Source organism: Ambystoma mexicanum, chromosome 3q (genome assembly GCF_040938575.1).
Source record: "Ambystoma mexicanum isolate Mex_15411 chromosome 3q, UKY_AmexF1_1, whole genome shotgun sequence".
NCBI lineage: Eukaryota > Metazoa > Chordata > Amphibia > Caudata > Ambystomatidae > Ambystoma > Ambystoma mexicanum.
The window spans coordinates 920,529,753-921,683,185 of NC_090926.1; the positions used below are offsets into that span (position 1 = coordinate 920,529,753).

At 46.4% G+C, this 1,153,433-nt stretch overlaps 2 protein-coding genes, 1 long non-coding RNA gene and 1 pseudogene across 3 annotated transcripts in view; all 4 read right to left on the reverse strand.

Moving 5' to 3' along the window:
• Positions 1-78,707: 78,707 nt before the first annotated feature.
• Positions 78,708-78,916, reverse strand: LOC138448024 (cytochrome c oxidase subunit 7A-related protein, mitochondrial pseudogene; annotated as a pseudogene).
• A 131,000-nt stretch (positions 78,917-209,916) lies between these two features.
• Positions 209,917-274,791, reverse strand: LOC138581933 (uncharacterized). The gene is made up of 3 exons (XR_011304885.1): positions 274,649-274,791; positions 211,349-211,482; positions 209,917-210,050 (listed from the first exon to the last, which is right to left on the reverse strand). It is a non-coding gene; the product is annotated as an uncharacterized lncRNA (long non-coding RNA).
• Positions 274,792-306,587: 31,796 nt separating this feature from the next.
• Positions 306,588-927,635, reverse strand: LOC138448026 (cilia- and flagella-associated protein 337-like). Its single transcript, XM_069604562.1, has 17 exons — positions 927,508-927,635; positions 868,793-869,057; positions 859,373-859,519; positions 857,133-857,255; positions 856,185-856,356; positions 832,210-832,256; positions 831,108-831,245; positions 779,763-779,951; positions 773,621-773,812; positions 765,336-765,596; positions 672,905-673,069; positions 638,943-639,092; positions 623,468-623,652; positions 393,720-393,859; positions 377,650-377,795; positions 344,808-345,025; positions 306,588-306,591 (listed from the first exon to the last, which is right to left on the reverse strand). Exons 1-17 carry the CDS (start codon positions 927,576-927,578, stop codon positions 306,588-306,590), a joined length of 2,613 nt encoding a protein of 870 aa, XP_069460663.1. The 5' UTR covers positions 927,579-927,635.
• Positions 927,636-1,093,303: 165,668 nt separating this feature from the next.
• LOC138583117 (ATP-binding cassette sub-family A member 9-like) overlaps positions 1,093,304-1,153,433 on the reverse strand; it is a 2,332,105-nt gene continuing 2,271,975 nt past the window's right edge. Inside the window, exons 38-39 of the mRNA XM_069655077.1 lie at positions 1,125,175-1,125,230; positions 1,093,304-1,101,162 (exon numbers count right to left, since the gene is read on the reverse strand). Of these exons, the coding sequence (XP_069511178.1) occupies positions 1,101,064-1,101,162; positions 1,125,175-1,125,230 (155 nt within the window). The 3' untranslated portion in view covers positions 1,093,304-1,101,063. The remainder of the gene's footprint in view (positions 1,101,163-1,125,174; positions 1,125,231-1,153,433) is intronic.

Sequence of the window (1,153,433 nt, forward strand, 5' to 3'; positions counted from 1 at the left end):
AAGGTTGGGATGAGGAATTTTGGTTTCAATGCTAATATCTGTTTTCTCTCACAAATTGTCTTCTGTCACTCTGAGAAGCTCGTAGACTGGTCTGTAATAGTAATGCAACATAACTAAATTTCTGCATAAAGTCTTGGCAAATGGTAAAGTTTACATATGAAAGATATGCAAATAATAATAATAATAATAATAATAATAATAATAATAATAATAATAATAATAAAATGGTAGAGACCCATTTTATACAGATGTTTAATAAAAAGAACTCAATCCCCTTCTCTTGGTTTCAGCTCTGGTGTTAGCAGGGGGAACAATGGGGGAACAATGGAAATAAGGCATGTTACCTTCTGCAGCTGATGCGCCTCCAATCCCTTGGGCTGGAAGCCCATTAAAATATGGCAAAATCACAAGTGAAATTTATAAACTCTGCTTGAGCATAAACACCTCAGTGGAGTAAAGACAGTTGGAATCTTTATCTGTGCATTCTCACAGTGGTATAATGGATAAGGGCAACTCTGAAGATTCATGTGTGGGAAGAAACAGCCTTTTTCGTTGCTGAACAATGCAGGCACCTTTTATAGCAAATTAAGTGGTACATGCTGTTTACATCATTGCAGTTTGTGCCATTGTTCAAAATACCCAACACTCCAAGAGTACAATTGATCAATGTATTGGGTGTTCTAGCACAAAATTAACTTTGTGTGCATTGGTTAGGTCATGGGACATGGCAGCTTGCGTTTAAGGTAATTTAAAATGTTTGTTAACTCTGTAGAGTTTTTTGGTTTGTACAATACATAGGAAAAGTTTAAGATTTGTGGGCCTAGATATAGATGTCCTGCTGTCGTTTGAAGTACTGTTTCACAGTAAAAGTCTTTCCTTGTATTTAAAATATAATTCATGCAATGATTACTTATAAACATCACAGTTATGCTTAGTGTGACACACTTTGCTGTTGGTTCTCCTCGTAGTACTGAGCATGCAGCAAAATGTCATCAAAGACACATGATAAACCCAGGAGGGATGCCATTTGCCTGCTTAACACTGAGCAGCTTCAGATGGCTGAGTGGAAGTATCTTTACGGGGCATCTTCCTTACAGCTGTGAAACAGTGTGTATCTTTCGCGTACATTTTTTGGCTTTGGGTATGCTTTCACAGGTTTCTTGATGCACTTGCGCATTTAGATTTACTCTTCGGCATTTTAGCTTCTCTATGATCTATTTCATGCTTGCACCTTTTGGGTGGCCAGAGACCGAAATGTGGTGATGGGGAGGGAAATGGTGCTTGCTTCTAAACATCAATTTAGTGCCATCTGTGCTTGGTGTAAGCATAGGTATGCATTTAATATTGTAAAATGATGCATACGTTTTAACCTTTACTTTTCTGAAGGGAAAACCCTCATTGTTGCAGCTGTTTAAAAAAATGCATGAATATGAAAGTGCTTGCAGTGCTTTGCTTAACACAGTTTATGTGTATATGGATTAGAAAGAACTCCAAAGATAATGTGAAGTAGCACCAATTAAACCAATGAAGTTTTGCATATTAAAGAGCATTGTGGGAAGATGCGAATGACCAAAGAGCTTTACATCTGTCACATGACTGAATTACTAAATACCTAAAGGTGTGGTATCCATTTCCTTTTTTTTAATTTTTTTAATACAATTGTTTCCCTAGCAATACAGTATTTGTAAATATCAAGCATATATATGTTTGGCCAGGAAAGACTTCAGCTGTCAGAGTGGAATGACTGCTAACAGTTCAAAATTACTGGGGCAGTGTTGTGGACCAACCAGACTCGGAAAAACAAAATGGGCTTTATATTTATAAAATGAAAACCAGTAAACTGAAAACTACAATAAAATTCTGCTCCCCTGGTAATCTGCCGCTCTAGGCCTGAGCCTAGTCGGTCTTATTTTAATTGCATCTTTGGGTGTTAGTCTAAGTGGGAAAACGCACAGTTGTCGCTCAAGATGGGACAATCCTCCTCACATCAACCACTCTGCAGCCACTCTGCCACCCCGAGTTAACTCAAATTGCACAAGTTCGACTCACACTGCACCTATGCACCTAGCCACAAACCCCAAAACGCAGGGTAACCCATGTAGGACCCGTGGCAGATCTGTGCCAGTCATAAAACCTTAGACCAACTGGCTGATAGCAGCTCAGCACCGGTCTCGAGGTTTGCAGTTACGTGTTACTTGCTACTCTTTGCCCATACATCAGGGTTAACAGCTGCCTGGAAGATGATACAGAAATGTGACTTCAGCGTTGACTTCAAAATCGGCAGGACGGCTAGTCACACGATTACCACAACCCGGGAGGATAGCACAGCGGCAACGTGCGCGCCTTGGAAGCAAGATGACACGAAGCAACACAGGTTAGATCCCCAGGTCCGTGCTTAGAAACCTCTGGGTGTTTAAGCGCGTTATAAATAATGCAACGAAGACAAAAGAAACAATTACGCAATTAAAAAAACTATAAAGTCCTGTACCAGCGCCTCCATGCCTGTGGGCTGTATGAGCGCTTTAAAAATGCAAAAAAAACCCCCAAAAAACATAAACAAAACCTCAGAACGATTCCCTGGTCTGGACAAGCCAAACCGTACCAGCAGGAAGCCTGGCCTGTGAGACGCCTTCTCTCACCAGCAGTCGTATCATTCGGCTCGCTCACGCTGACCTCTGTTTCTTCACCAAGACTGGAGGAATGAACCTGGGAGCGCTCAATTCCTTGTGTCAAGTCGCACTGACCCTCTGGCAAATACTCTCAGCCGATTCCGACACAAACTTGATGAATTTTGGAAGAATTATGGGGGACGGATGCCACCATCTGGTAAGTGATAAGGGAGACAATGGCGGTGAGGGAAGACGCACCTGGCTCACCCCACCTCACCCCACTCCCACAGCAGGAGCATACATTGTTGTCTGTCTCTTAAAGGCACCATGATACCATAGAATCTCCTGTGCACACTGTAACCCTCCTAAGGGACCCTTAAACACATCTCAGACATGGTACCATATTGGTAAAACTACCTTCTGTCACTGTTAGCTGGGAAATACCATTAGTGTTAAAGCATGGGTGGTACATGAGTCTGAAATGCTTTGCAAACCTACAACAGAGAGCCAACTTGAAAGCATGTGTTTGAGCTGGAGAAATGTCTATATTTCATGCTTAGCACCACTAACTGGAGAATTAAAGCAGGTCCACAAAACACATAGCTCCAGTGCTTCAGACATGCACAAGAAACAAATCCAAAATGGTGGGGATGTCATTTATCAGCTCAGTTCACAAAGGCATTTAACAGGGGCGGGATATGGATAAAACGGTAATGTTGTAGAACAGGAACAGTAAACCAAAAGCATTGCAGAAGAGAAATGAGCAACACCTAACTCCTGTTAGTCAAGGGAGGTCCTTGAAGGCAGGGTCAGGCTCTATGTACGGAATAGGGTCTGCTTGAAAGATGTGGTCAGTTGTGGAAGCTCAGTGAAGGAGACTGGAGAAAGGAGCTGGACGGGCGAGGGGTAGACTGGAGGGAGAAAGACAGAGTGGGGGAGTGAACAGGTATATCATTTCACCAAAATGTCAGTGGTAGAGGAAGTGACATCACTCAGCCAAAGACATCACAGGAAGGGACATCACATGTGCTTTTTCCTCAGTCGCATCAATGGAAATACAGTCACATGACCTTTGACCTCAATGACATCATAGGAGACGGTGTCATTGATGTCCAACAACTACAATAAGCATTTATTAGCAAAATAAATTGTTTCTGAAGTAGAGAAAAGGTTTTTATTTTTTATTTTGATGGCCATATATTAACCATGGTACTGTCATGATATGCCATGGGTTCAGTCATGGTATGCCAGCGAAACACCCAGCAGAACCATCAAAGGTGAAGGGCACTTACATGCATGGCACTTCTATGTCTGTGTCAATTACAGCCTCGCATTTTATTCGAGTTGTAGCCACACATGCCAGTTATACGGTCATCATATGAAAGGTACAGACTTGCCATCCTGTGCTAAGGAGTCTTCCTTTCAGCCTCTCTGACCTGACAAGGCAGAGCCTCAATATCAAGGGGTTGAGGAGGCTTCTGCATTTAGGCTTTCTCAGCCAATCCTGGTGCCACAAAGCTAACATGGGACTCAGCCATTATTTCTTACTAAAATGAATACTATATTAGCTGCTTAATGAGTTACTGCCACTTCTACGTGCAGTAACAATAGGGGTCGTTGGTAACCAATTTATGATGAATTTAAGGATGATGAAGGACTGAGGTGCCATCATAGGATAGATGGGCTGTGCCCACATCTTTGAGGCGAGTGCTTAACACAATGAACTCTGTCACTTTCTTTAGTGGGAAACTGAATCGTGTTGTTTCATCCCTTGAAGATTTTTGATATAATTTTCTTTCAACAAAATGACATTGAAAAAACTCATCGAAATATACAGGGGATAAGGGATTAAAATGGGTTGGGAGGGGGGTTGGGCTAGGGTTATTAATGTAGGGAAGGGGGGTTTAGGAGGACCACCCCAAATATTTAAAAAGTAAAAAAAAAACAAGCGATGCGTTTTTTCAAAATAATTTTGTTGAAAATAATTCTTTTGAAAACACTTGTCAGTAAAACGACGTTGTGGGTGGTTGGTGTACGCGTGCCCCTATGGTGAATGAAATGTGAGTGGATGTGAGATTAGGTTTATGCCTGAGTGAATGGTGGGTGAATCGATATTAGTGTGATAGTGTGTGTTTGAATTTTCTGGGTTGGTGGGCATATTCCTGTGTGAAGAAAGCAGTGTGAGTGGATGTGAGAGGAGGTTTATGGGTGAGTGAGAGGTATGTGAATGAGTACGAATGTGATAGTGTGTGTTTGAATGTTCTGCGTGGGTGGGTGCATGCCTGTGAGGAGAATGCAGTCTGAGCAGGTGCGAGAGAAGGTATATGGGTCAGTGCGTGGTTGGTGAAGGAGTACGAATGTGATTGCGTGTGTTTGAATGTTCTAGGTAGGTGGATGATTTCCTGTGTGCAGAATGAAGTATGAGTGGATGCCAGAGATGGTTTATGGGTGAGTGAGTGGTTGGTGAAGGAGTACGAATGTGATTGCGTGTGTTTGAATGTTCTAGGTAGGTGGATGATTTCCTGTGTGCAGAATGAAGTATGAGTGGATGCCAGAGATGGTTTATGGGTGAGTGAGTGGTGGGTGATAGTGTGTTTTAGAATGTTCTGGGTGGGTGGGTGCCCACCTGTGTGAAGAATGCAGTGTGAGTGGTTGTGAGATTAGGATTAATTAGGTTTATTTGTGAGTGAATGAGTAGGAATGTGACAGTGTGTGTGTTTGAATGTTCTGGGTGGGTACGTGCCTGTGTGGCGAATGCAACATCAGTGGGCATGAGAGAAGGTTTATGGGTCAGTTAGTGGTGGGTGAATGAACAGGAATGTGATAGTGTGTGTTTGAATGTTCTGGGTGGGTGGGTGCCTACCTGTGTGGGTAATGCAGTGTGAATGGATGTGAGAGAAGGGTTATATGTGAGTGAATGGTGGGTGAATGAGAAGGAATGTGACAAAGTGTGTTTGAATGTACTTAGTGGGTACGTGTTGTGTAGAATGTGAGTGGATGTGAGAGAAGGTGTATATGAGTGACTGGTGGGTGAATGAGTATAAATGTGATAGTGTATGTTTGAATGTTCCGGGTGGGTGTGTGCTTCCCTGTGTGAAGAATGCAATGTGAGTGAATGTGAGAGAATGTGTATGAGTGAATGAATGCTGTGTGAATGGGTATGAATGTGAGAGTATGGACCTCATTATAAGTCAGGCGGTAAAAGGGGTTAACAGTGCTGTCAACCCCGTACCGCCTGATTACGAGGTCCTCACGCGGGACCCGCTCTGTACGTCCCCCGCGAGGGGAAGAGGGAGCAAACAACAGGACACTCGTAATCGGCCTATTGTTTGCTCCCTTTCCCATTCCCATTCAGCCCTATGGGGGCTGAAATGGGAATGGGGAAGGTCCTGGCCCGGGTTCCTGAAGGGAGTAATTACCGGGCCCTCTGAACTCGGAATGGCCCGGTAATTCCCCATTTCGGGAACCCAGACCTGATTTTGGCGGCAGCCATGCTGCCAATAGCGGCATGGCTACCGCCAAAGTCGTAACGAGGGCCTATGTGTTTGAATGTTCTGCGTTGGTACATGCCTGTGTGGAGAAGGTAGTGTTAGTGGAAGCGAGAGAACGTGTATGAGTCATTTAGCAGTGAGTGAATGAGTATGAATGTGATAGTGTGTGTTAGAATGTTCTGGGTTTGGTGCGTGCCTGTGTGGAGAATGCAGTGTGAGTGGACGTGAGAGAAGGTTTATGGGTGAGTGACTGGTGGTTGAAAGAGTAGGAATGTGATAGTGCATGTTTGAATGTACTGGGTGGGTGGTTGCTTTCCTGTGTGAAGAATGCAGTGTAAGTGAGATAAGGTGTATGAGTGAGTGATTGGTGGGTGGATGGCTATGAATATGAAAGTGTACGTTTGAATGTTCTGGGTGGGTACGTGCTTGTGTGCTCAATGTAACGTGAGTGGACAATAGAAAAGGTGGATGGGTCAGTTAGTGGTGGGTGAATTAGTAGGAATTTGATGGCATATGTTTGGGTGTTCTAGGTGGGTGCGTGCGTGCCTGTGTGGATAATGCAGTGTGAATGGATGTGAGATTAGGTTTATGTATGGGGGAATGGTGGGTGAATGAGTAGGAGTGTGACAATGTGTGTTCGAATGTTGTTGGCGGGCACGTGGTGTTTGGAGAATGAAGTTGAGTGGATGTGAGAGAAGGTGTATGAGTGAGTGTGACTGGTGGGTGAATGGGCATGAGTGTGATGGGTACGTGCTTGTGTGCTCAATGTAACGTGAGTGGACAATAGAAAAGGTGGATGGGTCAGTTAGTGGTGGGTGAATTAGTAGGAATTTGATGGCAGGCGTTTGGGTGTTCTAGGTGGGTGTGTGTGTGCCTGGGTGAGTGACTGGTGGTTGAAAGAGTAGGAATGTGATAGTGCATGTTTGAATGTACTGGGTGGGTGGTTGCTTTCCTGTGTGAAGAATGCAGTGTAAGTGAGATAAGGTGTATGAGTGAGTGATTGGTGGGTGGATGGCTATGAATATGAAAGTGTACGTTTGAATGTTCTGGGTGGGTACGTGCTTGTGTGCTCAATGTAACGTGAGTGGACAATAGAAAAGGTGGATGGGTCAGTTAGTGGTGGGTGAATTAGTAGGAATTTGATGGCATATGTTTGGGTGTTCTAGGTGGGTGTGTGTGTGCCTGTGTGGATAATGCAGTGTGAATGGATGTGAGATTAGGTTTATGTGTGGGGGAATGGTGGGTGAATGAGTAGGAATGTGATAGTGTGTGTTTGAATGTCCTGAGTGGGTATGTCCCTGTGTGGAGAATGCAGTGTGAGTGGATGTGAGAAAAGGTGTATGGGTCAATTAGTGGTGGGTGGATGTGTATGATTGTGATAGTGTGTGGTTGAATGTTCTGGGTGTGTGCGTGCGTCCCTGTGTGGAGAATGCAGCGTGAGTGGACATGAGAGAAGGTTTATGGGTGATTGACTGGTGGGTAAATGAGTAGGAATGTGATAGTGTGTGTTTAAATGTTCTGGGTGGTTGGGTGCGTTCCTGTGTGGAGAATGCACATTTAGCAGATGTGAGAGAGGTGTGTGAATGAGTGACAGGTGGGTGAATGGCTATGAATGTGATAGTGTGTGTTTAAATTCCTGAGTGGGTATGTCCCTGTGTGGAGAATGCAGTGTGAGTGGATGTGAGAAAAGGTGTATGGGTCAATTAGTGGTGGGTGGATGTGTATGATTGTGATAGTGTGTGTTTGAATGTTCTGGGTATGTGCGTGCATCCCTGTGTGGAGAATGCAGTGTGAGTGGATGTGAGAAAAGGTGTATGGGTCAATTAGTGGTGGGTGGATGTGTATGATTGTGATAGTGTGTGTTTGAATGTTCTGGGTATGTGCGTGCATCCCTGTGTGGAGAATGCAGTGTGAGTGGACATGAGAGAAGGTTTATGGGTGATGACCGGTGGGTGAATGAGTAGGAATGTGATAGTCTGTGTTTAAATGTTCTGGGTGGTTGGGTGCGTTCCTGTGCAGTTTGAGCAGATGTGAGAGAGGTGTGTGAGTGAGTGACAGGTGGGTGAATGGCAATGAATGTGATAGTGTGTGTTTGAATGTTCTGGGTGGGTATGTGCCTGTGTGGAGAATGCAATATGAGTGGATATTAGAGAAGGTGTATGGGTCAGTTAGTGGTGGGTGAATGAGGATGAATGTGATTGTGTGTGTTTGAATGTTCTGGGTTGGTGGGTGCTTCCCAGTTTGGAGAACGCTGTGGTGTCAGTGGACGTTAGAGAAGGTTTATGGGGGAGTAAATGGTGGGTGAATGAATAGGAATGTGACAGTGTGTGTTTGAATGTTGAGGGTGCGTGTGTGCCTGTGTGAAGAATGCAGTATGAGAGGACGTGAGATGAGATTTATGGGTGAGTGACTGGTGGGTGAATGAGCAGGAATGTGATAGTGTGTTTTTGGATGTTCTGGGTGGGTATGTGCCTGTGTGGAAAATTCAGTGTGAGTGGTTGTGAGATTAGGTTTATGTGTGAGTGAGTGGTGGGTGAATGAACAGGAAGGTGATAGTGTGTGTTTGAATGTTCTGGGTGGGTGGGTGCCTACCTGTGTGGTTACTGCAGTGTGAGTGGATATGGGAGAAGGGTTATATGTGAGTGAATGGTGGGTGAATGAGAAGGAATGCGACAAAGTGTGTTTGAATGTACTTAGCGAGTACGTGATGTGTAGAATGTGAGAGAATGTGTATACACGAGTGAATGTGGTGGTTGGGTAAATGAGTATAAATGTGATAGTGTGTGTTTGAATGTTCTGAGTGGGTTAGATCTTCCCTGTGTGAAGAATGCAATGTGAGTGGATGTGAGAGAATGTGTATGAGTGAATTACTGTTCTGGGTGGGTGGGTGCCTCCCTGTGTGGAGAATGCAGTGTGAGCAGTTGAGAGGTTATGTTTCTGTGTGAGTGAATTGTGTGTGATTGAGTATGAATGTGACAGTGTGTGTTTGAATGTTCTGGGTGGGTGTGTGTCTGTGTGGAGAATGCAGTTTGAGTGGATGTGTGGGAAGGTTTATGGGTGAGTGAGTGGTGAGTGAATGAGTACAAATGTGATAGTGTGTGCATGAATGTTCTGGGTGGGTGTGTGCCTACCTGTGTGGTTAATACAGTATGAGTGTATGTGAGAGAATGGTTACGTGTGAGTGAATGGTGGGTGAATGAATAGGAATGTGACGTGTGTTAGACTTTTCTGAGCTGCTATGTGCTGCTTAGAATGTGAGTGGATGTGAGAGAAGGTGAATAAGTGAGCGACGGGTGAGTGAATGGGTATGAATGTGATAGTGTGTGTTTGAATTTTATGGGTAGGTGGGTGTGTTCCTGTGTGGAGAATGCAGCGTGAGTGGATGTGAGAGAAGGTGTATGTGTGAGTGAGTGGTGGGTGAGTGAGCAGGAATGTTATGGTGTGTGTTTGAATGTTCTGGGTTGGTGCCTACCTGTGTGGAGAATGCAGTGTGAGTGGATGCAAGAGAAGGTGCATGGGCCAGTGAATGGTGGGTGAATGAATATGAATGTGATAGTGTGTGTTTGAATTTTCTGGGTAGGTGTTATACGAGGCGTCACGAGAGCTTGAGTTACCTTTCTTTCCTGGAGAGCGCTGAGTTGAGGCTGCCAGTATGTCGATGAATCACAGCCGAGGAAAGAGCAACGCTAGGAACCGACCCAACCCCCTCCTGGCGATAAACGACAGGATGGAACTGAACCAGCTCCCAACGCCACGAGGAGCTCTTCTCTGTATTAACGTGACGTTGGGACAGTGTAACCACTGACAGAGAAGGCCAAGCTGAGTCCAGTATGGTGTTCCAGAAACGGGTCTTCAGTGTTCCCACGGAGATTATTGGCACAGGTACCGGCAGGGCACAACACAAGCAGGAGGAGGCAGGACAGGTTCACAAGAAAAGAGAGTAGGAGGGATGAGTAACCCACCCAGGGAAGGTTCACTCCAAGTAGTACGAGCAGGGCAAGATAGTAGCCCAGGCTGGCCAGCAAAACCCAGCAACTGGATCAGGGGGCAGGCAAGGGCTAAGGAGCAGGGCAGAGGGCAGGAAGGACTGGGACCCAAGGGAGGAAGCAAGAAGGCAGGGCGAGGTCTGGCAAGCAGAAACAGGAAGGGGACTGGAGGCAGAGACAAGCAGGGCTCCAGCAGCGCATACACGGGAAACCACGTTGAGACGCCCTGTTCCCGTGTATGCAGAGCCTCTTTATAGTCCGGGGCCAAAGCGAGGCCCGAAACGCATGCTCCCGCTACTGCGCATGCGCAGAACGTCGGATACTGACGATCCGCGCATGCGCAGAACATTCAAGATGGCCGTGCCAATGGAGCCGGCCCGAACCGCGGGACGTCGCGAGGAAAGACGCCAGCGCGGATACAGTCTCCATGAGGGAGACCTCCGCGGCCGAGGAACCGGGACCCCAGAACAGGTAAGTGGTGCGCGTGCGCGCAGCGTGACACCAAGTGGGTGCGTTCATGTGTGTAAAATGCAGTGTGAGTGGATTTGAGAGAAGCGTTATGTGTGAGTGAATAGTGGGTGAATGAATAGGAATGTGACAAAGTGTGTTTGAATGTTCTTAGCAGGTACGTGCTGTGTAGAATGTGAGTGGATGTGAGAGAAGGTGTATAAGTGAGTGACTGGTAGGTGAATGGGTATGAATGTGACAGTGTGTGTTTGAATGTTCTGGGTGTCTGTCCCTGTGTGGAGAATGCAGTGTGAGTGGGTGTGAGAGAAGGTTTATGATTGAAGTTGACTGGTGTGTCAATGAGTAGCAATGTGATAGTGTGTGTTTGAATGTTCTGGGTGGGTACACGCCTGTGTGGAGAATGCAGTGTGAGTGGATGCAAGAGAAGGTGTATGGGTCATTTAGTGGTAGGTAAATTAATATGAATGTGATAGTGTGTGTCTGAATGTTCTAGGTGGGTGGGTGCGTTACTGAGCAGACAGTGCAGTGTGGTAGTGGACATGAGAGAAGATCTATGGATAGGTGACTGGTGGGTGAATGAGTAGGAATGTGATGGTGTGTGTTAGGATGTTCTGGGTGTGTGGGTGCACTCCTGTGTGAAACATGCAGTGTGGGTGGATGGGAGACATGGTGTATGGGTCAGTGAGTGGTGGGGGAATGAGTGTGAATATGATAGTGTGTGTTTGAATGTTCTCGGTGGGTGAGTGCATTCCTGTGCGGAGAGTGCAGTTTGAGTGGACATGAGGGTCGATCTATGGAGGAGTGACTGGTGGGTGAATGAGTAGGATTGTATAGTGTGTCTTTGGATGTTCTGAGGGAGTGGGTGCATGTCTGTGCCGTGTGGAGAACACAGTATGGGTGGATGTAATATTACTTTTATGTGTGAGTGAATGGTGGGTGAATGAGTAGGAATGTGACCATGTGTGTTTGAATGTTCTGGGTGGGTACTTGCCTCTGTGGAGAATGCAGTGTGACTGGATGTGATAGAGGGTGTATGAGTGAGTGTGACTGGTGGGTGAATGGGTATGAGTGTGAAAGTATTTTTTTGAATGTTCTGGGTTGGTTGGTGCCTACCTGTGTGGAGAATGCAGTGTGAGTGGATGCAAGAGAAGGTGTATGGGTCAGTGAATGGTGGGTGAATGAGAATGAATGTGATAGTGTGTGTTTGAATTTTCTGGGTAGGTGGGTGCGTTCATGTGTGGAGAATGCAGTGTGAGTGGATGTGAGAGAAGGTGTATGTGTGAGTGAGTTGTGGGTGAATGAGGAGGAATGTGATAGAGTGTGTTTGAATGTTCTAGGTGGGTGGGTACCTACCTGGGTGGTAATGCAGTGTGAGTGGATGTGAGAGAAGGGTTATGTGTGAGTGAATAGTGGGTTTATGAATAGGAATGTGACAAAGTGTGTTTGAATGTTCTTAGCAGGTACGTGCTGTGTAGAACGTGAGTGGATGTGAGAGAAGGTGTATAAGTGAGTGACTGGTAGATGAATGGGTATGAATGTGATAGTGTGTGTTTGAATGTTCTGGGTGTCTGTCCCTGTGTGGAGAATGCAGTGTGAGTGGATGTGAGAGAAGGTTTATGGTAAAAGTTGACTGGTGTGTCAATGAGTAGCAATGTGATAGTGTGTGTTTGAATGTTCTGGGTGGGTACACGCCTATGTGGAGAATGCAGTGTGAGTGGATGCGAGAGAAGGATTATGGGTCATTTAGTAGTGGGTAAATTAATATGAATGAAATAGTGTGTGTCTGAATGTTATAGGTGGGTGGGTGCGTTCCTGAGCAGACAGTGCAGTGGTAGTGGACATGAGATAAGATCTATGGAGGAGTGACTGGTGGGTGAATGAGTAGGATTGTATAGTGGGCGTTTGGATGTTCTGAGGGAGTGGGTGCATGCCTGTGTGGAGAACACAGTATAGGTGGATGTGAGATTAGTTTTATGTGTGAGTGAATGGTGGGTGAATGAGTAGGAATGTGACCATGTGTGTTTGAATGTTCTGGGTGGGTACTTGCCTCTGTGGAGAATGCAGTGTGAGTGGATGTGAGAGAGGGTGTATACGTGAGTGTGACTGGTGGGTGAATGGGTATGAGTGTGAAAGTACGTGTTTGAATGTTCTGGGTTGGTTGATGCATTCTTGTGTGGAGAATGCAGTACGAGTGGATGTGAGAGAAGGTGTATGGGTGAGTGTGATGGGTGGGTGAATGAGTAGGAATGTAATAGTGTATGTTTGAATGCTCATGATGGGTGCATGTCTGTGTGTAGAATGCAGTACGAGTAGTGAGAGAAGGTTTATGTGTGAATGAGTGGTGAATGAATGAGTAGGAATGTGATAGTGTGTGTTTGCATATTCTGGGTCGGTGGGTGCATTCCTGGTGGTGTATGCTGTATGAGTGGATGTGAGAAAAGGTGTATGGATGAGTTAGTTATGGATGAATGAGTAGGAATGTGATAGTGTGTGTTTGAATGTTCTGGATGGGAGCCTATCTGTGTGGAGAATGCAGTGTGAGTGGATGTGAGAGAAGGGTGTATGAGTTAGTGACTGTTGGCTGAATGGGTATGAATGTGATAGTGTGGGTTTGAATGTTCTGGGTGGGTGTGTGACTGTGTGGAGAATGCAGTGTGAGTGGACGTGAGAAACAGTGTATGGATCAGTTAATGGTGGGTGAATGAATATGAATGTGATAGTGTGTGTTTTAATGTTCTGGGTGGGTGGGTGAGTCCCTGTTTGGAGAATGTAGTGTGAGTGGATGTGAGAAAAGGGTGTATGAGTTGGTGACTGGTGGATGAATGGGTAGGAATGTGATAGTGTGTGTTTCAATGTTCTGGGTGGGTAAGTGCCTTTGTGGAGAATGCAGTGTGAGTGGACGCGAGAGAAGGTGTATGGATCGGTTAGCGTTGAATGAATGAGTATGAATGCGATAATGTGTGTTTGAATGTTTTGGGTGGGTGGGTGTGTCCCTGTGTAGAGAATGGAGTGTGAGTGGATGTGAGAGAAGGTTTATGGGTGAGTGTGACTGGTGGGTGAATGAGTAGGAATATGATAGTGTGTGTTTGAATGTTCTGGGTAGGTAGGCATGTTCCTGTGTGCAGAATTCACAATCCTTGGTCTACAGGCTTGGTGTCTCCCTTGGCCTCTCTCTTATTCTGGCCACCCTCTGCAGGCCAACCTGGCCAGTTTTCCCACTTCCTCTCTGAATTAGCTGACCTCACCTCGTCTCTCATGGCTTCTGCATCCGAGATTCTTTTCCTTGGAGACTTCCATATTCACCTTGACTCCCATGATTCGACCTCTGGGTCTTTCCGCAACCTCTGTGACCCTCTTTCCCTCTCCATCCTTCCCTCTAATCTGATTCACTCTGCTGGACATACTTTGCATGCTCTCATCTCCTCAGAACTCCCTATCTCCAACCCTCTCACTACTCCTCTCTCCTGGTCTGAACATTACCTCCTTTCCTCTTACCTGGACCTCCTTCATCTTCCAGCTAAGCATTCACCCGCACTGACAGCCCCCTTCTCCTTCATTTGACCGAAGACGTGAGTATGTTGCTGCTTTTGCCACCACCTTCCTCATCCTCCTACTCCCTCCACTGACTGTCACTCTGATACAGCCCTCTATAACCTTCATCTCTTCATCTCCAACACCCTGGCTATCCTTACCCCTGCCATTAGGATCCACCTGAAGCCTGACTACATGTGCATCTCCTGGAATGACTCTGATCTGTCCGCTCTGAAGCGGAAGTGCAGAGTTGCTGAGCGGAATTGGCAGGTTTCGAGCACATCCTGTAACAAACTGGCCTGTTACCTGCTCTAAAAGCAATACAGACTTGCCATCTGCTCTAAGTAGAGGGACTATATCCAAGACCGCATCTCTACATCCACAAACAACATGGGCAAACTTTTCAAAATCTGCAAGGAACTCACCAACCCTTCTGCAGTCTCCACTTCTCTGCCCTCCGTAGCACTCTGCACTTCTATGGCCTCTCACTTCACGTTCAAAACTCAGGTAATCCTCTCCTCGCTCACCTCTACTCCACATCCTTCTCCCTCCCCTTCTTCCTGGCCTCCCTTGGCCCCCCCAAACACTCCTCTTCTATTCCCCCCTTTTTCTCCCATAACATCTGATGAGGTTTCTAGATAAGTCCGCTCTATGAAAGTCTCGTCCAAACAGGTGCTCCCCTGCTCCTCCAGAACTATCAAGGACAACATTGGACCTCATTACAAGTGTGGCAGTCTGGAAATAAGTATGCCAATCACACCGTACCGGCACCCTTTCTGGACCGCCAGGCAGAGTTGTCACAGAAGCACTGGCACCATTATCGTTTTATATGTCCCCATTCCCACGGAGTCCTATCATGCCCTCCTATGGGACTCCATGGGAATGAGGACTTACACTTTCCACCACCTGATATGCCGGCCGCTGAGACTTGTAATGTCCCGGTGCAACCAGGATCTCAGGTGGTGGAAACAGTGTTACAAGTCCAGCAGCAACCTGCCGCTAGCACCGGCGAGTTACTGCTGGACTCGTATTGAGGCTTATTGTCTCCCTTGCTCCAGCCATGGCTGATTTCTGCAATCACTACACTGGATCTTTCCCCTCACTCCTCAAGCACTCCCTTGTGCACCCTCTTCTCAAAAAACCATCCGCTGGTATGTCCTGTCTGACAAACTACTGTCCTATCTCACTACCCCCTTCTTGGGCAAACTCTTGGAGAAGCTTGGCATCTACCAGCTTTTTCACCACACCAAATCTGTTGGTTGCCTCCATGACCACCAGTCTGGCTTTAGAGCTGCCAGAGGCATGGAAACTGCTCTCCTGAACACCCGTAAAGACTTGCTCACTACCCTCGATTCCAGCTCGCCTTCTGTTCCCATCCTTCTTGACCTCTCCTTTGCCTTTGCTATGGTCAAACATGTCACTCCCTTGGATTCACGGACCTGGCTTTGGACTTGATGATCTCCTTCCTCTTTGGCCAACCCTCCCAGGTTCAATTGGGCCTGTTCCTCTCCACCATCTCACTCTCCACCTGTGGTGCCCCTCAGGGCTCTATCCTCTCTCCCTGACTCTTCAATATCTACCTGGCCCCCTAGCCCATCTGATCTCCACCTTCTCTCCTAATTTTCAATGTTATGCTGATGACATGCAGCTTTATTTCAAGCTATCCTCCTCTACCTCCTCTACCTCCTCTTCTGCCTTTCTCATTCCTGACTGCCTGTCTGCAATTCAGGCATGGTGCACTACAATTGATCTCTGCCTTAATGCCAGTAGGATAGACATCCTTCTCATTGGGACCCCTGCTCCCGCCTTCCCTGTCACACTCTGGCCACCCTCCTTGGGCCCCTCCCCTCACCCTCTTGTGAAGCAAAAAACCTTGGCATCATCTTTGACTCTTCGCTCTCCGTCTCCCCTTACATCATGGAACTGGCCAAGAAGGCCCACTTTCAGCTACACCTCTTTGGAGGCATGCTCCCCTTCCTCAGAAACTCAATGTCGCCATAGCTCTGGTCCTATCCAGGCTGGAATACTGCAACAGCCTTTTCCTCAATCTTCCTAACTCTTCCCTTGGCCCCCTTCAACTAATCCAAAATAGGATTGCGATACATATACTTGGCCTCAAGCCCAGGGACCGTATCTCTCCAAATTCAAGACCCTCAGCATTTTCCACAAGGCTTTTTGGAGCCTGGGACCACGCTATATCCAACTCTCTCTCCCTAAATACCTCCCTACTAGAGACCTTTGCTCATCTAGCTCCAACTCTCTGCAAATCAGACATTTTTCAAAGCATAAAGTGGGGGTATATCTCACTCTTCTGCAGGTGCCTCCTTCTGGAATAGCCTCCCTGACTCTCTCAGACTTGAGCCGGATCTCTTTAAATTCAGAGAAGCTCCTCAATACCATCCTTTTCTCTTCTTCCTTCCCTCTCCTTCTACCCTGCAAATGTCCCTTCCTCCTCCGCTGCTAATGCCCCCTCTTTTGAGACTGGTGGCCTGGTTCCAGGCCCTCCACTGCCCAGTCTTCCTCTGCACTTATTTCCCCATCCCCACCCCTTCCAACCCTCATCCACTACTTGCCAACATGGGCCCCCCGCCTACACTTAGCTGGTTGGCTTGCACCCCTTGTAGGCTTACAGTCCCTTCACTTGCACTTAGTTGTGGACCCCCCTTCATTCTCTGATTCCCTTTGGCCCTGTCCACCTGACCTCTCTGGTACTCTCCTTCTCATGGGCCTTTTGACCCAGTTCCTGTACTTCCCCACCTCCCTTCCCCGTGCACTACTCGCTATCTCACTTGCACAATCTGAATGTCGTAAGGCCTATTAGGATCTCTACTTTCCTCCTTTCTGTTTCCCCCAAATCCCCTCCTTCTTTGCTGCACCTTTAAACACTTGTGTATAGGTGCATTCCAAATGAACAATAAAATAAAATAAGGATATTTGCCAAAAATAGATTGTTGTGAACCCAAAGTGACCCCACTAAACCGCCTAAGAAGGCCTCCTGGAACACTAGGGTTTTCAAACATCTGACAGCACAAAGCGACGTAAACCTGGTGAATTACGACTTGTTATCTTTCCAGGAAACCTGGTTGAGTGAAAAACCCACTCTCGACGGATACAAAGTAGTTCTGCAGCAAAGGGGCAGAAAGGAAGACCCACATCGGGCCTACTAACAGCATTAAGGACTGGCAGCGCAGCGGCCTAAACCTTATGAAAATAATATTTTATAACCTATTTGCTCAAGACCTCCTGGTGAGTTGTATTTGCCCAGTGAACTCAGCAAACCAGGACAAGTCTTCCACCATGGTAATCATAAACATGTACTGCAGTCCACAACCCATGGCAAACGAGACTTTCCTGGACATGACTGCCGGCCTGATTGATGATGCATACATCAACCACCATACCCCTTACATCATCCTATGTGGAGACCTTAACGCTAGGTGCATATAGGGTGACTGTGGAAGGAGGGGGAGCCAAGGAGGATCTGATTCTGCGATCAGAGTAACCTTGTGTATGTCACTTATGGCCTCACGTGACCTGCACATGTTAAATGACCAAATTATAAGGGACATATCGCCAAGGGTGACTTGGGGAAGAGCGGATCACCTAGCAGTGATCGATTACATCTTCGTATCCAGGAATCTCTCTGCCCCTTGTCGCTTCGTTTGAAGTGATGAAGATGGTTAACAGTGATCACAACTTGCTGGACAAAAGCTAGTCTGCCTCGATGGAACCCGAAAGATTAATAATGACGTTGTCAGTGACGGTATGTAACAGAGGCCCTTGATTGAAAATGTCAAAAACAGCAATTGATAAGTTAACATAGAAATGTATAGAGAATTCAAGATCCAATGGTCTAAAAACAGAGGAATCAAAAGTGGGATACAGCCCCCTGCTGGAATGCTACTGCGTAAATAAATGAGGACCACAGACTGAGACAATTAAAAGAATTCATGTATATGATGTTCTTTTAGTATGAAAAAGAAGAATGCTGAGAAAACTAAGACGAACCGCGGCCAAGACAAATCATCCTGACAATATAAAAAAAAGCAAACATGGCAAGAAAGCTATACAAATTAGCTCCTCGTGTATAGAGCACAAATGTACCAAAATGACTCTGAAAATATGTTAAAAGTGATATGTGGAAGGAAGGCGAAAGACTTCGGGTGATTGGTCATGTCTACTGCTGGCAACACTATCGGCCAGCAACAGAACAATGTCAAAGAACAGGATTGGGTGACCCACTTTTCTAATCATTTTTAAGAAAAGAAAGATATTGACACCCAACCTCCACTGAGTAAGACAGACCCATGGAACATTCCTCATGGTATAGACCACATACTGTGGAAACTAAGGAAACTAAATGTTTCACAGGCCCCCGCCATGTTGAAAAAACATCCCGAGCCATGGGCGATTTTCATCCACAAACTGATCTAGCAAATCGTTCAAACCCACTCGATCCCTATCTCGTGGAGGAAGTAATTTTTCATGCCAATTTTCAAGAAAGGACACAGAGAAAACTACTGTCCCAAAGCCCGCTTTGATGTAATCGGAAAGGTTTTGCCGCTCTTATTCTAGAACGCCTACAAGACTGCTCCAGGGCGGTGGGATGTAAGGACTCATTTCAAACTGGTTTCGTTAAGGATATTGGTCCGGCTGCAAATATCTTCCTTCTCAGCACCTTAAAGGGGATGGTGTGGTAGGGCAGACCAATGATTTTCGTGACGTTTGTCGACTTGGTCCAAGCTTTCAACCAAGTTACACGGCAGCGCTTGTGGGGAAAATTGGCTGCACAGAACTGTCCCAATTCTTTCCTGGAACCCCTGATCGCACTCCACTCAAAAACCACCCTGAGAGAGTGACTGAATCTATCTGGAATACTATCAAGCATACTTCCCACCATCACAGGCGTAAAGCAAGGCAGCTCACTCGCCCCGGCATTGTTCAACTTCTTTTTGGCTGACCTGCAGCAATTCGAGCCCTTGATGAGATCCTTTCCACCAACAATAGGGGGCATCCGCCTTAATCGACTTCTGTACACTGGCGATCTGGTCTTCATAGACCAAACTCAGGTGGGCCTCCATCATCAGTTGGATAGCCTTCAAAAATACATCGACAAGAACGATTTGGAGATCAACATAGGAAAAACTAAAATGATGTGTTTCGAAAGAACAATAAAACACAACGAGAAATTGAAATGGTTCTTGGGCCGTACTGCATTTGCAAAAGTAAAGTATTTTAAATTCTTAGGAGTTTGGCTAAACAACAGTACAGATAAAACATTGATGGGGAACCACCTCTGAGAGAAAGCAAAGACTCTGGCCAGTCAAGCAGTGGCAGTGAATACAAAATATGGCAGTTTTTCTATACTGTCAGTGCTAAACTACTACAAATCAAAAGTAGTCCCTTCGCTGACCGATGGTTCAGAGGCCATTGTAACATTCCGGACAAAGTGTGGCCCTGGCTTGAGGGACTGTTCTGGAAGAGAGTTCTGGGCATTCCTACTGCAACACCAATTCACATCATACGTAGATTACGTAGAGAGCTGGGTATCCTATCTTCAAGAGCAGTGGTGGAATGGAATAGTCAGGTACTGCTCCGAAAAATCATCTTACCTGCCTGGCCTCCAATCTTCGAGATCATTAATAAAGAATTAATAGGACAGTCTAATGCAACCCTGAAAAAGTGGACAATCAAAAACGAAACCAAATTGGGGGTTATTGATTGTACTGAAATCGACTTGAAATCAAACCATGTGAGAGTAAAAAAAAAGTTAGGAGAGAATGACTGGATAATTACTCTCGCCAGTGCCTCAGGCTACCAGGCAATTGCACATTTACCTCTGGAAACAAGAAAATTAAACTCACTTCCGGGATTCCTGGCAAAATGTCTTAACAGGTTTTATTGCAACCAATTTCCACAAACATGGTTGAGCATCTTACCCACAAACGAGATAATTGCAATACGAGCTAAAGCTGATCTAAACACACATGTCGATTCTGTAAATACCACGATAGTATCGAAACCTTGAAGCACTTCTTGCTTTGCTGCCCAGGCTTGACCAAGGAGAGAACTACATTATTTGGACAGATTCTGTTGCAATTTCCATCTTTCGACGCAGAGGACTGGTGGGCAGTTTTAATGTGTGGAGAAAAGCCCTCACTTGTGATAGCGGTGGTCTCGCTTATGGTCAAAATTCTCCCAAACAAAGGAGAATAGGTGTTCGACCGTGAGATAAGACTTATTGTGAACCTTTTATCTGATTCCTTTTATCTGCTGTCCCTTATAGATAATTAAGAAGATGTCTTAGTTTTTGTAAAAATTGTATATCAATTAAAAATAAATACATAAATAAATTAATAGAATAAATGCAGTGTGAGGGGATGTGAGAGGAGGTGTATGTGTGAGTACCTGGTGTCTGAATGGGTATGAATGGGATATTGTGTGTTTGAATGTTCTTTGCCTGTGTTCGAATGTTTGGGGTGGGTGGGTGCTTTCCTGTGTGGAGAATGCAGTGTGAGTGGACATGAGAGAAGGTGTGTGGGTCAGTTAGTGGTGGGTGAATGAGTGTGAATGCGATAGTGTGAGTTTGAATGTTCTTGTTGTGTGGGTGAGTGTATCCCTGTGTGGAGAATGCAGTGTGAGTGTATGTGAGAGATGGTTCATGGGTGAGTGAATGGTGGGTGAAAATGTGATAGTGTGTGTTTGAATGCTGTGGGTGGGTGGGTGTGTGCCTGTGTGGAGAATGCAGTGTAAGTGGATGTGAGAGAAGGTTTATGCATGAGTGAAAGGTGGGTGAATGACTTGGAATGCCATAGTGTGTTTATTTGAATGGTCTGGGTTGGTGGTTCATGCATGTGTGGAAAATGCAGTGTGAGTGGATGTGAGAGTAGGTTTATGGGTGCATGCCTGGACCATTCACTCACCCGCAATGACCCAGAGAGATTGTTTAGTTTAGTTTAGTTTAGTTTAGTTTATTCATTTGTATTGCGCAGAAGACCCGAGGGTATGAGATTGGAAAGGACCAAGTCTTTAGTTGGCCTACACCGGGAATGGCGGAACTAATGATCAGGTTGCTGTGCTGAAGAGGCAATTGTTGAAAGGCAGCATAACAGAGGAGAGGGTCAGTCCTCTGTGGGACACCTTCCACCAATGTTTGTGATTGCCATCACCTCTCCCATAGGGGAGGCTCACAAGTTTGGGATAGTTGTTTTTTGGGGGCATTGGGATTTCTCTTGGGTGGCCCATTGCTGGACTCAGTTTCTTCTGATGTTAACGTGCTAACACTCTATTCTTTCTTCTTTTCATGACTTCAGTACCACTCTATTTTTTGTTGTTATGAAACTTGAATAAAAAGACATACTCACAAAAGGAAACAATAATGGGCATGAAAGACCAAACTCATTTTACGAGTGAAACATGCAAAGATGGATGTAAGCTACAACACCAAGGGTCTCCAATTCCACTCCCATGGATGAATCAATGCCACAATTCTAAAATGAGCAAAATAATGGGGCCCTAATTTCCTATGAAGCCCAGGCATGTGCAAGACCGGACTGAGCCACACCCAATCCCCCCTTTGGATCTATGTGGGTATATTCATTAAACATTAATGCCCAGAGAACCGCAGGCAATGCTGCATCTCATGAGTGTAAGACCAACTTATAGGCACGAGCAACGCCTTCTCTTTTTTACTTCTGTTTTGCTTCATTTCTTTAGCGTTAAATCCAAAGGGGAAATTGACTGTATTGTTTGATGCAAGTAACTGCTCTCTTCACCCTCTCCAAACCAGTCTCCGGTACATTTATATAGTGCCAAAACAAACCGTCTTCGCTTTAAGCTCGGCATGAATGAGAGACGTGTTGGCCAAAGGCCCAAGTTCATAGCTTGATTGGTCAACCCAGACATCTGATTGGATAATGGATGGCAATAACAAGCATCAAGAATAATTGGTGCTTATGTAGCGTCTTCTGAGCTGAGAATCCCAAAGACCTTAAGAAACAGACCTAAAATTACGGCTACATTTGCAGACTCGACAATGCCCTCTAACAACCCCCTTGACATGGCTTAGCCTTGCTGCCCATCCAAGTTGCTTCTGAAGCTCTTTGGCGGGCATGTTTAGAGGCGACCATTGATGTCTGATTGATGGTGGGGAGAAGGAGAGCTGTGGAATAACATGCTGCTGGATGCCACTTAATTCTTGGATGTTAATGATATGTTGGTGGCCCTGTTTTCTGTGTGATTACTACTGTCAAGTCTAGTCTGTGTTGACTTCTCCTCTCAGGCAATGCCAGAGGCTGTGCATTTCGTTCATTCCAAAAACTGTTCTATCCTGGATGACTAAAATATGGGCATGTTTGTTGTTGGGTGAATACATATGGATAAAAGAGAACCACTCGTTTAAATTATAATTATATTCCGAGTAACAGAGCACGGGCAATATAATATTGTTATTCGATTTTTAGTGTGGGCTATTAGGTGGCGCTTGCGCCACATATAAGCTGGAATATTTGCATTACAGTACCGATAGGGCAAAATGGCATATGAGGAGGGACACCGTGTATAGCTGTGTTTTGGTTATTTGCCCACTGACTGCCCATGGCCATGCTAATCCCTTTGGCCATTCCCACCCAGTTCCTGTCCCTCCCCACCTAAAAACACATCCCAGAACTCTTTGAACTTGCTCTAAGCAAGCCTTATGCTCAAAGTTTGCACTCAAAGTGGCTGCCAGTGTTTTTTCCAAGCAGTCTTCTGAGAGTTAATGACTTAATTTCAGCTGTGAACCTGAGACTGGTGTAATAAAATTGTCTTAATCAGGCCTGCCATCAACCACTCGATGTATAAGCTCTATGCATGCCCTTCACTGAAGTCCTGTTAAAAACGAGCATTGGAACAGTTTTGGCGTGTGTATGAGTATTGGGCATTTGCAAGACACTGCTATTTGATGCCCAGGCACTTGCACAATTTTGCACCTGCTTTCATCAATGGCCAGTTAATACCACTATGGCAGTACCTGGTAAGTGCCTTCCCCATGCCTACATAAAAGCCTAAACTGTTGGCATTGCCAATGCTTGTTTATTATTGATTTACAATAGCACAAAGTGCAATCAAAAACTGCTTCATGGCGCCCAAAGAATTCGTAATCTCTGAGGTGACTTGCAATACCCTTTAAAGCTATGGTAGGTTAATAGGTTATTCCATATAGTACAAGGTCGCCATTACCCCACTCCATTTTGCTCCCTATTGGGCATGATTTGTGCACAATATCTTCACTCTGTGTCTTGGCATGCTCACCAACTAACCATGCCAGGTAGAGGGTGTCATGGGTTCAACGTTCAAATGTTTCATGCCCTTCCTCTGCGACCAAGAATAACCAATACAACCAGGTCCACCCTTCTCCACCACGAGCCCTGTGAGCTGCAGAGTGCCCTTTTATGTCCTCTTGAACGTACACATGTATCGCTTCAAACTCCCTAAAGGTCACTCGACCATAAGCAAGAACTGATATTTTCAAAAAAGCAGCCAGAATGTGGAACCTGTTGAAACCTGATGCTTGAAATAGATGCAAAGAAAAACGTGTCTGGTTTCCTTTGCAATAGAAAGACACTGCAGCTTTTCTGTAATCTGCTGCTTTAGGCTCTGTGGGCCTGTGGGGCCCTGAAGATAGTGAAAGAAGAAAAGAAAATAGAAAAGTGGTAGGTGGGTTAAAAGGGGCACGTCGGTTGAATGAGGAGGGTGCACTGGACAGTCACATGCCTATCAGTGGTGTAGCACAACATTTGCAGCCCCCCCCGTGTGAGCCATGCTAAGGGGGCCACAACCTAAGCTCTTTAACAAAGCACTGGGCATGCCACACTCAAGCCCGGACCACAAAATGTGCGCAATATCCCTGATTGTTATGCCATTGCAGGTGCACCCACTACTCCAGGTGAAAGATGAAGATATGTTTTTTAATCAAAGCTTAAAGGGTTCCACTAACGTAGAAAGAAGAGGGTGCGGCCTGGTCCCCAAATATACCAGCCACCACTGGTGGCTGGTGAGTTGTTTTATTGGTGAGTTTAGATATTCACAAGTATGCGATTGCGGCTGAGCGTAGTGAGGGAGCCCGAAACAACGAAAAATTTGTATTTGTGGATGTGGTGATTGGTCCCCCTCCCCTGAGAGAATGTTTTGAATAAGGGGTTGAAATGGTGCATTATACAGCACACTTCCTGTGAAAAATTGGGTAAAAGGCCAGACAGTTTGCAATCGGTTTCGTAGGGTAACGCATGACAAATACAATAGATGCAAGTCACCAAAAGTTCACAGGCGCGTTTCCCAATGCATTTTTAAGCCTTTCCCTGCAATAAATGTAAGTATAAAAACATTTCCATGCCAACTCCACCGCCACATGCCAGTATTTCTGTATAAAATCATACTCATGTTCCCTTTGACATGTTTTTTTATAGTATCACTAACAGGTGTACCCATGCTTTGCACGATAATTCCTACTTCAGTCCTTGTTTGAAGATTATTTAATGAACTAAACCAATGTTTCTCTGTAGGCAATATTGCTAGTCTTTCCTGTAGGAGCTAGTGTGAACACATTGGGCCTCATTACGGGTCTGGAGGTAACCGTGCCGGTAAAACAGGCATTAAGCCGCCAGATCCATAATGAATTACCGGCCCCTGACTACCCGGTGCGACTGGGCTATTCCAAGTCCAGTGGCTGGGAAGTCAGGCACCAGTCATTTTGTTAGTCCCCATTCCCACGGAGTCCAATAGGACTCAGTGGGCATGGGGAAACAAAAGCACCGGCACCATTAGCAATGGTGCCAGTGTTCCCGTGAGTACTCTGCGAGCGGGTGCCATCCCGCTCGGCAGGTCTGACCCTGCCGAGCGGAACGGCACTCGCCCGCAGGGTTGTACTGTGCTGGTCCGGTATCAATGGTGCCGGTAGGCTTACTGGCACTGTTGTTTCCGGACTGGCACAGTTGTAATGAGGCCCATTGTCTTTGTTTCCAACTTTGGGGCAAGCCACATAAAGCTGACCATAAGAAAAGCATGAATCAGGTAAATCGGTTTCAGTTACTTTGAGTTGGAGTGTGGAGATTGCACAGCAACAGTATTGGAGTCCTGATCTGCAGTCGAGGCAGCAGTGACCTCAAGTGCCATACGTGTAGGGCTCAAGTGTGAAAGCTTGAAGTGCCATACCCGTACGTGTACTGTTGAAGCATGTAAGCTTCGTAGTGTTGAGATGGCATGCATTCATCAACTTACATGGGAAATTAAGTTTCTATAATTATCATGAGTGATTTGCCACAATGTGATGGACAGCGTCATTGCGGAAGAGACATGCACTGCTTCCTGTCACCCACAGTACTACAAAAGCACCGTATTGTATCACCTGCATGTCTTCAAAAGTGAGTGCCGTGAATGTCAGCTAGAATGCTGATAGTGTGGAAAGTTTAGGGGCAATGAACGTAGAACTACAGCAGAACTATGGTGCAAAGAGCCTATGGCAGGGTTAAGAATTGCAGACCGCTTAAAAAAAAAATAATTGAAAAATTTATATTTTATACTTTTTATGTTGTCTACACCATGGAACCTAACCACATTCCAAATATCAGGGGTGTAGCATGTTGGTAAGTATGCTGAACATTTCGAAAAGACATACACACATATCCAAGCATTGTAGACTGCTTAAAAAATACTAAATTAGAAACATTTATATTTTGTACTTTTTACATTGTATTTACCATGGAACCTACCCACATTCCAAATTTCAGGTGTGTTGTATGCTGAACATTTCAAACAGACACACAAACATATGCACACATTTCCCTTTTATATAGAGAGAAATTACTGGCATTATGCACATAGCCGGCTTTGCCAATATATGCCAGTACTCCTATGCAAGAACATATTCTTGTTGGTTTGGCCATTAAAAGTGACATGTCACAATACAAAAACATATCCAATTGGTTCCAATATAGACCAGTCTAGACTAATAAGAACACTCATACCACTTGCTTCATCATTGATGTTCAGTTATTAAATGGGCATGGCACAGTAAGAAATAGCTAGGCAGCTAAACCAAAATGTCAGTCTACCAATGTAATACTACTTATCATGCTTTTTTAATCAAAAATGCCCAGTACTATATTTCATGCCACAGTAAGCAATGGCTAGACTTGCTGCACCAAAATGCCAGTCTAGCTACGTAATAACACACATGAAATTGGCATTGGCTGAAAATATCAGTAAACGTGCCAAGTCAATTAAGGATATGTAAAAAATGCTCTAGCGATCCTCAGCCTCTCAGGGGCTTACCCACACACACACACGCACAGAGTCACATTCTTTCTCATTTACCCACATCCACTCACACTGCAATCTCCACAGCACAGATACACCCAGAATTTTCAAACACACATTGTCACATTCCTCCTCATTCACCCACCATTCACTCACACATAAACCTTCTCTCACATCCACTCACACTGCATTCTCCATACAGAACAAACCCACCCACCCAGAACATTCAAACACACACTATCACATTCCTAGTCATTCACCCACCATTCACTCACCCAAACGTTTGTCACTCCTAGAGGCCTCCATTTTATTGCTGGATTTCGGGGAGCTCAAGCAAGGCCAAATATGGGGATTTGGCAGAGGATGTCCCCACAAACGCACCTATAATTCAGAAGGCTTTTCCCCCCAAGTTTCTCACCAGAGAACAGGACCATAACATGTGTATAAATGTGCCTTTTGAGGAGCACCCTCTCCAAGAATCAGAAGGCAGTGTTCCCTTCATTCTGTGCAGTTTGGCGTCATACGAATAAACTCTGTGCTGCGTCTTGTATGACCGGACACAAATGGTTTCGTTTTAGGGGCCCAAGGATTACTGAGGGCACCAATCCAATTTCTTGCTTACCTTTTATAACAGTTCAATGGTAGGGTGAGCTTACACAATTAGTTCGCCCCATACATCGTATCATATCAGTGATGCACAGAACCGAGGATTCTCAACAGAAGAGAGAAGTCTTGAGGAATATTTGGAATTGCTTTATTTGCAAATTACTGTAGCCTTTAGTGGATGTCACATGTGTTTTGGCAAAAATTGACTTGCCTTTCTCAAATCCAGGCCTTGCTCACTTGCGTGAATAGAAGCATAATGCAGGTTAGTGGTAAGTCATGGGCTCAATCCCGCCTCATGCGGATGTGTCCTCAGCTTGCTGAGTAGTACTTTTTATAACAGGCTTGTAAAGTAAATCTCTGTAATGTTATGATAAAGGTTCCTATCCCACACACTGTCACCACTTGCGTGGTTAATTGACGCTCTGGCGGCTCTGTAAAGCAAGAGGGTGGGGGGAAGTTAGCAGGACTCAGCAGGAAAAAGAAGCAAGAGAGCTGTGATGTGCTGTTGGCAGCTCCAGTTCGGTTGACACTGTTCGCTGAGCATAAGAGTGTTTTTCGGTTGATAACCGTCATGTGCTGTTGCGCAAGGCTATGTGTGGTTTGCTTCGTTGTTGTGGTGTAGTTTGAAAAATGTATATTTTATACTTTTTACGTTGTCTACACCATGGAACCTACCCACATGCCACATATCAGGTTTCTAGCATGTTGGTAAGTATGCTAAACATTTCGAAAAGACACACACACATATCCAAGCATTGCAGACGGCTTAACAAATAGAAAACTACAAACATTTATATTTTATACATTTTACATTGTCTACACCATGCAACCTACCCACATGCCAAATTTCAGGTTTGTAGCATGTTGGAAAAAAGGTAGCAGGCACCCCTCTCTCAAAAGGACATGGCATGATAACCTGTTATGTGGTTTTACCCACTGTGAAAGTTTGCAACCATCGCTTTTAGCTCACTGTTCTTTTCACAAAGGCAGAATATCCATTGGATGAGGTGGAGCTGTGCTTTTTAAATATTTTTATCATGCCATGTTCTTTCCAGAGAGGGGTTCCTGCTACCTTTTTTGGATTTTTGTAAGGAACTTGGGATTGGTCACCCTAAGTTACCTGGGGGAACCCAGATGTGGACCCCTTGCTCACTGTGCTCAGAGAGGCACAGCTCCAACTCACTGATGAGGCCCAGCAATTAACATATCAGTAAAACATGCCAAGTCAATTAAGGATGTGTCAAACTTGCTCTAGTGATCCCCACACACACACAGAGAGTCACATTCGTACTCATTCACACACCATTCACTCACCGATAAACCTTCTGCCTTTCCCCAGTGGACCTTACACTCTAAAATAGTATTTAATTCTGAAAAGTAAAGGATGTGTGGGAGGTCAATTTCAGGGTGGACCTGTGTAAACAAGTCACTTTCAGGCGTTTAATCACTGAGTTCCACTGATGAATGTGTCAGCCCTAATGCAACATACCAGTGGTTTTCGGGGCAACAGCAAACATCCCTGCTTGGTCCCATGACCAAAGGACAAAGTGTCTGAGACTGCACTCTCTGTTGATGTAGCAGCTAACAGAAAGTTGCACAGGGCTCTTACCCAGTCTGTCAAGACCACATCAAGGCCCAATTCCTTCAGCGACTGAAACAGAAAAGGACATTTGACCCAATCAAAGTCCTTATTCACATCAATAGATACAAGATTGGGCTTCCCCACAGAGGTACTTGAAGTACTGATTATGTGTGCCACAGTTCATAGGTGGTGGTCAGTGGAAGTCCTCTGGGCCATAAATCTAATATTGTTCTGCATCAACAGTGCCCCTGATATGTTTCTGTACATGGGCCACCGGCATGTTAGTCACACAGATCAAATCTGTGTTAAGTAGGGAGGTGGGGCAGTAGCTCCATCATTCCAGTGGCTCTTTCACAGGCTTTGCAATGAGCACAATGGTTGCTTCTTCATAGATGTTGGGAGCTTATGATGGATAGCATGGAAAGGTCAAGTAGTAAGTGGTAACTCTGTATATTTGTACAATTCTGGTACAAAACCGTCAGGGCCTGGAACGTTCCCATTCCGTAGAGAGGAAATAGTTGCCGTCAGCTTCTACGAGATATGACACACCACTTTTGGACAGATGCTTGTGATAGTTTCACGATGGCAGTAACCTTAAAGAAGCAAGCATATCTTCGCTGAAAAGAATGCAGGTAGGAGTAGAAGGACCTGAAAGACTCACAGACTTCCTTTGTGTCCGTTGCCAGGTTACTATCACTCCTCATTACCATTAGAATCTGTTTTTAGTGCTGCTCATTCTTAATGAGATGACCAAGTAATTTACTACCTTTGCTATATGCTCATAAAAGAGGTACCCTGAATTATTGTGAAGAAACTGAGCCCTACCAGAATCTCATTCAGTTTGTATTTTATGTTGCTGAGATTGGATGAGGCCAATCTGCCTGGTTTCTGCCTGTATTCGTGCTCCTGTGTATTTATGGCTGCTTTGAAGGCTGCCAATTTCACTGTTTTCCTGTTTTTTGATCCAGGAACCCTTATCAATTAGCACTCCTCTGATTGTGGCTTTTGCAGCATCACGGGGTGTTTGTTGGCTAGTTTGACCATCATCACTTCAGACCATGAACTTTAAAATGGAGTCTTTGGGCCTCATTACGGCTTTGGCGGTAGCCATGCCGCTATTGGCGCCATGGCTGCCACGAACACCGGGTCCGGGTTCCCTGAATGGGGAATTACCGGGCCATTCCGAGTTTGTAGGGCCCGGTAATTCCCCCTACAGGGAACCTGGGCCCGGACCTTCCCCATTCTCATTTGAGCCCCCATAGGGCTCAATGGGAATGGGTGCAGGGAGCTAACAACGAGCCGATTACGACTGGCCCGTTGTTAGCTCCCTGGTCCCCTCGCGGGACCCGGTAAGGACGCCTGGTTTTACCAGGCATCCTTACCGGGTACCGCAAGGGGACCTTGTAATCAGGCGGAATGGGTTTAACGGGTCCGCATCCATTTGTGGCACCCATTAACGCATTCCGCCAGGGTCGTAATGAGGCCCTTTGACTTTTGAGACATCATGCTTGGATTTCCACCCTGGTACGTGGTTGAGCCAAGCCAGTAGCCTTGAGCAGGATCGTAATAGGTGTATGTCCAGAAACCTCCCCACCAGAATTGTTGACTGCAAGCTCGAAATGAAGGGCACCGCTATTTGTGAAGGTGGTGCAGTGACTGAAAGGTGTAGTACCTCATGAAAGGCCAAACAAGCCTTGATGAAACTGACAGTGAAGAATTTGACCATCCTCCAAAAAACCCTCATGTTAGGGGATGGAAGCCTCCCCGGAGTCCTGGATCTGTTTAGAAGGTCACCGCTCAGAGCCTCCAGAGTGCAGCACTTCAGAGAAGGGTCGCCGGATGGATAGCTCAGGGGCAATTCGTGTGTCTTGGAAGCAAGACAACGCATAGCAACACAGGTTCAAATAGCGGTCAGATGTGCCATTTCATAGAAAACACCCAAATCCTTGAGCATAACGTCCAGGAAATTCTTGATACAGGGATTATTCGAAGCCATTGAATGCAAAGGGAACAACAAATATTTTGGTACCAATGGAGAACGTTTAATCTGTAATATCTCGTTGATATCTGATCTCTTCTGTCCAGTGAACAGAGTTTAGGGGGAGCCGCTGTGGGCTGTCAGATCTACTAAGTACAAAGAATGCAAAACTTAAGGACTCACCTATCGGTTTGAAAGAGACGGTTGGAGGTTTTGGTGACAGAGAGCCATACAATTTCACCTACATGTCCCCATAGAAAGTACCATGTACTTGTTTCTCGATGAACCGGTATGTTGAACATCATTTTGTTTCTCATATAGTGAATCTGCCTGCAATTCTGGAGAGAGTGGCCTCATCACTGATGTGAAGCGATATCAAAGAGCAGTATTTGAAGCTGTAATTATGGACATGAGACAAAGCGCCAACTACACACATTTAAGAAACTGTCCCTTCTGGCACAACCATGACAATCTATACAGAGCAGTGTAGTCCCTATCCCAAATTGAGGGCTACATGTTTGTCCCATTAGGGAAATTAAGAAGAAAAGGCACAGACTCAAGGGTGGGATAGTTGCTCATTTACTGTGTATGTTATGTGTTGTGTTTACTTACCAGGTGTGTTATTTTTTTGGGAATTATGCATCCTGCCCTCCCGGGTGGATGGAATGTATAAAAAAAGACAGTGGACAGAATCACTCCTGTCTCAGGAGTGGACTGGGCAGGGGAAGGAATGTTAAGGAAAAAAACGTTGGGACTAATGTTTGGAGGAAGGAGAAGGAGTAGGAGGCAGCAATTATGTGCTCCTTGGGGACCATAGCCTTGAGCGGTCCTAGCGATAAATTTACTTCATCAACCAGAGCGCGTATGCTAGGTGTGGGCCAGCATAAACCGTGAGGGTGGAACTGTGTGGGCAGTGCATCCCAGGCACCCACAAGGCCTGCCTCCAGGTTGGCACGCCCGGGCTGACCCAGAGGAAAAGTCACCATGTGCAGGATGTCCAGGACCAGGTGGTGCTACCCTGGAGTCCGACAGGTTGGGCCCTGAAGAACAGCCACTCAGACCGCATAGCCATGTGGCACAGGAGAGTGACCGAGTGAGAGCACCATACATGTCCACCCCACCTGGTGTCCGCGAGCGGGGGGTTACAGAAGAAGGTATGTCCTGGGCCACCGTGTCCTTGCGGCCTGGATGAAGATAGCTCTGATGGTCTTGTTTGAGCACAGTAGAGTCTTTGTGGTCCTGTCCCTCTGCACTGCACAGGCATGGAGTAGGTACGGGGCGGGGTGACCCAGGGAACGGGATGCTGACTGAGGATGATCCAGCACCACAGGAGCACAGCAGTGAGATCAGAGGACCCTCAGGGCACAGTGCCACTGCAAAGTGAGAGAAACGCTCTGCCGGAACAGGGGCAGTTAATGCCACACTCCATGGGGCACGGGCCCCACCAGGAAGAAAAGCAATGTGTGGGATTGGGATGTGCAAGGTGGTTACGGCAGCCACCACCCACCCCCCAGGTATGGGTCTTCTGTTGGACTTTCATAAAGCAAGAGCAGTGGTGCAGCGGTGCCAGGGGTGCCCCATGTGGTGGACAGGTTACCATGGAAATGAAGGGACCCTTTACATTGGGCCCTGTGACGAGGCAGTGCCCGACCTGTTGGAAGGGCACAACAAAGCAAAGGAACAGTGATTTAGTGGCCCTGTGAAAAAAATCAACATGTAAAGACTGGCCCGCCCCATAATATCCGATCAAGAGGAAGGTGCTGTGAAAGGAGTGTGACTGACTGGATCAGCCACGCCCATGTGTATATTCTATATAGTTCAAATGTATATAATTGAAATGTTTATAATTATGTGGTTATTGATGTATAGTTATGTAGATATTTGTTTAAGTATGTATGTACATTGAGCTATTTATATAGAAGGAAGGTCATAGTTGAGAGGATAAGAGTGTTAAAAAATTGTGAATTGTTACCATCTTGATAGTCAGCGAGGGGAGGTGGCAGCCTGCCAAAGGCCACCTATGTGAAGGGAGCTCCCACTTGGGCCATATCTGGCCCCCTTCTCTAAAGTGGGCGGTGCGAGCAGAAAAGAAGGGTGTCTGTTCTGTCACTGCCGCCTTAAGGGTCTTGTCAAGACCCATTTCAGGGAGGATGGGCAGGCAGAACAGATACCTAGGGCAAAAGTCACGCAAGTGAATGTAAGGGAAAGGAATAGTGACATTATGTTGCTTAAAGTTTATAAAGTTTCAATTAATATTGTGTTATGTTTAAAATATATAAGGCGTACAGGTTGGATCCCTTAAATAAACCACCTTGTTGTCAGTGGTCCAATGGAGAGATGTCAGCTGTATGATATAAACTTCTGCTGCCTGTTGCAGGAGAAATGTACAATCTTTTTTATATTTGCATGTTGCCTAGCACCCCTCTACTTTCAGTCGGTCTGTGGGGGCGGGAAGTGAATTGTTCCCTCTCTGCAAAACAGATGATGGTTTAGATTTTATCTTAAACGTCTGCCATTGTTTTGGGGGAACCCTCCAGAACATTTTTCTTCACTTGCCATGCCATTACAAAAAAAGACATACCATATGCAAATCAGGCTTGGTACAACCCCAAGAGGGGCAGTCCAGCCCAAACTGAGTGGTCAAATCCCTTCTGCACGAGACCACAAGCATCTCCAGATGTATTTCAGCCTTGTTGGGCCTCAGCAGTGAGGAATAGCTTGGGTATAACCGTAGCACTCAGGTTGACCATAGCGAAACAAAAGATGTGATGGCTGGAAGGTTTAGAATTAATCTTAAACCTCTGGCATTGCTCCAGACAATCCTCCAGACCATCGTTCTTCACCTGCTGAGCCATTTCAAAAGGGGAACAACCATATGCAAATCAGTCTCTGAGACACTGATCTAATGTAGTCGTCAAATGTCCGGTAGTATATAAAGTTTTTGACATCGACCTTCCTTTTGAAATGTGGGAACTCCAGAATAGCTGTGTTCCTTGTTTCTTCCTGGCAGTGCTACCCTGTGTTCGGAACTGTGACGAGAGGTTGTTATGGAAGAAAACTTGCTTAATTGAGGAATGAAAGTACCTTTTCCTTAAATCAAGGGAAGGCTCACAGATATAAGAGTCTTCTCTACCTTAGACTCTGCAGACCCTATCCAGACAACATGTGGAGTCCCACAGGGCTCTTGTGTCTCGCCAACGATGTATAATATCTTTACTAAACCTCTATTCGACAAATTGGACAGACAGGGTGTCACCTACACAAATTATGCAGACGACACCGAGATCCTCATCCCCCTTTCGGGTAATTTCACTACGGATACAGCTTTAGTAAACAAAATGTACACCCTCATTCAGGCATGGATGGCAACCCATGGCCTCTGCCTGAATGACGAAAAAACAGAGATCCTCATTCTAGGCTCACCCAACAACCTAAAAAAACTCGATTCCATCTACAGCCCCTTCAATATCGATGGCAATATAATCCCCGTCGCCAAAGAGGTGAAAACCCTCGGTTTCTATTTGGACTCCACGTTGTCCCTAAGGAAACAAGTGAACTCTATGGCCTCATCCACAGCCTATACCGGTAAATTTATTAAAGCATGCAGACCCTTCCTCTCACCAGCTAGCTGCATTATCTTAACCAATGCACTAGTCCTCTCAAAACTTGATTACTGCAATGCACTTTATGCAGGCACAAATAAATACATCATCAATAAACTTCGAACCCTACAAAACAACGCGCTCAGAACGGCCCTGAACCTCCCAGCTAGAAAGCATATCTCGAATGTGCGGAGAAAATACAACTGACTAAAAATCAGCGATAGGATCACCTTCAAAATTGTCACACTAACATTCAAATGTCTGAACAATGCAGCCCCCCGATACCTTAGGGATAGAATAATAAGAAAAACCACTGCAGGACCAACCAAAACAGCCAACTCTTTCTGCCTCCAAACCCCTAGATTCCGACTAAAAACATACAGGAGGTAATAGCTTCCCTGTGCAAGCAGCCCAGTACTGGAACGCCCTACCAGTTGAACTAAGAAGGGACCAGCCCTACAACAGCTTCAGGCACCATACCCGCACCTGGCTTCGACGCAACAACCTCTGAAACTGGTGACCCTGAGCATTGTGATCTGATGACACACGTACCCTTCCACTCTTACATGTAAAATGTGCATAATGTATTTACTGTATATAATGTGTTACCTTTCCACCCTTACATGTAAAGAATGAACATAATGTAATTACTGTATACAATTTATGTTACCAACAACCTGTAATATGCAACCTGTGACCAAGTCCTATGCATTCTTGTTATTCTGTGCGCCCAGCTACCCAAAAGTTTTCTGGTGCCCTATAAATAAACAAACAAACCAACATAATATGCTGACCACCTCCAGCAATACTTGGCTGAATTCCACACAGGTAACAGGATTGTAGGTTCCTTCCTGACACTGTTAAGGACATTCTTTGGGCAATGTTTTTAATCATTGTTTCTAATTCACAATTGTGTGTTTTTATCTTGGAAGGGCCCTTTGGAGGATTTGGACCAGAACACCTTACAGACAGCCTCCTTTGACATGTATACACTATCAGGTAGAAGTCTTTGATAATACTGTTGGATACATCTTCTGCTTTTGTTTGGGCGCTCCCTGATATCCACATCAATCAAGAGATCTTCCCTTCGACTTCTTTCAGAATGAAAGCTTCTTGGGATGCAGGTGATCCACCATATCTGTAATCTGCTAAGAGCCCACAGTGTTACTTGAAGTTCGTAAATTCTTGTTACTCTTCAACTAGGCTCTTTATGACTTTTTTTAGCCTAAACGGAAAGGAAAAGACTTTTAAGACATGAGTTGCAGCCTGATGTAGAATCTGGAGATATGAAATGAAAGGGGAGGCCAGTAGAATCAGTATAGATGGTATAGCTTGTGAACAGGGCAGACCAACTCTTTCATGTGAGCGTCCGAGTGACGACCTATGATTTTAAACTGACTTGCTGGTCTGATTTCAGCAATGAAAGCACTGTTCATCCTTGATCGAATCCTCATGTGTGAGGGAACATGACTGACCTATGCCAATACTGTCATAATGAACAGCAATCAGAGGCAGGCAGCCTAACACATCTGCAGCTTTGTTCAGACACTTCTGAGTTGCCTTAACCCTAAGGCGATAGACACACCAAGCTACTAAGGAAGTTGCAGAGCTCAATTCCCTTTTAATTAATAATGTATTTATTTATTTATTTATTTGCATTTGTAAAGCGCACAAATGCCACCTGACACCGTGGTGCTGTTAAGAATACTTGCTTGGTTACATAAGTGCATGCGGTCCTAATCGGTGGCAAAAACATGAGAGCTATCCCCATCTTGAAGGATGGCAACAACAGGTAAGGCAAGTGGCAAAATCGGTAGCATAAAACATGAGAGCAACCCCACCTTGAAGGGTGGCAACAACAGGTAATGCAAGAGACAGAATCAGTAGCATAAAACATGGGAGCCAACCCCATCTTGAAGGGTGGCCACAACAGGTAATGCAAGGGACAGAGTAGGTAGTAAACTATGCATATCGGCCCCCATTACAGGTGTCAGTAGTATATAATACATTTTAGTCAGAATAGGTGGTATAGACTTGAGGGCTGCCGACCCCACAAACGACGAAGAGGGATTGGGGGGGCGGCATACATTACACAGACGACCAAGGGGGACAGGAGGCGAGGCATACATTACACAGATGACCAAAAGGCTGGGGGGAGGCATACATTACACAGGCAACCAAGGGGGGCTGGGGAGGATGGATACTATCCAAAGGCGACCAAGGGGGCTGGGGGGAGGCATACATTACACAAGCGACCAAGGGGGGGATGCATACATTACATAGGCGACCAAGGTGGGCTGGGGGAGGCATACATTACACAGGTGACCAAGGGGGGCTGGTGGGGAGGCATACATTACAGAGGCGACCAAGGGAGGTCATATATTACAGAGGCGACCAAGGGGGGTTGGGGGCATACATTACACAGGCGACCAAGGGCAGCTGGGGGGAGGCATATATTACACAGACGACCAGGGGGTCTGGGGGAGGCATACACATTACACAGGCGACCAAGGAGGGCCAGAGGGGGCATACATTGGGCACACATTTCCACTGTCAATACAGTGAGTTTATGCCTTTAATTGTTCAAACTAGAAAGTTGTGTTCCACAAGAAACATCTGTAGGTTACTCATACCTCTGCCGGCATATTGACTTTGGGATTGGGGCTTTGTATGTAGATTACTGTGAGAAATGCTTAAATTCTGCACATAACAGATGCTTTTAGCTATTTAAGCAATAATAATTGAGGTGGAGGACTTTACTGGCTGGCATCTTCTCAAGTCCAAGATACAAATGCATCGGCAGCACCATTAGCAGCTGGTGTAGGCAGCTTCTGAGGGTGTTATTGCTATTAGCAACCGGGGGTTAACCCCCAAGGTGATAATGGTGTACATATGAAAAAAAATAGGAAAGTGTGCACATGGAAGTGGAGGGTCAGGCTCCGAGCCCATCTTACATTTTCATGGCAAGTGCACGTCGGAGCCAGGGACAGGAAGCGGAAGAGAGCCACATGTCCCGCAGGTGGAGGGCTGTCTATGATGTAAGGAGCCAGGAAAGAGACGCGGCCACAGAGGACCTATTTTGATTACACACTTTTATTAAATCAAAAGGGGGAGGAAAATGCCTCCCTATCCCTAATCTAGGAGGTGTTTCCCTACTTCAACCAAACCGAATGGGTCTGTCCTTTGTCAAGATGTTCCACAGTAAGAATATGTCCTGTGTCCAAAATCCTATTCTGGCCCTCACACTCTAAAACTAACTCCACGGTGTCTCTTGTTTTCAAAAGTGTGCAAATGTTCCAATCCAACACAAAAGGTATAAATGCAAACCAAAAAGTTCCAAATGGCAGGGGATGTTTCCCTTCCCTTCCTTTCATCATTAGCAAAAAAGTTCAAACCAAGAATAATCAAGGTTCTTAAAGTTCAAAAGGATGACCTTCTCATTTGGATACTGCAATCCACTGGCTCACTTCCCCAGGTTTCTTTTCACAATCAAAAGAAGGTTACTATAATAAGGGAATGTGTGTCCTCCTTAGAATTCTCCTTTCACTGATTCACAAATTGGGTGTGGGTCCCAGACTGTCACTTGGTACACTCCCCAGCCAGATTCTTTCCAGATTTACAATAGCTCAAAGTCTCCTGTGTATGATTCTTTCTACAGCAGTTTATCACATATAATGCATTATGCCTGGTGTACTCTCCTGCCAGGCCCTGGATATAGACTCGTTCACTGCTTTTCATATCGTTAGCTTTGTCAGGTGTACTCTCCTGTCAGGATGTGTGGGCATCTCATTTCAAACAGTTGACTCTGGCTGGTATACTCTCATGCCAGGGCTTGTATACATCTGTTTTCAAACTGCATATCAGCACTTCTCATTTGCTCATATTATCATTAATGTCCGTTCGGTACTTTTCATCGGTTCATTCAGCTTGTTTTACAAATGTTCGGGAGCCATTTTCATGATGGTTCAACATATAATGTCTCTCTCTGGTTTGCCTCCTTGGTCTTTCCCAAAGTTATATCAAGGGTCCCAGAACCCAGTCCCTCTGTCTAGGGCCTTTGTCACACTGCCTGACTGTGCTTCGGCATCCCAATCCTTTATCTGGACTCACCAGCTTTCTGTGTATTGCTCCTCTGCGTTCCTAACGCCAAGTGAGGTGTTTCTCTGGTTCTCATGGCACCCCCTGCTGCTGTCGGTGTGTTTGGTAAGCGTCTGCACACCGGACTGTGTCCCAGCCTCTGCAGCCCTCAAGAAGCATGACTTGCTTCCTCACGCTCTGCTTCGCACCCTGAAAGCTTCTCCAAAGCGTGTTGTTCGCCGGACTGCCTTCTCGCACCTTGTAGCTGTCTGGACTCTTGCCTCGCCACCCGTACCTTGATCTGCCATGAGCTGGAGAACTCCATTCTCCTCTACTCGGCATGGTTTTTAACCATATTGGGCCAATGGTCTTTTCCCAATGTCTAGACCGCTGCTTATGGATCTCGTAGGGAGTGATCATCATCAATCCTTGCCTCCTTCTTGTCTCAGTTGTTGTATTGATTCTGATGCAATGTTGAGAAGGGTGAAATTGAACTTCATTGGGAGCAATCATGACTGCTCCATGCTTCTTCCTCGTCTCTGTTGTTAATTACCTAGTCTTTAGGGGATATTGTGGAGGGAACATCCCTAAAAGGGAATGGGGGTATGTGACTGGTATTTATGATGCCATTTTATCCCCCTGTGGGTCGCCTCCCCCAAGTGGTTCTCCCCCAGATAGCTGACCCCAGGATCAGGATCATGTATGGCTGCCATTCCCTGAACGCATGAGAAGAGGCTACCTTGGGAAAAAGAGTGATGATATCATCAGATTCATCACATTGACCAGGTCCTTGCAGGCAAATTTTACAATAACCTAGGCCATGGGATTTTGAAAGAATGGAAGGTATGTCTACTGGGGATGCATTGATAATGAAGTATACAATCATGTACTATCAGGTGTTTTTTCCTGAATTTGTGGCAGAGGTCCTGTGTGACATCATTAATCCAAGATGTCTGCCGTTACGAATATTCATTTAGTTTTTGAGCTGTAACTGCTTTTACAGTCGTTTAGGTTTTTTGTTAAACATGATGAGAGGAATAGAAAAGTTCATATAAGGATTTTCTTTATATCCTTTACCGTTTCCGAGATACAGCCTTGTAAATGATTTCTCTTCACTGCAAACCTTCGACTGTATGCTCACTAAGTTAGAAAGTTTTAAATAATTAGCAATTTTATCATTGAAATATACAATTTAAAAAAAAACTAAAATAGATATTTACATTTGAACAGAGATATTATGGTTTTACAGGTCATCTTCTGAGCCCCACAGTTCATTTTCATCATCTACAAAATCGTTGTTATCACAGAGCTCTTCGTTGCCACACTTACACAGTTCTGTGCAGCTTAGTGACTGAGCTCCGCATTTGCAATACACAGCACACCGTCCTTTGTCGCATGCATGCAGATATTGATTATCTGATGTTTCCACCTGAATTGTGATGGCTCTGGGAGATTTGGGTGTTGTTGATCAGAACATCACTACTCCCTCACCTGGTAATGAGTCCTTAAGATGTTTGGTATTAGAGAGGATCTTATTGGCTGCAGATTGTGCTTTGCATCTTTTTTTGTGAACATCTACCCACACAGTTTACGAGTGTCTGGATTCTTTGTTCCTGGTGAGTAGACTTGACAAATGAATTACTCTATACATCGTTCCATCTTCTTTCTTATATTCTTCTAGACATCTTAGTCTTCCCAAAGCTTCAAGGATTTCTTTTGCTGAAGTCTTGAAAACTTTCCATAAAGATTCCTTTCTTTGTAAAGCACCCGGTTACATCACACCCTAAGAGAGCATGAAGGCCTAGTAATGCATACACTTTTGTAGGCCCTAAGTCAGAGCAGACATTTGAGATCTATATACCTTCTATTAGTTCTAAAACCGGTGACAACCATGCTGTAAGATGGGGAAAACAGTGACCCCACAGTGAAAGGACAAAAACATTGGTATCCGGTGAAATAATGTGGAGGGTAGTAGCATGACAACATTATACATAAAGGGAGTGAAGAATTATTTTTGTGTGTGCCTCCTCATGTGTTCTCGCAATGCCTCCAACATCATTTCCATCTGATGACTTGGCTTAATTTCTCCAACTGGCTACAAGGCTTCTTTTTATCCTCTGTGCATGAAGAATTGCATTATTTGAGAGGCAAGCTGTGCACTCATCTTTAGTTTTAGAATGCAATAGGAGAGCTCTCATGGAAAGTTTTTCAATATTTGTAGACTCCTTGATTTTGTACTCAACAGGTGCTGCTTTGTCTGCTCTTTTCCTTTGCATGGCGTTCTTGAGTGAATTTTCTAGGTAAGTATTAAATACTAAATGAGTTTCACCATACTTGAGCAGAAAGGTTTCTATTTTCTTTTTGAATTCAGTTGCAAGGTCATGGCATATCTTCACATATGATGGTTCCAGTGCTTGCAATTCTGTCATTCCATCAAGGACAGCTGCTGAATATGTTTGCTCTGGTTCATCTAATCTGTCCTCAGTTACAAATGAAGAGACCTCTGTCATGTTGTTAGAAACCTCTGTATGTTGTTCCTCTTCCAGTATCTTTATAAGCTTGCTTTTGTTTGAAGCTAAAATCATTGTACGGTCTAATTTGAACGCTGAAAGAAGGTATTGCAGAGAATATGTAATCATTCAAGCATTCCTGTAGATCAATGTAAATTTGACTTTGTGAAGCAATCAGCACATGTGAACAAAGAACAATCTGCCTTCAACTGCAATATGGTGTCTGATACTTTTGTCTTAGCAACTTTGCGTGAACCTTTAGACAGCTGAATGTTCTCTTTCTTCATGTGTGCCCACATGCTACAACTGTCTGATTCAATCCAGTCTTCTTTAAAGCTGTTGTACCTTTGGCAACCTGTTTCTGTCATTCTTGATGTGTCCCTCTGAATTCTTTCATCAAAAATTGCCTTTCTTGAGATGTTGATGAGTTTTTTTCCATCATAATTCACAGGATTACTCCATGTATTGAGAAAGTTGTAGATATATTGAACATCTTCCTTGTGGCGTGTTGCTTTAGATGCTGTTAGGTAGTGATGTTTTGACCATTCGTATTCTGTGATTCCTACAATTTGTTTTTCTTCTGCAGACAGCCTTGACAGCTCAGGAGTGGCTAATAAGAATCATGCTAGAGCCTGTTTCTTTTGAGTAATATTTACCACACCACCAAGTACTTTCATTGCCCTGTTTTGATGTCTCAGAGCTTCAGCTGAACCTAAAGCACAAAAGGTGACTTTTGTCCTGCTTACTACCCAATTGCCTTTCTGAAACTCACTCCACAAGTCTGGGTGTTTGCTTTCAAGCTGTTTGATCTGTGCTAAGTACCATGCTACCATACTTGCGCAGTTTATCAAATCGAGGGCGTAAAAGTACTTAAACTCCTCAAATGATGCAAGGTTTAAATCCCAGTTTGCAGTTTGGGCGATCTGATCAATAAATACTTGTGTCCACCATATGAATGTACTGAAGAGCAACTCTCAGTGTTGGTTTTCTTGTGATTCTCTAGGCTCAAATGCTTCCAGTGTGACCATCACATTCTAATTTGTTAGAACTGTCACAACATAATTATGGACTGATTTTGTTTCTTGGGAATCATCCACATTTTTAAGTAACTTAAGTTCAAGTTTCATCCTTTCCTTGATATCAACATGCTATTTGTAGAAATCATCAATGATGCATTTGAAAGATGTAAGCCTTAGTGACGTGCGTGCTTCAACTGTGCTCCTTACCTTCTCTGATAGAATCTTCGACACAACATTTGCATCATCAATTACAGTGGAGGTTGCCTCAATGCCTTTACTTTAAAAAAAAGAACCAATAGCTTGAAGCATTGCAATTATTATATGTAGCTCACCTGTTCTCAGCACCCAGTACTTTGACAAGTCTTTTTTAGCCATAGCTCATTTAAAGGTAGGATTGTAAATCCAATGTTACAACTGTTTATGATTCTGGGGTGACAACGATGTAATGTTTCCAACTTTTTCATGAATGTTTGCTGTGCTGGTTGGACGTGCATATATGAATCTACTCAGACTCTAGTTTTTTAGTTGGGGGACCACTTATAATGGAATTGTAAACTGACCAAGTGGGAACTGTAGGTAGTTGTTCTGACTCTGTTTCACATTCAACAGTCTCAGTTTCTTCTGTGAGATTTTAATGTGTAATCCTGCAACTTTTCATCAAAACATTCTTGAAAGATCACTCAATGACAAGACTTCTGCCATCATCAAAAGTAGGTTCTCAAGCTTGTTGGAATCTAAAATAACCTTATTCCTCAATGTATAGTCAGCAATATGACTGCTTACAAGATTCAGTGGTCTACACCCTTTGGGAATGTTGCAAGACATGACCTCAGACAGGGACTGAGGAGTCTTCTGCAGTGATCAAAGGGATGATGGTCCGGATATTTCAATTTGGCTTAGGACATCTGACCCCTTCTTCTCCTGATAAACCACCATAATTTTACCGTGCACACATCCTTTACAATACGGAGTACCCTGGAGGAAGTCAATGTTGTTAGCAGCACAATAGACAAATCTGCCTCTGACCAACTCGGAGGGAACGTAAGATCCTCCACACTCATCCATGAGTTTTATTACTTCTGTGGCTATCTGTGTCTCAAACAGAAAATCTCTGGCATAATTTATAGACTCTCCAATGCTATGCTGAAATTAATGATGAATTTGCTGCGGGTAGCTGTGCGCATTGTGAGCCTAACTGCCACTTTCAACAGCGTTTCACGGGTATGCCGTATGATAGAAATGCTCTTGCAGTAAGCTTGTCGTGGTGATAGCATTTCTAATGTAAAGATCTGTGACAATTTATGAGCCTTGTTCATTACAGTAGTATCCCACTTTTCTGAATTACTTTTCATATACATCGGTCCTTGAGATCATCACTTATAAAAAAGAAAACTTTTTGGGGAACATCTGCCAAATTCACCTCTTCAATACTTCCAGTGAATTTCCTTTTTTCACAAGTTAGTACAGCTCTCCGTAAAATCTTAGCTACTGCAAGAAGTTCTCATATTTTTCTAAATATCCTCAAATTCTTCTTCAGCATGCTGTTACTTTCAGTGAGACTCAATGTGGTTCATTTAACCTTTTGGGGTTACTAAAACTAATGCCAACATTCAAGCTCTTCTTCTATGAAACTTTTGATTTATTTCTTGAGTTCATCTGATCTTCTTCTAAACCATTGTCATCTGTAATTTTCCTGTGAAGCTTTTCAATTTCCCCTATTGTTATTACATTGCCTTCAAGGAGAAATCACTGATTGAAGATGAAAATTCAAAATGTGTTGCTTTATAAAACAGTGAATTTGGCTGAATCTGTCCACTTAGTGAAAGGACGTGTCGTAAGACATTGACTACATGTGTGTTCCAACATAGCTTGTGATATGCTATTTCACTTGTTTGAGGGTCTCCAGAATCTGTACAATTGCTAAGATGAATCTTCCATGTGTCATTGTTAGACAATTCTAAAGCTCTAGTGAAACTGATGCCTTCTGAATCAATTGCTATCAAATACAATTGATTTCATCTTTTTCCTATTTCAAAAGAAGCATATATTTCTGTTGTATGTAGGTATTTTTTGATTTTGTAGTGTAGCTTCATTCTACTTCTTCTACTTCTTCTCTTCTTCGTGACTGGAGATACATGGCTTTGACTCACATAACTACTCTCCATAAAATCTTTGCTTTGATCCATGTTTGCCTTATGAGTACATTGCTTATACCATTCCGAATGCCATGATGCTGTTTCATTTTTCAGTTCTTCGGGTGTTAAGTTACATAATCCTAGACTTATATTCAAGTATTCATTTTTTTACCACTTTACTCTCTTCTTAATATGCTCTAAAAGCTTTTCATAACCTTTTGGATAACGAGGGGAGATGTCTTTCTTTGTTGACATAAGATAGACAAGGAAAAGTCAGTTATCCATTTTCTACTTTTAAATGACTTTCGACATGTGTGGGTATCGACATTTTGAAAATATTGAATTTACTGGAAGATAGAATCAAATGTTACACTTCATCTGCTCTTAAATAATTTTCACATTTTCTTACCAATTACTAGAACCTGTAACAAAATAGAAGGAAGAAAATGTTATAAATCATGAAAAACAAACTGTGAACAGAAACTTCTAAACAATAAGAGATATCACACTTTAAGGACCTTCTATATTTAGTTTTCATGGTGAACAAAAAAGGTCCTTAGGACATATGTCATAGGATCACTCTGAAAGGAATTGTAGATCAAAATCTGATTCATAAATTGTAATGGTGGCCATCTTGGATTAATGACATCACACAGGCCCTCTGCCACAAATTCATGATTTTATGCTCCATTCGCAATACACCCCCGGTATTTATAACTTCCCTTCTTTCTGCCACTCAACTATAATTGTAACATTGCCTGCTAGGGCTTATGAGATTTGTAGTCCACACTATCTGTAGATTCAAAAATTACAGACTCCTGTCCCAGGGATTCAATTTGTTTCCATAGACTAGGTCAGTCGATAGTCATATTTATTTTATTGAGACATATTTTTTAATTACTTTAAAGTTCATTAATTATCCACTATGTCCCCTCTTTACCAAGTAAAATGTGTTTTTGTTGTCTATCTATTTGTTCAACTTGATTAGTAACACTGTGGCAAACATTCTGGTCCTGGGGAAGAATCATTTGACAATTCTGTGTTCGTTTTTTTACTTTCCTATATACGTCATGATGACTCGGGTACACTATCTTGCCAAGAGGAAGGTATAACCTTCATGCAAAGAGGGAAATTAAAAATCGGAGCCCATATTTAAGGGTCTTTTTACAGTATCCTTTGGATATCACCTGGCCCTGCCGCTCATATGGTTCACAATGCTATCTTATGTCGAGGTACATTTCTAGACATCAGTCACCACCATTCTTCACACCGGTCTTCTCCTATTTAGCTTGACCCCATATTAGATATAATTGCTGTGTATGGCATTACCAACTATTTTATTTTCTGAATGCTTTATTAACCTGCTGTGAAATCATGGCAGAGGAGCATGGAATTCATAATCCACTGCTATGACACCACAACAGGGGGATATGGCTTTTTCTCTGCCAGGTATTTTTTCATTTTTGGGGTGCTCTTAGGTGAGGGGCATTTCATATTGTATATAGTGCTCTCCTGAATCCCCATGCATCCACTACAATTCAGGACGACAGCGAAAGTATGCAAGGGGTTTGGGGGCTGCAGAGGGGCCATAGAAACATACAATTATAGATGGGTAGCTTTCAACTGCGGGGTGTATGCCACACTTGAATTCCCAGTAGCATCGTAGCCAACTGAGGTCACTCAGAACCTCTCGGTGCAATATATCTCTGTAGTTTATAACTGCCCATCTACAACTCTATTTTCTATAGGTAATTATCCCACTGTGTATCTGATATCTGTGAAACGTAGCATTATATTGTGTTCCAAGCCTCTGGCTATATATTGCCGAAAAGATCTTACATCATATGTTGTAACAATAGCTATCAATGGATCTCCATTCTTCTTAATATGATGTCTTGTTCACATTTTTATCTCCTACACACTACACTTGACTTATCAGTATTTTTCTTATATAGTGAGCAGAGATTTTATTACTTTTCCTTAACAAGAACCTTATTTCAGAGCAATCAGTCATAGGATGATGGCTAGCTAAACAATCTTCTTACATTGTGTTTCTTTGATTGGGATTTTTAAAAGAGAATGTCCTTATAACTGAGGCTGCTAGTTATTAGCTGACGTTGAGGGTCACTGCACCTCATTTTATCGACTTACAAAGCTCAAAAATAAAGCATAAAGAGATGGGTGTTACGCTCCACCTCATAATACACACGGCAGTGTTACCCGCTACACGTCATGTCTCACAAGTAAAGCGTTAGCACAAGGCTTTATGCCTCGGTTTTATGCCTCTGTTTTACACCATTGTAACCACATCATTCAATCATTTGAAAACCCTGACACTTCATTTATCACTCAAAAGCAGTTGTTATTTGTTTGTGCAAATGCGGGCTTTGAGACGGGTGGATCAAATCGGTTCAATAAGCACTCCAGCAACGCACAACAGGTTACAAATAAATACAACCAGCAATTAGAGGGTCAGAAAAGCACATAAAAAGCAGACACGCCACTGCCTTACTTTTCCACCACCATTCAGAGAGTAGGGCCACCAGGATCCTGTTACGGGCACAGATGGCACAGCAGCAACAACAGCCAACCCATTAGCCTGCACCACAAGCCCCCCTGTAGTCGGGCCTTCAACCTACATCCAAGCCCCACCAACTCCTGCAGTCAGTCCATCAGCCTACACCCCACCCCACCCTACCCCAACCGTTAGACCATCGGTCTGCACAACAGCCCACCCTACCCAGCAGGTACCCTATCACAGTCTTCGGCAGTGTCCAGATATGAGAAGGGGTACTGGACCTCAAAGTCCATACATATTGAGGGTATACATATGTGGGGTGTCCCACCATGACCTCCCATACAAGCAGGTCTTTACCCCCTGCTGCCTGTTTGTGCCCACATTCTAAAGCCTCCTGGCGGAAATTGAGTGCTCTTTTGAGCCCAATAGGCAGACTATCGCTGAAGCTCCTTACAGTGATTCACACTGTGGCACTGGTGTATAGCATCATCCAGCCATGCTTTTCTCCCATCCTCTCACAGGTGTTGTCCACCATGATAAGATGGATATATCGTCACATATCCTTCCTAAGGACCCAGTGGTCCTAAACCACATGAAAGCCCAATTCTATGCACTAGTGGGCTTTCCCAATGTGGATGGGTCCGTGGACATGTGGCCCTTGTACCCTCCAGGACAAGAAAGCAGGTTTTCAGAAACAGACACATACAACACCCCATCAATGTGCAGAGGGTCTGTAATTCTGACCCTCTTGAGCATATGTGCTCAAGATTTCTAGGCTCCACCCATGATTCTATGACCGTGTTCAAAGCAACCTGCCACACATCCTGATGGATTGCAGCAACACCAGGCATGTCTGATGGGTATATATTATTTACCCTATACCATACAAATTGTATGCCATCCCACCTCTAATTTGCGTCTGATCCAACCGCATTCCCACTGTGCGCAGTGCACACAGCACACATATGCATCTCTATGAGTTTCTGCACATGTGCATCAGTGGAATGGAGTCTAATGAGTAACAAAATGATGGAAGCCATTCCTTCTAGAGACAGGTTAGCTGGGGTGGGAGCAATGCATGGATTGGCAAATAGACGATACTAAATTTCACTGGTAGGTGCAACAGATCTTGGAGAGGCCTGAGTTATCACTTTGGGCCATTGGGGGCCTCCTTATAAAGGGTGTGTGGGATGAGGGCCACATCAGAGAAGGATACTAGATGGACTAGCCACAAAATTTCACGAAAAGGGAGGGAGGTTTGTGGGGAGATGTAGGGTTCAATAGATGTCAAAGGTTAAAGTCTGGCAGAACAAATCTATGGGAAAAGAGGGATGGCCTTTGTTGATCACAAAGCAAGCACCACGTCCACACCCAGTTGAGTGTGAGAAGGGAGGGTAGGCATCAGAGAACATGCGTAAGCCAGCACTCATAGCGAGGAGTTCAAGAGCGGGGCTCATAGTTCCAGCAACAACTTTGGCCTTTAGAGGGGTCATGTGGATTCAGGCTAAAAAGTAAGGCGGAATGGTTAGGTATCCAGAGTAGATATCCAGAGTACATAGGCCTGAAGGCTTTATTCAGCTGAGGGAAAGAGCAGAGTTACTATAGGAAGAGGCGAGAGGCACAGGCCTGGGGCGAATTACCATGAAATGATCGGAAATAAAATACATAATTAGGAATGGCCGCATTTTTTGGGGTCAAATTATTTTTTCATAATATGGGGGGGAGACCCCCTGCCCTCGCCACTTACCCGTACCGTCACATATTCCCTTACCCAAGCCCCATCTGTATATTAATACAAATGTACAAAAATCCCTAGCAAATTCGATCAAAGAAATTCAGTATTTTCTCATTAATGTTGCATTCAATTATATCTGCAGAGACGGCCTGGGGCACCAGTCTATAAGGAGTGAGTGAATGCCAAGGAGAAGCCAAATAATATCAGTAGGGTCATTGAAAGATGCATTGGAGGAAAATACAAAATGTTGCAGTGGGAAGTTGTGAGGGTGCACAGAGGACACTCACAAGTAGCAAGGAGAGAGTGTATGGGAATGGAGTGGATATCAAAGGATGCACAGAAGTGAAGGGCCATAGGAAAAGAAAAGGATGCCATATAATTGGAGGACAACGACGTGGGAAGAAGAGGGGGGCATGTATGCAGGTCATTGAGACACAGCGCAAGCATTGCATGTACAATTGTATAATGCAGTATAGGACTGATGACTGGTATAGAGGAGGGTATGGCCATAAAGGGAGGGCTGTGAACCCCCCAGAGCCTCACAGGGACAGAGTCATATTGGCCCAGCCTCATCTCCCCTTCCCTGTGATGCCGGATCCCAGGACGCCAATGGACAGAGTAAACATACCATGTGACCTAGCTAGCTGATCAAGATGTCAGATATCCCACGATGGCTCCCAGTTACAACAATAACAGACTGGCAATGTAGTCTGAAACCCCAAAGGCAGTGGACAGCTTGGTGAACTCCTGATCAGATGATAGGGAAAGCTAGGTCCTGAAGAGGCCGGTCATGTGATGTCATGTCCCTCTTGTGCTACACTTGCTGTGATGCACAGAACATGCAATCCAGGCACCATTGCCATCCCTCAGCGACCTGTGCTACACCTCTTCCATCACAAAGGCAGTATGACAGGTCACAGATTGCAAAGCAAACAGACCACCCTGACATGACTATGAAGGGATAAGCATGAATCCTGTCACAAGAGGTTCGCCCCTCTCTGCCACCTTAGCAAATGTATCTGTGGCCTACACAATGGCAAACAACATGCACACAAAGGCATGACTCTTCCACTACTACAGACCATGGGCACAGATGTGTCACACATTCACAACCATTGAAAAGCTTGTTTCAAACACATTTCCACATAAGGATATTACTGCCATTATGCACTGTCAATAAATGATGACCTTCCTTGCCATACTTTCTGCCACAAAGGTGACAGCATATTTTTCTTGCATCTGTTTCCGATGACACCTCTGTGGAATCGTGTGAACCCCAGACAGCACCACTGCAAACCTGCTTCCACACGCACCCACATTGAGTGGGGCTTTAAGGTTCTCAAAACACGATTTCAAAGTCTGCACTGAGCAGATGGGGCATTCAATTAATGGCCTCATGAGGTCTGACTCATTGCGGCCACGTGTTGCATGCTGCACAACATTGCCATCAGGTGCAATGTGCCCATGCCCGATGAAGATGCTGACCTAGATTACAATGCTGGTGGCCATGGCCATGAATGGAAGGAACCAGGGCCTAAGCAGCACCAGGACATGTTGTATGTCCTAGCCCTGTGGGAGGAAGTGATACATCACTTCTTCTGATAGAGGCGAGTACATCAATGCAAACCCTCCCTCCTATGTATAAATGGCACAACCAAATAGTAACAAGTAAACAACAAAGGATTTTATTGCACTGGGGAGGGTGGTGAAGGATTCTGCTGGTCCCCCATCAGGGTTGGGGGCAAGGTAAAATACAAAAACAACAATGTCCAGTTAATGTTTGTTTAATAGGGCCACATAATCAGTGTTTCCAAACAAGAAAAAGCCTCCAGTTGGTGGAAAACACATCCAGTTGGTGCTTGTAGGTCAGCAACCCAGTCAATGCTATCTGGGACTGCCCACGGATAATTAAATAAGCTATAGGCAGCATGTAAAGTGGCATGGCTCTGCTTGGAGATCTGCTTTTGGCCAAGCAATCATTCTTCCAAGCCTGAGCACAGGACGCTGCACCAGCAACTACCTGCTCGTGGGCCTGTCAGACATACTCCCAAGCTGCACACAGGCCTATGCTGCTGTAGCTGCATCAGCAGTGACCTTCTCCCAGGTAAGTTGGGCATACTCCCTTGCCTGGACACATGCCTTTGCTGACACAGCTGCAGCCTGTTCCCAATCAAGCTAGGCATTCCCACTGGCCTCTCGCCTAGCTACCTGCACTTCCACTAGCCTTTCCACCCTGAGCTTGGTGGTTGCTTCCAACTCTTGAAGCATCATCCCCAGAGGCAGTCTACCGCCTGTCATGATTGGATACAATTAGGAACAAGTATCAACTACTTACATTGCATTCTCTTCATTCTGTGCCTGCGCAGCCACCTTGGCTGACACCCTATCTGTATCTGTAATGTCTGATAAGAAAGTGTCATACAAAGGGACCGGAGTGTAGAGCAGGTCCCAGATAAAGCCTGCCCTCCAGTCACCCATTTGGAAGTACCAGGAACGTTCACACCAAAATATGTGACGTATGATGAGCAAATAAACCAGCAGAGAGCCGCAGTAGGGCTCTGCCCAGTACCTATCAGAAGAACAACGCCTATTGAAGTACCGTCCCGGAAGAAACCAAAAAGGTCTTAATGGAAGACAAATGGTGACGTCACGAGGACTCGGACGGACTCACAGATAGAACAAATGACAACCAAAAAATGACACACAGAGACGAAATGCCATGAATAAAGATATGGTGAACCCAAAGGAGGAGAATGATGTTGAAATACAAAAGAATCTTAAGCTGTAAGCAGGATGGAGATATTCAACCTGCTAACACCTGTAGATATGCTTGGAACCACAAGAAAGCTAAGAAAACAGTGCAGATTGATATGCTAAGTAGAAGAATAGCGAGGCAAGCACCATTGTACATAATCTACCTCAAAATGAAGCACAGTATTATAAGTGCGATTCCACTTTCCACGAAAAGCAGAATCAACTCAGGTTACTAGAGGCCAAATAAGACAAGATTCATATTCTAGCAAAACAAGAACAGAGGGCTGAATCGAAACTCAGCAGATGCAACTCGTGCAAGCAGGGCCAAGGTCATACCAATAGAAGAAACGAGCAGTAGCTACACATAATTGAAATTCAAGAACAGAATATCCTGTCCTTCAAAGGTCGAGATAAGGAGGCATAGGCAGGTGGCTGAGCTAAATAAGAATCAAATACACAAATTCACGGTGTGGGTACCACCTGACCAGCCGAGCGAGAAGAAGCACGGGTTCACACCTACGCTTAGCGTCCGCCCAGGCAGAGATATCAGAACTTTTCCAGACAGAAGATGCAGTTTCGAGGCCAACCACAGTAAAATAATTGACACATAGTTGCTGAAGCCATGATTGAGTGTAACTTTAATTGGAGAAAGGCTGGGTAACTAGTGGGTACCTTGCACCTGGCTGACCATTCTGCGTGCTGCTAAGCAAAGCGGAAATGTATGCATGGGGTTGGTGCAAAACCAATCACAATGGACTAAATAATCTAGGGTCCTATGGTTAGTAGAACCAATGGGACATTGTACTTTTAATGATGTCTACAGTAGTCATTTTTGAAGGAAGGGCTTAGACACCCACCTGACAGTGGTTACCCAATCCCCTCTCTCCGTTACCATATACAGATATAGTACCTATATTAAAGTTACCTTTACCTAACCAATAGAATTGCATGTTAACTTTTGAGTGTTACATGTCAATAATTATGAGTTTTGAGTATAAATGTTACTACTTGTATGAAGTTCGTTGGAGTTGAAGCGAGAAGGACGATCGCATCACTACTGATTTCTATGACTCCCCGTTTCTTGTACTTGCCATTAAACGGACTCCCTTTGCCAAACCATTGAGTTGTCATTATTGATTGGTGTTGGAGTAATACATCTGCACCCCAATCCATCTCAAGGGTGCAGCTATCTCGTCTTAAAGTACTTTGGAGAAAACCTCGGTTCTATGTGCCGGCCCGGGGTCTCTGAAGTATACGAGGAATGGGTGTATAGGTATGGTGGGTGACAGTCAATGCCTACTCCTTTTGAGGGGCCAATCCATGTGTCACTGCAAAAGGCAGTGCTGGAAGCTCCCTATCTGCCTGGGAAAGAGAGCATGCCCTCCACCACCACTAAGAGGTACCCCGCCCTTAGCTGGAGTGTCTTAGGTTCAGCCACGCTGACAATATCTGCAGAGGCATCCCGATTACGCTTGCTATACAGATACACTCTGCTGCTGGCTGAGGACTGGATGTAGTGGCCACTGAGGTTTGGTGGGATTGTGTCTGTGCAGCATCATTATCTTCACCCAAGTGTGGGTCCGAACAGCTTCCCCCCATGGTTACACCACCATTGGTGGTGTCTCCATCGCCATCATCTTCCTCTGAGGAACACTTTCCCTATGTCATACATAAATGGCACATCACTCGGATGGCCATAACATTGCAATGTCTGTCTCCTACGTCATGTACTATTGCTTGCTCGAGTGACAATTAGCCACAGGGTTGTTAATGTCATTATGTGGGGAGTGGGATTGATTGCCTGCACAGTTAGCAGATATGGCAACACACAAGAGGTCAATTAAGCCTGCCCTCTGGAATTGCACTGGTAACCCTCCAGACCATTGTTTTTCAGCCTGCAAAGCCATTACAGAAGGTGAAAGAGCATATGCAAATCATGCTTGGTTCCACCCCAAAGGGGGCAGTCCAGCCTGTACTGCTAGGTCATATCCATTCTGCACGAGATCACAAACATCCCCAGACTTGTTTCAGACTTGTTGGGCCTCATCGGCGAGGTGTAGCCTGGGTGTCAAGGCCCAGCCGGCATGGGACCCTCGTCTGAGCATGCCTGTCCCACTCAGGGTGACTGTAGCAAAACACAAGAGGGGATTGCTGGAAGGTTTAAAGTTAATCTTAACTTCTGGCAGTTAACAGACCTAGGACACAGCTCGCTTGTTGGCATGAAGGTAATGAGTAGATTGCATATATGGAAGTGCAGAGGGATGCCAATGTGATAACTTCAGGATGTACATTAAAAATGTAGGGAAATACTTTTCCCTACTCTGAATTTCAACAAGATAACTTTAGGGTGTACAATAAGAAATGTAGGGAAATACTTTTCCCTATTCTGAGTTTCAACAAGGTAGCTCCACATTTCATCATCCACATTTTAGCAAAGGTCTGAATTTTAACTATGGCCAAGGATGTGAGAATCATATGTGTGACTCAAGGGTATGAGACTCAGGCTGAATATAAATAGATGCCAATATTGGCAATGCACAGAAAATATGCTAGAAAATAATCACTTTGCTCCATGATACCACAGTTGTGGGCTGAGTTGCACTAAAAATTAAACTAGCATGAAACTAACATACTAATTTACCTTACCCATTTAACATGTAACAGATTCCCATGCTAACATTAAGGGCAAACCAGTCCATGATATAAACCTGGTGCAGATTGATGGAAATGCATGGTGGTCTGGAAATGAAATAAACTAAATGTGCAGGCTTAAGGTTGCGTCTTAAAGTGTGCAATGTGAGGTCCATTCTGCTAAAGATATTGCATTGTTTAAACAGATTTCAGAGCCGGAAACAGCGCCAGATGAATGTAACATTTTTATTCAGCGCTGCAGTTTGAATCTCGGTCAAAGGCACAAAGGAAATCACATGCTATTTAATGGTCTGGAAGCGGTAAAATAATGACTGCCCGTGGCCTTGCATCATAAAGCATAACCATACTCTGCACTCATTCCCTGAATAAGAGCTGTGAGGTAGTGCAGTATTGTGTGCTTACTTGACTCTTGTTATAGTGTCTTTGGCAATAATACAGCCATGTCCCAGATTCAGGTTGAAATTTCGGAATTGTCAGATTACCGCAAGGTGAAGCTGTATGCTTGTGAAAACTGGTCCTCGGAAAATTGTGACAACACGGAAAAGAAGGATTAGCACAGAAGTAGGAAAAGAGGCCTTTGAAGGTATTTTTGATGAAGGAAGTATTGTGCAGGGGTGTCTCCTTAGACTGTTCCGAGTGCCAGAATGCACAGAGGAGAAGAATTGCATCATCAGACTGTGCACAGAACCTTGGTTTCTGCTACACAGATCCATACAGATCCAAGGGAAAGGCAGTGAGGTCATTGGCAAATTACAGCGCAGTTTGTACAATGAATGTGATCAGGTTCAGCAATTGAAAGCAGAACTAAAGCAGAGAGAACTAGACACAGAACTGCACGCCAAATGTAGCGACCTTGCTACTCAATTGGCTCAGAGAGAGAAGCAACTTCATGAGAGTGAGCAAGAATGAACCCATTTAAAAACAATATTGGATGATATAAGGCAAGATAAAGATGTTGCAGTTTCTGAAATACAAACCCTTTGAGAAGATTACAGTGAGAATGATAATGCATTCCATGCTATGGAACAGGAGATATCTAAATTACTTGATACAAATAAAAAAAAGCAAAGCACTTGATCACACATCAATGAATTGCAAGCAATAATCAATAAGGTCAGGGATGAGCATTCTCCTCTCTGTCATGAAGCAGAACTACCTCATGGTCAGTGCAAGAACCTGGAACAGCAAATATTTAATCTCAAGTATCAGGAAAAGCGACAGGGTTCTATATTCATTGGAACTGAACTCAATCACAGTCCTAGCCAAGGAAATGTACCAGCAGCTGTCCCCATGGCCACACCAGGTATCAACCCAATGTTGGGGTCTGAATCGCCTGCAAATATTCACACACATTCTTGCCCACAGGCGAACAGGAATCAGCGACAACATGACACATACCAGAATGCACCATGTAGTCCTTTAAAAAAGTAGGTGGCTCAGCCCGCGTGCTTGTTGTGGGAGGCCAGGTTTGGTTGTGCTTTGGATGATCATACATGGTCCTTAATATTCTCCAGAATAAGACATGTTTCAGTGTCAGCCAATATATCGCAACACTTCCTCTTTTTCATCCAAAGAGCATTTATTACACCTGTGAAGCTATAAAAACAAAAACAAATGTTAATGATGATCATTGCTGGACATTTGGTCACTCTCCTGCCTCTTATGAACATTTGTTCTTTAATTGTCCTTTTGTTTTCTCATTTTGGCAGGATGTGTGGAAATACCTTAAATGTATATTCATGGTTGATGTTCCACTATCCTTTATGAACTTTGTTTGAGGAAGTCTGGCTGTGACTTCTTATGACATGCAAGCTTCTGCGAAACTTTATGATTTATTCGTTATCATTGCTTTAAATCTTATTACTGCCAATTGGAAGGACTCACGCTCCCTTTCTTTTACAGGATGGTGCGACAATATTTGTCATATCCAAAAATTAGAATGTTGTATTGCTAAATATCAAGACTCTATACATAAATACAATGCAAAATGTTCCTTTTATATTCTCTATCTTAACTGTTTTAATGCCTCTGCATATGGTTTGTGAGCTCATCCTATAAAACTTCATATGTATGTTTTATTTATTGCTACTTTTATTTACTTATTTATCTTTTCATTACGTCAATATGATAGTTATAGAATATAATGTTTTACATATTTCCTCTCCCCTCCCTCTCAACCCTTCTGTTTTCACCTTTGTTCCTTGTTCCTGCTCCCCAGTTCGTCTTAGCATAATACCATTGATATCTATTTTGCAGATTTTATAGATGATGCACCTCTTTCTATATGTATTCATGAACATATGTTATGAATACATTATTATTACTCTTGTTCAAGCATAGGTGTTCCCCGTTTTTCCCAATGTGCCTTACTGCAACGACTGGTTTATTCTTCAACTTCTTTTTTATATCACTATGTCCACACAAATATCTGCATTGTTACTATATGTACCTTTGTTATAACTCTAATAATAATAAAAATGTTATTCCACATTTTTTTAAAGTATGAAATCTATCAAGACTTTGATTAAACTATTTAAAAGGGGAGGAGATTGTTGCATGGAAAACCATTTAGAGGACATTCACGATATATTCAAAGCCCTTCCGATCCCTAGGGAACAATATAGACGGTACTTTCACCTCACCCTAGATGCAGCATTTTCTAGTGTCATTTGTGGTCTCAATGAACAGGAACATTTGTCATGGGCAGACTTTGAGAAGGAGATTGGACACCAATTCTCACCTTATCAGTCTATACAGCAAGCAAAGAAAGCCGCTTATGCTATGAGGGCACAGCAACATGCGTCTCCTCTCCAGTTCGGTGAACACTTAAAAAGAACAATTTTACCTTTTGATGTGACCTTTAACCCTAACTCTGTAGAATTTAAAACTGCATACTTTTATGATCTCCAAAAAGAAATTGTCTCTCAATTAATTTATGAATTTGACATGGAAACACCACTAGAATGGATAATAGAACAGGGAACCAAACTGTATTAAGTGATATTTGGTCAGCAAGAGGAGGGGCCTAAGAATAAAGAGGCAAATCCAAAGTATAAGGAATCCACACCAGCGATATTGGAGGTAAAGTCTGTAAAGATGCGGCTAGAATCAGACCAAACTCAGGCAAAGAACGGCATGACACCTAATCAAAGGGGTGTGCCTCCACAGAGGATGTCACCCCAAACTCTTATGTTCCAATCCATTGATCCCAGTGATAGAGGTTCTTAAATTAGTCCTCGATATCTTGGTAGTTCTCCCAGAGTGGGGTTTCGCCATGATATGCCAGGTCTAAATAATAATCAAAATCAAATGTAAAATGGCCTATACCAGACACTAGGGGCCCAGAGTAGATTTGACCCTAACACAATGGTGTATGGCAACCAAGAAAGACCAAGAAATGTGGATAGATTAATTGTAAATGAAAGGCAGCATAGCGAACAGTTCCCACTAAATGAAAGACAAAATATGAATGATGTACCTGCCAGTATTATCAATCCCCACCACTGGTCGACCATGGTCAAAGGATGGTCACTCCACGTTCTCCACCTCCTGGGTCACGTGAATTCATAGGTAACACAAATAGAAATCAATCTCCTTAAAGATATCAGAACAGGCCTAATCAGGGTGAGTTTAATCATTACCGACCCAGACCACAAAAAGAGGAATTCAGAAACATGGACAGGTTTCAATGCTTAGAGGCCCAAGTCAAAATATTGTCTGAACAGATAGGAAAATTATGTGCAGATAAGTATTACACACCAAAAACTGACATGCTGTTATGTGACACTTGTGAAAATATCCAGCCAATAGGGTGCAATGTGGAAGTAAGGAGAGAGGACCAGACAGTGGAAAATGCACAATGAGAAATTGCGGTGTGAAAACTAGTGGTCCCAAGTCAAAGGGACAGTCAGTGGCTACATTGCAAATGGTATCTGAGCCCAGGAGAATAGACCAAGAAATTCAAAACGAAGTGGGCAAAACGGAGGGTAAAATGTCATTTCATATACCCATTTGCCTAGCAAAAAGTAAAAAAGAGCTAAGAAAGGTAAGTCCTGAAATCAGTAAGAATTCACATTTTGTATGCATACTAGAAGAGGTTGAGGAGAGGTACTATGCTCCTATCACTATTGAAGAAAAGTGTAATGCATCTGCAATGATTGACACAGGTGCCCAAGGAACAATAATGTCAAAATAACTGATGAAAAGTATCAAAAAAGGGAGACCCTCACAAAATCATGTAAAGGTGAAACAAAATGAAAGCCTTGTGCATAATTTCAATGAGGAAGAAATACCTATCGAAGGTGTCACAGAGGTTGACATAAAACAGGGAAGCATCGGGTGAGACAGGAGGTGTTGGTAACACCCATTAATGAAATACCCTTCCTCATAGGGACAAATGGCCTGAGGAGATTATCGCCCCTCATTGATGGGGAAAAAGGGGTATTGTGGTCCTTAGCTAAAAAGCCATTGAAACCTAAGAAAATATTGACCCAAAAAGCAATGTAAAAGAATGCCACACCATTGCTAAACCAGAAAGTGCAGTGGAAGTATGGCTGTGCTCCTAGCATCACTGTCATTCTCATGTGTCAGGATGAAATGCAAGAAGAGAAGCAGTCTTTGGAGATTTATTTGGACCACAAGAAAAACTGGCAAACAGAAATAGATGAAAACACGTTGCGTTTTTATCTAAATGAAGAAAAATGCAAACCAAATATTACTCCAGAGTTAAATCAGGAAAAACACATTTCAACATTCTTAGAAATACATATGGGAGAAGGGCAGCCATGGATCCCTATGCATGTGAATTGGCATCCCGAAATGATTGAGGCCACTTTGGCACTTGAGCATGCAAGGAGTTTCATTAGTGAAAAGGTACTGTGGAAAGTACTTGAGAGGAGATCCTCAAGTTTAAAACAAAGAACCAACATATCTTTGGCCTAGATGACCCAGAGTTGGGACAAATAATTGTAGGAAGATGCATGTTAAGGATTACAATTGGCTCTAGGAGCATTCATCACTACATGTGATCGTGAGTGGGGCAGAAAGCACATTTTATGTGGGAAATGACATCATGCACAGAATGTGTATGGCATTAGACTTTCTAAAGCAAAAGGTATGGTCCAGGTTGGGTGGAACTGCAACTGAATTTGAAGACAAAAGACAAGATTACCATTGTGCCAAAATGGCACCATATGCAATTGAGCTTCAGGTAAAAAAGGATGTTACTATTCCCAACATTGGCATCTATTTAGATTCAGCATGAGTCTCATACTCTTGAGTCACACATATGAGTCTCACACCCTTGGCTCTAGTTAAAATTCAGACCTTTGCTAAAATGTGGATGATGAAATGTGGAGCTACCTTGTTGTAATTCAGAATAGGGAAAAGTATTTCCCTACAGAAATGAGTTTGGGAACTAAAACCTGTGGCAAACATTGCTCCTGCAGTTACACATACACCTTTTGAATCAGGGCACTATCAGTGTTTGCCCAGTACGTGGAACCACCCCCGGACAGGTGTCATCATTGCATTGTGTGGCTACTAACACTTTGCATTCCAGACACCTGGGTGGTGTGTGATCAGGTCATGTGTAGGCTGCCCTGGCAACAGATGCAAATTCCTGAAAGCTGTTTCTCTGACATCTAGTCTGTCTTGGAGTTTCATTCCAAATGAACTGATTTCTACACATGTCACATTTGTGCTTTGATGCTGGCGAGGTGTGGCATGAAGCACCACATGAGGACTTGTGTTAGTACTTGATAGGTTTCAATAGTCAGCCCGTGCCCATGTGATGGGTATACATTGTTTGAGTGCATGCCACCAAGTGTTTGTGCATGCAATGACCTTGAGCACGTTACATGTACGTAGCGGATCCATGCTTGACCTGTAATCTTGGCTTCTGTGCATATTGCTTCATGCAATTGCTGAGCAAGCCCACGGTGGCTGTTCATGTCATGGACATGATCTTACTATTCTCCTATGTGTTTCTGCAGGCATCGATGCAGAAGGCTGGTGGGCCACGTTCACATTTCCCAACCCCCCCTCATTCCTCAGAGGGGCCAAGAGGGGGCAGTAACAGTGATGGGGGACTCTATGGCGGCAAGAACAGTCATTGGGGGCCAAATGCAGTAAACATGTGGGCTGTGGGGAGCAACTTTTACTGGGTGCCACGCACTTTCAAGGGGAGTGTAGGGTGCAGGATCAGCCAATGGGGCCAAATGTAGTTAAGATAGGTCTACGGGGCAGGAAAAGTCAGAGGGAGTGCAAACGCAGTCAAGGGGGATTGTGGGGCAGGAACATTTGTACTGATGGGGAGGGTACTTTGTCTAGGTCATGGGTGCACAACATACGGCCCGTGGGCCAGTTGCGGCCCGCCATGCTCTTTTGTCCAGCCCGCGAGGCACAAAGACTTTCCCAATGGAGGGCGGCCCGCAAGCAGCATCGGCCGCCCTCCATTAGGAAAGTCTTTGTTGTCTTCCGGGCTGGACAAAACACTGGCCCTCATTGGCTCAGCACACATGGACCACGTCGCTCCTACGAGCCACGTAGTGCGTGTGTGCTGCTCCAATGGAGGGCCAGCACTACGGCTGGCGTGGTCCATAAGGCTTGATGCCGGAAGGCATTTCAGCCTTGGACCACGCCAGCCGTAGTACGATTCCAGCGACTTCCAGCTAACCTGCCTTCCAGCACGTCTCCGGTAAGTGGTCTGTTTGTGTTTGTGTGTCGGGTCTGTTTTGCTGTATGTTTGTGTGTGTATGTTGAGATGCGGGGGTGAGGGGGTGTCGGATGTGTATGAATGTTTGGATTTTAATGTTTTTTGTTTGTATGTTGAGATGCGGGGGTGTCGGATGTGTATGAATGTTTGGATTTGAATGTTTTTATGTGTATGTTGAGATGCAGGGGTGGGGGTGTGTGGAGGGTGTCGGATGAGTATGAATGTTTGGATTTGAATGTTTTTTGTGTGTATGTTGAGATGTGGGGGTGGGGGGTGTCGGGTGTGCATGAATGTTTGTTTTGGAGTGTAAGTGCGGTGTATGTTGAGATGCAGGGTCTGTATGTGTGCATGCTTGCTAGTTTGTATGCTGATTTGGGGGGTGGGGGGTTCTGGTCTGTTTGGGTGCATGTTTGAGAGTGTGTGCTGAGTTGGGGGGTGGGTGGTTTGGGTCTGTATGGGTGCTTGTTTGAGAGTGTGCTGATTTGGGGGGTGGATGGTTTGGGTCTGTATGGGTGCTTGTTTGAGAGTGTGCTGATTTGGGGGGTTGGGGGTTCGGGTCTGTATGGGTGCATGTTTGAGAGTGTGCTGATTTGGGGGGTGGGGGGTTCAGGTCTGTATGGGTGCATGTGTGTGTGCTGAGTTGGGGGGTTCGGGTCTGTATGGGTGCATGTTTGTGTGTGTGCTGAGTTGGGGGGTGGGGGTTTTGGAGTTGGGGGTGTGGGGTGCGGGTCTGTATGGGTGCTGGTTTGTGTGTGTGCTGATTTGGGGGGTGGGGGTTCGGAGTTGGGGGGTGGGGGGTTCGGGTGTGTATGGATGCTTGTTTGAGAGTGTGCAAATTTGGGGGGTTGGGGGTTCGGAGTTGGTGGGTGGGGGGTTTGGGTCTGTATGGGTGCATGTGTGTGTGCTGAGTTGGGGGGTGGGGGGTTTGGGTCTGTATGGGTGCATGTTTGTGTGTGTGCTGAGTTGGGGGTGGGGGGTTTGGGTCTGTATGGGTGTTTGTTTGAGAGTGTGCTGAATTGGAGGGTGGGGGGTTCCTCTTGAGCAACCCAAACAGCAAACTATAGCAGTCCAAAATAACGGAATGTCCAATCTAGGGTCAATAAAATATATATAAGTTAATTAAACAGACGAGATACAATAACTAAATAGAAATAAATTATAACAATGGAAAATGTGTAGTACAAAATGTTTGGAATGCAAATAAAAATCGTTACCCCTCAAAAACATATTCTTTTTCCATGTGTTTAATACACATTGGGGGTTTAAAAAGCCTCCTGCCACATCCCGCCTACCGCCCCGCCCACATTTACTTTTCGGCCCACTATAGCCCTCATGTAAGGTACTTTCGGCCCTCTGTCAAAATCAGTTGTGCACCCCTGGTCTAGGTGTTGTGGTTGATGGGTGCGATGCTTGGGATGTGGGGGGCATGTGCTGTCCTTGGGCTCTAGTGGTGCTCCGGGTTTCAGCAGCATCCCTCTGCACCGGGCTCTGCTTTGTTTTGAAGCAGACTTGACGCAGATGTGGCGTGTGACACTTGTGTACACGTTCCACATTGCAATACCCTGTGAGGTCTAAAACAATGCAAATCAGGCCTATTCTCCCCAGCCCGGGTGAAGATGAGTGTGGGCCCATTTCAGCATGTTGGTTGGGGGCCCCTTCTTGCTAAGAGTGGAAAACAGTCCACAGCCGTGGGGTGCATTCATTATAATGGAGACAAATACAGGACAGCAGGGGGTTCATAGCCGCAGATTATCACGAGACGGCCAGCCAGCAGACAGCTGAAACACTAAATGCCCACTGACTATCTATAAATCTTTCTTTGTCAGCAAGTGGTTGATGTGGCAGAATTTCTTTTTTCAACAAAGGTAGCCGGCGCCCCTCTTCAGAAAAAACATGGTATGATAACCTGTTCTGTGGTTTTTTGCCACTTTGAGAGTTCGCAGCCATTGCTTTTTGCTCACTGTACACAGTACACTGATGTGGCTGAAGCAGTATCAAAAGGCAAGTATTAAATAGCAAGGAGGTGAGAGCACTTCTCTAGACCCCCAGGGAAGTGACAGCCGGAAGGGCGCCAGCAAACGCAACTTGTAAGGCAAGCAATGCAAAACACACACAAAGAACATATTGCCAGTGTTATAAGACTGCTGATTAGCAACACGGGGCAGTTGCTGGGAGCCCACCTGGCTGCTCGAGGCCCCTTTGAACTGAAAAAGGTTGATAGGCCCTGACGACGTCCCTTTATACACCATGTCCTCTATGCAGCGGAAATGAAGGCATTTTACAGAGCGCAGTTAATGTGCTCTGTAAAATTATTCTGATTCTGTTCAAAGCGCGGCTGAGCCACATCACACTGACAGTCCAAAACTCGGCAAAAAGCATCTGCGTGAGTGCACCATTGCTTAGCTGTGTGTGTGTCTTCTCATTTAAAGGGGCACAGCTTTTAGAATATGACATTATTATGAGGGTGTTGTTGACAGAGGACATTTGCATAACCACAACGTCTGTCTGCACCGTCACTCCGGGATGACATCGTTTAATAAGGCACAGCAATTTTCTCGACTGCACATTTCAGTTGGTTCGAAATCTTTTCAATAACTCTGAAATGTTGTGGGTGAGGATGTTGGATGTGCACGCCATCATGCAATCATCTGGAACATGTGGACATGATGGCAGGAGCAGCTGTGCACAGCTCGCGTTCACACTTAATGAAAGAAAGATCCCTGATGGATGATGCGGAGAGAGGGCGCGTGCTTCCAGGATATGACATTTCATATCAGTGGCACTGACACAGGAAAATGAAAATATTATACCTGCTTCCAAGCCAGCCTTCAGTTTTATTTTTTCCGTTCTCTTTGTACATATGTTAAAAAAAAATGATACTGTCATTTGGGCCTCATAGATTAATTGAGGTCTAATTACTATAGCGCACCCCAACCAAGGGGATATTTGTGTCATTGTATACTTACTATTTGTCTGGATTAGCAGCATTCTGAGCACATTAACCCTTCCTTCCTTCCTTCCTTCCTTCCTTCCTTCCTTCCTTCCTTCCTTCCTTCCTTCCTTCCTTCCTTCCTTCCTTCCTTCCTTCCTTCCTTCCTTCCTTCCTTCCTTCCTTCCTTCCTTCCTTCCTTCCTTCCTTCCTTCCTTCCTTCCTTCCTTCCTTCCTTCCTTCCTTCCTTCCTTCCTTCCTTCCTTCCTTCCTTCCTTCCTTCCTTCCTTCCTTCCTTCCTTCCTTCCTTCCTTCCTTCCTTCCTTCCTTCCTTCCTCCCTCCCTTCCTTCCTTCCCGAGATAATGGTATGCCCCTGTCCGCCCCTGGTAATAACACTGCACAGGCAGGAGGATAACCATGCAGTACCATCTGCTGACCTTGGCACCCCTCCTGGCGGTGCCTCCCGAGTCCCGCTGACCGTGAGCCATGGATCTCCGAGGGGTTGCACGGTGTGGCAGGTGCAGGGAAGCTAGGGTCGTGAAGGACACACCAACACAAAGCGTTGCACATCAATTCCGGCTACACATCAAGGAAAAGACAAAGGCCATAGGGTGATTACAAAAAAAGTGTGAACGAATGAAGATGCCAATACATACTCGAAACGGCGGAGTGTGTGCTGTGCAGATTTGTAGTCTACCTTTTTGGGGTCTGTTTTTCACCAGCTTGGTAAGAGTAAAAGCAATACTGTGAAAGTCCACCAAACCTTTTTATCTCTTGTCTACAAAAAAGTTACTAATGGGCTCATTCCGTTATGGAATTGCCTCACTTTTCCCCGTACCACCAAATTACAAGTTTTGCGGAATTACCACCCGCGGAATTACTGATTTGTGGAGGGAAAGTTTGCAGCTTTGATAGAGCACCATGAGAGAGTGGACTAGCGGTGAAGTCCAAAACCTCTTAATACTGAGATAAGAAAAACCTGCAGAAGGAAAAAGGATTACCTCTTTCATCTTCCACCTTGGAAACAAGTGACCTTGACCTCATCCTTAAATTTAGCTTCATTCCCTAGTCCACAAAATTAAAATTTCTACCATTGCTAAAAATAAAAGCTGGGCAGCTAGGGGACCTGGCACACACTTACCTCCATCTAAGCTAGATGCACAGAAAGGGGATGGAGAAAAGACCACACATGCCCCTGTAGAGGGCCTTGACATCTCTGTGCACAGATATAATTGTACAGTAGTAGATGCTAACAAATACCCAGATTGACAATGTTCACAACTCCTCTGGAGCCCTCTTTAACATTTTAAAGCAGCTATCCTTGCCAGCCACGAACATGAATAGTTCTACGCCCTCTCATATCTCTGGTGGTGAACTCAAGCCTTCTTCCTGGATAAGATTGCTTTGATTCGTAGCTCTATGATTATGATTGGTTATTTATAACGCGCTTAATACCCAGAGGATTTAAAGTGTGGACCGACCCTGTAATGCTCCGCGTCGTCTTGCTTCCAAGGCGAGCACGTTGCCCTAAGAGCTATCCTCCTGAGACTATTTGCTTCTCAGACCTCATTACCATTAGATCAAAGCCAACTAGGGAACACCCCGGCCAATCACCTGTGCTTGCCGGTTCAGGGTTTCCCTGTCCAGCCTGTCTCGCCCCCTAATGATATTTGTCAGATCATGAACAGGCTCAGTCTGAAACATTGGGCCTCATTACACGGACGGAGGTAAGGGTTAACGGTCACCGTTAATGGCAACGGTGACCGTTAACCCTTACCGCCGTACTACGAGGTCCCTTTGCGGGTTGGAGGATTTAACGCCTGCTTCTTGCAGGTGTTAAAATCCAACCCGCTAACGGACCTCGGAGCTAATTACGGCACCGCAAAATTGCGGTGGCGTAATTAGCGCCTTCCCCATTTCCATAGAGCCCTATGGGGCAGAAATGGGAATGGGGAAGGGCAATGGCGGAAAGGGGATTTACCGCCCCTCCAACCTTGGAATGGGGCGGTAAATCCCCTTTCCGCCAAGGCGGTGCCGGTATTTTACCGGCATGAGCCATGGCGCTAATAGCGCCATGGCTCACCGCCTACCCTGTAATGAGGCCCATTGTCCTGGAGAGCCCCGCCCCTCCTCTGTCATCAGAGGCTGCTCACAAGTTCTAGCACTTATGCTGACGAACGTAAGCTTGTCCACCAAGGGCGTTTTTTTTACCTGATAGTCTACAAAAGACCTTGGTTACGCCCCTCATATCGGTATGGTCTATATATAGGCCAAGTCTCTTTTTCTATTAAATATCCCAGATAAAGTGTCCTCTCTTCCACTGCAATCCTATGACAATTGGCTGAAGCTGAACGGGGACAAGACTGAGGTAGTGGTTGGCCCCCTTTGGCTGCATCTTTCTGGACTTCAGCTTTTTGCCCCAATAAACATCATCTCTAATTCCAGAGATTGGTTGAATGTATTTCTTCCGCGTAGATTCTCTTTTGTTAAACTTGGCCACCATGAGTCTTTCCCTGCTGCATGGAGCTGCGGGTTCCGCCAGGACTCCGGCCTGTGCCAAACTCTTTTTAACTTCTAAATAAAGTCCCTCCATGTCATTTCGTAAAATGACGCACAAATCGGGTTGCAACTCGCAGGTATCCATGGGGAATATCGGAATTGGTAGTATAGAGGCCTTAATGAGAGACAGATGGCTCAGTCTTAACCAATTGAAGACCACATTTGTCCTACCCTCCCCCGACCACCTGCTAGCGGAAAACAAAGCCCTCTACCCACATACACTCATTTCTTAATCCATAATTATTACTCAGGGCACAATAAACTAATTAAGAGTTAAACTTTCTATGTCATCTCAGATCAATGTTATTATTAACTATTTCCTTTTTTTACTTACTGCTTTTGCAACTAATTCGTCCATTGCTATAAGAAGCTAACTGTGGCATGATAGCTTGAATTGTAATCAGGGCCACATTGCAATACTGTAATGTCCTCATTTTAGGGCTAGTTAAGGGCCTTCGTCATTGACATCAAGTCTCACAGAAAACAGCATCCAGAATGATCTCAAAAGCCCATTGCTGGCTGCCCCCATATGTTGCCCATAGTAAGGAGGTCGCACTAGCTGCTGGTTGGGGCTGGCATTGCCTGTAATGCCCAATATATCCTGTTTCAAAAAGCCTGGTATGGGCCCCCACCCATGTATCTCCAAGACAAGGTTAAATGGTATAGCGCCAACGGGTGAACAGACTCCCATATCCACGCAGACATCAACGGTGCTCGCAGAGGGGCAACTTTCAGGAATATCAGATCGAACTGGCCTTACTGAGGTAAGGCAACAAATGCTCGCCCTTTAGATCGGGCTGGATCCATTATTAGAGTAGGAAGGAGCCGTGTAGGGCTCATATGAGCATTTTCTTCACTTGAATTTCAGCTCCAACACTTGCTATGCCAGCTCCCCGCAGCGCGTCTGATGCCATTAAGTGATCAGTTATCACAATCACGCTGTTTAAGGTAGGAGACTTAACAGCACAGATTAGCATATTACGTATAATGTATGTACAGAGCCTCATGTTGTAGTCTTGCATAAAGACATCCTATATACATATCATTTCGTTTCCGGCATTCCACTGAACTCAGACAGATGAGCTCTGTTTCACAACCTCTTCCCACTTGCAAGGTAAGAGCCTGTCATGTCAATCAATAGCAATATAGGAAAATACATATATGTAGACATGGGTCCTCATTACGACCCTGCCAGTCCAGAAAGAACTGTGGTGGTAAAACCGCTGCCACCGTTCTTTCCGGACCTGCTGATTAAGAGTCCTGCAGGTGGGAGATGTCACTTCCGCGACTGCAGGCGGACATGGAAACACCGGCTCTGTCATAGATGGAACAAGTGTTTCCGTTGTCCCCATCCGCATGGAGTCCTATGGGGCTCCATGGGAATGGGGACATACACAATTCCGCCTCTGGAATTCCCGGGTCACCGGGGTTGTAATGCCTTGGAATCACGGAGGCGGAATGGTAATACGGTCCGGTGGTAACCTGCCGGTTTTTCTGGCTCAGTTACTGTCAGACTCGTTTTGAGGCCAATGGTATTTAACTCTGATGGCTCATGCATTCGGCATGGTGATATACAACATTATGATTTAGGGTTGCGGAAGAAACCAAATTCCAGAGCATCAGTACCTTCGAAACCTGACATATAGAGGCCGGAATGTAAGCCTCGTCACTACTTCTCTAAAGCAGAGACAGATAGGACTTGAAGATGAGAACATGGAGTTTTTTGAGAATAAGAAAATGTGATAAAGAAATTAGTTCAAAGGTGATATATCCATAACAGTATGTTAATGCTGTATATTCGTAGAACCTGTCTGAATATGGACACTCTGTCACAAATAATGAACAATAAAGAGAAGATTACCAGCTGAAGGATTATGAGAATTGTGCATTTTTCATTTAAATTTAATGTTAACCAACTGAATATGTGTACTAAGATCCAGTAGTATTTACTACATCTCAGGTGTCTTCAGGTGTAGAGCCTGTTTCGCTAGACATTATCGAGTTCATAACGTCAAGAGGAGCCTTCACTCTGTTTGTTTCCTGTTGCCTGCTTTAAGCAGAATAAAGCCTTGGGCTGCTCCTTTTAGTGCCAAATAACAAAACTCTGGAACACACACCCGTAAGAGGTCCATATAATGTATCATGTTTTAACATTCCGTGAGGATGTGAAAGCAATTGTTTTCAAGTTACTTTATAGCAGTACATACATGGGCAAAAAAAGATAAAATGGCGCAGGAATTCTTCAGTCATATTGTCAGACACGGAAGGAGGTCCAATGTCATAGCCTCACGTTTGCAAACCACACTAAAAAGAAGGAGGGTTCTGGGAGTCTCTCTACCGGCACAAACATGGCCATTGACCTGTTCTTGGGTGGAAAGCCCCGGGAGAGTCTCAACCAAGTCTTTATCTCACTGTCCCTTTCACAAAGGAGAAATATCCCTGCATGTCAGTCTTTGTCCTGCCCAGGGGCAGTCCAGTAACGAACTGCTAGGCAATTCTCCTCTGAACAAGAGTACCAACAGCAACTCCAGACACGTGTTTCTGCGTAGTCGGGCCTCATCAGTGAGGTGGAGCTGTGCCTCTCTAAGAACAGTGAGCAAGGGGTCCACGTCTGGATTCCCCTGGTAACTTAGGGTGAGACCCAAAGTTACTTAATATGCAAAACAAGGAGGGTTCTGGAAGTCTCTCTACCGGTACGAATACGGCCCATTGACCTGTTCTTGGATGGATGGCCCCTGGGAGAGTCTCAACCAAGTCTTTAGCTAACTGTCCCTTTCACAAAGGAGAAATATCCCTGCATATCAGTCTTTGTCCTGCCCAGGGACAGTCCAGCACCAAAATGCAAGGCAATTCTATTCTGAACAAGAGTACCAACATTAACACCAGACACGTGTTTCGGCATAGACTGGCCTCATCAGTGAGGTGGAGCTGTGCCTCTCTAAGAACAGTGAGCAAGGGGTCCACATCTGGATACAAAGGATTCCCGCTAAAGACAAAACCTCAACCAAGATCTTTCCCACCTAGGACGACAGAAGATCTCAGAAAATACAGGCAAATGAGAAACAGTGAACAGAGAAGAATCCCACTATTCTAGCAGAATTGTGACCCTCTTGTGCATGACCGCGGCTGATTTGACAGCCAGCTAGTAATAATGACTACAAGTCATACAAGTTATTTCACTGCCATCAGCCATTCAAGTAAACTTGTAATTGTAGCAAAAATGTAAGGTAAATAAACAGAAGATACATTGTATCACCCCAGCACTACACATAAGGTTGGGTTTGCTGGCTCACTAAAATAAAGAAAAAGGGGAGGAGAATCCCACCTTACTTTTTGGGAACAGTAGTTCACCCAAGAAATAATAAGGGAAATTAAAAAGCGAAGCCTAACGGGGCAACCCAGTCCAAGCCCTAAAGTTATTGGGAACTATAAATCCAACCACACACTATGGAGAGACATAAAAAGGTCACCCATAAAAAGAGTAAAAGCCTAGAGGAAACAGATTCCTACTCGCCTAGGGACGAGGAAAAATGATGATCAAGTCCAAGCAAAAAGGTCTGGGGTTGACACAGGTCAGGAAAATGTATTATTAACATGAAAATCTTACCAAACAAATACTTTCCTGAGTGTCAGTTTGTAGAAGTATGAATTTTAGATCTTAACCCCTTGCCCGGTTATTGTTATGCTTGAGGTATTTCCATACAAATGGGAGTGCTTTAGATCCAGGCTGTTATCTTTTAACATACCCTAGCCAAACACTGCTGCCTGCAAAATCCAAAGTGAGGGGATAGTAAATTATGGAGTGGGTGAACCTAAAGAGGGGATTCCTCCATACTCTGGTGAAAGTCAGGGACAGAGCTAGCTTGGCCGTGTCTGAGATGTAACAGCAGTTGGTGTTAAGTGTATTGCGCTTCCCAAGGCACTCTGGGGTAATCTAAAAGTAGCCCATAAAAAAGGTTTTCTTTCAATTAAAATGGGCCTGGACCAAAAAAGACCCCCACCCAGATCCATATAGTTCTATGGGAATAGTTGTGCTTTATAAATATGTAAAAAGGGGTCCATGGAGAAATACCTAACTGCCTATATCTTTGTATTGCACTGTTTACCTGTCCTACTTGTCAGCAACTGGTCTTACCTTGGTCAGTGGTTCAGAGGGTGGTAAAGAAAGATCAGCTCTGTCCCTTCGAGCCGACACTATGCCACCAGGTGAGGAGACAGTCCGCAGACTCGTGAAGGTCCAGAGTCTTCCAAGGGGTCCGAAGGAAAGGAACAACCACCACATCCTTCAGAAGCAACATAAGAGGACCTTACAAGGGACAAACAAAAACTGATAAAGTAAAAAAGAAGGTAAATGCTGGCTGCAGTCTTTACTTTACACACATCATTTGCTTTAGGTGTAACTTCTGCCACAAAAGACTAGAAACCCGCATCTTCTGACAGTAATCACCTCGCCAATGCAATAAGGTGAGCTCTGTAAACAAATATATTTGCTAGCTTAGCTTTTTGCTCACAGGTAAAATATGTACTCAAGGGAAACCACTGTAAGTGGTGGGTGCTCACCTTGTGATATAGTAACAGATGGCTGTAATGGGTGACAGTGATCAGGCTGGTATTTCCCACAGGCACTCCAATTTAAGCAGCAGCGGGCTGTAATGGGTGACAGTGATCAGGCTGGTATTTCCCACAGGCACACCACATCATGCAGCAGATGGCTGGAATGGGTGACAGCGATCAGGCTGGTATTTCCCACAGGCGCTCCACATTACGCAGCAGCGGGCTGGAATGGGTGACAGTGATCAGGCTGGTATTTCCCACAGGCGCTCCACATTACGCAGCAGTGGGCTGGAATGGGTGACAGTGATCAGGCTGGTATTTCCCACAGGCACACTACATCATGCAGCAGCGGGCTGGAATGGGTGACAGTGATCAGGCTGGTATTTCCCACAGGCACTCCACATTATGCAGCAGCGGGATGAAATGGGTGACAGTGATCAGGCTGGTATTTCCCACAGGCACACCACATCATGCAACAGATGGCTGGAATGGGTGACAGTGATCAGGCTGGTATTTCCCACAGGCACTCCACATTATACGGCAGCGGGCTGGAATGGGTGACAGTGATCAGGCTGGTATTTCCCACAGGCACACCACATCATGCAGCAGATGGCTGGAATGGGTGACAGTGATCAGGCTGGTATTTCCCACAGGCACTCCCCATTATGCGGCAGCGGGCTGGAATGTTTGACAGTGATCAGGCTGGTATTTCCCACAGGCACTCCACATTATGCAGCAGCGGGATGGAATGGGTGACAGTGATCAGGCTGGTATTTCCCACAGGCACATCACATCATGCAACAGATGGCTGGAATGGGTGACAGTGATCAGGCTGGTATTTCCCACAGGCACACCACATCATGCAGCAGATGGCTGGAATGGGTGACAGCGATCAGGCTGGTATTTCCCACAGGCGCTCCACATTACGCAGCAGTGGGCTGGAATGGGTGACAGTGATCAGGCTGGTATTTCCCACAGGCACACTACATCATGCAGCAGCGGGCTGGAATGGGTGACAGCGATCAGGCTGGTATTTCCCACAGGCACTCCACATTACGCAGCAGCGGGATGGAATGGGTGACAGTGATCAGGCTGGTATTTCCCACAGGCACACCACATCATGCAGCAGATGGCTGGAATGGGTGACAGTGATCAGGCTGGTATTTCCCACAGGCACTCCACATTATGAAGCAGCGGGCTGGAATGGGTGACAGTGATCAGGCTGGTATTTCCCACAGGCACTCCACATTATGCGGCAGCGGGCGGGAATGTGTGACAGTGATCAGGCTGGTATTTCCCACTGGCACACCACATTATGCAGCAGCGGGCTGGAATGGGTGACAGTGATCAGGCTGGTATTTCCCACAGGCACACCACATTATGCAGCAGATGGCTGGAATGGGTGACAGTGATCAGGCTGGTATTTCCCACAGGCACTCCACATTATGCAGCAGCGGGCTGGAATGGGTGACAGTGATCAGGCTGGTATTTCCCACAGGCACTCCACATTACGCAGCAGCGGGCTGGAATGGGTGACAGTGATCAGGCTGGTATTTCCCACAGGCACTCCACATTATGAAGCAGCGGGCTGGAATGGGTGACAGTGATCAGGCTGGTATTTCCCACAGGCACTCCACATTATACGGCAGCGGGCTGGAATGGGTGACAGTGATCAGGCTGGTATTTCCCACAGGCACACCACATCATGCAGCAGATGGCTGGAATGGGTGACAGTGATCAGGCTGGTATTTCCCACAGGCACTCCCCATTATGCGGCAGCGTGCTGGAATGTTTGACAGTGATCAGGCTGGTATTTCCCACAGGCACTCCACATTATGCAGCAGCGGGATGGAATGGGTGACAGTGATCAGGCTGGTATTTCCCACAGGCACACCACAACATGCAACAGATGGCTGGAATGGGTGACAGTGATCAGGCTGGTATTTCCCACAGGCACACCACATCATGCAGCAGATGGCTGGAATGGGTGACAGCGATCAGGCTGGTATTTCCCACAGGCGCTCCACATTACGCAGCAGTGGGCTGGAATGGGTGACAGTGATCAGGCTGGTATTTCCCACAGGCACACTACATCATGCAGCAGCGGGCTGGAATGGGTGACAGCGATCAGGCTGGTATTTCCCACAGGCACTCCACATTACGCAGCAGCGGGATGGAATGGGTGACAGTGATCAGGCTGGTATTTCCCACAGGCACACCACATCATGCAGCAGATGGCTGGAATGGGTGACAGTGATCAGGCTGGTATTTCCCACAGGCACTCCACATTATGCAGCAGCGGGCTGGAATGGGTGACAGTGATCAGGCTGGTATTTCCCACAGGCACTCCACATTATGAAGCAGCGGGCTGGAATGGGTGACAGTGATCAGGCTGGTATTTCCCACAGGCACTCCACATTATGCGGCAGCGGGCGGGAATGTGTGACAGTGATCAGGCTGGTATTTCCCACTGGCACACCACATTATGCAGCAGCGGGCTGGAATGGGTGACAGTGATCAGGCTGGTATTTCCCACAGGCACACCACATTATGCAGCAGATGGCTGGAATGGGTGACAGTGATCAGGCTGGTATTTCCCACAGGCACTCCACATTATGCAGCAGCGGGCTGGAATGGGTGACAGTGATCAGGCTGGTATTTCCCACAGGCACTCCACATTATGCAGCAGCGGGCTGGAATGGGTGACAGTGATCAGGCTGGTATTTCCCACAGGCACACCACATTATGCAGCAGCGGGCTGGAATGGGTGACAGTGATCAGGCTGGTATTTCCCACAGGCACTCCACATTATGCAGCAGCGGGCTGGAATGGGTGACAGTGATCAGGCTGGTATTTCCCACAGGCACACCACATTATGCAGCAGCGGGCTGGAATGGGTGACAGTGATCAGGCTGGTATTTCCCACAGGCACTCCACATTATGCAGCAGCGGGCTGGAATGGGTGACAGTGATCAGGCTGGTATTTCCCACAGGCACACCACATTATGCAGCAGATGGCTGGAATGGGTGACAGTGATCAGGCTGGTATTCCCCACAGGCACCCCACATCATGTAGCATTGACTGGATGATGTAGACACCACTTTGGGTAGCAGATAAGACCTTCTTGCAATTGTTTCAAGCCTTACATCTATAATATTGTAGAATTTGATGACAGTTCACAGGGCTGTGTTTTGTCGAGTGACAACACAGTCTTTAAGGGCACACTGGTTGATGCTTGAGCCCCCTCGTGTCACACAGACGTGAGTACCGAACTTCATATGAAGCCCTTAGCCATTATTGCCCAACTTCATGTACGGTAACTCAAGATTATAGTGCTTAGCAAAACAGCAGGTTTTGTATGAACTTGAACAATTTAGGGCCTGATTCACAGAGTATTTTTCAATGGGATTGTGCCATTATAAAATGTTTCTGTGAATCAGGTCCTAAGTCTCCATGGATTGTAAAATATGTCACATCTGTGTCACAGGCTGATGGTGCAAAAACATTGTTTACTCACTCACTCAAAAGTGGTTATGTGTTTTCTGATAGAACTTGTTTCTGTTTCACATATTCTGTAAATGCTAAGACATTCATCAGGGTATTATCCAATAGTGATAAGAATTTTCTCAGGTGCACGGTATCAAGACACACTCTTCCAAAGTGACTGGCCTTGATTTCATAAATGAATTCTCTTTATGGCAGACCTAGCTGGATGGTTGGAGGAAATAGGTTTAATCTCACCCTTATTGGGAAGAATAAAAATCAACTGGTTGGCTTACGCAGACAACGTTGCAGTCCTAGATTATTCTCAAGTAGGGCTGCAGCGTCTTCTGTGTGCCTTGAAAAATTATGCACGCAAGAATAACCTAACTATTAATCCAACGAAGTCCAAGATATTAATATTCAAACATCCTAGAAAGGCAGTTAAAAACTATGCCTGGAATCTGGACCAGCTGCCTGTAGAGACTGTCTCGGAACTGACTTATCTGGGTGCAACACTCAGTTCTTTCCCAACGAAAGGTAGTTTGTTGCAATCAATTGACCGAAAATTGGTAAAGTTGGGAGCTCAAATGAAGAAAGTCAAATCCCAATTTTGTAAATTCTCTATATTTCCACTCGTAAGACTCTATATTGGCAAGGTAGTCCTGATAGTTCTGTTTGGCTTGGACTACAATTCCTTAGCCATGGATATTGAGTGGGACAGAATTGAAGCCAAGTTGTAGAAGCAAACCCAAGGTCTACCAGATTGTGTCCCAATAACCGCCCTGCGATATGAGCTAGGCCTGTCATCACTTAGATCATGGTTGGAATGGAAGTAGATGACACTTTATAGATTAGTACTAGTTTCACCTAAGAATTCACTCTTTGAGGTAGTTTCACGAGAGATGCTTCTTGGCAAAAATGTGTTCTTAATTAAATTTAAGCAAAGATGTTCCGAAATCCTGGCCAGATACGAGTGTGATGTTGACCTTCTCCTCCGGAATCCAGTAAGGGTGAAGGAAAAGATGAAGCAGTTTGACTGGATAGACACTGTAGGCCGTATGAGGAAGGCAAAAAGATCTGCCTCCTTAACATCGATTGATAAGCGTCTGTGTGTAGTGCCTACCTATCTATCAAAGTCACCAGATCAATCCTTTAGAACATCTTTTTTGAGATTTCGATTAAATCTGCCTCCCACCTGGGAGATATTGGCAACCAGAGATGGGAAGGGCAATACCGTATCGACCTGTGATAAGGGTGATGGTAAAGAGGTCCAGACGACCAAACATTTATTATCTAAATGCCTGGGTACTTGGAGTCTGAGGGTGAGAAGATTTGGCGGGTTTGTTTATCATGAATCCTGGTTGAACACTGAGGAATTCTGGGGGAGACTATCAGCAGGTCATGAGTCTGGTCTCTCGCTAGAGGTCATTAGAACCTTAAGGGACCTCAGATTGATCAGTGATGGAGATCGATAGGGGAGAAAGGGAAACTTTCAGATCCCTGGTGTGGTCTATGTTCAGTTTGATTTCTCCTATTTTTTCTTTTAACATGTATTTGCCGTATTTTCATTGGGCGTTCTTGTTTTTATCTTTGATTGGTGCGCTTTTTCTTTTTAGGGTCCTTCTGCAGCAACAATCTCCTCTCTCTCTCTTTTTATTTTCTTCCCTTTTCATTTTTTCTTAATGGTTATGTCTTAACCTTATTTGAATAAGGCAAAATGTTTTTGCTGTAATTGTTTTAACTGATTCAATTTTATCGTTCTGTTTTTTATTACTTGGTATGTGTTTAAAGTCAAATTTTGGCTATTGCACAATAAATAAAAAAATAAAGTTTTCATAAATCGGTCTAGGGTTTTGGGGATGGGCAGTTAGGGCAAGCCGGAAGCGTGGTAGTGAGAGATGTATCGTGGTGCTATAGACCACTGTTGCAGGGTTAGTGCTTACATATTGTGTGTGCGCTGAGTAATGGCGACTATAGACCTGAGAAGAATGGCAGCAGCTGATCAGGAATGGGGTGTTCAATGTGTTGGTTGGCGGTTTGGGTGTCTGTGGCAAATGTATTGCACAATCCTCGCCTCTTTTTTCTCCTCCTTTCCAACACTTTCCCTTCTACTTTCCCACCACAGACAATGGCCGGTTCAATCTACGGATAAGTTTTTGACGCTTAAAGACCACTACAGTAGTGATTATGCAGCATAAAAGTCTAATATAATTACATAGAATAACCTTTGGTGTGAGCCAGTTGAGAGGCAGCTGGTGATTTGGGAAACTGCCATCGGAGGTTTGCAGCACACTGGGAAGTTAAGATGTTATTAGCTGTTGAAAGCGGCATATTGTCTACTATCATACCTATTTCCACAATAAGTCAGGCTCCCCATTATATGTGTGATTGTGTTGATGTTGTACCCTCTTCTGCGTTTAGCTTTTTGCATCATATTTTTTTCTCATATGATGGAGTTTTCCATTATCGTTAATGGGTGCTTTTTAGAATATACTTAACTTATTTGATCTGTGATGTCCATCACACTTTTGCCTTGGTTGATAGAGGTAACTTTACTGTCTTCATGTGTCTTTCGTCATACATTGGACTCATATGATGGTGGAGACAGCCCATCATAACTTTGCCTGATTTGATGGTTGATGGTCTCCATAGGTTGCCTTTCTTGATGTATGCTGTGTGTAATGTTTTAGCGCAGTTGATAGGTGCCATCAGTCATATAGCTGGTAAAATAGCTCAGTGGGTTTTGTGCTCACTTCTGTGATCTGTGTGTGAGCTGCAGGTAGCAGGTTTGAATCCCGCCAATGCCAACTCAGCCTTTCATCCTTCGGAGGTTGATAAATGAGCACCAACTCAGGCTGAGTGATATTGTTTGTATATATGTTCTATGTAAAGCACTGAGTCGCAAGCACTATGTAAATACCACATCATTGTCATGTCTTCATTTGACGTGATGCTGCCAATCGGGTACATAGCTCAGTTGACCTGTATTGGTCTTCATACTTTTCACTCAGTTGATGGGCTTGTGCCATCACCTTTTGGCTGCACATAATATACAACTACTCAATCACATAAAGCAAGGCCAACTGTTCCAAACATATTGGGCAACTAAGGCAATGAGCACACACACCTGGAGCACTAGCATGTAATCATTCGGAAACATGTGTTTCAGAGTAAGGCAGGTGTGAAAGTATATAAACACAGTGTTTCCTAAGAGTGAAGTCTTGGTAAATCATGATGATTAAGCAGTCGGGGGATGGTGTGCGAGATGAGCACAGGTATCTGATGCATCAAAGGACAGCCCTGCAAATGATAGTACTGTTAATTATATGGAGCAGATTTGCCTGATATGACTCAGTGCTTACAATGCCAGACTTGTGGACCAGAGGCAACCTACCCAGTGAGGAAGACATGAGATGTTCCAATAGAGTGGTCTTGTGGGGCATGCATGCTTTGTTTGTTTGTTTGTTTATTTTGCTTATATAGCGCACCATAACCCAGGGGTATCTGGGCGCTTACAGTACAGAAAGTAGTTGCATAAGGTTACAGGTGGGCAACAAATACATATTATAACTGGTACATAATACAGTGGTGAACATAATACAGATGCGTTAGGTCATAAGGCATGTGCAAGAGAACAGTATACAAGTGATCAGTACTGGATGTGACAAATGATCTGCAGGCGATAGACAGACATTAGACAGTTTTCGGTTCATTTTTGTTCAATAACCAAGAGATAACATAGCTTCTGAATGCTTTAGGAGGTTGGGTGGATTTGATATTCTGAGGAAGTGTGTTCCATAGTTGGGCGGCAAGGACCGGGAAACTGGTTCCGCCCATCTTTTTCAGGTTGTATCTGGACACCACAAGGCAGGAGGTGTTGGAAGAACTAGTGGTTCTGGCTGACGTTTTGTAAGTAAATGTATCTGTAATATACGGTGGGGCTCGATGGTTCAGAGCTTTGTGGGTAAGGCAGAGTGTGCTTACGTCGATTTTTTCTTGGATGGATGCCAAGCCAGAACATGAGTTCGAACCTCAAGTGCAAATCACCTCTTCTCTTCTTTTGAGTTTTAAATACTTGTTTAAGAACCATAAAGACTAGCAGAAAGAAAGTAATTAAACTGTTGTTTTCAAACCTTCTTGCTATGCTACATTATCAGACCGGATTTAGAGTTTAAACATGTACTTGCACCGAGGGAAGAGTGCTCAGGCAATCAGGTGGCTGGAACAGCAGGTGAGAATAAACCGTGTACCCCCTGTAGTTCCCAGCCATCCGAGGCCCTTCACTGGGTGGTGCCATCTTTTTTTTTCAATGTAGGGAGCCAACAGGGAGGCTTTCCCTGTTACCTTGCAAACTCCCCACCCCCGTAAAACAAATCAAACCCTCTCTCGACCTCCCCACTTTTTTTTTTCTTTCACAGGAGTTTGACATTGCATAATAAGCACGGCTACTATCCCGAAAAGAAAACAACGATTTCCACCCCAGGCAAACCCTGTCATGCGAATAGCAATCAGCAGAGGGGCGTACAGGCCGGTAACGGTCCGCAGCACTCGCAGGGCCACTCGTTGCACACGGGCCTGCCTATGCGGGCAGTTACCGGCCATATGCGCCCCCCCTATTGGGGAGTGATTGCTACACTAGCAAATGAATAACGATGTTAGTTCTGGAAAAAACAGGTTCTCTGAAAGCAAAATTTCTATGTTATAATAGCCTGGAAATACAGTAGCTACCTGGACTGAAAATGTAGCAGTAAAAATGAAAAGGTCAAAATAATAAATGTTACTTTAAAATGAAAGCACAAAAATAAAGAATACATAAATGAAGAAAGTAAAAGTAACTAATTTCGTTATTTTACACTTGTTCTGCTTTTTAAAATTCTTTTCAAATGTAGGCGTTGTTTTAAAAGGGTATTTTTTTTCTTTACCTCTGAAACAACTTCTGCAGGTCTGGGATTTTGTTTTTACCAAGTAATTCAGGAGATGTGCCGATTTCAGAGAGATGACTGGGGTGCCAAAAATCATGGGTGGTGCATCAGAGATAACATTAGGTCTTAAACCCTGTGGGGTGTATGCGCCGGGTGCTGAATCCCCGAGGAGACTCTGCGTGAAGCCGCTGAACTTGTAATACATTGTTCCCGTACAGCGGGTGCAATGTAACCACTTGTGTGGTTTTAAAAGGGTATAGTTGTATATCTTCTTGATTTGGTACCATCCATAGCACCCCCAGCTAAACCCATCACCCCTTTATTTGCACTTGCATATTACAAGCCTTAAACGTATATTTTAAAAAAAATGGGGGGACCCCCATGACGTCCAAGCACCATTCCAAGCCTTTTCTGCCTTCCTCTCCTGCTCCATCCCAAACTGAGCCCAGCCAGGAGTGAGTGGTTTATGATCTATTATTAAATAATTAAGTTGGGATATGTTTGCTTTGTTCCTTTTTTACTTTGGTAATTTTCAGTAAAAAATAGCTTGACCTCTGTTTGTAGTATTGTTATTTTTACTGTTTACCATAAATAACGGTAAATCTGAAAAACCTGTGTAAGAACAACATACCGTACAAAGAAACAAGCAAATGATTAGTTCCAGGCTGTATTACATGACATACAGGAATTTCAGAACTAGTGAGCAGTTGGAAGATGTGTCGAAATAACTCAATTCAAAAGATAAAAATCATATCCATAACAAGGAGTGACTAGTTGGGAAAGAATATATTTTTGTTTTATTGTGGCCTAGCTCGAGAGCAGCGGAGTGCTGTACATGGTGCGTGTAGCCAGAGTAGGGCAGAACTGTGAGTTAAGGTCTTTGCATCTATTGGAATTAGTCCTGGGTCTCGTGGTGATGGAAATCCACGTTTTGAAAGATTTGCGAAACCGGAGACTTGTGGGAGCAATGCGAGCTGACATTTCTCAGACTTTTAATTTAAGAGAGTTCATGAAATTATACTATTCAAAGAGGACTATATACGTGAATGAATGATATGGGTCTCTGAAAGGTCCCAGAAGATTAATCTGGGTACATTTCTCTGAAAGACCCCATCAGATTATATGGGCGCATTTCTCTGAAAGGTCCCAGTAGATTAATTGGGTGCATTTCTCTGAAAGGTCCCAGTAGATTAATCTGGGTACATTTCTCTGAAAGATCCCATCAGATTATCTGGGTGCATTTCTCTGAAAGGTCTGAGTAGTTTAATCTGGGTGCATTTTTCTGAAAGGTCCCAGAAGATTAATCTGGGTACATTTCTCTGAAAGAGCCCATCAGATTATCTGGGCGCATTTCTCTGAAAGGTCCCAGTAGATTAATCTGGGTGCATTTCTCTGAAAGATCCCATCAAATTAATCTGGGTGTATTTCTCTGAAAAGTCCCATCAGATTAATCTGGATCCATTTCTCTGAAAGATCCCAGCAGATTGATCTGGGTGTATTTATATGCTATCAGGATTACTACACATGTCACACCAAAAGACAGCAGAGCCAACATCCACCTTGTAGCTGTAGATCCGCATCATACACCAGGCTTTATGTAGAGAACATTGGCTTCTGGTGAAGAAATATTGAAAAATACAATTATTTTTTAAACCAGAATTTGAAGATAAATATTATCATGGGTGGTAGGATCCTTTTGTTTAAATAAGAACACCTGCTCAAAACAAGCACAGGCAAAGCCAGTAGTTTAGGTGGTTTTTTCGTTGTTCTTTGCATTTTCCATTTATACTCATGCCTTTGGCCATTGCTTGACTATTACTAGGTGAGCTGTCAGCCTCCACTGGCTGATCAAACATTTCTAACATGTTAAATCAAAATCAACAGCTGAGCCTTGACGCCTCAATCGTGCACAGCCTGCTAGGAATGGCAATACCATGCTTGTGATCTCAGTACCTGCTATAATGGCATCATCAATGCTTCAACACACCTTCGATTTCGAAGGTTTTTTATTGAAATACATATATACACATGGCAGTTAATAATCATAACAAATACAAAAAGTATACGGTAAGCATTTAAGATGGAGATAATACAATTATATTCGTACATAAGTGCTTTGTATAAGAAAGGTGCCATGCATATCTCAGTAACTAGATAATAAACTTTAAATATATTTTATGTGAAAAAAGGGGGTGGGAAGGTTGACGAACAGAGATACACTGAAGGACAGGACATCACAGACATGAGAGGGTAGAATAAAAGGAAGTATGAGAATGCAAAATCATTAAATTAAGTCCTGCATAACTGGTGATACTATTAACATTAGTGAGGCACAGCATTGGATAGGTAATCGAAAAAGGGTTGCCATTTTCTGGTGTTTACACAACAATTCAGGAGAAGATGCAATACAATGTTCCAATCCGTGGATATTACAAATACTCTTCCATCATATTTTATGATGAATACGAGTTAAGTTTTTCCAATTGCTGGTAATAGTTTGGATAGCAACTATTAAACATAAGTCAAGCAGAAAGCTAATATATTTGTTAGTACAAATGGTGTCTAGGAATGTACTGCCATAAAGAAGGAATTCAAAGCAGAACCCTTGATGAAGATGAAACATGGATTTGATCTCATTCCACACTTGGAGCCAAAAGATTCAAACATACTGACATTCTACAAACATATGTTTAAACGATCCTAACTTGTGAGCAACTCCAACAGAGATCATTAGGGATACGTTTATATTTGAAAAGAGACAGAGGAGTAACAAAAGCTCTATGTTGAAAAAAGAAAAGGGTTTGAGTCAAACCTGCTGAGGAAGTGATTTTAGAAGAGCAATTCCATTGCAAGGGCCAGCGTAGTTGATGATCTAGTAATAGGCAGTCATTCCTCCAGTCAACATGGAGAAGATTAGGAGCCACAGTGGCAGATAACAATGTTAACATTTTATAATAAGATGAGGCTGTGACATCAGGATTTAGTATAATCAATAGTCTTAGAGGATTAGGCATATTGGAGTCATGCATAAAATGTTCGTAATTGTCAAAAGGAGCTGTGACAATCATCACAAACTGCTTCAAAAATGATATAGGTAAATTATATATAAGTTCATAGGAACATCTTGCACAAAGAATTGATTGTAAAACTTAATACCTTTAGAGTGCCATGATCCCCACAATATTGATTTGCCTTTAATTTTAATAAGAGGATTTAGCCAAATGGAAGGGGAAATGAAGATGGATGATTTAGTTAAGAGTGGGAACAAGGTATAGCATGGATTGGCGAACATATGAGTAGGTAGTCAATTTATTTTTGCCTTTTATAAAGTAGACATCCGCAAGGGAGATTAGGGAAACCATGACTCTCTCCAGGCCAACCCAATTTGGGTAAATATAACAGTTCTTCTTGGCGGAAATACATTTGTGTTTTTTTAATGACAAAGGCCATGTGATATTTTCTAAAGTCAGGAAAACCAACCGCTCCCCAGGAGCGGGGTTTTTTAAGTTTATTCAATGAAATTCTATGCTTTTTCTTCCCCCATAAGAACGTAGTTAAGCAGGAGTCAATAGATTTGAAAAAGGATAGGGGAAGGGAAATAGGCAGCAAATATAGGAGATAGAGAATAATGGGTGATATCATTATCTTTATTGCCTCTAGGCGACCCCGCCAGTATAGGAATAATGGTGACCACGAAGTCTTTAGATCTTTTTTTCTAGTAAGTATAGTATCCGAGTTTTGCTTACAAATGCTTTTGATGGAGGCAGAAATGTGAACCCCGAGATATTTGAGGCCTTTAGGGCACCACTTCATTCTAAGAGGGAGTGTATGGTCAGGTGTGCAATGAACATTAAGGGGAAGAATCTCAGACTTTTCAGTGTTGAGTTTATAACCAGAAGCTTTGGTGATATCAGAAATAGTATTTACTAAGTGTTGTGCACTGTGTTCGGGATTTTTAAGAAACAGTAGAACATCATTTGCATATGCTGCTGTTTTGACATAGATTTGTTTGTATTGTATTCTGATGAGGTTTTCATTTTGTCTAATAGATTCAAGGAAAGGCTGAAGAGGTAGTATGAAAAGGATTGGGAAAAGGGGGTAGCCTTAGCGTGTCCCTCTTGATAAGGGAAAGAAGGAGTGACGATTGTCAGTTGACAAAGATAGCCATTTTAGGTGAAGATTAAAGGACCTTTTGTCATAGAGAGAAAAGGCAGATTAAAGCCATGCCATTTAAGAGTATCTCTATCGAATGCTTTCTCCGCATCTAAAGCTATTGTGACATGGGGCTCTGTAGTGTTACGAATAAGATTTATAATATCCAATCTAATATTGGAGGCTGACACTCTCTTCTTGATATATCCAACTTGATCCTGTTTTATAAGATTAGGTAAGAAGGGAAGGAGTCTATTGGCTAAGATTTTTGTATAAATCTAACAATCCGTGTTGTTGGGTGTCCTGACCCACGTTTGGACTATTAAGCTGCAACATTTGGTGCTGTGGGCTTAGAAAATCCAAGATGGCGGAAAAGCCCACAGTTGTGCCAGAATCTGGGAAAACCGCGCAGTTTGTGCGCACACCAAAATGGTTGCCTAACCTGCCACCCACTAGTGCAAGCATGATGGGCCAGGAGTGCCATGAATGAAATGTGTGCCAAAGGAAAAACAGCAGTGCCGGTTGGCTAAAACAAAGCGCTTTAAAATCAACTTTGTTTCCCTGAATGCAAGCTCAAAATTCCTATTTTAAACATCACAAGATATTCAAAAATCTCAATGAACACCAGCAGACATTTGGCAGAATGTATTCTTGTGTGCATACTAAATCTGGAAAGATGAAGAGTCCAAAACAATGTTCATAACAAAACTGGCTGAGCTGTGGATGTCAGCAGCTTAAGTTAAATGGACAGAAAGCCACTAAAATCGAAATGTCTAAATTAAATGAGTGACCTACTTTTGAGTGTCACATAGTTTGCAACTGTTAAATGTCATAGTTTTGAACTTAGAATCGGCATTCTAGCTGCATGTGTGAAAATTGTGAGTTTAATTTGAATGAAGAAAAACTGGGAACAAAAGTGACATTTAGCTGAAGCCTGGCTTAATGAAACTGGATTCTCCCTGACAACTACCCCCGACAGGAGTTAAACCTGCTAAGCCACTCTTCCCAGGCCTGGCTGCATTCTGCTGCCCCTGCCAAAAGGAGATGACACCTCTCTGATTGAATTAGGGGAGTGGCACCTGGGGACTACAGGAAACTAAACAAAGCACTGTCCCTGGCTCAGGCAAATGTTATATTGGGGGGTCGTAAAATGGCTCCCTCTTGGTAGAAACTGGGAGGGGCAGTGCCTGTGAGAGCAAGCTGAGCTTGGGGGAAGTGGATAAACCAGAAATTCCACCATGTGCTTTGGAAAACCACACCCCTTTGGGGCCAGAGCATGATTTTAAAAAGTTGGATAATTCATAGTGCGGACTTGTAAAAATTATATAAATAACATCATCATTCTTGTGATTTTTCTGTGCACATTTTAAGAGGTGTTAGGACCCTGTGGTATGTCTTTGGGTATAGTAGCGGAAAAAAGATTGTTACTCCAAATGTATGCATGTTAAAAATCTGACACTTTGTCATCTGAAACCCATATCCCTGGTGCACATTTGTGTAAAATCTGGAAAGGTTTAGAGGTCGTTATCTGGATGAAAAGGGGAGAATTCTGTCATAAGTGGACACAACATCGTACAAAGACAGGGATCGGATGGTTTGGTGCTACAGAAAATATGTTAACTGGACCTATAATATTAGAAAAATGGTACATAGATAAATATGTATTTGGATCAGAAATAGATTTGTGTGCAATTTGACAAGGGGAGGATCCTCTGACCATAAACCTACCTCATCACTCTGACTCACAACCCATTTCCCCCAATCAAGGAAGAGAGGAGGAACTGGTCAATGATAAGTTGAGAGGGTTGGGCATGCAGAATGAGCCGACCCAGCCACTTTCAAAACACATAAAAGGAACATTGAAACCCAGGTAGAGAGATTCACTTTCCACTTTCTTGCGGGACGCTTTGCCGGGAGACTCCAGATTTCAAATCCATCAATCTCCAGAGACCAGAGATCCAGAGAGACCAGAGATCCAGAGAGACCAGAACTGTGTGCAGTGCTGAGAGCAGAACCAGAGACCAGACCGCTGTGAAGAACCGCCCGGAGTCCAGTCCAACCGGTTGACCCGATCCGTGACGAAGTCGCATTCCTGTCCAAAATCTAGTGTTAGTACCCAGCTATAGCACTGTGCCAAAACCGATCTCTTAGTTTAAAATAATCTAATCCAAACTATTTTAGCCCATTAGAACTGCCTCCTAGAATCATGTCATTCTGTCATCTTTAAAACTGAAAACTGTCATCTGGCATTCTGAAACTGTGATTTAATCTCTGAAAAACTACCTTCACAAAATCGGCCGTATCTCTGGAACCGTTTATGCTAGGAACGAGATTTAACTTTCATCTTAAAGCTAAGATTCTAGGCTTTCCTACTCCTTATAGTGCCTCCGTAATTGGGCTCAACGCACGCGACTAAATTGCCGCGATTTGACATTTTGCTTAATTTCAGCCACGTGTAAAAATATTTGTCTTTGCTTTCCATCCCTGAAATCCGTTTTCAACCTAATAACCATCCCTGAATCATTGATAGGGCTGGCCTGAACTAATAAAAAGTAGCCATCACCTACCCTGAACCTCCTAGAGGGAATTAAAAGCAATTTTAGCACATTTTTCAATTCATTGTTATTACATTCTAAGCATTTTGGGCCTTTGTTTAAAACTCCCACCTGTTTCCTCTAAGCTTGCTAGCGGGGAACTGAATTATATTGTTTGCATTCCTGAGAACTGTATGCTCTCCTTTTCATCTCCTTACATTGCATAGGGGGGAGTGAATACTTCAAGAAAAAGTGATCATATTATCTTTTGGTTGAAATCATATCAAGGTTATTTCTGTGCTGCATTCTCTCTCACCTTGCCTTTCCTTGAACCATATAAAGCATTCTCTGCCACCTTATTCTTCTGTTCCTATTTATAAGTAACCAAGAACTGTGCTACTGCAGGATTACCTATTGCCGATTACTGCTCATATTCACAAGTGTGCTATCAATTATCAATTTATTTATAAAAGTGTGATATATAGATATATTGTTTAATTTTCAAATAAACCTTTTAATTTGCAAAACAAACCTACTTCTTGGCTCAGTGGGGTCAGGGGGATTCCAAGAGAGGGGTGTTATATAAGGGTTGTCATCCAGAGTAAACGAACTGGACATAAAAATATGTCAATAATGGTTTCCCTCAGCATCCCAGACTAGGCATTGACTTAGCTGTAGTGTTGAATTGAATCCGCTTACAGTGTTAATGAGGGAAATGGGGTGATAGTTTTGATGGAGTTCAGGGTCTTTATTGGGCTTAGGGAATACTATAGGTGGGGCTTCTAGAAATGATCCATGAGCTTCTCCTTGTGATATAAGGTGAGAGTAAAGTTTGCCAAGTTTAGGGAGTAAAAGATTGGACAATTAGGCATAAAAATCAGTGGGGAAGCCACCAGGGCCAGGGGCCTTGCCTTTCTTAAGATGTTTAATAGCCATAAGTATTTCAGCAGCGGTGATTGGAGCATTGAGGGAATGAAGAGCTAATGAGGGATATGAGGTTCTGGGTACGTTATGAAGGAATTCATCAATGAAGGGGTTATCAAGAGGAGCTTCGGAGGTATATAGTTTAGAGTAGAATTTAGAGAATATATTGATAATCTCTTTATCTGAGAATTTCCTGTTTCCCAGAGGATCTTTAAGGACAACTACCCTGGATCTCTCTTTTTTTAATTTGAGGTAAAACGCTAGAGATTTACTAGCTTTGGTAGATAGCTGATATATTTTAGATTTATATTTAAGCAATTTATATTTAAGCATATTAACACAAGAATATTGTGTGATGATTTTATCATGTTGGAATCGTAGGGCAAGAATCTCTTTAAAATTAGAGGGAGAGTTATTATTTGCAAATTGGATTTCTAAGGGTTTCAGCTGTTTAAGGATAGACTTTGATTTTGGTTTGAGTATATTCTTTTTGTTAGTGACAAAAGAGATTATATGGCCTCTAAGAACTGCCTTATAGCAATCCCAGTTGTTTGTGACAGATGTGTCAAGACTTATATTTTCAGAAAAATAGTTATTATGATGTTCAGTTATGAAAGATGAGAAGGAGTCATCATTCAATAGACTAGTATTACATTTCCACCTATTGGAATATTTAGGGTTAGTTGGAGATGTGAGTCGGATAAATATAGAGGCATGATCAGGGATGATAATAGATTCTATTTGAGGTGTGAGGAGAAGGCCAACCATGGATTGGGTATAAAAATATAATCAAGTTGAGAGAAAGAGTTGTCGGGGTGGTATAAAAAGTAAATTCAGAGTCAGTGGGATGAGCTATACGCCATGTGTCAGGAAGACCAAGATGGGATGAGTTATTACTAAATCGCACCTTAGATCTTCTGTCAAGAAATGGGTCTATGATTTGAATGCAGTCTCCACAGACGATTACATTTTAAGGGTTACATTGAAGCATACGATTTCTAAGTAGCTGCCAAAAGTTAGGATCTGGAGATGTTGGGCCGTAAATATTTAGTATAGAGTATTCTTTGGAGTTAATAGATGGTTTGAGTAGAACCCATCTTCCTAGATCATCAGATTCATTAGATGTAATATTACATTTAAGAGCTTTGTTGATTAGTGTGATAACACCATTTTTCTTCTCATGAGCGGCACTGGAGAAAACCTGACCAACCCAATGTCTTTTGAGTTTTGTAGCTTCTTCATTAGAAAGATGTGATTCTTGAACACAGCAATCGAGGGTTTCAATCTATTGAGATGAGACGGTACTTTTTGTCTCTTGATTGGGTTATGTAAACCTTTAATGTTCCATGAGACTATGTTAAGTGGCATAGGTGTAGAAGAAAAAGTAACTGTTCAGGTGTTGAGATTTTTATAAATGATAACATATAGAAATAGGCTAGCAAATACCTTAATATGGGAGACAACCATTAAATTGATATATCTGAACACGAAAGGGAGAGGGGAGGACCAACATGACCAGCATAGAGAATGTGAAGATGGAATTTGAAAAGTCTTGATGATAGAAGTGGTTAACAGGAAACAACCACTCTATCTATGCTGTCTATTGAAAAAATGAGTTGGGGAGGAGGAGCCTCAAAGGAAGACAGCCAGACCAGCATCCCGCCCAGTGAGTGGGAACATCAGAGGACAATCGGCAATGAAGAAAGAGAAAAAAAAAAGAAAAGACGGTAGACTAGGTGTATCAGATAGGGGCTCTTGATGTTTCCATGTTTTCTTTCCTTTGGTTTTGTATAAAGTGTTTAAGGGCAACAGGATCTTGAAAAGACAAGGTGCAGCCATTAAGAGTAACTTTGAGGATAGCTGGATGCACAATGCCGTATCTTGCATTAAGTTGCTTGAGTGCAGGCCTAAGGGCTAGGAGTTCTTTCCTTCTATTAGCTGTGGCGTTGGAAACATCCTGGGTGATGAACGTTTTTCTCCCGTTACATGTAAGGTGTTTGTAACCTTGGCATTCTCTAGAATCATAGTAACATAGGTGTAATCAAGTACAGCACATATCATCGTTCTTGAAGAGTTGGTAGTATTAGGGCTTGATGATTGCATTGGAATATAGGCACCAATGTGATGAGCCCTTTGAATGTTTAGTTGAATTGAGGATTGAAGCTCTAAAATTGTAGTCAGGAGGGTATTTGTGAATAGAATAGGGTTGTTTGACTCAACTTCTTCTTGTAAACCAATAATTTGCAGATTGTTCTGTCTATTGTGATTTTCTAGGTTTTCAGCATGTTTTTGAAGCGTTTTAACAGTATTTTCAAGTATTTGCCCTCTTCCTCTCACATCTTCGCTGTTGCTAACCCTTTGCTCCACTTCAGTTGTTCTTGTCTCGAAGTTGGTCCATCTGTCATCCATCCGCTGTAACTTAATGTTAATTGCTTCCATGAAAGGTTTTAATGTTTTCACTTCCATAAGTATGGTTCCATGGTGTCATTAGACGCATCTTCATTATGTGGTGGTGACTCGCTTTTAGACCTTTTATTAGAGGTGGAGACATGTGTACCTTTCACTTGAATTTTCTTAGATGCCATTTTGAGGATATATTGCTTACCTTTGTGACTTAATGTAGAATTGATGAATAGAAGAAGCCTATCCAACTTTTTGACAATGAAGGTGATAAGGAGTTAATAATTGGCATGGAGGCAGAATATTATTATCAAAGTTCTCTACAAAATAAAGTCCAATATGTTCAACAAGCGTTTCCTAGTTACTCAGCCCCAAGACTTGCTTCATTGTGCGAGAAGAGTTCATTACGGCATAATATGTGCAATAACTATTAGGCTTTTCTCTAAAAAGAGTGGATGTGGTATAAATAATGGCCAGAGTTTACCACAAGAGGAAGGTATGATAAAGAAAAATATAGTTTGTTCCACAAAACTTCATATAGCCTTAAGAAATAGAGTTTGTTGACTTTTAGTATTAGGCTAAGAAAGGAGTTATAATTTACTCTGCAAATGTATAAAAGCGAAATAAAAAATATGCTCTGTACCTTTAAACACTTTAAATATACAGCGTATCAGTGCTTTAAGTGGGGTAAGAAATTGAGGGTGGGCCCTCGTTTGGGGGCATGGCTTCCATTGTGGGCGTGGCCTAAAACGTGCACAAATCATTGTAAGGTGCGCAAACAAATATATAAATGTATGTGAGCATTTATATATTTGTATGCGAACTACTATGGTTTGTGTACCTTTCAAGCCTTATAAACATACCAATGTTACGTATTTCTAGGTTTATAAAAAGGTGGCTTGAAAAGTGCACAAACCATAGTAATTTACGCACACTTGTGTGCTTACCTTATTATGGTTTGTGCACTTTTCAAGCCACCTTTTATAAGCATAGAGATTTATAACATATTTCTATGTTTATAAAAGACGGCTTGAAACGTAAACAATTCAAGGCATCTTTTATAAAGCGTTGAGGACGGACAAAACCTGAGGTGGCTTTGTCCATCGACAAAGCTTTATAAAAGATGCCTTGAATTGTGCACGTTTCAAGCGGTCTTTTATAAACATAGAAATATTTCTACGTTTATAAAAGATGGCTTGAAACGTATACAATTCAAGGCATCTTTTATAAAGCTTTGCCGATGGAGAAAGGCGCCTCGGGCTCAGTGATCTATCTGCTCAGAGCAGATAGATCACAGAGCCCGAGGCGTCTTTCACCCTCTGCGAACCCGCGGGCTCCGTGATCTAATCTGCATATTAGATCACGGAGCACGCAGGTTCGCTGAGGGTCAGTGACCTGGCGAGGGCAAACAAAGAAACTGTAACTTCCCTGATGGCCCCTCAGAAGAGGGGTCATCAGGGAAGTTACAGTGACTGACAGAAGTGCCAGCCAGCCTCAGCGACGCTGTGCCTGGCTGGCACTTCTGTCAGCTTGCCTGAAATTAAACTGGCGGGCGCATCTCCCGTCGCGGCTGCGGCCGCAGCGGGATAATGCATCCCGCCAATGTTGTGTGGGATGGGGGGCCCCAGCAGGGCCCCGGCTCAGTCCCACTTTTTGGAGACTGCCGGGGCCCGGCTCCGGCAGGCCCCGCCCCACTTTAAGCACTGCAGCGTATGGTGTTAAGAAAGTTATTGGGTCTGTGTTATGCTGGAAATAGCAACCCGCTTGAATTGCGGGCCTTCCATTCAGCGTGCAGCCGAGCAGCTGACAGGAACGTCAGCCCACGAGTCACGGGAACTCCCGGCTCGCAGTCCTCGCTCCTCCTTATCCGAGTTCTTCGTGTTATGGAGCAGCTGCGGTGTTCCAAAGCCCTACGGGTCACCAGGGAGATTCTGAACGTATTAGCGGCCCTTCGCTGGTATTAAAAAATAATCATTGCGGAATTTATAAATAAAAACGTGCTCACAGAGCGGGAGCTAGCGCGCTATGCCTCCATTATGATAGGCACCTGGCCACGCCCCCAATGCTACAACACACCTTAAATTCCCCTTTACCTACGCTATCAACAATTTACAACAGAACTGATTAACGCCTGACATTCTGTTTACTAAAAAGCAAAAAAGTAGGACTGCACCACTGCGAAATAGCCTACGTACATACATGATATTTGAGACCACGTGTAGAAAGGCATGTGCTGCTTGATAAAACTGTTGTTTGTATCAAGAGGAGACCATTGCGCTGTATCAAAGCCCAACACCAGTTTACTAGTCACTCCCTTGCAAGGAGTGCATCAACATTCATGCAAGGATGGTAGCTATAACCGAGGGGAGGCAGATCTGATAGTGTGAGAAACCATATGCCCATTTCTGGCAGAGAAATATTTTATTAGAATTCATGCCTTACCATTTACATCTGAGACAACTGCAGCAGCTAATCTACCCAGTCCTTGCCTATTCGTTTCAAACTTAATAACAGTGCTCATGTTCCATGCATAGCTCAAACCCTGAGATTGTTTTGGCATAAGAGAGTCAAACCTGCATGTATTACATCACATTTTATGTTTGCATGTTAGCCAGCCCCTTGCAAACTCTCTATTAATCCATTACTTCTTTCGTAGCCTTCTCTTGCACTGTTTCCACCCCGACCGGTACCACAGCCCCAGTGAGATGTAGGGACAGTAAGAGAAAGAGACGCGTAGATTTGAAAGTGGCTTTCGACTCATGACTAAAATTTGTTGTGGAGGTTACTGAGGAGGGAAGGCCCGAGGGAATAATATATAAAGATACTAAGGGCTCTTCACTGTGTTCACGTGGCAAGGGTCGGATACAGCCTGTATGGAGAACTGAAGGGGCAATGTTATGTAGCGATAGGTGTCAGACAGGTGTGTGTGCTAGGACCCTCCCTATTTACAGCCTCCTCACGAGTTGGGATACTGCACAACTTTATTTGCGTTAGCACGCACCGTCTGGCGGTATTACCGCCGGATCATGGTTTGGTGCTAAACGTTACTCCCCATTCTACATTGGGTCCACTGGACCCAATGGGGAATATTCGGCGCACTTACTGTGCGGTTATACCACCAGCGGTAATTGCACTGGAAATGGGCATTTTTCTGGCGTGTTTACCCCCAGCTCTGAGCTAGGAGTAAACATGCCAGACTCGAGATTGGGTGGAGCGGTAAATGCAGCCGTAACACCATTACTGCCGCATTTGAGGGGTACCACCCAACTCGGGATGAGGCCCTAGTCTGGGCAGAATGATTTAAAGGCGTTTCTGTTTGTCCAGCGACTGGTTGTACGTAGGGTGAGAAGTCTGGAATTCTATTCATGTAATTTGTGGACAACATCCTACAACTCACTTACATGGAAATTGCAGGGAATTATGTTTGCAATTATTGCATTTCCAAGAAGCTGGTCAATAATGATAGCAAAGCAAAGGAATGGTGATGGGCCCAGCCCCATAAGTTGTCTTTGTGTAAATGGTAGATGTTTAACAGATGTCATCTCACTTTGACTCTCTGAGCATTTGCTTTGATGAAAAAACAACGTGCAGACCACAGGTAGGAAGCATAGGAATGAATTGGACAAAATTGCAGGCGGTCTTCAATATATATCAAAGAAAGTCTATCTCTGCAGCTACATGTGTTGGGCTTTGCACCATGTATCACAGTGACTGCAGCTGAAAGTTCCTTCCCAAGAAGCCTCTTTTCATTGACGAAGATAATTCTGGCCAAACACCTGCATCTAGAGACATGGGTACTTCCTATCGCTGATTGGATGGCCCTCTCACCAACCGCATATTGGATCAGGCTATGAGGTAACCCATATGCTAGAGCAGGGGTCTGAAACATTTGGCTCTCCAGATGTTTTAGACTACAATTCCCATGATATCTGGCTATTAACTGTGCTGGTTAGGGATGATGGGAGTTGTTGTCCAAAGCATTTGGAGAGGCAAAGGTTGCAGATCTCTGCGCTTGAGTTGACTAAGCTACAGTAAATTATAGTTTAGGCTTGGCTGCTTGTATGATTAGGCTGGGGGAAGAAAACCTTATATCTGTTGGGCTTTAAAGCCCTTTATGATTCTCCAATTACGATTACTAGGCTTCCGTTTAGGGAAGTGTCGTAAAGATTTGAGATGTGAGAAGGGAGATGATGGTGGTTACCCCGGACAAATTCCCTCATGTTGTCTGAGTATTTGAAACGTAATGGTACATATTGGGAGGAGCCTTATGTGGCCTCAAGAATACAAAGGGAGGCCAGAAATCTATTTGTGTCGGTTAGATTGGGTTGCCTCCCTCTGGGCTATCTAACTGCTAAGTGGGGCAAGGCACCTGCGGCTGGACACTGTCAATGTCGTGATAAGACCGCTATGCACTTCCCGGCTTACCGTTGATGGTGACAGAAGGGGCACCTATTACTCCTTAGTCCAAACAATATTAAAACGTGCAATGAGCCTGCGGGGTACTGCACCTCCACTAAGGATAAGAGAACGACGGAAGATGTGTCCGCTTTAGCGCTGCAGCCGGATACAGAAAGCAAAAGGCCTTTGCTCACTAGATTTGGTGGCCTGTTAAGATGGAGTTAGGGAAAACTGTGGGAACAGGATCTGGGGTTGTTCTATGGCATTTGTCATTTATATTGTTTGTGTCTTAATATGGTTAGGTCTTATTTTATGGTTTTGAACAACCAATTATATTTTTATTCTATGGTTCTGCAGGAAGGACAAAGACTGAGGAAGGACATGGATGGACTGTGATTTCAGACTAGGATGGACATTGATGAAGGACAAGAACAGACTGTAATGAAGGACTGTGACAAAGGACTGTACCAACGTAGGATTATGACAGAGACGATATGTGTTGGAGAAAGCTGTAAGGGAGGAGGGCTGTGATGAAGGAGAAGGAAGGTCTGTGATGGAATAGGACTGTGACAGAGTAGCACTGAGGAATAACTGTAATGAAAGAGAAGGACCCTGAGGAAGGAGAAGAACTATGACAAAGGACTCCCAAAGGAGAAGGACTGCTCCTCAACACTGTTTCGCTTCTCTGTTTGCTATGTAGGATTGTTATGGCCACAAGGTGTGACTTATATTTGTCAAAAACAACACATAGCCAAATGGGATTCATAGCCTAGGCTTAAATGCACAGACTCCAACAATGAAACACAGATCTGAAATACAAGGTATCCTTACACCGATCCAAAAGTCTATATTCCAAGGAATACTTCTGCAAGGTTGGCTCCACCAGGTTTCAGCCAAAACTAAAAATGCAAACATCCTGGTAAAGCATCACTCCACCCCCACCTGGGATAGTGAAACAAAGGCCATCAAGATACCAAGGTACAGCGGCAATGCTTCATAGTTCCTAATTGCAGAATGTGTTCCAGCAACCTGCACACTACCCTCAAAATCTATAGCATGGAGCAAAGCTTTCTGAATCCCACAAGCATTAGTGAACATAGAATCTTTTTACAGGAAATGTGTATTTCTTCATTTATAGGCCTTCGCAGAAAGCCATACAGCTAATTAAACATTTAAGAAACCATTCTAAACATTCTTTCGAATTGTCAGCCCCCTACCTGCAGCATATAGTAGCTTCCATAATTTATAAAAAATCATATTAGTCTTGGCGTTTTACTGAGATTATACTTATTGACCTCACTCAGGTGGGATAAATCAGCTAATACGTAACTAGGTGCTACACCCATAGCCAGGCTTTTCTCCACGTACTTCCCTATTGAGAATCACAGATTTCTGCGCAGGAAAATTCTAGCACACCTTTCCCCTCACTTTCGGAACTCTCAATGCTTTAGAGATTTGCCTCATGGTTTTACGGGTTAAACTCAGAACCAAACCTGCCCCACCATTGAATTTTCTCAGAAGGTGTCTGATGTGTCCTGGGCAGGGCTCTTTGGAATTAATTTACAGCCTCTGACTTGACAGTCCCTTTGTCAAATGTACCGTAAAAGCACACAACTTTATTTACAACTTTTAAATTCTAAAATGCATATCTTTACAAAGCTTGAATGCAGTTTTTTTTAAATTCTTGATTTGTCTTTGTAAAACTTAACATCTATAACGCTTATATGTACAATATTTATCACAGGTCTGATTTCATGTGAAAATATAAGTCAGTTTGGTGTACACAAAATACAACACCCAGTATGACTGTATGCTAAAACAATAGTCAAACTGTTTGGTTTATAAAAATAATCAGTAGCCGATACATGTTTCGCACATTCTTGCACTTTTTCAAGGCTTCACTTTTGTGCCCTAGGGTGTTTCATTCAGACTTGTCTAATTTTCAATATCGATATATGTACAGTTTCTTGGAAATGACTAATGTATTAGAAATGTATTTGGTATATTAGTAGGATGAGTTGCTCTTTTATTTTTTCCATGGGAAGTCCTTTATTCTGTATTTAGTAAAGGCTTAATTTTTGGTTTCTCTTTCTGACATTGGTCCTTTTTCTTTTCTTTAGGGTAATAATCTCTATGCTTCTGTTGGCCGTATCGTTCCCATATTTTATTTGACTGGCTAGATAACATAGGGGAGAGTGAGGCTTCCATAATGTGTCCTGGATGAATTCTCCATGAAGTAGGTCTCCAGGAAGACTCACTCTTTAACACTTGGGCTAACACACGTCGGCTGCTGTATTTTGCATATAACAAACTGATTTTCTTTTAACACACACTCAACTGTTGTATTTTGTGTATGCCAAACTGTTTGACTAACTTTTGTGCATACTATAAAATACCTGTAAAAAAATATTGTACATATAGCAGTTATAGGTGTCATAGGGTGGACTGGGAACCAAAAGAGCCCTGGAAAAGTGGCCCCATATTATACATTTGCAGCAAGCCCAACCCTTTTCCTATGGGAACATTTTGAAATAGCACACAAAAGAGACGCAGGGTGCAGAGGCCCACCGGGAAATCTCCAGAGTTCTCTATAGGCCAGTCTACCCTTGCACAGGTGTTGAGTTTTACAACAAAGACACGTCAAGAAATAAAGCATTTTGTATTTAACAACTGTAAAATAATCCATTTTATAATGTACATTGTGCAAATATTTATTAGTAGCACTGGCATACATTAATCCGGAAAAAGTTCTTGTTTCATGTTCAATAATCATGGAGGGGAAGACAGATTCCACCAACCAAGAGACACGTGTTTAACTGCCATTCTTTAATTCATTTAGCCACTAATAAACTGGGCCACACCCTAACATTGATATCGACAAAGCACCAGCAATCGAGTCCCAGGCCCTCTTTCAACATCTGCTCCTCCTACATTCAGAAACAGCCTTGCTCCGCTGTGTGCGACCGCTTCCTAGCACAGGAAAATCATTCTATGTCTTCTAAAAATGCGCAAAACCCACCTAGTCCTACACATGGATGGGGTCTTAGAGTTTGCAGTGACCCAGCCAAATGTAAGGAGTTCATGTAGATGTGCAGTGTGCCCTCTCATCCCTGTGCTTAGTGTCCTGACTTCTGTGTCCCTCAGATGGGAGAGGTTGCGCCTAGGTCATGTTTTCATACAGAACCTATTATCTGACCTAACCAGAAATGTGTCTCCTGCAGCCTAACCACAATCTTATGCTTTTCTGCTGCATGTGCCTTACCTTCTTGATGTGTTTCGGAAACATGCAAGGATGGCATATTTTCCGCATACACTAAGGTCTTGTCCACAGTTGTGTAGCTTCCCTTTACAGCAAGTTACAAGTCTTTTGCCTGTACGCAATTTTTTATGGAGGCTGGATTCTATTGTAAAGGTGCACTTAATGTTTACTAGGTTTCACAGGGGTGTACATGTGACACTATTGACTGAATGTCGATGGGGATTCTGGGATTCGTTGTTACCATCTTGCTTTCAGATGTTATAAAAAATGACTGAGCGAGTAGGGGTTAAGCTGGAGACGGTGTAGGGCCAGTGAGGTGCGACTGCGTAGAGCTGGTACAGTCCTTCAGTGGCGTCAGATACTACGTGTTGAGTCGAGTTGATCTGCTTCCATCCAGCGAGCAGCAGTGTCTTTAGAATGTCCCTGGACTGTGATCACTTCCCTGGAGATTCTGCTTAGTTTACCCTTTTATTTGCTGTGCTGAAGGTTCCCGAAAACTACCACTTCAATGCATTACTCCGAGACTCTACACCGAGGGTGCCCATCCCTAAGCTGCCCCTGGCTACCACACGCTCTCCACTGTCTCACTTCCTGCTGCCACACAATGGGGGGAGTAGGGCCATCTTAGGCACTTTTGGGGCCCAGTTTGTGCACACTGTTGGGGCTGCACTCCACCAAACCAAAAGAATTAAGGGATGCCCCCTCGCAGTAATCAAATAAATCATGCTTACTCCTTTCAGTCCCCTTACCCTTTTCATTCTTGCTGTAATCAGAATGATAAACAAGTACCATTTTAAGGCCAACATTAACAGTCCACCGGGGTACTTGTGTTCTAGCATGGGTACCAGACACTGTTTATCAATAGCATCCACAAGGAAGGTATACAGTCTGTAGTATGATATGATCTGATAGTTTATTTATATAGCGCCTATACACAATGTGTTTCAAAGCGCTTCAAAGCAAGGGAGGGAACAAGGGAAAATACAATGACCTTCTTACAGGCCATGAAGAGTAAGGATGTGAAATTAACTATCGTACTCGGCCGGAAAACATTTCAGATGCAAGAGCTAAGACATAGGGCCTCATTACGACTTTGGAGGTAGTCATGGTGCTACAAGCACCATGGCTTCCTCCAAAATCGTGTCCGGGTCCGGGTTCCCTGAATGGGGAAATAACGGGCCATTCCGACTTTGGAGAGCCCGGTATTTCCTCCTTCAGGGAACCCGGGCCCGGTCCTTCCCCATTCCCATTCGGGCCGCCATAGGGCTTAATGGGAATGGGGAGGAAGCTAACAATGGGCCCGTTAATTACGGGCCTGTTGTTAGCTCCCTAGTCCCCTCGCAGGACCCGCTATGGACGTCTGGAAAAACCAGACGTCCAGAGCGGGTCCCGCGAGGGGACCTCGTAATAGTGCGGAGTGGGTTTAACGGCGCCGGCACCATTACCGGCGCTGTTAAACCCATTCCGCACTAGTCGTAATGAGGCTCATAGATAAGGAAGGGAGGGGGAGATTGGGAAGGAAATGGAGACAGACAGGCGACTACCGTACTAGGCCTAACAACATTTCTGGTAGAGCCGGAGAAAACAAAAGGTGAGGGAGAGGGGTGCAGAAAGGGAGGGGATGATCAAAACAAGCGACTATCGTACTAGGTCTGATGACATTTTAGATAGTGCTGGAGGGGGGGTGGGAGACAAGTGTTAATGCAGGACTGTAAAAAAAAGGTACACTTAACCCAGAATAAACAGGTGACGCAAAATAGCGACCCCACATAATGCAAAAGTGATCAGGCATGGATATAGGAGGCAAATTGGAAGCAAGGAGAAAGCTACACTTACCATAGCATAAATAGGGATGACGATTAGACGCTATCAGGAAGGTGTCCATATCCAGACGGACTGGCATTAGAAGAGGGACATGGTTTTCAAATATTGTTACCACTAGAGAGCAAAGAGAAAAGTGGTTGTGGTGTGAAATATATTGATGCTTACTATTATTATAGCGGAAGCAACACTTAAGACAGGGAAACCCACAGTGAGGCTGTGAGGAATTCGACCATCCGAATGGTGGACATGTGCTCGTCTGGGCTATTTGAAATGTTTTTTAAATGGAATGATGGTAGACCAACCTCAATAAAATGTGTGGGGCTAATCCACACACATTCTACAATGCTCACACCATGACAAAAGCATAGACCCATGTACTCCGGGCTGGACAATGCTTACAGACACCGTCTGCCCCTGTCATATTTATTTGGAATGTGACAGCCAAGGAGTGCACAATGTCATCCTAAAGAAGGGGGATGACCAACCTTCCCCCTGCCATGGTCAATCTGATTAACTTACAACAGCTCCATGGATCCACCCTTCTTGTTTGGTAGGTTCTGCAGCTGGTGGCAGACATTATTATACCAACACGGGGCCTGGCTGCAGAGGATAACAAATGAGGTAGGAAACCCAACAACCTTTCATATGCATCTGTGTCAACCGAAGGCAGCTCCCGCATCTCAGTACTGATGGCAGTGAACTGTCATGCTTGGGTCTGTTGTTTACAGTAGGCTACCCCACTAGGAGGACCTCCATTCATAAGGTACCACATTGGGATGACCATTAACCAGAGAGACTCTTTGAACACAACAGACAGGAAGATGAGTGGGAGGATGGGTGGTACTTAGTAGCACAAAGAAGTGAGCCCAGAGCTCTTTCTGTTTAGAGACAGATTCCGCCATTTTAGTTCTGGGGCACACCTTGTTCCTGTTTTCACCCCTTTACCTTTCCTGTTGCAAAGCACTCTATTTATGACCTTGCACATACAGGAGATTGCTACTAGGGACCCCAGGTTTGGTTCACTAAAGTAGGCTTAGCCTACACCAATCACTGTGGCCCACTTGACTTTAAAACAGGGCTGAGCCCGTATTTTGGCAGATCATCTGAAGACTTCACAAGAAGCAGGAAAAATAACTCATCCTTGAATCCTGGCTGAAGGATCAGTCCACCAGGGAGAGAAGGACAGGATATCTAAAGAGGGATGCAAGATACCTCCCCTTAATATCTCCCAGGGAAGAGCGGGAGATACAGATTTCAGAGGATCATCCAACCACTCCAGAACCAGTACCCAGCCAGTGCACAGCATGCCCTGCAAGGCTCTCTGTTCAAGCTTCCTGGATAGGAAGCACCAGAAAGCCTCTGAAGCTGCAACCAAGGACAAGGCAGCTGACTGCAGCACAATCCACAGCTCTGTGTCGTCCACCTTAAAGTACAACAAAAGCCCATTGAAGAAGCTGGGAGAAGTGAATCGACAAGCATCTACCGACGTCCGCCTTAAAGGACATTTTCAAGCCAGTTGAGTTCCTCGATCCGCAATGACAACGCTGACAGCTGTCAAGCCGCTGACACTTAAAGACATCTGAGATGTCTCGACCAGTGCTTCCGAGCTGCCGATCAGCACTGAGACAACAATTCCTGACTCCGAGCCGCCATGTTTGCCTGCCTGCAGCCGTTCATCCATCCAGCTTCGCTCGCTGAACCGTCCTGCCGCCTGATACCCGCAGCTGAGTCCCATCCCGAACTCTGTTACAGAAACCTGCAAATCACCCTAAAGCCAACTCAACCCTGTTGAGCACCAAGAACACCTACAGCACAAGGTACATTGTGGTTCTGGTACCCTGGTCCTTCCCATAAGGCCCCTAGAGGCATATTAAGACCCATTGATCCCTTTGTGCTGAAGCCAAGAAACCTTAAACTGCTGTGGTTATTAACCATACCGACTACCCTCCTGTCGGTATCCAAAGTGCATCCCTTTTCCTTCTTTGAAATTGTCTGTCCTCTGCATTCCTTTACAGGGTGGGTTGTATTTTGGAGTGTTGTTAGACTGTTGTGATTAATAAAGTAGATATTTTTAATCCAACCTTTACCGGACACTCCTTTTATCATTGGGTAATAATTATATTTTCGCTGTGTTTCAGCTGACCAGCGATCCACAACCTTGTGGAGATAAGTCCGCCTTTCTGTGTACGTTACCAAAATTGGACAAGGAGGTTTATAATTTACTTGTTATTCCAATCTGTTCAGATCCCTTCTAGTGTATTAAAGGTATGGGGCTGATTGATGGTTTAGAAACCAATATTCAGCCCTTACCTACTGGTACCGTAGTTGATTCGCCACAGAGTCCTTTTTGAAGACCCTGAGAATGAAATCAGTATGAAGGGCAACATTTGTTAAAGATTTTGGGACTAGGCTTTTTGACAGGGTAGGCATGACGGGATTAAATGAGATGGCCAGGATCACACATTGGTTTAGAGGTGGAGCTGAGATTTGTGTCCACGCCACAATTCCGGGACATTAACACTTTATTTCCCAGTTCTTACCTTGAAATAAAATAATCTAATTTTGTAGAACTGATTTGGAAGGTACACAAATTACATAACCAAACGTGACAATTTTTCAAAACTAAATATTGCAAACACATATTATACAGACTGTGGGGGTGTCTAGCTTCATTGACTCCATTATCAAGGTAAGTATGTAAATAACAGCATATTTACTAATGTGATTTAAAATATTTCATCTGGTTACTCATTTGTATTTAAAAACTTAAATACATCCAAAACACAAGCTTGTGCAATCGGTGCTTATGAACCTGCAGAAAAACCTTTACATTTTACAAAAAAAACAGACCTTAAAATATTCTTTCCAGGGGACTGCAATATCTGGTCTTCTCTCTTCTGTCTGCCCTTCCTCTCAAATGACCTACAGAAAAAGTAAGATCAGTTGATGGGCTAAACAATGACACCAGCATGTGAAAAGGCAAAATCTTTCACAGAAGACAGCACAGTGCGGTCAGTGATTGATGATTTGTCCAGGATCACCATGTTGTGTGCTGGGAAAGCCAGGATACGTGAATGAATGCTTTGTTTCCACAGTCTTGAATTTGGTTACCTAATCACTTTGCCAGACTAACAATTTAAGCTCATCATTGGGGGTGGCTGCCTAGGTTTTACAACTCCCCATCTAACAAACCAGTTTCTACACCTTCACCATACTGATGCTAAGTTCCTCTACATAGCAATCACTATCTGGGGCAGGCACATTACCTCTGGTGCTTCAGAAGAAAGTACATATCGATGAAGGTTTATTAACTTCAGACATAGGAAAGGCTGAGTCAGCCTTGCTGGAATTTGCTATTGCAATCTTGCATATGAACTTAAATCTCTGCAGTGAGTGCGGAACACACTTAGCTAACTTCTGAACCATCCATCGCAGCACTCACATTTATCAGTATGCATTTCAACTTTGGCTATTTCAAATGATCAATATTATTCCCACAGAAAGGTGAGAATGCTACAGGAGTTGTGCTATAGTGAACACACAAACAATGTACACCACAGTGACCCAGAAATCATTTCAGGACGAATTGTTTTCGGGCAGCATGTACATGTCAACATCAGACAGGCAATAGATCTGAATCCTCAGCAGCATGCCATAAAATATCCTGATGTGTGCTATTTAAGTCTAGTGAACAGTGGGAACTGACTTCTTTAGATCAGGAAGCCTTTTGGGGCCCCCTCCAAGGTGGGGTACTGGGGCAAGTGCCCTTGTTGCCCTCCTATAAAGAAGTCTCTGGAGGGAGGGCACACCGCCTCAGTGGAAAAAAACATTCAACACAGAAACCCATCTAGAAATGTAACAGACGGAAACCGCAAATGGCTCGGTTGGGTTGAGATTGTCAGATGACAAAAAAGAAATGATTCCTAAGAAGTGGACAGGTAATGCAGAGCAACTAGCTAAGCAAAGGTTTGACAACATTTCTGGTCGTCAGTGGGAGCCTCGTTCGCAAGATGAGCGGCCGCTTGAGTTTTCCCACATCTCATTGAGTCCGGCGAAATGTTAAGTAACTGAGATTCATACCGTGCACCGCTGCCATTTGCATGGTCTCCAGATCTGATGTGACACTTTCGTTAATATCTCTGCTGGTGAGATGTGGGGCATTTCAATTGGTGAGATGTGGGCATCCCTTGAGTTCTCCCCTATTGAGATGTTGGGCTTTGAGAGCACACCCCGGTCAAATGTATGGCCTCCATTGAGACTTTTGCATGTAAGATAAAATAATAATAATATTAATAATTTAAAAAATATATATGTCACTTCCAACAGGCTCCTCCCACTTCTAAGCACTGTAATATTACTTGGTATTGTTGCCCAATTTATTGTTACACAGTTTATCAACCTGGGAAAATGAATCGCTGAGAACATATAAAGTGCTGTCTGGCCTCCTGTCTCTAGAAAGAGTTACTTTCTAAGCCCTTGGTTCTTACTTGCAGTTGAGATGTCTACTGGGGCCATGTGGGCCTTGCTTAACCTCTACTGTATTCCTTGAGCCCTCTACTGGAGAGATATGGAGATGGCATGTGGAACATTCTGGAACATCTTGGCAGGTGAAGTTTGGGTCAGTTCTAATACTCGGTGCAGGAAGGAGCATTTTTAAGAGCGCAGTGGGTCCGATGTGGGCTTCCCTTGAGGATTTTTCAGGATTATTATTTTCATTGGGCCAATATTTAATTAGTTGCACTCTTTGAGTAGTCAAGGAAGGACATTTTTGTTAAATCAACTGCTTCTGGCGGTTGACTCTGTAATTTTAGATTGACCCATGTCAATTACTTTTACGCCCAACTGGGTTCCCTACCTCGACCCTTCTGCCTGTCACCCCACCCTGTCTCTCCCGAATTTGAATTCCCTCATGGTCCCACTACTCGCCAAGGATCCCTATTCACAGAAAGCTCTTGTATAGTCTATTTACAGTGCCGCGGTTGGTGAAAACCCTTCCCCCCATTACAAGCCAAAATCTAGAAATACTGCCCCGATACGTATTTGAAAGCATTGCTGAAATCCACCCTCTATAGCAGATGAAACAAAAAAACCTGATGTGGCCTTAATTGCACATGGGGGTGGGGTCTGGTTTCATTTACCCCACTCTTCTCAAAGGAGACTGCACTCAGAATTAAGACTAAGCATCCTCTCCCCAGAGAATTCCTCATCAGAATTCGCTGTGTCATGTGAACAAAGTCTTTCACCATTTTAAAGTTTGCTTTGATGGCATGAACGTGTCACGCAAAGCCACTGACCATGACACAGATAGGCATCTCTGGAAACAGTAGCACACTGACCACGAGGCAAGAGGGGGCATATTCGGGACAATTTGGAGCAGTCCGGGACTTTTGGCCATGTGCCGCGGACTTGGCCACCAAGGGAGCTTAAGGGCACAGAGAAATAATCAGGGGGGCCAGGGCACAGGAACAGTCCATCAGGCAAGGGAGCGTTAGGTAGTCCTTGCAGGAAAGAGCAAGGGAGAGGCAGTTTGGCACCGCTTCTCCTGACTCACCCCTCTATCAAACACTTACCACACTGCAGGGAGGGTGGTGCAACAATGGGGGACCCATCAGCGGCAAGGTATAGGGCAGGAAGGGAGGTCCAAGGTCACACCTAGATGTGAATGGCCGCTGGCACTAGCCAGCCATAGGGGCAGGAAGCCCCTGGAACCATGCATGCCTGCAGGCATTGCAAAAACGAATATAAGCAGAGACCGGCTGCTACAATACCAGTTCTCTTTGGTACTCCGCACGGAGCACCAGTAGTCCTTCTTTCTTTTCCCAAAACCCACCCACCCCAATGGAGAGGAGAAGAGAGGAAAAACAGGGCAATGAACGGGGCCCACAATGTCGTGGGAAGAAGTTTGCGGCACAGGCCAGGTGGATGCCGTTGGTCCGGTGCCCAAAAGATAACAGTTGTTTATCATTATGTGTTTGTTTTGGATAAACACATTTACCCAATTGTTTTATGATAATACTGTTTGCAATAAAAAACCACTGCCTTTTTATTCGTCAACCATAACAGCACGCCTCCGGTCGTTTTTTCACCACAACACCAAGGGTAACAGGCCAGCCCGCTCTGGGCTCCACAGATTATTTCCTATCTGCTGCCTGAGCAAGAGCCTTCAGGAGAGCCATATAGCTGATAGAAACTGTCCCGGCCGGTCTGTCCACTGGCAAACCCTTCACACCTGTCTGTCCTTCCAGCAATGCCCTGGTAATGGGCAGTAGATTAATCAATGGTTACAGCCTCCTCTTCCCCCGAATTCTGGGCCATTGCTGAAGAGCCTGCTCACCTTCAGAGCAGGGTCGGGATGGGCATACAATTGTCTCAGGCACCAATGAAAAAGTGGCCCACAGTTGCAAAAGGCAACTAATTTCTTTTGTGACGGACTGAATAGTACCCAAGGGGGAGTTTTGAAATTGTGTGATTTAAAGTATATTGATTCAGCAACAGTGGACAGAACTACTAGCCGCATATTGAAGTAACTCATCAAACTGGCCTACTTTGACCCAAAGAACTGCCTCACACTAGTTTTGCCCTATTGTGCATTGCCCTGTTGCCCTTTGGGCCAGTCTGAGCCTGCCTCCGAGCTGTCATGAGCAGGACAACATGCAGATGATAAACAGCATACCAACATCTAAATAGGCTGCCAGGAGAGAATGAAGCCTTGAGGTCATATTGTGGGAGCTGATCTGGGTCTGGGGTATTCAGAGAGTAATGGTCGACTAGGTCAAAGCGACTGAAAGGTCAGGAAGGGTGAGGATGGAGTAGAGAGGTGGGCAGTTGGGGGAAAGTTAGTGATGGGAGGCAGTGCTGCTTCAGTGCAGTGTCCGCTGTGGGAACCAGATTGCAGTGGTCTAACAGAGGTTACTGGCCTCCACGTAGCTTGCAGCATGATGAAAGGCCGCTGGTTTAACGACTTTGGAGTAATGGGTGAGAGCAAAGGATGATGGTTGGTTGAGATATTAGAGTCAGCAGGAGCCTTTTGAGGTTGTGTAGGTCTAAGGCAATTTTGAAGCAGGCAGATATATCTCTTTTGAGAGGCAGGTCAAAGAGGAAGGAGCAGGTGAGGTGTGCCTGGGTTTTGACAGTTTGGGCAGTTGAGAGGGGTGCAGGATAAACTGGCTTTCAGGACAAACGGGAGTAGTTTACAAGTAAGGTAGTGGAGAAGGCGCCAAAATAGAAGAGAATATGGGTCGAGGGGAGACGAGAAAGGGATGGGAGAGAGGAGGATTTCCAATGAGAAAGTTATGAGCAGAGAGTTGGAAATAGAGCAAGGATAGGGTGCCAGCATAGCGTGATAGGTAGGGGTCCGTTTGCAGCTGTGGGAACAGGGCAAGGAGATAGGTTTGGGGAAATAAGTATATTTACCTACATCCAATAGAGGGGATAGGGCAGAGTGGGCTAGAAATGTGTGTTTGGGGGGGTGGGGGCGGTGGATTTGTGCCATTATTGCGATGTTGTTGTTGGGGTGGCAAATCTCCAGAGAGATCCAAAGCTGGGGTGATGGCTCATAGGGGTAAAGGTAGGCATAGAACAGTGGTGTGCAAAGGAAGAGGAGCGGCCTGAGTTGAAGTCGAGGAAGGCTACGATGGGGGGGTCTGTCTTTGGCTAGGTAGGGAACTATGGTGCCAGGTTAGGATATATGCTATTTCCCCCTCCTGCCCCCTCCAATTGGCCACATCCGACTTACCTCATTTTACACATTTCACCGCATTTTACAGCAGTAGATTTGCGGCGGGTAGAGGGCTGGTAAAATAGAGATTGTGGGAGGGTAAGTGGGGAGAGGAGTCAGTACGTAGTTTTAGGGGCTGCCCCCACTAGAATAACAAAGTAAAATACATTTAAATGGCCCAGACAGCCAGATGGGGTCATCTAAACGTACATTTGGATAATTAGAAGGAGGGAGAGGGAGAGAGAGAGAAAGAGAGAGAGAGAGAGAGAGAAAGGGAGAGAGAGAGAGAGAGAGAGAGAGAGAGAGAGAGAGAGAGAGAGAGAGAGAGAGAGAGAGGCGATGTTGACATTAAATCAAATAAGGGAGTGGTGAAATGGAGAGAGATTGATGAAGAGGATGCATAAAATTAGGGAAAATGATAGGAGGTTGAAGTCATGGGAGTTGCCTAGAGTATGGGTGGGTTGGTCAAGCAGGGAGGTCATGTTATGGCTCAGGGGTAAGTATGCAAGCTCAAGTTGATTGGTATTGGTGACTTTTGGGAGGTTAAATTCTATTAGAATAGTGATTTGAGCCTCAGTAAGAAGTGAGTCGAGGAGCACGACCTTATCAGGGAATGAGTTGAGTGGACGTGGATCCTTATAGATAATGCGGATACTGAGGAGAGGGCACAAAGAGATAAAAAGCAATGTATTTAAAAGAGGTGGAAGTCGAAGGAAGGAAGGGGGGCGGAAGTGTTGGCCTTGTTGGGAATGTGACCAACCACTTTTCAATGTCTAACAGATTGTGTGAGAAGGAGAGACGTAGCAACGTCCAGGGGAGCCGACTTATGGATTTCCCGGGGGTGCCCAAATATAGGAAGTGACATCACCAGTATATGACCGCATTTGCACGTAGTCGCCAACTTGGTGCGCGGGGGGTGGGTGAGCGCAAAACAGTGGCAACATTGGCTAGCATGTACTGCATATACTAATGTCAAGTAAGAAGGAGGTTTAAGCCTTCCAGTTGCATTCCAGTAGGCCAACACTGCCCCTACTCCACCCCTCTATAATCATCCAGGTTGTAGTAGCCCTCAAAAGCAGAGCAACACAACTGGGATGGGAGAAGGAAATGCCATCCCATCCTGTGAGTGTGTCAAACCTCAGAGCAAAGACTGTGCGTGTGCCTCCTACCTTGGAGCACAATCTCACTAATTCGGTGCAAATCTCGCAAGTAGGTGCATGGGAATCCCATGCGTGTGTGTGGGCTGCAGGCCCAGGATCACATGCTCATTTCCTCAGTGTGAAACTCTGGCCAAGGCTCTTTGGGCAAGCATTCAGGATGGGTGTCACACCTTTAAACAGTGTGATATATTGAGTGGGCACCTCCCTCCTTGGAGCATAGTATATCCGTTGATGGTAATCTCACAACTGAACGTAAAGTTTCACTCTTGGTCATCTCAGTGACCCCATGTATATTAATGGAGTCAGTCTCCCATCTGGGAAGACAATTATATTTCTGTTAAAGCACTCTGAATTCTCACTCCAGTTTTCTCGATCTACAGATCCATACCATATTCATTCATTGTGTGTGCAGGGGTGATAACTTGTGTCTGAGAGGGCTCATTCTTAGATTCGGGAGAGATAAAGGTGTAACAACCCCCTGTATGTGGGATCAGGCTCATTTTGCCCCATGGCCCCTCACTCCAGAATGAGTGAGCAGGTTTTAAGACCCTGTTGATTCTGCTATCCTACAGGCTCGAGCCTTCTATCTCTTGCCCCATCACAGTTTCCAACATCCTGAGCGGCAGCTTATGTACAGCAGGCAGCTCGGGACATGCCTGTTGCCAATTGAATGTAGCCAGATCTACTATTTAGACACTAGGAGAGTGCCATGAACCCACATTGGTGCTGAAGAAGCACTCAACATACAGAACACAATGGTATAGTGTTGCAGTCCTGCTGAGAAATGACAATTCGGTCCGTTTAAATGTAAAGCAGAGTGGCTGAGAAGTACACGCACTGTGCCATTAAAAATAAAGCAGCTGTGGTGGGTGGAAGTGCTGCTTCAGTGGCATCAAGAGTGTGCAATTCCCTGCGGGGTAGTGTTGGTCATTTCCTATTGAGGTATAGCAGTCCTATTGAGAAGTGCCATTAAAACTGAAGCTGTCCAGTAGGCTGGATCAGTGCTGCCCCATAAAAGGTGTAGAAGCCTCTGTGAGAAGTGGCAGTACTGTCCCAACGGCGAGGAATGTAGTATTTTCACATTAACTATGCTTAAACACTTTGGGTTATTGAATAGTGCTGTTACATTCTGAGTAATTCCATCCCTTTAAAAATATTAGCTCTTGTATAACCACGACAGTGTTGAGTTATTCTGATGATGATGAAGATGATGTCAGACTTACTCAATAGTTCTGGTTCTGTATCATTAAATGTACTTCAGATCTTCAGAGTCTCGGGAGGAAAGCTCAGGGGCAACTTGCTCGCCTTGGAAGCAAGACGACATGGAGCAACACAGGTTCGATCCCTCGGTCCGCTCAACATAGGTTCAATGCCTCAGTCCGTGCTTAGAAACCTCTCGGTATTATTACGCGCATTATAAATAACCAATTAAAATAAAAAATAAATAAATCTGTGCTGGGGCCTTGTCAATAAGAGTGTAGCAGCTCAACTGGGAAGTGCTGATGTTGTCCCTTCAAAAGCAGCCCCACTAAGATGAACTAGCATTGCCTCAACAAAAGCATGGTATTGCATTATAGAAGCCCTGTTTAGAGAGTTAACTGAGGAGAACCAGCATTGCCCCATTTGAAATATGGCAGCTCTAGTAGAAAATAGATTACACAGCCCTGCTGCGAAGTGCTGTTACTGTCTCTTTAAACATATAGAGGTCCATTAGCTCTGCACCATTAGGCCCTGCAAGTACTGTCCCATTGAATGCTATTACATTGAACAAGGTCAACAGTATGGCAAGGTCCATACTGGGTTCTGTATGATTATTCTGCATTTTGAAGAACAAATACAAAAAAGACTGATTTATTTCTGCCGATTTGTGTGGTCTTCAAAAGGCCGAATTAACACATTCTACTGCCCTCCCACCATGATAAACCCCTCCCAAGAAGGTGATCCCACCTCACCCCACACTCACATACTCTCCCACGTTGTTACCTTCCTTAAAATTCAGGGGAGTTACCTCCCTCAACACCTCCGTATCCCGCCCATAGCATAGCATTCACCCTCACCACGTACACACTCAGACACATGCAAACAGTCTCATTTGCCCTCTCCCTGCCACCTCTCTTCGCAGATGCAATGCAAGAGGTATGCACAGATGTACAAATACACCCAACCCAGAACGATTTTTCGAAATTGAGGGACAGACTTGCTTTGCATCTGTGCCTCCATTTCTAAAAATCGTTTTGGGTTGCGTGTACTTCTACATCTGTGCACCGCTCTTGGCAAGATGGGTGCACAGATGTATAAATACATCCAACCCAAAAAGATGTTTAGATATTGAGGGACAGACTTTCTTTGCATTGAAGAAGCTGGGAGAAGTGAAACGACGAGCATCTACCGACATCCGCCTTAAAGGACATTTTCAAGCCAGTCGAGTTCCTCGATCCCGATCTGTGCCTTCATTTCTAAAAATCATTTTGGGTTGGGTGTACCTCTACATCTGTGCACTGTCTTCCCAAGAGGGGTGCACAAATGTACAAATACACACAGCCCAAAACGATTTTTAGAAATTGAGGGACAGACTTGCTTTGCATCTGTGCCTCCATTTCTAAAAAACGTTTTGGGTTGGGTGTACCTCTCCATCCGTGCACCCGGGTGCACAGATGCAGAAGTATACCCAACCCAAAACGATTTTTAGATTTGCAAACAAGAGCCTCTTGCATTGCATCTGTACCTCAATTTCTAAACATCGGCTTTTATCCGGGCCGCCAGAGATAGACACAGTATGGATGGAACAAAAGGCCATCCATACTGCGTCTCTTCTTTCTCTGGCTGGGGGCGGGGGCTCAGTCCTGACTTCATTCTGCCGGGGGGTGCCCGGGCCCTGGACCACCCGCATACTCGGCGCCCCTGGCAACGTCAGTATCATGGGGAGTGATGCCCATCTCCGTTATGACCATGATCACACGTCATGGGCTACGACAGCGGAAGTGCTCCGTGAGAAAGAAAGTCTTGTTGCATAGGGAGTGGGTATCCCAGAGCCCAGGTGTGAGAGTGGTAGACTCTGCGGATGCAGGGGTGGTAAGAGAGGGGATCAGACAGGGAGGCAAATGAGGTTAATATCAAGCTTTCACTCGGAAACTCAGAAATGTTTATTTAAAAAACAATCTCGATGAGGAGACTGCAAACACTAATTGAACAGGGAGGGCCACTGAGGACTATGGGGGGGGGAGGCTGCCTGACCTTGACCTTGAAGAATACCAAGATAACTTCCCCTGTTGCAAGCACAATTCTTCTCTGAGATAGCAGAACATTGGAAGCCACACTTGGTCTTCACAGAATCTGATTGCATTCCTGGAAATCATATTTGTAAATACCTGGACAGTTTTCGAAACATGAGAGCCTTACCACAGGATATCTGGTCCTAGAATAGGGAGAATTTCTTTCAGTATATCTTTGTCCCTATTTGAAGATTAGGGGAAACATGTTAAAGTGGTTGAATTGGATTCTGGCAGGGAATACAAATGAATTACTTCCTTGGATATTTCCTAACCGCATATTTTTAATGTCTTGCTTACTATGGACAAGACACTTCAAAAACAATACTGTCACTGCCCACCCTGATTGATTTATTGTTGGCAGGACAACATCTAACCCTGGCAGCATCAAGAATTCACAAACTGCTGAATGGAATTGCTATACATTTATTCATAGAGTGGGCAGAGGAATTGAATCCAAGGTCTGACTCATCAGAATGAACAAATACTCTGAGAGATACTCCAAAGTTTAATGGGAATGTGTCAAACTAGGACATTAGACAATCTGCTTTAGGTTACTTTTAGGACACCTCAAAGTATGCTAAGAGGATAGCTTTAAATTAAACCCTCCATGACCTGCTTGCATGTGGCAAAGGGTTTAGCTGTAATTGTGAGTGCTGCTTGCCATGCAAGCATGTCATGCAGCGCTCACAATGAAAAGCAACTGACTAACTGGTATGCGAGCATGCCGGGCAGCGCATACTCACTTTGCACGGCGGAGTGCAAAGGTGCAGGTCAAAAGGCTATGTACAAACATGTACACCGCCTTTTGCCCTGCACATTTGCACCCCGCCGTGCAAATGGCATAACTTTGGCGGCGGAAAGCCGTTTACATTACAGTGCCGTCAAATTAGACTTTTATGGAACATGAGCACCATGGTGTTTAGAACAAAAATTGATTGGGCTTAAAAAATATCCTATTCAACAATTTGAGTAGAGTTTGAGACGACAACCTGTGCCAGGGTTTATACATTAAGAAAGCATTGGCACGAGGAAAACATTTGATACACACATAAATGCGGGAACTAGCTAGAATGGAGTAAAAGGTCGTAAGTTTAGTTGTGGTACAAATGGTGGCACGTTAGCACACTCTTAATGTTACAACAATGCTACAGAAAAGGGAGAGACACGAAAGGGTTGTCTAGCAGAACATTTGGTTGGTCTGGCAAATGGCAATCCTTGTGACATTGGCTGCTTCATGAACTCCTATATTTATTGTTGTTGAAAATCATCTCCTTTTGGGTTGTTTTATTAAGTGGGTACCACTCAGGAGCTTGGCTGCAGGAATGTGTTCTGTTCCTACCGCTTACAACGCCTTCCTCTGCCAGTATGTCTCAGCACTGGTATCAGTCCCAGTTTTTAATCCTAGTCCATTTTTACTAATCATAGTCCCTCATCGTAGATTTAATCTCTTGTCCTAGTCCATTATTCTAGTCTTTTTTCGTAGACCTAGTCTCTTGTTGTAGCTACCTTGTCAGAGCCCCTCATCCACCTCTCTCATCCCAGTCTCTTGTCATAGTCTAATTCTAGCCTCTCAACCTAGTCTCCCATCCTCGTCCCTCATCCAAGTCCTAGTTCCTCACGCCAGTCATTGTGCCATGTTCTAGTCCTGTATTTTTGCTCTGCATCATAGTCCTGCATCCAAATTCCTTGTTCTAGTCCCTAGCCCTTGTCTCTTAGCTGGGCTCCGTGTCCTAGTGTCTTGTCATAGTCATAAACGTAATCCCTCATCCTAGTCCTTTACCCTAGTCTTTTGTCATAATCTGTCTTCCTAGCCCTAATGCTAGAATGTCATCCTAGCGTCTCCTTGTTACCCTAGTCTCTCAAATGAGTACCTTGTCCTAGTGTCTCAGGCCATGTGCTTATCCTAATTCCTCTTCCGAGGGCTTCATCCCAATCCTAGCTTCTTGTTTTAGTCCCTTGTCATAATCCTGGTTCATTGTCTTAATCCTAATATTAGTTCCTACTTGTAATCCCTCATCCTATTCCATCAGCCTAGTCCCTCCTTTTAGTCCTGATCATAGTCCCTCATCCTAGTCCCTCGTCCCTGTTCTAATGCTAATATGATATTGAAGTCCCTCCTGCTAATCCTAGTCATTCATCCTAGGCCTCATCATAGTCTCTTGTGCTAGCCCTAGCCCCTTGTTATAGTCCCTCACCCTAAACCATCCCATCATCCAAGTCTCTGATCCGAATCCTAATCTCTTGCTCGAATCATAGCCTCTTGTCCTTATCCCCAATGCTTGTCTCCCATCCTAGTCTCGCACCCTAGTCCCTCATACTAGTACTAGCACATTGCCCCTAATCCCTCATTCTCATTCCTCTCCCAGGTCCTCACGTAAATTAATCTGCCATCGCTCCGTCATAGTCTGTCAGTAGGTCACAGTCTTTTTTCTCCTTCTTCATATGTCCTACGTTGTCTCTCTGCCTCTCCTTCTCTCTTGCTGGCTCTCTCGTTCTCTCCATTTTCCTCCATCTCACTGCGGAGTCTGGTTCTGGTAGGGATGGAAAAGACATGAGAGAAGAAGAAAGACAGACCGCATAGACAGTTTTTACGCTTGATGCTGCAATCATAAAATGTGATGTGATCTAGGATGATTTCAGTCATAGAACCACAACCCCACGAGCTTGGAAATGGATCTCTGTGTGGTATATCTACATTTCCCATTCAAGGCGCTCGCTTGGCTGGAGGGTTTGACAGACGCATGGTACCTAATCTCTAAAACCTGCAAAGAAGCACTGAGCAGAGCAGCTGCTTCAGATGTACCAGAGGTAAATGGCAAGGCCTAAATGCTGCTCAAATGTTTCCCTGCCATATGGCCCTCACGCTATCAGACTTTCCTTACATCACTTATAACAAGCATGTACACATGTATGGTGATGCCCTCTTTGCATTGACATTGCTGGTACACTGATGCTGGGTCTCGGGAAAGCACAATATTCTCAGCTTTTTGCAATTGAAAGTTATGAAGCTGTGCATGCCCTTCTGCACAGGGTCTTGAATATTATGCATGTTTACATTCTATTTTGGAGTGGTGCAGCTCTACTTTTTGGCCCTTTCTTAAATGGATTGTTTGGTGCTTAAGCATTCTTTCTGACATGTTTATGGTCTTGGGTCATTGGGGATTAAAGGTGGATTTTAACATTATTGATGTCATACCGGATGGACAAGAGATCAAATCCATTTCATGGGCCTCAGGCTGTGGAAGCTACAGGCATCGGGCCTCAGCTGACCATCTGAAACGTTAGAACTATTTAATCAGCCAGCAGAAGCTAAGGGTTCACGTAATATAAGGCACGTGATGGTGGGCCCTTCAGCTTGGATTTTGTTTGAGCTGGGCCAGTTCTTTATGGGAGTGAAACAAATTCCTGCCTATGAATGTAACATGTAATAAACACCTGCAAAGGCTACAACTATTTGCTTTTCTACTGCTTGTATCAGAATGTTTGGGGAGCTTGCCTCGATTGTTACAATTCTTAAAACTGTCTGTGATGTATATCATGTCTGGTGAGAAATTAGGTTTCTCAGTGTCTACTGTGTTCATTATGTTGTCATTGTTGACCTGGATAATGCGTATATGTCTGTGTTACTAATAATACCCTGTTATTTCTGTAATGCTTTTATCCAAAGTGCTTTACATAGAACATATTTACAAACATTTGTATGATACAATTGAAGTTTGTTCCTCTTTTCCAAGATTGAAAGCCAAATGAACCATGCCAGGATTTGAACCTGAGACCTGCAGATCAAACATAGATCACAGCAAATAGCGCTTAACCCGCGGAACTATCTTGCAACTCTTCAATCTAGGGCAAGGTTTCAAACACATGCGCGCGGGCAGTATCAGGCCCCTGAAGCTCCTTCATCTAGCCCCGCAGAAGGACAATGCCTATTGCAGGGCAATGGGCTTTGCCTCAAGAGAGAACGATCAGGCTTCTCTGCTGCAGCGGCCTCAGCGTCCCGTGGAGACCGCCCCTGGGTGGAGCGGTGCGCGGCATAAATCAGCATAACATAACATATTGTGAAAGAAAGATGTTGTCACGAGCAGCTGATTCCCTGCAGATCATCAGGAAGCCCCGCCAGATTCAAAGCAAAGTAGTCTAAAAAGCTGTGATATATGAACTAGGAAGTGATGAGCAGCACACTACCTTCATCGAAATAAACAGTTGCCTTATCATTACAAAGCTACTTTCTTAAAGGAAAACCTGAATGGTATTTGTTTCTGGAGGCACCCTGTGAGAGTTTGGCACCATTTTTAAGAGTAATTTTGAGATGCGGGACAGTCTTCAAAACCCTTTAATACTTTAAGATCATATGATTTGTAGTGGAATTCTCCCCACTGTGGGGAAGTGGCAACTGTGTATAATTTTCTGAGGGGCACATTCCTGATTTGCTGTAGTCAATCTTCCTGTGTGTGGTTCATAAACTGGCATCTGAAGTATTGCAATATGACATGTGCGCCCTATAGAAATGCTTTTAAATCCAAAGGCTTTGCATCCAATTTATGCAAACAAATTCCCATGCATGTTATTGCGCATATACCATAGAACATATAATATCACAATGTTCCATTGATTTGTCCTATTAGTAGCCGGCGAGAGACAATCAGATTGTTAGACACAATCTGATTGGCTCTAGCCCGGTCCATATCCCATGCAGAATCCCTCGAATCTTCATCCTCGGAGGGGGGTGTGGCAGCCCCTCAGCCAATGAGGAGGCTCAAAACTGGGCAATCCCCGCTCCGAGCCTCCACACGCCGGGGATGAAGATTCGAGGGATTCAGGTAAGTGTTTTCTTTCTTCCTCCCCTCTCCCCTGCAAACAATCCCCTTCCTACCCTCCCAACCCCACTTACCTTCTTTTTTCTCCTTTTTCTGGAGCAAACGCGCTGGGAACACCTCTGTCCCCAGCGTGTCCGCTCCCGATGGCGGCCATGGAAAGGGAAAACGGACTCCGTTTTCCCTTTCCCGGGAGCCATTTTTTAAACATTTCTTTTTTCCGAAAAAGGATTATCTTACAGCTTTGCATTCATTTGCTCCACCAATCTATTAGGTATGCAAAAACTTCACCATTTCATATTGTTTTTCTTCTTTATTTACTAAGCGCAGCATACTATCAAACAAGAAAAAAGTCAGAGTTTCTACATTGATTGACCCTATCAGTCAAAATTCCACATAATGGCCTGATTTACAAAGACAAAGGGTTTTTTTTCAATGGGATTGCACCATTGTAAAACTCTTTTGTAAATTAGGCCCAATATGTCCTATCAATCTTTTTGTCCTACCTATTTGTCCAATCATCTATATGCCAATTTTCCCATTGATTTGCCCTATAAACTTCACTATGTCCTATTCAGAAATGCCCTATTAATCCATTGCACGTGCTGACACGTCTCAAGCTCTGGTCTATTTCACAGCATACACACATGGATATAAACAGTGCATTTTATCTTACATTGTATCGAGTATCTATAATGAAATCAAATTATAATTTGTGAACATTTTCACTATTTCCACAGTTATAGATTGGTATATCTTAAATGTTCTAAGTTTTGTGTGTTGTCTAATAAAAGAAAATTAACAGCTTGGTGAGAATGGATACAAATGAGAAAATACCGTGTTATGGTTGTGATTGGCAAGTTAAATATTTGTTTTGACTGTAAACGTCATAGAATCTTAAGATGTTATCTTACCAGAAAGATATTTAAGTTGGCCTTATTGTAGAAAGTTCTCTTGGTGCCAATATCATAAGGTTCTTTACCTCAATTTTCGAAGATAGTTCTAAATCATCTATAAGGGGACATGACAAACTAATTAATGTGGGATTTATCAAATATATCAAACTAGATGTTTATCACTAATTGAAAGTACCCTATCATTATTTTACCATCTCAAGTCTGCAATTATATTTCTTCATCTTCATGAAGCTTACATGTTTATTCATAATGTATGTAAATAAGAGTTAAAGATGCGAGCTTTTATTGGATATGTGATCTACCAATAAGGAGGGATTGTATTGCGAGGTACAACGTTATTTGCTGTAATATATTCTACTCACATTCCGTTTGTGAAGATTGTGGAAACATATATTATTTCAGTGCTGTCCTTTATTCAATTTACACTGACAATTGGAGTTTAAAATGCATCATTTTGACCTACTTTTTTGCTATTATTTTTTAAAAATCGATTTTTAAAAAACTCCCAAGATGGAAATGTCCACTGGCCCCTCATTAGTGGTTTCAGACTGGCTCCCTTTACTTGCTCATTTAGATACATTGTTTGCACTAACTGCTTTAAGAATCCACGCCTCCATTGTGTATTAGGCTTTTAATTTGGATCATTGATGGGGTGAACAACAGGTGCTTTGGAATCCAAACCAGGCCTCTGTTCACTTGAGTTTGGCACCCATAATATAGAGATGATTGACTTAGATTTTCTAATTCATGTTTCTTTCTGTTTGTTTGCTTTTTCATGATGCATGATTGGGATGGCTAATGTTGTGGTCCACTTGACGACACATTATAGCAATAGACTCGAGCTGGCAGGCTGGATCAGGCGGTAACGACCCAGGTTATCAATTTAAGTTAACGGTGGACCCCAGTACCGTTAGCACCCCATCCAGTCACTGGTGAGGCTATCATTGCTATTAGCAGCCCAGGTTTAATTTGGGGGTGCTGATAGAAATCTATTTGTTTGATTGAACTGGTCGTTCACTCACAGTGCCCCAGTCATTCAAACACATACTCCCCTAAAATGGCCATCATGGAAATGGAAGGTGGGACTCCATGTTGAGCCCCTCTTCTATTTCCACAGTGGCCCAGGATGCGGGAGCACCGATGATGGTGGAATTGCCACCAAAGGAATCAGCTAAATGAGGTAGTGGAAGGAAGGGGCAGGGATAGAGGGAAGGAAGATAGCGGGGGAGCTTGCTTAGAACGTGCGTTTTTATGGTGGGATACAGCCCGTGATTCAAGCAAGCTTATTGGCTGCAGTGCCTGTTTGGGGGTCCAATTCTCATTTATTTCATGTTGAAAGTTGATGTTATATTTCTTGTCTGGTTTGGGTTCTCAGTGAGCCCTTCTGGCTCAGTTTATCAGTGCGCCCTCCTGGCTCCAATTCTGAACAAGGAAATCATATTTTCCTTGATTGGCGTTTCAGTCCCACCAGAACCGGGAATATGACTGCTAACTAGCTTCTATCTTCCTCCCTCTACTTGTCGCCATCAGGCTCTTTCGGGTTCATGAGGCTTTTAGGCCCTGCCAACATCTAGGCACATGTCAACAAGGCTCTTCCCTTTTTATTGCTTGTACCTGGCCAATCTGTTCTTGCTGCATCAGAGCACCCTTTTGACCCGCTGTCACTCCTGTTTAGGTCAATGTTGATTGCCTGCTTTCAACCACTCTAGCCATTTCATTCTACTTTCTGACCGTCCATACACCCCCATCTCCAACTTCTCACTGGCTCCAATAACCTCCTCTTTTATTACTCCTCTTCTCACTCCTCTGCAGTTCTCCAAACTTCTCCTGTTTCAACTCTCTGCCTTTAACATCCTCCGCCTCCCCCCAACACTGCCCTCTGCCTTGTACTGTTCCCTTCCTCCTACTTGCTGATCTTGCCCTCTTCCAACTCTTTCCTTCCTCCTCTCTGATTCGCATCACGCACCTGCTTGTCATCAACCTTTGGCCAAAATCCCTCACTCTGGACTTCCTCCTACCCTCTTATATATCTTGTCTCATGCTGAAATTGGCATAATGAGGGCCACATTGGGGGCCCATAGTAAACAGGATCAGATTATTGTAATTGGCCCCACTCACTTCCCATGTGTGCAGCCCTGTGGCTCCATAGGCACAGACTTGAAATGGGGGACACCGTCTTGGAAACAGGCAGCCCTGTCATGGTGACCACCTGATTTCCCCCTGGCTTCCTTGGGTCCATGTGAGTATTGACCAACTTCTCAAAACCACTGCCTCCGAGCCCCATATCTACTCACGGCTTCTCTTTGATGCTATGCCTCAGAGAACATTTGCTGAGCTCACCACCACATGCCTCTGTGCTTTGACCTGAGACTGAGCTCGCTTGCCAACCCCCCCTCCAGTGTCCTGTTCTGCACTCCTGACCCAGACTCACAGGTGTGATTCCTCTTCATGTTATTCAGAATCTAGGTTTCCTGTTGCAATAGGGTCTGGATGCTTGAAGAGAAACCGGGTGTTGAGGTGGGGAACTGGTGGGAGGCTCAATATACCCCTCCAAATACCACCTCCAGGGTCAGCATCATGGAGTGGCTGGTGTTCCCCAGCCCCAGGTTGCCTCTAACAGCAATTCCAGTGCTCCCACCTCTGACTGTTTCACAAGTGTTAATACCAGCACAAAAGCAACCAACCAAAATCAAAAATACGGGTTCGAAAGAGTGAGAGTCTTCTGACCAACGGTTGAACGAATGACAATTAGTGGAAGAATAAATTAGAGGATATTGTAGCAAGAGCCAATGAGCAGAATTGTCCCAGTGTTTGTATCTACCTATGCCAATACAAAAAGTGCACACATTCACTTTACAATCAACTTTATTCCCCCTTCCAACCCGACATGCTTTACCCTAATCCTTTTTCCCCCCCTGAGCTAATGACCCTTGGCAGATCATGTTCCACTGAGCCGTGATGTGAATGTAAGGCGTAAAAGGCTTGAGTAAGGCTTTAACATCCTCCAATTACACCACGGCTAATTTTCAAGCATTTGTATGGCGGAGAGAAGGGGCTGAATTCAACTTGCGTTTACGCCGCCTTCCTTCCTCTGCGCTATACAAATACTCCAGCATTTGCGCCAGCATTAATTGTCATACTGGCGCGAATGCTTGAGATCCCTATGGGGTCTGCCAGCTTTATGCACCAGCATGAAGCAGGCGGACCCCTTAGAGTTCCATTGTACACACTGCCTGCCCGTGTACAATGACAATTTATTCTGAACACTGCTTACCATGCGTGCATGGTAAGCAGTGTTCGCAATTGAAATTAAACCCTCCCCGACATGCTCGCATGTCGGGGAGGGTTTAATTGTACTTGTGAGCGTGCCAAAGCATGCCAGGCTTACACACTTTGCACGGCGGAGTGCAAATGATGAACATTTGGTGGTGGGGAGCTGGTTTCATTGCAGTGCAATGTAAGAACTCCTGGCATAAATTGACACATGTTTATGACATGAGCTCCTTGGAGTTCCTATAAGTCATCAACGTCAGGACTGAGTGAAAGCCAGGATGCAAGCCACTACGTGGAGACACGTGTGTGACACAACCATCCGCATCATTTGATATCACAAGAAGAAATATGTTGGGGTGCAACACGCAGATGCGGCTGCGTCTCCTGGCGCTGTGGGAAGCAGCCTCGCACTAGATTACCGATGCCAGGTGTAAGGTGTTGCTCTTATTAGGCCCTGATTCCACTCGGCACGTTCTTTGAACTCTAGAAGACAACAATTGCTAACCTTGCACAACTCAAGCATCTGAAGCAGACATCAGCAATGATTCCCTCCGAGAGCACCTGTAATGATGTAGGTGGTTGCACGAGACTTACTTCCCAGAGGCGAATTCAGAATCCAATTGACTGGAAATTGACTGTAACATTGTACACTTGACATCTCCCGGAATACCAACGGGTCAGTCAGTGGCTTTGAAATCCGTTCATCTCTGCAATGACTTCACAACATCAGAGGCAGCAAATGTGGCACGAGGGCAAGACCATGAACAAAGAGGTCAGAAAAGCAGCAATTTTAGGCTCCCAAAACCAGCCGTGGTGCAGAGTATCGCAGCGACCCTGCAGCAGCGCCAGTAACGCCCCCAAGAACGCCCTCGCGCAAGGAAAAGCCATCAAAATCGCTAAATCATCGCAAAGGGCTGCGCTAACCCTGGACCAGTTTACAGGGCTGCCAAACAAGAAACGCAAAGCGGGTAACGTTCATATCAGGAGTACGTGGGAAGTTTTACAAGCGATTAGCCAGGGTAAGTGTATTACAGGGGTACGCGGGAAGTTTTACACGCGATTAGCCAGGGTACGTGTATTACAGGGGTACGTGGGAATTATCACACGCGATTTGGCTGGGTACATGTATTACAGGGGTGCGCGGGAAGTTACACACGCGATTTGGCTAGGTACGTGTATTACAGGGGTGCACGGGAGGTTACACACGCGATTAGGCTGGGTGGGTCCTCACAGGTGTTCCCTGTACACCCTCCACAGCCCCTGCAGGCAGCCCACAAAACAGGGGACTACCCTGCACACCTGCTCATGTCTCCTACCCCCCACGCCCCCAGCCACCAGGGGCACCCTCCACCAGGCCCCCACTCATGTCTCCCACCACCCCCACCCCCCAGCAGTGCAGGGGCAGCCTCCACCAAGCCCCCACTCATGTCTCCCACCACCCCCACCCCCTAGCAGTGCAGGGGCAGCACCACCAGGCCCCCACTCATGTCCCCTATCACCCCCACCCCCCAGCAGTGCAGGGGCAGCCTCCACCAGGCCCCCACTCATGTCCCCTATCACCCCCACCCCCTAGCAGTGCAGGGGCAGCACCACCAGCCCCCCACTCATGTCCCCTATCACCCCCACCCCCTAGCAGTGCAGGGGCAGCACCACCAGGCCCCCACTCATGTGCCCTATCACCCCCACCCCCCAGCAGTGCAGGGGCAGCCTCCACCAGGCCCCCACTCATGTCTCCCACCACCCCCCCAGCCACCAGGGGCACCCTCCACCAGCCCCCCACTCATGTCTCCCACCACCCCCACCCCCCAGCAGTGCAGGGGCAGCCTCCACCAGGCCCCCACTCATGTCTCCCACCACCCCCACCCCCTAGCAGTGCAGGGGCAGCACCACCAGGCCCCCACTCATGTCCCCTATCACCCCCACCCCCTAGCAGTGCAGGGGCAGCCTCCACCAGGCCCCCACTCATGTCTCCCACCCACCCCACCCCCCAGGACTGTGGGGCAGCCTCCACCAGGCCCCCACTCATGTCTCCCACCATCCCCATCCCCTAGCAGTGCAGGGGCAGCCTCCACCAGGCCCCCACTCATGTCTCCCACCACCCCCACCCCCTAGCAGTGCAGGGGCAGCCTCCACCAGGCCCCCACTCATGTCTCCCACCACCCCCACCCCCCAGCCACCAGGGGCAGTCTCCACCAGGCCCCCACTCATGTCTCCCACCACCCCCACCCCCAGCCACCAGGGGCAGCCTCCACCAGGCCCCCACTCATGTCTCCCACCCACCCCACCCCCCAGGACTGTGGGGCAGCCTCCACCAGGCCCCCACTCATGTCTCCCACCACCCCACCCCCTAGCAGTGCAGGGGCAGCCTCCACCAGGCCCCCACTCATGTCTCCCACCACCCCCACCCCCTAGCAGTGCAGGGGCAGCCTCCACCAGCCCCCCACTCATGTCTCCCACCCCCCCACCCCCCAGCTCTGTGGGGCACCCTCCACCAGGCCCCCACTCATGTCTCCCACCACCCCCACCCCCCAGCAGTGCAGGGGCAGCCTCCACCAGGCCCCCACTCATGTCTCCCATCACCCCCACCCCCCAGCATTGCAGGGCACCCTCCACCAGGCCCCCACTCATGTCCAACTCATGTCTCCCCCCACCCCCACCCCCCAGCAGTGCAGGGGCACCCTCCACCAGGCCCCCACTCATGTCCCCCTGCACCCCCACCCCCCAGTCACCAGGGGCAGCCTCCACCAGGCCCCCACTCATGTCTCCCACCACCCCCACCCCCTAGCAGTGCAGGGGCAGCCTCCACCAGGCCCCCACTCATGTCCCCTATCACCCCCACCCCCTAGCAGTGCAGGGGCAGCACCACCAGGCCCCCACTCATGTCCCCTATCACCCCCACCCCCTAGCAGTGCAGGGGCAGCACCACCAGGCCCCCACTCATGCCCCCTATCACCCCCACCCCCCAGCAGTGCAGGGGCAGCCTCCACCAGGCCCCCACTCATGTCTCCCACCACCCCCACCCCCTAGCAGTGCAGGGGCAGCCTCCACCAGGCCCCCACTCATGTTCCCTATCACCCCCACCCCCCAGCAGTGCAGGGGCAGCCTCCACCAGGCCCCCACTCATGTCTCCCACCCACCCCACCCCCCAGGACTGTGGGGCAGCCTCCACCAGGCCTCCACTCATGTCTCCCACCACCCCCACCCCCTAGCAGTGCAGGGGCAGCCTCCACCAGGCCCCCACTCATGTCTCCCACCACCCCCACCCCCCAGCCACCAGGGGCAGCCTCCACCAGGCCCCCACACATGTCCTCCTGCCCACAGGCCCTGACAATCCTCAAGCATGGGCCTCATGACCAGCCACCACAGCCCAAAGACACAACCAAGTATTACATGCGCCCATGATACTACTCTAATGGAAACAATGTAAATGAACACATGTGTCTCACACACACACAATGGTTGCAAGTGAACCTGAAAACCCATATCATGACATGCATGAAAACAATGAGATGAAACCACACATTGAAGAATGAAAAAATCAAAATAATGTATTAAAAACAACAGTAATAGCAATCAAAATCAAACAATATACACAAGTATAAAATAAAGAAAATTAAGCTGGCTGTCCCTTTTCAAAATAAGATCAATAAATGATAATCCAAAAAAATGTCTTCCAAAGTTCAAGTCCATAAAAAGGAAATGAAGGGAAAAAAGAAATAGAAAACCATTGCTCCATGCAAAAAATGGAAGTATATACAAAAGGTGGAGCAGTGTCCGTCGACTCCAAATAAAAATAAACAATAAAGGAAACCTATCACTAAATAACTATATACAATGGCGGCGGGCCAGTCCAGCGGCTCACTCAGTGGTGTTCCGGGCCAGGGCATCATCGAACTCCTCGTCTATGTCCCGGAGGCGGTCCTGTTCCATGGCCCGAGGGTCCGCAGGGACGCCGACATGTTCACCTCCAACTCCCTGCAGATTGCCTCGAGGCACTCGGCCCGCCTCAGGGCCCTCCGCATGGAGTTCTCCGCCCTGACCATTGTGAGCCGCGCCTCTTCCGCCCACCGCCGCTCCGCATCTATGGCGTGGCCCAACCGCTGCCACACGGAAGACACTGCCCGTCCAGGGTCCTCCTGCCCTCCGGCCGATGCCTGCCCCTCCGATGTTGAAGGCCCCGAGCTATCGTGGCTCCCACCTACAGCCTCCTGCTGCTGCAGCTGCTGCTCTCCATGTACCCTGTCCGATGGTGCCTGCACATCCTCCTCCAGCTGGGGTGCAGTCGTTGATGTGGCCACCCCTGCTGGACGTCTGACTCCCGACTGTGACAGGGATCTGTTGTCCACCAGCCTGGCCGCACGGTCGGAGGCAGCTCCACAGGGCACCCAGGTGACACATGGGTGGGAAGATGGCATGGAGGACGACTGGGGCATAGGGGGTTCTGTGGAGAAGGGGGTCGGAACAAGGTCCAGGAAACGGAGGAATCCAGCCCTGGTGAGCTGTCCCAGTGGGTCAACGCGGTCAACGAGCCATGCGAGAAGACGTGCAGACTCATCATGAAAAGACTGCAGGTCAGCTCGCATGGCCCGTTGACGCATCGCCACCCCACCCTGGACAGGCTCAACCTGGTGCAGGATAGCTACATCCGCAGGGAGAGGAAGGCCAGGTGTTGTAAGCCAATCCCCTCCCTGAGAACGGGTCTGGAGGTAGGAATCCCCGCTGGTGCAAGATGATGCAGTGACAGGAGCAGGGACAGGATTGCACACAGGCACCTCCGGGGCGGCCTGTGCTGCCTCCAGTCCCTGATCCTGCACTGCACCACTAGCACCAGTGGAATCCCCACCTCCAGACCCCGCCTCTGTCGCTTGCACGGCCTCCTCCTCCACCAAACCCCCCACCAACCTGGATGACTCCGTGCCATCTTCCTCCGTTGGGCCCTGTGGTGTCCCAGCTGCCCCTTCTGCTGCCGAGGAGTCCAACTCCAACCTCCGCCTCTTGGACCTCCCCTCGGCAGCTGCGGCCTTAGGACACGGCACCAGACTCCTCACTCCCCGACGAGATCAGAACCTGGGAGGGGATCCGGGCCTTGCGTCTCCGGCTGGTGGTGCGACCCCTGCCGCTGTGCTCCACAGCACCTTCTCCGCCCTCTTCATCAGTTGACGCTGCAGACAGGGAGAAAGAAAACAGAGGCATCAGGGCACTGTAAAATGGACTCATACACACATGACAGTTATACATGAGTGGCATTGGTAAACCTCAGACATGGCATCACAATCCCCAACACACATGTCATTTCAACTTGCACACATGAGCCATACCACAGCCATATTGCAACAGCCAGCACCATCCATTCACATACAACAGCATGAGCAGCCAAAGGTCATCCACACATCACATGCAACATAGGGAGTACACTACACATGCACACACACCACCAAACTTGCATGCATGTGTACACCTCCGCCAACTGTCGCAGTGTTCCGATCGACATCCGTGTCACACCTGACAATCATTCCTCCACATCCTGTGCCATGCAAGCCCACACACACAAGCACCATCCATGTGTCACACATGAGACCCCTCGCATGTATCACCCTCACGGCCCTGTACACCCCCCTACTTGCCCACATAAAAATACATTTTCAACCTGCACACTCCTGGCACACCACCACACGCACAGCTTACAATCAGTATGCATGTACACTTACCGCTCGACTCCAGATGGGTCTGCCTCTCAAGGACCTGGATGTGGAGCGCTGGGGATATGCGTTCCATGACCCTCATCTGATCTTCCGACAAGTGGCCCCGGCGCCCCTTAGCATCCGCTGCCTTCAGGAGGCGCCGGGCCTTGTTGAGGGTCCTGGACCTGAAGTCCTCCCAGCGCTTCCTGACACGTTCGTAGTCGCGGACTGCCACCTCCTCCGCGTTGATGGCAGTCACGATGTCCATCCAGATCCGAGTCCGTCCTTCCTTGTCGGCGCGCAATCTTCCAGAGAGGGCATCATACTGCCCCAGGACATGCTCCACCAGGACACCAACTTCGGTGGCAGTGAAGCTGGTGCCCCTCTGCCTCCTTGGCCGGGGGTTGCCACTGGTGCCAGATGTTGCAGTGCCCGACATGGCAACCCCAGAGGCAGGAGTGGGTGGGCAACTGGGTCCTGGGGCTGGGCTGTGGGGCGATGGAAAAGCAGTCGGGAGTCTTTGGTTCCAGCAGGGGTGGTCACAGCAACAGCACCCCTGGCTGATGTGCAGGCAGCAAATGGCAGGGCACCTGGGCAGCAGGCAGTCAGGCAGCAGCAGATGGCAGGTGGGAGCGTGCTCAGGGCTCTGGGGGGCAGTAATTCGGCCTTCTGGGCAGGAGCGTGGTCTTCCGTGTGTTTTCGCATGGCCAGCTTGATACGGAGTGATTTTGCACGTGAAAATCCAGCACGTCTGCGTATAATTCGAGGAAAGGCCCTTAGCACGTAAGCGCATCAGCACACGTCTGTACATTCATTGGCCCAAAGGCCACCAGCGTATGCGCGTCTATGAAGTCACGTGCACGTTGAATATGGCACACGTTTGAAATGTTGCGTGTTAAAAAAATGAAAGACACGTCCGAGTGTCAAAGCGTGTAATTGGTGGAAATGGCCTTGGCGCGTACACGCGGAAGTGACAAAGCGTGTAATTGGTGGAAATGGCCCTACACGCGGAAGTGACAAAGCGTGTAATTGGTGGAAATGGCCCTAGCGCGTACACGCGGAAGTGACGCTGGTCGTGTGGGCCTGCATAAAAGGTACGTGTAGAACACCATTTCCTTGTACGTGCTTTTCGTGGAGAGCGAAATCTGTACTTCTTGTCGTTTCACACGCAATTTACTTCACGGCGTTTCAAGTTCGTAATCCCTGTTACCTCTGACAGCTTTTTCTCTTTTTTCTCTTTTTCTGGTTTTCCTGGGCCTGTTCCCTCAAACAGCGTTCCCTTCTACTGTTGTCCTGTCTCCTCAGACAGCGTACAATTCTTCTTTTGGCGGGGTGTTGCCAATGCGCACAGAGGCGTCTTTTTCACGCTCTTTTTCCTGGCAGACGGTGAGTCACGCACGTATCTAACATCTGTGCTTGCCCCGTGTGTAGCCTACCCCTTCAGAGGTCATTCTAGGCTGCGTGTGACACGCATACGTTCATTCTTGTGTTACTGGGTGCCACAGCGTAGTGCAGGTTTTTTTTTCCGCACACGTGGTCTAGGAGGGGTTGCGTGCACGTCATCTCCCTTTTTTGGTCTTCCTGTGCGTTGCGTGACCCGTCATCTTTCCCCAGGGGTCACATTCAGCCTTGCTAGAGCACTAGGGTACAATTACCATCTGGTACCCAACCCCTTTGACCCCCAATTGCCCAGGACAATAGTTTACAGCCACTCCCATACGCACATTAACATCAGTGCCATGGTTGGGAGGCGAGGAATCCGTAAGGGTGGCAAAGGTGGACGAGCCACAAGTGGTGGCCGTGGTGGATCCGGTAGGGGACGTGGTCGTTACTTGCAGGGTGACCCTGTCCCCCCATGTGTGGAGGACCAGTCATGGGCACCCATAATCCCCCCCGACCCCCCCTGGTTGAGGCTGATGTGGCTGACACCATCCATGCTCAGCCCTTGTTGGACCAGCCCATTGTGGCACCAGACCTGGCTGACTCCATGGCTGACTTCCAGGTCAGCAGGCCTATGACACGTGCGCTGGTGCACGTTGATGTCATCAGGCCACGTGGATCAGGGGCAGCAAGGTCATCTGCTGCCCCAAGTAGGCAGGGTGGAGAGGCTGCAGGGGCAGCTGCGGCTCCATCCACCCCAGCTCTCACACACCCAGCCAGGACAGTGTCGGTCCTAGTCCATCCTGCTGACATTCCCCCTGACACCATTACACTTGAGCCAATGCCTGCACCAACTCCCATGCTGAGGGTGCAATCCCACACTCCTGATACAGAGTCCACCAGGGCTCCTGCCCCTAGTGTCCAAAGCGGCGTAGGACACTCAGGATCACCACCACCTTCCAAGCGGAAGAGGAAGAGTGCTCGTCCGGCACAGGCTGATGCCCCAGACACGGCTACACAGTCCGGCCCGTCGAGGAAGCCCAGCTTCACGGATGCCGAACTGAATGCACTTGTCGAGTATGTGCCCGCACATGATAATGAAATGGTCATTGTTGCAGGATCCAAGACCACATCTGCACAACGCCAGGCACACTGGCAGACCGTTGCGGACATTGTAAGTGCCCTTGGAATCGTGAGGCGCACAGCCAATGATTGCTATAAGCGCTGGAATGACCTAAAGCGCAGGGCAAAGAATAAGCTGGCCTCAAGTCATGCCGCAACTCTAGCGACTGGAGGTAGGTCTCCAGTAGAAGACATGGAACTCACTCCACATGAGTCAGTCGCTGGGACCTACGCCACGGAGGAACAGATCCAAGGCGTGGGAGATCTGCCTGATTATGAGGCATTGTCCGGTGAGTGCACATGCATGTGTGTGTCATCCATGTGCATGGTGTGTGTGTGAGGGCTTCTGTTTGTGTGCCAGGTGAGGGTGTGTGCACCTGAGTCGTTTGGGTCACCCATATGCTTCATGCAATACATTCTGCGCAGCAGCATTTGGCCATAGCAGTATCCCTTCTGCCAACAGTAGACATCTAGCCCAACAGCACGCCAGTTGCCCTTGAAGTGTCACCTTGCCACAACATTGTTGCTTATTTTTCTCTGTTCATTCAGGCATATTGTTTGCATTCCACCACTTTTACTAGGCATTTCTCAGTCCTCTAGTCACATGTCTGACATGGCTATGGTAAAGTGGAGTGACTTTGTTACCTGGATATCATTTGTTTAGACATGTCCCTGTGCAATCGGACCATTTTGGACTGGCAGCTCCAGGTGAAAAATCAGACCTGTTTGAATTAGAAAAGCTATTACATGAGGGAACTGGACTGAATGAATAGGTGCTGCCCTCCTCTCCATCTTCACTCAATAGCAATGGTACATGCCATCTCTGTGATGGCATGTGTATTTCACCTGGCAATCACAGGCCAATGTGTGATTCCACTGCCAGGCAGCATGCAGAAAATGTGTTCATCTTCCATCTTGGTGTCATCAGTGTTTGCCATTTGCCTACCCTTCATAGGCAGTGAGGGTGCATGCATGGGAGGGTTTTAGTCATGTGGGACATGTGTCAATCAAGTACTGGTTCTGTTGCTTCTCAGCCCTCAATGTGTGCCATGGTGCTAATGCCTGTTTCCATTTGTTTGCTTTTATGTCTTTGCAGGGGAAGACGCACCTGATACTGCTGGGGTTGTGGAGATGGTGCAGACCCAGGAGGGGTCTGAGGGCCGACCGACCACCAGTGAGTGACGTGGTGTGGTGGTGGGTGAGAACCCACAACTGCTGCAGGTCGTGCTCTCAAGGGGTGTCTCTGGCTGCACCTCCCCCGAGCTGTACTCAGGTGTTGATTCGGATGATGAGACCTACGTGCCGTCGCAGGTGAGTGTTCCTGGGAAGGATTCTGTTCTGTCCGACCCACCTGCACCAGGGTCAGAACCCTCAATGGGGATGTCAGTGTTGGCAGCTACGCCTTTGGTGGTTATGGATGCAGGGTCACACTCCGCGACATCTGATCCTGTTCCTGGGCCAGCAGATCAGAGGGGGAATGCAGTCCTGCAGCCTCAGGCAGTGCCGGCACAGCAAGGCGCAGTTTGCCTTGCCCCAGACAGGTGTGGTGCCTGCCGACGTGGTGGCCGTACGCCACCTGGCAATACCGCATGGTAGCAATCCATTCACGGTATGGCAACCCAACAAACAGCATCATCAGAGATGATGGCTCAGGCCATGAATAGGGTGGCCACTTCCATTTTCCCCCCCGAAAGGCTGATGGAGCGACTACAGCAGGCAACCGACTCCATCTGCCAGTCACACAGGGAGGACATGTTGGCGTCCATCAGGGACAGGCGGGCGGCACTGGCGACTCTGCAGGAAGCCATCTCCATAGAGTCCCAGGGCCACAGGGAAGCCCTGTGGCTGGAACTCCTTCACCTCAGGACGACTCTTGTTGAGATTGAGGCTTCAACAAACCGAAGGACAGATCAGCAGCTGGAGCGTCTCACCCGTACGCTCTCAGCTGAGATGCAGGCAACTAGGGCGGAGGTCCAGGCATCCCGTGAGTTGTTGCATGGGGACCTCCGCACACTCATCCTCCAGAACGAGACCTACCACACCTGCATGCTTGCAGCCATGGAGGAACAGACTAGGGCCTTGCGTGGGCTGCCTCCCATAGTGCCACCACCTCCGGATGCAGCTGCACAGGGTGATAATAGCGACAGCAGTGATACTCCCACAATAGGGTAGCCGTGTGGGCCATGAGCCCATGGAGGTGTTTTTTTTTCTCGCAAGATCCACACAGGTGGGTTTTGGTGTGCACCCTGTCCACGGACCTCCTGGGTGGCCTCCCCAACCCCCCCAGGCCCATTAATGGCCATCTTTGATTTTTTTTTGGGGCAGTGTGTTGCCTTGTGTGGCTCCCGTGGGCATACGCTGCATTGTGGCTGGGCACATGCAGGCTTGTCATGTATTTGGTTCAGATGCTTGGGTTTTTGTCACACACACCCCTCCTGCTTCCCGTTTCCATGGGCTTGAAAAGGGTGTGCCCAAGTGACATTGACGTACATGGTGACATTGGACTCCCACTACATGTGTGGGTAGCCTAGTCAATACTGTGTATACATTCCTAGTGCATATTGCTGTTGTGTTGTACACTGCATGTTGCATTGATGTGTAACTCATCATCCATGTCTACCTCCTAATTAGCAGGTCCTTTCCTCATGTCTACACAAGGCCCTCTACTTTGGAGATGGGGTCCATGTTGGCAGCAGTGCACCTACAACTCTACATGGCGGCAACACTGTACAGTTGGAAGTGGTGGGAGTGCAGGAATTTCCAGGTGGTGAGACTACTAATTCCTTACATTCGTAATGTCATGTTAATGGTAGTTTTGAGGGTCAGTAGCTGATAAGTGTTATTGCTAAATACCTCCTCAAGTGTGTTGTTGGTCCTGCATTACTGTGAGCATTTCAGGTGTCGTGAGTTTCAATTAGGGACACTGTACTTTGTGACACTTGTGTCATGTTGTGGGGATTACTTTGTTTACCTGCACATAGCATGACATGGCATGGTGTGTCGTGTGGCGGTGCTGGGGATGGGTTGGGTGACATGGCACTGTCCTCATGTTGCATTTTGCAAGTGGGTATTCATTTTAGCTGCATGAATGTGTTTTTTCACAAAACTGCATTGGTGGTGTCTGTGTAGGTAGGGATGCACACATTGTAACACTTCCAGGTGAACAATCTCAGGCTGATATAGTTTTGACGGTTGATCCTACAGACATTCAGGATCAGTGTCAGGTTGAGTCATCATTGATTGTCAGATGGTATGTGCCAGGGCAGTGTGCACTCCACAGGGGTGTGATTTCTATGTGAAGTAATTAGCCACTAGCTGTGTACGGGCTGCCTCCCCCGTGCCCTTTCCCCTCCCATGCGCAGCGGGCGTGCATGTGGTTGGGGATGTGGGGGCACCACCATGTCCACGGCCAGGCCCCGGCGTGTTGCAACGTTGTGCAGGACACATGCTGCCACTATGATCCTGCACACTACTGGGGGAGCGTATAACAGCTGCCCGCCAGAACGGTCAAGGGAGCGAAAGCGTGACTTAAGCACTCCGAATGTGCGCTCCACTATGCCCCGGGTTGCAATGTGGGCTGTGTTATATCTTACCTCGGGTGGCGTGGTGGGGTTCCGAATTGGCATCATCATGTGGGGGCTGAGAGGGTAGGCACTGTCCCCTGTGGAGGTGGTGATGGGTATCATTGGTGGGGTTGTGACCTTGCTCAGTATCTGACATGCATGCATGTGCAGTGGCATTCATACTCACCAAGCAGCCATGTATCGCCATGCCGCCCAGCTTCTAGGTCCCGGCTTAGGGTGGACATTCGGTAAATGAAGCTGTCGTGGGTGGACCCGGGATAGTTGGCATATACTGAGGTGATGATTCCCTTGGCATTACATACTACCTGCACGTTGATGGAATGCCAGTGCTTGCGGTTCCTATAGATGTGCTCAGATGCCCTGGGGGGACGTAGAGCCACATGGGTGCAGTCGATGGCACCTAGCACTTTGGGGAATTGTGCCACACCGTAAAAATCCAGGGCGGCAGCATGCCTTTCTGCAGGTGTTCTGGGCAGGTATATGTGCCTGCGGACTGATGGGCGTGCATTGATGATGTTCAAGACCTGGTGTAGGTAGCGTGACTGCTTGGCCTGTGACATCCCACCCACTATGGCACTTGTCCGCTGAAATGATCCAGTGGCTAAGAAGTGCAGTACATTGAGGACCTTCTCCAGGGGGCTGAGTGCTTGGGAGCACAGGGTGGGTGATGTGAGGTCATCCTCCCACTCACTCACCAGGTCCAGTATTATGTGTGGTGGAAACCTGTACCTCCCATACACCTGGTCATCAGGCATCCCGAAAAGGCTGGTTCTGGGTGTGAAAATTCTGGCCCTGACTATCCTCCTCGTCCTCCTTTGGTAGCCCACGGCCACTGTTGCTAGGAACAGTATATTCATCCTGGCGTCTGAGCTTGTTAGTTTTTTGCGCGCAAATTTATGCGTCGCTGGTCGACGTATGCCTGCTTCCTACTGGCGTACGTGTTTCTTTGCGCGTGTTGTAGGCGAGCGTGTGAAACTTCCCGCGCACCCCTGAAATCCAGTACCCAGGCCAATAGCGTGTGGAAATTCCCGCGCACCCCGGAATACATGTGCGCTGATGTACTCGCGTGTGTAAGTGCCTGCGCACCCCTGAAATACACGTACAAAGGCCAATCGCGTGTACGCGCACTTTTGTCCAATTACACGCGATGACACTCTGACGTGCAGTCTTTCCACGTGTGCTCCGTCATCACGTGCTATGAGGGAAACACCCGTGCAGGTCACGTCACAGACGCGCTTACGTGCTGAGGACCTTTGGTCCAATAGAATCGCGTATGCGTGCTGACGCGCTTACGCGCTAAGGGCCTTTCCTCGAATTTCGTGCAGGATTTTCACGTGCCAAATCACTCCGTATCAAGCTGGCCACGCGAAAACACACGGAAGACCACGCTCCTGCCCAGAAGGCCGAATTACTGCCCCCCAGTGCCCCGAGCATCCTCCCACGTGCCATCTGCTGCTGCCTGCCTGCCTGCCTGCTGCCACTGTGCCCTGCCATTTGGTGCCTGCACATCATCCATCTGCAGGGGTTCAGTTGCTGTGTCCACCCCTGCTGGAACAGAAGACTCCCGACTGGGATAACATCGCTCCACAGCCCAGCCCCAGAACCCAGTTGCCCACCCACTCCTGCCTCTGGGGTTGCCATGTCGGGCACTTCGACATCTGGCACCAGTGGCAACCCCAGGCCAGAGGGGCAGAGGGGCACCAGCTTCACTGCCACCGAAGTTGGTGTCCTGGTGGAGCATGTCCTGGGGCAGTATGATTCCCTCTTTGGATCGTCCCGCGCCAGCAAGGAAGGACGGGAGAGGATCTGGGCCGACTGTGTGGTTGCCATCAACGCGGAGGGGGTGGCAACCCGCGACGTCCAGAAGATCAAGAAGCGCTGGGAGGACTTGAGGTCCAGGACCCTCGTGAAGGCCCGGCGCCTCGTGGAGGGGGGCCGGGGCCGCATGAGTTCCATCCAGATGAGGGTCCTGGAACGCGTACGCCCAGCGCTCCACGCCCAGATCCTTGAGAGGGAGACCCGTCTGGAGTTGAGCGGTAAGTGGCCAAGCATTGCTGTGTGAGACAGGGCATGTTGCGGTGTGCTGGTTGTCTGATACTTGCCTGTATGTGTGACATAGGCCATGTACGCATGTATGTGTGCAGGGACATCATGGTATGATGTGTGAACCACATGGTCGTTGCATGTGTTTAAATGCGACATGGGGAGCCCTATGCAGATTTTACACATGAGAGCATGCCAGTCTCTGTTCCTGGACATGGGTGGGGGTGAGGGATGGGTGCTGATGCCAGGTACATATATGGTAGCCATGTCTGTGTGCCTGACTTGCGTGTCTGTGACTTGTGAATGCCATGGATGCATGACACATGTCTGTGACAATGCACAGATTCACTGATGCAGCCTAGTTATCCTTGTATCCGCTGTGTTTGGGGTGTATGAGGCCAGATGGATGTGACTGAGGTGAAGTGTGTGCATGTGATAGGCATGACCCATGATGCATGTGAGTTCCATATCATTGTATGTTTCAAGAGTCCATTGGACATGTATGGAAATGTCCATGGCATGCACCATGCCTGTTACTGTGTGTGTTTTGCCTGGACTGACCCATGTGTTGTGGAGGGACATGATGGAAGTGTACTTTGACAGTGGTACTCATCTGCTATTGCTTCCTGTCTAGGGGACCATTGTACAGTACCCTGATGCTTGTGTTCTATGTTTCCCTCTACGCAGCGGCTAGTGAAGAAGAGGGCGGAGATGGCACTGTGGAGCAAGGTGGCGGGGATGCCCCCACGGCTGCAGCGGAAGGGGTGGGTGAGCCCCCACAGGGGCCTGCTACGGTGGAAGATGGTGAGGAGCCATCCAGGTTGGTGGTTTCCACAGAGGAGGAGGAGGCCGCCACTGAGGCACACATGGGGCCTGGTGGGGGCATCCCTGCTGGTGCAAGTGGTGCAGTCCAGGGGCAGGGGCAGGAGGCAGCACAGGTCACCGTGGAGGGGCCTGTGCATGTCGCTGTCCCTGACCCTGTGAGTGCACCACCATGCACCAGCAGGGATGCCCCGTCCCAGGCCCGTCCGCAGGTAGAGGGGATGTCCATGTCACCTCACTCCCCTCCACCTGTGGACGAGGGGACCCGTGGCCGTATGGAGAAGGTCCTGATTGGGGTCGCGATGCGCGCGGGTGCAATTCGTGATGACGTGCGTGCTTCCCGGGAGGAGCACGCACGTCATCACGAAGAGCACCGTGCCGACGTGGCCCAATTGGGATCTTCCATGTTCGGGGGTTTCCTGCATGTGTCGGCCAATCTGGCGGCCCTCTCCTCCTCTGTGGAGGCTATACGCCGGTCGTTCTCCTTGTCGTCTTCCGGCCCAGATGCCACCAGGGCCCCCTGTGGACCTGCCCTGACCAATGCAGCCAGCTCGGTGGGGATCCCATCCCTGCCACAGTCGGGAGTCGGAGGTCCAACAGGGGTGGACACCACAGCAACTGTACCCCAGCAGATGGAGGATGTGCCGGCATCATCAGGCAGGGCACGTGCACGACGGCGTCGGTGGATTCCATCAGCCTGGATGCCGTCGTGCTGGCAGAGGCAGTTGCGTCGGAGGCAGCAGCAGAGTCAACGTGGGAGGCATCATGGCTCGGGGCCATCAACATCGGAGGGGCAGGCATCGGCCGGAGGGCAGGAGGACCCAGGACGGGAAGTGTCTTCCGTGTGGCTGCGGTTGGGCCAGCAGATAGGTGCGGAGCGGCGGCGGGCGGAAGAGGCGCGGCTCACGATGGTCAGGGCGGAGAACTCCATGCGGAGGGCCCTGAGGCGGGCCGAGTGCCTCGAGGCAATCCGCAGGGGGTTGGAGGAGCAGATGGCGTCGTCCCTGCGGACCCTCGGGGCCATGGAACAGGACCGCCTCCGGGACATCGAAGAGGAGTTTGATGATGCCCTGGCCGGGAACACCACGGAGTGAGCCGCTGGACTTGCCCGCCGCCTTTGTATATAGTTCTTTAGTTTTAGGTTTCCTTTGTTTCTTATGATTTGGAGTCGACGGACACTGCTCCACTTTTTGTATATAGTTGCATTTTAGTTAGGGTTTTTTGTAGGTTTCCTTTGTTCAGTTGGGCTCATGGACCCTTGGATGTTTTGTACATAGTTCTTCATTGGATTGTTTGATTTTTTTTTTTTTATTTATTCACCATGGAGCAATGGTCTTTGCATTTCTTTTTCTCTCTCGGATTGATTTTATTTTTAATGTGACTTTGGACAACATTTTTTTGATTTTGGATTTGTAGTTTTAATTTTTTTTGACGGACATGCAGCTTATCTTTTTTTCATTGCCATTGTAGTTTGTTTCATTTCATTTGCATTCAATTTTTTTTAATACAATTTTGTTTTCATACTTCACTGTGTGGTATCATCTCATTGGTTTCATGCATGTCATGTTGGGTGTTTTCCCATTCAATTGCAACCATTGTGTGTGACGGATATGGGTTCATTTGCTTTATGAACATTGGGGGTGTAACATGTAATTTCCATTTCCATGTGGGTGAATGGGTTACTTGGTAGGGCCTTTTGGCTGTGGAGGCTGACCATAACGCACATGATTGGGGATTGTGAGGACCTGGGTGCAGGGGGACATGAGTGGGGGCCTGGTGGAGGGTGCCCCTGCACTGCTGGGGGGTGGGGGTGGTGGGAGACATGAGTTGGACATGAGTGGGGGCCTGGTGGAGGGTGCCCCTGCACTGCTGGGGGTGGGGGTGATGGGAGACATGAGTGGGGGCCTGGTGGAGGGTGCCCTGCAATGCTGGGGGGTGGGGGTGGGGGTGATGGGAGACATGAGTGGGGGCCTGGTGGAGGGTGCCCTGCACTGCTGGGGGGTGGGGGTGGAGGGAGACATGAGTGGGGGCCTGGTGGAGGGTGCCCCTGGATGCTGGGGGGTGGGGGTGCAGGGGGACATGAGTGGGGGCCTGATGGAGGGTGCCCTGCACTGCTGGGGGGTGGGGGAGATGGGAGACATGAGTGGGGGCCTGGTGGAGGGTGCCCTGCAATGCTGGGGGGTGGGGGTGATGGGAGACATGAGTTGGGGCCTGGTGGAGGGTGCCCCTGGATGCTGGGGGGTGGGGGTGCAGGGGGCCATGAGTGGGGGCCTGGTGGAGGGTGCCCCTGGATGCTGGGGGGTGGGGGTGCAGGGGGCCATGAGTGGGGGCCTGGTGGAGGGTGCCCATGCACTGCTGGGGGGTGGGGGTGATGGGAGACATGAGTGGGGGCCTGGTGGAGGGTGCCCTGCAATGCTGGGGGGTGGGGGTGATGGGAGACATGAGTGGGGGCCTGGTGGAGGGTGCCCTGCACTCCTGGGGGGTGGGGGTGGTGGGAGACATGAGTGGGGGCCTGGTGGAGGGTGCCCCTGGATGCTGGGGGGTGGGGTGCAGGGGGACATGAGTGGGGGCCTGGTGGAGGGTACCCCTGCACTGCTGGGGGGTGGCGGTGGTGGGAGACATGAGTTGGATATGAGTGGGGGCCTGGTGGAGGGTGCCCTGCAATGCTGGGGGGTGGGGGTGATCGGAGACATGAGTGGGGGCCTGGTGGAGGGTGCCCTGCAATGCTGGGGGGTGGCGGTGATGGGAGACATGAGTGGGGGCCTGGTGGAGGGTGCCCTGCAATGCTGGGGGGGGTGGGTGTGGTGGGAGACATCTGTGGGGGCCTGGTGGTGCTGCCCCTGCACTGCTAGGGGGTGGGGGTGGTGGGAGACATGAGTGGGGGCCTGGTGGAGGGTGCCCCTGGATGCTGGGGGGTGTGGGTGCAGGGGGACATGAGTTGGACATGAGTGGGGGCCTGGTGGAGGGTGCCCTGCACTGCTGGGGGGTGGGGGTGATGGGAGACATGAGTGGGGGCCTGGTGGAGGGTGCCCTGCAATGCTGGGGGGTGGGGGTGATGGGAGACATGAGTGGGGGCCTGGTGGAGGGTGCCCCTGGATGCTGGGGGGTGGGGGTGCAGGGGGACATGAGTGGGGGCCTGGTGGAGGGTGCCCCTGCACTGCTGGGGGGTGGGGTGATGGGAGACATGAGTGGGGGCCTGGTGGAGGGTGCCCTGCAATGCTGGGGGGTGGGGGTGATGGGAGACATGAGTGGAGGCCTGGTGGAGGGTGCCCCTGGATGCTGGGGGGTGGGGGTGCAGGGGGACATGAGTTGGACATGAGTGGGGGCCTGGTGGAGGGTGCCCTGCACTGCTGGGGGGTGGGGGTGATGGGAGACATGATTGGGGGCCTGGTGGAGGGTGCCCTGCAATGCTGGGGGGTGGGGGTGATGGGAGACATGAGTGGGGGCCTGGTGGAGGGTGCCCCTGGATGCTGGGGGGTGGGGGTGCAGGGGGACATGAGTGGGGGCCTGGTGGAGGGTGCCCCTGCACTGCTGGGGGGTGGGGGTGATGGGAGACATGAGTGGGGGCCTGGTGGAGGGTGCCCTGCAATGCTGGGGGGTGGGGGTGATGGGAGACATGAGTGGGGGCCTGGTGGAGGGTGCCCTGCACTGCTGGGGGGTGGGGGTGGTGGGAGACATGAGTGGGGGCCTGGTGGAGGGTGCCCCTGGATGCTGGGGGGTGGGGGTGCAGGGGGACATGAGTGGGGGCCTGGTGGAGGGTGCCCCTGCACTGCTGGGGGGTGGGGGTGGTGGGAGACATGAGTTGGACATGAGTGGGGGCCTGGTGGAGGGTGCCCTGCAATGCTGGGGGATGGGGGTGATGGGAGACATGAGTGGGGGCCTGGTGGAGGGTGCCCTGCAATGCTGGGGGGTGGGGTGATGGGAGACATGAGTGGGGGCCTGGTGGAGGGTGCCCTGCAATGCTGGGTGGTGGGGGTGGTGGGAGACATGAGTGGGGGCCTGGTGGTGCTGCCCCTGCACTGCTAGGGGGTGGGGGTGGTGGAAGACATGAGTGGGGGCCTGGTGGAGGGTGCCCCTGGATGCTGGGAGGTGGGGGTGCAGGGGGACATGAGTTGGACAAGAGTGGGGGCCTGGTGGAGGGTGCCCTGAACTGCTGGCGGGTGGGGGTGATGGGAGACATGAGTGGGGGCCTGGTGGAGGGTGCCCTGCAATGCTGGGGGGTGGGGGTGATGGGAGACATGAGTGGGGGCCTGGTGGAGGGTGCCCCTGGATGCTGGGGGTGGGGGTGCAGGGGGCCATGAGTGGGGGCCTGGTGGAGGGTGCCCCTGGATGCTGGGGGGTGGGGGTGGAGGGGGCCATGAGTGGGGGCCTGGTGGAGGGTGCCCCTGCACTGCTGGGGGGTGGGGGTGATGGGAGACATGAGTGGGGGCCTGGTGGAGGGAGCCCTGCAATGCTGGGGGGTGGGGGTGATGGGAGACATGAGTGGGGGCCTGGTGGAGGGTGCCCTGCACTGCTGGGGGGTGGGGGTGGTGGGAGACATGAGTGGGGGCCTGGTGGAGGGTGCCCCTGGATGCTGGGGGGTGGGGGTGCAGGGGGACATGAGTGGGGGCCTGGTGGAGGGTGCACCTGCACTGCTGGGGGGTGGTGGTGGTGGGAAACATGAGTTGGACATGAGTGGGGGCCTGGTGGAGGGTGCCCTGCAACGCTGGGGGGTGGGGTGATGGGAGACATGAGTGGGGGCCTGGTGGAGGGTGCCCTGCAATGCTGGGGGGTGGGGTGATGGGAGACATGAGTGGGGGCCTGGTGGAGGGTGCCCTGCACTGCTGGGGGGTGGGGGTGGGGGTGATGGGAGACATGAGTGGGGGCCTGGTGGAGGGTGCCCTGCACTGCTGGGGGGTGGGGGTGGTGGGAGACATGAGTGGGGGCCTGGTGGAGGGTGCCCCTGGATGCTGGGGGGTGGGGGAGATGGGAGACATGAGTGGGGGCCTGGTGGAGGGTGCCCTGCAATGCTGGGGGGTGGGGGTGATGGGAGACATGAGTTGGGGCCTGGTGGAGGGTGCCCCTGGATGCTGGGGGGTGGGGGTGCAGGGGGCCATGAGTGGGGGCCTGGTGGAGGGTGCCCCTGGATGCTGGGGGGTGGGGGTGCAGGGGGCCATGAGTGGGGGCCTGGTGGAGGGTGCCCATGCACTGCTGGGGGGTGGGGGTGATGGGAGACATGAGTGGGGGCCTGGTGGAGGGTGCCCTGCAATGCTGGGGGGTGGGGGTGATGGGAGACATGAGTGGGGGCCTGGTGGAGGGTGCCCTGCACTGCTGGGGGGTGGGGGTGGTGGGAGACATGAGTGGGGGCCTGGTGGAGGGTGCCCCTGGATGCTGGGGGGTGGGGTGCAGGGGGACATGAGTGGGGGCCTGGTGGAGGGTACCCCTGCACTGCTGGGGGGTGGCGGTGGCGGGAGACATGAGTTGGATATGAGTGGGGGCCTGGTGGAGGGTTCCCTGCAATGCTGGGGGGTGGGGGTGATCGGAGACATGAGTGGGGGCCTGGTGGAGGGTGCCCTGCAATGCTGGGGGGTGGCGGTGATGGGAGACATAAGTGGGGGCCTGGTGGAGGGTGCCCTGCAATGCTGGGGGGTGGGGGAGGTGGGAGACATGAGTGGGGGCCTGGTGGTGCTGCCCCTGCACTGCTAGGGGGTGGGGGTGGTGGGAGACATGAGTGGGGGCCTGGTGGAGGGTGCCCCTGGATGCTGGGGGGTGTGGGTGCAGGGGGACATGAGTTGGACATGAGTGGGGGCCTGGTGGAGGGTGCCCTGCACTGCTGGGGTGTGGGGGTTATGGGAGACATGAGTGGGGGCCTGGTGGAGGGTGCCCTGCAATGCTGGGGGGTGGGGGTGATGGGAGACATGAGTGGGGGCCTGGTGGAGGGTGCCCCTGGATGCTGGGGGGTGGGGGTGCAGGGGGACATGAGTGGGGGCCTGGTTGAGGGTGCCCCTGCACTGCTGGGGGGTGGGGGTGATGGGAGACATGAGTGGGGGCCTGGTGGAGGGTGCCCTGCAATGCTGGGGGATGGGGGTGATGGGAGACATAAGTGGAGGCCTGGTGGAGGGTGCCCCTGGATGCTGGGGGGTGGGGGTGCAGGGGGACATGAGTTGGACATGAGTGGGGGCCTGGTGGAGGGTGCCCTGCACTGCTGGGGGGTGGGGGTGATGGGAGACATGAGTGGGGGCCTGGTGGAGGGTGCCCTGCAATGCTGGGGGGTGGGGGTGATGGGAGACATGAGTGGGGGCCTGGTGGAGGGTGCCCCTGGATGCTGGGGGGTGGTGGTGCAGGGGGACATGAGTGGGGGCCTGGTGGAGGGTGCCCCTGCACTGCTGGGGGGTGGGGGTGATGGGAGACATGAGTGGGGGCCTGGTGGAGGGTGCCCTGCAATGCTGGGGGGTGGGGGTGATGGGAGACATGAGTGGGGGCCTGGTGGAGGGTGCCCTGCACTGCTGGGGGGTGGGGGTGGTGGGAGACATGAGTGGGGGCCTGGTGGAGGGTGCCCCTGGATGCTGGGGGGTGGGGGTGCAGAGGGACATGAGTGGGGGCCTGGTGGAGGGTGCCCCTGCACTGCTGGGGGGTGGGGGTGGTGGGAGACATGAGTTGGACATGAGTGGGGGCCTGGTGGAGGGTGCCCTGCAATGCTGGGGGATGGGGGTGATGGGAGACATGAGTGGGGGCCTGGTGGAGGGTGCCCTGCAATGCTGGGGGTGGGGGTGATGGGAGACATGAGTGGGGGCCTGGTGGAGGGTGCCCTGCAATGCTGGGTGGTGGGGGTGGTGGGAGACATGAGTGGGGGCCTGGTGGTGCTGCCCCTGCACTGCTAGGGGGTGGGGGTGGTGGGAGACATGAGTGGGGGCCTGGTGAAGGGTGCCCCTGGATGCTGGGAGGTGGGGGTGCAGGGGGACATGAGTTGGACAAGAGTGGGGGCCTGGTGGAGGGTGCCCTGAACTGCTGGGGGGTGGGGGTGATGGGAGACATGAGTGGGGGCCTGGTGGAGGGTGCCCTGCAATGCTGGGGGGTGGGGGTGATGGGAGACATGAGTGGGGGCCTGGTGGAGGGTGCCCCTGGATGCTGGGGGGTGGGGGTGCAGGGGGCCATGAGTGGGGGCCTGGTGGAGGGTGCCCCTGGATGCTGGGGGGTGGGGGTGGAGGGGGCCATGAGTGGGGGCCTGGTGGAGGGTGCCCCTGCACTGCTGGGGGGTGGGGGTGATGGGAGACATGAGTGGGGGCCTGGTGGAGGGAGCCCTGCAATGCTGGGGGGTGGGGGTGATGGGAGACATGAGTGGGGGCCTGGTGGAGGGTGCCCTGCACTGCTAGGGGGTGGGGGTGGTGGGAGACATGAGTGGGGGCCTGGTGGAGGGTGCCCCTGGATGCTGGGGGGTGGGGGTGCAGGGGGACATGAGTGGGGGCCTGGTGGAGGGTGCACCTGCACTGCTGGGGGGTGGGGGTGGTGGGAAACATGAGTTGGACATGAGTGGGGGCCTGGTGGAGGGTGCCCTGCAACGCTGGGGGGTGGGGTGATGGGAGACATGAGTGGGGGCCTGGTGGAGGGTGCCCTGCAATGCTGGGGGGTGGGGTGATGGGAGACATGAGTGGGGGCCTGGTGGAGGGTGCCCTGCAATGCTGGGGGGTGGGGTGATGGGAGACATGAGTGGGGGCCTGGTGGAGGGTGCCCTGCACTGCTGGGGGGTGGGGGTGGGGGTGATGGGAGACATGAGTGGGGGCCTGGTGGAGGGTGCCCTGCACTGCTGGGGGGTGGGGGTGGTGGGAGACATGAGTGGGGGCCTGGTGGAGGGTGCCCCTGGATGCTGGGGGGTGGGGGAGATGGGAGACATGAGTGGGGGCCTGGTGGAGGGTGCCCTGCAATGCTGGGGGTGGGGGTGATGGGAGACATGAGTTGGGGCCTGGTGGAGGTTGCCCCTGGATGCTGGGGGGTGGGGGTGCAGGGGGCCATGAGTGGGGGCCTGGTGGAGGGTGCCCCTGGATGCTGGGGGGTGGGGGTGCAGGGGGCCATGAGTGGGGGCCTGGTGGAGGGTGCCCATGCACTGCTGGGGGGTGGGGGTGATGGGAGACATGAGTGGGGGCCTGGTGGAGGGTGCCCTGCAATGCTGGGGGGTGGGGGTGATGGGAGACATGAGTGGGGGCCTGGTGGAGGGTGCCCTGCACTGCTGGGGGGTGGGGGTGGTGGGAGACATGAGTGGGGGCCTGGTGGAGGGTGCCCCTGGATGCTGGGGGGTGGGGTGCAGGGGGACATGAGTGGGGGCCTGGTGGAGGGTACCCCTGCACTGCTGGGGGGTGGCGGTGGCGGGAGACATGAGTTGGATATGAGTGGGGGCCTGGTGGAGGGTTCCCTGCAATGCTGGGGGGTGGGGGTGATCGGAGACATGAGTGGGGGCCTGGTGGAGGGTGCCCTGCAATGCTGGGGGGTGGCGGTGATGGGAGACATAAGTGGGGGCCTGGTGGAGGGTGCCCTGCAATGCTGGGGGGTGGGGGAGGTGGGAGACATGAGTGGGGGCCTGGTGGTGCTGCCCCTGCACTGCTAGGGGGTGGGGGTGGTGGGAGACATGAGTGGGGGCCTGGTGGAGGGTGCCCCTGGATGCTGGGGGGTGTGGGTGCAGGGGGACATGAGTTGGACATGAGTGGGGGCCTGGTGGAGGGTGCCCTGCACTGCTGGGGTGTGGGGGTTATGGGAGACATGAGTGGGGGCCTGGTGGAGGGTGCCCTGCAATGCTGGGGGGTGGGGGTGATGGGAGACATGAGTGGGGGCCTGGTGGAGGGTGCCCCTGGATGCTGGGGGGTGGGGGTGCAGGGGGACATGAGTGGGGGCCTGGTTGAGGGTGCCCCTGCACTGCTGGGGGGTGGGGGTGATGGGAGACATGAGTGGGGGCCTGGTGGAGGGTGCCCTGCAATGCTGGGGGATGGGGGTGATGGGAGACATAAGTGGAGGCCTGGTGGAGGGTGCCCCTGGATGCTGGGGGGTGGGGGTGCAGGGGGACATGAGTTGGACATGAGTGGGGGCCTGGTGGAGGGTGCCCTGCACTGCTGGGGGGTGGGGGTGATGGGAGACATGAGTGGGGGCCTGGTGGAGGGTGCCCTGCAATGCTGGGGGGTGGGGGTGATGGGAGACATGAGTGGGGGCCTGGTGGAGGGTGCCCCTGGATGCTGGGGGGTGGTGGTGCAGGGGGACATGAGTGGGGGCCTGGTGGAGGGTGCCCCTGCACTGCTGGGGGGTGGGGGTGATGGGAGACATGAGTGGGGGCCTGGTGGAGGGTGCCCTGCAATGCTGGGGGGTGGGGGTGATGGGAGACATGAGTGGGGGCCTGGTGGAGGGTGCCCTGCACTGCTGGGGGGTGGGGGTGGTGGGAGACATGAGTGGGGGCCTGGTGGAGGGTGCCCCTGGATGCTGGGGGGTGGGGGTGCAGAGGGACATGAGTGGGGGCCTGGTGGAGGGTGCCCCTGCACTGCTGGGGGGTGGGGGTGGTGGGAGACATGAGTTGGACATGAGTGGGGGCCTGGTGGAGGGTGCCCTGCAATGCTGGGGGATGGGGGTGATGGGAGACATGAGTGGGGGCCTGGTGGAGGGTGCCCTGCAATGCTGGGGGTGGGGGTGATGGGAGACATGAGTGGGGGCCTGGTGGAGGGTGCCCTGCAATGCTGGGTGGTGGGGGTGGTGGGAGACATGAGTGGGGGCCTGGTGGTGCTGCCCCTGCACTGCTAGGGGGTGGGGGTGGTGGGAGACATGAGTGGGGGCCTGGTGAAGGGTGCCCCTGGATGCTGGGAGGTGGGGGTGCAGGGGGACATGAGTTGGACAAGAGTGGGGGCCTGGTGGAGGGTGCCCTGAACTGCTGGGGGGTGGGGGTGATGGGAGACATGAGTGGGGGCCTGGTGGAGGGTGCCCTGCAATGCTGGGGGGTGGGGGTGATGGGAGACATGAGTGGGGGCCTGGTGGAGGGTGCCCCTGGATGCTGGGGGGTGGGGGTGCAGGGGGCCATGAGTGGGGGCCTGGTGGAGGGTGCCCCTGGATGCTGGGGGGTGGGGGTGGAGGGGGCCATGAGTGGGGGCCTGGTGGAGGGTGCCCCTGCACTGCTGGGGGGTGGGGGTGATGGGAGACATGAGTGGGGGCCTGGTGGAGGGAGCCCTGCAATGCTGGGGGGTGGGGGTGATGGGAGACATGAGTGGGGGCCTGGTGGAGGGTGCCCTGCACTGCTGGGGGGTGGGGGTGGTGGGAGACATGAGTGGGGGCCTGGTGGAGGGTGCCCCTGGATGCTGGGGGGTGGGGGTGCAGGGGGACATGAGTGGGGGCCTGGTGGAGGGTGCACCTGCACTGCTGGGGGGTGGGGGTGGTGGGAAACATGAGTTGGACATGAGTGGGGGCCTGGTGGAGGGTGCCCTGCAACGCTGGGGGGTGGGGTGATGGGAGACATGAGTGGGGGCCTGGTGGAGGGTGCCCTGCAATGCTGGGGGGTGGGGTGATGGGAGACATGAGTGGGGGCCTGGTGGAGGGTGCCCTGCACTGCTGGGGGGTGAGGGTGGGGGTGATGGGAGACATGAGTGGGGGCCTGGTGGAGGGTGCCCTGCACTGCTGGGGGGTGGGGGTGGTGGGAGACATGAGTGGGGGCCTGGTGGAGGGTGCCCCTGGATGCTGGGGGGTGGGGGTGATGGGAGACATGAGTGGGGGCCTGGTGGAGGGTGCCCTGCAATGCTGGGGGGTGGGGGTGATGGGAGACATGAGTGGGGGCCTGGTGGAGGGTGCCCTGCACTGCTGGGGGGTGGGGGTGGTGGGAGACATGAGTGGGGGCCTGGTGGAGGGTGCCCCTGGATGCTGGGGGGTGGGGTGCAGGGGGACATGAGTGGGGGCCTGGTGGAGGGTACCCCTGCACTGCTGGGGGGTGGCGGTGGTGGGAGACATGAGTTGGATATGAGTGGGGGCCTGGTGGAGGGTTCCCTGCAATGCTGGGGGGTGGGGGTGATCGGAGACATGAGTGGGGGCCTGGTGGAGGGTGCCCTGCAATGCTGGGGGGTGGCGGTGATGGGAGACATAAGTGGGGGCCTGGTGGAGGGTGCCCTGCAATGCTGGGGGGTGGGGGAGGTGGGAGACATGAGTGGGGGCCTGGTGGTGCTGCCCCTGCACTGCTAGGGGGTGGGGGTGGTGGAAGACATGAGTGGGGGCCTGGTGGAGGGTGCCCCTGGATGCTGGGGGGTGTGGGTGCAGGGGGACATGAGTTGGACATGAGTGGGGGCCTGGTGGAGGGTGCCCTGCACTGCTGGGGGGTGGGGGTGATGGGAGACATGAGTGGGGGCCTGGTGGAGGGTGCCCTGCAATGCTGGGGGGTGGGGGTGATGGGAGACATGAGTGGGGGCCTGGTGGAGGGTGCCCCTGGATGCTGGGGGGTGGGGGTGCAGGGGGACATGAGTGGGGGCCTGGTTGAGGGTGCCCCTGCACTGCTGGGGGGTGGGGGTGATGGGAGACATGAGTGGGGGCCTGGTGGAGGGTGCCCTGCAATGCTGGGGGATGGGGGCGATGGGAGACATAAGTGGAGGCCTGGTGGAGGGTGCCCCTGGATGCTGGGGGGTGGGGGTGCAGGGGGACATGAGTTGGACATGAGTGGGGGCCTGGTGGAGGGTGCCCTGCACTGCTGGGGGGTGGGGGTGATGGGAGACATGAGTGGGGGCCTGGTGGAGGGTGCCCTGCAATGCTGGGGGGTGGGGGTGATGGGAGACATGAGTGGGGGCCTGGTGGAGGGTGCCCCTGGATGCTGGGGGGTGGTGGTGCAGGGGGACATGAGTGGGAGCCTGGTGGAGGGTGCCCCTGCACTGCTGGGGGGTGGGGGTGATGGGAGACATGAGTGGGGGCCTGGTGGAGGGTGCCCTGCAATGCTGGGGGGTGGGGGTGATGGGAGACATGAGTGGGGGCCTGGTGGAGGGTGCCCTGCACTGCTGGGGGGTGGGGGTGGTGGGAGACATGAGTGGGGGCCTGGTGGAGGGTGCCCCTGGATGCTGGGGGGTGGGGGTGCAGAGGGACATGAGTGGGGGCCTGGTGGAGGGTGCCCCTGCACTGCTGGGGGGTGGGGGTGGTGGGAGACATGAGTTGGACATGAGTGGGGGCCTGGTGGAGGGTGCCCTGCAATGCTGGGGGATGGGGGTGATGGGAGACATGAGTGGGGGCCTGGTGGAGGGTGCCCTGCAATGCTGGGGGTGGGGGTGATGGGAGACATGAGTGGGGGCCTGGTGGAGGGTGCCCTGCAATGCTGGGTGGTGGGGGTGGTGGGAGACATGAGTGGGGGCCTGGTGGTGCTGCCCCTGCACTGCTAGGGGGTGGGGGTGGTGGGAGACATGAGTGGGGGCCTGGTGAAGGGTGCCCCTGGATGCTGGGAGGTGGGGGTGCAGGGGGACATGAGTTGGACAAGAGTGGGGGCCTGGTGGAGGGTGCCCTGAACTGCTGGGGGGTGGGGGTGATGGGAGACATGAGTGGGGGCCTGGTGGAGGGTGCCCTGCAATGCTGGGGGGTGGGGGTGATGGGAGACATGAGTGGGGGCCTGGTGGAGGGTGCCCCTGGATGCTGGGGGGTGGGGGTGCAGGGGGCCATGAGTGGGGGCCTGGTGGAGGGTGCCCCTGGATGCTGGGGGGTGGGGGTGGAGGGGGCCATGAGTGGGGGCCTGGTGGAGGGTGCCCCTGCACTGCTGGGGTGTGGGGGTGATGGGAGACATGAGTGGGGGCCTGGTGGAGGGAGCCCTGCAATGCTGGGGGGTGGGGGTGATGGGAGACATGAGTGGGGGCCTGGTGGAGGGTGCCCTGCACTGCTAGGGGGTGGGGGTGGTGGGAGACATGAGTGGGGGCCTGGTGGAGGGTGCCCCTGGATGCTGGGGGGTGGGGGTGCAGGGGGACATGAGTGGGGGCCTGGTGGAGGGTGCACCTGCACTGCTGGGGGGTGGGGGTGGTGGGAAACATGAGTTGGACATGAGTGGGGGCCTGGTGGAGGGTGCCCTGCAACGCTGGGGGGTGGGGTGATGGGAGACATGAGTGGGGGCCTGGTGGAGGGTGCCCTGCAATGCTGGGGGGTGGGGTGATGGGAGACATGAGTGGGGGCCTGGTGGAGGGTGCCCTGCACTGCTGGGGGGTGGGGTGGTGGGAGACATGAGTGGGGGCCTGGTGGAGGCTGCCCCTGGATGCTGGGGGGTGGGGGTGCAGGGGGACATGAGTGGGGGCCTGGTGGAGGGTGCCCCTGCACTGCTGGGGGGTGGGGGTGGTGGGAGACATGAGTTGGACATGAGTGGGGGCCTGGTGGAGGGTGCCCCTGCACTGCTGGGGGGTGGGGGTGGTGGGAGACATGAGTTGGACATGAGTGGGGGCCTGGTGGAGGGTGCCCCTGCACTGCTGGGGGGTGGGGGTGATGGGAGACATGAGTGGGGGCCTGGTGGAGGTTGCCCTGCAATGCTGGGGGGTGGGGTGATGGGAGACATGAGTGGGGGCCTGGTGGAGGGTGCCCCTGGATGCTGGGGGGTGGGGGTGCAGGGGGCCATGAGTGGGAGCCTGGTGGAGGGTGCCCCTGGATGCTGGGGGGTGGTGGTGCAGGGGGCCATGAGTGGGGGCCTGGTGGAGGGTGCCCCTGGATGCTGGGGGGTGGGGGTGATAGGGGACATGAGTGGGGGCCTGGTGGAGGGTGCCCCACAGTGCTAGGGGGTGGGGGTACTGGGTGACATGAGCAGGTGTGCAGGGTAGTCCCCTGTGGTGTCGGCTGCCTGCAGGGGCCGTGGAGGGTGTACAGGGAATACCTGGGAGCACACAGCCAAATCGCGTGTAGAATTTCCCGCGTACCCCTGAAATACACGTACCCAGCCAAATCGCGTGTGGAAATTCTCGCACACGTACCCGGCCAAATCGCGTGTGGAACTTCCCGCGCACCCCTGAAATCCACGTACCCTGCCAAATCGCGTGTGAGACTTCCCGCGCACCCCTGAGATCCACGTACCCAGCCAAATCGCGTGTGGAAATTCCTGCGCACGTACCCAGCCAAATCGCGTGTGGAACTTCCCGCGCACCCCTGAAATCCATGTACCCTGCCAAATCGCGTGTGAGACTTCCCGCGCAACCCTGAGATCCACGTACCCAGCCATGTCGCGTGTGGAAATTCCCGCGCACGTACCCAGCCAAATCGCGTGTGGTACTTCCCGCACACCCCTGAAATCCACGTACCCTGCCAAATCGCGTGTGAGACTTCCCGCGCACCCCTGAGATCCACGTACCCAGCCAAATTGCGTGTGGAAATTCCCGCGCACGTAATCGGCCAAATCGCGTGTGGAACTTCCCGCGCACCCCTGAAATCCACGTACCCTGCCAAATCGCGTGTGAGACTTCCCGCGCACCCCTGAGATCCACGTACCCAGCCAAGTCGCGTGTGGAAATTCCCGCGCACGTACCCGGCCAAATCGTGTGTCGAACTTCCCGCGCACCCCTGAAATCCACGTACCCTGCCAAATCGCGTGTGAAACTTCCCGCGCACCCCAGAATACATGCACACGTTATTTTTCAGTCAGCGGGTGTCCGTGTTTGTGGGTACTCCTTTGCACGTCATTTGTCCTGGAGGGCCACAGTATAGGACATTCATCATAGCTGTATATAGGTGCTATTTGTTGGCGCACCTTTTGGCGGCCATTTATTAAAGGCGCAGAGATGCTACCGCCTGCTTTCTTGTGGCGGTCGTGTTTGTGCCTGTGCGCTGGTTTGACCGTACGCTTTTTTGCCCTATTCGATTCCATGAATACGTGTTGTAGGCGAGCGTGTGGGCGTTCCGCGCACTTGCACCCTGTACTTCCCCCGTGACGCCCACATTTTGGCAAGTTGTTCCCCATTCCGAGTGTTACGCCCCGTGTTCCGCCTACTTTTGTTGTGTGCACCGCGCTATGTGCGATTTTCGCTGTGGCCTGTGCGATTTTCGCTGTGACCTGACGCACGCCGTTAGATGGCCTGTGGGCCAACGTGCGCCGCGCACTTTTTTAGCGCACATCCGATGGTTTTCTCGCACACGGCCTTCCATGAATCGATGTGCGCTGCTTTTCGTGCGATTTTCGCACTTGCACTGCGATTTTCGCTATTCCACTGCGAATCGCACGTTTTTGGCCACTTGCACCGCGCTAATTATTCCATGAATCGGCCTGTATATCTGTTGCAGAACAAATAGGAAGAAAAGCAGCAAGATACTATCCCTGTTGCAGAACAAATAGTTAGGAAGTCAGGTCTTCCCAGTTAACACTCTGCAGCCTGGAAGCGTTTCAGAAGGAATCAGTCTGCTCAGCACCAAGCACGGCTCAAACCTGCAGATTCAGCAAGTAGGTTCCTCGGCACAACCTATCTTCTGTACACATTGTTCGTTCCAGGGATCCCAAACAGCGGCTAGCTGGGCCTGCAATCTCTTCAGGTACTAAAAGAAATATCCAAATTCAGCTCGCCCACCCTGCCAAACATCCATTAACTTACAGTCTGCACAACTGACCCTCCAGCAACCCTCATGCCCATGCTTGCATCTCTCAGTTGCCACACACATGTGAGAATGGAGCAGGGCAGCCTTACTAACAGAAGGCATTGAACAGCACTCTCTCAATGGACATCCCAGTGCAAAACCATTGAGTGCCTCATTCAGACATGATTGATCACAAGCGAAGCGCATCTGTCCAAATGAACGCAGGAGACGAAACTCTGCCATTTCCACCCAGGGATTCTTGCATTAGTGCAAAGATTACAAGGCGTTTCTCCTGAGCAAACACAACCATCAGGGACGCCCATTGGCTGGAGCGACCATCATCTCCAGCCCAGACACCGGAGCCGGAAAGCATGAGGCTACTGCCTGTCTTGGCCTGTCCTGGCCGACCCTGGTCGCTGGCGCCCGGGCCCCTGCTCCCCACAACTCACCACATACAACAACACACAGCAACCCGATTGCCCCCTAGACTCTGCCCCAGACTCTAAGGTATCAAATGCTGGCGCTTCCTCTCCTAACCTTTCTCAACCTACTCGGACCTCTCTCTTCTTCAAAACCTTTAGCATGTCTATATTCACTCTGTTTCCATGTATCTCTATCCTTGACTGTTGTGCTCTGCAAGTTCCTCATTACTGGTCCCGACGATTCACTGAAGTCATGCATTATCCATCGGATGTTCTACGGTGCATTCCCCCCAACCTCCCCATGGTCGCCCATTATGTTTTGTACTCCCTCACCCTCCCATTGTCGCCCTGTTGATGGTGCATTCCCCCCAACCTCCCCATGATCGCCCATTATGTTTTGTACTCCCTCACCCTCCCATTGTCGCCCTGTTGATGGTGCATTCCCCCCAACCTCCCCATGGTCGCCCATTATGTTTTGTACTCCCTCACCCTCCCATTGTCGCCCTGTTGATGTGCACACTTCCCCGCCTCCTGTCTCACCCCATGCACACCCTTCCCTAACTAAGTCTGCCTACCTGACCTCCACACACTTATGCCACCTCATGTAACACGTGCTAGGCATCATGTTTGTATGCTGCCTCCTGTAACATGTACTAAGCATCATGTTTTTGTGACACCGATTTTGACACCCCACTAAACAATAAGGGTGTCACATCGTGCTGGTAAAGTGAACCCTCCGCCCCCCCTCCCCACCTTATGCCCTAGCTGCGTCCGTCGGCCTAGCCTTGCACTGCTTTCTGGCCCCATTACCTTTGGTTCCACGACCGTCCCTTTATCAGCTGCGATTCAGCCTGGTGCAGACAAACCTTCACCACCCTGTATGACCTGCAGGATGAAAGAAATTGTGGTGAGCTCTGGGAAAACGGCAACGCCTTTGCCTTGCCCCTTTTCGGTGGCCCCGCAATGTCGGTGCGCTGACCTTTTTGTTCCGGCACACCCGCAGCTCTGGCCCTAGCTGCCCAAAACTGGGCGGCCCCCGCCCCTCCACACTATTGATAAGCCCCCCCCCAGGGCATAATTTGTTTTGCTTACTTTTTTTTTTTTACTTTTTTTTTTTTTGCCTTTGACCCACACCCCCCTTCCTTTTAACCCCCTGTCAGGGTGCGCGTCATCTGCCCTTGTTACAACCCCCCCTCCCTTCGCCCCTCCTACCCACGGCCCCCGCCGGAGCACCCCTCTTCTGCAAGCGAGAGAGGGGGATCAGGCTTGCTCACCCTACCTTCGCCATGGTTTACCCGCGCTCTAGGCCATTGCGCTACTGAAGTGTGGTCGTTTACCAAGTGGTACGTGCTAGAACCCAGCAGTTTCTATTAGGGCCCCCGGATTTTTCCTGTGTTGCTCAGTGTCGTTTTCCTTCCACGGGGGGCCTGTGGCCCCTGGACTCAAAAAACCTGGGTGCTCTGTGCTTGGATGCATAGCCGCAGGAACCTAACTGGGCCGTTGTACACTTTCCCCAGCTTGGGATGACAACTGGCTTGCAAGACGTGCCTCACCGCCGCAGGGACCTAAATGGGCCGTTGGACACCTTCCCCAACTAGGGGTGATACTAGATTAAAATTAACGTATATGAATCGTGCCTCCTGTAGCAGCGAGGGAAGGTAAGGGTGGGAGCGCTTAGGAGGTAGAGCAAGGAATGTTAGGTAATGCACCTTACCATTAACCGATGGTGGTCCCTCATTTAGCGATTAACAGCGCACCTACTTAAATTACTTCGTGGCAAACTATTGCCTGTGATATGCAGCTGCACTCCGATCACCATTGGTCCCTCAGCTGGGTTCGTTACCCCTAAAGCTGCCAAGTTTCGTTAGCGGGGGCCCCCCACACATTCCTCTATAAACAGTGCATCCATAAATCGTCATTGTAATAAACGTTCCAAACAAAGCATCCCCAATCGATGCAAAATCTTCAGATATGACCTGCAGCTACGTTATGCGCAGACCAGCCGGGATCACATGTGTTGCGTCGCCTCGATTGGTGTGCTGCTTCATATATGCCTCCCCTTGGCGATGGTGGGCTTTGTTACCGTGGACCCAACGGCATTGGTTAATACAGAACCCACAATGCCTCAGTCAGTCAGCCTGGCCATCCTTCTACACTCAATACATTGCAACCCCCCCCCACTCGGCAAGAACCAATTATCCTTCCACACTGGTGCCCCGTGATCCTTCTGAAGCCCCTCTGTCGGGATTACCCCGTTTACCTTCCGAGCCCCCCGCCATCCCCATCCTGCCTTCCAACGTGACACAGCATGTAGAGCCTGGTATGGCAACCCTTCTTGCCCCTTTTAAGCATGCCAATACTCGAGTCGCACTGCCCCAACCCTCAGCCTCGCCAACGGAGCACACACAACCGCACACCCCCCGCCAACAAGTTAAACATGAGAGGATGCATATTACTAGCTCGACACTACCACCGAAGGAAAACGTCCTTAGCAGTATCGACATGTGGCGACTCATAACCGCTCGCAACATCGCCGCTTGAGCGAACAAGCAAGGCCAGGCTCGGCAAACCAGTAGCTTTACCCCACCCGCGATACCACCAACCCACCAAGCCATTTGCAAGTGCCCCCTTCCGACCCCACCATGGGCAACATTACATACATTACATAACAACCACCTCGCCCCCAACCCCAAGCCCAAACCAATGGTGTTACAGCACTTGGAAACGAGCCCAGCCCCCTCTCTGACTCCCTTGCCGTTACTGGTAGCAAAATGAATTAAACGCCACCCAGGATCCTGCGGGAACACACTGATTTCCCATGCTATTCCCCTTTTATGACTGCAAACTAGCGCACGGTTTCGCACCACCCATCGCCAGTATTCACTGTGCGCCCAGGCGCAATATCCTAACTCTGACCCACCTTCCAACAACGAAAACACCGTCCGCCAAGTTCAGACATGTGGCTGCCAATGCACCGCACGCCCCGTAGCCACTTGTGCTCCGACCCCGTCGGACATGCCTGGGAAACCAATCCACTAACCCACAGAGCGATGCTCACAGCCCCCACAGCCTTTCGTGGACCCCATGTTCCAAAATCCCGCCCCTCCCTCATCATGCACCATGCACCCACATTTGGTGTTTTAATTACATAATAAAATTAACGGCGCCCTGCCAGCGCACGGAGCAGTAATGCAATTACCTCCCTGTAAACATTGAACATGCGAACGTTAGTTAAACCCTGTACTGCAACCCCTTTGAACCAGCGCGATCCCAACTGTTCAAACCCCCCTCCCTTTCACAAACAAACAATTGAAATAAACTCTTCCTGACACCACCTGCGCCCTGCAACCGCTCTCCATTCCCCATACCTTGCTTGGGCCCTCTGATAGGTTTTTTGATATCCGCGAACGCTCCCCGTTTCGCTACCCAAGCCCTACTAAAAGCACCATAATAACCCCCCCCCCAATTGCACTGGGCGAACCCCAGTTCCCTTAATATGCCTTCACCCACCCACAAACCAAGCGAGTTTAACTCTATAATGCCTTTCCCACCAAAGGCGCCCATGCATTAAAGGCCCATGAAACAGGTTGCCTTTAGACTATGTTGTGCCCAAATAATGCATGTCCCTTGCGTTTGCATCAAGCGCGATGTAAAATTCTGTGTAGCTCCACTGCATTCTGGGGGTTGTAGTCTCAAAACCCATCCCTGCCAGCTGTTTTCATCACTCATGCGCCATGACTTCATTTAGGGGGTGTAAACGGTATATACAATATTTGCTCTGTAAAACGGATTGGATCAGAAACCAGGAAGCAAACCCCGCACCTTCGACGTGCCCCCGTGCCCCCGCCCCCCGCATGTACCCGGCCCCACCTTCGCTTAGCCTTCCTTAACTCCACATTTACATTCAAATAGCAGCCAAGTTGTCTGTTTCCCCGTAATGCTCCCCCGACCTACTTACACTCCAACCCCTTGTATGCCAAGTATACTGCACCGAACCTCGCGGTGACTCCGTGCCTTCCCCCATTTGAATTAGCAACCCTTAGCCACGAGGCAGCCGGCAACCTACCCTCCGGCCACCCTTACACTTTTCCAGGCCACCCTATGCTCTCCGAACGCTGGATGAAAAACACAGGGCACTAGTGACCCATGGTAATGCAATGCCCACTGCCAATAAGCCTTGTTTTGCACCGCCCATTGCCCGAGCGGTTCCTCACGCTATTCATGGTCCACCATGCCAAGCATACGACGTTAACCCAAGCTGTACACCATCACGCGCTGCCTATGGATAATTACATGGTTCAAAAACCTTATATGGACGCATAACCCCCTGCTCGCTTTTTTGATCGAGGGCACGCAAGATGAGCTTAGTGAAAATCTCAGAGCGCGGACCTGCCATGTCATTGCTGTCGATATGCGGTAGACATGGGCCAAGCCATGTGCGTCATGCGTGGATATTCGGTCGAACCCCCATGTCTACGCTAGCCGCGGTTGTGCCCTCCCTGCCCTTAGCTACCAGCCCAGCATGCCCTGCCTCCCCCCACCACCTAAACTGAGTAACAGTGCCCTCATGCGTCTCCCATCCAATATGTGGTGTTGGGGGTCTGTCCTTGGCCCCCCCAGGCGTGCCCGTGAGCCCCCAACCCAACAGAGCTCAGACTCACACGTCCGTTAGGTTCGGGCTCCCCGGTCGCTCTGCGGTTCCGGGAACGCCCCGTTTATTTAAGCCGCACGCGGCGACGTGCAACGTCACGCCGCCGCGTGCGCAGCCCTTACGGGGCAACGCCACACTCCTCCTTTTTCAGGAGGACACACAATTACTTTATTAGTTAAACACAAACATATCACACAGCAAACAACTTGCCCCTCCTGGACCCAGGCCTCTTTAATGTCAGCCCCCTCACCCCGGATGACTCTCCAACTGTCCCAACACATAACCACTGAGGTAAGCGGGTTTCCCTCGCCCAGTCCTCTGGGGGTACCTCCCGCTCACCTCCGGCACCGGCAGTCCGTCAACAGTAGCCTCCCGACACGGAGAGACCGGGGCACCGAGAGGGGGGCCATCTTCCTCAGGGGTCTCGGCGACACCAGGGTCCAGAGGGGGTTCAGTTCTCGAGTCCCCCAGCTTCTTGAAGAAGCTGACGTTGCGGGTGACAGCCGTCCGCCCATCGGAGGCCGTCACCATTGACCCCTTCACAGCGACCACATCCAGGGGCGCCGGTTCATAAGGCAGTGACAACTTCCCGTGAGGATGGCGGTTCCGGATGAGCACCTCATCCCCGGGTTCCAGCCGCTGGGGCCGCAGGCCCCGTCGCACGTTCTCTTGGCTGATCCTGGCCAGTCGGTCGGCCTCCACCTGCTGGTCGTTGATAACCCCAGGCTCTCTCTCCTGTACCTCCGGCAGTAGACCCCGGGGGCATCGCCGGAACAGCACTTCCGCCGGGGCGACACCAGTGGATGCATGCGGGGTGGTGCGATACACTCGCAGGAATTGATACAAGGCCCGTTGGAGGGGCTGGCCTTGTCCTTGCGCAATTCGAAATGTCTTGTTTAGTGTTCGCATCATCCTTTCTGCATCGCCGTTGGCCCTCGGCCACAGCGGGGATATCTTTCGATGTTGAACTCCACAGCTGGCCAGGAACTCTGAGAAGCGTTCGCTTTGAAATGGCGACCCATTGTCCGAGCACAGCGTCAGGGGAAACCCATGGGTTGCAAAGATCTTTTCCACGCCGACCACCACATGCTCGAATGACACCGATTCCACGAACTCCACTTCGGGGTACCGGAAGTACTCATCGACTATGGCCAAAAAATGGGTGCCCACGGACGTGGACCCAAAATCGGCATGTACGACCTCCCAGGGCCTGGTCCCCCGAGGCATTGCTTCGATAGCCAGTTCCCTCTGCACCGGGGAGGCTGCCTGGCACCATACACAGGCCGCCACAAAGTCATCGACCCTTTTCTCTAGCTCCAGGAACCAGACCTTCATCCGCAGCCTCGCCTTCGTCTTGGCAGCACCCTGATGTCCGTGATGGGCCAAAGCGAACACCTCGCCCACTTTGGAGTGGGGGACCACTATGCGATCCCCCCGGAGCAGGAGCCCCGACTCAGAGAAGGACAGCTCATCTTTCACCTTCCATAGCTGTTCAAGGGCGGTCTTCGCCTCAAGGGTCCGCCCTGCGAGGGCTTCCAAGACGAGCTTCCAAGACCCGCTCTGCATCGACTGCTTCAGTATCTGGAAGCACCCATCCTCGGCCGCCGCGGCCTCCAGCTCCGACAGGGGCAGTGCGTTTGGTGTTGCTCCCTCCACCACCATCCGGACATGGTCGTCCGCTTCTTCTGCACAGGTGTCTCCTGCCACTCCCCCATGCACTCCGGGATGCCGGGAAAGGAAGTCCGCTGCATTGTTGGCCCCTGGCCGGTATACCAGCGTGACCCCGTATTCAAGCAATGCGAGCATCCATCTTTCAATTCTGGCCGGGGGCTTAGATGACGAGCCCGCCAGAATCGGGAGCAGGGGTTTATGATCAGTCACCACAGTCACCGGACGTCCCAGCACATATAGGCGAAAATGTCGGCATCCCCACAAGACCGCCAGGGCCTCCCTCTCGATCTGGGAGTACCGCTGCTCCGTTTCCGAGAGCGCCTTACTGGCGTATGCAACGGGCCGGAGGTTACCTTTACGGTCCACCTGGGTCAGGACCGCCCCCAGGCCAAATGGGCTGGCGTCGACCACGATCTCCGAGGGTAGCGCCGGGTCGAAGAACGCCATGGTGTCCTCCGTTGTTAGGGCGCCTTTGATGTCCTCGAACGCCAACTGTTCCAGTGGACCCCAGTGCCAGGCAGTATCTTTCTTGGTAAGAGCTCTGAGCGGCTCAGACCTCGAGGCCAGGTTTTGGATAAACCGACCACAGTAGGTCACCATGCCCAGAAAACTCCTCACTTCCGACACGGATTCCGGGGCTTGTGCACTCTTAATGTCCTGAACCTTCCGTGGGTCGGGTGACACCCCACCCTCCTTGAACACGAACCCAAAGAATTCTATTGATGGGCGCAGGAATTCGCATTTGTCCCTATGGAGGGTGAGGCCCAATGACTGCAGTCTCTCGAAGGTTTTGGCCAGGCGCTTCAGATGGATCACCTCCGTGTTGGCAAACACCAAAATGTCATCACTGATGTTGAGCACCCCTTCAAGATCAGCAAGTGCACCCCGGATAATGTTCTGAAACACTTCAGCAGCCGACGAAACCCCAAAACTCAACCTCTTGTACCTGTAGAGTCCCCGGTGGGTGGTGAATGTCGTTATGTACCGGGACTCAGGATGGAGGACAACTTGATGGTACCCTGCTCTGAGGTCGAGTTTGGAGAAAAATCTGGCCCCCTGTACCTCAGCAATTATGTCATCGATGGTCGGGGTCAGGTGTCGCTCCCTTTTTATGGCCTTGTTGGGCAGCCTCATGTCTACGCAGATGCGAACGGAGTCCGGCTGTTTTGGTTTCCTGGCCACGACAATGGGGGACACCCATGGTGTTGGGCCTTCCACCTTCTCGATGATGTCCAAGGCCACCAGGTTGTCCAGTTCCTTATCGACTTGCTCTCTCAGATGAAAAGGAACTCTCCGGTGTTTCAGGGCGATAGGTTGTACTGAGTCGTCAATGTGTAGCCGGACTGGATCACCGGTCATTCTCCCAATGCCATTGAAAAGGGCTGCGTACTTGTCCAGTAGGTCGTTGATGTCTTCCAGGTATACTGAGTACGCAAAACTCACTATCCCGAGTGCCTCCGCAGCCGCGCAGCTTAGCAGGGTGTTGTTGCTTATGGGGGTGACGTAGAATCGTGCTCTGATCTTCGATCCTTCATGCTCCACCTTCGCCACGAACGCTCCATCCAGCGGTATGGGCTCGAGTCCACCGAAGGCGAAGATGCGAGCTCTTGGCGCAGCCAGGTTCGGCAATGGGTCAAGAGCGTCATAATGTCCCCTGGCCATGACATTGACCGATGCCCCTGTGTCCACCAGCACGGGGACAGGCGAGCGGTTCACCTCCACTACACATCTTGGCTGCCTCCTGCTTTTGCCTTTCAGGACCCCCATGCTTGAGACGAAGAAGATGTTTTCCTCCTCCTCTGCTTCAGCCTCCTCTGCCTGAGCCTCCTCTTCCGCTTGATCCACCTGGGCCACGTTGGATGGCCGGGTTTGACGCGGAGTCCAGACCCGGGCAGGACCTCTGGGTACCATGACAGGTAGCGCCGACTTGCACACTCTCGCGAAGTGATCGGGCAGGCCACATCGGCCACATGTTCTTCCTGCGGCTGGGCACTGTGTGGAGTGGGGGAGGTCATAGCCACATTTCTGGCATGACTCCCCCGACCTTCCTGCCCTGTCTCGGGGGGCTCCGCCAGGCCTTCTCGTTCCTCTGCCGCCCCGCCACACAGCGCACACCTCTTCGGCCTTGATCGAGCGTGATCCTGCTTCCATCTTGCTCGCCCGTGCCTCAGCCACTTCGTGACATCGACCCAGCTCTAGTATACGGTGCAGAGTGATTCCCGGCTCCCTGAGGACCTGTCTCCTCAGTTTGAAGGAGGAGCATGCTTGGATCAGCATTGTCCGTATCATGTCCTCCGCGTCCCCCCACGCGCACCCTTGGGAGAGGCGGCGTAGGCGGCCGTAAAACGTGTCCAAAGTCTCATCATCCTTCTGCTTGGCCGACAGCATCACGAATCTCTCGAAATCCACGTTGGCAAGTGGAAGGAAGTGCGCAAGGAGAGCCGCTTTCGCCGCACCATAGGACTGGTCCACTGGAGTCAGCGACTCGAAGATCTCCTGAACCGCGGCTCCCTCCGAATACAGCATGGTGGCTACCATGCTGTCATCATCATCCACTCGAGCAGCCCTGAAGTACATGTCCAGGCGGGCCACCCACCTCCTCCATCGGGGCCCCAAACTGGATGGAGGGCCCGTAGGATCGAATTCTGGTATCGGTTGCAGGGCCGCCTGGGCTCTAGCTTGAGCCATGATGGGGCCGACCGGCTGTGCCCCTCGTGGTGCCTGTGGTGCAGGCCCCTGATGTCCCGGTGGCAGCGGTTGCAGAGCTGCCGGCTGGGCCGCCTGACCTTCGTCCTGAGACTCCTCCCCAGGATCCGCGGTGTCACCGTCCTGGTCACTGTCGGACATGGGACTGAGCGCACAGGCACCCCACTGAGGCCGCAACTCAGATTCCCACCACCATCATGCGAAAGGAAGAAGATGGTGACAGATGCAGAAGACCTCTGTAAACTGCCACCACCTTGTGATGATGAAGAGGATCAAAAAGAGTGTCCTGATGATGAAGGGGGCGAGGAAATGCCTTGTTGCCACCTTGCAGCAAAGCACTGGTGTGTAGAGGTCCCAAAAATTGAGCCACGTGGATGGACTAGGCTAAGCAGGCCCTGCCATCTTAACCCTTGTCCTGGCTAACACTCGACGTAACAATCCCAAATTTTAATGAAAATTCACAAAATGGGCATGGGCGTGTGGATCATGTCCTCAGCACCCACAAGATCCAAAAATTAGACCCGGATCACCTTCTCGGTCCGAACCGTAGCTCCGAGAAGTTCCGCGGCCTCGTCTGCAAAATGGCCGCCAGCCGCGTGTGCGGTCCGCAGCCACGGCATGAAACGAAACGTCCGTGAACGTTCCGATCGTTTCAGAAAAATTCCGGACGCCTTTCACCGCCGGGCCCGGGCATCCGACATCACTCGTCGCCACTGTTGGGGGTCTGTCCTTGGCCCCCCCAGGCGTGCCCGTGAGCCCCCAACCCAACAGAGCTCAGACTCACACGTCCGTTAGGTTCGGGCTCCCCGGTCGCTCTGCGGTTCCGGGAACGCTCCGTTTATTTAAGCCGCACGCGGCGACGTGCAACGTCACGCCGCCGCGTGCGCATCCCTTACGGGGCAACGCCACATGTGGCCCCTCTGCTGACGGTCTGCCATGCTGTGGATATAAGCGAGCCGCGACGAGATTGCTGCCTCAGTTGGCCTCTCCGACGTCCACTATCCTCCCAGTAGGCTGGAGAGATATACCTCAACACTCTTGCCTGGCAGACGATCCCCCCCGCCACCATGCACCCCAGGATATGCGAGCCCGCCTGCAATTCCTGCTCATCGAACCGTGCGTCCCGAGGCTACCGCCCTGGGCGAAAGAACCGGTGCAATCAACCTTCACTACTAACCCGCGCGCGCGAGCACCGCCTGGGAACCTTGGGCCCCCACAAGCTTAGGCCCGACCGTGCGCCCCAACCCCCCGCCCTCACAATACAAATTCATGAGTCTCCCTCGGCCCCTACCTACTGTCTCTCCCTTCTGCCGCCGACCGTCCTTCGAACTGGAAATGCAAAACCCCCGACACAGGAACCACCAGACTGGACACCACTGGACTGGACAGCGCAATCCTGAACGTCGCTGGAAACCTCCTCGCCTCACACCGCAGCAACGCAATTCCAGCTGTTGGTAGGCACGGAAGAGGCCGAACTGGGTTTCCCGGGCTTTTTATAGCGCCCAGACTGCGGCGCGCGGGCCCGCACGCTCGAGTGGCGTCACTGCCCCGCCCCCCTCGGGGTGGGGGATGCAGACTCCACACCTCCCCCAGCCCCCCACTCAACTCCCCTTCTCGCCGGGCCTCCTGAGGGAATCGTCACTAAGGGGGGCCCCCGCCGAGGGGCCCTCTGTTGTAGGGCGCGGGAGCCCGTCGTTTGTGACACCGATTTTGACTTTGCATCTTTATGCTGCCTCCCTGCAAGACGGGGCAAGGCAACATGCTTGTGCCAGCTTCTTCGACTACATCCTTATGCTCTTATGCAATTAAGTAAGTTGCCTTGACACCAGGATTAGGCAACAAGGCTGTTCTCTTGTCTTTCATGCACTTATGTAACTAAGCTAAACATTCTTAACAGCTCCACAATGGCAGAGGGCAGTTGTCCACTATATAAATTCAAATAAATAAAAATAAATAAACTTGGACAGAACCGCATGCTACTTCTATGCTCTGAGCAAGGAGGAATTATGCGTTCAGCCTGGCAGCATTATTTTGGATAGCTGGATCCACTTTGACCGCACTGATGAACGTATATATTTTCAGGCACAGTTGTTTCATGTGCATCTCGAAGACGCACCAACACCTAGCTTCCAAAGTACAGTGTGGCTACGGTGACCCTCTCATGCAAGCAACAGGTGACACACGTCATAAACCTTACAGGACTGTTTTACCTGCACCACTCTTCTGTTTGGACACAATGGGCCTCATTACGACCCTGGCGGAACTGGTTAACGGGTGCCGCAAAAGCATGCGGACCCGTTAAACCTGTTCCGCCACATTACGAGGTCCCCTCGTGGGACCCAGTAAGCACGCCTGGTCCAGGCGTGCTTACTGGGTCCCGCGAGGGGAAGAGGGAGCAAACAACGGGCCAACTCGTAATCGCCCCGTTGTTTGCTCCCTCTCCCATTCCCATTCAGCCCTATGGGGGCTGAAATGGGAATGGGGAAGGTCCGGGTCCTTGGAGGGAGGAATTACCGGGCCTTCCGAACTCGGAATGGCCCGGTAATTCCTCATTCTGTGAACCCGGACGCGATTTCGGCGGCAGCCATGCCGCCAATAGCGGCATGGCTACCGCCGAGTTCGTAATTAGGGCCAATGTGCTTTTAGGATAAAGTGAATCTTGAAAAGGGGGATATGGGTAACCAGAAAAGCTATTTTCCGGAAAGTTTTTTGCAAGAAGATTACTCCTTATTCTCGGGCTAACACAGAGGATCCAACACGTTTGCGAATAACAGAAGTAATAAGAATATACTGATTTAAGGAGAATTCATAGTAAAATTCAACTGGAAGCAGAAGTTATTTGGAAATTTTAGAAAATGGTAATCCCCTCAATACACTATTTAGAAATTCTAAATGCATAAATACCTGAAATTAGGTACTTGATTCTGGCAAATGCGTTTTCCAGTGTCGATGGAGAATACGGATTGGAGTTATTTTAGTAAATGAGGCATACTAGCCCCTTAAATGGCTCTAATGAAATCCTCTGTTCAGTGGAAGTTGCCTGATCTAGATTCATGATGAATCTTCTATAAGTCATGACTGGATCCCCAATGATCATTGAGGCACTTTTAAGATCTAGATCACGTAAAGCGATTGGACAATGACATGCAGAGTTTAACAGATGCTTTCCATGTTTAGGGGGCACTTGCCCAATGCATTGAATCTGGGACTCCACAGAAAGAGGGCTGCGTTGAACCCTCAGGTGAGAACGGGTACCAGAACACCTGCATACCATGCATACAATTCAGCTGGAAACTGCAAAAGTCGTCAGCACTCAGAGTTTTTTTTTTTCATTTGCTTACTAACGTTGCTAACCTCGCAGTTTAAATTGACAATTTAGGCATTGACAAAATCTAAAGTGTCGGCCGATTTGCTGGAGATTTTCAAGAAAGCATCACATATGTGAAATGACCGATCTTGACATCATACTGTGAAATGAACATTGGGAGGAATGACTCTGTATCCCCATGATGCATCTTAATTGTGACCTTCGTCCTGCACCAAGTCCTATGCTTCGTCAAGAAGACTTACTGGTTACATATTGTACTATGCCCCCTGTTTGTTGTTTTTACCGAAACATGCCGATAAATACGGAAATACAGAGACACACACGTTGCTTTACATTCTTTATTTATTGCTAAATACTGAAAAAACGGAAAATGTACATGCAAATACAGATACTAGCATTACTGTTAATATGGGGCAGAGGTGACCTGTCATGTCTTTCCCAGCATTTGGGTGGGATCTAGTACAGAAGGGATGCGACGTAGCATATTTTAGGCTCGACTGGCCCTATTGGGGTGGCAGCAAGGCCGATTTACATATGGTCTTCACCCTTGTGCCATGGCAAGCTGAAAACAATGGTCTGGTGAGGTACCAGAAGCAATGCCAGTGGTTATGACCAAAACCTTCAAGCTTTCACTTGTCAGTTCTGGAAAACGTTCCCGGAGAGGGACAGCTATGCCCTGGCACTGCTCGTGAGCCTGCTGCACCTATATGCCCAGGCTGCACCTCACTGATGACAGCCAGTGAGGCCTAAACATGTGTATGGTTTATTGTGCTCTTGTGCTGAAGGGTTGTGACTTAGTAATTCAGGATGAACTGCTCCTTTGGGGGCTGGCTGGGAACAAGACTGCTATACATACGGGGCCTCATTACAACCCAGGCGGTAAGGGGTTAATGGCACCGTAAAAGGTGGTGGCACCGTTAACCCCTTACCGCCTAATTACAAGGTCCCTACCTTAACGGCTGGTTTTACCAGCCGTTAAGGATTGGACCCGCAAAGGGACCTCAGAGGTAATTACGGTACCGCAATTTGCGGTACCGTAACTACCGCCTTCCCCATTTCCATTGAGCCCTATGGGGGCAAAAATGGGAATGGAGAAGGGCCAATGGTAAATGGGGAATTACGGCCCCGCCAACCTTGGAATGGGGCGGTAATTCCGCCATTCACCATGGCGGAATCAGTAAATTACCAGCGTCAACCATGGCGCTAATAGCGCCATGGTTAACGCCTGGGTCGTAATGAGGCCCATGGTCTTAACCCTCCTGTGATGGAACAGCAGGTCAAACATTGATGGCCTGGAAGTTTGCCAAACGCAGTGTCATTCGTTAAGCTTCCCCCCAGTCCTCCAGACTTCAAGCTACTGAAGATGTTTCATATGGAGTTTGTTTAGTCACTACATAGTCTCTCAAGAAATACAAATAAAGAGCGATGAATGCAAGTTTTGATTCAAGATATCCTACAAAATAAACAAAGACGAAAATACAGAAAAGAAATGTACAAATATAATTCAGAAAAACAGGCGCAATGTCTGAAAAATAAATACTGTTAAATTAGGAGACGTAATTACATATATCATTTGGATAAGTGAAATGGCTCAGATCCGAGTTTTCTAGATCTGAAAGAGGGCTTATACTTCCATATCTCTCATGTCACTTTAGAGACCTTGAAAGAATGTTTTAGGCATCCCAATGGCAACATGGGAGGAGTCTTTACTGGGCCTCATTACGACCCTGGCGGAAGACCATGGTGCTATTACCACCATGGTCCATGCCGGTAAATTACCGACTCTGCCATGGAGAAAGGGGGAATTACCACCCCATTACAAGGTTGGCGGGGCGGTAATTCCCACTTCCTCCATGGCCCTTCCCCATTCCCATTTTTGCCACATAGGGCTCAATGGGAATGGGGAAGGCGCTAAGTATGGTGCCACAAATTGCGGCACCGTAATTAGCACCAGCCGTTAAGGTCGGGTCCCGCAAAGGGACCTCGTAATTATGCGTTAATAGGTTAACGGCGCCGCAGCCTTTAACGGCGCCGTTAAACCATTAGCGCCTGGGTCGTAATGAGGCCCACTGTCTGTTATTTGACAACCCTGTATGTTTCCTTTCATTCTGTCCCATCCCAAATCACCCCTTAGATACTCAAGTGATGCCATCAATTTTAAACAGGTTAAATATGCACTCTCTTACAGTACCAGCAGCAACCCCAGAGAAGTGGTTCTGCTTCACCAGGAGTCATGAGTGAGGTGCAGTTGCCTTGGAAGATGCAGAGGGAAAATGGGTCCCCGTCTGAATTCCCCTGGTCTGTCTTGGGTGAGACCCCAAGTGATTCAAAATTATGAAAAAACATTTTTCCGACGAAATCCTCTACTGTGAACAAACAAAGACTAGATTTTTCTGTGGGATGAAACTCCCTCTTCATCAGATCTCGCTGCATCATGCCACAGGGGATAAGGCTATGATCTGATCTGAGGTTATTATTATTATTATTATTATTATTGTTATTAGGGCATTTACTGAGCGTGAATCTAGCTACGGGAAGCAACGGAGCAATTTACAATCATAGGGGGAAGAGCCCAGTGAAGGAAGCAGAGAAACAGGGAGTGGGGAGCTAACAAACAACAAGGGAGCGGGAGGGCAGGCAATTTGGCAGCAAGGGATCTACTATCTACTAAAAACCCACAGAGGAAACGGTGCAGAGCAGATCACTCCATCTCAAATAGTCTGATGTTGATGGGGAGGAGGTTCCAGAGTCTTGGGTCATAGACAGAGAAGTCTCTCAATCCGCAATCCCTCTGTGCTTTTAACATCTCTGATATCAGCCTTGAGTGATCCACAGCCAAAAGGCTCATTACAGTTTTCCCCAATCATTTTCCTGGTACAAAAATCTAGAATGTGAAAAATGTAGTTGGGGGAAAAGGTGTTGATCACTTGATTTGGCCCATTGAGTGCTTCTTGAAATATGCTTCACAGTGGCCCCCCACCTTCCCAAAGAGTCAGCAAGTAGCATTTATGTGTGAAATAGGCACTCTACTATAGCTAAGAATGCAGCTGTCTCATTTTTGCCACAAATTATCTGTTAAGTGTCCAACTGACCAATCTTTGACACAGATTGATCGAGAAGGTAGCAGTTCTTGAAGCAATGCAATGCCATTTTTCTTCTTTCTAATACGTACCAAATCTTGGATCTTACATTGGAGGTTATTGAATCTGTGTTCCTTTCCAGGAATAATACAATAAAGTGTTATCGTGTCACTGTACCCTCCCATGCTTGTCTAGTGGAAGACGTTCATTGCTGCGCTACAGCATTCTGACACGGCCTCCCTGTAGCACAAAGGTCTCAATACATGAATTTAAAAGAATGACAAGTGCAAGCACAATGGCCAAAAGCACAGAAATAAAAGATAATGCAATCTCTGATTGCCAGATTCCTCATTCTGGGAAAGCAGTCTCTCCTAATCTCTTCCATATTGTATCGGTTGTGAGCACTAGAATCATAAAAAAGTGAACAAATGTTATGTTATGTTACTTTGCATTTATATAGCGCCTTATTATCATTGGTATGATCTCAAGGCACTGGTAGGTTGAACTCCCTCGGGAACCATAGTTCAAGTAAGTAGAGAGAGAGAGAGAGTCATAAGGTGCGTGGGTGCACCGGATATGTGTGCAGCTGGTGTGGCACTTGCATGATAGCTGCTTCTTAGCGGTAGGTGTGGTGGTTGAGAGGTCAGGAATATGTGTTAATTCTGGTGGGTTGGAATCCAGACTGATTTTTGGCTGTGTTAGGCCTGAGGAGACGCATAGGCTAGCGGGTGTGCTGAGCCAGCAGTGTTTAATTAGGATGATGAGGAGTATGTGGCGGGTGTTAGTATGAGAACAGCTATACCGAATGTGTCATAGTATCGCTGTGTTCTAGTTGAGTGGTGGTGTATAGGAGAGAGTAAGCGTGGTGATGTGATATGGTGGTTTCCGGTAAGGCTCTTGAGATGGAGCGCACATCTGAACCATTAATTCTATCCGTATTATTCACTCAGTCTGTTCAATAAGTTTCGTCTGTTCATACATTTCATCTGTTTCATCATTTAGTTTACTAGTCTTTCCATTCATTCCATCATTCAATCGTTCATCTACATAAACTGCTCACTCCAGTCTGGTGGTCCGTTTCATCCATTTAGTTTACTAGTCTTTCCATTCATTCCATCATTCAATCGTTCATCTACATAAACTGTTCGCTCCAATCTGTTGATCCGTTTCATCTTTCGCATCTGTTTAGTGTGTTCCGTCTGTTCTATCCTTTTTATTCACTCCATTTGTTCCATCCAGTCCATCCATTCCGCCCAGTCCATCCGTTCCGCCATCTCCGTCCGTTCTGCCATCTCCATCCGTTCCGCCATCTCCATCCGTTCCTCCATCTCCATCCGTTCCTTCTACCCCATCCGTGCCTTCTATTCCATCCGTTCCAACTACTCCATCCGTTCCAACTACTCCATCCGTTCCATCTACTCCATCCGTTCCATCTAATCCATCTGTCACATGCACTCCATCCGTTTAATGTACTCCATCTGTTCCATGCACTTTATCCGTTCCATGCACTCCATCTGTTCCATGTACTCCCACCGTTTTATGCACTCCATTCGTTCTATCCATTACATCTACTCCCTCCGTTTTATGCACTCCATTTGTTCTATCCGTTACATCTACTCCCTCCGTTTTATGCACTCCATTCGTTCTATCTGTTACATCTACTCCATCCACTCCATTCGTTCCTATCGTTCCATGCACTCTGTCCGTTCCATGAACTCTCTGTCCGTGCCATATGACCAAGATACCGAGGCTCTTCACCTAATCTACACCACCATTCAAGCCTGGATGGCAGCAAATGCCCTATGCGTCAATGGGGACAAGACTGAGATCCTTATACTCGGTCAAAAGACCACTCTAGCTAAGCTAGACCCCCTTATATCTATCTTCCTAATAGACAACACAAACATCCCTGTATCTTCTTTAGTAAAAACACTAGGGGTGCACATTGACTCCACCCTATTTATGAACAAGCACGTAAATGCCATCGCCTCATCCTCAGCCCTTAGCACAAAACTCATCAACGCTATAAAACCCTACCTAACTAAATCATGCTGCCCCGCAATTGCTAGAGCTACGATAGGGGCTAAGTTAGACTACTGCAATGCGCTTCTAGCAGGCACCTCAAAAAAGAACCTAAGCAGACTCCAGGTCACTCAAAATAATGCACTAAGAGCTGCATTAAGCATCCCAAAAAGAGACCATATCACCCAAGCCAGACAGGCAGCCCACTGGCTCCCAGTCAAAGACTGCATCACCTTTAAAATTCTTACCATCACCCACATATCTGACTGCACCGTCATATCTTTCTCAAACCATAACCAGGACCACATCCTCACAGCCCATCAGAACACGTTACACCAATCTTATCAACATCCCACACATAAACAGGGCCAAAGCAGGAGGGATAGGCTGCCCGTTCCTAGCCCCCAAGCTATGGAATGCACTCCCTACCGACCTAAGAGCTCAAACCTTCCGTAAGCCTTCCGTAAACACCTCAAAACCTCACTTTTCAACTAACTCCCTCCCTATGCCTGCCATTCCAACACTTTACATCCTACACACAATCACACATCTTCTCACTATGCACTATGACATCATGGATAATGTATGTGTTAAGAATGTAATATGTGTTAAAAGGCTTCCTTCTGCAACTAAGTTCTGTAACTAAGCTTCTATCAATCTCTGTAACAAGCGCCACGATGCCCAAGGGCTGATGTGCGCTTTACAAATGAAGAGTAACTACTAAGACATTTTTTTTTGTATAGCAGATTATTAAGTAAAAACATAGTTTATAAAAGGTCAAATAAATACAGTTAAAAACAAAGAGGCCTTACATTATCACACTCTGTTGGTTCACTGTGATTTTCCTGAAAACATTTTTCTCGATAGATTTTTTACCGAAAGAAATCCATCTAATAAAATCACCATTTTTATTATTTCGGATGTCACCGCCCCAAGCCGCCCATTTCCATTTGTTTTGATCCCCATCCCACCCCAAACCCCCGGCCACCTGTTTTAAACCCTGACCCCATATATACATTTTTAAAATAAATCAGAGTTTTTCGATGGATTTGATTCGGTTAAAAAAATGTTTTCGGTAAAATCACGGGATACCGCAAAAACTCCCTTGAAAAGGTGGTCTTTCATTGATACTGGAAACATATCATACTGTGAGCTACAGCTTGCAAACTGTGTGCAGTCCCTTCCCTTCCCTTTGCATGTGGGAGCAGTTATGTAAATGGAGCTGTGTGATTGGCCCAATGTCGCCCTAGGGCACCCCGGCAAGGGGTAGATTGCTGTCTTGTTCATGACTTCATTTAAATCTGGATGTCTATGTCTCTGTCAATGGGAGAAATGAGGTTGATGGGAGAACTGCTCTCCCTTGAAGAAGCAGCTCCAGCGCCCATGTCAGCTCCTCTTGATGTCCTCCTCCATGTCAATGGCGGTGAGAGGAAGAGTCTGCAGGTCTGATGCTGTAGCGCAGGCCATGCCCTTGCTCAGCATGCGGGCACTCATAGGCAAGCCTCCAGGCAAAGTAACCTTTTCCACTTCCTGAAACGAGAAATTATGATGAAGAAGGGGAGAGTCCAGCGCAGCGTAGACATGCAAAATCCTACAGTCACCTGGTACTTGCAATATTCAATATGAATTAATATGCTTTTTTAATGCATTTTTAGATATTTTACCTACAATTTTTTATACTCATTTTTACATACATATTATTGGGGTGCAAACATGATTTACGACTAGTTTTTAAATGCATTCAGTAAAGTTTTGGGAGGGAAAAGTTCAAGAATGGCTATTTTATAGAGGCTCCGGGAGCCCCTAACTACGCCCATGAGACCATTATCGTGACCGTAATCCCTGCAGCAGGCAGAGGCAGTCGCAGGCAGACTCAGCAGAGGTATTCACTTGCAACGCCAATCAAATGTAACTCCCAAGTTAATGACCGGGTGCATGCACATAATGATGGGCTTCTGGTTGTAAATAACCATCAGCTTCGAGGAGAATGAACTGCGAGCTTGATTGCTAGCTTGGGCCTTGCATGGAGTATAATCAAGGCATGCGTGTGATGAGACAGGAGACATGTGCACTTGCTTCTACAGGCTTCTACAGGCTTGCAACTCTGCCTTCCAGCATGTCTGGGGAAACTAGATTCTGTACCAGTGTGAAGCGAGTTCCCCCCTTCTTTCAGCTGAGAAGTACGTGTCCTTGGGGACATCAATGAAAGACAAGGCTCACTGTGATGATCCAATCAAGGCCTTCATTAGAAAATGTATATTTCCAAGGATCAGACTATTTGCTCTAGCTCCGTTCAGTCGTTCCTGCCATGCAGGCACATTTAAAGCTCCATAGGTTTAACTTATTCAGAGAAAGTTTCTGTATTTATTTTTATTTATATACAGGGTAATTCATAGAAATTCACACAAAAATGGCGCACGCGGCTGGCGCACAGTGTCCCCGTGCGATACACTGCGCCAGCCGCGTGCGAAAAAATCCTTTTCATCGCACAGCGTATTCATGGATTTTAGCCTCCGAAACCAGCCGTGGCGCAGAGTGGCGCAGCGACACTCCAGCAGCGCCAGTTACGCCCCCAAGAATGCCCTCGTGCAAGGAAAAGCCTTCCAAAATCCCCAAATCATCGCAAAGGGCTGCGCTAACCCTGGACCAGTTCACAGGGCTGGCAAACAGCAAACGCCAAGCGGAGAACGTGTATTTCAGTGGTTCGCGGGAAGTTCCACACGCGATTGTCCTGGGTAGGTGTACATCAGGGGTGCGTGGGAAGTAACACACGCAATTCCATCAGGGTACGTGTATTCCAGGGGTGCGCGGGAAGTATCACACGCAAAAACAGCAGGGTATGTGTATTCCAGGGGTGCGCGGGAAGTATCACATGCAAAAGCAGCAGGGTACGTGTATTTCAGGGGTGCGCGGGAAGTATCACACGCAAAAGCAGCAGGGTACGTGTATTTCAGGGGTGCGCGGGAAGTATCACACGCAATTCCATCAGGGTACGTGTATTCCAGGGGTGCGCGGGAAGTACCACACGCAATAGCAGCAGGGTACGTGTATTTCAGGGCTGCGCAGGAAGTATCACACGCGATTCCATCAGGGTATGTGTATTCCAGGGGTGCGCGGGGAGAACCACACGTGAATTGCACATGTGGGTCCTCCCAGGTGTTCCCTCTACACCCTCCACGGCCTCTGCAGGTGGCCCACACCAGAGGGGCCTACCCTGCACATGTCCCGCAGGCACCCCATCCACCATGGCCATGCCCCCCAGCCAACCCACATGTCACCTTGCACTACTGCCCACCAACGCATGTCCCCCTGCACCCCAGCCACCAGGGGCACCCTCCACCAGGCCCCCACTCATGTCTCCCACCACCCCCACCCCCCAGCATCCAGGGGCACCCTCCACCAGGCCCCCACTCATGTCTACCATCACCCCCACCCCCCAGCAGTGCACGGGCAGCCTCCACCAGGCCCCCACTCATGTCTACCATCACCCCCACCCCCCAGCAGTGAAGGGGCACCCTCCACCAGGACCCCATTCATGTCTACCATCACCCCCACCCCCCAGCAGTGCAGGGGCAGCCTCCACCAGGCCCCCACTCATGTCTGCCATCTCCCCCACCCCCCAGCATTGCAGGGGCAGCCTCCACCAGGCCCCCACTCATGTCTACCATCACCCCCACCCCCCAGCAGTGCAGGGGCACCCTCCACCAGGCCCCCTCTCATGTCTACCATCACCCCCACCCCCCAGCAGTGCAGGGGCAGCCTCCACCAGGCCCCCACTCATGTCTCCCACCACCCCCACCCCCCAGCCACCAGGGACACCCTCCACCAGGCCCCCACTCATGTCCAACTCATGTCTCCCTGCACCCCCACGCCCCAGCCACCAGGGGCACCCTCCACCAGGCCCCCACTCATGTCTACCATCACCCCCACCCCCCAGCAGTGCAGGGGCAGCCTCCACCAGGCCCCCACTCATGTCTCCCACCACCCCTACCCCCCGGCAGTGCAGGGGCAGCCTCCACCAGGCCCCCACTCATGTCTCCCATCACCCCCACCCCCCAGCAGTGCAGGGGCAGCCTCCACTAGGCCCCCACTCATGTCTACCATCACCCCCACACCTTAGCAGTGCAGGGGCAGCCTCCACCAGGCCCCCACTCATGTCTGCCACCACCCCCACCCCCCAGCCACCAGGGGCACCCTCCACCAGGCCCCCACTCATGTCTACCACCACCCCCACCCCCCAGCCACCAGGGGCACCCTCCACCAGGCCCCCACTCATGTCCAACTCATGTCTCCCTGCAGCCCCACCCCCAGCCCCCAGGGGCACCCTCCACGAGGCCCCCACTCATGTCTACCATCACCCCCACCCCCCAGCAGTGCAGGGGCAGCCTCCACCAGGCCCCCACTCATGTCTCCCACCACCCCCACCCCCCAGCCACCAGGGGCACCCTCCACCAGGCCCCCACTCATGTCCAACTCATGTCTCCCTGCACCCCAACCCCCAGCCACCAGGGGCACCCTCCACCAGGCCCCCACTCATGCCTACCATCACCCCCACCCCCCAGCAGTGCAGGGGCAGCCTCCACCAGGCCCCCACTCATGTCTCCCACCACCCCCACCCCCCAGCCACGAGGGGCACCCTCCACCAGGCCCCCACTCATGTCTACCACCACCCCCACACCCCAGCCACCAGGGGCACCCTCCACCAGGCCCCCACTCATGTCTCCCACCACCCCCACCCCCCAGCAGTGCAGGGGCACCCTCCACCAGAACCCCACTCATGTCTACCATCACCCCCACCCCCCAGCAGTGCAGGGGCAGCCTCTACCAGGCCCCCACTCATGTCTCCCGCCACCCACACCCCCCAGCCGCCAGGGGCACCCTCCACCAGGCCCCCACTCATGTCCAACTCATGTCTCCCTGCACCCCCACCCTCCAGCCACCAGGGGCACCCTCCACCAGCCCCCCACTCATGTCTACCATCACTCCCACCCCCCAGCAGTGCAGGGGCAGCCTCCACCAGGCCCCCACTCATGTCTCCCACAACCCCCACCCCCAGCAGTGCAGGGGCAGCCTCCACCAGGCCCCCACTCATGTCTCCCACCACCCCTACCCCCCAGCAGTGCAGGGGCAGCCTCCACCAGGCCCCCACTCATGTCTCCCATCACCCCCACCCCCCAGCAGTGCAGGGGCACCCGCCACCAGGCCCCCACTCATGTCTGCCACCACCCCCACCCCCCAGCCACCAGGGGCACCCTCCACCAGGCCCCCACTCATGTCTACCACCACCCCCACCCCCCAGCCACCAGGGGCACCCTCCACCAGGCCCCCACTCATGTCCAACTTATGTCTCCCTGCAGCCCCACCCACCAGCCCCCAGGGGCACCCTCCACCAGGCCCCCACTCATGTCTACCATCACCCCCACCCCCCAGCAGTGCAGGGGCAGCCTCCACCAGGCCCCCACGCATGTCTCCCACCACCCCCACCCCCCAGCCACCAGGGGCACCCTCCACCAGGCCCCCACTCATGTCCAACTCATGTCTCCCTGCACCCCCACCGCCCAGGGGCACCCTCCACCAGGCCCCCACTCATGTCTACCATCACCCCACCCCCCAGCAGTGCAGGGGCAGCCTCCACCAGGCCCCCACTCATGTCTCCCACCACCCCCATCCCCCAGGGGCACCCTCCACCAGGCCCCCACTCATGTCTACCACCACCCCCACCCCCCAGCCACCAGGGGCACCCTCCACCAGGCCCCCACTCATGTCTCCCACCACCCCCACCCCCCAGCAGTGCAGGGGCACCCTCCACCAGGACCCCACTCATGTCTACCATCACCCCCACCCCCCAGCAGTGCAGGGGCAGCCTCCACCAGGCCCCCACTCATGCCCCCACACATGTCTCCCACCACCCCCACCCCCCAGCCACCAGGGGCACCCTCCACCAGGCCCCCACTCATGTCCAACTCATGTCTCCCTGCACCCCCACCCCAGCCACCAGGGGCACCCTCCACCAGGCCCCCACTCATGTCTACCATCACCCCCACCCCCCAGCAGTGCAGGGGCAGCCTCCACCAGGCCCCCACTCATGTCTCCCACCACCCCCACCCCCCAGCCACCAGGGGCACCCTCCACCAGGCCCCCACTCATGTCTACCACCACCCCCACCCCCCAGCCACCAGGGGCACCCTCCACCAGGCCCCCACTCATGTCTACCATCACCCCCACCCCCAGCACCCTCCACCAGGACCCCACTCATGTCTACCATCACCCCCACCCCCCAGCAGTGCAGGGGCAGCCTCCACCAGGCCCCCACTCATGTCTCCCGCCACCCACACCCCCCAGCCACCAGGGGCACCCTCCACCAGGCCCCCACTCATGTCCAACTCATGTCTCCCTGCACCCCCACCCCCCAGCCACCAGGGGCACCCTCCACCAGGCCCCCACTCATGTCTTCCATCACCCCCACCCCCCAGCAGTGCAGGGGCAGCCTCCACCAGGCCCCCACTCATGTCTCCCACAACCCCCACCCCCCAGCCACCAGGGGCACCCTCCACCAGGCCCCCACTCATGTCTACCACCACCCCCACCCCCCAGCCACCAGGGGCACCCTCCACCAGGCCCCCACTCATGTCTCCCACCACCCCCACCCCCCAGCAGTGCAGGGGCACCCTCCACCAGGACCCCACTAATGTCTACCATCACCCCCACCCCCCAGCCACCAGGGGCACCCTCCACCAGGCCCCCACTCATGTCTCCCACCACCCCGACCCCCCAGCCACCAGGGACACCCTCCACCAGGCCCCCACTCATGTCCCCTATCACCCCCACCCCCCAGCAGTGCAGGGGCAGCCTCCACCAGGCCCTCACTCATGTCCCCCAGCCAACATGTCACCACAATCTAGATCCCTGGCCCTTATGGTCAGCCTCCAAATGCCAAACACCCACCTGAGTATTGCATCCACCCACTTAGAAATGGCAAAAACATGATAGAACCCCAATTGCAAGTTTGGAAATGAACACATGTCCCTCACATACACCCAATGGGTGTCAGTGAATGTCAAAACCCATATCATGATATGCATGAAACCAATGAGATGATACTACACATTGAAGTTTGAAGAAAAAATATGTATTAAACGCAACATAAATTGAATCAAAAATAAACAAACAATAATGGAATTTTTTTTTTAAAAAACCAGCAGGTACGTGAAATAATGCAAAACCACAAATCATAATGCAAACGAAAGGTGTCCAAAGTCACAGTCCACAAAAGTAAATCCAATGGAAAATTAAAATCAAAAACCATTGCTCCATGGGGAAATCATAAAAAAAAATGAAAATCCAAAAGTCAACTATATACAGATAAACAATCCAGGGTCCATGATCCCAACTGAAGAAATGAAACCTATCTAATAACACTACCTAAAAAAAAAACTATATACAAAAATGTGGCCCATTGTCCAAAAGGTCCAAAAAAAATGCTAAATCAAAGGAAACCAACACTAACTACAGAACTATTTACAAGGGCGGCGGGCTAGTCCGACGGCTCACTTCGGGATGTTCCGGGCCAGGGCATCATCGAACTCCTGCTCAATGTCCCGGAGGCGCTCCTCCTCCATGGCCCCGAGGGTCCGCAGGGCCGTCCACATGTTCCCCCCAAACTCCCTGCGGATTGCCTCGAGGCACTCGGCCCGCCTCAGGGCCCTCCGCATGGAGTTCTCTGCCCTGACCATCGTGAGCCGTGCCTCTTCTGCCCGCTGCCGCTCCGCATCTATGGCGTGGCCCAACCGCTGCCACACAGAAGACACTTCCCGTCCTGGGTCCTCCTGCCCTCCGGCCGATGCCTGCCCCTCCGATGTCGAAGGCCCCAAGCCATCATGGCTCCCACCACGTTGCTGCTGCGCCTCTGCCCGTGCACTGCCTCCTGCTGCCTGCACATCCTCCGCTGGCTGGGGTGCAGTCGTTGATGTGGCCACCCCTGCTGGACGTCCGACTCCCGACTGTGGCAGGGATGCCTCCTCCACCAGCCTAGCCGCACCGTCAGAGGCAGCTCCACAGGGCACCCAGGTGACTGATGAGTGGGAAGATGGCACGGAGGACGACTGGCGCATAGGGGGTTCAGTTGAGGAGGGGGTCTGAGCAAGCCCCATCAAACGGAGGAATCCGGCCTGGGTGACCTGTCCCAGTAGGCCGACGCGGTCAATGAGCCATTCGAGATGACGTACAGTCTCCTCATGAAAAGACTGCAGGTCACCTCGCATGGCCCGTTGACGCAACGCCACACCAGTCAGGACAGGCTCAACCTGGACCCGGATAGCCACGTCCGCAGGCAGAGGAAGGCCAGTTGTCGTGAGCTCATCCCCTGCCTGAAAACGGGTCTGGACGTAGGCATCCTTGCTGGTACAAGATGATGCAGTGACAGGATCAGGGACAGGATTGCACACAGGCACCTCCGCGGCGACCTGTGCTGCCTCCTGTCCCTGGTCCTGCACTGCACCACTAGCACCAGTAGAATCCCCACCTCCAGACCCCGTCTCTATTGCTTGCAAGGCCTCCTCCTCCACCAAACCCCCCACCAACCTGGATGACTCCGTGCCATCTTCCCCCGTTGGGCCCTGTGGGGTCCCAGCTGCCCCTTCTGCTGCCGAGGAGTCCAACTCCGACCTCCGCCTCTCGGAACTCCCCCCGGCAGCTGCGGCTTGGGACGCGGCACCGGACTCCTCACTCCCCGACGAGATCACAACCTGGGAGGGGAGCCGGGCCTTGCGTCTCCGGCTGGCGGTGCGATCCCCGCCGCTGTGCTCCACAGCACCTTCTCCGCCCTCTTCATCAGTTGACGCTGCAGACAGGGAGAAATAAAACACAGGCATCAGGGCACTGTACAATGGACACATACACACATGACAGTTGCACATGAGTGGCATTGGCAAACCTCAGACATGGCATCACAATTGGCAACACGCATGTCATTTCTACATGCACACATGAGCCATACCACAGCCACATTGCAACTGCCAGCACCATCCATACACATACAACAGCATGAGCAGGTAAAGGTGAGACAGACAGCACATGCAACACAGGGAGTGCACTACACATGCATGCACACCACCACACTTGCATGCATGTGTACACCTCAGCCAACTGTCGCAGTGTTCCGATGGGCATCCATGTCACATCTGCCAATCAGGCTTCCAGATCCCGCTGTCACATGCATCCATGTTGCATCACTGTTGCACCCTTGTCAAATACACACACATGCACATGCAGTGCTGATACATGCAGCTGAAAACAACATACATGCGTGACATCATGAACATGCCTACTTACATACACATTCATCCAAACATGTGTGCCCACACAACTGCATTTGGCATGCAAGCCTACACACAAGCACCATCCATGTCTCACACATGACAGCGCTCGCATGTGTTAGCCTCATGGTCCTGTACACCCCACCCATACTCGGCCCCATACAAACAGATGTGCAACCGGCACACTACTGGCACATCACCACATGCACAGCTTACAATCATGATGCATGTACACTTACCGCTCGACTCCAGACGGGTCTGCCTCTCAAGGACCTGGACGTGGAGCGCTGGGGATATGTGTTCCAGGACCCTCATCTGATCTTCCGACAAGTGGCCCCGGCGCCCCTTAGCATCCGCTGCCTTCAAGAGGCGCCAGGCCTTGTTGAGGGTCCTGGACCTGAAGTCCTCCCAGCGCTTCTTGACATGTTGGAAGTCGCGGACTACCACCCCCTCCGCGTTTATGGCAGTCACGATGTCCGTCCAGATGTGAGTCCGTCCTTCCTTGTCGGCGCTCACCCTTCCGTAGAGGGCATCATACTGCCCCAGGACTTGCTCCACCAGGACACCAACTTCCCTGGCACTGAAGCTGGTGCCCCTCTGCCTCTCTGGCCGGGGGTTGTCAGTGGTGCCAGATGTTGCAGTGCCCGACATGACAACCCCAGAGGCATGAGTGGGTGGGCAACTGGGTCCTGGGGCTGGGCTGTGGAGTGATGGAATCCCAGTCGGAAGTCTTCGGTTCCAGCAGGGGTGGTCACAGCAACAGCACCCCTGGCTGATGTGCAGGCAGCAAATGGCAGGGCACGTGGGCAGCAGGCAGTCAGGCAGCAGCAGATGGCAGGTGGGAGCATGCTTGGGGCTCTGGGGGGCAGTAAATCGGCTTTCTGGTCAGGAACGTGGTCTTCCGTGTGCTTACGCGTGGCCAGCTTGATACGGAGTGATTTGGCACGTGAAAAGTCCTGCACGTCTGCGTGTAATTCGAGGAAAGGCCCTTAGCGCGTAAGCGCGTCTGCGCACATACGCGATTTCATTGGCCCAAAGGCCCCCATGCGCAGCTATGACGTCACGCGCATGGCCGTAGAGAATGGCGTGTGTAAAAAAAAAGATACACGTCCGAGTGTCAAAGCGTGTAATTGGTGGAAATGGCCTCATCGTGTATGCGCGTCTGTGACGTGTGTATAAAAGGTACGTGTAGAACGCCATTTCCTTGTATGTGCTTTTCATGGAGAGCGAGTGGGTGAAATCTGTACTTCTTGTCGGTTCACACGCGATTTACTTCACGGCGTTTCAAGTTCGTACTCATTGTTACCTCTGACAGCTTTTTCTCTTTTCCTCTTTTTCCTGGGCCTGTTTCCTCAAACAGCGTTCCCTTCTACTGTTGTCCTGTCTCCTCAGACAGCGTACAATTCTTCTTTTGGCGGGGGTGTTGCCAACGCGCACACGCGCATATTTTTCACACTTTTGTTCCTGGCAGACGGTGAGTCGCGCACGTATTTAACATCTGTGCTTGCCCCGTGTGTCGCGTACCCCTTCAGAGGTCATTCTAGGCTGCGTGTGACACGCATATGTTCCTTCTTGAGTTTCTGGGTGCCACAGCATAGTGCAGGTTTTTTGGGGTGCCTGTGCGTTGCGTGACCCGTCATCTTTCCCCAGGGGTGACATACAGCCTTGCTAGAGCACTAGGGTACGATTACCATCTGGTACCCAACCCCTTTGACCTCCAATTGCTCAGGACAATAGTTCACATCGACTCCCATACGCACAATAACATCAGTGCCATGGCTGGGAGGCGAACAAGCCGTAAGGGTGGCAAAGGTGGCCGAGTCCCAAGTGGTGGCCGTGGTGGATCCGGTAGGGGACGTGGCCGTGACTTGCAGGGTGCCCCTAGCCCCCCATGTGTGGAGGAGCAGTCAGGGACACCCATGCCCCCCCCCCGGTTGAGGTTAACGTGGGTGACACCATCCATGCTCAGCCCTAGTTGGACCAGCCCACTGTGGAACCAGACCTGGCACAGGGTGACTCCATGGCTGACTTCCAGGTCAGCAGGTCTAGGCCACGTGCGTCGGTGCACGTTGGTGTCATCAGGCCACGTGGATCAGGGGCAGCTAGGTCATCTGCTGCCCCGCGTAGGCAGGCTGAAGAGGCTGCAGGGGCAGCTGCGGCTCCATCCATCCACCTCTCACACACCCAGCCAGGACAGTTTGGATCCAAGTCCATCATGCTGACATTCCCCCTGACACCATCACACTTGAGCTAATGCCTGCACCAACTCCCATGCTGAGTGTGCAATCCCACACTCCTAGTACAGAGTCCACCGGGGCTCCTGCCCCTAGTGTCCAGAGCGGCGTAGGACACTCAGGATCCCCACCACCTTCCAAGCGGAAGAGGAAGAGTGCTCGTCCAGTAGAGGCTGATGCCCCAGACACGGCTACACAGTCCGGCCCGTCAAGGAAGCCCAGCTTCAATGAGGCCGAACTGAATGCACTTGTAGAGTATGTGTCCGCACATGACCGCGAAATGGTGATTGTTGCAGGATCCAAGACCACACCTGGCACACTGGCAGACCATTGCGGACATCATAAGTGCCCTTGGAATTGTGAGGCGCACAGCTACTGAATGCTACAAGCGCTGGAATGACCTGAAGCGCAGGGCAAAGAATAAGCTGGCCTCAAGTCATGCCGCAACTCTAGTGACTGGAGGCGGGTCTCCAGCAGAGGACATAGAACTCACTCCACATGAGCAGGTTGCTGGTACCTACGTCACGGAGGAACAGATCCAAGGCGTGGGAGAACTGGCAGATTACAAGGCATTGTCCGGTGAGTGCACATGCATGTGTGGGTCATCCATGTGCATGGTGTGTGTGGGAGGGCTTCTGTTTGGGTGCCAGGTGAGGGTGTGTGTGCCTGAGTGGTTTGGGTCACCCATGTGCCTCATCCTATACATTCTGCGCACCAGCAAATGGGTATAGCAGCATCCCTTCTGCCAACATTAGACATCCAGCCCAACACCACGCCAGTTGCCCTTGAAGTGTCATCTTGCCACAACATTGCTGCTTATTTACCTCTGTTTATTCAGGCAGATTGTTTGCATACCACCACTTTTACTCGGGATTTCTCAGTCCTATTGTCACATGTCTGACATGGCTATGGTACAGTGAACTGGCTTTGTTTCCTGGACATGATTTGTTTAGACATGTCCCTGTGCTATAGGACCATTTTGGACTGGCAGCTCCAGGTTAAACATTTGAACCATTTCAATAAAAAAATCAATTACATGAGCAAACTGGACTGAATGAACAATTGGTGCCCTCTTCTCCCTCTTCACTTTATGGCTAGGGTACATGCCATCTGTGTGATGGCATGTGTATTTGACCTGCCAATCACTGGCCAATGTGTGATGCCACTGCTAGGCAGCATGCAGCAAATGTGTTCATCTTCCATCTTGGTGTCATCAATGTGTGCCATCTGCCTACCCTTCACACGCAGTGACGGTGCATGCATGGGAGGGTTTCAGTCATGTGGGACATGTGTCAATCAAGTACTGTTTCTGTAGCCTCTCAGCCCTAATTGTGTGCCATAGTGCTAATGCCTGTTTCCATTTGTTTTCTTTTATGTCTTTGCAGGGGATGACGCACTTGATACTGCTGGGGTTGTGGAGATGGTGCAGACCCAGGAGGGGTCTCAGGCCCGACCGGCCACCACTGAGGGACGTGGTGGTGGTGGTGGGTGAGAACCCACAACTGCTGCAGGTCGTGCTCTCAAGGGGTGTCTCTGGCTGCACCTCCCCCGAGCTGTATTCAGGTGTCGATTCCGATGATGAGACCTATGTGCCGTTGCAGGTGAGTGTTCCTGGGAGGGATTCTGTTCTGTCCGACCCACCTGCACCAGGGTTAGAACCCTCAATGGGGATGTCAGTGTTGGCAGGTACGCCTTTGGTGGTTACGGATGCAGGGTCACACTCCGCGACGTCTGATCCTGTTCCTGGGCCAGCAGATCAGAGGGGGAATGCAGTCCTGCAGCCTCAGGCAGTGCCGGCACAGCAAGGCGCAGTTCGCCTTGCCCCAGACAGGTGTGGTGCCCGCCGACGTGGTGGCCGTCCGCCACCTGGCAATACCGCATGGGAGCAATCCATATACGGTATGGCAACCCAACAGGCAGCATCATCAGAGATGATGGCTCAGGCCATGGATAGGGTGGCCACTTCCATTGTCCCCCCCGAAAGGCTGATGGAGCGACTACAGCAGGCAACAGACTCCATCTGCCAGTCACACAGGGAGGACATGTTGGCGTCCGACAGGGACAGGCGGGCGGCACTGGCGACTCTGCAGGAAGCCATTTCCATAGAGTCCCAGGGCCACAGGGAAGCCCTGAGGGTGGAACTCCTTCACCTCAGGACGACTCTTGTTGAGCTTGAGGCTTCAACAAACAGAAGGACAGAATAGCAGCTGGAGCGTCTCACACGTACACTCTCAGCTGAGATGCAGGCAACTAGGGCGGAGGTCCGGGCATCCCGTGAGTTGTTGCATGAGGACCTCCGCACAATTATCCTCCAGAACGAGACCTACCACACCCGCATGCTTGCTGCCATGGAGGAACAGACTAGGGCTTTGCGTGGGCTGCCTCCCATAGTGCCACCACCTCCTGATGCAGCTGCAGAGGGTGAGGAGAGCGACAGCAGTGATTCTCCCGCAATAGGGTAGCCGTGTAGGCCATGAGCCCATGGAGGTGTTTTTTTTCCGCAAGATCCACACAGGTGGGTTTTGGTGTGCACCCTGTCCTCGGACCTCCTGGGTGGCCTCCCACTCTCCCCTCAGGCACCAGGGGCAGCCTCCACCAGGCCCCCACTCATGTCTCCCACCACCCCGACCCCCCAGCCACCAGGGACACCCTCCACCAGGCCCCCACTCATGTCCCCTATCACCCCCACCCCCCAGCAGTGCAGGGGCAGCCTCCACCAGGCCCTCACTCATGTCCCCCAGCCAACATGTCACCACAATCTAGATCCCTGGCCCTTATGGTCAGCCTCCAAATGCCAAACACCCACCTGAGTATTGCATCCACCCACTTAGAAATGGCAAAAACATGATAGAACCCCAATTGCAAGTTTGGAAATGAACACATGTCCCTCACATACACCCAATGGGTGTCAGTGAATGTCAAAACCCATATCATGATATGCATGAAACCAATGAGATGATACTACACATTGAAGTTTGAAGAAAAAATATGTATTAAACGCAACATAAATTGAATCAAAAATAAACAAACAATAATGGAATTTTTTTTTTAAAAAACCAGCAGGTACGTGAAATAATGCAAAACCACAAATCATAATGCAAACGAAAGGTGTCCAAAGTCACAGTCCACAAAAGTAAATCCAATGGAAAATTAAAATCAAAAACCATTGCTCCATGGGGAAATCATAAAAAAAAATGAAAATCCAAAAGTCAACTATATACAGATAAACAATCCAGGGTCCATGATCCCAACTGAAGAAATGAAACCTATCTAATAACACTACCTAAAAAAAAAACTATATACAAAAATGTGGCCCATTGTCCAAAAGGTCCAAAAAAAATGCTAAATCAAAGGAAACCAACACTAACTACAGAACTATTTACAAGGGCGGCGGGCTAGTCCGACGGCTCACTTCGGGATGTTCCGGGCCAGGGCATCATCGAACTCCTGCTCAATGTCCCGGAGGCGCTCCTCCTCCATGGCCCCGAGGGTCCGCAGGGCCGTCCACATGTTCCCCCCAAACTCCCTGCGGATTGCCTCGAAGCACTCGGCCCGCCTCAGGGCCCTCCGCATGGAGTTCTCTGCCCTGACCATCGTGAGCCGTGCCTCTTCTGCCCGCTGCCGCTCCGCATCTATGGCGTGGCCCAACCGCTGCCACACAGAAGACACTTCCCGTCCTGGGTCCTCCTGCCCTCCGGCCGATGCCTGCCCCTCCGATGTCGAAGGCCCCAAGCCATCATGGCTCCCACCACGTTGCTGCTGCGCCTCTGCCCGTGCACTGCCTCCTGCTGCCTGCACATCCTCCGCTGGCTGGGGTGCAGTCGTTGATGTGGCCACCCCTGCTGGACGTCCGACTCCCGACTGTGGCAGGGATGCCTCCTCCACCAGCCTAGCCGCACCGTCAGAGGCAGCTCCACAGGGCACCCAGGTGACTGATGAGTGGGAAGATGGCACGGAGGACGACTGGCGCATAGGGGGTTCAGTTGAGGAGGGGGTCTGAGCAAGCCCCATCAAACGGAGGAATCCGGCCTGGGTGACCTGTCCCAGTAGGCCGACGCGGTCAATGAGCCATTCGAGATGACGTACAGTCTCCTCATGAAAAGACTGCAGGTCACCTCGCATGGCCCGTTGACGCAACGCCACACCAGTCAGGACAGGCTCAACCTGGACCCGGATAGCCACGTCCGCAGGCAGAGGAAGGCCAGTTGTCGTGAGCTCATCCCCTGCCTGAAAACGGGTCTGGACGTAGGCATCCCTGCTGGTACAAGATGATGCAGTGACAGGATCAGGGACAGGATTGCACACAGGCACCTCCGCGGCGACCTGTGCTGCCTCCTGTCCCTGGTCCTGCACTGCACCACTAGCACCAGTAGAATCCCCACCTCCAGACCCCGTCTCTATTGCTTGCAAGGCCTCCTCCTCCACCAAACCCCCCACCAACCTGGATGACTCCGTGCCATCTTCCCCCGTTGGGCCCTGTGGGGTCCCAGCTGCCCCTTCTGCTGCCGAGGAGTCCAACTCCGACCTCCGCCTCTCGGAACTCCCCCCGGCAGCTGCGGCTTGGGACGCGGCACCGGACTCCTCACTCCCCGACGAGATCACAACCTGGGAGGGGAGCCGGGCCTTGCGTCTCCGGCTGGCGGTGCGATCCCCGCCGCTGTGCTCCACAGCACCTTCTCCGCCCTCTTCATCAGTTGACGCTGCAGACAGGGAGAAATAAAACACAGGCATCAGGGCACTGTACAATGGACACATACACACATGACAGTTGCACATGAGTGGCATTGGCAAACCTCAGACATGGCATCACAATTGGCAACACACATGTCATTTCTACATGCACACATGAGCCATACCACAGCCACATTGCAACTGCCAGCACCATCCATACACATACAACAGCATGAGCAGGTAAAGGTGAGACAGACAGCACATGCAACACAGGGAGTGCACTACACATGCATGCACACCACCACACTTGCATGCATGTGTACACCTCAGCCAACTGTCGCAGTGTTCCGATGGGCATCCATGTCACATCTGCCAATCAGGCTTCCAGATCCCGCTGTCACATGCATCCATGTTGCATCACTGTTGCACCCTTGTCAAATACACACACATGCACATGCAGTGCTGATACATGCAGCTGAAAACAACATACATGCGTGACATCATGAACATGCCTACTTACATACACATTCATCCAAACATGTGTGCCCACACAACTGCATTTGGCATGCAAGCCTACACACAAGCACCATCCATGTCTCACACATGACAGCGCTCGCATGTGTTAGCCTCATGGTCCTGTACACCCCACCCATACTCGGCCCCATACAAACAGATGTGCAACCGGCACACTACTGGCACATCACCACATGCACAGCTTACAATCATGATGCATGTACACTTACCGCTCGACTCCAGACGGGTCTGCCTCTCAAGGACCTGGACGTGGAGCGCTGGGGATATGTGTTCCAGGACCCTCATCTGATCTTCCGACAAGTGGCCCCGGCGCCCCTTAGCATCCGCTGCCTTCAAGAGGCGCCGGGCCTTGTTGAGGGTCCTGGACCTGAAGTCCTCCCAGCGCTTCTTGACATGTTGGAAGTCGCGGACTACCACCCCCTCCGCGTTTATGGCAGTCACGATGTCCGTCCAGATGTGAGTCCGTCCTTCCTTGTCGGCGCTCACCCTTCCGTAGAGGGCATCATACTGCCCCAGGACTTGCTCCACCAGGACACCAACTTCCCTGGCACTGAAGCTGGTGCCCCTCTGCCTCTCTGGCCGGGGGTTGTCAGTGGTGCCAGATGTTGCAGTGCCCGACATGACAACCCCAGAGGCATGAGTGGGTGGGCAACTGGGTCCTGGGGCTGGGCTGTGGAGTGATGGAATCCCAGTCGGAAGTCTTCGGTTCCAGCAGGGGTGGTCACAGCAACAGCACCCCTGGCTGATGTGCAGGCAGCAAATGGCAGGGCACGTGGGCAGCAGGCAGTCAGGCAGCAGCAGATGGCAGGTGGGAGCATGCTTGGGGCTCTGGGGGGCAGTAAATCGGCTTTCTGGTCAGGAACGTGGTCTTCCGTGTGCTTACGCGTGGCCAGCTTGATACGGAGTGATTTGGCACGTGAAAAGTCCTGCACGTCTGCGTGTAATTCGAGGAAAGGCCCTTAGCGCGTAAGCGCGTCTGCGCACATACGCGATTTCATTGGCCCAAAGGCCCCCATGCGCAGCTATGACGTCACGCGCATGGCCGTAGAGAATGGCGTGTGTAAAAAAAAAGATACACGTCCGAGTGTCAAAGCGTGTAATTGGTGGAAATGGCCTCATCGTGTATGCGCGTCTGTGACGTGTGTATAAAAGGTACGTGTAGAACGCCATTTCCTTGTATGTGCTTTTCATGGAGAGCGAGTGGGTGAAATCTGTACTTCTTGTCGGTTCACACGCGATTTACTTCACGGCGTTTCAAGTTCGTACTCATTGTTACCTCTGACAGCTTTTTCTCTTTTCCTCTTTTTCCTGGGCCTGTTTCCTCAAACAGCGTTCCCTTCTACTGTTGTCCTGTCTCCTCAGACAGCGTACAATTCTTCTTTTGGCGGGGGTGTTGCCAACGCGCACACGCGCATATTTTTCACACTTTTGTTCCTGGCAGACGGTGAGTCGCGCACGTATTTAACATCTGTGCTTGCCCCGTGTGTCGCGTACCCCTTCAGAGGTCATTCTAGGCTGCGTGTGACACGCATATGTTCCTTCTTGAGTTTCTGGGTGCCACAGCATAGTGCAGGTTTTTTGGGGTGCCTGTGCGTTGCGTGACCCGTCATCTTTCCCCAGGGGTGACATACAGCCTTGCTAGAGCACTAGGGTACGATTACCATCTGGTACCCAACCCCTTTGACCTCCAATTGCTCAGGACAATAGTTCACCTCGACTCCCATACGCACAATAACATCAGTGCCATGGCTGGGAGGCGAACAAGCCGTAAGGGTGGCAAAGGTGGCCGAGTCCCAAGTGGTGGCCGTGGTGGATCCGGTAGGGGACGTGGCCGTGACTTGCAGGGTGCCCCTAGCCCCCCATGTGTGGAGGAGCAGTCAGGGACACCCATGCCCCCCCCCCCTGGTTGAGGTTAACGTGGGTGACACCATCCATGCTCAGCCCTAGTTGGACCAGCCCACTGTGGAACCAGACCTGGCACAGGGTGACTCCATGGCTGACTTCCAGGTCAGCAGGTCTAGGCCACGTGCGTCGGTGCACGTTGGTGTCATCAGGCCACGTGGATCAGGGGCAGCTAGGTCATCTGCTGCCCCGCGTAGGCAGGCTGAAGAGGCTGCAGGGGCAGCTGCGGCTCCATCCATCCACCTCTCACACACCCAGCCAGGACAGTTTGGATCCAAGTCCATCATGCTGACATTCCCCCTGACACCATCACACTTGAGCTAATGCCTGCACCAACTCCCATGCTGAGTGTGCAATCCCACACTCCTAGTACAGAGTCCACCGGGGCTCCTGCCCCTAGTGTCCAGAGCGGCGTAGGACACTCAGGATCCCCACCACCTTCCAAGCGGAAGAGGAAGAGTGCTCGTTCAGTAGAGGCTGATGCCCCAGACACGGCTACACAGTCCGGCCCGTCAAGGAAGCCCAGCTTCAATGAGGCCGAACTGAATGCACTTGTAGAGTATGTGTCCGCACATGACCGCGAAATGGTGATTGTTGCAGGATCCAAGACCACACCTGGCACACTGGCAGACCATTGCGGACATCATAAGTGCCCTTGGAATTGTGAGGCGCACAGCTACTGAATGCTACAAGCGCTGGAATGACCTGAAGCGCAGGGCAAAGAATAAGCTGGCCTCAAGTCATGCCGCAACTCTAGTGACTGGAGGCGGGTCTCCAGCAGAGGACATAGAACTCACTCCACATGAGCAGGTTGCTGGTACCTACGTCACGGAGGAACAGATCCAAGGCGTGGGAGAACTGGCAGATTACAAGGCATTGTCCGGTGAGTGCACATGCATGTGTGGGTCATCCATGTGCATGGTGTGTGTGGGAGGGCTTCTGTTTGGGTGCCAGGTGAGGGTGTGTGTGCCTGAGTGGTTTGGGTCACCCATGTGCCTCATCCTATACATTCTGCGCACCAGCAAATGGGTATAGCAGCATCCCTTCTGCCAACATTAGACATCCAGCCCAACACCACGCCAGTTGCCCTTGAAGTGTCATCTTGCCACAACATTGCTGCTTATTTACCTCTGTTTATTCAGGCAGATTGTTTGCATACCACCACTTTTACTCGGGATTTCTCAGTCCTATTGTCACATGTCTGACATGGCTATGGTACAGTGAACTGGCTTTGTTTCCTGGACATGATTTGTTTAGACATGTCCCTGTGCTATAGGACCATTTTGGACTGGCAGCTCCAGGTTAAACATTTGAACCATTTCAATAAAAAAATCAATTACATGAGCAAACTGGACTGAATGAACAATTGGTGCCCTCTTCTCCCTCTTCACTTTATGGCTAGGGTACATGCCATCTGTGTGATGGCATGTGTATTTGACCTGCCAATCACTGGCCAATGTGTGATGCCACTGCTAGGCAGCATGCAGCAAATGTGTTCATCTTCCATCTTGGTGTCATCAATGTGTGCCATCTGCCTACCCTTCACACGCAGTGACGGTGCATGCATGGGAGGGTTTCAGTCATGTGGGACATGTGTCAATCAAGTACTGTTTCTGTAGCCTCTCAGCCCTAATTGTGTGCCATAGTGCTAATGCCTGTTTCCATTTGTTTTCTTTTATGTCTTTGCAGGGGATGACGCACTTGATACTGCTGGGGTTGTGGAGATGGTGCAGACCCAGGAGGGGTCTCAGGCCCGACCGACCACCACTGAGGGACGTGGTGGTGGTGGTGGGTGAGAACCCACAACTGCTGCAGGTCGTGCTCTCAAGGGGTGTCTCTGGCTGCACCTCCCCCGAGCTGTATTCAGGTGTCGATTCCGATGATGAGACCTATGTGCCGTTGCAGGTGAGTGTTCCTGGGAGGGATTCTGTTCTGTCCGACCCACCTGCACCAGGGTTAGAACCCTCAATGGGGATGTCAGTGTTGGCAGGTACGCCTTTGGTGGTTACGGATGCAGGGTCACACTCCGCGACGTCTGATCCTGTTCCTGGGCCAGCAGATCAGAGGGGGAATGCAGTCCTGCAGCCTCAGGCAGTGCCGGCACAGCAAGGCGCAGTTCGCCTTGCCCCAGACAGGTGTGGTGCCCGCCGACGTGGTGGCCGTCCGCCACCTGGCAATACCGCATGGGAGCAATCCATATACGGTATGGCAACCCAACAGGCAGCATCATCAGAGATGATGGCTCAGGCCATGGATAGGGTGGCCACTTCCATTGTCCCCCCCGAAAGGCTGATGGAGCGACTACAGCAGGCAACAGACTCCATCTGCCAGTCACACAGGGAGGACATGTTGGCGTCCGACAGGGACAGGCGGGCGGCACTGGCGACTCTGCAGGAAGCCATTTCCATAGAGTCCCAGGGCCACAGGGAAGCCCTGAGGGTGGAACTCCTTCACCTCAAGACGACTCTTGTTGAGCTTGAGGCTTCAACAAACAGAAGGACAGAATAGCAGCTGGAGCGTCTCACACGTACACTCTCAGCTGAGATGCAGGCAACTAGGGCGGAGGTCCGGGCATCCCGTGAGTTGTTGCATGAGGACCTCCGCACAATTATCCTCCAGAACGAGACCTACCACACCCGCATGCTTGCTGCCATGGAGGAACAGACTAGGGCTTTGCGTGGGCTGCCTCCCATAGTGCCACCACCTCCTGATGCAGCTGCAGAGGGTGAGGAGAGCGACAGCAGTGATTCTCCCGCAATAGGGTAGCCGTGTAGGCCATGAGCCCATGGAGGTGTTTTTTTTCCGCAAGATCCACACAGGTGGGTTTTGGTGTGCACCCTGTCCTCGGACCTCCTGGGTGGCCTCCCACTCTCCCCTCAGGCCCATTAATGGGCATTTTTTTTTTTTTGGGACAGTGTGTTGCCTTCTGTGGCTCCCGTGGGCATACGCTGCATTGTGGCTGGGCACATGCAGGCTTGTCATGAATTTGGTTCAGATGCTTGGGTTTTTGTGACACACAACCCTCCTGCTTCCCGTTTCCATGGGCTTGCAAAGGGTGTGCCCAAGTGACATTGACGTACATGGTGACATTGGACTCCCATTCGATGTGTGGGCAGTCTGTAGTCAATACTGTGTATACATTCATAGTGCATATTGTTGTTGTATTGTACACTGCATGGTGTATTGATATGTGCCTCTGCATCCATCTCATCCTCCTAATTTGCAGGTCCATTTCTCATGTCTTCACAAGGTGGTCCACCTTGGAACTGGAGTCCATGTTGTAAGCAGTGCCCCTACACTCTTGCGTGGCGCTAACACTGTATACTTGGAAGTGTTCGAAGTGCTGGCATCATCAGGTAGTGAGGCTAGCACATTTCTAAGTCTGTAATGTCATGTTTAAGGTAGGTTGGAGGTTGTGTAGGTGATTGGTATTCTTGGTAAGTATTTGGTAATGTGTGTTGTAGGTCCTGCATTGCTGTGAGCAGTTCATGTGTGGCCATGTTTCCATTAGGGACACTGTAGCTGGTGACACTTGGGGCATGTTGTGGGGATTAATTTGTTTGCTCTCACATTGCATGACATGCCATGGTGTGTTGTGTGGCCGTGCCGGGGAGGGGTTGGGTGACATGGCACTGTTTTCATGTAGTATTTTGCAAGTGGGTATTCATTTCTGCAGCATGGAAGTGTGTCTTTTGATGACACTGCATTGGTGGTGTTAGTGTAGGTAGGGATGCACACATTGTGACACTTCCACATGAACAATCTCAGGCTGCTATGGTTCTGACAGTTGACTGTCCCTTTGTTCGTCATAATTGTCAGGTCGAGTCATCATTGCTTATCAGATGGTATGTGCCAGGGCTGTGTGCACTCCACAGGGGTGTGATTTCTATGTGAAGTAATTAGCCACCAGCTGCGTACGGGCTGCCTCACCCCGTGCCCTCTCCCCTCCCATGCGCAGCGGGCGTGCATGTGGTTGGGGATGTGGGAGCACCACCATGTCCACAGCCAGGCCCCGGCGTGTTGCAACATTGTGCAGGACACATGCTGCCACTATGATCCTGCACACTACTGGGAGCGCATATAACAGCTGCCCGCCAGAACGGTCAAGGGAGCGAAAGCGTGACTTGAGCACTCCGAATGTGCACTCCACTATGCCCCGGGTTGCAATATGGGCTGTGTTGTATCTTACCTCGGGAGGCGTGATGGGGTTCCGAATTGGCGTCATCACGTGGGTGCTCAGAGGGTAGGCACTGTCCCCTGGTGAGGATGTGATGGGTATCATTAGTGGGATAGTGACATAACTCTGCATCTGACATGCATGCATGTGCAGTGGCATTCATACTCACCAAGCAGCCATGTATCGCCATGCCGCCCAGCTTCTAGGTCCCGGCTTAGGGTAGACATTCGGTAAATGAAGCTGTCGTGGGTGGACCCTGAATAGTTGGCATATACTGAGGTGATGATTCCCTTGGCATTACATACTACCTGCACATTGATGGAATGCCAGTGCTTGCGGTTCCTATAGATGTGCTCAGATGCCCTGGGGGGACGAAGTGCCACATGGGTGCAGTCAATGGCACCTAGCACTTTGGGGAATTGTGCCACACCGTAGAAATCGAGGGCGGCAGCCTGCCTTTCTGCAGGTGTCCTGGGCAGGTATATGTGCCTACGGACTGATGGGCGTGCAGTGATGATGTTCAAGACCTGGTGTAGGCAGCGTGACTGCGTGGCCTGTGACACCCCACCCACTATGGCACTTGTCCGCTGAAATGATCATGTGGCCAAGAAGTGCAGTGCATTGAGGGCCTTCTCCAGGGGGCTGAGTGCTTGAGAGCACAGGGTGGGTGATGTGAGGTCATCCTCCCACTCACTGACCAGGTCCATTATTGTGTGTGGTGGAAACCTGTACCTCCCATACAACTGGTCATCAGGCATCCCAAAAAGGCTGGTTCTGGGAATGAAAATTCGGGCCCTCACTATCCTCCTCCTCCTCCTTTGGTAACCCGCGGCCACTGCTGCTAGGAACGGTATATTCATCCTGGCGTCTGAGCTTGTTTGTTGTTTGCGTGTACTTTTATGCTGCGCGGGTCGACGTACGCCTGCTTCATGCTGGCGTACGTGTTTCAGGATTGGACCATTTATTTTTCGGCGCGTCGTAGGCGAACGTGTGAATCTTCCGGCCCACCCCAGGAATACACGTAACACGCTCTCCCAGGCGAAGTCGCATGTGGAAGTTCACGCGCACCCCGAAATACACGTACCCAGGGCAATCGCGTGTGGAACTTCCCGCGAACCCCGCAAAACACGTAGCCTGCTGGTATCGCGTGTGGAAGTTCACGCGGACCCATAATACACGTACTCTGATGGTATCGCATGGGAGACTACCCGCGCACCCCAGGAATACACGTACCCAGGCAAATCGCACGGCTGGGGGGTCAGGGTGCAGGGGGACATGAGTGGGGGCCTGGTGGAGGCTGCCCCTGCACTGCTGGGGGGTGGGGGCGGTGGGAGACATGAGTGGGGGCCTGGTGGAGGGTGCCCCTGCACTGCTGGGGGTGGGGGTGCAGGGGGACATGAGTGGGGGCCTGGTGGAGGCTGCCCCTGCACTGCTGGAGGTGGGGGTGGTGGTAGACATGAGTGGGGGCCTGGTGGAGGCTGCCCCTGCACTGCTGGGGGGTGGAGGTGGTGGTAGACATGAGTGGGGGCCTGGTGGAGGGTGCCCCTGGTGGCTGGGGGGTGGGGGTGGTGGGAGACATGAGTGGGGGCCTGGTGGAGGGTGCCCCTGGATGCTGGGGGGTGGGGGTGGTGGGAGACATGAGTGGGGGCCTGGTGGAGGGTGCCCCTGCACTGCTGGGGGGTGGGGGTGATGGTAGACATGAGTGGGGGCCTGGTGGAGGGTGCCCCTGGTGGATGGGGGGTGGGGGTGCAGGGGGACATGAGTGGGGGCCTGGTGGAGGGTGCCCCTGGATGCTGGGGGGTGGGGGTGGTGGTAGACATGAGTGGTGGCCTGGTGGAGGGTGCCCCTGGATGCTGGGGGGTGGGGGCGGTGGTAGACATGAGTGGGGGCCTGGTGGAGGGTGCCCCTGCACTGCTGGGGGGTGGGGGTGCAGGGGGACATGAGTGGGGGCCTGGTGGAGGGTGCCCCTGGATGCTGGGGGGTGGGGGTGGTGGTAGACATGAGTGGGGGCCTGGTGGAGGGTGCCCCTGGATGCTGGGGGGTGGGGGTGCAGGGGGACATAAGTGGGGGCCTGGTGGAGGGTGCCCCTGCACTGCTGAGGGGTGGGGGTGCAGGGGGACATGAGTGGGGGCCTGGTGGAGGGTGCCCCTGCACTGCTGTGGGGTGGGGGTGCAGGGGGACATGAGTGGGGGCCTGGTGGAGGCTGCCCCTGCACTGCTGGGGGGTGGGGGTGGTGGTAGACATGAGTGGGGGCCTGGTGGAGGGTGCCCCTGCACTGCTGGGGGGTGGGGGTGCAGGGGGACATGAGTGGGGGGCCTGGTGGAGGCTGCCCATGCATTGCTGGGGGTGGGGGTGGTGGTAGACATGAGTGGGGGCCTGGTGGAGGGTGCCCCTGCACTGCTGGGGCGTGGGGGTGATGGTAGACATGAGTGGGGGCCTGGTGGAGGGTGCCCCTGGATGCTGGGAGGTGGGGGTGGTGGGAGACATGAGTGGGGGCCTGGTGGAGGGTGCCCCTGCACTGCTGGGGGGTGGGGGTGATGGTAGACATGAGTGGGGGCCTGGTGGAGGGTGCCCCTGGATGTTGGGGGGTGGGGGCGGTGGTAGACATGAGTGGGGGCCTGGTGGAGGGAGCCCCTGGATGCTGGGGGTGGGGGTGCAGGGGGACATGAGTGGGGGCCTGGTGGAGGGTGCCCCTGCACTGCTGGGGGGTGGGAGTGCAGGGGGACATGAGTGGGGGCCTGGTGGAGGCTGCCCCTGCACTGATGGGGGGTGGGGGTGGTGGTAGACATGAGTGGGGGCCTGGTGGAGGGTGCCCCTGCACTGCTGGGGGGTGGGGGTGATGGTAGACATGAGTGGGGGCCTGGTGGAGGGTGCCCCTGGATGCTGGGGGGTAGGGGTGCAGGGGGACATGAGTGGGGGCCTGGTGGAGGGTGCCCCTGCACTGCTGGGGGGTGGGGGTGCAGGGGGACATGAGTGGGGGCCTGGTGGAGGGTGCCCCTGCACTGCTGGGGGGTGGAGGTGCAGGGGGACATGAGTGGGGGCCTGGTGGAGGGTGCCCCTGCACTGCTGGGGGGTGGGGGTGCAGGGGGACATGAGTGGGGACCTGGTGGAGGGTGCCCCTGCACTGCTGGGGGGTGGGGGTGGTGGGAGACATGAGTGGGGGCCTGGTGGAGGCTGCCCCTGCACTGCTGGGGGGTGGGGGTGATGGTAGACATGAGTGGGGGCCTGGTGGAGGGTGCCCCTGGTGGCTGGGGGGTGGGGGTGCAGGGAGACATGAGTTGGACATGAGTGGGGGCCTGGTGGAGGGTGCCCCTGGTGGCTGGGTGGTGGGGGTGCAGGGAGACATGAGTTGGACATGAGTGGGGGCCTGGTGGAGGGTGCCCCTGGGTGCTGGGGGGTGGGGGTGCAGGGGGACATGAGTGGGGGCCTGGTGGAGGGTGCCCCTGGATGCTGGGGGGTGGGGGTGCTGGGAGACATGTGTTGGTGATCAGTAGTGCAAGGTGACATGTGGGTTGGCTGGTGGGCATGGCCATGGTGGATGGGTTGCCTGTGGGACATGAGCAGGGGTGCAGGGTAGTCCCCTGTGGTGTGGGCTGCCTGCAGGGGCCGTGGAGGTTGTAGAGGGAACACCTGGGAGGACCCACATGGCCAAATCACGTGTAGCATTCCCCGGCACCACCGAAATACACGTACCCTGCTGAAATCGCGTGTGAATCTTCCCGCGCACCTCGGAATACACGTACCCAGGCCAATCGCGTGTGGAACTTCCCGCGCACCCGGAGTACACATACCCAGGACAATCGTATGTGGAACTTCACGCGCATCCCGAAGTACACGCACCCAGGCCAATCGCATGTGGAACTTCCCGCGCACCCCGAAGTACACGTACCCAGGCCAATCGCGTGTGGAACTTCCCGCGCACCCCGCAGTACACGTACCCAGGCCAATCGTGTGTGGAATTTCCCGCGCACCCCGAAGTACACGTTCCCAGGCCAATCGCATGTGGAACTTCCGGCGCACCCCGAAACACATGTACCCAGGCTAATCACGTGTGGAACTTCCCGCGCACCCAGGAACACACGCACACGCTATTTTTCACACAGCGGGTGTCCGTGTTTGTCGGTACCCCTTTGCACCTCATTTGTCCTAGAGGGCCACTGTATGGACCATTCATCATGGCTGTATATGGGTGCTTTTTTTTAGCGCACATTTTGGCGCACATTTCTTTCAGGCGCAGGGGCGCTACCGCTTGCTTTCTTGTGGCGTACTTGTTTGGCCCTGTGCGCGTCTTTGACCGTGCGCTGGTTTGCCCTATTCGATTCCATGAATACGGGTTGTAGGCGAGCGTGTGGGCGTTCCGCGCACTTGCCTCCTGTACTTCCCCCGTGACGCCCATATTTTCACATGTTGTTCCCCATTCCGAGTGTTACGCCCCGTGTTCCGCCTACTTTTGTGATGTGCGCCGCGCTATGTGCGATTTCGCAGTGGCCGTGGCGCACGCTGTTGGATGACCTGTGCGCTGGCGTGCGCGGCGCATATTTTTAGCGCACATCCAATGTTTTTCTCGCGCACGGACTTCCATGAATCGATGTGCGCTGGTTTCCCTGCGATTTTCGCACTTGCACTGCGATTTTCGCACTTTTACTGCGAATCGCACGTTTTGGCACCTCTGCGCGGGAATTTTCAGCGCACATTAATTCCATGAATCGACCCCTTAATGTATTTATAATGTGCTGGGACATGGTCCTTAGGCATGGAAGCACAGGCAAGACAGACAAACAAGACACAAGGATTCCAAATGACGGGAGTATAGTACCTAGAAGAGGTTATCATTCGAATAAGAAGGTCTTCAGTAAACATTTGAAGGATGCCAAGGAGGAGCAAGATCTTACATCTGGTGGCAATGCATTCCACAGGTAAGGAGGTGCGATAGAGAAGCAGCACTCCAGGACCATAGACAATTTAGCTTTCAGGGTCAGCAGCAGCCCCAAATTGTTGGCTCTCAGGGCGCATCTTACAAGCAGCCAACCCAATAAAGCTGACAGGTAAATTGGGCTTTTTCTAAAAAGGCAGGCATGAGTGAGCAATGCAAAGCATGCAGAAATCAATGTGTTTTCTAATGGGCAACCAATGCAGAGATTTTCTTGCCACTGAGACATGGTCAGATTTATGAAGACTGCAGAACACTCTGACAGCATTATTTTGAACCACCTGGAGGCGATTCAGTTCTCCCTGATCTACACCCTGCCGTAGGCTTGAACAATAGTCTAACCAAGGCCCTACAATGGCTTGCGCCAGGGTGGAACAGAAGCTTGAGTCTAGGAAGGGGTGGGTCTGCACCAGAAGCTGGATATAGTATGAGGATCAGGACACAATATGGCTAACATGAGCTTTCATGCTCAGTTCTTCATAAAATATTACTCACAGAGTCTTAACCTTCGGTAGGGTTTTAAGAGAACATTCAGCCACTTTAACAACTTGAAATACTGGATCCAGGTGACAAAGCTTATAGGAAGTGCCAACAATCATGATTTCCGTCTCTGAATTGTTGAGAGCCAAGCCATTGAACAACATCCACCTATGTATAACTAAGGGTGTCAGCTGCATGGTTACCTGTAAGGGGGATGAGACACTGAGTGCCATCAGCATAGTTTACGAACATTACACGCTTGGATTCCAGCAAGTCAAGGAGGGGCAGGGTGACGATATTAAATAGCATGGAGAACATACAGGAACCCTGAGGAACCCACATGGCTGTACAAAGCCCTCTGCAATGGCATTGTCGCAATATACCCTAGCCGTTCGCTCTGACAGAAAGGAAAGGACCCAGCTGGCTGCTTAAGGAGAGAAGGTGGCTGATTCTTTGAGTCGGGTGACCAGCATGTTATGGTCCACAAGGTCAAAAGCCGCCGTCAGGTCCAGAAGCATCAAAAGGGCTGCTTGTTCCTTATCTAGATGTTGCAAAATGTTAGTTTTCAGATACAACATAGTGGACTCCGTACTATGATGTTTTATGGCATTTTGTGCTTGGTTCCATAACTCTATGCCCCCAAGCAGGCCCTTCCAACATGGCCGATTGCCTTTTGTCTTCAGTGCCTGTTTTCCTTGCCCCTCGCCTGGACATTGCGATTGGTCCAATCAAGACTCTTCTGGACCAATCAAGCGAGCCGGCAGGTGAATGCCGGCCCGCCTGCAAGACCCCAGGTGCCTGCCTTACCACTTCACTTCTCCCTTCTCTTGTCTGTGGATGGGCTCCACTGTGGGGCCTGGCGGCCTTGGACATCTCCATCATTGCCTCCAGATGAAAGGTAAGCCCTAAGGGCTAATTAAGGGCCAGCATTCGATGTGCACATGGTACTCCACATTATCTGCATTTCTCCCGCAAGCATGTCCCGAAATGATGATATTTGATTTTCATCTGCTCCTACGTTCTACAGCGAGGTTTGCATCATGTTTTGTGGTATTTTGTGCTTGGTTCTATAGCTATATTCTCCCCCAAGCAGGCCCTTCTGATATGGCCGCTTGCTCTTTGTCCTCAGTGCATGTCTGACCTGCCCCTGACCTGCACATTGTGATTGGTCCAATCAAGACTCCTCTGGACCAATCAGGCGAGCCGGCAGGTGAAAGCCGGGCCACCTACAAGGCCTGTATGTAAGGCCCCTGTATGCTCCATGTTCGCTGCTGTAATACTCCCGCCTCTCTGTGCCCCCACTCCCCTCTAGTCCCCCGTGATGTCTCTCTGTGCCCCCCACCTCCCACTGGTACCCTGTGATGTATCTATGTGCCCCTCACCCCCCACTGGTCCCCTAAGATGTCTCTCTGTGCCTCCCCTCTGTGGCCCCCCGTGATGTCTCTCTGTGTCCTCCTCCCCCCTCTTGTCCCCCGTGATGTCTCTATGTAAAACCCACCCTTACTGGTCCCATGTGATGTCTCTCTGTGCCCCCCCACCTCCCACATGGGTACCCTGTGATGTCTCTATGTGCTCCCCACCCCCCACTGGTCCCCCGTAATGTCTCTCTGTGCCCCCCTCTGGGCCCCCGTGATGTCTCTCTGTGCCCTCCACCCCACTATGGTCCCCCGTGATGTCTTTCTGTGCCCCCACCCACCTCTGGTCCCCGTGATGTCTTTCTGTAACCCCCACACCCCTCTGGTCCCCCTTGATGTCTCTCTGTGCCCCCCACCTCCCTCTGGTCCCCTGTGGTCTCACTGTGCCCTCACCCTCCTCTTATCCCCTGTGATGTCTCTCTGTACGCCCACCCCCTCTGGTCCCCCATGATGTCTCTCTGTGCTCCCACCCCCCTCTGGTCCACTGTGATGTCCCTCTGTGCCCCCGACCCCTCTCTGGTCCCCTGTGATGTCAGTCTGTGCCCCCCTATACATTGTGTATAGGCGCTATATAAACTATCATATCATATCATATCATGATGGCGTCTGAAACCTGATTGTTTTGGTTTTAGGATGTTGTGATGAACAAGAAATTCTTTTATTTGCTGGTAGGCAAACTTGTCCAGCATTTGGAGAAGAAAGGGAATATTTGTATTGTATTTGTATTTATTTATTTATAATGCGCACCAAACCCAGGGGTAACCAGGCGCAAAGGCAGCAAGAGGGTTGCAAAAACTTAGTTACATACAATAGGGTGAGGTCCCATTGCGGTTACAGTGCAGGACGTTTCACGCCGAATATGAGGGGAGGAACATATACACTTTAAGCAATACTATATACATATTTACATACACTGAGGTAAGAAGCCAGGTGGTAGTGGCGCATCCAGGCATCAGAAGGTCGTTATGAGTCGAGTGTTTTAAGCCAGTTGATAGTTCTGGCTCTGAACTGGTGGTAGGGTAGGTCCTCCCTGGAGGTAGGAGGAAGGGAGTTCCAAAATTGCGCTGCTTTAACTGGAAAGCTGTTGCCTCCAGACATAGTTCGTTTGAACCTGGGCACCAGAAGAAGGTTGGTATTGGCCGTTCTCACGGGGCGAGAGAAGGTGGGTCTAGTAAATCTGGAGATGAGGTATTGAGGGGCTGCTTGGTGGAGGCATTTATGAATCAGAGATACCGATTTAAGGAGTATCTTGTCCTTGGTGGATAGCCAGTTGACGGATCTTCTGGAGTCAGAGATGTGGGCTTTCTTTGGGATACTGAGGACCGCTCTAAGGGCATTATTTTGGAGGATTTGGATTTTGTTTGAGATATATTTGTTACATCCTACATATAGAGCGTTGCAATAGTCCAACTTGGACAGGATCAGTGCCCTGGCCAAGGTGGTACAGTTGGTGGGGGAGAGGAAGGGTTTGGCTGCCCTAATGAGTTTGCAAGTGTACGCGGTGGCGGAGGCCATCGCGTTCACTTGTTTGTTGAAGGTGAGGGAGGAATCTAGATAGAAGCCGAGGGTTTTAACCTCCTTAGCTACCTTGATCTTGTTATCGTCAATTATGAATGATGAGTATTTGTGGCCCAGCTTGTTGAGGTAGTGTGTTGAGCCAAGAATAAGGAGTTCTGTCTTGTCATCATTCAGGCATAGACTGTGTGTGGCCATCCATGCCTGGATGATGAGGTACAATTTATTAACGAAGTCCAAATCCTTGTCATAGTCCCCCGACAACGGGATGAGGATCTGGGTATCATCGGCGTAATTAGTGTAGGTGATACCCAGATCGTCTAGACCATCAAAGAGAGGCTTCGTGAAGATGTTATAAAGTGTAGGGGAGACGCAAGATCCTTGAGGCACGCCGCAAGTGATGGGTGTAGGGTCGGCTGCTGCTGACAATGAGAAGACTCTCATCGTACGGTTGTTAAGGAAGGATTGGATCCAATTGGTTGCTTCTTGAGAGAAGTGGGCAGCTTTTTGTAGGTGGTTGCACAAGATCTCATGGTCAACCAGATCGAAGGCCGCAGAGAGATCAAGGAGTAGCAATAGTGCTGTCTTACCCTGGTCTCTCAGCTCGTCTATTTGTGCTTTGAGATCTATAAGTGCAGTTTCGGTTCCATGCTTTGGCCTGAAACCGGATTGTCGGGCGCCTAGGAGGTGGAAGTGCTCAAGGTAATGTTGGATCTGTTGGTAAGCTATTTTGTCGAGGATTTTAAGAAGGAACGGTACTGTGGTGATGGGGCGGTAGTTAGTTGTAGTGGATGGGTCTAAATTCGGTTTTTTAAGCAGAGGGAGGACCCAGGACTGTTTTAAGTTATTAGGTACGGAGCCTGATGTGAAAGACGCATTTATTAGTTTGGTAATAAATGGTGCGAGATCACGGGCTGCATCCTTTATCAGTTGAGCGGGGCATGGGTCTCTGTGGCAATTTGAAGGTCTGAGGGTAAGAATGGTGTTTTCTACCTCTTTGGTAGATACTTTATGGAAATTAAAGTGGGGGTTGTGCGCTTGGGGAGCTGATTGGGTCAGGTGAACCTTATTGTGGATGCCGGTACTCGGCTTAGTAGAGGCGAGCAGAGATTCTGTTTTAATGCTTATCTTAGTCTTAAGGGAAGAGATTTTGTACGCTAGGGCATTTTGTATGCCCGTGCACCAGTTTTTATCTTTGATACATGAGTCAGGCACTTGAATTGGGGATTCAACCTCTTTAAGTATTGTGAAAAGCTCTCTAGTGCTAGATTTAGCTTGAGCGATGCGTGTACTGTAGGACGTTTGTTTGGCCAGTTTCTTTCTTATATTGGGAAGCTAGACTGCTCAAGTTTTTTTTGTTGTTTTCTGAAGGGTAAGCTCGCCAGATTTTTTCATGGCGTCGCTTTTCCTGTCTGAGGGCTTTGAGGTGAAGTGAAAACCAGGAGTTGATGTGTTTCCGGGGCTTACTCTTTTTTAGCTTCAAAGGGGCTATGGCATCAAGGGATGAAAGCATGATTTTGTTATATATGTCCACCATTGTGAATGGATCTGTACAATCCGGGATGGCATTCAAGGTTGGTGTGATAAGCGGGATCAGGTTTTCGGGGGTGATGTTTTTTTTATTTCGGGATTGGACAGCTGGAGCTATGCTGTTGGCTTGTGCTGGGGTTGCCTCTAAGGTGAACGAGATCAAGTGATGATCTGTCCAGGGCTGTGGGAGTATGGCGGAGACTAGGACTGGGCAGTTGTGCACCGCTAGCCAGTCCAAAGTTCTCCCTTTGATATGGGTGGGCTCGGTGATCTTCTGGGTGAAGCCCAGTTCCTCTAGGGTGTTATTAATAGTACTTGCATTTGTGTCTGCGGGGTCGCTAAATCCGAGGTTAAAGTCTCCTAGTAAGAGGCGTTGTGAGGAATTTTTAAGATTATTTGATAAGATGTCTGTGAGGTCTTCTTCAAATGACCCTAGAGGGCCCGGTGGTCGGTAGATAAGGTGGATGGAGATAGATTGAGTATTAGATAAAGTTACCTTGGCGGTTAGAGATTCACAAGAGCTCACATTAGTGGATGATTCAATTGTGATATGGAATTTGGTTTTGGCTATGATGGCAAGACCTCTGCCTCTAGAGGTGGTACTATCAAGTCTTAGTAGCGTATAGTCATCTGGTACCGCTAGCATAATTGCAGGGCCTGCCGTGGGGTGAAGCCAAGATTCGGTGACCGCTAAGAAGTCCAGGTCTTCATTGTGTAACAGGTCGGCAATGTCTGATGCATGGGCTACCATAGAGCGGACGTTTATTAGAGCATCCTTGGTCCTAAGATCTACTAGGTTTGAGGGTGGTGGCACGGATTCATGTGTATTTTTCTGGTCATGGATGGGCTCACGGTGGAGTCTACTGTTCAATTGAAGAGGGTGTAGGGAAGGATTCCTAGTCACCTTGTTGTAGGCTGGTTTAGGTAGAGGGTCATAGAGCCTTGGGAGCCTGGCCTGTAATCTAAGGTTCCTCATGAGAACAGGGCAAGGTATGGAGGTCATTTCAGTTAGTGTATATGGGTTATAAACGGGCTCAAGTGCTGGTAGATTAGGTAGCATGGTTGGGCATTGGCTGTTCAAAAAGTACAATATTGATCTCAGTAACACTGCATAAAACGCATGGAGATACATTGTGATGTAGGGCAAGAAGGGCTAGTACAGTGAAGTTGTAGTCACTAGCAGGGTGCATAGGCAGTGGGTTACGATTTTAGCAATCAAGGCACAATAGCATAGGTCACTGGCAGAGTGCATAGGCATAGGGTCACCTAAATTCGATTTAGCAATCAAGGCACAATAGCATAGGTCACTGGCAGAGTGCATAGGCATAGGGTCACCTAAATTCGATTTAGCAATCAAGGCACAAAAGCATAGGTCACTGGCAGAGTGCATAGGCATAGGGTCACCTAAATTCGATTTAGCAATCAAGGCACAAAAGCATAGGTCACTGGCAGAGTGCATAGGCATAGGGTCACCTAAATTTGATTTAGCAATCAAGGCACAATAGCATAGGTCACTGGCAGAGTGCAAAGGCATAGGGTCACCTAAATTCGATTTAGTAATCAAGGCACAAAAGCATAGGTCACTGGCAGAGTGCATAGGCATAGGGTCACCTAAATTTGATTTAGCAATCAAGGCACAATAGCATAGGTCACTGGCAGAGTGCATAGGCATAGGGTCACCTAAATTCGATTTAGCAATCAAGGCACAAAAGCATAGGTCTTTTAGCATATTGGTCATGGGGCGATAACTGGCTGCCAGGGATGGGTCCAGGGAAGGTTTTTTTCAATAAAGGGGTAATCCATGCCTGTTTAATAGAGGTTGGAACATGGGTTTTCCAGAACGGATAAACTAACAAATTTAGCAATCCAAGGGGCAAGGAGGTGGGCACAAGATTTTACAATAGCTGCCGGGCAAATGTCCTCTTTACAATTGGTCGGCTTCAGTTTTTCTAGCATATCCAGAATAACCTCATCAGTCACTTTAGAGAAGACAAAGCGAGGTAAATGGTCCAATGCTTTTCCTGCATTAGATACAGGTTTTTCCTCTATTAAAGCCTTTCTATTAGCTGTAGTGTCGCTTTTGATGCTCTCAATCTTGATTTGCACCGAGTTTGGATATCTGAACACCATTTCACATCCTTGGTGACCAGGGGACAGGAGTCCTCTAGTTCTTTTAAAACCCTAAACAATTCCCTTGAGTTGGAGGAGGCCCCCTTTATTCTCTTCTCATAAAACAGTTTCATTTGCATCACTGATGGCCTGTTTAGGAGTCTTGGCTGCCTAGGTATAGTCTTCCTTGTCCTCAAGAGAGAGGGACTCCTGCCAGCTCTTGAAGGCTTTGTCCTTCAAGGATGTTAATTTCCGAATGTCTGATGAGTACCATTTTTTTGACGGTTGTGCCTTTACCATTTGTTGTTTTAATGGTGCAAGATTGTTCACTGACAAATCCATCATTTTATCATGCTCTGATGCAATTTTATCATGCTCTGATGCAATTTTAGCTCTGGTGCCAACACGATCAAGATTGTCTTATTGTATACTTACAATTGTGAGAATGTTGAACCTATTACAGCTTGAAGGGAATACAGCACAGATATTACAGAAGGCGAAAGACCATATGCAGGTCAGGCTTGGTCCTGCCGCAAAGGGATGTGACCAAGCAGTTCGTGCTTGACTGCCACTTTGGGGATGGAGCCAAGGTGATTTGCATATGGTCTTTCCCCTTTTGTGATGGCTTGGAAGGTGAAGAACGATGGTCTAGAGGGTTGCCCATGCAATACCAGAGGTTAAGATGTATTGTAAACCTTCCAGCCACCACCTCTTTTTTTTGGACATTGTCCCCCCGAGTGAGATGTGTATGCCCAGATGTGGGTCCAGTGCCTGCTGGGCCTAGAGTCCCAAACTATTCTTCAGTGATGATTCCCAAAGAGGCCAAAACATATCTGGGGATGGTTGTGTCTTGTGCAGAAGGGATGTGACCAAATAGGTCGGGCTGAACAAGCCCCTTTGGGGGTGGGACCAAGCCTAATTTGCATATGGTGCTTCCCCTTTTGTAATGGCTTGGCAGGTGAAGAACGATGGTCTGGAGGGTTGCTTCGAACAATGCCAGAGGTTGTCTTGATATTGTCACCCCGAGTGGGACAGGTATGCCCAGACATGTGTCTCCTCCCTGCAGGGCCTAGAGACCAAAGAGGCCGAAACATGTCTGGGGATGTTTGTGGTCTTGGGCAGAATGGATGTGATCAATCACTTCTGGCTGAACTGCCCCTTTAGGGTGGGGCCAAGCCTGATTTGCATATGGTCTTTCCCCTTTTGTAATGGCTTGGCAGACAAAGTAAGATAGTCTGGAGGGTTGCCCAGAGCAATGCCAGAGGTTAAGATTTATTTTAAACCTTCCAGCCATCACCTCTTTTGTTTTGCTCTTGTCACACTGAGTGGGACGACTACGCCCAGAAGTGGGTCTGTGCCTGCTGGGCCTAGAGACCCAAACTAGTCCTCACTGGTGACACCCAATGAGGCTGGGGATACTTGTGGTCTCCTGCAGAATGGATGTGACCAAGCAGTTCGGGCTGGACTGCCCCTTTAGGGATGGGACCAAGCCTGACTTGCATATGGTCTTCCCCCTTTTGTAATGGCTTGGCAGGCAAAGCACAATGGTCTGGAGAGTTGCCGAGAGCAATGCCATAGGTTAGGATGTATTCTAAACCTTTCAGCCATCACCTCTTTTGTTTTGCTATTGCCAATATGGGTAGTGCAGGAGAAGTCACAGCCAGCATGTCAGGAATCAGCCACCTAGGCCACTCATCCCTATGGCTTTATTGAGAGCTCCAGGGGTCTGCCTTGATTTTCTTGCGAATCACTGGGTATCTGACAGCTAAATGCTTGTGTCCTTGTGTGCCAGGAAGGTCACTGTCTCAGCAGTATAGATGATTGGCTGTCCCTTAGCTTTCTTAAAGTTCTCCTGGCTAAAACAGCGATTTTGCTGCTTACACCTTCCTCTTGCACAAATCAGATGAATTCTGGATTTCTTCACTTGGATCTTTGGGTACCCATATTGTTTTGCTTCTCTCTCACTGTACTTGTTCAGGATTCCTCTGAGAATTGCTGAGGCAACATCACTCAGGTATTACTGGTGTGTAATATCAATTATCGCTGTTAAGAACAATCAAACCTCTTCTTTCTTCACCGCACGATGAAGCTACGGTTTATGGTCTGGTGGGACATCAAGAATTATTATTTTCACAACTTACAGGAGTGCCATATTCCACTTCAGCCCCCTTAAAATCAATTTCCTATAGTGCTCTTTGCTTTGTGATAGCTGTTTAGAAGCTGGACAGTCATTTGTTCCGCCACAGAAAGGGATGAATTGGACTTAAGATGGCGGCGTCATACAGTTAATAGATTTATAGATGCTTAACCATATAGCGTTGCCCATTATATGCTCGCATGTGCTCTGGGGAGGTGGGCGATTGCACTCACGGAATGTGCTGGTTTATAGCTCTATCTCATTTGATCTCAGTGTGCACCTTTATCCAGGAGCAGTGGCTTCATATGTAGTGAAAGCATAAGCAGGTCAGTCGTCAGATCTGATTTCTTTGTTGTACTCGAGCTCAAACCTTCCCATGTGAGAGCAAGCGAATCATAATAACTTACTCTCTTGCATGGAAAGACATCGCCTTCCTGCCATTGGATGATGTCATTTAAATGAGGAATGGTCTACATTACAGTACCAGGGGGGCAGAAAGCCCTTCCTTTCTGAGGGTGGCGCAATAATGGCGTTCTCCCAGGGAACGCGCCTCAGAGTATCATATTCAAATTTCAATTGTAAACAATGGGAAAGCCAAAGATGATATTGCTAAAGAACAAAAAGTTCAAAGGTTGGCGTGGGAAATAGTGAGTCAAAATTCAATAAAGAGGTAGATTGTGGCTCTGTTTCTGTTAGCTATCCAGTAACTGCCTGTTAAAAGGCTTCTATATCATCATGGAAAGAGCAGACCTGCTATGAATGCGAACAGAGGAAAAACACAGATTCAAACTTAACATAAGAAACAATACTGCGCTATAACTTTGCTATGTACTGTGCCAGTTGTTTCAATATCATTTTAAAAATGGCATAGGCACATCAATGTGAGCTGCTCCTAAAAACCCAGAACCAGCTGCCTCAATGTGTATTACGCGTTGGCTGATCCTGAACCCTTAGGTAATCACAGAGACGTGATTTGCGCCCTGCCAAGTCCTATGCCAGGTCCTGAAAATGTGTGTCTGTGTATTCTTCACCCCTGGAAGTACATTTAACCGCCCCTCCCCCCACCCATTCGATCAGAAGTATTGTCAGCTGATAATAAATCCATACTAATGACAGCAGCACATAACCGCAACGCTATTGACACTTTTTCCAGGCAGAGTGGTAAACTGAACAGTACTTCTTGAGTCTTCTCATCAGACTTGCTATCCTTCTATCAGTCCTCCCCCATCCTTCTGTGCATCTAGGATTTTGCAGGATTGTTAAACTATCAGTTAATGCCTCTTGTCTGCGTTCTCCCGTAAACGGCTACAGGTGTCCCTTGGCTACATCCGAAGGAAAATTTCAATGGATTTCCTAGTTTCCAAAACTCTACCTTCAAATCCATACCCAATAACTGGCCCGAGGGTTAATGGCAAAATGTATAGGCTCCACGCAGCAAACAAGTATCCCTTCAGTAGCTCGGCGTATATATCTCCAGGGTGCAGAGAGCCTTGGTATCAGTGATACAAGTGTACCGAAAAAAGTAGTGGAGCCGTGGTCCCGGCTAGGGATAGGGTAGGTGGAAGCATAGAGCAACATGTGACATGGTGTGGCGGTCGGGGCATTGCACTAGTCTAAGTGACAAGTAACTAAGGCTCCTATTACAACTTTGCACTTGCAGAAGGACATGAATGGTCAAATCCTCTATATAGAATGGTAAATATGGCCGTAAAAAGTAGAGGAATGTTAAACAGAAAGAAAAGAAAAAGTAGTGGAACACGGCTCCCGACCGTTCCTGCTCACTTCGATCTCTGCTTGGTATGCTTCATAGACAACAATATCAGTCATGGGAAGGGTCAGAGTCATAGTAACACAATCTATCAGAGAACCAAGAAAAAACAGGATGCATCGCTGCTATTAAGGAACACAGAGCAAACCAATTAAAAACAATGGAAAGAAAAGTCATGACATCTCTTTTTTGGTGGGCATGGGGGTGCCAACCCAAAGGTGCATGGCAGCTCAGAGTCGGTACTGATCATTTCCTACCACGGCCATTCAAAATCTGGTGCATTCTCAAATAGAAGAGGCACACATGAGTCATAACCAAAGAGTAATCAAAGACCCTGTTGCCCACATTAAGATAAATTGACCAACCAACAGTAGTCCATACAGGCCACTGTGGAATGGGCTTCATTTTTATACATTTGCTCCAACTCACAATTTTGTTTTGCACAAGTAGCATAGATCAAAACATAATGTGACCCACACGCATGCGTTTGCAACCAAGTAGCATCTGGTACACCAGGAAGTGATGGCAGAGGAGGGCCTTTTATGGAATGGAAGAAGTCCATGAGTGCAAACAGCTCGTGATGTCCCAATCATCAATGCATGATAAAGACCTTTCATTACACAGATCTTTTCTTCGCATAAATCAGATGACATTAGTCCTGTTATGACTTCACTGTATTCTGACTTATTGTTCGGCATTTATAAAGGCAAAAGCAGAACATCCAGAAGACAAAAAAATACACATTCCTTTCTCCTTCCAACTACTCAGATATCACATGGTGAAGATTTCTGTAGCTGTCTGATGTAAACAAGTTCACCTTCTCACACAATGCCAGGAACCAGAAGGTAAGTTTACATGTATGTGTATTCTCTTGTTAAGATGTAGAGAAGAAACAATGGGACACCCACCCAGCCCAGCTACTAATGTCCAACTGCCATCCGTGGAACCTGGCTCACAGCACATACATCAACATTCCACCCTGAGTGACAACACTCCACACACCAAATGACATCACCAGCCAACCCAGCAGTCCTCAAAAGGAAGAAACCTAACACCAAATCCACTTACAACACCTTAAAATCCACTTACAACACACCTCCCTCCCTTCAATACCTTAACCACAGCAACCTCAAAAGAAGGAAACCTTAACAACTCAAAATGGCAACCCTAAACACCCCAACGATATACCTGCAACACACCAGATCGATAGAAAATGAGAACACGAACCAGTGCACCACAGATGTACCCATGAAAAGCAGCACTATGCATCACCAAACCAAGACCAGCCATTAAATACTCATACAAACCAAAACTAACTAGCACCAAACTATAACTAATCAACTGGCATAAACAAGAGCGTCCTACTGCTAACACCAGAACACCAAACACCTACGGCCTCCTAAACCCCAGCGGACACCCCACCTTGCAGACAGGACAGCACTTCAACCCAAACTAAACCAGCCCAAGCAACCAACACCAACTAACACGAAGCAGCAGCACCCTACTGCTACCAACTGGCAACAGACCCTCTAAACACTGCCAGAATCTAAAGACCAAAACCAGAGCCCACCGGGCCACCCTGAAACGTACTATCTATATGTACACGCGGCATAACCTGACACAACCAAACTAGACAGCACTTAACTGCCATAACCTCTTTACAGACAGTAACACCAGCCCCAACCTCTTTATTGGACAACAACACCAAAACTGCCATAACCTCATTACCGGACAGCCATACCAAAACTGCCATAACTTCTTTACTAGAAAGCAACACCAAAACTGCCCTAACCTCCTTAGCTAACCATAAATCGAAACACAAACCCAGAGCACACCCAGCCACCCCGGACCAAAAACGTAGCAAAACCTGCAGCAACCGGACAGTAACACCTAACTGCCCTAACCTGTTCATCACACCATAAATCCACAACACCTTGAACCCAGGGCCCACCCGGCCACCTGGGGCCCCGCCGTCCACCCTGGTAAAAATATATATATAACTATGCGGAACCTCCCTGCCATAACCAAGCGCCGTATTGGTTGCACTGATCACACAAAACCACAGGCCACTCCAGAAATAACCAGGGGAAAATCCTCTATGAACACACACATAAGGACACATAAACAAACAATTGATAGTAAAACAATTTATAGAAAGTGAACCTGGCACCCCAAGAACCAGAAAGCATCCATGTACACCCCAACCCAAAAAAGTGCAAAAATTCAGCGCCCAAACCCCACACCCTCATGTCCATGGCCAAAGTAAATATAAAACAACAATGCAATAATAACGTAGCCCCAGTCGACATGGCCACCCTCCTCTGCAAAGAGAAAAGAAAAACATATCTAACAGTAAAAGCACCCTAATACAAATGAATCCACACCCCAAGTCCACGACCAACCACAATCAGGATCAGTGCCCTAAACGTAAATAGGCCACCAAATGAACACAACAACCTGCAATGCACCCTAAAACAGGCCTTAACAGCTAACATCAACCCAGAGGCACAACTCCTTGACACACACTATCCCCGAGGCCACTACACTAAGACAACAAACCTAAATGGCCTCCCCAACACCTACCATCTTAGTTCTCAGTCCAGCAGGGAGCCATCATCCGTATGTAAGCAACCCACAAATCAGGATCCAGCTGCCACAATCTCCTCACCACATCGCAACACCTGTTGCAAAACTTATCCTGGACAGTCCTGTGATGCTCCGGGTCCACAGCTGCACACCCCTCTGGCCCGAAATGTTCCTTCTTGCGTGACACCCAGTCATATACGAAAACAGCTGTTCCATGCTGATTCACTTCGGTACCTCTGCCCCTCCATGACAAGTCCTCTTCAAGATTTACAACAGCCGCATTTTTCCGGCAGCCCTCATGCCGCGTTCCAACTGAACTTTGCGTTCCAGCAAGGCCCTCCTTCCTGCGACGTCATCATTCTGCTCGCCGACACCGAGCAGACAACACGCCCATCAGGCAAAACACCAACTGCCTCGGCCATGCCCCCAGTGCCACTACACTGAGCCACTGGGCTCCCAACAGCACAACGATCCCAGTACGTGAGCACGAGTACCTCAGCGGGGTGTGCCGACCCGCTCCTGATTCAGCGGCACTAAACCCGCTACAAACTTCACTGCAGGAACCCTTCAATTCAAAACAGCACCAACCGGACACTGAACCCAAAACTGCACCTCACAGCTACTATGCCCCGACAGGACACACCCGGGTCACCTCAGCCCCCAGTAGATCTTGCGCCCGCATTACACCACAGACACGAGTCTGAGCTCCCCGCTGCTCCTCCGCAAGTGGGCAAAGAACAATGTGACTTTTCCACTCGCCCAGGACCCCTCTTCCTCAGCCCTGAAAATGGACCTCTTCCACTCCTGCACTGCCCGATCTGCAGGATCACCACAGCCACAACCTCTGGCCGTTTGTGAACTGGATTAGCTGGATGGACGTCACCTCAGGAAGGCAGTGCTCCTCTAAGCTGCTCCTTCCAAGCAGAATCCCATCTTCATCGCCAGTGACGTAAACAAGGTCACCTTCTCACACAATGCCAGGAACCAGAAGGTAAGTTTACATGTGCATTTATTCTCTTGTTAAGGTGTAAAGAAGAAACAATGGGACATCCACCCAGCCCAGCTACTCATGTCCAACTGCCATCCGTGGAACCTGGCTCACAGCACATACATCAACATTCCACCCGCAGTGACAATACTCCACACTCCAAATGACATCACCAGCCAACCCAGCAGATCCAATTACAACACTGTCATATTTATGTGCTTTGTATTTTAAAGGTCAGCATTGTGGCTACTTACTGGAGTTGCCAAAGCTTGGTAAGGGGAACAGAACTTCCCAAATCTGCAGAATTTGGTGATGTTGACGTCGCCGAAGATGCCCCGTCGTTCCTTCCACCCCAGCCTTCTTTTTACCAGGTCCTCTTCTATGCGTTGCCCTAAAATGTTCTGAATTAGAAAGATTTTTTGTTTTATATGTTAACTTTCAAGCAAACCCAGGATTTGTACTGAACATAATGACAGTGCTCTATTCCTAAAGGAGGTAATCGAAAGAATCTTAGATTAATGGAGACAACCATGCAGGGAGTCCTTGGAATTAAAATCGTGCAGTTCTACTGGACTGATGGAAAATCAGCTGCATAAGAAAGCAGCTAGAAATTACCATGATGGCCCTCGCCATATAAGGGCCTTTGGAAATGGCAACTTCATTAGAGTGCAGCTGTTTCCCACTTTCCCATCCTCTTTGCTTCCTTTCAATTATGTTCTGTCTTCCAGCGCACTAAGCTCTGTATACCCCTTGCGGGGGCACACTATGCCACACCACGGACTTGATGCAGTATGAAAGCATATTAACATAATATACTACCTCACAGAACACTTTGCGCTCGTGATGAATCTTAAGAGTCAGGACCAAGACAAGACCCTGAAGGGAGACTTGTAAGCCTTTCTCCTGGGTAGCATTCCTTGAACTTGGCCCCGCGCTCTAGCCAACTCCCTAACTTCTGGTCATTTACCGTGGGACAGGGAAAAGTGACATCTTAATCCAGTAAAATGTTGCTCCTTTTTAGGGAGGTGTCTGACTAATCAGGTAATTTTGCAGGATTTGGGGAACCTTCCTGTGGTTCCCCAAAGCTGCAGATACATGACATGTTCTAAGCACCTTTACATACTTCCTAAAGAGATCTGAAGGGGCCTTCTACAAACTATCAAAAGTTCAAATTAGGACTTCAGTGGTTAAACAAGGGTCTGGAGCATCCCTGAACCCCGCCAGTTGCCCATGGTAACTGCACGCTTCAACCCTTTCTAAGCATCTGAATACATCCCTGCAGTGATCAATCTTCCTGAGTCAAGTTGGGCATTTTTGGTTATAGGTACTTAATATATTGTTTTCAAAAGTGTTAATTTTATAACTGTGTCGGCATTGCCAGTTTACCCTCTTGCTTCATTGCACCCCAACCCATGGAGCGTGAATGCAATGCTCCTGGACCAACGGCTCAAATGTGAGGCGGGAATGAACCTGATGCAGCAGCATCTTCAGCGTGTCGGGACGCTTTTCAGGTATAAGTCTACCCGTCACATGCTTCCTATATGCTGCTAACGGGTCCTCTTCCTCACCAACATTGTCCAATTAGATTTGAACATAAGAATCAACAAGTATTTGAACAGTTGTGGGATTACACACATTTGGGGGGCCACCCTTTTGAAAGATACAAGCTTGCCATGCAAATGAAATGGCCATGACTCACGTCTTGCTTCATTTGTACTGAGTTGCTCTTCGATGAGGGTAGGACTGTCTCAGTGCCAGAAGCTTCCAGGGTCGGAGGGTCCGCGCTCTTCACTGACTCGACATCAGGCTTTGGTTGGCCATTGGAAGAGTGTTCTAAATGGAGAAAACAGATTGTGGGTGTGTGCTGTTATTACCCAACTTGACCGCACTCCAAAACCATCTTGAGCCCGACTGCCATTCCATTACTCTTGTTTGTCACTACTAGAAATCCATTCTCTGTAGGATACGCTCTATGAAGAGGACACAACGCACTGAAAATTATGATGCATTCTAAATGGTGCGGGGGCGTTTTACATACCCTATCTTGCATGAGCTAAAGCATGATATCTTGATCGATCCTGTGAGTTTATTTTGTGGGTTATGTCTTCTGTCATAAGTGTCCTTCACTTTTCTGGGGTTTTACAACCTATTAGACATCCATTATTAATGATTTGACCCATCGCTATACATTAAATTCAATGTACAAAGAAATGTCCGCAATATCAAGCAATTCACAGAAGCAAGAGTTATAACATGTGCATCCAGTCCACACCAGCTGATCATCTGGGGCCAAAAGACTAAAATGAACAGGTCTTTTTTAAGTAAGGCTCACGATCCTAGGACTTGAGACATAAGTATAATATTTGCTGTTTCTTAAGGACATGTTGGTTTGTATTACACAAAAAGCCTTCCCTGTCCAAATGGGAGGGCTCGAACACTTTGAGACTTGTAGAGGAGAACGGTCAATTGACTAACCCTTGAAGGACCTACAAAGCCCCTTCTGTGATCAGGAATGCACACGTGATGCAGAAAGGCCTGGGCCTTCCTCAGCCCTGTTCTCTCATTTGCACAGGGGTGTTCCTGGTCAAAATGGGGGAAGCCCTTTTGTTCCTGAAAAGCATGTTCCCAGGTGGGGAGCGGCATGCAGTCCACCCAGGAGGAGGTGCATCATTTAGAAACCATTAGCCATGGTAGAGGGAGGGAAAATGGACAACAGAGCTATGGGGAATCTGCTCACCCTGGGGGCCCAGGGCATCCTGGTCTAAGGCCTGGGCATCTTGGCAGAGCAGAGACTTCTACCCTGGGTCTGAGCCAATCCCTTGAGAGGGCCCTTCGGGGCACTTATGGCAAGGACCATCACTGACATTCGCCACCATCCTCCCACCCCACTCACACACAAATGCTGCCCCAGCCATCCATGGAGCTCTCTGAGTATGCACCGCCTCAAATGCTGCTCAGCTCTACACAATAATAGCGTGTTCCTGCGCAGCAAATGAACAGTGTGAATACGGTGTCCTGCTCTAGCATGTGCTGAGTACAGTGGTTACACTTGCATCTTTTTGCACTCATCATAAAAACGTGGGAACGTCATACAGTTATCATGTAGCCACTGAAGCCTGACTTAACATGGTCTAATACCGCATGCACATGGCTCATAAACCTGAGATGCCACCTTCAATGGGCTCACGCGTCCACATGGCAGGGATCTATGCGAAAATACTGAATCCTTTACTGCGAGTCCCAAAAAACACGACCTTTTTTCTCGTTTTTTTGCATTTTTTCACACAAATAAATGTGGAGGGAGATAGCCCACAGCCAATTCACATCCCCTATCCACAAATGAATACCCTTACCATCTATATTTGTGCAACCATTCGACAAAAAACCCTACAATTTCGGGTTTGCTATAAAGGGGTTCGATACTTTCGTCCTATCCCCATGGAAGAATAATCTAAAGGCTCATGGATGGTAAAGCACAACCAAAACTGCAAAACTGATTTAAACAGGATAAGAATGTATTTAACATTTTTCAGAATAGAAGATGGACTATAGGCAAATTTAAACTGAGCTTGCTACGGGGCCTTTGTCAGAATTGGAGGGCATTATATGGCATTCACAAGGGGCTGCAGGTAAAGCATGAACAAAAAAGATGGAACTCTCATTTTATTGACTCTGTGTGCTCTTCCTTCTGCTAAAAGATGCCAGCTCATGGGTTTATTGCTCGCTGACCATTGGCCCCTTTGCTATAAACAATGTGATTGATGTTTGCTTAAAGGAAACCTCTTCATCAGACCCATGCTGATGCTTTGCAGGAAATCCAAATACTCTTGGCACAGCTGTCAGGAATGCAACAAATACTACTGGGAGGGAAGAGCTCTCAATGACTTTGCCAAATGATCATTACAGGGTCATTACAGACATTCCAAAGCCTTAGCACACACAGATTATGCTAGTTTAAACTATAATCATATGAACTCTGCGTACACCACGTATCATACAGTGATCCCCCTCCCACCCCATATCCTTGCCCGCTTCGCTCTCCCTCTCATGCGCGCTCTCTCTCTCTCTCTCTCTCCATGTCTCTCTCATTCCCTGTCTCTATCAGCTCTCTCTGTCTCTTTCTCTCTCTCACACACACTCCATCTCTCTCACTCGCTATCTCTATCAGTGCTCTATCTTTGTCTCTCTCTCTCTCTCTCACACACACAGATTCCATCTCCCTGACTATCTTTCTTTTCCCTCTATCCCTCTATCCCTTTCTGTCTCTCTTTCTGTCTCTCTCTCCCCCACACACACACTCCATCTCAATGACTATCTCTATCTGTGTTCTCTCTCTCTCTTTCTCTCTCTCTCTCTCTCTCTCTCTCTCTCTCTCACACACACATACACACACTCTCAGAGGCATCCCTAGGGTGGCATGGGCGGCTATAACCCCGGGTCTTTTGGTTGTTTTGAGGTATTCGACCATCCGCACGGGGAGTGTGCGCTTGCCTGGGCTTTTTTTGGAGGATTTTTTAGGAAATGGAATGAAGTGGGGATCAACCTCCAAAAATGTGTGGGGCTAATCTGCACACATTTTCTAATGCTCGCCGCACAACAAACACATAGTCCAGTGTACTCTGGGGGGGACACCCTACAGGCGCAGTCCTCCCTGTCACATTTATTTGCCAGGTGACAGCGAGGGGTGCACAATAACATCCAGAGGAGAAGGGCAACACCGTCCTCCTCCCATGGCCAGCCTAATTAAATATCAAAGGCTCCCTGGATCTGCCATGTGCTATTGTCTAATTTCTGTGTGGTAGCAGCTCATACTGATGAGAGTTAATTGAAGCAGTCATGTGAATATGCCTGGTCACAGAATTTAAAAATGGGCAGAAAAACTAACACCTGTTTGAGATGCAATGTGTCAACTCGAAGCTAGTTCCCACAACCTCTGTATGAAGGACAGTGAATAGCATGTCTGGGTCCAAATATTTACGGTTTATAGTGATAATTTCGAAAAAAGAATGTTGACTTACAAAAATGTCGAAAGAAAAATGTCGAAAACAATAATGTCGAAAACCTATACTTATAATGACAAGAGTCAATTTTTAGAAAAAAAAATGGCGAAATAAAATGGCATTTAGTACTATCAATAAATACATAAACAAGAAGAGTCCCCCCCAACCCCCCTCACCCAACATCCCCCTGCCATGCACCACCACCCCACCACCCTCTCACCCCTCATACTCAACACATTTTAATTATATATTTATTTATTTATTTATTTATTTATTCAATAAATAAATAAACAAGAAGAGTATCATTTACTAGGGGTGGGGGGTTCCCCCTCCCCCAACCCCCCTCACCTAACACCCCCCTGCCACGCCCCCACCACCCTCTCACCCCTCATACTCAACACATTTTAATTATATATTTATTTATTTATTCAATAAATAAACAAGGAAAATATCATTTACTAGAGGGGGGTTCCCCCCAAACCCCCTCACCCAACACCCCCCTGCCACCCCCCCGCCCCCTCCACCACCCTCTCACCCCTCATACTCAACACATTTTAATTATATATTTATTTATTTATTCAATAAATAAATAAATAAACAAGGAAAATATCATTTACTAGGGGGGTTCCCCCCAAACTCCCTCACCAAACACCCCCCTGCCAATCTCACCCCTCATATTCAACACATTTTAATTATATATATTTATTTATTTTTTTCTAAAAATTCGAAAAAATGTAGAAAAAAATTCGACATTATTGCATTCGACATTATCACTGACCACCATTATTTACCATAGGCAACCCCTGCAGAGCGGATGCCTTTCAGAGGGAGAAGTATGTGATTTGAGGAAGACGGGCAATATGCTCTTGTCAAAAACTACAAGGGAGACTTGCACTTTGATCGAGAGCCACATAGGGCTCAGTTAACCAGAGAGAAACTTTGATCTACAACAGACACGAAAATGGGTGGAACCTAAGAGTACACGTTGTCACCGCTTACCTTCTCTGTTTCAAAGTACTCTGGTCCTGACCTCACGCATAACAGAAGATTGTTGGTGGGGGCCCTGGATTGGTTCCTTTAGGTAGGCTTAGACTGCACCAATCACTGGGGCACATTTGGCTTTAAAAGAGGGCTGCACCCCTCACTTAGCAGATCATCTGAAGGCTTCACCAGAATCAGGAAAGAAGAACTCAACATTGGAACCTGGCTGAAGGTGCAGTTTACCTTACAGATTCAGCCATAGAAGGAAGGCCAGGATTTCCAAGAGGGAAGCACGATCCTTCCCCTAAGCATCTCCCAGGGAACAGAGGGAGATGCCAGACTCAGAGCCCCCATCCCACAGCTCCAGAACTGGTACCCAGATAGCACACAGCGTGCCCTGCTAGGTTCTACCAGCAAGCTTCCTAGGCGGGAAGTGCCAGAGAGTCTCTGAACAAAGGACAAGGCTGTTGCCTGCAAACACTCTCCTCAGCTTTTGGCCTGTCTGCCTTAAAGGATGGCACAAGCCCTGCAAAGAATCCAGGAGGAGTGCCACAAAAGCATCGACCAGTGTCCATCTTTTAAGGACATTTTTGAGGCAGTCAAGCAATCGAACCGCGACCGGCTGCACCGCTGTGGTCACTAAATCCGTCTGAGATGCCTCAACCAGCATTCCAGATCCGTCAACCAGCACAAAGACAATTCTTGACCCTGAGCCACCTTGTTGACCAGCCTGCACCCGTCCATCCAGCCTCGCTTGCAAAATTGCATGCCGCCTGATACCAGCAGCCGCCCCCTTCTTGAACTCTGTCACAGGAGCGGTAAAGAGTCCTGGAAATGACTTGACGCTGTTGTGCATCAAGATCATCTCAAGCACAGGGTACATTGTGGTTCTGTCCCCCTTGTCCTTCTCTGAAGGCCCTGAGTGAAATTTACGACCCCATGCTCGTTTGGTGCTGAAACAAAATAACCTTGAACAGTTAAGACTGGTTGCTTTACCGAGTACCCTCCTGTGAGTACCAAGAGGGCATACCTTTCCTCCGTGAAACTATCTGTCTTCTGTGTTCCTTTACAGGGTGGGTTGTATTTTGTAGTGTGCTAGAACTGTCTGTTGTAATAATAAGTAGATATGTTTATACAACCTTGACTGGACATTCCCTTTTATTATTGGGTAATCGTATTTTTGCTGTTCTGCAACTAACCAATGATCCACGACCTTGCGCACATAAGTCTGCCATTCCGTCAACTTTACCAAAACTGGACAAGGAGGTTTATAATTGACTTGTGTTTCCAATCTGTTCGGATCGCTTCTGGTGTGCTAGAGTTGTGTGCTGATTGATGGTTTAGAAACCGATATTCATCCCTGGACCACTGGTGCCCCGGAAGTTGATTTGTTACAATTGTAGCCTCGGATAGAAGCTCAGGGACTACAACCAAAAGGCTGGCTAGCCGCGAGTGCTGAGAGTCCCGACATTAGCATAGTACAGATCTTTTCCAGGCCTGGCAACACCATTCCACACTCCATCTCTCACTCTCTATCGCTATCTGCACTCTCTTTCTCTCTCTCTGGCTCTCCCTCTGTCTCTGGGTAATAAGTGTGTTGTTAGGGCACGGTTGCTCACCAGTCATTCCTCACAGCAGCTGGACCAGTAAGGGGGTGTGGGGTGGTGCTGTGTGTTTTATGGTTTAACGTTGGATGAAAGCAGAATCGACATGTTATCGGTAGTAATAATGAAGTTGTTTATCCTTCAAAAATAGAAGCCCCATTTAAAAACAATGATAGTCAAGTAAGCAAAAGACCACACGGTTAATATCCTGCCTTTCATATGAAAAGCCAACACTGAACATGCCATGAATTAATCTGTGCACTGGGTCCCTTGTTGGCTTTAGGGGGATGAATGTAGCAGTAACATTTGAACATCTAGATCGCTGACAAGCCTCTTTTTCTTTCGGATTACAGATCATCTTTTTTTGGAAACACATCTTTAAAGAAAATTATATACCAAACTCATTGTTTGAAAATCATCACGTGTGGAATTGTAATCACTAGAATGCCATCAACAGTCATCCCGATCCAAATGATGAAACCCTTATAGACAGTCTCGTAGCATGCGGTTTGTCTGGGCTCTGGGCAACGCATTCTAGTCAGAAAGTTCCCTTGAAATGTTGAGATGGAAGATCTTCGTTGGCCAATCCTCTACTGACACATTGAACAAACCCTTCCTTTGAGCATTAGCTTGTACAGCAGAAGCAGCATGGCAGTTTGGGCAGCTGCTTTTGGGCTCAAGGTCTCTTCAGACTGTTTTGCCAAATGGAGGAGGTGGAGTTGACTAGTATTTTTAAAAAAATACTTGTGGCATGTCAACACCTGCGGCAGAAGTGCTGCAGCTATTTGCCGGGGAGGCAGAAGGCAGGAGGAGGAACCCACCCACTGTCCATAGCTTATTGCCAATTGCCCACTGCTGTCTTATGGGTTGGAGTTCCAGCGGTGCTTCTCTGTGGTTCTGTTGTGCCTCTTCTTTCTAATTCCAGCTAACAATTGGACTCACATAGTGTCATGGGTACCAGGCAGGTAGTTGGGGCAAGTTGGGTGGAGGCTTGGCAGGCCTGGCATAGGCACACAAGAAGCCCATAGCAAATACCTTCTTTTCATTCCTTCCTGGTGTTTGTAGTAACTTCCTGGTTACCACTTCCTATTGCCAAACAGGAAGTGCATGACAATTCATGAGCTCTCTAGTGTTTGTGTGTGGCTGGCTATATAAGCCACACCCAAGATCCTTCCATTGCTTCGTGTTGCTTACTGTGAGCTGCATCAGCAACACACTCGCCGTGCTTCAGATCAACCTGCTTCTGCTTACCTGCTTACCTGCTCCGGATCATTCTGCTTCTGTTTACCTGCTCTGCTTCTGTTTACCTGCTCCGGATCAACTTGCTTCTGCTTACCTACTCCGGTTCTACCCTCATGCTTTCTCCACGCCGCAGCCTTCTTCCGGAGAATCCTACACCAGCACCTGTAAGCGCAAAGAAGAACTTTGTTAGCGCGCGCACTGCCATAACGCTGCGCATACTCACCGAATCTTCTCGCTACGCTGGAATCCAGGTCAGTGGTCCGAGCGCGAAAAGCACTGTAAAAGAAAAAAAGAGACATTATTCATTGCGCTCGCTCCAATAACGCAGAGACATTATTCACTGCGCACTCTCTAATAACGCTGTGCATACTCACCTTAGTTTCAATTTACCAGCCCACCAAGTCTCCAGAAGCGCTGAACCCTGTCTCGAGGCGCTAGCACTCCATAAACCATGCCTGCAAGGGAAAGGAGAGACATAACCAGGTGCGCTCGAACCAGTGACGATGCGCATCCCTACCAGCGGCTGACTTCTACACGCAGCGCTACTCGCCCCAAACATACCTTGGCAAATAAGGACAATACGGACAATTCCGGACACTCAACATCCACCGTGCAACGTTCACTTTGTGAAAGGACTATTTAGCTAGTGAAGAAACTGGCACATTCGACACTCTGCCTCACTATGAAGGCACATAACAGCGTGTGGCATCAGAAGTCAGCCAACAGATATTGGCACCACCTCTACGAGTGAATCACACCCCTGCGAGTGCAGGATGGAGTGCACACCTTACTAAAACTCAATGTAAGCCCTTAAGGGACATCACAGCACAAAGAGAGAGAAGGGAAGGGCACAGGGGAAAACACGTGAATTCTGGTCTGAGTGTACATCTTGTATTTGACAGGTGTTCCTCCGGGCGAAACAGGGGAAGTGAAATCTCGGGTCAAAGGAGGCTTATCCATCGCTCCTGCAAAGACACAGGTGAGTGTGACACAGAGTTAAGTCTTTACCGAAGGTATTGAGTGTGTTTTCTTTTCCCAGAGATCACATTTCAGCACGGCTGAAGGCTCCTGCTATATCCTTTGAGCCGGAACTACATTGTTTTACCCACATAACTCCTTATACATGAGCCCTCCATCACATAAATAGTATTTGCATACTATTGCTATAACAATGTCAACTAATAAGAACTCAGGCTCACTTTGCCTGTCCCAGGCTTCCTTAAGAGGCCTTGAGCACCAAAGTTGCAAACTATATGAACTGTACTAATACTGAGCTAGGTGGCTCAAGAGGACCCTTGTTACGTGAAACAGCTAAAGGTGGGGTACAGCAAGTTTGTTTTATACTTATGCTGTTGCCAGAGAGACACCACAGTAAAGGTTACATGATAATTTACATAAGAAATAGTATCAGTTCCCTTTTGTAACTTTTGATCTAGTCCATATAATTTCACCAAATTTGTCCAACCTAATTTAATAAAGCTTTATAGGCCTAGCTCGAGGACCGTACTGAGATTGATGGGACCCGAAGACCACTGGCATAGAGTGGGTGTCCCGCAGCCCTCACGGTGTGGAGGGTCCTGCTGCCACATGTCCTGGTTGGAGCCCCCATCAGACTTCAAAAAGAAATAGTTTCTTTTGGAAGTCACTCTGCCTTCATAAAGAAATTATTTCAGTTCGAAAATAATTTCTTTATTACGGCAGAGCGACTTCAAAAAGAAACTATTTCTATTTTCCTTTTGAAGTCCGATGGCTCCTCCTCACCCCATGACATAGAAGCCTCCAGGCTGGAGGTCTCCATGTCATGTAGTGGGGGGGGCTATGACTTCCAAAAGACAGAGTGTCTTTTTGAAGTCCCTCTGCCTTCATAAAGAAATTATTTCCATTATAATTTCTTTATGAAGACAGAAGGATTTCAAAAATAACATATTTCTTTTGGAAGTCATAAGGCTCCCCCCAACACATGATATAGAGGCCTCCAGATCCTCTGCAAATGACAGGAACAAGCATTCCTGGCAGTTGCAGGGAGCCGAAGGCTTAGTTACCTGGACCAATGGATTGAAAAAGGTAAGAACATGTATTTTGTTTAAATGTGTGTGCGTGCCTGTACGTGTGTGTCTATATAATGTAATGTAATGTACGTGAATGCATGATGTATGGGTGGTCACCTGGGTGTGTGCGTGTGAGTGTATGGTGAAATGGTGCACATGTGAATCTCAGCCCTCTAGGATTCAAAACGATAACTGTAGTTTTCACAAACATATCAGAGGCCAGTGGAATATACATGAACATTTGGTGACCTTTCATGGATGATTTCATACTTTAAAAACACCAATTTATCCTTTTTGGTAGAATGGGGTATTGTATCGAAAATCAAGATTTTTTGCATGCACATAGATCTAAAAATGTATCATATCATAACAACATGTCAGATCAGTGAAATTAAGAGATAGTGGGCCTCATTACGACCCAGGCGGTAAGGGGTTTACGGCAGCGTAAACAGCGCCGACCCTTACCGCCTGATTCCGAGGCCCCTTAGCGCCATGGAGGATTTAACACCTGCTTTTAGCAGGTGTTAAAATCCATGGCGCTAAGGGACCTTGTTGTTAATTACGCCACCCTATGGGGCAAAAATGGGAATGGGGAAGGGTAAATGGGGATTGGGGACTTACCGCCCCGCCAACCTCGGAATGGGGCGGTAAGTCCGCCAACCACCATGGCGTAAACGTAGTTTACGCCATGGTGGTAAAGGTACGACCCAGGCGGTAACTCACCGCCTGGGTCGTAATGAGGCCCAATTACATTTGTGTGAAAATATGTCTTTATTTTGGCATATGCAGAACACACGCACACATACACACACACAGAAAACAGATGGTCCCATCAACTACAGACCTATATGAAACCTACCCTACCCAGCAAAGATCTTGGAGACCCACGTGTACAAAGAAATGCTCAACCATGTGGAATCCAATGGACTACTTGACCAAACCCAGGTTGGCTTCAGACCCCGAGAGGAACTGTAACAGCACTCCTCTCCATATGGCATGACCTAAAGATAAACACCAACAGCAACACCCAATCTGCCCTCATACTACTGGGCATATTGGTGGCCTTAAATCAAATCAAACTGACAACATCAACCAAAAGACTGGAAAAATCAGGCATTCACATTGTGGCACTACAATGTCTGAAATATTTCCTCACTGACAAAAGCGAAAGAATTGTTCACATCAAACTTAAAAAAGTGATCACCTGCGGTGTTCCACAAGGATCAAGCCTCTCGCCAATTCTCTTCAATATCTAAATGACCCCCTAAATAAAGATCATACAAACTCCTAGACTGACACCCTACAACTACGCAGAGGACACTCAACTCATTTTCAAGATGTCTACTAACAACAACCCTGCCAATATGCTCAATAAATGACTCACCAATATAAATACCTATATGGCAAACAACAACCTCAAACTAAGCCCATTAAAAAATGGAAATAATAATAACCTCACAAGACAATAACTCAGATATCCCTCACCTGACCCCTGACTATGGGACCCCAATCGGAATCATCAATATTGATAACAAACCTGAGAATACTCATGGACATTGGTCTCACTCTGCAACTACAGGTCAATGCAATAGTGAAAAAAATGCCTCTACCATCTTCGACTAATAAAAGGGAGTCTCCCTTATGATATGATATTGCATTTATAATGCGCCTATACACAAATGTTTCAGGTGCGACGAGGCAAGGGAGGGGAAACAGAGGGAGGACAAAAGACAACGATCTTACTAGGCCTAGTGACATTCAGATTGCGCAAGTGCAGGGTAGGGGGAAGGGGGAAAGTGCAGAGGGAGAGGTAGGATGGGAGAGTGCAGTACAAAGGATAAAAACAACAAGTAGTGCAGCCACGCAGGTGGCAAGTGCGAGGTTAAGTGCAGACAGCAGGTGTAAAATAAGTGCAGGTAAGGGGATTATAGGGTTACAGAATGAGACCCAAAGTGCAGGTGTTTCGAGGAGGCAGTGCAGATGTTCAACTGGGCGGGCAGGGACCTGGGCCCAAATTCAGAGGGTAGCCAGTTGACCAGTGCAGAATCAGACAGGAGATCAGCAGGGGAAAGGAAGAGAGAAGGCAGAAGCAAAGAAGAAGGTCTTGAGGTGCTTCTGGAACGGTATGATGGTTCTCTTTAGGTTTCAGAGAGGCAGGGAGGCTGTTCCAGAGGGAGGCTGTTCCAGAGGGAGGCGCCAGCTGAAGAAAGATATCTACCCCCAACTAGTTGCTTTGAGAAGCGACTGACACTTAAGGAGTTGGAGGTGGAGGAGCGGAGAGCTCGAGTAGGAAGATATTTCCGCAGAGAGAGTTGGAGGTACTGCGGTCCCATGCCCAAGAAGGCCTTGTGGAAAATGCAGAGGGTCTTGAACTTGATCCTTGCAGCCACTGGGAGCTAATGGAGAAATTTCAGAGCTGGAGAGATACGATCCCTGAGTTTGAGGCGAAGGACAAGATTCGCAGTCCTGTTCTGGATGAGTTGAAGAGGGCATAAAGTAGAGGCATGCAGATTTAAAAGGAGGCTGTTGCAATAGTCCAGCCTACAGAGAACCAGAACTCTGGAGACAGTGAGCTCCTGGGGGAAGGTGAGGAAAGGAACAATATCTCTGAGGAGGTGCAGCTGGTAGTTAGACTTCTTAGAGACATCAGATATATGAGGAGAGAAGGAGAGTGTGGAGACGAAGATGACCCCGAGGTCTTAGCCTCACAGGTGGGAGCAGGAAGAGGGCCAAGGGGGGCCAGCCAGAGAGTGACAGGAAAGGAAGGTGCAGGTGAGCCAATGAGGAGGATCTCCGTCTTGCTAGCATTCAGGCAGAGATCCTTGGCGGCACACAACTCTTGGATTGCAGACAGTCAATCCAAGATGAGACAGGGAGAAAAGGTGGCAGAGGGGAGCCTGAAAATGAGCTGAGTGTCATCTACAAAGCACTGAAAGTTGAAGCGGGGAGAGCAGCAATGCAGTCGGCGACAGGTGCCAATTATTGATTGAAAAGCCCGGGAGAAAGGTTAGACCCCTGGGTAACACCACATGTAGAGAGAGAGAGAGAGAGATAGTAAAAATATTACCTGTTAGTTGCTGGACTTCTACTAGAAAGACAGATTTTTGTATTCTGATTGTATAGAATTGTGCTGTTTTGTAGTGTGCTGCTGTTTAAGAATTATATAGGCAGTTAGAATTGTGTTTTTAACTTTCTAAATTGTGTTTTCCTATGTGGTGACATCCTTTAAGAGCCTCGTTGGAAATATAATGTGTGCTCTGTGCATTCTTTTTTAGGCAATCCTTACTTTCATTTCCTGACTTACTTTGCGTGCAGATTGAGTTAGAACTACAGTTCCTATGTGAACTGTAGTCCTATGCATCTACTTCTAGACACATCGGCTCATCAGTGCCGGCGCGCCTGAGACGGTTGGTAAACCCTATTTAAACCGTGTGAATGACGCATTTCCAAAATATTACCTGTATTAGTTGTTGGACTTCAACTAGAAAGACAGATTTTTAGATTGTGATTTTATAGAATTGTGCTGTTTTGTAATGCGCTGCTTTTTAAGAATTATATAGGCAGTTAGAATTGTGTTTTTAACTTTCTAAATTGTGTTTTCATATGTGGTGACATCCATTAAGAGCCTCGTGGGAAATATAACGTGTGCTCTATGCATTCTTTTTTAGGGAATCCTTACTTTCATTTCATCACTTACTTCGCATGCAGATTGAGTTATAACTACATTTCCCAAGTGAACTGGAGTCCTACGCACGTACTTCTTCTATACACGTCAGGCATGTCAGCACTGACAAGTCTGAGATGGTTGGTGATGGTTACTGTAAGGTTGTGCGAGGTGTGCGCTGCGCTGCTGCTTCTGCTCAGGTACTTACTTTCCTTCCTTCTTCAGCTTGTATAATGTCTACCCAATGCAACCCTTTTGTAGCTATACAAAAGAATCGCAAGGCTCGCCTCAAAGCCAACCAGGATGACAGTATGTGGGAACTCTCAACTGATAGTAATCTGCTCTCATCCCGGGATAGTAACATATTGCTCAATTCATGTAGCTCTCTTTCACCAGGAACAAACAACGCTGCTACCTGCCAAGCATCTTCTGTTCTGGATGTACAGGACAATGCTATAAGATCATTCAACCTTATTGCACCTCTGGCTGTGGAGGACATGTTAAATGGGGCACTGAAATGTTGCCTAATCAATACGCGTCCGCTATTAAAACACGCAGTGGAAATTTCGGATTATCTCTTGCAAACCAACATTGACATTCTCTTTTTTTCTGAAACTTGGCTGCACGACACAGCCTATCCTTTTATACAGTTGGCTACCCCGATGGACTACCTGTGTGTCTATAACAATCGAATTGGCATCAGAGGTGAGGGGGTGGCTATAATCTACAAACAAAAGTTAAACTTATACGTTTCTACCCACCCTTCCTTAGATGCTTGTGAAGCGTTATTTGTTAAGATTTACACTATCTCTACTAGATCTCTCAGCATTTTACTGTTGTATCGACCACCTAAACGAACATTGCTGTTTGAAAAGCAGCTCTTATCTATTATTGGTGGCACCTCCAAAGATACTACACCCTGTGTCGTTCTTGGGGATTTTAACCTGTGTGCGGACAACCTTGCTGAACAGGAGGCTCTTTCACTCTTATCATCACTCAAACCATTGTTTTTTCTCAGTTTGTCCACACCCCAACACACTCGGGAGTAAAATAGCTTAGACTGGATTCTCTCAAAAAATCAAATGCTGAAAGTACAATCAGTGGAACAATGTATCTGGTCTGACCATTGTTTCCTCTGCTTTGACATTTCTACTATGTTACCTCTTGCTAAACCCCCAAAAATAATGAAACCTAATATATTGAGGAGTAATTGACCCTTTTTAAATTTAATTTAATATTTATTGTGATTTAGTTTACATTGAAACTTTACAGATTAATATAACTTATGTATATAGAGAAAATTAAAAAACGTACCAAAAATAAAAATGATCATAAGACAAAAACCATATGACAATTTTAGCTACAAATATATAACTAAAAAACGAAAAAACACATCAAATTCCCTAAGCAAACAAACCAACATGTCGATATCGTAAGGCTATGCAACAACAATAATAATCTCGTTTTAGCACAGAATCAAGAACCATACAGCACCTAGTGATAGTGACATCTCAGCAGTACACATTTCCAGCGTATGATTAGCATCTCAACAATGGTTTACAGTTGTAGCAATTCCTAATTAACTGTGAACCCATGACAGATTACAAAATCACTTCGGGTTCTACAGTAACTCTTCAGTCGTTCATCTATATGTCTTCCTATATAGTTATATTGAGGCTTCTTTCCACCTTCAGCCAAATATTGTACAATGCTGTCAGAAGCCTCATGCTGTTAAAATTAATGTAATGATGCCAAAAAAGTTCCTCTTTGATGTATCCGTGGTTATGTGCAAAATTGCCCAAACCAAGATTTATGGCACTATGGGCCTCATTACGACCCAGGCGGTAAGGGGTTTACGGCAGCGTAAACAGCGCCGACCCTTACCGCCTGAGTACGAGGTCCCTTAGCGCCATGGAGCTTTTAACACCTGCTTTTAGCAGGTGTTAAAATCCATGGCGCTAAGGGACCATGGAGTTAATTACGCCACCGTAATTTACGGTGGCGTAATTAACGCCTTCCCCACTCCCATTATGCCCTATGGGGCAAAAATGGGAATGGGGAAGGGTAAATGGGGATTGGGGACTTACCGCCCTGCCAAGGTCGGAATGGGGCGGTAAGTCCGCCAACCACCATGGCGTAAACGTAGTTTACGCCATGGTGGTAAAGTCACGGCCCAGGCGGTAACTTACCGCCTGGGTCGTAATGAGGCCCTATGTATCTTGTGGCATTCAGTCAGCACATGTCTGGCCGTCTCTAGCTGTTTCTCTTCCTTACATAATCGGCAAAGTCGTAGTTCAGGAGCGATCATGTCTCTTCTCCCGGCGACCATTAATGTAGGTAGTTGTTCAAGCCTTAGAAGTAAGATGAAACGTCTGAGTCTCACATCAGGGCACCGGTTGAGATAGCTCTGTTTTTTTTAAAGTTAAACAGTCTGTACTGGACAAATTGGTAGCTAATCAGCTTCCGAAGATGGTCATAATTCTCAAGCCAGTCCCAGAGATCAATACGTTTACCTAGGGCCCTCTGTACTTCTTCTGTAACATTACCCATCCGAGTTTGCCACCCAATGGCCGTTAACAATTTGGACATTTGCTCCTTCAAAGGACACGGGGGATAGACCTTGGAGATCTCTAGGTGGACAGCCTTTAATAACCCGTTGTTGGTTTCAATACTCATTTTCAGGTAAAGTAGGGCTCTCTTTTTTAGAACTAGAGCCTTCAACGAGATCAGCCCAAATTCTAGTCTTATTATTGCCATAGGAATTCCTGGTGGTAGACCCAGGATAGAGCACCACAATTTCCCTTCTATCACCTGTAGCCATTTCAGCTCAGTATTACAGAGAGCTTCCAGGCCATAGGTGATCATGGGGGACAATACTTGAATGTAGAGTTGACGTGTGCCCCAGATAGTGAAACCTCCCTGATTTACTGTGAATCTATGGAACAGAGCGGTAAGTTGTGCTGCTCTTAAAGTATGTGACTGTTTGCATATTCCATAGTCACCAGCTGTCTCAAATTCGATTCCCAAATGCGGATAAAAAGGAGTATAAGTGATGTTATCTAGGCCCACTCTAAGCTGCACACAGGAGGAATTCTCTTTAGTGAATCTCATAACATTAGTTTTTTCCAGGTTGATTTTAAGGCCATTTCTCTCAGCATTTTGCCACAAAGCACAGGCTGACCTATGTAGCCCACTAATAGTGCGATCAAGTATTACTAAGTCGTCTGTGTAGGCAAGAACAGGACAGATGGAATCTCCTATTTTCGGAGGGCAGTTTGTCGCTGCCCTAATGGCCGCTGGGATATCATGTACATATAGATTATATATTAAAGGAGCCGTGACACAGCCTTGTTTAACCCCCCTGTTTTGGAGCACGCTTCTGGTGGTATGACCTTCCTGGTCCAATTTTACTTTTACGGAGGTATTCTGATGGAGCAGTCTGAGATAATAGATCAGGCCCTCGGGGCAGTCCATTGATTTTAACTTCTGCCAAAGACAATCTCTGGGAATAGAATCAAATGCCGCAGAGAAGTCTATATAAAGGGCATATAATGGGGGCTGCCCCCCTGATCTTGTTTGTGCCCTTAGGAGGTCCATAACCATGATGTAACGTGCCGTGGAATAACCCTGCCTAAATCCGCTCTGGAATTTGCAAAGTATATCCGCTCGCTCTACCCAGAGCTGAAGCTCCTTTAGTATGAGTGAAGCAAAATTTTCCCCGTGGCATCTAACATTGAGAGGAGCCTATAGTTACTGGGGTCGGCTCGATTACTCTTTTTAAAGACCGGTACGAGGACCGCCGTTTGCTAGGTTCTAGGTTTTTCCCCTCATTTAGGATCTTTTTAAACATGATAACTAGTAAAGATGCCCAAAATTCAGGGTGAGACTTCATCACAATATTTGCTAGTCCATTTGGGCCTGGGGCACGTGAAGATTTTAAATCTGTGATTATATTTATCACTGTTTCATAAAATGGATTAATAGGCGGAATTAATGGGATATTAGTCATTGGACAGGCTTCTTCTATAACTTCTTTAGCATTACCATTTTCAAGAAATGCTATCCAAGTTTCGGCCTTAATGGGGTTGACTAAGGGGCCTTGTACCTTGTCCCGCGCTTCACCCAGTATAGCCCATATATTACGGGTTTTACCTATGCAAATCGTATTTACTAACCTTTGCCAGGCCAAGATCTTGTCGGATTTCCTCTTAGTCCTAATAATAGCTCTGTATCTATTTTTGATGCTTCTTACCTTGATATAATAAAGGTGAGGAGCATATATTTGTCTCTTGGCCAGCTGCAATTCTGCTCTACACTCTCTCTTGGCATCACGGATTAGTCTATCAAAAAGTGGCTTATTTTCCCCCCAGTTGGTCATGGCCCCTATGCGACAAACTGCATGGATCTCAGCAAAGGAGTAGATCCAATTTTTGATGGAATTAATCGTCATTGCTCCAAAATTCGGGAGAAGTGGCACATTATCACTAGTCAAAGCAGCAACGGCATGGGCCACATTTTTATCTGACCAACTAATCCGTGAACCTGCATTATTTAGCTTAATATTACCCATGTTAGTAATAGGGGGTCAATTATCCTAGGTTTCAATTTGCATATAAGTGTGGCATGGTCACTCCACTCATTCGGGATCACTTGCATGTCCTCCACCATCATATAGAATCTAGGGCAGACAAAGATGTAATCCAGAGTACTGCAGGAGATTCCATTGGGCCAAGTATTTCGCCCAGGGTAGTCACTAATGGTTTTGCCGTTGACCATTTCGAAGTCCCATATATCAAACAAATGTTCCCACCCTCGTCCTTCGGGATCATAATTTTTGGTATGTTGCATACGATTTTTAGATTTTAATTTAGGATTATGGGACTTTCCTTTAGGCCCGGTCATGTGGCAATTAAAGTCGCCAACAACTATTACCCCAGTATTTGCAAGTTTTAACAGCCAAGTAGCCAATAGGTTGTGTAAAGCCTCCTTCAGTTGTTCTCTTAATAATGCACCAGGGGGATTGTATAAGCTGACTAATAGGAAGTGATCCTTCCCTGCCTGGTTGTCATAGTTGACTTCAACCGCCATCATGTTACTGTCCAGTTGGGTTTCTACTAGTTTTGAATAAAGAGTATTAACTACTCCCGTAATGAGGCCACCATAGGGTCTACCCTTTGTACCTTTTTTGCTGCCATTTGATAGGTGACAAAACCGTCCAAAATCAATGGATCCAGTGCCCAAGTTTCTTGGAGGCAAAAACAGCTGTGTTCATCCAGGATCTTAGTGGAACCCTCTGTTGACAGTAAATGAGCAAAACCTCTGCAGTTCCAAAACAAAATTGTGATATCTCATTGTTTTGAAAGCACTCCAGGTAGTGAATCAGCCAACCATTTTAAGACTTGTTGGATGTCCGAAATTTCTACATTCTTCCTTTGGGGAGATTAGAGCAGACACTAGTTTCAACTGACAAACCTGACTTTCTGGGCAGGTAGCTTAAGTCAACGTCATTCAAATCAACATCAACCTCTACATCTACTGCTTTCAATTCCACCTTATAATTCCTTAGCAATTGGGCGGTTGTTAGGAACTTACGATGCAACGCTGTCACCTGGTGATTAGGGCCTTTTAGCGGTTCCACGAATTGGAAGTCGTCTGACTTAAGGACCCTCAGTTGCGGTACATAGCTCAGTCTACTTAGCAATTCTGAGCGTGAGAGCCATTTTGGAACTTCGCTTAAGTATAGGTTCTTTATCAGGCATATCCTGTTTCCTTCCGTGGCATCTTTAGTGACAATCGGAGGGGTGGTATTAATTGTTGGAGCTAGTGTATCAGATGTAATTTCGAGGCTCACCACATCCGTAACCACATCCTCTTCACTCACGTTATCCCCCTCCAATTTATCATCCTCCTCATCAAGCTCAGTCGTCTTTTCTCGTTCAGGTATTAGCCAACTAGTCAGGCAGCCCTCTCGACTACTCCTCCTTTTCCTTGCTCTGGCCGCTCTTTTTTAGGCTTTCTTTGAGGGATGACCAATGAGTTCCTTATTAGACCTGGAGGGAGCCATGGCTTTGGCTCTTTTATTCTCTGCCGCCCCCCTCGCCATTCTACGTTGTTTACGCGAGAAGAATGGTTCATTAATTTCATTTGCAGCCTCTGACCCTGGGATTTGTAGTTCCTCAGTTTGCTGTTCTTCAATTTCTTCAACCAGTTGTATAACTTCCGAGAGATTGGATTCGGCTGAACAGTCAACGTCAGCAATTCCCTCGGACTTCTCCCTTTGGTTCATGTCAAGCATTAGAGCATTTGAGTTATCCAATATTCGCCCAGACATTTTCAGTAGGATTTTAAGGGCGAATTGCAGGGATGCCACTGATGACTGGATCTCAACAATCTCAGCCGCCCCGGGATAGGTATTAGCCAGACATTCGCTTTCAAATTCAGGGCTATCTTCCATAGAGGCCATCGCCAGGTTCGGAGATTCTGATAATCTGCCCATTGGTTCCACTGGGACAGGAGTGTCATATGGGGTATTTCCTTGCTTGTTTACTTGGGTGCAATCCATATTGATAGGTATTGATCCTGGTGCCGGGGTCATGTTTCTTTGGATGCTTAGGCATAATTCCAATAACGAATTATTATCTATATCATCATATTTCGAGGCACATAGAGAGCTTGCATTATATGGCGCTGGGACCGTAGCCTTCTCGATAGTAGTTAAATTAATTTCAGGGAGAGGATTTTGAGGAAAAAACTTCTTAGCTTTCTTTCTAAGTTTAGTCCGTAATATATCATTACTTGGAGGGCTCTTTGCTTTCTCGATCCCCTTAGTTCTACTGAGGTTATATTTGAGTTGCGTAGATCTCTTCATTGAAGGCATTCTGGCTATCACCAGCTCTAATCCTCCGCACATTGGTTGTGTCTCCGATCAATGTCAGTGGGTCTAGGTCCCGTACTCACCTGGGAATGATATAATGTGGGGGCAAAAAGAACAAATCCCCACCGTCTTCTCGATGTATCAGTGGTCTGGATCAAAGGGAACAAGTCCCGACAGTCTCCTGACCACAACTACTCACAGCGTGTCAACTCTTTGTTAATAAAAGCAATAAAGGTAATCACTGCTCCAAGTAATTCTCTGCCCAATTTTATACGGCCAATTGCTTCCTGCAATAATGCTCAGAGAGTATGTAAACAAAGTTGTACACTAACTCCCAACCAGGTGCATAAAGGGGAGTGGGCAGCAGCATGGAAGTTAATGGGCGCCAAATACACAGCTTAACATCCAGTAACCCCATCCAAGGCGATGTATAACATCTCCCAGTGATAACCCACAACAAAGGAATCAGGATCATGCACACCGCTGGGGCCCTGCAGGCTGCTGTCCAGTAGTTATAAATGTCGGTGGTCCGGCAATCTTACTCAACAAATGCCGCTCAGTACAACTCAGGCGCCACTCTCTGCCCGCTGCACCCGGCACAGTCTTCCCCACTCTGCGCCCCACTCACCGTCAGTAATCACGTACTGCGGCAGTGCACAACAGTGGGCTTACTAGCTCCGTGTCCCGCCTCCCGTGTCCCATCTCGCCACTCCACTCTGGCGCTCTGGGACACTACTGGTGGCCAAGCAGTCGGGTGCGGCTGTCGGGATTCAGACGAGGCTCCCAGGCTCGACAAAAATGAGGGGAAAAGCCCAACGTTTAGAAACCGCTGACCTTTTGGCAAGCCGCAAGAAACGGCAACTCGTCAGGACGTCGGCTTCCGATGGCAAAACGCAGGGAACAGAGCTGTGGGCGTGTCAAGCCGCACCCTCACCCTCCGTAACAGCCACAACGTAACAGCATAAGGGGAGGCCGCTTCCGACAACAAGCTGAGCTCGTTTCCCTTTTAATTTGGTTACCAGAGTTAATTTGGTTTAAACCACAGTACTACCCCTCCTACCATTAATGGATAGGAGTCTATCGTTGGATGACCTTTCTCTTACCTTTAGAGCAGCCACTAACGAGGTATGTGACCTACTAGCCCCTGTGAGATACACAAATAAGAATAAAACCACTGATGCTAATCAATGGTTTACTCCAGATGTATTACACTTAAGGGGCCTGAAATGTAAGGCAGAACGCTACTGGCGTAAGTATCCATCGGACAAATTCATGACTAAATGTAAAAGCACAGTTAGGAATTTTAAAGAGGTCATTTTTTGAGCTAAACAGAGGAATTTGAACAAAATAATAGACAAAGCCAAATCAAAACCAAAGGAACTCTTTTCTGTTCTACAAGAACTTAAAGGGTCCACAGTGCACTCTTCTATCACTATAGATGACAACTGGTGTCAAGGCATTCTAGAAAGTTTTACTGAGAAAAAAAAACACCAAAACCATATTTTAGATCAAACTAAACAGTTGCAGTCAATTCCAGCTGACTCTACACTGCAATGCAATATTTTCCCTCTTAACACTACTCTTTTTTCTTTTAAACAACTATCTGAACACAAGGTCCTGGAAGTTATTCAAACACTTAAACCCACCTGTAAGGGAGATTTCTCCAGCTACATTATTCACACATTTTGCCAGCACTCTGGCCCCTTGTGTCACTGATTTCGTTAATCGATCTTTTGAAGAGGCTTTTATTCCAGCTAACATTAAGGAGGCCTGGATAACCCCTTTATTAAAAAAGGAGAATCTAGATCCCACGCTTGCTGATAACTATAGACTGATAACAATTGTACCTTTCTTGTTAAAGATAATTGATAAAATACCTTATGCACAGTACAAGCACTTTGTGGAACATAACTCTGTTCTAGCCAATGAACAATACAGATTACGTCCAAACTTTGGAACTGAGACCGCTCTGTTGGATTTAAAATCAAACCTTACAGAAATCATTGATGAGGGCAAAACTGCTCTACTTCTCTTATTGGATCTTTCCTCAGCTTTCGACTTGGTCGATCATGTGACTCTGGAGGAAAGACTGATTAAAATTGGCAAATGTACTACACAGGCCGCCAGTTGGGTCAGGTCTTTTCTTGGACCGAGGGCAGCCCATGTAGTGAAAGGCAATGCTCAATCCCTCAGAACCTTGCTGACCTGTAGTCTCAATGTAAAATAACATATAGACTATTGTGAAATTCCAAATTGAAGTATTTTTCTAACGTCCTTATTCTATCTACTTTTAGATAAGCAGCCCACCAGCGCTGCCCAGGGATATTAGTTTAGAGAGGCAGAGCCAGATAGAACCGTCTCTGTCCCCCCCTTTTTTCCTCTCTCTCAACAATAAGCTGAGTTACATATCCTCCCCAGACACTGACAGGCAGTAACCAGTTGCTTCTGCGCTTCTTACGCCAGAGACAATTTCATAACACCAAATCACTGAGGAGTATTATACATGCCTCTCTCTTTAGCTACATGGGTGATATGTCCCCTGCTCTTTTTGTGTTAATCTACCTAGGAATGTCCAACACCTCACCAAAAAACTAGAGGGCTTCCAAAACACAGCGGCAGGACTACTCATGAGACTAAACAGAAGAGATCACATCACCCCAGCCCTGAGAAGTCTCACTGTCTACCAGTAAAGAAACGTATCAATTTCAAAGCCCTCTGCATTACACATAAATCACTACACAGACAAGGAGCTGATTTCCTCCAAGCAGAAATCACCCAATACCAACCCATAAGAACCCAGAAGAACCTTAAGATCTAGCACCGATCTGTGAGAAAATTAAATTGAGAGGAACATACCACTCTATTATCATAGCCAGACTCTTGAATTCGATCCTGACGGAAATCAGGATGACAGGAGACCACCTAACTTTCAGGAAACAGCTAAAAACCTGGAGAAATCAAAATGGGTTGACAACAACCACACAACGACCATCCTCACGAGCAGGCCCATTCAACCCCATGCAATGCCCAACCACATCCACTAAGGCATTGAACTGCAATGTGAAGGCACTAAAAAAATCAACAATCAAATAACTGCACAGTTTCCAGAGAATGTGAAAACAAGGAAATAATATGAGGCAGGGTAACCAAAAAGGAAACACACCAAACACAGGTTACAATGGAACATACAAAGTACTTTATTTTATACTGAATCCAGTTTCAAAAGAACAGAACAAAATTCAGATAGCTATCGACCCTCAGTACAACACAGCGAACTCCGGCATGGTTCGGTGTGCTCAGTGAGTGCAAATATTCATTGAAACAGTCAGGATTTTATACATTTCTCCAGCCTGTTGTCCAGCCTTTCTTCAGGTTAACCATTCCATAAATAAGTTACTGCTCTAGGGTCCATTGCCAGGTCAAATCTAGTTCATCTTAGGTTTATACATTAACAAGAAGAAATGCTAACAATGTATGCTCTAGGCCTAACATTACAATGCAGGACTTAATTTATACAATATAGTTGAGCAGGTGTTCTCATTCAATTATAGATCAGTTTTGGTGATACAGGTAATCCATTGCACACAGGTCAGCAGAAGGGCAAGGTCTCAGCTCATGACCCTAACAAGTGGCCTGCAGGCAAGTTACACATTAGCTGTGCAGAGGTCATGACAATCGAATTCTGTTCTGAATAACATAGGCTAACATTTTAGCTCACATGGTGACTTTATAGAGCAAGAAAACCTAAAATGGCGGCTCGACCCAAAATGACAGTTTACATGGTTTCTAAGGTCAGGACCTTGCAATGCGAGTTTATTCACATGTAGTTTATAAGCAGCTTGTTAGCAGCTTGGCGTAGGCCAATATACATATATTCATAGCAATAGGTGGCACGATATAATTTCTAGTTTGACAAACCCTCCTTTTGGCCTATGCGAAGTGCTAAACTACTTCTGATTTCCCTGAAAATAACTCCATGTGTCATCGTCCATACACCCTGAATAGCTGTCAGAAATATCTATCGCCATTAGATCTTTTACTAAGATCTCTTTCAGTACATACTCCTTAGAGGTTTTTTCCGGGGCATACACTTTATGTCCTATTGTACCTATCGCCTGAGCGCAACATCCCCCTAGCATTGAACATATACTTGGTAGACATTGGATACAACAACAAAGAAATAGCAGAATTCCCAAAATAATCAGCAAGACTGAAAGCACTTTCCAACCCCAAGACCGCAAGAAGTCCCAGAACCAAGCGCTAAGATCCCAATTTCCCTCGGGAACATGCACTTCTGAACTAAGAATGTGCAGATTCTGTATTGCCTTAAAAATAGTTGGGGAGGAATCCGGCACGAAAACACAGCAAGCGGACCCCACAAGTTTACATACTCCACCACTTTCAGCCAGAATGACATCTAATGCCATCCGGTTCTAAAGCGCTACCAATCTGATCGCTTTCTGCTCTAAAGTCATATTATAGAGTATATCTGTGGTCTGGTTGATGGTTCTCTCCAGTACTCTCGCTAGTTTCCTGATATCCTCGGAATTCGCTGTCTGCCCAAAGAATGGAAGGAATGATTTCGCTACATCTCCTAAAACCTGTGCTGGAGTGTCGCCATTCTCGTCCCGCCATGGACGAGCCTTCGAAACCTCTACAGTACTTGCTATAAACAGCCCAGGTAACAGGATTCCTAGATAACAAGTTCCCTGCCAATCCCTGGGCAACCATGGAAATGCTACATTACCGCAAACAAAATAGATAGGTTCGCCTACATACAAAGGTCTGTCTTCCCCAGTCAAATTTGCAACGTTGGCGCAACCTTTAAAATCTCCCATTGACCGGGTGCCATTCCTCTGTATGCAGAAAGAAACTGAATCGGGGCCATGGTTAACAGTATAAGAAGGAGGCATGGCATCCTTATTGCCTATCGGAGCCATTTTAAACGAAATCAAAGATTGGAAAGGACGAGACAGTCTATCAGAAGGCCTAATAGAAGCAATATTGAGCTTTCTCCTATTTGCGAAAAGCGTGCATCCCAGGGGAGTCAGAACACGCTTCTCAAAACTATTCAAATTAGTGCCATCAAAGTTCCCCGAGATGCTATCGTTCCAACGGCCAAAGAACAGTGCTCTAAGTGAAGCATAACAAGCAGTTGTCAAAGGTAAAGGGTGAATATACCAACCTAGCCCCTTATCCCCATGTTGCGGTAAATGCGAGCAGATCCAACAATTGGTTCTGTTAAAGAATGCATGGGTAGCATTCATAATTAGAAGTAGAGTGTTATTTTGATAATTCCGTCTATGCAAAAGATCTCTAGGTGACAAGGTATGTAGTTGCACAGAAGGAGTGGGAACAACAGTTATATTTTCAACAGGTAGGAAATCATTCAAAGGGTACATTCTCTCCAAATACCAAAACCCACAACCAACAGTTACTAAAAGTCCCGTGATTATCACCAGTAGACAACAAAACGTTTTCGGGGCCCACATACATATCTGCTCATTGTCTCTTTTAGTCACATTTTTGTCCAAAAGTTCAGTACGAACGGTAGCGGATGCGGGCATTGTCATCTTCAATCGAGAAACACCAATTGTCGTTTGCTGGTGACTCCGGTCGCGTGTCTTCTTAATGTCTTTTCCCACAACCCTTAGCCAGCAGAACCCTTTATGCAATTGGGCCAAAAAAAAGGCAAGCCCCCAAATTCTTTCAAATGTACAGCAAGAGCCGTATTGCAAACCTATCTCCTTGGGCGGAGATTATACTTCACAGTTTCCGGTGCAAAAGAATCAGCAGACAGGATGTCGTCACTTCCCACAGGAGGTGGCGAGTGAACGGAAGTTGGATCAGAAGATGGATGATCCACAAACGATGCAGTGGGAGAGCAAGGAGGTAAGATGGCCGTTTTGTCGGGCCTTACAACTTCTGGAACGGCCTCCGATACTCTCTCTCCACCGTCTGCCGTTTCGGGTATGTTGGTTTCAATGTCGGAAAGGGGTTCTGCGTCTTCTGTATCGTATGGCACTGGGTGTGGGATCCGTTTGGTGTGGCTGCCGTGGATCCAGTGGCAACGTCCTCCTACCCGCACCGCAGTCTCAGCGACCAGGAGCACCTGGTAGGGGCCCCTCCAACGTGGTGCGAGGCAAGACGCTCTATCGAAGGATTTAGCGAGGATCCAATCCCCTGGTCGTAGACTGTGACCGGGGCCCTCGTACCTCACCGGCAATGCCCCTCGCACCTGGTGATAAATTGAAAACAGGTTTTTAGTCAATTGGTTACAATAGTCGGAGAGAAGTACATTTTCGACATCGCGCAATGCGCAGCTTTTAGGCAAACCCCAAATATTAGCAGGTCTCCCCATTACCGCCTCAAAGGGAGAGAGCCCAGTCTTAGTTTGAGGGGTTGTCCGCATTGAAAGTAACACGATCGGTAAGGCGTCCGGCCATTTTAGTTTGGTGCCGGCATACGTCTTAGCGAGCTTGTTTTTTATGATACCATTGTGTCTTTCCACTAATCCGGCGCTCTGAGCATGTCTGGCCGAATGGAATCGTTTGTCAATTTGCAATGCCGTACATATCTGTAGAATTACAGCAGCGATAAAATGCGGACCATTATCCGACCAGAAAACTCTCGGCAAACCGAACCGTGGGAAGAATTCCTTTAGCATGGTCTTTGCAGTGGTCATAGCTGTAGCGTCTTTAAAAGGGAAAGCCTCGACCCACTTACTAAAGGCGCAAATGACCACAAGGACATATTTTAGATTGTTACATCGCTCCATTTCAATAAAGTCAAAGTGAATCACTTCAAACGGGACAGAAGGAGGCCCAAAGCTACCTCTTGAAGTTGCTGTCCCCTTTCCCACATTGTGTTGTAGGCAAATCATGCAATTTTGGACATAATGTTGGGCAATTTTTTAAATCTTATCATTTACCCAGACTTTCTCTAACATTCTCGTGATCTGTTGAGCGCACACATGTGTGGGACCGTGTGCCATGGTAACCATCATTACTATATAGGCATTAGGAAGCAACCATTTCCCTTCAACCATGTCCACCCAACACCCATCATCATCGGGTTTCCCCAAGCCCTCAGCCAACCTCTTGGATTCTTCTAATGTGGCATCGGCTTGGATATTCCGTACAGACCCAACACCCTCGTCCATTGAATAGGCATCTACAGTCTCCCTTGAAACATACATCTCTGTGAAGAGATCAGAGGCAGTTTGTCTAGCTATCTGATCAGCGAAAGCATTCCCTTTCCCTACATCATCTATAATCTTGCAATGTGCTGCGCACTTAATGATTGCTAACTGACTAGGGAGCGCAAGCGCTGAAAGAAAATGTACTATCAGGGAGCCATGTTGGATCTTGGTGCCATGCGAAGTTAAAAACCCTCTCTCTGACCAAAGTCTCCCAAAGTTGTGAGCCACCCCAAAGGCATACTGGCTATCAGTATATATGTTTACTGTTAGCCCTTCGGAAAGCTCACAAGCTCTAGTCAATGCTATAATCTCTGCGGCCTGCGCAGAGTTATGCGTAATTCTCTTGGTCTCCACAACCGTACTCAATGTAGTGACTGCATAAGCAGCTGTGGATGTACCATCCAGTAGTTTGAAGCAGGAGCCATCACAAAACAGCTCCCCTTGTGGGTTATCCAAATGAGTGTCCCTCAAATCAACTCTGCCTTTTGTATCTTGTTCAGTAGTATACAGGCAGTCATGTGACTCTTCGTCACCGCAAACAGTATTTTGCGGGGAAAGGTAGGAGTTCAGCCGGATTAAGAACGCAGCAACTCCTAATTTGAATGTGGGGAGCAAACAAGATTAATTCATATCTTGTCAGTCGTGCGAAAGTGAGGTGTTGCGTTTGGGTTTTGTTCAATAGAATATCTACAGAGTGAGGCACCATCAGGGTTAAATCATGGCCTAGGACCATTCCCTCACTCTGTTTTACAGACGCAACAGCAGCAGCAACAGCGCGCAAACATCTTGGCAAAGCGCATGCAACAGGATCAAGGGCGGAAGAGTAGTAACGCATGGCCTATTCTTCCCTCCATGTTCCTGCGTTAATACAGCCAAAGCACATCCATCACATTCATGCACAAACAACACAAAGGCCTTCTCATAGTTCGGTGTGCCCAAAACTGGCGCCGAACATAATGCAGTCTTGAGCAACTCGAATGAATGTTGATGCTCCGTATTCCATGGCAATGGCAAAGAAATACCCTTCTTCGTCAAGGCCAACATCGGTTTTATCACTAGTGAGAAGTTTGGGATCCATAACCTACCGTAAGAAGCCATACCTATCAAGGCTCTAACTTCCTTTTGTGTATTTGGGACAGACATGCCAGAAATGTGTTTTATTCTTTCAGGTGTCAATCTTCTTCCCTCCTTTGACAGGAGATAGCCTAAATAGGCGACCTCCTGGCAACAATATTGAAACTTTTTAAGCGAAGCTTTGTGACCATGCTTAGCTAGATGGATGAGCAACAACACAGTGCCCTCTTTACAAGAGCTCTCAGAGTCAGCGGCTAAAAGCAAATCATCTACATACTGAAGCAACGTACAAGTAGGGGGCAATCCAAGGGTATCAAGCTGCTCTTTCAAAGCCCTACTATAAATACTAGGACTCTCAGTATAACCTTGAGGTGCACGAGTAAATGTGAATGAGCGTCCCCCTAAGGTGAACGCAAACAAGTATCTACTATCCTCATGTATAGGAATACTGAAGAAAGCATTCTTTAGGTCCACAACACTGAAGTGAGTAGCCGTAGCTGGAATCATGGTTAATATTGTCGTCACATCAGACACAATTGAAAATTGTGGAGCGACGACTTTATTAATGGCACGTAAATCAATTATAAAACGAAATGGAATTGCATTATCACCTTTTTCGTACACGGGTAAAATTGGACTATTGCACAAACTTCCTGCAATCTCCTCAATCACCCCACGATGCACAAAATCGGAAACAATGCTCTTCAAAGCTCGCTCGCCTTCAACTGAATCTTATACTGTGGAATACGGGGCAGCTTAATTCCATGTTTCAAAACTATTTTAACAGGCTCAATCTGCAAAACACTGACATCATTGTCATCAACTGCCCACAAACACTCTGGTACATTACTGAATTCTGGCGGCAAAGGTCGAGTCAAGAATTGCGAAACAGAACATTGCTGTGGTGAAATCGTCAAACGCACTCCATCAGAAGAACAATGAATTACCGAATTTAATTCCTTCAACAGATTCAACCCCAGCAAATTCTCTCCATAATTCGAAGTCAAGAGAAATGGACAGTGGTCCGTAAAGGGACCCAAAGAAATAGGTACCGGTGAAGAAACCGGACAAACAACTGGTGTGCCAGAAAACCCTACAGAAACATTGGTTTGCCCTGACAGTGGAATGTTTGGAACCCGAGAATGATCAATGTAGCACTTCTCTGCTCCAGTGTCTATCAAAAATTGATGTTTCCTATTTCCCACTACCATTTCAACGTAGGGACCTTTCTGATTAACGGGAATAGGTGTAGGTTCCAAACCCTGCTTCGGGCAATCCTAACGAAACAAAATATCATCAAAAGGAAGCTCTTCAGATAGATATGCAGCAGAAGGATGATCAAATATGTTTCTAGTATCCACACTCGAAGTCTGATTATCCTGTGAAAAAGGTTGTTGGGGATCCTGCGAAAACTGGCCTCTACCAGGGCCCCCTACACCCAGGCGACCTCTGGATTGTCTACCCATATTTCCGAATGTGTTATTCGACCTCTGTCGAAGGACGGGGCATTGTGCACGCCAATGACCCTCCTGGCGACAATAGGCACACTGGTTAATATTCACAGGACCCAAGGGCACATTCCCTTGTGGAACATACTGACCTCTAATCTGCGAGCTACCCCCTCTGGGGCCTCTAACAATTTGCTGTAACAATACTTTAGTCTTCAAATCACCTTTTCTCTTCTCGACTCTATCTTTTTCATTATTGACACGGTTCTCGTAGTACTGAGCCATGTGCAGTACTTCCGATTGGGATTTCGCCTGCCAAGCGCTCTCAGAAGACATAATTTGTGACTGGATGTCAGGCAGCAATCCACGTACAAATTTGTCCACAAATAATCTTTTCCCAGACTCTGTGCCTAAGTCTTGTCCACTGAAATCCGAGAATACCTGTTCGAACCGATTAAAGAACTCGGTAGCACCCTCAGATTTTCCTTGGACACAGGCCGCAAGCTTGTCCCAAATAATTCTCTTTTCGGGGATTATAGTTTTCAGTTTTGCAATGATTCTGTCAAGCAAAGTTAGTATCACCTGAGGTGGTCTCTCACCAGCTGGCCTTTCCCCATCAAGCCTAACTATGTTAACCCATGTATCTCCCAACCCTGGTACATCGTCTATAGTTCTAACTTGTTTCCACAAATCTACAGGCAGGAGTACAGGGAATAGCAAATCAATGTCTCCTAGGGTAAACACTGAGGACTGCAAAACGGACTCTATCTCTTAATAGAACCCTGTCGGATTTTTCCTAGTGTCAGGAATAGATTGTCTAATAGTATTCACTTCCTGTCGTGAACACGGGACGTGAACAAACTGCGATACATAATGTGCAGGAATGTCCACAGCAGGTGTACCTGCTGCAGCATTAGCAGGAATCTCAACCTTTGGGATAAATGTCGGAGGAACCTCTCTCATAGGCAACTGAGATGTAGGCAACTCCGAACGCTTACTAAGCAACAGAGCTAAGTCGAGCGCTAAAGCAGTTGAAGAAGTGTCAAGTGAAAAAGCTCTCTTATAAATGCTCAATAACTCTGTGGGACAACTAACCTTTCTCTTTAAACATTCATCCTGCAGGTACTCTACCATTACCTGTATCACTTTCCTCTGCATTTCTAGCGTATATTGACTGTATGTGTCATATACCTCAACTGGAGTTATCGATATGTCTGAAATCCAGCTAATCGCTTCTTTTGTACAAATTCGCGCCTCCTCAGATATCGATTTACGACACGGAAGAAATCGTTTCTGTACATACATACTTTCTTCTTCGTCATCCTCATTCCGTAACCTTTCCAACTCCTTTCTATACTCAAATATCCTTTCAACATGCTCATGTACCTTCTCCACAGTGTCTTGTGAAAACGCTAAAGTATTCAGGTCCCTCAACCCGTGTGGGAGGTCTGCATTATTTAATTTACCCCACATTACACATAAATGAATCCCTAAATCTTCAATGAAAACATTTCTCTCAGGAAAATTATCCATATTAGAAAGTGTGGCAAGAACATTAGCTCGATCATCTCTCTCCATACAATGCTTTGCCCATGCAAACAAATCCTGTTTCTTTTCTGTAGGAACAGTATTACGAGTAACAATCCTCGACCCCGCACCCTGATCAACTACAAGCGGTACAGAACTACTTGGGAGTGAGGGTGCAGGCAAATTCAATGGAGGTACTATTACTGGTGCAATGGGAAGAGGCAGAGGAGCAGGTGGAGGAACAACAACCGGAGGAATAGGAACAACAGGTTGAGCAGGAAGAGCAGGAATAACAGCAGGAAAAGGTACAGCAGGAGGAAGAGGAACATACGGAGGTGGTGCAGAGGCACCAGGCCTTCGTTCATTTAACAATTTGTCGATAAACTCATCAGAAACATGAAGATCTTTAGAAGGATAGATTTTCTGAATACCGAGTGAGAAAGCCCTGTCCATATTCCTAACCGACTCAGACTGTTTGTCCTGATCATATAACAATGCCTTTTCAGCATTTGTTTTATGACGGCGCACATGTTTTTTCCTACTTTTAAGCTGCTGCAACGCTTCTCTTTTCCAATTTTGCAAAACATCAAATGCTGCAGGTCTGGCCTTCTTTTTTAACAAGACTGACTCTAAATATTCAATACGAGGGATCTCAAAACTACCATTGACTGGCCACTGAAGTTCGGAGGCATGTCTGGTTTGTCTGTGCCAAATTTTATTAAATACTACACTTCCAATGCCATGCTTACAGTACATAGTACATGCCGGTGACCCCTCCTGTGGTGCCGGACGGCTAAATTCCAAAGATTGTCTATCGCTGCGGAATAATTCCCTAAAGCAGCTAGACAATTTCCCAGGCATTTCTCAAATACTCGGTGTTACCTGGTCAATAATTGTGTCTGCAGATACAATGCGCCAAATTCAAATTGTCAGGGTTAAATTAAGAGTCGGGTAACGACTCACCTGACCAAACCTAAGGAGGACCGATCGGTTTACAAAGGACTTACCTAACGAATTTTACCTTGTGTATGGTAATTTCGGCAAATCTGCCCGCCTCAAAAAATTGACCCTCGTCAAGATGCCGTCTCAGACCACACGGCTATCGTCCAGGGAACGGATTGTGCAGCGCTGTTGAGGTGTCGCGTCTCGTTCAGTCGGGCCTGTTATGTCACACCGTCCGATCCCGGTCGGATAGCGTGCGTCAACAACCTTCAATAATCCGGCATCAATCTTGAGGGTCCCTATTCGGGCGCCAACTGTGAAAACAAGGAAATAATATGAGGCAGGGTAACCAAAAAGGAAACACACCAAACACAGGTTACAAAGGAACATACAAAGTACTTTATTTTATACTGAATCCAGTTACAAAAGAACAGAACAAAATTCAGATAGCTATCGACCCTCAGTACAACACAGCGAACTCCGGCGTGGTTCGGTGTGCTCACTGAGTGCAAATATTAATTGAAACAGTCAGGCTTTTATACATTTCTCCAGCCTGTTGTCCAGCCTTTCTTCATGTTAACCATTCCATAAATAAGTTACTGCTCTAGGGTCCCTTGCCAGGTCAAATCTAGTTCATCTTAGGTTTATACATTAACAAGAAGAAATGGTAATAATGTATGCTCTAGGCCTAACATTACAATGCAGGACTTAATTTATACAATATAGTTAAGCAGGTGTTCTCATTCAATTATAGATCAGTTTCGGTGATACAGGTAATCCATTGCACACAGGTCAGCAGAAGGACAAGGTCTCAGCTCATGACCCTAACAAGTGGCCTGCAGGCAAGTTATACATTAGCTGTACAGAGGTCATGACAATAGAGTTCTGTTCTGAATAACATAGGCTACCATTTTAGCTCACATGGTGACTTTATAGAGCAAGAAAACCTAAAATGGCGGCTTGACCCAAAATGACAGTTTACATGGTTTCTAAGGTCAGGACCTTGCAATGCGAGTTTATTCACATGTAGTTTATAAGCAGCTTGTTAGCAGCTTGGCGTAGGCCAATATACATATATTCATAGCAATAGGAGGCACGATATAATTTCTAGTTTGACAAGAACACCCAAAAACCTACTAACCAATTAATTTCCTTTTCCCTACACCACACACTTACCACACACACCCAGATTGGCTAGCGAATCACCCTGCTAAATACCCAAGCCACATTTCACTCTCAAACTAACTCACAAACCCCAATAGACCCCTAGACCCAACAACACAAACACTGGACAACACCAATCCAGAAACAATAATCATCCAGTGTACAAAATTCAAACCACACCTGAAAGCAAACACACCCAGCCACCAGTTACTAGTGCTTCTGCCCTCATCAACAGCAAAGCACAACATCTGTCTTATTCCTCTCTTCCTCCCTTACCCAACCACCCCACTTTAACTTACAGAGCCACAAGACAGCCCGAAGAACCTGGAAATGGCAGTGGTGCAGGGAATAAATCAACCTAGGAGAACATAACACACACACAAACACATTTGCAGTTGCCTTGCAAGCTCTGAAACACATTAAACTGAAATGTTACTCTGATTGATCTGTGGAAAAAGAAAAGTTAATTTGGTTTCTCTTGTCTTCACATCCATCTCAAACAAAGACACATTTTTCAGGCTATGCAAAATATCAAACAGCCATCCATAGCACAACATCAGCTCACACATAGCACACAAAACTACAGAAGGTAACATTTTACAGAACCGAAAAGGGGTTGCTCATTATGAGTGGAAATGCAGATGATGATTGACACCCTTAGAGTGCCATTCAGAAGACTTTCATATTCCCATAATTAATTAATCATTCCCATGTCAAGGAACATCTTACAAAATATTCTTATTATAAGCCAAACTCTTTGCACAACCAATCCGCACACCAGAACACTCATGCAATCCTAACAATGGACAGCACCGTTTTTTTGTAGCACATATAGATGACAGAAACATTCAGAAATGCTGCAAAATACGAATCTGAGTTTTTGTTTATGATACTTCTGTTGTCAATGAAAATGTTTCAATAAATACAAAGTGGGAAAAAAAGATGGAAACCTATGCCCTGCTCATTTCCCAACCCACATACACTCACAAAACCAAACAGAATCGCACTATATACTTGAGAGAACCTCACACAGAATCTTACAGTTGTCAAGACCTGTTCGATTAGTGAGGAGTCAAAGTTAAAAACACGCACTGACAAACACAATTGTTGTGGCTTTTCAATAAGCACTTTATAAGAATGTGTCAGGCATTGCCATTCTATGTTCAGCTACTCTCAGCTTTTGGCAATTATTGTCCACAAATGCCCAAGCACGTCATTGCTAAGGATTCACTTAAAATGTTGTGGTACACAAACTATTGGCATGAATTTCCATGAAAAGTCCAGGTGCTCACAACATTGGTGTGTGTGTGCACGCCTGGCTGGGCAGTATGTGTGTGGGAAGTGTTAGAGTGTGTGAGAGAGTGTGTGAGAGGGTATGCGTGCTACATGTGAGCAGTGTGTGAGTGGTCAGTGAGTGTGAGTTTGGGGCTACTGTTAGTGTTCAGACTATGTGTGTAGGGGGTGTTGGGGACAGTGGTGTGCGCAGACAGTGTGGGTGGAAGCATTGTGTGTGTGGCTGAAGTGTGTATGTGTGGGATGGGTCTTTAGGGGCACAGTGCCTGGTGTGCAGAAAGTGTGTATCTGGAGGAGGAGTTTGTGTGTGTGTGTGTATGTGTGTGTGCGTGTGGGCAGTTTGTGTGGAAATCAGTGGTCGGTAGGTGGTGAGCAGATTGTGAGTAAGGGGCAGTGTGTGTGGGAGTTGTAGTGTGTTGTATATGTATGTGTGGACGGTGTGTGTGGGCAGTGTGTGTGGGGGCAATGTGTGGGGGGAAGTTTATGGGGTCAATGTGTTTGAGAGTACAGTGTGTTTGGAGGGCAGTGTGTGTGAATAAGTGCGTGACGTGTATGTGTGTGGGGACAGTGTGCATGTGAGGGGCACTGTGTGTGTGGAGGAGGCACGTTTCATGTTCGGGGTACTGTAAGGATCATGCAGTGTGTGCAAATTAGTAGGTGAAGTAGGTTTGGGGCTACTGTTAGTGTTCAGGCTATGTGTGTTTTTGTGTGTGGCTGTATGAGACAGACAGAGAGAGAGAGAGAGAGAGAGAGAGAGAGAGAGAGAGAGAGTGAACGGGCAGAGTTAGTGTGTGTGAGGATGCAGGGTGTTTGAACAGTTTGTGTGTGGGGACAGTGATAGTGTGTGAAGGCAATGCATACATGTGTGATCCTAGGCAATGTATGTGGAGGCAATGTGTGTGGTGGGACAGTGTGGGGGCTATATGTGTGGGAAAACTGTGGGTGCAGATGTAGTGTTCGTGGCCAGTGGATCTGCATGGGGAATGTTTGAGGGCACTCTGCGTGCAAAGTGTGGGGAATGAGTATGTGTGTGTGTATTTGTGTAGATACAGTGTGCATGGGTAGGATAGAGTGTGAGGAGGAGCGTCATCGTCTGTGGATAGTAGTATTGTGTGTGTGGGGGTGGCATTGTGTGTGGGCAAATGTCAGTGTGTTAGGGGGAAATGTCAGTGTGTGGGTATCAGATAATGTGTGTGTGGACAGGTAGCATGCATTTGTAGGTGAGCTGTGTGTGGGGGCAGTGTGTGTGTGTTTGGCAGTGTGCTTGGGGCAGTGTTAGTGTGTGTGTGTTTGCGTATGTGGCCAGTGCTTTTGTGGAAAGTGTGTGTGAGCAATCGGTGTAGGAATTTTGTGAAAGTTAGTCTGTGTGTGGGGGCAGTGCATGGGCGGACATGTGTGCATGGGGGACTGCCAGTATTTGTGGTGAGGAAGTGCACGTGTGGGGGCTGTGCGCATTGGGGTTTGGCCGTTTGTGTGGTAGGTAGTGTGTATGTGGGCATTGTATGTGGTGGCATTGTTTGTGTGTGTGAGGCAGAGTGTGCATTGTGTGTGGGGAGTAGTCAGTGTGGGTGAGGTTAGTGTGCAAGGGGGTAGTGTGTGGGGACAGTGGGTGTGGTGGGGCAATGAAGGTCTTTGTGTATGGAGGTCTGCATGGGGGCAGGTGTAGTGTGTGAGCAGTCGGGTATGCAAAGTGTGTGGGGCAGTGCGTAGGACTTTGTGTGTGATATGAGAGCGTGATGTGTGGGGGCAGTGTTTTGGGGCTGTGGCAGTGTGTGTGTGGGGAAGTGGCAGCTTGTGTGGGGCAGATTGTGTGTGTGTGGGGGGGCAGGCAGAGTGTGTTTGTGGGGGTAAGTGTGTGTGGTGGCGCAAGTGTCTGTAGGCAGTGTGTGAACAGGGTATGTGGGGGCAGTGTGTGTGTGTGTGTGTGTATGTGTGTGTGTGTGGAGGTAGCATGTGGGGACAGTGTGTGTGTGGGAGGGCAGTATGTACATGGTGCAGTTTAAAGTATGTGTGGGCAATGTAAGTAGGTCAGTGTGGGGCAGTCAGTGTGTGTGGGCATCAGTGTGAGTTGAGTATGGGGTAATTGTGTGTGGGAGGCAGTATGGGTTGGGAGTGTAAGGGGCCATTACATCTGTGGGATGAGATTGGAGGGGGCAGTGAGTGGGGGCGTGGGACCGTATTTGGGAGCAATGCGTGTGTGTGCGTGTGTGTGTGTGTGAGAGAGAGAGAGAGAAAGAGAGAGATAGAGAAAGGGGTGAGCCTTTGGGGGTAGTGTGTGTTTGCGAAGGAGAAGGATGCATGTGGGGGCAGTGTTTGAATGGGCAGTGTGATTGGGAGGCAGTGTTGGTGCGCGTGGGCAGTGGGTGTGTGTATGCCCAGTGAATGTGTGGAAAACATGTGCAGGCCGGGTGTGTATTTGTGTAGGGGCAGTGTATGTGTGTGGGGGCAGTGTGTGTGGGGGAGGGTCAGTGTGTATATGAGAGAGTGTAGTGGGTCAGTGCATGTGAGGGGGCTACATGGTTGGGGGAGTGGATGTATGTGTGTGGGGGCAGCTAGTGGGAGTGTGTGGGGAGGAATGTGTATGCTTATTGTTGTGGTGGCATTGTGTGCTAGTGTGTGTGGGAGGCAGTGTGTATGTGTGTGTGTGTGTGTGTAGAGAGGTATTTAGTGTGGGTGAGGTCAGTGTGTGGGGCAGTGGATGTGTTGAGGGGCAGCATGCTGTGTGAGTATGGGATTGAAATTCAGTTCAAGGCACCATAGAACTCTTTATTCTACACAGCCCCCAGCAGGATAGCGAAACAAAAAACTACAGACGTTTTTTTTAAACACCCCTAAAATGACGCAGATAGGCTAAAAGGCTAAAGAAAAAACAGAGGGTACTTTCCCTGTCACTGCAGCTTCCAGCGATGGGTGGTGAGGTGCAGGCACATCACAGAGGGGAGTTAATGACTAACCCCAGTGAGGTCATATTTCATGTTTCTACTTCCTCTAGTGTCAATCAGCAGCACACCTCAGGCTTGTTGATAAGCCTGGGAGAGCTGCTGATTGACAACATTGCGAAAGAGTCCGCAATGTGTATGGTTTGGGCAGAGAGGGGCAGAGATGGAGAGGGTAGTGACATAGGCCTGAGCATGGCCATGGGTGTTGACCGGGAGGACAAAGACCCAACATCTGTAGGCTGCGTGCCCCTCCTCAAATGCCATCTACCCTATATCTACCAATCCCATGTGAATAGTTTAGGCTTTATAGGGGGCTAGCACCACCTAATAGCCAAAACGTAACAAGGACCCGTTCATTTCTTAAATATACTTCTGAGGGCCTAGCTTATGCAGAGCCTACGAGAGAGGGCCCAGGTAGGTCCTTGCAAAGATAGGGAAATACATTTCGTATGTTTACCCATGTGGCAGTCAGTCCAATTTACTATTCACTACTTCGCTATGTGGGTTCTATGGCAGTACCCTAACTCGTTTTTCACCTATAGGATAAACCCGAAATATAGTGACCATGCAATGATTTCACTCTGCTTGTGTAAGGTCTAGTTCTCATAGATATGGCGTTACCAGTAGAGACACGCGTGAAAAATCAAACATTCTATGACATTTCAGACATCTCATAATTCGGTCATGCTCACAACCAAACATGTCAAATAATTACACACATGCAGAAACAGAATAAATAAATACGTGAAAAAAATGAACAATGACACGGGATATGCCACTACAGACGTAACCCAAATTGGCCATGCTTGCAACATACATGCCTGATGACGGTATGAAAACAGAACACGCATACACATACACACCCAGCAATTTCTCTTAGCAGATGGATAAAACATACAATTATTGCGGAAAATACAAAAGCACAAATGCAAACAGAACAAGGATGTGAATACTGACAATTAAAACACAATTCAGAAAACAAAAAATACCAAGACAACACAGAAGCATACGGACAACGTCTCAAATCCAAAATTAAGGTTACTACAAACACTGTGTGAATTAAAGATGTCCAAAATGTGAACCAAGTCCTTTACACTACAAATCAGTCCTCAATTCCCACCACACCACTACTTTCCAACCCTCATATTTGATATTATGTAGCTCACTTCCATACGATAGAGCTCATTTTCCATTGTGGCGTAACGTTAATGGAAGGTGTAAAAGCCAGGAGTAAGGCTTTAACGCCTTGCATTAACATCATGCCCCTTTTTTAAAAAAAATGTTTTTATTTATTGTTTAAAGTGTGGACCTAGCTTGAGCGCAGCAGAGCGCAGTACAGAATGTGGATAGCCGGCATTTGTACTGTCATCTTTTACCAGTAGCGCAGTACTGTGAGGTCTGGGCGTCGGCAAGTGCGTCCATTGGAATTAGTCCTTGGTCAGGAGTTGTTGAAAGATACTTCACGTCATTTGGATGGCGCAGAGGAGGGGGGAGAGCAACTTGCGTTTCTGCCAGATTCCTTCCTTCGTCTCTGCCATCCCAATGCTACAAGGATTCTGATGCCAGAGCAAATGCTGGAGATCCCTATGGGGTCCACCAGCTTTCTGCGCATAAGGCAGGCGGACCCCATAGGGATCTGTTATAAACGCGACATGTCAGGAAGCATTTAATTATAATTGTAAACACTGCACGCATGGCAAGCAGCATTTACTCACTTTGCACTCCAGTATGCAAATGATGTTTCAGTCAGCGTGATAGTTCCAAGTTGTGCCTTTTTAAAGCAGTGGTCGGCATTGGGGCCTATATCCTCTTTGAACCTTTCTGTAGCCATTACGGGTTCCTACGGAGCATGTGACAGCAGCTGTACTTATACTCCAGGCCTCGATGACTGGAGCAGGACATCAGTAGTTAAGACACAAAGAACCATCCTACCACTACTTACAGTCCCTGCATATACTCAATGACGTCACTGATCAACGTCATGACCTGGGGATGAGGGGGGTCTATAGACCTTCTGGTTCTTTCTTCATCAGATATGTTCCCTTCACTGAAAACATCTCTTCTTACTACTAAAACCAAACTTTAATTTATTTTTCGACTTGCAAAAGTCCGTCCTTGGCTGGAAAGCTTTTCATTAAAGCAACTGGAAACACATGTTGGACTAACAGAGACATCATCATTGCTTAAGTATTTGTTGTTGTTCCCAAAACAATGTCTGGTGTACTGCATCGGGCGCCCCGCGCTCTGGAAGCAGTTAAGATATGAGTCTTGCATGCTTTGGCTAATTGCCCTTTATCCTGCTCCCCCATGTCTTGCACCCCACGCGTTTAGGAAGGAGAAGAATGCCAATTATACGAACTTATTTGCTCAATGATCAAAAATGTGGCTAAACTTCATCTCTCATACTGCACTGCTCAGCCGCAGATCAGACTAAAGGCAAACTAGTGGAACGCACTTATTTTCACCAGACCTCACTAGGCCTTACTTTTTTTCTGAGCCAGTGTAAACTGCCTGGGCTCTCCCAGTAATTTATGAATAATATAGGTCTGAATGCCCTGAGAAGGCTGCTCCCTCTGGCTCCCACGCTCTCTGCATATTCAAGTACAATTGTGACAATGATCAAAAGCATCGGCACAGTAATTTGACATCAGCTGCCATTTCACCTCCAATCACTCACAGGAAGTGGTACTCTGTATGTGAGAGGTTTTCTCTTCAGCGATTGGAACTTTTGTTCCGCCCCGGAAGTGAAACGTCTCTGACCTCGATGTTCTGCCTGGGCACTCATTTGTTTCACAAAACTCCTTGTTGCCACAAAAGAGAAACCAAACGAAAGATCAGAAATACATGGGCCACCAGTCAAAGTCTGTTTGTCTGCAGGAGACATCAGCGGGCTCAGTTGTGAGGTGATGTACCATCAGGTCAACCTGAAGGATAATAACTTGCTTATTGAGTGGCATGTGTGACCCTAAATCAAGATATTATGCATCGTCCTTTGTTGCACAATGCTACTCAATGCCACCAATTATCATGGACTCACCGCCACGATGGGCTCCTAGGTCGTACGTTCTGTTCCCGTGCCCTTGGTGCTTATGGGTGACTCGTGGGTCTGTCAGTTGCACTCTCCTCTCGTCTACTTCCAGTAAGCGGGGAGAGTCACAGGGTGTGCTCTTTTAACATAGGCCTGACCACTCCAAGCTCTCACAATCTGCCGGCCTGGAAGGTCTTGCATTGTCAATGTGCTGTGCTGGAAAGGGAGAGGTGAAGGTGATGGAGGTCATTTTGTATGGCACGATGCCATATATGCTGTTTCCTTACGTGGAGGGCGATACCGCAGAACAAACCAGGTACATGTATTCCTTTTTGGGGGGAGGTAGGTAGAATAGACCACGTGATGGAGGTGGGGGGTGGTCGAAAGTTGCTAGTTATATCTTTATCTATTGGGTGCTGGAGAGCAGAAAATCATGCTGGGGGAAGGTGATCGTACATCGGGGCGGACATGGCTTTTTTTAATGTTTTATATAGTTCCCTCATGCCTCCCCTTGGCACTCCCTGCAAGGATGGTCCTATGGGGACAGGGCAGAAGATGGAGGAAAAGGGATGCAGGAAGACTGCTTGAAGCTTGCATTCAAAGGCAGTGATAGAAGTGTACCAACAAAGTAGTGGTACTGTGACTCTGGCGGGGGGCAGAGTAGGAAGGAAGGGGGCAACGTGCAACACAACTTTCAAGGGTTGCAGTCAGGCTGGTTGGTAGCCAATTGAGATGAAACGGATTTCAGTTTAGCTGTAACTCATATCTGGTGGTAAAGTGGAGAAGTGTGCTTTAATTTCACAAAGAACAGTGCCGGAATGGTGAAAATGGTTGCAAAACGTAGTGGTGCTGTTAACAGTAAAAAATAAAAGTAGTGGAACACCGCTCCTGACCATTCACGCTCACTTCGACTTCTGTTCAAGGGTAGGTGGCTTTCAACTACGTGTGAACCACAGCTCGGGATTACGAGTGACATCATTGCCAACTTCCCTCTCCTTGCCTATACAAATGTATCTTCGAACCCCTCTCTGCGATATAATCATGTGATTGATAGATGCCCATCAATAGTTACATATACCCAGTGCTTTAAGTGGGGTAAGAAATTGAGGTGGGGGTATGTTTGGGGGTGTGGCTTGCCGGATGGACGTGGCCTAAAACTTGAAGGCGTGGCCTAAAGAAGAGCATGTAAAAATGAAAAGTGGTGGTCTCGTCTACATAACTAAGCGCATACTAACGTGTGGTCCTGGGCAAATCATTTAATTTCGCTGCTGAGGGTGAGGCTTTTTAAAAAGAGAGAAAGCAATGCGGCCAGGGCATGGTTGCAGAGCCCAGGGCCTGCACGTGGGTGTGCTGCCGACAGGGTAAGGTCATAGATGGAAGATGTTGGCTATGAAAGCGCACTACTGGGGACCTTCATATCCCCCACCCCAACAAGCAAACAGAAAGGTTTACAAATGGTTCTGTTTTTAAATGCACTGGGGTCTCCTCTGGAGTGAAGGGTGCGATGCCTTATCGCAGGGGGCGTTGTGTAAGAAATAAGAGAGGGTTATGACTCTGTGAGGAAGAGAGGGTGGGAGCAGGGCAGGAGCGGGACAGAGGTGGTGTGTGTGTTTGGGTTCCACTGATAGGCCAAAGTTGTTTAACACCTCTGCGTCCGTTCTCAGCTCTATTCTGTTTATGCAAATGCTATAACGGCCCCTAAAATAATTTCCCTGGCCAACACCCACCACCACTAGCACCCCCCCTTTATTCTAATGTCTGCCTTCTCTCTCTTCCCTTTCTTCCTTTCTTTCTTCCTTTCCTTTTCTTTCTTTGACTGCCCTGCACTTCTGCCAGTCACAGCTGCCTGACTTGATGACGGTGGTCTCATCTACCGTCGCGGCAGTGGCCGTGGCGGGAGAATGACCCGCCGTCAAGTGGTGGGGCTGGAGGGCCGCCGCAGGGCCCCGGCTCAGCCTCACTTTTTGGAGACTGCCGGGGTGCAGCCCTGACAGGCCCCGGCCCACTTAAAGCACTGCATATACCTTCTGCCCGCACAAGCGGGTTCATGCAAGAGTCAGAGGCACCCACAATCCATCCTAGACTCACACAGACACCTGCTGCCTCCCCTCTTTAAAGTGCTTTGGGGTCTCTTACAGGGACAAGCAGCACTTTTCAAATTCAAATGTGTCAAGTAGCAGCTCCCTTGTGGAGACTGCTACTGCTGTGCAGCGCCTGCTGCATGAAAGAATGGAGTCCCACACATGTGCTGTTGCCTCAACTCCGTCTTTATTCTTACTGCCCCACAACTCCACAACATAATGATGTGGAGGTTCCCAATAGCACAACATGACAACCTTCTCCCTTTTTAACTCAATAGACAAACTGTGTTAACCCATTTCCTCGATGAGTCTTACAGGCTTAGTCTTGGTTCGTATGGGCCAGCCTTCTTGTGCCGGTCCAGGACCGTCGCGTGGATGCTGGTTTGGGGTTTCTCACTCTTCACCTTCCGATGCTTCCCCATCTCCCATATACGAGTCCTCTGACTCCTCCCTGCGCCAAGCATCCTCTGGTTCCTCTGTGGCCCAGGGAATTAGTTCACCTCGACACTCTTTGAGGTGTGACACATTTCTCCTGATTTCACGTCCTTCGTTGCCAGTCGCACTGATCATGGTGCCCTTTACTCGTCTGACTGTGAGGGACTCAGGCGCAACCTTGGATCTTCTTTTCTCATTTGTGTCTGGCGTACCACCACCTGATCTTCTTCCTCAAAGATTGTCACTCACATGCCCCTTCGTTCGTCGGCCACTCTATTCATTTGCTGTTTCCCCTCTGTGTCTTTGGCTCTAATCACCCAATCCTCTGGTGTGCACAGCCCACCCTCCAGGGGCCTTTGTGGCAGACATGTCCCTAGTTTCCGTCCGAAGAGATTGTCATAGCATTCACCTGTGGTACTGTGAGGCGTGTGCCGGTAGTCGCTTGGGAGTTGATGCAAAGTCTGTTCAAAAGGTTTGTGGGACATGTGGGCAATTTGTAATGTTCTCTCAATGTTTCCCATAAAGTGCTCAGCCACAACATGACAACATGAATGCAATAAATACATGAAATAAAGCCATCTGTGCTTCTGAAACAATATCTACGTAGTATGGATAAATAAAACGAATGCGCATGGCGCGTTTCCCTTTGTGACATTCTTCTGCACTCCGTTACTTATGCAGCAAGTTTGCGCTTAATTAAAATGCTTAATAATATAAATATGAATATCGGAACTTGCCGAATACGTGTTAAAAGCCGAACTTGGGCACAGCACTGTTTATGCATTTTACTATTTCTGTGAAATATGACGATGTCACCCTGCAGGAGGCCAGACATTGCACTTAACATACATGTAAACACTCTCCACGGTGGGTTCATTTCCGGCGTCGATCTCGCGCGGGCTTCTGGTGGAAACGTAACTCGCCAGGTCATGTCCTGGGCCTGCTCCGGGATTCCCAGCAATCACGTGCAGTCTAGACGCGGGAAACCTGAGCCAGCCTGAGGTGACCCAAGGACGCAGCGCCGTCCAGCCCAGACAGGGACAATTCCAGCAACACCACAATCCTATCCAGTGACAGTGTCCACCTTCCAACTTCCATGCACGCCCCCCAGACGCTGCTCTCTGCCAATGTGGAGAGGGGAGGAAGGCACTTAAGAGCTTTCCGGGAAAGGCTTTTTTCTGTTTGCTGAAGGATTTCAGAGTTGCACTTCTTCAATGATTGATTGGTGCAGAGACCAGGCCAACTTTTTAAGAGGCACGGCATCAGCCAGGGGCTGCATCAAACGTGTTTGCATGCAGACCAAGTAATGGATATTTTGTTGTTCTTGATTCTGTAAGTCTGGGTCTTGGGGTACAGAGGACGTGCGGATGATGAAGGGGTGGGCAAATACCCTCCCACCACCCCAGGATCACTGCCCCATCCACTGATCTCTGTACCCTGAAATGAGCTGCCTCTAGGGTTGGCAGACCCACCCATGTAACTCTCTGGCCTGACGGCGGCTCTCAAGGGGGTCAGACTTCTCTAACCTCTTACCCTTTGGTCTAAAACTGCTTCTAGGGATGCAAGACCCACCAGTTTAACTCTGCGGCATGCATGGTATTGTCTCTAGGGATGGCAAACTCTTCTATTGAAATGTGAAGTCTGGAAGGTGCTGTAGTTAAGGATGCAAGACTCCAATATGAGTTTGTGGTATGGAAGGTGCTGTCTTTAGGGGTGCAAGACTCCTCTGTGGTCTGGAAGCTACTGCCTAAAGGATGCAAGACTCCTTTGTGTAACTCTGTGGTGTGGAGGTTGGTATCTCTAGGGATGCAAGACTCCTATATTATAACTCAGAGATCTGAATAGTGCTGTCGCTAGGGATGGCAGACCCCTCTAACTCTGTGGTCTAAAGGTTGCTGTCTCTAGGGATATTTAAATATTTGGTATGGAGGGTGCTTTTATTATGGGCAATGCTGCATGGGCATCCCACAAGCGAGGCAGAGTAACTGCTGCTACCATCGGCAGCTGGGAGAGGGGCACCCCAACCCCCCGTGCCTGCTCCTCTCCTCCCCCCCAGCTACAGAGACACGCAGTCTCGGCAGCATACATGCCACGGAAGGGCAAGGTGCGAACAGTCAGTGCACCCTTCCTCCAAACAGCAAGGTGCTAAGCGCCATAAGGAAACAACCATCAGGCAGGGCCCAGGTTCAAAGATCTGCCCCCACCAGGGGGTCAGACAGTCGGCTATCCGGCCGGGGGCTGCGACAACAGCGGCCCCCACCACATACACCACAAAGACCCAGGGCCTACCTGGGTCCTATAAATGAGAGCAGCATGCTCAGAGTAAACACAATCTGTTTGTGGACCCTGAACGGGGATCCAAGCAAGCAGGAGGTTCACTGTTTACTCAGTGCCTTCCAAATCTTCTTGATTCTTTATCACAGAACCCACCCACCCTACAAAAGGGGTGAAGAATAAAAAGAAGTACAAGGCACTGTACGGTGCCCACAACAAGTCGTGGGACACAAGAAGGCGGCATGGGTCCGAGGGGGTAACCTCAGGACCCGGTGCCCAAAAGTATGATACCATCATGATATGTGATATTGTTACTGTCATAACCCATATCTGTACAATAAAATCCTACGGCCTTTTTATTGCCAACACTTGAAACAAGTTGTGAGCTTATCATTATGGGTGAGGGTTTGGGGTTCGGCCATTACTAATGCATGCATATGGGTTCAGCAGTTATGGATGAGAAACACCACTATTTGACTCTGGTCTGAAGGTGTTGTCTGAAGAGCTGGCAGGTCCCTCTGTAATGTTTGGCCTAGAATGTGCTGTCTCTACAGCTGGAAGATCCCTCTGATTAACTCTGGGATCCAAAGGGTGCTGTCTCTAGGGATATTTAACTCTGTGGTCTGCAGGATGCTGTCTTTTGGGATGCGCGACTCCCAAAGGCAACTCTTTTGTCTTGAGAGTGCTGTCTCTAGAGATGGCAGACTCATCTATTTAACTCTGTGGTCTAAAGCTTTTGTCTCTAGGGATATTTAAGTGTGTGGTATGGAGGGCGCTGTTATGCATTGGTGGCAGCACTATTTGCCTCTGTGGTCTGAAGATGTTTTCTCTTGAGGTTGCAGGTCCCTCTCTAATTTGTGGTCTAGAACGTGCAGTCTCTAGAGCTGGCTGATCCCACTATAATTTGCAGTGTAGAACATGCTGTCTCTAGAACTGGCAGATCCGGCTATAATTTGTGGGTTAGGCGGTGCTGTCTCTAGAGTTGGCAGGCCCCTTTGTTTAACGCTGAGGTCTGAGTGATGCTGTAATAATGGATGAAAAGCTCTTCAGTGAACTCAGTAGAATGGAGGGCACTGTAGGTAGGGATGCAGACCACCCCAATACGCTCTACTGGATCAAGGGTGCTGTCATCAATGATGGCAGACCTCTCTATTTAACTCCGTTGTCTGGAAGGTGTTGTATCTATGGGTGGCACACCCCATATTGGACTCCAATGCCTGGAGAGTTCTTTCTCTTGTGATGGCAAACTCTGCCATTGAGTTTCATTGGCCGTAGGATGTGGTCTGAGACTGAGCAGCTCTTGTCTTTGCCGTATATGGGGCTGGAGGGTGTGATCTCTCACAGGATGGCAGAAGCCTCCCTGAATTTCCCTCTCTATGAGCTGTACGGTGCCACCATCAATTTCTATTGGGCTGGAAGTGGCAATCTTTGCATAGGTCAGACAAACCCAATTTTTCTCTGAGGGTAGAACGTGTTGTTTCAGAGGGTAGCTGCACCTTTATTGATCTGCATGGACTGTAGGTTTTTGTCTATGAGTATGGGGAAATTCTATTAGGGATATATACGGCAGGGGCTGGATGGGTTCTGTCCCAGGATGGGAGCACCTCTATGGAATGGAATGGAAGATGCTTTCTCTAGGGTCGATAGAGCATCCATCGAGCACCACTGACATCATATCTATAGTACTGGAGGGGGGCATGTCTGAGTATGTCAGGCACCCTCAGTCGATCTCTTCGGACAAAAAGATGCTGTTTCAGAGGATGCATTGATCTCTTTAGGGCTGGAAGATGCTGTTTCAGAAGATGACCGGCCTCATTGTTCATCTCTTTAGGGTTAGAAGATGCTGTTTCAGAGGAAGGCAGCCCTCTTGTGGATCTCTGGGCTGGAGATGCTGTTTCAGAGGGGGTCATGTCTCTGTTGATCTCTTTGGGGCTGGAAGGTATTGTTTTAGAGGAGGGCAGCCCTCTTTTTTGCTCTCTTTAGGGCTGGAAGATGCTGTATCAGAGGGGGTCAGGTCTCATTGTTGATCTCTTTAGGGCTAGGAGAGGCTGTTTCAGAGGGGGGCAGCCTCATTGTTGATCTCTTCAGGGCTAGGAGATGCTGTTTCCGAGGAAGGCAGCTGTTGGGTCTGTTCATTTCACCTAATGTTCTTTATGTGACAGGTTAAATACTCTGCATAGAATGTTAGACATGTTCTTTATCTTCAGTTCCATTTGTACGTTCTTCTTTAGTTAGGTTCTGGTTACATTGGGCCTCATTACGACCCTGGCGGTAAGGGGTTTACGCCAGCGTTAGCTGCGCCGACCCCTTACCGCCAATTACGAGGTCCCTTAGCGCCATGGCGCTTTTAACACCTGCTTTTAGCAGGTGTTAAAATCCATGGCGCTAAGGGACCATGGAGTTAATTACGCCACCGTAATTTACGGTGGCGTAATTAACGCCTTCCCCACTCCCATTATGCCCTATGGGGCAAAAATGGGAATGGGGAAGGGTAAATGGGGATTGGGGACTTACCGCCCCGCCAAGGTCGGAATGGGGCGGTAAGTCCGCCAACCACCATGGCGTAAACGTAGTTTACGCCATGGTGGTAAAGTCACGGCCCAGGCGGTAACTTACCGCCTGGGTCGTAATGAGGCCCATTATAACTTCAGGTCGTTCTACATGGAGTGTTTATCTTAATGTTAAATTCTATAAGCAGTCAGTTGGAGCCTGCCTATTGGGGCAAGGCCTGCTGTCGCTGAAGCTCTGACCAAATAAACACTGGAGCTGCACCTGAACGTCTGGGAGTGTTTATTTCCACATTGGCGACGAGGATACACCGTTACGAGCCCTCTTCAAGACTGCCGGAGTCTTCAAAGGACTCAACCGCTCCGCGGCGCCTCCCTCCCTGCGTGTGCGACAGCGGGCGAGGAAGCAGGAGGGAGGAGGAGTTCTGCGGCCCGTTCGGGACACTATTCAGGTCAGGAGACACGCGTTGTGGGGTGCGGGAGCTGCATAGGCCTCCTGCGTGACAGGCCAAATCGCATTCTGCTCGAGCCAGCTCATGAGCAGTTCCTCGCGAGTTTGTGCGCCCCGCCCCCACGCGTTAGCGCCTGTCAGTGTTCTGCAGCGTAAGAAGTACGTCTGTTCTATTGGATTTTCCACAAGCCCCGCTCTCCCACTGTGACATCATTCGCCTGGCTCTCCCATTGTGACATCATCCGCCTGGCAACCTTGTTTCCACTTCCAGGAACTGGCAATTTCATTGTGACACTTTGTTTCCACGTCCTAAGACTGCCTGCGCCTTTATGATGTCAGTTTCTCTTCTCTTCAGTGAAGAACGAAATGTGAGGCACGGAATCCTATGACATTTATCATTGTGTCTGTTCTTTCTTTTCAAGGGCCATTGATATAAATATCCACACATTATTTCTGGTCTGTTCTTTCACCGCATCCCTACAAAAGGGACACCAAGGGTGTGTGTTACAGACACTGTGGTTTACCACACACATTTATTGACTTGTTTCTTGCATCAGAAAGTTTTTTTTTCTTTTCCATTCTTTTCTGGCTCTGATTCTCAGTATATTCTGCAACCACTTCCTTAGTGTGTAAAGGGACCTGTCCGCTTACGTCCCACCCTGGCTGCAACTATACCTCCTCCTGTCTCTTTCCTGAATGAACCAGGCCGTCCCTCCATCAGGTGGGACAGGTGGAGAGATATATTTGATGAAGTTGGAAGAGGCTGTTGAGTTAGCAAGAAGTATAGAACAAACGTCTCAATACGTCAAGGAGCTCAGGATTGACAAGCACGGCTCCTCAACTGTCTCTGTATGTGCCATTGATCAGAAAAAGAGGCGGAATTTTCCCACTAGTAGGAGGGGGAATTGGAATGCGAGGAATTCATGCACCAGGTGTGGTAATCCTATACATGGGGCCAACTATCCGTCTTGTCTGGCCAAATTTGCAGAGTGCTTCAAGTGCAAAAGTAGAGGCCATTTTGCTAGTGTTTGTAAAACCACATCCATAAATATGATTGAACCCAGACTGGAAGGCAGAGCTAGTAGTGAGGAAAGTGTTCGAAGGAATTACAACATACAAGAGGTGTCGAGCACGCAGGAGTCTGCTCCCAAGCATGTCTTTGAGATTTCGGCTATCTCTGGGGAGACGAGTGGTCCTGTAGATGTATTTCATGTTGATGGATGTGAACTCGTCATGAAATTTGACACTTGCTCTCCGTGGACCATAATATCACAAGACACTTTGGTGAATACATTGAAGAAGAGTGAGGCAGTAATTTGTCCCACTGACATTAGAGCTTGTGGTTATGGTGCATCTGTGATAGTGATCTTGGGAGAATGTCCTGCGAGAGTACTCTACAAGGAAAGACACTGTTTAGCTAATATTTTAGTAGCCAAAAAGGGTGCTTCCCTGTTAGGTTGGAGGAGCAAAGAAGCTTGGGAGTTAGGGTGCAAGCGAGTGCTCGCAACCCAATAACTATTGCAGAAATTGAGGATTTTGAGCATCACATAAGACTCAGGAATGATGCACGACCTGTAGTCCATAAAGTGAGGCAAGTGCCACTGAACATGAGGAGTCAACTTCGAGATGAATTGGATGACCTTGTTGGTAAAGGTGTCATCGAACCGGTAGTGGCCACAGAATGGTTGTCGCCCATTGTACTTGTGGCCAAGTCCAATGGGAACTTGAGGTTATGCGTGGACCTGCGCAGTTTGAATCAGAACATTAATGTTGAGAGACATCGCTCCCAAACATTTCGGAAACTCTTTCTACTCTGGGTGAACCAAAAATATTTTCAGTCATTGACCTTTCAGCGGCTTATCATCAAGTTCCGTTATCTAAAGAATCTCAACACTTAACTGCTTTCATCACTCCTGAGGGTATTTTTAAATACAGTCGTATGCCGTTTGGACTAGCTTCGACTGCGTCTGTATTTCAGAGAGTGATGGAGGAAGTCCTTAAGGGTCTGAGAAAGGTCACAGTTTTCCAAGATGACATTTTAGTGTTTGCCAATGATGAAAGTGAACATGATGAAATTCTGAGAGCTGTCCTGGGCAGACTCAGGGAAGCTGGGTTAACCGTTCAGAGAAACAAATGTAGAATTGCTGTAAAGGAAGTAGAGTATTTAGGCCATAAAATCTCCAGTGATGGTATCTCTCCAAAGAAATCACTTGTTGAAAGTATCAGTAGTGCTCCCCAGCCCCAGGACAAGGAACAGTTGCACTCGTTCATGGGACTGGCGGAGTACTACCATAAGTTTGTAAATGGTTTTGCCACAATCTCATCTCCATTGAGGGATTTGCTAAAGAAAGGAGTAAGGTACGAGTGGTCGAATGAGTGTCAAGGGGCCTTTTTAAAGATCAAAGAGTCTATAATACGTGCACCTTCATTGGGTGGTTTTGTTGCAGGCAGGAAAACTGTGTTGGCTGTAGACGCAAGCACCCTGGGTATTGGAGCAGCTTTATCTCAATATGATAGTGGTAAAGTGGAGCACACTATTGCATTCGCCTCCAGACCGTTAAGGGGTGCGGAGGAAAACTACTCTGTTATAGAGAGAGAGAGGCATTGGCGGTTGTGTGGGCTGTTAGGCATTTTAAGTTTTACCTTTGGGGTCAGACATTTATAGTGAGAACCGATCATAAACCGTTGGTCCAGCTTTTGGGCAGTGTAGAGAGGGCCAAGGGATCTCCCAGGATTTCGAGGTGGATGATAGAATTGTTAGCCTACAATTTCAAAGTGGTGTATATACCTGGGAGAGAAAATGTTGTAGCGGATTACCCGTCTAGGCTACCAGTGAAGAGTAAGGATTCTGGTGAAATGGCTATAGAGCAAGGTATAAGTATTTCGGAAATTGAATATGAGGCTATTGGAAAGGAAGAATGGGAAGGTGCTGATGTAGTAGATGGGGTGTTGAGACAAGTAAAAACGTGGACTAAAACTGGATGGCCTCACAGAAACCTTGTTGAAAAGATATTTGACAGGTACTATGCCATAAAAGATGAACTTAATCTTTCTGAGGATGGCTCCAAACTTAGGAAGGGCAGCAGATTTATTCCCCCTGATAACATTAGGTCCCAGTTAGTGGGCATAGCCCATCAAGGACATTTAGGCATGAGCGGTACTAAGAGACATCTACGACAATCATTCTGGTGGCCAGGTGTTGATAGTGATGTTGAGATGTGTGTAAAGAACTGTAGGGAGTGCGAGAGAAGTGATAAGAGCAAGGTAGTCAGAGAAGCATCCATAAATCCTGTTAGTGTGCCTAATGAACCTTGGAAGAAAGTTGCTGTAGATTTGGTGGGACCTTTGCAAAATTTGGGTGATGATTTCAAATATTTGGTTGTACTTGTTGATTACCATTCAAAGTGGATTGAATGGAAGGCGATTCGTGAAGCCACCACTTTGGAAATTATTCTATTTTTTGAAGAGGTATTTCACAGGGAAGGTTTTCCTACAGAATTTATCTCAGATAATGGCGTTCAGTTCTGTTCGGATAAAATGTTGGCTTTCTTTAAGAAATATTGTATAAGGCAATCTAGAACAGCTCTATACCACCCTAGGGCGAACAGCCTGGTGGAAAGGGCAAACAGGTTTGTGAAAGGTGGTCTACAACTGGCCATGGCTTCGGGTCTAAACTGGCAGAAAGTATTAAGAGAAATGATTTGGAATCATTGCACGACCCCACATACTGTTACCAAAATATCTCCGTTCATGTCGCTCAAAGGTAGACAACCAGGTACGAAGCTATGCCCAGGTTGGATAAATTTGGCAAGGAGTGTCAATGTAGACAGAGAAAAGATCATGACTCTCATTAGAGAAGCGCAAAATGAATATAAGGAGAGGTTTGATATAGATAAGAAAATCAGAAAGGTAAACTGGAAAGAGGGAGATTTGGTATTAGTTAAGAATCCCAGATTAACTCCCAAATGTTTAGAGAGTACGTTCATTGGTCCGAAGAAAATTGCTGTGGTGAGAGGTAATGTTGTCATCGTGGAGGGTGGAGAGTGCTGGTCTATGAGTAAATTAGTAAAATGTAATCAGAATGGTGAGGCAGAGGACCCTGAGACATGTGATGATAGCACTGATGATGAGTGTTTGAGTGAAGCAAGATTGAGCAGTAATGTGACAAAGAATAATATCGTGGATGCAAATTCAGAGAGAACAAGGAACACACATCTCTGGTTGAAAGATTATTATTTGGAGTGAACTCATTAATAATTGTAAGGGAGGAGATGTGTTGGGGCTGTTCATTTCACCTAATGTACTTTATGTGACAGGTTAAATACTCTGCATAGAATGTTAGACATGTTCTTTATCTTCAGTTCCATTTGTACGTTCTTCTTTAGTTAGGTTCTGGTTACATTATGACTTCAGGTCGTTCTACATGGAGTGTTTATCTTTATATTAAATTCTATAAGCAGTCAGTTGGAGCCTGCCTATTGGGGCAAGGCCTGCTGTCACTGAAGCTCTGACCAAATAAACACTGCAGCTGCACCTGAACGTCTGCACGTGTTTATTTCCACAGCAGCCCTTTTTGGTGATCTCTTTGGGGCTGGAAGGAGTTGTTTTAGGGGATGGTAAGACCCTGCATTGATCTCTAAGTGAAAAACAGTGCTATCTCAGGATGGAAGACCACTCCCAAATATCTTTGTGCAGTTAATGCTCCCACTACTGAGAGATGACCCCTCTATTGATCTGTATGGGGCAGTGCGGTGCCATCTCTGATGATGAGCCAGTTCCTCAATTGATCGCTATAGGGCCTGGCGGTCTGATGGTCAGGAGTATAGTGTTCGGGATGGGCCAGCATAGTTGCTTGATGTTGAAATTAAGTAAGATGAGCAAGCAGTAGGAGGAGTCAACATGACACTCCATCAGTCATCATGCAAAAGTGGACCCCTGGCCTTCTAGACCTGCTCGTTCTCTCTGCAGCATTAGATACAGTTGTTCACACAACCCCTCTCACAATTCTCAATACACAGATGGGAGTCACTGCCTCCTCCGTCCTCCTACTTGTTGGACGGGCTACACCTAGGCCAGATGGGAAGTATCAGATCAGTGTGCCATCCACTCATGTGAGGGGTCTCCAAAGGTCCCCCTCCCTATCAACAGTAAGTTTCAATCGCTACATGGGGCCGCTACGAAATCTCCTCAATGACCCTGACATCTCCATACACCAATACCAGATGAAACGTATCTATAACTAAAGGGCAGCCACACTGAATACACACCTCATGGCCAAAAAGCTACCTTATGTCCGTGCATTCAGTCCTGGATGACAAATTAATGTCTAAACTTAATCCCACGAAAATCAAGCACCTGCTCCTTGGACATCCGTCCAGTCAAGCACCCATGCAATAACCCATTGCCCATTAATTTGCCCCTTGTAACTCATAGCCCCTGGTATTGCCTCACGTCTGTCCGGCTGCCTCCTTATTTGCTCCCATGACACTCATTGTCTCTAGTTTTGCCCCTTTCAACTCTTGTTCCCCCTGAACTTCCCCATGCCGGCAGATGTTGCCCATCGCACTCTCATTGCCCATAGAACTGCCCATTTTGCGGGCACGCATGAATCAGCGGGAGAGGTCAAGCAGTGCTGTGTGTGACTTCCCTCTGGGCAGGGCTGGAAGTCAGAGACCTGGCGATGACATCAGTCTGGGAAAGGCACAGAGTGAAAGGGACAAAGGCGCCCCTATTCTTTCTAATGGGACCTGTATTAGGCACCCACGGGAGGTCATATTGCAGCTGATATCTCCACTGACCTCACCACATCGCTGCGCTATGCATGGTATTTGTGTGGTGGAGCAACCCTTCATCACATCCTTGGTCCTGATTCTCGAAGCTAGCAATGTTTCCATTTGAAACGAACATACATATTTGTGTTCATGTATTTTCTTTTTTTCTTTTGCAAGCACACTGCAATTCAAGGTTCATCACACTATCAGAAAGATGCTTGCATTGTGCAATGCAACTGAGTTCCAGTCTTTTCGTTATCAGGAGGGGCCATATTTACACTGATGTCAGAACTCTGCTGCTCCAATGCAGCAGCCCCACTGCATTAGTCATGCCACATACAACAAGATGGTGATGTGGTATAAAAGGCAGAAAACGTATTACCACCATTTTTTAACAGTATCGGATTTGCAGCAATGTTCGCTGCATCACCAAATTCTGAGATTCCTCTGGGAAAATACAAAGAAAACAGAAAGAACATTGTGAAGGGTTGAATGTTGTTTTTTGTTTTATGTAGAAGAAAGTTCAAACCATAACAATTTAAACGGCAATCATTTGATTTAAGTTTGAAAGCTGGAACCGCTGGTCAAGGTTCAAGGAACAAAAAGCAATGTGTACAATGCGTAATCAATCACTATACAAGAAGCCATGTTACTGTTTGTCTGAGTGATAGACAAGAGGCAATCATGAGTCAGGTTGGTCACAGGAAAGAAGCCATTCGAACTTTTAACATCAAGTACTGCACAATCACAGAACCTTGCAGGACTCACTGGTATGAACTCTAATGCTTTCTTTTGTGGTCCCTTCCTAGAAGAACCAGAGCTTGGTCCTGGGGTCAAATCCATCTAAATAAACCATCAGCAGTAACCGGTAGTCCAAGAGTCTCTAGCATCAGACTGCACTTTTGAGTCCTTCTACAAAAATGTGCTTCTCATATATCCACCACCTCTACTCTACTAATCACTCAAACAGATTCTCCTCCGAATCCCCCTGGTTATAGCTGTAAAACCCCACTCATTTCGTGGGAGTTTATTTATATAGAAAGAAGGGGGATTCATAAGTGAGAGTTCAGTCCTGTTTTTATGTCTGCAGGCCTTAGCTCTTCCATGGCCTGAGGGAGGTCTTGGTCTAAGACGGCCGCAAGGGGATTGGGAGTTTACATGAGGGGGTTCTTGTAAAAATCCTGTCACCATCTCCCCGCACTGGGGCACAGGTGGACAGGACCCTTTTGGTATATAGTGCAGCCCAGCGTGGGCTGGGGGAGAGAGAGATGTCCTGACAAGCACGCCGGGCATCCTGGACCTCCGTGCTTACAAGGTCCACGGAGGGCAGCACCGTGCCGGGCCGCGCTCTCCCCTCCTTCAGGGTCGAGGCAGCGAGCACCGGAGTGCAGTGCACAGACCACCTTCGAGCAGTCATTGGGTCAGGCGTAGTGTTCCCGTACCCTCGCATGTGACAGGAGGTAGTAGAGGAAAAGTATACTGGGCTGGCTGCTTAGAGCCGCCTGCTGGAGCTATAAAAGCATTGTGTGTTTTCTGGAACTTGCTGGGCGTTTTGGTAGATTATGTCAATTTCTTGGTTACTTCCCAACTGAAGAGAAACGTCAGAGAGTGAAGTGTCCGGCGGAGAAACAGGAAGAGACTAAGGAGTAAGTTAACGTGAATTTATTTATAATTATAAGTAGCTATAAACATTAGGGAGGAGGGAGATTGTGCATCCTTCAGCCCGGGCTGGCAGCAGTTGATCTTCAACCCGTGTACAACATTCCATTTCCCTACGTCATGTCTCTGGCTCGCTCCCGGCTTCTCATGCTGGCTTCTCGTGCTCTTCTTCCTAGTAACATGGATATTACACATCTCCCTTCCTTTATATACAATAATATGAAACACCAAAGTTGTTGACACTAGCCTATATACAAATTCACACAAAGTCCTCCATCCTTCTGGGCTTGCGATATATTCTCCCACTTCTGGACCGGCGGGACATCTCGCTGATGCGACTGGGCAAGGAAATTACTTCAGACTTGTTGGATCTCATCTGTTGCTCATTCTTCATCTCACATACAACATTCTGAACTTTCTTATTCTCCACTTCTCTTTGATCTTCCTGCCTTCCCTCCTATTTCATCATCATTATACTACTTCTGCCACCATCAAAATGTTTGTTGTCACCACATATCCATACTCTTTCCACATTCCAGATTCTACCACCTTCAGTTCTGACAGAGTGTTTGCATGCTTCCAACACTCTGATTGGCTTGGACCATTTACAAGGACCCTCTCTGAGCACAGGGGGTAAATTAATTCTTACCATTTTTCCTACCACAGTACTTTCATCATACTTGCCCATGGGTCTTTTTTCATCATAAACATTTTTGTTTCTCATTTGCGTATTTCTTATATTTTCACACACCAATCCAAAGTCTTTGTTGACTCTATTGTTCTCATTGTCTAACCACATAGGCGCTAATTTGGTGTGCGCCTTTCTACCCCTACTTAACTCAAATGGGGAAAGACCCATAGTCGAATGGGGTGTGAATCGATGTGCCACAATTCTCTCCTTAACTGCTCTTTCCCAATCCATGCCGTTAGACCATGCCAACCTAATGGTCTGTTTCAACACTTTGTTAAAGCGCTCCACAGTACCATTAGTTTGAGGAGGGTAAATGGCACTCCTTTTATGTAATATGGAATATTTTTTGCAAAATTCTTTCATATCTTTGGACCTAAATTGAGTACCATTATCTGTCATGATGCTACTCGGGTAACCTTCCCTCTCACATATTTCAGATAGGAATTTAATCACTGTATTACTTGTGATTTTGGGTGCAATAAGTACTTCAACCCACCTGGTGAGAAGGTCAATTACTACTAGACAGTATTTTTGTACACCAGCACTGCACACTGGGCCTAACACATCCATTCCCACATCCTTCCATGCCTTATCCGGTATTTCAGTTACAACCATCGTTTGTTTTACTCCCACACAACTTTTATCATTATTGTTGCGAAGGATACAATCTCTAATATGTCGCTCAATTTGCAGGTCACAACCTGGCCACCAGTAGTCATTTCTTATGCGTTGTTTGGTTTTCACCATCCCTTGGTGGCCCTCATGACCTAATTCCATGACTCTTCGTCTCAGGCTGGTAGGTGGGATTATCTTGTCTCCTCTCATAACTATGTCTCTATGTATATGTAATTCATCAGCAATAGGCCAATATTCTGAGAGATTGGCTTTCTCAAACAGCGCTTTGTTCCACGGAGCTTGACTGCATATCAATCCTTTAAGATTGTCCATATCACTGTCACTTTTTATGGCATCACTCCATTCCGTCCTTGAAATAGAAGTGGACTCAATATTAAGAACATTTTCAGTATCGTCATCCTCATCTGTAGTTTCTGATATATTAGTCAAACGTGACAAACAATCGGCTGTAATATTTTTCGTACCTGGTACATATCTTACATTGCAATTATATTCCTGAAGGAGTATCACCCATCTTCTGATCCGGTTGGATACTTTGTCCAATCCTTTGTACATAATAACATGAACCAACGGTTTGTGGTCAGTCCGGAACTCCACTTCACGACCCCAAATAAAGCTTCTGAACTTTTCTGCCGACCACTTAATTGCCAAGGCTTCCTTTTCTATCGCTGCATACGATTTTTCAGCACCCTTAAGAATTCTTGAAGGGAATGCGATAACCATCTCTCGCCCTTCATGTTCCTGAGTGACGACAGCTCCTAATCCAACGTTGCTGGCATCTGTGGTAATTATGACTTTCTTATCACTAATGACATTTTTTAATGCTGGAGCTTTATCAATTGCATTTTTGATAAATTCAGATTCTTCCTCACATTCGTTGTTCCAATTAAAATTCTTCTTCTTATTGGATTCACGTAAAGGAACAGTATGTACAGCAAAATCACGGACAAACTTAGAGTAGTATTCTGCCATACCTAAAAATGTACATACTTCTTCTTTATTACTTGGTCTGGGCATATTCTTTATTGCATTGACCAATTGTTCTTTTGGAGATATTCCTTCGGCTGATATCTTATGCCCTAAATACTCAATTTCAGCACGGTCAATTTTGCATTTCTCTTTGCTCAATGTCATTCCTGCTCCACAAAGTTTTCCATACACATATTTCAATATTTCATCATGAAGTTTTTTACTATTTGCGTAAATCAAAATATCATCTTGGAAACATATCACTCCTGGCGCTCTTTCAAATAGCTTATGCATAATCTTCTGAAAGACAGATGCTGATGACACGAGACCGAACGCCATCCTCCTAAATTGGTATAATCCATCCGGTGTAATAAATGCCATAAGATGTTTCGATTTCTCGTGTAACTTGACTTGATGGTAAACTGACGTAAGATCAAGAGTGGAGAAATTATTTGAAGGCCCAATGGTAGATATAAGCTCTTGAATATTGAGCAGAGGATGCCTATCTGGTATGATACATTTATTAAGTTCTCTCAAATCAATGCAAATTCGTAGCTTTCCTGATTTCTTCCTGAGAACTACCAATGGTGACACCCATTCACTGGCGTTTATGCTTTCAATTATGCCTTATCTTTCCATGAGTTTAATCTCTCTCCTGACTTCATCTCTCATGGATATAGGAATGTTCCTTAATTTCTGTACTACAGGCGTATGATTGGATTTAAGTCTTATCTCATGCACATATCCCTGAAGACATCCGATCCCTTCACGAAACACTTCTGTCATGACATCTTGAGAAGTGTAATTCTTCACTTCGGGAATATTTTTCCGTTTATTCATTTCATCCTGAACAACAAACACATATTCTTCAGCAATGGAATCAATTTTCACTTTTAATTTGCTTTGATGTGTCCAGCTTAATAGGGGAGTTTGACCTGAGTCAGTGATGTATATCTTTCCATTGGCTCTTCTTCCTTTAAATTTCAAATTTCCCCAAAACCATCCTATGGTATCTATTTTCACACCACCATATGCCCTGGGTTTAATATCTGTCTCATGTAGATATTCATGCCTTTTTTTATCCCATAGCTGTTGTGGCACTAATGTATACTTTGCTCCTGTATCAATCATCATGCCAATTTCAAGACCATCAAGATGAACTTTAGCCTTGGGACTGTCTAATAATTTTTCATCTTCATCATCCATGACCACAAAGACACATTCTTCACCTTCGTCTTGATCACTGCGGTCACTATTTGAATTACCACCAATCCAGTTGGTAGACATGCTGCGAAATTTGCAACACTTGGAATAATGTCCCTTTCCTTTGCAACTACTACATATGATCTTCAATGCTGGGCATTCGGGATCGTCTGCCCAATGATTAGCACTGTCGCATCTGTAAAATCTGCCATGACGTTTCTTCCTTGAGTTGATATTGGAATTTTCCTTCCTGCAGTAGTTGCTTGGAATGTTTTTCTGATTAAGTTTGTGCTCCCTCTGTCCAGTGATGATTGATGTGATTTATTGTACTCTTTCTTCTTTATTCTGGAGTTGGTCACCATAGCTATAGATTTTTTTTCATCAGCATTTTCACATGTTAATTTAGCAAGTTTCAGACTGCTTGCCTCTAATTTGACAGATTTCATCTTGTTCTCCAGTTCTTTCACACATTCCTCAGTGTGCTCCACTTCTTTTGCTACCCTAATCACAATATCTAATGAAGGATTATTTTCCGACCATCGCTTCTCTCTTACTTTAGCACTTCTGCATTCCAACATGAATTGGTCTCTTATCCTTTCATCTAATTGTTCATTGAAGTTACAAGTTTTGGCAAGTTTGCGTAAAGCAGTCACATATTTTTCAACACTTTCTCCCTCCTCCTGTGTTCTTTTGCCAAACTTGTACCTCTCCAGAATAATACTCACTTTTTTTCATAGTGTTTGTTTATTTTCTTTACTGTGCGTTCATACTCATTAATATCTACATCTTCATCAGCAGTAAGTTCTGGTAAGGATTCATATTTTTCCTGACCAGCAGGTCCTAAACAGTGCAATAATAATGATTTTCTCTTGTCAGCACTGCAATTAGGTCCACACACCACACCTGCATAATGTTCAAAGGACCGTATCCATCTTTTCCAAGGAATGATGAGTTCATCTGTATCAGGCATAAACAATGCTGGAGGAGGCACACTACTAAATGCCATCACTGCACACTGTATATGATATATAATCCACCAATAATTAAAGTGGTTTAATATAATGCCCACCGGAGTGCTGAAGCTCTTCTAAATTAATGCAGGATGAATCTTCTCAGTGAATGTAAAATAGTACATGAAACCCGGAATGAACTGGTTGTTTAACTAATAGTGTCCTTAAATGTTCATTTAACATCAACTCAGTATACTAATATTGTTTGTAAATGCTTTGACATCAGAATTACTTGGGAAAACAGCGTTGTTTCCTTTTCAATACAACATTTCCTGAATAACATGAGCGCCACAATAGTGACAAGCCTCAAACGCTTGCAGCACCTTCCTTTCTCACGTTGTTTGGTTTATGCAGACAAAATGGTATGTATGTCCCTTTAAGAGTGAGGCATTCAACACGCATGCGTGTGGAAATAGAGGAAGAGAAAGGACGTAATTGAAAAAAATTTCAGGGAGCTCAGGTGGAGTCACGGCAAACCAACACGACATTAAGCTACTCCGTATGTGCACAATATTCACAATGTTACCGTTGGACAATTCGGGCCGCTGCAACGCTTGGGCCTGAGCGGAACGGCCTATTATCTGAGCTGGATGGTGTAAATTGAAATCCTCGTCGCCATTTGAAGTGTCCGGCCGAGAAACAGGAAGAGACTAAGGAGCTATAAAAGCATTGTGTGTTTTCTGGAACTTGCTGCCGTTTTGGTAGATTATGTCAATTTCTTGTTTACTTCCCAACTGAAGAGAAACGTCAGAGAGTGAAGTGTCCGGCGGAGAAACAGGAAGAGACTAAGGAGTAAGTTAACGTGAATTTATTTATAATTATAAGTAGCTATAAACATTAGGGAGGAGGGAGATTGTGCATCCTTCAGCCCGGGCTGGCAGCAGTTGATCTTCAACCCGTGTACAACATTCCATTTCCCTACGTCATGTCTCTGACTCGCTCCCGGCTTCTCATGCTGGCTTCTCGTGCTCTTCTTCCTAGTAACATGGATATTACAGAGAGTGAAACAGGTGTATGGGATAGCACAGAATTGTGGAGACTCCAGTCCACCACAGAGTTCCGGTTAGGTAGAGTTAAATAGTGGGGGTTAAATTAGAGGAGACTGGCGAGTCAGGGGCGCATGTAGAGGCCCTCTCGGTCTTACTGCGGTTCAGTGGAAGAGAGACTAGACTGGCAGCTCTGGTCAGCTAAGAGCTCGCCCCAGGCATCCACCCTGACTTGGCGCCCCAGATCAGGTCCCTGAACTCCCCATCCATGGGGTTCCTTCCTCCCAGGGTTTCAAGGGATATCCGGGAGAAAGTAAGGCCCATATCGACCTGGGCCCAATAGGGGCTCTAATGAGGGATGATCGCACGTAAGGAGGGGGCCTAGATGTTTGGCGGCATATTAGGGGAAGCTTCCCGAAGTAAAAAGTGTTTATTTAACAAATGCGACCAAATCACGCTCACATATGACATTCATGAAGTAAAAAGTGTTTATTTAACAAATGTGACCAAGGTACGCTCACATATGCCGCTGATGAAGTAAAAAGTGTTTATTTAACAAATGCGACCAAATCACGCTCACATATGACGTTCATGAAGTAAAAAGTGTTTATTTAACAAATGTGACCAAGGTACACTCACATATGCCTCTCATGAAGAAAAAAGTGTTTATTTAACAAATGCGACCAAATCACGCTCACATATGACTTTCCTGAAGAAAAATTGTTTATTTAAGATAAGTGACCAAGGTATACTTGCATATTCCGTTCATGAAGTAAAAAGTGCTTATTTAACAAATGTGACTAAGGTACGCTAACAGGTGTTGCTCATGACTTACAAAGTGTTATTTAGCTAACATGACCAAATCATGCTTGCATGTGCCACTTATGAAATAGCAATTGTTTACTTAACAAATGTGAACACGGTACGCTCACCTATGCCGCTCATGAAGTAACAAAAGTGTTATTTAACAAATGTGACCAAACCACACTCGCATATGCAGTTCAGGAAGAACAAAAGTGTTTATTTAGTCAATGTTGGCCATATTACGCATGCCAGGCAAGGTATATCATGATGTAAATTTACTTATCTCATGTGTGGGCCCATGTGTGCCAAAGCACCCCCATGAAGTGAAAGGGATACATGGTGGATATGTAATACCACGCTTACCCATGTTCCCATAGAAGTAAAGAAGAGTTATTTATTTAAGAGGCAAGTTCCTTACAGCAAGTACCCCACAAGTAGTAAAAAAAAGGGGGTTGGCCATGTACCATATTAGAGTGATCCCTCTTATCATTGCAACACAGATGTGAAAGAGTGTTGGGGTTATTATGAGTGACATATAATGTGCTCTCCAAACAGACTCCCAGTGAATCTAAAGGGTTAGGGTCTGGACACGTGTATGTGTAAGGGCTAGCACAAGTTATGTAATAGGTGGCCAAGCAGTTGGTTACTCACCAGATGTACTACAGAAGGTGCTGGGGTTCTCCCATCTAAAGGGAGCCTATTATGAGTTTGGTACAAATGAAGCTGTAGTTAAGTCATTAGTGATTCTACTTTAAGCAGCCTTGTAGTGGGATCCTATTGTGAAGGGGTTTGCAATCCTCCAGTGTCATACTGGGGTACACGTGAAGTACACCCATAGGAGACAAACATAAGAATGTAAAAAATATAAGACTGTTCCTCCATTTTAGTACTGTGTAAAGTATCTACTATATAACTTGAGAACCCTAATTGTGTTTATTGTTCTTTGAGATGGTTATATAAAGAAGAAGTTGTACTCCATCCAAACCTTATCGGTCTGTGACTGTTTATTTTGACCAGGTACAAAACATAGGGCAGCTGCCCAGTGGGGCTCGACAGCCCATAAGGCAAATATTAGACAACCCCTCCTCCCCCGAGTTTGCATTTGCACATATGTGCGGTAAGGTGTAGTATCCCCAGCTCAGGACTCCTACAGGTAGCCACTCTTGCCATTCCCTTTGTCCCCTTGGGAGAACCACCTTACGTGACCATGCCATTTCTGACTGTAAGTGGTGTTATGTTTATGACTGGATCTCATGGTGAGCTGTGTAGAGCCCAGGACCACGCAAGCTCATTTGCTGATTCCCTGCTATTCTGGCTTCACATGGGACAAATGGCTCGTCATTTTATAAAAGTTGATTACCCCATATTGCTTTTTGCATAACCCATTGTGCCCAAGAAGACGCAGAGGATGTGTGCCTCCTTGCATCAATTGTAGATGTTATGGAGAACGACGTACTTAAGTACCTTAATGCATAGACAAAACATTATTCTACCTTTTGGTTGCTTTGCAGTCCGCCAATTCGTCAGATCCTGGTGCTCTCTTGATTCTGTGACCTTCATGTGCTTTGCCAGTTCGTCTGGATAGGTGATCCCACTCGCCGTGAATGTCTGCTGTTTCACTGGGATCTCATCTTTCTTGGAACCATAGGGATCTCTGGAACAAAGCACATGACCAACCAAGTAATTTAATGACTGGGGCACTACCACATGATACACACACTTTTTCGGTTGTGCGGTCTTAACTATCCTTGCAGTCATACAAAAGGATACATTAACAAACACGAGTCAGTGCTTTTTAACTTTCCTTTTTACACATAGATCCCTGAAATGATCCAAGTAACCAGGGATGAGAGTTAAAGTAACGTTCATATTGTTATGGAATGTCAAGCAAACCATGCTGTACCGAATGGTTATGGCCTCGAAAGTCTTGTTAGGATTAGACTAAATGCTTGTTGTTGAGTGTTTAGGTTTAGCTTTGGAAGTGTAATGCCTCTTCACCTAAAGATTTTTTTGGGAGGATTTGTTCCTTTATTAAATGTAGGTTACACTTTAATCATATTAGAGAACCATGTCTTCCCTTTTTAAAATTATATATGGGGTTTTGTAATTAGATACAATAACCACATATGTTAAATGTTAAAGGTATTTCTACCACGCAACGTCACCAATCGGAATTGGTCCCAAGGCGCTCCGGCGGATCTGCAAACGAGAAGGAGGGGTGGGTTAGTAGGGTGAAGAGGGAGTAGGATAGTGAGAGACGTGGTGTCCTGTTGGCAGCAGTTTCAGTTCGGTTTTCACTGTGCGCAGAGCTTTGGTGTGAGTATTGGGTCGATGTCAGTCCTAATGTGCTGTTGGTTCGGCTTATGTGTTGTTTGTTGTTGCGGTGTGGTGAAGTATGTGCGGTTTGCTGTGCAAGAGGTGGTTGTGGGTTTTTGTGTGAGTTAAGTATGCAGAAATTAAAGCTTTTTTGGTTAGTGGGATATATGTAGCGCAACTAACATTCGCAATTCGGCTCAATGCCTACATTTGAAAGTCCTGTACATTGGGAGAGAGGCCTAGGTTTCAAAATGCGATAGGTTTCAAACACAGTAGGTTAGGGCGGAGGCTATACCTAGATTTGAGAGTCCTGTATAGTCACATATATAACAAACAAAGATGGAAGTTACACCTAGATTTGAGAATACTGAATAGTGGGAGAGAGGCCTACGTTTCACAACGCAGAAGGTTTCAAATATAATATACAAAAATTTAGGCTACACCTAGATTTGAGAGTCCTGTTAGTGGGAGAGAGGACTAGTTTTCACAGTGCATTATGTTTCAAACACAGTAGGTTAGGACGGAAGCTACACCTAGATTTCAGAGTCCTGTATAGTGGGAGAGAGGCCTAGTTTTCACAATGCAGTAAGTTCAAAACACAGACGGCTAGGACGGAGGCTACACCTAGATTTGAAAGTCCAGCTACACCTCGAGTGAGAGTCCTGTATAGTGGGAGAAAGGCCTAGGTTTCATAGTGCAGCAGGTTTCAGAATATAATACAGTAGGTTTAGTATCATAACAGACACATATGGTTTGTTATACCTATTTTTGAGAGTACATTTATAGTGGGAGAATGCTAGTGTTGAGTGATCCTTAAGAGAGTGATGCAGGTAACAATCGCTGTTCTATCCTAATAATCACAGTTCCTTCCCAATGAGGCACCCTTCAGATGTGGCTCGAAGCTAAACTAAAGGTTCCCAAAGGTGTGATGCAGACTAGTGTTCACAGTACCGTCCTAGTGTCGCTCAGTTGCTAATTCAGCAGTCCCCACTCTTTGTAGAGCTGGTTACTAATAGAAGCCTGGCAAACTATGTTCTGAGGTGAGGCAGTCTTTCTGATTGCTCTACTCCCCACCAATGCCACACTTACCTTGGTAGTTGCTGCCGGTTGATGACTGGCCCCTGGCTTCCCCTGTTGACACCTGCAGACACAGATTGGAGCCGCCTCTGTGGGAGCCGCCCTTTGCCGAGGGGCCCTTAGCCGGAGATGCTCAGGTACTGTCATGTCATGACAGTACCGAGCACTGAGCCCCACAGTTTCCTAGCCTCCTGGGGTGGTATAATGCAGGGCTCTTTGCTGTAGTACCCACTGAGAAAACCGTGGTCATGCCCAAATTCAGATCCCCTACTTACACTTCCAACAAGGCATGGCCTATGTTCAATCTCATGCCCAATGCTCCTGTCTGCAGTGCTCAAAGAACACTGCCTGTGATAACGTTCCCATGGGCACTGCACCAGGGATACAACCTGTGTCCATGCTCTGGGTAGAGTGCCCCTAACAGCACTGCCCACAAGGCATGACTTGGTCACTGTTCAACGTACACCTTGGAAATGCAACTCTATGACTACCTAGGGCATTTTACAGTCCCAACCCAAGCACCCCTATAGAAGACTTAATAGGAAATATAACTTTTGGGAAGCATTTTAAAATTCTACTCCACATTGCTTGTACCCTTTTTTAAGCACACACAGGGTTGGACTGGGACAAGAAATAGGTCCGGACACACACAAAAAAGTGGCCCACCCCTCGACTCAAAGAAATGGCCCACCCCTTGCCTCACGACCCTTGGCCTCTGTTGACATCAAAAGAAGTGATGTCATTTGACCCCACCCCAAAGTGACATCCCGGGAAGCGATGAAACACGACCTTTCACCCCTTGACAAAACAGGAAGTGGCATCAAATAGCATTGTTCTTAAATACACTACGAAAAATATGGAAAAATATGGTTTTGCAAAAAAAATAGCATTTATTTTTTTCAAAACCGGCCCAGGCATGGGCAGAAACCAGCCCCCACTGCCCAGGGACGATTGTGGCCCGGACACGGCCCGAAAGGCCAAGGGGCCAATCCATCTCTGAGCACACATCCTTCAGACACACACACAAATGACAAGCGCACACAAACAAACAATGGGCCTAATTCTGAGTGTGGTAGTCTTGAAATAAAGGTGCTGGTCGCACTGTCCCGGCACCCATTCCGGGACCACCACACTCCAACTCTGCCTTCCTGGGCCATTGCACCCGGCAGGTCAGACCTGCCAGGTGCAATTGCCCCAGTAGCCGGGGTTGTTACGGAAGCACCGGCACCGTTAGCAATGGGACTCCATGGGAATGGGGACTTACACTTCCTGCTGCCTGATATCCCGGCCCGCCAGGTTTTGTAATGTCCCAGTTGCAACGGGATTGCAGGCACCGGAACAGTGTTACGAGTTTGGCGGCAACATAATGAGGTCCATCGGACATACTCTTGGAACTAACATCGAAGATAGGAACATTGGAACTCGACATAAAGCAAGACACAGACATACACTCACAAAAAAACACACACATGCAAACACACATGCCCACAGATACCTATACTCTTTGGCACATACAACCTCATCATCAGACATTTAAACTGCACACTATGAACACAATAAATTACATAACTTGCAAAACGGTTTTCAATTAAGTTAAGTTTGCAAAAGTGACAAAAAATGCAAAAAGCTGTCGGATACCAACAATATTTTATGCGCGACATGCCGCATTTGAACTTACACTGTTGTCTCCACTACACAAGAAATAATAATCACATTTCTGAAGACCGGAGTCACTCTAGAAAATGTAATACATATGCATATGTTGTCTGGTCACAAAATATTTGCTCGCATCATTTAATTTAAATGTGAGTACTGTCCAGAGACTCCTACATGAGAGGTAAGGATTATTCAGCTAGTACTATGTGAATGAGTATAAGCCCACTCTGCATAGTGACACAACTGACTTTGCGCCCCGTCACAATCTCTTTCTAACAGTACACACCTCTATGCATAACAGGCTCATCACAAGTTGGGCGGAGCTGGAAAATGCAGCGGTAAAGCTATTACTGCCGCATTTACTGCTCCGCCCAATCTCGACTTGGGCGGAAAGTGGGAGCTTTACCGCTGCTTTTTGCTGGAGGGAAAAATCCCCCCTTTCCACCTGTATTCGGCGCTGTTAGCGCGATTCTATTATCGCAGCACTAATTGAGCCAGCGCTAATAGTGCCATAAAACCACTATTTGGTCCAATGGACCCAATGGGAGTGGGGATTTACATCCCCACTGCAACTCAGGATCTGGCACAAATTGCCCAGGACCGAGTTGCGGTAACGCTAATAGCGCTGGACAGTATACCAGCGCAATTAGCATCAGGATACCGCCAAACTCATGGCTTAGACCACTAATATGATTTGCCCATTGAGTATGTAGTTTACAAAAGAGTGATCCAATTCCCCATTGAATCAGATGTATATCGTGGCAAACCTAGGATTTTGTGGTTGGGTGGTAGTTCTTCATCTGGCTGCAGTGACTATACTACACACAGGTCCTATTAGCATGCCATTAGGAAGTGGAAATTGACACATGTGTAACTTACAACTCACGAAATTATTCCTTGAAAGAATTTACTTCCTGGGTGTTTAGATATATTTGGGCATAAGTTCATCACTGGTGCATAACTTACACAAGTATTACTTGCTACCAGATCTGCAAAAGTGGACATTCGAAGGGGCAAAAGGAGGACATAATGATGCATAATCATTCCTTCGCTTGATGTTTCTTCTTCCCTATTTTGCATGGACGGTCTGTCACACTGAAACACCAACATACAATATTATGAAATGTCAGCCGTTTGGATTGCTGTCACAATGAAAATGCAGAGTTTGCTTGACAGCCTGTGGTGCTGACAAGTGGCGCGGCCTGAAAACTAGTGAGTTTGGGTAGGATATGAATGGAACAGTGAACTGATGGAAAGGTACACGGTGCCAACAACTAGAAGAAGAAGGCAGGTTGCCTCCAAGGTGACTGATGGGTCTGGGCCTTTGGAGGAGGTTTAGCCAGGTGCTCAGAAATGCGAAGATGACCTAACTAATGCGGAAGACCATGGGCCTCATTATGAGTAGGGCGATAAGTGATACTGGGCACCGGTAAAGAGACTGGTGCCGGTAATCCCTTAGCGCCCTACTACGAGGTCCCTTAGCGGGTCCTTGTTAAGGACGGGACACGTTAAGGGACCTGGGTGCAAATAACGGGCTTGGCATACGCCGGTCCGTTATTTGCGCCCTCCCCATTCCCATTGAGCCCTCTCGGGGCTCAAATGGGAATGGGGAATGGTTTGGTAAATGGGGACTTACCGGTCCCTCCAAGGTCGGAATGGACCAGTAAATCCCCATTGTACCAAACCGGAGTCGGTACCAGTATGGGAGCCAGTCATGGTGCAAATAGCGCCATGACTACCACCATACTCGGAATGAGGCCCCATGTCTTCACAGGACTATTTGCCCCTCCAGCGACAGGTGATCTCAATATGATAAGAAGTTCATTCAGTGGCTCAAAAGACGATAAGAATGTGTGATTTGGGGGAAGAGATTAGCTTACTGTGTAAAGTGTAGAAGGTGATATGCTGCTAGATTTTGTATTGCATTGAAATGTAATTAACAGTCTGTTCCTTACTACTTTCCTGAATTCAACCACATGTCTCCACTTTTTTCCACAATCTGATGCCGCAACCCAGCCTTGTTGCTATCCTATGACGACATTGACAACTTGTGGACCATTTCACTAGGAGCCCAGTGGCTTCTCACCTGTCAGGTAGGAGCCCGGTATACAGTTCCAAAAGGAGGAACACCGTAAGTGGTGTTCCTCTTTTGGGTCTACACACGGAACCATGTTATGTTTATATGAAGTAGCAGGGACAGACGCAGATTGGGTGAGGAAAAAGGGGGTTGTGCTGGGAGTTGGACTTTTGTATTATGTGTGGCTCGTCATAAGTGTGTCTTCGGTCAGCTCTGTAACCTGCAAGGGTCGTGTCTGGACCAGAAAAATGCACATGTGTTGAAGTTCCGAAATACACAACACAACACTGTTAACAACAATCAGTCAGTCAGTTGGGGTAAATATAATCAGTCAAGATGTTCTGAAATGCACTGAATGCATACTTGCCAACCCTACAGATTTAGACAGTAGGATACTGTTTTTTAAGCAGTCCTACTGCCCACAGATTGGGGTGACAGATCCTACTGCTTTTTACAGTTGCAGGTAATTTATGTGACTCTAAGGAAGGCTGCAGGACAAACACATTAATTAGTCTGTCTGTACAGTGGGCTGGTTGGTGATTACTTTGATTGGGCTCAGACCAAACCACAGACCTGACAGCTACGTGACTCTGTCCTGCACTCTTGCCAGTACAATCCTTAGGTGAACCACCAATGAAGGCAAGTGGCAGAGCGTGCCACCATCACACAGGATCTGCTTATCAGACTGAGGGGGTTATCAGTCTCCAAGTCATTCAGTGTTCAACTTGCAATGCAGGAATACATATGTATTGCCTGGGCTGCTACTACAGAACAGTGGCAAACGTTGCCTGCCATCCCTGTGTGATTACCTTCTTTGAAGTTAGGTAATTGAATTTGGTGTTAACTTAACATTCAGAATTATACATTTTTATCATTTGAACATCTGTCCATCCATGTTGTGCTGTTTGATGGGTTGTGTATTTTCGAATGCTTCAATGTTGCCAACAATGTATGTTTTGTATTTTCCGGTGATGTCATTGTTTTACGAATTATAATTTTTGAAACTTGAAAAATCCTACACATTTTTGGTCACAGAATGTTGGCAAGTATTGGAATGAGCCATGTGAATGGGTGTGCATGAGGTTGTCCTGGTCTGGGACTACCTTGGCTCCCAGCCCCTCTGAGCACCTACCCTGGCAATAGGTATCGAAGAAAGGGGCATCCGAGTAAGCACCATATTAGACAGCTGCATTTCTGTCTCTTCAGCACGTGCAGATCTTTCACGAGTGAATCATTTCTTCTCCTAGCTCTGGGACACTGCAGAGTTTTAACCTTTCTTAAACATCCCTAATCTTCCACAACCAGGGCCACACAAATGTGGAGTGTCGACAGATTAGTTGTAGAATTATCCCTTTTGAGACAATCTTAGTTTGTTGGCGTATTACTCCAAGGTTTGCAGGACTAGTCGGAAATTTTGGGTCAGTCGAGAGACATGCTCATACCCTCTTTGGGCACTCCAGCATACTACATGTGTACAGAATACAATAGCAGGGCATGTATGTACTTAATGCAATGGCATGATTTAATGCAGAAAAATATCAAAACCAGTTGCTGCTCAAGGATTCTTTCAACGTCGATAAATATTATATTGAAAGAGATCCATGAAATCTGAAAAGGGTAAAATCTGTCCAAAACAATGGGGCACTGTAGTATCGTGCCTGCAGAATGCAGTGACACGATAGAACTGTGAAGGGGATGACAGAGAGTGGAAAGAGAGGGAGACCGTTGGAGACAGGACGGAGGCAACAGGGCTCGCCTCTATATCCCCATATCACATATATATATATATATATATATATATATATATATATATATATATATATATATATATATATATATATATATATCCTTTTTAATAAATAGCTTTCCCAATTACCACGAAGTGTTTGTGTGCTTATATGCTGCACAACACTACAGAAGTGGGAACAAGTGGGTTTACCGGTGACCAGTGATCACAAAGGTAGTGTTGCGAGCCCTGCACCTTGGTGAGCAGCTGTTGTGGGTCTGCAGCCCATATGCAAGGGCCATCCACCCCATAAGGTGGGAGCTGCGCAGTTGCTGCGTGAAAGACTGCACAGCTGTTTTTCAGTGTTTTCGATGACCGATGCCGAAATGAAGTTGGATTGACTAGAGAAAAGAACCCATCAACAGGTGACAGGCGGCCATTTTATATGGTCAGGCACCCGAATCAGACCTGCATTATGCATAGGGCCTTCCCCTCGTCCCAGTACATATTCTTATATTAAAAAAATGCTCTCATTTTATTGTTCTTCCTCATCCTTGGATATTTTAGTGATCAAAATGATTAGTGATACTGATCAGTTGGACATTTATAAGAACAGTGCAAGCATTTTATTTGGGGTGTGCTCATCACGGCTACCCAAAGGAGTGCAGGAGAAATGGCCATACATAGTGTGCCCCCACCGGCAATGTTCCTACCAGAAGTTGGCGAACATGTTTTACCATGGAAAAGAATCCTCAAAGCATTTAAACATTATGCCAGTGTAGTGGCACAAAATAAAGTGCAGAGAGAAAGAAGTCTTGTCTGGGACCAGCAGGCCAGGAAACATTTGATAACCTGATTGATTTGACGACTGATGAAAGTGGGGATATGAATGAATATGAGAAGTCTGTAAAGAAGGTGAGTAACCCCTGTGAGAGAAAACCAAGAGAAAACTGAGCACTATTCTAGAGTGATACACATTTGGGTAACGGATACAGGAAGAGGGAGAAAGCGTAGAACAGTATATTATGGCTCTGCGGAAGCTGACCAGGAAGTGCAAATTCAATCAACAGCTAGAGCTTGAGAGATCAATTTGTTAGAATGCAGCAGCAGTAAAGTGCAAGAAAAACTATGGGCCAAGGATGAGCCACCCCTAGAGACTGTCCCACGTATGGTTAAGGAGAGCGAACACACTGAGTAATGTGTGAATACTTTAAAGGGCAGAGTGAAAGAGATTACAGTTAAATCTGCCCCTGTTAGTACGCCGCAACCCAGTGGGGAATCAATTACAGCCATAGGTAATCATAGTGTGAGAAGGAGATTCAACAAGTATAGACAAGAGAAGGGGTTCTGCCATGGAGTTTCAACGACGATGAGACAGACAAAGGTTAAGGGGGCAAACTACATCCAGAATATGCTACAGGTGTAATAGTTCCTCCCATTGGGCCAATAGTGCAATCTGCCCTGCGCTTAAAATAATTTGCAGAATTTGTAATGAAAGGGGACATCTGGCTAGGTGCTGTAGAAACAAGAATACCTTCATGAACTGGATTGGAGATGAAGACATTTACGATGGTGAGGAGTGTGTTTCAGTGGTTGGGATTGAAGCACGATATGTAGATAGTCCAAAAACTGTCATTCATTTTAATAGTGTACCCATTGTGATGATGGTTGATTCAGGAGCTAATTATATGCTCATTCTGGAGGTGGAATGCAGAAAATTCGGACCAAGTATTTACATGAAGTGGACATCAATCCAATAGTTTATGGTGGAGTGAAAATGGACCTGATTGGTTGGTTTGAAACAACCTTGGGCTTCAAAGGAAGACAGGCCAAAGGGCGTATATATGTTTCAAAGAAAGGGACATCTCCGCTCCTGAGCTGGACACACCAGAGATTGCTGAAGGTGTGACTGGATCTGAATGCAGTGAAGTCTGTTTTTATGCTTGAGAGCCCAGAAAAAAATACCCAAAAGATACAAAATGAAGTATTTAAAGACGCTATTTTGTTTGAAAGGATTCACGCAGCGTATGATACTTAAACATGGTTGCAAACCAGTAGCTCAGAAACTACGCAGTGTTCCACTATCAATGAGCGATGAAGTGAAGCTGGAATTGAAGTAGCTGGAAGAACAGGGAATCACAGAGAGCATTGATGCATCTCAATGGGTGTCACCTTTAGTTGTAGTAAGGAAGAGCTCAGAAAAAGTCAGAATCTGTGTTGACCTAAGAGAACGCAGCAAATGTGTGATTCCAGAAAGGCATCCTCTACCTAATATTCAAGAATTGATTTCAACAATGGGCTGGTGAAGGTATTTTCGGCGCTCCACCTTACATCGGCTTAAATATTTAGGGCAAGTGATCTCAAAGGATCTCAAAGGAAGAGATTTCACCAAAGAGAGATTTGATTGATGCAATATGACACATGGTCACACCAAATTTCATGGAACCAGTCAGAACATTCTTAGGTATGGCAGAATACTATTCCAAGTTCATTAGAGGATTTGATGATCACACTGTTGCCTTGAGAGGAATGATGAAAATAAACAAGAAATTTGCATGGGATGACAGCTGTCAAAATGCATTTCAATACATAAAGAGAGCATTAACACCAGTGGCAGCATACAAAATTACAAGAGGGGAGACGTACAGTGATTCCGATGGATACACGTTATGTTGGGTTGAGAGCAGTTCTAATGTAAATCGGAGGAGGAAAAGAGCATATGATGGCATGGGGGAGGAAGGATAGCTCAAGGGAAACTCATTTGTCTTGGAAGCAAGATAATGCAGCACAACTCAGGTTTGAATCCCGATCCCACTCTTAGAAATCACATGCTGATATTAAGTGCATTATAAAAGAAAAATTATAACAATTATTATAATTTTAGCATTTGCATCATGATTGTTGAAAGATCCAGAGAAGGCATATGCGAACATAGCAAAAGACGTTCTGGCTATCAGATGGGCTGCAGACAAATTTAGAAAAGATGTCTGGGGGACCATATTTCAGTTTCACACTGATCACAAGCCACTGGTTGAAGTGTTTTCTACGGAGGGACTGGACAAAGTATCAGGTACAATAAGAAGATCGGTGTCCAGATTACAGGAATTTGGTTTTACAGTGACATACATTCCTGTAGTAAGAAACTATGCTGCAGATTGTCCATCTCGGATGACGATGAATGTAGAGACCAAGTGTGATGATGAAGATCAAGTTCTAATTTGGGAAGTATCAGAACCAGCAATTTAAAAGCAGGAATGGTGTGAAGAAATAGTGAAAGACACCAAAATGAGTATCATCATCAAGGATTTAATTGATGGTGGATTAAATAAAGTGCCTGTACAAAGATCAGGAATGGAAGGTTTCTGGACTGTGTGTTCAAGATGGTATTCTTATGAGAGGAGATAAGCTTTTTCCACAAGAAGGAATAAGGGAGAAAGTGATACATGTTGGGCATGAAGGTCAAAAGGAATAGTGAAGACTAAGTGCAAAATAAGGAACAGCTATTGTTAACCCACATGTGACACCCAACTTGAAAAAATCCTTAGGAATTGCATCATTTGCACCAACTGTAAAACAGTGTGTGTGAGTGAGAAATGTCCAATGGCTCTCACAGATATACAAGGGAGGCCATTGGAAAAACTGGCTATTGATGTGATGGGACATATATGGAGTTGTGGATGTCAAAGGTATTGTATTGTAGTTGTTGATGTGCTGACTAGATGGGCCGAGTTGATGATGAGTCTGCATGTTACGACTAGAAGAGTGATAGAGTTTTTGAAGGAGTTGTGTGGCTGTGAAGGTTATCCGGAAGTAATCATTACTGACAATGGTTTTCAATTCAAGTCGAGGGAAATGGTAGAATACCTTAAGGAGAGGGCCATTGTCCCAGGACCAGTGCCATATATCATCACCAAACAAATGGGGTTGTGGAGCCATATAACAGAGTAATCAAAGAGGCCATCAAATGGGCATGCTCTAATGGGAGAGATTGGAAGGGAGCTGTGCAGAGGATGGTTGTTGCTCATAGATTCTAATGCGCACAAAGAGGCATTAAGCAGACTCAATAACTCCAAATTAACAGAATTGAAGAACTTAAAGCAAAAACCAAAAAGGCGGGTTTCAAACCTCAGATCAAAGAGTGAACTAATTGAAGATGTAGATTTGGGTATATGCAAGATGAGGAGCCTATGGAGGATAGGATGTATTTCTTTAGCAATGTTTGACCTAATCTGAAACCGATCGCCCTGCATGCTACTGCATCTACCCAAAGCACAGCCATTCCCAGCAAACTGTTCAGATATCATCATAATCTCCTCGGAAGCTCTACCCATTGCCCATCAACCCATGCCCAGTATCTTCCCCCCACTCTGTACCCATTCTTAACCCAACCCTACACTGTGGGTTAGCTACCAGTAGCAAATCCACCAGTCTATGTTCAGAATGAGGTTCCAGGGGTGGGGGAGTGGCCGCTCCCAGCTTCACCCAGATTCCCATCAACTTTTTGACAATCGCTCACAACTCTCCAACAATCGCTCACAACTCTCCAACAATCGGTCACCTGCAAAGGCACCAATGATAGGGGAGAGACATCCATAATTCAAGCCCCACCTGAAACAGCGATCTGGGAACTATAATGTAGGAAACAGCTTATGTTCAGAATGAGGTTCCAGGGGTTGGGGGCAGCTCCCAGCTTCACCCAGATTCCTATCAACTTTTCAACAATCGGTCACAACTCTCCTACAATTGCTCACAACTCTCCAACAATCGGTCACCTGAGAAGGCACCAATGATAGGGGAGAGACATCCATAATTCAAGCCCCACCTGAAACAGCTATCTGGGAACTCTAATGTAGGAAACAGCTTAGTTTCTCATGCACCTCCTGTGGATACCAGAGAGAACCACAGAAACCTAGTTAAGGACTTTCCAAAATATTAGGGAAGAGCCATAGCAATTTGCTGAGGATCTTGGGGCTGTGATACTGTGTTACAATCCTTCATGGGCTGACATGAACCAGTCTATATGTGTAACAATGCCTGCCAAAGAGAGACAGCAACTAACAGAGCAAAGCACATGGCCAGTGAAGTATTGGCTGCACCCTGATAACCTTTTGCCAAAAGAAAATGGCCACCTTATTTCACCAAGGTACTGCTGTCCTAAATGTAAAGTAGGACAGGTTGTCCACCATGTGTGTGGCCCTTGCAAATTATATATCCACTGAAGATGATCAGAAAGCACTTTCTGCCATGCCACTAGTATTGAGCAACAAATCCCCTCACATGATACCACCGCAGGTGTAATTACTCTCACTACCCAAATGGATCAGGACCAAACATACATAATTCTGTGACTGAGGACATCTCATGTTCGCAACCTTGCTTGGTATTGTACTAATACTTGGTATTTTTCAGAGCATGGAAATATCACAACTGATTGATCAAGTGGTACATAGATGATAAGGTACATGTAAAACTTGCTGGAATTACAGCTAATGATGCTCATGGTCAGGCTACACACCCCTACTGCACCCTACCCCAATCAGAGAACATGTGGACCAATGCCAGTGGTTGTATGAACAATTACAAAAGAATTCCTACTGTTTTTTAGTGACACATGTACCTACCGAAAATGATACTATCACTAAGAGGGTTTGATCTGACAGGCCAAACTTATATCACATGCAAAAATATTTAGAAAAGGATATATCTTGTTCATTGACCCAATACTGCACCTCCCATATCATGAATGCAACTGGATTTCACTGTCTTGTCACTGTAGCAAGTGAGGAGCTGTGGTATGAAATAGCAGCAGTCCCAAATATATCAGGAAACAGGTTGCCGATCTTGAACGGTAATCTAGGCACTATCAGTTATTCATTCGTTTTGTCTTCCTTCAAGATGGCTTCTCAGTCCCAGACATGTTAATTATGATGTGTCTATTTGTCTGGCACAACATAGATCCATGTTCAAACTGAGATTAACACAGGAAGAAGAGGACCACGGGTGGACTAGAGTACATTCTGAGGTTAAAGCCTGGAGCGTGTGCAGAGACCAATCACTTGATGGCCATTTGAACCAATTAGAGAAGGCATTCAGACTTTTAACTGGAGCACAACTGACACATGTTGATGCCAAAGCCAGCAAGTTGTGAATTATTTCTGCTGTGAGCACAGTCAATAAGGTCCTACTGATGATCCTGATCTGGAATGTCACTGTGCCTGATGACGCAATTATTCTTCAATGAGCAATGACTAAGAATTTGTGAGCATGTACAACATCAAGTCTGACCCACAGAACTCACAAAATCATTTGGCAATGGCAACTTTGAAATACAGTTGTTGGAACTATTAAAGGTCTCAGTGTTCCTTTTAAGGTTTCTAAGGTACATGTTGAATGCTGCCTGGTTGTTGGATAGGATTTCTGTTGGACTGGATCAGCCACAAAGACGTGTGGAGGAAAAGGACAATATTGGGCCTCATTACGAGTTGTGTGGCATTCCAGTAGTAAATCCACCGGACTAGCGCCCAAGTGAATTACTGTTACTGCCAGTTGGTCTGGCGGAATTACCGCCGGATTACAACGGCCACTGGTGGAGTTAATCATTTTTAGGATCCATTGGACTCTATGGTGCATTTCTGGTGGAATTACAGCAGTGGTTTAGCATTTAGCCAATTTTATGCAGCAAGTGGGAGAATTTACCTCCAACATGGTGGCGGAGGTAAATCCCTCCCTATAGGCCATGCTGGTGATATGGCGGTGCGGTAAAATTAATTCCATTACCGCTAATATTTTCCTACACAATGAGCCAATAAGGTTGTGCTCAGCACCTCAGAAATAACACCCAATGCCTGATTAGGCACTGGAACAGACTGACAGTTGGGGCCTCTATTGCAGTGTGTCAGAGGATGAAACTAGGCCAGAAAGTAACCGAAGGCGATAGGATATCCCGGGAGAGGTTGGGCTATGGATTTCATTTAGAGGGAGCATAATTATTTAATACCAAAAATAGTTGGGTTGGGGTTAGCGGTGCTTCCTCTCAAGACACTTTACACTGTCAACATGCACTGAGACTCACACTGTATTTTGACCATTATAAATAGCAAGGTTGTCAAGTCTTACATATGAAAAAATTACTAAACTGGTCCACTCTTTTGTCGCATCACTTTCAGAATCTACTCGATAGCAATAAATTCCTGTGATAAGCAAACAGACCCACATCATAGTGAACTGGGGTATCTGACCCAGCCCTTTAAGACGAGGTAGCAATACTTAGAGACATATGGAGATGCAGAATATTACTCAAACATCAATAATCAAAACTGACTCAGGAAGTTGGCAAAATGCAACTGTTTTAATATCAATTGCCTAAAACAGGGAGTTACAATGAACATCAATGTGTTCGCTCGATCTTCACACTCAATTCAATACATGAAAAAGCAGGTTATATACAACAAAGTCATCATCATTGACGTCTACCTACATCGAAAACTACAAAATCCTATTTGAATTGGTGATAGGCTTACAAGGAACATCTAGGTATACGTTCCATACTGGTCAGGGAAGGTGATTGGGTCTCTAACATCAAGTGAGGCAACTAAGCCCTCCTCTAATGCAGGTCACTATGAACGTCATCAAATAAACAATGCCCCTAAAAATGCATTGTGGAACATCTGTAGTCTATTTATTTCCTATACATATACATTTGCGCATCGCCGCAATCTATTTACTACATAGCCAGCCTGAAAACAATACTTTGTCTACTTGCGTTGCTGCGCCTGTACAATTGTGAAACAACTTAATATCTTCTTTATTTATTCTGTAGCATGAGCAGCTTTAGCTCGAGCCCGAAATGTTGCCCTTCTTTAACAGCTCCTCCTTTGCTTCTATAGAATGCTTATGTTTTCCCGTCTCTGCATCTCTTCTGGGTGCATCAATTCTGCTCTTCATGTTGTCACCAGTCTTCCCTTTGGCTCAGTTTTCACACTGCTTCCAGGTTTTCATTCAAATGGCCATCATATTGTTGTGTATAGGTATTGTTACTGGCACTGCACGTGTTTCACATTCTGGCTCCCAAAATATAGGAATCATGGGGGAGGAACTTTGGATGGGGCTACTTGACTCCACCTTTACAATCCCCCCTCTGGGGATTTCATCGACCACTCTCTCATCAGTCTTCACATCAAGACATCCTTGTCTAAAGAAAGGCTTCTTTGGGACTCATATCTTTATGACTCCCTTCAGGCATTCTGCTGACTTCACATGCTCATCCTTACTCCAGGACATAAGCATGCATTGTCCTCTGGGACTGAACTAAATCCATTTCCCCACATACTTCTTATGATTCTTTGGGTACAGGAACTTTGGCCCCTCAGGTGCATGGATGCTGGCCTTCATGTTGTCTCTGATTTCTTCATCTGTCAGCTCTTTATTCTTCCATCCTGGTTCGACATCAATCATGATCTTCATTCCCACAGCTTTTTTGGCAGTCTTCTTGCATTGTGAGATTACTATCCTTATCACACAAAATCCAAGCATTAACATCACTATCAGGGCTCCAAGGATCTTGAATATATCCACCATCCATTGCGGAACCTACGAAAAGAGTGATCCAAACCAACTGTCATCATCAATGTCTTCCACTTCGTCTATCATTTGAACGTGTACCTTAGTCAGCATTTCTATGGCCTCTGTCAAAGTGCCATTCTCGTCATCATGAGCAGGTATAAATGTTCAACATGATTCTCCAATTTTGGCACAAACACCTCCATCCATGGCTGTAATCATGTCCAAGACATACCTATTCTGAAGAGTCATCAATCGTATGGCTCTCAGCTCCTCTTTGATTACATTGAATCCCTTGATAGTCGTGTTGATCCTCTGCAACAATTCGCATCTGGTTATTGTAACCACTTAGTATTTGCATCTGTCTGGATCATGGGTATGAAGATTATCATGAAGCTCTGGATCCACAAGCCCAGAAGTGATCCATTATCACTGGTGTTCCAATATTGATTCCTGGCACATCGAAGTCTCAACCACAATTCTGATTTTCTCCAAGTTTTCCTGTGCCATTATTTCTGAAGCACAAGTTTGCACTTTACAAAGTCACTATCTGCAAGGGCCATCCTTTATATTTGACCCATGTTAGTAGCTTAGCAAATCTTGGCCATAGAGATTTGAATGCATTTTGTACAATGTCAATGGTTGGTTTATAAATGGTTGGTTTATAATCAACAATTATTACTCATGCTCTGCAGAAAACCACGCCTTCCTCCCATCCATCTGGAGAAAGCAATGATCCTCAAATCTGCATCTGGCCTGTATTCTTCCATCTTCGAATTTCTTCTGCTGATTTTCCTGGACTCTCAAGTCTTCTGTTTACTTCCCATCTGATTCCAGCCCCTTTCACTCCAGGCTGTTCATATCTTATCACATGATACGTTGTGTGGGCTCTTGCTCTTGTCTTTGTGTCTTGCACATAATCATCTTCATCTGGATCTGACCATTCAGTTTTCCATTTTAAATAAGCTGTTCGGCCTATGAATTGACCTCTTGTTATGCAGAGTGCAATGTGAGATAGGCAGTGTGCTGTCTGAACATCTATTTCAATAGCTATGAATATCTTAGACTTCCCCATACTATAAGGCAGGAGTGCACATACATAGCATCCCTCCTTTGAGTTTTTTTTGCCTACCTCTTTCATGTGCTGATACCACATGTTGCTTCCCAGATGAGCTGTGCTGTCCAGATAATCATTCAAGTCATGATCATCTTCTCTTGTACTTCTCTTAGGTCTCCTTCTCACCTCATGAGCTCTTATAATCATATCATGAAGTATGTCTGCATAATCCCTCCTTACTGGGGGAATCATAGAGACATTTGTCAGTGCAATCGGTGTCATTACATGTGCTACTGATGTAGGGTCAGTCACAAAATGTGTCTTTCTTTTGGCATAATATGAGGGTAACCAAATATCCTGGAAAACTTGCAAAGCTGACCTCCCTACATAGGGAAGCGTAGACTTATCGGTTACAGGACTAGGCTCTTTCAAATGCGTCCCTGGAGTAAGAAAAATCACATAAGGTCTCAGTGGTCTTACACTTGCCACTTCTGTACCCTCCTGCTGCATAGGAAAATACACAGGAGCTACTGCCTTATTTAGATTTACATAATAGACAATACGTACTGTGAGGGAAAGTAGAATGATAATGAACATAATGCAAGTGTAGATGATGTACCAATAAGTCCAAAGGATACAACTATAGCCTCTTGCAGATCATGGCGGTCTCTCCTTGTTTGCCAAAATATTGTTACTATCAATGTTACCAATTTTCTACTTTTTCTTTTAAGGAAGGAAAAACCAAACTTTAATCGGGCAATCTCATAAAATATTCTGGTAATAGCTGGATCAGCTACACAAGCTCCACAAGCAACTGGCTGATGGCAGGACGGCTGCTAGGGTTCCTGATAGATACAAAAGAGTTGTCTTTTTGCCAAACCAAATGAGAATGTGCTTCCAGCAGATAAAATAAGACCAAAGCTAAGAGATTATGAATGTCCTTACTGGATAAGCCCATCAGGATGCTTGCTGTGTTGTCTCAGACAATAGACAGATTTGCTCAATTATATCACATAGCAATTAATTAATTGCCATCTAATTCCTCAGAAATGTAAGAGTGTTGGTTTGTCGTCCAACAAGGTGCGGGCGTTCTTCAATCAAGAAATAAAAGACCATTCCAACTAGTCTATGTGCATCTTCATCAGATAGAGGCATTCATGTTTTCCTTACAGTACTCATGCAGTTGGAGGATTTGCTCTATTATGGCTGTGAACAATCTCCTCATGACTGGACCATTTTTAGGATCTTGCAAAAACAAGTATACATCATTAGTTCTCCCAACCAATGATGGATACGAACGAAGAATGAAGAGGAAAACACTAAGAACGATCCGATGAATGTTGCCATTAGGCACTACCATGGGCACCTCCAAAGAGAAACTCAGTGAGAAAGGAATCATGGAACTGCTCCCTTTTCCAGTTGTCAAAGATGAACTCTAGATCAGGCATTTCTTTTCAAGACTTCAATATGTCTCAGTCCAATGTCAGCAAACTCCTGTGGCTCAAGAACAATAGCTTTTTCTTTCACTGCATATTTTAGCAGCTACAAAGAGTGTCTCAAACCACGTGCTGAACGACTTCTCCTTGACTTGCTTCTGACTGGGGTGGGTGTGTGGTGGTCTCACCGATGTAGATCTTCACGTCTCCCAGGATTATCCAAGCATGTCTTCCTTGCACCTTGACTGCTGATGGAGTAACGTCCTTGACAATGAAGGGACCGTTAAACCTGGGTTGATGCAATTTGTGGATAAAGTTAGAGATCAGAGCCTGCTTGTTCTCTGGGAAACTCTCTTTGCAGTAAAAGTTCTTTTGATCCGGTTGCTGTATGGTCTTCATCTGTGTTCTGAGACCGACACCCCATCCACTTGACTTGTTGTGAAATGACAGAGATACTTGTAGTCATACATGTTAAGTAGGCACGTAGATCCTCTCCTAACAATTCTGCTGTTGTCTCTGCATCACTTCTAGTCCTCGATGGAGGAGTGAGAGGCGTTCTCATTTACCTCCCAGTTACTAGTTTGTGTGGCGTAAGATGATGGTCATAGCCTGGCTGATTCCCCAGTGCATATAATGCAGGTGATGCAACCATCCTTTTTTCAATGTTAACTTAAGTTTAGCTATCCTTTCTGTAAGCAAGCCCTTGAGTCTTTCACATACTCCATTGGCTTGCGGGTGATAAGCCGAAGAAAACATATGCTTTATACTGAGCAATAAGCTGACCTGCTCGAATACTTCATTCACTAAATGGGGGCCATTATCTTATCTTAATACTTCACATATTCCTGGGAAACACTTCTCGAATTAGGAACTTCGCAGCGCATGTGCCATCTGGATGTGTGCATGGGCCAGCTTCGACCCATCCTGAGAAGGGGCACACTACCACTATCATATGTCTGTAACCATTACAGACCTGCAGCATATCAACATAGTCAAGATGTAAATGCTGAAAATGATTATTTGGTTGAGGAATAACACCTCTGACTGTTTGCAGCGTGTACCCAGCATTAAACCTTTGACATACGATGAAATTTACTACATAAAATGCAGCGTGTCCTAACAAATTTGGTATGATGGTATGAACCATTCCTCCGCAATAGTTGCTGCAAGGCTTTCCCTAATGACATGCGCAGGGTAGTGTAGCTGTTCCAACGCCACTCTTAACAAGGCTACAGGCATCACCGTTTTACCAGTGCTTTCCTGTCACCACAATGCCTCGGAAGGGAATAAAGAACACCCCCCCGTGTCCACAGATCATTATCATCCTGTGGTGCTTCACCTTGAAACTTCCATTAGTTGCGTCTATGACAAGTTATTGAAACTTTCATTTATAATCATCATCACCACCATTATTCCATTCACATCAGGTGTATGAAAGCTCATAATATCCTCTGAATAAGCAACTCGTTTTGCTTCTTCGTCTGCGGCTTGATTTCCGTGTGAAATAAAGTCTGCTCTCTTAGTGTGCGCTGCACACTTAACAATTGCTATGGCTACTGGGAGCTGTAGTGCTTTAATAAGTCTGTCCAATAAGGCTGCATGCTGCACTGGAATGCCGTCCGGTCGGAGGTAGCCCCTCCTTTTCCAATGTGCTAGCCCTGTGTGTACTGTCGACGTCACATAGGTGGAGTCACTGCACACGGTTACTTCCCGGTCTGTGTTTTTTCTCAAGCGCGACAATCAGCGCCACTAATTGTGCAGCCTGTGCTGAAAAGTGAGATGGTAGTCATGCACTTATCAATACTTCAAATTCTGAGTTAGCCATGTGTTTTACCACAGCGGCACCTGAATATCTTTGTCCATTAGTTTGATTGATTTTCGAAGAACCATCTCCCCAGCTGCTAGAGCATTTTCCTTCACCCTTGGAATCTCGTCATAGAACTCCTCATAGTTGGAGTAATCCTGTGCCTGCTCATTCTTTGCCAGTGGTTCGGCTACAAATGTGGCAGGATTCACTGTTTTACATCTGACTATTTTAATCGCCGGATTCGATATGAGCCCCTCATAATCAGAAGTTCTTTGAGACGCTGAAGTACCCTTAGGTTTTTCCAAAACATCAAATAATGCATGCTCAACAAACATCGTCATGGAACACCCCATTACTATGTTGGCAGGCTTCTCAATAGCCAACGCAGCGGCTGACAAAGATTGTTCGCAGGGGACGTGACCCCTCATTACTGGGTCCAAAATCCCACTGTAATATGCTAAAGGCTTGTACCCCAACGTAATTCTCTGCGTAAGTACCGCCGTCATAACTGTTCCATTCGTGTGCAAAAACAAAAATAATTCCTCACAATAATTAGGAATCCTTAGAACTGAAGCTGTGGAAATTGCCTTTTTCAACTCATCAAACCCTTCCTCCATTTCCTCAGTCCATACAATCTTTTCCTGACTTGCTTGAACCTTTTTCAGGGCCTGCAACAATGACCTTGTGTATGAAATATAATAAAATACCCATGCCCTCACATAATTGCACAGTCCCAAAAATTGCTGCATGTGCTTTATCATGTGTGGTTTTGCTGTTTTCAAAATGGCCTCAGCCCTTTCAGGTGTAACTTTCTTTCCTTCATGCGAAATTAACTGTACTAAGTATAACACCTCTTTTTGACAATACTGCAATTTTTCTTTGTCCACCTTATATCCCTTCTCGGCTAAAATAATCATTAGCTGAACTTAATCATGTCTGCACTCTTTTTTTGATGTGCTGCAGACCAAAATATTATCAATGTATTGCAACACAACACTTGGCAAATCAATATTGCTTAAATCCATCTGCAGGATTCTGTTGAAAATCGATGGAGACTCACAGTACCACTGGGGTAATCTTGTGCTTTTTAACTTAGTCTGTCTGAACGTGAATGACGTCAGATCTTGAGAATCTTTATGCAATGGGATTGAGAAGAACACATTTTTCAAGTCAATCACAGTAAAATATCGCGCCTCAACAGGCATACTACATAAGATCATCGCTGGATTAGTAACTAGAGGAAATTTGGCCTCTACAATCTGGTTAATCGGGTACATGTCCTGAATTAAATGCAACTACCCCCCCTTGATTTTTTCACAGGGTACACAGCCGTATTGCATGGTGACTCTGATGTCACTAAAATACCTTGATCCATCATGGCAAATATTGTCTTAAAATACCCTTGTCTGCCTCTCGAGACATGGGATACTATTGTGCTCGAGGTAAAATTGCTCCTGGCTTCAGGGTAATCTTAACTTCTCCAACCCCCTTTAATAGGCCTACATTATAGGGGCCCGTAATCCATAAAGAAACTGGCACTTTCGCCAATGTCTTCGTCAAAGAATGCAGGACGCTGTCTCAATATCATCATTCTCTGCGGAACCTCACTTTGTTCTGATCTAACCCAATATGTAATGCTCATGTCGAACACTACTTCGTCATCAGATGGGTCATCTTTAAACATGTCCTCATCAGTGACGTCAGTTAATCTGTAACCTTCTCCGATAGCAATTACTGTGCTCCATGATCTGCCATTGTCATCAAATCCTATGAGCATAGCCAAAACCCCTCGTATGACAGCTGCTTGAAGCTCTAAGGGAAACACCTATCCCCCCTCTTCGTCCATGGAAATCTCTGGGCTAAAGAAAAACTCATCAGGTATTCTCAAATTTTTACCTACTAAACCAGGCAGCCATGTTAACAAAATTTGCACCCCATAATGAAACAGCTCTGGTTCTAACAGTACTCCTTGTATGGATATTTGCCCAGTAAATGCCAAAATGAATTCACTGACATTTAAATAAGGTATCCCTGGTGTTGAACACACTATGCGCTCATCAGAAAAGGAAATAGTCATATTCAACTTCGTCATTAAATCCCTGTTGTCTGTTTTGAATACAACAATGGCACAGTCATATCACATTCTCCTATAGAGACTGGTAATTCTTCAGTAAAAGGAACTATACTTGTAGCTCCTGTGAAACCTTGAGCATTCAAGGCATTACCCAAGAGTATTTTTTTTTATATATACAAAAAGAAAGTCCAGTATTTCAACCGGTGTTGCTTAACACTCTTCCCCCATCAACGATGGAGTCAATTATCCAAAATACTTTATTTAAATCTCATCTATTTCATAAAAAACAATCATAAAAATGATCATAGTACATAAAACATATATCATATGTTAAAACCACACAAGTAAGAACACCATAAGTGAAAAATGTTATAATCATTTCTTTAGGATCATACACTCTGATTCCTATGCCACACAATTGATGGCCTATTTCCTATTGGTGTAATGTAAACAACCCGACTTGTACAAGTTTCTGTCCTTCAGATACAATAATGTAGGACATTCTTCAGGGGATTTTTGACTTGTGCCGGAATTAATAATTCTTCTTTAGGGGAGAAACCTGTTAATCAAAAGCAAAAGGCACCCTATTAGTATCTAGTAATCCAGTATTAATCTTATTTTACTTAAATGGAAACCCTCATCCCTAAGAGGGTGAACAGTAGGTATGAATCCGACTACATACCTTTCATCCCATTGATAAATCCTGGGCCTGTTCTGTAAATCACCGCAGATTCCCAATTTCTTGAGGAATTCTTGCGTTTCCTTAATCTCTCCTTTCTAGGTAAAAATTGTCATGGGCAAAATTTAGAATTACGAGCAAAAATAGACTCAAGGGACTTAACACATACCTATTTCTATTCACTGTCAATCATCATTCTTATAGTCAAACTTACCTATCTCACTGCTGGTCTGTAATATAGTGAGGTAAGCGCTCTCAGTCCTGTGTCTTATTATTCCACACCCGTGGTAATTGGACCCATTCCACCACTCTTTGAGGTTTAGTATTCTGTGAGGAGACAGAGTCCCTATTTAGTGACCTCTCTTCTCCCCATATATCATTACATACAATAACCTCCAACATCCAAGTGATAGAGGCCCTTCCCCTTACTTACTTCCAAAAGTTCCTTATTCCTGCCTCACTATTACTGTGTCTGCGTCCTCATCCGGAGATTCACCCATGGAAACGCGGGTCAAAAACAACCTCCTTAAATACCAGCTGACGATGTCAAAAGAGCGCGAATTCGCGGGTCACAACGTGACGCGATGACGTCATCGCGCACGAGCGTGACGTCGTGACGTCATCACGCACTTTTTTTTTTTTTTTCCCACACTACAAATACAGTGCAACACATCAATAAAGACAAGTGTTTGAACAATAATGAATGAACAAAATCTTAACAAATGTCACACTGCTCACATGGGCATTACATAATATTGCACACACTTTTGTATTTCAGAACACATAGGGAACGCATGACTGACCCACACCATATCGAGTCTACGGGACATCCTAGTCCTTCTCTACCCAGGTCAAATATTGCACACGTACGGGCGGGAGGCACTCAACAGAGAGAGACACCCAAATGCATGTGTAATTAATCACCACACACCTCCTAGGCATTATGCCACTCCACACCTTCGTTCAATCCCTTAATATGGCTTTTGCATAGAAAAATGAGTTTTTGTTCTAAATGCAATAATTTTTTGTTAATAATCACTTGTGACCGACCTTTGATGTGTTTCAAAATACACCATTCAAAGTCATTATGTGAATGTTCCATTTCTATAAAGTGCTTGACCATAGGGGCCTGTACCACCTTGTTCCTGATGCAGCTTTTATGCTCAATCATTCTAGTTCTGCATTTTCTGTTAGTTTTGCCAATGTACATTCGTTTGCATGGACATATAATCAAATAGATCACATTATTTGTATTGCAATTGGTGTGTTCATTAATATTCCACATTTTATCCAGACCCAAATCTACATGCACTGTTTTCTTTGTTTGGGTGCACATACAACAGGTTCCACAAGGGAAATGACCCACAACAGGGGGGAGACCCCATAACATTGTTTGTTGCACAGGTTTCTTTTTAGTGCTCACATCATTTCTCATAATCAAATTTCTTACAGTGGTGCTTTTTTTGAAAGCTACAATAGGCCTCCCGACTTCCTTGGTCATGATCTTATTCCAATTTCTTGTTACAATGCCCTTAATTTTATATGACAGATTGCTGAATGTGTTAACAAAAACAAGAGGCGTCTCCTTTGTCTTTCTTTCTCTCTGAATTTGCTGATCAAGGAGAGATTCTCGATTATTGTTAAACGCTCTTTTGGCTGCTTTTTTAACCAAAGGGGTGGGATAGCCTCGATGTAACAATTTAGTAATCAAATTATTCGCTCCAACCTCATATGATTCATTGGTGCTACTATTCTTTTTCAGTCGTAAAAATTGCCCAAAAGGAAGATTGTTCTTAACATGTTGGGCGTGATGACTCCTGAAGTGCAGCAATGCATTTTTGTCAGTGGCTTTGGTATACGGTCGGACCAAAAGATATCCGTTCTGGTGATATATGCAGATATCTAAATAGTTGACTTCCTTATTGCTTATATTACTGGTAAATTTTAGGTATCTATTTTGTTGATTAAGCCACTGTAAAAAATGGTTCGCCTCCTCTTCATTCCCTTTCCAGATAATGAAAATATCGTCTATATAACGCAACCAACATACGATATTATTCTGAAAGGGATTGCGTTCATTATAGACAACCGTTTCCTCAAACATGTTAACATACAAATTGGCAACATTCGGGGCCATGGCAGAACCCATGGCTGTCCCTTCAATCTGCTTGTAAAACTGTCCCATAAATTGGAAGAAATTTTGTGTAAGGGCCATCTCTGTGCACCACTTAATAAAAGAGGAGGATACTGGATTCTCATCCTCTCTTTTCAATAAAGTCTCCTCTACTACCTCCAAAGTCGCCAACTGTGGTATGTTAGTGTATAATGCTTGAATATCTAAGCAAATAAGTAAATTAGCCCCGGGGTCAAAAATATTGCCCTCTATTCTGTTAATGGCATCCGTAGTATCCTTGATATAACTTTTCATAGTAGGAATAAAAGGTCTTAGATAGAAATCTGCATATTTGGAAAGTGGTTCCAAGAGAGAACTAACCCCCGAAACAATTGGTCTACCTGGCGGGTTTTCCAGGTTTTTATGTATTTTCGGTAATGTATAGAAAATGGGTACGCAGCCGTTTTCTCTAATCAGAAAATCACCCTCTTGTTTGCTAATCATGTGTTCATCCATAGCCTTGTGTACTTTATCTCGGATGATATTCAACAGATCATTACTCGGATCTTTGTCTATTTTTTGGTAGTGGTGTTCATCTGATAATAATCTTTCACATTCACTAATGTAATCACTCCTGTTCAGGATTACAATAGCGCCTCCTTTATCGGCTTGACGGATAATTATCTTATCATTGGCGCCCAAACTTTTCAAAATCTTTTGTTCTGTTATACTCAAATTAGAATGGTGAGGGATACCCTTAGTTTCTAATTTGGTTACCTCCTCCAAAACCTTTTTTTCAAAAACCTTGGATTCTACTGTATGTGCGTTGGTTGGTGCACAAAAAACTGATGGATTTCTCAAACCACTACAATTGTCTCCCTTATCAAAGGTATTATCCATAAAAAACTCTTTAAGGTGAACTTTCCGCATAAACTGATTAAATTCAATCCTGAAGTCAAAAGGATTGTGGAACTTGGTGAGTACAAAATTTAACCCATTGTTTAGTACTTCTTCTTCTTCCTTAGTAATCTGAAAATTTGAAAGGTTGACTACCAACCCCTGTAGCTCCTTGTTTGCATTCGTTCTGGTTCCCATTGTCTCTGATCTCCTCCTCTGCCTAAAAAAGCCTGTCTTTGGTTATTGCCTCTCTGACTGTTGTTTCTTGTGCCTCTACCTCTAGATGGACGGCCTCCCCCCCTGTTGTTGGGAATCTCAGAGTCGCCGGATTCAACATAGTCCGAGGAGCCTCCTCCACTTGAACTATATGATGTATTCCGGAAACGTACTCTCCGATTCTGTTTTATATTAGGTTTGGGCTCTCCAAATTTGTAGTCTTTGTTGGTAAAACGAAATGCTTTCTCATGTGAGAAATTCTGAATATCCTTTTTCATTCTTTTAATTCTTTCGGATATTGTTTCATTCTTAAACTCTTGCATTTCTTTTAGATGTTTATCTAAGCCTTTTTTGAATGCTTCCACATCAAATTTACTCTTCATTTTCTCTTCTAGATCTTTCAGATCTATCTCGATTTTTTTGGCTGTTTCCTGGGCTGTTTCAATAATTAGAATAAGCCAATCCCGACCACATTTATTGGAGATATAGCTCCATTTTAATTTGAAATCCGGATTATCTAAAAACAATCTGGGTTCGTTTCTCACAATAAGACCCTGAGGTAGAGCCTGATTTTTAACATACTCTAACATGATAATGGCATGTAGTTCTGTGCGGATGAGTCTTTTCCTCATTTGGACTAACTCATCCCATTGATCGTCTTTGTCCAATGTTTCTAAATCTTTATTGAGCCCCACTATCGGTAAAGATTCTATCAATTTCCGGACGTACTCATCATCATAGGCTAAGCATCTCTCAGAGTCCATAATGATATTATTAAAAAATGCCCCAACACACACAACACAACAAAAGGAAAGAATTTAAGGACAAATTTGTGTCACTATACACATTAACCACCGAGACCCTATTAGTCTCCAACAACTTCTATTATCAGAATGGTTCAGAGTCACAGCTAGGGATAGACTTCTTGCTCTGTGAGCATACACTTTTTTTTATATATACAAAAAGAAAGTCCAGTATTTCAACCGGTGTTGCTTAACACTCTTCCCCCATCAACGATGGAGTCAATTATCCAAAATACTTTATTTAAATCTCATCTATTTCATAAAAAACAATCATAAAAATGATCATAGTACATAAAACATATATCATATGTTAAAACCACACAAGTAAGAACACCATAAGTGAAAAATGTTATAATCATTTCTTTAGGATCATACACTCTGATTCCTATGCCACACAATTGATGGCCTATTTCCTATTGGTGTAATGTAAACAACCCGACTTGTACAAGTTTCTGTCCTTCAGATACAATAATGTAGGACATTCTTCAGGGGATTTTTGACTTGTGCCGGAATTAATAATTCTTCTTTAGGGGAGAAACCTGTTAATCAAAAGCAAAAGGCACCCTATTAGTATCTAGTAATCCAGTATTAATCTTATTTTACTTAAATGGAAACCCTCATCCCTAAGAGGGTGAACAGTAGGTATGAATCCGACTACATACCTTTCATCCCATTGATAAATCCTGGGCCTGTTCTGTAAATCACCGCAGATTCCCAATTTCTTGAGGAATTCTTGCGTTTCCTTAATCTCTCCTTTCTAGGTAAAAATTGTCATGGGCAAAATTTAGAATTACGAGCAAAAATAGACTCAAGGGACTTAACACATACCTATTTTTATTCACTGTCAATCATCATTCTTATAGTCAAACTTACCTATCTCACTGCTGGTCTGTAATATAGTGAGGTAAGCGCTCTCAGTCCTGTGTCTTATTATTCCACACCCGTGGTAATTGGACCCATTCCACCACTCTTTGAGGTTTAGTATTCTGTGAGGAGACAGAGTCCCTATTTAGTGACCTCTCTTCTCCCCATATATCATTACATACAATAACCTCCAACATCCAAGTGATAGAGGCCCTTCCCCTTACTTACTTCCAAAAGTTCCTTATTCCTGCCTCACTATTACTGTGTCTGCGTCCTCATCCGGAGATTCACCCATGGAAACGCGGGTCAAAAACAACCTCCTTAAATACCAGCTGACGATGTCAAAAGAGCGCGAATTCGCGGGTCACAACGTGACGCGATGACGTCATCGCGCACGAGCGTGACGTCGTGACGTCATCACGCACTTTTTTTTTTTTTTTTTTCCCACACTACAAATACAGTGCAACACATCAATAAAGACAAGTGTTTGAACAATAATGAATGAACAAAATCTTAACAAATGTCACACTGCTCACATGGGCATTACATAATATTGCACACACTTTTGTATTTCAGAACACATAGGGAACGCATGACTGACCCACACCATATCGAGTCTACGGGACATCCTAGTCCTTCTCTACCCAGGTCAAATATTGCACACGTACGGGCGGGAGGCACTCAACAGAGAGAGACACCCAAATGCATGTGTAATTAATCACCACACACCTCCTAGGCATTATGCCACTCCACACCTTCGTTCAATCCCTTAATATGGCTTTTGGATAGAAAAATGAGTTTTTGTTCTAAATGCAATAATTTTTTGTTAATAATCACTTGTGACCGACCTTTGATGTGTTTCAAAATACACCATTCAAAGTCATTATGTGAATGTTCCATTTCTATAAAGTGCTTGACCATAGGGGCCTGTACCACCTTGTTCCTGATGCAGCTTTTATGCTAAATCATTCTAGTTCTGCATTTTCTGTTAGTTTTGCCAATGTACATTTGTTTGCATGGACATATAATCAAATAGATCACATTATTTGTATTGCAATTGGTGTGTTCATTAATATTCCACATTTTATCCAGACCCAAATCTACATGCACTGTTTTCTTTGTTTGGGTGCACATACAACAGGTTCCACAAGGGAAATGACCCACAACAGGGGGGAGACCCCATAACATTGTTTGTTGCACAGGTTTCTTTTTAGTGCTCACATCATTTCTCATAATCAAATTTCTTACAGTGGTGCTTTTTTTGAAAGCTACAATAGGCCTCCCGACTTCCTTGGTCATGATCTTATTCCAATTTCTTGTTACAATGCCCTTAATTTTATATGACAGATTGCTGAATGTGTTAACAAAAACAAGAGGCGTCTCCTTTGTCTTTCTTTCTCTCTGAATTTGTTGATCAAGGAGAGATTCTCGATTATTGTTAAACGCTCTTTTGGCTGCTTTTTTAACCAAAGGGGTGGGATAGCCTCGATGTAACAATTTAGTAATCAAATTATTCGCTCCAACCTCATATGATTCATTGGTGCTACTATTCTTTTTCAGTCGTAAAAATTGCCCAAAAGGAAGATTGTTCTTAACATGTTGGGCGTGATGACTCCTGAAGTGCAGCAATGCATTTTTGTCAGTGGCTTTGGTATACGGTCGGACCAATAGAAATCCGTTCTGGTGATATATGCAGATATCTAAATAGTTGACTTCCTTATTGCTTATATTACTGGTAAATTTTAGGTATCTATTTTGTTGATTAAGCCACTGTAAAAAATGGTTCGCCTCCTCTTCATTCCCTTTCCAGATAATGAAAATATCGTCTATATAACGCAACCAACATACGATATTATTCTGAAAGGGATTGCGTTCATTATAGACAACCGTTTCCTCAAACATGTTAACATACAAATTGGCAACATTCGGGGCCATGGCAGAACCCATGGCTGTCCCTTCAATCTGCTTGTAAAACTGTCCCATAAATTGGAAGAAATTTTGTGTAAGGGCCATCTCTGTGCACCACTTAATAAAAGAGGAGGATACTGGATTCTCATCCTCTCTTTTCAATAAAGTCTCCTCTACTACCTCCAAAGTCGCCAACTGTGGTATGTTAGTGTATAATGCTTGAATATCTAAGCAAATAAGTAAATTAGCCCCGGGGTCAATAATATTGCCCTCTATTCTGTTAATGGCATCCGTAGTATCCTTGATATAACTTTTCATAGTAGGAATAAAAGGTCTTAGATAGAAATCTGCATATTTGGAAAGTGGTTCCAAGAGAGAACTAACCCCCGAAACAATTGGTCTACCTGGCGGGTTTTCCAGGTTTTTATGTATTTTCGGTAATGTATAGAAAATGGGTACGCGGCCGTTTTCTCTAATCAGAAAATCACCCTCTTGTTTGCTAATCATGTGTTCATCCATAGCCTTGTGTACTTTATCTCGGATGATATTCAACAGATCATTACTCGGATCTTTGTCTATTTTTTGGTAGTGGTGTTCATCTGATAATAATCTTTCACATTCACTAATGTAATCACTCCTGTTCAGGATTACAATAGCGCCTCCTTTATCGGCTTGACGGATAATTATCTTATCATTGGCGCCCAAACTTTTCAAAATCTTTTGTTCTGTTATACTCAAATTAGAATGGTGAGGGATACCCTTAGTTTCTAATTTGGTTACCTCCTCCAAAACCTTTTTTTCAAAAACCTTGGATTCTACTGTATGTGCGTTGGTTGGTGCACAAAAAACTGATGGATTTCTCAAACCACTACAATTGTCTCCCTTATCAAAGGTATTATCCATAAAAAACTCTTTAAGGTGAACTTTCCGCATAAACTGATTAAATTCAATCCTGAAGTCAAAAGGATTGTGGAACTTGGTGAGTACAAAATTTAACCCATTGTTTAGTACTTCTTCTTCTTCCTTAGTAATCTGAAAATTTGAAAGGTTGACTACCAACCCCTGTAGCTCCTTGTTTGCATTCGTTCTGGTTCCCATTGTCTCTGATCTCCTCCTCTGCCTAAAAAAGCCTGTCTTTGGTTATTGCCTCTCTGACTGTTGTTTCTTGTGCCTCTACCTCTAGATGGACGGCCTCCCCCCCTGTTGTTGGGAATCTCAGAGTCGCCGGATTCAACATAGTCCGAGGAGCCTCCTCCACTTGAACTATATGATGTATTCCGGAAACGTACTCTCCGATTCTGTTTTATATTAGGTTTGGGCTCTCCAAATTTGTAGTCTTTGTTGGTAAAACGAAATGCTTTCTCATGTGAGAAATTCTGAATATCCTTTTTCATTCTTTTAATTCTTTCGGATATTGTTTCATTCTTAAACTCTTGCATTTCTTTTAGATGTTTATCTAAGCCTTTTTTGAATGCTTCCACATCAAATTTACTCTTCATTTTCTCTTCTAGATCTTTCAGATCTATCTCGATTTTTTTGGCTGTTTTCTGGGCTGTTTCAATAATTAGAATAAGCCAATCCCGACCACATTTATTGGAGATATAGCTCCATTTTAATTTGAAATCCGGATTATCTAAAAACAATCTGGGTTCGTTTCTCACAATAAGACCCTGAGGTAGAGCCTGATTTTTAACATACTCTAACATGATAATGGCATGTAGTTCTGTGCGGATGAGTCTTTTCCTCATTTGGACTAACTCATCCCATTGATCGTCTTTGTCCAATGTTTCTAAATCTTTATTGAGCCCCACTATCGGTAAAGATTCTATCAATTTCCGGACGTACTCATCATCATAGGCTAAGCATCTCTCAGAGTCCATAATGATATTATTAAAAAATGCCCCAACACACACAACACAACAAAAGGAAAGAATTTAAGGACAAATTCGTGTCACTATACACATTAACCACCGAGACCCTATTAGTCTCCAACAACTTCTATTATCAGAATGGTTCAGAGTCACAGCTAGGGATAGACTTCTTGCTCTGTGAGCATACACTTTTTTTTATATATACAAAAAGAAAGTCCAGTATTTCAACCGGTGTTGCTTAACACTCTTCCCCCATCAACGATGGAGTCAATTATCCAAAATACTTTATTTAAATCTCATCTATTTCATAAAAAACAATCATAAAAATGATCATAGTACATAAAACATATATCATATGTTAAAACCACACAAGTAAGAACACCATAAGTGAAAAATGTTATAATCATTTCTTTAGGATCATACACTCTGATTCCTATGCCACACAATTGATGGCCTATTTCCTATTGGTGTAATGTAAACAACCCGACTTGTACAAGTTTCTGTCCTTCAGATACAATAATGTAGGACATTCTTCAGGGGATTTTTGACTTGTGCCGGAATTAATAATTCTTCTTTAGGGGAGAAACCTGTTAATCAAAAGCAAAAGGCACCCTATTAGTATCTAGTAATCCAGTATTAATCTTATTTTACTTAAATGGAAACCCTCATCCCTAAGAGGGTGAACAGTAGGTATGAATCCGACTACATACCTTTCATCCCATTGATAAATCCTGGGCCTGTTCTGTAAATCACTGCAGATTCCCAATTTCTTGAGGAATTCTTGCGTTTCCTTAATCTCTCCTTTCTAGGTAAAAATTGTCATGGGCAAAATTTAGAATTACGAGCAAAAATAGACTCAAGGGACTTAACACATACCTATTTTTATTCACTGTCAATCATCATTCTTATAGTCAAACTTACCTATCTCACTGCTGGTCTGTAATATAGTGAGGTAAGCGCTCTCAGTCCTGTGTCTTATTATTCCACACCCGTGGTAATTGGACCCATTCCACCACTCTTTGAGGTTTAGTATTCTGTGAGGAGACAGAGTCCCTATTTAGTGACCTCTCTTCTCCCCATATATCATTACATACAATAACCTCCAACATCCAAGTGATAGAGGCCCTTCCCCTTACTTACTTCCAAAAGTTCCTTATTCCTGCCTCACTATTACTGTGTCTGCGTCCTCATCCGGAGATTCACCCATGGAAACGCGGGTCAAAAACAACCTCCTTAAATACCAGCTGACGATGTCAAAAGAGCGCGAATTCGCGGGTCACAACGTGACGCGATGACGTCATCGCGCACGAGCGTGACGTCGTGACGTCATCACGCACTTTTTTTTTTTTTTTTTCCCACACTACAAATACAGTGCAACACATCAATAAAGACAAGTGTTTGAACAATAATGAATGAACAAAATCTTAACAAATGTCACACTGCTCACATGGGCATTACATAATATTGCACACACTTTTGTATTTCAGAACACATAGGGAACGCATGACTGACCCACACCATATCGAGTCTACGGGACATCCTAGTCCTTCTCTACCCAGGTCAAATATTGCACACGTACGGGCGGGAGGCACTCAACAGAGAGAGACACCCAAATGCATGTGTAATTAATCACCACACACCTCCTAGGCATTATGCCACTCCACACCTTCGTTCAATCCCTTAATATGGCTTTTGGATAGAAAAATGAGTTTTTGTTCTAAATGCAATAATTTTTTGTTAATAATCACTTGTGACCGACCTTTGATGTGTTTCAAAATACACCATTCAAAGTCATTATGTGAATGTTCCATTTCTATAAAGTGCTTGACCATAGGGGCCTGTACCACCTTGTTCCTGATGCAGCTTTTATGCTCAATCATTCTAGTTCTGCATTTTCTGTTAGTTTTGCCAATGTACATTCGTTTGCATGGACATATAATCAAATAGATCACATTATTTGTATTGCAATTGGTGTGTTCATTAATATTCCACATTTTATCCAGACCCAAATCTACATGCACTGTTTTCTTTGTTTGGGTGCACATACAACAGGTTCCACAAGGGAAATGACCCACAACAGGGGGGAGACCCCATAACATTGTTTGTTGCACAGGTTTCTTTTTAGTGCTCACATCATTTCTCATAATCAAATTTCTTACAGTGGTGCTTTTTTTGAAAGCTACAATAGGCCTCCCGACTTCCTTGGTCATGATCTTATTCCAATTTCTTGTTACAATGCCCTTAATTTTATATGACAGATTGCTGAATGTGTTAACAAAAACAAGAGGCGTCTCCTTTGTCTTTCTTTCTCTCTGAATTTGTTGATCAAGGAGAGATTCTCGATTATTGTTAAACGCTCTTTTGGCTGCTTTTTTAACCAAAGGGGTGGGATAGCCTCGATGTAACAATTTAGTAATCAAATTATTCGCTCCAACCTCATATGATTCATTGGTGCTACTATTCTTTTTCAGTCGTAAAAATTGCCCAAAAGGAAGATTGTTCTTAACATGTTGGGCGTGATGACTCCTGAAGTGCAGCAATGCATTTTTGTCAGTGGCTTTGGTATACGGTCGGACCAATAGAAATCCGTTCTGGTGATATATGCAGATATCTAAATAGTTGACTTCCTTATTGCTTATATTACTGGTAAATTTTAGGTATCTATTTTGTTGATTAAGCCACTGTAAAAAATGGTTCGCCTCCTCTTCATTCCCTTTCCAGATAATGAAAATATCGTCTATATAACGCAACCAACATACAATATTATTCTGAAAGGGATTGCGTTCATTATAGACAACCGTTTCCTCAAACATGTTAACATACAAATTGGCAACATTCGGGGCCATGGCAGAACCCATGGCTGTCCCTTCAATCTGCTTGTAAAACTGTCCCATAAATTGGAAGAAATTTTGTGTAAGGGCCATCTCTGTGCACCACTTAATAAAAGAGGAGGATACTGGATTCTCATCCTCTCTTTTCAATAAAGTCTCCTCTACTACCTCCAAAGTCGCCAACTGTGGTATGTTAGTGTATAATGCTTGAATATCTAAGCAAATAAGTAAATTAGCCCCGGGGTCAAAAATATTGCCCTCTATTCTGTTAATGGCATCCGTAGTATCCTTGATATAACTTTTCATAGTAGGAATAAAAGGTCTTAGATAGAAATCTGCATATTTGGAAAGTGGTTCCAAGAGAGAACTAACCCCCGAAACAATTGGTCTACCTGGCGGGTTTTCCAGGTTTTTATGTATTTTCGGTAATGTATAGAAAATGGGTACGCGGCCGTTTTCTCTAATCAGAAAATCACCCTCTTGTTTGCTAATCATGTGTTCATCCATAGCCTTGTGTACTTTATCTCGGATGATATTCAACAGATCATTACTCGGATCTTTGTCTATTTTTTGGTAGTGGTGTTCATCTGATAATAATCTTTCACATTCACTAATGTAATCACTCATTACCCAAGAGTAAACATTTTCCCTATCGTATACATGAGCGAGTTGCACCCGTGTCTACTCAACCCTTGGTACCTCTTGAGGATTTGGTGGTACGGATAGTACTGAACAAATCAAGTTAACCCTGTGAGCTGTCCTGTTGTGGGTACATGTTTATCCCTATGCCCGTGAAAGGATTCCCTCCCTCGACAGTGACACCTCCCATCCTAGGAGTCATTACTGTCCTGTGTTTGTGCTCTGCTGTATCTGCACTGGTGCGTGCTGTGACTAGCCCTGTTGCGGACTCAATGGTGCTTGCTGTAGTTGCAAAGCCTGTTGTATTCTCAGCGCTTGTGTTTGATACACTGTTTGATCTTGGGTAATCCCATCCCTATTTTGTGTGCTGTATGCAGGCGGAAAAGCGGTCCCCCTCTTGAGAACTTCCCATTCTGTACATACCCTTGGCTCCCATATGTTTGTGCTATATGCCCTGTCATTCCACATGTCTAGCATACAGGACGAAGTCTTCTAATTTGTCCTCCATGTATGCCTTTATTATCATTCTGTATGGGCTGAAACCCACCTTGGTTACTCTGGAAGTTCCCTTGATTGTTCTGAAAACCTCCCCTTCCGTGGAAGTTTCCCCTACCTCGGGGAGCAAATCCAGTCCGTCCTTGATCGAACTGCTGTTGATAATTCACCTGTGGCATGCCAATTGTTGACTGTTTTCCCTGCCCTTCTCCACTAGTAAACATTGCCCCTTCTATAGCATACTTTGATAGCTTTTCTGTACCAATATAGCCTCTTCAAGCTTCCTGCCTTCTTCTTTCTTTTGGCAAATGGCAATGATGTGCTATTGTCAACTGTATTTCTGACCATGGTTTTGCCTCCATACCCACCAGTTTCTTGAACTGTCTCTTCACCTTGTTGGGCAGTCCTTGACATAACATATGATAGAATACAGGTATAGGTTTCCCCCACGACTCACACGTTTCTAAGCTCATTGCTCTTGGAAATTCTGAATGCAAATCAACGGATGCTCTCCTTCCTGCATTTTTCGTGCCATTACAGCGCCCATATCCGATGTATCCAGATACTGTATTCAAAGCGCTTTCCAGACTGCTGCTCTACAATTGTTGAACGGTGCTCCATCCTGAGCAGTATTCTGAGCAGTGACACCTGCGTTTCCTGCTCTTGACCAAATGTCATCAGCTCTCTCCCCAAGTATAGATGCTAAAAGACCCTTAATGTCCCCTATGGCTAATGCGTTTCCTCCTGTCATTTTCTCTAATTCATAGATCCATTTTTCGGCACCCAATGTAAATCTTTGGAGTTTACACCTTAAATTGTCCTTATCCATTTGGGGCCATGGTATATATTGTGGTCTGACCCCTCCTTTCTCTAACAATGGGAATTGCGAGATCCCAAATTCGCATTCATCCCCATTGTTTTACAGTCCATAGCAGGGACAATGGTTCTGCACTGTCTTCTTCCTGGTAATGACCTTAATCTACTCACGTAAGGTGGCAAGTCCCCCCTCACACTATGGGATCGCCCTTTAGGTCGATCTAGCCGCGCCAGAGGTTCTGACGTCCGAGATTTAGGTAGGTCTAGCTCTAACCATCCTACTTCCCTGTCTGTTGGGGAACACCCTTCAGGACCACATGCACTAGCGACTTCCTCACCACAGAAGGTTTCTGTCTTGGTCTGACATACCATGTCCCCAACTCGTGTGACTTCCCTCTTTCTCGTCTCTATTCAGAGTCAGCCTGTCTAAAGACAAACCTCTATGCTCGAGACTAAAGAAACTTCCCTCTTTGCCTTGCGACCGCGTACTTTCAAATCAATCATTTTTTCCCTAACCTTTTGATTCTTTCTTGGGCCTCATGTCATGATAAACCTTATCAAGTTTATCCCCAATGCTTCTTATATCAAAATCATCTTCTAGATTTGCTCTAGACGATCTGACATTGGTTCATCTGTCGAGAAGAATTCTTCTATGTCATCCCATGCTGCGACTGGATTAGATTCCATTAACTATTTCTCTATGCGATCAATGTCACATGCCCTTTGCCTTCTCTTTCATTCCATTTCTTCATCGACTTCTTAGATTCTTCTATAACCCTTTCCTCTTCCTGCCTTTCCACCTCTCTTCTCTCGTTTGCTCTATTTTCGTCTTTGTATCCTAATATCCTTTAACTTTTGTTTTTCTTCTTCCTCCTTTTTCTTTTCTAGCTTATCTCGTTCTTCGATTGCTCTTTGTCTATTATCATACTTTCTTTGCTGTTCTGCTCTTTCTTGTTTTTTCAACTGTTCATCTTGATACAGCTGTTCCCTTCTTTGTGTGCCCTTTCTTTTAGCCTTGTCCTCTTTCAATTGTTTCTCTCATTCACTGTCTCTTTTATCCTGTTCATCCTGATCTTCCTCTTGCTTTACTTCCTCAATGCTCTTTCCATCAAGTTTGAGCAATATCTGACCTCCTATCCATTTGTTCTGTATGAGCGCTACCTCATCAGCTTTGTCCTTCTCTCCTTTCCATCTTTTTTTATCTCTCTCTCTCTCTCTGTCTAGAGACATTCCTGGTCGATCACTTCTTTCCTTGTACCTTTTTTCCTTGTCCCACAGGACTTTAGGAATCACATCTCTTTCTGGAGTCTTTTTGGGACTCTCGTAGCTGCTACATGCAAGCGACATATACGTTGGATTGCTTTACCTTGTCGTTGCCTTAAGCTCTCTTAAAGGATATATTCCTTCATCTGTCGTACTATCGCCATTTCCTTCAGGCGCGGTAGAGGGAACAGAAGGCTCTTCGCCCCCCTTTTTACACTGGCAAAGCATCCATTCGTGAGGAGGCAGGTCTTCCCGTTCCTCCTGGTACATTTTCCAGAGCTCTAAACTCGCTAAACTTTTTTCCAACTTCTTCCCAATGCATGCTGCATGCAAGTATGTCATCATATGTTGCAAGACCGCTTTGGACAGCGAACCCCTTGTGGTCATGGCATTAACATTTTATCTGCCGTACCCTTAACGCAGTCTGCACTATATTGCTTAAGCTTGGGTGCATGTTTTTGCAGCTGTCTGCACAAGTGTGTAAGTGGAGTAATAGTCTCCATCATGACTTAGTCACAATTGACTGTCACTACTTGCCGTTATCTTTTACACAAGTAAATGCTTTTCAGAAAAATAATACAATATGGGCGTGCACCAATCATCACAGCTCCAAGCCTCTATATCACTTTTACTTTAATCTACCTATTCAAAACCACCATCGGTCAACTATAAATAAATAATAAAATTTAAAATCTCATTGTTTCCACCACGGTCTATTTCTTCCTTGTTTTCACTATTTAATTTCCTTGTCGCATACATCATTTACAATATACAGACAAACAGACAATACCGACAGACTGGCCGGCCCACATATATCTCTGTCAACTCTCCTCGTGACTATTTCCGCCCCTAAAATTACTCCAATGAAGTATGAGCTGTATTCTTTAACAACACCTTGGTCATTCATAGCCTATGTATGTCCACTTGGACGTTAGGACGAGCACCTCCTAAAAGTCCTTGACGTAGGTCTCCGTGCTTACTATATACATTGCTCCTCGTCTATAGACCTTAAACTGTGATGCTCATCGTCTCACACTTATGACGCTCATTGTCTTAAATAAATAATAAAATACCCCAACCCTCCGTTACTATGTCCCCACTCTTTCCCACTTGATACTCATTCAGTTTGCCACCTCACAAAGCCTACTCACCATTCGCGTTTTCGACTGCCCACCCTCGGGATCATCTCCTCCTCAAACCAACCGCTTCAGCCTTCAGTCTGCTCAGCTTCCTGTAGATGTCGGGAAGGGATTTCACTTGGAAATGAGGGACCTATCCCACCTGTACTTGTAAGATTTTTAAACTAACGGCCGCTATCTACAGGGAGCCTCACGTTCTTCCAGTTAAATGGTGGAGAGCATTCGATATTTCCGGGCCCCAATTCTTACTAGATCAATGGATTTTTAACCATCCTCTGCTACCAGGTGAACTGGGGTATACGACCCAGTCCTTCAAGACGAGGTATCAGTACTTAGAGACAGAGGGAGATGCAGAATATTACTCAAACATCAATTATCTAAAACAGGGAGTTACAACGAAAATCAACACATTTGCTCGACCTTCACACTCAATTCAATACAAAAGCAGGTTATGTACTACAAACTCATCATTGACGTCTACCTACGTTGCAAACTACAAAAACCTATTTGGAATGGTGATAGGCTTACAAGGAACATCTAGGTATACGTTCCATGCTTGTCAGGAAAGGTGATTGGGTCTCTAGCATCAGGTGAGGCAACTAAGCCCTCCTCTAGTGCAGGTCACTACGAACATCATCAAATACACAACGTCCCATTGGTTATACAAATTATAGGGCTCTCTATTACGTGTCCTCTATAATTGGTTGGCACCCTTGCAACCCTCTGTAATATTCCACCTACGCAAGCAGCACGCAAAGGTGCTGGTGGGCTGGTCAAAACCATAGCTTCCTATCAATTAGCCCAGGCATCCACCATCACACTTACAGCTTACTAATCAATTAAGGCTTTGAACTCGGCCTTGGAAATGTTCTCTATGCTGGAAAATATAAGGAAGTATAGCATACTCTGGCTTCTTGGTTTTGATACAGTTCATCATAGTGTCTATTTTCATCTGACCTCCTGACTGTAGACCATGTTTTTGAGTCTTACTACATTTAAAATACTATTATTTGATGAACCTCTGACGTCTTCAATGTTCTCGCACCTCACTTAAAACAGAAGGTTTCTTCTTTTCACACATTCTGTAATTGTTTGTACGCACATCCAGGCTCAAGGTGGCCTTGACTTCTTGGGGTTGATCCAACCAAGCCTTTCTTTGATTCACCTCCATGGTTAAGTTTTTTATTTCTCACTGCGACACACTGAAAAAGTCTTTCTGCTCAAAAAGTGCATTGTGGAATATCTGTAGTCCATGTATGTCCTATCGATGTACATTGGCACATCGCCGAAATCTATTTACTACATAGCCAGCCTGAAAAGACTACTTTGTCTACTTATGTTGCTGTGACTGTACAATTGTGAAACGACTTAACATCGTCTTTATTTATTCTGTAGCATGAGCAGCTTCATCTCGAGCCCGACATGTTGCTCATCTTTACCATCTCCTCCTTTGCTTTCATAGAATGCTTATGTTTTCTCGTCTCTGCATCTCTTCTTGGTGCATCAATTCTGCTCTTCATGACATCACCAGTCTTCCATTTTTCTCAGTTTTCACACTGCTTCCGGGATTTCATTCAAATGGCCATGATATTGTCCTGTTTGCATGTATGGCTTTCTCAATGTGAATCTTACTTCCAGGATACTTCCAGGATTCCTTTTGGTATAGGTTTTCTTACTGGCACTGCACATGTTTCACATTCTAGCTCCCAACATATAGGCAACATGGGGGAGGAGCTTTGGATGGGTTACTTGGCTCCACCTCTACAATAGAAACAATTGACAGCACTGAGAGAAATACCTTGGAAATAGCATACTGGTCTGACAGCTTGTGAAAGGTATTAAAAACAAACAATGTCATTGCTTAGGAGCTGCCATGATCACAGTACTATAATACTGCTTACTATGGGTTATTGCTCCTACAGACATTTTGCCAATAAAGGTTCAGTGAATGTGTACACTGCTGCTAGGCACCCTGTAAACCCAGAAAATTAGTTTCTCTAGTTTCACGATAAGAATTCCCAAACCGATAGCAAACTCACAAGGGAGATTGACAGCCATATAGAAATATATTTCTAGTCATTGTATCAGGTATTAATATAGGTCAGCTTCAAATGACCTGGTTCCCAAAAAGTCAGTATCATGTAGTGGGGCATGTGATGTCTGAAATTATTTTTTACAATAAAGATGGTTGCTTATAAAGAGCAAAAGGCGGGGAGAATATGAAACCTCAAGATCATTACTTTGCTTTATGTTTCTTCTTTCCTGTTTAACACGATGAAACTGCTGACTTTGATTGATAGCCTGTGGTGCTGACAGGCAGCACAGACCGAAAAAAATAGTTGGTTGGTGTGAGATACTGATGGAGATGTACAAGTTGTTTAGAATTAGAGAAAGGCGGCAGGTAGCCCTCAAGGTTACGTTAAGGTTACTTACCGAGTCTGGGCATTTTGAGAACATTCAAATGATGTGACTGAATGCAGCAGGTGCAATGAAAAGTGAATAAGGACTAACTAGAGTTGACTCTCCGAGGCAGGAGACCCTTCAAGGGCAAGTGAATTTATAGGTATGCGTTCATTTGTCAGCTCTAAATACTCTATGAAAATGTGTGATTTGGGAAGTGAAGGTTAGCTTTATATGAGAAGTTTGGAAAGGGCCATACTGTTGATTTTGTTCCAGTGCATTGTAATAAACTGTATCCATTCCTTTCTTTGCTACTTTTGTACATTTTACCCTGTGAAATCTGTTTTTTCTTCCACAATTGGTAGTCCTCAACAAAGTAAATGCAATTACCATGCATACCTGAACATATGTGTCAGTGACTCAGTGAAATAATGCATTCCCTCCAGAGATATATGTTTGACCTCATAGTCACTGGTAGGGGTGGACGAAATTACCACCAGCGGCAGAGTGATGGAAATGGCAAATTTCACCAACAATTCCGTTCCACCTGCTAGGTAGTTTTCTATCTTTTCAGACATATCTTTTGGTGAATTTTCTAGTGCAGAAATTGTGTTTTTTCCAAATTCTATTTTTGGCCGCAAACACAGCCAAATACCGACATTTCGGGAAAAAACGATATTTAAGTGGGCAAAAAACCCAAAAGCAGGTGAAATGAGCAGATCACGGGAAATGAACAGATCACGTGAACTGAACAGAGCAGGTGAATTTTGCTAGCAATATGCCAATTTTCAAGCAGAATGAAATGGAGCCATTTTGCCCACCCCTGGTCACTGTTCGCATTCTAGGGGGGGCCTGCAACTTGTAATCTTTGAGAAGAAGAACCAATTTAGAGAGTCCTATTGAGTTATGTAAAAATATCTGTTTCTGTTAATAGTGCCAAGATATTCCCCTGGGGAGGATTTAAGCCCTACAAATACACGTTATGTTACGTAGCTTGCACCTAATGTTTGTGTAAATAGTGCAATAAGCATAAGAAGGAGCACCAACTGCTATCAAATTGTGAGTTTGTGTAGTGAGTCTCAATAGACATGGGAAAGTATTTTGCAGCCATGAGAAAAAAGGAACTGAATAGTTATAACATTTAAATCCCCTTTTTTATTACATTAACACAATGGCCCTCATTACGACCCTGGCGGAAATCGGAAAACGATGGCGGAAATGCAATACCGCCATCGAATAGCGCTCGGTGCGACTATGACCCGTCACCGCAAAGTACGAAGCCATTAGCGACACCGTAGTGAACGCCAACGCTAACTGCACCAAGCACGCGCGCGCGCACCATGCCAAACCGTAAATACCACCATGGCGCAAGGGTACGCTAATTCCGACCCTAGCGGACATGTACCTAACGCCATCAAGCATGGCGGAATGTACCATTCCCCCATGGTGAGAAGTACGGCATCGGAATCACCCGTAAACGGCCCCACTGAGTGCCTGTACACCGCTCCCTGCCCACAAAGTACAACTCCCCGTAGGTGCAATGAAGTCACAACAACCAGTGAAATGTACAAGTCACCCATGCATGCCAACGAACAAAAGAAACACAAGAGGGGCCAATGGGAGCAGCAGGGCACAGATGGCACGAATACAGAAGCCAATCCAATGGACATGACCACAGTCCCCCCCCCCGAAACGCACGCAAACACAGGCACCTGTGACCAGCAATATTCCGAAAATCACATCATTCCACCAGTCCACCTGGCTGACCGGCATCTGTTACACAAAACCCAATCCCCCGCCCCTGAGCATGACAACATTCAAACAGTCATATTGGCAGCCCCCATCCCTGACCTCACTGGGCTTCGTAGGCAAACGCGCCCAGTACAGTACCACGCAACTAAACTCCGAAGCTGGAACCCAATGCAGATCTCCTCCCAATTCATCGCTCCCCAAATAGGAATATGCCACATCACTTGCAAAGAAGAACGCTACACGGGCCAAATCAGAATAGAAATTTAATGGACAACAAAATCACCAAGCCCATACAGCCATTAGGCCATGAACTCCAAAACACATTTCACCATTGTGGGCTGCATCCGCAAGAAATGACCAGCCACTACTTGTGTGACGCCCTGTTCCATCATGGTACACAGAGCCACATCCACGTACGAAAAGGCAACATGGAAGCGCACAGAACCGCTGGGCCGTCCCAATGGGGAGGCACTAGTCCAGCTGAAAGGCCGAAATGTTGCTCCGAGCCACCAGTACTGCGTAAGGGCATGTGGCCCATTGGCGATCGTCCCATAAGATCGTAATGCTGCTCCACTGATTAACACGAAGCAGCAGGTGTCGGGAGTAAAAGCCATCTGCAGGAGTGGCATACAGATGGCAGTGGCAAAAGGGGAGGAGATACCTGTCAACCAAAAGAAAAGAAAAAGAACAGAATGGCAATCAGAACTACATCCGAACAACTCACTTCAATGATCACACTAAATCCACAGCCATATGCATGCTAGCCCACTCCAAAGGATCATCACCACCCCAAAACCACTTGCGACTCATAACCATCTATATCGAGGTGTAAACACCATCACAAACGAGTGTACCTGTGCATGCGTCTGTCAAAACAGAATCCATCAGATGGGAATGTTAACGTGCATGGACACAAGTGGCTGAAGGCGCGTCGAGACAGGGAGGGCTCAACAAGGCCAGATAGACGATGGTCCCACTATGGCAGCCCTGCATCACATAGCGCAGGGGAGGCGGATACATTCCAAGAAGCCCTGTACATGGCAAACTCTGTATCAAATCACCTGCCCATGCATCCATTCATCATTCCCTCATCCCGTAATGAAAACGCCTGTTTCCATACTCACATAACATGTGAAATTTCCATTGAGTCTGTGCGTTATGCAGCCTGCAAAATCCACTGTGCCCCAGCCCGTAATTCCAGTGTCGTGAAGTAACATGTATTTGGGAACGTCCGGCCTCATCGCCCACGTCGCTATTGCGCATCCCAAACTATTCATATCAATCATTGCACCCTCGCCATGGCCCCTGTCTCAAGGACATTGAACAATAGAACGTTATATTTGCAGTCAGACCTGTGGGCATCTCCTCGCCGCTAGCTGAAAACCGAAAGCGCCGCCCTTCGAATTCCTCATTTGCAACATCACGTCGAAGAGGCATCTGTGGCCGTTTGAAATCACTAATTAATCCATCTAGTGCGGCTGTGTGTGAAAATGGCAACTGCCTTCACCCACAAATGGGACGCCCCGCCCGTCGTTGCAACTCGGTACAGTGATGCATGAGGGCCCACCGTTACTCGAGTACTACGTTCCACTGACCCTTCACAAGTCTGTTCGCGACTGCACAGATAGTATGTGAAACAATGGGACCACAGCAGAATGAACATATCAACCAATGTTACACGGCCATCGGGTACAAATACATGATTGCAATAGCAAGATGCCATTCCTCGAATTGCAGCGTTGTGTGCGGGACGTGCTCGGCCAAAGGGGAGAGCAGTTTGCACAGGTGGAATGAATCACCACAGGTGGAGGCCATACAGCCTGAAAACACATAAATTGCACACCCAGTCTCCTCCCACAACCACACCCACTCCGAAATGCTACCGGCAGGACTCGCGATGTTGGCCCTGGGGGACCTGATAGCACTGCAAGTACTCCAACTCCAAGAAGAAGACGAACACCAACTACAACCGGCCGCACGGAGGAGACGCAGGAGGAGGAGGAGGCCAAGGCAGGGCCAGCAAGGGCCGCCAGCACAGCCACGACCACCACGCAGGCAGCCCGCAATCCCACGCCTCCGAGCACATCCGTTCAACCTCACTGATGAGCAGATCCACACCCTCTACCGTTTGGACCGGGACACCATAGCCGCCATTGTGGACATGACACAGGCTGACCTTGTCAGCATGATAGATAGCCCAACCGCCATCCCACCCCTACTGAAGGTGGTGTCTGTACTCCACTTCCTAGCCACAGGCACCTACCAGCACACAGTCGGACAGTTGCATGGCATTTCTCAGCCACTGTTCTCACGGACACTATTGCAAGTGCTCGATGCCCTCCTGAAGCACGCAGACGACTACATCTCTCTACCACGCTCGGAGCAGGAAATTACCAACACAAAAGTGGGATTCCATGCACTTGCCGGCATACCGGGTTGCATTGGTGCCATCGACTGCACCCATGTGGAATTGGTCGTCCCACATGCCATGGAGGCCCAGTACCGCAACCGAAAACAATTTCATTCCCTGAATGTACAAATGGTGTGTGACTCCAACAGGATCATTACACATTGTTGTGCCAGATTCCCTGGATCAACCCATGATTCCATGGTCTTGAGGAACTTTACTATACCACGCTACATGGAGCGACACGCAGGGAACAGATCCTGGCTACTCGGTGAGTCTCATTTCATGCATGATGATGTGGGGTATGTGATGCGGCAATGACCTGGCAGGAAGGGGGGGGTGTGCGTACGTAGCAATGGCATTCCACATCATACGTTTCTCGTCCACATACAGGTGATGCTGGGTATCCACTGAAGAGATGGCTCCTCACACCAGTCCGGAACCCACGGGACCAGCATGAGGAGGACTACAACCATGCCCACTCACGTACCCGTGTAGTCATTGAACAGGCATTCGGCCTACTGAAGACTCGTTTCCGCTGCCTCAGCAGGTCTGGCGGGGCACTCCTGTACCGCCATGAGAAGGTTGCAAAGATGGTCATGGCATGTGTCATGCTCCACAACATGTGCGTACGTAGAAATGTGCCCATGCCCCCTGACGCAGAACTGCAAGCACCTGATGATGGTCATGATGAGGGTGGGGATGTGGCAGCACCTCAAGGAGTCTGCGAGGCACCGGAGGCCCGTGACATTCGTCAGCATCTCATTGATGCATGCTTCTAGCACTCACGCCTGGTGGCTGATACATGGACACGGGACTCGTGGCACTGTGTGTGTCTGGGACATGCACAATATGGACTGTACGCCTATGATGGCCTAGTACACAAAGATCAATGTCCACACATCTCATTGGTTGATCGTGCACTGTTTATGGCATATGTGATATCATGTTGAACACCCTATCGACCCGCCACCCAAGTGAGCCCAACACACCCCCTCCACCCTCCTACCTCCCCCCCGAACACCAGTGTCCAAAGATGCTCATTGTCAGTGGGCTGTCGCTATTGCAAGCCCCCTCTGCGGGTATCAGGGGCACCCCTGCCTTTGGAGCGCAGGTTCCTCCCAGATCTACGTTGGGGGCTGCCCTGGACGGAACTTGCAACGGATGATGTCTCTGCCTGCTCACGTCCATGCATGTCCCTAAGGGTTTGCGAGAGCTCAGTGAGCACACGGCGCACTGCGGCAAGTTCGGCACATACGTCTTTGGACGTCGCATGCAGTTCCCCCCTCAGGCTCTCGGTGCTTCTCTCCATTTGGACTCTCAGGCTCTCGGTGCTACTCTCCATTTGGACTCTCAGGCTCTCGGTGCTACTCTCCATATGGACTCTCAGGCTCTCGGTGCTACTCTCCATTTGTGCCCTTAGTGTCTCTGTACCTCTCTCCATTTCTGCCCTAAGTGTCTCAGTTGATGTTTCTATGTCTGCCTTAGTGCCCCCACATTCATCGGCATGGTCCTTGAGGAGCGTGGCCAGTCGCTGCTGTTGCACGATTAACTGGTCGAGGGACTGTTGCCTCTGCTGGGCCATGGCCATTTGCGGGGGTGTCACAGAGGGGCTGTTGACCTCATGTTGCCTTGCCACAGGGCTTGTGGGGGATGGCCAGTCGTCATCTTGTGGGTGCCCCTGCGTGGTATCCTCATGTTGTACGGGATGGGACAGACAGGGGGATTGGGACAGGTCATGGATGGATCTGACTTCGACATCCCCGTTTTCTGTGTCCGAGCATGCTGCCATCAATGGGGTGTCACCTATGGTGCTGTTGCCACCAGAGGCAGTGCCTTCTGTGGCATCCATTGGGGGGACCTGTGGTGGTGGTGGTGTGGGCATGCTGGTTGCTGGGGTGCCTGTTGATGTTCCCTCCTCTGTGCTGCCACCTGATTTGTGCTGCTGCCGTGTCTTGATGCGTGCAGCTGAGGTGGAGGGTCTTTGGCCGTTGGTCTTGGCCCTCTTTGCAGGTGTGCTGGTAGGGGTGTCCTGATGATCGTCGTTTGGATCGGACCCTGTGGTGGAGTAAAGGAGGGCGAGGGTTATTAATGGGTCTGTGGAAATTGGAATGGCATTGTATCACATGCATTGGGGTGGTACCTGAGGGTGATTTGGGTCGGGGCCTTGGAGGTGCTTTCATTTGTGTGTGGAGTGAGGGTGCAGTTGTTTGGCAGCCTGCAGTTAGGGTGTGCCTGCTGCACGTGTAGTGCGTGTTTTAGGGGTTTTTAATTAATTATGTATTTATTGTGGGTTTTAAAGTGCGCTATCAGGCCGATGTGTGTGGACGTTCTCCTGGACATGTGTTTCTGTTGCACTATGTGGACACATGGTACTTCGCATGATTGGACATTGTGGATTTAGCATTGTTTTATCTGGCCCACCTACCTGAATCTTCGGATGTCTGCACTCCTTTCTCCATCCCTCCGACTCCCTCTATGCTCTCCATTCCGATGGTGGAGGCACAGATTTCTTCCCAGGGGGTCAACTTGATGGGTGATTCAGGACCTCCCCCGGTGGCTGTGGCAATGTTGCGGTTGGCAGAGAGTATGCTGCGGACGCGTATCCGCAGGTCGTCCCATCGCTTTCTGCATTGCTGTGGGTTGCGGGGTGCGGTCCCCACCGCACTTACCCGCTGTGCCACCAGAGCCCATATGGCCTTCTTGTTCGCAAGTGACGTCCTGGTCATTTGCGTGGAGAAGACGACGGCTGCATTCTCCTGGAGGGTCTCTGTTAGCACGGTGAGTTCCTCACGGGAGAAGTGGACCTGCCGCTTGCGGTCGCACGCTTTCTTCGCTACTTTTCCCATTTTTCTTGGTTTCGCTAGGGTGGATGACGGGTTGGGGTGTGTCTCAGGGTAGTGTTTTTGGTGTTTGTGTGGTTTTAGTGATTTTATAGGTGTACGGCGGGATGTTTCCCGTTCCGGGCCCATGTTTTTACTTCCGTTTCCGTATATTTCCGGTCACCGTACTTTCCGGTAGGCGCACACTGCGGTGACCGCTAAGAGGGGTGGCGGTATTGCACCTAGGGCGCCGTACGGCGGCGGTGTGGGCCGTTTTGGGGTCATTTCCGCCATCGCGGACTTTGCACTTCCGCCATGGCGTGGTGCTCGTGCCCGATGGGTCGGAATGGGCCGCACTTTGCTCCTTCGTGCAATGGCGGAAACGCTATTTCCGCTGTGGCGGTCCGGTCAGTCACTTTCCGCCAGGGTCGTAATGAGGGCCAATATGTAAACTATTCACAGATGCACACGTGCCCACGTTTTCAGGTGTAGGTGTGTTTGGACAGCCTTAATTTAAAATTAATTGGACAATGTTCTTTGCGAATAATATGTCTAGTAGTAAGTTACTACACCTGTAGCCTTTATGTATGTAATTGGATCTATGTGAATCCGTCGCCGTGTGGGGGTCACTTGACACGGACAGAGGTATACTTATCAGCACCCCATTAGATATGTATAGAGATCAATTGCAGCAAAAAATAGTCTTCTTGTAGATATAAGTGTTGCTGTCGGATTCGATGTTGAAATGACGTATTGTTTGGTTCGCGCTTAGCATAGGTGTGCTGTTTTGTATTGGTCAACTTCTGGAAAAATGGCAGATTGTGGAAATTGAAGGAAAGTTGAACTCATGGGCCTCGCGTCTGCTTCCCACCAGGCTAACTATGCCACAGCTGCCGTCCTGTTCTGCTTCAGAAAATCTCATCTGCGATCAGCCTGGACACCGGCCCAAACCTCAAGGGTTTCAGGAAGTGTGTGGCTATCATTTTGTACTCTGTGGTTTCTGCAGCAGCTGGAAGAATACAAAGGCAGCTATTTGTGAAGGTCGCTTAGTGCACACGAGAGGGGAAATAAGCTAAAAATTGGCTGCAGTAAAAAAGAAGCTGTGTACTTTTTTAACCAAATGCCCACATATTTTTCTTTTTTCTTTAAGCATGTGTTTGTTTCTGCCTTCTGTGGACCATTACCACGACCTCTCCTTTCCTTAATTATCATTAATCATACCCACACACCAGAGCTACTTGCCTGCAAAGACAAAGAGGCCGATTGAACGAGTTTTGCGTTGGTGCCATTCCTCCGGAGGCATGCTCTGCCAACATAGCTCTTAAAGTTGAAAGTCTGGTGCAAAGATCTGCATTTTACTGACAGGTCACAGGTTCGATTCCTATAAGGGCTGATTCAGACCTTTCCCCTTCGAGGCTTATACAATGGATGGAATAGAATACTACCCATCTTAATTCCTACCGGTTACGAAGCTTTAAGCATTTCCAGTGATTACAATTCACCATCAAAATCTGTACAATTAACTAAACTTGATTTTAAAAAACTTCTTTTTGAGCAGTTTGTGTATAGTATTCATGCAGATGTACGTTAAAAGAACGTAGACGAAAAGCTCGAATTGTAAAATACAGAGTCCCACTCTGCCGCATTTCATTTTTTTATTTTTTGTCCTCTGCATTGTTTCTTGTATGCGGGGGACAACCTTCCAGCCCCCGCACCCGAAAATTCCAAAGTAGGAGTGCGGGGGGCAGCCTTGCAACCCCATCTCACCTACCACAGTATTTTCGGATTCAGTAAATTATACCTATGCCGAATGCGGCAAAACCGTATCTACGACCCTCTAGATACGATCGTTTGGGTCGATACTTATTCAAGCCACTTCGGAGCTGCTTTCAGCGAAGGGTTGCAGGCAGTTGCTGTGTTCCTCTTCCTTTAGGTGCTGGCCAGCATAAACCCTAGGAAGTAGTGAACAGATGTGTTTGAAGTCCACAGCGAGATCTCAGGAGGTCTTCATTGAGCTTGAGCTTAAGGGCGATGGTGTTCCATGAGATAAGGCATTGCATGCTGAGGGATATCCAGCTGAATCTCTTGGATTTAGTTGATAGAACAGAGGTCAGTCCAATGAAAGGCGACTCTAGATGTGTGGCAGACTAAAAGGGAAAGAAGGCCTTCCACACAATGGTGTGCGGACTAAGCACAGAGTCTTAAAGTTAGTTATTTTCCTTGATCGACAACCAACAGAAGGCTGTCAAGAGCAGGTGGAATAGTGAGTGTGGCCCGGTCCAAAGGTAATATATTCAGTACTGTCTTGGATCATTTGAAGTTTGCTAATGGTCATGGCGGGCATCCTGGGCAGATGGCATTGTAGTAGTTAAGGCTTAATGGTGTGACGTGGAGGAACAGGGCAGTATGTGGTGTGTGCAGTATCTATGTTCTTGGGAGTACATGGAAGTTGCTGGACGACAGAGCAGATTATTGCCCAAGTTAAGTGTACCGTGGATTAGCCGCGACACCTCCTTCTTAAAAGAGCCTTCTTAGAAGATGTGTGCTCTGGACCCTAAACCTGTGGTGCAGGAGAAGGAATGACACTGGAAAGGGACTGGAGCAAAGACTGAAAGATTGTCGTTATTCAGGTTCTTACTTCTTAACTTCAGAGAGCCATGCATCAAGATATTTCTTCAGACATAACCTAACATTGTTTGAACATCATGCATCAATTTATCCTGTGCAGATTTGTCTCCAGCGCATGGAGGTAAAAGAGACACCGATACCCTCTATAGGGCATTCTAGGTCCTTTTTGAGAGAAAAAGAATTGGGGATGTTCTGTCAATATATTTGAGGGCCTTTAGTTTTCATATTTGCCAAGGGTTTCTATTTTCCTGTTTATCCTTTTTCATAAATGCCTATTGGTAGTTAGTTAATACACTTTCATGAATATGTAGGTGCCAATAACGAAGCTGCTGTCATCTTGTAGGATTTTAAGTGCTAATTTTGGCTTGAGTGTGTGGAAAGCCTTGCATCTGTGTGATGGGTCCCAAGACTTATTACACTGCCTTCCATTATATCTGTTGTGTAAAAGGGATATGTGTTTAGTGTGAGCTCCACGAGCATTTTTTCCTGCAGGGGCTTTATTTTATTCCCTCCCTTTCATGGCTCTGTCAACAGACGCAGTGTGTCCCTGGTCACGTTACCTGCTCTGCCTCCCCACTTTTCCCGCCAAACTGTGACTACGAAAGGTCTTGTTTTTTTCCCTACCTCCACTTTCCCATTGAACCTTATGGGGCTCAAATGGGAATGGGAAGTAATGAATACCGGCACCCGGCAATGGAGACAGACTGGGTCGGCCAAGGTCAGAATGCTCCCGTTCATTCCCATTGCTGGGTGCCAGTAATATTACGAGTTTGGTGGCAGCAGTGCCGATTTTACCAGCATGGCTTCCGCCAAACTCGTAATGAGGCCCATTGACTACTTAACTACTTAAGGGCTTGTTTTTTCCCTCCCTTGCTGAGCTCTTTCACCAGGCTGAGAGGAGAGTTCCTTGCCGCATCATTATCTCTGCCTTCTGCAGCATTTTGGGCCAAATAATGACCAGTAAAGATCTTGGTTTTTATCCTCCATTGCAGTGCTCTTGTACCAGGCTAAGAGGAGTTTCCCAGGTCACGTGACCAGCTCCAACTCCCCAACCCACCAGCCAATCAAGAGGCACGTGATCTTCCTTATAGACAGCCTTCCCTAGGCGTTCTCATCACCAGTGTGTTCTGCTAAGGACAAAGACAAGCACATCCACTGATCATGCCTGTTAGGGCCTTGACAGCACCAAGGGCCAGAATCCCTGCCTTTTGTTCAACATCTGGGAGACTCTACAATGTGTATACTACAGTCACATACCATTCCAATGCTTTCAAGTGCCCAGGCCTATCAACACTCACAGAACACCTGCTCAATGAATCCTCAGCATTTCCTCAACATCCATCTCTTTGCCACCCCTTTGATCCCACTTATCTCATTATTCCTGATGCTAATCAACCCTCAGCTGTCCTCCACACTGCCAACATCTCTGACCTAATTTCTGCACAGAAGCTCAATGCCATCTTTATCACTGAAACGTGGCACTCCCTCATCTTCTCCCATGCCTTTGACATCCTCATCCCACCCAGGTACATCATTCAACATGACAACTGCAAGGTGGGGCAGAGGTGTGGCAATCATCCACTAATCCAAATGGACATGTACTGTACTCAACCTATGAACTCCACTCGCAACTTCCTATTATCACACAGGCTGAGGCAGCTCAGTCATTGTCCACCTCACACATGTTAGTCATTCCTTGTTGATACCTCTGATCTTATCATATCAGCATCAATTTCATACTCAAAAAACATTTGCCATGGTGAGCTCAATTTACTAGGAAGCCAAGCCACTGAAAGCACCAGGTAGCCAATGTGTTGCACTTAGAAGACTTTTGAGGGTAGCCAATGCACTAACCACCTGTGCTCCTGCTCCCCTCCAGCATACCTCCCAATACCATACATCCATAAGGATGAGCCAAACTACAGACGAAACACACACAACACACATCAAAAATGACAAACATTCACATACAACAAACAATGCCAGACACTGGGTATTACCCCTCTGAATACAAAAAGTCAGTGCATACAATCAAAAGTCCCTTAGAAAACCGAAACACACAGACACCAGTTTCTACTGGTTCTGCAAGCATAAACAGAAGGGAAAACAGAAAGGAGTCAACAGCTACCCCTTTTCAACCCTTACAAAAACAGGCAGGCCTAAGGAGCAGTTAGCTAGTTTGTACAAAAAATAGCTGTTGTTGGTCACAAAAAGGACTGGAAAATTGTTTGAGAAAAAAATATATCGTTCAATTTATTCAAAGATTTAGACACACATCTAAAAACTGTAGCTTCACAAATACACAATTGAACCTTAAAAAACACATGTGAGCCCTAGCGGGCAAACAAAGAAATACAAAATGTTTTCACTCCACAGTTAAGTGAGGGTTAGTAGCATACATTTTTAGTGCAAGTTTATATAGTATGTTATTGTTGTCGACACATAGGCCCTCATTAGGACTCCGGCGGAAAACCATGGTGCTATTAGCACCATGGTCGATGCCGGAGTCCGCCATGGCGGAATGGGGAATTACCACCCCATTCCAAGGTTGGCGGGGCGGTAATTCCCCATGCCACCAGGGCCCTTCCCCATTCCCATTTTTGCCCCATAGGGCATAATGGGAATGGGGAAGGCGGTTAGTACGGTACCGCAAATTGCGGTACCATACTTACCTCGAGAGTCCCTTCGCGGGCCCCTACTTTAACGGCTGGTTTAGACCAGCCGTTAAGGTCGGGTCCCGCAAAGGGACCTCGTAATCAGGCGTTAAGGGTTTAACGGAGTCAACACCTTTTACGGCGCCATTAACCCCTTAACGCCAGGGTCCTAATGAGGGCCTAAGTCTTGTTTGTGTTTCTGGTTCGGGATGGAGTCAGCCTTCATTGAGATCTAAATGTTAGCAGATGAAGTGTCGGAACTGTCATCAGGACGTGGTTAATTGTTGACCAAAATAGTGTGAACGCCTAAAGGGATAGCTGACAAAAATAAGAAGAGTGTGTATCAGGGACGGGTGACCACACAGTTGTTGGCTGTGAAGGGGAGTTGCGTACAAAGGGCCTACCTTTGTAGTATGAACAGTGAACTTGAGGTTCACACTATTTTGGTCAACAATTAACCACGTCCTGATGACTGTTCGGACCCTTCACCTGCTAACATTTAGATCTCAGTGAAGGCTGACTCCATCCCGAACCAGGAACACAAACATGACTATGTGTCGACAACAATAAAATACTACTATTCTAAAAGTAATATATGAACTCGCACTAAAAATGTATGCTACTAACCCTCACTTAAATGTGGAGTGAATACATTTTGTATCTCTTTGTTTGCCCGCTAGGGCTTACATGTGTCTTTTAATGTTCAATTGTGTATTTGTGAACCTACAGTTTTTAGATGTGTGTCTAAATCTATGGGCCTCATTACGACCCTGGCGGTAAGTGGTTAACGGACCGTAAAAGGCTGCGGTGCCGTTAACCACTTAGCGCCTTACTACGAGGTCCCTTTGCGGGACCTGACCTGAACGGCTGGTCTGGACCAGCCGTTAAAGTAGGGACCCGCAAAGGGACCTCGCAGGCAATTACGGTACCGCAATTTGCGGTACTGTAATTGCCACCTTCCCCATTCCCATTGAGCCCTATGGGGCAAAAATGGGAATGGGGAAGGGCCATGGTGAAATGGGGAAATACAGCCCCGCCAACCTTGGAATGGGGCGGTATTTCGCCATTTCACCATGGCGGACTCGTTACAACACCGGCACCAACCATGGTGCTAATAGCGCCATGGTTTAGTGCCAGTGTTGTAATGAGGGCCTATGAATAAATTGAACTATATATTTTTTCCTCAAACAATTTTCCAGTCCTTTTTGCGACCAACAACAGCTAGTTTTTGTACAAACTAGCTAACTGCTCCTTAGGCCTACCTGTTTTTGCACGGTTGAAAAGGGGTAGCAGTTGACTCCTTTCTGTTTTCCTTTATGTTAATTGCCTTTTCGAGTCAAGCCCCCTATAACAAAAAAGAAGGGCCCTTTTTGCCCTATCTTGACCTTATTAGCATAAACAGAACAGCACAACCACTATCCTATCCCTCTTCCCTCACTAACCCACCCTGCCTCTTTCTTACAGAGCCACATGAGCACCTGGAGACCAAGCTAATGATAACGGTGTGCGGTACAAGTATACTCAACATAACATAACATAATACCAGAGATGCTCTTGATCATTTCACAGAAATCCTGAACATGCCCGCTACCCTGCTCATAATCCCACCTTGTACAACACAACTCACGACAACTTCAACACCCCTCACCCACAAGGACCTTGCTGATACTCTGGCATCACTAAAACCTACCTCATACAAAGAAGGCATACAAAGAACCTATCATATCATACCATGTCATATCATCTTTCCCTCGGCCACCTTGAAACAAATCTCAGAATACACCCTTACCCCCTGCTCAATCAGGGCATCTTTCCAAGCCCCTTAAAAAAACAGGATTAACCTGCTCACTCCTCAAAAACCTTTGCAGACCAAGACAACTTTGCCAGCTACCGCCCATTGATTGGTAGGCATTTCTCAATCCTACTCCACAAATGGATTAACCAACATGGCCTACTCCATGACTATCAATGAAGATTTAGACCCAGATGCATCATGGAAAATGCCACCATCCAGATCAAAAATGATGATCTTCAAATCATCTCGGTCCTCCTGTTCCTGTCTGCCACTTTTGACATGGTTGACCAGTTTACACTTACAAGCCTATTCACAGAAAGTCCTCAAATGTATTAACTCCTATCTCTTGGACAGATGCCAAACAGTCCAGATATTTAGCTCCAATCTGACCGTTGCCTGGGGACCTGCAGACTTCCACAGGGAACAATACTCTCTCAAGTGATTGATCGTCAATCTTTATAGGGACCACATAGGTCACTTCTCAACAACCCTGATATCACACTTCAAAGTGACACTAACAATACTCAGTAATGCCTCAAAGTAAATTGCAATCAATACATTTCATGCCTGAAGAAATGCCTCACCTTCATCAAAGCTTAATGACAAGCACTTACCTGAAATGCAATCCCACCAAAAATGAAATTCTGAATTGCATGGACCAGGCACCTCTATAGATTTACACCTCAAATGACCCCATGTGACAACAATGGTTCCTTCTGGCAACATATCCAAATAAAATGACCTAACTGCTTGATATCAAACAGTCTACTATTCATAAAGTCAAAGAAGTAAAGATTGACCATTTCAAGGTCTTTCTGTGAAATTAAAGATTGATGCTATCACATCTGTGAGTATCTTCATTCTATATAGATCTCCAATTAGAACTGTAGTTTTTGAGGAACAATTACCATCTGTCCTAAATTAATCATTAAAATCATCCTCCCAAGTGCTTCTACATGGGGATTTTAACTTATGGGCAAATAATAGTAGGGATTTGGAGGCCCTCTCTCTCACAAATGCACTTGAAGCCATTGACTTTATTCAATATGTTAGGGTTCTGACCCATACTCAGGGTAATACCCTAGAATGGGTCTTGTCTAGGAATCTTAATATTTCTTCTCTGATCTCGACAGAATGCCTCTGGTCTAATCATCACCTGCTCTCTTTAAGTATTTCAATTCCCATCTCCTCTCAATGTCTGAATATACCTGCTAGGAATTCTATATGGGTGAGGAATACCAGGAAGGCTACTTCGGAAGCCTTGGCAGCACTTGTCTTGCCTCAGCTAGAAAAACTATGTTCAGATATCGATTGTAAAAATCTTACTGAAAAAGTTCAATTGTTTAAAAAAAATGCCTTCGAGCATTTGGCACTGCTACGCCGAATAATGCCTAAAGATAAAACTAAAATCAATTCTTGGTTTAATGAAGATATTTCACCCAGAAAACAGAAACGGGCTTGTGAGCGTTTATCGAGGAAAGGCCTTTGTACTGTAACAAAAACATCCTACAGGGGTGCCATTAAGGATTATAAAAAGGTTATTCTTGAGGCTAAGCCAGGAAAACATTCTGAGCGAATTTAGGATGTAAAATTCATCTGAAATGAAATATTTGCCACCCTACATGAGTTAGAGGGCAAAACTCCCTGATCAAGATTAGTGTCAATCTGTGCAGGATGAATTTGCTCAGAAAACCTCTCATCATCAAAATACAATTAGAGCACAGCAATTGCTGCTGGAAAAGTCTTTGTTAGTGGGGGCTGTGCCTGAGCCTAGTCAAGATGAGCTTGACTTAAGTTCACTGTCTTTTTCGTTTCGGCAAGTGACTCTGTTCGAAGTAGCTGATATAATAAAAAATATGAAACCTACTTTTTGTCAGGGTGATGCTTGCCCGGCTAAATTCCTAAAATGTTCCATGAACCAGCTACTATCATGGATCACTAAAATCATTAATTCTTCCTTTTTGGAATTGAAAGTACCTGATCTTCTTAAAGAATCATGGATTGTGCCGGCCGTTAAAAAAGAAAACCTGGATCCTGCTGTACCAGCTAATTTTAGGCCTATAATGAGGGTGCCCTTCCTACTGAAAATATTGAATAGGTCCACATATCTTCAATTATATGAATTCATTGAAGACCATAATTTACTGGGTGACAGACAATCAGGTTTTCAAAGAAAACACAGCACGGAATCGGCACTATTGAATTTAAAGTCCAACATTAGAAATATCATTGATAAGGGTTATGTTGCCTTATTAATGCTCTCTGATCTGTCTGATGCCTTTGATCTTGTTGATCATGGTTTTTTGGTGGACAGGTTGAAAAATCTAGCCAGATGCTCAGACCAAGCTGTTGCATGGATCAAATCTGGTAATTCCCCATTTACCATTTGCCCTTCCCCATTCCCATTTTTGCCCCATAGAGCTCAATGGGAATAGGGAAGGCAGTAATTACGGTACCACAAAATGTGGTACCGTAATAACCTTCAAGGTCCCTTTGCGGGTAAGATCGAGACCCGCAAAGGGACCTCGTAATCAGGTGTTAAGGGATTACCGGTACCGGTAGTCTTACCGGTACCGATAATCCCTTAACGCTAGGGTCGTAATGAGGGCCCTAGTCTTTGTTCAGTGTGCTCTTACAGGACTAGACTTCTTTGGCAAATTCGCCCATATGTATCTGGGAAAGACATGGCACTTAAAGCATCAACAACCATCAATGAAAAATTGGATTATTGTAATAGCCTGCTGATTGGCACCTCTCAAGCTAATATCATGAAACTTCAGGTTACCCAGAATGGGGCAGTCCGAGCAGTATGTGGCTTAAGAAAGCAGGATCAAGTTACTGAAGCCCGTTGCAAACTTCATTGTTTACCGGTCCAGCAAAGAATAAAGCACAAGGCATTATCTATTGCATTTGCGCCCGTATGTCTCTGGGCCTGGTTGCGCTTTATAAATAAACCAAATACAAATACAAATTAAGTGTCATTCCGGGGATGCCCCTTTGTATCTCTCAAATTGTATCAAATATGCCCAGCAGAGATGTACTTTAAGGTCTATTAATTGTTGTAATATGAACTAGCTGTGATGTCCAGACACAGACCAGCTGTGGAGCCACTTGGTATAAAGCCAGGTAGTCTTTATTATATACATGTACATGTTACGGTTCCAGTTACTCGTGGTTATATTACAGGATAAGGAACACGAAACACACCCACCGTCCACCCTCACACACCCTAGCTTAGACCCAACTGACATTGTTGGAGCACTCACCAGCAACACTCACCAACCTTCTCATGAGATGCCAATCACCTCAGTCACCAACATCGTATTGTATTGTATGGTAAGACATCTATGTGCTATTCTACACAGCATACATAGGTGGCCACATCAGGACAGGACAAGACTAGAGTACTACATCACAACAATAATGAACTACTTCTTGATCAACCACGATTTACTTTAAATAAATATGGTGGCTCTTGCTTTGAAGTTTGGGCACCTTCTCTGTGGAACAGTATTCTAATCCAATTGAAGAAAAGTACAAGTCTGGGACACTTCAAAAAGGAACTAAATACCTATTTGTTTAATAAAGACACTGGGCCTCATTACGACCCTGGCGGAGTGGGTTTACGCCAGCGTTATTCGCGGCGGACCCGTCCGCCCTACTACGAGTTCCCGTAGCGCCACGGAACGTTTTCCGCCTGGTTTTTCCGGGCGGAGAAATCCATGGCGCTACGGGACCTTGTTGTTAATTACGCCACCGTACTTTACGGTGGCGTAATTAACGCCTTCCCCACTCCCATTATACCCTATGGGGCAAAAATGGGAATGGGGAAGGGTAAAATGGGGATTGGGGATTTACCGCCCCGCCAAGGTCGGAATGGGGCGGAAAATCCGCCAACCCCCATGGCGCTATCGGCAGCTTTCCGCCGTGCTCCGCGGTGCATTTAGCACCGCGATTTCCGCCAGGGTCGTAATGAGGGCCACTGACTGAAGCCACTATTTTTTTATTAAATTCTTACCCTGCAATCAATATTTTGGTGTTGTCAGTCTCTTTCATTTGTTATATGTGAGCTTTGAGGCCTATGGGCATATATCGCGTTTTTAATTATAAACTAAACAAAACTAAAATACGCCCCCCCCCGGTGCCATCCATGCAACAAGTTAAAAAGACAATTACACTAACTCCCTATTTCAGTCAAGATAGACTTCAAAATTGCCTAGATCAATTATAAGGCAATTCCTTCCTGAATGCCTGCTTACCTAGCTACAGACCTCACAGGCGAAGGTAGGATGCATTCCTCTAAGAACTGGACAATTGCGCATCTCGAGACTAAACTAGGACGCAAAGAGAACATTCAGTAAAATGCCTTCTCTTGCTATGCCTCAGCCTACTCAAATACCATTCTGGTCGTAATCAGGAGTGCTTCATTGCTTCTGCATTTCAGGAAGGAACTCAGTAGCCTGCTTGCCAGAGAATACCTTGGTGTCACTCAGGAACTGGTACTCCTTGGTTTATACCACCCCTGTATTATGGGATATCCAAGCTGCTATAACCTGTAACCTGTGGAATGGCAACTGTAAAGGAGACACAAATAGCCACATCAACTTGATATCCCTCCAGGGTCAGATATGCATTGGTGTCTAGGCTTACTGTTTCCACTACTGCTTTGTGGAACAATACCCAGAATGCTTTCCCTTTGACTATCCAGCAGGAACGGACATGCCTTCCTTCAGGTGGTCTCCTGGGAACAGTGGTTCAGAGGCAAAACTAAGATACCAAAGCCAGCCTCACAGGGGTGAATGGAGCGGGTTAGATTAGCCAGATAGGGAGGTAAGCCTGGGGGAGGCTCCCACCCTATTGATTTCTCATAGAGGTCTCTTCTTTTTTCTGTCTCCCTCCATTTCCTGCAAGCAAAGTACTCTGGGTGTGGTGTCATGAAGCAAAGGGCACTTGTTACAACAACAGGGATTGGAGCCCTTACAGCAGGCTTGCGTTAGACCCATCCCCTCTGGCATTTTGCTTTACAAGGACATGAGCACACCCTTGCATATTCATGGAATTGTCTGCGCAAAGTAACCATATATGCAAGTCACGCTCATTATGCCCCCAACAAGCCCCCATGCAAAGCAAAAACAGCCAGAACAGCTACCAGTGTGTGCACCCCCAGGTGTGAATACATGCACCCTGTAAACAGTGCACAGGGTCCCCCGTAACTGTAACTGGAACACCCAAGGACATGTGTACAGTTGCACGGAAAGCATTTATATATCAGTCAAACTGCCTGCGAACCCCAGTAAAAGTTCCTGCACCATGTGTTGTCATGGATCTGCATGTTTTTACTGTTGTTACTATGCATGTCATTGCATTTAGGGGATGCGTCTCCCAATGGGTTGCATCATATGCAAGGCAGGTGGGTACCCTGTGCAGGTAAGTGAAGGGCATTTGCAGATACTTGTGTGGTGTTTGGCTGGTTGTCTTGCACTGCGTGCTATCACTTTGGATTGACTAGTCTTGTGGGGCACCAGTACTACTTCATGGGTGCATGTTTCACAGGGTGTGGTTCTGGTTATAGGTCTGGGCATGGTGTGTTGTCTCTATGGATTGGTAGGGCCAAAGGTTTCATAGTCTAAATTATGAGAGTTCCAACTGTGTGGGTCTTTCTTGGGTGCTTGGGAGTGGGTGGCATGTCGATCTGTGTGTGGCCTGTGACAGGTGTTAATGGTTGTGCTGGTGTGTGTCTCATTGCACTTTAACCATGTGTACTGAGTGACACTGCACATCCCTTGCAATGTTTGTGGGGTAATGGTTCATCAGCACATTTGGCATCTCTTCCTTAGGGTTCCCCAATTCTGGTGTGCAGCCCCAGTTACGAGCCACAACCACGGAACCATGATGCACGTTTTTTGGATGCTATGTTGTGTACCAGCACATCATGTTTTGCAGTGTTGGTGTTTTCACATGCTTGTCCCAGGCATGCTGCACCATGGTGTTTGCAGCTTCAAGTTGACCACAGCTGGGTGCATGGTACTGCTGCATTGAATTGAATGCACAATTGTACCAATTGTATGCTGTCAAAATGAAGTCTGCATTGACCTTGCACTTTTACTTTGCATCCTACGTTTAGCATGTATTTGTCCTTGCTTGCAGTATCACATTGCTTTGTCTTGTCTGCTTATGTCTTCCCTGGCAGTTGCCTCGGTGTCCCACTTTCCAGTCTAGGTGCGAGATCACATGTGACGTCCTTTGATGTCTTACTCCACACTCACAACATACAATGGGCCTCATTACACAGTAAACGCTTACCGCCTTACTACGAGGTCCCTTTGCCGGACTCGACCTCAACGGCTGGTTTTACCAGCCGTTAAAGAATGGGTCCGCAAAGGGACATTGGTGCTAATTACGGTACCGCAATTTGCGGTACCATAATTACCTCCTTCCCCATTCCCATTGAGCCGTATGGGGGCAAAAATGGGAATGGGGAAGTGCCTTGGTGAATGGGGAATTACCAGCCCCGCTCACCTTGGAGTAGGCCGGTAATTCCGCCATCCACCAAGGCGGACACGGTAAAATACCGGCGGCAACCATGGCGCTAATAGCGCCATGGTTACTGCATACCATGTAATGAGGCCCAATGACTCTTAGTAGTAGGTCAACAAAGTCATTGACCCTAAATTGTTTATTTAACAAGTCAATTTCTTATTTACATTCTGACACAAAAGGCAGACATATTATAAAATTAGAACATTTGTAGTACCATTATGTACCATCCAATTTAATCTGAAGGACGGAATACAAATGGATGTACAGGATCCTGTCCCAAAACTTGAGTCACTGCTCATGTCTTGTTGTGGAAGCGTTTCCCTGCCTAATGCGTCTCCAGTAGGCAGGAAAACGCTTCTGCGGTCCGAGGATCCGACATAGCAGCCAGGCACTCTGTCGGCAGCAGCAGCATACAATAATCTGAGATACACCCAAGAATATAACGCTGGGCTTATGCAGAACTTTACCACACCCTCCAGCGGGTTACACAACAAGACATGAGCAGTGACTCAAGTTTTGGGACAGGATCCTGTACATGCATTTGCATTTCACCTATAGAGCTTTACTAAGGAAATACCTCCCACTAGTTGAAAGAGGGACATTTTGCAAATACTTACCTCAGGAGTAATACATTGATGATAGATACCACACAGACATGGATAACACTTCATCCCACACGTCCTGAAGAAGGCCATCTCCACTAGAAGTTTCAAGAAATACTTTTATATGGCGAAACATTATAGTGTCGACATCCTTTATGTTTTAATGTACAGTGTTCAATGTCACACAGTTGTTTATTTTTTGTACTCCAGAAAGACATCACTCTCTGGATAACACATGTTTCTATGCTAATGGTCTGTCACAAATTATAAGAAATGTGCATTATATGAGTTAAGTCCTTCAGATTAAATTGGATGGTACATAAGGGTACTACCATTTTTCTAATTTTACAATATGTCCGCCTTTTGGATCAATGATAGTTCTGCATCCACGTATCATGGGCTTGTTCCACCAGACTTTCAAATTCAAACAATTAATCTTATGTCAAAGAGAGGAGGAGGCACTGCAACTACTCATGGATCCAGTCTGAGGGTTTCCACTTGGATTCTTTAAGCTTTAAACTGTGATGACAGTTCTCGGGTTGGTCATGTAATTGTATGGCTCTCGCCACCATCTTCCTTTAAATTCATTTTACCCTGTAGACCTCCTGGCCCTGAAAGGACGTTTCTCACTAATCTTGACCTATATCTCTCAAATATTGGAATGCGATATCAGCAGATGGCGTTCGTAGGAGACCTTAATATATGGTTGGACGATCCCTCTTCACCAGACTCAGCTGGCCTCTGGGACATTTTGAACAGCCATGACTAGAGTCCTTTGGAGGTGTCCCCTACCCATACTCATGGCTACTGCCCAGACTCCATCCTTATCCGGGGCTCTGGAATCACTCTGTCCAATATCCTTCCCGTTTCACGGATGAACCACTTTGTGAATTTGTTCTCGCTAGCATTTAGCAAACCTCTTAACCCCAGTCATAGGAAAATAATACATACTTTCCAGAGCAGAAAAGATTGAGGCTATTCCTAATACCCTACTGGTAAATGTCTTAGCCTCTATCAATACCTTTCATGATTGTGAGGAATATGTTAGACAAGCGTATAGGCTTTTCAACTCCATTTGTTTGCAATTGGTTCCTTCATTTCAGAAGAAAACCAAAAAACTATTCAACCTGCGGTATTCTCATATATCAATAAAACTGATAAAATTCAGGATAAGAATGAACACATCTTGAATAGTCTGAAGTCATTCCGAACACTGCAACCTCTCCCCTCCTCACTGCACTCCTTGTCGCCTCCACAATTTTATTTCCTGCCTGTCTCCCAGGACACAATCGCTATACTTTTAAATGAATTGAAATCTACCAATGATCCACTTTTTGTCTTTCCAGCCTGTTCAACAAAGTACTTTGCGGCTGAATTACTTCCTTGTATGACAAAGTTCATAAACCTTTAATTTATAGAAGGAGTAGTTCCTGCAGAACTTAAACTTTCCATAGTATCTCCTCTGCTAAAAAAAATCTAATCTTGATCCAAGTGACTTTCAAAATGATCGCCAGGTTGCGGGTCTTGCTTGGCCAGGAAAGATAATGGAGAAAATCGTGACACAGCAGCTCGAGGATCATTCGGAGACATATTCTCTCCTTGACACTTTTCAATCCGGCTTTTGGCTGAAGCATGGTACAGAAATGGCACTGCTGGCATTATGGGACGAGCTTCTTGATTGGTCAGACAAGGGGGAACTTTCCCTCCCTGTGATGTTAGACCTCTTGGAAATGTTTGACACGGTAGATCACAGCATTCTACTCACTCGCCTAAGAACAATAGGGGGAGTTTCGGAGCAGGCTCTACAATTGTTCAACTTCTTTTTGTCAAATCATTCTCAACAAGTGAAATGTGACTCATACCTTTTAGATAGCCTCCCTTTGAGTTGTAATGTCCCTGAGGCCTCCTCACTTTCACCTCCCCTATTTAATCTGTATATGAAACCTATATTGAAAAGTTTTAGGAAATACAATTTGTTTCCACTCATATGCAGATGATACCCAGACATTTCTGAAAGTTGGCAACAGTGAGGACTCATTCCAGAGAGTTGACCATTGTTTGAAGCAAGTTAATCTTTGGATGCATCATAACTGGTTACAGCTCAATGTAAATAAAAGAGAAGTGTTCTGTTTGGACCCAAACATCCACTCACAGGGGCCTTGAAACTACTGCCTCCTCTTAATTTTCTGGGTTTGAATTTCACCTATACACCCAAAATAAAAAATGTGTGGTGCAATTGGCCAGCAAACCTCAGGGTTGAAAATCAGGTTGGCACCAAGGTGCAGTTTGTCTTTTATTCATTGCGTCTTTTGCGTCCGGCACTCCTCTATACACCACAAAAAATCCTGTTATGATTCTGGGTGTCCTGATAAACTCCAGCTTGGATTATGGCAATAGTCTGCTTGCGGGTAGTCCAGAGAATAAACTAACCAGACTCCATAGAGCACAAAATGCTGCCATTACTGCCCTCTGCAACTCCTTACATTGGCTCCCGGTGAAGAAAAGAATAATCTTTAAGATTGTATGCCTAGTTTTCAAATTCCTTAACAATCTTGCACCCTATTATTTGGCCGACAAACTGACTCGATATCTTCCATCTCAATCCCTTTGGTCGTCAGACAAGTTGCTTGTGGTGGTTTCTCCAGCTCGTTGTTCTTCCAAGGGAGATCAGTCTTTGGCACTGGACTCTCGAACTCCCTCCCATGGTATTTATCTCACATAACAGACCTTATAATGTTCGGAACAGCCCTTAAAACGTGCCTATTCGAATAATATCTCTCTGTCTGTGTTGTAGGGCAAAGTCAAAGCTCCGCTGGTGAATTTAATCTGGAATGGAAAGAGTGTTTATGTTGTCATCTGAGCTTGGATGCAGTTTATTCTGCCAGGTTATTTCAGTGCCTCATAAATCCTTCAAAATTCAATTCAAAATTCAAACCCTCCTTTTTTTGCCTTTTTCTTAACAGACATTGGGCCTCATTATAAGTATAGCGGTAAGGTAACAATGGTGCCAGTAGCGTTAGCGGCACCGTTGCTACCGTACCACAATAATACGAGCTGTGCTCGGGGGTGCCTGGCGGGCAGAGCGGCACCCGCGAGCACAACAAGTCTGATGCATCGACACCGTTGTAAACGGTGGTGGTGCATCCAACGTCCCCATTCCCATTGAGCCCTCGGGGCTCAATTAGGAATGGGGATGTACTAGTTCCGGCACCCGCGAAAGGGCATTACCGTGTCCGTTGGGCCGGAATACCCCGATAATTGCTCATTCGCGGGTGCCGGACCCGGTTGCGAGTTCGGAGGTAGCAAGGCTATCTCCAACCTCGTAATGAGGCCCATTTTCCTGGTCACTGCCATTATACAAGTTGAGTTACTGAACACCCTTGCTAAACTACCCAGGATGCTATTCTACAACAGCTTGCATTTTCTGTGTGTTTTTACAGGAGTGGATTTTTGATTGGGTGTTTAGTTAGTTGTTAGCATTTTGATTTTTTAGTTAGAAGTCTATTTTTGTATAGAACCTCGATCGGACATTCTTTTATTTTGTAGTTGGCCATTGCTATTTGGGTTGCTACTATTATCACCTCACACCACTCCTAAAGATATAGCCTGCCCTTATACTGCTCTCCCTCACAAAACAAATGAGGTATACCTTTGGCCTGTGTCTGTTACACCTTTATGACTGGGATCACAGCTGGTTCGGAAGTCGTGTGGGGCTTAGTAGGAGATTTAACCACCACTCACCCCCTATACTCCTGTAGAGCAGTAGTCTTTTTTATCACACTAGGTTTGGGTGATATACACCCAAAAACAAATACAGGGTTTCACCAACGATAGCTTGCTCTCCATGGTATTAGGGACTGTTTTTGGATTTCATGGTGCATTATACTGGAGCTTTGTAAAAAAAAAGCTTACTGGAAATGTCACACTGGAAGGTTAATGGGAATGTCACACTGGAAGCTTCCTGCGAATTTCAAACTGTAAGATTACGAAGAATATCAAGCTTGTTGGGATTGTCAAACTGAGAGTTTACTGACTGTCATACTAGGAACTGCCGGCAAATATCAGGTTTACTGGATATGTACAATGGGCACGTAGCTTGAGATGTCAAACTGGGAGCTTACTGGGAATAGCAACCATATAATGTTGATTATTATTATTTGCATAATTATTATTATAATTAGTATTAATATGACTACTCTTATTATATATGTTTACCTTACTGAAAATGTCAAACTGTGACCTTACTGGGAATGTCCAACTGGTAGATCACTGACAATAACATGTTCAGTCATGTAATACCATGCCATTCAATATCATGACATGGCAACATCATGGCATCATATCAAGATATTTCATGACATTACATATCATGTCATGACATTGGGAACATACCATGGCATATATCATCACCTGTCATGACATAGGATGACCTATAGCACAACATATTTTGGCATTTCATGGCATGATATATTTTATGGTATGTCAGGCCCAGTGTATGCTGGGACTGTGTAAATTGGAGATATACATGAATTATCAGACATTTGGATTTGGCACTACTTTTATTGGCAAACCTGAATTCCTGCTAGTGCAGCAACCATATTTACACTAGTCTTAGAACTGGTACAATAAAACAATTTGCGTGAGTGTTAGGGCTGTCATTCCTATGCTGTTATGATTTGTAGGTCCGTTGTTCTTGTTCTTTGTTGTGCCCCCTCCCTTTTGTGTCCCCCCTGTGCCTCCCTCCTGTCTGCCCCCCGTGCAACTTCCCCCCCCCTGCCTGGCCTCCCCTCTCCCTGCCTTACCACCTCTTTCCTCCCGCGCCCCCTATGGTGCTCTCTGTCTCACCTATCTTTTCTAACTGCTTTTCTATTGACTATCCTATTCCTCTCACTAAGTCTGGCAGGAAGAAGCTCAAAAGGGACATCCTGGTCTCCAACCCAGGCCTTCTTATCATTGACACCGATCCCAGTGCTTCCTCCAGACAGACCCTTACTGACATACTCTTTGTCATTCCCTCTCCGGGCCTATGAACCCCCCATATGGTCTCTGTTCTCTCTCCTTTTTCTTCTTTTCCCATTAATTGTGGCACCCGGTGGGAGGCCCTTCTGGGCCCCTTCCACTCCTCAAAGACCATCATTAATGTCTACTTAAATGGCACCATCTTGGTCCAGGGTCCTCAGGCCAATCTCCTCCTCTTTGATAGACGCTTCTCACGGCTTATCAACTTCCTTTCCTCTCCTGCTAGCCATTCTTACACCTCTCTGGCTACTCTGCCACCTCCTTCCTCTGCCACCTCTTCCGCACCCCCTGCTGCTTCTCTGGCCACCCTGTTACCGCCCTCCTCTACCACCCATCTGGCACTCTCTTCTCCCTCTCTGAATACCCCGCCTTCTCTTCCTTCCTCCTCTGCCCATCCTTGGTCACCTCCAACACTTCCGCAGGGTGCACCTCTTGCCTGTACCTCTCTCTGGAAGACCTTCAAATGCTGCAACCTGCTCCACATCGCTACTCTCAACTCTCGTTCTACTGTCAAACACTCCTCTGACATCTGTCGTCTCCTGGAAGAGTTTGATTTGGATGTACTCGGTCTTACAGAGACTTAGTTCACGGCCAGCTCTGTCACCAGTTTTGACACTCTCCTTCCTGATGGCTACAAGATCCTCTCCGAACTCAGAACCAAACATACTGCTGGGGATGTAGCCATGATTTTCCCAGAGTGGATCCCTGCTTCTATCATTCCAGTGCAGCACTACTCCTCCTTTGAATGCCGGGTCTGCAGGCTCTCTATATCTCCTGGCCTCTCACGCACTGTGGCCACTATCTACAGGCCGCCTTGAGTCTTTCTGAATGAGAAATCGTGGAGCTATTATTGGCTCAGAAGATGGATTCTGATAAATCCCTGTTAATCGCGGCACCTAAGAGGCGAAATGTCAGCGCCAAGTGTTACAGAATTCAGCTGGGAGGGCTGTGGCTAATGCCCACAGAAGAGTCCAGGTACTCTCAGTGTGGGGTTGACTTCACTGGCTGCCTGTTGCAGGCAGGGCCACTACAAAAGGGTAAGTGTTAATGTTCCAGTATATTTTAAAATGAGATTGCCAGTTTGTGCTGTGGCCCTTAAGACGAGCACTTACAGAAAACTCTTGTGAGTAAATCCTATGAAAAAAGTGTGGAAGCACAGCAGAGACCATCTCCTTCATATGCAAAGTGTCTTGCTGCTCATAGAGGCATTGGCTCTCATCACCTAGCATTCAAGAATCTTATACTGGGCCTCATTACGACCCTGGCGTTAAGGGTTTAACGGCGCTGTAAAAGGTGTCAGCGCCGTTAAACCCTTAACGCCTGATTACGAGGTCCCTTTGCGGGACCCGACCTTAACGGCTGGTTTTTCCAGCCGTTAAAGTAGGGACCCGCAAAGGGACTTTGGTGCTAATAACGGTACCACAATTTGCGGTACCATTATTAGCGCCTTCCCCATTCCCATTGAGCCCAATGGGGCAAAAATGGTAATGGGGAAGGGCCATGGCGGCATGGGGAATTACCGCCCCACCAACCTCGGAATGGTGCTAATAGCACCATGGTCCTCCGCCTGGGTCGTAATGAGGACTCTCCTCTTTAAACTTTCTAGTATTCCGTTGTTTCCAAAAGCGCTCGGATATTCAATTAAGGTTTTAGCGCTATATGAATATTTACATGATGGTGATAATGAGCGTGGCCTTTACCCCACCCTAAATACATTTACTATAACGGTTTTTAAGATAAAAGATTTGATATATGGGCATTCAATATAAAGGATTTGATATAAACACTGTGTCCCTCATTACACGGAAGGCGAAGGACCAAGGTGCTTTTAGCACCTTGGTCCATGCCGGTAAAATACCGGCACCGCCTTGGTGGAAAGGGGAATTACCGCCCCATTCCAAGGTTGGCGGGGCTGTAATTCCCCCTTCCACCACTGACCTTCCCCATTCCCATTTTTGCCCCATAGGGCATAATGGGAATGGGGAAGTTGCTAATTACGGCACCGCAATTTTGCGGTGCCGTAATTAGCACCAAGGTCCCTTAGCGGGTTGGTTTTTAACGCCTGCAAAAAGCAGGCGTTAAAGCACCAACCCGCTAAGCGACCTCATAATAAGGCGGTAATGGTTAACGGTCACCGTTACCATTAACGGTGACCGTTAACCATTACCGCCTTCCGTGTAATGAGGCCCTGTATCCTGAGCGTGAGGTGCCTAGGGCACGTTGATAGTGTGAGCAACGTTGGGTACATCCTACAAATAAATGTATGGTGGGTCTGATGGACTGACTGTGTGAGTAAGCTCAGTCTACCATGGAAAACTTGGAACTCACTCAGGTGGAGTGGGCTTCCTTTCTCCATCACTAAACCCCAACACCTCGTGACGAGTCAATTTACAGTGTGAGCTACAGGCAAAGTATGCTTTCTACACCTATGCTCTGTGGCGTGGCTACACCATTAGCACCATACACAAGAAAATACACAATGAGCACATTATAGCATAACAAAATGATTTGTACGATTGGTTCAGAATGTAATATTATAAGTCTTAAGGGAGCGGTGAACACTCTTCTTCTGCTTATGGGTGATATATATAGAATGAAACTAGCGAGACAGCAACAGAGTGAACAAGAGGGAGATTGCACACAGAGAAGATGAGGAGAGATCACAGTAAATAAATCCTAGCGGCCCGGTCTTCACTGAGGAGCATCAGACTCACGTGTGGTCCAGGAAGGTGGCAGGGCTCTTTAGGTTCCAGTTCTTCTCCTGGCCAAAGGTTCCCACACATTTCCCTTCAGCAGTCCACAGCCGGGCGGTTCTGTCCGAAGAGCCACTGAGGATGAAGGGGTCAGAGCCAAAATGGAACAGTTGGGTGGTAACCACTGTGCTCTCATGAGCCTTCCAACCACAGAGCAGCGGGGGCCGACTTTCAGCTCCCTGATGGAGGACAAAGGCAAAATGGGCAAAACTCAGGCTTTGACGAGTATCAACATCATTTCCTTAGAAACAATCATGCCCTTACATCAGGAACAGTATGATCAATGCATCAAATAATGAAGCATGTTCCAAACACAAATGAAACCCTCTAAAAGAGGAAGACACCATGATCTCCTCTCCATCACAGCAATCATCGCAGATTCTATTGGCGTGTGGTACCTGTATACAATATCCCCAAACCCTACACATCACACACCTAGTTTTTGGTGATTACAGTGTTTTCTATTTGTGGTGGTTGCATGTCCTCTTTCCCTTTCCCTTCATGGGAATGGAAAGGGTTGCCCTAACTGCAACACTGTCCACGGGTAGCACAGGGGCCTGAGAAAGTGCAGGCCAAGCTGGGAACTGTGTTACAAGGCAGACAGAGGTCTACTTAGACTCCTGCCTGCAGTGCAGTGCCCTTCAGGGAAGAGCTCATGCACGCCCGCCATGAGTGCTTCTTTTAAAGTGATGAAGCCACGCTTTCTGGGTTGGGCTTAAGTGGTAAAGCACACAGTGGTAAAGCTCACAGCCATTATCACCCAAGCCCATTCCAGAAAGCAGTGCTTAATGTGAATAGCAACCGGCATGTTGGGTGTGATGCTAAAAGCATCCATTGTATAAAAAAAGCAAATGTACCCTTTGATGAATGGGCATGCGCAGTGTGGCACCCATTCATCAAATGGAAGGAAAGACCAACGATGGCCACCAGGGCCAAGTGAGAGGAGCTTGTGAGCGAGTCCCTTCCTGCTTTCTATGTTGGTCAACACAGAAGATGGAGGACAAGGTGGCCACGAGGATTGGACCAGGGCAGGCTGTAAGTAGAGGGAGTAGGGACTGGAGAGGGGAGAGGAAGGAGCAGCCTGGCAGGCTAGCAGAAGTAGGTGGCGGGGGGTGATAACACACTAGAGCCTTGCATGCAGGGGAGTAGCATTCAGCTGTCCTAGAATGCATGCTTATACTGGCAGTTCCAGGCAGGCATTCCAGACACTGATTGGCTGATTCCCCACTCAGGGTGCTAATCTGCCTAATATGTCCACCCTATGTGGATGCAGGATGAAAATGCTGATCCTAGTAATCAGTTTAGCCTGAGTGGGTTGATTCATAGATGTTTACCTTCTTTTGGACACAATTGAATAGAATTAACAAATATTACATAATTGTGCAATGACATACTTTTACATGGACCTATCAAAGACATGATTCATTTCGAACTAGTACTGAATTGAGCAGGCACACTCCTAGATGGATGTAAGGCTAGAATAAGCCCTATCTGTGTTCCCCTAGCTTTCTCCATATTTCCCATTTAGTACTGATGTAATGCTGGCCAGGCTGCTCAGTGAATGGATTCAATTATGTGATTCTGCTTGATGTGAAATGTGTACAGATCCCTGTTGGTACTGCAGTCCAGAGATATGCAAAGATCTCTCGTCCTGCGAATGCAAGAACCCTCATGGTCAACGCCCTTCAGTGGCCCAGGTAGGGATTATTAAACTAAGAGCTCATATACGATGTTTGACAGTATTTACGTATGGAATAATGTCACAGAATTCGGCTGCAATGACAAAGTTACTTAGGCACCACCGGAAGCAGTTTGGGCTTTCTTTTCCCTTCCGGTTGAGGACTGGGGGAAATCCCTCTGTGCATGTAGGTAGCACCTTTCTGAATTGAATGGATAAAACAGGGCATTTCCCAGTGAGAAAATGAAGATGCTAAATGATGGTGGTCACTGTAGTGGTAAGAGCCCATATGGGAATTTCACCATCTACAGCGCGCAGGGATTTCACATAACTTTCACTCATGACTCACTCACAAAAACTGAATGAGAGTATGGGACGTTTTTCCCTGTGTTAAGTGGCATATTGCATCATAATTGAGGATGAGTCCTGATTGTTAATGGTCGAATCAATGTAGAGGAGCTTGGAGTTGTGCAACCTGATTAGCTAGGAGTGCGGTGAGCCATCCTCTGGTGTTGTACTCTTAGATGCTATATATTGGATCATCATGACAATGCATGGAGTTGTGGATAGCCTGGTGTTGGTCTGCACATGGTTTGTGGTGGCTATTGCTGAGGCCAGGGGTTGATATCCACGGCCTCCATCGCAGAGCGGGGTGCAGTGTGGGGTGCTTGCCAAATGAATGGACAGCTCTTTAATTGTCAATGGGCCTCATTACGACCCTGGCGGATGGACCATGGTGCTAATAGCACCATGGTCCATGCCGGTAACTCTCCGACTCCGCCATGGCGGGATGGGGAATTACCACCCCATTCCGAGGTTGGCGGAGTGGTAATTCCCCCTTCCGCCATGGCCCTTCCCCATTCCCATTTTTGCCCCATAGGGCATAACGGGAATGGGGAAGGCGCTAAGTACGGTGCCGCAAATTGCGGCACCGTACTTAGCACCAAGGTCCCTTTGCGGCATGGTTTTTAACGCCTGCAAAAAGCAGGCGTTAAAATCACCATCCCGCAAAGGGACCTTGTAATCAGGCGTTAAGGGTCGGTGCCGTTTACGGTGCCGTAAAACCCTTAACGCCTGACTCGTAATGAGGCCCAATGTACCTATATTAAATTGACCAGTCTCTGGCTAGGATGTTAAGTCGAAAATGTGAGTCCATTCTAACCTGTCTACCAGTATTTCGGACATTGTTTTGCTTGCAGGTGCTTGCATTGGGAATTTCCTAACCTACAGTGGCATTTGATTTCCGGAAATGGTGTACACCTGTTAGCCACACTACATACCTTCTGGATCACTAGACCACACCTGTGGTGCATTGACTTCCAGGATGCGTTATGCATATGGTCTTGTCAAGAAGTACCAAAAGGCTCCTGTAGAAGGTCCTTACTTGTGCGTAGAGTTGGGTGTCTCTTTACAGTGCCCTGAGAGAGAGATTTTCCTGAACTGACTGTTCCCAGAGGTATGGTCTTTTTATAGTGGACACCTGCTGCCTGGACAATACCCTACCTTAACTCAAACTTCTCATGTCGTAATGAGACCCTTTGCACATTACTTTATATACTCTGTACACAAATCTTTCTATTGAGATCTGATCTGATTCTGAGGATCAACATGATTTAGTGTAAACATTATGACAAGTAGGAGAAATGGTTCCCCTTTAAGATGACCGTTTGTTTCTTTGACACGGGCTAAGCACTTTTTGGAGGTCCGGCTCCGGTCACGTGATATTGTTATGTTATAATACGAAACACAAGACACACACCGGCTGTTGCCAGCTGGTAGCCCTATGCTGCACTCCTAACGGGGCCTAGTCCCCAAAGCTGTTTCAACCTCATAGGTCCAATCAAACTCCCAGCAGGAAGTGTTTAACCTACAAAGGTTGGTTCTGTAAATTTGTTTCAAAGTAATTCGTTTCTCATTACTTGACTGGTATTCAATTAGTAAACAATGTATATAAAGCTCTGTCAGTCTGCCTGTCTACAGTCAGGAACCACAAGGCTGAGAGAAGACAGGTGTGAGACAGATCACACATTTTTTATATTGACAAAAATCAATTTACACCACACTGTTATATTACAGTGTGGGATACCGATTCAACAAAATTATATATTCATACAATTCCAAAACAAAGACAGTAATACAATTGAGCTGAAACAGCGCTCAAAAAAATGTAAAGTATAGAGAAGCATATACATAACACAACTCATAAATGTAAGCATGGTAAAAGGGATTCATGTGTAGCTAAAAAACCACATTTGTGTGCTTATACTTCTGGGCAGTATCATTCACTCTGCTCAGAACTTCCTAAAGACAACGCGTTTCGGATTACTCAAAATCCATCTTCAGGGCAAGGCGTGGTTTAGTTTCAACAGTGTTCAATTTTGATTCCTTGATTTCTGGGTAAGTAGAGAATACTGGCTAATACCCGGTAGGAAAACCAGCTAATCTCCGCGGTAATGTAATGGTATCGGGCTGTGATTCCCAGTGTAGGCGGCTGAAAAGACCACGTCCGACAGAGGAATCGAGCAGCCCGTCGCCAGATAGTACACCTCGCAGGAATACATCCCGGATGTTGCTGAGTTACGCGCAGCTACATTTCAACTATTATTCATCGACCGTAAGAAGTGCAGGTGAGAAAGGGGGTCTAATATGGGTTCTGTATTCCATACAGGAGGGTTTCCCTAGCATAAAGGAGGTATTTACTACTCACAGGTATCCCATGCTTTATATTTGAAGATCACGGAACGTTTTCTTCACATAATTGTTGTAAGAATAGGCACAGTGGTCTACCAAACGGATGAATAAGAATACATCTAAGGGAGGCGTGGATTCTCCAGTCTGCAGTACCTTCTACATTTGAGGTAACCCTAGCATACGTTCATATTCATCTTTTATTTCAGTACGCTTGACAGAAAGATGTTGCACCTCGCGATATTTGTGACAATTGAGCCACGGAAGTGCCTGTAACGATTGCTTTCCATTACAAAAAGATTGGTTGTAGGTATGTTAAACACAGTCCCCTTGTCTATCATTTAAGAAGCTCTGGTGGGGCTCTTGATGTATTTTTTTTAAGACTGGAACCTGGGTGTTTGTATACAAATCTCTGGTCACTAGAATGCCGAGGTCCCATTTGGTGACTGTGGAATAAATCATCGATGTTAATGGTAGCACGGCTCTATACCTTTGCTTTGAATTCTTCAACAGCACAGCAAGGGTCGTGACCCCATGGATGAGTCACATAGTGGTACATTAGTCTGTGAACTCTTGGCCATGTTCATTTGCTTACTCAGAACGGGTGTGGTGGTGACGGTTATATTGAATCTATTATGAATTTGACATTATATATGAAATTGATTTTTTCTTTCAATAGATTATCCCCGAAACGCGTTGAGCATCGACGGTATTTGTGTATTACACATTCATTTGGAATATTGGAAGATTAAAGACCAAGTTCTTGGTTTACATTTAACCACATGATGTTTTCTGTGTATTTACATTTTGAAGTGTTTTCAGACAGTAATCTGGCATTAAGGTGTGCAGAGGATGGGAGCGCTCATAGATTGTGCTGTTTCCTTATATGTTCATATTGTCCACTTAGTGTCAGGGCGCTATTCCTCCTCTGCACCCAAGTGGTTTAGAATATTTTCTATTCAGTTACTAAGAATATTTTGGTACATATTGAGTGCACTCTGGCCTCCCATTGAGTTAATAGATCAGGTTCTAACAGCACAACAATAAAAGCGAATTCACTATTCATGTACGGAAGCTAGGAGAATGCTTTTGCTGATGCTGACAAATTAATCTGATCTTTTTTATTCTTTGCATATTTAAATTTTCAATTATGTATTTATAATGTACCAGACAGTAAATAAAGAAGCAAAGGCAGGATACATTATTCACAAATGACATGTTATAAGCTAAGATGTCTGGCAATTCTCCTGTTGAATATTAATTTAGAAAACGTGTATGCTCCACTAAAGAAACATATTTTCAGGGAGATACAATAATTAATATTTAATAACAGTTCTTAAACTTATAGAACCAAGGTACATTTAAAACAGTATGTTGTGGAAACAATCCAGTTTCCCACTCCAGTAGGTGAGATAGTTCACTGAGTTCATCACTCGCCTCAGAGATATGTGTGCAGCTGACAGTCATATGATGGAACCTCAGACCTTCATCATTCTAAGGTCGATAAAATGAAAATCACTAAATTGGGTACCACGCCACCTGCTCTCACAGTGATCAGAGGAGGCAGTACTCCATTAGGCAGCATTACATTATATTTAGTTAGAATAGAGGTTCTGTGCCATATGTTAGCTTTGTGGCACAATGATTGATTGCCTGAGAGCCTACATGCACAAGCCACCTCAGCCCCCTGACATTTAGGCAAAAACCCCTTCAGGCAACAGGGGCACAAGATACAAGTCAGGATGTATGCTTGCAAAGGGCATATGATGCCAGTTCAGTGCAGGGGAATCTGTACCTTTTATACAATGATTACACAACTGGCATTAGAGGCTAGAACTGGCATTAGATGTGAGGGCATAACTGGCACAAGATGGTAGTATTTATCCTTATAAGACTTACTGGCATACATAAGCAGTGAGTGCCCCTCACCTTTGATGATTCTCCTGGGCATTTCGTTGGCATAAAATGACGGCACCCATGAAATATCACAACAGCACCCTGGTTAATGTATGGCTGAATAAAAGTTGTCTACAACAGAAACTATTTCTTATTTTAATAATCAATGCTTATTTTAGGTATTCTATAGCAAGACTGGAGGCGAGCATTATGCTTCATCTTCATTTATTTTACTCTTCAGCAGTTTCAACAAACACAATACAATAACATGTGAAAAAAGGCTCATTTAGCACTTTTCTTCTCTTAAACTACAAGTCCCAATGTCACAGTAGTTCTATGCTGCCCAGTCCCTCTATGACATACTTCCTCTTCCTGGGCTCCTCCTCTACTTTTACTGCTCTTCAGCAGATAAGTACCTTTCTTTATATCTCCGTATTTGGGGCATGTTAGAAGGGAGATAATTGATATATCATGTGTTTAGAAGTTATTAGATAAGATGTATGGAAGGGCGTAGCTCTCTTGAGCTAGGTGCAGGCATTATATGTATATATATTTGCATATGAAATATCGTAAGTAGCAGAGAGCTTACTAGGTCAGGTGGACTTAAGTATCCACGCAGCGCGTTCCACATGGAATTCGAGCGTTGACAAGCAGAGGAGCAGCATCAAAGCAAGCGAACCCTGTGCCATATTACCGGCACGTCCGGGGGCTTGCCGCACCTAAGGCCGCAGGGCCGCAGTGGAGCGGCCCTTCCCTCGCGAGGGAGGAGCTCAGTGCACACAGAGCGCTCCAGCCCCCTCCTTTGGAAGGGAGGAGCCCGAGCATGACGCAGTACAACATTTCCCGTGCCGAGCCACAGAAGACAGCCGGCAACCAGAATAACACACTGATAGCGTGCAAAAAGCATAAAAGAATGAATGAACCTGCACAGCGCGAAGCGAAATAAGCCCATTCGACATGCAGCATTGATACAGATCAGATGATCTGCCGGCCACAATTACGGAATTTGGCTGGGAGACAGAGGAAGATTTCTCTACTCGAATAGGGCCACAAACAGCCTGGCGAGGAGCTAGTAAGCCCAAACAAGAGGAGAAAAACTGGTGCTAGCCACTGTAAAAGCAGAAAAAAAGAGTGATGTAATAATAATAAACAATTATCCTCATAAGTACATTGCCTGAGAGGACAGACAGATATCTCCAGCAAGACAATTTACAAGGCATCCAGCGCAACGCAGCAATGGGCTTGCAAAGACACCTGATTCAGGTACCAGGCACATAATACCCAGACATGTCTGAATTTGAGTGGCGCGAGGAGGAGCAGCAGCTAGACCTCGCTGCCAGTTTTAAGCAAGTGCTGGGGAGCTCGTTGACGGATGCACTGGCTCAGGGGGTGAGGCCCCTACAAGAAAGGCTAGAGACTCTTGAAAGCATATTAAGTCAGCCCTGAGGAAGCACCAGAGAGGAGGATAGCATGCCCACAGGGCCCGCTAAGACAGGGCCGAAGGGGAGTAACAAGACCCAGAAGAGGAAATCCTCTTCTGACCCCCCGGGTCGAGATTACGGGGTGGAAGAGAAGATCTCAGAGGCAGTCGACACCTTCGCAAAGCTGAAGGAAGCCTTCATGCAGAGGTCGACTGTGCCAAGCCTCACGACCCCCTCCCCAGGGGAAGATAATATGGGCGGTGATGACCCAGGCTCAGAAGAGGAGCCAGTAGAAGGGGAGATGTCTTCCCACGAGGAAATAGAGAGGACAGAAGAAGAGGAGGTGAGACCAAACGGGGCCAAGAGAGCCCACAAGGAGAAGCATTTGGTCGAGGAGCCTGAAGAGATGGCAGACATGTTCGACCCTGACAGCATCAGGAACCCTAGATCATCAGACTGGCAACCCTCCGCCAGTGTGACGCAGTACATGGGCATCAGACTGATGAAGGCTTTAGACAAAGAAGTAAGGCGGCATTTCTTCGTAGAGAAGGAGAGGTTGCCCCTGAAGATAGACCTCAGTGACCTAGCATCCTACGAAGCCGGCGAAGCGGCCCAAGGTTTGCTTTTCAGGGAAACATTCGGCAAGGAGATGGGCCGATTTGTCGGCACTTACGCTTTGCTAGAGAAAGCGCAAACATCAATCAAGAAGATTTTCCCGAATAGAGTTTTTGCCGGGACCGGCCGCTATCGGGCTCGGGCAGCCGGTCGCTTCCAAGGAGGAAGAAGACCCCAGAATCCTAGAGCGCAATACTGGGAGAATAATAAGCAGCAGGACTCCTTCTTTCCCACCAGAGGAAGATTTCCGAGAGAGCGCAGAGGAAGAGGAGCCGGCAGAGGACAGAACTTTACACCAGGTGAGAGCAGCGCAATACCCACCAGTGGGGGGCAGAATAAAGCTTTTCTGGGACAATTAGCGTGCTACAAGCCATCAGAGGTCTGCATAGAGTTTATTCAGCAGCCCATGTAGACTGGCTGGCCCTCCGACAGCTGGAAGTGAAAAGAGCCATAGAGATACGCTGTGTGACCCGCAGATTTGTAAGCAACATGTTTTTGGTCCACAGAAAAGAGAAAGTGTGACCAGTAATAAACTTGAAGGAATTAAACAGCAGGATAGTGTACTGCCATTTCAAGATGGAGGGGATCCACCAGCTCAGAGACTGCCTGAGAGAAGGGGACTGGCTAACAAGGTTAGACCTGAAGGACGCGTACTTGTCAGTACCAGTCCAGCAAGAGTTCAGAACATTTTTAGCGTTTCGATGGGGCAAGAAACTATGATAATTCAGAACCATGCCATTCTGTCTAGCATCAGCGCCCTGGGCCTTCACCAAGTTAATGAGACCCGTAGCAGCGATTCGGAAAAAGGGCTAAGGATAATTATATACCTAGGCGATCTCCTCTTTTTAGCAGAGGAGCAAGAGACGTTGTCGTATCAAACAAAGTGGGTACAAGACCTGCTGACATCGATGGGCTTCCTAGTGAACATAGAGAAGTCAGATACAAAGCCAGCACAAAGGATAGACTTCCTAGGTTTCGTGCTAGACACCAAGAAGGCAACGCTAGAAATGCCAATGAGAAAGATAAGAGATATCAAGAAGGAGATCAGGGACTGCTTGAGCAGGCAGACAGTATCAATCAGAACGCTAGCGAGGATAGTGGGGATGTTGGCAGCATTGATCCAAGCCATTTCCCCAAGGCCCCTACATTATTGAGCGCTTCAGAGACTGAAGATCAAGCATCTTCAGCAAGGTTTGAAGTATCATCAGCAGATACCGTTAGATCAAGATTCCATCACAGAACTGGAGTGGTGGTTGAAGAATATGGACGCCTGGAATGGATGTGCCATTTTTGTAGATCGACCAGATCTGGTAATAGAGTCAGATGCCAGTCACAAAGGCTGGGAAGCAAGATGCGGGGCCCTAGAGACCGGAAGGAAGTGGAGAGAAGAAGAGCTTTGTTTACAGATAAACTGCTTGGAACTCCTAGCAGGTTCATTCGACATCAAGGCCTTCACCAGAGAAAGAGTAAGGATGTGTGTCCTGCTGAAAATGGACAACATATCAGCAGTCAAGTATATAAAACACCTATGGGGGACGACGTCCTGTCTACTAGCGGAATTAACAAAAGAATTCTGGCACAATTGCCTGCAGACAGGGAAGTCAGTGATGGCAGAATACCTGCCGGGGTCACAGAATGTAGTGGCCTACTGGTATTTGCGATATCCGACAGACTCCAGCGACTGGAGGCTAGACACAGAGATCTTTCAGTCTCTGAATCGTCTGTGGGGTCCAGTGCACACAGACCTGTTTGCATCATGTCTCAATGCCCAGACACCCAGTTACTTCAGCTGGCGGTTTTACCCGAGCGCAAGAGGAACAGACGCATTCCTGCAACAATGCTCAGGGGACCTGCACTATGCTTTCCCTCCTTTCTTGATGCTGAACAGGCTCTTAGCGAAATGTCGGAGGGAGAAGGCAGAGTCGGTCTTGATAGCACCATTATGGAAGGAGCATGTATGGTTTCCAACACTGATGGAGCTGTCAGTGGACATACCTTGGCTTCTCCCAGACAGAAAGAGACTCCTGATGGACCCAGCTGGGTCATCTCATCCTCTGAGAGTGAGAGGGATACTGCCAGTAGCGTGCAGGATATCAGGAGACATTGGTCGCTATCGGGCATTTCGACACAAGCTGCTGAGCTCATCGCAGAGTCATGGGCCCCATCCACTATGAAGAGCTATGACGCGGCTTGGGCAAGGTGGTCGACCTGGTGTAGAGGGAGACATTTTCATCCCATTTCAGCACCTGTAGTAGCAATATTGAATTTCCTAGCTTCCATCTTGCAGGACGGGAAAGCATTTCGGACCATTGGAGTATACAGATCAGCCATTTCAGCTGGGCATTTGCTGATTGAAGGAATCCCAGCAGGAGAACACCCAGCAGTAGCGAGACTCATAAAAGGAGCAAAATATAAGGCACCGCCGGAGGCGAAATATAGTAAAGTCTGGGACGTGACAGTAGTATTACGTCTACTAGAGAGCTGGTCAATAGACAGATACCTCTCTCTGAAGCAACTGTCCTGCAAATTAGCAATGCTATTGTGCCTAGTATCCTGTAAGAGAGTGGCAGACGTGAAAGCACTGGAAATGAACAGGAAATCCTTCAGGCCAGAGGGAGTAACATTCTCAATAGTGAGAAGAACTAAGACAGGCACTACATCAGTGCATTATCCGTATTTCCCAACTAATCCTAAGTGGTGTGTAGCGAAGTGTATTAGAGAATACGAGAATAGGACAGCAGAGCACAGAGCACCTGGGACTACGCAGTTACTAATTGCGCACAGAAAGCCCTTTCAGGCAGTAGCGACAGCCACCATAGCAAGGTGGGTAAGGGAAGTGATGCAGGCAGCAGGGATCGACCTGAGTTCATATGGAGCACACTCAGTGAGAGGGGCCATGGCATCCAGAGCATTTACAGCGGGGGTATCTCTGCGGGAGATTATGCTAGCTGCTGATTGGGCAAGTGATAGTACTTTTAAAGAGTGGTATTAAAAGACAATTAAAAGTGTGGTGACAACTGTATTGGGGAAACTTTGAACAAGCATAATGCTCGCCTCCAGTCTTGCTATAGAATAAAGATTACCCCTGCTAATAGCACAAAGACTATTCATCCTATTAAAGACTAGGAGGCGAACATTAAATTCCCAACCTGTCATGTAACGTCGAAAATGTATTTGATTATTATATGGATACGTCAGTACACGAACGCCACCCTGATATTGTTGTTTATATATTCCTTAGGAGAAGATCTGAAGAACAATTGAATGAGCCACAAGAACAAAGTGGGACCATGATAGTCGTCTCGATTACAAAGCAGCTCCCTTGAGCTCGCACCGAGTTGGAACTGTTCGCCCAGTTGGCGGGTCGTTATAAAGGAGTTCAAGAGGAAGTTCAGAGCCCTAAAAAAGAGGAGGAGCCCAGAAAGAGGAAGTGTGTCATGGAGGGACTGGGCAGCATAGAACTACAGTGACATTGGGACTTGTAGTTTAAGAGAAGAAAAGTGCTAAAGGAGCCTTTTTTCATATGTTATTGTGTTGTGTTTGTTGGAACTGCTGAAGAGTAAAATAAATGAAGATGAAGCATAATGCTCGCCTTAGTCTTTAATAGAATGAATAGTCCCTGCGCTATTAGCAGGGGTAATCTTTTTTGTACATCAATGACACCACTTCTTATGATGTTATCAAAGTCAAAGATCATGTGGCAGGCGCAAATGAGATCAAAGGTCATGAGATTTCACTTCCTGTGATGTATTCGAGTGTGCGGTGTCAATTCCGCTATCCCTAACAATTTGGTGAAATTACATTCCTGTGTGGCGTGTTTTTTCTTTGAGTGATTTCTTGTTTTTTTTGGTTTTTGTCTTCATATGTTGTGAAAGTATATTCTTTTGCAATAATCTGATGTGAAGAGATTGAGCATTTGGTTCTGAATTTCATTTAATCATTACATTAAGTTATTTATTTTTCTAATAACTGTAGTCTGTTTCAAATTCTTTCATGAAATAATATTGTGATCCATGGTTGAAATGTTTAACTTGTAGTTCATAGCAATTTCCAAGGGAACTCTCCTTCTACATATATCATATGGTGCCCAGAATTCATCTGGGTGCAATATAATAGGTTATCTCTGTCTTTTGTTAGAGTGATGATGTTTTTTGCCAGTCTAGTGTGTGCAGCAAACTTCTCCAAGACGCTTCAGCGTATTGTTTATTGCACCTTCAAGCACTGATGTGGTACCTTCAAGTCACTTCTCCTGAAAATGACACGGTATGCATTTATGTTGCAATTCTTTGATTGATATTTTACACACCACACACCAAATCTAAAGAAAAGGTTTCAGGTTGCTGGACATAAAGAAAGTTGAGAGTGGTGGAAGGGTAGGCCAACTTTTATAGACCAAGAGAAGGGCTTGACATAGGAGGTCTTGAGGACAAGATCTGAGAAGAAATAGAATTAAGGAACCATCCCATGAGAATATTGGTTCTTCAGAGAGCTTAGCAGTAGCACACATGCAGTCGGAGTCCGCCAAGGGAGATGTACAGAGACACCTTTTACCGGTATTGGAACACATGAGAGAGTCCTGCTTGTATCTACATCGTGTGTACAGGCAGACTCCTTACCTTCAAGTGGAGAGATGAATTCTCTAGGAAGAATCATGCTAGAATGTACAGAGACATAAGGATGCCAGAGGAAAGATAGGTCAAGTTGGAGCAGAAAGGGGGCCTATTTCAGGACGGGGAGGAAGAACGGCCACGAGAAGTTGATGGTTGAAATGGGGAACACGTCTTTCTCAGGGGAAGGGGACTCCGATTTATGATTTCTTTTGCAGTCATTCCCCACCTCTTTTTCCTACATCCCCCTATCCTGTACATCCCCGACCTTAATGCATACATTCATACACTGGTGGTAGGGATAGTTTCAAGGAAGGGTTATGTAAGACCTCTACTACAAGGATAACCAGTGAGGAACATGGCAAAGCGGCAGGACTCTGGACGTAGGGCGTTCCAACTCAACTCAATATCTTCATAGGGACCACTATCATAAATCTTGATGGGTTGATCATATGTGATACATGTTTAGGCAAACATTGTCTTCCAATTTCGTGTCAATTTAAACATGCATTGCCAAAGGCAACAGTATTGGCTTTTTTGTAGGCATATGGTAGTCATTTACCAGGATGGTAGTACCTAGCCATCATTTGCAACAGTTGGCAAATGGTGTTAGTACGTGGGCAAATGTTGGCAGTTCTTGCCAAATGCATATTTAATGCCAATTAATGCCACTCCAAGAGCAAAACATTTTGGTTTTTGGTTTTGTCAATGCATATTTTTACCAAGAATTAATTTCAAAGAATAGATGAAAGGACATCCATAGTGCTCTAAATCAAGTAGCTAAGACATGGTTAAGACATTTTCATTACAGCAGGTGCTGGTTTATGTCTGCAAATAAAAACAGCTCTCAGGAGACTGCCCAGGAAGCACAAGGCTAGCTTAAAGAGTTTCAAGAGGGATGAGGCGGGGTTGGTGCGGAGAGGGACTGGTGGGAATGGCCATCGGGAATTTATTGGACATTGGCAGTCGTGTGTGTAAAAAGCCAAAAACCACCCACAGGCACAATCCCTCCTGACATCCCATTTATCGCATATATTCACTTGCCATGACAATGGTTTTCGTTTTCGGCTTATAGGCAGCACTCCCAGTGCCATCTAATAGCCAAAACTAAAAATAGATGGTTCATCTACTCAACTCATGGGCACTTCTTTCCTTGCACTTGAAGATAATGAAGGGACCTTTCATCTAAGCTGCAATCATTCAGCACACGTGAGCTGACTGTTGCACACTGATGCCTGCAGCGGATGCATCAAACTGGTGAAGCACTATATGATCTTAGTGTCTTCCCTGACTCTAAAAAACTATGAAAATATTTGAAATCACTTGGAAATATGAGTAACAAAATAGATATCAGATATAGTGGCGGAAAATATCGACATAGTGTGAATGGGTATCCAAAAACTGTCTCTCTGGAAATTTATGAAGTGTACAGTCTAACAATGATTCAAAAGACCTTGGCCAAAGATAGTCAAGAAATGGAGTCAATGCTTATAAAGGGAGAGGCACTGAAAAGCGGGAGGTTACTTGGAACTCAAGGTGACAAACCATCGAATACAAAAAGACGTTTTCTAGTTATTATGGAGTGGTGTACACATCTTAAGTGTTTGCATTGAAAAAATTAAACATCTGGTTTAAATTGTCCTTCTTTAAAAGACAGTTTAATGCTGTCAAAGTAGCCAAGGAACTGAAAGTGAGCCGCTCTAGTTGCTCAGTGTTTCCGGCTCACCATTCCGAATAAGATAGTGCCTGCCCTATGCCTGTGGTAGACTCTAGGCCTCGCCCAGTGTTTCCCAGAGCAACATTCCGAATAAGATGGTGTGTGCCCTATGCCTGTGGTAGACTCTAGGCCTCGCCCAGTGTTTCCCAGATCAACATTCCGAATAAAATTATGTGTGCCCTATGCCCGTGGTAGACTCTAGGTGTTGCCCAGTGTTTCCCATATCAACATTCCGAATAAAATGGTGCCTGCCCTATGCCTGTGGTAGACTCTAGGCCTCGCCCAGTGTTTCCCAGATCAACATTCCGAATAAAATTATGTGTGCCCTATGCCCGTGGTAGACTCTAGGCCTCGCCCAGTGTTTCCCAGATCAACATTCCAAATAAAATTATGTGTGCCCTATGCCCGTGGTAGACTCTAGGTGTTGCCCAGGGTTTCCCATATCAACATTCCGAATAAGATGGTGTGTGCCCTATGCCTGTGGTAGACTCTAGGCCTCGCCCAGTGTTTCCCAGATCAACATTCCGAATAAAATTATGTGTGCCCTATGCCCGTGGTAGACTCTAGGTGTTGCCCAGTGTTTCCCATATCAACATTCCGAATAAAATGGTGCCTGCCCTATGCCTGTGGTAGACTCTAGGCCTCGCCCAGTGTTTCCCAGATCAACATTCCAAATAAGATGGTGTGTGCCCTATGCCTGTGGTAGACTCTAGGCCTCGCCCAGTGTTTCCCAGATCAACATTCCGAATAAGATAGTGCCTGCCCTATGCCTGTGGTAGACTCCAGGCATCGCCCAGTGTTTCCCAGAGCAACATTCCGAATAAGATAGTGCCTGCCCTATGCCTGTGGTAGACTCCAGGCCTCGCCCAGTGTTTCCCAGATCAACATTCCGAATAAGATGGTGCGTGCCCTATGCCTGTGGTAGACTCTAGGCCTCGCCCAGTGTTTCCCAGATCAACATTCCGAATAAGATAGTGCCTGCCCTATGCCTGTGGTAGACTCCAGGCCTCGCCCAGTGTTTCCCAGATCAACATTCCGAATAAGATAGTGCCTGCCCTATGCCTGTGGTAGACTCCAGGCCTCGCCCAGTGTTTCCCAGAGCAACATTCCGAATAAGATGGGGCCTGCCCTATGCCTGTGGTAGAATCTAGGCCTCGCCCAGTGTTTCATACCTCACCATTCTGAATAAAATGGTGCCTGCCCTATGCCCGTGGAAGACTCTAGGCGTTGCCCAGTGTTTCCCAGCTCACCACTCCCAATAAGATGGGGCCTGCCCTATGCCCGTGGTAGACTCTAGGCCTCGCCCAGTGTTTCTCATATCAACAATTCGAATAAAATGGTGCCTGCCCTATGCCCGTGGTAGACTCTAGGCCTCGCCCAGTGTTTCCCATATCAACATTCCGAATAAAATGATGCCGGCCCTATGCCTGTGGTAGACTCTAGGCCTCGCCCAGTGTTTCCCATATCAACATTCCGAATAAGATGGTGTGTGCCCTATGCCTGTGGTAGACTCTAGTCCTCGCCCAGTCTTTCCCATATCAACATTCCGAATAAGATGGTGCCTGCCCTATGCCTGTGGTAGACTCTAGGCCTCGCCCAGTCTTTCCCAGATCAACATTCTGAATAAAATGGTGTGTGCCCTATGCCTGTGGTAGACTCTAGGCCTCGCCCAGTGTTTCCCATATCAACATTCCGAATAAGATGGTGTGTGCCCTATGCCCGTGGAAGACTCTAAGCATTGCCCAGTGTTTCCCATATCAACATTCCGAATAAAATGGTGCCTGCCCTATGCCCGTGGTAGAATCTAGGCCTCGCCCAGTGTTTCCCAGATCAACATTCCGAATAAAATGATTTGTGCCCTATGCCCGTGGTAGACTCTAGGTGTTGCCCAGTGTTTCCCATATCAACATTCCGAATAAAATGGTGCCTGCCCTATACCCGTGGTAGAATCTAGGCCTCGCCCAGTGTTTCCCAGATCAACATTCTGAATAAAATGGTGCCTGCCCTATGCCCGTGGAAGACTCTAAGCATTGCCCAGAATTTCCCATCTCTCCATTCCAAATAAGATGGTGCCTTCCCTATGCCCATGGTAGACTCTAGGCGTTGCCCAGTGTTTCCCAGCTCACCACTCCAAATAAGATGGGGCCTGCCCTATGCCCGTGGTAGACTCTAGGCCTCGCCCAGTGTTTCTCATATCAACATTTTGAATAAAATGGTGCCTGCCCTATGCCTGTGGTAGACTCTAGGCCTCGCCCAGTGTTTCCCATATCAACATTCCGAATAAGATGGTGTGTGCCCTATGCCTGTGGTAGACTCTAGTCCTCGCCCAGTGTTTCCCATATCAACATTCCGAATAAGATGGTGTGTGCCCTATGCCTGTGGTAGACTCTAGGCCTCGCCCAGTCTTTCCCAGATCAACATTCCGAATAAAATGGTGCCTGACCTATGCCTGTGGTAGACTCTAGGCCTCGCCCAGTCTTTCCCAGATCAACATTCCGAATAAAATGGTGTGTGCCCTATGCCTGTGGTTGACTCTAGGCCTCGCCCGGTGTTTCCCATATTAACATTCCGAATAAGATGGTGTGTGCCCTATGCCTGTGGTAGACTCTAGGCCTCGCCCAGTGTTTCCCATATCAACATTCCGAATAAAATGGTGCCTGCCCTATGCCTGTGGTAGACTCTAGGCCTCGCCCAGTGTTTCCCACATCAACATTCCGAATAAGATGGTGTGTGCCCTAAGCCTCTCGTAGACTCTAGGCCTCGCCCAGTGTTTCCCATATCAACATTCCGAATAAAATGGTCCCTGCCCTATGCCTGTGGTAGACTCTAGGCCTCACCCAGTCTTTCCCAGATCAACATTCCGAATAAAATGGTGTGTGCCCTATGCCTGTGGTTGACTCTAGGCCTCGCCAAGTGTTTCCCATATCAACATTCCAAATAAGATGGTGTGTGCCCTATGCCTGTGGTAGACTCTAGTCCTCGCCCAGTGTTTCCCAGATCAACATTCCGAATAAGATAGTGCCTGCCCTATGCCTGTGGTAGACTCCAGGCCTCGCCCAGTGTTTCCCAGAGCAACATTCCGAATAAGATAGTGCCTGCCCTATGCCTGTGGTAGACTCTAGGCCTCGCCCAGTGTTTCCCAGATCAACATTCCGAATAAGATGGTGCGTGCCCTATGCCTGTGGTAGACTCTAGGCCTCGCCCAGTGTTTCCCAGATCAACATTCCGCATAAGATAGTGCCTGCCCTATGCCTGTGGTAGACTCCAGGCCTCGCCCAGTGTTTCCCAGAGCAACATTCCGAATAAGATGGGGCCTGCCCTATGCCCGTGGTAGAATCTAGGCCTTGCCCAGTGTTTCATAGCTCACCATTCAGAATAAAATGGTGCCTGCCCTATGCCCGTGGAAGACTCTAAGCATTGCCCAGAATTTCCCATCTCTCCATTCCAAATAAGATGGTGCCTTCCGTATGCCCATGGTAGACTCTAGGCGTTGCCCAGTGTTTCCCAGCTCACCACTCCAAATAAGATGGGGCCTGCCCTATGCCTGTGGTAGACTCTAGGCCTCGCCCAGTGTTTCTCATATCAACATTTCGAATAAAATGGTGCCTGCCCTATGCCCGTGGTAGACTCTAGGCCTCGCCCAGTGTTTCCCATATCAACATTCTGAATAAAATGATGCCTGCCCTATGCCTGTGGTAGACTCTAGGCCTCGCCCAGTGTTTCCCATATCAACATTCCGAATAAGATGGTGTGTGCCCTATGCCTGTGGTAGACTCTAGTCCTCGCCCAGTGTTTCCCATATCAACATTCCGAATAAGATGGTGCCTGCCCTATGCCTGTGGTAGACTCTAGGCCTCGCCCAGTCTTTCCCAGATCAACATTCCAAATAAAATGGTGTGTGCCCTATGCCTGTGGTAGACTCTAGGCCTCGCCCAGTGTTTCCCATATCAACATTCCGAATAAATGGTGTGTGCCCTATGCCCGTGGAAGACTCTAAGCATTGCCCAGTGTTTCCCATATCAACATTCCGAATAAAATGGTGCCTGCCCTATGCCCGTGGTAGAATCTAGGCCTCGCCCAGTGTTTCCCATATCAACATTCCGAATAAAATGATTTCTGCCCTATGCCCGTGGTAGACTCTAGGTGTTGCCCAGTGTTTCATAGCTCACCATTCTGAATAAAATGGTGCCTGCCCTATGCCCGTGGAAGACTCTAAGCATTGCCCAGAATTTCCCATCTCTCCATTCCAAATAAAATGGTGCCTTCCCTATGCCCATGGTAGACTCTAGGCGTTGCCCAGTGTTTCCCAGCTCACCACTCCAAATAAGATGGGGCCTGCCCTATGCCCGTGGTAGACTCTAGGCCTCGCCCAGTGTTTCTCATATCAACATTTCGAATAAAATGGTGCCTGCCCTATGCCTGTGGTAGACTCTAGGCCTCGCCCAGTGTTTCCCATATCAACATTCCGAATAAGATGGTGTGTGCCCTATGCCTGTGGTAGACTCTAGTCCTCGCCCAGTGTTTCCCATATCAACATTCCGAATAAGATGGTGTGTGCCCTATGCCTGTGGTAGACTCTAGGCCTTGCCCAGTCTTTCCCAGATCAACATTCCGAATAAAATGGTGCCTGCCCTATGCCTGTGGTAGACTTTAGGCCTCGCCCAGTCTTTCCCAGATCAACATTCCGAATAAAATGGTGTGTGCCCTATGCCTGTGGTTGACTCTAGGCCTCACCCAGTGTTTCCCATATCAACATTCCGAATAAGATGGTGTGTGCCCTATGCCTGTGGTAGACTCTAGGCCTCGCCCAGTGTTTCCCAGATCAACATTCCGAATAAAATCATGTGTGCCCTATGCCCCTGGTAGACTCTAGGTGTTGCCCAGTGTTTCACAGCTCACCGTTCTGAATAAAATGGTGCCTGCCCTATGCCCGTGGTAGACTCTAAGCATTGCCCAGAGTTTCCCATCTCTCCATGCCAAATAAGATGGTGCCTTCCCTATGCCCGTGGTAGACTCTAGGCGTTGCCCAGTGTTTCCCAGCTCACCACTCCAAATAAGATGGGGCCTGCCCAATGCCTGTGGTAGACTCTAGGCCTCGCCCAGTGTTTCTCATATCAACATTCCGAATAGAATGGTGCCTTCCCTATGCCCGTGGTAGACTCTAGGCCTCGCCCAGTGTTTCCCATATCAACATTCCGAATAAGATGGTGCCTGCCCTATGCCCGTGGTAGACTCTAGGCCTCGCCCAGTGTTTCCCATATCAACATTCCGAATAAAATGGTGCCTGCCCTATGCCTGTGGTAGACTCTAGGCCTCGCCCAGTCTTTCCCAGATCAACATTCCGAATAAGATGGTGTGTGCCCTATGCCTGAGGTAGACTCTAGGCCTCTCCCAGTGTTTCCCATATCAACATTCCGAATAAAATGGTGCCTGCCCTATGCCTGTGGTAGACTCCAGGCCTCGCCCAGTGTTTCCCAGATCAACATTCTGAATAAAATCATGTGTGCCCTATGCCCGTGGTAGACTCTAGGTGTTGCCCAGTGTATCACAGCTCACCATTCCGAATAAGATGGTGCCTGCCCTATGCCCGTGGTAGACTCTAAGCATTGCCCAGAGTTTCCCATCTCTCCATTCCAAATAAGATGGTGGCTTCCCTATGCCCGTGGTAGACTCTAGGCGTTGCCCAGTGTTTCCCAGCTCACCACTCCAAATAAGATGGGGCCTGCCCAATGCCCATGGTAGACTCTAGGCCTCGCCCAGTGTTTCCCATATCAACATTCCGAATAAAATGGTGCCTGCCCTATGCCTGTGGTAGACTCTAGGCCTCGCCCAGTGTTTCCCATATCAACATTCCGAATAAGATGGTGTATGCCCTATGCCTGTGGTAGACTCTAGGCCTCGCCCAGTGTTTCCCATATCAACATTCCGAATAAAATGGTGCCTGCCCTATGCCTGTGGTAGACTCTAGGCCTCACCCAGTCTTTCCCAGATCAACATTCCGAATAAAATGGTGTGTGCCCTATGCCTGTGGTAGACGCTAGGCCTCGCCCAGTGTTTCCCAGATCAACATTTCGAATAAAATCATGTGTGCCCTATGCCCGTGGTAGACTATAGGTGTTGCCCAGTGTTTCACAGCTCACCGTTCTAAATAAAATGGTGCCTGCCCTATGCCCGTGGTAGACTCTAAGCATTGCCCAGAGTTTCCCATCTCTCCATTCCAAATAAGATGGTGCCTTCCCTATGCCCGTGGTAGACTCTAGGCGTTGCCCAGTGTTTCCCAGCTCACCACTCCAAATAAGATGGGGCCTGCCCAATGCCCGTGGTAGACTCTAGGCCTCGCCCAGTGTTTCTCATATCAACATTCCGAATAGAATGGTGCCTTCCCTATGCCCGTGGTAGACTCTAGGCCTCGCCCAGTGTTTACCATATCAACATTCCGAATAAGATGGTGCCTGCCCTATGCCCGTGGTAGACTCTAGGCCTCGCCCAGTGTTTCCCATATCAACATTCCGAATAAAATGGTGCCTGCCCTATGCCTGTGGTGGACTCTAGGCCTCGCCCAGTCTTTCCCAGATCAACATTCCGAATAAGATGGTGTGTGCCCTATGCCTGTGGTAGACTCTAGGCCTCTCCCAGTGTTTCCCATATCAACATTCCGAATAAAATGGTGCCTGCCCTATGCCTGTGGTAGACTCCAGGCCTCGCCCAGTGTTTCCCAGATCAACATTCTGAATAAAATCATGTGTGCCCTATGCCCGTGGTAGACTCTAGGTGTTGCCCAGTGTATCACAGCTCACCATTCCGAATAAGATGGTGCCTGCCCTATGCCCGTGGTAGACTCTAAGCATTGCCCAGAGTTTCCCATCTCTCCATTCCAAATAAGATGGTGGCTTCCCTATGCCCGTGGTAGACTCTAGGCGTTGCCCAGTGTTTTCCAGCTCACCACTCCAAATAAGATGGGGCCTGCCCTATGCCCGTGGTAGATTCTAGGGGCCTCATTACGACTGAGGCGGAACGGGTTATCGGGCTCCGCAAAAGGAGGCAGACCCGTTAAACCCATTCCGCCTCATTACAAGCTCTCCTCGCGGGCCCCGGTGAGTAACGCCTGGTCAAACGAGGCGTCCTTACCGGGTCCCGCGAGGGTAAGAGGAAGCAAACAACGGGCCACTCGTAATTGGCCCGTTGTTTGCACCCTCTCCCATTCCCATTGAGCTCTATCGGGGTTCAGATGGGAATGGGGAAGGTCCGGGCCCGGTTCCCTGGAGGGAGGAATTACCGGGCCCTCCGAACTCAGAATGGCCCGGTAATTCCCCATTCTGGGAACCCGGACCCGATTTCGGCGGCAGCCATGCCGCCAATAGTGGCATGGCTACCGCCGAAGTTGTAATGAGGCCCACGGTGTTGCCCAGTGTTTCACAGCTCACCATTCTGAATAAGATGGTGCCTGCCCTATGCCCGTGGTAGACTCTAGGCCTTGCCCAGTGTTTCCCAGATCAACATTCCGAATAAATTAGTGTGTGCCCTATGTCCATGGTAGACTTTTGGCGTTGCCCAGTGTTTCCCAGCTCACTATGCCGAATAAGATGGCACCTGCCGTATGCCTGTTGTAGACTCTAGGCGTTGCCTAGTGTTTCCCAGCTCACCAATCCGAATAAGATGGTGCCTACCCTATGCCTGTGGTAGACCCTAGGCGTTACCCAGTGTTTCCCAGATCAACACTCCGAATAAAATGGTGTGTGCCCTATTCCCATGGTAGACTTTTGGCGTTGCCCAGTGTTTCCCAGCTCACTATGCCAAATAAGATGGTGCCTTCCCTATGCCCATGGTAGACTCTAGGCGTTGCCCAGTGTTTCCCAGCTCACCACTCCAAATAAGATGGGGCCTGCCCTATGCCCGTGGTAGACTCTAGGCCTCGCCCAGTGTTTCTCATATCAACATTTTGAATAAAATGGTGCCTGCCCTATGCCTGTGGTAGACTCTAGGCCTTGCCCAGTGTTTCCCATATCAACATTCCGAATAAGATGGTGTGTGCCCTATGCCTGTGGTAGACTCTAGTCCTCGCCCAGTGTTTCCCATATCAACATTCCGAATAAGATGGTGTGTGCCCTATGCCTGTGGTAGACTCTAGGCCTCGCCCAGTCTTTCCCAGATCAACATTCCGAATAAAATGGTGCCTGACCTATGCCTGTGGTAGACTCTAGGCCTCGCCCAGTCTTTCCCAGATCAACATTCCGAATAAGATGGTGTGTGCCCTAAGCCTCTCGTAGACTCTAGGCCTCGCCCAGTGTTTCCCATATCAACATTCCGAATAAAATGGTCCCTGCCCTATGCCTGTGGTAGACTCTAGGCCTCACCCAGTCTTTCCCAGATCAACATTCCGAATAAAATGGTGTGTGCCCTATGCCTGTGGTTGACTCTAGGCCTCGCCAAGTGTTTCCCATATCAACATTCCAAATAAGATGGTGTGTGCCCTATGCCTGTGGTAGACTCTAGTCCTCGCCCAGTGTTTCCCAGATCAACATTCCGAATAAGATAGTGCCTGCCCTATGCCTGTGGTAGACTCCAGGCCTCGCCCAGTGTTTCCCAGAGCAACATTCCGAATAAGATAGTGCCTGACCTATGCCTGTGGTAGACTCTAGGCCTCGCCCAGTGTTTCCCAGATCAACATTCCGAATAAGATGGTGCGTGCCCTATGCCTGTGGTAGACTCTAGGCCTCGCCCAGTGTTTCCCAGATCAACATTCCGCATAAGATAGTGCCTGCCCTATGCCTGTGGTAGACTCCAGGCCTCGCCCAGTGTTTCCCAGAGCAACATTCCGAATAAGATGGGGCCTGCCCTATGCCCGTGGTAGAATCTAGGCCTTGCCCAGTGTTTCATAGCTCACCATTCTGAATAAAATGGTGCCTGCCCTATGCCCGTGGAAGACTCTAAGCATTGCCCAGAATTTCCCATCTCTCCATTCCAAATAAGATGGTGCCTTCCGTATGCCCATGGTAGACTCTAGGCGTTGCCCAGTGTTTCCCAGCTCACCACTCCAAATAAGATGGGGCCTGCCCTATGCCCGTGGTAGACTCTAGGCCTCGCCCAGTGTTTCTCATATCAACATTTCGAATAAAATGGTGCCTGCCCTATGCCCGTGGTAGACTCTAGGCCTCGCCCAGTGTTTCCCATATCAACATTCTGAATAAAATGATGCCTGCCCTATGCCTGTGGTAGACTCTAGGCCTCGCCCAGTGTTTCCCATATCAACATTCCGAATAAGATGGTGTGTGCCCTATGCCTGTGGTAGACTCTAGTCCTCGCCCAGTGTTTCCCATATCAACATTCCGAATAAGATGGTGCCTGCCCTATGCCTGTGGTAGACTCTAGGCCTCGCCCAGTCTTTCCCAGATCAACATTCCAAATAAAATGGTGTGTGCCCTATGCCTGTGGTAGACTCTAGGCCTCGCCCAGTGTTTCCCATATCAACATTCCGAATAAATGGTGTGTGCCCTATGCCCGTGGAAGACTCTAAGCATTGCCCAGTGTTTCCCATATCAACATTCCGAATAAAATGGTGCCTGCCCTATGCCCGTGGTAGAATCTAGGCCTCGCCCAGTGTTTCCCATATCAACATTCCGAATAAAATGATTTCTGCCCTATGCCCGTGGTAGACTCTAGGTGTTGCCCAGTGTTTCATAGCTCACCATTCTGAATAAAATGGTGCCTGCCCTATGCCCGTGGAAGACTCTAAGCATTGCCCAGAATTTCCCATCTCTCCATTCCAAATAAAATGGTGCCTTCCCTATGCCCATGGTAGACTCTAGGCGTTGCCCAGTGTTTCCCAGCTCACCACTCCAAATAAGATGGGGCCTGCCCTATGCCCGTGGTAGACTCTAGGCCTCGCCCAGTGTTTCTCATATCAACATTTCGAATAAAATGGTGCCTGCCCTATGCCTGTGGTAGACTCTAGGCCTCGCCCAGTGTTTCCCATATCAACATTCCGAATAAGATGGTGTGTGCCCTATGCCTGTGGTAGACTCTAGTCCTCGCCCAGTGTTTCCCATATCAACATTCCGAATAAGATGGTGTGTGCCCTATGCCTGTGGTAGACTCTAGGCCTTGCCCAGTCTTTCCCAGATCAACATTCCGAATAAAATGGTGCCTGCCCTATGCCTGTGGTAGACTTTAGGCCTCGCCCAGTCTTTCCCAGATCAACATTCCGAATAAAATGGTGTGTGCCCTATGCCTGTGGTTGACTCTAGGCCTCACCCAGTGTTTCCCATATCAACATTCCGAATAAGATGGTGTGTGCCCTATGCCTGTGGTAGACTCTAGGCCTCGCCCAGTGTTTCCCAGATCAACATTCCGAATAAAATCATGTGTGCCCTATGCCCGTGGTAGACTCTAGGTGTTGCCCAGTGTTTCACAGCTCACCGTTCTGAATAAAATGGTGCCTGCCCTATGCCTGTGGTAGACTCTAAGCATTGCCCAGAGTTTCCCATCTCTCCATGCCAAATAAGATGGTGCCTTCCCTATGCCCGTGGTAGACTCTAGGCGTTGCCCAGTGTTTCCCAGCTCACAACTCCAAATAAGATGGGGCCTGCCCAATGCCTGTGGTAGACTCTAGGCCTCGCCCAGTGTTTCTCATATCAACATTCCGAATAGAATGGTGCCTTCCCTATGCCCGTGGTAGACTCTAGGCCTCGCCCAGTGTTTCCCATATCAACATTCCGAATAAGATGGTGCCTGCCCTATGCCCGTGGTAGACTCTAGGCCTCGCCCAGTGTTTCCCATATCAACATTCCGAATAAAATGGTGCCTGCCCTATGCCTGTGGTAGACTCTAGGCCTCGCCCAGTCTTTCCCAGATCAACATTCCGAATAAGATGGTGTGTGCCCTATGCCTGAGGTAGACTCTAGGCCTCTCCCAGTGTTTCCCATATCAACATTCCGAATAAAATGGTGCCTGCCCTATGCCTGTGGTAGACTCCAGGCCTCGCCCAGTGTTTCCCAGATCAACATTCTGAATAAAATCATGTGTGCCCTATGCCCGTGGTAGACTCTAGGTGTTGCCCAGTGTATCACAGCTCACCATTCCGAATAAGATGGTGCCTGCCCTATGCCCGTGGTAGACTCTAAGCATTGCCCAGAGTTTCCCATCTCTCCATTCCAAATAAGATGGTGGCTTCCCTATGCCCGTGGTAGACTCTAGGCGTTGCCCAGTGTTTCCCAGCTCACCACTCCAAATAAGATGGGGCCTGCCCAATGCCCATGGTAGACTCTAGGCCTCGCCCAGTGTTTCCCATATCAACATTCCGAATAAAATGGTGCCTGCCCTATGCCTGTGGTAGACTCTAGGCCTCGCCCAGTGTTTCCCATATCAACATTCCGAATAAGATGGTGTATGCCCTATGCCTGTGGTAGACTCTAGGCCTCGCCCAGTGTTTCCCATATCAACATTCCGAATAAAATGGTGCCTGCCCTATGCCTGTGGTAGACTCTAGGCCTCACCCAGTCTTTCCCAGATCAACATTCCGAATAAAATGGTGTGTGCCCTATGCCTGTGGTAGACTCTAGGCCTCGCCCAGTGTTTCCCAGATCAACATTTCGAATAAAATCATGTGTGCCCTATGCCCGTGGTAGACTCTAGGTGTTGCCCAGTGTTTCACAGCTCACCGTTCTGAATAAAATGGTGCCTGTCCTATGCCCGTGGTAGACTCTAAGCATTGCCCAGAGTTTCCCATCTCTCCATTCCAAATAAGATGGTGCCTTCCCTATGCCCGTGGTAGACTCTAGGCGTTGCCCAGTGTTTCCCAGCTCACCACTCCAAATAAGATGGGGCCTGCCCAATGCCCGTGGTAGACTCTAGGCCTCGCCCAGTGTTTCTCATATCAACATTCCGAATAGAATGGTGCCTTCCCTATGCCCGTGGTAGACTCTAGGCCTCGCCCAGTGTTTCCCATATCAACATTCCGAATAAGATGGTGCCTGCCCTATGCCCGTGGTAGACTCTAGGCCTCGCCCAGTGTTTCCCATATCAACATTCCGAATAAAATGGTGCCTGCCCTATGCCTGTGGTGGACTCTAGGCCTCGCCCAGTCTTTCCCAGATCAACATTCCGAATAAGATGGTGTGTGCCCTATGCCTGTGGTAGACTCTAGGCCTCTCCCAGTGTTTCCCATATCAACATTCCGAATAAAATGGTGCCTGCCCTATGCCTGTGGTAGACTCCAGGCCTCGCCCAGTGTTTCCCAGATCAACATTCTGAATAAAATCATGTGTGCCCTATGCCCGTGGTAGACTCTAGGTGTTGCCCAGTGTATCACAGCTCACCATTCCGAATAAGATGGTGCCTGCCCTATGCCCGTGGTAGACTCTAAGCATTGCCCAGAGTTTCCCATCTCTCCATTCCAAATAAGATGTGGCTTCCCTATGCCCGTGGTAGACTCTAGGCGTTGCCCAGTGTTTTCCAGCTCACCACTCCAAATAAGATGGGGCCTGCCCTATGCCCGTGGTAGATTCTAGGGGCCTCATTACGACTGAGGCGGAACGGGTTATCGGGCTCCGCAAAAGGAGGCAGACCCGTTAAACCCATTCCGCCTCATTACAAGCTCTCCTCGCGGGCCCCGGTGAGTAACGCCTGGTCAAACCAGGCGTCCTTACCGGGTCCCGCGAGGGGAAGAGGAAGCAAACAACGGGCCACTCTTAATTGGCCCGTTGTTTGCACCCTCTCCCATTCCCATTGAGCTCTATCGGGGTTCAGATGGGAATGGGGAAGGTCCGGGCCCGGTTCCCTGGAGGGAGGAATTACCGGGCCCTCCGAACTCAGAATGGCCCGGTAATTCCCCATTCTGGGAACCCGGACCCGATTTCGGCGGCAGCCATGCCGCCAATAGTGGCATGGCTACCGCCGAAGTTGTAATGAGGCCCACGGTGTTGCCCAGTGTTTCACAGCTCACCATTCTGAATAAGATGGTGCCTGCCCTATGCCCGTGGTAGACTCTAGGCCTTGCCCAGTGTTTCCCAGATCAACATTCCGAATAAATTAGTGTGTGCCCTATGTCCATGGTAGACTTTTGGCGTTGCCCAGTGTTTCCCAGCTCACTATGCCGAATAAGATGGCACCTGCCGTATGCCTGTTGTAGACTCTAGGCGTTGCCTAGTGTTTCCCAGCTCACCAATCCGAATAAGATGGTGCCTACCCTATGCCTGTGGTAGACCCTAGGCGTTACCCAGTGTTTCCCAGATCAACACTCCGAATAAAATGGTGTGTGCCCTATTCCCATGGTAGACTTTTGGCGTTGCCCAGTGTTTCCCAGCTCACTATGCCAAATAAGATGGCAGCTGCCCTATGCCTGTTGTAGACTCTAGGCGTTGCCCAGTGTTTCCCAGCTCACCAATCCAAATAAGATGGTGCCTGCCCTATGCCTGTGGTAGACTCTAGGCGTTGCCCAGTGTTTCCCAGCTCACCACTCCGAATAAGATGGCACCTGCCCTATGCCCGTGGTAGACTCTAGGCCTTGCCCAGTGTTTCCCAGATCAACATTCCGAATAAATTGGTGTGTGCCTATGTCCATGGTAGACGTTTGGCGTTGCCCAGTGTTTCCCAGCTCTCCACTCTGAATACGATGGCGCCTGCCCTATGTCCGTGGTAGACTCTAAGCATTGCTCAGAGTTTCCCAGCTCTCCATTCCGAATAAGATGGTGCCTGCCCTATGCCCGTGGTAGACTCTAGGCGTTGCCCAGTGTTTCCCAGCTCACCACTCCGAATAAAATGGTGCCTGCCCTATGCCCGTGGTAGACTCTAGGCGTTGCCCAGTGTTTCCCAGCTCACCACTCCGAATAAGATGGCACCTGCCCTATGCCTGTGGTAGACTCTAGGTGTTGCCCACTGTTTCACAGCTATCCATTCCGAATAAGATGGTGCCTGCCCTATGCCCGTGGTAGACTCTAGGCCTCTCCCAGTGTTTCCCATATCAACATTCCGAATAAAATGGTGCCTGCCCTATGCCTGTGGTAGACTCCAGGCCTCGCCCAGTGTTTCCCAGATCAACATTCTGAATAAAATCATGTGTGCCCTATGCCCGTGGTAGACTCTAGGTGTTGCCCAGTGTTTCACAGCTCACCATTCCGAATAAGATGGTGCCTGCCCTATGCCCGTGGTAGACTCTAAGCATTGCCCAGAGTTTCCCATCTCTCCATTCCAAATAAGATGGTGGCTTCCCTATGCCCGTGGTAGACTCTAGGCGTTGCCCAGTGTTTCCCAGCTCACCACTCCAAATAAGATGGGGCCATCCCTATGCCCGTGGTAGATTCTAGGGGCCTCATTACGACTGAGGCGGAACGGGTTATCGGGCTCCGCAAAAGGAGGCAGACCCGTTAAACCCATTCCGCCTCATTACAAGCTCTCCTCGCGGGCCCCGGTGAGTAACGCCTGGTCAAACCAGGCGTCCTTACCGGGTCCCGCGAGGGGAAGAGGAAGCAAACAAAGGGCCACTCGTAATTGGCCCGTTGTTTGCACCCTCTCCCATTCCCATTGAGCTCTATCGGGGTTCAGATGGGAATGGGGAAGGTCCGGGCCCGGTTCCCTGGAGGGAGGAATTACCGGGCCCTCCGAACTCAGAATGGCCCGGTAATTCCCCATTCTGGGAACCCGGACCCGATTTCGGCGGCAGCCATGCCGCCAATAGTGGCATGGCTACCGCCGAAGTTGTAATGAGGCCCAAGGTGTTGCCCAGTGTTTCACAGCTCACCATTCCGAATAAGATGGTGCCTGCCCTATGCCCGTGGTAGACTCTAGGCCTTGCCCAGTGTTTCCCAGATCAACATTCCGAATAAATTGGTGTGTGCCCTATGTCCATGGTAGACTTTTGGCGTTGCCCATGTTTCCCAGCTCACTATGCCGAATAAGATGGCACCTGCCGTATGCCTGTTGTAGACTCTAGGCGTTGCCCAGTTTTTCCCAGCTCACCAATCCGAATAAGATGGTGCCTGCCCTATGCCTGTGGTAGACCCTAGGCGTTACCCAGTGTTTCCCAGATCAACACTCCGAATAAAATGGTGTGTGCCCTATTCCCATAGTAGACTTTTGGCGTTGCCCAGTGTTTCCCAGCTCACTATGCCAAATAAGATGGCACCTGCCCTATGCCTGTTGTAGACTCTAGGCGTTGCCCAGTGTTTCCCAGCTCACCAATCTGAATAAGATGGTGCCTGCCCTATGCCTGTGGTAGACTCTAGGCGTTGCCCAGTGTTTCCCAGCTCACCACTCCGAATAAGATGGCACCTGCCCTATGCCCGTGGTGGACTCTAGGCCTTGCCCAGTGTTTCCCAGATCAACATTCCGAATAAATTGGTGTGTGCCCTATGTCCATGGTAGACGTTTGGCGTTGCCCAGTGTTTCCAAGCTCTCCACTCTGAATAAGATGGTGCCTGCCCTATGTCCGTGGTAGACTCTAAGCATTGCTCAGAGTTTCCCAGCTCTCCATTCCGAATAAGATGGTGCCTGCCCTATGCCCGTGGTAGACTCTAGGCGTTGCCCAGTGTTTCTCAGCTCACCACTCCGAATAAAATAGTGCCTGCCCTATGCCCGTGGTAGACTCTAGGCGTTGCCCAGTGTTTCCCAGCTCAACACTCCGAATAAGATGGCACCTGCCCTATGCCTGTGGTAGACTCTAGGTGTTGCCCTCTGTTTCACAGCTAACCATTCCGAATAAGATGGTGCCTGCCCTATGCCCGTGGTAGACTCTAGGCCTCTCCCAGTGTTTCCCATATCAACATTCCGAATAAAATGGTGCCTGTGGTAGACTCCAGGCCTCGCCCAGTGTTTCCCAGATCAACATTCTGAATAAAATCATGTGTGCCCTATGCCCGTGGTAGACTCTAGGTGTTGCCCAGTGTTTCACAGCTCACCACTCCGAATAAGATGGTGCCTGCCCTATGCCCGTGGTAGACTCTAAGCATTGCCCAGAGTTTCCCATCTCTCCATTCCAAATAAGATGGTGGCTTCCCTATGCCCGTGGTAGACTCTAGGCGTTGCCCAGTGTTTCCCAGCTCACCACTCCAAATAAGATGGGGCCTGCCCTATGCCCGTGGTAGATTCTAGGGGCCTCATTACGACTGCGGCAGAACAGGTTATCGGGCTCCGCAAAAGGAGGCAGACCCGTTAAACCCATTCCGCCTCATTACAAGCTCTCCTCGCGGGCCCTGGTAAGTAACGCCTGGTCAAACCAGGCGTCCTTACCGGGTCCCGCGAGGGGAAGAGGGAGCAAACAACGGGCCACTCGTAATTGGCCCGTTGTTTGCACCCTCTCCCATTCCCATTGAGCTCTATCAGGGTTCAGATGGGAATGGGGAAGGTCCGGGCCCGGTTCCCTGGAGGGAGGAATTACCGGGCCCTCCGAACTCAGAATGGCCTGGTAATTCCCCATTCTGGGAACCCGGACCCGATTTCGGCGGCAGCCATGCCGCCAATAGTGGCATGGCTACCGCCGAAGTTGTAATGAGGCCCAAGGTGTTGCCCAGTGTTTCACAGCTCACCATTCCGAATAAGATGGTGCCTGCCCTATGCCCGTGGTAGACTCTAGGCCTTGCCCAGTGTTTCCCAGATCAACATTCCGAATAAATTGGTGTGTGCCCTATGTCCATGGTAGACTTTTGGCGTTGCCCAGTGTTTCCCAGCTCACTATGCCGAATAAGATGGCACCTGCCGTATGCCTGTTGTAGAATCTAGGCGTTGCCCAGTGTTTCCCAGCTCACCAATCCGAATAAGATGGTGCCTGCCCTATGCCTGTGGTAGACCCTAGGCGTTACCCAGTATTTCCCAGATCAACACTCCGAATAAAATGGTGTGTGCCCTATTCCCATGGTAGACTTTTGGTGTTGCCCAGTGTTTCCCAGCTCACCAATCCGAATAAGATGGTGCCTGCCCTATGCCTGTGGTAGACTCTAGGCGTTGCCCAGTGTTTCCCAGCTCACCACTCCGAATAAGATGGCACCTGCCCTATGCCCGTGGTAGACTCTAGGCCTTGCCCAGTGTTTCCCAGATCAACATTCCGAATAAATTGGTGTGTGCCCTATGTCCATGGTAGATGTTTGGCGTTGCCCAGTGTTTCCCAGCTCTCCACTCTGAATAAGATGGTGCCTGCCCTATGTGCGTGGTAGACTCTAAGCATTGCTCAGAGTTTCCCAGCTCTCCATTCCGAATAAGATGGTGCCTGCCCTATGCCCGTGGTAGACTCTAGGTGTTGCCCAGTGTTTCCCAGCTCACCACTCCGAATAAAATGGTGCCTGCCCTATGCCCGTGGTAGACTCTAGGCATTGCCCAGTGTTTCCCAGCTCACCACTCCGAATAAGATGGCACCTGCCCTATGCCTGTGGTAGACTCTAGGTGTTGCCCACTGTTTCACAGCAAACCATTCCGAATAAGATGGTGCCTGCCCTATGCCCGTGGTAGACTCTAGGCCTTGCCCAGTGTTTCCCAGATCAACATTCCGAAGAAATTGGTGTGTGCCCTATGTCCATGGTAGACGTTTGGCGTTGCCCAGTGTTTCCCAGCTCTCCACTCTGAATAAGATGGTGCCTGCTCTATGCCCGTGGTAGACTCTAAGCATTGCTCAGAGTTTCCCAGCTCTCCATTCCGAATAAGATGGTGCCTGCCCTATGCCCGTGGTAGACTCTAGGCGTTGCCCAGTGTTTCCCAGCTCACCACTCCGAATAAAATGGTGCCTGCCCTATGCCCGTGGCAGACTCTAGGCGTTGCCCAATGTTTCCCAGTTCACCATTCCGAATAAGATGGTGCCTGCCCTATGCCCGTGGTAGACTCTAGGCGTTGCCCAATGTTTCCCAGTTCACCATTCCGAATAAAATGGTGCCTGCCCTATGCCCGTGGTAGACTCTAGGCGTTGCCCAATGTTTCCCAGTTCACCATTCCGAATAAAATTGTGCCTGCCCTATGCCCGTGATAGACTCTAGGCGTTGCCCAATGTTTCCCAGTTCATCACTCTGAATAAGATGGTGCCTGCCCTATGCCTGTGGAAGAAGACTCTAAGCGTTGCCCAGAGTTTCCCAGCTCATCATTCCGGATAAGATGGTGCCTGCCCTATGCTTGAGTGCCAGAGCAGATGTTATCATGAAGATAGGAGAGTGCTGGCAGGGGTATAGCTGGATACAGTGATTACTTCTTCAGTACTGCTGTGCGCTACCTGTTCTGCAGGATGTAATCCAAAGCTTGAAATGTCCCAAATCCGGATCCATCCTCCAGTATCTCCCGAAACCAGGATGGTGTTGTCTGAATTGGCTGAAAGCCCAAAAATTGATTCATCGTCCTCTTGTGGAGCGTAGAAGTGCCCTGAAAGAAAAGGGAATACCAGATAGTTAATAATGGAACAGTGAGGTCCTTTGAATGTCTGGGAGACATTGTCCAGGCATCTTCAGAATCACCATCATCACATTATTAGTATAGGGCCATCACCAATCTAAAGGACTTTTTTAAAGTATTGGTTGCCGAGGATCAACCTTCACTCTTTTCTGAGGATGATAAGCTGCACGTGTTTTGCCTGCATTGGCTGCCTGCATCTTACTTGGTTCTTTCATCAGCTCTTTCCTCTTTTCTACTAACATCGATAGTTCAGAGGTACAAATAGTTGACTTTTTTTTAACCTACACATGGCCATAAGAGCCACTATTACTTTTAGGATACAGTTCTAAAATTCAGGAAAAAAGTTCAAGTCATCATTTTGGTTGCTTAATCAAGATTAGCAACTGCGAGAATAGCGCCAGCTAATCAGGAGGCTAAGAATGTGGGCTTGAACTGCTGATATATCCCCACGTTGCATGCCTTGCTCCTGCACTACTCCTCTGAGCTGCCATTTTCTTTTATGCTGCTGACACCACAGGCCTCTGCTTCCCACTCACCACATAACATCCCACCCCCTGGAGATCCTCTCTCACTGCGCCCCAGAATCCCTTCCTCACCCATCCTGCCGTCCCAACACAACCCAGTTCCCCCATTTACCAGTTTGTGCCCTGCAACGGCTTTGTGTGTCTCCCTCCCATAATGGAATTAGTTAAGGGATAATGTCCCTTTAATATTTCCCAGCTGCCATTTTTTTTAATATATAAAATCATCCCCCATTGATTGCGCGGAAGAAAAAGTGATCTAATAATGGTGGCTAGGACCCAATGCTAACACTTAAGTTTTGTGGATGCTGGTAGACGTCTTTCATTGTCATCATCTTCATCATCATCATGCATAGCTTATTTGGAAATTGATCCATAAAACAGCACGTAAAATATTACTTTTCATCTAAAATATAATACAAATATAATCTACAAATGAATTCCTTAACACTATAAAAATGCATAGAAAAATACTCTAAAACCGGTTCTGCCTACGCATGTGCAATTTACATAGCATATAGTGCTAGTCCAATAGAAATGCAATGTTAAAAATGATCGCAAGGCGCACACTCTCGTTCCCAGTCAAGTTTTCCTGCTGTAGCAACAAATTGTCTTCTCCTCCAAAAGTTTTCTTGACTCCATCAATCATCAGGGAGGCTGTTCCAGGAGTCCCGGGCTCAAGAGACTGCAGCACCAGGGCCATCATTCCTTACTATGGAGAGCCATAAACATGGTTCTCCCCACCTATCAAGGGTAAGATTTGTGCTTTGGAGGGAGTTGTTTCCCAGTCACCTGCAATTGAAAGAAGTGTGAGAATACAACTACCATAATCCTTATAGACATCAATGTGAATTAACCTGAAACACCTGAAAAGAAAATGTAACTAGACATGCCTGAAAAGGAAAAGAAACACAGCCTCCCTGATGATTGATGGAGTCAGGAAAACATTTGGGGGAGAAGACACTTTGCTGTTACAGCAGGAAAACTTGACTGGGAACCAGAGTGCGTGCCTTGCCATCATTCTTAACACTATGTTCCAGGAGTCCCGGGCTCAAGAGGCTGCAGAACCAGGCCCATCATTCCTTACTATGGAGAGCCATAAACATGGTTTTCCCCCTCCCCCTATCAAGGGTAAATGTGTGCTTCGGAGGGAGTTGTTTCCCAGTCACCTGCTGAAAAAAGTGCGAGAATACAACTACCAGAATCCTTATAGACATCAATGTGAATTAACCTGAAACACCTGAAAAGAAAATGTAACTAGACACGCCTGAAAAGGATAAGAAACACAGCCTCCCTGATGATTGATGGAGTCAAGAAAACATTTGGGGGAGAAGACACTTTGCTGTTACAGCAGGAAAACTTGACTGGGAACCAGAGTGCGTGCCTTGCCATCATTCTTAACACTATGTTCCAGGAGTCCCGGGCTCAAGAGGCTGCAGAACCAGGCCCATCATTCCTTACTATGGAGAGCCATAAACATGGTTTTCCCCCTCCCCCTATCAAGGGTAAATGTGTGCTTCGGAGGGAGTTGTTTCCCAGTCACCTGCTGAAAAAAGTGCGAGAATACAACTACCAGAATCCTTATAGACATCAATGTGAATTAACCTGAAACACCTGAAAAGAAAATGTAACTAGACACGCCTGAAAAGGATAAGAAACACAGCCTCCCTGATGATTGATGGAGTCAAGAAAAGGTTTGGAGGAGAAGACAATTTGTTGTTACAGCAGGAAAACTTGACTGGGAACCAGAGTGCGTGCCTTGCCATCATTCTTAACACTATGTTCCAGGAGTCCCGGGCTCAAGAGGCTGCAGCATCAGGGCCATCATTCCTTACTATGGAGAGCCATAAACATGGTTTTCCCCCTCCCCCTATCAAGGGTAAGATTTGTGCTTTGGAGGGAGTTGTTTCCCAGTCACCTGCAATTGAAAAAAGTGCGAGAATACAACTACCGGAATCCTTATAGACATCAATGTGAATTAACCTGAAACACCTGAAAAGAAAATGTAACTAGACACGCCTGAAAAGGAAAAAAAACACAGCCTCCCTGATGATTGATGGAGTCAAGAAAACGTTTGGAGGAGAAGACAATTTGTTGTTACAGCAGGACAACTTGACTGGGAACCAGAGTGCGCGCCTTGCCATCATTCTTAACACAAAAGAAATGTAAACCTATTTAATCATTGTAGATTCTGCCCTTGCCATTTTCATTTATGTGCGTTGTCTTTGTCAGGCATTACCTATATAACTGGCTACTGCATACATGGTACATTGTCAGTTAGTTTACAATGAATTAGAGCAGTCTCAACTTATGCTATCCCATCATTTGCAACCAGTGGTTTTAACCAATCATTTCTACGTGCAATACAGAGAGGACAGAAGAACAACAAATGTTTTTCATTTTTGGCCATCTTGTCAATGGAAGTGGTCTTGTATAGCGGGTTCCTGCCACTTTTGGGTGACTTTCGGCATGTGGCTCTGTAAGAAAACGGGGGTAGGGTTGTCATCAGTGGGACAGTGGAAGAAGCAGATGCGGAACCTGTGGTGTCGATGGGTTCAAGCTTGAAGTACCCGGTTTCTATGCACCGATCTGTTTTCTATGAGTTTGGCAGAGACACTTGGGAGTATGGTATCCATTGGGAAGAGGCAACACACGGATAAATTGTACTTTGGGTCCAGTTGGGTGGTGATATGGGTGCGACAATGCTAAGGAGAGAGCTTTGTCATGACTCAATTAGTGTTGATGTGATAACCGCTAGGCCTGAAGCGGCTGTCTGTGAGATATTTTAGAGGGGATAGAGTTAGTCAGGGGATAAAAGGAGTACGCCTCACAAAGCAAAATATCCTGGAAACCTGCACTCCTACCACTGCCCCCCCATTCTGAGGTTAATTGGAGGCAAGAACTTTTGGTTCAGGACAGGTCTGTTTGAAATTTGTGGGCCACAGGTTCCTGTTCTACCCTCCTTAGTGTATTGGGAGAGGGGCTGTGTGACGCCTCAAACCTCACTCTAACATACATCTATCCGACTTTCCTCTCCCCAAATTTCCTATTATAAGAATCTTAAATACAACCACATAACATAAAAAAACAGTTCAGTCATGGTTCAGGGACAAAGGGATTAAATTAGGGACTTATAAGAACTGTCCTAAAATACCTTTCCCAACACACGTTGACTAGACTTCCTGTACACTGTGCAAACTTACGGTGATGCAGCTGAAGGAGCCCCATTCAACTCTATCAACCGTTTCTTGATGTTTTAAGCTGGGCCAGCCTGAGCTGCCTGCACTGTAGATCAAATCTGACAAGCTCCTCTATAAACGCTCAAGTGATATCATGACCAGAGGTTTATCAGGATAACACTGGCTCGAAACGTGCAAGGTGTCCACCACTATTAAAACACCTTTCTTCTTTACAGGAGTCATTGGTGCTAGTTAGATGCAACCGCTGCCTTGAAACATGGTTTTCCTGGTTTTACAAGATCAATCTTTTGGCACCCCCGAATCTCTGCCCCATATCAAACTTGCACCCTACAGGCTTCGATTGACGGGTTGATGCCCCTGCCTCCATAGCCTTTGGCAAAAGAAGTTGCCCTTACTCTTTAGTTAACTACTGCTTCCATCTTGCGTATATGATCTTCCCAAGAGCCAAAGCAGCATATCTTAATGTTCAAATAAAAACCTAGTTGGAATCATTTCGCTATCTTCTGGGTCTAACTTGAAAGATTTTCTTTTTTGAATGACAAACCATTTTGTGTTTAGCATTATTGTATTGCATCTAATAAATTACTCTGAACGTCTTCAGTGATTTGAGTGGCCCATGAAAGGTTTTTGTTTACGCTGAAGGCAGATCAAAAATCCACCAACAGCAAGCATAATGTACCTTTTCATTATGCAACATAATTCTCCATAAATAAATATAAACTACATACTTGATACACAGTGTCAACTTTCTTCTTAAAACAAGCTTGTAAATAAGTTTTTCCACCCAGGATTCCCAGGGTTGAGCCAGGATGTGTCAATATGCTTAACCCATTACAGCTATTAGATGATCATTTCCTCAGTCATCCCTCAAACCTTTTTTGGAAATGGGCACAATCTCTGCCCATCTACACTACAACAGTATTCACCTAGGTGGGTCCCCCCGCTTACAAGCAACTTCAATGCATCCTGTTAAAAACAGTTATATTTAGAATGTTTAACCACCTTAAAACAGAATCTACACCAAACCTGGAACAAATTATGGACTGATGTTCCCTGTTTGGTTTAGTGTAGATTCTGCTTTAAGAAGCTTACATATACTAATTAAAACAGAGGAGGCATTGGAGTTGTTAGTCAGAACGTAAGTGTTAGCTGTTGGGTGTGCCCACCTCAGTGAATACCTTTGTAGTATATATACTGTGGAAGTCCAGTATATTCCCTGGTACCCTCCCTAGGTCAGAGTAGGGGCTGGGCCTTCCCCCTTTTCAGTAGTGGATACACAATCTCCTCCCTTCCAGGGTTTTGGTCTTATACTTTGGCTATTAATAGCATTATACGCATTTGTTAAAAGGGAACCCCAGATTTCTGTGAATCCAATTTAAACAGATCAATAGGGAGTTGATCCAACTTTGTTGCTTTGTTTAGCTTCTGAGCATCCAAAGCACATTTACCTCCAGACAGTCTTCATTCATGCCATCTCTCTCCCGCGGCATTTACTCAATCAGCATTTTGCAATCAGTCCTTTTTAAATCTGTTTAAAGGGCTGAATCGCATTAACCATGTGTCTACAGAGATGCATGTCTTCATCTCTAAGAGAAAGAATGCTAGACCTCCCTTAACTATTTTCCAGAAAAGCTTCTGTTCCTTGGTGTGATGGGCCATCAATATTAAATTCCAATGATCATTCTCGGCTTGTTATTTTTTGTCAGCAAGAAAGCTTTATATCTTGCCATAGTTCCCTTACATTCGGTACTGATAGTTTTTCTCATGATTTTAGTGCTCTCAGTACAGATTTTATGCTGCTCTACGCTACAATCTTTGTCATGCCATGAACTTCTATTTACAATATTATATCTAATATTTTAACAAGATTTCATAACAAATCACATCTGTCAAACTCTTGTCGCAAAATACTGTATTAATATTAAACACACACTGTTCCATCAACACGTTTGTTAAGATGGGCTATAGTGTACGCTATACTGTTAGGCCACAAACTTCAATATCGACCTTGAACCAAACTGTCTCCCTCTAATTAGTTATAATTTGGGCCCAGGGGAAAGGTCAGGGGCAACATGTTTGTCCTGGAAACAAAACAATACATAGCAACACAAGTTCATATCCCAGGATCGCAATTAGAAACTGGTCTCTGGTATTAAGCACATTATAAAAGCACAATTATTATTATAAAATTAATTACAGAGTTTTGGCCTGACACCCTAACAATATATTTTAGTTTCTCATTAGATTTAATTTTTAATTCCAGCTTTACTGGAAATTGGTGACTCAGTTCTGCGTTCCACCTCAAAATCACATACTGGTAGATCCGCTGTAATCCTGTAATCCAAATAGCTCTCGTCACCATTTCATGAGAAGGTGGATTTTGCTGGACTGTTATTATAACAAAGGCCAATACAGGTTAACACCTGCAAACATATAGGCCAACTGCAACGTGTTCTGACTAGGGCGTCTAGAAGCCACTGCGTATAAATCAGGGAAACCCAAAATCCTATCTTCTCTGTCCATTATCCCTTTAATAGTAGAGAGTGGCTCAAATTGAGAATTAAAGCCCCCTAATACAAGTTTGAGATGGGATCCTCCACATTTGTAGCTAACCTTATTCTGTGTGATAGGTTCCTCTAACCAATCAATGATTAAGCCTCCTTCTTCTCCCGCTGTGTGCCTGATATACAATTTATAAAGCATTAAATGTGGATTCTGAGAGATTATCATTTCAAGGGATTGTATATGCATTGACCTCATTGGTAATGTGGTAACATCTGCATTCAAACCAGAGCTGATCCAAATAAGAAAACCACCACTTAGAGGCCCTTGATCCAGATAAGCAAACCACCACTCAGAGGCCCTTGATCCCGATAAGCAAACCACCACTTAGAGGCCCATGATCCAGATAAGCAAACCACCACTCAGGGGCCCCTGATCCAGATAAGCAAACTACCACTCAGAGACCCTTGATCCAGATAAGTAAACCACCACTCAGAGGCCCTTGATCCAGATAAGCAAACCACCACTCAGAGGCCCTTGATCCAGATAAGCAAACCACCACTCAGAGGCCCTTGATCCAGATAAGCAAACCACCAGTCAGAGGCCCTTGATCCAGATAAGCAAACCACCACTCAGAGACCCTTGATCCAGATAAGCAAACCACCACTCAGGGGCCCTTGATCCAGATAAGCAAACCACCACTCAGAGGCCCTTGCTCATCTTTCCTAGCAGGAATATTCCAATTCATATAGCATGGTTTAAATATGGGGAGCACTTCCTGTGTCTCCTGGAAACAAATAATGTGTTGTCAGTCAGGGTCTTGGAATTTACTTTTGAGACTGGTTATATTTCAGGAAACTATTTGTATTACCTTCGATACAAGGTGGCGAGTCATGACTAATATGCTGCTCAGATTTTAATATCTGCTGCCAGTGATAGGTCCGGGAGGGTGTAAGAAGTCAATAGCTTCAAGATCAGTTATTTGAGGAACAGGGATCCTATTGAAGGTATTTAATGTGGTGGTTTGTGTGTTGCTAATTGCCCCCAAGATTCCAACCTTTAATTTTATGCCAGCCCTATCTGGGTCTAAAGACCTATCCTATATTGCTAATAGACTCTGGGCCTCATTACGACCCAGGCGGTAAGTTACCGCCTGGGCCGTGACTTTACCACCATGGCGTAAACTACGTTTACGCCATGGTGGTAGGCGGACTTACCGCCCCATTCCGACCTAGGCGGGGCGGTAAGTCCCCAATACCCATTTACCCTTCTCCATTCCCATTTTTGCCCCATAGGGCATAATGGGAGTGGGGAAGGCGTTAATTACGCCACCGTAAATTACGGTGGCGTAATTAACTCCATGGTCCCTTAGCGCCATGGATTTTAACACCTGCTAAAAGCAGGTGTTAAAAGCGCCATGGCGCTAAGGGACCTCGTAATTGGCGGTAAGGGGTCGGCGCAGCTAACGCTGGCGTAAACCCCTTACCGCCAGGGTCGTAATGAGGCCCTCTGTGTCAGAAACTTATTCAAAAGATAAAATCTGAGAACATTTCTCTGATATTTCTCAGGTTCAGGAAATATTATGACAGCCACAAAATCCTACGGATCATCGATAAACAGCTCTCAGAATGTCTTATCCAATGGGTCACATAATTTAATAATGAGGTTGTGTTTTCCCTGCCTCCTTCCCGCAGTTTAGGAACGCCCTGCATATATACAATATTGCTCTGGATTTGGTGCAGCATATGCGTGGCGTACTGACCACAAAACTAGTCGAATAATGGGCATAGACAACATGACATTGTTTTTGCTCAGGATTACAGTAATATGCACAACTTTACTGGAATAATAGGCAAAGACAAGGTGGCAGTGTCTTTGCTCAGTATTGTTGTGATATTAATATTACTGGGATAAAGGGGAAAAACAAGGTGACTGCTCTGATGATGGAGGAGGATTTTTTTTTACATTGGTTCACTGTGCAGCCAGTCTGGACATTTTTTCTTCCTATGAATGCCATAATGAGAAAATAGGTCCGGACTGACTTTGGCATGGCATTTCTTATTGGGCATCAAGGATATTGCAAACATGATGTGTTATTATGTGTCTAGACTGGCCTACAATAGTGAAACCAGTCTGGATGCCTTTTGCTATTGTGGCATGCAGGGGCAGCTGTGGCATGCAGGGATGGAGCCAGGGGGATCATGGGATTGGTCACCCATCCTGATTCCCCCTTAGTCCTCCCCGTCCATGCCACCTGCAAGGCTAGCGCTCAGCTAGAACTGGCACTGACTGAGTACCAGCCCTGATGAAAATAAAACTGAGAGTGGCGCGCCGGCGTGTGCAGTGCAGCATGCCATTCACAGGGGTGTTTATTTCTTAATATCAGTCACTGACTGAGTGCCAGCACCGATATTTAAAAAAACACCTGTGGCACCATGTTGCTACATGTGCGGTGCCAGCACATCCTGGGGGTTCAGGTGCTTCCATAGCCTGTAAGCACTGCATGACTGTATGTGCCTGGCCGTGCCCCTGCCCGCCTGAACTCGAAGAGAAGAGCTATGGTAAGTGTATGTATGTGTGTCTGTGCATTTGAATGTAATGCAGTGTGTGTGTGTGTGTGTGTGTGTGTGTGTGTGTGTGTTGTGTGTGTGTGTGTGTGTGTGTGTGCGCGCGCGCATGATCAGCGAGTCTGTAGCTATGCGTGTGTGTATGCAGGTGTATGTTTTGATCACAGTGTATCTGCGCGTATGCTCATGTGGTTGTAGCAACTCTGCAATGGATTTACAGTGAGATTGGTCACTGTAGATCCCTTGCAGGGCTTGTTGGCATAGATAGGTCATATTTCAGCAGCTTCATGCATGTGATTTACAATGAGCACTACTGGCAGAGATAGGATGTGACGCACAACCTATCTATGCCAGTATTGGTCACTTTAAATCATATGCATGAAACACTTCATCCTTCATGCATGGGATTTAAAGTGACCGTTACTGTCATAGATAGGTTGTGGGTCACATCCTATAAGTAGGCTGGGACCCACAACCTGTCTGTGACAGTAATAGTCCCTTTAAAGCATATGCACATGCATGAAGCGCTTCAGCCTTCATTAGTTAAACTTATTCTGGTGTTTTAACTGAGGCCTTCCTAATTTCGCCCTTAAGAAATGGTCATTTCAACTGCATCATGCTACCAGGTTTCCGACTTTGAACCAACCATAGTTGGACTTGATTCCCTTCATGGTAGTTTTACATTATCTGGGTCTGAGAATGGCTTTGTGTAAATGTTTCGGTAGTCTCAGACAAACTCAGGGTGTCCCCATTGCACCCAGGTCTCCGGCTGTGCACCTTCAAAACATACCAGGAGAGAATCTCTTATCATTGCATTTTCCTGGATAATAGGAGCCATTGCTGAATGGCAGGCAGCGATTGTGCTTCTAGTGGATATACTGACTTGCTTGCTCTCCTTTTCCCAATATCTTTCTGAAGTATTCAAGTCAGAGGCGTGGGTAGGTAAGGAGCTTTATATTAAGTCGTGGCAAAGAACTCTGCATACATCCTTCCAAATAGCTGTCCAGCACCAACTGCATGTCCTCGAACTATTGGGACTTCAGGTTTTTTAGATTTCTGGGAGGTTCCAGGCAAGCAGCAGATACTAGACAAACTCTCCTCATAGAATTTACCAACACTCATGTAATATGTGTTCCTACAATACCAAGCTACAGTAAACATTAAGGAACGGAAAGGAGCCTAATCCAAACATGGACAATGACAGAAGCATACTACCTATTCATGTAACCAATAGCTGCCTTTTTGTTCCTAAAACTCCTTAAGAGCATGCCCATCTGTACAATTCAAAATCTGGGAACTTCTTGAAAAGAGAACATATTATCCTACATCTCCTACTTGCCTCACACATTTGTGTACATTCACACCTATGCAGCGACGGGTAACACTTGTTTGACGGCCAATTGTCTGTCAGATAACCACCTCAGGGAACTCCCCCCTGAGAGAAGGTTCCACTACTTTGCTCTCACAACATACACCCCAGGCTCCCTGAAAACTTGTTGTTACGTCAGAATGCAGACTGTAAGAGCGGAGTGTACGTTCTGACGTAACAACAGGTTTTCAGGGAGCCTGGGATGTATGTTGTGAGAACATAGTAGAGGAACCCTCTCTCATGGTGGAGTTCCTTGTCGTGGTGATGTGAGAGGCAAAGCAACACTTCCTAAACGACACACCACGCGGACTTCCACTGTCACATGCATTCTTCAGGACCTTAAAACTTTGATGGGATTGGAGTATTTAGGCATACCCTTTTCTACCAGGCAGCCCCAGTTTACTCTGGTGATATCTCCCACTCGAATTACCTTTTTGGTGCCTTGAATTAAAATCTTACAATCATGTTATCATTTATATTTGTCTTGTGACAAGTGGAGATGACTTGCTATGGACCTGTTGTCTATTCTCTTTGTCCCCACTCTTTCGGTTAACCAGGATGGTGACAGCTTTGAATTTGGCTCACTGTCCCTCATCAATCTGAGGTTGACACGCTAATTTTAGGTGCAACCCTCATACTCCATATCATCTCACTAAGTGTTCTCTTCCAGTCCAGCTCATTGGCAATCGTCTCTTACAAACAGCCCCACTCATAACACGGTTCACTCTTTCCACCGTGCAATCAGCCTCTGGGTGATAGAGTGATATAAACTTCCACTGAAATCCCATATGAACATAAAATGGTTTTAGTTCCCTTGCTGCACCAAACTGTGGCCCATTATCACTCAGGACTGTTTCTTAACAACCTTGCCTCATGAAGGTCTTATCCAGTACATCATTGGTTAATCTGTCTATCCAGAAATCTCAGGGTATTTTGAGAAGTGATGTATCTATCAGTTACCCCTACTAAGACAATGATATGGTCCTAGTATGTCGATGCCTAAATCCACCCAGGGTCCTTGAGGTGCAGGAAGAGGGCATAGGGGTTGTTCCTTCTCTTGGAGCCTCTTGTCACCAATAGCACATGGGCAATAATCTCTCATGATCTTGAGGATCTATCCCTGGCCACCACAGTTTCTACCTAACCTTCCTCTTTGTAACGGTGATTCCAGGCTGCCCCTTGTGAGCCAGAAGCATGATTTGGAGCCTCCCATCTGAGGGTTAACAGGGGGAATTTCTTTGAAACACTCCGGCAGCCAGCCATTTTTCACGGTTAACTCCTCTCTAACCTCATAAAACCCAGTGTAGCTATGCTCCAACGCTATCTTCTAAGGCCAGTCTGTACTGACCCAACTTGCTCCCGTTTTGAGAGTAACATCTGCCTCTATGTGCCCTTCCCAATCGGACATGATCAAGGCCCTTAGGGAACAAATGCAATCCTCTCGAAATGCCCCAATCACACACTCCTCCTCCCCTATGAATACATTAGTCTCTGGCACTGGCATCCCTGACAGGAAATCTGCTGCACAATTCTTTTTACATGGTACTTATACCCCCTCACAGTTGTACCCTAACAACCTCAACCAAAGCCATGCTAGGGGTGGCCTAGGACATACCTTGAACCTTAGGAGTTCTACCAAGGATTTGTGATCTTGCCAACATGCCAAGAGCTCCCTCTAGATAACTGACTAATGTGCCTCTGTGTCAGTGAGAGCAGGCGAGGCAAACACAATTAACTTCTCCTAGGCATCCTCTATTTGGAATAGTACCACCCCTAGTCCCTTGCAGCTAGCAACCAACGTGATGACTGATTTTCTCCCTGGGATGAATCCTCCCAGGGGCGGGGCACCACATATTCCTTCAGTCCCTCTCTTCATGGCCTCCTTGCATACTTTCATACCATGCAATCCTTTTTCATAAATCTCCTCAAAGGGTACGACACATCAGAAAAAAACAAAGATTAATGTAGTGTAAAATCCCAGTAAACCTAAAAGTAAGTGCAATTGTTTCTTGTCAGACAGTGTGGGTAGAAAAAATGGTAATTCATCAAATGGTTTAGAGATTTTCACAAAAGGTTTTTTATTCCAAGAAAAGGGGTTAAGAAAAAGGCCTGTTGCAAATTGTGTCCAATGCATTTCGGTTATTTATGACCATCTCCAGGGACTTCACTTGGTTCTAGCCAAAGTCTGAATCTCTTTCAGTCTTGTGCCCTCAATGTTTCTTAATGTTTGTTAGTTGGTATGATCCAGGAGTCCTTAGTCAGGTACCTCATTTTCCATAGCGTTTACCGGCAGGACACCAGGTTCGCAACATTGAGGGCACCAGACTGAAAGAGATTCAGATTTTGGCTAGAACCAAGTGCAGATAAAAGAAGCTTGAAACAGTCCCTGAAGATGGTCATAAATGACTGCAATGCATTGGAGGTAATTTGCAACAGGCCTTTTTCTTAACCCTTTTTTTGGAATAAAACACTTGTTTGTTAAAATCTCGAAACCCTTTGCTGATTTATCATGTTTTCTATACTTGCAAGGACTACCACAACATACATTAGAGAACAAACTAAGTGGATAGCCATGCAGGTCCTTCCAGCTGTCTGCGACATCACACCCAGACAAATAATCTGCACATTTTAACGTATCACTCGATTGTGCAAATGGGGTGTAATCTAGCGACAGGACCAAATAACTAATGCCAACAAAAGAACTACTCGAAAAAGCCTTGACAATATAGGCTGTGCCCACTCAACCCCACCTGGTAAACCAATATGGCTTTCTTTCCCTTGCCATCACTATCATCTTGGCCTTTAACTCCAAGCTCTCGCTCTGTACTTGCTCATATCTTATCTTCCCAGGACCCTTGCACCCCTTACACACCTCACCACAATGCTTCGGCACCACACAAGTTGAACACCTCTGGACTGTGGCTGTGCATAGCCTTGAACTGGATTCCACTGAAGCTCCAGGCAAACAGCCGATATTACACTTTTCTTATAAGCGCTCTACTTTCAGCGTATCAAGTTACTAGGTGTTTCTGTTCACCTAACAGGATCCTCCTGTTAAAAATATTCTCTTATTTTATAGTTTAAAGTGTGGATCTAGCTCGAGAGCAGAGGAACAGAGCCCAGCATTTGGGCTGACACCATGTAATAGTAGCGCAGTATTGTGAGTTGCAGTCTTTTCGTCAATCTGTGTGTCCATTAGACTAGTTATTTTTCAGGTAATGTTTTCGAAAGCCACATGCTGAGAGCAAAGCCGAATTGGAGAATTGTGGGAGCATTCCGAGCCAATACAGGGACTGAGCTCCAGAGGTTGGGTGCAAGGCAAGAGAGGATTGGTTGTTGGTCCTCTCTTTGTGGGTGAGTTGTGATAAAAGCCATATAATCGATTTGCTGCGCACAAGCAAGTTCCACCAGACATGCGTGTGGGCTAAGTGTGACTGCTGTATGAATGATATATGCAGTTTTGAGCAGTATGCTGGTGAAGGCGAGGGTATTTTGGTCCCATTTCCGTGCACCTGTAATGAGGCTTGCTGGACTGCTTTTAGGGGAGCCAGGAGCACTTCCCCGACTGATGTGCAAAAACACATGGGCTGCATTTCCTGCCGTGGGATGAAGGGTTTGATTTTACATATGGTGGAGATTTGGAGCCAGGCCGTTTGGGACTTCTTGGCTATGTGTTTCTGGAAGGACAGGCTGGTGTCTATGGTGAAGCCTAAGGATTTGACTGCATCTGAGAGTTGCGGATCAAATCCTTCTAGGCGCATTTCATTGTACAATTGTTGATTGGAATGACACTTGCTCCAAACTCAGGTTTAGCAATCTCAGCATGCTCATCGGGCTCTGCATGAATTACAGAACTGCACTTCAGGCACTTTGATGTGCTTAATGCAACCAGCTGCTTTGCAAAGATTGAAGGTGCTGACTCTAATGCCATTGCAGGGGGCTTGGCAGGCAAGCACACATGGTCGTGCGATCCTCCAGCTCCTCTGGGTCCCAAGTGCTGTCTTCCCAGCCAAACTGCACTTTAGGCACTTACAATAAATAAGCATTACACTAGAATCGGGCAATCAAGAGGTGCTTCAAATCTCCTACTCCAGGGTCTTTAATGCAGATGCTAATACCCATCAGGCCAGCTCTCATTTGCATTATCCTCAGAAAGGCACAGGGTCAGACTTCACCTAGCATTCTAGGCCTTTGAATTCTCACTCACGCTGCCCACCCTTGTGTCTCTTCCTTGCTTTTTTTTTTTTTTTGAATTGCTGTTATGGTCTCCAGCATTTATCTTGTCCCCATGGACGCTGTGTGTACATGGGCTAATTGCCTACTTTGTTATTTAGAAATAGGGGTATGAACCTCTCGTTATCTTCGTAGAGATGTTTACCGTTTTCAGTGTGACTGTACATTCTAAAACACAATTGTCCTTGCTGCTGGACATGAAAGCCTATTTATTGGCTTTTAAGTCATATGCATGAACTGTAATTTAGGTAATGGGGTGATTTTGAGCAGTTTCGGGTAACCGCATCTGACTTCTAAAGCAGAAAGCTTCAAAGGTAGCTCAGCATATTGAGTAACTGTTGCTGAGATGTTATATATGATAAGGGCTGGCTGTAAATCCTCTGACTTTTTTTTAATTCCTCCAGCAACATGTGCTCTAAAATACACCGTTTCAACCTGGGAAGGGGTTGGTCTCATCCAGGGCAGGGGTGGGCGAATTTCAAATGAAAGGTTCACATACGCGTGCCCCTTCCTTGGGTTTGTTTACAGTTCCGAAACTGCCCCCGTTTGGAGATGCAGCTCAGATGTCACGTGCCAGTGGTGTCATGTGTAAGAAGGCCAATGGCGATAATTGCTCGCATCCTGGATGGCCAGTGCCCAGCCCTCGGAATTTCTGGGCACTGCTGGGGTGGGTGTTATTTCCCCTCCGAACGACTGTGGCTGGGTTGCAGTCTTGTGCAATCTGCGGCCACTTACCGCAGCACCTACAGCAGGAAACGCTTCCTACGGCGCTGGATGTGCACTGCGCACCGAGACTGTCAGCTCAGCTTGCAGGGATGTTTGGAACTAGGTGACTGACCCTGTCCACCTTTCTTCTTTGAAAACTTGACGTTAAGACGACATACGAAATTATACAACTTCCAGAAACTGAAGAAAAAATAAAATGTCATACTTAACACATGCTCCTGAACATTTTGGATCATCAAAAAGGTCCTTTCACTAGGATGTGTCACGAAATAAAAAAAAGACAATCTTGACATTTTCTTTAAAACATTATGAAACCTAAACTTATAAATAACTCATGTAACTTATAAATGAACAATCTACTAATTTTAAAACTCTTCAGTGACTCTTATGTTTGTGCAACAGCTGGCCTTGATTGTAAATGACCCCATTAACACACTTTACAAATAAGACACCAATACTTTTTTAAAGCTTCTCTTTTAAAAATAATAACCTGCTGATTACACCTTCGCTATATATTTTGCTACAAACTTCATTTAGTAGGACAGATACCATAAGAGCAAGAAGCAATGTTTTTAAAAATGCTACCTTTAAATACTCATCATCACTCCACGCAAGCTCACAAACTCACAAGCGCCTAGAGAATGTCCACATTGCCGTGTGCGCTATGCAGGAACGCTCATCGTCATAAGCAGCGGGTTGGTAGGTTTGCAAGCGATTCGCTGCATTCCCAAGGAGGCCATCTTGAAACACGCAACAGGCTACAATGAATGGGTTACCAAACGTGTGTTGATCTGCCAAGATGCTCCACCAGAAGAGGGTTCCCGCCTCAGCGCTGACGAGGATGGCTGCCTCCTTCAGGGCGCCCTCAGAGGATCGATGCTGGAGGAAGAGCAGTCTGTCCACCGGGCGTTGTGTCCTAGAACACAGGCAATGAATTCATGATCAGAACACGGAGAGAGGAGACCTGATGCACTGTCTGCCTGGACGAATTTTGTAGCAGGAATACTAAAGGGGGTCATTATGAGATGGGCAGACTTATCTGCAGGTATAATACCAGTGGTACATGCCCCTTCCATTAGTGGTAATTCGACAAGTGTGACCTATTCAAAGTTTACCACTGGCGGAGGTAGTGTTTCTGGAATACCTCTGGTGGCACTCCAGAAACACCATGTCCGCCAGTGGCAATCTCTGAAGTAAATGCAAATGTTATCATATGTACTTTTCCACCCCTAATGTGATGGTGGAAATGGACACTGGACAATAGTGGTTTGTTCAACTATAGTATATTTTAAATGTAGAAAGGGGCCAATGCTGACACTTTTATGCCCTGGATGGGTGCGGTGGTGGGTTATAGGGGTAATCAGAGATACCCACCGTTTCAACCCTTTGCCACGATCTATTGTAAACATGTTTTACTGTATAGAAGGGAAGCACCTGCACTTCCCTTCTGCAAAATAAAAAAACTCTAAAATATGTTTGGGGCCATTTGATATGTTTACCTCTATCTATGAGGTTGAGGTAAAGATAGGTAGCCTGTGGTAGAGGACTTTACCTCCAACAGTACTTCCCTGGAAAACAACCAGAAGTAATACCACCACACCCTCAATCTGACCGGCAGTAATGTCAATGCCATTTTGCAATTACTGACAGAATTACCATTGCCGCCTAACCCGTAATGGCCCCCACACTTAATCACAATCTTTGCTCATTTGAGAAATCCCCACATTTGCATGTGCCTGGGCTTGCTCCCTAGCTTCATGCCATCTAAATAAAGTCTGTCCTATAACACACAAAGGATACGTCTCTCATCGTAGTGATTACTGTGCTCCTAGTCCATAGTTCTCATTCCCCATATTTGTGAGACATCATCACCAATGGGTACAGAATTAAAGATTACTTACACAATAAAATGTTTAATTGAAAAGTGCAAAGTTATGGTTTGTGTGACGGACCATCCATGACCATCTCTATCCTACTAGACTTTGACCTTTGGTTTCGGAAGCCATTCATTTTCCATCCAACTGGCCCGGGAACCACCACAAAGCTAAATTGTTCCAGTAATCGAGGGTGGGTCACATGTAGGAAATTGACTCTGGACTAGAAGTAGCCTCGATGGTGGGTAACTTATTTAACCTTATAGATTTCCTCCTCTGTCATCCATCTTTGCATTAAAACGTCACATGAGTTATCGAGTAAGGGTGATTGGTGCTGATGCCTAATCTATCAGAAGATCTTTTGGAGACAAGCGTCGCTATTATGGCCCTCATTACAACTCAGACGTTAAGGGTTAACGCCACCGTTAACCCTTAACGTCTGATTCTGATTTTAACGCCTGCTTTTAGCAGGTGTTAAAATCCATGGCGCTAACCCGCCATGGTGCTAATTACGCCGCCGTAATTTACGGCGGCGTAATTAGCGCCTTCCCCACTCCCATTATGCCCTATGGGGCAAAAATGGGAATGGGGAAGGGAAAATGGGAAATGGGGATTTACCGCCCCACTCACCTTGGAATGGGGCGGTAAATCCGCCATCCACCATGGTGTAAACAGAGTTTACACCATGGTGGTAAAGTTGGTGCACTTAGCACCAAGGTTGTAATGACCCTCTATGAGTATCTACCGTGAAACTGATGACCACAGAAGAATGCTTACAGATAGGCAATGCAGAGGCCATGTTGGCGCTTTATACATATAAAATAAATGGGGCTTGTGTCCTTTATTGAATTAGGCTAATGTGTCTAATTCATTTAGGCCACTCTGGCTCTAACTGAACAAGCACGGGTACCATTGGGGGCCAGAATGCCTTCAAATAAATAATATTCGAAACTGCATGATACAAGGCACAACCTTATCAATAATGTTAAACCCTGCCTGCCTAAATCTGACTCTTCAGTGATGAACAGGGTGTCATAGTTCTGTCTAGCTACAGTTTGATTTCTGGCCATGTCGAGAAATTATATTGCACCCTTTCTCCATGATAGGATAGGTTTGGAAAGGAAGCAGAGAGAAACATTTCCTCTTTAGCATGGAACTCCAAAAGGCCTTTTGGTTTTGTTGTGTGCAGATCAGAAGACTGAAGGTAAGTTGAATCATCCACTAGCCAACTCCTATTCTAGAATCCCTATGGAGCCTAGTGGGTACTATGTCCAGCTCCATGTACTAGTTTGGTGGCTGTAGAGCTAGGTAGTGGGCGAAGGTGGCATGTAAGCTAAGTATGTAATTTAAAGATATAGGAGTCACCTGCAATGAATCCCTGGTCCTTCAGGTAAACGTACAAGAGATATAACGGACAGTGGACCAGTGGATTGAGGATGACACAATTCCCAAATTCTCTTATCAATTCTAGCAATTTTATTTTATGAATATAAAAAAATATAAAAAATATATGATACTCAACACAATAATTTTACAATACATTTCAGTGCATTTTTTCTAACAATTCTGCTCATAATCATTTATCCCATCACACATTCATACTCACACTCTCAAACAAAACATATCTCGACTTTTTCTGAAGGTGCAACCTCTTATAACACCCTCTTCAAGACAATCAGTTAACACAATTTTCCAACCCTTTATTCAAGACAGGTGTAGATGTCTGTCTATTAATGTTACGAACAATATTCTGGTCGACACGTGTTTCGGTCATCTGAAATGGGCATTAACAATCTTGCCCCTCTGTTGCTTTGACCTTCATCAGGACGCAAAGCAAAGGACTCGTTGTTTCGTGCTTCATCTAGACTGGCGTGAGCCACACCATCTCCGTATCAGATTATCGGAGGACATGCAGATGTTGTGGAGTAAATCCCTCACAGGCTCTTTTTGTTTAGATATATACTTGTGTATCTCATCTGTCACCTTTAGGACAGATAGCCAGATGTCAAATCCTGTTGTATTTACTTCTATAGGCCAATAAACCTATATTGGTAAGGCGTATGTAATTCTTCAAAACACATTCCCCTCATAGAGGGTGAGTATTTCTCAATAGTCTGGATTTTCTTTCGTTGTTTGCAGGTATCTGCCTTCCTCAAAGTCCTCTTGCACTCCGATTTTATTTGAGTGCACCATCAATGCCTTATAGCTTGAATTACTTATTCCTTCTTTTTTAGTCACAGCGTTTACTACTGGCTCCTGGGCACTCTATATAAGTGTGTAAGCCTGCGGTATGTGACAGGGTATAACAGTAACATAAGCATGTCACTGTGAAAAGGTATGTATGGTCCAGCGAACAAAAAGGCTCTATAAACCAAAGGAATATTTATGAAAAAGCCCGCCTTCCAAGGACCAAAGCAAATGTCGAGGTCCACAGGAGGGCTTCCTGCAAGAGTGCCTAGGACAAGGGAAGCTACACAAGAAGAAGTGAGATCAGAAAAGGATTTGGGATCTTGTCCCGTTAACTTTCTCCCCTGACAGAAACACTTGTGTATAGACGCGTTATAATTGCCATATCATATCATAACACTGGGAGTAAAATATTGAAATTGCAAGGAAGAAGGAAGAAAGGAGCCCTTAGTGGAGCCCTTTGTGGAGGCCAAATGCAAGAGACCTTTACATTGTCTTTTTGCAAAGTGATGGTTTTGTTTTATTTTATGTAAATGATTGTTGAGTGCTGGCCCTACCCACAGGGTCTTGTAGCGCCTTGCAAGGTTCAAATGTTCAAAGGTGGGCGGGGGGTGAATTAGAAGTTACAAAATGTTTTTAGGATGAGATAGACAAGTGGTAACCGGTGAGATGGCAGATAGGGTTATGTGTGGCGAGACCGGTATGTCTTGAGGCTCTTTTAGAAAGTGGTGATGGAGGGTGCAATGCAGATGTGTAGTGATAGTGCCGCTAGTTTGCAAAGTGGAATGTGTGGGAGAGGCTGGCTGGCTTGTCTGTTGTTTGTGAGGGTGACAGGTTTCAGTTTGTCATGAAGGTAAGATGGATTTTGAGGCAGATGGCTTTGAATACAATACAGTCATTTGAAGGCAATTCTCTGGGGGCCATTGGAGCTGGGCGAGAGCTAATGTGATGTATGCATGATTGGGTAGGTGGCAGATTAGTCTAGCTGCTGTGTTTTGTATGGCTTGCCTGGGGGCAAAGATGCTTTTGGGGAGTTCAGTGAGGATAGTATTACGGTAGTCCAGCTTGGACAGAATCAGTGACCCAACTTCTGTGCGAATGTCGCCAAAGGAAAGGTTGTGTCTGATCTTGCGTAGGAGGTGTAGTTGTAGATTGCATGTTTTGGTGACAGCAACTATGGGGTTTGTGAAAAAAGGTAGGGGTCGATGATGAAGCCCAGAACATTTACAGGTGTGTAGAGGGGTTGTCCATTGTGAGTTCTTTGATCCATGTTGTGAGTTTGGATTTGGGTTTGGAGGGGTAGGTGAGGAAGATTCTGTTTTGGAAGGGTTGGGTGGCCATCCAAATGGTGATGGTGGAGAGACAGCTTTTGAGGGTGTGGAGTTGTGAGCGTGATGAGATTACAAAGTTTATTTCTGTGTTGACTGCGTATTGGTGTAAATAGACTTTGTATTTGCTAAGCGTCTTTTCAAGAGATTCTACGGGTAGGTTGAAGAGGAGTAGAGACAGGGAGGAATCTTGCTGGGCCCCATACCTGACTGGGATGGAGTTGGAACGATAAGGGGCCATGGAGACTAAGTGTGTTTTGTCATTGAGGAAGTAGGTGAACCAGTCAAGGACAGTGCCTGAGAGTTTCATCCTGTGGGACAGAATGTTGAGTAAAATAGTGTGGTTGATGGTGTCGAAGGGTTCAGAGAGGTTGAGGGGTATGAGTAGGGGTGTGTGTCCTCTCTCTGTGATGCTGTGAAGGTCATTGAAGATGTGAAGTGTAGCTGTCTCAGTGCTGTGTCCAGCTCAAAAGCCAGATTGGAAAACTTTGAAGAGGTTGTTTGTAGTGATGTGAGGTTGCGATTGGGTTGTGACAAGCATTCCATGATTCTGACAAAGTATGGCAAGATAATAATAGGGCGGCAATTTTGGGGAGGGTGTAGTAGAGGGATGTTTTTTAAGAAGGGGAGATTTTCCGAGGTTTGAGCGCAAAGAGGATAGTACCAAGTGTAAGATAGGTGCTCATGATGTTGGGCTACTTAAGAGCGATGGTGGTGATGCAATTGGCTGCAGGTTGAGGTGGGCATGCGTCATCCAGGAAGTGTGAAGGCTTTGTTTTGGCTGGAAAGGCGATGAGGGTGTCTGTGTCAATGGGGTAGAAGTTATCAAGTGTGCTGGAATGATTTGAGGCGGGTGTGGGAGTGGGACAGCAGAGGGGAGGTCTTGTATGATGTTCTGCATTTTAGAGTTGAATTAGTCCGTCAGTGAGTTGCATACTTCAGTATGAATGGGTGTATGGAAGGTGTGGATGGTGGCTTGGAGAGGGACTTGACTATGTTGAAAGTTTTATGTGTTTGATTGGTGGTGGATTCGAGGTAGTGGGTGACCTTAGCATTGTGTATGACTGTCTAGGGGGTCATACACCATGACACTCTGGTAGGAAGTCCCCTTGTAGTCTTTTATAAGCCATCTTAAGCATCCTGTGCCCATGCAAATGGAAGTGATAATGAGGAGTACTCAAGCTCGGAAAGGACATCACAGCATCTGTCCCTGATGAATGAAGCACCAGTATAAGCCCCTAGGACAGGGCTGGAATGGGAACCAAAAGTGGCCCGGGATTTAGTGGCCCCATATTTCGCCTAATGAGTGAGCATAGCACGTGAGCCCAAACCTTCTATGAGGGTTTTGGGAGTATCCCCCAAGAAAATGCTGAATATAATTATTCAAAGGTTACTTTAAAACAGAAAAAATGCTATATTTCTTATACAGCGCTTAACACTGTCACGAAGGCATTTCAAAGCGCTATGGGGGGGAAGGGGAATGATAGGTGAGGAGAAGTGGGATGCACGGAGAAGCATTTGTGCGGTAATATTGCGGTAGCACTGCAGCACACACAGTGGCCTTCTGTGATATAGGCATCAGAGGTCCCGATCCCTTTGCAATGTCCCACTTTCCACAAACCATCTGCTCCAGGTGGAGGGGTGTGTCTGCATTCAACCGTACACACAGCACAGCACAGCACAGCCCTCCCCACCCACACCACAAAGAGCCCCAGAATGACTCGTGCAGCACAAGCATCAGCATCACCCATTCCACACACTAACAGGGCACGCCACACAGAAACAAATCACAGCTCACAGAAACACAGCGATACTCATAGAAACAATGCACACCTTACAGAAATGCATCACATTTCATACAACGAGAGCATAACTCACAGAAACGCATCAGTACTCATTACAGAAACACTGCACACCTTACAGGCACCCAGCACACCCCACAAAAATAAGTGGCAACTCACAGAAACAAATCATAGCTCACAGAAACATACTGACACTCATAGAAACACTGCACACCTTACAGAAATGCAACACATTTCAAAGAATGACAGCTTAACTCACAGAAGCACAGCGGTACTCATAGATACAGCACAGATTAAAGAAACCATGAGGCATCACATCTCAGAGAAAGACAGCACAACTCACAGAAACACATCACACCGCACAGAAATAAGTGGTAACTCATAGATAAAAATCACAGCTCACAGAAACACAGCCATTTAGAAACAATGCATACCTTAGAGAACTGCATCACATTTAATAGATAGAGAAAACAACCCACAGAGCCAGCCTCGCCAGGCTGTGTCTTATCCGGCGCAAGCGGAGACAATAGCTAGCACTGCAGCTTCGTCTGCTTCATTCTACTAGTACTGGGACGCATGCCCCACTGTATGCAGGCTGCCCGGGGCTACCACACCTGCCCATACCCACATGCGTTCATGGGGGGACACTACTCACAGCTTCTTCAATATCAAGGCCCTGCCCCCCACCCCACTATTGACGTAGAACAATGGCTCGGTCACAGTACACTGGCGGTGAACAAAACTGTCTGCATACACAACAGCCTGTCCCTGCTGCACAGCACTGTATAGGTCCTGGTAGCCCTGGCTCCGTACAACACTGCCCTGGTGCAGTGTAGACTCACCCCTGAACAGCACTGACTGGGAGAACTGTACACTCTCCCAATAGCTTCACACTGAATACTATTACTCAGGTGCACAGTATCCTTTCCATGCACAGCACTGGGTGCACACGCACCCGTTCTGCACTGAATATTAACCCACCCAGGAACATCCCCCCTCACAGCAGGGATCAGAATAAAGGCCTGATGGCCTGAGAGCAAGGTCAGGTGTGTGCTAGTGCACAGTAGCCCAAACCTGGTCTCCACCTGAGATATAAACTATAACTCTGCATCCTTTATATATGACCTGTGCAGGAGGGACCCCAGCCGGCCCATAAGACTAGGGATTTCCCAGATTCATACTCAAGCATCAAATCTATAATGACAACTCAATGGTTTGGCAAAGGGAGTCCGTTTAATGACAAGTACAAAAAAAGGGGAGTTATGAATATCAGCGGTTGCTCGATCTTCCTTCTCGCTTCAACTCTGATGAACTTCACGAAAATCACATCCTTTATACTAAAACCTTGTCATCGCTGACATGAAACACTAAAATGTTGCATGTAATTCTATTGGTTATAGGAAGGTAACTTTACTATAGGTACTATATCTGTATAAGGTAACGGGGAAAGGGGATTGGATAGACAATGTCAAGTGGGGCAACAAAGCCCTTCTTTCAGAATGACTATTGTGGACGTCACTAAAAGTACGACGTCTCATTGGTTCTACTAACTATAGGATCCTAGATTACTTGGTACATTGTGATTGGGTTGATACTACGTCACCTTGTACTTTTCGACTTTGCTTAGCAGCATGCAGAATGGTCGGCCAGGAACAGGGTGCCCGTCAGTTCCCCTAACCTCCCACCAACCAGTACCACCATTCATCACTGACCCACTGCCCATGTGTCAATTAGTTTCTGATTTGTAGGCCTCCATGCTGCCTCTCTGTCTGGGAGAACTCGAAGATCTGTGCATGGCTCAAGGCTGCACGTAGGTGTGAAGGCCCCAACTCTTCTTGCTTGGCAGGTCACGTGTTTTAGGCACCATGAAATCGTCTCCGTCTCCATGTAATTTGTGTATTTGATTTTAGCTTCCTGTCCACCAAATGCCTTCTGCTGCTTACCTCAATTCCTTTGAACAGGATACTCCACTCTTGGCGTCATAAATTGTATTAGCCTGTGTCAGCTAAAATGACCTTGGTTTCTTTGCATGGGTCTCATGCATCTGAGTTTCGTTTCTGTCTTTGGCTTTCGATTCCCGTGTTTGGGGGCCTTCTCGCCTGGGGCCTCTGTTAACTTGCGGTTGATTATGCCCTTTTGCAAAGTGGACATATGCGTCATATAAAGTGCTCCTTTTGAGATAGATATGTGTATGTGGCGCATGCCGCAAACTAATTTTCTACTAAGCATAGCAAGCCGCACTATTTCCTCTGATTTTTTGCATTTCCAAGCATATGTACATGTGTAAACTGGTTGCATATCGTCATCACTCTTATGGCATAAGCTTCTTATACTTGACACTGTCCTTTTAATTTCAACTCGGGATGTTGCTTATCCATGGTGTTTCATCTCTTTTCGTCATTCACAGGTCATCGTTTTCTTTATCCGAGTGTCAGTCTGAGTTCTTGTGACTTCACCATTCGTCTTCTTTTAGAACTTTCTTTGCCTCTTCAGGGACTGTACTCAGACGATCTTCATTCCGTTTTATTTGTTGATATGTTTTCCTCAATGGGTACTTTACTGTCCATGTTTTCCTCGATGTCGGTACTTCAATACATGCTGTCTTTCTGATAGGTACTGGACAGAGCCCCACTGCGGCTCTCTGCTGGTTTATTTGCTCCTCATACGTCACATATTTTGGCGTGAACGTTCCTGGCACTTCAAAAAATGGGCGCTTAGAGTGCGGGTGGTGCTTGGGACCTCCTCTACACTCCCCCCTCTTATTTCTTCATCAGTCAGGTCTTTGGGTTTCCATTCTGACTCGACATCAATGATGATCTTCATCCCTATGAACTTTTTTGCAGTTTTCTGGCATTGAGAGATTATTATCTTGATAACACAAAATCCGAGCAATATCATCACTAGCAGGGCTCCTAGGAATTTGAATGCGTCTGCCATCCATTGTGGAACCCATGAAAACAGTGATCCAAACCAACTGTCATCGTCTACTTCGTCGGTTTCGTCAATCATTTGATTCTGTAGTTTCGTCAGCATACCTATGGCTTCTGTTAAAGTTCCATTTTCATCATCGCGAGATGTTATAAATGTGCAACACACTTCTCTAATTTTTGCACAAACTCCTCTATTCATGGCTGTAATCATCTCAAGGACATATCGGTTTTGGAAGGTCATCAATCTTACAGCTATCAACTCTTCTCTGATTGCATTGAATCCCTTTATGGTGGTATTAATCATCTGTAGCAGTTCCCATCTGGTTATCTGTAACCATTTAGTATTTACTCCAACTTGGATTCTCGGCATGAAGATTCTCATGAACACTGATGAGTTCTGACTGAACAGCCTATGTTCAGACGGAATCGCATCAAAAGCTTCTATTGATTTGGCAGAGAAATAATTTTCTCTTTTCATTCTGCTTCTTACTTCTACAGATCTTTCTTCCTCAGGTGAGCATCTGCTTTCGAGAAACTGTCAATATTCAAATCACTTTTTGAAATCACCAGCGCTGGAACATGGACATTTACTAATGTGTATTTACCTCCCCAGTTTTTCAGCAGTCTGATATGTGCTTTGCATCCACATGCCCCATAATGATCCATGGTCACTGCATTACCGTGTACCATTCATGGAGCATCAAAGATTTGTCCACAGTTCTGATTTTCTCCTATTTTTCTTGTAGCACAGTTTCAGATTCTCCAATGGCACTATCTATGGGAGTCCTCCTCTGTCTTCGACCCATGTCAATAGTTTTGCAAGTTTTGGCCATAATGGCTGCATACCTTCTGCGCATTTTCAATTGCTTCTTTGCAGGCTCTGGTGACCATCCATACTCTGCCGATCACTACTCCTTTCTCCCATACATCTGGTGAAAGCACTGTTCCCTATATTTGCATTTGGCCTCTGTTCTTCCATTTTCTGGCCTCTTCTGGAGATTTTCCTTTGACATCAAGCTTTTTATTCACTTCCCATCTAATGCCGGCTCCTTTCACTCCTGGCTTCTCATATCTGATCACATGATTTCTAGTATGGGCTCTGTTTCTTGTCTATATATCCTGTATGTATTCATCTTCATCTGGATCAGTTGCTTCAGTTGCCCATTTCAGTGAGGCATCATTTCCCATGAACTGGCCTCTTGTCTTGCACATTGCTACGTGTGATAGACAGTGTGCTGTCTGGACGTCAATGTCTACGACTACAAAGATCTTTGATTTCCCCATGCTGTAGGGTAGGAGTGCGCAAACAAAGCATCCCCCCTCTGAGCTCCGTCTTCCAACTTCTTTCATGTGTTGGTACCATATGTTATTTACCAAATGTGCTGTGCTATCCACTTAGTTCACTGTCATCTCCTTGTATGCGTCTCTTGATTCTCAAGGTTTACATGTAGTTTGCTATCATCACATCTTTAATAGAATCCATGAAGCTTCTTCTCACTGGGGGATTTGCAGGCACTTCCATCCATGGTTCAGGCCTCTTCATCTGTACCAATGAGTTAGGTCTTGCCATTCTTTCCCTGACCTCCTGTCTTTCCCTGGCTCTGGTTATGAATGGCCAAATTGATTCTGCCGCTATCCCTGCATGTGAGCGTTTTGCAGAGCTTGTGCTTGTTCTCTTGCTTGGATCAGGTGTGCTTGTCAATGCTGTCTCTGTGGGTTCGTTCTTCAGCTCTTTTTGTTTTTTTCAAAGTTCAGCTTTTTCCTTTTGTCCTTTCTCTTCACTTGTGGGGTAGCTTCTCACAGTTGGTTGCCCTAACGTCTCCCCTTCTTTGGCCTGTGGTTCTGTAGCTATTGAAATTAGATCGGGTGTATGTGCACTCGTCGTTTGCATGTGTGTGGTTGTCAGTAACCTGTTATCATTCACATTTTGCCGACCCTGTCTCAGGCTTGTTAATGTGCTTGTTACTGCAACTATGTGTGTGTCATTGCTACTCACATCCATCTCAAGTTGACTCACTCCATTGTCAGACCTTCTAGGGACTGGAATGACTACATAGGTTCTGGGTGCCTTTGTGGGCTTCATGTGTGCATCGTTAAGTGGGTGCACTGGACTCTGAACACTTTGTTTACCAATACAAAAATGCAGTTCTAATCGTCAGTGACAATAAAACAATGATGAATATAATGCATAAGCACATGATACCCTTATAGGTTAGCCTGCAACATTTCCTTCTGGAAAAATAAGGGCATCTCTCCTCCTGGGGGTAAGTACGACTGCTATTTTGATTTCCCATCTTGAACGTTTTAAGGAAAAAAGGCTAACGCTTAGACAAGATTATTTCTGGATTCTGCTGGTTCCTCTTGCCCGGACACTGGATTGTCTGCTATCTCTGGATACAGTTCTCTTTTTTGGGTAATGCGGTCAGCACGTCTCTTTACTGTGCATGTTCAAAGTACACGAGTTCCCAGTTGATGCCTCTTATTTGCTTCATTCCAGACAACATGCCGCATCCTTGTCGGTGTAACAAGAGTGAAGTCTCTGGCAACGCTTTCTCGATCTGTCCCTCAGCGGGAAGCTTCAAGGTCTCTTCCGGAAACTCTGGTGGAGATTGGAGAGTTTAATTTGTACTACAATACCATGCAGGTGCATGCTTAGCTGAGTAGATTTTGCTGGGTCTCTGATGAACGTGAGGACGTCAACACCGGCAAGTCTCCCTACAAGTTCTGGAAATTCCTCAATTAGGCGAAAGAAGACATTGTTCACCAATCTGCTATCTTCTGGTGACAGGGACATTCGTCTAGTCCTTGCTGAATTCTGGATCAGTTTGGTACTCACTGTGAGTGGCTTCTACGATCTAGGTTGATGTGGAGAGAGACCTGGATGATGATACCGTTCAAAATTATGCTCAAGCGTTCTGTGTTTGCCGGATCTCGAAGAAATGTTAATACATCACTGTGTCTTCCGACAAAGTTTGGGTGCTCTTCAATTAGATGAAAATATATCACATTGATGTGTGTATTTCCTTCTTCTTCCACTTGGGACATTTGTTTTTTCCTCTCTGTATTCTGGAAGTTGGACGAACTGCTCTGCAATCACGGTGAGCAGCCTTCTTATTGCCTTGTTGTTTTCTTGTTGTTTTCAGGATCTTGCAGAAATTCGGGGATGCTAATGAGCCTTCCCACCAGTGATGGGGGTAACCTCAATGCCAGGTGAAAGTAGTTCAAAACGTCTATAGTGATGTCGCGACTGTGGGACACCATTTGTGAGTCCAAACAATGTTCCTGTTTTGAACGAGTCGGGATACTGTATTTTCTTCCAACTCGTGTGTCTGCGATTGGGATTTGACATATTCTTTTCTTATCAGGGCTTCAGTGTGCCTCAGTCTAAAGTTGAAAGTTAATAACCTACATTGTGGCTTACAGATGCGCTTCTCTCCTTCACCCTGCAACTAGGATGCACAGAGTGTCCGTGTTTTATGTCCGTATCCCCTTTTTTGCTCAGAGGAAATGTCAATTTCTAATCCACAAATTTGCACAAAAGCTCTTTGTCTTTGCTTTGCTGCTGGTCATGCGTCCTTCTTCCTCGTCATGATCTCGTCTGCACTTGCTGTGGTTCTTCCCTGTTGTCTGTAGTCTCTTCGCGGTGGGGTGCAGGCAGGGGGATTTCTCTGATGTATGGCTTGATATCACCCATGAAGATCCAAGCTCTTCTTCCTTGTAGCTTGACTGCAGATGGGGTGACGTCTTCATCTGTGAATGGTCAGTTGAACCTCGGCCCGTCCCACTTTTTTCTTGTGTGATTCCTCACCACGACGGTGTCTCCAGGGAAGATCGGAGGAATACATAGACCCTGAGTTGTGTCTGTAGTAGCATCTCCTTCTGTGCTCTGTGCTGCCCTGCACCCTTTTCGTCCTCTCTGCAGCTGGCCTGCAATTACAGTAAGACAAGATGTCATGCAGTTCAAGTAATTTTGCATTTCAGACCCTAAGATTTTGCTTGTCGGCTAAGCATCACACCTAGCTCTGCCTTGGGGTGTCAGGAGAGTGTGCATCCTTCTTCCTGTCGCTATTTTGTGCGGTGTGAGGTGATGGTCAGAACCTGGTTGGTTTCTGAGTGCATACAGTGCCAGTGGAAGGTAGTGCATCCTTCCTTTCTTAAGAGTAAGCTTCAACTTGGCTATCCTTTCCTTTAACAAGCCGTTGAACTTCTCACAGATCCCATTACCTTGCAGATGATACGCCGACGAGAACTTGTGCTTTATACCAAGCAACAAGCTAATCTGTTCAAAAACTTTGTTGACAAAGTGAGTCCCATTATCTGATCTCATGACTTCATATACTCCCCACCTGGGAAATACCTCTCTCACCAGAAATGTGGCCACACAGGTAGAGTCTGGGTATGTACATGGAGCTGCTTCTATCCATCTAGAGAATGGACACACCACAACAATTAAATACTTGTACCCGTTACATACTTGAATCAATTTGACGTAATCGACATGCAAGTGCTGAATAGGTCCATTGGTCCTTGGGATGACTCCTCCAATTACATTTAGTGTGTGCCCAGCCATAAACTGCTGGCAGATCCTACAGTTCATCATAAAAAATGCAACATACTCTGCTAATTTCGGTATAAACCGGTCTTCAGCGAGCGTTACCGCAAGATTCTCTTTTGTCATGTGAGCTGGATAGTGTAACTGCGCCAGTGCTAATTTTAACAGGGTTGTAGGCATTACTGGTTTACCAGTGCTGTCTTGTCGCCACAAGCTTTCGGAGGGGTTTAAAGAACACCCTTGCGGCTTCCAGAGATTCTTCTCTTCCTGTGGTGCCTCCCCTGGGATTTCCATTAACTGGGTTTGCCCCATGTTATTATAGCTCTCAGGCTCACTTCGTGCAACAATAATTTTTTCGTTTACATCAGTTATTTCTACGTGCATTATGGATTCACCCTTGGACGCCATACTCTTGGCCTCTGTGTCTGCTGATTTCCTCGTGAGCAAAAATATGTTCCCTTCGTGTGGGCGGCGCATTTCACGACCGCTATGCCCACTGGGAGTTGTAGTGCCTTAATGAGCCTGTTCAATAAGGTTGCGTGCTGCACTGGCATGCCATCCACTCGGAGGTAGCCCCTCCTTTTCCAGCACACTAAGCCTGCATGCACTGTTGATGTCACATAGGCGGAGTCACTATACACCGTCACTTCCTGGTCCGCATGATTCTCAATTGCAAGTATCAATGCCAATAATTCTGCAGCCTGTGCTGAATAGTGTGATGTAATCGTGCACTAAGGAGCACTCAAAATTCCCCATTTGCTATGTGCTTCATCAGAGCAGCGCCTGTATATCTTTGCCCATCGTTTTGATTGATTCTCGAGGAACCGTCAATGAAGACAATTTCTCCTCCTGCCAATGCATTTTCTTTCACTCTGGGAATCTCATCATAAAATTCTTCATAGTTCGCGCAGTCATGTATTGGCTCTCCTTCAGTGACTGGCTCTGCTATAAACATAGCTGGGTTCACTATTTTGCATCGAACTATCTTAATAAACGGATTCGATATGATCACTTCAGAAGCAGAAGCTCTCTGAGATGTCTACGTGCCTTTAGGTTTTTCTAGAATGGCAAAAAGCGCGTGCTTGACGTACACGTCATTGAGCATCCCATCACAATGGTTGTCGCTTTGTCTATGGCGAACGCTGCGGCAGCTAAACTTTGTTCACAAGGGAAGTGACCTCTCATAACTGGGTCCAAATTCCCACTATAATATGCCAGGGGCTTGTACCCCAATGTGGTTCTCTGTGTGAGTACTGCCGTCATAACGCTGTCATTAGTGTGTGAGAACAGGTAGAGGTCATCTGAATAGTTTGGAATCCCTAAAACTGGTGCTGTGCAAATGGCTTTCTTGAGCTCAATAAACCGTTCCTCCATGGTCTCGGACCACACAATTTTTTCTTTCGTCACCTGTGCTTTCTTTAGGGCCTGTAACAAGGGCTTGGTATATGAGCTGTAGTCAAAGACCCAAGCTCTGACATAATTGCAAGACCTAGAAAGCTCTGCATCTGTTTAATCATGTGTGGCTTGGCTGTGTTCAGTATGGCGTCAGCCCTTTCCGGGGTAACTTTTTTCCTCTCGTGTGAGATCAGCTGGCCTATATACAACACTTCTTGCTGACAATATTGTAACTTTTCTTTGTCAATTTTATATCCTTTCTCAGTCAGTATAGTCAATAGCTGAATAGAATTGTGTCTGCACTTTTCCTCTGTGGTGCTGCTAATTAAGACGTCATCTACATATTGCAAGACACCCCTCTCTAATGCGATATTGCTTATTTCCATCTGTAGGACTCTATTGAAAATTGAGGGAGACTCACAGTACCCCTGGGGTAACCTTGTGCTTTTCAGACGCATCTGTCTGAAGGTAAATGACGTCAGATCTTGTGAGTCTTGGTGCAATGGGATCGAGAAAAACATATTTTTCAAGTCAATCACTGTGAAATATTTTGCCTCAACAGGAATATTACAAGGGATTGTGGCCGGGTTCGGGACTAAAGGGAATTTGGCCTCTACAATATCATTTATCAGGCGTAAATCTTGCATTAGTCTCCAGACCCTCCCTTTGATTTCTTGACAGGATAAACTGTGGTATTGCATGACGACGCTGACGTCACTAAGATGCCCTGTTCCATCATAGCCGAAATTGTCTTGAAAATTCCCTCATCTGCCTCCCTAGATATGGGATACTGTCATGCCTTTGGTAAAATAGCTCCTGGCTTCAGTTTCATTTTGACTTCTCCTACTCCTTTCAATAAACCTACGTCATAGGGGCCTGTGGTCCATACTGAGACAGGCACCTGGGTAATATCGACTTCAAAATATTCAGGACGGTTCTGTGCCAACATCATTCAAATGTTATTTCCTTAGAGTCTGTTTGTCGAACAGATCGTCAGCTGTGACGTCAGTCAGCCTGTACCCTTCTTCAATGGTGATCACTGTGCACCACTGTCGGCCTTCATCATCACACCCATCGATCAAAGCCATTTTCCATCATGTTATGGCTGTGTGCATCATCAAGGGAAATACTTGTCCCATCTCCTCGTGCATAGGTATTCTTGGCCTAAATAGAAGCTCATCTGGGGTCCTCATGGTTTTGTCTGCAAGGCCATCAGCATCCATACTCCGTACGCAAATATTTCTGGCTCCAGTGGGAAATCTCTCATGGCTGTGTGTCCTGCGTATGCTCTAATCATCTCACATATGTTCAAATAGTGCATTCCTGGAGCCGAGCATACTATGCCATTCTCCGTGAACGAGATTGTCATGTTTAACTTTGTCATTAAGTCTCGTCCCAATATATTTACTGGGGTTTGCCCTGAATATAAGAGTGGCACATTCATATTACATTCTCCTATAGAGACTGGAAGTGTGTCTGTAAAAGGAACACGAATTGGTGCTCCTGTGAAGCCCTGAGTGTTTATAGCATTGCCGGACAAGAAAAACTTGCCTTCACGTATGCACAAGCATGTCGCACCCGTGTCAACTAAGAAGGAATAATTCTTTATCCCCTATCCTTACACCCACCCATGGTTCCTGGTGAGGGTCAGGTGTCACTGATAGGATAGAACACATCAGGTTTCCCAGTGAGCTGTCCTGGTTCATATAAAATCTTGTCCAATTTTGCGTGAATGGTCTTCTCCATCACCAGTGTTACCTCTTTTCCCGTCATTCACAGCCTGACCTATACTTGTTGTTTGTGACATTTGCATCGGCGACTGTTGGAACTGTCCCTGTGGACAATTTATCAAATTCTGAGGTTGCAAGCTTTGCTGTGCTCCTGGCATTTGCGGTTGTACCGTGTGAGTTTGTGCAACTCCGTTTCCTCCGTGTTGCAATAACACAGGTGGATTCACCATACCTGCTGTGTTTCCTTGGTCGTTTTGCACCATGCCTTGACTTCTGCATGTGCGTGCTAGGTGCCCTGCCATCCCACACACCCAACATATTTGCGGTGGTCTGATCATTTGCCCATTTGCCATATCCTGACTTCCATTTTGCATGTTTTGGAAACCTCCCTGATTACTCTGCTATCCTCTTCCTCGAAAGCCTCTCCCTCTGGGGTAAACCCATTATTGCCCTGATTACCCTGCTGTTGGTTATTGGCCTGCTGCATGTTTGATCTGTCTGTGTTAGTTATCATTGCCCCTTCAATGGCATATTTTGGCAATTTTTTCTTTAGCCTCCTCACCTTTTCCTGTAGCCTCTTTTTTGCAATTCTTTTCTTGCAGCAGCCTGCAATAGTGAGCTATAGTCAACTGTATTTCAGACCATGGTTTGGCCTCGATTCCTACAAATTTCTTGAGCAGCTTCTGTACCTGATCTGGCAGCCCTTGGCATAATATATGGTAGAACACGGGTATAGATTTCCCCCAAGATTCCCGCGTTTCAAGTACCCATGTGTCTTGGAAATTCTGAATGTAAAGCAAAGGGTCTTCTGAGTCCTTCATTTTCCGTGACATTATAGCTCCCATGTCGGAAGTATCCGGATATAGCGATCGTAATGGTTTCCATATTGCGGCTCTGCAATTGTTAAACGGTGCTCCGGTATGCGCGGTATTAACTGTAGTCAAACCATGGTAACCTGTGCGTGTCCACACACCATCAGCTCTATCACCAAGTATGGCGATTAAAAGACTCTTGATATCCCCTATAGCTAACGTGTTCCCTCCCGTCATTTTTTCTAACTCATTTATGAATTTTCCGGCTCCCAAAATCAGCATTGGAAGCTTGTTTTTCAGGTTTTCCTGGTCTATGTGTGGCCATGGAATATACTGTGGTCTCGCTCCTCCTTTCTCGAGCAATGGAAATCGGGATGCATAGTCTTCTCTCTCCTCTCTCATTGTTTTCCTATCTACTGCAGAAGTGATATCCTTGCATCGCCACCTACCTGGTTATGTCCTCAGTTGGCTCACATAGGGTGGTGGAGACACCTCCCTCTGACCATACAATATTTCTTCGCGTCGGCCTGACTGTGTGGCTGATTCCGATACCCTCGATGCAGACACAGTAGAATCCGAGCATCTTATTTACTTTCCCCTTGAGAAGCGTCTTTCGCATCTTCTCTCATCTTTCCTCGGGGTACTTGTGCTAGCCCCATCTCATTGCATATTCTATCGATTGTCTCTCTGGTGTCGAAGTCATCCTTGATATTTGCGCTAGACATGCCTGGTACTGAATCGTACTCAGGAAAGAATTCTTCGATGTCTTTCCACTCTACTACTGGATCAGGTTTTGAACCTCTCTTTCCAGATATTGAAGATCGTGTGCCCTCTGTCTCCGCTTATGTTCTATCTCATCATTGAATTCTCTGCACCTCCTCGCTTCCTTTCTGACCCTATCTTCTTCCTCTTTCTTTGCATTTCTACTTTCATTTGCCCTTCATATTTCCTCATCCCTTTGTCTCTTTATTATTATCTCCTGTATCTTTTGCTCATCTTCTATTCGCCTTCGTTCCTGTCTGTCTTGATCGTTAGATGCTCTCTGTTTATGATCTTGTTGTCTTTCTTGCTCTTTGCGATATAACTGCTCTCGTCTCTGCCTATCTTGTTTCCCAATGTTTTCATCTCTTAATCCTTTTTCCTGTTCCTTCTCCTTTCTCTGTACATCATCTAACTTCTCTTTTCGATTTGTGTCATCAATGCTTTTACCATCGAGTTTCAATAGAATCTGACCTCCCATCCATTCATTCTGTGCTAATGCTATCTCATCAGTTCTATCCACATTTCCTTTCCATCTCTTGCCTTCTCTCTCTGTATCGGGAGATTTACTTGCTTGTGCCTGGTCTTTCCTCTTGTTTTTGCATCTCTCCTTGTCCCTTGGGACCTTGGAGGTGATATCTCTACCTCTGTCTTTGTCTGGGCTTTCGTCACTAGTTTGCATGGTGACTCATATGCTGGGTTGCTGTACCCCGTGGCTGCTTTGAGCTCTCTTAGCGGGTATATCCCTTAGTCCTTACTGACTTCGATTTTTGTTTCAGACGGGGCGGGTGGCGCGGAAGGCGTCTCACCCCCCTCTGTACATACGTTAAGTATCCAATCTAACGGTGGCTCCTCCTCCTTATCCTCTTGGTACGTTTTTCAAAGCTCTAAACTAGATAGGCATTTATCTAACTTTATACCTTTGTATGTGGTGTGCAAATATCTCGTCATGTGCTGTAGGACCGCTTTAGACAGCGATCCACCCTGGGGCCATGGCATAAACATTTTGTTTGCGGTTCCTTTAACCCATTCTGCACTGTAATTTTTCAGCTTGGGTGCATGGTTTGGCAGCTGTTTGCACAGGTTAACTAATGGAGTCATATCCTCTATGCTTAAATCTGTTCCTCTTTCCTTCATATAACACTTGTTATGCCCTTCTGTTTCTTTAAACAACTCCAACAATATGAGCGAACACCAATCGTCGCAAGCGCCAATCCTGTTTTATTTCCACAAAAATTATACTTTCGTTTTCAATCAACAAACATCAATTCGTATTCTACAATATCTCAGTTACTCAATCGCGTCATTTTTTATGCTTGTTCCTTAAAGAAATAATTCCATCCTATGACGTCACAACACAAAACACATACGACAAACGTTAACAGACTAGACAAACTCCATCTGGCTACACAGATTTCTACCCCTAATGTTAGCCTGACATGGGGTGCAAACCCATCCCTTTCAAAGGCGTCTTTAATTGCTGTGGTTTCAGATTTATTCCCGTTTTATTCAGGACTATGGATGCAGGCTTCTTCTAACCGCTATATTAAGCATAGGAATTTGGGCATATCCTTTCTCTTCTCGGGTGTCCTCCCCGGTATTCCCCTCTTTTCTCAGGTATCCTCCTGGTATCCCCCTCTTCTCGGGTGTCCTCTCCGGTATTCTTATCCACTACTTGGTCACCCCTTGAGTCTTTATTTCCTTCCCCATATATATATATATATATATATATATATATATATATATATATATATATATATATATATATATATATATATATATATATATATATATATATATATCTACATTCTACTCTACTCCTAACTATATTTTTGTTTTCTTTTCTTCCTCCTCACTCCGTTACCTTCCCTTACTTGTTCTAAGGCATGCACTTTTGCCAAAGTATTCAGTCTTTTTCACTCACCATTTGCATGTTTCCCCTCTGGATGCTTGGGATCACCGCCTTCGCCACCGCCTCTCCTGCCGTTCGCCCGCTCAGCTGCTCATAGAAGTGGGAAGGGGTTTGTAGGGGAATGTACAAGTTCCTTCAGGCCTACACCTGCAGGTTTTGTTCTTTACTCTAACCACTATCTACGGGGAGCTTCACGGTCTACTTGGCCGGATGGCAAAGGACTTGTGATATTGCTGAGGACCTAGAGTTACTTTATGTCGATGGTCAATGGGTGTCTTATCTAATCGATAATCAACAACCATCCTCTGCTACCAAGTGTGCAGAAGGGACCCCAGCTGTCCCATAGGAATGGGGATTTCCCAAACAGCACTTTAAGATGGAATAGCACCACCCGTGAGTTGGTTGGGGATGTAAATTTGTACTTAAGCATCAAATCAATAATGACAACTTAATGGTTTGGCAAAGGGAGTCCGTTTAATGACAAGTACAAAAAACGGGGAGTTATGAATATCAGCGGTTGCTCGATCTTCCTTCTCGCTTCAACTCCGATGAACTTCCCAAAAATCACATCCTTTATACTAAAAACTCATCATCACTGACGTGAAACACTAAAATGTTGCATGCAATTCTATTGGTTATAGGAAGGTAACTTTACTATAGGTACTATATCTGTATATGGTAATGGGGAGAGAGGATTGAATAGACAATGTCAGGTGGGGCAACTAAGCCCTTCCTTCAGAATGACTATTGTGGACTTCACTAAAAGTTATGACGTCTCATTGGTTCTACTAACTACAGGGTCCTAGATTACTTGGTACATTGTGATAGGGTTGATCCCACGTCACCTTGTACTTTTCCACTGTGCTTAGCAGCATGCAGAATGGTCGGCCAGGTGCAGGGTGCCCGTCAGTTCCCCTAGCCTCCCAACAACCAGTACCACCATCCATCACTGACCCACTGGCCATGTGTCAATTAGTTTCTAATTTGTAGGCCTTGATGCTGCCGCTCTGTCTGGGAGAACTCGGATATCTGTGCATGGCTCAAGGCTGCGCGTAGGTGTGAAGGCCCCAACTCTTCTTGCTTGGCAAGTCACGTGTTTTAGGCACTGTGAAATCGTCTCCATCTCCATGTAATTCGTGTATTTGATTTTAGCTTCCTGTCCAACAAATGCCTTCTGCTGCTTATCTCAATTCCTTTGAACAGGATACTCCACTCTTGGCGTCATAAATTGTATTAGCCTGTGTCAGCTAAAATGACCTTGGTTTCTTTGCACGGGTCTCATGCATCCGAGTTTCGTTTCTGTCTTTGGCTTTTGATTCCCGTGTTTGGGGGTCTTCTCGCCTGGGGCCTCTGGTAACTTGCGGTTGATTCTGCCCTTTTGCAAAGTGGACATATGCATCATATAAAGTGTTTCTTTTGAGGTAGATATGTGTATGTGACGCTTGCCGCAAACGAATTTTCTACTAAAGCATAGAAAGCCGCACGACTTACTCAGCTTTCTTGCGTTTCCAAGCATATGTACACGTGTAAACTGGTTGCATATCTTCATCGCTTTTATGGTATAAGTTTCTTATACTTGACATCATCCTTTTAATTTCAACTCGGGATGTCGCTTATCCATGGTGTTTCTTCTCTTTTCGTCATTCACAGGTTGTCGTTTTCTATATCCGAGTGTCAGTCCGAGTTCTTGTGACGTCACTATTCGTCTTCTTTTAGAACTTTCTTGGCCTCTTCAGGGACTGTACTCAGACGATCTTCATTCCGTTTTATTTGTTGATATGGTTTCCTCAATGGGTACTTTACTGTCCATGTTTTCCTTGGTGTCAGTACTTCAATAGGTGCCGTCTTTGTGATAGGTACTGGACAGAGCCCCACTGCGGCTCTCTGCTGGTTTATTTGCTTCTCATACATCACGTATTTTGGCGTGAACGTTCCTGGTACTTCAAAATGGGCGCTTTGAGTGCAGGTCGTGCTTGGGTCCTCCTCTACAGACCTGTTATGCTTTGGATGTTTTCTAGATGAGCTTGTTTAATGCTCCTTTATTCGCGTTAGATAACAGTGTGAATGCCACATGGATGTGACAGTTTGGCACCAGTTGCCCTATGGTGTCAAAGTAGCGCCTGGCAGCTTTTAATGTGAGGCTAACCAGGATCTACTGTGCTCCAGACAGAGCTAAATAACGCCCACTCCTGTCCCCCCCAGCAATGCCGATTCCTGCTGTCTTGCAGCACCCTTTCCCTGCGATGAATGGCACCGAGGTGCAAGATGCATTCCTGAAAGTGTTGCATTCTTTCCAGTTGCATGGAAGGTTCCCTGGTTGTCTCCTCCTGCTGCTTCAGAGGAACGATGGACGGATGTCAGTGTGAAAATACAGAGGTCTTATCGCTGTATGGTCTGGGCCCTGGGTTACTATTAGGGGCGTTTTTTCTCGGCTGACCTGGTTTCCTGGCGGAGGTTGAGTGGTTTTGCAGAAAGCCTGTGCATCATTTCTATCTTCACTCCCACTGGGATCATTCTGTGCACCAGGGAGTGCTGGGCACCAAGAAAGTGGCGAAGACCCAGGCAGTGCTATTTGCAGATTGTGTACCCATTCAGTGTTGTACAGCAGGAAAATGCAGCGCACCAGTCAATGCTGTTTGTAGGTAGTGTGCCCATGCAGTGATGTACACCAATAAAGTGCCATGAACTAAGGCAATGCTGTATGTGGGTAGTGTACTCATGCAGTGCTGTACACCCAGAAATGACTGAAAACCCAGGCAGTGCTTTGTGCAGGTAGTGTACCCATGCAGTGCTGTACCCCAAGATAGTGCTGAGGACCCATTCATGGAGTAGGGGGTAGGGGAGGGGAAGAGGAGATATGAAGATATGATAGACTTGTGTCCAGTCATATTAGGTTCTGTAAGCAATGCGGTAGGCTAAGGAATATGTTACTTACCTGTAACTCCTGTTGTCCCGCATTGCATGCCAAAGGCAGGGAGGAAACCAGACAATGGAAGAAGAAGTATACATTGTGCACTGTGGAATCAGGAGGGGTGATTCCTAATCTTGGCTTCCACATTTACTAACATAGGCGGCCCTTTGACAAATAATTGAATACTCGAGTACCTGTTCCTACTCCTTATCAGGAAGATATATGATAAACTGGTCCAAAAGAGCGTGAGGCTGCTGTCTAATCATGCTGACGAAATCTTTGGTGAGAAACTGTCATTTCCTTGTGTGTTTTCCTTATCTCACAGGACCGGGGGCACACGGAAAAAGCCAAAACCCAGAATTAAGCGCTCTATAAAAAAACTGGAAGAACCGGTCTTCACATAGTAGTTGAAGTGGAGGGGGTTACTAAACCATGGGCTGCACTGATTTAGAAATGTGTAGGTTTAATTTCGGTGAATTAGGTGACCTTCCTGCTTGCCCTGTTGTTTTGAGTTTCAGTTTTAAAATAGTTACCTAAAGACCGGTTTCCCGCAGTGACGAGGCACCTCAACGCCTCTGCACTGTTCCCTGAAGGCATTCTGCATTGGTTTGTGCTTTCCTAAGTTATCCACGGAAGAAACTTAGTCAAACAAAAATCGACAACGAGGCAACTAGCGGTAGATTCGGAAGGGACCATTCAATGCATCTATCTCCCATCTACCCTTCCCTATAGAAACCGTGGCAGAGTCGTGCCAGGCCTGAAGATTGACACAGACATAAGGATGTCAGGAAGAACATGTTGCAGCAGACCAGTGCTTCTGAGAGACCAGCAGGACTGGGTGTAGCATCTACTCCCCCACCCCGTACCCTTCTTCTTGAACCCCTCCAGCGTTACCCAAGCCTTCTCTATACATAGCAGAGTCGTGTCAAGCCTGAAGATTGACACAGACATAAGGATGTCAGGAAGAACATGTTGCAGCAGATCAGTGCTTCTGAGAGACCAGCAGGACTGGGTGTAGCATCTACTCCCCCACCCCGTACCCTTCTTCTTGAACCCCTCCAGCGTTACCCAAGCCTTCTCTATACATAGCAGAGACGTGTCAAGCCTGAAGATTGACACAGACATAAGGATGTCAGGAAGAACATGTTGCAGCAGACCAGTGCTTCTGAGAGACCAGCAGGACTGGGTGTAGAATCTACTCTCCCACCCCGTACCCTTCTTCTTGAACCCCTCCAGCGTTACCCAAGCCTTCTCTATACATAGCAGAGTTGTGTCAAGCCTGAAGATTGACACAGACATAAGGATGTCAGGAAGAACATGTTGCAGCAGACCAGTGCTTCTGAGAGACCAGCAGGACTGGGTGTAGCATCTACTCCCCCACCCCGTACCCTTCTTCTTGAACCCCTCCAGCGTTACCCAAGCCTTCTCTATACATAGCAGAGTCGTGTCAAGCCTGAAGATTGACACAGACATAAGGATGTCAGGAAGAACATGTTGCAGCAGACCAGTGCTTCTGAGAGACCAGCAGGACAGCAACTACTCCTCCACCCCGTACCCTTCTTCTTGAACCCCTCCAGCGTTACCCAAGACTTCTCTATACATAGCAGAGTCGTGTCAAGCCTGAAGATTGACACAGACATAAGGATGTCAGGAAGAACATGTTGCAGCAGACCAGTGCTTCTGAGAGACCAGCAGGACTGGGTGTAGAATCTACTCCCCCTGTACCCTTCTCCTCAAACTCCTCCAGCGTTACCCAAGCCTTCTCCATACATAGCAGAGTTGTGCCAAGCCTGGGGATTGACGCAGACATAAGGATGTCAGGCAGAACATGTCCCAGCAGACCAGTGCTTCTGAGAGACCAGCAGGACTGGGTGTAGCATTTCATTTCCCACCCTGTGCCCTGTGTCCCCCTCTTCAAACTCCTCCAGTGTTACCCTAGGCTTCTATATACATAGCAGAGTTGCGCCAAGCCTGGGGATTGACACAGACATAACGATGTCAGGCAGAACATGTTTCAGCAGACCAGTGCTTCTGAGAGACCAGCAGGACTGGGTGTAGAATCTACTCCCCCTGTACCCTTCTTCTTGAGAACTCCCCCAGTGTTACCTTAGCCTTCTCTATACATAGCAGAGTTGTGCCAAGCCTGGGGATTGACACAGACATAACGATGTCAGGCAGAACATGTACCAGCAGACCAGTGCTTCTGAGAGACCAGTAGGACTGGGTGTAGAATCTACTCCCCCTGTACCCTTCTTCTTGAACTCCCCCATTGTTACCTTAGCCTTCTCTATACATAGCAGAGTTGTGCCAAGCCTGGGGATTGACACAGACATAACGATGTCAGGCAGAACATGTACCAGCAGACCAGTGCTTCTGAGAGACCAGCAGGACTGAGGTGTAGCGTCTACTTTCTCACCCTGCATCCCCCTCCTCAAACTGCTGCCCCACGAGTGAAAGCCAAAGACACAAAAATAGAGAAGGTCTATGTACGTACAGGGTCACACTAGGCAGCAGCAGAAAACAAGGAACATGCAAAAGGATATTCCCGAGGGAAATCTTTTACAAAAGCAATCAGAAAGACACATGGATTAATTATTTGAGGTGAACAATTGTAGATATAATTCTGTACTAAATGAAAGTATCAGAAAGAGTTGTATTTAATTATTCAACCATTCATTTACTATTTTTCAACCTGCATTTTTTTAAATTATACATCTATAAACTTGTATCACATTAATATTCAGTATTTTTACTTAATTTGAAATAGACTCAAAGACAATAGAACAACCTCCGATTAACATAAGGCATATATACAAAAGATGAAATAATCAATGTGCAAATCTCCACAAAAGAACACTATTTAATCTAATGTTGCGAAAGAACCGTCGCAGCTCCATTTCAGCCTGAAACCATTCGGTGGAATTCGTAGGTACACATGATGGGCCCTTTGTGAGGACTGATGTTCTGCCTGTGAAAGTCCACATCCAGAAAGAATATGGTCAATGGTTGATTTGTCCACGGAAGGACCGCCTGCGAGGCCTGCAATACTCTGGCCTGCGCGGTTCTGAAAGTCAGGATAGTCTGGACCCCCTGGTCTACACCACGGTTCTCATCTTCCTAAAAAGGGCTGTGCTCCTCTGCTGGATTGATATTCTCTGTTGCATCCTTCAGCATCCGAAAACAAAGCAAGGGAAGGGGTCGTGCACTCAGCATAAGTTACCAGTGGGCCCCAGGGTTCCAAATGTCTACAAAACAAGTAGCAATAGTTACCTCTAAGCCCAACACCTGGTATCATGAGGAGTTCTGTTATATCATAAATCTGCGAGCAGCCGGGATCCAAGTGTTGGACTCATTGTTCTACACTCCAGTGCCCACCATAGCTGTTTGCCCCTTGCGACCTCATATTGCCTGCAGCTTTTTTTGCCCATGCCATCGCATGCAAGGCCTGTGGTTTCCTGTTCCATTTCTGAAGATGCCAGGCTCGCCTTTGAAGCCTTTCCTTTATTATCTACTTTGAAGCCAGTGAGTAAGGGCATGGACTTCCCTGCACGCAACCACATGGTGCTTTTACGAAAACCACTATAGGGAAGGAAGGACAGTGCCTTTCCCACCTCCTAAGCTCGCTGGTGGCACTGATTTTGAGGATATTTTTGAAGAGGCCTGTACTCATACCACACATTGTTTTGGGGGAGGAAATGTTTTAGAGGGGCACATGAGCTAGACAGATGGTAAGCAAACTGTCACCATACCAATGTTTTGGCCTACAACTGCCAACTACGCCAGACAGCATAGTTAGTAATGAGTAACCATGGGAGTGGCAGGACACAACATCTGGAGGGTGACAGACAGCTTGCTACCCCTGATAAACACTCACCTGCAATCTCCCACGGAACCAGTCACTTTGTAACAACTCTACACATTAGCTACCAAGAACATGTGCATATAATGAACTCATCTGTGACAGTTCCACTGTGCACGAAGTGCTGTGCCAGCGATATTTCAAACAATCGATCCAATGCAAGCAAGAGGTGAACAACCTGATTGCAAGGAAGACATTGGGCCGCAGCCACGGACCATGATAGTGGCGATAGACGAGGTCACAGGCCCTGGCCCTGGCCAGAGAGAACAGTAGAGCAGGCTGGTACATTCGGGCGAGGGAGCGGGTGCTTGGATGCTTCACATATGACAGCCACCACCGAGTGGCCGCCAAGAAAGAATATCCAGCACAAAACAAAGTATGCATAGAGTGAGGCAAGAACAGCTAAGAAGAGCCATAGAAATAACCAGCGATGAGGAACCTGGGAGATAAAATGACGCACGTGGCACTGTGTGTGTGAGGCGGAAATAAGCAACAGGAAATCATACTGCAAGCTACACATCAACAATCTGATCCCGGCTCTTCACTATACAATCAGTCATCGTAACGGACATCTCCTTAGTAAACGTCCCAGGATATGAGCCCAAGTCCACAACATCAAGCAGGATCCAGGAGCTTATGAGGGCCACATGGTTTGCCTAATTTACTACAGGTGCTGTGACCTCAAATTTAAAGGCCGGTCTGAGCCAAGCAAACTAAATATTCACAGGGAAAGGCCAGTCATTTTTGGGTGCATGGGCGTAATTTTAGGGGGGGCTAGAGTATTTGTCCCCCAACTTTCGTGGCATGGCATTTTGCCCCCTCTTTTGGCAGGGGCCCCTTTCGTTTGGATGATATGTGCTCCTCCATCAGTTTCAACAAAGTTACTCCACTGCGTGGGTGAACGAATAGTGCTACTATTAGCCTGGCTCTGTGCACCACTGAACAGGTCCTCTCGCACTGCTGCTGTTTGCTGGCCTCCTTCAAACATGCATTAGTCTGATGGGTGTCTCTTCCAATCAAACAGTCCCGCTGACAGCGAGACAAGAACTGAGAGATCCACCTCACAAACCTACGTCAGAAGGCATCATCAAGACCAAAGTGGCCACTGAGTGGCTGAGTCCTATGGTGATACCAAGGAAAGCTGAAGGCAAAGGACTATGGCTATGTGTACAGCTCAGGAGTCCTAGCAACATCATCATTACTCCTGACCACTATTAATTATTACAGAATGTGTACTCCTGCTAAACAATGGAGAGTATTTACCAAGCACGATCTCAACATCGCATATCATCAATTCAAATTCATCCAGCGTCTAAACGACTCATGGCATTTGCTACTCCTCAATAGCTGCTCCAGTACATCATATGCCCAGGCAAAGTGTACAAAAAAGTCAGTAGAACTATGATCGCCTCTAACTGCTCCGTACCTCCGCCCACCCCCGATATCCACTGTCTTCATTGCCATCCTCTCTCTCCCACCTCTAATACAAACCCCATACTTGTGTCCCAGATTTCCTTGCAAAACAAAGCCCTCCGGATACTAGCAGGAGCCCCAGACTTCACAAGAACAGCAAACCTACACAGGGAGGTGGGCACTGAGATGTTGAATGAACATCTTGCGAAGCTGAACAGGACATTTGCCAAGGACTTGATCAGAATTCAAATCCACTGATTAGAAAACTTGCTGCCATTTCTGCAAACCCTTTAGACTGGGACACCTACTCTACTGTGAGAAACCATCACAGATCAAGAAATAAACCAACAAAAGTGATTACACATTGAACCTGAGAAATTGGAGTTGCGAGGTTCAGTCTTGGTATCCAAAAACACCCCTGCCAGATTAAAATTGGCAGCAAGATAAAGACAGAGGGCCTCATTACATCCCTGGCGGAACGGGTTAAACGGCGCCGTAAAAGGCTGCGGCGCCGTTCAACCCGTTCCGCCACATTACGAGGTCCCCTCGCGGGACACGTTAAGCACGCCTGGAAAAACCAGGCGTGCATACCGGGTCCCGCGAGGGGAAGAGGGAGCAAACAACGGGCCATCTCGTAATGGGCCGTTGTTTACTCCCTCTCCATTCCCATTTCAGCCCTATGGGGGCTGAAATGGGAATGGGGATGAACCGTGTCCGTGTCCTTGAGTGAGGAATTACCGGGCCATCCGAACTCGGAATGGTCCGGTAAGTCCTCATTCCGAGGACACGGACACGGATGCGGTTTTGCCGGCAGCCATGCCGCCAATAGCGGCATGGCTACCAGCATACCTCGTAATGAGGCCCAGAGTGTCCCTTTCCTCCACTCCACAACACTGTGTTTTACAACTATCGACACTGAAACAACCAATATTCATATAAAATTTCCACCACTGTGTTTAGTCATTGACCCCCCTGCATGCAACCCTATGCACCCTCCATTTTCTAATAAACACCCATTGACACCACTTAAGGAACATATCAAGGACTATAGAAACACCACCCACTGCACCTTGCCCACCAATTACTTGTAGACACATCTGTGCCTGGAGCAATTTCCCATTCCTCCTGCTTATGCAGAAGATAGTCACTGATGTCTGCAGTGCAGAAGGGCTGTTTGCGCCACGGGAGCGGGTGTTTTGTCCCCAGCAGGCTATTGAAATAAACAAATGTAAACCAGCAACTGCAAGATAGCTCACCCAGATGTGACACTCGAGCATTCCATGTTGGAATTCCCAGGCCTCTTTTGCTGCCAGTTAGGAAAGGGAAAGATAGAGCATTTTCCCCAAAAGGTAGATGAATGTTGTTCCCTTTCGTTCCCACCCATTTCGACCTCTGCATATGCCCTTTGGTCTGTCATCGGCAGATTATGTATCTATTCAAACGCATTGTAACAATTATGTTTTCAAGATGGCATATTGAAACATGCACCTTCTGAAGATGTTGCCAACTCCCTTTTTTCAAGCAATCCAGGAAAGTGGGATGACTGCACTGAGGCAAATTCCAATGTATACAATCGCAAATTGAACATTTGGGATCTGCAATATCTGGTGTTGGAGAATATCCCAAAAACTCACTAAAGGTAGCCATCTGTCAAGTCCCTTTACCCAGAAGCAAAGATCAACTTTGCTTGTTATGGGATCCACTGAATACTGTGCAATGCTTGCAGAAATCGATTAATCAAAGATGGAACACCGACACTATAGCTTTATAAACCAAAAGATGGTTCATTATCGTGGCATAATGAACACACTACACTGTCGCCTTGTCTTTTCAATATCTACCTCACCTCTCTTGCCCACCTTATCTCCTCCTTCTCTTCTCACTTCCAGTGGTATGCTGATGAAACTCAACTTTCCCTCAAACTTCCCTCTACTACCTCCTCCTCCTCCCCCTCCCTCATTCCTGATTGTCTGTCTGCTATTCAGGCATGGTGTGCTGCCAATGACCTCTGTCTCAATGCCAGTAAGACTGAGACCATCCTTATTGGGAGACATGCACCCTGTTTCCCTCCTGCCCTCTGGCCGCCCTCCGGGGGCCCTCTACCCTCACAATCAAGTGAGGCCAAAAATCTCTGATTCATCTTCAACTCCTCTCTCTCTTTCACACCTTATATCTTGGACCTTGCCAAGAAGTCCCAATTTCAGCTTAATCTCCATAGAGGCATTCTTCCTTTCCTCACCTTTCCCCAAAAGCTCAATGTCTCCAGAGCTCTGGTCCTCTCCGAGCTGGACTACTGCAACAGCCTCTTCTTCAATCTGCCTCCTTCCTCCCTCAGCCCCCTTCGACTAATCAAGAATAGGGCTGCAAGACTTATCCTTGGCTTTAAGGCCAGGGGCCACATCTCTCCAGCACTAAAATCTTTCCTCTGCCTCCTGGTGGCCATGAGGATGACATTCAAAGCCCATTGCATAATCCACAAGGATTCCTGGAGCCTGGGAACCTGCTATATCCATCTATCTCTCTCCAAATAGCCTCCCCATTCAAGCCCTCCACTCTTCTAGCTCAAACCCTCTGCTAATCAAATGCTTCTACAAGCAGAAAGTCGAGGGCAGGTCTCCCTCCTCGTCTGTTGCCTCTCTCTGGAACAGCCTTCCTGCCCCCCTTAGACTTGAGCATGACCTCCTTAAATTCCGGAAACTGGTCAAAACTCTTATTTTCTCTACCTCCTTACCTCACACCCTCCCCTGCTAATCACTCCACTGTTGCTGAGAGTGGCAGCCCGGTCCTCATGAGTCTCACAGGTTAACAGACCCTTTACCCGTCGACACCAGCACCCTCAGGACTTCCCTCTGGACCCCTCCCAGACAGAGATGCATCCTCTTGGGACATCGCCGCCCCTACACTTAGCCAGTGGGCGCCTACCCCAGCACCCCTTGGTCCTTCCCCTTCAGGGCCCACTGTAGCACTTGCCCTACCTCCCCCCTCCCTTCACTCTCCCCTGCACTTACTCGTCCAAATGCCATAAGGCTTAGTAGGACCATTGTTGTTTGATGATTACTCCCCTGTTCCCTCCCCGCTTTTGCCTTGTTGTGCCTGGAAACGCCATTGGGTTGTATAGGCGCCTAACAAATGCACAATAAATAAAAAATAAATAAATGTGTTCACCTCGGGCCATACATTAGGGAAGGGTCATTGTCCCAAGTGATAAAGACCCCTTGCAAGGTCTACAAGACCTTTAGCACATGGAGGATGAACCATCACGCTAGATCTATCTGTAACAGTGTCCTGTTGCCTACACACATGCCAACATCACACGTTCGATAAGAAAGCAGTTGATTTATGAATTCAAGGAAGACTTGAATGTGAAACCATCAATCCTTAGGTTTCTGAAGGAGTAAAGCCCCTAGGCTACACGCATTCGCATCTACCATCAACATGGTGCGCTTCTTCAGGTCGAAGGGTTGAGGACACAGGCACTTGGCAACGTCACTTTTTACTTTGTTGAAGGCGTAAATGCCCTGATCTTTACACATAAACCCTGTACCTTTCTTTAGAAGGGCTCTGATGGATTTCACCTTTTCAGAGATGGTTTGCCCAAATTTGGAGTAATACTCCACAATGACCAGGAACAAGCAGAGTTAGTCAACTTTCTAGGGCTGTGAGGCCTCTTAACTGGCTTTCACTGGGCTCATTTTGGAAGTGACCCCTTCCTATAATATTGTGCATCCAAGGTACTTACTATACCATTTGAGACAGACACACATGTCTCCGTAAAAATAAAAAGTCCTTTACTGAATCGATTGAGTACTTTGCCCAAAGTAAAGTCGTGTTCCTCTTGAAAGAACCCATACACTAGAATGTTATCTTGAAACTATCTCATGATGAGCATTTTGTAGATCAAGCTTACCAACAAATTTGGCTTTACCAAGTTGTACTAAGAAATCAACAATGTTGGATCAGATGAAAATGGTCAGTGATTGTGTTGGTGTTCAAGCTGCGTAAATCTACACACAGATGTAGGCCTTTGTCATCAGGTTTCTTCATGAGTGCAATAGGCCTAACCCATTCAACTGTTTCAATGACGATGTCTCTCCCCTTGGTCTGAAGTAGTGAGCGTTGTTTTACTCTGACATTGGAAGGGACAGGCCAACCATTGTGTTGCAATTGGATGACTCCTTCACTCAGTTGGATTTTGTGGAGGCATCCCATAATTTTGCCTCACTTCATTGTGTAATACAGCGGCTTGCTTGTTTAGTAGTTTGTCACATAAGAGCTACTGAACTTTCAGTACTCAATCATGTCCAAATGGGTCCAGACATATATGATGCGAGCCCTGGTCTTGTCAGCCTATTATAGATGGACCCATTGTAGACATGTAAAGATTTCCGGTGGCGTAACTGCCTTTAAAATTCAAATGAACACATATGATAGACAAGCATGTGTATTTTGAGACTTTCATACAAAAATAAAAGTGTCTTCTCCCCAAAGATAATGTACATGGGATTAAGTCTACCTTGTTTAGATGAATCTCCAGCCAAAAATTACGAGGACTTTAAGTTTGTTTCAGACCTCTATTTAATCTGCTCCAAAACTTCAGGATTTGCTAACAAGTATAATGAATGATAAATGAGGCCCAGGGGATGCGGCACAACTCAAGCATGTAGGGGCAGCAGGTAGCAGAATGTGAAAAAGCTGACGGACACGTATTGCTGCCCTTAGTCATGCGCCACATCTACCCTCAGGCGCAACACATAATCCCCTGCTTGCTGCAAACGGGAGCTAGGGAAGATCCAACTATGCACATGCAGCAGGTGAAGTGCATTCCTGAAAATGAAAGGAGCTTACAGTTAGCAAAAATGCCCCAATTACTTAGCAGTAACCATCATCACTCCCTGTCCTACTCTTCCTCGTCACCGTACTTACCTGTGCGAGGCCCCACCTCCACTCCAAGAACCCCTTTTTTCTCTTGGAAATATAATTCCTCATACTTACCCACAATCCCTTAGTTACCAATTTCCCAAGCCAGATAATGTGGCCTTCCACCATCAGAGCGAGAGGAGGGCCATCCATACTGTGACGAGGAAGAATAAGACTAAGAGTAACAAAGATTACCAGTACGTTATCAGTGCATGACCTCCACGCCCCTCTTTATTGCCCCAGTTTTTACTTTTGAGGTGCACCAAAGCAGAAGTATGTGAACAAGTCCAAATAAGACAAACTATGACAACAATGCTTCTGAATCCCCTTACCACTTCATTAGCGCACAAGGACATCCAAAGTGTGCCAACAGAAAGCACTCCAACCCCAAAGGACCCATCCCATGGATTATCCATGTTTAGTCGATAAAGCTGAATAAACATGTCTTCATCAGCCCATGTGGCGGCCCTACATATTTCCAGTAGAGAAGCCCTTTTTAGCATTAGCCCAGGACGCTGCCATTCCTCTAGTAGAACAACCCTGCACATGTTCTGAAATGAGAATTCCTGCCGCCACATAGGCCATTGGAATGACTGTCTTGATCCACTACTGAAGCACTCCTGCCTGCCCCCACCAGGACAAAAGTCACCAAAAGGGAGGCCGACATAACAAACCCCCAATTTCTTCCAACATCTGGGCTGAAGTGATAGCTATTATAAATGCTGTTTTGAGGTGAGTTGTTTTATATCAATCATACAAATGGTCTCAAAGGGACGGCCCTGGAGAAATGTTAAAGGAATAGTGTGCTCAAAAATGTTATGGATTTAAAAGATGGGCTATAATACAAAAAAAGAATAAACATCTTTTTAATTAAAGTTCCTACGTAAAATGTTTCACAAATAATGTTTAAACCCCTTTAAAATCAAGCACTAGGAGGCGTCCATTTTGTGAAATGGATGAGCCTCCTGTGCTTGAGTTAATCTCTGCCCTTGCAGCACTAATGAAACAAAAGCCACCTGCTGGTAGCTTTTATTACAGTGGCAGATTTTCTTCATTAGTGAGACACTGAGAGCAGAGAAGTGCTTTTATAAATACAACGTTGTTGTATTTACGATTGCCATGGTTCGAAAACCATGGAAATCATAAATACAACAACGTTGTATTTATACGTTTGTTTTGAGTCTCGGGGGAGCCCCGGAGACTCAAAACGAAAGTAACCGCATGTATAAATACAACGCAATTGTATTTATACATGTGAAATGGACCAACCTCCTGTGCTTGAGGTAATCGCTGCCCTCGCAGCACTAATGAAGCAAAAGCCACCTGCTGGTAGCTGTTATTACAGCGGAGGCTTTTGCTTCATTATTGAGACACTGAGAGCAGAGAAGTGCTTTTATAAATACAACGTTGTTGTATTTATGATTGCCGTGGTTAGAAAACCAAGGAAATCATTCGTTTTGAGTCTCCCGGGCTCACCCGGGCAGTGGGGGCCCGGGAGACTCACAACGAAAGTAACCGTATGTATAAATACAACGCAATTGTATTTATACATGCAGCGGCTTTCATTTTGAGTCTTCTGGGCTCCCCCGGGTTGGGGGGGCCCTGGAGACTCAAAACAAAAGTAACCACATGCAAAAATACAACGTGATTATATTCATACATGCAGCATCTTTCGTTTTGAGTCTCCCGGGAGACACAAAACGAAAGTAACTGCATGTATAAATACAACGCAATTGTATTTATACATGCAGTGGCTTTCCCCGGGGGAGCCCGGGAGACTCAAAACTAAAGTAACCCCATGTATAAATACAACGCAATTGTATTTATATGTGCAGCGGCTTTCGTTTTGTGTCTCCCGGGGTGGCCCGGTAAACTCAGAAAGAAAACCGCCACAATTATAAATACAATCGGGTTGTATTTAAGATTGCGGTGGTTGAAATATTAAAAGTAAAAGCACTTACCAGGCAGCAGCCTTCTAGCCTGCATTCTCAGCTCTGCACGTCTCACTAATGAAGCAAAAGCCAAAGCTGTAATAAAAGCAACCAGCAGGTGGCTTTTGTTTCATTAGTGCAGCAAGGGCAGAGATTAACTCAAGCACAGGAGGCTCGTCCATTTCACAAAATGGACACCTCGTAGTGCTTGATTTTAAAGGGGCTTAAACATTATTTTTGAAACATTTTACATAGGAACTTTAATTAAAAAGATGTTTATTATTTCTTTTGTATTATTGGCCATCTTTTGAGCCCATAACATTTTTGAACGCACTATTACTTTAACACCAAAGGCAGTGCCCAAGGTGGTAAACCCATATAGGGTAGGGGTTGAGAGGAAGTTAGACTGTTAAAGAAGTTTCCCAACAGTGATTCACATTCCATTTTGCCCTCTGTACTCCCAGACTGCCAACTGGGGGCTTAGGGCGGACACTGCCAGCTGTTTATCAAACTGCTGATGAAGGAACTGAAGAACAGCCAGCAAATCACAAAGAAGAGGAGAAGTGTTTGATCTCTCATACCGCTTTTAAAGTGGACAGGGATTTAGTATGAAAGATAGTAGCCACCACCTGATCTGAAAAACAATTGTTTTCAATTTCCATAATGCCATTGTATCCTAAAATAGCACTGACAGGATACCATGGTATTATGGAAATTGAAAATAATTGTTATTCAGAGTTCTAGCATGACCTCTGAACCGCTTCTATAGGGCAAGGCCACCTCAGAATCTTCCAGGCCTCCTTAGACTGAAGATCCAGAAGAGAATGACTGTTGGCCTGCTTCACCTGAATATTTGCACAAACCTGGGGATCAGTGGTATGGGAGGAAATGGGTAGAGTAGACCCTGAGGCTAATCCATATTCAGCACATTCATCCTCCGGGCACCCATTGCCTAGAACCTGGTGCAGAAACAGTGGACCTTTGCCGAGGAAGGGGAGGCAAATAGATCCAATAGTGGGGACCCGGGCCTGCAACAGATCATAGAGAAGGTCCTGTTCGACAGGACCAGCTCCTGAAAGGAGGCTAATTTGCTGCTGAGTAGATCCAACTTGATGTTCCCTACACTTGTCATAAGGACTGCTTCCAGAGACAGCAGATGACTTTCTACCCATCACGCTATATTCCAAGCCAAAGCATTCAGGGACCTCAACCCCAAACCCCTGTAATGGTTTGCGTATACTAAGGATCTCAAACAGGGTCTCCTGTCACATGGGATGGATGGAAATAGAAAATGGACAAGTTGCATCAAGACTTGAAGATAAGAACATGCTCGCACTCCCTTCTACTCTCAGGAGCAGTGATACTTTGCAAGGCCAAGTTCAAAGACAATTCGAAAGGTAAACGGCATGAGTGATGATGGAGGATGGGCTAACTGGGTGGGAAGGCATGGCCAAGTCCACCCAGAAGCACCTGCGTTACCAGCTTGCGTGCTGCTAGCAAGTTGAATATTCCAGAAGGGTACAAGCATGCCAAACAATTATAGAGGGCCATGTATTGAAGAGCCCTATAGTTTGAGAGCCAACGGTGTGTCATGTATCTAACAAATATTGAGGATGACTTGCATAAGGGGTGGGCATAAGTTGTCCACCTGACTATAGAGTCCAATCACAATCCAATCCCCTACAGAAAGTATCCCTAGATTTTCCCTGTAGACCTATCACAATCCCAAGTAGGTTTTCTTAGTTTGCCACGTAGTATGATGTCACAAATTACAAGTTTTTACTTTAAAAGTACTGTTTTTCATGAAACGTATTGAGATTATGCCGTGAGACGTCCGTTGATGTCCGTTGTACTCCCAGTTTTAGACAACTGATAATAAAACAGATTTTGTTTGCCAACTCGTGAGTTGGTCTTGTTATTGTTAAGAGTTATTCTGCACCCCTATCCATGTAATGACATGCTTCCTCATTTAGAAGGATTCAAATAAAGGGTTCTAATCTTTTTTGTAAAGGGGGCTGTGATGGTCGAGGAAGTTAATATATGAACAAAGAGAACACTTCCACCGCTAGCAACCCAGTCTCCTCCTACACCACTTTTATGTAAGTAGCTTTACACATAAATCACAAACGGTTCTGTATATTCTATTTGTGTAAATCACTGACCAAAACCAATATAAAACACATATTTTAATTAATGTCACAACAGTGTTCAAAAACCTGTCGATACAGGAACAGTATACATCTTGAACAGGGTTAATTCTCTGTTGCGTATAAAGAAGATAAAAAGACAAAAAACACTGCACTATTTGCATATTTGTAAATGGAGGTCTATTTACGCAGACATTTTCCTGAGACCATTTGTCCTGGAAATGAGATCATACATACAGGACACCACCGCTACGATCAACATGTGAGACAAATCCACTACAGTACTCAAGAGATTCTAGTCACACTTGACGTTGAATCATTATACACGAACACACCACAAAATACATGCATTGAAATTATGCACCAATACTTGGAAAAAAGGATAGACGTCACTATTCCGTCTAATTTCATTACTGAGTGCATCAGGTTGGCCTTAACAAAAAAATGTTTCCTTTGTGAAAATGTTTATTACCAACAACTGCAGGGGACTATGCTAACCTAGCTAACCTCTTCATGGCAAACTTTGAGGAAAAGTTTATATTTACGGACACAAACCACTTCCAGGCACAAATCACCATATGGCGTCGCTATATAGACAACGTTTTTATGCTCTGGAAGGGGACAGAAGAAACACTTGCAATCTTTCTAATTTGGCTTAATGGACAGGCTCCCACCATTACATTTACAATGGCATTCGATATCAACAAGATACCATTCCTAGATTTGGAAATCTTTAAATCAATTAACAATATGTTGTCAACAACTTTATATAAAAAGCCCACTGACAAAAACACCCTGCTTCATTTTAGCAGCTTTCACCCACAGAGTCTTCGGGAAAATTTACTATTTGGCCAATTTCTGTGGATAAGACGAAACTGCAGCAGTGTCGAGTACTATAAAATCAAGAGCCCAGAACTTATCCAAAAATTTAAAAATCGCGAGTATCCATCCAAGATCATTAGACACTCCATGAAGAGAGCCCATAATATCAGACGAGAAACATGCCTGACTAAAGTAAGAAAAATCAAAGATGACAAAATAACATGCATTACCTCCTTTTCCCCCATAAGCAATGACCTAAGAAGGGTCATTTTGAAACATTGGAAAATCACACAATCTGAAGACTTTAAACACATGACCCCCCGATGTGCATTCAAACGAATGCCTAATCTGAGGGACAGATTAGTTCATATGTACCAGCTGGGTAAGGAATCACCTACTGACCAAGGTACTTTATGGAACCTCCCTCCCCTTAAAGGCCACTTTAAGTGTGGACATTGCTCTGTGTGTCACCTTAAGAGCAACATAAAACAGATCACATTGAATGGTTGCATCTGGCACCTCAACACCTCCACCAATTGCCAAATGAAGTGGGTTGTCCATGGTGTTAAGTGCCCCTGCAAACTCATAAACATGGCCAAGACCACAAGACCGGTCAAACTTCGCATATGTGAACACTGATCTTCAGTGAAAAATGAGATTATTGACAAACCATTGGTAGCCCACTTCAAACAGATGAAACATACACATCATGGCATGTACTGGTTTGTGCTTCAAACCACAAGACCCCACACTCGGGGGGGGGTCAGGGAGGGCGATAGAGACCTAGCCATGAAAACATTAGAACAACGATGGATCTATAATTTGGACACAGTAAGAACTGGCCTTAATGAGTCGGTGGAATGGAACCATTTCATCCATTAACGTGTCACCAACACCCCTAAAGACATTTCTCAATCACCAGCTATTATAAGGCCCATATGTTAAACAGGGCCTGTATAGAACACTATGACTGCTGCATTCTCTTAGGCCTCTAGAACCAATTCTGTACAATGATTTCACCCATACATGTCTATTGGTTGAAATTTATGTTTAGATACTCCATTGGGGGTCTTTTGGCATTAACCGATGTGCACCAATATATGTTGACTCTTGGACAAATTTTAACCAGTACAGATCACTCGAAGCTGGGTTGTACCTTTTAGGTATTTTTGTAAATAACTTTGACAGTGAGAAACACAGTCTATTTTCTGGTAGGCAGTTTCCATTTAATATCATACCTCTGCTTTAGACTTTCAAAGATGGCGCCCAGCACGGAGCGTTTCTGCGTCACAGCGATGCTGAATAAACATAGATGAAGTCACATGATAACCATCACATGACGTTCAGAGCCGGAAAGCTTTTTCCTGCCGTTTGAACGCGTATAGCTGAACGCTGTCACTACAGCACTCCATCGCGGAACGGTACGGAGAGACCAGGACTGTCTCTATACTAGACTGATTGTAAAGGTACGTTTGTACACTGCGCCGGTCTCGGCACGCATTGAATTGATCTAAGAAAAGCGATTGCAAGCATGACCACAATCTCAGGAACTTCTCTAATGGGTTCTCACACTTTTATTCTGCTAGGTCAGTATACCCAAAGAGGAATACCAAATACCATCGAATTTGGGCCAACTATGCTGGCATTATGATCCTCCATGACTCCACCAACGTAATGAATGCAAGATATATAATATTTTTTGCCGATGTGGATTTGCATGAAACAATTATCATAATCCATATTTTGGATGCGCTTAAATCCCTTAGAATAGCAATGAAAATGGAAACGCTGTGACTGAGGCCTCATACTTGAAGCACTCAACAAACTCATAAATCACTTTGGTCCCCCACGCCAAGTACCACCAACCGGAAGGTTAGTGGACTATTTCTCTCTACACGATACAAATAGCCTTTTAGTCTGACCAGACCATTAAAACATAAATTCCTTTGTTTTATTTTATCTGCCGGTTTTAGTTTTGTTGCACAGGGCTCTGTGCATGGCACAGTTTATATACCATACCTCTATAGATATAGCGTCCTGAAGACGGGCTTCGGCAACCCACTAAACACATGAGAAATCCATCTCCAGCGTCGTTGCAGTCTCCCAGAAACACATTAGAGTGTTGACGCCTCATGTGAAAACATTGTGTTACATCTGATTCAGTTTGTGTATATGAAAGTTTCATATAATTCCTGACTCTAGCGAGTTGGTATCCCACACTAAGAACATCGCTCTACTTGTGGTTGAGACAAAAACAGTCACCTATGCTACTAACCTTTCACTGGTGCTTCAATGAAATGTACCTCCATTTACAAATATGCAAATAGTGGAGTGTTTTTTGTCTTTTTTGTCTTCTTTATACACAACAGAGAATTAACCCTGTTTAAGCTGTATACTGTTCCTGTATTGACCGGTTTTTTAACACTGTTGTGATATTAATTAAAATATGTGTTTTATATTGGTTTTGGTCAGTGATTTACACAAATAGAATATACAGAACCGTTTGTGATTTACGTGTAGAGCTACTTACATAAAAGTGGTATAGGAGGAGACTGGGTAGCTAGTGGTGGAAGTGTTCGCTTTGTTCCTCATTCAAAAGGGCCTAACGGTTCACGTGGTAGCATGTCGCATGGTTACAGACCCATTAATTAAGTAGAACTGTTTCGGACGATTGAGCACCCTTCGCCATCAAGCCGTAAGACCACGGGGGGTTTCCTGTAGAAATCGGGTGATATAAAATTCTTACAAGAAAAAGTGATACAGATGGGACACGTCCCTTTTTGACGAAATCCCTCCTGGTTTACGGAAGGCAAAAGTGGTCGATTGGAGAGGGGAGCCAATACCAAAGGCCTCGAGCTGAACAAGCAAATGGTGAGTAGACTGAGGGGAATGGCAAACTGTGGGGATGGAATTGTGGTAGTTTAGAAAGGCAACATGGTAGTTCGAAAAGTAATGGGGATGATTATAAAATTAATGATTTAAAGTGCAAACGGAGAGCGTTTTAAGAGATAAAGACCTGGGATTCCTAACTCAAGGTGTTTTAGAAGAACTCGTCTCACACCCCAGTCGGGTAAACTAGGCAATGCATAAACAGATTTATGTTAGGAGACAAGTTAAACACTAGTCAAAGTATTTTAGGGGCAAGATGAGGAAAAGGAGTACCATGGTTTAAATGTGAAAGAGTCGATTAGTCTGTCTGTATGGGAAGGGAGATCGATCCCTGGTCTTCCAATCACGAAGCAAAGAAAGAGACCCATTCAGTCTCAATCACAGAGCTTTGTACTTAGACATGCTGACTTTAGATAAGGGTGAAGGGGATGAGTGCCATACTAGCTGGGGGTTATATATGTCAGACGAAGAGAGAGAACCCCTCCATGGGGAGGAGGGAGGAAGTGCATGCAGCCTTGATGATTGTCTGCAGACAGACAAGGAAGTAAGATTGTTTGATTTAGAGCAACCTAAGGATTTGACGCCAGATCCTGTAGCATATCCAGAGCATCCTAGAGGACGATCGTATGGCGAGAAGGGAGAGTCTCCGCCATATTGGAGCAGTTTGAGGTCATCACCAAGTGAAGGCGATCAGGAGCCATTGTTCCCACTATGGAAAGGCAGACGATGGGAGCTGATTGTGGATTGGGATTCATGCAGTTCCCCTCATTGGAGAAAGGGGGGGACCTGACCACAGTATATTGCATGGCCGCAAATGGATAAGGATAATTTAAGATGCAAACATCCTAGTTTAATGGTGGGTGCGGGAAGATGGATTTATGAATTAGAGAAAATGACATGGGGGGAACTCTGGCAATTGGGGACATTAAGGGTTTCCTGGCAGCCGTTCTTGGGGAAAGAGCTGATTACATTTGGACAAGAGCAGGCTCCTCAAGTGTCACGGCACAGAACACAGCACACGAGGGAGCACCATTTAATAATTGTAGAGCAGATGTCTGGAGAGCTCTCAGGGTGCAGTATCTTGACACATCAGACAATGGTGCAATTATGTCACGTAACATGAAAGAGGGCGAGGACCCACTTGCTTACATTCAGGACATTCAGGAACGCTGGACTCTTGAAACTCAAGAGCCATAGGGAAAAACATCTTTACCACATTTTATGTCAGGGGTTGCTCGATCAAATACAGAGGCAACTGAAGGAACTAGTGGGAATGGAAGCGAAGCCATGGGCGGAGATACAGTTGACTACAGTGCATCATTGACGGCTGTTATAGGAGAAAAAACGGAAGAAGGAAGATGCCAGAAAACTTGAGGAAGCCAAGTTAGTTCAGAAAATGTTTTAAAAATATGCCATAAAAGGGACAGTATTGACAGGTGGAGAAGGACTGGGTATACAGCAAACAGTGGGCACATCACAGGTGAATAATCAGCGCCAGATGGGCCAAGGAGGGAATGGATTGGTGCCACGAGGCAGGGGAATGGGCTACAGAGGAAGGGGTGGTTTTCAGAATAATCAAAGCGGTTTTCAGAATAATCAAAGCGGTTTTCAGAATATGCGGAGTTATAATCAGAATGTGCAAGGAGGATTTGACCAGGAGGAACTAATCTGAAGGGCTCCTCCTGTATGTTGGACCTGTGGGATGACAGGGCACATTGCGCGTGTATGTGGGAACCAAGGGTACTTACAGAATGGGCAATTCTCAAGAGGGGGACAGTTTATCCTCCAGCATATAGTTCACAAGCTAGGGATGGGTTTGCCCAAGATCAGACACTGTATCAGGTACAAGAGCCGCAAATGCAACAAGCATTGCAGCCAAAGCAAGCACCATTGAACCCACAGCAAGGGCAGTCACAGCATGCACCCATGCAGATACAGCAGAATGCAAACACGGGACAATTACTGACACGTAGAATAGGGGGTATCACTGTGGTGGGAGGAAGTGCTTTCACAGGAACAGGGGTATGCATGTATCCACAATAGGACAGCTCACAGGGCGACTTGATGTGCTCAGTACTATCAGTGACACCAGACCCCCAATAGGAACCAAGGGTTGATGTGACGATAGGAGGCAAATCTTTTTCTTATCTAATAGACAATGGGGCTACTCGCTCATGTATATGAGAGAGAAAATACCCAATGTCGGGAAGTGCCATGAATGCTCAGGGATTCTCTGGAGCTATGAGTCGAGTTCCTTCTACTGATGAAATACCAGTCTCCATCGGAGAGTGTGACATTTCTGTTCCATTATTGTATTCAAGGCAGACACCAGTTAATATTCTAGGACGAGATTTAATGACAAAGCTTAGCATGCCAATTTATTTCATAGATGAAGCCATAGTGTTCTCTACTCCAGGGATTCAATATATGAAGGTGGGCGAATTTGTATTGGCATTTACAGGGCAATTGGCTCTGCAAGGAATGCCACTAGAGCCAGAAGTTTTTCTCTATGGGGTACGGATTCTGTTGACATGGCTACCCGGTTTAGTGGGAAAGATTATGAGAATACCTGATGAGTTCTTGTTCAGGCCACAAATACCTATGGACAAAGAGGGAGGACAGTCTATTCCCCTAGAGTTAAATGCAGCCTTAGTATGAGTGGAAATGGCAATGCTGGAAGGAACAGATGATGGGGGCAGGCCTTGGAGAACAGTGACTGCTGTTGGGGAAGGGTGTAGACTGACTGCTGTCACAGATGATGATATGTTTAGAGATGGACCAACATATGATGAAGTAATATTCAATATGAGTATTACATATTGGATTAGGATAGAGAAAAGAGAGATCCCACACCGAATGGCGATAGTGGGGCACCGTCCAGTATTTTTTGAATTTATGGACTACAGGCCCCCATGATGTAGGCCTATTGAAGGAGAGGTTAAGATAAAGTTGAAGCTAGTAGCAATTGTACCTCGAGCAAGACAGTACCCCATGTCTCGAGAGGCAGATGAGGGATGTTTAAGACTATTTCAGCACTGATGGAACAAGGTATTTTGGTACTGTTAGAACCATCGTGCAATACCTCTGTGTAACCTATCAAGAAATCAAAGTGAGGGTAGTGGAGATTCATACAAGACATGAAACCGATTAACTAGATTGTAGAGGCAGAGTTTCCTTTAGTTCCTAATCCAGCGACTATACTATGTAGTATCCCAGTAGAAGCCCAATATTTTACAGTGATTGACTTGACAAATGCGTTTTTCTCAATCCTGTTGCACAAGGACTCACAAGACTTGACTTCCTTTTCGTTCTGCCAGACTGGTCTGAAACACACTTGGTTGCCTCAAGGGTACTGTGAGTCCCCGTCTATCTGTAATAGGGTCCTCCAGATGGACCAAGGCAATATTGGTTTGAAGAGTGTTATGATACAGTAAGTAGATGACATTCTGATTTGTAGCACTACAGAAGATGAGTGCCGTTAAGACTCAATCCAGTTAATCACTATCCTAGCACACAAGGGATACAAGGTAGACAAAGAAAAGTTACAGTATTGTCAAAAAGAGGTGTGTACATAGGCCAGTTGATCTCAAATGAGGGAAAGAAGGTCACACCTGAGAGAGCTGAGGCGATCATGAAAACAGTCAAACCACACATGGTAAAGCAAATGCAGCAGTTTTTGGAACTATGCAATTATGTTAGAGCATGGGTATTTGATTATAGTTCGCACACAAGACCTCTTTTGTAAGCTCTAAAGGAAGCACAGGTAAGCAATGAGAAAATAGAATGGTCTGAGTAAATGGAGGAAAGGTTTGAAGAATTGACTAAAACAATTTGTACAGCTGCCGTTTTAGGAATTCCCAGTTATGCTGAGGAGTTCTTTTTATTTTCACACACGAATGGCACAGTTATGACATCAGTACTTACACAGAGGACTACACAACTATATTAACCTCTGACATATTACACTGGGGTTCTGGATCCAGTTATGAAGGAGCACTTTCCTTAGTAACAGTCGCTGGCGGCAGCCGCATTCACAATTGAGAAGTCTACCAGTATTGTAATGAGGTGTCCTATGACACCCTTTGTGGAGCATTCTTTGTTTGCCATTTTGGAGAAACCTACAGGTACATTGACATCTCAGAGAGCTTCTGCATATGAGGTGATCATATTGAATCCAGCGATTAAAATAGTCAGATGTAAAATAGTTAACCCTTTCACGTTTGTAGCTGAGCCTGTGGCAGAGGGTGAGCATGTGATGATTGTGCGAACTACGACGACATCTCACGCGTAAAGGAAAATGCACTAGCAGGGGGAGATTTTCTTTATTGATGGTTCTTCAAAAATGTTTCAAACTAGTGCGGAAAGGCATTCTGGCACAGCTGTGGTGAGACATAGAGCAAACAGCGAATATGAGGTTGTAGCAAGTGCAAGACTACTATCTCACTATTGTCACGCTCAGAAATCATGCAGAACAGGAAGTGACGGTGTAAAGTGACTCTGCCTATGTGATGTCAACCGTGCACGCAGGATTAGCACGTTGGAAAAGGAGGGGCAAACTTCAAGCGGATGGCATTGCAGTGCAGCACGCTGCATTATTGGACAGGTTTATTAAGGCACTACAACACTCAGTAGCCATAGAGATAGTTAAATTTGCAGCACATACTAAGCAAACTGACTTTATTTCTCACTGTAAAGACACCCCGGATGTAGAGGCCAAAAGGGTTGCATATTCGCCAGATATTTCAAGTTTTGATACTCCAGATATAAAGGAGAAAGTAGTCATGATTATGGTAGTAAATTAAGGGTTTAATCATTTACCAAGAACACAGTTGATGGTAATTCAGGGCAGTGCATCGCAGGAAGAGTAAGAATTATGGAAAGGAAGGGGGTGTTCTTTATCCCCCTCAGAAGCATTATGGTGACAAAACAGCACTCGAAAGCCGGTGATGCCAGTAGCATTGTTAAAGGTAGTGTTTGAACAGCTGCACTACCCTGCGCATGTAAATAGGGAAAGCCTTGCAGCAACATATGCATAGGACTGGTTTGTACTGAACCTGTTAAAACACGTTGCATTTTATGTAGTAAATTGCATTATATGTCAAAAGTTTACCTCTGGGCATACACTGCAAACGATTAGAGGAGTAATTCCGCGACCAAATGGTCCTTTTCAGCATTTAAATATTGACAATGTTGATATGCTGCAAGTATGCTGTGGATACAGGTATATGATAGTGGTGGTGTGTCCCTTCTCCAGGAGGATTGAAGCAGGTCCTTGTACACACCCCAATGCCACCTGCACAGCAAAGTTTTAAGTACGAGAAGTCTTTCCAAGAAGGGGGTGTGTGAGGTGCTGAGATCCGATAATGGGCCCAATTTTGTTAAGGAAGTATTTGAACAGATTAGTCTATTATTGGATATTAAGCACAAGTTTTCTTCTGCTTATCACCCGAAAGCGAACGGGGGTATGTGAGACACTCAATGATCTCCTTAAAGAGAGGATCGCAAAGCTTAAATTGACACTGAAGAAGGGATGGCTATATTGCCTACTGCTAGACTTATATGCATTAAGGAATCAGCCTGGGTCAGACCACCACCTCTCACTGCACGAGTTACTGACAGGGAGGCGAATAACAACGCCTCTGTCTCCTCCATTCAGGGGCATCCAGATGCCCAGAAGACTGCAGAAATGTTAGGAAATTAGTTATGTGCATATTTGACATGTATGACTTCTAGTATCTCTGTCATTTCAGATCAACTTAAGTGCCAGGGAGGTCAGTCTCAGAACACAGATGAGGACCATTCAGCAACCGGAATTCCTGAACTACTACCTGTACCTAGAATTTTTGTTGGAGACACAATATTAATTTGGAACTTTACCAGAAAGTGGCATGAACCGTGATTTAGTGGACCTTTCATAGTGGAGTACGTTACTCCCTCAGCACTGACAGTCCAAGGAAGACGTGCTTGGATCCATTTGAATGACTGTACACTGGTGAGACCATCGCACCCCTAACGATCGATTCAGAAGCAAGACAAGGAGAAGAAGTTGAGTGCGTGCAGACACGATCAATGTGACACAGTGTAAGAAGACAGCAAAGAAAGCAGTAGGAATGAAGGTCATGATCGATGTTGAGTCTGGGTTTGGACCCAAGGAGCTGACAGATGAAGAGATCCAAAAATATATAGAAGCAAGCATTCTAGCACCTGAGGGAATGAAGTTCCTGTAGCCGAGAAGCCACAAGAAGTATGTGGGATGATGAATTTACTGCAGCCCGAATGGACATTGTAGTCACATGACCTAGAGTGTTGATGACCATGTAAAATCAGCAGGATCTTTGAAAGGAGTAATGAAGATATGCACTCCAAATGAGCACTTTTTCAAAAGAGGATGTCGAGATGTGAAGTCTGATGGGAGATCGGTCGATGAATCAACCAGAGGTGGGAGTTTAGAGGAGGAGCAAAATGTCTCTAACAGAAGTCCTGCCCCTATTCTGCCTTCATGTTGGAAGCTGCAAATTGCGATATATGCACAATGCCGATAATAATACTCATACCGCGAAAGATCTTCAAAACAAGGTATCCATTGAGAAAGCCCTATAAGATGTACCCGCAGAGAGATGACAGTCTTTTAGGGGAGATCCCTGAAGAAGTGTGAAGCAGTTAATAAAAGAGGTTGGTGATGTCACAACAAATGAGAGTGATGCACTGAGAAGGATGATCAGAGAAGAGAATGCATAGACCTTATGAAATCTGATGATGAAATAAGGAATGGAGTAACCTTTCATGTGTGAAATGAAGATTGCACGTGCCAAAGACCACTGAAGAAAATATAAGTTGTTTTATAACTGTACATATGCTGCAACTCAAGAAGACTAAGTAACCATGAAGGCTGGCTATACGTAATGACTAGACTGCAGGCGGTGCCACCAATATATATATATACTGCTCAGTGACATTCCTTAATACCTTAACAAAATATGCTAAAATTGATCGACAGAAAATATTGCCAAAAATACAAGAGACTGAAGAAGAGTTACAGGCCATCAGTCAAAGTGAAGAAGGGAAAGCCATCCGTATGAACATGGATAAGGGGTACAAAATATTTGAGGAAGAAATTGCTGAGAAAGCAGCGGAAATCTCTGCGGGACAAGGACAACTATGAGAAGGGGAGAGTACTCACTTTTGCCAAAAGATTTGACACCCTAAAACAGCTACATCGAATGCTGACAATGACATACCCAGCGAACCATCATCCTCAGATATAGAAACCACAGAAAGTGAAAATGAACAGCCCCAGAGAAAATTGAATTTTTTAGAAGAAATGAGACTCTTAGGAATGGATGGCAGAAGCAACAACAACAGCAAAAAAACAAGAGGAAGAGGATGAGTTAAATCGACCAGGTGGCGAGGATCAAGAAAACAAGGAGGAGCAACTGCCACAGATATAGCAGTAACGGACAAGACAGACAGACAGACAAACACGCTCTGGGACAAAAAATTAATGCAAATACAAAACAATATAGCAGACATGTCTATTATCAATCTTACATCACAAGACTTCACCTGCGAAGAACAATCAGTACTCAAACTTGGCTTAAACTTCTGTCCCTCTTCTCACTACAACTATGCAGAAACAAGAATAGACTTTGACAGATACATGCGTAAAATACTCTTGAAGAAATTCTTTTCCATCAACCGTCTCAAGCCAAAGATAGATGAACCTCTGAGTGACTCCACTCTTCTGATGATAGAGGACACACACATATTACGTGATCTTATCCATCTTGAATCGGAATGGCAAGATGACGAAGACATAAGCGACCCACAATGGGATCTTATGAACATACAAACTGATTGTCCTAGTAAAAGTAAACTCAAACTTCAGTCATGTTTCAATCCCATTTTTAATCCAGGAGGGAACATTGAGGCCTTCTAAGATCTGGTTATTAGTGATCTGAAGAAATTTAGAAGAACGAAAAATGGCATTAAAGACAATCTTACTCGCCGTGATCAGGAGATCCTGTCCAATATATGTACATTGGATGACTATGTTATTAAATCATCGGACAAGGGTACCAACATAGTCATAATGAATTGGCAAGATTATATCAACGAAGCCTATAGACAACTTAAGGACATAGAATGCTACAAGTTATTAGATACAGATACCAGAGCGGAGATGAATGTCAAACTATTCAAGCTATTAACCAAATGGAAAGAGAGAGGCCTGCTTGATGAGGATATGTGTAAATACCTGCATCCTAAATTCCCGATAATGCCTGACATTTAAATCCTGCCCAAGGTACATAAAAACAAAACTAGACCACCAGGGAGGCCCATAGTTACATTGTGTGGAGCACTCCTTGAAAATGTGTCTAAACTAGTGGATGAAACATTAGTCAAATCTGTCACGACTTTACCGTCATATTTAAGAGATACTAAGGACTTCCTTAACAAAATTGATGGAATACCTTGGGAAAAGACTTACTTGTTAGCAACACTGGATGTGGTCTTCCTCTACACATCTATTAAACATAAGGATGGCTTGAAATCATGTGAGTAATTTTTTATAAACCAGATCACTCAACTACTTAGAACATGGGAAGATGATCCTGGAGATGACAAATCTTTGTTTGACAAATAAAAGCTTTCCGTTCAATAAGAATTTCTTTACTCAGTTGCAAGGAACATCTATGGGAACAGCCTTTGCTCCCGCATACACCAATCTAACCATGGGCTGGTGGGAGAAGTTTACAGTTTGGACCCCCACTAACACTCACAACACAGACAAAGTTGTACTTTGGTTACGCTATATAGATGACCTGTTTGTCGTCTGTGATGGACCGATTACCGAATGGTTGGAATTTGTCAAGTCACGTAATGTAAACAAATTTGATCTACATTTCACTGAGTTCCACAGCAAGACTGCTATCGTCTATTTAGATATTCTTGTAACTGGGGCCAAGGAGAATTAGTGACTGAACTCTATCAAAAACCCACAAGTTCCAACATACCCTTACATGCAAAGAGTAATCACCCCACAGCCCTTAAGTGGAGCATACCTTGTGGCGAATTCATTCGTATAAGACGTAACTGTTCCCAACTTGAAACTTTTGATAAAGAATGTAGAAGTATGGTTTTAAAGTTCCAACAAAGAGGCTACCTCTGTGTTGGAAAGAGCGTACAGTAAAGCACGAGAAAAATATCGTTCTATTTTATTAATGTCTAAAGTTCCAATTGAGAAAAACCCAGAAACAACAGACACTAGACTGATTCTAACGTACAGTAAAGCTTCCGATAATATACGCCATATAATGCGTAAACATTGGCACATACTTAAACAAGATGAACATCTAGGAAGCATTTTGGGAAATAACATTAATATTGCTTTTAGACGCTCCACCTCACTCAGGGATAACCTTGTATCCAGCTACATGAGCCCTAAGATTACTCCAGCAGGTCAAGGTTGCCTGAGTGGCACATCAGAAGGTTTTCAGAAGTGCATGAAATGCAAAGCATACAAATTTGCTAAAAAATACCAAAAATTACCTCCATCCTGTATTACACAAGAACATAGCCATAAAACCCAGGATCACATGTGAAACCGAGTATGTTGTGTATGTACTCACCTGTCTGTGTGACAAATGGTATGTGGGCAGTACTATTGGAAAACTGAAACTCACGATACAATTCATTGACAGCATATAGGGGTTTAAATAACGTTGAGAAAGGAAAGTTGTCACATTAGCTTCTAGGACAGAGAAACTATCAATTCAATATTTTACTGACAAAAGAGAAATTGAATGAATTTTAGACTCTCTCCATTTTCGCTATCTAATTTTAAACTTCTTTCTTTTTTAAGGGTGAGCAATGTTTTTGCTTTGTCATTCAGGAACACAAGTTAACTGCCAGCTCTATAACTCAATGTGCACTATCCAATTTGTCTTTTCTCAACTGTGCATATGGCCAGCAAATATGTTGGTATCTTATAATGTATTAAGGTTTTATTATGGTGCTTTTATCTTTTTAAGTCATGTATTGCAACTGTATCATTACTTATTGGGCAATGTGAGATATTTCTATTTAAAGTTCAGGTACTGTATGCACTAAGCACTTTATGTACCCATACAAAGGGTATATTATCTTAGCTGCTAAATTGCACATTGCACTTTACCAACAATTGGTTGGCTACTGCATATTTGCACAGACAGCATAAATAGGCATTTGCCCTTTATGTACCCCTACATAGGGAACACTAATATAGCTGCGAAATTGCACATTGCACTTTACCAGCAACTGGTTGGCCACTGCATATTTGCACAGACAGCATTAATAGGCATTTGCACGTTAAGTAGACAATACCTAGGAACATAAAATCTCTAACATGTCATTGCCGTAAGTACTATGCACTTTAGCAATAATCCCTTTCTATCTTGTGAGAAATATATTGCATGTGAGACACACGTTCTATTAAGTGAGCTAATAGGCCAGTTAAAACAGAAATATGCAGCATGCACTTGTGCCAGGTATTACAGTAGACATGGACCTTGTTTTAAAAATGGTAACTTCCTAGATTTGCAGGGTAAGATATAAGGGTCACTAGGACCATGCACTAGTCTGATCCACATGTCTATAGCATCAATCTGTGTACATCAACATAAGGTTAAATTGCTGTATGCCTTTCCAGATTCTTAATGTAAACGGCAATCAGACAGTACACATGAAGATTAGGCAAATAAGATGCATTTTTTGCACGCTGTAAATGCTATCGCATAATCATCTACATTTTGAATTTAACATCATTGCTGCGCAGTTTCAAACATTGTTGAGAAAAGAGAAACATTATCAGCCTATTGCTGATGTCTTTTTGAATGCATTCACGTGTATGTATAATGACCTACAAGGGTATGCAAAATGTTCAAAAATGGCCGATTTTGTAATCAAGCTTTTTGTTAGTGTACGCTGCTCTATACACTTGTACCATAGAGATCATGCCAGTTTACAAGTCCTTTTTCTGTGTTCACACACGTAACGTGATCAAGCGGTTTGTTTGCCGTGAAACGTATCGTTTTCGTGCTCATCTTTCTTTTGTCCATGGCATCAATTTAATTAAAGAATAATTTCTGATGCTTGGAAACCATTGGTTTTTTGACTCTGTGTCCAGCGTGTATCAGTCTCTCTGGACTGATTTTTGGCGTGCACTCCATCCACTTTGTACTGCGGTATAAAGCAACTTTTCATATATATATATATATATATATATATATATATATATGTACATGTATAGAAACTGAATATTTGATGTGGCAACTTTAGTAAGCCACGACCCGTGAAAGAGAAGAGCTGAAAGTGTGGCACAGTAGAGAATAACAGCTGTAAATCAAGGAAGGGCCGAGAAGGATGTCTTGCCCAGTGTCAAGGGTTAGGGCAGCCAAGAACTGGTCACCTATTCAAGGAGATACAAAGAACGTGAGAAGCGAGTCGCACTCTTGTTAAGGTTCGACGGAAACACTATGTGTGCCAAGTTTTATTCATTTATTATCATTAAATATGAAGAACGAGCTCAAAAACGATCTCCTGTCACATGGGATGGATGGAAATAGAAAATGGGCAAGCTGCATCAAAACTTGAAGATAAGAACGTGCTCGCACCCCCTTCTATTCTCAGGAGCAGTGATACTTTGCAAGGCCAAGTTCAAAGACAATTCGAATGGCAGATGGCATGAGTGATGATGGATGATGGGCTAATTGGGTGGGGCGGAATGGACAAGTCCACCCACAAGCACCTGGGGTACCAGCTTGGGTGCTGCTAGCGAGTCGAATATTCCAGAAGGGTACAAGCATGGTAACAAATTATAGAGGGGCATTTATTGAAGAGCCCTATAGTTTGAGAGCCAATGGTGTGTTGTGTATCTAACAAATATTGAGGATGACTTGCACTAGGGGTGGGCATAAATTGTACACCTGACTATAGAGTCCAATCACAATCCAATCCCCTACAGAAAGTATAACTATATGTTCCCCATAGACCTATCATAATCCCAAGTAGGTTTTCTTAGTTTGTCACATAGTATGGCGTCACAAATTACGAGTTTTTACTATAAAAGTACTGTATTTTATTAAACGTAAACGTGTTGAGATTATGCTGTGAGACGTCTGTTTATGTCCGTTGTACTCACAGTTTTAGACAATTGATAATAAAACAGATTTTGTTTGCCAACTTCCTGAGTCTGTCTTGTTATTGGTCTAAGAGTTATTCTGCACCCCCATCCACATAATGACACACTTCCTCATTTAAAAGTGCCTAATGGTTCACCGTCTTCCGACAAAAGGGAAGCAGGAATTCAAAAAGACTGTCCTCACAGTAAATCTAAGATATTTGCAATGAGAGGGTGGAGGGCCACATGGTATTAGGCATACTGGAGATACAAGGACACCAACCTGTCCCCCTTCATTGTAAGTGGAATTTATTTCTGAAGTGTTCCCATCTTTATTCACCCTTTACAAATATGTTCAGGGCTTTCAGATTGTATTTACCTGAGGATTTTGGGACCTGACAATCCTGAGAGTAGAACCTCTGATCCCGTTGAGTCAGAGGAACCCTCACAAATTCCCCTTGATGTTGATGAGAGTCTTCCTCTTAATCCAGTTCTTTGGAAAAGAGTTATGGTCATGGGTGACTGAACAGGAGGGGAGAAGAAATTCGATGAGATCCCCCCTTTGGACCATCTGGATAGCCTGAGCATCTGAGGACCGCCTGTTCCATACTGTAAAAAAGTGGTGAAGGCTTCCACCAACTGGCCTTCTGCAATTGTCCTGCAGGTTTCACAGCTCTTGGTCGAGATTGCAGTCCCTCTGATCTCCTACAGGACTTGGATCTGCTCCCAGAAAGAGTGGCTAGAGTTTGGAACTGGAAGATTTTTTGCCTGAGTACGAGAGGGAGGTCTTATTTCTAAGCATGTTGGTGTGCTTGTTCACACAAAAAGCATTGTGCCTTGTTTCTTCCAATGAATATCCAAAACGTTTGCTCCTTTCTGACAGAATGTTCAAGACAATAGCCTTTTGGACCCTTCTATCTTCAAGACACTTATTTGAATGTGGCACCTGGCTGAGGCACCAGCACCTATAGTCATGGCTGTTCCCCTCATCTGACTAGGATAAGTCAGGTGGGAGCTCTACTTGCTTCTGCATTTCTGCCAGAATTCCTAGATTCTTGAAACCTGCTAGAACAGTCTCAGGAGGGTATGCGCCATAGATATGTGCTCTAAGGGACAGATGAGCCCCTGAATAGGTTTTCTTGAGAGTTGAGTTTGCCTTCCGGTCCACAGGATCTGGGACTGTTGCCTCTTCAGCCAACATTGTTGACCACCCCACCAGGCTGGTTGGAATGTTATCAATGTCTACAGTATATAGGAGAAAGGTATCCTTGTCTTTAAGAAGGTATGATTTGACCAGAAAGCGTTGCATGGAAATATGTTCCGGATCCTTCCACTTTTTCAGGATCTGATATTTTATGTCTCAGATGAGTAGACGCCTCATTGTATTACTGTGTCATTGCCTGATCTTGGGATCAGTTGGACAGAAGATTCTGAAAAACCCATGCTGTACCAGACCTTGGTAAGTACTGTCTGCACTTCCTCTCTACTCACTTCGGCCTCATCCAGGAGGTAGGATCCAACGTGGACGATGAAGGAAATGATGAAGAGCTAGACAGAGAACTTTTCGTCCTCTTCCTTCCCTCATGCAGCTGGATAGACTGATTCATAATGTTCTTTAACTCTCTTTCTGAGAGAAGGAACAATTTTCTTGGTCGCTTTTTCTTTCTCCTGGACGTGTTATCTGTGCTAGAAGAATCTTCAGTATCTTCCAGGTGTTTCTACTTTTCCTTCTGCTTCCGCTCACCTGCGAGCCAAGGGCCCGATAGCCCAGGCTAATCCTGATGGCGAGCCCTCTATCGGGGCCCCTTACCCTGCACTCAAGGGCCCACACACTAAACTCAACCTAATCACCTACCGCAAAGACAATGCCCCTCTTGGACCGATTCCGCCGCGCTGATGGAGGGGACAACCTAGGGGGCCAGCAGCGTTGCTCTCTCAGAACCCTGTACCCAAAAGAAGTCGAAGGACAGGACATTTTTAACTAAGGGATTATGGGTAAGTATACCTTTTACAGAAAAAGATGAAAGCGCTCCTGGAATGGAGGCAGGGAATCTCAAAGGCAAGTACTGGGACTAGGAAGAGGGGCATGGAGGTAATGCTACGTTATGCCTTTGTCGCTCATGTAGGTTAAAGGTCATCAGCGTGTCATTGTTATAATAATAAATAATGCTGCAGATATGGTGCTCAATATAGTGATATAAGAATCAACAACAGTACTTTCAACCTTTAACCCAACCAAAGAAAGAATGCAATAATCATTTTATCGACTCTGGTGTGTGGGGCCATTTTCATTAGCCAATCAGAGCTGGATGGGGGTTTGCCTTCGCTGATGGTCCTGCCCCATTCACACATGCAATAACCCACATACCAGTAAGGTTTTAGTTCACTGGAGTGCATGGACATTTTTCCTAGTAGATGTTTGCTATATGCGTCAACATCACTGTGTTTCAAGGAGCGAGTGAATGAGATGTTTTCTGCAGGGGTATATGCTGTGCAGTTTAATGGACTGGGGCCCGAGTGTGTCGCACATTGGGCACGTGTGTGGAAATGGGGATGTGGTCACAAGAAATGCATTGGTTGGTGGCTGGAGGCAGTGCTGGAATCGGGCTATATTTTCTCCACAGATCTCCAATCCAAGAAAACAAACAGCCCAGGCTTTTATATTTAACAACATTTTTGATCTTAACAAAAACAAATATCAGACAACCAATACAACAATGTAGTGATCATCTGTTCTAAGCAGTCAGAGACATTTCGGTTTTTGTTTGTTTTGATTTCAGCTGTAAAAGCGCAGGAAAGGTTAAATGGTTGCAAACATTTATCTGAACTGGTCCAAATAGTGGGCGATTTAAAATGGGAGGGAGCCATACAGATCATGCTGTGAGACATCATGGCTTAAAACAATTGCCTTTACTTGCACTGTGTTTCTTTCTAGATGTATAGACAGTTTCTTTAGGCATACATTAATCTACATGTTGCGTGATGTGATGTGATATTTGTATAGTGCCTACTGCCATTGTTGTGGCTTTGAAGTGCTGCTGAGGTGGAAAGCCCTTTTGGAAGACTGTAGTATGTGGAAAACTGAAAATAAAAGGATCATTACATTGCATGCAGATAGTAATTACAATTAGGTGACTAATTACTAGCAGAGATGACTAGTGTAAAAATGCACATAAATCATGCACAGCATTGGGTTCAGACGAAGAGATGACTACTATGACACTGACTATGTGATTGATTGATTGATCAAGCTATGACAGCTGGGCCAAATTGTTCAGGGGACTCAGCTGTTGTCAATGGGTTGCAGCACAAGAGGGGGAACAGGTATTATAAACAGTCTATCAGCCACTAGGGCAACTGTCTACAGTTGAGGGCCCTGCTATACTATACGTGCAGAACAAACGTGCACTGAATAACATGTCACAAGCAAATTACATTCACAATAGTCAGATGTGTCAAAGATACATTCAACACATGTCCTCTTGTCGATACCGTCAGGTTATTGCAGGACAGATGTTTTAAATTGGATACAAACGTGATAGCGGTATGTAGAGAGAAATACTGCCTCTATGAAATCACCAACTTTCAAGACTCCCGGTGCTCTAGAGAAGAACCACTCAACCCTCCCCTGAGTCTCTGAATATCCATTTCCCTGCCCGTAGGAACCCTGTGTGTCTGACCTTGGGCTAATGGGAATTCCAGTGAAGTAGTATGCTCCTGTTGGGACCCTGCAATGCCCTTGGACCACTACAAGGCTAACACTAAACCACAAGCGCAATGAAAACACAAAATCAACAAATCAACATGCAAACTAGGCAGTCACATCCGCAACACCCTGCAACACACGTCTACCCATCAGGTGGACGCTCGGATATGCTCAGTAGACAAATCACAATGTTTATGAGGATATGTATAAATGTCAATATATCAACGTGAATGAAAAGTTAACAGTATACTGAAATATCCTTCTGAAACATATCGTATGACGACCATCTCTTACTGACAAATCAGACACTAAATGGGGATATATGGGTGAAGAGCTCATCAATGTTAAGCATTGCGTATCATGCAGTAACATCAAAGCTTGTGTGATACATGGCCTTCCAGTGCTCCAGTTTTATGCCCTTATGTCCAGTTAAAAATAACTACTAACAAAGGCTATACTTTAGGCTTTTGTATAGGTAATAGATAGGCATTTCAGAGACACTGGCATCATATGATTTGGTACTTGCACCATTTTCCAGATGTTGCCATGTCATGACCAAGTTCGTTTTGGCAGTGCTTGGGAAATGCCTATCCCTTGGCTTCTAGCCACTTCTATCATATAGACACTTAAGCATTTGTTCTATAGTGCTTGCCAGTGTTATTTTTAAGCAATCCTCTGAGATACAATGCCTCAATTGTGCATGTAAATAAGTTCCTGTTGTAAATAAAATGCGAAAACTGTGTGCCCTTGCGCCTGTTCCTTGAACGTAAGTCCTCTTAAAAACCAACTACTAAAAAAGGTTTTGGCTATTGTATAGCTATTATGTCATTTAAAGTAAGTGGTCTTGTATGGTACCCGTCTGTGATTATTCGGGGCCTTCCTGCGCTTGGCTATATAAGGAAAAAGGGGGTGGGGTTTGTTAGTGGGATGGTGGGAAAGACAGATGTGAAACCTGTGGTGTTGATGGGTGCAGGGAAGAAGAGTTCGGTTACTGAGTGCCAATCTTCTTTCTATGGGTTTGGTGGAGAAACCTGGGAGTATGGTATCGATATGGAACAGCCCTAATCTAACAGTAGGTAGACTACAGATCTTTGGATCTGGTTAGTTGCTGATGTGGAATAGTGCGACAGAGCTAAATAGGAGTGCTTTTTCGTGGCCCAGTTAATGTTGATGTGCTTATGGCGAAGCCTGTGTTGGCCATCGGTGGGGGGTTTGTGTGTGCTAGTGAAAGTAGGCTTTTCATTATCAGTGAAAGATCAGTAGGGTACAACATTTCAAATAGCACTTGCTAAGCACTATTGATAAAATTATTCACTGCGACGGAAGGAAAACTTTAAATTGAAATTGTCTATGACTGAACGACTGTCATGTGTACAAAAAGATTGGCACATTCTAGCTGGAAATAGTGCTGGATAGCGAGTTTCTTTCTATTTTGTACACTTGTTCACATTGGGTTGTGAAGAGGCACTATGGAGTGTCTTTCGACATGCCATCACCACTAGCGGAAGCTACATGCGTGAAGATGTCTGAAGCAAAACTCATGGGAAGCGCTGCCTTTTATAGCAAAGTATATGGTATAGAAGAGGACGCATGTGCAGAAAATAAGGCTCACAAGCTAGCGAAGCGAGGCACAGGTGAACACAGGAACCTTCACTGACCCTCGATTAGGGTAACCAGACATCCCGGTTTTCCCGGGACAGTCCCAGGAAATCGCCCTCCGTCCTGTGGTCCTGGGAGTTTTTTTATTTTATAAACCCCGTCCCGGGTTTGGAAGGGTGGGTGGCTACGGTTCTGGTATTTGCCGTTACCTGATTTTGAGATCCTGAAATCGGGCCCGGTGCGACTCTTCCTGCGCATGAATGGGGGTGTGGATGCTTTTCACGGATCGCTGCTAGTGGTTCACTTTTCGGAAAATAACCGTAGCTGTGACGATGTGCAGTGGTGGGCTCTAGAACGCATGTGGGGTACTGATTCCCATGGTACATCGACCAGACAGGCTCAGTGCGGACTGTGGTGGATGTACCACACACAAAGTTACCATATAGGCCTTAACCAACAGGAAGAATGACTACACGGCTTTCAGTGAGATTGTACCCTATAAACACAATTTGCCAAGCTTTATATTTGATGCTTCTATGAGGCACTTTTTGACATAATTATATTGCCTTTATATTGCTGGTTCATTTACCTTTATATTATCTAAATATAGCTTTGCTATCGTACTTAGTTGTCCATGCGTCCCTAGATCTTTTGTCTGTCTAGCACCTTTGCCTGTACTTACAGTACCGCTCTCTGTTGCCCTCATGGGATTAATATCCTGTTATAGGGGACATACCCTCTAAAGATCTATATTCGTGGCTTTTGCACATCTGGATCGCACACTTCCAGCCGTCTCTTTGCACATAGAGACAGTGATGTGTGCAATATCATATTTGTTGCTTATCCTGAAACAGCGACATATATTTGACCATTTTGCTTTGTATACAGAGTTTTTGAGTTTTTTTACATACAGAACACCCTATTCGTTCCCTTTTTTGGAACAGTCATATGAAAATCAGTATATTTACTGGCTGTATCCTGATCACCTCCCAGGCAGTTACTTTTACGTAAATAGTGCGTCACAGATAAGCCCTGCTTCGGCTGATCCATTGTCCTTTTTATATTATTGTTATTATTTTTTTAATTGTATGTATTTGGTCAAATTTTGACCTTTTACATGTACAATTAAATGAACAAAAAACAACTTAATTTACAAACACTATTCTTTTTCTCTTCACATAAAAGATCAAATCGGGTAAAACTAGACAAGAACACTAAATCACAAATCACTACTCTCAATAATCCCCTCAGCCAGCCATCCCAGTTGGTGCTTCTACTCATCCGGCTGGCATAGAGGAGAGAATAGGTGTCAAACATGGAAAACCCCTTGGGAGCAACTGAGTATAACAATCCTTCAATCACAGCATTCCCACTCAGGAGTGTGGGACCTATATTTAAAAACGTCTTAGATTTACAGAAGGAAGGAATCCTCTAAAACACCAGGTTAAAACCCTCCAATACGTTTACCACTGCAATTGAAAGAGCTTGATTCTGTCCGGATATTAGCCGGTCCCAAAACATACATGGCAGAAATCTGCGAATGTATACCAAATCTGTCAAATAAGTGAGATCTTAAGTCCCAGGTTCACCCACACTCCATAAGAAGATGCTTTAGTGTCTGGTTCTCCAGTATATTGCACTTAGAACAGCAGAACCTAGTTGAATCCCTCATTCCTCTTCTTGAAAGCACATCTCCAGATTGTGCGATATTCACATGCTGGAGTTGATTGACAAAGGCAAATCCGGGATACTCATGCTGCTCGACCTCAGCGCAGCTTTCGACCTTGTAGACCACCAGCTACTCAAATCAGCGCTTGATAAAATAGCAGGATGCTCTACAGCAGCGCTGGCATGGCGGCTACGATGTCCTTTCATCGCCTGCCTGTTCATCCCCAGGCTTTTTAACGTGCACATTCCATTGAATGTGCTCATCAAATTTTTTATGGGGGTGTCGGAAAGGGCAGATAAGGGTTTGGGCGGGTGGGCAATAGCAAAAAATAAGTGTGGGAGGGGGGCTTGCCGGGGTACCCCCCAAAAAAAACAAGAAAAAAAAAACGATGAGCATTTTCAATGGAATGTGCACGTTAAAAAGCCTGGTGATGAAATGACATAGAACCGGCATGGCTAGCCTCCTTTCTAAAGGATAGGAAAGCAAGAATACACTGGGGCGACAAATTCTCAGAGACAGCCCCAATCATGTTCGGAGTCCCCCAGGGAGCCAGCTTATCCCCATTATTATTCAATCTATACATAAGGAGTCTCTGTGACTTGTTAGAAAACAGTGGCGTATTTTTCACAAACTATGCCGATGACATACAGCTTATTTTCGAACTGAAAGGAGACCACAACATCGATAACGGCAAAATAGCGGAGACCTACAATGTTATTGACCTCTGGATGCAAAAACATTGGATGTGCCGGAACAATACCAAGACGGAACTAATGATCTTTGGGTCCCGTCAGGCAAGATCCAAACTCGGAGCAGAGTAGAAAGCTTTCTCCATTAAAGAAGCCATCATACCGGTAATGCCCCAGGTAAAAACACTGGGATGATGGTCGAAGCGTCAGTCGGCTCTGAAACACAGGTCAACTACCTGCACAAAAATAACGTGTATTATCTGGGTCTATTAAGAGCTATAAGACCTTTCATTAACGAAGAAAACACTGCTACTAATGCAAGAGCAATTATATTGTCACGCTTAGACAACGGAAACCCCTTGTTGTTGGGAGCCACGAAGAGAGAGCTACAACAGTGTCAAGTAATGCAAAACGATGCAGTCCGCATAGTTAAGAGAATTAAAAACAGAGATCATATATCTGCAGGAAGAAAGGATCTTCACTGGCTCAGAATAGAAGACAGAGATAAGTTTAAGACCATGACGATAGTACATAGATGCCTCTTTGAAGAGGCACTAAGCTATTTTAAAAAACAATTTTCATTGTATGTTCTCCGCAGATGCTTAAGTTCAGCAGATGCGAGTCTCCTGAATATACCCGGCGTTAAGTTGGCATCAGGGTGAGGCAGATCCTATCCGTTGAAGGCCGCAAATGATTGGAATAAGCTACCTGCTGCCCTGAGACAAGATGGGAATTATCTCAGTTTCAGGAAAGCACTGAAACTTTCCTATTCCAATAAATTCTCAATGACCCAAGGTAAACCTCAGGACCTAGCTAGGTCATCGAGACCTTGGAGTGGTTTTCAATCTGTGAATTTTGCATCACCAGTCTCTCCCATGCCCTGATGCATGCACGCTTACGGCGCGTTACAAGCATATACATACATACATTCAGTCTTAATCTGAGGAATTGTTTCCTTATTTTACAGTCAGGGAATCTCACCAAGTATCTTGTAATTTTGCACAGTTTTTTTCTCCTTTCCGGAATGAGTTTGAATCCACCTTAGAACGCATGTTTTCAATTGTGAGAATCCAGTCCATTGTTTCCAAAGCTTTATTTGCCTTCAATGGATTCTCAATTAGAGTCTGGAGGTCTGAATCTGCTAATCTATTACGCAACACTCTAAGTTGCCAGTGCATGCATTTGTCTACATCAGTTCCCTTTCTACAACCGCCTTATAGGCGTTTCTTATAGATAAGTACAAGTGCATACCATCGAGTTGGCAATGCAGATGTTTTTTCACTCGCACTTTATTTAAACCGTGGTGTCGTGACAGCAGTTATTCTGCGAGAAAGCTATGCCAACAACACACGCGATTTGCTATGTACATCTAAGCATATCCTTTAACTGTTAAATCTGCAGAACGTGGTGTCTTTAGAAGTGATTAAGTTCACACCACTCAGCAAAAAAAGACTTCCTATCTAGCTATAAATTGTGAGCACATAGGGATTATGGATCCCTTCATTTTATTTTTGGTTTTGGGGAGGGGACCCAAAGGTAGCTGTGACCCGGGCCCCAAAGTTCCTTAAAATGGCCCTGACCAGTTCATAGAGGTATCTTAAAAGATTAAAGTTTATGTAAGTAATGCCTATTGTGCTACAGAACAATGTACTGTGAGACACCAAACGGTGTCACACCTACTAGTCCCCGGGGATCTTTCTCTCATGTAGCCCAGGCACAGGCATCGCCTTTGGATCCAGAACTTGGGGGTGGACCAGTGCGTGAGGATCACCTGGGTGAAGGGTATTTGGGGTTTGGGGGTGAGGCGACCGATGGTGAGATGCGGAATTCCCCTCTTTCCATACACCTGAGCCATCCAATGTCCCAACTCCCTCCTCCCCCTTTGTACACAAACACTGGGCTGAGGAAGAGGGCGACTGAGAGTAAAGAGGCTAACGTTTACATATCTCATTGGACATATCCCACTAATTGGGTCAGGCAAAGTCAGGAGCGAAGGCGAACCTACTGGAGCAGAGCAATGGACCGAGGGACGAGAGCAAAGGGTATAGAACCCCAGGAGTTCCCTGCATGAGGGTGTTGCATCCAAAAGGCTGTGAAAGACACGTGGAGAAGGTCACATCCCAAACAGAAAGACTGCATTGTGTTTCAAGGACGCCAGCGACACTCCCGAATGAACAGCAGAGTTGGGGAGGTGTGGCCAAGCCTGTAGAATGAAACTTGACTCGTTAATTGAAAACTGCAAAGACAAGAAAGAAATGCACAGAGCTGGTGAGTTGGCAAGCGACATGAAAGACTGGTGTGTGTTAAGGAAAGATTGAAGTTGCAACAGTATATCGCACAATTGAAGGATGCACGCGTGTGAGTGAGACGCGAGAGAAGGAGGACCTGTGATGAACTTTGAATTACTGATAACTGTGAAACCAGTGATACTAAGTAGCAGAGTGGTCTGGGGAAAGGAAGTAACCCACTCAAAAGTCTCTGTGAAAGGTGAAATGTATTTGTGATGAAGCGATAAAGCGAATGAACCATAAAAAGCAAAGTGATCAAAATTAACACCAGTAAAAAGGGGGGAGTAAAAGGTGAACGTTGAACTTTTGTGCTTATGACATCGAACTACCCAAACCAAGAGGCACGGCAGCAAATAATGCAAGAATGTTAGCTGAAGGGAAAGTCAAAGTGGTCCTGCAGAGGTCTATAGTAAAAGCCATGCAAATTCAAAAGTCTTAGACATCAAGAAAAGGTTATGAGCCCGACTGAGGGAGACCGGAAGTATTTGTCTTATATTTGTCTTTTATTAAATGCCTTAAACCAAAGCACTGAAAATAAATATTATCATGGTACAATCAAAGTGAATAAGCAGTTTAGTTCCAGGAAACGATCTCTCAGGCATATTGAAGTAAATGCGATTTTAAAGGACCAGGGAAGAGAGAGTAGACAGTGATAGAATTAAGAGAAAGTGGCAGAGCATTCCAGTGAAGGGGGCAAGAAGTTCGAAAGATCGAAAACGAGGCTGAGCACAGAGGGAACAAAGAGCAAAAAGTCTGAACTAAGAGGAAGAACAAAGAGAGCAAGAGGGAATGTACATGGATATTAGTGCAGCAAGGTAGCTAGGGGCAAGACCATGGAGAGATTTGAAGACAAGACAGAAAAAATTACATTAAATTTGAGAATGAAAGCGCAGCCAGCCAAGGGCTGCAAGAGAGGAAAAAATAGAATATAAGTGAGAAGAAAAAATAGACAAATAGAACAATTAAAGACTGATCTAAGAGGATCACAATGAGATTTGGGAAGCCCAGAGTGGTAGAACAGTAGAAAAGTCGAGAAAGATTAAAGAGGAGATTAAGAGTTTAGATGCTTGAAATGTGAAAAACGGTTGGGCCTTACAGATGTTGTGAAGATGGAAACGACAAGAATGAGAAGTTAGAGAAATGTGATGAGAGAAAGAAAGATTTGAGTTAAAGTAAAGACCAAGAATACAAGCCGTAGTTGAGATTGGGAGCTTAGAAAGAGAAAAAGATATGACAGAAGGTGGGAGATGGGGAGAAAGAGTGTTAGCAAGGAAGAACAGTACTTCAGACTTCCCAGCATTAACAGTAAGAAAGTGGGAAGACATCCAGGATTTAATAGCAACTAAGCAAGCTGAAAGAGTGTGATGAATTTCCAGAGAGAAGGAAGAAATGGATAGGAACAGTTTAGTGTCATTGGCATAGAAGTGATGAGATAAACCAAAGGAGGAAATGATAGCTGTGAGATGTGATGTATACAAAGAAATTAAAAAGGGGCCTAAGACCAACCCATGGGCAAGCGAGAGAGACGTAGAGGTCTTGCTCCCCCAGAAGACAGAAAACGTTTGATTAGACAAGTAAGAGTCAAACCAAGACAGAACAGAACCTGTGAGACCAAAGAAGAAAGTGACACCAAAAGTAAATATTGATCTACAGTGTCAATAGTAGCTGACAGATATAGAACAATAAGAAAAGAAGAGTGCTTAGAATAGCAAGCCAAGAGAATACAATTTTGTACAGAGACAAGATCAGTTTCTGTAGCATGAAAGGGACGAAAGCCAGATTGAAATCAGGGAAGAAGAGAAGAGGCACAAACAAATTAATTAATCTGGGAGTAAATAAGACGTTCTAACAGTTTAGAACGGTATGATAGGAGAGAAATAGGACGAAAGTTGGAAACAGTCAAAAGATCTGCAGTGGGAATCTTTAGGATAGGCATAACAGATGCATGTTTAAAAGATGTAGAAAAAATAGAAGTAGGAAGACAGATGTTAAAGAAGGAGACAAGGTAAGGTACAAGAAGAGAATAGACCAGAAGGAATCGGGTCTGTTGGAGAAGCAGTAGGGTGGGCTTCAGCTAGTAAAAGAAGAACATCAGTATAAGAGACTGGAACAAATGAGCAATGAAAGCATGAGGAATGGAAATGGGAGGGGGTGATTCGTCGGGTGGGAGAGAGGCCTCAATGTCACGCTGAAGAGAGAGAACTTTAGAAAAGAAGAAATTAGCAAAATTAGAAGCAAATAGAGTACAATTGACAGAATGATCAAGGGTAGGAGGAGAAAGAAGCCATGCAAGGATTTGGAATCGATGCCTAGTGTGTGTAGATTTAGTATGCAAGAGGTTAGAAAAATAAAGATGCTTTGTGGAAAATAATAAACATTTATCATAAAAGGCATGATAAGACAAGTACGATAAGGTGTAGATTTAGACTTAAGCCAGTGCCTTTCCTGACAGCGGGGAAAATGACGCATAGAACGAAGATGAGGGGATAGCCAGGGTTGGGATGGTTTCCCGGTGGGGTGAAAAGAGGACAGAGGATAGAGTTGGTCTAACGAGAAGGAGAGAGATGAAGAAATGACAGAGGCAGCCTTATCGGCATTAAGAGCAGAGAAGGAAAGAGAAGAAGAGAGAGGAAGGATAGAAGTTGTGTTAAAAATCACGGGGTTGAAATACCTCGTTCTCATTGGCATGTTTTTCAATTGTAATTTTTGGAATAATTATTAAATAAAGTTGGGAAAAAAAGAAATTACGGAGATCATGTCAAAAAAATGTTGATAGGGGTGAGAGAACAGGAGAACTTGGAGAGGTTGGTGGAAGTAGTGATACTGAAAGCAGGTAGTGATCTAAAAAATAGACAGGTAGGGCTAGCACAGAAGAGGCAGTGATAGTTGAGATGAACATTAGATCAAGAGAAGAGCCAGGCGTGTGAGATGGAGGTGTCACAAGAGTCAGAAGAAAGTAAGAGTCAAGAACTGAGAGAAAAAGAGTGGTAAAATGTATTGAAGATAGATGGAGATTAAAGTCGACTAATAGTAGGACAGGAGTAGGAGTAGGCAAGATGATCAATGTCTTCACAAAAGGTGCCGATAGAGCCACAATGATACATTAGTTGGGAAAAGGCTTAGTGAAGATTTTATAGATAAATTCAAATGAAGAATAAGACGGAAGAGCAATAGGAGGAGAGATAGCAGAGAGGGAAGAACAGTAGAGTATGCCCGTGCCCCCTCCACGACTAGTTGCACGGGGACATGGTGGAACGAAGTCAAAGATGTGGTGAGGGGTAGGGAACCACTAAAGGATGTGAATTAAGGTTGGGGAAGGGAATCCCTGCAAGCGTTATGTTGGAAAGGTCTGAGCCCGACTGAGGGAGACCTAGGTGAACGTTTTGCTTTGAAAGGCCCGAGTGAACTTTTTTGTTCAACTGTGTTTTGAAAACTGGAAAGAGAAACTTTAATGTGGAAGGCCAGACGGGCTTTGAACTGCATTGGTTTTAAGAACCTGAGCCAGAGTGTGTCATCCTGTCTACGGGGACCGCCTTACTCTGTGCTAACTAACGTGGGGAGGAGAGCTGACTCAGCCACATTTATTCTTTAGATTCTAACACAGATTTTCCTTTGCATACATATTCTCCTTTACACACCTTTTGTACTCGAGATAGGGCAGGCATTAGGTTTTCTTAGTGTAGGCCATTTTGATTTGACGGACTCAACTAGGACTGTTTTATTTATTGTTTGATGGTAGAGACTACTCTCATTTTAGCCTTAGCTATAGGGCAAAGTAGGAGTTTTTCCAAACCCCAAAAATTGAATAACGGTTTTACAAACTGTGCCTTTTGTGTCAGTATCATACTTGTGATACCATGCCTCCCTTGCAGTACCTACACCAGAGAGTGCCAGATACAAAACTTACATAGCATCCTATCTCACTGGCACTAACTAACCAAAGTGGAAGATCCTGGTTATATTTCCTTATTGGCGCCCTAATGGTGATTTAGGGTTCTGGGTGCACTCTTTAAAATAAAACCCCTTAAACTATTTTAAATGTCTATAGTGGGCAAGGGTGTTCACTACAGCACGACATGAGTAGCATTTCACCTATATTGAACACGTGACGGAACTAGAGTTGGAGCATACATGGTTGAGTGCCACAATGGTACAGAAGGTAGCGATGGGTTAAGAAGTGCCAGTCCTACATAGTTCAATATTGTAAGCCTAAGCAAGGTTTAGTTCTTAAGGATCTCTTTTCAAAGCCTCTCACATTGTTAAAAGTGCAGTGTTGACAGCCTTACCTTGCTGGTACTTTTACAGAATACACTGTAATATGGAATGTCTTTAGATGGGATTCTGGGTGGAGCTTTCGACATCTGGGGGGTATAGCACTATGCGTGAACAATTTCCTCAGATATTTTGTTGGCTCGTATTTCCAAGATTAGGGTTATGTGAACTGGTTCTTTCTGGGCCACTTGGCAATAGGTTTCCAAAAGATCCCTGCAGCCTTAATGTTGCTGTGTGACATGAATATGGTTCGCTACAGCCCAAAAATTATCGTATATCAATGTCTGACAGCTACATTGATTATTAGCGCAAAGGAGGAAGTAGCCTCTAGGTTTATTATAAATGGCAGCGGACGTGCTCTCCCAAGCAGGGTGCAAACTGCCCCGGGCCTCGGACTTCGTAGCACCCTCCACTCGCCCGAGTGGAGGACAGCACAGTCCACCTGTGTTCTGCAAAAAGCAGCACGATAATAAGCTCTGCGGCCTCTCATTATTGCACTGACAGTGTAGACACGCTGAATGACAGGCGAGGATCGCGCAGAACCGCACCATGAACATGCTGACTGACCGGAGAGGCCTCCTCTCCTGTCAGGCAGTGCGTCTACGCGACAGAGAGGAGGGAGGGCCGAGAGAGGGGCATACAGTCCTCCCATGGCTTCACCGGTGTGTATGAAGGGTGAATGGAGGAAAGTTAAGTGTTTTGTTTTTAAATAAAATGTGTATAAATATATACATAACTGTTTGTATATGTGTATGTATGTACGTGTGTATTTTGGTGTTTATGCTGGTGTCAATGGTGTGTTTGTTTTTGTGTGAACGTGAATGCAAGGAGTTGTGTGAATGGTGGATGAATGCATGGTTGAAAAGTGTTGTATGTGAGTCTGTGTGCCAGCCCCCAAATATAGGGGTTGGGGCTGCTGGGCTGCTTTACCCTTGAAACAGAGAACCATGTGTAACCGTGCCCCAAATGGGGGATTATGAATAAATATATAAAAGAAAAGACAAGACACAAGGGGGTTTAAAGAGTTTCTTTATTAAATGTAAAATGTATATGTGGTTAACATTGGGCTAACCTGAAAGTACCAAGTTTCCCACCATGGGGGACATGCTGACCAGGTCTCCCCTGCTCACTATAATGGACTTTCATGGACTGAGTTCTGAAAAAGGAAGAGAAGGACCGTTGGAGAGTGACAGTTAAATAGATATGGAGACAAGTAGAGAGAAAACCAGGTGGGCGGGACCTGTGCAAAGTCCAACCAGGACTATTTCTGTCGTGTGCTCCGCCGCAGAGGAAAGTGGAGGGCTTCCGCAGCCCCATTGCACGGAGGAAATCAATAATGGGCCCCTTAGGCCCAGAAGAATACAATCACTGGCGAAGCACCTCCACAGAGGAAATTAGGGCTTGGAGAGCCCATGATTACTGTCTAACACTGCAATGGAGGAAAGTGAATTGTTCTAGCTCATATGGTCATTCTACTCACTGCCACCGAGGGAAGGGGGCTGCTTTAGCCTAGTATTAGTCCAAGTCCCTCTGTAAAGGGGAGTTATCCCACGGCAGCTACCGGTGCCAATACAGAAAATGCAAAGAGACAAGGACAGACATGAAAACAGGACTATAAGGTACAGTGTTTCAGGGACATTTAAACCTAACAAGTGGGGCATATACTACTAAGGGCAGACTGCTGCTGCCAAGGTTGTTTAAAGCTAAGCCATATAAATGTGTTTGTGGTAAGTGGGCGGTTGGGACTGAGAGTATGGCGCCCAGAGAGGGGATGAATAGGAGCTTAAAGTTCACACAGAGAGGAGTTTGTGCAGGGGTATCTCCTACTCTTATTAATGCATTATCAAACACAGAAAAGGGAACCTGAATTGGGGCATGTATTGACCTGACGAAAGGGGATATCTTTACCGGTTTAATAAGTTTACACATATTTATATAAAAGCCTGTAAGGTTAACAAAACTCCCTCTTCGGTGTACTGTGCCTTATTTAGTGTCAGGAACCCAGGATTGTGGCCTATCTCCTGTACTAACAATTTTAATTGCAGGTTGCTCAGTGCCTCACCGGAACAGCTGGTCTAGGATGGTGGTGTGGTTCCAGTGTGGTCCATTACAGGCCTGGGTAATTTATTCTGCACCCTCAGCCAGGGCCATAAAACCAGGGGCTACACATGCATCAAGGGTAAAGCAAACATAAGTTTTATTACACGGCTAAACTGGACCACATTGAATGAAGAGCAGTCTAGCCACATAATAGTACTTATGTTTATTTTTACCCTTGAATCACTGTAACTGCATTAACGGTAAAGCCATTGGCAGCATCAGGGCCTTTCATATATTTCACTTGGAAGGGGCCTCGAGCCGCAGGAGGAGGCCAGCAACTCCCCCCATGTTGCCAGGCTGAAGTCTTTTACAAAATGGCAATATATTCCTTTCTATATTACTTTTGTTCTGGGGCTTGAAATGTGCACTTTGAAGCACTTGCCTTACAAGCTGCATTTGTTCAAGCCCTTCCGGCACTCACTTCCCTTTGGTATACAGAATGTAATCACCTCGTTGCCTTTTAAGACCAGCTCCTCCACATAAGCCACTTGCTGACAAAGAGGGATTTCAAGATTTTCAATGGGCATTTCATGTTTGAGCTCCCTGCTGGCTGTCCGTCACGTAATTACCAGCGGCTATTAACCCCTGAATGTATTTCTTTGTCTCCATAATAATGTATGCTCCCCATGGGTGCCTCAGACTGTTTTCCGCTCTAAGCAATTGGAGGCCTCCAACCATCATGCTGAAATGGGCCCTCACACATCTTCAGCTAGGCCTGGGTAAAGCAAATGTATGTGTTATCATGTGGCTAGACTGTGAATGGAGGCCAGTCTAGCAAGTGATAACACTTATGGTGCACAGCCTGTCTGGATATACTTTCTGTGGCATGGCATTTTTTACTGGCTGGGAGTCCTTATACGGTAATACTGATATATATTGGTGAAGCCAGAATGGACTTGTATGGGAACATCCAGCATACAAATGGAAAATGCTCCTGTGCTCATTTGGTGACTTTCATCTTATTGGGTTTGTCTATGTGCTAGCATACAAAACCAATTGCAAAACTATGGCTTTTTACCACATTTTTCAAAGAAAGTACTATAAAATGCACCAATTTAACCCATTGTATCAAAAATATTCGGAGGGGCAAGAAACCATCTCAAACACCCCTTGATTGGTTTGGGCTCCCTCACTGTGCTCTATCAATCCCACATAATTAGCACACACATTTAAGCCTCTCCAGTTCAAAAATGCACCAGCCGCACACTTAACATCATCCACCTGTCACTGTGTATGATGTGAGTTTTAATGTGCACACGGGCAGGGCACGCCGTAATGCTGGTATCGCGGACCACACGCTGTTATGCCATTCAATATATGCTTATACGTTTCATACAAGAGTTAGTCTGGAATACACCTTTCTTCAGTAGAAAAACAGGACTTTTCTGCAGTTGATTTGCAGTCGTAATAATAAACCATATTTCGGTTTCTCCACACATAAACCGATGGGGAGATTTGTCACGTCTCCTGTCTGATGGCTCTGTACAAAAAAAACATGTATTTATTTATTTATTCGAATTTGTTTAGAGTGCACAATCAGCCCGGGGGCATTGTGGCGCTGTTACAAAGAAACATTTGGCTGGTTACAGAAAGGAAGGTTGAACAGAACACAAGGCATTTTGGTTACAGTCTAAGCATACAAGGTATTATGTTTTGCAAGGCATTATGTTTTACAGTAGCGTTCTTATGTTACATTACAGACATCAGATCGTTACCGGTACAGAACAGATAGCGGGACTCGCCACATTTTTTACCCGGGCCTCACCACCCCTTCCGATAGCCATGGCAGCGGATGCAGGGATATGGCAGCGGGACTAACTTTGCTTCATTAGGTGCGCTGATGCTAATTGTGGCAGCATTTGGGGGGCAATGACTGTGGGCGATTTAGCGGTTCAGCCAGATCCCTTTAATCATGGAAGACGGCTGCCCAGGTGCAGGCGACGTAAAAGGGTAGAGAGTCGCTGTGCAGTAAGGACATATATGCAGAAGACAGACAAGATGGGAGTTGCAGGTACTGCATTGGAACTTCACTTGAGTGTTAAATGAGGGGTCTGGAGCAAACATATACATCATTACACAAGTTCTAGGAGCCTGGGGGACAAACAAGGGAAGCATATGCCACTACTAAGAAGTAGGGGGACAGCGCACACAAGGGTGGTGGAAGTATTTCATATGCTCTTATAATATTATAACCTTCCAGTGGTATTCATATTATTGTAGCCTATCACAGCTTCCTATTGAACAGACCTCCAGTGCTTAACAGCCGGGGATGTTAAAAGCACAGTGGGCGAGAGACTATTGTGGGAGGTGGTTGGGAAAGTAAATTAGAATACCTGGGATTGTAGTGGGTAGTTGGGTTGGAGGTAGTGGGCGCAGCTGGGAGGGAGAGGAAGTGTTTGTTTTTTAGTGATACTGAAGGGGTCTGGTTGGGCATACTTGAATATTATCACTGACGATAACGTGAATTAGACAATGTCGGTATTGTGACAGTATTGGGGAAGTAACGTTGCAGTCAGCTGAGCGAAGGGATCGAGAATTAAGGTATTTTGGAAGAAAGCGTTGGATGTGTTGCGGTCCCTGGCCCCAGAAAGCCTTGTGGACAATGCAAATAGTATTGAACTTGATCCTTGCAGCCACCAGGATCCAGTGGAGAGATTTCAGGGCTGGAGATATACGGTCCTTGGTCTTGAGGTCAAGGATAAGTCTTTCAGTCCTGTTCTGAATTAGTTGCAGAGGGCAGAGAGTAGAGGAAGGCAGATTGAGAAAAGGCTGTTGCAGTAATCCAGCCTAGAGAGAACCCGGGCTCTGGAGACAGTGATCTTCTGGGAGAAAGTGAGAAAGGGAAGAGTCCCTTTGAGGAGGTGCAGCTGGTAGTGGGACTTCAATGCAACGTCCGAGATGTGAACAGATATGATATGATTTGATATGGTAGTTTATTTGTATAGCGTCTATACACAATGAGTTTCAAAGTGCTTCAAGGCAAGGGAGGGATCAAGGGAAAATACAATGACATTCTAATAAGGCCTTGAGAAAATAAGAATGTGAAATTAACTATCGTAATAGGCCTGGTGACTTTTCAGATAGTGCAAGAACTATGGCAAAGATAAGGAGGGAAGGAGGGGGGTAGGAGATGAGAACAGACAAGCGACTGTCGTAGTAGGCCTGATGACATTTCTGGTAGAGCTGGAGATTGACAAGAGGTGCGGGCGGGGGGAGGAGTGAGGAGGAGATAGTGGAGTTGAAGATGATACTAAGGGTTTTTGACTCGCAGGAAGGCGAAGGAGGAGGGCCCAAGGCCAGTGGCCAGAGTGAGAGAGGGAAAGTAGGGGCAGGGGTCCCAATGAGAAGGATCTCCGTCTTACTGGCATTAAGGCAGATATTGTTGGAGTATCACCAATCCTGAATCATGGATATACAGTCAGGAATGAGAGAGAGTGGAGAGGAGGCTGAGGGGAGCCTGAAGAAAAGCCGAGTTTCATCCTCATAACACTGAAAATTAGAGGAGAAGGCAGAGATCAGGTCGGCTAAAGGGGCCCAATAGAGGTTGTAAAACCATGGTGAGAGGATAGAGCCCTGGGAAATGCCACAGGTAGAGAGAGAGGTGGTGGAGAGAAAGGGACCAAGTTGGACTGGGAGGGGTGGTCCAAGAGGAAGGAGGTCAGCCACTCCAGGGCCTGTTCCGTGATGCCCAGGTTCTCACGGAGTCGATTGATCATGATGGCGTGGTTGACTGTGTCGAAAGTAGACGAAAGATCAAGGAGGATTAGGACAGAAGGAATGCTGGAATCAAGGTTAGAGAGCAGATCTTCACAGGTGCTCAGGAGAGAAGCTTCTGTGCCTCTGGCATCTCTGAAACCAGACTGATGGTCATGGAGACAACCAACAGATTCAGTGTGGAGAGTAAGCTAGGAGATGGCCAGCTTTTCTAAGAGTTTGCCCAGGAAAGGGGTGATGGAGATTGGGCGATAGTTTGCTGGGCAGGCAGAATCAGCAGACGAATTCTTGAGGAGTGGGTGCACAAGGGAGTGCTTAAGGGGAGAGGGGAAAGTTCCAGTGGCGAAAGAGTGATTACATAAATCAGCCAAGGCTGGAGCAAATGTGACAATATGGTCCTTGATGGCAACGTTAGCTAATTCTTGGTTTGCTAAGGTATGCTTGCGTTGCGCACAAGTGAAGAGCTTGCTCCTTGCATTAGAGAAGGCAGCACTAAGTATGTTTGTATTGGGGAGAACAGTATAGAAAACAGTGGGGACACAGAAGCAGTACGTTTGGTGTTGCGGCGGCAGGTACATTTATGGTAGCTATGGATTTTGAGGTATGGTTTGACTCTATAAGAAGCTAGGCATGTGACATGCTAAGAGACTGTATAGCGAAGTGAAGACATGAGGATTGTTTTCCCAGCCCTCATGTCCAGGTTAGGTTACAGTATATAGTAAGTCATAACTTGTGAACTGTCAGTATATGGGCCAGTAGTGATTAACTGTTGGGGGCTACATATGTATGGAGAATCACCCACTTTTAAATGCAATTATGCGGTTAGTAGTTTATTGCCCACCAAGTGGTTTTATTAAGAGTGTACAAAATGGAGGTTACATTCCAAAGTCGTGGTGCTGAGCCGAGGGTAACCAATTTAGAGTGACGACTGCAGGTACCGGAGTAGAGAATAGCATAGGCCAAGGCATGCTCTGGGGCTCCAGAGCATTCAGGATTTAGAGTCCTGAAAAGAAGGTTTGTGGTGACCTGCTGTTTAAGAAATGTGGTAGGGTGGGTGATCAGCAGTCCTTCAGCGACTCATAGCCAAAGGAGATAGGCGTGGTTACTGGTTTACGAGTTGGTGGCCAGAGGGGTGATATCAGTGAGCACAGCTGGTCTCGGGCCTGTTGCTTGGATCAATATCCCCTCAATGGTGCCCATGGAAGGGAGGCAAGTGCTCTGGCCAAGGCTTGGTAATGGTGCAATGCGGGATTTCATGTTAAGGGAAAAGAGAACACGATGGGGGTATGGACGACACAGCTAGGGCATGGATATTTCGCAATTAAGTTCCAAATGTGGATGATGGATTGGGGCACTAGAGTGGGGTCAAGGAAGGTGAGGAGAGAATGTCAGTGACGCAGTGATGCTGAAGAGGTTCAGGTGGCCATATCTGAGGGCTGTTCGAGTGAGGAGCTGTAAGTGGACAGTGTGGGGAAATCAGGCAGTGTAACAGGTAGACTCAATTTTCAAACATTATTCGAAGCAGCGCTGACACGTCCCCCCACCCCCCTGAGGTCGACAATGAGTGTGGCATTGAATGGGGTGATAGTAACTTTCGCCCATCACTCAGAAGGGAGGCTAATAAGACACAGCCACACATTTCAATGTTACAAACATTAGAATGGCTTGCTCAGATAAAAGTGCACTTAAGGTTTGGGGAGAGGGCGGGCCTCTTTCACAGGGTTATGGGCCTGGCGCAAAAAGAGTTCAACAGAGGTAGAAGCACACCACTACTCAGATAAGGAAGTTTGTTGGGGGAAGAATGGGATTATGGAGCCAGAAATGCCACTAGACAAATGTAAGCAGGCTAGGGGAAGAAAAGCAGGGTACTGGGGGGCAGAAATATATCGCTGCATCATGTAGTTGGCTGTGGGAGAATTGGGTGTGGGCAGAAACACGCTACGACGGTAAGTAGTTGGCTGATGGAGGAATAGAGACATGGGTGATGGAGATAAACCTGTGCGGTAAATTGTTCACTGGGGTAAAGAGGAGAGGGTGGGGATTGGATAAGAAAGATTCCCAAGGTAGTGTTAACTGTGGTCCACATGGAGTAGTAGAAACAAAAGACTGCTTCTAACGGTAGCTAGCTGGCTGAGATGGAGGCAGTAAAGTATTGTGGTATCACGTTATCACTGTAAAGTAGATGTTTAGAGGGGGACGGATAGGAAACAGTAAACAGCAGATGGAGGAGGCCCCCATGAAGAATAGTGTCTATTCCTTACAATTAGGGCGCAAGCTCAGCGTAGATTCCTGAAGCAGTGATGTTTGTACACATCACTTGTAAGTTAACGCCTGCCATAATAAAGCAGCTGTGGCCTTCTTCTTCCCATTCGCAGGTTTGGTTGGTGTCTGTTATTCAGCAAAGGGAAGGGTAGGGTGCGCGCAAGGGGAGAGTGGCTCGCAGGTAAGTGGTGCGAGTCGGTGACTAAAGTAGCTAAGAGAGGGGATGCTGGAAGGATCAAGTGTGAGCCGTCTGGGCTATGCCTATCCAAGAACAGGATATAGCCCATAACAACGGAAAGAAGAGAAACCCCGGGGAAGGAAAACCACCATTCAAGTGCAAGCACTTTGAACTTCATTAGCTGCTGTTGGTGCAGAAACCCAGTTCCCCACCCTGAACCTTCCTTTCCTCCTTGATCCGCCCCTCCTCTGCGGCAACCATTCCCACCCCTATGCATCTGCAGGCCCAACACGCAACAGCAGAGAAGGTCTACTGCCGGGCCAGGATGGAGAGCAGAGAAAGGGTTGGCGATGGGTGTGAGCGGGTACGCCACAGAATACTCCATGTCTTAATAAGAAATAATCTTTACCAGGGCTCATTAGGGCTTCCTTCATATCATAAATCACCCTACGGGGCAGACTCATGTGATTCACGCTGTCCCACACAGACCACCAGCCTTTAAGAGGCCCCAACGCCCCAGAAAATCGCCTTATTTTCCTCTAGACATGACCATCAGTGCCATTTTGTATCCTGCTGGAAATCCTAGCTAAGTGGAGAAATGTTCCCATTGGGGGAAATCAAAGGGCCTGCAAACTGTGGGCTATGGCACTTATGTGATCGGTGTGTGTGAGTTTTTACGAGGATGGCGACCCATTTGGTGATGAACTTTTACATCACATATTTACGTTAAAGAAGGAAACCTCAGTAGGATCTCATCGGTATCCAGAGGTGGTGGGAAAATGTCACATTCGGTTGTAGAGTTGTGTTCAATACTGTCCTGACAGCCTACAATTGTGCTTGAAATGCCTGAGGCCCCGTGTTCCAATCACTAGGGTTTGAGGAATTCCACCATCCGCACGGTGGATATGCACTCGCCTGGGTATTTTTTAACTTTTTAATTAAGTGGAATGATGGCAGACCAACCTCATGAAAATGTGTGGGGCTAATCTTCACACATTTTCCTATGCTCACAGCGCGACAAATGTATAGACCCATGTACTCTGGGTATACACAGCCTACAGGCACAGTCCGCCCTATCATATTTACTTGGATGTGACAGAGGGCATACACAATGCATCTCCACAAGGGGAGGACCAAACCTTCCCCATGATATGGCCAGCCTGATTAACTAACAAAGGCTTCATAGATCTGCCCTACTCTTTTTTTTGGCCATGCAGCTGGTGGCAGTGATTAGTGTACCAATTAGAGAGTTCTTCAAACAGGACAACATGGGACCTGGCTGCAGAGGTTACCAAAGTAGACAGGAAACCTAAACAACCTTTCATATTCAACGGTGTCAACCAGAAGCCAGCTCCCGCCCCCTCAATATCGATGGCATGTCTGGGACTGCATGTTTACAGTAGTCCAGTCCGCAGGGGGGCCCCATTCATAAGGTACAAAAATGTGGTTAGCAGGAGCCAGAGAGTCTGGTCCCACCGCAGCTTAAAGGGAGACCTGCCGCTTTTATCAGGAACTACAGATCCATTAACCAGAGAGACTCTTTGATCCACAACAGACAGTAAAATGGATGGGACTTAGTATCACATCCTTATTTTCACCCCTTTACCTTTCCTGTTGCAAAGCACTCTGGTTATGATCTCACACACACTGTAACTGTAATTGGTTATTTATAACACGCTTAATATCCAGAGATTTCTAAGCGCAGACCCGGCGATCGAACCTGTGTTGCTCTGCATCATCCTGCTTCCAAGGCCAGCGTGTTGCCCCTGAGCTATCTTCCTGAGACAACATGCTTCTGTATGATCTCACACATACGGGAGGTTGTTGATACAGACCTCAAAATTGGTTTGTTAAGGTAGGCTTAGACTACACCAATCACTATGGCCCATTTGGGTTTAAAAGAGGTCTGAGCCTCTCTTTTGGCAGATCATCTAAAGACTTTACAAGGAGTAGCAAGAAGAACTCATCATTGCACCCTAGCTGAAGGTACAGTCCGCCTTACATCTTCCGCCAGTGAAGGAAGGCCAGGACCTCCAAGGAGGGAAGCAAGATCCCTCCCCTAAACATCTCCCAGGGAACAGAGGGAGATAATGAATCCAGAGGACCCTCCAGCCGCTCCAGAACCGACACCCAGCCAGCACACAGCATGCCATGTTAGGCTCAGCAGCAAGCTTCCTAGGTAGGAAGTGCCAGAAGGTCTCTGTATCCAAAACCAAGATCAAGGCAGCTGCCTGCAATACACTCCTCAGCTTTGTGCAGTCTGCTTTAAAGAATGACACAAGGCCAGTGAAGAAGCTGGGAGAGGTGCCTCGACAAGCATCTACCGACGTCTGCCTTAAAGAACATTTTCAAGCCAGTCGAATTCCTCAAGCTTCAACGCTGACCGGTTGTTACGCTGCACTCGCTTAAAGACATCCGAGATGTCTCAACCAGTGCTTCAGAGCCACCAACCAACACTGAGACAACGATTCCAGATCCCAAGCCGCTGTGCAGGCCAGCCTGCAGCTCTTTGTCCAGCTTCACTCACCGAACTGTCTTGTCATTTGATACCTGCAGCTGACTCCAGTCTTGAACTCTGACACAGAAGCATGCAAAGTGCACTAAAGCTGACTCGACCCTGTCGAGCACCAAAAACACCACAAGGTACATTGTGGTTCTGTCCCACTGGTCCTTCCCAGAAGCCCCCTAGAGACATTTTAAGACCCCTTGCTCCCTTGGTGCTTAGGCCAAGTAACCTTGAACTATTGCGATTATTTAAAATAATGACTACTCCCCTGCCAGTATCCAGAGTGCATACCTTTCCTTCTTTAAAACTGTCTTTCCTCTGAATTCCTTTACAGGGTGGGTTGTATTTCGTAGTGTTGCTAGAACTGTCTGTTGTGATAATAATAAAGTAAATATTGGTATATGGTTTCGTCCAAAATGACTGAATTGAAAAGACCTACCCAACCAAAATTCCGAAATTAGATACTATCAAATGTTCTACTTTTGAGACTTTAAAAAGTTGAACGTAGTACCTAATTCCGTAATTTTTGTTGGGTTGGTCTTAAAAAGAAAGAAAAGGGCTGCAGAGGTTCCAGGGGTGACCCCAGCAGCTGTCCTGCAGTCCCAAAAAAATAAAAGGTCTGCGGGTGTGTCTCCCACAGTCCCGAAAATAAAATAAAGGGAAAAAAAGGAAAGGACCCTGCGGCGCGGGTTCACGATCACGGAACTGATAGGGAACAGGCTTCGCAGGGACCAGCAATTTGAAGGCAAATTAAGTAGGGGGTGGTGGTGTGTTGGGGTGTGGGTGGGGGTGTGGGCAGGGGTTTGGCCAAGTCAGAAATGTTCAGGAGAGAAAAGACTGAAGGTTATTTTGAAAAAATAATCTTCTGTCTTTTCTCCCTCAAATATTTTTAACTCGGTCTTTCAACCCCAAACCTTGGTATGCAACCTTGACTGGACAGTCCCTTTTTATCATTGGGTAATAATTGTCTCATGGAGCCTTTGAAGGTACAACCGTACCCATTAACAGCTATTTGCAGTACAGAAGTGAGGCTGCCTTTTTCAAATAAGTGGGGTGTTGACTCAATTGTGGTCTTAGTTGGTATGATTTTTGAGAAAAATGTTGGAGAAGGCAACTCAGGTACCCACACTCACCCATAAACAGGGCAGCGGCTGTGTGTACCCTCTGTTGCCATGAACCCAATGCCACACTGCCCTGCGTCCGCCTTATGCTAAACCAGCTGAGAAATGAAAACAGTGGATGTGTAATATAAAGAAGAAACTTGCAACACCCTGAAAATTGAGTAAACCGGCGTCTGTGTGTGAGGAAAATGGGCTGGTTGGAAGCAAGGCAGGTCTGTCCGCAGGTTGAGAAAGTCAGAAGACTACATTTCCCATGAGGACATGGGGTTTTGGAGGATGTGCACATGCCCTCGCTGGCTATTTAAACCCCTCCCCGGTCCGTGCTGCTTGTTGGTGATTTTTTGTGTTGCAGGCACGGGCCCGGAGGAGAGCAGATTGCGGAGCTGATTAACCCAGGCCCCCGGTGGTGAGGAAAGGTGCAGGACACGGTTGAGGGAGTTGGGGAGCCTTGGCTTCCCCTCTGTCCCTCTCAGAGGCACAAGACAGCCTGATGGTGATGGCGGTGTGACCGCTCAACGTGGAAGTTAGATTGCCCAGGGAGGCGCCGTTGGGCCCCCCCAGGCCTCAGTTGAATGCAGGTGGGTGATCTGGGAAGGGGTGAAAGAGCTCTAGGGAAGACTGTAAATCAATCCAATGTTATGAGTGTCTCAACGCTACTCCTCTCACAAACGCTAATTAGTGCACGCCGCGGAGTGCGGAGGCACTAGGTGTTTGTTTGCTCTCACGTGCCCTCTACTGTAGCACTACCTCGTGAACTCTAATGTGTGCATGCCACGGAAAGCGGAGATTTATGTTCTGAACGTTCTTTGTATGCGTACTGAAGTGTGAGGGACGCAATGTATTGTTCGTGGCTGCTGTCACCTCCTAAGGGAGAAAGCATGTTCAAGTCACATTGCAAGTTATAAGTGCATCCTATGGCAATCACCTCTGCCAGATGGCAAGACAAGGGGTGTCCTGAGGATGTTTGGGGTGCAATTTCATGTATGTAAATGTATACAGTGTTTTCTTGCTGTATGTCCCTATTCATGTTGTGTTCTCTAGCTGTTGTCAAGAGGTTATTCTGATGACACATCATGTGCTTATGTTAGTTGCTGGATTAGGAATGAAAGGTGCGTGATTGTAGGGACAGTATCCTAATTAAGAAGGGTGTTCTTCTGCTGCAAGGTGTAGGTGCAGGAGGTTTTTCTAGTTACAGGACTGTGTTCTATGATGGGCGTGCTTTTTCCCTTTATCTCTCCATACCTATCCAATCCAAGAACCCTAATCCTTTTCCCGGTTACCCTAAACACCCCTGACCTACCCACAACTTCTCCCTAACCCTTTTCCCCCCATTGGCTGCCTCAAGGTTACCTGTGTATACTAGAATCAGGAGCCCGTGCCAACCAAGGTGGGAGGGGTCAACTGCGTTTGGCTTCTATGGTCAGGACGGAGTTGCAAGATACTCCAGGGGTGCGACACTGTGTGGGTGCAATCCGCAATTTAGTAAACGCCTGAGCTACCATGTAATCTGGGTCTAGGTTCGCGGAATGCTGCCTGTAAGAGCTCATTTAGTCTTCCTGGCCTGTAAAATATCTGAGGAAAATCTCAGCAAAGGAAGCACAGGTACCCCACACTGGCCCCTAAACTGTGCACTGCTGTGAGTGCCCTCTGCAACCACAACACCAATGCCACATTGACCTGCCTCTGTCTAATTCTGACCAGCCGAGAAATGTAAACAGTGGGTGTGCAATAGAAAGAAGAAACGTGTAACACCCTTGTACCTTGTAACAGCCATTTTATCTCCAGCAAGACCAATGTGTGGTATGTTCATGCTTGGTTGATAACAATGGTGTATGCACCTGCTTTTGAATGCCCGTTTAAAACTCGAACTGTCAATCAAAATATGTGCTTTCTTTCAAGACAAACTGTCACACACATATTTGTGTGTGTGCTTATTTTGCACAGACCACAAGATATTTTTTTGGAGAATTTTACCTTTCCTTCTCCTATAATAACAACCATCATGGCTGAGTGAACTTTATTATAAGCAGTTGGCCATATCACACAATATCTTTTGGTGTGTGTCTAAGTCTCAAAAGTTCATTTCAAAACCCAGAGGAATTGTTTCAGGCCACCTTACTTTGCATTACGGTATTTGTAGTCTTCAAAATCAAGCTGGAGAGGCGAAAGCTGCAATCATTCACCTTTCTTAACATAGTACTGTCAGGACGTACATATTTGTTAAGTTGGTTTACTATGATTCTTTTACTTTTCTAGCAATATACATAAAACAGAGGATTCTTGTAAAGCAAACATTATCATATTTCTATGAAGTCGACCCGAGCAGTATATGTTCAGTTTCTAAGTTACATAGGGGTCTCAAATCCCTGCTTCTCCACTTAACTAAAGTGTATACTCCTGAGCAAAACTCACTATACCATATCTGCAGTTCTAATGCAAAGCACTTAAGCCCTATTTTTTTATGAAATAGAGAATAGTCTAATGTTTAAACAAAACAATTGTCCGTGTTTGTTTTCAAATATTAACAAAACAGCAATATGTATGTCTGCCCAAATGGAAATAAATGAAATATGCTGATACTAAGTTGTGTGTGTTCTTAACACGTACGGATATTTAAGTGGGAATGGGATAACACTAGATATCTGGGAATTGAAGTCTCTGGTGACCTGCATATACTCCCCAGGGAAAATTACAGTAGAGCTGTAAACGCCCTCACGCCCTCAAAGAAGAAGTAGAGAGATGGCGTGGTGCTTCAGTGCCACTAATGGGCCATGTTTCAGTTATAAAAATGGTCGTATTATCAAGATTCCTGTACTTATTTCTGAATATTCGTATCTACCTTCCGGCAATCTTTTTCATACAGCTCCGGGGTGTTGTCTTGGAATTTCCCTGGGTGTGTCAAGATCATGTGCAAATGGTGGCCTGGCACTTCCAGACTTCGAGAGGTACTATTGGGCGACCCCAGCCCATTTCTTTTCTTTCTGGTGTGCAACGCAACCATCTCGGCCACAGAGGAGTAGCCATAATTATCTAACAAGTGGGGCCTGAAGCTAATGTAGGTGCTCCCATCGCAGCGACATTACAATCTGTCAGTGCTGCTGAGTGGGCATTTAAGATTTTGGTTGGGACTTGCCTGCTCTGGCTCTACTCTGTCTATGCCTCTGCTTGGCCACAAGTGCAAATAGAACGGGAGTTGGCTGCTCCTGCCTTACTTCGAGCAGTGATACTTGAGCGGATAAAGCATAAACAGGTGGTGGTGATTGTTGTTTCTAACACGGGTTCAGCTTGGCACAAGACAGCCGATAGATTGGGAGTGGGAACCCTGTACTCTCCATTGCGACCAGCCGGATATGTTGGGATTACACATGAAGAGGCGTACATACATCTAGTAACCAAGGTTGGCATAGTTACATTGGGAGATTACTATAATGACGGGACATTTCTGTCACTTGAGAACTTTAAGGAAAAAGGCAGTACCACCCCATCAGATATATTTATGAACTTTTGGATCAGGAATGAGTTCAGGGTGAGTTTTCACTCCTCTCCAGATCAGCCTCCCATCTTCCTTCCATTACATGATGACGTTGCTGCCCAGGATGAGGGTCGCTTGTTTTCTCAGATACACAGTAGATTCATGTCCGAGATTCCACTGGAGGGTGATGTTTCCAGACAAGGGTGGGATCAGAGTTTGAGAATGGAGATCGGGAAGAGGATTGGCCTACATAATGGGCAAGACCAAGAGGATTTCCTTGAGTGACAGATACAACATGATGCATTTCAGTGTTATGCGCCAGGCATACCACACTCCAGCGAAGCTCCGTAGATATGATCCGTACACATCAGAAGGATGCATGAGCTGCAAGTTTGTGTCCGCGGACTTTGTACACCTGGCGCGGGCATGTCCACCTATAGCTATGTTTGGGGGAGGTTATCGAGAGGACCTCTTGGATTTTGAAAGAACAAGCTGTAATGGAACCCATAGCTGCATTGCTGGGATTGACGGGAGCTCTTCCGCAGCATGTGCGCAGTCTCGCGGCGCATCTCTTGGTGTTGGCTCGCAGGATGGTGGCCCTCGCCGGGTGGAAGGGACCATTGCCAAAATGAGCAGCAAGGCTAGAAGATGTTGCTTATTGTTATCATTTAGATGTGGCGTTAATTCGCACAATGCCCCTGTGCGCTCGTCCCCCGGATATATGGGTCCTTACATAGTCTCAGGAGGATAGCTCAGGGGCAACGTGCTCGCCTTGGAAACAAGACAACGTGGAGTAACACAGATTCGATCCCTGTGTCCAGGCTTAGAATCCTCTATGTTTTAAGCGCGTTATAAATAACCAATCACAATATGCAATGTTTGTTGTCCATGCCGAGTGCAGTTTCTGATTTTGCCCACTGACAGGAAGATATGTGTGTGTTATAGATGATTGAAAACTATTTGCTTATGCGATCCTTTTATTACTGCCGCTGTACCTTTGGGCACTCTGGTGTTGTTTATGTATTACATGCTTATGTAAAATATATAAATAAATGTAAAAAAAATAAAAATGAACACTTATGGGTGGCGATAGGTGTGCACCACGGACAGCATCTATGGGTTTTTACTTTTCAAATGTAGGCAGGCATAGAGAAGGGTTGTTTGACAATTGGTGCAACGTAGCCCTCCCATGTTCAAGCATCCATGATATGATATGGCATGGCATTTATATCGCGCCTGTACACAGGTGCTTCTAGGCGCCATCCATGGCAAGAGTGACATCTAGTCTTCCATTCGGGATAGGTCAAATCAAGCCATAGTCAAACATTTTTACTTACCATGTTTCTATGAGACTTTCTGTATTTTCAGGATGTTTATAACGTAATGTGTGTTCAACTCTATTAAACAATATTAGTTTAGGTTTTTAAAGCCAACCGTTCCCTGACATGTGCCCCAACTAGAAGGTATCCAGTGATGATGCGGGTGGAATAAGTATTGTTTTTGAAAGTATACTTCTTTCTTGCCGCTCCCTGACTACCACCCAGCACTTTGCACAAATATAAAAATATAAAAATATAAAATAACCCAAGCACTGAATATGAGGGAAGGGGCGTGCATGTATGTTAATGATATTATTACAAAGAATACAAATAGGGCTTAGAAGATATCTGGTCAGGTATATAAAGTGCAGCTTTGGCTCAAATCCCAGTTCACTGCTTAGGTGCAGTGTGTGATCCTGGGCAAATAAGGTTATCTGACTGTGCTGCATTTTCCAACATTTGGATGTGTGAAACCTTTGTTGTGGCAGGTGGGAAAGCAAGACACCAGGTATGGCCTTGCTGGGAGTGGGGAGGCAAGACACTAGGTATGGCCTTGCTGCGAGTGGGGAGGCAAGACACCAGGTATGGCCTTGCTGGGAGTGGGGAGGCAAGACACTAGGTATGGCCTTGCTGCGAGTGGGGAGGCAAGACGCCAGGTATGGCCTTGCTGGGAGTTCGAGGCAAGACGCCAGGTATGGTCTTGCTGGGAGTGGGGAGGCAAGACGCCAGGTATGGCCTTGCTGGGAGTGGGGAGGCAAGACGCCAGGTATGGCCTTGCTGGGAGTGGGGAGGCAAGACGCCAGGTATGGCCTTGCTGGGAGTGGGGAGGCAAGACACTAGCTATGGCCTTGCTGGGAGAGGGGAGGCAAGACGCCAGGTATGGCCTTGCTGGGAGTGGGGAGGCAAGACGCCAGGTATGGCCTTGCTGGGAGTGGGGAGGCAAGACGCTAGGTATGGCCTTGCTGGGAGAGGGGAGGCAAGACGCCAGGTATGGCCTTGCTGGGAGTGGGGAGGCAAGACGCCAGGTATGGCCTTGCTGGGAGTTCGAGGCAAGACGCCAGGTATGGCCTTGCTGGGAGTGGGGAGGCAAGACGCCAGGTATGGCCTTGCTGGAAGTGGGGAGGCTAGACGCCAGGTATGACCTTGCTGGGAGTGGGGAGGCAAGACGCCAGGTATGGCCTTGCTGGGAGTGGGGAGGCAAGACGCCAGGTATGTGTCTTTTATTGTGGAAGGTGGAGTGGCAGGTTTCCAGAAATGGGTGTTTTTCTAGCTTGCCTCGTTTTTGGCACCGAAAGCAAGCCAGACCCATTACCTAGGCTCTGGTTCGCCTGTACCCATGAAGTCTCTGACTGCCCACCTCTAGGTGTGATGGGGTAAATGCCGGAGAACGCTTGTTGAACATTCAGATGGCATTTTCGTGGGCATTGGTCAGTTAAACACTACATTTACCCCGTCTCTCTGCTGCATCGGCTTCCGCAACGGCTCTGGCTGCATGGTCGTTGTGCTGTGCTGTGGCGGCTTGTAATTCGCTGGTTCGGGGCGCTATACGAAATAAAATGAACTAATATCATGTCGATGGGGTGGCCGGATGCTGAAGTCACGTACAGTCCACATAAAGCCCTCTGCAATGTTCATATACATTAAGAATGGATAAGAAAGTATTAACGGCCACCGATGCACCCCCTAATCCCCTATCACGCACCAGAGTGCCCCAAAACAGTAAGATGAATACACAGTCCCCAGTGGCGCCCTGAGGGCTGAGGCACCGTCTATGTGCCCTAGTTCACAATTAAAAATGCCACACAATGATTGACCAAGATCACACAATGTGAAAAGTGCAGTATGGCCTCACAGTGCAAGTGCGTTCATCATCCGGGAATGCGTTTGTTGCAATAGTGATCATTATTTGCTTGTTGGCGAGTTTATTATTCCCCCAACAGAATCCCTGCGCTCGCCATTGCTGATATGAATGGCTTTATTCTGGGGTGCATACCCCGATGGCGTATAGGGGCTGGTGTGGATGCGATGAGCGGGGTGATCCCGTTCCTAGTGCACAACTCGAGGGATGTTCTTTTTTCTCATCCCGTTCCTTTCTCGACACACCGTGAACGTGCTGCTTGCCACACTTTGTGGAAGATGGGGCGGAATTGTGGACTTAAGACGTGGCACCAGGAGTACTGATGATTGTAACATTATTATCTAATTTGGAATTGGCTCAAATGTATGATTTGTGTGATGCTACACCAACGGCAAGACTTGAATCTGTTTTGCAGCCCACACATCACACGTTTGATATTTATTTATATCGCGCCCACACACAAGTGTTTCAGGGCGCGACGAGGCAAGGGAGGGCTACAAGGGACGACAAAACAACGATCTTACTAGGCCCAGTGGCATTGAGAACACACAAGTGCAGGGGAGCGGGAAGGGGTAAAGTGCAAGGAGAGGAGGAGTGGAAAGTGCTGAACACGAGATGCAATAACAACAGGTAGTGCTGCCAGCAGGTGGCAAGTGCAATAATTGAGTGCAGACAGCGAGTGTCTGATAAGTGCAGGTAAGGGGACTGTATGGTTGCAGATACAGACCCAGTGCAAGGGATGGTGGGAGGCACCGCAGGTGCGCAGGCTATTTATTATCTGGGCCTGAGTACAGCCACGAGCCCCGTGCAGAAACAGAGATCAGCAGGGGAGAGGAAGAGAGAAGGAGGAAGCAAAGAGGAAGGTCTTGAGGGGCTTTCGGAACCGAAGATGGTTCTCCTCAAGCTTCAGAGAGGCAGGGAGGCTGTTCCAGAGGGAGGCCCCAGCCGAGGCCAGAGATCTACCGCCAACTCGTGCCAATGCAATCGTTATAATATAGTGTCTAATGCGTAGATTTGTCTGATTGTGGTGGTGAGTTCACCAGCGCCGGGGCACATGAACTGTTGGAAGCATTGCCTGGGATGACTGGAGACATGCACAGTGGCGTCAGTACGTGCAGACACTTGCATGCAGTACAGCATGCCACTGGGCACATGTGGAGTTTCCCGGTCCCTGATCCTTGTGGCCCTCCACACATTCCTCACCAGCGGCACTGTAGCTACTAATGTGCTCCGATGCCCGGTGTATCTGTGCCACTGCTAGGCAAATGGAATGCTTAAGGACTGTAGATGAGTTACACAGCTGGAGTCAGGCTTAAGGTGAGTGGGTGGTGACCCTATTTGCACACTTCTGGGTCCGTTAAGCATCACTACACCCCTGCACTGCTTTCCATTGGCCTAAGCTATGTTCACCAGGCCCACAACCCATCATCCCTCCCCATCTGTGCACTACACTCAGACACCCCATCCATGCACTTCACTGCTCCCAGCACCCTGACCCTGAAGTTCACTTGCTAGCTCTACAAGCGTGTATCCCACCCAATGCCAGCTGCACCATATACACATGTGTCACCGTGCACTCTCCCTCAGCATCTCTGGTGGTCAGCACCCCTAACAGGAGTCAGCAGGGGAGCAACCACCAATGAAATATGGGGGGGGGGGTTTAATATTGCTAGATATACATTTTGGATTGCGGCATTGGAGCGGTTTAGCACCATTACCGTGCAAAAAATAACTACTGTGTAGTCACTTTCTTAAGGTAAGTGAACTGCACAGTGATAACATGTTTTCAACCTGAAAGACGAGGTGAAGGACCTGCCACTAGTAGGAGGCATGGATCCGGTGAGGACTGTGTTTCACCTATGAAGGATGAGCCTTTGAGGTAAGATTTGGGGAGAAACATGAGTCCCATGGACTGTCAACCAAAAGATGATTGATTCTAGACGTGTGTCTATCAAAAGAGAATTGTCACTTTTGGGGTGTGGGGTCTTGAGATTTGCTCATGGACAAACTAACGTTCACCTGTGGGGGCTGATGGATTGTGGCCTCTGTCACCAGGCCAACACACTACATTTTCCCTCCATGAAGTAAAGATCCTTCCTATTGGCCCAAGGACAACCAACTGCATTTTTCACCAGTTAGATTCTGGGCACTGGGGTGTGCAACAAGTGAAACTGGTGAAATAATCGGTTATGGGGACTTTTCATGTCCCAGTAACAGAGCCTGACGCACGACCTGAAGGATGGATAGTTCTGCGGATTCCTAGAGGGAGAGAGAATCTGTCCCCTGTAGGAATGGTGCATTCTGGGAATTTCTTCATTGACAAAAACAACTTTTTCCTTGCAGAAAATCAGGGTTCTGGGGTTTCACTCTGGGACAAAGAGCCTGTCAAGTGCAGGTAGGACAGGTTTATGGGTTTCACAGATGGCCAATGAACCTTCTTAGTGTAGAAAGAATGGACTCTGAGGATCATCAAAAAGACAGAGAGCCTGCCATTAAGATATAACACTCTGCCAGTAAGAGAAATAAAAGCTCTAGTTATTGTGACAGTGGAAGAGTCAGTTCTGGTGATTAGCAAAGAAGTGGTGGGCCTGTTGCCTATAGAAATCATTGCTTCTGGTGAGTGGTCCTGGGATAATCAGCTAGTTATGTGTGAGAAGGGATGGCTTTTAGGGATTCATCAGCGAGAGAGAAATTGGCTAATTGCAAGGGGGTGGCTTTTGGGGATTTAGACAATGTGAGAACCCATGAGTAACAACCTGGGAGAGTAGTGATACGATCAGTTCTGTACAGATGAGTTAGGAGTGACTTTGAAGGTAAGACCTTTACTTAGGTTGTGAGGTGCAGGTTCAGGATAAGAGGCACAGGTAATTTACATAGAGGGAGAAACACTACCAGCCCCCTTACTCTTGGCCCGGATCTCTTCAGCTGACTTACACAGATTCTCCAGAGGCATTCATACCACAACATTCCACAGGCATACATTCCACCAGGCATTCTATCAAGCAGGCATTCATGGAGGACCAAAGCCGGTAAACACAGGACATGACACATCTTCCTCCTCAACAGAAACCAAGGAACAAGGTACAGAAAGAAGCATAAGGCAAAACCACTTGGTGATGCGACCAAAGCATGACCAACAACACTAAGCACTTTGGCCACAACCAACCTCCAACTCCAAACTCCAAATTCCAAACCAATTTCAACCCTACACCGGCAAGCTCATTAGGGCCAGCAGACCCTTCCTATCACCCAATAGCTGCCTCACCCTCACCAGAGTCCTCATACAATCCAAACTAGACTACTGCAACAGCCTGTACCTAGGTGCTAACCAATCTGTACTTAACAAACTACAGGTACTTCAAAATAACGCTCTGCGCACAGCCCTCAACATTCCCAGGCGAGAGCATATCTCCACTGCTAGGAAAGCCTGCAAATGGCTCTCCATACGCCAGAAAATTGACTTAAAAACCATCTGCCTCACGTACAAGTCCATCAATCACCAAGCACCACCATATCTAACTAACAAATTCACCCTGAAACCCACTACCAGAACCACCAGATCCTCCAACACTCTATGCCTGTCAGTGCCCAGATTCCACCTAAAAAGAGTTGGCGGGACTAGCTTCACAGTACTTGCCTCCCAACTCTGGAACACCCTACCTCTCAACATGAAATCTATCGAATCCTTTCAGATCTTCAGGAGGCAAGTCATCAGCTGGCTCCTGAACAAAGAGTAGCTAACACCTGACCACTAACTGGCTCATATACTGTATATGACTGTATATTATAAATGTATATTGCTACCTGTATATTATTCTAACACTTAAATTGCAAATTGTATTCCTTATATTACATATGCATGTACTATAAGTATGTATGTACGAAGTATGCAACACAAAGATACTTCTCAACTATGTAACCGTCTTCTTAAGTGCCCTTCTACCCCTGGGTTTGGAGCGCTATACAAATAAAATGAACAAACAAACAAACTCACTCCATTCCAAAGAACGCAGAACTCCATTCCTGCCTACCTAGTCCCTTCAACGACCTTCAATGAAGCCAAACAACCCTACAATACACTCAAAGTCTGTCACAGGCCTACAACAGACACTCAAACAAGGAACTAGCCCTAACCAACAATACTGCAACAAAAAACCCTCAAATTCTCAAACCAGGACCTACAAGCATCTAACCACCAACCACTAAGGTGCACTGATGCACAGCTCACCCTTCAACTAACACCACCAAACAAAAGAACAAAACAGGCGAGGAGGACCACCCCCTCAGGGTACCAGTGTCCAACTCCCCAAAGCACTTGTAGGAAAACTCTCCAAGTGCGGGTGTTCAACACCGCGGACAGATCGTGGACGAGTCACGCTCTCCAACAGATGCCGCGCCACCAAGACATAAACACACTACTGGGCCATCACAATCCTAAACCAATGGGTTGCTAATCCAGCAGGCTGCGTTACAATACAGACATACCACAATCAAGGCCTCAACACACAAGTAATTGCAAACATACATTAAAGGTATAGTAAACGAAAAAAGAAAAAAAAAAACAGTTTGAAAGAGTCCATTGCGGTGAGCTAAACCAGTCCTTAAACACTGATGGTCCTATCGAGCCAAAATTTCATTAGACAAACATATACTACACTTAACAATTCACTTTCAACAGTCAATTAATTCTATTCAGAATTATGCAATGTTTATAGACAGAAGCCAAATCATGTATATGATATGATATGACATGGCATTTGTAACGTGCCTTTATACAGGAAGGGGGAACAGTGGGAGGACAGAGACAGCGATCTTATTAGGCCAAGTGACATTGAGATCGCGCAAGTGCCAAGGAGGGAGGACGGGAAAAGTGCCAGGGGAAAGAGGAGGGGGCACTGCTGTACATGAGATCAAAACAATAACAAGAAGTGCGGCCAGCAGGTGGCAGGTGCATGGGTAAGTGCAGACAGCAGGTGTCCAAAAGTGCAGGTAGGGGGACTGTAGGGTTACAGATACAGCCCCAAGTGCAAGGGTTGCAGGGAGGCAGTGCGGATGTGCATCTGGGCGGGCAAGGACCTGGGCCCGAAAACAGAGGGTAGCCAGGTGACCAGTGCAGTATCAGACAGGAAATCAACAAGGAAGAGGAGGGTCCACAAAACCAAAAACTCAAACTTAGCCAACTGTCACAGCCCCATGGACATTGTAGCACAAATCACACAGACCACACACCCACGACAGGCCCCACATGACATCTAGTTGACATTACACAATATCTAAATTCATCAAAGAGTACCATTTCCAATTCACTGGTCATTACACTGTCCAAGTCAGATGGAAGCAATAGCCTTTCTGAAAATGCTGCAAAGTGTCTCTGGAAATGCTGGCAACATCCAGAATTCCAAAAAACTTGTGTTGCCAAAAGGAAACTGATGCACTGAACAGCTGAGCAGCTGTAAAAACCATTTTTCCTGTGCAATACCTGGCCAAACCCTTCTCTAGAGACTAAACATTCTGTATTCTTGCACTTTAAGTCCTTATTCTCTCTCTGGAGAAATGTAATTCAAAGGGTAGGTGCACACTCTATGGGCCTCATTACGAGGTGGGCGCAAAGAGATACTGGGCACCGCTAAGGACATCCCTTTGCACCCTATTCCGAGGTCCCTTAGCGGTCCCTTCCTTAATGCCTGGTTTTAGCAGGCATTATGGACGGGCCCGTTAAAGGACTTCAGAGCTAATAACGGTACCGCAAATTGGTGTAAGTCACCATTGAACGGGACCGGACACAGTGCCGTTATTGGTGGTAGTCATGGCGCTAATGGCACCATGACTACCACCATCCTTGGAATGAGGGCCTATATCCACATAGATCCCCTTGTATCAAACCAAGCTTCGTCAGTTTTACACCTGCTTCAGCTACTCCAACATTCGGCCCACACCTTCCCATTCCATGTTTCATCAGCACCACTCTCCATGCACTATCCCAGTACCAACTAGTTCAGCGATTAGGGGCTAATTACGACTGCATTTTACTATCCTAACAGACTTGGGGCCTCATTGCGAGTTTGGAGGCAGCCATGGGGCCATTAGCTCCATGGCTGCCTCCAAACCGAGCTCCTTTTCCGGGTTCCTGCAATGGGGACTTACCGGGTCATTCTGACATAGGAGGACCCGGTAAGTCCTCCTTGCAGGAACCATTCCCCATTCCCATTTGAGCCCCCATAGGGATAAATGGGAATGGGGGTGGAGGTAACAACGGGCACATTATAAGTGTCCCGTTGTTACCTCCCTCTTCCCCTCGCGGGACTCGGAAAGGACGCCTGGTTTGACCAGGCGTTCGATCCGGTTCCCGTGATGGGAAGCTCGTAATCAGCCCTGACGGAATGAAGGGGGCCGGTCCCGTACCGGCCCCCTTCATTCCATCAGCGCCTGCCTCGTAATGAGGCCCTTGGTCTGTTAGTTGACCCCTCAGAAATGAAAGGAGCGCACAAAAGAAGCATTTTATGGGCTATGGTTTTAAACAGACCCCGGGAGAAACATTTGAAATGAAAATAAAGAAAACCATAAAGCAGAGAATGATGTGGTCTTGTGAGAACCCCCAAAACATTTGTTTTTTTCTCAGTGTTCCCTAACTCCCAGATTCTAAGTGGGAGGTCTGCTCAATGCAGGCAGTGCTTTTTAGGGTTCAGAATTCAGGGAGATTTTCTTTATACTCTAGGGTGCGTTGATGTTGGCAGGGTTGTGACTGAGGATGCCTTAGCTCATTTCTGCCTCAATCTAGTGTCTGACTGTCAATGACTCTCTCTCTCTGGCTTTGTGGCTAGCACTCTGGTAGGCAAGAAGCGTGTACTTTTGGGCCAGCAGACAGAGCTGGATGAGACTGCCCAGCTCGCAAACATGTGTAGCAATGTTAACAAGCCCCTCTACTGAGATAATAGTTCAAATAATTTGTCGTATGGAATTTCTTCTACTCAGACAGTCTCACATCCATGTTTTACCTCATGCACTCTTTACAGTGGAGAAACATAATTTGTATATAAGTCTGGCCGCAGACACAAAGGCAATCTAGCGCTGAAATGCTAGGCATATCTCCTCTGAAGAAAAGTACCATCACCAAACCCAGACATGTGCTTCTGCCTTCTTCGTAGCAATTTAACCTGGGGCAGACTGGCAGAACGGCAGGCCCACATGCAGCATTCTATGCATTGTCTGCAATGTAACAGTCAGCTGCAGAAGTCAAGGCCAAAATAATACACACATCATAGGTCCATGATAATCAGAAGCATGTTGAAAGGAACATGTGCAGATCTTGACGTTTTATCGTGAAAGTGTGTTCGCGGGGTTAGCACAGAACTCCAATTAAGATTGAAGTCTGTGCCAGAAGCGTAACACAAAATGAGAGGGACTGTAAACCCTGCTAAGGAGTCCCGCAAAACTCCTTGGAAAAGCACATTCTGCACCCCAGACTCCCAAAACGCCTGGCCCATCATGCATGCACAATACAAATACTGGTTTCGTCAATGCGTAGAGTTTAACCTGAACCTGTTGAGCTTATTGAAAATGAAAACCTTTCGAGAAGATTATAAAATCTACATGGAATGCATCGACCTCGAATGTGCATTTGACAGCATTGAGAGGAGTGACTCTGGTCAAAGTCGAAAATGCAATCGAAGCCCTATACACGTGCACATCATTGCACATTAGACTTAATCATGAAGGCTTATTGACAAATCCAACACAACTATGAAAGGCCTAAAGCAAGGATGTCCTCTCACTGCTTTCCTGTTCAACCTCTTGATTGCACAGATATGACATATCATGGACCCTACGCCTTCATGCTCACCGAAATTAAACAACCCAAATGATTGGGTGGATGTTTTAAGCAGATGACTTGATGATTTTGGACAGAACTCCTCATGGGCCACAACAAATACTAGAAATTATTCAGAAATCTGTCAATCTAATTAATCCCAAACAATCTGAAATAATAATTATGGAAAAAGGAGCTAGCAGAAATCACAAAACCTTGTTTGGTTTTTAAATAATCATCGTCTGCACCCAGTCCCCACCATTAAGTTTCTCGGCACCATGATTAGTGCAAACTCAAATGAGGCTCCAATGAAAGAATATTTAGACAGGAAAGTAACCCAACTATCTGCACAGGCGAAGCTAATAGGACATAAATATTAAGTGTTCTCACTCTTCCCTATTGTAAGTTTCTACAATCAAAAAGTCGTTCCGACCTTAGCATATGGAGTAGAAGCTTGTCTTAGCCTCCCTTGGGCCACATGGGATCGACTGGAGGGGAAGTTCTGGCGGGCGGGTCTGCACCTGCTGAATGCAGTTCCTGTAGCTATTATTTGCCATGAAGTTGGGTTACTTTCTTTATATGCAAGAGTAAGATGGAAGACCTTACAACTCTTTAATAAAATCAAACTACCTTCCCCTCCACAATTTGCACTTTTGGTGTCTGAACCAGGAAGCTACTCCGATTGTACTCTAGACTCATGGCCAAAAAGATTCCTCGACATCTTAACTGACTTGGGAACTTCAAAAGAGACCCTGACTAATAATCATTTGCATGTGAAGAGAGCCAGAAACAACAAGATCAAGGTCGAAGACTCATACGCTCACGAAGACTCTGACGGGCTCTTATGACCAAACTGCGCCCTACCTGACAAAGTTCCCAAGCGTTAAACATCAAAACCTGTGCATGAGATTACGGTTAAATATTCTCCATAATAATACTACACTCCACAGATATGGCTTAGCTGCTCATTCTAAATGTAGACCTTGTAATGCACAGGCGGAGTCTCTAAGTCACCTCTCGGCACAATTTGGTCTAGTTGCTGAAGCTAAGTGGGAGGCTCATTATGTAGGCGAGATGCCTAGATGGACTTATGCATTAACTAAATTCTTAGAATTGGTTTTGGAGATATTGTTAATTGCTTAAATGAAGATGGAAGGTGTTTTTGTGGATCTATGTGATCGCGCGACACACATAATTGCGACGGCCGAAAATGGCGATTTCTTTTTTTTTTATTAAACCTTCTTTACACCACATAGATATTCAGGGGGAGACCCCCTGCAGCCCCCCATATTACTATAATATCCCATACCCCCGACATATATATGTGGTGTAAAGGGGGCACGTCACAATTGTAAGGGCGACATTTTCGGTCATTTCCTGTTTTTGTTGTTCTTGAGATAAATGGTAAAAGTTTGTAATAAACTGTAAACCTTAATAAACATTTTTTTTTAAAAATACAAATAATGGTATCATGCTGCCATATGGAAATGCTGTGGGCTGCACTAGGGGAAATAGGTACGTTGATTTTTTAATCCAATGTTACATCTGTCAACTAATGTAAAAACAAGGGGGATAGTGCCTCAGTGTCCAAACAAACCAGCCACCACAGTGCATAGCCAGTAACATTATTATGCAGTATGCCAATGGCAGAGGCAGCTTTAGTTGCCAGGAGGGGTTGCAGGCAGCACCTGAGGAGGCGCTGGCATTATAAACGACTCAAGGTCAGTGCTGACAGGAGAATATATTTTCAGAGAGGCTAACATCTCCCACCACCAAGGGCAAGTGATCAAGTGTAGTGAGGGAACCCTAAGCAATGTAAGTCAATTCCCACCCCATCCCCCCAGTGAACGTGTTTAAAGTGTATTGAAATTGCACAGCTTGCAGCATATTTTTTAGAAAAGGGGGTAAAAAGACATGGGGCCTCATTACGAGTTTGGAGGTAGCTATTAGCTCCATGGCTGCCTCCACCCGGGCTCCTTTTCCTGGTTTCTACAATGGGGCCTTACCGGGTCATTCCGACATAGGAGGACCCGGTAAATCGTCCTTGCAGGAACCATTCCCCATTCCCATTTGAGCCCCCATAGGGCTCAATGGGGAAGGAGGTAACAACGGGCACATTATAAGTGTCCTGTTGTTACCTCCCTCTTCCCCTCGCCGGATCCGGAAAGGACGCCTGGTTTTGCCAGGCGTCTGATCCGGGTCTCGCGATGGGAAGCTTGTAATCAGCCCTGACGGAATGAAGGGGGCGGTACGGGACCGGCCCCCTTCATTCCATCAGCGCAAGCCTCGTAATGAGGCCCATACAATTTACAAATGGTTCTCTGTGGAAACACATGAAGTTGAGGCGGGCTCTCACAAAGGGTGTCACTAAAGATTGATGGATGTTTCCTAAAAGGGAAGTCGCATGGCCCAAAAATAATTCTTGAGGCCCTGTACATAAGTATCGTGGCCTACTCAGCAGGGCCTCCGTTAGTCTGCTTTGCATCCATTCTGCATATTGTGAATACACCTCTCTGGCCCCGTTAGTAATTAAATCGATGCCTGTAAATAAAACAATCTCACACTCACTATAGAAACAATTTCAGCAGTCAGGCTAATTGTGCTAAAATGCAATAAATGCATGCAGGGGACCACCAACCTTCGCACTTATTCGCTGTTTGGTCCCATGCTTGCAATTTTCAATTTTTTACAAAAGTGTGCAAAAACAAACAGTTAATACAGGTGACAGCATCTTTACTCTTTTATTTTCCTTTCGGTTTTGTACAAAAATGTAAAAGCTGCCTGCAAACGACACTTAGCAGATTACATTTACAATGAATTTCCATGCGGTCCACCTGTTCATAGTAGATGTTAAACACGTGCAGATTCCACTGCCATTGCTTATTTTTAGGCCCGCATGAAAATCGCACGCAGGCGTAAAACCAGGTTGTTTTGCAGGCGGAGTGGGCATGAGAAGGAGGAAAGCTATGCCTCTCCTGTCTCTCACGCTGCCTGCCAAAGGCTTTCAAAAATGCTTCAGAGTGCAAAACAAGTGTAAATACTGGAGTAAGCCTATACACTAACTTAACCACACCAGGCCTTTCAAAATGAGCCTCATTAACGGAATCCCCTTCATCTGTAAATAAATCAGCTAATGAAAAGGGGAGAGGGACATATAGCACTAGTCTGCGTTGCATAAAATCAAAGAGCATTTTGGGAACGTCCGAATGACCATAGTCTTTTATGTTTGACATGTATGTTTATGATAGTGATTTAAGCTGAAATACTTCTGAGCATGTTATGTACACTGGGTCTGGCGCACGTTTAATTTGTCACAACACCCACCCTAACAGTAAAATGACTGCAAACCTTGGGGCTTACATACATGTTTTGGACAGCATTCTTTTTCAGCTATGAGAGTTTGGCTGGGCTTCCTAAATTAAAGACATACCTAGATGTGGGTTCGTTCTCTTCCATTGGCACATAAAGAGGAAGGGTGAGGGTGGATCTTTTGGGCTGACCAATGGTAATGGCCTAGATTTTGAGGGGGACAAGACACCCTTAACCCCCAATGGTAGTTGCGCCCATGGGAGTCAGGGCCCAGCCAGACTAGAGCAGCAAAAATGCCAAAAAGGAAAGAACCAGGAAACTAGAATTCTCTGTCTATGCACCCAGACTGTGGAAGCTCATACCCATTGGTATCAGACCCTTTCCCACCTTCATGCGGTTCAGAAAAAGAACCAGGTGTGACTTTTGCAAAGAGCCCCAGATTCTTCACACCCTGTAGGATTGTCCTCTCTGCTGCTGCAGTGATGATCACCCTGAGGGAAGGGGCGCGCCTGCGGGTGGGGGGGGTCACCATCGCTCTCTTAATTAACATGCGGAAGAGAAGTGCACCTATGTACTTTGGTTAAGCCTTGTGAACCAAAGTTGCTGTTCATTTGTTGGGTGGGGGGGAGTTGAAATTTATGAATTATAAAAAGAGATTTCGAAGATACTTGGTGAACTGATCGTTAGCTTTGCAAATGGCTTTGTTGTACAGTATCTCAATAAAAATTATATGAAAAAAAAAGATTGTCCTCTCTGAATCCACCCAACCCAGCATCTCCCCTGATAACACACTCTACAGCCCACCCCATTACACTCTCTATCCTCCTTTCAGCGCTATTACATGAGTCCCACTAATAGCTATACATGTTAACTATTCCCTTCTACCTTTAATGGGATGCCAGTAATGCATGATGTGTTGTCTAGACTGCCCCCCACCCCAACAACCCTCTAGTGTATCCCTGCTATGCTGCTCAGTATCTTCCTGCAGCTAGGTTTGTTCTCAATAAAGGTCCTAGTGACATAAATAAAATGTTGTGAGTCCTGTTTACAGGATGTCACAGTAGTCCAGCCCAACTACCCCAGGGATCCAGTGAGGGCTACGCGGTGGCCACTGTGCTGTCTCTTAAACTGTCTGCTTAAGTGGACAGAGCCCACAATGATTCCTCATGGGAATTCAGGACAAACGAAGAGCTTAAGCTGCATCTGCACAACTCCTTGGGAACAGACTGTAACTTTGGAAAGTTTGTACACTCAGGGCCAGCTTTAGGAACGGGCGACCCAGGGGGTCACCTGGGGCAGCACTCTATCCCCCTATCAGCCCACTTGCCACGCAAGCTCGGGGGAATCTTTTAAGGACTCCCCCGTGCTGGAGAGGTGGGTGAGGGTACCCCTTTGAAATGAAATGCACCCTGTTCTCGTGTTGGTGCTGGGCGCTCCGTCAGGAGAGTGAGGTGCTTTTCATTTCAATAGGGCGCTGCTGCTAAACCAGCATGGGGGCAAGGCTGCTCCATGCTGGTTTGGCAGCGGTGTTCTAGTTAAATGATTAACTCCCCACATCAGCACGGGAGGGGTTGTTAATCACTTGAAATCACTTGCATAGAGCGCCGAGCGCCGCTGCTACACCAGCATGGGGCTGAACCATGCTGGTTTGGGATAGGTGGTCTATGTTGCAGAACACCCCCAAATCCCACTCCCCTGACTTGACGCGGGGGAGGGTCGCGCCACACTTTTTCCTCGCCCCATGTACTACCATAACTAAAGCCGGCGCTGAGTAGACTATATGCAGTCAAAGCATGCAGTGCCATTTAGGATGACGAGCAGAGCAGCAGTCCCCTGCAGGCTGCTGCTCAGCCATCACATATACACAGATGCATGCCCGTCTCTGGCCTCGGCAGCCACTACATCACTGTGTCCCAACGCAGCCTGTATGTACTGACCCGCCCACGCTCTCCAGGGTCTCCACACCACACCTCTTCACTTGTTCAAGATCACTCAGGCGATCTGCAGTCATTTCAGAAGCGAAGCACGACATGTAAAGGAACAGATGTTTATGGTGTGCTGCATGCCTTCACTTAAGTGTCCCCAGTGTGGTAGAAATAGGAAATTAAGCAGGGAGATGAACTGATGTGCCCAGGGCCACACATTGTTGTTAAGAGAGAAGCCAGGACGTGAGCCTATGACTCTTGGATCCAAAGTCGGCATGGGCTTTCGTGTAATGTAAAGCGGCCTTGTACAGTGCCCCCCTGCCATTGTTGGTGGCCTCTCTGTGATGAGGATTACATGTAGGAAACCAGCCTGGGGCACACTCGTATAGACAGGAACGAGTCTTTCCTTGCAGGCCCTGAATTCAGAAGGGCGGAAACAGGAAGTGCTCAGACAAGATGCCAGGAAAGCTGTAACAACCCAACACCTCATGAGAGAAATGACTCACGATTCATTGAAAATAGATTTTAAGCACTTTTGACCTCTGTGGTTGTGTGTGTGCGTTTGAAGGCTGAGCTTCTCTCGCCTGCCAGGAGGACAGATGGGTCTGTAATGTTGCTGGGCTTTTCCCTAGGCTCATCGTTGACCATCAACACTATAAGCCCAGTCTGAAGAAATCTGCGTTCCCATGGAAACCAAATGTTTCCACTGTAAACAAGGCAGTACCAATTACAGCAAATTTCCCTTGCACATTAAAACGGCATGAGATCAGGGGTAGCGTCCAAGGTGGGCGCGATTTTGTAAACTTGCAAAGCAGGAAAACACCTCAATCCTGAGTCAGTTCATCCTAGGACATTTTGCAGGAAAGTAGTATCAGAACATAAGGGGCGGTATTACGTTAAACTGCGCAAGCACACTCCCAGTTTCCAGTACCATAGACAGGCTGTGGCATGAGGGGCAAGACATTTACCGGAGGCCGAACTTGCCTTTCTCGCACAGGTCTAATATACATATAGTTTTTCCCAGGGACGTCATTTCACGAAAATGCCAAGGGTAGTGGAAGTGACATCACATGACCCTTGACCTCTGATGACATCACAGAAAGTGATGTCATTTGACCCCACCCCAAAGTGACATCACCGGAAGTGATGGAACACGACCTTTTAACCCCTTGACAAAACAGGAAGTGGCATCACATAGCATTGTTCGTAAGTACACTATGAAAAATATGGTTACAATATTCCTATAACGTGATATACATGTCATACAAGGATGGAGCACCATATGTATCGGAAGAAAAAAACATGCTATAACTGCAACTTGTGAAAAAGCTAAATACACAGTCCGAAATGGATGCTTATTTTACTCTAAATGCTTTTTGGAGGATTTTGTCTGCATTGTAAATTTGAGGTGTTTAAGACCAGACTGAATCAGTGACTCACCCCCTGTAGTGTGCCTGAAATAAACCTTTAATGAGTCTAGCAATTATTGTATCGAATTCCAGAAACCAATTATTTGTTATTTCTATTCTTTCTTATTTAGGGTCACTGCTCAAAGTGTTACACTTGTGGAACCCCCTGTTTTTTTTTTAAAGAATCCTGAAAATGAAAGCCAGCTACTCTAGAAACAAAGGGCCACATGGCACTGTCCACAGCCCAGAAGCTTAAATTTGTTTTAAAAACACATTTTGTACGTTCTTTTTTGTAGGGGTAGCGAGGGAGACCTCAGGCATCGCAAGGGCGACCCCTGGTGACCCCTAAATGACACCCCTGGTTGTTCCTGACATCTAGATGTGCATATTTGCTTACTTAATGCACAAAAAAGGGTTTAAGATTGTTTTTGAACTGTAAATGTTATTCATTTTCTGTGTACAGGTGCCAAAGAAAGTGACTGCAACTCCTATTGTGGTGTGTGTATCAAAGGGGGTCATTAGGAGTATGCCGGTCTGGAGATAAGGTGCCGCTAACAATGTTTAACTGCGCCTTTTCCAGACTGGCATACTCCCGTTGGGGAAAGAGAACTACCAGCAGGCCTGACCTGCTGGTAATTCAGGCCCCTGCCGGGAAATATGTTTCACTGAAGCACCGGCACCGTTACCAACTTACCGTTCCTCCGCCCCCTGTAATATCCCGGTAATACTGGCAACCCGAAATGACCCCAATCAAAGTAGTGTCGCACATAAGCAAGATCTCAAGTTGCCGCATGGCATGTGTGAAGAAATACTCAGTCTTGGCTTTCAGGCAGGCATCATATTGCACTAAGGAGCTTTTAGTTGTACATGTATGCATTGTTCAGGCATGTCAAGGGAAATGTGCTAACAAAGACAGGACTACGGCCACGTGTCTTGAGAGCTCCACGTTGGCCTCTTTGGATGAAAGAACAGACTGAATGAAGTAGCTGGGTGAGAAAAGGAGGCTGGTTTATTTATGTAATCGCATTTTTGTTTAGCGTTGGTCCTACCCAGAGGATCTCGGAGCGCCTTACATGGTTCAAATACTGAAAAGGTGGGAGTTGAAAAAAAGAAGTTACAAAATGTTTTCAGGTGATAGCAATGGAGGAGGGCAGAGTTATGTGTGGGGAAACCGATTTATCTGCATTGCCCGCTTTTGAACGTTCACACTCGGCAGTTGCTTTCAATGCAGCTTACTGTTTTGTTACAAAAGTGAAAAAAATACCTTTGTATTTTTATATACATGTGTCTATGCATGGGGTTTATATATAGTGAATGTAGCTGTCAAGCAAAAAATTAACTGTTGCACGAAAAGGGAGAGAACACAGACATAAACACAAGGAAAGTTGAGGGGAGTCCAATTCAGAGGGTACATCCTATGGGGCTAGGTTCACATATGTGTAGACCCCCAGAGATTTCGTGTAACATGCAACGATATGTTCACATTCTAAAATTAAGCTTTTCATGCTTACACATTGGACAAAAATGAGCACTATTTTGTTAGTCGACAGTAACATCTGCTATTTACCATGAGTATGGTCTATACGAGCTGTGACTCTGGCCTGGTGAACAGGAGCAAAGTAAATGAACCTGTGCACCTGTATTATGAAATGAACCTGTCTCCTGTGTTTTATATGGACCCCAGCTAAGACTTGTGTTCACGGTTCAGGCTCAGGCTGTAGTGAAATGCTGGCTACACCACTGTGAGTATGCGCACACACAAGCAGTCTTGAACAAACGCAAATACATCTGCAAAGCATCCAATATATTGCGCCCCGATTACTGCACTCCATCTACTGTGCTGCGACTCCCATACACAGTTGTATCTATAATTTCATTTGCACCCCACATACTTTTCTCCAATGGTTGCGCCCACATAGCATAAGCACAGTGTAGAGGAAGAGCCAAAAGCCTCTACCGGAAGTCCCGCCCCTATCTTGCCTATATGTTGGGAACCGGAAAAAGTGACAAGCACAACACCTGTAATGATGCCCATAACACACAAGCCTTTAAGGCAAGCTATCCATTGAGAAAGCCATTCTGCATGTATCCACGAAGAGCTGACTGCCTCTTGGGAAAGATCCCTGAAGAACGTATAAAGACTGATGTAAGAGGGGACTAGTGATGTCACATGAAGCAAGGTGACATGCCAAGAAGAGATGCTAAGAGAGGAGGTGAATAAACCATATAGAATCTGATGACAAAGTAAAGACTAGAGTGACCCTTTACGTGTGGAATGAAGATTCCACGTGTAAAGAGCATAGAAGAAAATGTAAACTGTTTTATAATTGTACAGATGCAGTAACGCAAGTAGTCTAAGTATTCATGAAGGCTGACTAGACGTAGTGAGTAGACTGCAGGCGGTGCCGCCAATATATATATATAAGTGTATATAATCTGGATGTTTCACATTGTATTTAAGCAAACTGGGATCCTATGAGCAGAAGGGCTGAAAGTGTGGTGCAGTAGAATAAGAACAGCTGATGATGGTGGAAGAATCGAGAAGGCTTGTCTGTCCCAGTTTCAAGGGTTGAGGCCGGCCAAGAATTTAGTTATCTATCATGGAAAGATACAACGAACGTGAGAGCAGAGGTGAGCTCCTGCTAAGGTGCAACGAAAAGACAAGAAGTGCCAAGTTTTATTGAGTTTAATAGAATTAAATACGAAGAAGAAGCTCAAAACACTGTCTCCTGTCACATGGTCTAGATGGAAATAGACGTGGGCATACTAGGCAGAGACTTGAAGATAAGGGTATGCTCACACTCCCTTCGATTCCCAGGATCAGTGATACTTACAAGGCTGAGTTCAAAGACTATTCTCATGGCAGACAGCTTGAGTGATGATGGATGATCGGCTAATTGGGTGAGGAGGCATGGTCAAGTCCAACCCTCCAGCAGCTAGGGTACCAGCTTGCAGCTTTTAGCGAGTGGAATATTCCAGAAGGGTAAAAGCGTGCCAACCAATTGTAGAGGGCCACGTAATAAAGAGCCCCATAGTTTGAGACCCAATGGAACATTGTGTAATTTATGACACTGATGATGACTTGCACTCATGGTCGTAATTATAGGGGGTTCGGGGGGACAAGTCCCCCCCAAAATGTGTTGCATGCCTTTTTGTCCCCCCATCTTTTGGTGGAAGGGTGAGGGGCCGCATTGTGGCTGCCGCATTGATTGATCATAAAATTGGACAGCGTGAGCCTGGCTGAGGTGCCCAGCCAGGCTTGTACTGTCTCATTACATAATGAAGACATGTGCTTAGCTGCGTGTATGTTTGCTGGAGGGCAGGGCTGCGGGCTGACCCTAGTGAGGGGTCACATTATGTCAATTACTTCTGGGGTCAGGGGTGTATTTAGCATTGCACGAGTGGGGGTCAGGTGAGCCACTTAATGCAGTGCGTGTAATATTCTCATTCACACCCCCAAACGGCCCACCACTGCCCCAATGTTCTTTTTTGGTAACATTAGTGGCAGAGGGCATTTTTACACATAAAACTGCAGGATCATTGTAAATGCAGGAAACCCATCTATTAAAGTGCTGTACAGGCGCTCTTGGGCAATATATATGGAAACCTCCAGATTTGCATATGGATTGCACAAACAGAAATGATTTCACAGAAAAGGACATTGCAAGGAGCATCATCAGTCTTTGATATGTGGAGGCACCATGGTAGTGACTTTAGAATAAGTTGCCATAAGTAAGCCAAGTGGCAAAAAAGTTTGTGGTGCAAAATACCTAAAATGCACTATTGTAACTCTATAGTCATCAGGAGTTTTTATTATGATAGCATTATATTTTTATTTTTTATTTTATATAGTTTATTACAAACCTTTAAAATGTGATTACATCATCATAATCCAATCAACATAACATACAATTTCCATTCAGCAGATTGTTACATTTTTGCTCAACAGATTATAGTCCCTTTAGACAATTTCCTTTTCAAGGTTATTTAGTTTCACTTCTAAAGTGTCTATAAAAAAGGTAAGGGCAAAAATTAGTTTTCTTTCTGTCTCATCATACATAATTTGCCACCAATCATCAGCATTTAAAAAAGGTCTTTTTGTAATCAAGTCTCCAAGACATCTTGTTCTTTCCTTTCTGAGGCCTGTGCATAGCAGGGTAAGATGTTTTAAGGTCTCCTCACATAGTCCACAGAAACTACAGATCTTTGTCATGTTTTTATTTTTCTGCCATAAGCTTTTTCGCTCTTGTGTCTTAAGTAGATTCAATTTAAATTTAAAATACAAATCTCGTCGCCGAGCCTCTGGAAATAATTTTAAGTAATTTGGAATTTCGTTGAAAGCTCGTTTTTCATGGGGTACATTTTCCATCAGTTTGTGAGTTCTTCTTTTATCTTCTGTTACGATCCAGTCACTTCTTCATAGGCGTTTTTTCACCAAATTTGGGTTAGTATGTAGGGTTTCGATGTCAATGTCAAGATTCTTCAAGATCATCTTGCAACTCTCTACCCAGGATGTTAGCACATTTTGTTACTTGGAGTTTTCAATGTTTTGTAAAATCTCAAATTGGATAGGGGTGTTTGTAGTAGTCATTTTTGAGTAGAGATTTAGCGTGTTCCAACAGATTCTGGCGTGAATTGATATTAGACCAAGTTCATATCTGATGCACGCCGTCGGGGTTCCTTGGGGTAGGTGTAGGACCTTAGTCCAAAAGATATTTTCAAGAGAATTCCACAGCTGATACAGGGCACCAAATGCACATTCAGCTCCATATATGAGTGCTGGAACTGCTTTTTGTTTGTAAACGCCAAGGCTGGGAGGAGTGAATATTGTCCATATTTTTTATGGATGATACATGCTTGATTTGTCAGTTGTTGACATTTAGATTTAACACTAGCAACCCAGGGTGCGTCGTTAACGCTTGAATTGATGATCATTCCTAAGTATCTTGTTGATGATGTACTTTGAAGGAACGTCTTTTCTAGTGACCAGCGGAATTTACTTACTCTGCCTTTAATTTTGACTGTAAGGTTTTCTAGCACGAGGATTTCAGATTTTGTCGTGTTGATGGTAAGTCTGTTGGTTTGAACGTATCTCTCTAGGGCATTTAGCTTTCTTTGGAGGCCTATAGGCGTAAGATCTAGTAGAATTAAATCATCCGCATAGAGAAGACGGCTTGTTTGATGACCATTTATTTTTGGTGGAAATGACTGAGTCTGATCAAGAGTGACATCTATGTCAGAGAGAAATAGATAAAAAATGATGGATGCCAGTGGGCACCCCTGCTTGACTCCACAATGGGTAGGTATAGCATCCGATAATTTACCAGCTCTGTCAAGTCTAATCTGTATATTAGTTTCAGTGTGCAATTCTCGTATTGCTAAGAGACTTATAGGGCAATTCCAAGCGTATAGCTTAGCCCATACCTTTTCTCGAGGAATGCTATCAAAAGCATGAGCAAAGTCTATGACAGCGATGTATATTTTATTGCCCGTTCTTATCATTTCCATTTTTAGAATGTTTACAATTAGCAAATTCAAGGCACATCCAACTCCTTTCATGAAACCTGCCTGTCTTGGTCCATTTGGTTTACAGTGTGGATCCATTGATTTAATTTACGTGTTAGCATTGTTGCATAGACATGTCCCAAGATGTCTAAAAGTGCTATTGGACGGTAGTGCTTCGGATTACTTCTATCTCCCTTTTTCAAGATAGGGACTACAATAGCACTTTTTCAGGACTTCGGAGTACAGCATGAAGTCGCAATTTTATTGAAAAGTACATGACAGAAACTGGCCCATTCATCGGGGTTCTGTTTTCAGATGTAATTGCTCAGCCCGTCTGGGCCCGGAGCTCTTGAGAGATTTAGATTTTTGATGGTTGTGAAAATCTCATCATGATCAAAGGTTAAATTCCATGATGTTACAATTGGAAATTTTGGCTCTTTTACATTTTCTTTTTTACTGTATACAGTGGTATAATGCGTTATACAGTCTTTTTCTTTTACTGCATTTGTCATGATGGCTTGCTGCAACGTTCCATGTTGGTTGATGACACTCCAGAAGTCTTGGGTGTTTGTTTTAACGAGCTTTGATAGCATCATTTCAGCATCACGTTGCTTCACAATCGACTTATGGGACTTTAACCAATTTTTGTACGTTTGCATAATATTTTTTTTTTACTTTGTGCTTCAGGAGTATTCCTTGTTTGTATAGCTTGTATTTGAGTTCTCATTTTATGTTTTTGTTTTAGAATTTCTAAATCAAATGTATGTTTTGGTACATAGCCTGGTCTTTTAAGGCCATAGTTTTTTTCCTTAAATTGAGTGAAAATATGATCATATTCCAGCACAGCCTTTTCGTGCTTATACATCGCTGTAATATTTTTGACATCGGAATCCTCAAGTCTCAAGCGTAGTCTTGTAGAATCAGTAGCGACATCATGCTTCCAGTAAGCTTGGGGTTCTGAGGTTATGCTAATCAGACTTATTTCCAACAAATTGGGATCACTTTCTTGCTTTTCATGGATTTGCAAGGTCTTTATTCGCCAGTGCAGAGTCTCAGATACAAAAAAGTAATCTTAAATGGATTTCTGATTGTCTCTTCTCCAGATCATGTTAGCTGGTATATCACCTGGCGTGTTTCCATTTAACATGTGCATCTTTCGTGCTTCCATCTCTATACACCATTGCTTAGCTATGGTAGATTCGCTCATATACGCTGATGTATTGTTTTCTATGCACCTGATGTTTAGCTCACCACAGAGTACAATGTCAGACGAATCAACTTGCTCATTGATTTTATCGAGCAATTGTGTTATCATGTCAATGAAACACGTTGGTTTCATTATTTTGTGTTGCCAATAGATATTGATAAGATATATTGAATCTAGTGTCCTTTGATGCTCATCTTGTTTGGACATATGGATCACTTGTATATACGCATTTACATTTGTAGATTCAATTATCTTGTATCCTAGACCTTTCTTGACCAACGTGATTAAACCAGCCATCGGTCTTCCTTTCTCATTTTTAATGGCTGGGTTGAAGCAGATGTCATATACGTCAGAAATGGGTGGATCGATCATCCAAGTTTCCTGGAGACATATAATGTCTAGTCCTTTCATCCACTCCTGTTGGAAAAGATGTTTATATCCTCGGGTGTTCCAGGATCCACAGCTGATTGTTTATTTAGCTGGGGCGGCCTGGCGTTAATTTTTTCTATTGTGTTTTGTCAGTGCAACAGGGATCCAGTTCCAGTTTTTTAGATCATCATCGCTCTCATGCAGTAGGGATCTTGCATCAGTATCCTTTCTTTGGTTATTACTATTACATGAAAATGTAATTTGGATTTGTTCTTTCTCTGATTGCATTTCTATTTCTTCGTTGTAAACTGTTTCCATCTTCTCATTATCTTTATCTTGCAGCATGATATATTAACATAAGCTTTGAAGTGAATCAGAATTGCGTACAGAGCTTCAGATAAGACACTGTGGGATTAAATTAATTGCCCAGGATCACACACTTTTGTTAAATGGTGAAACTGGGATGTGGACAATTTAAGCAACTCTGCACATCTTCCCAGGCTTAGTTGATATAGATATTTATTAAGGTATTGCTTTGCATTTCATGTGCTTAAATAATTATTTATAGCAGTGCCTTGGAAGCAAAGCACATTATATAATAAACTAGACTTTTCATAGTAGACTAATTGTACACTATTTACATTGTCAGAGAAATATGTTGAGGAATGAGAGCATGGCTTTAGTTTTATTCTCCCTATCCTGCACGCAAAGTCACAACAGTATCATACTTATTAACGTGAGCCTAACAAATCCCCCTTGGGTTTTAAAGCCATAGTCATTATTTCATAAAAGATGCAACATTATGCACCCTTCTCACTTCTGATCACTCTCTCCCATTCACATATCAAAAGCGACAAAAGTCCCTGCTAATAGTCACCCCCTCCCTCCCATCGCTGCCTCATGGCTCACATTGAAATACTCTGTTGACACAGAGAAACGTGAGGACCCTATGCTTCCTGGACCTCCTTGGGACATTGTCCTTTCACCGGGACACCTGTACCATTAGGACAGGTGGTCCACCTGGCACTGTCTTAGAGGTGCCGAACGGGATTGCCGTCCTACTGATGTGTGTGTGTGTGTGTCCTTAGCGGGGACCGCGAGAGGAAGAGGGAGCTAATAACGGGCCGTTATTAACGGCGCTGTTATTAGCTCCCTCCCCATTCCATTGAGCCCTATGGGGGCTCAAATGGGAATGGCGATGGGTTGCTGCAAGGAAGAATTACCAGGTCCTCCAATGTCGGAATGACCCGGTAATTCCTCATTGCAGGAACCCGGTATTGGAGCCCGGTATGGAGGCAGCCATGGCGCCAATAGCACCATGGCTACCTCCATACTCGTAATGAGGCCCATAGTGTTTAGCTTCCAAAGACTGTTTTGTATCCATAGACCGTTGTTGCATTCATAGATGCTGTTGCTTCCATATACTGTTCTTTTCTATACGCAAGTGTTTGATTCTATCAGAGTCTGGTTGTGCTTCCTTTATTGTTTCCATGGTCTCTTCTGTTTCCCTGGACTGTCATTGCACGTAGACACTGCTGCTTTGCTTCCATACTGCACTCACAGATTGCTTTGCTATTGCACTTATAGATGTTGTCTCCATACGCTGTTTAGCTTTTGTAGTATTGACACTATAGACGGTTTAGTGTCCGTAAACTGTTTTCATCCAAAAATGGTTATTGCTTCTGCTACTGGGCTCTAAGATTGTTTTGTGCTGTAGGGGTGGCCACCAGTATCAACAGACAACACTGACTGAAACCTAAACTGTACACGTGTGTGTTAAGGGTTTGTCTACAGGTAGTAGCCAAAATAACACACGGGATGAAAAAAGGTAAATTAAATGTCTGTCGCGCGCTCTTGCACTGACGCCCTCTTTTAGTCAGTGTCCACTTCCAAAAATGTCCTGGTGCGGATGTGCTGTGGGAGGCCCCTATGGAGTCCTACCCTGCGACATACCCAAATAAAGGGAGATTCACCCAGTCCAGGGTAGACCCTGGGCATCAAGTGCCCATTGGAGGAGTGCTTGATTAGGATTGCCACCTTGCAGGGTCTGCCTACCTGGACAGAGTGAGGTCCCCAGGCTAGCTGAGTCTGAGTGGTTGGATGACGGGGCCAGCCCTATGGTTCCCTACATCTATTAGTTACTCTAGAGCCCCAGCTGGTCCTGCCCTCCTCATCACCAGGCCAGGAGCTTGCACCTCCTCCCAACTTGGGCTCCTCCCCAACAGATCGGAGAGTCACCACTATCCCAATCCCTCTCCTTTTGGGTTTCCCCAGTTTGGTGCTTTCCACCTCCCCTCGCCCCTTGATGCCTCCTGGAGAAATGTTTAAAAGAATCGGGTGTAGTGGTGTCATTTAATGCACATCTGACCAATTGTATAGGTGCAATAGGGTATGGTAAGGAATTGTCATTTACAGAGAGCTTTAGTGTTGAGAAATCATCAAAACAAGCACTGGACACCCAATAGATATTAGTGGATGAAGGTGCGCCTGGCATTGGATTCCATTGCAGCTCATTCGTTTCTTTTAAATGCAGATCTGATGGCGATCTCTCAAATCCATCTAGTATTTTCCAATGATCCTAAATGCGGAATTTCCAGCGTTAACCTGAATGCTTTGTGGCTGCCACCCTCCTTTTGATTACAGTCACATACCAAAAAGAAAAGCACACAAGTCTGCGGCACTAGGCAGTATTTTGCGGAAGACTCTGTAGAACTGGGATAGTGTTCCCCCTAAATTAGGCAATAAAGGGGGAGTGGTTGTGAAATGTGCTGTCTGGGCACCATATCAGCTTTCAACCTGCTCAGAGGCCTAAGAAGGGAATTAGGACTCCATAACCATTCGGAGGATAACACAGTGGCAACGAACTGCTCTTGGAAGCAAGACTATGCAGAGCAACAGAGGTTCTAATCCCGGGTCCTGTATAGAAACTGAACTCAGGTACGATGTTAGGCGCGCTGTAAAGAATAAATAAATAAAAAATGCACTTCTTGGTATCTCTGCTAAGAATGGACACAATACTAAATGATTAAAGGCAAATTAACTGTCATGAGATTCAAGTACTATAGCTCTGCAAAGAATGATAAAGCAGCCATGTTGAAAACTGCCCCAATAGAGTTATTGTTCCATTAAATGACTAAAAGCCCTGTGATAAATGCAGACCAGCTGCATCTTACTCACCTGCCATTGCTGCTCTGTTTTATGCTTTATATTTAGAATATTTAAAGTAGTAATAAACTCTGTCCTGAAACACTTGTATAGGCGCGTTATAAATGCCATATAATATCATACCAGGGCGTTGTACAAGACAAATACAATGTGTGCAATTATATAAAAATAACAACAAAATAAAATTTGAATAAAATAACATTTTAAATAAGTAAAACAAAAATAGGGGCAAGCTAATGTAAAAAAATGGGTGTTCAAGGCCTTTCTAAACTGAAGTAAAGTAGTTAGCAACTGAATAGAGGAAGGTAAAGCATTCCAAGTGAAAGGGGTGGCAACTGGCTGTGCCTGGGCAGAAAGGCTACAATGCTATTCAGATGTGAAACCATCAGATATGTGCAACTTATCAGCGCTACAGGCCAGTTAGCCCAGAATCACTGCTTTATGAGATCCAGCAGATCGTGAAAAGAGATCTAGAGTGAATGGGGATCTACTGAGGAGAAATCAAAGGGTGTGTTATGAGCTTCAACATTCGCATGGCAGAAATGAAACAGGTGGCAGAATGCCACACCGGACTAAGGCATACAATTGACTTGGGCACCAATGAAAAAGTAGCCTACAGTCAGAAATGGTAATTCATCACTTCTGGGACATACTACTTGACTAGTACCCAAGAGGGGGAGGAGGAGGCTGGTAATAGTGTGCATTTGAAATAATATTTGTACAGCAACATTGGGCCCTGTGAAGTAACTCATCAAAGTGGCTCATTTTGGCAAAAAAGAAAGCTGGCCCACACTAGCGTGATGAGCCTGCATTTCGGGTTTTAAAACATCTACTGACGCAATGTTGTGCTATCGTGGAATTGTGTAAGGCAGAATTTCAAAGATTTATGATTGGTCTATGCCATGTGTCTAAAGAGGCCTTCTGGAGGGGGCTTACGTGGCTACCCTTACGATCACACTCCTTAAGGTTCTAATTAGGATCCATGAGTTGTTAGAAGAGAAAGTTTACATTCAGTTTGTTAAAAGTGTGTTATTTGTTAGACTAGCACAATAATTCATATATTTCTGAGAAATGTGTACGAAATCATGATACTACAAGTAGGTATATGAAATTGTAGGAAAAATATTTTATATTCATGGACTGATGATTTTCTAAACAAAATTGAAAGATATGGCTGTTTGAATGTATTGTATGAAGGTATTTTGTTATAAATGTATAAAGGTTTATACGTAAATTGTATACACACAATACATACAAATTAAAAATAAAACAAATCGGCATTGCCCTATTGCCCTATAGGCCAGACCAAGCCTACTCAGAGGGTCCAAGATGGAGGAGGAAAGGTCCATGAAGACAGCATTTCCTCCGTCCAGGCTAGATGAACTAAGGCCTGGACAGCCATAGTAAAGTCTGAAGGAGGGCAGAAAGTTTTAATATAACGAAGTAAGGACACCTGAATAAAACAGGACTGTGAAAGACGAGAAATATGTGTTTTAAAGTTTAGATTAGAATAAAGAGTACAACCGAGATATTTAACAGAGAACACAAAAGAAGACGAGCTGCCAAGAGAGAGAAGCTCATGCCACTCCTGGAATAGTAAAGGAGGTGAGGAAGCAGCGTATACTAAGAGAAATTCAATTTTAAAAGGATTCAATTTGAGAGACAGTAAAGAAAACCAGTTCTCTATGGCATCAAAACAGGCTCTAAGATGAAGGATGTTGGCTGGAGGAAGACACCCTGAGAGAAACCTGATTGTATTTAGTGTACTGATATTAAAGGTATGGCACTACTGTTAAAGGCCCCAAAGACCAGTAGTAGTGGGAGCCAGGGGCGTCTTTTGGGGATACCAGGAGCAGCACCTGCGACCCCTGAGGTCTCCCTTGCTACCACTAAAAAGAAAAGCTTTTTTCAAATGTATTCATCTATTTTTAAATTGAAGATCATGGGCTGTGGTTAGTGCCATGTGACTTTTTGTGTCTGGAGTGGCTGGTTTTCTTGTTTAGACCTTTTAAAATAAACAGAGGATTCCAAAAGTGTAACACTTTGAGCAGTGACGCTAAATAAGAAAGAATTGGAATAACAAATCATTTGTCTTTCTGAAATTCTATACAATAACTGCTAGACTCATTAAAGGTTTATTACAGGCACACTTCAGGGGGTGAGTCACTGATTTAATATGTTCTTAAACACCTCAAATTCACAATTCTGACAAAAACGTCCAAAAAGCATTTAGAGTACAAAAAGCATTTGTTTCCGACTATGGCCCTCATTACGACCCTGGCGGAAAGTGACTGACTGGACCGCCACAGCGTAAATAGCGTTTCCGCCATTGCAAGAAGGAGCAAAGTGCGGCCCATTCCGACCCATCGGGCACGAGCACCACGGCATGGCGGAAGTGCAAAGTCCGCGATGGCGGAAATGAACACAAAACGGCCCACACCGCCGCCGTACGGCGCCCTAGGTGCAATACCGCCACCCATCACAGCGGACACCGCAGTGTGCGCCTACCGTAAAGTACGGTGACCGGAAATATACGGAAACGGAAGTTAAAACACGGGCCCGGAACGGGAAACAACCCGCCGTACACCTATAAAACCACTAAAACCACACAACCACTAAAATCACTACCCTGAGACACAACCCAACCCGTCATCCACCCTAGCGAAACCAAGAAAAATGGGAAAAGTAGCGAAGAAAGCGTGCGACCGCAAGCGGCAGGTCCACTTCTCCCGTGAGGAACTCACCGTGCTAACAGAGACCCTCCAGGAGAATGCTGCCGTCGTCTTCTCCACGCAAATGACCAGGACGGCACTCGCAAACAAGAAGGCCATATGGGCTCTGGTGGCACAGCGGGTAAGTGCGGTGGGGACCGCACCCCGCACCCCACAGCAATGCCGTAAGCGATGGGACGACCTGCGGATACGCGTCCGCAGCATACTCTCTGCCAACCGCAACATTGCCACAGCCACCGGGGGAGGGTCGGAATCACCCATCAAGCTGACCCCCTGGGAAGAAATCTGTGCCTCCACCATCGGAATGGAGAGCATAGAGGGAGTCGGAGGGATGGAGAAAGGAGTGCAGACATCCGAAGAATCAGGTAGGTGGGCCTAATGAAACAATGCCAAAACCACAAAGTCCATCCATGTGAAGCACCATGTGTCCCCATAGTGCAACAGAAACACATGTCCAGGAGAACGTCCACACACATCGTCCTGATAGCGCACGTTAAAACCCACAATAAATACATAAATAATTAAAAACCCCTAAAACACGCACTACACGTGCAGCAGGCACACCCTAACTGCAGGCTGCCAAACAACTGCACCCTCACTCCACACACAAATGGAAGCACCTCCAAGGCCCCGACCCAAATCACCCTCAGGTACCACCCCAATGCATGTGATACAATGCCATTCCAATTCCCACAGACCCACCAATAACCCTCGCCCTCCTTTACTCCACCACAGGGTCCGATCCAAACGACGAGCTGCAGGACACCCCTACCAGCACACCTGCAAAGAGGGCCAAGACCAACGGCCAAAGACCCTCCACCTCAGCTGCACGCATCAAGACACGGCAGCAGCACAAATCAGGTGGCAGCACAGAGGAGGGAACATCAACAGGCACCCCAGCAGCCAGCATGCCCACAACACCACCACCACAGGTCCCCCCAACGGATGCCACAGAAGGCACTGCCTCCGGTGGCAGCAGCACCATAGGTGACACCCCATTGATGGCAGCATGCTCCGACACAGAAGACGGGGATGTCGAAGTCAGATCCATCCATGACCTGTCCCAATCCCCCTGTCTGTCCCATCCCGTACTACATGAGGATACCACGCAGGGGCACCCACAAGACGACGACTGGCCATCCCCCACAAGCCCTGTGGCAGGGCAACATGAGGACAACAGCCCCTCTGTGACACCCCCGCAAATGGCCATGGCCCAGCAGAGGCAACAGTCCCTCGACCAGTTAATAGTGCAACAGCAGCAACTGGCCACGCTCCTCAAGGACCATGCCGATGAATGTGGGGGCACTAAGGCAGACATAGAAACATCAACTGAGACACTTAGGGCAGAAATGGAGAGAGGTACAGAGACACTAAGGGCACAAATGGAGAGTAGCACCGAGAGCCTGAGAGTCCAAATGGAGAGAAGCACCGAGAGCCTGAGGGGGGAACTGCATGCGACGTCCAAAGACGTATGTGGTGAACTTGCCGCAGTGCGCCGTGTGCTCACTGAGCTCTCGCAAACCCTTAGGGACATGCATGGACGTGAGCAGGCAGAGACATCATCCGTTGCAAGTTCCGTCCAGGGCAGCCCCCAACGTAGATCTGGGAGGAACCTGCGCTCCACAGGCAGGGGTGCCCCTGATACCCGCAGAGGGGGCTTGCAATAGCGACTGCCCACTGACGATGAGCATCTTTGGACACTGGTGTTCGGGGGGGAGGTGGTCGGGTGGAGGGGGTGTGTTGGGCTCACTTGGGTGGCGGGTCGATAGGGTGTACAACATGATATCACATATGCCATAAAAAGTGCACGATCAACCAATGAGATGTGTGGACATTGATCTTTGTGTACTAGGCCATCATAGGCGTACAGTCCATATTGTGCATGTCCCAGACACACACAGTGCCACGAGTCCCGTGTCCATGTATCAGCCACCAGGCGTGAGTGCTAGAAGCATACATCAATGAGATGCTGACGAATGTCACGGGCCTCCGGTGCCTCGCAGACTCCTTGAGGTGCTGCCACATCCCCACCCTCATCATGACCATCTTCAGGTGCTTGCAGTTCTGCGTCAGGGGGCATGGGCACATTTCTACGTACGCACATGTTGTGGAGCATGACACATGCCATCACCATCTTTGCAACCTTCACATGGCGGTACAGGAGTGCCCCGCCAGACCTGCTGAGGCAGCGGAAACGACCCTTCAGTAGGCCGAATGCCTGTTCAATGACTACACGGGTACGTGAGTGGGCATGGTTGTAGTCCTCCTCATGCTGGTCCCGTGGGTTCCGGACTGGTGTGAGGAGCCATCTCTTCAGTGGATATTCAGCATCACCTGTATGTGGACGATAAACGTATGATGTGGAATGCCATTGCTACGTACGCACCCCCCCCCCTCGCCCCCTTCCTGCCAGGTCATTGCCGAATCACATACCCCACATCATCATGCATGAAATGAGACTCACCGAGTAGCCAGGATCTGTTCCCTGCGTGTCGCTCCATGTAGCGTGGTATTGTAGAGTTCCTCAAGACCATAGAATCATGGGTTGATCCAGGGAATCGGGCACAACAATGTGTAATGATCCTGTTGGAGTCACACACCATTTGTACATTCAGAGAATGAAATTGTTTTCGGTTGTGGTACTGGGCCTCCATGGCATGTGGGACGACCAATTCCACATGGGTGCAGTCGATGGCACCAATGCAACCCGGTATGCCGGCAAGTGCATGGAATCCCACTTTTGTGTTGGTAATTTCCAGCTCCGAGCGTGGTAGGGAGATGTAGTCGTCTGCGTGCTTCAGGAGGGCATCGAGCACTTGCAATAGTGTCCGTGAGAACAGTGGCTGAGAAATGCCATGCAACTGTCCGACTGTGTGCTGGTAGGTGCCTGTGGCCAGGAAGTGGAGTACAGACACCACCTTCAGTAGGGGTGGGATGGCGGTTGGGCTATCTATCATGCTGACAAGGTCAGCCTGTGTCATGTCCACAATGGCGGTTATGGTGTCCCGGTCCAGACGGTAGAGGGTGTGGATCTGCTCATCAGTGAGGTTGAACGGATGTGCTCGGAGGCGTGGGATTGCGGGCTGCCTGCGTGGTGGTAGTGGCTGTGCTGGCGGCCCTTGCTGGCCCTGCCTTGGCCTCCTCCTCCTCCTGCGTCTCCTCCGTGCGGCCGGTTGTAGTTGGTGTTCGTCTTCTTCTTGGAGTTGGAGTACTTGCAGTGCTATCAGGTCCCCCAGGGCCAACATCGCGAGTCCTGCCGGTAGCATTTCGGTGTGGTTGTGGGAGGAGACTGGCTGTGCAATTTATGTGTTTCCAGGCTGAATGGCCTCCACCTGTGGTGATTCATTCCACTTGTGCAAACTGCTCTCCCCTTTGGCCGAGCACGTCCCGCGCACAACGCTGCAATTCGTGGAATGGCATCTTGCTATTGCAATCTTGTATTTGTACCCGATGGCCGTGTAACATTGGTTGATATGTTCATTCTGCTGTGGTCCCATTGTTTCACATACTATCTGTGCAGTCGCGAACAGAGTTGTGAAGGGTCAGTGGAACGTAGTACTCGAGTAACGGTGGGCCCTCATTCATCACTGTACCGAGTTGCAACGACGGGCGGGGCGTCCCATTCGTGGGTGAAGGCAGTTGCCATTTTCACACACAGCCGCACTCGATGGATTAATTAGTGTTTTCAAACGGCCACAGATGCCTCTTCGACGTGATGTTGCAAATGAGGAATTCGAAGGGCGGCGCTTTCGGTTTTCAGCTAGCGGCGAGGAGATGCCCACAGGTCTGACTGCAAATATAACGTTCTATTGTTCAATGTCCTTGGGACAGGGGCCATGGCGAGAATGCTATGATTGATATGAATAGTATGGGATGCGCAATTGCGTAGTGGACGATAAGGCAGGATGTTCCCAAATACATGTTACTTCACTAGACTGGAATTACGTGCTGGGGCACTGTGGATTTTGCAGGCTGCATAACGCACAGACTCAATGGATATTTCTAATGTTATGTGAGTAAATATTCAGGCGTTTTCATTACGGGATGAGGGAATGATGAATGGATGCATGGGCAGGTGATTTGATACAGAGTTTGCCATGTACAGGGCTTCTTGGGATCTGTCCGCCCCCCCTGCGCTATGTGATGCAGGGCTGCCATAGTGGGACCATCGTCTATCTGGCCTTGTTGAGCCCTCCCTGTCTCGACGCGCCTTCAGACACTTGTGTCCATGCACGTTACCAATCCCATCTGAAGGATTCTGTTTTCACAGACGCATGCACAGGTACACTCGTTTGTGATGGTGTTTTCACCTCGATATAGATAGTTATGATTCGCAAGTGGTTTTGGGGTGGTGATGATCCTTTGGAGTGGGCTTGCATGCATATGGCTGTGGATCTAGTGTGATCATTGAAGTGAGTTGTTCGAATGTAGTTCTGATGGCCATTCTATTCTGTTTCTTTTCTTTTGGTTGACAGGTATCTCCTCCCCTTTTGCCACTGCCATCTGTATGCGACTCCTGCAGATGGGTTTTACTCCCGACACCTGCTGCTTCGTGTTAATCAGTGGAGCAGCATTACGATCTTATGGGACGATCGCCAATGGGCCACATGCCCTTACGCAGTACTGGTGGCTCGGAGCAACATTTCGGCCTTTCAGCTGGACTAGTGCCTCCCCATTGGGACGGCCCTGCGGTTCTGTGCGCTTCCATGTTGCCTTTTCGTACGTGAATGTGGCTCTGTGTACCATGAGGGAACAGGGCGTCACACAAGTAGTGGCTGGTCATTTCTTGCGGATGCAGCCCACAATGGTGAAATGTGTTTTGGAGTTCATGGCCTGATGGCTGTATGGGCTTGGTGATATTGATGTGCATTAAAATTCTATTCTGATATGGGCCGTGTAGCGTTCTTCTTTGCAAGTGATGTGGCATATTCCTATTTGGGGAGCGATGTATTGTGAGGGGATCTGCATTGGGTTCCAGCTTCGGAGTTTTGTTGCGTGGTCCTGTACTGGGCGCGTTTGCCTACGAAGCCCGTGAGGTCAGGGATGGGGGCTGCCAATATGACAGTTTGAATGTTGTCATGCTCAGGGGCGGGGGATTGGGTTTTGTGTGACAGATGCCGGTCAGCCAGGTGGACTGGTGGAATGTTGTGATTTTCTGAATATTGCTGGTCACAGGTGCCTGTGTTTGCGTGCGTTTCTTGGTGGGGGACTGTGGTCATGTCCATTGGGATGGCTTCTGTATTCGTGCCATCTGTGCCCTGCAGCTCCCATTGGCCCCTCTTGAGGTTCATTTGTTCGTTGGCATGCATGGGTGACTTGTGCATTTCACTGGTTGCATTGTGGCTTCGTTGCACCTACGGGGAGTTGTACTTTGTGGGCAGGGAGCGGTGTACGGGCAGTCAGTGGGGCCGTTTACGGTTGATTCGCGATGCCGTACTTCTCACCATGGCGGAATGGTGCATTCCGCCATGCTTGATGGCGTTAGGTACATGTCCGCTGGGGTCGGAATTGGCGTACCGTTGCGCCATGGTGGTGTTTACGGTTTGGCATGGCGCGCGCGCGCGTGCTTGGTGCAGTTAGCGTTGGCGTTCACTACGGTGTCGCTAATGGCATCGTACTTTGCGGTGACGGGTCATAGTCGCACCGAGCGCTATTCGATGGCGGTATTGCATTTCCGCCATCGTTTTCCGAATTACGCCAGGGTCGTAATGAGGGCCTATGTATTTTGCTTTTCGGAAGTTGCAGTTATATAGCATGTTTTTTTCAGCCGTTGTCTCTGTTATGATCATCACAAGACATTCCATTGCAGTGTCCTCCGTCACTTGCCAAAATTAGTGTGCTGAAAAGCTTGTGTACAGTGTTAAAATGTTTGACCATAGCACATAATATGGCCCTTGATTTATTTGTGTCACAATTAATGTGTTGTTGTAATGTGTCTATCTTTCTTATCTCCATGGCCTGCTGTTCTGGACGTTTGTTTGCATGTAAGAAGGACATATTGGGCTCCAACCCAAACCTTCCTATTGCAGACACCTATGTCACGGCTTCCTGCCAGAGAGACTCTCACATACATCCACTTTGTCGTTACCTCACCCGAGCTATGGACCTGGTACATGGTCACCTTTCTCTCTCCTATCGCCTCTTCTCCCATTAACAGTGGCACCCGCTGGGAGGTTCTCCTCTACCTCTTTGCCATTTCCAGGGTCGTCATTAATGTGTATTTGAATGGCACCACCAGGGTTCAGGGCTCGTACCTCACCTCTCAAACCTTACCTCTCTCCCTGAACAGGCTCCCTTGCCTGCTGTGCCATCCTCCTCCTCTACACAGGCCTCCTTGCCTGCGGTGCCTTCCTCCTCCTCTGCACAGGCACCATTGCCCTGCCTCACTGTCCCGGCTCCCTTGTCGGCCTTAGCCCCTCTGCCATCCTCCACTATCCAACTGGCTCTCTTGCCACCCTCAGGGGGACCACCATCCCCTGCACCACCCCCACGTAAGACCTTCAAAGATAGCAAGCTGCTCCATATTGCCACGCATAACTATCGATCTACTGTAAAACACTTGTCTGACATCTGAAACCTCCTTGAATGCATGGATCTTGATGTGCTCGCCATCATGGAGTCATGGTTTAAGGACAGCTCTGTCACAAGCTTTGACACACTCCTCCCTGAAAGATACAAGATCCTCTTGGTGCCCAGGCCCAAGGGTTCAGGAGGAGGAGTGGTGTTGATCTTCCCAGAATGGATACCTGTGTCTATCATCCCCACTCAGGCCTACTTCTCCTTTGAATGCCTACTATGCAGGCTCTCACTCTCTCCTAAATCTTCTCTCCTTATGGCCACCTTCTATCAGCCACCAGGACAGTTCACTCTGTTCCTCTCATAATGGGCTAACCTAGCCTCCTCTCTACTCTCTGCCTCCTCTCCACTCCTCTTCCTGGGTGACCTCGCCATCCATCTGGACTCTCCTGACTCCTCAGGACCCTTCCACAACCTATGCAATTCTCTCTCCCTCTCTATCTTACTTTCTGGCTCCACACACACAGCGGGCCACACTTTGGATGCTCTCATCTCTACCGACATCGTTCTCACTATCCCTCTCACTGCCTCTCTCTCTTAGACTGACCACTCTCTTCTCTCTTCACACTTGAAGCTCTCCTCTCCCCTTGCATCAGCACACCCGGCGCGGCCATTAGGTTTCAAAGTCACCAGACCCATAAAAAGAGTGACACCGGCTGCCTTTGCCTCAACCTACTCTTTGCCTCCTACTCCTACAGCTTACTCCCACCCTGACATAGCCCTTGCTAACTTCAATCTCCCTTTCTCTAACAGCCCTGATACACTTGTCCCTGTTATGAGGGTCTGACTGAAGCCTTCCAAAAAATGCAACTCTTGGTACAACTGTGATCTGGCTGCCCTTAAACGCAAGTGTAGGGCAGCTGAGCGGAAATGGAATGCGTCAGGCGGACCTTCTGACAAACTGGCCTGCTGTCTCCTTCAAAGGCAATATCGACTCTGCATCCACACCAAGAAAAGAGTCTTTATTCAAGCCCGCATCTCCACAGCACCAAATAACACAGCTGAACTTTTCAAAGTCTGTAAGGAACTGGCCAGTCCTGCAGCATCCTCGTCTTCTGTCACACCCACCCAGGACCTTTGCTCGGCCCTGGCTGCACACTTCACCCCAGAAACCCAAGACATCCTTTCCTCTCTCATTTCCACACCACATCCTACACCAACACCTCTGGAGCCTCCCGTGCGCCCCTCCAACACTTCTCCGCTCTTCTCTCACTAACATCACACCTGATGAGGTCGCCAGACAAGTCCGGTCTATGAAGGTCTCATCCAGATAGGTAGACCCCTCCCTTCCAAAACCATTAAGGACAACATTGACTCTCCCGCTCCAGCCTTGGCTGATCTCTGCAATCTCTCTTTTGCCGCTGGAGTTTTTCCAACTTCTCTTAAGCACTCCCTTGTGAACCCTCTGATTAAGAAACCCTCTGCCGACCCCTCCATTCTGGCAAACTACCGCCCCATCTCTATCACCCCTTTCCTGGGCAAACTCCTGGAGACGGCTATCTCTCAGCTCACCCTCCACTTTGAATCTGATGGTTGCCTCAACGACCATCAGTCTGGCTTTAGAGCATCCAGAGGCACGGAAACTGCTCCTCTGAACTCCTGTGAAGACCTTCTCTCAAATCCGGACACTAACATTTCCTCTGTCCTCATTCTTCTTGTCCTGTCCTCTGCCTTTGACACGGTAAACCACATTATCCAGATTGCACGTCTCCGTGACACCCTGGGTATCACAGGTCAGGCTCTGGTGTGGTTAACCTCCTTCCTTTCCAACCGCCCATCCCAGGTGGAACTTGGGTCCTTTCTCTCTACTATCACTCTTTCAACCTGCAGCATTCGCCAGGATTCTAACCTATATCCCTGGTTCTTCAATGTCTACATGACTGCCTTGGCACGTGTGATTGCCACTTTCATCTCTAACTTCCAGTGTTATGTGGATGATACACAACTCTTCTTCAGGCTATCCTCAGCCACCTCCTCGACCTTGCATATATCTGACTATCTGTCTGCTATTCAGTCATGGTTTGCCGCAAATAACCTCTGCCTCAATGCCAGCAAGACTGAGATAATTTGCATTGGGACTCCTGCTTCCGCTTTCCCACTCTCAATCTGGCCGGCCTCACTTGGCACTGTGCCAGCACCCACCTGCAAGGCAAAAACCTTGGGGTCATCTTCAACTCCACTCTCTCCTTCTCCACTCACATTTCCGACATTTCTAAAAAGTCCAACTACCAACTGCACCTCCTCAGAGGTACTCTTTATTTTTTTCTCACCTACCCCCAGAGGCTCACTGTCTCCAGAGCCCTGGTTCTCTCTAGCTGGACTACTGCAACAGCCTATTTCTCAACCTCCCTGCATCTGCTCTGCGCCCTCTGCATCTCACCCAGAACAGAGCCGCAAGACTTATCCTCTGCCTCAAGTCCATGGACCGCATCTCTCTAGCACTGAAATCCCTCCACTGGCTCCCGGTGGCTGCAAGGACCAAGTTCAAGACCTTCTACATTGTCTGCAAGGCTTTCTGGGGCATGCAACCTACCTATCTGCAATGATGCCTACCTAAATACTGTCCCTCCCAAGCCCTATGCTCATCTACCTCCAACCTTCTGCGAGGGAGCCGGTTCTCCAAGCAGAGATTGGGAGGGAGATCTTTATCCTCAGCAGGGGACTCCCTCTGGAATAGCCTCCCTGATACCCTCTGTATTAAGCCTGATCTCCTTAAGTTCCAAAACTCCTTAAAACCTTCCTCTTCTCCTCTTCCTTCTCTCTCTCTCTACCCTGCTAACCTCTCTCTGCTCTATCCCTCTCTCCCTCCTTTTCCACACAGCTTGCTGACTGGTCACGGGGTGTACCTCAGTCTCACAGGTCCCTGGCACCCTTGCCCGTCCTCTCACACTTGCCTCAGGTCCTGCACTTGCCTCATCGCTACTTCACTTGACTAATGACCCATGAGAATGGCATCTCTCAGCACTTACCCAGTTTCTGACTAACTGGGCGCACTTAGATTCCCCCCTTGCAGTTGTCCCCCCTTCCCCTCTCCTGTACGGTCTGTGCACTTGCCCGATCTGAACGTACCATGCCTTCAAGATCATCTATCTTCCCTGTTTCCGCCTCCTTGCATGGTGGCGCTTCAATGCACTTGCAAAAACCGCAGAATCGTTGTCAGACCTATTTGCTGTTATCTACACTGTTAATTGTATTATAGGCACTTACTGTGCCTGTGCAGGGTTGTATCGTTCAGAAATTCAAGGGCTTTGAATGACTGTGGTTTTTCCCCTGTTCTCTCCCTGCTTGAGTGCTTTGAAACACTTGCCTTGTGTATAGGTGCTTTACAAATAAACATTACCATCCCATACCATATATGAGGTAACAAGTGCCCAGAGTACGGGATGGCATGTGAGTGCGCTGCTTTCCCTGCGCTACTCTAAATTCTTTCATGTACAGTAATGAACCATCCAAATGATATCTAATTTGCTAACCTCTGAAGCCTGAAATGTAGATCCACACAGGCTTGACATGTGGCCAACTTTGCATCAGACCTGCAGATGAAATGGCCTGCTGTTAAATGTCAGTTACCAGTTTTATCGTATCCACTACAGAGTGCTATTTGCTTTCTGACTTTGAGAACATTCAGACATGTAATTGCCCATTTTACTATAGCCGTAAGATAGCTAAAACTGGTAAGATAGCTCAGATGGTAAATCGCTTGCTGCTGCAATGTGTGTGCGATCTGCAGGTTCGAATCCCGGCAAGTCCAACTCAGCCTTTCATACTTCTGAGGTTGATAAATGAGTACCAACACAGGTTGGGTGATATTGTATGTATATTTGTTCTATTTAAAGCGCTTAATGGAAGTGGTATATAATAATACATCATTATCATTTGGCCTTGGACGTCTGCTTGCATTCACATGAATTTGGTAATATGGCCCTGTACACACTGATATTAACGATACATATGGAGATCTATTTTTGTATGAAATGTATATCAATTTACAGCCACTTCCTGTTTTGTCAAGGGGTTAAAGGTCTTGTGACATCGTTTCCCAAGATGGCAATTCGGGGCAGGGTCAAATGACATCACTTCCTGTGATGTCATCAGGGCTCAAGTGTGATGTCACTTCTGCTACCCCTAGCATTTTGGTGAAATGACGTCCCTGGTGGGAGCCACATCTTTATTCAGCTCTGAGGAGTGGAAGAGCTAATGGCGAGAAGTTTGCCTCTACGTGGTATATGCCTAACCGAATGGCACTGAATACACAAAACAGCCAAGCTACATCAGCCAATCTGACTGGTGAAAGGTTCCCAGAAATGGCAGTCATGGGTTACTTCGATTGACTAGATCAGAAAGGTAGTAACACATTATATATTCTGGTAGATAGAGCAGAACACACTGGAGATTCCGCTAGGCCTCATCTTCGTTTTTTATAGAGGGAGTGATAATATTACAAACCTAAAAAATGGATGATCATGTAATTGAATTCCCCAGTCTTCATATTTCCAAGTCTCGAAACAAAATGAAAGATAATGTCAACGTTGGATTGTAAAAGTCCCGATTTGGCCATACTGAATGCAGATAGGATCTCAAGTGAACATGCAGGAAAAGGAAAATCCCTCTGCATATGTACGATTACTTCACACCACGAATGGAAATCATATTGCATGCACACTGCAATCTGTCATGCTGCCTACCTGGCGCCATTGAGTGCGAGCATGGGTGCCCTCCTGGGGGCTGTATTCATGCTGGAAGCAGCTGCTCTCGCCTACTTGACTTCCGCTGTCTCCTGCGGCTTTGCCTCTCCAGTGTCTAACTGCTTCCATGCCGACCACCATTCTACACTGTGCCTCCCAGAACTGCCTTCTGGGCCTCTGGATCTCGAGTGGCATCCCCTGTCTGTGCACTGCACCTTCCTTGCGCCACGGTAATCAGAGAAGCGCCGTCCCGTGGCGTGGAGAGCTGATTCAGTCTTCCCCTGTGCACTAGGGTAGCGTTTATGTTGGTTTCCCACTTCACACTGCCTTCTGGTGGCTTCCTTACGGCAGGCTGGCTTCCTCACCCTAACAACATCAGAGGAAAGCAGGTACACAGCACCAGCGAGACGCTTTGCCTGGCACAGTCTATGGAAGACTTTGACTTTCTGCTTTTTATTTTTTGGAAGTGTTTTGTTGCTTTCTGAACCCATAAGTGTCCGAAAAGTGCTAGAAAACGAAGCAACGGATTACTCCCAAACTATTGGCAGAATATGCCCATGCCCCTAGCTACCTAACATATGGTACTCATGCGGAGAATAACCCCGATAGCTTCTAATGCCACCTGCTACTTCTCTTCCATTTGTACTGTAGTCGGCCAGTTGATAAACTGAAAGCTAGCCACTGACTTGCTGTAACTGTTCATGGAAAATATTGTCAACCCATCATGCTGTAACCACAGTGTATTGGTTTTTTCCTAATCGCTTGATGTTTTGCCCTGTAACCAGAAAGCTTTTATTACTATACTGTAGCCTACGCCGTGATACCTCCGGGTTTGTGCGTATAATCAAATGCAATAAATAAATAAATAACCAGCTCGTGAGATTACGACCCATAACCTGTAGCAGGCGCACTAACGTACCGGGCAATAGCCCCAGGATTGGAACATGGGGGTTGCATGGTTCTCATAGATCACTGCAGACTCTGAATGGCTTGGAGAAGTGAGAGGTGCCGGATGGTAATATTGCCTCCGGCCACACACAGTAATGCAAGCTGAGCAAACCGCCCGCCAGGGCACATCACACCTGCTCAGAAATGGGGACAGAAGAGTGTGACCATTGTTCTCTGTTGACAATGTAACTTCTTAGTGTTGGCAATTAAAATGATCTCTTCTGAGAACCACAGCTACGGTCCCAGTTATAAAGTATGCTTTTCCTGCTGATAAATGCCGGGTCTGCAGCTCACTAACACCCCCCCCACACCCCCCTGTAGGCATGCTGATGCCCATCCCATGTAAAGTGCAGCCGTGAAATGACTGTACCGGTCCATTAAATGGGTAGACTTCGGCGTAGAAATGTAGGCACTGTCCACTTAAAATCGTAGAAGACAGAATGAGAAGTGCGGTTATTTTCCCATTAAAAACGGAGCAGCTGCTTCCGTTAAGAAGAGGTATGCCCACCTGTGTGCATGATACCTGCAGAAGGGGGGAATTCAGAGGGCATGTATGGGAGTGAGGGGCCCCCAGGCCCCCTCGCGCCGTACACTCCTCAGTACGGGACTTGGACCACGTGCCTCCAGTAGTGGGGTTGCCCCTTGCCCTTTTGTAAAGTTAACCACGGTTGACCGCTACATAGATGGGACTACTGAGCAGGACACGGGGCATCCACCTTTTGTGCCCCCTTTCGACTCCATCTTGGTAAACAGGCCTCACTGCGATAGTACAGCATGGCTCAGCTCCCCTTCCACTGCAACAGCCAAGGACAGAGACACACACAAGGCGCGCAGGCAGCTGGCTGGCCCCCACCCTTGTACTCCCCCTGCGAAGGAAAGCTCTGCACTCCCATTCTCACGCTGAAGCTGGAGAAGGTTGCAACAACCAATATGATACAGTTTTCTTCCTCTGAGATCACTGTTAGCATGAGAACCAGCATGTGAACCAGGATGAGCTAAGCACTTTCTGCTTGTTCGTCCCAATAAACGTGTAAGCCACCCACCCCCATTTAGAGTAATTTATTGCCATCCTGAACCTGCGCTCCCTGTAAGGTATTTCTTTCAAGTGCCAGACCCTCGCCTGCGCTGCGAAACCCACCCAACACACCCACTACTAACCTTAAGCACTTTGCCACAATATATGTTTTTACTTATATTAATGGGTCTAAAGCTTAGGAGATATGTGAAACACAGCTTGACTATTTTTACATGCACAATAAAGGTCAAGGCCTCCAATTAAAGCCACGAATTACCCAATTGTACTGACAATAAATACTATGTGTGATTTGTGTAGAAATATGAAAAGAAGTATAAAATGTTTAGATAATTTGTTATTTAGTGTTTTACGAATGCAACATATTAGCTTAGGTAGTGACCACAGTGACCGGACCCTGACCTGCGTGAAGCACAAGATATTTGACGTCCATCATCTCGTCAGCCACTCAGCCAATCAGAAGGAACAGATGCCACCCACACCTACAGCACCACACTGCCTGGCCAATCGGGTCCATTTAGTATTTTTTGTTAGAGTTACTTTAATTGATATATATATGAGTGATGATGTTATGTTATGTTATGTTATGTTATTTTGCACTTATATAGCGCCTTATATACCATTGGTATGGTCTGAAGGCGCTGGTAGGTTGAACGCCCTTGGGAACCGCAGTTCAGATCAGTAGAGAGAGTAGGGAGAGTCAAAAAGGTGCGTGTGAGCACCGGATATGTGTGCAGCTCGTGCGGTACTTGTGTAATAGCTGCTTCTTATCGGTAGGTGTGGTGGTTGAGAGATCAGGAGAATGTGTTCGTTCTGGCAGGATTTATCCGGAACGGATGTGGCTGCGTTAGGCCTGAGGAAAACGCCTGGCTGGGGGTGTGAGACCAGCAGTGTTTACATAGAATGATGTGGAGTAAGCGGCGGATGTTCGTATGAGAACAGTTATACCGAATGGTGTCATAGTATCTCTGTGTTCTAGTTGAGTGGTGATGTAAAGGAGAGAGTAAGCGTGGTGGTGTGATATGATGGGTTATATGCTTTTTCAATGTGCAAACTTCTAAATGCAACTTTCCCAGAGAGGCTACTGGGCGAAACTTCTAAGTACAATTTTCCACACAGAGGCTATTGGGTACACTTCTAAATTCAATTTATCGGAGAGGCTATTTGGCACACTTCTAAATGTAACTCTCACAGAGGCTATTGGGTACACTTCTAAATGCAATTTTCACAGAGCATCTACTGGGCACACTTCTAAATTCAAGTTTCCAGAGAGGCTATTGGGCAAACTTCTAAATGCAACTTTCCAGAGTGTCTATTGGATACACTTCTATAATCAACTTTCACAGATGCTATTGGTAGTACTTCTAAATACAACTTTCAAAGCGTGGCTATTGGGCATACTTCTAAATGCAGCTTTCACAGAGGATATTGGGCCCGTATCTAAATTCAATTTTCCACAGAGAGGCTATTGGGCGCACTATTAAAATCAATTTTCCAGCGAGGCTATTGGGAACATTTCTAAATTCAATTTACCAGAGGGGCTATTGGGCACACTTCTAAATGTAACTCTCACAGAGGTTATTGGGTAATTGGGTACACTTCTAAATTTCACAGAGGGGGTATTGGGCACCCTTCTAAGTGCAACTTTCACAGAGTGGTTATTGGGGACACTACTAAATTCACAGCGAGCTTATTGGGCATACTTCAAAATGCAACTTTCCAGAGTGTCTATTGGGCACATTTCTAAATGCAACTTTCCAGAGTGTCTATTGGGCACACTTCTTAATGCAATTTCACAGAGTGGGTATTGGGCACACTTCTAAATGCAACTTTCACAGAGTGGCTATTGGGCACACTTCTAAATGCAACTTTCACAGAGGATCTTGGGCACACTTCTAAATTCCATTTACCAGAGAGGCTATTGGGCACATTTCTAAAATTCAAGGAGAGGCTATAGGGCACACTTTCTAAATGCAACTTTCACGTGCTAACATTCACAATTCCATCTAGATGCGGCACAGGCCAATATTCACAATTCCATCTAGGAGTGGACATGCTAACTTTCACAATTCCATCTAGGTGCGGACATGCTAACATTCACAATTCCGTCTAAGAGTGGACATGCTAACATTTCTCAATTCCATCTAGGTGCGGACATGCTAACTTTCACAATTCCATCTAAGAGTGGACATGCTAACTTTCACAATTCCATCTAAGAGTGGACATGCTAACATTTCTCAATTCCATCTAAGAGTGGACATGCTAACTTTCACAATTCCATCTAAGAGTGGACATGCTAACTTTCACAATTCCATCTAAGAGTGGACATGCTAATATTTCACATTTCTATCTAGGTGAGGACATGCTAACATTCACAATTCCATCTAAGAGTGGGCATGCTAATATTATGGCAGTCTATGTTATTTGTGGGTAAGATAGAGTGGCATGGGCTTTCTGGAGTGGAGTGATTGCTCTACTCCCTACCCATCCCACACTCACGGTTTTGGTGGTGTCTGTTAGCTGCTGGCTTCCTTGGCGTCCCCTGCGGACACCTGCAGACACATCTTGGAGCCGCCAATAATGGAGCCGCCCTTGGCCTTGGGGCCCTTCGCCGCTGGGGGCTGCCGGGCAGAGGGCTGCCCTGGGAGGAGCAGTGATGAAGGGCGGGATGGGCGGGTTGGGAGGCAGGAGGGGGCGGGACCAGGAAGGGGTGGGAGGCGGGTGGGCGGGTGAGGGAGAACCAGGAAGGGGAGGCCGGGAGACACGGGGCAACTGCTTAGATTCACATGCTGTGCATATGGTCCCACATCAAGTGGTAACCGCAGAGTATTGCATATCGTCCTTTGGGGACCGAAAGGGGACGTCCGCATAGGCGTGTCTGTAACACTATCCCTATCTTGACTTTTAGAGTACCCAAAATCCCTCACGCGCCGAGGTCCCTCCGATTGTATTTTTTTCTGCCCTGAGGGAGCCCAAGGCTATTGTTAGTGAGTACATGAAGAAGAGAGAAGTAGTAAGACGTCTATGTTGCTTCCACCCCGAGCGGGGAGGTAGGGAGGGCGCATGTGAATCTAAGCAGATACAATCATCAGAAAAGCTATTACGGTAAGTAATGCATGTCTTCTGATGCTTGTTAATCTGCTTAGAATCACATGCTGTGCATAGACTAGTGAGCAGTACCCGGAGTTGGAGGTGGGTTGTGAGAGGGAACAGTAGAGAAAAGATGTCTTAGTACTGATTGTCCCACCTGAGAATCAGACCTAGAGTGTGTGTCTAGGCAATAGTGTTTTGTAAAGTTGTGTACAGAACTCCAGGTTGCCGCTTTGCAAATGGACTCTAGGTGAACATTTGCAATGAATGCTATGGATGCCCCAGTGCCCAGAGTAGAATGTGCTCTAGGATTGAAGGGCAGTTCTCTCTTAGCAAGAGTGTAGCATAGTGTGATGCATTTGACAATCCACCTTGAGATAACCGATTTAGAGCCCGGATCCCCTTCGCTACCAGCTGCCACTGAAATGAAAAATGGGTTTGTATTCCTCAGTGATTTAGTTCTTTCCAGGTAGAACATGATTCCCCTGCACACATCTAGTTAGTGTGTGTGTGTAGGCTTCTTTCAGCCATGCTAGTGGGATTCTGGAAAAAAGGTAGTTAGTTCAATTGATTGGTTCACATGGAACTTTCGAGATGAATTTAAGCGCAAATCTGGGGTGAGTGCGCAGAACTACCTTATCCCTGTGGACTGTAACAAAAGGGTCTAGAACAGAAAGTGCCTGTAACGCTCACCTTGTTGGTCCACGGGGGCGCCTCTCGAATAGCTGGAATACTCTCGGGAACCCTTCGCCTGTCCTGGGACCTGGATAATCGAGGGACGACTCTGGAAGACAGGAGGGGGAGATAAGCTTCGGTCCTTTCCTTGCAACCCACATCCCGGGATCCCCTCGCAATTCCCCAGGGAATTTCTCTCACTTGGTTCTCTATAAAGGTGCGCTCTCCGTCCTGCCGCACTGGGCAGGGGGGTGTCAAAAGGTTGCACCGTTCCGCCTAGTTTCTTCACTGGCGAGGGCCGGAGTTTAGACCGGCTGCAACTCCTTTCAGGTAAGTCTTTCTGGCGAAAGCAATCTCTTTTAGATGTAAGCAAGTCCTTAATTGAATTTGCAATATTGTCTTTTTGGTGTCTTGTTGCAGGTGGCAAGCGCTGCGGTGGAAGTCGAAGTCCGGTTAGGACAGGTAAGAAGAACGCCAAGCGGTGCTGAAGCATCCTAGCAAGTGGCTAACCTGCGATTTTGGTTGTGTTCTGTAGGCCGCGAGGACCTGGAGGAGGATGTTCCCAAGAGTCCAACGAGATGAAGATTTCTTGAAGATGTTGGCCTTCCAGGCGACCAGTGGAGCTGGTAAGGATGGCGATGAATCTTGCCTCGGATGATATTGAACCCGATGAGTACTGCTAAGCAGGTAAGGATGGCGATGGCTCTGCCTTGGAAGAGTTTGAAACCGATGGATGCTGCAGAGCAGGTAAGGATGGTGATGGTTCTTGGCTTGGATAAGTTCTGAGCCGATGGAAGCTGCAGAGCAGGTAAGGGCAGGATCCGATGAACGTCACGCTGCTAGGCAGAATAATGCGAAGCGCCTGCCCTTGATCGGGCGTGGTTTAAATAGCAAGGCAGTATCCCAGGTGTCTTTGGGGCGGGCCCCACCCTGAAGGCTAGACCGCAGAATGCAGTTCTCCAGTATCCCGCATGGGGGCGGCCATGTTTGTCCTTGGTTCATAGAAAATCCGTCCCAGCAAGCTTCTCCTATGCCAACAGCGCCAGGACTGGCTCCAAGGCATCCGAGGGGATCCGAATAAGGTCCTTAGGGCCCCGTGAGCCCTTGGTGGGGAGAAGGTTGTGACAGTGCCTGTAGCTCGCTAACCCTTTTAACAGAAGTGATAGCCACTAGGAAGGCTTTTTAGGGGTTTTTTGTGGGTTATTTCCTAGCTGGAGAAATAAACCGTCCTTTGAACTCTTGCAGCCGGTTCTCAGTGCCTCCTTCCCCGACAGGGGTTGTGTTGGTTATTTTATTTTCTCTTACACGTAGTAAGACGGGGAAAGGCACCTACAGGCATTACCATTCACTCTCTGCCTGCTCTGCTCTAACAAATGCCCGCATTCTGTCTAAAACTAAATACACAAGCCATCTTAAGAATTCACGGCAAAGGCTTTTCACTTTCCTTAAAACGCCATCTACCCTGCCTCTGATGTAAACACAAAGCATAGAATGGCGACATACCAATAGGTATGAACAGATAAACAACTTTAACAAAACTGAAAAACACTGGCACAAAATGGCACTACAAATGAGCTGCCGCGGTTACAGGCAAAACGCAGGTGGAAAGTGATGCAAAAAAGCAACCCTAGACTAAGACACATTTAAACAAAATAACAATAAAGTTTGACACGTCAGGCTAGATTAGACCATAGATGTTTTAATTATCCCCAGAAGTGTTGAAAACTAAGGTAAAACAATATATTTCAAGAGATATTGTCCTGGAGTTAGAATGAAAGCCAGTTAATGAAAAAAATGTTCTTTATCAACAAAAAAGAGTTGTTTGAAATGATCTTCCTCTCAGTGAGAAAGAGGGTTAACAAACACTGAACCTGGCCCTTACAGAGACATCCAATCATAGAGCCCAGCTGCTGCCTCCATTGTTGAAACAAAATGAGGTAAACAAGTGCTCAGCTCAGCCTGTCAAATGTGATCTGCACCCAGAATTTATGAGGGTGCTGCAGCCCCTCCAACACCCCTACTTCTAGTGACACTGCCCTGAGGGTGGGCTCAGTGATATAGACTATAAGAGGTAGGGCGTCCATTTTGGTTTTCAGTAGGCTGCCCTGCCTCTTCATTTCTGCGTGCAGCTCTCACTCCCTCTCTGGTTCTGGGAGGTTCTCTCTTGCTCATGCCTCCTTTGGTGTACCTACTAGAAGGCTGCTACAGTAACAAAGTTTGGTATTAATGGTGGCAGAGGCAACCAACACCCTAATCTTCTCTGCAAGACAGAGACAGATTTGCCATAGCAATCTAATCAAATATGAGCAATACGAACTAAGGTATGCCCCTTGTTTATTGGAAGTTAGTTGCGAATCCAAGTAGACACCCAGCGTCTTAACATGTTGGACAACAGGGATAGTTTCACCTGCAATCATGAATTCATTATATTGGGGGTCCAATCTTCTCAACCTAGCCCCTGTTCCAATAATGATCAATTCAGTTTTCTTGTCGTTTAAAGCCAGGGAATTGAACACCATCCAGGACTGCATGGCCTGGTACACTTGCCTCACCTCGCCGGCATCCTGAGAATAATCCCCTGAGAGCTCAGGGAGAATCTGCGTGTCATCCGTATAATTAGCACATTGCACACGCAGGCCATCCAAAAGGTCACACATGGACCTGAAATAAATATTAAATGACAAAGGAGAAAGACAGCATCCCTGCGGGACACCACAGGAAAGCAGTGCAGTGGAAGAACAGCAGTCATTCTTAACAACTATAGCTTTCAGTGGACCCAAAAAAGACTTCAACCACTGTGCGGCCTCCTTGGAGCACTTACCTACCCTGCTAAGTCTGTCGATCATTAAAGAGTGGTCGACCAAGTCAAACGCAGCCATCAAGTCAAGCAACAGAAGTAAAGTAGAATGGCCTTTATCAACAATCTTGACAATGTCGGATTTAAGATCCAGCAAGGCCGTTTCTGTACCATGCTTCTTGCGAAAGCTAGACTGGCCTGCACTCAGGATTGAATGCTATTCAATAAAATCATTTTTTTGACAATAAGCAATTTTGTCTAAAATCTTTAAGAGAAACAGGACATTGGTTATCGACCTGAAATTTGCATGGATAGTAGTGCCTAAATCATCGTTTTTGTGCCGATATCCATGCCTCCTTAAGGCAGTCAGGCACTTCCACAAAAGAGGTATTAACTATTTTTGTAACCCAAGGTAAAAATGGGGCAATACAATCTTTAAAAATGGAAGCAGGATGAGCATCTCCTTGGCACAAAGTAGTTTTTATGGTTAAATAATATTTTGGACTTCCTTCTCAGACAGCTCTTTAAAAACAAAGAGAGCTCATACAATCGAAGAAACTCCTGGAGTAGGAAAAGAACAGCGGGTGTTTCAAGCAACACAACACACTCAGCAATAGCTTTTTGATGAAGCACAATTTTGCACGCAGACTCCTGAATATTTTGACACCAGTTCTTGTCGACCTCGATAGTAGCTTTAGCCCTCTAATTCGTGAAGAATCGAGAACAGCTCCAATGAGCTAGATTTAGCTGCAAGAATTCTATCAGTATAACGTTTTGCAGCCTTCTTATACGCCAGCCAAGAAGTCTCACACAGATTTCTCCTCCAGCTTCTCTCGTGAACACGTTCATTATTCCTCGAATGTATCACTTCAGTATTAAACCTGTGATTTAGCTTAGAGGCTTTTTTCACTGAAATCGGGTGAAGCCGTGCCAAGATGGTAAAATCAGTATTAGCGATGCTTTTAAACTGCAGTGTAAGGTCCTTGAGAGAGGCGTCAGGTGCCAAATCAGTTAGCTGAGGCAACACCACCGAGGCAAAGGAATCGTGAGTTACTTTCCGAATATTTCTAACCATTTGATAGTTCTTTGCCTCTTGACACGAGGGAAAGAGGGAACCTGGTAAGCAAAACGTAAGTGAAATTGAAAGGTGGTCAGACCATGGACAGATGTCAACACTAAAGGGTAAAATACTCATATTCCTGGTCAATATCCTGTCAAGAGTATTACCTCCGCTATGGGTGGCTGTTTTAACCTGTTGGGGGGAACCACCGGCTTCTAAGGAATCACATAGAGAAGAAGCATCTTTGTCCGACAGGTTAGCTGCCCACAAAGGTCAAATCCCCCAATATAAGAACACGAGAGGAAGATTTCAGTGAAGCACCCAAGGCTGCAAGGAGTTCCTCCTCAAAGTCAGCGGTATTATACATGGGGCCTCATTACACGGACGGCGGTAAGGGTTAACGGTCACCGTTAATGGCAACGGTGACCGTTAACCCTTACCGCCGTACTACGAGGTCCCTTAGCGGGTTGGAGTTTTAACGCCTGCTTTTTGCAGGCGTTAAATACCAACCCGCTAAGGGACCTCGGAGCTAATTACGGCACCGCAAAATTGCGGTGCCGTAATTAGCGCCTTCCCCAGTCCCATAGAGCCCTATGGGGCAGAAATGGGAATGGGGAAGGGCAATGGCGGAAAGGGGATTTACCGCCCCTCCAACCTTGGAATGGGGCGGTAAATCCCCTTTCCGCCAAGGCGGTGCCGGTATTTTACCGGCATGGTCCAGGGTGCTAATAGCACCCTGGACCACCGCCTTCCGTGTAATGAGGCCCATGGTCTATATAATAAAAAGATATGTTGATAAGACTGTTTCTTTCTATTCCCCATATAGATTCATTTTGCCTCTGTAGCAGTGGTCGAAGTGTATGAAAAGAAGTAGTGGAACTATGTTCCCTGCTGACCTGTCCTTGCTCCCCACAAACCCCATCGCCACGCCCCCTCCCAAGCACAATACAAACCCTCAAACAAATGTGCTTGCTGTTTAAGGGAGTACCCAGTGCTGTGCACTGAAGTGCAATTTTCAACCGCTTCCTACACTGTTATTTCAAAACGAAACCATTCTGGAACGGTTTCTTTTTAAAATAAAAGTATAGGAACAGTAAAAGTACAGGAACAGTATCCTTGGCCTTAAGCCCAGTGACCGTATCTCTCCAGCCCTCAAATCTCTCCACTGGCACCCGGTTGCTGCAAGGATTAAATTCAAATCTCTCTGCATCATCCATAAGGCTGTCTGGTGCCACAGACAAATCTATCTGGTCAAGTGGCACAGCGAGTAGAGCGCTGCTTTGACATCTGTGCAGAGCCTGCTGACGCAGGTTCAAATCCCTGCAGGGCCAAACTCAACCTTTCATCCTTCCAAGGTTGATAAATGAGCACCACACACCTTGTGTAATAAGCAGCGCTCAGATAACTGAAGGTTTATAGCGCTATATAAATGCTAAATTATTATTATTATCAACAACTCAGTCTCACCAAATTATTTCCTTCCAGATCATTATGCTCCTCCGACTCCCACTCTTGGAGTGCAAAGAGTCACATGCTTTTCTAAGCAGTGAGCAGATAGAAGATCTCTCTCATCAGCTGGCTTCCTCCTCAGGACCAGAGTCCCCCTTCCACTTCATCTGGAGCCAGATCTCCTCAAAATCCAGAAGCTCCTCAAGACTCTCCTCTTCACCTCCTCCTTGCCCCTCTCACTCCTATGCTAATACCCCACATTCGCTGAGATTGGTGGCCTGGAACCTTATGTGCCCTTCTGGGTCCTGGCCTTCCTCTCAATCACCCTCAGCCTTCCGCCCCCATGCCAGCACTTGCCTTCGGGCACCCACTGGCTTGTGTTCTCATAGACCTGCACTTATTATTGGCAGGTGATCACTGTACCAATTGATCTCTCGCAGGCACTTACTTTGCACACAACTGACTCCTTGGCACTTCCCTCTGTGGAACTCCCAGCCCTTAACCCCGTCCCATCTCTCTCTCTCCCTGCACTTGCACATTCTGAATGCTCACAAGGCCTAGTAGTGAGCCCTTTTCCTGTTTCACCAGTTTATTCTATTTGCCTTTCTTGCCATCTTCCCTTCCCTTTACCCTGTGGGAGCTTTGAAACACAATTTATTGATGTATAAGCGCCTTACAAATGCAAAATAAATAAATAAAAAGGTAGAGCAGCACTGCTCCCAACCACCCACCTACTTTGACCACTGCTCCACAGTTACTGCACCTCCTAGATTGAGTTTGCTATTGCAATCCGGGCCTGTATTACTTCCTTAGGCCATGATGCAGCCTGTTATTGCCCCCACAATCAATTGCCAATAAATTCATACATTATTTGCTCAATGGACTGTTACTGCACTGATAGTCTGTTATGCTTTCATAGACAGTAACTGCATTCAGAGATTGTTTTGCTTCCACCGATTTCTATTGCACTCACACAATGACTGCTCTCATAGAATGTTTTTTGCTTGCCTCTGAGTTCTGAGATTATATTGCTTCCATTAACTGCTTCTGCAGCCATGCATGCATTCCCAGATTGATATTACTTCCATATACTGCTGGTATGCCAAAAGCAGAGTAGCTAAATAGGTTGATTAGTTTTGAATATTAGGTGGCAATAAATCACCACCTATAAACTGAAACTATTTCATTAGATTACAGTTGGGAGAAATGATACGTGAGGAGGGACACAAAGATTGTAGGTGTTGTTTGGTTATTTAGCCACCTGTTAACTGCCCATGGCCATGCTAATCACTATGGCCATTCCGACCACTTTCCTGCTCCTACCTGCCAAAAACACATCCTTCTCCCATCTCTTTGAGCTAGCTTTATAAAACCTTACCATAAAACATTGTGCTTGAAGTACCTGCAAGTGTTTTTTCAAGGCAGTCCTCTGAGAGTTAATGACTTCATTGTAACTTTAATCATGCTACTGGTGTAATACGTATGTCTTAACCAGGTCTGCCTTCAGACACTCGATTTATAACCACTATGCGTGTCTTTCATTGAAATCTTGTTCAAAACAAGTATTGGCAAATTCAACAGTTTTGGCTTGTGTGTAGTCATTTGCCAGGCACTGCTATGATATGCCCAGGTATTTGCACCAGCTACTATCAACGGCCAGATAATACCACTAAGACAGTACCTGGCAAATGCCTTTGCCATGTCTACGCAAACCCCCAAAACTATTGGCATTGCCAATGCTTGTCTTTCTTCTGCTTCCATAAATTGATAGGAGTGCTACTAACCAACATTGTAGCCACTGCTCTTGATCCGTAGTATCCCGTACCCAGGGACGTCATTTGGGGGTCACCAGGGGTTGCACCTGCGACCCTTAGGGGCCAGAGCTGCAACCCCTGAGACTCCATTGCGACTCCAAGTGCCATACACGTGCTTGTCTACTTGTCTCTTAATCTGTGGACCATGGAACACCATCAAACAATTCTTTGTTTACAGAAAAGTTTGCAGAGTACAATTGACCACCAACAACTCACCATTCTTGAGATTTCAATTTACGGCTGGAAGAAAAAGAAAACACTGCTACCAAGTCCTGTCAATCAACTCAGAGGCCCTTCACCTCAGGCTTACACATTCTGGATGAAAGCTTCTGCGGAGAGAGCGATTCCATCAGCAGATGCAGCCCCCTTCTTCTATCCTGGGGGAGAACCTTGCAATTCCATTTACCATACTCAACCCGCTTCCTTTCTGCCAAAAAACAGAAAGAGACCATTGGAGGACAATAAACCAATGAGCTCATCACAGCACTTGAAACCTTAAAACCACACTCCATCTCGCCAAACTACCCAGGAGCCCTACAGTAAGGACTCCTCCATCATCAACTGTTATCGCAAACCCTTGATATGCTAGGTCCAAAAAACACTCTTTACACACTCCTAAAAAAAAAGCGTGCCACTAAATGGTATGCAGCCAAACTCAAGATCCTCACGAAAAAGAAGAGAAGAGTGGAGAAAATCTTTCGGAAAAAAAGGTCATGGGAAGGCCAAAAACAGTGCAATCCCTACAACCCTGGACCTATATAGCGGAGACAGAAAATGCCACAACACGATCAGAAGAAAACTTGCAAAATCATCAAGGAACTGAAGAACCCATTCGTCTGTAATACCTCACCAATCCCATTACAATTCTGTGACTCGATATCCACCCACTTCAACAACAAATTCCTACAGATTCAAGGCCACCTGAAAAAAAGACACATCACCAACACAGAACTATGAAATAGAACCAGCCCCTAACAAAGCACATTTTGGATGCTGGGAGCAAGCCTTCTACCCGTTCTCAACACAATCATTTTGCAAGCCTAGTGAACACTGACAACCCAGCAGAGTCATCCAAGATCCTTGCCTGTCCAACATATACAAAGTCAAAACGCAGCAACCTTGGCTCGAATCATCCCCCAATAACCCCTCTTCGTGAATTGAAAAAGATTCCATTCTGCAGAAATTCTAGGGAAATACATCCATCAACAACTTCAGAGTCACGTGGAGGTGTGGAGACCAGCAACTTAATGCATGAGCCCAAACATGGAATCAGATCAATGAGATGCATCGAATCAACTTTCTCGCGCATCTGGGAAAAACTGAAGAATGAATATCACTGATGCTGACACAAGAAGGGCACTTTCCTATCTGGCTCGCTTAGTGGCTTCCAGGTCCATCAGTGGCGGAATCCTTCTAAATAGACTTGGAGAGACTGGACTAAAGAAACACGTGCCATGGATGGTGTTGGTACTCCTCTCTGGAGCTTGACGGAGACCACCTACATATCTCCCTTCAAGTCACCCCTTCCAAGGATACATCCTCTGGGGTACAGCCTCTCTCCACTACTCTTCAATAGCTATGTGACAGCACTCTTGGAAATCATCAGCAACTCAGGTCTCAACTGCTATAATTGTCAAGACAGTATGCAAATTGTCTAAAGGTTTACACAATTCTCAACTTTAAATCAACCAGCCTGAGGCTGTTTCCTCTCAAGAATAAATGCATGAATGATGGTCAATCTCATAAAAGTAAGCCCACCTACAACAGAACCTGTGATCTGTGTCACCAAAACAAAGTATCCTAAGAACATTCCTTGGCCTTAAGAAATGGGACCCTGCCTCTGGCTGACATCATCATTAAAAAAACTGACATTTCCCATGGACAACTCTCTCGCCCTCAAACCTCAAGTCAAACCTATTTTGAACATGATGCAAAATTAGCACGCAGCACTAGCCATTGGCTACTGATATTTGACTCTTGGTGAGTAAGAAGTGGTATTCTATACATTGAATTGAAGTGGCAAGTGACTTTTTTATGGCTGGCAAGTAGCTGGCAACTTGAATGTTTACCCGCTTCTGAAAAGATGGTTCTTTTATCCAAGATCTGTCCTCTAACATTATGCCATGACTGATGTTCCTGGATAGAACCATGGCAGCCACTGCCCTAGTTCTCGCAGAACACAATGGTGCCGACATCCTTTACCTAGGCCTGCCAGCATGCATGCCAAACCATCTACAACAAGCTAAACTGTTAGCAGCAAGACTTTGCATAAGACTGGAAAGATGGAAACCCATCCCCTCAACTCTCTCTCTCCCCCTCTCTATGGACACTCAAATTGTTTCCAGTCAAACACAGACTAAAGTTCAAAACCCCTGTTTCATGGCATGGGCCCAGAATCTGCCATACAGAAGCTGATTGTTGCAGCATTGCCACTAAGGTGAGGGGGTTGTACTCCTTGCTCACATGGGGTTCATGCACCATGGAGTCATCATTTCCGGTGGCAAGTTCTCTGAATCTTCCTTTTTATAATCGAGTAGTTTATTTCCTTAATGTCTGGTTTTGACACAACAAACGTTTGCTTTTTGAGGACTTTTTGAGGACTTCGTTTATAACAATCTGACTATGAGCATGTGACATTATCACATTGTTTCTTTCATTGTGTGTTTCCTAGTCTTTACAATGCAGTAGTAAACCCCAAAAGAGATTGTTTAGGGACACGAATTTGCCTTTTGGTGCCTGTAGTGTTCCATTTATGATATGGTTTATATAGCTCCAAACCTGCTCCTTTTTTATTTAAAATATTTCTATTATCTATCCGTAAGTGCCACCAACGCCTTTGTCAGCTTTTGTGATCAGCTATTCCTCATGTCCAAGCATGTATTGGGAAGCCTGTTCTCAGTGTAATGAGTCTCTTTCCTGATCACATTGCCTGCCATGGATATGCAGTGAGTTAAGTAACCTTAATTTAGTCATTATATATTTGGTCAACTCATTTTGAGAGAGTCGACCAAATTCTTATATATAGCTGTACTACCAAGTGCCCGCCGCTCACAGCCACAATTCATCAGCCTGCATTTAGATGTCATATATATTACACTGCCTGCGGTATCGGCCATGTAGTTATGGTTAAGTTGCTAAACCCATAGGAAGAGCACTTTTTAAGCGGCTTATAACTTCGCTCCCCCTGTACGAATCCTCACCAAACTGTGCAAAATAAATATATGGCCCACTATGAATGTTTCTGGCAAGTTTGGTGAGGATTCGTCAAGGGGGGGGCAAAGTTATAGGGGTGTCCCAAAAATAAAAATAAATTAATAGACTGAATGGAAAAAAAAATTGCTCACGCCTACAGCCCAAACCGTTGGACGGATTTTCACCATATTTATGGCAGAAGCGGCAGCTTGGTCCCGAAAGCGTGCTTTTGTAAATTTGGTGAAAGTCTGACCAGTCTCAAAAAATGCGTGATATCTGGCTGAGCTCTGCGGACCCATTTCCCTGTTCGGTCCGCGGACAGGCATACAATTGGCCTAGAGGGTGACATGATGTCTGCAGACATTGAATGCGCCCCCTGATTGGATGGTGAAAAGCGTGAAGTGGGTCAAATTTTTTAAAACGCCCGCCATGTTGGATTCGCGGACATCCGCCGGTGTCCGCAGACATCGCAGTAAAAACATATAAAAAAACACAACATTGCACTTGTCAAACTTATCAAACAATCTATGGGGAGTTGAGGGATGATGAGGATGGGATGGGATATGGCCATTGTTAAGACGGATTTCTGAACTCTGTCCTGGTGGCGCAGAAGTTCAGAAGGCCAACCTAATTACTTGGAACAGGGTAACCTCTGGACGAGCCAGACCAATCAAGGTAGCGATCGCGGCGGTCAAGACTAGGTCTCAAGAGGGGTGAGGGTGACTGAAAGCCCGCAATGAGCACACAAAGCAAGATCACTTACAAACTACTCCAAACAGTTGTTATATTAAAAATATATACACATTTATTTCAAGGCCTTTAAAACAATGACCGTAGCGAGAAAATCACAATATAACGATAGTAAACCAACACATACCATATCAACACAATATATATACAAATACAACCAGTCTCAAGCGTTATATGCACGAAATGTGTAGTCCACCTAAAAGGGAGGGAAAACAGTGCGAAATAATGCTTAGACCCAGTTCACCTTCAGAGGCACCTAACTAGATAGAAGTCCGAGCCCTGCGAAGAGTGGAGCCTTGTGCTCAAAAGTACCTGCACGCGCTGGTGCCAACGGGCAAAAGGAGAAGGTCTTCGAGGGAAATCAGGCAGTTCAGTTTAGTGCACAAAAGAAGAAGAACAAGTTCCGCGACTCAAGCGCAGCCTCCACAGTGGGCAGAAGCAGAGCGTGAGTATGCAAAAGGGTGCTGTTTGACACAGCGGGGAAAAGCAATGGGCTCCTGCAGGAGGGCGACCAGATCCTAGCTATGCTACTCACCGGTCCCCGATGCAAGCAGACCCAGGCTTCTCCGCGTCCGTTTCAGTAGCTGGCAGGTTCAGAAGAGCAGGGAACACCTCGTCGTCGTGTTGAGTAAAAAGACGTCCCAATCGAAGAAACCCGCACAGTTTGTTACCACAGCAGGGCAACAGAGCGGCCGTGTGTATCTGAGCCAAATGTACACTACTCACTTCAGACCTGGGAACGCCAAGTGTACGAAGCGTGTGAGAGTGACAAGGACTCGAAATACTACACAACCTGGCGGCGGTTACAGAGCAAGTCTCCCGTGTAAGCTGGTCAGTCAGCTGGATGGCCCAGAGACGCTTCCGAAGGCTTACTGGCAGGAGATGGTGAAGATGCCGAGAATAGCTGTTCCCGCTATTCCAAGGGACGAAGTACCAGTACAGGCCTTCTGGTTCGATCAAAGGTGAAAAGGGTTTCACAAGGCGACAGCAGTGCAGAGGAGAAGTCCTTCAGCGGGTCACCAGCGTTTCCTCGGTCCAGCCTCTTGGTTGCAGGATACTTGGCTCCTGTATTCCTTCGTTCGTGAGAACTCAGGAGATCGACATGGTAGTGGTGTTTCCAGCCCCCTCTTATCCACGGTTCCCTTCGCGCCAAAACGGAGGGGACCCAATGGGAGATCCGCTCATCAACACTCACACCATTCGTGGACCAATCACGGACCACGGTGGTCCCAGGCATTCACACCACCCTAGACTCTCTGGCACCCAGGATGTGTATTGGGACCAGACATCCCAGCCCACATCCTGGAGGCACACACAAGACGTGTAGAAGCCCGCAAAAGCATCCGTGTTTCGCGGGAAAGTACAAGCCCAAATAAGGAAGGCCCCGGGTCGGCTCGACCTGGGGAAGGTGAAGGGAGCAAGACGGTCAGCGGACAGGACAAAGGAGCCTCGTGGTCTGGCCATTTTGGGAGCCAGGCCACCATTTTGGGTTAAGCGCGAGAAACGCGCTTAGAACGCCAAAAGGAGCTCAAAACACAAGAAACGATTGCTGCCACCATTCCCGTCCCTGAATCACTTGCACCGATCAGATACAATCCTAAACGAGTATCTAGGGCCTGTAGAAGGCTAGAGACCCAAGAGAGCTGTAACTTAGCTTACAGTGCTCTCTTGTGTCATGTTGCACGAAAGCCGCAACATGATAAAAGAAACTACGGGAAACAGCGTTCCCCGGTACTGACTGTCTTAAGGGCATGTCAGTTTCCCCGTAAGAAAGCAGCGAAAGCCCAGAGGAGTGCGGCAGAAGGCTGCACTTCTCTGGCAAAGTCAAGAACAAGGTGAAAAACAACAGCAAAAAGTTTAGGGGTTGCCACATGGAAGGAAAATTACCTACAATTACGAAATCTTTCCTAACAGCCATAAGGAGCCAGAAAACAGTTATTTTTCACCCCCGAAGTCCATGAACACTCTGGATGTTCGGGGGTCAGTCCTGTGGTGTTCGCGAACACTTCAGATGTTCGGGGACATGTCTATTTCTACATTACATGGTTGGTGAAATACAGTTCTTGGACGGCTTATACCTTTGGCACAACTCAATGAAACTGCATGAAATTTTGGAATGTTATTTTAGATTTGGTTTTGGGAAGTGTGGAGCTGTTTTGTCAAGAGGGAACAAAGTTAGAGGGGGGTTCCCTAAATATTGTAAAGTCTTATGAATATGGTGCCATTTGACGAATCTACACAAAGGTTTGCAAAAAGATTTCAGATCTAGATATAAATGTTTTTGTAGAGTTTGGTGGGATTTTGTCAGGAGGAAGCTACATTAGAGGGGGGTCTCAACATTTTAAGATGGCTTATAACTTTGTAGCAGTTTGACGAATGTGGACAAATGGTTTTCAGAAAGATTATAGACCTAACCTTCAATGTTTGTGTAAAGTCTGAAGGGATTTTGTCAAGTGGGGGCTAAGTTATATGACCTTTGTATGTACATACATTTTGACACTTTTAAACAAATAAAACATGGGCTGCTTTCACACAAACTCGTGTAAGGAGCATTGGCAAGGACCTTAAAGCATGGTTTTGCAAATGTGCTCATGTTTTATTATTTGACAAGTGTCATAATGTAGGTACAAAAAATAGTGATATACCTTTGGTGACTGAGGTATAGCCAGTGGGCATGGGCAGTGGCCAGGTTGTCCGGGTCATGATATAAGGCCATGACCTGAACAATCTGGCTACTGGCCATGACCGCAAGGGATGAAAAATAGGGTTAAAGTGGCCATGTCCACCTTGGATCGGCTATGTGGTAAAGTGCCCCGTCTTCCCTTTCCATGGTGGCCATCTTGCAAAAGTATTTTCCTTCCTACAGTGGGATACCGCAGGCGTCCAGCTGTAGGAGGAAAAATCTATTTTTTAGCACCCCAGGTTCCCGCTTTGAGAACCAGAGGTGCTAATGGCCTTTATCCCCTATTGCAGGGGCTGCAATGTAGGATAATGGTCTGGAGCACTCATTATTTATTTATTTATTTATGATGGCCCCAAGCCTGCAGGCATAAGGGCGCTCACAGACACACTTCGATTGGGCCGATGACTTGGGCTACCGGCCCGTTATCCCCTATTCCAGTCCCTGAAACAGGGGATAAACACCAAATTATTCCCATTAATATAATACAAAATGCTAATGGAAATGTTGGAAGAACTTATTGAGTCTATGTCCTTTACTGAGTATTGTAAATTAGATGTAGTCTATAAGATATATTCTTAGTTCTATTTTTTAACTGTGAAAGGTGGTTCCTAACGGAACATTTCTTTTGTTGATTTAGAAAAATATATGTTTGCAGGAGAGGTTAGAACGTAAGGTGAGGTTGGAAATGAGGGAAGAGGCACTAAGCACTAATATGGAGGGGAAGGTGGACAGGGGAAGATGTTGCGAGTGTGTTACATCTAAGGTAGGGGCAGTGTTTCTCATGCTCCTTGATTACAGCTTCGAAGGCACTTTGAAATTGCTTCCCCCTGCAGAGTGGTGTGTTGCAGTAGATACAGACAACTGTTGTCTTCCAAAGATATGGATCAACAGCCCCTTTTATTGCTTGCAAGGTAGCTCGTGGGATTTTATGTCCCACAGAAGTAGGCTGTGTGGGTACAGTTTAGGTTGAGGAAGATGATGTGGAGGAAGACAGCCTACTACTTGCTAGGAAAGGAACAATCTTTCTGAGAGCATTGCGGTAGTTGGATTTGGTGTGGCGGTGCATTGAGGTGGTCCTGTAAGAGTAATGTCCAGGTAGTCTGCGACTGAGCACTCAGTACATTTCACTTTTGTAGCTTTAGCCTTTGGTACATTCCCAACAGTGGTAAAGAACTGCCACACCCATGATTTTCTCTGGGCGCTAGAGGTAGGCGTTTCCTCTACCTCATCTTCTTTACCCTCTTCATTGTCTTTGGAAATACTGCACTTTTTCTGTGTGGATCCTCCTGTTGATGGTGGTGGTGGCTCTTGGGGAGGAGGAGTGGCAATAGCTGATGCCATTTTTAAGATACATAGCAGTTTTTCTACTATTCTTACAAATATGTGTATTTGTTACTAGATTGTGAATTGATAATTAGTAAGAATAGGTGTAGGAGCTGTGCAAGGGTACATTTTGAGCTTGAAAGTTCCCAGATCAGTAGAAAATGCAGTTCCGAACTGTCCTCGAAGCAAGGACCCGAACGGGAAGTGCATGCCGCGCACGAGCCATGGGCACGTGGCTCTGTCCGGAAGGTCTGCAATGACGTCAGATATTCACAGACATCGGCGTAAGCAAAAACAGTGGAAAAAGTATAGAAGTGTTAAAAATGATGCTAGAAGGTGGGAAATGGCAGAGTTTTAAGGTGAAACTTTGTAAATTGGACAAAAGTTTTGCTATATTGGGGTAATTATGATATTAGTAAGTTGTAGGAAAATAGCATGCACTGGTAAAAACCCATGAAATTCTCTGAAAAAAAACGTTGTTAAAAAGATGTTATGGTTAAGTTGCACCAATAAAAAACCTATACAATTCACTGAAAAAACTTTGTTAAAGGGACGTTATGGTCAAGTTGCACTAATAAAAACCTATGAAATTCAATGAAGAAACTCTGCTAAAGGGATGTTATGGTTAAATTGCACTAATAAAAACCTATGAAATTCCATAAAAAAACTTTGTTGAATGGACGTATGCCATAACTCGCTCCAACACCGTGCACTGCTAAGACTAACACCCAGGACATCAACGATGACATCACAAATGTCATTGATGACATCACATGTGAAATTAATTTTGATTGAAAGTCCCTACAAGGGGTTGCTTTTATAATGTTGGTAACAAGATGTCAGGGGTGATTGTGTAATGTTAAACATGTAATAACTAGCTAACAATTCAAGACTTACCACACACTTGTGCTAGTACAAACAATCCATATGACGACCCACAATGTATACAAATCAGAGGCACATATAGGGAAACTAAAGTAAAGAAGAAAGAAACAGCATCATCAGAAAATGTTTATAGCAGTAAAGTTTATCTTCATGTATATAAATGAACTGTGTGTTTGATGCCTGCCGATTGCCCCATGTACGTGCACCATGAGCTGAGGCCAAACCCCAAGGAAAGTACTTTAAGAACATAGGACACAGTTCGCGTCTAGATATACAGCACCTTTTGAATTTTAATATTCTGACTGTCAGTGAATAAAACCACCTGGCCTAGATATGTCAGTGAACAAAAACAGGTGGGCCAGATATGTGATGTCATCAGTGATGTCATCAATGGCATTTGTGATGTCATCTTTGATGTCCTGGGTGTTAGTCTTAGCAGTGCACGGTGGTGGCGCGAGTTATGGTTGCTTAGCTTACCATAACTGGCACTTTTCTGAGGTTTTTCGGTTTTACTTGTAACCATAACAGAATTTCATAGGTTTTTATTAGTGCAATTTAAGCATAAAGTCCCTTTAACAAAGTTTTTTCATTTACTTGCATAGGTTTTTATTAGTGCAACTTAACCATAACGTTCCTTCAACAAAGTTTGTTCATTGAATGTATATATCTGTTGGGTTTATGGGTTTATAGAGTTTGGGGATAGCAGTGCAGGGAGAGGGTGTGGGTCTTAGAGAGGCGTGAGGAACACATCCATATAGAAAAAAAATAAAGGTAGCTCAAAATGAGATGACCACATCTACGACGACCTAGAAGGTCATTTTAATCGCATCGATCCCCCATCATTATGTTCTACAAGTTTAGGCATATGTTTTGTGTCTTTTCAGTTTGAGATGCACAAGTTCATGGGGAATATGAAACTGGGAGTTTATTAGCAATTTCAAGTGCACTAGAACTGTCCAAGTATATGCCCCTGCAGGGAACGCCAAACTGGAAGCGTACTGGGATTGCCACGCTTATTGGAAATGTCAAACCAGGAGCATATTTGGAATTTCGAGCACACTAGAACTTTCAATCTATGACCTTACTGGGATTGTCAAGCTTACTGGGAATTTCAAACTAGCAGCTTGCTGAGAATGTCAAACCAGAAACTTACTAGGAATTTCAAGTGCACTAGAACTTTCAAACTATGGTCTTGCAGGGAATGAAAAACTGGGAGCTTACTGGGATTGGCAACAGTGTTGGATTTGGCCATAACATTGTCTCAGGCACCAATGAAAAAGTGGCCCAAAATTGCAAATGGCTATTCATTCCTTTTGTGACACTGTTTTAATAGTAACCAAGGAGGAGTGAAGGGGATAAAGTGTGATGCAAATTGGGCATTTTAAGCGAATTAAGTCATCAAAATGGATCACAGTGGCCTATAAACTGGCAGTTGACCCCAAAAATGAGCCTGCACCAGCATTTTGTGTTTTTGATTCGCCCACGGGCCTGATGCCCTATAGGCCAATCCGAGCTTGACTGTCAAGCTTACCGGGAATGGCAAACTAGGAGCTTACTGAAAACGTCAAGCTTACCATTAATACAATGCAATGCTATGACTTGACATACCATGACATATATAACATGACATATCCTGAAATATCCTGGCATGAAATATCATGACATAACATGACGAGTGTGAGAGTGGTTCAAGTCCGAACACCTTCAGAATGTGTGTCAGAGAGAGAGTGGGTGTACCTACCTTGTAACAAATTTGCAGATACCTTTCTGACAGTCTGTTCAGGGTCTGCTGGTATAGCGACCATCCAACAGCCCACATTGACAGCAGCAGTGCTTTAAGTGGGCCGGGGCCAGCCGGGGCTGGGCCCCGGCAGTCTCCAAAAAGTGTGGCTGTGGCGGGGCCCTACCAGGCCCCCCCACTCCAACACGACATTGGCGAGACACATTATCCCACCGCGGCCACAGCCGCGACGGGAGATGCAGCCGCAATTTTTCAGTGAGGCAAACGGACAGAAGTGACAGCCAGCCACATTTGTATCTGGCTGTCACTTCTGTCAGTCACTGTAACTTCCTCCTGTGTGCCCTTGCACGAGGAGTCACAGGAGGAATCTAATGTCCTTTTGTATCCCCGCCCCCTCACCAGGTCACTGAGGTGGCTTTGACCCTCAGCGAGCCTGGGGACTCTGTGCTCATTTCTATGTTTATAAACGATGGATGAATTGTGTACTTTTCAAGCCATCTTTTATAAACGTAAAATTGTTTTAAAAAGATGCCTTGGAAGGTACGCAAACCATAAGGTATATACACAAATATGTACATTTTATATATTTGTGTTCGTACCTTACTATGGTTTGTGTACTTTTCAAGCCATCTTGAAGTACACAAACCATAATAAGGCATGCAAACACATATATAAATGTAAGCATTTATAGATTTATGGGTGTGCCTTACTTCAAGCCATCTTTTATAAAAGATGGCTTGCATAGTACACAAACCATAGTATGGTATGCATACAAATATATAAATGTTTACATGCATTTATGTATGTGTTTTCATTTATATATTTGCATACTGTACTATGGTTTGTGTACTTTTTTAGGCCACACCCATCCCGCAAGCCACGCCCCCAAATGAGTGCTCCCCCTGTATTTCTTACCCCACTTAAATCCTATAGGATGGGGAAGCGCCTGCTTGGGTCCGCCCACGCCTCCGATAATTAAGAAGAAGGCCTGGGCAGCATTGAGCGCCTCATCTTTCCACTGTTGTGCAAGCACTCCAGATCTGTGACCCGGGCTCTTTCCAGAGGGGTCACAACACAAAGTAAGCCCAGCTGGATGACACTGTGCCTGACCTTGTGTTCCACAAACAGTGCGGGCTGCCGTGAAAGACCGCGGACAGATGTAAACGTTGGAAGTGGCTTTGCGGCTGTTCGGAATGCCGCGCCTGTCCATACTGCCAGTGACGCAGCCTGGCTCCTTTCTAACAAGGCCGCTTTCTAGGACTGGGCGGTAAATGTGGAAATATGGAAACAGCAGATGTGAGGCTCGAACATATGCGAAACACTTAACCTCGCGTGTTAGCTGTTGGTTGGCGCGTCGCGGTAGAAATGCCAATGCATTCACAGTCACGATTCGTGGAGCTAGTGTGGCGAGGGGACCGTCACAAAAATGGGCTAATTCATTTTCAGACACGTTTTCATAGATCGTCTCCGTTGAAAGAAGCAACCTCTTGGCTGCCGATGGTTTTTTTGTTCTTGAATAATTGCCCTCCATGCATAAATCAGTGGCTCCAGTGAAAATGGAATCAAAAGTTAAAGAACATAAAGAATAGAAATACTAACAACAACAGTTGTTAATGGTACTATTATTATTATTGTTAGTATACCTCCTCAATCTCCAAGATACCAGCAGCATCAGAATTCACGTGGTGAGCCTTTTTTAGGTTTGTTTTCGTTAGTGATGTGCGGAATTGTAATTAGGGCCGTTGAATCCCGCTTATCTCCCGATTTCCCGCTGAGAAAAGAACATTTTGTTCAATTAAACAGCAATGGCATTTGTTCCACATAACCGATGTTGCGTTGTCAATCTGACTTCTACCAAATAAAATTTGGATGCACAAACCAGTTTCACGAGATTATTTTTAAGCACCAAGGAAATGCGAAAAACGATGTTCATGTGGTGAGATAAATGAACATTGTTCCAATTTGACAAATTTTGACGGTGTGGGTTTACGGCTTCTTGCATTGCGCGCGCTTTAGCTTTGAAAAGGAAACGAGGATTGAATTTAGGGCCCGATTCATGGAATTATCTGCGCAAAAAATCGGGACTTTGCGTGCCAAACTGCGTGCAAAATCCTGTTTGTTGATTCATGGAATCAACTGTGCGGCACTTTTTCGTACTGCACGACACAGCCAGATGCGAAGTGCCTTGCGCTGGACACCCAAAGCCAGACGACAGACACTTGCGCATAGCATTTATGTGCAGGAGTAGGAGCGGGTGTCTGATTTAGGGGTGCATGTACGCATCCGTGGTTCCAATCTGACTTAGGGGTGTGCATACGCAGTGTAGTGGGGTGCAGAAACGGTTTACAGGGGTACACATATGGATTTTCTGAATTTTACCCGAGTTACGATAAATCAAACGCATGTTGTCGTGGTGCCGGTAACAGCTATGGGGGACCCTGCGTAGGGACATAGGGATACAGACCTGCCTGCGGGGTACCCAATGCATTTTTTGAAGGCTGTGTGTATTCGCGCCCTAGGAGCACGAAAAAGTAGATGTTCTGGCTGTTTTTTTCTTTGCATGGGGGCGTGTCAGGGATGTTCCGGCCGCGACGTGCGTATATTGTTACTTTGCGCAGACAATTCCATTAATACGCTGACCACGCATTTATTATTCTGCATGCAGGGTCGCATAGTGCCGTTCGCGGTGCGCAACCTTTTGCATGATTAATGCGCAAAATTCCATGAATCAGGCTCTAAATGCGAATAAATGTACTGTAGTTTCAAGATTTATTTCTGCACTAATTCACAAAACTAGAAGGCGTGCAAGCTGTCCAGTGAGGAACCTGGTTGATTCTTCTCCTGCTGGTCAGCGGTGTTAGAGGTGTTTCTGCACTAGTCACGGTAACGGTTCTGGGTTAATTAGACATTTGAGAATGAGGTGCGGCAAGTGGTCAGCAGAGGTGATGGCCTACCTTATTAGGTAAATTCACATGCCACTCCATGCTCCTGGACCTGTGCAGGGAATGGAGGCTGTATGCCCCTCAAAAACAGAAGATCATTGTGGGCAAAAGTTGGCCTGGATGCAGCAGCAAACGTGCTGTCCAGGCAAAGGTTTTAGGATTTGCGATGCCTTGTGCAACAAAAGACATGAGTTCGCCCCTAAATGTCACATGTATTAACATCCAAGAAGTAACATCTCAGAAAATGACATCATAGGAATTTGCACCAGTCTTTGATACTGTCAGGCATAATTGTGTACTGAGAGACCCCCGACCGGCCCATAGAGTCGGGGTTCGCTCTTCAGTACTTTAAGACGGGATAGCTGCACCTTGAGATGGATGGGGGTGCAGGTTCTCTTACTCCAGCACCAGTAAATAAGGACAACTCAATGGTTTGGCAAAGGGGAGTCTGTTTAATGAGAAGTACAAAAAATGGGGGAAACATGGGAATCGACAGCGGTGCGACAGCCCATCTTGCTTCAACTCCATCGAACTTCATACAAAACATAACTTTTATACCAAAAACGCATCATAATCTGACGTGTAACACTCAAAAGTTAACATGCAATTCTGAGGGTAATTCATAGAATTCAGCGCACAAGTGGTGCACGCGGCTGGCGTACAGTGCGCGCGTGCGAATTTCTGCGCCAGCCGCGTGCGCTAAAATCCATTTCCGCGCACAGCGTATTCATGGATTTTAGTTTCCAAAACCAGCCGTGGCGCAGAGTGGCGCAGCAACCCTGCAGCAGCGCCAGTTATGCCCCCAACCCCTCCCCGTGCGCCATGCACTGATAGTGCATCACCTATACAAATCCTGTACATGGTGCACAGGCCCCCAACCACGAAATCGCCTGTAAAACTCCCCGCGCACCCCTCCGAATACACGTACCCCACTGCACGGGGAGTGTCACACGCGATTCGAGTGGGTACGTGTATAACAGGGGTTCGCGGGAAGTTTCACACGCGATTGGAGCGGGGTACATGTATTTCGGGGGTGCATGGGAAGTTTCACATGCGAAATGCCCTGTGCGAGTGGGGTACGTGTATTCCTGGGGTGCGCGGGAAGTATCACATGCGAAATGCCCTGTGCGAGTGGGGTACCTGTATTCCTGGGATGCGCGGGAAGTTTCACATGCGATTGGAGCGGGGTACGTGTATTTTGGGGGTGCGCGGGAAGTTCCAGACGCAAAATGCCCTGTGCGAGTGGGGTACGTGTATTCCTGGGGTGCGCGGGAAGTATCACATGCGAAATGCCCTGTGCGAGTGGGGTACGTGTATTCGTGGGGTGCACGGGAAGTATCACACGCTGTGCGAGTGGGTTACATGTGTTCCTAGGGTGCGTGTGAAGTTTCACACGTGATAGGCCCTGTGCGAGTGGGGTACGTATATTCCTGGGGTGCGCGGGAAGTATCACACGCGAAATGCCCTGTGCGAGTGGGGTACGTGTATTCCTGGGGTGCGCGGGAAGTTTCACACGCGATTGGAGCGGGGTATGTGTATTTCGGAGGTGCGCTGGAAGTTTCACTTGCGAAATGCCATGTGCGAGTGGGGTACGTGTATTCCTGGGGTGCGCGGGAAGTATCACACGCTGTGCGAGTGGGCTACGTGTATTCCTGGGGTGCGCGGGAAGTTTCACACGCGTTAGGCCCAGTGCGAGTGGGGCACATGTATTCCTGGGGTGCACAGGATGTATCACATGTGAAATGCCCTGTGCGAGTGGGGTACGTGTATTCCGGGGTGTGCGGGAAGTATCACATGCAAAATGACCTGTACGAGTGGGGTACGTGTATTCCTGGGGTGTGCGGAAAGTATCACACGCGAAATGCCCTGTGCGAGTGGGGTACATGTATTCCTGGGCTGCGCGGGAAGTTTCACACACAATTGGAGTGGGGTATGTGTATTTCGGGGGTGCGCAGGAAGTTTCACTTGTGAAATGCCCTGTGCGAGTGGGATACGTGTATTCCTGGGGTGCGCGGGAAGTATCACACGCGATAGGCCCTGTGCGAGTGGGGTATGTGTATTCCTGGGGTGCGCGGGAAGTATCACACGCAAAATGCCCTGTGCGAGTGGGGTACGTGTATTCCTGGGGTGCCGGCGAAGTTTCACACGCGATTGGAGAGGGGAACGTGTATTTCGGGGGTGCGCGGGAAGTTTCACATGCAGTTTTGCTATCAGAGCGGGGTATGTGATTTTCAGGGGTGCGCGGGGAGTCCTATACGTGAATTGGCAGTGTGGGTCCTCCCAGGTGTTCTCTCTACACCCTCCACAGCCCCTGCAGGCAGCCCACACCACAGGGGACTACCCTGCACCCCTGGTCATGTCCCGCAGGCAGCCCATCCAACATGGGCATGCCCCCCAGCCAAGCCACATGTCAACTTGTACTACTGATCATGAACTCATGTCCCCCAGCCCCCAGCAGTCAGGGGCACCTGCCAGCAGGCCCCCACTCATGTCCCACACATATCCCTCAGCACCCCCACCCCCAAGCAGTCAGGGGCACCTGCCAGCAGGCCCCCACTCATGTCCCCCAGCACCACCACCCCCCAGCAGTCAGGGGCACCTGTCAGCAGGCCCCCACTCATGTCCCACACATGTCCCCCAGCACCCCCACCCCCCAGCAGTCAGGGGCACCTGCCAGCAGGCCCCCACTCATGTCCTACACATGTCCCCCAGCACCTCCGCCCCCCAGCAGTCAGGGGCACCTGCCAGCAAGCCCCCACTCATGTCCCACACATGTCCCCCAGCACCCCACCCCCCAGCAGTCAGGGGCACCTGCCAGCAGGTCCCCACTCATGTCCCACACATGTCCCCCAGCACCCCCACCCCCCAGCAGTCTGGGACACCTGCCAGCAGGCCCCCACTCATGTCCCACACTTGTCCCCCAGCACCCCCACCCCCCAGCAGTCAGGGGCACCTGCCAGCAGGCCTCCACCATGTCCCCCAGCACCCCCACCCCCCAGCAGTCAGGGGCACCTGCCATCAGGCCCCCACTCATTTCCCACACATGTCCCCCAGCACCCACGCCCCCCCAGCAGTCAGGGGCACTTGCCAGCAGGCCCCCACTCATGTCCCACACATGTCCCCCAACACCCCCACACCCCAGCAGTCAGGGGCACCTGCCAGCAGGCCCCCACTCATGTCCCCTAGCTCCCCCACCCCCAGCCGTCAGAGGCACCTGCCAGCAGGCCCCCACTCATGTCCCACACATGTCCCCCAGCACCCCCACCCCCAGCAGTCAGGGGCACCTGCCATCAGGCCCCCACTCATGTCCCACTCGTGTCCCCCAGCACCCCCACCCCCCAGCAGTCAGGGGCACCTGCCAGCAGGCCCCCTCTCATGTCCACCTGCCCCCACGTCATGACGATCCTCAATCATGGGCCTAATGGCCAGCCACATCACACCCCAGCCCAAAGACCCAACCAAGTATTGCATCCTCCCACATAGAAATGCCCATTACATGATACAGCCCGAATAATAATAATAATAATAATAATTAGGCTTTTATATAGCGCTACAAACCCTCAGGTATCCGAGCGCTGCTTATTATTACCCACGGTGTGTGGTGCTCATTTATCGACCTCGGAAGGATGAAAGGCTGAGTTTGGCCCCGCCGGGATTCGAACCTGCGTTAACAGGCTCTGCACGGGTGTCAAAGCGAGCGCTCTACTCGCTGTGCCACTTGACCAGCTTATGGCAAGTATGTAAATGCACACATATCCGTCACACACACACAATGGGTGCAAGTGAATGGGAAAACCCACATCATGACATGCATGAAATCAATGAGAGAATACCACACATCGAAGTATGAAACAAAAATGTATTGAACCAAAATGAATGTAATGAAAAGAAAACAGACAATAATGTGAAGAAGAAATAAAACGCAGCATGTTCAGAAAATAATCAAAAATATGAAATCCAAATGAAAATGTGTCCAAAGTCTCAGTCCAACAAAGCAAATCCAAGGGAAAAAAATAAGTGAAATCCATTGCTCCATGGTGAAATGAAAAAAATATAATTAATCCACTGTTCAACTATATACAAATCACCAATCCAGGGTCCATGAGCCCAACAAATGAAATGAAACCTACAAAAAAGACTACCTAATAAAGAACTATATACAAAAATGTGGTGCATTGTCCAATCGCCCCAAAATAAACAAAAACAGAAAGGAAACCTAACACTATCTAACTGTATACAATGGCGGCGGGCAAGTCCTGCGGCTCACTCTGTGCTGTCCCGGGCCAGGGCATCATCGAACTCCATGTCGATGTCCATGTCGATGTCCCGGAGGCGGGCCTCTGCCCTGGCCTCGAGGTCTCGCAGGCAGGCACTCATGGCCTGTTCCAACTCCCTGCGAGTTGCCTCGAGGCACTCTGCCCGCCTCAATGCCCGACGCATGGAGAACTCCGCCCTGACCATGGTGAGCTGCGCCTCTTCTGCCCGCCGCCGCTCCGCATCTATCCGCTGGCCCAACCGCTGCCACACGGAAGACACTCCCAATCCAGGGTCCTCCTGCCCTCCGGCCGATGCCTGCCCCTGTGATGTTGATGGCCCCGAGCCATCATCGCTCTCACCTTGAGCCTGCTGCTGCCGTGCATGTGCCCTGCCTGTCGATGCCTGAACCTCCTCCTCTTGCTGGGGTCCAGTCCATTCCTGGATCCTCCTGCCCTCTGGCTGATGCCTGCCCCTCCGATGTCGATGGCCCCAAGCCATCACTGCTCCCACCTACAGCCTGCTCCTGCTGTTGCTGATGTCCATGTGCCCTGTCCGATGGTGCCTGCACATCCTCCATCAGCCGGTCTCCAGTTGTGGTGTCCACCCCTGCTGGCCCGCCGACTCCAGACTGTGGCAGGGATGTGAGCTCCACCAAGCTGCCTGTGTTGGTCGGGCCAGGTCCACAGGGGGCCCTGGTGGAATCTGGGCCGGAAGACGGCAGGGAGAACGACTGGCGCATAGTCTCCACAGAGGAGGCAAGGTCCATCAGAGTGCGCGACACATGTAGGAACCCACCGACCAGGGCCCCTCCCAACAGTGCCACGTCGCGACGCTGCTGTTCGTGATGGCATGCGTTCTCCGCCCAGGACGAATGCACGTCATCACAAATGTCGCGCGTGCGCTACGCAACACCAATCAGGACGGAGCCCATACAGTCATGGGACCCCTCGTCCGCAGGTAGTGGAGAGGCAGATGACGTGGCACTCTCCCCTACCTGCATACGGGCCTGGGACGGGGCATCTCTGTTAGTGCATGGTGGTGCAGTCACAGGGTCAAGGACCGGGACATGCACAGGCTCCTCCGCGGTAACCTGTGCTGCCTCCTGACCCTGGCCCTGGACTGCACCACTTGCACCAGTGGTACTAGCCCCACCAGGCCGCATGTGCGGCTCAGTAGCGGGCTCCTCCTCCTCTGTGGAGACCACCAACCTGGATGTCTCCGTACCGACTTCCACCATTGCAAGCCCCTGTGGAGGCTCACCCGGCCATTCCGCCAAAGCCGTAGTGGCAGACGCGGCACCAGCCCCCTTGCTCCCGGATGATGGCAAGTCCTGGGTGGGTGGCTGGGCCTTGCATCGCCGCCCGGTGGAGGCATCCCCGCAACTTGGCTCCACAGCACCGTCTCCGCCATCTTCTTCACTTGATGCTGCGTACAGGGAAACATAGAACACAAGCATCAGGGTACAGTACAACATTCCCCTAGACAGGAATCAACAACACACTTCCATCCTGTCCCTCCACAACACATGGGTCAATGCACGCAACACACATGCATGAACAGGCACAGCGCCTGCAATCAACACCAGCATCCATGTACAAGGGCCTCTATTAACCACAATCTTGCCTTCAAACTCACATGCATCATGGCTCACACTGATCCCATGCACACACATCACCGGAGGGTCATGCATCATGCCTTGCACACCACAGACACAGTGGATAGACACAGTGCCAACGGTGACCACACTGCATGAGTGAATGTACACATCATCACAGACATGTGTCATGAATACAGGGCATACCTAAGTCACACACACACTTCTCAGACACACACACATGTGCACCATACATGTACATGACAGCAGCACCCATCCCTCACACCCCCACCATGTGCAAGAACAGACACTGGCATGCTTTAATGTGTGCATTTGCCATACAGCTACCCATGTTGCATTGTAACTCATGCACCAACCATGTGGTTCACACATTACTGGTCTCATATGCATGACCATGATGTCCCTGCACACACACATCCATACATGGCCTATGCCACACATACAGGCAAGTATCAGACTCCCAGCACACTGCAACATGCCCTGTCTCACACACCAATGCTTGGCCACTTACCGCTCAACTCCAGACGGGTCTTCCTCTGCAGGATCTGGGCATGGAGTGCTGGGCCTAGGCATTCCAGGACCCTCATCTGGATGTCACTCATGCTGACCCGCCCCCCCCGCGAGGCGCTGGGCCTTGTAGAGGGACCTGGACCTCAAGTCCTCCCAGCACTTCTTGACGTGCTTGATGTCACGGGTTGCCACCCTCTCCGTGTTGATGGCAACCACTATGTCGTCCCAGCTCCTTTTCCGTCCTTCCTTGTTGGCGCGTGATGTTCCGAAGAGGGCATCAAAATGCCCCACCAGGGCACCAACTTCCTTCACACTGAAGCTGGTGGGTGGCCCTCTGCCTCTCTGGCTGAGGGTCGCCAGTGGTCTCAGATGGTGTTTGCCCCGACATGGTGACCCCCGAGGCAGGCGTGGGTGGGCAACTGGGTCCTGGGGCTGGGCTGTGGAGCGATGGTATCCCAGTCGGGAGTCTTCTGTTCCAGCAGGGGTGGACACAGCAACTGGAACCCTGGCTGACATGCAGGCACCAAATAGCAGGGCACATGGGCAGCAGGCAGGCAGCAGCAGATGGCAGGTGGGAGCGTGCTCGGGGCTCTGGGGTGCAGTAATTCGGCCTTCTGGGCAGGAGCGTGGTCTTCCAAGTGTTGTTGCGTGGCCAGCTTGATACAGAGTGATTTGGCACGTGAAAATCTTACACGTTAGCGTGTAATTCGAGGAAAGGCCCTTTGTGCGTAAACGCAACAGCACACGTACGCAGTTTCATTGGACCAAAGGCCCCTAGCGCATAAGCGCTTCTGTGACGTGACTCGCACGGGCGTTTCCCTCGTGACGTGGGCATAGTGGTTCAGCGCGCGTGAAAAAACTGCACGTCCGTGTGTGGATGCATGTAATCCGATGAAAGGGCCTAGGCGCATAAGTGACGTCACGCGCATGGGCGTTTCCATCAACACGGGTGCATGTTCATCGTACACGTCCGAAAACTGCACGTCCGAGTGTCAGCTCATGTAATTGGAGGAAAGGGCCTTAGCGCGTACACGCGTAAGTGACGCTGTACGTGTGGGCCGCTTTAAAAGGTACGTGCAGAACCCCATTCCCTTGTACATGCTTTTTGTGGAGAGCGAGTGGGTGAATTCTGTACTTCCTGTCGGTTCACACGCGATTACTTCACAGCGTTTCAAGTTCGTACTCCCTGTTACCTCTGACAGCGTTCTTTATTTTTTTTGGGCCTGTTTCCTCAAACAGCGTTCACTTTTTCTTTTGTCCTGTCTCCTCAGACAGCGTACAGTTCTTCTTTTGGCGGGGGTGTTGCCTACACGCACACGCATGTTTTTGTCATGTTCTTTTTCCAGGCAGCCAGTGAGTCGTGCACGCATTTACCAACTGTGCTTGCCCCGTGTGTCGCGTACCCCTTCAGAGGTAATTGTAGGCTGCGTGTAACACGCATACGCTTGTTTTTGTGTTTCTGGGTGCTACAGCATAGTGCGGGTTCATTTTTCCACGCACGTGGTCTACGAGGGGTTGCGTGCACGTTACTTTTTGTTTTTGGGGTGCCTGTGCGTTGCGTGACCCGTCATATTCCCCCAGGGGGCACAGACAGCCTTGCTAGAGCACTAGGGTACGAATTCCATCTAGTACCCTACCTCTTTCACCCCCAATTGCCCAGGACAATTGTTTACTGCAACTCCCATACGCACAACAACATCAGTTCCATGGTTGGGAGGCGACCTAGCGGTCAGGGAGGCAAAGGTGGCCAACCTTCAAAAGGTGGATGTGGTGGGCGCGGTAGGGGACGTGGCCAGGATTTTCAGGGTGCCCCTCGACCCCCATGTGTGGAGGACCAATCAGGGACACCCATGCCCCCCCGGTTGAGGTAAATATGGCTGACACCATCCCAGCCCAGCCCTTGTTGGACCAGCCCATTGTCGCACCTGAGCCGGCACAGGATGACTCCCAGGCTGACTTCCAGGTCAGCAAGTCTAAGCCACGTGTGTCGGTGCAAGTTGGTGTCACCAGGCCACGTGGATCTGGGGCAGCGATGTCATCTGCCGCCCCAAGTAGGCAGGGTGGGGAGGCTCCAGGGGCAGCTGCAGCTCTATCCACCCCAGCTCTGAGTCTCCCAGCCGGGACAGTGTCGGTCCTGGTCCATCAAACTGACGTTGCTCCTGCCAACATCACACCTCAGCCAATGCCTGCACCAAGATCTATGGTCATTGTGCCTTCGCACACTCCCAGTACCCAGTCCACCTGCGCTTCTGCCCCTACTGACCAGAGCGACGCAAGCCACTCAGGCTCAGCTCCACCTTTGAAGAAGAGGAAGAAGGGTGCTCTGGCACTACAGGCTGAGACCCCAGACACGGCTACACAGTCCGGCACGTCATGGAAGCCTAGCTTTAATGACCCCGAACTTGATGCACTTGTGAGCTATGTGTCGGCACATAGCCACGAAATGTTGGTGACTGCAGGGTGCAAGACCACACCTGGTCAACGTAGGGCACACTGGCAGACCATCACGGACCGCATAAGTGCCCTTGGATTTGTGAGGCGCACAGCTGATGATTGCTACAAGCGGTGGAATGACCTGAAACACAGAGCAAAGAACAAGCTGGCCTCAAATCATGCCGCTACTCTGGTGACTGGCGGTGGGTCTCCACAAGAGGACAACAAACTCACTGAACATGAGTCTGTTGCTGGGACCTTCGTCACAGAGGAACAGATCCAAGGTGTGGGAGAACTACCTGATTACGACGCATTGTCCAGTGAGTGCCCATGCGTGTGTGTGTAATCCATGTGTATGTTGTTTGGGTGACGGGTTCTGATTGAGTGCCAGGTGAGGGTTTGTACTCCTGAGTGTTATGGGTCACCCATTTGCTTCCTCCCATACATTCAGGTGCCTTGGATTTGGGTATCCCTTCTGCCCACAGTTGCCGATTACGCAGACATTAGTGCACTTTACCTTGAACTGTCATCTTGCAACTACATTGTTCAGATTTTGTAAGTGTTCATTCAGGCTGATTGTTTCCACTCTCCCATTTTTACTACGCATTATTCTGCCCTATTGCAACATATGTGATATGCTTCGGTCATTGTTTACAGCCCACACTGGGCCACTTCTTTTACCTGGTTATGTTAATGATTACACCATTCAGGCCGATGGAGTATTGGGCTGCAGAAATATTTTATTAGGGCCTGTTTGCATGTGGAAGATGAAAGATGTTTCCTGTAATGTTAAAGTGACCAACCATTAATCAGCCCACAATGACTGTGTTATTGGACACTGGATGTGTTTCAGTGTGTGGCACATGCATATTTTGCAACACTATTCAGCATCAATCTTCGCATCATGTCGATGTGACATGGATGTGTGACAGTACTCATTCACTGACATATTGCTGTAGTTTTGTAATTTACCGTAGCTATGCTACATGACATCTATGTGGTGGCATGTGTCATGCATGTGTATTGGACATGCCACTCACAGCCTGATGTGTGATGCCAGTGTTACCCAACATGCTGCAAATGTGTTGCAAATCCATCTTGCTCTCCCAAGTGTCTGCATTTTTGACTCCACTTCCAACTCTTTGACAGTGCATGCATGGCAGGGTTATAGTCATGTGGGACATGTGTAATTCATGTACTGGATCTCTGGCTTGTCACGGCCTATGTGTGCGCTATGGTGCTCATGCCTGTTTCCATTTGTTGTCTTTCATGTTTTTGCAGGTGATGACGCACTTGGTGCTGTTGAGGTTGAGGAGATGGTACAGACCCAGGAGGAATCTCAGGCACGACCGGGCACCAGTGGCGGACGTGGTGTGGTGGTGGGTGAAAACCCAATGTTACTGCAGACCATACTGTCCAGGGGTGCCTCTGGGTGCACCTCCCCAGACCTCTATTCAGGTGCTGAGTCGGATGATGAGACTTATGTGCAGTCGCAGGTAAGTGTTTCTGGCAGGGATTCTGTTCTGTCCAACCCACCTGGACCAGGGGTAAAACCCTCTATGGGGATGTCAGTGTTGGTAGGTCTGCCTTTGGCGTTTACGGATGCAGGGTCACACTCCACAGCATCTGATCCTGTTCCTGGGCCAGCAGATCAGAGGGGGAATGCAGTCCTGCAGCCTCAGGCAGTGCCAGGACAGCAAGGTGCAGATCGCCTTGTCCCAAACAGGTGTGGTGCCCGTTGACGTGGTGGCCGTGCCCCACCAGGCAATACTGTATTGGAAAACTCACAGTATGGCAACCCAACAGGCACCATCAGTAGAAATGATGGCTCAGGAAATGGAGAGGGTGGCCACTTCCATTATCCCCCCTGAAAGGAAGATGGAGCAACAACAGCAGGCAACAGGCTCCATTTGCCAATCACACAGGGAAGACATGTTGGCGTCCAACAGGGACAGACGGGCGGCACTGGAGACTCTGTGCGAATCCATATCCATAGAGTCCCAGGGCCACAGGGAAGCCCTGAGGGTAGAACTACATAACCTCAGGCAGACTCTGGTTGCACTTGAGGCTTCCAGTAATTTAAGGGCAGAACAGCAGCAGGAGCAGCTCACACGTTCATTCTCAGCTGAGCTGCATGCAACACGTGAGGAGATACGGGAATCACGCAAGGCCATGCGTGCAGAAATGCAGGCAACCCGTGATGTGTTGCATGGGGATCTCCGCACTTTAATCCTCCAGAATCAGACCTTGCAGACCCGCATGCTTGCTGCCATGGAGGAGCATACCAGGGATTTGCATGGGCTGCCTCCCATAGTGCCACCGCCTCCTCATGCAGCAGCAGAGGATGAGCAGAGGGACAGCAGTTCTCCCACAATGGCATAGCCATGCAGGCCATGAGCCCAAGGAGGTATTTTTCTTTTCTCAACCTCCACACAGGTGGGTGTTGGTGTGCACCCTGTCCTTGAACCTCCTGGGTAGCCTCCCCAAACCCCCTGGTCCCCACATGACCATTTTTGATTTTTTTCTTTTTATTTTACAGTGTGTTGGCTTTTGTGGCTCCCGTGGGCATCCACTGTATTCCGGCTGGGCACATGCAGGCTTGTCCTGAGTTTGGGTTAGATGCTTGGGTTCGTGAGACACACACCCCTCCTGCTTCCCGTTTCCATGGGCTTGCAAAGGGTGGGACCAAGTGACAGTGAATTACACAGTGACGTTGGGCTCTCATGAGCTGTGTGGACAGTCTGCAGTCAATACTGTGTAGACATCCCTAGTGGATATTGTTGTTGTATTGTACACTGCATGGTGTATTGATATGTGCTTGTGCATCCATGTCTTCCTCCTAATCTGCAGGTTCCTTCCTCATGTCTTCACAAGGCCGTCTACTTTGCAGATGCAGTTGATGTTGTATGCAGTACACCGAGACATTTGCGTGGCAGCAACACTCTACAGTTGTAAGGGGTCGATGTGCTGGCGTATTCAGGTTGTAAGACTACCACTACTTGAACTATTTGGTAATGTGTGCTGTTAGTTATACATTACTGGGAGCATATTGTGTGTGGGCAGTTTCCATTAGGGACAGTGTACTTTGTGACACTTGTGTCAGGTCTTGTGCATTGCTTTTTTTGCTTTCACATTGCATGACATGCCATGGTGTGTTTGGTGGTGGAGCTGGGGAGGGGTTGGGTGACATGGCACTGTTCTCGTGTTGTATTTAGCAAGGGGGGTAATGAATTTAGCAGCATAGATGTATGTCTTTTGATGACACTGCATTGGTGGTGTTTGGGTAGGTAGGGATGCACACAATGTAACACTTCCAGGTGACCAATCTCAGGATGGTATGGTTGTGACAGTTGAGTGTCCCTTATGTCATCATCATTGATTGTCAGCTGGTATGTGCCAGGGCTGTGTGCACTCCACAGGGGTGTGATGTTATGTGAAGTAATTAGCCACCAGCTGCGTACGGGCTGCCTCACCACATGCCCTTTCCCTTCCCATGTGCAGCGGGCGTGTATGTGGTTGGGGATGTGGGGGCACCACCATGTCCACCGGCAGGCCCCGGCGTGTTGCAACGCTGTGCAGGACACATGCTGCCACTATGATCCTGCACAATACTGGGGGAGCATATAACAGCTGCCCACCAGAGCAGACATGGAGCGAAAGCTTGACTTGAGCACTCCGAATGGGCGCTCCACCATGCCCCGGGTTGCAATAAGGACTTTGTTGCATCATACTCGGGTGGCGCGGTGGGGTTCCGAATTGGCGTCATCATGTGGGTGCTCAGACGGTAGGCACTGTCCCCTGGGGAGGTGGTGATGGGTATCGGGAGGTGGTGATGGGTATCATTAGTGGGGTTGTGACATTACTCAGTATCTGACATGCATGCATGTGCAGGGGCATTTATACTCACCAAGCAGCCATGTATCGCCATGCCGCCCAGCTTCTAGGTCCTGGTTTAGGGTTGACATTCTGTAAATGAAACTGTCGTGGGTGGACCCTGGATAGTTGGCATATACTGAGGTGATGATTCCCTTGGCATCACATACTACCTGCACGTTGATGGAATGCCAGTGCTTGCAGTTTCTATAGATGTGCTCAGATGCCCTGGGGGACGTAGAGCCACATGGGTGCAATAATTGACACCTAGCACTTTGGGGAATTGTGCTACCCCATAGAAATCCTGGACGGCAGCCTGCCTTTCTGCAGGTGTTCTGGGCAGGTATATGTGCCTGCGGACTGAGGGGCGTGCAGTCATGATGGCCAACACCTTGTGTAGGCAGCGTGACTGCGTGGCCTGTGACACCCCCCCCCACTATAGCACTTGTCCGCTGAAATGATCCAGTGGACAAGAAGTGCAGTACATTGAGGACCTTCTCCAGGAGGCTGAGTGCTTGGGAGCACAGGGTGGGTGATGTGAGGTCATCCTCCCACTCACTCACCAGCTCGAGTATTATGTGAGGTGGAAACATTTACCTCCCATACACCTGGTCATCAGGCATCCCAAAAAGGCTGGTTTTGGGTGTAGAAATTCTGGGCCTGACTATCCTCCTCCTCCTCCTGCGGTATCCCACAACCACTGCTGCTAGGAATGGTATATTCATCTTGGCGTCTGAGCTTGTTTGTAGTTTGTGCGCACTTTTATGCTGCGCGGGCCCACGACGCCTGCTTCCTGCTGGCTTACGTGTTTCCGTATTAGCACGTCTTTTTTGGCGCATGCATTAGCCCTGTTCGATTCCATGAATGCGTGTTGTAGATGCGCGTGTGGGCGTTCCGCGCATTTGCCTCCTGTACTTCCCCCGTGACGCCCACATTTTCACGTGTTGTTCCCCATTCCACGTGTTACACCCCCTGTTCCGCCTACTTTTGTTGTATGCACTGCGCTATGGGCGCTTAGCGCACGCTGTTTGGAGACGTGTGCGCCAGCATGCTCCACGTAGAATTTTAGCGTACATCCAGGGATTTACACGTGCACGGACTTCCATGAATCGCTGTTCGTGGGTTTCGCTGCGATTTTCGCACTTGCACTTCGATTCGCACGCTTTCTGACGCTTGCGCCGAAAATTTCAGCGCACATTAATTCCATGAATCGGCCTCAATATTGGTTGGAAAAAGGTAACTTTAATATAGGTGCTATATCTGTATATGGTAACGGAGCGAGGGGATTGAGTAAATATTGTCAGGTGGGCATCTAAGCCCTCCTTTCAAAAATGACTACTGGCGACGTCACTAAATGTACGACGTCTCATTGGTTGTACTAACTATAGGACCCTAGATTATTTGGTCCATTGTGATTGGGTTGGCATCAACCCCATGCATAAATCTCCACTTTGCTTAGCAGCATGCAGAACAGTCAAGCAGGTGCAGGGTGTCCCCGAATTCACCCTGCCTTTTTACAATCAATCATCACTTTATGAGCTATGTGTCAATTAGTTCACTATGGTTGGCCTCGAAACTGCATCTTCATGTCTCTAAAAAGTTCTGATATCTCTGTCTGGGTGGGTGCCAAGCGTGGGTGTATAACGGTGCCTCTTCTCGCTCGGCTGGTCACCTGCTAGCACACCATGGATTTACCTCGTTTCTTTCAATTTGTGCATTTGATTTTCGTTTCACCATGCCTCCTGCCTACGCCTTCTTATCTCATTCCTTCAGTGGCAGGATATTCTGTTCTTAGCTTCAATTAGACATAGCTACTGATCATAGCTTCTATTGATATGACCTTGGCTTCCCCGTCACAAGATGCCTCTGCCGAGTTTCGATTCAGCCTTTTCCTCGTGTTACTAGAATATGAAACTTCTTGCGTTTAGCCTATAATAACCTGAGTTGGTTCTGCTTTTCATGCAAAGTGGACTCGCATTTGTATAATATGCTTCATTTTGAGGTAGATTGTGTATGATGGCGCTTGCCTCTATATTCCTCTACTTAGCATAGCAAGCCGCAAAGTTTTATCAGCTTTCTTGCAGTTACAAGCATATGTACGGGTGTTAGCTGGTTGAATATCTTCATCCTTCCTTTAGTTTAAGCTCCCTTGTATTTCTACAATGTTCTCTTCTTTTAGTTTCACAATGTCTTTATTCATGGTGTTTCGTCTATTTGTGACATCCTTGTGTTGTCATATCTTCTATGGGTGCGTTAGTTCAGACCCTCGTGACGTCACCATTCGTCTTCCATTAAGGACTTTTTGTGTTCTTCCTGCACAGTTCTTAAACAATCTTCATTTCGTTTCATTTGCTGGTAGGGTTTTCTTAATGGGTACCTTACTGCCCATAGTTGTCTGGTTATTGGTACTTCAATAGGTGTCATTCTTCTGATAGGTACTGGGCAGAGCCCCACTGCGGCTCTCTGCTGGTTTATCTGCTCATCGTACGTCACATATTTCGGTGTGAATGTTCTTGGTACTCCAAAATGGGCGACTGAAGTGCAGGCTATATTTGGGACCTCCTCTACAATTGGATGTTACATTAGAAGAGACAAAATACCATTTTAGCAGTATATGAATGATATAATATGAGGAGAAACACGTTAGTATATTAAACCATGAATGAGGCTCTTTTAAAATATCTCACACTGTGAACTGAATCGCTTTTAGGGTTTCCCAATTTTGACAGGTAAGGCATAGTGAAATAAACTGATTTGCTCAGGTTCACATACTTTAGTGAAGTGATGGAGCTGGGATTTTACTTCAGTCTGCCTTTTAGGCACTGGGCAGCATGTCATCTCTGCTTTACTTGGGTTAATCCCTAGCTATCTAGAGTGTTGTAATGCTATTTACTTCATCTTTCCTTCTATCAGATTGCATCTCCTCCACCTGGTTCAAAATCCAGCTGCCACGATTTTGATTAGGCTGGGTCATGGAGCGTGTGTCTCTCTGGAGCCAGGGTGCCATTCGAGGAACCCTGTTTAGCCCATAGGGCCTGTTATCATCAGGACCCTAAATTCTTGCAGGGGAGAGCAACCCCTTATGTTCCAGCCCAAACTCTTAGCTCCTCCATGGTGGATCAATTTGTGTCCCAGCAAATTAAGCTTTAGATCCTTTTCATACCAGGCAGCTACCTGTAGAAATGTCATTCTAAGGCATATTTGATTCCGTCTTCCTGACATGGCAGATTAGATTACCTCTAGATCACAGGTAATTTAGGCAACCTCTCAGGACCTATCCTTTCTCTAAAAAGTATTTTGGATGCTATTGCTATCATCGGTTTAAGGTTTGTACCATGCACTGGGGGACCCATTAAGGTGCAAGTGCTCTTAACAAGTCCAGTATTCCATCCCACATCTTGAAACTGACCTAAAGTTTTAATGTGAGCCTTAAAAATCTCCGCTGTATTCTGCAAATGTATTTTCAAGATTTCACGACACAACAGCAATAAGCAACCATGAGTCAAGACCAGCTGCATGTAGCCATTGTTGACACAGACATGCAGCTTGTTATTTTTCAGAAGAACATTTGAAGTGCCATAAAAAATAATGTGTATGCATCATTTGAGCAGACATCAAAATAAAAAATAAAGGGGGGTTTATTTTGTGCCACAGTTTTTCTTGGTATTAGGCATACTTTCACTAGGTAATTATTTTGGTTCTTGATCTCAGGTCGTTAATATAGGGCCTTTTTTCACTTCTCATTCAAGTCAATTTTTTTGTGATGTTCCTCAGGGCATGTTCCTTTTTCCACTCTTATTGAAAAAGTGGATTTTTTTTATTGTACTATGCAAATGCAACCCACATCCTGGTTAAGTTGTCACGCAATCAGGTTACATCAGCATGTAAAGTTAGAGAATGTCTCACAACAATTAAAGGCTGGATGAACAGAAACATATTGAAAGTCAATCCAAGTAGAACAGAGGTGCTGGCTATCCATGCTGGTGGGACCCGTTTGATTCCACATTCTGGCAGGAGCATCTGGAGAGTCACCTCACCTCTTCCAACTTGGCGGAATCTCAGTTGGATTATAGACTCTGTATTGTCAATGTGCCCACAGGTTTCCTCATTGCTAAAGTCATGTTTTTCCATTTGAGATAATGTAAACATTTGCTTCAAAGACTGTGAAATAATTAATATATCTGTGGCTTGACTTTGTAAACCAGCATTTATCTGCGAGTCCCAAAGGAAATGGAGCATTTGTCTAAATAAATAAAAATAGATGTACATTTGACTACAGGATTAGCTTTGCTCCACCAGCTGCCATAAAAGAAGAGGGTCCTGTTCAAGCAATGTGTCTAGTTCACAAGGCCATCTGTGGCATGGGAAATACCATTCTTATGGACAGATTACATTATGTCAACCAGACAGAGCCTTTTGAAGTGAGAGTGGCACCAGAAAAACAGAATATTTTATTCATGATTTCTGCCTCTGACTCGCTACCACAATAAGGTTGCACCTGCAGGATTCAGGTAGTCTTCTGCACACCTGAGACACAGCATGTGGTAAATGATTCACCACAAGCCACAAACCTTTATGGAGCTCCACATGCGAAAATGCAAGGATGCCAAAGAACCAGTGCCTATGGTATGTTATATGGAAAACACTGCCAAGTTTATAAAGAGAGACATATTTGTAACACTGAAATATCTAGTTTAAGGTCTACACCAGCCAATGGCTTCACCTGCAATTTTTTAAACTAACGTGTTAATTGCTTTCAAATGGAGCACAGCTAATTGATAAATGGGTTGTATCCTGCAGTGTATCTTATTTAAATCATCTGAAATAATGTTAAATGGACAAAAAAACATACAATTATAAATGAAACAATGAAAGAAGCATTCGTTCTATTAGTCTGGACATCATTGTATTCAATTCAGCCGACCTTATGTTGACTTTAAGTTTACCTGCATTTCAATTTGGAGAATAATCCCTCTCACCTCTGGAAATCCTCCAGGCGATACTTTTATAAAAAATAAAAAATAAACTGCCATACAAGAAACATAGAATCTATGGTCTATTGAGAGATTGAGTGCTTGGAATACCAAATGTGTGGAGTCTATGCTATTTTATGATCGGCCTAAAAGGGAAATTCAAGCATTAGTTTCCATTCTATTGACCCTGATCTCATACAAATCAGCTACTTGGATGGGACCTATGCAAGCACAACATGGAGGCATATCAAAAGTCCTCCATCAATCAGGGATTAATGGATTGACAGAGAGACACTGAAAAGCTATTGCATTTGTCATTGTGCTGAACACGAGATCAAACATGGAACATCAGGTCATACTTAGGCCTGTATATTTCCCTTGGTTTTGAAACAACACAGCACAGATTCTTCTTCAATTTGTCATCAAATTCGACTTGAATACGATGGTTAATAATTAATACAACAAGAAAAAATCCTAATGTTATGAAGTAATATGCCAAACAATTTTGTCACATATCTACATGTGTATCTGCAAACACAGAGTCCAATCATCACATTGGTTTAATTCAGTTTGCATAATACTGTCATAAATTATGTAAGAAAATTGAAATCTTTGTCAAAAGTATTAGGATTGGTCTTGGTCCAACACCATTTTTTATCACAAGTATACAGAGGGTTATCATCTAGTGAAGACTGGTGGTGTATATTCAATAGGAGTGTCTTACTATGAGGCAGTCCAACGTGTCCAATCACATAATGATGACATAAGATAGTAATTATTACGTTTTGTAAAGATTGTGTGAGTACAGAGGAGGGAGATGCTGACACTGGAAAAAGCTGCAGGATAGAATAGAGAGAGAGCAACATAAGGGATGCTTTGGTGAATTTTCCTGTTCCAGGTTATGAATCCTGTCCACAAGGAGATCTGCAATAGGGAACCTGATGATGGCTGATGCTCCCCGGCGAACACATGAAGGTTCTCCTGGCTTCTTACCTCTAGAGACTAATGAAAAGTGAGTATGATATTTCCTCAAAAGAAGTGATATATGCTCTCTAACTATTTTTCTTCTTAGTCCGAAAAGGAGGTGATTGGAAAAGGTGTTATCAAAATACTTTGATAAATGGGAAATAAATATTGCATTCTCACTGCTTGTAAAATTAAGTGAGATGTCAATTCACTCCAATTAAAATACCTTTCAGAGTTGTGCATGCAATGGTATAGATAGCACATATGTGCATTTGGGTACACCACTTTTAAAAATCATAATCTCATTAAATTATACTGATAGTGTTTTCTCAGAAATGTTTCATTGGGCTGTGACATGATAACGTCCATAGCAGAGTCTAATGAAGATATGTTTTTAATGTGTATTCTGTGAAGGCCAAAGCTATTTAACAAAGAAGAGGAAATGAGAGCGAGTTTAAAAGGGCCCCTTCTACTCCTAATAAATATGTATGCAAATCCCATGCATCTGCTTGTTCTGAAATTACACTGACAGATTCATGTGTGATTTGAAAGGGCAGGGGTATTTATATTTGTTCAATACAATCTGAAAACCACTTTCTCAGGTTGAGTGGGTGAGTGAGTCAAACAAGCCTGTACATTCTAAATTGAAAACATTACTTCTTTAACCCAAAACCTGTAGAATTCAATTGTAAACAGTGGTAAATCTATTTTAAACTGCACACACGTTAGTAGCCGACAGCAGTGGATATACATCAGAAATGTGAAACATGCCACAGTTCTCTGATTCTATAAATGGCTGGTGTTACTGGGGAAAATAAGGTTCTTTGATTAATTTGTAAATGGGACTTTGTGTGTAATTTGGAGATGTTTTTTGTGAAGTCAAGGGCTTTGAGATATTGACTCACAAGTGGTAGATGTGTAATTAAAATCTCTATTTAGAACTTAATCTATATGCATATTACAGAGCTTGCGGTAGCGGCCCTGTAGTTATGGTTAAGTTGCTCAACCCAGAGGAAGAGCACTTTTAGGCCGGCTTATAATTTTGCCCTCCCCGGATGAATCCTCGCCAAACTTTCCAAAAAAAAGTATATGGCCCCATCAGAATGATTCTGTGAAGTTTGGTATCATGCCTACAGCCCAAACCGCTAGATGGATTTTCACCAAATGTATGCCAGGAGCCACGGTTTGGTCCCAAAAGCGTGCTTTTGTAAATTTGGTGTAAATCCATCCAGTCATTTTTTCTAAAAACAGCCAAATACTAGGTCCAAAAAATGTCTGATATCTGGGTCCGGTCCGCACACTCACTTCCCTATTTGGTCTGCGGGCACCCCACTGGACCAATCAGGGTCCGGCGGGATGTCCGCGAACATCAGACGTGCCTACTGATTTGTTAACAAAAAGTCTGAGGTGGGTCATATTTTTGGAAATGTTCGGCATGTTGGATCCGCGGACAGCGGCCGGTGTCTGCGGATAGCGTGGTAAAAATATATTAAAAAAACACAATGTTGCACATGTCAAACAAAAGTAACTATCTCTGAGGAGGTGAGGGGTGATGAGGATGGGATTGGATATGGCCATAAAGAGCCAAAAATCTGTTGTTTTTTTCTTCTCTGATGTCTGCGAACATCATGCATATTCGGGGACCTTCCTGTGATGTTCACAAACATTGCAGATTTTCGGGGGCTTCCATGCATATTTTTGCATAATATGGTCAGTGAAAAGGAGTTTTTGGATGTCTGACAACTTTAATTCCACTCAATGAAACTGCATGCACATTTTCAATATCATCTTAGACTCGACCCCAAATGATTCTTCAATGTTTGGTGATGTTTAACCAAGAGGGGTAAAATTAGAGGAGGGGTTCTGAAAATATTTAATCGGCTTACAAATTTAGTGCTGTTTAATAAATCTGCACAACAGTTGGCAAAAAGAAAAAGGGTAGACTGGTTGTCCTGTGCGATGGTGTGCACAACCATCCTGGAGTTTTAATGATGCATGGCCTGGAAAGAGGACTGCAGAGACCGCGGATAGTCATGTATGTCCATGTATTATGGTCCTTATTATATGCTAGAAAAAAGTGAATGGTACAGAACATTGTTTCGGTCCATTTATCTTTTTCTCTAGTGTACAATTGTCCATTATTGCCATTAGCATAATACAAAATGGGAATGGAAATGATGGAGAATTTTATTGAGTCTAACTACTTTACTGAGAAATGTAAAGTAGATGGAGTCTATTAGATTATTTTTTTAGTTCTATTTTTTTTACTGTGAAAGATGTTTACTTAAGGAACCTTTTTTTGGTGTTTTTTGATTTTGTATAATTTGTTTAATTTTTATTTGCAGGAGAGGCCAGGAAGTAAGGTGGAGGCGAGAAATTAGGGCAGGCGCACCAACCACAGATAAGAGGAGCAGATGCATAGGAAAAGATGTTGGGCGTGCGTTAAATGTAAGGGAGAGGGCAGTGTTTCTCATGCTTTTTGATTACAGCCTTGATAGCACTTTGGAACTGCTCCCCCGTGCAGAGTTGTGTGTTGCAGTATGCACAGAGTACAGAGTCTTGGAAAGATATGGATCAACAGCCTCTATTATGGCTTGCAAGGAAGCTGGTGGAATCTTCTATCCCATAGGAGTGGCCTGTGTGGGTGCAGTAGTGGTTGAGAAAGATGAGGTAGAGGAAGACAGCATACTATTTCCTGAGAAAGGTACAACCTTTCTGAGAGCATCCCAGTGGTTGGCTTTGGTGTGGCATGACATGGGGGTGGTCCCATAGGAGTACTGCCAGGTTGTCCGTGACTGAGTACAACATTGCACTCAGTGCATTTGACCGTGGTAGCCTTAGCCTTCGGTACACTACCAACGGTGGTAAAGAATCGCCATACCCATGATTCTCTCTGGGTGCTGGAGGTAGGCATTTCCTCTATTGCATCTTCCTGGTCCTCTTGATTCTTTTTCTGCATCATTGCACTTTTTCCGTAGTCCAGGCCTGTAGGGTATTTTGTGGAGATTTGGGGCCTGACGGTATTTTATTACCGCCGAGAAATAACTTAGCAATAATCACTCTTTGTATTCAGATTTGGCCATGTGCAACAATAATACAATGGACATGCATTATTTCAGCACCCAGACCTGCATATTTGGTATACGTGGTTGGTGGTATTTTGGTGAGCATAATTCCCTTGTTTTATTTGTGGCCCCAATGTCCAGAATCCCTTATCTTCGCTTAGATTTTTCGTGTGATCACTAGAGAGACCTCAGACCTGCATTCTAGGGAAACCACAATTTCCAGGGATAGTGTTGGTGCGCCACCATGGGCAAACTCACTGACTTATTTACGACAGAGAGCTATATGTGGTAGTCTTGTGGTAATTTCCACTACCTTATATACGGTAGGGAGCTATGTTCAGAGAGTCTCTCTTCCCGTTGGCTCATGTACCTCCAACAAGTTATACTATAGTCACTCACAATTATTCATACTGATTCTGACATACACACATCTGTCTTAAAATGACCATTGCACTGTTTAAAAATCTCTCCACATCATTGGCATTGTAATGGTAAATAGAAAATAAACCACCCGTCTGTTTTCAAATATTTTCTGTATTATAAAATTTGCATTTAGACATGATCTCATTTTTTACAGCAATAAAAGGGAACAATCAAAGCATTTTCAATGACACACTGCAATTATAGTGGCGGAGAACAGAACTTAAATTGCAACATTAGCACTTGATTAAGACACGCACGGGACTTTCATTTTTCTACACTGACTGCATACTTTCGTGCACACACACAGCTCCCCCAGTTAGGTAATTACCTTATCTGTTTAGAGGATTCTCTCTGTGAATGTGGCTCTCTTGGCTTAACTCCAACGAAAAGGGACGCTTGCCTTCTCAAGCCGGGGTCATTGCCTGGAATTCTCAGCTTTTTCAGATAGGACAGCCTCTGCCAGTGGAAATGTAATTCTTTCAGCTTTCCCCAGTCTCGACTGCAGCAGGACACCCCCACAGCCAGGTCTTCTCCCCAGTAGTGCAGAAAGATGTCTGCCTCTCTTTTTCCCTGCTACTGCCCACTAAAACTTTCCTCTCAGCCCTCTTTATGACGTGTTCCAATGAAATCCATCATCTCTCATCCTCCTACTTTTAAACAATAGCTTCGCTTATACATTTGCAATTGTTGCAAATCTGACTTCCTTCCTCCTGCAGTTACTGTGCACAACAACACGGATAATCATGCAGAGAAGAGAGGAAAAATCTGCACACTCATTTAACTGGTTTTCAAAATATGCCTAATTCTGCAGTAGAGAACACATTTTATTAGTGAGTTATAATAAAATAAGGTTTTATTAGTCAGGTTAATGGTTAATATGTTAGCTGTTAATTTTCAAATGTGTCTCTAGCAATATAGGCATTTCAGGTGAAAAATAGTGTGCATTTTTAAATGAACACGTGTGCTTTTAACTGTAAAAATAGCTTTGCATCTTATATGTTAAAATCGTTTTTTGACTGAATAGCCTGTCTTTCCTTGTTAATCTGCTAACCCATATAGCAATGCACCGCACCCTTGTGGTGGTGCTGCAAAAAAAAAAAATGCTACTTGTGCAGTAGTGCTGTAATGCTACTTGTGCAGTAGTGCTGAAAAAAAATGCTACTTGTGCAGTAGTGCTGTAATGCTACTTGTGCAGTAGTGCTGTAATGCTACTTGTGCTGTAGTGCTGTACTCTGTGCTGTAACGTGCCAAATATCCTTACATATACCCTCCTTTTGTTTTTAGAACTTGGCTATAATCCAAGCCAATTCCTAAAAACAACTTATTCTATTTTTTTTTTTTACAATATAGCAATCCAACAAAATGAATATTCATGTGCATCAATGAAAATTTGCAATTAACATTTCATCTGAGTCCATCAGTTCATAAAATGTTCCACATTTGCCTTCTCAGTGGAAGTGGCATTACTTTAAGTTTAAATTTTCCAAGTCAATTAAAAACAATGAAATAAAACAATTAACTAAAACAAATAAGTAATATAACAAGTTAAAATAAATAATTAAAATAATAAATACGTGGAACTTCATATGCCGGAACTTTTGTTTTGTCTCTTTTGGTATGTCCCGACCAGCGATGTTATTCGGTTCATTCGAGTACTCTTTCATCTTGGCAATCTTGAATCCACAGTAGTCATCTCTTTTGGCATTCCGGTTATTTTGTCTTCACCTCCACCTGGAGGCAGGCATCTTTTGGTCTTCATCCAGGGGACTCCAGGACTCCATCGTCTCCCGTGGCCTCTGATCCCGGAACCTCCGATCAAATAATGTTAATCGTCTAAATCAAAATAGAAAATAAACAGATTAAGTACATAGCACAATACTAACTTCATCCTTTTGCCAAAAATAAAACATGCTTGGTAAAAATACTTCGTTTTTTTTTTTTCTTTTTTCTGAAATTAAACACAAGTTAAAAGAAAACAAACACATATAAAACAGCATTCAATATTTAATACACTTTCTCTCTGCACACCAACCACGAGCTTCCGTTATATGTGCATTTATTTATTTATTTATTTATTTATTTATTTATTTATATTATATATTTTCACATAAATTACAGTGTTTATGTGCCATCATAACAATCAACTTTTTTTTAACTTCTTTGTCACTGCCTCCTGATCACACCCATTTATTTTCTCAAGGGACCCTATCCGTTTCCACATGCTCAAGCTGCCTGATCTCATGTCTGGGATGGCATGGTTTGATTTGATTTACATGGACAAACTGCTCTATTGCTGTTTCACCTTCATTTTTCAAAATTTTATACACTACAGGAGAGACTTTATCTATAATTCGAAATGGCCCCTGCCAGGCTGCCAGAAATTTAGAATTTTTCTGTTTACTTTTTCCAAAATGAAACTTGTACACCTGATCCCCTACATTGTATTCCTTTACTGATGTCTTTTTGTCATAATATGACTTAGCACTGTCAGCAGCTCTTTCCAGATTTCTCTGCACAAAAGCAAATGCATGTTGCAAATGCCTCCTCAGTTCATCAATATATTCATGAACTGTGGATGCACTCACTAGAGTTTGCTCATGTGTTCTGTATAGTAGGTGTTGTGGTAACACCATTTTCCTACCTGTTAAGACCTCATGGGGGCTAACACCTGTTGCTTTGGCAGGAGTCGACCTGATTGCCATCAAAACCAATGGTAAACGCAAATCCCAGCTGGAACCTGCTTCTGCCACAAATTTCTTTAAAATGTCCACAACAGACCTATTGCTTCTTTCAACTGTACCTGAAGACGCCGCCCGATATGCGATATGTAGTTTCCTTTTCACACCTAGTATTTGCCATACCTTACTCATTAGAGTACTTGTGAAATGACTTCCTCTGTCTGACTCAATTCTTTGTGGCAACCCAAACCTTGAGAACACATGGTTCACCAGCAATGTGGCTGCTGTTTGCGCACTACAATCTGGTGCGGGAATGCACTCAATCCATTTTGACATCAAACATACCACACTCAAAATATAGCGGTGTCCCCTGCTCGACCTTTTTAAAGGACCTACATAGTCTATTTGCAAATCTGACCATGGGAGAGTTAGGCCTCTTTTCATCAATGGTGCTCTATGCATTGGTGAAGCAGGTTTAAATTGGGCGCATACTAGACATCCTCTAGTATATAATTCCACATCTTGGGACATATGTGGCCAGTAAGCATAATCTTTTAGTATTTCTAATGTCTTTTGTGAACCTCTATGGCCTGCAGTTATGGCATCATGTGCATGGTGTAGCATTAGTCCTCTGAATGAAAGGGGTACTACCCACTGTATTTGCCCTGTTATGGACTCTCTAATCATGAGTCCATCCTGTAATCTAATTCGTGTTTTGTTCTTTAATAACACCCTCAACTCTTCTTTTCCCATACAATCATTTTCTGTTAAAGGATTTTGTTCAGGATCCATCAAATGATTATAATAGATTCCCAAAATTTGATCATTCTTTTGTGCCTCAATCAAATCTTGGTCTGGCGTGTCATGACTCCACTGCACCACCGGTTGATCTACCTCCTTTGGTGCTTTAGACCGTGTGACTGCATCAATTTGTATTTCACCCATTAAATAATCAATAGGTAGCAATTCTCCCATCACAGCCCCAATCTTAGCCAGATGGTCTGCCTTATCATTTCCCTCCTTATCCTCTCCTGGTGTTTTTAAATGCCCACGAATTTTTCTCCAGTATATTGTTAAATTATTTTCTGACACCAATTTGTCTATGGCTTGTATCATTTTTCCATGTTTAAGTGGCTTTTTGTTGTATGTAACCATGCCTCTTGCTTTCCAACCAGGCAAATACTCCACAAAGCTATTCCGTGCATAGTCAGAATCAGTCACCAGGACAATTTCACTGAACTTTTTATCAACTGCAGTAGCAATTGCTTTATAGATGGCTGCCAATTCCGCCACCTGACTGCTCCTATCTCCAATCCTCATCCCTATACTAGGAACGCCTTCACATTTCAACCAGACATTTCCTATTCCTGCCACTAATTGTTTATTACTGTCATTTTCAATGTGAAAAGCACAACCATCCACGTATACAGTTGGCAAATCCTTGCATGTTTTTTCATCAAAAGCTTTGTGTGGTGATTGTTCAAATTCCTGTAAACTAGCTTCCACATCCATTTCATTTGTTATTTGTTCAGCTGCACAGTCATGTAAGTCAGCTAACCCTTGAGCAATTGGGCTCTTTTTATTTTGTCCATATCTTACTTCTACGGGAAAACCTTGTAATGCCAGCGTCCATGAAGTGATTCTGGATTGCGCTAGATTGCCTGATCTAATTCTTTTACTTTCTAAAAATTGCAAAGGTTGATGATTTGTTTCAATAATCACCTTTTCTCCCTGAACAATGGGGCGAAAATGTTGTAGCGCCCACACAGTGGTTAATAGGGCCTTCTCACATTCATTAAATTTCATTTCAACTTGGGAAAATGCCTTACTTGCATATGCAATGGTTTTGTGATTCAAATCGTGTTTTTGTGATAACACTGCTGACATACAATGTTCAGAAAAGCCTATTTCTATAAAGAAATCCCTATCCTTTATGGGGTATGCTAAACATGGTGCCTTTACAAGACATTCCTTCAATCTAGCCACTGCATCAGATTGCTCTCTTTCCCATCTCCAGGGAGTATTTAGTTTAAGCAGTTTAGTCAATGGTTGAGTGATTTCTGCATAATTCTCAATGAACTTTCTGTTATAGCCTGTCATCCCTAATAAACTTTTTACTCCTTTCACATTTTTAGGATCTTTTAATCTTTGTATGGCCTCTATTTTCTTCCTTTGTGGATTTAGCCCATGTTCAGTCACTTCATGCCCTAGAAAGTTCACTTTTTTCTTGCACCATTGTGCTTTTTGCAAAGATACTTTGGCGCCTGCTTTCTGCAATTGGCCAAGCACATGTCTTATTTCATCAAAATGGCTTTTAAGGTTTTCATTTTTTATCAAGACATCATCCACATAAACTATTGTCCCTCTTTCCGCTGCATCCGGCATGGCCTTTCTCAAAAATATGCCAAATTCACTCCCACTATTGATGTACCCGAACGGAGCTCTAAGCCAGGCATATTGAGTCCTGTCAAATGTAAAGGAAAATAGGTGTTGTATCTCCTCTGCCAATGGCACACACCAATATCCAGATGTGAGATCTAACGTGGTAAATACATTTGAACCATGTATCTGAGCTAGGCCCTGATCAATGAATGGTAGTGGCCATCTAGATACTGGTACTCTTTTATTTAACTCTCTTAAGTCTGCACACAGCCGCCATTGACCATTTGGCTTTAACACACCTAAAATAGGCGTATTGGATGTGCTATGAATGGGCCTAATTATTCCCCGTGATTCCAAATTTTTAATAATCTCTGCCAATGATTCTAAACATGCCAGCGGTAGTCTATACTGGCGTACAAACACTGGATTTCTGCTACAACCTTCTGGTAGTGTGGCCACATGTAAATCAGTTAAACCACAATCATAAGCATCTTTTGCAAATACATCCTTGAACTCCATAAATATTTCCCTCAGAGTGCGTCGATCCTCATCGCTGTTACATGCATCCGCTAAGGAGATCTGCTCTTCTACCATTCTGGAAAATTCTGGAAACTCTTCTGGTAAAGGAATCTCAGCGCTTTCCTCTAACTGTGTGGCTGTGTCTTTTTGTAGAGCTGCCACTTTCAAATATTTTGGCATATCAGCTTCCACTTCAATGGGCTGATTTCCTGTTTCATTTTCATTTAAATTAAATATTATGCAATCCTCTTGATGGCAGCACACTGTCTCATTTGAATCATAAGGATACACAGAATGAATTTTAAACATTCCTTTGGGCTGAGAGTCCAGGTGTTCTGGCAACTCGCCCTTGGCATCTACATATTTTTCAGGAATATTCCCAATCACCATGTTATTTAAATCTGCCGTATAATGTGATTTTTGTATGGCCATTCCTAATGGGGAGTTTTCCTCTAAATGAATATCCTGACAACCTTTATTATTCACCATGATTTTTACAGATCCCTCACCAATGTCTACCAATGGAATGTATTCATAATCCAGGCCTTGCTGTTTTATGGATTCATTCAGGCATACAAATGCATCAGAGCCTTTCATCTGCTGTCCATTTTTGCATTTCAGTGTTATTGCAAACTGTTTTGTAAATGCAGGAATAATAGTATTTTTCCTCATCTGTAATTCGACTGCATAAGGAACTAGTTGTGCACAATGATAAGCCCTTCTTTTGTCTTCAAATTCAGGCGCCGGCCCACCTAGGCGCGACCATATTTTTTGATTAAGGAAATCTAACACCATACACATTCTGTGCATGATGTCATTGCCCATGTAAAATTCATTTTGTGCTCCACTCACTATCCATACATTATGGTAAATTGCTTTCTGCCCAATGCTAATTTTAAGCATGCATCTGCCTGTAATTCGGTTTTCAAAGTTTGGACTGTCCAACCCAGAAACATATTGGTTTTTAATCCTAAATTTCGGGATTTCTTCCCTCTCCATAATTTTTTGCAACAATTTCTCATTAATGAAACTCCTTTCATGTTCAAGCGCTAAAGTGGCTTTTATTGTTTTAAGATAATCATTTATACCAGCGTGAACCCATGGTTGCTCATCTTCCATGTGTATCTCTGCCAGAGTGGTAATGTGTTTTTCTGAATCTGTTTTAGGAACAATATTCTGTTTGCATGTATTCTCTTTTAAATAGAAACGTAATGTGTGTTCGTCTATGGCAGTCTGCCAATCTTTCCTTGGGTCCAAGTATATTTGTACAGGTAGTTTTTCATTGTCGCTCTGATCTTTGTCTTGACACCTTAATATAACAGTGACACTAGGTATGCAGCTATTCTGTAGATATACCTCCACAGCATCCTTTGTTTTGGCAACGGTGTGACATTCTTTTATATTGCTGTTTTGTGATTTTAGTTTCTTAGGCCTCAATGGTTTTTTGGTTAAGGACCACAGCACTCCATTCACCCCATCTATGAGAGGAGACAATCTTTTCAGGCAATCTGTCCCCATCAGAAATGGAATTTCACAAATAGATGTGATCAATACCTCTTGTTTCATTCTGTGCTTTCCTATTTTTATGTCAACCTCAGTTACACCTATGATGGGCACCTCCTCCCCATTAAAGTTATGCACTGGGCCTTGATTTGCCTTCACTGTGATCTGACTCTGTGGAGGCCTCCCTTCATTAATACTCTTTACCAGCTCCTTGGACATAATTGTGGCCTGTGCGCCAGTGTCAATCATAGCAAAGGTGTGGCATTTTTCTTCTACAGTGATGGGTGCATAATATCTGTCCTCAACTTCCTCTAATACACATAAGAAATGTGAATTCTTACTGATTTCAGGGCTCACCTTTCTCAGGCCTTTTTCACTTTTGGCTAAGCACATTGGTAAATGAAAAGACATTTTTCCCTCCTTTTTACCCATTTCTGTGCGAGATATTTTATTCATTTCTCCATGTTCAGAGGTTTTTTGGAGTGTGGCCACCGTTCGCCCATCCATCTGGGTAACATCAGAGACCACATTACAACCTTCCAACTGAACATGTGTCACAACATCATTCAGCAATTTGTCATTTTTTAATTCTGTGCATTTGTGATCATTTAGTGTAATACCAGCCCTTTCAGCCTCTTCAAAAATATGTGGCTCAAAGAATTTTTCAGGTGATTGACTTGTACCCTCCTTGTGAGTATTTCCTTTTTCTGTCTGTGTTTGGTAATTGTTTTGCTTGCCCAGGGAAGGAGCTATGGCATCCCCATTTACTCCCTGTTCACTGGTATTCCCCATGCATGAGTCATTTTTCTTAAATCTGTCCCTTTGTTCTTTTGGAATTCCTAATGTTTCTTTTTCATTTGTGCAAATCTTTACTGTTTTATTTAGCTCTAAGTTAAACCGTACCTCTTTTTTAGAAGTATTTGCACTTTCTGTCACAATTTCATTTACTGGTACTTTCATTTTTAATCCATTAGTCATCTCAGAGTCGTTATGCAAAGTTATATCAGAGCAATCTGTCATTTTGGCACTGCAGTTATCATGAGTACTTAGTCACTTTTCGGAAGCCCCCCGGTCATTGCTATGGCCATCAGCCCCCTCTTTGGAAGGTTGTTTTTGCGCTGTATAGAGCTTTCCTATTTGCTCAGCTAACATTTTCACTTGGGCCTCAAGGCATTGGAACCTTTCCACCTCTCTAGGATCCTCTTTCTGTGGCCTAGGTCGATATTGGTTGTTTTCCCCCTGATTGGATCTATTCTGATACCTCTCAGGTGATTGATACCGGTTGGGATGGTTTCTGAATTCTTGATTCATTTGTGGAGGGGAGCGGTTTGCACCCATCCTTTGATTATAGTCCCCTGGTGGGGAATCATTGTACTGGCGTGGACTGTAGTTCACGTTTTGCCTCATGTCCTGTCTCTCAGATTGTGGGTACTGGCCCCTATATTGATTTCCATTATCAGTAAATCGATCCACATATCGGGGCCTATCCTGATTACCATATATCATGGTGCTGGGATCAAATCTGCTCTGTGTCCCCAATGACTGGTAGGGACCATCATTTCTTTGATCTTGATTTTGTCTCTGGTTATTGTTCATACCTGCCATATCAGACCGGTATCTTACCCGGGGTCTATCTCCTAAATATCTAGGGCTGATGTAGCTCTCTCTATTACTAGGATCATGTGATTGGAACATTGGTACAGGCAATGGCGATCTTTGTTGATTACCCCTTTGTTCAGGTGTCACATTATTTTTACCTTGGCTTTGAGCAGACTCAAGGGACATTTTGGCTGACCTGATTTCCATTACTGTGGCTGAGGGTTCTTTAGATTTAGGCCTAGTATCTTTCATTTTATCACTTTCTCTACCCTGACAATAGAGTACCTCATATAGCTTGGTGCTTTGATGTACAATCCATTCAAGGGACTTGTCACGGTCAAATTCACGGACCAATTGGGATATGATGTCTTTCTGTAGCCCATAGAAGTATGCGGTTTTAAACTCATTGGAATTTGAGTCAAAAGATACATCAAAGCGAGAGAATGCTCTTTTTAAGTCTTGTAAAAATTGGCGAGGTGATGTATTAGGTCCAGCAGTAATAGTGTACGCAACTTTCTTTGCCTCTTGCAATGACTGAAAAGGAGAAAAATGACGCCTAATTTCTTTTTCAAACTCCAGCCATGTCATATTCTGCTGTTCATTTAATCCCCTTATGATGCTGGCCGTCGGGGCATCTAAAGTTAAATGAAAATATTGTCTGTACTGTTCCTTAGGTATCTGGAGCGCTTTAAAAATGTCATGCACCGCTTCTAAGTGATCCTCAATGCAGCATTCACCTCCCTTTTTAAATGGTTTGATCAGGGCTTTAATGGATTTCATTATTTTTATGGGGCTACTTGTTGCAATGCATGGAATTGCACTATTTTGTGATTCAATCCTGTTTTCAGGTGTATGAGATTGGTGGCTGCCCCCAATGGGAGTATCAAATCCCCCAAGGGCGCTGCAACCAAGTTCAGTCACCGGCCCAGTCACTGGGGCACTAGCTCTTTGGGCAGAGCTAGAATTCACCTCCACTCCATTGAATGTGGTACCCTGCCGCCTCTCCTGTGACCTGGGAATGCACATTTGCTGTTCTAAGTCCTTACACTTTTTAAGGAGTCTGTTGGCTTCATCATGCAAATAATTATTTTCATCACTCATTTTATTAATTGCCTCCTGCATGTCACACATTTGAATTTGGCATTCATTGAACTCTTTATTTCTTTTGTCTCTTTCTTGAATCATTTTAATCATTTCTTGTTCTACACTCTGGAGATCACCTTCTTTTTCACAATGTTCTTTTTGTAAAATCTGCATTTCTGAAACAACCTCATCTTTATCCTGCCTAATGTGATCCACTAAGGCTTTTACGTGTGTCAATTCTTGCTCACTATCTTCAAATTGTTTCTTGCTTTTGGATAACTGAGTATCAAAGTCTCTGCATTTTAATTGCATGTCTTTTTGGCATACATCCAATTCTGCTCTCAACATTTCCTGATTTTTACTTGCCCCATCTATTTCAGTCTTTAACCTGTTAATTAGCTGAGTATCATTCTCTTGCATTCGCAGTGACTTGTTTAAAATAAACCATATTTTGCCGCATAGACGTATTAAACAGTCTTTCTCTGCACTTTTATCGGCTGCATTCAATAATCTCGTAAGGCAGACCTGAATTATGCTGCCTTCTGCAAAAATATTGTCTAGTTTTTCTTTCTGCACCTCACCCTGAATGCGGTTACTCCATTCTAAGGTACTGTTCGAAGACCAATTCCCATGTGCAAATAACTTTGCCTCTAAATATTGCACTAGATCTGAGAATGTGGTTTCCCTTTGTGACATTCTGAAATTCGTTTTTAGTGGCACACTGCTATTATAAAATGGGTTCCCTTTAATGTGCAAATGGCAGTGTGAGACACGCTTGCCACGCCCAGTAGGTACTCTATGATCACTTTCCCGGCCTGCAACGCACCATAAATATGTAGGGTATTTTGTGGAGATTTGGGGCCTGACGGTATTTTATTACCGCCGAGAAATAACTTAGCAATAATCACTCTTTGTATTCAGATTTGGCCATGTGCAACAATAATACAATGGACATGCATTATTTCAGCACCCAGACCTGCATATTTGGTATACGTGGTTGGTGGTATTTTGGTGAGCATAATTCCCTTGTTTTATTTGTGGCCCCAATGTCCAGAATCCCTTATCTTCGCTTAGATTTTTCGTGTGATCACTAGAGAGACCTCAGACCTGCATTCTAGGGAAACCACAATTTCCAGGGATAGTGTTGGTGCGCCACCATGGGCAAACTCACTGACTTATTTACGACAGAGAGCTATATGTGGTAGTCTTGTGGTAATTTCCACTACCTTATATACGGTAGGGAGCTATGTTCAGAGAGTCTCTCTTCCCGTTGGCTCATGTACCTCCAACAAGTTATACTATAGTCACTCACAATTATTCATACTGATTCTGACATACACACATCTGTCTTAAAATGACCATTGCACTGTTTAAAAATCTCTCCACATCATTGGCATTGTAATGGTAAATAGAAAATAAACCACCCGTCTGTTTTCAAATATTTTCTGTATTATAAAATTTGCATTTAGACATGATCTCATTTTTTACAGCAATAAAAGGGAACAATCAAAGCATTTTCAATGACACACTGCAATTATAGTGGCGGAGAACAGAACTTAAATTGCAACATTAGCACTTGATTAAGACACGCACGGGACTTTCATTTTTCTACACTGACTGCATACTTTCGTGCACACACACAGCTCCCCCAGTTAGGTAATTACCTTATCTGTTTAGAGGATTCTCTCTGTGAATGTGGCTCTCTTGGCTTAACTCCAACGAAAAGGGACGCTTGCCTTCTCAAGCCGGGGTCATTGCCTGGAATTCTCAGCTTTTTCAGATAGGACAGCCTCTGCCAGTGGAAATGTAATTCTTTCAGCTTTCCCCAGTCTCGACTGCAGCAGGACACCCCCACAGCCAGGTCTTCTCCCCAGTAGTGCAGAAAGATGTCTGCCTCTCTTTTTCCCTGCTACTGCCCACTAAAACTTTCCTCTCAGCCCTCTTTATGACGTGTTCCAATGAAATCCATCATCTCTCATCCTCCTACTTTTAAACAATAGCTTCGCTTATACATTTGCAATTGTTGCAAATCTGACTTCCTTCCTCCTGCAGTTACTGTGCACAACAACACGGATAATCATGCAGAGAAGAGAGGAAAAATCTGCACACTCATTTAACTGGTTTTCAAAATATGCCTAATTCTGCAGTAGAGAACACATTTTATTAGTGAGTTATAATAAAATAAGGTTTTATTAGTCAGGTTAATGGTTAATATGTTAGCTGTTAATTTTCAAATGTGTCTCTAGCAATATAGGCATTTCAGGTGAAAAATAGTGTGCATTTTTAAATGAACACGTGTGCTTTTAACTGTAAAAATAGCTTTGCATCTTATATGTTAAAATCGTTTTTTGACTGAATAGCCTGTCTTTCCTTGTTAATCTGCTAACCCATATAGCAATGCACCGCACCCTTGTGGTGGTGCTGCAAAAAAAAAAAATGCTACTTGTGCAGTAGTGCTGTAATGCTACTTGTGCAGTAGTGCTGAAAAAAAATGCTACTTGTGCAGTAGTGCTGTAATGCTACTTGTGCAGTAGTGCTGTAATGCTACTTGTGCTGTAGTGCTGTACTCTGTGCTGTAACGTGCCAAATATCCTTACAGGCCCTCCAGCTGGTGGTGGCGCCTCCTGGGAAGGAGGGATGGCCATGGCTGATGCCATTTCTGAAGTTAAATAGCAGTTGTGCTAATATTCTTCCAAGCATGTTCTCTCTCCTGAATTGTAGATGGAAAATCAGGAAGAATAGGTGTACAAGCTGTACAAGGGTAGATTTTAGCTTCAAACTTCGTAGATCAGCTGAAAATGCAGTTCCGAACGGTTCGTGAATCGCTGACCCATTCGCGAACACGTCATCATGGGTCACTGTCCCAAATGTCCGCGAAGATGTCAGACGTTTGCGAACGTCAGTGAAAAAAAAAGCAGTGGAAAAAGTTGCAGAAAGTTTGTTGAAGCATTAAAAATGGTGCTAGGAGGTGGGGATTGACACAGTTTTTACTTGAAAGTTTGTAGATTGGCTGAAAATGCTGATATATTGGGAGTAACTATGAAATTAGGAGGTTGTAGCACATTAGATGGACTGGTAAAAACCAACGAAATTCAGTGAAAAGGCTTTGTTAAAGAGAAGTTATGGTTAAGTTGCACTAATAAAAACCTATGAAATTCAGTCAAAGTAAAACCGAAACCCCTAGAAATGTGCCAGTTATAGAAAGCTAGGCAGCTTTAACTCGCGCCACCACCGTTCACTGCTAAGACTAACACTGAGGACATCAAAGATGACATCACAAATGCCATTGATGACACCACTGATATCCCATATGAAATTAATTTTGATGAAAAGTCCCTACAAGGGGTTGTGTTTCTGATGTTGGTAACAAGATGTCAGTGGTGATCGGGAGATCTATCATGAACCACTTAATGTATTAAGAAATGTACTTATCTAAACAAAACATTATATTGAATGTTGTTAATACAGGAACGTAATCATACATACAAATAGGCAGTGGCTACACCATAGAAGTACAGCATGTTTAATGTGGTCATATTGGCCAGTAAAAGAATAACTTCACCTCTCAGAATTTTGACTAGTGTTAATTATGGAATAAATAGCTAACAATTGAAGACTTACTACATACTTGTGTTAGACAAACAATACATATGACGAGCCACAATGTATAGAAATGTAAGCCACATACAGGGAAATTCCAGTAAGGAGGAAAGAATCAACATCACCAGAATATGTCAATAACATTAAAGTAAATCTTCATGTATACAAATTAATTGCATTGCCCTGTGTATGTGGACCATGAGCTGAGGCCAAACCCTAAGGAAAGTACTTTAAGAACATACAAAAAGTGCAACGTCTATAAATAAATAGCATTTTATGGATGTTCATATTCTGACTGTCATTGAACAAAAACACCTGGCCTATCTATGCCAGTCTACAAAAACAAGTGGGCCAGATATGAGATGTCATCAGTAATGTCATCAATGACTTTTGTGATGTCATCTTTGATGTCCTGGGTGTTAGTCTTAGCAGTGTACGGCTGTAGCGCGAGTTATGGTTGCTTAGCTTACCATCACTGGTGAATTTCTGTGGTTTTTCGGTTTTACTTGTAACCATAAAGTCCCTTTAACAATGTCTTTTCACTGAATTTCATAGGTTTTTATTAGTGTAATTTAGCCATAACGTTCCTTTAAAAAGGTTTTGTCATTGAATATATATATATTATAGGGCGGCGGCATTCGTCCCTATAGTTAAGGTGAGTCGGAGACACATAGGAACCGCTCAAATTCTATTGTTAATAACTTTTGATTCGAGTAACGTATTGGACCGAAATTTTGAAAGTGATTAAAAGTCTGCACCCCCACTCCAACCCCAGTCCCCCAGACTGCAAAGTTTTGTAAAGAAATAAGAAAGTTAATTAAGCATAACAAAAAAATGCTTTGCCAAAATTGCGGCCTAATTCCCATTCATTTTCCCCAGAGACAAAAAAGGTAAATTTTTGCCAAAGTGCACAGCCCAAACCGCTGGACGGATTTGGACCTGGTCTGAAACAACTTGGACACAAAGCATTCAAAAGAGTGCATTGCTTGGTTTGGGGGGGCTATTCTTGGGCAACACAGTATGAGCGAGGGATGTAGCCCTGGTGAACAGTGAACAGTGAACTTGGACGAGCCCCAGCGGTGAGTGTGGGGAGCCCAAGGCAAGGAGGGAGACCCCAAGAGGACCCTCATGTGGGCATGTGGAAAGAGGGTGAAATCCCATTGGCCAAGAAGGGCCTCAAGGAGGAGCCTACCCCCCACAGCACCCCGAGCACAGTGAGGGCCCTGAAGGTCAAAGGCGGAAAATCCAGAAGGGGCTCGAGGAGTGGCTGCATGCGGGGAAGGACAGTGGAGGAGCAGTGGAACGTAAGAAGAGGGACGGAAGAAGAGGTTCACTGTGCCTGGAGACCGGGAACACGAGAAGCAACAGCGGGGCCATACCCAGACCATGCTGCGCTTCAGGAACCAGGAAGAGCAAGGCGGGTAGGAGATGGTCTGCACTGAGGAGCATCTTCCTGCAGCCCTGGTGGCCAAGTTTAAAGGAGAACTAACTCAGACGGTTAAGGCAGAGGGAATCAGGGTGGAGCTCTCGCAGGTGATAACAGCGAATCGCAGGGACATTGATGCACTAGGTGAACAAATGATGGAAGTGGGAGGTCAAGTCACAGAGGTGGCCGGGAAAGAACCTGAGCTGGCATGACAGACGCAGGATGCAGATGAACAGATCCGGAACCCTGGAGGAGAAATGCGAAGATCTGAAAAACAGGTAGCAGAGGGAAAATATCCAGATCAAGGACCTGAAAGGTGGGGCGGAAGGCTTGGACTTGGAAGGCTGCATCCGGGAGATGCTGGTGGACCTGGCTGGGGTGAACAGGATCATGGCATGGAGATCGAAAGAGTGCACAGAGTGGGCAGCCGTAGGGCAGAACTAGGTGCCAGCACACGGGACATTTTGGTGAACATGCACAGCTTTAAGGACAAATCGAGGGTGATAATTGCAGCCAGAGGTAAAGGGAAAATTCAATTGCAGGCATGTGACATTCAATTGTATGATGACCTGTCACAAGTGACATTGGTGAGAATGTTATTCAAGCCACTCACGGAGGAGCTCAATAGGAGGAAGATGAGATACCTGTGGCTCTTCCCAACAAAGCTTCAATTCTGCATGGGGAAAGAGGAAATAATTGTGTCTGAGGTCGAGGATGGCCTGCTGATCCTGAGTGTCAGCCCCAGAGATTCCCAGGAGATGGGAGCGGAGGGTGGGGGGGGGTCAGCGGGAGGGTGCCTCAAAGACAAAGCTCCAATGGTGAATCTCTAAAACAAGGAAGAAGTCATGAAGTGAGAAAAGGACCTGGGTGGGGTCCGTATGAAGCATTAATGTCAACCCTATTACTTGGGATTGAGGAGATTGGAGCAGGGGATGGGGAGCGATAACACCATGGTGTTCAAGCATGGGGGTCATGTTGCAGACCTGGACGGTGTTTCCAGGGATTATTGTAAATGGGGTACATGATGCTAGTCTGGGGCGGTAACAGGAGCAGCATGGGGAAGAGGCTTGGCTTGGGTGGGTAGGGGATATCTGGGAACATGGGAGCGCATGCATTTGGTAAGCGATGTATAGTCTAGAATCATGGAATGTAAGAGGCCTAAACAGCCCGAGCAAAAGATTAACAGTGTTGCAGGACATTAAGAAGAGGGGAGCAAAGATAGTCTGTCTTCAGGAAACACACTTGGTAAAAGGGGATTCAGGGTGGTTCAACAATAGGGATTACCAATGCAGTATAATGCGGTGGCAGGGTGCAAAAGAGCAGGGTTGGCCATTCTTTTCCATAAATCAGTGACAATAGAAGGGACCAAGGTGAGGCGTGACCCGGAGGGGCAGTATGTGACGGTGAAGGGGACGTTGGGAGGTCAAATGTACACATGTGCATCGGTTTATGCGCCCAATCAGGGGCAGGAAAAATTCCTTGGGAGGTGCCTAGTGGAATTGGAACTGTTTGGGTAGGGAGAGCTGATACTTGCAGGGGACTATAATTTAGCCATGGACCCGGACATGGACAGATCGGGAGGGTTGCAGGGGCATGCAATGGGAACAAACTACTTAGAGAGAGGATTGAGGAAGTGGGCATCAAAGATGCATGACAAATGCATCATCCAGAGGACAGAGATTATTTGTTTTATTTGCACATCCATAAAACATACTCCCGGATCGACTACATTTTGGCAAAGCAGTGGATAGTGCAGGCCATTGCGGAATAAGGGGGGAACAAAGAAAGTATAGTGGAGCAGTGAGATGCTCTTAAAATCAGGATCAGATCCCAACTAATAGAAGCATCAAGAAATCTAAGGGAAGATAGGAGAGTGGCAGAATAGGACCTGGAAAAGGAAATACACAGACTGCAAAAAGCCTGCAAGGTGAGGGGATCCAACAAGGTCGCTAGGGAACTAGACAATGCGCATGGACAACTTAAACAACTTGTTGGCAGGGTGGTGGAGAGCACCCAACTGAGAAGTAGGCAGACCTTCTATGAGCATGGGAACAAGGTCGGGACAGTGCTGGCAAGGCAGCTGAGGGTGAAGGAACGCAAAGGGTTTATAGCAAATTTGAAAGATAAAAGGAGGACAGTGGGGATGGAGGGAGGTAAACGAAAGGGGATCCAGGAATTCTTCGCCAACTTGTATAGGGAGGAACCGTGTATTATAGAGAAGCAGCGAACGTACCTAAGGGAATTTTCGGGACCGCAACTGACAGCCGAACAAACAGGATGGCTAGAGGAACCAATAGCCTGGGAAGAGGTGCAATGGGCGAAAGCGGAGTTGAAACCACGCAAGAGCCCGGGTGAAGATGGCCTTACGGCAGCATTTTACACAACGTCCAGCTAGCTGCTTTCCAAGGGTTTGACTGAGGTGTTTAACAATTTCCAAGAGGGGGTAAAATATCACCATCAATGGAGATGGCGCATATCACCCTTATCCCAAAACTGGGGAAAAACCTGCATCTGAGCTCGATAGCGCTCATTAATATAGACACCAACATAAGAAGGGCCCTGCATTTAATTCAAAAGACTTTGAGGAGGGGAGGGGCTACGCCTGCCTGCTTGCTAATGCTCGATGATGAAAAGACATTCAATCGTGTTAGCTGGAGCTTCATGAACCAAACTCTGAGCAAGGTGGGAATGGTGCCAAATTTCTTGAGGATGATACAGGCATACTACCAGACCCCCCTGGCCTGGGTCAAGGTCAATGGGGGGCTGACGGGGCCATTACCAATTGGGCAAGGAACCAAGTTAGTGCTAGTGATGGAGCCATTCGCGCAGCGGGCAAGGCAAGTGCAGGGGGTACTGGGCAAACTCACAACACAAAATTGGGCTAATCTCCATCGATGTGGTGCTTATGGTCACCAAGCTAGAAACATCACTCCCGGCAATAATGGGAAATATACAGTCCTTCTCAGGGGAATCTGGTTTTAAGGTGAACTGCTTAAAGTCTGAGATACTGAACGTATCAGTGGGGAGAGAAGAGAGGGAGTGGTTGGAGGCTAGCACACCATTCCATTGGGTGTGTGGTCTGGTTAGATATCTTGCAATGAACTTGACGGTAACCATACGCAAGATAGTCGGGGCAAACTTCTCGCCACTGATACGGCAAATAAAAACGGACCTAGCACGATGGAGGGGATTATTTGTATCATGGCTGGGAAAAATAGCCATTGTATAGATGAATATCCCTCCCCGGCTCCTATACCTTTTTCAGGGGTTCCCCTACCTCCGGTGAAGGGGATCCAGGAGGATATAATGGGCTTCACATGGAATTGGAAGAAAGCCCGGGATTAGGAGGAAAACCTTATTCAAAGGCAAGGGGAATGGGGGTGGTGGGTGGGCTTCCTGAATGTGGCAAAGTATTCCCAGGCAGCTCAGCTGAGGGCCTTGGCAGAGTGAGGGAGGGAAGGAAACAAGAAACATTGGGTGGTCATGGAGCAAACAGTGGCGGGAGAATATCTCTGGAAAATACCCTGGTTGAGCAAAGAGGACAAGCCGGGCGGGCTAATGGAGAATCCAATCACGAGAAACACACTAGAGAAATGGGATCAGCTGAACAAGAGATTACAACTGGGGGTGTGGCCATCCCCTCAAACTTTCATATTTAGGAATCCTCTGTTCCCGCTGGGGATGGACTGTACTAGGTTTAAAAAGTGGATAGTGGGAGAACTGAGGGAGATCGGGGATCTCTATGTGGCGGCCCATCTCAAATCCTTTGAAGAATGTTGCAGGGGCTATGGCCTCGGAAGGAGGAAGCCTATGCCAATCAACAGATGAAACTTTGGGTGAAAACACCAATGATGATGCGAGGGGCCACGAGGGACAAGAGGGAGTGGGAAAAGTTATTATGATGAAGTAAAAGTAACAGGGGCTTAATTTTGGCCATCTATAGGATCCTATCAGATAAGGTCAAACCTATCTGGAAGGAGGTCCTTCTCATTTCAGGCTCTGGTCAGTTGGAACACTACCATTACAACTACAAACTTCTGAAAGCAACCATTTAACGGACGGAAGGATAGCTCTATGGCAACGCGCAAAGACCATGATGAGCAAACACAGGTTGGAATCCCGGACCCGCGCTTGAGCGCACGCAAGTTATAAATAACAAGACCTTCCACAATGAAACTAGTGCCTAGATACCTGCAGGTTATGTGCACTGTAAATAAATGCAAAAATAAATATAAAATAAATAAATAACATTAAAAATTGGATATTTAGGAAATATTTCTGCTCTTTGTTTCTGTCTATCTGACTCCAAAGCATCCTATAGCGATTTCATGTGCTTTAAAAAACCTGATCACAAATCATGTAGATAAGCCCCTAACAGTTCTTATCATCTGAAACCAAAACCTACAAGGAAGTGTGGATATGAAAGACAATCTGATCACTGTGTGTCTCCTCCTGTCCACCTAAAGGGATTCCCATTGAAATGTACTGTACTGTTGACAGAAAAGAGACATCTTTAAAAAGTATTTGAAAGACCAAAGCTCTTCTCAAGATGCTAGGTGAGCAGTGATATTATTATTGATATCGAGACACTGTATTAATGTCAATCTTTATTATTATTATTATTATTATTATTATTATTATTATTATTATTATTGTATTTATTTAGTGCAGACCTAGCTTAGAGAACAATAGAGTGACCTATAGAGGTGTACACCAATACAGGTATATAAGGGAGCACCTTACAGAGGTGTACAACATTATAGATGCAAAACAGAGCGCTTTTCAGTGGTAACAACAGAAAAGATATACAGCCAGGGGTAGGAAACAGGGGGAGACAGAGGGTAAAGCTGTACTGGGTGATGGGGATGGGGAGTAGAGGGTTGGGCGACATCTAGTGAGTAAGGTGGTGCGAGGAGCGATGTGATGGCCTAGGTGTTGAGGAGGAGAGACTCTTTGAAGAGGTGGGTCTTGAGTTCTTTTCTGAATTGTAGGAGTCTGGGGGTGAGTCGCGTCTGAAGCCGATGGAGAGGTGGTTCTATAATCTTGGGCATAGACAGAGGTGGCTTGTTTTCTGGTCCTTTCCTTTTTGCAGCAGCAAATTTCAAGTCTGCAGGTGTCCTGGCTTCTGGTGGTGCGCTGTATGCCAGAGATGCAGAATTTCTCTGCATGGTAGCTAAGTGACTTGAGGGCGACTGCCTTATAAAAGGTGATGTTGCTAGTAGTGGGAGCCAGTGAAGGTCTATTAGGGCCTGGGGGGATTTGGTCGTATCTGCATAGACCCTTGATTAGGCATGCAGCTGCGTGTAGGACACTTCTCAGAGGTGCAAGGGAGGATGATGGGAGGCCTTCGAGGAGTGTTTGGCCCCCATTCAGGTGGGATAGGACCCGTGCTTGAACATTTAACTAAAGCGGTCTGGAGGGAGGAAGGGCTTGACTTTTCACAGGATGGAGAGCTGATACCAAGCCGTCAGAATATTCTTTGCTATTTGTGTCTTGAAGGAGAGGTGTTTGTCGATGTAGAACCCGAGGGACTTGGCACAGGAGGTGAGCTCGGGTGTGAACCCCTAAGAGTTCATGATTGATAGCCAGGTCTGTATGTCTGGGTGTTCGGTGTTGTTAGTGATGAGTAGGAATTCGTTCTTTGCGGGGTTGAGCTTCAAGTATACACTGGACATCCGAGACTGGATCCATGAGAGGCAGGTTTTGAGCCTATAGATGTCCTTGATGGAGTCGATCTTGAGTTATAGCTGTGTGTCGTCAGCGTATTGGTGGATGTTGTGTGTGGCTAGAAGGGCTCCCAGCGATACCATGTATTGATTGAAGATCACTGGGGAGAGGATGGACTCCACAGGTGATGGGTAGCATTGGCGATCTAGCGGAGTCCATCTGAACAAACTGCTTGCGGTTGGCGAGGTAGGACTTGAACCAGTGTAAGTAAGGTGTGACTGTAGATGAAAACGTGGGTGGCCAGAGGGAGGCAAGCCTGAATGGATGTCTGCCAGTTCTAGGACGCTAATGGACAATTCAGAAAAGATCCCCCACCAAAAATAATGCACATCTGGGCATGTGCAGAACATATGTAAACAGTCTGTACAAATTCTGTTGAAAGGTATTAGACCAACATTCAAATTTGTTATGTCATCTAGTCGATTTGACCAGAAATAGTCTATAAACCTTGGAATGACCTAATTGAACACATCTTCCATAATGATATTAAATATGTATATAACCACAGACATTCTGATATTAAATAATTGCTTTGGCGATATAGTGAATTCATATGATATCTGTGAAAATGCAGTAAGTTTCATTCTTAGGTTAGTGGTGCCAGAATCTGTAATGGTCAAAGTTTCTATGAGAAAATGTGAGGGCCCTGTAATTTGGTTGGGTGATTCAGATTACCTCAGAGACGCATAAGCCTTTTTATAGCTAGAATATTGCCTGCATATATTTGTGTTAGTGAATATTTTCGAGACATTTTTTATTGATAACGTGATACAGCCAAATATAACCAATAATCCAGTTCTGCGCATATTGTTCAAGATCATCTGTATGTCAAAGGAGTAAGACAGGAAGCATTGACACATGGTCTGATGTTCTGCTGTGGCTGCCGGGTAACATGGCTAGACACATTATTAAAATGCAAAAAAGCTCAAATAAATTAGAGTAACTAATTGAGAATAAAATATCATAGTATAAAGGCTCAAAGTGGCTGTTTATGCATACAAAGACTGCATATGGCCCTGCTAATCCCTATGACCATTCCCATCCAACTCCTGCCCCTACCCACCCAAAACACCACCTCATGGGAACTCTTTGAGCTCGCTTTAATAAATAAAGCCTTACCATCAAACTTTGCACTGAATGTGCCCTCCAGCGTTTTTTCAAATCATTCGTCTGAGAGTTAATGATTTAGGGAGTAATTCATAGAATTCGGCGCACAAGTGGCGCACGCGGCTGGTGCACAGAGGGCGCGTGCGGCAGTCTGCCCAGCCACGTGCGGCAAAACCCATTTAGGCACACAGCGTATTCATGGATTTATACATCCATAAGCAGCCGTGGCGCAGAGTGGCGCAGCGACCCAGCAGCAGCGCCAGTTACGCCCCTAATCCCGCCCTGTGTGCCAAAAACATTGCACAAATCCAGTACATGGCGCAAAGACCAGTGGACCAGCATACATCCCCCCAACCACGAAAATGTGTGTAAAACTCCCTGGGCACCCCTCGGAACACACGTACCCCACTGGCGCCAGTGAAAACACGTGCAAAACTCCCCGCGCACCCCTCGGAATACAGGTACCCCACTCGGCCAGGCCAATCGCAAGTAAAACTTCACATGCACCCCTCAGAATACACGTACCCCGCTCGCGCCAGCGAAAACACATGGAAAAAATCCCCCCTGTGGAGTGGGCTGCCTGTGGAGCATGCCCAGGGTGGATGGGCTGCCTGCGGGTGATGGGGAGGGTTGAGGGGCCGCCTGCGTGTATTCCGGGGGTGCATATGGAATTTCACACGCGATAGACCTGGCGCAAGCAGGGTACGTGTATTCCATGCCCCGCTGGCAGCCAACACCACAGGGGACCAGCCCACACCCCTGGGCATGCCCCACAGGCAGTTCATCAACTTTGGGCATGCCCCGCAGGCAGCCCATCAATGCTGGGCATGCCCCACAGGCAGGCCACATGGCACCATGCACTTGGGAGCCCCGACACATGTCCCCCACCCAGAGTGATGGACACCTGACAGCAAGCCCCGACTCATGTCCCACAAAACTCCCATTGACGGGCACCTGCCAGCAGGCCTCGACTCATGTCCCCCCACTCCCCATTGACGGGCACCTGCCAGCAGGCCCCGACTCATGGCCCACCAAACAAAATGTCATAACAAAACAGACTCATGGCCCTAATGTCAAGCCAAATCCCCCCTGCCCTCCAGTACAAGCATGCAACCATTCACTTCACCCACTCCCAAATTAGCCATGCCATGTGAGTCTCAAAAGAACTAGCATGGCCATGCACGAGTGTACAACAGAGCCACACAGTGGCAACCCATGACTGAGGCAATGCTCATAGAGACATGCACACAACCAATGACAGTACACCACACCAATAATGAAGGAATATGAAATGTATTGAAAAAGGTAATGAAATAACAAAATGAAAAATCAAATGTGCAAATAACGAAAAATGAAAGGAAAAAAATGAAAAGAAAGAATTCCAATGTAAAACAAAAATCCACAACAGGAAACTAGAAAAGTGGTCCATTGCCATTGTCCATATAAAGTACATTAAAAAAATAAAAACCATTGATCCATGGGAAGTTCAAATAATGAAAGTATGTACAAGTCTTGAACTATTTACAATGCAATTCCAAAGGGTCCATGATCCCAAAAGAAAAGGAAACCTACCAAAAAACCTATCAAAATAAAACTATATACATAAAGTGGAGCAATGTCCATGAACTCGAAAAACAAATACTAAACAAAGGAAACCTAACCCTAAAGAAATATGTACAAAGGCGGCGGGCAAGTCCTACAGCTCACTCTTCGATGTTCCAGGCCAGGGCATCATCGAACTCCTCTTTGACGTCCTGGAGGCGGGCCTCTCCCCTGGCCTCGAGGTCTCACAGGGATGCAACCATGGCCTCCTCCAACTCCCTGCGAGTTGCCTCGAGGCACTCAGCCCGCCTCAATGCCCTGCGCATGGAGTTCTCCGCCCTGACCATAGTGAGCCGTTCCTCCGCCACACGCCGCCGCTCCGCCGCTCTGCATCTATCTGCTGGCCCAATCGCTGCCACATGGAAGACACTCCCAATCCAGGGTCCTCATGCCCTCCGGCCGATGCCTGCCCCTGTGATGTTGATGGCCCCGAGCCATGATCGCTCCCACCTTGAGCCTGCTGCTGCTGTGCATGTGCCCTGCCTGTCGATGCCTGCACGTCCTCCTCTTGCTAGGGTCCAGTTAGTGGGGTGGCCACCCCTGCTGGACCTCCGACTCCCGACTGTGGCAGGGATATGTCCTCCACCAGCCTGACCGCTGGCTTAGGGGCAGCTCCACAGGGTGCCCAGGTGATACTTGGGCAGGAAGATGGCACGGAGGACGACTGGCGCATAGGGGGTACAGTTGAGGAGGCGGTCGCTAGAAGATCCAGCACATGGAAGAACCCAGTCTTGGTGACCTGTCCTAGTAGGGCGACGCGGTCAATGGGGTATTCGAAATGACGTGCATTGTCCTCACGAGAACCCTGCATGTCACCCCGAATACCAATTTGACGCAATGCCACCCCAGCTAGGACAGGCTCAACCCAGTCACGGATTGCCACGTCCGCAGGCAGAGGAAGGCTAGTGGTTGTTTGCGCATCCCCTCCCTGAAAACGGGTCTGGATGAAGGCATCCCTGCTGGTGCGGGATGATGCAGTCACAGGATCGGGGACAGGATTAGGCACAGGCACCTCTGCAGTGGCCTGTGCTGCCTCCTGTCCCTGCCCTGGACTGCACCACTAGCACCAGTGGAATCCCCCCTCCAGGGCCCATGCGTGGGCCTTCCACAGCCTCCTCAACCGAACCCCCCACCAACCTGGATGACTCCGTGCCATCTTCCTCCATAGGCCCCTGTGGGGGCTCAGCTGCCCCTACTGCTGCCGAGGAGTCCACCTCCAACCTCCGTCTCCTGGACCTCCCCTCGGCAGCTGCGGCCCTGGACACGGCACCAGACTCCTCACTCCCGGAAGAGATGACCACGTGGGATGAGAGCTGGGCCTTGCGTCTCCGGCTGGCGGTGGGATCCCTGCTGCTGTGCTCCACAGCACCGTCTCCGCCCTCTTCATCAGTTGACACTGCAGACAGGGAGAGACAGAACACAGGCATCAGGGCACTGTACAATGGTCGGATACACACATGACAGTTGCACATGAGTGTCAGTGTCAAACTTCACAGATGGCATCACACTCCCCAACACTCATATCATTTGAACCCACACACATGCACAAATTAACAGGAATCATGCAGCAAGCAGCATCATCCATACACACACAACAGCATGAACATCTGAAGGTTGGCATGACGTTACAAGCAACATGGGGAGTGCCTAACACATGCACACACGCCAACAGACAGACATGCATCTGTACATATCCACCACCTGTCACAGTGCAATCATCGGCAACTATGTCACATCTGCCAATTGGGTTCCTACATGTCTGTGTCACATGCATCCATGGCGTTTCATAGTCAAACACATGTCAAACACACACACGCACATGTATGCCATGCAAGTACATGAAGGTGGAACCAGCATCCATGTGTCACACCCACACCATGCCATAGTACATAAACAGAAATGCCAACATGTGTGCATCTCCACATGCAGTTGTACATCATGCTTTCAAACACATACACCATTGATGTGCATCACACATGACAGGACTCGCATGCAGCACGGTCATGTCCATGCACATACACATCCATACATGGACCTTTTCAGACATATGTCCAAGCTGCACACTCCTGGCACACCTCAACATGCACTGCATCCAATAAGTACGCATGGACACTTACCGCTTGACTCCGGACTGCTCTGCCTCTCGAGGATCTTGCGGTGAAGTGCTGGGTTAATGCGTTTCAGGACCCTCGTGTTGTCGGTGGTAAGGTGGACCCGGCACCTCACTGCACCCGCTGCTGCCAAGAGGCGCCGGGCCTTCCTGAGGGTCCTGGACCTGAAGTCCTCCCAGTGCTTCCGGACATGTTGTATGTTGTGGACTTCAACCCCCTTCAAGTTGATGGCAGCCACAATGTCCTTCCAGATCCCCTCACGTCCATCCTTGTTGGCACGTCTTCTTCCATAGAGGGCATCATAATGCACCAGGACTTGCTCCACCAGGATTCCAACTTCTGCGGCACTGAAGCTGGTAGCCCTCTGCCTCTCTGGCTGGGGGTCGCCAGTGGTCTCTGTTGGTGTTTGCCCCGACATGGCAACCCCCGAGGCAGGTGTGGGTGGGAAACTGGGTCCTGGTGTTGGGCTGTGGAGTGATGGAACTTCAGTCAGGAGTATTCTGTTCCAGTTGGGGTGGTCAGAGCAACTGGACCCCTGCAGATGGTTGACATGCAGGCACCAAATAGCAGGGCACCCGGCCAGCAGGCAGGCAGAAGCAGATGGCTGGTGGGAGTCGGCTCGAGGCTCTGGGGGGCAGAAAAATGGCCTTCTGGGCAGGAGCCTGGTCTTTTGTGTGTTGTCACGTGGCCAGCTTGATACAGTGTGATTTGGCACGTGAAAAACAGCACATCAGCGTGTAATTCGAGGAAAGGCCCTTAGCGCGTAAGCACGTCTGTGACGTAACATACGCGCACGCATTTCCCTGGCACAGGTTGAAGGTCCCACGTGGGTTTCCATCGCTCTGTATGTGCTTTTCGTGGAAAGCGGTGTATGTGTTTTCAGACGTTGGGGTTCACACGTGATTACTTCACAGTGGCTACAGTGCGTACTTCTTCTTTTGGCGTGGGTGTTGGCTACGCGTTCTTCTTCTACACGCAAGTCAGACGGTGAGTCGCACACGCTATTTTTCCTACTGCGGGTGTCCCTGTTAGTCACGTACCCTTTTTTTCGGGCATACTAGCCTGCGTGTTGATCACATATGCATTTTTTGTGTTCCTGGCTGCCACAGCGTACTGCGTGTGTTTTTTTACACACACGTGGGCTACAGGGGTCGCGTATCTCTTTTTCTTGCATTTTTCGGATGCCTGAGCGTTGCGTGACACATCATTTCTCCTAGGGGGCCACAGAATGAGACATTCATCGTAGCAGTATATTCATGTTTGTTGTTTGCGCGCACTTTTGTAATGCGCAGGGACGCTACCGCCTGCCTTCGTGTGGCGGACGTGATTAGGGATGTGCATGTCTTTGGCCATGCGAGGGTTTCCCCTACTCGATTCCATGAATATGTGTAGTTTGCATGTGAGTGGGTGTTCCGTGTACTTCCCAGCAGTACTTCCCCAGTTACAACTTATTTTCACGCGTTGTTCCCCATTCCACACATTCTGCCCCGTGTTTCGCCCCCTTTTTGGTGTGTGCGCTAACAATGTGCGCTTTCGCTGTGCGCATTGCGCATGGCGTTCTGGATGTTGCAATGACATGTATGCCCGTGTGCACCACGCACGGATTTGGCGCACATCCCGGGGAAAACACGTGCAGGGCCTTCCATTAATCTTTTTCACGTTTGCGCCACGATTTTTGGTGCACATTTGTTCCATGAATCGGCCCCTTCATTGGAGCGGTAAACACGCTACTGGTGTAATAAAAATGTCTTAACCAAATCTGCCTTCAACCACTATATTTATAAGCACTATGCATGTCCTTCAATGAAACAAGCTTTGGGCAGCCAACAGTTTTGGCTTGTGTATAATCATTTTGCAGGCACTGCTATTATATGCCTAGGTATTCGTACCATTTTGCACTTTCAAACATCAATGGCCAGTTAATACCACTATGGCAGAGTGTGGCAAGTGACTTTTCCATGCCCACACACAAGCCCAAACTGTTTGTATTTCCAATGCCTGTTTAATAGAGCAATTCAAATAATAGCACATTTTTCATCAGAAACTACTAATGATAATGATGTGTCATTTATATAGTGCTTACATCTAAGCACTCTACATACAACATATATACATACACTATCACCCAACTGGAGTGGGTACATGTTTATCCACATTGGAGAATGAAAGTCTGAGTTGGCCTTGCTAGGATTCGAACCTGCGACTTGAAGATCACACACAGATCGCAGCAGCAAGCTCTCAATCCGCTGAGCTATCTTACTGCTAATACTTATACTTTTGAACCGTTGTCGCCTGGAGAGAGTGTTGCAACATGCAATTGTCCTTTTAGCAATGGTAATCTTTTAGACAAAAAATGTGCTGAACTCCCCTTGAATTCCTGCTCAAGAGACTCAAGATAGGGAAGAGACAATGGTGCACTTGTAGTCATTGCTACATCGTTTTTCCAAAGAAACTTCACGTCACGTACATGCATAGTAAAAGGGAGCCCTGAGATCATTGGCCACTGCAGCTATGAGCAAACACATTTCCAAATTCAGCAATGCAATTCATTCCAATTTCTTCCATAACCTCGGTCACTTTTTACCACTTCAGGGTTGATGACACGTTTTCCTTTTAGTTACCCTATTTTATCAGGCATGTTGTCTTACAATTTGGGCAAACGGTGGGTTCCACTTGCCTCATGACTAAAGACGTACGGGATTACATCTGTTTGTCAGGTTGATTTGTTGACTAATAGGAAAGCCCTGAGTTAACTCCCCCTGGTATACCCTCCCACCCACTATTCTGGGACAAGAAACAGGCTTTTTTTTATAGTTGAAACTGAAATGTACTCATACAAGAGAAAAACAAAGATGGGCCTCTTTCTTTATGAAGGGAAAGTCACCTAATCAGATACCTCATTGTTGAGAACTTATATAAACAATAAGCATTGACCTGCCTGTGGCAGTCTCCCAAAAGGTCGTACACACGTTCAGTCATTCTATATCATTTATTCTTTCGTAATGTTACTCTTACATTTTACAAAATATAATCTACACCACAAAAAATACTTCAGTGATGGCATTGAGGCTTATTGGAAAGTGAATTAATGCTTCCTCTTTAATTCAAACATTTCCTTCCATTTGATATTTTATGACAACATATTCAAGCACTTTATTTGCTCCAATATCAAAAACAAATATTAGAGGAAGGTTGCACACAAATCTGAATTTGATGTAACCATGTCTAAGTGAATGTGCCCCCAGGGTGAAAGTGGAGCTGTGGATTTCGAGATGTGCAAGAAATTTGAATGAAGGAAATAATGAGTTTCATCTAATTCTGCATGTTTGGGTTAGGAAACCAATGTTATTAACTTAGAATGCACAGGATAGTGGTTCACCCAACGAATATAAGAACATGTTTTATGGTTTTCTAATACAAGGATAAGTACCTCTCCAAATTCACAAATCAGATCCCACTGGTGCAAAGCCCTTTCCCTACTGTGCAATGTCAAGAGAGCGAAGAGGATGTATTTATAGTGATATAACTTTCCATGCGAAGGGAATTTGGATGGGTAAAAAGTCTTTCACCTCCCAATTCACTTTTTAAATACCAATGGCTTTCACAGTTTGCAAATTATCCAGCAATTTGCTATTTAGGTTATGAAGTGGGGCCAACAATTAACAGCCCAATATGTTCTAATATACCTGTGAATAACTCAGGATGCAGTTTATTTAAGCAATCATTTAACAAATGCTGCACTGCCGGCGATATGACTTGCTCCTTATTTTACATAGCACACACAGCACGGAAACATTATATTTCTTCATATTTAAATTTAATCTCAATCAGCTTTATTACAACGAAAGCAGGGTATAACTCAAACTCGCAAACTATATAATCCTATTCTCATTCTGTTAAGAATGATTTATCAGCCAGTGTGCTCTGTGCACAGAAAAATGCTATGTATTCTAAAAGTAGTCAAATCTCACTTAGCTGGAAATAGTGTGAGAATGCGTTGTTTAAATTCACAGAAAAAATATCAATATATTGTATATGGAATGAACTTACACTGATAAGGGTGAGTGGATGGAGCGGATATTAAAGACCCCCCTTATTCCTATGCTTCCCGGGTGGGCCCAGCCATGGCTGCTTCAGGTCCAGGGCCCCGGCACCTGGAGCACTCATGTGGGAACACCTCCGCAAACCATAACCCCTTTCGTACAAGAATAGCTCTGGGTGTTGCAATATCCCGGCGCACACCCTTGTATATCAAAACTGGGGATATGAAAGACCCCATTTTGAAACTCACAGACTCCATTTTTAAATAGCAAAAGGCTATTAGGGTTTCACTCCAGCCTGCAGCCATCCCCGTCAAGCGCGTACAGCCAGCGCGACTCTCCTCCCACCTCCTCCCCCCTGCCGTCCACATAACTACTTGGTTCCCATTAGAAGGCTGGCAGCAGGAATGCAACAAAATCACACTGTATCACTTGCCGTCCGACTCCCTCCATTGATTCAGATGCGGCCCAGAATGAAGGCCAGAACAAGGGCTATCTGTCTCTGTAAACCTGCCCTGCACCCTGCAGACCCTGGCCATAAAAACATAATCCCTGTGCACCCCAGAGCAAAGTCAACAATCGAAAGGACCCTTAAACCAGTGAACCTACCTTCCCTTTGATTTATTTGAAAGTAAACATGCCTTCTCATCTTGTGCGAAATTATACAAACCTATTGATAACCTAAGAAGGCTTATGAGTAAGCAATGTAAATACATATGCGTGTGTAACTGGAAATTCCTATGCTAACCTGCTGTATTGAGAGCTGAATATATGTTGACTTATAATGCTGAAACATTTACACTACTAACCATAATATTACAATAGGTAATGGACTATAGACCTGTGCATGCTTACACAATGGTACCTCACTGTTGACAACACTGAATATAATTACATGTACAATGTCAGAAAAGTACAATATAGAAGTTAGTCGCCCTTGGCTGTCATTATTATGTGATTATTCGTCGGTAATCTCTCTTTCTCTCTCTCTCTCTCTCTCTTTCTCTCTCTCTCTCTCTCTCTCTCTCTCTCTCTCTGTTTGTTGTTATAACACTGCCCAGTTGTATAGTGATAAAAGTATGTCTCAAGCTTATTTGACTCAAATGTAAACCAGCTAGCCTCATGTTAAAAAGTAATCTGTTATGTGTAATAACAAAGGCCTCCAGCCATTATGTAGTGTGGGACTAAAACCGTAAAAGAGGGCCCCAGTTCATCTGGCGTCAACAAAGAGTTATGTTGTCTGGACATTACGACCCTGGCGGTAAGTGAAAAACGATGGCGGTAAATGGTTACCGCCATCGTTTTCCGCCAGGTCCGATCATGACTACTGACCGTAAACTACGATGCCAATAGCGGCATCGTAGTTAACGCTGCCGCTAACTGCGCTAAGGGTGCGCGCACGCGACCGCCCACACCGTACTTAGCGCCATGGCGGAAAGGTACGCAAATGCCGACCCAAGCGGACATGCACCTAACGCCATCACCGAGGCCGCTAAGTACCTTACCGCCATGGTGCAAATAACGCCATCGCGAACCAACCGTAAAGGGCCAATTCAAGTGAATGCAGCTGCCACAGGTGCACAGAAACAGCACAGGTGAAGGCAATACAGACTCAGGGGAGTACAAAAAGAGCACACCCCACCCCTACCCACACCCAGTCACACTCCACAATGATGGCAATACGACTAGCAATGTTGGGGCTGGAGGACCTGATAGCAATGCATGTGCTACTACAACAGCAACAACAACAACAACAGGCAGCACAGAGGAGACGCAGGAGGAGAAGGAGGGCAAGGCAGGCCCAGCAAGCCCCACCAGCACAGCCAGTGCCACCACGCAGGCAGCCCCCAATCCCACGCATCAGAGCCAATCCAAACAACCTCACTGCTGAGCAGATCCACACCCTGTACCGTTTGGACCGGGACACCATCACCGCCATCGTAGACATGACACACGACGACATCGTCAGCATGATAGAAAGTCCAACCGCCATCCCCCCCCTACTGAAGGTAGTGGCTGTACTCCACTTCCTGGCCACAGGCACCTACCAGCACACAGTGGGGCACCTGCATGGCATTTCACAACCATTATTCTCACGAACACTCATCCAAGTGCTCGATGCCCTCCTCAAGCACACAGACGACCACATCTCATTACCACGGACTGCCCAGGAGATTGCAAACACCAAAGTGGGTTTCCATGCACTAGCCAGCATCCCCGGTTGCATTGGTGCCATCGACTGCACCCATGTGGAATTGGTGGTTCCACGTGCCATGGAGGTACCGTACCGCAACCGGAAACAGTTCCACTCTATCAACGTGCAAATGGTCTGTGACTCCAACAAGATCATCACACATTGTTGTGCCCGATTCCCCGGATCAACCCATGATTCAATGGTCCTGAGGAACTCCACAATACCACGCTACATGGAGCGACATGCAGGCCCAAGATCCTGGCTACTCGGTGAGTGCAATGTCATGGAAGTGGGCATGGGAATGACGTACCAGTGCATACTCCACCTGGCAGAAAGGGGGGGGGGAAGATGCATACTCCACCTGGCAGAAAGGGGGGGGGGAAGATGCATACTCCACCTGGCAGAAAGGGGGGGGGGAGATGCATACTCCACCTGGCAGAAAGGGGGGGGGGGGAGATGCATACTCCACCTGGCAGAAAGGGGGGGGGGAAGATGCATACTCCACCTGGCAGAAAGGGGGGGGGAAGATGCATACTCCACCTGGCAGAAAGGGGGGGGGGAAGATGCATACTCCACCTGGCAGAAAGGGGGGGGGGGAAGATGCATACTCCACCTGGCTGTGAGTAACACAGAGAACGGATACAGAGGAAGGGCACTCACAATGCACAAAACCCCTCTGCATACATAGGGTGATGGCATGCAAAACAGGCCATGGCAGCAATGAGCATATACTGGTTGCATAGTGTGAATCAATTAGTGCATGTAGAAGTGAGCCAAGGTAACAGTTCCATGCCAGCCATGGTGGAACATCATGTTCCTGATCAGACAACATGACTGACACATACATTCTCGCCTACATACAGGTGATGCAGCCTATCCCCTGAAGAGGTGGCTCCTCACGCCAGTCCGGAACCCGCAGAACCAGCACGAGGAGGACTTCAACCGTGCACATACACGTACTCGTGTGGTCATAGAGCAGACATTCGGCCTCCTGAAGGCACGGTTCCGAAGCCTCAGCAGGTCTGGTGGGGCACTCCTGTATGGCCATGAGAAGGTGGCAAAGATCGTCATGGCATGTGTCATGCTGCACAATATGTGCGTCAGACGGAATGTGCCCCTGCCCCCTGACGCAGAACTGCAACCACCTGACGATGAGGATGAGGAGGGTGCAGATGGGGCGCCACCACATGGAGGAGGCGATGCACAGGAGGGGCGTGCCATGCGCCAAAGTATCATCGACCACTGCTTCTAGCACACACGGCTGGTGTTTATCGCATGGAGACTGCACTTGGGGCACTGTGTGTCTCTGGGACATGCACACTGTGGACTGTACACCAATAAAGCACACATACGCAATGAAAATGTCCACACATTTCTTTTTTTGAAAGAAAAAAGTGTATTGGAACTATGAACTGTCGTATCACACCCCCTCCCACCTCCCCCCTGCACACCCCAACACACCCCCTCCCACCTCCCACCTCCCCCCTGCACACCCCAACACACCCCCTCCCACCTCCCACCTCCCCCCTGCACACCCCAACACACCCCCTCCCACCTCCCACCTCCCCCCTGCACACCCCAACACACCCCCTCCCACCTCCCACCTCCCCCCTGCACACCCCAACACACTCCCTCCCACCTCCCCCCTCCCCCCTGCACACCCCAACACACCCCCTCCCACCTCCCACCTCCCCCCTGCACACCCCAACACACCCCCTCCCACCTCCCACCTCCCCCCTGCACACCCCAACACACCCCATGTAGCTGTCAACAGATGCCTGTGACCGTGTCCACAGGCCGTCACAAGCCCCCTCTCCCGGCCCCCGGGGCACCCCTGGCTGTGGAGCGCAGGTTGCGTCCGGAACGGCGCACGGGGCTGCTCTGCGCAGAACTGGCAGTGGAGGATGTCCCTGGCTGCCCCTGTGCATGCAGCTCCTGTACTGTGTGGGTGAGGTCAGTGACCGCACGACGCAAGCCCGCAAGTTCGGCACAGATGTCCCTGGACATGGCCTGCATGGCATCCCTCAGGGTGGCAGTGCTCTGCGCCACTTCCGCCCTTAGTGTCTCCGTGGCCTGTTCAATGCTGAACCTAGCCCCCACACATTCCGCGGCATGCTCATCCAGCATTGCGGACAGTTGATGCTGCCGCTGAGTGATGTCCTCGAGGGACGGCTGGCCGTGCTGGCCCATGGCCAGTGCAGGTGGAGTGATGGAGGGGCTGGTCCCCTCCTGTGGAGTGTGGACAGGGCATGGGGTGGAAGGCCACTCCTCTGCCTCAGTGTGCCCCTGTGTGTCGCCCTCATGGGGGCTGGCGTCTGAGAAACAGGGGGAATGTAGTTGGTCAGTGGGGCTTCTGACCTCCTGCTCCATGTCCGAGTCAGAACATGCAGCTGTTGCAGCTGTCTCCCCGATGTTGCTGCTGGCCGCTGACCCCCTGCCTTCTGTGGCAGGCAATGTCGGTGGAGGTGGAGCAGCTGCTGCTGGCCTGCTGCCAACAGGGGTGCTTGCCGGTGGGACCTCCGGTATGCCTGCAGTGGGACCTGCTTGTCGTGGGGTCTGCCTCACTGCAGCTGAGGTTGAGGGTGCAGGGAGGTTGTTGTTGGACTTCGCTCTCTTCGGCGCAGGGGTGTCCTGGTCCTCTGGGTGTGATTCTGTGCCTGTGGTGGAGCAAAGGTGGGAGGGCGTTATTGATGGGTCTACGGACTTCTGAATGACAATGGTTGACATTATTTTGGCCAGTGGATGAGGCAGATTTCAGGCAGTGCCATGCAGGTTGTCTCCTTTTGGTGTGGTATGTGGATGCAGGTATGCGGGTGCCAGCAGTGTATGCAGGGTGGTGCTCGCATGTGGCTATGGGCAGTATTGATTTGTGTTGCATTTACACTCTAGGGCAACCTTGTGCTACACATGATTGGACTGCTGTGACTATGGCATGTCTTGTATGAGGCACCTACCTTCATCGCCTGATGTCGGGGCTCCCCTTTCCATCCCTCCAACGCCTTCGATGGATTCCATGCCGATGGTGGTAGCACAGATCTCCTCCCACGGTTGGAGTTTCAGGGGGGATTCCGACCCTCCACCGGTTCCCTGGGCAAGGTTGCGGTTTGCCGAGATGACGGCTCTGACCCGTATGCGCAGGTCATCCCAGCGCTTCCGGCACTGCTGTGGGGTGCGGGGTACGGTCCCCACCGCGCTGACGCGCTCAGCCACCAGGGCCCAGATGGCCTTCTTCTTCCCGATTGCTGTCCTGGTCATTTCAGGGGAGAAAACAACACCTGCGTTGTCCTGCAGGGTCTCCGCTAGCATGCAGAGTTCCTCCCGGCTGAATCGCTCCTGGCGCTGGCGGTCACATGCCTTTTTCACGGATTTTGGCATTTTCGGGAACTTGGATGGGTGGGTGTTTGGTTGGGACAGGTGTCAGGGTTGGGTCTGGTGTTGTTTGGTAGGATGGCGATGGATTGTGTTTTTAAAGATGGCCGACGGGCTGCTTCCCGTTCCGGCGCGATGACACTATTTCCGGTTTGGCCTTTTACGGCCGCCGCTAATTACGGTGGCCGTAAATTACGGTGGCCGTAAATTACGGTGGCCGCTACTTACGCTGGCGGAAGGGCACCTTGCTCGCTTAGCGATGCCGGTAGGGGCCTTTTCCGCCATGGCGTTAATTGCATAACCGCCATGGCGTAATGCTCGTGCGCGATGGGTCGTGATGTGGCGCTCTTTACGCCATCGTCCCACGGCGTAAACGCTCATTACGCCATGGCGGTAATGACGGGCGATTACCGCCAGGGTCGTAATGAGGCCCAATGTATCTTTTTGTAACCCAGTCATCAGAGCCATATACTCCAACCTTGCCCTTGTCAACATTGAAAGAACACCCCTGACCATACATTGACCCCATAACCCTCACCATGACCTAGTATTTGACTATGTTTGAACAAGGGAGTGATACCTTTGATAGAAACATATAATTCATGTTCAGTAATGAATAAGCATGCTTCAGAGCCTTGTTTTCACACGTGCAAACTGCGGGCCTTGCTGCCGAACGAACAGGTCAAAAGCATGAATGGATGAGTTTGTGTGGCCACAAGGGCAAATGTTGCCAAGATAGGATGTCAGAGAGTCAACAACGGATGCCGGACCAATGAGCCCAGCTGAACGTTTGACCCCACGTACCACATCATCTCGTCACGTGCCCATGGAACAATCAGCCATCAACGACCATATAGCACTCATAGGTGCCTACTCTTAGTGTCCAATCCCAACTGACTCTGTGCCCCCTAGGCCTTCCCCATGTTCGATGATGATAAAGCTGTATAAAAGTAATTTGGAACATGTTTTCTGCATAGCGCTCTCGGCGTGAGCAGAGTAGATTCTGTTTGCCCAAACTTTAGATAAAAGCCTTTAATCGTACTCTCACTTGGTCTTGGTCTTATTCCCCCCTGGGATGTACCTTTATTGACTCTGTTGGGTGATTTACCAGCAGGCTGGGGGCCTCTCACTCTCAAGGGCTGTGAGTATAGTTCAGGGGCAACACGTCTGTCTTGGAAGTAAGAGAACGCATAGCAACAAAGGTTTGAATCCCGGGTTCATGATTAGAAACTGGTCCCCGGAAGTAAGCGCGTTATAAAAGAATAATTATAATAGAAACCACTTACTGGTTCCCTCTCTCTGCAGGGACTTAGCAGGGGAATGATTCTAGGGATTTATCCACTTACATTACAGACTCCCTCATAAACAAGGCCTTGACATCCCCAGATATCATCCCAGATCACCACTCACCCAATTGGACCAGGTGTTCTCCTTCCCTGCAGATTTCATACCCTCTGTGTTGCTATTCCTTTATTTCTTTATTATTATTGGTTTAAAATAAAAACCTTACACAATTAGTACAAAATTGATCAGTAAACCACATCTCATATTATACACTATTACATCATTAAAAGATGATCAATAATACAAAAGATAATTCATACAATTTTATTTCATTTATTAAGCATACAAAAATTAATAAGAATAAAAGTAACAATTATTAATTCAAATTAACGTTAGGTAACATGACATACAAACTCGTTAAAAATCTAATCAGTAGGAGCATTAGGGGAACATTATCCCCTTACATACATCTGATCCATAAGCATTCTTCAGCATATACAAATAAAACATTGGAGAACCTTTGCAAGCAAGTTCTTCTCAGTTTAGTTGTGCTGTTACAAAGAAGATGGGGTGTTTAATTTGGGTGATCTGGTGCGTCATACGAAATAAAGTAAAGTAATTGTTTCCAAAGTTTCAGACCTGCACAGTCTCCAAGATCTATCTTTTTTCTCCAGACCTAATCTGGGACCCAGACGTTCCAAGCTCGATACCAGGTTGAACCTGAATCTCAAATAGATCCATCTAGCCTTTTCACAGGGAATAAGAGAAATATGGTTAGGACGTGAGCCCTGTTTTTTTTATTTTTATATTTTCATAAAAAAGAAAAAAGGAGTTCAACATCTCCAGTAATCTAGGACACAGACATTCCAAGCTGGGTACCTGGTGGAACCTGAATCTCATATAGATCTGTCTAGACTTGTCACAGGGAATAAGAGAAATATATTTAGGAATTGAGCTCAGTTTTCTAAAACATTTAGTATATTCATAAAAAAGAGAAAATTAGTTCCACTACTCTACTGTGACTCTCCAATCTCTCTCAAAAAGTTACCTTTTCACCCTAGTAGGGTGGGAAATATGTTTCCTCTCATTAGAGTTGATTTCAAGTAGATGGCTTAGAGTTCGAGCAAAATCGACAATAGAGGAAACAGGTTTATCTTTAATAGCTTGTTTTAAATCACAAAACAGAGAACCTACTGGAGGATCAATAATTTTTGCATATAGGGTTAGTGTTTTCCATTAAATTTTACAATCTAATGATTTCAAACCTAGTTAATGACGAATCATTGAGTTCAGGATGGAATATGAAGACCTAAGGATTATTTCCAAACCATGCCTTCAAGAGAATTAAGGACAACACCAACATCCAGCGTATAATGTCTAAGCCATAGGTAATTGGCGGAACAATTTGCATAAGGCAATATTGAATCAGGGGCAATAAAGAAAATGTACAGAGGGTCTTATAAACGTGCTTAAACTGGGCTGACAGAGGGTTAATCCTGTCTCTTAGTCTTTGGTCAATAGACCCTTGAGGTATTGAAAATACTAAAACCTAACTAATTCAGAGAACTAACTCTCAAGTTTAATATTACAAAGGGACCACTTCAACATTTATGGGGCCCTTTTCTTCGTGAAAATCCTTTGCTCCAGCTTTCCGACTCTCCAGTTTACTAAGTGTTCAGCAACTCCATTTTGAGCATAGTCTGAATCCGTTATGATGTCCAAGTGTTGGACTTGATGGTTTATGCTGGTATGGACAGATTTATAAATGGCCATCAGTTCCACCACTGGACCACTCAGGGACTCATTTTACAGCTGGTTGGGGCTCAGGGATGAAATTCACACAATCATTCCTTACACCAGCTACTAATTCCTTCTCATCATTTTCTTTAATATGATAGGAACACCCATCCACATAAACTATGAGAATTCCTTGACAGGTATTTTCGTCATGCATCTTATGATGAGAAGCTAGACATGTCTGCATATTATTGGTTGTTTTGAGATCTTTTTTATCTAGACAATTGTCTTGGGCACAATTATGTAGATGGGATACTCCTTGTGCTATCGTACCCTATTCATTTGGAGCTTATCTCATTTCTACATATTGCCCCTCCACTGAAAGAATCCAGGAAGTAATCCTTGAGTTAGAGACATTACTAGTTCATAATTGGTCACTCTGAAAATATTGCAGAGGCTGGTGTAGGCCTCGAATATTATATGTTCCCCAAGGATTAATGGATTGTAGTTTTTCAATGCACATACCATTGCCAGGAGTGATTTCTTGTTTTCAATACATTTGATGTCAACGTGCAATAAAGTTTAGAAAAAGCATTTGTTGTTAAGAGGATCAGCTAAGAACAGGGCATGGGGAAGCCTTCTTTTCAGTTCTTTCACAGCCTCTGTTGTTGAGGGACATCCCCCTACTTCACCCCTGCATTTAAGGGACCAATGGCTGAGTGATCTCAATGTAAACCTCTGAGAATGTATGACTGTAATTAGTTGATCCTAAGAGACTTCATTATTCACAGGGATGTGTGGGTTCTTCAATTTCAGTAGAGCAACAGCCTTCTTTTTCTGGGGATTTAGACTGGCTGAGATGTTATAGCCTAAAGAGTTCTCATCAGTGCTGCAGCACTTCAGAAGAGATAACTTCACATCTGCATTTCTTAGCTTGATCAAAATATTGCTGATCTCCACCCAGTGTTCTTCTATGGTTTTACATTAGATTGACGGTTATCTACAGAAGCCAAGTTCCTTCTTTCTTCAAGGTCAGCAATGGCTTTATATAGGAATATATTGAACTAATTTCCTTTGGTAATATACCCAAATGGAGTTCTGGTCAATGTGTATTGCTGCCCCCAAATGTAAATGAAAGTTTATAATGGTATTCCCAGAGTACTGCGTCCAATATCCATTAGTCAAATAGAGGGCAGTATATATTTTTGAACCCTAGGTCTGTGCTAACATGAAATGTGTACCCTCTTAATTCCCTTAGGTCGGCATAGAGTTTAAATGTTCTGTTGATCGGTCGAATTACCCCACTGGATTTCAAGTTGTTTGATAATCTTGGAGTAAATCAATGGACACAAGGGTAACCGGTATTGTCTATCAAATACTGCCATCATATAATGGTCCACCGGTATTGTGGTATAATGAAGGCACATGTGTCCACAATCATATTATCAATATAGAAAATGTACTAAAAGTCTAAAAATATCTGCCTGAATGTTTGTTTTTACTCTTCTGTCTAACAGGCATCAGCCATGCTGATCTGTTCTTCAGTGATCTGATGGAAGCCTGGGTAATTGATTTCTTGAAATACAGGGCGATTAATTTGGGTTACTTCACTCGAATGTAAAAAACTATTCTTGTATTTGATCACACTTATATTTTTCATTAATTTGCTGCAGAAGATGACGATGTGCCCTGACACTTCACCTGTCAGTGCCTTCTAAAATGTACATAAAAAACAAACAAAACAGCACATTGTAAATGTCAGTTCTCAGTGCAATTTATTTTGGTACTTTGACTTTTTTTCAAATCAACCACTGTACATTAGCATCCCAGGCAGGGGAGCTAGCCAATCAGGTGGCTAGGAACACAGGCTTGAACCGCTGTTACAAGCCTGCATTCCAAGCCGCTTGCCGGCTGGCTCTCCCCACTATCATCTTTCCCCCACTGTCCGTCCACCCTTTTTTCTTTATTAACTCCCTGGACACCCCAATTACCTTAATTTGGCTGTGGCAGCCCTTGCCGCCACAGCCGCACCTTCCTCTCAGCTCAGCCTCCATGGAAAAGGAAGAGGGGCTCCATACAGAGCCCTGCCTTCCCTTTGCATGGTGTCCATGTTGGTAAAGGATGTTCCTTCCTACAACGGGAGGCGCACGTCGTTTTTAATAGCCATTGATATTGAGAATGAAAGACAGACTGAATATTTTAATTTTGTTTTGACTAATTAGTTATATCATTCTATTCAATTGGAATGTACATTTCATATTAAACAGTAGCTTTCTCTAGTTACTAAGAATTACTTAGAGGACTATCTGATGGCATCCCCAGTGATATGGTTTCAAAATAGGCAAAAGATTCAATACTTCAAATTGTCTCAATTATTTACTACCTTGGCTCTATTCATGTTCTGTTGTACTCAAACCCCATCATGAAAGTGATTTGTACAACTCATCGGTCCTACAAACAAATACCATATTAGGTTTAATTCTAATGTATTTTCCCTGCATGGTTCTACTGTTCTAATAGATGTGTGCAGCACACTGATCTTTTTTATTCAATGTGTATCCTTCTTGAAGATCAATTTCAAAACTGACTTCCGTCTCACCATTATTATTATTATATTGTCGCTCTGACGCTTATTAATTATCTTCATTAAATGTCTCGAAGTAAACCATTTCGTTTTTTGTTCAGAAACACTTATAGATCTATATTTGCTGTCCAGATATCAGTAATATATGATTGATAATAATGATATCTCAATTATGTATTATTTTTTTCATGCTATAACATTGAGAAGTATTCTTATAATCTCTATTTACTATAGTTGCTGTTTGTAATCGGTGGACCTGGTTCTCTTCTTTTGTTTCTACTATTTCATTGTCTGCTTTTCCGATATATGTCAATACATAGATATTCTGTTATATATCACTGACAATATCGAATTCTTGCATACAGTAGCATGCTGTTGGTCTGATTTCCTTGTGAAATAGCCAAGTCTAATGACTTTTTAGTTTAATTGTCACATTGTAATTTTGTGTTGTTCTATTTTTGAAGTAATATTTATGATAAAAAAATAATGCAGTTTATGCTCTTTGTTCAATACATATATGGATGCACAAAAATAAAAAAATATTCTTGTTTCTTGTTAGAATACATTTTCATTCTAACCTTTTGTGGATGAGATTGTTCTTTGCCAATTCCGCAGACTCTAATGTCTTTCATTTTGTATTTTCTACATTCTTGTTTCCAATGTGCAGCCAAAGTTTGTTTTTCATCATGTATTTTAATTGCTCTCAAATGTTCATAGATTCTTCTTCTCAGAGATCTGATGTACTTACAATTTATATTTTTTCATGTGTTTTCAAACACGGATACCACATGTTTACAGTTGCAATTAGGTAAACAATCAATATCAACGATTTTGTCTGATACGTCCTTCAAACAATATACATGTGCTTCAATTTCAACATTTAAAAAAGCAGATGTTTTAGATCTATTGTCTTGAATTTTTCCCAAATGCATATCTCAAATGACTCAGTACAGTAATAATATGTTAGGCAATGTTATTGCCTTTTTATAAACCACTCTCAGTTTGTCCTCTATGAATTTTATCAAGACTTGATCAGATAATAAAATGTTCTAGTGTTTCTGAATTAAATGATATACTTTATGGCTAAGCAAGTTATATTTGGTAATACAAATACATTTGCTTCTCTACACATTGATTTTCCGATTGGGCATCAACAAGTCATTTCTGTTTCTGTTATCTGCTGATATTTTAGCTTTTGATATCGTTTTTTGCTATAGTCTCTCTCCTTAAAACTATTGATTTGTAGTTCACACTTATGTGCTGGAGTGTTTCTACATTTCCACTTTGCTCATATGAATTTCCCTACTGGAATATTTCTACTTGTACTTGCTTTATGGAAACTCAAAAGAAGGAGAAGTATGGTATTCACTTCTGTAGATTTTTTTTAAATGTACTTGTCTCAAAATGTTCTTCATAGATGAAATTTTTGAATCCAAAAATGTGATTTTTAATCATATAATAAAGTGCATTTGATTAAATATAAATTGGTATTTTGATAGTCTAAAAATGATAATAAATCTTGTTCACTTCCCCATACCAAAATGTCTTTAATCAATCTCAGCCACTTTATGGTGTCAACCATTTGATATCTGTAAATGCATGTCTTCCATAAATCCCATGAAGAGCCACTGATGGTGAACATTTTGAATCCATTGCAAGCCCCTTATGTTTCTGAATGGTTTGTTGTTAAATGTGAACATTGTTTTTAAGATGTGGTATACTATGTACAATAACATTCCCTTTTCCAACAAAAATGACACTTATTTCTTGTTATAGAAAAAATAGACCATTTTAAATGCAGATGAATGTTTGATACATTTGTATAATGCAGTTACATCTAAAGTGGCAAGCCAGTAATGAGATATTCGTGGTATTCCCTTTATTTTTTTTAAATGTCTATCATGTCTCTTACAAACGATGATAGCTCCATCACCATGGTATTTATAAACGTGTCAATGAATGATATTGGTTCAAGTGTTGTACCTTTCCTATTTGCAACTGGACTTACCGGTGGAGATTTCTCATACATTTTATGTATTTTGGGTAGAAAGTAAGGCATGCTTGGATTTTTAAACAATCATTTTTTTTGGTATCCTTTTTTTTATACCTATAAGGCCCTTGTTGGCCAAATACTTAATTTTGTCATTGGTCTGTTGTATCAGACGTTTGAAAGGATTGCACATCCTATTTGATGTAATCTTTCCTATCCAAAATGACAATGTTGCACCCTTTGTCGGCACTTTTTATGATTAATTTTGGATCAGCTCGTTATATTGTGGTAATTATATAGGCAAAATAGTGTTGTAGATCTGAAATGTCATTTGGAATATTAATTGTTCTTTTGTGCTTCCAAATTGTGGATGGGAAGACATGAACAGGGCTTACTACAGTTAATGATAATCCAGAATCCACTGGCAGGGCTTGCTTTATTGAGTTTCCATTAGTGTGATCATCTGACCAGCACAGCTGTATCGCCTTAACTGATATCAAAGTTGAACCTTAAGTGTATATCAGCCTTTGAAATCAGGCCTGGAGTTACACAAGTTAGATAGTCATTTCAACAGTTATGATTCTTATCAGGTCAGCACACTGGAATTTAGCCTTTGTGGAATGTATTCCAATGTAAGTATTAGAAATACTCCCCTAAAAATAGCACACAAGGATGGAACCATCTCATCAACTCAGATGCCTATTCCAGTGGGCCTTTTGTTCTGTAAACCTAATGAGTTTTCATGATTAAAATCAATACATCTTTCCACTCTGAAGGACCAACGGACGTCACATGAGACTCCTAAATCCACACCCATAGTCAGGGTGATTTGAACAAAGGGTTATCTTTTGGTCAGGTTAGCAGGAAAACAGCAAAACAACCATTTGCTAGGCCTTCTCAAAAACCAATATGATTTGATATGTTTTAAAGGCTTTTTCACTTCTATTGTATTGACAGAGTGTAGGCCTTTCTTATCAAACTAGCTGTTCCCGGCGTAAAATACGCCATTCTAGCATATTTTACAGATCTATATTGGTTGGTAATTTATAGGATCACTTCTGTCCCCCTTGAAAAATATCAAATTACAACGGATCGCTTCCATGAAGGTGGCATAGGTCCCTTTGACTTATTAAAGGTCACCACTGATCACTTCTAGGAAGGGGCGTAGGTCCCTGTGACATATTAATGGTCATTCAAAGGCTAAACGTATCGGTAAATGTTTTCTTTTGAATTTGAATGACATATTTGTATCAGATGGAATGAGAGGTATGTGCGGTATAAGAACAGTATCTAAGTTCCACTGATTACACAGGGCTCTATGATGTGTCTTTGTAGATGTGTAATTGTCAACCTTGTTCCACTACAGAATCTCGGTGATGGCATAGGATTGCGTAGTAGCATAAGTACAGCAACTACTTTCAGTTTTAGCTTATGAGGAGGCATTCGTCCTACAGCATTTTTCTCTTTAGAGAGTTAAACGGTGAGCCAGTAATTAACTGTTCATTGACATTGGAACCGCTGTGCACTGTGTGAAGAGAAGTGGGGTGGAAAAAAGTAACTTGAAATTAGTTCAAATGTACAGAATGTTTGCAATAGTGGAAGGTGAATGTGACCATGTAGAACTGGGATCATTCTGTTGGTTAAAATGGTAGTTTTTGGTGAATTGGATGGGTACACATAGGTGGACTTTGCCATTTGGACAACAGAGGGCAACCTAACACTGACAAATTGCATCAGCTGAGTACGGATAGATACTTCAGCGTTTTATATATAGAGATATTTTACAATTTGTTCACTCCTTTTTTTCAACGTATTCTACCCAATAGTCACACTGTAATTTAAATGAAAAGCCATCTTTTCATTTCTTCATGATTACCTACTCATGTGTTCCATTTAGACCACTTTACATATGAGATTATCAAAATTAAGTATGGTTTGCTTTCCTGGTTAAACTACAGTGAATATTATTTTCAACAATGCAATCAAATTTCTTTTCTGTGCGTGTCAGCATATCTCAGTTGTTTATTTTCAAGATTAAGTATTATGGTTCTGATCAGAATTTCAACAAAAGCAATTTTGTAGGTTTGGGGTGCATTCCTGTATTACAGTTCAGTAATGTTCTGTACATGTGGCAAACTCTGCACCATTTGTCTTTTACTGTCTCTCTTTGAAGCAAGTAACCACCTGCATCCGGCAGGTGTACCCTTTCAATGTTATTGGTATGAAACATTAATGAACATTAATGAATGGAGCAATGCATTTTTCTGGCACCTCTTCACTTTAAATTGAGCCAACCACCAAGTCTTATGTTAGATGCTGTCCATTACATGAGGTGACACCTACCAGCTTGCTTTACTGGCGCAATATTTCTCCACACAATTAAATAGTATGCACAACATTTGACTGAAGCAGTACAGCTTTTCATGCCTTAGTTGATTGCTTTTCAATGCCGTTTATCTTCACACGAGTCGGCCAAATAGTTAGCCAAGTATTACAAACAAAATACATATTAAAGTCATGAAAGGTAAATGTGCACTAGTTTGGTCCAGTGTTTCTTTTAAACCTTTTTTGTTTTAATGTGCATAGTTTATGTAAATAATCCTTTACAAATAGTTATCAATAAGTAAAATTGTGTGTTCAATTTTAAATATCCCAATTTCTGAATTAAAAGAACTTATTTATCTGTTTCCACATTTGACAAATGTCAGCTTTAATTATCCAGATGCCTAATCGTAAGAGTCTTTTGCTGAGGTGGGTAGCCCTCTGCTAAAAATATACCGCTAAAATTCAATAAACTTCCAACTTCCACACCGGCCTGCATTATGCCACATCGCGAAACAATACGTAATTTCTATCACCTATCCAGCCTCCACCCACAGAACATGACTGGTGTAACTATGGAAAGAAGGTAAATGTCAATGTACTGCTCAAATTGTGTTTACTCTAATTTAATTAAAATATGGGTGGGACAGCAGTGATGCCGCCTTCTTTGGCATACACAGGTAAAACTCGATCTATTGAACTGTATGCCATTGGACTATGGGGACTTCAACCAAATCACATACTCTCTCTGAAATAATTATGCAGTATCTCGTAGTAGCAAGCCTAAGTACCCTGTTGACATTGCAGACTGGGATGATATAAAGATGAGCTCATTGATGTTTTGGATTAAATTGGGTAGGGTAGGCATGCCACCCTTGACAAATCACCTGACGGAACACATTATGATGTCTATTTACATGGAGCAAATACTGTGGTGTTCTTATGTCAAAAAGAACTTGTCTGTTCTTGGAAAAAGCTCCTGTTATTATAACGGTACGATTATACTCGTAAAGGAATTAGCCTGGAAAATAAATGTTCAAGAAAAGCTGATTAAGGCTGGCGAATGACCATTTGTAGTGTCCTGTTTGACAATTGTCACTACAATTATCACTACAGACCCTTGTCAGTCATTTAGCAGTACTGTTAATGACCAAGATGATCAACTCCAGTACTTCAGAGTGACATTACTTTTTTATCAGCCAAATCATTTACATTGTCCACAGGTCTCTAAGCTGGTTTGGCCCCAATGCAAGTCTGGCCATACCAAGCTTTTCGAGATGCTGTGTATCGTATACACACTTGGCTACTTCTTGTTCATCAATGGGGTGGAAGAAGCCACATGTTTCTGTACTTTTCCTGGTCACATGTGTTCTGTGACGGGGAGGGCAGTGTGGCCTAGGTGCATTTTCAAGCACATATGCATTGAGATGTCTGTTGCTGCATATAGCATCAGTGGATTTTGAGTTTAAATCCTACCTGGTGCACCAGGAAGGAATAGAGTAGGGACCAGGATTTGGGCCTGGTGTCAGTCTCATCAACTGGATAAACACATCAACTGGGTGACTCCAAAATCAACTGGGTTCCGGGATTCAATCTACCCCATCATTGTTACTCTAAATGCATTCAGTAAAATAAACACTTGTGGTATTTATTCAGCATGTATTATTTTGCTTTTGGTTTATCCCCTGAATTTTAGCATGTAATTCTATCTACCTTAATTTGTCGACTCTGACAAATAAGCACCAAAAATAAGTGCTGTGTTACTAGTACATTATTTATTCTTTTGATTTTATTTACCCCTTCTGCTTCTACGTTGCTTATGAAATGCATGACTATGCCGTATTGGCATGTACTATACACAGTTCCACACAAACAGAAACAATCTACAGTATGCTTCTTGATGAGCCCCTTCTTCAAAAGCATTGTTCAGCTCACGCTCAATCTGCCTTATACTCACACACCACGGCTCTCCAAGTCATTCCCACTTGGCAGCAACAGAGTTCCATAGGAAAAGGGGCAGTGTGTGCACACCTTTCAAAGGGCCAGACAAAATATCAAGCAATCTGCAGGAAGTTAACATCCACCCCCTCATCTACGAAAACCCCAAATTCATAAGGTGCTGGACTTTGATAAAGGTTATAAATTCAAAAAGGCACTCCCCAACTTTGGTGTCTTCCACACCCTAATCATTAGTAGTCTGTTATTATTTTCATTGTTTTTTGCATTTTACTTGTTTGAAGATATCAAAAGCACCTAAATAATTCAAAGTAATAATGAAACGGCACCATACCCCTGGACACCAGGCCCATTCCTGCTCTGAACCAAGTATATCTGTTACTGGTTCTGTTTATACTCTTACAAAACCAACAAAACAACTCATCTTGAGTAAATCCATGTGCATAGTGTGATACTCCTGTGGGTTCATCACAGAATCCCAGCCTAGAGTCGCCTCCCATATGGCCTGGGGAAGGCAGTTGCTACCTGATCCTAACCCTGAGAGTGGTGTTAGGAGGAAGCATCACATGAGGGAGGAAGACTATCAAGGGAATGTGGTGACTCTAGCAGGAGAGACATGGTATTCCTCCACTTCTGAGGATTGGGTTCCTGTGGTGCCTCAATGTTTAATGGCATGTTATCATAGTCAGGCATCTCCTCCCGAACGTTCCCATGGTATAAAGAATAAGAACCCTCTTTGTAAATATGGGATTAATGTATATGAGAGACAGGGAGTCAATATTACTACTTTTAGTTGCAATGATACTTCATGGGTTTCAGGTTACAGACCTGAGGGAAAGTCTATTATGCATTTAAAATCTTCTCATAAACATGTGGCTTGTAAATACTCTAATCAATGTGCATTAAAGGAAGTTAAAACACCCAGAAACATTAGGTGCTGCATGTCCCATAATGCTCCTATTACTGAGATGAGGAAGAGGGATCAAGTGTTTCCAAAGTGTGAAGTGCAGTCTAGTTGTCCGAATGACCCACACCTGAGTGGGACCTTTAAATATGTAAAGGCCTGTCAGGTGCAGGCAAATAGGAAGCAGCAGGGTAAACAGCAGGGGAAGCAGCAGAAGCCGCAGAATGAAGCAGGGACTAAGGCTGCCACTGTGGCGACAGCAGAACGCCACAGGGAGAGTCTGGAGGAGGTTGGGCTCCTTAATGTGTGCAGAGAATGCGCAGCAGGAAGTGGTATTGGTGCCCGGTGACCCCAAGGGAGATAGAAGCTCCCTGCGTTCTACAACCCGCTCTGGCATATGGTGTTAGCGTCAAACGTTCAGGGTTGTGCAGGCTCCAAGCACAAACAGTGTGAGTCATGGTATGTTGGTGGGAGACGTCAGACTCTGCAGAAGTCCCGGTGAATGTGGAAGTGGTGTCAGTGTGTCAGACGGAGACACCAGGAAAGACCAGTGAGTTTGCCTATTGCAGGTGACCCAAGGGCACTCCGAGGGAGACTGGCGAATACTTTTCAATACCAAACAGTCGAATGTAAGGAAATTGGGCACATCTCCCTCATTATGATATGTCAGATTGGAGATTATTGTAACCCACATTGCCAAAGTCAAACTGAGGGATATCCAGTAAAAGAATATTTTAACCTGCATTGCCCAAGCAAAAGAGAGACAATAATACATCAAATGAGATACAACTTCCCTGAAGAGGGATATCTAAAAAAGGTACATTGTAACATACATTGCCAAAGCCAACCTAAGCTGAAAGTGACATCAAGGCAAGTGACATTTGATAATCCCATAAAAAGATACCTTGTAGGGAGGGAGTTGTAAACCACACTACCAACTGCCAAGAGGTTGTGTTAAAGAAAAACAGACAGAGCAGGAGAAAAGCACTCTTTGGGACAAGGGATAAAGGGGAGTGAACTGTAAATTGCATTGCCCATGGAAAAGAGATCCATGTAAAAGCTGATGTCTTTTTGTGCAGCATGTCGGAGAAAGAAACTGTATGCCAGTTGTGTTAACAAGACTTACCACAGAATACAAGTTGTAGAAGTAGGAGTTTTGTTGATCCTGGCAGGAGAGTAAACCTGAAGAGGGAACATTAGTGATAGTCCTGGCAGGTGAGTGGACCAGTAAGAAGATAACTTGAAGTCTAATGAATGTGGTATACGGTTGTAACAGAGAGGAAGTGGCAATTCTATAATTCTATCAATGTGTTAGATGAACTATTACAGAGAAGGAGTGGTGATACCATTATTGTGTTTGATGAACTGTGGCACAGCTATCCTGTCTAAGAAGCTGTTTCTAAGGAGGAAACCTTGTTTGACCTTCAGAGAACAATTGTTTTGGCTTTGAACTGGAAAATTGAATAGAAAGTTGCTTTGCCAAGTACCGAATATATTGAATGCAAAGGAACATGTATGTTTACATAGAGTGAGAGTTGGTTTATCAAAGGAACTTTACTGAAAATGAACTTTAATTGTACTTATCCTGAATTATTCCAGGGGAAGGGGATCCAACGCTGGTCACAATAATTCTTGGTTATAACCTTTTGTGTTTTGAATTTCAATGTTATTTTTGTGAAGTTAAATCGCCAACTGATTCCTGCATGATTTGTTGTGTGTATCAGTGTGAGGGACAGATATTTTGGACATTAGGTCAATCTACTTTAGCTACAGTTTGTTAGGTAGGGAACGTTCTTCTAGGCTAGGTAGTGCATTAATTTGTCTCACCCCTTTTATTTCATAAAATGGCGACGTGTGACAAACTTACACCCAAGTGTTCATCTCCCATATCTGACTCCTCACAATAGGTGGCATGGTTTCCAACTACATGCACTGACTGGCACTAACAACAAATTATACATTAGTTGCTGAGACAAAAGGCCTTGTATCAGATGACATTTCAAATAATAAATGGGTAATTCAGTAACGGCACTGTGTTTCCTGAACTCCATGTTATGTTACAGTATGGTGCACACTACTCATGTCCAACTACTAGCAACACATTCAGCACTCTTCTTGTACATTTTTAATTCACTACAACATGGCTTAGGAGGTGGCACACACCGTTTGTCTCTCGAGTCTTGTTTTACCATCCTATCCCACCCCCTCTTCCACCCATGCATCACCACACATTAATTCTCTCATCTTTCCACATCTGACTTACAGCAGAACAACACATTCACATCTGAATTTAAGCTGCCCCCCCTTGTATCAAATTTAGTAATGGCCTTTTAAAATGACGCTAATGAGAGGACAATTGTGGGCCAGGCACCATAAGCTTTGCCCCTCTGGTGCTGGCCACTGCCAGACCACTTCCAGACCAGCATCTTCATTTTGGTGTCCCACAAGAGTGATTATTAATATTGCTACCATTGCTTTCCCCCTACCCCATAGACATTGAAGTTTTGTGATTGCCAATCAATTCTTTAATGCCCTTTGGTGGCTACTCCCAGCATTCTTGTGTGGTCAAGGATGTAGTTGGGGTATTGCCAATACATTTATATGTAAATACAACATAAAGAATTGATCAATTAAAGACTCCTCTGGTTTTCGGAACAAGTGATTATTCCTGTGTACTGCACATAAAATGCAACATTAAAAGTTGAAAAGCACATGTTCAGTGATTATAGAGAGTTGTGCACAGGGGTAGTTGCATCAAAGAACAAGAAAAGCACATATGGCTGCTGTTAGTAGAATAAACGGATGTTTGTGATTTCAAGCCACAACATTCTTAGATTGGAACAGACTATGGTGTGTGTTTATTGTACAGTATGTAGATCTGGTACAGTTACTGGTGCTGGTCACTGGGGAGTCATTTTGGGATTCCTGTGCTGCGATCAATACAATTGAAAGTTCTGCAAAATAGAAATGCAACATTCCCAGAATGGAACAGCATACCTGAAATACTCAAAAACACAGCCCAGCATTTTGCAGGTAAATGCTTGTCACTCTGCTAGTCAGGGATGTCATTTAGGGGTGGCCAGGGATCACGATTGCGACCCCTGAGGTCTCCCCTGCTACCCCTGTGGTCTCCCTTGCTACCCCTAAAAGAAAATACAAAATAAAATCCTTTTTTTTCTTTTTTTACAAATTGAAGCTGCTGGGCTGTGGCCAATGCCATGTGCCTCTTTGTTTCTAGATGGCTTGTTTTCTTGTTCAGGCTTCTTAAAAAAACAGGGGGTTCCACAAGTGTAACACTTTTGAGTAGTGACCCTAAATAAGAAAGAATGGGAATGACAATTTGTCTTCTGGAATTCTAAACAATAATTGCTAGGCTCATTAAGTCACTGAGTTAGTTTGTTGTTAAACACCTCAAATTCACAATGCAGACAAAAACTTCCCCAAAACATTTAGCATCCATTTCGGACTATGTATCTTGCTTTTTTTGTAAGTTGCAGTTATAGCAAGGTTTTTTTCTGCCGATACATATGATGAGCCATTCTTGTACGAAATGTATAACACGTTACAGTGATAGTGTAACCATATTTTTCATAATGTACTTAAAAACAATGCCATGTGATGCCACTACCTGTTTTGTCAAGGGGTAAACAGTCGTGTTCCATCAATTCCTGTGATGTCACTTCCGGGTGAGGTCAAATGACATCACTTTCTATGATGTCATCAGAGGTCAAGGGTCATATGATGTCACTTCCGCTACCCCTGGCATTTTTTTGAAATGACGTCCCTGCTGCTAGTCCGAGACTAAAGGTGGGGATCATAGTTGTTTTAGACCAAAATGTCCAGAGAGTCTGAAGTTGCAGACCACAACTTGTAAGACCATGGCGTGTGCTTACTGAACAGTCTGTAGATCTAGTACAGAGTTTGCATCACTGGTCCTGATCACAGGGGAGCCATTTTAGGATGCATGTGCTGCGATCAGCAAAATAAAAAGTTATGTCCAATGTACTCCTATACTTATCATGGGAAAGGCTTTATCAGCATACCCTGTTTCACACATGTCTAACTGTGATGTAAACATAGTTGCAACAATGTCCTATGACCTGCCTGCATGCAGAAATTGCAAACAGGTTACTCCAAGTTAAATGGACTGTTGTGTATAATCTTAAAAAAATGCCAGTCGTCAGTATTTATTAATTAAGATTGCTTAAGTTTGAGGGGCCATGAGTGATTGCAGGCTTGTATTATCACAGATACATTAGGATGACCAGAGGCATGCCTGTACTTCATGAGACGAGAATACCACAATGTAATGCCTCCCTCCAACGCAGTAGACATGAACAGAACAGGTAGTGTAAAAAGAATCGGTCCAACAATCCCTGAGTGTGAGGTAAGTACTCCACATACAATAGTGATCTACTGTATAATGCAGTACTGTTGATTCAGGAAACAGGGATTAGCAGAATACATTTACAGCACAGGCAAGACACACTTTGCCACAACCATCCCTCTCCCAACTGCTCACACCTGACTTTCAGATTTGCTGATCTGTTGTGGACACCACCATTAGGATATGAATGTCTCTGCAGCTTGGACAGTGGTCCATGTGTGCTTGAAAGCCCAGGTAGTAATCCAAAGTACTACTGTTACGCTAGGTATTGGACTAGAATACTCGCTGAACATCAAAGCAAATAATGTCCACAGAACTCCTGCTCTGTCATGAAAACTCTGCTTTGATCAGCCAAAGCTTGGATGATCAGTCCTGCCCCCAAAATGCAAACAGGCCCCAACTCCTAAGTCCCACGAGAAGCCACATGTGTAGCCCATGTAATAATGAATGGACTTCGAGCCTGGAAACTCTCTTCCTTTCTGTTGTGTTCTGTGTACATTCATTATGTTATTTTACTAGTTGTTATAAAGCACATTGCTGACAAAGTCAATTGCAAGGACTCTCTCTCTCATTCTCCCTCTCTCAGTACAGTGTGGTCTTTGTTATCTGCCACTATCTTAGTAACTTACTGGAATGTGTTTTGCTATGTGGTGATGTGCCCAAACATTATAATATAATATTATAATTTAATTTAAGCATCACCAAGTGTTGGTGGTTGTCCACATGCAGAATCAGGACATCACCTGCACTGGCCTGCTAAGAGGGCGTGCACATGGTGCACTCTGCATTCATTATGTTTGTATGTATCTGGGATTTATATTGTGCACCTCATGATTTGTACCACAGTGCACTCTTACTCATCCCTCTCGCATTCTCCATCTCTCTCTCTCTCTCTCTCTCTCTCTCTCTCTCTCTCTCTCTCTCTCTCTCTCTCTCTCTGTCATCCCTTTTGCTCTTTCTGTCTCTCTCATTTTATCTCTCTCTCTCTCTACTGTATCTCTGTGTGGGCCTCCCTCTCTCTCTCTCCCTCTCTCTCTCTCTCTCTCTCTCTCTCTCTCTCTCTTACTTGTATCTTTAACCTAAAGCAACATGTTCTGCAATGGGATGATGTACAAACATATTAATTTCTCTAAGAGGAGCCCTCCAAGAGGCCTGGCGGTTGGAGGAGGTGTACAGGACTGCACCATACCGTGGGAGTGCCCCCTAGCCAGAAGCATGACATCAATTGCACCATTCCACTCTGAGGCATTGCACATGATACATTCTTCATTCGTTACTCAATTGCAGTAATCTTCAACCATTATTTATTTTCTGACTGGTTCCCATTCACATGCCGTGCCCCGCAAGGCTCCATCCTCTGATTGATCCTTTCTAAGATTTACATGCAGCCTGTGGGCACACTTTTCAAAGATCCCAATAAAGCCGTCCACCAACATGCAGATGATACTCGGCCGTACATGAGTGTAAAAAGACCTCAGGAATTCAGTAACTGCCACGATTACCTAGCCATGACCCAGTACTGGATGTTGACTGCCTACCTCAAACTTAACCCCATCAAAACCAAATGTATCCTTATCAGACCTCCCCACCCCGCTAAGCAACAACGTGTCCATCAGTTATTCAATGATATGCGCATAAAAGGATTTGATCCAAAACGTGATTCCGTTAAATCCTTAGCCTTCACCTTAGTCTTCACCTTTCAGAAACACACACCCAAACGCCTGTCTCCAAATCTCCCCCCTTTGCAAAGTCAAACCCTTCATCCTTCTGGATTGGAGGAATGTCCCTCTGACGGGGCTCTAGCCACTTACTTGGCTCCAGTTAAAGCAGTGTGGCATGCAGCAGTTTGACTGACCCCTGTCCTGCATGAACTAAATTGGCTTCCTCTCCAGGTCAGCATACTTTTCAAGACTGCATGTATTATCTACAAAGCAGTCACGCCAATATACCTGGTGGCTAGCTTTAACATATCTGGTGGCATACACACCTTTCGCAGCAGATTGACCAACCGGTCCGTAAATAGAGGACGTGCAAACACTCCTTGGGCCTCATCACGAGTTGGGCAGTAGCGCCGGTGCTAATAGCGCTGGCGCTTTCTGCCCTACCGCCAAACTGACCAGCGCTATTAGCGCCGGATCACGGGTTTGGCGGATTTGGAAATCCTCATTCCCCATTGAGCCCATTCGGGAATGCCCCATTCCCCATTGGGCTCAATGGGGAAATTTCGCGCTCATATCACCGGTGGATTTCCCGCCGGCGGTATGAGTGCGAATTTTCAGCAGATTTCCCCCCAGGGGAGAAATCCGCCAAAGCCCGGATTTGGTGGACCCTTAAATCCGGCGGTAACAGCGCTACCACCAGATTTAAGGTTTACAGCCAAACTCGTGATGAGGCCCCTTATCTTGTCACGCGTCCACCATCGGGAACAAAATCGCACTCTCAGCTCGAATACCCCTACAATTCTCCAATTTTGCAAATCTCTCAAAATGTGGCTTCTTCAACAACACTTGACCAAGGACTAATCCCAATGGACACACAGACCAAAACTCACAGAACTGCGCTACTGTTACAAGGCATAAACCCATCTATTCACACCTTAAACAGCGCTCTGCTGCTCTCAAACACGAAAGTGATGAACATGAAATGGCCAGCAATCCCATGTCCTAAATCACATTGCGTGGCAAGGAGTAAGTGGCATGGCAGTGGCACACCTGCACCCCCTGTCATGAGTACTTAATTTGAATAATATTTGTTGAGTCTGCAAGTGGGAGTGAACTTGGAAATGTTTGTGGATGATCCAAGTGAACTCAGCATGCAGCAAATGGCTCATTGGGTGGGTGAAAGAAGAGGTGAAGTTGGATGTTTTTGAGGATCATCTGATTAAACTCAATATGTGGCAACTGGTTTGTTTGGAGGGTGCAAATGGGTTCCAAAGAGAGCAATAGGGTCCACATGACAGAGCAGAGTAATATGCTTATGTGGCAGGAGTCTCTGAGACCGAGGCTTTATCTCTCTTTTCCAGACCTAGCACTTGGATCTTCCCAACTGCATGTTTGGAAGAATCCTGATCTTGTCAGAAGCTCCCCACCCTCCCTACCCCTTGGTACTTTGTGTCTACAGATTTACCCCATCTGATGGATACATGCTCTTGGCTACATTGCCACCAGTTCAAATGATGCCTGTTCTCAGGTCTGACCCATCCTCTACCTTATTCCCACCTTATTGTTCAGTAGCTTTCACCTTAGGGCCTTTACAAATCCTCACTTGGTTGCCTGGCTTTTCTCCTGAGTGCTTAGGCCTTGGCAGGTCCTTGCGTACAGGACTTTGGGAGGGCTTTGTCTACCCCAGGCTCAAGCTCCCCATCCCCATCCTTCTACCTCCTTGTCTTGCTCCCATGATGCTGTCCTATCTATCCTTGGAAGTAGGCTATTTGCCAAATGAAGTAGCTGGATTCCCCCTGCCCTGCGGCCCTCTTCTCTCTTACACTGGTATAAAACCTTGTGGGTCTCAGAGAAACCTTTGTAGCTGCTTACCCCATATCGTATTCCAATGTCTTCCTCGCGACGTCTTGCACATAAGGCCATAGTCCACTGAATGTCCTCTCCCTCCAACTCAACCCCATCCTCTTACTCCATTTCAGCCAATCACAATGCTAATGAGGCTCAACGAGACATCCGAAAAGGGTGAACAGTGCCGCCATATTTGCTTTGTTTCTCTTCATTCTTATGCTGCTGTTAGCTTTCACCCACTAGCCGTTCGATATATTTCTCTTCTTTTGCGATGACCTTTGTGTATTTTTTTCTTTATTTGGACTACCTTCGTAGACCAATTCAATGCTCTTGCAGGTCAAGTCTGTCTATTATAAAACCTTCAAATAAATCAAATAAATGCACTTTGTCACACCAGAGGGGTACAACAACACAGGCAGCAGTTGTCAAGGTATGTAATCTTTACTCCCTGAATCCGCTACGTTTGTTCATAAACTCTTCACACAAGGTACTCACTTATCGATTCACACCTCTTAATAAGGGAAGAGTGAATACAAAGAGCAGGACTTGAGGCTTCCTAATGTGAAGAAGCTCAAATACAAGCCATCACTTTGACCAGTAGAAAGAGAGAAATGCATAGGTGTTGTGGTGTGCAAAGACTGGTACCTGCGTGGAGTCACCTTTCTGAGGTAAAGGTAAAGTCTCTGCGTCTCTGTCTTCCACACGATTATTTCTCCATCGAAGCTTGCTGTCGCGAGGAGCCCGAGAACGGGGCAGTAATCAGCGGCTAAGATGTCCTCTCTATGCAGCTGTCCACCTCTCCACGAGCGATCCGCTGCGACGTGCAGGTTCTACAAAAGGAAGAACATCATGGCACCCTTGCAGTACTCCATATGGCAAGGATGTAGAGTGGTGGCGAATACCGGTGTGTGCGATTAGGAAAAGGCCTGCGGGAGTTCCATGAGGGACAGTGCAGATGGGATATGGCGGTTTACCTGGAGGTGGTTATTGATGGAGTCTCTTGCCTATACCTGTAACTGCAATAAAGAGTTAATTTTATATAAGTGTGACGTCTGCCTCCCTTAACTTACCCAGTAGGCAGCACACGTCAATGTAGCTCATATGATATCTTTGCGGTGTGTAAAGTTGCACACCCCGCTTCAATATAAAAAGCCTTGCCACATGGCTACAAGGCCTCCATAAGGCGCAGTCACTCGTGTCAGTGGTCCACCAAAAGCACTTTGAGCGGGACATGTTGGCACAGGCGAGGCTGGGCTGAGGTAAGTACATTATAGACAATTACACTTGCAAAGTTCGAGTGTGCTCTTGAGAGAGGGACGAAAAACACAATCAATTTTACCTATGCAGGGTACCAGACCAGAGGCATCAAGAACTGGTGCACGCTGTCTTTGGCTGCAACATGCTAGATGTGAACATGTGAAAAATGTACATGGGGTTAACATCAAAGAAACTGAATTTCAACAGACCTACAGCCCCTTAGGAGCAGTAGCGGGTTGTGAAGAGTCCGATTAAACACGCCGACTAGATCACTGTTCGGAAGGGTAACATGCCTGCTATATGGATACAGGGCCTTTTTCTTCCATCTCTTTATGTGTCTGTAGCGCTGTGCGCTCTCGGAACCAGTACAAAGACACGCCTATCGGTCGACTCAGTCTCCCCCAATTATCTGCTTCACTCACCAAGAGTACCCGTCATCACTAGCTAGAGGCTTAACTAAACCAAGTAGTTGTGGGGGGCTAACACTGCAAATAGTTGGTGAGGGGCTCGTTTCCCCTTCTTCCAGGGAAGTCATTTGGGGGTCGCCAGGGGTCACACCACCGACCCCTGATGCCTCCCTTACTACCCCTGTGGTCTCCCTTGCTACCCCTTAAAAAAGAAGAAATATATATATGTTTTAAAACATCAGCTACCCCTTGCCGTTTTAGTGAAATTACGTCCCCGCCTTCTTCCCCATGGAATATTTGGAGGAAAACATCAAAATGGCAGCAAATGAGGGCATTTTAAGCACAGCGGGCCAAGGACATTGCCCAAAACATCACAGGCTTTGGAGACACCTTGCTTGTTCATTTTGGTACCTGCCAGCATGGCAATGTTGCGCGGGCTGTGAGTTGGTAGTTCATGAAGCATGTCCAGCTGCATTGCATCGTACTCCCATGTCATATGTATGAGGCAGACTAGTCCCCCTTTAATGACCCTCCTGTATACTGTCCTCCCTATCCTACTTTCCAAAGTTACAGACCACACATGTGCTCTTTTGTTTGGCCTCTTCACACCCTCATTTAACCTAAGCTACACCGCCACAGGCAGGTCCAAAATCAGAATCTCCTCTATCCCTTCTGCTTCACTCGCCTGGTCTCCCAACCACCCCCCCCCCCCTTTCTTTTGCCCCTTGAAATAGCAAATAACCAGATTGCATCTCCATTACCAAACGCCTGGTCCTGCCACCCCCTTCACTGCTTCCCGAATCCCGCCTTTTCCTTCCCTTGGCTCAGTTTAGCAATCGTAGACTTCCCGGCTCCCGCTCCCATTTGGGCTATTTTCACAGTCACACTCATACGTTTATTTTCCTTTTAAAGTGCTACCGCCCTGCTACCCCTCTCAACATACAGAAAGGAACGTTCCCCCGTTTCATCACCATGCCTCCATGGCAACTGCCGTCCTGCCAGTCCTTTGTTGCAGCCATCCCCAAATCCCCCCTCGCCGTCCCTGAAAATAAAGTCTTAGGCCATCCCTCCACTATTAAGCCATTTCAGCCGAATGCATTTACATTCCAACACTCCTCCATACTCCCACACCCCAATCCCCCCGTCCTACAGTGCCTGACTCTGCCTCCTCTCACCCCTACATGACCAGAATATCCACTCTGCTGAAATATACTGAAACCCCAATCTCAGTTACCCCTGGAGGTCCAAATCTCGATATCCTTTGAAGCCCGAGCTCCGATGGAGCCCTGCCTCAAGGCTCTGCCATAGCAACAGTCTCTCTCTTAAGACCCAGACACAGCGTGTAGAGGACTCAAGAAAATAAACATCCCTGTCACACACCTAGGTCCCACCGCCCATAACATAACAGCAGCACACTTACTTCACCAAAGATTCACCCATCCCTTGGTGGTCCTTCCCAGCCTCCCAAACCCAGAGGCAAAGATCACAAGAGACACAAGTACTGCTCCTTTTGGGTTAACTGACATGAATTTCTGCACACACATACATGCATGCGCGCGCACACAAACACACACACACACACACACTTACACACACACACGGCTAGCTTTAACTGGCACGGTCTATCCCAGCCTTGACCTGGTCAACCATGCTTTCACTGCACTTAGGACATCCCGAGTACATTCCGAGCCCCTCATTCATCCAGACTATACACTTAAAATGGCATTATTTTCATAGACACACTCATATACATACTGTGTGTGTCTTGCGCTTAGAAACTGGTCTCCGGTTTTAAGCGCATTATAAAAGATCAATTATAATTATAACGACTCACTCTTTCCCTCAGTTCAAGCTTCCATCCATTCTAGTTATCCACCTTCCTATTTGCCGTATCCATCTCTAATCCCGTATTTTCAGTTTCCTCTAAGGTCTGGTGATCCCTGGTGGGTGGGGGCAGTACACCTTACAAACTCTCGGAGAAGGATAGGTGCTTTGAGACCACTAGGGTGTGGATTGTGCGCAGTATAAATGATGATTAATGAATGCAATCGGCCATTGATGTCACATTGAGGTCCCCGAATTTGCACTCTGGCATAGCAGGACCTTACATAGCATGGCTGAACCTTACCTCACATATTACAGCATAACAGGGTGGAGCAAAGAGTTTCACCCCTTCTCATGTGGGTCTAGGTTCCGACCTATCCATGCAAGGCAGCAGGAGAGGAAATGAATGCTGCAATCTGTTCACTATACCTGCATCTCCGGTGTCCCGACTGGCCAGCGGGAAGTATATCCCATGTAATTGAGTCGTATGGGACTGAGCTGGCCAGATTCTATAATAGTGCAATGCTTAGTGAAGGCCACCAGCAGGAGAAGACCAGGGGACACCAGTTTATCCACAAAAACATCAAATCTGCCCCTGTGTAAGGGTAGGAGTGTAGCAGAATGGGGAATTGTTAAACATTTTGCAAGCCCTGTATAAATGGGCTGTAAGAAGCTGAATAACCAGAAATAATGATCTACAACTCACCCGACTGCATTTAACTGAGAGAACAAACTGGTGGTGCACGGTGAGGGCAGGAGAAAACTGCTCATCGGTATTGGGTTGTGGAAAGGAAAATGCGTGTCTCAAAGGGAGGAGGGGAGTGATGAACGAAAAAGAATCAGAAGGGAAGGAGGTTCTCACAATAAGAGAGAGGAACCTGGGAATCGCGAACTAAATGTCATGGACATGACCGCTAAGCCTAGACTTTACTGTTGGCAGGTGGATATCTGCAAGTTTAAAATCAGCTTCTCTCAGTTTCATAAACAAAACATCTTGCATGCATGTTAAGGGGGTGCTAAGGGTCATTTCAAATTACAGACTGAGGAGAGAGCCTTGGCAGATTGGACGGTGGCAACCTACTTCTGCCCAGCGTGCAAGCCCTTGGATCTTGAGTGTGTTCCTCTCTCTTGATGGAAGGATTAGTGGCAAAAGCAGCTGTGGCTCCATGGGATAAAAGGATTCCTAAGCGGACATCTCCATTATAAGTGATTCAAGGCCATAGCCATTGGTGGTGATTGGTTTATTTCAATGAAGGTGCTTTATTATTTCCTTTTTATATCCATATCCACGAGTGACTTAGAGCCGGAAGCTACCTCGAATCAACCCAATACAATTTGGGGATTCTCAAAAATGATGCATCTAACAGCATACTGTTGAGAGAAATTGTGTAAAAATCCATACAATAAATAATTGTATCTATAGGGTAACATATAAACAAATCCAATTATTTCCAGGTCACCAACAGTAAACAGGAAACTGCTCAACATTTTCATGATGCTTGTGTCGCGAATATATGCCAGCACTGCCACCGTAAAATACATTTTGATGTTGTTCGTGCTCCCAATGTAGGCCAGCAGTGCCACTGTCAAATACCTGGCCTGTGTCCATACATAATATATGTTAGCATTGGCTCTATGAAGCATATTTTCATGATGCCTGAGCCCACAATATATGCCAGTGCTGTGTCCTTAAAACATTTTTGTAATGCTTGTGTATACAATGTCAGCCAGCAGTGCCACCTTAAAAAGTGCTTTCATTTTCCCTGTAGCCACAATATATGCCAGCACTGCAACTGTTTCCATAATATGTCAGAATTGCCCTGTAAAAACATTATGCCCAAATGATGCCAAGTGTGTGCCAGCATTACTCTGAGAAAATACTTTAATTCTACCTGTCCATTGTGGCCAATACGTTGCAGAATGCCACTGTAAAGCACATTCACACTACTCATGCATCATCCTTCCAATAAACACAAGCTCACACACAGCCACACATTGACACACACATTCATGCACACATGACTAGGCAGTCCAGTTTCAGGCCCTCCCATGGCACGGAAAGCACACTTCTGGATCTAGAGTCAGAAATGCTCAATAACATGGATTGGAGCAAGGCGGGGCTGCTGATGTTATTAGATCTATCAGCAGCCTTCAACCTTGTAGACCAGGAAAAACTGCTCATTAGGCCCGTGGACCACGGGCGGTGCTCCAGTGAAGCGATAGATTGGATCAGGTCCTATCTTCTTGATAGGAAATCAAGAATAGTTTGGGGTGACGCATGTTCCAAACACGAGTTAATCAAGTGTGGTGTCCCGCAGGGAGCTTGTCTCTGCCCAGTACTATTTAATATAGTTTGTCGCACTCTATGTGATGCTTTGGATGCCTTGGGCGTGCGTTTTTTGAACTACGCTGTTGAAGCCCAGCTCTTTATAGAACTGAGTGGGGATTATGAGAAAGATCTTGAGAATATAGAACAAGGGTATAAGGCTATCCAAATCTGGATGACATCTAATGGTCTGTGTGCTAAAGCAGATAAAACCGAGTTTCTTATTTTTGGCTCAACACAGGCACGTACTAAACTTACTAATCAGTACGAAGGTTTTACTATAGAAGGACACTACATTAAAACAGTGTCCAGGGTGAAAACCCTGAGAGTGATCTTGGAGTCATCTCTGGATGCTGAAACCCATGTAAACTGCACAGTCAACAAAGCTCAATACCATCTAAGGCTGCTCAGACTAGTGAAGCCTTATGTTTCTGAGGCTAATTGTATAACACTGGTGCGAGCTGTTATAATGCTGAGGCTTGATTATTGTAGTGCGTTACTGGCTGGAGCTAGTAAGGGCTGCATCAACATCTCCAGATACCTCAGAACGATGCCGTCCGGATCATCAAAGGCACCACAAGACGGGAACCAGTGTCTACATACAGGAGAGAGCTGCATTGGCTCTCAGAATATGTTTTTAGCTAAATACCATTGTGCATAATTGCCTATATGGGCAAGCACCTGAATACTTAAAAGAACGATTGGTATTGGAAAATCATACCAAAGTCACCCGGTCTAAGGACTCGATGCGCCTGACTCAGCCTAGATGCAAACGAGTAAGAGGCAATGGACGCTCTTTTGCGATTCAGGCAGGGTTGGCTTGTAATAAGCTCCCAGTGGAGATGCGCAGGGAAGAAAACAATACCACCTTTAGGAAATGTCTCAAGACATTATTGTTTGTTTAATTGGTAATTTGTTGGTCTTGTCTGCCATATGTCTGCACCCTGATGGCTGCGGGCGCCGGCGCAATATAAACAAATAAACATAAACATGCACACTCACACACTCAGTCACACACTCTGCCCCAAACTCACACACCTATCTGTGAGTGCAACATATAAGGCAGGTGGATCATTCTGGTTTATAGTTATTTATAGAGGAGTTAGAGGGGAACTATGGGCCACAATCGGCTTTTCTTTTTTTCCTCTGGTCAAATGTGAGAAGGAAAAAAAGCTCCACCTGCCTTGCTCATTTAATTTTCATTTCTGAAAATCTGACCGAAATGGTGCATGCCCTTCAACCCCATTGGCTCCTATCTGCCTTTTCATGCTCCAAACGTCGGTTTATCCTGAACTTGGCTTATCCTGGTTTTTTCCTGATTTACAGGGTGCACTTATGCATGCCCTCTTGCCAGAGGGTGCCAGCCACTGATTGAAACAATACAATGTGTCAGGCCCGGAGAACCTCACCTGGTCTGTGTGTGAGTTTGTAAGTGTTTGATTTTGTAGGCGTGTGTAATGTGTTTTGTTTTACCTTATGAGCACTTAGTGTGTTTGTGTGTATGGATGTTCTACATGAATGATTGTGCAGCTTCCTCTACATACTAATATGTCAGAACTGTATTCCACAAAATATTTACCTTCATATGAAAAGGTTTCCATAAAAACTAAATTCATGCGTCTCATCTAGAATTCAAGTTGGTGTTTTGAAGTCTGTTTCGTTAAGCATTTTACATATAGAGACATAAAAGCAATGTAATGTCAACCACTATTCTGAATAAAAAGAGAGACACGAGCAGAAGATCGTATGCTGCAGATTTAAAATGAAAATATGTGTATTGTCCTACATCTCACTGAGATGCCTTGTCTGCTGCTGTCTGGGACCAGGGGCGAAGTGTCTGTAGTTTAAAATGTTGAAATCTGTTTCTCCTTTAAAAATAGTAAAGCCGCTGCGAAAATGTTGTTCCCCATAGTAGTTAAAACATATATCTACTGATCAGCCAGTGCAAATATATTTGACTTACCTTGAAAGACACTCTGGAATGTTTGGCGATAAGAAAACCAAAGTCAAGTTAAAACTGTTTCCATATGTGTCTGGAAAGCACAAATCATCTGCTTGTATTGTGTCATGAACCCTTTACAAACACTTCCTTGTATTCACAAACCAAGTACAGGAAACAAATCTTCTCTGTACATTAACAGTTGCCTAACTATGCCAATTAGAGTCATTTTCATTTTGAATACAGGCAACTAAGCCAAATCCATGTTTGACTACATGATAAGGTGTGCTTTTCCCTCTTAAGTGGATGCTCGCATACAACTGTGAAAGGTTAGTACATCCAGACCGTGGGAATGGTATTCTAAATGTACAATCTACAAAGAACAGACAGCTGAAATGTTCCCCTCTGTATGTCACTTGAAAACCACATGAGCAAGAATTATAGCCCGCTCATGTTTTAAGGCTGGGATACATTTTTTTACATAGATAACAGAGTTATAATTGTTTATAATGCACTTAATACCCAGATGTTTCTAAGCGCGAAACCAGGATCGAACCTGTGTTGCTCAACGTCGTCCTGCTTCCAAGTCAATCACGTTGCCCCTGAGCTATCCTCCCAAAGAGTCATTAAAATAGATTCAGGAGAAGTTCTGTCAAAATACAGAATAATTGTTTGGCCTGTAGAGAAACAGACACAATCTTTTATCACTTCAAGTGATATAAACTGAAATCCGTTGTGTGGAGAAATGGCAGCAGGGTGTCCTTAAATCAGGTGCATTCAGCACTGATACAGACATGTAACTTTTCAAACTTCAAAAGTAACCTGAATGTATCCATGAAATGTAGGATTTTCTCTTTTACGATATGTATATTTGATACAGATTCAAGTGAGTTTTGGCATACAAGAAACGGTTTGAAAAGGTTGCTTCTCCGTATCGCAGGAATATCAGAGTCAATTTATTTGAAACAGAGTGACATTACAAATCAGGTGCTACTATATGGGAAAAGAACAACATTGTTCTTACTGATATCACTGCCCCCAGGGTGTTTTCCAGGAGAGGGAAGAACTGACCATGTGGCCATTCCTCAGGGAAGGGCAGATTCACATTCTGAGATAAACCAACCTATGGCAAAGAATTAAGAACACAGAATAGAAACCAATCAATAAATGGAACCAATAAGAATGATCCTGCATTAGAAAAGATCTGACGGGGGACTGGCAAGGGGATAATTAGATTGAAATCCTATAAGGGATAGTCAGTAATTAAGTCAATAAACCATACAAGGATATTGAATAGCAACAGGAGGAAGAGAGAAGTAGCAGACTACAGCTTAGAAGGGAAGTGGACTTGATCCCTGGTGTCAAGCTGATTTTTCTATGATGGTTCCTTTATAAGGAAGACATGGAGTATCTGAAGCAGTCCCACCAGCCGCCCAGTCTAGAGTACTGCTATTCTATGTCTTGCTAAATAAATTGATGCCCAATAAAGAATACACAACATCCCTCTAGAATCTAAAATGTATTGGAGGGGGTATTTACCTTTACAGATTAAAATGATTAACAACTCTGCTGTCTGTGGCAGAAGCAGAGTTATTATATAATCTGTGAGTAACAGTGCACAACAGATTTCATAGATTAATAGTGAGAAGATCTTGGCCCTTTTGAAAACCTTATTCTGATACAATAACCGTGATGAGTATATTTCTCGATAGTTCGTAGGAAAGCAGGAAGAGGGCGGGGCATAGGGTTGAGGAATAGGGTTCCAGGAAACTGTGGGTTGAGTCAAGGTCCACCTTTCAATTGTCCCTGTGAAGCATTAGTGTCATTTTACATTGAGCCATTTTAATTTTCCTTTATTGTAATATATCAAAGAAATTTAAGGGTTCTAACCATGTCATACCCCAACCTAATAGTAAATGAATTGCATATTCTTTGCAGTGTTTAAGGCTCAAATGCATATTTTTAGGGCGAATTCTCATTTCTGTGATAATTCCTGTCAACCTTAGAGACCCCCAGCTCTTCTGCTGGGCTTTAGGACTTTTTCATTTTAACCCGGGAGTGAGGTAGACCTTTTTATCACTCTATCATGTGTTGTGACCTGATTTGGATTATGTGTTTCCTCTGTTTTTGGAGTCTGACAAACTCCATAGGCATCTACTTTTTTGTATGGTGACACACAGCACCTTCAGTGCAGTGTCACAGAGGAATCCTTTAGATTTTGCAAAAGGTTTAAATATCTTTTCTTGCGTGAACTACTGTTCCCAAGATTAGTAAAGTGAAATTAACTTTACTTACCTTTTCTCTTTGTAGGACCAGCACACACCATCCTACGTGGAGTGATGGGGTGTTACCTCGTAGCCCCTTATCATACATTCCCCATGTAACATTTATTTTGTTACCCTCACTACTTTGAATGGCTGGCAGCAGTGGTTTAAATTTCCTACCATTGTGCTTTTCTACCGCAGTATAGCACCCATGTGTAACTGTTTTGGAAAAATGGCCCAGTCTTCTTTTTTCACCATTTTCTGTTTGTGATGTCTTTCTTGGGCTTTACTCTGTGCGCCAAACTAGGTTTGAGCCCCTTGTTCAGTCCTGAAACTTGCCTCTGGCTCCAGTGTTTCTGGAAAGGCAGGATGTGAGGGAGGTTCACGCAACATCCCTGTCCTTTGTCTCTAGGAATGCCTGAATGCACCCAGTCCTGATTGGCTGGCTGGCTGTCCTTTCAGGACAGCCACCCTGCTGTGTGATTGACAGCCTTGGCTGTGCATGAATGGAGAAACATACTTAAAAGGCGAGGGTTTTGGGACTAGAGGCAGAGTCGACCACTTAGAAGAACACCCGATGAAGAAACCATGAACATAGCTTGCTGCATCCTCCTGGACCTTTGAATTGCACGGTGAAGTCCTGCTGCTGTCTTGAAACTCCCTTATTTGATTGACAAGAGAAGCTCTGGAAGGGACACCTTCTTCCCATGGGTTAGTGGGACCAACTAACCCTGAGACGAACTCCACTGGACCATCTTCCCTGATTGGCTGTACTTCTTCGCTGCTACAAGAACCAAGTGCCAGGGGTCGAGAAATCCATAGTCAAGTGCAAAGTCTACAATCCAGCCAGAAGCTCCAGGAGTCTCTTAAGGACCCTCCAGAAGCAGTATGAGCTTCAGTCCCCTCACCAGAGTGCAGGACTCAAAGAGGGAAGGAAGCCCAACCGGTATCCAAGATCTGCTGTGGTGCTGTTCACGGCACGCTGAAACCGCAAAGTGCTGCTGATCCGAAAAGAGCCCATAGCTGTCCACGAACTCCAAATTGCTGGCGCTGGTATCCTCCAGACGTCTTCCCTCTTGTCCCCACGACTGAGGCTCAGGAACCCAGGATCTGCATCACTGCAACAGGACAGAATCCAGTTGGACCACTCTTCTTCAAAGCAGAGGTAATGTTTAGACTCAGGCACTTACCTCAGTGTCTTTTTGAGCTTTGCTTTTCTCAGTTGAGACTTGCAGTGACTTACCACAGAGTTGATACCAATTCTGCTTTTCACAAGTGTAACAGCTTGTGACCCTACAAGTGATTTCTACAAAACTCTTTGTGCAAGACTTTTATTATCTAAGAAGTTACTCTGTTCCATAGACTGCGCTCCAATTGGCTTTGGCTGTCCTGGCTCTCTGCAGACTCTTCTAGTCCATTGACTTTGATATTTCTGTCCCTCATAGGTGGTTACTTGTTTTAGACTGTTATTGCTGGGAAAGTCTTGTCTAGACTTCATTGGAAGATTTAAGTATACTCACATGTCCTGAGAACCTGTTTAACCTTTTTGCTTCCTTTATCCTTTCCTTTTTGCAACCTCAGAATCTGCAAAATATAACTAGTGATATATGAATGCCATTACTGTCCTTTGAAATTAAGTCACCTCTGGGTGTAGGAAGTGTGTAAAAAGCATCTGTAAAAGCAGGGGAGTTGCTAGGTCTGGAAAAGACCCGGGGCTACGCTGATGTCGGAACTGTTGGGACTAGGGGCTAGCTAGTTTTTTGGCTGTAGCTCCTGAGATTCTATCCGGGGCTACAGCCAAAAGACCGGGGGCTATAGCCCCCTTAGCCCCCCCTAGCAACGCCCCTGTGTAAAAGAAAATCTACTATACTTGTGCTGATTCTGGAAAAGTATTTAAAGTATATTTGATTGTTACATATCTTGCCCTTTTTAAAGAATGCTTATTTAAAAACTGATGTTAAATAAAAAACTATTTGTAACTGAAACCTTGAGTGTAAGTATTACTTGGCTACTTGGCTGCTCTACCACTCAACTCCTCCTCCTCGGTGACATAAATATACATTTAGACTCTCCTTGCTCCTCCTCTGTACTCTTACGTGACCTCTGTGACTCCCTCTCCCTGTCCCTTCTCCCCTCTACCCGACTCACTCTGCAGGGCACACACTCGATGTCTTGATCTCTTCTGACTTCCCCCTCTCCATCCCTCTGACCACTCCTTTCTCCTGGAGCAATCACTCCCTCCTCTCATCTCATCTCTCCCTCTCTTCCCCCCAAGCAAAGCCTACCCCAACACTGCCACCTACCTTCTCGGACATCCGGCCCATGAAGCGTGTGTCAGTTGAGGCTTTTTGCCGCCACTTTCTCTCCCCCCCCTCCACCTTTGGGTGTCTCACATCCTGACACAGCCCTGTCTCTGCTCTACTAATTTCTGATACGCTTGGTGCTCTTGCCCCTGTCATGAGGATCCGTTTGAAGTCCGAAGCCAGGTGCATTTCCTGGTATGACTCTGACCTAGCTACACTTAAACGTAAGTGTACGGCAGCTGAGAGGAAATGGAGGATTTCATGTTCATCCTCTGACAAACTGGCCTGTTGCCTGCTACAAAGGCAATACCGACTCTCTGTCCTCACCAAGAAGGGAGTCCACATTCAAGCTCGTGTCTCTGCGGCATCTAACAACCTGGCCGAACTCTTTAAAATCTGCAAGGAGCGGGCCAACCCTGCTGCAGTCTCTACCCCTCCTGTTGCCTCCCAGGCTCTTTGCAATGCCCTTGCCTCTCACTTAATTTAAAAAACCCAGGACATCCTGTCCACCCTCTCCACCCACACCCCGCCTCTCCCCTCTCCATCTGTGCTTGCTGACCCTCCTTTAGCCACCCTCCCACCATCCTTCTCGTCCTTTCCTCTTTTCACCCCTGACAAGGTCGCTAGATAAGTCCGATCTATGAAAGCCTCGTCAAAACAGGTTCATCCCTGTTCCTCTAAAACCATCAAGGACCACATTGACACCCTCACTCTGGCCCTTGCTGATTTTTGCAACCACTCTTTTGCCTCGGGATCCTTCCCCTCCCCTCTGAAGCACTCCTTTGTGCATCCTCTTCTCAAGAAACCCACAGCTGATCCTTCTTGTCCAGCAAACTATCGCCCAATTTCCATTACTCCCTTTCTTGGCAAACTCCTGGAAAAGTTGGCCATCTCTCAGTTTAACCTTCATTCTAATTCTGTTGGCTGTTTCCATGACCACCAGTCTGGCTTCAGTGCTGCCAGAAGCACGGAAACTGCTCTCCTGAATATCTGTGAAGATCTGCTCTCCAACCTTGACTCTAACATTCCCTCTGTCCTCATCCTCCTCGATCTCTCCTCTGCTTTTGACACGGTCAACCATACCACCCTGCTCAACCGCCTCAGTGAATACCTGGGTATCACTGATCAGGCTCTGGCCTGGGTGACCTCTTTCCTCTCAGATCGACTCTCCCAGATCCAACTTGGGTCCTTCCTTTCATCTATCTTCCCCTCTACCTGTGGTGTTTCCCAGGGGTCTAACCTCTCGCCCTGGCTTTTCAACCAATACCTGGCAACTCTCGGCCACTGCATTGCCACTTTCTGCTCAAATTTCCAGTGCTACGCCGATGACACTCAACTCATTTTCAGGCTGCCCTCTGCCACCTCCTCTCCCTCTCTCATCTCTGATTGCCTAACTGCCATTCAAGATTGGTGTTCTGCCAAAGATCTTTGTCTGAATGCCAGCAAGACGGAAATCCTCCTCATCGGCACACCTTCACCATCCTTTCCCCTCACTCTCTGGCCGGACTCCCTTGGCCCTCCTCCTACCCCCACCTGCGAGGCTAATAACCTCAGGGTCATCTTTGACTCCACCCTTTCCTTCTCTGCCCACATCTCTGAGGTCTCTAAAAAGTCAAATATCCGACTGCACCTCCTCACAGGTACTCTGCCTTTCCTCTCCTTCCCCTAGAAGCTCTTGGTATCCCAAGCTCTGGTTCTCTCTAGCTTGGACTTTTGTAACGGCCTCTTTCTAAATCTACCTACCTCTACTCTCCGCCCTCTGCAACTAATCCAGAACAGGACTGCAAGACTTGTCCTTGGCCCCAAGCCATGGGATCGTATCTCTCCAGCTCTGAAATCTCTCCACTGGCTCCCAGTGGATGCAAGCATTAAATTCAAAACCCTCTGCATTGTCCACAAGGCTTTCTGGGGCCTGGGTCCAAAATATCTTCAGCTATCCTTCTGCAAATACCTCTCGAGCTCTTCGCTCCTCTACCTCCAACTCCCTCAGGTTCAGTCGTTTTTCAAAGATATGAGCTGGGGGTAGATCTCTGTCTTCGGCTGGGGCCTACCTCTGGAATAGCCTCCCTGCCACTATAAAACTTGAGGAGAACCATCTCCAGTTCCAGAAGCATCTCAAGACCTTCCTCTTTTCTTCTGCCTTCACACTCCCTCTCCCCTGCTGATCTGTTCTCGCTTGGCACTGTGCACCTGGCCACCCTCCGTCCTTCGGGCCCAGGTACCTGCTCACCCTGCCACCCTCCCGCACTGCCTTCGGGCCCCCCTTGCACTGGGGTCTGTCTCTGTACCCAAACAGCCCCCCCCTTTTTCTTCCTGCACTTATCAGACCTACCCTGTCTGCTGACTTAAACCTAGCACTTGCAAATTGCTGGCTGCATTACCACTGTTTGTTGCCTTAATTATTTATTTATTGTTATTTATCTGTTTCTCCTCTGCTTCGCACTTTTCACTTCTCCCTCCTACCATGCACTTTTCCCCTCCCCCTCTCCCATGCACTTGCGCGTTCTCAATGTCACTGGGCCTAGTAAAATCGCTGTTTTGTTCTCCCCTGTTCCCCTCCCTTGCCTTGTTGCGCTCTGAAACACTTGTGTACGAGTGCAATAGAAATAAAATATCAATCAATCAATGTGCACTTAACCTAACAATGCCTTTTCCTTTCACCAAGGTCATCAGAAAAAGCTTATACACATGGCTTGACGATTCTTGAGAGTGATTAATAAAGTGGGTGATTCTTAAAGTGACAATCTACCATATCTGAACGGAACAATGGCCCCAGACAAAAAAAGGGGCATGTCAATGGGTATGAGGGCAGTACTGGACCTCATTTCTGGATTGAGAAAGTCGGCCCAATTGATCCAGAAATTTAAAAGAGGAGGGGCTAAAAGGGGATTCCAGTTTTCAGAGTAAATATGTCTGATAGTATGGGTCTGTGTGCATGACAAGTTACCAATGCTAATTGCCTCACTTCAATCATACACAGGAAAACAATTCATCTTTACTACCCCAAAGCAAGCTTCCTGGGACCCAACAGTGCCAAATCCAAATGTGACAAGGAGTCGCAGCATCAATGTAAGGATAGCATAGTGTGAAAAGTTGGGGATAAACGAAAAGCTTTTCATAATCGTTGTTATCTGTGGCGCAATGTTTGACTGTGGTCACAAAGTGCAACTTTTGTGCACCCTGTGAATAGACTCAATAATGTATTGCAGACACATCTCTCAACAGACGCATGTGGGTCAGATCTGTTCTATATATTGGAGGCGCGGCCCTTGCGAATTCTCCCAGAGTAAAGCGCCCAGGCCCAATTCACATAGCCTCCCAAGTGTGCTTTCATCACTGCCAGGGCCGGCCTTAGAGGTGGCAGCGTCTCCGGCAGCGAAACAAAAATGTGGTAACCTCCCTGGACGATGCCGGCCGGGGGCGCGGAGGGGGCCACATTTTTTTAACTTCCTTCTCCCTATTCTTATTCAAATTCGCCCCCTCTCCCGTGCTGGAAAGCCTGGCGCCAGCACAAGGGCAGGGTGCATTTAATTTTCAATAGGGCGCGTGCCGCACCTTTTGCCACCACGCAAGCTTGGGAGAGCCCTTGAAAGACATTGAAAGACATTGAAAGACTCCCCTGAGGTGGCGTGGCGGTGGACCAATGGCTTGATCGCTGCTGCATGGGTGCTAGCTGCACATTTAGTTATAGTGGGATCGACCCATTGTCAATGGTACTTGGCTGCATCCTTTTCCAGTCAAGCTCGTGCATGCGGTGCAAATCGCAGCATGCACTGTGCATTCCGCGCCTTCTGACTCACCTCACTCTGTGATAGGTCGTAGGTCACAATCCTCCGACTCCACCCCCCAGTCAGAAATGTTGAATCTCGCAGAGGGATGATGGCAGTGACCTCTGCCTCCTCCACTGCCTCCAGCCTGTGCAGGTTGTGCCCGTTCTGAATGTTCCAGACCTGCGGTAAATTGAGCATTCAATGAATATTGAAAGGCATCATCGTATGTTGCACAACCCTATCCACACCCATACGGACTGCACATGATGACGATCAGACTAACCTTACATGGCCTGTCCCTATCTGCAGCAGCACTGACTACTCCACAACTCGTCTCCATTCCTGCCTTTACTCTCACACAACAGCTGTTTACAAAATGACTGCACACTGATAACGGGAGAAACGCAATAGGTGTAGGCATGACCTTTAGATGCTGTCTAATGTGCTGCACACAACTTCCTGGAACACAGAGCCCCATGTCAACACTGACATCATTTCTATTCTGCATTCACACACATATGTGCCTTTGGACAGGGGACTACGGGAAAATCATCAGTCAACTGGCTGTGGTCTGTCACAGTAGCATTATCACGCACCCTCCGCAAAACAAGGCAACTCTGTGTTGGCCATTCCAAACCAAGCTCGCAGGACAAACCACCCCAGTTCCTTAAACATCAGAGGACAGGTTTAATGGGAACCCCATGGTACTGGACAGATGTGAATACATTTTTCGTTGGTTCTGTGATGTTCGCAGACATGGACCCATCCAAGGGGCCTAGAAATCTTTCTGGGTTCACAGACCCGAGAACAAAGTATGCGATGCCATAAACAAACGGGTTCAATGCCAAACCTATTGGAATCATGAGTAACGCAATATTAAGACCCCGAGCTTACCTGCCCGAACCTCAACTGTGGGCTGGCCCAGAAACTGGCCGTTTTTATGACTCACTATTTACATATAAAGCTTGCAGTATGGCTACCAGTTTAAATATTGGTTTAGGCCAGACCCATTAGCCTCATTCTGACCCACAAGATGTGACGGTCCACGTCAAATCCCAGCCTGCTTCCAAATACCCCTCAGAGGTGTAGAACCTCAATGGAAGTCTTAACCAAGAGTAAGAGCCCTACACAAGCCGGGAAGTCCATTCTGGGAGCGCGGGTTGCAGGTTCGGAATGCTCATGTTTGGGGAGGGCTGGAGGCTCGAAAAAGGAAGAATACCAGAAGGCTGCAGGAGTTAAGGAGACCGGAGAGGTGGCAACAAAGAGAGTGCATGAGGCTGTGGTGAGGGCTGACGGTGTGTAGAGGAGTCAGGATGTAAAATCTGGAGTGGAGTGCCGTGGAATGGCAGGAGGTGGTAACAACAGAGGAGGAAAGGAGAATTGAGATAATAACTAGAGAGGCGTGGAAGGAGTAGTAACAGCAGAAGAGGAAAGGTGGAAAGAGGCAAAACCTGGAGTGGAGTGGAAGGGGGTAACAACAACAGGAGAGGGATGGAAGAGTAGGTAAAATCCAGACCAGATTAGAAAAAAGGTACAAAGGCAGAAGCGAAAAGGAAGGAGCACTTTAACGCTGTTTTGGGTTGGCAGACAGAGATAACAACGATTTCGAAAGGAAGCAAGGTGGTAATGACCAGGGGTGGAGAGCAAAGAGGCAGTTATAAATAAGAATGAGGCGGAAACATCTAAAGAAAGTGAGCATATAGCATCTGTGGCAGTTCAGGAAGTGGTACGACTGGAAGCTAAGGCTTCGGAAAGAGAATGTCAAAATGAGTTGACCCTATTCCGGCGCAAAGATGAAGGGAAAAGTCTGAGAGTGAGACAAAACCAGCAATAAAATCAAGGGAGAGTGCTACAGAGGGAGTGAGGAGGAGGTGATGGAGACATAGGAACAAGAAGGACCATGAGGAAGAACAGGAACTAGCCAGAGAGCATAGGAAGGTTCCAGTGGGCCAGGCCCTCAATAGGCAGGCCCAAGCAGTAAGAGGAGTCAGGAAGAGAACAGTCACTATAAACAGAAGAGTAAAGTCTCCAAGATTGAGCCATCCCTGCACAACTGGACCTCCTTCTAGTTATCCTTGCCGGCTACAACCAACAACTAGACTGCTACAGAATCAGGAGAACTGTAGTACACAGGGGAATGGGTCCAGAGAAAAAGTGCACTTACAGCCAAGTAAATAAGACGGTCGAGGACCGTGTGAGCCCACAACGCCAGGGAAGGAGGAGGTGGCACATTCTTCCGGGGAGTTTAAGGCAGGAAGACGGTTTGGGAACACCATGAGCCCACAATGCCAGAGCAAAGGGAGCTGGAGGAACCTCCGGAGAACTCCAAGGACTAGGACTTGAACACCAGTGCTGAGGGGTGCTGGCACCTGCCCTGCGTGGGAAATTCACTTAGGTCGAGAGGACCAGTCTCATTATTTTGTTGTTCTCATTAAATTATTTTGTATGGGAAGTTTCCAGCTACCTTTTACTTAGCCACTGTTCATAATACCTAATAAACCCGTCAAATAAACTACATGGTCTTGGCATCCTTCCTGGTCTCTGCCATCCCCTGCATCACACCCACTTATATTATCATCTTTCTTTATAACAATATGGAACACCCTACCCAAAGATATTATGTTGCTTAGCAAACGTTCAATTAAACAGAAAATACAATTAGATTAAGAAAAAACAGCAGAAAGTATTTAAAAAAGAATAAAACACCAGTGTTAGAAAAATGTAAGTATGAAATTCCTACTCCACATGTGCATAATAGGTCCACAGCATACATCACAGGTTAAAGTAATGCAAACCTGTGTACCCAATAAATAGGAGAAGCTATATGACAAAAGGCAGAGAATTCCAAAGCTGTGGGGCGGCAACGGAGGAAGTCCAATTAGAGTACAGTGCTTGTGTAATGCTTAGTTAATCAAGACGGAAAGAGTCCTCACTGTGTGTTGAAGAAGGCCCACCAGAAAACGGACAGCTTGGCAGCAAGAAAAGAAGTCTGCATCCTGATACATGGGTCTGAAAGGGATGCAGCACACTTTTAAAGTCTATGCTAAAATGTCAGAAAAGGCAGTTGAAGCCAAACAAAAGTGGAGGGATTTGGTTGAAAGTCCTTGCACCCACTATCAACCTAAAAGCAGTTCAAGTCTACATTTTCATTGTCCTATCTGAATGGATAATAGCACAGATAGGGTAAAACACAAAGAGACATGCTTTCTGTGTGTTCTACCTCACCCTTGGCACTTTGCGGAGGATACCCTGCAAGGAGCGGGGCATGGAGCAGAAAATCTGTTCTGTGACTTCCCTGCTCGGTCCTGGAAATCCTCCATGGCCCTACCCACATCATATTATGATGAGGCAAGAGAGGCTGGGAACCCAGCAGATTCGCTAAACTCCTTTGCTATCAAAAGAGTAGGCCGAGTCAGTAGGAATCCTGTTTATTGACACTGACCATGTTTGTACATAGTCACCCCCATTATTGTCCGTAGTGTCAAAACACAAACATGGCAGTGATCATTGCGCGTTTATCTCATGATACGGTATAAGGCAGAGGTACATATCTGAGTTTCCATGCTTCACACTGCATCATGCAGAGAATGAATACAACTACTCAGAAGAAGCAGGACCTGCTGAAGCATTCACAGTCTCGCTCCTTCTGTCAGGAAGCACTTGAAGGAGCATAATTCAGACCAGGGACAACTAGCATGTGGGCGGCACAATAGCACGATAGCATCTGTAACAGAGATTGTTTAAGCTTTTCAGATGGCAAAGATAATAGGAGCAGATGGGAATTTGTTGAAAAGGTGATATTTTTAGAGGAAAAGCAGAGTTGAAAGTCTAACCAAGAACATGTGCATCTACTGCCAAACAAGGGCCTATGAGTGAAGAGGATAGGCAGGTCTACACCGGGAGGAAAGACTGTGAGGATATGAGAGACAACATTCAGTTTTAGGAGAATACAATGGTGGGAAAAGTGGAACAGCTGTCTTTCATGGGGCTGAGGCAGTCCATCCGGCAGTGGACGTTGGATATAAATGGTAGTTTGAGATATAATTGAGCTGTTTCATATACAGGTGGAGGGGCCAGAGCGACATGCTTGAGCCCAGCAGCAGATCTGGCTCTGTATATATGTTGAATACATGTTTGATCCCTTGAGTGCCCTTCAATCCTTTGTGATTATTAAGTTTGGAGAGAAGCGCCCAATGGCTAGCTATGCCAAATGCCCTAGAGACACCTAGAAGGGCAAGTAAAGAAGCATCTCCTCCATCCAGCACAGGCATAGACTCATCCATCAACTCCCAGGTAGACATCTCTCTGCCACATGCTGGCCTAAAGCCAGATTGATAAAAGGGAAGAAGAGGATGTGTGGTCAGATGGTGAGTAGGGTGCACTGTGCCTAGAAAAGCTCATCCAAAGTATCACAGTGACAACTGCATCTGTTGGTGAATTGGTGAGTTTTGGATCAACTGTTTGATGTTTTTTTTATTTTTTAAAGAAGGATGATACTTGGCTAATTCTCAAAGACAGCAGGTAAAGAAGCAGATGGAAATTACATATTCAGTCAGCATTGAGAGGTTGGACTACATTGACAGCCAGACAGTAAGTGCAGCTGTGTTTCTTTACTTCAACGATAAGCTTGGAGTTGATAGTAAGCATCCTTAGCAGATGTAACTTATTTTATAACAATTACGAGAACTGCCAATTTGTGCATGATAACTGGGGTTAAATTGGTAGGCCAGATTTTCCCTTTTCATGGAAAGCCATATTTCGCCTGCTTCACTCTGTCAGAAAACTAAGGGGCTGTTGGTCCGGCCCTAGGTTGAAACAGCTGCAGAAAGTTAAGTAACAAAATGAATGTTAATAAAGAGGGCATCCTGTTAATAACAGTCTTCATCCTGGGCAGGTATGGGGCTAGTGGTGTTTTTTAAATATATAGTGCCATCATTACCAGAAATCCATGTTCAGTGTGCTCGGTAGCCGATGTTACTTATTACCATTATCACCCTCAATGTGATGCTCAATCTAACAGCTGGGGGATGGCAGGGGTGCAGAGCAAAGTCGAATCAACCGGGTATCAAACAACCCATGACACAGGGTATTGTCTGGTCCAAAGGAGAGCATGTGTTCATGAGCTATCCTCCCAGCTTTAAGAGACTCTGAAGAGGCAAAAGAAGAAAACCTAAGAGTCAGACCAGCAGGACAGACATTTTTTAAAAAGCCATTAAGTATCATAGTAGGGCATGCTCGGAGAGTCTAAAGGAAGAAGCAAAGAAAACAATGAAAGAGATAGAAAATTGGTCACACAAGCTGACAAATTGGCCTTTGTTTAACAATAATGCTTTGGGGGAAATTTGAATGTGTTCCCAAATGCAAGAATACAAATTGGTGTCGGTCAAGCATATTTAGCAGATGGAATTGGGAATAAAATGCAGGCTATATATGAATGTTCCAATGTAGATCTAAATCCCCCCGACCAATGCTTACAGGATACAAACTCTGATAGAAGATCAAGATTTGTGAATTAATCAAGTAAATCAGGTCAATTCAATCTTGGAGGCGAAATAGCCAAAACAAGTCTATCAACTTTATGCTCTACCAAATAATATGGTCTGTAATCAATTGAATCCCACAAACGCCCCGTGAAAACTGGACTTCGATCTAGATGATAATACAAAGGCAGAGCAATCCCGCACTGCAGGTCCGGATGGGTTACCAAATCTCACCTTGAAAGAACATCCTTAGCTGTGGGGAGCCATTCTATACACCCTCTTTTAAAATATTTAATCTGAAGGGGCCATACCTGATTCTTGGAAACTGCCATATCTGATTCCTATTTTCAAAAAGGGTGAGGAATTGGAAGAGTCTAATCACCATCCAATCACTTTGCTCATTATGAGTGGTAGGATTTTTTCATCATACCTTAAGAAAAATAACTGAATGGGCAATGGAAATTACTAACTTAAATGGAAGACAGTCAGGGTTCCGAAGGGATGTGTGAACTCAATTGAATGTTTTTGTTATACTTATTGCAGCAGAAGTACTGGCAAAGGAATATGCCCTTTATTGTTGCCTCAATTGACTTCCCATCTGCTTTCAACAAAGTAAACAGAGATAAGCTCTGGAGGAAGCTGAAGGACTGTGGTCTTTCCCACCATTGCATACACACGCTAATATTTGTGTGACATTGGATGGAAGTGGTACCATGTTGAAGTCTATTGAAATATATAGAGGGCTACCTCCGTGCTGTGTTCTAGCTCCAGCACTCTTTAATTTGTACATCTCAGACTTTGGCTGCATTTTTGATACTATATACAATTTTCATCCATTACTAGTGTCAATACCTGTTCAATAATTGGCTTATCTTTGATTATCTTCGATCTACCACCAATAGGCCTTCAACGCAGTCTCTGGGCTTTGGAGACTTACATGAAATGGAGATAAATAGCAAAAAATCTAAGATTATCACATTCTCCAGAGGCAAGAAAAGAGCTCTTTTCAACTGGTATTTAAATTAAGTTAGAGTAAAGGTCGTTCAGCAATTGGTTTACTTGTGCTATGCAATTTATAGGCGTCCTCAACATGGCTTAAACATGCCAACATTACATGCCTGTTGTGTTATGTTCGCTGCACAGATGAAAATATTCAGTGCAAAACATGGGCGATTGTCAATACTACCAGTACATAATTACCATAAAGCCATTATTATCTTTACTATATGGTTATGACATTTGATTGCTTAAACTTCGGATATTTATGCAGCAGTCCGAAGGTTTCTTTTGGAAAATGGTGATATTTTTAGCTAAATATGTTCACATGATTGTTCTGAGATTTTAACTTGCTCTATTACAAGCTATGATTCGATGGAAACGTCATTTTATAGAACGATCCTGGCTTCTTCAGATAATTCTATGCAATACGATAAAAAAAACTCATGGTCAATAAGTGCGAACTGGCATTGAATTAACTAAATGCAACCTCCTCTGTTATCATCCCCTTTGACAACCACAGAGGTCATCTGGACCTATGATTGGCGTAATACCAAAGACTTCATAAATTCATATGCACGCGTCTATCATGGTAACAGGGTAGAAAAAAGACAAGATATCATATAATTAACAACAATATTATCAAGTTCACAAATTTAATTTGGAGGAATACATTCTGAAGAATTAGAATTAATCTTCCAGAAACTCACAAAGTAATGGGCTCAAGATTAAATATTCCATTGACAAACCTTTTTTTTTTTGCTTTTGTTATAATATTGAATGCATTAAAACGCTGGAGCTTCTTTTCATTATGTGCCCAAGACTCAAGCTTGTGAAAAAGTAGTACTTTCCACATTTTATGTGTGAGCTGAATATTATTTCTCAAATTAACTTTTGGTCAGATAAGCAAGTTTCTCTATTGGTTGATGCCATTAGATTTGTGAATTAATTGCTTTAACTTGTTTGTCATTGTATTGAGAATTGTTTCTTGAGATAGAGTTGTTCTGTGTTATATAATTAATTATATGTTATTTTAATGGTGTAATGTAGAATATTGGATATACTTCTTTTAATTTTCATTTCCATTGTTCAGTTTTTTCTTATCAACAACGATGTATAAGGTTTGTGAATTAAACCATAAGCGCAATAAAAAAAATAACAAATATAGGAAGGAAAAACAGAGCAACAGTTCAGATTCCAGGACGGGCTGAAGATGAGAACGTTAGGGAGTAATTGAGGAATAATTCAAAGATTAACAACAGACAGCTGCATGCTAGTCCATCTGGAACTGATATGGGGCAGAGGTAGCTCTTAGCCACAATCAAGTAAAACATATGGCAGTTGTACAGCTTTAGGTAAGCCCCTGTTAGACGTTTTAAATTTCAGCAAAATAAAGTAAAAATAAAATAGGAGCCATAAGGTCAAAGGCCTCCATGTATCGCAGTGTGTTCGAAATAATACTTCCAGTTGTGGAGCCTTAAATGTGTGCTTAAACTTGCTCATGATATTTTTATTATTATTGCATTTTCGTAAGTCACATGAGTCATTAAGAATCCATGTATTTCGACTTCCATGCAAACGTAATGACTGCCATATTTTTAGGCATATAATCATATGGCTTCCTCTCCCAGAACCGATAACTGAGCTTTGGGCGTCTGCCTTTGGAGAGAGTAAAAGATCATGGATTAAATGAGCATTTGCAACAGTAGATCGACAATTAATTATTACAATATTCGTGCAATGGGGGAAGACAAGAGGTTACAATGATGCAGTATTTGTACCAGATGATTCTAAATATATTGTGCATCAAATGACTACAGAGATCCCCCCCACTAATCAAATTATATCCACACGTTGTTGAAGGAACCCGAAATCAAGAGCTCTCATCCAAGTTTCAAGACAAAAATGGCTATGCAAATTGTGCAGAAGGTCTCTGCATCAATGAAATTGCTTGATACAACTGACTCCCAAAAACCTATGGCACTTAGACATGGGTGACCCTATAATGTACATCCACAGGAGCACACTTACCCAAATCGAGGATTAGTCACAGAACATTTATCACAGGAACCCTGGCTGCTGGCTGTTGGCTCGTGCCAGTGATGGATACCATACCTAGATGTATTGAGAATCTAGATTACCATTTAGTGATGTGTGTGTCAGTCATGCTCCTGCCAGTTGCCAATAACAGCCATTAAGGAAACATTGAAATAAATATGGTTGCATGACTTATTTGTTTATCTAACCAGAGACGTCCTGTGGTGTCAGGTCATGCATGTGTGTCAGTGCCTCTGGAAATATAACCCTTCAATGATGAAGAAGGTCCACATGGGAGCTGATACTTCCAATGTGCTGAGGCCATGAAGACTTTGGGGTCATCACAGGAAACAGTGTGTACAAGATTTTGCTGTGCAGTGTGTACCCCAGATAATGGGAAGCTGGCCCTGCTACTACTACTTGACCTATCGGCAGCATTTGACTTGGTCAACCACCAAATCTTATGCCAACATCTCAAATCGGCCGCCCACTTTTCAGATAAAGGCACCACGTGAATCAGATCATTCCTGGACAACAGATCCAGGAGGGTCTTCTCCCCTTCTGCCTCAGCTGAACCCTCCCAGTCCTATGCAGGGTTCCCCAAGGATCGTGCGTTTCACCGACACTTTATACCGTCTTTATGAAACCACTTTTCGACATACTTGATAATCTGGGTGTCACCTACACGAAATACGCTGATGACACCCAGATACTCATCCCCATCTCTGGGGACTACACGGCTGACACAAAAGCCTTAAACAATGTCCACCAGGTGATTCAAGCGTGGATGGCTAAACATGAGCTTTGTCTTAATGATGAAAAGACAGAGCTCCTTATTCTGGGCTCTCATCACAGACTTAACAAACTAGACCCATCCTTTAAATCCTTCGTAATCAATGGCAACACATTCAAAGTATCAAATGACACTAAAACTCTTGGCACCTATCTTGATTCCACTCTATCTCACCAGACAAACTAATGCTGTCACATCGGCATCTGCCTACACCTGCAAACTCATCACAGCCTGTTGCCCTTTTCTCACAACTTCCAATTGCATCATCCTGGCCAGAACCCTTATTATGTCAAAACAAGCCAATGAAACCTTAGAAAGCTGCAGGTCATCCAGAACAACGCCATTAGAGCAGCATTAAATATCCCTAGGAATCAACACATCTCCGACACCAGACGTGGCTTACGCTGGCTCTCTGTATCCCAAAAAGTCTCCCTCAAAACACTTGCACTAACTCACAAATGCTTGGTCAAACAGGCGCCCAGCTACCTGGCTAACCGATTTACCTGCCACACCTTTAACCGCCCTCAAAGAGTTGCCCAAGCCCATTGTCTCTCCTTACCCAGATTCAAACTACAGAAAGCAGACGTGGCTAGCTTCCCAGTCCTTGCCTCGAAACTGTGGAATTCTTTGCCCAACCCTCTTAGAGCGAAACCCTCATTCCACTCCTTTAAGAGTAAGGCTAAAGCGTGGCTTTCTACCAAAGACTCTCCCAGCTCCTACAGGCCTTTACCAGTCTCGGCCCATTTCATCTGCTTTACCTTGCCTGATTAGGTCCATGATTGTAAATAGAATGGGCCTCATTACGAGTTTGGAGGTAGCCATGCCCTAAGGGCATGGCTACCTCCAAACTCGGGTCCGGCTCCGGGTCCCGTAAAAGGGGACTTACCGGGCCATTCTGACCTTGTAGGGCCCGGTAATTCCCTTTCGCGGGACCCGGACCGGTATGTCCCATTCCCATTTGAGCCCCCATACCGTTGCTACCCCCATACCGTTACTACCATCCTGTACTGCTCGCGGGTGCCGCTCTGCACGCCTGGTCTGACAAGTGGCGGACCAGTATGAACGGTGCCAGTGCCTTACTAGCACCGTTCATACCGAGGACGCCCCAGACGTAATGAGCCCCAATGTAATTATTTGTAAAGTATTCTAGCTCTGTACATATGGTATATGTTATATTTTTCTGTTTGTTATGCGTCCACTGATTTCCAAGTTCTTTTGTAATATAATTGTTGTCACCATGTTCACAATGTTACTGTCACCTAAGACATGCGCCCAGATGCCTTTGGGCCAGGCGCGCTATACAAATAAACAAAATAAAAATACAGAGGGAACCTTTTTTCTTCAGCTTTATGTGGGAATTCTATGTTTCCATTGAAGACCCCAATACAGGGAATGGCAAGAGTCCCTCATCTACAAATCAAACTCCACTTTAAAGCAAATTTTAGAAGTATAGACCTAAATTGTCCATATGTACGATAGCCACTATCACAGACGTCCGGCAGCAACTTTATAGTCAAGACTACATAAGATTTAACACAGGAAAAAGAAAGAAAGTGCTTTTCTCTGTTTGCTTTAGACATTGTTCAAGAAAGTTCACCAAATTCGGCATGCAGTAAATGTGGCCGAACACATGTGGCAAACTTGGTAAAGTTTGATTAACGTTTTCATGGTTAAAATAAGTGCTAGCAAAAGCTTCTTTTTGCATTGTGTTTCCACAGACCCTCACATATCGCGAAACTGGCTCATTTTTGGCATTTCTGGCACACATCTAGCTTTACCTTCAACTCCAAATTCGTAATGGCCAAACTTGAGATATTCATTTTTAAGAAAAACAAAATGCAAGGATAGATTCATACGTGTACAGTATGCAGCTAGGGAACAAACCCCCAACGTGATGTGGTGACAGATAACTTCATAAAGCATATGAGTTTCCAATAATACAACATACTGACATAAGCAAGTCCATTTGTTTGCTTCCTCAATTTGGTGTCACAACCTGGACGGTAACACTTAGTGGGGCAACAACAGGAATGTGGCCTGATTCTTTGGGAAGCCCCTGCTGCATAGTTGAGATGTAAGAGACCTTTTTATTTCTCTACCGGGGTATTGGAGAGGGGCTTGTCTGCAAAGTTAGTGTCTCTTTTGGGAAACAGAGATCAGACGCAGATGTGGAGGGAGAGTACTCTGTCAATAAGGAAAGTCAGGTCAGAATTGAAATGTATGCATATAAAATAACTGGGAAACACATATCAGCACACCTTGAGAATCATGAGCCCGAAGATAAATCGTTTTAAATCAATAAACCACAGAGTCAGAGGGTTAAATCAGTGGGATTATAAACTGGTAAAGGACTGAATGTTGATGAATGCATGTAATAAAATTGCTGAGCAGGTCTGGGACTAGGTCTGGGGCTAGGTTGGCTCCCGGCACATCAGGGCCTGCCGTCATAAATGGGTGCTGAAAGCAATAGAGAATAGCTGTATGTTTTGAATGGAACCTTTCCTTCCTTGGGCCACCTCTGGCGGAGATTTACTTTTAAATGATTGACTCTATTTTCCTAACTCAGGCCACATAAATAAGTAAAGTCTTTTTTTTAAAAAAATGACAACCTTCCTGTTATAATGTTGTCTTGTATATATTAGATGTGTTATAATGGCGTTCTTGTGCATATTTTAGAATTGTATGGGGAACGGGCTGTGTGATGTAGGTACTGTTCCAAATAGATTGCTATGGCTTAAAGGTGTTGCAGCAGAAGCCGTTGCTCTCGGAGAAAAGCGGGAGACTGTGTTGGGGTTCTGTATCTGGGCTACTTATGAATAAATGTACCTGAAGAAACGTGCCTGTGTTCTCCCTGCTTCCTTACACTTCCCTTTGGCATGAGTGAGACATAGGGCCCGATTCTCAAGTTGGTGTTAATTACCGAAAATGTCGAAAAAAGTGCTAATGACATTTTCGGTAATTACGACCTATTCTGAAGGTGGCACAATCTTCCGAAGTCGGACTGACTGCGCCAATTTTGGAATATGGGTGCCAGTGCTAGGAAGGGCTGAAAACCGATCTAGCAACCGGCACTTTCGTTATCTCTCCTTTCGCATGGGTATTCTTGTGGCACTCCTCTAATTTCGGAACTGCCTGAAATTGGCACCGAAATACGGTACCAAATTGGTGTCGTACAGGAGGAGTGCCACACGAAGCACATGCACAGGAGTAGTGCCACAAGAAGCACACAACTGTTTGGGTGTGCAGATGGTGACAGGTGGGTCCTGCACTGCATCTTAGTTTGCAGAAGAGTGCATACTGCCATCCATGGTTCTACTATGGATGGCAGTATGCACTCGTCTGCAAACAAGATAAATAAATGCAGTGCAGGAGCCACCTGTCATGATCTGCACACCCAAACAGCACGTGCTTTTTTGTTTTCATCTCGGCAGCATTTTCGTTAAATAACGATTCTCTCGTTATTTAACGAAAATGCTGCTGAGATTCTGCAATCCGCCTGTTTCCATTAGAAACAGTCGGATTACAGGGAAAGCAGTGTCGTGCTTTGCGAAGACGCCCAGGCCCACATGAGAATAGCAGTGGTGCCTGGGCATCAAGAAATGGCGCAGTGAGTCGTTCTATTTAGCACCCTCACTGCGCCATGATGAGAATCGGGCCCATAGATGGACATTTCAGCACCACAGTCTAAAGATGTGTTGGAAATTACACCTTGCACATCAGCACATTTTCCTGTATGTGCATAACAATCATAAAGCTTACAATGGTTTTAAAAAATGGAGCACCTATACACAAAGGGATAGATTTTAAAATATTCCAGTTGAAGTTACCTTTGATATAAACAAACGTATGCAGTTTTAAAAAAAGTACTCTAGTCTAAAAGAGGGAAAATATTTCAAGAGAAAGGGGAGGTATTTCAATGTGAGGAAGCTGTTAGAAGGCACAGTGAATCTAAATTAGGTGGTTCAAAAGGGTCATACAGAAATACAAGTACACAATTTGACATCAACGGGCCCTCACGCTCAGATTGTCCAATCAGTAGCCTTACTTTACTCTCAATTAGTTAAGCAAAAGAAAGAAAGCGATGAGAGTATGGATGATATTATTCATTTCTTTAGCACCTCTCCAGCACCCACATCACCTCCCAATCAACAGTCACTGAAAATTGTACTGCAGTCGGTGCCCCAATACCCTCAACGAATTGTCCCACAGCAACTTGCTCCACAACAGGCATTGTTTTGATTGCTTTGATCGCTTGTTCCACCTCATTTGCCTACACTGATGCCACCCCCAGCTTATTTTACTTATATCGCACATGGGAAGGCTGGCACTTCTGCTTCTGCCATTTTCAGTCCCTGTTAGGAAAAGTTTGCATGCAGTACCCTCTGGGACCACTACACACAATTAGGCCTACAGCTGTAAGCAAAACCAACCTTTGGTATAAGTCTGTACCACACAGTTTTTTGGTAGCGAGCTGAGTAGCCAGGCTTATCTCAAGAGGGAATGTGAGCTTGTAATGAGATTACACAGAGGTCTACAATCACAAATATTCAAATAGACTCTTATACTCAAGGTTTCTTGGTAAAACACTTATTAATTTATTACTTAAACAGTGCAAATAGTTTGAGTTCACCAGAGGAGCGGTTCCAATGCAATAGATGTGCCTAAGTCAATGGGCTAGAGTCTTGTATAAGAAAAACGGTTCTGGTAGTTAATAGAAGAAAGGTTCATATGGCGGGTCACAAGCTGACTAGGCCTGCAAGTTGCCAAAGTTTCATGCACTTTCGCAGTGAGAGGTAAGTTCTCTCGGTCGGGTTTTCACAGTAGCTTATATTGAAGAAAAAGATGCAGCTGAAGACTTTTGTTCCTGGCAGTTGCTGCAGATCTCGCTGTTCCTGAGCCTCAGTCGTGGGGACAAAAGGGAGGACGTCGGGGGACTCCTGCACTGCACGGGGACTGGTCGCAAAGCTGGCAAACTGGCAAATCTTGGATTCCTGTAGCTGTCGTCAAGCACACAAACTGGTGTCCTTCTCCTTGGCTATTCGGTTTCCTGCAGCACGCTGAGGAAAATACAACCAGCTCCGAGAATGGTGTCCAGGTGGCTTATGAGTTGATTGGTCCCATCAGCTCAAAGGGAGAAGTTGTCCTTGTAGGCTTCTCTGTCGATATGAACTTGGTGATTCGGACCTGCAGCAGTGCTTCACTGGGCAAACCAATGGTCCAGGAGTTGCAACAGCTGTCCTCTTCCAGCTCGTCTTCGGTTCTTTCGTTCCAGTGGTTGACTCTGCCTTTAAAGCCAAGAGACTCGCCTTTTAAACAGTTTTCTCCCATTCATTCCAGCCTAGCTGCCACTCACCCAGCCGGGTGGCTGTCCTTGCCGGACAGTCAGTCAGCCAATCAGGCCAGAGTGCATTTGGGTCTCTTAGGAGACTATGCACAGGGAGTTTCGAGCACCTCTCTCACTTCCTGCCCACCCCACACTCGGGCACCAGAGGCGGTCTTCAGTCCTGAAGCCCGCCAAAGGCGAATTAACAAAGGAACCAAACCTGGTTTGGCACGCAGAGACAAACTCTAGAAGCACCTTTCCACAAAGAAATGGCGAAAAAAGAAGACCGGGACCTGTTTAAACAAAATCGGCTCAGACACCATTTTGAAAAACATGGCTCCTGCGATTTAACGCTACTGGTGTTCGCGGTCGTGAAAAACCATTGTAGTTTGAGAGGAAAGGGTAGCATTTGACTGCTACATGAGTTTCTAGACATAGGGCATACTAGGTAACCCCTCCAGCACTCTATTGTAAGATATGGTGTGCTGGGTCTAGGAATGTGAAAAGACTAGTAAAGTCAATTTCACTTTACCTTCCCAGAGAAGGTATTTAAACCTTGGGACAGCCTAAACAGCTTCCCTGTGTCACTGCACTGAGGGTGCTGTGTGACACAAATAAAAAGATGATGCCCATGGAGTTGTCTAAAACTCAATAACCAAAATAAATAAACACAGAAAACAAACAGAATTAAAAGTACAGAGTCCCAAAGTTCAGCAAAAGAGCTGGGGGTCTCTAAGGTAGATAGGAATTAGGACATTTATGAGAATTTGGTCAATGTGCATGTCCCATGGACTACACAGGGTGTTACGAATTTAGGAAAGCATATTCCAAATGTTTTCTCCTTCATGATTCACTGAGACGCCAGTAGCCGAGGTACGCAGATTCACGGGATTGGTGCAGGAAGTGACTATTAGCACCTAAAACCTGCAGAGCGGAGCGGAGTTGTGAGCTGAGTTGGAGCAGTCTGCTGCAGTCCTGTGTTCTGACCACATCGTTGTTTGCAGGAAGTGACTATTAGCACCTAAAACCCGCGGAGCGGAGTTGTGAGCTGAGTTGGAGCAGTCTGCTGCAGTCCGCTGTTTACGCGGAGCCGCAGCAGGATGGACCCTGATGTGAGACCGTGCCGAGCTACTCCTACGTGGCTGTCCCCTCCGGGGAAAAAACAAAGAACAAAGTCCGATTCGACCGCGAAATCGACAAGTGAAGGTGCCAGACAAAAGTGCTTTGGGCAGGTCTTACAACCGTCAGCAGCCCGAGTGCATCTGCCTTCGGAGGGAGAGGGAAAGGTGAGTGATTCTGTCTCCGTTAACCCTCACACTCCACCTGTTTCCATGACCGAAATCTCTGATCTTTGTCCTCCCAATTCTTGGCCGGAGAGGCCACAGCATGGGTCCAGCAAGCATAGTGCCATGACCACACCTGGGGGTAGTTCAAACGGGGTCTCACCCACCCCCTGGGAAAACTTAAGACACCCGAGAAAACACAAGCTGACCAAGATGCCGACAAAGAGGTCGACGCGGTCACATCTACTCCCTCCATACCTTCTGAGTCTGCGCCCCCCGCACAGTCCTCAGGGAGACTAAAACTCCCGGACCCAAAGCTCCTTATCTCCGTCGTGAGTTCGGAGTCTGCCGTGAGGCCGGTGGACGCTGCCGAAGAGTGTCTGCAGTTCGCCAGAGATGTGAGGGCAAACGGGGAAAACACGACGGGAGAAAAGGCCCCGCACGCAATCGAGACCCATGGTGTGGTGGGCAAAGGGATACAACTCACCCGAAGGAGGTGACAATGGACCACGAAAGGGGAAACCACTGGGCGAGCACCAGAGAACCAACCCAAGCCAGTGAACCAAGCCAAACCCCGGGGGTCCCCCCTCATGCAAACACAAGTCGGCTGATCGCCGTTACAAATCCAGAAAAAGGAGAAAGAGCTAAGGGGGAAAATCAAAATCCCCCGCTCAGCACTCCGCAAAAGGAAGGCCCACTCGGCAGACCCAAGGCTACTCAGGTAATGGCAATGATTCATACAAACCCTAGTGGATCGTCCCCCATCTTAAAACAAGCTAAAAAAGCAATCAAAAGGTCTAAAAGACGATCAAACGAACGCAAGCACCTCTTGGAGACGAGCAGCAGTGAAACTGATTCAGACCTAAACATGGACTTAACCAGGGATCAAGAATCTCAGCTGGGATCTGACGAGGGGTCGGATGTGGCAGTGATAGAAGTGGACTCTGACACTGAAACTGCCGAATTGTCGGTCCCGATAAAGAAATCGAAGAACTCGAACGCAGAAAACCTGGAAAAGGGGGGAACTATAAGTCCAACTAACCATACCCTCTTAAATCTAGGAAGAAAGAGGATACTGTAAGACACCAAAAAAACTGCCTACAAAAGAGCGAAGTCCGTCTCAGAGGCGATAGACCTAAAGGGTAAAAAAGAAAGATCCAAAAGAGAGGCTCACTCAAAGGGGCTCCCCAACCCCTTAAACCAAAACTCTTTAAAAGCCTGCTTTACACGCCACCAAAAAAGAAAAAGTCAAACAGAAGATGAAGTATCGGACGCTGATATGCTGGAAGCTGTAGGGGACCTCCCACAAGCCGCTAATTTGCGCAAACCTGACCTGCATCTAAATCACATCCAGAGTCAGGAGCAGCTAAACGAAAAAGCAAAAGCCCAAAACCCAAAAGATAGGACAAAGTCACTAAAAATCGATACAACAGAAGAGAGAATGAACAAAAACGAGAGGGGAAACCTGATGGAGCCGCCACTTAGTCACCCCACTTCACCTCGAAAGAAACCTGATCAAGAGATGACAAGCCTTACAGAAGACCCTAGTACGGGTATAGAGGAGAGTAAGGAACCAGAAAAGCAAAATACCAATGACCCAATCCCTGGGAAAAATCAAGAAGTTGACAGGGAGCAGCGGGTGGCCTGGACTCGACCACACTTGACGCTGGTTTCTCCAACCAAACAAGCCCCAGAGATAAGGGACTCGTCCAAAACCCTCTGGGATCAGGTTCTAGCGAACAAAGGGCGAAGAAACCCAACCATGCTAATCAATAATGGCCACAGTCCGAGCCGAGACTCCCTGTACAGTGACCTCCCGGCAACTACACGAAGAAAAGAACAAATCTTGGCCTCTCCGAAAAAGAGGCGCTTAAGTGATATAGCGGCAGCAATGCAAAAGGAGTCGCCGAGCAAAAAGCCTGACATGATTGCGATCATGTCCGCTATGACGATCGTGCTGGCCCCATTTTGCAAACTATACGAGGCGATAAAAGAAGAGGTGTAAGACAACACCGCTATTCTATCTAACATGATGACCAAAATGTCCAACGTCGAAAGCTTTATCTCAGCCATAGAAAACCGTGCCACCTCTCCTCATTGCAACTGCGAAAGTAAAATCATTAGACTTGAGAAAAAGATAGAAATTATGGAACAAATAAACAACGAGCTGAGGGCTCAAATAAACAGCCAAAAACCACAACCCCAGGTATCACAGCCGTACCAGAAGGGCACAAGAAACTCCATATCAACGCTGTTTCCGTGGAAAGAGTTACCCATCACAAACAATAACGTAGTCAAAAGGCCTGACGAAATCCAATACCAGACAGTGGATCTAAGTAGCCCCCCCAAAGAGGCAAGCCTGCCCAGAGCCCTAACAAACATCACAAAAGACAGGGCAAAGCCGCAAGAAAGGGAAATCCGTAATACTCAATATAGATCGGCAAATGAGGCGTCCTCTCCCAAATCACCGCAAACGGGCAGATGAATTTATGGCAAACTCTGACCTAATAAACATATCGGTCTACGAGGAAAACAAGCAAACTGAGAAAAGCAGAGACACAGAGCAGATTGCAGGAGTAGACATACACCCACAGGCCCAAAATGGAGACAACAGAAGGGCGGAAAAGGAAAATGGAACTAAAGACGCCACAGCGACACCGCAGCAAAATCGGGTTGTCCGCGACCCAAAGGAGAGACCTCAGACATCTCCAGACAAGGCAAGCATCGAGCCCAAAACACGCAGAGAAAAAAACAGCCCATTGAAACAAAGAGCCCAAAGAGGCGTAAGGGGTGACCAAAAAACAAACAAAGACGAGCTAAGAGTGTTCAAGCTAGAGCAAAGGAAGCCAGAGAGCGGCCACCTTATTTTGAATAGATCCACGGTTATGAAGATTATGAAGAAAACAACAACTCTAAACAAAATCCGACCGGAAGAAGTGGTGTTAGTGGAACCATACCACAGGGAGAAAAGGGCTAAATCCTACGTCCACATCAAAGCAATAGGTATAGAGCGGATTGACCAAGTGGCATATGAGGAACTAAAGTCGTTGGGCTTCACTTTGACAGAGATAACAAAATCAAGGGAGTCAGCTTCCCCGAGTGAGAAAAAGGCAGATACCGTCGCTATATCAACACACTATAAATCAAGGACAGAAGAGCTGTACCGCCAAACTCGAAGGCAAGAGGCAGCCAAGAATGACGGACGCCGATGGGCCTACCACGACCATCGTTGGGATAAGGATTCAAAGAATACCACAAGAAAGAGATACCACGACTCTCCTGCCGAAACCCGGCAGTGCTACAGAAGAGAACAGCGGGACAGGGTGTATAGTCGTGTAGAAGGTAGTCCGCCACGTGGAAGAAAGATGGAGCAACGGAACGAGGTAGACATCGAGCCAAGGAGGAGAGACGAAAAAAGCAGCCCACAAGAGCTCAGAGACGTCGCTAAAGCTGCTAATCAAGAACTAGGCCCCTGGAAATGGTTCAGCCAAAAATGGAACAAAAACAGAAAATAGCAACGACCAGGGCCGTTCAGCGTTGGCGATTCAAAACTATGCAGCGACGAGGAGCGGCCAGAAAAGGAGGCCTTAACATTGTGCTCGTGGAACACAAGAGGGCACGCCCACCTGACGAAGGTCGGCGAGACAAACCTGGGGATTTATGACATGATCTGTCTCCAAGAGACATGGCTGATGGCCAAACCGGCTTTGGACGGCTATACAGTGGAAATCTCAGCAGCAGTAAGAGGCTTACTAGGCAGACCATCGTCTGGCCTCTTGGTGGCGATTAAATCTGGCCAAGGCCTATCGGCTCCAATCAAATGGAAGGAGGCATACGAAGTACTGGTGGTGCTGACTTCATGGCAAAAGATAAGTAACAGAAGTGAAACCAGGCAAATAAGAACGGTAGCAATTGTCAACTGCTACTGGAACCCTCAACGGATGTCCACGAAAATATTCTGTAACAACATGAGAAGCACTATCAACAAACTGTTTGAGATCTTTGACCTGATTGATATTATAATATGCGGCGACTTCAACGCAAAATGCTTTGACCCAAGGCCCCTCGTTTCGGCAAGTGAAAAAGTAACCAGGTTAAAAGAAGCAGCTTTCGAGCGAGGTAAAGCCTGGGTACAAGTCATCAAAGCAAGAAATATCCAAGACGTCGCCAATCTTTTTCCTTCACAGGTAAATCTCCCTACATGGGAACGAAATTCGGCAAACGCAACCCTCGACTACATCTTTATCTCAGACGGTCTCATCGCAGACATCACCAGCTTCACAGTCATAAAAACTGAACACAGTGACCATAACCTTCTCACCTGTGTATGGCAAGGCAGTAGACAACAAAAAGAAACATATGGTACGGCGCTTGACCTAAACCCCCAAAGAACAAGGCTGAAGATAAGCAAAGTGGACGTCGCCAAAATCAAGCAAGGTTGGGTCAAAAATGTACACAAAATGCAGGAGATAAACCGGATGGAACGGCCTAACTATCTACCTTTGCTATTGGCCTACGAGATGAAGGCTAAAAAGTCCTCCAAGCCACCGGGGGCTGAAAGACATGCCTTTAACAAAGCCCTGGTAGACAAAAGAAAAGAGGGTCGCAATCGAAGAAGAATAGCGAAAAAAACAAACACTGCTGCCGATTGGGAGATATTGAAGCAAGTATCTAAAGGATACAAAAACTGGTTAAGACAGCAGAGAGCTTACCAACTACAACTAGACGCTGAGCTGATGATGTCCAAATTACAGACAAAAAAATCCAGCGATTTTTGGGGCCTCATAAAAGATATGTCAAACGTCCCTGGCTCAGCTCAGACAAACGCGGTCGGCGAATCAAGCTGGATTACATACCTGACCGCGGAATTTAAGAGTCCAGACAGTAAAGTGTTTCCGGAGACCAAACGGTCGAATTCATCTTGGGTTGATGTATCTGATTCCAGCGACATAGAAGCATCAATCAACAAACTTAAAACATCAAGAGCCCCAGGTCCCGATGGCCTCACGAATATGGACCTCAAGCGGTACCCAAAAAAATGGTCAGAACTGATCAGTGAAATTTTCAAAGAGTGCGGCAGAAAAAAGATGATCCCCAAAACATGGAACAATGCGGTCATTGTCCCGGTGTACAAAAAGGGAGCCCGCAACGAGCCCGTCAGCTACAGACCCATCGCTCTCTTTGACATTATAGGTAAGATCTTTGCAACGCATCTATTGGCCCACTTCAAATCGTGGGAACAAAACAGCCCGTCGAAAGACTTCCTACAAACAGGCTTCCAAAAAAACGGGAGTACTACGATCAATATCTTAATCCTCAACATTTTGAAAGCCAAGGTAAAGGAAGGGGCGCCCAGGATCTTTCTAGCCTTCGTGGACCTATCGAAGGCCTTCGATAAGATTGATCGTAACAGGTTATGGTCGAAACTCCATCACTGGCACTGCCCGGACGAGGTGCTGGAGCCAATAAAAGCCATCCACGAGAAGACGAAAATCAGGGTCAAATTGAATCACCAAGGGACTCTATCTGAAGAGATTGAAGTTCATAGAGGCGTAAAACAGGGTTGTCCATTGGCCCCTGCCCTATTCATTGCATTTTTGAGAGATTACGGCCAGACAGAAAGTAAAATCAGGTCATTCCCCCCTAAAATAGGGAATACAGAGATCCCGCGATTGCTGTACGCAGACGATGTCATACTAATTGACCAAACTCCAGTCGGTCTCCAGCGCAAAATTACAAACCTGGCAAAGTATATCAGCGAAAACAACCTGGAGATCAACAAGTCCAAAACCAAGATTCTGGTCTTCGAAAAAAATTATAAAAGAACTAAACAACACATATGGTTTCTTGAGCACACCGAAATCGAAACTGTTAAAACCTTTAAATACCTAGGTGTTCTGCTGGACTGTTCTGGAGGAGACTTGGCAACTTCAACTATGGGAGAAAACCAAACGGCTGACCACCCAAGTAAGAGCTGTGGACAGAAAATATGGCAAATTTTCACTCACGCCAGCCATAACCTTCTATAAAACAAAGGTGGTCCCGTCAATAGTATACGGCGCCGAGTCATCTCTGTGCTTACCTCGGCAGCTATGGTCCAAACTAGAGGGTTACGTGTGGAAAACGGTCCTCGGTTTACCCAAATCCACCGCCATGCCAGCAATTAGGCGAGAACTGGGCCTAGTTTCCCTGGCGTCCATGGTGGACCAAAGCGCGATGAGGCTATTTAGAAAAATCATCATGTCTGACACCCTGCAAATATATGAAACCCTGAGGAAAGAAAAAGAGCAAGGTAAATGTACCGCCTTGACCAACTAGGCGAAGAAAAGGGAAAACGATCTAGCCCAAATAGCCTGCTCCGAACAAGACCTGAAGGAAAATCCAGACCGCATCAAGCGCAAAATGGAAGATTGGGATTGGATCACCACAGTGGAAAAGGCGACTAAAAACAAACTTTTATCCAACCTACCGCCCACGTTTAACAAATTAAAGAAGCCACTAAACTACTGTCTAAAATTCCCTGATAAAAAATTGAGAACCTTACTTCTGAAAGCCAGATTGAACCTACTCCCGACACGGGAAATTATGGCCATTCGTGACCCAAAGACCGTCAAGACTTGCCGCCTCTGCAAAGACCAGACTACGATCGAATCTGTTAAACACCTAGTGATCGACTGCCCTACGACCAGGGAAAACAAAATAGCCTACCTTCGCCCTCTGATCGAGAACGCCTGGATCTTGGAGTCCGACGAGTGGTGGGACAGACTAATCAAAGGAGAGAAAACGAGTTGGGCAGTGGCAATGGCCAAGCTAATTGAACTAGCGATGAAAGAAATAAACTCCCAAGGAACTCCAGTGCATCCACAGCAAAAGACAGATTCTCTTTCTTGACCCTCCACCGTAAGTCGCAACGCACGAGAGGTGTCTCCGGAGTAAGCATCCGTTGGAGAATAACCTGCGGTGGCGTTGCGTGAAGCCATTCCCTCCATAATCGAAGAAAGAGGACAAACTTTCACAACTTTTGATAAAACTCAGTTCCTTAAAAACTGAGTCAATATTTCAATTAAAAAAAAAATAAAAAAAAAAAAAGATTGGACACCAAGTATTATTTTATAGAGGAACTTCAAACAGTTGTACAATGCTGCAATCTATCGTGGGCTAATATGAATCAGTTAATGCATGTCGTTTTGTCAGCTAAGGTCCAGCAATGCAGCGTGGAATACAGTAACTGGCCAGCAGCGTTCACATGTCTGGATGCACTGTTAACAGAAACTACAGACCAAATAATAGCAGCAATCCTTAAAGTTTATCCAAGACAAAAAGATTGGGCCAAAATGAATAACTGCAAACAAAATTAAGAAGAGTCTCCTGCAGACTATGTCGCTGGGCTAAAGGATTTTTTGCACACCACTCTGGTATTAACAAGTTTGCATAAACTGCCCAGGAAGCTGTAGGAAATGAATTTGTACAAGGACTGCAATCCAAAATTCATGTACAGCTGAAGGCCATCTGTGTTGGCCAGCAAATTACACTGCTAGTAGAATTGGTTACAGTAGCAAACCACTGTGTTACTTTCAAGGAACAAAAGAAAGAGAATGCAGAAGTAAAACTCATGGCATTACAGATGCAAAGTTTTCAACCTAGAGGGAATGTCATGTGGCTGGAGGCGGGGAAAGGGCAGGAAGTGGTATGGTGAATAATTTTCAGGTTACAGTTCCAAACAGCAATGCAGCATGTCATTATTGTAAGCAGGAGGGCCATTGGAAAAATAAATGTCCCAACAGACCATTTCCACCGCCACCCCATTCCTGAACCCTGATGCCCAGGTTTTCCTCTCCAAATACTGTAGCGACAGCACCTGCAGAGAGTCTACATAAGGACAGCCTGAGGGAATGTAACCTCAGCATAAATCTTGGAATACCTATAAATCAGGAGGGGCCTTATGTTCAAAATAATGTGTTATTGAGGGGAGAAATGTGCCTTGTCTTGTGGACAACAGAGTAAGCACATTGTCTCTCTGATCAAATGCCCATCTTTCCTCTTCCTATACTAATGCTCTTTGTACTTCTAACCAGACCATCCCACACCCTGTCACAAATCCTATCTATATCTCCCTAAATCCAGAAGAGGACAAACATAGGTTTTTTGCTGAGGACATTCTTTCTTAATACTAACAAGGTGGGGGTGCATACCCAATATATAGCTGTCAAGATTGTAGTTGATCTCTTTAAGATCCTCCTGAAAACACCTCACTATAGATTGCACCCAAAGTGGTAAAAGGTACAGCTACTGTTATCCATTCCCTATGACTACAAGGAATTATAATTCCAACTATCAACCCTTGTTGCTACCTGTGAAAAAACCTGGTAAGAACACTTATCACTTGGTACAGTTTCTCTGTTCTGGGAATTTTGTAGTGTTGTCTTTCTTTCAAGTCGTGCCAAACCCTCAGCTACCTGTTTTTCTACCCCATTCTCCCAGAGTGTCAGTATTTGTTCGACCTTCACAAACGAAGGTTTGCAATCTGATATGATATGATATGGCATTTATAACGCGCCTATACACACGTGTTTCAAGGCGCGACAAGGCAAGGGAGGGGAACAGAGGGAAGACAGAGATAACGATCTTACAGTAAACAAATAAAAGCAAATAAAAACAATAAAAAGAAAAATGAATAAGAAGTGCAGCCAGCTGGTGGCAGGTGCAAAGGTAAGTGCAGACATCAGGTGTCGAGTGCTGGTAGGGGGCTATAGGGATACACAAACAGCCCCAGAGTGCAAGGGTTGCCAGGGGGCAGTGCAGGTGTGCAACTGGCAGGGAGGGGACCTGGGCCCGAGAACAAAGGGTAGCACTTAGACGAGGCTACCTTAGGGGTACACTAAGTCTCCCAAAGTAGGATTTAGATGACAGTGTCTTCCCTGAATTGGTACACCATGTGAGGGAACGTTTCTTAGCCTCACCTTCATATGCTGCCTGTAAAACGTAAGTTTTAGTGCTTCTAACAGCCTTAGCAATGAAGGGTTACAAAGTCTCAAAGAACATCTTTAATTGTATTAAGCAAAGACATACTGTTTGGGCCATGGTATTTCTGTTTGAACATATCATTTAACATATTTCTGCAATCATGGAAATGCCCAGACCCTCTACTGTCACACAAATGCACTTTTTCCTAGAAATGGCTAGGTACTGTCTACATGTGATATTATGTTATGCTGCTCTTGTTAAGCCAAATGTTTCAAATATTGACACACTCTTGAACAGTTGGGATGGTCTTCAGAAGCATAACAAGCATGTACAGCTACTAAACCACCAGCACTAGGTCTGCCTGACTATAAAAAGCTATTCTCTCTCTTTTGTCAGTTACAACATTGATAGTAGGTGTACTGACACGGACATGGGGATAAACACTGACCGCTAGCCTGTTGCCACAGGATTTCCACCTTGCCTTAGGTCCATGGCCATTGGCACTCAAGCAGAACAAGTATCAGAATGTCTAGTTCTATGTTCCCATTAAATGTGCTACTGCATGCTGTTACTGCCTTTTTGCTTAAGACAAATACACAGTACAATTCCACTTATTGTCTCCAGAATAATATTAAGTAATATTACTAAATTAATCTCACATTGCTCTGACTCGTTATCCTATTCCAAACCATGCCTCTTTGTTGCGTTGTCCAATAGATGGTTAACCACATGATCATATTGCCGACACAGTTACACTCACCTACTCCAGGGTTTATCTCCATGATGTACCTTTCCAAAAATCTGACTTCATATGCTTTGTACCTTTACAATTGTGTATGCCAACAGAATACAAATGGAAAACGAGTTACTGGTTATGTTCGCATATGCTGTGAGTTCCCCTCTAACTGTAATAGAAGGTGCACCACTCTCCAATGTTTTCTCTGAACATGTAGCTGAACTTGCAGCCCTCACTTTGGCGTGCACATTAACAAACCATTCATCTGTCACTGTGCATGTTGATTCTCACTATGCCTTTGGGGTTGTTCATGATTACAGACAGCTCTGGAAACAAAGCGCATTCCTGATATCAGCAGGGTGCCCAGTGAACACTGCATTACATATCTATACTGTTCTTGATGCTATTAAAAATGCAATTGTCAAGTGTGCCATACATCAGGATACCTATAATGAGGTTACATGAGGTAATGCCTTGGCTGACTAAGCAGCCAAGGAACTGTCTCTTTCCACCTTTCAAGCTGTAGAAAATATATTTACAAACTGATAACACCAGAGAAACCTGCTTACAAGACCTTGCAAGAATACAAAAGGAGGCACCCAAGAACCAGACGAAATCATAGAACGTGGAATGGCATCAGTTGCATTCAGATCAATTTTGGGTTCTGCTGCCTTGTCTTGCCAGTTTTCAACTTGGAATGGAGTACATGAGCAAACAGGGGTGATTACCACAATGAATAGAGACTGTTATACTCCAGACTGTCCATCTGTGTCATTTGTTAACAATGCAATTTACAGATTGAATGGGCATAGAGTATGCAGAGGTGCAGTTCTTCTTAGATCAACAACTGTCGACAAACTGTGTTGACATTGAGCACCAAGCCTGGCTGTAATTTATGATAGAATACCTTCTGATACCTTCTGATCAATGCCCTTGATGGACCCTGTGGAGCTGCTTGGGGTAAAGATGTGAGCATGTTCAGTGCTCATTTCAAGCTTATGGCCAAGTACAGGTGGAGGATGCCTTGGCCCACCAGATACTAGATGGACCCTGGGCATATTAACTTTGGGACAGGGTTATTCATTAAGATGTATGGAAGATAAAAAATAGAACAGTCACTTTGTGGTAAGCGCCTAAGGATAACACCCAACGTCTGGATAGGTTTCGGAAATACTTAGCAACGTTGGCCATCAGAACCAACTCAACTGCTGTGTGTAAACAAATGGACCGCCAGTCAGATAGTAAAAGTAGGGAATAAAGTGCTTTGGGAAAGTATAGGTATAGGTCAGGGATTTTCTATCGATGGTAACAAATTATTTGTGTAAATTAGACCCTCACACATGATATCCACATTAAACACTCGATATTGAGAATATGACATTTTTGGTCAGCAGATACAGTTACACAGAGTATAATCTATGAAACCTCATTCAATTGGACTTCCTTATTTATTTTATTTTATTTTATCATTTGTAGAGTGCACTACAGACCAAAGGCAACGAGGCGCTATAAGGAAGTTTTAAGAAGGCTTGCTTGAGGGTTACATTAAGCGGCCCCAAAATGTCTGTTTAAATACATTCACTTAAGCACATTTGCATGGTTACAGATGATAAAACATTGATTGTTACAGTTGGTTACTAGTATTCTTGTCTAGGTGTATGGACTCCTATACATGGTGAATACAGTAATAGTGCATACTTAGGATGAACAGGCTCTTCAGATGAAGAGCTTGGTTTTTATGGCTTTGCGGAAGGCCGTGTGTGAGTCGATTGACCTTATCTGAGCCGGGAGGTTGTTCCATAGGGTAGCCGCCATAGTGGGGAAGCTGGTGCCTCCCGCGCGCACTCTCCGTGTGTGTGGAACAGTGATGCGGTTGGCATATGCTGCCCTAGAGGGTCTGGCGATAGCTTGTCTAGTTATCCTCTGTGTCAGATAGGGAGGGGCTTGCTCGTGTAGACACGTGTGTGTAAGGGCCAGAGTTTTGAAGATAACCCTTTCCTTGATGGGGAGCCAGTGTACCTCCCTCCTGATCTCCGATATGTATTCCTTGCGCGCGGTGCCTGTGGCAGCCCTTAAGGCATTATTTTGGGCAATCTGGAGTTTGGCAAGGTTTGGGAAGTTCCAATCAGCAGGGCATTGCAATAGTCGAGTCTAGAGCCAATGATGGCTCTGGCTATTGAGATGCAGTTGTTCCGTGATAGGAAGGGCCTGATGGCATTGATGTGTTTGGAGTGGTATGCTGCGGATGATGCAATGGCATTTACCTGTCTGTCCATCCTGAGGCTGGGCTCGAGGTACACACCCAGTGTTTTGATTGTTTGAGAGACTCTGATGTGAATATTGTCCACAGAGAAGGATTGGTATTTAGTATCCATTTTGCCCAAAGTGGATGGGGAGCCGAGAAGCAGGAGTTCAGTCTTGTCGCTGTTTAGACAGAGCCAGTTCTCAGCCATCCAAGATTGAATGGTGGCGTAGATGCTGTTAAGTGTGTCCTTGGTGTAGTCACCCGACAGGGGGATGAGAAGCTGTGTGTCATCTGCATAGTTAGTATATGAGATGCCCATGGAGTCAAGTATCCTGAAGAGAGGTCTCGTAAAGAGGTTGTAAAGTGTGGGGGCTATGCAGGAGCCCTGTGGGACTCTGCATTTGATGGGGCTTGGTGTTGCGTTGGCGGAGTCTGAGAAGACCTTCATTACCCTCTCCTGAAGGAACGAGGAGATCCATTCACACGCTTTGGTTGAGAAGTGTGCTGAGGTTGTGAGATGGTGGCATTGCGTTTTATGCTCGACCAAGTCGAAGGCCGCAGAGAGGTCCAGAAGCAGGAGGAGAGCTGGTTTTCCCACATCTCTTAGGTCATCTATTCAATTTTTTAGGTCAAGTAGCGCCGTCTCTGTGCCGTGTCGAGGGCGGAAGCCAGACTGGCGAAGCCCAAGGAGGTGGTTGTCTTCAATACATTTTTGAACCTGCAGGTAGGCTGCTATTGTCCAGAATCTTTAACAGAAAGGGGACGGTTGTGATGGGGCGGTAGTTCCCTGGGATAGATGAGTCGAGAGAGGGGTTTTTTAGGAGAGGTTTAACCCAGGCTTCTTTTAGGGATGTTGGTACATGAGACGTTTGAAATGATGCGTTGATGAAGGCTGTAATAATGGGAGCCAAAGCAGGCGCACAGTCTCTGATAATGTGGGAGGGGCAGGTATCTCCCTTGCAATTGGATGGCTTAATGGATTTCATGAGTGCAATGACCGCCGATTAAGTCATGTTAGAGAATGCAAATTTCGGTATATGACTGGGAGCGTTTGACGGTAGGGCTGGAGGAGCTGATGTGCGCTCAAGAAGAGCGGAAAGGACTTTTTGGTGGGCTAGAATTTTAGAGTGTAGGGTGTCTAGTTTGTGTAGCATGGCTGCTTGAATTTGGTTACACCAAGTCTCATCCTTGGTAATGATGGACGGTGGAATGGAAGCTGATTCAAGTTCCCTCAAAATGGCGAAATGTCCTTAGCGTCAGAATTGGCGTTGCTGATCCTAGTGTTGTAGGAGTTTGCCTTAGCCTGTGTGGTGGCTATTTTGTAGTCTTTGGATATAGATTTGAAGGCAATTTTGTTAGACTCAGAGGTGTCTTTTTTCCATGTGGCCAATAGCGCTCTTTTCTAAGTGCGGAGATCAGCAAGTTCTTGTGTGAACCATGCGTTGGAATGTTTTGTTTTTTTTGCTTTTTTGGCGGTGAGGGGTGCGATGGCATCTACCACTGTGGTTATTGCTTGGCTAAAGGTGTTAGCTAGGAGGGTAGGATCATTGGTGAAAGGGGGTAGAAGTGCTGGGATGAGCAGATGCGGGAGGAGCGAGTCCTTTGTCAGTTTTTTAGAGCTCCTTGAGAGCCCTGTAGGAAGAAGGATGGAGGGTCTTGCAGGTCCTGGTGAGGTGTCGATGTGAAAGTTGATGCAGAAATGGTCAGACCAGGGGATGGGAGATATGGAGTGGCATAGAATGGGGCAGTTATGTTGTGTCACCCAATGTAAGGTGCGTCCTTTGATATGTGTAGGTTTGGTGATAGCTTGGTCAAAACCTAGGTTAGCTAGCGCCTTTTGTAGGGATTGGGCGTTGAGGTCTTTGGTATTATTGAGCCCCAAGTTCATGTCGCCCAACAGTATTACCTTAGAGGTTTTTTTCAGGTTGTCTGAGATCGAATGGATGAGGGCATCTTGGAAGTCGTTTGAGGGAACTGGTGGGCGATAGAGTAGATGGAATGCAATGGTAGTATTGTGGGAGATTTTGAGTTTGATAGGAAGGTAGTCTGAGTTGAGGCCTATTTCTGCCTGAGTTCTTCTAATGTCTAGGGAGTCTTTCGCCCCTCTGACCTGTCCTATCTCGTCTGTAAAGGGTATAATTGTCAGGGATGGCCAGTGAGAGGGCAGGTCCAGAGGTGTCTTGTAGCCATGTCTCGCAGATAAAGAGCAGGTCAAGCTTGTCCCTAGTGATGAGGTCATGTACATCGAGCGTTGCCATATAAATTCCAAAATGTAATTGAACTCTAGCCACAAATACAAAACATTTCTGATCTAAAAAAACAGGTACATTAAGTACAAGCTACAGATGATGCAGAAAAACACATCTTTCAGACACAACTGAGTAGAAATGCCACCAAGTGTTTCCCAAGTGATATGTTGGCCCTCATTGCAAGTTTGCCGGTCTGGAAACAACGGTGCCGGTAAGCTTACCGGCACAGTTATTTCCGGACCGGCAAATTACGAGTCTGCGGGCGGGTACCATACCATCCACCAGGGTCTGACCTGGCGGGCAAAAGGGCACCCGCCCGCAGACTTTCATGGAAGAACCGGCACCGTTATTAATGGTGCTGGTGCTTCCGTGATCCCCATTCCCACTGAGTCCTATGGGACTCAAATGGAAATGGGGATTAACATTTACCGGTGCCTTACTTCCCGAATCGCCGGGGTCGTAATCCCCCGGTGATTCCGGCAAGTCAAGCGCCAGTAAATCATTACGGGTCCAATGGCTAGCTGCCAGTTTTACTGGCACGGTTTCCGCCGGACCCGTAATGAGGGCCATTGTGTTTTGCAGAAAAGGGAATTACGCAGCCCCAACATTTCCCAAGGCCCCTGCTATTAATATTGATAAGGACTCTCATAACATATTTGTATTCCTGTAAACATTGCAAAAGGATATAATGCTGTCTGTATTCATACCAAACAGCCTGAGGGGTGTTGGGAAGGGAGGTGAGCCCCAATGAAAGAACTATAATACACCAGAGGAGTGGGGGCTCACTAAGAGTCTCCACACGATCATAATATTGTATGCGATTTAGACCTAGTGCGGGTATGTAAGCAAACGCCATTTTGTAGATGTTAGTAGCCATAGTTAAAGCACAGGGCCTGCACAGCCATGCAGTATTTAGTATGTTAGGCACATGCCCCGAGCATGAATTGGGAAATCTGAATAGGCCCAAGCGCTGATGAGAGGGGCCCGCGCTGCAAACTTCCACAGAAACCCTTCTTTGTTTTAAGGTTGCTGCCAATATGTTTCTTTTGAAAACAATGTGCCCTGCAAGGCCACAAGACAGAGCTGGGCGCCTTGGTGAATGTGTTATAACAAACAGGCTGGAGCAGGCCTCTGGCCCCCACCCAGCTAACTATGAGTTATATTCCCTACAACTGCCCTAGTCCCGAGGCCGCTGAATTCCAAGACACCAGATGACTCCAGACCACCAACAATAAACCAATCAACCATAAAAGATCTAAGAGTATGGTTATTTTACATTTTTGGTTTACCATCACGTGATTTGTTGTGCATGGATACATTATAGTTCAAACGTGAGGGTGGAAGCCCTGGGTTATGATGAGGCGATCAGGAATTAGTGAAGGATGTGTTGACCTCTCGACCCCAACTGTGTCAGTCCCTGAGCCTGCCAGGTGCACTGTATAGCAGTAATAGTCACAAATGTAGCTAATTGCGTCTTCAGCCTTGGCTCTTTGGAGACGATGAGCCCAGCAGAACCCATGTGATGGAAGACTGGCAGACTAGGCTGGGAGCAATGGCCTGGCTTCCCTTATGCAGCAGGCCGATCATGTATAGGGTCGCACCAACCAGCCACACTTCTTTTACTGTATACGATTCTGTCACCAATGACGCTGTGTCTCCTTATAAGATTCTGCTTGTACATTGTTTGGCAGAGTTCTTTGCTGGTGTTTTTCTGTTTTGTGGAAATAAACACTTGTTACCTTTGCAAGCGCGCCCTGGGCCTTTTTCCCTAGCGGGTTGGATTTTAGCTGGTGTGAGCGTAAAGGCGTGCCTTCAGGTGGGTGAGATAAAAATACTCCAACTGAGAAAGGGACTATCCCCATTTTGCAAGATGTAGTAAACCGTTTAATGTGGGTCGAAATTCTTTAAATTTCAGGTTGAAAACTATGTATAGGAAGGGTCAGTCAAATTTAGGTTGGCATTTTGACCTGGATGGGGCTAGATGAAAACATTTGTAAACATTCATAAATAAATATATACTTTGTGTAATTCTTCGGTTGCGCTTTAAGCATAAGCGGGTATCATCGTGTTGGCAGGCAATTGCATGAAGCTTATGAGATACCACAAATGTTATGGACAGACATTAGCTAGTGTAATGTAATTTTGGTTGGCACATAAAACCGAGCAAGGGGAAAAGGTTGGCACTGGGAAGCAGTGAAACCCATGACGCAGTGAGTTTAGAAGTGGCAGAGCCATAAGGTGCTCTGTAATAAAGTATGGTGGGCTGTAGCATGTGACCGGATGCGAGACAGGGATGTCGGTTCCTGAGACGAGGATCCCCAGGCAAGAAGCAAGACATCATGCGACTGTGCCAAGTGGAGAAGTGCAAAGAGTATGCAGTTCTACTCTGATAGGTGGTCTGTAGGCTAGGCCGTAGCCATGAGGTTCTCAAATGCTCCTTATAAGTCCACTGGGAGGGTTTAAAATTGATCTATTTTTCAGGCTCACCGGTTAAGTTGGTTAGACGGAGCTACTCGGTGTGTGCAGTTCTTTGCATTGCATTGCAATGCAGAATAAACAGACTCTGTAGCCTGTTGCTGCCTGAAATTCATTCTGGAGTTCTTGTGTTTCCACAATGCGGAATTAAAGGATACAAACACCACAGGACGGAAGTGAAAACGATATGCAGCAATATAAAAAAAAAGAAAGTACAGAATAAGCGAATTAAAACACCCCAACACGTTCCACACTCGGAGTAATCATTTCAAATAATACTCACTGAAGAATGCTTTCAGAAAAATACACTTGATATGACACTCACGGCATACAATTCAACACAATAGATGAATACCATGACCAACAAAAATACACTCAAAGAACATATTCAAAACAGCACTCGGAATAATCCACTTGGAATAACGTGTAGAATACATGTTGGCACAATAGCCCTACACAACAGGTGCTGCATAGACACTCACACCATGACCAACAATGAAACACTGAAAATAATACACGCAGAATAATGCACTCAAAATAGCATGTGCAGAATACACTAGAACACAATAGTCAGACACTAAATGGATCATCTACAAGTCCACACCATGACCAGCCACAATAAACCTAAATAATATATTCACAATAATGAACTCAAAACAATACGGTCAACACAAGACTCTCCACACCATACAGTCAACACCATACAGTCAACACAATACACTTGGAACAATTCACTAGAGATAAAACATTAAGGATAAGACATGCAGAACAGTAAGCACCGAATACAATTCAGCACAACAGGCACAGGCTACAAGCCCACACCATGACCAACAACAATATGTTTGGAAGAATATACTCAAAATAACATGCACATAATCAAATTGAGTGTAGTAGCCCAAGACTCAGAGAGGAAATCATTGGCGAAAAACGTGTTCAAAAGAGTTCATGGTAGTACCTGTAAAATGGAAGAGTCTGACAATGTTGAGAATGTCAATGCAAAGTACAAACACTGTCCAAATGAAATAAAGGATTTCCCTATAATGAACACAATCCATTACGCTACAAACTAAAGCTCAACGCACACTAAACAACTTCGCAGATCACATACATTCCAAAGTTAAAGTGAATGTTGTGTAGTAATGCTGCTGTACAAATTAAGGTTTAATTTGCAGTGTGATGGAAATATTTCATTGGCACAGTGTCTGTATCTTCATGTTGGCATTCCAAACCTTTGTTGACTTTACAATATGTTATCTTTGGATTGTGGGTCTGAGCCATAACCTTGGTCGTCCCAGCTTGTTCTCATTGCTAGTGGCCTTAACTCTTTTCAAAGCTTGTTTTTCCCGACTGATAATGTGTATGCTTAGAGTGTAAAGGGGGGGAGAGATATATAAACATCAGTAGAGCTCACCTTTGTGGTTCCGTTCCTCGCTCCTGTAATCAGCTTCCGCTGAGAGATGTCGAAAGCCATGCATGTTATTTCTTCATTCCCATGAGCATTGTCGAGCAACAAGTATTTTGCGCCTGTCTCTACATCCCACACTGCGATGGTGGAATCGTCAGATCCTGTCACCACCTATTGACAAAATGTAGAATGGACATTACTAGGTGTGTCAAACTAAAGCAATGTCCTTATGGGGAAACTAACTCCTACAAAAGGATGTGTTTTTGGAATATAGTCTGTAGTCTATACTCTATAGAAATAGTCTCGGGAGGATAGCTCAGGGGCAACGTGCTCGCCTTGGAAGCAAGGCAACATGGAACAACACAGGTTCAAATCCCTGAGTCCGCGTTTATAAACATGTGGGTATTAACCGTGTTATAAATAACCAATCATATCAATATGCATTGGAGAATGAGCCAGTTGAATGACAAAACACCTGAATTGTTACGGTGTGAGCACCTCGACAATCCTTATCCATTAAGAAATACAGTTGTTAAGTTCCTGACAGTTTCATGTGTTGAATAAGGATTGAATGTATAGCAGTGTTGAGTGGGCACCACATTTTTGTCAATCAGCTTACAATTGTATTCTAAAATGGTATGCACCAGAAAACCCCTATGCACTTGGGGTTGTAAATTTGCAAAATGTAATTCTGGCAAAAAAATCTGTCAGATACTGGGGGAACCTCCAAAAGACACTGCTTTAGCTTTTGCATCAACGATTTATTATCTTTCAAGTATAATTATTGTAACAAATAATCATTATAACAACATTGTATATAAAAGAAAACAGGCTTTCATTTTGTATCGATCTGATGCATTTCAGATATAGATCCTTTTTCAATGATCTGCAATAATCAGAAAATACAAAAGCATAAATTCTTATTCAGGATTTTTGAACAAGAAAGGTGCATAAAATCCAACATATATTCTCAATTTAGTAGTAAAACAAGCACCTTATGTTCTGTCCTCCACTACCAACGTTTTAGAAGGGGGGCTTTGATGTGATCACTCCATCACTCACTGTTTTGAAACCAATACACACTCTTAATTTCTAAATAAAACAATGTTGTATTCTAGTTAACCACTTTAAGTTGTTTTGACAATCTTGTTAGTATTCTATATTTCCTACTCAAGAAGAAGTCCTCCTGCTAAATTATTGAATAGGTCAAACTTTCATGTGGTCTTCACCGGCACCATACTGTTCCACTAACTCACCTCTGTGGTGCTTGACATCATATTCTACTATTGGTGGAATCGGAGTGCACTGTGACATCATCATGTAATGATATCACAAAAAGGACCTGTGTGACATCATCATATGATGATATCATCACGCCTCCACATGGAAACGCGCAGTGCGTGTGGAGTGTTCCTTATGTAATGCCAATGGATACTATTCTCAGAGCTATGATAGTTCAAGGCAATGCTATGTGATCTTGCTTTTTATGAGTTGATGTATTAACAGAAATCACTATGTTTAATGTAAGCATTAGTATATAGACATACACATTTTTTGCATTGGTCGTGGTACCACTTCCCTGTAATGAAAAGTATTCATGTGTCCATGTCCAATATAATCTGTTAAATATTATCAAAGCTTGTATGATCATCCTTATCACATAATCTGTGAACGATTCCTACAGAGCTCACCTTATGTACCTTGTGTAAGTTATGGAACTTCAAAAATGTTTATGCTCACTATCCTTCACATATCCCATGTTGACATGTATGTTCTGTACGTTGGGCCTATAGAATTCAAATTGTTACACATTCTGAGCATGCATATTTTATGAAGTCAATTTCACTAACTCATGCATTAATGTATTTAGATATGTGTTTGCAGTATCTGTGATATTCCCTTACTGTATTAACAACATCATTGTGTGGTCAGGTCTAATATAATCTGTACAATACTATCAAAGCTTGTTTGTTTGTTTGTTTGTTTATTTATTTATAGCGCGCGCCAGACCCGAGGGTATCATACTTATTGACATATTCAATATAGGATTCCTACGTCATTCCCTTGATGAACCTTATATAAACACCACAGTAAGTTCATCATTTCAATGCTTACAATCCATCACATACTCCATGCTAACGTGTATGTTCTGAGCAATTAGCCGAGAAAACTGCTCAAATTACATTCCTCATTCATTCCTTCTAAAATTAGTGAATTAAGAGTCTCCAACCAAAAACATTCTCTTTGGGTTCAGGAGTTCCGCCATGTCTGTTCCCTGTGAGAAAGGATTACGCCTTTCCTGCCAAGTCTTCAGGAAACATATTTTCTGGAATAATTGCTCACACCCAGTTACAAAGTTGTTATAACTCATAGCACTGCAATTTCACATATCTAAATGTATGCTCATTTAAGTGAGGTCAGAGAGCACTGCTTCATGGATGATAGGCTTGTGACTGACTCTTTCCCAGACAGATAAATATCTAGCATGAGCGATTCTTACTGTATATTTTAGTACCAAACTGAATGATACTACAGGGTTGGAAATGGGGGGAGCTCGGAGCTATTTAGGTCCTGCTTGTAACCTAGAAGAGCCTGGTTAGCTTGACACCAACAGCTATCAGGAGCTACGTTTTGGCTCTTCAAGCCCACTGATAATGAACAAACACACCGATGAGAATGTAACACTGTGCTTTTGGGATGATCTATAAACATTAGGAAACATCTATATGACATTTGAAGCATTATGGCTCATAAGTAATGGACAGGACGATACGTTTGCATCTTATGTGGAAGTTAAATATGCGGAAACGCTATCTACTAGCTCCTCGTTCCCTTTTGGTAGCTACTGTTAATTGGATAATGCTCGATACTGTATAGATCTACCTACTCTTGTCACCTCTCCCAGAGGGGAGCCCCTTAACATGTGGCTAGGGCGGTGCGGCCACTACCCAATAGTGCCCCTAGGGGTGGTTTAATGTGGTTTAATGTGAGAGGGACTCTCCTTGTGGGGGCAAGGGCAATCGCCTAGGGTACAGACCACTGAATGTCAAACCCCAACCTTCTCTAACCTCTGCCGCCATTCCAAGCCACTTCCTTAAGAGTAGACAAATGTATTACTATAGTAATTGGGATACAACCAAAACAGAAAATACCAGGATAAAGAAGAGCACAGAAGACATGAAGATTGCTAACTGGGCTAGTACTGGTACGAGGTGGCTCAGAGGAGGCATAAAGATCAAGTTGTCAAAAGAAAGTACTTTGACAATCTGCCAGGGTGGGACTGGCAACAATGTGTAAGAAGAGATGATGGACTAAAGAACTTGTCAAGCCCTAGGAGGGAGAAGCAGCAGAGGGGGAGACTGTCCAAACCTGGATGGCAGACTTGAGGAAGAGAATAATGAAGGATGCCAACGAGCAGCTGAGGGAGTCCTTCTGGGCTCTCACTGTAACGGACCCAGGCACGAGACCGAGGAGAAGCAGAGTCGAGCAGAGCTGCATGCTGAGATGCTGGGGAGCAGCAACAGCGGAGGAGAGAAATCTGAAGAGCCAGAGAGAAGAACTTCAGTCCCAGGAAGCCCCTGTGACGTACTGAAGCCCTAGTGAAGGTAACGGGTGGTACGGGAGACCTGATGCTGGAAATGTATTGGAGGGACAAGGCCTCCAGGTCCTTGTTCTGTACTCCCTTATCATGTGTGTTCTGTGTTGTTTTCTGCACAGGAGTCCAATTGGAAGCTCTGGCAGTGCAGCTCTTCCTCTTTTTGGTTGTGGTGAACCAAGAACCTTAAGGTACCCTTATAGCACCCATGGGTGAGGGTACAACCCTGTTCCACTAGTGTAGGTGTTTGGGCACCTGGGTCTTGCCCACAGAGCAGGGTATGGGCTTGTGGCAGCTCCATGCTGATATGCCAGGAGCTCTGAGTAACCTCCATTTTGGAATACCCAGGCCCTGCCATAGGAATCAGTGGATTCCTGAGAGACGGCAAGATGGCCCATGGGGCCTGGTTTCTATTACCTGTTACCTGGTTTTCCCAAAGTCCTGCCCTGGCTCTCTCCCTTCCAGTGAAGTCGAAACTTGAAGCTCATCCTTGATGTCCAGCTGGAAGAAGAAGATTGCTGCTGCATTTCCTTTGAAGTAATCTAAATGCTGTTGAGTCTGTTGAGGACTAATCTGAGAGAGGACCTGGCTAGGAGACCTCTGCCCGAGCTACAAGGTACCATTGTGCAAAAACTGCTGTTATTCATCAAGGCACCCTGGAAGCCAGTTCTGAGTCTGAAGTCCGGAAAAGGGGTCCGCCGAGAATCCTGGACATCGAGGCCATCGGAGTGCATTGACGTCGACTGGGATTTGGAAGATTTCTGTGACTGCTGGAAGCCAGTCAAATTGTGTTGCCCAGAAGCAGGGACCTCTTGACACCGTGCAGCTCAACGACTGGAGCCGAAAGGCCCTGCATTGCCTAAGAACATTTGAACGAGGGCTTCCTTGCCATCACCGTCGACCACTTTGTCCTGCCCACAAAGACATCCCGAGGACACTGACAGAGTGAAGAGCCGAGGACCAGCCCATGCTCGAGTCCCGATCGCCGAAGCCATCCCAAGGTATGTACTGTGGCTGCAGTACCAACAGGCCAGGGGAACGCCAAACGCAACTCATGACAACCGACGCCTGCTGCCAGGCCTGCATCCATCGCTGAGTCTTATTTGCGGCACTGAACCCTTTGCATCAAGGTTTACTGCATGCCTCATCTTCCCAGGACTTCCACGATTGATCATCGAAGAGCACCACAAAGGTCGAAGCTGCTGTATCGATGCCATGGTTCCATTGTTCCTTGAGGTTCTCGATGTCCAGTGGCTCCTGCTTTAAAGGAAGTCCAGCCTCGAAGGATACTGTCGACGAACCATCAAAGAAACTCTTCCACTTCAGGTACATTGAGGTGGTTGAACTTTTTAACCAAGAAGCAATGTATTGAGCATTTATGGACTGGGGTTGTTAATTATTTTAATACAGGTTGCCTAGGTGCCTAGGTGGGGGTATCCTCATTCAGAATTGGGCATCTATATCCAAAGAAAGCATTCTGCCATTGCTTAACTTTATCATGCCTTCTTTCCTTATTGTCTATGTTGATACACCTTACTGAAAAATGTGTATGCTCTACTATAACTGCCAGCAGTTAATGCATTTTAAAGAAATCTGAAGTCTAAGTGTATTACCACATAGAATTGTATAGATTTGTCATTATAGAATTACCAGAGTACAAAATGTGTTATCGAATTGTGTATACATCTCTGAACCTTATTTTTATATAAAGAACTGAGTTAGCACATAGCGTAGTGTGTGGACATTCCTTTGTGGGGGCTTGTGGACTCACTGTACTTAAGAACCTGCCTGCATCACCTCCTGAGAGCTTAATCCTTGGTTGCTCGTCCAAGCTACCATATAGAGAACCTTGACTGGGGTGCTCTATGCCTCTACTCTACCATATAGAGGGCAGAAGTACAGATACCCCCTCCCAGTCTTTACACACGGAGGGGACAAAAGGGTGCAAGCGGGACAGGCTCAGGGGACCCTTCATCTGCTCATGACAGTAATAAGGCCGTTGGGCCTATGAAGGGTCAGCCATACATCCAAATTAATCTCATAGCAGTCACAAAGATAATCCCACTGACCACAAGAGAAGGGTCTGAGACCCCAATATAGGTGTAGCAAGCATGTGAGGACATCTTCCTCATAGCAGTGGCAGAGATAAGCCCTTTGACCACCATAGAAGGGTCTGGGACCCCAATATAAGTGAACTGAGTAATAGAGGAAATCCTCCTCATAGCAGTACCAGAGATAAACCCATGGATGAACAGAGAAGGATCTGGGCACCCAACAGCAGTGAAAAAGACATCCAAGGACATCCTCCTCACCGCAGTGACAGAGATGGGATTCGGGAATTTGCTAATACCGTGAGAGATTGGCAAAATCAACACCAAGTTTGAAAGATACAGAAAATAACTCACAAACACCAGGAGAAGGGAGTAATTCTCCAGGTGAAGAAACTAAAGCTCTTTGAATATACTCAAGAGACTCCAGGGCAAGGGAGACATTCCCCCTGGCCTTGGTGTGAATAATATTGGAGTGTGCCGACCAATGCCAGGAGAAGGGAGTCCTTATCCTGGCCCAGAAATGTTAGTTGTACAAAGGTTTTATTGGAACCACAAGCCAGGGGATGGGAGTAATTCCCTCTGGCGCCCTTTTACAAGAGTAGATTTTTTAGGGACAACACCCGAATACCAGGAGAAGAGAGTCATTCTCCTGGTATATAAAGCTGAGTTGCACAAGGTTTGTTTGAATTACAAGCCAGGGTCGGGGAGTCCTTCCCCCAGACATCTTTTTGCAAGAGAACATTTTGGGAACACCATCTGAATACCAGGAGAAGACGACCATTCTCCTGGAGAATGAACTTTGTTGCATTACATTATTCTTCAGTTGTCGTTCTGTGTAAGGGATAGAAGTGGCTGTGACACAGGGCGGTGGAGTTTCATTTTGACAGACAGTCTGACAGATCCTTTAGTATTAGTTTGAGGCAGGGAAATCTCTCTTAGAAGATAGGGATAGTGAGGGTTTATTTTTACTATAAATACAAGTATATAGCAACCAACATGCCACCCTTGTGTCAGCTTCCTTCTTCGACAACCTTACAATAGCCAGGAGCTGACTTTAGCTCCTGCTTTTCCAATCTTAATTTCTATCTCTGTACTAATCTAAACCCTCCTAGAACCTTAAATAGCTGACTAGGGCATACTTAATACATTCAGCTCTACTGACTTTTATAAACAAATTACCTACCAGCACAACCATGCCTTAATGTAAGATTACCAACCACAATGGTAGACTCCATGCACACTTAACATGCGGCTGACTATCTCAGCCTAACATGATTCTGTACAGTTGAAGGGCTGAAAGAAACGTTCCTTATTTTAAATTATTCAATCAACGTCAGTGAAAGTCATGAAAGCACAGCAGAGGTATGTATCACACATGCATGACCTGTTACTGACATGCCTCTGGCACTATATGTCTATCAGCAATACACTTCTGCATGAATTCCCGAATTGTATTATTAGCCACTTTCATGTGCGGCCTTGGATTAGTATCCCGGGCAAGCAACAGAGACGGGGGCGGTTTCCTTCTCTGACATCCTCTCACATCTTCTGTGCTGCCTGGATTCAAGTCCCTCTTAACTAACCACTTGGACAGGCAGTACAGGGTTTTACAATCGTCTAGTGATGCAAAGAAAACCTCCAATTAATCCATCGCTTCGATCCATCAGATGTCTCACCGTATTCTTCTTCTTGTTGGCCGTTTGGATATCGTGTTCTAACCATTCAAACTGAACTCATTTTCTGCCAGCACTTAATTTCCCTCAGAATTCATCGACATCTACATATTCTGTTTCTGTCTGGATTCAAAACAGGTATCACAGACTTTCTCAAGAATTATGTGTTTCTTATATTGTCTTGCCCTCCTTCTCGGTAGTCACCCTGGGAGGGTGAGGGGTTACGGGTCAAAGAGTAACTTCTACTTGTGAGTCCTGGATTGTCACACCAGTACTATGTCTCCTCCTTGTAGATGTGACTCTTTTGCACTTCGCCGCTTATCAGCGTATTGCTTCATTTCTCTTATGATTGCGTGCGTAGTAGTAGTAGCGTGCATGGTAGTAGTGGTTTGCATATTTTCATTCCGCATATTATTTCTGAGGAAGTGCAGTGCTCCATTGTTTTGTGCAAAGTGGTCCTTTATCACTGTTATATCTGGTAGACGGACTGTTCCATGGATTTGTTGACATGACAAATTTGCAAAGTGAATTTTAGAAGTCCCATAAAATGTCTCACTCACTGCACAATTTTCTTGAGGCCATAGATGCATGTCACAGCTGTGTTCGAATCCCATGCACTCAGCAAACAGTCAAAAATCTTGACTTTGCAGGTAATTCTGCTGATGCAGCTGAAGAGGGCACAATTTGTCTATCAAGGTATCTAGAGTACTCTTTTAGCATACCAGTATATAGGAACCTGACTGCCGTGGGCTCAAGAAGTCAACAGCCACTTAACAGGTGACTTATGGGAGTGGGGTCGTGAGAAACGGCTCCGGGAAGTGTTGTTCCAATGAGGTCGTCCATCCTCAGGAACCACACCTTTTCTCTCAGGAGGATCTTAGTGGAAATGACACCCGGGGCCCCTCATGATCTATAACAATAACCTTTTCATGCAATGATGTGGCAATGGCTCCTTTGTTATTTTTCAGCAATATGTTAGGTTCCGATATGGATAACTCATCCTTCACCTGCAGTAGAGTTTGTAGGCTATGCTGGTCTTTGGGCTGAATTATTTGCGGGCTAGCCCTTTTGTGTGCTTCTACTTTCCTGACATCAGGCATGTTATGATGATGTCTAAAGCCTAATAGTCTTCCATTTCCATTTGGGTGATGTCTAGATGTAGTAGGCTGGATCTTGCTTGTTGTACAACATAGGTAATATAGCAATCAGCTATAGAGAGTGACGTGTTTTGTGATTCAATCATCTGGCAAGATAGAAAGTCCGCCAGGCCTTTGTACTATGACAAAATGATAGTCTTGCAAGCACAAACCCCATCTGGCTATTACTGGAGTCATTTGTGCGGTGCTTATGCTTGGCATAATGCACTCAAAGGAACATTCACATAGTACAATTTAGTAAAAGAGCCCAACATAAAATAAAGGAAAACAGTGGGAAATTGTATTAAAAAGAGTTCATGTTAGTACCTCTAAAAAGGTAGATTATACATGTTGGGAATGATGGGAATGCTGAAGAAATTGGTAAGTACTTGGTGATCCGTAATTACTGTGAAACATTTTCCATTTCCAAAAACACACAATGGCCAGACTCTTCCTTTTGACTTAAGAATAGGCTTGCTCTATCTGTGTAAGGACACTCTACATCTTTTTTTTATTTAGGTTTTTTACACAAACTTCTTAATAAAATGTACTCATAATTCAGTACAACAAATTCATATATTAATCATACAATTTTCACATAAAAGATAATTGATCAATAGCAATCAAAATAAAATAAACATACAGACACATTTCCTACCCACAATAGCAAATACATTACCAGTATGTTTGTGGGATGAAACCGGTGTGTTGCAATACTCTTTTGTCATTTAATGTCAGTTTAGTCTCGTGGCCTGCAATCATTCTTTCCCAGAAGGCACTCGATGATAGCCGATCAAGTGTCCTGACTGAGTTACCCAAGTATTTGACCCTACTGTCCCAGGTACCTTTGCAGAACCTCAGTAGATGCCTGAGCGTTTCTTTGCTAGGGTCTGTGTACTCCGTGCACAGACTCCTAGTCGCTTCTGTAAGTCCCCATTTGGTCAAGACTGAGCCCGTTTTGATCAAATTCAGGCGTACTCTCATGAAATTCTGCCTTCCTTTTACATCTGGGAACTTCGTTAGATACCTTGGAACAAAACCCTGCTTTTTTCCATACTTAAAAAGGATGTAGGGATGGAAGATGACCTCACCATATCTGATGTGGTAATCCAATCTCTTATTGCCAGTACTTTCTTGACCTTCAATGGATTTGTGATCAATGTATGTTTATCTTGTTCACAATAGATCAATAGATCTTCTGCCACCTGCTTAAGTTCTCTCAAGGTTAGGGAGGTGTCTAAATTCATATTGTCGAGGAGGTCTTCATAGAATGTGTTTGTCATTGGCACCAAAATGGACCTATATAAGGAAAGCAGTTTCCACTCCGCTACGACCTTAAGGGATTTCAAACCTAATTCGTATCTGAGTGTAGCCTTCTGAAGGCTTCTGGGCAAACAAAGTACCTGCTTCCAGATATAGCTTTCCACTTTTTGCCAGTCTATTGACCATAGGAGCGGTTTGGCCTCGATTCCATATAGTAGCACAGGAATGCTTTTTGCCACATAAAACGTTATCACTGGCATGATGGAAAATGTACAGTACAAACTCAAGATCTTCTTCATTTGTGCTTTCAATTGTATTCATTTGGCCAGTAATTCTGCATACTGTGTCCCAACTGTCGGGACCGCGTGCAGAGTAAATCCCAGGTACATCACTTCTTTTACCAAAGGGGTTAAACGACCACCTATTGACCAATAATATCTGGCTCCTTTGATACCCTTGCCTCCAAAGGCTACAACCCTTATTTCTCCGGGTTTACCACCAGATCATTTGCTTTCATGTACAAATGGAGCGCCTTCAGCAGTCTTTGCAGACCGACAGGAGTCCTGTCTAGCAGCACAATGTCGTCTGCGTACATAAGCCATTTGATAGCCAATGAACCCACCTTAGTACTTGCCAATGCTGAAGACTCTATAAATTGTCCAAAGTCTCCCAGATAGAACTTAAAGAGAAATGGTATCACCATACACCCTTGTCTGACACCTCTGTTTATACTTAAATGGTCTGACAAATGTCCAGCTAGATTAAGTCTAACTCTAGCTGAGTTTCCTTCATGAAGGCTTACTAGGATATTTGTCAGAGCTTTCGGCGCCCCTTTCTGCTCCAGCTTGAGCCAAAGCTTGTCCCGATTCACCATATCAAAGACGCTCGACAGGTCAACAAACGCACCATAAAGTCGACCTACATTGTTTTTATCTTTGCGGTTTGTTAATGAGGTAAGTATTATACCGCACTCTACATCTTGGTGAAGAAAAGCCAGGCTTGCCCGAGGATTGCACCCAGTTCCACCAGGATGGCACCAACTGTTACTTCTATTGGTAGATTGGAATCGAAGTAGAACTTGCAGACGGATGAGGCTATGCAACTGTAGATTTTTTCAAATACCGTCCATTACTTCTGTGACCACCTGAATGCCTGATCTTGTTTGATAAGCTGACATAGAGGGACACCGATCAACGATAGATCCTGAATCTCTCTCTTAGAGTAGCTGGCCAGTCCCAGCAATAAGCACAGGTTGGACACGTTAAAGCACATTTGTCAATGGCCTCATGCCATTCTTGTAACTTGCTGAATACTAGAATATCTTCACTATACATAATGCATTTGGGAATACGATCTATGACTTTATGGATCTCTTCTTGGAAGCGCTTAGCAGCCAAATAGATCCCAAAGCTCAGATGCTTGCAGCAAAATTATTCCAGATGTGTTGCAAAAGTTGTGATATATATGGATTCGGAGCTCAACTCAAACAGAGGGTATCCTTTGTTTAAATCAAATTCGAAAAAGCTTGTGGCAACATTTAGCTGGTGTATCATGTACGTTAGCCTCAGGTGTGGTGTTTCTCTCTCTGCATGGCTTGGTTTTGTACATACAGAGGTCAACATGTTTGTCTGATCGTTTCTTAGACAAGAGTACTATGGGGAACCGATGGAATGGGTCCATTGGCTGGTTCAATGATGTCCTGCTTTAGCAGCAAGTGTAGCTCATCCTCCATTTGATGCTGATTAATCAATACCTGAAAAGGTTTAGGGACCAAAAGAAGAAAGATGGAAGCTTGTGGGTAACTTGGGTGTGTGAAAGCCTGAAAGACCTAGATTAAGGGCTACAAGGTGAGCACCTATGATGGTATGAGCTGTCTCTTCATGCTAGAAAGTATTTTTGATGCCTATGCCCCAGACATGAGACAGCACCTTGCTGACTCTAAGGAACTAGACCCCAAGAGGCTAGCACTGGCTGATGACTTATGGGTGGCCTTCAGGGCTACTCACAATGATTCTGGGGCTCCTCACAAGAAAGAGGATGGGAATAGGCATAAGAAAGATGAGAAGGAACATTCCAAATTTCCCCCACCAAAAGAGGGCCACAAGCATAACATGGGTAACTATCCCCATAAACAACATTAAAGAGCTAGTGAAACCTCTGGGCCCAAACCAGAGGGAGGTCACCAGAGCGCACCATTCCAAAATACATTTGGGAAATGTGGGATTTTTGGATCTGTGACCATCGGAAAGGAGATCCCAGAAGTAAGGGTAAACCTTCAGGGATACCATCTGTCAGCTTAGCCTTCACACATGATGTGGATGTACCAATGACAGGTGCTAGCTTTCACTCTCCTACTGAAGAACCCATTGGTGTTCAGGCTGGAGTTTCTTTAGTATCTCTGGGACTGTGGGAACACCAGAATATTGAGGTCTATAATTCCATTCCTGATAATACTTAAGCAATAGAACGAGAGGGTTCTATTGCTATTAGTACCCCGGCCCGCAAAAACTGCGTGACCGGGGCACTAAAAGCTTTTTTTTATCCCGAAACGCTGCGCGCGTCTGCTCCCGAAAAAGGATCAAAAAGAAGGTAAGTGGGGTTGGGAGGGCGGGAGTGGGACAGGAAAAAAAAAACGTACCTGCGTCCCCGGCGGGGAACGAGGGAAGCCTCCAGCCGTGTGGAGGCACGGAGCGGGGATGGCCCCGCTCCGAGTCTCCACACGGCTGGAGGCTTCCCTCGTCCCCCGCTGGGGACGTAGGACCAAGAAGGTGAGTTGGGGGGAAGGGTGGGAGGGAGGGAAGGGATTTAAAATAATTTAAAAAAAAGACTTACCCGAGTCCCCGGCAGGGGGCGAAGGCAGCCTCTCAGCCGCGGGGAGGCTCGGAGCGGGGATGGCCCTGCTTCGAGCCTCCTCATTGGCTTAGGGGCTGCCACGCCCCCCGCCGGGGACAAAGGCCTTGGAATCCTGACGGAGGGATTCCCGGCCGGGTAGGGACCTGGCGAGAGCTAATCAGAATGCTTGTTGTATTCAGATTGTCTCTCGCCGGGTTACTAATAAAGAGTAGTATAAAGACAGTGTGGTTGTTAATAGTCAGGACACCACTGCCAATAAAGACACTGGTGCCAGCATAACTGTGGTAGATGAACATTTCTTTCAACCTGAGGAAGTTGTCAAGGCTTCCAAAAGGCTTACCAAGTTAGCAGGAGGTCTAGTCCAAATGTGTACAATACTACCAGCTATTATTAAGTGTAATGACATGACTAATAAAATCTCTGTGAGTTTTCAGTCTGAAGTGCCAGGTAGGGTACTTTTAGGCAATGACTTGAAGGCCCTGGGTATAGTTTCAAGCACACCAAAGCCTCCTTCTAAGAACAGAAGGGAGCTGGCAAGAAAGGCAAGAGAGACAACTTTAAGAGACCTTCCAACTGAGACCAAGGAGAAATCCAGAATCTCCAATGGAAAGAAGGGCCCTAAGCCCAAAACCTCCTCAAAGAAGAGAGTTCCTGTGAAAGAGAAACTCCAGGTCACACCTGTGATGCCACCACCAGCTGAGGCTGAGTGAGTGACAGAATTGGTTGATTGATTGTGTATTTATATATACACAATGTGTCTCGAGGCACAACAAGACAAGAGGACGACATAAACAAAACAATCCTTTTTCGGGACGTGCAAGTGCAGTAAGAGAAGTGCAGGGGAGACAAAAGGGGGTATTTTCGATTTAGACGGAGGGCCATTGAAAAAATGCGAGTCCCATGGGAGACCAGGTGGACAGGGCCAGGGGAAAACAGTGCAGGAGAAGAAGGTTCACAAGCTAAGTGCGAGGGTAACGGGCTAGCCGGTCAAGTGGCACAGCGAGTAGAGCGCCCGCTTTGACACCCGTGCAGAGCCTGTTAACGCAGGTTCGAATCCCGGCGGGGCCAAACTCAGCCTTTCATCCTTCCGAGGTCGATAAATGAGCACCACACACCGTGGGTAATAATAAGCAGCGCTCAGATACCTGAGGGTTTGTAGCGCTATATAAAAGCCTAATTATTATTATTATTATTATTATTATTATTATTATTATTATTATTAATAATTATTATTACAAGGGTGCAGGTCCAGCCAGGCAAGTGCGGGTGGGAGGGCCCAGAAGGGCAAGTGAAGGTAGACGGGGGTTCAGGGGAGACCAAGTGCAGAGGTACACTGAATTGGGGGGGCCTGATACCCTGAAGACTCAGAAGAATCCCCTCAAGAACCATCTTCTGATGAGTCCGAGGTGGAGGAGATTCAACCCTGTCTGGAAGATCTGGATCCTAGAGACCATCCTGAGCTGCAGACTTGCAGGAGGTGGACCCTCAAGGACAGACTTCAATGGGGGACAGAGAGGATCCCTCTCTAGAAGGTCTGCATCAAACAGGCAGCTTTCCCCAAAGTGAAGGGAAAGAACCTGGAAGCATAGGCTCTACTGGGAGGATGGCCTCCTATACAGTGAACCTTTGGTATATATTCCAGGGCACCTCAGGAGAATGGTGGTACCCCAAGAATTGAGATTGAAAATTCCTGCCGTTAGCACATGAAGTCCCATTGACTGGTCATTTGAGGTCAAAAAGGACCAAGGAGAGGTAGCCTGAAAACAATAGAGAGCAGTGAGTGATAGGAATGAGGGATAGGACTGGGAAGAGACATCTTTAACCGAGGTGCCCCTTCCCCGTTACTCCCTGAAGAGGGACTACTAAGGAACAGTAGAAGGTGGTAAGCCCGATACGATTGGGCCAGGGAAGGAGGTTTAAGTGAAAACGGGGGGAGGGAAAATCAGGGAAGGGAGACTCTCAGCCTAGGCGTACCCCAAGTGAGGACCAACAAGTGAACAGGAGTAATGCAGCAGACCCACCCCAATAGATAATATAAAACACCCATAGGGTATCGAGGAAGACAACTATCCGTATTCTGCAAATTCCTGTTATGCTAGTGAACACATCACCTAGCCAGAAATAGGGCATGTACTAAGAAACCAGACAGCATACTGAATAACAGAGAAGAATAGGAATCGTGACCGCTGAGATGACAAATAAGGTGAAACCCAGAAAGGGCAACTAGGGGGGAGACAAAGATCACGACTGCCACAGGTGACGCAGTTAGGTGAATTTCATGGGTGGGAAATGTGACGCACTTAGATAGATTGAAGGGGTGGGAAATGTGATGCACTTAGATGGATGTCAGGGGTAGGAAATCTGACGCATTTAGGTGAATTTCAGGGGTAGGAAATGTGATGCACTTAGATCGATTTTCAGGGGGGGAAAGGTGTATGATAGGTTATTAAGATGACACACTTAAATTGATCCCTGGGGTAGGAAATGTGACGCAGTTAGATGAATTTCATGGGTGGAAAGGCGTTGCACTTAGATGGATTTTCGGGGGCAGGGGGCTAACGCCCATAGATGGATTCCTGGGGTAGGAAATGCGATGCACTTGGTTGTATTTCAGGGGTGGGAGGTGTGGCACACTTAGATGGATTTCCAGGACTTTCACCAACAATCCCTACTAATATATTCACTCTTCTGCATACACCTCTCAAACTCTGGACTTAACACAACCAGACAGCACCATAATCCGTGCATACTTCACAACACTGCAACAACAAAAGAAACCACAAATAACCTTGCACAACAGCACATGGCGGCCAACCTCCGAAAATGCTTTTTATGCTCAGTGAACGGTGTTTCCAAACTGAAGCTGCCAACAGCACATCACAGCTCTCTTTCTTTTTTCCCGCTCAACCCTACTAACCATGACTACAGATCCGCCTGAGCACCTAGAGACCACACAAGTGACATTGGTCCGCAGTATAAAAACCTTTAACATTAACATTAATGAAAGGAATACTCCTGTAGTGTTGTGTCTTTGGTGTTATATTTTCTATTAGTAGCTTACCTTGACAGTCTTTTAATTTTCCTATACCTTAGCATAATGAAGGGAACAGCTTGTTAATTTTCATCACTGTGTCGCGACAGTGGACTATCGTCATAAGATACAGCACATGGACCAGACCCATCTGCATTGCAGTTCGGAAGTTAAGAATGTATCCACAATTGTATTGTGGCAGACTGGCTCTTATATGAGCATGTTACAGAGAGCCTGCTTTCACATGTTAACAGATTCTGTGATCCATATGGATAGATGTCTACTTCTGCAGGGCTCAGTCTTGGTGGCTTCGGCAAAAGTGAGTAGTAATTTTTACCTATTAGATTGCAAGTAGCCCCAGTATATAGTGTGGTTCTTTGTTCAATCACAGTAACGTTTCCCAGTGCAAAAACGTATCTTTCATACCCATGGCAGCTGGTGATATTTTTAATTGGAGGGGTGTAAATGTTTCCCCAGAAAATGTGGGAGTAACGAGCACAACAAGATAGCCTGAATCAACCAGAGGAGCTTGCGGGTGGTTCTCTGCTGGAGAACATTTGAAAAATGGGTTAAAATAGTGCATTTTACAGAACACTCTCTGATAAAACGGGTAAAAAGCCGAACAGTTTGCAATTGGTTTAGTAGGGTAAACATTTTCCAATAGATGCAAATCACCAACAGTACACAGGAGCGTTGTCCAATAAAAAAAAATTTAAATGGACGTGCCTCCTGTGCTTGAGTTCATCTCTGCCCTCACGGCACTAATGAAGCAAAAGCCACCTGCTGGTAGCTTTTATTACAGCAGCTTTTGCTTCATTACTACTCTTCTTTTCTCTCCGTCTCGTGGCACATGCTCTTGCACCTCTTTATTTGATCTTTAATTCTTCTACGCACCTTTTGATTCCTTTGCCACGACAATCCTTCATTTCTCCATCCCTTGCTTCTTTGCATTAGCTCCCATTTCATTCTCAAAAACTTAATTTGCACTGTTTTGAAATGTGTCCATGGCCTAGCTCCACTGCTTCATTCTTCTGTGATTGCTTTATATTATTTTCATCATTCCCTTCTCCCTGCATCTCAGTTTCTTTTGTCTGTTCCTCGGCCCCTTTGAGCCCAATCTCGTTTTTTAGATGTGTCTCTCTTTGCTGGACACTTTTTCCCCTTCTTGTTTGTATTGCTTCTTCTCTTACAGTTTCCTGTGTTTTACTTCCTTTTAAAGAACATCATTACTCTTCTGTTTCACCCTCCTAACTGCTGTTTCTAAATATTGTGTAAATGATTACAGCAAAGAATACATTTGCATGACTAGAAGCACAACCAAAATAACCCACGGGCCTCATTATGACCCTGGCGGTACGGAGTGAACGGCGCCGTAAAAGGTGCCGGCGCCGTTCACCCCGTACCGCCGCATTACGAGTTCCCCTCGCGGGACATGGTAAGCACGCCTGGGAAAACCAGGCGTGCTTACCGGGTCCCGCGAGGGGAAGAGGGAGCAAACAACGTGCCATCTGGTAATCTCCCTATGGGGGCTGAAATGGGAATAGGGAAGGATCGTGTCCGGGTCCTTGGAGGGAGGAATTACTGGGCCTTCCGAACTCGGAATGGCCCGGTAAGTCCTCATTCCGAGGACCCGGACCCCGACGCGATTTCGGTGGCAGCCATGCCGCCAATAGCGGCATGGTTACCGCCGAACTCGTAATGAGGGCCCATGAGTGGAAACGAATGGTAGCAAGGAGAGCAGACAGACTGAATGTGAAGGATTGAAAGCAAGGGAGATAATGAAGGAACAGGAAGGGAGGGACAAAAGACAAAATGAAAAAAACTCATTCAACTCAGCAAAGTCACAGAACACAATGAACACCCAGAACACAGCAGTACATGGCATCATTTCCGTGCAGCGGCTATCCCATCTCAGACACTTCAAGTGTTTATTAGCGTCGTCTTTCAATTGAATCATGACTCATCGCTTTTTAGAGCTCTTACTGTTCACAGAAAAGCAAATATGGGAAACACGTAGCTAGTGACAATTGCTTAGCAGACCATGGCATGTTCCAAACAGTTCATCTAAATGTAGAAAAACAGGCATTTCTAAAGCCATTAGTCATGGCTGATAAAAAAGCACTGTGTGGGCGTTGGCATCATACTCCCCGGTGCTGGCATCATTGGACATCTATTGCCATCACACGCCCAGAGAGTACTCGTTAGTTACTGGAATTATGCGCACTTAGAATGTAAGGCACTCACACTATATGAAGGTGTCGCTATCAAATTCACAAAGGCACGCAGCAATGCCAGGTGTTGCAATACAAAATCCAGTAACTTGCAGTGTTGCATTTCAATGCCAGGTCCTCAAACCATTCTCAAGGATGTGCACAGTTAGTACAGTGATGCCTGATTCAATTTAGATTAGTAAACCAATCAGTGGCACATTCATCCATGTCCATTTAGAAGCAAAATAGCAGGATCAATTATGCCGACTTAAAATCTTCTCGAGTGGGAGTATTTATGTGGACGTCAGTACTGATGTGATGCCACTACGGCTTTGGAGTCTGAAGATGAACTGAAGCGCGTTTTCCTAGACTCTCTTAAACATGGCTTGGGATTTGATTGGACACCCTATGCTGACTTTCCACCCATTATGAACCAAGCCAGCCCACTGATAACATTGAGTGCTCCCTCAACTGCAGCAAGCAGATGAGAGAACACTTCAGGCTGGCTTTAGTTGTAAAGAGAAATGTGTTTTCCTTTTGACAAATTTCAGTTCTCCATTGTGCATGTCCAATGGGCCATGCAACGCCGGGGACATTTTGCTTCCACCGCCTGGCATGGCCCATTGGGGATGCAGGCAGGAGCACATCAGGGTTGAATTACATAGGGGGCGCTCCTGCAGCTGCCTATGTGGGGGCACTCTGGATACACTGGGCATGTGCAGGAACCAGGAAGCGCTCCCTGCTTACTAGTTCCTCCTGCTTACTGTGCTGGAGCTGGAGGGCCATCTTGGCAGGCAGAGTTTTGATCTGGAATGGGACTGCGGGTAAGAAAAAAAGTATGTGTCTGTGTAGGGTGTAAACATGTATGCGTGCAGCAGGGGGTTTGCATATGTAAGTGCACCAGGTGTATTTTCTATGGGTGGGCAGGTTAATGAGGTATTGTATAACTACTCTTTGGCTGCACTAGTAGTTGAGAGAGTGCTTGAATGCTGTATGAATGTGTGTGTGCTTGGACTGCAAAATGGCCTCTATTTTGGGGAAGTTGTCCATTTGTGCAGCACAGTCACTATCAATATATTTTATTTCTGTGGCAATGCATTTTTTACTGGGCATCAAGGATAAAGCCAACATGATTAGTGTTCTGACATGGCCTACATTGGTGCAGCTGGTATGAATATGCTTTCTTACTGTGGCATGCAGTTGTTTACTGACTAAGATAACAGGAGAATGCTCTTAAGTGGGGCTACCGGCATATATCGGTCGGCCCAGCATGGACATGTTTTCTTAGAGTATCATTACTTGCATTAACAGCATGGGCATATATTCCCATAGTATCATAACTTGCATTATGGGCAAAGCAAACACAAGTATGTTCTTATATGAGAATACTGGCCTATATTGATGTAACCAGCATGGACATGTATAGGCAGAGCCATCATGAAAATGTTTTTATCCTGGCATACATTTTGGGAAAAGGCATCATAGAAATGATTTGAAAAATTGTCCTGTGCTCCGTTGGTGCCTTGCATTATCGCATTTTTCTATTTTTCTAAGTGTTACCCTATAGAATCAATTGCAAATAGTGTGGCGTTTTACTCAATTTTTCAAAGAAACTGCAAACTGCACCATTTGAACCCATTATTTTGAAAATATTCTTAGGGGAGAACTGGCCCAGGACCCCTTGGCTACTTCGAGGCTCCCTTGCTATGTTCGGTCGCTCATGCATATTTGTGGGACACATTTAATCCCCTCCAATTAAGCAGTTCACCAATCGCCACAGATGGCTTTGCATCAATCCACATGGGTGATATGTAGAGTCTGGATGATCATATAGGTTAGGAACTCAAGTAGCAGGAGATGATGAAAAGCCGTTTTAGACAAGGTTTTGATTAGCCGGACCTTTTGTATTGCAAAAAGGCGAGCAGTCAAAATATTCAGGAGTTTAAAGGAGGCAGTGATGGGACTGCGAAATATAACTCGGTATCAAAATGGACTCTGTGCCCTAAATATATAATTTTCAACTTCCAAACATATAAAATCCTCCCTTTTGGCTTCTAATGATGTTTATTACTTTCAGTTTGTAAATTATTTTAACCAGCACGATTTCTTTCACCTGGACATATTAACAGGGTAATTCATAGAATTTCGCAGAAAAGTGTCGCAAGCGGCTGGCTCAGAGTGTCCGCGTGCGATTGTCTGCGCCAGGCACGTGCGCTAAAACCGATTTCCGCGCACAGCGTATTCATGGATTTTAGGCTCCCAAACCAGCCGTGGCGCAGAGAATCGCAGCGACCCTGCAGCAGCGCCAGTAACGCCCCCAAGAACGCCCTCGCGCAAGGAAAAGCCATCAAAATCGCTAAATCATCGCAAAGGGCTGCGCTAACCCTGGACCAGTTCACCGGGCTGGCAAACAGCAAACGCCAAGCGGGGAACGTGTATTTCAGGGGTGCGCGGGAAGTTCCACACGCGATTGGCCCCGTGCAAGCAGGGTACGTGTATTCCATGGGTGCGCGGGAAGTTCCACACGCGATTTCAGCAGGGTACGTGTATTCCAGGGGTGCGCAGGAAGTTCCACACGCGATTTCAGCAGGGTACGTGTATTCCAGGGGTGCGCGGGAAGTTCCACACGCAATTCCAGCAGGGTACGTGTATTTCAGGGGTGCGCGGGAAGTTCCACACGCAATTGGCCCAGTGCGAGCAGGGTACGTGTATTCCATGGGTGCGCGGGAAGTTCCACACGCGATTGGCCCCGTGCAAGCAGGGTACGTGTATTTCAGGGGTGCGCGGGAAGTTCCACACGCGATTGGCCCAGTGCGAACAGGGTACGTGTATTCCATGGGTGCGCGGGAAGTTCCACAGGCGATTTCAGCAGGGTACGTGTATTCCAGGGGTGCGCGGGAAATTCCACACGCGATTTCAGCAGGGTACGTGTATTTCAGGGGTGCGCGGGAAGTTCCACACGCAATTTCAGCAGGGTATGTGTATTTCAGGGGTTCTGGGGAGTACTACACGTGAATTGGCCGTGTGGGTCCTCCCAGGTGTACGCTCCACAACCTCCACGGCCCCTGCAGGCAGCCCACACCACGGGGGACTACCCTGCACCCCTGCTCATGTCCCGCAGGCAGCCCATCCACCATTGGCATGCCCCCCAGCCAACCCACATGTCACCTTGCACTACTGATCAACAATGCATGTCTACCACCACCCCCACCCCCCAGCCACCAGGGGCAGCCCCCACCAGGCCCCCACTCATGTCCCCTATCACCCCCACCCCCCAGCCACCAGGGGCAGCCGCCACCAGGCCCCCACTCATGTCTACCACCACCCCCACCCCCCAGCCACCAGGGGCAGCCCCCACCAGGCCCCGACTCATGTCTCCCACCACCCCACCCCCCAGCCACCAGGGGCACCCTCCACCAGGCCCCCACTCATGTCCCCTATCACCCCCACCCCCCAGCAGTGCAGGGGCACCCTCCACCAGGCCCCCCTCATGTCTCCCACCACCCCCACCCCCACCCCCACCCCCCAGCCACCAGGGGCACCCTCCACCAGGCCCCCACTCATGTCTCCCACCACCCCCACCCCCCAGCCACCAGAGGCACCCTCCACCAGGCCCCCACTCATGTCTCCCACCACCCCCACCCCCCAGCCACCAGGGGCAGCCTCCACCAGGCCCCCACTCATGTCTACCACCACCCCCACCCCCCAGCCACCAGGGGCAGCCCCCACCAGGCCCCCACTCATGTCCCCTACCACCCCCACCCCCCAGCCACCAGGGGCAGCCTCCACCAGGCCCCCACTCATGTCTCCCACCACCCCCACCCCCCAGCCACCAGGGGCACCCTCCACCAGGCCCCCACTCATGTCCCCTATCACCCCCACCCCCCAGCAGTGCAGGGGCACCCTCCACCAGGCCCCCACTCATGTCTCCCACCACCCCCACCCCCCAGCCACCAGGGGCACCCTCCAACAGGCCCCCACTCATGTCTCCCACCACCCCCACCCCCCAGCCACCAGGGGCACCCTCCACCAGGCCCCCACTCATGTCTCCCACCACCCCCACCCCCCAGCAGTGCAGGGGCACCCTCCACCAGGCCCCCACTCATGTCTCCCACCCACCCCCAACCCCCAGCCACCATGGGCAGCCTCCACCAGGCCCCCACTCATGTCTCCCACCACCCCCACCCCCCAGCAGAGCAGGGGCAGCCTCCACCAGGCCCCCACTCATGTCCCCTATCACCCCCACCCCCCAGCCACCAGGGGCACCCTCCACCAGGCCCCCACTCATGTCTCCCACCACCCCACCCCCCAGCCACCAGGGGCACCCTCCACCAGGCCCCCGCTCATGTCTCCCACCACCCCCACCCCCCAGCAGTGCAGGGGCACCCTCCACCAGGCCCCCACCCATGTCTCCCACCACCCCCACCCCCCAGCATCCAGGGGCACCCTCCACCAGGCCCACACTCATGTCTCCCACCACCCCCACCCCCCAGCCACCAGGGGCACCCTCCACCAGGCCCCCAGTCATGTCTCCCACCACCCCCACCCCCCAGCAGTGCAGGGGCAGCCTCCACCAGGCCCCGACTCATGTCCCCTACCACCCCCACCCCCAGCAGTGCAGGGGCAGCCTCCACCAGGCCCCAACTCATGTCCCCTATCACCCCCACCCCCCAGCAGTGCAGGGGCAGCCTCCACCAGGCCCCCACTCATGTCTCCCACCACCCCCACCCCCCCAGCAGTGCAGGGGCACCCTCCACCAGGCCCCCACTCATGTCTCCCACCACCCCCACCCCCCAGCCACCAGGGGCACCCTCCACCAGGCCCCCACTCATGTCTCCCACCACCCCCACCCCCCAGCCACCAGGGGCACCCTCCACCAGGCCCCCACTCATGTCTCCCACCACCCCCACCCCCCAGCCACCATGGGCAGCCTCCACCAGGCCCCCACTCATGTCTACCACCACCCCAACCCCCCAGCCACCAGGGGCAGCCCCACCAGGCCCCCACTCATGTCCCCTATCACCCCCACCCCCCAGCCACCAGGGGCACCCTCCACCAGGCCCCCACTCATGTCTCCCACCACCCCCACCCCCCAGCCACCAGGGTCACCCTCCACCAGGCCACCACTCATGTCTCCCACCACCCCCCCAGCAGTGCAGGGGCAGCCTCCACCAGGCCCCGACTCATGTCCCCTATCACCCCCACCCCCCAGCAGTGCAGGGGCACCCACCACCAGGCCCCCACTCATGTCTCCCAACACCCCCACCCCCCAGCAGTGCAGGGGCACCCTCCACCAGGCCCCCACTCATGTCTCCCACCACCCCCACCCCCCAGCAGTGCAGGGGCAGCCTCCACCAGGCCCCCACTCATGTCTCCCACCCACCCCCCAGCGACCAGGGGCACCCTCCACCAGGCCCCCACTCATGTCTCCCACCACCCCCACCCCCCAGCCACCATGGGCACCCTCCAGCAGGCCCCCACTCATGTCTCCCACCACCCCCACCCCCCAGCCACCATGGGCAGCCTCCACCAGGCCCCCACTCATGTCTACCACCACCCCCACCCCCCAGCCACCAGGGACAGCCCCCACCAGGCCCCCACTCATGTCCCCTATCACCCCCACCCCCCAGCCACCAGGGGCACCCTCCACCAGGCCCCCACTCATGTCTCCCACCACCCCCACCCCCCAGCCACCATGGGCACCCTCCACCACGCCACCACTCATGTCTCCCACCACCCCCACCCCCCAGCAGTGCAGGGGCAGCCTCCAACAGGCCCGCACTCATGTCCCCTATCACCCCCACCCCCCAGCAGTGCAGGGGCACCCTCCACCAGGCCCCCACTCATGTCTCCCACCACCACCACCCCCCAGCAGTGCAGGGGCAGCCTCCACCAGGCCCCCACTCATGTCTCCCACCCACCCCCACCCCCCCCAGCCACCATGGACAGCCTCATCCAGGCCCCCACTCATGTCCCCTATCACCCCCACCCCCCAGCAGTGCAGGGGCACCCTCCACCAGGCCCCCACTCATGTCTCCCACCACCCCACCCCCCAGCAGTGCAGGGGCAGCCTCCACCAGGCCCCCACTCATGTCTCCCACCACCACCACCACCCCCCAGCAGTGCAGGGGCAGCCTCCACCAGGCCCCCACTCATGTCTCCCACCCACCCCCACCCCCCAGCCACCATGGGCAGCCTCCACCAGGCCCCCACTCATGTCTCCCACCCCCCCCACCCCCCAGCAGTGCAGGGGCAGCCTCCACCAGGCCCCCACTCATGTCCCCTATCACCCCCACCCCCCAGCAGTGCAGGGGCACCCTCCACCAGGCCCCCACTCATGTCTCCCACCACCCCCACCCCCCAGCAGTGCAGGGGCACCCTCCAATAGGCCCCCACTCATGTCTCCCACCACCCCCACCCCCCAGCAGAGCAGGGGCAGCCTCCACCAGGCCCCCACTCATGTCTCCCACCACCCCCACCCCCCACCAGTGCAGGGGCAGCCTCCACCAGGCCCCCACTCATGTCTCCCACCCACCCCCACCCCCCAGCCACCATGGGCAGCCTCCACCAGGCACCCACTCATGTCTCCCACCCACCCCCAACCCCCAGCCACCATGGGCATCCTCCACCAGGCCCCCACTCATGTCTCCCACCACCCCCATACCCCAGCAGTGCAGGGGCAGCCTCCACCAGGCCCCCACTCATGTCTCCCACCACCCCCACCCCCCAGCAGTGCAGGGGCACCCTCCACCAGGCCCCCACTCATGTCTCCCACTACCCGACCCCCAGCAGTGCAGGGGCAGCCTCCACCAGGCCCCCACTCATGTCTCCCACCCACCCCCACCCCCAGCCACCATGGGCAGCCTCCACCAGGCCCCCACTCATGTCTCCCACCACCCCCACCCCCCAGCAGTGCAGGGGCACCCTCCACCAGGCCCCCACTCATGTCCCCTATCACCCCCACCCCCCAGCAGTGCAGGGGCACCCTCCACCAGGCCCCCACTCATGTCTCCCACCACCCCACCCCCCAGCAGTGCAGGGGCAGCCTCCACCAGGCCCCCACTCATGTCCCCTATCACCCCCACCTCCCAGCAGTGCAGGGGCACCCTCCACAAGGCCCCCACTCATGTCTCCCACCACCCCCACCCCCCAGCAGTGCAGGGACACCCTCCACCAGGCCCCCACTCATGTCTCCCACCACCCCCACCCCCCAGCCACCAGGGGCACCCTCCACCAGGCCCCCACTCATGTCTCCCACCACCCCACCCCCCAGCAGTGCAGGGGCAGCCTCCACCAGGACCCCACTCATGTCTCCCACCCACCCCCACCCCCCAGCCACCATGGGCAGCCTCCACTAGGCCCCCACTCATGTCTCCCACCACCCCCACCCCCCAGCAGTGCAGGGGCACCCTCCACCAGGCCCCCACATCATGTCCCCTATCACCCCCACCCCCCAGCAGTGCAGGGGCACCCTCCACCAGGCCCCCACTCATGTCTCCCACCACCCCCACCCCCAGCAGTGCAGGGGCACCCTCCACCAGGCCCCCACTCATTTCTCCCACCACCCCCACCCCCCAGCCACCAGGGGCACCCTCCACCAGGCCCCCACTCATGTCTCACAACACACCCACCCCCCAGCAGTGCAGGAGCACCCTCCACCAGGCCCCCACTCATGTCCCCTATCACCCTCACCCCCCAGCAGTGCAGGGGCACCCTCCACCAGGCCCCCACTCATGTCTCCCACCACCCCCACCCCCCAGCCACCAGGGGCAGCCTCCACCAGGCCCCCACTCATGTCTCCCACCCACCCCCACCCCCCAGCCACCATGGGCAGCCTCCACCAGGCCCCCACTCATGTCCCCTATCGCCCCCACCCCCCAGCAGTGCAGGGGCACCCTCCACCAGGCCCCCACTCATGTCTCCCACCACCCCCACCCCCCAGCAGTGCAGGGGCACCCTCCACCAGGCCCCCACTCATGTCTCCCACCACCCCCACCCCCCAGCAGTGCAGGGGCAGCCTCCACCAGGCCCCCACTCATGTCTCCCACCCACCCCCAGCCACCATGGACAGCCTCCACCAGGCCCCCACTCATGTCCCCTATCACCCCCACCCCCCAGCAGTGCAGGGGCACCCTCCACCATGCCCCCACTCATGTCTCCCACCACCCCACCCACCAGCAGTGCAGGGGCAGCCTCCACCAGGCCCCCACTCATGTCTCCCACCACCCCCACCCCCCAGCAGTGCAGGGGCAGCCTCCACCAGGCCCCCACTCATGTCTCCCACCCACCCCCACCCCCCAGCCACCATGGGCAGCCTCCACCAGGCCCCCACTCATGTCTCCCACCACCCCCACCCCCCAGCAGTGCAGGGGCAGCCTCCACCAGGCCCCCACTCATGTCCCCTATCACCCCCACCCCCCAGCAGTGCAGGGGCACCCTCCACCAGGCCCCCACTCATGTCTCCCACCACCCCCACCCCCCAGCAGTGCAGGGGCACCCTCCACCAGGCCCCCACTCATGTCTCCCACCACCCCCACCCCCCAGCAGTGCAGGGGCAGCCTCCACCAGGCCCCCACTCATGTCTCCCACCACCACCACCCCCCAGCAGTGCAGGGGCAGCCTCCACCAGGCCCCCACTCATGTCTCCCACCCACCCCCACCCCCCAGCCACCATGGGCAGCCTCCACCAGGCCCCCACTCATGTCTCCCACCACCCCCACCCCCCAGCAGTGCAGGGGCAGCCTCCACCAGGCCCCCACTCATGTCCCCTATCACCCCCACCCCCCAGCAGTGCAGGGGCACCCTCCACCAGGCCCCCACTCATGTCTCCCACCACCCCCACCCCCCAGCAGTGCAGGGACACCCTCCACCAGGCCCCCACTCATGTCTCCCACCACCCCCACCCCCCAGCCACCAGGGGCACCCTCCACCAGGCCCCCACTCATGTCTCCCCACACCCCCACCCCCCAGCAGTGCAGGGGCAGCCTCCACCAGGACCCCACTCATGTCTCCCACCCACCCCCACCCCCCGGCCACCATGGGCAGCCTCCACCAGGCCCCCACTCATGTCTCCCACCACCCCCAACCCCCAGCATTGCAGGGGCACCCTCCACCAGGCCCGCACTCATGTCCCCTATCACCCCCACCCCCCAGCAGTGCAGGGGCACCCTCCACCAGGCCCCCACTCATGTCTCCCACCACCCCTACCCCCAGCAGTGCAGGGGCACCCTCCACCAGGCCCCCACTCATGTCTCCCACCACCCCCACCCCCCAGCCACCATGGGCAGCCTCCACCAGGCCCCCACTCATGTCTCCCACCACCCCCACCCCCCCAGCAGTGCAGGGGCACCCTCCACCAGGCCCCCACTCATGTCTCCCACCACCCCCACCCCCCAGCAGTGCAGGGGCACCCTCCACCAGGCCCCCACTCATGTCTCCCACCACCCCCACCCCCCAGCAGTGCAGGGGAAGCCTCCACCAGGACCCCACTCATGTCTCCCACCCACCCCCACCCCCCAGCCACCATGGGCAGCCTCCACCAGGCCCCCACTCATGTCTCCCACCACCCCCACCCCCAGCAGTGCAGGGGCAGCCTCCACCAGGCCCCCACTCATGTCCCCTATCACCCACACCCCCCAGCAGTGCAGGGGCACCCTCCACCAGGCCCCCACTCATGTCTCCCACCACCCCCACCCCCCAGCAGTGCAGGGGCACCCTCCACCAGGCCCCCACTCATGTCTCCCACCACCCCCACCCCCCAGCCACCAGGGGTACCCTCCACCAGGCCCCCACTCATGTCTCCCACCACCCCCACCCCCCAGCCACCAGGGGCACCCTCCACCTGGCCCCCACTCATGTCTCCACCACCCCCACCCCCCAGCCACCATGGGCAGCCTCCACCAGGTCCTCACAATCCCCAATCATGTGCGTTATGGTCAGCCTCCACAGCCAAAAAGCCCTACCAAGTAACCCATTCACCCACATGGAAATGGAAATTACATGTTACACCCCCAATGTTCATAAAGCTAATGAACCCATGTCCGTCACACACAATGGTTGCAATTGAATGGGAAAACACCCAACATGACATGCATGAAACCAATGAGATGATACCACACAGTGAAGTATGAAAACAAAATTGTATTAAAAAAAATAAGAATGCAAAAGAAATGAAACAAACTACAATGGCAATGAAAAAAAGATAAGCTGCATGTCCGTTTAAAAAAATAAAAACACAAAATCCTAATCCAAAAAAATGTTGTCCAAAGTCAAATGAAAAATAAAATCCATCCAATGAAGAACTATGTACAAAACTTCCAAGGGTCCATGAGCCCAACTGAACAAAGGAAACCTACAAAAAACCCTAACTAAAATGCAACTATATACAAAAAGTGGAGCAGTGTCCGTCGACTCCAAATCATAAGAACAAACAAAGGAAACCTAAAACTAAAGAACTATATACAAAGGCGGTGGGCAAGTCCAGCGGCTCACTCCATGGTGTTCCGGGCCAGGGCATCATCGAACTCCTGTTCGATGTCCCGGAGGCGGTCCTGTTCCATGGCCCCGAGGGTCCGCAGGGATGACACCGTGTCCTCCTCCAACCCCCTGCGGATTTCCTCGAGGCACTCGGCCCGCCTCAGGGCCCTCCGCATGGAGTTCTCCGCCCTGACCATTGTGAGCCGCGCTTCTTCCGCCCGCCGCCGCTCCGCATCTATGGCGTGGCCCAACCGCTGCCACACGGAAGACACTCTCTGTCCTGGGTCCTCCTGCCCTCCGGCCGATGCCTGCCCCTCCGATGTCGAAGGCCCCGAGCCTTCATGGCTCCCACCATGTTGCTGCTGCTGCTCTGCCTCTGCCTGTGCACTGTCTCCTGCTGCCTGCACATCCTCCGCCGGCTGGGGTGCAGTCGTAGATGTGGCCACCCCTGCTGAACGTCCGACTCCCGACTGTGGCAGGGATGCCTCCTCCACCAGCCTGGCCGCACCGTCAGAGGCAGCTCCACAGGGCACCCAGGTGACTGATGGGTGGGAAGATGGCACAGAGGACGACTGGCGCGTAGGGGGTCCAGTTGAGGAGGGGGTCGGAGCAAGACCCATCAGACGGAGGAATCCGGCCTGGGTGACCAGTCCCAGCAGGCTGACGTGGTCAACGAGCCATTCGAGATGACGTGCAGTCTCTTCATGAAAAGACTGCAGGTCACCTCGCATGGCCCGTTGACGCAACGCCACACCAGCCAGGACAGGCTCAACCCGGACCTGGATAGCCACGTCCGCAGGCAGAGGAAGGCCAGTTGACGTCAGCTCATCCCCTGCCTGAAAACGGGTCTGGACGTAGGCATCCCTGCTGGTGCAAGATGATGCAGGGACAGGATCGGGGACAGGATTGCACACAGGCACCTCCGCGGCAGCCTGTGCTGCCTCCTGTCCCTGGTCCTGCACTGCACCACTAGCACCAGTGGGATCCCCACCTCCAGACCCCGTCTCTGGTGCTTGCACGGCCTCCTCCTCCAACAAACCCCCCACCAACCTGGATGACTCCGTGCCATCTTCCCCTGTTGGGCCCTGTGGGGTCCCAGCTGCCCCTTCTGCTGCCGAGGAGTCCAACTCCAACCTCCGCCTCTTGGACCTCCCCCCGGCAGCTGCGGCCTGGGATGCGGCACCGGACTCCTCACTCCCCGACGAGATGACAACACGGGAGGGGAGCCGGGCCTTGCGTCTCCGGCTGGCGGTCGGATCCCTGCCGCTGTGCTCCACAGCACCTTCTCTGCCCTCTTCATCAGTTGACGCTGCAGACAGGGAGAAACAAAACACAGGCATCAGGGCACTGTACAATGGACACATACACACATGACAGTTGCACATGAGTGGCATTGGCAAACCTCAGACATGTCATCACAATCCCCAACACACATGTCATTACAACTCGCACACATGAGCCATACCACAGCCATATCGCAACTGCCACCACCATCCCTACACATACAACAGCATGAACAGCCAAAGGTGAGCCCGACATCACATGCAACACAGGAAGTGCACCACACATGTACACACACCACCACACTTGCATGCATGTGTACACCTCTGCCAAGTGTCGCAGTGTTCAGACGGGCATCCATGTCACATCTGCCAATCAGGCTTCCACATACTGCTGTCACATGCATCCATGTTGCATCACTGTTGCACCCTTGTCAAATACACACACATGCACATGTACACAGTGCTGATACATTCAGCCGAAAACAACATACATGCGTGACATCACGGACATGTCTACTTACATACACATTCATCCAAACATGTGTGCCCACACAACTGCATTTGGCATGCAAGCCTACACACACAAGCACCATCCATGTCTCACACATTACAGCCCTCGCATGTGTCAGCCCCACGGCCCTGTACACCCCCACCCACACTCGACCCCATACAAACAGATGTGCAACCTGCACACTACCGAATAATCACCACACGCACTGCTCACAATCAGGATGCATGTACACTCACCGCTCGACTCCAGACGGGTCTGCTTCTCTAGGACCTGGACGTGGAGCGCTGGGGATATGCGTTCCAGGACCCTCATTTGTTCTTCCGACAAGTGGCCCCGGCGCCCCTTGGCATCCGCTGCCTTCAAGAGGCGCCGGGCCTTGTTCAGGGTCTTGGACCTGAAGTCCTCCCAGCGCTTCCTGACATGTTGTAAGTCGCGGACTGCCACCCCCTCCGCGTTGATGGCAGTCACGATGTCAGTCCAGATCCGAGTCCGTCCTTCCTTGTCGGCGCGGGAACTTCCGAAGAGGGCATCATACTGCCCCAGGACTTGCTCCACCAGGACACCAACTTCGGTGGCACTGAAGCTGGTGCCCCTCTGCCTCTCTGGCCGGGGGTTGTCAGTGGTCACAGATGGTGTTTGCCCCGACATGACAACCCCAGAGGCAGCAGTGGGTGGGCAACTGGGTCCTGGGGCTGGGCTGTGGAGCGATGGAATCCCAGTCGGGAGTCTTCGGTTCCAGCAGGGGTGGTCACAGCAGCAGCACCCCTGGCTGATGTGCAGGCAGCAAATGGCAGTGCATGTGGGCAGCAGGCAGTCAGGCAGCAGCAGATGGCAGGTGGGAGCGTGCTCGGGGCTCTGGGGGGCAGTAGTTCGGCCTTCTGGGCAGGAGCGTGGTCTTCCGTGTGCATACCCGTGGCCAGCTTGATACGGAGTGATTTGGCACGTGAAAAATCTGCACGTCAGCGTGCAATTCGAGGAAAGGCCCTTAGCGCGTAAGCGCGTCTGCACGCATACGCATTTTCATTGGACAGAAGGCCCCTCAAGCGCAAGCGGCCCTGTGACGTGATGCGTACAGACGTGCATGCGCATTTCAGCACGCGTGAAAAACTGCACGTCCGCCTGTAATACGAGGAAAGGGCCATGCGCGTATGCACGGCAGCATGCATATGCAATGTCTTTGGACCAAAGGCCCTTAGCGCGTAAACGCGTCGCCAGCGTATGCGCGTCTAGGAAGTCACGTGCACGTTGAATTGGGCACACGTTTGAAAATGTTGCGTGTTAAAAAAATGAAAGACACGTCCGAGTGTCAAAGCGTGTAATTGGTGGAAATGGCCCTACACGCAGAAGTGACAAAGCGTGTAATTGGTGGAAATGGCCCTAGCGCGTACACGCCGCATAAGTGACTCTGGACGTGTGGGCCTGTATAAAAGGTACGTGTAGAACACCATTTCCTTGTACGTGCTTTTCGTGGAGAGCGAGTGGGTGAATTCTGTACTTCTTGTCGTTTCACACGCGATTTACTTCATGGCGTTTCAAGTTCGTATTCCCTGTTACCTCTGACAGCTTTTTCTCTTTTTTCTCTTTTACTGGTTTACCTGGGCCTGTTCCCTCAAACAGTGTTCCCTTCTACTGTTGTCCTGTCTCCTCAGACAGCGTACAAATCTTCTTTTGGCGGGGGTGTTGCCAACCAAACGCGCTCCTTTTTCACGCTCTTTTACCTGGCAGACGGTGAGTCACGCACGTATCTAACATCTGTGCTTGCCCCGTGTGTAGGCTACCCCTTCAGAGGTCATTCTAGGCTGCGTGTGACACGCATACGTTCATTCTTGTGTTACTGGGTGCCACAGCGTAGTGCAGGTTTTTCTTTCTGCACACGTGGTCTAGGAGGGGTTGCGTGCACGTCATCTCCCTTTTTTGGGGCTCCTGTGCGTAGCGTGACCCGTCATCTTTCCCCAGGGGTTACATTCAGCCTTGCTAGAGCACTAGGGTACAATTACCATCTGGTACCCAACACCTTTGACCCCCAATTGCCCAGCACAATAGTTTACAGCCACTCCCATACGCACATTAACATCAGTGCCATGGCTGGGAGGCGAGGATTCCGTAAGGGTGGCAAAGGTGGAAGAGCCACAAGTGGTGGCCGTGGTGGATCCGGTAGGGGACGTGGTCGTTACTTGCAGGGTGAGCCTGTCCCCTCATGTGTGGAGGACCAGTCAAGGGCACCCATAATCCCCCCCCCCCTCCCGTTGAGGCTGATGTGGCTGACACCATCCATGCTCAGCCCTTGTTGGACCAGCCCATTGTGGCACCAGACCTGGCTGACTCCATGGCTGACTTCCAGGTCAGCAGGCCTATGACACGTGCGCTGGTGCACGATGATGTCATCATGCCACGTGCATCTGGGGCAGCAAGGTCATCTGCTGACCCAAGTAGGCAGGGCGGAGAGGCTGCAGGGGCAGCTGCGGCTCCATCCACCCCAGCTCTCACACACCCAGCCAGGACAGTGTCGGTCCTAGTCCATCCTGCTGACATTCCCCCTGACACCATTACACTTGAGCCAATGCCTGCACCAACTCCCATGCTGAGTGTGCAATCCCACACTCCTGATACAGAGTCCACCAGGGCTCCTGCCCCTAGTGTCCAGAGCGGCGCAGGACACTCAGGATCACCACCACCTTCAAAGCGGAAGAGGAAGAGTGCTCGTCCGGCACAGGCTGATGCCCCAGACACGCTACACAGTCCGGCCCGTCGAGGAAGCCCAGCTTCACGGATGACGAACTGAATGCACTTGTCGAGTATGTGTCCGCACATGATAACGAGATGGTCATTGTTGCAGGATCCAAGACCACACCTGCACAACGCCAGGCACACTGGCAGACCGTTGCGGACATCGTAAGTGCCCTTGGAATCGTGAGGCGCACAGCCAATGATTGCTATAAGCGCTGGAATGACCTAAAGCGCAGGGCAAAGAGTAAGCTGGCCTCAAGTCATGCCGCAACTCTAGTGACTGGAGGTGGGTCTCCAGTAGTAGACATAAAACTCACTCCACATGAGTCAGTCGCTGGGACCTACGTCACGGAGGAACAGATCCAAGGCGTGGGAGATCTGCCTGATTACGAGGCATTGTCCGGTGAGTGCACATACATGTGTGTGTCATCCATGTGCATGGTATGAGGGCTTATGTTTGTGTGCCAGTTGAGAGTGGGTGCGCCTGAGTCGTATGGGTCAGCCATGTGCTTCATGCAATACATCCTGCGCAGCTGCATTTGGCCATAGCAGTATCCCTTCTGCCAACAGTAGACATCTAGCCCAACTGCACGCCAGTTGCCCTCGAAGTGTCACCTTGCCACAACATTGTTGCTTATTTTTCACTGTTCATTCAGTCAGATTGTTTGCATTCCACCACTTTTACTAGGCATTTCGCAGTCCTCTAGTCACATGTCTGACATGGCTATGGTAAAGTGGAGTGACTTTGTTACCTGGATATCATTTGTTCACACATGTCCCTGTGCAATTGGACCATTTAGGACTGGCAGCTCCAGGTGAAAAATCTGACCTATTTGAATTAGAAAAGCTATTACATGCGGGAACTGGACTGAATGAATAGGTGCTGCCCTCCTCTCCATCTTCACTCAATAGCAATGGTACATGCCATCTGTGTGATGGTATGTGTGTTTCACCTGGCAATCACAGGCCAATGTGTGATGCCACTGCCAGGCAGCATGCAGAAAATGTGTTCATCTTCCATCTTGGTGTCATCAATGTGTGCCATTTGGCTCCCCTTCATACGCAGTGAGGGTGCATGCATGGGAGGGTTTTAGTCATGTGGGACATGTGTCAATCAAGTACTGGTTCTGTTGCTTCTCAGCCCTCATTGTGTGCCATGGTGCTAATGCCTGTTTCCATTTCTTTGTTTTTATGTCTTTGCAGGGGAAGACGCACCTGATACTGCTGGGGTTGTGGAGATGGTGCAGACCCAGGAGGGGTCCGAGGGCCGACCAACCACCAGTGAGGGACGTGGTGTGGTGGTGGGTGAGAACCCACAAGTGCTGCAGGTCGTGCTCTCAAGGGGTGTCTCTGGCTGCACCTCCCCTGAGCTGTACTCAGGTGTTGATTCGGATGATGAGACCTACGTGCCGTCGCAGGTGAGTGTTCCAGGGAGGGATTCTGTTCTGTCCCACCCACCTGCACCAGGGTCAGAACCCTCAATGGGGATGTCAGTGTTGGCAGCTACGCCTTTGGTGGTTACGGATGCAGGGTCACACTCCGCGACATCTGATCCTGTTCCTGGGCCAGCAGATCAGAGGTGGAATGCAGTCCTGTAGCCTCAGGCAGTGCCGGCACAGCAAGGCGCAGTTCGCCTTGCCCCAGACAGGTGTGGTGCCCGCCGACGTGGTGGCCGTACGCCACCTGGCAATACCGCATGGGAGCAATCCATTTACGGTATGGCAACCCAACAGGCAGCATCATCCGAGATGATGGCTCAGGCCATGGATAGGGTGGCCACTTCCATTGTCCCCCCTGAAAGGCTGATGGAGCGACTACAGAAGGCAACCGACTCCATCTGCCAGTCACACAGGGAGGACATGTTGGCGTCCAACAGGGACAGGCGGGCGGCACTGGCGACTCTGCAGGAGGCCATCTCCATAGAGTCCCAGGGCCACAGGGAAGCCCTGAGGCAGGAGCTCCTTCACCTCAGGACGACTCTTGTTGAGCTTGAGGCTTCAACACACCAAAGGACAGAACAGCAGCTGGAGAGTCTCACCCGTACGCTCTCAGCTGAGATGCAGGCAACGAGGGCGGAGGTCCGGGCATCCCGTGAGTTGTTGCATGGGGACCTCCGCACACTCATCCTCCAGAACGAGACCTACCACACCCGCATGCTTGCAGCCATGGAGGAGCAGACTAGGGCCTTGCGTGGGCTGCCTCCCATAGTGCAACCACCTCCGGATGCAGCTGCACAGGGTGATAATAGCGACAGCAGTGATACTCCCACAATAGGGTAGCCGTGTGGGCCATGAGCCCATGGAGGTGTTTTTTTTTCCCAGGATCCACACAGGTGGGTTTTGGTGTGCACCCTGTCCTCGGACCTCCTGGGTGGCCTCCCCAACCCCCCCGGGCCCATCAATGGCCATTTTTTATTTTTTTTATTTTTATTTTTATTTTTATTTTTTATTTTTAAATATTTTTTTCCCAATTTTTTTGGGACAATTTGTTGCCTTCCGTGGTTCCTGTGGGCATACGCTGCATTGTGGCTGGGCACATGCAGGCTTCTCATGTATTTGGTTCAGATGCTTGGGTTTGAGTCACACACACACCCCTCCTGCTTCCCGTTTCCATGGGCTTGCAAAGGGTGTGCCGAAGTGACATTGACGTGCATGGTGACATTGGACTCCCACTACATGTGTGGGTAGTCTAGTCAATACTGTGTATACATTCCTAGTGCATATTGCTGTTGTGTTGTACACTGCATGTTGCATTGATGTGTAACTCATCATCTGTGTCTACCTCCCAATTTGCAGGTCCCTTCCTCATGTCTACACAAGGCCCTCTAGTTTGGAGATGGGGTCCATGTTGGCAGAAGTGCACCTACAACTCTACATGGCACCAACACTGCACAGTTGGTAGTGGTGGGAGTGCAGGCATTTCCAGGTGGTGAGACTACTAATTTATTACATTTGTGATGTCATGTTAATGGTAGTACCTGCTCAAGTTTGTTGTTGGTCCTGCATTACTGTGAGCATTTCAGGTGTTGCAAGTTTCAATTAGGGACACTGTACATTGTGACACTAGTGTCATGTTGTGGGGATTACTTTGTTTACCTGCAAATAGCATGACATGGCACGGTGTGTCGTGTGGCGGTGCTGGGGATGGGTTGGCTGACATGGCACTGTCCTCTTGTTGCATTTTGCAAGTGGGTATTCATTTTAGCTGCTTGAATGTGTTTCTTCACAAAACTGCATTGGTGGTGTCTGTGTGGGTAGGGATGCACACATTGTAACACTTCCAGGTGAACAATCTCAGGCTGATATGGTTTTCACGGTTGATTCTCCAGACATTCAGGGTCAGGGTCAGGTTGAGTCATCATTGATTGTCAGATGGAATGTGCCAGGGCAGTGTGCACTCCACAGGGGTGTGATTTCTATGTGAAGTAATTAGCCACTAGCTGTGTATGGGCTGCCTCCCCCCGAGCCCTTTCCCCTCCCATGCGCAGCGGCTGTGCATGTGGTTGGGGATGTGGGGCCACCACCATGTCCACGGCCAGGCCCCGGCGTGTTGCAACGTTGTGCAGGACACATGCTGCCACTATGATGCTGCACACTACTGGGGGAGCGTACAACAGCTGCCCGCCAGAACGGTCAAGGGAGCGAAAGCGTGACTTTAGCACTCCGAATGTGCGCTCCACTATGCCCCGGGTTGTAATGTGGGCTGTGTTATATCTTACCTGGGGTGGCGTGGTGGGGTTCCGAATTGGCGTCATCATGTGGGGGCTGAGAGGGTAGGCACTGTCCCCTGTGGAGGTGGTGATTGGTATCATTGGTGGGGTTGTGACCTTGCTCAGTATCTGACATGCATGCATGTGCAGTGGCATTCATACTCACCAAGCAGCCATGTATCGCCATGCCGCCCAGCTTCTAGGTCCCGGCTTAGGGTGGACGTTCGGTAAATGAAGCTGTCGTGGGTGGACCCGGGATAGTTGGCATATACTGAGGTGATGATTCCCTTGGCATTACATACTACCTGCACGTTGATGGAATGCCAGTGCTTGCGGTTCCTATAGATGTGCTCTGATGCCCTGGGGGGAGGTAGAGCCACATGGGTGCAGTCGATGGCACCCAGCACTTTGGGGAATCGTGCCACACCATAAAAATCCAGGGCGGCAGCATGCCTTTCTGCAGGTGTTCTGGGCAGGTATATGTGCCTGCGGACTGATGGGCGTGCAGTGATGATGTTCAAGACCTGGTGTAGGCAGCGTGACTGGGTGGCCTGTGATACCCCACCCACTATGGCACTTGTCCGCTGAAATGATCCAGTGGCTAAGAAGTGCAGTACATTGAGGACCTTCTCCAGGGGGCTGAGTGCTTGGGAGCACAGGGTGGGTGATGTGAGGTCATCCTCCCACTCACTCACCTGGTCCAGTATTATGTGTGGTGGAAACCTGTACCTCCCATACACCTGGTCATCAGGCATCCCGAAAAGGCTGGTTCTGGGTGTGAATATTCTGGCCCTGACTATCCTCCTCCTCCTCCTTTGGTAGCCCACGCCCACTGCTGCTAGGAACGGTATGTTCATCCTGGGTCTGAGCTTGTTATTTTGTTAGCACGCAAATGTATGCGTTGCGCGTGTTGTAGGCGAGCGTGTGACCCGCGCACCCCTGAAATCCAGTACCCAGTCCAATAGCGTGTGGAAATTCCCGCGCACCCCGGGATACAGGTGTGCTGACGTACTTGCGTGTGTAAGTGCCCGCGCACCCCTGATATACACGTACATAGGCCAATCGCGTGTACGCGCACTTTTGTCCAATTACACGCGATGACACTCTGACGTGCTGTCCAATTACACGCGATGACACTCTGACGTGCAGTCTTTCCACGTGTGCTCTGTCATCACGTGCTGTGTGGGAAACACCCGTGCGGGTCACGTCTCAGATGCGCTTACGCGCTGAGGGCCTTTGGTCCAATAGAATCGCGTATGCATGCTGACGCGCTTACGTGCTAAGGGCCTTTCCTCGAATTTCACGCTGACGTGCAGGATTTTCACGTGCCAAATCACTCTGTATCAAGCTGGCCACGCGAAAACACACGGAAGACCACGCTCCTGCCCAGAAGGCCCAATTACTGCCCCCCAGTGCCCCGAGCAGCCTCCCACGTGCCATCTGCTGCTGCCTGCCTGCCTGCCTGCTGCCACCGTGCCCTGCCATTTGGTGCCTGCACATCAGCCATCTGCAGGGGTCCAGTTGCTGTGTCCACCCCTGCTGGAACTGAAGACTCCCGACTGGGATTACATCGCTCCACAGCCCAGCCCCAGGACCCAGTTGCCCACCCACACCTGCCTCTGGGGTTGCCATGTCGGGCACTTAGACATCTGGCACCAGTGGCAACCCCAGGCCAGAGGGGCAGAGGGGCACCAGCTTCACTGCCACCGAAGTTGGTGTCCTGGTGGAGCATGTCCTGGGGCAGTATGATGCCCTCTTTGGATCGTCCCGCGCCAGCAAGGAAGGACGGGAGAGGATCTGGGCCGACTGTGTGGTTGCCATCAATGCGGAGGGGGTGGCAACCCGCGACGTCCAGAAGATCAAGAAGCGCTGGGAGGACTTGAGGTCCAGGACCCTCGTGAAGGCCTGGCGCCCCGTGGAGGGGGGCCGGGGCCGCATGAGTTCCATCCAGATGAGGGTCCTGGAACGCGTACGCCCAGCGCTCCACGCCCAGATCCTTCAGAGGGAGACCCGTCTGGAGTTGAGCGGTAAGTGTCCAAGCATTGCTGTGTGAGACAGGGCATGTTGCGGTGTGCTGGTTCTCTGATACTTGCCTGTATGTGTGACATAGGCCATGTATGCATGTATGTGTGCAGGGACATCATGGTAATGCATGTGCGACCAGTGATGTGTGAACCACATGGTTGTTGCATGTGTTTAAATGCCACATGGGGAGCCCTATGCAGATTTTAGACATGAGAGCATGCCAGTCTCTGTTCCTGGACATGGATGGGGGTGAGGGATGGGTGCTGATGGCAGGTACATATATGGTAGCCATGTCTGTGTGCCTGACCTGCGTGTCTGTGACTTGTGCATGCCATGGATGCATGACACATGTGTGTGACAATGCACAGATTCACTGATGCAGCCTAGTTACCCTTGTATCCGCTGTGTTTGGGGTGTATGGGGCCAGATGGATGTGACTGAGGTGAAGTGTGTGCATGTGATAGGCATGACCCATGATGCATGTGAGTTCCATATCATTGTATGTTTCAAGAGTCCATTGGACATGTATGGAAATGTCCATGGCATGCACCATGCCTGTTACTGTGTGTGTTTTGCCTGGACTGACCCATGTGTTGTGGAGGGACATGATGGAAGTGTACTTTGACAGTGGTACTCATCTGCTATTGCTTCCTGTCTAGGGGACCATTGTACAGTACCCTGATGCTTGTGTTCTTTGTCTCCCTCTACGCAGCGGCTAGTGTAGAAGAGGGGGGAGACGGCGCTGTGGAGCAAGGCGGCGGGGAGGCCTCCACGGCTGCAGCGGAAGGGGTGGGTGAGCCCCCACAGGGGCCTGCTACGGTGGAAGACGGTGAGGAGCCATCCAGGTTGGTGGTTTCCACAGAAGAGGAGGAGGCCGCCACAGGGGCACACATGGGGCCTGGTGGTGGCATCCCTGCTGGTGCAAGTGGTGCAGTCCAGGGCCAGGGGCAGGAGGCAGCACAGGTCACCGTGGAGGGGCCTGTGCATGTCGCTGTCCCTGACCCTGTGAGTGCACCACCATGCACCAGCAGGGTTGCCCCGTCCCAGGCCCGTCCGCAGGTAGAGGGGATGTCCATGTCACCTGACTCCCCTCCACCTGCGGACGAGGGGACCCGTGTCCGTATGGAGAAGGTCCTGATTGGGGTTGCGATGCGCGCGGGTGCAATTCGTGATGACGTGCGTGCTTCCCGGGAGGAGCACGCACATCATCACGTAGAGCACCGTGCCGACGTGGCCCAATTGAGATCTTCCATGTTCGGGGGTCTCCTGCATGTGTCGGCCAATCTGGCGGCCCTCTCCTCCTCTGTGGAGGCTATACGCCAGTCGTTCTCCTTGCCGTCTTCCGGCCCAGATGCCACCAGGGCCCCAGACATGAGTGGGGGCCTGGTGGGGGCTGCCCATGGTGGCTGGGGGGTGGGGGTGGGTGGGAGACATGAGTGGGGGCCTGGTGGAGGGTGCCCCTGCACTGCTGGGGGTGGGGGTGGTGGGAGACATGAGTGGGGGCCTGGTGGAAGCTGCCCATGGTGGCTGGGGGGTGGGGGTGGGTGGGAGACATGAGTGGGGGCCTGGTGGAGGGTGCCCCTGGTGGCTGGGGGGTGGGGGTGGTGGGAGACATGAGTGGGGGCCTGGTGGAGGCTGCCCCTGCACTGCTGGGGGGTGGAGGTGGTGGGAGACATGAGTGGGGGCCTGGTGGAGGGTGCCCCTGCACTGCTGGGGGGTGGGGGTGGTGGGAGACATGAGTGGGGGCCTGGTGGAGGGTGCCCCTGCACTGCTGGGGGGTGTGGGTGGTGGGAGACATGAGTGGGGGCCTGGTGGGGGGTGCCCCTGGTGGCTGGGGGGTGGGGTGGTGGGAGACATGAGTGGTGGCCTGGTGGAGGGTGCCCCTGCACTGCTGGGGGGTGGGGGTGGTGGGAGACATGAGTGGGGGCCTGGTGGAGGCTGCCCCTGCAAGTGCTGGGGGGTGGGGGTGGTGGGAGACATGAGTGGGGGCCTGGTGGAGACTGCCCCCGCAATGCTGGGGGGTGGGGGTGCTGGGAGACATGAGTGGGGGCCTGGTGGAGGGTGCCCCTGCACTGCTGGGGGCTGGGGGTGGTGGGAGACATGAGTGGGGGCCTGGTGGAGGGTGCCCCTGCACTGCTGGGGGGTGGGGGTGATAGGGGACATGAGTGGGGGGCAGGTGGAGGCTGCCCCTGCACTGCTGGGGGGTGGGGGTGGTGGGAGACATGAGTGGGGGCCTGGTGGAGGGTGCCCCTGGTGGCTGGCGGGTGGGGGTGGTGGGAGACATGAGTGGGGGCCTGGTGGAGGCTGCCCATGGTGGCTGGGGGGTGGGGGTGGGTGGGAGACAAGAGTGGGGGCCTGGTGGGGGCTGCCCATGGTCGCTGGAGGGTGGGGGTGGGTGGGAGACATGACTGGGGGCCTGGTAGTGGCTGCCCATGGTGGCTGGGGGGTCGGGGTGGGTGGGAGACATGAGTGGGGGCCTGGTGGAGGGTGCCCCTGCACTGCTGGGGGGTGGGGGTGGTGGGAGACATGAGTGGGGGCCTGGTGGAGGCTGCCCATGGTGGCTGGGGGTAGGGGTGGGTGGGAGACATGAGTGGGGGCCTGGTGGAGGGTGCCCCTGGTGGCTGGGGGTGGGGGCGGTGGGAGACATGAGTGGAGGCCTGGTGGAGGCTGCCCCTGCACTGCTGGGGGGTAGGGGTGGTGGGAGACATGAGTGGGGGCCTGGTGGAGGGTGCCCCTGCACTGCTGGGGGGTGGGGGTGGTGGGAGACATGAGTGGGGGTCTGGTGGAAGGTGCCTCTGCACTGCTGGGGGGTGGGGGTGATAGGGGACATGAGTGGGGGCCTGGTGGAGGCTGCCCCTGCACTGCTGGGGGGTGGGGGTGGTGGGAGACATGAGTGGGGGCCTGGTGGAGGCTGCCCATGGTGGCTGGGGGGTGGGGGTGGGTTGTAGACATGAGTGGGGGCCTGGTGGGGGCTGCCCATGGTGGCTGGGGGGTGGGGGTGGGTGGGAGACATGAGTGGGGGCCTGGTGGGGGCTGCCCATGGTGGCTGGGGGGTGGGGTGGGTGGGAGACATGAGTGGGGGCCTGGTGGAGGCTGCCCCTGCACTGCTGGGGGGTGGGGGTGGTGGGAGACATGAGTGGGGGCCTGGTGGAGGCTGCCCATGGTGGCTGGGGGGTGGGGGTGGGTGGGAGACATGAGTGGGGGCCTGGTGGAGGGGGCCCCTGGTGGCTGGGGGTGGTGGGAGACATGAGTGGGGGCCTGGTGGAGGCTGCCCCTGCACTGCTGGGGGGTGGGGGTGGTGGGAGACATGAGTGGGGGCCTGGTGGAGGGTGCCCCTGCACTGCTGGGGGGTGTGGGTGGTGGGAGACATGAGTGGGGGCCTGGTGGGGGGTGCCCCTGGTGGCTGGGGGGTGGGGTGGTGGGAGACATGAGTGGTGGCCTGGTGGAGGGTGCCCCTGCACTGCTGGGGGGTGGGGGTGGTGGGAGACATGAGTGGGGGCCTGGTGGAGGCTGCCCCTGCAAGTGCTGGGGGGTGTGGGTGGTGGGAGACATGAGTGGGGGCCTGGTGGAGACTGCCCCCGCAATGCTGGGGGGTGGGGGTGCTGGGAGACATGAGTGGGGGCCTGGTGGAGGGTGCCCCTGCACTGCTGGGGGCTGGGGGTGGTGGGAGACATGAGTGGGGGCCTGGTGGAGGGTGCCCCTGCACTGCTGGGGGGTGGGGGTGATAGGGGACATGAGTGGGGGGCAGGTGGAGGCTGCCCCTGCACTGCTGGGGGGTGGGGGTGGTGGGAGACATGAGTGGGGGCCTGGTGGAGGGTGCCCCTGGTGGCTGGCGGGTGGGGGTGGTGGGAGACATGAGTGGGGGCCTGGTGGAGGCTGCCCATGGTGGCTGGGGGGTGGGGGTGGGTGGGAGACAAGAGTGGGGGCCTGGTGGGGGCTGCCCATGGTCGCTGGAGGGTGGGGGTGGGTGGGAGACATGACTGAGGGCCTGGTAGTGGCTGCCCATGGTGGCTGGGGGGTCGGGGTGGGTGGGAGACATGAGTGGGGGCCTGGTGGAGGGTGCCCCTGCACTGCTGGGGGGTGGGGGTGGTGGGAGACATGAGTGGGGGCCTGGTGGAGGCTGCCCATGGTGGCTGGGGGTGGGGGTGGGTGGGAGACATGAGTGGGGGCCTGGTGGAGGGCGCCCCTGGTGGCTGGGGGTGGGGGCGGTGGGAGACATGAGTGGGGGCCTGGTGGAGGCTGCCCCTGCACTGCTGGGGGGTGGGGGTGGTGGGAGACATGAGTGGGGGCCTGGTGGAGGGTGCCCCTGCACTGCTGGGGGGTGGGGGTGGTGGGAGACATGAGTGGGGGTCTGGTGGAAGGTGCCTCTGCACTGCTGGGGGGTGGGGGTGATAGGGGACATGAGTGGGGGCCTGGTGGAGGCTGCCCCTGCACTGCTGGGGGGTGGGGGTGGTGGGAGACATGAGTGGGGGCCTGGTGGAGGCTGCCCATGGTGGCTGGGGGGTGGGGGTGGGTTGTAGACATGAGTGGGGGCCTGCTGGGGGCTGCCCATGGTGGCTGGGGGGTGGGGGTGGGTGGGAGACATGAGTGGGGGCCTGGTGGGGGCTGCCCATGGTGGCTGGGGGGTGGGGTGGGTGGGAGACATGAATGGGGGCCTGGTGGAGGCTGCCCCTGCACTGCTGGGGGGTGGGGGTGGTGGGAGACATGAGTGGGGGCCTGGTGGAGGCTGCCCATGGTGGCTGGGGGGTGGGGGTGGGTGGGAGACATGAGTGGGAGCCTGGTGGAGGGGGCCCCTGGTGGCTGGGGGGTGGGGGTGGTGGGAGACATGAGTGGGGGCCTGGTAGAGGCTGCCCCTGCACTGCTGGGGGGTGGGGGTGGTGGGAGACATGAGTGGGGGCCTGGTGGAGGGTGCCCCTGCACTGCTGGGGGGTGGGGGTGGTGGGAGACATGAGTGGGGGCCTGGTGGAGGCTGCCCCTGGTGGGTGGGGGGTTGGGGTGGGTGGTTGACATGAGTGGGGGCCTGGTGGAGGGTGCCCCTGGTGGCTGGGGGTGGTGGGAGACATGAGTGGGGGCCTGGTGGAGGGTGCCCCTGGTGGCTGGGGGGTGGGAGTGGTGGGAGACATGAGTGGGGGCCTGGTGGAGGGTGCCCCTGGTGGCTGGGGGGTGGGGGTGGTGGGAGACATGAGTGGGGGCCTGGTGGAGGCTGCCCCTGGTGGCTGGGGGGGTGGGGGTGGGTGGGAGACATGAGTGGGGGCCTGGTGGAGGGTGCCCCTGCACTGCTGGGGGGTGGGGGTGGTGGGAGACATGAGTGGGGGCCTGGTGGAGGCTGCCCATGGTGGCTGGGGGGTCGGGGTGGGTGGTTGACATGAGTGGGGGCCTGGTGGAGGGTGCCCCTGGTGGCTGGGGGTGGTGGGAGACATGAGTGGGGGCCTGGTGGAGGGTGCCCCTGGTGGCTGGGGGGTGGGAGTGGTGGGAGACATGAGTGGGGGCCTGGTGGAGGGTGCCCCTGGTGGCTGGGGGGTGGGGGTGGTGGGAGACATGAGTGGGGGCCTGGTGGAGGCTGCCCCTGGTGGCTGGGGGGTGGGGGTGGTGGGAGACATGAGTGGGGGCCTGGTGGAGGCTGCCCCTGCACTGCTGGGGGGTGGGGGTGGTGGGAGACATGAGTGGGGGCCTGGTGGAGGGTGCCCATGGTGGCTGGGGGGTGGGGGTGAGTGGGAGACATGAGTGGGGGCCTGGTGGGGGCTGCCCCTGGTGGCTGGGGGGTGGGGGTGGAGGTAGACATGAGTGGGTGCCTGGTGGAGGCTGCCCCTGGTGGCTGGGGGGTGGGGGTGATAGGGGACATGAGTGGGGGCCTGGTGGGGGCTGCCCATGGTGGCTGGGGGGTGGGGGTGGTGGGAGACATGGGTGGGGGCCTGGTGGAGGCTGCCCCTGGTGGCGGGGGGGTGGGGGTGATAGGGGCCATGAGTGGGGGCCTGGTGGAGGGTGCACCTGCACTGCTGGGGGGGTGATAGGGGACATGAGTGGGGGCCTGGTGGAGGCTGCCCCTGCACTGCTGGGGGGTGGGGGTGGTGGGAGACATGAGTGGGGGCCTGGTGGAGGCTGCCCATGGTGGCTGGGGGGTGGGGGTGGGTGGGAGACATGAGTGGGGGCCTGGTGGAGGCTGCCCCTGCACTGCTGGGGGGTGGGGGTGGTGGGAGACATGAGTGGGGGCCTGGTGGAGGGTGCCCCTGCACTGCTGGGGGGTGGGGGTGGTGGGAGACATGAGTGGGGGCCTGGTGGAGGGTGCCCCTGCACTGCTGGGGGGTGGGGGTGATAGGGGACATGAGTGGGGGCCTGGTGGAGGCTGCCCCTGCACTGCTGGGGGGTGGGGGTGGTGGGAGACATGAGTGGGGGCCTGGTGGAGGGTGCCCCTGGTGGCTGGGGGGTGGGGGTGGTGGGAGACATGAGTGGGGGCCTGGTGGAGGGTGCCCCTGGTGGCTGGGGGTGGGGGTGGTGGGAGACATGAGTGGGGGCCTGGTGGAGGACGCCCCTGCACTGCTGGGGGGTGGGGGTGGTGGGAGACATGAGTGGGGGCCTGGTGGAGGGTGCCCATGGTGGCTAGGGGGGGTGGGTGGGAGACATGAGTGGGGGCCTGGTGGGGGCTGCCCATGGTGGCTGGGTGGTGGGGGTGGGTGGGAGACATGAGTGGGGGCCTGGTGGGGGCTGCCCCTGGTGGCTGGGGGGTGGGGGTGGTGGTAGACATGAGTGGGTGCCTGGTGGAGGCTGCCCCTGGTGGCTGGGGGGTGGGGGTGATAGGGGACATGAGTGGGGGCCTGGTGGGGGCTGCCCATGATGGCTGGGGGGTGGGGGTGGTGGGAGACATGGGTGGGGGCCTGGTGGAGGCTGCCCCTGGTGGCGGGGGGTGGGGGTGATAGGGGACATGAGTGGGGGCCTGGTGGAGGCTGCCCCTGCACTGCTGGGGGGTGGGGGTGGTGAGAGACATGAGTGGGGGCCTGGTGGAGGTTGCCCCTGCACTGCTGGGGGTTGGGGGTGGTGGGAGACATGAGTGTGGGCCTGGTGGAGGTTGCCCCTGCACTGCTGGGGGGTGGGGGTGATAGGGGACATGAGTGGGGGCCTGGTGGAGGCTGCCCCTGCACTGCTGGGGGGTGGGAGACATGAGTGGGGGCCTGGTGGAGGGTGCCCCTGGTGGCTGGGGGGTGGGGGTGGTGGGAGACATGAGTGGGGGCCTGGTGGAGGCTGCCCATGGTGGCTGGGGGGTGGGGGTGGGTGGGAGACATGAGTGGGGGCCTGGTGGGGGCTGCCCATGGTGGCTGGGGGGTGGGGGTGAGTGGGAGACATGAGTGGGGGCCTGGTGGGGGCTGCCCATGGTGGTTGGGGGGTGGGGGTGGGTGGGAGACATGAGTGGGGGCCTGGTGGAGGGTGCCCCTGCACTGCTGGGGGGTGGGGGTGGTGGGAGACATGAGTGGGGGCCTGGTGGAGGCTGCCCATGGTGGCTGGGGGGTGGGGGTGGGTGGGAGACATGAGTGGGGGCCTGGTGGAGGGTGCCCCTGGTGGCTGGGGGGTGGGGGTGGTGGGAGACATGAGTGGGGGCCTGGTGGAGGGTGCCCCTGCACTGCTGGGGGGTGGGGGTGGTGGGAGACATGAGTGGGGGCCTGGTGGAGGATGCCCCTGCACTGCTGGGGGGTGGGGGTGATAGGGGACATGAGTGGGGGCCTGGTGGAGGCTGCCCCTGCACTGCTGGGGGGTGGGGGTGGTGGGAGACATGAGTGGTGGCCTGGTGGAGGGTGCCCATGGTGGCTGGGGGGTGGGGGTGGGTGGGAGACATGAGTGGGGGCCTGGTGGGGGCTGCCCATGGTGGCTGGGGGGTGGGGGTGGGTGGGAGACATGAGTGGGGGCCTGGTGGGGGCTGCCCATGGTGGCTGGGGGGTGGGGGTGGGTGGGAGACATGAGTGGGGGCCTGGTGGAGGGTGCCCCTGCACTGCTGGGGGGTGGGGGTGGTGGGAGACATGAGTGGGGGCCTGGTGGAGGCTGCCCATGGTGGCTGGGGGGTGGGGTGGGTGGGAGACATGAGTGGGGGCCTGGTGGAGGGTGCCCCTGGTGGCTGGGGGGTGGGGGCGGTGGGAGACATGAGTGGGGGCCTGGTGGAGGGTGCCCCTGGTGGCTGGGGGGTGGGGGTGGTGGGAGACATGAGTGGGGGCCTGCTGGAGGGTGCCCCTGGTGGCTGGGGGGTGGGGGTGGTGGGAGACATGAGTGGGGGCCTGGTGGAGGCTGCCCCTGGTGGCTGGGGGGTGGGGGTGGTGGGAGACATGAGTGGGGGCCTGGTGGAGGCTGCCCCTGCACTGCTGGGGGGTGGGGGTGGTGGGAGACATGAGTGGGGGCCTGGTGGAGGTTGCCCATGGTGGCTGGGGGGTGGGGGTGGGTGGGAGACATGAGTGGGGGCCTGGTGGGGGCTGCCCATGGTGGCTGGGGGGTGGGGGTGGGTGGGAGACATGAGTGGGGGCCTGATGGGGGCTGCCCCTGGTGGCTGGGGGGTGGGGGTGGTGGTAGACATGAGTGGGTGCCTGGTGGAGGCTGCCCCTGGTGGCTCGGGGGTGGGGGTGATAGGGGACATGAGTGGGGGCCTGGTGGGGGCTGCCCATGGTGGCTGGGGGGTGGGGGTGGTGGGAGACATGGGTGGGGTCCTGGTGGAGGCTGCCCCTGGTGGCGGGGGGGTGGGGGTGATAGGGGCCATGAGTGGGGGCCTGGTGGAGGGTGCACCTGCACTGTTGGGGGGTGGGGGTGATAGGGGACATGAGTGGGGGCCTGGTGGAGGCTGCCCCTGCACTGCTGGGGGGTGGGGGTGGTGGGAGACATGAGTGGGGGCCTGGTGGAGGCTGCCCATGGTGGCTGGGGGGTGGGGGTGGGTGGGATACATGAGTGGGGGCCTGGTGGAGGCTGCCCCTGCACTGCTGGGGGGTGGGGGTGGTGGGAGACATGAGTGGGGGCCTGGTGGAGGGTGCCCCTGCACTGCTGGGGGGTGGGGGTGGTGGGAGACATGAGTGGGGGCCTGGTGGAGGCTGCCCCTGCACTGCTGGGGGGTGGGGGTGGTGGGAGACATGAGTGGTGGCCGGTGGAGGGTGCCCTTGGTGGCTGGGGGGTGGGGTTGGTGGGAGACATGAGTGGGGGCCTGGTGGAGGCTGCCCCTGCACTGCTGGGGGGTGGGAGACATGAGTAGGGGCCTGGTGGAGGGTGCCCATGGTGGCTGGGGGGTGGGGGTGGGTGGGATACATGAGTGGGGGCCTGGTGGAGGCTGCCCCTGCACTGCTGGGGGGTGGGGGTGGTGGGAGACATGAGTGGGGGCCTGGTGGAGGGTGCCCCTGCACTGCTGGGGGGTGGGGGTGGCGGGAGACATGAGTGGGGGCCTGGTGGAGGGTGCCCCTGCATTGCTGGGGGGTGGGGGTGATAGGGGACATGAGTGGGGGCCTGGTGGAGGCTGCCCCTGCACTGCTGGGGGGTGGGGGTGGTGGGAGACATGAGTGGTGGCCTGGTGGAGGGTGCCCTTGGTGGCTGGGGGGTGGGGGTGGTGGGAGACATGAGTGGGGGCTTGGTGGAAGGTGCCCCTGGTGGCTGGGGGGTGGGGGTGGTGGGAGACATGAGTGGGGGCCTGGTGGAGGCTGCCCCTGCACTGCTGGGGAGTGGGGGTGGTGGGAGACATGAGTGGGGGCCTGGTGGAGGGTGCCCATGGTGGCTGGGGGGTGGGGGTGGGTGGGAGACATGAGTGGGGGCCTGGTGGGGGCTGCCCATGGTGGCTGGGGGGTGGGGGTGGGTCGGAGACATGAGTGGGGGCCTGGTGGGGGCTGCCCCTGGTGGCTGGGGGGTGGGGGTGGTGGTAGACATGAGTGGGGGCCTGGTGGAGGCTGCCCCTGCACTGCTGGGGGGTGGGGGTGGTGGGAGACATGAGTGGGGGCCTGGTGGAGGCTGCCCATGGTGGCTGGGGGGTGGGGGTGGGTGGGAGACATGAGTGGGGGCCTGGTGGGGGCTGCCCCTGGTGGCTGGGGGGTGGGGGTGGGGGAGACATGAGTGGGGGCCTGGTGGGTGCTGCCCATGGTGGCTGAGGGGTGGGGGTGGTGGGAGACATGGGTGGGGGCCTGGTGGAGGCTGCCCCTGGTTGCGGGGAGGTGGGGGTGATAGGGGCCATGAGTGGGGGCCTGGTGGAGGGTGCCCCTGGATGCTGGGGGGTGGGGGTGCAGGGGGACATGAGTGGGGGCCTGGTGGAGGCTGCCCCTGCACTGCTGGGGGGTGGGGGTGATAGGGGACATGAGTGGGGGCCTGGTGGGGGCTGCCCATGGTGGCTGGGGGGTGGGGGTGGTGGGAGACATGAGTGGGGGCCTGGTGGAGGGTGCCCCTGGATGCTGGGGCGTGGGGGTGCTGGGTGACATGAGCAGGTGTGCAGGGTAGTCCCCTGTGGTGTGTGCTGCCTGCAGGGGCCGTGGAGGGTGTACAGGGAATACCTGGGAGCACACAGCCAAATCACGTGTAGAATTTCCCGCGCACAACTGAAATCCACGTACCCTGACAAATCGCGTGTGGAACTTCCCGCGCACCCCTGAAATCCACGTACCCGGCCAAATCGCGTGTGTGACTTCCCGCGCACCCCTGAAATCCACGTACACAGCCAAATCGCGTGTGGAACTTCCCGCGCACCCCTGAAATCCACGTACCCTGACAAATCGCGTGTGGAACTTCCCGCGCACCCCTGAAATCCACGTACCCGGCCAAATCGCATGTGGTACTTCCCGCACACCCCTGAAATCCACGTACACGGCCAAATGGCGTGTGGAACTTCCCGCGTACCCCTGAAATCCACGTACCCGGCCAAATCGCGTGTGGGACTTCCCACGCACCCCTGAAATCCACGTGCACGGCCAAATCGCGTGTGGAACTTCCCGCGCACCCCTGAAATCCACATACCCTGACAAATCGCGTGTGGAACTTCCCGCGCACCCCTGAAATCCACGTACCCGCCCAAATCGCGTGTGGTACTTCCCGCGCACCCCTGAAATCCACGTACACGGCCAAATCGCGTGTGGAACTTCCCGCGCACCCCTGAAATCCACGTACCCTGACAAATCGCGTGTGGAACTTCCCGCGCACCCCTGAAATCCACGTACCCGGCCAAATCGCGTGTGGTACTTCCCGCGCATCCCTGAAATCCACGTACACGGCCAAATCGCGTGTGGGACTTCCCACGCACCCCTGAAATCCACGTACACGGCCAAATCGCGTGTGGAACTTCCCGCGCACCCCTGAAATCCACGTACCCTGACAAATCGCGTGTGGAACTTCCCGCTCACCCCTGAAATCCACGTACCCGCCCAAATCGCGTGTGGTACTTCCCGCGCACCCCTGAAATCCACATACAAATCGCGTGTGGACCTTCCCGCACACCACTGAAATCCACGTACCCTGACAAATCGCGTGTGGAACTTCCCGCGCACCCCTGTAATCCACGTACCCGGCCAAATCGCGTGTGGAACTTCCCGCAAACCCCTGGAATCCACGTACACGGCCAAATCGCGTGTGGAACTTCCCGCGCACCCCTGTAATCCACGTACCCTGACAAATCGCGTGTAGAACTTCCCGCAAACCCCTGGAATTCACATGCCCTGCCAATTCGCATGTGAGACTTCCCGCGCACCCCGGTATACATGCACACGTATTTTTTGTCAGCGGGTGTCTGTGTTTGTGGGTACCCCTTTGCACGTCATTTGTCCTGGAGGGCCACAGTATGGGACATTCATCATGGCAGTATATAGGTGCTTTTTTGCCCGCACCTTTTGGCACACATTTCTTACAGGCGCAAAGACGCTACCGCCTGCTTTCTTGTGGTGGTGGTGTTTGTGCCTGTGCGCTGGTTTGAGCGTGCGCTTTTTTGCCCTATTCTATTCCATGAATACGTGTTGTAGGCGAGCGTGTGGGCGTTCCGCGCACTTGTACCCTGCACATCCCCCGTGACGCCCACATTTTGGCAAGTTGTTCCCCATTCCGAGTGTTACGCCCCGTGTTCCGCGCTATGTGCGATTTTCGCTGTGGCCTGTGCGATTTTCGCTGTGACCTGACGCACGCAGTTAGATGGCCTGTGCGCTAACGTGCGCCGCGCACTTTATTATCGCACATCCGATGGTTTTCTCGCGCACGGCCTTCCATGAATCGATGTGCGCTGCTTTTCGTGCGATTTTCGCACTTGCACTGCGATTTTCGCTATTCCACTGCGATTCGCACGTTTTTGGCCACTTGCGCCGCGCAAATTATTCCATGAATCGGCCTCTTAGTGTTATGCTGAAAAGCCTACATGCCCAAACTGGATGCAGTAGAAACCAACCACAATAGGTCAATTCAATTGCATTCCTGGACTGTGAGATGGCAAATGACCATGCTTCACAATTCAGATTACAAAACAATTAAATTTCTACTTAGGTAGTAGACTGAGCGTGTTAGTGCAGGTTTCACAGAGTGGCCAGTCGCTCAATCTAAAGCAGCAGTTCGAGCAATGCTAGGAAATGAGCTGACCTAGGGGAAAAAGAACTTACAGGTAGTCTCGAAGTCAACTGTAGGCCCAACTTGAAACAGTAAGTCCCACCTTTATTTAGATGGCAGCTTGACCCGAAGAGAAAAGGGAAGACAGACTAAGATCTGAGGATGTAGCAGACATCAAAACGAAAATAATGTTGGTATTCACTTCCCCTTTAAGAGTTTTCATAGTAAAACAGCTTTCTGATGTTCACATAAACTGGGCTTCGCTCAGTATATTCGATGAAATGCTTCTCGTTCATTTTTTACAGTGTATGCAAAAAAGTGGTCTATAAAAAGGCTGGTGGTATTGCACTCATCTTTCATAGCTCATTAGCATAGAAACCTTTTAATACCCATGAGGATAAGACATTTGAGTGCGTGGCTAGCAAATGGATGATTTATGATTGTTTTGATACCTGTACTAGTAGTGCTTTTTTAGTTGACCTGGTTCAGAAGAGAATGTATTAGAGTAATGTTTAGAATTTATTGAGAAACGAATACAGCACAATGCTGATCAGGGGCAGTTCCTCTGTAATGGGCGAAAGGGCACCAACCCGTCGCCTATTATGGAGGAGCAAAGTCAGCCCAGTAAATACACTGAGCACTCCCTCATCTGCAGCTGCAGCTGAGGGCATGCTCTCGCGCTGAATTTAACTGTAACATGCAAGGCCGCCGGCGTTTTGATTCCCCAGCTTTGCATGGCCCATTGGAGATGCAGGCTTGGTTGCTGCAGGAGCCATACAGGGCCAGACATACATATGGGGTAAATGTGCAGACTCCCTGCCAAGGGGCAATGTGATGGGGTGCCCAGGCTCCACCACTGATGCGCAGGAACCAAGTAGCTCCCCCTGTTTTCTGTGGCCTGCTTCACGGAAGCCGGAGGGCCATCGTGGCAGGCATCGTTTGGAGTATGGGCCGTTGGTGCAGTTAAGGAAAACATGTATGCATGTGTGTTTATGTGAATTCAGGGATTTGTGTCTGTATGAGCATGTGTGAATGACGGTATGTTATATGGGTGTATGTGTGAATGAGAGAGTATATGTTGAATGGATGCATGTGTGAATGAGAGAGTGCATGTTGTATGGGTGCATTGGTCAATGAGAGAGTTTTTTGACTGATGTAAGGTTGAGTAAATGAATGAGAGAATGTTTGAATGTTGTAGGAAAGTGTTTAATCAGTGGTGCAGCACACACTTTGGGCCCCCCCCTGTGAGGCATTCTGGAACCCCCTCCCCAAGCTCCTTAAAGCACAGGGCACGGCACATTCAGGTTGGCCCGGACCAGCACGTGTGTGCAATGTCCACAATGATAATGCCGCTGCAGGAGCATGCACTGTCCAGGTGAAAGATGGTAAGTATGTTTTTTAATCACAGCTTAAATGTTTCACCTAGTGTAAAACGAAGGAGGTGGTGTCTGGCCCGCAAGTTGTATTATTGCAGGTGAAAATATTTGCTGCAAGTCTGCTCATATGTAAGAACATACTTCTGTTGGATTGCACATTACAAGTGACATGCCACAATACGAATACATGTCCAAACTGGTTCCAATTTAGCCCAGTCTAGACTCATAAGAACACTTATCATGCTTGCTTCATCATAGATGCTCAGTTAATAAAAGGTCATGCTACAGTAAGGAATAGCTAGGTCGCTACACCAGAATGCCACTCTAGCAATGTAATACCACTTATCATGCTTGCTTAATCAAAGATGCCCAGTAATAAATATCATGCCACACTAAGCAATGGCAAGACAGTCTGAACCAAAATGCTAGTCTGGGCACGTAATATCACACATGAACTTGGCTTTGCCTGAAAATACCAGTAAAACATTCCATGTCACTTAAGGATGTGTCAAATCAAACATTCTCTAGTGATCCCCGGCATCCCAGGGCATTTCACTCACACACTCAATCACATTCATAAGCATGCACCCACCAGTCACTCACCAATACACCTTCTCACAACATCCACTCACACTGCATTCCCCACAGAGGCACACACCCACCCAGAATATTCAAACACACACTATCACATGTATACCCATTCACCCAACAGTCACACTCACTCATTCACCTTCTCTCACATCCACTCATACTGCATTCACCACACACAAATGCACCCACCCACCGAGAACATTCGCACACTATGACAGTCCTACTCATTCACCCACCAGTCATTCACCCATAAACCTTCTCTCACACTGCATTCTCCACACAGGCATACAATGAACATTCAAACACACACTATCGCATTCCAACTCATTCACCCACCAGACACTCACCCACAAACTTTCTTTCGCATCCTCTCACACTGCATTCTCCACACAGGCACTCACCCACCCACCCAGAAAATTGAAACACACACTATCACGTTCATACTCATTCATCCACCAGTCACTGACCCAAACCACATACAAACATCTGACACAAGCCTCACACATGCAAACTACACATACACATTCATTTTTTAAAGCCTCCTTACCTGTTTCCCGCTTAAGCTTTAGGCTGCCAGGTCACTCCAGGGCTCCAGGCCTACAGGCCTCCAGGCTCACAGACAGAAACCAGGAAACCGGGAGAGATTCCTGGTTCCTGTATATGACGTGGCATGAGGAAGCCAGAGGAGGAAGGGTAGGACTGAATGTGGCATGTGACTTGTGCCACATGTCATGTTCAGCTCTGATCACTACTGACCCGGAGGCGGAGGGCCTCCTTTCCGTGTTGTGAGCCCTGGCACAGCCTTCACTGTAATGGGTGAAGACTGGGCCGGGGCCCCACCTGGAACTGGTGTGGTGGGGCCCCCACACCACTTGGGCTGCAAGGGACTCTACTACACCAGTGGTGTTTGTACTGAGTAGGGGAGCCGGCCTCTGATTTGGGAGATCTTGCATCCATTTGCGCAGCACAGCCAGTCAAGATATATTTTCTTACTGTGGTATGGCATTTGTGACTGGGCATCAAGGAAAGTCTGCATGATGAGTGTTCTAACCTGGCAGTACTAGCCTAGATTGCTTCAGCTAGTTTGGACATATTTTCTTCAGTGGCGGCTGATACTTTTTTAACTGGGGGGCGTAAACATTTGCCATGAAAATGTTGGGAGTGACTGGACAAAGCAAGGGTGCCAGAATCAACTAAGGGCTTTACAGGGAGATTCGCACCATTTTTCTTTTTAAATAATTGATCGAAATCATTCATTGTACTGCACACTTTTTTGTGTAAAACAGGGTAAAAAGCAACACAGTTTATAATCAGTTTTGTAGGGTAAGACATGCAACAATCCACTAGATGCCACCAACAGTGCCAATAAGCATTTTCCAAAGCATTTTCTTAATCCCTTTGTCCACTATGTACCAACATTCTGCCAATGTAAAACAAATAATTTTATGCTGACTATGCCCAAACATGTCCATGCTGACTGCACTAATAGATGCCAGTATTCCCACATAAGAACATATTCATGTTATCTTTATCCATATAGCCAGTAAATGATACTATAACAAACCATGCCCATGCTGGATCTGCCAAAAAATGCTAGTATCCCATTTAAGAACATACTTCCGTTGGCTTTGCCCCTAATGCCAGCAAAATATACCATGCCACTGTGAGAAAACATTTCTCCAGCATTGGATCTTTCATGGATTCACATGCTCATGAATATTCCCCGTCGACAGGCTGGAAATCCTCAGTAATAATGAAGCAGTTTTCCTTTAAATTTAAGAACTGCTTGGTACTTGTATAGTCTATTGCTACTGTCTGCACTAATGTAGGCCAGTATGGCCACGTAAGAACCAACATGTTGGATTTGCCTGACATGCCACTAAAAGAATACCAGCCACAGTAGATAACATGCCCTTTGCTGGCTGCAAACATGTACTCCTTCCACAATTTAAGAACACTCAGCATGTTGGCTTCAGCCTAATCGTCAGTAAAAATGCAATGCCATAGTGTTCAAACATATCCATCCTCACTGCCCAAATGTACCCCCTAATGTAAGACCACTCATCGTTTTGGCTTTGCCCTAAAACCCTGTGCAAATGCTATACTACAGTGAGCAAATATGCCCTTGCAAGCTGCACAAATCTACCCCCAGGTAAGAACGCTCATCATGTTGACTTTGGCCTAAATGCCAGTTAGGAAAATGCAATGCCACAGTAAGACAACATGTCCTTGCTGGTTAGGTCAATGAAGCACCTCCTCATTCAGAAGCCTGCTCTGTTCCCGGGTGACACACAAGCACACACATTCAGAAAGCTATACACTTTTATTCATTTGTGCACCCAAACAAAATACACTCCATCTCTGTCACATGTGCACTTTTTCAAATAAAACATGGCAAGAATGGATACACACACAAATAGATACAGATTTGTTGATCTCATATGCAGACCCGGTCTTGACTCCATACACCGCCCGCCTCATGCTGCCTGTCACCTGTAGAGCATGCAACAGAAAATAGGAAGCAGGAAGTGCTTCATGGTTCCTGCACAGGTGAAGTAAAAATGGAGCGTCTTCATTTCGCCGGCCCTGGGCCTCGGAATGTGCAAGGAGGCACAGGAGCACCTCCTACACAAATTCAGCCCTGCAGTAGACCAGTCTGCATCCCAATAGGCCGTGCATGGTTGGGGAAGCCAAATATTCCATCCTTGCATGGCCCATTGGGAATGTGTGGTGGGGTACTAGTTCTGTGTCAAAGCCAGTTCAGGAGCGCATCCTCAGCTGCAAGAATACGCTGAGGACGCATTCAGTGTTCACACTGTGCTGGCTGGCTCAGCGGATGGATAGCTCCTCCATAAATGGTGATGCATCAGCACCCCATCACACATTATGAAAAGGCCACACCTGGTTGTACAATGACTGCACTGCAAGTCTGATTTCTGAACATCAATCATTTCTACTAGCACCTCCTGTCAGCCAGCTCCTTTCTTTGCCCCTTTGCCTCCTTATTATGACCATTCTCACTCGGCCATGACTCAATCAGATTTGCATTCAAGCACATAACTGTGGTCAGACTGGGAGGTCACTAGCAGCCCAGGCAGTATTGTATTCCAGCCGAGTTTGAAAACCTTTCAAATATTCTCCTCTCAAAAGCACTGCCACAAAAAAATACTTCTGCACCCATTGCTAAAATTGCTCTGTCACCATTTAATGGATTAGTTTCCTCATGCAAACACTTTGCTCTGAATCTGAGAGATATGCTACGTACAAAGGCAGAGTGCACACGCCTTGGTAAATATAAACCTCCTTGTTAGTGTGTTGTATATAGGGCTTCTGACTGTGATTTCCAGAAGTGTTGTTATTAGTTATATTAATGATACACTGTTTATCAACTCGAGAAAGAAAAACTGAATTGACAATTCCAGGACTTATTGGCAGCGTGAGCACAGATCTCAGCAGCAGGAGCCCAGTCCACTGAGCTATCTGTCCTGCAAGTCGCTGTAAGCTGTTTGGCCATAGATGACTATTAACCACCAGCCACCTGTTTACATTGATGACTGGGTAGAGGTCCTATGCTAAGCTGCAATTTTAATTGATCCAACAATTGAAATCACACATTAGCATAACTAAATGACCTGTGAGTCGTTCTGCAGCAGTGGGACTGGCATGTGACCCCAAAACCCCCCTCGTGTTGTTGTGGTTGCCCTTCGATTGAGATGGACGGTTACATGCAGAGGCACCTAACAGCCCAATTCATAGCAAAATTCCATCTCTGTGGTTTTTGATGCAGCTGGCCCACAGTGCCAGCTGACCATCTCTGCCCCTGTACACTACACACAGTCTGCTAGGGGAATTGGTCACACTCCGTGATTTCATGATAAAATGTGAATTACTTCACCATTGTGAAGATAAACTGCAAAACTGATTGCCACAGCAAACAGTGGAACCAGATTTAAGTTTGTAGATTCAAATTCAAAATACCCCTATTTACAATGGAGCTATTTTGAGTTTTAAACTATAAAACTAAACATGGTGCTATTTGCCAAGGCATGTCAACCAATTGTACAGTTTCCCTGCATAATGGTGCAATCATACATGGACGCATTTTCTTTTATCAATCAAAAAATGTTGCTGCGTTTTGAGGTTCCCATGTTTCCTACAATTTCTGCTTCACCTTGAAGCAGACATCTTAAGAAACCTGCAAATCCAAAAACCTTATAATGCAGCAACAAACTATGCATAGGTGAGAAGACGAGAGATTAATTAAAATAAAATATATTACGGTGCTTCCCGTGGTTGTGGGGGTGGGCCTCTAATCACCTTTTCCCAAAGCAGGCCCACCACTTAAGACGCAGCAAGTGCACGTTTGCATGTAAAGCAGGTTTATTGAAAAATTGGCTGGGAGGGGCTAGATGATTCTATAGAGTCAAACTAACCCGAGTCTCTCCGAACTACTCAGGTTGACACAGTATATTAATTTTTGCAACAATTAAAACACTCCCATTTCTTTTATTACAATCCACCCCCACATGTGATTGGTCAGGACCTCTACAAAAGGAATCCAATCTTTCTCCAGTTCCCCCATTCTCATTGGTCATGATAATATTAACTATCATCTTCAACTCATGTGTACAACACCCCCTTTTAAGGAGTTGTCCATGGCAGGTCATGACATCATTATACAGTTACACATTCACATACAAAAATAATTCATTACAAGTCTCAGCTGGCCTGAGACCTTCTTAACCCTGAACATAATTGCACATGGTTTGCAAGAGTACTTAAAACAATATGAAGAAGGGAGGAATAAACAGGTTCCCTTTGAACTGACGATCACCATCTCACCCACCCCGACTTGCTGCTGTAATCGGAACATTCTTATCTAAACGGCTACCAGTTCAACATGCATGGCCTCTGATCACATCCTGAGAAAACAATCTAAACCCATGAAGTATCTGTCACTCTTACCTCGAGCATCACTTCACCCCAAGTTTATTGTTGGTCAAAGCAAATGGCTGTATCCCCCTGAACAATAAATAACAAACTCCCATGCATTCAAAAATATTACATCTGCCAGCCCCCAACCCTGCAAAACCAGTTTTCCCAGTCACTTAAAATTCACCTTGCAAACCCCTAACTGCAAAGTCTAACCGATTTATAAAAAAAGAGCACACTGTGATTAGATTTGTAAATTCCCTTTGTGCATATATCAGTGCATGCATGTTTAATAACTATTGTGTCTTCTTCACAATGGGTTTATCGTGAAAAGCCCCCTTCCCCGCATGCGCATTATGAAACTCCACATTGCCCAGCTTCCAGGTACCTTGTAGCATACCATATCTAGATTGTTTTTATATTTCCTTGGAGATTTTGACATTTATCTTGCTGCCCGCGTGCAAATCTAAAATGTATCAACTTAAACACAAAGTATCACTTAAGGTAACACATCCCATTCACATTAACTATGCTGGATGCATATAAAATTACAACATTGCACCAACTTCGCCGCATTCCCAGTAACAAATATGGCAGTTGCAATGTGAACCCCTCTTCCTTAGTGGGACCTTTCCTGACCACCCTAACATGGTTCTTACCAAAATACGTTGTTCTCTTCTGAATCCTCCAGGGCTGCTTGTTCCCTTATCTGGGTTAATTCTGGCATGTGTGGTATGTGGGACATCTTCCTCCACCAGCATGGTCTCAGCAAAACAAAAACTTCATGAACTGAGGGAGGGTGTAGGCAAGGACTAGAAACCAAATCCCACCTTGGGCCTCCCTCCGCTCGTGGCACAATACAGCATCATATCTCTTGACTCTGCCCCCTTCACTGTCTCTTATGCAGGTGTGGTGTGGTCAGCAAAGTGTAACCCCATACCAGCCTGCATGAGAGACAGGACAGGAAATAGGGTGATGTGTGAGCTATGCCTTGTGTGGCGTTTATATTTTAACACCCCCAGTCATACATTTGAGCACAGTTTTGAGACTCTTCACAGTGGGGGTGGCTCTTTAGAGCTCTCTCCCCACAGCACACATACAGTGCAGCCAACAAGCCACCGCCATCAGTCACACAGGCAGCCCTGGCCTCTGCTGCCTAATCCTGTGTGAGGCAGCAACATTTATCAGTAAATCAACATGATTTTACATTTTTTGTAAGAAAAAGAAAACTCTGATTTTCCCACACTTTCACGTTAACAATGATTGCTTTCCTTAGAAAACAAGTGGTGGCTCGCCGCCCATGACAGTCCATTGGTCCAGCCACCCCTGATTTTCTTTCAGTGAAATTCCATTTTTTTTCTGGGCATCAAGGTTAAACGGTTGGGTGATATTGTATGTAAATATGTTCTATATAAAGCACTTTGGCTAAAGCGCTATTTAAATAACACATCATCATTATGCTGTGTATTATTACATACTGGCCTACATTGGCACAGCCAGTCTAGACATGATTTCTTACTGTGGTATAGCATTTATTTACTGGCCCAAGCCAGGTAGGATGAGTGGTCATACATGGCCACACTGACCTACATTGGTGCAGCCACTTTGGACATTGGTGCAGCCAGTCTACCCATATTTTCTTACTGTGGACTTGCATTTTTTATTGGCATAAAGGGTAAAGCCAATGTGATGAGTGTTCATATGTATCATACTGACCTACATTGGTTTATCCAGTCTAGAAATGCGTTCTTATTGTAGCATGCCATTTTTACTGGTAAAGTGAACAGGAGAATGCTCTAACATGGGCATACCTGCAAACACTTGTGTATAGGCGCGATATAAATACAATTTCATATCATATCATAATATTGGAAGAGCTGGCATTATGGGCAAAACAATAATGAATATGATGTTACTAGCATATATTGGTGCAGCCAGCATGCCCATGTATGGGCACACTCAGAATAAAAATGTTTTGTATACTGGCATATGTGTGCAAAGGCATCATGAGAATGCATAGGAAAATACTCTAGTGAACTTTTGGTTTATGTTTATTATTATTTGATAATGCGCACAAAAAACCCAGGGGTAGTTGGGCGCAGCAGGTACAAGGTTACTTAAGCTTGGGTTGCATACCGGGAAAAGAAGCATATCAATACAGTACATACATGTCAATACAAACAATTGGAGATGAATAGCTAACATGTTACAGTGTTGAAGGAGTATACAAAAAGGTAAAAGGGTAAGCGCAGAAAAGTCATGGACTAGGTTTCAGGAGTATCATGGTCGTATTAGTTGTCGTTGGACCAGAGCCAGTTTTTTACCTTACATCGGAAGTTGGTATAGGGTAGGTTAGCCCTTAGTGCAGTGGGCAATGCGTTCCACGCCTGGGCAGCTCTGACCGGGAAGCTAGCTCTGCCCGCTTTGGATCGTCTAAATCTAGGGGTTTCAAGCAGGAGGTGGTTAGTAGCCCTAGTGTGGTGTCTGGACGATTTTCTGGTCAGTTTGGCCGAGATGTAGGGGGGTGCTGAGTTGTTGAGCCCTTTGTGGGTGAGCGATAGAGTCTTGAGAAGGATTCTGTCGCTAATTTTGAGACAGTGGTGGTCTTTCCTGATGTTGGATATATGTTCTCTGCGGGGTATGTCAAGAGCTGCTCTAAGAGCATTATTTTGAAGGATTTGCATTTTATTTATGATGGTTTTAATGGCTCCTGCATAGAGGGCATTGCAATAGTCCAGCTTGGACATTACTAATGCGTTAGCTAGTGTGATGAAGCTAGTTTTGGAAAGGTACGGTCTGCAGGTCCTGATTAATTTACAGGTGTACGCTGTAGACGATGCCAAGGAGTTAACTTGTTTTTTGAGGGATAGAGTGGAATCAAGGTATAAGCCTAGAGTTTTTACCTCAGTAGCCACCTTGTTTATGTTGCCATCTATGTTGAAGTTGCTGTAATTGGGACTTTTGGGAGTTTTTTTAGGTTGGAGTCGGAGCCCAAGATCAGTATCTCAGTTTTGTCGTCATTTACTAGAGCTGTGTGGCTTTGACAAAGTTGCCAGATAGTGGTATGAGAATCTGCGTATCGTCCACATAATTAGTGTAGGTTACCCCTAATCTGTCAAGTTTGTTGAAGAGAGGGTTAGTAAATATATTATACATTGTCGGGGAGACACATGAGCCTTGTGGGACGCCACAAGTGATATGGATTGGGTCCGCTGCCGCTACGGGGGAGAACACTCTCATTGTACGGTTAGCTAGGAAGGATTGTACCCATGCTATAGCTTCACTTGAGAAATGGGCGGCAGATGCTAAGTGGTTGCATAATACTGCATGATCCACCAGGTCAAAGGCCGCTGATAGGTCAAGGAGGAGGAGCATATCTGTAGTACCTTTATCCTTCAACTCGTCGATTTGTGTCTTGAGGTCAATAAGGGCCGTTTCAGTACCGTGAAGTGGTCTGAAGCCAGATTGCCGTGAGCCTAATAGTTGGTGTGTCTCCAAGTAATTTTGGATTTGGAGGTAGGCTACTCTATCGATGATTTTAAGGAGAAATGGGACCGTAGTAATGGGCCTATAATTAGTGGGGATTGCTGGGTCAAGTGTCTGTTTTTTGAGTAGGGGCAGTACCCAGGATTCTTTATGGTTGGTAGGTACAGTACTCGTATTGAAAGAGGCGTTAATAAGTTTCGAGACGAAGGGTGCTAAATCTCTGGCTGCGTCCTTGATGATTTGCGCAGGGCAGCTGTCGCCTTGGCAGTTCGATGGTTTAAGGGATAGAATGACCTTTTCAGTTTCCAATATGGAGATATTAGTGAATTTGAAGGGTTTACAGTTAGTTTGGATGGATGTGCTCGGTATTTCTTTCCGTGGGGTGGTGTGAGTTTCGCTAGGGCTCAAGGAGGCTTTTTTCTTAGCAATTTTAGATTGAAGGGTTGTGATTTTATTTGCTAGGGCATTTTGGATGCTAGTGCACCAGGATTTGTCCTTGGGGACATTGTCTGTAGGGGCAATTGGATTTTCCAATTCTCGGAGAATAGTGAAAAGCTCTTTGGAAGTCGAATTGGCTTTACTGATTCTATCATTAAATGAATCTTTTTTAGTTTGAATTATTTCCTCCTTGTAACTTTTGGCAAAGTTGGCAAGTGTAGTCTTATTGTCTGCAGAAGGGGTATGCCTCCAGATAGCTTGAAGTTTGCGTTTTTGGATGCGCATTTTTTTGAGTTGGGGAGTGAACCAGGAGTAAAGGTGAACTTCACGTTTACTTTTATGAAGTTTGATAGGGGCAATCAGGTCTAGCGCTTTGGCCATAGAAATGTTAAATGACTCAACTAAGTCGCTAGGGTTGGATTCAATGGAGCTGGCGGTGAGAGCTGGTAGGAGTAGTGGGAGCAGTTTTTCAGCCGTGATTTCTTTTTTGCTTCTCGTTGGAATGGAGGGTGCTATTTTATTCTTGTTAGGTTTGGGAGGCTCGATGCTGGCTGTAAAGCATATGAGATAGTAGTCCGTCCATATTCGAGGTAGAATACTAGAGATGGTGATGTCACAATTATGGTTAGTTATCCAGTCTAGTGTGCGACCTTTTGTGTGTGTAGGAGCTAAGACATTTTGGGTAATGTCATGATTGACTAAGATGGATTGGATAGATTGGGCTTGTTTGTCTTCAACGTCGTTAAAGCCCAGGTTAAAGTCACCTAGTAAAAGGAGCTGGGTGGTGTCTTTAATGGTATTCGTGAGGAGACTATATAGGTCTTCCTCAAAATTGCCTAGTGGGCCTGGTGGTCTGTACACTAGAAGTATTGTTAGTGTGCTATTGTTTGAGATGGGTATTTTAGCTGAGAGAAGTTCGCACCATGTGATTGCTGGGTGTGGGGTGAGTCTAGCAGCTAGCTGTGTTTTGGTTATGAGGGCCAGGCCGCCTCCTCTAGTGCTAGGCCGGTCGACTCTTAAGATGTTGTAATTGTCCGGTATGGCAGTCATGAGGGCCGGGCCGGCTTCATCATGGAGCCAGGTTTCAGAAACAGCAAGGATATCTAAGTTATCCATAGCCAGTATATCAGCTATTTCAGTATTGTGTGCTATAAGAGACCTAGCATTAATAAGGGCTCCTGATAATGTAGGAGTAGTGATGGTATCTTTAGCAGATCCAGGATTAAGGTGGTTGGGTCTCCTCTCTTTGTACTATAGATCATCTTGTGGTTCGGGACGATTTATCATCGCTGAGGCTAGGAGGTTGGGCTTAATGGCGGTAGAGGTACGTGTAGGTACAGGTGGAGTAGTTCTTTTATTTTTAATGTCAAAGTCGTGGTAGCCTAGCTCTAAGTCACAAGTATCTCTCTTGCATGTTGCAGGGGGTGAGGTGGTGAGGGCCATTATCGTTGTGATGGTTAGAATAGTCCAGGCTAAGGACCAGGATGTAAATAGAAGGCAAGTCTGGATGGTACGCATGTTTGGTGATAGTACACAGTGACAAGTATATTGGGCTGACCCAGTAGGGCCTGAGGTACAATTATGCTGATGCTTTAGCAACACGGTTTGACAGTTTTAGTCAGGGCTAGTGTGTCTATATCCTTCAGAGGGGCGTCACAAGGCACAGTTAAGCTGGAAGGCACAAGGCGACATCTAAGTTTAGGCATCTACAATACAGGCAAGAGGCAGGCTACAATACACATGGCAGCACCTAAATTCGAATCATCACAGGGCATCACAGGGCAGCACAATTAAGCTAATAGGCACAGGTGACATGCATCTATTAGAGATTTTCATGTTACCCTATAAAACCAATTGCAAAAACTTTATTGCCTTTTACCCAATTCTGCACAGCAAGTTTACTGCAAAATGGACCATTTTAACCTATTATTTTCAACATGTTCTTAGAGGAGAGCCCCCAAGAGCCCCTCTTGGTTGCTTCAGGCTCCCGTGCTAGAATCTGTCACTTCCATTTAAAACATTCAGCATCCTAGACTGATGCTCATATTGTCTTAATAGATTGTGGTTTGTGTTCTGATGTAGGTCCAGCAGAGATATGACACAATCAAGAAGAAACAGCAGACATAACACACCATATTCCGGAGACATTGAATGATATAAGTTATGCTCATAAATGACTTCCGCATAGGTGACTCGAGCCACCATCATCAGAGTAGAACATTTCAATAACATGAGCATTACAAGGGTCAAGAGACAAGATCTCTGCTAATAATGTTTCAAGTCTTTCAGAAATTGGCACTGTTCTGAGAAAGGAGTACTTCACTGACTGCCTATTGTTTTAGAGCACTGCTGCAGGGTAACCCATTATTCTGTTTAAAAGTGTCTTTCACACTTTTATTCTAACATAGGGAGTGTGCATATATCTGCAGCTGCCACTTTATCACCCTGAGCTGCCTTATAGGATTGTAACCTTCTTTTGACGATTTTGAATTGATTTTGTTTATTTTAGTAGGTTTTCTCACTACTAATTACATTTAGCCCATTTGTATACACATTTCCATCACTCCCATAAAGGTATATTCTGTAAAAGATAGAAAACTGGACTTGAAAACTGAGTTTGTGGCTCATTAGGGTCCCCCTCGATTTCACATCCCATATAAATCAATGGTTGATACAGTCCAGTGGGCAAAACTGATTAGCAGGGCGCAAGTCAAGGGTGCACTGCTTCACCCCACTTTTTTCACAGGGCATGAGCCTTTTTTTAGTATGGCATCTGTATGGGAGGAGAGGTCTTTTTGGCCCCCTTCCTTCCATTCCTGTCCACGTGCACACGATGCTCGTCCCATGGTTGCCCATGCGCCTGTGGCCAGAGGTGCCGGACAGCCACGGAACGACACATACCATTGCAACGTTCTTAAGAGAGCTGAAGAGGGCCGATTGCTGACTCCATTTTGTAATGAACCCTGACTTCATTTTGTACATGCCAAAGCTGGCCTCACAGCAAAGCCAGCCTGCAGGCCTACAGCTCTCCCCTGGCGCTGTGCAGTTAGACAGCTACTCCCCCCACCTCCTCCCCTCTGGTGTCCCTGCAGCTGCACTGTTCTCACAGAAAACTGGGCACGAACCGTTACAAACTGAACACTGTATCTCTCACCTTCCTTCTTACTGCACTGTCCTGTGAATGACTGGGCCAGAACCTGGTGCTGGAAAAAACCACTCATCTCCACAAACATGCCCTCTCACTTGCAGACGCTGCCCCATAAGATATATAATGTGTATAACCCCCCAATCTCACACCCCTTTTGATGTGGCAGATGCATGTCCCCGACTGTGTGCCTCCCTCTTTCACCCACAACGCTAATCCCATCCATGACTATACATTCTCTCCTGTGTTAACGTGTAATGAAGCTCTCCCTATGAGATGTAACAGAACGATCAACAAATAGTCTATCTAAATTGATTGCAATAAACATGCTATCATGATCCACATGCTTGTGTTCTATGATACGGGTTACCCGTCTTCCAGTACCAGATACCTTTGTAGATGTATTAGATGCTAGAGGTCTCATGTGTTATGATATAAAATGTATGGTCCACATGCTTAATTGTTTTTCTTAAGTACTATATATACTCGCAAAGGTGTAGAAATGTCAAGAAACTCATCTGTACAATATAAAAGGTGAGGCCACGAGGCTAATGCAAATAGAGCCATTCTGTAGCACGGTGACCATGGTATATGCAAAGACATAGCCCACAATATAATCAGAACCTGCTTAGTAGTTGTTGTAAATGAAGTGATATTCCAATGGGTTACGTACAATACCAATAATCGGACTGGGCCAAACTTGACGAGCCACAGGGCTTTCTCTCCCTTCTCCAGCAGCGCTGCGCACAATGCGCACTCAGCCCCCACCATTCTCCCCCTCATGATGGTACTATGGTCAAAGGCCCATGTCTCACTGATGCCTTAATGCAACAAATGTAGCCTCTTATCCTTCCGCTGAGCCCGCACAGACTGAAACAAGATGACCCCCATACCTTCTCCCCTTTAAGGGGCTCATGACAAATGTATGTACATATAACATGAGAAATATATGATTTGAAGTCGTGGTGTCTATGGATGTTTTTATTACGTGATTTTGAAGTAGTGTTTAGATTAGAGAGTTAGTATCCATCACCTTATCCGGAGCCACATAACCTTAACCTCACACTGACCGGCCCGGCTTATGCACATGATGTCAGCCTTCCCGCCAAGCAACTATCCAATCACCTTGAGGCGGCACCTACACAGCTATACTGGATCTGTGACTCTACCAATGAAAATCTAACTTCTGTAACTTATAGAATTATGTCATTTATGAAGCTGTAACCCTTTTTAAAGTACTGTCAGAGTGATATTATTCAGAGCGCTCTCAAAGTTTGCAGAGTTCTCTGCTTGTCCTATTTTGGTTTTAGATAAACTTACTTTTACTTTCACACGCACTTGGTTTTAGTCTCATTCCCTCCTGGGGTGTGTCCATTATTGACTCTCATTGGGGAATTTGAATTGCATTTTTGGAGACTACTCACTTTCATTTGGTGACCCTTGGATGTGATTGCGTCCTTCTGTTCCTCCAGGCCACAGCGGAGACCCAGGGCGCACCCCCTCAAGAGCTGCCCGCCTATGGCAACCGGTACACCTAGATGTGCGCACGCAGTAGGGCCAGAGAAGGGTCCCAGATTTGGAAAAGGGTTTTGGGAGCCTAGCTCCGCAAGGGGGTGGAAGGCGGCGCCGCATATCTCAACTAGTACAGGATATAATGAGGAAAATAAGTGGAAACAGTAGGAGTCTTATATAAGGAGAAGACTCGGAATAGAATTTAGAAACACTTCATCTTTTTCTTTCTTTTTAGTAAGTGGACACTCATAGACGGGGAGTGCATAAGGGACTAAGATAGGGAACAGGCTGGAATATCAAGGGAGAATATTGTAAGGGTAAAGGGGGACAGGCAGGGAGGATTTATGTTAAGTGTTAAATGTGATATGTTTAAAGGTCATTGTTGTGCAATCATCTTGTTTATGTTAGTTGAGCACAATGTACATGGATAAGTAATGATATAAGCAATATTGCATGATTGTTTTTTACACACTCTGTCATAGTAGGTGTGACAGATTGTAGATGACCAAATACAGTGTCACGTAGGTGACATACGAAGTGGTGAATTATTGAAGTATTGTGAATTACATTGTTATACTGACTCACAAGGTTGGAAAGGTATTGCTAAAACAGGATGGGTGCGGAGACACCATTGATACATATTTGCCAAAGCTTGCCAGGTTACGCAGACAGGATCACCAAGTACCACGATCAGTGGATTACAGAGTTGAAAGGGGAAGGTTTAGCCCAGGTGTGGCCCAAAGGAGGGTTGTTTGATAAAAATGTCCTAGACATGGTAGCAACCTGTTTGTTTGTAAAATACAAGGGTAAACAGCTCCAAAACAGATGAGAAATATTAGATTTATGGAGACTTTTTGAGGAAGCACCTCCTAGCAAGGCAAAAGAACAGGGCGCATCTCCCCAGGCAGCAAGTAACAGTGAAAGGGAGGGAGAAGAGAAGGAGGGGAAGGTAGAGGTCGCAAGGTTGTATCCTCTCCTGCCAAAGCCGGTGCCAGCAGAAGGGTATAGTGACCCAGTGTATGTGTCAAAGCCCACGTCACCCTCTGCACCCCAACCAACAGCCCCAGCACCACCCCCATATGAGTGTCGAGGGTCCAGTGGACAGGTGAGTACTCCAGCAATAGATATAGAGAAGTTCACTCAAGATTTGGATTCACGATTAACAATGGCCCGGACAGAATTGTCACGATTAAGACATATATGTGAACAAGGGGGCTCCCCTGCCCCCAGAATAGAACAAACACAGATGTCCCAACCACTTGAGAGGGTAACAGAGGAGGGGTGGAAAAAAGGAGAAATACTATTCCGAATTAATGATACACCCACGAGAATAATAGAAATAGATCAAGCGGTCAGCGAGGTGGGTGCGGAAGGAGAGGACATGGCATCAGACAGGGAAGAAGAATATTGGTGTGATATAGAAGAGCAGGAAGAAGAAGCCAGAAGGTTGGGGTGGGCGAAAGGTGGAGGGTCGGCAGGAACAGAACAGTCTCCCTTGGGAGGGTGATGGAAGAAGAATGGCATGGAAGGTTAAGGAACAGGATGGGACGAATGGCAGTATTGGGGAAAAAGGGAGCGAAGGTAAGTGCAGGGAAATAAACAAGAAACAAACTACAACTACCATTAACACACAGAGTTGGAGGAAGACCCAATTATATACCCTGGGCCCAGAAGGACAAAGCGAACCTGCTAAAAACATTACCCCCACTCTCAGGAGGGGCAAGTAAATAAATCTATGCATTTGAGAAAAACACTGCCGGGGTTCTTTTAGCAGTAGGCGATGTTAATAGCCTATTAGTATCTGCTGTAGGTGACCAAGCTAACAGGATGTGGGCAAAGGCAGGGTTCCCCAGAATAACACTAGAATGCGATCGCTGTGATGGGGCATCTTTTAACACAGTAAGAGCAAGAGTATGGGACGCACTAAGGGAGACTTTCCCCAGATACACCAGATTTACAGTCTGTAATGCAATGCACAATGGCGGAGGAGGAGGATGCGATTGCTTACATTCTTCAGGTGCAGGAGATGTAGAGAGCGGAGACGGGCAGGGCTTGGGATCAATCAACCTCCCTGTTCTATTTCATAATCAAAAGAGGGCTCCCGAAAGAAGTGCAGAAGGCTCCTGATAAAATAGCTGGGATAGAAGACAAGGGCTGGCCGGGAAACAGAGCATTATAGTACAACATTGAAAAAGAATCAAAGAAAGAGAAAGGGAGATAGCCCAAAAGAGACTGGCTGACTAAGCTAAATTAATTCAGATTAATCTAGTGAAGGTCACAGCAGCGGTAGCCGCCCTCCCAGCAGAAAGGGAACGAGAGGAGTCGGAAGGGCAGATAGCCATACAAGCAAGGAAGGCCGTGAATTGGGCAGGGAATGGACAGGAACAGTGGAATGGTGAGGAACAATATGGAGGGCTACAATGGCAAGCAAGGAGCGCCCGTGGAGGAAGAGGTGGGTACGGGGGGTGCAGAGGGGGCAGGTACGGGTACGGAGGGTATGGAGGAGAAGGCCCCAGAGGAGGAGGACAAAGGACATGATGGAACTGTGGGAGGTGGGGACATTTTTCAAGAATGTCAAAGCTGTCCCATGAACCCCTACTATAACGAACAACAGTATGGCCACCCCCACCCAGAAGCCCACGTGGGTTTCCTATTGTTGGTGGTAGGAGGGAAGAGCAACACGATCCCAGGTACATAGATGAACACAGAGCATCTCCACAAAACGCACAACACCCACAGTTGCGACAACACATGGCCCCGGTTCACGGAAATCCCTTTGTCACCACAGCAATTGGTGCCCCCGCACCTTTCAGAGGAACAGCAGTAGTGTTGGGTAATGTTTTTGACAATGGGGAAAACACAAGATATTCAGCATAGGACAGGCCACAGAGAGCACTTGCGTGTCCAGTACTATCAACGACCCTCAACGCAGCCGAGCAACAACTGGTTGGGGGTGGAAATAGGGAACAAACAGTTCATTTTTATGGTAGACTCGGGAGCAGAAAAATCGTGCCTAAGAGAAGGCAGGTTTCCGTTGTCCAATCATAAAATGGAGGCGCAGGGGTTTTCTGGGGCGATGGTCGAGGTTCCATACACAGAAGAATTGGAGGTAACAGTGGGAGGAAAAACAGTGCGAGTACCCCTACTGTATTATGAAGACTCGCCCATAAACTTACTGGGGAGGGACCTTCTTTAGCAAGATTAACATGACCATCTCGTTCACCAGACAGAGGAATAGTGTGTTCAGCTCCTGGGATATGTGCAATGCGCGTCATGCTAGTAATACATACACAAGCCGCGGCCCAGAAGGTGCGTGGGGTACCTGTAGATCCAGACATGTTCATGTACGTCTGACCATGCCATCTAAGTTTAATTTGTTTCGTTTTGTTTAGATTGTATTTCACGAAAATAATAAAAACTGTTATTAAAAAATAAAAGAGTGGAGAGTACTATCAGAATTTGTGTTTCGCACCACAGCACGCCCAGAAATAGTAACAGGGTCAGTGGTGTCCCTAGACTTACATGAGGTACAGGTGTCATCACAAAGGATAGCAGTGTAACGCTCACCTGATTCTCGCAGAGGCGCCGGTCTTGACTGGGCGACTACCGTATCTTCAAAGGTGATGTGTAGCACCCGGTTGGCTCTTTGGGCTGGACCTCTGTGCACTGTATGCCTGACTTCAAGAGTAAGATGTCTGCAGACAGAAAATATGGGATTAATGAACTGGGGTTATTGGGGTGTCCCTATCTCTTCCCTTTTTTGCTCTCCTGTAGACCCCCAAAGGTTAACGCTCTCACCTTAGGTAAGTGAATGCTGAGCTCTCCATCTGCCTCGGGGCAGGGTGCTGTAACCAGTTTCTTCACTGGATCGGTAGCGCAGGCCTTTTGACTTCAGAGGACTGCAGTCCGTTGTTTACTGCACGAACGGTAAGTTTCGAGTAATTCTATTGTCTTTAAAGTCTTTAGCAATGATGTCTCTTGTTTTGCAGGTTCCGGCGGTGGCGGATGACGGGCTGAAGTGAGTTGAAGATGGAGTCCGTATGATGAATAGAAGCGCCTGGAAGCACGTAAGTAAGCGCTTGTTGCCTGCTTCACGATGCGCTCTAACTGTCTTTTATTTTGCAGGTACGAGTTCGGAGCGGCTGCAGGGTGCCGGAATACCCACTGGGGTTGATGTGGAAAGGAGTAATGGCACGTGAGTATTAAAGTTCCCCAATGTCTTTAAACGCACCTTGTTTTGTCTTTCAGATGCAGGATGCAGCGCCGAAGGCCTCCGGAGCGTGCGAAGAGTCGGTAAGATTTTGTCTTTCAGATGCCGGAATGCAGTGTGAAGACCTCCGGAGCGCACGAAGATCTTGGAGGGGATCCAACTCCGAGGTTCGAGGGTGACTGCCGTACAAAAGAAAAAAACGGTGTTTTCCCAGTTCCCGAATGGACAGAGTTATTGTAGGCATATTCGGCTATCCAAAGGATGTCTTTCCAAGTTTTTTCAGTTTGTTGCAGCATGCAGCGTAAATACTGTTCCAGAGTTTGATTGGTCCTCTCGGTTTGTCCGTCGGTCTGAGGGTGGTGACTGGTCGATAGTCTCACATCAATTTGAGCCGACCGACAGCAACTTCGCCAAAAATGAGAAATAAATTGACTACCTCGATCCGAAATTAGAACCGAAGGAAAACCGTGTAGTCGGACGATGTTTTCGAGGAATTCTCGGGCCAGAGTTGCTGCTGTTGGCAAGCCTTTGAGCGGAATGAAATGCGCCATCTTGGAGAATAAGTCCTCGATTACTAGAATCGTATTGTATCCGGAGCATGGAGGTAGATCGGTGATGAAGTCCATAGAAATCGTATGCCAAGGGCGAGGTGGGATGTCAATAGGGTGTAAGAGGCCTGCTGGTCTTTCCTTTTGACTCTTGTTTTGGGCGCATACTCCACAAGACATTATAAAGTCTCTGATATCTTTTTTCCAAGACGGCCACCAGAAGTAGCGCTTGATCTTTTCTGAGGTCTTGGCCATACCGGGATGACCTTCCATTAAAGAATCGTGATAACAGGAGATTACTTTTTTCTGTAAATCTGTGCTGGGTAGGTATAATCGTTCTTGGAAATACAATAAGTTGTCCTTTACTGCAAAGTCCTTTCCCTGCAGATGCCAATTCTGTATGTCTGCTGGAGTTACAAGTTGCCTGGCTTTATCCTTAACTTCCTCTATGGATTCTGTGGCGATTACACCCAGAATTCTTTGTTCGGGAATGATTGGTACAGGTTTAGGGTTGATCAAGTGTTCTTCCACTCCCATCCGAGAAAGGGCATCAGCTTTACCGTTCTTTGTACCAGGTCGATAGGTAATTATGAAGTCAAACTCGGCAAAGAATAATGCCCAACGGAGTTGTCTAGAGGATTGGGCTTTTGCGGTTTTCAAATATTGCAGGTTTCGGTGATCCGTAATCACAGTAACGGTGTGTCGGGCCCCCAGCAGATAATACCGCCAAGCCTTAAAGGCAGACTTGACAGCCAGAAGTTCCTTGTCAGTAATCGTGTAATTGATTTCAGGAGGCGAGAATTTGCGGGACCAAAATGCCACGGGATGCAACTGATTGGTTACCGGGTCCTTTTGTGATAGAACTGCCCCCATGGCAAGGCTTGAAGCATCAGTTTCCACGATGTAGGGGAGTTCGGGGCGAGGGTGTTTTAAGATTGGTGCAGAGATAAATTTAGTCTTCAAATCCTGGAAAGCTTGTTCCGCCTCGGTAGACCATTCAAAACGTTTGTTTTTCTTTAACAAGGCAGTGATGGGCTGGACTATTCGAGAGAATTCGGGGATAAACCTGCGGTAAAAGTTAGCGAAGCCTAACATGCTTTGCACACCTTTTACGGAGGATGGTGATGGCCATTTGAGAACTGCATCGACCTTCTTTGAATCCATACGTACTCCGCCAGGTGATAATATGAATCCCAAGAATTCAACTTCAGTCACGTTGAAAACACATTTTTCCAACTTAGCGAAAAGTTTGTGTTGACGCAATCTTTCGAGGACCATTTTCACGTGTTTCCGATGTTCAGATTCCGATGAAGAATAAACGAGGATGTCGTCAATGTAAACAACAACACACACATCTATGAGCTCTCTGAGGACATCGTTCATAAAATATTGAAAGGCGGCCGGGGCATTGCAAAGTCCGAAGGGCATGACCTGATATTCAAATAGCCCATACTTGGTGCGGAAGGCAGTCTTCCATTCATCGCCCTCTTTTACTCGTACCAAGTGGTAAGCTCCTCTAAGATCCAGCTTTGTATATATGCATGCTTTTCTGACTTGGTCCAGGAGTTCAGGGATCAAAGGTAACGGATATCTATTCTTAACGGTGATCTGGTTCAGGGAGCGATAATCGATACAAGTTCTAAGGTCTCCTTCCTTTTTTGGAACGAAGAACAAAGCTGAAGAAGCAGGGGAGTTGGAAGGACGAATACACCCATTCGCCAGGTATTGATCCAGGTATTGTCGAAGGTGAAGGTTCTCAGGCTCGGTGAGAGCATAAATTCTACTACAAGGAGGAGTAGATCCAGGTATCAGGTCTATCTGGCAGTCATAAGACCTATGAGGAGGTAGAGTGTTAGCCTGATCCTTCCGGAAAACATCTTGGTATTCAAGGTATTCGGGAGGTAACTGGGGAGTCTCTGAAGAAATTGCTGCCAGTGCAACACCAGGTGGAAGGTGACAAGTAGAGACACATTCTGGAAACTGGACCGTTCTTGCTCGCCAATCGATCAGAGGATTGTGTTTCTCTAACCAAGGTATTCCTAGAATAATCTGAAACTGAGGGGCCTTGATCACATCGAACACGATCTTCTCATGGTGTCCATCTTGACTTACTAGCGTCACCTCTTGAGTGGTATGCGTTACTGGCCCGGAAGCTATCTCCGTACCATCCACTGTAGTAATGACGTCCTTTACAGCCTTGGGACAAAGAGTTAGATTCATCCTCAAAACCATTTCATGATCCACATAATTGCCGATGGCACCGCTGTCGACGTAAGCTTCAATTGCATGTAATCGATCCGGATTATCAGGGCTAATGAGGACCATAGGTATCACGAAATGCAAGGTCACGGAACTGGTTTTCACGCTCGGCAAGAGGACCTCTATTCTTGTCGGGCGAGGTCGTTTCCCTGCTCAGAGTTTGTAACTTTGGTAACTGCAGCTCCTACTGCCTTCTTGGCAGGTTTCACCGGACAGTCTCGAAGAAAGTGCCCTGAGTTTCCGCAATATAGGCATAATTGCAACTGTTTTCTCCTTTCCCGCTCCTTTTGTGTTAGAGGACCTTTCAGACCCCAAATTTGCATGGGTTCCCCGGAGTCTACTCCTTTGGAAGGAGTTGGCGGTTTGGAAAATACTCGAGCATCAAACTTGGAACGGTCGGCCTTCCTGTTCTGCAGTCTATGATCTATTTGAACGACCAAGTCTATATAATCCGAACAGTCTTGTGGGGGATTCACTACTTGGGCTAAAACGTCTTTGAGCTCTCCACGTAGACCTCTGTAAAACAGCGTAATCCTTTTGTCCTCAGGCCATTGAGTTTCCACTGTTAGTCTATTGAAAGATGCAATATAAGCCAAAAGGTCTTGATTACCCTGTCGCAACGAAAGAAGCTCATTGTCCAAGGCCTGCCCCTGTGAATGTCTTGCGAACAGTTTTTCCATACTAAGCTGAAAGGCTTGAAAATCATGGAGAACCGGATCATCTTGATTAACTAGAGGGATCGACCAGTCTGCCGCATTGCCACTAAGGTACGAAAGTACAAAAGCTACTTTAGCTTGATCAGTTGGAAAGGCTGCTGGCCGGCATAAGAAGTGCAACCGGCACTGATTGATAAATACTGCAAACCTCTTTGGGTCACCAGAAAATCGTTCGGGCGGACCCAGAGGTACATTCCCAGGTAGGTTGATCTACACTGGATTCATAGAGGATGTTGAAGGAAGATTTGCCCCGGATGCGGGTAACGGGGTTTGTCCGGCTTGTGACTGTAGCAATTGTCTAGCAAGACCGTCTGTTCTCTCCTTGGAAATAATTAGTTCCCTTCTTAGAGCATTCGTTTCCTGACGAGCTGCATGCACTTCTGCCCTTAGTTCCCCAAGTAACCGGGCTAGGTGGTCAGTATCCGAGGTTTCCATAGCGCCTGGGCGAGAGTTTTGCGGTAGGCTTTGCGTTCTGTAACGCTCACCTGATTCTCGCAGAGGCGCCGGTCTTGACTGGGCGACTACCGTATCTTCAAAGGTGATGTGTAGCACCCGGTTGGCTCTTTGGACTGGACCTCTGTGCACTGTATGCCTGACTTCAAGAGTAAGATGTCTGCAGACAGAAAATATGGGATTAATGAACTGGGGTTATTGGGGTGTCCCTATCTCTTCCCTTTTTTGCTCTCCTGTAGACCCCCAAAGGTTAACGCTCTCACCTTAGGTAAGTGAATGCCGAGCTCTCCATCTGCCTCGGGGCAGGGTGCTGTAACCATTTTCTTCACTGGATCGGTAGCGCAGGCCTCTTGACTTCAGAGGACTGCTGTCCGTCGTTTACTGCACGAACGGTAAGTTTCGAGTAATTCTATTGTCTTTAAAGTCATTAGCAATGATGTCTCTTGTTTTGCAGGTTCCGGCGGTGGCGGATGACGGGCTGAAGTGAGTTGAAGATGGAGTCCGTATGATGAATAGAAGCGCCGGGAAGCACGTAAGTAAGCGCTTGTTGCCTGCTTCACGATGCGCTCTAACTGTCTTTTATTTTGCAGGTACGAGTTCGGAGCGGCTGCAGGGTGCCGGAATACCCACTGGGGTTGATGTGGAAAGGAGTAATGGCACGTGAGTATTAAAGTTCCCCAATGTCTTTAAACGCACCTTGTTTTGTCTTTCAGATGCAGGATGCAGCGCCGAAGGCCTCCGGAGCGTGCAAAGAGTCGGTAAGCTTTTGTCTTTCAGATGCCGGAATGCAGTGTGAAGACCTCCGGAGCGCACGAAGAGTAGGTAAGCCTTTGTCTTTCAGATGCCGGAATGCTAACCTGTTCTTTCTTGTCTTTATAGGTGTTGCTGAAGACTGGATTCAGGATGGTAAGCCTTTTTCCTTAGGCCCAGGATCCGATGCAGAAGACACGATGAGCGTTCTGCTGCAGAGGATGCAGAATAACGCAAAGCAAGATTCATCCACCGGGTGTGGTTTAAATAGCCTCCTGTAGTGCTTAGGTGTCTCCTTCCACAGCCACGCCTAGGTAAGAAAAGAGTTCCTGCTTTCCAGAAGAGTTCCAGTGTTCTGAATCTAGGGAGTGGCTCCTGCCCCACCCAACAGGAAAAGTAGTTCCAAACAGAAGAGGATCAGAGGCTCAGCTGGCAGGCAAGTAAGCAGCATGGTCTGCTGCAGGTAAGTCCACCCAAGCATTATGAGCCCGGCGCTTCCAGCGCTGGGACTTGGCACATTTATGAGCCTGGTGCCACTGGCGCCAAGACTGGGTCCAAAAGGTCCCAATTGGGACTGGTTGGCCCTCGGAACCTGGGTTATGGATCTGCTTCCAAGGGAGTTGGGAAAACCCTGACCTTTTGGAAGCAGAGATCATGACAAGCAGTGATTGGACTAGACATGCATGGATGTGAGTGGCGGACAGTGCTGTGTATAATGCCAACACAGCCTTGCGAGATCTGTCTGACGAGGACCTTTTTTCTGACTCAGACAGTGATGGGGAAATAATAATGGAGATAGCAATTCCCTGTGATATAATGATTCAGAGCAGACAAGTGGCACTTCATGGCCGTAGTGAGCGCGCCACCAGCATTTTTCAATGAAGACATGCAACATGTACCAACAGAATTGTGGACAACTGGCCCACATGACGTGGGGTTGTTGCGCAAGGTAACACCTGTAAAAATTAACTCACGCCGAGTGCTTTGTTGCCCCGGGTGTAACAGTACCCTCTGTCACTGGAGGCAGAAGAAGGGATTAAAGAAACAATGCATGCATTATTACAGCAAGGGATTATAGTACCTTCAAATTCTCCCTGTAATATATGTATCTACCCAATCAAAAAGGCAAAGGGAGGGGCTTGGAGGATGATACAGAATCTACGCCCCCTCAATGACATTTTACAAAAAGAATTCCCACTTGTCCCGAACCCTGCGGCAATTTTGTGCAGCATACCCAAAGACACGTCATGTTTCACAGTGGTGGATTTGAAAAAAGCGTTTTTCTCTGTACCACTGTATCCCGAGTCACAGTACCGGACAGCCTTTACCCTGGGGGGGAAGAGATATGAAAACTGCAGATTGCCCCAGGAATACTACGAAAGCCCAAGTATGTTTTACAGAATACTACATGAAGATCTTGGAAATATTGACACAAAGATTATGATCATTCAGAACGAAGATGGCCTCTTGATGTGTGGAAAAAATGAAGATAAATGCAGACAGGATTCAGTAACTCTATTGACATTACTGGCACACAAGGGCTACAAGGTGGACAGACAGAGGTTGCAGTATTGTTTGACAGAAGTATTGTATTTTTACCAGCTGCTATCAAAAGATGGCAAACGAATAATACCCGACAGAGCAGCAGCTGTATGAGCTATAAGTGAGCCCAGAACAGTGAAATAGATGCAGAAATTTCGCGGCATGTGCAATTATTGCCGTTCCTGGATATCAGAATATGCAGCATAAACAAAACCTCTCCTGCAAGCACTAACGGAAGCACAAAGGGAAAATGTAGCAGTACAATAGACACAAGAAATGCACACTGCCTTCAACACATTGAAAGAACTGACATCAACAGCACCCATCCTAGCGACACCAGATTATGAGCGCAAATTTTATTTATTTGCGCATTGGGTTGGGACACTCATGACAGCAGTACTGACACAAAAAACATCATTGGGCCACAAGCCTCTGGCGTATTACAGTGGTACGCTAGACGCAGTGATGCAGGGACACTTCGCTTGTGAACAAGATCTTGCAGCCGCCGCGTTCCAGATTGAAAAAATTGCAACAATTGTGATGGGATGCTCCGTAACTCTATACGTGGAGCATTCACTGTTTGCCATACTTGAAAGATCAAAAAGTACATTAACAACACAGAGAGCCACAGCATACGAAATACTTTTATCAAGTGCAAACATACACATAGGCCCTCATTCCGAGGTTGGTGCTAGTCATGGCACTATTAGCGCCATGACTAGCACCAATACCGGTAACGCCACCGACTTGGTGGTATGGGGATTTAGCGGTCTATTCCGACCATTGCGGGACCGGTAAATCCCCATTTGAAAAGCCATTCCCAATTCCCATTTGAGCCCCATAGGTCTGAATGGGAAGGGGGAAGGCGTCAATAATGGTACGGCAAATTGCGGTACCGTTATTGACCCCGGTATCCCTTTGCGGGTCCCGTCCATAACGCCTGGTAAAACCAGGCATTAAGGGAGGGACCCGGAATAGGGCGCAAAGAGATTACCGGCACCGGTGTCATTACCGGTGCCCGGTATCCCTTTGAGCCCAGGTCGTAATGACCCCCAGAGTGCGTTGTAAAACAGTGAACCCAGCCACATTTCTCACAGAAGCATGCACTGTGGAAGATATGCAATGATTGTGCCATGTACAGGTCGGAAGATGATGGTACACCCACAGCAAATGAAGATGCACTGACTGAAGGAGAAGTATATTTTGTAGATGGAACAGCATCAATAAATTGTGAAACAGGAGAAAAACATGTAGGGGCGGCAGTGGTACGGTTGGAGGAAGGACAGTATGAAGTGATTGTCCAAAAAAGATTGCTCACCCATTTCTCAGCACAAGCATCCGAACTAGTGGCGTTAATTGAAGCACTGCATACAGCTAAGGGAAGCGCAATAACAATATACACTGACTCGGCATACATGACCACCACAGTACATTATGGGTTGGCACGGTGGGGAAGGAGAGGCTTCAGAAGGGCAGATGGGTCCCCTGCTCAGCACGCAGAACTTCTTGCAGAATTAATATAGGCATTAAGAACCAACAGTTGTAGCACTAGTAAAATGCCAGGCCCACACAAACAAGAATGACATCATCTCATTAGGGAATGCGGCAGCGGATGCTGCTGCAAAAGAAGCGTCTTACCTAACAAAGGAAACAACAGGTGAGTACATATTACAAAGACATGTGGAGGAAGAGCAAGGGGAGGGATACAACTCCATGCCAGTCTCACAGATACTAGAGTTGCAGCAGGATGCACCAGCAGAGGAGAAGGAACTATGGGAAAAGAGAGGTTGTAGTCAATCATCAACTGACCTTCTCTGGCGACAGAACAATACAGGTAAAGTAGTCATGACAAGGAAACTACTAGAAATAGCGTTTCAGCAGCTTCACTTCCCAGCCCATAATGCTAAACAACACATTGCTGCAGACATCCAGGAAAATTGGTTTGTGCCAGGGCTACAAGAGCAGATATCAAAAATGGTGATAGAGTGTACCACATGCCAAACATACAATTCAGGAATAACGTTGAGAACATTACAAGGAACATTGCCTAGGGCAATTGGACCCTTTCGAGAACTATGCGGACATGGGAGAAAAGTGTAATGGATCACGGTACCTAATAGTGGTGGTCTGCCCCTTTTCGAGGTGGATGGAAGCAGGCCCCTGCATCCACCCAGATGTGAAATGCACAGTTCTTTTCCCGCTGGGGAATATGTGATGTCATGCGTTCCGACAATGGAACACATTTCGTCAATGACCTGTTCAAAGCAGTATCACCCACAAACTTTGCACTATTTATCACCCGCAATTAAATGGCGTTGTTCAGAAAATAAACAGACTCCTTAAAAGTAGGCTGTCAAAACTATGTCAAACATTAAAGAAAAATTAGGTATATTGTTTACCTTTGGCCCTATTTGAATTGAAAAACCAGCCCAGCAAGAACCAACACTTATCCCCCCATGAGATAGTAACAGGCAGACGCATGCAAACGGCACACTCCCCATTACGAAGGCAGTCGGATACACACAAAAGTGCAACAGTGTTAGGGGAAGAATTCCAAGAGTATTTGAAACAACTTACTAAAGGAGCACACATGATCGCAAAGCAGCTAGCACTGCCCTTCACACAAGAAACAGCGAGTGACACGGTAACACCAGCCACAGATAACCCAAGCTGCCAGCTGTTGCCAGGGGAGATGGTGTATGTAAGAAGCTTTGTGCGTCGTGGAATGCCCCAAGATTTCATGGCCCATATGAGGTGGTGTATTGCACACCTAATGCAGTAAAAGTAAAGTGCCTGAGATATTGGATTCACTTGTCTGACGTACGCAAAGCATACAACAGTGTAGGGCAAAATGAAGAAGAAAACAGGCCAGAAGAAGCAACACAAACATTATAAAGGAGTGCAAGGAGAAAAAGGAAACAACAGGTATTTGAAACAAAGGAAGGGAGAAAAATGATAATGAAAATAATGAAAAAGGTGTACAACATGTATTATAGAATACACATGTGAAAGAGGAACTGATGCATTGAGATAATAGTATTGGTAGAGAATCTCTCTCTCTCTCTCTATATATATATATATATATATATATATATATATATACATTTTATATATGGTCAGAAGAATATCAATTGAGACAAAAGTGTGTATGAAGTATTAGGAGCTCTGAGTTTAAGATAAAATGATGAAAAAAGTAGTAGGATGAATGAATGCTTAACACCCTTTTATATCTCATTATGTAGGAGACACAATTGCAACGGAGGGGGTGCCCAATATCAACAACAACAGTTTAGATAGAGATAGGAATAGAGAATTTAATTTAAGAATTTACTCATATGAATGTGGTTTATTTTTCTGTGCAGTACTTTTCTTTTCAATGTTGTTTGGTCTTGTTTGGCCTAGTGGTGTATTGGGCAATAGTATTCATGTCTATCAATCTGATTGAGGGGGCGGGGACACACCTGGTGAAACTGGGCACCCATCTCATATGGGATGGGTTTAAATTGATCTGGTTTAAATTGATCTGGGCACACGGGACTCAGAGAAATGGCTTGCATGCTGACAATCACACAACCAGCACTCCTGTACCAGTAAATCCCACTACCCTTTATAATGAATCTGAGTTCAGTGTCTATGATATGAATGACCCAGACCCTTCCGATTTATCTTGGTTGCATGATGGCCCCTATCCAACTGTATTTTCTACACCAGACACAGGTGCACAACATATGTCAGATCCAAACGGTGTGAAAAATAGTGATGAAAATACTGTGAAGAAATATGTTGCATTATATAATGAATGGGAAAAGGGGGGAGCAGACAAGATATTTCCAATACAGCATAGGGAAGAAAGACAAACACTGGGGCTTCCAGGAGGGAATAAAAGGAGAAAAAGGGGGACGGGACGGAAGAGATATGATGAATACCATGGGCTGGGACTAGTTACAATAGAAGACCTATAACACCCACACCAGTCTAACAAATGGTACGCAGACATGAGCACCACCACAAAACAGACAACGAATGAGAGCTTCTATGTGTGCTCTCTAATACCCCATGCCTCGGGTACTCCTAAAGTGTTGCTACCACAAGAGTCAACTGTTGAAGGGGCACAATGTCTCCTTCATCTTGCACTATGCAGAATAAAAAATACTTTTCAATCACACACTGTTTCATTTGAAATTTTTCAGAATGAGAAGACATGCTACACAAATCCCCAAGGAGTAATATGCCTGAAAGAACCTTTTTTAGGAATAAGAGGAACATTATATTCGGACAATAAGTGGCAAGAAGAGCAAATAACATGCAAAGCAGAGGCACTGCAAGGACTGTCAGATGAAAAATTACAATGGATCCATAGAACATGCGCCCCGATATGGACCCAACACATAACAAAGCTCACGTGGGTAACGGCCCTCGAAAAACTATTCAAATTGCAGAAGGAAATATCCTATGAGTTGTGCTTCCACGGAGAGGGAAAAGTAAATCTGGGTGCAAACAAGACCTGTAGCAAAACCCTCATTATCCGATACATGAAAAAAGGAACGGCTGCATTAATGGACACTTACTGGGTTTGCAGCAAACAGGCGTACCTGCACCTTCCACAGTCATGGAGGGGCACGTGCTCTCTGGCAACGCTGCATTCCACCCCGATGGTGATACCCGAAAGCCATATCCAAGGCAGAAAGGGGCTGTCGACACTCATGGACCCGGAGCCCCTGCCAGCAACAGATGACACCCCCGTATACACCCTATCCGAGGAGAAGCTGCAAAGCACAGTCACAAAAAAGAAGATCCTCAAACTACATCTTCAAGGCATCCTCTGAACTTTTGGCACAGATTCCAGATCGGTTCCAACTGTTCAACTGCACTGAGACGTTCTTTGCTTCCCTTGTTCCAAGCATCCCGGCACGGGCCAGCACAAAATGGCTCCAAATAACGCGCTGGGTACTAATCCAATTGGCCAACGACACAGAAGAGGGGTTCAACGGGATAACGGTGGAGCTAAGGGCCCTACGGTTGATGATGATGCAGAACTGGTATGTCCTAGACCTGTTGACAGCTGTGGATGGAGGTGTTTGCCGAAAAATTGGGAGCGCATGTTGCACTTTTGCACCTTCTGCAGACGCGGACAATGGAACTTTATCTCATGTCATAGCAGCTGTGCACAACCTTGGCGAGCATATGAAAGAAGAAGGAGGGGTACAGCCCAGAATTTGGTTCGACGACATGTTTTCGTGGGTACCGTCCTAGCTCGGAATGACAGTCAAACTATTAATACCCACCATCGTTTTTCTTCTTTTAATTTTTTGTGTGTGCCAATTGGGCCTTAGGTGCTGTGAAAATGCAGTACCTAACAGTGCAATGATGATGGTGACAATGGGCAGCGCAAAAGGAGTGGTGAAGATGACACAGGAGGAGCAAGTACAAACGGGAGATGACACAGTGCCAAAATATAGAATGACAGCTATATACAACACAGTACATTGTAGACAGATTATATCACACAACAATTAAAGACCCCTGTGAATTAGCATGGTACGATGAGGTATGGGTCGATCTAGAAGGGGATGGGTGTTGCATTTACATGACCTGCACACCAGATGAGTATGCCGAGCAGGAGAGAGCCTGAGAGCAGTATGTGTTAGGAAGAATTACATGCAGTACCCTTTGGGAACATTACACACAATTAAGACTACAGTTGTAAGCGCAATCTCACCTTTGGTACAAGCCTGTACTATACAGTTATGTGGTAGCAGTGGCTGAGCAGCCAGACTTATCTCAAGAGTAATGTGAGCAGTACAAGATGTTACACAAAGGACTTGCAATCACAGTAGTTAAAACAAACACTATTCAAAGTTTCTTGGTAAAAGATATACATTTATTTACACATTCATTTGGAAAACATTCCACTAGTAAGAAAGCAGCTCAATATCACACACTAATATACTAGAGTACACAACCAATAAGTTTCTGAACAAGTTAAGCTCTGCTGAAGTGGGAGCAAAATGGCACTTGAGTTACTTTCAAAAGGGGTAGAAAGACAAGGTTAAAAGAAGTTAAAGAACAATTACTTTCATAGGCAGGGCAGAAAGTTTCAGTTCACTACAACCAGCAATTCAATTCAATAGACTTGGGCCAAAGTCAATGGTTCAGAGTCTTGGATAGGATAGCACAGTTCTGGTAGTAAACGGTTAAGTCTTTGCCAATGTTCGAGGAAGTAGTTTGCCAGAAAAAGAGTTATATGTCTGTTTAGGAGCGAACAAGGCTTCACAAAGTTTCACAAAGTTTCACAAACTGTCACTGCGCCAGAAACGATTTCCACATCGCGTTTGCAGAGTACCTTAGTGATGAAGAAAAGCTGTAGCTGAGGCAGTTGTTCCTGGCAGTTCCTGCAGATCTCGCTGTTCCTGAGCTTCAGTCGTGGGGACAAGAAGGAGGATGTCGGGAGGTTCCTGCACTGCCCAGGGAAGAGGCCACAAGCTTGGCTAAGCGTCGGTTTAAGGTGTGAGTGCCTTAAAGCCCACAAACGGGTATCCTTCTCACTGGCTATCCGGTTTTCAACGGCACTCTGAAGAAAATTCAACCAGTATGGAGACGGTGTCCAGGTGGCTTACGAGTTGGTTGTTCCCACCAGCTCAAGGGAAGAAGTTGTCCTTGAAGGAGCTTCTCTGTCAATGGAGTTGCAGGCTATTCGGACCTGCAGCAGGGCTTCACCGGGCAAACCAACGGTCCAGGAGTTGCAGCATTCGTCTTCCTTCAGCTCTTCTTCGGTTCTTTTGTTCCAGTGGTCAACTCTGCCTTCCAAGTGCCAGAGACCTGCTTTTAAACAGTTTTCTCCGATTCATTCCAGCCTAGCTGCCACTCACCCAGCAGGGTGGCTGTCCTTGCCAGACAGTCAGCCAGTCAATCATGTCATAGTGCCTTCAGGTCCCCTAGGAGACTAAGCACACTGAGTTTCGGGCACCTCCCTCACATCCTGTCCACCCCAGACACTCAGGTGCCAGGGGAGGGCTTCAGCACTGAAGCCCGCCAAAGGGCATCGAACTAAGGGACCAAACCTGGTTTGGCGCACCGAGTTAAACACAAGAAGGACCTTTCTTAAAAGAAATGGTGAAAAAAGATGACCTGAGTCTGTTTTTACAGAGCGGTCATGGGCGCCATATTGGAAAACATGGCTGACCTGATTTTTAGCTACCTGTGTTCGCGGTCGGTAACAATCATGGTAGTTTGTTCTAAAACCACTGCCACCAGCCATTTCAAGAGGAAAGGGTAACATTTGACTGTTACATGAGTGTTTAGACACAGGGGATGCTAAGCAACCCCTCCAGCACTCTATAGGAAGATAGTGTGTGCTGGATCTATGAATTTAAAAGGACTAGTAAGTCAATTTAACCTCACATGCTCTGGGAGATGGCAGTCAGTCCCAGAGAAGGGATTTAAACCTTGGGGAGTCTGAAAGACATACCCGTGCCACTGCACTGAAGGTGCTGTGTGACAAACAAGAAAAAGATGATGCCTATGGAGTTTGTCTAAAAACTCCATATCCAAAGAACACAAAAGTAAAACACATTGAAAATGAAAGGTTCAAAGTCCCAAAATATAGCAAAAGAGCTGGAGGGCTCTAAGGTAGAGGGAATTTAGCACTTGGGTGAGAAATCTCCCTAACAGTGTGTAGAGCCTGGATGCCACGAAAGGGAACCCCGCATGGGACGAAGCAGTAGCAGAAGAAGAAGAGCGCAAAAGGTTAGGTGAAATACAATATTCGTTACTTAAGTAACGAAAGGGGGGAATGTATGGGAGGAAAGATCTTTTTGGCCCCCTCCCCTCCATTCCTGTCCACGTGCAAACGATGCTCGTCCTACAACTGCCCATGCGCCTGTGGCCAGAGGTGCCCGACAGCCACGGAATGACACATACGGGTGCAACGTTCATAAGAGGGCTGAAGAGGGCCAATTACTGACTCCATTTTGTACTGAACCCAGACTCCATTTTGAACATGCCAAAGCAGGCCTCACAGCAAAGCCAGCCTGCAGTTCTTCCCTGGCACCGTGCACAGATAGCTAGCTACTCCCCCCATCTCCTCCCCTCTTTTGTCCCTGCAGCTGCACTGTTCTCACGGAAGACTGAGCATGAACCATTACAAACTGAACACTGTATCTCTCACCTTCCTTCTTACCTCACTGTCCTGTGAATGACCGGGCCAGAGCCTGGGTCTGGAAAAAACCATTCATCTCCACAAACATGCCTCCTCACTTGCAGATGCTGCCCCATAAGATATATGACGTGTATAACCCCCCAACCTCACATCCCTTTTGATGTGGCAGATGCATGTCCCCGACTGTGTGCCACCTTGTTTTACCCACAATGCTAATCCCATCCATGATTATAAATTCTCTCCTGTGTTAACGTGTAATGAAGCTGTCCCTATGAGATGTAACAGAACGATCAACACATAGTCTATCTAAATTGATTGCAATAAACATGCTATCATGATCCACATGCTTGTGTTCTATGATACGGGTTACCTGTCTTCCAGTACCAGATACCTTTGTAGATGTATTAGATGCTAGGCGACTCCTGTGTTATGATATAAAATGTATGGTCCACATGCTTAATTGTTTTTCTTAAGTACTATGTATACTCGCAAAGGTGTAGAAATGTTAAGAAACTCATGTGTACAATATAAAAGGTGAGGCCACGAGGCAAATGCAAATAAAGCCATTCTGGAGCACGATGACCATGGAATATGCAAATGCATAGCCCACAATACAATCAGAACCTGCTTTGTTTGTTTGTTTGTTTATTTTATTTGTATAGCGCTCCAAATCCAGGGGTAGAAGGGCGCTTAAGAATATGGTTACAGCGTTGAGAAGTATATTTGTGTTACATACTTCGTACATACTTATAATATATACATATGTATACAGTCATCAATAAAAAGAGCACATACAATACGCACAATATACAATTTTCAATATAAATACAGTACCTAAACCAGTTACCGCACAGGGGTGTAAGGTCTGGTGTTAATGGGCCTATTTTTAGGAGCCAGCTGATGACATGCTTCCTGAAGATCTGGAAGGATTCGATAGATTTGATGTTGAGAGGTAGGGTGTTCCAGAGTTGGGGGGCAAGTACTGTGAAGCTTGCCCCTCCAGCTCTTTTTAGGTGGAACCTGGGCACTATCAAGCATGAGTGTTGGAGGATCTGGTGGATCTGATAGCAGGTTTCATGGTGAATTTATTAGCTAGATATGGTGGTGCTAGATGATTGAGGGACTTGTACGTGAGGCAGATGGTTTTTAAATCAATTTTTTTGGCCTATGGATAGCCATTTGCAGGCTTTCCTAGTAGCGGAGATATGCTCTCGTCTAGGAATGTTGAGGGCTGCGCGCAGGGCGTTATTTTGTATTACCTGCAGTTTGTTGAGTACGGATTGGTTAACACCTAGGTACAGGCTGTTGCACTAATCCAGTTTGGATTGTATGAGGGCCCTGGCAAGGGTGAGGCAGCTGTTGGGTGATAGAAATGGTCTGCTGGCCCTGATGTGCTTGCCGGTGTAGGCAGAGGCTGAGGCGGTCATATTGGTTTGTTTGGTGAGGTTGGTGTTGGCATCTAGATAGAAGCCAAGGGTTTTTACGCTTTTGGCTATAGGGATGGGGATGTTATTATAGCTAGGGTTAAGTTTAGTCGGGGTGTTAGGGGAGCCAACGATTAGGAGCTCTGTCTTCTCATCATTCAGGCAGAGACCATGCAAGGCCATCCATGCCTGAATGATGGAGAATATTTTGTTGATCCGGGCGGAGTCTGCTTGGTAGTTACCTGTGATGGCGAGGAGTATCTGGGTGTCATCTGCGTAGTTTGTGTAGGTGACATCCAGATGGTCCAGTTGGTCAAATATAGGCTTTGTAAATATGTTGTACAAAGTGGGGGATACACAGGATCCCTGTGGGACCCCGCATGTGATGGGGATGGGGTCTGCTGCAGCTGTTGTGGAGAAGACCCGCATGGTTCTGTTTGCCAGGAAGGATTGTATCCATGTGATGGCAGAGGAGGAGAAGTGGGCTGCGGTGGCAAGGTGAGTACAGAGGATTTCGTGGCTGACCAGGTCAAAAGCCGCTGAGAGGTCTAGTAGGAGAAGGATTGCGGCATGGCCTTTGTCTTTAATTTCATCAATCTGGCTTTTGAGATCAACAAGGGTGGTTTCTGTTCCGTGTTGAGGTCTGAAGCCATATTGGCGTATTCCTAGCAGTTGGTTGGATTCCAAGTATTCCTGAATTTGGATGTAGGCAACTCTGTCCAGGATTTTTAGTAGGAAGGGGACTGTGGTGATGGGCCTGTATTTGGTGGGTATGGCCGGGTCGAGAGATAGTTTTTTTAGGAGTGGGAGAACCCATGATTGTTTTAAGTTGCTAGGGATCGAGTTATTGGTGAAGGATAGGTTGATGAGTTTGGTGATGAAGGGGCAGAGCTCTCTGGCTGAATCTTTTATGATCTGTGCCGGGCAGCTGTCTCCTTTGCAGTTTGAGGGTTTCAAGGAAGTGATGATTTTTTGAACTTCCAGGATGGTGACTTATTTAAACGAGAAGCCCGATCTGGTATTGTTGGGCGTGGGTAGGCTAAGGTTGGTGACCTTGTTATTGGAGAGTTGTTGGCGTTTGTCCACAATTTTAGTTTGGAGTCTTGAAATTTTATTGTTGAGGGCGTTTTGGATGCTGGTGCACCAGGATTTGTCTTTCAGGCAGGTGTCTGGAGGTGAGATAGGGTTTTCTAGTTCCTTCAGAATTTTAAATAATTCTTTGGTGGAGGATCCTGCCTGAACAATCCTGGTGTTGTATACATCTTTTTTGGTGCAGATTATCTCGCTTTTGTAAAGAGAGGATAGGTTTGTGAGGTTGGATTTGTTTTCCGCGGTGGGGTTAGTCTTTCAAGTGTGTTGTGCCTTGGCTTTCTCTTTTCTGAGTAGTTTGAGCTCAGGGGTGTACCACGAGTTCAGATGAGCTTTGGGTTTGACTTTGCGTATTTTCAGGGGGGCAACGGTATCCATTGCTCTGGCCATGGAATCGTTAAAGGTGTTGATCAGCAGGTTAAGGTCTGCGTTGGCTGGGAGAGCATTGAGGGTAGGTAGGACTAGTGGTAGTAGGGCTTCAGCAGTAATGTTGCGTTTATTCCTGGTGGGACAGACTGGTGCCAGTGGGTGTTTATTGGGCAGTACCTGATTGGTGTTGACCTCAAGGGGGATCATGTGATGATCGGTCCATGCCAGAGGTTGGGGGTCTTTGCAGGTTGTATTGCAATTGTATTATTACTTGTTGTAAATGAAGTGACAGTAAACATGTTTTAACCCTATTCCAATGGTTTACGTATAATCCCACTAATCGAACTGGACCAAACTCGACGAGCCACAGGGTCTTCGCTACCCTCTCCAGCAGCGCTGCGCACAATGCGCACTCAGCCCCCACCATTCTCCCCCTCATGATGGTACTATGGCCAAAGGCCCATGTCTCACTGATGCCTTAATGCAACAAATGTAGCCTCTTATCCTTCCGCTGAGCCCGCACAGAGTGTTCACCCCATGCCTCCTGATACAAGATGACCCCCATACCTTCTCCCCCTTAAGGGGCACATGACAAATGTATGTACATATAACATGAGAAATATATTATTCTCCTCCCACCTGTCATGGTGTCAATGGTTATATTTTATGGATGTTTTCATTACGTGCTTTTGAAGTAGTGTTTAGATTAGAGAGTTAGTATCCATCACCTTAACCTGAGCCACATAACCTTCACCTCACACTGACCAGTCCGGCTGTTGCACGTGATGTCCGCCTTCCCGCCAAGAAACTATCCAATCACCTGGAGGCGGCGCCTACACAGCTGTACTGGATCTGTGACTCTACCAATGAAAATGTAACTTCTGAAACTTATAGAATGACGTCATTTATGAAGCTGTAACCCTTTTTAAAGTGCTGCCAGAGTGATATTATTCAGAGCGCTCGTGGAGTTTGCAGAGTTCTCTGCTTGTCCTATTTTGGATTTAGATAAACTTACTTTTACTTTCATCCGCACATGGTCTTGGTCTCATTACCTCCTGGGGTGTGTCCATTATTGACTCTCATTGGGGAGTTTGAATTGCATTTTTGGGGACTACTCACTTTCACATCCTTAAGAAGTTTGTTTGCTCCCCTTAAATGAATTAGAACGAGTTAGTGAGTTTGGCCGCACCGGGATTCGAGTCTAGCACGTTAAACTCCATGGGCAGACACCCATATGACCACATGGAAGTGTGTTCAAAGGGCATGTTCAATGTCACATATTGCGATAATTCTTTAAAGGGAATATTTCGATATAGATTTTTGAGTTAAAAGGTGCGCACCTTTTATACTTTGCAACCAACTTCATAGGACATCTCCTATCAGGGGTCATTTTTCAGGTTTCAGTGATTACGTTATTGAAAGTAAATTATCATTTGTCCGGTACACTTTATTAGGAAAGACCAATTTAATTAAATGTTGCTTATTTCACTTTAAGATATATTCACTTCCTGTGGCGTAACTTCCAATTGCTAATGTTAAGGAGTCCACCCACTGCTTTTTTAGGACATGTCCCCTGTACTGACCTTGTACATTAGAGGCCAAGGCGTCCCATTTCTTGTGGGACTAGAGAACTGTGGGAACTAGCGGGAACAAAATCTAATAGAATATTTAAAAAAAAGAAATTGCCTAGGACTGTATTGGTTAGAGTATGTGAGAGAGAAAAGAACTGGAGATTAAGTAAAGTAGGCAGGGACATGGGCAGATTAAATGGGGCTGCCGGTCTATGTCTGGAGTTGATGCTTTTCTATATGATATTTCAATGTTATTTCGGTTCTTTTTTCTCGTTATGTATGGTTTGCGAAGCATGTGTTCATGATTCGGATAGATTTTGATGTTTTTTTTTACTTTATCGTTTTGCCTATGTGTGGTATGTATTTTGCATTTAAAATGTTATGTCAGCAACTTGAAGCTGTGAAAATGGCATTTTCGCGCTTTACAAATGATATTAAACAAACAGATAATATATGATTCCCAAAGGAGTATCTTTGCCACTTGAAAGGGTTTAATGACTGGCACGTATGGAAGAAGCAAGAAAACAAGACCTTCACTGCGAAATAACAGTTTTATACTGACCTCTAGTGGATATATGTGTGAAGAAGTAAACCGGGGATGAATAATAAAGGTAGTCGCAGCAGTACAGAAAGAAGCATTAGAAAAGCCAACAGCTTGGGCTTTTGTTTGGATATGTGATATGTATTTTCCAGCTACTGGCAAGATCACAACAGCTGGAAAATGGTGTGACTACCTGGACATATGATTGCGGGACTTGGCAAATGCCTATCTTTACCTCTCCTTGAGCCCCAACTGCTAGCTTTGTCCATTGCTTGTTTTTTACAGGACTTCCATGCAAGGAACAGATAATAATCAAGTCGCTGACGGCATACTTGGTTAAGACACGTGCATCATTGGCCATTTATCGATGCAATTAAACAATGAACTCTCAGCAGACAGCTTATAAAAAAAAAACACTGGCAGGCTACAGTGTGATGTCACTGCCTGAATGAGTGGGATTAGCAAGGCTATGGGGAGTCAATGGGCGGGTAAATAACCAAACAGCATCTACACGCTGTGTTCCTCCTCATATGCCATCTCGCTGTATTCTAATGCAATGGTTTTGGCTTAATAGCTCTCCAGGATTTCTTTTTCACCCCTGGCCCACTTGGGCACCGCAGCGCCATTACTTGGCTTGAGGGGACAGGCATCATATAACCAGCCTGAATATTGCTGTTGCTGATGTTGGACGCTGGAGGAGCAACCCAGGGGGGCATCACATGCTTCCCCGTAGCCAACCCTTTAACTGTTGGTAGTGTTGTCAGTTCTAGAGGCTCCTCCAGAAAATTAGAAAGGGCAGAACTAGAATTTATCAGGAAAATATAGCCAGGAGTCAGAATGATGGGTGACTCTGTGGAGTGTGTCTTTTTATGGCCGCTGACCCCTATCATATAGTCTCTCAATGGCTGCTCCACTCACCAAGCCACTAATGTCCAAGGTTTTGCCCGACCCCGCAGCTTCCCCACACCCTTTGCTGTCTGTGCTATTGTGGCTCTCCGGAGGTGCCTGTGAGATCCAAGCACCTCATGGTGCGTTTATGGGGGGCAGGAGTTCTCCACCCCAGTCCTGATCTACCTGTACCGCCTCCCTCTTTCGCTTGTTAGCTTCTGGAGGCTGGATCTCTGCCACCAACATCCCTCCACCCACCAGGAGGGTTCTTTATGCCCCACCCTATGCCACATGAAGTGGCGGTGGGACCCACTCCCTTCACCAGTAGCAGAGACTTGCCCATTTCCTGATGCCACGCGGCTGCACGCGGCTCCACAGCCATGATGGCTGGCTGCATCATGTAAAACCGGCGTGACCACCCTCCTCATCAGCTGCCGCGTCCTCCCCATGCACAGCCGAGGCATCCTGACTCACTCTCCTTAGCCTCACTTCATGTACGTGACAGTGAGTGCTTCTGTATTTTAAATATAGAACCGTGGGCATCTTCGGGCACCGTCATAGCCCATCCAATGATAGGGGGGCAATCCTAGGGTCAGTAAGTTAACCCCTTAAGTGCTAATGGCGAGTATGTTCGTCCAGTTTAGAAAGGTATGTATAGCAAACCAGCACTTGATAAAGTAACCCCAGTCCCTGTGTTGAAGTACCAATGTATAAATCGCCCATGCAGGCATATCAACGGTTGTAGGACATATGGTCGAAAACAGAAGGATCGAATGACTTTTGATCGACAGTCAAATGATCGGAAAAAAGGGTCGATTTTTTTATTTATTTTTTATGGGGGGTTTCCCCCAGCCCCCCTTTTTCTTTATTAAAAACATTTTTTTACCATCCCAAACTAAAATATATATATAAATAAATAAATTAAAAAATTAGACCTTTTTTTTCGACCATTTGACTGTCGATCAAATGGTCATTCGATCCTTTTTTTTCGACCATTTGACTGGACACCCATATCAACCCCCTCCAGCCTTGTTACCTGCAGCCTGTAGCCGTCCCAGCTATAGAAACATGAAATGCTCACCTCCAGCACAGTGCCAGGGACTACAGGACAAACATTCAAGTCATACATCACAGATACGCCATGGTAATTCTCCAACCAGTTTGGACAAATAAGTGCAGTAAACCAACTGTAACTTCATGGAAATAACATGTTGTCCTTCTTCTCTTACTACTATGGGTCCCTGGCACAGCAGAGGCATCCCTAGTTTGCTTGTAATGCAAGCAGAATGGAAATGATTGATTCCAATGATAGATTGCCAGGTGTTCAATTTGAGTAAAAATCAATCAGCACAGCAACATCATTCTGCCAGGATGACCAACCTGATGGAGGAAATCATTGTAAAGGGCTCCACACAGTGGTGCATCGTGTGTGGTTACGGTTTCTGCACTCGGTGTGGCTTGCACCAGCTTCAGCATGCCAATGTAATCCGCGTAGGAGACCAAAAGGAGGTGAAGGGGCTCACGCACTAGCAGGAAGGGGAAATCCCCCTGCTCCAGCAGCCGCCCCGGCTGCACACATGGGAACTTGAGAACCAGTGTCTGAAGACAGGTGTGTGAGACGATGTCCCAGACCTTCAGGACCTGCAGAGAGAAAAACAACCCGTGCTGAATTACCTGAAGATGCAGAATTCAAGGAATATCACCTCCAGCAAACCTTGCAATATTAATAAATCTTCAAATTCAGTAAAGTAAACTTGTGAACAAGTTCTCTCATAGATAAGGGGGCACAGGACGGTAAAGCCATCCCTGACACATGGGTTTAGAACGATACACAATCGGAAATAATATCCTAAAGTTTGGATACTCCAGTCCCATGCACTCCTAAAATACTGATATCAGTCAAAGACTTTAAGATCAATCTAATAATCTTCATAAAACCAGAGATCTTCCAATTATGCTTTAAGTACATTCAGTTATAAGATCACAATTCAAGGGGAATAATTAGTACTGTGAATGCTACTTCATGTAATTCCATGGGATGTCGTGCTAGGAAATGACCAAGCTTCACTGTATAAATTCCATCATTTAGGATTTTCTTCGATTCATCATGAGCTATAATTTTCTTGTGCTGTTCAAATAATATAATGATATTTACAATTAGATATCTCCATGATCGGACCATATGCATTTCCATGAAATCCAAAATACACAACAAATATATGTGTAGAGTATTATTTCAACTTTTCATACATTTATTGAATACCTGATTACATTCTAAGGGTCTATTCGTGAGGTTTCTCAGTATTATAATCTTGATGCTTCTTCCAAGCCAGTAGATTAATCTTCCAAAGACTAATCTACCAGTTTGGGAAAAGCATTAAGATTATCAGGTATTCAATGAATTTAAGAGAAGTTGAAATAATACTGTATTGATGGAATGTATACAGTGAAGCTTGGTCAATTGATAATTTCCCTACAGGAAGATCATTAGATTGCCCTTGAAGTCACTGACTGATATCAGTATTTTAGGGACGCATCGGACTGGAGTATCCGAACCGTAAAATACTACTTTCAGTTTTATTTGCAGATACAGGCCCGATGTTGGCAGAACAGTAGATATATATAGAGAGCAAGCAAAAAGCTTTTGTAGTTATGGTTAACTTGGACTGAAAAAGGAAAAGACAATGTTGCAAGGCCTATACCTGTAAGGCCATGGACCAAACTGCACAAAACGTTCAAAGATAAAATACACATTCCATTGTGATGCTTTTGTGAAGTTCTGAGTCGGGACAAAAGTTCATCTCATTCAATTTGCATTAAGAAATGTAAGCCAGCGCAAGCTTCTAAAAAGACATGAATCAGGTGATGCACTTCAAAGGCTGCACGCTCAACTGGATAGCCTCTTACCTGCACAAAGGGCACCTCAGTAAGAGCCCAGTATCCCTCAGTAACTGTGCCATTCCCCAGGGCTCTGTGCTGTTCCTAGGCCCTTTAACATTTCTATGAAACAGCTGGATAACCGCATTCCCCCATTCACCTTAACCTCCCAAATGCATGCAGGGAGATGCAGATTGCCTTCAAATTAGAGGGGAATAGTAATTACTCCAAAGACTAACTCTGAAACCTCGCTCACAATCAAGACTGAAGGACTGGCAATAGCCCCGGCTCAATGCTCAGGAATAAGGAATCTTATTCATGGAGATACACATCTCGCCGTCACTCCCTTTATCTTGGTGCCTTCTATGACCCTCAACCCCTGTCAACAATGCTAGGGATCAGTATACCATTGTGTATCGAGGGCCCAGATTCATGTTGGAGTTTCAGGATACTCTTCATTAATATTTATGAGCTAAATTTTCATCCACCGTTTGTAAATGTATGCACATTTTTCTTCGCCAATATTAATAAAGGATATCCTGAAAACCTGTCAGGATTCCGGCCTTCAGGGCCTGGAGTTGGACAAGCAATACATCTGATCAATCTGATAAAGCAACTATTGGCTTTCTTAAATGTGACACAAACTCAAAGCCATCAGCTTTGGTCGTAGAGAGCATCATCATTTACTGTAGATGAACCTACTTGGGTCTCCTTAAATCACAGAACCAATAAATCCAACTCATACAAAACAAGGCCTATCAGATGATCATGCACCCTAGAGACCATGTCACAAGAGCCTTCAAATCGCTACACTGGATCCATATAAGTCAGGAAATTGTCTTTACACGTTTTGCATCACAGATTGTACAGTCTATACCCCTCCCAAAACGTACCTACCGCCAGGAACCTCCCATCGGCAAGAAGTAGAGGGTTGGTGACAGAATCAGGGCACTCAATGGTGCTTCCCTGAGAAGCAACGCCCTCTGCCCCCGCTCCCCCATGCTGTAGAGTGAGGAAAATAACCTGAGATTGTGAAAACAACTCAGAACCTTCGTTTTCAAACACACCTTCACTAACTAGCCCATGGCATGTTCTTCCAAAGCCTGGCCCGCCCAGTAGGTCTCAGATGACCACCCGGAGCCGTATATATGCCTCTTCCAAGCCCTTTCACTGATTGGCAGATCTTTGTCACACAGTCCTACTAGTCTCCGGCAAAACCTTCCTTGTTGTGGGACTTGGCATTGGCCCTGCTAGATGCTCACTACAGTGTCAATACATTTAGGAACCTGCACCCTCTCTGCATTTCTTGCTCAGCTTTCACCAGCCAAGCTCCAGTCTATGCCACTTCAAAGGAAAAAAGCACACACGCCCCTTTGCACTGAATGACCCTGCCATGCTCTCTGTAGCGCTGAATTATGAAGGTAAGGTAATGCAATGCTGAATTCTGCATTGCTGTGCTCTTTTCCCCAGCACCTACCCTCAGCAATTGTCGGATCTGGAAAATTCCAAGGACAGCCACGGATCTTGTTTTTCCCCCTACCATACAGCCGCTCTCTTCCGGCTGCTTCAATGTGAACACTGTTGTGGTGGGCGGACTATTCCCTAACAATACATGTATAAACTAAATACATTATAAATTCGCCATGGTTACAGTGCAACACCTAAAAAGCACTGAAATACGCCAGTCACGTGTTCAGGCGCAACCATTACTTGCCTCTGGAATGCACCGGTCATGAGATCACAAATGACAATACAGATGATTATGTCACATCATTTTTAATGTGTGCATGGTCGTAGACCCTCCTGAGTGGACACCATCTAGAGAACAGGTGATTTCTTTCGTTCTCAGTAGAGGGGCGCCCACAATTTTGGCAAATGTAATTTTAATGCATATGTGTCTTTTTTACTTTACTTTACCATGAACCCAGAGGTATTAGGGCGCTGAACAAACCTAAAAAAGAACAGTGGATGATACGAGGATGCAGAAGGGCAAAGCTGTGACAAAGGTTAAGCAAAGAGCCGGGTTTTCAATTTATTTTGAAGGATTCCACCTTAGTCTGGCACCTAAGGTCAAGGGGAAGATCATTCCATGCTTTGGGTGCTGAGATGTTAATGTTAATGTTAAAGGACAATTGTACCGGGCACTATCACCACCGAAGTGGTCCCCTGGCGCTCTGGCGGCTCTGAAAAAGGGGAGGAGAGGGGGTGGGTTAGTGGGAATAAGCTGGAAAAGTGCAAGAGAGCAGTGATGTGCTGTTGACAGCCTCAACCTGGTGGGTCCGTTGGCTGGGCTTGGGGTGTTTTGTGGTCCGTAGTCATCGTGTGCTGTTGTGCAAGTCTATGTGTGCTTTGTTTTGTCGTTGCATTGTTGTGAAGTTTGGGCGGATTGCTGCGTTTTAGGTTTGTGGTTGTGTTTGGTTATAGTTTGAGAGGTGTATGCAGAGGGATGGAATTTTTAGTTGGTTGGTTAGTTGGCATTGCTGTCCTTGCAATTGTGGGATTCCATCTAGGTGTGGCACATACAGACAGTCACATTTCTATCTAGATTTGACGCAAGCTAGGTTCATAATTCTAAGTGTGGTGCATGCTGAGAATCATATATGCTAACAGTCACATTTCAGAAATTCCATCTAAGTGTGGCATATGCTAACAATCACATTTCTGTCTAGATGCGACGCAGGCTAAACTTGAGAAATTCCATCTAAGTGTGGTATATGCTAACAATCACATTTCTGTCTAGATCTGGCACAGACTGAACTTGAGAAATTCCATCTAAGTGTGGCATATGCTAATGTTGCAATTATGGGATTCCATCTAGGTGCGGCACATGCCGACACTCACACTTCCACCCAGAAGCGACGTAAGCCAAAGTTCAGAATTCCATACGAGTGTGGCACATGCTAACAGTCACGTTTCTATCTAGATGCGCCGCAGGCTAAAGGCAAGAGTCCCGAGTGCGGCAAATGCTAGCAATCACACTTCTATCTAGATGCGACGCAAGATAGGGTTCAGTTCCATACATGTGTGGCACTAGCATATTCATCTCATGGCAACATTTACATTCCATTTACAGTGGTCACAAGTCTTCATAAGTATATATTATTACAGTCTATGGCAGTCTACGCTACGGAAGATAAGGTAGAGTGACAGGGGATATCTGGAGTAGAGTGATTGCTCTACACCCCACCCCTGCCACACTCACAGTTTTGTTGGTGTCTGCTGGTTTCCTTGGCTTCCCCTGCTGACACCTGCAGACACTTCGTGTATCCGTCCTTCGCCTCGGGGTCCTTAGCTATAGGGGCTGCCGGGCAGGGGCTGCTCTCGGAAGGTGGCTTAAGAGCCTTGATGGACCAATAGGGGTGAGGGGTGGGCAGGGAGGCGGGAGGAGGGAGGGAAGGGGAGCCGCCGGAGAGGGACGCTTCGGGGCATGGAGAGGGCTTGCCGGGGCGACTGCTGGCCAAAATGGAGGCAGCCCATGCCCAGCCTTACCTGGAGTGCCGCGCTCACCAGCAAAGGCAAGATGGAATCAGGCGTGCGGGGAGCGCTGGCAACTCCATATTAAAAACATAGGCCTCAGCCTGGCCAATCACTGGACGGGGCGGGCAGGGAGGCGGGAGGAGGGAGGGAAGGGGAACCACAGGAGAGGGATGCTTTGGGGCATGGCGGGGGCTTGCCGGGACCACTGCTGGCCAAAATGGAGGCAGCCCATGCCCAGCCTTACCTGGAGTGCCACGCTCACCTGCAACGCCGAGATGGAATGTAAAAAGCTCCCCTTTCAGCCTTTCGAGTTTTGTACCTAGGAAGCAGAAGGAGCTTTTTATTACTAGATCTAAGCAATCTGATTTGGACCTTATCCACCAACAAATGTTGTAAGTAGTCCGGCATGATACCCTGAACACACTTAAAAGTAATGATCAGGAGATGAGTACGTACACAAGCCTCCACCGGGAGCCTATTTAGGCCTCTTCTGGCTACAGACACATGATCACGACGGGAAAGCCCCATCACCACCCTTACAGCACCATTCTGGATAACCTGCGTCCAAACCAAAAATGCTAGCAGAATCTTAGGCACCTCTACACTGATACTAAATAATATGTTCCCAAATGTGATTTACTGACTGGAAGGACGTTTCCCAGAGTCGTCAGGTCCTGAACCTGTGACAACAAGATCCATGTAGCGACACACCTGGATGCATACTCACTATCCCACTAGGAAAGCGAACATTGAGCAAATCACAGATATTTTGCTGGAAGCTCCCTGGCAGATTGCCGGAAGTGGCCTGCAACCGATCATTCTCTAACTATCCCTTGATCTGATCACTGGCAAGCAGTCCAAGGTAGCCTTCCAGCTGCTCATATCTGACAAGTTAATGATACCGTTCAGAGAGAGGGACTTCCCGACTCCCGAATTCAGTATCTTTAGAGCACCTTCAGAGCATAAAAGGAGCAGGTGAAAGTGGGCAAGCAAACCACTTTTCCTGTACAGGAAGCCATATTTCTACTTATACACAACTTGAATGGCTGCTCTTCTTAAGGGGATCCTGGTTTCTCAATTCATCCATGCTCGTCATGTCCACATGTATCTTCCCTCTTCAATGGAATAATTTGTTTTTATTCATCTCCTGTGACTAATTAGAGGCATCCTCCCCTACCTCTCCTTCTCACAGAGAACCCTCACAATCATCTGCTTAGTATTATCAAGGATCAACTACGCAGACAGCCTCTACCTTGGAATGCCAGAATGGCTCACTAAAAAACTCCAACGCATCCCAAATACTGCAGCAAGGATACTCCTGAGACTACACAGAAGTGCTCACATCACACAAGCCCTGAGAAGCCTACACTGGCTCCCAGTAAAAAATAAACACATTAACTTCAAAGCGTCTGCATCTCTCACAAATCACTACATGGACAAGGAGCTGAATTCCTCCAAGCCAAAATCAACCACTGCCAGCCAAAAAAAAAACTAAGATCAAGCAACGATCTCCAAATCATAATGAAACACTACGAAAAAAAGGACATTCGGAGGAACAGCATCGTCCTGTCTAATAGCCAATCTATGGAACTCAATCCAAAAGGAGATAAGAACGACAGAGGATAACCTTACTTTCTGAAAACAAATGAAAACCTGGCTACTCAACTCACCAAGACTAGGATAAAAATGGGCACCTCCCACAGTATATCCCTGCAGACCCAAGACAACCAAGGGACAGTATGAATCCTGGAACCAACAATAAAACAACCACACTGTACAATCCACTAACCACCCCTGCTCCTCGCTCCTCTCCAGCATACCCCACACATACCGCACACTACCTAATGGGCCAACCCTACCACACACAAAACACGCAACTCACACATCAACCAAAAGAACAAAGTATTGGAAACAAACAACCCAGACACTGGACGTTGCCCCTCCAGACACAATTACCCCAGTGTGCACAATCCGAACACACTCAGAAAAGCCCACATGCACCCACAGCAGTTTTAACTGGTTCTGAAAGCACAAACAGAAGAGCACAACCTCTATCCTATCCCTCTACCCTCGCTAACCTACCCAACCCACTTTCTTAACAACCATGCAAATGGTAGCAGTGCACAGTATAAATCAACTTAACATGACTCAGACATGATCTCATGCACTATCAATACTTGTGGTCATCTTAGGTCCTCAAACCCTTGCAGCTATCATTTCCATAACACAAGATGCTTCTGGGTACATAGTTGAAATGCACCATCAACAGATGCAAGATATCGCTGCACATTCATTTAAAACTAACTTGTCACAATATACAGTCTCCTTTGTACATGCTCACTGTTATCCTGAGTTAGGGAGCTTGCCACCACTGGATTTTCGGACCAGCACCTTAGCACACAACTATAACACTGAAAATAACTAGAAAATAAGTAAACAACGTTATACTATAGAGCAGGAAAGGCATAGCTCTCATTGAATGTGTGATGAATGCAAACCGTTCTTATAAGCCTAGCTAGATTTTTGTCTGCCATCGATTCAGGACTTTAAACAGCTTAGTGCCACTTTAATCAGTACCATCTTCTTCATGTGTAAGCTATTTCCGGATCAGAGGAATGGCTTCAATTCTCACAACCTTTTTCCTCTAACTTAATAGCCTGTATTATTCTGTACTTTGTATGCCTCCAGGTGAAAGCCAGTTATTCTCCAAACTGGGAAGTAGGGACGTTGCTAGGTCTGGCAAAGATCTGGGGCTACACTATTGTCGGGACCGTTGGGACTCGGGGCTAGCTAGCCTTTTTGTTGTAGCCCCTGAGATTCTATATGGGGCTACAACAAAAAGACACGGGGCTCTAGCCCCCTCAGCTCCCCCCTATCCCCAGCAACGCCTCTGCTGGTAAGATGGCCGAAATAGAAAATACTTAAGCAGCCCTTCAAATGGCTGCCACTATGCCACAGCAGTGAGGGAGGTGGCAATGGCATGGCAGTGGAAGAAACTCCCACTATTATTTTGAGAGCTAAGTCAAGTCTTGGCCACTGTTGTCCTGAGGGCCATGGGTGCAGGACAAAGAGAGCCTACTTTCACCCCTAAATACACCAATGACAAACACAGAATTGAGTCATTTGGGAAACCCCCTGATTTCCTGGCAGCTTCATTTGCCACTAAATATAAGCAGTGGCACACAGTACAGACTGAGTTATTTGGCCCCATTCTCAAGAAACATGGAACTCAATCTTATGGAAATGCATGATTGACAATATGTAATCTTTGAGTTGGTTTTCTTGCAAACAAGTGTTAAACAGAAGCTTACCGAATCCTTGGAGTAACTGAAAATCTGACCCAGCGGCTCATAGATGACCACGTCTAACACGGCCATGTTGTGTTCCTGGAAGATGGTGATGGGCCGACTGGTGACATACTGGTTCCACAAGCAAACTCTATGATCAATGCCTCCAGTCACTAAGAGGTTTAGGGACCCACAGTAGTCAAAGCACTGCACACCCTGGAACGCACAAGAAAAGCACGCTCATTTCTTATTGCTTCTATGCATACCTGCTAAACATTTCAATGACGTAAATTAATGGGTTATTAGCAATTAAATGCTGTTATGTTATTTTATTGTTTGCTTGTATAATGCTGAAAACTGGAGGTATATGAGTGCTTAAGATGAGAATAGGAGGGCTGCCATGTAAATGTTAAGCTCAATGAGAAAAGCAGTGTTTTTCTTTTTTCATTTTCATGCATATATCTTTTATTTTAGGAATGCAAAACATAAGGTACAATGCAAAAAACAACATAAGGAGAGCGAAGTGAAATGAAAATATACATAAGAGTAAAACGCCACAATTCCATTCCTTCCCATACAGTATCTAGACATTCCATTATTCCAGTTGAGGGGGGGAGGTGGGCAGTCATATTGCTTTTTGGTACTCAAGAGAACATCTACAAATACAGCGGTTGTGTATCATACAGATTATATCGTGCACTGTGTTTATTTGTATCAAAATTAGAAGGGACCCCATATCTCTTCGAGAGAAAAGCACGGTCGAAAGGGGAAGATTTTGTGATGTTCTTTAAGCATTTATAAAATCTTGATGCGGTCTTTATAGGAAGTCAACAGCCAGAAGCGTACAGCTCTGAATCACTGTGAACAACAGGTATTATTATAAATCTGGATCAATGCGGCTTCTTCTTTTTAACTTCTAAGGACAAAAGGCTGAGACAGCGCCACCTGTCTCTGAACATGAAACCTGCAAGTAGGCTAATAAACATCACAGAAATGTGACAATCAATAGGAAGATAGTATTCACACAAATACGAATGAATCACATATTAGTAAATGTGGAGGTAATATATGAAGCTAAGTGAGATATTCGGTTATCACGCCTGTGATCGCTGAGAGAATGGATCAAAGGCAAGAGTGAGCATCCAGGCACACATCTTTTCGTGACGAGTGAATGCGGCCTCAGAACCACAGGAAGCCTGACGCGGAACAAGAAGAAGGAAGAAAGTACAGAAGACACCAACAGAGTGGTGCACCATGCACCAACACCATGCACCAAGGAATGAAATCGTCTTCAAGAAACGGAAGTAGACTCCATGTGTGCGGAGTTCCGAAATGATAAAAGGCGCGAACATGAACGGACAAAACTCTGGCACAAGTGCGTCAGGGCTAGTACAAATTCTCACTTACTACCTTCATACGTCATAGTTATTTTGTAGAATTGCCATCTTGGTGATGTCATTTTGCTGAAGGGAAGGACGAAATTAACTTGTGGTCTCTTCACCAGTAATGACGAGGTAGAACTCGGAGACACATGCTTCTTATGCCTTCCCAAGCATCTTATCTATCCCTCGCCCTGATCCCAACTAGCTACCAACTTTGCTCCACTCTGCCACTACTGAAAGCTCTACCATACTCCTCCTTTGCCTCTCTGACAGGGAAAAAGCGTGTGATGCCATAAACTATGGCAGGGGGCGCTATGCAAATGCAAGACAGCATAGCAAACTTAACAGTCCTACTGCAGAGGGTCAACTCAACAAACCTTAAAAGTGGGTGAACTGATGTCATAACAGAATATTTAAATATAATATTCCTTAGAAATCACAAAGAAAGCACACAAACAAACATTATACGGGGCAACTGTCTCGGAAGAGCAAAATAATTAAGAAATGAACTTCCCTGGTTTCCCCACATGCAACATGTCTAGCAAGGTGTGTACACTCTGAGTGATCTGCTCATTTCAGGGAGTAAAGGCATGTTTATTAGGCCAGATGCCCTATGATGCCCTTAAAAGAGCTGAAGGGATGATGAGAGATGGGGAACAAAAATCCAATACAGCCTATGGTATACAAGGCAAACAAAGTCCCTTTGAGTACATTGGACTAATTACGTTCACCAAAACATGACAGAATCTTAAGACCCTTTTTCGGAGAGTTTGTTGGGACCTGCCCATAGAGAGCTACTCAGTGCTTTATAAAATAATATTTGGCAAGTAATTCGGCTTGGGCGTTTCTGATTATTTTCCATACATTGGGGATTTCTCTTCAAGGAGAATGTCAGAAAAGGATTGCTAAACGAATTTGCGCATTTTGCTCCCGTAAAGAGAGATGTCAGTTTCCACTTAGCTTGTGAAAAAACACATTGCTATGCCAGTTTCCATGCCAGTTTCCTCATTGCACCAGAAACACAGGCAAGGTAGGTCATTGTCGGTGTGCTCGGCCAGAATCTTTCAGGTCATAGGTTGAACATCGCGACAAGTCTAACTATATTCTGACTGCCATTGAATTGAGTAATAGTAGCACCTGGTGTGAAAGAGCATACCACATTTCGCCTTGTGGTTTATACTATTTGAATAGCTTAATCTTCTGTCCTGAGTGATGCTGTGGTGGGTGATGGTTGTGTTTACTATTTCACATTAGCAGTTCATAGGGGTTCCTGGTTGGATGTATGCACAATAGATAATGCGGAAATCAGATTGGGCCAAGTAAGGGTGAGAGAGGCAATGTTTGTAAATTGTATTGTGTTTTTGTTCGATTAATACTAACGAAAACAATTGGGGAAAAATAGAAAGCTCAATTATTTCGAAAAGCCAATGAAGTCTAAAAAGGAAGTCTAAAAATATTACAGGTGTTTAAGACTCTTAAAATATGACGTGTAATGTAATGTATATATATATATATATATATATATATATATATATATATATATATATATATATATATATATATATATATATATATATATATATATATATATATATATATATATTTTTTTTTTTATTTTTTTATTTTTTTTTTATTTTTTTTATTTTTTTTTATTTTTTTATTGTGCATTTAGTCACACATAAGGACTTTTTACACATTGTACAAAAATGTAACAAAAAAGAAAGGAAAATGCACTTTCCGTTTCTACATTTAAATTCAAAACTTGAATAGCATAGTTGTAAGGTAAAAAACAGAATCAAGTTAAATAATCACTTAAAATAACAATATTATGCTACTTCAATCAAGGCAATCAATTAGTATATGCAATAGTACATCTTGGCATCTTAACGATAATCTTTCTGATGTGGTTTGTTGAAGGGTTGTGGTGGTAATGTTATAACGTTCAATTCATTCAATAGTTTCAACAAAGCAACTGATAAAGAAATGCATTTCCTGACAGTTAATCTTAGCCAAAAATCCTGGGTTGAGATCCTAGAAGAATGATGGACAAAGTTTACAAAGTATTCATTTCTAAGTGCAAGGGTGGCTGTGCAGACATTCAGCAAATGTTGCATGTCTTGAGTAAAACCTTCGCCACAAAGATTACATTCCCTTCTCGAAGTGTCTAGTTTGTTTTCAAATTCTATCAGTCTTGTTAATCTTTGTCAGACCCAATCGGAAATACATTCATTCTTTGTGCCACAAGGGACTGGGAAACCTTCCAATATAAGGCAACAGATAGGAGCTCGGTTTCTCACTCAAGGGGACATTTTTCATATTTTTTAGATTACAGATTGCCGCTCTTTTTTCCATATGCGGCCTTCTACTCAATCCCAATCGATGTTAGGTGAGTAAGGAGGGCATTCCATATGAAAGAGCTGGAACTATTTTTCCTTTGTACAATTTTATTAACGGTACCAGTAAAAATGGATAAAATGTAGCATGGAGTTTTTTTAACTGGCACATGTATTGATGGGTCTTTCACTCCATCTCTATGGTAAGCTCTCGAATTGACGGCCGGTCTCTGAGATTAAATCCTTGACTTCCTTAACTATAGGAATAGATTGTTGAGTTAAATGACATTGAAATTTGTTGGACTTATTGATGGGTTTTCCAAAAATAGTAATGTATGATTTTATTGGATATCATTGTCTATGGCATATATTTCTAATGCTAAGAGTAGATTTTTTAAACCTAACGGGGTGTTAGCTATTAGGGCTATGTTGTCAGCATAAGCAAGAATATGGATGTTATATTTTCCAATGGAGGGGATAACAAAGGTGTACTTGTCTAGGAAAGGGACTAGATCTGCAAGATATACATTGAATAATAGAGCCGCAAGGAGGCACCCATGTCTCACGCCATTATCTATCGGAATGTTAGAAGACAGATCGCCCTGTAAATTTAATTTAACTTTATAGAGGTTCTGGTTATGTAAAGCAATGATTATTTGCAATAGCTCATGAGGTATCTTCCACGCTTTCAATTTTTTCCATAGTTTAGATCTATTTACCAGGTCAAAAGCTTTTGAGAAATCTATGAAAGCAATGTACGGTGGGAGAGATTGTTTTATCCGACTATGGGCTTTTAGGTTATTGATGGAAAGGCCATGTAAGATGGCTGAGAGACCATTTCTAAACCCATTTTGACAATTTGACAGAATGTGATGATTTGTAGCCCATTTGTGCAACTCTTGGAGAACAGAGAAAATATTTTACTATCACAATCCATAAGAGCGATGGGTCTATAATTTGTTGCATCTTGTGGGTCGTCCTTTTTATGGATAGGAATTATTATTGCTTGTTTCCAAGAGTTGGGAATTACTTTAGAGTTTACGATTTTCTTAAAGAGTTCTGTTAGGATGACAGACCAAGTATGGGGATCTGATTTAAGTATTTGATTAGTTAACCTGTTTGGTCCAGCAGCACACTGATTTTGAAACAATCTTGATGAGGTTTATGATTTCATCTTCATTAATCTGTAACGACCAATCAATGGTGTTGTCAGTGTGAGATTGTGTCAGAGCATTATACATATACTGTTTTCCGAAGTAAGTCTCCCAGTCAGCAGCAGAAAAACCTTTAGATTTTTTTTGGTTGTTTATCAATGCCCCAAATTGTTTTGTTTGTGATGGTAGAAGTGTTCTCAGCATATTCTGCCCATCATTGATCTTTTGGTTTAGGCGATGGCCACGAGATCAATATTTATAATTGTTTTTCTATTTTGTCGATTCAACTGGCAAAAGAAATGGGTCTCGTTTTTAAAAAAAATTAATTGATGTCTTTCTTTAGTTGTTTTTTTTTAATGAGTTAATTGATCAAATGTGTAGGGATTTGTTTTTTTTTTAAGTTAGTTTATTTTATTTGTGGAGGGTTTAGATTCCACAGGAATTCAACATAAGTTCCAGGTGGACTCAGTATTTCAAATTCTTTTTGGGAATGTATGTATATAGATTTCCTTCAACCGTGTTTTCATTTATTTCATGCTGCTTCTAACTGTGGCCATATCACTTTTAAATGGCAATATAAACCTTTTGCAGGGCGCTTAGGTTCAATATGTATAGCGCAGAAAGGTGGTATTGCTTTTCCACAATGAAAAAGTGTGGGCACTACAAAACGTGCTCCTCCTCCTCCCAAGTCCCAGGGACCGTTGTAGACCGATGGATGAGTCATTACTGCTGAGGGCCATAAGTTGGGGAAGCGTCATTATGCCAAGTGATAATGACCCTTTCCGAGGCCTGTAAAGCTATTAGTACATAAAGGTAATTGCAAAACAGGTTTTGGTGTTTTCATGGTGAAGTAAAACCGTTATTTTAATAGTCATTAACGTGAAGAGACAAACACATGTGTTTTTATATTTCTTGATACTGTAGCATGATTGACATGAGCATGCATTAAGTGTCATGTATAAGTACACTATTTCTCTATAATAAAGTCAACGAATTCTGCCATGTTTACGTTTTTTCTTTGTAGTGTTTAATAGGATGTTGCAACAAAAAAAGATCCTCCCAAAGCGAAGTATCTTGTTGAAAGAAATCTTGCCTCAAATTTGCATTGTTGTTTCCCTTTTTACTTTCAAACACAGAATGTTCAGAATGCAGTCAGGATCGGTAGTTATTGACTGCAGTCTGAACATTCTGATTAGTTATGGGGAGGTCGATAATTATCTCCATGTGCTAATGAACATTCAATCCTTCCTACAGGAAGAATGCGCCTGTTAAAAACATGAAACCCAAGAACACAGACCTTGTTGATTCTCCAAATGTATGCCTTCCTTCTTCGGTTGATGTCCATGGCGACCACTGAAGTCTTGGAGCTGCCGGATGATGTGATGAGCAGGTCTCGGTCAGAGACATACAAGACTTTGGTGATGGCCTCTGAGTGCACATCTGGAATCGCCTCATAGCTCAAAAGGCGGCTATGATCCTTCAGGTCCTAGAAAAAAGAGAAGTATCAAAAGAAATTAAGACTTTTCCCCCACCAGCAACAATAAACTGTTAAAAGACGTTAGTTACTTCTGAGAGTAGCCCATTATCCCACTATGTTATTTTTAGAAGAATAATAACTTTTAGTCAACATTTGCAGTGACAATCCTGAAGCCTCACAGCAGTGTACAGACAAGGTGTATATATTACATAACTCAGTGATACTCATTTCATTTAAATGTGATGATCTCAACTGTTGGCCAGATGGTGCACACACGTTTTTACCACCAATACACTAGCCCACTTGACCGACTTCCATTTATTATGTTTGGGATACCAAAAACCGCCCCGGTCTCAAAGAGGAGGTGAGAGTATCAGATTGGGTTGCCTGTTCTATCTCCTCTTTACAGGGGAATAGGTTCTCCAGAGTGAAAGTGGACGCCATTGAAGCTGAGGCCAAACTTCTTGGCTGTGGGGTTCCAGAGGACTCCTCCCTCTCACCGCTTTTCTTTAATATATATTTAAAGCCATTGAATGATTTTCTTGTCGAGTTGGAAGCTATATTTCAGAATTATGCCAATGACACTCAGACGGTCCTCAGGCTCGAAAAAGAACCCCATCACCTGTCAGCTACGCGTACAATCTATCTTGGACAGCATTGATGTGTGGCTGAAGGAAAAATGGCCTAAATAAAGACAATGCCGAAATTCGTACTGTTGCATCTTCCATGCGTTACTAATACTCATAGTGACATTCTCATATTGCCTTCTCAAATCTGACTACTCCATACTCCAGTATAACTGAAATCAGCAGCGGGCAGAGGGTGCAGGGATGATGTCCTCCCAGACAATCAGGAATCTCTGAATGGCGTCTTTACCTCATGTTAAAGCCCCTGCTCCGAGTCTCCTCGGAAGCGGGAGGCCTCCATTTTCCCTCTGGGATAAAGGTAAGAGCACCATGTGTGTCCCCTTATTATCTCCTTCCCCCACCCGTCAGCCCCAATTTCCACAACCCTCACCCACCTACACCACGGCCCCACTTACCTGGGGCTCCCTTGACCCTCTACGGTGCTGGGAAAACTCTGTGTTCCCGGCTCTTCTCTGTCGCAGCAACGGCCGCCATCGAACCAGAGAAGGGACTAGATCCTTTTCCCTAGCCCATGACGGCTATCTTGGTTTGTCTTTTTTTTCAAGTTGAGAAAAGATTAGCATCCCGGTATAACGTGCCCGGATGCTAATAGCAATAAACCCCTCCTGGAGGGGGCATTTCTGGGTTGGGTAATTCCCTGGGGCTAACTGTAGCTAGGGCTGTGACATTACCTGACCTGGTAAAACCCCCTGCCTGTCTGCATTTATTGCTCAAGTAAAACCTTTAGGCCTGGTCCTGGATTGCTCCTTTCCTGTGGGCTGCCAAATTTCGAGAACCTTGAGCTCTATTAATGTCTATTGAATGCTGGTGAAACAGCTGAGACCACTCCTATTGGAATATCACTGTACAGTCATTGCTAGCTCCATAATGGGACGCAAACAGTTCAGCATTTTCAGTCTCTGCAGAACTGATAATTGCACCCCAAAGCATTACTGCGGCCCTAATGCAGCAAGCATTGGATGCCTGTAAGGGCCAGGTTCATTATTTTAACATTTCACTATAATACGCAAAGCACTATATGTCCAGGCCCTTCAGTGTCTAACAAATAATCTTCAACGGCTTGCTTCCAATTACCCTCAAAAGGCCCCGAGACGCTTTCTGCAGGTGATTTCCCGTTACTTGCTCTCTAAGGCCCTGCGTAAAAAATCCTTTTCATTCCTGACTGCCAGGCATTGGAATGAGCTTGCAGTGGAATTCGGACAAAGCTAACTTTGCATAAAAAGATTAGACTCGTTTTTTTCAAAATTGCCCCTTTTCCTCTATAGTGGGTACCATTCCTTCGTTGGAGAGTAAACCCACGCTGCTGTCCTTTTTCTAGTTTCCCTCCCTTGTCAGATAGGCATTGACACTCTAGACTGGTTGTGCTACAGAAACTCTAAATGGAAAGGAGTGGTGTCCGGTCAAAGTGTCGAATACACTGTTTCGAAATACAATGGTTTCGAAATAAAAGGACTGGAAAAAAAAGTCGAATACCTTTTTTTAAATGTATTTTTTTTTTTTGCTTTCATATAGGAACAAAAACTTGTTTTTACACTTAAAACGGGTGTTTGGGGGGGCTTTTTTCGGTCCTTTTGGTTCGAAACTATTGCATTCGAAACCATTGCATTCGACCCTTTCACCTACAACCGAAAGGAGTAGCTCTTCAGTTAATAGAAACAAGCCCAGCCACCCATACAATTAGGACGTTCAAGTAACAGGCAAATGGGTTTTAAGTAAGCAACTAAGCAGAGCACGTTGTCTTAGCAAGCCAATTTGTTTTCCCCTTCGCTCTGTCTCATTTTATGTTGCTTTTGTGGACAATAAAAAACAAACCTCCCGGTGCATTACATTTGTTGTCCTATAATTCCAGCTAGTGGGAGGCGGGAAGATCGTGCAAGCAGTAGCAAATGAAAATGCATCTATGCTCAGAGATGGGAAATTCTTTCTCCAAAGTTGAATTGTTATTTTTCTATTTTTCCTATTGTCACACAGGGTGCGACTGTGAGGAAATGACTTCTTCCTTGCAGGTTTACAAAGATAAGAAGAGGGTAAAGCGCCTACTCAGCCCTCTCACTTCTACAAACCAAGAGCCATCACAATAATAATGGTAACACAGGCACAGTCAAGAGATATACCTGCTTCACCTTTTGTGATAGCATGGGCCGTGGGAAGGCTATACTCTCAAGAAGGGTGATAATGTTGTTCAAAAGCAACCCAACCAGCGAGGTATAGCAGTCCAAAATAAAGGAATATGCAGTCAAGCTTCTAATGAAAACGAACTAGTGGGGAATTGATGGGAATGAAGAGTTTCTGTTGAGTGTTAAAGCAGGGTTCGGGGATGCCTTTGCCAGAAACCAAGTGTTTATCTCTTCAATGTCAGGAGTCACACAGTTGGCTTTAGAGATGACTTGGAAGATGATTGGTGTAATTTTTAAATTGCCTTCTGTAAAACAGGGATGGCCAAACCAATGTATGCTGAAATGCCCCAGTTCTCATGTCTGCAACAATGGGAAACCCAAAGAAACCGTTCTAACTTCTACATAAGATTGGGTATTTGCGATTGGTCCTTAGTCACATTGTATTAAGCAACGAGTTTGAATCTGGAATTCATCTGCATCAATTAAACTAGTGAAGTTCTGAAACCAATAGGCAACTTTAATTGAAGGCAGGATCTTGTCACTAACTCAGTGAGGTGGTTTACCACTGGTTACCAATCGTTGATCTGCTTTGCATTTATTTAGACCTTTTAGGGTGTCTGTGTGGAATTGCCACCTGACAAGGGTGTAGAAGACCTGATTTTTCCGTTTTGGGAATGGAAATCTACTATTCATACCCCGGACATTCCATGTCATGATTTTTATCCCATCATTCATCCTTTATCTTCCCCACAACCTCCGCTGTTGTCTTGGGACTGCTTCCCATTATCTTTAGGACAGTGTGCCGGAATCTGTTCTGCCCCCTGCTTCCCACATCCCCCCTCCCTCACCCCCAACATATAACAAAACCCCCCAACCGTAACTGTCCAGCAATGCAATGCATTCTCAGACTCTCCCCGCTTTGCTCCTCAGAACCCCCAATAACCAGGGGTCTCAGTTACCAGTAGGTGGGTACAACAGCATACCCTATAAACAAAGGATATGGGGTGGTAGGTGGTCTCTTCCCCTGCGTTGATGCTCCTGCCTTTAGCTGGCAGTCATGACGTCAGAGCTATTGCATATGCGTGGATAGGTTATCTTACCTTGGTCCGCCATGGAAAAGGCATCCGCATTACCATGTACATTCTATTGTAGTTGCATCTTCGTTGCAGCTGGGAGTTGCCCCCTCTTCACTTCTACTCCCGCTCATCCAGTGGTAGGATCTTGGTATTGTCCATCCAGTTCTGTGCTATCGATGGTGTCTCAAAAAACAGTGCCTTTCCATTATACAGTATTTTCCACAGTGTATATCAGCCTGTATTTCAGACCAGCTTTTTTAAGTCTCACTTTTGTGGCGATAAATTGTGCACAGCGCTTTTGGACCTGGAAGGTATAGTCCGGATACATGACCAGCTTTGCAGAAGCCCTCTGTATTTCACTTCCATTCCTGGAAAATGCAAGGATATTTTCTCGATCTCTATAGTTCAGGACCTTCGCTATTATTGGCCTCGGAGGGGCCCCAGGTGGCGGCTTACTAACGAGGCAGCGGTGTGCGCATTCAATGGTGAGCCCCTGCGTCAGGTTCCCAGCTGCCAGCTCCTGCAGCAGCAGGTTCTCAACATAGTTGGTAGGGTCGGTACCTTCCATTCCCTCCTGGAGGCCAACAATCCTTATATTGTTCTGCCTCGCTCTACCTTCCGCATCCCCTGCCCTATCTTCCAGTAGCATCACCTTTTGCCTCAGTATGTCTACTTCCTTTGACAACTGTGTCTTTTCAGCTCTCCACGTTTGTCATCGTCCCCCTCGGTACGCGTGTGACCCTTCGCAAAGGCTTCCATGGTGGTCTGCTTGCCTTTTGACTTGCAGTTTATCTCCGCCATCAGGTCAGTTATGACTTGTCTCCTCTCGCTGCCCAAGCTTCGTGTCAACTGTCAGCTTATTTGTTCCTTATTCTTGGGTGCCATTGCGGGGGCCTCGGAGGATGCTCCAGCTGTCTGTTCCTCATGCCCCAGTAGGAAGAACTAGGTGTGCCTGCCTTTCCGTCTGGTCGTCCTGCAGGTGTGGCGCGCTTCTCCCAATTTGTGGCTTCTCAGTGCAACTGCCGTTCGCAGGTGCGCTATTCTGGCTCCCTCTGCCCTCTCTGCACTCCCCCTGGGGCTGCGGGCATAGCCGGCAGGCCTCTCGAGTGGTCTGTGTCACCACCGCTCTCTATTCATCCTTCCTTGCTGTACACTTTCACATCCCACTGCGCCTAGACTCCTCCTTGTCCAGCTCCCATTCTCCTCAGGCGCCTCTACCTTGTGCAGTCCTTAGCCACTCCTGGAGTGGCTTACCCAGCTTGCTGTCCTTGCCTGGTCTTGGTCTTCAGAGCTTTGGCGCCAGCACCCCCCACTTCCAGTGCGCTCTCTTGCTTGGCTAGCTCAGGTCGCCCATTCTTTATTCCGAGCAACTCCTAGCCACTACAGCAAGGATGTACCGTAGGCTCATGTGCCTCCAAAGCCTGTGGTGCCCCAGCTACATGGTGACACAGCCTCGGGGACTGCAAGAAGTTTGCATGAGATGTGGCCTTCCTTCCTGCTGCTTGCGCCTCACACAGCAGGCCATATAGCCTTTATGTCCTCTAGTGCTTCTTAGTGATTACACTATCTCCGCAGTTGCAGCACATCCTTAAATTTCAATGTCCCAACTGTTTCAGCAGGGAGGTGCTGCAACTGTGCTATTGATCATTCGGGGACTGCGCCCCACTGTATGTCCACGGATCCTCTTCTTGACTCCCGGACACCTCCTATGCTTATGGGCCAGTAGGGTCCAGCGTAGCGCCTGCGCCGCCTGTTGTTTAGCCGCTGTGCCGCCTATGTGCTTTTGCATGGAACGTTACTTCCCAAACTTCCCAGGTGTTTTATCATGTTAAGTCTCTCAGCCGGGCCCCATGCCCTCGCCGTGTCCTCCACTTCCAGGCAGCGCCTCACCGTTAACACCAATACCTTATGTCGGGTGAGCAGTCCGTCTCGCATACGGCATCTGAAGTCGGTGTTGGGATGTTCCGCAGCGTGGCCTCTCCAGGTGTCCTAGACCGGCTTTGTAGGAGCCCCCACAGTCTGCTAGTGTGGGTGTTGATGGCAGGTTGGTGGCAGCCGCGCCGCTATATCCGAAGGAGGACTAGGGATTCTATGTTAGCTGGCCTCAAACGGCCAGTCCTCAACTGGGCAGCTGTGCTTGTTGCCCCGCCCATTGCGCAATGTTCTGGTCTTCTTCGCAGGCACTGAAGGTCGCAAGAACGTTGTGTTCTGTCCAGAATTCAGGATCTCTTGATGCCTCTCAGTGCAGGGTTGACGCCTCTAATGTACTCCGGCTTAGGCAGTTTCAGGGCTGCCAGCTGGAACGCACACTCTTCCCAAAACACTTGCATCGCGTTCACTTTCAATGCTGTTCTTTGTTCACGCCAGCCATATTGTATCTTCAGGTGAGCTGGATACAAACTTGCCGTTTGCTTGTTTCCTGGAAGTTCTGCTCCTCCAGCTTTTCTAACTGCGTCTTCATGCGCCCAGCACCTTCATGTATGCATGCCTTCGTTCATGGGCTTAAATCACATCGGATCGGCAGGAGTTATGGAGAAGACACGTCTTACTCCATGGCCTCTTAGCCACGCCCCCTTTTTCCCATTGTTGTAACACTATGGCATTTAAAGCATTGTATTACTCCGTACTGTGTTGTGTTTTCCCTAATGGGCTCATTTCCCTATGAGCCGTAACATTAATGGAAGGCTTAAACATTTTGTGCTAGGCTTTAACGCCTTCCATTGATCCTGTGGCTCATTATTCATCCATTTGTATGGTGGAGAGGAATTACAGAAAGCAACTTGCATTTCTGCTGACTCCCTTGTGCATTTGCGCCGGCATTCATTTTTATGCTGGCGCAAATTCTGGGGATCCCTATGCAGTCTGTCAGCTTTATGCACAAGCATAAAGCAGGCTGACTCCATTGGGATTCATTGTAAATGCGGCCTGACATGCGTACATGACCGGCAATATTTACTTCATTGATGCCACGTCTCATTATTCATCCAGTTGTATGGCAGAGAGGAGGGGTGGAACGCAACTTGTGCTTCCGAAGCCTCCCTTCTTCTAAACCATACAAGTGCTCCAACATTTGCGCCGACATGCATTTTCATGCTAGCAAAAATGCTGGGGATCTCTCTGGAGCCCGCCACCTTTATATGCCATCATGGAGCAGGTGGACTCAATAGGGATTGTAGGGTTTGGCCCCTAATCACCTTAACCCAAAGCAGGCCCCCCACTTATGGAACGAGTGCACATTTGTATGTAAAGCAAATTTATTGTACAATCATCCGGGAGGAGCTAGATGACGCTGTAGAGTCAAACTAACCCAAGGCTCATTAAACCACATAAGTTGACACATTATATATACATTATATACATTTGTTGCAATAGTTAAAACACTTCCATATATTTTATTACAATCCATCCCCATTCTTCCATTTTCATTGGCCACTTGTTATCGTAACAACCATCTCCAAATCATATTCTTAGCACACCCCCTCTTGGGATGATTAAACAGTTAAACATTTGTGTGCAAACATAATTCTTTACTAGTAGCAACTGTCCTGAGCCCTTTAACCTTATACATAATTTCACAAGGTTGGCATAGATACTTCAAGCGATATGAAGGAGGCTGGATAAACAGGTTCTCTTTGAACTGTCGATAGCTATCTCATCTGCCCCAGCTAACTGCTCCATTGAAAATTCTAATCAAAATGATTACCATTTCAACATGCATAGCATGTCTGAAAATCCAATTGAAACTTCTGGGTATCAATTACTTTGGCCTTTGAGCACCACTTCACCCCATGTGTTTATTGCTGGTCAAAACAAATAGCTAAAAACCTTCAGCCTGCTCTGATATACTTAAGATTACACTTTCCTGCTGCGATACAACCAGGACATAAAAAAACATGATTGATTTCTTTAACTGAGCTGATCATCGGCTAAGGTCATAATGACTTATTTACCCATCCTCTGGCCTCTGAAACTCTGGAATACCAGTTTCTAAAAGTCAAACCCTAACTTCTGTGTTTTAATCCATTTGCAGAAAAAGGCCCACTACATGTAGATTTTATAAATTCCATGTGTATGTATATCAGTGTGCATGCATGTTTAACTTTCATATTTTCTTCATATTGGGTACTCTGACAGTCCTCTATTTCATAAACATTCTTTTATTAATTTTCTTCAGAAATAACATATATAAAAATGCAAACCATTGCAACCACAGGTCAGTTATTACATGTTCAAAATCATAAGGTGTCCAGTCCACCCCCCTTTGCTCCCTTCCCTCCTCTCCTCCTGGCCTCTTCTTTGCTGCCTGAAAGGACCCCTCCTACCATCCTGTCTCCCTGTCCCTTATTCTCCCATTCCTATTCCCCACCCACAAGAGTCTATCCTGTCTCCAGTCATTTCGCCCACATTTTTGGAAACTTTTTGGGGCACCCTCTGTCCTTGTATATCCTTTTCTACAGCTCTGCACAGTAATCCATTTCCTCCAGCCAATTCTGGAATGTGGGAGCTGCAGGGGTGCCCCATTTGTTTGCCAACATCTTTTTTCCCAGAATCATAGCCGTCCGGAGCAGCGATTTGTCTCTATCGCTGAAGCCCGATTCTCCCCACACACAAACAGCAGGATCAGCTTGGGGCAATCGGGCATCATCTCTCCCACCATTCTGGCCATCTTACCTCTCACCCTGTCCCATATTTAACCACCGGGCACTCCCAAACTAAGTGACAGAAGGATCCCACTCCCATCTTGCACTTCAAACACAGGGGGTCTGCTTCCCAGCCCATCTGGTGCAGGCAGTCCCTGCTATAGTAAACTCTGTGCAGAACCGTGTGCAGAACCTTGTATTGAATCAGTCGTAGCCTTACTGTGATGCTTGCCTCTCTTGGTGATCCCAGGGCCTCCCTCCACTCCTCCCCCTTCAGTGGTCCCAGGTTACATACCCATGAGTCCCTCAACTTTGATACCGTTACTTGGAGGTGAAATTATTTAGCATCTGATACAATTGCATGATTCCCTTGATCTCTCCTTCCATGAAGTAAGCCTCTATATGTGACCTATCTGGTAAGTCCCATGTGCCCCGCCCTTTCTGGGACATTGCGTGATGCAAGCGACTATATAAGTATCAGTCCCCCTCCGTCAATTCGTAGTGTTCCTGTAATTGCTGGAACGATGCAAGTTGGTTTTGTACCACAATATTTTCTATCCGCGTTATACTCTCTCATGCCACTTCAATTGTTGACCAATTTATCAGATCTACATTGCCCCATATGGAAGCCTCCTTAGTCATTACCCTTCCACCCCATCGCCTTCACTGCAGTTTTCCTGGAATCCAGCACATTGACTCCTGACCTCAAAAGCTTGTGCTCCACTCTGCTACCATAAATCACCTGCAGGGGAGGAACAGTACCCATTTTTCCTAGTTCCCATTCTACATGTGGCGGCCCTCCTCTCCCGCCAAACAGCCACATCACCACTAAATGGGAGTCCCAATAATAATGTTGTATGTTAAGGGTTGCAGACATGCCCATCAGTGGACTGAGATACACTGATACACTGACTCAAGGAAACGAGACCCAGGGCCCCCGAAAACAATCAGGAGCTTGACAAGATTACAACAACATGGAATAGCACCAATGAACAACAGCACTGGGTGTGCATTGTCCAGAGCACGAGGCAATCATGTTACGGGACAGTGCCATCAACAAACAGAACAGACAATTAAGGTGGTTCATGATTGATGTGTAAACTGACCGTCCTGAAGAAGGTGGCAGGATTATAATACTATGCTATATTATGCAATGCTATGCTATATTATGCAATGATATGTTATGCAATGCAATGCTATGCAATGCAATGCTATGCCATGGTATGCTACCTTAGGCTCTCCCATACAGTTAGGCCTCAGACCCTCATGTCACCTCCCTCTGCCTCTGCCTGCACACAGCATCCCGGACATGCTAAATGCATGCCCAACAGACCTCCTGTGGCAGATGACATGTCAGCTGATCTTCACTTATTCTTAATCTCTACAAGTATAGCATTAGCACCATACATGAGAGGTAACAGTAGGGTTTCTATGGATGCTGCTTTTCCATAATACAACAAGATGTCCCTGCAGGACTGCGTCACAAGGTCACAAGTGAGATGCTGACAGTTCTTGTCAAATGCCAAGTAACACCCCCCATTGTGAAAGTGCTATAACATATTAGTGTTTGCTTATGATATGCTATATAACTGCCACTCTAAGGGTGGGTCCTAGAGAGCACTGTGTGCCGACTGCCTGAACACCTGTCCTGCAGTGTTCCCTGTTGATCAGCTGATCTCTCTGTATGCTGTGTATTTGCTATTTAATACAAGAAGCTTGGTTTACCACCAGTCTGTGCCTGATCTCCTTATTTGCTGCAAACTGAGGCCGGTCAGGGGTGCTCTTGGGAAGTGGCCCGATCTTGGTCAACACAGAGTGGTGCGGGATGTCTCTGGCCTGACTGTACAGGAGTTTTGCTGTGGGCTGCCCTCGACCACACATGGCCAATTAGAACAAAGGTCCTCACCATCAGAGGGAAATTTATAAGCATTGCACACCTGTTGACACCAAAGTTGCCAATATGTGGTGTGATACGAGAGGTAGACAGAGAATGCCCAGTGCAGCACACAGCTGTGGACCTGTTTGTTCCCCTCAGACTGATTGGTAAGTACAACCTTCCGCTTATGTTCTGCCACTGTGTTTTTCTCTGCACTGCATATTATTTTGACTAAAAGTTGATTTTCAATATTGTGTATTCTCACTCTCCCTCCCTACACCTCCTGGTATGTTTTGTATTTGTCTGTAACTGGGTAGATAAAAGCACATAGAGTTTCAGCTCTGCCGATCGCATTCAGCTTGTTGGTCTATGGTGTGTTTGTATTGGCTTCTATGCACTAGTTGCTTGTTTCAGTGTAGAGCTCAAATGAACTCCCCACGAGTGCCAAATAGTCCTGCGGGCTAACATGTGCATGATATCGCACCCCTCCTTCATGCCCAAGGTGCCGTCGGACTTGCACCTCAACGAGCCCTTGGTGTTGCCAGTTTTCTTCCCGTCGCCTTCGTCGCCGGCTGAGAGGACTCTGCACTCGCTAGATGTAGCTAGAGCGCTGAAGTTCTACGTGGACCGCACAAAGAGTTTCCGGAAGACATCACAGCTGTTTGTGAACTTTGGACCTGTGAATCAAGGGAAGGCTCTCTCGAAGACTTCCATTTCCCGATGGCTCTCCGGCTGCATCATGCACTGTCACCGGTTGGCAAACCGACCGTTGCCCGGCCGTCCGAGAGCCCATTCGACCAGAGCGATCGCTGCTGCTACGGCGTTCCTGTCTGGTGTGCCCCTGCTCGACATCTGCAGGGCTGCTACGTGGAGGTCGACGCACACCTTCACAAGATTCTACTGCGTCGACCGGGATTCCAGGCAGTGCAGCGCAACCTGTTCGCCTAAGGTGAGCCTGGTGAGGAGGTAAGAGTTGCTTAATGTTGAGTTGTTGTATTGCTTGATATTGAGCCTTGTGCCACCTCCCGTGGTTGTGCATGTGTATACTGCTATGTATTCTTATATTCATGAGCATGTGAATCCATGCCAGACCCCATGCTGGAGAAGGAACAAGTTACTTACCTGTAACTGTTCTCCAGCATGGGTCTGGCATGGATTCACATGCGAACCCTCCCGCCTACCCCTCTGCGGCCCTTCACTTGGTCATACTGCCACTTCACGTGCTATCAAATCTGAGGATGGCTGCCAGGGGTGGGGCTTAGGGAGAGGGCAGTCATTGGCTGGTGGCAGTATGACCCAGAGACCAGTGATTGGTTACTACTGAGAAAGACAGATCAGAAACGAAACTGATACTGATTTTTTTTCTATACCGAGGATTCCCGGCCTGATGGGGAATATTCATGAGCATGTGAATCCATGCGAGACCCATGCTGGAGAACAGTTACAGGTAAGTAACTTGTTCCTTATTCTACCCCTGAGGGAACCCTTTCAGGGGAAATGCATCATAAACTAACCCCTTCCCCATGAGCCCAACCCACACCTACTCCCTCATTGTTGCCAAGCTCCTCAAAATGGACCCAAGACCAATTTATAGGGTCACAAGGAGAATGTCCAGTTTCATAAATTTCTTTGAACGCTCAGATCAACTCCACAACCTTCAGGCCCCCCTCAATGCGAGGCAACAATCGGCCTGCCACCAAGGGGGCCCACCTAGACTCCACGCAAGCTACTTTCTTGTCATATCAAGAAATAGGTCATGACACAATGACACTCAAGGCTCACCTGACCCTGGCTCATCTTCAGGGTCAGTGTACAAGTCAGTGTACAGTTTTGGCCAGTCAAATAGACAGATAGGTGTCCCACATTGTAGCAGAGCAGGCCCCTGCAGTCTCAACTGCATTTGCAGAGGCACGGTCTTCCACGACAGTCCACGACCCCCCCTCTTACCTGTAACAGAGCCGCTCCCTGCCAGAGGCGGAAAAGTGCTGGCAAGCTGCCACAGCTCGACATCGAAGCCAATGATTAATGTTTTCGCAAATGTTCTCAACACACATAAAACAATGATAAGTCAAGCTCTGAGCTACAGAATGCAGGAAGTTTGTAGGAAGGAAGGACCTTTCTAGTAAACAACTGGGATCGTGTACATGTAATTGCTTGTGGCATTGAATGTTTTGATTGTCAATTTGTCAGGTTAGGTTTAACAGTTTGGGTTAATGGTCGTTTTGCTTGGTTAAAGAGGAGGTTCATATCCTCATTGCAATTTCTTGTGATTTAGGCATAGGGCCACTGTGTGATGTCACGCTCGATTTCTGGTTTTCAAGCAATTGAGACATGCTGCTGTCTCCAGGTTGAGTGAGTTTCAGAGTCGCTGTGCCCGTGGTTTATGTGTGCCGCCACATAGACATAGCTTGTGACTAGAGGGTTCCAGGTGTGTTGTTGCATGGTCTCCAGCATCAAACGTAGGTCCAGATGCATTTGCCCCTGGTTGTCTATTTAGAGTTATTTCTCAGTGTGATGGTGCTGTACGATTAGTGTGCTTTAGTGGGGCTGCCATTCTGTTGAAAGCTGAGGGTGTTACCTTCTGTTTATCCTCTACCGCTGTGTTATTTTAACTTGGCCACTCAATCAGAGGATTGCCAGGGTACGCCATTGCCACACATATCATTGGCCTACACCAGACGTCTTTAAATTGCTGCCTGCAGGCCTGCCATGTTTAGGGAATTGCCTTATTTCCTTGTAATTTCATGTCATTGTGATTTCTTTGGTTGATAAATTGATTTTGTGTCTATTTACTTGATGTAATGTAGGCACTGTCAAGATTTTTTGCTAATTTTCACTAGCACCCTCTCCATGCTACTTACAACTTAGGACACAGGCATACCTAAATGCTTTTCTTACATGCACAGTGGAGACCTTGATTGGCAACAAAAAACTTTCATGCATAACTACATTTTCGTGATTGGCCTCCAACCTTCATTGCTTTACCTACTACAACACTCAGAGCCTTGCAGTCTATATCTATTCTATTCTATGCAGATGCTAAATGTTATTGCTGAGGAAACCCTGACATGTTTCTTTTGTAAACAATCTTGTGTCTTACTTTATCTTTATGTTCAGCAAACGTCTATCAATCCTTGCTTGCTCCTGTCTCCCCTTGTGTACCACCTCTACGGTTAGTCTTTAAGCTGTCACCACCGGTAAATATCAATTGCTGGGAGGTTGTTTGCACCACCCCTCTTGATATGCAATACTTGCGGGCCTACCTACCCTTGGGCCTGATTCATGGAAAAGTGTGCATTTATCCGGCAAGGGCCACGCGCCGAGAACGACACTGTGCGAGTCTGCACGTACAATAAAAAATGTACGCTCTGCGTATTCATGGATTGTTTGCGCTAAGTAACCGTACATGCAAGTAGCGGCCAGAACTCCCCCAAAAGGCCCCCACACAAAGCAAAAACAGCCAGAACAGCTGCCGTAGTGTGCGCCCCGGGCGCAAATAGGTCCACCCATCAAACAGTTTGCACTGTTACCGGCTCCCTGACAACATGCATACGATACTTCGTAACTCGGTTAAAACTCTGAAAATCTGCATGTGAACTCCTGTAAACCGTTCCTGCGCCCCGCTGCTCTGTATACGTGCAACCCTAAGATCAGAACCACAGCTGCATAAATGCAACCCTAAGTCCAACACCCATTGTTACGTCTGCGTGGTGATTCCTATGCGCAAGTGTTGGACACCTGCCTTCGGGTGGCGGATTGTATGAGGGCTTTGTGTGGCAATTTCCCCACCATGAGGTTGACCACTTGGCTCCATGAATACTTATTGTTACATGCAATAGTGGCGTTGCGATGGACTACCTGTGGGCCGTTCCTCGTAAAGCCCACATTTTCCCTTGTTCTTCCTCATTTTCTGTGTTCTGCCCCTATCCTTCCCTCACCCACGCTCTGCATGGTGTCTCGAGCAAGGCACACTGCTTCTCGCAGTGACATACGGAGCAGACGCGAAGTCCACGCAAAGTGCGAAAAAGTGCTGCGCATTTGTTTCCATGAATCGACAAACGGGATTTTGCATGCAGTTTGGTACGGAAAGATTTTCCATGCATATAAGTCGGGCCCTTTGTGTCTCCCCACTCTTTATGATTTCTAGACTTAGCCATGGGCTCTGAGCTTTCCACAACAACACTTACTCCTGCAGTAGGGACTAATGCCTTCTTCATGTTTTCAACGTATGGAGAATTCACCTGCAAATATTTAAAAGAGTGGAATGTTTTGACTCAGGTTCAAAAGGAGTTTCAGTGGCGACTTGAGGGGTCTTTTCATGCAGATTATCGTCATGTCTTGATCAAGGCTTTGGAACAAAGAAAGTGTATGGTGTCTGGTGGTCACTGGTCATCTTATTTTGTCTGCTACAAAGTGGCTACGGACAGATTGCGTGACAGTCAGACTAGATCGCTTAAGAACTCCCAGGCAAGGTTAGAGAAAGAATTAGAACAGTACAAGGATCCTTGAAAGGCTGGCCGGCCAAACAGTAAACACACTCACAAAACAGGCCTTCACCCAAGTGTTTCTGCAGACACCATTAGAGATTCTGGTTCAGAAGCACCTACAGTGCCACCTGTAGACATTTGATATGACCTAGTACCATGTTACCCTCACCTGTAGGCCCACAACCTCATTTTCTGTCCCCACCACCACCACCACATGACCGCCAACCATCACGTTCCCCCACCACCCTCCCCTGCCTCTCACACCCCACCTGTATCCTCGACCTCTACGTACACTCCTCGAGGAGACTTAACAACAACTCCTCCCCCAGCCCCGATTCAACTTCAGGCACTTCGCGCCTTGAAACACTTGTGTATAGGCGCATTACAAATGCCTTATCATATCATATCATACCAGCGGCCTCTACCTACATGCCACCCTGGACTCACTCCCAGCCGAGTCGGTTCCCACCTTGATCTACAGGTGTCCCGTCAAAGTTTCAAAAAAATAGTTTCGAAATACAATAATTTAAAAACAAAAGCATCTAAAAAAATGCATTTTTTATTGGGCCTCATTACGACCCTGGCGGAGGACCATGGTGCAATTTGCACCACGGTCCATGGCGCAAAGCTGCCAACTCCGCCATGGGGGTTGGCGGACTTACCGCCCCATTCCGACCTTGGCGGGGCGGTAAGTCCCCAATCCCCATTTACCCTTCCCCATTCCCATTTTTGCCCCATAGGGTATAATGGGAGTGGGGAAGGCGTTAATTACGCCACCGTAAATTACGGTGGCGTAATTAACAACAAGTCCCGTAGCACCATGGATTTTTCCGCCTGCAAAAAGCAGGCGTAAAAATCACCATGGCGCTACGGGAACTCGTAGTCGGGCGGAAAGGTACGCCATGGTTTACGCCAGCGTAAACCCCTTTCCACCAGGGTCGTAATGAGGGCCAATGTTTTTGTTTTTGTTTTGTATAGTAAAATTAGTGGTTTTTCCCCCCAACCCCCCCAAAAAAACACGCATTTGAAAAAAATAAATCCAATGCTTTTGAGTCGAAACTGTTTTTTTTGTATTTCCACACTATGACTGTCGAAAAAGTGACTATAAACCAATCTTCAACTCTCCCCTGCCTACCGGCCAGTCCTACAGGCAATTGTCTGACTCAATCTGCCAGAAATACATGAATGACTTGCAGGCACTGCCCGACTCCTACACTTTTAACTTCAGGCCAGGACAACTTACCAGGCAAGATATTAAATTGTCACATTCATCCATGTCTGAGCCACGTCTGCTACATACTATGGATGCCTCAACATCCTCCGCTGCGTCCAGCAACCTTATGCCTGTGCGCACCTTCCCTCAGGCAATTACCAAGGCAGTACCTATGAGAATTCACACTCCCTGGAGATCCACTGAATTATACCCACATTGCCCTACAACCCCACAGCTTACATAGAACATTTGAACACAGTGAATGCCTGTTATGATCCCACCATTGGGGACCTTAAACAACTCCTATAGGCTGTGCTCAAAGACACTCTATAAAAACACATAATGGACAAACTGCTATGGCCTGGCACACTGGTGGAAGGTGAGGCTATTAGTGCTAATACTACTGCACTTACTGCCTCATCAAAGCCAAATACCCTGTCAAAGCTGACTGGTCATGGATCGCCAATTGCAAGCAAAACCAGTCGGAGTCTCCCTCTGACTACCTGTCTAGATTGACTGTTTCACTAAATACTCTGGTATTGCAAATGCTGGGGAACAAGGTAAACCTGCATTCATTTCTAATTTTGTGAACGGTCTCCCTCCTGAAATTTCAAACAATATTCAGAATGTTCAAATTGTGTGGCAAGCTGAATCTATTGGGAAATCACTGCAAGCAGCTCAACATTTCTTTGACACACTCAAGAGCCAGGAGCAGGACGGGGCTACTCGCCTCACGGCTTTGCAAACACAGCATGCTCAACATAACACTGCCTCTGGGAGCCGGCGACGCCCAGGTACCTTATGCCAGCCCTATGCCCAACAGAATCCTTAGCCACCTTTTCACCAGGGTCACCTGCCACAACCATTTTTGCCTGCCCAGCAACACCTGACAGGGGACCCTTTCTACAGATATTATAAGCAGATGGGCCATCTCATCCAGCAATGTTTCACCAAACCTTCCAGACCATGGCAATAAGGTCAAACTACTCAACAAAATTATTTCATTCCTCCTAACAGTTCTACTTGCTACCCTACACCCACACCACCTTCCTTTCAGCCTCCTCCTTCTCCTCACGGGGCTACCAAGACATTCAGATCTCCTATGGTCCACACTGACATTGCCAGAGGGACCATGCCATGTTGTCTGCTTCTTTGCTACCACTAGACCGGTCTGGTCCCTATCCCTAATGTAACATCCAAGGGAGGAGAGTGAACTGTTAGATTGACACTGGTGCCAGGCGCTCCATGCTGCGAGCGGCTGAATTTCCAAACGTGGATTTCTCAAAGGAAATTGTCAATGCTGTTGACATATCTGGCACCACTATCACACGCACGGTATCATGCACTGTATCTGTTTCTATGGGTCCCATCACTGAACATCCTGCCTTTCAGTTGAGATCTTGCTCACCCGAAAATCTGTTAGGTTTTGATCTGCTATGCAAGATGCATTACCATTTATTGTTCTGCTGATAGTATTTATCTAGAGGTTCCACAACTTAGGGAAGCTGAATGTGTGTTTCTCCTCCAACATCCCACTCACCTGGAGCCACCTACAGAGCCTCCTTCACTATACACACACTCACAAGCTACACAGGTACAAAACCTTATTGACTCTGTGCCAGTGGCCCTCTGGGCAGCACATTCCAATGAGGTAGGCAACATTCCCTCTGCTAAACCTGTTCCCATCACTCTCAATCTGGAGGTGCCTCGCCCACATGTGCCCCAGTACAGAATATCTCGTTGAGCGGAGGAAGGTATCAAGCCTGTCATCTCTTCCCTCATTGATCATCATCTACTACACCACTAGCGCATGCAATGCTCCAGTGCTTACAATTGAGAAACAGGGCACAGGCAAATTCCGTTTTGCTCATGATTTACCAGCACTTAATAAGGGGGTAATACCCTCCCATAAAGTGGTGCCCCCTGACCATTCTCTCCTGTATCCCACCCCACAACCAATTTTTCATTTGCATTGATCTTGCCTCTGCCTTCTTCTCTATCCCCATCCACCATGACTCTCAGTATCTCCTTGCATTCACATACATGGGACGTCAGCTCACCTTAAGGTCCCTTCCAATGGGCTTTATTGACTCCCCATTTCTCTTCTCCTAGGTTCTGCAGGAAGACCTCCAGGATGTCACCTTCCTGGGGGGCTTCACTTTGATCCAAAACATGGATGACCTTCTGTTAGCATCACCTTCCTTTCAGGTCTCCCTCAGCAATTCCGAAGTGCTCCTCACTGCCCTGGCAGCAAAAGGTCACAAAGTGAACAAAGCAAAATTGCAGCTCTGCCAACCTACATTCTGCTACCTAGGACACAACATTCCGCGGCACTAGGTGCCTTGCACCCTTTCGAATTTCCTATGCCTGCCACTAAGAGGCAACTGCGCTCCTTTTTAGGAATGAGCAATTGTTGTCACCCCTTGATTCTTGATTATGTCTGCACAGTTGCACCAAAGCAAAAGATGATACATGACTCTGAGCCTGCCAAACTCACATGGTCTCCTGACACTTCCAGAGCCTTCGCCAAGATCAAGACTGCCCTCTCCATTGCTCCCTCGCTCACTCTTCCTGACTGCTCTAAATCATTTACCCTGTTCTGTGGTGAGAAAGAGTGATATGCCTTAGGCGTATTCACGCAGAAGAACAGGGACCCATAACGCCCTATAGCTTATTTTAGCTCACAGTTAGACCATGTAGCCTGTGCATTTCCCAAATGTCTCAGAGTGATAGCTGCCGCTTCCCTTCTCCTTATAAAAGCTGACAACATCACCCTAGCACACCACATAAATGTAGCAGTACCACACTCTTTATTAGCACTCCTCAGTGGTAAAACACAACACCTATCTGTTGCACGTCTCAACAAATATGAAAGCTGCTCCTCTCTGCCACCAGAATAACTTGCATCAGATATGTTCCACTCAACCCTGCCTCCCTCTGGCCTACACCTCATGACGGTCACCCGCACAACTGTCTGTTGCGGGTGACATTGTATCATCAGCAAGAACAGACCTCAAGGATATCCCTCTCCCCAATGCAGACCTCATTCTCTTTGTTGACATGCCTTGTTTTAGAGGTTCAACAGAGAGTATACTGGCAGGTTTTGCCGTTTGCACCTCCTTTGAAGTATTAGAAGCTTTTCAGCTCCCATCAGTACTATCAGCACAAGTTGCTGAACTCATTGCCCTAGCATGGGCCTGCACGATCGCCACACAACGCACAGCCACTATATACACTCACTCATGTTATGCTTTTGGTGTATCACATGACTACGGGACCCTCTGAAAAAAGAGATGTTACATAACTGTACAAGGTACTCCCATTCTCAATGCATCCTATGTTGAAGCCCTGCTTAATGCGATTTTGCTACCTACCGCGTTGGCTATTGTGAGTGCAAAGCCCACACTCGACTTTCTGACATCATCTTGCATAGTAACGTGCTTGCTGATGGCCATGCAAAAAATGTGGCCTTCCATGGCTATCAGGCTCCTGATTATGTGCTGCTGTTTCTCCTATCATTTGAGGACTACCTAGCATCTCTTTTGGTTCTGGTGGACCTCCAAAATATGGCCCCCCCAGGCCAAGAAACAGGGCTGGGAAAAGCATGAATGTGTTTGTTGCTATGATCGCCTATGGCGTGATAACACAAGCCGGTTGGTGGCCCCACCAGCTCTCCTACCATATCTCGCACGTGTTGCTCACTCTGTTTCCCATTCAAGCAAGGGAAAGATGACCTTAGAGGTCTAGAGATATTGGTTTGCCCCAAGGTTTCCCTCCTTTGCTCAGAAATACTGTGCTCACTGTCCAACCTGTCTCATGTTTAACCCTGGAAAGCCTGTGGAAACCACTACAGGGGTACATGAAGTCCTTTATGGCCCCTTCATGAATATCCAAATAGTTTTCATTAGCTTGTCAAAGTGCGCCTACTTTGAGTACGTCCTAGTCATAATTGATACATTTTCTGGATGGACCGAGGCCTACCTCTGTAAATATGCTGATTCCATTGCAATGGCCAAGAAACTGCTAAAAGAGTTCATCCCATGTTTTGGCATTCCAGTCTCCATAAACTCTGACAGAGGCGCCCATTTCACTGGACAGATAGTACAGAACATGTGCAGTGCCTTGGGGATCCTCCAACACCTTCATTGTAGTTTTCACCCACAATCGGTAGGGGCAGTAGAGCGCTGAAACTTCAACGTGATGCTCTCCCTTGCTAAGGTCTGCCAGGAAACCGACCTAAAAGGGCCTGATGCCCTCCCTCTTGTCCTCATGGACCTAAGAAACTCTGCAAACAGACTACATGGTCTCTCCCCCACGAGATCCTCATGAGGAGGCCCATGCGAATACCAGTTACTCTACTACCTTCCCCTGAGCTCTGTGACTTCAAACTGAACTGAATGATGATATTTTTGTGTCATATTGCAAAAGACTAATGCTCGTTGTCAGTTCTCACTTCCAGCAAATTCAAGAAGCTCTGAAACGCAGTGCCACAGCCTCCTGCTGGGAGACTGGGTGGTCCTGAAAGTGCATCAGTGAAAATCAACCCTGCATCCTCACTGATAAGGTCCTTTCCAGATCCTGCTGACAACCTAAGGAAATGGCTCCTAGGTCCACGCCAGCCAGTGTGTGAAAGCAGCACTTCCACTCGACAACGGCGAAAAACCACCAAAGGTCCAATACAAAGAGAACCCATTGTCCTCTGTCACCAAAGACACAGCAAAGTTGCAATCTGCATGGACTACAGGAGAAAGAGACTCCTCTTCAGGGGTCCCAGCAGCTAAAACTCTGTTGACTCTGCATCCAGCACTCTTCGATGACGAAGATCCACTACCTGTCTCGAGGTACACTTTGTGGAGTGCAGCCACCAACTCCCCTGTCATCAGTAGGTGAACCATCGCTCTCAAAAGCTTTTGCTACCCTTTTCTCCTGCGTGTGGCCCATCGCTCTGAAAGGCTTTTGCTACCCATGTCTCCTGTGGGTGGCCCGGCACTCTCAAAGGTTTTGTCACCAAGCAGCCACAATAACGCTGTGCACCTGGAGTGTAGGTGCATAAGTCCTCCAGCCAAAGGGGGTTTTGTGGGCCAGCTGAGTGTGCCAAAAGCCACAGCCAATTTCATCCGCTCTACGCTCCTCTCATCGTCATCCTGGCAGGGATCCTGAAATTTTGCATCATCATCTCTCCTGTCTACCGGGTCCTGTAACGAGTGGCACTGTTTGGAACATTTGGGCATAATGCCCCAATCTCAGTAAGGTTGGACTGCTAAAGCTAAGAATAGTGCTGCTATTGCATTAGTAAATGTGAGGTAGTTGCACCATGTTGCTGTTCATTATCAGGGTATTGTTCTGCCTCACCCTACATCCATCATCCTACACCCGGACACCAACACCTTCCCCAAGTTCTCTTGGGCCAATGCTGACCTAATTAATGCCTCTGATTGCTATGATGTGCAGAAAAAGGTAAAAACAAAAAAAGGGGGTTTTGGGGGGAACCCCCTCATTTCGAATAAAAAACATTAAAAAAGAAATTTGACGTTTTGTTTTTCAAAGTTTTTTTTCTCGATATTATGACTTTCGACTTTTTTTTCCCGATGTTATGACTATGAACCGATTGCTATATTTAATTTAATTTAATTTAATTTAATTTTAATTTAATTTAATTTAATTTGGCACTTATATAGCGCTACGAACCCTCAGGTATCTGAGCGCTGCTTATTATTACCCACGGTGTGTGGTGCTCATTTATCGACCTCGGAAGGATGAAAGGCTGAGTTTGGCCCCGCCGGGATTCGAACCTGTGTTAGCAGGCTCTGCACAGATGTCAAAGCGAGCGCTCTACTCGCTGTGCCACTTGACCGGCTCCCACAATCCTATGTATGCCAGTAGGGTGATTCTCTTCATTCCCGTCCCGTTCAATCTTGCTGAATGGTGTTATGACCTCCTGATCAATGACTCTTCTTGTCCCAATATGACCCATCCCTTTCACCTGGGAGTCTTCTACCACAGCTACGCCAATACTTTACCACCGAAGATACCGAATGCCTTTGTTGCACACGCTCTAATCTCTTTCACAGCGACATGCACGCTGTCTTCTATGGGTAAAATGCCAGAAACACATGTCTGTAACAGAAGTGCACCTACCACCACCAGTAAGAACACTGCTGTAATTAAGATAGGACGATCTGATAGTAATAGCACCAACATAGCACTTTACACCCACAGAGGGTTATATTTCCTTTGTGGTTCTAGCACCTACCAATGGCTACCAGCTAACTGGACTGGTCAATGCACCATTGGGTTCATCCATCCAGCAATCTGCCAGGTGGCCCTTTTTCCACAAGCTCACTGCACACCCCACCAGTCCAAACGTGACACCTGGATATGGTTCAAAGGCTGCATAGGGTTCCTGATCCTGAGCATTGGCACTGCAACTAACAGGGCCGATCTTCATGCCCTATCCTCCTCGAGCATGGAACTAACAACACCGCCAAAGGAACACAGATGCTGAAGAGCGAACAAGTCAAACTCAGAATTATGGTCCTCCAGAATAAAATGGCACTCGATTATTTACTAGCTACACAAGGGGGTACCTGTAAAATTATAGGTCAAGAATGCTACACTTGGGTTTCCGATAACTCCTCCCAGGTTGAGGACATCATAAAACACTGCCATGTTGTTGTTACCACCTTACACGGTATGAACAAAAGGTTATACCGGATCACTTTTAACTTGGATTCAAAACACTTTTGGTTCACAGGGCTCTTACATTCTACATCATATTTTAATAATTGTTGTTTTAACTGCCACCTTTGCAATGATAGTTTTTCTTCTCACGAGGCCAGACTACTGCAATTGCGTAATCTCACATTACAGAGGACGCCTAAAAACACACCTCTAATGAACAGGAAATGATAGATGTGTTAAGTCAAATGTCTTTAGAAATTAGGACCTTTTAGGCCCACAATCTCTGTCTCTAGAACATCCATTCAGTAGCAATCCTTGTGCATCTCCACCGTATCTTTGTGTCACCCATATAGCTAGGTATCTTTGGTTGAGAATATGCACCAATTCTGCTCCATGTGTTCTACACCCTGTCTCAGGGATGACCAAATGGGGGGGGGGGGGTTTGATGTGGCAGGATTCTAATGCTATGCTATATTATGCAATGCTATGTTATGCAATGCAATGCTATGCTGTGGTATGCTACCCTAGGCCCTCCCATACTGTTAGGCCTCAGACCATCCATGTCACCTCCCTCTGCCTCCCTCTGCACGCAGCACTCAGGACATGGCCAACACCCCTCTTATGGCAGATGACACTTCCGCTTATTCTCTACAAGTATAGCATTAGCACCATATATGGGAGATAACAGTAGGGTTTCTATAAATGCCGCTTGTCCATAATACAACATGATGTCCGTGCAGGGCTGCGTCACAAGATCACAAGTGAGATGTTGAGTTCTTGACAAATGGCTGCGATATCATGCCAAGTAACACCCTCCATTGTGAAAGTGCTATAACATATCAGTGTTTGTCTATGGTATGCTATATATAACCGGCACCCTAGGGGTGAGCCCTAGAGAGCTCTGTGTGCCAACTACCTGAACACTTGTCCTGCTGTGTTCCCTGCTGATAAGCTGATCATTCTGTATGCTGTGTATTTGCTATGTAATACAAGAAGCTTGGTTTACCACCAGTCTTTGTTTGATCTCTTTGTTTGCTGCAAACTGAGGCAGGCCAGGGGTGGGGGGTCTAGGAAAGGGGTCCCATAAAGGCCACAACACACTTAACTCAATTCCTCCGAAACCATTTGACGGTATGCACAGGATGTGTTAATGCCAAAAAAACACACCTAGAGAAATTACTGGGTTAATACATTTACAAATGAAGGTTCTCCCCACTTCCTTTTTTCTACTTTGCTACAGATAAAATAAACGTTCCTTTCTTTTTTAAATATTTTCTTTTAAGCTATTGGTCCAACGGTCGACAATAAAAATGAATAATGGCTAGTTAGGAATCAAATGTATTTTTAGAACTAGCACAGATAGTGAACGCGCCGCTCTCTGTCCTTCACCTAGATAGGTGGCCCACCACTGCAGACTAGGGTAAGCACACCCATGCACAGGGACAGTTAGAGTCTGTGCAGGGACATTTACCTAGTGATACAGGTTATCTAAATGAAAGTTAAATGTCCTCTCTCCTCAGTGTTTTCGTACGTTTGTGACCCCCAGGCCTCCATCCCACAGTGATCTGGACAGCCTTGCGAATGCTATCTTGGGGGTTTTGCCTCCACATATGATCCCCTTCTGCAACCCCTGAATATTCAGGAAGACTCCTGGGGGTTCCCTAACCAGAGCATTTTGCAGAACATAAAGGAGCCTTGTAACGAAATCATCTTGAAAAAATTTGCTCTCCTGACCAAGGACAGCAGCAATGTCGCCGAGTGCTTCATGACACTTCTCAGCCTATCTAGCACCGGGTCCAGATCATTCTTAAAAACTGTGCACTACCTACTCCTAGCTTGATACCCAAAAATGTAAAGGACGACCATTCTATCACGAGGGGACATCTCTCTGGGATTGCCTCATCCCCTTCCTTAACCTGCATAAGAATTGATTTCTCCCAGTTAAGCCCACCAACCACCTCAAAGTCTCAAAAAACCTCTATGACCCAGGGCCCAGGGGATCCCGCAGGTAAATAAGGGCATTGTCCGCATGCGAGATGCAGTCTCCCTTCCATTTCCCCGGCTTCTCAAAACCCTGTACCTCAGGGGTCTGATTGAACTCATGCTGCCAAGGGCTTCATGGCCAACAAGAAAAGCAGTGGTGAGAGCGGGCAACCCTGTCTTGTCCCCGCTGAAGCGGGAAGCTACCAAAGGCTCAACCATTCACCTTTACTCTTGCCTTTACTTAACCCACCCAAGGCGCCTAGGCCAAACCCAAATTTATCCGTTACCGCCCATATGTACTCCCACCTCACTGAGCCAAACGCTTTCTCAGCATCTATCAACATAACGGCATTCGGGCCCTGTACGGTGGGGATTGCATCCAGCTCATTATGCAGGCATCAAATGTTCAGGTGGTGCTTGTTGATGCTCGTAAACTCTGTTTTTATGAGCAGTATCCCTGGGGTTTTGTTGCAGATCAATTCGGTGGAGGATAAAATAGAGTTTTGAAGCGCGATTAAGAGCCCTCCAGCCAGTCTCCCCCTATTGTGGCTCTGTGCTGACTGTTCCATGATTGTGAAACCATCTACAGCAAAGTTGGAGACCAACCATGTCTCTTGGAGGGCTATTATATCAGAGTTATTGAAAATCTCATTTCGGGTTTCTTTGTTCTTAAAGGAGCTGGAGCCTTTGTTTGATCTCCTGAATGACTAGAGAGACTCCTCAGCTAAACCCAATTTCTAAAAAACTTAAGAGAGAGGCATTCGGTTTTTTGTCAGAACGCTGATTTGCTCGTGTAGCAGCCCTTTTCTCAGTATTCAAATTGTGGGGATCAGTAGTACATGTTATTTGCCCTTTTATGATTTTCATTTAGGGGCTCAACTCATATCTCAAAGCCTTCTTTTAACAGAACTTGGGTGGCTGCGAGAATAGTGTTGGCTCCTAGCCTGGTCTTCAGACCTATTTCCACAATGTGTGTATTAACATAATTATGAAAACAAATGTATTCAATGTCATTAGAACCAAAGAGGAAGGGATTGTCCACTTCGTGAAAGATTGCCAGAATTCTAGTTCTGTTTAATGGTTTTGATTTTTTGTCCCATCTACACTTCTCAGCCACAGCTTTGAAAATGCAAAAGGATGAAATGACCGGAGTCTTGAATGCTGATTACTGACATTCTTTCACGCGTTGCCATATGATTGTAGACTGTATTCCCGTTGGATGAAATAGATATTTGAATGCACTCATTTGTAAGAGTGGGACTTCCCCAGGCATCTGTTTATGTACAGATTCCTTTCAACTATCTTGACTGCAGGGGCGTTGCTTGGGGGGGGGCTAAGAGGGCTACAGCCCCTGATCTTTTGGTTGTAACCCTGGATAGAATCTCAGGAGCTACAGCCAAAAGACTAGCTAGCCCCCAGTCCCAACAGTTCCGACTTCAGCCTGGCCCTGGGTCTTTTCCAGACCTAGCAACTCCCCTGCTTGACTGTTATTCCTCTATTTGCATGATGCAATTTCTCGAGCGGGGAGTCTCACTTGATGCTGCTTTTGTCGCGACTAACACAGTTGTGTGTGTATATTTTGCATGGGGTGCCATCTCTGGATCCAATCCTATGTTTAGTTTGCGTCGAGTATAAAGTGAGTTTAGTGTTTGTCTGTTTGAATCCCCACACTCGCTTTAGTGAGTATTGGGGTCTGTACAGATAGTTCATCCCCAGAGCATTGGTCCAATTCTTCACTCATTTATTTTTTATTTGTTTATTTATATGGCACCATAGCCCACAGGCATCAGGGCGCGTACATGAAGAAAAGGACAACCATTAGTAATGGGACAAACTGATTTGTTTCCTGTGGACTAATTACTTGAATAAGCTTGTTTTCAATCTATTTCTAAAGATCGTGTAGTTCGACTCTAGTCTTAAAGAGCAGGGAAGGCCGTACCAGGTTAGTGCGGCTCTTACAGGGAAGGAGCGTCCGTGTCCATTAATTCTTTTGACGTCTGAGCATACTATGAAACCTTGAGTCTCTGATTTTAGGGGCCATCTTTGACCTCTTCTGAGGGTTTTTGCTGACATTGTTTCTTGATGTTGCGATGGCGCACACAAATTGGGCTGTTGCTACCTTTTTCTTCTACGGAACTTTCTGATTTTTGGTTTTCTGCTCTTGACTGATTTATGAGTTTTCACCCTTCACTCTACATTCCATGTCTTTTCTTTTTTTTTCTTGGTTTCGCCAGTCTGCCATGATCTGGTAGTCTCTTACCATTATGGGCGCCTCAGAGAAGCACTCTTTGCCTCCCTCCTACCCTCACATCATCATCCAGTGACTTTGGAGGAGAAATACAGTTGCTGGATGAGCCTGGAGGTCATGTGAGCGATCACACCTGTTCCACTGTTTACAGCATTGCCATAACGTCTTTTGTTCTCTTTCCCGCTCTGAGCGGCCACAGGCTGCAAGCCCACCTGGTTTCGCTGCAATTTGAACAGAAGAGAGCGCAAAGACATTACAATGCATGGGGAATCCCCCTTGACAAAATTGATGCCCCTTTCGTCAGCAACACTGAGCGTCCAGGGGTAACCACAGAAATGCTGATGCCTGCAAACTGATTGGCTGCAGCAAGATAGAACTAGCCTATCGGGAACTGGCAGGCTCTTAAGCCGACCCCTACATCGAAGGCACTCATCAAAGGCCCTGTCTGAGCCTGTCCGGGCCAGGAAGAGATCGGAAGAGCCCTACCTCTTTCCCCCATTGGATCATGATGTAGTCACTGATGCAACTCGGGCCCACATGCTCCTGGGCCCACGGACGCCCGCAAACCATCAGGTGAGTGAAGGCTAAACTCCCACTACCAACTGTGAACGTGATCTGTGCCTCTGACTCGGCCTGTCACACCTAATCTAACTCCTCATAATTGCATTTTGTGCCATGTCTTTGATTCTCAAATCTAGGTGTTGTGTTTTTAACATCCTGCACTCGAGATTGCATTGCATTTTGTGCCCTCTCTTTGACTCTCTAATCTAGGTGTTGTGTTTTTTAACATCCTGCACTCCTGATTGCATTGCATTTTGTGCCCCTCCTGCAACCACTAGACTCCCGCGAAGCTCGGCCACAGCTTGCAGTGCAGCCTCTCCTCTTTCCTTCAACTATAATCTAGCTCCCTGATGGCATTCACTATCTCTCCTATCTTCTCCAACTGCTACACTATCACCTACCCACCCTCTCTTACTAAGTCTGGAAGAACAAAGCACAAAAAACACATACTGAGAGCCAACCCTCTCACTCTTACCAAGGCTTGGATCAATGTCAGCTCAGTCACTACTTACCCTTCTCTGTGATGGCTTCAAGATAATTCCTAAGCCACAACCTCATCGTACTGGCAGTGGGGTTGCCTTAATCTTCCCTGAGTGAGTTCCTTCTTCCATCATACCCACTTACCTCTACTCTTCCTTTGAGAGCCTGGTATGCAAGTTGGTCATCTCGTCCTCCTCCTCTCGGACCATTGCTACTTTCTACAGGCCACTCGGCGCTACCACTCTGTCCCTCTCTGAATGGGCTGATTTCTTTTCCTCTCTCCTCTCAACCACATCCAAACTCCTCTAGGGAGATTTCAAAATCCAATCTGACTCACTTGGCACAGCATGCACTCTCTTCCTCGACCTTTGCACTTCTCTATCCCTCTCCATTCCCCCTTCTGGTTCAACCCACCTGATTGGACACACTCTGGATGCCCTCCTCCATTCTGACCTCTCTCTCTCCCCCCCTCTGTTCACCCGACTCTCTTGGTCTGATGATTCTCTCCTCTCCTCCCACCTGAGTCCCTTCGGCTCTCTGACTGCACATCCAAAAGCCCAGCCAACCTTATTCACGAACATCCGTCCGATGAAACAAGTGTCAGCTGCTGCCTTCGCATCCACCTTTAGCCCACCTTCCCCCCACCCTAGACTCCACTCTCAGCAACCTCCATTTCCACATTTCCAATACCCTTGACATTCTTGCCCCAGTCATGAGGATCTGCCTGAAACCTGCCTCCAAGCGCAACACCTGGTACAACTCCGAACTTGCAGCTCTGAAGCGAGAGTGCAAAGCTGCGGAACGGAAGTGGCAAAACCTAGGCTCACCCTCTGACAAACTGGCCTCCGCCTGTTCCAAAGACAATACAGACTCTCTATCCGTGTCAAGAAAAGGGCCCACATACAGGCACGAGTATCGGGTGCATCCAACAACTTGGCTGAACTCTTAAAAATCTGCATAGAACTAGCCAACGTTTCTGCAGCCTCCTCCTCCCCTCTTCCATCCCATGCCCTCTGCAACGCACTGGCCACACACTTCACCACTAAAACTCTGGATATCCTGAGCACCCTGCAACCCTCCCGCCCAACCTGTCCCTCACTCCCATGCCTCCAATGGCTTCTCACCCTCCTTCTTCCTCTCTCTCCTCCTTCTTACCTGTCACACCTGAAAAAATTACCAAAGTTGTCCACTCCATGAAGGTCTCCTCCAAACAGGAACCTGCTCTTACGAACACCTGTGAAGAATTGCTTGCATCTCTCTCCAGCTGTTCGCATCCTACTTGTTCCCGCCTCTGCCTTTGACACGGTCAATCATTCCATCCTTATAAAATGGCTCCATGATACCCTTGGTATCTCGGAGCGGGCACTGGACTGCTTCCTAAATGACTGTTCGCCCCAGGTCATTTTGGGCACCTTCTCCTCACCTATTTCCTTCTCCACCTGTGGTGTCCCTCAGGTTTCAAACCTCTCCCCTTGGCTCTTTAACACTTACCTTGTTCAGTTGGCACTCCTCATCTCCTCCTTCTCCACCAAATTGCAGTGTGACGCAAATGACACACAACTCTTTTTCAAACTTCCTGGTGACCCTCTTGCCGCTTATCTGCCATCCAGTCCTGGTGTACTTCCAACAAGCTCTCCCTCAATGCCAGCAAGACTGAGATCCTTCCCATTGGGACCCCTGCTCCCTCTTTCTTCCCGTCACTCTGGCCTTCATCTATGAGCTCTCCCCCTGCTCCTTCATCTCAAGCAAGAAACCTTTATGTCATCTTCGACTCTTCTCTCTCTTTCCTTTCTTACACTCAGGATATTTCAAAGAGGTCCCACTTTCAACTCCTCCTTCTCAAAGGAATCTTCCCTTTTCTCACTTTCCCCCAGAAGCTCAATGTTACCCGAGCCCTGGTACTCTCTAGGCTTGACTACTGTGTTAGGGAGAATTCTCATAAATGGCTGATTTCCCTTACCTAATGAGTCCCTCAGCAGCTTTGCTGGATTTCTAGGGTTTATTTTCACCTGGTAAGAGTGTGAGCCTTTTTCCCACTCTTACATGTTTTTTGCTGTGGGTGTTTTCACTTTGGTGTGATCTTGGGCACTGGAACACTGGAGCCTCACCTACTCCATTGCCTCCTATTTTTCATGTGTGTTACATAGCACCTTCAGTGCAGTGACACAGGGTTGTCTTTAAGACTTTTCCCTGGCTCCATTTTCTGGGGCTGACTACTGTCCCCCAGAAAAGGTAAAGTTGCCATTAACTTTATGTTAGTCACTTTAAACCACAGACCCAATACACCCCATCTTACATGGAGTATTGGAAAGGGTTAATTCTTATCCCTTTTTGTCTGTATCTCTTAGAGCATTGTTTCGCTCCCTTTACATTAAGACTTGGCTGGTGGCAGTGGTAACTGCCCTATTTTTCGTACCGCGGTTATCTTATATAAACGTGGTATTGGTTTAGGCTATTATATTAGCCTCAAACATAAACACGCTTGACCATATATATTTTATTACGATTCCGGCTGGGTTTATTCGCCATTTCTTTTTGTAAATGTGTTTCTCGTGTTTTACTCTGCGCGCCAAACCAGATTTGGTCCCTTTGTCCTCTGTTTTTTCGCGGGCTTCTACACAGAAGCCCTCCTTAAGGCGCCTGAAAGTCTAGGTAGGCAAGACGTGAGGGAAGGGTCTTAGGAGCCTTGCAATGGGTTCCCTTGGTAACCCAAGTCGCACTCCTGTTTGATTGGCTGGGTGACTGTCCTTGCCAGGACAGCCACCCTGCTGTGTGATTGAGAGCCAGGCTTTATGAATGGGGGAAAACTGCATAAAAAGCAGGTCTCTGAGACTGGAAAGGCAGAGTCGCCACTGGAACGAAAGAACCAATGAGGAGCTGATGGAAGAGGAGCCCTACAACGACTGAACCGACTGGTGAAGCCCTACTGCAGGTCTGAATCTTCATAATCCGACGACAGAAGATCCTCCAGGAAACTTCTTCTCTTGAGCTGGTGCGACCAACCAGTTCGCCCAAACTGCAAGCCAGGACCCCTCCTCTGCTTGAATTCGCTGTATAGAGCTACAGTGGGCCGGATAGCCAGGAAGGTCGGACCCTGCTTGGGTTTTAAGTAGCGCACCTTTTATTCGTTGCTTTGCTCTGCTGCTGGTTTCTTCCCTGGGTAGTGCAGTACCCTCCAGTCTTCCTACTTCTTGTCAGTCCGACAGTAGCTTCAGGAACCGTGAGCCTGCAGGAACTACCAGGAACGTCCACCTCAGCTCTCTCTCCATTTTAAGGTACTGTGAAAATCCGGTGGTTCGTTTCGTTCAGCCACAGTGTAAGTGTTTCAAATCTTTCTCCAATCCGAGGGCTTGTCCTTCTCTTCTCTTTGAACTAACTTTTATGCCAACCAACCTCGTTCGGAATCCGTGGCCTAAACTTTACCGCAAACTACCCTGAACTGGATTATATTGAGCAAAAGACTTTTGACCCATTGACTTTGGCCTTAAGCCTTTTCTATCTGATTTAATCATTGTAGTTCCTATTGCTCACTTGCCCTCAGTACTTACCTGTTGGTGTGGTTCAATTTCTATTAACTTTGTTTTTCCCTCCCTTTTAAATTGCTGGAGTGCCATTTTGCTCCCACTTCATTTTGTGAGCTTAACTTGTCTGGAATTTAAGGGAAGTGGTGTGGTGTATTCAGAGTGTGATTTTTAACTTGCTTATAATAGTGTAATCTTATACAACTGAAGAGTGAAATAAATGTATACTCTTTTACTTGAAAACCTTGAGTCAGTGTTTGCCTGAATCATAGTAATTGCTGTCCTTTGTGTAACTATCTGATACTGCTCACTTACTCTTGAGATACGTCTGGCTGCTCAGCCATCGCTACCACTTTAACTGTGTAGTACGGGCTTGTACCAAAGGTGAATTTGTACTGTCACTTGTAGTCTTAATTGTATGTGGTGTTCCCAAAGGGTACTGCATATAATTCTGCCTAACACTGGTGTACAGTGGTGAGGATCAAAGTATAGTGATTACACTTAGAGTGCTGCTATTACCTTGGATCAACTAACCACATGGCTAACATCACTAAAAGCAATACCAATCATGTCTGATATGGATAGCCACAGTCAGGAGACCCTCCTTAGCTACACTGCTGATTATTTAAGAAACATGGGTAAAGAAAGGAAACTCTCTGCCAAAGGCAAAAAGTCTGAATTGATTTCAAAGTTGTTAAAGAATCCAAGTCTAGGGAGTGGGTCTGAAATACCCGACTCTCTAGCAAATGTGGAAAGTATTGCAGATGATAATATGTCTGCTAATGGTGAGTTGGAAGAGGTAGATGTGTCTCTTAAGGAAGGCCTCACTGCCCCCTTGCCTGCTCAGCAACCTCAACCCTTGTCCACTGGGACCCCCACAGGTCCTACACGCAGTCCTGAATTCATTGCTCTAGAGAAAATGAGGCTTGAACTGGAATTCAAACGTTTAAATGCTCAAACTGAACACAAACACCAAGAACTTAAGCTCAGAGAAATGGAGTCGAATCATGAACTAGAAATGAAAAGACTGTCTCTTGAAAATGCTTCTCTCCCAGAGTCTTCTAGGTCTTCCAGTCCTAAGAGACCCCGTAGGCCTAAAGAAATTGTGGCTATGTATGAGGTTAAGCTTGATACTTTGGATTGGTTGGCAATGTTTGAATATAACCATGGAATTCAAGGTCTTACAGGGAATCAACTGCTTCCCTTGCTCTTCTCTAGGGTACCCCCTGTTGCACCTGATGTTGTAATGGTGTTGGGGGAGGTGGATAGGATGGATTATGAGTGTGTGAAGCTAGATTTAATTGCTAGATTTGGGAAGACCCCTTCCCAGTACCTTAAGAGGTTTAGGATCCTCAAAAAGCATGATGGTACCCATTGGGCTACCTGGGTATGTGAATGTTTGAAAAACTTAGATGGTTGGATTAAGGGTTACAGAGTGAACACTTATGAAGGAATGAGAAATCTTGTTATGTTGGAGTCTATTTTTGATGTCTGCTATCCTGAGCTCAGACAACACTTGGCTGATTCGAGGGAGATAGATCCAAAGAAGCTAGCTAAGGCTGCTGACGTGTGGGTTGCCAACAGGGCCACTCACAAGGATTCTTGGGATACTCAGGAAAAGGATGAGGGGAAACAGCCAAAGAAAGATAACAAAGAGAATTTTAATACCTCCAATCCAAAAGAGGGCCACAAACAGCAACATAAGGGTAAACCACAAGGGAAACCAAATCAGGCTAGTGCACCATCATCTGGACCCAAACCAGATGGAGGTCAGAACAAACCCCTATTCATCAATACATTTGGGAAATGTTATGTTTGTGGGTCAACTGACCATGTGAAAGGGTATCCCAGATGCAAGGGTAAACCTTCAGGGGTCCACACTGTCTCCTTAGCCTTCTCCCCAGAGGAAGAAGTACCTATGGCAAGTGGAAACTTTTACCTACTGGCTGATGAACCCATGAGAGTCTCAGCTAGTGTTTCTTTAGTGTCCCTGGGCTTGTGGGGACAACAGAATCTAGATGTCTATAATTCAATCCCAGATAATACTAAAGAGTATTATACATAATAGAGTTCTTGTGAATGGTCAGGAAAACCCTGCCATCAGAGACACTGGAGCCAGCATAACTGCGGTGGTGAATCATTTTTCAAGGTGGAGGATGTTGCTAAGGCACCCAAACGCCTCACGAAGTTAGCTGGAGGCCCTGTGCAAATGCTTCCCCAGTTACCAGCTCTCATCCAGTGTAATGATATGACTGTCAAAATACCTGTTAGTGTGCAGAGTGAAGTGCCTGGGAGAGTCCTGTTGGGTAATGACCTGAAACCTCTTGGAGTTGTGTCAAGCACCCCCAGGCCTCCCTGTAAGAGGAGACATGAGCTCACTAGGTCTGCAAGGGAGAGAACCTTGAGAGGCTCTCCAGAGGAGCTGATAGAGGAAACTATCACTCCCACTCCACAGGAGTTGCTCACTGCCATTCCTAAGAAAACAGAGGCAAAGGGGAAACCCAAGACCTACAGGAAAAAGTCAGACAGCACCCCTGTGCTACAAACAAGGCCATCCCCAAGATTGTCCAAAGTCACACCTGTGACTACTCCACCTGCTGAGGCAGAGTGTGAGGTGCAACCTTGTGTGGTTGAGCCAGTATCTGAAAAATCAGATCTGGAAGAAGACACTGTCTTAGTTGGAGATCTTGACCCTGTTGACCATCCTGAGCTGCAGTCTGTACTGGCAGAAGGTGTACCCAACAGGGCAGACTTTAGCAAAGGACAGAGAGAGTGTCCTACTCTTGAAGGTCTTCAACAATAGGCTTCTAACCAACTTGATGGGCAAGAAGTTGGGAAGCACAGGTTGAGCTGGGAAGATGGCCTCTTCTACAGTGAACCGACTGAGTCTATCCCTGGGGACTACAAAAGAATTGTAGTGCCCCTTGCCAACAGACTCCAGTTCCTACAGTTAGCCCATGAGATATATTTGGCTGGTCCCTTGAGTTTCATGAAGACCAAAATAAGGCTCTCTCTCTACTTCTACTGGCCTAAAATGGGTTCAGAAGTTGACAAATTCTGTAGGAGCTGTCACACTTTCCAAACCTCTGGCAAGAGTGGAACCAAGAATATGCCACCCCTGGTGCCTCTCCCAGTGTTGGGAGTTCCTTTTGAGAGGGTGGGCATTGACATTGTCGGTCCCCTTGACCCTTCCACATCTTCAGGGAACAGGTTTATCCTGGTTGTAGTAGACCATGCTACAAGATAACCAGAAGCTATACCTATGAGAGCTGTTACTGCTCAGGCTGTGGCTAAGGCTCTACTTGGTATTTTTACCAGAGTAGGGTGTCCTAAGGAAGTGATATCCGACATGGGACCCAATTTTATGTCCCACTACATGCAGGCCATATGGAAAAACTGTGGTGTCACTTACAAGTTCTCTACAGCCTAGCATCCACAGACAAATGGACTGGTGGTGTGGTTTAATAGTACTATGAAGAGCATGATGGGTGCTTTATAGGAACCCCTTAAAAGAAAGTAGGACCTTCTACTGCCATACCTTCTCTTTGCATATAGCGAAGTCCCTCAGGAGGGAGTTCAATACAGTCTCATTGAACTTCTCTGTGGCCATCCAGTCAGAGGTCCATTTGTCCTGATCAAGGAGGGGTTGGAGGGTGCTCCTTCCCCCAAGCCAGTCAGAGTGACTGACTATGTGATAGGTCTCCAGAGGAGAATGTCACACATGATGGCAGAAGCAAGAAGTGATAACTTGAAAGCAGGTCAGGCTCTGGTCAAGCATTGGCATGACCAGAAGGCCAGCATGGTTGAGTTTACTCAAGACCAGCTTGTACTAGTTATGATGCCAACACGGCAGAGGGCCTTGCAGGACAAATGAATAGGACCCTTCAAGGTTGTGGACAAACTTGGAGAGGTGAACTATTTGGTGGACTTAGGCAAACCTAAGGAGGCTCCCAGAGTCTTTCACACCAACCGTTTAAAGGCTTGTGTCTCGAGACCAGAAGTAGGAGCTTTGCTTCTAGCTTCAGCTCAAGAAAGAAGAGGAGAGTGAACCTCTACCTGACCTCTCCAGGGGCCAACCTTTAGATGAACATATAGAAGGAGTTAATCTCTCTTCTCAGCTTACTTCTGAACAACAGGAGGAGTGCAAAGTTCTGTTGTATCAGTTTACCTCCCTGTTTTCACTATCTCCAGGCTTGACCCCTTCGGGCCAGCATGATATTCTCACTGGTGACTGTTTACCTGTAAAAAGTAGGGGTTACAGAATGTCAGAACATGTGAGAGCCCACATCAAAGGAGAGGTGAACAAGATGCTTGATCTCGGGGTTATAGAGCCATCTACAAGTCCATGGTCTAGTCCAGTTGTTATAGTACAAAAGGCAGGATCCAGGGAGTTGAGATTCTGTGTGGACTACAGAGCTCTAAATGCAGTCACTAAGACTGATGCCTATCTTTTACCAAGGACAGATGAACTGGAGGATACCCTTCACTCACCATTCACCTAATTTACAGACCTCCGGGTCCCCTTGGTACTTTCAAAGAGGATCTGCACAATATACTCACCAACAACCTCAAACCCTCCTCTCAACTACTCCTACTAGGGGAATTAAACCTAGGCTTCAATGACCCTATAGACAAAAACGCCACTGACATAGCTAACACCATTAATGCACTAAGTTTGTCTCAACAAGTCAACAAACCCACCCACCTGAAGGGGAGAACATTGGATTGGATAGTGGAATACAACTGCATAGCTACCACCTCATCCATCATGCTTCTACCTTGGACAGACCACTCACTGGTGTCCTTTAACTTATCCACCGCTAGGCCCACTCCCTCGGCCCCTCTACTGCCGCCATCTTGTTTAACCAGAAGCAAAAAGAGCATCACAGTAGAGAAAGTAATCCCGGCTATTTTACCAACTCTAAATGCTCTGCAAGAAAATCTAGATACCAGCACTCTTGTCCACAAATTCAACAACATCATGCTCACCACCTTGGATAAAATTGCCCCCGTTAAACTTAGATCCAGCAAACCCAAAGCCCACCTAAATATATGGTTCACATCACAACACAGAGACCTACGCCTCCTGAAAAGAAAAAGTGAAACCAACTGGAGACTATGCCCCTCTAACGACAACATAGCCAAACTAACATCTCTCTCCTCACAATACAAGAAGGAAGTTTTCCTGGCCAAACGCAACTCTTACGACGATCACATAGCTAAATCAAACTCTAACATGCAGGAACTCTTTTCCATTCTAAAAGAGCTAGAGTCACCAATAGCCACTCCCGATATCTGCACTAAGGCCAAATCCTGGTGTACAAACATTCAACAGGCACTAGCAAATAAAATAACATGCTCCAAGGTAAAATTCAGCACAAAAAAGAAACACTGAATCTTCAGCACTCGCCTAATACCCTGCCGGTCAGTGTTCCACACACGGTTCGCAATAATAACGTATTTCACTTCACGAACATGTCTACCCTGGAAGTAGAAAAAATAATTCTCTCGCTCAAACCTTCCAATTGCAAAGGCGACCTCTGCCCACCAAAACTTATAAAAGATGCTTCCAGAGACTTATCTCCCTTCATCTCCAAACTAATCAACACCTCCTTTGCCTCAGGCACTATCCCTGCCAACCTAAAACACTCATGGGTGCTCCCACTCCTCAAGAAACAGGCACTAGACCCCCTCATCCCCAACAACTACCACCCCATTAGTACGGTACCCTTCTTACTTAAAATCCTGGATAAAGCTGCCTATATCCAGATTCAAAAACACCTAGAAGCGCATAAACTCCTAGGTGATAGACAATCTGGCTTCCGTCCACTACATGGGACGGAAACTTCATTAATGGACCTAAAATCACAAATCAACAAGCTGAGAGACAAAGGGAAGACAGCACTTCTGCTCCTACTTGATCTCTCAGCAGCATTTGATCTTGTGGATCATAAAGTCCTCCGCAAACACTTGGACACGGCTGCCCACTTCTCATCTGAGGCCATTAGATGGATTGAGTCGTTCCTTAGCGAAAGAACCATGCGAGAATTCTCTCCTTCGGCAGCAGCAGACCCCATCTCCATCACATGCGGTGTTCCCCAAGGCTCCTGTGTCTCGCCTATTCCATACAACATCTTCACCAAACCCTTGTTTGATGATCTGGACCATCTAGGTATCACCTACACTAACTATGCAGATGATACACAGATTCTCCTCCTGCTTTCTGGGGATCACAGTAAGGACTCGGAGTTGGTGAACAGGGTATACCTTACCATCCAGGCCTGGATGGCCACTCACGGCCTCTGCCTGAACAATGATAAGACCGAGCTGATAATCATGGGAACCAATGCAAACATCAAAAAACTAGGCCAGGAATTTTCCTCATTCAATATAGACGGAAATATCATCAAAGTCTCCAAGGAAGTAAAAACCCTTGGTTTCTACCTTGATTCCACAATGTCCTTTGACAAACAGGTAAAATCCTTGACCTCCACCACGGCCTACACCTGCAAGCTGATAAGAGCTGGCAAGCCATTCCTCTCCAACAACAGCTGCATGATCCTAGCCAGAGCCCTAATACTCTCCAGAATCGACTACGGTAACGCCCTATACAGTAGCACCAACAAAATCACCATCCGTAGGCTAAAAACATTACAAAATAACGGCCTGAGAGCAGCACCTGGCATAAATAAAAGAATTCACATCTCCTCCATCCGACGTCACCACAAATGGCTCTCCACCAACAACAAAATACAATAAAAAATGATATCTCTGACCCACAAAGCCTTAAATAACGCTGCCCCTAGCTACCTCATAGAGAAGATCTATAGAAGAACCTCTCTCAGACCTACCAGAACTGGAAATGTCAATTACCTGACAGTACCCAGATTCAGGCTCACCACGGTCGGCGGCAACAGTTTCCCAGTGAGGGCAGCCAAAACCTGGAACCTACTGCCACAACATCTGAGAGCAGACGAACCCTATCCACACTTTAGGAAAAACGCTATCAAACACATCATCTCTTCGGACCCCTAGTGTCCCCTCCACCAGGTTGCGTCCTTGTCCTGCCTTATACATTCTGCCTCCCCCTGCGAACCTTGTATCTGACTCTGTGAACAAGCACACACTGTAATTTATTACTGCGAACCTTGTATATGACTCTGTGAACAAGTACATACTGTAATTTATTCGCATCCTACTATTTGATGACTTTGTGAATAAGTATATTTTGTAATTTATTCTTATCCTACTTATTGACTTGCTGTATTACTCTAAGCCTGTATATTTTGCTGTAATACTCTCTGCCTGTATATCTGTAACCCTGTAAACCTTGCATTTTCTTACTGCTGCGCCCTGCTACCCCCGTATCAGGTGCGCATAAAAAGTGAATAAAACAAACAAACAAACAAACAAACTTGGTTCAGCCAAGTACCTCAGTACATTTGGTCTAACTTCAGGCTATTGGCAAATAGCACTGACAGACCAGGAGAAAACTGCATTTCCACCCCAGTAGGCCTCTACCAGTTTAAGGTTTTGCCTTTTGGACTAAAGAATGCACCTGTTACATTTCAAAGGATGGTTAATCAAGTTCTGAATGGGATGGAGGACTTCTGCATGGCATACTTGGATGACATTGCAGTGTTCAGCCCTACATGGAAAGAACATATTGGTCACCTGGGATAAGTTTTGCAGGCTCTTGAGCAGGCCCATCTGACCATAAAGGCAAGTAAATGTCAAATTGGTCAGAGCAAAGTGGTCTACCTTGGTCATGAGGTAGGAGGAGGTGAAACAAGGCCATTGCCCAGCAAAGTACAAGCTGTACTAAACTGGGCCACCCCTACTACTCAAACCCAAGTGAGAGCTTTCCTAGGTCAGGGATCATGCTATCTGCAACTTTCTCTTACTAAAACTAAATACTCTCCCTCTAGACCTCTACATTCCTCTGATACCAACTCTTTATGTGTAGAGCACATCGCAAAACAGAGGGCCGAAAGCCATTCTGTTTGCTCAACAGAGAGTTTTCTGGCACTGTCCTTCATTCAATTTATCTTAGGTCCCATCTCCCATTTACAGCGTCGGATGAAGAGTCGGTTTAGACTCGAAACACGTGTCAGGGTACTTTGCAAATAAATCCATCGGACTTATAACCACATCTCTCTTCAATTACTTGCAACACATGCCTATATTACACTCTTGGGTGCAGTGCAACTGAGAATTGCCCGTGCTCTAATTGTTTCCACAACAGTGGGTTGTACTTGGCAGTACTCGACACCTCTTAGGCACCTGCAGCCTATGTGCACTCTTTATATTTATTCATACAAGCGCTGTGGTTTTGCGACTTTTTCTGCCAAACCTGTGCTGTTTTTATGAATTAGGCCCCTCCTTAGGAAAATAAGAGCGAAGACAGACTAAAAAGCTCAGATACTCTGCTCAGACTGCCTCTTGTTGACTCCCCATGCCGCTCCGTGACAGGTAGGGGTTTTTGTGAATTAGGCACCTCCTTAGAAAAACAAGAGCAAAGACAGACCAAAAAAGCTCAGTGACCACGGTCAGACTGTCTCTCGTCACCTTTCTGCGTCGTCCCGTTACAGGTAGGGGTTTTTGTAAATTAGGCACCTCCTTTGGAAAAAACGAGCGAAGACAGACCAAAAAGCTCAAGTACTCCGCTCAGACTGCCTCTCGTTGACTCCCCATGCCGCTCCGTGGTAGGTAGGGTTTTTTGTGAATTAGGTACCTCCTTGGGAAAACAAGAGCAAAGACAAACCAAAAAGCCCAGGTACTCAGCTCAGACTGATTCTCATCGCCTCTCCGTGGCAGGTAGGGTTTTTTGTGAATTAGGCACCGCCTTGGGAAAACAAGAGCAAAGACAGACCAAAAAGCCCAGGGACTCTGCTCTGACTGCCTTTCGTCACCTCAACATGGCAGGTAAGGTTTTTTGTGAATTAGGCACCTCCTTGGGAAAACAAGAGCGAAGACAGAACGAAAAGCTCAGGGACCGCGTTAAGACTGCCTCTCGTCATCTCTCTGCACCGCTCTGCAAAAGCTAGGTTTTTTTTTTAATTAGGCCCCTCCTTGCGAAAATAAGAGCAAAGACAGACTAAAAAACTGAGGTACTCTGCTCAGACTGCCTCTTGTTGACTCCCCATGCTGCTCTGTGGCAGGTAGGATTTTTTGTGAGTTAGGTACCTCCTTGAGAAAACAAGAGCAAAGACAGACCAAAAAGCTCAGGGACTCTGCTCAGACTGCCTCTCATCGCTTCCCCGTGGCAGGTAGGGTTTTCTGTGAATTAAGCACCTCCTTGGGAAAACAAGAGTGAAGACAGACGAAAAAGCTCAGGGACCCCGGACAGACTGCCTCTCGTCGCCTCTCTGCACCACTCCGCAACAGGTAGGGGTCTTTGCTGCTGGAACAGCATTACCTCTGCCTCTTATAGCCTCAGCACTTCTATCATTTTTTCCTGCTCCTGTGTTTCTACCACCCTTCGCAGCCTATCCTCTATCCTATCAGGAAAAGGCCTAAGCTTCTCCCTTATTCTAAATCCTCCATCCGCTCTTCTAGCTGCCGGCTTGACTCCCTCCCGTTCTTCCACCCTTAATCTATCTGCTAACCTAGCATCGGGGGAGTTATTCCATTTCCACTCTCTATTCTCAGTCTCTCTGTAGTCCTAACCATTGAAGGAGTTACTGTAGACAAGGTCCTAGACAGACCCCCCCTGAATACAGGTAACATGTCAGGCTAATCAATGGTTTCCGTATCAGAATTATAGTACTTTATAAGACAAAAAGGTACATATAGGGCGACATATATTTTTTAGGGTCAGAATGCCCCAAGCAGTGGAGGGTGTCTCAGGTCTTGCACGTACATTACGAATATCGAACATTTAGTCTGGGAACTGGACAGAAAATAAGTTATGCTCAAAAGTAGGTTGGTCTGCCATTTGGTAGAATGGCTGAGTATCTAGACTGGGTTAGATTCTAAGATGGATGCTGAAACAAAAATGGCTTGAGGTCCAGATGTCAGGAGGGCTGACTCTTTTTTGACCTGGAATATTCGATGGCAGAAGTTCATTGTCAGTTCACTGTAAAAAAGAATGTCTGGTGTGTATATTTAGAATTTCTTGGCAGAAAAAGCACGGTATAGCAGGTCTCGGAAATCAGATAAGAGGCTCATCCTTTACAGACATCGAAGGATTTATAATGAGGGCCAGCAGGATCTCGCACAAGTTTAAGTACCCTCTGTGTCAGTCAAATAATGATTGCCAAGATAAATCATGTGGGCTTGGTGATTGATAGACAAGCCAGCCAACTGAAGAATGGGAAGGCGTATATGCTAGTTAAGAGAGCCAATGGGAGAATTTATCCTTAATTTGCATGAATTATTGCATCAGCCTGAAAAGGCCTATATAAACCCAGTGATTGTAGGAGCTCTGTATGTGCTTCCAGTGATATTAAAGATTGCTGTGAAACTGCATCCGGGAGCCCGTCTCTTTCTGTGTCCTGTCTCCAAGTGCCAAGGTCCACAGATGTCAAGGTTCATGGGGGGAATGCAGAAAGTCCTCCTATTCACTACCCTTCCACTTTCATCACAATCCCACGTCATAGGCACTGCAGCTGGAGGCATCACCTGTCTCCGTCTCGCAACCACTGGAGTGGCCGCTGGGGAAAATGGAGGTTCGAACCCATGGTCTGTATACCCCTCTGCAGCGATAAAGGATACTACCCATATGGGGGAGGTGCTGAAGGAATTCCTGGACCCTCCTTTTATGATCCTTCATTTGAGACTTTAATACTATGGACCTTCCTGCATTTTTCATACATCCTCCAGAGATCTAAAATGTTCAACTGCTACTCTAATTTTGAACCCTTGTGCCTTGTAGTTAAAAAATGTATGTAGGTTCTCCATTATCCCCTTATCATAGGCCCCCTCCACAGGCCATGGACTGAGAATTTTCATCTTAGTTTCCCATAGCCAATCCCGATGATATTTTAGAATTTTCACCTTATAGGCAGGAAGTACTTGGCAAACATGATTCAGTAGAGTCTCCATACTCCAACCCGATTTACTATACACATTTCACATAAAATTACACCAAAGACGAACCTGTGGCACAAACTTTTCCCCAAATAACCTTTTCTTCCCCCTTCCCAGTTTCTTAGTCGTTACCCACAATCACTCACCATACTCAATTTCACTGTATCCTTTCGCTCAGCTACTTGCTTTAATTCTACCTCTAACTCTTACAGAAAAGAAGAATTTTATCAAAAAACACTTGCCGGCCAATTTTTCTGTATCTCCTTCATTCAAGCATAGAAGGAGCACAATGCTTTTCACTACAACACTGCTGCTCTTACTCTCTTTATCACTAGTATGGTCTTTTCTACGTCCAAATAATCTTTTCCTGACTAAGGTTATACTTCAGGAAAGTACCACCGGTTGCACATACCATAAGATGCCACCCCACCTAGATCAGGGCTCCAGCCAACCAAACAAGCAAACTAAAAGGCATCAAGACAAACCTCACAATGGCCAACTACACACACACACACACTCCAATTCTACCTTTACCAAACCCCTTAAATCAAAGAAACAACACTCTTATACCCCTATTTCCCCTGTTGCATTACCCCCCAAAAGGGCACACACGTGAACCAGAGGCACTCCGATGTGGTGCTCTGTCAAGTCGCTCTGCACAGCTGGGCCATGGTATCACACCTTCGGGGAACAGATGGTCCTTCAACCAATATGACACCAACAAACCTCTCTTTTTCACTGTACATGGAAGATTGGTCCCCACAGTGAGGTACCACAGCCGAGTTGAGCGGACAGAAGACCCCCAACATTTTGGAAAGCCTGGGGTCCCATCATGGTCACTGAATTTGTAGGGGTGGGTGTCATGATCTCTGCTTCCAAAAGGTCAGGGTTTTCCCAACTCCCTTGGAAGCAGATCCATAACCCAGGTTCCGAGTGCCAACCAGTCCCAATTGGGACCTTTTGGACCCAGTCCTGGCGCCAGTGGCACCAGGCTCATAAATATGCCCAGTCCCAGCGCTGGAAGCGCCGGGCTCATAATGCTTGGGTGGACTTACCTGCAGCAGACCATGCTGCTTACTTGCCTGCCAGTTGAGCCTCTGATCCTCTTCTGTTTGGAACTACTTTTCCTGTTGGGTGGGGCAGGAGCCACTCCCTAGATTCAGAACACTGGAACTCTTCTGGAAAGCAGGAACTCTTTTCTTACCTAGGCGTGGCTGTGGAAGGAGACACCTAAGCACTACAGGAGGCTATTTAAAACACACCCGATGGATGAATCTTGCTTTGCGTTATTCTGCATCCTCTGCAGCAGAACGCTCATCGTGTCTTCTGCATCTGATCCTGGGCCTAAGGAAAAAGGCTTACCATCCTGAATCCAGTCTTCAGCAACACCTATAAAGACAAGAAAGAACAGGTTAGCATTACGGTCTTCAGTGACAGCTCTTCACTTACCTGGTCCATCGGCTGTCACCAACGCCTCGCGCTGCATTCCGGCATCTGAAAGACAAAGGCTTACCTACTCTTCGTGCGCTCCGGAGGTCTTCACACTGCATTCCGGCATCTGAAAGACAAAAGCTTACCAACTCTTTGCATGCTCCGGAGGCCTTCGGCGCTGCATCCCGCATCTGAAAGACAAAACAATCTAACACATCTAACCCAGTGGGTATTCCGGCACCCTGCAGCCGCTCCGAACTTGTACCTGCAAAATAAAAAGACAGTTAGAGCGCATCGTGAAGAAGGCAACAAGCGCTTACTTACGTGCTTCCAGGCGCTTCTATTCATCACTCGGGCTCCATCTTCAACTCACTTCAGCCCGTCATCCGCCATCGCCGGAACCCTGCAAAACAAGAAACATCATTACTAAAGACTTTAAAGACATTAGAATTACTCGAAACTTACCGTTCGTGCAGTAAACGACGGACAGCAGTCCTCTGAAGTCAAGAGGCCTGCTCCCCTTATCCAGTGAAGAAACTGGTTACAGCACCCTGCCCCGAGGCAGATGGAGAGCACAGCGTTCACTTACCTAAGGTGAGAGCGTTAACCTTTGGGGTTCTACAGGAGAAGAGAAAGGGAAGAAGAGAGAGACATTCAATAACCCAGTTCCTTAATCCCATATTTTCTATCTGCAGACATCTTACCCTTCGAGTCAGACATACAGTGCACAGAGGTCCAGCCCAAAGAGCCAGCCGTGTGTTACACATCACCTTTGAAGATACGGTATACGCCCAGTCAAGACCGGCGCCTCTACGGGAATCAGGTGAGCGTTACAGAGGGCCCCTAATTATTACCTTAACCCAAAGCAGGCCGCCCCTTAAGGAACTAGTGCACGTTTGTAAATAAAGCAAGTTTATCGTACAATCATCCGGGGAGGAGCTAGATGACGCCGTTCAGTCAAACTAAGCCAAGCCTCATTAAAACACATAAACTGGCACATTATATTAATTTTTTCTACAGTTAAAATACTCCCATATATTTTATTACAATCCACCCCACACATGATTGGACAAAACATCTACAAAGAAAACGCATCTTTCTCCAATTTTTCCACTATAATTGGCCACTTGTTATCTTAACTACCATCTACAGATCATATTCATAATACACCCAATCTTGGGATTCGCTCGAAGTAGGTCATGACATCATTAAACAGTTAAACATTTGTGTGCAAACATAATTCATTACTGGTACCAACTGGCCTGAGCCCTTTAACTTTAAACCTAATTTTACATGGTACACATAGATACTTTAAGTGATAGGAAGGAAGCTGAGTAAATAGGTTCTCTTTAAACGGACAATGGCTATCTCATCCGTCCCAGCTTACTGGCTCCATTGAAACATTCTAAGCTAAATGATTGCCATTTCAACAAGCTCAGGGACCCTGGTCAGACTGCCTCTCATCGCCTCTCTTCGCCGCTCTGCGACAGGGTTTTTTTAATGAATTAATTAGAGCATGGGCAATTCTCATTCGCACTGCGCCCAAGAGTGCAATATAGGCAACTGTTGCAAATAATTGAAGAGAGATGTGGTTATAAGTCCGATTGATTTATTTGCAAAGTAGCCTGACACGTGTTTCGAGTCGAAACAGACTCTTCATCCAAGGCTGTAAATGGAAGATGGGACCTAAGATAAATTGAATGAAGGACAGTGCCAGAAAACTCTCTCACGGCTTCCTTTCACATCACTTTGGCTTTTCCTGCTGTGCTGAAATTACTGCAATGCGAAGCCATGAGAGAGTTTTCTGGCACTGTCCTTCATTCAATTTATCTTAGGTCCCATCTCCCATTTACAGCCTCGGAAGAAGAGTCAGTTTAGGCTCGAAACACGTGCCAGGCTACTTTGCAAATAAATCCATCGGACTTATAACCACATCTCTCTTCAATTACTTGCAACACATGCCTATATTACACTCTTGGCTGCAATGCGACAGAGAATTACCCGTGCTCTAATTGTTTCCACAACAGTGGGTTGTACTTGGCAGTACTCCCACAATTCTCAGGCACCTGCAGCCTATGTGCACTCTTTATATTTATTCATACAAGCGATGTGGTTTTGTGACTTTTTCTGCCAAACCTGTGTTGTTTTTTATGAATTAGGCCTCTCCTTAGGAAAGTAAGAGCGAAGACAGACTAAAAAGCTCAGGTACTCTGCTCAGACTGCCTCTTGTTGACTCCCCATGCCGCTCCGTGACAGGTAGGGGTTTTTGTGAATTAGGCACCTCCTTAGGAAAACAAGAGCAAAGACAGACCAAAAAAGCTCAGGGACCACGGTCAGACTGTCTCTCGTCACCTTTCTGCGCCGCCCCGTTACAGGTAGGGAATTTTGTAAATTAGGCCCCTTCTTTGGAAAAAACGAGCGAAGACAGACCAAAAAGCTCAGGTACACCGCTCAGACTGCCACTCGTTGACTCCATATGCCGCTCCGTGGCAGGTAGGGGTTTTTGGGAATTAGGCACCTCCTTGTGAAAACAAGAGCAAAGACAGACCAAAAAGCTCAGGGACTCTGCTCTGACTGCCTCTCGTCACGTCTACATGGCAGGTAGGGTTTTTTGTGAATTAGGCACCTCCTTGGGAAAACAAGAGCGAAGACAGAACAAAAAGCTCAGGGACCGCGTTAAGACTGCCTCTCGTCACCTCTCTGCAACGCTCTGCAAAAGCTAGGGGGTTTTGTGAATTAGGCCCCCTCCTTGTGATAATAAGAGCAAAGCCAGACTAAAAAACTCAGGTACTCCGCTCAGACTACCTCTTGTTGACTCCCCATGCTGCTCTGTGGCAGGTAGGATTTTTTGTGAATTAGGTCCCTCCTTGGGAAAACAAGAGCAAAGACAGACCAAAAAGCTCAGGGACTCAGCTCAGACTGCCTCTCGTCGTCTCCCCGTGGCAGGTAGGGTTTTTTGTGAATTAGGCACCTCCTTGGGAAAACAAGAGTGAAGACAGACGAAAAAGCTCAGGGACCCCGGTCAGACTGCCTCTTGTCGCCTCTCTGCACCGCTCCGCAACAGGTAGGGTTCTTTGCTGCTGGAACAGCATTACCTCTGCCTCTTATAGCCTCAGCACTTCTATCATTTTTTCCTGCTCCTGTGTTTCTACCACCCTTCGCAGCCTATCCTCTATCCTATCAGGAAAAGGCCTAAGCTTCTCCCTTATTCTAAATCCTCCATCCGCTCTTCTATCTGCCGGCTTCACTCCCTCCCGTTCTTCCACCCTTAATCTATCTGCTAACCTAGCGTCGGGGAGTTATTCCCTTTCCACTCTCTATTCTCAGTCTCTCTGTAGTCCTAACCATTGAAGGAGTTACTGTAGACAAGGTCCTTGACAGAACCCCCCCCTGAATACAGGTAACATGTCAGGTTAATCAATGGTTTCAGTATCAGAATTATAGTGCTTTATAAGACAAAAAGGTACATATAGGGCGACATATAATTTTTAGGGTCAGAATGCCCCAAGCAGTGGAGGGTGTCTCGGGTATTGCACGTACATTACGAATATCAAACATTTAGTCTGGGAACTGGACAGAAAATAAGTTATGCTCAAAAGTAGGTTGGTCTGCCATTTGGTAGAATGGCTGAGTATCTAGACTGGGTTAGATTCTAAGATGGATGCTGAAACAAAAATGGCTTGAGGTCAAGATGTCAGGAGGGCTGACTCATTTTTGACCTGGAATATTCTATGGCAGAAGTTCATTGTCAGTTCACTGTAAAAAAGAATGTCTGGTGTGTATATTTAGAATTTCTTGGCAGAAAAAGCATGGTATAGCAGGTCTCGGCAATCAGATAAGAGGCTGCTTCTTTACAGACATCTAGGATTTATAATGAGGGCCAGCAGGATCTCACACAAGTTTAAGTAGCCTATGTGTCAGTCAAATAATGCTTGCCAAGATAAATCATGTGGGCTTGGTGATTGACAGACAAGCCAGCCAACTGAAGAATGGGAAGGCGTATATGATAGTTAAGACAGCCAATGGGAGAATGTATCCTTAATTTGCATGAATTATTGCATCAGACTGAAAAGGCCTATATAAACCCAGTGATTGTAGGAACTCTGTGTGTGCTTCCGGTGATATTAAAGATTGCTGTGAAACTGCATCTGGGAGTCCGTCTCTTTCTGTGTCCTGTCTCCAAGTGCCAGGGTCCACAGATGTCAAGGTTCATGGCGGGAATGCAGAAAGTCCTCCTATTCACTACCCTTCCACTTTCATTACAATCCCACTTCATAGGCACTGCAGCTGGAGGCATCACCTGTGTCCGTCTTGCAACCACTGGAGTGGCCGCTGGGGAAAATGGAGGTTCAAACCCATGGTCTGTATACTCCTCTGCAGGCATAAAGGATACTACCCATATGGGGGAGGTGCTGAAGGAATTCCTGGAGCCTCCTTTTATGATCCTTCATTTGAGACTTTAACAGTATGGACCTTCCTGCCTTTTTCATACATCCTCCAGAGCTCTAAGATGTTCCACTGCTTCTCTAATTTTGAAACCTTGTGCCTTGTAGTTAAAAATGTATGTAGGTTCTCCATTATCGCCTTATCTTAGGCCCCGTCGATAGGCTATGGACTGAGAATTTTCATCTTAGTTTCCCATAGCCAATCCCGATGATATTTTAGAATTTTCACCTTATAGGCAGGAAGTACTTGGTAAAAATGATTCAGTAGAGTCTCCATACTCCAACTTGATTTACCATACACATTTCACATAAAATTACACCAAATCCGAACCTGCGGCACAAACGTTTCCCCAAATAACCTTTTCTTCCCCCTTCCCAGTTTCTTAGTCGTTACCCACAATCACTCACCATACTCAATTTCACTGTATCCTTTCGCTCAGCTACTTGCTTTAATTCTACCTCTAACTCTTACAGAAAAGACAGCATCTTATCAAAAAACACTTGCCGGCCAATTTTTCCGTATCTCCTTCACTCGAGCATAGAAGGAGCACAATGCTTTTCACTACAACACTGCTGCTCTTGCTCTCTTTATCACTAGTACGGTCTTTTCTACGACAAAATAATCTTTTCCTGACTAAGGTTATACTTCAGGAAAGCACCACCGGTTGCACATACCATAAAATGCCACCCCACCTAGATCAGGGCTCCAGCCAACCAGACAAGCAAACTAAAAAGTATCAAGACAAACCTTACAATGGCCAACTACACACATACACTCCAATTCTACCTTTACCAAACCCCTTAAATCAAAGAAACAACCGTCTTATACCCCTATTTCCCCTCTTGCTTTACCCCCCAAAAGGGCACTCACGTGAACCAGAGGCACTCTGATGTGGTGCTCGGTCAAGACGCTCTGCACAGCTGGGCCATGGTATCACACCTTCGGGGAACAGATGGGCCTCCAACCAAAATGACACCAACAAACCTCTCTTTTTCACTGTGCATGGAAGATTGGTCCCCGCAGTGAGGTACCACAGCCGAGTTGAGCGGACAGAAGACCCCCAACATTTTGGAAAGCCTGGGTTCCCATCGTGGTCACTGAATTTGTAGGGCTGGGCCCCTAATTACCTTAACCCAAAGCGGGCCACCCCTTAAGGAACTAGTGCACGTTTGTAAATAAAGCAAGTTTATTGTACAATCATCCGGGGAGGAGCTAGATGATGCCATTGAGTCAAACTAAGCCAAGCCTCATTAAACCACATAAACTGGCACATTATATTAATTTTTGCTACAGTTAAAATACTCCCATATATTTTATTACAATCCACCCCACACATGATTGGACAAAACATCTACAAAGAAATCTCATCTTTCTCCAATTTTTCCACTATAATTGGCCACATGTTATCTTAACTACCATCTACAGATCATATTCATAACACACCCAATCTTGGGATTCATTCGAAGTAGGTCATGACTTCATGAAACAGATAAACATTTGTGTGCAAACATAATTCATTACTGGTACCAACTGGCCTGAGCCCTTTAACTTTAAACATACATTTTACATGGTACACGTAGATACTTCAAGTGATACGAAGGAGCTGAGTAAATAGGTTCTCTTTAAACGGACGATAGCTATCTCATCCGCCCCGGCTTACTGGCTCCATTGAAACATTCTAAACTAAATTATTACCATTTCAACAAGCACAACATATCTGAAAACACAATTGAAAACCATGGGTATAAATTACTGTGGCCTCGAGCGCTACTTCACCTCATGTTTTATTGCTGGTCAAAACAAATAGTTGAATGCTTCTGCATGCTCCCATGTAATTAAAATTACATCTGCTTTCTGCGATACTACCAGGCCATAAAAACCATGACCAGTTTCTTTAGCTGAGCTACCTATAGGCTAAGGTCGTAGTTACTTATTTACCCATCATCTGACCTCTGAAACTCTACAGAACCAGTTTCTCAAAGTCAAACCCTGACTCCTGTGTTTTATCCAATTGTATAAAAAAGGCCCCCTAATATATGTTTTTATACATTTCCATTGTATGTATATCAGTGTGCATGCATATTTAACTATCATATTTTCTTCACAGTAGGTTCTCTATGACCATTGCTCTTCCTTGCATGCGCATTATGAAATCTCCTTGTTGATCGTGTTTTAGATTTCATTTGGTGGTTTTGGCATTTGTCTTTGTACGCGCATGCAAAGCAGTTATGTATCAATTTAACCAAAAAGTAACACTAAGTAACATATCGCATTCACATTTAACTACAATTGATATATATGAAATTGCAATATTGCGCCCAGTTCACCTCACCCCCAGTCACAAATATGGTGGCGCAATATGAACCCCTCTTTATCGTTGGTATCTTTCCTAACCACCCCAACATTATCCATTGTAAACGCTGCATGTCATACTTACATGGCAGGCAGTGTTTACTTTATTTGCATGGCGGTGTGCAAAGGCGTAGGAGAAAAGGCTGTATATACACTTGTATGCTGCCTTTTGCCCTGCATATTTGCACTCCACTGTGCAAATGACCAAACTGTGGCAGTAAAGGGAATTTACATTGAAGTCGTCACGTAACAGCTCCCCACTGGCAAATTACAGGGATTTACAAAATAAACCCCTAAATGCTTTTATAACTTTTCTAACAATGACGTTGAAAGGATTTACAGATTAAATTAAACACATTTTGTTCCTCTGCTCACCTGCAGAAAAACGTTTTGAGGTCCCGGCTGTTCTGAAAATGGCTTCTCGAAAATTCCAGAATGAGGGCGGAGCAGACGGAGCAGGTGCAATCCTCCATGGTCATCGCCCCAGATCATTAAGGACCCTCTTCCTGGAGACTACATAGTTACAATCGAATGAATTACAGGAAACAGAGAAAACACCACTAAAGTCAATTCATGGTTTTACCCTGGAGTTGACCACACAAGGCAAAATAAACAACTCAACATTACCTAAGCCGTGCCACTATGGCACACTGCCCCTGGCTTGGCCACTTGCATTCTCTCCACTCTCTTCTGTGCTGACACACACCATGGGTCATTTTGTAAAAAGTGTAAATGACATGCTGGGGCGGCCAACGTTAGCTTGTACGTGCATTTGGGTGCACTGCATGCATTTTTCATCATTTACAATGTGTAGTGTAATTGTGAAGAGTAAAGCAAGACAAAATCACATCTGTTCTTCACTTTTACAATCCGCCATGTAAAATGTAATACTATGGAGCTAATTTTAGATCCAGGGTGTAATTTGGTGGTGGGGAGTACACGTAGGCAGCTCTCTGCCACCAGATTTTGGTAATTTACACAGCGAGTACAAATGTATAGGGCAAAAAACAGCAGACATGCATGTATGCCGACTTTGGTCCAGTACATTTGGACTGTGCCATGCAAATGAGTAAACGCTACCTCCCATGCTCATATGGTAGACAGTGTTTACAATTTAAAATCTGTCTCCCATGCGTGCATTGTAGGCAGCATTTAACTGCAATTGTAAACACTGCCTACCATGGCAGGTAGTGTTTACAATGCATCGTTATGCGGGCTCCATAGGGATACCCAGCATTTGCGCCGGCATGAAAATGCACACCGAAGCAAATGCTGGGGCATTGTTCTGGTTCTCATTTTCCATCTCCTATTCAGCCTATTTAAAACATGCTCTTCATGAAAACAAGGAGTAACTTAGCAAGGAAGTAGTAGCCTTTATACCCAAAAGCCCAGTGGTGCCACAGTGGTGTTTTAGTTCTACTACATACAACTGAACATATCACAGAACAAAATAAAATGAGCAAAAATGATAACTTACCTTTGGATTGTACCAGTAAAATAATGTTGTTGGAACATTGTTCAAAGCTGTATGGAAACAGGCCAAAAAAAGATTGTTAATTTCTGAAAATCCTTATAAACACAGTTGTATTAATGTCGACAAGGGGCATAACTTGCAATGCAGTGTCATTCATCTGCCCAGCTCCTGTTTAATTAGTGTTCTGGGGTGACAACTTTAATTAAAAGCCTTCATCACAGATATTTATGAAAATACAATTATAAACAATTAGTGCCCGCGAGAGACAAACAGATTGTTAAAAAACAATCTGATTGGCCCTTGCAGCGGCTCCGGTCTTTAAGCAGTAATAGAGCAAACATTTTCCGGTAGTGTCTAACATAGATAAAAGGCGCAAGTTAGCTGGAATGTTACTACCGGCTTTTTTTTATAAAACGGTATTAACAGTGAGCGGCGCTAAAATCCTGGGGTAATACATAAGGCACATACCTTGTTGAACAAGATCATTAGTACGGCACCCATTGTTCAGGTTTATCTTTTAAAGCGATGTTAGCCAGGCCATTGGGGCCTGGTACTTGTTCACTTTCATTTTTGACAGCCACGTCATCATTATCATATTTTAACTGAAACAGGATTATAGAATAATCTGGTAAAGCCATAGTAGAAACCCCCTACCTTTAAAGGATTCGTTTCTATGGGGAACCCATTTGTTTGTAGGTATATGGTTTAGGCTACTCTTCTTTGAATCACCCTTATACACCCCTAATGCCTCCCATACCAATTTGATTTTACCTCCAGCCAAAGTCCTTACAATACTTTGCCATTGGCCGTTTTTAATTGACTGGTTATGCTGCCTAAGCCAATTAGTATATTTATTTTTGGCATTTCTAATTAGCCTTTGGCGTTCCTCCAGCTTCTCCGCCCTACACAATATGCATCTAATATAGCTCACGCTATATATTTCTAATAGGTTTACCAAACTGTTTGCTAGATTCCAAATTCTTTGTATGGAATGCTAAGGGAGTATTTATCATCACTAATTTCGATGTAAATTCTGAGATCCATGTCTCAATTTCATCAGGGGCCGTGTCTGCAATTGATCTTATATTCAGGTCTCAGTTTCTTTCTGTATGCTTGCTGATCTTGGACAGATTACGTTCAGACAAACATATACGGTTTTTCCCATTGTTTACACTTAACCCTGCTTTGAAGGTCGTATTGGTGTTTTATGTGGGCAAATACAGTTGTAATAATACCAGGGAAGTGTCACTGTTCTTATTAGTTGTTGTATTAAAACTTCTTACATACTGGATTAATTCCGGGGAGCAATACGCATAGTCAATCATGCCCTTTTTTCGGCCGCTATGCCAAGTATAGCCCCCGGGAATATCTCCCACAGTGCGACCATTAAGCATGACCAAATCGCACTCATGCATAAAAGTTGGCCACCTTAACCCAGCTTGATTAGTTTTGATATGAAACAGAGCAGAGTGGGATTTAACACACTCATTCGCCTCCAGTTTGGTCAGGTCCTTACAGTATGCATTCAAACCCCCAACTAAAATAATAGCATCTATTTCACCCCTCCACCATGTCAAAATAACGTCAATAATGCAGGCAAAAATATCATCCATGCATTCTCTGCCCGGTGGATCGTAAATATTCAGCAATGGGATTCCTCGAGTATCATTATCTGTGCCTAATCCTATTGGCATGTTTACCTCTTGAGAAGAGAAATCCTGTCTGACACCAGTAACTAATCCCTGCCATAAGGTCATCCTAGTGTTCCCTTCTCAGCCTTACTTTGAAAAAGCGCAACACCTTCAATAATCAAGTCCACAGTAACCCAGCTTTCTTGTAAGATGAAGATTTCTACTGACTGTAAAGTGTTAATGAGCCTGTCTGATCAAGTAAATGTTTACACCCGTGGGTATTCAAAAATAACAAGTCACTTAACTCCTTATTCAAGATGGCTGTGGGCAAACACTTTACCAACCACTTCATCCTTGTAGAACTTCCATTTGTTCACCTTGCATCACCTCCTTTGAAGATTTTAAGGTGCGTGTCTTTTTTACGGGGCCCTCTTTCTTCAAGATAGGTATTACCACCTGTTTAAGTGGTACATCCTTCACTAAGAAGCCCCATTTTAAAAATTGGGTCTCATGTGTTCTTATAAGTTATGCAACTTCTTGTGAAGCACAATGGATTTGGGTTAGGTTAGTCTTTATTCCTTCAAAAATGTTGACAAAGTCAATATCCACAGTGCTTAACACTAGCAGTAATATGCTAAGAAATACAGACCAATTAATAGGTTGATCCTTACGAGTTGAGTATATGTTAGAAATGGTTAGAATTGCAGGCTCAGTTCCCTTCACACATTGATCAATTATCTTACGAGGTATTTGATCAGGGGCACTCTTCCCAGCCAGCTTTACCTGGGGCATCCTCCTAGCAGCCGGAGTCCAACATCTTTCGATCGATCGCAGCTTTTTTCTGATTCGGAAAAGCCAGGTTCTCCTTCCTCATGGGCCTTTCTTTTAGTCTGATTGGAAAGCCAGTGTTCCTCTAGGAGTCAACTGGGCAATGTAGCAGATTTCTTATCAGCTTCTCTCCTACGTTTTTGTTTCATTTTTTCTGGCTTTGTGTCCTATTGCAGCTATATTATTTATTTCATTGTGGCTACTTTTTGATGTTGATTTTACCCTCTTATTAACATTCTCATATTTTCTCTGTTTACAAGTCATGAGTGCATCCGATCAACAGAGTCTTCAGTGTTAGCCGGCACATTGATTTACAATTTCTGGAATGCCAGTTTCGTGCAGTTCTTGCCTTTCAACATTACTGATCTCTCTCTCTCTCTCTCTCTCTCTCTACTCTCTCTCTCTCTCTCTCTCTCTCTTTCTCTCTCTCTCTCTATACAAAGCCCTTATCTTGCACTATCAATGATTCCATGTTTTGCAGCATTGCTCCTTGATGGCTCATTTCATCATTCAATCTGCCTCCAAGTTTCAATAGGATTTTTAGTGCAAATTGCATTGTAGAAATGGCCGACAATAAATCCATCAATTGGTCTTCATTGGCAGAATCAGGATCTGGATACAGCAACGATGTAGTACTCAGCCTAATATTAGGCAATGAAGCATTTATTTTCGATTGGGTCCTATTAGATTCAGGGTTAGTCGTGGATGTAACCAAGTCAATCAGCGGCAGCGGAATCATCTGTGCAACTATCTCGGACTGCAATGAGTAACATAGATTGAGTAGGAAGTTGTTATCAATCTCAGGCAGTTGTCCAGAATCCTGTGCACTTGTAATTCCCTCACTGCACATCTTCTCTTGCTGAAAAGTCTTAGGCAGTTTTTTATTAGCTGCAAAATATAAGGGAATTTTTCCCTTACCATTCACCTGTGTCAGCGTCTCTATGGACTTTTGACTATTCACAGCACTCGCTGATGCACCTCAATCACTTCCATACGAGTCGTGGGATTATTAACTTTTTTGCTGGTACATTCGTTTTATATAGTTTTCTTAGCTTTTGCTTTGTTTACCATCGTGGTCATTCCTCTCGTAAGTTTGAGTGTTTTCACAATTTACAGTTACCAGCAGCCCAAACTCTTAATTTGGGTCGGGCATGAAGAATTCACAAAGTAATGGTACAATTATATAATTCAACGTACCTTCCAGCAATCTCAGCCAAGTCCCATGCTGCTGACTCGCAGAAATGCCAAACCGCCTCTTCACTTACAGCGCACTTGCTAGCATGCGTGCACGCATGGGCGTGCAAGGACCAGTTAAGTACTTTTTGATGGAAATGGGAGGGTCCCAACAAGCCGGAGGTAAAGTCCTTGGCAACAATTTAACAAGGCGTTTGTCACCAAACCGACTCTTCACTCATTTCTCACTTGCTAGTGGTTGTGCATGCTTGAGCGCACATCAACCACTTAAGTACGTTTTGCTGGAAATGGGAGGGTCCCAACAAACCGCAGGTTAAGTGCTTGGGAGCAATTTAACAGGAGTTTGCCGCCAAACCACCTCTTCATTTATAGCTCACTTTCTTAGTGAGCATGCGCGCATGAGCATGCAGGGACCAGTTAAGTACTTTTTGGTGGAAATGGGAGGGTCCCGACAAGCCGCAGGTAAAGTCCATAGGACCAATTTAACAAGGAGTTCAACAGCAAACTGACACTTCACTTACAGTGCACTTGCTAGTGAGTGTGTGTGCATGAGCGCACAGGGACCAGTTAAGTACTTTTTTGCTGGAAATGGGAGGGTCCCAACAAGCTGCAGGTACAGTCATTGGAAACAATTTAACAAGGAGTTCACCGCCAAACCACCTGTTCACTTACAGCTCACTTGCTAGTGAGCGCACGAGCATGAGCACACAGGGACCAGTTAAGAGCTTTTTTCTGGAAAGGGGAGATTCCCAACAAGCCGCAGGTAAAGTCCTTGGGAACAATTTAATAAGGGTTTACCAACAATCTGCCTCTTCCGTTACTGCTCACTTGCTATTGAGTGAGCGTGCATGAGTGGGCAGCGACCACTTAAGTACATTTTGCTGGAAATGGGAGGGGCCCAACAAGCTGCAGGTAATGTCCTTGGGAACAATTTAACAAGGAGTTCACCGCAAAACCACCTCTTCACTTACAGCTCACTTGCTAGTGAGCGCACAAGCATGAGCACACAGGGACCAGGGAGGTTCCCAATAAGCCGTAGGTAAAGTCCTTGGGAACAATTTAATAAGGGGTTTGCCACCAATCCCCACTTCAGTTACTGCTCACTTGCTATTGAGTGAGCGTGCATGAGCGGGCAGCGACCACTTAAGTACATTTTGCTGGAAATGGGAGGGTCCCAACAAGCCGCAGGTAAAGTCCTTGGGAACAATTTAACGAGCTCACCAGAAAACGGACAATTCACTTACAGCACACTTGCTAATGAGTGTGTGTGCATGAGCGCGCAGGGACCAGTTAAGTACTTTTTTGCTGGAAATGGGACGGTTCCAAGAAGCTGCAGGTACAGTCAATGGAAACAATTTAACAAGGAGTTCACCGCCAAACCACCTCTTCACTTACAGCTCACTTGCTAGCGAGCGCACGAGCATGAGCACCTAGGGACCGGTTATTTTTTTCGGGAAAGGGGAGGTTCCCAACAAGCCGTAGGTAAAGTCCTTGGGAACAATTTAATAAGGGGTTTGCCACCAATGCGCCTCTTTAGTTACTGCTCACTTGCTATTGAGTGAGCGTGCATGAGCGGGCAGCGACCACTTCAAAACCTTTTACTGAAAATGGGAGGGTCCCAACAAGCTACAGGTAAAGTCCTTGGGAACAATGTAACAAGGAGTTTGCCACCAAAACGCCTCTTCACCTATAGCTCACTTGCTAGTGAAAAGGCTTACAAATCTTTTTTAGGCAAGAGAGCGCATTGAGTGGCTGTTACTAAGAGGGTTGTCTTTTTGTCACCAGTCCATATGCTTGTTACTTATGTAGAAAAGTGTTAGAACTCGCTGGCATCAGGAATAATTTTATTTAGTTCTATATCTCGTTGCCATGTAGAATGGAACCCATGTGCCCACCATGCATGACATACATTAATGTGCCATTGCTTGTCAGAATGAGGGTAACGGAATCACAGAATTATTTGGGGATGGCGAAAGCAGGAGATTACATTCAGTGGATGCAACTAAGTATCCAGTCTTAGCGTGGCCAGCCACATACAGTCACATCCGGGGCATTTCTTATTCTGACATCAATTTGTGTGACGTCTGCATAGGAATGTAACTATCCATTAGGGGTTGAGGATGAATCTTAAACAGAATAGGGGATTAAGACGACCACTGTGGCAATCAGAGCTACATTTACAAAGTCTGTTACAAATGGTGTAAGGTCAGAGGCATGCTTTACAGCCAAATATGCTGGGATAGGGTCGTAGTCATTATTAGTGGGTTTAAGCTTTTGAATCATGACTTCGATATCTTTTGGATCAACAGGTGAAAAGGAAAACCAGGACACTGGAGGTGTCGGGTTATAAGAGATTTGAAGGGCTGAGTAGAGGCCAAAACTGTAGTAGTTTGAGTCGATGTTCGTTCGAATAGAAGTGACCTTTTCATTAAAAAAGTTAACCTCATTCGCCAAGATACAAGAGAGAACCATTTTGGATTATAAGGTACCGAGGCAAGATTTTTTATTATAGTAAAAAGTTATTTAGATTGATTTTTTGAGCGTTCAATTTTAACTTGAAAAAAATGATTTTGCCTGTATTATTCCCTGTTTGCATGCCCCAATGCCTTTTTAGCACTCTGACAAGAGACTGCATCTTTGATTTTCAGCAAAACCATGGACTGTTTTTATTTATATTCTTATTTTTAACTTTCAAGGGAGCTTTTGTGTCTCAACAATACCTCACATTCACAATCAACAGAGAAAGATGATAGTTCTGCGGTTAATAGTGATACTGTGATGTCATCCAAGGTCTTCTTGCTACTGGATAGAACCATATTGAAAGGAGCCCCTCTTACAGGACCACCATAACTAATGGCAATAGAGAAAACCACAATCAAGTAATCTGACCAGGAGACTGCCATGTTATCCAAAAGAGAGATATTTAAACCTCAAGAAAGAACTAGGTCCAAACGGTGTCCTAGGTTATGAGAAGCTGAGGTCATTAGTAATGATAAATCATGCACTGCAAGTAATTAATTCAGCCTTAACCAATGTGCATTAGCAGGGACATCACACAAGACGTTGAAATCCCCCCAAGTCAGCAATCTGGAGTACTATAAAGCTTCAGACCCAATGTATAGTTCTAGCTTTTCCAAAAAAAGGCCCATCAGGCCAGGAAGGCGATAACATAGTACGACTCATATAGATTTATTAGCTGAAGTACGTAGGTTGCATGCAAAGACCTGCACTTCATCTGCCAATTTAAGGGCCTGAAAATCTGAAATTCTGAATGACAGTTTACAAATAATAGCAATCCTCCCTCCTCCCTTATGTCCTCGATTTTCAAATTGAATTGAAAAACCAATGGGAAGTAAATGAAATTCGGAAACAGAATTAAGTTTAATCCACGTTTCCGTAATAAAAGGACAATCGAAGTTAAGTGTAATGATCCAATCTTTCAATGCCACCGCATTTTTTTCTGCTGATTTGGCGTTAATAAGTTCTTCCTGCAAATTTAGGTACTGGCTATCACCAATGGCCCTCCCCTTGCCATCAGGCAGAATCCTGGCCTTTTCTAGACCCAATTTCCTAATTGTATTCAGAGCACGGAGGCAAAAAGGAGCCTGGGCAGCTCCTTAACCCTAACAGTGTATCATGAGTATACATACTTAACTTCAAACAATACTAATCGCTGTTCAAATTATAATCTACACCTGCTATACTGTCAGTTAGTGCCAAGGCAGTTCGGTGTACCCCCTGCGCACCGTATGCTTCCAGATCTTAGCAATGCGCCGGCCGATGATCAGGCCGAACAGACCAAACAGGCTTTGTGTCAGCGCTTCGCATTGACGTGGGCCAATTATGGACTGTATCGCCTTAGAGACGCGTCCGCACCAGTGCACGAGCCCCGGTCCTGATTGGAAATGTAGTGCAGTGCAACGTGTCCCCGCACTGGGCTAGGAACTCAGACGCACCCCCTAAATACACTTAAAAACTATTTTCCCCTACCAAATTAGACAAGCCACGAATTATGGTACCAAGTTTACATTAATTCCAATTTTACATAAAATATTTTCCTTAAAGCTTTAACAAAATGTTAAAATGGCTAAAAAGTGATTAAAGAATTTTAGACAGTTTTATAACAATAGGATCATGGTGCAGGTAGCACAGGCAACTTCAAAAGCAGTTGCGACCACACAGATCAGTCTGCATTTCGCCATGCTGACGCGGCTCAATTATTTCCTGTGCCATCCTAGAGAGGCGTCAGCACCAGTGCGCAAGCGCCGGTCCTGATGGGAAATGTAGTGTAGTGCAACGTGTCCGCGCACTGGGCTGGGAACTCAGAAGCACCACCTATATACACTTAAAAACTATTTCCCCCACCAAATCAGGCAAGCCACGAATTATGGCACCAATTTTACCTTAATTCCAATTTTACCTAAGATATTTTCCTAAAAGCTTTCACAAAATGTCAAAATGGCTTAAAAGCGATGAAACCATTTTAGACAGTTCTATAACAATAGGATCATGGTGCAGGTACCGCCAGTGAAACTGTTTTATCTTTTACAGAGGATTCCCAACCTGACGACAAGGAATATTCATGAGCATGCCAGACCCAATGCTGGGGAATATGTGGTTCACAAGCATTGTAATAAAGATAAGACATGTGAAGAAATTATGTACTTTCTTATGTGATGCTGTAATAGTTACAATGGCTATATCCAACAGTTTGTAATAAACCGATAAAATTATATTTTAAAAAATCACAATGTATCCTCTTAGTTCTCTTTCCGTGGAGCCTAAGGCCTAAAGAATTAGAGAGCACCTGGGGTTTCAGGAAAGAATCACTGTGCTTAACCATTATGAAGTAGTCATATGCACAGAGGATGCCATCTTTCTATTAAACGGGCCACACACCTCACCTCCTAAGATCACGGATGAGCTAAATAACTTTGAAATGGTTTCAGGATATAAAGGGAACTGCAACAAATGTATATAATTCTGCATCAAATACCTGGGGGTATATCTGATGTGGATGACATCTATCATATACAAACATAATGGGCTAGAGATGCTTTCTAAACTATGCCATAATCTTATCAAATGGAAAGCCCCTAACTGGGGCGGATGGCGGTCATTAAAATAAACACAGTACCTTTAGCTATGTATTAGTGAATTTGGAATTTTGATGACACGTCAGGAATTTAATGGTCATTCTGAACAACAAGAGTGATCAGTAACCACTACTAGTGGAGTTGAAAATGTGCATGGTTACCTTTACCTTTCACACTGCAGAGGGTATATTGTTAAAAACTATGTCACAAATGACAACAGGAAGATGAGATGATAGGGTAAGGAATGAGAGAATCTTACATGATAATATTTTTATACAACATTATGGGGCTGTTACTACTTGCCTAGAGTGCAGCGCGGGGACCAAGATAGATTTCTGCCCTATGAAATCTTTTTATGGGGTGCATGGACAATGCTAACTAGGAAGACTAATCATCCTGGGGAGATATAAGAAAAAAGAAGCCTTACTTTAATAAGGGTTGGCTAGGTAGCTAAGGATGCACTATTCGAGGCATTTGACCCTGGCCAATTGACCCTGAGAGAATAAGGAGTTGAGAGGTATGTAAGTAAGTAAAGAAGTGCACCAGAAAGGAATATGGGAGTCCTTTGTGTTTGACTCACTAAACAATGGTTCTAAGACATATTGGAGGATTGTTAGGTCTTGTACACTGGAGAGACTGGACTACGGCTCTCCTGCTCTTTAATATATATATATTCAAATGCATTGGCAGAGTACATGGCTTATTTTTACACAATGCCAAAAATTCATAAAACACTACAACAACCCACAGGGTGACCCACTGCAGCTGCTACAGACAGTTTACTGGAAATATTAGCACAATATATTGATACCATTGTCACTGTTGTCCAACTCCAGGCCTCGCGGGCCAGATCCATGTCAGGTTTTCAGGACAACCCTCATTAATATTCATGACATACATTTGCATACAATGATTCTAAATGTATGCACATTTATCCCAGGGTATCCCTTCCTATTAGGGATACCCTGAAAACCCGTCAGGATCCCAGTCCTAGAGGCCAGGAGTCGGACAACCCTAATCAGCCAACACTTGGTTAAAAGATATCACTCCTTGCAATTGAGAAAAAATCTCAAATTTGGCTCTTGTAATGACATCCTTTTCACACTAATAGCCTTATCATTTATGCTTCAATTGCACACACAGAACGTCTGGAGGAAATGGAGTGATTGTTGTTACGAAATGATAACATACCTGTTAATAAAATATGACTTTTTAACCTTATTAAAAACCTTTTTTGTTTTCAGGATCAACATTTTCTTCAGATATCTGAGACAATAATATGTGCCAGCATGGGGTCATGGTATGTTAACTTACTTGCAGATTCATCTGGAAACCTTCATTGCAACAATTCAAGAACGCCTAAATATAGAAGCAGAGGCGGGTGTCATGTGGCAAACCAGACTCTTCGACATCGCAGTAGCCGTCAGAACTGACAAAAATCAATTGATGGCAGCACTTACAGCACTGACGAAGAACGTATCTGATGGCAAGTTAAACGCAGAGAGCAAAAATGTGAACCAAAGCGAGACTGATAATACGGAATGGTTGGAGCGACCCAACGGGAAATCAGCAACTAAGACGGATACGATACCCAAGTCAGCGATGATAAAGAACCCAGCTAGGGATAATATTATTCTAACAGGTGCTCAGAATAAGACCCTAAGAAAAACACAAATGTAACCCTTTGGTATCTTTGCGAAAATGAAGCGAAACACTTCAGCTAGACAGACAATCGGGAATGGGAAAACAAACAACAAAAAATAAACAGGCTCGAGAGGCTTTCTATGCAAATTATCCACAGTGAAGATGTACCCACAGAAAGAAACAAGCAAAAAGCCACCTCTCAGTATCAAAAGAACAAAAGCTGAGAAACACAAACCTGAGTTATCTAAAATACGAGATAACAACCCAGTTCCTGAACTCCAACCACAGAATCCAGAAGAACCAAGAATCCAGAAGAACCAACGCAACAAGAAGATCTCTTGAATCTATCCATATACATAGAAGAACCCTCAGTGACGATAATAGACTCAGACACAGATCCGAATGATGCATCTCTGATAATCATTGACCAATATCAAGAAGATTGCTCGCTGCAAACTATATCGGTAGACCTCTCCTGTGTGGACATTTCAGATACCGAATTAGAACATTCAATGATGACCCAGGTGACAATGATAGATCTCACATCTGAAGATGGAAAGGTAGACCAAGAGGCCCAGAAAATTCGACATGAGAGCGAGTCGGCTGTGATGACCGCGTCCAGGTCACAGAGACATTGGAAACCGGAAACACAATATGAAAGAAGCCCTGGACGGAGAAAGAATGATTTGCAACTACCGAAATGTATGGACTCTCGGATCCTAAACAGAACGAACGTCTTACGGCTGTTCCAGGTAATATCATAGCTTAAAGTAATACGATCAGAAGATATTAAGCTAGTACATTTCCCGGACGATTACATACTTGATAAAGTAGAGATTGACCTACAAACTGATCAAACAAAGAAAGTTATTCTAAAAATTGAATTGCACCTGTATTGTCTAGGATTTGATTGCAGAGAATCACCACGGGACAACTTAAAAGAATGGGTGAATACAGACCATATGAAACAAGAACGACACATATTAGAATCTGATAGACTTGTAAATGATGGCAATGGAAAATGAGATACATTAACATATGAACAAACTAATCAAGAAGTAACTGGAATAAATGGTAATGAGAGTAGAATAAAAATGGCAAGATCGAGCATTACCAAACATTTGATATGGAGAGATACGGACTACGAGGCTCAAGAGAGAGAAACCAGAAAAAAACACCTATGCATAACAATTAGTCAAACAGCAGACCACCTATTTTACAGCATGTTCATGGAACAAGAGAGGGCATTGTCATCTTTTTCAGCAGGCAATGCCAGAATTTGATAAATTGCATATAATTTGTTTACAAGAAACATGGCTGGTCTCAGAACCAATCTGTGGTGGCTTTAGCACCCATATGAACCCGGCCATTGAATGCAAACAAGGTAGACCTTCATCTGGTATGTTGACACTGATAAAAGTCGACTCAAAACTGAAAATATTGGAATTGATTAATCTAAACTCATGGGCTCAATGTTCGATCATACAAATGTCAGACCAACCACCAGATATCCTTAGTGATCAAACAAAAGACAGACAAGGGAAAATTGAGGGGATTTTTAATTGTTACTGGAACCCGATGGCAATCAGTGATGCAGCCTTCATAGATAGCATCTTCTTGGCCATAGACGAAGTAAGTGCCAAATATGACAACACAGAATTCATCATATGTGGGGACCTAAACATACATCTATATGATCCTGATGGACATCTACGTGAGGAGAAAACAAAATGCAGAGGTGAAGGCACAACTGTGTCAATAATACGTGTTTAGGCCATTAAGTTGAGGTATGATCATAATTCTCAAAGGTGTTTCCTGAATTTCTGGTGCAGCAGGGAGAACCTCGAGGCCACTCGGGATTCAGAAAAAAGAAGCACTGGACACACACCAGCCGTTGCCAGCTGGTAGCCCTATGCTGCACTCTTGATGGGACAGAGTCCCCAATGTTATTTTGTAGAGTCTCGTGAGTCTCATCCCACTCCCTATCGGAGAGGTTTTAGGTCGCGAGAGTCAGAAATGTAAGTATTCTTACGATGCTCTCGGAGTTTTGTGGTCGCGAGACAGTGAGTACCCTTGTTGAGATACCCTTTGTCTTGCGCGCACGGTGACGGGCACGGTACACAGGGTGGACCCTGACATTTAGAGAGTAGAGGTTTACGTCCCTAAACCCGAGATCTCGTGCCAGCGTGCACCTTACGAGAATAGATTTTTCTACATACCTGCACGATTGGCATATCCCGCTGCAATTACGAACATCAATTAGTGGCCATATTAACTCACAACGGCAATACTTCATTTATATCCTTATATCCCTTTAATAAAAACAGTATCTACTGCCAATAAATATCACGGCATTAACGGCACACATCTGTTCTGTTTTTGCCCTCAGCCATTGCGCACTGGAAGTCAAAGCCTATCACCATTCTTTCACCCGGGGAGAGATGGTTATCTTCCGTCCGGGTGAGTATGCCAAGAACGTATTTACATCATGTTACAAGTTCACTCATGCTACAGAACAAATTCTGATTTTGCACGTTTGCACATTTATTACACAGGTTGACACTGGTTTTTGACCATACACACAGGAATTAAGGTCAGTACTGCACCTTCTCTTAAGAGTTAACTGGTGAAATCCCTTTATTTTCCCAAAAGACTAACTAGTATATCCCTCCTTGTTGTAGGAGTTTATGGACACTCATGAAACTGTAACATACCCCGCCCTGAAGAAGGATTGTTTAATCCGAAACGCGTCGGCACACATGATTGACAGGAGTGTGTTTATAAAACCCTGAGCGGAAAGAAGTGTACTGCTCAGAAGGACAATCATACCAATGTTACTCAGCAACATATGAATTCCTTATTTAATTGAAGATGTTACAATGTGTATAATTATCTGAGTACACCTCTGTACCTGTGGGGACGTTTTTTTAGCCCCATCTACTGTTAAAATTTCTATATGCTATACGTTTTTGTTGTTGACAATGTTTTCCCACACTATTAGGAAATAGTGTGTTGTTAATTTAATTTAAATGGTTGTTAGTGAAACTGATATAAACAAGACTTTTTCTGTTTAAATTCTGCCTCGTCTCAGAGTGGTGGTGCCTTGCTGGAGATGATCTAATAGACAGAGATTCAAAACACCTTGACTTATAAATATATGATGTATTGAGTAAATGCTGGTTGCATCGTAAGAATACTTACATTTCTGACTCTCGTGACCTAAAACCTCTCCGATAGGGAGTGGGATGAGACACACGAGACTCTACAAAATAACATTGGGGACTCTGTCCCATCAAGAGTGCAGCATAGGGCTACCAGCTGGCAACGGCTGGTGTGTGTCTAGGACATCTATGTGAGCCCACAAGACTAACCAGTAGAGCAATAAAGTGGACGAAAGAAATGGCGACGAGAAATCTCATTCTTATTGGCAAAGCACTAAACGAAAAAGGTCAAGTAATACCGACCTGGACTTGCGGTAACTCAACAGCCAAAATAGACTATAGATATGTGTCAGCCGGAATAAAAGACTGTATGACCAAAACCAGAAATATTGATTCACCTAATAGTGATCATCATCACGAGCTAATAACATCATGGGAAGAAAGTATGCGGCAAACGAAGAACCATTACTTACCACCGTTAGAACTAAACAGTGGTAAGAACAGATTGCGGATAGAAAACCACCAAATGGGCCAGCTTTCAGACAAGTTTAAGAACACCTCACGGAAAGGGATTGAAAAACTGAATTATGTTTGGCTCTTGCGTCCATTCCGACAAGCTGCAAAACAGAATGAAAGAGCTGCAATGCTTCATAAACATTACTTTAATACTCAGATTTAACACAAAAAAGGAAATGCAGAAAATAGTGTGAGAATTGACAAAGCAGAACAATGAAAGTAGTAGGCAGTGAATAAGATTAGAAAAACAATGTTATAAGAACTGGCTAAAATCTATGAGATTGACATTACAACAAGACGACGCAGAAAGTATTCTGAGAGCTGTCAAAAACAGGAAATCAAGATACTTATGGACTCTTCTGTATCCCAACTCAAAGAGTAAAGAGACCATGATACAGGATGTTTCGGAAATGAAATGGATAAGACACTTCACGGAACTATGCAGGGAAATGAGACAAACCAACAAAGATGACGTTCCCAGAGTGGCCAAAAACTGGAACCTAACATGGGAAAAAGATGACATATTTTAGGCAATCAGCAAATTGAATGCTTTTTGCGCACCAGGCCCAGACGGCCTTTCCAATGCGATCATATAATTAGCCCCAGTAGAGTGGACAGATGTCATTGTCCAATTATTCAGCCTAATCATCGAAACTAAGAAAATCCCCAAGACCTGGAAAGTTGCAACGTTGATCCTAATTTTCAAGCACAGCGGCAGAAAGGATCCGGACAACTATAGACCGATCGCCTTGCTAGATCCATTGAGAAAGCTATTTGCCTCCTTTCTGTTAAAACAATTACACAGTTGGGCGAAGACTAACAGGATTTGTCCAAAATGTTGGCAGTAACATCAACCTTTTCCTTTTAAATCTGACCAAGCAAGAAGCCATCATGAATAAAATTCCAGTCTTTGCAGCATTTGTAGACCTGCAGTTAACCTTTGACGCAGTAAACAGACAAAGGCTCTGGGACAAACTGTCATGCTGGAAATGCCCACAAGACATCCTGGAGCCGATACAACAGCTGTACTCGAATACAACGATCCAAATAAAAATGTCAAAAGAAGGGATAACAACAATGCCGATAAAGATATGGAACGGATTAAATCAAGGTTGCTCCTTGGCAGCCACCCTTTTTAATCTCTATACGTCAGACTACGAAGAACAAACAAATTCAATGCTAAAGAATCCACCTAAAATCAATGCAGTACCATTACCTATCATGATGTATGCAGATGACATCATACTGAAAAGATCCAACGTAATGACTGGATAAAGACTCTACAGCAACAAGGTAAAGGGGAGAGTCTTGAGGAGCTTCCAGAATGTAAGAAAGTCCTGCCCAAGACGAAGAGGTAGGGGAAGGCTGTTCCAAAGAAGGGAGCCAGCTAAGGAAAGCGATCAACGTTCTGCCAAAGAGTTGGTGGTGCAAGAGGAGCGCAGGTGTCTACAGGGGGAATATTTAGTAAGAGAGAGGATACCCACTCAAGCTAATAAGTAACTACAAGGGCCTTTTCCGAGGGATAGTATTTCTTAACTATGATTAAATGAACAGAACAGCCCTTTTTATCTTTTGCATTTGTTAATTGATTCGTGCTACAGAAGAAATGTACAATATCATATAAATGACATACAGATAAATTGGAACAGTGAAGACTGTGCTGCACTTAATGTTACATCATTACAAACCTTCCAAAAAATATTCTGGTCCATCTATTTCTCTAATATTTTGAAGTACTTCAGCCAATTTATTTTCCTTACTAATATTCTTTCCACTTCTTCCAAATACTTACGATTTGGTGCATGGCGGATGATCCAAACCTCACAGGTTTCTTAAATACATTGGGTGATGGTGCATGAGTTTGATGCTATCGATATCCTATACTCCATTATTGTCACAATAGCTAATAATATAAAGGCTAGATGCCCACTGCTTTAGACTCATACTCTAATTTTTGCTGTATTCCTAAAATTATTACAGACAGTGACTGAAAAATATCTTTCCCTGTTATAGGTGATATCAATTCTAGCATGTTGGTCCAGCATTTATACAGACTTCAGGTTAGAGTAGAAGCTGAGACAGCTGTATTTGTCTTGTAAGACCAATTACCAGACAATACATCTTCCATGCACCAGAACGAACTGCAACAACCTGACCCTCCTTCCAGACCTCCACCTTTATAGTTCACAATCCTGTGATGAAAATGCAACTGAACAAGAACCTTCTAGAACTGAAACTCCTAGGCCTGTATATTGGAAGAGGGTGTCCCACCCCACTGAGTCCATTCCAACCTTTACCCAGTGTTCCATCATCAACACAGATGACCATCAAACCAGTCACATGACAGTACCTTCTGGATGCTTCCACCAAATGAGGTTCATCAACCCCACCTTTCATTGTCACATCCTTGTACCATTGTATGTTTTACCAGGGTATTAATAGTGGCTTTTTCAAAGTTGAGAAATTATATGTTTGATGTTTCGCAACTTTAAAAACTACAAAAAATGATGGCTGCCGAGGGGTGTGGCTAGCAGGCATGTAGAGAAGTCGAGTCTCGTGTCGCTCCACTTGATGCGTCCACTGATATGCCAAAAACTCAAGCCATAAACTATAAAATCGACTAGAAATCACCACACATGCCATTGATCGCCTGGGGCACCCTTGGAAGAAGTTTGGAACGACTACAACTTGTCGTTGGGATGCAACACCATGTGAAGAAGAACGACATGCCTGGGACAATGGCGGTCGCCAGGTGATTCGGCTCCTCGCTCGACCCAGCACCAAGACCGTGGACACCGCGAGCCCACCCAGACCCAGGAGCACCCGTGGTCTGCAGGGGTGATTGAGTGCCCTGAGTTACGTGCAATGTAAAAAGCGATCCAGGCACATGAAGACCCGCACCCGATCCCCTGTGTCCTGCGTTGCCGTTGGTCGATGGTGCCAAGGCAGATGCCTGCTGTGCCGGCCGCAAGCCGAGTGTAAGAGGAGGGGCAGGAAACCAAAGCGGAGTGCTCCAGAGATAAACCCCAGGAGAGTCAGGACCACTACGACCGTCCTGCGCAGCGCACCGGACGAAGGCTGGAAGCCAGGGCTAGCGATTCAACAAGTCCCGCTGACAGACTGGAAGACACGGAGCACAGGCCTCGCTGAGTTGACCCCACGCGCACTGCTGCCTAGCGCGACGGCGCGGCCCCCACGGACCCACACGAGTGCTGGGCAATACACCCTGTGGCCGTTCATGCAGAGGCCCTGTGCGGCCAGCAGAGACTCATCGTGGCTGAGCAGTTGGCCCAGAAGCAAACTCCACACCCGGCGTGACTGTGCTCAGGAGGCCGGGACCCCGGGCGAGTGCACCAGGAAACACAGCTGAGATGCCTACAGACGAGGGGTACGGAGCTGGAGGGAGGGAGCACTGTAGCCGCCACCGCCCCTGGGCGACATATAGAGACACTGATAACCCCTAATTACAGACGCACGTGCCTGGCTACCGCACGTTGTGCCCTACACCGGACTGCACACAACTACACCGTGAGGCCGACTAAAACTCTTCGCGGATACTGAGGCAGGCCTGTTGAACAGGAGCTGCGCACCGTAGACCCTGCGCTGACACCCCTTTAAGCCCCACGGGGTGACCAAAGACTAGGAGGGCAGAGTTAGCTGTAAGGAGCCCCGTGGACAACATGGACTCTGCGAGGCTGATACGCAGTGCCGCTCCTGCGGGAGCCCCAGACTCTAAAATACACCGCCCGCAGCTACATACCGTGCCCTGCACAGGACAGTGTGCAGGGTATTACGCGACCCAGAGCAGCACAGGGTGGCCGCCAGAGGCGATCCGAAGGGGGTGCCAGCGCATGGCCTGACAGAAACGAAGACGGGTTTTGAAATAGGGCGACCCCCCATTCCTCCCCGAGCATTGAAGAGGCAATTCTGGGGCACCCCACCAATCAAGCCAAGAGGAGCTCACTCCGAGTGCCCAGTATGCCACAAGAAGCACTCCTACCCCTCACACCTCACAGGACCTCCCAATTCACCCCAAAGGTGGAAGCGCGCAACATAAGCGAGCCAATTAAGCCCCTAAAAGCTCAAACCCAGCTTTGACACAAAGCAAGCCACCACAACCACCGCTGCCAAGTCAATAGAAAGATCAGGCGGGCGCACCCACCCCCAGAGTGATGTCCATAAAGGGAGCATGGAGCAAGTGCAAACAAACCACCACAGAGAACTTTGCGGCCACTTGGTCGCTCCGACCAGACGCCAACACCACCAACGAGGAGATACCAAACACCGAGCCCCCAGAACCAGGGAACTCGCAGCTCTTGGAGGCCATCGTGACCCTCCAGAAAACTATGGAAAGCAAAATAGACGCTGTTGCAATCGACCTAAACCTATTACGGCAGGATGTACGTTCCATTGCCAGTAGAACGGAGGCTGGAAGTACGAGTCAAAAACCCAGCTTCCGAAAGAGGTGGACGCCCTGGCACAGAAGGTGAAAAACCTAGAAGACAGAGCTGATGAGGCAGAGGCAGAGGCAGAGGGGCGGGCCCGCAGAAACAATATCAGAGTTTTAGGCCTTCCTGAGGGTATTGAAGGCAACGTCCCCACGAATTACGTCGAAGACCTCCTACTACAAGAAATCGGAGCAGGGAAACTTTCTCAGTGCTTCACCATAGAGAGAGCCCATCGATCCCTCGCCAAGCGGCCTCCCCCGGGGTGCCCACCCAGACCGATAATAGCAAAAGTGCTCAATTATAAACTATCCTGGCTTTTTCAAGATCAGGCGGCTGCATACAAAGAGACTCTGCGAAGATCGCCATTTATCCAGACTATACTCTACAAGTCCCAAGAAGCAGGGCCCAATTCACCCACACCAAAGCCAGATTGAAAAACGCAGGCCTGCACTACATGCTTCTTTACCCAGCTAGACTAAAAGTCCTGCATAACAACAGAGCCTACTTTTTCGACACGCCTGCCGAAGCCACCAAATGGATGGACAAGGAGCAGATCTCAGACCTGGAACTAAAACAGCGGAAACCACGGCAAACAGCACCATGAGAAATCACTCCCATAATCCCCAGGCAGCCTGCACCTGTTACACTGCACCACGCTACCAAATGCGGCAACCTTAACTTAATTGGAGCTACGCCAGACACGAACGGCTTCACAATAGATACCATCTGAAGCAAACCTACTCCTGCCCCCAGGAATAGTTTGGGTAGTTTACCCGCCCGTAGGGCACCAAGAGACCTAGGTCAAATGGAGCGGAAATGGGGCAGTAAGAACGAGGGAAACCTCTGTTTAATGTTCAAGGGGAAGAGAGCCCCCATGCTGGGGAACCAGTTAAAGTTGTATACCTAATGGGCCAAGACCACCTACTGCAGAATTGTTGTGGTGCAAACCAAGACCTCTCAATGCAATGCAACCTACAAATCCAAGCGATTGGCCTACCTCACGGGCCACCTTCAAACCTACAACCACACTCAGAACATGGCTGACAAGATTAGAATTATGTCCTGGAATGTCAGGGGCTTAGACAGGTATGTTAAGCAACATCGTGTCCACACATTCATGAAACGCCATAAAGTCGGAGTCGCCCTGCTGCAAGAGACCCACCTAAACGCACCCAAGTTAGCAGCGCTGGCCAAAGTCTGGAGGGGAACCCTGGTGGGCTCCACGTACTCCACGTATGCTAGGGGAGTCTTAATTTGGATAGCTCCTTCCATCCCCATCTACCTGACCCAAACTAAAACGGATGACGAAGGCAGAATGTCCTTACTACAAGGCACCATCGAGGGGAGGGACCTTTGCCTGATTAGCACCTATGTTCCTAATCATGACACCACAGTCTTCTTCCGCTCGTTGTACACCCATGCAGAGACGGCATAATAATTTTGGAGGTCGACCACAATTGTACCCTGGATCCTTGTATTGACAGATCCGACAACAAACACGTCCGCCCTTCCCCACCCACCAAAATATTGAACGCCCTTGCACATCAATTCGCTTTGAAAGACCTATGGAGAGAACAGCACCCAGATGACAGAGTTTACTCCTTTTACTCACCCCCACATGCCGTATACACCAGAATCGATTGCATATTCACTAGTGAGGAACACCTAGACTTGTTCGAAGACACACAATACCTGGCCAGGGTGCTGTCAGATCACTCCCCCCTGATGACCACTTGGACTGTAATCACGCCCAGACCCCCAGTTCCTACATGGAGACTCAGAAGTGAAGCACTGCTAGATAAAGCCTTCTGTGAACAAATTAGACAGAGCACGTCAGACTATTGGCAGACCAACTTAGACAGTGTTCAACACATAAGCACGGCATGGGAGGCATACAAAGTGGTGATGAGGGGTGAAATGATCGCTGCCACTGGTGGGGCCGAAAGATCCATCTCGTCCCTGCTAGCACGCACTGAAGACGAGTTGAGAGAATTGGAAAAAATAACGTCCCCAGACCCTGCCCACATGAACAAAACAATAGAGCTAAAGCAAGCCTGCCTAGCACACTGGGAGACACTGGGGAAACTAAGCTACTCAAAATACGTTGAAAGGAATCATGGCCTAGGCGACAAACCTGGGAAATTATTAGCATCGCTCTATAAACACGAAATTCCCAGGAAACCCATTTGCCTATTCCGGGGCACAGATAGCCAGAGCATCCACACACAAAGGGGGATTAATCTAGCATTCAAAGAATACTACCAGGCCCTTTATTGCGACTCTTCACCACCCACGGAGGTAGAAATTGGGGACGTCCTCGACATCATCAGGCTACCTCAGCTTGATGAACAAATAGCCGAGACCCTAGAAGGCCCCATCACCGATGAGGAGGTTGCGGTCACTATTAGATCGCTCCCTTCCGGGAAAGCACCCGGACCCGACTGACTCCCAGGAAAGTGCCATAAGACCTACGAGAATATACTGGCCCCACTACTTTCCCAAGTGTACAATGAGGCATATGAGTTAGGTCACCTCCCAGACACCATGAGAGAGGCAGTCATCATCCCCCTGTTAAAAACCAATAAGGACAGTTCAGAATGCAGATCATACAGACCCTTGTCCATGCTTAAAGTGGACAACAAGATACTAACAGCGCTACTAACAGGGAGGCTAAGGGTAGCCATCCCACTCTTAATCCACCACGACCAGACAGGGTATGTGCAAGGCCGCTCCATCATTGAAAACTTACGTAGACTGCACCATGTCATTTATAGCACTGACAAGAACCCGGAAAAATGCGCAGTGGCGTCCTTAGACACCTCCAAGGCATTTGATTCAGTTCGATGGAAATGGCTCCACGCCACTCTGGCCAAGATGGGGATTGGGCCTGCCTTCCTTAAATGGGTAGAACTCACATACACAGACCCCACCGCAGGGTACGTACGAACAACACCTTCTCTGACAAGTGGAATCTCTCCCGGGGTACACGGCAGGGATGCCCCCTTTCCCCTATGCTATATATCTTAGCTATTGAACCAGTGGTGGCATACCTCAGACAGGAGTATGGCGATGGGGGTATAGTAATTGACGGGGTGACCCACTTAAGTCTCCATGTATGCGGATGACATGCTTCTTTACTTAAAAGACCCCGAACACATACTACCCTACATACTGGAGACGTTGGAGGGGTTTCATAGATGCACAGGTATCCAAATCAACTACGATAAGTCATGCCTGTACCCCCTAGCAGCCCTAAGTAAGTCCAAAGAGAAACACCTCCCAACATTTGCCCTTAAATGGGAACCTACATCCTTCAAATACTTGGGCATCACGATCCATCGAGACTCCAAAACTGAACATATGTTGAACACACTGAAGGCGAGAGAGGGCTTGGTCAAATCAATAGACTTCTGGAGCAAGCTGCCACTTTCGGTAGCGGGTAGAGCAGGGCTCCTTAAAATGGTAGCACTAAAATGGTAGCACTACCCAGATTCCTCTACTTCTTCACCAATGTCCCATACAATATCCCGCAATCATTCTTCAAGGATCTAAATAAACTCTGCAGAAAATATCTTTGGCTAGATGGAAGACACAGAGTTGCCCTGGAGACAACGCAAAGGCCATATGACAGAGGCGGCCTCAAGGTCCCCAATTTCAAACTTTACTATATGGCAGGTCAACTGAAGCATATGATCCAATGGATGGCCGATGACGCCACAACTGACACTCGCCTTCTGCAGCCCACAAACTCCCTAATGCTACTCAGGAACCTACTCTGGATTGAACAGGGAGCAAGACATCAAGATTCACACTTAATCCGCCTCGGAACCCAGATATGGAAGCGCGCCTGCAAAGCCGCCGGAGTAGTCGACCCTTACTCCCCACAGATCCCCATTATTGCAATCATTACTACCAGACCTGAAGGCCAGGAGGTGATAAGGAATACATGGGAGACTTACGGTGTTTCCACCCTGGGAGATCTGGTAGACGATCAGGGCATCCTTACGTTTATCCACAGGGATACCAACAGGACAGTTCCTCCTACACAGCGCTGTTGTAAAAAGACTCTCAAAACGCTAGCCGGATATGGAGACCCTTGACACTGGCCACAAGGTCATTGAGAACCTGCTGAGTGCGGCAGAGGGAGGACAGGAAACCTGGAGGCTCTACGAAACTTTGCTCACCTGTACTACGCAGCAAGACCTTAAGAGCAGGAGAAAATGGGAGCTTGAACTTGACACACAGTTCGAAGACAATGAATGGGAGGTTATAACACACTACCACAAAAAATATTCTAGAAATGCCCGCCTGCAGCTCATACAATTCTATATAACCAACAGGACATACCTTACCCCAGACATTTATCTCAAGATTCAGTAGAGCACAATGTGCCCCAAATGCCAAGAACCCTGTGTGGGGATGACACACATGTTTTGGGGATGTCCGGCAATTCAAACCTTCTGGACGCAAATCAAAGTAAGGGTGGCGGAGGCAGATATCGCATTAGATGTGCAGACACCTAAAGCATGCATCCTGGGCTCATACCCTAAAGGAAAAAAGAATAAGCCTCTGAACAGACTTAAGCCATGGCTTGGAAATGCCCCAGAGCCCCCAGTCTCTCAATGTGGTGGGAGGACCTCCGGAGATGGACAGCAGCCGAAACGGGGGCTTGGGAGCTGGCGCAACGACACCAAAAGCTAGACACCTCCACCGATCTATTACAATGGGTGGCCATCACAACGAGCCTGTTTTACGCGAAGGGGATAGCTCCTCCAGTGAGGACTTGGACAGCCCACACTAACCCTGCAGGCTCTTAGATCATATCACAGAATAGAATGGACTTGGTCAAGTTAGGAGGGTGGGAAGGGGGGGGTTGTTATTTGTGATTATGTTATTGTTTTCAAATCATTCATAAGTTTGTGTTGTTATTTAAAATTAAGAAAAATTAAAAAAAATTAAAAATGATGGCTGCCATGAATCAGGGAGAAGAGAACTCCACGTAGTCCCTTCTCCCTTTCCATTGTGCCCATTGCCAGGTCGGTGATGCGCCAGGGACACTAGTGTAACCAGGACCGGCAAGGAACCAAGCAGTGCCAGGTAAGTGGGGTACAGGTGGGAGGGGAGACGAGATGTGGAAAAAGGGGGTATAGGTGAGGGCAGAGGAAGGGGAAACAGGGGATCACTGTCTTACTTGGTATCCAGTGGGGCAAATGACAGCCTCTAGCTCCAAGGAGGCTCAGAGCAGGGGCTTTACCATTTGGTAAAGCCCCACGTTTTGAGCCACCCCATTGGCTGGGAGGTTGAAGCCACGCCCCCCGCCGGGTACTCATGAATTATATGTAGAGTTCGACTACCTTTACAGTTCAGTCTATGAATCTAATGCTGATTATCAAACATGAGCTGTATTTATCCTCCACGCCAGGTACTCAGCGTATAGATAATGTGTCAATGAGGGCTTACCAAACAAGCGGAATTCTTCAAAGATGTTTATCGTAGACACGTCAAAAAAGTGGATGTCCCGGCTGGTGGTGGTGACAGCGATTTTGTGCACGTTCGGCATGTAAACTGCATCCGTCGTCCAGGCTTTGAACCTCCTTTTTCCAGCTTGTGTATTGCTAGCTTCGGCTTCAATCTGTAATAGTCGGTGGTGAGTTTAGGTTGCAACATATTTATTGGAAATAAGAAGCCATTTTTCCCCTAAAGTAGGCAACATTTGCTGGCGCATATATTGGAGGTGGAGAGGATTGAGCTTGCACCAAGGCAAACCCACTTTCCACAGATTGGGAGCAATGGGTATGCTCCACAGACGTGCTCATGCTGTTTTTTAAGTTGTGTAATTCATATATTGACGTATTCATTGGTTTGTATTTCAAATACGACTTTTAAAAAACTACACAGACAAAGGTATGCACAGCATATAGTTTTCAGGTATTTCAAAGTGAGTAGAAATGCATCAGTCTACTTGAGCGTTAGTGACTGAAAAGTTGACAAATTGAGGGTGCTCCATGGCAGCAGCCACTTGTTACATTTCCGGCCAGTTGCGTGTACAGGTCCAGGACCAGGGGTGAGAAATTGAGCTATAATGACGCCCAGGCAGAGGCACAGTACTGGCAATCATCTCTTTCCTTGGCATGATTGAAGTGTAAACAGTGTGCACCAATCTAGTGTCAGCCTGAGCCAGATTGTTTGAATGGCAATAGGAGACAGTACAGTGGGGTATGATAAATTACCACTTCTTTAATCCAATGTGCACACTCAATCACTAGCCCCCCACTGATCCTTCTGGGCAAAGTGTAATTAACCACTTTGACTACATAACTTGATGGAACAGACAACGTATTGCTTTAATATGCTAAAACAGAAGGACCTTTGAAAAGTATTTGTCCATAGAGATGCGCAGCCATTTACCTCATAGGATTTCTGAGCGTGCAATTCGCTGTCCCATGCAGTAAGCACGCCCCCTTTGCTGACGGTCACAAACCAAACGGGCGGAGGAAAGGAGATGGCTAAGATGCGGCTTGTAGGCTCCTGCTGCAATTCAAAAACATAACTTAAAATGATTTAGACCCTAAGGAATGATCTTCATGGCACTGTGGGGTCATTAAAGCTTTGCTGGTGCGGAATAAACATGCTGTATTAATGTCAACAGTCAAATGTTTCCACCTGCAAAGTACAAGTTTGTTGTTGGGGTGGAGGAATTGCCTCCAGCCAAGACCCACGCGTAATTCCCAGGCAAAAATAGCCGGTATTACCAGCAATGGCATTACCAGTGCCAGTCATACCAGCAAATCCCCCATGGATTCTGGGACTCCATGGAACGGGGATTTACCACCCTTAGCGGCACTCATAATCTGGATTTAGTGCCGTAACAGTACTACCATTTGCAGGCATCCTAGCAGATTTACCGCCAGGATACCGGCAAAGCTGTAATGATCCCCTGTGTCTTCACCAACCATAAGCAAACACTGAATGCATCTGGGCTGCCACAATCATTGTACGGCCAATCATATCAATATTTGTGTAAAGGGTCACTTTGATGTAAACATAATACACTAGCAAAAAAAAACGTTTAATGTAGTCTTAACCCTTTAATGGCAAACCATAAAACAAGCACTCTTTGTGAAGAGTCAAAAATAGTTCTAGAATTTCCTTCCATCACATTTGATAATCTGAAAAAAAGACTTGAAAAAATTTGGTGCGTAAGGAGACACTGTTAAAAAAGAGCTGTTACCTTATGTATGGGCTTTCTGAAGGAGAAACGCGGGTCATAATTTGCATGTGTATATTGTTTTTTCTTTTTCACCTTTTTACTTTAAACCTGCATGACTTTTTTTTTTTTTAACATGGACTCATAAAGCATGAGTTCCTAGGTAGATTCCAGAGCTGCCCAGGAAATGTTTGTGTGTTTCAGCATTTTTTCAGGATTTTTTAGCCACTTCCGTAAACAGTACACCATAAAAACCCACAAATAGGAGACCTTGCCCACCAATGTACCAAGCTTTATTTGCAAGTCTTAAAAAAGATAGATTTTTTAAAAAACCTGTTACGTAGATTTAGGACTATATTGCCCTTTTCGAATAATAGAATGGATTGGAATTACGAAGTTATGTGCCTAGTGCACAAAGGAGCTCTTTTTAAAAGAGCTCGTAATTTGGAAGCGGGGATCTATTACTTTAGCACTGCAAGGTTAATGGCTTCCTGCTGGCAAATTTTGGGTTCCATGTGTTAATATCCCCGCAAAAATATTGTGATACAAAAATATTGGCATATTTTTGCGGCGATATTGACCCAATGATCCTGCAGGGGACAGCCCCACAACCCCTGCATTATTTTAAAGTGAGTGGGGGACACCCCAGCAACCCCCGTTCCCACAAGTTATCCCCCCCAAAATTATCGCCTATGCCGAGACAAGCGCCCATATGTACTGTGATATTTTTGGTGGGGATATTTTGTAGGGATACCACATTTTGGTCGTTTGCACAACGGAGTGCAAATGTGCAGGGCAAAAGGCAGCGTAGCGGGATGTATGCCGCCTTTTGCCCTGCGCTTTTGCACTCCACCGTGCAAATAAGGTAAACGCCAACTGCCATGTACACATGGCAGGAAGCATTTGCAATGGATCCTTATTGAGTATGCCTGCCTTTTGCTGTCGCATAAAGCCGGCGGATCCCATAGGGATCCCCAGTATTTGCATCCACATGAAAATGTATACAAGTGCAAATGCTGGGAGTATTTGTGTGTTGGAGAGGAAGGGAGTGGCCGGAACCCAAGTTGTGTTCCGCCCTTCCTCTCCGCCATACAAATTAAAGAAAATGTGGCGTACCATTAATTGAAAGAACAGTGCGCCCGGCCGAAAATGAGCCACCGACTTGTTAATATCAAGGTCTAAGAGAATCACCTGAAGAAGAGTTGGTAACACACAATAAAATGCACTTAGAAGAATAACTAATACATGTATCATTGTATTTGGACGAATGACAAAACATCTAACAGGTTGTGATGTTGGTGACATAGGCTTTCAAGTAAAAATTTTTACCCCTGGTAGGATAGGACCAGATGTTTCTGTTTCTACTGTATTTTCTTTAATTTTACCAGAAAACTCTATAATCAGATATGCCATCTATGTTGCTAGGAGTAGCTTCACCAACCTTGTTCTGCAGGCAGAGTCTTATTGTGGGTGGCTGCGCAAGGAAGGTCTCCTTTCTGGTTTTTGCATAGTCTTTCTCTTTGTACTGGAGCAGCATGAAAGTGCAAAACTCACTCCAGTCGACAAAGCCATCACAGGATGTGTCAACCTTGAAATGACAGAAATAGAGTAGACAACAGTGAACAGGAACAGGAAGCTCACGGTACGTTCCATATGCGCCTCCCACACTCATAGAGATAGATGGTGGTCCCTCCCTTTTCTTTCGCAATCCTTATTACAGTTACAGTCAGTTGCAGTCAGCAAATCTAAAACACGCAGTTCCTTGAACTAATGCAGTGATAGCTATCCGGTCACCCAGACCTGCTCCAACATCTTTAATGAATAGCGACATGTAAGTAGCCAAGGTTTATTGAGCAACGGGTAAATTGGCAGATATTCTGATATGTACCTCGGAAATGGCAGAAGGGTTTGTCATTGAGCTCTCGGCATGTTTATCCTAATCTGGGGCATAGTTCATCCTTTGGTGCAGGGAAACGGTAATAAATGCACCCAGCGTGCTCCTGTGCTCCAGTCATGTGGGAGGGCTACCACATACACACTGAGGATTCCAGGACTACTTGTTGATGAAGATTGGAGGAGAAGGTTAGAACATCATCACGACGCCCAACCCAATACTGAACTTTGCTTCTAGAAATGGCGCTTCACCTTATCCTCCAGCTGATAACATCTGTGCTGGGGGTGAAAGAAAAGAGATGTCCAAGCAGAACTGTGACATCCAGGGAACTTAGAAATACACAGCCCCCAAGTTTAAACTTGCCTTTCAAAGGTGGCACTCATGTTTCTGCATCAGTGATATACACCAGCCAGGCTAAGTCTGAAAAGAGACAATTACCTGCAACAGGAAATACTGTGGTAGCAATACATTTGTATTAGAAGATTCATGTACAGTTTGGATTACAGAGACAAATTTGAGACATTAAAATCCAAGACCACAGGTGATGACACTAGGTAACATGTCAAGCGAAATTGCAAAGTTAGTGGAATGAATTTGAAATTATTATTTTCAGCTAATATCTTGTTTATTTAGTTTTGGTATGTTTTGGGGTAGCATCTTAATGGCAGGGTGCTTTAGTTGCAATAAGCATCCTCCAATTAAAAGGCCCATTTCCCTATTAATCAGCGAATTGGGTAATGACAAATATAAACCTTGTGACGGTCTTCATCGCTTTTCAAGAAAGAGACAGGATACACAAAAATGAGGAGTTCCCGGAAAAGACAGACTTGTCTGCAGGTCTAGGATCGTGACACATTCTTACATGTTTGCATGTTTGTTGGATTCCAGTACTCCATAATTATCATGGTAGCCTTCTATATTGATTGCACCCCTGATGGTTTTTGCAGGCATCGGAATGGAAATTTGTCTCAGGTCATCTAATTTACTGGACCGTGAAAGCTGCTGTGTGTGGTTGTGTCTTGAATCTTTCCACTGACATTTCAGGTGTGTTTACTGTTCCAAGAGGTCTGCTGCAATGTATACCCTTGCCTTATGATAGATGGTTAGGACAGTACCAAATCCATCATGGCTGACATGTGCATCGTATCTGTCTGGTGGGAAACTGGCAGTGTTAATGGATACTTACAGGAGGAAAGTTACATTACAACAGTTATGTTTAGTTTAATATTTATAATGCGCAATCCAGGGACCCGTGGGCAATAGGGCGCAGACAAAACATAAAAGAGGCATAAAATACCTCAATGGCTTTTGTGCTTGATTCCTGTTGCTTGATCTCTGCATGGCCCAATACATTTAAACAGACGGATGCCTGACAAATTGATACAGGTAATTTCCAAAGATGTATGGACTACCCATTTTGCATCTATTTACACAGGGAAAGCCTCTGCCATTGAGACCACGAAACAACAACAACCGACAACAAGTTGGCCATCCACATGGGAACAAGAGGCAATTTTGACGATAATAAAGAAGCTCAACACATCAAGAGCCCCCGGGCCGGACGGGCTATGCAGCACCATCATTAAGAAGAAGCCCGGAGAAAGGGCTACCCTCTGTCACCTTCTATTTACCAACATAGAAGAGTGCAAACAGATCCCTATTTCATGGAGGGTAGCCACATTGATTCCAATTTACAAAAGCAGAGACCGTAAAGTGACCTCTAATTCCCGTCCTATTGCGCTATTGGACCCTATTGGGAAAATATTCGCCACATTATTACTAAACAATCTGAACACATGGATAAAAACAAACAACAGATTTGACATCAGACAAACCGGATTTACAAAAAACACAGGAACCAATGTTAACCTGATGATCTTGAACCCTTGGTCAGTAACATTACGATCTATGCCGTCTTTATTGGCTTTATCAATCTTAATTTAGCTTTTTGACTTGGTTAATAGGCAAAAATATGGCAAAAATTAGCATCTTGGAATTGCCCATCGGAAATTCTTGAGCCAATTAAGCAACTGTATAGTAATACTATTATTAAGATCAGACTATCACAAGATGGAACATTGTCTGCCCCATTTTCCACCACAAATGGGCTAAAACAGGGATGCCCCCTCGCAGCCACCATTTTCAAGCTTTATACATCAGACATTTCCCAAGAACACCGATTTGAAACAGCAAACCCACCAAAAATTCAATGATACACTGATTCCTCACCTCATATACACCGACGACATTGTAATCCTCAATAAAACCCTGGTGGGCCTACAAAGAAGTCTCAAACAATTGGAAAACTATATGAAAACAAATGAACTTGAAATTAATACAACCAAAACAAAAATTATGACCTTGATGAATATCCGTAAAACTAAAACAAAACCATCAAGGTTCCATATGGACGGTGAACTACTGGAACAACAAAAAACAATTAAATACTTGGGAATCCTTTTGAACCAATCAGAGGTAGAGAAAGACTGGGCGATGCAGTTAAAAACCAAAATCTCCTCTCTGGCCCGTCAAGGTGCAGTGATACATCGCAAATTTGGGAAATATTCTATGAAACCTGGTATCAAATTTTATCGACAGAAGGTAATAGCAATCACCACCTATGGGAGCGAAACCATGATCAACTTGGCCCAAACCATCTGGGACTCCATAGAAGGTACCTTCTGGCGGAAAATTCTAGGGCTGCCCAAATCGTTTCCCGCAGTAAGAATACGTTACGAACTAGCCACCGAGTCACTGAAATCTATAGTGACGTGGAAGTGACTCGATTTTTATAGAAAAATAGTAAACAAAGACAACATTCTGGCCTATGACATCCTGAGCGACAGTCAGAACTCGATTGCAGACACAGTGCTCAAAACTTGGAAACAAGCAATAGAGGAACTAATGCTAAGCAATGAGATAACCTTGGAAATGCACACTAAGCGGCTACAGGTACCAAAGAAACAAATACAAAAGAACGACTGGATTTATACCATAGCTGAAAAATCCAAATATCGTATGAACATACAATATGATGTGGATATTAGAACGATCAAGCAATTACCAACATATCTGATTCTTTTTCCAGACCGCCACATAAGAGATCAATTCTTCAGATTCTGGATGAACCAGCTACTCACGCGTGAACACCTTGCAATAACCAGACAGATTCCCATTCACTAGCATACTGTCGATTTTGTGAACAAGAAGATATAATTGAGACACTACACCATGTGATAATGGAATGTACCAATTTGAGCAAGAAAAGAAACCTATTCAGAAAAATGATTGCAAACCCTGGATCCCCGCGAGATCCCAAAGAAAGATGGACTCATATTTGGCAGGAAACAACAAAAACCTGACTATTACTATAATCCAATTTTGGAATAAGATAATTGAATCCTAGAAAATCAAGACTAATGATAGGAAATTCCCCAATACTGAATGAAGTATAAGGCAAACATAAACCAATTACCAAGGCAAGTTCTGTTGACTTAGATCACTCATGCATCTGTAGATGTATAACATGTTATTGAATGTCTAATTTCTTTTGGGGTTTTTATCCTGTTGAAATCTTGAGAAACAAGTTGTGTTCAATTATAAATGAAACGTTTTGTAAATGAAACAAAATTCTTTTAATTAAAAAAAAAAGATGGATGCCTGAAGATTTTTCACCTGGTGTATTTTCTCTACTGAGGTGTTTTTCCCATGGGTCACTCCACATTGCTATGTGGGAAGTCCAGATGTGTTGCAGGGAACTGTCAACTATATATGTGCACAAAGTAGGATGGATGACCAACCAGCAGGCTCCTCGACCATGACAGGCTTTGAAGTCCAGAGGATTCCTGGATATATTTCAGATTGGTAACAAAGTCTGACCTCTGTTGTACAGAATTTCTCTATGGAGGTATAGCCTTTAAAGGGGGAGGAGAGGGACTATTACCTTAGAAGTGCCGGTATGCTGTGTTCTGATGTGACCAATTGGACACTGAGGCCCACCTTTCTGGGTATAAATGTTGTGGTTTTCATAACAAGATCAAGGAGTGGCTTCACTTGTGTGCAGTGCAATATATCTTCAAGTACATTTTTAGCATGGGCCAGGTAAAGGTTGGATTCCTGAAAGGTAATATCACAAGTCTTGCATTTTCCTGGGCACACGTCTATAGTAAACAACCAATCCCTGACAAGAAGCACTTTAACCTTCTGCAGGGAACCATGGGTGCCCCTGCTATATAATGAGAAATAATATGTTTGCCGACTAGACTCATTGATTGGATAGAACACAGTGTGTGTTATTTTCAGGAGACTAAAGGATGAAATTAATGGCACAGAAGGGGGATTCATCTAATTATTCTGTAGGCTTCCATTAACCTAGCAATGCAAATCGACGTTTCGCCTTATTGAAACCTAGATGGAGAAGGTATTTCTAGAGAAATTTTGTATCTATGCATAATTCTGAAAGGAAGACTGACCTTGGAGAGAGCACTTAGCCCACAGTTACATTTGAGGCAGAGGACCACATACATTGTGGCACACTCTGGTGTCTATGCAGGTGTAAGGAGGTGTAAGGAGAAGGGCTGATGCTGGAAACTGGGATTGTGTCTGTGTTCTGGAGAAAAAGGGCATCTGGTTAGGGATCCCGATTCAAGATCCAGGTAGATGTCAGAAACATATTCATCCACTTCAGTCAAGAAAGGAGAGGTTGGGTGAGGCTGTTTGCACTTCCTCTTATGTCAAATTCTGGTTCCATTAGGTCTGTGGGTTTAGGTGCACTGTTAATGTGGAAGGTGATCTTTCCATTTTGCTGGACCATCTTTAAAGCAGCATCATTGTTGGATGGCCAGATGCAGGAAAATGAAAGTCACATTACTTTGACAACTAATGACATGGCTGATGGTAACGTTCTGCCCTGGAGACCGCTGACATTCACACTTAAACTCTTAGGGTAATTTTGGGTAATCATAGGGAGATTCGTTGATTTGATTTAATAGTATCCCTTAGTTACAGCAACAAAACCCTCACTTTAACTGGGTAATCCCTCATTATATTAGATTCAGAATTTTGGATGTATTGGAAATCAAACCTGGAGGGGATATTAAATGAGTCCAATATTCCCCTTTAGTATCAAGATCTGACTCAGAAACCAGGTACTATAATGTCACCTCTGCATAGCGAACATGATCGTGTTTTTGAGGTACAGCCAAACTCAGTAGGCCCATTTGGTCATATGTGTATACTACTGGAAAAGAAGGAGTCTCTAAAAGAGTACCCTCATGAACACCTTCAAAATGGGTAATTTCTTCTCTGGATCCCCGGACTGGGCCTGAATAAGGAAAGAGGAACCCCCCCTTCCAATCCACTCAGAGTAAATCTATATCTTTGAAGCTACTCTTCTCTACAGCACACAATTCAATGTGACTGTATCAACATTATATTTATTTATTTCATTAATTCATAGTGCGCTTAAGCCCATGGGCGCCAACGAGCTTCGCACATGCAACAAAATAAGAATAATAAATAAAAAACAGAGAAACAGGGGACAGTCAGCAAGAATGAAGTCCATGAAGAGTCCTGAAGATCATGTGTAATGTTCCCTAAAGAGATGTATTTTCAGAGTTTTTTTTTAAAGAGACAGAATTATTAGAGTCAAGGCGCAAACACTGTGGCAGCGTGTTGCACCAAGCTGAGGCTGAGGTTTGAAAAGATATGCCACCAGCGCGATTATGCTTATAGCTTTTATTAGTTAAAAGTTGTTGTGTGCTTGAGCGGAGAGAGCGGGATGGTTTATAGAATCGTAATGAAGCCTTAAGGAATGAAGGAGCATCCCCATGCACACATTTATGAATAATAGACATAGATTTGAACTTTATTCTCAGAGCAACTGGCAGCCATTGTAAGCTTTTCAGCATTGGAGTGATATGAGATCTTCTATGGCTATTGGCCACAATCTCTATCGCTTGGAGCCTTTCAACCTCATATGATGGTGCTCCAGCAAGCGAGGCACCGCATAAAGTGTTCTCCCAATGATAGCCCTGGCTATAGAAGCAGCGACTGTAGCTCACAGTAGCTGAAACCTGGGCATCCATATTCATCTACGTATTGAGATAGATGCATAGGGTTATGTTTTTCCTCAATATGGGGATGGTGTGAGTAATTATGGACATTAAGTCATAGGAATTGCCAAGCTTCTTGATGATATTGGGGGCCACCAGCAAAAGATGTTCTGCCAGCAAAATGTCTCTCATCCATACGCTGATGACATTAAAGATGTTGTTTATATGATTGGTATCTCTGGCAATATCACTGGAGAACAGAAACAACAACTGGGTGTCTGCATAATTTTGAAACTGGACCTTACTGTTATGCAGAAGGACATGGAGAGGTTTTATATATTTGTATAAAGAAGGGGAGACATACATGATCCATGAGGGACTCCCTGCATGATCAGGTATGAATTAGATGACTACTGGCCCAGCACCACTGAGGCGCACCTTCCTCTTAATAAACATCTGACCCTGCTGATGGCAAGATAATCAGGACTGAGATCCTGTGTGAGTCGTGAAATGAAATGCCGCTGAGATGTCCAAAAGCATCAACAAGCAAGCTTTGCCCTCATCCAGAATATCAAATATGCCAGACTGAATGTCCAACACTGAGATCTCTGTACTATGTGCTGGATGGAAACCCGACTGGTGAGTACCCAATAAATTGTGAGCGATGACAAAGTGCTGTAGCTGTAACTAAGCCATTTTTTCAGGATTTTAAGGAGTAAGCTGACATTGGTAATAGGCTGATAGTTACCAGGATCAGAGGGCTCCAAAGAAGCCTTTTTTAAGATGGGGGTAACACAGGTCTCTTTCAGAGATTCAGGTATGGAGCCAGAAGAGAAAGTCTTGTTAACTATAGCTGTAACGCTTGTGCCAAAAATGGGGTACATTCTCTAATAATTTTACCCTAACATACATCATTGGTGCAGTTAGTGACATTAAGCTCCTGGATAACTTTAAATACTTCTTTGACAGATACAGGAGAGAATGTGAACTGTGGGATGAAATGGTCTTTAGCTCTCAAAGGCCTGGCAGGGAGCCCTAGAGGATTTGGGGAAACATCAGATGGCCATTTCGAGGGCAATTTAGCCATAATGTTGCCCCTGATCTTGGTAATTATTTTGCTTGAAGTATGCCATACATTTATTGCACCAGAAGGACAAAGCAGAGGGGCCAGTTGTTATAGTATGGCCTTTCTCGAGAGTGCATAACAGGCAAAAAGTTCTTTAGTGGCATATTTTACAGAGGAGATTTTGATATTATAGAGCGCCTTCTTGGAGGCAAGGAGAGCTAGCCTATATTAGGCCTGTGCACTAGCCCACTCTATTGTATGCTCTTCAAGGCCAGACTCATGCCATTCCATTTCAGCTTTTCGTTTGGCCATGGAGCGATTTCTAATAGTGGGGCTGTAGTGGCTGGACTTGTTTGCTGAGCTTTAACAGTTTGTAGCTTAATTGGAGCATCCAGTGCTGACTTTAGGGAGGCGTGGTAAAGGTCAACCTTTTGTTCCAGAGATTTCTCACACAATGAATCCTCTAACAGTGGGCTGAGCATGGAAGCAAGGGCTCAGGGAGTGATTTTAATAAAATTATGAGATAGGATTTTAGACGTGTTGGTAGGAGTCGTCTCAGCTTTCCTGGGTATTAGTAAACCGAAAAATATTGTCAAATTTTCAGGCCATGGGCAAGTAATAGAACTGATGTTTGAGATAACGTTGTTGACAATTATCCAGCTGATAGCACGTCCCTTCACATGCATGGGTCCTGTGACTAATTTGGACAGTTTAAACTCATTGAGGTTGGTTAGGCAGTCAAGTGCATCCCTTTTCATTAGAATCCGAGTATACTAAATTCAGATCCAACAGGATAATGTTAGTTGACATGTTGGTCAGAAAGGTCCTTCAATCATTTTTTTTAAAACTCAGGCATATAAGCAGGGGGTTGATATATGCACGAGAAGTTGTATGTCACATTATGGCTTACCAAGAATTTAATATGCAAGATTTCACACCCAGGTGTGCAGTGGATATCTAGCAAGTGAATCTTAAGATCTTTGGAAAGGACAGCCACTCCTCCTCCAACCCTATCTGGTCGGTCTTTATGTATGATAAGATGTGAGTCCGGTACAAGATGGGAGTCCGGTACGACTAAACACAGAATGTCTCTGTCAAAAACATGATGTAAATTCCGTATCCAAGGAAAGTATTTTTCCTTGGTTACAAGTCTAAGCAATTGGAAATTATGTCAAATGTTATTGTTGGTCACTAAATATCTTGCTTAGATGATACAAACACACGCCCAGATAGATACACGTGCAGGCACACTCTGATCTATCCTGACATACACATAAATACATATATGCATAGTAGAAGACTCAATCAATTAGTCATGCACACACATACACAGCACTACATTCAGACACACAGTCACAAGCATACATACATACACATAACACAATCACAAACCACACACTCACCCTGACTTACATTATGTCTTCTCTTCACAGGCCAGAGGCCTGGCCGGGGCACCCTGGAAGAACTTGAAACCATGGGGCGCACCACACCACGCGTTCAGCAATACCAAACATGGTTAGCACAGCAACCCTGTGAATGGCGCGCTCACAATATTTTTTTGCTGCTTGCTTTAAATATCATCAGGGCTGGCACAGTGCCCTGACTGTGGGCCAGCCCTGATGATGTTAACAAAAACTGCAAGTTGTGTGCTGTGCTGTACATGTCGGCACAACACTCACAGGGTTTATTTTTCAAACTATCAAGCACCAGCTCTGCGGGTAGCATGGGTTGAGCACCGTGGACCGGGGAGGAGCGGCCAACCCCCCTGCCACTCACTGGCTCCACTCCTGCCTTTACAATGATAAGTCCTTACAAACACTAGAAACTCCCAAGATTCAGAATTATTACCTTATTGAATAGCACTTCCATTTGGTTGTTCCAGGTGTCCGAACCCAGCAGTTCAGACAGTACCGTACAGAACTCTGGAAAAGTTAGGTTTCCTGGCTCTCTCTGTTGGCCTGGCTGACACACTTGTTTCCGAGAGTGTTTCCTGCTGGTTTCCCAGTCTTCCTTCTCTTCTACCAGTTGGTGATTAGCGAACAACTCCTCGAGAAGCTGCAGGTCGGCCAACTGGAGCATCTCCTCTAGCCTCAGGTGTTCATTTTGGTCAAAGCTAGAAACATACAGAACAAAAAATAATTAATGGTAGATCAGATTGGCGACAATATCATCCACACACTTCCCTTAAGATCATCTACTCTAGTGATATTTCACCTGCTGATAAAACAGATGGGCAGAGGCATGCATGTTGCCCGTGCTAATATCAGAACATTTAGTTTTATCAAATATGGCTCTTGGCAAAGTGGAGTGTCTCAGCCGTGGTTTCTCTTTCAATATATTATTAAGATATTAAGATCACTATGGCCTGCATGACCATTCAGAATTCCTGGGGCAGGTGGAAGAACTTGATCTTACAGAGGAGAGAGATCTTTTACTGAGCCATTTGAGCCTTTTTCACGATGTGTTGTTGGAAGAATAAATTGCTATCCACAAAGAAGCCATTGCATTTTGCAGAGTGGGTAAGTTGAGGGTTGGTTAAACCTTCCCAAATGAATTTTGTTCAGCCACCTTTGTGTGTGTTCCTGCTTGAGAGATGGCCCAGCAATAGTTCAATCTTGGTGGGCTTAAGCTTTAAGTAGGCACTTATCTATGTTGTATCATGGGGCCTTACCCATTATGCCCTGCTGGGGTAAGAGGAATGGGTAAGACACCATCACATTTCAGAATTTCAACTTATAATAGAATAACTACTTCAGCATTGCCTTTAAAAGGCAGAGTAGAATATAGTACGTTAAATGTGATGAGCAAATTCCTATTTATGTATTTTTGCATTTATAGCAGCGTACGAACCCCTCAATAATCTATGCGCTAGTTATAGTAGGTGCGGAGTGTCGAGTGTCATTAGACACAGTGCAAGAACATGCACAAAGGGTTGCAACATACTGGTGGATCTAGAAATGCATAATGTGGTAGAGGCACGCCTCATGGTACAGGGGCTATATCAGGTGTGCAAGTACAGGTAGGTAAAAAGCAACATTGGTGATGGAGCATAGTCTGACAAGGCTGCATCTCATAGGGAGGGTGGCTACATCAGTTATGCAAGTACATGTAGGTAAAAAGCAACATTGGTATGGGTGCATGGTCTGGCGAAGTCACACCTCATGGTACGGGGGCTACATCAGATATGCAAGTACAGGTAGGTAAAAGGCAAAATTGGTATGGGTTCATGGTTTGGCACAGCCACACCTCTGGTATGGGGGCTACAACAGATAAGCAAGTACAGGTAGGTAAAAAGTAATACTGGTATGGGTGCATAGTCTGCAAAACCACGCCTCTTGGTACGGGGGCTACATCAGACAAGCAAGTACAGGCAGGTAAAAGGCATCATTGGTATGGTTGGATGGTCTGGCATAGCCACACCTCATGGAATGGGGGTCTGCATCAGATATGCAAGTATAGGTAGGGAAAAAGCAACATCGGTATGGGTGCATGGTCTAGCAAAGTCACACCTCATGGTATGGGGACTACATCAGAAAAGCAAGTACCGCTGGGTAAAAATTAACATTGTTATGGGTGCATAGTCTGGCAAAGCCACACCTCTTGGTATGGAGGCTACATCAGATAAGCAAGTACATGTAAGTAAAAAGCAACATTGGCATGGGTGCCCTGTCTGGCACAGCCACACCTCATGGTATAGGAGCTACATCAGATATGCAAGTATAGGTAGGTAAAAAGCAACATTGGTATGGGTGCATAGTCTGGCAATGCCACACCTCTTGGTACAGGGGCTACATCAGATAAGCAAGTACAGGTAGGTAAAAGGCACGATTTGTATGTGTACATGGTCTGGCACAGCCACATCTCATGGTATGGGGCTACATCAGATAAGAAAGTACAGGTAGGTAAAAAGTAACATTGGTATGGGTGCATAGTCTGCCAAAGCCACACCTCCTAGTACGGGGGCTACATCAGATATGCAAGTATAGGTTGGTAAAATGCAACATTGGTATTGGTGCATGGTCTGGCATAGCCACACCTCATGGTACTGGGGCTTCTATAGATAAGCAAGTAGAGGTAGGTAAGAAGTAACATTGGTATGGGTGCATAGTCTGGCAAAGCCACACCTCTTGGTATGGGGTGCTACATCAGATATGCAAGTACACATAGGTAAAAGGCAATATTGGTATGGGGCATGCTATGGCACAGCCACACTTCATAGTACGGGGGCTACATCAGATATACAAGTACATGGATAAATCCTCTTGGGGACATTACTGACAATTCGGCTTGGGGACAATACTGATAATGCAGCAGAAAGCTTACGGTTGTTATCAACCCATATTGTTTACCACTAGCCTAAGAAAAATGGGAGGTACTTCTTTGCCACAAGCAGAGGGATTTTTCTGACAGCCACTGCGTTTATGGTAAGGGGGAATTCCAAGAGAGAACCCTTCTAAATAGGCCGCTTGCCGAAGACCACCTGGGCAGCCTCTAATCTGACAGATAGGTAGGATGTGAAACAATTCAGGATGGTGCAAGAGAGGCCCATCCATTGTACAAGGAGGATGAGTAGTGTGTTGCTGGTCGTCCGTGTCTAACACAGCCAAGAGGTCCAGCAGGACTAGGATGCACAAGTCCCCTTTCTCTAATCTGAAGGGTGTCTTCCAACAGCTGGATGGTGACTACTTCAGTGCTGCATTTGAGGTGGAACCTGCATTGGTAATCCTGCAGCAGTCCAGTAAGTAGATGAGTAGCAACTACCTTCTCGATGGCTTTGCCAATAACCTTAGTCTCATGATAGGCCAGTAGTTGGGAAGTGTAGTCTATGTAGTGCTGCTCTATCATCCTGTGATACATTAGGAAGTAAGAAAGTAGTGTTCAGTGCACATGTGCCTACCATAAATAACTGTAGCATACATAACAAAGAACCTTTTATCCTGGGTAATTGTAACATCAATAATATGATCCTGTTTTCCAGTCTATCTCTGTAATGTAAACATTGGTAGAGAATTGAAACACATACAAGTTCACAGGACAGGACAGGAGCATGCCTCCCTAATACAAGAAACAACCCTTTTTCAACAGAATAAAAATCATTAAAAGGGTTTCTTTGCTGCATTTGGAAAGCATTAATAGGACTGTGCTGTTTATTTATTTAAACAGGGCATGTTTGCCTTATTCTTATAAAGGGGCTTGAGTGGTCCGGTGGAGAAGGGTTAGCCCTTTCAACCAGGTGACCTGTGTTTGAGTCCCAGCTGCGATTTAAAAACAATACTTTATGCAACCAGAATAAAAAAGACTGGGACTCAAACCCAGTGTGCCTGAAGGAGCTAACCCTTCACCTCTGTACAGCATGAGTCCCTGGAAAGCACAACCCAGTGAAAGTAACTAAACCCCAGGAGTCCCTTTGAAAGGGTTGAGCTGATGTTAGTTAGTGGCCTGAACATATGTCAACATATGTGACCATGAACTCTATTTCTATTTCTATTTCTATTTCTATTTGAATAATGAAAACAGACTCTATGACCCTTGGGTTTCTCGGTGCTAGACCAAGCACATCAAGAATGAAGAATACACATAATGAGAGGGGCTGTTAATTGGAGTCAAAGCAGTACCGTTGTCAGTCTCTTTCTGAAGTCATAGGCGATAGGTATCTCAGTGATGTCCAAAGGGAGGTTGTTCTAAAGTTTAATGCCAAATATTGTGCTGTATCTTCCAAATGCTTTAGATCTAGTGAACCTACGAACTTCAAGCAGAAGATGAAACCACGATCTTAGTGGTCCATTGGAATAGCGGCAAGCAAACGGCTGTCTCATGCAGAAAGCAGCATTGACATAATTCGGGCCAAATGTTTAAACTTAATCCTTGCTTGAACAAGGAGCCAATGAAACCTTTTCAAAACTAGGGACATTTGTGCTTGTTTACTAATATTTCTTACAACACGAACTGCAGTGTTGTGGAGCATTCATAAACGTTGAATAGACAGTTTGGTTAAACCTGCATATAGACAAAAATCAAATGTTTCCCCTTATATGGCAGTGCTAAATTAGCACAGTCCCATTTTGACATCAAAGATTTGACTTGTCTTAAAGTCATTAGGTAGTAATGAGTTAAGCTGTTTGGCTTTTGACTTGTGAGGCTAGTGACAAAGAAGAACCAATTATCATCCATTATTAATCATACCTAATTATTTTACCTGGTCGAGAACTTGAATGGTGTGGTTGGATTTGGAGAGTTCCATAAATATAGGTAGCTCTTTCCAAAAAACATGCAAGGGAGGGAAGAACAATATTTCAGTCTTTGCTTGGTTGAGGTATAACCAATTGGATGTCTTCCAGCCCGCATTAGCTCTAAATGCATCTTGAATAAAGCGAACATTGCCATTGTAGGATTCAGATAGCTGGAAAACAATCTTCGTGTTAGCTGTATAATTCTGGAAGATGACTCCCGGATCGATTACCTGATCATCCAACGGCATAACAAATATCTTGCCAAGCAGAGGCAAAGTACAGGAACCCTGTGGCACTCCACGCCAGATCTCTGGACCAGACATGCATTCATTTACTTGACCTAATGACCTGCAGTTCTATCAAAGTGAGGTAAAAGCAACATTGCTTTTTCCCGCACCCCATGCCGCCCATGAGCTATATGGAGATCATGCGCTGTTCAGGTGTCAGGAGGACATGCCACTTACTTCAAAGAACAAGCCCAGAGAGAGAAGAGGTTGCAGGGCTTGCTGGCTGCCAGTGATCTCTGTGCAGCTTTAGTTCAGCTCATCATGTCCGCTGTAAGGAGCAGAGTATCCAGGACAAAGCAAGGACTGTCAGGATCATGGTGGCCACTTATTGTGTTCTCTGTCTTCTATTCTCTACCTCTGACCCCATGCATGAAGGTGAATTAATGGTAAATGCTTGCATGGAAGTCTCTCTGAGGTCCCCATTTCAAGGGTTCCATGCCCTCTTTTCACTTGCCAATTTTAAGTCCTGGTCCGGTGTCTTACTCTCTCCTCAGTCATATGTTTTTCTTTTCTTAATTCCCTGCTATCATTTCTCCTCAATCCTCTATTCTGGATTTGCCATCTCGCATTCTGGTCACCGGTCTCCCTCTTCTCGCGCCTCGCCCACTCACTGTGTGTTTAAGCACTCCAGGGCAAGGGCAGGCACCAGATCCAGGGGTTCTTGGTGTCATCTTATCTGCGCATAGGAACTTGCACTGGGCTGCGTGAGAGAGAGTCCTAGCCCCCTGACCCTCCACCAGACACACGGACAGGAAATATATCACAGGCCCCAGTGACATATTTACAATTAGGTCAAATAGTCCCTGTCCTACAGCGGCAGAATCCAATGGAGCGGCACATTTTCCTAGGAATTCATTATTCCTGAACTCATTTTTTATTGATGGATGAAATTCTAGGTTTCATGATAATATTCATTTTCATGTGTCGTTCAGCTGCTATCTGTGAAAAAGCTTTTCTCGATCAAATATGCAACACTAGGCTGTGTGACGTCCTATTTCATGGGGAAAGCTAATGCGATGACACTCTCAATACATGGTCACTAGGATTGGCCTGTGGCGCAGAAGAGCTATCATCAGTCAACAATGCCTTCTGCACAAGCAGTGGGTGGTGACCAAAAGGAGCACCACAGAGAGGGGAGCATACTCTCCTCCGATGTCATGTAACTGTTCTGTGCTCACCCTACCTTTAGTTTTGGCATTTTAATTACAGAAGTCGGATTTTATTTTTTAAATTGCACTCAACCCGCATACGTTTCTGTTTTCATGTCACGACCTGATGTCATTAGACTACCTGCAAGTGATGACTGAGGTTGTGTTAAAGCCTGTTAGCTGTTGCCGTGTGAATCTGACAACTGTGCAACATTTCGAACAGCACACTTAATGTTCTCAATTACTGAACATGGCTTCCCTTTTGACCACGTACACAACCGCCCTGACTCAAATTACATACCAAACAACACAGACATGGAGTGATTTACTTGCCTCCTTCCAGGGGTGTTGCTAGGTCTGGAAAAGATCTGGGGCTATGCTAATGTCGGGACTGTCAGGACTGGGAGCTAGCTAGCCTTTGGTTGTAGCCCCCGAGCTTCTATCCAGGGCTGCAACCAAAAGATGTGGGTCTATTGCCCGCTCAGCCTCCCCCCCCCCCGCCCTAGCAACACCTCTGCCTCCTTCATTGGTTTTGGCGAATTCGTGTGGTGCTTGCGGCACAATATTGTTCTGAACTGAGAATATCTGGTTGGCAAAGCAACAAGCAATTCCATGGCATGAAACGGTCAAATCACTAAAACCTTTTTAAAACCTTGACACAAATGTAATAACATATAAACTGCCCAGCAATTTTAGTTAAAATACTACACACAAGTGAAATTTAAAACTGTGGCATACTTACTAACTACCCCCACCAACCCACCTCACTCTCTCTACCTCCACCCACCAATTCACCTCATTTCGGGTGCTGGTTGGCTTTTGTTTGGGCTTTTTTGGGCTGCCTTTGACTAGTACTCTGAGGTTGCTTTCTTTTCATGTTTTTTGCTACCATCGACTACCCACCGCACCCCCACTCTTTCTAACCCCACCCACCACTACCCAATCTACTCCCGCCCTCTTGCACTGCCTCCTCCCTCTCTACACCCACCCAATCCCCACTCTCTCTACCTAACCCAATTCGCCACTCTCTCTACCAATATCACACCTGCCCCAACCCCACCCAACCTACCATCAGCCACCCACCCTACCACCACCCTCTCTAGCAACACCCACCCAAATCAGCTCCCTCTACCTCACCCACCCTACTGCCACCCTCTCTACCCCATCCACCAAATCCCCCATCTCTACACTCACCCACCCAAACCCCGCTCTCTCTAAACCCACCCTACCTCCACCCTGTCTACTAACACCCACCCCACTCCCACTCCTTTTACCCCCGCCCACTCTAATCACACTATCTCTACCCCAACCTAGCCTACCCCTGCACTCTCTACCCCCGCCCAGCCCTGAAAATCTCTACCCCAACCAACCCACCCTCAACCCCACCCACACTGCACCTACCCTCTCTATCCCCACCCACCCAACATACCCACACTCACTCGCTAAATCCACCCACCCTATCCCACTCACTCTACAAAATCCTCGCTCTCTCTACATCCACCCATCCAAGTACCCCCACCCTGCACTCACTCTCTCTACTGCCACCCAGCCTACCGCCCTGTCTCAACCCTCACCCACCCACTCTGACTCCACTCTCTCTCCCCCCACCCACTCTATCGCCACTCTCTCTGACCCCACCCAAGATACTGCGACTCTCTCTACCCCACCCACCCTACCATCACTCTTTCTAGCCCATCCACCCTACCTCCATTCTCTTTACCCTCACCCACCCTACCCTCACACACTCTCTACCCCATCCATCCGACCCACACTCTCTCTACCCCCACCCACCCAAACACACTCTCTCTATACCCACCCCCCAACCTCCACTCCCTCTACCCCACCCACCCATCCTACCTCTACTCTGACTACATACCTTCACTCTCTCTAGAGCCCTAAAACCCACCCTACCTTCACTCCCTCTAAACCACCCACCCGACCCCCACTTTCTCTTTCCACAACCACCTAACCTACCCATATCCACCTGCCCAACCCCCACTCACTCTACCCCTGCCCACCCTACTCCCCCTCTGTCCACCCCCACCTACCCGACCTACCCCTTGCAACACCCACCCAGCCTACCCCCACTCTCTTTACCCCCACCTACACACCTTACCTCCACTCTCTCTACTCCATCAACCCATACTTTCTCCACTCTCCCCCCCATCTTCCCACCCTCCCGCTACTCTCTCTAACCCATCCACCCACCCTACTGCCACTCTCTTTACTCCCACTAACCCTGTCCCCAATCTCTCTACCCCCACCCACTACCCCATTCAGCCCCACCTACCCACACTACCCCTCTCTCTACCCCTACACACCCTCCATATCCCCACTCGATCTACAACCGCTCACTCCCAGCAACCAACCCTAGCCATACCTACCTGCCCTAACCTCACTCTCTCTACACCCTTTCCAACCTATCCCCATTCTGTCTACCCCATTCACCCAGCCTACCAGCACTCCCTTTACTCCCACCCACTCTACACCCCACTCTCTATACCCCCACCCACCTTCCCTCCACTCTCTCTACCCCCAATACCCCTACACCCACCCACCTTTCTCTACCACCATCCACCCACCATATCCCCACTCTCTCGACAAACCACCCAACCAACTCTCTCTGCAAACCAGCCACCTACCCCACCCCCACTCTCATCCTTTGTGTAACAATTTAGCTTTATTTCTTACCCTTTCACTCTGAACCTTTCTCGCTCATATTTCCTCTCAGGAAAGAAGAGTTGCACAAGATAAACACGCCTCCAACAATCATTTTTTTTACTTCTCGAATATACACAGCTTCAGCTGATCTTACAGAAAGCCAAAGGAATTGACCAACTGGTTTGGAATGGTCACAGGATGTGTCTAAAACTATAGCCCAGAGGAGAAAAGAGTTACTTTCTTATCATCCTGCGCTAAAACAATTTAATGCAAGATATGACCTGATCGACCCTTGTACCTTTAAAGTCACCTTGAATGGCAAAACTTCTTCATTTGATGATTCAACTGGCTTAACAAACTTCATAAAACGTCAAGCGATGCAAGCAATGTATACAGGTACCACTAGCCACACATGATATGCCATCTTCCCTTTCTGTTGTCGATATCTCTCTTTAAACTATGACTTTAAGGTTTATCACATGGAATTTTAAGGATCTTAACAATCCAACAAAGAAACAAAAGGTTAAAGCTCACATTAATTGATTTAAGCCAACTATTGCATGCTTAGAAGAAACCCATTTATCATTACAAGAATCCATAAAATTGAAAAAGTAGTGGCTAGGTGAGGTATTAGCTAGTCAAGCAGATGGGAACATAATGGTGTGGCAATCTTGATTAAAAAGGTACTCATTAAAACATTCTACATAAAGATACAGATACAAAAAGCAGATGGGTCCTAGCTAATATATCAATTGATTCTCAAATCATTTTGATTCACAATATCTATGGCCCAACACATCCTGATCCCAGTTTCCACCGAGACTTGAAACAAATGATCCTACAAGCTGACCTTCTTAATCTGGTATTATGTGGGGACTTTAATAATAAAATTGATCCTGTTTTAGCTAGAAGATCCCCTTACCAATTTAAAAATTGTAAATCACACAAGAAATGTATAAGTTGTTTAACGGTTGGAGTTGTTGACTCATGGAGATTCTCACATCCTACAGATTTAGACTTTACCTTTGATTCCTTCCCACATAACTCATTCTCTCATATTGTTTACATTTGTGTTACTAAGTCTTAGTTACCTTCAATAATTAATTCCACTATTGAATGTTCAGTTGTCTCGGATCATTCTCCGGTGATAACCAACATTGAATTGGAATGTGTTAGAAATGGCACTAATAGATGTAGATTCAACAACTCATTACTCAATGATATTAACTTTGAAAACTCTTTTCTTGATGTTCATCATTTTTTCTTTCAAATCAATAAAGATGATGATACTTACCCTGCCAATAACTGGGGTGACTATAAAGCGGGCCTGCAGAGACTTATTATATCTATTTTATGTAGCTAAGAGAAAGAAAGAAGCAAAAAAGACCAAGATGCCCTTCATGGCCAACTGCGAAATTTGGAGAAAAAATACAGCTCTACAGCGAATGATGCTCTCTTTTGATAAATTCTTACTCTTCATTTTTCTATTAATAAAAACCTAACAGAACTATCCTCTGGTGATCCACTAAAGTGTACATCCAAAATCTATTAATCATCTGTCATGAACCATCGAACTCGCCCTTTCTGGGCCTCCTGGTCCCTGACACGTCGGGGTCTACACTCCATAATACTACCAAAATGGCGGCAAGCCCAGAACGCCGCTCACCAGTCTTTGCATTCTACACAGAGTGCTCTATAAAGAGGCCACACCCCTGTGGCCCCGCGCGTCTCAACGCTGCTGCTAGCTGTGACCAGACGTGTGCTCCGTACTCTTCCTTGTACTATTCTGTTGTTTTCTGGTTCCAGGAAACCCTTCTTCCAATCTACCTTTCCTCCTTCTTATCCAGCCTTCCCGGAATCCTTGCACTGCCTCCGCATGCTTCTTGTCCCTTTCTTGAGTCTCGAGGAGTTTCCCCTTGATCCCGGACATCGAAGCTGAACGAACACTGGAAGCCGAGGACGGCCGAGCGGGCTTGTGTAAGACCCGAACCATACAAAAGAAGACTCCTCCTAAGGAAGTCATCAGGCAACGAAAACAGGTGAGAAAGGGGGAAACCTGTGACATCATCTAATAAAGCAGGAAAAACTCTAGCCTCATATCTCAAATTTAAAAAAGAATGGTCCAGAATCTCAACTGCTAAAAATGAACTTGGCAAAGTACTAACTACTGATCCAGACATTTTGAGTGTCTTTGCCACATTTTATTGAAAATGATATTCCTCAGAGCACATTCACTTTAGTATTGACTTTAACCATTTTCTCAATCATTTAAAACACAACCATCCAATAAACATTGATTTACGTAGCCTTAATACCCCTGTGCACATTAATGAAATCATCAGGACCATTAAAGATCTTAAGAAAGGTAAAAGCTCCTGATCCTGATGGTTTTTCTATGGACTTCTCTGAGCGTTGTTTCTCCCACTCTCTCACAGAAACTAGAATCCTTACACCAATTATTGTCTAAGGTTTGTAAGTCCTCAGGTTCCTTTACTGAAGCTCTTTTAGTTCTTTTTCCTAAACATAGAAAACATAACCCCAAAACTATAGGCCAATCTTGTTGATTAAGTCTGACTGTAAGATTGTTGCAAAAATGTTAGCTACCAGAATAGAATCCTTCATGTATAAATTAGTTAAACCGATCAGGTAGAATTTGTTAAAGGAAGAACTTTTTCAGCTAATACTAGACGTTTTGTGAATCTTATCCATTGTATAAACAAAAAGAACCATCCAACAAACTCCTATATGACAGTTGCACTTGATGCTGAAAAAGCATTTGACCGTGTTGAGTGGGATTTTCTTTTCCTAGCCTTAAAGGGTCATGGAATTGGAGATGGCTTTATACAACTGGCCAAACATCTATATTCTGACTCAAAAGCATCCATTTTTATAAGCAATCAATTTTCTCCCCGCTTTTTCATTCATAGAGGTACAAGGCATGGTTGTCCCCTCTCCCCTATTTTATTTGTCCTGGCCCTTGAAACTTTATTAGAAATAAACCGAAGGAATGAGGATATTGTAGGGAATAACTGTGGTAGTTCTGAATTTAAACTTGCTGCTTATGCTGATAATATATGAATATTTCTTGAAAACCCAAGCACAACACTCCCTCACTTACTAGAGACTATCGACTGATTCTCTAATCTCTCAGGGTATAAGTTAAATAAAGATAAACCGGAAATGGTTCTGCTTAATGTATATTGTATAAAAGAAGATTTTACACATTTCCAGTCTCTATTGAATATCTGGATATTTATATTACCTCTCCGCTTGTTCAAATGGTCTGCATTAAATGAATCAGTAACCATGTGGTGCCCCTTATATTTATCATGGTGGGGAAGATTAGAAGCCATGAAGATGATGTTCTCGCCTGTGATTCTATACTATTTACAATTGCTCCATATCCCTCTTTCAGCCTCTTTTTTAAATTCTAGTAATAAGATACTCATTGACTTCCTTAGAGGTCCTAAGAAAAAGAAAAGGATTGCCTGTAGTGAACTTAAAAACTCATATGATTGCAGTGGTGTATGGGTTCTGAATTGTGCTGGTCTTGTCCTTTATCATTAAGGGCATAATATATGACTTTAATGGTTCCAAGATGGGTTTTTCAAAAACAATATGCCTTACTCCGTTTTCATCTAATAAATAAAACTGCTAAAGCCTTTTCTCTGTTCATACAGTGTAATACAAATATAATTAAAAAGAATAGGCCTATTTTTTGAAAAACGTGGATTAATAAAGGTGTCAAGTGTCACATTTATTAATCAAATAATCACGGGAGGCGATATCCTCACTGCAGAAGAATTTAAAACCAAATTTTCATTACCAAGATTTCCTCTCAGTCAATATCCTAACTTAACTAATGCTTGTCTGGATGCCAGAAGTCAAAATGAATCTAATGAATTGGTGGTTGATCCTACCAGACAACGCTTCATGGAATCTCTTGATATGTCTCGATATTGTCAAAGCCTGTAGCATCTACAAGATACTAAAGGGAGAAAGATCCCCTATTACTAGATGGTCATCTGAACTGCAATGGGAAGAGGATTGTGCAACACACCTTGATGATGAACTTTGGTCTATGATTTGGCCTAAGACTAAGAGTGTATCTGTCTCTACAAGCTTAACCCAAACACTGTATTTCTTCACTCACAGTGGATTTATTATGCCTAAGAAACTCTTTATGTCTTAAATATCTAATGACGATTTTTATGATGGTCCTGTAAATCAGCTACTGGATCTGTCAGTAATATGATTTGTAATGTACTTTGATTAATTCCTTTTGGAACCAAGTTTGGATTGTTCTTCAACGCATTTTAAAATGTATATCCCTATAAGTTTAACGGATATCCTGGTGGGAGGTTTAGCATTTAATGTTGGGAAAAATTAAAACTTCTTTTATTATCTTTGTCCTATTCATACTCCTTGCTATCTGCATTTCTTACACCTAACTTGAAAGAGTTTACAAACATTTCTATCAAAGCATTGCCAACTGACCCTTTCTTTCTTTCAAACATGACAAGAAATGGCAATTCTTTGTTAACTAATTAAATGATGTAAATGTTTAACCCAGTTATGCATTTTATTGATTACATTGTTTATTATTTATATTAATAGCAGTGAGCCCTCTGTTATCGCTGCACTCCTTGATAAATCATTTTTTAAAAATGTATTATTTCTTCTCTTTCTCTTTTTCTTTTTTCTTACACTATCAATCTGAAATGATTCATTCTCTTATCATTTAATAGCTATTATCATATTTTGATATGGACTTTTTAGCTATAATATTTATTAATGTTTCATTGTCATTGAGATTGTTCTTCAATTATTTGTTGTGTTTTGAATAAAATAAAACTTTATAAACTAAAAAGAAAGATTTAGCAAAAGGAAAATTTAAGTTTAACAAATAATGAGTCACACTTCATTTGTATAGCTGATCTTCTTGGTAAACTGCAATTAACATAGTAAAAACGGAAATGTCAATTTTAATGTGTAATTCTTTGAAATAAAATGCACATATCTTTTTTGATTCATTCTCTGGCTCCAGGTGTGCAATTTGACGAGGTTATCAAGATTTGTATGTGGCATATTTATTGTTGTTTCTACTTAATTGCAAACCCGCGGTAATAAGGATTCCCCTTGTTGCATAGTGACCATAGTTTTCCTTAGAGTTCTTCACCTGGTGTTCGTTAGTGAAGATTCTTTAGCATATCTCACAGCCTTGAATTGCTGGTACAAAAAGGTTTCATGCATGTCAGAATTGGGTGGGGTATGTAAAGATGTACACCCCTTTAATTATTCATGCTCGCACTCACATGGAGCAAGTTATTTCAGTTCTCTTTTTTTAAATGATATCTTAAATGTTATGTTTTGCTAGGAGCACATTCCATGGCATTCGGTTGCCTGAGGAAAGTTAGGTGCAAATGTTGAAAGATGTGTGAAAGGATATATAAAAGGTGGTGTGGCATTCCTGCTGACAGTGTGTATCACCCATCTGCTAATTCAATTCATTTGAATTGAATGCCCGTAATTGTATTATTCTTGATTGACAGGCTGTTAGAGAGAATTCTCCAAAATGGCTTATTTCTCTTACCTACTGAATCCCTCAGCAGCTTTGCTGGATTTCTAGGATTTATTATTTTCGCCTGGTAAGAGTGTGAGCCTTTTCTACCACTCTAACATGTGTTTGCTGTGTGTGTTTAACATGTTTGTGTACATAGACTGTGGAGCCACACCTACTCCATAGGCATCATCTTTTTACTGTGTGTTACACAGCACCTTCAGTGCAGTGACACAGGGTTGTCTTTTTCGACTTCCCAAACTCAGACTCCATTTTCTGGGACTGACTACTGTCTCCAAGAACATGTAAAGTTGCCATTGACTTTATTAGTCTTTTTAAAACCACAGACGCGGTACAAACTATCTTTCCTAAAGTAGTGGAAAGGGATAATAGTTATCCCTTTTTGGCTGTCTCTCATAGAACGTTGTTTCATTCCCTTTTCATTAAGATTTAGCTGGTGGCAGTGGTACCTACCCTATATTTCCTACCGCGGTTATTTTAAAGAGCTTTGGTATTGTTTTAGGCTATCTTAGTAGCCTCGAACTTAAACCCGCAGGACCATATATTTTTTTATTTGGTTCCGCTGGGTTTATTCACCATTTCTATTTGTAAAGGTCTTTCTCGTGTTTTACTCTGCATGCCAAACCAGGTTTGGTCCCTTTGTTTGCCGACCTTTGGCGGGCTTCTGCACAGAAGCCCTCCTTAGGTGCCTGAAAGTCTGGGTAGGCAGGATGTGAGGGAGGGGTTTTAGAACCCCTGTCATGGGTTCCCTTGGTAACCCAAGTCGCACTCCTGTTTGATTGGCTAGGTGACTGTCCCGCCAGGACAGCCACCCTGCTGTGTGATTGACAGCCAGGCTGTGTGAATGGGGGAAAACTGCATAAAAAGCAGGTCTCTGGGACTGAGAAGGCAGAGCCACCACTGGATCGAGAGAACTGAAGAGAAGCTGACAGAAAGGACCTCTACCACCACTGAACCTCCCGGTGAAGCCCTGCTGAGGATCTGAATCTCCAAACTTCGACGACATGGAAGATCTGCAAGGAATCTTCTCCCCTTGAGCTGGTGGGAACAACCAGTTTGCCAAATTGCAAGCCAGGCCTCCCTCCTCTGATCCAAATTGCTGTGCACAGCTACAGTGAACCAGATAGCAAGGAGGATCAGACCCTGCTTGGGTTTTAAGGAGCGCACCTTTTATTTGTCGCTTTGCTCCGCTGCTGGTTTCTTCCCTGGGCAGTATAGGACCCTCCAGTCCAACAGTCGCTTCAGGAACCGTGAGCCTGCAGGACCTGCCAGGAACGTCTGCCTCAGCTACAGCATTCTTCTGCTCTAAAGGTACTCTGCTAACCCGGTTGTTTATTTCGTCCAGCCACGGTGAGTGTGTGAAATCTTTCGCCAATCCAAGGGCTTGTCCTTCTCTATTCTTTAAAGTAACTTTTCGTCCGACCAACTTAGTTCTGAACTCTTGGCTAAGACTTAACCGCGAACTACCCTGAACTGTATGATCCTCTGCAAAGACTTTGGTCCTTTGACTTTGGCCCAGGCCTCTTGATTTGATTTCCTCACTGTAGTTCCTTTTTCTAGATTGCCCTGCTTACTTACTTGTTGGTGCTGCTAATCTACCACTTTACTGTGTAGTACAGGCTTGTACCAAAGGTGAATTTGTACTGTCACTTGTAGTCTTAATTGTGTGTGGTTTTCCAAAAGGGTACTGCATATAATTCTGCCTAACACAGGTGAATCAATTTCCTGTCCAAATCTAAGAGATCATAATTTAGACACAAATCTAAATTAATTAAACAACAGTCAAAACAGTCGTGAAAAAAACATAAAAAGGGAAGGGGATACATTGTTTCTATGTCTTCAAGATAAGCAGGGGTGAATGTGCCCCCCCGACAAGCCCCTCTGCCAGGAACGTCATTTCACCAAAATGCCAGGGGTAGCGGAGGTGACATCACATGACATTTGACCTCTAATGACATCACAGGAGGTGATGTAATTTCGCGCCCACCCTGTAGTGACATCACAGAAAGTTATGTAAAACGACATTTACCCACAGACTTAAGATGTGAAAAAAATCTATCTACTTTCGAAAAAAGCTATGAAACCTTTCTGTTCTCATAAATCTATGCCTCCTAGGCTTTCATATATATCTGATTTGTAATTTGCTTGGATAGCTGTTCTCCGCCCCTGTGATGCCCACTTGCTTTGGCGCGTTAGAAATTTCACCCCTTGACAAAACAGGAAGTGGCATCACATAGCAAGTACACTATGAAAAATACGGTTAAGATATGACTATAATGTGATATACATTTCATACAAGAATGGATCACCATATGTATCCTTAATATCAGTGTGTATAGGCTCAAATTACAAAATTACTGTGAATGCAAGCAGACATCCAAGGCCAATGATAATGATGTGTTATTATATAGCACTTACGCTTAAGCACTTTATACACTTTATATAGAACAAATATACATACAATATCACGCAACCTGTGTTGGCACGCATTTATTGACCTCAGAAGGATGAAAGGCTGAGTTGAGGTTTTTAAGAACAGACTAAATCAGTGACTCACCCCCTGAAGTGTGCCTGAAATAAACCTTACATGAGTCTAGCAATTATTGTATAGAATTCCAGAAAGGCAAGTTATTTGTTATTACTATTGTTTCTTATTTAGGGTGACTGCTCAAAGTGTTACATTTGTGGCACTCCCAGTTTTTCTTAAGAGGCCTGAACAAGAAAGCTGCCACTCCAAAAATAAAGAGCCACGTGGTGCTGGCTTCAGCCCAGGAGCTTACATTAAATAAAGATATATAGATATTTTTTTTTAATTTTATTTTAGGAATAGCAAGGGTGACCACAAGGGTAGTAAGGAAGACCTCAGGGGTAGCAACTGCGACCCCTGGTGACTCCCAAATGACGTCCCTAAACAAAAGCTTCATACGTTGTGCAACAAAAGTGCTATGTGCAACAAATAAAATACATAAAGTGGCAATTGCCACTCATGCCAAACAATTATTCTCATCTGTAAGGAGAATGAGCACATTGTCTTCATCACTAGTACCAAGGTAGCATATGGCATGTGTACATATTTAGGGTAGAGCAGGCCATCGAGTCCAGACACTTTTAGGCACGCTTTCCTCGTACTAAGAGCAGGGGGCCACCAGTACATTATTTTGCGGTCCCCATGAAATAAAATAAATTATTGTTACAACACAGCTTGTTTCTTTTCCAAGAGGGTGGGAGTGAGATTGTAGTGTGCAAGACTATTAGGGCCTCATTACACGGATGGCGGTAGGGATTTACCGGTACCGGTAAAATACCGGTACCGGTAAATCCCTACCGCCTTACTACGAGGTCCCTTAGCGGGTTGGTGCTTCAACGCCTGCTTTTTGCAGGCGTTAAAAACCAACCCGCTAAGGGACCTCGGAGCTAATTACGGCACCGCAAAATTGCGGTGCCGTAATTAGCGCCTTCCCCATTCCCATAGAGCCCTATGGGGCAGAAATGGGAATGGGGAAGGGCAATGGCGGAAGGGGGATTTACCGCCCCATCAACCTTGGGATGTGGCGGTAAATCCCCTTTCCGCCAAGGCGGTGCCGGTATTTTACCGGCATGAGCCATGGCGCTAATAGCGCCATGGCTCACTGCCTTCCGTGTAATGAGGCCCTTAGACTGAGATGTCCTGTGTCTGTAAAAAGAGCCTAAAATAATTGTGTGGATCCCGTTTAAGGGGGGCTAAGCTTCCATTTCACTGAAAAAAGGAACCGCTCACCTAAAGCCATCATGAAACAGGACCAAAATGGGATTCAGGCTACACTGGAAGGAAAACTAAAGGATGGTGTACATGTATTAAAAGATACTGGCCCTCATTACGACCCAGGCGTTGGACCATGGTGCTAATAGCACCATGGTCCATGACGGTAACTTACCGACTCCGCCATGGCGGAATGGGGAATTACCGCCCCATTCCGAGGTTGGCGGGGCGGTAATTCCCCATGCCGCCATGGCCCTTCCCCATTCCCATTTTTGCCCCATAGGGCTCAATGGGAATGGGGAAGGCGCTAAGTACGGTGCCGCAAATTGCGGCACCGTACTTAGCACCAAGGTCCCTTTGCGGGTTGGTTTTTAACGCCTGCTAAAAGCAGGCGTTAAATTCCCCAACCCGCAAAGGGACCTCGTAATCAGGCGTTAAGTGTTTAACGGCGCTGCCACCTTTTACGGCGCCGTTAGCTCCTTAACGCCTGAGTTGTAATGAGGGCCACTGACTTTACATTTGCAGTTGACAACGCTTGTGAGGGATTAGTAATTTTATTACAGTCTCTTTTAATATATATTTGTAGCCCCGAGTATAGACATGAACCAAGTATTCACCATTTGCCAGCGATTGCCCTCGTATCACCATTTTGTTTGTACAATTGATCAGCAATCCTGAAGAAGAAAAATTGTTTCACACCTCTACCTGTAGATGCTGGAAGCATGCATCCTGCTCTCCATCTCCCCCAAGGTGCATGCACTCCACACTCATTTGGAATGTATCTATTAGTATGCAATGCATTATAAGTAGATTTTATAACGTGCTTAATACCAAAGAATTTTCTAAGGGCGGACACGGGATTCGAACTCGTGTTCCTCTGGGCTCTTTTGCTTCCAAGCAGGACTTGTTGCCACTGAGCTATACTACCCGTGTCAAAGCTTACTTTGCAAGCAGAAGGTTAGATCAGAATAGATTTTTTGGAATGCAGAGCATAGCGCAGTCAGTCACCTCAGCACTCTCCCATGTATGCCACAAAAGTTGTCAACTGATGGCTCCGCCAGCAGTAAGAAACAACTAAAAAGGAGGCATACTCATGAGGACGAGGGACTTGAAAAGCCACAAAACCACAATAAACACAATGCCACAACTATGAAGACGCAAAAGAACAGACCAATTTCAGTCATGACCTGAAAGCAGGAAAATGTAACCTGGGAAGAGCGGTGGAAGTTGGTTTTAGAGGAATATGGGAACTAGCACAACAATGCTCATTAAAAGATAGTGTTACCATACTCTAGCCAGTGCTAAATAAACCTATGTCTATGCATTACACATGTAGAATGCAAGCAAACAAACATTGCAAACAATGAGGTATGACAGTGTATCATATATTCTCAAATAATTGCCTTGACACAGCAACCACAAAAGGCTCCACTTGGGTGCTATCAGCTAGTCAGAGAACATCGTTGCACAGATTTCCCAAAGTAATCAGCCCCTAACCAGTAACGTCAAAGAGCATGAAACTGTTATCGAAGGGTGACATGGCTGTAAAATGGTTTACTGTCCATATATGCTTTAATATCTCAATCTATCTGATGGGGGTAAGTGGAGCCCCTCCTCACGATCTAGCTCTATTAACATTGGGCTGGTGTCTATCTCTAAAGATTTGCCTTCGCCATCTTGTGTGAGTGGCTCTGCTGTATGACCTGCCTTGGTTCTTCACCTTTACTGGGTGCCTTGTTTGCCTTGAGACTTTACTATGCCATGAGCTTCTTGGTGCAGATCTTGCTTCGGCACCATGTGACTTCCCTGAGTACTTAGAACCTGAAGACAACCATGCCCCACCTCGAAATGTCAACCATGCGGACCCTGCCCTGTGCAAGGCGAATGGGTGGGGTTGGCCAGATCTCACTATTGCCATTACCCCCCAGACTAGTATGCCAACTCTGGGCCAATATTTCAGTCCACCAACTACTATGGGGCTGGAACAACTCTGAGCATACAAACACACTTTCACAAATAGATACATAGATTCACTATTATAAATATACAACAACTCAATAGTTTAGTGAACCATGAGGGTTTTTCTTCATAGCAAAAATTGCAAACTAAATCACTTCTAGTGTCACCCAATGTCAGCAGATCAAGCACAAGTGAGATTAAATGATTTGTCCAGGATCACACATTTTGTTAAAGTGGTGAAATCAGTATTTGGACCCGGGCTGTGATTTGAGAAATTGACTAAATATCCTCCAGTCATAGGTCACATACCTATTTCTTAAGGTTTGGGTTTCCAAAAACAAAATAGTATGTTTTTTTTTATGAATGCCTTAAAAAGTACACAAATCAGGTAAAACACCAACCTGGCATTACATACATTGTTGTAGAAATAGGTTGAGCAAAAATACACGTATAGCTTAATTTTCACCAACTTGAATGCACAATCGCAGTAGCAACCTGCAAAGGAACGTGGACCTAAAAACAATATCATTTGGTTTAAAAAAAGGTATTCACAGTGAAGGAGAATTCAGTATAAGGTAATCTACTGGAGCCATTATTTTACACAGCATGCAGCATTATACTCGCCTCCCATTTATTATCACCCATCAATTGCATCATTTAAGGGACAACATTCCTTAGCCAGGCGCGCCTGTGTCTGGATCATCAACCTCTAATCGGTTTATTCAAGTGAGGCTGACAGAAAGCTGAAACTGGGGCTGCTGGTGGAGCATACTTTCTTATCTAAGTAGCTGTATTTTAATTGTTTACCTGTTCATTTATCTATTGCAGCAGTGACTGCGTATAAGTGGGCACATTTGTCAAGCACCTGCCCACCCCGCATCACAAATATTCTCCCCACATACTCCCCATTTACTCGTTTCTCTCTTGCTTCCATTTTCTCCCATACCTGCACCTCCATAGGGCTCAATGGGAATGGGGAGGGAGATGATAACGGGCACATTACAAATGGCCTGTTATTACCTCCCACTTCCCCTCGTGGGACCCGGAAAGAACGTCTGGTTTTACCAGACGTCTGTTCCGGGTCCCGCAAAGGGAACCTCACAATAGGCGCTCCCGTAATGAAGTGTGCCGGTCCCGTACCGGCACCCTTCATTACGGGAGCGCCAGGGTCGTAATGAGAGTCACGTAAACGTGTGTGCTCATCGTTATCACCGGGCACAGGCAGGAGAAAGACGGCTGCATTTGTTCATAAAGAACTGGTATGGGCAGAATATTGCAGAAATCCGATTCCTCACTCTCACTACCTCGGTTCAATAAAAAAAAAACATTCAGTCCATCCATGCGTTTTACATATATTGTTCAACTGTGTCATAAAAAACATGCCCAAACTGCAGTGACATAAAGGAAATCAGGAAAGCCATGGGGAGTGGCAGGTTGACGGCTATATAGGTTTGGTTCACAAACGCCCTGCCCTTGAGTTCATTCCTCAGCATTTTAATGTGTTCACCGTCCAGGAGCACCATTCCCACTGCCACCACCTTGTCCCACAGATAGGTCCACATGTCAGTCGTTCTGCTGTTTCTCTACTAGGACCACCAACTAGTCCGTCTACATGAGACACGACCGGCAGTACAGGGAGCCCAGCCTCAGTGAAGTTGGGCTTCTGCATCCTTAATTCAGTCACTGGTTTTTAGTTTCTCCCCAAACATTTTCACACCATCTTTTCCCCTTGAATGACATCAGGAAACGGGTGCTTTTCAATGGATTGAGTTTTAAAAATATCCATTGCACAGCTTTCTGTTTTAGGTATTGTGATATTACTGCCCAGCAATAATTCAAGCAGGAATTACGGAGGGGTAATTCTTCGGATCTACGAGCTTTCCCTGACTTTTTTGCTGAAATACATGTTTGCTGAATTTGTTTTTGCTTTTATTTACCAAGTTACTTACTGCAAAATGCGAGGGAGACCTCCTTGCATCCCTCCCTTCCACCTCCCCCACTTTTTCATACCTTACTCCAACTTACCATCTGCATTTTAGTGGGGAGAAAAGTGGTAATAAATCCAGGCAAAAACATGTGGCAAAAGTTATTTTGGCAAAAGTGTGAAATACCATTTCTTCCAGACACAGCTTGCTGTAACAGTAAATCTACCATCAAGTGGTGGATTTATCGCCCAGTAAGGTGTTTTGGCGGGAATTCTCCAGATGGAATTAATGTCACCAGCAGGCTAATTCATACACTGCCACGTGCTTTATATATGGCGGGAAATCCACCAGACACATTGGGCCTCATTACACGGTAGGAGGCTGCCTCCAAAACCTTACCGACTCCGCCCTAGTGAATGGAGCAATTACCGGTCCATTCCAAGGTTGGCGGGACCGGTAATTCCCCATTCACCAGGGCCCTTCCCCATTCCCATTCGAGCCCCCATAGGGCTCAATGGGAATGGGGAAGGGAATGGGGAAGACGCTAATAACGGTACCGCAATTAGCTCTAAAGTCCCTTTGCGGGTCCTGTCCTTAACGCCTGGAAAAACCAGGCGTTAAGGGAGGAACCGCAAAGGGAACTCGTAGTAGGACGGTAGGGGATTACCGGCACTGGTGCCCTTACCGATGCTGGTAATCCCCTACCGCCTACCGTGTAATGAGGCCCATTGACAGTAGTGATAATTATGACTGGAGGATGCATTGCCATATTTAATGGCAAACTCATAATGAGAGCAAATATCATCATCATCATCGTTATTATCAGGGAGCATATTGCTCGTGTTGACTGCACTATCTGACCCATCTTCTGTAAACAATACCGATATGGGTATTGCCAGCGTGGATGGGTGTAAAAGAACATACAGTGAACCCTCAGCAGCACAGTCGGTGGAAATATATCTACTTATATATCTACTTAAAGCATCTCATAGAAGTAGGGAAGATGATTAACAATGGCACCGCCACCGCTTCTTGCTCTTATTTATTTATCTATTTATGTTTTATTTTATTTTTTTCTCCTTGCTCAGCACTTTTCCTGCCCCCCCTCCCATGCACTTTTCCCTTCTTCCTCTCCCCTGCACTCGCGCGTTCTCAATGTCACTGGGCCTAGTAAGATCGTTGTTTTTGTCCCCCCCTTGTTCCCCTCCCCTGCCTCGTCGCGCTCTGAAACACTTGTGTACAAGTGCGATACAAATAAAATAAATATGAATAGGGTACTCGTTCAGTAACAATCTGTGTCAAGACGACTGTGATTGTGCCTAATCGCCCTCCCCAGGCACTAAAATGTGATTAGTGTAATTAATCAGGAGCTATTTTTCAGTTTACACCTCGTGCCTCTCTTGCAGCTATGGCCTGATGGTTCATTAATTATAAGAGAAGAAACTCAAATTTGAGTCGACCGTGCCAAATAAAGAGTCGGGGCAATTGTTTTTTCTTCTTCACTCGACAGCATCAGTTTTTTTGCACCATATGTTGTTACCCCTCACTTATATAGCTAGCGGGATGCATAGGTGATGAATCAGTCTATATTTGAAAAATATCCATAAACGCAATTTATCTATACGGTATTTATAAAAAGGAAATTACTCATTTAATAAGCCACTGGCACAGAAAGATTAGGAATCACTCATTTGTTTTTGTTTAAAATATTTATTAAAACATATGTGTTCAGCTAAGCATCTACATGTGTGAGTAATCTTATCCACTACATTTCATTACATTATTAATTGAAGCTTTAATGTACTTCTCACAATAAGTATGTTAATCCTTCACAAAATCTTACTAAAATCAACATTTGTATTTGAATTTCAAATCAAAAAAGTCTCATTTGTTTGCAATTCATTTCAAGCTTTTTCAAAACAACCTGCTAGTTGTATCTAAGTTAAAGAAAACCATAATATTAGCAAAATCTGTATGACCAACTATCAGTTTAAAAATAGCATTCTATTCTCACTGTCAAAATTGCTTCTAAAATACATTGGGCCTCATTACGACTTTGGAGGCAGCCATGCCCTTAATACGGGCATGGCTGCCTCCAAAATCGTGTCTGGGTTCCCTGAATGGGGAAATACCGGGCCATTCCGAGTATGGAGGGCCCGGTATTTCCTCCTTCAGGGAACCCGGGCCCGGTTCTTCCCCACTCCCATTCGAGCCCCCATAGAGCTCAATGGAAATGGGGAGGGAGGTAACAACGGGCCCATTACGAACGGGCCCGTTCTTAGCTCCCTGGTCCCCACGCGGGACCCGCTATGGACGTCTAGAAAAACAGGACGTCCAGAGCAGGGTCCCGCGAGGGGACCTCGTAATAGTGCGGAGTGGGTGTAACAGCGCCGCCACCATTACCGGCGCTGTTAAACCCATTCCGCACATGTTGTAATGAGGCCCATTGGCTCAAAGCTGTGCTTAATCTCTGTGAATTCTTTCAGACAAATTATGTTTCAAAATGCATTCACAACTCATCTCGTTAAAAATGAAGGCTATCAGGCTCCCATTAGCTTTTTAAACCCTGCTGAACCTAGCCCACCATCACTACCATATGGCGGTCCACAGGGAGCTTGCTTATCGCCATTGCTATATAACATTTTCAGGGCCCCATTCTTCCAGATATTGGAGGCTAGGGGTATACACTTTTCAAACTATGGTGATGACACACAGTGTACTATTCCCCCTCATAGGCAACTACAATGAAGAGACACATGTGCCACTGATAAAGTATACAGTCTGATTCAGGACAGGATGCTAGAAAGTGGGTTGGCATTAAATAATGCAATATATAAAGGGAAAACAGGTTACCCCTCCCTTTTGCACTTACTTGCTTCAAGGTTAAACACGGCACTTGCCCGACGCTATATCAATCGTCGGTGTTAGCTACAGAGCATCATTTTATCCAAAAATATATATTTATTTTTACATTATCAAAGCTTTTCCTACAAATATAAAGTAAGCTTGTATGTAGATAACTTTCGCACAATAATTCACACAAAAAAATCACAAAACATTCATAAACAAATCCACACAAAATGTACAAATGTTTCACAAAAAATATAGACAACGTCATTCGTTCCCAGGGGTTAGTGTCAACAATATAGTTTGTCTATACCAAAAACATCCATCAATACAAAACAGATTCTCTAAAATGTTTTAAATATTTTGTGAATGAACCTGATACATCAGACAGAGTTTAGTAAATAGGACACAGCTTCATCCTACTCTAACTTTCTCTTAGTCTACCAGCAGTTTTTTTAATGTACTTCTGTGGTAAGTAATGGAAAGAAAAACGAATTGTGCTTAACGGAATAAGACTAGTCAATCGATGGTGTCTAGTCAGATGTTGGTCGGCACAATGTGTTTTGACCCTACTGTTGAGATACGCCTATCCCCTGCGTTCTCACGATGTTTGATATCGGGTCTTCATCAGGACAGGATGGCTTGTTAAATCTTTTATTCAATCTGCTATACCTTGTTCATTTATGCCAAACTATAAGACAAACATACACAAACCTATTATTTAAAATGTGCTCTGTGCTATTTAAAGAATTCGCAATGTACAAATGTGTCACCTACTGACCTCATTCTTGCAATAACACATGCTGGGAAGCTGTGATGCTGGAAATGCATCGGTCTTATAATCACTGTGATCGGATGGGGTACTCATGGCTCTTCGGATGATGACAGATATGAGGAGGTAGGAGGCGTCCCCCCAGAGGTCCAGAGGCCAGATAATCTGTGCTCTGTGCTCCCAGGGGGCCGCCCCCTGGGAAACCCTCTTGGGGAAGAAAACCCAGATCCTGCAGTTCTTGCGTAGGATGGAACTCCCAGTTCGTCGTGGCTGGTAGAAGGAAGGAGATTTCCTGACTGCGGCCAACAGAAGGAAGAAGTGCTGAATAAACAAACGAAGGTAATTTGGAAGAATCAGAGAGTAAGGTGGAAAGGAGACGAAAGCGGATAAGGAGAGAAAGGGCAGAGGGCCGCTGGAACAGAGGAGAGGTAAGTAAAGTCAAGAACGAGTGATAAAGAAAGCGAAGCAGAGCCGCGGGCGACTGCAAGTATCAGAAGCTGCCGGCCTCGGAAGACCTGAGCCGAAGGAAAAGAAAAGGCCGAGGGCGGCAAGGGTGGAAAGCAGAAGAAAAACCGCTAGCGGCAAAGAATAATAATGCTGTGGAAGCGGAAAAAGAAGGAGGGAGCGAGGAGTGCTCCTGGAGGGGAAAAAACTGGCGAAGGCAAGTATTACGAGCGATCCGCTACAGGCTGAAGAGCAGAGTAGCAACGCAGTTACCTGCAGGTTCGCGGTGTACAAGTACGAACAAAGGCAGAAAGAGAGAAAGGACTAAGGTGGAAGAAAAGACTAGACCTGACGGTTTAGTTTGTAGAAACATGATCAAGGAGCCGCCATCTGGGATTCCACGGAGTGTATCGTGGTTGATGCAGCTTCCATTTTCTCCAGGGATTTCTAAGCGTTCTTGTAACAGTATGCCCTCCCCGTGGGGGGAACGGTCCAGGTTTCCAGGGATGGCATCGATGGTATTTTCTCACCAATGCAGGTGCATGTACTGCAGATGCTGGTTCCCAAGTTCTATCAGATGGGCTGTACCCCTTCCAATCAACCAAGTATTGTAGGGTTCCTCGGTGATACCCGGAGTCAGCTATGGCGGAAACCTCATATTCAGGACCTTCTGGTGTGTCAATAGGTGGAGGTGATATCTCTCCTTGTCTGCAGAACCTGTCAGATACATGCGTTTTTAACTGGGAGACATGGAACACATTGTGTATCCGTGACCATGAAGGCAGTAGTTGTACCCGATATGACACCTTTCCGATTTCCTTGAGCACCTGAAAAGGACCAAAGAATTTTGGAGAAAGTTTGGAAGGTATCAATCTTTTGGGGAGATAGCGGGATGAGAGCCAAACTAAATCCCCCGGTTTATAGGTGGGTTCTTGAGATCTTCTTTTATCAGCTTGGAATTTGGTTCTTTGTTGAGTGTCTTTCAGGATGGCACGGGCAACGTTATGTCCTGATTGAACGTGTGCCACCCACTCCTCTACTGAAGGGGAGTTAGTTATTCGAGTGGCTGTAATGGGTAGTATTTCAGGATGAAAGCCATAGTTACAGTAGAAAGGTGACATCTTGATGGCGGAATGTTGAGCATTGTTGTAAGCCATTTCGGCATATGGTAACATCTCGGTCCAATTATCCTGTGTAGCGGAAACAAAACATCTGAGGTATTGTTCCAATGTTTGATTCAATCTTTCGGTTTGGCCATTGGCCTGTGGATGGTAACCTGAGGTAAGATTCCGGTGTATGCCTAAGACTAGGCATAGATTCTTCCAAAAGGTTGAAATGTATTGTGGCCCTCTGTCAGAGACAATGTTCTTAGGTAATCCATGTAAGCGGAAAATTGTATGTAGGAAACATGAAGCCATTTGAGATGCTATAGGAAGCTTCACCATGGGTATGAAATGTGCCATCTTAGTTAAAGAATCAATCGTCACCATAATCGTGGTGTTGCGTTTGGAAGGAGGTAACTCCACTATAAAATCGGTCGAAATCCTTTCCCAAGGTTGACTAGGAAGGGGAGGTTGAACTAACTTTCCAATTGGTAGTCTTCTTGGGACCTTTTCCTGAAGACAAACAGGACATGCAGTGACATAGTCTCTGACATCCGAAGCAACAGATGGCCACCAGAAGTGGCGGTTGATCAATTCGAGGGTGTTGGCAATTCCCCTATGTCCTGCAGTCTTATGATTGTGACACATGTACAATACTTTCCTGAGATATTCGGTAGGTACATAGATCTCTGTATTGTGGTAGAACAACCCTTGTTCTTCCTGGAGTTGGTATTCTTTGATGTCTATTTCAATTACTCCAGAGGACTGTTTGCGAATGTCCTGAAGAAAAGTGGATATCAAAAAGATGAATGTAGCTTGAGGCAATATCTTCTGTGGAATACAAGGTTCTTCTGTCTGTAAACTTCGGGATAAGGCGTCCGCCAATTGATTGTTAGTTCCAGGTATGTGAGTGATTCTGAAGTCAAAGAAAGAAAAGAAATAGGCCCAGCGTGCTTGACGACTGTTTTGACATTCATAATTTTGGAGTACTTTCAGGTTGCTATGGTCGGTTCGAATGGTGATGGGATGCCTTGTTCCTATCAGCAAATGTCTCCATTCTTGGCATGCTTTCTTTATGGCGAGTAATTCCTTCTCAAGGACAGTATAGTTTAGTTCCGAAGGAAGTAAAGTCTTGGACATGTAGGCTATGGGGTGTTCGATTCCAGACAGGGATGCTTGTTTTAACACTCCTCCAATTGCTGAGTGCGAGGCATCAGTTTCGAGAATGAAAGGTCTTGTTTGATCTGGTAATCTAAGGATAGGTGCTGTGGAAAAGGCAGTCTTGAGCTTGTCAAAGGCTTGTTGAGCTTCGTTGGTCCATGCATACCTTCTACCCTTTTGAAGAAGAGATGTCAAAGGTTTGATGGTTTTTGAGAAGTTAGGGATATATCTTCGGTAAAAGTTTGAGAATCCCAAAAACCTTTGGACCTCCTTTACCCCTTGAGGAGCCTTCCATTGCTGTATGGCTGCTACTTTTCGTGGATCCATGGAAGCCCCTTCGGCAGAAAGGATAAAGCCCAAATATGGGATATTCGTTTGGTGAAAAGAGCATTTCTCCAGTTTGGCAAATAAGTGATTGTCTTGGAGACGGTGGAGGACTTCGGAAACATGAACCATGTGTTCTTGTAGATTCTTTGAGAATATCAAGATGTCGTCTAAATAGACGATTAATGAATGGAGGAGTAGATCTGAGAACAAATGATCAATGAACCTCTGAAAGACAGAAGGAGCATTAGCCAATCCAAATGGCATCACCCGATACTCGTAGTGACCGAATGGCGTGCGGAAAGCGGTTTTCCACTCGTCTCCGCTCTTTATCCGAATCAAATGGTATGCACCACGTAAGTCTAGTTTTGAAAAGATAGAGGCTCCTCTGACTGCTTCTAGAATGTCTTGAATAAGAGGCAGGGGGTATCTGTCTCTATAGGTAACTTTGTTTAATCCCCTGTAGTCAATACAGGGTCGGAGCTCTTTACAATCCTTCTTAGGTATAAAGAATAATGACGCTCCAGCTGGGCTCTTGGATTCGGTAATCAAGCCATTACGTAGATTGGTCTGTAAATATTCTCGTAAGGCTTCCTTCTCAGGATTAGAAAGAGTGTACATTCTTCCAAAAGGGATCTGTGCTTCTGGCAATAGATCAATGGCGCAGTCGTCTCTTCTGTGGGGAGGCAACTCCTTGAATTCCTCGTTAGAAAACACTCGATGGTATTCATGATAGATTTCCGGAAGCAGGTTTAGATTTAATACGAAAGAAGAGGGAGTCTGTAGTGGTAATTGAGTTCGGGAGATGTGTACTCCATCTTCAGAGTTAGGTAAGCACGTAGCAGTGCAGTATTCCGATCCTAAAAACATAGTTCCGGCCTTCCAGTTTATGCAGGGGTTATGTTTAGACAACCAAGGCATTCCTAGGATAATAGGATAGTGCGCAGCTTTGATAAGGTCAAAAATCACCTCTTCTTTATGTGTGTTTATTTTCATGGTAAGGACCGATGTGTTTTCTTTGATGAAGCCAGAGGATAATGGTTCTCCATCAACTCCTTCGACCGGTATAGCGGTGGTCTTAGATAGATGAGGGATCTTATGTCTGTAGGCCCAATCAATGTCCATAAAAAGACGCGCTGCTCCACAGTCCACTAGAGCCGGTACCCTTTCGATCACAGAATCTTGAAATTGAATGGTTAATGGTACCACTACCATTTGAATGGTGTTTGAAACGCAGTTGAGGGAACTTTTCAAAATAGACCCATTCACAGTTCCCTTTATGAACGGGTGGCGGCGTTTCCCGATCGCCGTGGAGGTATTAGGTTACAGTCCTTAAGCACATGTTTGTTGGAACCACAGTACATGCACAATCCCAGAGTACGTCTCCTGTTCCTTTCCTCAGTGGTAAGAGGGCCTCTGGTGGTACCTACTTGCATAGGTTCTTCTTCGGTTACACGGGATGACTTAAATGTTTCACTTCTAAAAGAAGTTGGTATCCTTTTTTCCCTTCCTTTCCTCTTTTCCCAATTTCGTTCTTGGATGCGATAATCCATTTGGAGGACAAGGGTGATCATTTCAGCAAGATTTTGTGGACGGGGAACACGAGATAATTCGTCCTTTAATTCCTCATTGACATTCCTTCTGAATATGGTCAAAAGGGCATCATCGGACCATGCTGCCTCATTGGCCAAGTGTTTAAATTGTGTTATAAAAGACATTAACTCCATGGTTCCTTGCTTCAAATCAAGCAGGTTCTCCTGGGCTGTAACCACTAACTCTCTGCGACCAAACATGGCCTGTAGGCTATTAAGGAACCCAGCCAAAGTGTCTAGGAGTTGGTTATTAGTGGTCACTAATGGAGTAGCCCAAGCCAGAGCGCTGCCCGAGAGGTTAGATATGATGAAACTAACCTTGGACCGTTCAGTAGGGAAAAACACTGGTTTGAGCGTAAACTGTACAATACAAGAATCTATGAATTCTTTAAGCTTCCTGGGGTTACCTTCGTACTTCCCCATAGGTAATGGTCCGGGCGGTAATTCAGTCCTGGAGTGCACCATTTGGCGAAGCAGGTTGTTTTCGTTTCGTAGTCCCTGTACCTCAGTATTCAAGGTCTGCACGGCATCCATCAGCTGCTGAACTTGTTGATCCATTCTTCCTATCTTTTGAAGAAGGCGTTGCTATCTCTTATAATCACTGTGATCGGATGGGGTACTCACGGCTCTTCGGATGATGACAGATATGAGGAGGTAGGAGGCGTCCCCCCAGAGGTCCAGAGGCCAGATAATCTGTGCTCTGTGCTCCCAGGGGGCCGCCCCCTGGGAAACCCTCTTGGGGAACAAAACCCAGATCCTGCAGTTCTTGCGTAGGATGGAACTCCCAGTTCGTCGTGGCTGGTAGAAGGAAGGAGATTTCCTGACTGCGGCCAACAGAAGGAAGAAGTGCTGAATAAACAAACGAAGGTAATTTGGAAGAATCAGAGAGTAAGGTGGAAAGGAGACGAAAGCGGATAAGGAGAGAAAGGGCAGAGGGCCGCTGGAACAGAGGAGAGGTAAGTAAAGTCAAGAACGAGTGATAAAGAAAGCGAAGCAGAGCCGCGGGCGACTGCAAGTATCAGAAGCTGCCGGCCTCGGAAGACCTGAGCCGAAGGAAAAGAAAAGGCCGAGGGCGGCAAGGGTGGAAAGCAGAAGAAAAACCGCTAGCGGCAAAGAATAATAATGCCGTGGAAGCGGAAAAAGAAGGAGGGAGCGAGGAGTGCTCCTGGAGGGGAAAAAACTGGCGAAGGCAAGTATTACGAGCGATCCGCTACAGGCTGAAGAGCAGAGTAGCAACGCAGTTACCTGCAGGTTCGCGGTGTACAAGTACGAACAAAGGCGGAAAGAGAGAAAGGACTAAGGTGGAAGAAAAGACTAGACCTGACGGTTTAGTTTGTAGAAACATGATCAAGGAGCCGCCATCTGGGATTCCACTGAGTGTATCGTGGTTGATGCAGCTTCCATTTTCTCCAGGGATTTCTAAGCGTTCTTGTAACAATCGGAGGGACAGGGCCTCCGTATTGTAAGCGGATTCAATTCAACACTACAGCTAAGTCAATGCCTAGTCTGGGATGCTGAGGGAAACCCTTATTGATATATTTTTATGTCCAGTTCGTTTACTCTGGATGACAACCCTTATATAACACCCCTCTCTTAGAATCCCCCTGAACCCACTGAGCCAAGAAGAAGGTTTGTTTTGCAAATTAAAAGGTTTATTTGAAAATTAAACAATATATATATAGATCACACTTTTATAATAAATTAATGTTTGATAGCACACTTGTGAAGAAGATAGTGATCAACAATGGATAATGTTACAGTGGTACACTCTTTTTGATGGCTTAGAAGTGATATAGAGAGGATAAAGTAGCTGAGAATGCTTTTATGGCTTCAAGGACAATGCAATGATGAATGAAAATGCAGTACGGAAATAAACTTGATATGACTTCAACAAAAAACAATGTAATCACTTATCTTTGACAATTCACCCACCCCCCTTTATGCAAGGTAAAGAGATGGAAGGGAAGCACACAGTTCTCAGGAATACAATCAAATATAATTCAGTTCCCCCCTAGCAAGCTTAGAGGAAAACAGGTAGGAGTTTTAAACACAGGCCCAAAATGCTTTGAATGTGATTGCAATTAAGTGAAAAATATGCTAAAAATGCTTTTAATTCCCTCTAGAGGTTCAGGGTGGGTGACAGCTACTTTGTATTAGTTCAGGATCACTTTAGCAATGCTCTATGAATGATTGTCAGGTTGCAAACGAAGTTCAGCAAAGGAAGCAAGGACAAATCTTTTTACACGTGGCTGGAATTAAGCAAAATGTCAAATCGCGGCAAATTTAGTCACGTGCGTCGAGCATAATTACGGAGGGAGTATGAGGAGTAGGAAGTCGGTTCTAGGCTCGTTGGAAAGCTTAGAATCTTAGCTTTAAGATGACAGTTAAAACTCGTTCCTATCACAATGTTAAAGCTCAGAATGACAGATGACAGTTTCAGTTTTAAAGATGACAGAATGACACGATTCTAGGAGGCAGTTCTAAAAGGCTAAAATAGTTTGGATTAGATTATTTTAAACTAAGAGATTGGGTTTTTCCACAGTCCTGACTGGGTACTCACACTATGAACTTAGACAGGAATGCGGCTTCGTCACCGATTGGGTCAGGATTGGCTGGACTTCTGCTAGCGGTTCTTCACAGCGGTCTGGTCTCTGGTTCTGCTCTCAGCACTGCACAGTTCTGGTCTCTCTGGATCTCTGGTCTCTCTGGATCTCTGGTCTCTCTGGATCTCTGGTCTCTGGAGATTGATGGATTTGAAGTCTGGAGTCTCCCGGCAAAGCGTCCCGCAAGAAAGTTGCAAGTGAATGTCCCTACCTGGGTTCCAGTGGCTCTTTTTATGTGTTTTGAAAATGGGTGTGTGCCTTGGCCTAGCTAAGCCTGCCCCTCTCACGTATCATTGGCCAAGCTTTCCTCTCTCCCTTGATTGGGGGAAAGAAATGGAGTGTCAGAGTGATGCTGTAGGTTTTATGGTCAGAGGAACCCCCCCTTATCAAATTGCACACAAATTTATTTCTGACCCAAATACATATTTATCTATGTACCATTTTTCTAATATTATAGGTCCAGTTAACATATTTACTGTAGCACCAAACCATCCGATCCCTGTCTTTGTACGATGTCGTGTCCACTTATGACAGAATTCTCCCCTTTTCATCCAGATAACGACCTCTAAACCTATCCAGCTTTTACACAAATGTGCACCAGGGATATGGGTTTCAGATGATAAAGTGTCAGATTTTTAACATGCACACATTTGGAGTAACAACCTTTTTTCCGCTACTATCCCCAAGAACATACCCCAGGGTCCTAACACCTCTTAAAATGTGCACAAAGAAATCCCAAGAATGATGATGTTATTTATATAATTTTGACAAGACCGCACTGTGAATTATCCATCTTTTTAAAATCATGCTCTGGCCCCAAAGGGGTGTGGTTTTCCAAAGCACATGGTGGAATTTCTGGTTTATCCACTTCCCCCAAGCTCAGCTTGCTCACAGGGGCACTGCCCCTCCCAGTTTCTCCCAAGAGGAAGCCATTTACAACCCCCCTAATATAACATTTACCTGAACCAGGGACAGTGCTTTGTTTAGTTTCCTGTAGTCCCCAGGTGCCACTCCCCTAATTCAATCAGAGAGGTGTCATCTCCTTTTGGCAGGGGCAGCAGGATGCAGCCAGGCCTGGGAACACAGCTGCTGAATTCCCTCTCCTGTCGGGGGTAGTTGTCAGGCAGAATCCACTCTCTTCAAGCCAGGGTTCAGCTAAATGTCACTTTAGTTCCCAGTTTTCTACATTCAAATCAACTGACAATTTTTACACATGCAGCTAGAACGCTGATTCTAAGTTCAAAACTATGACATTTCAACAGTTGCAAACTATGTTACACTCAAAAGTAGGTCACTCATTTATTTTAAACATTTCGATTTTAGTGGCTTTCTGTCCATTTAACTTAAGCTGCTGACATCCACAGCTCAGCCAGTTTTGTTATAAACATTGTTTTGGGCTCTTCATCTTTCCAGATTTAGTATGCACGCAAGAATACATTCTGCCAAATGTCTGCAGGTGTTCATTGAGATTTTTGAATATCTTGTGATGTTTAAAATAGCCATTTTGAGCTTGCATTCAGGGAAACAAAGGTGATTTTAAAGCGCTTTTTTTTAGGCAACCGGCACTGCTGTTTTCCTTTGGCACACATTTCACTCATGGCACTCCTGGCCCATCATGCTTGCACTGGTGGGTGGCAGGTTAGGCAACCATTTTGGTGTGCACACAAACTGCGTGGTTTTCCCGGATTCTGCCGCAACTGTGGGCTTTTCCGCCATCTTGGATTTTCTAAGGCCACACCACCAAATGTTGCAGCTTAATAGTCCAAACGTGGGTCAGGACACCCAACAAGCCCCCCCGCCCGACTGCACTTTGAGTTCTAGTCGAGGGGGAGTCTGGTGCAAAGGATGTTTTGATCCACGTACTGGTATGTCCGCATCATCTTCTTCCAGTTCCGTAGATGGCACAGTTCAGCATCTTTTCCTCCATCCGGTTGGATCGATTGGTTCTCCTCGCCTGTCCTGATGGGAATATTGGGTGGTAACCCGGGCCCCTCGGATCTTTGCTCCCGGTCTCCGGGTCGTTCTCCTTAGTCAGTCTCTGTGGTTTCATCTCTCCTAGGATGATAAGGCAAAAGCGGCAATACCTATCCGTAGACATTTCTCCACCACAATTAATGGTGGGGCGGCATATACATTTTATACATCAGGATACATTTTTCAGTCTTGTTTTAAAAACAAGATATAACAGGAAACATTTTCCTACCAGAATCATGATATTTTAGAGACTATCTGTGGGATATTTTAGGGTTGGATCTGAATTACTCTGGGGCGGCCCCCTCTGGGATTCCAGAGGATTCCTCCAGTTGTTGCAGAGTGTGCCTGGGATGGCAACACTTTAGCTGATTAATATGGACCCACTTGTCTTCCCCTTCCGCCAGACTACCTTTGGGGATGCGGATCTCATAGGCTACAGTGGAAATTTTGTCTATAATTTCAAACGGTCCCTTCCACATAGGCAAACATTTTCGCTGTTTGGCCTGGTTTCTTTGGAAATTGTATAGATAAACCCGGTCTCCCACATTATATTCCTTCCTGGTGGTCTTCAGGTCGTAGTGGGTCTTCATGCTATCAGCTGATCTTTCTAGATTCCGCTGAGCATAGGCAAAAGCATGTTGGAGGTGTTTCCTTAAATTCTCCACATACTCACGAGTTGTGGAGGCATTTATCAACGTTTGCTCTTCGGTTCTGTAGAGCAAATGCTGGGGAAGCACCATCTTGTGTCCAGTCATCAACTCAAATGGTGACATTTTAGTTGCAGATGACGGGGTAGATCTGATGGCCATTAGGACCAGAGGTAATCGGATATCCCAACTTGGCCACAAACTTTTTTAAGATGCTCACAATGGTTCGGTTGTATCTCTCCACTGCTCCAGAAGAAGCTGGCCTGTAAGCAATATGTAGCTTCCTTTTGACCCCCAGTATCTCCCACATCTTTGTCATTACTTCACTGGTGAAGTGGCTACCCCTGTCTGGCTCAATCCTTTGAGGTAGACCAAAACGGGAAAAGATGTGGTTAATCATCAGGGCAGCTGCTGTTTCTGCCTTGCAGTTTGGGGCCGGGAGACATTCCACCCACTTGGTAAACAAGCATGTAACGGTCAATATGTACTTGTTTCCTCTAGACGAGCGAATTACAGGGCCTACAAAGTCGATTTGCAAATCTGACCATGGCAGTGTCATCCCCATCTTTTGGAGAAGCGCACGGTGTGTGAGGGATAATGGCTGAAATTGTGCACACACAAGACACCCCTTCAAGTATTCGACGAGGCACAGCCCCATGTGTGGCCAGTATGCAACCTCTCTTAAGATTTCCAGTGTTGTGTGAAACCCTCTATGACCGGCGGTGGCCGCATCATGGGCGTGACTTAACATCAGGCTTCGGAATGAGGTAGGGACCACCCACTGATCATGGCCAGCTTGGGATTTCCTTACCAACAAACCGTCTTGGATTCGGAACCTTTTTGGACATTTCATCAACACTCTTAGGTCCTCTTTCCCAATGTAATCGGTATCCGTCAGGGGAAAGTTCTCAGGGTCCTCAATGTGTTGGTAAAACTTACCAATTATTGGATCCCCCTACTAAACTGTAATCAAATCAGCATCAGTGGTCTCCTTACTCCATTGTGCAGTTGAAAGATCATTGTGAGCATTTGTCTGGGATCTAGTAATAGCGGTGACCTGGATTTCCCCCAACAGGGACTCTATTTCTATTAGATCCCCTTGGATGGCCCCGGTTTTGGCCAGCTGATCAGCTAAATCATTTCCAGTTTTGTCTGGTCCCTCTACTTTGGAATGACCCTTGATCTTTTTCCAGTAGATGGTCATCCTATTCGAGGTGACCAGATCATCAATGTTTTGAATTAACTTCCCATGTTTCAAAGGCTTGTTATTAGCACATAGCATGCCTCTGGTTTTCCAATTAACCAGGTGCTCCACAAACCCGTTTTGTACATAATCCGAAGCTGTGATTATGACCAGTTTGTGGAGTTGATGTTGGACAGCAGTGAGGATGGCTTGATGTACAGCCCCCAATTCTGCCACCTGACTACTTCGGGGACCAATTTTTTATCCAGCGGAGGGTTCTGGGGACTCATTCACCCATGCGTTCCCTACGCCGGCCACAAGTTCTTTTTCCCTGTTGTTGTCAACATGGTAAGAGCATCCATCCACAGACAGTGGGCATTCCCTCACACTTGTCTTCTTCAAAGACTTTGTGTGGGGAATTAAGGTATGCCTCCATGTTGTCCTTGATTTTTAGACTTTCGTCCTCAAGACAGTTTTCTCTGGCACAATCATGCAATTCTGCCAGACGTTGCGCGAGGGGACTCTTCTTGTTTTGGCCATATCTGACCTCCACAGGAAAGCCTTGCATTGACAGAATCCAGGAAGTAATTCGGGAATTACTCACATTTCCGGCCCGGATTCTGTCACTTTGGAGATATTGCAGAGGCTGGTATGGAGTCTCCAATATGATGTGTTCCCCCTGGATGAACGGGCGGTAATTCTTCAATGCCCACACCGTTGCCAGGAGTGCCTTCTCACAATCGTTGAATTTTTCCTCCACAGAGGATAAAGTTTTGCTCGCAAAGGAGATTACTTTATTGACTTTGTCATGCTTTTGGTATAATACTGCCATCAAGCACGTATTAGAAAACCCTGTCTCCAGGAAGAACTGCTTGTTTCTGACAGGGTAAGCTAGGCAAGGCGCTTGTGAGAGGCTTCTCTTGAGTTGTCTTACTGCCTTGGATTGTTCTGGACCCCATTCCCACTTGACCCCCCCTTCAAGAGATGAATCAGGGGTCTGGTGATCTGTGCGTAGCCCTCAATGAACTTTCTGCTGTAATTAGTCAGTCCAAGGAGGCTCCTTAGTTCCCGCAGAGTTGTGGGATCCTTCAGTTTCTGGAGTGCTTCCACTTTCTTTTCTTGGGGACAGAGACCCTGAGGAGTAATCTCATGCCCCAAGAAATTAACACGGGTTCTACACCACTGTGCTTTCTGAAAGGAAAGTTTTGCTCCGGCGGCCTTCAACTGTGTCAGAACATAACGGATCTCCGCTATGTGTTCTTCCACAGATGAACTTTTGATGAGGACATCATCTACATAAGCCAGGTTACCCCTCGCACCCAGGTCGGGCATGGCCTTATGTAGGAAAATGTTGAATTAATTGCCGGAGTTGAGGTATCCGAAGGGAGTCCGGGTCCATGTGTACTGCAGACCCCCAAAGGTAAAAGCCAGTTTGTATTGGTCCTCCCTACTGACAGGCATGGTCCAGTATCCATTGGTCAGGTCTATTGCTGTGAATACGTGTGACCCCTGGATCTAGGCCAGCCCTTGGTCAATGTAGGGCAGAGGCCATCGGGAAGTATGGACCCATTTGTTGAGCTCCATAAGGTCGGCACAGAGTCTCCACTGGCCGTTTGGCTTCAATATTCCCAGCACCAGATTATTGAAGGTGCTGTGTACTGGACGGATTATTCCCTGGGACTCAAGGTTCTTAATTATTTAAGTAAGGGACTCCATGGATGCGAGAGGCAAGCGATATTGCTTCACAAACACTGGAGTCATTCCAGGGTCCGTGGGAATTGTTGTTGTGTGGATGTCAGTGCGACCACAGTCATATGAGTCTACCGCAAAGAGATCTTGGAAATCCAAGAAAACTTGTTTCAACTTTTGCTTCTGTTCCAGAGTCACACAGGCATCAGCTAGGTTGACTCACTCTTCCACCATCTGCCTGAAGCCTGGAAAGACTTCTGGTTTGGCTATCTCAGCGGCCTGCTCCAGCTGGGTGGAGAAGTCCCTGGTCAGAGTGCTGATTTGGACTGGAGGCTTCAGGTGGGAAAGGCAGCCCTCATGGACCTGGAAAATCACCTCATCCCTCCTGAAGTCACAAGTCACATCTTCCTTACCATAAGGGCAAGAAGTGTACACCAGGAAGTTCCCCCCATGCCGGGTGAAAATCATGTCTGGTGTTGTATTGTCATCACTGTCACTGTGAAAACAGTCCTTGGGGATTTGTCCTAACAGTTAATTTCCTAAATCAATGGAGAATTGTCGGTCATCAACCGCCATTCCAAGGATGGTGCCTGCGGCTAGAGTAATACTCTGTAAGTCGCTGTTATCCACCTCTATTGGAATGGTGTCATGTTCTATGTTGACTAATGGTGTTGGGTTTACCCCTAACCGTTGTTGTTGGAGAGAAGCATTTAGATGAATATACGCATCAGGGTTTTTCAATTTTTGTCCTCTTTTAACTTTCACTTCCAGGGAGAATTGTCGGGTCCTTTCTGGGATGTTGACTTCCTCTTTAATATGAATTTCAACTGCATAAGGTAGCAATTGAGCTGACCTAAATGCTTTTTCTAAATCATCAAAGCCCATGGGATTATCCGCTAATCGGGACCAAGCTTTGAAGTTTCTTAGGTCCAAACTCATGGCAAAGCGATTGAGAATGTCACTGCCTAAGTAAAAGGCGGCAGTGCCGTCTCGCACGACCCAACAATTATGGACTATGCTCTTGTTGCCCATGGAGATTTTGAGCATACACCTGCTTGGCAGGTGATGTTTGGAATTAGGTGCTTCCAGGTTCATTTCCCATTCGTCTATCAGTTTGAATGTGGGAATGGCTGGATCTTTTGGGAGTTGTCGGAACATGGCTTCGCTAATGAAGCTCTTACCATTTTTCACACACACTCGAGCGAGAACAGAGTCCTTCCCATCATTTAACTGAACAGGGATGAACAACTTCTCTCCAATTTGCTGAATATCAGCCAGGCTCTGAGCTGATTTCACATCTTTCTGGACTATAGGAGTGGGAGTGTCTGATTGTGGATTGGTAAAGAATTTCACAATATTTCCTTCCAGTGTGGAATACCACCTTACACTGGAAGGAAGGTCGATTTTCAGAAATAGAGAGGACCCCCCATCACCAGTCTGTTGTCCTACTGCTATTACTGTCACATCTGGAATTTGGTTGTTCTGGAAGTGAAATTCAACTTGGTCAGATTTTTGTTCAACCATGTGGCAGATGCCGTTTAAACTAACATGGTTGACACTCTGTTTTAATTTTATTGGTCGGCTAGTCTGGGTCCAGAGGACCTTGTTCACGCAATCTATTAGGGGTGACAACCTTCTCAGGAGATCGTTCCCTAGTAAACAAGGGGTGCCCTCTGGAGTCACTACTATGACCGGGTGTTTCACCTTGTGTCGCCCAATTTTGATGTCCAAATCTGCAGTCCCCTTGACGGGAATTTCCTTCCCGTCAAAGTTCTGGAGTTGGCCAGGAAGAGAGGTGAGGGGAATTTGGTACTTCTCTCCCCTACCTGAATTCAGTTCATCAAAGGCCCTTTTGGACAGAAGGGAAGCTTGGGATCCAGTGTCCACCAGTGCCAAAATTGTACCCTGCCCCTGTACTTGTACCGGGGCATAATATCTTCCCTCCTTCTCCTCAAGGGGGCACAGATAATGCACATTTTTGGACAACTGGTGGGCTAACTTTCTAGTTTTGGACATGGCGAGAGAAGAGATTTGGGCAGACTTCTGTGGAGAGTCTGGGGAATCTGAAAGAAAAAGTTGGCAACTGGAAATGGTTTCGGGTTCTGGGCTGCCCCCCCTTTTTGGAGGCAGTCATCAGGATAGGTTTGACCCATGGGATTTTGGTATTGTTGGTTCTGGGATAGAATGATGGGCGGCGACAGCTCAATCCCCACATCTACCCAGTCTGTTGATTCGGTTTTAGGTTCCCCTGGTTCCGGTACTGGGCCCCCCCTGCCTTTTGGGAGGCAGTCACCAGGATGGGTTTGAACCGGGGGTTTTTGGTTTTGTTGGTTGTCCTTCAAATGGAAAGCCTCCATCATTTGCTCATAGAGCTCCAAGTGTTCCCAAACAGAATACTTGGCGTTCTTATGATAAGGCGTGATGACGCTCCTGATTGCCTTAATCTGTTTAAACGGGTCCTTAAGCGAGGCCCTTTTCACCTTATTGGCCTTTTTGGTTCGGGCAACCCTGGTCCATTCATCCTCTGATTCAGAAGCACTGCTCCCAGAGGTGCCCATCTGATCTTCCAGGTTTTCCCAGATTCTGCGAGCCTGGGAATAGCTGGCAGAATGCGGGGACCTGGTCTCCTGTGTCCTGTGACGCTCAGAGGAATCTTCAGATCCCTCCTTGCTACCAGGATTTGATGGGCTCCCCCCACTGACCTAACTGGGCAGAGGTCTTCAGGATGCCCTTAGTGGGCCTACTCTCCTGGGGTTCCCCACTAAATTGCACTGTACTTAGGTGCCCATGCCCGGATGCCCGCCCATCCATTCCTGGGTGGTACTGGCCTATGAGCCCCATACTTTTGGCTGGAGAGTAATCTGCCATTCCTGTGGCCCTGTGCTCATGCGCGCAAGGGGACATGGGGGTGGCAGAGTCCAGGGACTGAGAGAGATGACGGCCTCTGCTACTAGGGCTTCTGAGGTTATGCTCAGGTGTTTCCCTTTCCCAGCGAACTTCATCTCTGTAAGCCCCTGCTCCCTGTTGCAATGCAAGAGTCTGCACTTTCAGTTCCTCAGTTAAGGACTTACTAGACTCTATCTGTCCCTCCTGGATGGCTACCTGTTACTGGAGCCTATCATTGTGCTGGCAGAGAGCCTCATTCTCTCTCTGTGCCTCCTGATTGGTCCTGGAGTACTGGGTCAGTCTTTGCTGCAGGAGGGTTACCTCCTGAGCCCCATCCCTACTGGCCTGCTCCTTTCTTGCCAGAGCCTCTTCCACCCTCCTGGTGTGCTCTAACAAGATCTGATGCTCTGTTTGGAGGTCACCCAGCCCCTGCAGGGCCAAGTGATTTTCTTCAATTTTTCTTTTTAAATGGAAGACTTCCTGGCCTAAGGTATCCCTTTCCTGACCAAGAGCCTGCATTTGTGACGCCAGGTCGTCCCTCTGCCTTTGAAAGGCACCAGCTTTCTGGCGTTCTTCATCAAACTCTGCCTGGGTATCCAGGTCTTTCAAAATCAATTTATTGCTTTCCTCTTTCTCTCTGTCTAGTTGGATTTGCAGGGTGGCTACCTGCTCTGTGCATGCCGTGTTGAAATTGATCTGTTGCTCCAGCTTTTTCTGGCTCTGCAGTAATGAGTCCAAACTGTCTTGGTGCTCCTTCTGCAAAGCCAGAATTCTGGTATCCTGATCTGTCTTTTCCTGTTGCAGTATATCCATGTCCTCTTTTATTTTAATGATATACTGCCTACTATCATTTTCTGACTCCTGGCTCCTCTGCACAGAAGAGACCAGGTCAGATTGGGCCTTCTCTAATGCCAACAGTTGCCTACTTGCCAGATCTTGGCCTTCAGCACATTTGTCCTGCATGGCTCCCATATATAGATACAAATATGCCGCTATCCTAACCATCTTGTTGTGTTCATCTTTAGCTTTAGGAGCCATGTATAGTTCGCTCAGGGCCACATGTAAGGGACCCTGATCTCTCCAGTTATCTAACCCAGTTGCAGTGACCTGTTGTGTGAGTGCCTGCAAGCAAGCATCCTGGCCCTGCTCAGTCCATTCACCTCTCACAAATAGCTTATGTAAGAAGTGCTCTCTGGCTATTTTGATGTCTACCAGTGTCGTCATTCTGGAATTTGGGTTCCTTCCTGACTTACAGAAGTTTGTATTTTATTTTGCAAAACAGACCGTTTCCTTAGAGCGTTTCTTTGAGGAATGCTTTCACAGTGTAAAACAGCGTGGTGATCTAACCGGATATGTGTATCCGGTCAGTTGGCACACTGTATTAAGCTGCACAAGTGGTAATTCTAATCCAGAATCTCCGGCTATGAGCCCCCACTTTGTAAGCGGATTCAATTCAACACTACAGCTAAATCAATGCCTAGTCTGGGATGCTGAGGGAAACCCTTATTGATATATTTTTATGTCCAGTTCGTTTACTCTGGATGACAACCCTTATATAACACCCCTCTCTTAGAATCCCCCTGATCCCACTGAGCCAAGAAGTAGGTTTGTTTTGCAAATTAAAAGGTTTATTTGAAAATTAAACAATATATATAGCTCACACTTTCATAATAAATTAACGTTTGATAGCACACTTGTGAAGAAGATAGTGATCAACAATGGATAATGTTATAGTGGTACACTCTTTTTGATGGCTTAGAAGTGATACAGAGAGGATAAAGTAGCTGAGAATGCTTTTATGGCTTCAAGGACAATGCAATGATGAATGAAAATGCAGTACAGAAAATAAACTTGATATGATTTCAACAAAAAACAATGTAATCACTTTTCTTTGACAATTCACCCGCCCCCCCCCCCTTTATGCAAGGTAAAGAGATGGAAGGAAAGCACACAGTTCTCAGGAATGCAATCAAATATAGTTCAGTTCCCCCCTAGCAAGCTTAGAGGAAAACAGGTAGGAGTTTTAAACACAGACCCAAAATGCTTTGAATGTGATTGCAATTAAGTGAAAAATATGCTAAAAATGCTTTTAATTCCCTCTAGAGGTTCAGGGTGGGTGACAGCTACTTTGTATTAGTTCAGGATCACTTTAGCAATGCTCTATGAATGATTGTCAGGTTGCAAACGAAGTTCAGCAAAGGAAGCAAGGACAAATCTTTTTACACGTGGCTGGAATTAAGCAAAATGTCAAATCGCGGCAAATTTATACACGTGCGTCGAGCGCAGGAGGGAGTATGAGGAGTAGGTTCTAGGCTCGTTGGAAAGCTTAGAATCTTAGCTTTAAGATGACAGTTAAACTCGCTCCTAGCACAAACGGTTCCGGAGATACGGCCGATTTAGTAAAGGTAGTTGTTCAGATTTTAAATTTTAAAGCTCAGAATGACAGATGACAGTTTCAGTTTTAAAGATGACAGAATGACACGATTCTAGGAGGCAGTTCTAATAGGCTAAAATAGTTTGGATTAGATTATTTTAAACTAAGAGATTGGGTTTTTCCACAGTCCTGACTGGGTACTCACACTATGAACTTAGAAAGGAATGCGGCTTCGTCACCGATCGGGTCAGGATTGGCTGGACTTCTGCTAGGGGGTCTTCACAACGGTCTGGTCTCTGGTTCTGCTCTCAGCACTGCACAGTTCTGGTCTCTCTGGATCTCTGGTCTCTCTGGATCTCTGGTCTCTCTGGATCTCTGGTCTCTGGAGATTGATGGATTTGAAGTCTGGAGTCTCCCGGCAAAGCGTCCCGCAAGAAAGTGGAAAGTGAATGTCCCTACCTGGGTTCCAGTGGCTCTTTTTATGTGTTTTTAAAATGGGTGTGTGCCTGGGCCTAGCTAAACCTGCCCCTCTCACTTATCATTGGCCAAGCTTTCCTCTATCCCTTGATTGGGGGAAAGAAATGGAGTGTCAGAGTGATGCTGTAGGTTTTATGGTCAGAGGAACCTCCCCTTGTCAAATTGCACACAAATCTATTTCTGACCCAAATACATATTTATCTATGTACCATTTTTCAAATATTATAGGTCCAGTTAACATATTTTCTGTAGCACCAAACCATCCGATCCCTGTCTTTGTACGATGTTGTGTCCACTTATGACAGAATTCTCCCCTTTTCATCCAGATAACGACCTCTAAACCTTTCCAGATTTTACACAAATGTGCACCAGAGATATGGGTTTCAGATGATAAAGTGTCAGATTTTTAACATGCATACATTTGGAGTAACAACCATTTTTTACGCTACTATCCCCAACAACATACCACAGGTTCCTAACACCTCTTAAATGTGCACAGAAAAATCACAAGAATGATGATGTTATTTATATAATTTTGACAAGTCCGCACTGTGAATTATCCATCTTTTTAAAATCATGCTCTGGCCCCAAAAGGGTGTGGTTTTCCAAAGCACATGGTGGAATTTCTGGTTTATCCACTTCCCCCAAGCTCAGCTTGCTCTCACAGGCACTGCCCCTCCCAGTTTCTCCCAATAGGAAGCCATTTACGACCCCCCTAATATAACATTTGCCTGAGCCAGGGACAGTGCTTTGTTTAGTTTCCTGTAGTCCCCAGGTGCCACTCCCCTAATTCAATCAGAGAGGTGTCATCTCCTTTTGGCAGGGGCAGCAGGATGCAGCCAGGCCTGGGAACACAGCTCTAAATTCCCTCTCCTGTCGGGGGTAGTTGTCAGGCAGAATCCACTCTCTTCAAGGCAGGCTTCAGCTAAATGTCACTTTAGGTCTCAGTTTTCTCCATTCAAATCACACTGACAATTTTTACACATGCAGCTAGAACGCTGATTCCAAGTTCAAAACTATGACATTTCAACAGTTGCAAACTATGTTACACTCAAATGTAGGTCACTTATTTATTTACAACATTTCGATTTTAGTGGCTTTCTGTCCATTTAACTTAAACTGCTGACATCCACAGCTCAGCCAGTTTTGTTATAAACATTGTTTTGGGCTCTTCATCTTTCCAGATTTAGTATGCACGCAAGAATACATTCTGCCAAATGTCTGTTGGTGTTTATTGAGCTTTTTGAATATCTTGTGATGTTTAAAATAGGCATTTTGAGCTTGCATTCAGGGAAACAAAGGTGATTTTAAAGCGCTTTTTTTTAGCCAACCGGCACTGCTGTTTTTCCTTTGGCACACATTTCACTCATGGCACTCCTGGCCCATCATGCTTGCACTGGTGGGTGGCAGGTTAGGCAACCATTTTGGTGTGCGCACAAACTGCACGGGTTTCCCAAATTCTGGCACAACTGTGGGCTTCTCCGCCATCTTGGATTTTCTAAGCCCACAGCACCAAATGTTGCAGCTTAATAGGCCAAACGTGGGTCAGGACACCCAACAGTATCCTTTTCTTTTATTGCTTTTTATCGTGTGTTCTGTTGTGTTTTCCGCACAAGAGTTCATGTGGGACTCCTGGCGGTGCAGTTCTCTCCTTTGGTTTTGGTGAACAGACCCATGGGATACCCTTATGGCACCCATGGGTAGGGGTGCAACCCTGTGCCCCTAGTGTATGTTTTTGGGCAGCTGTGTGTGACCCACAGAGCAGGGTGCCCGCTGGTGGCAGCTCTGTGCTGAATTGACTGGTGTCCTGAGCGTCCTCCATTTTGGGATGCCCAGGCCCTGTCATTGGAATCGGTAGATTCCTGATGGAGGCAAAATGGCCCCCATGGCCTCTTGCCTTCCATCGCCTGTTACCTTGATCTTCCCGAAGTCCCGGGAAGCCCTGACTCTGTCCATTCCCCCTGATTGGCTGTTGGGTGGAAGTTCCATATATGGTAGTGTGGGGAAGTGTTGACCAGACTGGTTGGAGCCTTCTCAATGACCGTATGTTGTGGGTACGCCTGTGGGTGGGACCTGGGTGAATGGAGTGTGTGACAAATACGCATTCTGTGTTGTGGGTGTCTAGTATCTAGTGGTTGACACAATGACTGAGACAGCCCTGCCTGAAACCAGTATGAATGCAGTGTGGAGTGTTGAATGGCTTGGTACTTGTCCCAATACACATAACTTGTTGTGAGTGTCTGGAGAGAAGTGAATGGGCTGAATGCACCGTGTGCCTGATTGGCTGCCTCCTTGCATGAATGCCCTTAGTCATGATTGGATGCTCCAGTGTGACCCAGCGGAATGAATGGGAGATCAACAGTATATCTGGGGACCTCTCACTGCTAGGAATCATGTTCAGAAGCTGAAGTCCACTACGACGAGTAACTGGAGTAACTGAATCTTGACCTTGAAGCCCTGCTGGACGAGAACAATTGCTGTTGCTCTCCTTCACAATCTGAAAGCTACTGTGTCTACAAGGACTGACCCAGAGAGGACCTGGTAAGGCGCCCTCTTCCCAAGCTACAAGGGACCATCGTGCACCAGCTGATCTTTGCCTAAGCTCCCTGGTAGACAGACCTTCGACAGGCTGCCGACCCGATCTGGGGACTGCTGCGGAACTCAAAGGAGAAGCGCACGGACTGTTGTCCGCCACTGTAGAGGACCGCCGTCGCCGACCAGAGCCGCCCTGCTCCCGTTTGCCTAGAACTTCATTGATCCAAGGACGCTCTCGTCCGCATCGTCGCCGTCTTATTCTGCTGGAGAAGGCCTGACCGTCGACACGCCGAGGAGCATCCACCGGTGGGTTTTCCGCCACCCAAAGACCACAGAGACGCTGACGACTCAACGCCCTTGCTGGACCACAGATCTTCAAACTCTTTGCGGTCCAGAACTATCGACACCGAGGTGCCCCGCACGCCTCTTCCTTGCAGGACGTTTACGCTTCCCCGTCAATGAGCACCGCTAGGAACGACGCTGCCACTTCACCGTCATAGCTCGACCTGTTCTCCGTCGGACGTTCGACGACCCATGACTCCTGCCTTAAAGGCAGGGCACTCAAGAAGGGCCATCGATTCCCCGACGAGGAACACTACAACGCCAAGGTACTTTGGGGTTGCAGAACTATTGGAAAGTCTAGTGTGAACAATATATGGACTGGGCTTGTGATATATCTTTGCTTTACAGGTTGCCCAGGTGGGGGGATCTCCACACAGAACTGTGTCTAGATATCAGGGCCAGTATTCTGCCAATTGTTCAACTATCTTGCTTTCCTTCCTCTCTCTACTGCTGGTTTCCTCTTTATTTTGATCTGTGTGTCATTCTGACCGTATGCACTTTAATGAGATCGGATAACGTTAGTGGTACCACTTTAGAACTGTATATATTTACTATTGTTAATTTTCGGAGTACAAAGTGAGTTATCGTGATAGTGTACGTGACTTTGAATATTAATTATATAAAGACTGTGTTTTAACCGATACAGTGTGCGGACATTCCTTTGTGGGTGCGTGGGGACTACACTGTACTTAAGAACCAGCCCGCATCCCCTACTGAGAAGCTAGGCCTTGATTCCTCGACCACGTACCAATAATAGAATCTTGGCTGGGGTCCTCTGTGTCTCTCCTCTACCATATAGAGAGCGGAAGTACAGACACCCCCCTCTTGCGTCTTTACAGAAGCTTTATAATTTTTCAAAGTGTTTCTTGTATTCAATAGCCAACTGAGATTCTGTTCCACTCTGTGGATTGACATGAACCGTTAATTCAGATCTGTGTTCAATTGTATTATATCTTGTTCCAAAAAGGCAGTACTTGCTGTACTTTTTATCGTTTTTCTATTCATTTCCGGTCCCAGTTAATTTCTTTTTCTGTGTTAGCTTCTCCCTATTAGAGATAACCATAATGCACCAAAAAGATGATGTATTTAGATCTATATCTTTCCAAATTACAGAGGAATACATGGTTCATCTCACGTTCATGATCGAGTAGCGCTCTGTTAGCACTGACTATTTCTACATGCAGCTCTTCATTTTGCATTTACGCAATTCTAATTTCTACTTGCCTATCTCCTTATGTTGTTTCTTTCCTATCTCCGCACAGTCATCCTTCCACTGGTTACTTGCCAAACGCTGCTTGCAAACCGAGCATCAGCGTCAGCACCTGTTATGAAGGGAGAGACGCTGCACGTCTTTGAGATGTTGCATCTACTTATGGCGGCCATCTCGGTATGGTCAGGCTAAAATAGTACTTTGTTCTGTATTCTAGTTATTTTAAACATTCTTTTCAATGTTCATGTAACCGAGCAAAATCCCTACAGCCTTCTATATTAAAGTGCTCATATTGATATTGTTGGAAAGGATTTGCTTAGGTTCTGAAGAGAACACAGAAATCACTGCACGTTAGACTCAGCACCGTGTTTTCCTGTTTAAGATACAACTATGTCAAAAAAAGGTTTTGTTTTGCATTCATTAAATTATTGAATCTGTGTTTTTAGGGTTACATAAAGCCTTTCATCCTAAGAACTTCCCCACACTCAAATCATAAAACTGCTGGTAGACTAAGAGAAAGTCAGAGTAGGATGAAGTTATGTCATATTTACTAAACTCTGTCCGATGTATCAGTTGTGCAATGTGTGGCTTTCGTTCAAGAAATAATGAAAAAAAAATTGAACAACTGTTTTGTATTAATGGATGTTTTTAGTATAGACAAAAGATATTGTGGACACTAAACCCTGTGCACAAATGAAGTCGTCTATGTTTTTTGTGAACCTTTTATGAATTCTTTGTGGATTTGTTTATGAACGTTTATGAATGTTTATGAATGTTTTGTGAATGTTTTCAAAAGGTTGTCTACAAGATTATTTGATATTTGTATGAAAGGTTTTGATAATGGAAAAATTAATATATTTATATGAAAATTATGCCCTGTTGCTAAACCCGATGATTGATATAGCATAGGGCAAGTACTGTGTGTTACCGTGAAGCAAGTATGTGCAAAAGGGAGGGGTAACCCGTTTTCTCTTTATATATTGTGTGACAAAAACTTCCTACCTTAAAACAGGTCCCCCGATAACAAAGAAATAGCGAAGTACCCATGTTTATCATATGGCATTAAATAATGGCAAAACGGAATTGATAGTCATAGGCAATAGCCCCACAATACAAAAGGTGGGGCATGAATATCTCTACTTTCAAATAGCAGATTATAAAAACAAAAGATTAAAACCCTAGGAGTATATCTGCACTGAATATGAGAGCCCAGGTCAACAGCCTTGTGTCAATGTCAGCCTACTATATAAGATTGTTATCGCATATCCGTCCTTACCACACAGAAAAGAGCTGTGAGACGGTGGCTAGGGCCACTGTATGCTCTAACATAGCCTACTGCAGTAGCCTCCTGGCAGGAGTTGGAAAAGGGGAAATTGCCAGACTCCAGGATATTCAAAATAGTGCCGTAAGAGCTATAGTAGGGCTGAAAAAACATGAGCATGTTTCTGCAGCACAAAATAAAATATGCTGGTTACCCATAGATGCCAGAATAGGGAACCGTCTGTTGACAATAACCCATAAAACCTCGCAGAAATGATCAAAAGGAAACCTATGATCAAAAATCTCTCATCCAAAAACACTAATGTGTTAGTGGTACCGACAGCCAAGCTAACTCAGGTCAACAAAAGTGTTTTTATAGCAGCACCAAGACATGGAATTCCATTCCACAGAATCTCAGAGCAACTAAATCACACAATGTATCCAAAAAGAAACTGGAAACTTTTTTATTCAGATAACTATGTAACCCCCTCCTTAGCGACCTCGTTTACGGCCATAGTGACCTTCTTTGTGTTTGTACGTCTTTGTACTCTTCCATCACATATCGCCCGTTTGTTTCCTGGTCAATGGTTACATTAATAAAAACTTCTGTACGTTTATACACTAAAATCAAATTATTTCTGGCTCAGGGTAAACAGACTCAACATGCCTTGTCTCTGTTTTAAAAAGGGTATTCTGCTGGTTTAAAAAACATGCGCTGTTGCTCTCTGGAATCTTTCTCGTGCATCCCTCCTCTCGTGATATACTGCCCTTTTCTCGGCTTCCTCTGCTGGCCTCCTTCAGCTCATTTCTATTGTAGTCTCATAGAACCCGTCTGCCAGCTTTATCTTACCTGCCTTCTTCTCCTCTCTGGCAAGCGTGTACAATTCGGTGTCTTGCCAGCAGATTGTCTAATATGTTTAAAAACTATGTCCGGTCAACAAATGGCCTATAATCCTGGGCGAATCTTATTGCTAATTTAATTGTTGCCTACACCAGATATCTATATTGTGACCGTAACAATACTCAAATAAACTGGGTTTTCTCAAATGGTATCTTTTGGTGTGCCCCAATTGTACAGCCTTATTGTAAAGGTGAACGCTTTCTTTGTGAGTACACATCACTTCCTACATGCTTTTCTCACTTCTAAGCGCTATGCAAGTGTTCCTATGATGCCCCTTCTGTTTCTATGTGCTATTCCAGTCCATTTTGGACTTCTAGTAAAATTACATGAATGCATGTGTGTTACTTCTAATCCATACCGAAGTGTCATGTACAGTTCCTGCTGTTCATATGAGGGGTTTAGTGTGGCTTGATTTGTACCCTCCTCTGTTATATATTCACATATATGACAGTCTGTCTGGCCACCAGCACTTGTGATTTGCCATAGTAGCTGTAAGCTGACCCCTGCCGCTGTACAATATGAGACTATCTTTAATGCTGCCCTGACTATTGTAACTGACTGCACCAGAAGCCTGGTAGTGCCCCCATGCTGAACAACTAACATTCATTGAAATGAAACAGCATTGCATTGAGTAAGACAATGGCAAGACACCGAGCCTTAGCCAATACACCAACTGTGCTTTGAAAACAATAGAGCCTTTATTTGCATGCCATTAAAATATTGTACTGTAAAGCTAAAAATAAAACATAAAAATACACCAACTTCAATGATGTTACACACTAAAAGGTCCAGTGGCTTGTTTAGTGGGGCTTTTGGTTGTGAAACAGATAAATAACCCCTGGTGTGGGTGAGGTATGAGTGTCATACAATGATGAGATGTCATTAGTGTTAGTGCTAAAACTCTTTAATGTTTGCATCCTGCTCCTAGGTCCTGCACCTGCTCTTTTAAACCATAGTAGTTTAGTAGATAGCTACTCATTACTAGGGCTGAGAGCCAGCAACATGAGAATTGTTCTCATTCTCATTTTGTGGGGTCTTCCCGCTATGTGAGAGCTGCCAACATTAACGTTTTTATACTTTAAATGAGAGAGAACCAGACATACAATTGTTCTCAGGGTCTCCTCGGTAATGGTGGGTGAAGAGAAGTACATGAACTGGGGAGAGAGTAAAGACCAACAGGAGTATTTATAGTGAGATGCCAGCAAGGATATAGGCAGTGGTTGTAACAAATAGCATCAGTGGGTGCCATAATGTTCTGGAAAAAACTGGGACCCACTTTCAAGTGTAGAAGATGGAGCTGGGGAGCCGAACTGAAAGGACATATATTGGCGGTGTTTTCTATGTCACGGAGGGATTTCCAAGGCTGCGATGGGGCGAGATAGAGATGAAGGAGAAGTGAGAGGAAGCACAGGGTAGGCAGCATCAAGAGAGTTCAAGGAGGATGCTAGATCTTAGTGGTGTCAAAAGGAGAGGATCAGTCAGGTGGAGTGTAGGGCGGATGATCCATATACATATATGTATGTACATATATGTAACCCTTTTCAGTCTTTCTCCCCCTTCATCAATTTATTGGGGGATGCTGGAGAGATGGAAACGCAGATAAGGGTATACAGTGTTTATATCTAATCCTGTATATCGAATCCTTATATATCTAATCTTTTATCTCGAAAACCTTTATAGTGAATGTATTTAGGGTGGGGTAAAGGGTTAGATTTTCTGGGAGAAACGGTCGGCATGGATTTTTGGTGGTAGGAAACAGGCAAAGATATGCAGGCCTAAAAGCTAGAGTCTCTGCTACTGGTTACGGTAGGGCCTCTTTCTCATGCGGCCATGCTCTAAGTCATGTCAGAGAACAACCTACCTCTCGAGACATGCTGACAGATGCTTCCTCCGTGCCACTGGAGGAAGTTACTGTAGCAGTGGTAGTGGTGTGTGGGACATTGTCAAAAAACACTTCTTTGGGACTACTGCAGTTGTGTCTAATTTGTGATGCGCAGTCTTCTTGCAATTTTACAAGTCCGTCCTGCAGAGCTTGCACACAGATGTGCAAGCTTCTACCTTGATTATCCTCCCAGTTAGAAGATAGTACCGAACTAAAATGTTTTGGGGTACTTTCCTTTCCTTAGTCCCCTCCTCTGGCCCACCGTGGCCCCACAACATGACTGGAGCCAACAGCATCAGATCTGTCAGATTCCTCCTCCTCCCTCTCCTGTGCCTACCATGCTGCCTGTCAGAAATAGAGGTTGGGGACAGGGAAGGCGTGCGGTGCACTGGAAACGGTGATAAATAGGAGAAAAGAGGCGAAAAACTAAATTTCCCAGCATGCCTCGGGACTGGGTGTAGTTCTCTGCCTTTCGTGCGAAGCGCCAGCTGAACAATTAGTGGCTGACTTAAGCCGTTAACCGCCCGTGCTCTGCTGCAGATAAATGATGTTATCAGCATGGGCGGCGACGGCAGGCGCGAGGTGCAGGAAGCAGGAAGCAGGATGCAGGAGTAAGAACACTGAAGAGCTGGTCACACGAATCCCAGGCCGCAGCGGTGAAAGAAAGCATCAGATGAAAGAGGTGACTTTACGAGAGACAGCAGTTCTCGTTACGGGCGTCATTCATCCCGGACTAGCAGATAAGTGTTTAAAGACTTTCCAAATAACTGCACCTCTTTACTATTGCTGGCATTGTTCTTTCTTTGGTGGCATACAGACATTAATTCCTTATGTTTGCCAAAAGCGCATATGCTTTAAAGTTGCTGAACTTCGGGTGGAGGCAAAAGTTTGACCTGAGTACACCCACATTGGTTTTTGGTGCACTAGTTATACGGATTAAGTGATCTGCTATGTTTTGTTTGTTGCTTTAAATGTACCCAAAGAAACTCTTTCATGTTTGTTTCAGTGCCATAACATACTTTTAAATGTGTCTTTATGTTGAGGCTGGGGGTAACTTCAGCGCATGCTATGTTTATGGAAACACCTGTTCGCAGCAGCATTAAGGGGTAGTTCTGCTTTGGTTTAGGAAGTCAGGATAGGTTTTCAGGCAGAAGCTACAGGTTTAGGCGTACTAGGTAGTCATTGTTATTATGATTATGTGTACGCATCTTATGTTTTCCCCATCTTTCCTTTGTCACTCCACCCCCTTTCCCTAACTCCGTCTTCCCCTCATTGGCTGCCACGTGGTTCCCTGTGATTATATATTCAGGCGCCCGTGCCAACCACGGTGGGAGGGTCGATCTATTCAGCTTCTGTGGTTCGGGAGAGGGGGTCGAAGCCCCTGTTATCCCATTAATAGTTTTGACACTGCCTCTACTGCTCTTCTTCATCTATCTCCTCCTGGCCATCATCCACCTCTTTCATTTCCTCTTTTTGATCCATCATCTCAGGTACTGCCTACTGCACCTCGTCCGCCTCTTCACGTTTCCCCTCCTGCTGCCCCTCAATTTTGCCTCCTCCCCTTAGTCCACATGCTGCTCTTCCATCTCTGCCTCCTTCTGTTGCCCTCTAGTTGCCCATCCATTTCAGCCGCCTATTGTTCCACATCTTGCTACATTCCATCTCTGCCTCATTCCCATCCACCACTTGATGACATTTCCTCTATGCACTTATACACTTTATGCACTTGCACGTTCCGAATGCTCACAAGACCTAGTAGGTCCGCCTCTATCTTTAACTGTTGTATTTGTTCTTCCCCTCCCTGTTGCCCTGTGGGCGCTTTGAAAGACAATTTACTTGATGTATAAGCGCCTTACACATGCACAATAGATAAATGCTTTCTCCTGTTCCATCTTCTGATGCTGGCCCTTCTCCTGATGCACAGATGAGAGGCTCCCAATGAAATCCACTTCTTCCATAACGATTGTGTAGGTGGGGAGCACTAAGGGAAATCCTTTCCCAAGAGGCGTACCATAGTACAAAGGTTGAACAGCAGGTTTCTCGTTTTCCATGTTTCTATTCTTGGGGTGTTGTAAGGGAAGGGGATTCAAAAGGAATCACAAAGGGGTTCTCAAAGACGTATACAGAGTTTATTTTGTTTTCGTTTTGCAGGGTGGAAGATGGCAAGTTGAGAGAAAGCGAATTAAAAAACTATCACAAAGTGCTTAATATAGGAGTTTCACAAAGGAAGTATTTTTTCTACATTTGAGTGGAAAGAAAGGGTGGGAAAGGAAGTTAAAAAAAAACAACCAATCAAAAGGGCTTCACAAATTGTTTCTCAGAGGGGAAATAAGACTTAAGGGAAATCCACAAAAAGCACAATGTACAATAAAATGGCATTAACAGTTTACAAATATAGACACAAACAATTATCTAAGTGGCTATCCTAATCTCTCCCTCTGCACAATTTCTCCCTTTAAAAGACAAGCACAACCACAGAGAACCAGTAAGAATTAGTGGCTCTGATGACTGTTGGGGCTGCCGACCAAGGTACTGTCAGCATGCTTGTTATGCTAGACCTGTCTGCGGCCTTCGACACAGTGGACTTTGATATTCTTATTGCAAGGCTGTCAGTGGCACATGTTTCAGAAGAGGCTATGAGATGGTTTGCGTCTTTTCTATCTGACCACACCCAACAGGTGAAGATGGCTGATTGCCTCTCTGAGGCTGTGCCAGTTGAGTGTGGGGTACCCCAGGGGTCTTCATTGTCGCCCCTGCTGTTTAACATCTATATTCGAATATTTTTGAATATTCTTTTGGAATTCAGGTTGTCATACCGCTCATATGCGGATGACACCCACATTTACATGTGACTCAATCAACCAGCGGAAGCAGTGAACACTATGCTGTCCTATGCAATCAAGATTAAGAACTGTCAACAAATAGTCCATAGGCGCCCCTCTGCGAGAACGAACACTGTTAAATGACCTGTTCTTTAGGAAGGTGCCCCCTCGTGAGTCCGCAGCCACATTTTAGCTCACTGTACCTTTCACAGAAGGGAAATATCCATTTGTATATTAGTCTCGGCCCGCCCACATGGCAATCCAGCACCGAAATGCTATGACAATTCTCTTCTGAACATGAATACCAACAGCAACCCCATACACATGTTTCAGCCTTGTGGGGCCTCAGCAGTGAGGTGATGCTGTGCCTCTCTGAGCACAGTGAGCAAAGGGTCCATGTCTGGATGAACCTAGGAAACTTAGGGTGACTAAACCTAAGTCCCTTAAACAATAAAGTGTGGCTGCGGACTCTCAAGTGGGTACCTTTCCAAAGAACAGGTCATTTAGCCATGTTCGTTCTCGGAGAGGGGCGCCTATGGACTTTTTTTCAAGATTAAGAACGGGATATTGGAAAATAAATTACAGCTGAACCCTGCAACAACAGAGGTTAATTGGGCACAAGAAAGTTTGTACGAGATATGATTCATACTATTCCATTCCCCTCTCTCTTTGGTGCCCCTACTAGATATGCAGACACTATAAAAAACCTCGGCTGTATCTGGCAGTCGAGTATGGACTGCAATTTGCAGGTCAGCCAGATGGTAAAATCTGTATTTTTCAATTGAGTCTCTTAAATCCAGTAATGCCTCTTATTGCAGCGAAGGATCGGCCAATCGTGGTTGGAATACTATCCAATGCTAGGCTGGACTACTGCAATTCCCACCTTATGGGGGTTCAAACATTTCAAATAAAGAGACTCCAGGTAGCCCAAAACTCTGCTATCAAACTGTTTTTTTCATTGAGCAGTAGAACAGCAATCTCCCATTTCAGAAGGCAGATACATTGGTTTCCAGTATCTCAGACAATCCTCTTTAAGTTGCTCTGTCTGGTGTTCATGTGCATCCATGAGATGGACCCAGTCTATTTGAGCACAAAGAGCCAGCTGCACCACCCTCAGAGACGGCGGCACTCTTTATACCAGCACCTTTTGCAGGTCCCAAGGGTCAGAACGACCACATGGCGTGAGCGAAGGTTCTCTGTCTTTGGTCCCCGAGTGTGGAATGCTCTTCCGTCGAACCTACGACTTCTTGACGCTGTGATAATCTTTAGGAAATAATTTTAAACCTATTTGTTTGCTTAGTTTAGACCCCCTATCGCTAGCTCGAACCCTTGTAACACTGCAATGAATTGCATAAGAGCATCTCTGTGCCTAGATGCATTCATGCTTGCTCCCCTCATGGGTATGCGCATTACACTGAGTCATCACACTCCTGTAACATCAGTCTCCTCCCATGTGATCCTCCCTCCTAAGACCCTTCCCTCGAGACCCTTCCCTTTTTTCATCACGGACAGAAGTCGGAAGCGGCTGCGTTAGGCAGTGCAACTTCATTTCTGCATATTGAGTAGGGTTCTTTTCTCTAGTCCCTAGTGTTCGGAGCTGCGAGTGTTTCGGCGTGCTTTCCTGCAAGGAATACAGGGTTGTTCTGCGTTGTGGCAGTGTCAGCCACGCAACACTTGGAGCCCCGCGATTCATCTCAGCTCAAAGTCCTGGAAGACATAGTGATTTCAGGGGTCCCCAGAGCACGTTCCCACAGCTCTGCGTTTAGATGTTTTATCGCGTTTTACCGCATGGGCGGCTTAGGCGTTGCAACATGAGTAATACTTTTCTATAGCCCCAAATTTGTTTCTGATTTGAATTTTTGGGGTGACTCCTAGGAGAGTGCACCAGGTTTGCCTTTTCGAGATTGCCTTAAAATTGTGGCTATGCCAGTCACTAGACTGCAATCCATTTCATGCAAAGACATAGACACTGTCCGCTCTTTAGAAGCGGAATAGAGCTCACCTCTGCAGCCATCTGTAAATCAGATGAACGCGGTGGAGGGCGTGGGTTACTCGCCATATTTTTCATCCTTACCTACTATGGACCTTCCAAGAAGAGGCTTACGTTTCTCAGAGGTGCTAGCATTAAGCGCAAGGAGACGTCAGATGCTCCAAAAGGAACAGAGCCCCCTCTCTGAGCTGCTAGGTAACAACAAACAGCTCAACAGAAACATTAACACTAGTCCTGGTGTTACTCCCACGCCATCTTGTGCATCTCCTGTACTGCCACACCTTTCTGAAGTGCCACCTACACTTGTGTCTCTGTGTGTACAAATAAGTAATAAGACCCCAGTAACTCCTAGTTGCGGGACAGATATACCTTTGGCTCCCTTTAACTGGACGGCCTATAAGAACCAGTTACTGAAAGATCTAGGGGTATGCCATAAAATGGAGGACTTCATCTCTTGGGTCAAGGTAGTTGGGAGGAATTTAGCCGAGTCTCTGCAGCCCATCCACTAATGGACAAGGCCATCAGGTCAGGAATGCCTCCCTGTGATATAGAACATCATCAAGGAACTCAAACAGATCCTGTTGCTGTTACACACTTCACATTGCCCGCACAGAAAAAGGGAGCAGCCGCCATCATCAGTCCTGGACCCAATGTACTATTAAAGGGTGTTTCTTTGGGCAACAGGCCGGTGAAACCTTTGACTAATACATCCCTTAGAGACTTACGTCTTAAAAAATCTAAAATGGCAAAAATCATCGACTCCACCGTGAGTAGCTTTGCGCTTGATTCAAGAAACTTCATAATTACAAACGTAGTGAAACCAACTCATCATGAAACAAGGGAGGCCATAAAGAACAAAATCCAAGCTCAGCTTAACATGAAAGTGGTCCCCAATTGTGTCAGACCAGATGATTTTAGGGTTCTCCGAAGAATTCATAGTGATGATTGGTGCAGTGAGGATAATACTGACTGTATAGTAGTGAGATGTGGATCAAGTAGCTTACCTCTCTTTTTTTACAGCATCTTGATAAATTGAACCACCCATCATGGACTTGAAAGATGAATATTGTATTGAATTGACCTCTCTGAATTAGCCATTTGTGTATTTGTTCTCTTCTCAAATGCTGGAATGAATCTTTCTGGATAGTAATAGCACCCTTTTTTATGTTTTTATGTTTCTGATTGATGTTCTATGTTTTGTGTCTCCTGTTGCGCCATCATGCCTGCGGGCCTATTGTGCGCACTATAAATAAATCAATGTAAATGTTACACATCTACAAATCAAATCATGTCTGATTGGTCTGCCGAAGCTCTGCAGGACATTCAACAGTTCTGATTGGCCCACTGATTTCCAATCGGCATGCAGAATTTCTTCGAATGGTTCAGGAATAATTCTGACCTGCGGGGGGCGGGGGGGAATATCACTATCGATATTCAGCTCGACCCGCACGATCGGGTGAGTGGGGGTCAACCACCATTATTCATGAGATTTCGAAGCGACTGTTAGGCCTGTAAAAATGTCTCTTTTTGGTTACAATATGCCATCGTCTTCTTTTGCAGAAGTGTCATGTCCTGCTACAGGCTATGAAGCCTCGAAGTTAGGACTGTTTCTTGACTGTAGCAGACCCTATGTTATGGAATGTGCTACAATTACCCATCAGGCTTTGCAACAGCTGAGAACAACTAAGACCGTGGTGCAAAGCCCACGTATTTCAGCGAGGTTTAATTGTTGCTTGAGAATATCGGCACTACATTTGAAATACGCCATAAATTGAATACCAATTGTTATTTGCATCCAACGTAATGACCCCCGTATTATCAACTTCTGAACGATGAAAGGCCGGGTCATCGCAGCTAGACTTGGGGGTCTCTTGCCTACAGGTGTCAGATCAATTTTAGCAACGTGTGTCAACCCACTGAGCTAGCTCGCCAATCGTTAAATGCACACACAAAATATGTGACTGTCTATTGAGCTGTTTAGAGCTGTTTGCACGAGTTGGTGGGAATGGACTTACCGTGTGACTGCTGGCGATGGTCCCCGTGTGTACACATCGTGCCACACGCGACGCTCCTCACATTGGCTCATAGTCGGTGTTTCGCTGGATGAAAAGAAGTCTGCTCGTGAATGCTGCACACGGCCACCAAGCAAGACTTGCAGCCTGGATGCAAGGTGTGTGGGAAATAGATAAACGCCGCCCCCCACACTCCTCTGTCACCAGCGGAAATGCCAGAGGCTCCTGAAGGTCCCGAGCCAGAGACCCTTGAAGGTCTCGCTCAGGCGAAATGTGATGTCCAAAATGGCTCCCTGGGCGGTCTCCACAGCTCGCGCTTCAATGGCGACCAGGCATTCTGCCTCAGGAACACTGCGAAGCCCAGGGCACGCACAGCCGCCCGCAGAAACGTTTCCTATAAAACGCCTGCCGCCATGCAGGCTGCTGCCAGCGAGGCAACGCGCGGCCTCACTGCCATTGTGAAACTTTACAAGCCAAGTCTAGGCCCTGCGGTGTTTTCACAAACACAAAAGCCACAGTTCTGAGGTAAGTGGAGCTGCCAGGGGAGCAACAGCCAAGTGTGTGATTGTATTCGGTTCTAACTTTACTCGACGTGCAGTGTGCTTTTCGGTTGTCAACCAACACAAACATTTTACAGGAGCAATGTTCATTTAAGCGCTCACGCCTTCCTCTGGGCGTCCGAGTGGAGGAGGCAAATGCACGATTGGTGTACTGCCCCAACCGAATTATCTCTTTATATATGTAACGGCAACACAAGACCAACTTACACGGTATATATACACACACACCCCAATGTATTTATTTATTTATTCGTGTATTTATTTATTTATTTGATTACATTTGTTCCAGCACTCAAACTCAAACAGTTAAACAATGAACAGGGTAGAAATGGAAAATAATTACTCTCGGGTTGTGGGTTGGGGCAAAGGGGTACCAATGGGGGTGGGGTAGGTGTAGTGTCAGGGCAGTTGAGTGACTCAGCCTTCCAACCGACTGAGTTGGATTCTAGCAAAAACGGATGCTGCAAAGTAGCCCTACAATAGCAGCAAGGAAATATAAAATAAAAATCATATGTGTTGCTGTAACTTATGAGGCACTGGAAAAAAGTGTAGTCAAGGGACTCCTTCCTGCTGTGCTGTCGCAACAACCGCGCGCCGAGCTGATAAATCATTAACCAGCCAGCAGGTGACAGCTGAGAGAAGGCGCATTTTACATTTCTGAAAAGTAGCCGCCTGGATCAGAGATTTCCTAGTTAGTACTTATTGAAAATGAGACGGCCGCCCAACAAAGAGATACGTCTTGCAATTGGCTAGACATGCTGCCGTGTCACTGTTTTACTTCTTTCCATTGCGAAGTTGCCGATCACGAAACATTGAAGCTATTACGCTCTTAAATATAAGCTGCCTTACGGTTTGCTGATTACACTGCTTTATTATTGCAAAGGGAAATACAAAAAAACCCGCCATACGATATACAATAGTGCAACACGTCTGAGAGGAGCTAAGATTTCCATTCACCATACAGTGGCGCACTGGTGTTTCTCTCAGTCCAATAACAGCCAGTGTTTTCTTCATATAGTTGCTGTATCTCAGACTTCCTCAAGGAGCAGGAACGTTTCATCGGAATAGGGGCTTTTTAAACTTCATATGTTGGGCAGAGAGCGGTAGGCTCTGCAGGGGACTTAGGCCGGAACAAGACGGAACTACGCTCCAGCAAAAGCTGTCCGGCCGGAGCGCCGTTCCTTGTACACACGCGGCTCAAACCGTCCCAAGTTGAGGAAGCGCTCTGCCCCTGACTGCCGTGAGTCTCCTGAACGATGTGTCGTGCAGATACCCTGATAGTAGGGCGTTAGAGCACCAGGCCATACCATGGTGGAGGTCGAAGGGCCACCCACCCCCCTCCTTCACAGGACGTGATCCTCCAGGGGCAGGAGGCTGAGGTGACCTGGGAGGAGATGGGCAAAGACAAGAAAGGGAGGCTCAGCCTAGGGTGAGGAGCCTACAATTGTCTCGGGAGGACAGCTCAGCGGAAGCGTGCTCACCTAGGAAGCAAGACAACATGGAGCAACATGTGTTCGATCATCGGGTCCGTGCTTAGAAACCTCTGGGTATTAAGCGCGTTATAAATAACCTATCATATATCAATTGGTAAGGGGACGACTTTTACTTAACTTCCAGGTGACATCAGACGAATGGTCCAAGGTGTTATGTAGACCAGCGGGGAGGGGCCGGCCTCTTTTTTCCCTCACCCTGCAAGCAGCAGGGTTGCTTGTCCCACCCACCATTCCCTAACATAATTGTTCTTTGCAGGTTTGCTAAATGTATTGTTTCTATCTTGTCACAGATGGCGGTCTCACAGAAGATTGAGCAGGAAATAAGCCTCTTTTCAGAGGAAAAATGAACAGGAGCAATTGGACCCTTGTTTAGCGTAACACAGTGGCGGCCAGAAAGGTCTTGAAAAAGGTGCGCCCCACTGTTTTCAGCTTCCAGCTCTGGCTGGTGGAAAGAAAGAGAGAACTGCGCCCCCCACAGCCCAATACCGGGTACACACAATTCCTCATGTTGGGGGAGTGAGACCTGGATTATGAAAAAAGTTTAAGAAAATGTTACAATGACGAAAAGAAAGCTGATGGGATAAGAATGGGGGGTGGAAAGAAAGAAATGTGGAAGCGCGTACCCTGAAAATCCTCTGCGTTGACGTATCTTTGAAGTTATGTTGTTCGACGTATGTTGATTAATGATATGGTGTGACTGATTAATAATCATAGGGGTAAGGAAAATCAAAGGCATCTATAGTGTGTAAGATACAACAAGTGTATATGTCTACTAACATCCAGGATGAATACCAAAGGCTGAAGAAATACAAACATTATTGTATTCCATGAATATTAAAATACCAGAAATGGCTGCAGTACATACACCATACATGAATTACAATCACAGAGACTAAAAGACTCGATACAAAATACAGTGCAAACAATCACAAATGTGCAATCATTTGCAGTTAGCGGCTCGTATTCTCACGGGGTATGAGCAGGTTGTAAAGTGCAAAACTTCTGTAGTTTGATGCAGTCTGGAAATGAATATCAGATCTGTAGGAGTTATATGACTATATGTAATACCAGTGAGTTTTCCATATGGCTTTGCTTTTAGCAGAGGCCGTGGCTCGACATGTTTCTGTTCTTGAACCATTCCTCAGAAGCTGTTCTATTTAAGTCACTTGTAGTGCAAGGGATCTACAATAAGATACGCATATTGTTCTCTGGACAATACTCAGAGCTGGTGTCTGGTCCAGATATTTGAAGTCTTCCAGACTACAGAATGCCAGAGAAAGAGAAATAATAGCAATTAGTGCTATTAGATGTACACCTCTCTTAGTATACGCTACTCCCAATAGAAGAACAAGCCCTCAACAGAGGGTCAGGCTTTGTGTTCACAAAAGAACATGATCCTTTTGCATTTGAATTTAGAGGAGACTTATATAAATGTATTAGGAAGATCCACATAAAGGAATTTTTTAAGAAGACAGACTATCCCCCCTCCACTAACTGTACAGGTTTGCAAGAGCCTTTGACGTTCTACTCACCAGCTCATACTCACTCTCCAGAATCCCTAGTGTTTGAACAAATGTTGATGACTGACATTTGAATGTCTGGAGTCCTTGGCGCACCAAGTGTTTCAAAATTTAAGTTGCAGAGAAAGAGCAGCTATTAAATAACCCTATCAAATCACCCACATTTTGCTAAAGTGGTGAAATCAATATTTGGATCCAGACTGTTATTTAAGCACTTAACTACATATCATCCCAGTGAGAGGTCACAAATATTTTTTATGTTTTGGGTTTACAAAAACGAAACATTTCATTTTTCTGTGAATGCCCTGAAAAAGTACACAAGTCACATAACAAACAAACCTGACATTATATACATTGTTATAGAAATAGGTCAAGCAAAAAGACATGTATAGCTTTGTTTTTGTCCCCCTGAATGCACAACTACAGTAGCAACCTGGTTAGGAATGTGGACCTAAAAAGAATATCATTTGGTTTTAAAAAATGTATTCAGAGTGAATCACAGTGAAAGAGAATTCAATATAAGGTAATCTGCTTGAGCCATCCCCTCCCATATATTATCACACACCAATCACATCTTTTAAGGGACAACAGTCCTTACCCAGGTGCCCCTGTGTCTGGGTTATCAACCTCTGCCTGGTTTATTGAAATGAGGTTGACACAAAGCTGAACTTGTGGGTGGTGGGGAACAGTGGGAAAGGTGCTGTGCCTTTTTCTTTCTACATTTCTGCCACAGGTTCATTGTTATAAAGGTCCCTCTCTCTTCCTCATTTTGCTGCTATTTGCATACTCACCTGCCTTCCTTCACTTTTTCACTCCCTCGTTTACCACGTCACACCATTTGCCTTTACACTGCTGTCCCTCCACTTCCCATTCCTCACTCACTTGCCTCCCTTCTCTCCCTTTCTGCTGCCCTCCTCACTCTTCATTTCTCCCTGACTCTTCAGACCTCCATTATCCCATTCTCCTTACACTCCTGAACTCCCTGCTCTCTATTTCCCCCACAAAGAAAGGTAACCCGTGGCATGTTTTGAGATTAAAAAGTGGGCTCCTTTAACTCTCTGATGTTCAATGCCATTTCAAGTATGTGGCGTAAGAACATCGGGGACATCCATTTGGTTCTGCATGCTGTAGGAATTATTTTTTGATATCACCTCCTGTAATGTCCCTTCCCATTGCCCATGTTATTACCCATTGCCTTGAACCCTATCATTTCCAACATTAGGTTCAGTCTTGATCATTCAATGTTGCCACCATTGGCAGAAAAACCTGGCGAGGAAGCCCAGCTGTCACTAACTAGATTCAGAACCCCAAACACACAAAACTAAAAAACCCAACTTCTCCCTAAGGTTCATCACTGCGCAACTCGGCCCACTCTAGTCTCCACCTCCATGACCCACCCACCTGGGTCCCTCAGTCATTATTGCCCATGGCACCCTTTGCCTTAAATCTGCCACTGATCTGAAAGTCATCCTTTGCTCAACTGCCCAAACTCCAACACTGAAACCCTCCAAAGCAGTATGTATGTCTCATGCTTTGCACACTTTGTGCTGTCAGGGTGACTGTTCTGACAGAGGAAATTAGCACCATACCAATGTGCATTGCATGGTCAGAAGGAATTAATGTTTGAATTACAAGCACAGGCATGTGTGATAAATTGCTGGTCATCATATGTTCCCAAAATGCACTTTGTTTTCATGCACAGCAGCAAGCATCCTATATCCAGCAAACACACATCGTTCAACACTTAGCTCCGCCCCCAGTCCTGCCCACACCACTGACAATCCACCCCTCCCTCTCACCAAGGAGAGGGGGAAGAGTTTCCCCAGTAAATGTTGTCCATTTCCAGCACTGAGTAGACTGGACTCCAACTCTTGGGTGGCGGGTGGGGAGAGAGGGCTTGGAGGATAACTTAAAAGGGCACCCAAGTGATCACTGCAGATTGTTAAGCATACCCGAAAACACCAGCTTTTCATTTCTCCAAATACTCCTGTTCACTAATGCTGCACATTTCCATATGTCTTCATATTCATACACACTCTACATGCCACTGAAACCTTCACTTGCAGGTAACATATGTGTTTCCATGACAAGATCACGATCATCTACCATCTTCAACCAACTTATATCTCCCTACTCTCCTCCAAGAAAACTAAACCCGTGGCCTCACTACATTCAGAGAGGTAGTGGCAAGCGAAATTACAACAAGCATTGGAAATGCTAACAGTTTGGGCTTTTGTGTAGGCATGGCATGGGAAAGGCACTTGCCAGGTACTGCCATATTGGTATTAACTGCCCATTGATGGTAGCAGGTGCAAAATGGTGCGGGTACCTGAGAATCTAATAGCAGTGCCTGGCAAATGCCTAATACCTCTATGCAAGCCACAACGCTTAGCTTTGGCGATGCTTGTATTTAACGGGACTTCAGTGAAGGACACGCATAGTGCTTATAAATCGAGTGGCTGAAGCCAGACCTGGTTAAGACCGTTTTATTACATCAGTAGCACTTTACATCTTCAATTAAGACATACACTATCAGACAATTGCTTTTTCGAAAATACTGACGGGCACTTCGAGTGACAAGTTTGATGGTAAAGCTTTTAAATCAAGCACAGAGGTGTTTTGGGTGGGAAGTGGCAGGCACAGGACTGGGTGGGAAGGGCCTTGGGGATAAGTATGACCATGGGCAGTCAATGGGTGGGCAAATAGCCAAACAACAACTTTAAGATTTGTGTCCCTCCTCATGTGCCACTTCTCCCTATGTGTACTGTAATGCAATCATTTCAGCTTCTAGGTGGTGCTAGAGAACACCTAATAGCCAAACTAAAAATGGTTTTAATTAGGAGGGCCTCATCAGAACCAGTGTTTTCTTGTCCATCATCCCCGAAACTAACATTTCTTCCCTTGAGCCTGTATTGCCCTTATCGTTCAACAGTTCTTTTGAGCATGACCACCAAACACATTTCTGCCTACCTTTGCTTCTAAAAAACAACAGCAGCAGACTCTGACATTCTGCCTGTCTACCGCCACATCATGAATATCCCCTTCATCGGAAACCCCCTCAAGACAATGGATATGTTACAACTGATGGAACACAGTGAGATTTGGAACCTTCTTCTGGACCCCCAGTCATGGTTCACAGCCTCCATATGCACCGATCCACCTGCAATCAGCAGCATTTGATAGGGTCGATCATACCGCTCTGCCCAAACGATAAGGTATTTAAGGCTGTGTTTTAAGTAGATCACATTCTTTGTTGAGAAGAGAGAACTGCAGGCAAGATCTGAGCTCTTTCTTCTCTAAAGTCTGTGTCAGCAATTGTGGAGCGCCCCAAGGTACATGTCGGGCATCTTGCTTGCTCAATACCTGCATGAAACCATGTGTTGATCTCATGGCCCCTTTCTCCATCTGATTTCAAACATATGCCGACTACACCCAGATCCTTTTCAGGCCAAGGACTGAGCACTGGACCACACACGCATCCTGACTTGCCACTCACACATCCAAGACTCTGCCTCAATTCCTCAAAAACCAACATTATTTGTATTAGTTCCTACACCACTCCTCCTCTTCCATTGGCTTGGCCTCCTACCAAAGGGCTCTTCCGTCACTTCATGGTTGATGGGTAATTCTCCATCAGCTAACTAGTCTTGGAGCTCACAAAACGATCAAATTTCCACTTGCAAATGATCAAAGGCATCCTCTCCTCCATCAGCAAGACAAGGGTTGAGGTATTCAGAAGCATGGCAGAGCCCCAGCATATAATATTGCAATAGCCCCTACTTGGGCCTCCCAAAAAGCCTTAGCCATCAAAAACAACTCACACAGAATATGGCTAATTCTAAGACTGGAACCAATAGATCATACAACTCTTTCATTTGAAATCCCTGCATTGGTTTCCAGTAGACGTGAGATTGGAATTCAAAGCTCTATGTTTTATTAAAACCCCATGCTCAAAATAAAGACACCTCAGATCCATTAGGTCAATTGAACACATTACTTGGTCTATTAAAAAGAAAGATTGAGACCCCTAAAGTTGCAGATGCTTTGTGGAATAACTTGCTGATCAGCCTTAGAGCTTAGGAAAACCCTGTGAGATTTAGGAAGCAACTAAACACCTTCTATTAAAAAAACAAAATTGATTGTTAGCTGCCTCTGCTTCCCACGCCCCCTCTTGCACATTTTCCCCCTTCTCTTAGCCCTCACCCTCTGTACCAGCCCTTTCTCTCCCCTCTCCTACTACCTCCCCACTGGCTATTTCTTTCCTCTTCACTCCCCCCTCTCTCTTTCTCATCGCATTCCATTTGCCCATTCTTTCTTCTCTCTCCCTTCTATCCAATCTCTTGCTCTCTCTCTTCCTTCCCAGTAGCCTCCTCACTCAGCTTTTCCCTCTCTCATCCCTTCCCTTCTTCGCTTGGTGTCCTTCCACGCCCCCCACCCCATACATCCAAGGGTACTCCACAGGCTCCCAGGTGTATAGTGATTTTCTTTATTTTTTTTCTTTTTAAAAAATGTAATGTCTCTTTGAAAATTGATATTTTTGAATTAGACAGTAAGGAAGTGCAATATTTAGAATATGATCTGTTTGGAGTCCAAGCTGGGTTTGAGGAGTGACAGTTCTGCTTTAAGTGTCTCCCAGTCTCTGAGGTGTGATCGTCGTACAGCTACAGTGTACCGAGCTCACTTTGCTTTAAGTGTATTTTATTTTTACATTTTCTGATCCAGCGTAGCAGTCTTGTGTTTTCTCTTTCGATATCACACAATGCTATCATCCTGTCTTTATGTACCAGCTTTGATTTCTTTTCAGCTTGCTTTCTTGTGAGATCTCTACTTTGGCCTGGACCTATAGAAATTTTCATCTGCTCCCCGAAGGACTTGGAGAACAGAAGACGGTGACTCATCTGCAGATGCTCTGCTCCAACTTCGTGTTCTTGCTCCCCGTGGGTCTCCAAAGCCTATCTGTAATGTCCAACATCATCCAGTTAATGATATGATATGATATGATATGATATGATATGATATGATATATGATATGATATGATATGGTATTTATAAAGCGCTTAATCCCCAGAGGTTTTTAAGCACAGACCCGGGGATCAAAACTATGGTGCTCCAAGTCATCTTGCTTCCAAGGCGAGCACGTTGCCCCTGTGCCATCCACTTGCTTCTCTTCCCTCCCGCGTGTACAGACTACTAAGAAAACTCTTTCTTCCAGACCTGTCTCCTTCAACATCCCAGGAAGCCCAGTGTACACCTGGAAAAAGCACCCCTAATTGTGTGGAGCAAAAATACCTTCCCTGTGTGATTCCAGTGGGAAGGTCAAGAAGGGGCAGAAGATGTGGGCCCCACCACCAGATGCATGTCCACGGTGCTCCAGTTGCACAAGCACCCCTTGGTTACAATACAGCCCTACTTCCTACCTTACATTGCCTGCCGGGTATAGAAGCTGCCAATGCCTAAGTGGCAGCCAACAGATGCCTGGTTGGCACCTGAAAACCTCTTCTGGATCTGCGGTAGCAATGCCTACGTGCAGCTGTCTGAACTCTAGAATGGCTGCTGCACCCTGGGAGCAGTGGTGCCCTCCTTCAGGGCCACCACAGAAATACCTCCCAGCAAGGTCGAAAATACCTCTGACCTAAACCAAGCCCATGACATTGTGAACACCTACACTCCTCTGATGGATGCACAGCTGTATGGCACTGCATCAATATATGTGTATATCGTTGCAGGCAATTCTGAAAGTGGTGGCGAATGAGACAGCTGTCTCACTGGGAACATTGATCGCAGAGCAGAGGGAGTTGAGAACACTGGCTCTCAAAAACCACAACATGATATTGACTTTCCATGGCAGAGTATGTGCACTTATTGGATCAGAGTAGTGTGTATTTGTTTCAGACTTCTCTCATGAAATCTCTGACCATGGCGCTCACATCACCTCCCTTGGTGCCACCCCTAAGGATACATCCAAGGACTTACTAAATGGAATAAAAGACTGGTTCGGCTTGGGAAAACTGCTTTCATGTGTCCTCTATCCTGTTGGGGGTTTGCTTGCAGTAAGTGTCAACCACAAACAACTCTGGTGCCTCATATCATAGTTTTGCCAGACCCTTTGCCCCCCTGTTTGACCATGGCTCATACCCCCCTCACATCCTGTAACCCGGACTCCCTAAACCAAGAACTTTACAGACTGGCCCGACCTGAGGTGTGACGATGGTACACGGCTCAGTTGATGTAGCCCCTTTCAGGACCAAAGGGGAGCAGTGGAAATGGTAGTCCCCATGTGTGGACCCCCTGGTAGACTTTACTTGTGTTTATACTGTGGGTTTTCAATATTTCCATTTTCAATGTATTGCATGACATTTGGGGGTCGATTCATGGAGCAAACGTGTGCCGAAAATCCCAGCTCAAAGCAGGCGCAAGGTGGCGCAAGTGTGAGAAACCCAGCGCACGTGTGCGATTCAAGGAAGACGCTGCGCGTGTTTCACGCTGTCCGTGCGCCAAATCCTGCCATGGCGCACGCGGGCACACATGGCGTGTGCGACGCGCACAGCAAAAGCGCACATAGCGCGGCGCAACACAACCAAAGTGGGTAGAACAGTGGGCGTAACACGCGGAATGGGGAATAACGCGTGAAAAAGAAGGCGTAACTGGGGAAGTACTGCAGGGAACCACACGGAACGCCCACACGCACGCGAACAACCCGTATTCATGGATTCGAATACGGGAAACCCGCGCACGGCAAAAGACGCACACAGGCGTCAATGCGTCCGCCACAGGAAGGCAGGCGGAAGCGTCCCGCGCACAATATAAAAGTGCACGCAAACAACAAACATGTATATACAGCTACGATGAATGCCCCATTTGTCGCAGCACTGATCGTGGGACACCGCAGGAGGAGAATAGCCAGGGCACGCATTTTCGCACCACGGACAAGCCTTTTTGGGATGCCTGATGACCAGGTCTACGGCAGGTATAGGTTTCCACCCCATATCATCCTAGACCTGGTCAGGGAGTGGGAAGATGACTTACATCCCCCACCCTTTGCTCCCAAGCATTGAGCCCCTCGGAGAAGGTGCTCAATGTCCTGCATTTCTTGGCCACTGGGTCATTTCAGCGGGCTACTGCCATAGTGGGGGGTCTCACAGCCACGCAGTCATGCTGCCTACACCAGGTACTGGCAATCATGACAGCACGCCCCTCAGTCCGCAGGCACATATACATGCCCAGAACCCCCGCAGAAAGGCAGGCCGTTGTCCTGGATGTTTACAGGGTGGCACACTTCCCCAAAGTGCTTGGTGCCATAGATTGCACCCATGTGGCCCTACGTCCACCTAGGGCCACTGAGCACATCTACCAAAACCGCAAGCACTGGCATTCCATCAATGTACAGGTGGTATGCGATGCAAAGGGAATCATCACCTCTGTCTATGCAAACTACCCTGGCTCCACCAATGACAGTTTCATATACAGAATGTCCGCCCTGAGCCGGGCCCTGGAAGCTGGGCAGCATGGCGACACCTGGCTCCTAGGTGAGCACAAATGCCCTTGCACATGCATGCATGTCACACACACACACACACACAAATACACAAACCCCAATAATCACAACCATTTACACCTCTCCAGGGGACAGTGCCTACCCTCTGAGCAACCACATGATGACGCCAATCCGGAACCCCACCACACCACCCCAGGTAAGATACAATGCCGCCTATATTGCAACAAGGGCCATTGTGGAGCGCACATTAGGAGTGCTCAGGTGACGTTTCCGCTCCCTTGGCCGCTCTGGTGGGCAGCTACTCTATGCACCCCCAGTAGTGTGCAGGATCATTGTGGCAGTATGTGTCCTGCACAATGTTGCAACACGGCAGGGCGTACCGGTGGACATGATGGTGCCCCCACATCCCCAACCACAGGCACAGGCGCTGCCCATATGAGGGGACAGGGCACGTGGCGAGGAAGCCCGGACCCAGCTTGTGGCCACATTTTTCACCTAAACTCCCACCCCTGCGGAGTGCACACAGGCCTGGCACATACCAGGTGACAATCGATGATGACAAAGAGACAGTCAACTGTCACAACCTTACCACCCTGAGATTGTTGCCATGGAAGTGCCACATTGTCTGCATCCCTAGCTACTTAAACACAAGCTATCCTGTGTGACCAAAAGGCACACATATGACATATGACATGATATGGCATTTGTAACGTGCCTATACACAAGTGTTTCAAGGTGCAACGAGGCAGGGAGGGGGGAACAAGGGAAGACAGACAACAATACTACTAGGCCAGGTGTCATTTAGATTGCGCAAGTGCAGGGGTAAGGGGAAGGGAAAAGTGCAAGGGGAAGGGGAGGGGGAGAGTGAAGTACAGGGTAAGTAGAATAAAAAACAAATAAATAGGCCAGCTGGTGGCAACTGCAAAGGTAAGTGCAGACAAGTGCTGGGAAGGGGGGGCTGTAGGGATAGAGAGACAGTCCCGCAGTGCAAGGGTTGCCAGGGAGGCAGTGCAAGTGGAGAGTGGCTGGGCCAGGGACCGAGGTCGGTGAGAGTGGCCCAGTTGCAGATCCAGCGCAGTTTCAGTGAAGAATTTAGCAAGGGAGAAGGAGAGAGAAAGCAGAAGCAAAGAGGAAGGTCTTGAGGTGCTTCCGGAACCGGAGATGGTTCTCCTCAAGTTCCAGGGAGGCAGGAAGGCTGTTCCAGAGGGAGGCCCCTGCCGCGGAGAGAGATCTACCCCCAGCTCTTTGCTTCGAGAAGCGGCTGACCCTCACATGCAAGGTGTGAATCACACACACCTGAAAAACAGGCCATGGCCATCACTGTTATGTCACTCAAACCCTCCCAAACCACAACATGACATGGCAAGCAATAGCCATACACCAACACAGTACCAATAAGGTACACATTGCCATGTCAAAAATGTACAGTGGCATCAGACAATGTTGCCTGACATGGAATCAGATGAAATGACTGACCAACAACCTCCCACCCAAAATAAGTAATTCCCAAATGCATTACAAAAGTTGTAGACGTAACATAACAATGAATGCCCGTCTACATGCACATTGTGCATTGCAAAATCAACACTGCAGCTTCTGTGTGCTGTGTCCAACTCCTGCAACACACTGCTCAGCGCACAGCACAGTGAACAGCTATTGTGTGTGATGCACACCCTGAGCATCACATCTAAGTGACAAACCACATCAAAAAGCAAATGAGGCATGTACAGGATCCATAATTGGTCACAGAACATGTGCTGCAGGGACACCGTGGGCACCAGAAGGCAAACAGAGTGTACACATGGATATCCAAGGGTGGTTGTACATGTAGTGCATCATAGTGCGAGTGTGTGGGTCAGTAAGGACATGCACTCAACATATGCATGTGCAATCAAGTGACCATCAGTGTCCTCTACACATCACATGTGAACATTCACCATGTGTACACCCCAGCATGTCAAACCACAACTATCCCCTCACACCTGAAAGGTAAACACAACACATGAACAGGCATTGATCAGCAGAACACAACATGTACATAGGATACCACAATTACAATGTCAGGGTTCCCATCACACTGCAGGGCAAGGCAACTATCAACAACAAAACACCCCCCCTCCCTCACAAATGACCATAACCCACTGAACAACTGCATCTGGGTCATGGAGCCTTCAACCCTCAATTTCACCTGGCCACAGGATCACCCTTCTCCTTCGTCACCATCTCCCACCTTGTGTGTAAAAAGGTGCCTGCATCCTCAGAGTCCACCTTCATTTGCAAAATCACAAAATCCAAGGCAGAAAAACAAACCAGAACAGCCTCCAGTAGATGACTTGACGTAGCAGTACCTCACAAAGGCCAAGTACTACCACAATGATGTAACAACCAAGGTAGCACAGTAAAACAATGGCACCACGAACGGATGTGTACTGTCACAGGTCCCGTGTACAGGCGCAGGAGTGGCACAAATCAACCACCCCCACCGTGGCCCGGGTGCCTGCAAGGTCAAACTCACAGAGGCCTCTGAGACCCTGGTGGGGAAGGAGGGTCAGGGATATGCAGTCGGGACAGGCGTTGGCACACTGGATAACTGGAATGAGTGGCAGGAGAGGGGAGGAGGAATGACACATGAAGGTAGGGAATGCACGAAAATGTACTACCTGCATGAACACATACACAATCCGAACAAACTTGTACATCATTGTCATGGCCTTCTGGAGTCCAGGCTTAGGAGTGGCATGAACCAACCACCCCTCTAGGGTTTTGGCGCCTGCAAGTTTGGGGCTTACACAGGCATCCGCAACCCCAGCGGGGAAAGAGGGTTAGGGAACGTTGGTTGGATAGGTACGGGAAGCAGGAACACCGGGTAGAGGGTACAGGGTTTAGAATTGGATAGGACTCCGGGTGATTAGGGGAAAAAAACATACCAAATTGAATTACCCATTCATCCATGCATTAGTGCACCCCCCAGCAAGCCTATGCAGAGCAGTTTGAAAGAAAAACAACAAGACACTTAGCTCTGGTTTTGAGTGCTGGCCTCCTGCCTGCGCACTCTCAGGTCCGGTTACAGGAGCACTTCAATGCTGCAAAGAGAGCCACAGTTAATAATCTGTGCTTGCCCATAACACAAAAACACACCACCAAATATGCCCCATAGCAACAAACTACTCTACAAACAGACAATCTGGTGTGGATGCTTCGTACCCATATGTAACATTACCCCTGTGATGGGTCATACACAGTCAATGCAGTAAGTGAGCCGCCAGTGGGTGCGTGGCAAATGGAACAACAATGTGTCACAATTCACACAACATGTAATGTTCCCTGGGTAAGCAGACAGACCCATATAGCAAGGCATGACTTCAGAACAAGTCGTGTTCCACCATGACCAAAACAAAGTAGGCAGTGCATGTTTCAAAATGTACATGGAAATGAAATGCACTGCACCCGGGTATGTCCCTTGCTGTATGTCCCTGGGAGCTGCCCCTTTCCATTTCTCGGAAGGCTACATGGTTGATACAAGTGCCTCAATGGACCTTGGTGTACCGCAGGGTATGTGCCACTGCCCCTGCAGGTGCCCCAGACAACCTTACAATCAACAGCCATCAGTCCACCAACACATCTGAGCTGTATTGTGTGCTTCAACACTAATATTCGTCCAAGCTCACCCTCAGTGCTGCTACTAAGCCTGCATGTGCAACTGGCCTGGTGGAAGCTTTGCTGTGTTGTGGCCCCCCTGTGCTGCTCACCTTGCCTGGAGTTCCTTGGAACATGTCAGCAGTTCTAGGATGTAGGTCTGGAATCCCTGTGCCTCTGCTTGCGCACACATGTGCATGTGAGCACCAACAAACGTGTCCAGAATTCAGACGTCCAATGGGCCATGTCTGCTGGCAAAGGTGGTCTGGAGGCTCATCCCGCTGCAGAAAGGGCATGAAACACATGATTAATGCTTTAAAGTAATCTGTGTGTGTCTCTTCAGGCATCTCATTACTGGACCATGTCAGAGACTTACATCAGAAATCACACCATCAGTCCGTCTTTCACATCCAAAGTGTGGAACACACTATCTACGGCATGAATTGCAACAAGCACGTGTACAGTAAAGATAAGAAACATACTACACAATGCATAGCAATGAATGTACACATTAATCATGAAACACCCCATCTAGCAAAAGCTGAACAGTGGTCAATAACACCGCAATCATCCCCACTAGGGGTGTTAACACAAGTTACACAGCACCAGACATGCCACAGATATGACAGTCCAAAGCCCTTGTGTAATAGGCTGTCACACCGAACCATCCTTGCGAGCCCATGGATAAGGGAGGCAGGAGTGGCATATGTGAGTCAAGGACCCCAAGCAGCAAACACATACACAAGACAAGCCTGAAGGGCCCAGCTGGAACAGACAGCGGATGCTTTCAAAAGCCACAAAGCGCCGCATCTTCACATGAAAGCACAATAGACAAGCAATTTTAAACTATATTAAATAATTACACTAACTATGAAAAACCTGCATTACCTAATTAAACTAACTATCAAACAGAAACTTAACTAACTAAACTAAAAGAAAAATCAAAAATGGCCACATACGACCCAGGAGGGGGAGGTACAGGGTGCTGCTCAATACCCACATGCGATGATGCTGAGCCAAAAAAAACCCCTCCATGGGCTCAACGCCTGCACAGCCCGACCTATGTGGGAGATAGATGGTCGTCCGAGTCTGGCTCATCCTGGAAAGGAGGACGTGGCACAGTAGCCTGGCCACGCCTTGCCGCAGCTTGCCCCTCGTCGGCAGCAAGTCTGCCGGACGGGTGAGCCTGGTTCTGTGTGGCGATATGACGTAGGTCTGCATGCAGAACCTCACGTGATACACGTGCTTCCTCTTGCAAGGTAGCACATGTAACACAGAGTTCCTCCTGCAAGGCCTGGCTGGACAACCGCTGCACCTCCCGGCAAGCCTGTAACTCAGCCGAGATGGTACGCTCAAGCTGTGAAAACATCTCCTCTGCCCGCTGCCTCTGGGACAGCATAAGGGCACCCAGAGTGGATTTTTTGGCGAAGCACACTCCTCCCTCATGGCATCCATGTGTGCCTCTGCGTGAGCAGCAATTGCTTTACGCAGAGACGACATTTCAGCCTGGCGTGCCCTGTCTGAGGCCGCCATGCCCAGCCTGAGCGAGCGGGCCATGGACCGTGCCACCTGCTGCTGGAGAAGCACCTGCCTAGCAGGGGGGAGCACAGATCGGGCCACACGCTCCATGCTCTCAATGATGTTCTCCATTGCTGCCCCCTGCCGTTCTGACATGGCAGTCATGTCTTGCTCCCACTTGCTCCCACTCAGTATACTGCGGTTGTGCGCGGCGACCACGTTGCTGGGTTTGACCCCTGCGGGACCCAAGGACCGGGTGTCCTCACTGTGTTGGCACCGCCCGCGGCTGCACGACTACATGCCCCCATCGACGTGATGTCCCAGGCATATCAGTGACTGGTGTGGAGGGTGACCCTGCGTCCCGATCCACCACGGGCGAGGACTGTCTGATCCCTCAGTGCAGGTGTCACGGACAGAGGAGTGTCCACATCAGAATCGCTCACCCCTGACACATGGACTTGATGCTCATCCAACTCGACATGGACGTCAGAGTCGTCATCAAGGCTGGACTCATAGGCAGCCAGAGACAAGATGAACTGTAGCACTTGGGTTTTTTGTGGCCTACCACCCCACGACCCCCACGTGTGCCGGGTTGATGTAGTGGTAACAACCCTGTGTCTGGCATGACAACACCATCCTCCGCCTCCATTGCGTCATCACCTGAAAAATAGAGAGAAAAAAGGTCACTACACATGTCAGAAGCACACAACACACACACACCGACAATAAACACATCAAGCAGACATGTGACACACAACATAGAACCTGGCATGCATGCTGGGTCAACTTTGAATTGCTTCTGTGATCAGACCTGTTGAAAGGTGGCAGTTTGCATGGAAGGACTCCATGGTGTGTGTCAGGAAATGTGAAGGCAGTGCAAGGTCAAATTCAGGCATCACGTGCACTGTGCATTCAATGGGTAGCATATCTACAAACCAAACACCCCTCCACCCAAGTACAAAAGCAGGGATGCCTAGCATGGTATCAAAAGGCTGACCATACGCCTGTGTATTGACAGGCAGTGTTGACTGGCACAACAGCTTAATGTGATTCAAGTGACAACGCTGCAAATGATGATGGGACAGTAAGCAGGACACATGATGAAAACTCTGGAGGCCGCCCACGTGTGAAGAAGACACTACAACAGTCGGACAGAGTCATTGGCCATTTAACAGGCTGAGGCCTGTGAGCCACACAGATTGTCAGACCCTAAACATGTGTGCAACGCAGTACTGAGCCACAGTTGATATGGGAAGGCTGATGAGATGCCATGCAATGTATGTTACCCAGGACTTGTATTACAGTGATCATCCAGTCAAGGACACATAGGGGCATGCGTGCAATGCACATGGAGCATGAATGGGCACTCATGTCCCTGCGGGACATCTGACCTATGCACAGTACAAGTGAGATACCCTGCATCAAGTACTAAGGCTGTACCACACGGCATATGTCTGGCAGATTGTACGCTGGAAGTTAGCATGTACACAGGACGCATGAACAGGAAAGTACACATTGGCAAGATTGAAGCAGACCAGTGCGAAGGTGGAACTGGGGTGCAGAGTGGCGGAGGAGGGGCAGAGGAGACATGCACGTCAGTCATGCAATGACATTGTGCCTGGGCTGAGAGGAAGGTCACCCCACGCCACATGCAGAAGGGCCAGTGAGCTGGAACATGGACCGGAGGGGCATACTTGTAACCAACATTTCAGTAGGGTGCAATAGTGGTGATGCGGACAGTCCCCGTCTGCTCCACATGTCCACCATCCAGCAGAGCAGACATGCATCACGGAAGCATTGCATTACTTACACATCAGAACCATGTACACGTCACATGTAGTGGCAATCATGCACAACACATCCCACAAGTGAAACACACACGTCCTCAACAAACACGGATCAACACTCACTGGACTGGGCATCAAAGTCCAGCATCTTTCCCACTCCTTCGACCAATTCAGGTGGTATGAACTCCGCAACGAGTGCCTCATGCGGTGTGAGCTCTTCCTCCTCTGGTGCAGGCCCACCGCCAGTCACCAGAGTCAAGTTGTAATTAGAGGCACGCTTAGCTTTAGCGCTGCGTTTGAGGTCATTCCAACGCTTTTTTCACTCTTACGCCGTGCACACCTCATGGCCGAATGAACTGACATGTTCCGCAATATGCTTCCAGTGGGTGTCACTGTGGGCAGCCGTAGTCTGACTATTGGCACCCACTACCATGTCACGGCTGTGGCCCCGCACGTAGTCTACGAGGACGTCCAGTTCCTGCTTGCAGAAAGGCTTCTTCCTCAACGTGCAGGAGGTCGTGGCTGTGTGTGGGGTCCCAGCCTCTGCTGCAGGTGCAACCTTCCTCCTCTTGGACTGTGGCGCAGACCCTGGCTGGCTAATGCCGCCTTGACCAGTATGGCCAGTGGGTTCTGTGGATTGAGCCAAGGGAGTGGCAGGTGGAGGGACGACCAAAGGCCTGACTTGTGTCAGTGGCATCTGGGTGCCCTCTAATGGACCCTGCGCAGCAACATCCGCTGTGGCAGGGTCATTGACCGCAACGGTCCTGTTTGGCAGACTCACAACCAGGGTTTTGTTGGGTGCATCTGCCCCTGCACTTGCCAACACCCGGCTGTTCGGGGCAGCAGATGACAAAACTGCCCAGGGACACGTGTCTTGGTCAGAGCAGCCCTGCGTGCCCCTATGGTTTCCCTGCTGGCCTGTTGGAAATCTACCAAGGGCTCCTCAAGTGCCAACGCAGCCTGCGCTGGCAGACCCTGAGCCTGGGTGGCGGTGTCCACAGCTGCACCTGCAGCTACCACTACCCTTGGGCCCGTGGCAGTCGATGGAACGGACTGCCGGGTCACACGGGCGCCAGTGCCAGATACCAAAGCTGCATCCCCCGGAACCACAGGGGGTGGTGGCATGACTGCACCAACACATGGCACAACATTGTGCTCAAGTGGCGCACCCCTGCCTCTTCCCCCTCTGTGGCCGCCCTGGACACCCTGGAGTCCCCCTACTCCCTGGTCACTACGGCCACGTTCCTGACCACGCCCACCACGAGGAGTATGCCCAGCTGAGACGCCCCTCACCTTTGGTGTCCTCCCAACCATGGCACAGATGTATTAGTGCCGACACAGATGGAGTAGTGCCAATGGGAGGTGTACACCACAATTGACCTGGGCAATTGGGGTGAAGAGGGTGGGAAGCAAGATGTTAACAGCCCCCCTGCACCTGCAAGGCTGTATGTGACCCCGGTGATGTAGTGACGGGTCACGCAACGCTCAGGCACCCCAAAACTGCAGTAAAACCATGCACGCAACCCTGCAGCCTACGTGCGTGGAATCAACCTCCCGCAGTACGCGGTGGCACCCAGTAACACGAATAACGTGTACGCATGGGACACGCAGGCTACTATAACCTCGAAAATGGGTGCAATACACAGGGGCACCCGCAGTGGGAAAAATAGCGTGTGCGACTCACCGTCTGACTAGCGCGATGCAGAAAACATGCATAGCCAATACCCCCGCCAAAAGAAGAGATACGTCCTTGATAGCTGTGAAGTTGTGATGGCACGCGAAACAACAGGAAGCAGCAACACACGTCGGTCTCCACGAAAGGCACGTACAGCGAACTGCTGCCCCCGCTCACCCTTAACCCGTGCTGAGGGAAACGCCACGTCACTTACGCGCATGGGCCCTTTCCTCGGATTACACGCGTTCCCACGTGGACGTGCAGTTTTTCACGCGCGCTGAAACACCCGTGCACGCCCGCACGCGTCACGTCACAGAGGCGTTTACGCTTGAAGGGCCTTCGGTCCAATGAAATCGCGTATGCGTGCAGACGTGCTTACGCGCTAAGGGCCTTTCCTCAAATTACACGCTGACGTGCAGAATTTTCACGTGCCAAATCACTCCGTATCAAGCTGGCCACACATAAGCACGTGGAAGACCACGCTCCTGCACAAAAGGCCAAATTACTGCCCCCCAGAACCCTGAGCAGCCTCCCACGAGCCATCTGCTGCTGCCTGCCTGCCTGCTGCCACCGTACCCTGCCATTTGGTGCCTGCACATCAGCCATCTGCAGGGGTCCAGTTGCGGTGTCCACCCCTGCTGGAACAGAAGACTCCAGACTGGGATACCATCGCTCCACAGCCCAGCCCCAGGACCCAGTTGCCCATCCACGCCTGCCTCGGGGGTCGCCATGTTGGGGCAACCACCATCTGAGACCATTGGCGACCAGCAGCGAGAGGGGCAGAGGGCCACCAGTTTCGGTCAGAAGGAAGTTGGTGTCCTGGTGGAGCTTGTCCTGGGGCATTATGATGCCCTCTTCGGATCATCACGCGCCGACAAGGAAGGACGGGACAGGATCTGGGACGACTTTGTGGTTGCCATCAACGCGGAGGGGGTGGCAACCCGCAACATCAAGCAAGTCAAGAAGCGCTGGGAGGACTTGAGGTCCAGGACCCTCATAAAGGCCCGGCGCCTCGTGGAGGGGGGCTGGGGCAGCATGAGTACCATCCAGCTGAGGGTCCTGGAACGCGTACGCCCAGCGCTCCATGCCCAGATCCTTGAGAGGCAGACCCGTCTGGAGTCGAGCGGAAAGTGGCCAAGCATTGCTGTGTGAGACAGGGCATGGTGCAGTGTGCTGGTTGTCTGATACTTGCCTGTATGTGTGACATAGGCCATGTACGCGTGTGTGTGTGCAGGGACATCATGGTCATGCATGTGAGACCAGTAATGTGTGAAGCACACGGTTGGTGTATGTGTTTAAATGCTACATGGGGAGCCCTATGTGGAATGGACACATGAGAGCATGCCAGTCTCTGTTCCTGGATATGGGTGGGGGTGAGGGATGGGTGATGATGCCATGTACATGTATGGTGTCCATGTCTGTGTGTCTGACCTGCGTGTCTGTGACTTGTGAATGCCATGGATGCATGACACATGTCTGTGACAATGTTCCGATTCACTGATGCAGCCTAGTTATCCTTGCATCCACTGTGTCTGGGGTGTACGAGTCCAGATGGATGAAAGTACGGTGAAGTATGTGAATGTGATAGGCATGACCCATGACGCATGTGAGTTTAAAAACAACATTGTATGTTTCAAGAGTCCCTTGGACATGTTTGCTAATGTCCATAGCATGCGCCATGCCTGTTACTGCATGTGTTTTGCCTGCACTGACCCATGTGTTGTGGAGGGACATGATGGAAGTGATCTTTGACAGTGCCACTCATCTGCTATTGCTTCCTGTCTAGGGGACCATTGTACAGTACCCTGATGCTTGTGTTCTATGTCTCACTCTACACAGCGCAAAGTGAAGAAGAGGGCAGAGACGGCGCTGTGGAGCAAAGCGGCGGGGATCCCCCTATGGCTGCAGCGGAAGGGGTGGGTGAGCCCCCACAGGGGCTTGCAACGGCAGAAGATGGGGTGGAGCCATCCAGGTTGGTGGTTTCCACAGAGGAGGAGGAGGTCGCTACTGAGCCGCACATGGGGCCTGGTGGGGGCATCCCTGCTGGTGCAAGTGGTGCAGTCCAGGGGCAGGGGCAGGAGGCAGCACAGGTCGCCGTGGAGGTGCCTGTGCATGTCACTGTCCCTGACACTGTGACTGCACCACCATGCACCAGCAGTGATGCCCCACCCCTGGCCGTATGGAGAAGGTCCTGATTGGTGTCGTGTTGCGCACGGGTGTCATTCGTGATGAGGTGCGTGCATCCCGGGGGAGCACGCACGTCATCACGAAGAGCACTGGCCAACGTGGCCCAGTTGGGAGCGGCCGTGGTCGGGGGTTTCGTACATGTGTCGGGCACTGTGGCGACCCTCTCCTCCTCTGTGGAAGCTATGCGCCAGTCGTTCTCCATGCCGTCTTCCGGCCCAGATGCCACCAGGGCCCCCTGTGGACCTGCCCCGACCAATGCAGCCAACTCGGTGGGGATCCCATCCCTGCCACAGTCGGGAGTCGGAGGTCCAGCAGGGGTGGACACACCAGCAACTGGACCCCAGCACATGGAGGATGTGACGGCATCATCGGGCAGGGCACGTGCACGACGGCGTTGGTGGATTCCATCACCCTGGATGCTGTCGTGCTGGCACAGGCAGTTGCATCGGAGGCAGCGGCAGGCTCGACGTGGGAGGCATCATGGCTCGGGGCCATCAACATCAGGGGGGCAGGCATCGGCCGGAGGGCAGGAGAACCCTGGAATGGGAGTGTCTTCCGTGTGGGAGCGGTTGGGCCAGCGGAGCGGCAGTGGGCAGAGGAGGAACGGCTCACAATGGTCAGGGCGGAGAACTCCATGCGGAGGGCGCTGAGGCGGGCTGAGTGCCTCGAGGGAATTCACAGGGAGTTGGAGCTGGACACTGCATTATCCCTGCGAGACCTCGGGGCCAGGGAACATGCCCGCCTCCAAGCCATTGAACAGGAGTTCGATGATGCCCTGGCACATGACAACAACCAGTGAGCCATTGGACTAGCCCGCTGCCCTTGTAAATAGTTATGTAGTTAGTGTTAGGTTTCCTTTGCTTTTTTATTGATTTTGGACCTTTTGGACAATGGACCACATTTTTATATATAGTTTTTTTATTAGGTAGTATTTTTAGATAGGTTTCATTTCTTCAGTTGGGATCATGGACCCTGGATTGTTTATCTGTATATAGTTGACTGCTGGATTATGTTTTTTTTTTGGATTTACCCATGGAGCAATGGTTTTCGGTTTTGTTTTTCCCTTGGATGTACTTTTTTGAACTGTGACTTTGGACACCTTTCCTTTGGATTATGATTTGTGGTTTTTCATTATTTTACGGACATGCTGCTTTTTGTTTTTAATTCCCATTGTCGTTTGTTGATTTTTAATTCCATTTATGTTGCTTTTAATAATTTTTATTCATCAAACTTCAATGTGTAGTATAATCTCATTGGTTTCATGCATATCATGATATGGGTTTTGACATTCACTTACACCCATTGTGTGTATGTGAGGGACATGTGTTCATTTACATACTTGACATTGGGGTTGTATCATGTAATTGGCATTTCTGAGTGGGTGGATGCAATACTTGGGTGGGTGTTTGGCATGTGGAGGTTGCCCATAAGGGCCAGGGATCTAGATTGTGATGACGTGTTGGCTGGGGGACATGTGTCAGGGCCTGCTTGCAGGTGCCCTACAATGCTGGGGGGTGGGGTTGCAGGGGGACATGAGTGGGACATGAGTGGGGGCCTGCTGGCAGTTGCCCTCGCAATGCTGGGGGGTGGAGGTGCAGGGGGACATGAGTGGGGGCCTGCTGGCAGGTGCCCCACAATGCTGGGGGGTGGGGGTGCAGGGGGACATGAGTGGGACATGAGTGGGGGCCTGCTGGCAAGTGCCCCGCAATGCTGGGGGTGGGGGTGAAGGGGGACATGAGTAGGACATGAATAGGGGCCTGCTGGCAGGTGCCCCGCAATGCTGGGGGGTGGGGGTGCAGGGGGACATGAGTGGGACATGAGTAGGGGCCTGCTGGCAGGTGCCTCGCAATGCTGGGGGGTGGGGGTGCAGGGGGACATGAGTGGGACATGAATGGGGGCCTGCTGGCAGGTGCCCCACAATGCTGGGGGGTGGGGGTGCAGGGGGACATGAGTGGGACATGAATGGGGGCCTGCTGGCAGGTGCCCCGCAATGCTGGGGTGTGGGGGCGCAAGGGGACATGAGTTGGTGATCAGTCGTGCAAGGAGACATGTGCCTTTGCTGGGGGCATGCCCATGTTGGGTGGGCTGCCTGCGGGACATGACCAGGGATGCAGGGAAGTCCCCTGTGGTGTGGGCTGCTTGCAGGGGCCGTGGAGGGTGTACAGGGAACACCTGGGAGGACCCACACTGACAAATCACGTGTGGGACTCCACGGCACCCCCGAAATACACATACCCTGCTGAAATTGCGTGTGAAACTTCCCGCGCACCCCAGTAATACACGTACCCTGCTGAAATTGCGTGTAAAACTTCCCGTGCACCCCAGTAATACACGTACCCTGCTGAAATCACGTGTGAAACTTCCCGCGCACCCCAGTAATACACGTACCCTGCTGAAATTGCGTGTGAAAGTTCCTGCGCACCCCAGTAATACACGTACCCCGCTCGCACAGGGCCAATAGCTTGTGAAACTTCCCGCGCACCCAAGTAATACACGTACCCTGCTGAAATCGCGTGTGAAACTTCCCGCGCACCCCAGTAATACACGTACCCTGCTGAAATCGCGTGTGAAACTTCCCAAGCACCCCAGTAATACACGTACCCCGCTCGCACAGGGCCAATCGCGTGTGAAACTTCCCGCGATCCCCAGTGATACGCGTTCCCCGCTTGCCGTGCTGGTACAGGGTTAGCGCAGCCCTTTGCGCTGGATTGGGGATTTTGATGGCTTTTCCCTGCGCAAGGGGCGTTCTTGGGGGCGTAACTGGCGCTGCTGCAGGGTCGCTGCGCCACTGTGCACCACAGCTGGTTTTGAAGCTCTTCCTGAAAGTGGTGATGGAGAGTGCAGTGCGGATGAGAAGAGGTAGGGTGTACCAGGCTCTGGGTGGTCACGTGCCTGACTCTACTTTAAAACTCCCAGCTTATAAGAGAGTTTGATCTGCCTGAAAAGCACCCACCTTCTATAATAGCCAATGTTTATCTATAGTCAATGGTGTTCTGGTGTCACAGGTACTGCATTCATTTATACACGCATTGTCAAATCTTAGTTTTAGCTTTTGTATGAGCATTGGATATAATGGTACTTATACCATTTGCCAGCTGTTGCTTTTTTATGGCCAGGTAGCAACATCATTTTCCATAGAAAGCCTAGGTACTGAAATCACTCACATGTCACCAGGGCTCGTCCATATGGGTGACGGAGCACCGACCCACCACCCATTCTGAACGAGCCAAACCAGCCAAGTGAAAACACTCAGCGCTACCTTAGATGCAGCTAGCAGCTGAGGGAGTACTCCTGGGCTGGCTTTAACCAAAGGGAATTGCGTTGTCCCTTTGACAGTTTCTGTTCCCTAGCTTGCATGGCTAATAGACGATTGCAAGGCTGTGGTTATTTTTCTTCCCCAGCCTTGCATGACTTATTGGAGATACAGGCTGGGGAACTGCAGGTCTGAATGTGCATAGGGGGCATTCCCGATCCTCGCTACCATTCAGACTGATTGCTACCTTGAGTTGTGAGCACCCCAGCTCCTCCAGGCATGTGCAGGAATCAGGAAGTGCTTCCTGCTTCCTGGTTTCTGTTCCTGTTGCACGGAAGTCAGAGCTCCTCCAAGTCACGATGGCGCGAGGACCTAAGACGAATATGGACTGAGGCAGAAAGTGAGAAAAAAGAGATGACTATATGTATATGTGCATGGGTTTGTTTATGAATGAGAGAGCGTATGGTGTATGAGTGTGTGAATGAGCCAGTGAATGCTGAATGTTTGCACAGTTAAATGAGCAAGTGAATGCTGTATGGGCACGTATTTGAAGGAGCAAGTGAATGTTGTATGTACATGCAAGTGAATACTTCATGGATGTGTGTGCAGCTCTTTGTGCAGGGTCCAGGGGTGGGGCTTATTTGGTGCCTCATTTGGCAGCAAGTCTGTCTGGCTCTGTTTGTTTACTCAGGCGTGGCTTTTTTTACTGGGAAGCAATGGTAAAGCATCCAATATGAGTGGTATAAAATGGCTGGACTGACATCATTAGGTACAACCAGTCTGGTCTGAAATTTATTTTTCTGTGGTATGGTCTTTTTACTGGGCATCAATGGTAAAGCAAACATGGTAAGTGTTATTGCATGGCTGGACTGGCCTACTAAGGTGCAGCCAATCTAGCTGTATTTATTTTACTGTGGCATCACATTTTTACTGGGCACCAATTGTAAAGCAAATATTATAAGTATTAGTACATGGCTGGACTGGCCTGCTTTGATGCAGCCACTCTGGCCATACTTTGTTAATGTGGCTTGGTATTTTTTACTGGGCATCAATGGTGTAGCAAACAACATAACAGTTATTATATGTCTGGAGCGGACTACTTGGATGTAGCCAAACTGGCTGTCTTTTTTTACTGTGACATAGCATGTTCTACTGGGCATCTAGGGTAATGCAAACATGATACATGTTATTAAGAACTAGATTGGCCTACTTTGGTGCAACTGTTAAGATGGATTTCTGAACTCTGACCTGGTGGCCAGAGGTTCAGAAGGCCAGCCTAGTTTATTGGAACAGGGTAACCTCTGGACAAGCCAGATCAATCAGGGTAGCTATGGCAGGCAGTCATAACTAAGGGCCTCATCACGAGTTGGGCGGTAACGCGGCGCTATTAGCCCTACTGCCAAACCCCCGGTGCTATTAGCACCGGATCACAGGTTTGGCAGAACGGTTAGTGCCCATCCCCCCATTCCTCATTCCCCATTGGGCCCAATGGGGAAAATTCACAATATTACCGCCAGTGGATTTTCCGGTAATAGCACTGAAAATCGGCAAATTTGCCGCAGATTTCCCCCAGCTAAAAGCTGGGGGAAATCCGCCAAGGCCATGATCTGGCGGACCCTTAAATGCAGCGGTGATAGCGCTACTACCACATTTAAGGGTTAGCACCAGACTCGTGAGGAGGCCCTAAGTCTCAGGAGGGGTGAGGGTGACTGAAGGACCTCAATGAGCACACAATGCAAGGACACTTACAAATTACTCCAGACAGGTGTTATATAAAAAATATAGACACACATATTACAAGACCTTTGTAACATAGACCATAGCAAAATAATCACAGTAAACCAACACAACACTATCGATACAATGTATATACAAGACCAATGGGGTTCAAAGGGTTAAATGTACGAAATATGTCGACAACCTAGAAGGGATGGAAACAGGCAGTGCAGACAGTCTTTAGGCCCCTTCGACATCGACAATACACTGAACTAAGAGGCAGTCCAAGCCCTAAGAAGAGGGGAGCCTTGTGCTCAATAGTACTTGCAATGCAAGCGCACACGGTTGTTCCGATGGGCAGAATGTGGTCTCTTCAGGGGTCTATAGCAGCTCAGGAAGGTGGATGAGGCAATGAAGAATAGGTTCCCACTATTCAAGAAGGACCTCCACATGAAGGCAGAGGCAATTCGAGAGTTCAGGATGGAGTCGCTATTTTGCAATAGCAGTGAAAAGGAGAGAGACCCTCAGGGGCCACTTGTGTGTAAAAATGGACCCTTGTGCTAAGGGCCACCGGTTGGGGTATTGAGTACTCACCGGTCCCCAACGCAAGCAGACCCAAACTTCGGCAGGTCAGTCCACTTCGCTTGCAGGTTTGAATGCGGCAAAAATGACGTCTTGGCACCTTTTAGTTCCTGAGATACAGCGATGTTTCCCAAACAGGATAATGGCGATTTCTCTGCTCTGGGTGGATGAATCGACCCAGTTTCACTGCAGCAGGCTTCAGGGGTAAGAGGGTCACAAATACAGCAGACTTGCAAAGGACGTTGCCGTGGCAGGACAACACGGTAACTGCATTTACTCCGGTTCTAGCACACTCATCTCCCTTCAGACCTGGGAATGTCAAGTGTACGAAATTCGGTGTGAGGGTATCGGGGACACAGAGCTAGCAGTATACCAAGTTCTGAGGGTCTCCTGGAAACGGCGGCGTTGACAGAGCAAATCAACTGGGTAAGCTGGTTAGTCCACTGTTTGGCCCGGGGACACTTCAGAGAAAGCTTTCTTGCAAGGTTTGATGAAGGTGCAGAGAATAGTTGGTCCCACTATTCCAATGAGTCGAAGCGTCTTCACAGACCTTCTAGGATGACCAGATGCAGAGGGGTCCCACGGGACGACAGCAGGCTCAGCGCAACAAACATTCCAGCGGGTCACCAGTGGTTCCTCGACTCAGCTTCGTAGTTGCAGGATACTTGGATGGTATCCTTTGTTAAGTGAGAACTCAGGAGATCGACATGGTATGGGTGTTTTTGGCCTCCTCTTAGCCAAAGTTCCCTTCGCGCCAGAACGAAGAGGAGACAATGGGAGATCTGCTCACAAACACACACTCCATACGTGGACCAATCGCGGACCACGGTGGTCCCAGTCATTCATGGCACTCCAGACTCTCAGGCACCCAGGATGTGTATTGGAATCAGACGTTCCAGCCCAAATCCTGGAGGCAGAAGCCTGCAAAATCATTGGGATTCGCGGAAAAGTGCATGACCAAATAAGGACTGACCCGGGTCGACTCAACCTGCAGAAGGTGAAGGGACAAGATGGCCAAAGAACAGGACAAAGAACCTCGTGGCATGGCCAAACGCGGTTAACACGGTTAACATGGCAGAAAAGGGTTAAAAATAATGCGAAAAGATAGCTGCCACCAGTCCTGTCCATGACACATTTGCACAGTTCATAAAAAGTCCAGTGAGAGTTTCTAGGGCCTTAGGAAATACAGATACATTGCACACTTGTTACATGTTGCACAAAAGCTGCAACATGAGGAAAGGACTAAAGGAAACAAAGTCTCCCAGTATTGAATGTTTTAAGGGCATGTCAGTTTCCCCAGAAAAACTGAGCGGAAGCCCAGAGAAGTGCAGCTGAAGGCTGTGCTTCTCTGGCAAAGTCAGTCAATGGTGTCTAAACAGCAGCAAAATGTTTAGGGGTTGACACATGAAGGGAAAATTAGATACAATTATTAAATCTTTCCTAACAGCAACCAGTCTGAATAAATGTTTTTAAATGAGGAATGGAGTTTGTTACTGGGCATCAAGGGCAAAGCCAACATGGTAAATGTTGTTACACTGGCTTAAGTTGGTGCAGGCAGTCTGGACATGTTTTCTTATTGTGGCATGTTATTCTACTGCAAAAGCCAGCAGGAGTATGTGCTTACATAGGGATATTGGAATATATTGGCAGAGCCAGCATGAACATGTTTTGCTATAGTATCATTACTGGTATGATGTGCAAAGCAAATATGAGAATGTTTTTAAAAGGGAATATTGGCGTATGTTGGTGTAGCTAGCACCGAAATGTATTGGCACAGCCAGCATGAAAACGTTTTTTATACAGGCAAATATTGTGGAAAAAGTCATCGTAAAATACTACTCTGCATTGTTTGTGACTTGCATCCATTGGCTCTTTTCATGAGATACCCTTCAAAACCAATTTCAAAATGTGTAGATTTATACCCACTTTTTCACAGAAAGTTAGCTACAACATTCACCATTTAACCCATTATTTTTCAAATGTTCCGAGGTGGAGAACCCTCAAACTCATTTTGGTTAGTTCATGCTTTGTCGCAATGCATACTTGTGGGAAACATTTATGCCCCTCTGATCAATAGATTCACCATCTGCCTCTTCATGGCATATGAAATTATGGAATTCCTTGATTTTTGATATTAGAGCCATGACCTATTTTATTTTACAGGGAGCCGTTAAAACATATATTTCCCCGTAATGGTATTGAGGTCTTTTGTTTTAACATCACTCATGAATATCTGCCTGCTTCAATAGCACCAAGATCCATTTAGCTTTGCTGTGTCACTCTCCTATGCTCAGGCACTGGCATAATTGGTAGTAACTGCAATCACAATGCCCGGGCAAGCCTTGCTTCACATCAAAAATGCACTTGGCAGTGAGTAACAACTGCATCGCTCATATATACAACATTGGTCCTCCATTATTTATTAATAGGTTCACTGAAATATACCGCCATCACAAGACATTTTAACTCCACGCAGGGGTTAAAACTAAGAGTTGGCCAACTTAGAATCGGATGCAGGGCTGTCTCGGTTGCTGCAAGATACTGTCAATTAATTATGCCAGTCTTCACAGTGCCTTGAAGACAGAGATTTTCAAATGGCCACCTTCTCTTGGAACCCCTGTTGGATTCAGAAAATATCCTGGTGTTGTTTTGAACAATCTTCTCTTTTTTTTCAACTCATTCACGACATCACCAAGAGGTCACACTTCTAGCTTCATGCCCTCAGGCTCATCTTCCCGCTCATGAATAGGACTAAAGAACTGTCAGTCTCCTCTGCTAGACTGACTCTTGTCCTTTCACCCGGTGATCAAAACATTCTATAGTCTTTCTCGCTTAATATTGACTTCCTTTTATGGAACACGTGTGTTCCAAAGTTCTCTGCCTCATGCATATAACCTAATTACTAAGCTTATTAAGGAGGGTGCAGACCCTTTAGGTCCTTGCTCATCTCTATCATGTCTTCCTCTTTCAGTGCAGGCACGGTCCCACATGCTCTGAAACAAGCCAGTGTCATGCCAGTACTGCAAAAACCATCTTTGGACACTGCTGATTGTTCCAGCTATCATTCAATTATGAATAGTCCTTATTTATTGAAGATCGAGCTGCTTCCCTCCAACTGCAAGATAACTTAGAGCCACATCTTTATTGTCTGGATGGGGACTTTAATCATAACGTTAATCAGATTCAATCAATCTTGAATTGCTTTGAATGATGGATGACGCAAAATGGGCTGGGTCTTAATCAAAGTAAAGACAATTAAAGCTCTAGTGCACACCTTAACTCTGAATAATTCAAAAAGTTACGGGCCACTAAATTTAGGGGTATGGGCTGCTGGAGGCATGGCATTCTTTTTAGGCCTTACCCTTGATGCACAGAACCATGCATCAAGGTTAAAGCAAACCTGTGTTATAAACTGGACCGCATTGGTTGGTGCAAACATTTAAGCCTCTCCAGTTCAACATTTCACCAGCCGCCACTGAACATCATCTAGCAGTCACTGTATATGATGTGTGTTTTAATGTGCAGCCGTCATGCCATCCTATATATATTTGTGCATATGATACAAAAAGATGTCATAAACCTTTCTTCAGTAGAGAAACATAACTTTGCTGTAATTTGATTCGCAGTCATCCACACATAATCTCCAGGGGAGATTTCTCTTTTTGCAGCAGCACTGCCACTGGCCCAGCGCAAACATTCATAGAGGGCCTCACCACATTGTGACAGCCCTGCTCATGTCTCCAATATGTCAGATACCGACCGCCAGAGGGTGGGGATACTCTCCACTTTACACAACTCACATATCATTCATACATTGAAAATAGTAACCAAATCGCCTGGAACTGTAGCGATATTGCATGTGGGATTTAAAAAAAAAATGTAGTTCGAACACCCCCAGTGCTGCAATTTGCTACTGTAAAATAAATGTGAATTATTGTGACTGGCTCTCCTCAAAATGCCTCAAAATGCCACTGCACTTCCTCTCTGACGCTGCACGAGGAACTTAAATAATTCCCAGAACTGTTACCAGTTATTTTATTACAAAAACAGAATATTTACTTTCTGATTTTTTTTCTCGAGAGTAGCCAAACGCTTTAGCAAGGAATGCACTTTACCAAGAGGTTCAAAGAAAGGATGAAAAACAGAAATGAAGGAACCTCCCTCTTTGTGGTAGCAGAGCCTGCTTGCAGGTCTGCAATTACAACACATCGAACTAAATAAAGTTAGGTGATGGAGATACACTGACGAATCACATCAAATCAATGCTGTCTGTAGGAGTGAGAAAACAGAGGTTCTATGAAAACGTTAGTGCATCCCTGCTCTTATAACAACACATACTTGCATATGACCATACCGACTCTACACCATCCGTTTTGTCTCATGGAGTGTCGCATGAGCCAAACTAAAAAGGCTGTAGTTTTAAAAAAGAAACTCTGAGCTGTTCGCTTTAAAGAAATGTATTACCGCGATCCTACTTCTGTTGTTGACACCATTTGATGCCAGGCAAATCCTTCTGACCGTGCCTGCCGTGCCAGCAGCCTCATCTCTCCAAACTTGCATATTAGGAAAGGCGCTGACCCTTACTCTATGACAGTCTCAACCGGGTTCAAGCTAGTTGGACAACTCTACTGTCACCACTACCAGCCGCTACTGACCCCTGCACTCCCCCCTACCTGTGCCATTACTCAAGCTAATGGACTGATCCGTGGAGTGAAATACATCTACTGCGCCCTCAGCAAAAGTCGCACTAATGAGGCCAAAGCAGCCATGTCAACACTTGCCCTGCAATGGAGTACTGTCCAAAAACATGGCAGCCATCAGGCCACCAACCAATCATTTAAAATAAGGGCCGGAAACGCCTACCTTAAATAACTTCACTATAAGCACAACAGATCTTAACAACCATGCTCCAAATCCAGGAGAAAACAGTACCTACCTAACAGCAACAACTCCTGCAAGGTAGCTTCTTTGTTGCTTACCATTTAAGCATCCTCAGCTTCAACAGAGTGGATACAGTGCCCCTCACCATCTTCAGGGCATTGCTTGCAACACATGCCTCTATGGGTGAGCAGCACACATTCTACTTGACCTCCCAGCGGCCTTCTGTTGATAACCTACATTGCCTACATCAATTTGGTGCAGGATGTACTTGGGACAAATCTTACCTGGCCGTAGAACCACAAGCAGTTTTGTACGGCTTTTGTTTCTGAAAAGCTCCTCAGTGAGAGGCAGTGTGCCACCAGGATTTGCCTTCTCACCCCAATGACCAGTAGTCATTCCAACAGATCCAAGGCCCACAAATTAAGCAAGTATTAGGCAGCTGTTTCACAACCCTCCAAAAAGGAAGGTCACTCACCTGGCCTTTCTTGAAGGACAGCAAAGTAATTTGGCCAGAAAAGGCACTGCCCACGACAACAGTTGTTTTCCATACGGCCCAAGTGTACCCGGAAACCAGATACCAGTCCTCACCCTACATTCGTCGCTATCAGTTGTATTTGATGCCCAGAACATCTTTATCCCATCTATCAGGACAACCACCGTCCCTTCCTCTGGGACTATAAAACGAACCGCCTAATTATTTCAAAATGGCCGCCCAAGATCACATACTCACTCAGATTGACTATTAGAACTCATGGGTCCAAGGCCAGCAAACACGATTTACATACACCTCAACTGATCGGAAACGCTTGAGCCAGTGTTAGCAGGAAAACAGGACGAACTCCTTTAAGGAGGAAGGACCTGGGCAAAGGGGAGGAAACGGGAGGTGGGAGGAAGGGGAGGGACAGGGAGGAAAGGAGGGCAGTCAGAGGAAGTATGAATAAGGAAAGGCTATGTGACGAGATGGCTCCGGTGTTGTTTGTACGAGGCCCCATGGGGAGGCCTGGCTAGAAGCGTAACAACTGGCGACGAGGCCGACGAACGTCACGTTGTGCTCATTGAGGAGTGCACATTGAGGATAGGTGGTGGGCGAAAGAAGACCCAGAACAGTGACAGGCAGAAGACGCCCAGCAGTGGAGACAGCGGAGGAGGAGCCCTATGAGGAAGAGCGGCCCAGCAGACACACAAGTGGAGGGAGACAGAGAATCAGTGAGCACAGCAGTGGATTGGAGGGACAGGAGTGCCCAGCAGAAGGACAGCGGGTCGAGTGAACCCAGCAGAATGATGGGTCCGGTGTGCCCAGCAGAGGACCAACGAGTAAACCTACCCAGCAGTGCAGCTGAGAAAAGAAGGCCAGCCGAAGAGAAGAACCAATTACCGCGTAATAGGTAAAGGCAGCAGGCATGCCCGGAGAATAAAGCGTAGTGGAGCAGCGCCCGCGAGGTCAACCAGAGAACAGCGTAGACAGAATGCCGGATCGGGACACAGGAACGGGTAAACAGTACTGCCCACTCCTGCCAGCATATGAGCCACGCACAGGCTGCCCGCTCACACCCACCGTGCAGGAAGCACGGGCCAACCAGCACGGCAGCCCGACATCCCTCAGCAGTGCGCTCCTGTGTGGCAGAAGCCCACCTAAAGAAAAAAAATATATTAAACATAGCGGGACATGAAACACGCGCAACCCACCTACGCCAACAAACAATAGACTCCCACGCACCCCTGCAGCTAGGGAAAGTGGGACAAGAGACACCACGCGCCACCCCAGCCTCATCAGCTCTCGAGGAGAAGGTGCATTGAGGAAATAGAGCACCTGGGACAGCCGGTGCATGTGGCGCCGATGCATGCCACTATCCTAGGAAAGCCACAACGTTACATCACAGCTTCAGCAAAACAAAGGAAAGGGGGCCCAGGAAAGCATAAGGAAACACTGCTTACCGCCTTACCAATGAACTCCAAAGGGACAACAAAAACACACTGAGTTACCCTACCAACAGACAAAGGAAAGAGGTGCAGCAAAGGGAAGCACCGCAAAGAGCTGGATTACGTAGTACCGGCACGTGCCGCAGCCCGCAAAATAGGGCCCCAAAGGAGAGGATACGCACAGCTAAAACAGGCAGCCTGAAAATGCAGCGCCATCACAGGCCACAACCCTGAGAGCCACAGACACACGTGCCACCTGCAACTGTGACAAGGATTGGCTCAAAAAAGAACCAGTCGAACATCACAGGACCAAGCCACACCACAACACACATCGACCCCGGAGAAGGGCACGACCAGAAAGAAGTGCACCAAGTAGCCAGGACCTTGGTCATGCCACTACTAGACCCACAAAACACCCGGCAAGGGCAAGACAAGTGGGCAAAGCGGGCAAGTATGGGCATCCCATAGGGAAGGCCAACTCGCCCACATCGACCATGAAAACACCCCAGCCCCACACAACCCTACCAACATGACGGACAATGCACAAGGATCAGCGGATTCAGGTGCCCAGACCCCCCACAAATCCAGGACCAGCATCCAGTGCCCTTTTCTAAGGAGACCCAACCTGTTCGCCCTTCACCCACACCACGATCAAGGCCAAAGTTGGGAAGAATCGGTCGAAGAATTTGTGGACTTCATGAGGGCAGTAGGAGAGCATGAACTGCCAAACAAGGTGGACATATTTGCCAACCTAGCAGGAAAAGAGATCAAAGGGGTAATGAAAACGATCCTCACGCAGGAAAGAAGCACATGCCAACATCTTCTCGCTGCAGTCAACAACAAGCTGATAGTACCACCCAACAAAGACTATGAACACTACGCATTCAATCAACGCGTACAACTTCCACATGAGTACATAGGAGTGTTTGTCATCTGCCTCCAGATGAAAATCATGTGCTGTGACTTCGCCAACTTTAATGAGGAGAAGGCAATACAGCTGAGGACCATAGAAGGGTGCACCTCGTCAATGCTCAGAAAGCACCTACTCAAAAAGCCCCTGTCCCTACAAGAAATCATTAACCTGGCAAGAACATACGAGCGAGAGGACATACAGGCAGCCGCCATTGAAAGCCCCAAAAAGCGCGACACCATCGCAGCCCTTACAGTAGGACAGCCGGTGTACACTAGGACCACAGGACTCTTGAGATGACAGAGACCCAGAAGCCCATAGCACCAATCCCTGAGCGACTAACAATGCTACTGGTGTGGATTTGAGTTCCCACACAGACGACCATGCCCGGCCATCGGACAGAAATTCATGCGATGTGGCCAAGAAAACCACTTGCAGGCGATGTGCAGAGAGAGACTGCTTGATAACCTGCATACCGACCGGCAACCAAGCCCGACCAGATGACCAGAACAAACAAGAGGGCCCAATGACGGACCAACAGACGGAAGGCACCAGGAAACGGCGCCCCAAGAGAGGTACCTGATGCCGCCGGCACGGCCAGACGTCATGAGGGCCATCGAGGCCTGGAACATCGACCCACCCAGGCGTTACTCCGACGCGTACAACTATCCATCCAGCCCACGCAGGCACGTGCACCTACCTTACCCATACTTAAGTCACCCAAGGTGGTAAGGACCTGACCAGGAGTACGGCACACGCTCTCAGACCGCCCTGCGAGACGATTGTGAGTCATACGAACATCCAGAGCCTCACGAGATGCCAAAGCCGGGGGGAAGCACTACCACTCCCATGACGGGTACAAGGGAGAATACGGGGGACTGATCAGCACCACGTCAGATGACACCATGGCACCCAACCTCACGGTCCGGATTGCAAACCTGCATAAGCCGTTCGTTGTGAACACAGAGGTTACAGTCAACGTCATGAACGAGCAACTTTATCAAACCAGAGAGGAAGCATACCCCCTGGGCAAGTCCCAAGCCCACGTATTCCAGTGGGGAACAGCACAGCTGCTACAGCCAAAAGGACAGTCCTACTGTGGCGCAACCCACGGAGACCACAGAGTACCCACCGCCATCCACATGGTACGGAGTCCCGCCACAGGACGCAGCTGTCTCAGCCATTGGACGGCACTAGCGCATGCCCACATCAACATCCAGTACAGATAATTCGAAGTCACCCAGGTGAAGGACTACACGCCTGATCAAGATACTGGAGAGACAAGGAAAGCCAAGGAAAGGGCAGACCGCAAACGAAAGGCCAAGGACCCACCACTTCCAAAACAAGGAGACTGCCATAGAGCGCCAGAGACCATACAAAAGGAAGGATTCAAGAGACCACGCAGATCCCCTCCTAGTGACAGGGGACAAAGGACAGGAGATAACTATGACAGGGGTCCACGGCGAGATGACGCCAAAGGCCTCCCTCTTCCACGAGTTATACCTGAAGGAAACAGAACCAAAGGAAGAGGCGGTGGCCGATACTGAGTGGCGAAGAGGCATACAAGAAAACGCAAAGAGAAAATGTGGGCCAGACCCGCGAGTCACCTGGCAGGCCTTATCGGACCGTAAGGAGACCCCAACAACTGATTGAACAAATGTAGCCCGGGAAGTCTCATGTTAAGTGGGAGGGGGTGTTACCAGGGAAACAGGACAGGCTCCTTTAAGGAGGAAGGACCCGAGCCAAGGGGCGGGAACGGGAGTTGGGAGGAAGCAGAGGGACTGGGAGGAAGGAAGGGCAGTCAGAGGACGTATGAATAAAGAAAGGTGTGTGATAAAATGGCTCGGGTGTTGTTTGTACGAGGCCCCCTGGGGAGGCCTGGCTAGAAGCGTAACAGTCAGGGTGGATGAAAATCTAACCTGCACCTGTGAGTCTTAATTACAACTATCTATTAATTGAACATAATGGTCTCCACATTATAAAGTCTACCTACTCAGTAGATAAACTTGCAAAGGCTTCGGGCCTCAAACCTCCATATTACTGACTATCCTCAAACAGAACTGACTTTTTTTCTTAACCTGGAATTCAATTGAGTAACTGCCACTGTCACACACCATCTTAACACACTCTCATTAGGCATTCAGTAAACTTTTTAAGACGCAGCTTCCAGGAGAGCAGTAACACTAACAAAACGCAAACAAAACACACACATATAAATGTTCTGTTGCAGCGTGCCTGTTAGGAGTACTTTGCTGCAATAGGGAAACAAAACACGGTATTTTACCTTAAGGCGCGTCGCTGAAGCATTCCAGACATCTAGGCACTTATAGATGGGCGGAATCGAGCTCTCGAGCCCGCGCCGAGTCAGCAGGTGTTGCAGAGCTCGGCTCTCCAGGGGACACCGCTTCCAATCAGTCTGCCGCCCGCCTAGATGTGTGTGCTTGCGGCACGCCACTGCTTGGGTGTCCTCAAAACAGGGTGCGCGCATCACTGGGCTGCCGTTGCAGCGATACGCAGTCCCTTTCCCCAAACATTGCAAATCAACGCTTTTATTTACCCTTTAATTAGTCAGTGAAACAGAGATGGAGACGTTTGAGAGCACTTTGGAAACTCGTAAAGGTTTCTTATCGCTGTTCCCTATGAGGCTGCTTTCCATGTTATCCATGCGGCTACCTCATATTTCAGGTTTTCACAGACCAGTCAGGCTTCTGCAAAGACGAATAGACACGTATTTCAGGGTTTCACAGACCAGTCAGGCTTCTGCAAAGACGAATAGACACGTATTTCAGGGTTTCACAGACCAGACCAGTCAGGCTTCTGCAAAGACGAATAGACACGTATTTCAGGGTTTCACAGACCAGACCAGTCAGGCTTCTGCAAAGCCGAATAGACACGTATTTCAGGGTTTCACAGACCAGTCAGGCTTCTGCAGAGCCGAATAGACACGTATTTCAGGGTTTCACAGACCAGTCAGGCTTCTGCAAAGACGAATAGACACGTATTTCAGGGTTTCACAGACCAGACCAGTCAGGCTTCTGCAAAGACGAATAGACACGTATTTCAGGGTTTCAGGTTTTCACAGACCAGTCAGGCTTCTGCAAAGCCGAATAGACACGTATTTCAGGGTTTCACAGACCAGTCAGGCTTCTGCAAAGACGAATAGACACGTATTTCAGGTTTTCACAGACCAGTCAGCCTTCTGCAAAGACGATTAGACACGTATTTCAGGTTTTCACAGACCAGTCAGGCTTCTGCAAAGACGAATAGACACGTATTTCAGGGTTTCAGGTTTTCACAGACCAGTCAGGCTTCTGCAAAGCCGAATAGACACGTATTTCAGGGTTTCACAGACCAGTCAGGCTTCTGCAAAGACGAATAGACACGTATTTCAGGTTTTCACAGACCAGTCAGGCTTCTGCAAAGACGAATAGACACGTATTTCAGGGTTTCAGGTTTTCACAGATCAGTCAGGCTTCTGCAAAGACGAATAGACACGTATTTCAGGGTTTCACAGACCAGTCAGGCTTCTTCAAAGACGAACCGACATTTTAGAATCATCATCTTCCACTGCACTGACTGTCCATGAACCCAGCAGCATGAACTAGGGCCGTTCCTGGTACAATGCGTGGGGCAGGCAGGCCGATGTCCCTCAAATTATATCTTAAAATAGAGGCAAATGGTGTATGCCTCATAAGCATTTCACAGAAACATGCTCAAAGTGCGGCATGTGGGCAATCCCCCCTAAAACGGAACCTTGTACTTTTCTGGCACTTCTTGGCCGGTGTTTTCCTAAGGGGTGCGCCTCTCAGACGCATTATTGGTGCCATCCTGCTCTCTCCTGCCAGATACCGCGAGTGGTTTGATTTCATGGCATATTCCAGGGTAGCATCAGGGACTTGAAATATTTCCAGGTGGAGCCTGACGGGGGTCCCCAATAACTGCCATCTTGTTGGCTATTAACACCATGGACGTATTCCTTTGTCTCCATTATACTATATGCACCTACATGCAAGTGGTATGTAAACATGCCGTTCTTTTCTTTTAGTATTTTCCCATGCCATTTGGGCCAGCGGAATAGGTGTAATATGCACTCGGGCCTGGGTGAGTCTTAAAACGTTTGGGGAATTATCTGTGCGTGTCAGAAATGATTTTCCTTCTTTCTAGGCTTTAGGTTTCTGGTGGGCAGGACTTGTGACAAAAGTCGGGTGTAGCTACCCCTGTTTTCTGTGAGGTTTTTGGAATGAGGGAATTGCCTTACTTTCTCCTGCTCCTCTCACCTCTCTCGCCCCAATGCCTTTCACTGGTCTAGGTGAGTTGTAAGTGAAATAGCCTTAAGCAGAGACGGGCACGGCAGGGCAGACCTATTCTCTTGTACTTCCTCTACACCTGTGAGGAATTCGACCATGCGCACGGTGGGTATGCGCACACCTGTATTTTTTGAAATTTGAAATGAAATTGAATTTTATTTATTTTTATTTATTTATTTTTATATTTGTAAAGCGTCTGGCAGCCCGGAGGCATCGTGGCGCTGTTTCAAGAATGTGACTTAGTTACAGAGGTTGGGGTAGGCATAAATTATACATTGTTAACAGGCAGTGTTGCAATGAACATAGTTTATACATTTTTTCCGACAGTGTTCCAGTGGTCGAATGCCTTACAGGTAGGCATGACGAGCGAGCGTCTTACAGGAACAACAGTGTTTTTAAAGCTTTTCTGAAGACCGTGTGGGATTCCATGCCTCTGATGGCGGGAGGTAGTATGTTCCAGTTGGTCGCCGCAAGGACTGTAGATCAACCTCGACAAAATGTGTGGGGCTAATCCGCACACGTTTTCCTATGCTCACCGCACAACATACACATAGACCCGGGTACACTGGGTGGACACAGCCTATAAGCACCGTCCCCCGTCATATTTAGTTGCGATATGACAGCCAGGAATACACCATGTCATCTCAGAAGGGGGAGGGCTAAATTTACCCCTGCCACGGCCAGCCTAATTAACTAACAAAGACTCCATGGATGCGCCCTGTCCTTTTGTTGAACCCTGTAGCTGTTGCCAGCATTTTCATACTAATCAGAGTTTAATTCAAACAGGCCTACATGGGGGCCGGCTGCAAAAGGCTAACAAAGGAGGGAGGAAACCCCCAACACACTTTCATATGCAAGGCATAAAATAAAATAAGCAGTGCCTCATAGCAATTTACTATGCAATTCTGTCAGTTTGCTAATCAAATGGACACTTGTGTAGCAAAGATAGCTATTTAAGTTGCCCTCTTCAATGAAAGCACAGCTCAGCCTGCATTCCTCTCTTGCCTTCTGTGCTCTCTTCCCCCTATTTTCTCTTCAAGTCCTAATGGAGAGAAAGTGCAGCAGTACTCAGCTCCACTCTTAAGTGCCAAAAGCATGTGTGGGAGTGCTAGGAAAGAATTTATTTTTCAAATAATTGCAAACCAGAAATAATCGGGATGCTACTTTTATTAAGCTTTCTATATGCTGTCTGGCAAAGACCAGTATGTGTCAACTTTTATATATTTTTTTAAAAGACAGTCCTTCAATTCCATTCCTAAAATGTAGGTTGTTACATAATGCATGATTAGAGTATTGATATGATATGATATGGCATTTATAACGCGTCTATACACAGGTTTTTCAAGGCGCGACGAGGCAAGGGCGGGGGAACAATGGGAGGACAAACGATCCTACTAGGCCAGGTGTCATTCAGATCGAGCAAGTGCATGGGAAGGGGGGAAAGGAAAAGTGCGCAGGGGGAAGAGAGAGGGGAAGTGCAGTACATGGGAATTGGAATACATATGACACATAAACAGCCAGCTAGTGGCAATTGCAAGGAAGTGCAGACGTAAGTGCTAGTAAGGGGACTGAAAGGATACAGAAAAATGGTCCCCAAGTTCAGGGGTTTCCAGGGAAGCAGTGCAGGTGGGTAATTGACGTGGCCTGGGCCAGAGATCAAAAGGGTGGCCAGGTAACCAGTGCAATTACGGTCAGGAATTCAGCCAGGGAGGGGAGGATAGAAAGCAGAAGCAAAGAGGAGGGTTTTGAGGTGTTTCCGGAACCGGAGATGGTTCTCCTCAAGTTTCAGGGAGGCAGGAAGGCTGTTCCAGAGAGAGGCCCCTGCTGAAGAGAGTGATCTGCCACCAACTCGTTGCTTGAAGAAGTGACTGACCCTAAGGGAGTTGGAGGCAGATGAGCGAAGAGCTCGAGAAGGGAGATATTTAGGTAGAGAGAGTTGAAGGTATTTCGGTCCCTGTCCCCAGAAGGCCTTGTGTACAATGCAGAGGGTTTTGAACTTAATCCTTGCAGCCACTGGGAGCCAGTGCAGAGATTTCAGTCCTGGAGAGATACGATCCCTGGGCTTGAGGCCAAGGACAAGTCTCGCAGTCCTGTTCTGGATAAGAGGGCGGAGAGTAGAGGCAGGCAGATTTAGATAGATGCTGTCACAGTAGTCCAGCTTGGAGAGGACCAGGGCTCAGGAGACAGTGAGCTTCTGGGGGAAGGAGAGGAAAGGAAGAATACCTCTAAGGAGGTGCAGCTGGTAGTGTGACTTCTTGGAGACGTCGGAGATGTGAGGGGAGAAGGAGAGTGCAGAGTCGAAGATGACCCTGAGGTTTTTAGCCTTGCAGGTGGGAGTGGGAGGAGGGCCAAGAGAGGCCGGCCAGAGAGGTGCAGGGAAGGAGGGAGTGGGTGTGCCGATGAGTAGAATCTCAGTCTTACTGGCATTAAGGCAGAGGTCGTTGGCGGCACACCATTTATTGATACTGTAAAACACTGCATCATCTCAATGCTTTACAGTAAAGTTTAGGTTAGTGTATCTAAATTTCATTGCCAAAAATATTTCATTTTGTTGGGGAAGATGCATCATATTGACGAGTGAATACTTTTGAAAATGTACATGATCGAATGCTTTCGAGAGCAAACTTAGTTCTGTGAACTGCAGGTTGCATACATCGTGCAACTGGTGCTCAACCCGTGCACAAACCCATACCCCTTTACATACTCCTTGATATTCTATATTATCACCCAGTTGCTTTATACCAGGTACCCTAAAATTTAGATGACCACAAACTACAATATTCAGTCTAGTTTGCCCAGTTCTCTACCTGCTCCGCAATCCACTCTACTAAGTCTTTCTTTCCTTGTACATAATGAATAAACATAGCAAACTAAATGCTTACGCAAAAGTAATGATCAATAGTTCCATCCAATCTGTACTCTACAGATCTATTGCAATACCAAACACTGTAGTTAGCCGCCAGAGCTCGCTTTGCTTTAGGATAACTGTATTATATATTACCACTTACAGGAGACAGCTGGCCAAATTGTTTTCAGAGCCTTTTATCATATCTATTTATTTGTGTCCATTCATGCAGCTAACCTTTTACATTTTATAGACACTCGGCTGTGGCTCACAAAGTCTTTTCGCCCACTCGCATAGTCGAGTATATTTTATGACGGGCCAGTAGCATTTGCAAGAGATGTTTGAAACTTTTATGTAACATTTACTTGGTTTGCTGTAAATGTCAAACAAAAGTTTCACTGTGCATGGCGTGCCTCTGGGTGGCATCAGTGTGACCAACAAAGCGGGTTTGTAGTGCCATGCACCATTGTACACTAATCACATTTTAAATGTGTTGTCCTCTATTGCTATGGGTCTAGTGCATTTCTCTTCAGTTAAATAGGAAAACTAAGTTACCCAACCTGCAGGTGTAGCTGAATTTTAAAGAATTCGCAAGGCCTGACTCCTCTAGCTAATGTCTTATTTCAGCGGTATGCAAAACTGCTGTATTTTTGCTCATTTCATGTCTTGGGTACTAATGACTTCTGATGACATTAACAATTGTAGTACACAATTGCTATCAAATGGGTCTGTTTGCTCATCAAAAAAATGTTACTTAGCGAACTCTGCTAATCAATTTTTCAAAACTAATTTATGCCATTATGCACTGTGTCAACCTGATTCCAGGTCCTGGCTTCAGTATCGATTGCCAGGGAAATGTCATGTCTGGGACTACATGTGTACAGTAAGCCACCCCGGTAGGGGGGACACCATTCAGAAGGTAAGAGTATGCAGTTTGATGGAGACAGAAAGTCTGGTCTCGCAGCAGCTTCAAGGGGCACCTGTTGCTTTAATCAAGAACCACAGGGCACTCCATTAACCAGAGAGACCCTTTGATCCACGACAGGAAGATGGGTGGGACATGGCTTCACCCATTTACCTTTTCTGTTACAAAGCACTCTGGTTAGGACCTCATGCATATAGGAGATCATTATTATTATTATTATTATTATTATTATTATTGTTATTAGATTATGTATTATGCACAACCAAAAGGCCCAGAGGCATACTAGTGCAAGTCCTGTCCCTAGCACTTCCAGTGCAAAGAGAGGTGACCCAATACTTATTTAGAAAGGTTAGTCTTATGTTTATTTTTAAACTCCTTGATCGTCCTACTAAGGCATTACATTTCATGGGGGCACTCGACCAAAAAGCACCCCTTCCAACTAATTCCAGAAAGGTTTTTGGAACTTGTAAGTTTCTATCTCAGTTGGAACAAAGTGTGCGTGCCACCTGTTTAATATTTAGTCTTTTAACAATGTAAGGTGAGCATCCTCAGAAAGTGCTTTGTAAGTAATGATGAGCAACCTAAACTCAAATCTTTCCTCAATTTGTAGTCAGTGTAGCTTCCTTTTTACCTCAGACACATGTGCAAATTTACGTAGTCCCATAATGGCTGTTATTGCGCTACTCTGCACCACTTGAAGTTTTTAAGTTCGGCCTTATTCACTCCAATGAGAAGTGAGCCTCAATAGTGAATTTTAGCAGAAACAATGGCTCTGGTAATAGTTTCACAGCCATTTTGAGACAGAAAAGGTTGTATGTGTGCAAGAAGTCTAATGTAATAGGTTGATGCTGCCACCAAATTATTTACATGAGCGGACATACTCAGGGATTGATTAAACATTAGTCAAAGAATTATCATTTTTTTCCCTAACCAGAATCTCAAGATCTGCAATGCGAAATGATGGATATTCTGATGCTAATTTGTTGAGTGTATGTTTAGAGCCAACCAGCATGAGTTCGGTTTTCCCATAATTAAGGGACATTCCATTCGCAAATTAAGTGATATATTTCTGACACCATAATGGCGTCCTGCTCATAGTTCCCTGTAAGTGTAAAAAAGCACTGAGAATCATCAGCATAATTCAAGAAACAAATCTTCTCTTTTCTAATGCATCGAAGAAAGGAACCGCAAATAGGTTATATAAAATTGGATACATTGCTACTCCTAATTACTAGTGGGGGGCCAGGATTGGTCCATTAAGGTAGACTTAGCCTACAACAATCACTGTGGCCCATTCGGCGTTAAAAGAGGGCTGAGCACCTCTTTTGGCAGATCATCTGAAGACTTTGCAAGGAGTAGCAAGAAGACCTCATCATTGGACCGTGGCTGAAGTTACAGTCTGCCTTACATCTTCCGCAAGTGACGAAAGGCCAGGACCTCCAAAGGGGGAAGCAAGATCCCTCCCCTAAACATCTACCAGGGAACAGAGGGAGATAGCGAATCCAGAGGTACCTCTTCAGCTCCAGAACCAGTACCCAGCCAGCACACAGCGCGCCCTGCTAGGCTAAGCAGCAAGCTTCCTAGTTGGGAAGTGCTAGAGAGTCTTTGAAACAAGCCAAGGACAAGGCAGCTGCCTGCAACCCTCTTCTCAGCGATGGGCTGTCTGCCTTAAAGGACCCAGTAAAGAAGCTAGTATTAGTGCATTGACACGCATCTACCGACGTCTGTCCTATATTACATTTTTGTACCAGTTGAACCCCTTGAGCTGCAACCGACTGCACCATTGTCTGTTTTTATGCCACATTTGCTAAAGCCATCTGAGACGCCTCGACCAGTGCTTCAGAACTGTCAAACTGCAATGAGACAAAGATTCCTGACCCTGAGCCGCCATGTAGGCCAACCTGCAGCCGTCCATCCAGCTTTGCTCACCGAACTGCCTGCCGCCTGATATCCATAGCTGTCTCCCATCCTGAACTCTGTTGCAGAAGCTGCAAAGCACCCTGAAACCGAATCGACCCTATCGAGCATCAAGAACTCCTACAGAACAAAGTACATTGTGGTTTTGTCCCCCTGGTCCTTCTCCGAAAAGGCCCCTAGTGACTTTTTATGACCTATTGCCCCCTTTGTGTTGAAACCAAGTATCATTGAACTATTGCGATTAATTACTATACCAACTAGCCTCCTGTCAGTTTCCAGAGTGCATCCTGTTGCTTATTTGAAACTGTCTGTCCTCTGCATTCCTTTAAAGGGTGGGTTGTTTTCGAAGTGTGCTAGAACTGGTTGTTATGATAATAATAAAGTAGATATTTTTAGTCAACCTTGACTGGATAGTCCCTTTCATCATTTGGTAATAATTGTATTTCTGCCGTGTTGCAACTAACCAACTATCCATCACCTTTCGGAGATAAGCATGCCGTTCTGTCCACATTACCAACATTGGACAAGGATGTTTATAATGTGCTTGTGTTTCCAATCTGTTTGGATCCCTTCTGGTGTACTAGAGGTGTGGGGTTGATTGATGGTTTAGATACCGATATTTATCTCTGGACCACTGGTGCTCCGGAAGTTTATTCGTCACAACATCTTGTGGATACAGTTTTCCCATTCTGCGTCCTAATCTTAACAGGTCCAACCATCTTTTCCAACTTACTGTTCCTCCTTCCCCTTGTGCCTGTTCTCGTTTCCGTTCCTTTCAGCTCCTTGCCCCTCTACACTGGAACACTCTACCTCTTTTTGAATGCTCCAGTTCCGCTTCCACCTTCATCCGTTCTTCCTCGAAAGCTCATCTTCTGCATTCCCCTTCCTCTTAACCTTGATTCCCTCTTACTCTTCCCCAGTGCAGTTTCTCTACATTTGTCTGGAAACTGTTCTATATATTGCATTTGATGGTTTGTCTCATGTTGTACAATAATGCTTCCATTTTATTCTAATGTATTCTTGTTGTTTCATGTAAAGCGCTTTGGTGTAAAGCGCTATATAAACCTAATAAATACAAATACAAGCCAAAGGCTCAGTATAGGAACCAGTCAAGAGCTAACTTGCTTTTTTTGGTTTTGGCAGAATTTGTGTGCCTCTTGAGCCTCAAAATTACCAAAAACATTGTTACAAAATAGAGAGAGAGAGACTGGGAAGGGTGATTCTGAACTGAGAATATCTGGTTGGCATAGGAACGGTCAATGCCATGGCATGAAACTGCAAAATCACTAAAATCTCTTTTCCCAAACTCCTCTGCCGTTCTACCCAGTGAGAAGGTCCATAGCAATATTTGCTCCAATCAGCAGCTTTGTAAAAAGCAAGCCGGTACTGGGCTTTCCATTTCCCAGCTGCTCAGTGATATCATATTGGGCTATTTTTGCCTTTATTTGACAACGGATCGTTTTTTATGGCCTGCTGAGGCTGCCTTGAACCCACCCCACTCTCACACATTCTACCCCCACCCACCCCACTCCCACTCCCACTCTTTCTACATCTCAACCCCACTCTCTCTACCCCCACCCATCCCACTATGTCTACCTGACCCACCCAACCTCCATTACGTGTGCTGGTTGAGTTTTATTTGGGCTATTTTGAGCTAATTTTGACAGGTCCTCCAGAGGCTGCTTTGTTCTTCATGTTTTTGCCCCCAACCAACTACCATCACCCACTGCAACCTGCACTCTCTCTACCACTCTCTCTACCCCCACCCACCCTACCACCACTCTCTCAACCCCCACCCACCCCACTGTCTACCCGACCCATTCAACTCCCTTAACATGTGTTGGTTGAGTTTCGTTTGGACTATTTTGGGCTACTTTTGACAGGTCCTCCAGAGGCTGCTTTGTTCTTCATGTTTTTGCCCCCAACCAACTACCATCACCCACTGCAACCTGCACTCTCTCTACCACTCTCTCTACCCCCACCCACCCTACCACCACTCTCTCAACCCCCACCCACCCCACTGTCTACCCGACCCATTCAACTCCCTTAACATGTGTTGGTTGAGTTTCGTTTGGGCTATTTTGAGCTAATTTTGACAGGTCCTCCAGAGGCTGCTTTGTTCTTCATGTTTTTGCCCCCAACCAACTACCATCACCCACTGCAACCTGCACTCTCTCTACCACTCTCTCTACCCCCACCCACCCTACCACCACTCTCTCAACCCCCACCCACCCCACTGTCTACCCGACCCATTCAACTCCCTTAACATGTGTTGGTTGAGTTTCGTTTGGACTATTTTGGGCTACTTTTGACAGGTCCTCCAGAGGCTGCTTTGTTCTTCATGTTTTTTGCCCCCAAACAACTATTATCGACCACCACAACCTGGACTTTCTCTACCACTCTCTCTACCCCCACCCATCCTACCACCACTCTCTCTACCCCACCCACCTAACCTCCACTCTCTTTACCCCAATCTCTCTACCCCAACCCACGCATCATACCCTCACTCTCTCTACCTTCACCCTACCCCCTCTCTCTTTACCCCCACTCTCTCTAATCTAACCATACTTCTACCCACCCTACCTCCACTCTTTCTACCCCCACCCACACACCCTACGACCACTCTCTCTACCCCACCCATCCAACCTCAACTCTCTGTACCCCCACCCTTCTGCCACTCTTTTTACCCCCACACAGTCACCCTACCCCTACTCTCGCTACCCCCCACCTACCCAACCCCTATTCTCGTTACCCCCGCCAGCTCTCTCTCTCTCTACCCCAACCCTCCCACTCTACCTACACTCTCTTTTCCACCACCAACACTACCTTCACTCTCTCTAACCCCAGCCATACTACCATCACTCTCTCTATCCCACCCACCCTACATCCACACTCTAGCACACCTCCCACCCACCCTATATCCACTGTCTCTTCCTCCACCCACCCTACCTCCACAATTTCTACCCCTACCCACCCTACTCCCACTCTCTCTACCCCCACCCACCCAATCCCCACTCTCTCTATCTTCATTCCTCCAAACCTACCCCCACCAGGTCTACCAACAGCTATACACCAGACCCCCACCCTACCCACCTATCTCTAATACCCCCACTCTCTCTATCCCCACCCACCCTCTCCACTCTCTACCCCCACCCACCCTACCTCTACACTCTCTATCACACCTCCTACCCATCCTATATCCACTCTCTCTACCCCCACCCACCCTACCTCCACACTCTCTAGCACACCTCCTACCCACCCTACCTCCACAATCTCTACCCCCACCCACCCTACACCCACCAGGTCTACCAACAGCCACCCACCCTATCCACTGATCTCTACCCATCCCACCCACCGTACCCCCACTCATTAGACTACCTCCACTCTACCCCCACCAACCCACCCTACACCACTCCCTCTATCCCCACCCTACGCACACCCTCTCTACCCCCACTCTCTCTAGCCCCTCCTCCCTAACTCCACTCTCACTACATCCACCAACTGAACCCCTACTCTCTCTACCCTTACCCACCCACCCTACCTCCATTCTCTCTGTTGGCTGCAATATTATGTGTTACTGAGATGGCAACAGGGTGAGCTTATGGAGGGCTACTATTTGCCCAGCATACTAGCGTGCAGGGAATGTTTTAATGGAAGGAGCAGACTCATTTTAAAGTGTGCAGGACTTGCTGATGAGTATGCATCCGGTACCCTACGTGGAAATGGTAGTCTCCATGTCCCTTGCTGTTTACTGTGGGTTTCCTGTATTTTTTTATTTCTAGTAAATTACATGACTTTTCATTTCCCCACTGTATTCAATGTTTTGCATTAATACATTTTCCAATGTATTGCATGACTTCATTTTTTCAAATGTATTTTTCATCTTGTAAACCTGTTCCCACCCCAGATGATAGCAAACAGCTGCCAGCTTTTACGGCCAGTGTAATCATCTCTTCCTGAGAACTAAAGTTGTATCCATGCTTGTCTCGATTTTTTCAAAACACCCCCTTTCCTTGTTTTCAACATTCATTTTAAACAAATCTTATTCCAAAAATCTATGAGTCCGCAAAACAATTACAACACCCTAATGCATGCCATTTTCTAACCTGCACAAGACAACCAGATATCTGTGTATTGCCCTACTTGTCTTCACATCACAGAACTGTTTCACAGAAGCATCTTCTAAATAAAATGTGCAAGTGTGTATGCAAAAAAATCAGGTTTATGTCGTGCAGTCATTTACTGTGGCATATACACAGAATGAGGGGCTTTTGTTTTCAGAAATGAGGATGCCTACAACAGAGCAGTTCACGTGCCACCACCGAGCATCTCTTCTTGAGAAACTGGTCCTGCCCCTCTGGAGTGGGAAAGCAATGGTGAGATGGTACCTGTCCCTGTCTACACTTGCCCACCTGCCTCCCCTCCCACTTTACAGGCAGTGTAAAACCTACAACCTGGGAGCTAGCCCCACCCCCTTCCTGTACCAAGCTTCCTTGAGGTCTTGGAACAGCATAGAAGGCTCTGGAGTGGTGGGTATAGCAGGGGTGACAGCTGTGGAGGCGGCATCTGTTCCTGTGTGTGTCATACTATGCCCTGTAAATCCCTGCCCCTTTTCCTGTTACTTGAACCCTGGAAACTATTGTGTCCATGAGGGGGGGTGGGGGGGGTTTGACATATTCTGGAGTGGGGAGCCACAGCCTTATAAGTGTGTGAAAGGAGGACCTGGCTCTTTTTTTGGTTGCAGTGGTGTGCTGGATGTGTGGGTGGGGGCAGAGCATTGCAGATGCCTTTAGCAGGTACACGACTCCCAGTCTGGCCTTCTTCTTCCCATTGCCTCCCCTTGTACCCTTTTCACCCCTAACCTACTGGCCTCTGTCTCTGCCCCTGCCCTTCTCTCTCCTTTTCTCTGCCTCCCTCTCTTTCCTTCTCTCGCTCTCTCTCTCTCTCTCTTTCCCTCTCTCTCTCTTTCCTGCTTTCTCTCCTTCTCTGACTCTCTCTCTTTTTCTCTGTTTTGCTTTCTCCCTGTCTCCCTTTCTCTCCTTTATCCTTCTCTCTCCTTCTCTGTCTCTTTATCTCTCTCTCCCTCTCCCCGCTCATTCACTCTCTCTCTCTCCCTTCCTCCCTTTCTTCCTATCTCTCTCTCCCTCTCCTTTAACTCCCCCGCCCTTTCTCTTTCTCGCTCTCTCTTTCACACTCTTTCTTTTTCTTTCTTTCCCTCTTGCTCTTTCTATTTCTTGTTCTTTCTTTTCCTCTTTCCCCCTCTCTCTCTCTCTCTTCAAGTCCCACCATGGGCCCGTTTCCCATGTTTCTGCCACCTTGGACCCACGTCTCTCCCCCCTCTATCAGCCCTCACCCTCTTCAACCCTTCACTTCCTCACTTGGTGTCGCTTTCCCCCCTACATCCAAGGATACTCCCCAGTGTCCCATGTATCCCATGCAAGTGGGTGTTCCTAACTTGTGTGTCTGCCATCAATGACCGCCTTGTGCCCGCATCCCAGGCAAGACAATCATTTGCGTCCAGTATGTCAAACATTACTCTTCTGGAAATGAGTCTACTTCTCTGCCTGTCATAAGTCTGTTCCTGATTTCTGCAAAGACTGTTGGTGCCTTCATTTGTGCTCCCACTTTTCGGGGTAGTCTGCCTGTTATTGCCAGAGGGGCGACCCAGTCCACCTGCACACAAAATGCACCTTCACCGAGTATGTTCATGTCCTGGCCCAAAACTGTGGCCCTATCTGGGGTCTCCCGCGCAGCCCTCCTCATTTTGACCTGCCTCCCACATCCACACCCAATAAGGCTTTAAAGTGAATTGGTATTACAAAAGGTCAGGGGTGGTTGGTGATTTAATTAATTGGAGGGTTGTCACTGTTTTCCACAAATAGGCGGCAGCAACCAAGGGAGCCCAAACCCACTAAGGTGGGTTCAGAGGGTAAGAGGGTTGTCTACCCCGGAGCATTAAAAATAATAGATCTAAATGGAGCATTTTACAGCGTACCTTCGGAGAATATTGGGAAAAAAGCCACACAGTTTGCAAGCAATTTTGTCGGGTAAATCCAATAGATGCAAGTCACCAACAGTACACAGGAGCATTTTCCAACACATGTTCAAGATGCTTTTTTCCACAATATACGCCAGAGTTAAAAACATTTACATGCTGGATGTTCCATGAAGGCTCTACCACTGCATGCCAGTATTCGCATATTAGAACATACTTGTGTTTGCTTTGTGCATAATGCTAAAAAGTATTCTATAAGAAAATCGTAAGAAAACATGCCCTGATCGGCTGCACAAATGTAGGCCAGTCTAGCCACATAACAGCACTTATCATTGTTTGCTTTACTCGTGGTGCCCACTAAAAAATGTCATGCCACTATAAGAAAATATATCCAGACTGGCTGCACCAAATGTAGGCCAGTCTAGCCATGTAATAACACTTACTTACTTGTTAAACCCTTATTTCTCAGTAAAACATGCCATGCCACATTAAGAAAATGTTTCCAGACAGGCTGCACAAATGTAGGCCAGCCTTCACACATAATAACATTTATCATGCTTACTTTGCCCTTGATACCCAGTAAAAACAAGCATTGGCAAAAGTCAATAGTTTTGGCGTTTACTGCTGTTATTTGCATTTTGCATTTATATGCACCAGGGTGCAAGGAGGAGAGTGCAGAATTTCAAAGGATGGTGGGATAAGGGTTCTAGGTGTGCAGGAGAATGAGAAGGAGAATAGAGCAAGGGAGGAAGCCACTGATAAAGGTGCCATTGCTGATGAGTAAGAGGAAGTGTGAGTGAGAAAGAGGGAAAGTGAGAGGGTAAGATAAAGCAAGCACGTGAGAGTAAGGCTGAGAGGGGTTGGCTGGGTGGGAGGAATGCACAGTGTATGGTAGGGTAATAAAGAGGTTAGGATGGGTGGGTGGGTAAATAGAGGGTGTAGGGTGGGATAGAGGGAGAAGGGGTAGGGTGCATGGGTAAGGTTGAAGAGAGAGGTAGTAGGGTTGAGTAAAAAGAGATGGGGCAGGGTGTGTGGGGGTAGAGAGAGGATGGAGGGTCGGTGGGAGTTGGAAGAGAGTGGAGGGTGGTTAAGGGTAGAGCGAGAGGTAGTAGGATGGGTTGGAGCAAAGAGTGGAGGTAGGGTGGGTGGAAGTAGAGAGAAGGGGTAGGGGTGTGTGTTTAGGTAGAGAGATATTGGGTAGAGAGGAGGGAAAAGAGTGGATAGGGTAGGTGGGTTGGGGCAGAGAGAGTGGTGCTAGGGTGGTTGGGTCTGGGTAGAGAGAGTGGTGGTAAGGTTGGTTGCTGGAGGTAGAGAGAGTGGGGATAGGGTAGGGAATGGTAGAGGGTGTAGGGGTAGGGTGGGTGTGGTAGAGAGGGTGGGAGGGAGGTAAAGAGATTGTGGTGGGTTGGCTGGGTTTAGAAAGTGTATGGTGGTGTGGGTGGGTGTGGTTAGAGAGTTGGGTATATGTAAAGACGGTGGGGGATGGTAATGAGAGTGGGGTAGGGTGAGTGGCTTGGGGTAATGAGGGTGGGGCTAGAGTGGGTATCTTGTGCTAGAGACAGTGGGTGTAGGGTGGGTGGGGTAGAGAGAGTGGGGGTTTGGTGGGTTGCTGAGGTAGAGAGACTAGGGGGTGGTTAGCTGGGGTAGAGAGAGGGTGGATATGTAGACAGAGTGGGGATGGGTAGAGAGAATGTGGTAGGGTGGGTGAGTGGGGCTAGGGTTGGTTGGTGGCGGTAGATAGAGTGGGAGTAGGATAGGTGGTTGGAGTAGAGCGATTGGGTTTACAGTGGGGATAGAGAGAGTGGGGTAGAGTGGGTGGTTGGGCTAGAGAGAGTGAGGTTATTGTAGAGATAGTGGAGGTGGGAGTAGAGAGAGTAGGAGCGTGTTGGGTGAGTGGGTGGGGGAAGAGAGAGTGGGTGGGTTGGGTGGCTAGCTGGGGTAGAGGGAGGGTGGATATGTAGAGATAGTGGGAATGGGTAGAGAAAATGGGGTATGGTGGGTGAGTGGGGGTATCAGTAAATTGAGTGGGAGTTGGGTAGGTGGTTGGGGTAGAGAGATTGGGTTTATGGTGGGGATAGAGAGAGTGGGGTTATTGTAGAGATAGTGGGGGTGGGAGTAGAGAGAGTAAGAGTGGGGTGGGTGAGTGGGTGTGGAAGAGAGAGTGGGTGGAGTTGGTGGTTGGTGGTAGTGGTTGGAACAGAAAACATGGCGGACAAAGCAGCCAATGGGAGGACTCATCAAAAGTAATCAAAAATAGCCCAAACAAAACCCAACCAGCAGATGTAATGGGGTGGGGTGTATGCGGGTAGACATAGTGGGACTGGGGTGGGGGAGGGGGTAGAGTTAGTGGGGGAAGGGGTAGAGAGAGTGGGTATTTGATGGGTGGGGATAGAAAGGAAGGTTCAGGAAGACTAAAAAAAACTGCTGTCAAAGGTAGCCCAGAAATAATCGAATTGTACACGAAATAGCCCAAAATAGCCCAATACTGCAAACTTACACATCCCTTGCTGCTGGGAAATGGAAAGCCTGGCACCTCACTAGCTTCTTATAAAGCTGCTGATTGGAACACCTATTGTTAGAGAACTCCTCAATGTGCAGTACAGCAGAGGAGTTTGAAAAAAGAAACTTTAGCGACTTGCCATTTTCATTCTGTGGCATTGCTGGTTGCTATGCCAACCAGATATTCTCAGTTGAGAACTCCCTTCCCTCTCTTCTGTAACAATGGTTTTGGCCATTCTTGTGGCACAATTGCCACAAAAATGTGCCAAAACCAAAAATGCCATGCTACAGTAAGTGAATCCATCGAGACTAGCTGCGCTCATGTAGGCTAGTCTAGCCAAAGTATATATTGAGCCTCTCCCACACCCCAGAGAGGCCCTGGTAAGGCACAAACACTTGTGAATGAACAAGTGTTTGCTGCAATATACACTTCTTCATTCGCAAGTGGACTCACACAGCATATACATACACTCTCATAAATTCCTGCATGCACACATTTACAGAAACAAACACAAGCATACACATATAGCTTCATGCATTTATTTCTAACCCGCTGCGCCATTCCAGACGTTACCCATTCTCATGTCACCCCGTCATGTAGGCCCTAAAACGTCTACACAGTACAATACAGGAATGAAGAAACAGGGAAAACACCTCCTTTATTCTGTCCCTGGGTATCTGAATGTATGTGGAGGCCCAGGAGGACCCCCTATATACATTGGAATATGCAGTATCCCAGCCTGTATCCCCAATGGGTCATGCAAGGCTGGGGAAGCAAAGTTCCCCTGGCCTTGCTTGGCACATTGGACATGGACACTGGCACAAACACTGGTAAAGGTGTGAGCAACAAGAAGGTGTCTCAACCACTAGTACCCGGGAGTCTCTCTCTCAGGTGGCCAGTGTGGGAGGATCACCTCGGTGAGGGGTCTTCAGAGAGTGGGAGTGGGACACCTGATGGCGATACGCAGTATCCCCCTCCCTATAACACCTTTACCCAATCCTACCCGGTAGGATATTTGGGGACTTTACCCCCACCCCCTTTCCCTTCACGAAAACTTTCACACGGACAGCCTGCTCTGGAAGAAACCAGACTCACACCCGAGTCTTGTACCTGACATGTCCCACTACTATGATCAGGCAAGGTCAGACAATTACTGGTAACCACTCACACCTGACTTCCATTAAGCTTCCTCACACGGATAAAAGGCAGAGCACAAGAGCACACTCTGAGCGAGACAAAGCACACAAAGAAACACTGTTTTCCAGATGGCAGCTGAACGAGGAAAGAAAGACGGCAAACCAAGAAGGGTGCACAAGAAGGGAGATACCCTTGACCTTCCCAACGAGAAACTGTTACTTTCCAGAATCCTTCAGATTAAAAAGCGTAAGGCCAGGAAACCAGACCCAGGAAACCAGACTGAAGAATCCTGCATTGAGTGTCAGAGATACCCGGGGCCCTCCTGCATGGCTGACCGAGTCGGGGAGGAGCAGCAGCCACAGTGGTACCGCACTTTGCTCCAGGATAAAAGTAGCTCCAGAGAGATCAACACACTGCCGGTGAGTTGGAGAGATCAATGCAAAACCGCTCTGTGTTAAAGTCAAGGTTGCAAGCAGCAACATTGAGTAAAGAGTGCAAGAATGAAGATTGGTAACGCGTGTGATGAAAGATGTGAGGAAAGCTTAATTGCTGATGGATATTTGAACTTTAACAGAGAAAGATGCAATACCAGTGACCGAGTGGTCCGGCACCGCAAGTGTGCTCAATCAAAGGTCTCTGTGAGGTATCCATCCAAGATGTGACAGAAGCGAAAGTAAAAGATGAGAATGAGAAATGAAGCGAATCAAAGTGGTCCTGCCACGGTTTAAGCAAAAGCCATCACACAATCGAATGTCTTTGATTTTTGATACAGAAAGGAAAGCTTAGAAAGTGAGATCACATGGTCCGAGCCCGAACGAGGGAGACCAATTGTGAACATTGTGTTAAAAGGGTTCCGAGCCTGATCGAGGGAGACCAATTGTGAACATTGTGTTAAAGAGGTTAGTGCCCGAACGAGGGAGATCCGTGGTCCGAGCCTGATCGAGGGAGATCAATTGTGAACATTGTGTTAAAGGGGGTCCGAGCTCGAAGGAGGGAAACCCATAGTGAACAGTGTACCAGAAAACATGAGAAAATCCTGATAAGAAAGGAACTGTGATGCTTGTTTGTTACGTCAGGCCCTCTGCAATAAGAGACTTTTATTGGGAAAGAGACTTTGGCATAGAAGGCCCGGATACCTACACTTTGAACTCTATCATTGTGGCAGAGAAGCCAGAGTGTGGTCGAAGCTCGAGTGTTCTGTCTTGTCCTGTGTCAAAATTGTGCGGAAGAGAAGCCAACTGCTCAACTATCCTGACATATCATTTCTTGAACACTTTTCTTTTTGTATACATTGTTGTCCCACACAATTTGTATTTAGAAGTAAGGATTGGCAATAGGTTTATTAGTATAGGCTCTTTTATTTTGACAGAGACTCCACTAGGACCGCGTTATTATTATTTGATGGTCATAGCTTGCTCCCATCCTTAGATTTAGGACTGGATAGGCATTCAACCAACCCATTGAAGTTCAATAAACACGCTTGAACTGTGATCACTTGTGTCTGTCTTCACTGTTTGATACCATGCCTTCCTTACAAAGGGGACCCACATTTTCCCGTGAAGTTTACAGCCAAGGGCACTCCCACAGCTGCTTTCTCAGTGGGAGATCAGAGGTAGCACTCAGTTTTTTCACTGTGCTGGCTTGGCTCATCCATAACGAGTGATGGGTCAGTGCCCTGTTGCCCATTATGGATAAGCCACTCTTCAAGAATACTTACAAGAAGGTTACAAGAATACCTCATCCACAGAAAACACACAGACATTACTGTGACAGTGGATACCCTTGAGGTGGCTTGCAGCCTATGACAGGGGTGAGGTCTGGAATAGTGGAATGGTGTCTTAAGAAATCTAGCTAGCATCGAAAGTACGGTGGGTACAGAGATTTGAGAGGATAGTGCAGGGGATGGTCTTTTCTGGGAGAGTGTTTTGGCCTATTGGGGGGTAAGCCTCTGCCTTTAAGGGGAGGATGTGGGATGTGCCCCTGTTGGATTCCACCAGAGAGTCTCCATCCTTTTCATTAAGGGGTGATAACGGGGAAGGCCGAAGTGTAGAGGCTAAAATGGGGTGGTTCTGGTTAAAGTTCAGGTGGAGTGGGAGATTGGTGGTAGAATCAGAGCAAATTTAGGTACCAGATTAGTTTGTTTTTTACAAGGGAGTGCTTGGAGCACAGAGACAATCTTTGTTTGATGAGTAGAACTGCCTTTATCTTGGGAGTGTTGCTGGGGGTAGGGACTGTGTTAGGGAGAGTTCTCTCTTTAGGCTGAATTTCCTAACCTAGTGAGTCCCCCAGCAGCTTTGCTGGATTTCTGGAGTTGTTTTTTTTTCTCCTGCCAAGAGTGAGACTCTTTTTCTCCCACTCTTGGACATGATTTATGGTGTTCCTTTGACTGTTATTGTGTTTTATGGGCTATAGGGTCCTTTACCCCATAGGGTCTCATGTGTTTTTACTATGTGTGTTACACAGCACCCACCGTGCAGTGACACAGGGGTGTCATAGTGACACCCCACCATAGACTCCATACCCTGGGACTGACTACTGTCTCCCAGGGCATGTAAAGTCACCATTGGCTTTACTAGTCCCAAATTATTAACAGAAACCGGTACAAACCATCATATTGTGGACGTACTGGTCGGGGCTATTCGATTTCCCCGGGGTCTGTTAGTCGAGGGGGCACATCTCCGTCCCCCCTGATCGAGTTTTGGCTGGTGGCAGTGTGAAACTACTTTTTATATTCGACCGCGAATATATCCCTATGGGATTTTCCCATTGTTCGAGGCTACCAACTTTAATTATTTAATTCTAATAGCCTCGAACATACCGCCGGTTTATTTATTTAATATTAATTGGCCGGTTGGTATTTTTTGCCAGGACTCGATTCTAAAATGGCGTTTGTGTTCTCTTCTGTGACTCCAACCCAAGACGAGCCCTTTGTTCCACTTTTTGGCGGGCTTCTCCACAGAAGCCTCCAAAAGTGGTGCCACTCTGTCTGGGTACCACAGGGGGTGTGGGAGGGAGTTTAGGCACCCTGGACTGAGTTACCTTGGTAACTCAAGTCGCACTCTCGTGTGATTTGCCCAAGTGATGAGCCGGCCGGCTCACCACTTAGCATGTTTGATTGACAGCTAGGCTGAGTGAATGGGGGTGTGCTGCATAAAAGCAGGGCTTTGGGGACTGGAACTTCAGAAGTCGCCACAGGACCTGAGAATCCGATGAGGGAGAAGCTGAGCCGACCTGCCACGACGACACCACCGGTAGAGCCCTGCGGAACCGACTCACCACTTCCCAACGACAGAGAAGATCTCCCGGCTGGAGAGGCTTCTTCCCCTGACTGGTGGGCACAACCAGTTTACCTTCTTTTCCTCGCATCCCAGGACGTCTTGTGGTCAAATTTCCCGTGCCAAGCACCCCAGCAACCGGATAGCCACTTACCACTGGACCGCGAATAAAAGGACCGCTCCTTTTACCTGAGAACTCCGCGGCTGGTTTCTTCCCTGGCAGTGCAACGGACTCCTATCTCTTCCCCCGGACGAAGCACCGACTTGCATCCGCTGCCAGGAACAACTGCCCCCGCTGGAGTATTCTCACCACTTTAAGATACCGTGTCCGCCAGGCCTCCCTTTCTAAAGATTGCTACAAGGTAATAATAATCCCTTAACCTTCTGGACTGGGCTCGCCGCCTTGACCCTCTAACTGGTCCCTTTCTTTTGGTCCAACTCTTTCTGAACCTTTGCAAGACTTTTGTGCACTTCAACCGTGTGACCTTGGACACATTTCGTTCTGATCCTCTTAAAGTGGATCCGGCCTTCTGAACTCTAACTTCACGGTTTTACTTGCCTTCCTCTCTTGTTGTGTTCTTGTGAAAGTGTTGGGATCTGTTTCAAATTATACTCTGCTTTTCTCTCCCTTTTAAAACGAATTATTGGAGTGCCATCTGCGTTAAGCGCTCACCGCTGTCTGAAAATAAGTGGGGCTTTACTTAAGACTTGTCTAATATTCTTCTAAGGGAGTGTATATCTTTTAGTGACCATGTTTTTAACTGCTTAACATTAGTTCATGTGTGTTTTTCTAGATGTGGTTTTAAATAAATAATTGTATCTCTTTTACACCAAGCTCTGGTCAATGTTTACTTGTTCTACTGTGTTCTTTTGACCTATTGTGAGTACTCTGTATACTGCCTAACTCTTCTTGAGGGAAGTCTGACTGCTCAGCCACAGCTACCAAGTGAATCTGTGTGGTACAGACTGCTATTAAGTGGGTTTACTGCCAAACACCTGTAGTCTTAAATCTTTTGCAGTGGTCCCAGAGGGAACTGCACAGGTTTCTGCCTAACAGACTGTTGAGGGGCTTGGGAAAGGGAAGTGATTAACCTTTTCTGATTCCTGGTGCTCCCTGGGAGCTTGGGAGTGTGAGTGGTTTTCCTCTGAGGAACATGGTTGTCGGGTAGTCGAGCTGCTTTGAAAGGAGAGAGCCCTTGCCTCTGTTGGTGATTGGGTGCTCCGGAGGGGCAGATGAGGTATGGGTGTTAGAACTGATATAATATTGTTTCGTCCTCATTGTATATGTTGGCCTATGCCCAGTCGCTTTGCGACGAAATTCGCATTACAAGGTCGTGACCTCAAGTGAATTAAGCCTCCATTTTAGGTTATTGTACAAAGTCACCCTGTAGTCTAAAATGGCTGTCTCATGTGCTCTTGTTCTTGCCTTAACCTCTTCAACCTCTGTAGGAGAGTTAATGTCCAAACCTGCCTTCAGGCTACACGTTAGGGTCATGTAGATCTTGTCCTTTGTTGACCTCGGGATCAGGGGATTACTTGAATCAGCGATGTTAACCTACAAGTATACAAGAACAATAACGCTATCCAAATACGACATGCGAAACATTTGTTTGATCTGTATTAAAGCAATGTGTAAAGAGCGTAACGTTAAACTACAGATTAATAATGTATGTTAGTGAATGTATTAAAAAGTAAACCGCATGCACGAGATATGTAAATTAGGAACGAACCTGGCGTGACCCTATCCCAGTACATGATTAACTTGAAAGAGGCTGGACATCGTTATAACGAAAATGTATAAATACGCCGATGTCCAGCTAGCAAATCCTACTCACTGCTCACATTGAACCCTGCTGGTGGTCTCTGTGATGTATTGACGGCCAAATAGCTATTTGTGTACTTTGCTTTATAACTGTTCAGTTTTGTAATAAAGATTCTGAGAATCTTTACAAGTCTGTGTCGGTGTATTTTCCTTTTGCATGGTGTAAAAGCCTTAATATTGTATTTTTCTGATTCCACAGATGGCGCCCAAATAGGGACCCTCAAGATTGACTTTGTCTCGTTGAAGGTTCCTCGACAAAACTGCATGATCCGATCCCTGAACGGTGAGCTGTAGCCCGAGACAACGTCTTGACGAGGGTCCATATATCGAGGTGGGTAAATTTGCCGAAAATCACCAGACATGTGGGTCCTTAGCTTTGTCCTTAGTAACCCGATCGGGCCTCCCAGTCCTTTGGTCAGGTGAATCGTGACCCGATTCTTAATTTAACCCTGACAATTTGACGCATTGTACTCGTGAGCACAATTACTTGACAAGGTAACACCAGAACTTTGATATGCCTGGGAAATTGTCTGCTTGCTTTAGGGCATTATTCCGCAGCGACAGACAATCTTTGGAAGATAGCTGTCCCGCACCACAGTCGCCGGCATGTACTATGTACTGTAAGAAAGGCTTATTTAATGACATTTGGCACAGACAGACAAGACATAATTCTAATCTTCGGTGGCCAACCAATGGTAGTTTTGAAATCCCTCGTATAGAATATCTAGAGTCTGTATTATGCGTAGACATATGACAAGTGTCGAAAAGGCACGGTTATATGATAAAAATAAACAATTGGAGTCAGTTAGGAACACGGACAGGGCGTTTCAATTAGGCATTCAGAAAATCTACCCTTCAAAAGATTTGCATACGTCAGATGAATTGATTAATAAACTTTTGCATGAACAAAGGCCCGGTGCCTCCGCGCCACCTCCGTACATCCCTCCTCCTGGCACTTTGCCTCTTCCCGTTGTTATTCCCCCTCCTATAGTTCCTCCGGTCCTCCCTGCTGTACTTCCTGTTGTTCTTCCAGCCCTTGCCTCCACCTGTTGATATTCAGAATGTGCCTACCCTTCCTCTAATTCTGCATCGCTTGTAGTAGACCAGGGAGCGAGACCAAGGGTTGTGACTCATAATACTGTGTCCCCAGAAAAAAATAATTAATTGATCGCTTGGGCTAAACATTGTATGGAGAAGGGTGAACAAGCTGATGTTTTTTCCACACTCGAAAATTTAAGAGATATTCCTGAGAAAAATGTTTTTATTGAAGGATTAGGGAGTCATTTGAGTATAATGTGGAATAGATTAAACAATGTAGATTTCCCACAAGGGTTACGGGATTTGAACGCCTTAGCGTTGTCCAGAGATACTGCGGAGAAGGTATATGAGCATGTTGAGAGGATTTTTGAGTATAGGAAGGAGTTGGAAGGGTTACAGAATGAGGAAGCAGATGGTGGTAGTTTAGGTATTATGTACTTACAGAAACGGTTTTCTCCTCGCCGTGAATTAAAAGGTGAGGAAGCGCAAATTTGTACAAAGGATGCGATAAGATGGATTTCGGATATGTCGATAACTCCAGATGAAGTATATGATACATACAGTCAGTATACGTTAGAAATGCTAAAGAAGGTGATACAGGTGATGGTAGAGTACCTGCAGAATGAGTGTGTAAAAAGAAAGATTTGTTGTCCCGCAGAATTGTTGAGTGTTTGTAAGAGAGCCTTTTCGATTGATACTTCTTCAACTGCCTTAGCGCTTGATTTGGCTCTGTTGCTTAGTAAGCGTTCGAAGCTGCCTACTTCTCAGTTGCCTATGAGAGAGGTCCTGCCGACATTTGTCCCGAAAGTTGAGATTGTGGCCGATGCTGCACGAGGAATACTCGCGGGGGAAATTCCTGCACATTACGTATCACAGTTTGTTCACGTCCCGTTTTCAAGACAGGAAGTGAAGACCATAAAGCAATCTATTCCTGATGTAAGAAAGAATCCGACCGGGTTCTATAAAGAAATAGAGTCGGTCTTACAGTCATCGGTATTCACCTTAAGTGATATTGATTTATTATTTCCAGTACTCCTGCCAGTTGATTTATGGAAACAGATTAGGACTGTAGATGATGTACCTGGGTTAGGAGATACATGGGATAACATGGTTAGGCTAGATAGAGAAAGACCAGCTGGCGAGCGACCGCCTCAAGTGATATTAACCTTGCCTGATAGGATTATTGTAAAATTGAAAACCATAGTTCCTGAAAAAAGAATCATTTGGGACAAGCTTACGGCCTGTGTCCAAGGAAAGTCTGAGCGTGCTACCGATTTCTTCAATCGGTTTGAACAGGTATTTTCAGATTTCAGTGGACAAGACTTAGGCACAGAGTCAGGGAAAAGGCTGTTCGTCGACAACTTTGTACGTGGATTGCTGCCTGACATCCAGTTACAGATTATGTCTTCCGAAAGCGCTTGGCAGGCGAAGTCTCAATCAGAAGTACTGCATATGGCTCAGTACTATGAAAATCGTGTAAATAATGAAAAGGAAAAACTTGATAAAAAAAAGGGTGACCTGAAAACAAAAGTCCTATTACAACAGATTGTTAGAAACTCTAGAGGGGTAATCAATTTAGAGGTCAGTACTTTCCGCAGGGAAGTACGCCCCTGGCTCCGGTAACCATTAAACAGTGTGCCTATTGTCGACAGGATGGCCACTGGCGCGCACAATGTCCGAACTTGCAGCAAAGGTCATTTGGGAACATGGGTAGACGATCCCGAGGTCGCCCAGGTGCAGGGGGCCCTGGCAGAGGTCAGTTTGCACCAGAATCACAGCAACCTCCTTCACAAGATAAGCAAGTTTTGAATGTGGATGATAGAAACATTTTTGATCACCTTTCTGCCGCGTACCTCTCTGAAGAGCTTCCTCTTGATAATATTCTGTTTCGCTAGGATTGCCTGAAGCAGGATTTGGAACCGACGCCTATTCGCGTTCCTCAGAAAGGCCCCTACGTTGAGATGGCGGTGGGAAATAGGAAGCATCTATTTTTAGTAGATACGGGAGCACAGAAATGTTCCATTGATCATTCACGGGTTCCAAATATTCCCCTGTCAGGGCAGTCCAACGTTTCCGTAGGGTTTTCAGGCACACCTGTAGTTTGTCCGGTCTCTTTGCCGGTACCGATAACACTGGGTCCCTTAACGGAACAGTGTCCATTTCTACTTACAACAAACTGTGGGGAGAACTTGCTGGGGTTGAATTTGTTGAAGGCATTGCATGCAGTAATACATTGTTCTCCGGACGGAGTTCGGTTAACAATTTCACCTCAGCAACCACTCGCCTCTCCGTTTTTGACTCGACCTTTACCGCCAGAATTCAGTAATGTTCCAGAATGCTTATGGGCAATTGATGATAATGATGTGGGCATTCTTCAAATTGAACCTGATCAAATTATTCTGAAACATGGAGTAAAATTGCCTCGCATCCCGCAATATAAGATCTCAGTTGAAGGCGAGCAGGCTTTGAAATGTATAGTTTCTGATTTTGTACATCGTGGAGTAATTGAGGAAATTACGGGTAGCCTATTTAACAGCCCCATTTTGCCGGTATACAAAAAAGGTGATAATGCGATTCCCTTTCGGTTCATAATTGATTTACGCGCTATTAACAAAATTGTGGCTCCTCAATTTCCTATTGTACCTGATGTTACAATGATACTAACCATGATTCCAGCTTCTGCCACTCATTTTAGCGTTGTTGATCTTAAAAATGTGTTTTTCACTATTCCTATACACAAGGATAGCAGGTATTTGTTCGTGTTTACCCTGGGTGGACGCTCGTTCACATTCACTCGTCCACCACAAGGGTACACTGAGAGTCCAATTATTTATAGTAGGGCATTGAAACAGCAGCTCGATACTCTCGAGTTGCCTACTACTTGCACGTTACTACAGTATGTAGATGATCTCCTCTTGGCTGCTGATTCTGAGAGCACCTGTAAAGAAGGCACTGTGTTGTTGCTTTGTCATCTAGCGAAGCATGGCCACAAAGCTTCACTCAAAAAATTCCAATATTGTTGTCAGGAGGTCGCCTATTTAGGCTATCTCCTGTCAAAGGAGGGAAGACGGTTGACACCTGAATGGATAAAGACTATTTCTGGCATGTCTGTCCCAAATACGCAGAAGGAAGTTAGAGCCCTGATAGGTATGGCTTCTTACTGTAGATTATGGATCCCTAACTTTTCGTTAACCAAAGAAGGGCATTTCTTTGCCATTGCCATGGACTTTGGAACACCAGACAGCATTTGATTTGCTCAAATCCGCCCTGTGTTCAGCGCCGGGTTTAGGAACTCCGAATTATGACAAGGCCTTTGTGCTGTATGTGCATGAACGTGATGGATGTGCTTTGGCTGTGTTAACACAGGAACATGGAGGGAAGAATGGGCCGTGCGGCTATTTCTCATCCGCCCTTGATCCTGTTGCATGCGCTTTGCCGAGATGTTTGAGAGCTGTTGCTGTTGCTGCGTCTGTAAAACAGAGTGAGGGAATGGTCCTGGGTCATGCGTTAACCCTAATGGTACCTCACTCTGCAGATATTTTATTGAATAGAACTCAAACGCAACACCTCACTTCCGCAAGATTGACAAGATATGAACTAATATTGTTTGCCCCCCACATTCAAATTCAGAGGTGTTGTGTATTAAATCCGGCTGAACTTTTACCTGTCCCGCAAGATACTGTTGAAAGTGATGAAACGTCACACGATTGCCTTTATGCGACAGAACAAGAGACTAAAGGTAGAATCGATCTGAAAGACACGCCTTTGAATAGCCCACAAGGAGAGCTATTTTGTGATGCTCTTGTTTTAAACTTCTGAATGGTACATCCACGGCTGCTTATGCCGTTACTACTTTAAGCACGATTGTGGAAACCAAAAGAATTATGCATAATTCCGCGCAGGCCGCAGAAATTATAGCGTTAACCCGAGCTTGTGAACTCTCTGAAGGGCTTACAGTAAATATATATACCGATAGTCAGTATGCTTTTGGGGTGGTCCACAACTTCGGTAGACTTTGGAAAGAACAAGGTTTCTTGACCTCGCATGGCACGAAAATTCAGCATGGCACTTTAATAGTACGATTACTTTCGGCACTCGCACTCCCTGTTCAGCTAGCTATCATAAAATGTGCAGCACATCAAAAGGTTACAGATGATGTAGGAAAAGGGAATGCTTTCGCTGATCAGATAGCTAAACAAACTGCCAATGATTTTAGTTCAGAAATGTATAATGTAAGAGAAACTGTAAATATTTGCACTTTGGATGAAAGTATCGATTCTGTAAAAGACATTCAAGCAGATGCTACCATAGAGGAAACTAAGAGATGGATCGAGGGTGCAGGGAGACTGGATGATGATGGGTGTTGGGTGGACAATGTTGAAGGAAAATGGTTACTCCCTGACGCCTACATTACAATGATGGTTATTATGGCTCATGGTCCGACACATGTTTGTGTGCGTAAATTGACTAAAATGCTACATAGTGTATGGGCCAATGATAAGATTTTCAAAACTGCGGAGCGCTTTGTCCAAGGGTGCATGGTCTGCTTGCAGCACAATGTAGGAAAAGGTACCTCGACTCCTAGAGGAAGGTTCGCTCCACCTTCTGTTCCGTTTGAGGTTATTCACTTTGATTTTATTGAAATGGAACGTTGCAACAATCTTAAATATGTGTTGGTTGTCATTTGTGCCTTTAGTAAGTGGGTTGAGGCCTTCCCGGTTAGAGATAAAATGGCCATAACCGCGGCAAAAACTCTGTTGAAAGAGTTTTTTCCTAGGTTCGGGCTGCCGGGAGTCATCTGGTCGGATAATGGGCCACACTTTATCGCTGATGTAATCCTACAAATATGCAAAGGATTACAGATTGATAAACGGTTCCATTCGGCCAGACATGCCCAAAGTGCCGGATTAGTGGAAAGGCATAACGGCATTATAAAGAACAAGCTCGCTAAGATGTGTGCTGGCACCAAGTTAAAATGGCCAGACGTCTTACCGATCGTGTTGCTGTCGATGAGAACAACCCCTCAAACTAAGACTGGGCTCTCTCCCTTTGTGGTGGTAATGGGGAGACCTGCTAATATTTGGGGTTTGCCAAAAAGCAGTTAGTTGCGGGATATTGAAAATGTGCTTCTTTCAGATTACTGTAACCAGTTGACTAAAAATCTGTTTTCAATTTATCACCAGGTGCGAGAGGCATTACCTGTACGGTACGAGGGTCCTGGTCACAGTCTACGACCGGGGGACTGGATCCTCACGAAGGTTTTTGAGAAGTCGTCTTGCCTTGCACCTCAGTGGAGGGGTCCCTACCAAGTCCTGCTAGTCACTCAGACTGCAGTGCGGGTAGAGGGTCGTAAGAACTGGATCCATGCGACACACACCAAACGGATCCCGCAGCCCGTGCCATACGATACAGAAGACACAGATTCCCTTCCCACTGCTGTAACTAACGTGCCTGAAACAGCAACAACTGACAAGAGAGTATCGGAGACCGTTCCAGAATTCGCAAGGCCAGACAAAACGGCCATCTTGTCTCCGCACTCTCCAACAGTGGAACTTCCGGATCAATCCTTTTCTGATCCCATTTCCGTTCACTCGCCACCTCCAGCAGGAAGTGACGACACTTTGTTCTCACCAGAAACTATGAAATATAATTTACGTCCAAGGAAATAGACGTACAGCACGGTCTGACTGTGCGATTGAGAAAATCATTCGAGGGCTTGTCTTTTGGCCTGACTGTACGGGAAGATTCTGTTGGCTAAGGGTTGTGGGAAAGACATTAAGAAGACGCGCGACTGGAGTCGCCAGCAAACAAACAATTGGTGTTTTTTCAATTGAAGACTACAATGCCTGCACCCGCTACCGCTCGTACCGAACTTTTAGATAAATATGTGACTAGCAGAGACAATGATCAAGCATGCAATGGGACCCCCAAAGTGTATTGTTGCCTTTTTGTAATAATAACTGGATTTTTAGTAACTGTTGGTTTTGGGTTATGGTATCTAGAGGAAGCATATCCGTTAGAGGACTTTTTGCCTATTGAAAATTTATCTGTTATCCCCACTCCATCCGTGCAATTGCATACTTTATCGCCTGGAGATTCTTCGCATAGACGGAACTATCAGAATAATACCCTTTTGTTAATCATGAATGCCTCTCATGCAATTTTTAATTGAAACAATTGCTGGATCTGTTCACATCTACCGCAACATGGGGATAAGGGGCTAGGTTGGTATATTCATCATTTACCTTTGACAACTGCCTGTTACACTTCTCTCAGAGCACTATTCTTTGGTCGATGGAATGACAGCATCGCAGGGAACTTTGATGGTACAAATTTGAATAGTTTTGAGAAACATGTTTTGATGCCCCGGGGATGCTCGCTCTTTGCAAATAGGAGTAAACTGAATGTTGCTTCTGTTAAACCCTCTGATAGATTGTCTCGTCCTTTTCAGTCTTTAATCTCTTTCAAAATGGCTCCTATAGGCAATAAGGATGCCACGCCTCCATCTTATTCTGTTAATCATAGCCCCGATTCAGTATCCTTCTGCATACAGAGGAATGGAGCACGGTCGATGGGTAATTTTAGAAAGTGCGCCAACGTTGCGAATTTGACTAGTGAGAACAGACCTCTGTACGTAGGCGAACCTGTCTATTTTGTTTGTGGTAATGTGGCATTTCCATGGTTGCCCAGGGATTAGCAAGGAACCTGTTATTTAGGGATTCTATTACCTGGGGTATTTATTGCCAGTACTGCAGAAATTTCGAAGACTCGTCCACGACGAGGTGTGAAAGGGGATACTCCAGCGCAAACTCTAGGGGACATCATGAAATCCTTTGTGCCATTTTTTGTGCAAATTACGAATTCAGAAGATATCAGGGGACTAGCGAGAGTATTGGAGATAACCATCAACTGGACCACTGACATACTCTATAATATGACGTTAGAACAGAAAGCGATAAAATTAGTGGCTCTTCAGAACCAGATGGCATTAGATGTCATTCTGGCCGAGCGTGGAGGAGTATGTAAATTAGTGGGGTTCGCTTGCTGCGTTTACGTACCAGACTCCTCTCCAACGATCTTTAGGGCTATCCAAAATCTACATGATCTTAATTCAGAAGTGCATGTTCCTGAGGGAAACTGGGAACTTAGTGCATGGTTTTGGGACCTCCTACGATCGTGGGGATGGAAGTTGTTTTCAGCCCTGCTGATTATCTTGGGAAGTTTTCTATTCCTTTGTTGTTGTATACAGTGTCTCCCTGGTATATGTTCAGTATTAAGGGGGTGTTGCGCGCAAGCAACAAGTGTATTAGGGCATAAAATATACGCCCCAGACAAGGTTTCCAAAGAGTATGTGTTGAAAGAAACTCTAGTGTCTGATCTAATGGCAATAGATATGTCCGACAATGATTCGGGATGTATAGACATTGAAATGTGGAGTTAATCGCAAAACGATTGAAGGTAGTTTAGCGCTTGGCATAGGCCAAAAGGAGGGTTTGTTAGAACTGATATAATATTGTTTCGTCCTCATTGTATATGTTGGCCTATGCCCAGTCGCTTTACGAGGGAATTCGTATTACAAGGTCATGACCTCAAGCGAATTAAGCCTCCATTTTAGGTTAGAGCCGCCATTTTAGTTTATTGTACAAAGTCACCCTGTAGTCTAAAATGGCCGTCTCGTGTGCTCTTGTTCTTGCCTTAACCTCTTCAACCTCTGTAGGAGAGTTAATGTCCTAACCTGCCTTCAGGCTACATGTTAGGGTCATGTAGACCTTGTCCTTTGTTGACCTCGGGATCAGGGGATTACTTGAATCAGCGATGTTAACCTACAAGTATACAAGAACAATAACGCTATCCAAATACGACATGCAAAACATTTGTTTGATCTGTATTAAAACAATGTGTAAGGAGTGTAACGTTAAACTAGAGAATAATAATGTTTGTTAGTGAATGTATTAAAAAGTAAACCACATGCACGAGATATGTAAATTAGGAACAAACCTGGCGTGACCCTAGCCCAGTACATGATTAACTTGAAAGAGGCTGGACATCGTTATAACGAAAATGTATAAATACGCCGATGTCCAGCTAGCAAATCCTGCTCACTGCTCACATTGAACCCTGCTGGTGGTCTCTGTGATGTATTGACGGCCAAATAGCTATTTGTGTACTTTGTTTTATAACTGTTCAGTTTAGTAATAAAGATTCTGGGAATCTTTACAAGCCCGTGTCGGTGTATTTTCCTTTTGCATGGTGTAAAAGCCTTAATATTGTATTTTTCTGATTCCACATGGCTGCTTCTAGCCGACCTTGTGGCATTGTTTTAGTCACATCCCCTCACACTTTGGCTCCCCCTCTCCATTTACAGACCTCAGATCCCCACCAAAATGTTCATAGATACCACTCTTAGAGTGCTAACATAACATGTGCTTCTTTCCAGGGAATGCTCTCATGTACTCCCACCACACAATCTCACTGTCTGTCTCTATTCAGCGCACATTCATGCACTTACATGTGCGGACTGATGGGCTGTGAGGCTTAAATCAGTTTAATAAATAATACAGAAATACAAACAATCAATTGGCACCTTTACATCTTATATATCAAACATATTAGGTAGGTGATGTTTATATTTAGTGGATAGACTTATTTTTTTATTTTTTTTATTCCTGAATTCCAAGGTGGCCAATAGGTAGGTTTTCCCAGTTGTAGCCCCAGATTCAAGTGAGAATGTCCTCTAAATCCCATTGTTGCTGCTGCATTTACTCCCCTAAAGAGCCCATTGTCACAGGATTCACAGTCCTCTTTATTTATTTGTATTTGTGTAGTCATTTTCTGCCCTCTCAGATGTAGAGGGGGTGCGCTTTTCTTTTACTCAGGGCCTGTTCTTGTCAGATTTTGTTGCACTATGGTGGAAACTGGCCACTACTTTTAATGGGACTGGGGGGATGCTCAGTTGCAGGCATAGGTTTCTCTCAACAGGATGCTGGGTTCAGTGTGCCCTCAGCAGCTGCCGATTGTTTGTGGTGGGAAAGGGCTCTAGGACTCGGCACTCTTCCAAGATCATCTTCATCTTTTGAGGGATGAGGTTTGCATCCTGGAGCTGGGGTGGAGATGAGCGGAGGCTGGTGTCTGAGGCTGGGCGAGGCTTACAGGGGCAGAGACCAATCACTCTGGTGCCTGGAGAATCAGCAAGAGTTCTTGATGGCAGGGGAGTTGAGGCGTCATTATGGCAGTCTCCTAGAGGGATGAAGTCCAGGGATTGAGGCAGCAGCTATGGGCCATAGGTGCCGGTGGAGCCCATAGCCGAGGGTGCTGCATGAGACGTTCATACAGGAGTATGGTGTAGAGCTCGGAGCATACTACCTTTTTCTGGATAGGAGTCCTGGGGCCACATTTTCCAAAAATACAGCTTCAGCGATGTAGGGAATATGATTCAGTCTGAGGGGTGGTCTTCCTCTTGGGACATTCTTGAGATTCTATGAAGTTGGCTGATCAGGGATTGGAGGCTGCATTTCTGCCTTTCAATATGGCAGTGGAGCTGCTTCGGATAATCTGGATCACCACGTTCAGAACAAATATGTCTGGGGGTTCTACTTGCAAGTTATTTTGTGTGTGTGTTTGTGTGTGTTTGTCCAAGCCTGGTGAAAGTAATGCAGCCATCCAATGCTGAGCAGATGGTGGGTCTTTGGGGAGGTCACATGGAGGTAGAAAAAGGCACAGTGTTTGCATGTTTGCCGTTTCTCAACTTAAATACAAAGCAAGAGAGCCACCATGAAGAAGGGAGTAGGGAACTACACCTAGAGCCTTCTCCCTTTCCATGATAGCCATTACTGCGATGGGGAAGCGCCGCAAACACGTGTTTCCAGTGCCACGAGGGACAACGAGGTGTCAGGTAATTGTGGCTGGGGCGGGGGTGTCGAGGGATGTGAGGCACGGGGGAGGGGACGTGATTGAATGCGGGAAGCACTTAGCTGCTGTCCTGGCAGGGAAGATGGCGGTCTCTTTCTGAGGTTAAGCCTTTGTTTTGAGCTTCCTGATTGGCTTGAGCAACATACACATTTTAAGGAACTTATACTGTTAGACTCATGTTCATCGTGTCTCCCCTTCCCTTACCCCCTACCTGATGTTTTTCCCACACATTCATATTTACTTGCCCAACTCCTGGTGCTGACACATCTGTCAGCTGGCTTAGCAATTGTGTCCCTTGATACAAGAAGTGATCCTTACTAACACATTAGGTTAAAGCCTCCACAATACAATGGCTCACTTGAGCACCTCTCAAGTCCATCACACAACAACACACCAACTACATCTAGTAGCATGCATTTTCTGGTTTAGATCCGATAGCACAGCGAGTAGAGCTCTCGCTTTGACATCTGTTCAGAGCCTGCTGAAGCAGGTTCGTATCCCGATAGGGCCAAACTCAGCAAATGAGCACTACACACTGTGGGTAATAATAAGCAGCGCTCAGATGCCTGAGGGTTCGTAGCACTATATAAATGCCGAATTATTATTATTTTTAGATGTTGCCTTTGCTTTAAACCAATCTGCACATTCTTGAATTTCTCGCTCACACTTACGGATAACTAATCACAGTTAGCCAACATGTATCCATACCACCATAACCAAACATACTACCATAACCATATTACCTCCCCATCATCTCACTTGTTCTTACAATTCAGAATTGGCTAGTCTATTGGCAAATACCCCTTTTTTTCTATTACCTCAAAACCTCTTCTTTTCTATCCACAGACTAAAGACTGGCGACACCTTGGCAGGGTCACAAAACGCCACCTCTCAACCTAAATCAGGCACTGAAAGACCACTACGATGGTGATAGGTGCAGTATAAATATTGGATAATACACCATGACATAGTAAAACTGCCTCCACATACAGAATGCACTCCTGCACTTTACCACCGCACAAACAATGCCTCCACATATACACGCTGACCGCTGACACATACACACTGACCCATAGATAAACACTGACACCACACACAGTGCAACCCCTACACACACACTGCCCCATACACATAAACTGCCCTCCACTAGCAGGCATACGGCCTCTCCCTCACAGACACACATGGTGGCCCCTCATGCACTGCTCTCACATATGCACTGCCCACCAACACACACATATTGCCCACCAACACCATACCACCAACACAATCCCCCAACACCTTGCATGCCAACCACTGCCTACAAACTGTCCCAACGCACACTCTCTTCCATACACAATGCCCCCACACACGCTGTATCTACACACATTTCCCTGACACAAACTCCCCCCACATTACACATATTGCTCCTACACAAACACACTACCCCATGTCCCCCAAAACACCGCCACGTACCCACACACACTGCCCATACAACAACAAACCCTTCCCCACTACACACACTGCTCACTGTAGTGAGTTAGGTACTGGGTGCTTTCGGTCGTTACTTGATGTGTATCCCAGGGGTAGAAGGAGTGTGAATCTGCAGGCTTGCCACATCCAACAAGGTGCATTGTCATACCTACTAAGGTGTTATAGACCCATGTTTCTAACCTCAGAGAAGGAATGTTGGGGGCATTTACCCAAGACACAAAGCAAGCTTCTCAGGCAGCTCTCCTTAGTACTGCTTTACCAGTAAAAGACACTTTGGACACTAGTATGAGGCATGCCCCCCCTTGTAAACCTGCTATGAAAATCATTGGTGTGCTCGTAGGTCCTGGAAATGCAGGCATGAACTATGTATGATGTGATATGATATGTCATTTATAACGTGCCTGTACACAAGTGTTTCTAGGCGCGACAAGACAAAAAGGGGGAAACAGAAGGTGGACAAAACAACAATCTTACTAGGCCTTGTGTCATTCAGATCGTGCAAGTGTGGGGAAGACGGAGGGGAGAAGTGCCGGGTGGGAGGCGAGAAGTGCAGTGACTCAATAAGTGCTGCCAGAAGGTGGCTCATAAGTGCAGAGAGAAGGGACTGTAGGGATGCAGGTACGGACCGATACAGTCAGAGGCAGTGCAAGGGCAACTGGACATGCAGGAGCCTGGGCCTGAGTTCAGTGGGTGGCCAGGTGATCAGTGCTCAGAGAAATCAGGGACATCAGCAAGGGAGGGGAAGAGAGAAAGCAGAAGTGAAAAGGAAAGTCTTGAGTTGCTTCCGGAACCAGAGGTGGCTCTGCTCAAGTTTGAGAGAGGCAGGGAGGCTGTTCCAGAGGGAGGGCCCAGCCGAGGAAAGAGATATGCCCCCCACTCTCTGCTTGGAAAAGCAGCTGACCTTCAGAGAGTTTGATGTGGATGAGCGGAGAGCTTGAGAAGGAAGATGCTTAGGAAGAGCAAGTTGGAGATAGTGTGATCCCAGACTTCAGAAAGAAGGGTCTTGAACTTGATCCTTGCAGTCACAGAGAGCCAGTGTAGAGATTTTAGAGCTGGAGAGATACGATCCCTGGGCTTGGGGCCAAGGACAAGTCTCACCGTCCTGTTTGGGATACGTTTTAAAGTCGAAGAGTAGAGATAGGCAGATTTAGAAAGGAAAGAGGCTGTTGCAATACTCCAGCCTAGAGACAACCACAGCTCTGTTGACAGTGAGATACTGGGGGAAAGTACGAAAAGTCAAAATACCTCTGAGGAGGTTCAGCTGAAAGTGTGACTTCTTAGAGACGTCAGAGATGGGATGAGAGAAGGAGAGAGTGGAGTTTAAGATGACAGCAAGGTTCATAGCCTCATAGGAAGAAGCAGTAAGAGGGCACATGGTGGGTGGCCAGAGAAAGAGAGGAAAGGAGGGAGCAGGTGTCCCAATGAGGAGGATCTCGGTCTTACTGGCATTAAGGCAGAGATCATTGGTGGCACACCATTCCTGAATTGCAGCCAGACTGTCTGATATGAGAGAAGGAGCAGAGGTGGCTGGGGGAGCCTGAAGGAGAGCTGGGTGTCATCCGCATAGCACTGAAAGTTAGAGCAGAATGTAGCGATGCAGTGGGCCAGAGATGCCAGGTAGTGGTTGAAAAGCCAGGTGGAAAGATTAGACCCCTGGTGAACACCACAAGTAGAGAGTGAGAGAGAAGAGAGGAAAGACCCAAGTTGGAGCTGAGAGGGTCGGTCAGTGAGAAAGAAGGTCAACCAGACCAGGGCCTGAACAGTGTTGCCCAGGTTGTCATGGAGGCGATTGAGCAGGAAGGCATGGTTGACCGTGTCAAAAGCAGAGGATAGATCGAGGAGAATGAAGACAGAAGGGAGATTAGAGTCAAGATTAGAGAGCAAGTCTTCACGGGTGTTCAGGTGAGCAGTTTCCGTGCTTCTGGAAGCTCTGAAGTCAGACTGTTGGTCGTGGAGACAACCAACAGATTCCGTATGCAGATTAAGCTGGGAGATGGCCAGCCTTTCCAGGAATTTGCCCAGGAAAGGAAGGATGGAGATCAGGCAATAATTAGCGGAGAGGAAAGATCGGCAGAGGGCTTATTAAGAAGGGAATGCTTAAGGGGGAGGGGAAGGTTCCAGTGGCAAAGAAGAGTTTGCAGAAATCGGCCAAGGCTGGAGCAAGGGTGTCAGTGTGGTCCTTGATGGTTCAGGATGAGCAGGGGAGAACCTGCTTTGATGACACTTTCATAGATCAGACTTGTCTAGAAAAATCGCTTGGGGTCACCAGGGGAAAAGAGGATAAAGGAGGAGAAACAGCCAAAGACGGGCCAGGAGTGGTGGAGGAGGAGGAAGAGGAGGTAGACAAAGAGAGAGTGGACAGGATGTCCTGAGTTCTAGTGGTGAAATGAGAGGCCAGGGCCCTGCAGGGGGCCTGGGAGGGAACGGAAGAGGTAGAGACTGCAGCAGGATTAGCCAGCTCCCTGCCGATTTGGAAAAGTTCAGCTGAGTTGTTAGATGCCACAGAGACACGGGCCTGGATGTAGGCTCTCTTCTTAGAGAGGTCAGAGAGTCTGTAATTGCTTTGGAGCAGGCAGCAGGCCAGTTTGTCAGAGGGAGCACCTGATGCCCTCAACTTCCTCTCAGTTGCCCTACACTTGCGTTTAAGAGTGGGGAGGTCGATGCGCGAGCCGCGCAGGCAGAGCTAACTACATCGGCTCCCGGTGGCTGCTGCAATCATCCTGGATATACTCCCTTTTTTATAAATCTACCCGGCCCCAAACGCTCCAGAATGGCGTCGGGCCCACTGGGGCGGCTGCCGCTGCATTTGGAGAGAGAATCGGATCCGGAGACACCAGATCCCGGCCGGGGATCGCTGGTGCGCGACCGGCCGCCATTGCTGAACGGCCGATCCGCTCCTCCCCCCTGGGCTGCTACGAGCGCTGGGGCTCCAGAGAGGACGAGGCAGACACAATGGACCAGCGTTAAGAGGCCGTAAGAGGCGACTGCTCCCCTTCGGCACCTGCGCCCGCAAGACACCAGGACACCAATATGCGGGGTGCCTCTGGCTGAGGCTGCAGAGCTCCACGGAGGATGGACCCGCTGGCAATTTCCTCCTCGCAGCGGCTTCCCCCCCGCCAGTGAGACTGAAACACCTGGGGTCAAGACGCGGCACAACAAGGACCTCTGTGCCGTGCTCCCCCGCCGGTGAAGGAGACGCCAGAGGGGGCCCAGCGCCGATGAGGTACATAAAGGGGAGGTGGGGTCCACCTCCTTCCCCCCCTCGGCCACACCAACACCAGAACCCACGGGACTCGCTAGGGCCATCTGGCTCGCCCCTCCTTGAACAGAGCTGGGGGATAAAGGGAAGGCATCGGCCAACGCTAATCCTGCTGGCAACAGCGAAAGGCCCCCCCCTCCACAGAGACCACACACACTCGAGGAGTGACGGAGGGACGGTGACTTCAGACAACCCCTCTCCCCCCAACCAACACGCACCCACGATGGAGTCTTAGACCTCCCTTACCACGCCACGCTACTGGCGGGTGACTGGGGGTTTGGTGGTGGAGCAACGTCTGCAAGACAATAGCACAAAGAGAAAGGAGACCCCAGCACACAAACCACAGCTCCAATGTGACAGACTGCCCCGAAAAGAAGGACGCGCACCCATACGGAACACAGCCTGCAGTCTCAGACACCGCCTCTGTGCAAATACAGCTGTGGACACTCTCCACCGGTTTGGGGCACACGGAGTGGACACACGCGGAGGCCCCACCCCAACTCCAACACCAGCTTTCCTTGGGACATCAGCAAGACCCTCCTAGACCCAACACTATACCGGGCACACCGACTACGCAATGGGAAAAGAAAAGTTCAAGAGGCAAGCCCTTCAAAGTAGAATGGACCTTTATACTGTAGGGGCCCCGCCCTGCCGGGAGACACAGACCCCAGACGAGGAAGGCACCAGGGACGTGGCCCACGAACCCCCCTCTCTCATTGTCCGACCTAATGAAGGCAATTGAGGACTCCAGAACATCTCTGGAACTCAAAATTGGAGGGCTGTCCACCGAGGTATCCCTCATTCGCCAAGACCTACGCAACCTCTCGTCCAGAGTCGGCGAAGCAGAACAAAGAATATCAGACACAGAGAACACTGTCCGCCAACTGGAACAGCAACTGACCGCAATCACACAAAAAGTCAACCAACTCGAATATCGTGCAGACGATAGTGAAGGGAGGGCACGTCATAACAACCTTAGGATTCTGGGGATCCCGGAGAAAGAGGAAGGCCCCAGCACCAAACTGTTCCTGGAAGACTGGTTGGCGCATATCTTCGCTCCCAAAAAACTATCCAGATTCTTCTCTATCGAAAGGGCACATAGGGTGCCCGCTGGTCGACCTCCCCCTGGAGCACCGCCACAAACAATAATAGCACGCCTCCTAAACTTCCGATACCGTGACATTATCCTCCAGATGGCACGGCCTTGGGCCCAATCACATAAAATGGCTACAAAGTAGGGTTTTACCCCGATTACACCAAGGAAGTCCAAAAGGCCCGCCAGTCAATTTATTCTGCCAAGAAGAAACTCTAGTCGCTGTCAATCAAGTATGCGCTGTTCTTCCCGGCAACACTTAAAGTCCATCACGAGGGCACCACCCACCTGTTCTACAATCCCAAACCAACATGGGACTGGCTCGTAACACAGGTCCTTAGATGTCCTGGGTCCCGGCGCTCGCCTGCTGGCCGGACCGCACAGAAATCCGGGCACGGACGATTCTCGTCCCCCCCGACCCCGCTGAACCTGGAACCCGAAAAAACACAGCATCCTGTTTAAAAGCACCACGGAGAACGGATGAGGTCTCTATACCAAGGGGGTCTGACCTACAGTGGAACACTATGGGGACTTTAATCTAGTGGCTGGCGCTCACTATGCGGTGTAAACACTATCCCAGTCCAGGTTATCCTGAAGAATCCCGAAGAAGTTCTTTTTTTAGTTGAAAGTTTAATGTTTGGCTGACAGGTGCTCCCAGTTGGGGGGGAGGTACAGGGTGGGGGGAATTCTATGGGTGTAGGCAACCGGAATCACAGGATGAGAAGGCAAGGCACCTATTCACACCGACACAGGAATCATAAACTGCCCACTGGCGGGGCCAATGATACCCGCACTATCCAGCTAACAGTCATACAAACACACAGCAACCTCTGGACGTCTCCCTCCTGTGAATACTCATGGATACTCCGAAAACATACTAAACCACCATTAATCCTCCCTGATGCCCCACTACAAGACCCACGCAGATAGAGCAAACGCCAACAAGCTCTCCTTATTGTCCTGGAATGTCAATGGCCTCAGCTCCAGTGTGAAACGAAGATTAGTGCTCCAGTATCTCAACCGATACTCACCAGACATAGTTCTCCTTACCGAAACACATCTGATTGGCACTGAAAACAGCTTCTTTAGAAGATCCAATTACCCGCACACCTACCAAGCTGGATTCACAAAAGCCGCCAGAGGCACACTGATACTCGTCCATAAACGAGTCCCCATACAGGTCAGGAAAATACGGACCGACCCTCGGGCCGGTATGTGATACTGCTCGGGGACATCTGGGGTGAGAAATGTTGTCTCGCCGTGGTCTACGCCCCCCCACGCTCACGAAGGAACTACTGATTGAACTGAAGAACTTACTCCTGGAGGAGGAAGCCAACCCGTGGGTCATAGGAGGGGACTTTAACGAAGTTATGGATGACACAGTCTACAGGTCCCATAGGAGGGCTGGTAGCTGACTCGCCTCAACGTCGCTTTTCGCGTTCACCGAGGCATTGGGGCTAACGGAAACTTGGCGATTACTGCACAACAACGAGGCCAGCTTCTCCTTTTTCTCCAGTGTGCACAAATCACTCTCAAGGATTGATTATGCCTTAATCCCCCATAACACAACCCATAGGCTTCTATCAGCTGAATTCCTAGCAAGAGGCATTTATTCTAGCCGGATAGACTGGTACCTGAACACATACCACTTGCGGCTTCCCGAAATCACGCAAGAACTTGAGAAAAAGACCACAGAATACTTCGAAATAAACAAAGGCTCAGTGGAATGCCCGAACTCGATATGGGAGGCATACAAAACCGTCCTCCGAGGGGAAGCCATCTCTGCGGTATCTGCCCATCGGAAACGACACGCTCAAAAGATCAGGGAGGCAGAAACGCAAGTACAAGAATGTGAACGACAACTCCTTGCACACAACACTTCTTTCTGCTCAAGATCCTAGACCGTGCCGCATACTTTCAGATCCAAAATTACTTGGAAACTAATAACTTGCTAGGTCTACGACAATCTGGTTTCCGCCCCAGACACGGGACAGAGACCGCATTATTAGACCTTAAAACTCAAATCGAGGTTCTAAAGGATCAAGGCAAACTAGCATTGCTACTACTTCTCGACCTTTCAGCCGCATTCGATCTGGTCAACCATCAGATCCTGTGCGAGCACCTCCATTCAGCTGCCAACTTCTCTTCCTCAGCTGCGGCTTGGATCAAATCTTTCCTGAGCAACAGATCCATGAGAGTCTTTGCCCCATCCGCAGCCGCGGACCCTTCCCCGATTCACTGCGGCGTTCCTCAGGGATCTTGTGTGTCACCTACACTTTACAACATTTTCACGAAACCACTCTTTGATGTGCTTGACTATCTGGGTGTCTCCTATACCAACTATGCGGACGACACCCAGATACTCATCCCCATCACTGGTGATTATCTAGGTGACACCAAGGCCCTTAACGACGTCTACTTGGTCATCCAAGCCTGGATGGCCCAACATCAGTTGTGCTTGAATGATGACAAGACGGAGCTCCTGATCTTGGGCACTGCACAACGCCTGAGCAGACTAGAGCCGTCCTATCAGTCATTCAACATAGATGGTAATATCATTCGTGTCTCAAAAGATACCAAAACGCTAGGCTTCTACCTTGATGCCACACTCTCATTAACCCGACAAACTAATGCTGTCAGATCTGCGTCTGCATACACATGCAAACTTATCGCAGCTTGCAGACCATTCCTCACTACGTCTAACAGCGTTACGCTAGCGAGAACCCTCATTATGGCTAAAATTGATTATTGCAGTGCTCTTTATCTTGGCACCAGCCAAGAGAACCTGAACAGACTTCAAACGACACAAAACAACACCATTCGTGCTGCTTTAAACATTCCCCGACACCACCACATCACAGAAACCAGAAGTAAGTTAAATTGGCTACCTGTCAAACAGAGAATCTCACTCAAAACACTCGCCCTTACGCACAAATGCCTAGCCAATAAAGCCCCGATCTACCTTGGTAGTCGACTATCGCGCCACTCTACCTCACGACCTCTAAGAACAGCCCAATCCCACTGTCTAGCGATCCCCAGATTTAAATTGCAAAAAGCAGGGGGCTCAAGTTTCCCCGTCTTAGCTTCCAAGTTATGGAACTCCCTCCCTGTTTCAATTAGAGCGGAAGACTCTTTCAATACCTTCAAAGCCAATACTAGATCTTGGCTTTTCAACCAGCTTTAAGGCCGGCTTCGCGCCTCTTCCCGACCTACCCTGACTTGCCGACCGCTACTATCACCTATCGGCACTGAAACTACTGTACATATGTATATAATATCCTCTTGCAAATGTATATAATGATTCTTTGCTAGACTTGCATATCGGAACCCATGTGTAATGATTCTCTGTTATACCTGCATATCTGTAACCTTGTACAAATTGCGCCCTGATGCCTCCGGGCCTGTTGGTTCGCGCGTTATAAATAAATAAAATACAAATACAAATACCCATAACGCAAAGGAAGCCCTGGTTACTGCACAGGAAGCCCTCAGCAACATAGCTCTGGATAATGCGCAAATGGCCCTCTGGTGGGTCCGGAGCCAAATCTATGAAAAAGGAGACAAGGCAAATAAAACCCTGGCCTGGTTAGAGAAACGGGAACAAAGCAAAGGACATGTGCGAGCTATCAGATCTCCAGAGGGGACGCTGTTGACGGAAGACTCCAACATTGTGGAAACATTCGCTGCCTACTATAAGAAACTCTATACTCCACCAACCGAACACCCCAACCTCGAGCCCTCTTGCTTTCTCGACTGGATTGAGATCCCAAAACTGTCACAGCAACAAACGAATCTCCTTGACACTGAAATCACTGAGAACGAAATCTAGGAGGCGCTCGCACAACTCCAACCGGGGAAAACTCCAGGCCCCACTGGGTTCCCAACAGAGACCTGGAAATGCCTAGGCGGCACACTATCGGCTCACATGCACTGCATGTTCCTACGCAGTAAAGAGCAAGGCGTACTCCCCCTGGACCTCAGGAGGGCGTGTTATTTATTTAATATTCCCCGGTTCGGTCTTTTTGCCAGGACTCGGTTTTAAAATGGCGTTTGTGTTCGCCTCTGAAACCCAACCCAAGTCGAGCCCTTTGTTCCACTTTTGGCGGGCTTCTGCCCAGAAGCCTCCAAAAGTGGTGCCACTCTGTCTGGGTCTACAGGATGTGTGGGAGGGGGGAATAGGCAGCCTGGACTGAGTTGCCTTGGCAACTCAAGTCACACTCTTGTGTGATTGGCCCAGTGATGAGCCGCCCGGCTCACCACTTAGCATGTTTGATTGACAGCTAGGCTGATGAATAGGGGTTTTTCTGCATAAGGGGGACTGGAACTTCAGAAGTCGCCACAGGACCTAAAGAATCTGAAGAGGGGAGAAGCTGAGCCATCTACAACGTCGGCACCACCGGTGGAGCCCTACTGTACGAAACTCACCACTTTCCCGACGACAGAGAAGATCTTCTTCCAGGAGAGTCTTCTTCCATTTGAGCTGGTGGGACCAACCAGTTCGCCTTTTTCACCTTCCTTGATCGTCTCGTGGTCAAATTGCCCGTGCCAAGCACCCCAGCGGCCGGATAGCCACGCTTCACCACTACCGCGAATAAAAGGGTAGTACCTTTTAACCGGGAAACTCCGCGGCTGGTTCTTCCCTGGCAGTCCAACGACTTCCAGCTTTCCTCCACGTCGAGATCTTCTCTTCCCCTGGACGAAGCCCTGACTTGCACCCGCTGCCAGGAACAACTGCCCCCGCTGGAGCTTTCTCACCATTTCAGGTACTGTGTCCCGCCTGGTCTGCCTTGCAACAGACTGTCCAAGATGTCTTGTAAATCCTTGGCTCTTTATCCAGGGGTGACCTCAGACCTGTTAACATTACCTTTCTAACTTGATCCAACCTCTTTTTGACTTTCCTGCAAAGGCTTTGAGTGCATTTCCACTGTGTGATCTTGGGCACATTCCACCTTTCTCTCTCCACGAGTGGGCCTGGCCTATGAACTTTTTGCTCTACAGTAGACCCTGCCTTTCTTGACTTGATGTGGTTTCTTAAAAGTGTTGGTACTGTGTGATTTTCCTATTCTGCCTCTTCTCTCCCTTTTTTAACAAATTATTGGAGTGCCATCTATGGTTACACGCTCACCTCTGTTTTGCTAAATAAGTGGTGTCTTAAGCTAGACTTGTCAAATAATTAATTAGGGAGGTGTATATATTTCTAGTGACTGTGTTTGAACTTGCTTGACATATTAGTGCCAGTGTATTTTTACAAGTGTGTTTTTAAATAAATAATGATATACTTTTATACCAAAGCTCTGGTCAGTGTTTGCTTGTGCTACTGTATTTTTGGCCCTATTGTGTATACTCTATATACTGCCTAACTCTTCTTGAGAGAAGTCTGACTGCTCAGCCACAGCTGCCAGGTAAATCTGGTTGGTGCAGACTGTTACCAATTGGGTTTACTGCTAACACCTGTAGTCTTAAACTTTTTGCAGTGGTGCCTAAGGGAAATGCACAGGTTTCTGCCTAACATCCACCCTCTATCAGGCCCTTAACTCCTTCGGGGCTAAACAACTCGATAGGCTGAAAGAAAGATGGGAAAGAGACCTGGGTGATCTGGAACCAATGGACTGGATAGATGCTCTAATGTCCCCCCGAGATATTGGGATAGAAGTCAAACTCAGACTGATACAACTCAGAATACTCCACCGCTCATACTACTCATGTACAGCCATGGCCAGATGGGGAGGGACCGAGGATGAGACATGCATTAGATGCAAGCGAGAGCCGGACACCTTCTACCACATGGTCTGGGACTTCCAAGTATTACAAGTCTTCTGGGGGGATTGCATTAATACAATTTCCACCATCCTAGAGACACCAATTCCTAAAGACCCCAAAATGACACTCGTGGGCATCTGGGGAGAAGTGGACTTGACAAAGTACGAAAAAAATGTTTCTTGCGGTGGCGCTGGGGGCGGGGAAAAGGCTTATCGCTGAAAACTGGGGCTCTGCAGACCAACTAAGCCCACATCGTTGGAGCAATGAACTAAACAGATGCGCTGCTCTGGAACGCCCAATCTATAATGCGAGGGGTTGCCCCCGTAAATTTGAAAAGATATGGGGCAAATGGCTCGATGCTCACTGAGACTCATCCCTCCATCTCTCTCCTCCTCCCCTCCCCTCCTCCTTGTTCTTCCCCTTCACCCCCCCCCCTTTCCTCAAGGACGCAAGACGTAACCAGTATTGGCAGCTATTACCTGTGTCGCGATTGTATCATTGCTTCTTCATCATGTGTCACCTTTGCCACTGACAATACCGCCATGTTTACTGATGTATGCCTATGTGTATATCTATGTTGTTGTTTGCTGTTTAAATCCAAATAAACAGAGTTATAAAACAAAAAAAAGAGTGGGGAGGTCAGAATCGTACCAAGAGTTGCACTTGGTTGTGGGCTTCAAACTGATCCTCATGACAGGGGCAAGGACGTGAAGAGTGTTAGGAATAGAGAGATGAAGTTTAGAGAGGGCTGTGTCACCCGCTCGGAGTGTTCGCGTCGGCTCTCCTATTCTAATGTTTGAAGCAAACACTCAGAGCAGGTGACAGCTAAAGAAACAGGAGGGATTCACCCATTAATAAAGGAGAAGGACATAAAAGGGCAAACAAGTGAATCAGGCATAGAAATGCAAGGAAGCATGTTTGAAATATAGCCCGGTTTTGAAAAAAGGCTCAGAAGCCGAAACATGTGTCACCCAGAAGGGCTGAAATGTTCATTTAAGTAATACATGGAGAGAGATTTAACATGTTTGGGCGCATCTTTCAAGAGTACTTGCAGTAAACTCCAATGTATAGGCCATTGCATTTTTTCAGCATAAGTGGTGCAGAATTTGTTAAGAATTTCTTATTTCATACTTTCCAGCTCAGCGACATCCAATGCTAACAATGAATAATTCGGGATGGTAGAAAGTTTAACGATTTTAAGCCACATTGCACATTGTATTCATAAAAGCTTAATTTTTATATGTCATGTTATTTTTACATATATTCTTGAAAGGATCCTCCACTTGGTTTTGATTGCTGTTGGAAAAAAACACATTGCATTTTGGTTTATGAAATTACAGGTGAATACATTAAGCTCTATTTAAAAGCTCAACAATTTTTTCTGAGTAATATAAAAACTGTCTCTGGTTCTCTCATTTTCTCGCATTCTGCTCTCCACTCTATGTAGGGAGTGCAATATTTTATTTCAATTAGATGCAATGCTGCTTTGCATTTCACAGACTCCATTTTCCTTATTTGTAGATTTCTGTAAAGTACACTGTTTCAGTGCAGTAAGGTACTATTGTTCAGATGAAAGTAGAAGGTTTGGCTTTCAGCATTTCTTGCTGTGAGTTTATACTTCATTAGAACTCATTTCTTGGACTCAGTATATTGTTGCCTATGCAGTTGCAATATTAATCAAAGTTTGCAGGAAAAATCAGCATCATTTATCTGGTGCTGTCTCAGGTGAGAAGCCAACAACCTGCATTTTACAGATGCGCCTTTTGGTAGTAATTGAATATACAGCACACGTGGATGAAGCAAGGAATTATTCGGACTCTCATTTTACATTCATCCAGTCTTTATTTTCCAGGAACCATTGTAGATCAGACCCCCAGGAATATCCCAATGAAGAAAGAGTACCAGCGCTCTTTGCACTGTCTTCACCTTCGCAACTTTATCTGCCAATTTTGCAAGTTATAACCACAGGGCATCCTTGTCCACTGTTCCTCCCTCGACACTCTGCCCACCAGAATTGACTATTGAACCCCCTTTGACGTCCTTTACCATGACATTGTCACCCATGACCATCATGGTTGAGCAGAATATTTCATGGCCACAGGCCCGACCCCCTCCACTATCTTCGCCCACCTAAAATAGCTTTTAGCACATCCAAAGTGAGCTGGGTGCGCTAAAGTGGCTGGATGTGAAAACTTCAGTAAATGTACATAAACAGAGCACTGTGGGGTGGAAGGCCCTTTGCAAGACCGTAGTCTGTACAAATATGAAAACATATAATTACATTACATGCAAATAGAAATTAGAATTAGGTGACTGTTCAGTTACTAGCAGAGATGGCTAGTTTAAAACATTATAAACATCATGCAGGGCCTTGTGTTCAGGTGCAGAGATGACTGCTATATCAGTGACTATTGACCGAATTATTCATGGGACCCAGCTTTATTGAATGGATTGAAGTGGAAGTGGGGGAATGAGTATTATAAATCGTCTATCAACCCTGAGGGCAACTGTCTACAGTTGATGGCTCTGCTATACTTTACATGCAGAACACATGCACACTGAATAATATGCAGTTACATCCAAATTACACACGCAATTGTCAGATCTGTCAAAAACATATTCAACGCGTGACCTCTTGGCTGTACCATCAGGCTATTACAGTACAAATGTTTTATATTGGATACAATATAAGGAGGAAGGACAGTTTAGGGGCAACACATTTGTCTTGGAAGCAAGACAACATGGCGCAAAACAGGTTTAAATCCCAATACTGCGCTTAGAAACCATTAGCTGGTATTAAGCGTGTTATAAATGAACAATAAAATAAAAAAGACAAACGTGATGGCGGTAATGCATAGCCATATTTGGAGAAAAACACTGCTTCGTTTTCCATGACATCACCAATCTCGAAGACTACCAAACTCTTTGCAAAAACCACTGTCTCGCCCTGCTCATGTTCACTGTTCATATGTTATCCCCCCTGGTCATCTCACTATCCACCATAGTTAATTATTAAGAGTGATATTTTTGGATAAAGGATGACATATTTGTCACTGCCAAAATGGAGCGAGGGAAAGGGTGCAAAGCTCTTTGATTTTGAAGAATTTCTTAATATAATGTTCTTAATTGGTTTTGAGTTGCTTAGTAGGGTGCAGCCCACTCAATAGTGCCTCCGTGCTGGGCTCTAATGATAGACTGTAGAAAAAAGGACCTAGGCTAATTAGCCATCGGTGCCGGCCGCACACCTGTAATTCCCACGAATGGTTAAATATTTGCGTAAATTACTTGATCAAAAAATATATAATCATAAATAAAAACAGTTCACATGATGTATAAATGATATTTTTTAGTCCACAAAAAATGTGAATCAATGAATGTGTGTCATTGATTAAACAACACCAATTTGTAGCCTGCTTTTTAATAGGCAAATGAACAACCCTATGGCTAATGCATTTCGGAAATCATGGTTTCCTTCTTCAGAGCCGGGTTTTTGTCACTGCCCCCATTCCATTCAACAACTAGTAGTTAGCAAACATCTTAAGAAAGAGCCAGCAGCTCTGCCTTGTTCATGAGTTCACAAACACACTTGAAATTCGCTTCAGCTAAGCCATAACATTTGCATCGAGTTTGGGTCCTGAGACACAAGGAAAGCCCTGGACCAATGAAGGACCTGGGGCCGGTAATCCTGCAGCTGACAAACGATCTGTATAGTTGTGCAGCATTCATCTGTTTCTTCAGGCATCTTGGTCATAAAGCTTTCTCACATGTTTTGGCTTTATGCTGTGGGGACCAAAACAGCACAGAAGGTTTCTGATAGGCTGATCCGGTGGCACCAGGCTTTAATGACTATGCAACCATTGAACCAGACCTACGAAGGGAAGATTAGCCTTTGAATGCCATGCTTTCCTGACTCTTTATTGCTCATTCTGCTTGGTTTGTGTTTTCAAGCGCAACCTTGGTTTGTTGATTACAAACTAAAAGCCAATTCACTCTGTCTTACATATTGGCACTGGTACAGGACCTCCCATGGTGGTTCACTCTGGTGACTAGGTTTCTCATTCCCAATTGCAGTTTTTACTTCTCCTCTATTCTCGCTGGAAAAAACATGTACTCCTTCTCCCATTTTTTATATTTTCCCACTCACACGTTGGTGCTCATGCTTCTTTGTTTCTCAAAACCTTGGGCCTCTGTACCACTCCCACACCTCTTTCCCCCTAGCCTTTCCCTTACATCTCTTTTTGGCTAACCTTGCGGTCACAAAATTATTATCACTATAAGGATCTTACAAGTATGACCCTCCTCTCGCCTGTGGATATTTGATATTATGCCTTAGAACTGTTATGTTGGAGGGGCGTGGCCTGGCAGGAGGCTAATCGTGTAGCTGAGCGCTCCGCAGCTCTGCCGGACTGCATGCAGCTTTAGTGGTACAAGTTTAGCGTTACGACTCCCAAAACGGCTGGCGGAGGGTCTGGAGCGGAGTTGGGAGACGTCTCCATGGGTCAGGCTCAGGCATTCCTGAGGACGAGCGGATGATTCTTTCCAGGCGATGCCCAGAGCCAGCCCAAGACGGCCACCAGCAATGAGGAGCTTTGGAGAGCAGGGCCCCGTATGTAGGAACACCTGCCATAACAGCACCGGGGTGACTCTGACGACACTGGACAGAGCATCTGCAGCCTTGGCAATGAGGAATCCACTAGCAGTCGCACGGGGTGTGCAGTGTAGATAGGCCCGCCCCATAAATGCAGACTGGGAGGCGAGAGCGAGGAGGAGTCCCTTGCAACCTACTGGCAACCGAAGACAACTGAATGTGTCCAAGACAGGCCGGACAAGGACCGCAGGTTAGTCCCACGCTCACATCCTGGGAAGAGGAGCAGAAGTTTTGTTGAAGCGGGGAAGAAGCTTGGAAGATGGCAGGTCCTGGGAGGTAATCTGTTTATTGCCCTTACACATGTCGATTTAGTCCTGTTTCACACAGTGGGACTTCCTCCCATCCTCCAGGCCTCCTGGTGAAAACGTGTGACTGTTGAGAGACACCAATTTGGCACATTTCACTGGATAGAAGCTGGCGCATGCACATAAGAACAACCTTGAAGCAATTTGGGCAGAACTGAGCCCCAGATGCACTCCTATGTCCATCCCGGCACAAGAGGGGGAAGGCACCACGAAGGCCAATAAACAGCGGGCTAGAGCCAGCACCTCCATTAAGGATTTACTCCAACTACGTAAGCGGCGGATCCATAGGTGGACTCACAACCAGCTAAGAAATCAGATTTCACTCAACTATTTCAATTTATTCAGAAGGAAGGGGCACCTACCCTTCAGGAATTGAAAGGATCCTTCAAAGAGTTTGCTCATACCCTACACCTAGCGGAGCACAGAAAAGGGGAACTTGAAACCGCTTTCTGTGAACATGCCAATACATATGAGACCAATTGAAACAGTGGATCACAGCATTGGAGGTGCACCAAACGTCCGTGTATTAGAAGCTTGAGGACTACGAAAATCTTTGTCGCCGAAATAACATTAGGATCAGAGGGATTCCTCGGGATGTGTCTATTCCAATTTCAGCAGCGCTGGAATTTCCTTCCAGATGTACTTACTCATGTACACTTTTTGAAAACCAGAGCTGATCTTCCAAAATACGAAACTGCAGAGGGGAATTCCGTTTCAGTGCAGTACACTCACAATTTTCCAAGCTCTGCCACAGGATATGATCCAGAAGCCCTGCCAGCTGAGGCCACTAACACAATGGTTGATGGACAAGGTAGTCCAAAAAGATGGGGCAACTCGTTTCGAATCATGTTTAAATATGACAGGGTACAATATCAATTCACTTCACTTCAGGCGGCCATTGACGTCCTCCATATGCCAATTGAGAAATGTACACTGTCCGGTCGGAACTGGGCAGGACGCCCCTACAACGGATTGGTCTCGAGCAAGGTCTAGGAAGGGCCACCGAAAGGACTGCAGAAGACCCTCACAAGATAGCTGACAAAGGAGCAGCAGATTGTAGGTGCACACGCCATAAGGAGACTGCCCTGCAGATGGCATTGCAAGGTCCAGGTTAATGGTGGACTGAGCTTACCCTAAAGGGACTGATGTGTGTTATGTTTGACCCGCACTAGTTAGCGGGTAAAGTTCCACGTTTTAGGAGCGTTCATTATTGGCACGGAATCAGGATTACCCGCCCATACATGGGTTGTTTTTCTAACCTATTGCACCCCCGCATTGGGGCTAACTTTTATTTTTTATTATAGGTTTGCAATTTTTTCTGCAGCATTTTTTAGTTTGAGTGGTCATGGGCTTTTACTTCAAGACAGAGTGGAGCATACAAGGGTTCACATATATGTGGGGTCAGGATTGTCATTTGGAAAAGGTACTTTGTGATCTCACGAGGCTCGTTCAAGAATCAACATGCTTGAGCCTCTCATTTTGCTGGTCAATGAGGGCTTGTATCGCGGTTAGAAGGGTTGATGGGGGCTCACATGGGTGAGTTTAGGGTATTCTCCCTGAACGTACAAGCCTTAAATCCCCTAAGAAACGGAAACACGTATTGGTTGAATTGGTAGAATTGAAGGCCGATATAGTTCTCCCACGAGAGACACATCTTATGAAACAGATTGGCAACGGCTACGATCTATATGGTTCCCGCACCAATATTTTGCATCACCTCATATAAAAGCATGTGTGGCAATATTGTTTAATCACACGTTGGCCTTGAAGACGATTGGTGAAGCTGAGCGATAATGAGGGGAGCTTTCTGAGCATCCATTTTAGATTGGCGGAAGGGATTGGTCTTCAATGGCAGTGTATGGCTAGAATCAAAATCAGGATGAATTCTATGCTCGTATAATCCCCCGCATTGTTGAATTCCAGAAAGGAGATCTGATCGTGGGGGGTGGGGGGGTTTAATGTTGTATTAGACGGTGGATTGATAGATCAATGCCTACATCATAGTCTAGATCAACCAGATCTGTCTCAAGCAAACAAGCAACAGTGGCTTTGCAATTGGATGATGTGTGGAGACACCAGCACCCCCAATAGAGTCACATGTGCACCGCAGTTATTTTCGTATTGATTATTTTTTAATCTCGAGGCCCCTCTTAATGGCTTTTACGGCCCCTACCATAGAATTAGGAATAGTTTCAGAACATGCCCGATTATGATTCACGTAGACGCATATGCCAGTGTTAGGGAGAATTCTCTGTTTAGGCTGAATTTCCTAACCTAGTGAGTCCCCCAGCAGCTTTGCTGGATTTTTGGGGTTTATTTTTTTTCTCCTGCCAAGAGTGAGACTCTTGTACCCTCACTCTTGGACATGATTTGAGTGTGTTTCTTTGAATCTAGATGTGTTTAATGGGCTATGGGGTCTTTTACTTCATAGGGCTTCATGTGTTTTTGTGATGTGTGTTACACAGCACCCTCAGTGCAGTAACACAGGGGTGTCATATTGACCCCCCAGTATAGACTCCATACCATGGGACTGACTACTGTCTCCCAGGGCATGTAAAGTCACCATTGACTTTACTAGTCTTAAATTCTGAACAGAACCAGTACAAACCATCATATTGTGGACGTACTGGCTGGGGCAATTCAATTGCCCCGGGGTCTGTTAGTCGAGGGGGCACGTCTCCGTCCCCCCTGACCGAGTTTTGGCTGGTGGCAGTGGATACTACTTTTTATATTCAACCGCGAATATTTTCCTATGGAATTTCCCATTGTTTTAGGCTACTATTTTTATTTAATTATTTACGGTAGCCTCGAACATACCGCCGGTTTATTTAATTAATATTAATTCTCTGGTTGGTATTTTTTTGCCAAAACTTGATTCTAAAATGGCGTTTGTGTTCTCTCCTGTGACTCCAACCAAAGTCGAGCCCTTTGTTCCACTTTTTGGCGGGCTTCTCCACAGAAGCCCTCCAAAGTGGTGCCACTCTGTCTGGGGTACTTAGGAGGGGTAGAGGGGAATTTAGGCACCCTGGACTGAGTTGCCTAGGCAACTCAAGTCGCACTCCGTCCTGATTGGCCCAAGTGGTGAGCGGCCGGCTCACCACTTAGCATGTTTGAGTGACAGCTAGGCTGAGTGAATGGGTTTTTCTGCATAAAAGCAGGGCTTTGGGGACTGGAACTTCAGAAGTCGCCACAGGACTTAAGAATCCGACGAGGGAGAAGCTGAGCCGACCTGCCACGATACCACTACCGGTGGAGCCCTGCTGGACCGTCTCACCACTTTTCCCAACGACAGAGATCTCCCGCCGGAGAGTCTTCTTCCTTTGACTGGTGGGGATAACCAGTTTCACCGTCTTTTCGCCTTACCGACGTACCTCGTGGCCGCCTTGCCTGTGCCAAGCCCCACGGCAACCGGGATACCACATTTTACCACGACCGCAAAACAAAGGTACCACCTTTAACCGGAAAACTCTGCGGCTGGTTTCTTCCCTGGTAGTGCAACGACCTTCATCTTTCCTCCAAGTCGAGATCTTCTCTGCCCCTGGACGACGACGCGACTTGCACCCACTGCCAGGAACAACTGCCACCACTGGAGGATCCTTCCCACTTAAGGTACCGTGTCCCGCCAGGCTTCCCTTGCTACCGACTGTACGGGGTAGATTTAGCCCCCGGCTTTCGAACCTGGGTTAGCCTGGGACACCCTGGCTAAACTTTCCTAAGCCTCCCTAAACTCTTTTTGGAACTCTCTGCAAGACTTTCTAAGCCTAGTGTAACTGTGTGATCTTGGGCGCATTTGTGCTCTGCTCTCCCTAAGAGTGGGCCCAGCCTTTGGACTTTGGCTCACCAGTCTCTTTTTTTTTTTTTTTTTTTTTTTTTTTTATTGTATATGGTTTACAAAAAACCTTTACAAATAGAACAAACTTTATAATTAAAAAAAACAAAATAGTAAAAAAAAAGAAAGAGATAAACATTCATTGCTTTGCATTTGCATTTGAAAAAAGAAGAAAAAGAAAATACCCGCTAAAGAAATACGAAATTACAGATTTACATAAGTTGCAAGAGTTAGCAAATTTTACAGAAAAGGGACAGACAATAGATAATCAACCGGTTTCAGATTTGAAATTTGATTGTCTAAGATTAGTCAAGTCAGTATAAAGTACTAGTTACAGAGAATAACAGATAGAATAAATACAAGGTATAAAATATGAAATACATTGCTCATATTAAAAAACACTGTGCTCCTATAGTAAAAAAATTCATAGTTCCAAGAATAGGAGCAAAAATCAGACCAAAGGGGCATATAGGTCAAGGGCTCTGATAAAGCCCGCCAAAGCCAGACCAACCTTGATGTTCGAGATTGAGAGACATTGTGACCAAATCCAATTGTCTACCCCAAGTCGCCCCATAACATTAAAAATGCCTAGATATTTGTCCCTTAAAGAGGTCAAAGCCTTGCAATCAAGAATGAGATGCCGAGAAGTTTCAGTGACCCCCAAAAGTTTGCAAAAACGACAGGTGGGATCCAAATCAGAAAACTTCTTCCTTTTACGTAGGACTTCCCGAGTGGGAAGAAGGTTCCATCTGAGTTTTATAAGAAGAGAGCGGTAGTGTCTATTAGGAAATTGAAACAAAATAAAGGACATCACACCTCTCTTCTTATGATCAAATTGAAGATCACTCAGTGAGGAATAACCATGAAGTTTTTCGATAGTGTTACTCCAATCATGGCTGAACAGAGACTCCTTTACCTTGTTAGGGTTTGTAAGTAATGTATCCCTGTCGGAGGATATATCCATCAGGGTCTTATCGCAGAGAGTGGAGAAAAGATGGAGATATATGTTGTGGCCCGAGTGTGTCTGGGAAAAAATCATGTGGCCCACATCAGCATATAAAGTATCGGGTCTGGGGGAAAGCAAGGCTGAGAACAATGAGAGAACCTTCCAAAGAATCCTAGCTCGTAGAGAAACCAGACCCAACTCATATCTAATGGCAACAGTAGGAATTGAATTGGGCAGTTTTAAAACTTTCCTCCAGTAAATACCTTCAAGAGAGTCCCAGAAGGGCAGAAGTGTAAGGTAATGGAGTTCCATACCATACAATAACTTTGGAGTCACCTTACCCTTGAAAAAGTCTACCACAGGTTTGAGGGAGAACGTACAATATTTATTCTCCAAAGTACGTGATTGGGAGATGAGAGGGAGCAGTTTCTGTCTAAGAAATCGTCTCAGTTCTATCACCGATGGTTGGGCCAAGATCAAAAAGCCCAAATAGACGATTTTGTTAACTCGAGAAATGTTTGTTCCCCCCATTTTCCATACTTTGTTGTTTCGGGTTCTCCCCTTTGAGAATTCCATGATACGTGTTTTACCAGGATTGATCTTCAGCCCATTTAGCAGTGCGTACTGTTCAAATTTACACAGGAGCCTCTGCAGGCCCACTTTGGTCTGGTCGAACAAGAGAAAGTCATCGGCATATGCCAACCATGAGAATCTCAGGTCCCCAAGTTTAGCACTCACCATGCCTGCATTTTTCAGGAAGTTATCCACATCCGCCAAATAGAGGATAAATAGACAGGGAGCTAACGAGCAACCCTGTCTCACCCCGATACGCGTCCTAATCCTCCTAGAGAGAGTACCAGCCAAATCGAGCCTGATGTGTACCCCCGAGTTTTCATAGAGGGCCATAATGAGAGAAAGGAGGCCCGCCGGGATGCCCCATTTAGTTAATTTTTCCCATAATCTGGATCTAATGACCAGATCAAATGCATTGGATAAATCAATTGAGGCGACATACAAAGGACCATCAGATTTTCCCCAGGAAGAGGTCTGAAGGGCAGTTATAATAAGACCATTGAGATTGGTAGAGTGGCCGGCCCTGAAGCCAGTTTGGTATTTGGGGAGAATATGATTGTCCCTAATCCATATGTTAAGATGGGAGAGGAGCAGAGAAGCAAAAAGCTTACAGTCCGCGTCTATAAGAGAGATCGGTCTATAATTCTTTACCTCAGAGCGTAAGCCTCTCTTAAAGATTGGGACAATATGGGCCGTATGCCAACTCATAGGAACCTTCCCGGAATTTACTACGTCCTGAAAAAGCAGGAAGAGTAGATTGGCCCAAATCTCGGGCTCGGCTTTGAATGTATTGTTCGTAAGGCCATTTGGGCCTGGCGCCCTAGATTTCTTAGCCTTAGAAATAAGACAGAACACTGTCTCCAGATCAAAAACTGGTTTCCATGCGTCATTCGATGGGTAAATCATCAATGCATCCGAAGCCAAGTCTTCCTCCCCAATATCAAAAAGTTTAGAGTAATAGTCAAACCATTTGGCCTCTGGGATTGCATTAAGCTGATCAGCCATCAATGTGTTATCAAGGCTGGAAACCGAAGCCCAAAAAGCCCTCACATCTCGTTTTATTAGTACTGCAAGCATATACTGTGCGTCATTTTGAATCATAGTAATTTTTCTATGCTTACAGTAGTTTTTGTATTTTTGACGAATGGTTTTAATTTTTGTTGTTTTATCTGCCCAATCCATATCTAGGGCTTGAACATCCCTAATAAGTTTCTTAGTAAGGGCCTTAACATTGGCCAATTGTTGGTCGAAACTATGGTTGTGAGATTTTTTGAAGACCCCTTTCCTTAGCTGGCCATAAATACTACTCTGTAAGACATTGAGAAAACTATCAAAAGAAGAGGTGTTAAAGACTGCTATTTTCCAGCAGAGCGAGGTGTGGTTAAGGGAAGAGATCAGTTTATTATTAAGAACACTGATGTTAAAAGGAGACCACCTTATCCCTGTCCCTTGCCTAACAGTATAAAGCTGAGTGGGTCCACCCTCCGGCAGAAGCTTGGTGAAAAAGGGGCATAGAAAATGAACCCGGAGAATACCATGATCGCTCCATGAATTAAAGGACACCTCGACATTAGAAGAAAATGGAATCAGGGAATGGTCGACAAAGACGTAGTCTAAGGTGGAAAATGAGGACGATCTACGCCAGGTTGGGCAGGAAGGATTAGTAGCATCATAATGGCTGTTAAGACAAGTTAGGCCAATTGAATCCAAAGCCAGATTCCAAGATCGGCCCCATGTAAGTTTTAGTCCTATACGTGGGTCGTCTTCCATAACCAAACCCAGGTCATCATAATTGGATTCCAGACAAAGAGTGCAGTCTGAATTTAGATCGCCCGCCAAAATGAGTTTGCCCATGGGGTGCAGATATCTCCAGGCAAGGATTGTATCAGTTAACTTCTCCAGAAACAATTCGAGAGGAGAGATTCCCGTATGCCAGTAAACATTGACCAAGAGAAAGTAACAATTAGAATCCGGAAAAAACACCTCTAAGGCCATAAAGCCAAAAGGTGTATCCGAAAGCTCCTTAGCAACAGAGCCGAAGGAGGTTCTTACCCCTATAATGAGTCCCCCCGATGCGCGGCCTCCCAGGCTAGGTTTGGCACATTGAGAGAAAATATCGAATCCATCAAGAACTGGAGTTGAAAGTAGCCAAGTTTCTTGGAGAAAAAAACAATGCGAAGCCTTAATCACGGCAACCGTTTCTAGGTTCGTGAACAGATGGGAATTACCTCTAGAGTTCCAAGAAAAGAAACTGAAGCTATTTAGATGGCGGGCCTTCGAAGAGGATTCTGATTTAGCGGGAATTAAATCATTTCCATAAGCCTGCGGTGACATGTGCCCAGCTCGCGGAGTCTCCATTAGATTTGGGCAAAAAATGCCTCCGTTGGGGTGGGGGAGTTCTTTCTGGATGGTAGACCATTGTAAGATTACCTCTATATTCAGCCCCCTCTCCGTTATTTTTGGCAAATTGAGAAGAGTCCACTATTTTTGCTTCAAATCCTAGTTGCTTCAACCCTTCCATATGCCCCATGATCAAGTTTAAAACTACCTTCGATCTAAGAATAATATTACTAACATCTACCCGATCATGGAAAGGGAATAAAATGCAATCTATGTCATAGCTAGAGATAAGCGAAAGCGAAGGAAGTTGGTGAAAGATTTTAAGTATGTTACCACGATTTAAACAGATTGGCATATCTTCGCCCCAAAGACTGGAAAGCTGTATAACATCACCAGAACCTTTTGTTGTAGCAGAGACAGGTAAGGACTCAGTAATTTTTTTGGTAAAGTGACCAAGGGGGTCAGCCGCCAGATCACAACCCCTTGCCCCTCTTAGTATAGTCCTATTGTGGTTGACATTTGGCCCCAGTGGAAATCTTTCCCAAGATTTGGAAACGTTCTTATTATGGGCAAAGTCAAACCCAGAAGGGACCGCTTCTCGAGCCGCAGACATACGCATATTTGAGATGCTAAGAGAAGCAAGGTTAAAAGGGGGGAGAGTCGATAAGACATTGTCTGATCGATCTGTCATATCTCCATCCCTCTTAATGCAGTCCATATTAACATGGGGCTCCTCAGGAGCAGACAAGAATGCCGGGTCAGAAGGAGAGAGCCGAGTAGTAGGAACCTCGTCCTGTGACAAGCTTACGTTGGAATTAGACACTGTCACCTTGCTGATCTTGGGAACAAGTAGTGACTGAAATAAATGTTTAACCATATCAATGTTAACCATATTAACAGTCGGCGTAGTTAGAGAAGTGTCCGGATGATTCAGGCTTTTTCCAGAAGTAGACTCCAGAGAAGTAGAGGGGAGAATTGCTTCTGGGGCAGAGTCCATAGCCTCCGCTGCAACAATATCAGTAGGCAGTGCTACAGGGTTGGTACTAGTGGATGCTGGTACGGTAAGAGGTGTTATCCGAATGCTAGAAACTGCAATTTCACCAGTACCAACAGTCCTTGGCCCTGCATCTATAGAAGCAGAGGTATTAATCAACATACCCACCGCATCCGTTAAAACAGATGCAGGTGGTAAAATAGGTGGAGCATTGGTGGTATCTGGAGTGGTCACATGAATGGAAGGGGGGATTGGTTCAACAGAGTTATCAGTCCCCTGTGGAACTGCAACAGTGGTTGAAGGGACTAAAGAGTTTGCCATAAAGAGGTTTTTGAAAAATTGATTAGTATACGAAGTAATCTTTTTGACATTCTTCTGATTTTTAGTTTTCTTCATTTGTTGGCTCATTTTCCTTTTCTTTCCTAGACAGGGGGGGACTTTTGGACAGGAATTTTCCTCTGGGGGCTCAGAGGAAATTGCTGCGATTTCTGGAGTTAGGCTAATCATGTTTTCTCCTAAGGATGCGATATGGTCACCTTTAGAACGGACGGCCGACTCTGCAGTCCCACCTGCACATGAACGATCTTGTATAGAGGGTTTGAGGGATACCCTTGGCAGATCCTCCTGTACTTTGTCCTCTCCTCTTTCCGTAGAGAATACAGTCGGGACACTGGGAAGTATATCTGTAGGGTCGTCATCCTCTCGCAAACCATCAGAGGCAGCTCGGGGAGTCATAGAGGAAGGGCCCCGGGAATCAGGATCTAGTGGTTGGAGAACCAGAAGACCCGGGGCCGCATTGGGGTCCACCCCTAAAGTAGTTGCCGTAGTCCCCGTAGGCCCCTGATGTAAATCGTGTATAGGGGCCAAAGGTGGATTGATGGAGGTAGGGTCAAGACCTTGAGTGTTCAAAAATTGATTTTCTTCTTTTATAATTTTTACTAAATCTTCAAATCTATCTAGGCCCTCCAGCCTAGAATATATTTCAGAAAGTATACGTGAATGGGATGTAACCTCTGACCAGATGTTATCATAGACACTCACAAAGGAACTCAGAACCATATTCAACGCAGAGATAGTTGGATGAGAGAGTTTAATTCTATCATCAACATCTTTAAGGGTATGATGTAGAATAGACTCACTGGGCGGATCAGATTTGAAGTCCGGAAGAAGACCTCTTTCTTTTAACCAGTTTTGTTTTTCAGTATACTCGTCAATAAAGTTAGTGAGATCTGAAGGGGAACCTGCCCATGATTCATCACAAATTTGTTGTGTTACATTATTTGTTTTGTTAAGATGGGAGTCCAAGTGGCTATCAGCAATAGTCTTATCTGCACATTCTATGATACTGATATCGTCAATATCCTGGACTGAGAGATCTTCAATATCCAGTTTCTTAGCTACGTTAATTAAGTTAGTGTGGGCCGGGGTATGTACTGGAGGAAGAGGGTAAGGAGATTTAGCCAGAGTGCTAGAAACAGATTTCTTACCAAAAAAATGTGTGATGTTTTTCCCCTGGATTGGATTCCCCTGGGTACCTAGATTAATTTTTATTTTTGATATTGAGTTACGGGGCTTGTTGAGAGGGGTTTTGAACGGCAAAGGGATCCCATTAGGGGAGAAGGGAATTCCCACCACACTAGTAGAAAGGTTAACGTGAGAAGAGGATGTGTGCTTAATATCACTAAGTAATACTTTGGATCCTAAAGAGGGTTGAATGTGAGAGATAACAACGCTCCCACTGTCCTTCTTCTCTAATAGTTGTGATACAGTAACTTCTGATTCATCCACCAAGACTGGGGGTATGGGCATACTAGAATTCAGTGAGGCAGTCATTGGAAGAGGGATATTAGGCAAAGGGTTGTTGTCATATGCCATATTGCTTTTTGTCTTTGAGAAACTGACCCCGACCAAAAGATTGGAGGCAAGAGTAGCAGCTAGACGTTCTTCCTGAGTATCTATAGAAATGTCATGTATTCCATTGAAAATACAGTTATTATGAGCTGTGTTACGTAAAGTGATACCCATAGCATTGCAAACCTCAGGCCTCTCTCTCACATGAATTTGGGCCTGGGCTATGTCCCTTAAAAGGAGAGGGTTATAATGGGCCTGAAGTGGAGCATCATCAGAACTCCCCATAGCAATAGGAATGGGGGTTTTTGGCACAATAACTGTAGATGGCATGGAGGGTATACTGACAATGGGCGGAGGGGACAGAGGAGGTGAGACCTCCATAGCAGTCTGACTTCTAAGTCCCTTACGTGTCATTCAGATAAAACCTCAACCTGACAGTAGGCAGAATGAGAAAGAAAATAAAAGTTATGTCAGAGAAGGTACCCAGAAATACACTGGAAATAAGCCTAGATGTCAGGGGAAGTTAGACATAGAGACACACAGCAAAAAAATACTAGGCAATTTTTAAATTTTAAAAATGCAAGTGTTAGAGTATGGCACAAATAGCGAAAATCAAACTCTGAAAGACCAGTACATTGTCTAAAAACCCTATGAAGTATATATGTAACCTAGCATTAAGAGCAAATTAAAATAAAAAGCAATGTTACACACTCAATTAAATAAAAGTTTTAGTAAATGAGTTGTGTCAGCGTAATAGTCATTTTCTGGGAAGGGAACGCCCGACGGCTTGTGGAGCTGCCAGAGTCCGACTCTCCACCCCAAACCCTCGTAGTAAGAATACAACTTCAATTGGGTTGGCTTGGGAAGGCCCAGAACAGTGTACTCACAGATCACAGCCAAACAGCAAAACAGTATCTCCAGCCCTTACAGTCTCCAGGGCTTAACGCCGCAAGGGCGGCTGTGCCGGCAACTTGTGCAGGCTGGCAGTCACGTGCTGTGTCACGTGTTCAGGAAGGGGTCCGCCCCCTCCAGGAAGCAGAATGGGCTGCAAGAGCTCTGCTCGCAGTGCAGCTGTGAGGGATGGACCTTGCAAGCACGAGCGTTCGTAGGAGAAATGAAACGCTCCTTCCAATCAGCAGGAAATACGCCGCAAGGGCGGCTGTGCCGGCAACTTGTGCAGGCTGGCAGTCACGTGCTGTGTCACGTGTTCAGGAAGGGGTCCGCCCCCTCCAGGAAGCAGAATGGGCTGCAAGAGCTCTGCTCGCAGTGCAGCTGTGAGGGATGGACCTTGCAAGCACGAGCGTTCGTAGGAGAAATGAAACGCTCCTTCCAATCAGCAGGAAATACGCCGCAAGGGCGGCTGTGCCGGCAACTTGTGCAGGCTGGCAGTCACGTGCTGTGTCACGTGTTCAGGAAGGGGTCCGCCCCCTCCAGGAAGCAGAATGGGCTGCAAGAGCTCTGCTCGCAGTGCAGCTGTGAGGGATGGACCTTGCAAGCACGAGCGTTCGTAGGAGAAATGAAACGCTCCTTCCAATCACCAGTCTCTTTTTGCTCTTCTGCCTTGCTAACAGTGTTCCTAAACCTTAGAGTGGTATATCTTTCCATATTCTGTCTTTTTCCCTCCCTTTCTCACAAACTTATTGGAGTGCCATCTAGTTAAGCGCTCACATCTGTATGAAAATAAGTGGTGTTTTACTGTGACTTATCTGATAAGGGAAAAGGGCTGTATATATTACAATAGTAACTGTGTTTAGAATATTTTACAATAAGAGTGCTGGAGTGTGTCAAACAGTGTGTTTTTAAATAAATAATTATATACTTTGATACCAAAGCTCTGATCAGTGTTTGCTTGTATTGGTGTGTCTGAGTGCCTATTGTGTATACTTTGCATACTGCCTAACTCTTCTTGAGAGAAGTCTGACTGCTCAGCCACAGGTACCAGGTAAATCTGGGTGGTACAGACTGCTACCAAGTGGGTTTACTGCCAACACCTGTAGTCCTAAATCTTTTGCAGTGTTCCCTAAGGGAACTGCACAGGTTTCTGCCTAACAATGGCTTTTACGGCCCCTACCATAGAATTAGGAATAGTTTCCGAACATGCCCGATTATGATTCAAGTAGACGCATATGCCTTGCACCCGAGAAGGACCACCCTCTGGAAGGTAAATGATTATGTTATGGATTATGATTTACTTAAATGAAGACGACCGTGGACGTTTGAGAAATGTACGCAAATGTTCCTGGTTGATAAATATGGTTATATTAAACTTAGGCACCGGGTGGCAGACGCTAGAGTGGCAAAGCAGGTGAAAGGGGGGATTAATCAATTTGAGGATTTGTTTCTAGGAGACCCCTCTGCCCGCAAAGTATCCTTGCTATATAAAAGTCAGAATGCGAGCCGATTTAAGCATCCACATCCATACATGGCTCGATGGGAAGCGGACGTGGGCTCCCCCATTGATGATTTGGTTTGGTACAATAAATGGTCAAGAGCCGCAAAATCATCTAGAGGCCTGCAATTGAAAGAAAACAGTTATAAAATACTATATAGATGTTTTTGTTTACCCCTGAAAGGCTCCATAGAACGAAGCCTATACTATCCCAATGTTGCTGGAGCTGTACTCATGCCCCTGGCACATAGTGTCACATTTGGTGGGCGTGTGACCTCGTTCTGTCATACTGGAAGGAAGTGCTTGCATATAAAAAACATTACTGGTATGGACCTGGCCATTACACCGTAACAGTGTTACTAGGAGATGAGGACCCAGAGAGGATGTATACATTGGGGAAGACAACCCCCAAATTGATTAACCATCTCCTGGTATCAGCACGGGTGGTGGCAACGCGCAACTGGAAGGTCCCTCAAACCCCAGATGTGAGGGAATGGTGGGCTAACAGGTGGCTGGTAGCTGCCATGAGCAACATGGAGGCCACTCATAAAGGTGACATGCCCACATTTCTAGAAGAATGGGCCCCCTTTTTTACATGTGTTTGCCGGAATGATTTCCCGGTAGTGGTATACGATAAACCCCAAGATATGCCCTTTTTTACATTATTATAAAGCTGCTCCTGTCCAATGGCATCTAAGCTTGACCTTCCCTGTAAGAATTTCTGATGAATGAATATTCCATGTGTTCTGATTTTGGGATCCAAGAAATGTTTTGTTAACAATGTACGGCCATTCACTATTAACTGCTTAATGGAATTATGTATGCATGGTCAACATTTATATTGCTTTATTTGCCTTGATTGACTGTTGTGATGATTTAATTAATTTGGGGTTAACGATAGGGGATGGGAAAGGGGAGGAAGGTTTTGACAGACAATCAATGAAATGGTGCAAATAATAATAATAATAATAATAATAATAATAATAATAATAAAAAAATAATAATAATTAGGCTTTTATATAGCGCTACAAACCCTCAGGTATCCGAGCGCTGCTTATTATTACCCACGGTGTGTGGTGCTCATTTATCGACCTCGGAAGGATGAAAGGCTGAGTTTGGCCCTGCCGGGATTCGAACCTGCGTTAACAGGCTCTACTCGCTGTGCCACTTGACCGGCTATAATAATAATAATAATAATAATAATAATAATAATATCATCACAGGGGCCCATTTTATTTCAGTGTTATTCGAATTGAAAAAGGGAGGCGAAGATGCTGGAAATATTGACTGCCGCCACGTAAACGTCCCCACTCACGTCTCTGCTCATTGTTAGCGTCAGGTGCCCACAGCTCCCCACTATGTTATGAGTCTTTCATCCCGGGGTGAGGGTCCAGGGCTGGGCCTTGGAGACTCATATTCCTCCCTCCTCTACTCTATCACTACCACACCTCTGGCTAACGCCCTTGCATCAGGCCCTTGCATCAGGCCCTCGCATCAGGCCCTTGTCATTACCATGCTAGTCAGATTCACACTGAAAGGGCAATGTGCTTCCCTCCAGTAAACCTCTCCTCCCATCTCATTTTGACTGTGTTTGGCATCAGGCCTTGTACCCCTTCATGTCTTTACCACCATACTTTATGGGAGAGGCGACATGGAGGGGGAAGCTCTAACAGGGCAGTGTGATGGGTGTGGCTTAAAGGGGTGCCACCTGGTTCAAGCCATGCACCATGAGACCCTGCACAAATCACTGTGGGCCATGCACCATGGTCTCAGATGTTATTAATTGCACTCAATCATAATATTATACATGAATTCCTTTGGAGTCTGTAAAAGAAGCACTCTCTCGTTACGTATCTAAACAATTCAGTCAATTATCATCCTCATTCTATAAATAAATCACCCATCAGAAAGGGGAGGGGAGCAAATGGCGACAATGTGATTTCTTGGCAATTTGCTTAAAGTCAAAGAGCATTTTGGGAACATAAGAATGACCAACGAAGGTTATATTGTTATATTTGAAATCTGTATGTGATAGTGATTCGAGAATGAACCCTTCTGAACATGTAAAGCACACCATGGTCTGCTCGTTGCATGTGTCACAACACTCCCCCTAACAGTAAAATATCTGCCAACCACAGTTCATATATGCTCATTTTGACAGCGTTAGCCTATGCATACGAGGTCGTGTTGCTTTGTTTGAGTGTAAGCCAGCTTCTTGTTACCCTAGATCAGGTGTTTGCAATCTTGTCTGTCCAGAGGATTTGTAATACAGCTCACATAAGCCCTGGCCAGCAAGGTCCATCATGGGAGCAGTAGTACAGAACATCCTGAGAGCCACATGTTGCTGTCGCCCTTAGAGAATGTGTCAATCAACCCTTCGGTCCCCCTCCACATATCGCATGCGCTGTTAACCGGTAGCAGCAGGGGTCCCCGCAGGGGAGCTGTTTTGGAGACTGTGCATGTTTTAAGTCCCACTTTCACGCAAGTTCTCTTGCATTTTGGAGTGAACCTGTTGTAAGACCGTGGCCATGCTTTTTCCAAATAAAAAAGTGCTTTATAACCAGTTTGAAATTTGACATTTGTTAACAGTTCTTCAACAACCTTGTGGTTATGACCCGATATCTTTCACCTCCAATGACCCTCCTCTTTATCAATTCGAATTATTTTTCTGTGAACATGTAATTATCCATTTCTACCACTGGAGGTCAACCTCGCTCCGGTTTACTTCTCCAGTGATCTTGATGAGTACATTTAAGTCTCTGAAACTTTAGTTAACAGCTCTTTTTTTATTCAACCTCACCTACTTGCTTTAAATACTTAAAGGTTTAACCAGCAACTCCTCTATCCGACCATTGTCATCAGTATAATCCTGGCCCTGTGTCACTGTCATGATCAAACTGGTATTGTCCAATAACAGAAACAAAAAAGACATAACCAAAGAGAAACTCCTCCCTCTACTACTCCCTACACTAAAAGCAGCCACTGATTCCTTTAACGACCCGACTGCCTTAGCTGACATCTACAACTGCAGCATGCTGATAGCTATAGATTTTATGGACTCCATCAAACTGAGGAAGGCCAAACCACGTGCACACTTGAACTCCTGGTTCACCCCACAGCTAAGAGTACTCCGTAAAACCAAACGCTGCTCCGAAAACCAATGGAAAAGCCACCCTTCTAACTTGCATAAAGACGGCTTCTTCCTGGCCTCGCTCACCTACAAAGCAGCCATTATAGAGGTGAAAAAATAATCCCTTAATAATCGCATTCTGCATGCTGACTCCAACTCCAAGGAACAATTAAAGTTCTAAAAGAGCTCGAAACCCCCGTTAGCCCCGCAACATCTGCATTAAAGACAGCAAATGGTGCGCCAATATTTAGGCAGCGTTACTGGATAAAATCACCATGCTTCAATCTAAAATCACACTCAAACAAATTAGCCTGAAACTGGACAATCGCCCTCCCACCTCCGCAGGGGCCCTCTCCCCTGACGTCCCAAACTGCAAACGATTTGCCTTCTCACCGCTCACCATTGCGGAGGTAGAAAACATTATCCTGAGGATCAAACCGTCCAACTGCCAGGGCGACCCCTGCCCTGCCCCAATTATTAAGGAATCCGCCCACGATCTGGCCCCATTTATCACATCTTACATCAACGCATCCTTTAAAACAGGAACCGTCCCCGACAACCTTAAGGATGCTTGAGTGATCCCCTTGCTTAAAAAACCTTCCCTCGACCCTAGCATACCTACCAACTACCGACCCATCACTACTGTCCCGTTACTGTTAAAAATTCTAGACTGTGCAGCATACCTGCAAATCCAAGAGTACTTGGAAGCCAATAAACTCCTAGGCCTTAGACAATCTGGCTTCCGCCCCAGACATGGAACAGAGACAGCTCTACTAGACTTAAAAACCCAGATCAAAGTGTTAAAGGACAATGGCAAACTTGCCTTGTTACTTCTATTTGACCTCTCTGCGGCCTTCGATTTGGTCAATCACCAAATCCTATGCAAGCATCTTCACTCGGCCGCCCATTTCTCACCATCAGCTACGGCCTGGATCAAATCATTATTGAGTAATAGATCTATGCGGGTCTTCTCTCAATCTGCAGCTGCAGGTCCTTCCCCGATTCACTGCGGCGTCCCCCCGGGCTCTTGTGTGTCGCCAACGCTCTATAATGTTTTTACAAAACCACTCTTTGATGTACTTGACTATCTGGGTGTCTCCTATACGAACTATGCTGACGACACCCAGATACTCATTCCCATCACTGGTGACTATGTGGCTGACAATAAGGCCATGAATGAGGTCTACCTGGTCATCCAAGCCTGGATGGCACAACACCAGTTATGCCTTAACGATGACAAGACTGAGCTCCTCATCTTGGGCACTACGCAACGCCTTAGTAAACTTGAGCCATCCTACCGATCATTTATCATCGATGGCAACACCATCCAAGTTTCGAAAGACACCAAAACCCTAGGCGTCTATCTTGACGCCACTCTATCAGTATCCCGACAAACAAATGCAGTCAGATCTTCCTCAGCATACACCTGCAAACTCATTACAGCTTGCAGGCCATTTCTGACTACCCCCAACACGGTCACTTTGGCCAGAACTCTCATCATGGCCAAAATTGACTATGGGAGCGCCCTCTACCTTGGAACGAGCCAAGAGAACTTGAACAAACTGCAAATTACCCAAAATAACCCTATCAGAGCAGCCCTAAACATCCCACAAAACCCCCACATCTCGGAATCCAGATCCAACCTACACTGGCTACCGGTCAAACAGAGAATTTCACTGAAAGTCTTAGGCCTCACCCAAAAATGCCTAGTTAACCAAGCCCCACCATACCTCTGTAACCGGCAATCCCGCCACGCACCTACCCGCCCGCAAAGAATGGCTCAGACCCACTGCCTAACCATTCCTAGGTTCAAACTACAAAAGGCGGGTGGATCTAGCTTCCCCGTCCTAGCCTCCAAGCTTTGGAATGCCCTCCCCCTCACCATCCGATCTGAAGAATGCTTTAGCGCCTTCAAATCTAAAACCAAATCCTGGCTCTTCAACCAGCCATGATACCCGGACCAACCCAGGGAAACGCCTGCCCTAATCTTCGGTCTGTAAATATGTATATTGCTGTATGCCTCGAATACTTTGTACTGTTAATGTGTTGAATATATGTAACTGTATGCTTATGTAACCATGTCTAAAGATGCGCCCTGATGCCTCCGGGCCTGATGGTGTGCGTTACAAATAAAACAAATACAAATACAAACACAGCTTGCTGTTAAATCACATGGGGCCTCATTACGACCCTGGCGGTAATGATTTTTTACCGGGTCCAAGAAAAGGGCAACAACCGGGTTATGCTGACCTTGGCAGACCCGTTAATGATGGGCCCGTTGTTAGCATCCTGGCCTGCTAGTGGGTCCCGCTTTTCACGTCTGGTCAGACCAGACGTGAAAAGCGGGACCCGCTAGCAAGCCTCGTAATAGGGCATACCATAATGAACGGTGCCGGTCCCGTACTGGCACCGTTCATATCGGGACCTCCAAGGTCCTAATGAAGCCCATGATGTTTTAATTGGTTAAAAAAATAGGTCTCACATAATCATTCAAGCATGGGTGCCTCCGTTCCCTCTCAAAAAGATTAAAAATGTATCAAATCCTCTAATCCCAAATATATCTCACCTTACTCTACACCAACCGTAGAATGTGTATATTTCACACACTTAAATTCACCATGTGACAGAATGGCAAGTGTGGTGTGAGAAATGACTTCTGCTCTGCAGGAGTACAGGGTTGAGCAGTGACTGAACCACCTGTTCCGCTCCCACACTTCTACAAACCAACAGTGATCCCAATCATTAAGGTAAACCAGGCACCGTTAGCAAAGTATAATAGTCCAAAGGCTTAGTTTAGTTTATTATTTCTATAGCGCCACTGCTATCCTGTACGTATCAGGGCGCTGACAGAAAAAACAACAACAGGGATATCAAGTGAGCATGCGACACAAAAAGTAATACAAATAGAAACACAAACATGAATTTAGCATAGAACTACATAAAAAAGCAGATCAATATACAAAATATATTACCAACAATACTGCCGTTAAACCAGCGCATCTATAATACAAATAAATAGGCTGCGGATTCCAATATGCAAGTGATTTACACTGAAACCATTACATCACAGATTAAACCTGAAACTTAAAGGTCCTTTACAAATCCATCAGAATTTCAGGATGAATGGGCCGTCAGATCGAAAGTTATGGGTGCTCAAAGTCCATGGAGCTATAAGGCTTGAATACCTAAAGAGTAAATCATTACCAAAAGGATTGACAGTACTGAACAAGCCCCGACATTTTCTGGACAATGAGAAATTTCAAATACAATGGAGTTACATTGCTAATCGATGCAGGAGGGACTGGCTGATCCTCATTATCGATACAGCTAAAGAAACATCTGAAAAAATAGAAATTGACCTGAAAAAATTGAAGAAAATAGGAAAAAACGATTATCACTGGACAACTTCAAGAAAAGTATAAAGGAAATAGAAAAAGAAATGAAAGAGTTAAAAATGAGTAATACACAAGAACAAATTCAAAGAATGAAGAAAGATCTAGCACGATTCACCCATGAAAGAGCCTTCCCCTACGTTAAAGAAGAGTATAGAAACAAATCACTCCATCAAACTGTCCCCAATGAATCCAACAGAAGGGTCATATTTAGAAGCACGTCATACAGTACTACTAATGATAGTAGTGACCAAGATGACACGGGAAAAGGCACATCAACAACAAATAACAAATCCTTTACAAGAGGCAGAGGTCAGCAAAATAAAAGACAGGGGACCGGTGGACGTAGAGGTAATTCACTGCCTTTTTATATACCAGGGGCAAAACAGAAGCAATCAGGACAACGGGACAAGACAGACCAGAAGCGGCAATCGCTTCTAGTCAATCTATCAGATTACAACCCCACAGATATTGAACAGCAAGTCCTCAACAAAGGTTTAGGGTTTGTGACTACAAAAGAGCATGATCCTTTTGAATTCCACATTGACTTTTTGAAATGTATGAGGAAGATCCACCTAAAAGAATTTTTCGAGAAAGAAACTGAGGATTCCTTTAAAAGACCTACTAATTAAACAGGTCTACGCAATCCTTCAACCTTCTGCCCGCCAAGTTATAGCTACTCTCCCGAATCACAGGTATTCAAACAAAAAGTTCTGGCGGATGTAAGGAAATTGGAAACCAACCAACAGAAACCATTCCAAAACTTGACACGTGGAGAGAAGGAAGCCAACCAATCTCTGGCATCCAAACCCAAAATCCTGATCAAGAAAGCGGACAATGGTGGTGGGACTGTCATTTTGAACCAGGGAGAGGACATCAGCGAATGCAAAATCCAACTTTGCAACAGCCCCTACTACACCTGTCTACAGGCAGACCCTACAAAAGAATTGCAACATCTAATTGCCATTAAAGTTTCCAAAGCCAAGGAATGTGGATGGATCTCCAAAAAAGAAGCGGAATTCCTCACCAAACCTACCACGCCCATTTTTCACTGCCTCCCTAAAATACACTAGACCCTCATCAAACCACCACATAGACCAATAGTGTCAGGGGTCAACTCAGTGCTAGAGCCTTTATCCAAGTTCGTGGATCACTACCTTAAAAGATACATCAAAGGCATGACATCGTACCTTGAAGACACGACAGACGCGAACAAACAATTCGAAGACCTCAAATTTAATCCGAATACATCCCTATTGGTGGGACTGGACATTGTTGCACTTTACACAAACATCCCGCAACAAGCAATGACATATACAGTGGAAGGGATTCATCTGCACCGACAAGATCCGGTACCAACAGCGTTCATCATGTGCTATGTCGAGGTGGCACTGAAAAGGAACTACTTTGAATTCAACTGAGCATTTTACCAACAGGTGGAAGGACTGCTATGGGTGCGGCCATTGCCCCTAGCCTGGTGAATCGATACGTCAAAACCTTTGAAAAAACAAACATCTACAGTGAAAATAACCCCCTTAAAAACAGCATCAAAGTTTGGACGTGGTATATAGATGGCATCTTGGTGATTTGGGAAGTATCAGTAGAGCCAGCCAACGAGTTCTTCACATGGGTTAATACACTTAACCCACACCTACAATTCATGTTGACCCTCAGCACTACCACTAACTTCCTAGACCTCACAAATTTTCATCAAAACGGTAGCCTCAAGGTCAAACCATACCACAAACCAACTGATAAAAATTCTCTACTAGACTACTCTAGTCGTCATGTGAAACACTTACCAGACAACCTCCCTTTCAGACAGTTTTTAAGACTGAAAAGAAACAGCTCAGAAAGAGCCACGTTTGAGACTGAAGCCCAGATACTTACCACCAAACTTAGATAAAGAGGAGACCCCAAAAAAATAGTTAAAAGGACCACCAAGCGAGCCTACAACAACAGGGAAGCACTACTGGAAACTAAACCATAAAAACCAATGGAGAACAGAATAATGTGTGTGAATACCTTCACCAACCAAAGCTTGAGGATAAAAAACATCATCCAAAAACACTGGAAAACCTTCGACACCACTAAGAACCTAATTCTACTACCCGAGCTTTGCCTACAAAAGCCTACAAAAAAAGCATGTCCATAGGCAATAGAGTTAGCAGCAGTAAGTTAAGAACGAACAATGCACCCACACAAAGTATCACCGCAATGTGGGGGTTGGAACCTACAACTGGACATTATCCATGTGGAAGTTGTGGAGTATGCAAACTAAGTAAGATGAGCAAAGAAATCAACATCGACACCAATAGACAATGGCAACAAAAGAGCTTCTCCAACTACAACACTGATCATGTGATCTATCTCATCAGATGCCCCTGTGGCCTACCATATGTGGGCAAAACAAATAGGTAAGTAAAGACCCGGCTAATTGGACACCATAGCTCTCTGAGAAACAAGACAGAGACAGCGCCACTGGTTAAACACTTTACTATGCTAAACCATGGCCCTGAAGAGTTCACGTCGACGGTCCTACAAGTCCTGAAGGGAAAAAACACACTCACTCTAGAAAACAGATTGCTAAGAAAGGAGCAAGAAATGATATACATCATGAGAAGCAATACAAATGGACTCAATGAATCAATCGAATGGCAACATTTTTTAAATTAAGAGACAAACTTCCAGCACCCCCATGACCAAGCCAACACCCCCAACTGGACCAGGCCGGTGGGTACTACCGCCATGGGTAAACCCCTGGACTCAAACAAGCCGCTGCCACAACTGATCCAGAATACCTACACCGATTATTACATCCAATACGGTTTAGAGCATCTGTTACCAGTTGTGTTTATGTTTTTGCCACACTGATCTAGTTATGCATGGCCCGCATCGGCATATGCCCCATAGCAACTCCAGAAGGATTAAAATGCATTAATACACAGAGTGCCACTGAGCTCCTAGCATGAATCATCATACGATGTGGATACTAAATTATCTAAACTATTAGAGCATACCATGCACTCCGCTCCAACATGGCGCCCTGCAGCTCCAACGAGCTTTCAAACACGATGAGAGACTAAGACACACTGCGTCTCCATGATAACCAGACGGCCGGCATCTTGATTGATTTACAACTAAGGTAAGGCGATCGGAGCAAACCGGCTAACTAAAAAGATACACAGTGGGAAAATGCTTGGACGATCGGAGCTGCAACGCCCGCTATGGTCACTACATCAACTGCAGCATGACAACAAAGGTATTTATATAATTCCTCCGCATAACAACTGATCGCCGCATTCATGCAACCTGCTTCAAGCATAGCCTGCATCAATCACAGCTCGCGATCAACATGGTCTTTTCTGTTCCCAGTCATCTTAGCAGCGCGAACATTGGAATAGTGCACAGAGATAGAAACACAGCGCCACTACGCCCCAACGGGGGTAGCAAAACTTTGAGTCAACCAAGCACGAACATTAGGAAAAAGGTAATAGATTATTTTTAACCTTCTACCGTTTATAATATTTGCAACCTACTGATACAGATGCACACTACCCGATACTTCTATGCAAGTATTGATCAACATGACCCGATTTCCAATGCCCCCACAGTGCTTAAAGACTAATACAGCATGAAGATAGAGGTGAGACGCGGTGAGCATATTGACGGGACAGCGAAGCTCCACGACCCCGATCAAAGGTAATAGAGAAGAAAGTGTATTTCTAAATAAACAATCAAGGGCCTATAGAACATACTTACCCCAATTTTACATGTTGTAACTGGTCCTACATATGAATGGGCTTGAGATATACATTTACAAGATAACAACCTAAGACCAAAAACAAACCAAGGTGGAAACAGAACAACGTAAGAACAACACATCCAAAGAACAGGTGGGTGGATTACCCTACCAGGATGGTTTTTTCAGACTAATGATTCCCCTGCAACAAAATGGTGGAGTACGGTAGCACTAGTAATGTGACTGAAAGGCTATTTATATGCTTTTCTTGCAGCTAGCAACATAGGACCACGAAGCAGTCCCACAACAACTAAATACGGAGGTTGTGAGCCCCCACAAGAGCCAGCCAAGGTAAACAACAATGGTTAGGTTCTGATTTCATTAATAGAACCATATAGAGAAGGCAAGCTATTACAGCTCACTCTACTTCCCTGTCTTTTAACTTGACAGGTTTACCTTATTGTAAGCAATACACCAGCCAGATCTTTTGAATAGGAATTGAATTGGATTAATTCTCCTGAAGAATGTTCAGTATCTAATACGATAAGAACAGAAACATGTTGAGATTTTAACCTCTGGATTCACAAAGTGGCGTTATTAACAGCATATGACAATAACGTGACTTTTGTGTGCACAGAAATTGTGTTTGCCACATACACTTTGTTCTTGAATAACGCCAACTAAAGGCTTTGTAGAATTCCTATAGATTATTCTCTATGTACATAACAGCACCCAATGTGCTAAAACTATGTTTGTAATCAATCGAATGTTGATTTAATTGTTTGTTTTAAACTGTTTGAGTAAATAATAAAATTGATTTTACTTTTGGGGATTGGTTTATTAGGCCATCCTAGGAAGCAAAACCTGTCACACCTGCTCTATCTCAAATGTATTAATTCTCAAAGTCATCCACCGCGATACTCAATTTCGAGTAACCTATCACAAATGTCACAAATACTGAGAAACACGGGCAGGTTGCTTCTATTGCAAGCAACAACAACGCAGACCTCATTTTCAGCTGGACACCATTCTTCAATTTGAGTTCTGAGAACCAATTGGAGATTGTGCGTTCTTAGGCAGCCAGGTCCTACTTTTTGATGAAGCCATGCTAACACCTTGTTCTTCAGAGCACCTCTAGGCTCTCTTATCATCCCAGGGCTTTCAACATTACAGATGACAAAGGTCCTCTTGTCCTGTATCAGATCGTTTTTACTTCTATTTGCAATCATGGGCATTTGATTTTTTTGCAACACGACTCCCTGAACACGTGAGAAACCATATCGCTTAGTACTGTTAATAATGCTTGAGGTTAGTAAGGACAGGAGACAACTTCCTGTGGGGCCAGTGTGGTTATTCATCCTTATATCCACTCTCAATAGTCCATTTGACAGACTTTAGCCACAAATTCAGGACCCTCCTTGTCCCTCCTAACTAGGTGTGCGGGTATACTACCACCAATCAATTCACCAGAAGCTACTGGCAAAGCTGAGCCAGATACAGCCCACGCCGACTGATACCGGTCTTTAGATGTATCCTTATTATCCAGCACGTCACTAGTTTCAATCTGATTTGTTTGACAAGATCTTTAGACCCTCTTAAGATGTTGAAGGGTTTAACAGGTTTTATCAACTTTTTCAGGCCATAACTGTAGTGCACATTTATGTAACAAGTCCACCCATAAGCAGAAATATGTGAAATTAGTACAGTGGTTACGATCACGTGTGATGTTCTTCTTTACATGCAACCATTGCCCCGTACCATTTCACTCATTCTGCATATAATCCCTCCCCGGCTGTCTCAAAGGGGACTGTAACAGGTCTCAGAGATAACATGCTCCATGCTTTTTAATGGGGATTGTTGAAGGGTGGAAAAAGGTGAACCCATTGTGTCCAGCTCTGCTCTTGATACAGGTGTAATCATACTTCCATCAGGTTCCTCTTCATCATCAGAGACACCTGCTTTCAAATCCTGGGAGCCGTTGTCATCTACGCACTAGAACTTCAGACAGTCGATTCCCATTGGGCAATGGCATGGCAGAGGGAGTATTATACTCTGAGCTGACCGGATCTAGTGTATTAGAGTTAGATACTTCAAGGGATACTTCAAGGGATGGCCCTTTTGTTACTCCCGAGCCACAAAAATTGGGTTTGGGAGTTAGGGAGGGTAATTCGACCGAATGCCCAGATATTTTTGTTATTAACACAGGCTCTGGTTACAAGCATATTCAATTTATAAAGCAAGCCAGTAAAGTAGTACACACCCGTAAGTACACCAGTGCTGTTACTCGCAGCCCATGGGTGACAACTGCCAAGTGGAGGTTCAATCAGCCCTCCAAGGTTATGACTCCAGACATCACCTCTCACAACCCAGCAAACTCTTCTATAAGGCCTGCTAACATGGAGCCAAAAAACCTCAAGCAGAGCATTTCGGAATAAGAGGCATCTAGCCTTCTGAGAGGCAGCAGGAAAAGATGGGAGTACCCACGCAGGAATGGCACTGGGCCCAGATAACACTAGCACCAGGCCACATACCGAGACCTGCTTGCTATGAGGCCTCACATGCAAAGCTTAGTTTCCGAATCTCCCCTGTCAGTGTTTCTAGCACGGGAACAATCATCCGGACACAGGAATACCTACACATTTCACAGCCCAGCGCAGGCCAGTTCATTCACGTGACTATCAACACTCCAGAGACCCCCAGCCAGCACTTCCCCTCCATGTCATGCTGAACATCCATGATCCACGGTCATAGCTGTAGGGGGTGGGGGTGCCTTCTCCAGCCCGGTCGAGCACCATACTGCAGGCGAACACTAGAGGAATTAACATAGAGACATGCAGGGAGCTGTCAAGCTACACTGAAGACAGTCAGCCACTTCTCTCAAGCAACACAGGACTACTGAGACATTAACACAGCATAACGAGGCAGGAATGTCCAAACAAGGTACTACAAAAATATATATAGTTTACTTAAACACATCTGGACCTCATTATGAGTGTGGTGGTCCGGAAACAAGGGTGCTGGTAAGCTTACGGGTATCCTTGTTTCCAGACCGCCACACTACAAGTCTGCCTGCCTGGGCCGCCGCGCCCGGAATGTCTGACCCTGCCAGGCGCAACGGCCTCAGTAGGCAGAGTTCTCATGGAAGCATCGGCATCATTAGCAACTGTGCTGGTGCTTCTGAGTGCCCATTATGTTGAGTCCTATGGAACTCCACAGGAATGGGGACTTATCGAATCCCCCGCCTGACTTCCCCCTCTGCCAGGACTTGTAATGTCATGGTGGCCCCAGGAGGTCACGCAGCAGATTCAGTGTGTCAAGGTCAGCGGCAGCCCGCCGGTAGCACCAGCGGGTTACTGCCAACCTTGTAATGAGGCCCGATTTCTGCAAGAATAACTAAATAGAAAAACATTATAGAAAACGCAGCCCTGAACTCAGAATATGCAACAGATAGAAAGGTGCAGCACTCTGAGTAATAAGACAGGAGTGAAAGGCAATTCAACAATCACACTTTTCTTTCAAAAGGATATGTCTTTCTTTGAAAAAGGTGCCAAGTGATCTAATCAGTCCATAGGGACCACAATAGACCAGGGGACTGGGGGGAGTTGTGCGTCAATAGTACTTCTTTGCATGCATTTGAACAGTGTTGAGCTTCAGAACTATTGTGCGAGTGGAGCAAACTCAGTTCAGCTTCACTGAGTTGTGTTGGCCCAATCAGCAAGTTGGCATTGAGTCAATTTGAATGTGGTTGCATGGCAGTGTTTGAGGGGGGGGATTCGAGAGATGGTGGCTGGAGCCCTCGCCAGGATCAGTTTGGAGTTGAGCCAGTTCAAGACGTGTATTAACCACCAGGTAGGGTCGATGTGACGCTCCAGTAGTTTGGGTCGAAGGTCGGCGATGGTTCGAAGCAGTGATCTTGATGTTCTGGTGTGTGGTTCGATGAAGCACGATTCAAGGTCAAGCTGGGTCAAACCGTTTGGTAACTGTTCGCTTGAGTCAATGAATGACACTCCAGCGGTTTGAGTCTATTCGCCGATGAGCAGTTTATTCGATCCAAGCAAGTGATAACCTTTCGTGAGGACACGATGCAGCATTGAGCTAGTTCTAAATTAAGAACACAGTGGTACGAAGGTTAGGTTGAGTGCCAAAAGCAGCACCTCAGGGTCCTTCTGGTTTGATGGCAGTGAACACAGTTTGAATGCATAGTGCTTTGATGAGGCAAAACAGGAAGACTTAACTGGTATGGTCCTCCACACGCTATGAGTGCCACTCCAGGGGCTCATGGTCAAGATTAGTCCATGTTCTTGTGTCTCCTACCACATGGGAGGCTGGCACACCCCTGCATGGATTTTTGAACATGGTGAGGTCCTGGGTACCAGTATGCCTGGCAGAGTTGCAGGTCTTGCTCCAGTGGTAGGTTACCCCAATGTGTCCTGGGGATGGTTAGGGAGCACAACTTGCCTCTGATTTGGAAGCTCAGTCGTCACCTCTGGTACAGGACTTTGGAGAGTCAACTCTCCCAACAGATTCCAGTGAATTCTTCCTCAGTTCATTTCATCAAGAGTGAATCAAAGAAGGAATGGGAGACTCCTTCTTTTTTAAAGGTGATAAGGCAAAGGCAAAGGCAAGCTTGCTTAAAGGGGTCCAATCCTTGTTCTTGAGACAAGTGGTCTTTGCATTCTGAAATCATACTCAACGTGATTTGCATTGAAGGAAGTAGAGAAGACAGGAAGGAAGAAAGAATATTGAGAGAAAGAGGATGGTGGACTCTTGTGCCAGCTGTGTTGAGCTCCCTCTGATTACACTCACTACACTCGCTTCCCTTGTCAATAGCATCAAAGGCCTTTTTGGTATGCAGCACCCAAGTCTGATGTGCAAGTCCTTTTGGGAAGGGTGTGACCTTTAATTCCTGTTTCCCAGGCAAGCCGTTGCCGTGAGTCTGGCTCACTGGAGAGAGGACCCAACCTCACAAAGGATAAAAAGGAGAGGCATAGCCATCACACCACCTGCCTTTTCGATTTGCACTGCCAGGCTGTCTGAGCTGAAGACACACACAACTTCCACAGCTCAGCTGGACGCAAAGTGCTGACAACTGCATGATATCAAATTGATGTGGCTATATTAAATATGAGAGATGCTAGACCCCATATACTAAACTCAGGTATGGCTTATATCCAGCAGGATTGCAACACTCATAGTCAGTAGTTTGGGAACAGTGGTGCATATCTTAAAGGCAGCCCCATGTGCTGCATGGACTTTGCTGTCACTCTTGCTGTCAGATGCGCACCTGTGTGCTCTGAACCTGCTCTGTGCCACTGGAGAGCAGGCACTGTAGATAAGGACACTGAGCGTATGGGGCACAGGTGTGCACTATGCTTTTGTCATGGAGTTATAAAAGGGAGATCTGTTTAGCAGATCACCCTTTCTGTAATGGTTTTATCCATATTACGTTAATAATGAATGAAAATAGAACAAATGCCAGGGCATCTAAAGGTTTGTCAGATGGCAGTTCCACCCATTGAGCTTTTTCTATTTGAATTAAACAAATAATGTGGGTAGCTCTGTCTCTGAAAGTGAGGTCTGCTAATCAGATCACCTTTCATAATGCTCGATGCTAAAAAAGCTTTTACACACTTGTAACTTTGCTGAGCTGTCTTTTGACACCTCTCACCCGCTACCTTGAGGTTTGGCAACATGACAGTCATGAGGGGACCTGTGCATTGCTGCCAGTACTTGTTGGAACCAAAGGACCAGCAATCAGGAACTGCCTCTAACTGTAGGTAATCCTGAGCCGGAATTAAATGATATAATACTGAGCGCCAGGTTATGGTGGCGGGTGACAAGTATAAACCATATCTGGTAATGACATGGTGATCTCTGAGACTCGACAATTATTTTGGTCAATACCTACTGGTGTCATTTTATTATCAGCTTTGATACTTTTGACCTTCCTGGTCAGGGGCGCCTGTGTATTCATTGTTTCGGGCAGTGTTTCACCCAAAACACCATTTGGGTTCTGCCTCAGCAAAACCCTTTGCCTTCCCTGTGATGGGTTGTCATCTTCCAGGACAACAGGAACTGTCCCCACAGGAAAGGAAGAGTTCCAGTGATTCAAATAGCAGGGTCTACGAGGCCAAAGGAAATCACACCAGGATGGTAATTAACAGGGGCCCTTTTATGTAGGAAGATAGAGAAATGGGACAGAACAGATTAGCCAGGCAGAGGGCTTTCCTGTTAGAAAAGGATGCTGGATGTTCATAGGGCCTCCAAACGTTCTGTCCCCTCCCCATTTTCGGCAGACAAAGTACTCTTGGTATGACATTCCCAGGCAGAAGATTTTGAATCAGGAGACTACACCTTACAGAAGGTAAATGGCAACAAACCTGCTTTAGCCTTTTGCCTCTATAAGGTGTGGCGATCCTCCCCTTGGTGGGTTCATCGTTGGCCACTTGAAGATAAAGACTTTATTTGGAACCTGTTTGGGACTACAGTCTGCTCCAAAGTTGGCCTGCCATAGAGGTAATGATCAGGATTTCCAAGGAAGAGGCAAGACCTTCCCCAAAAGGGATATTTGTGGTGACCTGATGGTTCCACAAGGCCTACTGCAGCTGGGACCCATGGCACCAGGGAACCTGCCCACTGGAGTGGAAGAACCTTGGGAGTGCTCTCTAAAACATTCCTGGCTCTGAGATTCATAATAAATCATTCACCTTGCCCATGGAGGCTCTGACAGGGTGCCCCAGCAACCAAAGAACCAAGGAAGTGATCACTGGTTCTCACCACATCTCCAAACCACTGTAATGCTGCTGTGTGCACCTTCAAAGCCACCCAGGCTGCTGCATGGGAACCACCAGAGTCATTTCTAACCTCAATGCTCATCTGCTGCTGCATCTGCGCCTTTCTCTTGACCCTGACGCTGAAGCTCTGCTTTCTACATATCTGAGACCTGCTGAGTCTTCCAGCATCCCCAATTCAACATTGCCTGACTGGTTATCAGCTTCAACGGACCCCAAGCCCTCACTGCTGCAGTATCAGTCTACTCCTTACCTTGCTAATACAATACAAAGAACTGAGACATATGGTGCAAAAACTATTTGCCTGGCTACTCTTGTCTTCAAACCCAGAGTCTGCCTTTATTCCAAAGTCTGCTTTGTCTCTGAGTTTCCTCGCAGGTTTACTTCATTAGTGTTTTTATTAGTTGTGTCTATATTCTAGTTTAATTAAAGTATCCAACTATATATTGGCACCACAGTACAATTGTTGTTTGGACGACTTCTGTGCTAGCTCACATTCCTCCTGACAATGCTATTGCATGTCCTCGCCCCAGGATTCCTAGAGAGGCGAAGGAGATATCCATTTTGTCACCTTAATTATTGGGATCACTGCTGGTGTAGTAGTGGTTTGATGCAGAGTATATGGTTTAGTCACTACTCATTCCTGCACTCCTGAAAAGCAGTAGTCATTTCGTCCCATACATAAGCTTCGATGTAGTAGCATGTAGGGTGGAACTATAGTTCTCTACAATTGGCTCTACCGCAACTTTTCTTACTAGAGCCATCACCTACCTATTATCCTTCCGAGTTGGGGGAGGCTAATCTTTTCGACCTAGAACTACTAAAACAAGAGTTCACAGCTGCTAATTCCAAACCACTACCCTCCTAAGTGCCTCACACCACTATTTGCCATCATACCGGATCCATTAACTATTAAAGGCTTCAATCATCAGTCTTTATTTAAATAAGTAGCCTAGTCGTTACCAGACTGTTACCTGACTGCTAAACGTACAACTTCGGCACCAGGTGTAAGTCTGGGACCTTTGGCATGCGGGTGAGTTTGTTTTTTGTTTATTTGCCCCGTTCTGTTGCCTACACATGGCCATGTTGGTCGCTGTAGACATTCCTTCCCACTGCCGACCATCCCACTCCTAGGATAACACGACCTCATGGGATCTGTTTGGGCTGACTCTAGCAAGCAGTGGCATCAGGCTGTCGGCCTTTGTAGGACTGACATTATTTTTCAAGGCAATCTTCTAGGCAATGGTGGATTGATTATGGTGGTGGATCAGTTCCTTGTTTGGTGTAAGTGTCTTGACTACTGTATGTGCCCCCGCCACTTGATTGGGGGTGGTGTACATCCTTGCATCCGTTCATTGCATTGGGATTCCTTTTGGAGGTGAGCATTAACAAGGCTAACAGCTTTTGCTTTTTCTTGTGTGGCTGTGGCTGGATATTTGCCAAACATTTCCACCACATTCTCACACAATTTCTCCTAAACTGGGTTTGCATGCTCTGTTTATGCCCCGCTAGATGATACATGGAGGTGGCTCCCTTACCTGGATAGGGAGACCAGCATTTCTTCTCTTGTTATAGATGATTAACTATCACTAAGATTACATAACCTACTCCCAGATACTGCATTTTACATTTTACTCACAGCACCTAAGACTGATCACCAATCTCATCTCTCATCAAATAGCTACTTAGACATGGTTCTTGAAGGTTTGTGATTTTCTCTTTGCTTCCAAACCCACTTCCCCCGCTTTGTGTTCCCCACGTTCGCCTTTAAACCAGCAGCTCTTGGTGCTGTCAGTCGGCTTGGCATCCCCAGATTATCTTTCTTAAACGGAGGGATATTTAAATGTTATCTGGGGAACAAGATTTGACGCTTCAATGGCCTGCATGACCATGCACTGACTAATTCTAGTGCTCTGTCAGCAATGTATCAGAATCTGACTCCAATGAGCATTGATCAAGATCACAGGTGGATTTGATTCCCTTTTTTCCTAATTAACATTTGTTTGGGCCACTATCAATAAATACACAGACACCCTCACTACCCCAATTATATGCCCTTCAAACTAACTTTTTGTACCCCTACAACTGTGTGTCTGTTTTGTCCTTATTTTACAACCACTTCAATTATTTCTTACCTTTTGCTTTTTTCTGTCCCTACAGACTACCGCATGATTTTCCCTGAGCAGGGGCACAATATAGGGAGGAAGGGTAGCTCAGGGGCAACGCGCATCTTGGAAGCAACACAACGTGGCGCAACACAGGTTTGAATCCCAATTCTGCGCTTAGGAACCACTTGTTGGTATTAAGCGCAATATAAATGAAAAATTATAAATTATGAAATTATCCATAAAAACCTCAGATTTGTACGACTGCTACCCTGGTGATAGGCACAGTATAAAGATTTGTTTACAAAATATTACATGCAATACTAGAACTCCACAGACAATGATCATTTAGAAGAAGACTGTGTCCCCATTATAACTTTGAAGATCACTATGGGTCATGGTCCATTATTGGAGATGCCCTGTAGATATTGGCATTCACTGAATGTTTCAGCTGTGTTTTACTATGGCTTTCAATACTCCTGCGGGTGGCGGATATGGGCCCGCCAGCCTGAGCTAAGATAGGGCCGAGCGACGCGTGAAAGTCATTTGCACCCCAGGATTTATATGGAGTGTGAATGTTTTTTTTTTCTCCCCTCTGGAGATTGCCTTCTTGCGCAGCCAATCTCCTAAGGGAAGAAAACAATGCTGCCATATGGAAAAGGGACTATGTTCTTTTTTTATTTATATGGCAGCAGCTGGGCCAGGAGGAGCGCAGGGACTGGAGCATAAAGATTGGGTCCCTGACAGGTAAAGGGTGAGGGAAGGAGGCAGAGGGTGGAAATAGGAAGTGGTTGTTTTGGGGCGGGTGGGGAGGTGAGGAGTCAATAGGGAGAAGCTCCCTGATGCCTCCCCACGAAAATTGGAAAAAATGGTGCCACCCCTGGATGGGCCTCAGGTTACTGGAAGCAGCGGGCGGGGAATGCCTAAACGTGTCTCCTATTCCAGCCACCTGATGGGCTGATGGCCCTTGCCCAGGTGCAATTGGACAGGTGTCCTCTGTTCAGAAACTCCATCCTGATGTACCATTCCAGCATGATGGATGGTTAATCTATTAATAGCATGTCTGTGAAGTCCCCACTAGTCAAGGTCCACTGTAATAGTTCAAAACACGTATATATGAACAGTAAAGGAACGTGTGACAATATGTACAAATTTTTCAAGATAATCCTATATATGAACATCCAAACTATAAGCATATTGGCGATCCCTCCAAAAGACAAAACACATAAAGGCATAGACACCTACAAACACATCACAGACCACCCAACAATCTACATCCTTCAAAAAGACACTCCCTTCCATATTCAAACTCTCAATGGATCTGTATAACTCATTAAATGAAGCCCACAGTTCAAGTAATGTCTCCGCCCTATCCATCCTATTAAATAACATCTTCTTATAACCAGATAAAACTTGCAGCTCGTAAATCCAATCCTCTACGTGTGTTTTTCCGCGTCTTCCATACTCTCATTATTTGCTTAGCTGCCACCACCAATGACTTATCATTCCATTCACTATTCACCCGAGCTGTTATACACCGGCCAGTTTTCGAGAGCAATACCGCCAATACTGGTGAGCAATAGAGAGCAATATTAGTGAATGAAGGAATGATATTCCGAGAATTAAAGCAAGTCTATCCAAAACTTCTTTCCAGTAATCACATACCCGTACGCATTCCCACAACATATGCAACAAGCTACCCACCTCTGAACCACAACCCCAACACAAATGATCATCCATCTGCCCCAATTTACGCATACGCACCAGTGTCCAATATAAACATCCTACTATTTTCGTATGAATTAGCCTACCAAGGTACAGAAACCACAATGCTCGACCTGCAGACCAACTTATTATTGAATATGGACCAAGGACAACTATCGATCCTTATGTTGTTAGACCTATCATCAGCATTCGATCTTGTGGATCATGACCTTCTCAAAGGCAGACTACAGTCCTTGGTCGGGTGCTCCTCAAAAGGCAGATGGTTGGATTTGATCCTTTTTGGGCCCCAGAAATTCTAGGGGGAACACAGGTGAACTCTGTTCGGACCCCACACTCGTCACATGTGGGGTGCCGCAGTGATCCTGCATCTCGCCCACATTGTTTAATGTTTATCTGATCCCCTTGCTGCTTTTGTTGATTAGTCTCTGTGTTTATGTGGCCAATTATGCCGTTGACACACAGGTGACCGTCAAATTGTCTGGCTCGTATAATGAGGATGCAGCTAAGTTGAATACCATCTACAAAGCCATCCATCTCTGGATGGCAGCTTACTCTCTGGGCCTGATTCATGGAGCATTTTCCTGTGGGATTGCACCATTATAAAATGCTTCCATGAATCAGGCCTTCTGGCTTTAAATGCCAAAAAAACAGAGCTTCTAATTGCAGCGGCTACTTTGAGGCTGTGGTTCTTGCAAGTTGAGTATGATCATTTTTTACTCCCGGGTACGCTGATCCCAGTGGCAGAAAAGGTAAAAACCCTCTGTGTGGTTTTGGATGCCGAATTATCCATGTCACATCATGTCGCACTGATTCGGTCTTCTTGTGGATTTTTCACGAAACCTCTCAGGAACACCCGCCCCTTTCTCTCCCAGAATCTAGCCACTCTGGCTTCTGTCCTTATCAATACACGCTTGGACTATTGCAATAGCCTCCTTAGTGGCTGTACACATTCTTCCGTAGCAGCCCTGCAGGTCTCACAGGATGGGGCAGTAAGATGTAGTTTGAGGTCTTGCCAGGAGAGCGCATGTTACTGCAGCGAGGCGAGGCACTCACAGGCTGCCGGTAAAACTCAGAATAAGGCACAAAGTTTTGACTCTCACACACAAATGCGTGAAGAACACGGCACCTCGGTATCTGAGAGCCCGCCTAAGACTTCAGGTGTCACTCAGTACCGTATGAGATTGGTCAAACCCAGATTTAAACTCGTCAAGGCAGGTGGGTGAAGTTTTAGTGTGCAAGGTACCGATTTGTGGAATCTGCTTCCGTTGGATCTTAGAGCTGCGGCTACAATAATCATATTTAAAAAGGAGTTAAAGATGCTCCTGTTCAACCTTCTGTCTGACTTGGTACTATTGCCTGTTTGTCCGGCAGTTGTATTGTCTGACTCAGAGTTTGGCCCCTGGTGTCTCTCTTCGCATTGTTTTAATGCTATTTGTTTTGGTTGTCTGTCTTGTGTCTTATGTGTGTGCGCGCCCTGAGGCCCATGGGCGTGTGGCAGGATGGTATAAGAATTTTTAATGAATAAATAAATACCAATTCCAATTTTGCTCTTTAACCAGCCTTCAATGCAAACTCCCGATGCTCAGACGAAATCTCATTGTGCAAATCTGTCCCCCATTCACAACGTAACCTATCCCAACGCTCAACATATGCCGGAGCCATGGGCATCAGTTTTAGTAAGGTGGAAACTGTATGCGGAGGAGTGTTAAAAATGTCACATAAACCAGACCTCTTTGCAATTGGAGACTGTACAATAGTCTCTGTGTCAGTAACTTCCATGAATTCTATCACATTCCTGTGTCTCCAGCTGAAATCTACATCTCAATGCAGTGAAACGCATCATTTTTTTATTCTTGATAACATCGCCAATTTTCATCACCCCATTCTTAATCCAACTCCGCCAATGTAATGGTCGATTATCCACCCGTAATGCCGGATTAAGCCGCAAAGAGCCCTCAGAATTCATCCACCAATCTTGTTTATGTTCTTCAAACCAAGAGATTAACACTAAACGAGAAGCCTCATTAGGTGGTAGGCTGTTGCATCCTCCCGTTCTTTAAAAAAAAAAAGAAAATACGTTATCCAACGAGTCGGGACGTATAACCTTCCTCTCTAAGGCCACCCAGCTCGGAATAGCAAATTCTGCTGAACCAGAGTAATGCTCTGATTTCTCCAACTTAAATCCTTCCCAACATTTTTCCAAATCAGGATAGCCAAATCCTCCCTCAACGTTACCACTGTTTAGTGTGCAACACCCTCTTCTCCTTGTGCACATCACAGATCACAAGTAGCATCCTGGAATGTAACAAAACGGTAGCCATTACTGTACTAAATTAGGCATATAAACAGTGCACAGAAAGTAGGGTTGTGTTTTCCTCCAGCACATTACAGCTCCAGTCTGCACAGGGCACTGGGTACATAACACATTACAGAAACGCGCCCTTACTGCGCTCTACACCAACATTAGTGCTTCACTGCGCTCTACACCAACATTAGTGCTTCACATAAGCACAGAACAGAACTAGAGCAAAGTGTTCCCTCCGCCTACCAGTGCAGCCAGCTCTACAGAGTAACCTATGTCCCAGCCTGTCATTTCCAACATAGAACTCGCATATCTTGGAAAAGGACTATTTTTAACTCGAATCCTGTGAATTGTGAACAGCAGAGATTAGAGCTTGATCACACTTCTATCATATCGTCCCTCCGCAATAAAGCACATGATAGAGATGTAATAGAGGTGATAGAAATTGAAACATTAAAACATTTTAAAGTATCACTGGATAAAGATAGATGGGGGTAAAATGTGCCACCACCCTAAATTTGCTCTCCAAACTGTAGCACACATCTCAGTCAAGCAAGGTGTTTTATTTGTAATACTATAAAGGTGTGCTATATTTTTAAAACGAAGGATGTGACATTGGTCATCTGGGGGTTCTGAACATGGGCACTTTAATCCCAGGGTGGTCTGTCGCCAACTATCCCACATACATGGCACCCCTGACTATTAAGGTGTTGAGGATGATGGCTTCCAGATTGCGGACTCTCGAGTGCCCCTGGGCAGGAGGGTGTTCAGGTGCTCTGCTGTTATGATGGAACATGATCAGACTACCATGTGGATTGTTCTTACACTTTATGCCAGAATAGGTCCTCTTTGGTGATTTGAAATACTATGAATTGAAGGAGTAGTACTTTCTCAGCTCCCAGTCTTCTCCCATGTACATACAAATCGAGTGCTCAGACTTCTGCACTGCCAATGGCGTTTTCATGAAGCCTGTACATGCACACACACCTGTAAGCACAGCATGTACGTCACCAGATGTCGCCATGCATTAGGCGCCATGTTGAGGTTGGTGTTCAGTGTCTGCTCTGCAGGGCAGTGCATCTTGGCATTGGACAGTGTGATTTGCTCCTACCGCCACACTGTGTTGAGAGTGGGGGGCCGGGGGCGGGGGGCATTTGTTTGTCCTTTGGACCATCAGTGATGGTGTTTTAAAAAATAAGAGTGTCAGACGGAGATAAGGGTCTTGTGTCACTGTAAAGTGGGCAGCATGTGTCTGCTGATTTTACAAATGTTGATGACCAGCACTGTGTGGAACTAGTGTGCTATTGCACCACTGGACATTAGCAGGTATTGTATCTTTTTATGCACTATTTCCCACGGCTCTAGTTGTTTGATGTTTCATCTGCATTGCACTGAACTATGATTGTAAAGCACCTGGAAAGGTTACTGCTCCATACTGTAAAGTGTTTCAGTTGGAAGACTATGTTATCACAGGAGCTGAAATAAATAAAGTTCTGGATGCACTAAGGGTGGGTATGTTCGTCCTGAATTCCCCTAAGGATTCACTGTAGGCTAAGTGATCAAAACATTCTGCATTGTGCACTTTACAATCCGATATGGCTCACTTGGTGAAAGTGCACATGGCATAGCACTTTGCATTTTATAATGCGAGGCGTTTATGGTAAATCTAAAACGCAAGCACTAGAGGTACTGTCTGTAACTTAGCATTAAAGCATTGGTGCCTGTAGGTGCAGGCAACAGCAACATCTAACCTCCTGCAACTCAAGGTAATGTTGCTGAGCACAGCACAGCGAGGCTCATTAACGTGACAATTGCATGCCACTGGTGTTACATCATTCAATCAAAGTGCTCTAAGAAAGCAGGCGTGTGTCGAGGTCAGGGACCATCTATCTGTCCATGGTCTAGTCCAGATTTGTTGGCATTGGGCGAGAGGGATGGAGGCACAAGGTCAAAGGCTACGATGGTGCCTCATGACCCTTATGGCCAACTGGAATAAGAGGGCCTCAGCTATCATGGTGTGCTATAGGTGAAATACCCTCCCAAAACTGAATGCATCGGTGCTAACAGGCACAATTCCAAATCCATGCAGTTCTCACTTGGCTTATTGGGCCATATTCTTAAAAAAGAACGCAAACGAAAAAAGCACGGAGGATAAGCTTTTCTCCTTTACGTTATTTTTAGGAATGTACAGGCCAGTTTATTCTCAAAGGCGACCTGTGCATTTCAGGGGGCCTGGACAGCAGCGCAAACGTTGTGATTCCCAGCACCCTGGCATACATTAGTACGAATCTATTGCACACTAATGTATTACAGGCTCCCAGCACCCATATGGGTGTTGGTCGAGCATGTCACAGTGTTGGGCCCTTAAAGAACCTGTCTGAAATGTTGCAAACAAGACACATGCATTTCTATTCTTGTACAAAGGATAGAAATGAACGTGGGAGAGCATGGGCTCAGACCACTGCTCTCCCACTCCAAGGTCATCCCACGCAAGGTCAAAAAAACGAACCTCTCGTGCATTGCACCGCTCACGGGCCTAGTCCAAACACGCACACAGGAAGGTTCACGGTGCAACTTGAAATGCCCCCTTATTTGTGCAGAAAACGCAAAGGGAGGTAAACATTGCTCCTGGGTGTGCACACCTAAGATGCACCCATTCAGATGCCCTTTGAGGATTGGGATGCACCTTTCTTGGTGCAACTAATGAGTTGTCCTCGCGCATCTCCCCATTTACGCCCCCACATTTTTGAGACTCTGGCCCATTGTGTTCATCTATCTCTTTTTAGTAATTATTTAGGTCCCAAGCCCAAATGCCTCCTATTAGGATATAGGTTGAAGACAACTGGTATTCGCCTGCAACCCGCACTACTCCTGCGGCCGCCACATGTGCAGGTAGGGGGCAGCACGTATTTCTGCTGAAGGCTCTTCTCACGGCATGAAGGCCTTGAGACTTGTCGCCTTTTGAATACGCGAGGCACCCCTGTGCAAACCTACGCATCACTAAGAGTCACTGCCCCTGCCTGCGAATGGGGGAGAATCTCAATGTCCCTCCTGGGGTATTGGCATCTCTGTAAGCAATGTGTGAGTTTGCTGCATTGCAAATCATGCCTGACACAATTCAATGTCACCCCCTGTGCAGCTGTAAAATGGATAATTGCAAAATGGGGAATTACCAGTGTGGACGTAGGGCCGGATTTTCCCTGATCTTATGGGATCTGTGACACTCCATCTACAGCCTTCGCCGGGATTCGTACCCAGGTCGTTAAGAGCGGTGGCAGTCACTTGCACACAAGACCACACGAGCGCCTAGTCATGAGGCCTATGAATTTGCTTATTAATATTGTAAGGAGTTTAAAAGGTGTACACCTTTTATACTTTGCCAGCAACATCATATGAAGCACTCCCCTCTTGGATTATTTGTAGCACAAATATCGCCGCCCCCCCCACCACCAACACTCCTGTTGCTGGTGTTGTCCCACAGTAAATAATTTTCATTTTCAGGGCTGGGAATTACTGAATTGCATGCTTTTTCTAAAATAAAGTCTACTTCCATCCCTAAAGATTGATCCGTTACAAGCCCCTGGTGCTGAAACCCTGTGGTCACAGGGCACAGTTGCTTACCATGGAACATTCAGATCTGCCTTGTAATCCTGTACTAGGCACTTGGCCAGAATTGTGTGAAAACACCAACTTTAAACTGTAGTTTGTGCACTAATAGTTTCATGATTACATCAACTCTCCCCATTATGAAAATCAGTCTGAACTTGCAGTAAACTGGGTTGGGGTAGATAGAGTGGAGCATGGTGGGTGAGTGAGCTGGGGTAGACAGAGTGGAGGTGTGTGGGTGGGTGCCGGTAGAGAGATTTGGGTTTTGAAGAGAGGGTGGGGGATGGGAAGAGTTAGAGAGAGTGGTGGCAAGGTGAGTGGGTGGGAGTAGAGAGAGTAGGGGTTGGTGTGGGTGGTTGGGGTAGTTGGTTGGGGCAGAAAACATGAAGAACAAAGCAGCCTCAGGTGGACTATCCAGCAACAAAATAACCTTGGAATTCTCTATCACGATCCCAGGCACAGCACCTCACTTACCCGCCTTGATGAAGACCTCATGGTCGAAACACGTGTCGGCACTTTGTATGCGACCAGGCACTCTGTATGCCAACAAACCAGGGCACTTATATGCCAATAAAGCAGCACTCCAAATTCCAAACAGAAGTGTCAAGACTTTTCATTTACTCGCTTCATACACACAACCTAACTGGTCACGTTATCCGAGTCCAGCGCCAGTGTGTACGTGGTTCTTACCAACCCCTTCTCCCTGCAGTACACATTTCCCGAAGCTAGGTGTCATTTCTTTTCATTTCCAGCACAGGCAGGCGCTCTCCATGCATATTGCCAAAACATATTTGCAATGCAGAAGCGTTTCAGGATGAAAACTACCCATACTATAAATCTTCTTTTCTTTGTAAAACACAAGTGGGTCTCGGGCTAGAAATAGTATTTTTGTATTTCTAGCGTGAGAATTTCCCATGCTTGAAACATTTAATACAAATGCCACATTGCCCTACAGCAGTGACTGAGGTGTACAAAAAGAAGCAGTGGAACTATGCTCCCTGCTGGCCTGCCCTCGCTCCCCACAAACCCCATCGCCACGCCCCCTCCCACGTGCAATCCAAACCCCGAAACAAACACACCTGCTGTTTAAGGGTAAGATTCAACTTCTTCCTACACTTTTATTTTAAACGTGACCCATTCTAGAACTTTTCTTTTAAATAAGAGGAGCACTGCGCGCATCTGCTCGTGCCCTCTTCGACCACTGCCCGGCCTAGGGGGCCTGCCCATGTCCAGGCAGTGTCCTATTATAGGGCTAAGTGGGGAATGGAAACCTGCCCTGCTATGCATGAAAGTTTGGCTACTGAGCACGCAGACTGCGAGCAGACTGCGAATCGACCGAAAGTCGAGTGATGTACAGTTTGTATGAATCAGTTTGCCCAGGACAACATAGAGTTAAGTTGGAAGCAAAGAAAGTCGGTCAGCTAAGAATATCATTGCATGAGTCAAGCTGCGAACCCCGCTAGTAGGTTCCTGTGTAGTGTACATTTGGCAGGAGCAAAAAGAGGCTACAGTCCACATCTGGCGATGGGGCACCCCAGAGAGGCCACGTGATAGGTACCATTGTGTTCTTTTTCAATGCTCACCTCAAGATGTTCTCTTCGGTGCTGAAGCTCAAATGTCGCCCATCGCCTTTTTGAGCTGCCTAGAAAACAATGAGAGCAATTTTGATAAGCCTCTTTTGAACCAGTCCTTCGCCAGAGCTATCATTATTTTCTGTCGTTAATTGGCGAAACTCTATACAAAGTTCTGAATCAATCAGCAAACCCAGTGGTTTGTTAGGCCTTTGTGATGATGAGACATAAGATATTGTGAAGGGCGAAGGTCTTGGCGGGGGCAAGTGGGTGGGGAGAAGGAGAGAAGAGTAGCCATGAAAAGGATATTCAAAGTGGACCCATATCTCACCATGTGGTAAATGCACGCACAAAACCTACCACTCCAAGAAACGTACGATATGATATGATAGGTTCTTTATAACACGCTTAATCCCCAGAGGTTTCTAAGCGCGGACCCGGACCCGGGGATCAGACCTGTATTGCTCCGTGTCGTCTTGCTTCCAGGTCGAGCACGTTGGCCCTGAGCTATCCTCCCGAGTATGTCCCTTTATAGGACTTCACGATCTAAAACATGTGTTAAGGGTGAAGAAGAACTTACTGGAATCCTTATAACAAATTATTTGCTCGAACTGGATGTGGCGGAGAGATGGAACGAGGGGAAGGGAGTGGGGTGACTAGGAGAGAAGAAAGGAGGAGCAGGAATCCTGGGCACTTGCACAAGAGATGTGGTGCAGGTGCCTACACATCTCCAGAGTGTCCTATAGGCCAGTGCACCACTGGGTGCAAGGAATGGCCAATGGAGCATGGGTAATGCAAAACAGAGACAGTGAGGTGCGCAGAAGAGGGGCAAGCACCGCTGTCCACGCTGTCGGCATAATGATCGTGGTGTGAGATATGATGGATTGTCATAATTGGGCTTGTCCTAGTATTGTGCCTCCCTGGACCCGTTGCCCTAGAATTCATTCCAACGTAGATGACTGATACCCCTTAACTGCTGGGCTATTATGCAGGTCTATGCAAATAGGACGAGCATGCGCCTCCTGAGCAGTTAAGAGGTGCACCAGATGGGATGTGTCCAGCACATTCCTACCATTAGTAAACCGTTCCCTGATCCCCAGGTTAGACCCTGCCTGAAAGACTTCCTTATCCTACACAGGCTCCTCCATTCGCAGCCGTCCCGCAGCCAGAATCTCGTAGGCAGCAACACTGGCTCCTAAGTATGCTTCTTTCAGGTGCCCAAGTTGCTGCCTCCAACTCTACTGCTAGGAGTGCTGTGGCACGCCAACACTGAGGGAGAGAGTGGATGACTGGAGATGACAGCATCACAGACCTTCGAGCTGTATTCCTAGGGTGCGGTCATATTCTGGAAACCCTTAGTGATAGTTTTATAATACCCTACCAGGAAAGAAAAACAAGTTCTTTGCCTTTCTGCTCACTACACGGAAGGTTTTTACTTAGTCAGCCCTTTTTAGTTTTGGTTACTAGCTGGTGCTAAAAGAGCTGCCTATACGCCAAAACTATTTCCATAGGAAGCGAAGATAGGAGAGGTGTGGGAGATCTAGGAGGGCACACATAGCCTAACTTTTCAAAGGGCAGAGCGGGACATAGAGGCATAAAAGCAAGGCACACTGCTTTTACTCCTCCATGTCCCGCCCCAGCCCATTTTCAGGGTAACACAAGGAAGAGGAGGAGCATGGAGTGTAGATAAGAGCATTTTCACGTGCTCACCATCGCTGTCTGGTGTGAGCACTTCATTTTACAGCTGCATCAGGCTATCATGGAGGCATGAGCCTATTGGATTCCTATGGAATCCACTTGGGTTTTGCACCTTGTTAAAACCAGCAGATTGCCAAAGGAATCCATTGGTAAAAACCTGCAAAGCTGTATGCAGGTGGCATTTCTTTTTCGGAGAGGAAAATGAAGGAGTAAAAGTGAGTGAGCCTCGCATGTACTCTGTCTTTCTCCCTTCTCCCTATCGAATTGCATGCATGGGACCCCACAGCATATAAACTGCTTATGTTGGTCGTCGTCTGCATGCAACTTGCATTTTTATTGAAAAGGACCATGGCAGTCTGTGGGTGTTGCTTGGTTATTTATCCTCACATTGCTGCCCATGGCCATGCTAGTCCCTATAGCTATTCCCACCTGCCTCACCCGCCTAGAACACACGCCCCTGGGATCTCTTTGAATCTATCTCTGTGCTTTTGGAGCTGGGAAAGACATGAGAAAAATCCAGGTAATGTCATAATTCTTGGCCACAGTAAAACATAAGCAGTGATGGCTGGAGGGCTTAGAATGAATCTTAACCTCTGGCGTTCGTTCTTCGCCTGCCAAGACCATATGCAAATCAGGCTCTGTCCCATTCCAAAAGGGGCAGTCCAGCTGGAACTGCTTGGTCACATCCCTTCTGATTAAGACCACAAGCACCCCCAAACATGTGTTGGCCTAGTTCGGCTTCATCAGTACTGAGTAGCTTAGATCTCTAGGCCCAGCAGGCACGGGACCCACTTCTGGGCATGTCCGTCCCACTCAGGGTAACTACAGCAAACGAAACGAAGTGATGGCTGGAAGGCTTAGAATTAATCTTCACCTCTGGCATTGCTCTGGGGACCCCTCTGGACCATCGTTCGTCGCCTACCAAGCCATTACAATAGGGGAAAGACCATATAAAAATCAGGCTTGGTGCCACCTTGAAAGCGTCAGTCTGGCTCAAACTGCTTGGTCACATCCCTTCTGCACGAGATCAAAAGCATCGCCAAACATGTTTCGGCCTCATTCATAGCCAGTCATATCTGGTGAATATTTTCAGTGAAGGAGCCTCAATAGTTCCTCAAATTGCCCTGAGTGACCAAGCATAGCGAGGAAGCCCAAAATAGCTAAAGGGGCTTCAGAGGACGTGGGGGTTCACCCCGAGAAAATGTTTAAAATAATGTGTAATGTGTAGAATGTATGCATCTTGCAGAACAGCCTTTGAGAAAAACAATTTAAACAGCCACACACTTTACTACTTTGGCAGTGGTGCAACACTTTGTTTTGGGGCTTCCCTGTGGGCCATGCTGAGGGTTGCACCCCCCTGTGATCCTCAACAAAGCAGGGGCCAGACCACATTCTGGGTCGGCCTGATGCTCATGCTGTTGGAGGGGCACGCTGGCACTGCCCTAGGGGAAGTAAGTTTGTGTTTTAACAAAGGCTGAAATCTTTCACCCAGCATAGAAACAACTGGGCAGTGCCTGGTCCCTGGTAGCAAAATGCGCAAGCCACCAGTGGCAGTGGGGATTTTTTTTAATTGGAGGGGCATAAATATTTGTCACAAATATGCAAGAGCAACCGAGCATAGCGAGGAATCCAGAATCATTTAAAAAAGAGGTGTGGGGGGTTGGGGGGTGGGGGGTGCTGTGCTGGAGAAAGCTTTTTGCATAATGGGTAAAAATGGTGCATTGTGCAGCACATTTTTCTGTAATAAATTGCATAAAAAGCCAGTTTGCAATCGGTTTTGTAGGGTAACTCATGAAAATTCAATAGATGCAAGTCAACAACAGTGCAGAAGACCATTTCCCAACACATTTTCATGATGCCCTTCTCCACAATATATGTCAGTATAAAAATAATTTTTCATGCTGGCTGTACCCATACATTCCATGCTGGCTGCCCCAATACATGCCAGTATTCCTGTATAAGAACATACTCATGTTTGCTTTGTGCATAATTCCAGTAATGATACTATAATAAACACATGTCCAAGCTGACTCTTCCAATAGATGCCAATACCCCACATAATCCTGTTGGCATTGACATTAAAAATGCCATGCCACAATAAGAAAGGATGACCAAACTGGCTGCACTAAAATGCCTGTTTAGCCACATGATAACGCTTATCCTACTTGGTTTATCATAAATGCCCAGTAGAAAATAGCTATACTGACTGTACCAAAATGCCAGTCTACCCACATAATGACACTTTTCATGATTATCATATATGCCCCGTAAATAAATGTCATGCCACAGTAAGCAATGGCTGGACTGGCTGCACCAAAATGCCAGTCTAGCCACGTAATAACACACACATCAAGTTTGCTTTGCCCAGAAATGCCAGTCAAACATACCATGTCGCTTTAAGGACATTTTAACAATGCTCCAGTACCCCACGTGTGCCCCAGTGCCTCACATACATAATTACATTCATAGCCATTCACCCACCAGTTACTCACCCATACACCTTCTCACATTCACCCACATGCAGACGCAGAACATTAACACTGCATTTGCCACATGCACACTGATCCAGAACATTCACACAAACTGCATTCTCATGGGTGGCTTTATCTCTGGCCTTAAGAGGTGTGAATGGTGAGAAAGGGAAGAGTGTGTAAAGCTGAATGCGGCGGACAATAAATACAAAGTAATGGTGGCAATTTAAAATGCATTTTCTTTCACAGTGTTTCTTTCAGCCATGGATACACAGTTGTACAAGACAGTGGTGGAGGGTGGAGTGGAGAAGATATGACCCAGGTATGGGATTTGTATTGTAGTGTGGGGTGAGAGGGGGGACTGAGGGGTGGATAGAAGAGGAGGCTGGTGCTGCGGGGAACATAGTTCTCTCCATACCGCAGTAACCTTCATTGGCTGCCAGTTCAGCAGAGGATTTTTTTAGGACCCTCTGTATGATTTTTAAATGTATTCATGGCATTGCCCCTAGTTATCTTGCTATCTGGAATTCACTGCCTGCTGAACTCCGGAAGACAGACTCTCTGGCTCTATTCCGGAAGAAGCTGAAAACTCGTTTTTTCGGAATATAATTTCCCAATCCCGCCATATCTTGTTGAAACATATGCCGCTAGATGTAGGTTCTGCCTGGATCCTCACGGATTTGCGCATTGCACATTTCAAAAGCAAACAAAAATTTAAAAAATCACTACTTTTCTTTGATCACTTCGACCCTTGCATGAGGGACTGAGTAATGCTACAGTGCCCCAGCCTCAGAACCCCTACCACTGAAGAACAAGCACACACCTGCCCAGACACATGCACACACAGACACTAGCAATCTAATATTCACATACATACATGCACAAAGACCCACTCAACTAGTCTTACACACATGCACACACACACACTGCATTACATTCAAACACTTATGCAAGTATACATACACAACACACACAAACACTTACCTTATGTTTTCCATTCCATCTTCACGTTGCAGGGGCACAACCACAAAACCTGGGCCAAGGCAGGAGGAATCCACACGTGCAGTGCCCATAAACCCCAGAAGGACTAGAACACCCGGGACATGTCCACCCGGGACATGCCAGCGCTGCACCGTTCAGTAACATGGTTGCTAAGCAACCTCTGAAGGCGGTGCACCGCACACTCATCACACGGCTTGGGCAATATTTCTATTAAAAAAATAACAATAAAGCAGCAGCCCTCCAGGCAGCAAGGGGGCACACAGGGTACCAGGCAGGAGGCAGGGGTGCCTAAACATATTGATCCCCCTCACGCCGCCACTGCCACTACTGCCCTACCACATTTTACTGCTATTGCCCTATCGTTACATAATGATTTCCCCAAGATCTACCAGCTCTGCTCGTCTTCTCCTAGAGCCGTCACACTACTCTACTGAAGCGGATCACCTGTAGAACCCAGAATATTGCCTTGGACTAGTCTAACCAGATCTTTAGCAACTGCTACTCCTGCAAGACTCATTGTACGCCTGTTCTTCCTGTAACCTATGCTTTCCATCCACATCTCAGTATGTGGATCTGTGTCCAGAGCCCCCGCCCGCATCTTCTCTTCTTCTTAAACCCATAATGTGGTCCTTATCCAGGTCTTCCCTGTTACCCCTGCTCAGAGGCCCTCCCCTTACTCTTTTATTCCCTCCTGCTACTCTTCCCTCAGGTGTCTTTCAATTACTCCTCATTTGTATTTCCCTTCACCCGTGATTGCTCCCAGAGTTCTATAATATAACTCGTCCCATCCATTATCTGCTAACGCCTTCATGATTACCTGACAGAGGTCCGCTATGTCTTGCTCTTCTTCGCCAGATTGCCCTCCGACAAAATATGTCTTGTGCTGGTGCAGCCCCAAGCATTTACCACTTTCCTCCTATCTAAATGCAATTCAATCAGTCCCATTATATGTCTCCTGCCTTCCTCTTCTGCATGTGACATGGCAGCATTCACCCTAAATATCCCATCCGCTAACTCGTCTGCAGAGGGCCTTCTGCCCGATGCCATCCTACCACCCCCCCCCCCCCACAAAGACGCTCTCCTCCTTCTCAGCAGATGCCATCCCAGCACTTCTACATTCCCACTGAAATCCTCTTTCCCACCACTGCCAGACATTCCATCTCCACCGCTCTTTGCCATCCCACTACTCTTGTATAAATATAAACCCCCTCCATTCTTCATCTCCGAGTGCCAGCTCATCACTCCCTTTGTACATCCACGTGTTTCCTCTTCTCTAAGGGACCTGCCACACGGCTCCCTGAATATACCACCCACTCCTTTTCTGTAGTTACCTCCCACCACTCCCGCTCCATATTCCGTCGGTTCATCTCCAGGTGCCAAGCCGCCCCTCGTGCCCATACCAGCTCCGTTCCTAGTACACATCACCAGATCACTGCCCCATCCAACATATATATATATATATTTATATATATATATATATATATACACCGCACATTCTCTTGTCCTGATACAACCCCACCCCTCCCAGCATCAAAATCCTACCTTCCTCCCCTTCTGATGCCATCAGATTCCTCCTGTCACCCTTCCCCCCCATTTCTCACCTGATGCCCTCCCACAGCATCCCTACACCTTCTCCCAATCCCCCCCCCCCGCTCCCCATCAGGGGTGGACTGGGAATCAAAAGAGGCCCTGGAAATAATGTTCAAAGTGGCCCCATATTACACATTTCTGGCAAACCCAAACCTTTTCCTCTGGGAAAATTTGGAAATGAAATAGGTTACCACTCAAAAGAGGCGCAAGGTGCAGAGGCCCACCAGGAAATCTCCAGGGTTCCCCATAGGCCAGTCCACCCCAGCTCCCCATTCGCTTCCCCTTTATTGCCCTTCTCCAGGGCCCCCATGCCCCTGCCCCCACACAGAATCCCTGCAGGAATCAGCCTTAGAGCCCCTCTCACGGCTCCCTCGTGATTTCTGAATGTACCACCGTGCCTTCTTGTCCAGATCCCCTCCCCCTTTCTCCCTCTAGAATGTCCACCCGCCCCTCACCCCGCCCCCCTCGCACTCACCCGTCTTTTTAGAAACACCTCGAGCTCCTTGATCAGTGTTGCCGACATCAGCTGCCTGTGCCGGGCATTGGCCCTCTTCTGCAGGACAGGAGGAAGCGGCATCTTGCCAGTAGCAAAACCTTCAAGGTGTCTCTCCCCCTTCCAAAAAAAGGGGGTCTTTGTTCTTCTTACTGGTGGTCAAATACCCCAATGCCTTGACAGTTCAAACTGCCGCAAAAGGCGGCTGGCTAAGGAGTCTTTCATGTGTTGGGATGTTGCCACAGGAGGCGATCTTGGTAACTATTGGCGCGGCTGTCTTTGCATTTTAACACATGACTGCATCTCTTATCCGGGTAACGCAAACACGTCCATCAGTGTCCGGGTGCTGGGGAATTAAGTTCTCATAGTTTGGCCACGTATCTGTGTCATCAAGATGGCAAACACAAGAAGCCGTCCGCGGTTGGCCTGCAAAGCTGACCTCGTGCACGTTTCGTGAATGTGGATAAAACAAGGTTGTGCTGTGGTCCCAACAGGAACCGTGGACGGTGTGAAATCATCGAGAGGGCAGCGTTCCTGTGTCCAGGCGCAGCGCGGGGCCAGATAGGTCACTTCTGGCCAACAGAAATAAAGCTGGAACGCAAACACCGTAATGATGCATTTAAACGGCTTTAGCTGACGTGCAATGGGGCCTTCCCTTTCTATGGCGGCCTATTGTGTGCCTGCAAGACACGTTGTTGGCCTACTGCGGATCATCGGGTTCTGGATAAACACAGAGGATATGGCAACTTTCTATGCTAAGTAAACCAAGGTGGAGCTGAGCCATTGAACTGGAGGGTACTATCGGACTGACCGTTTGTAGTTTTGAGTATCGACTTTCTAACAAAGACTTCCGTTTTGTCGTTAAGCAGCCAAGGTCTGCTTTTGCCCTGCCCTGCCCTCCCCTCCCTGAAAAGCGTGTGAGGACTCATCCACTTTGCTCTGGGTAAACAGCCCTTGTGTGAATGATATCGCATATCGCAGGCTTGGACTGGCTTATAGGGCAATAGGCCCAGGACTGAACCAAAAACGCAAAATGCTTGTGTGGGCCAGTTTTTTGGTTCAAAATGGGGCACTTTTTTGGCCAATGTGTGCCAATGTGATGAGTTACTTCACTACGCGGCTAATAGTTTTGACCAGTGTTGCTGAATAAATCTTTAAAATGTAGAATTTGCATCACATTTTATCAAAAACCTCCCCCTTGGGTACTAGTCAAACAGCATCAAAAAAGGAATGAATTCCCTTTTACAACTGTGGGCCACTTTTTCTTTGGTGCCCGAGACAATTTTATGTCCCAGTCCGACCCTGCGCGGCGTATGTTCATGTCGTGTGAACGCCATTCGGCATTTTCCCCTTCATGTAAGAAAGAAGCATAACTTGCTGGCACTTGCCAGTTCTGCTAGTACTTGCGACATGAATACCCATCATGCTGTAAATCCAGCATTTATTGCTAAGCATCGGTAACTGGAGAACGTGTTCTCATTATCTGGGCCTAGGATTGGTATCCATGGGCATGAATCCAGTACTCGGCCGTCACTTCCCCATCATTTGCCTGCTGGGAGTTGTAGTGTTTGGTCACTTCAATTGAATCAAATAGAGTGAAGTAAAACTAAGGTAAAAACAAAGCCCAGGAAGGACGAGGTGTCCCTCGATCATATGGAGTCATCTGGCAACCCTATCTAGGTGGGCATGTCAGTCCTAGTGCAAGCTACTAGCAGTGTGTGCCAGATTGCCCTTGAAAGGGACATATGTGTGCCTTGTTGCCAGGGCAGGGAATGCCAAAACATCACTTCAATTAGGGTGCACACATGTTTGTCCGATTCCAGTGGATGAGAAAAAACAGACCTTTCAAATTGGAAAGGAAGCTGGTTGCAGTAGAGCTGCAATTCCCGTGAGGAGAGGACACTTTCTTTCTTGCTGCTGCTGCTTTTTTTCAACGTGAGCTGGGAGTTCTAAGAACTCGCGCATTTCGTATTTCCAACTCGCCTGCTCGCTCGCTTCCAGGAGGAGGCGGAGCGCTGTGCCGTCACGTGACTGATCACCTGACCTACCCAGGCACAGAAAACAGAGCCCAGCACACCCTTGCGGCGTTAAGCCCGAAGGAGAAAAGGCCGCTGGCTGTTGTGCGGCTGTTTGGCGCTGGAGGCGCACAGGTCAAACGCTAGATCGACGGATAAACAACATCTGGGTAACTGTATCCAGAGTTGAGCTCGGAGATCGGCTGTACACCGTACATCGGACAAACCAGGTGAGCAAACCCCGCACCCTTAGCAACCACTCTATTCTATTTAGTAACGAACGCCAAGCAATAGCGTACAACGTTGGATTTAAACATTTCACCATCTGGGTGGGGTGTTGCCGAGAGTTGCAGGAGGCCAGACACCTTAAATCCCTAATCCCCCACAGCTCAGAGAACACTTCCAAACTGAGCTGACCTAACTATACATCTGCAAAGTCTAGGGTACTCTTATCAAAAAGAGAATGGCTAATACACAAGGCCATATTGGAAAACTTAACGTGGACTCAGCAGCATCGTCCAAAATGTCGTCTGCTGGTCGCCCACATGTGGGAAACCTGACACACCCACACACAAGATCACAGTTACGAAGATGGAACTCGCTGGCCACCTCAAGTAAATCCCCACGGCCGCAGCCGATCAATCGCAAACCCGAACGCAAGTCAGACTGCGACGGTGATTACACGGGGGAGACAAGCCGTCTATCATCAGCATCTGAGCCTGAAAATAGACAAGATCTAGATAAAGACCCAGATCAAACACAAACAAGAGAAGAACTACCAAAAACTCCTAATGTTAGGATCAATAAACAGCGACACACCATAAGTTTGCAGAACGCGGGCCACAATCGGATAGCAAGTTGCCCAGCTGTGACAGGTCTCGCTCCCTCTAACACAAAAGGAGTCCCAGAAAATGACCTCTCAAGCGTCCCATCGAACAACGATATCCGTGACGCCGAGCCAGGCATGAATGGTTCTCCTTGCAATTCAACTCTACAAAGCGACAGGAGCCAGGGCACGACCCACGACGAATGTAGCATTCTATCACAGGCTACTGAGATGGGAACGTCAAAGGAAAGCTCACATATCAATAGACATGATTCCTCCACATCCACCCCGAGGAGCCCACTAACAAACGGAGAAGAACATCTGTACCCAACACAAAAAACGGGACATACGGACGACTGGGTCGGTGCCTCAAAAGACGACGAGGTCTTCCACCAAGCACATCATGACATAATCGAGACCCTTCGCATCAATGAGCCAATCGCTACGGGATCCAACAGGAGGAACTCACTGGAGGTCGTTAACAAGATACTAAACGACATCACTCTAATAAATAAAGCACGAAGCGCCACAGCAAAAGACAAACTGGTCACTTTGAACAAAGAGCCCAGCGTCTCCGAGACCATTGAAGACATTGTAGATGTAATGAAGGAGACCTTGGGAGCTCCGCCCGTAACACAATGGAAAAACGCCTATGGGAAATGCAGGCGCATTGATCACAGCCTATCCCGACCCTTCCATGTTCACAGAGAAAAGGTACCAAGATCTCTACACAAAACTTAATGAGACCATCAACTCCACCATCTAGACACGGAGGCCTCTCAGAAATGGCACAATCACCCACCCCTCTCCTGTCATCTTCGTCTGACTCTTCTTACTCAGAGTCTCAGCTCAACAAACCAAGTGTGTTGCCATAGTCCTCGAATAGCTCAACTCCCACTAAAAAAACATGCAGAGTCTTCTTCTGATATAGTCAGCTGCATTATGAAAGAAATACAACCGCTTGTAATGCCCTCTCTTGCAATATCTATAGCTCCGTTTTTAAAACTGTATGAGCAAGTAGATGGGAACCTCAGAGACCTGTCCACACTAGTTGCAATGATCAACTCAAAACTGGTAGGTCTAGACATGGAAACCACATTAACAAATCAAGCGCAACGAGACTCCAACAAAAGAATTGAGGCTCAATTGAATACTCTCCTGGTCCAAAGGAAATCCAACGGATCGGAAAAAAAGGTACTGGCAGAAATCGCTAAAGAAGCACTCAACCTCTTAAAAACAAGGAAAACTCCAACGCAGTCTGCCAACGATGAACACTTTAGCATCCGTCCGGATTCTCAAGAGCTGACATGTACGAACAACAAAACAAGTCTACAGGCGTGCACCAACCTGGAGCCCAACTTGAATAAACAAACTTCTCCATTGCAACAATTCGAGAGCACAATAATCGAAAGCCAAGGGGCGACTAGCCCCCTGCCTCTACCAATAGATCTAACCAAAGATGACACCAAACAGCAGACTTGTTTACACGACGATACAAGATCGGTGGAGACAAGTAACCCTGAAGTACATGATAACGCATCAAAAGCTATTCCATCTAACACGCATCCACAGGCTCAACTAAACAAGCCTTGCTTTCAAACAATGCTAGATAAAACAAGATCGATACTAAATCCAGCCTCCCTCGATCCACAAACACCGACTACCTCAACTAACATCGAGAAATGTGCTAGACTACAAGATTGCCCCTCTGGGCACCTCGACACTGAAACTGAAAGAAATAAAGGCATCTTCGCGATCTTTAAGCAAAATACTAATCAGACCACGAGGACACATCCAAACCAAACTAGAAAGGAACCTCAAATTAAAAAAACAAAAAATCAACGCACCAAGAACACACGACGCGGAAACAACTCCAGAAAGTTCTTACGCAACATAAAAACAGTAAATGTAACTGTAAACCAGAACATAAAATCTGTGGATCTAACCCCGAATAAAAAGATCACAGAAAAGGAGGCAATAAGCGAGCACGCAAATCAAAAAAGCGAGGATTCTGACAAGGAAGCTGACCTATTGAACGAGTTGATAAATATGTCAACGTACGAGGACACTGACGAATTGGAGCCAATCGATCCTAAGACTTCAATTGGGTCACCTTCTAGTTCAAACGACCTTTTACGAGACACAGCAAATAGGATCACTGAACAAAAATCAACACCTACATTGTTGCCCTCACAAGTTTCTACGTTACAAGGAACCTGTACAATGATCCCCAAGAATGTAAACATTGAAAAAGCCTCACCGGTGAAGGCCAGTCCTATCTTCCTCACTCTGACAGAAAGACGGGAAAGGCTGCTCAAGAAAAACGAGGATAGAGACTGTCAAAAGACAAAAAATCTCAAAAGCCTGATAGAATCAGACCGCAAGAACGAAAATCGGGAGACTTATGACGACATTCGAAAGTTTGCACCAAACAAGTGCTATGGAAAAGGACCCTCGGCAACCAAAGCTCCCGCAACAAAACAAGTGCCTGGCGATTATAAAAGAATTATACCCCACCAAATTGAACAATTAGGCATCAAAGCACCCATACCCACCTACAAAATAAAGATTGAAAGACTAGAAAGTCAAGACGACGTGATCGTGAATCGCAACAATGTTCTACGACTACTCCACTGTGTCCCGCGTTTGAGAACGATACAATCGTATGACATCAAAACAGTGGAATTTCCACGAGAAGGTCAAAACGACCTCGTTATACTACATCTGAAATCAAAAATTATAACCAACAGTATCTTGGATGCTATACCTGAGCTGTTGTCGCTCGGATTTGACATTCTGGAACTAACCGACGAAGATACCCACAAAAGTCATTTCAATAAAATTACAGAACTACAGCCAGTCTCATCCTTTTGGAAGAAAAGTAACGAAGTGAAGAGTCCTGAGAAAATGCAAGAGGCTGGCCAACATAACAGAAATCAGTGCACCAATAATGTCTGCGGCCTGAGAAAAGTGGAACACGTCCAAAACGACTCGGTGGAACAAATCCAAATCACAGTCGCTGGCACCAAAGCTCTCAACAAGAAAAATGGCACAGGGGAACTAGAAAACAACGAATATGATTCAACGGACAATTGGGGGTGGCTCGCAAAGGCCCTGAATAAAACAACTCAAAGCTAACGCCAACTAGAAAACTCGCCCCTAACAACTAAGTTCGGATCCTGGAACACCAGAGGATTTGTGCACCTATTCCAAGAGAGTTGCTTCCCAGAGCTGGATGTCGTGTGCCTCCAAGAAACGTGGCTGGATAACTGCCCCATTGCTGGAGAATACGAGATCGCCTTTAATCCAGCCATCAAACAACTGATGGGTAGGCCCATGGCAGGCCTTATCACTATGATCAAAAAGAGATCTGGATATCAAATCCTCAACACTGAAAACGTGACTCCATATATTCAGGCAACGACAATTGCTCATAATTACGAAGAAAATAAGAAAATCCATATCCTGAACCTATACTGGAACCACAAGACTAAAAGTGGTAATGGATATATAGATCAAGTTACAACTATAATAGATGATTGGCTCGAAACAGACGTTGGTGCTGATATTGTGATCTGTGGAGACTTGAATATGAATTGCCTAACAGTTAACAACGAATCGAATCCAAAAAATCCCAACAAAACACAACTCGCCAGTCAATGGGCGACAGAGATGGAGTTAAGAAATCTCATGCTGATGAATGGAAACTTAGCAGGAGACATACCAGCCCAACCTACCTGGTCCAGAGGCACCCAACGATCGACGCTTGACTACTTTTACGTCAGCGAGAAAATACATCAACATGCAACATCCCTCACGGTGCTCCCTATGACCAATAGTGATCATGACTTAGTCATCCTGACATGTACCACAGATTATGGACTCAAACCCACAACTTGGACATTCCCGGTAATGATCGAATCCAACAGGGTGAGACTGAAACTAAAGAAAACAGAGGTCAAAAACATACTAACCACATACGTAGACGATCAAAAGGAGACTGAATACATCCATCTCTTAGACGACTACAAAGAAAAACATCAAGGATCCAAAGCCCGTGGCTTTGTTGCTAGACACAAATTTGATCTAGAGTTGAGAAAAAGAAAGAGAGAACTAAGAGCGCAAATAAGAAATCTATCGAAAACGAACTTCAAAAGCTACTTAACTGCAAAAAGAAACTGTAAACAAAAGTACAAAAATTGGTTACGATCACACAAAGCAGTTATGATGCAGAACGATTCAGAACTAATAATGCAAAAACTGCAAAACAAAAACTCCTCTGCTTTCTGGAAGATAATAAACAACGCCGGAGCCCCACAAATGGCATTACTTACAAATGCAATTCCTGAAGCTGAATGGATACAACACTTCGTGAAGCTATATAGCAAAAGAACAACTGTAGCAGAGACACCACCACCTACTTTAGAAAAATGGAAGCTGGAATTCGACAAAAATGACATTGAGGAGATAATAAAAAGAGCTAGCTCCTCCAGAGCCCCAGGCCCGGATGGTCTAACAAACCACACAATCAAAGAAAACCCAGAGCTGTGGGCAGAGCTATGTCACATGATGTTCAAAAGAATAGCAGCTAACTGCAAGAGTCCGGACTCATGGAAATGCGCAATAATCATTCCTATCTTCAAGAAAGGGAATCGATCTGATCCAACAAATTATCGACCCATTGCGCTGCTAGATGTGTTAGGCAAAGTGTACGCGACTCTCTTACAACAACAACTTGTAAAATGGGCAGCTGACTCAAAACATCTGGACCCACGTCAGACCGGCTTTGTCAAGGGTGTAGGCTGCTCCCTGAATCTTCTCTTAATCAACCTCCTTAAAATGGAAGCAATAAGAACAAGAACCCAAGTGCATCTCGCACTGATAGACTTCTCACATGCCTTCGACAGTATAGATAGAGAACTACTATGGGAGAAAATGAAGAAGTGGGAATGTCCAAAAGATCTGATAGCGGCCATCAAAGAGCTACACACTGGCACAAGCATCAAAATCCGTCTGGACCAAAAGGGCACCCTGTCCAAAGCGATAAACACCTATAGCGGGGTCAAACAGGGTTGCCCACTGGCTGCTATAATATTCAACCTATTCTTATCGGACATTGGAGATGCAATTGACAGCGTGCGCTCCTTCTCTCCAAAAATACACGGAGCCCCGTTAAGCTGGATGCTTTATGCCGACGACCTAATATTGCTAGACGTAACACCCATAGGCCTACAGCGAAAGATTGACGCAGTAGACCTCTACGTGAGAGCTAATGGCTTACAAATCAATTTAAAAAAGTGTGAGGTGTTAACATTGCAAAACTTGAAAACAACAAAGCACAAAAAACCTAAATGGCATTTGGGAATAGAGAGGCTAAACAACACAACAAACACAAGATACCTAGGCATGCAAATTAATTCGAGCCTGAACGACAGTCAATGGGAACAGATAGCCAAATCCAAATGTCGGCAATTTGCATGCCAAGCTAGCGTCTTACACAAGAAATACAGTAAATTTTCAATAAAACCGGTAAGGAACTTTTACTCCCAAAAGGTAGTGCCGGCCCTGATTTTTGGTGCTGAAAATGCCCTTGGATGCTCCGCGGATGTCTGGTCTACCTTAGAAAACATCTTCTGGGTAAGAGTTCTGCAACTACCAAAGGGTACATCAACTGCTTGCATCAGATACGAGCTAAACCTAACATCAATTAATGCACGAGTCAGTTGGAACCTGCTGAGCCTCTTTAGAAAGATAACCATGAAGAAAGTGGCCCTACAATTCGAAATACTACAAAATCCCAGCAAAGGAAATCCCAACTGTCTGCTATCAATGTGGTATAAACGCTGCGAGGAAATTATGGCTTTTTATGACATCAACCTAAAAATCCTACACGACAATCCGAATGCTGCAAAAACTAAGGTCTGGCGATTAGATTGGATCGTGACTGGGAACTTAAGATCAGCCAACAACTTAATGAAGGAGGTGCCGAGCGAAGCAAGAAATCTAAACACCCTACAGCCTTATATCGAACTGTCCCCAGACAACGGCAGCAGAGCTTTGTTTCTACACTTCAGATTAAATGCATTTAAAACAAGAGAGTGGACTAGAGAGCAACGCAAAATAGAAGAACCCAATGCAGCCTGCAGATTCTGCAACAAGAAGGAAGAAACTCTAAAACATTTAACACTCGAATGCAAAAGCCTACACCGGGAGAGAACATTGACATTAGGGCCCCAATTAATGAAATTTCAAACGCCAAGTGCGGACGATTGGTGGCAAGCTCTGTTCGACAGTCGGGAAAAACACCTGCATTATGCGTTAATTCGCTTTTTGAGCCTGTTGAAAAAACTACTGATATAACACCTAAAACAAGGACAAAATTGAGAGAGTGAAGCAAAGGCGAAGGATCGAAAGCGACTTACAAACTCATGATGCTAAGGTGCCATCAGACGAGAGATACCCGAACACTCAAGGAGAGAAGAATGAACTAATTGTAGTGAAACATTCATCTCCTTTCTCTTTTTCAGTAGTGTTCATTCATCCAGGATATTAACTCTCTCTCTCTCTCTCTCTTTCTCTTTTCTCTCTCTCCCTCTTTCTGTCCCTCCCTCTTTCTGTCCCTCCCTCTTTCTGGCTTTCCCTGTGTTATCAAGTCAGCAATAGTGACTCGGTAGTTATGGTTAATGTTGTCTATGAAAAAGGATTATAACTTTAGTCGCCATTGATAGATTTGCACAAAATGTTGTTTCTTTAGGTCCTCACGTCCATATTTAAACATGGAGCTGGCCTGGGATATTGATTGGCGAACAAAAAAAAAAAAATACTGCGAAGTTGCAAGGCCATGCTCTTTGGCCTCTCGTGGAAGGGGACTGCTTCTGCCAAGCTTTACGCACAGGGTCCACACAGAACTCCTGATAGGGTCATGGTGCTGGGGTGCAGGCAATAGGACATACAGGGGCCACACCTTCAATGAACACCCCAACACCATTCATTCCGTTGCAGTCGAGAATCGTGAAATCCTGAAGCTTCCGCTTTACTTTGACCTCCACGATCATCCGCAATAGCAGTAGAAGGCCCAAAACCATCAGAGCAAAGGAGGCTGTGGCAACAGGTGTAGCAGTCCCACACAGGGGACCAATCCCAGAGTGGCATTAACCACAGTCCACCTGATGCTGGTGTCCTGTAATGGATTTAAAGACACAACACACTCCAGACCAGGACTCTTTCCACTGGTAAGGGATGTGGCGCACCATAGAAACGCTTTTAAATGTATTCATTTCAGATTCTGCTTTGAGAAGGCAGCCAACCCGTCCCACACCCCCTTGACAGACACCCTGTGTCGCAATGCACCATAAACCAGGACGATGTGTAATAATGAAAATTTATTTATTTTTAAATTCAAATGACCAGTGTGGTGATAATTACACAGCAAAATGATATGATACACTTAATTTAACTTTCTGACATCAGATACATCGATGCAAATAGGAATGGAAGCAGTATCACTTTTTGGTCATACTTTTAGATGGCACAACTGTTATGCATTCGCCCTGCAACACTCCCCCCAAACCTCTGTTAACCATGTTATGTGTGGGTGGAAAGTAGTAGCAAGGAGTCAGATATAAGCGGCAAAGATCAGATCTGAAATTGGACCTACCACCCCTGAATGGGAGGCCAAAACGTATTGAAAACCCTTGAAAAAAGAGCAAATTGGCACTCGGAATTCAGCGGATAGTTAGAGGTCAGTATACATGTGCGGTAGAATGGATGAGACAGGAAATTGTGTGGCTGGGCTAAAGAGGCAAGAAAGCTTACAAGCTACAAGTTAAGGTGCTAAACAACATGAATACAGGTGAGAAAATCGACTTTGGGAAGGAAAGCAGTGCAGCAAAAATCACATGTGGCAGAATTGAAATTTCTTATTTTTCACAGGTTTAAAACAAGCAAACGGCTTAGGAAATGATCTAAACAGTCAAAATCGGTTTTTCTGATGAGGTACAAAGGCACATAACAGGTATGATAGTGAAGTGAAAGGATGACTTTTTATGGGTGACAGTATGGGATTCTTTATAGGAAAGGAAAATTGGATTTTAGAAGGGTAACAATTTCACGGACAAACTGTTTTTGTTAGCAAAATGATTCGTCTTACTGAGACTATATTTTAGTGGCTAGATTATTAAAGAAAGACACTGCACGCAAGGAGGTTAATTTGCAATGTTAACCAATTCGTGCCACGTTCATCCTTATGGGAAATTAATTAATTTATTTACAAGATGGTATTAACGAATTACACAGATTGCTGAATTAATTTGAAAAGAATTACGCTATACATGGAGACTAACACAGATTCTTCTAAGGACAGGATACACAAAAGATTCTGACAATTTAGGAAGTTACTAGGGTACTTATAGGATTTTTATAGGGTTGGAAAGAATGCAAGGTAACAGAACGGTGTTTGCAGTGTTTTGGTGCTGTGGAGGGTGATACTTATAAAATGCACTTGAGTTGGGTAGTTTGGACAGCTAACTGGGTCTCTGGACAGTGTTAGGGAGAATTCTCTGTTTAGGCTGAATTTCCTAACCTAGTGAGTCCCCCAGCAGCTTTGCTGGATTTCTGGAGTTTGTTGTTTTTCTCCTGCCAAGAGTGAGTCTCTTTTCCTCACACTCTTGGACATGATTTGAGGGGTTCCTTTGACTGTTAATGTGTTTTATGGGCTATGGGGTCTTTTCTCCATAGGGCCTCATGTGTTTTTACTATGTGTGTTACACAGCACCCTCAGTGCAGTGACACAGGGGTGTCATAGTGACACCCCACCATAGACTCCATACCCTAGGACTGACTACTGTCTCCCAGGGCATGTAAAGTTACCATTGGCTTTACTAGTCCCAAATTATGAACAGAAACCAGTACAAATCATCATGTTGTGGAAGTACTGGTCTGGGCAATTCGATTGCCCCGGGGTCTGTTATTCGAGGGGGCACATCTCCGTCCCCCCTGATCGTGTTTTGGCTGGTGGCAGTGGATACTACTTTTTATATTCGACCGCAAATATATCTCTATGGGATTTTCCAATTGTTAGAGGCTACCAACTTTAATTATTTAATTCCAATTGCCTCGAACATACCGCCGGGTTATTTATTTAATATTAATTCACCGGTTGGTATTTTTTGCCAGAACTCGAATCTAAAATGGTGTTTGTGTTCTCTTCTGTGACTCCAACCCAAGTCGAGCCCTTTGTTCCACTTTTAAGCGGGCTTCTCCACAGAAGCCTCCAAAAGTGGTGCCACTCTGTCTGGGTACCACAGGGGGTGTGGGAGGGGGGTTTAGGCACCCTGGACTGAGTTGCCTTGGCAACTCAAGTCGCACTCTTGTGTGATTGGCCCAAGTGGTGAGCCGGCCGGCTCACCACTTAGCATGTTTGATTGACAGCTAGGCTGAATGAATGGGGGTTTCTTGCATAAAAGCAGGGCTTTTGGGACTGGAACTTCAGAAGTCGCCACAGGATCTGAGAATCCGAAGAGGGAGAAGCTGAGCCGACCTGCCACAATGACACCACCGGTGGAGCCCTGCTGAACCGTCTGACCACTTCCCGACGACAGAGGAGATCTTCTTGCCGGAGAGTCTCTTCCCCTTGAGCTGGTGGGGACATCCAGTTCGCTTTCCTTTTTCGCCTACCAGGATGTCTAGTGGTCGAATTGCCCGTGCCAAGCGCCCCGGCAACCGGATAGCCACTTACCACTGAACCGCGAAAGAAAGGACCACTCCTTTTAATCGAGAAACTCCACGGCTGGTTTCTTCCCTGGCAGCACAACAACCTCCTGCTTTCCTCCCCGCCGTGATCTTCTCTTCTGCCGGACGAAGCACCGACTCGCAACCGCTGCCAGGAACAACTGCCCCCGCTGGAGTGTTCTCACCATTTCAAGGTACTGTGTCCACCTGGGCTCCCTTTCTATAGATTGCTACAAGGTGGCAGTAAATCCTTAACCTTCTAGACTGGGCTGGCCTCTTGACCATCTAAGTGGTCCCTTTCTTTTGCTCCAACTTCTTTCTGAACCTTTTCGAGACATTTGTGCACTTTTCAACCGTGTGACCTTGGACACATTTCATTCTGATCCTCTTAAAGTGGATCCGGCTTTCTGAACTCTAACTTCACGGTTTGATTCTGCCTTCCTCTCTTGCTGTGTTCTTTTGAAAGTGTTGGCATCTGCTTCAAATTATGCTCTGCCTTTCATTCTCTTTGAAACCGAATTATTAGAGTGCCATCTGGTTAAGCGCTCACCGCTGTCAGAAAATAAGTGGGGGCTTTACTTAAGACTTGTCTAAATATTCTTGTAAGGGAGTGTATATACTTTAGTGACTGTGTTTTTGAACGTGCTTGAGATTAGTGCCAGTGTGTTTTCTTAGATGTGTTTTTAAATAAATAATTATATATCTTTTACACCAAAGCGCTGGTCAGTGTTTGCTTGTTCTACTGTGTTTACCTGCCCTATTGTGTATACTCTGTATACTGCCTTACTCTTCTTGAGAGAAGTCTGACTTCTCAGCCACAGCTACCAGGTAAATCTGGGTGGTGCAGACTGCTACCAATTGGGTTTACTGCTTAACTCCTGTAGTCCTAAACTTTTTGCAGTGGTCCCTAAGGGAGCTGCACAGGTCTCAGCCTAACACTGGTGTACAGCGGTGGGATTTGTATTGAGTATACACTATAGTGTGCTGTTGGATACTTTAGGACAACTAACCACAAAGCCCAGCACTAAAAAGCTGATTTTCTAAACCGGTCTGCTATGGAAAGTTATACCCTAGAATCATTGTCTGCCAAAACTGCTGATTGCTTAAAAGTATTGTGTAGACATAAGAATCTCTCTGGGAAGGGCAAGAAAATGGAACTTATAGAAAGATTGTTAGAAAATCAAAGTCTGGGTGGTACAGAGGAATCTACACCCCAGCAAATGTAGGTAACAGTGATGGTATTGATCTGAATCAAAGTATTGATAATCTTGATAATGAGTCAGAAGAGGAAAGTGAGCCTAATGCAGTTAGCCACCCTGAACTTCTGTCTGCCTTACCAACTGTACCTACTGGACCTATACCAGGTCCCACATGTAATCCTGAATATTTTGAACTTGAAAAAATGAAGCTTGAATTAGAATACAAACGTTTTATTGCTCAATCTGAACGAAATCAAGAGTTACAGTTCAGAAGAATCAATACCCAAGCTGAGCAGAAGCAAGCTGAGTTGAAGCTCAGAGAAATAGAGCTTAATCATGAACTGGAAATGAAAAAGTTTTCTGTGGAAAATGCTTCTCTCTCTTCTGGTTTCTCTAGGAGTTCCAGTCCCAAAAGACCTCGGATGCCTAAGGAATTAGTGGGTATGTATGAACATAAGTTGGATGTGTTGGATTGGTTGAAAATGTTTGAATATAATCATGGGCTCCAGGACATCACAGGGAATGAGCTACTCCCTTGGTTGTTCTCTAGGCTTCCCCCGGTTGCAACTGATGTTGTAATGGAGTTGGGGAAGGTGGATAAGAAGGATTATAAATGTGTGAAGCTAGCTTTGATAGCTAGATTTGGGAAGACCCCTTCCCAGTACCTTAAGAGGTTCAGGACCCTCAAAAAGCATGATGGTACCCCTTGGGCTACCTGGGTGAGTGAAAGTTTGAAAAACTTAGAGGGATGGATTAAGGGTTACAGGGTTAACACTTATGAGGGAAGGAAGAATCTTGTAATGTTGGAGTCAATTTATGATGCCTGCTCTCCTGAGCTCAGACAGCACTTGGCTGATTCAAAGGAATTAGATTCCAGGAAATTAGCTAAGGCTGCTGACTTGTGGGTTGCCAACAGGGCTACTCACAAGGATTCTGGGGCTACTCAGAAAAAGGAGGAGGGAAAAAAGCCTAAAAAGGACTCCAAAGAGAATTCTAATAATTCCAATTCCAAAGAGGGCCCCAAACAGAACCATAAGGGTAAGCCACAAGGGAAACCGAATCAGGCTAGTGTACCTTCTGGTGCCAAACCAGAAGGAGGTCAGAACAAGCCACCATTCCAAAAAGCCTTTGGTAAATGCTTTGTTTGTGGCTCTACTGACCATGTGAAAGGAGATCCCAGATGTAAGGGTAAACCTTCAGAGGCCCAGCTTGTCTCCTTAGCCTTCGCTCCAGAGGAGGAAGTATAAATGGCAAGTGGAAACTTTCTATTACTGGCTGATGAACCCATTGGAGTCTCAGCCAGTGTTTTTTAGTGTCTCTGGGTTTGTGGGAACAACAGAATTTAGATGTCTATAATTCTATCCCAGATAATACTAAAGAGTATTATAAGGACAGTGTGCAGGTGAATGGTCAGGAGACTCCTGCCATTAGGGACACTGGGGCCAGCATAACTGTGGTGGACAAATCGTTTGTTCAGGCTGAGGATGTTGCTAAGGCACCTAAACGCCTCACCAAGTTAGCTGGAGGGCCTGTGCAGATGCTTCCCCAATTACCAGTTCTCATCCAGTGTAATGACATGACTGTGAAGATACCTGTCAGCATACAAAGTGAGGTACCAGGAAGGGTTCTATTGGGTAATGACTTGAAAACTCTTGGAGTAGTGTCACATACCCCCAGATCTCCTAGTAAAAGGTTACAGGAGCTCACCAGACCTGCAAGGGAGAGAACCATGAGGGGTACTCCCAAGGAGATGATGAAGAAAGAGATCACTCCTACTCCACTGGAGCTGTCAGCTGCTGTATCCAAACAACCAGAAGAAAAGGGGAAACCTAAAACTTCTAAAAAGAAACCAGCAGCCAGCACTCCAGTGCAGCCAACAAGGACTTCCCCTAGGTTGTCCAAAGTTACACCAGTAACTCCCCCTCCAGCTGAGGCTGAGAGGGTGGTACAACCCTGTGTGGTGGAACTAGACTCTGAGGAAGAGCTAGTGGAGGGCCAGGAACTCATTGGAGATCTGGATCCTGTTGACCATCCTGAGCTGCAGTCTTTACTGGCAGAAGGTGGACCCAACAGTGCAAACTTCAGTAAGGGACAGAGAGAATGTACAACTCTGGAAGGTCTTCGCCACCAGGCAGATGCTCAGGCTGAAGGGCAAGAGCCTGGGAAATATAGGTTGCACTGGGAAGATGGCCTCTTCTACAGTGAACCAACAGAGTCTGCACCGGGGAACTACATACGACTTGTAGTACCCCAAGAGAAGAGACAACAGTTCTTGCAGTTAGCTCATGAGATTCCTTTGGCTGGTCACTTGAGTTTCAAGAAGACTAAGGAAAGGCTCTCCCTCTACTTTTATTGGCGAAAGATGGGGGCTGAAGTAGATAAGTACTGCAGGAGCTGCCACACCTGCCAGACTTCTGGTAAGGTTGTCTCCAAGAATGTGGCACCTTTAGTGCCCCTCCCAGTTGTGGGAGTCCCATTTGAGAGAGTAGGGATTGACATTGCTGGTCCCCTTGATCCTCCAACATCCTCAGGCAACAGGTTTATACTTGTTGTAGTGTACCATGCTACTAGGTATCCTGAGGCAATTCCTAAGAGGACTGTTACAGCTCTGGCTGTGGTTAAGGCCCTCCTTGGTATTTTTACCAGGGTGGGGTTTCCTAAGGAAGTAATCTCTGACAGAGGGTCACGTTTTATGTCCCACTACATGAAAGCCATGTGGAAAACTTGCAGAGTTACTTACAAGTTCTCAACCGCATACCACCCTCAGACAAATGGGTTGGTTGAAAGGTTCAACAGAACCATGAAGAGCATGATAGGTGCTTTAGAGGACCCCCTTAAAAGAAAGTGGGATCTTCTACTGCCATGCCTTCTCTTTGCTTATAGAGAAGTCCCTCAGGTGGGATTAGGTTATTCTCCCTTTGAACTTCTTTATGGTCATCCAGTCAGAGGCCCCTTAGCCCTGATTAAGGAGGGGTTGGAGAGTGCTCCTTCCCCCAAGCCAGTCAGAGTGACTGACTATGTGATAGGTCTCCGGAGGAGAATGTCGCACATGATGGCAGAAGCAAGTGATAACCTGAAAGCTGGTCAAGCTTTGGTCAAGCACTGGCATGATCAAAAGGCTAACATGGTTGAGTTTACTCAAGACCAGCTAGTTCTAGTTATGATTCCAACAAGGCAGAGGGCCTTGCAAGACAAATGGATGGGACGCTTCAAAGTTGTGGGTAAACTTGGAGTGGTCAACTATCTGGTGGACTTGGCCAATCCCAAGGAGACTCCCACAGTCTTCCACACCAACCGACTAAAAATGTATGACTCCAGACCTGATGTAGGAGCTTTGCTTCTAGCATCATCAGAGGAAGAAGAAGAGAGTGAAGCTCTTCCTGATCTCCTCAGAGGCTTACCTTTAGACGAAAGATTGAAAGAGTAAATCTCTCTTCAAATCTGACACCTGAGCAACAAGAAGAGTGCAAATCTATGTTGAATCAGTTTGCCTCTCTGTTCCCACTTTCACCAGGCTTGACCCCTTGGGGACAGCATGACATACTCACTGGTGACTGTCTGCCAGTCAAAAGTAGAGGATACAGAATGTCAGAGAATGTAAGAACCCACATCAAAGGTAAGGTCAGCAAGATGCTTGATCTCGGGGTAATAGAGCCCTCTACTAGTCCATGGTCTAGCCCAGTTCTGTTAGTACCAAAGGCAGGATCTAAAGAACTTAGGTTCTGTGTGGATTATAGAGCTCTTAATGCAGTCACCAAGACTGATGCCCACCCTTTGCCAAGGACAGATGAGTTGGTGGATAGACTTGGTTCAGCCAAGTTCCTCAGCACATTTGACTTGACGTCAGGCTATTGCCAAATAGCCCTGACAGACCATGCCAAGGAGAAAATTGCATTTTCTACCCCAGTTGGCTTATACCAGTTTAAGGTAATGCCTTTTGGATTGAAAAAAGCACCTGCTACATTTCAAAGGATGGTGAATCAGGTTCTGACAGGGATGGAGGACTTCTGCATGGCATACTTGGATCACATTGCAGTCTTCAGCCAGACCTGGGAAGAACATGTGAACCACCTGAGCTATGTTTTGCAGGCTCTTGGGAAGGCCAATCTGACCATAAAGGCAAGTAAATGCCAGATTGGACAGAGTAAAGTGGTCTACCTTGGACATGAGGTAGGAGGTGGAGAAATAAGGCCTTTGCTCAGTAACATTGAAGCTGTGCAAAATTGGACAACACCTACTACTCAGACCCAGGTGAGAGCCTTCTTAGGTCTCACTGGGTACTACAGGAATTTCATAGAGAACTATGGGACCATAGCTTCTCCACTGAATGTTATCGCCTCTCCTAAATTCCCTAAAAAGGTTAGATGGAATGAGGAGTGCAATCAGGCCTTTGAAAACCTGAAAAAGGCTCTTTGCCAAGCCCCAGTACTCAGAGCTCCTGACTACCACCAATCTTTCATTGTGCAGACAGATGATTCAAATGTAGGAATAGGTGCAGTCCTCAGTCAAATGGATGGGAAAGGTAGGGAGCACCCCATTTGCTTCATCAGTAGAAAGCTGAAGGATCCTGAAACAAGGTGGGCAACCATTGAACGAGAGTGTTTTGCTATTGTGTGGGCTCTGAAGAAGTTTAGGCCATACTTGTATGGTTCTACTTTTGTCATTCAGACTGACCACCAACCCTTGAGATGGTTAATGCAAATGAAAGGGGAAAACTCAAAACTATTGAGATGGTCAATCTGCCTGCAAGGGTTTGATTTCACCATTGAGCACAGGTCTGGGTGTCACCACCAAAATGCTGATGGTCTCTCTAGGATGTATGTCATCGACTAGAGGTATGAGATTCATCCAGGAGTGGATTAAATCCTCCTGTCCCTTAGTCTCGGGGGGGGGGGGGCGAGTGTTAGGGAGAATTCTCTGTTTAGGCTGAATTTCCTAACCTAGTGAGTCCCCCAGCAGCTTTGCTGGATTTCTGGAGTTTGTTGTTTTTCTCCTGCCAAGAGTGAGTCTCTTTTCCTCACACTCTTGGACATGATTTGAGGGGTTCCTTTGACTGTGAATGTGTTTTATGGGCTATGGGGTCTTTTCTCCATAGGGCCTCATGTGTTTTTACTATGTGTGTTACACAGCACCCTCAGTGCAGTGACACAGGGGTGTCATAGTGACACCCCACCATAGACTCCATACCCTGGGACTGACTACTGTCGTCTCCCAGGGCATGTAAAGTCACCATTGGCTTTACTAGTCCCAAATTATGAACAGAAACCAGTACAAACCATCATATTGTGGACGTACTGGTCGGGGTCTGTTATTCAAAGGGGCACGTCTCCGTCCCCCGTGATCGAGTTTTGACTGGTGGTAGTGGGTACTACTTTTTATATTCGACCGCGAATATATCTCTATGGGATTTTCCCATTGTTCGAGGCTACCAACTTTAATTATTTAATTCCAATAGCCTCGAACATACCACCGGGTTATTTATTTAATATTAATTCACTGGTTGGTATTTTTTGCCAGAACTCGATTCTAAAATGGCGTTTGTGTTCTCTTCTGTGACTCCAACCCAAGTCGAGCCCTTTGTTCCACTTTTTGGCGGGCTTCTCCACAGAAGCCTCCAAAAGTGGTGCCACACTGTCTGGGCAGGGGGTGCGGGAGGGGGTTTAGGCACCCTGGACTGAGTTGCCTTGGCAACTCAAGTCGCACTCTTGTGTGATTGGCCCAAGTGGTGAGCCGGCCGGCTCACCACTTAGCATGTTTGATTGACAGCTAGGCTGAATGAATGGGGGTTTCTTGCATAAAAGCAGGGCTTTTGGGACTGGAACTTCAGAAGTCGCCACAGGATCTGAGAATCCGAAGAGGGAGAAGCTGAGCCGACCTGCCACGACGACACCACCGGTGGAGCCCTGCTGAACCGTCTCACCACTTCCCGACGACAGAGGAGATCTTCTTGCCGGAGAGTCTCTTCGCCTTGAGCTGGTGGGGACAACCAGTTTGCTTTCCTTTTTCGCCTACCAGGACGTCTAGTGGTCGAATTGCCCGTGCCAAGTGTCCCGGCAACCGGATAGCCACTTACCACTGAACTGCGAAAGAAAGGACCACTCCTTTTAATCGAGAAACTGCACGGCTGGTTTCTTCCCTGGCAGCACAACGACCTCCTGCTTTCCTCCCCGCCGAGATCTTCTCTTCTGCCGGACGAAGCACCGACTCGCAACCGCTGCCAGGAACAACTGCCCCCTCTGGAGTGTGCTCACCATTTCAAGGTACTGTGTCCGCTTGGCCTCCCTTTCTATACATTGCTACAAGGTGACAGTAAATCCTTAACTTTCTAGCCTGGGCTGGCGTCTTGACCATCTAACTGGTCCCTTTCTTTTGGTCCAACTTCTTTCTGAACCTTTTCGAGACTTTTGTGCACTTTTCAACTGTGTGACTTTGGACACATTTCGTTCTGATCCTCTTAAAGTAGATCCGGCTTTCTGAACTCTAACTTCACGGTTTGATTCTGCCTTCCTCTCTTGCTGTGTTCTTTTGAAAGTGTTGGGATCTGTTTCAATTTATGCTCTGCCTTTCCCTCCCTTTGAAACCGAATTATTAGAGTGCCATCTGCGTTAAGCGCTCACCGCTGTCTGAAAATAAGTGGGGGCTTTACTTAAGACTTGTCTAAATATTCTTGTAAGGGAGTGTACATACTTTAGTGACTGTGTTTTTGAACGTGCTTGAGATTAGTGCCAGTGTGTTTTCTTAGATGTGTTTTTAAATAAATAATTATATATCTTCTACACCAAAGCTCTGGTCAGTGTTTGCTTGTTCTACTGTGTTTACCTGCCCTATTGTGTATACTCTGTATACTGCCTAACTCTTCTTGAGAGAAGTCTGACTGCTCAGCCACAGCTACCAGGTAAATCTGGGTGGTGCAGACTGCTACCAATTGGGTTTACTGCTAACTCCTGTAGTCCTAAACTTTTTGCAGTGGTCCCTAAGGGAACTGCACAGGTTTCTGCCTAACAGACAGCGTGACAAGGACCTGGTCACCTGGGCAGCGGCGGGGCTCTCCTTTAAGGGAACGGCAGGGCAACAGGGGTCTGGTCACTGTGAACAGCGGGGTGCATCAGCTGGGCAAAGACAGGTCTGGTCACTCGATTCTCCCAAAGGGATCAGCAGTCTTTCCATCTTTCTCCCTGAATTATTGGGAATTTTGTAGGGTTTAGTTCTGGATAGGTGGTTCTGCCTGGACAGGAGGTTCTGGATAGGTGGTTCTGCCTGGATCTGGATCAGCTACCTCTGGGCCTGGCTCTGGAGTCTAGAGTCTTGCAGGGTGGATTTCTGAATGTTGAATGCCTTGTGTTAGGGAGAATTCCCATTCTATGGCTAATTTCCCTCACATAGTGAGTCCCCCAGCAGCTTTGCTGGATTTCTGGAGTTTTTTCCACCTGGTAAGAGTGTGTGCTTTCCCCCCACTCTTACCTGTGTTTTGCCATGTGTATTTTGACTGTTTTTGTGATTGTGGACTCTGGAGTACACCACTTCAGTAGCCCCACTTACGTCTATGGAAACAAGGCGAGTCACCACACACGATAGATACGCCAGACACAAGGTTGTATTCCCAAAGCTAGGGTTTATTGCAAAGCAAAAGTCTCAGTTGGCCAACTCGGTCTCACGCCCCGCAACGTGTATCTCTAGACCTCGAGGGACGCAAGAGAGTGAATTACGTACATCAGTTACATATATACAAAATGCATATCAAACAATCAGCTATGACATGTTTAACACCCCCCTTTATTGGGTTTCTTTGAACTTGGTGTGATGATGGACATTTTCGACAACTATGACACCTTCAAACATCTATTCTAGTAACAATTTGCAATTTGTGAGTGCAGAGGCATCTTTCAGTTGTTGAACAGAACACAGCGCTTCTGTTCTTGGAAGCGAGCAACAAATGGGGGGGGAGAGTTGCATTCCAGAGCTTGCTATCTATGAGGTGCTATTCGTGTCCTGGGAGCCGACACGCTCTAATGGGGCTCAGCAAAGGGGGGCCGTAAGAAGAGCATAATTCAAGCCTTTAGCTGCTTTATTCTAACATAGTCTACCATATAACGAGACTGGCTGGCAGCTGCAAAATGATTAAATGCCCTGCAGCCCTGCTTCAAGGCTACATTCGTGAGGGAACCGGGCATTCTTCCTGGCGCTGCCTACGTTGTGTTTCAACAAACTCTTGTTATCCTCGCAGCCCTGCGGCCTTGTCCTTTTATGTGCAGACAACAATGTTTTACAGTCGAGCAGTGTAAGCAGAAAATGTACTGTGAAGCAATAAGAACAGAAAGCAATGAGCAATGGTTAGAAAATAAAATGGCGATTTTTGTTACATCAAAATGGCCATTCATTGCCAAACTCGGAAACCTATATTCTGTCACATCGTGCATGCGACGGTTGGCCCACGGCCATCAAAATACGTTCGCGGTCACACAGTAGAGGTATCCATTTTTCTAGACTGACACACTCTTTTGTGTGTTACACAGCACCTTCCGTTCAGTAACACAGGGTTGTCTCTTAGGCTTCCTGCCAACTCCATTTTTGGGGCTGACTACTGTCCCCCAGAAAAGGGTAAAGTTGCCATTAACTTTACATAGTCACTTTTAACCACGAATCCAGTACACCCCATCTTATATGGAGTATTAGAAAGGGTTAATTCTTAGCCCTTTTTATCTGTGCCTCTTGGAGCATTGTTTCGCTCCCTTAACATTAAGGCTTGGCTGGTGACAGTGGTACCTACCCTAATTTTCCTACCGTGGTTATATTATATAACGTGGTAACGTTTTACGGTATTTTAGTAGCCTCGAACTTTAAACCCGCTTGCCCAAATACTTTTTATTTCGGCTCCGGTTGGGTTTTGTCACCATTTCTTTTTGTTAACATCCTTCTTAGCTCTTTCTTTGCGTGGCAAACCAGGTTTGTCTCCTTTGTTCGCCGACCTTTGGCGGGCTTCTGACCAGAAGCCCTCCTTTGGTGTCTGGGTGTCTAGGTCGGCTGAATGTGAGGGAGGGATGTAGTCACCCCCTGCACAGGGTCTCCTTGGAGACCTAAGTCACACTTTGTGTTGATTGGCTGAGGTGGTTGTCCGGGCTGGACAACCCCCCTGCTGAGTGATTGACAGCCAGGCTTTATGAATGGGGGATTTTGGCATAAAAGGCAGGACTCTTGGGCTGGAAGTCAGAGTCGCCAGTGGAACTGCAAGGAACCGAAGAGAAGCAGAGAAGAAGACGGCTGCTACAACCCAGGATGCCGGTGAAGCCCTGCTGCAGTCCTGAGCTATCTACCCTTCAACGACAAGAGAAGATCCAGTCCGGAGTCTTCTTCCCTTGAGTCTGGTGGGATCAACCAGCTCAACCTTTCTTCAGTCAGAGCATCCTCTCCTGGGTCGAAATCACTGTTGTGCTGTAGTGGTCTGGATAGCCATCACAAGAGCCCTCTCCTGATTTAAAGGAGCGCACCTTTAATTCATCTTTGTCTTTTTTTCGCTGCTGCTGGCCTCATCCCTGGGTATGATTGATTGATTGATATTTTATTTCTATCACGCTCGTACACAAGTGTTTCAGAGCGCGACAAGGCAAGGGAGGGGAACAGGGGAGAACAAAACAGCGATCTTACTAGGCCCAGTGACATTGAGAACACACAAGTGCATGGGAGAGGGGGAGGGGAAAAGTGCATGGAAGGGGGGAAAGTGTGAAGCAGAGAAACAGATAAATAACAATAAATAAATAATAAAGGCAACAAACAGTGGTGATGCAGCCAGCAATTTGCAAGTGCTAGGTTTAAGACAGCAGACAGGGTAGGTCTTATAAGTACAGGAAGAAAAAGGGGGGGCTGTATGGGTACAGATACAGACCCCAGTGCAACGGGTGGCCCAGAGGCAGTGAAGGAGGGTGGCAGGATGAGCAGGTTCCTGGGCCCAAAAGACAGAGGGTGGCCAGGTGCACAGTGCCAAGAGAGAACAGATCAGCAGGGGAGAGGGGGAGCGAAGGCAGAAGAAAAGAGGAAGGTCTTGCGGTGCTTCCGGAACCAGAGATGGTTCTCCTCAAGTTTTACAGTGGCAGGGAGGCTGTTCCAGAGGGAGGCCCCAGCCGAAGACAGAGATCTACCCCCAGCTCGTTTCTTAGAAAAACGACTGACCCTGAGTGAGTTGGAGGTAGAGGAGCGAAGAGCTCGAGAGGGGAGGTATTTGCGGAGGGATAGCTGAAGGTATTTTGGACCCAGGCCCCAGAAAGCCTTGTGGACAATGCAGAGGGTTTTGAATTTAATCCTTGCATCCACTGAGAGCCAGTGGAGAGATTTCAGAGCTGGAGAGATACGATCCCAGGGCTTGAGGCCAAGGACAAGTCTCGCAGTCCTGAGTAGTGCAGATCGCTCCAGATGTCCTCCTTCTTGTCCCCATGACTGAAGCTGCAGGAACCGTGAGTCGGCAGGAACTACCAGGAACAACTGCCGTTGCACCAGCTTTTCTCCAACGGAATAAGGTACTGTGCACATTTGGTCGTTCTCTCCGACTGACCATCTGGAATTGGGGTGGACCCTTTTCCTCCTGTTCCACGTGTGATCCTCAGCAACTGAGCATCTGCTCCATTGACACTGGCGCAGGCCTATTGACTTTAATCTGTATCTTTGAACAAGCCCTCCGATTCTCTTGCCTAGACAAAAGTATTGCCTGTGATTTTATCCCCTTTTTCCCTCGTTTGAAATTCTAAAGTACAAAGTGTGTTTTAAATTCGTGAGCGTTCTGATCCGCGGGTACACGTTAGTATCGCAACACTGGCCTGTCAAATCCTAATGTACTTACCTTGAATTTGCTGGAACAAGTGTAAGTGGTTGTGTGTGGTGTATTTTACGTGTCGGTTTGAATTTATAGAAGTGAAATGTTTTACGAACAGATGGTTTTAAATAAATGTACTTATATTTTTGACCTGAAACTTTGAGTCAGTGTTTGCTTGAGTCACAGTAATTGTGGTCCTTTGTGTAATCTCTACTACTGCTCATTTACTCTTGAGATAAGTCTGGCTGCTCCGCTACTGCTACCACTTTAACAGTGTAGTACAGGCTTGTACCAAAGGTGAACTTGTATTACCACTTGTAGTCTTCATTGTGTGTAGTGGTCCCTAAGGGCGCTGCACAGGATTCTGCCTTACACCGTGAATGTCTGGATTTTGAATCTCCTGATTCTCCCTATGCCTCCCTCTTATATAAGCAGGATAACACCAGAGAATGTTTACTATATGGGCGGAAGTAACCTGGACATACCTCTAGGATGGGATAGGTCAGGCTGTGGATGTCGCCACCTCCCTGCAGGTGTATTGGTTTCATGGAAGTGACATCAGTTTAAGTGTGTGTGTTTTATGAAATGCTTTGTTTCACCACAGTTACTTTTACCAAAATAAGTTATGGAACAAAAACCCTTATATTCACACTCGTCACCTCCATAAAAATCACATAGGCAGATCCCATATGCCATTTCAAACACCAAGTCTGTGTGATGCTGCTTTGTACTTCAGGCACAATTTCACTGTTTTCCGGGGAAACAAAACACCTAAATTCTACAACTGGCTCCATATATACATATTAGTATTGGCCATAGTTTCCTCAAATCTCATGTCTGTACCATTTATGATTCACACCGAAATACAATTTTTCTGCCATTCCAGTTCTCCAGGGGCTCCAAAGACACACCCAGTATCATTCTGTGCAACAAAAAATCCCATAAAAGCTGTTATAATTTCGCATTACTGCTTATTCAGAGTATTGAAACAAATGTCTTAATGAAAAAAGTTCTTTCAAGTCTTATGGATGGCATTTTTAACTGTAGGGCGCTCCTCCAAATCTCCACAGCCAGCCTGCACCCTCTGTATCAGTTCTGAACAACAGGGTTATCATAGCGCCCTTTGATCCTGGGCAGTTGAAACTGAGGAGAGGTGTCAACGGAATCCACACTTCTGTGACAGGGCTAGTTCCCCTCGGGCCATTGTTCCTTGCAGCAGAAATGCCAGTCAGTCTGACATGGTAACGAATTTCCACACCTTTGGGCCTTTCACATTTGTAAAGGGGCTTCCTTTCCCACAGGGGGTGGATGCCTTTTAAGTGCCTGCCTTGCCAAACTGGATCTGCAGTCCTCAAAAAATATATATATTTTTCTCTCTTTCTTCCCCAGAACCCATGTATTATTTTTGTAAATAAATATAATATACATTTAAACCACCCAGTCCCACACATATAATACTATTTATGTGCGAGTATTTGGAATGATTTCACATTTAGTGTCATTTCACTACTTTGCAAAAGCGGGTTTACAAGTGTGCTTCTCAGCTCATGTACATTTCACAAACTGCGTTTCTTGGGCATTCATTTTCTGAAAGGCTTTTACAGATCAGGTCAATTTATGTACACAGGGAGATGCTTGGAAAATAGATTCTTTGAAACTGACACCAGGCAAAGGAGAGACAAAGCTTCTTTGAAGTACTTTGCATGTGCTAATTTGTTTCCAAAGTGAATGCTAGGCATGCGGGCTGAAATGAAATTCCCTGCTCTTCACACAAACTTTATTTTACAAAATAATTCCGTTCAGGGAGGGATGGCCCTCATTTGATGGTGTTCAACCTGAAATAGATGGACATGGCTGTGTTTTTACTAGAACAAAACTGTGTGATGTTTTAACAATGAAAGTAGCATCAGTTCAAGGTCATTTTAAATACAGAACATGTTCTGGTGCAGTTTTAAGTTTCTGAGATGACAGCACAGCAGCGCTGAGCCATTCTGCCTTTGAATTCTTCCCTTTGGATTCACATGAAGAAAATAAAATGCAGCCATTCTCAGGGGTGAGGGGTCTATGTTTTGTAATATACGGTTGACTGGTTAGTTTACACCAGTCTACTGGAAGGACCTGTGTGGGTATCCCACTAAACTTCTTTTGAAGGTATTCTGTATTTCCCAATGATCATTGAAAAAGTACTAATTGATTGAATTAATTGTGATAAAGATGTTTTTATTTAACAATCTGCATCTTTCTGAGGCCTTTAGCAAACGTTATGTTGCCCAATGCATTTCGGTCTATGCTAGACCTTCATCAGGAACTATTGGTAATGAAAAGATGAAAATAAAAAATAAAATTTAAATATTAACTAAAATGTTTATATAACCATACATTCACAAATGAACCAATCCTATATTTTGAATTTTGCTTAAAGTCAGCTATACTAAACATATTGAAAAAAGTACCTGTGTAAAACGTTGCTTTTGAGCTTTGGCCTTATTTACTTTGCTTCCTTGTTGGAAAATTATCCAATTCCTCTTCACTCAAACGTGCTAGTTTGCATTAGCTGTTGTACGTCCTTTATGTGACTTGCTTTATTTCCTGGTAATCTAAACAATAACCAATATACATTTAAAGTCTAACAAATATTATTCGCAAGTTGGTCTATCAACTAAAGTTTCACCTCCCCGCAGGGGGAGTCTTACCTGTTGTTGAAATCGGTGTAATAGCAGAAGGGCACCTTGCTCGCGTGAAAACGCATTGCTGGTTGCCCCGTTTGCTTTTATGTTGAAAAAAATGGCACCGGCATGCAACGCGGTGACATCATCAACGTGATGACGTCATTGCGTGCCGGCGGCCATTTTGAAGTGTTGAAAAAACGTCGATTAGACGTTGGCTAATCCTGTGTAAGTACTTATATTCATACGTTAACTACACATGTATTTAACTTCTAGAATATGGACTTTTCATTGCTGAACTGAGTGGAACCAGCTAATAATACCATACTAAACAACTTGGTATGAAAACTAAACTCAAATTATAAATATAATCTCATATTTATAATTACTGTTATAGCTCCACTTAAAGTTCTGCATATGTTTTTTAAATGATTAAAGCACAACAATCTGCATTCGAAATTAATTGGTATAAACACCTGGTAATACAAATCAATTACATACTTGTACAATCTCTGTTAGCATATGATTCAACCTTCTGCACATGTTATTGGACATTCAATAATCAACAGCATACTCATGTTCCAAATATTAGTAAATAATTTCAACTTAATCTCATTAGGTTTACTTTAAAGAAAACATGCAAAATTGCATTCCTCATTGAGACCATCCGGCTGCATGGAGTTGAGTTTTTCGATCCAGAAGGTTTCTTTCTGGTTTAAGAGTCTGTTACCATCCACTCTCTGTCCTTGGGTAACTTCCAGTACATCCAAAATTTGAAATTTCATTTGCGCTATTTGATGCTGGGCTTCTCTGAAATGTCTCGCTACTGGAGATTTAATGTTACCTGTGCGAATATTCGAACAATGTTCATTCCATCTTATTTTCGCTTTGCGGGCAGTTTGTCCCACGTAGTATTTGCCACATGGGCACTTAATACTGTATATAACGTTCATAGTGTCACATGTTGCAAATTTTGTCAAATAGATTTTGCGACCTGTATTTGGGTGAAACACAACGTCCCCCTTCTGAACCATGTTACAATTCGAACAGTTCAAACATGGATAAGTTCCCTTCTTCTTTGGTCTGTGTTTTTGTACTTGAATATCACTCCAATATTGGAGGTGTTGTTTCCAAGTATCATGATTCAGGATGTTCTCTGTTTCAAATTTGTACATGAAACTATTGGTGTAACTTGGCGCCATTGTGGCTCCCATGGAGGTGCCACTTGTCTGCAAATAATATTGTTCTTTATATCTAAATTATGAATTTTGTGAGATGAAATCTAGAAGGATCATTAAGAATTCTTTAGATGCTTCTACCCCTCTGGTATTCAGTAAGAGCCATTCCACTGCTTCCTGTCCTTGGTTATGTGGAATTGAGGTATATAAACTTCTTACTCATCCCATATGTGCTCAGCAGACACAGCGTAGCCATTATTTCTGTACCTGCTAAAATGCAGTTTTGTGATGCAGGGGATTTCTGTTGGGCTGGTAAATGTACCCCACAGTCCCACCTGATGCTGGTGTCAGTGCTACACTTCTGCACCACTGGCAATTACCAGCATTCAGTGAGCAGGCCAAGCCCCGGCACACCTTCTCCCCTACAACACATCTGCCTACTCACCTCCCCAGACGTGGTCATTGCCACTAAGGACTGGTTTTGGACACTTTCCCAAAGTCTTAGCTGTATTGAAGTGTGCAATTGTGGCATCTAAATGCCCTGCATTGCAGACCTCACAGAACCTTGACTTGATGTATGGACACACACAGAGAACCATAATTTGGATGCTGGACATTCTCACGTCAACAGAGAAGCAAAGGGATATTGGGAGGTAGAACAATGAAAAGGACATATGGGAAGAGAAGGTGGAAATCCTGCCCAGTTCTACCTGACTAGCAGAAGTCGATGGTTATCAGTTATTTGCCATCCACATTCCCCCACCCCGTAGATGCGATCCAGCCCAATGTAAAATGGCACACTGGCAGCCATAGCAGGCCTTTGCCATTAGATGCTAGGATTTGTTGGTCTATTTAAAAAAAAGAGGAAAATGGGACTAGAGGAACAAGAATGTTGGAGGGGTAGCAAACATGTTTAGCAGCTTTTCAGCTAGGTATCTCTCAACACAAACTCCTGGCAGACCTCTGTAGTATGAGTTCCTCAAACACATTTGTGACATGTGATTATCCACCCTAATCACTGCATGTGTAATGTATCATCAATGAAAGACATTGGGCCTCATTACGAGTTTGGGGGATGCTACCCCCAAACTCGGGTCCGGCTCCGGGTCCTGTAAAAGGGGACTTACTGGGCCATTCCGAAATTGGAGGACCCGGTAATTCCCTTTCGCTGGACCCAGGGCTGGTACGTCCCCATTCCCATTTGAGCCCCTGTAGTACATTTTATTGGCAAGGCAGAGCGGCTGTGGACACCAGCAGACCTTAGGAGACACCCTCCTGTCCTTCTACTCAAATTCCTCTCATATACAATTCAGCAGCAAACAATTCTTGAACCATATAATATCACATAATGAAGTTTTCAGTTGTATAGTCACAGGAACCGGATACAACAACAGGTCATTTTTCCTACCATATAAAAAATGAGTCAGACAATTGTGTGAATATATAATTCCCAGCAGAACCAAGATCTTGTAAAAATTGATCTTAAAATGCAATTTTAAAAACATACTTGTCTATCATTAGCAGAAATGTTTTATTAATATATAGTAAAAAGTATTATTACAGATTTTGTATTTGTTGAAAAAACATGTAATTTCTGTCACATAATTAAAATTCTTTACTTCCGTATCTTTTAATCTGCATTGGTTATTTTTAGGTATTTCTCTTTCAGTGACTTTAAAAACATTCTACAATATCGATACAACAGATTTTTACTTGAGTAACATTTGTAGAGCTGTAAAAATAAAATGATATGTGTAGAAAAAATACACCTTTCAAACCACATATTATGGAAAGTATAACTTGTTACAAAAAGTACAATTTTACAAAATCCTATATAATTTGCAATTATATAAAACATTTGCTTTTAGAAAATGCATTTAGAATATACATTTGTAATTGAAATGTATTGAAAAAACTCAGTTTAAGACTACACTAACATCCTTGTATATCAGGAAAAGAGGTTAGCTCCCTTAAGGTCTGTGAACTGCATGGTGAAATGCGTAAATATGTTTCTATATTATGGACCAGCACAGTCAATATGCTGCTTCATTTGTTACCAGTTAAGAATAGTGGTAACTTGTATTATCTGCTCTGAGGTGACCCACATGCAAGTTGATGGTGGAATAAATCAGAACCAACAACGTACAGTAGGGCCTAGATTTGGCAGTATCTCACTCTATAGGTGTTCACCAACACTGGCTTCTGTGCATACCAGTCAAATGAGTCACTTTGAAAGAAGATGAGTTAGCCTTCTCATTTGTAAGATTCTAGGATTTAGGCAAGACAAATAATATGCTAACAGTTGTAGCACTATGGTAAAACCACCAAGCCTTTGCTATACCTACTGAAATTGGGAAACCTCCTGGGTGAATGCTGGTTGATGGGTGCCTCAACCATGGAAGATGAATGACAGTACTGTGGTATTGACTGTTTAAACAGTGGAAGTTGACTGACTGTACTGTGAACGGTGAGATCTGGAAGCTGAATGAATGGTTCTTGGTGGCTGACATGGTCAAAATGTGGGATTGACCTGCTGCATTTTGGATGCTGAGCAGGTGAATTGTGCTAGCTGAATGATTATACTGTGTAGGTCAGCTACCTGTACACTGGCGGCTTGTTGAAACATATGATTATTGTTGAACAGTGTAGGCTGGATTTATGAGCTACGGAGAGTGACTGGGTGCAAAGCAGAGACTTGACAAATGATCGTAGTCGGCAGGCTTGTGTCATTGTGAGGTGAGCTGCGGTGTGAATACTAATAGAATTAGCAAAGGTTAGCTGGAAGTCTCTCCGAACTGAGTAGAGGTGACTGCGATGATGACAGATACCTTTGACACTGATTGAGATGGAAAACTGCAATATGTCAGATCAAAGTCATACATCAAGGCAGTAGACCATCAAACATTTTCACACAAAGGCAAACATCACTCAAGGATGGTTTAAATAATAAATAGGTTTAATGTTCATTTGGTCCATTCTATGCCAGACAGAGCTTTGTGGCCCTCTTCTATTATGACTCTTTATGAAACCTGCACTTACATAACATATGTATTTATAGAGTGCATGATCACCACAAAGAGGTATCTTGGCACTAAGGAGGGACAAAAAATGTTTATTTTTACCCCATCCAATGATACTCATTTCATAATCTGGCCAGGATCCACTCCTGTGATCATTGGGTGGAGGCAATAAGCTACTGAGCTGCTGAAAATTGAAGCCATCAAACAAAACACAATGGGGATTATGTTTACTATGGAGTTGAGTAGTGTGCAGATGGCATGTTAAAACCTGCCTGCATGTCTTTGGCTCTGCTTTACTATTTTGGTTTATTTGTATGGCCGAGAGGGAGGCACAGAATGGAACTGTATTTTCCACCACCCCCATACTCTACACCATACAAGTCAGATATTTTCATGCTAGTGCAAATGCAATGGATTCCTACGGAATCTGCTTGCTTTTTACTCCAGCTTAAAGCAGGCGAGTTCCATATGAATGCATTGTAAATGCCACTTGCAATTTTTACATGGAAGTGGACGTTACACATATTGATTTTGTACCTTGTAGTGCAAATGACAAAAAATGCACACAAGGGGAAATGCATACAGGACCCCACCTAGAAATATAAGATTTAAGGAAAATGACCCCAATATTAAAATATTTACTCTCTGACCAAGTGAATCTAGAGATCAAAGTTACAGGTGTTGTTTACTGCATCGTTGTTTTATCCTGAACTGTGTTTACCATAGCTTAAAACCCACATTTCAGTTTTTCTGCATTTTGTTTTTGCAGTGGAGGTCCCAGAAGTGCTTCCGTTGTAATGTTACATTTCAGTTGTGTTGCACACTGGTAACACTTGTGTGCTTGAATTGACAAGACACGGTTGCATTCTACCAATATTTTCTTGTTTTTTAGTGTACATGAGATATATCTTTTTGGTTCTTAACATTTAGAACCTCTTTCTTCTTGTCACAAGGTAATTTAAAGTGCTCTGGAGAAACATTCTAACTTCTTCCCTAGTGCAAGAAAATGCCTCTTTGTGTAGACTATGTTCGCTTGCATACAGAAAATCACAACATGTGACACTCCTTTGGGGGTATTTTAAGGTTCCTTAAAGTGTGCATGAAACATATTGTTGTTGTTTCTCTACATTTAGAACCCCTTTCGACTTGCCACAAGGTCACTTAAAGTGCTCTGGAGAAATCTTCTAACCTTTTCCCTAGTCAAAGAAAATGCCTCTTTGTGTATACTATGTTTCCTTGCATACAGAAATTCACAACATGAGAGAGTCCTTTTGGGGTATACTAACGTTCCTAAATTGAATAATCTGCATATCTCTTTTGTTGTTGAGAGCATTATAACTCTTTGATAGCATACACTGACGATTGTATACAAAATTATCATTACAAATTGAAATATTTGCTATTTTTTCCAAAAGGGGTGTTTCGATGATAATAAGACAAGTTATATTTTCTTCCGTCACTGGCATTATCGTATTAATGCAGGCCAGCGAAGGAAGGTCAGATACAATGCAGTTGCCATCTCCTGTGAGCAGTCAGCACACAGTAGCCCGAGCAGTAGGTGTGAATCACCCCTGAGCATTCTCCCAAGAAAACACAAACATCAAAGCATGCCGAATGCCCTAAGGGTAGCCTGACCCTTTTATAGTCTCCCCTGAGATCACAGCCTGACCACAGGAAGTTACTTTGAGCCACCTTGGAATTGAGGTTTAGTGTGACATGTGATTGAGATACTGCCATTTTAAATTTAACAGGAGTATGAACATGCCACATGGCTGACAAAGAGGTGCTCCATATGGATGCTAAATTAGGGTTGGTGAAATAAAGACTCTTGAATCGGATGGTGTGCCACATGTTTGAGCATGTTGGCATATCACTCATCTAAGAAGGAACTAGGAAGAGGCTCCTTTTAACTTGCCAGCCCAAATGATTGTTTGGAAGTGTCGCTGCATCCAGCCTCTTTATTGTCATGCAGGAACAGTGAGAGCCTTGGTCACAGTTGGCCAGTGTACATTAGGCTGGGCGACCTTGAATACAGAGGAATATTCTCGGGCCACAAACATGTGAATTGATATGGCGTTAGCTGTCATAAAGGGATGCACACCACATACTGCAAAAGGGTGTGGAGAATTGTAATTCTGCATGGCACCCACTCTTCTGGGGGTTTCACCTCTAGTGAACTGGCTGCCAAAATCTAACAAATCAATCACCAACATTGAAATAAAGATTTGGCGAGCCGGTGCAAAGAGCAGCTCCTGGGTATCAGGCATCCCCCGGGAAGCAAGAGTAACCTCTGGCAAATGAGGATTAAGAACACAGTGTGTTGCAAATCTAACTTCCTCGTCAGATTTAAACTAGAACTATTTGTCCATTCTATATGTCCAGTAATGCTTCAAATATTTACTAGATGTGTCCTAATAAACACATTCCCAAGAGCACAGAGTTAAGCTATCTAGGCTCTTCGAAGGTACAAGCTGGAACCAATTTCGATTCATGAATCAGCTTAAGACTGTTGGCCCCCTGGCTTTGTAACATGTGCACTTACAAGTTCCAGAAACATTGAAACTGCTAAAGTCCCTCATAAGTGACAGCCACCGGTTTGGTCTTTTGTCTCAGTGGGTTCGGGCTTTATAGCTCTAGCATGAAGATGCCCATTGGGGTGAATGTTGCTTTTTAATAATAGTAATGATAATAATAATGATAATAATGTATTTCATATATAGCGCTACATACCCGTAAGCCTCAGGTCATAGGTCTTTTATAAATGACATGACATAGCCTTCTCTGCCTCCACCTCTGGCAGCTCCTACACAGATCACAGGCTCACATAAGCATATGTGATCTTTAGGAGTCATTGCCAGATATGACCTGTGAGCAGCGGCTCTTGAAGAATTCTGAGTTCTGATAGCCATGCAGGCTTCCACCTTGAAAGATTGCTTGCTAAAACTAAGAGCATGTGTTGCCTGTGCAATGTTATTCTACCTTATTTCTTACTTATCCAATCAATGTTGTGAAACTCTCCCCAGAAACAGGCAAGGGGGGGGATCAAGGGAAAATACAATGACATTCTTACAGGCCATGATTAATAAGAATGTGAAATTAACTATCAGTCTCGGCCTAGCGACATTTCAGATAGTGCAAGAGCTAAGAAATAGATAAGGAAGGGAGGGGGAGAATGGGAAGGAAATGGAAACAGACAGGTGACTACCGTAATAGGCCTGACGATATTTCTGGTAGAGCCGGTGACTAACAAAAGGTGAGAGAGAGGGGTGCAGAAAGGGAGGGGAGGAACAAAACAAACGATTAACGTACTAGACCTGACGACATTGCAGGGGGCAAGTTGGGGAAAGGGAGGAGACAAACAAGGTTGCTATCATACTAGGTCAAGAACAATTCTGATAGAGTAAGTGCATAGAAGAAAGTAAGGGGAGGAGGGGAGGAGATAGGAAAAGAGGGAAAGGGAGAGGAGGAAAGAACAGAGAGTGAGCAGTGAAAAAGTGGTGAAGCAAGAGGGGACAGCGCATACAATTGCTAACACATAATGTTGCGAGAGAACGGCAAATACAAGCCAGGATTCAAGATGAAAATGGGAACAGCATGATTCAGGGCCACCATGAGTGCAAGATGCAGGGGAAGTCCAGCATGAGAGTTGAGAGAGGGTGAAGCACTGTGAGTCAATCCAAGCATTGACAAAATGCGTTGATGGTGAAACCAGAATGTATAAGGACAGACTCCTGCAGAGGTAGGATGTAGGGGAGGAATATTTGGAGGGAGTGTAGGGGGAGCAGGGTAGTGAAACAGTCAACTCCTGTATGCGAAAAGGGGGGCACAACGGTACATGATTTTGCTTGTCTTTTTTGAGCCATAGAAATCCAAACATTACTTCTTTCATCAGACTTTAGGCCCCCCCACCCCAAATAAGGCCGGCCTAGTCCACCTGTGTCTTAAACTCCAACTATTGGAGTTGGCCTCTGACTTTGATAATAAACTGTAAAGTATTTGTGAATAGTCTTTAGCTTTCAGTTTTAATTCTGTACATTGATTTGAATAATCGCAATATACTTATCATTACCTTTGTTTGGATGTGTAACTCGTATCGCTGTTGCTTTTTGGACGGCTGATACCTGCATTACTAACACCTCTGTTGGGAGTTGGCCTGCCCTGATATTGTAGAGCCAAAAGGAAATTCAATGAGGCTTAAACTTTGCTCAGACTTGAAACCACTAAGTAGGGTGTTGTGGGAGCTCAGCTACATTGTATGAAACCTCTGGCCACTCCCCCAACTCTGACCTTCCGGTTCGGTTTCATATCCTTGCCATTTTAATGGATTACTGTTATGTAAATACAAATGTGGGTTTTGCTTTACTAAGAACGTTTTATAACTCTTCCCTAAGATAGTGTTTTTAAAGTGTTCCAAGTTAATGGGCCTCATTACGACCCTGGCGCTAATGTGTTAACGGCGCCGTAAAAGGCTGCGCCGCCGCTAACCCATTAGCGCCTTACTACAAGGTCCCTTTGCGGGACCCGATCTGAATGGCTGATCTAGACCAGCTGTTAAAGTAGGGACCCGCAAAGGGACCTTGGTGCTAAGTACGGTACCGCAGTTTGCGGTACCGTACTTAGCGCTTTCCCCAGTCCCATTGAGCCCTATGGGGCAAAAATGGGAATGGGGAAGGGCCAATGATCAATGGGGAATTACCGCCCCACCAACCTTGGAATGGGGTGGTAATTCTCCATTGAACATTGGCGGACTCGTTACGATACCGGCACCAACCATGGTGCTAATAGCGCCATGGTTTAGCGCCAGTATTGTAATGAGGGCCAATGCGTTGATCGTCTTCACATGCAATCAACAGAGACATGTTGCTACTGAACTAGTACTAGTATTTGTAAGGTTTTATTTTCTTGCTTTCTATCACTCTTGTGGAGGCATCAGCAGGTATCTGCAGAGACAGTGAGAAGGTCGGTCATGTAGTCTAAGAGTTAAATACCGGTCACTGGTGAGATCCTCGGTTTTATTTGGGAAGTGATGATGGAAAAGCAGTGTGCTGAAGGAGTTACTACCAAAGCTAAAGGGTAATCCATGTGTGGCTCGATTTCTAGCTAGTCTGTGTTATCTGACCTGACGGCACTATAAGATTTGTTTTTATTTTGAGGTACTGGCTAAGTATGATATCAGGTGGGATTTTTTTACACTTTTTAAAATCTTTTTATCTTTCATTGGGCATCAAACATATTTGGAAACACGTCACACATGGGGTTGTATTAGAGTCAAGACTCCAGCCATGAATATAAATGTTTCCTTTTAAAGTAGAATTTCCCATTTACCAATACAAATGACTTTCATGAGTCGTTCAATTTAGCAAGGGTTAGTTGTGTCCAAATGTACTGAGAGAGTTCCATATCCAGATGGAACGTCTGCAAGGCTGCTGCAACTCTGTCTTGGTCCCCGTGATGTTTCAGAGGTATCAGTCATAAGGAACATCTCCCCATTTCCAATAGGCCATTTTGTTTTTGTAGATAGTTAGCTATTGGATTGCGCCAGTGATAAACACGGTCACTTCTGCAAATTAATTCAAATATCTATTTTTAAACCATTTAAGAAACACATGAAATAGGTTTGACGGCTGCTGTTTTAATTGTAGATTTTCATGCAAAGTCATGGTTTAATTACTTTAACCCTATAAATCATGTTCCATGAAGATACTTGGTAGGTCCAAGATAGTAGGACAGGTGCCAGCATGCAACTAGGCGCAATAGTTAATAAGCACATGGGTTCCCCAGTCACTTTACTTAAGACTGAAAGCATGTGCTGCACTACAAATCCAGTGCCCCATTAAACTGTCTTCTGAAAGTTGTTCTTCCTAGTTCGCAAAACAACTATTTGTTTTTCAGTACGATGTTTTTGTGGTTTGATCGCAACTTAACCATTACAAAGGTGTGATCGTTGGCAGTGATTGAGAAACTGAGTGTGTGGGTACTGATGTGACCATCATGTCATGACGTGAGACAAAAGACACGCTTAATCATAAAGCACAAACACTTCACAGTATTTGGGTAGGGTTGTGGTCATTAAGGTGAACTAATTGTAGGCAAAGGGTGATGACTTCCTGGATAACCTATGAATTGCTCCTCAATGCAGCTAGATGATATGAATTCTCCATTAATTCATCCTTTGAAGGGTTTCCTATCTCAAGAGTCTATTATTCATGGATTTCAGGGACATTTGACAATACAAAAATCCATCAATTCAGGCATCATCGTCGTGAAGTTGCTTCATGTCATATGTTGTATTCAAATCAAGGTCGGAATCATCTTTTTCCTGTTCTTTGGTGAGCTCTATGAACACCTGAAATCAATGGAAAGACACACCAATCAAGATGTTTCGTCTTTTATTATTTTCTAAGAAAAACATCAGATATTCTACAGACATATTTGAAGCGAAGAGACAAGGTGTAAATATTTTACCTATGTGATTATCCCAGCCCCAAAACCATGAGAAATATGAACATCACTTCCATGAATGTCTCAAAAAAACATCTGGAGGCACTGCTTTGCAGAATGCTTGTTACAATCATAAAAACATACTTTCCTCGAAATAGGTTTTAAGAAATATTCATTGACTTAGGAAATGTACATAGTACAGCAAACTATCAACTCGGCATCTTGCTACAAATTTGGCAAATTAGTGATACCGTGGCATGAGGAGGTAATTGGGTTTTAGGTGAGTTGGTCACCAATGCCCACTAACGTTTGCTTAGCACATACCCTAAGGAAATTGGGGCGAAGTACATACTGAGACTGTTGCCTATAGATGACGGCTGGGGCCTGGCCCCTCTCCTATCTTTAGGGTGGTCCTGTCCGGCAAAGGTGGCATTGCGCAGTCAGCACTCTATTGATCTATGTCCTGGGCTGCACAGTGCATGAGCCTGGATCCGCCAGTAATCACCACTGCGCTCCATGGACTGTTGGCTGGAGGCCCACCTGATCTCATTGCCGCATCCGGGGGCCTTTGGAAATCTTTGAGGTGGCCCCCAAGCTAACAGCACCGCCATTTTATGGTCAGGCGGATCCCCATGCACACCACCTCAGATCACTGCTGCGTGCCTAACGGCCTTGTTGGGCTTCTGGCCTGCCCCCTCTGCAATGTGCCACGAGACCCAGGGGACGGGTTGCTGCCTTACACGGCCTGCATCGCTGGGCGGTCTGGTGCTTTCCTTCACCTGGGCTGCTCAACAGATCGCCCGGTACTTTCCTCCTCTCCTGCTCTTCACCCAGGTTGGCTGGCGAGGCCAACCCAGACTTTATCTTCTTTGCTCTACCCTCTGGGGTGGAGTGGACTTCTCCTTATTCGCACTTCACCTCCCAGGCTGGATATCCGGGAGGACCTTTTTGAAGGGTCCGCCTTGCTGCAGCACAGAGGACTTGTTTGAAGGGCCCAAATTGCAGGCCACAGGCTGGCTGTAATGGGCATGACTGGGTAGCCTGGTCTCGGCTGCCCCACACACATGGCCAGGGCTGGGCTGTTCTTATTTGGTCCAGGCAGCACATGATATACTGCCTGGGCCTTGGATACTGCGGGGCCCACCCGGTCTGGCCCCCGGCGAGCTCACAGTTACCACTCCCGCGTGGCAGCCCAGCTGCCCCTAGCATCAGCTGCATGGATCACTCTCTGGCGGAGGCTCTCCAGGTGCTGCTCTGCACAAATGGATGAATCTAGGCCCTTTGGGGGCCGCTCGAGGCAGCGGGCCTCCCAGGTAAGTCTGTTTCTTTCTCTATCGCCTTCCCTCAATTGTCTTTTTTCAACTGCTCTTTTTAAAATCCTCCTTGGATTGTTTTCTCCACTGCCCAACCCATTCTTGCGCAGGGGAGTTCTGTTCTACTGTTCTTTTCTTTCAAACATTCCATCCAGCTCCAGAGTGGGCTTGATGGTTTAGTCCGACTCACATACACAGCACACACATAAACAAAATACCTTTATCACCCTGGTGTCTGTATCTTTATGTGTAGTTGTTCCCTTAGGGGACAAGCAAGTAGCCCGTACAAGCCGGGCCCCGTGGGGTTACGAGTTACACCTGCATGTCCCAACTTACATCTTCTGTTATTGCAACCTAGCTACCCTTGCTAGCGCAAAGTGGATTGTAAAAACCGCAATATTTCAAACAACACTCTTAAGCATCTTTCCATCATTCCAACTGCTTTTGTACACTACTGCAGCCATGTTTCATGTCTTATGATATTGTTTTCTGAGCATCTTAGGATGTCACCAATGGTATGAGGGCTTACTTATCAGAAGCATGTAGTGTATGAAAAGCACTGGATTGAAACATACACAGACTTAGCAGATAAGATGTTTACTGATGAAATATTTGTCATGCTTGAAAGTGACAAGAGAATGTTCATAGTAAAGAAAGGCCTCCTATCAAATAACGTTAAGTAATACATCTGGTGAAAATTCATATCTGGAGAGGCCTCTCAATGTATGACAAATATTGATCTTGAAAGGCGTTCTGGAAACTAACTTCTTAATGGAGAACATTCTGGGCAAGGTGTTGTTGCATCAACTGAAGACATAAGATGCCTTTGGCAACTACAATAGATAATGATGGAAAACAAGATGCAAACTAGGTGCGGGCCATACTAGACTGTCTGACATTAACTCAAAAGAGAAGATCAGGGCATAGCTCAGGGGGGATATTTGGAAAAATGTGCTCCCCTGGGCAATGAAAGCACAGCTGCTCAATGGCATAGCAATGTATTGAGCAGACAGCCTTGCTAGGGACCTCCTTTGCAGAGCAAATGACTTGTGATGAACATGATTTCAGAGGTTAATGAGTGTAATGTGGCAGTGGCCAATATGTGTTATGTACTCTGTGAATCTATTTTTGTGATTGTGCTACCAATAACCAAATGTATGTAAAGTTTTTCAGGCATTTTTGTGTGTTGTGCTCTCACAGAACCATCACATCTCAGTCTGTCCTTGCACCCAGATCCCTTATTACGGCCTTGCCCTGACAATAGTTCGGCTCTGGGACTTTCCATCTTTGTATCTGCACCGCTGAGTACTGCCCTGTTTCAACACCATCAATGCAGCCCTGGGACCCAGAGTCTGTCAGCAACTCAGATCCCTGAGTACTGTCACTGCCGAACATCATCACTGCAGCTCTGGGGAATAGAAACCATCATTGTGCCCACGCTGAATCCTAAAAAACAAAGTTATAAGAGATCATTGGTGATAGGTCAGTGTCTAATTGCTAGCCCAACAATGCTCAGGCTATGATGCACATCTGAGCGCTGATGAACCTGTGTATGTTGTGGGCAGAGTGCCGGCACGAGGCCCCAATTTGCATAACAAGGAGACGACCTTCTGGAGAATGACAGTGTCTCATACAGCTGCACTGGCTGCAACTCAGAGATTTTAGATCTAAAATGATGCTATATGTTAATGATACAGACATTTTGGGTGAGAAAAAAGAAGGCTGATTTCAAATGTCTCCCTCAAGCATGGTTGGCCAACAAGGAAAGGGAAGGGCACAGTCTCTTTGCTTCTCTGGAATGGTAGAAACCTGCATGTTACGGTTCCATGTAATAAAGTCGGCATAACGCATTTCACTGTTGAATTCTTTTCATTTACTTTTTACTTTTTTCATATATATATATATATATATATATATATATATATATATATATATATATATATATATATATATACACATACGGGGAGGGGAGACCGCCTGAAGCCTCCCCCAACACTCCCCATAACATAAATACTTACCAGTGCGGAGTCCGGCACTGAGTCCAGTTTACCCAGTGTGTGCTTTACTCTGAGGAGCTGCAGCTACTGCTACGTTCACGGATCTCTCCAGTCCTCTTTCTCTCTCTATGAGAGCTTGTCTTTAAAAACACATTTCCCGTGCGGAGCACGGCGCAGAGTCCGGCACTGAGTCCAGTTTGCCCAGTGTCCCTGTGCTTTACTCTGAGGAGCTGCAGCTACTGCTACGTTCACGGATCTCTCCAGTCCTCTTTCTCTCTCTATGAGAGCTTGTCTTTAAAAACACATTTCCCGCGCAGAGCGCGGCGCGGAGTCCGGCACTGAGTCCAGTTTGCCCAGTTCGCCTAAGTGAGCCTGGTGAACCTGGTGCACTGGCCAGTATGGGGGTCACCCCAAAAGTTTCTTCTTCTTCAGTGGCGGTCGGCCCCCAGACTCAGCACAAGACATTACAACAACGGAGAATGCTGAACCATTGGACTGTAGTTGGGCAAAAGAGCATGGCATGTACCACTGCTGCCAACAAGGTAAGCAAAGAGGTATGCATGGGACCTCAATCTACACTGCCCATGTCCACCCCCCTCCAGACCACAGCTCAAGTACGCCAAGAGGCCCCTTCTGGTACCTCCCTTTCGCTTAGTCCAACCCAGACTGTACCTCCCTGTGCAACGAACAGTCTTCTGCCCGAGGCTACCCCAACAAGACCTATTGTGTTGGTCTCATTGGCAAACCTGGCTCCGGTCCCTGTTGTAGATTCTCCAGCGGCGGACTTGCCCTTGGCCAAGCCTATCGCTTCGCCTGATATTTATTTCTCGCCGTTTGAACTGACCGACGCGGAAATAATGAGCGCGTCGCTGGCTGCTCCAGAAAAATCCATTGAAGACATGCATGTCTCCACCGAGCAACCAGATGTGGGCTCCAATGTAGGCACCGACGGCTGCATAGTGGACTTGGTCTCCGAGGTCACTGTTGACCCGACTCGGCTACCTCCTTTAACCTCTGCTCCACAGCCAGGAATTGTCCCCGACCCGCTCATTCCATTAATTTCACCACAAGTAAACAGGCAGCTATCGACTTCTAAAAATAGTCTGCCTCCTTTACCAAAATCTGCTTGCAACAACATGTGTCAACTTCAGAATTCTACGTTAATTCTAGCACCTGAGAACGCAAGCTCCAATTCAAGGAAAACAGGCACTTTGCATCATGACTGTGTTCGAACCCCTGCCGCTCTTTTTGGCTTAACACCGATTACGCAGCCCTCGCTGCAACAGGACAAACAAGCCAAGGCACTGCATAAGACGACTGCTCTCAGTCATTTGGAACCCCGTCTGGCTGCAAGTAAAACTAACGCTTCGGCCAACTTGACGACGCCTCTAAAGCGACCAATACTCACTAAAGAATCATCAAGCACCTTAAGTTCAGCGAATGAGTGCCCCCATATGCCTGCCTCTAAATCGAGCCTATCTGTCGCTGCAGCCATCCAAATACACAATAACGTGCTTGCAGCATCTTCGCAGGCCATGATACCCTTTGTAAAACTTTACGAGTCTTTGAATGAAACAATTTGCGATCAAGGAGCGATGATTCTGAATCTTTTCACAAAATTAGAGCTAATTGAGACCTCTACCTTATCCACAAGACGCCATATGCAAGCTGAAGCTGACTCAAATTTGCAACGATACTCACGTTTGAGTGACGATGTGGCAAGTCAACAAAGGAGCCACGATCAAATGCTAAAAGGTCTATTGGATGAATTAAAGGATCTGGCTGTAAAATATTTTCAAGCGAGCAACTAAGACAAGTGCTCCGAGGTTAAAGCGAGCACTGCCTCCACTTCAGAAGTGCCCGCGAGTCAATCACTCTTAAACACAGCTGCTACGACGAACGCCGCCAAGCATGTGCAAAATGGTTGTATTGTTGATCTCTTGAGTGCTAATGTTAGCGCTCAAGTTGTTGCAGACGTCACCATACATCTGTCATCAGACTCACAAGTCCAGGATGTAACTGTCCCTTTGATCGCTGACAAATCAGTGTCCTTAATTGACGCAAGTCAATTTACCCAAGCAAAGCCTCAAAAAAGTCCAAAGAGAAATCCTTTTTCTTCTTTTGGAATTTTCTCTGGCCCTGCCAAAACAGGTGCTGTGGGCCTAGTGAAAAAAATGTCTGCAGCTATGCTTACCGACAAGTCTCAAGCATCTGTCCAAGGAAACTGAATCCAACAACTCGTACAACATCAAAAAGCTTCATAAGAAATCTAACTACTCCGCCTCGTGCGGGTCTGTTCAAACGTAATTTGGGGCCCGATAAAGGTCCTTCAAAAGCTCAAAATCACAGTAAAGAGTCAGCTGTGAAAATTGGCGCTAAACGACGCCGAATAATTTCCAACAATGATTCATCAGACTCCTCTGCGATCCCTACTTCACCTGATCTATGTGACCTTTCGACGTATTCCATCTCCGGAGACGATGAACTTCAACAGTTACCAAGTGAAGTGACTCGTCCCTTTTCTCGTCCTCCCTTGCGTGGCTTTCAATCAAGGAAAGGCCCTTTGATGTCCAGCCGTCTGATCCGGTGACCTCTGAGGCGGTCCCACCAAAATCGACGCTGGCGAGCACTTTTTTAAATCCTAAATTGACTCAAACCGAACAAAAGCAGCAGATCCGTTTTAAATCAAGAGTGCATGAAATCAACTCTCGCTGTGCTGCAAACTACAGCTGAAAATTACGATTGCAAAACATTCACAATGATGACACCGACATGAATCTCAATCGTGCAAATGTCCTAAGGCTGTTTACACACATACCGCCTCTGAGCTTAATCAGTTCTGATGACATAAAAATTGTTGAATATGTTTCAGAACAGTGCTATGATGCCGTCCTGCTGCACAATGAGTCAGCCGGTGTTCGTAACACTCTACTCTACTGCTGTTCGGCTTAGATATTTCCATTGAACCAGAAAACATCCTTCAGGAAAGCAACTCGAAGCGTTCTTCAAACAATTTTGCTGTGAAAAAGGCTGAAGTACGTAATCTTTTGAGCTCAGCCGCCCTGGAGGCCTCACAAGGTCCTCAAATGCTAAACAAGTCCTTAACTTGAAAATCCGGACCCAAAATTAGTCATGACCGAGCATTTGGGATGCACCATGTTCAGTCCTATCTTGGAACACTCGTGGGTTTCATCATTTGTTTAATGGGTTTGAAGCGCCCCTCGACAATGTATTTGCAGTTTGTCTGCAAGAGACATGGCTTCTTGAAGCACCGATGAGAGGTGGCTATGTAATAACAGTCAATCCAGCTATTAAAAACCAACAAGGACGCCCAAGTGCGGGACTCTTAACCCTGGTCCGTCTGTCCCAAAACTGGCCTACTCCGGTATGCACAAACCCAAATCCTTATGTACAAGGTTCAATAATGCACTCACTGAGTGACACTGCGCTGCCAAAATTGTCACTTCTTCTTATAAACTGCTACTGGAACTCCCCAAAAATCAGCGACAGAGCTTTTGTCGATGCAGTTTGTCTCCTGATGGATGATGCGTCCCTGAAATATAATCATTTGACAATCATTTGTTGTGGCGACCTAAACTGCTCATGGTTTGACTACGATCGGAATAATCAAAGCTATAAACGTATCGCCGAAGGAAATCTTGGCGCAAAGGAACGACAATGGTCAAACGCAATGAAGACGCGTGATTGTGTGTTGATGAACGGTGCCGTCAGAGGAGATATTCCTGCACAACCAACCTGGCACCGTGAGGCTAGTCACAGCATCACTGATTATTTTTGGGTTTCAAACAACTCTACATATTCGGAAAATGCTCGACAGTGACCATATGTTGCTAACGCTTGGCTGCTCCCTGGCCATCTTGTCTCCAACCTCTAGATACATCCTACCAGTGGAGACAAATTCCAGTGGAAATCGTCTCTGGATACGTTTCAACCAAATTGGATCTTTAACTGAAAGACTGCTGTCCTCTCCGTATGGTGTGGACTATCTCCCTTTATTATTACTACATGTCATTGAGTCCAATGATCAAGGGCAACAGCAGAAATGCCACAAATATCTGTTTAGCAAGTTATTGCAAGATAAGAAGAAAGATCTACGAAGAGACTTGAGACAACTAAAAAGAAAACTTGGTTCAACCAAGGAAGTTGCGGATGAAGTAAAGGCAAGGAGAGCTACTTACCGGAACTTGGCAAGATCACATAGAGCCATCATTGAACAAGATCGGGCCGAATTAATGATGAAGCTAATAATAACAAAGAATACACGCGATATTTGGCATATCCTGAATATGGGATATGCAAATAATCTAAACTCAACCTAAAATACCATCTCTGGAGATATCTGGCATAAGCATTTTTTTCAGGTATTCAACAGTGCTAAGAAAGAGACAGCTGTAGACCGTGATCGAATCAACAACGTTCCATGGGACGTAGAAATGTCACAGGTTGAAATTATTCGAGCAATTTCGCAGTTAAAACATTCTCGAGCTGCTGGCCCAGATCTCATCAGCAACGTGATGCTTAAGAAAAATGCACCGTTGTGGGCTCTTTTTATTGAACACCTCTTCAAGAAAATTGCCAAATTAAACACTTTACCTGAGTCATGGTTATCTGCGATTGTAGTCCCAATTCACAAGAAGGGCTGCTGGGACAATCCAGGCAATTACCGGCCCATTGCCCTCTTAGACTCGATTGGGAAAGTCTTTGGAGCAAATTTAAGATCGAAACTTGTGACTTGGGCTAATCAAGCTGGTATTCAGGACGAACGTCAAACCGGCTTTTCCAAAGGAGTAGGCGTGGACGTAAATCTTGCCTTACTCATGCTGATGAAGCTAGAAGCTCTAAAATCAAACTCGAAACTCCACCTACCTTTCATTGACATGAAACAAGCATTTGATGGAATAAATCGCGACCGCCTTTGGTCGAAACTATTTAATAAGACTGTCCAGCTGCTATTCTCAATCACATAATAGCGCTCCACTCAAATACTTCTATCCGAGTACGCCTCAACAAACATGGCGACTTATCAACATGCATTCCAACAACTCGTGGCGTTAAGCAAGGGTGCCCCCTGGCCGCTGACCTCTTCAAATTATTTCTGGCATATCTACCGCTTTATCTCGCCCAGGTTCATTGCTTTCCACCCAAAATAAATCAAGTATATTTAAGGTACATTGCTTATGCTGATGACCTTGTCCTGATTGATAAAACACAGATTGGTCTCCAACGTCTACTTCTTTGCCTCCATGACTATCTTGCAATTAACGACCTATCTATAACACAAAAAAAATGAAAATTGTTTCAATTGGCTCTGTCAAAAGCAGAAAAGATAGAGCGTTTACTTGGGCAGTCGGTGGTCATCACCTATCTTTAGTAAACTCCATCCGATACTTAGGAGTGGAGTTTAATAACTCCATATGTGAATTTCAGTGGATCCAAGAATTAAAACTGAAAACCTCAAGATTAGCCCTTCAAGCGGCAAAATTAAACAAAAACTTTGGGAAATTTTCAATTAAACCGATGTTAACATTCTACTTGCAAAAGGTAGTGCCCATTCTAACGTTTGGCGCCGAAGCAAGTTGGAACATAAAGGAGTCAACTTGGGACCAACTTGAAGGGCGCTTTTGGAAACGGGCTCTTAACCTTCCGCGCTATGTTTCAATTACTGCGATCCGTTACGAATTATCATTGAACTCCCTTTTCAGCCATGTCATTTGGAAATCTATTTCTCTTATGCGCAAGATGTCCAGCACGCGTAAAGCCTCACCCTATTACATCTTCAATTATATGCAAGACGCACCGAATCTTGGCCTATTGGCTCAATGGCGGTCAAAAGTACAAGCCAAGGTCGAAGCTGCAGAAATATGTAATTTTGACTTAACCTTTCGGCCCCAACACGCAAAAAGAAAATTTGAGGCTTGGGCATGGATAGTCAATGTAGAAAAGCGAGATCAAATGGATTCAACAAGTTCGCTTGGCTATGGTAAAACAAAAAATGCTCAGGCTTCTTATCTGACACGATGCTACTCCAGCCATTATCGCGAGCAATTCCTGAGATTTTGCCTTTACATATTAAAATCTAAGGAAATTTCATGGCGGTGTAAAGATCCAGCTACAAATGACAATCACTACCGCTTTTGCTTCGTCTGTGTAGAGTCCTTGAAACATCTAATTTTGGACTGTCAGGCCACTAATGACCTGCGCTCCTTATATCTTGGCCAATTTGCACCTCTTGATGATGATATGGATGCGTGGTGGCGCTTGATTTCTTCTGGCAATAACGTTAAACACGTCTGTGCAATTGTGAACTATTTGAATGCGCTGTTGAAATTTCTCCTTTAATGGCTGTTCTCAATGTTGTTCCTTGAAGGACTAATGAAGCTGAATAGTGCGTATTCAATCATTATGGGGATGCCTGGGGCAGGTCAGCTCAAGTATGCATTATTCATGACTCCGGATGGTTGTGTGGAATGAAAGACTATGATTTCATTAAGCTGATTGAAGCGTAGAGCTATGGAGCTATGGAATCATGGAGTTCTCTTCTCCTTTGAAACACAAGTTTTTTTTGTTTTTGTATAAAAGAAACTGTAGTTTTTCAATAAAAAAAAAAAATACTTAGCATTACCCACCCGCCACATATATATGTGAAATAGGTGCATTACAAAAAGGCACTTTTTACTGCGGTATAATCTCTGCGGCTTTATTACTTGATACCCATGTTACACTTCTAAAAGGTGTGAGTCTGAAAAAATGTGTGCAGTTGGGGAATGATCACACACCTCAGACGCTTTGCTGTGAAGCAAATGGCGAGGTGGGGCAGCAGGTTTTGGGATCTTAAGAGTTGATATAGGGCTTCTTGAACAGAAGAGTCATGACTGCACACTTAGCCATGAGGGTTATTAGGCTGTACTGAAAAAACAAACAATTGATAAGGTGAAGGAGATAAGCTCATTAAGCAGTGTCTGCGGACAGACTTCTGCAAACAACACACGTGTTCACCGGAATAGCAGCCTTCAAACAGTCCAACCTTATCACCATCCCAAAAAGCTCATCGTGAACCTTGCAACACTCAGTAATTGCTGAACTAATATTGTACTCACCTGATATGTCAAAGTCACTGAACAAATAGTGCTTGCCCAAGAACTGACTGTTTCTCGAAATTAGCCATTTTCATGAATGCCTATCTTGCTTTCACCCCAATAATGACAACGATTTAGCTGTAGGCGAGGCTAACATCTTAATGCACGATGGCTGTCCATCCCTGACCTCACTGATCATTCTGCACCCCTCCCACCGCACCCTCATAGACAAGATTCACAATGACAACAATGCCCGAGATAGCACCCTCAACTGGTTCTGTTACTGCCTGACAGAACCTAATGTGCAAAACTGAGTTCCTTATTTTGTAACCTTACCCTGTTTACTTGCTGTGTCCTCTAGAAAGTCATCCTTTCCCATCCCTTTCACATTATAAATGTTTCATAGTGTCCGTCGGAACCTCAGCCTCTTCTTCCACTGTATGGTGAGGACACCCAGATTTACCTTAGGGTCAAGTCGCCCAATACAATGTTGTTACATCGCCAGGGATTTATTGGCAGAGTTTTTTGCTGAAAAAAAATGTGACGATCTAAGAACATAGAACCCAGTCACCCTCAAAGCTTCTTTCTTCATGTCTTGAAGCCCAAGAGTACAGGCGAAGTGTGCAAGGTTAGAAGTCAGTAAAAACTCGATGACTGCAAACTGAAGTCATTATACTACATCATGAGCACACAAGTCAGAAAAGCAGTAAAAGACACCATGCATGAACAAAGAGGGGGGGGTGGCTAGGCAGCTATAGAATAGGCTGCCTTTCCTGAGAGCTCCGTGATCCGCTATTTGATGCTTGGAAGCGTGTGCAGCCCAACAGCTGATTCCAGTCCCAAAAGAGCACTAAATGTGCATGAACACGCTGGGACCGGGACCGAAATACACATGTCGGCTAGGAGTTCGAGGCAGTGTAGCAGTAGTTATGCTACTTTGTATCCCGGGTCGGGGCAGCGAAATTGACATCAAGATGACGGCGACCTGAGACAAAGGGATCCTCTGAGGTCTCAATAACGGACGAGGAGCTTGCCGCTGAGAAAGAAGCAGCTGGCACGTCGGTGGCTGGCAGCCGAAACAACGTTATGCTATCAGCCCATGAGCGGATTGCAAGAAGCTGCGAAACGACTTACAACGTGGAGGGGGCAGCTCCGGCGGTACGGGACTGCTAGGAGCCCCAAAGAGTATAGCAGAGGACCCCCGCCGTATGTATTTGTCATACGCGGTGCAGGCGAAAGACAGCCTGGCACGCAGGGCTGCAGATCTAACCCCCGAGGTCCAGGCGTGACAGTGACATATAGATGGTCGGCAATCCTAAGGGTTGGCATACTGAAAACAAGCGCAAGAGCGCATACACGGATGCTGGACCCGGACCCATAGTCCTGCAGAGGTGAGGACAACCCCACTGGGGCATAGCCAATGCTGATATCCCCTACAGCAAGGCAAACTCGGCAGGACAAAGCAGCCGCACTCACATGGCACAGTGCAGGGATAGCACCTTGAGAGCTGTAAGGGCACCATAACTTAGAGGCGGCGAAAAAGTAAAAATAATCCACAACATTTACAAACAATGGTAAGTAGGATCAAACGTGCAAGCAGCATAGAGACATGCCACAGCACATGAGAAAGGGCTGGTAACACTGAGATCGCAACATAAGTGTCAGTGGGTCAAACCTGAAGCGACTATGGGCAACCCCTGGAGGTGAAGGCGAGCAGAGTGAACGCCATATGGAAGAGACACACCAGGCAAGACCGAAGGAGGCATGGTGGAGTCCACAGTGGACAGTATAACAGCAAACCGAAGACAGCCCCATGCACTGCCATGAGACACCAATATGAGACTGGCCTACCAAATAGGGTAGACTGGTGGAAGGGCTGCAGAGAGAGAATAGCCACACGCAAAGGATTGGCGGACACGGCGACCTACGGCGAAGATGCATAGAGGCCACAGAGGCAGCGGTCCGCAAAGGCAAAGAGCTGCAGCCAAGAACTGGTCACTTGAAGGGCCCAAGCTCATCAGAGTGAAGCACGTATATACAGACGCTAAGCACACAAGGCATAGGATTGCTTCCCGGGAGGGACGGACCCACGCCACAGGCAAAAGCGAAGCGAGAAGCACCATTATCGGGAGCCCACGGAGGGTTAAGCGTAGCGGCGCACCAACACGAGAACCGAGCCGCTAAGGCATACGGAGATGCCCACATAATGGCCCAAAAGGGAAGCAAAGGCAAAGTGAAGCAGCCGACCATGGATATATTTACCAAAGCACAGCAGCCCACAACCTCGCCAGTACAGACCGTGACTATGGCGCAAGAGAATGCAAACTCGCCGACAGATGATCAATGGATCCTTGAAGCTATCACAGAATTGAAATCCTTGTGGGGAACGGCAATGGACGAGCTGAAAGAGGCACTGGAACAGAACATAGATGCTGTGGGAATCAATGTCAACTTACTGAGGCAAGCTGTGAGGGCTCTGGCAGACCGAACAAGTGGCTTGGAGAGCGCCGTAAAGACACATGAAGAGCTAAGTGCCACCAACGCAAGAGAGGTCCACATATTGAAGCAACAGGTGGCCAATCTGGAAAACCGGGCAGAAGAAGCGGAAGGGCGTGCGAGACTCAGTAACATACGAGTGGTGGGCCTACCGGAAGGAGAAGAAGGTACGGACCCCACGGACTCATGGGACCATGATACTCCAAGAAATAGGAGCTGGTAAACTCTCCCAGGGGTTCGCGGTTGAACGGGCACACCGAGCCCAGACGAGAAGGCCTCAACCTGGGGCTCCGTCCCGCGCTATTTTTGCAAAAATATTGAACTATAGAGATCGAGAAAAGATCCTAGAATTCTTCCGGAAAGGCGGAACAATAACCCGAGCGTCAGCAAGGATCACGGCTTACCCGGACTACACCATGCTAGTGCAGAGACAACGATACAGCTATGTGGCAATCAAGAGGAGATTGCGCAAAGCTGAAGTGAAATATATACTATACCCGGGGAAACTAAAAGTCTTGCACAAGGGGAAAGTCCACTTTTTTGAGACCCCGGAGGAAGCGACAAGCTGGCTGGACACGCAAGGGTGCCCAGAGTCGGAGGAGGACCAGGACCGAGATGGACAGGCTAAGTGATCCAACGACATGTGGGCTAAAGAGGGGGGGAGAGACATTGCAGGGGTAAAGGGGAATAGATTGTTAAGGCTGGGTGGTAAAAGGGTGAAGACCACCTGCCATATACACTTGGCAAGTGAACATTGTGGACTGGAATATAGTGGCGAGTAGATTAGACATGTGATGCACAGCGCGGCGACTTATAGATGTATCGGAGCCACAGGACACACGTGCTCTATCCCCATTAGGAGAAATAGCAGGTGTGCCGATAGGGCAGCTTCTCCCCACTGGGTCCCAAGTACAGGCAGCGCCAAGAAAGGGGCTAGATGTATCCAGGGATGGAGCTGGGCAACAGTTGGGAGGGGAATGGGGGTGTGGGGAGTTGAGGTGGGGCGGTGAAGGGTGGAGTGAGGGATGGAAGCAGGGGTAGGGGTAGTTGGGAAATGTTGGGGCAGGTTGGGAAACTAGCTTATATACGCGAGCGATGGCCTCCGAGCAGTGCTTGGAGATAGACAAAGGGAGCGGCGGGATGCGACAAGGCTATGGGGGACCTTAAGGTAATCACCTGGAATGTCAGGGGTCTCAATAGCTACTTAAAAAGGAACAAGGTCATGATGTGCCTGCGCAGATTGAAGATAGATATAGCTCTGATACAAGAGACTCACTTCACGAGAGAAAAACTAGAGGTGGTCCGGAAGGAATGGAGGGAGACCATCGTGGGGGCTACATACTCTGCCTATGCTAGAGGGGTGATCACCTGGGTGGCACTGCATGTTCCATTCCAGATACTACAGTCCACAGCGGATGCAGATAGGAGGATGCTGGCAATAAGGGGGCTGGTGGAAAATAAAGAAATATGTATTATAAATACGTATGCCCCGAACCAGGACACAGTGGCATACTTCAAGACATTATACAACAAATTGAGCATGTACCTAGAGGGGGCGATTTGGGGGGGGGATTTCAACTGCACGTTAAACCCGAAAATAGACAGATCAGACGGCAAAATAGACAGACCAACCCCCGCTACTAGGACGCTGCAGTCAATATTGACAGATTTCGGGCTGATCAACGTATGGAGGGTGCACCGCCCACAGGATAGACAGTACTCTCATTACTCAACCCCGCAGAATTTGCATACTAGGCTCGACTATATGTTTGCCACACAGGAGCTGATGGCGGAAATAGCACAGACTGAATATAAAGGGAGGGTCTTGTCAGACCACTCACCATTGATCCTGATGTGGCAATACCGGCCCCCAAGAGCTAGGATTCCAACCTGGTGAATCGAGCTGAGGCACTAAAAGATATAATGTTTAGGGACTATCTGAGAGAAGAGATTACAAATTATTTTGAGACTAACACTGGGAGTGTTGAGTCAGCTGGTACGCTCTGGAAAGCCTTCAAAGTGGTAGTAAGAGGGATAGCCATAGCCAAATCAAAAGGACTACAAGGAGGGATTCTAAGTGAACTGCAGGAGACGGAATTAGAAGGGGTCCTAGGTAGAGGGGGTTGTACCAAGGAAGAGGCTGAAACCATACTTAAATTGCAACAGAAATGCATGGGGCATTGGGAAAGGCTATGCAATCTGAATTATAAAAAATATGTAGAGAGACAGCATGCGGGAGGAGACGAACCGGGGAGGTTATTAGCATGATTATATAAAAGCGAGACCCCCAGAACCACAATCCGGGCAATAAAAAAGGAAGATGGGCAAATAGTGGACACCCAAGAGGACGTGAATCGTGAGTTCCTGTGAGGGACGTAGAACGAAGTGACCGCAGGGAGATATGGGAGACCTTGGAAGACATAAGCATGCCACGAATTAGAATAGAGGAGCGAGATGAATTGGATGCCCCTATTACCCTCGAAGAATTGGAAGCGGTGGTACGTCAGCTGTCCACTAGTAAGACCTCGGGGGCCGACGGACTCCCTAGTGAATTTTATAAAACGTATAGTGGGGAGGTACTTCCCCCTCTTTTGGACATGTTGAACGAGGAATATTGCCAGAATCCCTAAAAGAGGCGATCATTATTTCTCTCCCCAAACCCAATAAGTTGGGCAAAGATTGTGGATCTTACAGACCGCTATCGATGCTTAACCAAGATAGTAAAATGGTCACAGAGGTGCTGGAAAATAGAATGAAAGTGATCATTAATAAACTCATACACCCGGATCAGACCGGATATGTCCCTCACAGGAACATATCTAATAACCTCAGGTGATTACATCGAGTCATAGAACATACGAAAGGGGATTCTGGTGAGATAGGGATTGTATCACTGGATGCAATAAAAGCCTTTGGCTCAGTCAAATGGCCTTGGTTGATGGCAGCTCTGACCAATTATGGGATAGGGCCCGGGTACCTTAAATGGGTCAAATTACTATATAGTGCACCGCTGGCCAGATTTAAAATGGGAGCGATACTATCGGAGAGGTGGCAACTCAGTAGGGGCACTAGACAGGGATGTCCGTGGTCCCCGCTGTTATACATCCTAGCGCTAGAACCTCTGGATATATATCTGAGGCAGCAATACGACATAATGGGATTGACATTAAAGGGGAGCTGCACCTAGTCTCATTGTATGCAGATGACATGCTGCTCTATTTACGGTACCCTAGAGAACCTCCACTATCTCCTGGAGGTGATGGAGCGATTTGCGTCGCTATCAGGTATAGCGGTGAACCCCAAAAAGTCATGCATATTTCCTCTGGGCAGGTATGTGGGGACCCCACGAGACCAGCTACCAATCCTACAAATACCATTGGAAACAAACACGTTTAGATACCTCAGGATAGACATTTACCATACGGTGGAGGAAGAAAATCAACACAATACTGAGAAGGCGGTAAGAAACATGGTAAATAGCATGAGGTTCTGGGAGAAACTCCCCTTGGTAACAATGGGAAGGGGGGCAATGCTGAAGATGATGGTTCTGCCGAGAGGGGGGCGTGGCTACAGGGCCATGTAAGCAGACGTGCTTATCGTGAGGCTCCTACTGATCCTACAATCATCCGTTGAAAAAGTGCAGTTGCACTGGCCTGGCGAGCATGAAAATGCAAGCATCAGCCTATGAATGCATGGAGGGCACCCGCTGTTAATCTGGAGCCTGCAAGACCTTTGGAACGGCTGCCAGAGGTGCGTGAAGTCTTGAGCAGATGAAGACCTGAAAGGGAAAAAATGGCGACCTTCCGAGACAAAGAAGACGGGATGTGCGGATCGATGGGGGAGCTTAATGGGGGATGGACATGGGAAAAAATGATGCATCAGGAGAGTGCACTTTGAAGCGTGCCACCTGCGAGTGCAAGTGCCCCGCGTGGCCCTGGGACAGGTGAAAACCACTGCAGGCGGCGTGAGTCGGAGGGGCTGCCAGCGCTAAGACCGCGCCGGAGTCGTGCAAGACGAGGCGGAACCTGCGGCCCGAGAGGGTTTGGCGCCCCAAAGTATCTGGTGGGCAAGGGGAGAGGCGGACCCCGGCCCTGAGTGGACCGCTGTGGACCGGACTGCGGTGCAGGGACTGAGACGCCCGCCCACGGGCTCTCTCCAGCCTGCGCCCAGAGGCACGTACAGAATAAGGAACTGTGACGGGCATCGGCCCGCACGGATGCCGCGGGGCCTGTGGGCTGAACACAAGTCGGAATACAAAGTAAGCAGCTGAACAATGGAGCGGGCACAGCGCTTCACATAGTGAAGGGATCCGGCTGGGGGGAGCTGCAAAAGCAAATGGGGGCAAGTCATCAAACGTGCACTGAAAGGGATAAATGCATGTATGCAAACTATAATTTGGATTAGCAAATACACAAGCCAGTATTGAATCCGTGAGTCCATGAATTGACCACAACAACCTACACTGCATCATGATTACCCCTGGTACAGTTGCAACACACTACATGGTGCAAATCATAGGGCCAGATGCATGACCATTGTTAGCACCTTGGCACTGGCCCAACAGCAAGAAAGAAGGGAGGGGAGCAAATTGGCTGGCCATCGGAGACACAATGCTCCCAATGGGTGTGTAGCCCTAGGAATTGATAAGAGACAAAGAGGCCCATGAACAAGAGGCCACGCGCTAGCCGGCCAGCAAGCCCGGTGCAGAGTGACTCAAGAAGTGAATAGTGGCCACAAGGCCCATGTGTGTGGCCTGGCAACGGACACTGGGAACTTTAATTGTAGCAGTTACCTGCGGGTGATCCGGACACGAATCATAGGATATCCCTGTGACACATAAAGGTATAGAAGAAAGGGCTCATATAATTACGTGGGAGAGCACAACCCATTGAGGTGAATAAGGGCTGGGCCTGGTACACTCCTGAGGTGGCCTCCCTGGACGCAACAGACTGTAGCAAGTTGCCCCCGCTGGAACTGCGACAACAACTGGCGGGACAGACCCACGACCCATAATAATAGCGCCATGTCCAACAAACCTCCTAGACTCAAAGGGAAGCAGCCTACGTTGGACTAATACGCCAGGACGCCGCCTGGCCCGGAAGGTGCCAGGAGCAAGGAAAGGCCTCCTGTGAGTAGCATGGCAGCCGCGGAACGAAGCAAGAGGTCCTAGCCGCAATTGCAGACCTTAAATTGGCCTGGGAAACCAAGCTTGAACTGGCTGTGTCTGAACCAAGCACTGGACCGCAAGGTTGGAGAGGTGCAGGAGGAGGTGAACCTTCTCTGGCAGGATGTCAGGTCATTGGCGGAGCGCACTGAGAACCTCGAGAAAGAGGTGAGCCCGAACACAGCAGACTGTGCCTCACACAAGTCGGAACTACACGCCCTGGTGCAGCGGGTGGGCAATTTGGAGAATAGGGCAGAGGAAGCGTAAGGACGCTCCCGGAGAAATAACATCCACATTGTGGGCCTGCCGGAGGGAGCAGAGGGCCAGAATCCCACGGAATTTATTGAATCCATGTTGTTGCAGGAGATACCTGGAGGGGCCCTGTCTAGGGCTCTGACGAGGAAACCGCCGCCGGGCAATCCGCCTAGGCCAGTGATTGCCAAGATCCTTAATTACCGGGATCGAGAAAAGATACTGGAGCACTTCCGCAAAGGGGGAACAATTCAAAGGGGGGCTGCGACCATAACGGCCTACCCAGACTATACCTTGATGGTGCATCGGAGTCGAATGAACTTTGGAGCGGTCAAGAGGAGATTGAAAGAAGCGGGCCATAAGTACATGTTGCTTTACCCGGCAAAATTTAAAGTCTTCCACAAAAACAGAACCCTATTTTTTGACACTCCGGAGGATGCCATGGGATGGTTGGGTACGCAAGGTTGCCCACAGGAGCCGGACGTCCAGATGAAGGAAGGAGATAAGTAATGCGCAATAGGGGCACCTGAAAGGGGTGCGGGTTGAGACTATGAGACTTGACTATAGTCAGTGAGGCGGCCTGTTGGCCAGTAAACTAGTTTGGAATAGAAAATGAAACACGAGCACTGTGATTGATGCTTTATTAAGGAGCCTTTAAGTAATGCGCAGTGGGGGCACCTGAAAAGAGTCTGGCATGGAACTATGGGACTTGACTATAGTCAGTAATGTGGCCCGTCGGCCGGTAGAACCAGTTTGGAATAGTAAATAAGACATGAGCACTGTGATTATTGCTTTATGAAGGAGCCTGACAGAGCCAGTCTGTACACCCCCATCTAGAGATTAGTTAGGTCACCAATAGTGTGGTGACACCCTGCTGCGATCTTGGCCTGGGGTTCCAGGGTAGGTCCAAACGCAGGGGAGCCTGAGATCCAGTGATGGAGCTGGGCATTTTTTGGGGGCAGTCGGGGTGGGTGTTGTTGGATGGGATAGGGAGGCGGGAGGTTGGGAGGTTTGGGAATTCAGGGTGTTTGGAGGGTTTTGGGGGTTTGTAGTTAGGGGATGTTTGGAAGGGGATACGAGCCTATGTAAACGGGTCATCAGGGAAGACATTGGAAGGGAAGGCGGAGGGGGAGCACATCGAGTAGATGGCATCGGGTAATCTCAGAGTGGCGACCTGGAATGTTCGGAGCCTGAATAGTTATCTAAAACGTAATAAAGTGATGATGCATTTAAAGAGGATGCATATTGACATAGCCTTGCTACAGGAGACCCACCTTACCCAGGAGAAGCTGGAGGTGGTCAGAAGGAAATGGAAAGGTAATGTCGTAGGTGCCACATACTCAACATAAAAAAAAAAAAGATGGTTCTGCCGAGATTATTACACTACTGTGGGAATATACCATATTTGATACCAAGGTGATTTTTTGTCAAACTACATAGCATATGCAGGGACTTCCTCTGGCACGGGACGAGGAATAGAATAGCCCTCTGGAGCCAGGAGCAAGGAAAGGCCTCCTGTGAGTAGCATGGCAGCCGCGGGCACGAATCAAGAGGTCCTAGCCGCAATTGCAGACCTTAAGTTGGCCTGGGAAACCAAGCTTGAACTGGCTGTGTCTGAACCAAGCACTGGACCGCAAGGTTGGAGAGGTGCAGGAGGAGGTGAACCTTCTCTGGCAGGATGTCAGGTCATTGGCGGAGCGCACTGAGAACCTCGAGAAAGAGGTGAGCCCAAACACAGCAGACTGTGCCTCACACAAGTCGGAACTACACGCCCTGGTGCAGCGGGTGGGCAATTTGGAGAATAGGGCAGAGGAAGCGTAAGGACGCTCCCGGAGAAATAACATCCACATTGTGGGCCTGCCGGAGGGAGCAGAGGGCCAGAATCCCACGGAATTTATTGAATCCATGTTGTTGCAGGCGATACCTGGAGGGGCCCTGTCTAGGGCTCTGACGAGGAAACCGCCGCCGGGCAATCCGCCTAGGCCAGTGATTGCCAAGATCCTTAATTACCGGGATCGAGAAAAGATACTGGAGCACTTCCGCAAAGGGGGAACAATTCAAAGGGGGGCTGCGACCATAACGGCCTACCCAGACTATACCTTGATGGTGCATCAGAGTCGAATGAACTTTGGAGCGGTCAAGAGGAGATTGAAAGAAGCGGGCCATAAGTACATGTTGCTTTACCCGGCAAAATTTAAAGTCTTCCACAAAAACAGAACCCTATTTTTTGACACTCCGGAGGATGCCATGGGATGGTTGGGTACGCAAGGTTGCCCACAGGAGCCGGACGTCCAGATGAAGGAAGGAGATAAGTAATGCGCAATAGGGGCACCTGAAAGGGGTGCGGGTTGAGACTATGAGACTTGACTATAGTCAGTGAGGCGGCCTGTTGGCCAGTAAACTAGTTTGGAATAGAAAATGAAACACGAGCACTGTGACTGATGCTTTATTAAGGAGCCTTTAAGTAATGCGCAGTGGGGGCACCTGAAAAGAGTGCGGCATGGAACTATGGGACTTGTCTATAGTCAGTAATGTGGCCCGTCGGCCGGTAGAACCAGTTTGGAATAGTAAATAAGACATGAGCACTGTGATTATTGCTTTATGAAGGAGCCTGACAGAGCCAGTCTGTACACCCCCATCTAGAGATTAGTTAGGTCACCAATAGTGTGGTGACACCCTGCTGGGATCTTGGCCTGGGGTTCCAGGGTAGGTCCAAACGCAGGGGAGCCTGAGATCCAGGGATGGAGCTGGGCATTTTTTGGGGGCAGTCGGGGTGGGTGTTGTTGGGATGGGATAGGGAGGCGGGAGGTTGGGAGGTTTGGGAATTCAGGGTGTTTGGAGGGTTTTGGGGGTTTGTAGTTAGGGGATGTTTGGAAGGGGATACGAGCCTATGTAAACGGGTCATCAGGGAAGACATTGGAAGGGAAGGCGGAGGGGGAGCACATCGAGTAGATGGCATCGGGTAATCTCAGAGTGGCGACCTGGAATGTTCGGAGCCTGAATAGTTATCTAAAACGTAATAAAGTGATGATGCATTTAAAGAGGATGCATATTGACATAGCCTTGCTAGAGGAGACCCACCTTACCATGGAGAAGCTGGAGGTGGTAAGAAGGAAATGGAAAGGTAATGTCGTAGGTGCCACATACTCAACATAAAAAAAAAAAAGATGGTTCTGCCGAGATTATTACACTACTGTGGGAATATACCATATTTGATACCAAGGTGATTTTTTGTCAAACTACATAGCATATGCAGGGACTTCCTCTGGCACGGGACGAGGAATAGAATAGCCCTCTGGAAGCTACAAAACACGTATGAAAGAGGGGGCATAAAATTGATAAACTATGAGATATACTATCTAGCTAGCCAACTACTATATGTGGCTAAATGGCTATCAGAAGATCCAAACTCCGAATCCAGATTGTTGAGACTGGAATGTGCCCCGTTCTTTCTGAAAGAAGTGATATGGCTGCCCAAAGGGGAGATGAGAGAACGCCCAGAGATGTCGACATTGGGATGGAATGTGTGGCGTAGAGTCTGCCAGGTCATGGAAAACCCAACTCCGTGCTCCCCGCAAGCGCCACTAGTCACACTGACGGGAAAATATGGCCAGTTAATGAAGATGGTTAGGAAGCACTGGGAACCGGTAGGGATAGCAACAGTATGAGATGTAATGCAAGAGGGGAGGATCAAGGAATTTGGGATGTTGGTAGATGAAAAGGGGTTGCATAATGGGCAATACATCACATATACTAGAATGAGGAAGCGGATTAAAGAGACATGGTCAGAAATAATACTAGAGGAGCAACCGGACGCTGCCATAGAAACAATGTACGACATAGCAGAAGGAGGGCACAAGATATCTAGAATATATGAGCTGTTGAAGTCCAAAGCAGGGAAGTAAGTGATACAACTAAGACAGGACTGGGAAGAAGAGGTGGGTGCTCCAATGAGTGATGGGATGTGGGAACGGGCCCAAGGGTATCACAAGAACGTGTCTAGGAATGCAAGGTTACAGCAAATACAGTTACATATAACCCATAGGGCATATATGACGCCCCAAAGGATAGGTAAATTTAAGAACGTGGAAAGGCAAACGTGTCCTAAATGTAGCGAAGAAAACGCTGGGATGACGCACATGTTCTGGGCGTGTCCAGAGATTGGTAAAGTCTGGGAAGAAGTAGCCCATAGATTAGACGAGAAAGGGATTCATATAAATGTCGAAACAGCATGGGCATGCCTGATGGGAGGGTTCTCCTGACCACGCAAACTGAAACACGTGAGCAAATTAAAGGATTTGGCATATATACTTGCAGAGCGCAGAATTGCCATGGGGTGGAAGGCGTGCCACAGACCAAGGATAGAGGTCTGGTGGAAAGACCTCCAGAAATGGACTGAAGCTGAAACAGCGGTGTGGCAAGAAGCTGGTAATATCAGAGGGGATGAGGAAGTGGAACATAGGTAGTGGCTACACTGTATGGTCCCGCCAAGGACTGGTCAAGTGACCAGGACTCAGTTGAAAACATAGATATGGAATGCCCATCGCATGAAGTAGTTGCAGAGCGCGCCATAGAGTAAGCTCGAACAGAGGGAGGGAATGGGGATGCAGTAGACATTGATTGACCTGTGTAAAATTCAGAATATTGTGACATGTACTGCAAGTTGGTTGTATGTTTGTTTGAAGAAAATTAATAAAAAATTGTTCAAAAAAGAAAAAAAAATACATGAACTAATCAAAACCCTAAATAGCGAAGGGCTTCCGATGCAGATAATGAGCACAGTACTGAAGGCTTATCACCAACTTCTGGACATCCTCTATGCTGACATAGCTGAATAACAATAGTCTTTACATAGTTTACTGGTCTGCCAGGCATGACACGGTCCAAAAAGAAGGCACAGGATGGATTAGACCCTCAAATATATTTACTAGCTTAGACCCTCAAATATATTTACTTGCTCCCTGTTAGAGCAATTTCAAGATTGTTACCTGCTGATCTAAGCTAATCCGTCTACTGCAAACCCATAACAAACTCTCAAATTACTTATCTACTTATGTCATGCAATATACTCTGCTTTTCTAAATAGTTTGTGTATGTTGCTACCCGTCTGCTACCTAATGCATGCCTCTCAAGCCTTGATAGGACAACGTTCACCTTTCAAAGATCTATAAGTAAAAATGAATATAAATAAGCGAAGGCAGACTCCTCTTCATCACCATTCTTGTTAATACACCGATTCTGCATCCAAAAGTCTATTATCCACTTTGGCCGAATTAAAGTTGTGCCGAATTTTGTTTTGCCGCATTTTTTACCAACTTCTTTTTCCCTGCAAAATTATTGATGGTACGTTTGGGTATGGTAAATACAAGGCGGGAATGAGGTGTGAAAGGGGGAGAGTGCGGGAGAAAGTGAAAAAAAATCGGCAAAAGAAAATTCGGTGAAATGTCATTTGGCAAAAAAAAAAAAAAAAAATCGGTTAACCTTCATAGATCGCTGCAAAGCATGTGGGCAGTCACTGTAATTCCCAGCAGTGAGAGCACAGGGCATATTTGCGATTGACACATGCGGTTAAAGCAAAGTTAAAGTTTCATACTGTACCTGTTCCAGGGTCGACTGGGAAAAGCTGTACTCCTCCAGGTTAAATGTCCGCTTAACTATGTAGGAAGAAGCATTAAAAAAAGACATGTTATAGACCGCATACAAAATGTGACTATGCAACTGTTTAAGTATTATTTTACTCAATACTCTGACACATTAACTGTCCACAAAGGAGGCCACTGTTCTAGCGAAATTATACATCGTTAGCATTCTCTTCTCATTACAGCGTGGCCAGATTGGTAAATACATTGTTGTTCAGCATGCAAAAACATAGCAATCTTACTTATATTGTCCTATGGAGCGGAGTGTGATCCAAGCAATAAGCAATTGCTATTAGTACACTGGCCCGCAAGACCAGGGTATTAATAGCATTTTATCTGTTCCGAAATGCGGTGGCGTATGGAACAGAGAAATAAATAAATAAAACGGATGCCGTTTTCCCTTCCCATGGCGGACATCGGGAGTAGATGCGCTGGGGACAGAAGTGTTTTCAGCACATTCTCTCCCAAAAAAGGAGAAAAAAGAAGGTACGTGGGGTTGGGAGGAAGGGGATAGTCTGCTGGGGAGGGGGCTGAAGAAAGGAAATACTTACCTGAATCCCCAGCGGGGACCGATGGCAGCCGCCACCCGTGTGGAGACTCGGAGTGGGGATTGCCCCATTTTGAGCCTCCTCATTTACCGAGGGGCTGCCACGGCCCCCGCCGGGAACAAAGGATAGGAATCCCGGCCAAGGGATTCCCGGTCCGGTAAAGCCCTGGCGAGGGCCAATAAGATTGTTTGTTACATTCTGATTTACTTTCGCCGGGTATTAATAAACTCTATACTATAATGATAGGCCTGCTTACTGCACGATGGCTATATATGAACAACAGAAATAGGACCCTCAGTGCAAACCTGACCCCCCCATTTTTACATCACAATCATATGGTTGTTGTCAAAGCACTTGCATTACCCACTATACTCCATCGACATTAGCAAATGGCTTTATTCCAAACACCATAAACTATATAACACAATAATGGGAAAACCATCCACTGCAATTGTGCACTGAATACGCACACACATGGAAATATATTCTAGGAATATTTTCAGAGGAAAGTGGGAGAATTAACCCACTCAAGGCCCCCACCCAAGGGCCATACTCGTAGTACGGTGGTATGGGAAAAGTGGCGGGAATTCTGTTACTGCTAATTTTCACCCACACCGCCAAACTTGTAAAGAGCACCAGTCTTGTTTCTATTGCAATCGTAAGGGGTGTATTTACATTGTTAGACAGCCTCGTGAAGCATCGCTTCTCACTAAACATGACCAGGATGTCTGTTTCTGAGTTTAGGAAGGAACAAGTTACTTACCTGTAACTCTTGCTCTCCAGCATGAGTCTTGCATGGATTCACGTGCCAATGAATATTCCCAGTCGCCAGGCCGGGAATCGACACTCAAATGAAAGCAATTTAACTTTAAGCTAAACAACTCCTAGTCTCATCTATAGCCTATCAGTGTCACTTTGGGTCATACTGCCTCAGCCAATGACGCTCTTCTTCCTAAGCTCCACCCCTGGTGGCCAACTTCAGATTTGGTAGCACACGTTTAGAGGCAGTAGGAACCAAGAAGAGCCAAAGATGCAAAGGAGTGAGGGTTTGCCTGTGAATCCATGCAAGACCCATGCTAGAGAGCAAGAGTTACAGGTAAGAAGCTTGCTCCTTCTCCAGCATAGGTCTTGCATGGATTTACATGCTCATGAATACGATTACACAGCAGTACATAAACACAATCACGGGAGGTGGCTAGGCTCACAAAAACAATACACTTAGCTCTGGAACAGACTCACCTCAAGCAAACAGGTTGCGTAGCACTGCCTGGCCGACCCAGGACTCCTCCATGGAATCCCTGTCGAAGGTGTGCGCAGACAGCCATGTAGCAGCCCTGCAGATGTTGAGCAGGGGAGCACCAGAGAGAAACGCCATCATTGATGCGATGGCTCTGGTGGAATGGGCTCTCAGCTGGCTTGAAAGTGGTCTGTTGGCCAGACGATGGCAATGCATGATACAGCCGGAGAGCCACCTGGAGATGGAAGCCTTAGACAGAGCCTTCCCATGTCCCACATGTACAAAATTGACAAAAAGCTGACACTTCTTTCGAAAATGCGTAGAAGTTCAGGGAATGTGCAACATCCAGCGAATGCAACGCCCCTTCAGAAGACGAAGAGGATTTGCAAAGAAAACTGGCAACGCCAATACGTTTGTTGAGATGAAAGTCCGACGGATCCCTTTGGCATGAAGGAAAGGAGTAGTTTCTTACCTGGAACTCCATTTCTCCAGCGTTGGTATCTTCATATATTCACATGCTGTGAATATTCCCCATCTTCAGGCTGGGAATCCCCGGTTACTGTAAATTAGTACTTTTCCTGTGGAAAAACTTTTGGCACCTTGAGTGTCCCATCGACATCGTTGTGGGTGCTTTTGGTCCCTACCAATAGGACGTCGAGTGTGTAGCTCCGCCCAAGTTTGTACATTTCTGGCATTGCCATAGAATGCAGAGGTTTTCAAGTGTAGCTCCGCCCAAGAAGCTTCCCCTCAGATTGTAACCATTGAAGCTGGAGGATAACCCCTGGTAGAGGATGTATGCATGGAGGGGAAGGATGGAGGGCGCATGTGAATCTATGAAAGATACCAACGCTGGAGAAATTGAGTTACACGTAAGAAACTACTCCCTTCTCCAGCATTGGATCTTTTCATAGATTCACATGCGCCCTCCATCCTTCCCCTCCAGGCATACATCCTCTACCAGGGGCTATCCTCCAGCTTCAGTGGTTACAATCTGAGGGGAAGCTGCTTGGGCGGAGCTACACTTGAAAACCTCTGCATTCTATGGCAATGCCAGAAATGTACAAACTTAACTTCAAGAAAACCACCAGAAGCTGCGGGCCTTACCTTACTAGAACAGCCCTTGAAGGACTGCTCGTCCTATCTGCACGTCCTCCGCGTGCTGTTGTTGCAGGAAGTAGGGCCCAGTGAATGTGTGGGGCTCTGCCCATGTTGCTGCCTGGTAAATGTCTTTGATGGGCACTGCTGACCAGAAAGTTTCCGAAGCCGCTGTAGCCTTGTAGAATGTGCCCTGGCTGTAGTTTGCAGTGGTCTGTTGGCCTTTGCGTGGCAGAAGGAAATAGCAGAGGATATCCACCTTGCGATATCCTGCTTTGTGATAGCTTTTCCTTTGTTTGAGGGTCCGAAAGAAACAAAGCCCTGTCTTGCTGCTCTGAAAGATTTTGTCCAGTCCAGGTAGTATTCTAATGTCCTTTTAACATCCAGGGAGTGTAATTGAATTGAACTGAATTTATATTTTATTTCTATTGTGCTCGTACACAAGTGTTTCAAAGCGGGACAAGGCAAGGGAGGAGAACAGGGGAGAAAAAAACAGCGATCTTACTAGGCCCAGTGACATTGAGAACGTGCAAGTGCATGGGAGAGGGAGTGGGGAAAAGTGCATGGAAGGGGGGAGAAGTAGAAAATGTGGGAATTGGTGGGGAGGATTACTTTGTCCCTTGCAAATCAGAGGTACAAAGGGTCCACAACTAATGCCTGTAATTCAGAGACTCGCTTGGAGGATATAATAGCGATCAGGAACACCACTTTCCAGGACACAAACTTGACGTGCACCAAAGAGAGAGATTCAAAGGGGGGCTTCATGAGGCCGGCAATGACCAGATTTAGGCTCCATTCCAGTGGTATTATTTTCTTTGGTGAAAAAGCACGAAATAGCCCCTTTATTAAAAGCTTGAGGAGTCTGTCGCTGTAGAGAAGAGGTTTCCCTCTTCTTCTGGTGAACCTGGAGATTGTTGCCAGGTGTACTTCTATGGAGGAGATAGCAAGACCTTCCTTAGCCAGCTACAGCAGGTAAGGAAGAACCTGTTGTTGTTCTTTGGTCAGTGGTTGCAGTTTGGGCTGCTGCGAACACCATGTGCAGAACCTGTTCCACTTTTGGTTGTACGAAGTGTTAGTGGAAGGGGCCCTAGCTGCCGCCAGTATGTGCTGGCATTCCAGCGGGATGACAAGGTGGCCAAATTCGGCGTGATGAGGAGCCACGCTGTCAGCTTGTGACACCATTACAGGTGGTAAGGGTTTCTGTTTGCACATGAATTCCAACAGATGGCTGTGTTGGATTCTATCTAGCACCCATCTGTCCTTTGTTATTGGTCACCACCTGTCTATATGAAGGGCCACATTTCCTCCCACTGGTGCATCTTTGGGGCAGTCATTGCTGGTATTTGTTCTACCTACCTCTCTACGAGGTTGCTGAGTCGCGTTTGCGTTGAGGTTGGCGGTAGTCCCTGTTGCGTTGGGAAGACTGGTAATTCCTTCTATATGCCTAGGAGTAGTAGCCGGATCTTGCATAGCCTTTGGAGTCTCTTGTTGAAGACAGCCTGGTTTGACCTGAGGCTCCCCGAAAGGTACGAAAAGACCTTCTGCTTTGTAAGGCAGTCAATGGTCGAGCAGTATCGGAGCCTGCCTTTATGGCCATAAGAGCCTGGTCGATTTTGTCGCCAAAAACGTTTTTGCCCTACAATGGCATGTCCACGACCTTATGTTGCATCTCACGATGACTCCATTACCAATCTGCGTGAACCTCGTCTCTGCAAGATTCGCTGCAAGGCCCACTGTGATATTTATACTATAGTTCGAGACCTCCTCGCCCTCACGTACAATTTACATGCCTTCCTTTCGCTGTTGTTCGGGCAAATGCTCTAAGATGGGAGCCAGCCAGTGCCATACTTTGCGGTCATAGTGGGCCACTATGGCCAGGGCGTTGGCTGCTTTAACTTTTGTTGCCCTGATGGTTAGTACCTTCTTGCCGAAAGCATCTATTTATCGGCCTTTGTTTTCCGGGGGTGTAGCACACTTGTGTTGCAAAAATTCCTTGCGACTTGCCACAGCTGACACTACCGACTCCGGTCAGGGCTGAGAGGTTAGACATTGCATGGTCGTGTCCGGTGCCTTGAACTTTTTTGTCTAGTCTTCCTTTTACTGCAGGTAGAGTGAAAGGGTGTTTCAGGGTTCGCAATCCCTCTTGCCACACGTGATCCAGAATGGGTTTTGCAAACACAGCTTTTTGACGCTTACCCATATGATGAAAAAGAAAACAGTCTTTCTTTTCCTCCGCTGGCGTCAACCCAAATTCTTGGCACGCCTTTGAGACCATGGCGTGGAAAGTATCAATGTCGTCTGGTGGGGAAGGCTGTGCTGGACTACCTTGTGTTCCTTGTCTGTATCATGTGTATCCCAGGTATCATCTTGGCGAGGGGAGTTAGATGTGGTGGAAGAGCTCGTATCCCTTGGATCAGTGTCCTGGTCTGTGTCCACTAGTTCCCCTTCCTCTTGTTAGCGTGCTAGTGGACTACTTCTACGTGGAGAAGGAGCCCTGACTGAAGATTGAGACCTGTGCGCTGAGCGATAGCATTTGGTGTGGTCTTGAGACAAGTGCCCCTGACCTCTTCCTTGAACTAATTGTACCTGCTGACTTGGCGCTACTTGGTCTCCCATGTATTGAGGGATCACGTGAGGTTGAGTCGGTGGAAGCCTAGCGTTGAGTCGTCCCAATAGACTTTTCAGAGTTGAAAGTACTTGCAGGGATAGCAGAGACTGTGGGTTTATAAGTAGGTATGTCAGCGTCATTCCCCTGTTCCCGAGGGTGTAGCGGGAAACCCGAGGGGTACGCTTTGCTGCTTTACTGGTGTTCTTTCCCCTCTTGATTGGGACCTAATGGCAGGTCTGTCCTGTGCGTGAGATTGGATCACCGTGAATTCTTCGGAATCCAAATCTGTCATTCCTGGGCACTCCTCCCTAGGAGGCTCAAAGTCAGAAGTTATCTCAAGTTGCAGAATTTCATCAGGCATGATTTCGGTGTATTTTATCGGTGATACACTCAGAGGGAGTTGCTTAGGTTCTTCCGTTGGGGTTCTTAGTATACCTTTAGCACAGGATAGTACACTTTCCTCCCGCAGCTGTAATATAGGTAGTTCAGGATGTTCTTTGGTTGGGACCATGAAAGAATGCGTTGGCAGGTGTGTGTGTGTACTGTTAGGGTGCTTGCTTGATATGTTCTTGCTGCCTGGCAATTTTCCTTTTTTCGTCGACGAGTGGACCGTCGACGAGTGATGCCCCGATTTCGTCGTTGAAGGATATGCCGTTGATGACTCTTGCTTGGAATAGTGTCTATGCCCCTCTCTGGAAGTACTGGACTCCGACGACTAGTGGTGTTCTTTCTTTGTCGATGAAGGTGGAGTCTTCATGGACGATTTGCCCTTATGCTTGCCTTTCGTCGGTGAGGTTGTTTTGGAGGTCGACATCATTGACGGGCGTGAGCCCTTGCTCGTATGAGACGTTGACGACGATGGTCTCGTTTTGGTTATCGTCACTGTCATCAATGGGTTTTTCAGTGACGGTTTACTCACGGACCGTGAGCCTTTGTGGCCTACCGGTTTCTTTTGAGAAAGAGACCGGGAATGTTTGGCCGCCTTGTCGTGGCTTGTCAACGATTTCGTCTCACCTTGTATTGGTTGTGTTTTCTGTTTTTTCGTAGGTCGTTCTTCCGACCTGGATATATGGTTTGATGGCAATCGCTTTTCAGAGGGAGTGGTAGCTCTACCACTCCATGACGAGCCTGCCTCTGACGCCGGGTACGCCCCCTCCTTTAGCCAGCAAATTAGTCAATGTTTTCTGTCCTTACAGGGTTTCTCAGAGAAACCCTGACAGATATCGCCTTCCTCTGAGGAATGATTAGGGTATAGGCAGTATATACAGTCTACATGCCTGTCACCTTCATAAAAGTGTTTTAGGCTGCATGTACCACAGGCCCTGAATAAGGATCTTTTGGTTCTGACAGTCTCCATGTTCGTTGCCGCTGCCGCCGAAGGGTCATCGGTTGTTCCGGATTAACTGTCTTGTCGAAAAATATATTTTCTGAGGATAAAGAAGATTTCTCTGTGAAGAGAAGAACTTGAGGAATCCCACCAGCTAAGAAGATGATTGAAATAGTAGGGAAAGCTGCTTGGGCGGAGCTACACACTCAAGGTCATATTGGTAGGGACCAAAAGCACCCACAAAGATGTTGAGGGGACTCTCAAGGTGTCAAAAGTTTTTCCATAGGAAAAGTACTAAATTAAAGTAACCAGGGATTCCCAGCCTGACGACAGGGAATATTCACAGCATGTGAATCTATGAAAGATCCAATGCTGGAGAAGGATGACATGGAAGGACAAATAGAGAGGCTTACAGGAGAGGGCCTGTATCTCCCTGAAGTGCCTGGCTGAGGTGATCGCCACCAGGTAAGTGGTCTACAACAACAGTACCATGTTGAGCTCCCACACCGGCGCTGCCGCCTTCACCAGAGGAAATGTTCTGAAGAGGCCCTTGAGGAACTCCTTAACGAGCCTGTGCGAGCACAGGGAGAGCTTGCCTGGGTTCCATGTGTAACGGGATATAGCGTTATAAAGCCAAGGATGGGCAACCCCTACAACCTGGACCCAGGGAGAAGGTACAGTCAAAAAGAACAACCCAGGAGGAGGCAAAGGATCACACAGAAACAAGAACCAAACTAAAAAAGAATAAACATGATTTAAATCATAAACACCAGAGAGGAAATAGGCCAAGTCAATGAAACTAATAAATTAACAAATGTATTCATCATATATCAAAAAAACCATAGGCACAAACTATTGGACAAAATGAATGCATAATATATCATAAAATTACATGTGAATACACAATTCATTATAGTGCACAATTTGAATTTAATGCAAAAAGTGAAAGTGCATATTTCACCATAACTCATGCTGCAGTTAGAAATGGAAGGCAGCAATAAAGATCTAATATGTTGCTGTTGGAGAAAAGCAAGTAGGAGAAAAAAGGAGGAAAAGAAGGGAAGGAAACACCTGGGAGAAAAATGTCTAACTAGATGTCCAACGCCCTTCCAACTCCTAGGTGTATATATCCAACAATGTCTATTTAGCATACATATAGAATCATGAATATGTAATCAATGAAAACAATCAATCATTAAACGTACAAAATTTACTAAATATTGAAGAATCATAACAAGCATAATGGCCTAGACTAATCAATATGTGAAAAGTTGATTCTATAAATTGAATTTGCACCAAAGCAGATCTAAATTTGCTATGTGCAAATTATCATACCATTTCTAGCTTTAAAGCCTCCCTGGTGTTTATGACTTAAATCATGTTCATTCTTTTTTAGTTTGGTTCTTGTTGCCGTGTGATCCTTTCCCTCCTTTCCCTCCTGGGTTGTTCTTTTTAACGGGATATGGTGGCCAGGTTGACCTTGATAGAGACATGGGCGAGGTCAACCCTGGACAGCGAGAGCAGGTACGGAAGAAGCTGCAGAGGCAAAATCTTCTGCGGTCGGCACCACATCGTAAATCGCTTCCACTTGTGCTTGTAGCAAGCCAATGTAGCGGGGTCCCTGGCTTTAGCTAGGATCTTCCTGCTTTACAAATGCAGTAAATAAGGTCAAAATTCTAAGGCTGCAGGAGTCAGGCTGTGAGGCTCAGAGATGCTGGCTCATGGTGCAGTATTGATCCTCCCTCTCTGGAGAGAAGGTCGAGAAGTGGAGGCACCTTGATGGCCGCGACCACCGACTGATGGACAAGTTCTGAGAACCAGATCTTCCTGGGCCACGTCGGTGCAATGAGGATCATCCTGCAGTGGCAACATCTGAGTGTGTTGATCACTCGTAGTAACAGCGGATTTTGAGGGAATGCATACAGAGGAGGCCCTCCCACAGGAACGAGAAAGCATCCCACAGACTCCTCGTCTGAGGATATTTCCTGCAAACATCTGACACTTAGCATTGGCTAGCTGTCGCAAAGAGGTCTATCTGAGAGAGGCCCCACTCGTTGAAGAGATAACACACTTGCACCTGCTGAAGCTCCCATTCGTGGCAGGACCACAGCTCCTTGCTGAGAGAGTCTGAGACAGTGTTCTTGATGCCTGCCAGGTGAAACAGGATGAGGAACATGCGCTGAGCAATGGCCAAATGCCACAGATTTTGTGTTTCCAGGGAGAGTGCGGGAGAGCGCATCACGCCCTGCTTCCTGATGTAAAACATGGTGGTGGTGTTGGCTGTGAAGACCTGCACCTCCTTTCTCTGAAGCAAAGGCTGAAAAGACTTGAGAGCCCAGATGGCTGCCGCAGTTTGTGGACGTTTCTGTCCAACATCTTTTCCTCCGGGAGCCGGAGGCCTTTGGTGAGAGAATGTCCTGTGAGGGCTCTGCAAACCTTCAGAGAGGTGTTGGTTGTGACTGTAGCCTGATACGGAGGGATCTCAAAGGGAGTGCCCTGTGAGAGATGTGGATGAACAGACCACCATTGCAGGGCTTGACGGAATGCCCGATCGAGGGTGATCTTGTCGGTCCCTGTGCCAGTGACTTGTTGCCACCTGGCATCCAAAAATTCTGGAAGAGGTATCATCTGCAGAAGGGGACCAGATGGATGCAGGAAGACGTCATCCCCAGCAGGGACTTGATGAACTGGACTGTTGCCACAAAAGCTTTCGACAGCCATTGGACCTTTCCCAGGATGGCCTTCAGCCTCTCTTCCGAGGGAGTCGCCAGATACAAGACTGTGTTGAGATGGACAACAAGGAACAGTGTGCTCTACGATGGCACTACGCAGGGCTTTGGATAGTTGATTGAGAATCTGAGTAAAGTTAGACGTTGGCTGGTCTCCGCAGTGTGCAGGTTTGCCAGCATGCATGAGTCTGGATGGGCCATTCATCCAGTTAAGGTTAAACGTGAATGCCTTTGCAGCTCAAATGCCCTGCCACTGTGGCATTTGGTGAATATTCTTGGGGACGATTTTAGGCCGATGGGCAAGGCCTTGAACTTTTAATGTCACCCTGAATGACAAACCGTAGGAACTTCTGGTGTTTGCGATGAATGGGGATGTGGAAGTAGGCAACTTCTCAGTCGAGTGTCACCAGGGAATCCTCTTCCTCCTGTTGGCCGAGTATGTGCTGCAAAGTGACCATCCTGAACTTTTGGGATTTGAGGAACTAGTTGAGGTGCCGCAGATCTAGGATTGGGCGCTACCACCATGACTACTTCTGTACCAGAAAGAATCTGGAGCACAATCCGGAGCCCGGGAGGCGCTGAGGGATGGGTTCTATTGAGTATTTGCCTAGCATGGCTTGAACATCCTTCAGTCACATGCAGTTCTTGCCTCGTGACAGGAGGAATGTGTGGGAATCTCTCCTGGATTTCCAAAATGTGCCCCTGCTGAAGGACATCGAGCACCCATTTGTCGTTGGAGATCTTTCACCACTGATCGACAAAGTTTGATTGACAGACTCCCAGTGGGGTGCAGAAGTGGGGGCCTGGGTCCTGGACCGGTCCAGGCCTGCTTCAGCGTCTGCGTCCTGGATGGGAGGCGATGACGACACTGGGGTCCACTGCCTCCAAGGTTGTAGAGTGGGAGGGCTGATGACAGGGGGTGGTGAAACTCTTTGAAGACCTGGAGACTCTCCCCTTAGAAGAACGAAAGTACAGCCTGCCGCCATCGCAAGGAATGTCAACCACCTTGGTCTGCACATCTGTGCAGAATTTGGTGGCTTTGAGCAAACCCTGGTGATGGAGGGCCACGCCATTCCCCATCTGGTGAAAGCTGGAATCCACTATGTCGAGAGCGACCGTGATGGCGTGGTAAGGGCTAAGGCCGAGAATGGGCACCGACTTATACAATAACTCCCTTTCGTACCTTGACAGGATTGCAAGGGCGTTGGAGGCCTTAATTCTTGAAGCTGCCGTAGAGATGATGCGCTTTCCTTCAGCATCTAGTTTCTTACCCTCGTGGTCCGGAGGAACCATGGACGAAGAAGTGGGGTATGAATACCTCTTTCTAGCGGCGGCCGAGACTACCATGTTCTGCAAGGGCTGGGAACTTAGGCACTTAGAAGCTGAGTCTGGAACCTGGTACTTCTTCTCCAACTGATTACTCTTAGCAGGAGTGGTATTAGGAGCCTTCATGACCGCTAAGCCATTCTCCCATATGTCATCCAACAAGGGGACCGCTATGATGGCCTTCTTGGAGGACTTCTTCTGTTCAAAAAGGAAACCGTCCTTTTTCTTTTCTTCCGGCACCAGGTTGATTAGCTTGGGAGCCTTTGATATTATAGAGTGGAAAGAACCAATCTCTGAGATGAGGCCCTGACAGGGGCTTCCACATCCGGGGGTACCCCATCCACGGGAACGTAGTCATCGAACTCATCCGTCTGAAGGGTCTTCTTCAGAGTTGGTGTAGAATGCTGGAGACCTTCTGGGGGATCCCAGAGGTGCTAGAATGAAGAGTGGTGCAGCCTTTGCTGGGCCTAGGCAGGAACTCCAGAGCTGGAGGCGTGTCTCTCACTAAATCAGAGCCCTTACAGAAAGTGGCGACGACTGGAGCCTACACAGCAGGAAAAGGTGCAGTTGTTGATGGGAGCGTCGTCGGAACCGCTGATAGAGGTTTAGGCGGCAGGGAAACCCTGGGCGTGGTAACCGTGGCAGTGGTAAAGGTGTTGGTCGTGGACGGACCCTCTGCTGTTGCAGCCATTGAAGTAAGAGTAGACTTCATAAATGGAGTTGTTGATGGGACGATCATTGACAGTGCAACGGTCCCTGGTGGATGAAGTGAGGCTTCCTTCGATCACGGCATTGAGGACGGTGGAGCTTATGATGGGTCCTTCGATGACAAGTTCTTCTACGAAGACCTGTGCTTGGCCACTGATGCCAGTAACTTGCTCACGGACAGAGGCAGACCACCACTGGTAGGCTAGCCATCAACACGGCTGGTGATGGTGACCGGCCTCCCTCCGAACTAGGTCTCGAGGAAGACGAAGGAGCATGTGATTTAACCTTTCTTTATATCTTCACCAAGGAAGCATTCTCAAAGGACCTCAACCTCTTTTTACTGGAGAGAGCACATTCTTTGGACCTGCCAGCCCTGAAATAAGCATGACTATACCCGGAGGTCGCGTCAGAGGCCTTCCACTCTTCGATCCACGCCACCTACCACTGATGGCGGTCCTTCTGTGTCTTCGAAAAATGACCGGCAAATTGAACATCTGTGGTGCCATGAGTTGACGATCCGACGCTGGACTGAGGATCTTCTCCGGCCACGGGTCCCTGACGCTGTTAGTCACAAGGTGACGGTAGACCACAAAGAGATTAATACATTTCTCAAAATAGGCAAAAAACTGCTAAAAGCTAACGATTTATGAGGAGCAAACCACGAGGACTCCCAACACATGAAATGTGCCGCATAACTCTGAAGATGGCCACCAGAGGTGGAGCTTAGGAGGAAGAGTGTCATTGGCTGGGGCAGTAGACACAAAGTGACACTGATAAGCTATAGAGGAGACAAGCAGTTAATTAGCTTATGGTTAAACTGCTTTAAATGTACAGAGGATTCACAGCCTGACGACAGGGAATATTCATGAGCATATGAATCCATGCTAGACCCCATGCTGGAGAAACAGTGCAATGCAATACTTCTCTCTGGTAATACGTAATACGTCACATTGGTTATTAAACACCAATTCAAATAACTTCATAAACGTTAAACTGGGATTACAAACATCATGTTGGAGGATATCAAATATTAGCCCCAAATAAAGGCTACAAACAACCTATTCTCATGTAAGAATTACAAGAAAGCCAAACTGGTAGCTCACAGATTATGTAACGCTATGAATGGATACACTGTGGGTATAAATTCACTGCAGCAAGTTTTGGGAAAATAAGGGAGGGATACATTTTCGGATGGTCCTGTTACATGTCCGAGCCTGATAACTCGGGCTGATCTTAAGCAAAACATTAAAGGGGTGGTCTGCTTATCTTTCTCATGGAGGCCATGTTATGTTTGTTTATTTGCAGAGCGCTCCGTGCCTTTTGGCACATCTGGCAGAGTCCAGCACTGGTTCCTCCTAATGGACTTGTGGTGCCAAGTGTGTTATAACTGTGCTTTATAGACTGCTAGATGGATTCGCAGGAACAGTTATGTCTAGGTGGGCACTGTCACTAGGACTGGTAGCCAATATCGAAAAAGGATTGACTGAGAGCTGGCAAATGCAACATCAGACAGAGCAGAGCTAGTCTTATAGCTCTCATGCGCAGAGCACTAATTGTATGATAGACATGTTCTTTTTAAAGATTGCAGATATGTATATGTGTTACTCCCTCTGTCCCCACAGGCCATCCCCACCTCCTCTGGTCCCCCCGTGATGTTCCCTTGTGCCCCCACCATTCTTGCACCAGTCTGTTTCCATTTCCTTCCCACTCTCTCCCTCCCTTCCTTATCTATGTCTTAGCTCTTGCACTATCTGAAATGCCGTCAGGCCGAGTACGATAGTTAATTTCACATCCTTACTGTTCATGGCCTGTAAGAATGTCATTGTATTTTCCCTTGTTCCCTTCCTTGCCTTGAATCGCTTTGAAACACATTGTGTATAGGCGCTATATAAATAAACTATCATATCATATCATATATGGTATTGGAATCAGAATAATTAAATAGATCACACTTTGACCATTCAAGACTCAAAACGGTGTTGTACCTGGTGGGAAATGAAGGATGCAAGCAGCCTCCCTGCAAGATGTTGTACTTTGCTCTCGGCTTAGAGATGAGATTGTGATGGCCTTTGAGAGGAATGAGGGATGTGTAGAGTCTACTAGGCGCACATTGGAAGGGTTTAAGTTGTATATTAGAGGCTCCTCTATGTCGACATGGGATTGATTAGGAGCACTCTCACCCCAGAAGTGATGGTTCTTATAAAATAGAATTGAAGAAATGGTCAGGGAAAACACTACAGCTGGCTGAATCTGTGGATAGTTTTGGCAAATATCACTACATGTCATTTACACAGACAGGGAGCATGGGGAAGGTGATGAGGTAGGTAAATTGCTTCCTGGGGTTATAAATAGAGAAAGGAAAAAGTCCAAAGTCTCCAGATGAAAATAAATGGGATCACTTAGGAACCAATGCAGTTTCAAGGGTCCTTCACAAATCTGCAATTCTACTGCAGAGGCAGAAATGAGGAAACAAAAAGCTGGCTGAATGCAGGAAGTCTGGTTGCCCCAGATATCATCCATGCACTGCAAGGTGCTTGATTCACTGTCCGACTTACAGGGGGTGAAATTGGCTATCATGCAGTTGGTCCGATAGAGAACACCATGTGGGAATGGATAGCCGAGGGATTTTGTTCTGACTATAGAGCTGTTTTGGTGCCTCGACTGTTACAAGTATACACAGATGCTGTAACTAGTAGTTGACTCCCACAAACTATGAGGGGGCAATCATTATCTTGATAATAAAGCCAGGGAAAGCAGGCACAAATAGCGATTTGTATACACTGTTGCCATCTTTAAATGCTAATTGCAAAATAATCAGCAAAGTCTTAGATGGTAAACTGGCACGTAGGATTGCTGGAATAATTTGTGGCGATCAGGTCGGCTTTGTTCCTGGGGGTAATACATTGACAAACATATGCAGATTATTTCTGATCCCAGATCTGTCTAAGTAAGACCCCATATTGCCATGCTGTCAAAACGGCTTTTTACACTATAGACTGGGATAATTTATGGACTTATTTGTTGCAGTGTCTTAGGGAGATTGGGGTAGGGAAAACGTTCTTGAAAAGGGTATAACTGGTATTTAGTGATCCAATCATGAAGTTGAAAACTGATAAGGACAGATCAGTAGCAATCCATATAAAAAATGTATTGGCCAGGGGAATAACTCAGGGGCAACACACCTGTCTTGAAAGAGAACACCAAGAAACACAGGTTCGAAAGGCAGGATTCTGGCATGAAGCCTGATATAAGAACCTAATTTAATTTTTGTTTTTTAAATTTTTGTTAGAAGGCTGCCTGATTTGTATGATTTTCAACATTTGGTATGATGTTCAACATTTGGTTCTCAATAATGTATTGTATTGTATTTTGTTATTTATATAACGCTCTTTCCCCACTTGTGTGGCCTCAATGCGCTTTTCCTTGGTTGAACGCCCTTGGTGACCGTAGTCGATGTCATTAGAGAGTTCTAGGGGGGTTAGTTCAGGAGATGCTTGTGTGCATGTTGCCGTTCTAGGACTTAGGTGGCTGGCAAGGCCTGACTAAGCAGCCCGAGAGAGCCCAGACACATGGGTGGGTGCCGTTGAGGGTTAGAGATAGAATGCTATTGTTTAGAGAGTTTATGTGTGTCAGCTATACTAAGTTCCTTTGGGGTGGTGGTCGCTGCGTGCTAGTGATAGAGGTGTTGAGGTACGTTAGGTGTTTCAGTCTGGACAGCTATATGTGACTAGGCCGGATGTGCTTAGCTGTAGGTGTGTTCTTCATATGATGAAGGATAAATGGTGGCAAGTGTATTCCCATGACATAACATTCTACCATGTATTCTGTCAGAAGCGAAATATGGTACTATCACGATGCAGTAATACAGTTGATTTGTAGCAAGGTAATAGTGTGATGGTGCTCAATGAATGTTTAGCTAGCTGGTAAATGGAGAGCAAACAGTTTTTGAATTTTGCTTCAGCTATTGTAAGGAAATAGCGGCTAGGGTTTCGGTGCAACCTGATGAATCTCAGATTGTTACACTAATGCAGGATAAAGTTGTTGCAGGTAATTCACCATAATTGTTCTGATGCCTTAACCAGATCTACATGCTGGCCCCTTTAAATTCTTACTCAAGAAGTCTCTAACACATCATACTATGTTGTGGATAGCATGAAACACCTGTTGGCAACTTTATTCTTCTAGAACTACTTTGCATCTAATTAACTGGATTAAGTTAATTAGGTTTGCTTTGGGGTTTAATTAGGTCAAGTAGGTTTGCTTTGGGGTATGCTTTTTCTTATACTAGCATATTTCGAGTTACTGACTGAACAACCTAGCAAATCCCAGCACTGTTTGCTGCTACCAGACTCTTCCCAGTTTGTTGTGCTATAACTGGTGACCACTACAGGAGCGGGAACTGACTGAGGTAACGGAGCAGTCGAGTAAGTATAGTGTCTGAAGGCTGACGGATTACTACAGTCATTCCTTTGAGATTTAGAATGTTAGAACATTTGGAATGCCAACTGGTGAACAACATTACTTTTATTCCTGAAGTGATCCCGCATTGTTTAGACTGTGTGTGTTAACGAGATGCTGTCGCTTTAATCAAGGAACATAGCAGTGGACGCCAGCTGGTGTGATGATTCTTTAGATTTAAAGTCCATTCAAGTGCAGAGCGCACACAGAAGTGTGCGCAAGTGGTCTGCTGTGGTCTGTGACAGGCTGCGTAGGATCCTCTACGGTATGCTATTATCTCTACTAAGTTAATACTCCATACTTGGATTTTAATAGCTGAACTGAGACGATCCCTCTGAGCCCAGCGGCACATCTGGAATTGCAATAATCAATACTTACTTTCTTTCCCTGACTTTGCAACTGCTTGCTGAGGATGATACCATGTGTGGTTGATTAAATTATAGCTTCTAGCCCTCGTTTTTTTAAAATCATCTACGATCCACCACCTGATATCGCTCTATTGACTGCATTACTTTTATGGGGATATCTAGTTAGTCCCATTTTGAACTAAAACGTGTTCTCTGCTCCTGGTGATTTTGTGTGCCTGTGGTGACTGCAGGGTGTCTAAACCCTTTGAGCTGCTTACATTTATTTTATAGTAAGCACTTTGGAGAAAATTCTTAAACCGTACAATGGCAATGCGACTGAGGCTGAGAAGCCAGACAGGGGCTTCAATACTTGATTCTTCTTTAATTACTTGGAATAATATTGCTACCCAAAGGAATGTATGCAATATCATTAATTTTATCGTGACGGGTCCACCTCAAGATGGCCACTCTCAAAGGGAAGCTGAACTTGTGGCAGCATTGATGCATAACCTTGGTGATGTTCGGCTCTGTACCCAGGGCTCGTCAAATGAGCTGGAAACGCAGGCTATGCAAGATTTGCGTTCTGGTGCCTGTTCTAAATGGGGCAGAAAATTAATAAAAGATACTTATTTGTTACAGGGGAACCGTTTCGTTCATCTCTGTGTCCAACCCTGCATCCTAATGCAGGACAGACTATTACAGACTTTTTTGCAAGTAACAGGTGTTAACTCTATCACTATGCCTGCTACTGCTAGAGGTACTGCAACCCTGGACTTTACTCATATGAATGACTTAAATCATTTGCATCTGATAGAGCATGCATACTCAATAGCTATTGAAGATGCCAGACACAATTGTAATAGTATGATACAACATAAATGTGATCATCTGTTATGGGTTCTCCAACGGACCTTATCAATATTATTGAAAATTGCACTGATGCTAATTCTTTATCTAAATTATTGAGGGGGGATAATTCATATGCTGTAGGTTCTATCCATCATAAACTAAGAGAGGAGGTGGATGATCGTATTCGCCTCCCATCAGCAACTGTATCTGCCCTTAACATGGTTTTAAGCTAGTTCGTAAATCTGTATGATAACATTTGGGAGGAGGCGAAAGCCCATTCCTTAATGCTTAGTTATACTAATGTCAAATTGGAAGAGGTATCTGCATACGAACATGCACCTATTCAAATATGTTATGTGTGTAATTCTGATTTACTCATTGTTACAGGGCTGAATGTTTAAAATCCTGTTCCAATTGTCATTTCAGAATCTGAGGAGGAAGTCGTGATGCTTAATCCCAATGATTGATTGATACTGAAATGGGGGCGATGGCTTCTAATGTGATTGTCTGTAACACCAAATCAGAACCTGAGTATGATAGCCCTGACAGACACCCAATACACTCTAAGATGGGCAGGAGGGTGCTGTTGAGTGAATCGAATGGTGGGACCTCACAAATAAAGAAACCTAAAAAACAGAGGCTGTTTCCTCTCAGAAATTATTGAGGAACATTATGGAGTCATTAGGGGGAGGCAGAATGGGTCCTACGAGGGCTCAGTGTTGGGCCAATTGACTCCCTTGATTGAAAGAAAAAGTCACTGATTCTGTTGAAATTGAAGGTCCCACTGTTGACAAAGTTGCTGTTTAGACGTAATGAGTGTAGGCTGAATTTCTTCTGCTGTTCAAGTTGACTTAATGCATATTTATGAGGGATCTCATGTTACCAGATGTATTACTCCAGAGGCAGTGAATGAGTCTAATAATGCTTCCACTCAGTTTTATGGTGAAGGGTTTGCTGATAATCATAGATTATAGAATGTTGGGAAAAAAGAATGCAATACGAACACTGCTGCACAGCCTAACAAAGGTTATATAATGAATAGCGACCACTTAAATCTGGTGTCTGAAGGGCAAACCTATACAGGTGGTCAAGGTGAATGTGGGATCAATGTCCCCATAGAGATGAGTCTGAGGCCTATAGTTAATCATGGCAAAGGTGACCTGGGGCCAATAGCTCATATGTTTGGGGGAAATGATTTGCCACTAACCGTAAGTAGAAGCTCTTCTATTGGTAGGAGTGAATGTAGTGCTAATTCTGATTAACTCGTGGATCCTGGGGGGTTGGCACTGAAAAATGAAAAGGTTGATTCAAGGCAGAATATTTACCTCTCTAGGGCCAGCAATTATTTGCTATGTCCCAATATAAGTTCTACGCCTGGAAATTTGTTACAGCGCATGTATAGGCCCCCTGTAGAGGAGAGAACTATTCATAAAACTGTGATACAAGCATCGAACCAGCCTTCTGTCTGTATAGGGAAAACTGAATCTGCCTGGACCCAATAACCCAGTCTCTAGCAATGGTAATATTCAAGCTATAAATGATAAACAGGAGACTTTAAAAATTAACCGGCCATTTAGTATACAGAGACATGCGAGAAGTACGGATCAAAATGACGGGGTGGAGTATAAGCAGCCACTATTGATTTCTACCAGACATCATAACTTGGGAAGCCACACCCTAAATATTCAAGCAAAGGGAAATAAACTGGTACTTACCAGTGTTCTGCGGAATGGCAGTAAAGTGTGTCGTAATAGAAGTAATGTTCTGTAGATTACTGTTGAAATCTCCTGCCTAAGGGCTGTGTCTACAGTTGATTTGGAGAGAGTGGAATCTCCTGATAGAATGAACACGAATTAGATGTATTTTACACTTTAGTTCTAGCTTGGTACAGGAATTGGTCCACTCTGAATTGCAAAACTTAAAACAACTTGGCTTCTCTGTTGATTATCTGAAGCCCTTGAATGCTGAAGGAGAAAGTTGTAGGAGTGGTAATGAATATAGGGTTCATATGCTCTCTGATAGAGACAATTCTACAGAGGCAGTTAAACTAGTAACCCAGCTATCAGCAAATAAAATCGACTGGTCCGCAATCACATCTACTTTATGGCAAACAACTAATTGGTGATACAGATAACGAAGTTGGGCTACCTGTTGAAGAACAAGAAATAACTAGTGAAGTGGGTTTAGTTGGTGACAAGAGTGATAATATGACTGCAATATCATGGAATTCCCAAGGACATCTTAAATCACTAACATATCCTGAGGTTATGGTTAAAATCAGGAATACTATGTGTATTATGCTGCAAGAAACATGGTTATGCTCTCCGCCTATTTTGGATGGCCTCCAGGTCTTTGCTCAAGCTGCAAAACCTAATATAGAGGATCGACCTGCTGGGGGTCTGATTACAGCTATCAGCTCAGGTACTGGTCTGGTTGCTGAGATAATCTCGGAACTGCCCTACGGTATGGTAGCAGTTGTATTATCAAGGCCTTCGGCTTGAATTCATTTGTTGGTGATTAATGTATACTGGCATAGATAAGTAGGATATTTTAATAGTTTCTGAGAATCATCACAGATTGTATAATGGCTTGGCGAATCAGAGAACCAAATGGTTTAATCCTACTTGTAGGGAACTTGAACGCGACCTGTATTCCTCCAGATTTAAAGGGGGAATTATTGGACTACAGCCCATATAGGAGATCTTCTGAACTTAAAATACTGGCTGGACAGAGGTGAGCTACTTCTTTGGCTTCAGGTGGTTTATATCTATGGAATGGACAAGTTCAACAAGCAGTTAAGGGTCAATATACGTGGCACCGGGGTTACAGTAAGTCCGTTTTGGATTACTTCTTTATGGATCACAACTTATTTGAATCCTGTACAGAACTAAAAATCATGGAACATATTTGGAGTGATCATAGTATCTTAAAGGCTTTTTTTATATTACTCAATTTGTACATATAAAAGGTGGTCCAACTAGACTCCAAATAAATGAAGAGGGCAATCATATTCGACAGACGCCACATAATATTGGGATCCTGAATGATGGCTTGTGGAACCTTATGAGTAAGTCTGCTATGTAATGGAAATTGGAACAATTCAATATGGACTATGTGGACTCTCTAATGAGTACATTGGAACAAACTGCTGGTGGCAAATGAGGTCATGTGAGAAAACAGCATAGACATATCTATGATGATGATCTAGCTACATGCAAGCGCAATATGGGGAAGCTGATTAGAGACACCTGGTGTTCCAGTGAGGGCTTTGAAGTAAAATCATTCAAGTGTAAGAAGATCAAGCAGTCATATAGGAATGTTTGCAAAGCTAGCCATGCCCTTTTGGTCCAAAGAGATACAGAAATATGCTATCCACACTTATGAAGAGGGATTCGGCCTCCTTCTGGTCTCTAGTTAATGTACCAGATGACTCCTCCGCGATAGTGCAACTGAATGCTGTCTCTGAGTGTGAATGGATTAAACATTTCAGAGAACTATATGCTCCAAATGAGAGTCTAAATTGTGTTGTTCACACTTCCTCTGAGAGGACCTTGGGAAATGATTGGAGGTTACATATTGATTCTGAGGAGGTATAAGAAACCATCTTAAAAAGTAATAACTCACTAGCTCCTGGACCCAATTGTCTTACTAATAATACTTTGAAAGCTGATGTGAATAATTGGGCTACTGTATTAATTATTCTTTTCAACAGTATTGCAAAATGTTTATGGCTCCCCAATTCCTGGTACATGCCGTATGTGGTCCCTTTTTATAAGAGGGGTCTTAGGTCTGAAGCAACTAGCTACCGCTCAATATCATTCATAGATGTGGATAGCAAGATTTTTGCATCTCTCTTACTTAAGCATCTGGAGAATTGGGCACATTCTACGGGTAGGATAATTAAACTACAGACAGGCTTTCGACGTCGGCATTCTACAAACCTGAATGGTTTCATCATTTGGATAATTAAAGAACTTGCATTCCTGATTCCTCTAGATGCACTTACGTGGCCTCAATTGATCTATCAGCCGATTTGACATGTGGACCATAGAATGCTATGGTCAAAATTTAATGCATGGGGTCTGCCTAGTGGCTTGCTTTTGTTAATCAGGGGCCTAGATGAGGGTACAGGAATAAGGGTAAGATTAAATAAGGAGGGAGCCATGTCTGAAAGGATTGAAAGTAATTCTGGGTTGAGGCAGGGGTGTGTACTGGGCCCTGCACTCTTCAATCTATAAGTTTCAGACATTGCAGAACATCTTTCTCCTAACGTATTTGTTCCCCCGAGACAGGGTCGCTTGGCGATTCCATGGATAGTGTAAGCGGATGATTCCCATTACTGGGCAACACTAAGATAGGGCTGCAGAGGCTCCTATCTGCATTTTCTTTTCATGCGGAGGTCAATGGCCTGAAATTTAATCTGACAAAGACTAAAATTTTGGCAGTCTCCAAAAGTAAAAAAACAGGGTTTCATTCATGCGTCTTTGAATGAACGGTTATCGAATGTAGTCCAAATGTTGTCTACTTAGGATTTCATATTGCATGACAGCCTACACATTCTAATACCATTCTTGTCCTTAAACAGAAGGCTAGATGTCTTTCAAATCTGCTGTTAAAACTGGATCGAAAGTTTGTCAGTTTCTCTGTTAAGCCAGCACTCACTTAATATGAGGGAAAAGTGGTTCCTAACTTAATATACGGAATGGAGTTATGGTATGATGTTGTTTCAACAGAGCTTGATCGATTAGAAGCTGCATTTTGGAGGTGTACTTTAAATGCTGTTCCTTTGATTTGAACTATGCCTATCTTCTTTACTGGTAAGAGTACTGTGGAGATTGGTTTCCCTGTTTAGGAATATTGCTACTCCTATTGTGGACGCATTCCATGCTGAATTAAATAAATGCATGGTCAACATTATCTCAAGTAGGATCACAAGATATATTTGTCACTATCTTGAAATAGTTCAAATTGTGTATGGAGGACTTGTTTATGAATCCTATGAAAGTGAAGAAGGCCATGTTTCATGCAGACTGGGTAATAACTGTAGAATGTTTCCACTGTAAGTGATTTCAATCCGGCACACACCTAAGTCAACACCTAGCGTGTAATGCACAACTGAAATCCTTATTTTTGTCTAAAGGTTCTTTTATTCTGAACGATGTACCACTTATATCACGCCCCTCTCCTGGAACCCCCCAGGTCACACTGAACCAGGAATCAGGCTGGTTTGCAAAGTTAAAATATTTATTTATGTATTCACAATTTTACTACATTATGTTTTAATGGGTATACAATAATCACCAATGGGGTGATGTAACCATGAATAATCTCTTTAATACACAAGGAGTAATAGTGAGCAAAAACATTCACCACAGAAATAATACTTTTGCGTGTGTGTTCAGATCAAATAGCAGCGTGGTTACTATTTCCCCCTGCATACCCATCAACCCCTCAACAGGCAAGGTAAAGAGATAAGAGGAGAGAGAGTAGGTATTCAGGAATGCAGAATTCAACACACTCCCAATTTCCTCCAGCAAACACAAGAGAGAAACAGAATTGATTGGCAAGCTGCCAAAATGGTGTTTAAAGTTAACTGAGAATGGTTTGGGTAAAAACACTAAATATGGTCTGAATTGCTGAAATTGTTTAAATTCTGATGGGAGCCGCTTTGCATAGTTACACACAAATACTAGTAATGATTTAATACTAAGAAACAATGTGAAATCTTAAAATTGATGTCGGAGGCAATCAAACGCTGTTTTACACGTGTCCGAATTTCCCAAAAATGAAATTCGCGGCAAACTTTTCGGTGCGCGATAATCGCGATTACGGGAGAAATATATGGATTTGGAATGCGGATTTAGATGCGAATTAAAGCTGTGGCTACAAGCAGAAGTTGAGGAAGTTATGCACCTTTTAGTGGAGGTCATTTTTTCGGCACAAAATTGGAAAACAGAAATGCCCTTTTAAAAGACAAATGGCATTTCTTACACTAGATTATGACTATAGAAAAAGAGAATGCCACACATGAATCTCCACAGTCAGGATTCTGGTCCGTCAATTCTGGTCAGGGAAGGGAATCTGGTTCTGGGACAGACAGCTGGGCACATCGGTTTGGACTGGGTCTGTTCACAGCACGGCACAGGACTGGATCGGATCTGCAATGGCTATGGTCACAGCACGGCACAGGACTGTATTGGATCTGCCCCTTTTGGTTCTCATCAGGCAAGCAGTACAGCACAGCCCAGCTGTCTTTTGGTTCCCCTTCGGTTTATGGTGTTGGTTCTGGTTCTGGGAATTTAAGGCCTACCTGAAAATGGTTCAGCTATGCAATGGGCCTTTCCGCTTTGCCAAGTTTCTGGAGTCTGGAGCAAGGGAGATGGATAGTTCTGCAGCAGGGTGCTCCGCCAGCATTCGGATCGTGGGTGAATCTGTCTGTCTTTCTGAGTGCTGAGCTGTCTCTATTTATGCTTATGATAAAGGGGCATGTGTTTTGGTTTAGCCTAAGTTCGCCCCTTTGACAGGGATTGGTCAGGGTCTCCTCTCTGCCTTGATAGGAGGAGGAAAACAGTGTGTCACTTTTATGGTGTGGGTTTATGAGGCCTAGTGTCCACCCCTAGCCTCTAGAACACAAAATCTACTTTTGGCACAATGCATATTTACACATGTGCAACCTCTACAACAACCACCTATACAGATTACATATTTTGTACAGCAGTTACTCCTCCAAACCCTGTAGCTGTGGGATTTTGTGTCTGCTTTTCACAGAATGTTGCCCTTTTCATCTGGAACACAATGTCCCATTTAGGAGCAAATTTCTACAAAAGTGCGCTTTGCACATGACATAAGTGTACAAAGTTTCATACTTCTAGCAGAAATACATTTCGTGTTGAATCACATTTTCTGCCATTTATTCCCAGAACATATCACAGAGTTCTGGTGCCTCTTAAAACGTGCAGCCAGAATTTAGATTCACAAATCTGTTGTTTACATATTTTTCACAATTTTAAACAGTAAGTTATGTTATTAGTCTTTTTAAAATGTGCTTTTTGTCCTTGTTAAGCAACAAATGGTGATTTAGCTCCACTTCTTTTTGTCTCCCTGCAGTCCAGAAACATCTCCTCCATGTTTGTTCGTTGGCAGAGGCCATTTACGAACCTTCACACTTAGCATTTCCTTTAGCTGGAGGATTTCCATTGTCTCCTTCCCCACTGCAGACCAAATTCTTCCCCCATCCTGTAATCCTCACTTAGGTGTGATTTCCTGCTGGAGAGGAGCTGGAGGGAGAGGCCTTGCCTCTGTGAGGAAAGCTGTAATTCCAGTTTGGTAGCTTTTAGCCAGGCTTAAATTTAAATGTTATTCTGTTGCATTTGTCCTTAGCTTAAAAACTTGTGATTTCAAACGAGCAGCTAGAACACTTATTCCAGATTTTAAACCATGGGCTCAAACAATTACAACATAGGTTACTCTCAGTAACAGGCCACTTATATTGAAAACATTTGATTTAATTTTATACAGGTATAAAGTTTATCATGCAGGCTTCTGACAGCTGTCATTCAGGCGGCCCAGGGTACTGCACACAGATGTTAACAGATCCACAGCAGGCAACTTTTACTGTGAAAATCTCTTTATGCCTACAGCTTTTCAGAACCTTGCAAGTTCACAATGATTTCTTGAACTAAGTGAATTGTAGCGCCCAGCAAGAATTTTAGATGTTTGAGGGTGTTTTGTACCGGCATTCTGCAGTTTCAGCGACAAAGCAAAAGTGATTTAAGGCAAGATTTTTGGATTTTCTTTCACAAAGCACTGCTTTTCTTTCTATGCTCCATTTTCACTTGTTGTGGAGACCATTGCCATGTTTCAGGAGTGAGATCTCTGTTCCAATTATCAGTGATTTGTGCTTGCATGGCAGTATGCAACAGCTTTAAAGCCCATCTGCCATTTTGAAGTCAGGTGGAAGTGGGAATTCAACTCTGTGGCACTGTAGCAGTGTTCGGTCGTCTTGTTGGTTCTCGGATGGATAAAGGCACCTCAAAAACAAGGTTGGGATGTTTATCTGACAACTGCAAGTCAGCACTGAGAATCAATAGGTGCTCACTGGCGGAAACATGGCAATCAGCAAGAACAATCGTGGCTCCCGCCAGTGGAAACTGCATGCGAGCTGGATCAGTGTTTGTTTGGAAGGCTGGATCAAGGTGTCTCCTGCTGGAAAGGGTGTTGGAAAGAGCCGAAAACCTTATCTTAAATAGAAGAAATGTGATGGTACTCTTACAGTGTACCCCTAACCTCAGACAAATTCACTCAGAGGATTTATTTGTAATGGAATTTGTTGATCAGAGAAGAATGGATATGGTATACCTCCATATACACTTGCCCCTAGATAAACAGATGTTATTGGATGAGGCCCCAGGCTTATGGTTGTTGGGTTTTGATTTGAATGTAGCCCCTGACGATTAGACTGGACAAAACAGCAGCAAAAGTGGAAAAGGGTCTTTCTCTAACCCACCAGTGGGGGTAGATAATTTAACAGGAAAGCCAAAAAGTGGTGTAGATGGATTGGGAATCAGTGAACATTTGGACGTTTCCTCATCTATAACCATCATTAATGGTGAACCAAAAATACCCAAACACGAGCATCAAAACCAACAGGCGCTTACATTAACAATCATTTGTTACAGGGATCAAGTTCTTGTAAGAAAGGTTCAGCTGCCAAGGTCTAAAGCCTTAAGCAGTCTTGAGAAGGACTCATGGTTGTGGCTGCCCGGTGCACTGTCTGGGGCAAAAAAGCAGTAGCTAAGTCAAACAAAGGGGCCAAGAACTTTAAGTCTAGCATCATGGAACACTAGAGGTTTTACCCCTTTGTTAGAAAGACGAGATGTGAAACTACAAGACTTTTTGACCTGATATGTGTCAAAGAGACATGGCTATGCCAAAAGCCCGGTTTGGATGGTTTTACCATTACCCTTAAGACAACGATCAGAGGTAGCACAGTGAATCCAGTATCTGAGCTTCTTTTGGCAATTAAAAGTGGTATTGGCTTAGAGCTGATGACTCAGGAAAATAGAAACCCATATATACAGTGTGCAGTGCTACAATGGGCTTCCTCGCTGGGGCCTATCGGGAAAACCAAAAGGAGAATGTTTACAATCATAAACCTTTACTGGAACCCGGTTGCGGTGGGGGCTGAAGATAATATTTGAAAGGTGGAGGATTTTATTGATCAAGTGTATAGCACTGAAGACCTGGGGCACATGATTCTGAGTGGAGACTTAAACATCACATGTCTTAATAAAAATGGAGAAATAAATCGAGATGACACTCCCCAATTAAGACCATCAGAAAAAGAGGACGGGCGGGGATATCCCTTATGGAGTCCAGAGACTTGCATATTCTGAACGGCCATTGTGAGGGTGATAAGTCGGGAAACTCGACAACGTGTCGGGTGAGCAATTTGCAATAGTTTAATATGTTTTTGTCTCCAGAGACTTGTTAAAGGACATACAGGATTTCCGGATAATGATCATAATTTCTTGAAAACGTCTTGGACAGGTTGGGTGGAAAGGGAGTGTGAAGTGATCAATGTGAATGTGGAGGTGGTAATGATGTGTTATATATATATAGCGCCTTAATCCAAAGCGCTTTATAGAACACATATTTACATACAATATCACCCAACCGAAATTGGTACTCATTTATCGACCTCGGAAGGGTGGAAGGCTGAGTTGGCCTTGCCAGGATTCGAACCTGCGACCTGCAGATCATGCTCAGATCGCAGCAGCAAGCGCTCAACGCGCTGAGCTATCATGTCAAGAGAAAATGTGGTAAGTCTGTAATTACAATATTCGCAAGGTATAGCCTTACGGAAGGGGATTGTAAAAACAACGACCCTAGATTATACTCATTTTGCAGAGTTGTATAGGCATGGGGACGTGCCACAGAGGTGGCTCGTTTTACCATCGGAATGTTTACGACAGGAAAATATTGGGGAAAAGGAGGGAAATGAGGAAAGAAATGAGAGGGTTGAAATTTAATCTATTCTAGACCCTGTTGTTGCAGCTAACACTATAAAAAACTCTATAAAAATTGGTTAACCTGGCACAAGGCTAGGATGCTGCAGCAGAATGCAGAGGATATGCTGAAAGCCATTTCTTAAAAAGATCTAGGGGAAGTTTGGCACCTAATAAAGGGAGATGATACGCCACAGATGACTTTTCAAACAAACGGTGTCTCAGAGGGGGTGGTGGGGGGGGTGAGAGAGCCCAACATGAAATGTAAAAAAAAAATATTTAAAATGCTTTATTATTATTATTTTTTTTTAAGATTGGAAGAAATGGGCAGGGGTGGCTCACATAGTCGGACTGGAGGGTAAAACTGTCTCAAGCACCAATGAAAAAGTGGCCCGCAGTAGCAAATGGATATTCATTCCTTTAGTCACAAACTGTTTCAATAGTACCCAAGGGGGTGTTTTTTGTTAAAATGTAAGCAAATTGTGATATTTAAAGAATATGAATTCAGCAACATTGGTCAGAACTACTAGCTGCATAGCGAAGTAACTCATCAAACTGGCCAACATTGGCTAAAAAAAGTGGCCCATTTTGACTGGCCTACACTAGCATTTTGCATTTTTGGTTCGGGCATTGCCCTATTGCCCTATATCCAAGTCCGAGCCTGGCAGCTCATCCATAATGGGTGAGGGGACGTCCACCCAGTGGCCCCTCACCTATTACGGAGGAGCCAGCACAGTGAAATACTGAGCACTCCCTCAGCTGCTTTTTCCAGCTGAGGGAGTGCTCCTAGGCTGGCTGAACTGTCAAAGGGAAACAATGTTTCTCTTTGACAGTTCCGTTCCCCAGCCACACATGTTCACTGAGCCATGCAACGCTGGGGGCGTTTTGCTTCGCTAGCCTTGCATAGCTCATTGGAAATGCTGGCGGGGCACTGCATGTCTGTATGTGCGAGGGGGAGCTCCTGCGCCTCCTCGCACAT

Coding starts and splice junctions, on each gene's coding strand:
- LOC138448026 (XM_069604562.1), bottom strand. CDS start 927,578: ATGAGCCAATGTGAGGAGCGTCGCGTGTGGCACGATGTGTACACACGG. Junction 859,520..868,792: donor TGGAAGTGCTATTCAATAAG/GTAATAATTCTG, acceptor TGTCATTTCAAG/GTTGACACATCCTGTGATGG. Junction 393,860..623,467: donor AGAAAGGTGACTCCACGCAG/GTACCAGTCTTT, acceptor CCTGTGTTCTAG/GACACAACGCCCGGTGGACA.